The 1,109,063-nt window shown below is 41.5% G+C and overlaps 5 protein-coding genes and 5 long non-coding RNA genes across 24 annotated transcripts; 7 read left to right on the top strand and 3 right to left on the bottom strand.

Annotated features, from left to right (window-relative positions):
* Positions 1 to 59,100: 59,100 nt before the first annotated feature.
* STX2 (syntaxin 2) lies at positions 59,101 to 99,663 on the bottom strand. 4 transcript variants are annotated; one of them, XM_084649510.1, is made up of 11 exons: positions 99,463 to 99,663; positions 91,364 to 91,438; positions 88,337 to 88,436; positions 79,734 to 79,808; positions 78,663 to 78,736; positions 78,361 to 78,469; positions 71,414 to 71,487; positions 71,169 to 71,306; positions 69,468 to 69,578; positions 63,533 to 63,656; positions 59,101 to 61,652 (listed from the first exon to the last, which is right to left on the bottom strand). In XM_084649510.1, exons 1-10 carry the CDS (start codon positions 99,490 to 99,492, stop codon positions 63,573 to 63,575), a joined length of 870 nt encoding a protein of 289 aa, XP_084505636.1. In that variant the 5' UTR covers positions 99,493 to 99,663; the 3' UTR covers positions 59,101 to 61,652; positions 63,533 to 63,572. The 4 variants fall into 4 exon arrangements, with proteins under 4 accessions (XP_084505636.1, XP_084505634.1, XP_084505637.1 ...); XM_084649508.1 differs by lacking the exon at positions 99,463 to 99,663 and adding an exon at positions 98,669 to 98,690; XM_084649511.1 differs by lacking the exon at positions 63,533 to 63,656.
* A 14,680-nt stretch (positions 99,664 to 114,343) lies between these two features.
* RAN (RAN, member RAS oncogene family) lies at positions 114,344 to 119,954 on the top strand. Of its 2 annotated transcripts, XM_084648889.1 has the most exons (7): positions 114,344 to 114,499; positions 115,311 to 115,353; positions 116,446 to 116,530; positions 116,613 to 116,738; positions 117,653 to 117,840; positions 118,590 to 118,760; positions 118,894 to 119,954. In XM_084648889.1, exons 2-7 carry the CDS (start codon positions 115,318 to 115,320, stop codon positions 118,936 to 118,938), a joined length of 651 nt encoding a protein of 216 aa, XP_084505015.1. In that variant the 5' UTR covers positions 114,344 to 114,499; positions 115,311 to 115,317; the 3' UTR covers positions 118,939 to 119,954. The 2 variants fall into 2 exon arrangements, with proteins under 2 accessions (XP_084505015.1, XP_084505014.1); XM_084648888.1 differs by lacking the exons at positions 114,344 to 114,499; positions 115,311 to 115,353 and having other exon boundaries at positions 116,392 to 116,530.
* A 26,849-nt stretch (positions 119,955 to 146,803) lies between these two features.
* ADGRD1 (adhesion G protein-coupled receptor D1) lies at positions 146,804 to 388,967 on the top strand. Of its 3 annotated transcripts, XM_084649371.1 has the most exons (26): positions 146,805 to 147,469; positions 147,559 to 147,595; positions 154,043 to 154,126; positions 156,374 to 156,469; positions 159,102 to 159,224; positions 169,660 to 169,836; positions 172,002 to 172,256; positions 176,626 to 176,690; positions 177,764 to 177,919; positions 180,664 to 180,723; positions 183,462 to 183,579; positions 185,271 to 185,381; positions 186,722 to 186,797; positions 191,974 to 192,115; positions 279,296 to 279,369; positions 281,714 to 281,837; positions 305,422 to 305,525; positions 310,225 to 310,336; positions 318,889 to 319,042; positions 331,126 to 331,192; positions 333,768 to 333,834; positions 348,238 to 348,329; positions 378,267 to 378,393; positions 379,427 to 379,468; positions 383,390 to 383,482; positions 385,758 to 388,967. In XM_084649371.1, the coding sequence occupies exons 1-26, from the start codon at positions 147,404 to 147,406 to the stop codon at positions 385,851 to 385,853; spliced, it is 2,718 nt and encodes a 905-aa protein (XP_084505497.1). In that variant the 5' UTR covers positions 146,805 to 147,403; the 3' UTR covers positions 385,854 to 388,967. The 3 variants fall into 3 exon arrangements, with proteins under 3 accessions (XP_084505499.1, XP_084505497.1, XP_084505498.1); XM_084649372.1 differs by lacking the exon at positions 156,374 to 156,469; XM_084649373.1 differs by lacking the exons at positions 378,267 to 378,393; positions 379,427 to 379,468; positions 383,390 to 383,482; positions 385,758 to 388,967 and adding an exon at positions 358,535 to 358,658 and having other exon boundaries at positions 146,804 to 147,469.
* Positions 291,776 to 331,169, bottom strand: LOC311531722. The gene is made up of 5 exons (XR_014714267.1): positions 331,062 to 331,169; positions 327,456 to 327,565; positions 327,196 to 327,327; positions 300,298 to 300,436; positions 291,776 to 297,571 (listed from the first exon to the last, which is right to left on the bottom strand). It is a non-coding gene; the product is annotated as an uncharacterized lncRNA (long non-coding RNA).
* On the bottom strand, positions 332,310 to 944,440 carry LOC311531721. 3 transcript variants are annotated; one of them, XR_014714264.1, is made up of 10 exons: positions 944,214 to 944,440; positions 798,888 to 799,061; positions 700,162 to 700,253; positions 691,047 to 691,191; positions 534,617 to 534,685; positions 500,622 to 500,723; positions 487,333 to 487,457; positions 423,030 to 423,171; positions 332,989 to 333,054; positions 332,310 to 332,864 (listed from the first exon to the last, which is right to left on the bottom strand). It is a non-coding gene; the product is annotated as an uncharacterized lncRNA (long non-coding RNA). The 3 variants fall into 3 exon arrangements; XR_014714265.1 differs by lacking the exons at positions 332,310 to 332,864; positions 332,989 to 333,054; positions 423,030 to 423,171; positions 500,622 to 500,723 and adding an exon at positions 436,431 to 437,449 and having other exon boundaries at positions 944,214 to 944,438; XR_014714266.1 differs by lacking the exons at positions 332,310 to 332,864; positions 332,989 to 333,054; positions 423,030 to 423,171; positions 500,622 to 500,723; positions 534,617 to 534,685 and adding an exon at positions 436,431 to 437,449 and having other exon boundaries at positions 944,214 to 944,432.
* LOC311531773 (uncharacterized protein) lies at positions 465,292 to 468,393 on the top strand. The gene is made up of 2 exons (XM_084649474.1): positions 465,292 to 467,065; positions 468,247 to 468,393. Exons 1-2 carry the CDS (start codon positions 465,306 to 465,308, stop codon positions 468,266 to 468,268), a joined length of 1,782 nt encoding a protein of 593 aa, XP_084505600.1. The 5' UTR covers positions 465,292 to 465,305; the 3' UTR covers positions 468,269 to 468,393.
* LOC311531532 lies at positions 572,081 to 586,107 on the top strand. The gene is made up of 3 exons (XR_014714233.1): positions 572,081 to 572,326; positions 580,562 to 580,628; positions 582,826 to 586,107. It is a non-coding gene; the product is annotated as an uncharacterized lncRNA (long non-coding RNA).
* LOC311531723 lies at positions 682,567 to 771,120 on the top strand. Its single transcript, XR_014714268.1, has 4 exons — positions 682,567 to 682,608; positions 683,736 to 683,774; positions 708,315 to 708,408; positions 770,851 to 771,120. It is a non-coding gene; the product is annotated as an uncharacterized lncRNA (long non-coding RNA).
* Positions 944,441 to 951,801: 7,361 nt separating the features above from the next.
* SFSWAP (splicing factor SWAP) lies at positions 951,802 to 1,046,229 on the top strand. 7 transcript variants are annotated; one of them, XM_084649364.1, is made up of 20 exons: positions 951,805 to 952,178; positions 954,716 to 954,885; positions 955,474 to 955,611; positions 965,405 to 965,490; positions 968,609 to 968,834; positions 970,540 to 970,655; positions 972,307 to 972,442; positions 979,889 to 980,126; positions 980,854 to 980,985; positions 981,360 to 981,453; positions 992,515 to 992,683; positions 999,818 to 1,000,051; positions 1,010,122 to 1,010,312; positions 1,019,493 to 1,019,564; positions 1,022,149 to 1,022,417; positions 1,034,653 to 1,034,808; positions 1,035,964 to 1,036,089; positions 1,041,181 to 1,041,351; positions 1,042,366 to 1,042,438; positions 1,045,821 to 1,046,227. In XM_084649364.1, exons 1-20 carry the CDS (start codon positions 951,934 to 951,936, stop codon positions 1,045,884 to 1,045,886), a joined length of 3,108 nt encoding a protein of 1,035 aa, XP_084505490.1. In that variant the 5' UTR covers positions 951,805 to 951,933; the 3' UTR covers positions 1,045,887 to 1,046,227. The 7 variants fall into 7 exon arrangements, with proteins under 7 accessions (XP_084505494.1, XP_084505492.1, XP_084505490.1 ...); XM_084649369.1 differs by having other exon boundaries at positions 952,038 to 954,338; positions 954,716 to 954,838; positions 1,045,821 to 1,046,226; XM_084649370.1 differs by having other exon boundaries at positions 952,043 to 952,178; positions 954,716 to 954,838; positions 1,045,821 to 1,046,226.
* A 14,806-nt stretch (positions 1,046,230 to 1,061,035) lies between these two features.
* Positions 1,061,036 to 1,066,380, top strand: LOC311531822. The gene is made up of 3 exons (XR_014714286.1): positions 1,061,036 to 1,061,154; positions 1,062,830 to 1,062,886; positions 1,065,572 to 1,066,380. It is a non-coding gene; the product is annotated as an uncharacterized lncRNA (long non-coding RNA).
* The last annotated feature ends 42,683 nt before the right edge of the window (positions 1,066,381 to 1,109,063 follow it).

The following is a 1,109,063-nucleotide window of genomic DNA, read 5'->3' as shown; positions in this document are numbered from 1 at the left end:
ACACCCCCAGTACCCTCAGTTCCTGCACTCCTGCTTGGAACTGAGAGCTTGTCTCTCCTTCGCCCTCAGTGTCCCCCTGCTGGGCACAGACAGTATGGAGGAGGAAACTGCCTGATTCGAATGCAGAGGAGACAAGAGTGAGACCTGAGGGAGGGGACAGAAGATTAGGACAAGGAGCCTGTAGATGGAGAAGACTGGGACTGGAGACTGACAGGGGGAGAAGGAAACTAGGCCCAAGAGTTGGGAGGAGAGATTGGGACTGTAAACCATGGATCATGGGTGCTCGAACAATTTGTATAGTGGGGGTGCTGAGAGCCATTGAACCAATCTGTAAACCCTGTATATAATGGAAACCTCTTCAATCCAGGGGGTGCAGCAGCACCCCCTGCACCCCTAGTTGCAGCACCTATGCCAGGGATAGAAACAGCAAGGCAGAGAGCAGGGAGTGAGACAGATTGGACAAGGAGGCGGGGTAGGAGATTGAAAATAAATGGGATGAGAGAAGCTGGTGCGGAAGAGGGGACACTGATCTGATGAGGAGCCACATTGCACTGGCTGGGCAAAGAGACTTGGATGGGGAATTGGGGAGGGAACACAGAGATTAGGCAAAGAGGCCAGGAAGGCAGACTGGGATTAGGAGAGTTTGGGATGGGCAACAATGTGCATGGTGGGGGAAGTAAATGGAGGCCAGGAGGGGAAGAAGAGAGAGATCAAACAAGGAGCCCATAAGGAAATTCAGAATTATTTTCTTCAGAGCAGGATTTGAACAGTGTGCAGTAAAATAGGGTATGGGGCCATACATTGAACAATGAGGATAAAACAAAACACTGAATTGCTGTAATTAAGTGACAATTGTCCATCTTGCGCACTGAATGAGGCACAAGTCCAGTGGAAAAAATAGTCCGTGATCATGTAATTAAAGATTATTATAATGTATGTGCACAAGGTGGCACAGACATCCTTAATTCTGACATTTACTAACTGTTCAGTGATTCAGTTTGCAACCTTAATGTTCTTTAAACATAATTTTGTGTGTGTAACGTGCCTAAAGAGAACATTTAAAGCACAGTCCTGTTCCCATTGAAAACAAAAAAGTGGTGCAATGATGTGATTTTTTTAAACCTTTATTTTTTATTCAGGCCCCACATTAACAAGGTTGTGCACACATGATGAGAGAGAGGATTTTGCATAGCCTTATTTGTATCTGCAGCATTTAAAATAGTCCGGGGTTTTGTATGTGGTGGTGGTGGTTTGTGGGTGTTTATATATCTCTCACATAATGGCAACGTTAAGTTCCCTTAAACAACAGTAGGGTAATGTTTATTTCTGGGATATAGAGGTTCCCTGTTTTAAACCCAAGTAATTCCAACAGTTGCATTATTTGTTAGTATCTATAGTCTTTTTACAGCTGATTATTACATTTAACCTAGCCTGTGAGTAAACTCATTTAAAAAATAAAACAAATGGTCAGAAATTCATATGCATCCTGCAGTCTTCATTCACTCAAGACTGTCATTGAAATTAATGGGAACTCTGACCGGGCGAGGTCTGCAGGATTTGGATCTGTTACTTTATATACAAGATTTTCCTGGTGATGTGAAAGAATATTCTCTCCAGGAAGCTGGCTTGCTGCTGCCAAGATGGCTGCAGCATTAACTGTTATGAACTACTCTGCACCTGCACATCAAGACTGAAGTCTCTGAAACAGCAATATGAAAGAGCACGAGCATGGAGAGGATTAAGTACTTTATTCCAGAGCCTCCTGTCATAATTTTCAGCTCTGTACTCTGCAAATGCAATCTGCAAACTGAGGCCCTGATCTTGTGGTTGGATCCACTAAGGCAGCGTTTCCCAAACTTTTTTGGCCACGGAACACTTTTTAGCCTATTATGGAACACTTACAATATTATTTTGTAGTCGTTTGGTTTTCAAATAAAAAATTGCGTTATTTATGCTAAAATATATTTTATTTTATAAAACCAAGCAAAAATACAAATTTAAAATAACTTGAACTAACAATTTCTAACTGGAAAGCATGTATAAAGTAGTACAAAAATCAAGTGCAAGAGTCAAAATTAAAAACAGTGTTCTACTTAAAAAAACCTGTTTTTATATATATACAAACACCAAACAAATTAGATTTTTACTCAGAAAATCTATTTTTATAAACAGAAATACAAAACTTGGATTTAATGGGATTGGTGTTTCTGCGTTTTTCTATCACAAATTCGCTTAATATTAGGAATAATGCTGGAAAGTTGAATCCTCATGTCAGGCGCAGCATCAAGTCTATTCCTATATTTGGTTTTTGTTGCAGTATAATACGAAAATCCTGTCTCACACAAATAAGTTGTAGCTATGGAAGGAGCACTTGAACTGCACATTTAGCCACATTAGGGTACTCTTCTACTAGGCTGCTCCAAAAATTATTCAGCGGAAGATCCTTAAACTTTTGTTTCAGATCAGAGTCAGAAATTTAGTCAATTAGGCTTTCATAATCATGCACAGTAAAGCTGACTGGTTTGGCTGTAATTACAAATGGTTTTCGAACCCAAGCATTATCATCAGGAGTTGTAGGAAAATATTCTAATAAAGAGGCCTGCAAGTCACATAAGTGCTGTAAAATGGTGCTGGAAACTTCTTCATGGACTGTAGAATTTATTTCAATCAGAAATTCATGTACTGTAGGGAAGCAGTCGAAGTTATTCTGTTCTACAGAAGATACCCAGAATTCCAGTTTCTTTTTTAACAATGAAATTTTATTCATTATAGTAAAAATGGTCACATTCTTTCCTTGCAGCAACAGATTAATTTTATTTAATTTTTCAAATATATATATTTTCTGCAAGATACGCAAGTCTCATTAGCCACGAGGAATTTGTCAGACAGTCATTAAATTTTCATCCTGAATTATGTGAAGTGAAGAATATCAGTAGTTCACTATGAAGCTCAAGAAGCCTCACAAGCTCTTTTCCTTTGGATAGCCACCTCACTTCCGTATTTAAAAGAGGTGTTTCGTGCTGACTACCCATTTCCACACACAAAATTTTAAATAACCTGGATTGAAGTGGTCGAGATTTGACAAAATTGATCATTTGTACTGCTTCATCGAGCACAATTTTCAAATATGCTGTTTTGTTTTTTTTAACTGCAAGTACTTGTCTGTGTAGAACACAATGGCTCTTAGTGCTTTCTGGTGCCACATTTATGATTCGCGTGACAGCTCCCTTCATCTTCCTGATCATTGCCTGAGCACCGTCAGTACATACATCAATATGTTTTCCCCAACTAATTTCATGCTTTCTGATAAAATTGTTGATGCAGTTGAATATTTCTTCTCCAGTCATATTGCTTTGCAGAGATTCACATAAGAGCAGGTCCTCTTCAATAATATTATTAAATATATCGGACAAATACTAGTAGCACAGTAAGTCCTGAAATGTCAGTGGACTCATCTAGCTGCAATGCATACTCATGGCAAATTTTCAGTCGGCAAACTAGTTCTTTTTCTATGTCATCGGCAAGATCTTTAATACGGCATGTAACAGCATTATTTGACAACTGTACAGCATCCATTTTTTTTTTTTTTTTTTTTTGTTACCAGACTGCTCACTCAACATGCACATTACAATATCTTTCGCCCAAGGCTTGATAAGCATTTCTCCAATACTGTGAGCTTCTCTGGCAAGCGCTATAAGGTAACTTACTCGATAAGATGCCTCTGTTACACTTTCGTTGTCTGTTTTAGCAATTTTAATCATCGAAAGTTTACAATTTCCAAGTGAGTCACACTGCCTCTTGAAAAAAAACGTATATCTTTGTCTTTGTATTCAGCATGCTTGGTTTCCAAATGCCTACAAAGTTTATCAGGAGCCAATGAACTGTTTTCTAATGTTTTGTTGCATACGACGCACTGTGCATCAAGAACATCTTTATTTCCAACACACATAAAACCGAAAGACAAATAACTTCCATCATACTTTAGTTTCGGTCTTTTAAAACCTGCTGCTTCTTGTTTTTTGATATACTTCGGTGGAAATTCTTTCACCTTGGATAACTCAGTAGTACTAAGTTTCAGAGTAGCAGCTGTGTTAGTCTGGATCCGCAAAAAGAAAAGGAGGACTTGTGGCACCTTAGAGACTAACAAATTTATTTGAGCATAAGCTGTCGTGAGCTACATCGATGTGTCCGATGAAGTGAGCTGTAACTCACAAAAGCTTATGCTCAAATAAATTTGTTAGTCTCTAAGGGTGCCACAAGTCCTCCTTTTCTTTTCACTAGTACTAACAGATTTTTCGGCAACAAAAGACTGCGATTGTTCATCCTCACTTTTAAATGTTACAATATTTTGCTCGTCTATTTCTGCCACAGTTGGAGTACCAGAAGAACTTGCTTTTCGTTTCAAAGTTCCATCTTTTAGCCACAAATCCATTGGTGATTAGGTTTAGTAACAATATTTAGAAATACTGATTTTTGTCAAATTTTGTTTGTCACAAATATTTATATTGTTTTGAGCGAAGCTAATTTAGCTGTGCTTATCTCACACACGGTAAAGACCCACAGGTTTGAACGTGTTGAGTGAATATGTTATATTCAACATGGCGTAAAGAGAATGGCGTGTGCATACTGCTACAGTTCACGCAGCCTCGAGCAGAAGGGGTACGACGTCACTAACTGAAACATGCCCGAAAGGAGTAGATGTCAACATGCTTGCGTGCCGCATTCTCTTTATGCCATGATACTCAATACGAGATCTATCAATAATCAGAAAAAGAGTTTTATGTTAAATTATAGTAATTCAAAAAGTTGTAAACTACTCTTCAAATATGCCAAATTTAAAATTTCAAAAAATTTAAAGACCCTTTTTTAAAAATTATGATTCTTTCATGGAACACCTATTCACATCGTGTGGAACACCAGTGTTTCGTGGAACAGAGTTTGGGAAATGCTTCACTAAGGGGCTCAGAGATTTGTCATCACCAAACTTCAGATGCTGCAGGCACCTTAAGACAAGACATCCTGGTCTAGGTGGTCAATAAAGAAATCTCTCTGGATAAATGATTAAAAGGGCAATAAGATAAGCTTCCTCCATATTGTCTTGCAAGTCCAGTTTTGGGTTACGGTGGAATTTCCAGAAGTGCAGCATTAGTCTTCCTCTCCTTTCATTGAATCCATGGGACTTTTGCCGTTGACTTGAATGACAGCAAAATCAGGCTAAAGCTAAGCACTTCTGAAAATCCCAGTGTTGGAATTTATCAAAAGAATGGGGAAAAATTTGCAAATGTGTGGGAGCAAACTACTCCAATTCGATTGACTCCTCTTCTTGGAGTCATGTTATCTGCTATTCACAAATATTGAAACTACAATGCCCGGCATTCACAGAGCTGTTTATAATTCCCAGGAGTATCCCAAATGCATACCAGAAATGCATTATGGGTCATTCTCTTGTGTTTCCCTCATCTAATCAGGGAGCAGAAGACAATACCACCTGTCCAATCACAAGGTACAGATGATGGGAGAACCCAGAAGAGATTAAAAGAAAAAGAAAAATGCCTGCATTTGTAGAATTTGATTCATTAAATGAACTTGACCAGCCTGAATGATTATTACATATATCATCAATTTACCACTTGATGGCACCACAGTGCTGCTACTGGTTCACTGTTTCTGTTGTTCCATATAGCGTTCTGGCATATCCCGACACCTGCAGCATTGCAATTACCTACTTTGCTGGTGCCTTCAGATATGCAACTCAGCATGGCACCATGCACCAGAATATGTCACTTCTCATGCCGTCATTCCAATGGAACACTGACATGTTCTGCCACAGCAAAAACAGTGCAGTCCTGTTATCCAGTTAAACACCAATGACTGAGGCTCTGGGGTGGAAACAGCTGTGTCCCCACCCTGAGGCTAGAGTGCTGATAAGATGCAATAAGGGCTTTACACTAGTACTCCTGTGGTCCAGATTCAACCACCTTTATTCCTTGCCAGTCCTGGTGGTCTCAATGGGATTACCTGTGGCATAAGTTTGAGTAAAGATACTGGAATATGGCCCAGTGATTAGAGGCTGATTTGGCAGAGTAGCATTCATTGTCACCCAACATGCTAAGGCGCAGTGTTTGGAGTCCTTGGTCTCCCATTTACCCCCAAGGTCCCTTTACACTGCTCTAGCAAAGTGGTGTTAAAGGTGCCTTATTGTAGTTAAGAATTAGCATCCCTGGGTTGTAGGCAACCAAAATTTTTTTGGATATCCAGAAAAGTCCAGTAGTCGAGTACATCATGTATCAAGACTATTTTAGTGTATAGTCTGGGGCATATATACCATAAATATTAACTAGTCTACCAGAGGCATAGATCCACTAGCCATCCACACAGAAGAGGTACTTTATGTAAGGAGCAGCACTCCTGGAACCCAGCATGATCTTAACACAAGCTCCTTACACTAACATGCCTGTCTGTTCTTCCCTCTCCCCAGCCAAATGTCAAGACTCTGAAGAGAAAATATTGACTCACAAGAGCATGCACTAAATGAAGGTGTTCAGATACCATGGAGAGGAGAATGGTAAGAGAACCTGAAGAATATAAAACACAACAAAAATAATCAGATTGTAGACTTTGATCTACCAACTCATAAAATAAAATAAAACAAAACTAATCTGAACTCTCTCATTCTTAATATAGGAAACTAAATCTGGATGAGTTTAAGGTTATTTGGAGATGACTAAAATTCTTCTCTCATGCTTGGCATTGTACATATCAAGTAGTTACCTATTCCACAATCAGCTTTTCATCTCCAACGCCTTCATTTATTGTACCAGAAAAGGGATTTCCTTAGCCACCTTTTTTCATATTCCATCAGAACAGGGCCTCATACTATCAGTGTGAGTAAAACATTTCATTCCACAAAGAGCCCTTCACTGAAAGCAATTGCAGCAGTGTCCTCTAGTGCTCAGTTCAATTGTATGCACTCAGTAACTAAGTCTCCCAGTAAAACACAACATGGGATCAAGGAAGGCAAAATCCATTAGTGTAAAAAAATAGAATAAATAAATCTGAGACAGTGGAACAGTGTAGTTAAAAAGGAAAAGACATTAAAATCTTTCATCTTTTTCAGCTTGAGAGCTGCTCAGAACTGAGATGTTATGGACACTGAAATCTCATTCATCCCTTGAGAAAAGGGTCCTTTCAGGTCAGGGTAAGCATGAGGAGAATTCAGACTGAAGGGGACCATTTGTATTTGGTTTTTACAGGTGGGGAAAACTTATTACTTTTAATTTTAGAGAACAATTTACACACCCCTTTGGTACCTTTGCGGGCATTCTCACTTCACACCCAACCTTTGCTGGTTCAGGCCTTACTGCCTGGAGTCTTACTTGCTGTTAACAGATCCTGGAATATGAAGACATATCATCCCCCTAACCAGGTCTAAACATTTCTGTGAACAGCCCTGTATGTTCAGATAAATAAAGCACAATTAGAATCCATTAAGGGGTTGTGAGTGGGGGAACAAGCAGTTACATACATTTTTGTGTCTGCACAAAACATAATTAGCATCCATATTCCAACAACTGCCAGTGACAGTGCAGTGGCTCCAACAGTAGCCAAGGCATAAGCTCTATTTATCAGCTTGTCATGAAAACCTGCTCATTGAGGTTTTTATGACATGGTGATAGAAACACTGAGTTCTGGTCTACTGTAGTAGCTTACCACCAGTGCATCGCTGGCAGTTGCTGGGGCAAAACGATTAATTTCTTTAGTATTGACAAAGCCTGAGTGCAAGGCAGAGAGTTTAACCTGATCTCGCTGTAATACCAATAAAATAGCCAGTTGCAATCTGTATCATTATCAGTGAATAAAATTAAAATGTCTGGAAATTACAGTGGCATTGGTAGTAAGTTCCATAGTTAAGGTTTCACTGAAATTTACACTTAAAGCGGTTAAATTTCTTCTGTTTCTCAATTTAACAGATGAATTTTGTCTCCATGTTTAACACACGGACTCTCCAGAGGAAAATTGAATTTTCTGTCTTTTTTTGTGGCAAAATATTTACAAACTTTTGCAGTACAATCATTTTTAAAATCCCCCCTTTTTGAAAATTTGCCTTGTCTTCTACACATTCTTCTAGCAGTTGCTCTAACTACAACCACCAAGCTCTGACAGCCTTCCTAAATACCAAATTTCTCTTTCCCCTCTCCCACCCCCACTCTGATAATAGTTCAGACACAAGCCAGTTTAACCTTTTCAAATAAAGCACATGCATGACAAGTCATCCCTTCTAGTCAGGATTAGAGCTGGTCAGATATATTCAAACAGCCATTTTCCATGAGAGAACACTGTTTAGAAGTCAAAATGCTTTGTAAATTTTGCCAACGTTTCTTTTAGGAGAAAAAAAATTCTGACAATGTCAAAAGTGCTGTTTTGACATCTTAGAATTGAACTTTTTTATTTTTTATTTTGAAACAACTTTTCTTTTTGATTTTTTTATGTTATATAAAATTTAAATTTTGTAATATCAAATTAAAATGGTCCATTTTGTCAAAATAAAATATTTCAACCAACCCAAAGTTAAATTTTGTTCAGAATTTTCTTTTGCAGAAAATTTCAAAGGAGGAGGGGGGGGTTGGAAAAAAGGCAAACATCGACCTCTCAAAATCCTTCATGAAATAGAGTTTCCATCCTCTGCACAGCTCTAGTCAGGATACACAAACTGAATTTTGCCAGCTGCCCTGGCTCAATTGTTTGGATACTTTCCTAAATCCATTCCTCACAATGGCCTTCTTAGTCAGACCCTCACCATAGCTGCCCGGACAGATTAACGAGGTTGGAGGCCCAGGGCTAATGTTTTTCAGGGGCCCCTTTTTCTTAACATGGTATTAATGAAAGCAATAAAGTACCCATCTTATGACAATCAACAAGTCCTATATATTACTGAATAAAAATGAAAAGAAAATTGAAGACAATGAACAGGTTATATACTGCCTAGAAAACATAAAAATATTGAAAGTCAAATGAAATGCCATGTGTTTAAACTGGCAAGCTTTAAGTGCCACAGATTCACTTATTGTATCCTCAGAAGACAATATGTGAAGTAAATCCCATTCAATTGACATGATAGCAAGAGCAATAAGCTTTGTTTCTACCATAGTTGACCGAGAACAATTTATTAAGGCAAGTTTGCTTCACAGCTGGCAATGAGAGCAGTCTCAATGTAATGAAAATATTTGGGAAGATATTACTCAGATCTTTGACGTACAAAAATGTGATGGTTTCAGTAGCACTCTTTTCTTGCATGTTACCATCTCTTATAAATGCTAGAAATTGATACATTCTGGCAAAAAACAGAGACTCTAGATCATTCAGGAAAGTGTCGAGGAGCATCCAAGAGCATGTTTTCATGTCCTCTTCACTTCATGCTTGATCAAGAGATGTAAGGAAGCCAAATCTTGTGGATAGTCCAGCATAGCATTTATTTCTACTTAATTCATAATTTACCTTGTCGAGGAGAATATAAAAGCTCTCAACCTCGAATTTCCTTCTTCCTCAAAGTTTCATGTCACTTTTGCCATCTGGAAATTTTTGTGTTACAATACGTTTGTGTTCTTCCCAATAGGACTCATCAGCATCACTTCCCAATTCTTTTTTCTTGCTCCTCAAAATCATCAAACTGAGACAATAAGCTTGTGACAAACTCTTGCAAGGAAGTCAGCAAATTAAAAGCAACAACAAAATCCAGGCTTGGTTTTGAAGCCTTACACTAGTGTTGACAAACTTTTCTAGTATCACATTCCATAAGATACTCATAAATACAGCTCCCAGTCCCCATATTTTCTTGTACAATGATCATGCTTCCCTTCGAGCCTCAGCATTGTCCACGGTTTCCTTCAATGCCCTCATAGTTCACTGTAATTGATTTACAGGATTCAGCATGACAAGACCATCTCGTATCTGACAGAATTTTTAGGACAAGGAGAGTTCCTTGTTCACTCTTGCACAGAAGCTGCCATCAACTGAGGCAACGCCTCAAAACAAAACCAAACAAAACCAAACGTAGTTTTTGAACAAAACTGAAAAAGTTTGTAATTTCCATGCAAGAATCAACTCTGCAAGTTCCAGCTTCAGTGAATGAACTCTACATGGCATGTACACAGTTAGTGGATTTAGTCTTTTGTTCTAAGCTTGAAGACCTTCATACCTTCAAGTGGAGTGCCCCAAGGGTCGGTCCTGGGGCCGGTTTTGTTCAATATCTTCATAAATGATCTGGAGGATGGTGTGGATTGCACTCTCAGCAAATTTGCGGATGATACTAAACTGGGAGGAGTGGTAGATACACTGGAGGGGAGGGATAGGATACAGAAGGACCTAGACAAATTGGAGGATTGGGCCAAAAGAAATCTGATGAGGTTCAATAAGGATAAGTGCAGGGTCCTGCACTTAGGATGGAAGAATCCAATGCACCGCTACAGACTAGGGACCGAATGGCTAGGCAGCAGTTCTGCGGAAAAGGACCTAGGGGTGACAGTGGACGAGAAGCTGGATATGAGTCAGCAGTGTGCCCTTGTTGCCAAGAAGGCCAATGGCATTTTGGGATGTATAAGTAGGGGCATAGCGAGCAGATCGAGGGACGTGATCGTTCCCCTCTATTCAACATTGGTGAGGCCTCATCTGGAGTACTGTGTCCAGTTTTGGGCCCCACACTACAAGAAGGATGTGGATAAATTGGAGAGAGTCCAGCGAAGGGCAACAAAAATGATTAGGGGTCTAGAACACATGACTTATGAGGAGAGGCTGAGGGAGCTGGGATTGTTTAGCCTGCAGAAGAGAAGAATGAGGGGGGATTTGATAGCTGCTTTCAACTACCTGAAAGGGGGTTCCAAAGAGGATGGCTCTAGACTGTTCTCAATGGTAGCAGATGACAGAACGAGGAGTAATGGTCTCAAGTTGCAGTGGGGGAGGTTTAGATTGGATATTAGGAAAAACTTTTTCACTAAGAGGGTGGTGAAACACTGGAATGCGTTACCTAGGGAGGTGGTAGAATCTCCTTCCTTAGACGTTTTTAAGGTCAGGCTTGACAAAGCCCTGGCTGGGATGATTTAACTGGGAATTGGTCCTGCTTCGAGCAGGGGGTTGGACTAGATGACCTTCAGGGGTCCCTTCCAACCCTGATATTCTATGATTCTATGATTCATACTTTCCAGACATGTTGCTTGCATTATTGTATGACTGACCTTTGCAGTTTTCATTAGCAATGTCATTTGCTTCCAATAAAAGGATTTCACGCTCTGGAAGAGTGACTTGCCCATGTGGCTTTAAATCAGTATAAACCCAATGAAACATTCAGATATGGCACCATGTAAGCAGGATCAGACAACAGATAACTGATTAAAACAGCACTATCAGGAGTTGAAATCTACTATCAAAAAGATACTATCTACTATCAAAAATTTTGCCTGTTTGGCTTCAGTTACAATACACTTTAAAAAAAAAAAAACTTATGTCCCATTAGCTCAGTGAATTCATCACAGATTGGATTTAGTATGTTCACTTAGAAACAGATCTAATTCGGTAATGGCTTCAAGAATATGTAGATGAATTCTGTTCTGAGGTGAGCTGATAACTTCCTCCCTTCCTCTAAATGCTAAACCACATTCAGCAAGAAGCTTACCAGATGTCATAATATGCCTTAAAACTTCCTGCCATAAGCAGTTTGGATTAGAAGTAGCTATCACCCTGTTGATGCAATTGTCACACTGTCTGGAGTGGTTCACAACCATGAGTGCCAACCCCAGGGCAGACAGTCAAAAAGCAGGGTAGATACCCCTAACCGGTGGTATGAGTTATAACTATATTTCACCAACCTAGTAACAAATGCGAACTTCTGAAGTACTGTGACAGTCTCACCACAGAGTCACAGACGGTCCCCTGGGGCACTCCAGTCAATCTTGCCACCCAGGCAAGCTGGACTTAGTGATAAACAATCACTTGCACCAAAGATCACAAAATATTAAGCTTGCTTCCAAGTCCTAAGAGACCAGTCACTTACCCCAGGTCAATTTGTACCTTAGATCTCACACCAAAGACAATGCTTGTGTAAACTAAGGATTTATTAACTAGGAAAAAAGAACATTTATTTATAGTTTAAATCAGGCAACAAATATACACAAGTGAGTTACAGTCTATTGTTCCAGACAGTGACAGGATTGTAGTAATCTGTCAGCACTGAATGTCTTTTAGAGCTAACCCAGTTTGACCATGTGGATCTCTGCTTCTGTTTCCTATCTGCAACCCTGTGGGAGTCCAAACAGCAAAGGAGATGAAAAATGTTCATGTCAGCTATCTTTATTTCCCTTTTCCAGAATCCAAATTGATCGGGCAAGCCCCTCTTCACGTAGCAAAGTCTCTGTATAGTGATGTTTCACAATGGCCTACTTTGTTTTGATCATCCTCCTTGACGGGTGGGGGAACCACTCCTCCTGCCTGAGTTCAGAGTAGGCATTCTTACAGTTATAAAGCGAAACTTACATATGACCTTATAGCAGGGATGGGCAAACTTTTTGGCTGGAGGGCCACATTGGGGTTGCGCACCTGTATGGAGGGCCGGGTAGAGAAGGCTGTGCCTCCCCAAACAGCTTGGCCCCGCTCCCTTCCACTTCCCGCCCCCCTCAGAATCCCTGACCCATCTACCCCCCCCTGCTCCTTGACCCCTAACCGCCACCCGGGACCCCACCCCCTATCCAAACCCACCCCCCCGCTCCCTGTCTCCTGACTGTCATGACCCCTATCCACACCCCCACCCCCTGACAGGCCCCCTGGGACTCCCATGCCTATCCAACCCCCCCATTCCCTGTCCCCTGACTGCCCCCCCAACCTCTGCCCCATCCAACCGCCCCCTGCTTCCTGTCCCTTGACTGCCCCTGGGGACCCCCTGCCCCTTATCCAACCTCCACGCTCTCTGCCCCCTTACCATACCGGAGCCAGCCACGCCACTGTGCTGCCCAACAGGAGCGGCAGGCCAGAGTGCTGCCCGCATGGCTGCGGGGGTGAGGGGGACTGCGGGGGAGGGGCTGGGAGCTCAAGGGCCGGACAGGACGGTCCCGCAGGCCGGATGTGGCACACGGGCCGTAGTTCGCCCACCTCTGCCTTATAGGATGGGATACAGACATTACAAGCAAGATTAATGCACTTACAAGCATTTTATAGAGTCTAAACACTAACACATGCTTACAAGTCTAACACCTCTCTTGATCAATACTAACATACAGGTGAGCTGGTCTGGTTTCCAACTGTGAATTTGTCAGTGCTCAGCTGACACCTTCAGCTGTGGCAAGAGCTGGCACCTGATTTACCAGCGACACGGTGATTCTTGCTTTGAAAATGTGCTAGCCATGCAAATATGGTATTGTGACGTTCCACACTGAGTTCCTGAGAACATGGCTTCTCCTTTGCTTTTCTCCAGTCAGAAAAGTCTGGGGTTACAAATGTGCTAGGGGATGAAAAGAGTTTGCACCCAAAACAGAATACTGCTCCTGTGGATTTAGAATACATCAACCAATGCCTCTGATAATGTTCTCCTCTAAATGGAGTTTTTGTCAGGAAAGTAGAGCTGACAGAGACAATTTCTGACGTTTGTACTGCTCTCAGGCCTTTCCCGATACACTGGGTGCGAAACTCCTCCATTATGAACTGGATAACTGGATCTTGTTTGATGCTAATAGGACCAGTATCCTCTTCATCACTGCTATTCTAGCCAACTTTGGTACGGGCATGTAATAGGAAAAGTGGGTCATCCTTTTCATCATCACTTTTGTCCTGGATTACAGGAATTCTCGCATTTTCATCCGAACTCTCCTGAGGGCACAAGTCAATACCCATGTCTTCACTTTGATCATCATTTGCAAGATGATTCTGAAGCAATACTAGCAGAGAAATAGTAAATTTGGGTAACTTGCTTACAATTTTCTCTCTCTAACTTAACTTTCCTTTTTGCTGCTCTGCTTGAAAACTCTAGACCGGACATCCCGTTGAAGCAAGGTTAAAACACTACTGAGGAATTACTGTGCAGTGCTGTCATTAGCGACCTTTATGCCTCCTTATAGGCATGTCCCTTCTCCCACTACGTGCCCTGGGAGTTCACCATGGAGTCCCAATCTGATAAAGCTCTTTGTGGTTCATCAGAACAGAGCTTTCCCTCTGGCAAACCATGGAAATTCATTATACACAGAGGCTGCCTCAGCTGTGGAATTCAGAGCTGGAACTCCGCCTGTGAGTTTCCCCTTCTCTCTGGCACTGGCTGCCAACTTCCTATCTGCAAACTCAACACATGAAAATTTCCGAACTGGCACATAAAGATCCAAAATGAACAGCACAAAGTGGGAAGAATGCTACTCACAATACCACAGAGAAGTGTTTGGAGTAAGACAAAATCCTTATTTCCAAAATTACCATAGAAATGAAGAGGAAACATTTACTAGTGAGACCCGTTACACAGGCGCAAGCCTGACACATGGTGCAAATAACAGAATAGAGAACACGTACAGTCAAGCTACATACACTGCTCCTCAACTGTCCTTTATTAGGGCATAGCTTACCCATCAAGGATGCAAAGGGGGTCTCAACCAAAAGTCTGGAGTCAGTCTATATTAATCCTTCCATTCCCAAAAGTTAGTCATCATTTTTAATGTGTATAGATCAGGTGCCTGCCAATGCACACTGCACATGGCAGGAAGTGTGCCCCCCAGGAGACTGCTTCTTCAGTTATAGTTTCTATCTTGGAGGAATCCTTTGAGAGGATCAATCTAGTTTTCAAGGAGGTCTCAGAGGACGAGAGATAATTTACAATTAAGACTAGTCATAATAATAATAGGATTCATATTATACTTACACAAAATCTAAAATTTTACACACACACACACACACACGCGCACCCCGAGTTTTGTCTTTAGTTAATCCTGCAAAAGCCCCCTGGGCTTCAACAGGTTTTATCCATTATGCTTATATCTAGAGAGAGCAATCAAGAATGTCATTGATATAACACTATTACCTTAAAAGCACAAATTATTTTAATGTAACATTAAACATTGAGATATAAAGCACTCATAAAATCATGAAATCCCAGGAGTTACAGTGTGCTGGTAGAAAGCATATTTTATTTTATAGATTAAACAGAAAAACATTAATGTGAGAACATTCCATTTAATAAGGAAAAGCCAAATAGAAAATACAACAGGTGGAATTAATGTTGCAGTAGAAAACTTAACTTAGAATTTCCTAAATTGAGTGCTTGATTTACAAAGTTTAACATTGCACAAAACAATTCACCTTCGCACAATTTCAGCCTTAAAGGAATTTTTTTCAGAAGTAATCAGCAACTGAAAAGCAGAGCCTATAGCCAAACCATGTTGAACCCCCATGACAGAAAGCACAGGGAGCCAAACATATTGTACAAACCTCCACAGAGCTACCATTTTTAAAGGAGTTGTTTCAGTGTTAGGCTGTGCATCACAAGAGTTTAGGCTTTCCTGTGGGATTGCATGTGCTCTCTGGAACTGGCTGGGCTAGAAATGCCAAAAAGACAGTTGCATCTCATTGTTTTTGCCGATACAAACTAATATAGCTACTGCTCTGAAAAAAAGACAGTTGTGTCTATTGCTATGTTGACACTGCTCCTTCGGGCCCTCTCCAGAATCAGAGAGGTATGAAAATGAACAGATGGTCAAAGTTTGAACCTTGGCCTCAATTTGCAAATGGTCTCTAACTTTATAACACACCAAACCAAAATCCCAGAACTTTGGGGTTTTTGAAATCAACATCGGAATTTGGTGGCTTGGACATATCTCCAATATTTAAATACCTTTGGCAGCTCTTCTAAGGGAAATGGAAGACTAGCCAGAATTCTAGAAGCAATAGGACGTCATTTATGAAAAGCTAATTTCCCTTATATTAACTAACTTAAAAACTGACTAAATCAAAGGACTTACATAAAATAACTATGTCCCCAAGCAAGTGAGTGCTGTCAACAGAACTGCATATTTTGACAGGAATCTGAAAGTAGGGCTGGCCAGAAAACAGGAATTCTGTTTTGTTAATTATATATAGGTTTTGACATTTATCATTCCACACTGGGATGAAGATGAGACATTTAAAAAAATTTCAGGTCTCTCTGTCTCATTTTCTCCTGTTGCAGCTGTTCCACTTTATATAAATAATTAAATATTGATTGAAACAGAGAGAGGAAGAGACACTGGCTCTACAGCCCACTGATTAGGGCATTCACTTGGGATGTGGGCACACACTCAGCTGAAAGGTGTGAGACAAAGATTCAAGTCCATGGTCTAAATCAGGCAGAGCAGGGACTTGAATGTAGTTTCGCAGCTGAGTGCCCTAACCACTGGGATATTGGCTATTCAGGGATAAGGCTTTCTCTCTTAGATTCCATCCTGGACTTGAGAAACTTTCCAGTCTGCAAAAAGTTAGCTTTGGACAAATTGGCATTTTCCAACAAAAATGTTTTATCAAAAATGTTCTGTCCATCCTTTACCTGCAACACTGCTGTTGCAGTCGGATGCTAAATTCCAAAGCTGGGTTATTCAGACATATTTACCATATCAGTTCTTCCCATCCCAGCTAGAGGATGGTCTAGCAATCTAACCACCACAGGATGCATGGATACTCTCCTGAAATTAACATCTTTCATTCTCATCCATTTAAACAGTGGAATGAGAAACTTGGCACACCTTCTTCCCACAGTGACAGACTGGAAGTAATAATCCAGTGAGATAGAGAAGAGTTCTGTGAACTGAATATGCTTGAGTTGACATAGTAGTAGAAGTGCCTGTTTCTGAAGCCAAAAAAGGTCTCCAATTTGAATGCTGATGACTCTACCGCTTGATGTTGGAATATTAGCTGATTCTTACAAATGGACCCTGATGTTGACCTTGAATGAGTAATTCAGTTGTTACTCTCTGGCAAATGCAATTTCCAGTCTGTGAAACAGTTCATTTTGTCATGAATGAACAGAGTTAGGAAAATTGAATCAAACTGTGATGTGTTACATCTGCTAAATCTGTACATGAATATTTAACAGGCGAGTGCTCATGAAGCATTAAAACGCTGAGTAAATGGCAGAGTAAAAAAGGGTAAGTGTTGCCAAACACTGGAATATGTATTGGTTTTTAAGTGAATGTTTAATGTTTGTGAACGGTACTAGACTGAGAGCCCTGGACAATGAAAACCTCTGTCCGCAGAAGAGAGACAGCCTTGGTAGTAAAGTGGCAAGCTTCCCCCTGCCCTATTGCCTTGACAATGTGCCTCAATGTTATTTTAGAAGAACCATGTCTCAATGGATAAGAGTTAAGTTCTGTCTCTGTAACCCAGGCTCGTTCCCCTCAGTCATTCCATTCTCCCCATCTCCACACCAACCCAAGCCAGATTCAGCACCTAAAGAGGAGGACTGCAATTCCTTTTTTGCCCTTGCCTGAATGTCCAAGCCAACATTCCAATCCTGATTCAGCCTCTTGTGGGGTCAGAGCTCAGACTCTTTTTCTGAAGGGCCTAACACCTGGCAACCCCAGTTTCACTCTCAGATTCATATACCGTAATGCCAAAAGAGACCACTCTGGTCCGCTAGCTCAATTGTCAGATGCTGGCCTGACTCCCCAGCCCAGGAAAGGCTGACACCACACCCAAAGTCTTTCAAGCTTTTCCTTTAGGGCACAGTTGTATTCTTTCAACACAGATCTTACAACCAAAGGAGACTGCAGGCCCCATGGGCTATTCCCTTCATATCTTTTCCCCAACACCAGAGCCTATCACACGAGCTAACCTCCTTCCTGCAGTACTCTCCGGTTGAGCTCTCCCAGTCCTTTATAGGGACCACCTTTCCCTTTTCCAGCAGGATCTGATAACTGAACAGGCTGCCTGGCCCAGGCCCCCTTGCCTTTAAGGGGCAGACCACCCTGTTACCCTGACCTCCTGCATACAGCCAGCTGCAGCCCCCACACTCAGTTCCAGCAATATGAAATATATGTAACAGGTTTGGGCAAACAAACAGGAAGAAACATCACCAAGAAACAGTTAAGCAGATTATTGTCACTGACCCCTCTGCCTGGCATCAATGTGAGTGCTCAGGAAGCCCACTCCACAAATCAGCAACACTGCTGTGAAAAACAATCCTGCCCACCAGGGCCCTAACTCTCCACCCTCACAAACTCTGGCTGTCTGGAAAGCTGGCTGGAAATCCTATCCCTACTCCCTGCTGCCAGCTCTTCCGAGATTGGAGAAGGGACTGTGCAGGCTGCTGGGGAAGGCACATGAGGTGGTAGCAGCTGCTGCTGCAGGGACACAGCAGGCTGAGAGGCTGAGCTCTGGGCTGGGGACTGGGCCCAGGGAGCGGCCTGAGCACGTGGACCCTGTGAACTTGCACCATATGGGGGAAATCAACCAGAGTCCAGAGGAAAGGAAGCCCCTGATCAGTGACTGAGAGACTGATCCTGCGGGGCACTGGGGCTGGGACTATTGCTGACAAAGCCGAATGTTGGTTATTGTTAGTGGTGTAGGAGTGATGTTTGGGTGAATTCTTGCCTTCTACAATGCCGTAGGAGGGTTTCCACCCTAAGACAAGGGGTAGGAGTTTGGAACAGATGACCACAAAGGGGCACCCCTATACATGGGCTCTTTACAGAAATTTGGCATTCTGAGTACCACAAACTCAGAGGAGAGCACTTCAGGGCTCCAAACACTAGGTTCTACAGACTCTAGCCCTTCATGGGTTCCCATTAAACACACACACGCACACACACACGCACACACGAAAACAACACAGGATTATTTGCTAGGGCTGGCAGAAAAGAAAGGCTGCAGATGCCTGAGGCTCAATGGCTTTAAGGGTTACAATTAACTCAGTCCCTAGGGCAGCCCATTAGAGGGGTACATAGGTGATCATGCTCCATGGGGCTCTTTCAGCCTAGCTCAGAGGACATCCCTCCTAGTCCATATCCCTCTCTTGGAAGACAATTAAATGCAGGTTGGTAGGTCCCGCTGGCCCAGGCGGCACTTACCATAAGCAGTGGCATGTCCCCGTCTGGCTCCTACACAGAGGCATGGCCAGGCGGCTCTGCTGCTGCCCTTTCCACAGCCGCCGCCCCTGCAACTCCCATTCGCCACGGTTCATGGCCAATGGGAGGTGTGGGGGGGCAGCGCTTGGGATGGGAGCTGTGTGTGTGGAGCCCCCTGACTGCCCCAACCCATAGGAGCTGGAGGAGGAACATGCTGCTACTTCTGGGAGCTGCACGGAAAGCCCCCAAGCCCATTCGCTGGCTGGAGCGTGGAGTGGAGCAAGCCCTGGACCCCCTCCCCGGTGAGAGCTTGAGGGCCGGATTAAAAGGTCCAACAGGCCAGACGTGGCCAGTGGGCCGTACTTTGCCCACCTCTGCTGTAGTGTCATGTACATAAGCTCTTAGATACTAGTCAGGTTAAGCCAAATAAATAACTTATCGATCAGAAAGCCCTTTTGCTCACCCACTTACTATCAACCTATTTGTGTACTCCAGCCTCTCTCTGAAAGTTTGTGCTAGGTACATCTGAGCAAAGTACATTTCTCTCTCTAATTTATACTTTCTTTCCTTGTGTGTGATAATTAAGTTTTTACCCAATGTTGACTCAATCTACAACAAACCAATATAGCTTTTGCTGGAGCAGAGATTAGACTATAATCTCCTTGGGGCAGCAACCATCATTTGGTTATGTGCTTGTACAGCCCCTAGCACAATGGTGTCCTGATCCCTGACTGGGGCTGCTGGATGTTACCACAATACAAATAAATAACTAAGTTTTACCTTTCAAAGAACAGGTTTTCCTATCATGTTGCTTTAAGTGAGTTTTTGCCTGTTTCATTGTTTAGGAGCTACTGATTTGTATTAAAGGTTTGCTTGCCAAATTTTGCTGATTACATTTGACCCTCAGATATTTCCATAAAAACCCAGAGGATGTTTTCCTTCAACACCTTTTGAAATATAGTCTATCATCACTATGCAGACAGAATACAGCCTGTTTCCTGAGATTCCAGGTGGGTGACATATATTTTATTGGACCAACTTCTGTTGGAAGAGAGACAAGCTTTTGAGTTTACACTGAGCACTTCTTGAGGTCTGGGATAAGCATAACAGCTAGAACCAGAGTGAGTTAAATAACTTATACTATGCTAAGAGCTACAATTCTCATCAGGCAGGCAAGGCACGAGATGCCAGTCTCAATGCATGAGGTGTTAATAGCAACGTGATCACCAGTCTATTAGGAACGGGAATGGGATCACGAGACTAATTTCAAACAGCCTGTGGACTTCTAGTCACTGCTTTCTTAGTCTGGATTTGAAAAAGTGATTTAGATAATAGGATTTGGAGCATTTCACTTCTATCTCTTGAACCACTCAGTCTACAAAATAGTGCAATAATCCAGTCCACTCGATCCTGCAAACATTTATTCCAATGGAAATTGTTCATGCTCATGCTTAGTAAGTGTTCACAGGACTAGAGCCCAATACAGTGATGATTTGGTAGATAAACCTCACAATTTATGTTTATGCCTGTGATTTTCAGCTCATGCCCCCACCATTTTAATGTGTAGATATTATGTGATTTAATCATAAAACCAGAACACTCTAAAACCCCATAGAAATCAGAGAAGCCCATGACATTTGAAATTTGTGCTTGTCTCTCATCACCATTTCATATATTTTTATGGACAATGTTACATATTTAAAACATTCCTCTGCAGTGCTGAAAACACAACAAAGTGCAACAGAAACAGGAAGTTTCAGGAACAGAGTATAAACCAAAGATGTAACCATCTGGAGCTAAGTGCACAGAGTAAAAAGACTAAAACAGTGAAAAATGAATTACACATTCATGTGGAAAAAGAATGAGGAGTACTTGTGGCACCTTAGAGACTAACAAATTTATTTGCGCATAAGCTTTCGTGAGCTAAAACCCACCAAATTTATGACACTAATGATTAAAAAGATAAGCAAGAGTTTTAGAAGGGACAGAAACCTTCATGTTTCAGAGCATAAGGCAACCTGTAATTAATGGGGGTCAGGAAGAAAACTTCCCTGTGGACAGTTTCATCTCACATTTGCCTACTGCAAGGTTTTGCGTGCCTTCCTCTGAAGAATCTTGTATTTCCCACTGTTAGACATCATACTGGGCTAGGCATACAAGGAAAACTATTTTTATGGGAATTCTTTAAAGTAGTGTCATAAACCAACTGTGAGAACTTAGGGCATGTGACTTAACTATAAATTTTACCTTGGTCTTCTGGACAGACATAGAGGCACTTATCTTCTCTGAAGTCCTGGCCTCAGGTCTGCAGTTTAGAGGCTTCACTGAAGTTTCTTTTGCTTCCCTGCTGTTTGTTTTGGACTGTGGAGAATAAACCATTGATCTACCATTAGGGTATGTCAAGGTTCCTTCCCCACTCTGAACTCTAGGGTACAGATGTGGGGACCTGCATGAAAACCCCCCTAAGCTTATTTTTACCAGCTTAGGTTAAAACTTCCCCAAGGTACAAACTATTTTACCTTTTGCCCTTGGACTTTACTGCTGACAGAACAAAGCGTCTAACAAATATATAACAGGAAAAGAGCCCGCTTGGAAACTTCTTTCCCCCCAAAATCCTCCCCAAACCCCTTTCCTGGGGAGGGCTTGATAAAAATCCTCACCAATTTGCATAGGTGAACACAGACCCAAACCCTTGGATCTTAAAAACAATGAAAAAGCAATTAGGTTCTTAAAAGAAGAATTTTAATTGAAGAAAAAGTAAAAGTAAAAGAATCACCTCTGTAAAATCAGGATGGTAAATACCTTACAGGGTAATCAGATTCAAAACATAGAGAATCCCTCTAGGCAAAACCTTAAGTTGCAAAAAGACACAAAAACAGGAATATACATTCCATTCAGCACAACTTATTTTATCAGCCATTTAAACAAAACAGAAAAGGAGTACTTGTGGCACCTTAGAGACTAACCAATTTATTTGAGCATAAGCTTTGAGCATAAGCTGTAGCTCACGAAAGCTTATGCTCAAATAAATTGGTTAGTCTCTAAGGTGCCACAAGTCCTCCTTTTCTTTTTGCAAATACAGACTAACACGGCTGCTACTCTGAAACCTGTCATTAAACAAAACAGAATCTAACGCATATCTAGCTAGATTACTTACTAAGTTCTAAGACTCCATTCCTTTTCTGTTCCTGGCAAAAACATCACACAGACTGAGAGAGAACCTTTGTTTCTCCCCTTCCCCCCCCCCCCGCCCAGCTTTGAAAGTATCTTGTCTCCTCATTGATCATTTTGGTCAGGTGCCAGCGAGGTTATCCTAGCTTCTTAACCCTTTACAGGTGAAAGGGTTTTTCCTCTGGCCAGGAGGGATTTTAAAGGTGTTTACCCTTCCCTTTATATTTATGACAGGGTATAAAACCAAAATACGTTTCCCGTTAAGAGCACCCAGTGGTGTGACTGGCATAATTTGTCATTGCATGGGAAATCCCAAGTTTTGGGGAGTGGCCTTGAAGTCAAAAAGGGCTGATAGCACATATTGCATATGGCACTCAGCCCGTGGATGAGAACATAAGATCTTTGGGGCCAGACTCATACTGTTTGTACAGTACCTAGCACAATGGGCCCCTGGCCCATGATTGCAGCTCCTCAGTGCTACTACACTACAAATGGCAAAGAGTCCTGTGGCACCTTATAGACTAACAGACGTATTGGAGCATAAGCTTTCGCGGGTGAATACCCACTTCGTCAGATACACTACAAACAACTCCACTCTTAAAACACCCTCTAATAGTTATGTGTCACTGTATCTCCCTACCAGCTGCTAGGAAAGGGCAGTACTTGTGTGGAGCATCTATGTGGGTGAATGCTTGGGGACCTCCAGCTCATCAGAATTGTTAGCTATGGCTAACAGGGGGACAATGGATACCCTTTGTCACATGGTCTGATTGGACTTAAGTGTGATGAGAACACACGATACACAGGGATCTGAGCCCTCTGATGCTACCCAATATAGAATGAGAATAGAAGAAAAAAAAAAAGTCAGCAGCTCTGTTCCAAGTGTATTAGAGGACTGGGTATTTATTTTTGAGATGCGGTGTACTGTTAAACTGCTGCATTTAGACTTTCTTTCCCCCACAAAAACATTACTTTGCCTTTAATTTTGCTACATGCTATGCTTATGAAGGGGAAAGACATAGCATTGGCTTGAGCAGGATATTCCACTGGAAGCTGTTGGACACACACACACAAAGCTTTGCAGCATGCCGGCATCTTGAAAGAACTGCTAGTAAGGTAATCTGGGGTGAATCATTGGAACTGTCACTCATGCTGGATTGTACTGTCATTTGTGAAAAAGTATTGTGTTGTGACACCTTCATCAAGCTCCTTTCCATGTGCCATGCAAGTCCCTTGAAAGCCATGCACTTTCCCATTTCATCACCTAGCCCCCTTGATAACTGGTAGGTAAGCATCAGAATTAGAGCAGCTATGCCCTAAAAACACCTCTCTCTCCTCCCCATCATGCCCCCCGCCCCCAAGGGCTTGTCTACATGAACAATTAGTTCACTGCAAGCTGGGGCATAAATCTACGCCACACTAGCCAGCTGCCATGGATTAACACTTCCCTCGTGTGCTTTGATCTACTCCCATTTCAACATGGGACAGATCAAAGCAAGCGAGGGAACTGTTAGAGCATGGCAGCAGTGTCCACATGGACACCGAGTGAGATAGATGTATACCCCAGCTTGCTGTGAACTAAATGTTCATATGGAAAAACTCTGAGCATAAAAACCTATAAAGACACTACAGTTTCAGTCACATGATTTACACTTCTATAGCATCTTTCCTTCACTTCTCTCAATGTGCTTCACAAACCATAAATTTAGCCCCATTTTAGAGCTGAGGTGACAGAATTGCAGAAAAGCTAGAGGATTTGTCCAAGGTCACACAGGAAGTCTTTGGCAAGATTGAAAATAGAACCCAGCGGTCCTGACTTTCAGACCTGTGCGTTAACCACAAGGCCATCCTTTTTCCCACATTTTTCTTATATTTAGACTTATGCAGAGTACAATAAAAGAGCACCTATATAATGCCCTGGGCACTCTTAATTTTTGTTAAAAAATATTACAGTAAAATAGTAGATACATGACTAAAGAATAACAATTCTACCTTAATTGTATATTGGGACACTTACTGGAGAGCTACTCAAGTTGGGGCTCTACCTCACATACCATCAGGTATGCATATCAGAAATACGCACAATGAAACATTACACATCAAAAGGATGCAATGCCATTTCCTCTCGAGCGCTCCTCTGGTGACTGAAAGCACCCCTGTATTCACACCCTACATGCTATTGTAAGAATCTTTGTGCAAAATATGCCTTGTGAGGTATCATTTAAAATTAACACAGTGATCATCAATATTCTTGTGCAATGTATGTACAAAATACATATTAAGAGTTATGAATATAAACTGAAAGTATGACTACAATGTGTTTACCTGACAAGTCTGGGGAGTGGGTAAACCAGTTTCTCAGACAAAGGACAAGCTGAAACCTTAGCCAGGTGCCATCAAAGTTGATTGGCAATCACCTGTCAATTGACCATTCTTTGGCAAGGAATGAGGGGCAGGAACAGATGGATCTGCATTTTAGCAAACAACCACATGCAACCTTTTTCACCATGAAAGCTCATGGTTCTGTCCTCACAGCTGGAATGAACTTTATCTAGGGGTAACCCTCAGGAAAATGCTTTTCAAAGGGTGACTGGACTGTAAAAGTGAGTCGCAAAAACACCCCAAGCTCTCTCTCGTCACCTAAGATGAAATTTCTAGCTCTGGCAAAGACTTCCAGTGTGACCCTGGGCAAATCACTTCAGTCTCTGCAGCTCAGTTCTCTGTCTGCCAAATTAATATTTCTTCTCTTTCATCTTTTGTAGGTAGTGGGGGGAGGCAGGGATAGCTCAGTGGTTTGAGCAATGGCCTGCTAAACCCAGGGTTGTGAGTTCAATCCTTGAGGGGGCCATTTAGGGATCTGGGGAAAAAATTGGGGATTGGTCCTGCTTTGAGAAGGGATTTGGACTAGATGACCTCCTGAGGTCCCATCCAACACTGATATTCTATGATTCTGTTTACACTGTAAGCCCTTCAGGGCAGAGATTGTCCCTTCCTATGAGTTTGTACAGTAGCTAGCACAATGGGATTACTAATTTTGGATAGGGCCGCTAGGAGATACCATAATACAAATTTATAATTATTAAGAGATACTTGTTATCTATAGTACAGCAGTACCCAAATGTGGAAGATAGCGAATCCTAGAAGATAGAGCACTGGACCTGAGCAAAGGAGTTCTTGGTTCTGTTCTTGGCTTTGCCACAGCTCTGCTGGGTGACCTTGGGCAAGTCATGTCCTCTCTGTACCTCAGTTTCCCCATCTATAAAATAGGGATAATAATCCTATTTCCTTTGTAAAGTGCTTTGAGAGTTACTGATGAAAAGTGCTACATAAGAGCAAGGTGATATTATTTATTATTAGGACAATCCATGACTCAGAGAGCTTATGTATCTAAATAACGAAAAGACAAAGCAGGGATGGGATTCAACAGGCCAGCAAGACATGTTATTCACAGAAAAGGGATTTGGCTATTTGCATGTAATACTTTGTTCACTGGCCGCATCCTCCTCTGTCCCTGCCTTTGAGGAAAGTCAGTCCCTCCTCTTTTCCCCCATTTATCCTGGTGTAGAGGAAGGCAAGCAGCAACTCTTGAGCCCAAAGGACAACAATGTATGAAATGACAGAGAGGCCCTGAAATGGATAAGCCCAAAGAGATTCCTTTTCGGTCAGACTGAAGCAGCCTGCTCACAGCTAAAAGCTTGTGCTGGCCAGGGGATTCCCAACAGGAAAGCGGCCACAGGCTCTTACTACCCACTCCAGGACCTTCTACTCTCTTGACATGCTGGCCTTTCCTTACTTTAGAAGGGAAGCTGGTGTTTGCTTATCCCTTTTATAGCAGGTTTAAAAAGGCACCTCGTATAATGGAGTTCCCAGCTCTCCCCCCTTTGCATGCTGCCTGACAGTCCCAGCAAGCAGCTGTTCCTTGTCTTTACATAACACTTAATCTTGGATAACCAAGAAAGCAGTGGAAGAGTAAACAAGAAGCGATTGACAGCAATGTCTCCCCAGCCCCCTGATCCCCGCTCTTGAGTCAGGTGGTTCAATGATATAGGCTGAGACTATTTGGTCACCATGACCCGGTACTTGGTACAATTTAAAGAAGATGTTGATTGAATAGTGCAGATGAATTGATCTTTATTCTTTGAACTCAGCAATAGCAAATGAGAGGGCCTATTCAAAAGAGGGATTCTATAGGCTATTCTACCCTTAGTTCACCCCCCATGATGACAAAAATAACCCATTAGAATAAGATTGCAGCAGGAAAAAAAGCAGCAAAGCAAACTGGAGCTGGAGGGAGACAATAGGAGGGGTGAGTGAACTGTTTTGAATTAAGTAAGAATCCACCTTTCCAAGCAGATATTCTCCAACTGTTATCTGTGGAGCCCTGGTGGTCCTTGCAGTTGCTTCTGCTACGAAGACCAACTGTCAGTCAGTCTTCTACTAATGATGCTTTCTGCTAGTTGTAGTCCAATCCATGATGCTTTGGAGGGTTCCAGAGGCTTTTGTCATCAATTAAACTAGAGAGGGGGGTGGGAAATGCACCTTTCTCTGTACACTGTGCATCTGCTTCAGGTTTTTATCTGATGTTACTTAGTGTAAATCCACCAAATTTGCAGAGGACTCTGAAATTGCAGGGGTAGCAAACACACAGGAGGACAGAAGCAAAGTGACCTAAAGAGATTAGAACAGAGGAGCTGCAGGCGATGAGAAGAGATTCAGTACAAATAGATATACAAAATACTTTGCATGCATTCTTATGTGTATTAGTCAGTAGTATTTTTCTACAGGCATCTTAGCTAATCATTTGCTTTGCACAGGGAAGGATAGCTCTCAGTTTATATGCAGTATCTATCTTGCTTCAAGCATGAAAATCCATTATTTTATATCATAACACTAAATCTGGATAATAAAATCAGATATCAACAGAAATAGATAGGGATGGGCTCTTGCTGAATTACATATAAATGCATACATATATTATATATATAAAAATAAAATGAACAGTGGATGCAATTACCTACCCATTGCCACACTATTCTTAGCTGGAAATTAGTATCAGGTATTTTTAAATTAATATTTCATAATATTTTTAGGGGAGGAAATCTCAGTAATTTATGGAAAACCATAAATAAGTCAAAAGTACTGAGTCTATTTGGTTTAGTAATAAACATTATTCGTATATATGTTACACTGTCACATAGAATGCACTGTATAAATGTGTAATTAGCTATACAAGCAAGAAAGATGCACTGTTATATCTTACTGTCAAGGTTTGGCATAATCTAAGCCACCTGGATCCAAAACACGTTTGAACTCAGTAAAAAAGTTTAGTTCCAGATTCAAATTTATAACTTGGGCTCATCTGTACTTACTACAAACGTTTAAAACAACCTTAAAGATATATCTTTCATAATCAATGCTTTCCAAAATCTAATCAATGGTGTTTATGCAAATTATCATTTGAGGCACTGAAAATGGGCCTTATTTCAGCATTTAATATGCACCTTATGAAAGGAAGGATCTGGTTTGCTGACAAAGGCTCAGTGCATGCAGGTATCCAGGTGTAACTAATTTACCCTCCCACATCTCTTTGATCCTATCAATTGCATGGTTCTTTCAATGTTGAACAATAGAATGAATTAACATGTGATCTAGTGGATACAGCATCAGACTGAAAATCAGAATATCTGACTCCTATTCCTAGCTGAATAGTTTGGACAAGTGATGATTTAATTTCTCTGTGCCTGCATTTCCCAGTCTGTAAAGGGGGGGGGGGGGGGATAATTATATACACTCTTCTTGGTAAAGAATTTCAAGATCCCCTGATAAAAAGCATTTTAAGTATTTTGAGTTACTTAAACTCAGAACTTTTGGCCAACTTCCAAAGTTTTTATACCCTCTTATTTCCAAAAATTGCAACCCAATTTTCTCCTCATCTTTTTATGTTGATTTTAGCAAGAACAAGAATGTAAGTGTAATCCAACATATGTATTAATTTTGACAATCACAATTCTACAATGGCTCAGATCCACTTTTTGTTTACATCCCTTGTAAAGGTTAATGTGTTCAACTGAACTATGAAAATCAATATGCAGCACAGTAATTGCAGTTTAAATATGACAGACAGTAACTGACTGGTTCTTCTTTCATCCCTTAAAGATAATTTTTATAAATGTAATTAGTCATTTCAGATTTTTTCCCCTCCCTAGAGCAAAAGGCTAGAGAGTTTTAAGAGAGCACTCATTTGTGTCTGTGGAGGACAGAAAGCATGGTGATATCTCTAACCGAAAAACCCACAGAAGCACTCTGGTTAACAAGGCTACATGAGTCATTCTAAGTGGCAACAGCTTGCCTAAAGCTTAGCAACCAACTTTATTTACCTGGCTAGGGAACAAATGCAGAGAGCAACTAAATAATATAAAAACCATCTCCTCTATATGTGGATCTCCATTGTCCCTATTTGACCCCAGGAAAAGGTAAACAGCCACTGAGCCTGTACTGTTCTGGGCCCCACTTTCCAAGCTTGTTTGAGATTACAGTAATTTCCACTGTTACCAAGAAAGATAAAAAATTGTAATTAAATATAAATTCTATGCCTCTGCTGCTCAGTCAGTGGTTTCCTATCTTTTTATCTATTTCCTTGAAGGTATGCTGTGACTAATTTACAGCTAATGGATGTACTTGCCTCCTAGCACTAGGGAAATCATCTCCGAAGACATTCTGTAGAATCTGACAAGTAGCATCAGGGTTAGGTGAATAAATGTGACCAGCCGTTAGACTCTGGGACCTGTTCAGACCCACAGAGCCATTCTGATGCCTCGCCCTAGCAGACAGACTAGGTGGGTCTCCAACTCAGGACCTGAGGCTGAAGCCAACATTTTCAAACCTGGGTGACCTACAGTTAAGCTCCCAGGTAGTGGTCTCGTTTTCAGGAGCACTGACCACAAAGTATCGTCCACGGATTATTTGCAGAGCTTTTGTTAAAATCGGGCCCCTCATTTTGGCGCCCAAATATGGTCTCTAGGGAAGCTAATCTTAGCGTTCCATTTTTTAAAATCTTGGCCTGAGTACCCATGTGGGAGGGAGAGCTATTGGGAGGGACAGGAAGCCTTTCTGTTTTAAGTAGAATCCTGATGTATAACATTTAAAGACAAACCACAGGATGGGGTGAGTTGTTTGGACAGCAGTACAGTCAGTGGGTACATTGTCAGTGCAGGGAATAGGGCATGGAGCAACCATTAAGAACAATGCAGATGCAGCAGTATTACACTGACAACATCCACTAGCCAGGAACTGTATCCACAGACCATATCTGAAGCTAGCAGGGGGCAGCCAGAATTTAACTGGTTAGCTAAGGTCTCCCAAGCTCTAGGACATCCCTGCTTTATGGCACAGAGAGCCTTTGGATGTATGATTACAGCTACAGTGTTAACTGCAATACGCCCTTTTTGTAACCAAAAACAAGGGAGATGAAAATATTATTTATTTAAGAGGCCACATGAATGGCTGAGTTCCTGGTTGCATTCAGTGTGTCATCTGCCCTCCTACAGTGTACTCAAAGTTACTAGGCAGGCTGTGAAGTGGATTAGGTTATTCGCTGGACTGAAGACTATACATTACACACTTACCGGTTTAACCTCCTCCTGCTGTTTGCTTGAGGATTTTTCCACTTTTGGAACCGACTGAGACAGCTTGGGGGATTCAAGGACAGCATTGCCATGATCCAGATCATGCTTGATACTCTTCTTCTGTAACAGAAAGACGCAGTACTGATATCACCATGACAGCATTTAAACATCTATTGAGAGAAGTCAAATTCTGTCTTTCAGGACTTCCAAAGGGACACTCTTCCATGTAAGAAGGAAATGGGGGCTTGTCTACACTATTGTTTAAGGCAATTTAAGTTACGTTGTTTGCGGTGTGAAAAATCCACCCGTCTGAGTGATGTAACTTAAAGCAATTTAAAGCAATGTCTACACCGCACTATATTGGCAGGTGACGCTCTCCCGACGACACACAAGCCCAGAGATATTACCCCACAGAAATAGCTTTGAACTCTCCAAACTACTGGAGCTTCATAATCACCATTCCTCAGGAATACATGTATGAAGAACATTAACAGGGAAATAATAAATATCAAAACAATGTGCCCTTACCCTCTCCCTCCAAAAAATTACAGTGCTTGCATTTCCTCTTAGGTCTTCGCACTGGGGAAGACAGCTGGACCTCATTGACATTCCCTTCAAGTAAGCTGTACTCCACAGAATAGAATTGGGAAGGGTTGCAATAGGTGGATGCACTTCCTACTGAGTCACAAGAGTCATAAGCAATCCTATAGGATCTGTGTTACCCTTTCTTTTTGAGCAAGTCTACTGCAGATTAAGGTGTATGGACAGGGTGATGCAGCCTGACCATTCTGCTCAGTGGAGATTTCCCTGCTGTAGAATTCATTCAGCCTCCCAGCCCATTGAAAGACCAGGTCTGGCAGCCTTCAAGGGACATCACATTTAAACAGACATCCTCAATTATTTGGTTTCAGAGTGGCAGCCGTGTTAGTCTGTATCCGCAAAAAGAAAAGGAGGACTTGTGGCACTTTAGAGACGAACCAATTTATTTGAGCATAAACTTTCGTGAGCACCGATGAAGTGAGCTGTAGCTCACGAAAGCTCATGCTCAAATAAATGTTAGTCTCTAGGGTGCCACAAGTCCGCCTGTTCTTTTTGCTCAATTATTTGCTAAGTGGTGGCAGGTAGGACAGCTATCATTGGAACGGCAGGTTCCAGTAGTTAGACTAAAGGCCTGGGGGACAGCACTGTGCCTCCCTCCCTGCTTTGGAGAGCAGCGAGCATAATAATGTCAGTGCTCAACAGATACTCTACCCCAGAGGGGTCCTCACACTTCATCGCACCACAACCCCCCTTCTGACAACAAAAATTACTACAAGACCCCAGGATGGGGGACTGAAGCCTGAGCCTCCCAAGCGCCATTGCCCTGGATGGCAGGGGGGCCAAAGCTGAACCCCAAGGGCTTCAGCCCTGGGCAGGGGGGCTGTAACCTGAGCCCTGCCATCCAGGGCTGAAGCCCTTGGGCTTTGGCCCTGGGCAGCGGGGCTCAGTCTTTGACTTTGGCCCCAGACCCCCAAAAAATCTAACACCAGCCCTTGCGACCCCATTAAAATGGGGTCGTGACCCACAGTTTGGGAACTGCTGCTCTAGATAATGGAACAAACAAAGCATCTATTACAATCTTTCCCTGCTCCCAAGAATAGATTGATTGTACTTTGCTTTTTATAAAAATTGTGCCTTGAACCCATACAGCAAGGGACGGCAAAATCAGAGGTGCAATGAACTTAACCTACAGACAGTTCCCTGGGCCAGGGATCAGCGGTAGAGCTGGATGGAAAAAAGTTTTCCCCATCCCATGAAAATTTGAGATTTTGAAAATTTTCCCCATCGCAAACTGGAACAAATAGTTGAAATCTTGAAAAATTGTTTCTTGTAATACAGTATCATCTAGAGGCCCCATTGTGCACATCTATAGGAAGAGACACACTCTGCCCTGAAGCATTCACACTACATAGACAAGGGGAAACAGAGGCACAGAGAAGGGAAGTGTTTTGCCCAAGGTAATACAGCAGGTCAGTGGCAGAAGCAGAAACAGCACCCAGATATCTCAAGCCCCAGTCCAATGCCCCATCTGCTGACCCACACCACCTCCTAGTTTATCTGTTACAGCATAAGAAGGGTAAAAAGAACAAGTAGGATGTGCTGTTTTGTTTGGCATTACCCGGAGTTTCATTAACATTCACACATATCAAGTGCTTCCCTTCTGTTGCGGGCGCGGGGGGATGGTGTCTGGGAACAAACTAACAGCTACCTTAGGTGCTTATCTGTCCCCTTTACCATATTATCTGAACAAAGTCTTTAACATAGTTATCCATCAGCACCTCCATGAGGTAGGGCAGTGCTATTATTCCCATTTTACAGATGGGGAGGTGAGGCATGGAGAGACTAAATGACTTGCCCAATGTCACACAGTGTCTATGACAGAGCAGGGAATTGAACCCAGGTCTCCCAAGTCCCAGGCTCTGTCTGAATCACTGGTGCATGTTTCCTCCCTGGAAAGTCCTGGTGGAACAAGACGTAACTGTGCAGGATAGGTTTCATGTTTTCTGGGCTGCAGGGCATGGGCCATTTTAGATGGTTTCAGTGCATTTCCAGATTGATCAGACTCGCACCACGTGTTGGCTCATTACGCACAGACAAGCTGCTGACTTCATTCTGACACCAAACAACATTTAAAACACCCTGACTGTCAGAGTGACAGCCTAGCAGGCGGCGCTGGTACCCCTACTGCTTCTGATGACTTCCCAGGCCAGCCATGACGCCACGACTCCACACAGGAGCAGGAGAGAGAAGCACAAAACATCAGTCAGCCCTCCAAAAACACCTCTGGTCTAAAAATATCAGCTACCAAAAGAGAAAAGTTGCTCAAAGAAGAATCACTTTAAGGAGAAGGAAACGGGAGCAAGGATAACTTGACAGCTTACATTAGTTTATGAATTACCACTCGGTAACTTGGTAGCCTTCAGAGGTTGGCTTTCCATAGATAAAACATCAGAAGACAGCAGGCCTTAGCTTCAGTTCATTCTATCCAATACAAGACTGGTCATCAGTAAAACCAGCAGAACCCATCCCACGATCTCAGATTAAACACATGTCCTTACATACGCCCGCCCACAAAAAGAAATGCCTAGACTGGTACAGCTTCCTCCAGCCTTCTGGTTATTCAGTACAGTGGAAAACCAGAGAAGGGAAGGGAAGAGTAGTGAGCACATTTTTCACAGATTCACAGTCTCTAAGGTGCCACAAGTACTCCTTTTCTTTTTACAGATGGAGGGAAGGATCCTAGGCAAAGAATCACACCCACAAGGTATGCAAATCCCCAGGTGCATTTAGCATCAGTACCCTAGAGAGACACAGCCCATTCCACAGTCCTGCTCCCAGATCCAATAGAACTGTCCTGCCAGGGACCCCCAAATCTGCAAGACTTCACAGTCACTACATTAACTCTCTTTGCAATCTCCATGGGGTAGGAAAGATGTGATATGCTACCTCACCCCCTCCCCCACCTCCTTCATACCCCAACTGCATTCCCTGATCCCCCATGCACACCTCAAACTGCACAGAAAGCCCCACTTTCAGGGTTAGGACAGTTAAGCATCTATGGGGTAATGCTTCCTGTTCAGATTTTGGGGTGGGGGGTCATGAGCTGGTTTTATACAAGCTCAGACAGACCCAGACAGGAGGGCTGTGCTTGGGGGTAACCTTAGCTCCCCCCATGTAGAGAAGAGGAGCTCAATCTATGAAGTACCACTTCATGTGTGATTGTGTGTGTTTGGGGGTGATCTGGGCCCACAGAAGCTCACAAAGACCCTGTAAAAATGAGTCACCACCTCCCAAGCGCCTCCTGATTGCTTGGGGTGGCTCTGCCGCACTCTGCTCTCCTACAGGGCTCCTCAGTAGCTCCACTTAGTCCATAACGTTTAAAATGCCCCCCTTCTAGAAGGGGATCCAGTTATTTAGTTCATTCTCACACTGGTCCCATCCAGGCCCCAGTCCTTCCCCTTAGTAAAGGAGCCCACAGCCCTCCTTCCTGGAGTCATGTAGTACTTCATATTACCTTCACCCAGCTGGCCCCTGTAACCACTGGTTCCACAGTTCAAACAGTTCTCTCTCCTTGAATCAGGAGCCCCCAGCCCTCCTTCCTGGAGCTGGGTCATAATCCAAACCATTCCTTTACTCCCTACAGATGTTTCCTCAAGCCAGCTGCAGCCTCCCAAGGCCTTTGTCCCACTCAAGCATCTTACTCTCCCGCAAGCCTGGCCTAAGATAGTCATGTAACCTTCTTCTCACACGAAGAAATATTTTCCCCCCCATCTAGGAGGGGAGCTGATCTTGTCACAGATAGTGCTGAGGCCAATCTCCCATTAAGGTGGAACTGGTTGGCCAGCCGGAGACAGATGCAGATAGACCCCCAACCAGCAGTCTTCTGATTCCTGTGACTTGAGCAGGTCTCAGACCTTCCTCTCCAGCCTGTGTTGTTTTGCTCAGATGGTTCCTCCTGGCACTTTTTGAATACTAGAGCGATCTTTTAATCCTCACATTTGATGGTTTTCAACCAGCCCCTGAGATTTACTAATGTTAGTACAGATAAAAATTGCTGGATTGGCAGCCCTAAAGAATGAAGTCATTATTTATCCACAGAAAACTTACAGCAGAGGCAGTGGCAACACAAAATACGCACACACTGTGGACCTGTGAGGAGTGAAGGTAATTTAGTCTCATTGCCCATTCAGTCCTTGTGCTCTCTTCCAAGACCGTGAACATGGATTCCAACAGATACCATTTATAGATGTAGGTAATAGGTCTGTTAATAACTAGACCAGTACCAGCTCAGATCATTTCATTTCAAACACCAAATGGCCATCAAATGTCAAGAGTAATTTTCATTACTCCTGGTCTGGTTCAAACCAGTGACATAAAGGAAAGGCTCTGTCTCCCACTGAAGAAGTGACAAAACAGGCAAGCATCCCTCCTGAATTCCTTCTTTCCATAGATGCTTCAAGTGCTGTGACAGAGTAGGAAAGGTCCTAATGTTTTCTCTGAATAATGGGCATGCCTCAGTTTCCCCTATGTGTTACTCAACTATCTAGGTGGTGGAATAAGGATGTGTGATCATTGCAGAGACCCCAAGTGGGCAGATGTGATTGCTGACTGGTCACAGAATGGCTTACACTTTGTATCCTGGCAACTGGAGCCCATCCCCTGCAAGGAGCCAACCAAAGGTGTTGGAGAACAAAAAAACCAAAACAAAACAGGTGACCTGTTTGCCTGAGAGAAAGACAAAGGACAGAGGAGGGGCAACAGGGGGTCTGAGGCTGGGCTGCTGAAAGCAAGTCAGTCTCGGGAGGCGGGGGGAACCAGGGCCCTGGGCTCTGGATCCCCCCCAGGATGGGCTTCACTGAGTGTTCCTGATTTCTGTGCTAACAAGATCTGTTCTTCACTGTGTTCCTGATGACTAATAGACCCTTCTGTTTTACAACGCTGGCTGAGAGTCACTGCTGACTGCAAAGTTGGGTTGCACGGCCCTTTGGGGATGTGTAATGCTCCCCAGGTGTCCCATCCAGGCGGACTCACGGCAGGGAGCTCACGGTGTGAACAGGGTGTGCTGAACTATCCAAGGTCAGACTCAGGAAGCACTGAAGCTGAGGAGGCTTCTTGCCCTCCTGAGTGTGCGCCTGAGGGGAGAGACACTGCACTAGAGTCCTGTCTGAACGTCCTTCAGAGCGGTTTCAGAGCACCAAGGCTGTGACTCCGTGGCAAAAGGATAGCAAAACAAAAAGCAACTTTGTCTTCAATGGCAATAGCAATAAGCAAAAAATAGGTAAATATACTTTTTATTGTGCATATTGGCCAAAGGCAGCAGCTTTAAGATGTGTCACACCCTCATACGTTTTTCTGCTTGGGCAACACCAGTGTAATGTACAGAGACACTAACTGGATATGCAGTATCACTTTTGTTTTGCTAATAATTTTGATTTATTCTGTCTGCCATGTCTATTTAGACCATCAACAGTTATGGTCTCATGGGCAAGGACTGCGTTTGTATAGTTAGCATGGTACCTAACACAGCAGGGTCCTGATGCTGGCTGAGACTTCAAATCACTAGCGTGAAAATACTGAAAACCCTCAGCAGGCAGAGATTTTTCACACTAACAGATAAGGCAAGTAGCTGAAGCTAGCCCTCAATATGTAAAAAGAAAAGGAGGACTTGTGGCACCTTAGAGACTAACCAATTTATTTGAGCATGAGCTTTCATGAGCTACAGCTCACTTCATCGGATGCATACCGTGGAAACTGCAGAAGACATTATATACACACAGAGACCATGAAGCAATACCTCCTCCCACCCCACTCTCCTGCTGGTAATAGCTTATCTAAAGTGATCATCAAGTTGGGCCATTTCCAGCACAAATCCAGGTTTTCTCACCCTCCACCCCCCCACACACAAACTCACTCTCCTGCTGCAGTTTCCACGGTATGCATCCGATGAAGTGAGCTGTAGCTCACGAAAGCTCATGCTCAAATAAATTGGTTAGTCTCTAAGGTGCCACAAGTACTCCTTTTCTTTTTGCGAATACAGACTAACACGGCTGTTACTCTGAAACCTCAATACGTAGAAGTCAAACTGAATTTGGACTAGAAGGGGGTCCAACTTTCAGATCAGATCTCAAACCGCAGCAAAGATTTGAGCCCGAGTTTTGGGCCAGCTCTATATTAGATTTACGCTATTAACTAAAGATATTAATGAAGCATAATAAGCACAGACTCTCCAGATAATCATTAGCGTTCAATTTCTAAAATGCCTGAGCCATGTTTCAGAGTGTCCTTTTCTCTCCAAATTTGAAAGCTTAGGGGTCTCTAGTTCGTCTCTGTTCAACTGTTCTGGCAGCATTTTATTCTGAGCTTTTCAGCTTTGAAACTGGGTTTAAGAAAACAGTTCCCATAACCTACCTTTCCAATCTGTCCTGAGCCGCAGGCACACTGTCCCATTTAGAGACCAAAAAACCAAGAGCAGGTTCCCCAGGAAATCCCCATATGCATGGAGCATGAAGTTTCACCTATATCCAGGGAAGATTCAAGAATCACAAATGCAACAGGCAGCTCCTCATCAATTAAAACACTATCTTAAGGAGCTGGCAGCTGGCTTTCATTTCAGCAGCACTCGGTACAATAGAACCAGATTTTGCTTTGCTTTACTTTACAAAAAGCCTTTTTTACAATTCTGATTGATTTAAAAATCAAAAACTGACTGAGAATAGAAATATTTTATATATATTATCCCACCAAGGGAACTTTGACACTTTAATGTCAGAACAAACCCCAAAACAATTTGCAGAGTTAATGTAGATTTGAAAAAAAAGATTTATCTATAGAAGTGCCCTAGTGTCTTTCGTAGCAAAACTGTTTCCATAAACTCTTGCAGTGCAGTGTAGCATTGGTGCTTCACTTTTAAAGGAAAAGCATCTTCTGTCTAAAAATAAAATATAAGCAAACTGTTCTGTCACCAAGCCATCATATTACACATGCACAATTCTGATCCTCACGCTGAACCAATACAGTCAGGAAAATTATCCGTGCAGTCTTTGGTCACAGAAGAAGAGGTAGAGGGGTTCCATCTAAGCTTCCTGGATCAGGTGAAGAGAGAGACAAAATACAAAATGTGACTGCTCCGACCAAGCAAACACAGAGCTTTCTACCTAATGCATTCTCAGTTGTCCATGTGGGATTGAAAAGCTGATGTCTGTGGGATACAAATTAAAGACTCACTCTGAAGATACAAGCCCGCTAATGCCCAATGAGCTGTGTCATTTAATGTGGGTGTAAACACACTTACTGACATCCCGCTGCAGTCACTATCCATTGTATCATGCATTTTGTCAGAAAGGCAGAAGATGTATGGTTTCTGGTTAGCAAATCAAAAACATTCCTTGTGAATTTGCAGAGATGAAAGACGCTGTTCTGTTGTTGAATGAATTGTGCTCAGTGGCACCGTAGGTTAATGCAAAAGTCTTTCACCTTAGGAGACCTGGGTTTAAATCTCCTTTGCATTCAGCGCCTGATCCAAGTCCCTTTGAAGCCAATATGAATATTTCTATTGAGTTCATTGGGAGCTGAACTGGACCCTTAATGCTCGCTTCAGATCTCCCTGCCTGAGTAGTACTTCCCTTACCAACCAAGGGGGATCAGCAGCCCTGAGGAAAGAGTGCTGCCCCAAGACAGAGAGCGCCCTGCCTCTGCTTTTTTCAGTGGGAGCTGCACCTCAAAAGCTCTTTCTTACTTCAGCCTCTTTTAGCATGTATAATATCTCAGCCAGCTCATTTGTATATGTCCAGATTTTTCAGACACACTTAATGGCCCATTCTCAATAGCTACTTGTGCTAAGTCTTCATTACTTCTTAAATGGGACAGTTTAAAATTTGGTTTTCTTGTTAAGGAATTCAGTAGCTCTCACTCATTTTAGCATCAGTCTTTAGGGCTTCTTTGTGGGTAGACAGACTGTCCTGCTGGGAGAGCATTCAGAACTATTCTGTACTCACTGTCTCTCTCCATTTTCATTGGGCTTTCAGTAATATAGTAGAGACCACATGGAATAGACTTTGATTGCCTAAGAGGTCTTGCCCATGTATAAATTCTACCATATTCTAGGATTCTCCTGCTCTACCTTTCCAATTCCCATGATAGCTCCACTCCATTACAGATTCTCCATTCTGGACATTTGCTTTCAACACATACATTGTAGGCAAGAAATCAGTGGTCCAATCCAGCTTCCACGGATGTCAATGGAGACATGCTCATTGATCTAGCCCCAGATGAGCTGCTTCCAGAAAGCGGCACTACTGAAATATCCATAAGAGAAAAAATTATTTAGCTCTCCTCCCCAAAGCAGGAGAGATGCCAGCTACAAGACTTTGGAGCCTCCCTAAGAAAGGAGATTGAGATTGTTCTTAGAAACTTCTAAACACCAGAGAGTCATAACCTCAGCTGCTGTAAGCCAGCATAGTTTTATAGAAGTCAATGAAGCTATGCTTAGCTATACCAGCTGAGCAGCTTGCCCAGAACATGCCTCCCTGGGGCTTAGGTCTATCTAATACTCTGTGAAAACACTACTAATGACACGCCTGAGAAATGTGGTGCACTTTAATGGCTATTTTTAAAACATTTATTGAAAATACCAATGAGATTTGATAGTAAAATAGATGAATCATGTCTCAAATTTTGTTTACATTCCTCACTTTTCATAAAACTGTAAAAGGAGCGATATACACATGAAAACCTGGCAAAGTTTTTGTTTTTTAAACCTAGTTTTGAAACCAAACTTTCTCCTGACCCTCAGATTTTAGAAGAGGAAAAAAAAAAAAAAGTTCCCTGTGTGAGCCAAGCTTCCTTTGAAACAAGTTTTAACAGGTATCAAGGGAAATGCTGAAGTAAATGTTAATAGATGGATGCAAATGCACCAGCAATATAGTGTGTCTATAAAACCACACAGTATCTAATAGTCTGTTTTATTTCAGCCATAATACACTTGCTCCCAATATGGAGAGTGTTGTAAGAAAGATACAAGAACTAATGCTTCCACTCTATTCTAGTCTGTGCGGATTAGGCCTCAACTGGAATACTGTGGCTAGTTCTGGAAACCACATTTCAGGAAAGATGTGGCCAAATTGAAGAAAGTCCAGAGATGAGCAACAAAAATGATTGACGGCCTAGAAAACATGACCTATGAGGGAAAGATTGGAAATAGTGGGTTTATTTAGTCTGGAGAAAAGACGACTGAGAGGGGACATAGTTTTCAAGTATGTAAAAGGTTGGTACAAGGAGGAGGGAGAAAATTTGTTCTCTTTAACCTCCGAGGATAGGACAAGAAGCAATGGGCTTAAATTGTAGCAAGGGCAATTTAGGTTGGATATTAGGAAAAACTAATATCTTAGGAAAAACTAAGGGTGGTTAAGCACTAGAATAAATTGCCTAGGGAGTCTGTGGGATCTCCATCACTGGAGGTTTTTAAGAGCAGGTTAGACAAACACCTGCCAGGGATGGTCTAGATGATACTTAGTCCTGCCATGAGTGCAGGGGCGTGGACTAGATGACTTCTCGAGGTCCCTTCCAGTCCTATGATTCTATGTTGAAGACAGCTAAAGAGGACTATGTGCATTGTAAATAAGAGATCTCATCCTGCAGAGCTCTCTGCTCCAATGGACTACTTAAGTGAGTAAGGTTCTCTCAAATGAGTAAGACTGTGCAGGCTCAAGCCTTAGGTTTCTATCATGAGATTTTTCTACAACAAAGCCATTTCCAATATATTTTTTCTAATACAAACTAAATTGTATAGCAACACCGTGATTTATTGACAGGATGGCTGTTCCAAACAAGCATAATTAGAGAGCCTAATTATCTTCTAAATACCCATTGTATATAATGCTTCAGATAATTACTTCATTAGGTTTCAAAACACTGACCTTTATTTTCCCCTGAGATTCCACCTACTATCTCTCATATGAATGGTTTGCAAAAAGGAAAAGTCAGAAGCACAGTATAAATACATGCTGGAAATACAATTCATCTTCCTTTTAGAAACCTACCTTAGAACTAACATGCTGTGAAATGTTTTGCACCAGATTTTGGGACGGTTTAAAACTACTTTGATTTTGAGCATTCCAAATATTTCCAAACAACATTCCAAACAACATTCGGTCATAAATTTGGTTAGTTTAATGTGTGTGATTGGAATTTTAAAAAGTAGGAATGGCCCAGCTCCAAGGGACAGGTTAGTCTTGATTTTATCCTGACTGTGTTTTATCCAAACACCTGCAAAGTGACAGACATAATCACTTACTTGGCACATGTGCAGGAAGAGGGATCCAATAACCTCTGGATGCCAACTGAAAGAGTACATAGGGATATGGAGGAAAACAGGGATCACCTGGGTTCATCAAAAGAATATCATGTAAGGTCTCTAATGAAAGCCTGTGTCACACTGGACATCATAATTGTTGCAAAATGTGTGTGTGGATGTAGTGTAAGGAATTATGACTATATACTGGAAATTACATTCTTAAGATTTGTGACTAGCGACTGGTCACCAGAAAGGTGAAAAGCCGGTTCTCTTTCAGGCAAGGGATGTTTATCTGTCTATTTACATGTAAATTAAGTATTGTACAGCTCACAATGGGCCTCCATTTACAGTCTGAGCTGAATGCTAATGAAGGATTGTGAAATCTTCAAAGAGGAAATTTACAGGAACAAGTGAACCATCAGGGGTCACTCTTGTTTACCAGCAAGGACAATGGACTTTTCAGGGTATAAGTAAGGGATTTGAAGGCACACCCTTATTCCTTTAATCTGTGAGGACAAGCTGCCAGCTGGCTTGATTTTAAGAGAAGGGTTCTCAGCAGTGGCATAGCTGGGAATGGAAATGTGGGTGGGCCCCGACTTTCGGGTGGAAGGGCAGTGACAAACTGTGCTACCTCAGCTTCTGCCCCAATGCCATGCCCTCCTCCTAGCCCAGGTGCTCCCAGACACAGGGCCTCACCTGCCAAGCTGGGCATGTGCATGCCAGACCAAGCAGATAGAATAACTTTGGAGAAAATCATCATGCCTTGAAGCAAAGTCTTAAATTGAGAAGCCTTGTCCACACAAGGAAAAATTAATGTTTTTCTGCAACAGTGCATTTCCATCAACGCTGCCAACAGCGGAAACAAATGGCAAATGTTTTTACCGCTGTGTCATGGCAAAATTTCCCTTCTATGAGTAGTCAAATTCTTACCCTTCAGGATGGCAACAGGAAAATTTGATGATTCCAATATTAATAGGTTTCATTAACCAGGAAATCATACAACATATCACTACTTTTCCATTCTTATGTTTTCATTATAAATCTTCTATTAGAAAACAAACACAAAACCATGGTACAGTCCCTCAGAAACATTTCTCAAATCCTGTCAACAAACTGACATAAAAAAATTTGACCTCATATAGATGAGAAAGAGAAATGCAAATGCAGTTCTGGGTCACAGAAATATAGAAAGAGTGTCACACTTCCCAGATCATGATTTTAAAGACAATAAAAAGAACACGTCCAATTTGTAAGCAGTCTAAATCAGAGCAATTTATTCCATTGTGCAGTTGCTAAGACCAGGTTTACAATTCAACAGCTGCTACTGCAGTGAGTAATAAGTTGGACAAGATGCCCTACTGCAATAGACTTTGCAAAATTATTTTTAAAAGTACTATTACTGCAACATGTAAATCTCAAAACATTTTTTTCCCCAAACCTTTTCGCTAAAATGCTGCATTCAGGCTCTTCCTGCCACTGATTTCATTTGAGGGATTACTGAAATCCTCTACTTAACACACCTACAACTGAATACAATATTTACAAAACATTTCTAGATTGACAGTCCCGAAACCTGAAATTCTTCTTTTATCTATAGAACAAGGACAGCGTGGACAACAGCAGAGAAAACTTCCTTGCCAAGATGGGAAGTGGGAGCCAGGGCAATTTTGATGACAGCTCTTTTGGTGATGTTGTAATCTCTCCACTAGGCATTGAGCCACCAGCCTATTTTTAAGAGTCCACAATAAATAGCAGTCAGATAGTAACAATTTTTTCGTCATTATCAACTTGGCTTGAATTTCATCTACAAATGATGAAAAGCTCCATAATTTTGTAAGCTTCTGAATCGCTCAGGAAGCTGCTAAGTGTTGCTGTTTTTTTTTAAAAGGGGGATGACAAAGGACGAGTTGCCCCATATGATATGAAGCAATTTTTTATATTTGACCAGAGCTGTTTAAACCAATCGCACCCACGCATGCAATATACAGTGTGCCTAACAAGCCTAAACCCTTCATATTTACTAGAGAGTAAAATATAAATCTGCTGGTTTTGACTTTCCCAGAATTCTTCACAGCACAGTTTGTAGTTGTTGAGAAACACCTGCCACTTACTTTTTAAAAAGGATGGTAGAATGTACCGTGAAACCACATCCCATGATCTTTATTCAAAATGAAGACTTCAAGGACCTTTCATGCTACTTCATGAAGCAGCTTTCCGAGTCAACACAGAAATAAATTTGAAGCACTTTAGTGGGTTGATGCTTCTTGCCCCTGCCATGAACTTTCAAAAGTTTTTGATAAAGTTTCTCACAAGTGGCCATTAAGGAAACTAAGTAGTCATGGGGCGAAAGGTAAGGTTACAGCATGGATTAGAAACTGGCCCAAGCCAGATATAGAAAAAACAATCAATTTTCTACGCAGTAAAGGGTTAACAGTGAAGAGCCACAATGTTTGTGTTAGAAGTGGGGTTTGTTTTAATATATGAATCATTGAAAAGTTGAAAAGCGAGAGCAGTGAAGGGACAATATCTGCTGCTGACAAAATTACTACATAGAAAAGGCTGCGAGGACAGGGATCTAACAAAACTAGTTGAATGGGCAGCAGAATGGTAGATGAAATACATTGCTGATAAATACAAGGTATTGCAGATCGGAAGGAATAATTTTAACTGTGCATACATATTGCTGGGTTCTAAATTAATTGTAGCCACTCAGGAAAAGACCTGGACATCATTGTGGATGGATCCACATGCCCTGATAAGTCAAAAACACAGATACAAAGAATAGCATAGAACAAATTGAAAATAATATGCTATATATCAAATCAATAAGATATAAAAACTCACATGCTTCTGGGCAAAAGCTAATCACTAACTGAAGAGGGTGAAAAAGATTTTTTCCAGGGATTAGTTTCCAAAACTCCGGTGTAATCAGTAAACATGCAGATTTTATACAGTCTTGGTGGTTCTTAGTTTTCCCTCTGATGATTCTGGTATTGGCCAATGGTGGAAACAGGATTCTAGGCTAGATGTACCACTGGTCTAAACCAGCATGACACCATCCTACACTACAGTGGGTTACTTGTGAAAACAAGCTTTAAACTATCTTTTCATAGATGTATCCAACATTCTACACTAAATTCTCTTAGAATGCACTGAGAGGCAAGTGTTGGTAGATATGGCCCCTATGTAATTTCCAGTTCCCTTCCTCCACTAGTTTATTACACTGTTGACCACCTAATATATTAAATACTGAAGTACCACAATATTGTGCAGAGCTCAATTCTGTGAACTGAGTAATGATCGTTAAAGAATATTCTAATGACTATGGTTTAAAAATAAATTTCCAACGATATTTCAGTTAGTCCAAGACATTTAGTTGATTCCTAACATTCCACTGTCTTCCTAGTTTATAAAATAAAATTACTTCTACAGAAACCATACCTCTTCAGTTGCATTTTCATGTCACACTTGTAGCCATCATTACTTGATGACCAAGACTAAGTGGATTGGATAATTAATAATTCCTGGCTGTTTCTTTTGCTTTGAGCTAATCACAGAGAGGACTTGAGTGCTCTATTCTAACTGTTAGGGCTTGATTTAGGCTTGCAGCAACAAAAAACTGAATCTCTGGCTAATCCTTACCACCAGTTCAGCAAAGAGGAGTGAGTGACAGTTTGATATTGAATCGACAATTTACACTCCACTTGAATTCTTGGTTGCATCAATATGAGTCTGCCCTTCATTTTAAACTGTGCAATATACAATTCATCTGAATATCATCAGCAAGCATTGTGAATATCACAGAATAAGTAAGAGTTAATATTGTATGGAATAAACCCATAAATCCTGACTTAAAGCTCAAAATATAATGCCTAGGTTTTGTTAACCCATAGGATTACCTACGTGATCCTTTGACTATTTTGCTTTAGGTGGTCAGTCTTAGACATCTTTCTTAGAATGAACCAATGAGCTCTAGTGCTAAATTTCATTGCTTTTGTTGGTTTAAATCATCCCCTTTCTATATGGTCTTTCCTCTATAAGCTTTTGTATAAGCCTAATCTTCATTCTCAAAATTCTGTCCAGTTTAGGGTCCGGGGCTCTTTTACAGCTGACTAAAGCAAAAGCCTGCCTGGACATTAAAGATCCCCTGATATTTTTTGTAAAGATAAAGGGCTTGTGATCTTATCCTTAGGCAAAACACACTTTCCTTTCCTCTTACTGCCACAGTTCTACAACAGCTGTCCACTTGACTGCTTCTTCTCACCATAGAAATAGGAATATCATAGTGATGAGGCACTTGTGATTTGTGAAGCATTTCGGGACCCTTCAGGATTAAAGGAACTATATAAATATAAAATATATAGCTAGCATGATCAATCAGTTCTGTTACGCATGCCAGACTACCCACTGATAATTCAGCACTCCAAATGCAGAGTGCAGAATTATTCAGGCAGTTTCCATACACATCAGACTCAAAGCAATGCCCCCAGTTCACTGGAAGTCAGACCAATTAAATGGAAATCCTCCTTCTGTCAAGGCAGATCAAATGCATTTGGGGGAAAATATTGATTTTTCTCTGAGCCCCAAGAGATTTTGAGAGTAAAGTATGGGGAACCATGCAGATTCTGCAAAGTTAATATGGCATAACCTGATAACACTTATGCCCAAAGACTCATAGGTCACATGGGATTCAAGTATCCTGCCTAGGATTCATCCTCGGGTTCAAATCCTGATAGATAGCATGGTAGTAAAGAGAATCTATATTATCACAGAAATCCACATGCCCAAAATGGAATAGTTAAAGAGCTATAAGAACTCAAGACTATGCAGCTCACATGATACAAGGGCTTGTGAGATACATGGGACCACAATCCACCATGAGTGTGAAAGCTACTCTTAAACCATATCTTACTCTATATTGTAAATATTTGCCGGAACAGGAGTGGGAAAATAGAAGGTCCCGGGCAACAAACATCTAAGAGGTCTCATTGATCCAGCCAGGATCAGGAAATTAAATCAAGCTGCCCACTTCCCCCATTTTTAAAAGCTTTGGATTAAATTAAAATAAAACAGGCTCTTAGAATACTAAGTATCCTTTATGAGAAAAGAGGGATCATGACAGGAAGCCAGCCACTACAATGGCAGGTCAAACTGCCAGGTATTTCAGTATTCCTTCCCCATGCACATCAGCAATCTAATGCGTTATTCTGCAGAAATTCTCAGGAGTAGCTGTATAAAAAGTAATATTGTATCACCCTGATAAAAAGCTCTACACTGTAACATGCTGATTTAAGTGATTAGAGCTGTCATAAATATAAAGGGAAGGGTAAACCCCTTTAAAATGCCTCCTGGCCAGAGGAAAACTCCTCTCATCTGTAAAGTGTTAAGAAGCTAAAAGTAACCTCGCTGGCACCTGACCAAAATGACCAATGAGGAGACAAGATACTTTCAAAAGCTGGGAGAAGGGAGAAAGACAAAGGATCTCTGTCTGTCTATATGGTGCTTTTGTCGGGGATAGAACAGGAATGGAGCCTTAGAACTTTTAGTAAGTAATCTAGCTAGGTATGCATTAGATTATGATTTCTTTAAATGGCTGAGAAAAGAATTGTGCTGAATAGAATAACTATTTCTGTCTGTGTATCTTTTTTGTAAGGTTTTGCCTAGAGGGGTTCTCTATGTTTTGAATCTAATTACCCTGTAAAGTATCTACCATCCTGATTTTACAGAGGGGATTTCTTTACTCCTATTTCTATTAAAAGTCTTCTTGTAAGAAAACTGAATGCTTTTTCATTGTTCTCAGATCCAAGGGTTTGGGTCTGTGGTCACCTATGCAAATTGGTGAGGCTTTTTATCCAACATTTCCCAGGAAAGGGGGGGTGCAAGTGTTGGGAGGATTGTTCATTGTTCTTAAGATCCAAGGGTCTGGGTCTGTAGTCACCTAGGCAAATTGGTGAGGCTTTTTACCAAACCTTGTCCAGGAAGTGGGGTACAAGGTTTTGGGAAGTATTTTGGAGGGGAAAGACGTTTCCAAACAGCTCTTCCTCAGTAACCAGTATTAGTTTGGTAGTGGTAGCGGCCAATCCAAGGACAAAGGGTGGAATATTTTGTACCTTGGGGAAGTTTTGACCTAAGCTGGTAAAGATAAGCTTAGGAGGTTTTCATACAGGTCCCCACATCTGTACCCTAGCGTTCAGAGTGGGGGAGGAACCTTGACAAGAGCAATCACATAAAACTGTTCTGAAGATGAACTATGGAGTGAAATAACATTTTTGCCAAGCACCAAATGAACAGGAGGAGTGGCAGAGGGAAGGGCTGTGACACGTCTGAATGTGTAATTGATGGAGGATTGGAACTACTGTAAGGGGAAAAAAATGACACTTTCTGCCTCAGGACTAGGCATCTATACAGTCAATTGCACTCCCACTTTTATCCTAGCTTGGACAGGAGCTGAAGAGATACGGCATATCAGTTTTTCCAGGAGGTTATCCATAACCATCCTTTGTAACTTTCAATAGGGGACTGATTCAGCCCTAAGGACATGTCTACACTACAAGGCCTACAGCAGCAAAGATGCAGCTATAGCGTAGACACTACAGTGACAGCAGGGGTTTTTCCGTTGCCGTAGTAAATTCTCCCCCTTGGAGAGGCAGTAGCTAGGTTGACAGAAGAACTGTTCCTTTGGCCTAGCTGCAGCTACAGTGGGCATAGGTCAACCTAACGAAGTCACACAAGATGTGAAATTTTTCACAGCCCTAAGTGATGTAGCTAGGTCAACCTATGTTTTAGGTGTAGACCAGGCCCCAGTTACACTCGAATGATGGCTGGGAAGAGATCTAAGGTCCAGTGATTTAATCATGAGAACACCTGCCAGCTAGCCCAGGCATTGACACTAATTTCCTCTGTGGCCCTCAGCAAGTCTCTTTACCGCTCTACCTTGGCTCTACCCTTTGTAAAATGTGGATAACGTTTTAATCACAATGGTGTTGTGGGGATTAGTGTTTATAAAGTAAGACACTTTGAGGATGAAGCCAGAGATTTTTCAAAAGCTGCCTAAGCAATTTGGACCCCCAGTTCCCAGTAATTAATATTATTCAATGGGGTTGCAAGGTCCTAGCTGTTGCCAGAATTAGGCCCTTGGGGTTATACATGTATTAAATGTTTCCTTCCTCCAGCTGAAATAACCAGCAACATACAACTGCTTACTTTTAAAAACATTTTTTAAGAAACACTGTTAGTGACAAAGTTCTACCACTGGTTGAGCTGGGAAAATAAGAATTCTTACAAGTTCTCTGTTCCTTGGCAATAGCTGTTAGGATGCAGTATAAATATTAATTACCTCACTAAGATTATCCTTTATAAAATTACATCACTTTCTTCTTGCTGGCCAAATTTAGGCAAAAAAATGAGGGTTTTCTTCTAATTAGAAACTGAGGGGGAAGGATGGTTCAGTGCTTAGAGCAATAGGTTGAGCCTTGGGAGAACTTGATTTAGTTCTCTGCTCTTCCACGGTTTTCCTATGTGACCTTGGCCATGTCACTTAGTCCCTTTGTGCCTCAGTTACTCATCTGTAAAATAGGGATAATAGCACATCCCTGTTTCAGGAGCGTTGTCAGGATAAATGCACTAAAGATTGTGAGGTGTTCAAATACTAGGGTAATGGAGGCCACAGATACCTTGGATAGAATTACAAGTGAAGCAGAATGGTGCCATTGACTTCCAGAATTGAAATACCATTCTCAGACTGTAGTATCTTACTTCACAAGCCCCATTGACTTCATGGGATAAGGTATTACTCAGCATGAGTAAGGAGATCACGATCTAGTCCACAGATAGTGAGCTAGAGCTTAAAAATAGGTTTTGTTTGTTTCCAGAATTACACTTCTCCAGCTTGTTAAAAATATCAAAACCCAGTTTTTAAAAGCTATTGGTAGGTTCATTTTTCAGTGCAGCTTAAATTTCTAGCCTGGAATTTGCCCGTCAGAATAACCACCTTAAATTTTTAGCTAACAAAAGCTGGTCTATGATCAGGCAAGGCAACAGGTTCTCCTTGGGGCCAGATTCTGATTCTCAGAGGTTTTAGACAAGTGTCACATTACTGAATTCAATTGACATTCTGAGATCATGCCAATATAACTCTATTGATGCAATATCCATCAATAGAATATTAAGTGATTATAGTGTAAAACCTGAGAGAGATCAGAATAAGGCCTTTGAACTAATCAGCTTTACACTTACTTTTGAGAGTTAGAGAAATTCAAGACTTCATGTTTCAGGGTACACCACCATTCCCTCAATGGATTACATAATTTAATCATAGAAGCTTTTAATCCATGCATTGATATTTATTGTGGATCATGTTCAACAATTCAGAAAATAAAAAAGAATTAAAACAGAAGTCATGAACATAATTTTTGTATGCATATCAGTTCTCCTATGCCCTGCCACCTACTCTCCGTGTACTACTCCGAGACTTGATTCCCATAATAGAACCCTATAGACTTGCAAACACTTGCATCAGTTTTCTTTTGAGCTTTTTTGGAATATTTCTCTTTCAGTTTAGCTGGAAATTGATTTTATAACCATGTGCCAAATCCCAGGTGAGAACTTTTGTAGTTTTCCTTACAACCACAAAAAGCCATGAGTTTGTGGATACTCTATGGCAGTACCACACAAATATATAGCTGCAGTAACCTTGAGGAGTATCTGTTTAAACTGACTGCACATTTATTGTAAGATTGCACAAAACAATTGCAACTGTGCTGTTCCACAGGGTGGTGCGCCTGTTGAGTCAATATACAGGCTGATGAATATTCTAAACTCATTAACTACACTGAACTCCCTCTACTGGTTTGAAGTAGGGCAGCTCTCTGTTTAGATTTGTTTTTCTCAAGTGACAGTAGCTCCCAGGTGGTGACAATCAAACATTTCCTTGTCCTTCATCTTATGACTGAACTTGTATAGAAAAATATCACTTACACACGAATTGTGCAGTTGATGAAAGGTTTTGTTCCTAACCTACAATGAAAATAGTCTGAAATATATTTAGCTATTTGTAATTGGCAATAACTGTTACCCATTCAGCAGACACTTTACTATTACAGACATAATTCCCCTTATTCTCAGTGAATTAAGTTAATCTGAACACAGTATCTAACGGCAGTAAGAAACACACTGAATATAGTAAGTACCCATCTCAATAGTTTGACAATACTTACTATTTCCATCCTTTTTTCTTTTGGAAAAAATATCTATCCACGAAGCACTTTTGTTCTTGCACACCTGAGATTTTACTGTATATTCCTCAGATTATCTGGCCTTCATCCCAGACCGCTGTTTGTAAAGAGTTTGCTGTTTGCAGATTCAGACGCTGCATGTTTGATAGTGTTAACCAAAATAGTCTGTGACTGGCACTGTGTAATTGAAGAGCCAATCACTGTACGTGACAGAAAAGTTTGAGTTGCTTCACAGGTGCACAGGCTGACCCACTGACCCGACTCTGAGGAAGGGTGCCATGATTATTTTTAGAAAGGCACATGAGTCACAAGAACACATGAGAGTACATTTAATATTAGTTAACTGGAGTCTGAAGAACTTTCAAAGTAAATGTGCCTCAATTCCCATTTTGTGCCTGTTTGTCAAAGGAACAATATCAATGGTGGCAGTTTAAGAATGATAAATTTCAAGTGGGAAACAAATCTGCTTCCTCCACACATCCCCATTCAGCCATTCTATCACCACCACTTTCTGGATTTCCCCTTTATTTTATTGTGCTTACATCCCTGAAAACACTGCAGTGCAGTACTAAAGGGATGCTTCACTGGAAAAGCTGTTGCCCTTAGATGAGACATGTAATAGTTGCTGGTATCCATCCAGGAGGAAGTTTCAAGTCTCACCCCAAACGTGTTTCTATTAGAGCATAATACACTGAGTACAGATACCTAATGTATTTTTCCAAATAAAAAAACTACAGCATAAGGCTTGTGTTCTAGTTAACATTCTCTTACAAATTAGCCAGACTCAAACATCCCATGCTGTGAGCATATCTGAATCTTACAAGCCTTTTTGGGGTTGAGCTAAAGCTGTTCAAGCATCCTCATTCAATCCTGAGGCAAGCTGTAAAGAATTCTAGGATAATCGTAATGTCCCAAACAAATATCTGCTTGCAGACCCTACAAAAGAACTTCCAAGCTTCAACCTGGTCTGAAAATGGTCCGCATTGGACCATTTTAGAACATTGCATGGCTGGTGTGGTTGTCTTTTCCATCTTCCAAAAGTGTAAGACAATGCACGTGACTGGATGCCAGTTGCAAATTATGGGCCATATTGTAAAGTCAGTGCCAGCTTGAATCATTTGCCAGTTGCATCTCAGACTTACATCAAGCCACTCCCAAAGCCACGACGGGCTCACTAATCTGGACTTGGTTATTTGAACGTTACTAGTCACCTCTCTTGCCATATGAAAGTAGTAGAGCGCATCACTACTGCATTTGTCAGTACAAATGTTGCAACAACCAGGATTCAAATTCAAGTACAACCTGACACTTAGAAATACATACTTACCTGAATAACCTGATGGAGTATTCTACTGAATTCCTTGGAACTACACACCTAAGTAAAGTTCCTCAGGTGTGCGTTTGCAAGATTGTACATTTAAATATCTTGAATATGGAAGTGGCTATGTATTATTTATTCCCACAGAGCAAAAAATCTAATATGGAAAAATGAAGTTGCTGACTGGAGACTTAACATTAATGCCTAAAGATTGGGCTGTTCAAATTTGGTAATACAGGGCACAAAGTGAAGCAAAAGAAAGACTATTAATGTTGATTTTTTAAAAGAACATAGTTCAAATATTTTCTCTAATCCATTTCTTTTAATTTCTTGTACTCTTCCACAGATGCACTGCAATGAGGAGTACCACAGAAATGCCTGTATGAACAACAAAAAAATTGATTTTCATGTTTGGTAGCACAGACCATTTGAAGAAAAGCAAACACTACTCCCAAGCTCTGACATTTCTGCCAGTCACTCAACCCTTTTCGATGGGGAAACCATTTAGCTTAACTGAATGCTAAGTTGAAAACCATTACATTCATATCCTATTTCTAACACCAAGGAGAAATCGCTTTAATTCAGACACAAGATTGTGCTATTAATCTTGTATTTTCATCTTGAGAGTGATTTCATGGAAAAGTGTATTTTAGTGCACATCAGAACTGTGAAGAGCCAATAAAAGGCAGCACCCGCTTTGAAGTGCACAGACTAAAGGAGAGGTTTCAGAGTAACAGCCATGTTAGTCTGTATTCGCAAAAAGAAAAGGAGTACTTGTGGCACCTTAGAGACTAACCAATTTATTTGAGCATAAGCTTTCGTGAGCTACAGCTCACTTCATCGGATGAAGTGAGCTGTAGCTCACGAAAGCTTATGCTCAAATAAATTGGTTAGTCTCTAAGGTGCCACAAGTACTCCTTTTCTTTTAGACTAAAGGAGAGGATCCCCCGGTGCACATCTGAGCTCAAAAGTACAGTGCACACAGTGGCTTCTTTGACAGTGTTCAGTAGCTGGCATAAATGAGACCTGGTTAAGCAGAAATTTAGCCCTTTTGGCTGAGGGAAGGAGAAAGTTATCTTTTCTTTTTAAAGGAAAATAAAATTTCTTCTACCATTAAGGAAAACTTCTTTGTATAACACTGTTAATGTCTGGTTTGAAAGTCACCACTAGTGGGCAGAAATACTATAACCTTTAGCTACCAGCATTCTGTTCTGGTGCCACTAAATTTCTGCATTCACACAGTAAAATTCTTATGATTCAACTCCATTAATTGTATTACACACCAAACAGATTAAATCAATATAATTAAAAGTTGCAAAATCAAGCACTCAAGAGCTAGGAAAAGCTAGACTTAAGGTTGCCTTTGCAACCTTAATTCAACCTGCTTGTACATATGAATTATTATGAACGCAATCTTTAATTACATGCTCACATACAATTTTTTCCCACTGGGCCCTGCATCATTCAGGATGGCTAATGTTCACTTAATGAGAAGTGATTCAATATTGTTTTATCTTCTTTGTGCAATGGACGGCCCCAGGCCTCATTTACTGTACACTACTCAAATTCTACTCTGAAGATAAATTTATAAATTTTATTATGGGCTTTTGTAGAATGCGTCACAAATATATGTGAAGATGAGAGGGTACGAAAATTAGTGCATATTTTGACCTTAATCTCCGTGGCCTGGTCTACGCTGTGAGTTTATGTCGGATTTAGCAGCGCTAAATCCGAATTAACCCTGCACCTGTCCACACAACGAAGCCATTTTTTCGACATAAAGGGCTCTTAAAACCGATTTCTGTACTCCTCCCCAACGAGTGGATTAGCACTGAAATTGACATTTCAAATTAGGGTTAGTGTGGACACAATTCGAAGGTATTGGCTTCCGGGAGCTATCCCACAGTGCACCATTGTGACAGCTCTGGACAGCACTCTGAACTCGGATGCACTGGCCCGGTGTACAGGAAAAGCCCCAGGAACTTTTGAATCTCATTTCCCGTTTGGTCAGGCGAGCTCATCAGCACAGGTGACCATGCAGTCACAGAATCAAAAAAGAGCTCCAGCATGGACCATACGGGAGGTACTGGATCTGATTGCTTTATGGAGAGAGGAATCCGTGCTATCAGAACTATGTTCCAAAAGACAAAATGCCGAAGCATCTCAAAAAATCTGAGGCCATGAGGGACAGAGGCTACATCAGGGATGCAACACAGTGCCACATGAAACTTAAGGAGCTCTCACAAGTGTACCAGAAAACCAAAGTATCAAACGGACGCTCCGGGACAGAGCCCTGGACATGCCGCTTCTATGCTGAGCTGCATGCAATTCTGGCGGGGGGGGGGGCGCCACCGCTACCCCACCCCTGTCCGTGGACTCCGATTAAGGGGTACTCTCTGCCATGGCTGAGGATTTTGCAGATGGGGAAGATGAGGAGGTGGAAGAGCTTGGGGAGAGCACTCAGCACACTGTCCTCCCCGACAGCCAGGATCTTTTTATCACCCTGACTGAAATACCCTCCCAACCCAATGAAGCTAGAGAAGGGACCTCTGGTGAGTGTACTTTTTTAAATATAATACATGTTATAAAAGCAAGTATTTTTTAATGATTAAGTAGCCCTGAGGACTTGGGATGCATTCGTGGCCAGTACTGCTACTGGAAAAGTCTGTTAACGTGTCTGGGGATGGAACAGAAATCCTCCAGGGACATCTCCATAAAGCTCTCCTGGAGGTACTCTAAAAGCCTTTGCAGAAGGTTTCTGGGGAGAGCAGCCTTATTCTGTCCTCCATGGTAGGACACTTTACCACACCATGCTAATAGCAAGTAATCTGGTATCATTGCATGACAAAGCCTGGCAGCGTATGGTCCCGGTGTTTGCTGGCATTCAAGCAACATCTGTTCTTTAGCTCTCTGTGTTATCCCCAGGGGGTTAGTTTGGTTTCTGCTGCTGCAAGTTAACAGGAAAACTGCAGCACTAAATGGTCAACTCAATGGGCTTTGCTTGGTATGGGAAAGGAGGGGGCTACTGTTATGAAGGGTGCAGAAGCCGAAAGACTATGGCTTACCATGGCTGCCTGCAAGCAAATTCTGTTGCCCGGCCCTGTGTGTGGGATCTTTAACACCAAAGCCACAGGCACTCAATAAGATGCAAAATACGACCTTGTACCAAAATCACATGTGCTATGTAATGTGAATAGCGTTGTTCACTGTGGAAGAGTATAGCCATTGTTCTGTAAAATGTATCTTTTTAAATACTTCACTCCCTTTTTTTCCTCCAGCAGCTGCAAATGTTTCAAGCCTCCCTCCTCCGTCCCAAAGGCTATCTCAGATAAGGCGGCAAAAAAAACCGCACACACAATGATATGTTCTCTAAGCTCATGCAGTCGTCCGGCACTGACAGAGCTGTGTGGAGAGACACAATATCAGAGTTCAGGACAGTGGCCGATGAACGTGAGGAGAGGTGGCGGCAGGAAGATCAGAGGAGGCATGAGGAAATGCTGGGGCTACTGCGGGATCAAACGGACATGCTCCGGCGTCTGGTGGAGGTTCATGAACGGCAGCAGGATCACAGACTGCCACTGCAGCCCCTGCTTAACTGCCCTCCATCCTCCCCAAGTTCCATAGCGTCTTCACCCAATCCCCCAAGAACATGATGGGGGAGGTTCTGGCCACCCAACCACTCCACCCCAGTGGACAGCCCAAGCAACAGAAGGCTGTCATTCAAGAAGTTTTCAAGTGGCCTTTTCCTTCCCTCCTACCCTCCTCCCACACCCAACCCGGGCTACCTTGTAAGTTATCTCCCTATTTTCATAATCAATTAATAAAGAATACATGTTTTTTAAATGATAGTGACTTTATTTCCCTTGTAAGCAAACTGTGATTGAAGGGGGGAGGGCAGTGGGCTTACAGGGAATTTAGAGGCAACCAAAGGGGTGGGTTTTCATCAAGGAGAAACAAACAAGTGTCACACAGTACCCTGGCCAGTCATGAAACTGGTTTTCAAAGCTTCTCTGATGCGCACCGCTTCCTGCTGTGCTCTTCTAACCGCCCTGGTGTCTGGCTGCACGTATTCAGCGGCCAGGCGATTTGCATCAACCTCCCACCCCGCCATAAACGTCTCCCCCTTACTCTGACAGAGATTGTGGAGCACACAGCAAGCAATAACAATGGGAATATTGGTTTCGCTGAGGTCTGAGCGAGTCAGTAAACTGCATCAGCGACCCTTTAAACGTCCATATGCACACTCTACCACCATTCTGCACTTGCTCAGCCTATAGTTGAACAGCTCCTTACTACTGTCCAGGGTGCCTGTGTATGGCTTCATGAGGCAGGGCATGAAGGGGTAGGCTGGGTCCCCAAGGATAACTATAGGCATTTCAACATCCCCAACAGTTATTTTCTGGTCTGGGAAGTAAATCCCTTCCTGCAGCCATTTAAACAGACCAGAGTTCCTGAAGACGCGAGCATCATGAGCCTTTCCCGGCCATCCTACGTTGATGTTGGTGAAACCTCCCTTGTGATCCACCAGTGCTTGCAGCACCATTGAAAAGAAACCCTTGTGGTTTATGTACTGGCTGCCCTGGTGGTCCAGTCCCAAGATAGGGATATGGATTCCGTCTATAGCCCCACCACAGTTAGGGAATCCCATTGAAGCAAAGCCATCCACTATGACCTGCACATTTCCCAGAGTCAGTACCTTTGATAGCAGTAGCTCAATGATTGTGTTGGCTACTTGCATCACAGCAACCCCCACAGTAGAATTGCCCACTCTAAATTGATTACCGACTGACTGGTACCTGTCTGGTGTTGCAAGCTTCCACAGGGCTATTGCCACTCGCTTGCGAACTGTGAGGGCTGCTCTCATCTTGGTATTCTTGCGCTTCAGAGCAGGGGAAAGCAAGTCACAAAGTTCCATGAAAAGTGCCCTTATGTATGCAAAAGTTTCGGAGCCACTGGGAATCATCCCAGACCTGCAACACTATGCAGTCCCACCAGTCTGTGCTTGTTTCCCGGGCCCAGAATTGGCATTCCACGGCATGAGCCTGCCCCATTAACACCATGATCTCCAAATGGCTGGGGAACGCGGTTTTAGAGAAAAGCGTGTTCATGACCTCATCACTGCGCTGCCGTCGCCTCCTTGTCTGTTTTTTCAGGTGCTGGTTCTGCATAAACTGCATGATAATACGTGAGGTGTTTACAATGGTCATAACTGCTGTGGCAAGCTGAACGGGCTCCATGCTTGCTGTGCTATGGCGTCTGCTCCTGCTTGGGCAATCTAGGGAAAGAGGCGTGAAACGATTGTTTGCCGTTGCTCTGGTAGAGGGAGGGGCGACTGACAACATGGCTTACAGGGAATTAAAATCAACAAAGGGGGTGGCTTTGTGAGAAACAGAATGGCCCCCTCAAGGATAGAGCTCAAAACCTCAAGGATAGAACTCAAAACTGGGTTTAGCAGGCCATTGATTTCATGGATGGAGGGAGGAGAAAATGAATACAAAACAAATCTGGTCTATTTCTTGTTTTGATCCACTTCATCTATCTTTATACATCTTGCTGGCAGCAGACTGAGCAGTACGACTGCTAGCCATCATCATCTCCTGGGTGCTCCACAGAAGACGGTGCAGTATGACTGCTGTCTATCGTCTTCTGCTGGCTGCTGATTAAAATACCGTGCACTGCCGGTAGGACTGAATCGCAATGAGACAAAACTTAAAAGGGAAATGACCTGGCTGAGTCACTCCCATGTTTGCTCAGGTGCCCCGACCTCACCGAGGTCGGTTAAAAAAAAAAAGAGCACCCTGGACTACATCAACGACGGCTTACCAGTGATACTGCACTGTCTGCTGCCAAAAGGCAATAAACTGCTGCTGTGTAGCAATGCAGTACCGTGTCTGCCAGCACCCAGGAGACATACGGTGATGATTAGCTGAGCGGGCTCCATGCTTGCTGTGGTATGGCATCTGCACAGGTAACTAAAGAAAAAAGGTGCAAAACGATTGTCTGCCCTTGCTTTCAGAGGGAGGGAGGCCTGACTATATGTATCCAGAACCACGCGCAACAATGTTTTAGCCCCATCAGGCATTGGGATTTCTACCCAGAATTCAAATGGGCGGAGACTGCGGGAACTGTGGGATAGCCACCCAAAATGCAACGCTCTGGAAGTAGACTGTTGCCTCAGTACTGTGGACACACTCCGCCGACTACATGCACTTAGAGCATTTGTGTGGGGACACACACAATCAACTGTATAAAAATGCTTTCTACAAAACCGACTTCTATAAATTCAACCTAATTTCATAGTGCAGACAAGGCCACTGTGTCCCAGTTCCTGTTTGTAAGCATAATGAAACTGTTCCTCTCAAGAACTTCACATAAGTATTTCAAGCTACAGAGTTTGTGCTTTTCCAACTAGGGAATTTAGCACCCACAACACCTGCTAGTTTAACAGCCCTAACTGATAGGGTGATTTGTGGCCAGAATGAAATACCTTTACTCATGTTGCATACCTTTGTCTGCTGGACATCCCATGGAACTCAATGTGGTGTTTTCATAGACTAAGCATTGTTCAATCAATCAGAATCTGACCATTAGTGATCTAAAATGACAAAGGCTATTTGGAAGCCGAGCTACGGATCCCAGCAAGGTTGAAAGTCATTCATCTAAGTTACATCAAGTACCTGACCCTTGACTGGGCGTCCTAGGTGCTATAGTAATACAAATAAATAAATTCTATGCAGTTAACAGGAGTCTTTCATCTGAGAGCAAAGGACCTGTTTGCTGTGCGTACATATTAAAGATACTATAGCTCACAAATAGTCAGAAGGAATTTGCTTGTTGTAGTGCTTAGTCAAAATTCCCAGCTGACAGCTCTGAGCTGCCCACTTGATCATTATGCAGCCGATGCACCTACATTAACTTATCCAAAAGAAAGGTCCAAGCAGAGTCTGCAGCAATCTAGACTTCCTCAGCTTCCTCATCAATTTGCATCAACTCTGACCTATATGGATTAAGCCTCTACTGTTGTCTTTATGTCCCTCCAACCCAGGTGACTCAGACTGATCAAAAAATGTGCCAGTTCTTGTTTGTGGATACTTGCCCATTAAGAACTGGATGAGAGAAAATTAATTTCACATAGGTCACTGAACAGCCCTTAGAATGGATGGTAACACCTTCTGGTCACTGCTAAATTTAGTTTACAGAACTGCACCTATCCAAGCATGTACAACCTAATTTCTAAAAATGTAAATAAAATCAGACAAAAATCAGCTATTAAAGTCCTCCTATTCCACCAAGAGTGAACTTCTACTGCTTCAACCCAAACAACAGATTTTGAAGTAGATGCGTAATCTAACGTTAAACCAGCAGTGTCGAGGTTAAAGATTTCATGTAGAATAACAGGCCGATACCACACTGCAGAGCCCTTCAGGAACTCCCCCTCCTTCCTGTGAGTTAGTAGGAATTTTTAACTTCAGTTTACAGTAAACATTATGAGGAATTTGAAAAAACAAACCAAGCACCTGAACCTGCAAACAGGAGTACCATTGCAAAAATGAGTAGCTCGACTGACTTCAAGATTTTGTTTGATAAAAATAATTGTTTTCCAGCTTTTTAAAAAAGTTACTGGGATTATTTCCTCTTCTAAAGTTACTCATATGTATTCATATGTGCAGTATTACTTCAGGACCTTATCAGGGATTTTTTTGAAAGGAAGTGCTTGATGCTATGGCTTATTCTCGCTCATTCCTATATACCTGTTTATTGGAACTTTAGAATTGCTTTGATAATCATACCACCCGCATTTAAGTATTTCCAATAGTCTGTATAAACATTTACAATAAACTCACCAACATAAAAGTAGTCACAAGTGAAATACTTGCATAGACAAATTTATTAGCGAATGGGAAATGTTATTTTCCATTTATTTAACTAGAAACCAGTTATTTGCTCCTGAAGTGACAAGGAAGTAAGCACGTGCACCTGTGTGCAATTTTAAATATACTTGTATATATTTTTAAATAAAATTGTGAGGCAAGTATATGAACAAAAAATATAAAGTCATAAATGACCCTTTCAATTTATATTCTGAACGGAGAATCTCTTGCAAATGAATGCAAAGAAAGTTACACGCTTCTTTTTTGGTTGATGTAGATAATCTCCTTCTATCAACAGCACTATCTGATATTTTTCTGATATAGAATAATCTGTACATTTCTATAAATATGGTTTATTACTAAATACTAGAAAACAAAGCTATTAAATAAAAAATACATTTTACTTAAGAACTGACCATTTCAAGTCTACCAACTGTTTCAGTATTTTGCATAAAGACCTCCATAGTCACTCATGGCTGTCCACACTTAAGAAAAGGTAAAGAAATTTGTTCATTAATTAAGATGAAAATTTCAATACATTTCTTGATAGCTGATTTGTAAGAGTCCATGAATAATCTTTTACAAGTGTTTTCAGGATAAAATTACTGAATCAGGATCTCATTTAGCAATCCCAAACACAATGCAACTAAAGAAGCCTATTTGTTCCTATCTGCTTTCACCATGGATCACCATTTGCAAAATACAATCTGAAAAGAATTTCACAGTATATTTGGACAGCATCAAGCAGGAATATCCTTCAACAGATGGCATACATTGTAAATCTTGCTAAACATTAAGAGACATTTCAATCAATTACATTTTAATGTACAACTTGCTTCTCAGACATTTTAAATAAGAACATTTTAATGCGTAATGAGTCAGTAAGCTGTAGTACTAAAAAGTTGCAACATGTAAAATTATCTAAAGCAAAACGATATTTGTCACCACCTGAAAACAGGAAAATGAAGAGATGTAAGCCACGTTTTAAGAAGGCACCTTTTCTTTTTTCAATTTCATTTTAAGTGTAACTATATCTACATATCTACATGAACATATTCAAATGAGAAATCAAAACACAAATTATAAATACTTTACACAGAAATGATACAAGAACAAAAATAACCTGTAACATTAAATTCAGCTATTTTGGTTAAGTTTGAAATGTTTAAAACTTTACAAGCTGCAATACGTCTGTTATGATAGCTATTACTAAACTCTTCATACTTGTTACATAAATTCACAAAAGTAAATTTCATAACAAATCAGTGTATTATTAGCAAATCCAAACACAATGCAATTAAAGAAGCCTATTCGTTACTATCTTTTCTCACCACCACTTGCAAACATTTGAAAATTAAGTCTTGATTTTTGCTCTTTAAGGAACAAGATGAACTGTGCCTTATGGCAATCTGGTCAAAGTTGTAAGGCTAAATTGCTCTGTTGAATTTGTTTTCATATGCACAACAAATTTTATTTTGGAATATCTTCCCAAAAAGTTCAAAAACTGTATCTGTGCTTCATTACTGCATTTTTATACCAGGAAAATGTTGCAGCCACTGTCTTGATTATATAGATTAGACACACATTTTGAGCAATAAAGCACAATAAATCTCATAAAGTAAATAGACCAATAAACTTCATAATAGAATAACTAGTGTTTTTTTTTAAAAAATCTAAGAATTCTAACATAATGAAACAAGCAGAACTGGACTTAAGTGCAATCTTCTAAACAATCTTTACTGGAAGGTTTTTAAAAACAGTTCAAGTTTTATAGTCACTATTAACAGAACGCTATTTGGTTGCTTCATAAGCTTTCTGGAAGCAGGATTTTCCCCTTGAATTAAAAACACAATTTTATAATATCTTTAAACACAAATTGATTTTTAAAATAAAATGAGGCAGCACTAGTTGAAGAGGGAATTCTTTTCCCCTAAAAAACTGGATAGAGCAAGATGACTAACCAGCAAATGTTTTATTTAAAGTTATGGCTACATCTCCTACAAAACAGTGCTCAGAGAATCAATTATTTTGCTAACAAGACCACCACAAATGTGGTACTAAAATTCTTAATTAGAATTGCATTAGAAGTGGAAAAATTATACCAAATAGCCATAACTCAACAGTTTCACAATTCCCTAATTAAATTCTGCATTTATAACACTGAAATATCAAAAAATGGAATTCCCAAATCACTTTAGTTCAAAACCATTAAAAGCAGGTTTCACACTGGCAGATCCATGTAGTTTCTGATGAAAATCCAACTGATTTCCCATATACACTTTGATTTACAGATATGATTAAACATTAGGTGCCACTGTGTTTTCACCTTTAAATCAATAATGACAGGTCAGCATTGAACACCATGTGTAACATGGTGTAAGGCATCTTTAACCCAAGAAAAGGTTAGGATATTTGGTTTTATTGCAGATGTGATTTGGAGCCTGAAGATTCTTAAACTCTTGGAATGTGCTTGCTATGATAATGTAGCTGCTAGGATAATTCCAAGGATCACAAGCAAGACAGTTACACAAATAATTATGAATGTCATTTTCTGCAAAAAAGAGAAAAATGTAGATTAATGTATCATATCAGATTTTAAATCTATTTTCAGTAGTACATGCACATTCTAGAACCACAGCAAATAGTATATATGGATCAAAAATGTTGACATGTATTTGAAGATTTTGAAAAGCACCCCAATACAATGACACTTATTGCCAGTATTTCTCTTCCAAATTGTACATATAACTGCAGTCAATCACAGCAGACTTAATTTAACTTTTCAATATTTGCCTAACACCTGTGTGTTTTATTTCATGGAATACTCATGTTAAAATCCATAAACAAATTCTGTTGATAAATTACTGTTTGCTACATATGGAAGCTGAGAGTTGATAAAGCATGTTCATGTCTGCAGTCATAACTGGAGATTTGCGAAAACTGCTTATGTTCTCCTTTATTTGGATACTTGTTCATTCTTATTAACACATACTGAGCTGAATAAGAAAGTCAACAAACAACTATTATATATTTGATAGCTCACCAGTAATTATTGCAGGAACAAAATGGGTTCATTGGACTAAATGTGTCAGATAGGCTAATGTAAGATTAAGTGCCCCTGATTCTATGGTTTAATATGCAAATGACAGTATTTACTAAATGACAAATTGAGATGGTATTGTATTAATAACTACAAAAAACACACTCAATGTTTAAAAAGTGATAGTTTAAATAACTTTTCCTGATGAACTGTTTGAAAGAGAATGCTGCACCTAATTATTTCAATATTTCCCGGTTTTAAAGATACAGAAGTAGCTATGGGTTGTTGTGAAGGTCAAAAGTATAACTGGGTTCACAAAAGAATAGGTAAGTTCATGAAGGATAGGCTGATCAATGGTTATAAGCCAAGATGGTCAGGAACGCAACCCTGCACTATGGATGTCTCAACCTCCAAATGCCAAAAGCTTGGCCTGGACAACAGGGGGCTGGATCATTCAACTGTCCTGTTCTGTTCATTCTCTCTGAAGTATCTGGCAATGGTCCCTGTCAGAAGACAGGATACCCAGCTAGATGGACTACTGTTCTGACCCAGTAGGACCATCCTTTTAGTATACAGACTACCTAAGAACATAAGTACGATAGAGTTTCTCTTTCAAGTTCTGAATCATGGACCTTTTCATCCTTGCAGATCATCCGTGTAGTTTGTGACTGAAGAAAATATTGCTGCGTAGAGGACAGTAACTTGTTCCGCTAATATAAAAAAAGGCTGAGAAGTCTCAAACCCACAAATTTGCATTGTTATTTTAGAGTTAGTATCTTGTGCAGATGCCCACTTCTAAATATCGCCATCTCAGAAAAAAAGAGCGGATTAGAAAGCATACGATTTAAAAAGTCTGGTTTCTAACTGGGAAATCTTAACACACTGGTTGCAAAACACACTCTGGCTTCAGAGTGACATATGTAATATGGGTCTGTCTTGAAAGCTCTTTATAATTGTAAACGCACTATGTGATAAAAGTTAAACTCCATGTGAAAATGATTTCTCATATTGGGCAGGTCCTCAGCTGGTGTAAACTGTCCATGTAATAGTTAACAGGCTTATGACAATTTACACCAGCTGAGGATCTGTCCCACTGATTTTTAAAACTCAAAGATCTTACATGAGGTTGAAATCTGTAAATTACATAAAATTACCACTAGATCTCAGTTTTCATAATTCAAAAGATATCTACTTTTGAACATACATTAGGGCTTTTATAGCAACTAGAAACTGACAAGATTCACTACTTCATCAGGTCCAGTCCCCCTGCCTGGTCATTACAGTATTACACTATATATGTGTTAAGGGTTGGTACAAAATAGCTTGTTTGCTTAGTGAGTTCTCAAAACTAAACAATAACAATGAAGCAAATTAGTTGATTAGTTACTTACTGCCGCATTGGCAGACATGCATGCTGAAGTTATCCAAGCATCATCGAATACCAACTGACAAACCAACAATTAGAGCAATTATGGCAACCAACACCAGCGATAGAATGACAATTATCCACTTTTTCTGCCGAAGAAAAGCAAAGTGATTAGTTTCAGAACACAGTGTTAAATAGGATCTGGATTTATTCTCGATCTTTAGAAAAGAAATTCAGTCTTTTTAGTACCACCTTAATTTTTGAAGCCTGAAATGGTCCTGGCTACCATTTTTGGACTGCCACTTGGTTTCTTAAAAGGATCTCTATCTAGTGAGGCTAGAGTTTACTGCAAATGTCAGAGTTATTAACTTTTTTGCCAACATTTACAAGGAAACATTTGGGCTCTCATATCTGATATCTACCTCATTTTAAACATATTAACAGTTCCCAATACGGAAAAAAAAATATATTTATGTAAAGGGTATTGGGACAGAGAATATATACACCTCAAACAGACTGTGTATAATCTGCTTTTGGAATTGAAGATTATTTATCTATAAATAATCCAAGTACAATTCCACAGTCTCTATCTAGAGTCAGGTCTTTTCATACAACTTGCCCTGCTCTGAAGCTAATTAACATGCCACGAACATAATGAAAAATCTTGCTGTAGTCTCCCTTGCCACCTCCCCCCCCGCCCCACTTTATTATATAACTCACAAAATTCCACTGCAGTTTTAAAAGAATTTTAATATAATGCAGATGCTAAACTGCAAAACCATTAGTGTTCAGAGGTCAAAAAGCAATTGTTTTAGTAGATTACTGACTTCATAATGATTCATCTTGGGGGCTGAAGGGAAGAAGCATATTGAAACACTGAAGCATTTTAAGTGTCAATGCAAGTCAATTAAATGCGGCTTTTAAAAATAAATCTTTCCAGTGTAATCACATCATTTTGTTTCTTTGAACCAGGTATGATGCCCATCAATTTATGATGATCCATACATTTATAGAAGTGCATGTCTTTGATAAACTATGGTCCCTGAATCTTTGAAAATAATATGGTATGAATGGAATTTCCACTTTTGCTGAAGGAGATTTACCATGCTAGCAGAAAAATCAAATTAATTTTAAATATAGGATTACAACCACATGTCCAGATAGGTCTTTCAATTACAGAGGTTTCTAAGCCTTTATAAACATATTTCACTCCTGAATAACTTTGTGCCACAGAAGTTACTTACCACTGACACATTTTAAACACTTCTTTTGGGTGTACAGTTTCTATGCATTCAAAAATAATTTGCTTTAATGGAAAAAGTCAATCTTTACTGTATGTGAATTGTGACCTATTCCCTTCCCACAAATTTCTACCCTTCAGAAGTAATATTCCAATTCACATTAAAGCCTATTCAGAACAAAATTTGATAAGCTATATCCTGTAATAATAAATGGAGTGTATAACAGACGGGAAGAGGAAATCTGATAAAGAAATTTACTTCACTTTTTAAGGACAGAGACCACGGACAACTTGAATATAAAATTTTCCAATCCCATTTCATTTGACCCATACATAGTAACTCTAAAAGAGCTAAGCGTTATTTCTTGTATGGTCACACGCTTACAATATAGAAACACAAGTAAAACAAAAACCAAAAAGGTTATTTACCTTTTCATAAATGTTGTTCTTCAAGATGTGCTGCATATTGTCCATTAAAGCATGGGGGCGGGGGGAGTGTATGTCCCTCACGCACTGGTGCTGAGGGTTTAGATGTACCACTCGGGACAGCCACACCCATGCCTGAGCTGCTCTTGCTCTTAAATGAGAGGTATGAAAGGAAGAACTGGCCAGTGCTTCCCTCAGTTCCTTCACAGTGGAATCCAACAGTAGACTTCACTGCACTGGGAAAGTAGAGTGGGTCTTCATTTGTCCCTGTGAGTACAAAGCTTTGGGAAGAAAACTGGCAAGTATATGTAGACTGATTCAGGTGGAAATCACACTCTACTTTGGAGAGAAACGTAGCTAAACTTTGTCTTTGTAGAAAACTGTATATTACTGATCAATGACCAGGGCATTCTGTTCCTCTTCCTCCTAGTGGAGATAATAGCCATTAAGAAAGCTACTGTTGGTGAAAGGTGCAGAAGCAAGCATGATGCAAAAGGTTCAACAGAAGGGTTCATAAGAGTAGACAAAACTAAATTCAAATCTCAAGATAGTGCTGGATCTCCACAGGCAGAAATAATCTAGACCTTTCAGGAACCTGGTTGTGATAGAGTGAGTAAACAGAGTCTTACCATCAATTTGAGAATGAAATGCTGAGATGGCTGTCATGTGCACCTTAACAGAGTGAGAGCTAGGTCTGACTCCTTAAGAAGTGAGAGGTAGTCTAGAATCGATTGAATCATTTTCTGAATAGGTGGCATTATGGGAAGCCACCCAGATGGAGAACTGTTGCCACTTACTCAGGTAAGCCGCTCATGGGAAAGGTTTCCTTCTGTTAAGGAGAACATTCTGGACAGCCCCTGAGCAAAAAATATCTTGTGCATTCATTATTGATGAACCATGCCATGAGGTGCAGCACTAGGATTTGATCGAGCACCAAACCATGGTTCTGGGTGACAAGGTCTCTGGTTATTGGTAATGGGAAGGGTGGTCGGTGAATGGGTTATGTAGGTCTGAATACCATGGCTGTCTCAGACAGACTGGAGCTATGAGGATCATTCTGCCATGACCTTGTTGGGGCCTGAACATGACCCTGGGAAAAAGAGGCACTGGTGGATATGCATACAGCTTGGTCCTTGTCCCATGAAAAACAGAAAAGTGTTGGATATTGATTCTGGGCTGCGACCAACCCTGAAGCAGAATCAGGGACATTTTCTGCTTTGCTGTGTTGCAAATTGATCGGCCAACAGAAACCCTCCTATGAAGAACGCAAACTAGAACGGCTGGGTTGAGAGACCATTTATGGTCTATGTTGAAGGATCTGCTCAGACAACCTGCCAAGCTATTTTGAATCTCCATCAAGCAACATGCTGAGAATGACGGAGCTCTGTATGCGGAAATTCCATAGCTTGACTGCCTCCTGGCACAGGCTGTCTGACCTTGGGCCACCCATTTGTTCACATAAAATGCCACTGTGGTGGTGAGCACCTGGACAGTCTTGCCCTGAATGGGAGGTAGGAAACACTGACGCATATGGAATATTGCTGGCAACTTGAGGATAATTTGTAACCTGTATAGTCCACAAACCCTGAGTCTGAAGATCTCCCAGATGTGCTCTCCACCCCATGACTGAAGTTTCTATTACCGAAGTCATGGAAGGAAAGCAGTGCAGAGGGGGGAACACCCCTGCACACATTGTCTTGGCTCATCCACCAGCTAAGAGATGATGCTATCATGTCCAGAACGCATACTAGTTTGTCTAGATAACTCTGAGGGCGATGGACTGATCAGACCCATGCTCACAATGCTCTGAGATGCAGCCTGGCATTAGGAATAATAGATGTACATTTGGTCATGTGACCTAGGAGCCTTAAACGATTTCTCAGTCGTCTGTGGATGATCCTTGAGGGGGACACAGATATTGTGGAGTCTGAAACCTGGAAAGAGGCAGAAATGCCCTGGCAGAAGTCGAGTCCAGGACCACTCCTCTGAACTCTATTCTTTGCAGAGGCAGTAACGTGGGCATTTCTTTGCTTTGTTTCAGGCCCAGAGTATTGAACAGAGTTTGATGGACCACAGCCTGCACCTAGTGTCTGGAGCAACCCCGAAATAACCAGTCTTCCAGGTAAGCATAAACATGGATGTCTCTCTGGTGGAGGTAGGCTGCCACCACTGTCATGCACTTGGATAAAGATCCTCCGTGACAATGATAGACCGAATGGCAGCATGGTGAACTGGTAACGATCCTCCCCTGCCACGAACCTCAGAACTTCTTGTGGCCAGGTTTGATCGTCACATGGAAACAGGCATCTTGTAAATTGAGGGCAGCACACTCTCTCCCCTGGATCTAGGAAACGCCATGCAGAACTTCATGTTCTTGATATATTTGTTCAGGTTCCGAAGGTCTAGGATGGGTCTCAGACACCCTCTAGCCGTGGGTATTAGAAAACATTGAAGGGGAACCTCTTCTATGGCTCCCAAAGAACAAAGAGTTTGCACTTCTTGCCTTAGTGCAGACTCATGAGAGGGGGTCCCTGAAGAGGGACTGGAGGGTGAGGTTGGTGGACAGAAAGAAAATGCAGAGTATAATCCTGATTCCATCATGCTTCGCACACACACTTGTCTGGGGTGATGGACTGACTGCCAGGCATGCAGGAAATGGGATATTCTGTCCAGGGGGTGCAGATGGGTGAGGGGAAGGATCAGGTTGGTCCAGGTCTGGTAGTATACTGTCTTTGACATAAGAGTCAAACCAATACTTTGAGGCCTGGGGATGTCTAGATGAAGAGACCAGGGAAACAGAGGGCAACAGCCTTCTGCTCTGTGACCTCCTTTGCCTTCCCTTAGAGCAGTCAGCCTGATGGAAGGGATAATACTGCTGTCTAGGCTGGAACTGAGGATGATAATTTTGTCTGCTTTGCAACCAAACTGTAGAGACCCAAGGACCTCAAAACCACTCTCAAGTCCTTCAGTGTGTGCAATACTTTGTTTTAGGTAATGTGACAAAGTTCCTCCTCTACCTTGGTGGGTCTTGCACTTATTGGTGGATTTGCTTGCTTTGGAGCTTCACGGCAGCCCTTACTTTGGCTGTTTTTCTGAACCCACAGTCCAGGACAACTCCTCCTGTGTCTGACCAGGAGTTGGGAGGTTTGGGGGCGGGGGGAACCCGGGCCCGCCTTCTACTCTGGGTTCCAGCCCACGGCCCCGTGGAATGCAGCTGTCTAGAGTGCCCCCTGGAACAGATGTGCAACAGCTACAACTCCCTGGGCTACTTCCCCATGGCCTCCTCCCAACACCTTCTTTATTCTCACTATAGGACCTTCCTCCTGGTGTCTGATAATCCTTGTACCCCTCAGTCCTCCAACAGTCCGCGTTCTCACTCTCAGTTCCTAGTGCCTCTTGCTCCCAGCTCCTTACACGCGCCACAAACTGAAGTGAGCTCCTTTTTAAAGCCAGGTGCCCTGATTAGCCTGCCTTAATTGATTCTAGCAGCTTCTTGATAGGCTGATTAGAACACCTGCAGCCAATCTTAATTGTCTCCAGAAGGTTCCTGACTGTTCTGGAACTTTCCCTGTTACTTTACCCAGAGAAAAGGGACCTACTTAACCTGGGGCTAATATATCTGCCTTCTATTACTCTCCTGTAGCCATCTGGCCCAACCCGGTCACAGTAAGAACAAAGCACATTCCTTGAATGGAAGGTCCTCAATTGTCTCTTGCACCTCCACAGGGATCCCAAAGGACTGCAACCAGGAGCAATGATGCATAGTGAGTGCTGTCACCATAGCTCTCAATACAGAATCCGCCACATCCAAGGAGCCTGAAGAGCTGATAGAGAGACAAGGCAGCCCTCAGCAGCAAAGGACTGAAGAACCCTGTTCTCTCAACCCCTTGTCACATTATTGGCAAACAGCTTGCCTCCCAGTTAGAGTAGCCATTCATCACCAACTGCGCATACCGATTGACACTACAGAACTATAAACTTGCAAAAATACACAAATGCTCTGACGACTGACATGGATGGTCAGAAGGAACTCAAGGAGAGGTGGCTCCATCATTTATACCACTTTCTTCGAAGCACGAGGAGGTTGGGAATGGTTGAGGCTGCCCCCGAATATTGTTAGGGAAAACTCTCCAGCACCGGTGCATGGGACATGCACAGACCCACAGTGGAATGGACATATGCAAGTACTCAAAGAACATCAAGTTACGGCATGTGAAGTTAAGAACAATAAAAACTACCTTTTGTTATGCCATATTAACTGAGTTAATGAAAATCCAGAAAAAAAAAACCTTACCCTTCGTGCTTTACTTTGATATTTAACTGCCTTTTTTGTCTCCTCTTTAGCATGTTCTACATAATCTGATGCATTCATCACATCCTTTTCTATGTTGTTGATCATTTCACCCTTAAAATAAAATTAAGACATTTTTTTTTACCACTACTGGAATTTTCTGGAGCCCTGCATAATGAACCTGAGTAAACATATCAAAATGATTTTCAACATGAAAAAGCGTTATGTATTAATGGCTGAAGTTTTTATTTTTGCATCCACATGTGATGGAAAAAAGGAATGGGAAGCAAGGTCTCATAGGAAAAATATTTTAACCTAAAAAGAAAAAAATATTGGTAAGGGCAGGTAGGGACAAAATACTGATAATTTAAAGCATATTCCTAAGAGAAAGGTATGCTTTAATAGCTAATCTACAACTGGCATACTAAAGAGTTCAGAAGTATCTGAAGCAGCATATGGAAACGGCAAGGATACCTACAAAACATTCATCCAAAATTATTCACAGGTTTTCAGGAGGTGGATTCCTCCAAGCTAACTACTTAGAATGCCAGTACATAATGAATTTTAGCTCAGTTATGATTAATGAACTTTGGGAATGAAATGCAAGGTCTGGAAAATATTACAGTAGATCTGTTACCTGTGTTTCTGTCCATCAGAAGACATAATCAGCAGCAGTGAACAGCAAAGCATTAAAAATGATGCACAAATAACTTGTTCATTTCTGTACAAGTTTATAACATACCAATAATTTTCACGCTTATTCATTTTGTATCAAGGCAACATATCAGACTTGTAGAACGTGAAATCCTCCAAAAAAGAATATGCTAAATATAGGCTGATTATTCATAGTACTACCCACTGAATTGTTTCACAGTGGATCTAACAGTTTACTTTCACAGTAAAAAAAAAAAAAAAAAAAAAAAAAAAAAGTCAGTGAATCCCAAGAACAGAGTTTATTTCATATTTTTATAAATACTGCAAATAGAGTTAATTGCTTTTAACCCTAAATGATCTTTTCTTCCCACCTCCTTATTAAGATAAGATTTATGAAATTGAGAGGTGAGGATACTGGCTATCACTCTCCCACTTACGGACTTTGCTCCCTTTAACGTGAATGGAAATTATAACCAAGTATCACTGCCAATACACTTCTCACCCAATATTTAAACAACCACCACCACCACCACCACCACGTTAGTCTTCTGCAATAGCTAACAAATTCTGTTGGTTGGTTTTCAATATATTAACTGCCATTATGGCCTAGCTAGACCAAATTTACTCTTTATGATCTAAATCTAGATTTGCATTCAGGTCAGTGTATTCACCCACCATATTATCTAGCCCTGATCAAGAAATTACACTATTGCACTAAAAATAGTTTTACACTTGTACTTAAATATATACTGCAAAAATCTCATCCTTTAGCATCTGACACATAGTTATTCACTATCCCTAGCAGATGTGATCAGACATGGAACTTAGACTAGATAATGCCTTCTGGCCTTTTAAAAAAACATCTCTGATGTGTAATCTTTAGTAGTTTGCCTTTAGTTTTACAGGGTTGTGATTATAGTGTTTAAACAAAAAATGGTACCTATAAAAATGTTGCAGTTATCAAGACTATCCTGTATTGTTTTCACAGGAAAACTACAAAACATGCAAAGCACTTCATTACTAAGACAATATTTGAATTGGTTCATTTACCTGAGTCTCAACAAACATAGCCAGGTCCATAAACATGTCATGTAGCTCCCGTATACTGGATTCCAGTTTCATAATATCTTTGTGTCGTGACTCAATTTCATTGAGAGCTTGTCTAGTAATTTGGGAGTCTGATATAATCTTTGAAAGAGGAAAATAGGAAATAACTAATAAGTATGTGATTGACATATTCCTGAATTGAAGAAATAGAATAGGTCATAGCCATAAAGTGGGCTGTGAATACGTACATCAGAAGTGAAAATAGAAGTATTACCACTTTCTAACATTTCTTCCAGTTCTTCATCAGTGGTGGTTTTTCCAGCTAGGAAGAAAGTATATTTTAAGGTTATAAAGTAATAGTACTTTATCTATTCAACATAAAGGTATTTTGCTACACCTAGAAGCCTGAGAATTTACCACGAACAATAATCACATACAGCACAAAAACAACTTAAAATTTGTTAACTAAAAATTAACTAGTTGACTCTCTCAAACCCAAGTATTCATTGTGTTTATGGGGAAGTGGTAGCAATGAAGTTATATTACAATCTCAGGAAGAATGTGCTAAATCCAGAATTAGCATACAGGAGTTGATGGTTCACAATCCTATACTCAGACCTCCACTCCACAAAAAGTAACAGTTTTTAATAACAATTAGCATCCAAACCTCTTGCCATTAAGCACAGTATGAGAGATTCTTGCAGCATGAAAACATCTGCAGCTGTGATAACAGGACAGAAAACAAGGGAAAAAACCCACCTCCTGAAGGTAATGATTCTAGATTGTTGCATGGTCAAAACAATACCATTTTTTAAGGAAGCTATTTTCCATAATAATGTATTCCCCTATTACGGTGTCTCTATAAGGCTAAGACTGGGAGCTAAGAAACATGAGGTTTTTAAAGACAGTTTTCTACCAAAATGTGTCCTTGTGCTATTAAACTGTTATTCCTGAAGCTATTTCTGAGGATAAGTAGTATTGCAAGAATCAAATATTTTTGCAAACACACAATAGGAGGTTAAATATAATGAAAAAATAAAATCATGAAATTCAGTTTTCATGTTTTTGGTAAGCACAATAGGAAAAATTACTTTAATATAAAATTATAAGCTATTTAACATTCATGTTTGTACAACTCCTATATTATATTGAAGATATTAAATCACATGAATATCTAGGGAATCTATTTTCAAAATAAGAATCTAATTTTTTCTGTGTATAAGTAATGAAACAGTATTACAAAGATGAGATTAAAATTATTTTAATACAGGATTCAGTTCATATTAGCACAGGGGTTCTCAAACTTTACTGCACCGCAACCCCCTTCTGACAACAAAAATTACTACATGACCCCAGGAGGGGGGCCCCAAACCCCAAACAGGAGGCCTGTAACCTGAGCCCCTATGCCCTTGGGCTTCAGCCCCGGGTGGTGGGGCTCGGGCTTTGGCCCCAACAAGTCTAAGCCAGTCCTGGCGACCCCATTAAAATGGGGTTGCGACCCACTTTAGGGTTCCGACCCACACAGTTTGAGAACCACTGCATCAGCATATACAGAAAGTGATTGTCAGTTATATTATACTATAAGAAATTCAAGTACTATGTTAAAGGTTAATATAGTTTATTATTCAGCACCTATGTGGACAGGGCTCAAAGTTTGCATAAACATGAAAAAGGAACTGAAACTCAAGTGTAGCAAAAAGGAGTACTTGTGGCACCTTAGAGACTAACCAATTTATTTGAGCATAAGCTTTCGTGAGCTACAGCTCACTTCATCGGATACATAAAAGTGGAAAATGCAGTGAGGATCTTTTTATACACACAGACCATGAAAAAATGGGTGTTTATCACTACAAAAGATTTTCTCCCCCCATCCCCCTTTCCTGCTGGTAATAGTTTATCTAAAGTGATCACTCTCCTTACAATGTGTATGATAATCAAGGTGGGCCATTTCTGGAAAGCTTATGCTCAAATAAATTGGTTAGTCTGTAAGGTGCCACAAGTACTCCTTTTCTTTCTGCGAATACAGACTAACACGGCTGCTACTCTGAAACCTGTCAAGTGTAGCAAAATTACCTCTTAGCACGTTCAAGTAGTTCATATTGTATAATTTTGTTAAACAATGAGCAGAGAATTCAAACAGAGGTTTCATATTCTACCTATCTTCCCACAGAAAAAGAAATTCTGCAGCACCTTATATAATTCTGCTTTCCCCAATGAAAACAAAAGCTATAATATCTAAGCAGTGCCTTACACTTAAATGAAGGGAGGCAGCTCCTGGAGAGTATCTAAGTCTTCAGTGCACACAAAATGCTAAAGACTCAACTCTAGTCAGATACAATAATTTAAATAACTTTAAATAAAAATAGCCATAACTTGTGATATGTTAGGATTTTTTGTTTGTGGGTGAGTGGAGAGGATGGTAAACTGCCAAAAAAAAATCCAATCAAAAAGTGCCATTACCTTGGCAGGAGAAACCAACAGAAAGCAGCAACTCAGTTACAAGAGAACTCAGTTACAATAACAAAAGGAGCAGCAACCAAGAGTTTTAATTCTCCATTGCACCATAAGATCTTCCCTCTCTTTCCCATATAGTATGGTAGAGGGCTGATCAGATTTGCTGTCCTAGATTCATCTTAGGTCTCTTTGGTTTTACTGCTTTCCACATAGCTTCTCCCACTGAATAGTTGGGTTGCAGACCTTCCACTCAGATGTATTAACTTGTGTTTATTTTGGTTGAACCATATTGCTTCTTGCACATATTTCTAATTCTACATGCAAGTCTCTGTTTTGTTCCTCTAGACCCACTGCTCTTTGCAACACCTCCTAATCAGTGTTGGCATCATAACATGGAGGACCCTAAGCTGATGGAAGGAGATGGGCAAGGAAAACACACCCAAAACCAAAGGCATAAGTTTCCCCCTTTAGCAGTACCACTGCCAGAAGAGGGTTGGGATAGGATTTCTAGTAGTAAATTGTTTCCTCGCTCTCTGGTTTCAATGGTGCAAGGAAGACTGGGATGAGGAGTTCATCTTTTCTTTGCCCCACTGCATACCATTCCTGAGAGGGATACAGGACCAGCCTGTGAAATGAAGAACTTGCATGGGACACAGGACACCCAGAAGACCTTACTTAGCTAGTGCTAAAGCAAGGACTAGTTTTAATTTGCCATCATTTGAGTATATTTATCTCTTCTGGTTATTGAAGTACAAAGTTTCCCAGAGATCTTAAATGTTAAAAGTAAACATACGAATAAAAGCCAGGAATAAACTTAAGGGATATTTATTTAGTTTAAAGACTATCAATTGTCTTCATTTCTATTAGTACACCAGTCATAGCACATTTTGGCCACAAATGATTGTCATTTGTTGGCTGGTTCATCCTTGAATTATTTCTTCATTCCTCACTAAAAAACAAATATTTCATTTAAAGTATACAAGTATGAAACACTGAGTGGAGAGCAACAAGTTACAATGAAGTAATGCATTGGTGGCAGCCTATTGAAAACTCACAAGAAAAAGATTCAAATGATTTAGGATACCGCAACAACCAAATGACAATCGTTTTCAATTTCTGTATAGTATCTAGAGATGTTTTACAGGTTCAGTGCAGGGTGAGGTAGTTATTTATGATCATTCAGTGCTAGAGGCAGGTTGAAGTGTAACAAATACTGTTTGTGGTAATAAGAACAGATCATGAAAGAAAGTGAAGAGCTGTTTAGAACTTGAATTTATCAGGCAAAAGAAACTTGGTTTTTAGAGCTATATATTACCAGATTGAATGTAACAGGAATTTCACATAGCACAAAGATCCAATCCTGGATGCAGAGATTTACAGACTGGTCTGTCAAACTCTGGTGGTTTGCTAATAGGGTCATACGGTGCTGGCTTCTTCCGCCTTACTCCAGAGTCCACACAAGTTGTGGTACATCAGAACTTACTGACCCCATTATTGGATTTGGCTTTAGTCACAAAAGGAACTCCACAAAATCCTGCCCAAGCTGTGCTTCCAGGCTTGGCTTCTCCTCTCCTAAGGTCCTCTCGTTAAGGACTGCTCAGCTACACCATATCTTAATGTTTCCCACCAGGATCATTTCCTGCGAAATGGTGGGATGGTTCAGGCAAATACAGCCAGACTGCTACCAATGCATTAAATAATTTCCTCATATTACTTTTTCATATAAGCAATTGCCATAGGGATGTAACAATCAAAAACTAGAGAGAGAGATGATGGTCTGTAAAATCATGAATGGATGGGCAGGAAGTCCACAAGAACCTCTGTATTAAGATGTTGTCCACAAAATAGCAGAGTGTGTTAATTCCTGTTCAAAAAGTTTATTCGGCAATTTCTTTGAAGAATAAAGTTCTTGATTTTTGTTGTAACTTGACATGGTTCTGGTTAAGAAGGCAGAGAAAAAAGCAGCTAGAAATTATTTCACTACTTTCTAAAGTGGAAAACTTTGCTCCTCCATTAAGGTAGGTAGAGCTACCAGAAAGCAGTGATCCCCCACAAGTTTAATCATTCTATTTAAAGCACTTAAAGTAACCGATATTGTAGCCAGGCAATGATAAACAAAGTTGAACAAACCAGAACAAACAAAATCTCAGACGTGATTTATGCTTCCCACAAACATGTCATCTCAATTCATAAGTTTGGGTACAACACAGTGAAGATTAATTGTTTTATCCAATTCACACTCTTTTAGATCAAATATTCAATGACTTGGGCAGCATCCCTACCAACATAGCCACACTCATTTAATGCTAGGATTTTCAAAGAAGCCAAAGGGGATGTCCAAAACCTACTGACTTTCAGTGATCTGATTCCCTTTGGCTTCTTTGAACATCCCTGCCTTAAATTATAGGAGATGTACCTAAACAGTGAGGAAGGGAAAGCTAGTACTGAAACTCCCAGTGTTACCAGAATAGTGATATTTCACTTCCTCCAGAGATATTCATCGATGGTTTTATGAATTACACTAATTGTTAAATAGTGAATAATTCAAGAAAAGTCGAACCAAGTTTTAAAAACCCCAACAATAGGATATCCAGTATCTTCTATTTTACACAAATAACCACACTGCACCTTTCAATGCGTGTGTGGAGGGGGGAACATTATCTGGCTTGCCGGGGGAGAGGGAATAGTGCTTTACGGGCTAGGAAGGGAAGGGGAGGAAGGCTTAGAAGCTGCTGCAAAAGGGGGAAGAGAGTCAGCTTGGCAACAAACACACACCCACCCACCCACCCACCCCCGGGACTGGAAAGGCTAAGGAGGTCAAAAGGAGCAAGCCTGGCAGAGGAAGCCTCTTTTCCCCAGACCAGGCGGAGCACCACTCACCCTCCCTGCCACTGAGGTGGCAAAATACCAGGTTTGGTCAGGACCTCCTGTGGGCATCGCACTAGCCACTCCTTTCTAGGGGGCCTGGGAAGGAATTTTTCCCTCGCCACCAGATTGGCCTACATGGAGTAGGGGGTTTTCCCACCTTCCCCACAGCAGGTTCATGGAGTGCTGTGTTATGGTGAGGAAGGAAAGGTGTTAGGCTATTATGTTGCCACTCATTATATAAGTGCGCGCGGATGTCCAGTGCTAGTACTCCAGAGGGAAGGGATACAGTGACCGAATAAATGGCTTGGTAAAGGACTTAAAAAGGAGGTGTTGGTTAAAGGAATAGAATGGGGGGGGAGAAGAGAGAAGAGATCGGGGCTCCTATGACTGGTATGGCAGGGAGCCAACCCCGCTTTCTTATATGCCACCTTAATCCTCATTTGAGGGGTGCGGGGGGAATAGTAAAGTCCAAGGAATAGGTTGGCTGGTGGACCTGGATGGAAAAAAGAGGGGGGCTGGCAGAAAATATTAAATGAACATGAAGTTTCCTGCACTGTATACTTATCTGCCGGGTTGTTCCAGACATCTATTAATAAAGTTGTGGACTGATTAAAACCATATCAAGTGTTTCCTGTCCTTCTTTCGGTATAGCCAGACAATACAGGCTACAATTCTAAGAAGCAGGAGTGGTGTAAGAACATTCAACAGCACAGGTTGAAAACCTTTCTGGGTAATAATTTGGCAACACTACAGTGAGTGAAATTCTCGTTCACTGAAGTCAATGGGATTTTTGCTATTGATTTGACTGTATATTCAGAATCCATGAAGATAACTTTAGTAAAAGAATATGTCTAGAAGTATCCATTAAGAACAAAATCAACATTTAAAACTACTGTATATACTTGTTCATTAGCCCGTTCGTTTATAAGCCGACCCCCCAAGATGGATAGGTAAAAAAAAGTAAAAACTGTATGACCCTTTCACAAGCCGACCCTATATTTCAGGGGTTGGCAAACTTTGGCTCCCGGCCCGTCAGGGTAAGCCGCTGGCGGGTCAAGACGTTTCGTTTACCTGGAGCGTTCACAGGCATCGAACCCCTCAGCTCCCAGTGGCCGCGGTTCACCGTTCCCAGCCAATGGGAGCTGTGGGAAGTGGCACGCCACTGGGAGCTGAGGGGCTCCATGCCTGTGAATGCTCCAGGTTAACAAAATGACTATGTATTAGATATTCAATTAAATGATTTCATAGAGTTTAAAATCATCAAATTTTGGTGTAGACCCATTTATAAGCCGACCCCCGCTCTTTGATGCGCCACTTTTTTTACCAAAAATATTCGGCTTATGAACGAGTATATACGGTAATCATTCTTCAGGTCAAGGTAAGTTCTTCCATATCAAAGTCTATTAGACAGTTACAATTTAACCAGCTATTTATATTATGTGTAACATAAAAAACAAACAAGTAGAAGCTTGTGTGTGTTCATCATCTAAGGAGTTAAGTTCCAAAGGAGCAGCTACAGAGAAGTATGCAGGACTATATACAGGTTTTTAAGGTCAGGCTTGACAAAGCCCTGGCTGGGATGATTTAGTTGGGGATTGGTCCTGCTTTGAGCAGGGGGTTGGACTAGATGACCTTCTGAGGTCCCTTCCAATCCTGATATTTTATGATACATTGCCATTTTATTGAAAAAAACCTTGTCTGGCGGTACAAAATAAGAACTGGAATACAGGAAAATAAAACTAGAAGACTGGGGGTATTATTTCAATTCTGTATAAACCAAAACAACAAAAAAGATGTCAAAAAACAAACAAACAAAGACCATTAAAAAAGTTAATTCAGCCATCTATATTGGAAGAAAATTCAGGTCACTTACTTATTTCTAACTGTCGCTGTATCCGTCCTTTGCTGCGTTCTCGAAACAGGGTCTGGGTCTCATTGTATTCTGTCATGACGTCCACAAACTTCCGGGACAATACCAAGTGCTAGTTTTGAGGAGTAAAAATATAGTACTTTATTTTACAACAAAATGCATTTTCAAAAAGTATAAAATAGTACATAGGCTCCAGGAAAGTCCAATTATTCCCTCTCCCCACCCCACAATACTGTCTCTCTTCTGGAGCTTAGTTGACTTTGTTAAACTCCTCAGATTTCCCCATGCAGACTTTATGATCATACCTGTGTTTTTCGTATCCTGAGTTCAACTGATGTTCGATTAGCATTCCCATCTTGATCAGAACTTTGTTCAATAGCTAGGAAGAATATAAGAACTCATACTGTAAGGTGTTAAGAATGCAACATATAGTAAAAGTTTTAACATAAACATTTACTATTTTATAAATCATAATTAGTACTGTTTTCCTGTTTCCTACCCCAAAAAAGTAGTTTCTCTTTAGAAAGATTTTCACCATATAATAAAAACTAAATCTATTAATGACATAGAATGCAAGGTTAAGAATATAAAACTGTTTACACAGCCAAATTAAAAACAAATTTTTAAAAGTATCTGTTCGTTGATGGGTATTATGTCATCTTTTGTGCTTGGAAGGAGCCTAACAAATTGGGGTTGCTACTGCTATCTGAATAATAAATGTTGTTTACTGGACAGAAGAATTTTATTAAATATTACCCTTAAACCTAGAAATCTATCACTGAAGAAAAGAATGACCTTAATGTAATTTAGTGGCACTAGAAAAAAAACATTGTTATGTTTGAGTTGACACATGCTGAACAATTAAGACTCCTAAATTCTAAATTAGTTGCTAAATAAGGGGCCTGATTTTCAAGAGTACTCAAGAGCAGATATATGAATTTTGGGACAGACCTCAGCTGGGGTAATTTAGCATAGCTCCATGTCAGTTTGTACTATTTGAATATATGGCCCTTATTTTTAAATTGTTGATTAAATACATTAAACGCTGGGCAAATATTTCAAATCTACAATTCTTTTCTTTCATCTGATAAAGGGGCATGTCTTGATCATTTTTGATACAATAAGTGAAACTTATTTTAACATTCTGAGTTCCAAGATTTTCTGTAATAATATATTATATTTTCTTAAAGTTTGGAACATCCCACTATGATACAAGCTATGAAAACCAAATTTGTATATACATATATTGACCCCATTAATTACACTGAGGGGCAAATTCCAATGTTCTTGAGACTGTTCGAGCTCTCCTAATATCACAAATACATATATAAGGCTCCATATAATTATTAAATTATGGAGGGGGGGGTTGCACTTACCCTTTAACTTGGCTCGAATTTTATTAGCTATTTTCTTGATTTCTTTGTTCAGGTCCTCGAGTTCTTCCTTTGTTCCTTTTTTAAAGGAATGTGAAACATAGCTTTTAGAATAATTAGTGATTGATTCTAAGACATACTGATGAGCAAGTATACCTTTTGGAAGGTATCCAAACTATCTTTTGGGTATACAACCTAAAATTGACTACAAGCATTAAAGGATGGAAACTATACAAGTGGAGGACTGTTGGAGGGGATGGGCAGCCTGAATCTTTAAGTTACCTTGCTTACTTGTTGTGGATTTATTAAATTTTATTCTATACTTAAGATATTTGTGATGTATTTTAAATTATGTTGAGGGCACCCAAAATGTATTAATAAATACCCTTTTTCAGCATTTATATGCATCTCAATAAGTTAATTAACTTTCCAGTTAGCTGCGTAAAATAAAGTTAGTGAGAAAGTGTGGTGCGTGAATTCACTAAAAATTGTATCATTTTAAAAGAACAAGAAACCTCAGTCAGCCCCATGCCAGCTGCCTAGTCCTGTGCATAAAGCAATGGACAGGGAGACGAGATCTGGATTCTATGCCTGATTTGCCACTCTGTTGCATAAACATGGACAATTCACTCCCCCTCTCCCTGTGGCTTTGTTTTCCTAGCTGTAAAATAGGGGATAATACTTGTTTTCCTTTATTAAGTTCTTTGAGATCCTCAAGTAATAAGCTCTATAAGAGAGACAATTATATAATTAATGTGGAGTTCATCACTATTGTATTTCAGCTTCTTTCCACCGCTCATATCAATTTAATCATGTTTACTTAATGCAGACATTCACTCCTATTTTCCTGTTTATCATTCTGTTAGATATGCAAGGGGGTAATACACTAATTTGTGCGCCTTTAATAGAAGAAAACTGCGAAGATTAAAGCTTCATAGCCCTTAAAAGAAAAATAATACTGGAGAAAACACATTTGTCCAGAAGCGTTTGGATACTCAGCATCAAAACCAGAAAGAGGACTCTGACTTGAACGTATTTCTAGAGAAACACCATCTGACACTTCAGATCAGTTGTCCCCAAACAGCGGGGTAACGTTCAAAGGGTGCCGAAGGTGGGTGTGCGCGCGCGCAAGCCATCCCCCATGAGGGCAGGGATGGAGCATCAACCAGCCCTGCTCAGCCCTCAGCCCCACACCTGCCCCCAGCCTCGGCTCGCTTACCCATTCACATCCTGCCCCCAAAAGCCGTGGCCCTGCTCTCGGCACCCAGGTCAGGGTGTGGACAGAGGTAAGGGGTGCAACCCTGAAAAGTTTGGGGACCACTTCTTTAGATTTAGATGTAAGAGGATTTTAGTTTATATTAAAAGCTATTACTTTGGCCCACAGCAAAGGAAATCTGAAAAGGAAGGCATCATGATCTTTGTTGTATTATGTATTAAGACAAGATTTTACATAAAGTCAATCAAACAAAAGCTTAAAGTATAGATGGCTCTCTGCCATATTTCTTCCTGAATGCTGGTACAATTATACGAGGAAAAGTTATTGAAATTACAAAAACAATTATTTGTCAGAAAATGTTTGAGCGCTGATATGATCACTTTGTGGAGCCATCCACTATCATCCACTCCCAGCTTTGGGCAGTCAGAGGCTAGGGACACCCAGAGCATGTTGTTGTATCCCTTACCATTTTGGCAAATAGCCACTGATGGACCTATCCTCCATGAACTTATCTTATTCTTTTTTGAATTGTACTTTTGACCTTCACAACATCCCTTGGCAATGAGTTCCACACGTTGACTGTGCGTTGTGTGAAGAAGTACTTCCTTATGTTCCCTACTGCCTATTAATTCCATTGGGTGACCCCTGGTTCTTCTGTTATGTGAAGGGGTAAACAACACTTCCTTTTTCACTTTCTCCACACCATTCATGATTTTATAGACCTCTATCATATTCCCTCCTTAGTTGTCTCTTTTCCAAGCTTAAAAGTCCCTGTCTCCTCATATGGAAGCTGTTCCACACCCTTAATTTTTCTTGCCCTTCTCTGTACTTTTTCCATTTCTAATATATCTTTTTTGAAATGAGGCAACTAGAACTGCATGCACTATTCAAGGTGCAGGCGTACCAAGTCTGATTACCTAAAGCTTTCCTAATGGTTCGTAACAGTTAGCTTTTTTGACTTTTGCTGCACATTGAGCGGATGTTTTCACAGAATTAACTAAAATGATTTGAAAATCTCTTTCTTGAGTTGTAACAGCTAATTTAGATATCATTTTGTATGTATAGCTGGGATGTTTTTCAATATGCATTTTGTGTATTTATCAACATGAAATTTCATCTGCCATTTTATTGCCCAGTCACTCAATGTTGCAAGATCCCTTTGTAACTCTTTGCAGTCTCATTTGGACTTAACTATCTTGAGTAATTTTGTATCATCTGCAAATTTTGCCACCTCACTGTTTACCCCTTTTACCAGATCATTTATGAATATATTGAACAGCACGGTAACAGACAGATCCCTGGGGGACACCACTATTTATTGCTCTCCATTCTGAAACTGACCATTTATTCCTATCCTTTGTTTCCTGTCTTTCAACCAGTTACTGATACATGAGAGGACCTTCCCTCTTATCCCATGACTGTTTACTCTGCTTAAGAGCCTTAAGGGACCTTGTCAAAGGCTTTCTGAAAAGTCCAATTACACTATATTTACTGGACCACACATGTCCATATGTTTGTTAACCCCTTCAAAGAAGATGAATAGATTGGTGAGGCATGATTTTCCTTTCCAAAAGCTGTGCTGACTCTTATCCATCAAATCATGTTCATCTATGTACCTGATAATTCTGTTTTTTACTATAGTTTCAACTAATTTGCCTGCTACTCAAATTTAGTCTTACCAGACTGTAAATTACCCGGATTGCCTCTGGAGCCTTTTAAAAAAATTGCTTGTCACATTAGCTATCTTGCAGTCAACTGGTACAGAAGCTGATTTAAGCGATAGGTTACATATGAGCTAGTAGTTCTGCAATTTCATATGCAAGTTCCTTCAGTACTCTTGGGTGAAGACCATCTGGTTCTGGTGACTTATTATTGTTTAATTTATTAATTTGTTCCAAAACCTTCTCCACTGACACCTCAAATTGGGGCAGTTCCTCAGATTTGTCACTTAAAAAGAATGGTTCAGTTGTGAGACTCTCCCTCACATCCTCTGCAGTGAAGCCCGATGCAAAGAACTAATTTAGCTTCTCTGCAAGGGGTTTATCTTCGAGTGCTCCTTTAACACTTCAATCGTCCAGTGGCCCCACTTGTTATTTGGCAGCTTCCTATTTTTAATGTACTTAAATAATTCTTACGGTTAGGCTTTGATTCTTTAGCGAGCTGCTATTAAACATTCTTTTTTGGCCTGTCCAATTCTACTATTTGTCAAAAACATTTTGTGCAACTCTAGATGTGGATGATCTAGAAAACGAGTAACTAGAAGATAAAGGAATCTTACAAAACTAAAAGTCTTTAGAAAGATATAGTTGACACTGAATAATTGCGATTGTGGTATAACATTTATATTTCCTTAGGAGATGTCCCTCAGAGGCACCCAGAGAGGGAGGGGGAAGGTATTAGAAAATTATGTTATATAAAAAACTTTTTTTAAAAACAAAAAACAAGAGTGTCTGGAGAAAACCTAGTGAAAACAAATCAGAAGAAAACATAAGGAATTCCCCAACCTCATGAAGTTTATACCAGGTGCACATGTAACTTACATTTCTATCAACTGTAAGTGATATATATTTTTGTATCTATTCCCATAACAGAAGACAGACCTTATTTGTAATATATAATATAATTTGTAGTACCCCATGTGAACATTCATTTGAATTCATATTAAAGCTATTAAAGAAGCAAATATGTTTCTTGCATAATTCTAAGACAAATTTAATAAAACAAAGGACAGAAAGTAAACATGCAAGTTACCAGATATAGTGTGATGTTGTTCACGATTTTCAAATAATAAAGCTAGCTACTTGTCTTTTACTGTGTAATTTAATTTAATAAGTTTTAGTTGTACCACTGAGTACTGTAATTTCCATAAGTAAAAGCATATAAAGTTGGCCATAAACATATTTCTCTTCTGGAGAACTAGGTTCAGGTCAGATGAGATAGTAATTAACTGATGTTTCAGGTTGCAAATAGTCGTTAGAAGAAATTTCTGGAAATGTTCAGTAACATCTTAAATTTAAAAAAAAAAACTTTTTATCCTAAATTAACAATAGATATGCAGAGCTAAAGATTAAAACCCATCAGGCAAATTCTGCTCTTAAGATAAAAAAACAAGTATTTATAGCTATGTAAGTGAGATACTACCTTCTACTAAGCCCCCACAAACTTGAGTTTATCATTCTTCTTTCCCTCCTCCCCTCTTACATTTGAAATTTAAACTCATGTCTTTCACACCGGGGGGGGGGGGGGAGGGGAGAAGGTAATTTAAAAATATTCCCCTTAGAGCAAACTATTGTGTGTTTTCGGAAACTATTTCATTGAAATTATACAGCTTTCTCCACATACTTCCTTCCCTTCCCTTAGTTTCCCATTTCCTCTAGGCATAACACACAGCTTTTCCAAACGTTACCGCCATCATAAAAAAAGTTAAACATACTCCTTTCACACAGCAGCTTCATCACAGGCCAGTATAAATGAACTCTTTATTCTGTCATGCACTTGTGGCTCATGTAAAATCCAGTTAGCTTTTATTTTTAACTTAAAATTATTTTTCCATCTTCTACAGCTGCAATGTTATTGGAACAAAATTAAAGCAGTCCCTTACCCAAGACTGCTTTCCTTGGTGACTTCCTGGTCCCTACTAACTCTTTTCAGTACAGGGTCACCATCTTACAGAAACAGCCGCCCTCACCCAGCAGCTGTGGCCCTGAAGTAGCCAATTTGTAACTTGCAATTATTTGTTGTATCTCCTCCTGTAACAGTAACCAGTTATATTCCCCACCCACCAAGTTTTCTGCTTTCCTCTTGCTGTCATCAACTACGTGCTGTGGGCCTGAGTCACCACTGCATTACTCCAGTTTTAGTGAAGTTACATTGCCATAAAAGCAGTGAAGTCACACCAGATTAAAAGAAGAGAAATGCAGAGATGAATCAAGCCCTAAATCTGCATCTACAGTGAAAATTTTAGATAAGTTTCGTATAATTGCTCCAGCATTTGTGCAAATTCACTGCTGCTGGTAACCACCAGTTTGTGGGAAAAATCAAAAGGGAAACACAAACGCTTTGTGAATCTTTACATACACAGTAAATTCAGTTGGCATAGGCAGACACAGAAAAGCAAAGATTCCTTGGGTGTGACACAAGACTAGTGCATATATCATCTAAACAAAATACTAATATTATGGCAAAATTAAATTTATAGGAGGTTAAATCTATTAATATCCACATATGAGTAAGGATATTTTGAGTTCTCATATGTTGCTTGTGCTGACAAATGGGAAAATAATCTTCACTAAAATTATTTTAACAAGGCAAACAAACAATAGAAATAAATTATATTGCTGATAAACTTTGTTTTAAACGAGACTGATCACTCAAATAGTAATTTTATAACCAAGAAAGCTGAGGGCTATGTATGCTCAAACTTATTATGTCACAGCATTGAGATTCAATGGAAGGCACACAAAGAAGGATCCTGGATGTCCAAATTCAAAGTCCTTCTTCTAAGTTTCAATATTTTTTAAAGGGCCTATATGATTTCACATTAGGAGCAGGTTAGTGTTTTTTATGTTTATGTTTGTCACGGAAGGTCTTTAAGCTCGGGATACTTCACGAAAAAACTCGCTAACCAAATCAAATCACAGCAATTCAAATCTAGTTCATTAAGAAGGTTACTTTTTTTAAAGTAGGATTTACTTTTTGGTCCAAATTTAAAGTTCAACAACTTAAAGTGCACTGAGTTTTTAATTAAGGGAAATTTTCAAGTAGGTTTTTTTTTTCTTATAAATAGTTCATTCTATACTTCCGTCTATCACTGATTCATTGTTTTCCCCCTAATCACATCACTGTACCAGTCACTGTCCATTTTTCACTTGAGAATACTGTATACAGCCTAATAAGGAGAGATTTAGCTAAGCCTCTACAGTGAATCTAAGCACAGGCAGCTATAATTAGCTTATGAATAATACCATTAGAGACATTTAAGGGTGAGATTTTCAAAGGAGCGTAAATTACTTGAGAGCACAAGCCCCACTGAAAGTTAGCAAGACTTGTGCTAAGTCACTTGAGCACTTTGGAAACTTGGTCAATAATGCTGAACTCGCAAAAAGGCGTGAAAAGTGAGGTTTTTTTTTTAAACCTAGAATGCATAAAAGTGATGTTTTAGGCAACTGTGTTGTAACTAAGCAGCTTTTCAAAAAATATGCAGTATTACAGTTTTAACTAGTTTCTCAAAGCTTGTTCTATGTCAGCATCTTCCACTGATTCTGAAGGCAATTTTATATTTTAAAGGCTATTTCTCACCAATGACCGCACATTGACTCCTGCATGTGAAAACAGTATCTAGCTATTAATAACACTTCAATAATTACAGTAAGTGTATGAGAGAAACATTGAGTGAAAGTAAACGTTATCAGTACCATTCAAATGAAAGCAGTGTCTTATGCGGTATAATTTTCTTTGTAATAAATACACAGACGTTATTGTAAATATTCAGGTTGAAAACAAAGTTTCAAAAGATTAAGGATTCACAAATGGGCAAAACAGTAATTCTTCACCACTGAAAAGTAGTTTGTGTACACAACTACAAATGCAAAACATGCATATAGGCAGTGATACTGAAATTATGTACATCTGATCCTTTCGTCCATTAAAAAGAGAGCGTTACAAACTTGACCAAAGGAAGCTTCAAAACAAATTTAAGATAGGGATTACCAATATGACTATTTTGGGCCAATTATCAGGTCCCGTAAGACCCATTTGGGCTACTGACAGTGCAAAGGGACTGTAAAGCTGGTCTAAGAGGCCAACTAAGGATTCCCCCAGTATAGAGTAAATCCTCAAGTGGCATATCCAACCCTATACCACCCCTACAGCCATTGGAATAAGGAGTGTGACCAGAGTGCTTCAGTGATCCCCAGCTGTCAGAATGGTCATCAACGGGGACAATGCAGCTAGGTGCAACCGTGGGTCTGGTCTAAATTCAACCTGGAGATAATTCAGGCCCCTGCCACCTCTTAAATGTAGCTTTGCACCCATCCCCCACCTTGATTCTTAAGTCAAATACAGCTCAGTATGATCCAAGAACTGTGCCCATCTTATTTACATATCTTCTAAAAAGTCTTTATCTTGAAGCCTGCCAACCATGTACATTGCCAGTTTATGTAATTATGTGCACCTGTCACGCTTTTCTGCATTCTCCTGCCTCCAAACATTCCAAGAGTTTGTTCAAACCCATTTCTTGACTCTCGCCTTAAATTAGAGTTCAAGTTCTTAGGGGTAAGGGCTGCCTCTAAGCTATGTGTTTGTACTGGTTCCAGACTAATGGAGTAAATATCACTGTGATTTCTTAGAAAACCAATATGAGGAGGTTTAAACAGTTATTTAGTGGCAACCAGTTTTGAAGATTCATTACATGATGATGTGAACAGAGCCCTTCCCCATCAAGTTTAAATTTAAAAAACAAACAAAAGATTCCATGTTTAAATAAAACCCTTTCTCTCCCCGCCATCATGAATTCATACTAATTCATTTCAAAATAAAGAAAGGGGGAAAACAGAACTGTGACCAAAAGAAAATTTAGAACAGAATACCAGTTGGTAGAAAAAGCCTACTAGTGAATGGAAAGAAATTAGCTTATAAACTCTTCTACTCACATCCAAAAGTATATAATTTTAGTAGTCTTACTATCCTCTAGATAATGAATACTTATATTTACAATATTATTTATGTTTTATCCTGTGGTTTATTTTGCTCTCAGCATCACAAATATCTCTTTCCCTAAGGCCCACCTTCAATATACCTGGTAAATGTGTTCCTTTGATAGATGAGGTCAAGGTGGTGGGCAGCTTTCACTGGAGACAACGTTCTTTGTTTTGAAAGTGCACCTTTGTCTCTAAGCTGAGGGCTACTACTTCCCAAGTTGGTGCTCCTGATCTGGGACTTCACCATTACTGCAGAACAGTAAAGTAGCTTAAGTGGGACAGTAGGTTCTCATTATTGGAAAATGGAGGAAGGAGTAATCAGTCTCACAATTCCAACAATGTGTCATTTACTTGAGATGTGAGACACTTTCAGACAGAAAAGAGATGTTGTCTTTGAGTTATTTTTAGAAAATTGATCAGGTTAAGTTTTAGACTGGCTTCTTGGAGCATTATGGAAACAATGTTTTGAAGACATTCCCTCTTTTAAATGTGATCTTAAAGCTGAAATGGGCGATTTCAATTTATTTTATATCTGAGGCATAAAAAAAATGTACCACATTTCATAAATTTTGCAATATTCACTCCTACTGAAAAGTTCTATTTTCAATTAATATGACCGCATAGCCATTAAGAGTACTCATTCAGGATCACTATCCATACATATTAAATACCTAAAAAAGTAAAATACTTACTGCCTTCAGGATTTGATGCAGACAAGATAATGCTGTGTTTCTTTTTAACTTCTTCCACATTTTGTGCTATTTTTGCTATACTGTTTCTGAGTTCCTCAACCTACAGGGAAAGAAAAATGTGGCAATGAAGATGCTAGAAAAAATTTATTGCCAACAGATTAGGAAGAAGAAATGCATCAGAAATGCTTAAAATCAAAAGGAGTGAAAGGATAACTAGTCATTAGGATTGTCTAAAGGAAGGAAATGCCATACCGTAAAACTATATGATGGTCAAAAGAAAAATATCAGTATTGTAGATTCTTACATTACAAACCAAAGTTATTCAGATTTGAATACCAGGGACAAATGCTGATGGGCCAACAATGCAGACCATGAGAAAACGCAAAGAACCTTCTACATCTAAGGAGCAATCAGTCATGATTTGTGTCTTTCCCAGACTGAGGGTACATCCATTTATGGATTCCCAATATAGAGAAGGGAAATCCCTTTTTTCAAATACAGACCAGGTTCTGTCAGTATTTTAACACAGATAATATAAATAATTTAAGGTTAAAAAAACTACATGCTTAACATTAAGATCAGTAGGCAGGGTCAGGAAGAATCTTTCCAACCCCCCACACCAATATTGCACAATATTCCTCTGAAGCATCTGGCATTAGTAATTGCTTAAAACAGAATACTTTGTCACTGCCGGCATGAAAATTCCTACATACCTGAAACCAAAGGCAAGATATAGTAAAGGAAGTTTCTACCAAACAAATTTGACTTATGTATTTTGGGTTGGAATTTTTGTATTGTGAATAGACTGACTATTTCAAAGATCTCTCTTTTACAGTGTACATTAAAGTCATGGGAACCTCAGGGACTTAGTGGTGAGTTGACTTAACCTGAGGAACCATTTGAAACACCAGTTCAGAAAATCTTTCCTATTCAGATCAGCACTCAATCATATCCTTAACCTGAAGCATGTTTTAAACCAGGGGTCTCTAAGTGCCGGCCAACAGGCCATCTGCAGCCCAAGAACCTCCCCACTGTGGCTCACAGAAAGTTTTTAAAAAATTATTTCATCTAGTCCTCATGGCTGCCAGCCGAAGGGGGAGGGGGGGCAGGAGAGATTCACATGCCCCTCCCTCCAACGTTGCTGCATCCTGCTGCTCCTGTGACCCTCCCAGTGGTTGCACGTGGCAACATGTCATTCACCTGGGGTGGCTCAGCTCCCTCAAGCAGTTCCCTATCCCTGCTGTTGCCCGCCAAGCTGTGAAGGAGAGACCCAGGCAGCCACGCTGCCAGCTGTCTGCTGCAGGCACAGCCCCCCACAGCTCCCACTGGCTGGGGAGCGGGACAGATATCATCACTAGTCGCTGGGCCGAGTCAGCCATGGAGACAGCCGTCACTAGTCGCTGGGCAGAGTCAGCTGGAGCAGCATGAGGCCAAGGGAGCGACGGAAAAGAGTGGGAAATGGGCTGAGAGGTGGCGTGAACACCATCGACCCGCTGGGAGGATTTGAAGACTGGCACTGGACCTAAGGTAAATTGAGTTTGAGACCCCTGATATAGATGAAGTAGTTGAAGCTGATAAAGAAAAAAAAGTGATAATAAAAAGCAAGATCCTTGAAGCGTTGGCTTGCTGCCTTTCTTTTGTAGTTGCTATGTGTTTGTTTCATTTGTTTAATTTCATTTTTCTTTTATAACTGTTTAGGTTTGAATGCCAATATAATATTGCTAAAGAAGGTGGTAATTATTCTTTCATTTTTGAGAACTTCATTTCATTGTTTCACATTTTTCTGAATTAAAATAATGTAGTTAAGGTACTTGTTTTTGTAATTAGGCATAAGTTTAAGGCTAAGCCTATTGGAGACCATAAAATCTTGCTTTTTTTGGTTACGTTTGTTGTTGTTTTAATAAGTTAGTGCATTAAGATAGGTTTCAGAGTAGCAGCCACGTTAGTTTGCATCTGCAAAAAGAACAGTAGTACTTGTGGCACCTTAGAGACTAACAAATTTATTAGAGCATAAGCTTTCGTGGGCTAGAGACCACTTCGTCGGATGCACAGAATGGAACATACAGTAAGAAGTTATAATTATACACACATACAGAGAAGGTGGATGTTGCCATACAAACTGTAAGAGGCTAATTAAGATGAGCTATTATCAGCAGGAGAAAAAAAAACTTTTGTAGTGATAATCAAGATGGCCCATTTAGACAGGTGACAAGAAGGGGTGAGGTCCTTAGAATCTAGAATTGTAAAATTTAACCTTCTTCCCCAGTTAAGCATGAATTAAGTTAATTTTGAAAAAAGTAATGTCCCCCCGTATATTATGCAATTTCTTTGAACATGATTAAAACATAATCCTGAACATACATATGATTTTCTTGCTGAAAGATCTCTTGCTCTATAGTATCTGTTCACATTTTTACTACAACCTTTTTGCTCTAGCACAGAGCAGCACTTCTTAAAATAAATCAAATACCTAACTACCACATGAGAGCTTCCATCCATCTATAACAACCCAAAGCTTCACTTAGTTATATGATCTACCTGAAGTACCTGCTAAGTATATGTGTTTGACACTATACACTAAAGTAAGACTGGTGAGAACGTAGCTATGTTTCTACTTTACATTCCTAGAGGGAAGTTGTGCTAGAGTGATTTTAGTAGGAAGTCCTGCAATATATTGGCAAATAGTACTCTCAGTTTTGCTATTTGTTTGGTTTTGTATAGTGATTTTAGCCATCATGGTTATACGCTACAATTTCTGCAGTATTATTTTTATATAATCCACATTTTCTTTATATTATGATGCCTCAGCTTTTCCCTCCTGAACTGACAAAGTTGGCTGATATAACAAAAAGTAAGGCTTAGTTTATTTCGGATCAGAAGGAAACAGGAATAATTTACAGAATATGGTATTAAAAACGCTTTTTAAAAAAAGTTGAATAGTAAGAGAAAAACCATTACTAAGACTATTACACATATTTTAAACTGGTAAGTGTTGGAGAAAATTATCTGCCCCTTGTTTCATTTTACCTGCTGGAAGAAATCCTCCATAAAATGATCTTTTTCAACAACAACAGTTGTCTCTCCATCTTCATTTTTTTTACACTGTAAAACAAAACAAAAAAGTGATTTAATTTGAGCACGCCTACAAAATGAAGCACAGGGACATGTTCTGAAGCAGAATTAAACAACTGATTACTTCTAGTTAAATAGGCATAGCAACAAAGCTATGACTAAGTACTACCGCTTTGCCCTCTTTCCATTTACACTTTCCATTCTAAATCTTCACCATAGCAGCCAACATTAGCAGTAAACATGAGCAATATAAGCAGTCAACATGAGCAATATAAGCTAATGTTTCCTCTGCCATACTTATGATTCATGGGCAAGTAGAAATGCAACAGCTTTTGCTGCAACACAGACACATTGGGGAAATAGTTATACATCAAAAGCTCTCTTGTATAGTTACAGTTCAATATACTTCCCCAATTAAACAATTCTTAGTGTTCAGGCTAAAATCATAATATAAAAATCAAATATTTGACTTTTATATTATATTTTTCTCTTTTTCCCTTCCTCAACAGAAAACATTCCCAAAGTTAGAAGTCACTGGAAAAAAATGTTACTATGGCCCAAATCCTGCAAACATTTACATACATACTTAACTTTCCTGTTTTCACTGAGAATATTCACAGTAGTAGTTTAGCATATGCATAAATGTTTGCAGGATTTGGGTCTATATTACACCTTAAATATGTATGAGATAGGCTGGCTAAGTGACAGCTAACCAGTGATAGGAAAAAAAGACAACTCCTCAGATATTATATTTGAAAGTTGTAAACACCCAGGAAATGTAGATAGTACAATGGATTAAAATGAAGAATAATAGGATGAAATCAAGTAAAGTTTAGTAAGGAAAAAATCCTAATGATAATTATAAAAACTATGGAAGAGTCTCCCATAGGAATTAGCAAAATCCTGAATCCTTGAGATATGTATAAACAGACAAAGCAAAGCACTAGAAGATATATCATAGGGATCCACTATGCACTACTGTCAAATTTATTGTCCTATCTAATAAATACATAAGAACATGGAAGAAGTCTATGTGTAATATCACCCATTATGTGCTAAGTGCTTTTCAAACATTTAAGAGCACAGTTTCTGCTACAAAGGGGCTCGTAATCTAAAAGATAAACAAGTAGACACATTGGGGAAAACTACATCTGACCAGTACAAAATTTCAAAAGCTAGAGTATTTTTTTCCCTTTACACAAAATACCTCAGACCAAAAAGAAAACCTACTGTGGATTTTACAGATTTTAGGATTCAAAACCACCACCACTACCAAAACAAAACCACCCACCAAAAAGTTGCAGTTTCTGTATCATAACCCACATTTTACAAAGATACTAGTGGACTGACATAAGCACTGAAGATATTTTCACCTGAGAAGGCCATTCACATCAGGTAGGATAACAGCCTACTTCACTAATTTCCAGATATGAGGGCGTGTCAACTATTCTCACAAAATCATGTACCAAAAATGATGTAACTGCCTTCTCCATCAACTAGTCAATCAAATCTCTGTCCAAGAACACCTTAGCCAATAGAAGAAAATGGTGTCAACCTCTGCCTACTACCTTTAGTTCTTGGGTGCTCCATTCAGAACTGACATCCTACATTGATTCAGATGTGTTCACTGTGCCCATCCAAGACTGTTCGTGTATTATAAAGTTTTCTATAAAAAACAATTTTAACATTACACACAGTGTCCAATGAGGCCTACACCCACTGATGACAACAAGATCTACTATATCTTTCCATCACTGCTTTATCACGTATGTTAAAAGATAAATATCTTATTCCACATAAGGACTAAAACATTATAGTAAAAGCTGTGTTATCTGGCACTTTATCAACCAGAAAGCTCTATTAACTGGCATTTTTGATATCTCCCAATAGAAATCTTCAATCTAGTAATCGGGACTAGTATATTGCCCAGGAGGTTATGCAATTCCACATTCTGCACTGTACTTTTATGCAAAAGAGGCAGAAGACAAGCAAGCTGCTATCAGGGATTTATTCAAAAAAGCAGCATCCAGGTTGTGTCATAGGGTCATTACAGATTCAGCCCAATCTCCTACACCTTCTACATCTACAGTGATAATTGATGTTGATAATGATGACCCTGAGGCACAGCACGATCCTGAAGTGCCTTCTGAATCATAAAAGAAAGATTAAATTATGTTCAGTACAGTTTTACTGTTAAGTGTATTTTTAGTGATCTGGGTGTACTCCATGTGCTGCTCATAATAATATGTAGTGTCATAAGATAACCTACTGTATAGAAAACTTTACCTGTATACAGTACACCTAAGTGCTTCAAGAAACCAATCACTTGGCAGTGCAGGACTACTACTGGATTGGTGAGTAGCTGTATACTTTTTATAGTGTATACTTTCCAATGGAATACAATAAAATGAATAACTGTTAGTTAACTGGAATTTTTGACTAACTGGCACCCCTATTCCCCCAACATGCTGGATAACAAAGCTTTTACTGTAATAGTGTCACAAATGATAAATGAAAGTTAATATTTGTATTTCTACTATGGTTCTTTCTCCCCACAAATTCTGAGAAGCCACCTGAGCCCAAAGCCTATGCTAGCATCATAAGCAATCCAATTTCTACGTTCAAGGGGAGCTATAATGTCCAAATTAAAATGAGCAGAAACCTACAGTTTTTGTTATCCTCCCTCCACAAAAGAGGCCTGTCTACAACACCAACTCTATCCAGGGGCGAGATCATATTATTATAAAGGCACTAGCTCTGTCTCCATAGTTAAGGTCGAGGTTGTGTTCCATTTTGCCCTTGAAACAAGGATTCAACCTGTTAGTATGAAAAACACAGCATATTCTCAAAATTACTGAGTATAAAATAAATTTTCTGAAAATTTATAAAAAAGCCTGTTTATATGTTAAAACTGGATCATTTAAGAAATTTAGCATCTGAAGGATCTTAATAATGGAATAAACTATCTTTAAACTTTCCATTTAGTTAAGACTCATTGAAATCTTGTGCAAAGACTATAGCTGAAGTTAGGGTGCAACTAAGCTAATTTATTAATAACTGTGTTATAGGTAGGGTCCTACCAAATTCACGGTCCATTTTGGTTAAATTCAAGATCAGCAGATTTTAAAAATAGTAAATTTCAGTTTCAGATATTTAAATCTGAAATTTCCCCCTTGCAGCAGGAGAGAGCTAGGCCTCAGAGAGAGCTGAGTACTGGTGGCTACTCTGAGGAGACTAACCCAGTTATGGATTATATAATAAAGAGCCCTGTAACACTGATGCAAGTTATGGGGTTTATGGTAAAGAAACCTGTGACCCCTGCACTGTAACCAATTAAATACCTAGTACAGGAGAGTAAGGGAGATGGCAAGTAGCAACCCCTCCACAGTGTTAAAGTTTAACGAAAGTTGAGGCCTAGTGCTTAATTGCATGCATATGGGTGTTCTCATTTTGCCACTGTGTCCACATCAGTTACTCACTGCTCACTTTTAATTCTCTCTTCTTTAAGAGTACTGTGCATTAAAATAGCAGTCCTGTAAAATTCCAGCTTGATAATCATGGATAATGATGTCCTCTGCCTATTTATGCTAGATCCACTGCTCCCATTAAAAATACTTGAGGCTGTTGGCCCTTTTAACTCTGGGCTAGGACCCATTTACTGAATCTGTATTTTAGAACATGAAAAACATCACCACATACATGGTTTAAGGCTGGTTCAGACTAGTGCAAGTTAAACAGCTTGGACAGAGAGTGAATTGGATCAAACTATGTTTAAATCAATTAACATGAATTGTTTCATACACAGTTTAATTCCCAATATGGACTTTTACCATATAAGAACTGTTTATCTCAGAGAGATGAATGGCAGGAAAGTAAGCACAGGATCACCTGGGAGCTCCTGGAATAACTATAAGCTGGGAAAGGAAGAGGAAAGAAAGAGATAAACTAAGTTTCCTCACAGTCAGGCACAAGGCCATGGCTCCCATTCTCCTTAACCTTCTGTGGCACCACATGGGCCAGGAGCTACAATACAAAGTTCTATTATATATATGCAATTTAAAAAAAAAAAAAAACTTCCCCCCCTTTAAAAAGCATAGGGAAGCTGCATACTAAAAACCTACATTAAAAAGAAAGCTATTTAGGTTGCAAAAATCAAACACTAGAAAGATTTAAGTGCTAGATTTGTGGTTGCTCATCCAACCTTAATTCAACAACCTTGTGCAATATACAGGCTAGTCATTACATGAACACAAACTATTTTTATCCTAACACCCATGCCTCTCTCAGTACATAGGACGAGCACACAAGGGAGCAGAAGAGAGGTTGCATAGGCAACCATAAAACTGGCACTTCCTATCTTTCAAGTGCCTTGACTTTGCAACCTAAATAAACTTCTGTTAACATATGTAATTGCTTACATATTATATATACATTGTAGTGTATCTTAATGTAAGACTGTAAAATATATTTTTATTTAATATTTATACTTGATTTCTCAACTCTAAGTTTTCATTAATATCAATTTCTGCCTGCAAATTTCAACAATTAAAGCATTTCTTCAAACACACCACATGAAACACTGAGAGTCAGATTCCCCAAAAAGCACTGATCCACAGTATTCCAGGGATTTGTAGTTCATTTCTTCTCTCCCCCCAGCCCCATACTCCCAAACATATTTTACCAGTCATTAGTTAACATAAATTGCTTCATGTACATTTAAGATGCATTGTATTAAGAAACTATCAATATCTTCAGTTCTGTTCACCAAGTTACAATCCCTTTATATTTTAAAACTAAAGCACGATAAATAAATAAAAATGTATTTCCCAAAGGCATCAGTTACACTGATAAAGAAAAAGACACAGGGTAGGTTTACGAAGATGGCAGAATGCATTTAACATGATGCAAACAAAGCTCAAAGCAGACATGACAGATAATAGGATGGTAAGCTTTACACCAAATTGAGAAAAAATACACCAAACATTTAGCTTCCTTAAAAAAAAGGAAGGTTTATATCTAGACTTTTTAGAGTGACTTTTTAAAATAGAAAGAAAAAGGTTTGCACATTTTATTGAACAGATTATTAAACGGTCGTTGGATTTTAAACCTTTATATTGCATGTGTATTCTGAGCTTGTTATTTTAATACAGACTATAAAAATACAAGATTTCTAAAATATATTACTATTCCTTTGGTGGGGCAGGTAGAAGGAATCCAAGACTGAACTGGATTAGGGTTAAAGATATTTAACACAAAGCTTTGGACTTGAGTTCCAGTGCAGTTCAATTCTTTCCTGGGATGCAAAAAAAGATCATTTTCAGTTTTAACCATCCACAGAGCAGACATTACAAAACTGCCAAGAATAATTTGGAAATATCCATACAAGAGAAATAAGACATAACCCCCCACAAAAAACAACAAACGCATCCAGGACCATTTTCCTCTGGAAGGACATGTGTGACTACTGGGTATTCCTCAATACAATGAGGGAAAACTATGTACATTCATATCTGAATGTTCCAGTTGCTCTTTTCACATTTGTTCCGCTTTAGGAACTGTTTTAGCTAGTGTCACCATCCTATCCAAAAATTCCATAATTTTATTTGTCTAGAGACCAGACTTACCAATAGGGAAATACTTGTTAACCGTATCAAATTAATGTACTATCTATTTAAAAAACCACGACCCCCATAAATAACTTAATATTATAGTTGACAAAAGTAGAACATTTGCTCTCAGTAATATTTAAAGAGCAACCAAAAATTAGAAGTCCTAAATTTAATTACAGAGAATCTAGGATAGAAGCTTTCCCAAGGTGGTTGAAGTACTTTCACTAAATGTATTAATGTAGACTGGATAGAACACCATGACATCTTAAATTATTTATGCAACATATCAAGCACATTGGCAGTGGGAAACAGACTATTTTACACTAAATTGATAATTTGCTTATTTATAAACAAACTCCTTTCCCTCATGTAGGAATGCTAAGTGATTCCTGAAGGTTCCCCAGGCTTTGGCAGGTTACTGTTTAAAAACTACACAATATAATCCTATTACACTTCAGTTAAAATATTTATTGAAATCAAAATGCAATGAAGCTATATTAAAACAAAGACAGGCTTAAAAACATAGGTAACAACATTCATATAGCTCCCACGATTTCTCCCGGTGGAGATTTAAAAAAACAAAACCAAAAAACCAAACCCATCATTTCTGTGCTTGAAAAAAAGCAGAAATGCACTCTGACAAAAAAGCTGATGTAGTGATGAAGACACTCATTAATATTAGCAAAAACTTGTCATGTGTGATATTACAGTGAGGAAATTTTGGGGAGATGAGAGGGTGATGACTTGGTTGTCCAAGTTTTCTCTTGAAGTTAATTTAGCCTACATGATATCATCCAGCATGTGTTCTGTTTTACATGTGTCTCAGAAAGTAAAGCTACACATTTTTAAGTGATAAAGTTTGGGTTTTGATGGTTTTTCCTCTTCGGACTAAAATAAGTGTTGAAACACTGAAAAATTGTATGCAGGTCAATCCATAACAAGCACCTTGGGATTTTAAAATGAATTTTACAGACTGCACTTGAGTTACACTAAGGCAAGTATGAAGTATTTTACTACTACACATAGTGTTTACTCTAAAGTCATAATTACATAAGTGTCATACCTGTTTCATGTGTCTTTGAGTGAAGCATTACTAGATGCTAACCTACAAACTACTACAAATGGATAGCATTTTTTTTTAAATTAAATGTCAAAGTTAACTCTGTTCTAAATGAAAACAACATTGTTACTTCCCCTCCCATTCCCCGTCAGACTGGGCTTTGAATATGCTAAGCATCACAGATCTAATTCAGATTGTTGCTGCTTTCTTCTCTCCCTGCCCCCTTTTAAAAGTGTGCACTATATTATAATTTGACACCATATAATCTGTAGAATGGAGGTTTAGAGTTAAAAAAAAAAAAGGAGAGAGAGAGAGAGAGAGACTGGAGGAAGAAGAAAATCGCCTGAAAAAAATACACTTTTCATTAGGACAAAGACAATCCTGACACACAGTCTTTTCTGGTTAAGATTATGTAATAAGCATTCCAAAAGGCCTCCCACCCGTACAGAGAATTGAGGAAAGAGACTACTTATTCTATTTACAAGCACAATTTCAATAGCTGAGTTTTTTCTATTCCAGAATACATTATTTTTAAGTCAACTGGTACCCAGTCCTGCAAGCAACTTGGCATAAGTGAACTCCTGTACACACCTGGAGCCCTGACTGCTTACAGAAACTCCATTTGATGTGCATTCTCCATTTTCCCCCTTCTGAAATATAATCAAAACATTCTTATTTTGTTGGAACCATATCCTGCTGAAGTCAAACAAAAGGCATTCTCCCCAAACTCCTTCCTCTCTTCTTTTCAGGATAAGAATGAGAGGAAGGAAAAGAATACAGAAACATACTGAACTACCACTTTGTAAATATATACAAAACATACAGCTGACTTAGACATCTTATTTCTTAATGGGATAACTTAAAACAAACAAAGAAAAAGAGACAAAGCCCTTCATTTCACTCTTGCATTTACTATCTCACGGTAGATAATTCAAGCACACAAAAATTATGACCCGTTTCCTCTGTCACTCAAATATTAACATTTGGGTATGGGAGAGGGTCTTCACCACCACCTCAAAAAAACCCCACAGGATTTGAAGTTTGTACGAGGAGCCCCAAGAGCTTTCGCAACGTCTCCCCATCTCTCAAGAGTGGATATCCCGCCTCCTCCTCCTCCCAGAGACGAGAGCTGGAAAGGAGCCTGGAGCGGCTCAGCGACCTCGCTGCCTCCAGGGACGTGTCTGGGGCGTTGCCTAAGCGGATCTTAGCAGAGAGGCTCGCGAAGGTCCCCATCTCTGACCGCCAAGCCCTCCCCACGGAACCCCTGCCATCGCTGTCCCTGACTCGCTGCTTTTTGTCCCCTCCAGCACCCCCTCCGCCCGCTACCCCTCCCGGCCTGCCCCGCACCCCGGCCCGGTCCCCGGTCCCTGAGCCAGCCCCCTCACCGCTGTCAGCTCAGCCAGCCGGTCCCTCATTCCCGCAGCCGCTCGGCGCCTCGCCCGCGCTTCACACCGTTACTCGTTGGCCGCCGCCTCCTGCCTCCTGCTCGGCAGGGCTCAGCGGACGGGCCGCGCCGCCTCCCCCCACACCGTCGGTGGCTCAAATCCCCCTCTTCCTATGCCTGCTGCCAAGGCAACCACCCCAGCCCAAACCCGCTCTGCGCATGCTCCGCGCTGCTGACTCAATCACAGCTGTGGGGGGAAGCGCCAGGACCACCCGCTGTAAGGAGGGCTGTGCAGAGGTGGGGGCGGAGCTATGCAAATATTAGCTTCCCAGCGCAGAGGGTGACATCAGCAGGTAAAGGGCAGCATGACCAAGAGCTGGTTGAAGCAGGACTCCTGGGTTCTAGACCCAGCTTTGGCACTGAAGGTCTTTGGATTGGAGGTCTGTGTGCGCCACTGAAAAAAGTGGGGGTTTTGCCAAGGGGAGCAGAATCAGGGACTTGGAGACCTCCGGCTAATTACACCTCATTTTCTCCCCCTGAGGTATCAATGAAATGTAACATGCATTCTTACAGGAAGAGAGCTTTATCTTAGGGATAGCAAAACGCTTCATGGCTCAGACAATCAGTGCAGAACTCTTCGTTGCACTTTCACCACCTCTTCAGGGGAGATAAAGCAGAATCTAAGACTGTGAAATTGCTTCAAATTTGCTCCAGACATGGAAGGCAATAGCTGCTATGACTGGGGTTGCCGGGGAGCCACACTGAGGTTACTTAATTAGGACAATCTGCACAGAATGGGGCAGACAATTCCCAAAGCTGGTGGTCCTTCCAGTACTTAGATTCACCAAGCTAGCCTCAAAACAGCTTTTATAATACCTTACTGGTTACCCAGACACCAAACCACAGTTCCCTTAAAGCAATCCAGCCTTAGGCCTCCACCCAGACACCCAAGTCAAATATGATGAGGATACTGAAAATCTTATTCATCATCTAAGAAAGTTTTACCAATCCCAAAGGATTGTATACATTACCTCCCAAGTTTCAGAGTAACAGCCGTGTTAGTCTGTATTCGCAAAAAGAAAAGGAGTACTTGTGGCACCTTAGAGACTAACCAATTTATGAAGTGAGCTGTAGCTCACAAAAGCGTATGCTCAAATAAATTTGTTAGTCTCTAAGGTGCCACAAGTACTCCTTTTCTTATTACCTCCCAAGTTAATGAATATTTCAGATCTTACACAAATACATGCTTATAGCCAATTCTTTTTAAATAATATTTTTAGTTAATAAGAAAAGAGTATTGGTTAAAAGATCAGCATACATACAGACATGAGTACCATTCTGAGATAGGTTTTATAGTAGAGATGGTGAGCTTTGTAAAAGAATCATTTCAGAATTGGTTCATACGTTATAGTCCAATGTTCATATTCAGGGTGATCCAGGTGGGAATGGAGATCTCAGTCTTACGACTCAAGCTTCCCCTACATAAAGCATCAAGCACATCTGAGATGAAAGGATCAGGTCCCACAAGCCTTTTATACAGTTTTCTAGCAGCCTCTTGACCATGCAGTCCTGGGTGAACAATAGGCTTTTGATGTAACCTTCTGTTTCCTAAACATCACGGGTAATTAACTGCATGGATTAACATATGGTAATTTATCCATTTTTATCACAAACTTTAAAGAGACATATGGACAATGAAATTATTTCACCTAAGATTCATCTAAATGTTAATATTCACTTTTGATATCTGAATCAATGGTAATAGTATAGTAATAGACAGGAACTATCTGTTTACATGTGTCATAACCATAAGGGTAGCCTAAAATTCCTCCTTACCTGTAAGGGGTTAAGAAGCTCAAATAACCTGACCAAAGGAACCAATGGGGACAAAAGATACTTTCAAATCTGGGGGGAAGAGGCTTTGTTTTGGGTTCTTTGTTCATTCGCTCTTGGGGCTAAGAGGGACTGGACATCAATCCATGTCCTCCAAACTATTCTGAACCAGTCTCTCATATTACAGAAATTCAGGTTTCAGAGTAGCAGCTGTGTTAGTCTGTATTCGCAAAAAGAAAAGGAGTATTAGTGGCACCTTAGAGACTAGCCAATTTATTTGAGCATAAGCTTTCATAAGCTACAATAAATTGGTTAGTCTCTAGGTGCCACTAGTACTCCTTTTCTTATTACAGAAATTGTAAGTACAGCCAGGCAAGGTGTATTAGTTTATCTTTGTTTTCCCAACTTGTGAATTTTCCCTTTGCTGGAGGGAGGTTTATCCCTGTTTTGTTGTAACTTTGAAAGTAAGGCTAGAGGGGGTTCCTCTGTGTTTTGTGCATCTTTTGTTACCCCGTAAAGTTATCTTCCAATCTGATTTTACAGAGGGGATTTTTACATTTTTTTTTTAAAATAAAATTCTTCTTTTAAGAATTGATTGATTTTTTTTTCCAGTGTCCAAAGATTTAGGGATTTGGGTCTGTGTTCACTTTGTAACCAATTGGTTAGGATATTATTCTCAAGCCTCCCCAGGAAAGGGGGTGTAAAGGGCTTGGGGGGATATTTTGGGGGAACAGGAACCCCAAGTGGTCCTTTCCCTGATTGTTTGTCTAAATCACTTGGTGTGGCAACATACTGTTCAAGGACAAGGTGGAATTTTTGCCTTGGGAAAGTTTTTAACCTAAGCTGGTAAAAATAAGATTAGGGGGTCTTGCATGCGGGTCCCCACATCTGTACCCCAGAGTTCAGAGTAGGGAAGGAACCCTGACAACATGGCTAACATCTAACAAGATACAAGTAAACACATACAATCACCTTTATTTTTCTAACAATACAGGTTTGCATTTCAAAGCTCTAGCCTGTCTAACATGGAATGGCCTTAATTACCATTTACATACTTTTCTAACATGTCTCTAAAGGTTGAATCTGGGTTAATTAGCCTGTGAGCTGCTTAACCCTTTCTGGCTATGTGTCACGGTTGCACATTCATACCCCTGGCATATCTCGCAACTCCTTTCCACTCCTACAACATTTCTGAGGGGACTTGGTAAATAACTTCACAGGGTATCTTGCTGGTCTTCCCTTTGCCTTGTTGAATAAGACCATTCTCAGCCTCTTAGTCACCCACCTTAATATATAACATCAACGAGAGTCAGGACAGCCTAAAGTGGCTGTAGAGATTATTATCCAACTGACCCCCAGTCACCTCTCCAACACTATACAAGCAAAACTGCAAATCCAAACTGGCAACATAATTTCACCTCCCCTCCCCTCCAAAGCACAATTGCAAAGCCAAAGAGCCCTCCCCAGGCACTTCCAACCTCTGAGGTTCCCCCAAGCCTGGGAAGACTCTCAGGGAGAGAAAGTCAGAAATTCATATACAAAAAAAGCTACGATAGCCTCTTTGGAATATGAACAATAACCACTCGGGTTTTTTCCGAGTTCCATAGGCATAGCACCTGCAGTGTTCAGACCCTCAAGGAGAGGGCCTGTATCAAAAGCTGGGAAGCTGGCTAACCTGAGGAGGAAAAATTTGACACCTCATGATGAAATGCTTGCAGCTCTCATTTCAGAGTCCCAAGGAAAAATGAAAATAGAAAAAAAAAAAAAAAAAGAAAGATGGAGGCTGTACCTGACAATGGAGGAGGGGGGAGAAATGGAGCTCTCCCGAGAGATCACTGGAGTGGCCAAAGACAGAGTTACAGTGGCCCAGGACAGCACTGCCATGACAAAAGACAGTGCTGAAAAAGACAGCGATGCAGAGGCAACTTCCTGAGGCAATTCAGAGTCAGAATGCTCTGCTGCAGCACATGCTGCTGTTAGGGCAGAAGGCAATGCAGTGCTGTAAACCAGGACCTAGCCATATTCTGTAGCCTCTGGAAAACACAGGGTACTGGCCACATCAGCAACTCCTTCCTGCTAGATCCCTGTTGCTGTGCTCCCAGAGGCCAATCTTTCCATAGCACTAAGCTCAGGGCAGAGAACAGCTGCCGCTGGGACGGGAGCTCAGCTCTTTAGAGCCATCAAACACCCCCTAATAACTTTGAGCCTTGCCACACAACACCAGAAGGCCCAAAACCAAGAAGCATCAACAGCAAGGCATATACTCACCTGTGACCTGAATGTCCCCTCCCCTTGTCGTGTTCTGCCCTCCACCACATTGCATCACTTTGAGTTTGTTTCATAATTGTTTTAATGGAAGGTTTATTTCTGTTTCCAAATATAAACACATTGTTTCTAAATTTTAATGGTTTTTATTATTAAAGGGTCATCATTACATTTTACACAGAAAATACTCAAAAGTAAAAGCGACAGGTATCGCTGATAATATTACCTCGTTTCCATTTTCTATTGGAGACCTTGCTGGTACTTTTCTGCACCTCAGCTTCCCATCCATTGTTAAGGCTTTCACCCTTACTCTCACAAATACTGTGCAATACATAACATGCTGCTGTAATCTTAGGCACTTTTTCCAGCTACCAACTCATTCTAATCTTCGGCATGTTTTTTCAGCTACTAACCTATTCCACAAACAACACTACCTTTCTTTTAAATGGCCAAATGCACACTCCAGTACCATTCTGCAACTATGACACAGGAGTTAAAACAGTTCCTTTCTTCTGTCCAAATGGCCTGTGAATAGATTCATTAACCAGGGAGTCAGAGGTTAAGATGGATCTCCCAGGATAATTGGAACAATCTCTACACCATTAATGTCCATAGCAATCCTAGGAACAAACAGTCCTTTCTCCTTTAAGGTAAACAGAGCGAAATTCCAAAAGATCCTAGCATCCTGGAGCCTTCCAGATCACCCTGCTTTTACGTCTGCAAAGCTAGCACAGTGGTCAACCAGCCCTTGGAACACGCCATAGGCTCCACTCACCCTTACAGCGCTTCTTCCTGGCTGGTCAGGGGATTAGTGCTATCCAGGTCCAACACCACCTTTATTTACTCTCACTGGAACTCAGCATGTTCCCTCTTCATGATTTAGTTGTTCCCTTTCTTCATGGCTTAGCCCTCTTGCCAGGTTACTATCCATTTCCACCCTTCTGGGGTATCAAGATCCCACAGGGCAAACCATCCCAGGGAGTCTTCAAATCTATTGATCTGACTGTGCCACTTCCCCAGTGGCTGGTAGGGGGAATCCAGGCCCACCCTCTATTCTGGGTTCTAGCTCAAGGACCCTGTAATTAACAGCTAAGGTCTGTAACATCCCAACTTGCTGGTGTTTCTCTGAGCCTTTTCCTATTCCTCCTCTCAGACTTCTGCTCCACCATCCTTCTGGGTAAACCCTTCATTCAGGGCCTGGATCTCCTGGGTTTCCTCCTTTCCCACTCTAATACCCAGAGAGGGGCTGCAGGCTTCCTCACTGCAGCCTCTTTCTTTTCCTGCCATTTATAGTGTAGCAGTCTCAGCATGTGAGGCTATGACCCCTACCTACTTCCATTTTCACATAAGCTAAAAAACCTATATCCTCTCCCCCAGTACTGTATCCTTAAAAAAGCCCAGTACTCCCACCGATCCTTTTGGACAATATTTTTTCCACCTTGAGGCATATCAGTTCTTCATAAAGCATCTCCTTTGTATGTAGTTCTCCCTGCATTGCCGCAGCAGATGCTCAACTGTTTCTTGGATTTTGCATATATTGCATAACCCAGCTTTATGCTGGTTTAGTAAATATAAGTTACAATTCAGATAACAGTGACCTGTTAGTGCTCTAAATATAGTTACTTCACTTCCTCTATCAAGTACACCATTATCTTCAAGATTAGGATATATTTCATAGAACCTTCAACTTTTTGTCTCAATAGGTCATTGTTCTTGCCATTCCTTCTTAAGTTCTCTCTTAACCAAACTATTGAAGTCCTGTTTATTCTGAGAGATCTTTATATCAACCTCCTCATTTTGAGGGCATTTTTTTGCTGTTTTATCTACCATTTCATTGCCTGGTATCCCAACATACACTAGAATCTGTGCTATTACTACATTATACTATCACCATAGTGAAGAACAATATTTCATTGAAGTCATTTTTGCTTTCTGTGGCTACCCCTTTCTGCTGCTAACTTCCTGGCTTTATACTAACCCCACCTGATCCTTCTCAACTGGGCTCCATCATCAGTACGGGTTACTTAGGCCACTTCATTCCCCTAAGGTGTGTCCTATCTGGTAAACTAGCCCTTTCTCAGCCTCATTTACCTTTCCCAGGCTAGCATGGGGTGAACATCCCATCACAGAACACCATGGAGAAATACATCTCTCTGTTTATAAATTCTGAGGGGGTGGAGGAGGAATAATAGGCACATGGGTCCTGTCAGTTGCCCCAGTACAGTTTGGGAACGACATGCATGCAAAGCCATCAGTAAACTCCTGAGCGTTACCAAGTTTTAGAACCAGGTGCAACAGTACCTCTTCTGTGGCATCACATACCTGCATGACAATGGCTCCAATAGTTGATCTCCCCTTGCAAACTGGCTGGCTACAGACCAGTAGCATTCGAGGGATGGCCAACTTCTAGATGGCAATGGTAACCGTTTCTCCACAGGTGTGGCGCACCACATGTTGGTCAGCTGCTGCTTCTGCAGCTCCAGGGCTAGTTCGGCACGTATCTCAAAAAAGATTGCCCTTGCCATCCTGAAATTCTCTTGCCACTGTTGGTCATCCCAAGCCTGCAGAACAATTCTTTCCCACCATTTGATGCTGGTTTCCCAACCCCAGAAATGGCACTGCATGGCATGAAGCTGCTCTACAAACTGCTCCTCTAGTATCGGTTGCTTGGTCTGCTCCTCATCTTCTTCATCCTTGTCCTGCTTCCTCTGCCCCACTGAAGCTGCTGCCGCTGCCACCACCACATCTGTTTGGTGCAACCAGCGAAGTCTAATGCCAAATTGTCCAGCTATGAGTGCTGAAATACAACCCAAGCAGCTTCTGCATATTCAGAGTTGCCAGCATTGCAGCTGGAACATTGTTGGGTCGATGCTCGCCAATAGCATTAACCCACTCTGAAAGGAATCATGGGGTAGAGACAGCAGAAACATGGGAATTTTTTTTTCAGTTTGAACCTTTTTGGCTTCTGCTATGCATCCCACAATGCCCAGTGAGAAAATTCCCATAATGCACACTGCTCGGCAGCAAAGCAAAGGATCATCAGATATTCTCCAAGAACACCACATGCCTATTATACAGCAAGCTGCCAGTGTATGTACACAGTGATGCTGTCATGAATCAGGCCTGCAATCTAGTCAGTCTCCAGGTAACCTAAGGAGGGCAGCTAGTAGTAGGCTGCCTAATTGGCTACACTGCATGATTGGTTGGAAGAGTCAGCAGGCCAGCTGTTAAGATCAGCCGCAGCAACAATTTAGTGGCTGGCTGCTCAAAATATTTAATCCAGGACTGTGATAGTGCCTTGTCTTGCCTCGCCTCATTCTAGGTAACCTTGTTTTGACTCTCAGCTCTGATTTGTAACTTCCGACTCTGACCTTGGACTCTGAGGGTATATCTAACTAGCAAAGAAAAACCCATGGCTGACCTATGCCAACTGACTTCAGCTTGTAGGACTTGGGCTAAAAGAACAGGAATACTTGTGGCACCTTAGAGACTAACAAATGTATTTGACCATAAGCTTTTGTGGGCTACAGCCCACTTCACTGGATGCATAGAATGGTGCCTTGTAGATATCTAGGCTCAGGCTGGAGCCTGAGCTTTAGGACCCTCCCACTTCACAGGGGCCCCAGCCCAAGCCCAGACATCTACACCAGTGGTTCTCAACCTTTCCAGAGTACTGCACCCCTTTCAAGAGTCTGATTTGTCTTGTGTACCCCCAAGTTTCACCTCACTTAAAAACTACTTGCTTACAGAATCAGACATAATAATACAAAAGTGTCAGCACACTATTACTGAAAAATTGCTTACTTTCTCATTTTTTACCACATAACTATAAAGTACATTGATTGGAATATAAATATTGTACTTACATTTTAGCGTATAGTATACAGAGGAGTATAAACAAGTCAGTGTCTGTATGAAAGTTTAGCGTGTACTGACTTTGCTAGTGCTTTTTATGTAGCCTGTTGTAAAACCAGGCAAACATCTAGATTAGTTGATGTACCCTCTGGAAGATGTCTGTGTAACCCTAATTGAGAATCACTGATCTGCACAACAATGAAACAGCCTGGCAGCCCAAGCCCCACAAGCCTGAGTTGGCTGGCATGGGCCAGCTGTGGGTGTTTAGTTGCTGTGTAAACATATCCTGATTTGGGTTTTGACCCAGTACTCTGATGCCTCATGTCCTGGGTGCTGACAGATGTGAACAACAACAAGACACAGCTGTTCTGTCTGTATACCATTACTGCCAGTTATGTACTGCCAGTTAAAAAAAATGTGTCAAATGAATCCAGTTTAATCCCTCCCACCCCCAGCATTGATTAAGCCTTTAGCTTCAGTTTTGAAACATCTAACATGTAGGTGCCTTGCTTCCTGATAGACTGCACAGTGATGGATTAGGTACCAGCCTCTTTATACAGTGAAAGGGGAGTGAGGTGGCTAAGACTGGAGTTCATAAAACCTAGCAAGTTTAGCTAGCGGGAAATTCTGAGGAGAGGGGTATCTAAACTCTGGACAGGTAGGAGGTGCCTTCCTCCACTTGAGATTCACATGAGTGAACCCTCACCTATATTTAGATGCCTAAGCCAGCTCAGCTCTTCCCACAAAATGAAGTGGTTTCCTTTTGTTCAGTGGTTATTGCACTCACCCAGGATGTGGGTTTAAATTCCCCCTACCTAATTCGTTGGGCCAGAAAGAGAGCCAGAATGACTCCAGGCCCAGCTCCAATGAATATTTGTAAGTATCTTACACAAAATGGAATAGCTCCAACAGGAGAGAATGAAAATAATCCAACCTATCTTACTTTAAAGCCTGGTGGTTAGGGCATCCTGATGGGAAAACTGGGTTCAAGTCCCTGCTCCAAATCAGAAAGAGTGGGGATTCAAAGCTGAGTCTCCCACATCCCAGGTGAGTGCTCTACCATTAGGCTAGAATGTGTAAGGGAGGGTGTGACAGCATGTTTTGGGTGATGCCTGATCTAGTAGGTGGCATCTAGTCACACTTATTGTATCAGGCTAGATAGGTGAGAGAACACCTAGGTTAAGGATCTTGCTATGTCTTAGGGCATGTCTACACTTACCGTGGATCGATTTAGCGGGTCTAGTGAAGACCTGCTAAATCGACCACAGATCGCTCTCCCATTGACTCTGGTACTCCACTGAAACAAGAAGCCTAAGGTAAGTCGACGGGAGAGTTTTTCCCGTCAACCCAGTGTGGTGCAGACACCACAATAAGTCGACCTAAGCTATGTAGCTGCAGTTGCGTAACTTAGGTCGACTTAACCCTGTAGTGTAGACCTGCCCCTGGGCACTGATTTGCTCAGCAGTGTCAGGATTTAGGTCGCTTTGCACATCCCCGCCAAAAGAAATTTAGGCACCTTTCTTATTGGCAGAAACTTAACTGCTCAGGAAATGTAGGTGCCCCCGAGGGTTAAACAGAAGCTGAGCATGGGAAATTTTGAGGATATAAATTTTGGGACTTAAATCTCTTTGCGGACCTAATGTGGGGACAGATTATCCTACAACTGCCTCCAGCAGGGTTCTCATTCAATCCTCTGAACCATCTAGAATTGGCCATTGTCAGAGACAAAATACTGGCCTAGACAGAGACTGAAGCAGTATGGCACTCTGTATGTTCCTATTCATAGACAAATGGTCTTCCTTTTCCAAATCCACACTACTGTATTTCTCTTCCTCCTCCCCCCCCCCCCCGCCCAATCAGGCTATATCCATACATAGAGATTCCCAGCTCTCTCAACTTGAAGTAGTGTGCTAACAATAACACAATGTAGCTGGGGTAGCACAGGAGGCATCTTGGGCTAGCAGCCCCGTGTATTTATCTCACTGGACTCCCTGCATATGTACTAGGTTGGCTAGCCCAACCTGCCACCCTGGCTCCACTGCTAATGTTAGCACACGAGAGCTAGTGCAGGTATGTAAGCTGGGAATCACACACCCCAGCTCCAAGTGCAGAGATAGCCTTAAGGAAGCCTTTCGTGCTCTCTAGCTCTCTGTATGTATGACCTGACAAAATGTAATATATATATATTTTAATACACCCACAATTTTCTCTCTCTCTCTTTATATATATATATATATATATATATATATAAATAAAATACTAAATCAACACATCTTCTGTGAACTAAGATCCTGAAATGTATTCACGGTATTTCTAAAGCATTTCAGATCACTGAATTAACTCAGAACATCATTCAATGACTCTGTTTGAAGTCAAACAACGTTTACTAATTACTCTGGACCAGTATTTAGAAACTCATAAAATCTGTATTTAACCACCATACAAATAAAGGTACAGACTGAAATGTTTTCTGTATTCTTGTTAAAAGCTGCTATAATGTTCATGCAATTTATTGTTATGGACTTCGGGTATTAAATACTTAGCTCCTACAGGCATACTTAGTTTTAAGGAAGAAAGATGTGACTCAAACGATCATTTGGTACAGGGGAGGAGTGCTTTATAAAGAATTCTGCTGTCCTGAAAGAATTTAAGGTGAAAAAAGCTATGTATACTGAATGTGATTAAAAAAATCTCTAAAACCAATTCCTTCTTGATCTCTAGAAGCAATGAGAAAAACTACTGTAGGGGAACAAGCTCTGTAATTCTTTACCAAAGGAAAACATCAGTAACACTTTGCATTTACAATACCATCTTAAATACATGGAAATGGCAACAAACAGTACAAGGCTTTTAAAACCTTGATCTTAAACTCAGTATACGTTATATGAAAATTATCCACATAGAAAACCAACAATAAATAATAGATTATGTTTAATAGCACAAAGGATCTGAAGCACTTAATAAATTATAGAAATGCTAAAGTGGTGCTATCTCTCAAGTAGGAATATGTCAACTAACTATTGCAAAGAATAGGACAAGGAGAGTATATTTTAGCCAAAGACCTATGGGAAAACCAATACACGTTTAAAAAGGTTGCTGTCGGATCTTTGACGATGGGCCTTTTGATGTCCATAATCTCAAGGAAAACCCCTTAAACTACATGGAAGTTAGTTTATGACTGGTGGAACTGATCCTGCTAAGCTTTGAATGTGGGAAATGAGCTGTCTCAAGCCTGGTCTACACCAGGAGTTGAGGTCGAATTTAGCAGCGTTAAATCGATTTAACCCTGCACCCATCCACATGACGAAGCACTTTTTTTCGACTTAAAAGGCTCTTAAAATCAATTTCTTTACTCCACCCCCAACAAGGGGATTAGCGCTGAAATCGGCCTTGCCAGGTCGAATTTGGGGTAGTGTGGACGCAATTTGACAGTATTAGCCTCCGGGAGCTATCCCAGAGTGCTCCATTGTGACCGCTCTGGACAGCACTCTCAAGTCAGATGCACTGGCCAGGTAGACAGGAAAAGGCCCGTGAACTTTGAATCTCATTTCCTGTTTGGCCAGCGTGGCAAGCTGCAGGTGAGTGCAGAGCTCATCAGCAGAGGTGACCATGATGGAGTCCCAGAATCACAAAAGAGCTCCAGCATGGACCGAACGGGAGGTATGGGATCTGATCGCTATATGGGGAGAGGAATCCGTGCTATCAGAACTACGATCCAGTTTTCGAAATGCCAAAACATCTTTCAAAATCTCCCAGGACATAAAGGACAGAGGCCATAACAGGGACCCGAAGCAGTGCCACGTGAAACTTAAGGAGCTGAGGCAAGCCTACCAGAAAACCAGAGAGGCAAACGGCCGCTCCAGGTCAGAGCCCCAAACATGCCGCTTCTATGATGAGCTGCATGCCATTTTAGGGGTTTCAGCCAACACTACCCCAACCCTGTGCTTTGACTCCGTCAATGGAGTGGGAGGTAACACAGAAGCAGGTTTTGGGGATGAGGAAGATAGCTCACAGCAAGCAAGCGGAGAAACCGGTTTTCCCGACAGGAACTGTTTCTGACCCTGGATCTGGAGCCAGTACCCCCAAATCCACCTAAGGCTGCCTCCCGGACCTGCCAGGCGGAGAAGGGACTTCTGGTGAGTGTACCTTTTTAAACAGTATACATGGTTTAAAAGCAAGCGTGATTAATGATTAATTTGCCCTGGCATTCACCGCCAGTACAGCTACTGGAAAAGTCTGTTAATGTGTCCGGAGGGGAAATCCTCCAGGGACATCTCCATAAAGCTCTCCTGGATGTACTCCTAAAGCCTTTGCAAAAGATTTCTGGGAAGGGCAGCCTTATTCCGTCCACCATGGTAGGACACTTTACCACTCCAGGCCAGTAGCACGTAGTCAGGAATCGTACAACAAATTGTACAACAAAGCATTGCAGCTTATGTTTGCTGGCATTCAAACAACATCCGTTCTTTATCTCCCTGTGTTATCCTCAGGAGAGTGATATCATTCATGGTCACCTGGTTGAAATAGGGTGCTTTTCTTAAGGGGACATTCAGAGGTGCCCGTTCCCTGCTGTTAGCCATGCCGTGGGGGGAAGCAAAGTGCGACCTTGTAACGAAAGCATATGTGCTACGTATGTAATGTTAACAGCAAGGTTTACCGTGAAAGAGTGTACCCATTGTTCTAGAAAATGTGTCTTTCTAAATACCACTGTCCCTTTTTTTTTCTCCACCACCTGCGTTTCAAGGATCACAGAATCTTCTCCTTCCCAGAGGCTAGCGAAGATTAGAAGGCGAAAAAAAAGCAGTTGCGATGAAATGTTCTCTGAGCTCATGCTGTCCTCCCACACTGACAGAGCACAGACGAATGCATGGAGGCAGACAATGTCAGAGTGCAGGAAAGCACAACATGAACGCGAGGAGAGGTGGCGGGCTGAAGAGAGTAAGTAGTGAGCTGAAGAGAGGGCTGAAGATGATAGGTGGCAGCAGCGTGATGACAGGAGGCAGGATTCAATGCTGAGGCTGCTGGAGGATCAAACTAATATGCTCCAGCATATGGCTGAGCTGCAGGAAAGGCAGCTGGAGCACAGACCGCCGCTACAACCCCTGTGTAACCAACCGCCCTCCTCCCCAAGTTCCATAGCCTCCTCATCCAGACGCCCAAGAACGCGGTGGGGGGGCCTCCGGCCACCCAGCCACTCCACCCCAGAGGATTGCCCAAGCAACAGAAGGCTGGCATTCAATAAGTTTTAAATTTTTTAAGTTTTAAAGTGCAGTGTGGCCTTGTCTTTCCCTCCTCTCCAACCCCTCCCGGGCTACCTTGGCAGTTATCCCACCATTTGTGTGATGAATTAATAAAGAATGCATGAATGTGAAGCAACAATGACTTTATTGCCTCTGCAAGTGGTGATCAAAGAGGGGAGGGGAGGGGGAGGGTGGTTCACTTACAAGGAAGTAGAGTGAACCAAGGGGACGGGGGTGTTTCATCAAAGAGAAACAAACAGAACTTTCACACAGTACCCTGGCCAGTCATGAAACTGGTTTTCACTGCTTCTCTGATGCGCAGCGCACCCTCCTGTGCTCTTCTAACCGCCCTGGTGTCTGGCTGCATGTAACCAGCAGCCAGACGATTTGCCTCAACCTCCCACCCCACCATAAAGGTCTCCCCCTTACTCACAGATATTGTGGAGCGCACAGCAAGCAGTAATAACAGTGGGAATATTGGTTTTGCTGAGGTCTAAGTGAATCAGTAAACTGCACCAGCGCGCCTTTAAACGTCCAAATGCACATTCTACCACCATTCTGCACTTGCTCAGCCTGCAGTTGAACAGCTCCTGAGTACTGTTCAGGCTGCCTGTGTACGGCTTCATGAGCCATGGCATTAAGGGGTAGGCTGGGTCCCCAAGGATAACTATAGGCATTTCAACATCCCCAACGGTTATTTTCTGGTCTGGGAAGAAAGTCCCTTCCTGCAGCTTTTGAAACAGACCAGAGTTCCTGAAGACACGAGCATCATGTACCTTTCCCGGCCATCCCATGTTGATGTTGGTGAAATGTCCCTTGTGATCCACGGGTGCTTGCAGCACTATTGAAAAGTACCCCTTGCATTTTATGTACTCGCTGGCTTGGTGCTCTGGTGCCAAAATAGGGAAATGGGTTCCATCTATCACCCCATCAGTTAAGGAATCCCATTGCAGCAAAGCCATCCACTATGACCTGCACATTTCCCAGACTCACTACCCTTGATAGCAGCAGATCTTTGATTGCGTTGGCTACTTGCATCACAGCAGCCCTCACACTAGATTTGCCCACTCCAAATTGATTCCTGACTGAGCAGTAGCTGCCTGGCGTTGCAAGCTTCCACAGGGCTATCGCCACTCGCTTCTCAACTGTGAGGGCTGCTCTCATCTTGGTATTCTTGCGCTTCAGGTCAGGCGAAAGCAAGTCACAAAGTTCCATGAAAGTGCCCCTACGCATGCGCAAGTTTCTCAACCACTGGGAAGCGTCCCAGAGCCACAACACTATGCGGTCACACCAGTTTGCGCTTGTTTTCCGGGCCCATTAGCACCATGATGCCCACATTGCTGGAGCCCATGCTATGCGAGAAGTCTGTGTCCATGTCCTCATCATAAGGCAGGGGCGTGGAGCGGACGAAGTAATGCGGCGTGGCGGGTTGCACAGCGCGCGCAAACGGCGCACGCCCGCGTTCTGAGCACGGGCCACGAGCGAGCCCAGGACCAGAGCGAGCGTTCTACGTCACATCGCGTGGGCGGGGCGCGAGCGTCTTGATTCCCGCGTCTCTAGATCCGGAAGAGCGATTGATTCTCTTTTCGCTCTGTGCCGCTAACGTAGCGCTTGCGCGTGGTCTCCCAGCATTCCACCGGCGGTTAGAAAAACGCCTCCGGAAGCGGCGCGCGCTGTCAGAGGGAGGGAACTCACCGCCCACCCCTCCTATCACGTGACGTTAGACCACGCCCTCCTCTCACTGTGTCCGCGCGGCGTCGCACTCCGGGTATTTGAACCGCGCTTCCGCCATCTTTCCAGCGCCTAGTCACTGAGGGGAGCGACACCGAGAGACGTCTCGGGAAGGTAACGGGGCCAGGCCTCCTCCCTTTCCCCGTAGGGCTCGAGGGAAGTGGGTTGGGCTTAGGAAGGGATAGAGGGATGAGCGAGGGCGGTGGTAGTCGCCGGTCGCTGCCTAGGAAGGGGGCTGGGGGGGGGGGAGGTGAGGCCTGGCTGGGGGCCGCTCCCGTCTCCTTTCTTTCGCGATGGGGTGTCTGGGCCCGCTCGCCAGATGAGGCGCGGCAGAGGCCTGGCTGGAGGAGCAGAGCAGGAGCCTGATGCGGCCTGGGTACCCGCGGTGGGGGGGAGGGGAAGTGGCGCGCGCTGCTCTGTCATCGTGGCGCTGGGAGGCCGCGAGGCCCGTTGGAGGGGTGGGGGGGAGCGGCAGGCAGGTTGGGCCCCTCCGGAGTCCCAAGCCCGGGCCGACGCTTGATCGGTACCGAGATGGTCTCCCGTGAGCGGCGGGATGGTGGCGCGGAAGGAGGGAACTGGGGCGGGCGCCCCCGGGGGCGAGTCCAAGCTCATCTTCCCCGGGGGGCGCCCTGCAGGCCCCGTGGCTCAGTCCCCCCGTATGGAGCCTGGCGAAAGTGGGGTTCAGGCGGCTCCCTCTCTAGGATGGGGGCGGGGGGGAAGTGCGGCCGCCATTATCGCCCGTTCTCGCGCCCCATGCGGCGCGGCGCTTCCTGTCCCGATGAATGGGGCCGGGACCACGCGGGCAGTTGGCGGGCTGGGAGGAGCCCGGGCCCCTGCGCCGGAGGCGGCCGGTGAGCGCAGCGCAGAGCACCGGGCCCTGCGCTGTCTGGCGGGCTGAGCTCTCATGCTGCCATTTCTCCCGCAGACCCAGCATGGCCGCCCAAGGAGAGCCCCAAGTGCAGTTTAAGGTAAGGAGCTGGCGTTGTGCGGGCAGGTCTGACTCGCTGGCGCAGCTTCATGTAGTCCTGGCTGGCGTTAGGGCAGCCGTGGGTTTGGAGCGGAGGTTTTTACTCTGCTTACCATTGTACAGTAAGTTTTCACAGGCTAGGGCCTAGAGTGAATTTCCATTATGCCATGCATGTTAGCTGCTGTTCCTAATTCGAATTGTAGTTTGTTTAAACTTTTTAAATGGTTGTGGTGCACAACATAAAATCTAAGCCAATTATGAATTAAAAGTACTTCCAAATGCTTCCTCTCCCTAGTTCCTTTGTCACTTTTTTGCTCTGAGGTAGTCTCCTAACTTACCCCATTACTTTCCTGTGTTGTGTGGAAATGTCAGATGGCAGGAAAAACTAATTTGAGGTAGTTTGCTGTTTAGTGCAGTGTTATAGCAAGGAGTCTGAGAGAGTGTGTATAAATCTTGGGTGTTTGTGGTTGTCTTCCTATTTTACACAAATTATTTATTATTTAATGTCCTATTAAACACTAGGGAAGGTAAATAGTTTTTTCTTTTCTAAAAACTCAAATACTGTTGCATATTTCTTGGTTTGGACAATGCAAGTCAATTTCATGCTGTGGCTCTAATGTGCTTGTCCAACACTTGTAGTGTTTGAATTACAGGCACTGTAGGAGGGTCTTGTTAACTGATTCAATTTTTTAAAATTGAAATGGTTCTATACAATATTCTAAGAAGATGTTCTTAAAGAACCTGCACTCTAAGGCCAAATCTAGAATGTTCTTTTATCTGGATTTAATAATCTGTAACTGATAGAACCAAATTTAACACTTTTATTTACATTGAAAGCTATATGGTGTTGCATAAGGCAACTTGAAATTGAGGTAATGTCAAAGAATGAAATATATAACAAGCTGGCCATTAACTGCTTTTAGGTAGCTTATAATTAAAAAAACGAAACCATGTAATCCCCCTACATGGAGAAAATTTATAGGATTGGTGTTTTAATTAAAAATTACCTAAAAGTGGTTAATAGGTGACAGTTATTTTATAAAGAGACTTTAAAATGTGTTGGCTTGATTTGTTTTCTGAAATCTTTCAACAGCTTGTCTTGGTTGGCGATGGTGGTACTGGTAAAACAACATTTGTAAAACGTCATTTGACTGGTGAATTTGAAAAGAAGTATGTAGGTATGTTTAAACACTTGGAGAATTCTAGTACTAGTTTCAAATATTACATAAGCAGTTTCTAAATTTAATGTTTTAATTACAGCTACACTGGGTGTTGAAGTCCATCCTCTGGTGTTCCACACTAACAGAGGCCCTATTAAATTTAACGTATGGGACACGGCTGGTCAGGAGAAATTTGGTGGTCTGCGGGATGGTTATTATATTCAGGGTAAGTATAAAACTGCAGAATATTTACAGTAACTCCCCGATAACTTCACAGGGAGGGGTCAGAAATATGACAATAGTTGTACAAAAAAGAGCATCCCACCCTAAGCAAATTGTAGCCATGTCAGCATGAGAAGTAGTCACACTATTCTGTATATTGTTTTCTAATAATCTGTGGAACTCTCCAGTAAAGTTAAATGGTATAACAAACTAATCAAGAAATCACTTGCCAGGCTTAAAGTGCCCCCTTAAAGAGAATTGGAAACTGCATTAAACAGGAGTTTTTCCCTTTTAAATTTTTCTAAATTCCTTATGTATTTGACTCAGTTGAGTGTATTTAATACTTTGCAGAACATCTTTAAAGAGTTTGTCCTCTTACCTGCCTTTAGAAATATGAGAAACAAAGTCTGGCCTCTTCGTTCTTTGAAAAGCTCCTTGGACTAGGGTGGGAGACAAGGTCATCCTGAGATATGTACCATAAACTCTCAAGTAGTTCAAGGCCAGAATAGGTTGTCTGAGACAGGGTTACACCTATTTGAATCATGTTTTTGATAAATATTTGGGCAAATCAAACTTATTGAGGAAGCCTCTGTGTGTGCCCTATCCACGTAATACCATGGTTTTCAATAGGATTACTTGCATGGATACATTTACTGGGTGCCTTAGTGTTTGTAGGATTGGACCCTAAAATGTGAGCAGGCAAATAATCCTGGGCTGGCCTAAGGAACTCCTATATTCTTTTTGCTTATTAAGCAGGAGGTATCCTGACAGAATTCTTAGGCGGAAAATTAGAAGTGTGAAATAGTGGACGGATGGAGGGTTGTACTTACAGGAGGACCACCCATTCATATATCTTTCATCCAGCACTAGTATACATTTCAATAAATAAATAATATGAAAGCTTGAATTATCTTTCAGCTCAGTGTGCCATCATCATGTTTGATGTAACATCAAGAGTTACATACAAGAATGTACCTAACTGGCATAGAGATCTGGTACGAGTATGTGAAAACATCCCTATAGTGTTGTGTGGCAACAAAGTGGATATTAAGGACAGAAAAGTCAAGGCAAAGTCAATTGTCTTCCACAGGAAGAAGAATCTTCAGGTATGATGGCTGTCTGTTTTCAGGAATCTTACGTTTTGATTCTCGTCTATTGACCTAAACAGTACTATTGCAGCCCTTTTATTTTGAAGGTAAAATGCAATGCTGAGCACTTATGCATTTCTCATTACCAATGATAGTTAACTACAAATGCAGTAAAACATCAAATCGCTTCTTTTTTTCCATAAGTACAGAATTGAGGATCTTAACAATTGACTCAGATAGGAGGTTAAAGGTGCTATATTCCCTTCATTAGGACTAATATTGACTTCTGCCTGAGATGTAGGACCCTGACCTCAGTCTTGATATAAAGCTCTTCGTCATTTAAAGAAGCTGATAACACAGTAAAAAGGGTAACATAACATTCATTAGAATTTGATAAAAATTCAGAGCAGCCAAATGTGAACCTGTTCAGGGTGGAGCTCTTCACAAAGCCTTGTGCACTTAAGAAAAATAAAAACAGATTCTTGATTAGAATAAAAATCAAGGTTTAGGTCCAGAAATCTGTTGCCTGGATAGACAACTGAAATGTCTTAACTTGCTTTTTTGTTACGGGACTGTTTAGTGGCCTGTTTCTATCGTGTGCCAAACCACTTTAGCTTGGCAAAAATCACTGGGAGTAAAGCAGGTGAAGACCTTGCAGTTGAGATGCTGGTCAGAGCCAAACTTAGCTGTACAACAAGGTCTGACTTTCCAACAGTAGATGTGTTAACATATTTTGTGTGTGTATATATGACCGTTCTCTTTTGCAGTACTATGATATCTCAGCTAAGAGTAACTACAACTTTGAGAAGCCCTTCCTCTGGCTTGCCAGGAAGCTAATTGGAGATCCCAACTTGGAGTTTGTTGCCATGCCTGCTCTTGCACCCCCAGAGGTTGTTATGGACCCAGCATTGGCAGCACAGTATGAGCAAGACTTACAGGTAACTGCTCTAACAAAATGGTACAGAGTTGCAAATGTTTGTCCATTTCTCTAACATTGATGCCTGAGAAATCAACTGCTATAAGGAGTTCAAACTCTATAACTAGTTGTAAATATAATTTTCTCTGTTTCAGATTGCTCAGACCACTGCCCTGCCAGATGAAGATGATGACCTGTAAGGGATGAAGCTGGAGCCCAGCGTCAGAAGTCTAGTTTTATAGGCAACTGTCCTGTGATGTCAGTGGTGCAGCGTGTTTGCCACTTTATTATCTAGCTGAGCAGAACATGTGCTTAATCTTTGGGATGCTGAGAGATGAATGGGCTTCGGAGTGAATGTGGCAGTTTAAAAAAAAAAAAAAATTCCTTCATATTTTGGACCTGCATATCTAGCTGTTTTTTTTTGGACTGCAATTACTTCCCCCTTGAGTTTCAAACCTAACTAAGACTGCTGCAGTCACATCACAGTATTCAGTGGTAAATCTTGTTTGTTACTGTCATTCCCATTCCTTTTTTGTTTAGATCATAATAAAGTTGTATTTCAAATATCTAAACAAGTGAACTTTCATGCATTGCTAGGAGTAATTTAAATGTCTCCTATCCTTGAATAGATGCTAATATAGTATTGAATGTTAATTTGATTTTTCACACTTGGAATACGTATGCAACAAGTAGTAAATTAAAAAGTAATCTAGTAAGCTCTTACAAGCTGCTCGAAGCCTATCTGATTTAAACACTGACTTTTAAAACCTGAAGTGTAACTTAACTAGGGAAAACAAAAGCAGTGAACATCTGAGGGCTTGTCTACAGGTTAAAGTAATGTGTGCTTGGGGGGGATTAGTCTGCATAGACCATGCTTGTGCACACTAAAAGTTCCCTGGTGTACGCAACAGGGAACTTGAAATGTGTACAAGTATGGCTGACATGGGCCAACTACTGCATGTGTTAATAGGCTTTTTAAAATCACCACCCCCTTGTGCACATTACCTTACCATGTAGACAGTCCCTGAAGGATTGGCAAGTGTAAATGGATTGAAACAAGTGTAAAATGCAGGTCTAAACCTGTTCCTAATAGCTGGATTTGAAATACAGATACTGCTTGCAGAGATTCTTTTTCTAGGAATACAGTACCAAGCTCAACCTCCATGCTGCCTTTTTTAAAAAAAAAAAAAAAACCTAAACAATTGCAAACCAGAACTGAAGATTGATCTATTAAAATGAACTTTGAAATTCAGAGGGCTCCATACTATAGCAACCAGAAACTAGTCATCAATATACCTGTTTATATTAAGTGATGTACAAATTATAGCAGAGCTAGTGTTCTGCTATAGTTAAGGCTGAGTGTTCCTCAGTGTATACAGTGAAATGGGCTCTTTGCTAAGCATTGTAACTCACTTTCCACTGAAGTTACAATTAGTTAAAACTTGAGTCAAATTCCATGCTTGACTGAACTACATAAGTCTTTACCAAACCACACTGCAAGTTCTAAATTTGAAAACAGCTTATTGCAGCACAGATAGTGGAAAATGTCAACTTTAACACTAAACTTACTGGCACTTATACACACCAAAATGGAAGTTTTTAAGGGAAATAATTTTCAGTAGTGTTCAATTAAGTACATGAATCCATCAGTTTTGTATTTTTGGTTTCTTAATAAAGTGGAGCATTTCATTTATTCCTCAACTTGCATGTTTATGTACAAAGTTATTACTGACAATGTTTTTTAAACTTGGATAATAACAACCTAAAGCACCCTTGTTACCAGCAACAAGTGGACTGTCATTGTCACATTTCCTTCCAAAAACATTTAGACATGATTAGTCAGATTTCTAATGGTCTAGATTCACTTTGGAAACTAGTTTACAAATAGTTATGGCTTAAGGGGAGGAGCTGAAAAGGTCCTTCACAGGCAGGATTAATGGTAGCTTTTTCATTCTGTATTTAATTTTATCTGCAGTCAAGATACCCAGGTTCTCTTCTAAAGCTTCAGCTGGACTGGTCTTTTCAATAGCAAAGTCTGCTTGAATCAAACAGCCCCTGAACATAGGCTTCTGCCTCATGTATTCTGCCACTAAGGTTTAGGCTATGGCTACAGTTTGAGGTAGGGCTGTGATTTGATTCCTAATTTGAAGAAAAACGTGCTAGAATTGCACACTAAACATGAGTGGTCACAGCAGCATGAGCAGTGGGATGGGCTAGTTACATGGAATGTGGCTGTCCGAGACCCTACCCCTGCACTTCAGACAACTAGCCCCTTGCACTACAGTGGCTAAACTGCATTTAGCATGCTAGTTCAATCAGAATTAATGCATATTTTGCCTTGAAGTGGCAATCACACCCCCTAAATCAGTGGTCTCCAAGCTGGGGTGAGGCATGGAGGAACATTTAGGGGGGGGGCATAGCTGGACCTAAGCCTCTGGCCCCAGCTGAGGCCCTGGGTTTGACCTTAACCCTAGCCCTCTCATGGCTGTGGCCTCAGCTGCAGCTCTGGCTCATGGAGTGTGGACAGGTTACATTATGGCTAAGTGGGGACACAACATAAAAAGTTTGGGGACCACTGCCCTAAATGAACACTATTCACTAATGCTGCCAGGTTTAACCTCACCTATTAGGTTCTACAACGTAGATTTTTGCTTTTAAAGTTCACTAGTTCCTTGCTGGAAATAGATGAATTTCAGTCTTCATGTCTTGTTCCATCAGTACATACAACTAACTTTATGTACTAGTTAGTTTTCAAGTTGGCCCTAGCTGCCTGCCCTTTCTGCCACTCTTCCCCTCCTACACCAAAGTGGTTTCTTGTCACCACTTTTACCCCTTAATTGTTTTAGCAGGAGAATCCCTAGTAGCCGTGACTTCTTTGTTTTGCATGTATTGTGGCTTTTGCAAAGTAGTAGAGTATAGCTACATCGGGTCAGCAACCTTTCAGAAGTGGTGTGCCGAGTCTTCATTTATTCACTCTAATTTAAGGTTTCGTGTGCCAGTACTACATTTTAACTTTTTTAGAAGGTCTCTATAAGTCCATAATATAAAACTAAACTATTGTATGTAAAGTAAATAAGGTTTTAAAAATGTTTAAAATTAAAATGCAGAGCCCCTGGACCGCTGGCCAGGACTTGGGCAGTGTGAGTGCCACTGAAAATCAGCATGTGTGCCATAGGTTGCCTACTCCGAGCTACGTTATAGTTTTGTCTGATGTGCACATACTTTAAATGTAAGCTATCCAAAGCTCAAACAGAACGTCATGAAATAATGATTTTTCTAAAATGCCATACACTGGATCTTTCAGTTGCTGGAGTTTGACCTCTAGTGACCTTCCCATTCATCTCTCTCAAATCTATTAGTCTTCCTGGACCTTTTCACTGCAATATCATTTGGCCTAGTAAAGTAGGCTGAAATCTTTCTTGAAGTCTTATTGCAGGTTTTTCAGGTGACTGGAGGATGGTGCTGTAGAATAGCAAAGTTATTCCATGTTTATAGGGCTGAGTTCATGCTCTGTCCACAGCATTTCCAGGGTTGGTTAGACCTGATCTGATCCTGTGTCAATGAGGCCAATATAGTCTTAGTGGGTACCTGCACAATTACAACTTTTGTCAGATTTTTTTCATATACCCTATTGTGATTTGTAAGAAATAAGATTTATTTTTGCTAATGTTTCAGGATTAGTTTGTGTTCGAGGCCCATTGTCTTGCTAAATTTAAAAGCACGATGAAAGTTTAACAGTCTTATGATGGCAGCTTGTATATGTTGTTAAAGGGCTTAACTGAGTTATGTTTTAGAGCTTCCAGCTGATAGCATTACTTGAACGTATGCAAACATAAGAGAAAATTAGGTAGAGCATTTCCTGATCATTCAACACACTCTGTATAACCATGTCTTTAAATCATTCAGATCCACTCATCTCAGCCTGAACTACTGTGGTGCTACCGCCGGATAATATTCTATTCTTCCTATATATATATATAGCACCTTTTGTCCTAAAGTGATAAACTGTTGCAGGGATACTTTTATTCTATTTATTTTCTTTGGTTTTTTTCTTCTTTCAAATGTTGATATTGCTTGTCCCTTAATAAACGGTCAGGAAAATAAAATGTTCCTTAAACTCTATGAATACCTCCACCTAGTGGTATGAGTTATACATTAGAACACAGTACTTCACTTATTCCAAATGAATGCCTTAATCAGTTAAAGCCAAACTTTTCACTTTTTGATATTCCACTTATACAGCTGCTGAATTTTCATATTAACTTGGGATACAAGAAGGGTCACTTCATATGCTGCCTATTTCAACTTTATTTAAGTTGGCAATCTGCCTCTGTATGAGATTTCTAGTTTTTGACATTTTGCAACGAACCAAATATGTTCATTTTTTAAAAGCTTTTTTATTTTGTCCTTGAGGTTCTGCATTTTTGTTCTAGCTTTCAAATATAGAGTGGGGTATTGGCAAATATATTATGCCTGGTAATGTGCTGAAGCTCCAGTATTTCTGATGCTAAATCTAATGGACATTGTTGAAAATAAAATGTGAAAATGAGGCAAAGATCCTGTACAAGATTTTTTTTATTAAATTTGCTAATGATACTGAGCCATGCCCTGGGCTATGCTAAGCATTCATTTTACCACTCCCATTGGCAAAGGAGAGTGAAAGCTATTGAACATTTCCACAGGAAATCTATAACCAAGCACTGGAATGCGTTGTATGCTATTTTCACCCATTTTGGGCCGAAACATGTTTTTTGAAGCTTTGATCTTTTGTTGCTAAAATGGGAGGTTGTAGGGCAGGGCACAATTTGGACTGTCAGCTGCTTTATAAAAATACACATGCTTAAATTAAAACTATTTTATAAATTCAAGTGCTTTGAGCATGGTTCTTCTCTAACTTTAACTTCATTGCAACAGTGGAGGTATTCCTATTTATGCAATGGAACAGAATTGAGCCAGGGTCATTTTTGATGTATAAAGTTAAAATAGCATTTAAGTCAGTTTCTTTTTCTTGTCTGGTGTCAATAACTTAGTATGGAGAAACTATATAGGATTATATATAGTGGGTACCTGCACAATTCCAACTTTTGTAAGAAATAGAATTAGTTTTTGTTGATGTTTCAGGCTTGATAGGATAACCAGCCTTGTGGATAGCGGGGAAGCGGTAGATCTGGTATATCTTGACTTTAGTAAGGCTTTTGATACTGTTCCGCCTGACCTAAACAAACGAGAAGGGTATATCGAGTGGGGTCCTTTAGGGATCAATTCTAGGTCTGGTGCTGTTCAATATCTTCATCAGTGATTTAGGTCATGGCATAGAGAGTACACTTACAAAGTTTGAGGGCGATACCAAGTTGGGAGGGGTTGCAAGTGCTTTGGAGGATAGGATTAAAATTCAGAATGATCTGGACAAACTGGAGAAATGTTCTGAAGTAAATAGGATGAAATTCAATAAGGACAAATGCAAAGTACTTCACTTAGGAAGGAGCAATCAGTTGCACACAACAAAATGGAAAATGACTGCCTAGGAAGGAGTACAGTAACTCCTCACTTAACTTTGTAGTTATGTTCCTGAAAAATGCAACTTTAAGCAAAACAATGTTAAGCGAATCCAATTTCCCCATAGGAATTAATGTAAATAGGTGGGGTTAGGTTCCAGGGAAATTTTTTTCACCAGACAAAAACCTCTGTGTGTGTGTGTATATACACACACAGTATAATTTATAAATTTTAAACAATTTAATACTGTAGACAGCAATGATGATTGTGAAGCTTGGTTGAGGTGGTGGAGTAAGAGGGTGGGATACTTCCCAGGGAATACCTTCCTGCTTAGTGATGAACTAGCATTTGGCTGAGCCCTCAAGGGTTAACACGTTGTTAATGTAGCCTCACGCTCTACAGGGCAGCACGAATGGAGGGAGGGGAGACAGCATGGCAGACTGAGACACACACCCTGTGTGTGGGAGAGAGAGAGATAGATGCATTGCCCTTTAAGTACACTGACCCCACTCTAAGTACATTGCCTTTTTAAGTAGACCAGCAAGTTGAGACAGCAGCTGCGGCCAGCAAGCTCCCTCCGTCCTGAGCCCTGTCATGTCCCCACCCTGCTCTATGTGGAGAAGGGGTAAGTGGGGGTCAGGGGACACCCTGGCTTTAGCGCCCCCCCCCCCCAGCACAGCAAGCAGGAGGCTGCCGGGAACAGTTCCAAGGCAGAGGGCAGGAGCAGCACAGGGCAGGTGGGGGAGGGACAGCTGAACTGCCCGCAATTGATAGCCTGCTGGGCAGCTGCCCACAGGGTACTTAGGGGAGCAGGGAGCTGAAAGAGGGGCTGCCAATCCACCCTGGTTCCAAGCCCCCCACCAGCTAGCTGCAACGGGCTGTTCTTCCTGCAAGCAGTGGAAAAGCAGGTGGCTGCCCAACGTTATAAGGGAGCATTGCGCAACTTTAAACGAGCATGTTCCCTAATTGATCAGCAATGAAACAATGTTAACTGGGATGACTTTAAGTGAGGAGTTACTGTACTGCAGGAACGGATCTGGGGGTTATAATGGATCATAAGCTAAATATGAGTCAACAGTGTAATACTATTGCAAAAAAACCCAAACATCATTCTGGGATGTATCAGCAGGAATGGTGTAAGAAAGACAAGAGAAGTATTTCTTCCACTCTGTGTTGCCAAGGCCTCAACTGAAGTATTGTGTCCTGCTCTGGATGCCACTTTTCAGGAAAGATGTGGACAAATTGGAGAAAGCCCAGGGGAGAGCAACACAAATTATTAAAGGTCTGTAACACATGGCCTGTGAGGAAAGACTGAAAAAATTGGATTTGTTTAGTCTGGAGAAGAGAAGACTGATGAGGGACACGCAGTGGCGAATTAGCCACTGGACCAATGGGGCCTGCGCTCAGGAGCCCTGGCCAATTGGGGGGCCCTGGAAAAATGGGCACCCCTGGTGTCCCGCCCGGCTCCGCTCACCCGCCCAGCGCTCCTGCTGGGGAGTGAGGGAAGCACCTGTGCCCTGACCCTGCTCCCCGGCAGGAGTGCCAGGCGGGTGGGTCAGGGCCAGCCCCTGCACCCCAACCCTGCTCCCTGGCAGGAGCGCTGCACAGGTGGGGTGGGGCAAGCCCCCATGCCCTGACCCTGTTTCCCCGGCAGGAGTGCCAGGGATGGGAGGGATGGGAAGGGGACGACTGCCCCCACTTGCTCTGGCCCAGAGCCCCACAAACCCATAATCTGTCTCTGGGGACATGATAACATTTTTCAAATACATAAAAAAAACCCATATTGTTACAACAAGGTGGGTGAAAAATTGTTATCCTTAACCTCTGAGGATAGGACAAGAAGCAATGGGTTTAAATTGCAGCAACAGATTGCGGCTGCTACTCTGTTTCCTAACTGTCAGGTAGTTAAGCACTGAAACAAATTGCCTAGGGAGGCTGTGGAATCTCCGTCATTGAAGGTTTTTAGGAATAGGTTAGACACCTGTCAGGAATGATCTAGTTATTATTTAGTTCTGCTTTGAGTGCAGAGGACTGACTAGATGACCTATTGAGGTCTCTTCCAGTCCTACACTTCTATGATTCTACAATTAGTGTTTTCTTGTACATTAAGCTGTTTATCCATACAACAGCTTGCCAATGGAAACTAACTAGCCCTGATTATTTTCTCTTGGCTTCCATTTGACTGATTAAGGCATGGTAGGCTGGATCATGAAAAAACAGCCTGCACAGTGGGGTTTGGCACAACTAGTTTCACAAATGATAGGATCTTGCAGAAGGTTAAATCCTGTGTTTCTTCTTTGTTTTGGCTTCTCCAGGTCGACCCCATGTGCAGTAGTTTACAGTTCTATTTCACTGAGGCTAAAAAATTGTTTGTTCTCAAGAACATTAAATTGCAGCAGATTTTCCTGACAAAATGTGATATATTTGAACATCTAAAAATTGGAAATTGATCTTGCATTGTGCATGGTGGAAACTCCAGGAGGTTTTTTATTATGCGCTCAACCAAAGAATGATGAATCAAGTTGGGAGAAATTGATGGAAACATAAGAATTGTTATACCAGATCAGTCCTGTGTTTGAGTAGTTCAGTATTCTATCTCTGACAGCCCCCAGTTCCAGGTGCTTCAAAGGAAGGGTTTAACACACAACAGCAGGCAATTATGAAATAACCTAGCCCTCGGGGAAATTTATTCCTAATTCCTGGCAGCAAGTGGTTGTCTTATGCCCTAAAACCTGAGGGTTTAAATCACCCATAAATATAATATCCTAGCTAATAGAATTGTGGCCTCCCCAACCTGCTCCCCATATCATCTCCTTGCTGTTATACCAGAGGTGGGGAGAAGGCTGGTGCAGGAAATGATGGAGCTGAATTTCCAGCTTCCACCATTGGAAAGTTTTCTGCGCAATGGGAATTCTCTACTATCTGTCAGCAGTTGATTAAGGCCAATTTGTACTGCTTATTTGGTGCAAAGGGGCCTTAATGGACCAGAAAAAGGGTGATATGAATTACTTAAAAAATAAAAGAAAAACAAATGATTACTTTTGTAACAAAAGAGATCACTAATGAAAAAAATACAGAAAATAATAGCATATTTTAACAGTGCGTAAATGTAAAAACACAGAAAAATTATAGAAAAGCAGTCATTTGAGAGAAATGACTTTGTTCCGTCTATATTTTTTATCCAACATATTAAACAGATACAATGGGGAAAAGAATTCAGTCTATAACAATGTCCTACAGTTCTATCACACTGTAATGGGATTCTGTCCGATCTCACAAGCTGGGTAGGGTCGGGAGAGGATGAAGGAGAGATCTCCAACAAAACATGGTAGGTGCTGGGAGTAATGTCAGTGGATTAGTAAGGTTGGAAAGACACTTCATGTAAGTACTGATCCATTGGTCCATTATAGAGCGGGGGTCACTATTCTTCTGGAGGTGCTATCTTTTGAATGAGGCATAAAAGTCCAGATCAGATGCGGACATCAAATTCCCATGGCATCTATCTTGAGTAGGTACATTAATTAATGTCTTAACCAAATTCCAACTTGGGTCAATACATTATACCTACCTAATATTGTCCCATCAGTTTCAAGAGTATTCTTTATGTCCTTCCCTAAAATGTTAGGTAAGGTAACATTGGCATGCACTGTTAAAAAGCTATATTTCAATGTTGAGCAAAGCACTTGTTCATAATTTGTACAATGTTTTGGAATCCTTTGGGATGACAATAAATATATAAATGTAGGTTTTGATGATGATAGCAACTTTATTGTCACCAGCATTAAATGCCAAGGCAACTGGTACTATAGAAATACCTAAGATGAACAATTGTTGATAAATACATTCTTCAAAAAATCAGCTGCCCGTCTGAAACACGGAGAAGGCGGTTAGTCGAAGATAATAGCAAACCACAAAAAAGGGTTGCCAGCTCTAGAGATTGTATCATGCGTCTTGGAATATCTGGTGTTTTTCTTTAAGCCACAGCCCTTGGAACCTTGTGATTACCTGGGAATCTCAGCTTTTTAACTCTTGTGGTTGGAAATAACTCAAATATAATAAACACAAATGTCAGGGTTTCTGAGTCTGCTTTGTTTGCATGTATATTAATATTATGCTGTATTCCTTCTGGCATAGACAGAGGGTAGCTAGAATGAAGATCTGATTAGTTTGCAGGAATAATTGTTTAGAGAAGGAGGAGATCATAGACATGAAGCTCTTGGGATTCATGAGTTTTAAAGGGCACTCTAATTGAAGCAAATAACTTTTAAGAAGAAATCTTTAAAGGTGTGCCTTCCTTCATAATCCAGATGGTGAGAACACTACTCATATTCCTTCAGTGCTGCCTGGCTCTTCCTGTATAACACCTATTCTGACTCCTCTGCCCAAAGTTTGGAGCAAAATAAAAGGACAAGGAATTTGGCTTAAACACACGCAAAGCAAGCAGCCACACAGGGCATGATGTCCTTTGCAAGATCTATAGTACATGAACTAGCCCTACTGCCTTTCTTTTCTCTCCATTTTATCTTTCTGTTCTATCTCTGTATTTGCCGGATGTCTCCAGCAGCTTCCCTCCCTCTTTAGAACACTAATAATTTCAACAAAAGTGGAAAGTAACTCTGCCAATTTCCTCATTTCTCAGCTTAGGTAAGTAACAAGGCTGGAGAGAAGCAATATTTCTTGGTCAGAGTGAAAGTACAGAAGGAAGAGAACTTGGTGGAAGTTTTTTATTGGATGATGATGCATGAACCAAAAGAACACAGCGTGAGTTTTAGATATCATGTGGGGTTTGCAAAGTTGGTACAACCAAAATAATTAATCTTGGACATCCAGAATCAGCGTTGAGGCCTTTCTACCCTACACATGGCTTGGAAGAGAGGAGCAGGCATCATCTGTGAGAAGGGAGGGGCAACTCCAGGCCTGCATTTTCCCTCTTCTTCCCATGAAAGTTAAGCTAATAAAAAACAATGAATGCGACCTGTGGTACCACTTTTAACCACACGATGGGGCATGACATCCATGCAACTGCTGTAGCTGGGTTGCTCCGATCAAATGAAATTGTATTAAGTGGTCAAATGCTTTCCAGGTTGCACAAACATACGTTTCTGAGGGAAAAAATGATATGGATGCTTTTAGGTTGATTAACAATAGCAAACGACTGCAATACACTTTCACAAGTTATTCAGTAGAGAAGAGCAGCTCCACATGTGTTAGCTGCCAGGACCAGTGAGGTGAACTAGATATGGGAGTTTAAACTGGGCGGAAGTACAGTATCATATTCTTTATGCAATATTTCTATTCTTGGAAAATAAGCTAAATATAATGGTATTTTTTCCTAGTTACTTGTTCATCTTAAATTAAATCCACCCAGATGGCAAAATAGAACAACTTAGAGAATTACTGTTCTGCCATCCCACTGCTGCTGACAAAGCATGGTTGAGTTATTGGCACCTTATACTAAGTCATGTTTTCCCGTCATGCTGCAAACGTAGAGTAAAAAAATGTAGGTCAGTAAATGGAACCCATCAAATATCTTGATAAATGATACTAATTCAAATAAATGTGGTGAGCTAATAAACCCACTAAAGAACCTGCTGACTCACTAATGTTGGTGCATAAAAGAATTATCCACGATGTACTCATCAAGTTTAATTCAATACAATCTCCTATAATATCTGAGTTAAGACTTAATCTTGCAGTCAAGACTCAGCACAGGTGCCAGTGACCTTGCAGGATTGGGGTCTTAAATATTATCTGTTCTCTCCCACTGCTAAGAGATTTATGCAAAGGAGAAAAGTTACATCTTTAGAGATCTGAAATAAGATAGAGGGGGAAATCACCCCAGCACAGTGTCCACTCACTCCAGCTATGTTGAGACAAAGTAGCCAGAAAGGGGCCCAGAGAATATATCAAGCACAGGGGGCATCGTAGCCTACATGCAGAAGACTATCACACAGAGAATTTATTGGGGGTGGGAGAAGGTGTAGCTGAGGTGTTCCCTCACTTTGCAGTTGCAATGAGGCCCATAGATGCCATGACAGCCAGAGTGCAAATTTAGGGAAGCTCTAGCCAGCATGGGGGCCCAATCGCTACCTGGTATCCGCTGGAGCAGGAAAGGACGGGCAGCTTCCTCTCTCTCTCTGGTCCAGGCTGAATTCAGCCCAGAGAGTCAAGAAGGCAGAGAGACACAGGAGAGTGTTCCCTTTGGCAGGGACTTTGGAATAGACAGCTCTGGCATTAAGAGGGGTGAGATTGTGAGAAGGGATACAGAGAAACTCAGCTTGGTTTACAAGAAGGGCATCCAGCCTAAAAGTCCTGTATGAATTAATATGAAAAAAGTAAATTAGGGACATAGAATAAAATATCCTTTTATCTGCTGCAAGTTGTGGCTGCCACCCAGCTGCTAATGATTAACACACCACTCAGTAGCAAAACAAATTAGTAACAATTATGCTTAATAAGAACCTGACCTTAGACATCAAAACAAACTGAAGGAAGAGTGACAGCCCAAGGAAAAACTACACAGATTAGACGAGTGGGTGAAACATTAGGGGGAGGGAGAACTCTGCCCAGCGGATTGATACCATCAATGGGAATGTTGCTGCTTTAGGGAAAAAATTAACATCTTAATAATAAGGTCAGATCATCTCCCCAACAGAAGGCAAAAGCTGCCTAAGCCACCCATGACAGGAGCTAGTCATGTTGCTTCCATGCATTGTTGGAAAGCACTTAGATACTACACTGAAGATCACAGTGTAAAAACTTGAGATACACTGTAACGCTGAAATGTAGTTGGGCTACTTACTCAGCTGATTTGGATTGGCACTGGTCGACTGACTTCATTAGAACTTTGCAGATTTACCCCAGCTGAGAAGCTGTCCCAAAATTTCCCACGAGCTAAGGAAGCCTTGCAAAAGTGAGTAGTTCCCTGCAGTTTCTTGTAGCTGATAAACTCTTTTACTTTCCAGATCAAGCATTGTTTCTATAAATGGTGTGGATGTGTAAGAACTCTTAAAGGATGAATAATGCTATTACTGTAGGCAAATACTTCTGTGCTACAGTTCAAGCTTTCATTCATCCCCAAGGCAATATATTTTCCTATGTCTGTTTTCATAAGTACTCCTTTTCTTTTTGTGAATACAGACTAACACGGCTGCTACTCTAAAATATGCCTGTTTTGTTATTTGCTTCTAGTTATGTGGGTTGATCTGTTTTCTAAGTGTTCAGTGCTACATACTATTATGCTGACAGGTACTGGTGACTATATCCATCACAAATCTCTTTGAGGCTGTGTGTGAACATTACCTTTCAATTAACAAAACTGTCAGGATGAATTAATGAGAAGCCCCCCAGACTGTGACAAAAGTGGGTGCTGAACCCACCTGGGAGTTTGGACTGTGGGAGCTTTTGCTGAAGATGAAGTGTATGCACAAAAGCCAAGCGGTACCCTATGACTGGAAAAAGAAAGAGCTTTTAGGTCTGCTCTAGGCTAAAGAGGCTTGAGGCTGTAAGCTATAAAACTGCTCCCTTTTTTCTTGGCTCCTCCACTGTTTAAAAAAACAGGAATTAATGTATTTCTTGTAAATAGATATGACTGTATCAAAGAAAATACGTGACTATCCCTCAATGTTTCCTTCTCACTTGAACATTCCTAGGGCCCTGAACTTTGGCTAGCCACTCAGGACAAAAAGAGGCTACAATATGCAGAGACAGTAAACTTGTTTGGGAAAAGCCTGTCTTTTTTGATATATGTTTATGTGTGTACAGTGCCTAACATGAGAGAGACCTGATCCATGATTGGTGCCTATAGGTATTATAAAAAACAGTGCATTTTCATTAAAATACATATCAGCCTTGTAACATTGTTTAATGAAAACCAAAAATTTACCAGCCCAGGTATAAAACCTACGATCCCACTTCACAGTAACGATAGAGAAAGGTAATCTCATTCACTTGGGTTGAGTGGTATTTTGCAAAACTGTTTTATATTTTAATTAGCTATTGCTCTGCAATAGAGTGGATACTTACGTAGCAGCCATACAGCATTTACAGAAGTCTAATAAATTAGCTCAGTAAAGTTGTTCCTACAGGTACCAGTTTATGGCTGTAATACTTAATAGAATGAAGCAAGGGATAAATGAATACAAAGATGAAAGGATATTAAGTCAGCACAGTAGGTATGCCCTGGATTGCCCTGGTTTTTGTTCCTTGTCTAAGTTTCTTGCTCCCTGTCCCAGCAGGGGCTGGGATTGATGCAGAGGCAGTATGACTGATAAACCCTAGAGAATGGAAAGGAATATCTAATCTCTTTGCAAAGCTCAACATTTTTGATTAATTAAGGACAGGTTTTGATCAGCTCTGAAGGAGGACCCATCAGTCTTCTTCAGCTGCAAGGGAATGACTGTGAGAGACACAAAGTTCTACGGGAGGGGAGATTTTAAAGCAAGAAAAATAGGGGGAACTGTCATGAGTTTGGAGGACCCTTCTGGAGAGGATGTTTTCATAACAGTATATTTGTCTAATCTTTGGTCTTATTTTGAAGCATAAACTTACCAGTAGGCTTAGAAACACCACTTAGAAACAGGGGTGCTGGAACAATTTGTATAGTTGGGGTTCTGAGAGCCATTGAACCAAACTGTTAACCCTATATATATATAATAGAAACCACTTCAAGCCAGTAGGTGCAGTAGCACCCCTAGTTCCAGCACCATGCCACTAAATCTATTCAAGGAATGAATACACCCGTTTTGGCTCATTGGCTTCCTAAGCTAAGTGGAATGCCAGAAATTGCCAGGATGGGCTGATAACGATAAAAAAATCACAAGTTTTGAGGAACTTTTTTTTTTTTTTTGGTTTACTTTTCTGCAGAGCACAGAGAGGATAGTGACAGGAAATAGAAAAATCAATAACTTAAACTGAGGCTCCAAAGGAACAAAATCCCTTACAGCAGCAATTTCAGCAGCAGATGAACTGACTGAATGTAGTAAATACATCATTATTTGCCATTGACCAGGTGTCATTAATATACTAATCTCTTTCCTTTGGAGCCCTAGATTCTGTTGTTTATGTTGCAAGCGATATGAGTTTGGAAGACTCAGACTGGTAGTAACTGGGTGTTTCTTTATCTTATACAAGGTACCCACCAGTTTATTACTTGTTAAGCACCGCCAGGGTGCTCAGTGCAATATAAGACTAAAACAAAGACATGGCTCTCAACTGACAAAAACCAGACAAGACTATCTGACTTGGGAGACCTGGAGGGTAATGGTAACACAGGATATCTTCATAAAATGTAATAGAGGGAACAGAATGAAAAAGACTTCTCTTAAGCCTGAAGCAACAGCTTATCACAGCATTGCTTACGGTCATGATTTTATCACAAACCTCATGATAATTGCTATTTTTCTTAAAACCCCAACTCCTGGAGTCATTATTATGTGAGAATCTCTGCTTTCATTTTTTAAAAAAAGGTAAGGTTAGTTGGTTGCAGAGCAAAGTTTGAAAAATGTGACTTCCTGCCCCAACAACACAAAGGCCAGAAGAAAAATAGAAAGAACCCCAAATATATTATTTTTAAAGAATTCCATATTTTTTTTTAGCCAGTCCCAAGACTTTTGGGGGCCTGACTTGTAAGTTTTGAATGCTTGGGATTGGCAGTGCAGCTATCACATCTAAGTGTTTTTCCAATCATGTGTACAGACTTACTGGGGTTTCTAATAGAAATGGGCGATGGGCCCAAACTAAAACACTAGATCTCAATATGCATGTTCTTTGTGTGAAAGAAAATCTGAACCAGGACCTGAATTTCACACCTGGCCCCCTCTGTTTATAATGAGTTAAACCAACACTCCAAATTTGAATATACCCAAACTTTGTGGGTTTCAAAATCTAGATCTGAACGCTGCTGCTCAAATCCATCTCTCCTTTCTAACTCATAACTTGATTTCAAGTTTGGAACTAATCAGATCTTAACAAGAGCTTGGATTTGGCAGCCACTATGCCAATATTTAAGTCATCTATCTACTCCCCCCCCCCCAATAACTACTTAGAGATCTATGAACAAAATGGAGTTTATAAAAGGGAAGAATCATCTTTCTCACATAATAAATAGTCTTTTTAATGTTTAGATCTATCACAGGCTCAGATGTTCTTGCTGCAAAACAGTTTGCAGATTGGCTTCTGGGTTTATACTCCACTTGTGTTAGACTGAATGGTAAATTTAATTTACAGAGCAGCTGAATGAGATTTTCATGCATTTGTTTTCACTCAGAAGGGCAGCAGAGGAGTTAACATTGCAACAAAACAGAGGTACTGGCACAAATTCCAAAGGCAAAGGAAGCTTCATCATGGTATAATATTTTTCTGATTAAGAAAATCTGAAATTCATGAGTTGATGCCAGAAAATAATAGACAGCTAATACAGGCGGTGGCTTTTGGCAAATAAAATTTGGATTTTAATCATATAAACTTTTTTAAAAATCATGTTACATTTATTATAATACTAGCCAATTCTGTGTCAGCTTAGCATGTATCTCTTATTCCTAAAACAATAAGCCCAAGATCCTCAAAGGTATTTAGGCACTAAACTTTAATAATAATAATGGGATATCTGTAAAACACTTGGGGGGCTTATATGTGTGGAAGAAAATAGCTTAGAACTGGTCTAAACCTCTCAACAGTTAACCAGTTCAATCCAAACCAGTTTTGTGCCAGTATGGGTACAAACAAACTGAAATGGTTCAATTTCTCCTTCTGCTGCCCCACAGAACGTTGGTGTCCTTGTGAAATCTCTCAGAATGCACTGAGATAGGTACCCAGAAGGAATAGAAATTGTTTTGAGGCAAATCACTAAACTTGTACAGTGTGGATGCACTTAACATGGTTCACTGCTCTAATGTAGCCAGTGCCTAATGGGCCAATGTTACTCATGGAATTGGTCAAAATTTTCATTTTTTTTAATGAAAAGTGGCCTTTTTTCATAACAAAAAATAATTTTCCTCAAAAGTTTCAATTTTTCTCAATAGAAAACTGAAAAAAAAATTTGGGGGGGCAAAAACAAACAGATAAATGGAAACCTTTGAAAGAAACTTCAATTTTTCCTTTAATTTAAATTTCTTTCACAGAAAATTTTTAACCAGCTCTAGTTACTGACTTTGAGATGAGATTTTAAAAGTCAGTCTCCCGTCTATTCTGCATAGACCTTAAGCACGTGACATCACAATGATGTTCTTAGTTAAGCAATCTAATATGTGTTAATTTTACCATGAGCTCCATGGCACCCTTTTGCCAGAATGTTTCCTATTCCCAGTTGTTATGCAGGATGCTGGCTGGTCACTGACTTCCGTGGGGGGGGGGACTTTCCCTTTAAGGGACAGTCTGGTCATAATCAAGGAGCGCCTTGCCCTCCCCTGCCCGAAAAACTGGAAAAGGAAGTGTGGGGGACACAGCAGGCTTGTTAGGCTCTAGATTGTTAGTCTCAGCTAGGTTTACAGACTTGTTTTTCTGATCATAAGTGTGGTTGCTCTGAGGTAAGGGCCTTATGACTTGTAGTAAGCAGCTCCTTCTCTGACTTGATGCCTAAGGGAAAGGGATAAAGCCTGCTTGTCTCCTAGAACGATAAGAGGACTAAACTCTACTGGCTGGGGTCAGTTTGGGGGCATTGCTAAAAGGAATGTATTTTTTTGTTCATTTGAATTTGGTCTCTCTGTGCTTTTATCCTGTATACTCTTCCCCCTCCTGTGTACGCCTGAAGTTCAGTGTGTGGATGTGTGTATCATTTATTTATTTATTTTTAAAGTGCTTTGACTCATGGCTGTATCTATAATTTTGAAGATAACAATTGCATAGGCTGACAAATGTATTAAGAGTTACCTATTGTTAATCACACTGACCAATGTAGGGTTTTGTACAAGGCCTTATGCCTCACTTAAACCCAATTTAAATCTCTACCTGCAGTTGTGTAGGACCTCATGTGAACCTTTTGCTGCCCTCTAATAATTAATAAAAGCCTGTCAAATAAATGCTGTCTTTTCTCCCCAAACTGAAGAGTCTCAAACTCACTGACCCAAACCCCAGAATGGGAAATATTCAGTCATGGACTCATGATAGGTTTAAGGTCTACTAGTTCACAACTCTTCAGAACTAAAACTTTAAAAAGCAAAGCTATATATAATTAGAAAGCATGGAATCCCCCATTATTAATGATAGAAGACTTTTGTTCTAGCCCTGGTAAATGTCTGATATTGCTTGCTAAAAATCATGATATTAGTGTGTATGAAAAAGCTATTAAAGGGTCAGTTTTAGAGATTTCTCATATGAATTATTTTTCTTTGTCTCTAATACCCTTATAATTGGACTCTTGGTACTAAAGTAGCCTGGATCTATAGTAGAGAGAGAACATCAAGAAACAATTCAAAAACATTTCTAAAATATGTGGGATATATGGGCCAGATTTTAAAAGGTATTTAGGTGCCTAAAGATGCAGAAAGGCACCTAAGGGATTTTCAGAAGTGCCATCTGCATGTTTAGGCACCTGCATTTGTTTAAAATTCTGGTCTATCGAGAATACATGATTTTGGGCTCGGGAGTAAAGATTTTATTGGCACCCATCCTTTATACCCCACTCATACAATAGCATTTTCTCTCTCTCTCTAACACACAGTATAGATTTGGCAGACCTTAACTGTTTGTAAAACTAGTACAAAATCATTGTGTAATACTTTTCCAAATGGCCCCGAAGTCAGCAGCGGATTAAGCTGCTCTGTATTTATTCTCCTTTGTGTAGGTTGTTACTCGTAATGCCGTGAGGTTGTTTTTGTGTGCTTTGGTTTTAATCTTTTTGGCCATTTCTCTCTTGGCAGTCCAAATCAATTACGTTTTGGTACTCACCCTTGCTTGATAAAGTAACTTTCTGATAACTCTTTAACCTCTTGTCTGCTGAAGAGAGTGGAAATTCTGACTGTTGAAATATTTACTACTTTTCCTTTTCTAAAGGTAGTACCACGTGGTGATAAGAAAAGCAGTGAAGAGGAAGAATATGTAAAGTATGTGAATGACCTTGTTAAAAAGGATCATTATCCCAAGATAAATTGAGTGCTACTAATACTGTGTAGTGTATAATAGCATGGGTGAGAGCAGGAAATAGCAGGGCCTCACAGCGTACAAAATTGATGAATGTCCTCACTGCTCCAAGAGTTTAAAACAATGTACAGTTTTGTGCATTTCATTATATATTTGAAAATGAGCCCATTTTCCTGGGATCTTTGCCAAGTTACTTGAGAAATTGTTCTTATTAATTTAAAAAATAATTTCTTTATTATTTGTACAACACCTATCGCAATGTGGTCCTGGTCCTTGACTGAGCTCCTAAGTGCTATAGCAATACAATCAATCTCAGATTGAATGGTCTTCGGAGCAATCAGTCAATTTCTGATGGGGGAAAAATATCCCATTTCAAGAGAATTGTGGCTTCAAAAGTCAAAATGTGAAAGTCAAACTCTGAATTTTTGTATGAAACTTTAAATACAAAAATAGGTCTTCTATTGATTTTTTTTTCTCAGGAGAAAGATGCCCTATTTTAGGTCTACTACTCTTTTAAACTTTGACTTTGGTTGAATTTGAATCAATCCTCTGGTTATTCTCCTCCTTGCTTTTGGGATGATTGCCTCTTTCTTTCTCACATGTGCATGTTTTAGCATTTTGTTATTCTCTGTTAGAACCTTAGTGTTGTCCCTGCTGTCCATCTTTTCTCCCTGCCTTTCTCTAATGCTAAAACTCTTTCACATGCGACTTATTAATTGCAAAACTTATTGTTGACTTGACTGCAAACTGAAATAACCAATGCCACTGTCTTCTTGCCATCCTTACTCAGTCAAAACTTCTCTTGAAGCTGCTGGGAAAGGACTAAAGGATAAGGCTTTAAAAGTTTTACTGTTTCAGTGCTGCTTAATATTCTACGAATGTGTGGCAAATTGCACCTCCACTGCTGCCCTATCTACAGGTTCCCAGGGATAGTTAATATTTAAAAGAATATTGCCGTGTTCTGAGCAGTGTAGAGATTGCAGCAAAGTCTTATAATGAAAGGGTTAATGCAATGCTACCAGATGCTGATACAGCTGCAAGGAGAAATACTAACTCAGAGTTTTGGGTTTTTTGTTTTGTTTTTTTAGACAAGAAAACCTCAGTTATGTCTCTTGGTTTTGCTTTGAATGTGCATTCCCATGCTATAAAACCAATAGGGGGCTCGCTATGTTTTGAATTAAAATAAAACATATTGTTGACTTGATTTTTCCCTGGTAGTTTAACATAATGCCCAGCAGGACTATGTAAGGGATAATAAAGAAAAGGGATGTAGAAGTTGGATGCTTGAGAATAAAGGTCAAGTATTTCTTTCCAGCACCCAAGAAGAGTTATAATATATTACAATAGGTACCTGTCCATTTTTCCCCAGGCAAAATAGAGGCAACTTAAATGCAGTATTGCCAGCCTCAATAGTTCAAAATTGGGAGTTGGGTGCCCCAAAATATCCTGAGATTGTCTTAATAAGCATGAGATTTTATAAAATAATGTTGAGGGATTTTTAATTTGTCTTTTGGTTTTTGAGGCTTTAGCACTGATATTTCACACTATTCTCCATAAACATGAAATGAAAATGAAAGCTGGGATTCTTTCAGGATTTTATTGTGAGTCTCTTGGTATTTTGGTGGTTTTCTTAAAGCCCCAGCTCTTGGAATCCTGTGACTAACGGCCAGATTCTTGTGCATCTGTGTGCTTGTGCAAAGAACATCTTTTCTTCCCCCACTCCTGCACCAAGGAATGCTAGGATCATAACAGAGTTAGTCCCTGCTGGTATCCCCATGAGTATTAAATATCTGAACAGAGGCAGGGTGACAGCATGACCATGGTTATTCAACATATCTAATACAGGTTGTTTTGTTTGTTTTGACACCTTTGGAGGGGATTTGGTGCAGTGTATTTAAATCCTGGGAGGCTGGGCGGCGTCTGCCAGAACACCAAAAGGCCAGCCTCCTCAGATGAGAGTGGGCCACAGAACCCAGAATTTAACCAAGGATGGGGAACAAAAAATGAACAAACTGGGACAGAGGTGCAGGTCATAGGATTGAAAAGAGGGCCAGGTTGACAGCTCTGATGACTGAAGTCCTCTGTTTATCCATGGAACACTTACAGCCCAATCAGCAGCAGTGCCTTCCTTTCTTTGCATGTTAACATTGTTGTGTGGGTGACCTCTCCAGGGGAGGAAGTAATTCATTCACCAAGGCTTTGGTCTCCCTGTTGAGAATGACCACACCAAAAGTTGCTGATATTTGGAAGGTGGCTGAGTTGCTACAACTAGTTAACCTTTTGGCCAGATGCTGCTTTCAACGAGTGTAATTCATTCCTACGCAGAGATCCAGCACACACCTTCTGCACCACTAATGTGAGGCGTAAGCCCTTTTTTGAGGGTTTAGGTATATCAGCATAGCTATTTCCATGTGGGAAGGAGAATAAGCTATGCCATTATATGGTACCTCTATAACTCTGTGTATGCTAGGCGATTGTATAGTGTAACTATATGGGATAAAAAAAAAGAAAAGAAAAAGCAAAAGCACACCCTTACCCAAAATATGACCAGTACAAAAACTGTGTGTAGAGCAGGCCTTAAATGATGCACGGGTCTTGTGCTGTTCCTCTCCACAGATAGCAATTTCATCCAGTTACATCAATGTAAATCTGGAGTAATACCAATTAAGTCAATAGTTACTCTGTATTTACATAGTTACAACTGAGAGCAGAATTTGCCACCAGGTATCCCTGATCCCCACAACTGCAATTAAATAAAAAACAACTTCATGTTACTTCTTATGACATTGTGAGGCAAGCCAGGAAATTTAACATTAAAGCTACAACTTGTCAATTGCGAGTGTGTTTTAGAAATATTTTCCTATTGGTACTGTTTGTAAGTGACTTTAATATTAATCTATTACTAATTTAGAAATAGTCTCACTGGAGAGCCATTCAGCTGGAATGTTTAATGGAGTATCAGTATGGATGGGATATTAGACAGGTTTGAGATTAAATCCAACGGCTAGAAACTGCAGAGACTTTGTTCAACTGTTCTCTTCTATAACGTTTGTTAAATATTTCAGTGCCAAATATTTACTGAGATCCCCTGGACAGCTTTACCAATGGGAGGGGAGGAGTAATTCCAATAAAAACAGTTAGAAAATTGCTTTACAAATTTTCTGTCTTCTACAGTGAAAAATAAATTGGGTAAAAGAAGCCTCTCTTTGCTTCTTCTTGCACACAGAATTTCAATTTAAGGGAATTTCAACATCAGGGTATTTTTCTTTTCCTGGTGTGTGTCATTCTGCTACAAAATTAGCTAATTTTCTCGCTTCTTAATATCATCACCCTGAATGTGCCTGTTGTGAACAAGGAGAGCTGAAATTGAAAATTTAAGTTTAATTGCCTTAGCTCACCATCTTTGTTTAATTTTAAAAACTGACACCCATTCTAATACATTATAAGCCTTGCAGAATTGTTATAATTGTCCTACCTCAGGCACAAAATCTACTTGCCAGCCCTGTGACATGACTGACTGTAATGAAAAGAAGTTTACTTTAACATTTAAAAAAAAATTACTTGCTCAGGGCATGTAGAATTTTGCAAGGCTGGGTGCAATTCTCTGAACTCCCATATGGACAGAGTAATTAGGCAGTATGTACTCTGGTGAATTAAATCCATGCATTCAGCTACAGAGTAGGCTTCAGTTCAGTCTCTATATGGCCCTCCTTGGCCAATAACTCCATGGAATAGCAGCACCTGCCACTAGGTGGATTAGCTCAGATCCAGTGGCCCTTCACTGCGCTGTTCCCCACCCCCCAGCATTCCTCAGTATACTAGCGTATCCAAAGCTGTCATGGATTCTGCCAGTTTGGCATACAAAGAGCGTAGAGCCCCTGCTCAGCTGCTCCAACCACCTCCTCCCTTAAGGGGGTACCACAGGTGTTATATGGTGCACTTGGCTCTTCATCAATGGAGGGATTTCATGCATTATTCTCAACTAAGCTATCAGAGTGAATAATTGATTCAATGGACTGAGTTTATTTTTCTGCTCAGATTGTCTGCAAGTGATCTAATTTATCTGATGATCAAAATTATCATCCAAGTACTTTCCGTGAATTGTCTTTGGTCTGAAGGTTGTTCAAGACCAGTTCACTGTGATTATTTGCCTTTTGAAATTCAAGTTGGGTTGGTTAGTTTTGACAGGACACACAAGGTGCCTGGTATTGCTTCACTTTCTTGGTTGGAATAGTGCAACTCTTCAAATCAGGTTTCCAATGTATCACATGTACAAGTTTAAGATTTGCCTTGTGCAGATCTTCTCTGATATCTGTTTTCAGTTTGCTATTTCCACACAAATTCCTACCAGTGAGCGTGCTTGCTTTGATTCCAGCAGATTTTTTTTCTGTACGAACATCTACTTTCCCTTAATAGGCCTCCTTGCAAATATTGTAAATTCCTCTCTTTCACATTTTAGCTCTTCTCATGATTTTCAGCTGCAGCTGTTTATAATTTCTAATAGAGCTGTCAAGCGATTAAAAAAAATGTATTGCGCGATTAATCGCACTGTTAAACAATAATAGAATACCATTTATTTTAATAGTTTTGGACGTTTTCTACATTTTCAAATATATTGATTTCAATTACAACACAGAATACAAAGTGTACAGTGCTCACTTTATATTTATTTTTTATTACAAATATTTGCACTGTAAAAACCAAAAGAAATAGTATTTTTCAATTCACCTAATGCAGGTATTGTAGTGCAATCTCTTTGTCATGAAAGTTGAACTTACAAATGTAGAATTATGTACAAAAAATAAATGCATTCAAAAATAAAACAATGTAAAACTTTACAGCCTACAAGTCCACCCAGTTCTACTTCAGCCAACTGCTCAGACAAACAGGTTTGTTTACATTTACGGGAGATGCTGCTGCCTGCTTCTTATTTATAATATCACCTGAAATTGAGAACAAGCATTTGCATGGTACCTTTTTAGCTGGATTTGCAAGGTATTTACGTGCCAGATATACTAAACATTTGTATGCCCCTTCATGCTTCAACCACCATTCAAGAGAACGTGTGTCCATGCTGATGATGGGTTCTGCTTCATAATGATCCAAAGCAGAACGGACCAACGCATGTTTATTTTCCATCATCTGAGTCAGATGACACCAGCAGAAGGTTGACTTATTTATTTATTTATTTTATTTTTGGTGATTCAGGTTCTGTAGTTTCCACATCTGAGTGTTGCTCTTTTAAGACTTCTGAAAGCATGCTCCACACCTCGTCCCTTTCAGATTTTGGACGGTACTTCAGGTTCTTAAACTCGGGGTAGAGTGCTGTAGCTCTTTTTAGAAATCTCACACATGTACCCTCTTTGCATGTTGTCAAATCTGCTGTGAAAATGTGCTTAAAATGAACATGTGCTGGGTCATCATCCGAGACTGCTATCACATGAAATATATGGCAGAATGTGGGTAAAACAGAACAGGAGACCTACAATTCTCCCCCAAAGTGTTCAGTTACAAATTTAATTAATGCGTTGTTGTTGTTGTTTTTTTTTTTTTTTGATGACCATCATCAGCATGGAAGCATGTCCTCTGGAATGTTGGCCGAAGCATGCTACAAAAGTGCCATGCGAACGACTGTTCTCAATTTCAGGTGACATTGTAAATAAGATACAGCAGTAGTATCTCCCGTAAATGTAAACAAACTTATTTGTCTGAGCGATTGGCTGCACAAGAAGTAGAACTGAGTGGACTTGTAGACTGTAAAGTTTTACATTGTTTTGTTTTTGAGTGCAGTTCTGTAACAAAAAAAATTGATTGAAAAATACTGTTTCTTTTGTTTATCATTTTTACAGTGCAAATATTTGTAATAAAAAATAATATAAAGTGAGTACTGTACACTTTGTATTCTGTTGTAATTGAAATCAATATATTTGAAAATGTAGAAAAACATCCAAAATATTTAATAAATTTCAATTGGTGTTCTATTGTTTAACAGTGCGATTAATCACAATTAATTTTTTTAATTCTGATTAATTTTTTTGTGTTAATCGTGTGAGTTAACTGCGATTAATCGACAGCCTTAATTTCTAGGAGTGGTGTTACTTAGCAGTTAATGGTTTTGCAAAAAGCTTAGCTTTTCTCCTAGGCAGGAAGGGACTTCTGGCTGTTGATAGCAGGTGGGGAATAGGGTTGAAAGATGTATGGTAAGATTCAAAAGGAGGGGAGGCAAGGGTCTGACAAGGGTAGAGCCACCTGGGGGATAGAATTTCAGTTCTGCAAACAAAACTTTAAGTCTTTGCACTTTTTTTTTTTTTGTTCCAAATTGGGATGAAAGGCCAAAAACTCAAATTTTTCACAGAACTGAAATTCTGCAGGATTCCATTTTGGAAACATTGAAATGTTCCTGCAGTGCAAATGTGTTTTGATGTAGCAGTCTACCAGGTATGCTGCTGGGGAGCCCAGAAGTCCAGGGGGCTGGGCAAGAAAGCTGACAGCAAAGCAGATGGCTGGCTGGCTAGCCTAGTTTCCATCAAAGCTTTTGAGGGCAATTGACACACTTCTGCAGAATGTTTCAGTTTTTTCACATCAGCATTTTCAAATGGAAAACTGTCTGTCAGGAAAAATTGTGACCAGCTCCAGACTAGAGGCCAGGAGGGGAAGAGTAAGGTAAAGCCAAGCACCAGAACTGGGTGAGTCAAGGAGGGCATAGGCACCAACTCTGTTGGAGCTTCGGGGCTCAAGCACCCACCACAGGGCCAGATTAATCTTTTGTGGGTCCCGGACCGTGGCCCGATTTCCCCCCCCCCCGCTCTGCCTGCACTCTGTCCAAGGCCCTGCCCCTGCTTGGCCTCTTCCCCCCCCCCCCCCGCCGAGGCCGTACCTGCTGCTCGCACCCCCTGTCAAAAACAAAAGTCCATGCCTGTGAAGGAGGGTTCAAGATCTGGAGGGGGTGGGCCTAAAGGAAGGCATCAAGGATTAGAAGTGGCTGGTACAGGGTCTTTGAAGGGGAGGAGTAAAGGGAGGGGTGTTGGGAGCAGGAAGGGGTAGTTTTCTGATGGGGGGGGTTGGTCGGGGAGGCAGAGGAAATGGTGGAGGAAAAAGGATGGGGGAAAAAGGCACAAAACTGAAAATTGTCATCTTTTCTCTGAGAAAAACACAGAATTTTAAAACACAATTCTGTGGAAATTTACAAGTAAATTTACAATTTACAAATGAAACAAGACCATTTTTGTCCAAAAATGTGTATGTAACCCTTCTGCCCGTCAGAGTTGGCAGCAACAAGGGCCGGGTTCAATATCTAGGGGTTCCATTCCAATAACACAATGCAAACCGGCTCGAGCCCCCACCCAGTGACCTGGGACAAATATATACCACCCCCGCTGGGCGCCTCCAAGAGGCAATACTTCCCCTCTTGCAAGCACATAGTCTGAGTGTAGCAAAAGTCTTTTAATAACAGAGAGAAACAATGTGGCATTATGTTGGGGAAACACCACCAACCGGATTCATAACACAACCCATGAGCAAAAACAACCCCACCCCAGGCAAATTGGGGCATGCCCTTTTCCCTTTGGTTCTTGAGTCCAGCAACCCCAAAAGTCCAATGCCCCAAAAGTCTCTGTCCCTGGTCAGGGCAGCCCCAGAGTTCGAAAGTTTATCGGCGGAGCTTTACCTCCCAACCTGGGTGGAAATGGGACGGGGGTAAGAGGCACCTTACGTGATCTGAAGCTGACCGCCCCATAGCGGCGCTCCGCTCCGCTCCGCCAGCCGCCCCACAAAACTCCTTCGCGCAGCTGCACTCCGCTCCACCAGCCGCCCCACGAACTCCTTCGCTCAGCTGCACTCCGCTCCGCCAGCCGCCCCACAAACTCCTTCGCTCAGCTGCGCTCCGCTCCGCCAGCCGCCCCACGAACTCCTTCGCTCAGCTCCACGGCCCACAAGCAACTCCTGCCATCCACACACTGCTCCGTGTCTAACTGCTTCGCCAGCCGTCCCGCAAACTGCTCCACAATATATCTTCAGGCTCCCCCACTACTTAACACAACACTCAGTGATTTCAGCGCTTAGGTGAATTCAGCTTATAATAGGGGAGCCCCAGTGCTGGTGCACTGTCAGCCCAAAGTGAGCTCAGCAGCCTATAACTAGACTTCTAATGAAATCAAAATTAGCTCTGATATTCCACAGTGGAGAGAGGAGGAAGTGCAATTAGCATGTAAGGCCCTCACCAAGGGGCCCATGCCACCAAGTATTAATACTTGTCCCCAGCCTCTCTCCATTCACACAGTTTTGGAACCCATGACCCTTGCCTAGCGAGTGCTACTTAGATGATGGTGAATCCCTCCATCGTAACAAAAGGCCATGTACAGTTCCAAGCACAGTTCCCATAATCAGGGTAATAACAATTTATTCTTCCTGCCCCAATAACAGAGACACTGGGGATCCCACAGCAGCCAAAGTGACCATTTGGGCAGCTATGGTCTCATTCTAGGCGTGGTGGGTGTGCCTATGCAAATGAGATCGGCCCCTGAAGTTCTTTTCCACAACTTGCCACACCTCACCACCAGATGTCAGGGTGGAGCTCATCCTGACACTGCTTACATGTAAAATGAAAATTTTGACCCATTCTAGTTACCAATGTTATGTTAAATACAAAATGACTGTTAGTGCACACAGTATAGGTTAGAGCAATGGTTCTCACACTTTTGTACTGGTGATCCCTTTCACCCAGCAAGCCTCTGAATGCGACCCCCCCCTATAAATTTAAAACACTTTTTTTTTATATTTAACACCCTTATAAATGCTGGAGGCGAAGCAGAATTTCGGGGGTGGAGGCTGACAGCTTGCAACTCCCCCACATAATAACCCTGTGACCCTCTGAGGGGTCATGACCCCCAGTTTGAGGAGCTCTGGGTTAGAATAAAACCGAGGATCTGAAAAAGGACTACTCAGGAAACCTGTTCAGTACAATTTATTCTATCAAAACTGAGGGTGAAGGGCTTGTGGCTAATGTACACAACTTGGCGTTAGAAGCGCTGGGTTCCATTTCCACATCTTCCATAACCTTCCTGTGTGACCTTGAGCAAATCAGTTAGACTCTCAGTGCCTTAATTTCCCTATTTATACACAGGGATAATAAAACTCCCCTATCTCTCAGGAGTGCTGTGAAGCTTAACCACCTTACATATACTAATGACTTTAGTTCCTCAGAGACAAAAGCTCTGGATAAATGCTAAGTATTATAATAAACGGTTTGTTGATTGTCTCACAAAACTTGTGCCCCAACCTATTTTATGGCTTTTAAGAATTTGAAATATTAATATTTGTACTGGCTTTGTTCCTTCTTTCAGTGTGCAAACTTGCAAGAAACAATTTGGGCAGTGGTTTCTTTAATCTGTTTTCTGAACTACATTGACTTATTTCCACATGTTCCTAGCAGGCTGGTGTTAGGACCCAGAAAGGAGACAGCAGCAACATGATATAAATAGAGTACGAGAATGGGACAAAGTTTGAGAAGAAAGCATGACATCACTCAGACTTTCTCTCCACCCAAAGAGATCTTGGATGAAGGTGCAAACGTGAGTCAGACAAGCAAGAAGTTCGCAACTCATTTCAATCCAGTTCCTATCCAGGAAATAGTGGGAGTTTGCCTTATGTACAATAAAGAGGTATTTTTTAATTGAAGAACCAAAACTGACTTCGGATCTTTCACAAAGTGAAAACAGTTGAAAGTAAAAGACAAGGATAGAAAGCAAAAGTTGAAAAATAAGATCTCTCTTTTTTGGCACCAACTGCAGAAGAATTGTATGCATTTTTTCTGTGGAACTGTACATTTTTGCAACTAATAGATTTCATCTTATAATTTTGCTCCAATCATAGTAATACATTTATGAATAACAAAACGAATCCAAGTTTGAAGGAGGCAAATATTTCTGAAGGATCTGGAAGCATATTTTGCTGTCACTGAAGGAATGGACATCTTGAACCTGTGTGGAAAATGCCTCTTTTAAAAGAAAACAAAGTGGCAAAGGAAAATTTGTGTTTGTGATTGAAATCTCAAAGGAATTTGGTCTCAGTTGCACTTTTAACCTCGAAAAGACCATGAACAATTTGTTGTCTCTGCTCTGTCATTATTCCTTGCTGATTCTATTTCAGTCTAAATATCAGGTAATATTCTGAACATGATTAACATTAAGATTTATTTGGATTTCCTTTTAGTGATATGTTCACTTCACAATGTCTTGTTTTATGTGCAGGTGTATGGAAACAATTCACGACTATCCAAACACCCAGGTAAGAAATTTTTTGTTTTATCATTATTATTACTGTACGACCATCTTGTGCTTAATTGTTACAGTATGTTTACTAAAACTTTTGCTTTCTGATATGCACATCTCATTTTCTTACATGCATGAATAAGTACCGTGCTAAAATATAATGTAGGGCAATCAGTCTAGAATACTAGACTACCGTAATCTATTACAATTGCAGTTCTCACTACACTGACATTCTGCATAAACAAGTACAAAAGGAAATGCTGCTTGCATTTACACACACTAGTTTACAAACCATTGTGTTTTGAGACTCTGTTTACAACTTTTTGTTTTAACCTTGAGCTGCTCTTGGAATCGGCGCTGTGGTAGCATGCAGGACTTCAAATTCACTGACTTCTACTGCTAGAGATGCCAGTTAAACTTTATGGTGCATTTGCATAGCTTCAGTCTTTCTTTCTTTCTTTTTATTTACAATTAAGTGTAATTTGCTCAGGACTGAACGTAAGCATGTTTTTCTTCTGAGCTCCAGTCATCTGTTTTCAATGCAAAAATCACTCTGACTAATTTTGTGTGTCTGTAACTGGAAAGATCTTCCATTCACACACACACACAGTTTAACCTCATGGTGGTGTACAAGTACAACCTTACTCTTTAACTAATCCACAGACTGCCTTGTGCTTTTAATTCCTACCCGTACGTACGTACTTACAAAATTAAAATCCTGCTTCTAGCAAGAAAAGCTCTATGGTGCTATTGCAATATGTCTGTCCCACCCCCGCCTTGTTATCTCAGTCCTAATTACAGTATGCCTAAACTATTGCCCTTGCTCATGTGAGTTTCTTTTGTTTCTCCTTCGTCTAGCAAATGTTAATTCATGGCCTCAATTCCTATAGATAAGGCTGGTCAACCTTTAGCTGGTGAAGCAATATAAGAAACCTAGGTTTTAGCTCAACTTTATATATTGGGCAACCCGGTTATAGAACAGTTACAATTTTGTAGTTTGGAAACCTAGTATGGGGACGTAGCATCACCCGGATCCCTAAATCATACTATGGATTTGAACTATGTTGTAATTTGGTCTTCTGGCTTGGTTCTATGGATAGCATAGACAGATCCTTAATGGTGGTTACAAAACAAAAGGGATATCCAGGGAGCAGGTATAGTAGTGGTTTTCAAACTGTTAGAGCCCCCTCGGGATGGATTGGTCATCAGCTGGAGTGGCAGTGTGGCTTAATGCATAAGATGCTGGACTGGGAATCGGAAAGATCTGCATTCTAGTCCTGGCTCTGCCACTGGTCTGTTGTCTGATGCTAGGTAGGTCAGTTCCCCCTCTGTGTTTGTTTTCCCTCCCTAGGTTTGTCTGTTAGGACTGTAGGCTTTTGAGGTAGAGACTCTCCCGATGCGTTTGTAGAATGTCTTGCATAATGGGGCTCTGATCTCAGTTGGGGCCTCTAGGTGCTAGTGTAATACAGCTAACGATAATGAAGTGCCGTGTTGTGTCGCGGTTAGTTTTTTCTCTCTGGCTTTTTTGATTTTCTTTGGTAGCTCTGAATCCCTTTTCTCATTCCTCACTCATTTGAAAATTAAATTTTATTGGGAGTGGTAGATATCTGCGCAAAGCAGCATCGCAAACCAGTATGCACGCTCTATGCTTTGCCCGGTTTGCTGTCAAAAAGAGTTGGAGCTGCTAGACTTCATGGGAAGCAGATAGAAAAATTGGGTCAGCATCATCTGCCCATGTAGAGTCTCCTGGTGCCCTGGAAAGCTGCTGCCCTCATTTCCTCTGGAGGGTGCTGGTGTATGCTCTTGGAAGACAGAACTAGGGCACATGCCAAAGCTTCAGGGACCCAAAGGAAAATAAGCCCCCTCCTAATCCTATACCTCATTCCCTTGGGATCCTTTTCACACCTAAACTCCCAGGAGGAGCAGGGGCTTTGGATGGTTGTTCAGGAAATTAGTTCAGATTACAAGAGTGCGTGTGTCTCTTGTGGTTTATCTTTCTGTCTCCCAGCTAGGTCATAGGTTTTGCAAGTATGCAAAGTAATATGTGTGGCACCATTTCACCTCATCCACACCTGTATCACTGTGTACCAATGACATGCTTTCTCAGGCTGTAGTTTCTTTGAGAGAGGTTCTCTGACCACTGCAAATGTTTCTAGGCAAGGAGGGCAGATGGGGATTCCAGTTTCTTGTATAATCAGTGGTGTTAGATGGATGGTTAAACAGGATAATACTTGGGCTGGCAGGTTAGGTGTGAAGCAGGGCTGCAGCAAATGAAGCTGCCTTAGTTACACAGGCCTAAATTTACCACTTCTGATTGTTGCACAACCCTCCCCTGCCTCTGCTGTGGTGTTTAGTAATCACATCAGCACGATTCCCTAATCCAAAAGAACCCTACAGTCTTCAACCATTACAGCTCTGAAATTGTGTCAAGGGGACAGAGAAGAGAGCAAAATCTAAAGCAAGACATTCTTTGTGCTGGCTACGGTTTCACGGAAGGGGTGGACAAAACCCTTCAAGTCTACAATGAAAATGAAAAAAAATCCCTGTGTCCAAAACCTGGGTCCATATGATGACAGAACCCCTGTAACACTGTCAAGGTGAATGGAGCTTTGGGGATGAGCTGCAAGTGGCAGGGAAAATCTGCTTGTGGTTTGTTTTTAACTTACACACCCAAGTTTTATAAGGTCTTTGGAATGTTTGGCTAGCGTACGTACTGTATGTTCATTTGGGCAAGTTCTGCACCCCTGTTACTATGCTCACTCTGTTTTCAACTTGCCTTTCTGTTTCCCACCCCCTGTCCTTCCTTAGGTCCCTGAGAGATTGCTAGGGAACCTAAAGAAATTCTAGATGAGTGAGAGTTATTGACACCATGAAATTTATATGAGAGGGCCACACTAAATCATTCTGATACCCTTTTTTGGGATCAGTAGTAGTACTTTACTACTTGGGTAATCCCACTGAAGCCACTCCTTACCTTTGTGAGCTTCTCCTTATGTGAGCAGTCCTACTGGCTTACATGGAACTACTCTTGTTAATAAGAGTTGCAGGACCAAGTCTTCAACTGGGCCTCCAAAGTGCAGTCCAAACATAATAGCAAATATGCATCGCAATAATATATGTTAGTGTGTGTGTGTGTACACATGTGAAAGGTAGGGAGGTAGGTTTTCTTGTAGTTGGCTTGTTTTGTTTTTCCTCTCTTTTACTCCTCTCTGCTGCTTTTTTGGCGGGGAAGAAATGAGGCAAGATGCTAACATGGAAAGGTTTAGCAGAAGTACTAGGTTTTGTGCAGGGAGCTGAAGAACGATAGGGCTATCATTTGGCAAGCAAGACCAGTGAGGGGGTTCTAGGCATGGAAGAAGATATAGTGACATGCATGGGACAAAGAGCAGTTGGGTAGGGGGTGTGAGTACATTCTAGGCATTTAGCCATTGAAGGTGACTGGAAGACAACAGTTTGTCTTGTAGCTGGTTTTGAAATTTGTTTTTGTTCTGCATTGGAAGGAAAGACTTTTGTGTGTTTTGCTCTATAGTCGGGTGGTTAGGGCACTGGCTTACGCTGTGGGACTTCTAGGTTCAAGTCCTGCCTTCCCTGAACCAGGCTAGTGTTTTTCATCCCAGATCACTCCGATACCAACAGAGTAGGGACTCAAACCTCGATCGCTTGCGTCCCAGCTAACCAGCCAGCTATAGTCTCTCTCTCCCCCCACTCCCCCTTCGCCACAACAGTTTATTGGAAACTGATAAGTCCCTGCAAAATGTTTCATCTTCAATGAAAGAGCATATGTTGTTGAAATTTCATTTTGGCAAAAATGTTCCAACCAGCTCTATTCCTGGTGTATCTGTTTTGTGGTTTAATAGAAGACTTGGCTCTCTGGTACTTCCAAACTAGCACAAAATTCAATTGAAAACACAACTGAAAAAATAGTAAAAAAAATGTAACCTCTGTAAATGCTGGATTTGTAGATGTCTTCCCCCACCCCACCCCACCCCACCCCACCCCACAAAAAAGCATAAACAGATTAATTTATGCCAATAGAATTATTTGCCACCATGATGGACAAAAGAACCAACACTCATTTGCAATAGCAAGAGGGTTTTACAGTATGACTGTTTCATTCTCCTACAACTTTCATTGCTCTGGTTGATTACACATTCTTTTCCAGCACAGCTTGCTAAATTAGTTATTCTAGGAATAAAAAAGTTTCTTACAAATAATAATATAACATAAAATACAATCTGTATTTGCCTTTATTATTAATGTTCAACCCTTAAAATAGAGCATTACCTTAACACGCCATTTAATTGCTCTGGCCAATCTGTTTCTGCTCCAGCTTGAGAATTCACATCTCCCTAAAGTGTTCTCTAGTTGACATCAATTAGATTCTCTAGATAAATCTGCCATTGGAAAATGGGAACCATCAGATGTTCTTCTTTTGTCAGCTTGTCCACCTGGAGCTCAGTGTAACCATCTGCAACTGAAGAAGACGTTTAGGGAAACAAAATGTTCCTATTAGCCATAAGATTTATTTTTCACTTTTTGGGGAAAAGAAGGTTCTGAAGAAATAGCAGCTGCTGCATCCAGAGCAGTTAACTATTTTCCAATGCCACTAAATATTCTGGGACCCAGTCAGGAAACTCCTTCCAGTGAAGAGTGTAGTTCTGACATCTTAACCTATGCACCTTCCCAAAATCCCCATGGCGTATCCCTTGCCTGTGTTTCTGCTGCTGGTTTCCACCTCCCTGGCTTGCCCCAAAACCTGGACAACATGGCCCCTGCAGAATCCATGCTTCCAGCAGTCAATTTACTGGGGTTGCTCAACACCCATCAGTAGAGGAAGGTCTTCACAGGCTAGAAGTGAAAACCAAACAGATCAGTATAGCCTCAAGGTGTGTTAACTTGTGCTGCTTTCCCCTGTGGGTTTTGGGGAGAGGGGAAGAGTCTTAAGGCACTCAGCTGCCTCTTCCATGCGCCCCTTGAATTCTGCAGAGCTGGAACACATGTGGAGAGGCTCCCACAGGTGTAAGAAAAGGAGAAAGGGTGCTGTAGAAAGGAAACTGCCATTCTGCACATTGCCCTGTATGACATTTGGGGCCCTCTCTGGATATTGTCCTTAAAATGATCTAAACATTGTGGCTTAAGCTTTATGGGTATGTGTGGGGGTGCATGAAATATAGAAATATTTTCCCTAATATCTAACCTAAATCTCCCTTGCTACTTATTTAGCCCATTACTTTGCGTCCTACCGTCAGTGAACATGGAGAACAACTAATCACTGTCCTCTTTATAACAGCACTTAATATATTTGAAGCCTTATCAGGTCCCCCATCAGTCTTCTTTTTCTCAAGACTAAACAAGCCCAGTTTTTTTTTTTAACTTTTGTTTCCTCATAGGTCAGGTTTTCTAAACTTCTTATCATTTTTTGTTGCTCTCATCTGGACTCTCCTGTTTGTCTACAAATTTTTCCGAAAGTGTGGTGCCCAGAACTGGAGATAGTACTCCAGCTAAGGCCTTATCCGTGCAAACCATCTTCTGAGTCTGATATACAACACCCTGTTAGGCTAATATCATTCTGAGTTGTATTTTTTTGCAACTGCATCATATTGTTGGCTCATGTTCAACTTGTGATTCACTGTACCCTCAGGTCCTTTTCAGTAACCGATTACTGACTAGTCAGTTATTCTCCATTTTGTAGTTAGGAAGGGGGGAAAAATCAAATGCCCAAGTCTAGTACTTTGCACTTGTCTTTATTGAATGTCATCTTTTTAATTTCAGACCAATCCTCCTATTTGTAAAGATTGTTTTAAATTCTAACCCTGTCCTTCAAATGCTGGCAAATCCTCCCAGCTTGGTGTCATCCACAGATTTTATGAACATAATATCTTCTCCCTTATCCAAATCATTAAGCAAAACATTTAATAGTCATAGACCCAGCACAGATCTTTATGGGACCCCACTAGCTACATCCCCCCAATTTGACAGCGGACTGTTGATATGGTCTTTCAACCAGTTTTGCACCCACCTTATAGTAATTTCATCTAGACCACAGTTCCCTGATCTGCTTATGAGAATGTCATGCCAGACTATGTCAAAAGTCTTACTAAAATCAAGATAGACAATGTCCACAAGTTCCTCTCTAGCCACTAGGCCACAACCTGTTTCTACTGCAGCGAAGGTAGAGTAAGTACACAGCTTTTAAAAACAGGGGTCCCCTGCAATGTGCGATCAGAAATCTTGTTGCATAACACATGGCTTTAATCCCCATTGCTATTTATTTATTTTGCTCTATTTCAAATGCTCGCTCCTTGTATGCAGTGCATAGTTTACATAAAATGTTTTATTTTGCCTAACCATTTGATCCCCCTCTCTTTTTCTGGTTTCTACATTGAAGCATCTGTGGAGACTTGTTACACTTGACCTCGAATCCTGTGTTTCTGACCTTTTAAAATTTGTGTTTCCTTGAAAGGGTTTGAAGTTTTACAGACAGCGTCCCACTACTGGCCCCTGGAAGATATGGACGGAATCCATGAGTTTCGGGATACAAATGGAGGTAGAAGCAGGACTTGTGACAATGACCGTAACATAAGTATTTGTGAGAGTCAGTAAGTGGCAAGGGAGTTGGAGATATGAAAGCTAAATAGATTAGAGCTAAAGCCATGGCAGCTGAGATCTAATTATTCATCAAACATTTTGACAGTCCAAATGATTTTGCATTTCAAAGCTGTAATTTTTTTTTTCAAAGTATTCTCAGACATTTTATGAGCATCCTACACATTCTTACGGTTATGAAGAGAAATTGTTGTGTGTTCCAAAGTGTCATTAAAATCCTATTATTGTTAGTTGCTTTGCTGTATACTTGCCCATGCACAAATACACAGAGTGGGCGGGATTTTCACTAGTCCCAAAGGAGTTCGGTGTCATATTGATTTACAATGGAAGTTGAATGCTTAACTCCTGTAGGCCCTGGGCTAGATTCACAAAGGGACTTAGGTGTTGCGAAAACTAACCTGAAATGCAGCTCTTAATAATTAATCATAATTAATAAGAGCAAGAAATACACAGTTGAGGCTAGGAAGTGCTCTTTTTCAAAAGGAGTGATAACTGCTGAAATTCAGAAGCCATTTCAAGCATATTCAAATAGTTCAATTTATAGGGCCTGATCCTAGAAACGTTCACTCATGGTGAAAAGCACTTGCTCACATGAACGCTTCTATTGCAATCAGTGGGATGACCTGTATGAATAAGGATTACTCATGTCAGTGAAGGTTTCCAGGATTGGACCACAGTGTGTTTTCTGGAAGGGTGCCAAAAACATCAAAAAATGTTTGTTCTTTTGTGTGATTTTTTTTTTCTGATGTTGAATTCTTTCCTTAATGTTGTTGTAGATAATCCCTTTTCTTAGTTTGCAGTTGCTTATATTCTATCCTCCAATACATGCATATAATTCCCATTGGCTTCAATGGGAGTTGCATGCCTGCATCTGAAGGCTGATTCTGAGACACAAGAAAGGGTTTCTTTATTGCTGTATTCTACTGCAGGTTACCATTTTCCTGCTTTTTGATACCACTCTATGATTATGCAACTCTTTTATTCATTGCTAGAGTCTCTCATATTATTTTTTCCACTTGTAATTTCATGCAATTGTTTTCATCCCATGTTTCTTCTCATAAAACCTTGGAGCATCATAATCTTGTCCTTCATGTTAATCCATTTTATTTGTTGAAGTCATTGTGTGGCTGGAATCCAGTTTCATACCTCTCAACAGCTCACTGTTTTGGGAGTCAGTATCACCAAATTAGGTTATTTTTGTGCACTTTCCATACTGACTGGCTGTTATCTCGGGTCTATAGTGGTAATAGCCTAATGGCAGAACTGACTGAGGAAATTAAAGGGACATCACTGATTTGGAATCTAGTGAATTAAAAAAAATCTAAAGGGTTTAAAGGTATTTTCAGGTGCTGCATCTGAACCTTTGTCCCTCTGCTAACTTTTTTCCTGCAGTTTTACATTGATATTTTTCTATTTTAAAATACATTTTTTTCTCTTCTTTTGCTATATGAAATACTCCACTGATTTTGGGACTGATTCAAAGTCAACAAATGTCTTTCAATTGACTTCAATGGGCTTTGAATCAAGTCTTAACTGTCCATGCAGGACAAACAGTGAAAATGACTGCATGCAAAATGCTGTCAAAAGTACAAAATAAGCAAATCAAAACAATAGAAATATGTTTTTCTCTAATAACTTTTATAATTTAGGGCTCTTAAAATTATATAGGTAAAATATCTGCAGACCAAAATATGATTTTTTTTTTGATGCTGTGGTTTTGAAGTTACTGATAATGTCATCTGCATGTCAGTTTCCCTTAGGCTTGGTCTACATACAGATTTTGAACCAGAATAACTATGTTGGTTTCAGGAGATGATTTTTTTTTTTTTTTTTTAAAACTGATATATTTATACCAATACATCCCCTAGTGTGGATGCAGTTATAGTGTTATTCCCTTGGGGAAGGGAAATAAACTACACTGGTGTAAAACATACAACTGTGTCTACGTTGCGGGCAGTTGTACCACTTTAACTATACTATCGTTAAAGTGGAACACCCTTTATGTGCAGACAAGCCCTTTGAGGGGAAAAAAAGATGGAGGATGTTATAGAATGCTAGAATGTTATAGTTTAAAGGGCCACTGAGTAACATTTGATCTGTGCTGTGTTGAGAGATATGGACTGGACAATTCATATTGATTTTGTGTTTGTTCATTGTTTTGCTTATTTTCTTTTGTTGTTCCACCCAGCTTTAAGAATCCACAACTTCACTGTGCTTCCTTCCCATAATTCTACCTTTGTATATACCAATGACTCTGCCTACTCTAACTTCTCTGCAACCGTAGGTGAGGATTCAAGTATTTTTTTTCTGCATTTGTCAAACTTGGACTAGTCTGATAATGTTGGGTTCAAAGTTAACACTGTTCGGTTCATTCTTAAATGATCCTCTGGAGTTTATGGGCCAAATTCTGTTCTCAGTTATGCTGGCATAAATCTGGAAAAACTGCTGTGATGTTATTTAGTAACTCTGGCTTTACAGTGATGTAAGCAAGCAGAATTTGGCTTGGCTATGTACTGATCATGCAGTTCTTGCTCATCTGAGTGGTTCTACTGGCTTCAATGGAACTACTCACATAACTAAGGAGAGTAGGCTTTGTCCTCAAAAGCCCAATAAACCCCAAAACCTTTGAGATGAATTGTAAACATGGGCACTGAAAAAAAATCAGTTGGCATGAAATTTCAATGTAATTTGAACTATCTGTTTAAAGGAGTTAAAAGTACTCTGTTTTTTATAAAGTTAAAAGAAAAAAGAGCTGTTTTTCTTCAATCTGTAGCCTTTAAAGTAATGTGTTAAAAAAAGAGAAACTTCAAACAATTCTGCAGGATGCAAGGGAAAATGGGAGCTACCCATCATGACATTTCTGATTAAAATAATGGAAAAAACAGGTGGAAGACATGCAGGTGTGTGTGGTGGGTGTTTTCATTTAAAACAACAACAACTGTTTTACGTCTACATCAGCCAATAGATCAAAGGGAGAATCAGCTGAGTGGAAAATGACTACCCCGGCAGGCACTTACGATAAAAACTTATTGGGAATCTTCGCTCACTTGCACCAGTATAAACCTGGATTCACTTCACGGAATTCAGTATGGTTTCTCTAAATTTATACTAATGTAACTGCAGTTGGAATCTGACCAGCTATCTACCTCAGAATTAGGTATCAATTTACAGCTGGTTGTTAGAAAAACATTTCTTGATTCACCCAGTAGATTTTTGGGTGAATCAAGAAATGTTTTGGGCCAGATTCCCTGAAGGTGTCCTTTACACCTCCCTACACCAGCCTGTCCTCTTTGCCCCAGAGTGCGGAACCGGTTACTTGGCTGTTGGCTGCCCCACGTCTTGGTTTCAACTGAATATGGACAGCTTTAAGATTAGGCTCAAGAGACATAATATCCTCCAGTCACAGGGGGAATGCATATGTTGCACCATCTTTAGGGTGATAAAGCCCATTTCCTATAGCATACCTAGCCATCTCTCTGGATAAGTGTAGAGGGAAATGGGGCCATAGCCCTGCCTCTACATCTTTGGGGTGATTCAGGGGTGCCAGAGGGTCAAGACTCTGTATTCTCCTTGCGCATGGACTGTTATTGAGTTGGACCCAAGAACTGAGGGCACATATTAAAAAGGCTCCTTATGCCTTGGTCCTTCACCATGCATCTGTGCTAGGGCCATACACAATCTTTCCGTATCTCTATTGTTACATCCTGGTGATTGCAGATACCAACCATAGCCCTGTATCTGTATCTCTTAGCAGGAACAACACCAAATTACTCTTTCCACTGCCTGTCCATTGGACAACCCTAATCCTGAAAGTGCCTTTTTCAGAATGCAGTATTTTGGAGAAGACATAAAACAAAGATCCTGAATTCTCACTGTCATTATAGATCCATGGCACTGTTTGCAAAAGTGATGTTATTAACAGTACTGTCCAGGACAAATTCCAAATCAGGCAATTACATTCTTCCTCCCTAAACTGTAAATAAAGAAAATCCATGTGGTATTTTGTATCCTGCTGTATGAAGTGTTACTAAGAACTTGTCTTCAGTATTAAAAAACCTGCGTGTTTTACCTCTGGGTAACTAACGTGCATGAGTATCCTGAGGTAAAAACACAATGAAGTCAAAGCACTTCAGTTCTATTGCAAGGTAAATTTGCCAAGGTCCGCCCTATACCCAAGTCTGAGATTATCTGCGGCAAGTTTACCTCTTGATAAACCTAAAGTGCTGTGATTTTTTACCTCTGGATAGCTCACCTCCATTAGTTAACCTGAGGTAAAAAACTGTGGGTTTTTTTTTTAAAAGCAGTGAAGAAGATAGGCCCTAAGAAATCACAAGGAGTTACACATGATAAATGGAAACAGAGCCTTTTTGGATGCTAATAAAAAGTCATGCCCCTGGGTCTCTCAAAAGAACATACATGTATTTCTGCCTTCTTGCTAGAGTAGGTCTAATATCTTCCTTTAATATAGCCTTTTTGATCAAAAATGGTCAAAAAGCCATTTTCTAAAACAGAAATGTTTGTGGGAGGAAAAAATAATTTTTTTGTCAAATTTTCTGAGGGGCGGGAGAGAAGAATTTCCTGATTAGCCAAAAATACCCTATAAAGTGCCGCTTGTTTTCAAAACTCTGGAATACATAAACTTCACTCAGACTATTTTCAAGTAGTAATTTCTGGCCATGCTGGTTCAGCTATACAAATGATTTAGTTGAACAGGGGATTGGGGAGGGCAGATCAATATCATTTTTACAGACTATAAATGATAAGACTGTAAGCTGTACCTTTCATTTATTTTATCCTGAAAAAGGGGGATAGAAAGATAAACATATTAAAAATGCTTGAGTCATTTGAGTCATGTCCCAAGAAGCTGTCAGTGCACGAGAATGTTAAAGGACTACATTTTAATTTTCCTTCCTTAGATATTGTAGAAGGAATGGTCAACAAAGGAATTTACCTCACTGAACCAAAAAGAGTTACCTTTCTCATCTTTGGAAACTCCCAAAACTCTTGCATTAGTAATCCAGAAATGTGTGGACCTGAAGGTGAGTGCTTTGCCATCATTATTACTATTTGTTTTTATTATGCTGTAATCCTATCAGATGTCATGAGCTAAGTAGAGTTGGGTCATATCTGTACTTGGATGACAGATCATCTAGGATCCTCAAGATACTCTATTTTTTAAAGCCATTTTTTGCTGAAAAAACTTTGTTAAAAACAGCTCTAATTATTACACAGGGAACACAAAGTTATGAGGTGTAAGTAGTTAACACAAGGTCCTTATTTTGCAAATGGAAGTTCTCTCTAAAGTTCTAATTTCTGGCTTTGCCAATTATTGAGTTAAAACAGTTTACAGCTAGATATGAAAAAAACCCACATAGATTTTTTTATTCACGCATACCAGTTTAAATTAGGAGTAATTCCACTCAAATCAATGGAATTAGACAGCATTTAACTGGTTATTGTGAGAGCAGAATCAGGCCTCCTGTGTTCCAAAACAATGTCCCTTAGCACAGAGAGAACAGAAATGATCCTGCAAGCACTGCAGCATATCAAACAGATGTGTTGTCTTGCTGGTTTCAAATTTAGGAGACTAGTGTATGAAGTCCCTTTACCAAAGGCTGCTGTTCAGATTTAGACGGGGGCTCTTCAGCATGCTAGTGACTAAGGACTTGGTATTATAGTCATGACAGTGAAGAGGAATTTTGCATTTATCATCACCGGGTGTAGGACTGGATCCTAAAGCTGTAGTACTGAGTTATGAAATTGACTACCTGTGATTTCTACAAAGCATCAGATGGGTCATTGCTGATTTTACTTATTAGCTAGAGTGCACTCGAGAGACAGGAATGGCATGATGCACAGAAAGTGCAGGAGTGTTCCAATTCATATTGCGAGTGTCACTTGATCAGTTCATGTGGAGAAGCCAAGACTCAGGAAAGGCTGTCTTGATTTACTTCTTGTTAGTGACTTGCAAAGGCTAGGAGACTGGCAGATAAATGTCCTTGGAGCGTTAGGGACTGTTCTCTGAAATAGGTCTAAAAACATGGTTTCCTTCCACCACTCTCACTTTTGTCGTTTTGCCAGACCTAAAAAACCCGAACAAACACAAGGATTTTGCCTCCCCAGATGTTTTTTAGAATTAACTTGTGTATTTTTAAAAGCCTCTTTGTGAATCCTCCTAAATGCCAACAAAGGCTGTGTTAGATCTCACAAGCTATGAGCTGGATGTGGCCAGCTGGAATAGCATCTTGGATGGAATATGTCCAAGACGCTGCAGATACTGGTGCTGGCAATTAAAAAAGGTGGTATTCTTCCCTCTGAATAAGAGTCAAATCAATATCCCAACAGGACATTGCATGAGAGCTGGGTGAAATATTTTGGACAAAACTTTTTTTTGGAGAAAAATGCAGATTTGGCAACACAAATTTTGTGATTTTTTTGTGTCCGTTTTGCCAAATTGTTTGTGGCAAAAAGGGGGGTGGAAGGGAGGAATCCTGTGAAGGCAAAGCGTTACATTTTGAAATTTTTAGAAATGACTTTTTTGTTTTGAGATTTCATTTGACAGGAAACTAATATTTTTCTGACTCTAAGTTCACCTGAAATTTCAAAAAAAATTTCAATTCAATTTGTCCCAAACCAATTTTTTCCCCTGATTGATTTTTTTTTTGAACTGCCAATGAACCAAAAAATCAGTTATTCACAGAGATCTGTATAGCACTGCTGCAGATGACTTCTTTAGGATGAGATGTAAAAACAAGGTCATATCCACTAATGATCCCAAAACACTTTTCAAAAGAATAAGGGTGTCCGTTAATAGGGACTCAAAGCGGTTAAGGGCAGGATAGCTTATACCAATTGCCAGTATGTTTAATTATCTTCCTATCTAAAGTTCTCTTTTGGCCACTTTCAGTGGATTTTCTTTTGTTTCTTGGCCCTATACAGTTGTGTTGTGTTGCTGGTGCTGCTAATGTGTACCGTTAGTCAATGGGAACTATTAACGGATTTCTGTGGGTGCAGAATAGGACCGCTAAATCTCACCCTGAACCTGGGATTTTGCTGGCAGGGGAAGTGAAGTTATCCCTGTAAGATATGTACTCAGGGCCCAATTCTGCACTTGGTTACACTGATGTAAATCCCCCTGAGCCAAACAGGCCACTGCAGTTGCCCGGAGCTGGGAAAGCTGGGTGAAATTCAATGGCCTGTGTTATACAGGTTAGTCCTAGATGATTAATGGTCCCTTCTGGCCTTAAAACCTGTAAGTCTCTGAATAAAGGGTTGTAAATAATATTTGTTGAGAATGTTGGCATTTTTTCCATGAGCAATTATCTCTGGATAAATAGTTTTATTATCCAGAGCACCTCCACAGAAGTCTATGACATTACTTTGGTTTTACACTGCGTAAATGAGAGCAGAAGGTGGCCCATTGTTTGTAATCCCATAATGTGATCTGAGGTTTGTGCAAGGCCCTCTATTAAATGAACAAACAATAGTGACGCAAAGTAAACCAAAGCCAGGTTGAAACTTTGGGCCTGCTATGTTTGAGAGGCCCCTTATTTTTGCATTTCAGGGTAGTTCTGACCTCCCCTGTGTCCCCACCGAATACTGTGAATACCCCATCTTAAACTCTTGCGCTTCGATAAAAAGATGGACAACACAATTCCACATGGCGTCCTTAACTTGGTGCCGGTTATTGTGGGTTAGTCTCCATCCCCGGAATAACTAATAAAAATACCTCATAGGTTTAAAAGGGAAGAATTTACCCAAGGCAGCCTTGCCTAAAATCATGCAGCCTAGGTTTGGAGTCAAATGATTTTTTTTTTATATATGTGTGTACAATATGCAAGATCAACTTCCATGGCTCATAGACACTGGAGAGGCTGCTACAGGCTTTGCTGTAGCTGCAAGCCATCAGCATTCTCAACCTCTTCCCCCTGCCTCTCCCCCCGCTGTGATATAACATTTAATTTTTTTTCTTTTGTATTTTGTTACTGGATTCAAAAAACTGTCAACAGACAGCTAAAATATTTGCCAGATGTGTTATAGGGTTGGTTACACCAAGTGGGGTGTGGTTTAAATAAATACTACACAGACTGGGGGCCCAATCCAGGAGTTTTTACTCAGGCTAAACTGTCCTCTCTGCTTCCTTATCTCACTATCCACTGCTCCCTATGCCATGCTCCCTTCCTCTTATCTTTAGCAACACCTTTGTTTTCCTCATCTCTCCTCCCTTCCGCTTATTTTTCTCCCACAAATCCTATCTCTTCCTTTCCTCCCACCATATCACCGACCCCTTTTCTCTTAACTTTCCTCCAGTCCTCCTTCCCCCCCGCTCCCTGCACCTTCCAAATACTATCATTGGCAACTCCCATCACCCCCCCGCCCACCAAATCAGGAAAATTCAGGAGGATGCTAAAGGGGACGATTTCTCAGTAAGCTTTTTTCTCACTGATATTTCCCTGCATTCATTCCATCAGGTGCAGAGGGGATTGATTACTCCCCACAAAACAGGCTTCAGGCTTGCCCTCAGACCAGATGGATCTCCAAGGCTCTGCTTGGATCCCAGGGAATCAAGAGGGGGGCCAGGGACATTGTTCAAAGTTTCTCATGCCTCTCTGAGAATTCTGGGTGTCCAGACACCCTTCCCTACAACAGGGTGGGGGAAAATCTGTATGCAGCGCGCTTCCTCCATGCATGGGTCTAGGGGATATGATTCAGCCCGTAAATTATAAATACAGGGGAGAAAAAAAGATACAGAACCATTAGGATGGTGCCTAAATAACCAAAGGAAACCACATGATCTTTTGTGGTAGCCCTTGCCCCTCCTCTCTATCCTCCCTATTTCTGTTGTTTTAATTAGTAATGTTGGATGGGATATTCAGAAGCACTTGTCATTTGGAATGTAGACATGCCCTGGGAGCAAGGTTAAGCCAGTGCTGAGCACTCTTGAAAATCCCTCCCATTATTTCTATTCCAAGGGACAGATCCTAAACATAGTTTATTCATGTAGTAAGTACTATACGGCTGGTAATCTGATGGAAGTAATTTGGTAGTAAGTGTTTGTAGGAGCAGGCATTGGCTTTTAGTTTGCAAGCTCTTCAGGGCACAGGATGGTTTTTTATTGGTCTGTAAAGCACCTAGCATGCTTTGGGTCCAGCAGTGTTGCCAACTTGCATGATTTTTACCATGAGTCTTGCAATACTGGATGCTTTTCTTAAAGCCTGAGCTGCTGGAGTTGTGTGAATACAGTACATCAGAATCTCATATTTCATTATTTAAAAAAAAGTTCTAGCCTTTGAGGTTGAAGAGAAAAGCTTGAAAATGAGACTCCTAAAGGGTGAAACACTAGAAGGCAAATGAAAGAACCTCAAATTTTATTTTAACAAGTCTCTTGATTTTTTTTTTTTGAGGGTCTGGTCCTTATGACTTTTGAGTACCTGTGGCTGGCAATACTACCCATATCCTTTAAATCTACAGCATGCAAAGGCTTTATAAAAGTTGCAATACATTTCAGTGCTTCCTGAACATTAATTAAAAAAATACGCTTTGGAAAAATTATAAACTACAACACATGGTGGTTTTCATCTTTCGGTTGTTTTCACCCGTCTGTCCATCTATTGTTTGACTGTCTCCCCTAAGCAATTTTTTCCACTGAGAATATTTTAGAGCCCTCACAGTATGCTGATGCTGTAGAAGATTAAAATGACAAATAAAATTATGGTGCAAGTCACAAATTATCTGGTGCAATCAAGGTAATGATTTAGAGGAAAAGATTGAAAATGTTACATGAATGAACAAAACAACTGTAAGATTGATGAAAAATGCATTGAAACTGTAGGGATCAATGTGGAATGGTGCATGTGATTTTTACATGGTGTAACTTCTGCAATACCTAAACTTAATGGGTAAGTTAAGTGGCAGTGTTAATACTGGATTTAGTTGCTTTGTTAAGTTAGGCCATTCTTAAGTTACTGACAAGATTTTATTCATTCTGGCATGTATAGCAAATACTGTGTGTTACCACTTTTAAAAAACGGTAAAAATTCATACAACAGTCAATACTTAGTTGCTACCTGAAAATGGAAGAGTAGAGATTATTCAGTATTCTGCTGCAGGCATATTTCTTTACGCAATACCACATTTTATGTATATTTGTCATACCAGTGGGAAATAAAACCATCAGTAAATCACATTATTTCTATAACTATAGTATAATAATCAGAGTAAATTTTATTTTTTATGGTGCCATTCCCAGCACCTCACAAACAAGAACATTAAACCCATAAAATACTGAAATATTCAGAAGATAAAAATGTGAAGAGAAGAATCACATAAATAGTTAATATTGAACCACAGCAGTGGGTAAACAATCTTTTCTAAAGGAGAGGTCTTTGTGCCTCCCTTAAACTAAACTAAATCTCTGGCAGTGATAGGCTGTAATTCTGTCCAAAATGATATCTTTCTTAAGATACAATAAACGTCTCAGTGTGCATTGGTTATAGTTGTACGGATTTGCTTTTAAGTAGAGCTGGGTGGGAAATGGTTTTCCAGTCCCATGAAAATTTTTGAGATGTCAATTTTTTTTTTCCTGTCCTGAATCCAGAGGAAAAGTTTGACCTCTTGAACACTTTTTTGAAATGAAAAAACTTTGGGTTTGGGACAATCAAAACTTTTGATTTCAATTTTGTTTTTTTTTAAAATCCTTTTTTTGTCTTAATATACTAAAATTTTAAAAAAGAGAGTCCTTTTGACTCAAAAACCCAGAAGTTTCCAGTTTGAAAATGTCAAAATGAGATATTTGACAATTTTGCAACTTTTTCCAAACGTTATTCTAGTTGGGAGATTTGTCAAAAGTGACCCTGTTTTGCAAATGGTTTCGTTTTTGACAAATCAGCAATTTTCGGTGAAAAAATAGCTTGTTGAAAAATTCCTGACCAGTTCTATTTCTAAGTTTGCCCTAAATGTTGCACAAGAGAGTAATCCAAGTGCAGTTGCACAAGAGAGTAATCCAAGTGCAGTTGCACAAGAGAAGGCCTTTCAGCGATCAGGTGGGAATGCAATAGGAAAGGTTGCAGTCAGCTAATATACCATACCTCAGATTAAAACGAAAAACGCCAACCTGACCATAATTGACCCCTAATCTTCTTAAATCAGACCCTGGACAAGAGCTGCCACATTTACACTGCACCTTGTCTCAGCCTGATGACACTTCTCTTCATCAAAATTTAGAGGCCTCAGGCAATTGTGTGCATCTGCCTTGGGTAGGTATGTAATCTCCATTATCCTAGTAATGGAGCGCCTCAGAATCTTTAACGTATTTATCCTCACAACACACCTGTGAAGCAGGGCAATACTAATATCCCCATTTTACAGATAGAGAATGGAGGCACAGGCTGACTAAGTGACTTGCCCAAGGTCACACAGAAAGTCTGTGGTGGAACAGGGACTTGGTCTTGGGTTCATGAGTTCCAGACTAGTGTCCTAACCACTGGACAATCCTCTCATCCCCTCTCCTCACCTCTCTCCTGCCAGAGCCTATCAATGTGAAGGAAAGTTTCTCTAAGATTGAATTTCTTACCATTCATAATACATTTGCTCAAGGAACATAGTTGGGGAAATGGAGAGTTGGAGACATAGACTGCTGGGTATTAGCAGCATTAACCTAAGCTGCACCTACACCAATGCATGACTCTTCTAATAACATTAGACACTATACCTGAGATTCTTAAAGCTGCCCCCTGGGATTTGGATGCCCAAATCCTATTAGTTGTAATGGGAATTGGGCATCCAAATTCTAAAAAAATCTCAGCCTATATTACACTGTAGGCTCCATCGCTCTACCCTTATTCCTGTGAGGCCCTGGCTAGTGCTGTGTGAATTCAGAATTTGTCCCAGGTCACCAAAAAGTTCATGGAGGTTTGTAAACCTGGGGCAGGACTGTGCAAACATTTAGTCCTTCCTCCCAGGAAATTTTGGGGTGGGATGGTGTTTTGATTTGCGGTTAAAACCATGCTAAACTCTACAGTGTTGGAGGAGTTTTGTCTGACCTTTTTTTGGTTTATCCTAACTAAAATCTTAAAGGGGGAAGAAACAAACTTAGAGTAGGAGGACTTACATGACCTGAAATCAAGACGGGTTAGTGGAATTCCCAGATCCTTAAAGCTGATGACTATTGGTGCAGAACATAAGCAATAACCCAAATCTGTCTCAGGACTTGTCTATACAATAAGGTTGTGTGCACTATGCGGGTATGATTTCTAAACTGCACTAAAATGTTGTGCATTAATTGGTCTTTGTAGACCCTGCTGGTTCTCTAGTGCGTTTTAACATAGTGCAGTACTACATTACATGACAGATGTTAATCGCATAGCTTAATGCACTAATGGAAGGCTGTCACATAGCACTGTACGGGCCCTGAATAAAATAGAATAGAAATGTTCCTGAGGACAGTAGTACACTTAGGTTTTGTTGTTTTTTGCCCCCCACTGTTGAGGTCATGAAACAACACATGAGAAGCAATGAAGGTGCATAAAAATGTAGGCACCTTCCTTAATGGTGAAGCTCTACTCTCATCTGAGCTGAGGACATTGTGAAGATTTTGGGTTTGATCTGGGGAAATCCTATGTACAATAAGCCTGTTGTAAATGACAAAGCTCTATAGTTCAACTCTCCCATTCCTTCCCCTCCTATCTATTTCTTTTCTTTTGTTTTATTTCACTGTGGAGGGGCTCCCTGCCTGGGGTTATTACAGACATCTGTCAAGACAGGATGTCATTTATATTTGACCATGAGGAATTTTTATATGCAGTCAAACTATATGGACAAAATTACTTTCCTAAATTCTAAGTGCATTTTTGTGATGAGATTTACAATGTGCTTATTTAGTTTCACTTTTAGGTTCATCATTTCAAAAAGCGATAAAGTGCATTTAAGGAGGATTTAAGGTTTTATTCTAAACTTCTGAGCTATAATTCTTCTTCATGGTGCTTATATGGCATATACTGGATGGTTCGGTAGTTCAGGTGTTAGCCTTGGACTAAGGAGACCTGGGAGTTCCCTACAATAGACACATAGCTGACCTCTGGGAAAATGTGTGGTAAGCCAAGGTGAAAGGACTATGATCTTTCACACTAAGCAGGGTCAGTACTTAGATGGCAGACATCCAAGGGAAACCCAAATCGGTATGGTGTTTTCAGCAGGTGACTCTATTTTCTCCGAGTTAGTATTGAATCAATGCCTCTGTCTTTTGTGAGAGTGCAGGGTCTTGCAGGAGCTGCTTTTCAGACAAGACATGAAACCAAAATCTGCTCTTGACTAGAGCTGTTCAAAACATTGGCATCAGATCTCAAAGTCAATTGAAATGAGCCTTGGGCTGGGGGTTAACTGCATTCAGAAGCTTTGGCTCGTGCTGACGGAGATTTGGCAAACACGGGCTGATGTTGTTCGCATACTGATCAATAGCTAGGAAGCTGGTGAGAGCCAGCTAATATTTTAGTGGTGGGGAAAATGACTCCTTTCTATATAAATGTGTAAGGCACATTGGGAATGATGCTTAGATGCTATGTAGTGCTGGGTGCCATTAAAAGGACCTATACAGACAGACAAAGATAGATTAAATAGGCAAAATATACATATGATATTTATTCAGCAATAACAAACGCCCATATGACAACAGGAATATTAGGATTTTTGTAATAACTTGTCACTGGGTGCTCTGTTCCCCACTGGGGTACCTCCTTCTGGCCACATCTGGGATTACCTCTGCCAGTCCGACAACCCTTACTTCAGTAGCTTACTCCAGTCTAGCTCTTGCAGTCTCACTCCTTAGCTGCTCCTGCTTCGTGGCTTGGCCCACCAGCCAGCTCATTGTATTTTTCCCCTTCCTGGGTATCAAAGTCTCTTGAGACCCACTGTCCCAGGCAGCCTTTCTGTTCATTGCCCCTTAACGGCATCACTGCCCAATAAGGGAACCCAGGCCTGTCCTCTACATTGGGTTCCAACCCAGGGACCCTACAACAAGCAGTCACAGTCTGCACTGTCCTAAACCTTACTGATGTATCCTTAGGTTACTTCCTATGTGGCCTTCTCTCACCCTGAGTGACTGCAGCCCCCTTCTACTGTCAGCTAGTGGGCTTTATCCAAGCCCCTCCTGTTCCTCTCCAGCTGAGCTTCATCTCTGATTAGTGCTCATTGCTCCCTGGTTTCTCTTCCAGGTGCAGCCTAGGTGGTTAATTGGCTCACCTAACCCCCTTAACCCCGTCATGCCTTCTGTGGGGTGCATACACCATCACAGAACTGTATGCAGGCAGCTGGTGGGGGAAAGAGGGCTTTTGAACACTGGAGTGGGTTGGGGTTTGCCTGAGCTTTCCCCAATACTAATAAGAATCAGGTAAACACCTATAAACATTCTATTGCACACCATCAGACTACCTGCTGGATTCAGACCTCAGCAGGGTTACTCTGGCATGTTGCTACTGGGTAGCCTAAAGTCCTGTTTTATTTAGGCAGCCTATCAATACTTGCCACTAACTATAACTAAAATAATCAAGGCAGATGTTTTCACTGCACACAGCAAGTTTCTTTCCAGTCCGGTATTTTGTTTGTGGGCACTCATCTTAGGTTTTATTCCTCTTAACACTTCATGCCATTATTCCCCAAGACCCATGTTTTTAGGAAGCAGTTAGTCTAGCCACTTTCTTTTTAATTGCTCCTGTCTGTCTGCTGAGCCTCTTTACTGCCATGCTGAGCTGTGAGGGATGCTTCCTTTGCTGTTTACAATTCAAGCAGCATTCCTAGGTCACCTTTATTAAAGAAACACAGCTATCATTGTGACAATTTGTGCAATTTTACAGTAGAAGAATATTCCAAAACCTTCCACTGAACTTAGTGGGACTAATTGTGAGTGAAGCTACTCACGTGCAATTGTGCACCTGTAGTCAGGAGGGAATGCTTGATTTTTGTGCTGAGTTAAGAATCTCAGATTGGGGAAAAGAGAGGTTTCTGGTTATGGTTTGTAAAAGCTGGTATCCTTTCCTGTAAACCAGTATCCCTTCCCATCACATTGATGCTCTGGTCCCTGCAATAACCAGAGGGAAGAGCCATGATGATCATAGGATTACAGGTTCAACACCTGTAAGAACTATAGCATAACCAGCTCCTTATTTATATAAGATTTTTTTTAAAGTTTAAAAATATTAGTGTGGCTCATCTATTTTTTTAGTTATGACTAAAATGGGATACTTGGGTAGTAATGAGTATTATCATGTGCTTGGTATGTGCCAGTTTGTTACAAAACCAAGGGCAGATCCTTAGCTGGTGTAAATTGTCATCGCTCCATTGCTGTAAAAGTGCCCCACTGATGCCAGCATGAAGATCTGCCCCCACGAGCATATTCACTGTGTGTACTCTAGGATGTTTGATGCTTTTTAATCCCACCTGTTTCTCATTAGGCACATCTCTTCTCTCATTTGCTTCCATCAGGAGTAACATTTTCCTTTTTCTGGAAGACTCAGGAGCAGAAGGCTAATTTTCCCCCCGCCTATGGTGGACAGGTCATTTCCAGTGGTTTCAAAATCTGCTCAAGTGAAGATGAAGGCTCTCTGGAATTTTATGCCCGTGGGAATTCAATGAAGTGGGAGGCAAGCTTTAGTCCCCCAGGTAACGTTCAGTTTCACTGTTGAGGGTTCAGAATGGAAATAAAGTAGTGATGAGCACAGCTCCCTTATCTGGATAGAAAGAGAAGATGAGGAAATAGGTGGATTGATGAAGGGTGGATGGATGGGCTTTAATTCCCAAGAGAGAAAGCAGGTATTAGAACATCAGGGACTTTGTGCACAGCACAGTTACAGTTCATATCACCATCCAAGGGTCTAATCCTGCACTCCCCAGTCCCTATTGAAGTAAAATTCTTATTGACATCAGTGGAAGAATAGGGGTTTACCTGGTGTCATAAATATAAAGGGAAGGGTAAACCCCTTTGAAATCCCTCCTGGCCAGGGGAAAACTCCTCTCACCTGTAAAGGGTTAAGAAGCTAAAGGTAACCTCGCTGGCACCTGACCAAAATGACCAATGAGGAGACAAGATACTTTCAAAAGCTGGGAGGAGGGAGAGAAACAAAGGGTCTCTGTCTGTCTGTCTGATGCTGTCTTTGCCGGGGATAGACCAGGAATGGAGTCTTAGAACTTTTAGTAAGTAATCTAGCTAGGTATGAGTTAGATTATGATTTCTTTAAATGGCTGAGAAAAGAATTGTGCTGAATAGAATAACTATTTCTGTCTGTGTATCTTTTTTGTAACTTAAGGTTTTGCCTAGAGGGGTTCTCTGTGTTTTGAATCTAATTACCCTGTAAGGTATCTACTATCCTGATTTTACAGAGGGGATTTCTTTACTTCTATTTACTCCTATTTCTATTAAAAGTCTTCTTGTAAGAAAACTGAATGCTTTTTCATTGTTCTCAGATCCAAGGGTTTGGGTCTGTGGTCACCTATGCAAATTGGTGAGGCTTTTTATCCAACATTTCCCAGGAAAGGGGGGAGTGCAAGTGCTGGGAGGATTGTTCATTGTTCTTAAGATCCAAGGGTCTGGGTCTGTAGTCACCTAGGCAAATTGGTGAGGCTTATTACCAAACCTTGTCCAGGAAGTGGGGTGCAAGGTTTTGGGAAGTATTTTGGGGGGAAAGACGTTTCCAAACAGCTCTTCCCCAGTAACCAGTATTTGTCTGGTGGTGATAGCGGCCAATCCAAGGACAAAGGGTGGAATATTTTGTACCTTGGGGAAGTTTTGACCTAAGCTGGTAAAGATAAGCTTAGGAGGTTTTTTATGCAGGTCCCCACATCTGTACCCTAGCGTTCAGAGTGGGGAAGGAACCTTGACACCTGGGAAAGAGCGAGTGAGGAGTGCAGGATGAAGCCTTTGGAGTCCTCACTCAGTGCATTCGTAAGCTGGGAGTCCAACTTACCATTTTCTTTCATTTTAAACCTCTCTGGTAACCCTTTTGGGTAAGTATTCCATGCTTACATGATACAGTTGGCCATTTGTATGGTAAGAAGGAAGTCCTGGAAATGTATTTGCATGATTATTAATAATGTATTTTAAAATGAATATCTTATTTCTGTCTTCTGATCCAGAATGCAGGTTACTAATTGAGAGGCAATGGGGTCTAGTGGTTAGAAAAGAGCACTGGCTGATAGGGCTTATGGATTGTAATTATGGCAGAGAAAGTCACTGAACCTTTCTTTGCCTCAATGTATCCACCTGTAAAATGGGGCTAATAATACTTCCTTACCTAACTCCTCTATAGCTGTGATGTTTAATAGTTTGTAAAAGTGTTTTGCAAGGAAAGCTGTTGCATGTATGTAGTTACTTTAATCCATGTGACAACTATTATAAACAATGTTTGGACCTCTTCAGCATAACATGTAATCTGCAGCAACCTTTAATTAGTCTTTATTTACATATTCTGTAGTACTGAAGTCCTTATGCAACCCTCACTGAAGTGGGAGTTCTGCCTGAGATAGGACTGAATAAGGACTTTAGATCTGGGCCCATAGTATAATTTATGCAATTGCAATGAGCCTGAGGAAGGATTCAGGCACAATGTCACTAAAGCCAATAGGGGTTCTTCCAAAGTATGGAGTGTCCCTTGTGAATAAAGAGTAATGTACATGATATCATTGCTCCATAATTCAGTATTGACACTTCCTTTATAGCTCCATTGCATTGCACAAATTAAACGCATTTTAACTGAGCTAAAATTTATTGAACAAGAAAGGCTGTAAATGAGGTTGATTCATGGATTTTACAGAGTTTTAATGTTTTGCAGGTCCTTTCTGGACTCATATTCTCTTCACATGGAAATCAAAAGAAGGTTTGAAAGTCTATGTCAATGGAACTCTAAACACCACCGACCCAAATGGGAAAGTTTCCTATAGCTATGGGGACCCCAACGCAAATCTGCTGACAGGGACAGAGAATGATCAGAGCAAACGCTATGTGAACGGGGCTTTTGATGAGTTTATCATATGGGAAAGGGCACTCACCCCCAAGGAAATTGAACAATACTTTACAGCTGCTATCGGTAAGTGGGAGCATACTCTGTATAAATGTTGATTTTTAAAAAGTTCATTAATTGAGATTTCATAAAGTTCAGCTGTTAAACCAGCTGTCTTAGTGGGCGATAATCTGCAGGCATAAATGTTCATAGGAATAAATGTTCATAGGAATCACTTTGTCAGTTTCAAGGGAGGTATTTTTCTCACGCTGGGGCACAGCCCCTCAGACGTGTCACCAAAGCACTCAGAGTCTCACCTCATCTATTGGCTGGAAGAAAACCTCAGCAGAATCCAACCATTGCTAGGACAACCAAACCACTTCCTTTTAACTAATGTCAGAATAGCAAAGGGACCTATTTTTAAAAAAGTCATTCTTGTGATGGTCTTGGGAAAGCCTTCATTTGGTGCCTGAAATAGCAATAATATTTCAGTGTTATGTTTAAAAATATTAAAAAGATGTTTTAATAAATGTGTAATGTTTTAATCAGGTTGGCAAAAATTGCGGTGGTATCTGGTTGTTGTATCTATCACAACAAACAGGAGTTACTATAACACCATCAAATCCAAAGCTATTATAAATCTCACTTCCTGGATTAATATAACACAAGAATGTTATGTTACTGAACTCAAGTGCTCTAGACTTTTAGATTGCCCCAGTCCATCTATATGTATGTGCTGTTTCACTGTCAGACAAGTATGGCTCTTGTATAAATATGCCAGAAGGATAGTAACTTTCTTTAACTTCTTCAGTGTTCATGAATACACAAAAAGAACAGGAGTACTTGTGGCACCTTAGAGACTAACAAATTTATTTGAGCATAAGCTTTTGTGGGCTACAGCCCACTTCATCGGATGCTTAGAATGGAACATATAGTAAGAAGATATATATATATATAATGTGTGTGTGTGTGTACACACACAGAACATGAAAAAGTGGAATAAGAGGCTAATTAATTAAGATGAGCTATTATCAGCAGGAGAAAAAAACTTTTGTAGTGATAATCAAGATGGCCTATTTAGACAGTTGACAAGAAGGTGTGAGGATACTTAACATGGGGAAATAGATTCAATATGTGTAATGACCTAGCCACTCCCAGTCTCTATTCAAACCCAAGTTAATGATATCTAGTTTGCATATTAATTCAAGCTCAGCAGTTTCTCATTGGAGTCTGTTTTTGAAGCTTTTCTGTTGCAAAATTGCCACCTTTAAGTCTAGTACTGAGTGACCAGAGAGGTTGAAGTGTTCTCCTACCGGTTTTTGAATGTTATGATTCCTGATGTCAGATTTGTGTCCATTTATTCTTTTGCGTAGAGACTGTCCAGTTTGGCCAATGTACATGGCAGAGGGGCATTGCTGGCACATGATGGCATATATCACATTGGTCAATGGGCAGGTGAACGAGCCCCTGATGGCGTGGCTAATGTGATTAGGTCCTATGATGGTGTCACTTGAATAAATATGTGGACAGAGTTGGCATCGGGCGTTGTTGCAGGGATTGGTTCCTGGGTTAGTGTTTTTGTTGTGTGGTATGTGGTTGCTGGAGAGTATTTGCTTCAGGTTGGGGGGCTGTCTGTAAGCGAGAACTGGTCTGTCTCTCAAGATCTGTGAGAGTGAGGGATCATTTTTCAGGATAGGCTGTAAATCTTTGATGATGCTCTGGAGAGGTTTTAGTTGGGTGCTGAAGGTGATGGCTCGTGGCGTTCTGTTATTTTTCTTCGTTGGGCCTGTCCTGTAGTAGGAGACTTCTGGGTACTCTTCTGGCTCTGTCAATCTGTTTTTTCATTTCAGCAGGTGGGTACTGTAGTTTTAAGAATGCTTGATAGAGATCTTGTAGGTGTTTGTCTCTGTCTGAGGGATTGGAGCAAATGGGGTTGTATCTTAGAGCTTGGCTGTAGACAATGGATCATGTGGTGTGTCCTGGATGGAAGCTGGAGGCATGTAGGTAAGTATAGCGGTCAGTAGGTTTCCGGTATAGGGTACAGTTATCATCCCCTCAAGTCCCCCACCTGCCTCCATGTACCATTCCAAATAGAGGTTGGAGTTTGGAAAGACTTTGCCGGGGATGTTCCCATGGTTGCAGTATGCAAAGTGTTAGTCTCATATTATTTGCTCCTAATTTTGCATTCTTTGGCTTAAATTTGAAAACCATGTGAGAAATTCAACCCTGCACCTAATATTGCAATAATATGCTTACAATAGCTAGTCACAGACATTACCTATATTTTTGAAGAGTTACACAGGGTTTTAACTGTGACAGATGCCCCCGCCCCCACCCCTGCTGATGTTCTGAGAAGAGACATGGATGCATCCCTAAGTGCTGCTTTGCAACTTTAGAAGTTTGTGCTATGTTTCAAACTCTTGTGACTTTTTAAAAATAAATTCCAAGTCTCACAATATTTAATGGTTTTTTCTCCTTAAATCCCCAGTTCCTGATGATATGAGAGAATCTTGCCTTTCATTTAAAAAACAAAAGCAAGTTTCTAGTTCTCATGGTTACAGAGAAAAGTTTGACAAAAGTGCACCGTAAAGGCTCAGAAACTGGAAGGCAAAAAAAGACCCCAAATGTATTTATTTATTCTTTTTTTTAAGAAACCTTGGGATTTTTTTTTTTTAAAGCCAATTCCATTATATTTAGAGGCCTGGCTCATGATTTTTGAACACTTGTGGTGGCCATTACTGAGTATGCTTGTTTCTCATGGCTCTTTTCTCTAGCATGGATAGAACCCAGTGAATTAATCAGGCATTTTTATAGGCCATAAATCTCACTTTTTTTTCCTTTTTTTTTTTTTTTTTAAATTCCCACAAGTGTTGATGTCCATGCAAGTTGATTGGTGAAATTGTGACACGATCCCTAGAAATGCCAATGGTGGTTGATAATGGCAGGCTATATAATGAGCCAAAGTTATCCTTGGTGTAAATTCAGTGACCTCAGTGGAGTTTCACTAGAACAAATTTGGGCTAACTTTATTGAAAGCTTAATTAGGAAACCCACTTTTTAAAAAATTGAATGAATAGCTGTGCTATTTTAGATAACAAATACCACTAATATCTGACGATTCTGCCCAAATACCAAAATAATGAGCATGATTAAATTCTAAGAGAGAAAGAGTTTTACTTTTCTGGTCACAAATGATCCATAAATCCTGACACATGCAGAGGAATCAATACGTTTAACACTGGAACTGCTGGAGGGCATCCAAAAATCTAGTTTTATACTTTTTATCTAAGTAAATCATTTATGACATACTCGTATGGTAACCTTCACTGATGTAGTAACAGTGAGTGACATTTATTGGTAAAGCCAGGCTGACTAAAAGCAGCTTTCTGTGTTGCTTGAAGTCGACTCAAATAGCTAATGGAGACATTATCTGCAATGGTGCTCAGACTTCTTGCAGATGCCATATTTTAAGTGCAAACTGGAATGTCAATTGGTTTGAGGCTTTATACTCCACTAGCTTTTGTTCAGGACTCACATATATATATATATATACAAGCATGTATACATACTATACATGCTTGCTCATCAATAGCTGCCATCCGTTTGTTACACTCTTTTTTTCTGACTTTGGGTAATATCCTGGTCCCATTGACTTCAGTAGGAACCTTTATTGATTTCTGTTGGGCTAGGGACTTCACCGTTTGCCTAGCTCTCAAAGATTTTTGTTCCTGAAGAGCCATCCATTGATTTGTTTTTAGTGTTTCAATGCTCCGGAAGGAATGTTCCTATTACCACCCCATCAAGAAATTTAGGCTCAAAATATAAATTCTTTCTTTCTTTGTATTACGTTACATTATTACCTAGAGGCCCCAACTCAGATTGGACCTCATTGTGTTAGGTGCTGTACATACACCTAATAAGAGACAATCCTTGTTGTGAAGATCTTCTAATCTAAATAGAAAAGATAGACAAAGTGTGGAAGAAAGGAGGTAGTACTATGTGGAGTACTGAGGCACAATTTACTTAAGTCTCATTGATTCGCTGTGGCAGAGCTGGGAGTTGAACTTGGATTTCCTGTCTCCTTATCCAAAAGGCCAACCTTCTTCTCTTTGTATAGATGTTTCCATGGATTTAAAATTTCATTGAAATCAGTTTTTTGTTTTAAATTTAAAAACACTCCCTTGCAGTGTTGGAAATCCAGCCAAAACAGCGTTGGCTAGTGTATAAGGACTGGAAAGTAAAACTGACTAGAAACAGGAAATGAAACTGATTAAATACACCAGTCTAGTTTCAATATTGGAAATCGGGAAAATGCAAAACAAATTGCATAGTCTTGGCTTGAATTTCTCAGAATTGCATTGTGAATGTTTCTCACAGATCTTTTTTGTTTTAGTTTTTTAAAATATATTTATTGCAGGAAACTTTTTTTTTTTAAATTATAATTCCTTTTTCCTAGGCAAGCAACTTTTGCTTTCTTCAACACCTCTGTGGCCCATTATGACAACCACTACAAATCCCATGGTAGGAGAGTCGTCCTAACTCTTTTCTTTAACGTCAACAATAACTTCCCTTCTCAATCCTGTTTTGCTTTCTTGATATCAAAATGTATGTGTAATACAGAGAGGTAGCAGCCTTTCAATGGTTTAGGTAAGATTCGGTTTTCATTTTCATTTTACTCCCCTTATAACTCATTAGAGGTATCAGAGAAAGGGGAGGGATTTTTTTTTTTAAAAGTGATTTATTTAACAGACTATTAGAGCTAGTTTAGAGGGTCAAAGGGAAGAAATCCCTCTTCTGCTGTTTCTTTTTCAAAACTTTGTGAACATTTAAATTTTGGAAATAGTTTAAAAAAGAATGGGGAAAATCATGAAAATATGGCTAAATGTTTTTTCCCCTTTTTTAAAAAAAAATGGAATTTGAAACATTTAACCAGATTTACAACAGAACTTTTTCTTTCATCTGTTTAAGAGGTATTTGTATTAAATAGATGTTTTAAAATAAATACCAAAGTGTTTTATATAGTCTAAACAAAAATAAGTTCCCTTTTCAACCTGGCTGTATGATGTTGAAATCCTATTCGTTTTCTTCTTGTTCATAGAGCCTTTCAGGAAACCAGGGTAGACAGGACCTGAATTTCTAATGAAAAGAATAAGCAGACAACAAATTAATTTCAGCAGCATTTATTGGTTTCATGTCTTTTCTAGCTTTGTTACAGTGTGTGTGTGAATATCATAATGTATGTGCGTGCTATACTAATCTATTTATCTTCATTTGTTTATGGTCTATTATTCATAATCAGAGCCTTACAATTTACTCTGCCTCAGGCTACTGAAAGGGAGTCTCGGACCAGACTTTGAGTTATCTCCTGTGCAGGAAGAGACTGGATTAAGCAGTAAACCGTTTCTCCCTTTCTCTGGCTTTACTGCTAGAGAGGCACATCAGATCAGTCCTGGAGATGCATTGCTTGTGTAACATGTAAGGATTTGGAGGGAATTAGGCCCCAAATTGCTGCTTGACTTTTGTGTAGTTTAAGTATGGAAATAATGGCTGGTTACCAAGACATACAATGATGAGACAATGTTGTTGTCTTTTAGCTCTCCACAGATGCCTATCATCCTATCATAACTAAACTGACCGAGGAGAGGGGAAACTTCCAGTACCGAGGGGACCTGCTCCGCTATCTGAAAAACATGTCACTCAGTTTACCCAACAAATCCCTGTTGGAGAATACTGCCTTTAACTTGACAGAGGTCAGTTACTTTCAGTTTTTAGGGTGATGCCAAATGATCTTGTTTTTACTTCACATGCTGGAATGTAAAATGCAGCTTGAAAGATTTTGTTAATCATAAAATATAAATATTTAAAAAACACTCAAGACAACTATTTTAATCAGTAGCAAAAGGTCAGCTGTCACTGGAAAAGACAAGTTTAATTACAGGGCGCATCAACTTGTTAAGATGTCATGTAATATTCGCACAAAATGGTAGCATCCCCAGGCATCATGGTTCTGGGTTAAATATAAATTTTTAGTTAGACGGATGACTGAGAAGGAGACAATCACTTCTTATGAAAATCTTTTCTGCTATGTTCAAAATCCAGGCTCGATCCTGCAGTCCTCAATCAGGCAAATTTCCCACTGAAATTGGTGGAATGCAGGATCAGGTCCATAGTCCAACTGAAAGATTTATTCTGTTTGTTCTTTGTAGATTATTTTAAACATTACATGCAGTCTGAACTAATTGAGGACAAGAGGTCACTTCCTACTAACATGACTCCAGCCTCATTTGGAATGATGGGCAGCTAATTCCCTGATTTCAGCAAGCTAGAAAGCCATTATTACAGTAATCAGTGCTGGTCTTACCAGTGATTGTTTCTCTATCCCCATGGGTAATACCAGGGGGACGAGAATTATTTGGTCAGACAAAAGGCATAATAAAATGTTTCTGAAAAAACTGGGCAGAGACTGATAGTTTCATGTAATGGATTGGAAAATATTAAGGCTCGGTGTGTGTGGATCAACAATGAATACTGAGCAGAAATCCTTCTGAAAGGCCTCATTATGCACCGTTCTTTGTTTCACTGAAAATTTGGGATTGGAGCTAATTTGAAAACTGCCATTCATCCTCTGCGGTGTCACATAGTCTCATTTGCCATGTTATTGCTCATTCATGCTATCCCGCGGTACGTTGTGTGGCATGGAAAGTGGCGTGCAGACCGAAACAAGGCATGTGATAATCTGTAGCAAAGCTGCTTTGGGAATTATATGGCAGAGTCCTAATCATATGTGTGGACTTTGCCATTCACCTGATTGATTGGGTTAGGTCTTTTGTTTGTCTGTAGCTAATTCCCAGAGATACAGCCACTGAGTGTGCATATCATTTTCTATCAAAGATGTAACTTTGGGTCAGTTGTCTCAGGGCTAGTAGTCATATGCCTTGCAGGACAAAGGATTGTGAGTTAAGTGCTATGCAATAAACTTTCTGATTACAGCCACACATATAATGCATTAGTTCTGACAAACTCTGTTCATGTGCAGTTCTAATCTATCTTAGCCCAGCTCACTGTGAGTCCAGGGTGTAGGAGGAGGCCAAACATGGCTGCGCCAAGGATCTGATGCTCTGGGAATCCTCCCATTTCTCTTGCCCACCTCTCCCCCCCCCCGCACTCTCAGTGGCCTAAGATAGCCTCTGTGGAACAGCTTTGCTGCATTCTGTGGCCTGGAAAAGCATTCCTCTCTCCATCCTTCTGGCATCTGACTTAGCAATGCAGGTTGTGTACTGGGCCCAGGCTTCCATTTATACCCTCAGGCTGAAATTCTAGACTCAGTTTCTCAAAGGAGCAGGATGGTTCTTGCAGCCACGGGGAAAGAGGGGCCTCCTGATCCTGGGCTGCTCTGGAGGATGGAGATGCCCCTAACTTAGGCAGCCTTGGGGGCCTTGTCTGAGTCATAGAATAATTGAATCATAGAAATGCAGGGCTGGAAGGGACCGCAAGAAGTCATCTAGTCCACCACCCCGCGCTGTGGACCAAGTAAGCCGAGACTATCCCTGACAGGTTTTTGTCCAACCAGTTCTTAAACCCCCAGTGATGAGCATTCCACAACCTCATTTGGAAGCCTGTTCCAGAGCTTAACTACTCAGAGGACAGCCTTATGAATGTCTTCCATGGTGTTTGCACCAGGGGAATCTTTGCCCAGTCAGAACCAGGGCTTTGAGGGCCCTTTTACACGATGTAAGATAAGATGGACTGGGAGAGGGATCTCACCTTTGATCCTGAAGTCCTTACACGTGCATAACACCCACTTAAATCAGTGAGAAAATTTGGTGTGCACTGTGATTTCTAGATCAGTGTGGTCTCGAGGTTCAGATATTCAACTGGGGATCAGGAGACCTGGGTTGTGTTCCTAGCTCTGCCACTGATGTGCTGTGTGACCCTGGGGGAGTCACTTCCCCTCTTTGTGCCTGTTTCCCCTCCCACTGTTGTATTCTCTATTTAGATTGGATGCTCTCTGAGGCAGGGACAGTCACTCACTATGTGTTTGAACTGTGACTAGCCTCATCTGGAGCCTGTAGGTGCTAGTGTAACATAGATAATAATCAGGTTAAACAAATGGCAGGAGCCAGAGTTATACTGTGTGCTTCCTAATGGCCTGCTCTGAACTATTGGGCAAACATGCCCATTTCGACATGGATTTAGTTGGCTTCACTGGCAGAGTAATTTCAAGCTCCACTCAATTCCAGTGTTTTCAGTGGCCGTAGCTGGGGTGTAATAGATGTAATATAGGAGATAAACTATTACTTTTAAAATATTACCATACCAAAGATAATGAGTGAACATCCAAGCAGGGAAGTGACTTACATGAAAATGTGTCTGTCATTGTAAAATGAATCTTGGAACTCTTAATGGAAATCTACCTTGAATGTTTACCAGGGGATGTAGTGGATAAATCAGTAATCTGAAACTAATCAGATAATGTGGTCCTATTTATCTATAGGCTTTCTTGAAAGCTGTTGAAGATTTTCATTTTTTACCCAGCTTGACTGGCATATTGGAGGTAAGACGCATGTTTTAAGTTTGCAGATTAAATTCAGGTGCATATTGGACAGTAATAACATTGGTTGCATCCATTATCCTTCAGCTTTGGGTTTCCAGCAGTACGCTCTCATCTCTCCATCCAAAGTAAAGATAGCAAATGTTAATTTTGTAATGGTTTGTTGAGAGTTAAAATAAGATAACTTCTGTGTTACTGCTCTGAGATATTTCATAAGGACTGGCAAAAAAGTATAAAAAATGAGGTTTGCAAAGGAATGGGCAATGTCAGTGAAACAGGTATTTAACAAAGATGATTTTTACATGGAATGTAGCCTACTTGGCAGTTTCTTCTTGAAAGTGGCCATGTAAAAGAATTAACACATCCCCTGCATCTGGATATTTATAGGACTTTTTTAAAGCATTTGCTTTTTCTTTTCCCCCCTCTCTCATTTTAAATTATATCTTGTGCCTGGGAAGCCATGTCCATATTTACAGAATGGATACCGCACAGGCAACAATGCTTCCCGATTAACACTCTGGGAAAGATCATATTTGAACTCGGAGCTGAGAGGATACTTTCGTCGTCATTCCTGTGCAGTGCTTGCTCTCAGCTTTCCTTTTAGTTACACTGGAGTAAACCAATAGTGGTGGTGGTCTGGATTTACACAAATGAAAGTGAGAACAGAATTTGACCTGTGTGTGTTTGAACAGCTCTGTTAGCTCAGTTTCTCCTTCTGTGTATCTTGTTGCTGTGATGTCATAAACCAGTACTATGACATCACTGTACATTGAAATGGAAATGATTGTAGTGTGTAACAAGTTCAGTATTATGGACAGAGCTTCAGCTAATGTAAATCAGCAGAGCTCCATTGATTCTGGCTATATATAAGTGAGAATCTGGCCACATGACTTTATTGAAATGTTAAGGGCCCACTCCTTCAGTCCTTGTTCATGTGTATCATCACATGAGTAAAGACTCTTCACCGGATTAAGGGTGTGCAGGATCTGACCTGTGGGTGTCGTTCTGTGCAGAGGGGTGCAAATGGGAAGTGCTCCGGAGTTTCTCAGGGTTTGTCAGGATCAAGTTTTAAGGAGCAAAGAATGTGGGATTGGACCTTAAAAAGGGAGGAGAAGTGGATGGTCCGTGACAAATCACGCTGTAGTTGAATCATAAATGCCTTTGGTGAAAGATGTGGAACACCAATGAATTTAAGTTCTTAGTCTGAAACTTGGCAGCTTTCTCCAACATGAAAGCAAGAAATAACCAAATGGACTTAATGTTTTAAAAACTATATACTCATTCGGAGATATTGTATACCAAGCTTCAGCCTGGAAGGATGCTTTCCAGCCAAAATACACACCCCTTGAAAATGTGTATTTGTTAGGGGAGTGCTGGTGTAACTTTAATGATGGCCAAGATATACTTAAACTCCTGATCTGATGATGATGATAATATCTGCTTCTTGACTTAGACACCAGTTTCTGCCAGTCTTGATGTATGGAAACAAGCATTTAAATCATTCCCCAAATAACTTCTTTAATGCAAGGCTTGATCATGCTTGGTGGTGAACATCATCCATTCAACTGATGGCAATGGGAGTCAAGGTCCATTCAGCACTGTGGCGGGTTTTCTACCTCATAAACCCCTTTGATTCCAGGGGGAGCGAGGTTAACCCAGCCTCCCGGTTTCAATGCCAGTTCTACCACCTCCCTGGTGGTCAGGGCTGTATGGCCCAATGGCCAGAGTCCCTCTAAATCTTCTTCCCCTGGTGGGATAGTGTGGCCTAGTGGCTGGAGTCCCTATAGTGCACTCCTAAAGCAGTGTGGCACAATGGCCAGAGTCTCCCAAAACTCTGTTCCCCTGGTGGGATTCTGTGGCCTAGCAGCTGGAGTGTCTCTAGTGTGCTCCTAAAGCAGCGTGGCCCGAGGGCCAGAGTCCCTCTAAGTCCTCTTCCCCTCATAGGATAGTGCGGCCCAGCGGCTGGAGTTCATCAATCTCCTTTGAGGTAAGAGAGAGGTCGGTGAATTGTCATCACAAAAAAGGGGGGGGAGGTTTAGAGCCCCCAGTAGGGAAGCCTGGGCCCACCCGCCTTCACTGGGCTGCAACCCAGGGCCCTGTTATTGACGGCATGATCCGCCCCAGGTCAGCGGGGAATCCTACTGCAACACGCTGCCCTCAGAGTGGCGGGAGATACCACTTCCTTCCCTTTCCTGGGTCACTTCCTACCAGTTCTTCAAACGTAGCAGTCCCTGTCGCATCAGGGTCTTCAGATTCCTCAGCCCCCAGTGCTCCCTGGGGTTCCCACACCTGCCAGTCTCTGGTCCCACTTCCTGGCCCCTTGGCTTCCTCCTGTACGAGTCACCACTGCTGCTGGGTTGGAGCCTCCGCTGGACGTTGTCCTTCCTCAGCCGCCAGCCCTGACTGAGAAGCTCTGCAGGCTTTTATACTTGACTCCCTGTTGGAGCATGCCCAGCAGCGCCTCAGGGGCGTGGCTTCCTTCACCAGCAGGGAAGGGTTAACCCTCTCAGTCCCAGTGCGGGGCCAGTCTGCCCTGTCACAAGCACCAATCAGGAGATTCTCGGTACTTCGCAGGATCAGGCTCTGAGTGATATTAAATCATGCAGTATTTTTACTTTGTGTGGCCCTGAGAAGGGGAAATAAGATGCCATTAACAGAAGCTGGGCACACTTACGTGATCAATAGAAAGAGGATTTTAGGCCAGCACTTTGCTTTATTATTGAGATGCCTTCCTTTTTCAGATTGCTCCTGTGATTGGAAGTTTAATCGAAACAATTGACAATGTGATGGTGCACATGGCCTGCAATCTGGGAGGAAACCCATTCGTTGTAACCGTTGAGGGCTCATCAACTGTAGCAGGTAGGGTGGAACAGCAACATTCAGAATATGTCTACACTGCAATAAAAACCCCACAGCACTGAATCTCAGAGCCTGGGTCAGCTTGGGCTGCGGGGCTAAAAAATTGCAGTGTAAGTGTTCAGGCTGGAACTGGAGCTCTGAGACCCACCTCTCTTGCACGGTTTCAGAGCCCGGGCTCCTGCTTGAGCCTGAATGACTACACTGCAATTTTATAGCCCCAGAGCACAAGCCCGTCACCTGACATTGGCCAGTCATGGCCATGCTGCAGGCCTTTGATTGTAGGATAAACATATCTTCGGTTGCCTTCTAAACTGGCTGATTGTAATAAATACTTCTTCACCCGCCGTTTCTAACTTTTCAGTGCTGGGAAGGAAGTTGAAATAGATATTTTTTTGTCTCTTTTAATCCAACAAATTTGAGTACATTGCAGAAAGTTGATTATACAGTTAGTTTAGAGAAAGGTAATCACCTTGGCTCAACAATCTGGTTTACTTCTACCGTTGGCTTTTGGGGGCACTGAGTGGGTTGGGGGGAGAATGTAAATGCTCCTGTATATTATCTCTGGATTTAGTTTAGTGGTACATGAACAGTTAAAGTTCTGCCTAAGTCTTTTACGTAAGTGTCTGAAAGCTACAGAATTTAAATTTGAGGACAAGAGAATGGAAGGGCGGGACAAACTTTCATCTATCTTACACCAATTGCAAGTCCTTCATGGGCTGGGCGGCTCGCTCATAATATGTATATGTACAGCATTCAGCACAGTGGGGCCCTGATCTCAGTTCGCCTCCAGTTCTACAAAGAGAGCTTGATGAATAATTGATTTTTTTTTCAGTTTGGTGGCAATTCTGAAAAATCAGGAAATATTCAATTCTGGTTGAACTGAATTTGAATTTTTACAGAATTTTCAGTGAATCAGAAAAGTCTATTTCATGTCTGTTCCAGAACAGGGATTTGAGTCTGTGTCTCCCACATCTTAGTGAGTGCCCTAACCACTGGGCTAAAAGTTATAAGTGAGTGGTGGTGGGGGTGATGGCAGCAACACCAAGACCACCAGCATGTCCTCCACTTCCACTTCCTGCCTGTTTTGAGAACAGCCAAAGCTACTAATGTCAAATTCACAGATAGTTGTGGGTTGATGAAAGCTGCATTTTTTTTCATTGAATAAGCTATTTGTCCAACACACTGCCCAGCTTTAGCTACAAATAATTGATTAGTTCTGGTATTCTTCCCTATTGCATTGTGAGCTACGTAAGAAAAGAGAAATCATGAATCACATGCAAATTGTCTCTTCCACCACACTGTCCTGGTCACTGACATTTTAAAATTGAGCAGTAAGGTTCTAAAATACCGTCTTTAAAATGTCAGGGGGGAAAAAAGAGAGAGGTATCAATCAATTTTTCTTACCTCAGTGCCTCATTAAGCTCAGTTTGTGCACATTGCCAAATGATCCATGGTATATTAACACCTCATATACTACTTTTTCGGCTCATAAAGAAGTCAGAACTTCTTGAAAGCAATTTTATTCTTTGATGGGAGTGGGGGATTACTCTTTCCCCCTCCTCCCCAAACAGCTGGGGGTTTACAGTCAAGATTTGCAGTAGCTATTAAAAGAGCAAACTCTAGTTCTACGGTCAACTAGGTTGTAAACGTTCTTGATTTTATCATATTTTTTCTTTTGGGTTATTGTACAGATTACTCTTTGGTCAAAATGCGTCCTCAGTCTTTGAATTTGTCACACTACCGCTTCCCATCACAAGGACGGAGTTATATTTCTATCCCCAGTGAAGCTTTTCATAACAAAGGTAAGGGCAAGATTTTCAGGGAGAAGTAGAACGGTGGCAGCCAATCCTGACAAGCACTCACTCCAGAAATGCTCTAACCAGAGTTAATCCAAAGCTCACTGAAGTCACTTTTCATTAATTTCTGTGGGGTTTGGATCAGGCCCTTAGCAAGGAGAATGCTCATCAGTTTCTCAGAAGGGGACCTCTGCCAGGATTGTTTCAGGGAAAAGGGCTGAGTCTGGGTGGCATGTTGGGACCTTAGCAAACTTTGCACCATCTGGGATTCCTCCAGAGACTCTTCTGCAAGGGCAGGTTGGTCCTCTTCAATACTGGGTACAAAATTAGTTACTTTACATAGCAGAGTAGTTACTGAAGTATTTCCCCACCACATGTGAGTTACCTGATTTTATGATGACAGCTTTGCATCCTTGCACTGGCAGGGAGCTCATGCTTGCGATTTCTCTGCGAGTTCTGAGAAGCTTGAATTATTGAGAGCACAAGGTAATTTGAAATAACAAAAATACTACCAAAAGGACCTTTCCCCATCCCACTTACAGCTGCTCCTACCATGTGGCATTTTGTTATGGGACATTATTGTGTCCACTGGTTTGGACTGAATCCAAACTGTAAGACCTTTAACTTGCATCTTCTAGGGAGTTAGTTAGAAACTATCTAAAAGTTGAAAATGCCATTAATAAGATAACAGGCCACATTGCTAGGCTGCTCACATGAGCTAGCCTTTAAAATTTATTATTCCACTTTAAGTGACTGACATTCTAAATACTTGGAACCCATCAGACCAAGACCATAAAGGATGCTTGCATGGTTGACACTTGTAAGATGGGCATCTGTCTTTTCACTTAAGTGTTGGAGAAGCTGTAAATACTTCATATGCAGACAGCAAACAAAGAATAGAAACAAAAACTACACATCTGCGTTTATGAGCTTCTTAAGATGCCAGTGAATGTTGCTAGTAGTCAAGTAGTCCTTCTGATTATTCTAAGCATCCTGGATGTCCTGGTATGTCACATGGCCACTCTTAGCTGTCTTTTGTTCTGACATGACTTTATAATGGATGAATGATTAATTTAACAGTTTAACTCTATACTTTCATGGTGAGTAGATGTCAGGCTTTCTTTCATTATGTTCCTGATATCTGTTCCAAACATTGCACAGCAGCCTGCAGATTGCCTTCTAATTTCTTTATGGGAGCAATTGGAATTCCCATTAAAACAAAGGTGTGAAGGTTTGCAGAAGTCAGGATTCTAAATCAACATGGAGTTTCATACCTAGGTGAGGAAAGTGTCTCCCTCAGGATTGTCACACTGAAGTATAATCTCTCCTGTCAACTTTGTTCACAGCTTGGGTTACCATTGTGGGCCTTCTTTACCATAACATGCACCGTTTCTTCCAGGACATCAACCCTATGGACACCAAGTAAGTATCCTGCACAGTGGTGTCCTTCAGAAACAGCTGGGGGTGGGGAGGAGGGTGAAGTTGTGTCAGCATGGCACTTCCGCCTCCCTGCTGAGGCTGCTTGAGGGGGGGTTAGTGAGTTGGCCCCATCCTGGAGGAGGGCGGGGAGGTGGTGGTGGGGGGGGAGGAAGGGTGGAGGCAGGCAGGGGAGTGTGCCTCATCTACGGCTAGCCCAGGGCAGGGACTGGGACCCAGCTTGCTTTGCACTCAGCTCCAGCTCAGGCAACTGCTGCTGCTTCCTATCCAGCTGGTGGAGAGAGAGAGGGCGGTAACCACCCCCCTGCCCCATAGCGAATGATACCCCCCTGCCCCATAGCGAATGATACCTTGAACTGCTGTGATAGTGTTATGATGGCCTCAGTGGGATACTAAGTACACATTGGCACAATTGTTCTTTACAACTGGTGCATCAGACATCATGGGCCTGGATGCTACTCCCATGGGAGTTTAGCCATTGACTTTAGTGGCAGTGGAATGAAGCCCTTTGTTAGAGGTGTGTTTCCTGATGGGGAAAAAAACTTTTTTTTTTGGTGACTTGTCTGTCTCTCTGCTTTCTCAACCTCTTCCACTACATACTTGGATTTATATTGAAGATTCATATATTTAATCCTTGAAATAATGCCTTATATGGAACTTAAATTTATGTTTCTTTTCTGCTGTCTCACAAAAAGGTGACATTTGTTTGTAGTTAAATAATGCAGCAGTATATAACCTTTCTCTCTCCCCGAAAAGTGCTATGAATTTTAGTCCCATAAACCTGTAAACTAATTTTGCAATAATAAATCAGACAATACATAAAAAGCCTTTTTGTTTTATATACTGTGCCAATGAAATCATTAGCAGATAAGTTAAAATAAACTCGGAGCAATATACCTCTCAGAAAGCCAGTTTCCCAGGGAATTTTGCAAGGCAGTGCTGGTCAATCATTACATTTGCCTTTTAGGCTGGTCATTTTTTCAATCTCTGCTGATTAGGGCAGTGATTCTCAGTCTTTTCCATGCCAGGACCCCCTGCTACAGCAGAAGAAAGTTTCAGGACTCCAATTTCAATCTATTTCAGGGACTTCTTCCTCTCTAGCCATGTGCAAGGAAGGGGAGATTGCAACCTGCTGAAACCACTTGAACACCCCTAAATTAGGACCACTTATGATCGTGTTGAAGCAATGTTAAAAAGTTCACAGAAGAATTTTATGATTTCCTACTCGGTTTAATTTTATAAAAAAATACCATGCACCCTTCTCCCTGCAAAATTAATAAATAAATAAAGGTAATTCGCTGGAGTGAGTGAAAGAATTATATCAGCGGCATGCAATATTTCTTACTGATATGAAGAAATAGAGGCAATAATTTATGAGGGTTTAGCTTTTCAAGACGTATGTTCGCTATGATTTATTAAGGGAAACAGACCATAATTTTAACCTCCCACAGAGAGATAGAATTAATGTGGTCGTGACTCACAGGTTAAAGATTAGCAAGGATAAAGACAGTGTGTAAATACCTTCAGCCTAAAATCACTGAGTTCCGAGGCATTTTCATGGCTGTCTCTACTACAGTCTTGGGCTCTGATCCTGCACAGGGATCTGTCCGCACAACAGGCCCAATTTTGCCATTTTTAAGAATATTGAGTAGTTCTGTATTTCCATGTCTCAACTCCCCCAGAGAGAGAACATGACAATACGGGGGGGGGACGGGGGGACGGACACCCATTCTTACTCCCATTGAAGTATATAGAAGATTTGCCACTGATTTCAGTGGGAGAAGGATCAGCCCCGAACATATAATTTTTAAGGAACGCATGGTTTAAAAGTGGTCTCTAGGTTTCTAATATTAACCTGGGCTACCTGAATTATTTGCAGTGTATCTAGTATTATGGAATCATGTCTCTGGAGCTCTAGATGGCTTGCCTTTCCAGAGGCCTGTTTTGAAACTTAATAATCCAAGGAATGCTGGCTTGGCAGTTTTCCTTTGTGGAATAAAGCACCGGATATCTGAGGAATGCTTGAAAAATAATAAATGTGCAATTCCTTCTCCCTTGGTTTACTTTGGTGCGCTTTGCTATTGCATCTTTCTGGCTTAAGTCTCACCAAAATAATCTTTTCTAATGATGTTTTCCACATAGGAGTAGTTTTAAAGACACCCTTTAAGGATTCTTTAGTCTCGGACTACTTGGGCACCTATAATTTACAGTCTGCCTGGTTGGTTCTTCGTGACAGAATTTCATTATCCTTGTGGCACATGTTGAATTTTCTTTGCGCTTTGTTGCCAGATGACTGTTCTATTTTCAGATCGTCTAACCAGAGCTCTCTGAAAGAGTCACTTTGGTCCTTTAAGAAGGGAGTCAAAGCCTAAAGAAGCTTTGAGCTCCACTTTGCTCTCAGTCCTACACTGCTGCAAATCTGGAGTCACTCCATGGAAGTTAGACAGGTTACAGGCCCTGCATCCTGTAACATACATTAGTGTTGGACAGTGGTTCTGGGGAATGTGGTGTTGTGGAGAGAAATGCCGGATTCTTATTTGTGTTTTAGTTTTTTTCACATGTATTCAGATTCATTAGAGTACTGCTCTGGGCCTTGTATTGCAGCATTACAAAATACTAAACTGAGTTAAACGATGGGATGTAATTTGAGATGAACTAAAGCCCTGGGTGTGAATACCTTTGAACATTGGTTTCAGAGTAACAGCCGTGTTAGTCTGTATTCGCAAAAAGAAAAGGAGTACTTGTGGCACCTTAGAGACTAACCAATTTATTTGAGCATGAGCTTTCGTGAGCTACAGCTCACTTCATCGGATGCATCATGCTCAAATAAATTGGTTAGTCTCTAAGGTGCCACAAGTACTCCTTTTCTTTTTGAACATTGGGCAATTCAGCACACAAAGTCCTGGATCCAAATATCCCCAGACTTTGGGGAAGCAAGCTCAAAATTCAGGTACACATCTGGATCCAAACTTCACATTGTGAGCCCTTCTCTGACTATAACTCTACATCCTCTGGGGGCAAATTCTGCCCTCGGTTGCATGGATAAAACTCCTACTGAGTGCAATGGGAACAGAAATAATCCCTAATGATGCTAATATCATTTAAAGGTTATAGAACAGAGTTAGAACATATATCCTACAAATCTAGTTTAGTTTGTCTCAGTCAACCCAGCTGTGCAATTTGATGACATCAGTTAATGTCTGAAATGAACGCTTCTTAGTATGAGGAAAAAAACAAGAAACCACTGTGATATGTGGTATAGGTTTTTAAAGAAGTGAGTTTTTCTGATGGAAGTGAGATTGTGATGTGGAGAGTGAGTGATATGGTTATTGTGAGCAGCCAAACAGGCTAATGTGTTTTGCTTGGTAACCCAAGCTAATGAATAGTGAGTTCACCATGCATTTGCATTTGCCATTGTAGCTAGCACTCATCTGTCTGCATGATCTAATGCTAAGGAGAGAATGATGGAAGATGCTCTGCTAATGTAAACAGTGCTTGTTCTTGATCAATGGGACACTCTCTTTCAAATTTATGTCAGAATTCTACTCTGATCGAATGGATCTCAGCTCTTCCTAAATGTGCAGAGACCCAGATTTAAGATCCACCAAGAGCAGAATTTTGCCCAGCATTTTAACTGAACATTTAAAAAAAATGTTTTTGTTTTATGTATGGTCAAATTCACCAGGGCTAAAAAAATGTCTTGGCTAGCCAGCTTCCTAATCAGATGTTCAGTTAACTTCCATCAGCATTGTGGTTTGAATTATAATATCCTTAAGAAGAAAAACGTATTCTGGACAAGGATTTTTTCATAGCAAAATGATTTTTAAAAATGCCCCGACAAATTATTTATTTATATACTTACTTACACATATATATATGTATGCATGCACTTACATAGGAATAGAGCATCTGCTCATGTAAGTATATCAAATTTTCTCTGCAGCAGAAAGGTATCCTTCAGTTACTCAGATTCATCATCATGCAGTTGTGAGAGTCCATCCCATAGTATAATTGTCTCTAATAATCCAAAACACTTTTAAAAAGGCTTATAAAAACAGTAAAAGAGATGAGCTAAGCTAAGTAGAAACGGAACAAAGGAATACCTATGGTAATATCTAGCTACTAGAGCTGTTCCTGATCCTATGAGATCTTTATGGGCTGATCCTAGTGCCCATGCAAAACTTAAATGGGACTGGAGGTGCCATGGTCTGTTTACATGGACCTAATTCCAGGACTGGGATCTTGATTTTGATGAAAGGGGACTGAAATTATTGTGATTCTGGTATCTCATGTGTATATATTTGCTTATGATGTACAGGAAATATATTTACAAAACAGCAAATTATTAATAGTACAGTTTAATCTTTTAAACAGTTTCATGCAGATACATGCATGGTCACAGTTTTGACTCTGCATTATCCATCTAAAGCTATATAATGAAGAAGGTTAATAGCTTCAGTGCATTGATTTAAGGTTAATTCTATTGTACATTTGTAGCTTACCATGAGCTGATTATATAATATAATACAATACAGCACAGAGACCTGTGGACGAGGTAAGTAAGTTAAATGCTGAGCTGTAGAAGTCAAAAAGAAATAAACTTTACTTAAATGTGTTCTGCTCTTTGTTACACGGGGTCAGATTGTCAGCTGTTGTAAACTGGCATAGTTTTATTGACTTCCATGGAGTTGTGCTGATTTACATCAGCTGAGGGTATGGATCATTATTTTAAACTAAAAAACAGATTTAATTCTTTGTTACACTGAATTTGTAACTGTTTCAGAGGCAAGAGGCCACACTGATCTGTAGTGTAACTCCATTGATTTAACTTGAATTAAACTAGGGATGAATTTGACCCAGCAGGTTTGCATTTTCAGCTCTTACTTTTCTTTAACAGGCAGAGACAGCATTTAATACACAGCTCACCAGACAGGGCTCCACCTCTGCAGCTCAGCTAGGGTCCTTCAATTTGGACCTTCAGCCTATCCATGGAATTTGGCCCTAGCACAAGGCCTAACTCAGTGAATTCAGAGCAGTAGGTGCATATTGAAAGAGTAACTTTCTTCTGACCAAACTTAGATCAGCCCATAACAGTATGAACTGCAAATGCTAAAATGCTGTTTTACCCACTTTCTGGTATTTTTTGCTCTTCCTCTCCAAGGATTGCTGAAGCTGCTGCTTATAAAGGCTACAAGATCTCTGCAATGAGCTATGTTATTTCCCTGAAGGTGGAGCCACCGCCAACCTTGTCTCATAATCTGTCAGGATCTCCTCTTATTACCATTCAGCTCACCCATAAATTGGTAAGTGAAAATGAAATTTCCAGTGTATACTCTTACCATGACTGGTTGTTCCAAACTTTTTGCATCTGTGGAGGTTTCTCTGCATTGATGTTGTTGTTATGGCTATGTTAGTGATGACTCAGCTGATATCTATGATTGCAAAATATTGCATTTTCCCCAACTGCCATATTTCAGGGACTGTATCTGTTTGTATAGTGCCACAAAAGACTTACTAGTGACCCATTGATAAGAAGGTTGGGTAACAAGTATTGATTTTGATCCTTTTGGATATATGCTGTTTATGTATGTATGTATGTATGTAACTTACCATATGATATGAATCACTGCATACTCCCTGAGAAAGGGGTATCATTGTTTGTTAATGATCCACTGGGTTCGTTCTTTCTTTCACAGTGGCAATGTAGAGCAGTATGTTCTGAAGGCAGAGGAGTTAGTGTGAAAAATGCAGTGAGCACTGACCTACTCAAGGAAGCGTTGAATAATATTGTTATTAGAGAGAGGTGAGAAATGGAAAAATGTGAAAATTTCCGTTACCCCACATTTTTCATTGAGGCTTCATTTAAATGGACATTTTCCAGCCCATTTATGATGATCCATAAATGTAAGTTTCCCCTCCCCCAGTTGCTCTGTTGTAGGTGCATGAGGCTAGAGAGAAAAAGTCTAAGAGCATAGATCTGAAGAGTTATTTTGTTGTTGTGTGTTTCTGAACAGGATGTTCTGAATGATGTCCCCAGTGGCCTCTAAGAGACAGGCACTTCGGGGGTGAGGGCTCTGGCTGTTGGATTTAAAGAAATATGTCTTGCTTCATTCATTCAGATACCTCCTGATACTTTAATATGACGATTCACAAACTGCCCAAAAACTTGCCCTGTACTTTTTCTGTATTCCATTTGTCTGTCCTGGGGTAGGATCAAGATGCTGGTGCATGGATAGAATTGTTTGCTTTATCATTTGTTTCCTTCTCTGGTTTGACAGTTAACTCATTTAACCCAGAATATAGAGCATATGACTATCTAATCCAATATCTAATCTAATACACCGTTGTTTGCATGATAGTGAACTGTCATGTCAGTGATTATTTCAGGCAGAAGAAGCAAGCATACACATAAGATAGCCTTTGTGTATACATGTATATATTGGCAAGTAGCATTGAGGTGACAGAAGATACAAAAAATATGCATGTGCTTAATGAGGTTTTGGTAAAGTATCTGCAGTTTTCCTGAGCGTGGCACTGACCTCTATTTTAATGCTTGTCTCCTATTCGCTGTACAGCTTTTTATTACAAGGATAGGTTAAACACCTTAGCGCTGTGAGTCAGCTTCTGTAGCACAAAATTCATTGCTGGCAATTTGGATGCTGGGAACTGCTGGAATGAAAGGATTACTGTTTGTTTGTACTTTGTGTGTAACACTGTGTTTGGGAATCTTTGTCACACATGGGAATGAAGTCTGAGGATTTTTAGTGTCTTGTCTGTTTCGCAAATTATAGCGGTGTGTTCAGCTGTTTTAACCTACAGGCCTAAACTCAGGCATGTGTCAATTTTGGAAGTTAGAGGACAGAGGGGGTTTCTTTTATTGATGAAGATACCTCATCTGCCGTTTTCGAAGAAATAAGGAAGAAAGTTCCAGATCCAAAGGGTGATATAGTTCAGAGTTAAATACTCTGAGAATTTTCATGCCTCAATATCATGTCTGGGAGTTTCTCAAAGACTTTCATTGCTAGACCTTAGTACCGAGAGTGATGCATGAAGAATGAGGAGGCTTCTAAAATTCTTCAGGAGAGCTGGGAGAAATTCTTCAGCCAAAACTTTTTTTTCAGTTGAGAAAAAATTCAGATCAACTGAAGCATTTTGTGAATATGGCTTGTATTCACCACATAGTTTTGATTTAAAAAAATACAAAAACAAACTGAAAAAATCAGAACATTTAATTTTGAAAAATTTGAAATGCAGTGTTTTTGATTTATTTTTCAATTCAAAGCACTTTTTAGGTTTCAGTTTTATCCTGATTTTATTTTAAAAAAGGTACCCCAAAACAAAATCAAGCATTTCAAATTACTAAGCAATCATTTATAAGCACCTAGATGTTAACAGGGTTCTAAGTAATAGCCAGCATGGATTTGTCAAAAACAAATCATGCCAAACCAACCTAATTTTCTCCTTTGACAGACTTAGTGGCCTAGTGGATAGGAAGAAACAAGTAGACGTGATCTATTTTGGTTTCAGTAAGGCTTTTGGTACAGTCCCACATGATGCTCTCATAAGCAAACTACAGAAATGTGGTCTGAATAAAATTACTATAAGGTGGGTACAAAATTGGTTGAAAAAACATACTCAAAGAATAGTTATCAACCGTTTTCTGTCAAACTGGGAGGGTATCTAGAGGAGTCCTGCAGGGGTCAGTCCTGGTTCCACTATTATTCAATATTTTCACTGGAGTGGAGAGTATAGTTATAAAATTAGTGGATGACACCAACCTTGGAGAGGTTGCAGGCACATTGGAGAACAGAATTAGAATTCGAAACAACCTTGACAAATTGGAGAACTGGTCTGAAATCAACAAGATGAAATTCAGTAAAGATAAGTGCAAAGTACTACGCATCGGAAGGAAAAAAAAATCAAATGGCCAACTACAAAATGGGGAATACCTGGCTAGCTGGTAGTACTGCTGAAAAGGATCTGAGGGTTATGAGTCAACAGTGTAATGCAGTTGCAAAAACGGCTAATATCATTCTGGGATGTATTAACAGGAGTGTTGTATGTAAGACATGGGAGGTGATTGATCCTGCTCTACATGGCACTGGTGAGGCCTCAGCTGGAGTATTTGTGTCCAGTTCTGGGCACCACACTTGAGGAATAATGTGAACAAATTGGAGAGAGTCCAGAGGAAAGCAACAAAAATGATCAAAGGTTTAGAAAACCTGACTTATGAGGAAAGGTTAAAAAAACTGGGCATGTTTAATCTTAAGAAGACTCAGTGGAGGACCTGATAAGTCTTCAGATATGTTGAATATGTTATAAAGAGGACAAGGATCAATTGTTCTCCATGTCCACAGACGGTAGGCCAAACAGTAATGGGCTTAATTGGTAGCAAGAGAGATTTAGGTTTAGATATTAGGAAATACTTCGTAACTATATGGGAAGTTAGTCTCTGGAATAGACTTCCAAAGGAGGTTGTGGAATCCCCATCATTGGTGGTTTTTAAAAACCAGTTGGACAAACACCCGTTAGGGATGGTCTAGGTTTACTTGGTCCTGCCTCTGCACAGGGGGGCTGGACTTTGACCTTTTGAGGTCCCTTCCAGCCCTGCATTTCTATGATTGGACCCCAAACTATTTTTTCCCAAGTTCAGTGAAAACATTGAAGCAAAAATTCAGTTTTCTGTGAACCCAAAATGGATTTTTTTCAGGGTTTTTTTTTTTTTTGGGGGGGGGGGAGTTCAGCCACCCAACCAAAAATCAGTTTCTCACACAGGTCTAATTGTAGGTTTCATGGGGTACCCCTGCAGGCAACTAGGCTGATCTCTCACTTGTCTCTTTTTGACAGGCTTATGAACAGAGAGATTTTCAATGCATTACAGCAGGGAGAGATAAATCTGCTCCTTTGGATTGTTTGGGATTGATTCTTAATAATACCATATCAAATTTACACAGTTTGCAAACAAAATGTTGCTGGTTAGTTTTATCTGCCAGCATGGCAAATTTAACCAGGGATCAGAATGCTATTGAGTGACCTCTGGATGGCTTCTAGCTGTGAATGACAGATGGGTATTCTCCTGAAGCATTAGCTCTGAAAATGACTGTGGGGGAATATCAGTGTAAAATGTCAGATCCCAAAACAGTCCTTTTCCCCCCCACCCCTCATGACTTCTTTAGATTTGAGGCAAGTATGAAAATGTTTACATATTTGTTGTAAACTGACCCATTCCCAATCCCAGACAATCCAATGGAGCATATTTGTCTGACCCTACTGTAATGCTTTTACCTTATTCAATCCATATGTTCTAAGTTCTGCAAAATGCCTTTATACCATCATTTTCAAAATCTATCTGTTCATATGGTTGTTGAAAAAAGAGAGATCAGTCCAGTTGCCTCCATGGGTTTCAGTCTTGCCTTCCAAAGAGAATTCCTTATTATAGATTCAATGAAACCCAAAAGGAGGCTGGGTTGGAAAGAATATAATAGTTTGGTTTGGGTGGGGTTCAGACTTGAAGTTCTGAGTAAATTTGAACATTGGGCACAGCCCAAATTGAGAAGAGAGATTATGCTTGTCATTCCTCATTACCCCAACATCATACGTGATGTTCCTGAGCTCCAAAAACTGTAAAACAACAAAACCAGTTTCAAATACTTGCCCTCGGCATGACCCTATCACTGCATATTCTAAAGTATAGCAACTGCTCTCATGCCTCTTGGTTTCTTTTAATGATAGAAGAGAACTACAGCAAAATTAATACTCTATATCTAAATTAGAACTGTCATGTCTAATTTGAATTAAGGTTGTCACCTATTAAGATTGGATCTGAGTACTTTGTTCTACTGGGGAAGGTGTGTATCTTGGATCTAAATGCAGGCAAGAAAAAGGGAGAAGGGAGAAATAAGAAAAGAGGGGAAGAAGAAGAGGTTAGAGGTGGAGGGAAGGGATATTGCCTATTTTTTCACCATTTTGGACCCTATGTGTAAATTGACATCACTGCTTGATTTGGCTTTTAACCTTTCCTGGAAATTTGGCCCTTAGCTCAGACTTCCCTGGAAGTTTTACTCTCCATCATGGCAATTAAAAACAAAACACTGTCAACATTCCAGTTACACACAGATGTCCTCCACATTTGTCCGCCTGGTGAGGAAAGGACCAGGAAGGTTTCTTCACTTGAGATTTTCTGGTATTTATCTTCACATGGTAAAAACTGTGGGAATTTCTCAAGAATGAGCAAAGAGAAAGCAGGGTGAACAGGTGACTCCTCTCTCTCCTCAAAAACTCTGGATCAAAATTTCTTACCTCCTTGCAGGGGTGTGCTGGCACTAGGGATGCTGGGGGTGTGGCAGCACCCCCTGGCTTGAAGTGGTTTCCATCATATACAGGGTTTACAGTTTTGCTCAATGGCTTTCAATGCCCCCACTATAAAAATTGTTCCAATGCCGCTCCCTCTTAGCTGGCTAATATGAGAGGAAACATCTAGTGCTAAGTGAATCAGGTGAATAAAATCCACCTGCTTTTCTAAAGTTACTTGAAGTTTTTCAGAAATTTCTAGCTGGAGAAAAATTTCCTCACTGTACAGTAAATCATGACCTTTCTCTCCCACTCTAGTGTTCTGCTCCTGCTGATGGGTGTCCTATAGTACCTCTTGTTTATGTTGCCTTCCCCCACCATGTTCTGATGTCCCTCTCATTGCAATGAACAATGCTGACAACACAGTCCCAAAACAAAGACTAGTTTAATGCTGCATCCCACTCTCTAGCTTTTAGTTTTCCGAGCAAGCAACCATTCTCACTGGCTCTAGAACACTATACTATAATTAACAAAGCAGTGACACACAACCACTGGTTCTGTCCTTGAACCTCCAGGAAAGTTTTAGTTAGGATGGCTTTTGAGCTTCTTTGGCGGTTGATATAACAGCAGCTCAAAACTAGCTAATCAGGTTCCTGAGAGCTTAGTTATATGAACCTCTTGCAACTAAAATGATGTTCAACTCTGCTAGCAATGGCAATGAAGTTTTGTGCAAAACCATTTTGATCCTGTGAAGCTTGTGGTGAAATGGAAAGAAAACTTTTTCCTGTCTTTGGACATGCACAGTTTTTCTTTCTCTTGTGGATGAGTTTCATTGTACTGTTTTGTTTATTACAATAGTTGTGACTGGTGATCACATGGTATGTCGTCCAGGGTCAAAGTAACCATGGGAAAACCTTACAAATGCAGGTACAATAAGCAGATCTTAACTATATGCACTGTTTTTGTCTTGGATTTCCCCTTCACAATATTAAACTCAGCTGAACCTGAGACTCAGGGTTAAATGATGTGAACTACAATTGATTAAAAACCCATTGTGAACCAAACCTGGCAAGATTCACATAACCCAACTCAATGCTGCACTCCCATAGTTTCCCTAAAAGCTCATCCAAACTTGGAGGAAATATGTGGACACATGAAACTTTGCTACTTCTATAATTCAAAGCGTGCTACTGCTTCCAGTGTGATAAATGCATAATTTATTCACTCTGTGTGTGAATAAGTTTAAGGCCAACTTTCTAAGTTTTAGAGGCAGAAGGGGCACTTTAGAAAAAAACCTTGGGTACAAGCTTCAAAAGGAGTCCAAGAATAGTTTAAATCTTTTGTGGGCAAAGCATTGTAGTTTTGCAGGACAAGAGAGAAGATCTTTTTGTAACTTAATAGCTGGGATTTCCAGCTGGATTTTAAAAATTGCTTAGGGCATATGGATGGCCAGTTCCAATTCATTTCTAATGGGAGATGGGTTTCAAACCCCATAGGCAACTTTGAGCCTCTTGGCCTCCTTACTCTACGTATAGTGCAGAAATCAGGATCTATTGTTAACCTCTTCTCATTGGTCCACAACAGAATTTTCTTTATTTGACAGTGAAACTATTTGCTTTCCTGGGGAAGGGAAGTGTGGCATCCCTAGAGTTTGGTTGCATGCAAAATAAAATACATTCACATTGAAACTTTGTCCTATTCTTTCAGGCTCAGGACGATTCAATATCGAAACAGCTAATTCTTAGGGGAAGTATTAACTGCTTTGAACTTTTATCAGTGATGTCTGAAATCCAACTGGAAAAAGTGATCTATAGATTCAACTGTCAATAGTTTGTTTTTAAAAAAAGTTTACCTTCAGAGGGGTAGCCATGTTGGTCTGAATCTGTAAAAGTGACAAAGAGTCCTGTGGCACCTTATAGACTAGTCTAGCTGCCAGCTGGTGCTCTGAGGAGCAGAAAGCAGTCCCCAGCCATGCTGTCAGGGAAGTGCTCCGACCCACTCCGCAGCTGCTCCTCACCCCCCTGTGTGGGTGAGATCACAACTGCAACCGTGGCTCAGATGCTGGGTGGCTTGAGGCTGGTCCTGGTAGCAACACAAGGGCTGCCAGGACTTCGACCACAAGTGCAGTGATCCACCAGGCTCCATGCCGGTGCCCAGCCCGCACCTGCTGCTCCGTATCTGGCCCCCATAGACTCTGGTACCCAGGCATCCGCTGGCCCTGCTCCAGCTGTTAGAACACCACCATATCTGGGCTGTAGAGGTGTTGCCACTGTGTGGATGTGGAGCTCATCTGGAAAGGTGAGGGGGTTTCTGGAGGCCGGGGGGGGGATGTAGGGTGCAGGGGGGCATGGCAAGGAGTGTGAGCTGGGCTGAGAGTCTGGAGGCAGGGGGTGGCCGTTGGGGGAGTCAGGTGTGATCAGTAAATTGAAAATTGTTATTGACGTTGACATTTTCCCCACAGAAAACATGAATTTCAGTGAAAACTACATTTTCTAATGGGAAGATTTTTCAATAGAAAAATTTCAACCAGCTCTAATTAAAACCTTTTCGGTTCAGTGTACATATGCAACTTCCTTTTTTGCTTTTATTTTGCATAAGAGGACTTGCTTATATTCAGTTTGAGACTATGATCATTTCTATTTAAAATCAGATTAAATATGAAATGTTTGCAGGCAAATTCAGTCAAGCTGCAATACGAGATCTAGGCAATGGAGATATGTATTGGTTGTCTGCTCTGCCATTTGCTATGGTCTTCTATTTTTCTGCTGTTCATAGAATCATAGAATATCGGGGTTGGAAGGGACCTCAGGAGGTCATCTAGTCCAACCCCCTGCTCAAAGCAGGACCAGAATTGGGGATTGGTCCTGCTTTGAGCAGGGGGTTGGACTAGATGACCTCCTGAGGTCCCTTCCAACCCTGATATTCTATGATTCAATCCCCAATTTTTGCCCCAGATCCCTAAATGGCCCCCTCAAGGATTGAAGTCGCAACCCTAGGTGTAGCAGGCCAATGCTCAAACCACTGAACTATCTATCCCTCCCCCCACTGTGACTGCATGTTTCCCCTTTACTACTGATAACACTAAGAAACTATTTGGGGGAGTGATTTTGAGGGGTGAGGAAAATGCACCCCAAATCAACAGTGAGAAATCTGGCTTCTGAGTGGGTGATGAAGAGTCTGATTATGGGCACAATCCTACAAGCCACTCAGTGGCTTCCATTCCCACTGAAATCAGTGGGAGTTGAGGGAACTCAGCACCAGTTATTTTTGTCCTTACAAGTGTATCCAATGTAAGTGCACAGGTCAGAACTGATTGGCCAGTCTCCCCTTCCCAGTTTGATCACTGGCTCCCTTTTGATGTGAACTCACCACAAAGCTATGGACCGCTGAGCAATGGATAGCTTTGAACTGACCCAAATACCTCCGCATATCTTTTGATATAGAATCAAAGTCCTCGGAGTAATCTTTGGAAACAAAGAAATAGAGCAGCTAGAATTATAGTGACTGCGTACCCTCAGGGAGAGATCCAAGGCAAAGAATTGTGGATAAAAGATGCAAGAGACTCTGCTGGACTGAACTAGCTGATATATACTTTTAACTCAATGAAAAGAGCACTTGCCTGAAGAGAGCATGGCCCTGGGAATAGCATCTCTGCTGACTTTTCTGTGGAAATTAATTAGCAGGCATGCCTGTTTTTGCGGGATGGATGAATGGATTGTGCTCTCTAATGATGCATATGTAAAGACAATGGGACAAATTCTGTTCTCATTTACACTAGTGTAACATCAGTGGAATTACTCTGAATTTACCCAAGTGTAACTGAAATCAGAATGGTTGTAGTGTGTCTCTTCAAGCTTTCAGGCTGTACCAACCCACAGCTAGCTTCCACTGATCTTACACTCATGTTACATAGTGCTTTGATCCAGGAGTGGTCCCATTGACTTCAATAGGGCTACTTATGGAATTAAGGTATAATCCAATATGGGCAAGAATATCAGAAGCTGGCTGCAAATAACTAAGGTGAAGGTCATTGCGGTTTTTTTTTTAAAGTATGCATCATGTTTGAAAGGATAAAACCCAAGGCATTTATGTAACTCTGTGAGTAATCATAATGGGTAGAGCAAGGATATTAAAAATTGGCTTTGAAAAATATCGCATTCATTAACATACGACTTTCTTGTAATGCTGAAAAACAAATTTGAAGTGGCTGCCAATGACATTGTTATAGCTGCATGTTAGTTTTACAGAATGTTCCCCATGTAACAGAAAGAAAGAAAAGTGGAGTAGAAAAACAAGGAGAAAAAGGTAGTATGACAAACAATTGTTCTCACTGAAGGTTCAACTGTGGGGCTGGATTCTTTATTCCATTTACTCTGATTTGGATCCGTACTAATTCCATTTACGTCTGTGGGGTCACAGCCCTGTAAAAGTGGGCTAAGAGAAAGGAGAATCAGGCCCACTGTGATACCAGAAAGGTTACTGAAGGGCTTTTATCCTTGCTTTCCAGTGGGTATAGGAAAAATGCCAGACGCTGATCTATAGAAAAAGAGTAAGGAGGGAAATAAAATGCACCTATTTTAGGGTACAGTTACAGTAGTTAATAGTCCTTGCAATAAGTAGAGCCTTTTGAACGAAGGCCAAATGGAACGATTAATATACAACACTCCTGTGCAACACAAAGAGGAAGAATGGTCCAGTATTCAGTGTGTGCAAACCTAGGAATTGGGAGACCTTGGGTCAGTTCCCTGCTCTGGAACTGGCTTCCCATGTGACCTTGGGCAAGTCACTTATACACTCTCTCTAATGCCTCAGTTCACCATCTGTAAAATAGTGATAATAGCACTGCCCTATCTCACAGGAGTGTTGTGAGAATAAATATATTAAAGATACCCAGATATTACGGTAAACAGAGGCCAGACAAGTATCATAAATCGATAGATGGAGCAGGATTTAGTCCATTGCATTAAGGCAGACACCATTGACGTGAATTATATTTCCTGCATACAGACTATAAGATATGATGTTAGCTAGACAGTATTTGCTTTGCATAATGTTCATGGACTGACAGCTGGACTCTTGAGGGAGGGTTATCAATTTTCAACCAGCTTGATTATCCAGTGAAACCTTTTTTGATTGAATGTAGCTTTTTAATTGAACAGAAATTTTCATTAAGAATTGTCCATTTTCATCCAAAAAATGGAAAAAAAAATTCTTGGCCAACTCTTGTTACCAGCATCAGGCTCTGTAAGGGCAAGATGTATACAATGATTGTACTTTCAGTAGTAGTATACCAAATTGTTTAAATTGTCAGTGTTCTAATATCAAAGACTGTTTCTTGTGTGCTGAACGCTTCCCTGAAACCAGTGTTCTCTTGTATCTTTTTTCATGCTTTTTACTTTTTCTCTCATGGAAGTATTTGAATTAGCAGGCTCAGGCATGTGTCAACTATTTGGGATGAAATAATGTCCAAACCTTTTCCCAGAACTCAAATTGAACTTTCTCTGAACTCAAAAATGTGAGTAAAAAATATATTTCCCCCCCACCACACACAATCTGTCCTCTCATTCTCACTCATTTTGGGGCATCTCTTCTTTTCTGTGTCCCATTCAGGACTGGGAGCTGGCAAACCAGAGTTCTGTGCATGGCACAGCCATTGCCTCATTGTACAACCTTGGGCAAGTCACTTCACTGTTCTGTGCCTCAGTTTTTCCTATCTGTGAAATTGAGATAACGATACTTATCCACTTTCATAAGATGATTTAATAGCTGTTTGTGAAAAACATTTCTTATAAGAGACAGGCCTGTGATGCAGGGTTTTGGGCTATTTAAATCTGTAGGGTTTTGCTCAGCCCTGTCTCTGTTTCTTACAGTACTGTGTCATCTAAACACTACATGTAAGGGGTTCTCTTTTAGTGATCTTCCTTTCACTCCCACTGCTTCAAACAAGATTCATGGGGGAATAGACACTGGAAATAAATGTTTTGCTAATCTTGGCTTGCATCACCAGACACTCTCATGCCATTCTGTTGCAGTTCTATTATTTAGCTCCTTCACTGCTGGTGAGCTTTTGAGTCCCTTTTTAAAAATTTTAATTTATTCTACTGAATCAGGTTTTTTTTTTCATTGCACAGAGCCTGCCAGTCAAAATACACCCACACAAGAAGCTTGTTGAGCTTTCTCCACATATACAGAATTTTTTTCCCTTTTGCAGTGCAAATCTTCATCATCTGACAAACTATCAAGCAGGGGCTGTTGTGCCAGAAAACAATGTTGATCGATTCCATAAGCTCTGGCAGCTAGTACAGTCTGTAAATGTAGAATATTTAATGCAAAACTGGATTTCCCTCTAAACTTTTCAACAGCATAATATTATAACTCTGAGTCCTGCTCTGGGCAGGGGGTTGGACTAGATGGCCTCCAGAGGTCCCTTCCAACTCTGTTTTTCTATGATTCTATGAGTCAAGACGCTGGTGGAATTGAGGTTATATTTCCGAAGAGGTTGTTGCTTAAGGGTAGGTCTACAAAACAAAGGGCTGCCTCCCACCCCACAGGGTTCTAGAGTCTGGGTTCCAGCCCAAGCCTGGAAGTCTACACAGCAATGAAACAGCCCCACAGCCTGAGCCCTGTGAACCTGAGTTGGCTGGCACGGGCCCGCCACAGGTTTTTCTTTGCTGTGTAGACAAACCCTAAAGAGGTTAATTTAGAAACCTGAACATTTCTTGCCCATCAAGGAAAATATATACAATTGAGAGAAAGGATGATCTAGGGAAATGGACTGCAGGATCCACTGGTTTGCATCTAGCCATGGTACTAATAGGATCACCTGATGACTTATTTGTGGCTTATGTGACTTGGGTTGGTGGAATACGGCTAGCTCCTAGGCGACTGGTGCCCACAACAAACCTGCCACTGCAACTCCTATGAATTGGCACACGTGGGCAATCTTAGCAGAAAGTCCAGAGCCAGTTTCTGACCTGGTGTTGAGCATCACAACTCCATTTGTGTTAGATGATCCATTTACTTCAATAGACCTATGGTGACCTTTTCCGTTCTGGCCCTCAATATTGAATGGACATAGAATACAAGGGTGGAGGCAGATGGTAATTCTGTAGACTTTGCAAAACTACTAGGATTTTTTGGAAAAGCTTTGGAATTCACAGAACTTTTCTGACGGAAGCATTTTCCACCTCAATTCAAACAAATTTTCATTTAAAGAAAAAAACATTTTCACAGGAAGCCCGTGCTATGAAAGCAACTCGGAAAACCTTGTTGTGCAAGCAATTTTTGGGATGACTAGCAGAATGAAATAAAAAGAAGTACACAGCAGCAATAAGTTCCATTTTTTCAGGACTGACCTGTTCAACTCATGCAGCTCCTCCATCTTTAAATGTCATCATGTGATGACTCAGTAGTGCCACCTGTCTATACCACTGACCTAGTATCATAGAACCATAGGGTTAGAAGGGATCGCAAGGGCCATCTAGTCTAACCCCCTGCCAAGATACAGGATTCGTTGCATCTAAACCATACAAGACAGATGGCTATCCAGACTCTCTTTGAAAACCTCCAATGGAAGGAGTTTCCACAAATTCCCTAGGCAATTTGTTCCATTGTGCTACTGTTCTTACAGTTAAGAAGTTTTTCCTGAGATTTAATCTAAATCTGCTATGCCATTGTCTCTTGTCCTGTCCTCTGTGGCAAGAGAGAATAATTTTCTCCATCTTTTTATGGCAGCCTTTCAAGTATTTGAAGACCACTATCATGCCTTCCCTTAATCTCCTCATTTCCAGCCTAAGCATACAGAGATCCTTCAGCCTTTGCTTACATGAAGTGTGTTCCATCTCTTTAATCATCTTTGTCGCTCATCTCTGGAAACTTTCCAGTTTCTCCACATCCTTTCTATACAGCGGTGATCACAATTGGACACAGTACTCCTGCTGAGGCCTGACCCGTGCTGAGGAGAGTGGTAGTATCCTCCCCCGCGCTTGCATTTATGCTTCTCTTAATGCAACCCAAAATCGCATTTTGCTTTTTTTGCAACAGCATTGCATTGACTCATGTGGAGTTTGTGATCCACCACGGCTCCCAAATCCTTCTCCAGCAGTGCTGCTTCCAAGCCACTTATCCCCCATTCTGTATTTGTGCATTTGGTTTTTCTTCCCCAAGTGTAGCATCTTACATTTGTCTTTGATTTTAATTTTGTTGTCTATCACCCAGTTCTCCGTTTTATTAAGATCCCTTTGAATGTTAGCCCTATCCTCCAAAATGTTTGCACTGCCTCCTAGCTTTGTGTCATCTGTAAATTTGGTCAGTACGCTCTCTATTCCTCCATCCAGGTCATTAATAAAGACGTTAAATAACACCAGACCCAGAACAGATTCCTTGAGACAACCTTCCAATCTGACATCATTCCATTCATAGTTACTCTTTGTTTGCAGTTGTGTAACCAATTATGTATCCCCTTAATGGTAGTTTTACCAAATCTGCATTTCTCCAACTTACTGATGAGGGACTGTGTCAAAAGCTTTGCTAAAGTTCAGGTATATTATGTCCACTGCATTCCCCCATCCATCAAACCAGTTACCTTGTCAAAGAAGGAAATCAAGGTGGTTTGGCATGATTTGTTCTCAGTCAGTCCATGCTGGCTGCTGGGGGTCACCCTCCATCCTCAAGGTATTTGGAAATGGAACGTTTTAGATGCTGCTCCAGTAGCTTCCTAGGTGTCCAGGTCAGCTTGACAAATCTATAGTTCCCTGGCTCTTCCTTTACCCCCTTTTTAAAGATGGGCCCTACATTAGCTCTTCTGCAGTCTTCTGGGACCTCTCCTTTCATCCATGAGTTTGCAAATATTATTGCCAGTGGCTCTGAGATTTTTTTTCAGCCAATTCCTTCAGCACCCTGGGGTGAATAGCATCAGGCCCTGCTGACTTGAATTAATTCAGATTAGTCAGACGATCTCTGATGTGTTCTTCACTTATCCTGATCTGCATAATTTCCCCTTTATTGTCTCTGATAACTTTGCTAGCAGCTGGTCACATGTTACTTTTTGTGTGAAAACTGAAGCAAAGTAGGTATCGAGCAACTCTGCTTTCTTATCTTCTGTTACCAGCTCAAGTTCTCCACCGAGCAGCAGACCCCCCACACCACATCTTTCTTTTTTGTCTGACGTATTTGTAGAGTTCCTTGCCAAAGGCAAACTGAATTTGAACCACAAAATTTGAGAACTATCCTAAATTTGGAATCGGTGATTTTTGAGCGAGTTCCAAATTTGGCCATAAGATTTCGCTCATCTCTCTGTTGGAAACAGAGCTACCTTTTTCCACCTCCTCGTGTAAGTCTCTCCCAGTTAAAGGTATTACACATTGGCACAATTGCATGAAGAAACTGGTACTGTCACTGCCTCTTATCAATAAAGGACTTGAGTCTCTGTGACTGTCAACCTGGGACCTTTCACCAGCACTAAAGAAGTATAAAGTGTGTAAAGTAAACTACATTTGGTAATGGTGCTGTAATTATACCATCCCAGAGAAACTTCATGCAGGATTCCTGACCAAATCAAAACAATTTGTACATAAATTGCACAAGAGCTCAAGGTAGCTGATAATTTCTGCAGTTATTGTGAGGCATCAGTGTATGAATAGCAGAAGAGATTGGTAAAGTTTTTAGGAGATATTACTAGGCAGGCCATAAAGTAGGGTAAATCTTGAGGCCCTGACGTAAGCTATGATTCTCCTCTCCCTTACGTTGATGTAAATCTGGTATGGTTCTGTTGTGTTTCAGTGGAGTTTCCCGGGTGTAAGAGGGAGGAGAATTTGATCGTCTGTATTTTATTCAGTGCTTACTGAGGCAAAATTCCATTGACTTCATCATAAAGGCTAATTAAAAAATAAGTAAGAACTTCAGAGTTTGGCATAGTGTTCTTCAAAACCCTCTACATTAGTTTTCAGTCTTTCTTCTAGTCTGCTAATTGTGCCCCTTTAAAGAGAGTTACTTTTTTACATTGGGTTGCAGTTCTTGTTATAAAATAAACTTGTTGGTTCACCTGCAAAGATGCTTCTAATCGATGCCCTTTGAGCGGGGAAACAAAGTGGACATGGATGGCACGCAGTGCTATAAAATCTACTATCCAGGAACAACTAAATGAGAAACATCAAGATTCAACAATTATTGTTAGGGATGGCGATTCTCTGCTCTCAATGCATGGCAAAACTGATGTTAAAATAATCAGCTTTGTCAGCTTCAATGTATATGGCACCACATGAAGGCTGGTAGCAGTTTGAACTCCAAGAAGATTTAATCTTAACCCCCTCCTACCAACATGTCCATTTTTTTTTATATGTCTGAATCAGCAATCCATTTTATAAAATGATCAGCATCAAGAAAATCCTTATCCTGGCAAGCAGATGCTGTTCACAGCAGGAGCCATCAGAGAAAAGCAACATTTCACTTACCTGATCCAAGAAATTACAGCAGATCATAGAAATTCACAAGAGATGAATGTCAGGAATGAAAACACATGTGGTGTGTCTAACAGAAAAGTTCACACAGTGCAGTTCTATTCCAGAGCGACACTGAAATTATGTGACTTCTATATGGAGATGAGATATGAAGCCAGATCTTTGGCTCGTGCCACTAGACTGCTGCAAAATGACCTTTAAATCTGTCCTAATAGGGCAATTGAATATTCCCTTAGCCTGGGGGAGTTATGGGATGGTGTGAAGCCAGCCCTATTGACTGTAGGGGGCATGATGAAGTTGGTGAGGCCAAAAGGCACTTTCATAATTGAGGAGGTGGAACTGGAGTATGATGTGCTTCACTGATCCCTGACTAATGACAAAAATTGGAGAGCACGTTGCATTATGGCTGGCAGAAGGTTCTGTTCTAGCCAGTTCATTAGAGCAGCCCTTTAGGGATACTTTACTTTTAAGAAATAGTCAATTTTGTAGTCTTGCAGAATAGGCAGCAAAATACCTTTTTGCTACCTTTTTGGCTTATGTGGCACCTAATCTATTCCTCCAGAAGCAGGTATTTTAATAAAGAATGAAAGGAGGGTAATATAATTAATGCCAATCAACATAGGTTTATGGAAAATAGATCCTGTCTATCTAGATATCTTTTTATTTTTATGAGCGTACAAGTTTGGTTGATAAAGGTAATAGTGTTTGATGTAATATACTTAGACGTCTGTAAGCCATTTGACATGATACCGCACAACGTTTTGATTGAAAAACTAGAACAACATAAAATAAACAAGGCACACATTAAAAGGATTAAACGTTAGCTAGCTGATGAGTCTCAAAATGTAATTATAAAGCGGGAATCTAGTGGGGTTCCACAGGGATTGGTTCTTGGCCCTATGCTATTTAACATTTTTATCAATTATCTGAAGAAAATATAAGATCATCACTGAGAAAGTTTGGAGATGATGCAAAAATTGGGAGAGTGGTAAATAATGAAGAGGACAGGTCACTGACACAAGCTATCTGGATCACTTGCTAAGATGGGGACAAGGGAAGAATATATGTTTTAATATGGCTAAATGTAAATGCCTACATCTAGGAACAAAGAGTGTGGGGCGTACTGGCAGGATGGAGGAAGCAGTGACTAAAAACTATGTGCGAGTTGAGGGACAATCAACTGAGCATGAGCTCGCAGTGCAATGCTATGACCAAAGGGGGAACCCTGTGTAGCAGTAGAGGTAAACTAACTCCCAAATCGTGTCTACATGGGGAAATAATATTTAATAAGGGCTCTCCAACCGAGCAGAGAGAGATATAACATGATCCAATGGCTGCAAGTTGAAACTAGACAAATTCAGGCTGGAAATAAGGTATAAATGTTTAACAGTGAGGGTTATTAACCCCTGGAGCAACTCACCAAGGGTCATGGATGGATTCTCCATCACTAGCAATTTTCAAATCTAGATTGCATGTTTTCCTGAAAGATAGGAATTGTGTTGAGGAATTTCTAAGGACCCTGTGTTATACAGGAGGTCAGATTAGAATAATTGCAATGGTCCCTTCTAGCCTTGTAATCTGTGAATTTGTACATGTTCCTAGCAATATCATTTTCTAACATAGGGCCTGGGATAGATACTGTCCCAGGATTTGAGGAAGGCTCCCTAAGTGCACCCTCATGGCTGCATATTGCTCTAGAGGGGATGGGAAGCACAGGGAGAAGACAGAGCCATGGCTCTGCTCCCCTCTACGTCAGCCTGCACCAGTGGGAGAAGACTGTGTGGTCCCTTTGCATTCCAGGGAGCTAGGATTAGGATTAAGGAGCAGTTACTCCCATGGTTCTTAGTAGAGCATGGTAGTGGTGCATCAGCCCCAACTGAGGACCGTCCCTAAAGGTATCTGACTCTGATCCTTCTTCTCGTTCTCTTTTTGCATGGCCCACAAAGCTTTGTCTTCAGGTTCGTTTAAAGTGGTTGCCAATATGAAAAACAAAGTTATGGGAAAGCCAGTTCTTTGCTCAGATGTATTAGAGACACCACAGGGGACACAAATCGATGGGGAGCCAATTTAGTTTTATGGAAGGCTAAGTGTTGACTAACGGACGTATTGACCATGGAAAAACAATGGTTTTTGCCCACATCTGCATTTTCCCCATATGGCCTTTGCCACAGAAACTTGAAGAAAATATAATTAAGAGTGTAACCCCTACAGTGTGTGTAACAATTAAGTTAAAGAAATAAAAAACCTTGTAATTTAGGAATCAATAGAAAGTTCCGTACTTTGTTACATAAATTAAATCTTTACTATAAATTACATGGAAAATCCACTGAGTTCAAGTGAGAAATGTAAATAGTTTCAGCTAATTTTCCTGCTTCTGGGCAACTGTAAACTACTGACAGCCATTATGATGATTTACAACACTTCTTAACAATACAGCAATCATTCTATACTGTTAATATTATTAACTGCTACATTCTTCTCAGAGGCTCTATTTTAAAAACCTTAGAAGGACACCGTAACAAAAAAAATATAGATTTTCATTAAATGGATTCAGAATTGCCAGTTGTAAGGACCGGGATTGCATTGTGATGAGCTGTAATTCACAGAAGGTTGTATCTCCATATTAAAAGACATATCAGCAATGTTTGGAGGCACCAGGTTCTTCAGATGTTCTCAGTCATTAGTTCCAGAGTAGCAGCCGTGTTAGTCTGTATTTGCAAAAAGAAAAGTACTCCTTTTCTTTTTGGGTCATTAGTTTGTAATTATGACATCCTTCGTGTTTGTGTATCAATATGTCTCTCCCTTTGAAGAGATGTTGTCACAGTAATGTGCTAAGGGACAATAAAGGGGTCTGTCTAGTGGTCTGAATGTTTTTTAGCTACATTCAAATAAAGTTTGCACTTTTGATTTTACAGTTTAGATGCTGAGGTTTAGTCTTCTCTAGGTACGTGGGTAATTTATCTGCCTGCCTCACTTTAGCTAATAGAAATTATACTGATTTAATTTCCTTCTTAAGAAATATAGAACCGACTAGAACCAAGTATTATTGGCATGAACTGAAAAGCTTCTGTTGTTTCTCTTTCTAGTCCTACCTGCAAGTGACAGTGCATCAGCATTCACAGATCAATTAATACCGCGCTAATCTTGCTGATTTATAAACCCATAACTGAATTATGGCTACCTTATTTTACAGAGCCATGGAATGTTTTGTTACTTTGCTCTCCTCCTTTGATTCAATATTTGTCACTCCAAAGGAGAAGAGAAGATTATAGGGCTGATGACCAATACAATCAATTGGGCCAAAAGAAATCTGATGAGGTTCAATAAGGATAAGTGCAGGGTCCTGCACTTAGGACGGAAGAACCCAATGCACAGCTACAGACTAGGGACTGAATGGCTAGGTAGCAGTTCTGCGGAAAAGGACCTAGGGGTGACAGTGGACGAGAAGCTGGATATGAGTCAGCAGTGTGCCCTTGTTGCCAAGAAGGCCAATGGCATTTTGGGATGTATAAGTAGGGGCATAGCGAGCAGATCGAGGGACGTGATCGTCCCCCTCTATTCGACATTGGTGAGGCCTCATCTGGAGTACTGTGTCCAGTTTTGGGCCCCACACTACAAGAAGGATATGGATAAATTGGAGAGAGTCCAGCGAAGGGCAACAAAAATGATTAGGGGTCTGGAACACATGACTTATGAGGAGAGGCTGAGGGAACTGGGATTGTTTAGTCTGCAGAAGAGAAGAATGAGGGGGAATTTGATAGCTGCTTTCAACTACCTGAGAGGTAGTTCCAGAGAGGATGGTTCTAGACTATTCTCAGTGGTGGAAGAGGACAGGACAAGGAGTAATGGTCTCAAGTTGCAGTGGGGGAGGTTTAGGTTGGATATTAGGAAAAACATTAGGAGGGTGGTGAAACACTGGAATGCGTTGCCTAGGGAGGTGGTGGAATCTCCTTCCTTAGAAGTTTTTAAGGTCAGGCTTGACAAAGCCTTGGCTGGGATGATTTAATTGGGGATGGGTCCTGCTTTTGAGCAGGGGGTTGGACTAGATGACCTCCTGAGGTCCCTTCCAACCCTGATATTCTATGATTCTATGAAATCTAGCCTGATGATGCAGAATCTCACCCCCATCTCCACTCTGACTTTTAAAATTCTGTTTAGTTCTCCTTGTTTGAGTTCCTCACCAGGGACTAGATTCTTGGAGCAGCTTTGCATGTAGTGATGGATTGCTCTAGCAGTGCCAGCTAGCTGTGCTATGGTTAAAGGTCTGTCAAGGTTTCTACTATAAAACCATACATTTTTCTGTGCAATGTTAATGCAGATATGCATATTAAAACTGTTAGGAAAAGAAAGCACTGCAGAGGTGTAGCAGCTACATTTCAGATGTTTATAACTTGGCTGTTTAAACTACAAACAAAACAATAAGAATAACCTATTACAAGTTCTAATGCCTATTTTGAGCAAGCGTCCTGCAAAATTTATCCTGATGAGATCAAGCTGTTTTGCAATAGCACAGGTGCACTGTAGCATTTGAAACCACTAAACATTTGATTTACATTCAAAATGGCCAAACTAACTTTGTTTAAAAAAACAAAACAACAACAAAAAAAACCCAAATGCCAATAGCAAATTAACATCTGTAAGAAACTTTGGAAGAGTACACATCCTGAAGTATTTTATCAAATGTTAAAGATAAGGGGCAAAATCCTAGCTCCTTTGAAGTCAAAACTTCCATTGACTCCCAAGGGGCAATGATTTCACCCTTAGGGTCTGACTCTGATCTCACTTACATTGTTTTAACAGAGAGAGAATTCCATTAAACCTTGTTTACACTGATGTATGTGGTAACAGAATTGGGCTCAGTCTCATAGCAAAAGACTGTTTCAAACCGTTTCCCCACTGATTTTGCTGTCAGATGATGATTTCAATGAACCGACGCTTAATGCTAATATGTGGTGGGTAGTCCAGAAATTACATTGAAAATAACCCAGATAAAAAGGACCAAGAGAGAGGGAATCTTCAGTCTGAAACTTGCCTTAAACTTTGCATTCTCACTGTATAGGCACATTCCACAGACCCAAATGTAATTGGATTTCCTCTTTACTTACATGTAAAGTATAATTCAGTAAAAAATAGAACCTTGTTTGAAACTGTAGATCCAGGAAACCTGATTCTGCTAGCTGTATGAGAAGCAGCCAACATTCCACTTTACAAAGATTATACCCTGTACTTATTTGCGACATTACTTGTGGCTTTCTAAACATCAACTGTTCTGGTGGGGGTGGAGGGGAGGAGAGGTATTTCTGAAAAGTTGCTGCTTAGACCCAGCTATTTGTAGCTTTGTAAATGTGTGTTGATTGCAATGGAAGGCTGCTGTGAAACAAGTCTGAATGGTTCACATCAGAAAATGTGAGCAGGATGATTCATTTGTGATGATTCAGACATATTTCAGGAAAACTGAGAGCATTCCAATGCAAAATTTTCTACTCTTTCTTTCTGACAACTTCTTTCTCTTAAGAAGCTTCTTGTGGGATCTTATTCTTGTTGTTGTACTGGGTCATATTTCTAAGGGCTTGATGTTGGCCAGAAAAACTTGTCAATCTTGGCGTGTCTGTTTACTTTATTCCATCCATTGCTTTTTGTTTAAAGCTCTTTATACTGTAGTTCATTATTCATTGTCTGATGTAAAATGAGAGGTGGGGGAGTATGTTCAAAAGTTGCTCCTTAGTACTGTGGCATTCTTTACCAGGAAGCTCATCTTGGATTTAAGAGATGTTGCCATTTATTTAAATATCACTAGTTCAAATCAGAAATAAATGACTTCTCTAATTCAGGAGTGAGAAAGTGTCATTTATTTTTCTTTCTTATTTACACACATGCACACACGAAATTCAGTGGCTCACATGAACTCCCCAAAACAACATTATCTAGAATTGTGCACACAATACTCAGAATTGTAAGAGGTTTCTATAAGCACAATGCTGTTACCCAGCGTGGAGATGCTAACTGTCTAAGCATCTGACTGGCACTCTTCAGACTCTCAGGACCCACATGTTCCATTAGTGGCAGGGTTAACGCAGCCCACCATTCTTTCAAGACCGATTCATTTGAGTTCCAGCTAGTTTGCTGTGAGATGGTCTTTTGGATGATATCTTGCAGAGCAAAGTCTTGTTTACTTTCCTTGGATGCTAGGAGCTTAATTTTTCACAGTGCAGCTGCAAAGTATTGTGTGAGCACAAGGCAAAAGTGATGAGCATAATGGGAAGCCCACAAGAAGACGATACTCTGATGAGGTCACAGCTGTCATGTTACCGCTTCCTAATAGCAGCAGTGAGGCACAAAGGGGAGGAGATACGTAAGCAGCCTGAGACTTGAACTGAAGCCAATATATCCTTGAATTACTGACAGATATTGTCCACATCCAGCCCTTCTCCCCCTTCAGTTTTTTCCCCTGTGCACTTGTGAGTAAGTTAATGGGCATGCACATAGGGCTTGACAACTGCTCTCACTTATTGTGGAGGACAAGACCTAGCACTTAACCTTACTCCAGCCTATATTTAGCTTCCACTCCCATTGGCACTGGCGTGCAACACTGCTGTGCTCACCACTACATACTGGTCAAGGAGCTGATGATCCAGTCCTAAAAGTTCAGGTGCAACCCATGCATGAAAAGGGGTTGGACCTTGAGTCTCTCCTTCCTTCTTTTGTGGTATTAGCTACTGTCCTCCACTGGTTAGCTACTGTTCTCCACTGGTATTCCAGTGGTGGTGCATTTGTGAAAGGCTCTTCTGGGTCCTTTTGCATGAGAGATGCTATATACATGTAAGATATCCTTTTCATATAGTGCTCAACATCTTTCACTTGCCATTTTGTGTTGTTTTTGTTTTACTGTTGCAAAATTACAACAAATCACCAAACACAAAAATGAGCATTGCTATTTCTTCTAACCTGGGTGCATTCACTATTCAGCTGTGCTTTTCTTAAGGTGTTTGTTCCTGGGCTCTCGCCTGAGTTCAACAGATCAATAACAGGGAGATTGTAGGGCGGTTTGTTTGTTTGTTTGTTTTTTAGAGTTTAAATAGATGGAATTTCCTAATTGTGCAAACTGTGTCAAGTTATGGCAATACTGTAGTGCCTAGTATACTGGGAGAGCCGTGGACATAATGGAGCAGGTTAAATACTGAGTTCCGGTTATGACTTTGAATTTATTGTCTACTGTGGGTTCATCCTGATATTATTTGAAAATAGGGCTAGCTAGCAATTTCAGTTATACTAGTTTAAAGTAAATCCCCAGGCCTGGTTTTTATTTTATACTATGATATCTAAAATTAGAATCTGAATTGTATTAAGGATATTTTCAGTATAGACAATGCTACTAATTATACAGATGATACTTCGGGCCAAAATAATCTATTTTTTTATACTACTCTTATCGCCAGTATGGCATATCTACTGTATCATATACCTCTTCCCTTTTCTACCTGATCAACTTTACTATACCAGATTGTGCTAATTATTCTTGCACCAATGGTAATTTTAAAATGTTGGCACTAAATCCCATGGATAGCAAATTACCCCCTTACCTGTGAGTTGATGGGCCTTCTGTTTGTGGTTAACCTAGCTATTAGTTTGTGCTTTGACACGCCTTGGTTTTAAGTACCAACCATATAACATACTTTGCACTCAAAGTCCTTGGTTTCTAACATATTTGGCAGTATGCCTATGAAACATCCAGCTGTTAATCTTGGAAGCAACGATTTATATTGCGTGAGGGACCCATGTTTAAATTGAATATAAGTAAATAAGGCTCCAAAGCAGAAAATAGTAAATATGGTGACACAGTTCTTGTCATGCCAGATTTATCTCCTTCCACTCCCCCCACCCTGCCAAATATGTAAAAATGTGCTGAAAATGATGAGGTTATAAAGGGCTAAGCTATTGCAAAGATACAGCATGTTTGAAAATGATGGTCTTGTATGTATGTAAGATGTTTTACAGTGCTCTGCTGGAAAGGTCACGAGCCACTTCTGCATTTTACAGTCCTGGAATCACTTCCTTTCATGTGTGTTTATCTCCTGATAAATCTTAGCCATTTGCTTGCTAGTAAAGGGAAATACATTCCAATGAATATATTTTTAAAATATATCAAGTCTTTTAAATCTCTATTTTAAATAGACGGGAAAAGTGTGAGTCAGATTCTGCCATTTTCTTATCAAATATTGATCTTTGGACACATTTGATCCCTGGCTAATTTTCTTAGCTACACAGAAAAACATTTAAAAATAAATTCTTAATCACACTTTTCTAACTATAGGGCATTGTAGGGGCATATTAAAAAAAAGACTATTTTAGCAATTTATAGCCATTGATTAGATGTACTTTTCACAGCACTGTACTATTAAGAAACTACTAAGAGTGGTGCTTGCTGCCAGAAGAGTTTAATCGACTACAGTGGATTACTCACATGCATAAGGGTTTGCACTGTTGGATCCTAAACACACTAAAGTAAATTCCCACAAGACTCATTGTGGGCCTAACTCTGCTCATTCGGCAGCTAGCCTACTGCTCCATTGTAAACAGAGTCTTCTTCTAGAAGTTAAGGCCTGACTTGGCAAAGCCCTGGCTGGGATGATTTAGTTGGGGATTGGTCCTGCTTTGAGTGGGGGTTGGACTCGATGACCTCCTGAGGTCCCTTCCAACCCTGATCTTCTATGATTCTAAGTTCTTTGTAATGGTTTACAGGATAATTTTTGGTTAAGGTGTAAGTATGTATTCCAGTAACTGTCCCCTAATGGATTTAGTCTGGCTGATTTAGATTCACAATGGGCATTAAAAAAATATTCAAAGGTCAAGAAAAATACTCATTAGATTTGGATACATTGATGATATCCATTTGCTGTCTTATCTTGACAAATGCTACAATTATTTATGCATTCATCTTGAGAATATACATCATTACAGACACGTAAAGAATGAGAGTGTGATATTTCAGGCTGATCCCAACCTCAGGAAACTTTTTCTCATAGGATACAAAAGCTCGTATATCTAAAAACATTGTGAGAAAACAGCCAATGTGGCAATGTATGTTCTAAAAGTTAAACACTTACATATGTGTTCATAGGGTCAGGGCCTAGAATATATTACTTTTGACGTATTATGGAGGTTCTCCTTTAGCTCATGTGGAAGGGAGCTCTGGCTGTACTGGCTACCATGAAGTCTCTGCAGACTCAGTCGTAGCTTCATGGCTATCAGCTTTCTGACATTGGAATTATTATGGTACTTGCACGCTGGTATGGCTTATGCACCTCAAACATTCTGGGCTAATAGGTCTAGCAGTAGTGAATTTCTACTACAGAAGCTTGCCTGTAGCAGATCTGATTAATCTGTCAGTGCTCCTAACCTCAGTCAAAAACTGAGTCATAGTTTGTTAGCCAATAAGTCTATTTCTAGCCCACTTGAAACTGGAATTCCCTACCACTTGAAAGTGGTAAGCGTCTGGTGTGATTTGGGATCAGAAAGCTTGACACTAGCCAGTGGCAATTATATATGAATTAGGATTGCAAGGAGGAGCAGAAGATGATGGTTGGATGGACAGGAGCCCTCTCAGAGTGGGTTCAAACTTGTGTATTAAAAACAAAAAAGTTCAGATCCCTGACTGATCTGCATCTGATTCAGACAGTACAGGAGATCCACTTTTGGGAACACAGAATTGCCCTTTGTTCCTTGGCTAGAGGAGTGGCTGGGCACTCTGTGGTAATACAACTCAGTCACTGACGATGTGTGTGGAGGTGGGATTTATTGATGCACCACTGTCCTAGTGCTGCTGGCCAGTGATAAAGCCCTAAGTGGCAGTTTCCAAACAGAATGATGCAGAGCAGTTTAAGATTAACAAGGGGACAGTGAAAGAAGGGATGAAAACTCCATGAGCTTCCATGTAGCAAGCTGGCTTTCCTATAATATACTCACTCCAGGTACTTTCCTCCAAAGGCAGTATTACCCTGGACCACCGGCAGTGAAAAGAAACATCTGCTCCAAATTCTGGGTGGAGGCCCAGCAGCAATTTAAAAAAATTGTGGAGGGAAGGGAGGAACACACCTGCTATTCATACAACCCCAGTAGAAACAAAATACCCAGCCTAGCCGTTGGTGATTAGGGGTCGAAAGACAGTGAGTAACTATGTACAGATTTTGGTCCAAATTCTGGCCTTGCTTACACTCCTTATCTCTTATGTCCCATCTGCAATGGACGAATATAGCTTGGCTGCCAGTAGGGAATAGAGTCCTGTAGCTGTGGAGCGAGGGTTTGGCTTTTCCCTTTCTGGCAAAATTAAATAGATCCTTTCCATTGTGCAATTTTAACAAGATAAACAATCTGGCATTGTGTTGTGGTTGTAATTGTAATTATTAGAAGGGGCAGCCTGGCTGATTATAGGTTCTCTTACCATGAAGCTTCAGATCTAAAAATAATAGTTCCATCTAGTTTACATAATAGAAATAAAAGAAGGAGTTTGGCTTCAGAAACAGCATTCATGTTAGTTCAAGGAAGGCGTAAGAGACATACTCTAGAGAAATGTCGGTATGGTGAATTTCTGTTTGTTCTTGTCTGTACCCTGAAGCTTGTTATCTAGGATGTTTTAGCTAAATTCCCTCTGCTTTGCTGCAAAGCTCATAGATATCTAATTATATTTATGGTTATTAACAGTAAGTTGGAATTGTTTTCCCAACTGGAAATATGCAGCAGCTAAAGAGGGATTTTCCCTTTTAAAAATATGAAAAAGTCCTCCCTGATTTATGAGCATAACACCCCCAGGGTCAGCAACAGGATTGCTTTCAGGGTATAGCTAGCCAAGAGGAACTGCATTTCAGTGACTCATCCCAAGAACAGCTCTACACACCTTCCTCCTCTGCAATGACTCTCAACAGATTTTAGCACTCTGTTTCTTCAAGCTATCATTTAATGGCTTCCAAGAAGAAAGTGCACTTGAGATGGATGCAGGCGCTATATGATGTGACTTCATTATTTCAGCCAGAGCATCCTACTTGAGGAGAGACAGCCTCAGATCTCCTCTCTCCTAGACATTTCAGCTGCGGGGGGCAAAACGATTCCAAAGACCATTATTATTAGCAGACCTGGCTTGAGGTCACATCCCAGCCCCCTTGCTCTTGCTCACCCTGCCCTGCCCCCTCCAGCAGACCCAGAGAGCCCCTCTCACCCTACGGTAAGGCTGTGATCCCTGCCAGACTGCTGACTGTCCACTCACTGTCTCCGACCGCTTCCTCTGCACTGCTGCTGATGCCTGGATCTCATTCCCCACCCAGCTGCTTGCTTCCCAGGGGAAATAAGAGTGGAATGCGGGCAGCAGCAGCAGTGGGGATGATGAAGCATTTGGCGCCAGCGAGCAGACAGCCAGCAGCCTGTCCCTGTCCTGCACATGCCCCAGGAGGTGCTTCCTCTGCCTTTCTGCTGCCGGGGCCCTGCTCCTCACACTGCTGCCTCCTCTCCAGGGAAGTGAGAGCATGGGTGTGGTGGGGAATGTGCCTCTGGTTGCTGACTCTTCACTTGCTTCCTCTGTGCAGCTGCCTCCACCAGATCCTGCTCCCCGTGCTGCTGCCTATGGCCCTGGAGAAGTGAGAGTGTGTGTCTCTAGGGCATACATGGTGCACCTCAACCCGCCGTTAAGGAAACCACTGCTTTAGCGAGTGGGGAAGAGGGGGGAGGGAAGGCGATAGAGGGGACAGAAGAAAAGAGACAAATTTACATAAGTTAATAAAATAGCTACACAGAAAGAGAAATCTCCTGCATCTGTAAAGGATAAATGCAAAATACTGACTCAGGATATTAACCTGGCAGGTCCTTTTTACTACTTCAGCCGAATTACTCCTGCTCCCCCGGCTGTTTCTTTTGCTCAGTTTTCTCACTTCTTAGGCCAAAATGTTTAAAAGTGGCTTCTAATTTTGGAGCACCTTTGGTTTTTGAACATCCAAAACGAGGCATCGTAGGCCTAATTTTCACAGGTGCTAAGTACCTGCTGCTGCCAATGGCTTTTGTCAGAGTTGTGGGGACTCAATGCTTCCGAAAATTGGGTCCAAGATGGCCCCTCAAAACTGTGTTTCTCAAAATTAGTGGATAGTGTTGGAAATTTTGGCCTAAGTGACTTGCTCAACATCATGCAGCTAGTCAGTGACCCGTTAGAGCTTAGGAGTTGCTTGCATATGAGTTTGCAAACTTAAAAGGATTACTTTAGATACAGCACTGGAATACTTGAACACCGAAGCACTAGGGAAGGGCTACCCAGAATCAAGAAAGAGGGATGAACAGAAGTGGCAGATGGTCATAGCCAATCACTGTCGGGGCCCAATGCTAATAGAATAATAGGAGAAGTGAAAAACTATCAGAGAATTGGAGTAAATAACTTTAGGGAAAGGGGAAAGTTTGAAACTGAGGTTTAGAGTGAGAAAAGCGAGAAAGAGCTTGAGGTAGGCAGGGAGCAAGCAGCAAAGGCACCATGTTCAGAAACTGCAATGATGGCCAAATTGTCATTAGGACTTGACTTTTAGTGGTTCTGAGCATCCACAACTCCTGCTGACTTAAATGGAAGTCACAAGTGTTCAACATCTTAATAAAAGCAGGTGGTAAACGCAGATATAAGAAGACCGAAGACAATGGAAACAGTGCATTTTTGCTGCACAAGGGGCCAGATGAGTGGAAAACACAAAAGGGCCTTTGCACATCTTTGTGTCCCACAAAAGAGACTTCTTTACTGGACAGCCCAGCGGTTGTGTGAGTGTGCTAGCCATCAGTCATTCCACATAACAAATCTACATGACCAAAACCCAGACTATGGTGGGAGAATTGGCCTGTTTCACGTGCTCTTCCCATGCCTTGTTCTAGCAACTGCGGTTCTGCTATGCAAATCCCTAAGTGCTAACGTATTTGTTTGTTGGGTTTGAGGAGTCTTTTCCTTAGACAAGCTATATTTTAATGTTTGGGCTTTATTTGCTCTGTTAGGGTTGGGGCCAAAGGAAACTCCAAATGCCTAGTGCCAGTATTCAGGTTTTTAGTATATAAAAGGAAACAACATTTTAGACTTACTGTCGATCTTGGAAAGAAGCCACAGATGTTAACTAAGGCGGAGCAGCTGCGGAACATCCCAGATCTAAAGGTTATATAACCTCCTGAGCTTTGGCAATGCTTATGAAGATAGATGCAGAAAGTAATGTCTCATAGGCTCTGGGGAAGAGCAAGTAGACTTTAGGGAGATATACAAAGACTTCTTGAAAGTTGGTTGAAGCTGATTCTTGTCAAGAAAATGTCTGCGGAGTGACAATGAAGAATTTTAAAAGTGAATGACCTAACTGGTACCAGAAATGCATTATCCAACTAAAAGTAAAAGGTCAAAAGAAGTCACAAGATAAATTATGTGGCTTCTCGTTAGAGGAATGGAAAGAAGCGGTTTAGTAACGAGAGCTCTCTCTTATTTTATATACAAATACAAATATTCTGTTTTTGTTTGCATTTTATAGAAGTGACTGTTCTGCTCTATTCTGCCACTAAGCAGATTGTTACAGAAGAGCATATGCTATTTTGCTGTCCCCGTGACAAGATCACTGAGTGAGAATTTACTCATATGGAGCTTAGTAGATAGGTTCAAGTAACGTTTCCAAAGATTACAAAAGGGGAATCAATTTTATCCTGTAACAGGTACCACAGTGATTTGGTACATTTCACATTGAGAAATACTTGGTATTTATCTTGAGTAGAGATTTTTGTTAAAATCATAGATCAGATTTTCAGAATAGAAGGGGAATTAAATAAATGCAAGTTCAACCCATGCATAACTTAAGTCCCACTTAAGCCATCGAAATAGGGTATTTTTGGGGCTTGAGCTTTGGGCTAACCCTTTGCACTGAAGTGAATTTCACTTTAGAGTGAGTCTTATTTCTTGATGTCTATTTGTGCAACCTTTCTCTCTCTGTGTCATGTACTCCCTCAATCTTTTTCACTCATATAGCCTCCAATTTACCATCCCTATTCAGTATAGTACTTAAGCATGTGCCTAAAGTTAAGCACATACTTAAATCCCATTGCTTTAATGGGGCTTATGAATGTACTTAAGTGCTTTAGTGAATTGGGGCCACAATACTGCCATCCTGGAATTAAACATCTGCTAATATTAGCATTACTTGGTGTATTGTGGGAAGAGTTTATTTGGCTATGATTGGTAACCTTCCATGAGGTCTATGGATTTAGGGATTAAATTCATCCCTTGATGCATATCTGTCACAGAGTCTAATGGGAAATGTTTGCTTACTGTTCTCTGCACTCAGATGATCAGAATTCTTAGCTGGTGTAAATCAGTGTAGCACTATTAACTTTGTTTTACACCAACTGAGGATTTGCCTCATTCTTCAACTGTGTAGAGCATGGGATAGGAACAATATGGCTAAGACTTGTCTACTTGGCACCAGAGAGGTCTGATTTGTAGAGTGCTCTAGCTACCCCATGTAGACGCTGCTGGCATGCTCTAAAAGGTACCTACTTCACATTAACATAGTCCTGTTTGAAATGGGACTACATCAACGCGAATAAATTTCCTTTGTCTCCATAGGTTGGGGAGATTATAGGAGAACCCTAACTATGACTATATATTTATTGTGATTATGAGCTAAGGTATATTCGAATATGGGATTTTTTTTTTAAATGGGTGCATGCACAGTGGTGTAAAAGCTCTCTTTCTCTGTTGCATATTTACTTATGGCTTTGAATATAAAACAGTCAATCAGAGTGGGCCATTAATTGAAGAAGATTTCTTATTAATAAAATTTTATGAGCAGAGAAATAAATATGAATCAAGCTGCGTGAAATTGCTTTTGCAAAATTTTGACATCAACATTTTTACTAGCATAAAAACATGTTTTAAATAATTTGGTTAGTGATCATTTCAAGAGTACAACAGACTTTCTGTCTTGTGCTCTTTACTTTGGTCTGTTTGCAATAATTCAGACAAAATACTGATTGTTTGTACTGAACTAAGAGAAGGCACCAGAGATACCAGGGAATTTGTTTTTCCTGAGGAATGTTTGTAATAATTCAGCTACACTGATGAAATCTCACTTCTTGGTTCCCATTTGTGCTGGAAGGATTTGTTTTCATCTGTAATAATCAGTTGTGGAATTTCATATTTGGAAATGATTTTTCTTTATTTTCTAAACCAAGAAAATAATTTTGCTTGAGTGTTGCTTAGTGACAGGTAAATTATTTTATTGCTTGTGGGAGTGGTAATTAAAGCCACTTGGAACTTGCTATACCTGTCTTGGTGATAAAATTAGCCTTGAAAATTTTAAATACCAATCAGGCCTCACTCCATCCTCTTAAAAAGACAGTATGGGATTTTGCTTGTACTCTAATATCTAATTTGCCAGACTCACTTTGTCCTCGGATTGTATGAAATGATCAATCTCTGATTGTTTCATTTCTTAACTTGTTCAGTAGATCTAGACTCTAGTGTATCATATTTTGTATCATGTAACATAAGACACCATTTCTGGTATTATATTATGTACCATATCCTCTTGACACAGTGATATCATATAAGGCTACACATATTGGTGAGGCATGCTGACGCTTCCCCAACAAGAGGCATGCTGACTCTTCCCCAACGTATTGTTAATCTATGTGTGTGATAATTCTGTTCTTTTCTATAGTTTCAACCAATTTTCCAGTACTGAAGTTAGGCTTGCTGGTCTATAATTGCCACGATCACCTCTGGAGCCTTTTTTTAAAAATCGGCATTAAATTAGCTATCTGCAAGTCATCGGGTACCGAGGCTGATTTAAACAGTAGGTTATATACCACAGTGAAAAGTTCTGCCATTTCATGTTTGAGTTCCTTCAGAACTCCTGGGTGAATACCATCTGTTCCTGGTGACTTATTACTGTTAAATTAATCAGATTGTTCCAAAACCACCTCTTTTGACACCTCAATCTGGGACAGTTCCTCAGATTTGCTACCAAAAAAGAATGGCTCAGGTGTGGAAATCTCCCTCACATCTTATGCAGTGAAGACAGATGCAAAAAATTCATTTAGCTTCTTCACAAGGGGCTTGTCTTCCTGGAGTTCTCCTTTAGCAGTTCCATAGTCCAGTGGCCTCACTGAGTGTTTGGCAGGCTTCCTGCTTCTGATGTACTTTTTTTTTTTTTTTTTTTTTTTTTAGCTATTGGGGTGTTGGGATTTTTTTTTTGTCGTTTGCCAGTTGCTCTTCAAAATCTTTTTTGGCATGTCCAATTATACTTTTACACTTGACTTCCCAGAATTTATCTTCCTTTTTGTTTTTCTCAGTAGGGTTTGAGTTTCAATTTTAAAAAAATATTTTTGTCTCTAACCACCTCTTTTACACTGTTTAATCAGGTGGCATTTTTTGGTCCTTTTATTTTTTTTGTAGTTTGGGGGTATACACATAGTTTGAGCCTTTATTATGGTGTTTTTAGAAAGTTTCTATTTAACTTGCAGGCATTTCACTCTTGTGACTGTTCCTTTTAATTTCCGTTTAACTAGCCTCCTCATTTTTGTGTAGTTCCCCTTTTTGAAGTAAAATGCTATTGTGGTGGATTTCTTTAGTATTTTTCCCCTTACAAGGATGTTAAATTTTATTGCATTATGGTGGTTTTAACATACCAGTTCAGCTCTATTCACCTCTTCTATCAGACCCTGTGCAGCCCTTAGGAGTAAATCAAGAATTGCCTCTCCCATTGTGGGTTACAGGACTAGGTGCTCCAAGAAGCAGTCATTAATGGTGTCTAGAAATTTTTATCTCTGCATCCCATGCTGAGGTGACATGTCACCAGTCGATATGGGGATAGTTGAAATCCCCCATTATTGTTGGATTTTCTGGTTTTGTAACCTCTCTAATCTCCCTGAGCATTTCACAATCTCCACCACCGTCCTAGTCAGTTGGTCACTACTATATTCCTACTGCTGTGCTCTTGGTATTCAAGCATGGAATTTCTACCCAGTAGAGATTCTATGCAGCTGCTTGATTCATTTAAGATTTTTACTATATTTGACTCTATGCTTTCTTCACATAGAGTGCCATTTCCCCACCAGTATGATCTACTCTGTCGTTCCTATATAATTTGTATCCTGGTATTACTGTGTCCCATTGATTATTTTCGTTCCATGAAGTTTCTCTGATGCCTATTATGTCAATAGTCTCATTTTAAAAACCAGGCACTCAATTCTCCCGTTTTAGTATTTCGGTGTATTGCATTTATATACAAGCACTTATAAAATTTGTCAATATTTAGTCGTCTGCCTTCATGTGATGTAATTGAATGGGACTCTTTCATTTGACTGTTTTCTTCAGTTCCTACCTGTACTTTATCAAATTCTATCCTCTCCTCTTTATTAGGCATAGAGTATCCCCTTTAATAAACCCGCCCCAAGGGATGTCTCTGTCCAAACAGTATGCTCCTCTACAGCTGTTGTCTTTTCCTCAGTTCTTTGTTTAAAAACTCCTTTATGACTTTTTAAATTTTACATGCCAGCAATCTGGTTCTGTTTTGCTTTAAACGGAGCCCATCTTTCCTGCGTTGGCTCCTCCTTTTCCAAATGGTTCCCCAGTTCCTAATAACCCTAAATCCCTCCCCTGAACACCGTCTCATCCACTCTCAGACCCCTGCAGTTCTGCCTGTCTAACTGGCCCTGCATGTGGAACCGGAAGCATTTCAGAGAACGTTACTATGGATGTCCTGGACTTTAATCCCTTACCTAGCAGCCTAAATGTGGCCTCTAGGGTCTCTATACTGATTTATACCACCTGAGGGTCTCTGCCCTAGAACACAGTTTAAGGACTCTGAAAGTGAAAACAAGCCTTAAACTGGACTCGTTTGCCAAGTGGTAGCCTATGCGTAGGACTTTTCTACATGGTGCTGTAGCCTGCTTGCTTGCCTGCCTATCTTTTCTTACAGGTTTCTTCTTATCTTCTGATCAGATTAATTGACGAGCCGATAACCCATACTATCCAAGTTAATAACATTAACCTCTTAAATCAGGCACCAGTGCTTTAGTCCACACCAGTACTGTGCCCAGAAAGTGCTGAAACCCTGAAACAGCGTTATGGTAACGTGCACTAGAGAGCATCGAGTGCGTTCCAGGATGGTCCATTCAGACCAGTTAGTGCACAACACACTAGTGCAGACAACAAAATTTATACCCCTGAGGTGTAGACTAAAGCGCTATATAGACAAACCCTTAGGGCAGAGGAGTGTAATGATCATCCCTTCTCTTCCTAGTATCCGAGAATGCAGCATTCTGAGCCTTTCTTAATTGTCACCATGGAACTGTGAGGTAACCAGGTTGCATGCTTTCTCCTTGTAAAGCATTATGTTGTGTTTGGACTCAAAACCCTTCAAGGAGAAGAAATGTTTATACTGAAAATCCACCAAGACTTAGAGCAAGTGTTGGTGTGGGGAAAAAGGAAGAAAATGATCAAGGGAATAATCTAATATAGCAAAAGACAACATCACAATCAGAATTTCTGTTTCAGAAAGGCATTATTCCCATCCCAGGATCAGTAGCCATTGTGTTCCAAATAGGCATAAAAAGCAATGTTCACATGCAGTGCTTGAACCTGACCCTCTGATGTGCAGAAATCTTGAATCCTGCATATCCAAAGCATTTAATAAGTGTGGTTGAGTAAGATGCTCATGACCACATTTACAAGTGAACTTGCTATGGGAACCACGGCGGCAAACTGGGTGTGAGCACACACAAACCTACAGTTGCATGCACCAGCAAGTGCTTGTACAAACAGAATGGGTAATTGTGCATGCAAATGGGCATGTATACATGCAGTTGTCTATTTGGCACATGCGTGTTCTCACTCGTAGTCATAAATGCAGGTTTGTGTAGGCTCAATGGATACAAATGCATTTTTGCAGGCTTATCTTTTGTTTCTGCCTTTGAAATTTTTACTCTTACATTCTTACAAAGAGCGGTGTTATCTGTATAGCAGGAGGCGTTTTCTTTTCATTTCCTTTTGGGGCTTTCCCTTTAGCTAGTGAAATTTACAAGAAGGTCCCAGTAGCACAGTAATGTCCAGTGACGAGGGCTGAAATAAAACAGCGTTCACGAGCTATTGCACAATCCAGCTAGTTGATCTAATAATTCTATGTACCTCTGTGTTCCTTCTGAAGGGGGAGGTGGGGGGAAATAGAAAAACAATCTCCTGGACACAGTTGAGCCTAATTATTTCTTTCAAGGAATTTGTGACCTCAGACATACCTAACCCACTTGGGTTTTATGATCTCACTTTAATTCAGTGTTTACTTCTCATCCACCCACTCAAACAGGCCAACCCAACTAAATCCTGGAAATACCCAAACCTGACGAAACATTAGAAACACACCGCCACGAAAACTGCGTAATAGCAGCTGCAGATGCTCTGATACCTTGCACCACCATAATAAAGTGTGTCCAAGGGAACAAGAGACAGGCATAACTTCAGTAAACAGCAGACTTATGTACTGAGTATTTCCATGCTTGTAGGCCTGCTCCTGCAAATTATTGATTGCTCTCAACTACCTTTGAATTCAGTTGAGGATGTTTAGTGTATCCCAGGATTGGGCTTTTGGGTACTTGTTAAAAATTCTGTTTTGTCTTTCTCATTGTGATAATTAGAGCTAGATCAAGTCATAACAAAGTTCCATAAATGTTTTTGTTCCAATTTTTTAACAAACTCGCTTCAACTTTGCTAGCACCCCCTTTAGTGTTTTTTGTACAACTGCTTAGCAAATAAGTGTACTAGCAGAAATGTTTGGAAAAGCAGCAAATTAAGTAATTGCAGGATATTCCTGGAAAGGAAATTTCAAACAGGTATATTATTAACGAGCACCACCATAAGAACCTGATTTTAAGAATTATACTCTTTCATTGAGGAAACAAACAATAGCATGTGGTCTGTGCCCAAAAAAGCAGAAGAAATTTGGAGTTTTGCAGATTTCGTCCTTAAAATGAGCTGCTCACAAATAATCTATAGACCAAGAATATTTACAGAAATGATTTGGTGAATAATGGATAAATTTGAGAAAGCAGAGAACTTGGACAGGTCATGAACAGAAAAAAGAAACAAATTCTGCCAGCTACATTATTCACCCAGCCCTTTTGAAAGCACATCCTTAGCACATTCTGAATGGGTTCTCCTTTCACATTCTTGGAACAGTGCTTTGTGACCAACATGGCCAACAACTCTCATCGCCTGCTTGGGCCTTCAGCCTCTCAGCCTACAACTTTGTGTTCATCCCCTGCAACCTGATAGTAACATAGCTCCCTGGGACCAATACCTCTGCCAAGGCCTCTTGACTGACACTGTAGGTGTAGGTCCTAGAAACTTTGCCTTACCCTTCAACTTGTCTCCTTAGAGGACACAGGGCTCTCTCTTCTCCAGGGATGTCTGCTTAATATTACCCATATAATAGCAATATTAACCAAAGCAAGATTTATGAAAAGCAGAGGGAAGATAGAATTACAACAGAAGCAACAGTTTGCTTAATATATCTAGATTTACACTGTCCATAAGCCAAACTAGATTCGGTACCCTCATCTTAGTTACAGAGGAAAGAGAGGCAAAGAGTCCTGTGGCACCTTAAAGACTAACAGATGTATTGGAGCGTAAGCTTTCGTGGGTGAATCGGATGCATGTAGTGGAAATTTCCAGAGGCAGGTATAAATATGCAAGCAAGAATCAGGCTAGGGATAACGAGGTTAGTTCAATCAAGGAGGATGAGGCCCTCTTCTAGCAGTTGAGGTGTGAACACCACGGGAGGAGAAACTGCTTTTGTAGTTGGCGAGCCAGTCACAGTCTGTGTTTAATCCTGAGCTGATGGTGTCAAATTTTCAAATGAACTGAAGCTCAGCAGTTTCTCTTCGAAGTCTGGTCCTGAAGTTTTTTTGCTGCAGGATGGCTGCCTTTAAATCTGCTATTGTGTGTCCAGCAAGGTTGAAGTGTTGGACAGGTTTTTGTATATTGCCATTCCTAATATCTGATTTTTGCTCAGACTCTATGCCGCCAGCACTCCCAGCTATCTCCATGACACCACTGATTTCCTGAGAAAACTACAATGCATTGGTGATCTATACAAAAACCTGTCGGAGAACAATTCAACACTTCATAAAGGAATCTTTGATCTGAGGCTCTGAGGAGGGAGGTGAAGCCAGGTTACTAATTACTATGCTCTCCAGTCCTTGGAGAGTTCCCTTCCCATTTTTTGCTGTCTTGAAAGCTGGAATGTCATAAACCCTAGGGATTGCCATTTCTTTGGATCAAGCAAAATGATCAACTTTCAATCTGTGCCAATGTCCTTTTTTGTCGGAGCTAGTTTATGGCCTGCTGCTGTATAAATGCGATCTCTGCCTCTGCTGGACACAGAGGTAGCTGGGATGTAACCCTTTTAAAACTTTCCTTTATGAATTTATCTTGTTATGGAATGTAAATTGACAGGCCCTGGATCCTCTGTCACAGTGCTGTTGCTTCAAATCAGGGAATGGATGAATACACAGTTCTGAATCTAAGCTCCTTACCTTGCAATGAGCTCTCCAGTGGCACAGGCGTTTACCTGGGTGGAGTTCATTACAGGAGCTTTAATTAATTAGCAAATTCCATTTCTATTGGAAAATAGAATTATTCATCCTTGACAGCTAACTTTCAGTGGGTTTTTCAGCATCCCATTCCTTCTGATCAGTGAACTTTTCCTCTCACATACTCTAGCCTCTTGGTGCTAGGTATAAGACTTCTCCTGAGCGCAGCAATGATATGTGCCATGGCCGTAGGTGTCAAGGAGTTAGTCAATTCATAAATGTAGAATGGAATAGTAAGCCAAAAAGCTAGAGGTGTATTTACTCCTTTTCCTGCTGGGTAAGGATCAGACAACACTCTGCTCCCTCCTACCATGGGCTGAGAGAGAGGAAGGCACTACCCTGGGGTTTGGGACACCTGGGTTCAGTTCCCTGCTCTGCCACACACTTCCTGTGTGACCTTGGGAAAGTCTTTTAGCCTCTCTGTGACTCAGTTCCTTATCTGTAAACTGGGAATAATAGCACTGCCCTACTTCTCAGGAGTGTTGCAAAGATAAAATACATTAAAGATTGTTAGACACTCGGATACTATGGTGATGGGAGCCATATACTTACTTACCTTAAATAGGTAGCCGAAGATCACCTTGTTGCAGAGGGTCAAAGGGTCACCTAATTACACATTCTGTTTTCACTAGAAATTATCTCTTTTTTTCAAGCCCCTCTTGTGTGTGCATATGTACAAGATAAAGTGATTTGTCTGGTCAATGGCCTCTGTTCCCATTAGCTGCTGAGAAGACTCTCTGTCCACATTTTGGACTGAGAGTGGAGTGCAACATTTAAGCTGGGCTTGTGAGAGAGGAGCAAAAAAAAAAAAAATAAAGAGAAAGGTCCCAAAAGTTCTTTATATTTTATTCATATATGTTTTGCATGACTGAATCAATTTTTTAAATGTTTTTCATGACACCTCGATTGTGAATCTTCAGCCAACAGCTATACACTTATTAAAGGAAAAATGTGTCCTGGAAACACTGAAGGATCACTGAGAGCCCACTGCATTTTTTTAAACGTATGGAAAGTGATGGCATCACCTGTATATAGATGAATTGTTCCAGTTGAAAATGGTGCATCTCTTCCATTTGTTTGACAGTACTTGCAGTTGCCCTGTATTGCCAATATTCTGAAAAGGGAACAGAAAGGCAGTAATGTGCCATGATGTTTTTAGTCAGGCATGCAAGCATACAGTTGTGGCCAAAATGATGGCCTCCCCTGTGTGGGGCATGCAAGGTCACGATGTGTGGAGGATTCAGTTTCGTCTCTGCGTTTGGGGGCAGGCGTACCACTGTAAAACTGAGTCATCTAGATCAAGTTCATGTGCCCACCTACCTATGCAGAAGGGGAAGTAGCAGCCCAGTGGATGGGGTTCTCTTCTGCATGCTGCTATCCAGTATATGAGTAGCTGCTGCAGAGCAGTGACCATCTTAACCAGGGTGTTCAATGATATCAGCATTGCCTACTGGAAATAGAATTATTCTTCTCTTCCTTCTCTGAATTTTTGTATGTTAAATCACTGCCCTATTTCAGGCCAGCGGTAATGGCATATCAGTGGTGGGCGAAATGGTTCCTTGATCCATTATTGTTCATAATGAGCTTAAGAATGAAAGGCACAATATAAATGTCGGCTATTAGCATTTTTGTGAAATCTGCTTTTGTGCCCGTGTGGACATTCTGCAAACGTCAGTAAAATGTTAGTTAAATAAATAAAAAATAATGAACCTCAGAATGTTTTGAAAGGAAGGTTGTTCAATCACTGAACTATAAGAGCTGAACTGCATCTTTGTGTCTTGTATTTTAAGAATTCAGTCTATTTAATTCTCTTTAGTTTAGCTCAAGTCTGGTAAATAAAGCAACAACTGCTACAAAGCCTTTGAGATCTATGAATGGAAAAGCTGTATATAAGAATTAGGAGGGATTATTATGAATGACTTTCAGCCTGACCTCTCTAATCCCCTAGGATTTGAACACACGGCCCTTAAGGAGGAGTAAAATGATTGACCTTGGGGAAAGGCTGCAAAGCGAGGCAATTCTCCATGAGGTTCCCTGCCCTCTCATTGCAGAAGGATATATCTGGCTGCTATTCTAGCCAGTCCATAGCTGACATGCAGATCAGTAGTTTATATTGCAATGATAATATGTTGCAGTGCCAGTAACTTTTTATAACTCTCATAAAACTCCCTACCCTTGTGGGGAAACATTCCTTCAGCATGGGCAGTAAAATGATCACTTTCAGATGTCAGGGTGGACTTATACATTGATCATGTTGCCAAATCTATATAAAGGTGACCAGATTTTCTAGGTACCAAATCAAGGAGAAAGGAGTTTTGGAGAATGGAGGGAGGGAAAGCCCTGCCACATTCAGGATAACCCTCTACATATGGGCACAAGACAGGAGTGCCCTCTGCTCCTTCCCCGCCTACTCATCTGTCTTATCTTGAAAGTCAGATGTTAAATGACTATGATAAATGGCCACTGCAGCCTGATTTGTTTTTTGTTTTCAAAATTGGTTTGGTTTATAATTTAATATTTGCCCCACATTCTTTCAGCTTAATCTGTGCAAGTATTTTCCAGGGTTCATTCTGTCCCGTGCATGCCAGCTACAAAAATGCCAGGCTTTTAGCAAAATTTCAGCAATGTGCATCAGCCCTTCCCAACACTCTGGCTGGTGGTGCCAGGCCATCCTGCAGATGGAATGTAGCATGCTGGACAGTCCTGGGCAATAAAGTTGATTTCCTCCTCAAAATGTTAATGTGAGTTAAACAAACCAAACACAACTCAAACATTACATCAGTTTAACTGTTTCACTTCAGCACCTACCAGCTCTTAGTGCCAGGCTCCTGGGCAATGAAACTGGTATATCTTTATTATGGGTTCAACTAACCTTATAACACCCCAGATATTTTCCTCCATTAACTTCCTATTTTGAATTTTTTTCTCAGATGCACCAAAAGTCACACAGGAGTTGGCCCAGTCAGATCTGATTTCAGGATTAGTGCCTAAAACTAGACATTGTGTAAAGGGTTACTCTCAAGGCTGTTAGGGCCAAAATTGAACTTTCCTCTTTTTCTTTTATCTGTTTCCAAAGTATTTGTCATTGTAACTTTTCCAAGAGTGTCAATATTTCCACTCCCCACCCTCAAAATAAAATAAAATAAAATACACTATGCTAAGCAACTTTACAGTAACAAACCAGTATTGTCATGTAATGAAAAGGGGGGAAATGGTAGAGTCAATTTCAGGCTGAAATCGTGAAAATACTTAGACATATGATTAAATTTTCTTATGTGAGCAGACAGATTGCAGGATTGCAGCCTCAGTTTCAAGCTCCCAGGGTTATTCTAAACAGCAATGCCCCATGTCTGCCTACCTATAGGGCTTAATCCAAAGCCCACTGAAGTCCATGGGAGTCATACCACTGACTTCCATGGGTTTTGGATCAGGCCTTTCCCAGGCATGTCACCTGATGAAGTCATTGGGAACTGGATCCATGCAAGTGAATTGAGCCCAAAGAATAAAAGATTTTTATTTAGATTAATAAAAACACTTTTAGCAATGTCCTTTGAATAGAATAATAGTCAAGAATAAAGTACTGGTAATCCTTCTACTCGGCTATACTTTAAATATAACTGTCTTGCGGTTCATGTAAGTACAAGTTATACAGGGAACTTTTCTTAGAAATGCTATGTTTTTTTTCCCTCTGTTTATGGATGTAGAAATAGTGTTTTAGCTTTACGAGCAGTTCTTGGCAATACTATAATTTTTTCTGCATTAGACTTCCTTTGTCTTGTTGGAACTAATTAGAGTTAATTTAAAACAGAAATAGCATCTTTTGGGACTACTTGTGCTTAAAATTAAGCATGTGTATACTTTTTTCAGAATCAGGGTGTAAGTTACTAGTGTCCAGTCCAGTTTATAGTAGACAAAGAAACACTTCACAAATCCACGAACAGAACTGACACCAATTGACACTCTTATTGGCAGTCACACAATAAGGGTCAAGGATTGAAAGGGATTGAAGAATAAAACTGGATGTATTTATATTCCCTAAAGGTGATCCTCCAGAAAAGCCTTAAGTGTCCAAGAGGTGAGAAAGGAATATGGGTTGTGACTCTGTCTTCTGTACCTGCTGTGACAGGGTCAGGCCAGATGGCTACACGAGAGTGATAGAAGGCAGATATATTAGCCCTAGGTTAAGTAGGTCCCTTTTCCCTGGGTAAGGTAACAGGGAAGGTTCCAGAACAAACAGGAACTTTCTGGAAACAATTAAGGCAGACAGGCTAATTAGAACACCTGCAGCCAATCAAGAAACTGCTAGAATCAATTAAGGCAGGCTAATCAGGGCACCTGGATTTAAAAAGGAGCTCACTTCAGTTTGTGGTGCGCGTGTAAGGAGCTGGGAGCAAGAGGCGCTAGTAGCTGAGAGTGAGAACGCGGACTGTTGGAGGACTGAGAAGTACAAGCATTATCAGACACCAGGAGGAAGGTCCTATGGTGAGAATAAAGAAGGCGTTGGGAGGAGGCCATGGGAAAGTAGCCCAGGGAGTTGTAGCTGTTGCACAGCTGTTCCAGGAGGCACTCTAGACAGCTGCATTCCACAGGGCCCTGGGCTGGAACCCAGAGTAGAGGGCGGGCCCGGGTTCCCCCCAAACCTCCCAACTCCTGGTCAGATACAGGAGGAGTCGACCTGGACAGGGGGTTCAGAAAAATGGCCAAGCTGAGGGCTGCCATGAAGCTCCAAGGCGAGCAAATCCACCAGTAAGCACAAGACCCACCAAGGTAGAGGAGGAACTTTGTCACACTGCCCTGTGACTGACTGGGAGACTTCACAATCTAGTGTTGTCAACCTGGAGCTTTTCGCAGACACTAAAACTCACTTAAATGAGAAAAAAAAAGTAGTTTTCTGCTGAGATTCAGTGTAATGGAAATAACCTCAGAACACAAACCCTGCAGAGAGCTGTTAAATTTACGTTATTGGAACTGTTCTTCATAAATTGTCAACGTGCTGTGGAGGTCACTCAAACAAAAATACAAATTAGGAACAACTCTTCTGAAAGAATAAATGCTCCATGCACCAAACTAAGGCATGTGCTGAAATCCTCCTACTCTTGCTAAGGGATCTTTAATGATGATGAGTGTCAAGGATAATGGTTTTAAATTTGTATTCTGCAGCCACTGTCCATAACCTAATTCTGATCTTCCAAAGGAAAGCTGTCTACTGCAAATGTGAAATGACTCAGTAGGCCTCTATAAGCATCCTCCTTTTCCAGAGCACAAGTCTCTGATCCCATCCAGCTTGATCACCATATACTGTATGGAAATTAACCTCTTGTGAAGAAACAAATTGAGAGATTCCCCCCTTCCACACATGCACACACACACATCTGTGAACTTATGAGAAAAACAAAACAAAGATAATTGAAAGCAGAAAAATACCTTTAAGAAATGTCAGTTGCAACAGAAACAAGGCCATTCACTTCCGGCGTGCCACGGATGCTCTATGAACCCTGTGTGATATGCTCTCGCACCCTGTGGGCTGCCAATACCTTAGAACTGTAGGCACGAACTACTCATGGGGCTTGATGTTGCTATTCTGATGTGTTCATTTCAGCTCAATGTGAGGGTCCTGTAATGCTGCCATTTAGGCTACATCAGGATTATTGCCATGTTTTTTGCTCTTCTTTCAAATTTTGCAAAATACAAGGGTCCAGATTTTCGGCTGGCATAAACTGACATAGCTCCACTGAAGTCAGCGGGGCTACATAGATTTACGCTAGCTGAGGATCTATCCTAATGTTTTTTCAGGCCCTCTTCCAAGATAAATTATTGGAGGAGGTTTTGTTGAAATCTGGCAGCCCCTCACGAGATTCACCCTGCTTTTTTCTTTTAGCAGCACTAGAAATGAAAATATCCATTATGTTTTAGAAAACACAGGCCTGGTTCAGATGGCGCTGTAAGAACGTGCAACCGCCAGAGGCTCCAGTTCATGGCAGTGCCCCACATCAGCATGGATATGTTGAAATGCTGGTGGGATATGTATTGCTCATGCTTCATTGATTGCTGGGGGGGGGGAAGCACAAGCTGCTCCGAGCTGATTGACAGCTCTGTAGTGATACTCACTTGAGCCACTGTGGACTCTCCCTATGTCTAGGCCATGGTTGGGCACACGTAGTTTCTCCTTCCTTCTTTCTAACAGAAAACCTTCATCCACTTTCTCCCTAATTCCTTCCACATGTGTGGTTTGTATTAATTTAAATGGAAGATATGGGCCAAAGATATTAACATCATCCAATCACTATCCAACTTTAAATAGTGTTTAACAAGGGGCGGGGGGGAGGGGGTTTGGCATACAGAGACCTCAGCCTGCTTTGAACCATGGCAAACACATATTAAAAATCCTTTTACCTTTTATGAAAGATGCAGAAAAGAAGGAAAACCAGTTAAAGCCTTTGAAATGTAAAGTGTTAAGTAAGGCTTTCATTTTAACAACAGCCTTTGTTCCCTTTCCCTTTAGTTGGTGGGAGTTTTAGAAAAAACCCCTCACCCCCGTGTTTCATAGTCTCTTGCATGGTATTAAAGATGGCTTTACCTGTTCTTGTGGGGAAAAGAGGAGAAGTGAGTGGGGATGGACTGGAGCTGTTGTTGTCCCTACTCTTGGTAAAGCCCAGTGCTGTTTCATGCCAGGCGCTGGTTGGGATGCAGCTGGAGTTGTCATGTGGCCGCTGTAGAAATCCCTGGCACACCCACACCTTGAATGCTGTATGCAGCTGGGGTTGCCCCATCTCAAAAGAGGTATAGTGGACCTAGAAAGGTTCAGAAAAGGGCAACAAAAATGATGAGGGGTATGGAACGGCTGCCATATGAGGAGAGATTAATAAGATAGGGACTTTTCAGGTTGGAAAAGAGATGACTAAGGGGGGATATGATTGAGGTCTATAAAATCATGACTGGTGTGGAGAAAGTAAATATGGAAGTGTTGTTTATGCCTTCTCATAACACAAGAACTAGGGGTCATCCCATGAAATTAATAGGCAGCAGGTTTAAAACAAACAAAAGGAAGTATTTTTTCACAGAACGCACCGTCAACCTGTGGAACTCCTTGCCAGAGGATGTTGTGAAGGCCAAGACCATAACTGGGTTCAAAAAAGAACTAGATAAATTCATGGAGGTTAGGTCCATCAATGTTTATCATCCAGGATGGGCAGGAATGGTGTCCCTAGCCTCTGTTTGTCAGAAGCTGGGAATGGGCAACAGGAGATGGATCACTTGATGATTACCTGGTTTTGTTCATTCCCTCTGAAGCACCTGGCATTGGCCACTGTTAGAAGACAGGATACCGGGCTAGATGGACCTTTGGTCTGACCCAGTATGGCCATTCTTATGAGTTGGTGAAGGTGGGGGTGTCACCTGATCCCTCTCTTTGGCCTGAGCTGGTCAGGACAGCGTCCAGGTTTAGGACAAAGAAGTCCCGGAGTCCCAGGAGATGGTGGGGGAGGCAGCTATGATGTAAAACTTACTCCAGTAGCCTCTGTCTGCCCTTCCAGCTATTCCTTTACCCCTCAACCCCCGAGCCTCTCTCTTTAAGGACTCACAAAGGGAATGGTGGGTGGATTAGCCCATCCCCTCATTATTTTCACCACAAATTATGCCCAGTTTTCAGAGTATCAGCTGTGTTAGTCTGTATCCACAAAAAGAACAGGAGTACTTGTGGCACCTTAGAGACTAACAAATTTATTTGAGCTATAAGCTTTCGTGGGCTACAACCCACTTCATCGGATGCATAGAATGGAATATATAGTAAGAAGATATATACACATATAGAGAACATGAAAAAGTGGAGTAAGAGGCTAATTAATTAAGATGAGCTACTAGCAGCAGGATAATAATCCCTTGGGAATTCCACCATGATTTCAACAATTTCTATCCCACCATCAACCTCAGTCTAGACCAGTCCGCACAAGCGGTCCATTTTCTGGACACTACAGTGCTAATAAGTGATGGTCACATAAACACCACCCTATACTGGAAACCTACCGACCGCTATACTTACCTACATGCCTCCAGCTTCCATCCAGGACACACCACACCATCCATTGTCTACAGCCAAGCTCTAAGATACAAGATGCATTGGCTCCAATCCCTCAGACAGAGACAAACACCTACAAGATTTCTATCAAGCATTCTTAAAACTACAGTACCCACCTGCGGAAGTGAAAAAACAGATTGACAGAGCCAGAAGAATACCCAGAAGTCACCTACTACAGGACAGGCCCAACGAAGAAAATAACAGAACGCCACTCGCTGTCATCTTCAGCCCCCAACTAAAACCTCTCCAGCGCATCATCAAAGATCTACAACCTATCCTGAAAAATGATCCCTCACTCTCACAGATCTTGGGAGACAGACCAGTCCTCGGTTACAGACAACCCCTCAACCTGAAGCAAATACTCTCCAGCAACCACACACCACACAACAAAAACACTAACCCAGGAACCTATCCTTGCAACAAAGCCCGATGCTAACTCTGTCCACATATTTATTCAAGTGACACCATCATAGGACCTAATCACATTAGCCATGCCATCAGGGGCTCGTTCACCTGCCCATCGACCAATGTGATATATGCCATCATGTGCCAGCAATGCCCCTCTGCCATGTACATTGGCCAAACCGGACAGTCTCTATGCAAAAGAATAAATGGACACAAATCTGACATCAGGAATCATAACGTTCAAAAACTGGTAGGAGAACACTTCAACCTCTCTGGCCACTCAGTAACAGACTTAAAGGTGGCAATTTTGCAACTGAAAAGCTTCAAAAACAGACTTCAATGAGGAACTGCTGAGCTTGAATTAATATGCAAACTAGATTATGCCCAGTATCTGACCCACCAATTTTGGTTCATTAATATCACCCTTCCCCCGCATTATCTGATTTTAACAAGCATAATTTCAACAGTCCTTAGATTATACTAACGTGACCTTTTTAGTTTAAACTAATCCAGCCTCTCTGTCTGGTTTTCTTGATCCTATTTGCATCAACATTTGTTTTGGTAGGTTATTGTGACATATGAATTTACACTCACTTTTTATAGTCAAACTCACAATTAGGATAATTTGAGGTCCCATTTATCAGAATAGTGCACACACCAGTTAGGGACACCATTCCCTATTTACTGTACCCTTAAGAGGCTGCAACATTCTTTCTCTTTGTGGCATGGTATGGAGTTAGGAGGGTGCACCCTGATTGGACCTTCCAACCAGGGCCCCCGTCCCGTGGCTTTGCAAGAAGCACCAGATTGATCTAAGCTGACTTTATAAAACATTTTATTCACTATTGTGTAGTCTGGTCTCTTTGTGATCATTGGTTTTGTGGGCCACCCACCATGGCTGGATAGTCATCTGCATTCTTAGGCAATGCATTGCATTCTTAGGCAGTGTATTTGGAAATAACATCTGGGGGGGGGGGGAACCCAGATACTTTAAAATAATGACCCATTTAAATTGTTCTTAACTTTGCTGGCCATTCTAGTGATAACATAAGCTCATCTTAACGATACATGGGAGTTCAGGTTTTCAGTGATTTGGAAGTTTGCAAGATGATAGGGTCCAAGAGGCCTTGACTGAACATGGGATTCTAACGATGTAACTCTTTTTTTATTAGTTTAGGAAGGACAGGGAGAAGGGAGTACTAGAAATACAAAGCTGGAAAAGTAACAGGGAGGATGCAGCCTGAATTTTGAACTGGAAGCATTAGTCATAAATATTAGGGTTAGTGTTTAGTCTCCTAGGGCATATGAAACTCATTACTGTCCAGACCTGCACTAAAACATCTTTCACATGCTTGACGGCTGGCTACACATGTCGGTGATTTGTCAGGTCTGACAGACAGACAGACAGCAGTAGTGGCAATTTTTTCTGACTCTTCAGCTTTGGCCTAGAACCGTCCTGTTGTCCTGTACACACAGTGAGACATCTCTCATGCTGGCACTCTCCATTAAGCTGGTTGGAACAGAGAAGTCTCTAAAGATGGCTCTGGGATGTCACGGAAGGTGCCTTGCATGGCAAAGTTTAATTCACACATCACTCCAGCTTGTGCTTCAAGCCTGCTTGTAAAGCTGCCATTGACCCCAATCCAAAGTCTTGTCTTACTGCTTCATTTTTCATCAAGATGCTAAGAAGTTGGCAGTTATCTACAACGTGAAGGTACATCTGAATCAAAATGACTCACCTGCGAGTGCCAGGGCGTCTATGACCTTTGCTCTCATTTCAGCCAAGAAACCTTAAATCTAAATAGCTGTGGCCGCATTTCACAAAATACCACTGAGTTAAGATGAGGTTTTAAGCGAGGAGAGCCCATCCCTCTTTCCCTGAATGTGCAATCATAGCCGTCATGGAATGGAGCTGCAGGCGCTGGATTGACCAGTATCGGTGTGAAGATGTTAGGGGCCCAGCATAAGGAAATAACTGGAAATTATAGCAAATAAAGATGTCAGTTGTTCATTCAGTCATATACTCACTTGTGGCAGAACAGACCACAATCTGTTTCATGGATTAGCGGGCCTGTTCCCAAGATACCTCATTCATTTGTTTATAACACAGAACACATCTGTGGAACTATACCGGCCCCCAGATAGTATGATTTCATCAAGAGTGGTGGATGAAGGCCAAATGGGCGCTCTTGTTTTTCAGAGAGCCTGGGACTTTTCTCTTGCAAATTGTTTCATTCAGCTCTCCCGAGTAGGGCATATTCATGGGTAAATGTTTCTCATCTTTAGCACAATTAAGTCCGCACCTGCTGCTAAAACAACAGAAGCAAATAGGCTTCAAATGATGCAACATTATTTAGAAGAAAAACAGCCCGTCACTTACAAAATATTATTTGGTTCTTTTATATTTTTCTGTGCTCTAAAATTAGCCTTTTTTGACAGTTCATATCATCACAAATTATAAACAGCTTTTTCTTGGACACACTTCTTTGGATGTATTATGCTGTTTGATTATGTTAAAGTGATTTGCTAAGTCAGGAATATATATACACTGAGAATACATGTTTCTATAAAAACACATGCAGAATTAGTTTGCAAAGATGGCTGATTTTTCATCTTTCATGAGTTTTGTTTCAGTGTGTTAACATTTAAGCACCTGTTATTTCTATTTTACACATTGCTGTATACGTACACAATGCACTGCAATAGGTAGGCATGCTAAACAAGGATGGAAAAACCATAGGACCGGATTCCCCATTGCCTCACATGTTGGATGTGCAATGTGGGTGTCAAATGCTACGATTCCAACATCATAAAATTTGACACCTGCTTTGGACAGGAACAGATGATGGCGTGTGGGTTGGGATTTGAAAAAGCACTCAGCATCGGCCTGTACCAGTTCCCAGTAAAGTCAGTTGGAAGGGAGTTAGGCCAGCAGTGAGGGCTGTTGAAAAGGTGCAAGGCAGTGGAGAATTGGACTTGTCATGTCTGCCCCAAACACCTCACAAAGGGTAGGTACAAAAAGCACATATAATAAGTGGAGAGAGAATGGTCCAGTGGTTAGCGCACGTTAGTCTGGGAGTCAGGACAGCCAAGTTAAATTCCCTGCTCTTCCATATGCTGTCTGAGTGACCTTGGGCAAGTCTCTTCTTTTCTGCTCCCCATTTGTAAAATGGGGATAACAGCACTTCCCTACTATGCAGGACTGTCATGAGGGTAAATACCTTAATGATTGCCCAGCCCTCCACTGCTTGTAGTAACGAGGGCCATAGGAGTACCATAGATAGTCCTCTGATCACTGACTGCCTTCATGAATTTTGCCTGGAAGTTGGCACAAGATTCATAGCAAAATGGGGTTTGATCCAGTTTTGCCTATTTTTGAGTTATGAAATATTCACAAGAGAAGAGAAATTGTGTGACGTGCCAGTGAATTTCACTTGAATATTTTTGGGGGCCGGTACTATGAAGTGTAGTAGCAAACTCACATGTTGCTTTTTCCAAGTTTGAGCTGGGTTGCGTGGTTATGACTGGTCATGTGGCCCAATATCAGAGGATAGAAATGGCTCAAGTGACAGATTACTAGTTCTGGTTCCCTAACTGGCTGATCTGACCTGTCTAGTTGGAGGTTAAGTAGAATCCCTTTCATAGAATCATAGAATATCAGGGTTGGAAGGGACCCCAGAAGGTCATCTAGTCCAACCCCCTGCTCGAAGCAGGACCAATTCCCAGTTAAATCATCCCAGCCAGGGCTTTGTCAAGCCTGACCTTAAAAACCTCTAAGGAAGGAGATTCTACCACCTCCCTAGGTAACGCATTCCAGTGTTTCACCACCCTCTTAGTGAAAAAGTTTTTCCTAATATCCAATCTAAACCTCCCCCCCTTTGTAACTCTTTTATTTTTTTTTTCTGAACTGGTCTAGCTGCTTTGTTGTGTGCTCCCGAACATATACAGGATTTCTTGCACCTTCTTCTGAAGCATTTGTTACTGCCTCTGCCAGAGACAGGATCCTGGATTAGGGGCCCGATTCAAAGCCCACTGAAATAAATAAAAGTCTTTTCATTGATTTCACTGGGTTTTGGATCAGGCATAAAATCACTGGTCTGATATGGTATGGCTGTTCCTATAAGCTGGAAGTTGAAATGAAGGAAGCAGTAAGAAGAATTAACTTGGGTGAAGATCAATGAGCAGGAGTATAGAAGGAGAATGAGGGTCAAGATGCAAGCAAGAGCGGCATCAGGGAGAACATGGAAAGCAAGGAGATGAGCAAGCAGAAGATCTGAAGCCCTTGCAGAAATTCTTTCTTTGTACACTGTGAATCCAGTGCAGATTGACCAATCCAAATAAGCCTCCTCAAAGATAGAGGGGATTTGGATCAGAGCCACTATTCCAGTTCAGGCCCTAATTGCTATACATGCCTCAGTGGCTTGGCTGAGCTAATAGAAAGAATCCAGACCAATGTTGGAAAATAACATGAACTGGAGTTCTGTACTTGCTCTGGGTATACAAGTAGTCCAGGAGATATGAAGGCACTCTGCATTTTCATTTACTTCATGGCTGTCTGAGAGCTCAATAATTGTACAAAAACACAGCAAGTCAACCGAGTGAACAGACGAGATTAATTCATGAGGGTTGGTTCACTTTTAAGAGACTGATTTGTGATTTAAACCTTCTCTAACAATGATCAGCCATAAAAAATCAGAGATCCTGGTTGGAGTCCAGCGCTGACTAAAGTGTGAAGTTGGCTGAATCACAGATTAGCTTCAATAAATTCCAGACCACATTTGGGGCAGTAGGCAGTTTGTACTCTGAGGCTCTCAGCCTACAATGCATATCCATACTCATTGCACTACTCTATGGTCCCTTAGGTCCAGGGTGAGGTACTTTGCAAAACTATGTAAGAAAACTCCCATAGTGACCTCTTTTGTTTTCATGAGTGACTAAACTGAAATCTGCAGTTTAAATTGCTTGGCTCAAAAGCAGTACATCCATATTTAAAACGGAAGATTGCCATTTTAGAAAAGAGCAGTGACAGACTCAGCTGTGCTGTTGTCACTTTCAGGCTCCACAGAACTTTTTGTGCCTGGCCATTTTAGATAGGATAAAGTTGGATGATTGCCAGTTGTCTGCATTTTAATAGTAATAAAATAAAGATCATGTTCATGGAGTTTTATAGGGGAATTTCACAGTCGGATCCTGATAATGGGCCTAAATCACCTCCCAGTGAAGTTGGAGAGTCTTTCCACTTACTCTAATGAGATTTGGGATTTGGTGTGAGCAACCTTAACTTCCTGCAACTGATACTGAGGCGGCTAGTTAAGAGGAACTCAGCTCCTTGTAGGATTGACCGCAAGGACTATACGTTTTGTACTGAAATCTCTTGAGTCTTGACTACACAGTTGCTAGTTCTGGAACAGCAGCACTGGTGTTGGTAAACTGGTATAAAATGTATTAGTATCGATGCAGCCAGGGTGACTTTCCCAACGCTCCAAAGGAAGTCAGTGCCAGAGCCCAGATTGATTGTGCTATGTATCGTCACCCCGGTTACTCTTGGTCTCACCTGCTGTGGGTAGGAATGTGCTGGTTCTTATTTCTGTTGGAAAACCAAAAACATGACAACAACAAGGAGTCTGGTGGCACCTGAAAGACTAACAGATTTATTTGGGCATGAGCTTTTGTGGGTAAAAAACCCACTTGCATCTGAAGAAGTGGGTTTTTTACCCACAAAAGCTCATGCCCAAATAAATCTGTTAGTCTTTAAGGTGCCACCAGACTCCTTGTTGTTTTTGTGGATACAGACTAACACGGCTACCCCCTAATACTTAAAAAGGTGACTGACACACTCTCCAGGGCAAAGTCCCCTACTGTGATGGGCAGCCTTGATTAGGATGATGTTTAGTGGGTATCCCTCAAGCTATGGTGTTAACTAAGTGGCAACTCTGGCATTGTTCATCTGGTTTTCCTTTTTTTTTTTTTTTTTGCTCTACTTAATATGATGGATTGAATTGAAACCTACACTTAAAGCAATTGATTTAGTGGTGCAGGGCTATTTCCTTACCATTTATCTTCATTGCCAATCTTCCTTATCAAGTCAGTAACCATATGTGCAGGAGAAAGGGTAAAATTAGTCTATGCTGCATCATTTATTTACAGCACTATATATGCTAATAATCATTGCTAATATACTCAGGAGGCCCCTGTAAATCATTTTTTTTCAACATGCCCCAGGATTGAGTATAAAATCAATCTTTAACAACAAGTATATAATATAAGAGGATGCTTGAAATAGTTAAGACAGGTCACAGAGGCAATGTGCATACAAAGTGAGTAATGGAATGTAAACCTTTTTAGAGCGTGTGTGTGTAATCTGATGGCATGAAATGTACTGAATTTGTGACAGTACTGTGTAGTTTTAGCATTGGCACAGAATGTGATATGTGATACCTCGTTACATATTTTAAAAAGTGATTCCACACTTGGAATGAAAATTAAGTAGGTCTAGCATGTATTATAATATCCGTCTCAGTGGGGCACAATGTTGTGATCCTCATTGTAGGAGGGTTCTTCAGGGTTTTTAGAAGAATCAAATGATTCTGGAAAAATGGGGACTATTGTAATCAATGCCCACTGGCAAGAAAGAGACTAGACTACCAAATGAATCGTCCTGTTTAATGCCATCTGTACAAAATCATAGGTTGGAAAAAGGAATAGAATGGATAATGAAAGATAATTGGTCAGATAGGACAGTTGTTCAAGGGCCAAAACTTTGTGAAAAGCTATATCATGCATTTGGGAGACAACCCTTGTGTACTAGATAGCCTCTTGAAGTTCCTTAGTTTCTATGATTCTATGTGCAAACTTGCCCATGCACCTATTTGCACCTGTAGTTTACATGTGTAAGTCCCTCCATGACCACTAACGTTTGTGTATGCCCTTTGTATATGCCCAGTAACGTTTGTGTATGTCTGATATCTGCATGTGTGTCTCCATTTAGAAAAAAATATGGATATTTACTAAGTCATCCTAAAGTTGGTATATAGGTGTAAGACCTCCGAGGTACCAAAATGATGGAATGGATTTGTGAACTACAAATGCATGATGATTATGAAGATCAAGAGGATGGATGAAATGAGAAGCAATATAATCAGGGATGCTGTGAAGCAGAGGTGGCTGTTAGAGGTGATGAAAGATAGGAAGTTTTCCTGGTCTATGACTTGGGTTCCTAAGCACTGTGATAATACAAATACACCTCTACCCTGATATAACGCAAGCCGATATAACATGAATTCGGATATAACGCGGTAAAGCAAAAATGGTTTTCTGTCTCGTCTACAACATTGGTTCTCAAACTGGGGGGTCATGATCTGGTTATGTGGGGGATCGCAAGCCCCGACCCCAGCTTGCGGTTGCAAGTTGTGAGCCCCAACCCTGGTGTGCGGCTGTGAGCCCCGACCCCGGGCTTGATGTGAAGGATGACATCAAATGCACCCTTTCTAAAACAACACCAAGAATAAAACTTTTTCTGTCAAATACTGTATTAATAACGGAAATGCTCGAGGCCAAAGCAAGTTCGATATAACACAGTTTCACCTATAATGTGGTAAGATTTTTTGGCTCCCAAGGACCGCGTTATATTGGGGTAGAGGTGTAATAAATAATAATAAGCCACATGATAAGGATGGAAGTGGAGAAATAACTAACTGTGCGAGGTTATATGGAAGAATGACTGATCAGACTAAGAGATCTATTGCAGGAGATGAAGAGGTGTAGAGAAATTCTCCAAAGGGCTGGTTTTAGATTTGAGGAATGAGAGAGGGGTGGTTAATTGTGGACAAACTGGGCCAGACTTATCCACAGGGTCAGACCATTGATTTTAATGGGGTTACCAAGGGATGATTTTGGCTCATCCTCTGTAGGTCAGCGGAGAGGTACTGATGATACCAACTAGGAATGGCAGTGAAACTTGATGTGAAAAAATAGTAGGGGCTTGTCAACCTTTTCCTTTTTCCAGCTATTACACTTAAATGTGAATTCCTGTGCCATTCCTGGAACATAGTCAGTCTTTTCTCCCCTTCCAGTTGCTTTACAAATGGCCACCCATCAGTGGTTTGTGATCTTGGTCTCACTGGAAACTGGCAGTGCCATCCTTTTAACAGAATAAGTTCAGCGGGTCATGAGGCTTTATCTCTGATTTTAAATTAATAATTGAGCCTGTTTCATCCACATTTACTGAAAAGAGGGAACTGAATGGCTGGATTCGTGGTTTGTTAATACAGCAATTCTCGTCATTAGCTACCTCATGACAATTTTTTATTCATAGCTGTTCATTTAACAAAGGCTTTATTTTCTGCATCTGGATGATTGCCAAGCTTATTCATCTACATAAAGGAGGCGACTGAATGAATCCATTTAATTATCATTCTGTTTCACTCCTTCCCACCTGGTCTCAGACCTTAGAAAAATTGTATGTGGATAGTTGTATAATTATAACAAGCCTCATAAAATCAGAAGCCATTGTCAGGCTTTCTGCTATATAGCACATGCATTTCTAAAGGTCATCAGATATCTCCCACCAAGCTTTCTAGCTCAGAATGCCAAATAACTGGTTAATCAATGCAAGGTCTCAGTCTTAAGTATGATGTACCTGAGTGCATTGTATTGGTGCAATATTTAGTTTATTATAACCTGCCATATTTGTATTTTTAGTCTGTGATTTTCCTAAGGTAGTTAGGTGGCCAAAACCCCGTCTGGATACAAGGAAGGGGTCCTGGATCAATGACCCACCATCACTTATTTAAAAAGAGTGAAAATTATGCATTGCCTTTATGCTGGTTTTTTGACCCTGTTGAGCAATTTCATGAAGTTAAGTGGGAGTTAGGTACCTAATTCCCTTAGGCTTCATTGAAAATCCCATCCACAGTGACTTTGAAATCTTCTGATCTCAAGTAAGAGTTGCAAGGATGGCAGAAGGGTGAAGGCACAGCACTGTCTTGGGCTTTGGCTTTGTCCGGTCCATGGACAACTCTGTTTCCCTCTCTGTGCCTCCTCTCATCTGTCTGCAAAATGTGCGTGCTGTCCACTGATTTTATTTACTGCACAATGGCCTGCCCTTGCACTCTTTTCTTCTACAACTATTCCTTACTCCCACGAGTAGACTCATTGCCTTCACTGAAATGACTTGAGTAAGGCTCAGAGAATTGGGCCTGAAGTTAATGTATCAGTAACCTATAGCAGGGCTTCTTGAGGCCGCTGAACTGTACCACCAAGGCAGCCTCAGGCGAAACTGGGGAAGTTGAGAGAGCAGCTCTAGCCCTGGTCAGGGTGCTGGCCATGGAACAGTAACAGTAAGTACAAAAGCTAGTGTTTCCTAATAGAGTTCAGTAGTTGGGTTGCCTAACTTCTTTACACCGCTTTGAAAACCCTGACCTAAACCACGAGCTATTTTCAACTCCTCTTTTTTCTCTTTCTTTTTTTTTTTTTTTCCCTTTTTCTGGTGCAAATGACTTGGATCGTCCTTACTTCCTGGTGAACTCTCAGGACCAGGAAAGACCTTTAGAACAGAGCATTGACCTACTACACCTCACAGGGGAGTTGTGGGGCCCAGTTCATTGTTGATAATCTCCTCTAAATAAAGGCTTTAAGTGTCTCACCCAAGGCCCATTGAAGTTACTGGAACTACTCCCATTGACTTACATGGCCTTTGGATCAGGCTCTACGTGTAACAAATCTTATGGGCTTTAATCAGGCAAAATCTTCCTGACTTCAGTGGGAGATGGGCCTGAGGGAGCACTGCAGAAATTGGCCTTACGGGTGCAAAGATTATTTTACATCAGCTTATACAATTATTTAAAATCAGTTATGGGCTAGGCTGTGCTATTGGCCTCTTCAGCAACATTTTAGGGGTGTGGAGGAGCCAGACTGAAGCTAGATTCCCCAGGAGGAATCCTGACTGACTCAACCGGAAACGTGTCCGGGGGAGGACTCCTGGGTAGCGCTTGGAGAAGAGATGCAGCATACTCCCCAAACTGTGCTAGTTTTGCCGTCATCCTCCTTTTCTGCCCACTGTCGGGCAGCTAGTGCCTGCACAGGCATGAGGAGGGAGCAGGGACTGCGGTATCCAGCCGTGTACTATCTTGTTCCTAGCCCAGGGTGCCAGAGGAAACTGATTCCTTTCCTTTTTCACGCGCTGCGTTATGTGATGCAGAGGCCGTTGGTCGTGGCTGTGCAGAATGATGATCTAATGCCACCTTGTAGCTTGTCCCTTCTGTAAAATCTTCCTTCGAGCCTTAACTTGCCCATCAGCTTCCTCTTGTGTCATATATTGGAAGGGTGCATATGGCTCGTTGTAAGTATGGTATATGTGCAGGATCAGTCTTGCTGACACTAGCAGCAGTACTTGGGGGAAGGATGGTCTAGTGGGTAGGGCTTTGCAGGGGGACTTGGGAGAGCTAGGTTCAATTCCCTGCACATCTATAGACCTATGTAACTTTGGGCAAACATCTGCCTCAGTTTCCCATCTTTAATATGGGTCTAGTACCGCCTTGCTCCGTAAATATGCTATGAGGACAAAATCCATTAATGACTGTGACACGAAGAGGTTCTTATAATACCTAGATACAGAATCCTTCACAGTAACCTCCCACATCTAAACATCACCTTGTAGGGCAAGTACCCAGTAATCATACCATATTTCTCCTTTGAAAAAACAATAAGGTATAGGCAATATTGAGGGGAAAAAACATCCTGGTCTGAACATTTTTTAAAACAACAAAACAAATGAAATCCAATCAGCCTTGTAAATCAGAGCAGAAAGGAATTCCAGCACTAATGCCAGATCTAATGGCCATAATAAATAAAAGCACTGAAGTAGACTCCAAGGTCTCATACCGTTCAGACCACCATAAAGACTAATTCACTGGATCTTCAGATGTGACTCAAAATGCAAAGAATGAGGGGATAAATAAAAGCAAATGGATTTTCTGTTACTGCTGAAAGTGTTATTTTGAACACAATACAAATTTTAATTTAAAATCAACACAGCCAGAGCAATTTTATGTTGGAAAGTCTATTCTAATGGGTAAGAGTACTAGCTAAAGTGTTCAGTACAATCTGTACTGAACTCTATTAGGAATTTAATAAAATAGATCATTATACTAATCAGGTTACAATAACCTAGAACATGGATCATAGCCCTCACAATCAGTCCAAGACAATGGGGACTGAACTGTAGTGGTATTTCTTAGATCTTCCACCCAGAAATGTTTATATATATATATTATTCAACGAATAAGATGAAGTAAAATGCTGCACCCAAGTTTTCCACAACAACCTCAGCTATAACAGAACTACCATCCACCCAGTACTGTATACCAAGAGACTGATACACTGAGCTGTGATAAAGAGAGTGTGGTTTGTGGCTGCAGCAAATGGGTTGGATACTAGGAAAGTTTGTGGCTATGTTCTGTTTGAATAACCCAATCGTTGTGGGTGAAATTCACCCCTGTGCAAAGGCTAGCCCAAGATCTCACTTAAGTCCCACTGAGTCCTCTCAACCCGTAATCCTTTGTCTGGCCTTCTTCAAAAGCTGACAGCTTCACTTTACTTCCCCAATACTTATTTCTCCCTACTGTTACTCACACCTTCTTGTCAACTGTCTGTAATGGGCCACTCTCTTATGACTTCAAAAGTTATTTTTCCTCCCTTGGTATCCTGCAGTTAATTGATCTATCTCGTTAGACTGACCTCACACTTGGTAAAGCAACCCCCCACCCTTTCATGTATTTATACCTGTTCTTGTATTTTCACTCCATACATCCGATGAGGTGGGTTCTAGCCCATGAAAGCTTATGCCCAAATAAATTTATTAGTCTCTAAGGTGTCACAAAGACTCCTTGTTGTTTTTGCTGACACAGACTAACACGGCTACCACTCTGAAAGCTTCACAATGTGACTTTGGTCAAGCTACTTGAACCTCTTGGTATGGGGCTCTGATGTCACTGAAAGAAAATCAGACAGAAGGACAGACTCTGACCACGCTCTTTCCTGTAGAACTCCACTGACGTTAGTAGAGTTACTCCTGATTAATACTAGGGTAAGTGAGATCAAAATCAAACCCCAATGCAGCAAAGCACCCAAACAGGTACTGAAAGCAACACACATGTTTCAGTGGTCTCCTGAGTCAGGCCTATGAGATTTGTATTGACACATTTAATTAAATAATGTTTATATTTGAATGACAAATATGGTGGATGAAAGGATATATTTATAGTCCTTTAAATGGTTTCCACTAGAATAACTGAACTACAATCAAGCCATAATTTGCACTTCCAAGTAGATTGAAACACCTGGGTTCATATTCAGAAGTGAAATTCTTTATTTTGGAAAAAAGGGTACATGTTTATTTCATTTCGCACGTGAAATACCATTTAACTAGTCTAAAATTGTTTCTGTAAAACGTAAAAGACACAAAAATGCAACATCCAACATTTCCTTGTTAGAGGTTGGGCTGTTTGTAACAATTTATTGGCATTCTATTAGTGCTAATGGCCATAGGACCTGAGGTCTTTTCTACACTGAGATTTTGCTTTGATTTCAGCCACCAGTATAACTGTCCCAGGGCAAATCTCTAGAGCAGACAAGGTAAACTGCTGTAAGCTGCTGTTTACACCATTTCATCTTACCTCTCTTTCAAATGGGGGGAAGTACCCCAGTGCAAATAGTGATTTTGTAGCTATACAGGTGGCTGGCAATCAGGGATGTAATAGGGGAAAATCCATCGGGGAGAGAAAGCTTTGGTGCTTTACAGGATTCTGTGGCTTGGGGACAAGATTCTTGGTTAGCAAAAACCGGGGTAGCTCTTGTGACTTCAACAGAACTACATCACTTACTCCAGCTAACAACATGGTGCTGATTCTTCACCGCCTTACACCTTTGTTTAATCATTTGCACTTGTGCAAAATGATGGTTAAAAGCCATTTTGTTTTGGTGCATTTGGCCCACCCACTTTGTTCAGGTGTTAATGACTACATCCGGGCAAGGCAGTGGAGGATCGCACCATACGAGGTACAATTTTCCCTTTGACTTTTAGACAGATTTTTCACGGTTTTTATTTGTTATGGTTTTATTTAACATTGATTTCGCAAATCATATTGCCATGCAGGGCCTCTGCTAGCAAAACATCTGTGACACCACAGCATTTCACTTGAGAAAATAACAATGTAGTAGTGATCCAGAATACAGTGAGCTGGGGGGGAATGCTGACTCAGCACAGACTATCTTATAAAAAGCCAGGGAAGGTATTAAAAAAATGTGTATTGAAAAACCTAAAGCAAACAAAACTTTTTGGCAGCAAGTTAAATTACCAGTGTCGAGTTTAAACATAACTTTTCAAAAAAGTCTTTGAAGTTTTGTGGAGTATGGTTACTTTTGCTACCCTGAAGGACTGATTATAAGAAGAGGGTGTGGGAAAATGGAATAAAATATATTTAAATGAGAACTGACCCAAACCTTTACCAAGATTGGAATCAAACAGAACCTGCAATTTTAACGAGGTTCAAAGAGATTTGGTTAACTTTTAAGAAAAAATAGTGTGAGCCTTTTTGGTTTGGGCTAGCAATGAACAGAGATACCATGAGGAAAGCTATTCCTGTGGCATTTCAGACTCATTCCAAACCAGGCCCTACAGTAAATTGCATGCAAGAGTCCTGTTTTATGAGATTGACAATGACCCAGTTTCTATGGCAGACATGTTCAGATATACTCCAGATGAACAATCTCATTTTGGGAGCTTTGCTCAAAATCTCTGAATTTTTTGAAGTTAAAATCAGAGAAAGTAGGGCTGGAAAAGAATCAGGGTATAGTTTGTCTTTCTGCCAGTTCGTACACCACTGTTCACTATTATTACATTTACTAATGATTTATCTATTCCACTTTTAAATAGGCTTAGTGTTATTCAGCCAAAATGTTTTCTTTCTTTAAATTCTAAAGCTGGTCAAAAATTTTCCCATGAAACCGTTTTCCATCAAAATGGTGAGTCAACAAAATCATTAGCATATTTTCATAAAGAATATGGAATGAAACATCACAACTGTGCCCCAGATCTCTTTCAGCAATGCTCCTTCCCAGAGTTCTCCCTTCCCTTGGGGATGACTGCCCCATAGCTTCTCCAAATCCATACAGCACTAATTTAAAGATACTTTGTAAATAGAAACAATGAGGAGTCCTTGTGGCACCTTAGAGACTAACTAAATAGAGTGGACCTCAAATCTACCCTACTTTAAAATGGTTACACTTTGTTGGGGATGAAAAATGATATGATAAGGGTTAGATTGTGATTCTTTTGACCCTGCATGACTCTCCCACTGGTCACTGCATAGACTACCTGGACCTTAAGCCCAGGCACTTCTCGCCTACTTATTCCTCCCAACGAACAGATGGGTGGGGATTGGGCAGGGATGGGTATGGAATAGCTCTGCCTCCCCAAAGCATCGGCTAATGCAGGGGGTGTTTTAATTTGATGCTGACAAATGACCAGTGGCAAACAACTATTCCAGTGGAGCAAGCAGAGAGGAAATTGTGTGTCAGAAAGATGTCTGAGTCATAATGCATCTCAGGGTTGCTCCTGGCATGGTGCAGGCAAATGCACATCCCCTGGCACAGGGTTTGACACACTGTAGCCCACAATCACTCTCCTACTTGCCAAGTTATAATAATAGATAACAGGTGTAACTTGAATGTGATGCACCAACAAGCAATGTTTGTTTCCCTGCTGGCCTGTAGCAAGTAGCTCTGTTTCAATTGCTCTGCAAATTCATGCTGCCATGTTCAATATTGCCAGTGCTCCAAAAGAGAAATAAATGAAAGGGAAACCTGTCGGTTTCTGCTCTAGTAAAAGATGGGTGGGAAAATTTGCCTTGTGAAGAACAAACTAAATAGAGTAGCTAGCAAATTCAGGTTTTGTGCTCATGAGGGTGGGCTATGAACAATGCAAGTTACAGCAAAATAATTACTAGTGTCCTTATAAGCAGTTTTAGCACAATAGCTATTACTGTATGTGCTGCTTATAATTATTCAATAGGCCAGTCTTGCTTTGCTTCTGGCTCTTTACCAGACAATGACCCCTAATGTCTAATGAAACTTGGTGGTTAAATACTTGTGTAAGTTGCAGGTGGAACTGTGCTAGCTAAGGCCCTGATCAAGCAAACGGTCACGCACATAAAGTATGTGTAAATGTTTGCAGGATCATGGTCTAAGGCCCATCTCCGTATGGCTGAAATGGTGTAATCTCATGAAGCTTGTTCCGGGATTTGCTAGCATGGGAATCGGTGCCCAAGTTGTACTTCACTGAAAGTCCGTGGACATTGTCTGGATTCAGTAGTCCATGGTAACAGATCTCAATGCTGGATCAGGGCTCACTATGGTTAACTTCCTACTGTATGCTACTAGCTATGAGCATTTGGATGAGAGGACCTAGAGTGGTTTTGAAAAAAAACTTCAGTGACTCCAGGATGTCACCTCAGAAGTTAATGGGCATTTTGCCACTGGCTTCAGTGGGGGCAGGTGTCACTCCAGAACTTTAATTTGTAATTAAAATAGTAGAAAATATTCAGAAACATTCAGCAAATTACCTTCCTGAAAATCTCCACCTGACCTGTGGACTGACTGTGCATATACTGTCAAATGTCACTTGTATATGGAAAGCTTATCTCACAAAAGCAAATGAACAAAATTTAAAAAAAAATTCCTAAGCAAAACTCTAAATTCCTAAAAATTCCTAAGCAAAACTGTAATTTAAAATCTGCAGTTCTGCCCCCTAAAGAGATAGCGAGACAGTTGTTATGAGCTATGTAATGAGCTGTGGTCAAGGGGCTGCAATCATTAATCTCTTTGCCCTTGATGCCAAACTTCTTATCTCTTTTGACATCACTCACAACTTTTTCCATCCCTCTTCTCATAACATCATCCAACCAAAATGATTCAACATAAAGTCTGGCTTTGCTGAGTTCTCACTCTATCTCCCCTTTCTCAAGAGGGCTGCAAAGGGCCGACATTTATTACACATTTTGAAACCTAAGAGTTCTAGTTCTGTAGGAAAATTTAGATATCTCTTCTCTAACCGGACTCAAAAGTTTTCAGAATGGCTTTGTCCCTCCGTACTCTGATCTAAGAAACAAAAGGGCATGGATGATTTTCTATCGGTTCCAATTAGCACTTGTTGTTTTTCTTATTGGCTACACACAGCTTGCTAGAGATAGTGTTGCTGAAGCCATGTATAAAAATGCTTTAGTTCATAGTTGCACCCCTTGGAGCAGATGATCTGGACTGGCCGAACACGAACAAAAACCACAAAGATTAATCCCCTTTCGAGCAGGAGCTTGTTCTAAGACACTTTCCCATCCCCATCACTGCCTTTTAAAGCTTTTTTTTTTTTTAATGTGCTCTCTGGATTTGAAATGTTGGGCTATTACTGATGAATACCGTAGCCCACTTCAGTGGTACAAATGGAGTGGTTATAATTGTGAAATGAGAGAGGGGGGGATGGCTTTATGATTAAGGCCCCTGGCCAGGAACCCAGAAAATCTGAGATACATTCCTGGATCTGGCATAGACTCCCTAATATGACCCTGGGTAGGTCATTTGGGGCAGATCCTCTGCTGGGATAACTTTTCATCACTTCAGTGGAGCTCTGACAAATTACCCCAGATAGGGATCTGCCCCTTAATCTCTCTGTGTCTCAGTTCCCCATCTCCCACTTTTGTCTGGCTTGTTAATTTAGATTGCAACCTGTTTGGGGCAGGGACTTTCTCTTACTCTGTGTGTATAGAACCTAGTATATTAGGGCCTATTGTAATACTAACAAATAATAAAATGGAGTAGGGATTTTATGGTAAACTTCAGTTGCTCTAAGGGCAGAGATTAAATGCAGAACTGGAATATGTTTGAACAAATCCTCCTTTTCAAATGTTTGTGTTATTTTTTAAAAAAACCCAAACCTGTACAAAGGCCAAATCCTGGTTCCACTAAAGTCAGTGACAAGGCTCCCTTTGACTTCAATGAAATGAGGACTTGGCAGTTTATGCATATGCCTTTTTGTCAATAAAAATGAGCCAAACTAGCTGAAAACAATTTGGGTAGCTCACATAGTCACTGGTTCCCATATGCCACAAATATTTTACTATTTGGTTTGTGTCCATTTCTCACCATAAATTTGAATCTCATACTTGCTATTTAGCTTGATAGTAGGCCCTTTGGAAAAGAGGCCATTAAGCAGAAAATCTGGATTGGTGGTTATGTTGTATAAGATTATGTTTTTAAATGATTTCATGTTTGTAAAGAGCCATTCCATTTGCTACATGGTGGGATACATCAAAGAAACAGGGGCTGAAGGTTTTCTAATTGGATATTTGCAGTGTTTCTATGACAAACCTTTGTCTCCTGTTCCCCCCCCCCACCCCATTATTATTATAGTAACTTTGATTTCCTGGCAAATTGCCCATTTGGATAATTATAATCTGTCTGCCAAAGGACCCAATCCTATTATTCTGTGGAAAGACTCCCACTGACTTAAAGAGAGTTGACACATTCATAGATACCCACTGCAGTTTCAACTGGTTGGACCATTCTTCCTCAATCCCTCTTCCCAAATTACTGCATATAACTGTTCTGCCACTGTTTAACCAGCTGCCAGGTGTCACCCCGTATGTGGGAGAAGAGCTCTCCTTATATTTATAGTGACAACTTGTCCTCCTCTGGGGAGGGGGAAACTGAACTGTATCGACCTTCTGAGTCATCATCCCTATGGGGCCAGGTGGGTGACCTTCCCTATGCATAGAGCTCAAGGAAAGATGGGAAAGCCTGTTTTCCACTTCATGACTTCTGATCTTCGTTCTTGCCTCTCCGCGCAGCTACCTGTGCAGAACTGCCTGCATAGAAGCCATCAGTGACTATGTGAGCTACCCAAATTGTTTTGTTAGTTTGGCTCACTTCTATTTTTTTTAAAATGTATATGCATAAAAGGTGCTCCTAGTTCATTGAACTCTATGAGAACTTTGCATTGACTTAAGATGGAGCAGGATGTGGCCTTTACACAGTTTTAAAAAAAAATGAATGTGTGCATATGAATAGGAAAACTTCTTAAAACAATATCAAACATTATTGTCCCATTCTGAAATTAAGATTGTGTTGTCTCTGGACCCAAACAGACATGCTTCTGGAGAGGGACAAAGTGAAGTGGGAACTACAGATGCAACAAACAGAGTTGACTCCTAGTGGAAACTACAGGCTTGACAGGAGACTGTACCATTTCCAGTACCTGCCCTGTATCTTTGCCCCTTTCTTCTCCTTGACACACCCCCTAAAATCAGTCTTTACAGGTTTTACATAGAGCAATTTCCACCATCTAGAGGAAGGGCGAATGCAATCCCCACAAACTTAAAGACAGGGGACTGTGTCTAGACTGATGGGGGGAAAATGGTAGTGGTTTCTTTAAGAGTCACCCCTCCTTGGGGTGGCTGGAAGGAGGGGGAAGGCATCACCTGAAGTTGTTGGGCAGACTGGTGGGGCCCTGCACACCCGTGGGAGGTATATTAACCCTGTACCTCCAGCCCCAGTGACATTATATAAGCACCTCCCCCATTTTCATGCTTTCCAGCCATGGGTTGCTTGAGTATGAGAAAGATCTTTGAAAGAGTTCTTTAACTGACAGTAACCTGACTTGTTCATTGTTATCTGTTAATGAAGAGATTTTTGTATAAGCATTTAGGGTATTGTGAAACATGTGTTTTGTACATCAAAAAAAGATTAAAATGCCATGGTCATCATTTTAGCAGCAGCTACCAGACAGATATTTGAGATGCTCCACTTCTTTTGAGAATGGGTTGAAAAATTTCTGTCAAAATATTTTCACAAAAGATGTTTTTGGGAAGAAAAATCCATGGTTTTGTCAAAAATGTCAAGCTTTTATTGAAAACTGAAGCTCCACTTCCCCGCCCCCCATTTGTTTTTTGACAAAAACCCAAAACATTTTGAGGAAATCTTTGATGAAAACAACAACAACAAAAACCCCAAACATTTTTTGGGGAATTTTTTTGCCGCCGACCAGCTCTACTTCTTTCTTGTAACTCAGGTACTGCAGGATAGTAACTGTGTGTTAGTAAATGGTGATCATCAAAAATAAATAAATTTTGTCTAGGAATTGTATGTTTTTTTATTAGTGGCACATGTGTTACAATAAAGACTTGAGACTTCCACCAAGATTGGGGCACTCATGTTACTGTCTAAACTTACCGAGAGATGGTCCTTGCCTCAAAGAGCATCCCATCTAAATAGACAAGGCAGAAAAGGGATGGGAGGGGAAAATAAGGCACAGAAATATGAAAAGAGATGCCCAGATGACACAGGAGGTTAATGGCAGAGCCAGGCATAGAATCCTGGTCTCCTGAGTCCCAGTGAAGTGCAGTCCACTACCCACTAGACCATTCTATTTCCCACTTTATTCCTATTCCTTCCCTACTGCCATAGATGAGCTGATCTGACCTATAGTTTTTAGAGTGCAATACGATTCTTCGAGAGGAAGGCACTATATAAGTGGAAGTTATTATTACTTCTATGACAGAGTTCTCCATTACTGCTAAGTTCAGGGGCTGTCAGCATTTCCATTCGAAAGCCTGTATTTTAGGTGGCTACAGTTTGCCCATGAAAATGTGCTCTGGGTTAAAACTTGGAATACAGGGAACCAGCCTGAAGTCCATTCCCCCCCCCCCCAACCAAATTGAAAACAAACTATTTAGAAACCTTCAAGCCGTAAAAGTGCAAATAAATAAATGACATTGTCGGCATCAGATCATGATTTGTCATACTCCTATAACTCAAAAACAAATAGTTTTATTTTTTTTAAACGAAGATCTTTGAGTTATTTATCCAGGGTGGAATTGATCCTGGAGTGTTTACTCCCATGAGGTCAGTGGGTCTGATCCTGTTGCCACTGAAATCAGTAACAAAACTCCCATTGAAGTCCGTGGCAGCGCAGAGCTTTCCTAATGGAACAATTCAAGTGAGGGAAGGCTGCAGGATGATGCCCAGTGTAAACACTGCATCCAGAAAAAATGATAAATATTCATGTAGAGAATAGGCTGTGTGCCCCCATTGTGACAAAGTTCTTCCTCTACCTTGGTGGGTCTTGCGCTTATTGGCGGATTTGCTCGACTTGGAGCTTCATGGCAGCCCTCAGCTTGGCCGTTTTTCTGAACCCCCAGTCCAGGTAAACTCCTCCTGTGTCTGACCAGGAGTTGGGAGGTTTGGGGGGAACCCGGGCCCGCCCTCTACTCTGGGGTCCAGCCCAGGGCCCCGTGGAATGCAGCTATCTAGGGTGCCTTCTGGAACAGCTGTGCGACAGCTACAACTCCCTGGGCTACTTCCCCATTGCCTCCTCCCAACGCCTTCTTTATCCTCACCATAGGACCTTCCTCCTGGTGTCTGATAATGCTTGTACTTCTCAGTCCTCCAACAGTCTGCATTCTCACTCTCAGTTTCCAGCACCTCTTGCTCCCAGCTCCTTACACGCGCACCACAAACTGAAGTGAGCTCCTTTTTAAACCCAGGTGCCCCCATTAGCCTGCCTTAATTGATTCTAGGAGCTTCTTGATTGGCTGCAGGTGTTCTAATCAGCCTGTCTGTCTTAATTGTCTCCGGAAGGCTCCTGATTGCTCTGGAACCTTCCCTGGTACATTACTCAGGGAAAAGGGACCTACTTAACCTGGGGCTAATATATCTGCCTTCTATCACTCTCCTGTAGCCATTTGGACTGACCCTGTCACACCATTTAAAAAAAATGAAACTCCGTCCAGATTTTTTGTATAAATGAACTTTGTGCAAATGTGTTGGCAGCTGTCTTGACTCTAGACTGTGATGGTGGTTCCTGTATCAATCGCTCATGAACAGTAGTTAAATGTGCCTTCAACATGGAAGGGTACATTTTCTGAAAAGAGGGTTATCCCTGGAATTTTTGGGTGCTGTATTACAACAACAGCAGGTTAAAAAGTAGAGAGGGGGTGATTAGAAGGTTTTTGTTTTGCATAGTTCATCATTTTTATTCCCCAAGTTTGGAAAAGTAATGATTTTTTATTAATTCATTTTGTTTTTGGTTTTTCACATCACTCTAAAACATAAAATAAATAAACAAAAAAATCAACCCTCCCCCTGAATAATGCTTCAGTTTTCAGTTTCATTGACAAAATTTCAGAATAAACAAATCTGTGAAAATCTCATTTTGATAAAGCAAATTTTTAATTAAAAAAGTTTCATTTGAAAATTTTCTCACAATTTTCCAGTGGGTTAACTCAGAAATGGGAGATATCATTCCTTTTTGCACTGGACATAATTTCACAAAGAGGCAAATTTCTGGTTTTTGTATGTGTAGAATGTTCCAAAATTCCATGTTTTTGCTGGGGAAAAATAATAAAATACAAATGGATAATTTCATACAGCTCCATCCTCAACCATGACTGAACTGGGTACAAACTTTCTGCAAATGGTCTTTTTTTCACATTTACATTTGCACATGTGATTTTTTTTAAAGAGCTCATGATTCTTCGTGACAGCTCTTCTGATAAACTAGAGTCCAGTTAAATTTAAGCAGAATGAGTTTGTTACTGCTCCCTTTTCTGTGAACAGAATGTGTTCTGTGGGAACATCTCTCATGGTGTGCTGTACTCATCCCTATGTTTGCATAAGATGTAAATGCAATCAAAAGTACTGTTTGCATTGTCCATGGAATGTAGATACAGTGTTTTTTGTCAGCAAACAGTTTCATACTGTGCCAAAACACATTCAGTTTTTCAGCTTGAAAAGATGGAATGATTCAGCCATTACAGCCATATTACTTTAGTACTAGATGCCAGTAGTTCTATTTGTGCTTGAATTATACAAACATTTTCTCAACATGAATTGCTTATAAAATGGAAAAACATAAAAGTTCCCACCAAGCAATTTCTGCTACCCAGAGAGGGAGTGCTAACAAAGCTGAGTAGCACTAATTCTCTCCTGCCTTTTTTGAAGGATCATGTAAAAAAAAAGAAAAGAAAAAACAATATTAAAGAAGTTTTTAAAAACAATAAAAAACAAATGGCAAATGTTAAAAAAAATCAAAATGAATAGAAAAACCACAGCTTGTAATTTTAGGACATCAGCACACTTCAGAGAGGTTTTTTTTTTTTTTGGAGGGATATTTTAAACATTGACTCAGACCTCAGTGTACAAGCAAACCACTTTGTATAGCTTTGTGTCAGATGATCTACATTAGTAATTGATGCTGGGGAGTACCAGAATGCTATGTCGAGGCTTCATGATTGCTATGCTTATCAGCTTGTGTACATTATTAATGGTTTGATGACAGTCCCCTGGTCTACCCTCTATTAAAGGCTGCTTGTGTTAATTACTGGGAAAGAGTGGGCAAACATAGGTATTTGTGAGGTCATTTTGTGACAGATTAAGTCAGAGTCCAAGCTTCGTGAGTACAGTAACCTATAATATCCTCTACCACATAACTGTATGCTGCAATTTGTGAAACATATATATAGCACAGTCTGCCGTAATTATATTCCATGGGGTGCATTACAACGTATGCTTTCATTTGTCTTGATTTAGATTTTTTTTTCAATATTTTATCATTCCCCCTCCTCACTGAGAGAGAGAGATTGTCAAGCATGTTAGTGAAAAGAACCAAAAGAGGAGCCTTGCATTCCAGTTCTTATTGTGTATGAACTTGACAGTAAAATGTAATCTAGCTTTAGTCTCATTTATGCATGATAATTCAAGGATGAGAGTGGATTGCTGCTCTCAGACCTGCCCAAGACTGGAATTAGTTTCACTGGTCCTTCTATTTAAATAAAAAAGAATGTGTGTGTTAGTAGGATTTTATTCCTTGGGGATGGGGAAAAAAGAAGAGCAAAAGTACTGGAGGTGGGAAGTGGATTTGTGCAGAAATGGGTCATTTGCAAAGCTCTGATTTTTTAAGTGTCAGGGTGATCCGATGTACATCTGAAACACAGACTCAGTTCTTCTATGTGTAGGATTGAAAACAACCTGAATGTGTATGTTTTACATTAAGTCTTTGGCTTTATTTTTGTATTCTCCTGAGGCTATTATGATTTTGTTCTTTGTACTACATAGACTTTCCCTAAACATCTTGACTGGCAGCAAACTAAAAACTATTGAACATGTTACATACTCAGGGCTTGCAAGCCCTGAAGCATGTGCATAATTTTAGTCCCAATGGGCTGACTTCAGTGGAGCTACTCAAGTGAGAAAAGCTACACATGTGCGAAAGCGTTTGCAGGATCAGGCCCTAAGCTGTGTCATCCGTGATGTGTAGTAAGCAAGGACCAGATTCAGTGCCAATGCACATCAGCCAGGCATAGGGCCCCTGCAAGGGGTTGAGGTGGCATAAGGTAGCTGCAAACTCTCCATCACTGGAAAGGGGAAGAGACAATAGCTAGAGCCTATGGAAGAGGAATCGCGGGCAACTCTTCTATGGAGTGAAAGCTCTTCTTCTCGGACATAACCACCGAGGGAAGAGGGTGGTACAAACCATGGTAGAATCCTTCCCTGGGATACTGCAGCCTATGCTGGTGCAGGGCAATGCTTTGAATCTGGATGAATCAAGGATAAAGACGTTAGAAAAGCAGTTGAACTAGGAAGACCAAAACTTTGCAGCTTGTACTGTCTACACAGGCCAAGCCTTGGTGCCATCAAAGATTCTGGTGCCAGGGAAGAAGATCTGGACTCTTGGACTACAAACATTTTGAAGCAGTGAGACCTCGCAGCATCTCAGTCTCTTGTGATGGTCATGCAGAATTTCTGTCTTTGCGATAGGAATCCAGATCCAAAGCTCATTTAAGCCTATAGAAAAACACCCATTGACTTAAATGAACTTTGGATCAGGTTGGGTAGAACACCCTAGTATCTGCAGAAGTTTGTTTCTGGTTATCTGTGAGGAAACACAGTGAGAATCAGTTAGGAACTGAAAGCTTTGCCTAGTGTTATGAGATGACGTGTGCTCTTGTTTGGAGTAAGGGATGGGGCATTGATGGATGCCCAGTACCTTGTTTTGCGGAAGGATAATAAACAAAACTACGTTACTCTTATATATAAAATGTATTGGGGAAGTCCTGGAGGTGCTTAGGTGATTCCCTGAAGTGTTCTTTGCTATCAAATTTACGTGCTGGGAAAATGTGGCTTTAAATGTTCCAGTAACTACATAGTTGGATGATGCCAGGGTTACCTATCTATATTACAAAACAATTTTTTAAATTAAAAAGACATTAGTAAAAGTCCTATTAGTGGGTAAGAGATGTTGTGTATTTTCCTGTTACTTTTAAGACTTTTTTTTTTTTAAAGGATACATATACTCTTCAAAAATTCTACACGCACATAAAGTCAGGTGCACAGTTGAACCCAAGAGGAAAAGAATAATCTTTTTTGTGCTCTTTAATTTTGCGTAGCACTTAGAGACCATGGTGAGAGGCTGGTCATAAAAACGTTCACTAGATAAACAAATAGATTGGGTTTAAGTTAGATCCCTTCTCCCTGAGTTGATTCTCCTCAGGCCTTTTTGCTTAGGTGCTTTTAACTCCTGATTTATTAGCAGGCATAAGACTGGTTATACTGCACGTGGTAGCCACTTAGTAAACTGCAGTCTGGAGATACAGTTTTATTAGGTTGTTTGTGTGTCATTGCCATTTAACTCCAAATTTGAAAGACCTCTGTCTTTTGTGTTCAGTATAGCTCAATAGTCCTAACTGTTGCACTTGAAGTTCCTGAATAACTAGCCATAGTCTGGGGAGAACCTGATAGTAAATAGCATAAATATGTCTATCAAGGAAAGTTCTTCTTCCTACTCTGTCTTTTTGTAAGTACCTACTTTTGGAGTACTTATTGCAACCCTTACTCATGCAAGCACTCTTTCTTATATGAGACAGTAGTCCCAAGAAGACCAGGTGGGGCAGGAAAGGGGAATCACACTGTCATTAAGGTGCCATTTATAAAGGGTAAATAAATGAGCACTCCATGATGTGAGTAGGCCTCGCTGATTTTGACTGATTTTTAAAAATAATTTCACCAGATTATATTGATATTTACTGTTAAGCACTTTAAAGATTGCTATCCACGTAAATTTTCATGATGCACGAAATTGTAGGGCGGGTATCAGACAATTATTTAATAACAGTCGACGTTGAGATTCAAACAGTTAACGCTTCATAAACATTAAAACACAAATTGTCAACATCACATGTCAAAATATACACCGTAACTATCCCCCAAAGCAACAAATCGCACTAGTTTTTACTATCGGTCTGTTGGCAACAAGCCTAATTCAGGTTTCAGAGTAACAGCCGTGTTAGTCTGTATTTGCAAAAAGAAAAGGAGTACTTGTGGCACCTTAGAGACTAACCAATTTATTTGAGCGTAAGCTTTCGTGAGCTACAGCTCACTTCATCGGATGCATACTGTGGAAAGTGTAGAAGATCTTTTATATACACAAAGCCTAATTCAAAAGCCCAAATCCCTGGATTTGGGCTTTTAATACGTTCTCGCTAAGAAGTTCTTAGGCAGCATTTTTCTTACTTTGCTTACCTGTAAATTTTGATTGTCATCTTTGGAAATATTTTTTGTGGGTTTATGTGTACAATGAAATGGTCATTTACTGATACAAATCCAACCTTCCAAGCCTAGATATAAGCATGTTACGGTATTATAAGTATTATAAGCATTATAAGTATCTCAGCAGGTGTCACAAATGCTATGCGCCATGGTTATAAGTAACCTGTTGGACTTGATAACAGTCCACGACCATTAATTATTTGTTAAAAGTATCTTAATCATTTAGTTAGCCTTTATAAAGTATTCATAACCGGACCCTTAATATAAAGCGTGACCCTCAATGGAAATATTTGCACGCACACACTCATATGAGTGAGTTAAAAAAGAGAATTTTGGAAGAGAGAGAAATTCTCATGCTTCAGTGAATAAAAGAGCGCCTAATTAATGGGAGTCAGGAGGAAACTCTCTCTGCGTGAAATTCTTGGCCCATTGGAAATCAGTGGGTGTTTTGCCATTGACTTCATTGACACATGGGTTTCACTCTCTATGGGAAGGTTATCCATTAACTACCTACTACAGGATTTCTGGGTTTTTTAAGCAGTTGATATCAGTTAATGTTGGAGACAAGATATGGAATTAGATGGTCAAGTGGTCTGATTGAGTACGGTCATTCTTATGTACAATTCCTGTGTTCTTAAAATTGGGCTTTTTTAAAAATTATTTTTACTCACAGTGCAACATAAAGATTTTGTCCTGTACCTACTGAAGTCACTGGAAATTTTGCTATTGATTTCAGTGAGAGCATGACCTGTGAGTCCTTTAAAGCTGCAGGAGTTCTGGCTGTGACAAAGTAGCCTGCTGAGAGGTTTTTTTTTCTTTTTTTCGTTTAATTACTGGAGTAAAATGAATTATTTTAGTAAATTAAATTGTGCAGTCAGCCATGTCTGTTTGACTATCATTGCAGTTTAATTATCTCTGAAAGTATTTTCCATGGTTTCCTTTATAATATGCATTTTCCTTAAAGGAAAAAATGCTAATGTGATACGCAGTGTGACTGTGTCACAAGAACTTTTCGGATGTGGCACTCTGATCTATTGCTTAACTACTGGCTATTGCATTTTGTTGAGATGCTTTAAAATCCAGATTACTAAACACCGACATTTCACTGCAGTTAAAAGAAGGAAGACGGTGAAACGCTTTTCCAATTAAGGAGGAACATAACATTGCTCAGTCCTTGCCCATTTAAAATTGTTGTGCTAAGTAATCTGACAAGAGAGCCTGGAGTTTTAATGGAAAAACTTGCCAAGCCCTAATTACCATAGCTACATTCCTCAAACAATTAGATCAGTTTCCAGAGGGACCTGTCATTGATTTCAGGAATCACATGGAAAAATTGAGTTACGGACAAACAGAGTGAAATGGGGACTGAGTAATGTTGGACATGTTAGTATTTATGGACAAGAAGCCTTCATGTAGACCAGCAGGCAATAATCCTTTATCAGCGGGTTGTTTCTCTTCCTGGGTTTATCTGGAATTTGTTGTAGTGAGCTTTGTGTGTATTTGGCACTGCATTTTGTACAGCTGATGTTCGGATGTACACTTAGGCCTTTACTGAAGAAAGAGAGGGAAAGCTCTGCTCTGGACTTTCTTCAATTTGTCCACATCTTGTAAAACAGTAAAAGACTTAAAGGCTGCTACAGATTTGGGGGCCGGGGGTGGGGGGGGAGGGAAGGGAAAGAGTAGCTTCAGGATGGGCCATGTGACTGCTCCCAGGATTGCAGTCTGGGATCTGGGAGTCACATCAGCTTCAGGTTGTTTTACAAGGAATGGTGTTGTACAGACTTAGTTTTAAAATACATCATCAAGGATTTGGGGCTGAATATTTAACTTGCTTTAAAACTGTTACAGCCTGATTACTGTGAGAGGAATCATATGCTGTAAATTCAAAGGTTTAGATGCTCAGTTGAGCCAGGCCTCCGCTTGATGTCCCTGAGAAAAAGTGGCTTTAAGGTCAAGCTGTAACTTCCCAGTTGTGGAATGGAATACAGAGCACTCTGCCCATGTGCCCTCCAGCCCCTGGTATGCCTGCTATACCAGGAGGGCAGTGGGTGCAGGAAGGGTTGGTGTAGAACTGATTATGCCAGCTTCATGGTCCCAAAGCAGCTACAGCATTAGCAAGAATTTGGCCTTAAATATTTACATTGCTATTTTTAATGTATTACAACAGCAGCGAGAATATATATATATATATACATTTAAAAAATAAAACCCCTCAATATCCACTATGTTTGTGGAGCCCGCACCAAACTGTGGCCAGATTCTCAGCTGGCACAAAGTGGTGTAGATCCATTGACTTCCATTTAGTGATTTATACAAGTTGAGGATCTGGTCCAATGGTTCATGTCCTTTCAACTCACCTGTGTAGCTGAAACTGACAGACAAGTACTGTTTTCAGACTGGTTCTGACCTCATTGGATATTGCTGATGCACAAATCAAATTGTTTTGACACACTAAAATGTTCTGTAACATAAGTCTGATGCTAAACAAAGTAGGTGTGTTAGTTTCAGCCCCTTTTGTGGGGTCGGATAAAAGAAAACTCGGGGTTGAGGAGACATAAAAATTAGCAGAAGAGAAATGTTCATGTAGATTTTTTTTTCAGCCACGGAGAGTAAAACTGAAAACTTTGGAAAGTTTTGGGCTCAATCCTGCCTCAAAGACTCACACAAGGGCATGCACTCCCATTGGTCCAGATCCTCTCATCTACCAGTATTTCAGTGGAAAAGCAATGGGAGTTAGGTGCCTAAATACCTTTGAGGAGCTGGGACATCAAGGCTAGTAAGAGATCAGGAGATCAAGATCTGAAAGATGCCAAACCCTCCAGAGATACAAAGTCCTCTCTTGTTCCATGCTTTAGTTCTATGAACTAGATTGTGCCCCAAAGAGTCAGCTCATAGTGTGGTGCTGTGCTGCCCAAGGAGTTTTTCTGTGAAGGATTTTTGACTTAGGGAGGAACAATTCCCTCACTACTACCATGGAGGTAGTAATCTGCTGCTGGCCTATGCCAGCAGAAAATTACTAACCTTACTCAATTCTGCTTAGTTCTTTTGGAAATTAAGGGACAGAGTCAAGACAGTGGAGGGCAGCCTGTGGGCCGCATGCAGCCCATCAGGGTAATCTGATTTCGGGCTGCGAGACATTTTGCTGATGTTGACCATCCGCAGCTCCCAGTGATCTGCGATTCTCTGTTCCTGGCCAATGGGAGCTGTGGGAAGTGGTGGCCATAACGTCTCTGTGGTCCACTGCTTCCTGCAGCTTCCGTTGGCCGGAAACAGCGAATCATGGCCAGTGGGAGCTGCGGGAGGCGGGGCCGTCAACGTCAGCAAAATGTCTTGCAGCCCGCAATCAGACTACCTTGATGGGCCGCAGGTTGTCCACCACTGGTCAAGACTGCACCCATCTGGTCTGGTGCAGGGTGGACATGACAGTAGTGACCTTCTTTTACTTGTGTCCCTGCACCAAAGACCTGGGTATCTCATATGGGGCCATAAAAGGAGTTCTGAGTCTGTCGTATGCTGCTGCTTGGGCATGGAGACTGAGGGATGATCTATCTCCTTGTATTTCAATGTGCTACTTATATAAATAAGGACTACTCACAAGAATAAGGGTTACAGGATCAGGCCCTATATTAACATTATTACAGTATCAAAGACCCTAACACAAACATATAGCAAGGGACAGTCTCTGCCCTATGATGACCTGCCCAGGGTCACACATCAGGTCAGTAGGAGAACCAAGAATAGAACCCAGGTCTCCTGATTCCCAGTCCAGTGGACTATGCTGCTTTGCTGAGTTGATATAAAAACGTGCCCTGTTACACCTGCATATCTTGAATATCTTGAGCCTCAAGAATAAGTTTGTGTGCAGCATCTTCTAGTCTTGTTACAACACCTTTTCATGATGGTGATTTTTGTTGCGCCCTTTTGAGAACGTTTGTCACAAAATATGACAAATTGGAATGCTTCTTATACTCTGTCATTATTTACACTGCATGCCTTCCATTGACTGGCTATCCCACCCATTCTCCAGAGGTTAGCTGAGCCGGGAAAAGGATAAAGGATGACTGGCCAGTCAAGGGATGTAATCACTGAAAGGTCAAAAGTAAAAAATGTCCATCGCTATAATTCACAGAATATGAGGCATTATATTTCAGAGGCACCATTCTCATGGTCAGGAATTTAATGAGGATGGAAAAAGCTACCATATGAATCTAATCCCATAAAACACAACGTTAGCAACAAGTATAAGGAATGGTAAATATTTTTACTATTAGGCTTGGTACCCTGTCTTTGACCTATCTGTTATGCCTCCTCCTTAAAATACAATTCTTTCTAAAGACCTATTAAATATACACCTCCCCTCGTACAAAAGTGTTAGCTAAGGAAATTAATATAAATATATACATATAAACTGTTTCAAAACCCTGCAAAATCCTGGAGTTTACAGGGCATGCACTATGGGCCTGATCCAGAATGGAGCTGATGGAAGGACTCCCCTTGACTTCAGTGGAAGCTGGATCTCACCCTAAATCTCAACACTTCCTCATTATTATTATTTATTATTTGTATCGTGGTAGTTCAAGACCCCACAGGGCCAATGTCCTGTACAAACACAGAACAAAAAGACAGTCCCCTAGAGGCATGTCTACGCTGCATAGCTGCATAGCTATGGTGCTGCAGCTGAAGCACTGCAGTGTAGATGCTTCCTACATCGATTAGAAAGGGTTTTGCCATCTCTATGAGAGGCCAGAGGTAGGTTGATGGACAAATTCTTCCACCAACCTAGCTGCATCTATACCTGGGGTGAGGTTGATCTAGCTACAGCGTTCAGGGCACAACATTTTTAACAGCCCTGATGATGTAGCTAGGTTGATCTAATTTTTAAGAGTAGACCAGGCCTGAGTAAATCACCAAACTCTTGCTATATCCATAGCCCATCTAACACCCTTCATCTTTATGCAGTCTAACGAGGCTAAGATTGTGCCGTTAAGCCACTGCTCACACTGAGTGGAATGACAGGAATGCACTTCAGCAGGTACCTTTGTGCAAACCCTGGCTGAGTCAGCTGGAATTCCTAATGGGGCTCTGGGAAGTCAACTCTGCACCAGGGGTCCTTCCACTCTCTGAAAGGGGGCAGTGCACACTCCCTTCACGTGGTACCATGCTCTTGCTCTGCCCTTGTTCCATCCTTCCCTGCTCACTTCTGGGTATCTAGCACTGGCAGCCCGGTAGTCCTAAAGTTCCCAGTGGGGAATTCCCTGCTCTGCAGGGCAAATGCTATTGAATATCACTGAGTGCCTATTAAAGAGAGAGACTTCAGGGCAGGTGGAGTTTTAATTATTCAGAGCTCTACGCTGTCAGAGTCCTCGTGCTCCTTGAACGGCAGGACCACGATTTTACTTGGTCCTTGTACAAAGGAACAAGGAGGGGGCTCCTTGTGCCTTCTCTTCTTCCCATTGTGTACTGAGAAGGGGAAGTACTTGCTGATTCTTTGAATGGAATATTTTTGGGGAAAAGGGGACAATGCCTTCTTGTTGGCCAGTCACCCACTATGCTGTGAGGCTCCACAGATATAAATATTGACTGATTCTTGTTATAATTATGGCTTTCCATCTTGTGAAAAAAATTTTTTTTGCTGATCCAACCTGCTGAATTTTATTGGCCAGAAGCAAATAGAACACAAAAGTGCCAGTGCTTGTTGCATTTGCTGCTGCTTGTTGTAGCTTCCTGTTATTCTTGACCTCAGTGGCACATCTCATTATTGTGATGCCTGTCCCGTCAGGTGGGCTGAGCTCCCTTTCAATTTTGTAACATGGAATAGTACAAAAATATATGAATCTGGAGTCATCCACTGGAATGCAGCACAATTCCCCAAATTATCCAGTAAAGCCTGATTCATGGGTTTAACTAAAGATGCAAAGGGTCTAAAAGCCCATGCCAAGCTTTATATTTGTTTTGACTGAGATCATTGGGAGCTTTTGTTATAGAAAATCTCAGGGGCACTTTCTTGTTGGAGATTTGGGTGCATAGGGCCTGATTTTGCAATGGGCTTGAGTGCCTTCAACTCCCCACTGAAATCGGGATCACCTGAGAGGATTCTCACACGGCTGCATGGCAAAGTGGACTAAACACAAGACTGGCACTTAGCAAGTTCTGAGTTCTCATCCTAATTCTGTCACTGACTTGCTCAAGCAAAATGTTTAAATTCTCTTCCCAGGGGGATTGTGAAAATCAGCCAGTTTATTCAGCACTTTGAAGACCCAAGAGCAGTTTAAATGTTAACTCTGAGTGGCTCTCTTTTGGTTCTCTTTTGATGCAAATGTTTCTCTTCTAGCAAAATGCCATAAGAAGGAAACATCAACGTTCTGTTTTGGAGACCAAGGCTTGTGGAGATATTAGCTAATAGGAAAAGTATTTTTAAAATGTCTCCACTCAGCTCTGAACATCACTGTATGGGATTATGCTTTCTGCTCCCTGTCACAGCACTTGTCATCACATTTACTTCCTGTTGCAGAGGACTACTGTGGGAGTGGATAGATGTATTGCAAAAGAGAACCCTTCTGAAATCACATGGATGGGGAGAAAGTCTCAGACATTTGCCTCTTTCCTTATGATTTTTTAAGGGTTAGGTAATGTGTCCTTTTTTGAACAGGCTTCTTGATTTTGTTCAAACCAACTGATCCCATTTAGTAATGCTGCAGATTCCAGGAGTTAAGGAAAACAAACAGGAGGGGAGAAACAAATATGCAAACCAACATTTGTTTTTATGTTACGAAACATTGCATTTTAATATAATAATGTGGAGCAGCAGAAAGTGAGTATCAACAAAAAAAAATCACATTTTGCTTCAACTCTCTCACTAGTGATCGAACGGTTTTGCAAAGTCATCGTGAATATGTACCGCATGCACACAAAATCCACTTTCTTGCCCGTGGCCTCATCAGAATGATGAAAAACGATTGATATTTCACTCTCCCATTAAAAAAAAAAGGATGTATTCTAGGTGATCAGATGAGTGGAATTTTGCAAGGCTGCTGTATATGATGCACAGTCAACTTTATAAATATTTGTCTTGTTTAAAAACTAGTTGTTTTCAACCCTGCTGTGGAGAGTACTCCCTAATGTAAGCAACTTTGTTGCAAACCACAATAATAAACATAACATGAGGTTACATTAAAACTTAACCTCAACAAGTAGAATCCCACAGGATGCCTTCTTGGGAGAGCCAGGGGCTGTATAATAGGAAAACAGGGATGGGCTCACGGTGAACAAATGGGATTTGGATCTGAGTTCTGAACATCGCCGGATTTAGGGTATATTTAGGGGATTCTTTGGAACAAAAATGACTTATTTCTGCTTCACTCATTTAACTCTGAGGTGCTAAAAATGATTGCAGTGTGAAAGGTTTAAAGGGCAGTTTAATTCTGGAAAAGTGGCAGTAAAAAGGAGCCTCATTGGGTTCCATGTTTATTGCCTCACAATAAATTTCACTTCAGATGTGTTCACAAGAAAAAAGAAGGGTTTCTTTTTTTTCCTAGCTGCCATCCCTGCAGATTTGCCATGGGCTGTGACAGTCAAGCTGGATTCTTTTTATCTCAAGCCTAAAGGTTCTGCAGGCTAAATTATTCCCTCAATGGCATTTTTACAGTCTGATTGCTGTCATTAGTTTTGCACAGGTGTAATTTATTGGAGATTAGGGCCTAATCCAAGATCTAATTGAGGACAATGGAAAGACTCCCATTGACATCAATGGTTTGGGGATTCATAGAATCATAGAAGTGTAGGACTTGAAGGGACCTCAATAGGTCACCTAGTACAGTCCCTTGCACTCAAGACAAGACTGTCTACACTGGCAGGTTTCTGCACCACAAGTTATACCACTTTTATTAAACCACTGGAATTAAACAGCTGTTGCGTGTCCACACTGTGCTCCTAGTGACGCTAGAGCGCATTCACGTAAGCAGCTCTTGCGACGGCAAAGGCAGCAGTGCATTGTGGTAGCTATCCCACTCTGCAGCTGGCCGCAGGGTGCTTTGGGAAGGGTTTGCAATGCCTCATGGGGGGCACAGCATCAAATGATACAGGTTTCCCAATCCCATTGTTCCATGGGCATCCTACTACATTGCCAGCTGCTTTTCAACTGAAGGGGCGGGCGGTGGGGAAGTGAGCAACAGGGAGTGTGTGTGTGTGTGTGTATGGAGGGTGGGGAGAGACCATGTGTTTTGAGGGACAGAGGGTGTGTTAGCATGTTGTGTTGTAAGTTCAGACAGTGGCAGGAAGCAACCAGTCCTGAGGCAGGGGAAACCCTGACATCAGCCCCCACCTCCCTCCCTGGGTTCTCTGCACAGCAATCTCTCTCTCTCTCTCTCTCTCTCTCTCTCTCATACACACTTGTGCATGTGCACACAAAGACACACACACACGGACACCTGCCTCTGTGTGCTTTGAAAGGGAAGGGGCGCCTATCTCCAGGGCAGCCAAGTTCAAAACAGTGAGCAGAGCGGTCACTTGAGGCATTATGGGACAGCTCTGGAGGCCAATTACAGCACAAAAAGCAATCAATTGTCTACACTGGCAAAGGAGTGCTGGAGCCTCTGCGCAAATAGCCTTATGACTCTCGTTGAGATGGTTTTTTTGCAGCGCTGCAACAGAGGAGTTTCTGTGCACAAAGTGGCTTGGCAGCGTGTACACGTCTGCAGTTGAGCGCGAAAAGCTGCTTTACTGCACAGAAACTTGCCAGTGTAGACAAGCCCTAAGTAATAACTAAACCATTCCTGACAGGTGATGAATCTACTTCTTGTTATGGCTACTGTCCAGTGCTCCTGCATCTCTCATTTATTACCATGATTTACAACAATATTGTGAGTATTATCAGTCCACACTGAAGTCAATGGGAACTTGGCATGATTTTTGCACTGCAGTATAGGGTCCTAAGTAGTTTTGGCTTCTAAGCAGGGAGTATTTGTCCCAGAAGTACCTGTTGTTAACTAGTGTGAGCAAGTATCTGCAAAATACTCTTTGTACTCATAAGCCCAGGAGAGAAAGGGGATGTGGAAAGGAGAAATAACATTTTTTAATATGTTGATATTGTAAGGAATGACAGAGAGCGATGTCAGCTCCCACCATGCTCAGAGGTGCATACTAGACAGACAGGTGTGGTTTCGTGATCTGAACAGGGTACTTTGAGCCAGGAATTCCTGAGGTCTGACTGGCTTTGAACTGGTCACTTGGGCCCCAGATCTTCCAGCACGTTTTTAATTCTAAATAGGTGAATAATCTCAGATTGAAGTCAATGGGACTAATGAAAGTTAAACCCATACATACATGTTTTCAGGGTTGAGGCCTTAAACTCTCTACCACAATTTTTCTGTCTGTGAAATGGGGATAATCTGCATGGGTGTTGAGAGGATCAGTTAGGTAATGTCAGCAGAGAAAAGAGCTAATTATTATGTGCATGGCTACAAAAATGATCCAACCTCCAACATGACTTCCCCATCATTTCCCTCCCGCCCCCCCAGATATTCAGATACTTCCACTATGAGAAAGTATTTGGTGGATTGCTATTGCAAATCAATTAGTTTCAAGGTGTTTTTGACTTAACTATCATTTTCTTTTCCCTCGTTATTTGATGCTCTGTTGTGTGAAGTGCTCAGAGTGATACAAACTCATATAAGTTTCATCTTTGGGTGGGAGGTTCTTGGCTGTAACATTTGAAGTCAGTTGGAAACCCTACCATGACTATACCAAAATCAAATCTGTGTTTGGAGAGATTTCAGAGCAAGGAATTTTTAACCTTTAGGCTACAGCCATTTTCCAAGCTCAGAAGTGATTGGAACCTAGGAGCTCTCATTGAGGATGATGGGAGTTGCTGGGTGCTGAGCTTTGTTGGAGAAAACTGGCTACTAATGTATTATTTTATCTGAAGTTTCATGATGTTGAGCATCTGGAAAGAAGAAGGAGAGCTAGGACCATGTGACCTTTTTTGTTTATGGTTAGTTTTACAGTAGTGCCTAGATGCCCCAGTCTGGGATTGCAGCCCCATTGAGCTAGACCCTGTACATGAAGTAAAGAGACAGTCCCTGCCCTTACAATCTGGGTGGGTTAAACAAACATATTGAGAGGGACAAGAGCACCAGGCAACAATAATATTGTCATGCTAATGCAGGTCACTTCCGTGCAGGCAACAAGCAAGTGCTCTGTGGACCAGCAGGGCTCCACAGATCTTAGTTTGAGAACCCCTGAGAAGTGAATTGGGAGTCAATATATGTAAATGACTAGATGTTTCCCTTCCAGCCCTGAGAGGCAATCCCTGGTTCAGCACGACAGGAAAGGTGACTGAGATGTTGTTAAATGGATGCCTCTCATATAAAGGGAAAAGGCAGAATATTTAATGCTGGTACATCCAGAACTCATCAAACACAGGCTGCTAGGGATAATAACTAAACAGGAGAATTTAGAGTATTAGCCCTTTTCCCCCATCCCCTCCTTTTTTTTCTTCCTTTCCAACCCAAGACACTGGCTGGTACAGAACACTGATAAGATGTTTTCCATTCCACTACCCACACATCTTGTCATCACTTTTCAATTTTTGCATTTTGCCCTCCTGATACAGCAGCTGTTAAATGTGGAATTCAGGGAACCAGGGAAGGCCACTAGTGTAGCATTTTATGAGCAAAACTTCTGGTGGAAATGTGATGTGTTGACTGGTTCTTACCTCAGGCAAAGGGAAATTTGAAAACAATCTATATTCACTATTATGGCAAGCTGTTCTAATTCCAGATGTCTTTGTAGTTTCTAATAATTCATTATCAGGTTTTCTTTTTCCTTCTGTTACTTGTCTGTCACAGGCTTCAATGCTTGGCAGTGTCCTAGGATTTTTTAAACCTGTGTTTGTAGTCTTAAGAAATGGGTTGAGGAAATGTTAATTTTGAACTCCTTGCCAAACTTTTTCATTAGCATATTAAAATCCATTAGGCCCAGAAACTCAGTTGGTATGCATTGGTGTAATAGCTGCATCAATGCCAATGGAGTTGTGCTGATTTACGTGAGCTGAACTTTAAGTCCTAGTGTTTAGTAAAAAGAAAAGGAGTACTTGTGGCACCTTAGAGACTAACCAATTTATTTGAGCATAAACTTTCGTGAGCTACAGCTCACTTCATCGGATGCATACTGTGGAAAGTGTAGAAGATCTTTTTATATACACACAAAGCATGAAAAAATACCTCCTCCCACCCCACTCTCCTGCTGGTAATAGCTTATCTAAAGTGATCACTCTCCTTACAATGTGTATGATAATCAAGTTGGGCCATTTCCAGCACAAACCCAGGTTTTCTCACCCCCCCCCCCCCACACACAAACCCACTCTCCTGCTGGTAATAGCTTATCTAAAGTGACCACTCTCCTTACAATGTGTATGATAATCAAGGTGGGCCATTTCCAGCACAAATCCAGGGTTTAACAAGAACGTCTGGGGGGTGTGTGTGTGTGAGAAAACCTGGATTTGTGCTGGAAATGGCCCAACTTGATTATCATACACATTGTAAGGAGAGTGATCACTTTAGATAAGCTATTACCAGCAGGAGAGTGGGGTGGGAGGAGGTATTTTTTCATGCTTTGTGTGTATATAAAAAGATCTTCTACACTTTCCACAGTATGCATCCAATGAAGTGAGCTGTAGCTCACGAAAGCTTATGCTCAAATAAATTGGTTAGTCTCTAAGGTGCCACAAGTCCTCCTTTCCTTTTTGCGAATACAGACTAACACGGCTGCTACTCTGAAACCTGTCATTATGCAAGGCACTTAGTGTTTAGTAAATTAATCTCAACTGTAGAAGAGATCCTACAAACATTTCATTGGGAGGATCTAATTTTTCCAGTATGTGTTCAGCTTATTTCTAAGGATGAATCAGTCAAATATGTTGTAAATCCATTTAGGTTGGTGGTCTCAGCCCAGATTCTGATACACTGTGCATCTCTCAGTTCTAAACCATCTCAGATCTGGAAAGAACGTAGCCAGCCGATGGCTGGAGGATTATTCTGAACACTTTGTTGCACTGTTGGTGCAATGGGTGGATATGTGCAGCCTGAGATTCCTATTTTTCTGGGCAATAGAAAGAATGTGAAGGAAAATGTTATTACAGGTGGTTATGTGGAGGAGAAGGAAGTGGTCATGTGAAGGTACTGGTGATAGATGAGAACGTTGTGAGGAACACAGGAAATCCACAAACTGGAGGAAATGCTGTGCTTTGTAAGCAGGGATGAGTGAGCTCCAAATGGAACTCAATGGGCCAGATATTTCATTGGTGTAAATGGGCACAGGTCCATTAAAACTACAGGGAGCTACACCCAATTACACTAACTGATCACCTAGCTCAGTTTGCTTGGGCTGAGGTTATCCTCATTTACACCATCTGAGGATCTGGCCCACTAAGTTCCTTTCTTTAATACAGGAGTAAAAGTACAGAAGGGGGAGGCCATCTCCTCCTTGCTTTGTGGCCACCATAACTCAGCTTGGTACGTGTTTGCTCTTCAAAATAAAGAAAAAAAAGAGAAATTTATTCTCACAAACTGTCTGCCTACCCCTTGTTTGGCTCCCCTTCGTTGGCAATTCTCCAAAGCAGACAACTGGCTGGCTCTATTCTTTTTTCAGTTGTCTAGTACTGAGGTCTTCTGCAAACACATTTTCCAGAAGGTACCCAGCATTCATGTTAGCCTTTTAGCCTGCCCCCCAACAACCTGGGGGATTTAATTGGGGATTGGTCCTGCTTTGAGCAGGGGGTTGGACTAGATGACCTCCTGAGGTCCCTTCCAACCCTGATATTCTATGAACCTAAGCCTCATGCCTACATCCTAGCATTCTAGCATTCTAATTACCCTAGACCTCCCTCCTCCTCCTCCTCCCTCCAAGCCATCTCCACAGACACAATGTTTTTTGTGACTTAGTTGTCAGTCTTTAAGTGATAAGAATTTACCAAAGACCACTAACTCATGTTAGGGTTGCTGTACGGCAACACTGCTCCAGGCCGCGCTTGCAGAGGGATAGTTTCCTGTGAGGCAGTCCCTCCCTGAGCTGCCTGATATCTCTAGCTGTTGCACAAGGGGGAAAGTCTTATTGAATTCTTTCCAGTACAAAATATAAAGGCCAAGGACTGTCTAGCCCAAAGTCTGACGCTCACTCGCTCAGTGCAGATGACGTAAACCCTCACTTCATCCATGATTTCACTTTAAAGGAACCATTCTTCATGCCACTTCCACTCCCTGCCTCTAGAATTCTGGTTCTCAACCTTTTAGGGCTCAGGGCCCATTTGTAAATGTTTATGGCCTGTGAATAGTGAATAGTCTGGGGAGTGGAGGCGTTGGAGTGGTTTTGGTTGGGTCCTGCCCCCTGGGCGGGTTAGATCCTGCCTGACACTCACCCCATAGTGGCAGCTGCTCTAGCTCCTGGGCTGTGGGGCTGCCTGGGCTTGGCTCTTTGCTCTGGGTGTTGCAACCTCCGGGGTTGTGGTGCTACTCAGGTTTGGCCCTGACCGGACCAAGTTTGTGTGAGTGGAATTGTAACCTAGCTTATGGGGTGGTAATGGGACTCGCTCAAATTTGTTCTATCTGGACTCCCGTCATCATGACAGCTGGGCCAAATCTGAGTGGGACCCCAGAGGTTGCAGTGACTGGAGCAGGGAGGCGAGCCCAGCCAGCCCTGTGGGACAGGAACCACAGAAGCTGTCATGTGACCCTTTGAAACATTCTGGCAACCCAATTTTGGGTCCTGCTCTAGAAGGTAAGATAGAAACCCTGCTCTAGAAGGTAAGACAGCCTTGCTGCACTCATTCTCTGTCCAGGAGAGAAGACAGTTGACTATTTTCAAGACCAGTGTTAATGTTTCTCCGTAAATTAATATGCTGAGTTGCTTATAGAGCAGACACTCGACTGTCACACTCTGCCAAGGTCCTAAACTGCCAGCTGCAGCATGTATCAGAGTCCCAGGAATTTCTTGTTTCCAGAACTAAGGTTTCTGGTGTGCCAGGATGCTCCCTCCAAGCCACTGGGATCTACACAAACTTCCCTTTCACAAGTTTTTATAAACATGCAAGTGACTTAATCTGCTAACAAAAAAGCCTGCTTGCATATTAAATTTTCTGATATCAATGTTATTAAATCAAATATTCTTACTGCCACAGGATCCAGGTCACGATCTAAGTCATCGCACTCAGTTAAATTTAAGAAATAAATTATTGAAACGCAAGTCAAATTGCTTCTCATGGATTGGTGGTTATTTATTTTTCTTGATGGGGAATTATTGAAAATTGATGTATGCAGTTGAGAACTTTCTCCCTATTGTAACCAACCTTTTACAGGTTGGATAGATTATTGTTTTAATAGCAGAGACTTGCATTTTGTAAACAGATGATGATTGTTATTGTCTGATCTTATCTACGGTTATAGCAAATATTTTATTTTTTTAAGCCACCTCGTCTTTATCTGCACACCATTTTTGATGACCGTTGACTCTTGAGAGTCATTAATAATAACCTCTAGCACTTATATAGCACTTTACTCCTCGACTGAGGTTCTTTGCCTACCATGGCACTAACTTAGAGGAACCATTGTATTTAGGACCTGTCAAATCACTGGAGAGCATAGTAGGCATCTTTCAAACAGAAAGGAAGGTTCCTTTTAAGTTCTCCACAAGAACAGAGAATGTGGGGCAAGAGCAATTTGGTAACGGAGCTTATCTGTTGGGTGGAAATTTGGAAGCTGTATAACCTAGAAATGTGTGGAAATTCAGCTGAGAGTCTCCTGACTGAGACAGAAAGTTTTGTTATCAGCTGGTGAGGAGGTAACTGTGTTGCCCTGTGCCTGACACTTCATGGTTGCTCTTGTGGGAGAGAAGACAGAAATCTCTGATGCAACTTTCTTGTATGAACTTTAGTTTTAGCTTTGTGTAAATTTATTTTAAATGCTGAACAAGGAGAGCAGCACTTGCTTATTTTCTGGTTGATAGCACTATTGGTCTTCTGTTGTAATGATCTGAGCGTTGGTAATTTTCCAGTCATTTTTTTTAATGGTGGTGACTCCTGAAATGAAGAATAGTCCTGAGATGGGGTCCAATACATAAGTGCAGTGCTGAATGTCATTAATGTAGCTCTGGATGCAGGTGGATGTTAGTGTATCAGTGTCAAAAGGAGAGGATGGAACAGGCTTTTGAAATTCTTCTGGGTAGGATATTTTGCCTGATTCTCTACTCCACTGCAATTGAATGGAGTTACACTGGTGTAACAGAGTAGAGAATGTGGCCCCAAGCCTTTCTGAATGGAGAGGATTGAGAAAGCAACTAATCTGTTTGCAGGAGTTGAGAATTAAGGCCCTGTATAAATGCCAAACTCGCTTAAAACTAAAGCTTGGAGGCTGGCATTGCTTTTTTAGTTGGATTATATGTGTAGTAATAATTACCATTCTGAAAATAAAATGTTTGCTGATCATTGTAGTGTACATGTCAGTGAGACTGATCCTAAAATGTCAATTTTTGTTACATTTGGCTTTCTTGTCAGCTATCCAAAAGGTATGTTGAAGAATAAGGTCCTAAATTTGCAAAGACTAACACACATGCTTAACTTTGTGCACAGTGAGTGGTCTTATTGAAGTCAACAGGTGAAATGATGGCCCCATTGAAGTCAATGGGAATTTTACCGTTGACTTGAGTGGGATTAGGGTTTCACCCAATGGACCTAGTCATGGTGCATAAAGTTAGCATGTGTGTAAGTCTTTGCATGGTTGGGGCCTATGTGTGTAGCAGAAAGAATCAAATATAATTGGCTACAGTCTGCTTTTAGTTACACTGGTGTTAATCTGTAATACTTCTGGTGAAGTCAATGGAATAATCATGACTGACACTGGTTAAACAGAGAGCAGAATGTGGCCTTTTTTACGTTGGCATCTCTTTTTAAATTTTTCTTCTTCAGGATGTGTATTTTTTTTTTCTTTCAGACTCCTCAGCAGTACAGCCAAGCAGTGAATGAAAGCCACAAAGTTAACCTGTATTGTGCATTTCTGGATTATAGGTATGTTAAGTGCTTCTAAATGTCTTTCTTGGATGTATTGTTACTGGTTACCTATGGCGAATGTGACATCATCAATGCATGCCAGACCTGACAAATATTCCCTTTTTCTTGTGTTTATGGGAATTATTAAAGCAATGAAACCACAGGGTTTACCACAAAAATAGCTTCATAGTCAGAGGAAAGAGGAAGAGAAAACAGCTTCCTCTTATTGTAGGTGGGGAAGTTCTCATTCTATTCACTGATTTCGGGATAAAGCAGATTATTGAGAGAATGAAAAACATTGAGATGAACACATAAGGATTGATTTTGGTTGCACTTGTATTGGTCTTTTGCAAGCATAACTCAGTTCGTCCGGAAACATGAGTGTTGTAAATCGGCATAGCTCTACTGAGGTAATTGTTTCCACTGGAGTTCCTCCTGATTCACATTGCGTACAAAGGAGATCAGAATGAGGTGTATCGTATGCATTTCAGAGCAGTGAGTCATGTCTGGTACATATTCAATGATGAAATCAGATGCCACTGAATGCAAAGCAGGGCAAAAGTGCGCCTTAAGTTGCACTGTGTAAACAGCAAATATCCGCAAAGAGTGGCTATTTTTCTGCTCGCTTCGGGTAGCCAGGAATAGTATATCTGATGCATTGGCGATTTCTAAACATGCTGTTGATACTGAATTAATTGTGGAACAAGTCAAAATGAGCCCTGAGCCGGGACTGTCACATTTCTGAGTCATGGTATTCCAAGCACTATGCCGTGCAGCACTGGCAAGCAATTTTGTGATACCGCCTCTCCAATTCGCCTTTGGGCAAGATCAGCGTGCCTGTTTTATTAAAGTTTCACTGTGATTGCGTTGAGCTGTCCCAGCTGGCTGTAGTCACTAGCTTGTCCGCTTACTCACAAATTATAATAAATTAGAAACATGTTTTACTAAAGCTAGTCAATATGCTTCAGGGCATCATTCCCACAGTACGTGCTCTGGGGGGTTAGGCCCTGGAGGCGTTGCCTGAGGATGAAAGACGATCGTGAAAGTCCCTCCTTCCAAAATGAGAGGTTTATTTACCTCAACACGCTCTCTTTCTCAGATGTATTACTCCAATAAAAGGAGTCATTTGGCATTTGTATAATAGGAACAATATCGATACAATCCCCAGCTGGTATAATTCTGTGTAGCTCTGTTGAAGTCAACGGGCCAGGTCTTCAGCTAGTGTAAATTGGCATAGTTGTATTGAAGTCAATGAGCCAGATCTTTATATTGTTTATATCGGCATAGCTCCATGGAAGCCAATGGGCCAGCAAATTGGCATAGATCCAGTGAAAAGAGGTAACTAAATGCTGAATTTGACCCTCTCTCTCTCTCTCTCTATTGTTGTTAGCCCACAATAGTTTTTTCAGACTTGATATTGCCCAGCTTACTTGAATGTTGAGTTGTGGGTGATTCCACTGAAACCAATGGGAGTGTTCAAGGAGAGTGAGGCTGGTAAAAAACTGGTCCTTGGTAGTATTATTATTATTATTTTACTACACACAGCTGTTTGCCACCCAGACTAATATATTTTACTACACACAATCATTTGCCACTTCGAGTGCTGCAAACCACTCATCATTCCAGGCTTAGAAACACACCATGCAATATGGTTTACTGTGATTTGCTGCCATCACCATTAAACAGTCAGCATTTACTATCAGTTACTGTTCCACAGTATGTCAGAAACCACAATTATTTCCTGTGCTAAGTGTAAGGAGAAGCTGCTCTATCTCAGCGGTGACTGTCAGTAACTTTGGACTTTCTGACGTACTGAAATTGGAACATGAGTGCTGAGAGCATGTACTTTGATTTCGATGTAATTAGGGTCCTGGGTAATATGAATGTTGATTACTAACTTCCATGATCAGCACACCAACTTCAGTGCTCAGATAAAGAATACCAGGCAAACCATTTAGTTCTAGGCTGCTATTTTCTTTCTTGTGTTGTATCTTTCTGGAGTGTTTTAATGTTTGAAAGTTGCATTGAAAAGTTGTTGTGACGTGCTTCATTCTTTCTGCTGATGGCTGCATATGGTTATTTCTTTCCCTTTTAAAATGATCTTTACATTTGCAGCAGAAATGTAGACTTAACCTGCATGTTTAGTGTTACAACTGCTTTGTCAAAGTTTATAAATGGACCTGTCAAAGGAAACCTCTGGTCTTTGTGCAGATATTTGCCTGGTTGATTCTTGGTAGCTAAACTTTAGAAAAGAATTTGTTTAAGAAAAATAAATCTTCTGTTTAATGAAATTCATGTCTAATTAGTGCCATGAGAGTCAATTTTAATAGGGATCTCTCTCCATTTCCTGTGTGCTTTGCAGCAATGGAAGTGCCATGTGGTCTAATGAAGGCTGCGTGCGTGATAGCGGGGACCTCAACTATTCCGTCTGCCTGTGTAACCACCTCACCAACTTTGCCATTCTGATGCAAGTTGTACCCCTGAAGGTAAGAGTAAACAACGGAGTAAATCTGGGTTGTCAAAACTGAGCACAAACCAATTCAGCCACTTGTATGGATTGAAATACTTTTTGAAGACAGAGATCCAAATTCAGCCCTTTTTTATATCTCACTTTCAGCCACACAATATAAGGTGGCGGGTGGCCGGAGAAGAATTGGGACCATTTTGCTCAAGTATCTAAGCTCTGTTGCAAAATTCAGAGTTTGCTCTTGGAAATGTTGTATTCATATTTCTTTCATTCTTTTTCTTTTTTAACTGAAACGGAATGTGGGATGAAAGACACTGCAGTCAGTAGGAATCAATATGTGCTGTACTTAATTCTCATCCCACTGGTATTCTAGCCCTTAAATAACTGGGCAGGAAAAGCACTTACAGACATGCTCCATAGAACACTCCTATACTGGCCAAGTGGTACATAGGCTAAAAGATGAGTGATAGGTCTTTTCTATCTCTAATTTCTTTGATTCAGTTTCAAGACAGAGGACATCTGAGACATGACTGTTTAGGGTTGGGGTGGCGAATCACATGAGGTGGATCAGGGAGGATTTACAGCAGCAGAGATATGTGATAAGTTGGGATTCCTGCCTGGAGCAAGTCCCAATCTCTTCTGCTTCCCAGCTGGTCCCCGAACATGTATTCTGCTAGTGACTGGGAAGCAGTGCATCCCCTGCACTTATGTTCCATGATGCACATGATGCTCTTTTCTCACCTGGCTGCAGAGTTGGGTCTGGTTTGAGAAGAAACAGAATGGGATCAAAAGAGAGTGGAGGATGAATATCCTTATCTACAGTTGCTCATTGTATTTACTTGACTTCTTTGTTCAAAGAGTTAATGATTATATGCTTTTTTTCACTGTGAATATATAACCATTCCTATCAGCAGGGGATAGGCTTTTTGCTTCCTACTCACAGTACTGAATGGTTTCAGCAGAACTTGTCCAATGCCAGTTGGCGAGGCAAGGACTCTCTTGGCCACATCTGTCTCCTCACTAACCTTATTTCTGAAATTGGCTTACCGGGAAATATGATCCCTAGTGGGACATACAGAGTTCTTTGTCAGACCTGATAGCACGGATGCATTGACTATGAAGTAGTGTGTCTGACTTCTGTGTTAATGGGTATGAATGATGAGTTTGCTGTTGTTTCAGATAGTGGCTTTGCCATGAGACTGCTGGCAGGTTTGCAAATGGGTACAACATACTCATGAGAACAGCACAGAATTTGTTGCTAACGGAAACACAATACAAATCAACTGGCAAATAGTGACCCAATTTAAAGGAATTTTAATCAGTACTAAACAGCACATCAAGGTTTTCAGAAAATGAATGATTCATAATGTAACTTGCCATCTTTTCAGGAGTAGATGCTATATTAATATTATAAGAAGTATTAATCAAATCTTGCTTTCAATAAGTCAGTGACAAACTCAATGTAACTCCACAGAAGTCGGAATCAGATTCTAGAATGGCAGTCACTCTAATACTTTGCTTTTTTTAGTGTCTTATCCAAAGAGCTTATTAAAGCCCCAGAACACTCCTGAATTATTATAGCTATTTAACAGATGAGAGAAATGAGGCATGGGGGGGAAGAGGGGTTAAGTAACTTGTGCAGTGTCACATGACTGTCATTGTGGAGGTGTCAGAGTAACAGCCGTGTTAGTCCGTATTCGCAAAAAGAAAAGGAGTACTTGTGGCACCTTAGAGACTAACCAATTTATTTGAGCATAAGCTTTCATGAGCTACATAGTGAGCTGTAGCTCATGAAAGCTTATGCTCAAATAAATTGGTTAGTCTCTAAGGTGCCACAAGTACTCCTTTTCTTATTGTGGAGGTGGTTATTAGTTCTGTAGTTAGCGACTTAGTTGTTTATTTACAAAAGCATCTAGAAGCCCAAGATGATATCAGGGCATCACTGTGCTAGTTGCTGTACATATACGTAATAAGTTCCTGCTCTGAAGAGCTTGACACCAAAAGAGACCAGAGGAACAAAGGGTGGCAGAAAGAAACTATTATTATCCCCTCGTTACAGAGGGGGAACCGAGGGACGAAGAGAGATTAAGTGACTCTCCCAGGATTACACTGGAGGTCTGTAACAGAGCCGGGAGTTAAACCTAAATATCCTGAGTCCCACCCTAGTGCCTGAACCATCGGGCTAGAAGAAAGTGAGTTAGTGAAAGAGTTGGATGTAGCACTGAAGAATCTGATTCTCAGTTCCCCTGCTCTAACTAGTAAGCCACATTTCTAATATAATTTTATTTGTAATGTTTCTTTTGTTTAGTTGAGGAATAATTCAGACTCTCAGTCAAGTCACACACAGCAGACAGCCCCCCCCCCCATCCCCACACAGATATGAACAGGTTTGTATCCCCAGGCTTCCCAATAACTGTAGCTGGGCAACTCTCAGATGTGTTTTTGAGTTCCCTTGAAGCATGTTCAACATTTTTAGTTTGTTGATGCTAAAATGTATCATGACAGATATTATCCAACCAGTCAAATGCTGTGTGGTATTGTAAGATTAACTGATTCTATTCTTGGAAATGGTTCTGAATGGTCTAACACTTAAATGAATTGCCCAAACAGAATCCAGGAGTTATGATTAGCCAAAAGCTGGAATAAGTTTTAATATTGTGAAATCTTGGCAACTGGGGATCAAGCTTGTGTATTTTGGCCAAACTCCTTGCAGTTGATCAAGCATGTACCTTCTTAAGGAGAACTCAACGACAGTAAATAGAAAAGGCTGGAACCCTGAATAAATTGTCCTATTCCCCATAGTCACTTAATCATGATTTTGTTTTCAGTATTGTCACTGGTTTGCTTTTTCTCTCCCTGAATGTTCTGTCCTAGTGTGTGCCCCATTGCCAATGTTTGCATAAGTTCTCCGTATTTGTGTTACTCTGGAGTATTTTTTTCCCCTTCTTTCTATAGAACTATTCAAAAAACAGCAGAAATGTTCCTGAGATGCTAAATGGGTGAGTGGGATGCTCAGACCTAATCACTCTGATGCAAGGAAAACTTCCCTACGTTGTAATAGACAATGTCAGAGCTCTGGAAAATCTATCTGAATAGTTCTCCTGGACATTTAAAAAATCTGATTCCCTTAGGCCTCTACTGAATCCTTATGCCCTCTGCTTCGGAATACAATTTTCGACAAGGGGCATGGAGTGAATCAATAGCTCTTTAGCAGTCAGCAGAACGAGTTACGCACTGGAAGCTGAAAGGCATTGCCCTGTGATTGTGCGCCCATTGTGGAAACCATGTGTTCCCTTGTGCAAATCTGAGAGATTTGGAAATGTTTGCAGCGGTTCAGAGTGGGCAGGTGAATGATGAGCTGCCAGATGCTCATTTCTAACCTCTCCAGGATCAGCCAAGGTTCAGACTTTGTTTTGAGAATTCAGAGTTAACCACTTGCCCACAAAACACAGGTTCCAGCCAGAGGGCTCAACCATGCCATTCAGATGCAGTTCTGGATTGGAAATTGTACAGAGTCAAAGTAGCCCAGGGAAACTCGGCGAGGAATACTACTTCCTTGGCCCGTAGAGTGAGAATGCTTGCTGCCCCATCTCTTCAGATGGTGTGGAATATGTCCTCTTGCTTTGGTGTAGGGAGGTGGGTATGGGGAGTATATTTTGAGACAGGACCCCAGCATGCAAGGCTGTGGAGACAGGGCAGTCAGGGAAGGCTGCCATAACTTAGACAAATGCCCCCCTCCACCCTGGGCTGTCTAAATTCCTCTGGGGGCTACTGTAGGATTGGAAGGGTTTAAAGCTTAAAGCTGCCTTAATCCCCTTTCTCACTGTGCTGTGAGTGCTGCCTCTGTGGGGCTTGGCACAAAATCCCACCCTGGAGCCTTAGAACTTTGACCAAAGAGCTTCATTTTGAATTGATAGCCCCAAATTATCTGTTTTTATTTATTAGTTAATTAAAAACAGATAATAAATCTAGATGGGGATGTAAAAATAAGAGGGCAAAATCAGCACCAGCTGGGAAAGCATCCATTGTGCTTGTCATGAAACCAAATCTGAGTTAAAACAAATTTGGTAATTGTTTCACCCATATTAAGATATCTTTACATTGTGTCTGGGGTGAGGTTATGTGGCAGACAAAGACAAAACCACCTAGTTACTGAGCTTTATAAACAGGCGATGCTCAGTAGTATCTTCCTAAGAAATTTCCTAAAGAGTTTTATCATGTGCCAAAACAAGAGAGCCTATTGGAACCATTAAATACTGTAATATCTTCCCCTCTACTCCCTAGAAGTCTGTCAGTGAATGATATAATACTGTGGGTTATAAATGTGTATAAATATTTATTCACCTTTGGAGCAATTTGGTGCTATCAAGTGCATGATATATGGTTTAAAAAAAATGCTGTAATCTCCTGTTTGCATGACAGACTGTCGAGGCTCCAAGGGAGTTGTTCTAGTCAAAAATATGTCAGATCTTGAATATTTATATATTCTTTTATGCCCCCCTTCCCTTAAATTAGAACTTTCATATCGGCTTAGATATGAAAGAAAGGAATGTGGGTGACAGAAAATAGTTTTTTGACTAAATGAAAACTTTCCTGAAAAGTGTCTGCTTTCCATGGAAAATTTTGATGCATGAAAAACAAAAAAAAAAATTGGCTGAAAACTGAAATGTTTCCATTTATAATTCATGGGAGTTTAGTTCAGGTTCTGTATGGTCCAGTTTCCCTGCATGAGCAGGACAGACTAACCAGGCTACATCTGTCAAGACAGCCAGTGACACCTCTGATGTATGTCCTCCCCGCACCAAGAAGGGAGAAAGTCATGCATCATGGGAAATGTAGTTGGCCTGAAGTCAGTCACCCAAAATCATTGGTCTGTGCATCTACTCTGCCTGGCTTAAGGTGTAGTGATCTGGGGTTGCCATTTTAGAGACTACACAGGCATGCGGGAAGGTGGGGACACAAGTGAAGGGAGCTGACCAGATATAGGGGAACCTATGAAGTTGGTGACCTGCATGTACTTAGCAGCTTCAGCATTGGGGAAAATAGTCAGGAGGAAACTACATTCTTTGGTAAGAATTCTATATATTCCAGGGCAGGAGAGTAAACAGCAGGCAGGCAGAAGAGCTGTTCAAGCTTGTGACGGGGTTGGGACTCACCACCGCAGCACCTCCTGCTGTTCACTCTGGGAATTAGCTCAGTTCATGCAGAGCACCCTCTGCCGGTGGTGTCCTGTCCATCTCTCACCCTAGATTGGCATCTCAACCCACGTTGCTCCCAGCTTGCACCGTCCTCTTCAGGACACTGCCCACTGCCCTGGTCTCACCCCCTTCCAGGGGTTTGGTGTTATCAGCAGTTCTTCTCTTTGCCCCAGCCACAATGGCCAACCACACCCCAAAGTCTAACCCTTTTTGGCAGGGGTCCAGTGCAGTCTGTGATGGCCGCTCCTAATGGCCAGGTGGAAGTGCAAGGGGGGGACCCAGGCCCACCCTCTACTCTGGGTCCTGACCCAGGGTCCCTTTGGCAGCAGCCTTCCTGCCTGCCCTCCTTCTTTCCCTTTGTCCGTCTCTCTCCCTGGGCCGTTTCCCCTTCAGCCCCTTTACATCAGCTAGGCCCTTTTTTTCCCCACCCCACCCCACCCCACCCCACCCCACCCCACCCCACCCCACCTGCGCTGCGCTGCGCTGCGCTAGTCTCCTCACACAGGAGACAGACCTTCACCCTCTGAAAGCCTGGGAGAGACTGCCTGCTCCCTTCATGGGCAGCCTTTATATAGGGCCTAATAGCCCTGATTGGCTGGCTGTAATACTGGCCCTGATTGGCTCTCTAACAGGCCCTCCCTGATTGGCTGCCGCCTTGCACAGCCGCTCTGGCCTTTTGTAGCCCAATCTGGCATGGGGGTGGGGCACCGCCCCACCACAAAGCTAAAGGACAATGTTGGCCTAAGGACAAATGGATATACACTGGCCATGAATAAATTTAGGCTTGAAATTGGAAGAAGGTTTCTAACCATCAGAGGAGTGAATTTCTGGAACAACCTCCCACTTAGAGTTGTGGGGGCAAACAACTGAGCTAGCTTTCAGATGGAGCTTGATAAATTTATGGATGGGATTATGTGCTGGGCTGACCGCAACAACAGGGGACTAGTCTGAATGACCCAGAAGGTCCCTTCCAGTTCTGTGTCCTGTGTTCCTATGCAGTTCCATCTCGGAGCTACTAAAACTGTTTGCCTTTCTTTGGTAGGTTTTTCTTTTTTTAGCCACATCTCAGATATTTAGAGTGAACAATTTGCCATTCACAATCTGAGAAAGAGACAGCTTCTCCAAGCAGTGCAAAGCCAGGATCTCTCTGAGCCGGCAACGTTGGAAATCAGAGACACCCCTGGGTAATAACCTGCTATGTAAATTCTTACAGTAAGTGTATCTAATGATGGAAAATGCACAGAAAGTGGAGTGAAGACTTGTTAGTTGACAGCAGAGTGCCAAAGACAATGAATGTTTCTTCTGAATTTCTCAAAGCTTGAGCAGAAAATGGCAAAGGGAAGCAGGTGTTCAAGAGACTGGATGTGCAAGCATTGATTGCTATTAAAGGCTATGGCAAGCCGCTGGTCCAGCAGGGGGATTTTTACCTGGAGAATGGATTTCTACAGTCTGCCTTCAGATTTTGTTTTGCTTTGTTTATGTTCATAATTCTGAGAATCACACTAATGACTAGGAGTGTCACATTTCTGAGCTGATGACAATGAACTGTCTCTGTAGGGGTTTTGGTTTAGACCTTTTTCCTCAATGTGATTTCAATGTTATTATCTCCTAATGATTATATTGGAGAAGAAAGCAAATTGACATTTATAAAAAAAAAAAAGACAAAGATCCTTTGATTCCTCTCAGTCTGAATGGCTGATGGGTTAGATTCCAAAGGAATAAAAGAAAATATAAAATGCCCCACTCCACACACACCATCAAGGCATTCAGGTGATACCATCAGCCCTGAGAGTTCATGTCGTGTTCTTGGCCCCAGGATCCCAATGCAGACTTATAGTCTAATATTTGACCTAAAGATTTACGTATATTAAGGTTAACATAATGCTGCACATGGTTAAAAAGCTTCTCTGTGGTTAGTTTCATTTCTTTTTAGCCTTCCATATTCCAGGTCTCTGTCTTTTGTTCTCTACTGCAATAAGAGCATGAGCCAAAGTCCACTGGCTTCAATGTACTTTGGATCAGCCCTGATCTCCCCCACCTTGATAGTACTAATCCATTTCTTTCCATACCCAATGCTTTCTGAAAGCCACATACACATTTTTATGTATACTTTTCTAGGTCACTTTATTAGTAGGACTTTGGATACCAAATTATAATAATAAGGTTGTGATGCAGGGAGCGGGGAGTGTTGACCTGGGAATGTGGCAGGGGAGTTTCACTGGGGATGGGATACCTGAGAGCCTATAACCTGAGCCGGGAGGGGGAGGGGGAGGTAACACCTCTGCCCTGGAAACCGGACAAAGGCTGCAGGAGAGAGCCTGCTGGGGCGGGGGGGGGGAAGTGGGGGGCGTTGGTTGGTTTCAGTTTGGTGCTGGGTGGTGGAATGCAGGGAACCCCAGGGCTGGGGTCTGAGCTCCCTGCCCCGCCCCCAGAAGGACTTGAATGAGGGGTCCTGGTGGTACCCACAAGCTCTGTTTTAGACTGTGTTCCTATTGTCGAATAAACTTTCCGCTTTACTGGCTGGCTGAGAGTCACAGTGAATCCCAGGAAGATGGGTGCAGGCCCTGGACTCCCCCACACTCTGTGACAAAAGTAAAGACCTTTCTTTGTGACGGGGCTGTGCGTTTAGGTTGTGCAGGAACCTATCTCAATATTTGTGTTTGTTTGTCCAATGGACTTTATTTTGCCCCAGGGAGCCATTTACAGAGTCAAAATTATATGAGCTATGATCTTCCCACAGTGTTTTCTCATGAGGAACTGAAGTGCCATGAGAATAAAAATATCAAATGCTTCTTTTAGAGCTGTATCGGCCAGACTCTCCACTGGGCTTAGTTTTAGCTGAGCTCAGCACAGCTGGGGGTCTAGCAGGGAACTGGTTATGGGTCCTTGATTCTCTGGCTATACCTCTGCCCCAGGGCAGGTTTGACCAGCCTGGGAGCTGCTCTAACTTATGCCTGCTGGTAGTGATCCCCAAGAAACCATTCCCCACGTAGGCATGCGAAAGTATCCATATCCCCATTTGTAGATGCAGAAACTGAAACACAATGAGGTAAAGAGGTAAATTTTAAAATCTGGAAGCATAAGCTATACATCCTGAAATGAACCAGCACCCTTATTACAGTGCCCGGGGCAGCAGTTCATGGTGAATGGGGGCTTGGAGTGCCATTAGCTGAAGCTGAGAGCTTGGCCTACAAGTGTGCTTGAGCACTATTGCACATTTCAAACTAGTTTGAGCAACAGCAAAGACACACAAAGACAAGTCTTGCCAGAGCACTGAGTGCGAAGAAGGAATACTAATAATACTGCTGATCAGCTCAACAGCCATTTATATAGTTTAGCTGCCTTCAGTGAATGCCAGGAATTAACACTTGTAACAATTTTATTTCAGGAAAGAAGTAACAATGCTGGAAAAATTTGCAACCATGTGGCACTCAGATGTTAGGCTGGCACCAGTCTGTTAGCTTAGTGATGAATTGGCACCAGGCAAAGCTGAAATTATTTGTCTTTATCACTCTGCTGTTATGTCCATATCATGCTTGGCTGACATTCAGGTTTGCTGACTGAAACACATTTATCATATTGGTTTAAGGTTGAGAAGTAATAACATTTGCTAGAATTTTGTAACGAGTAGGCATTAATAAATAAAAAAACCCTATAAAGATAAGCCAAATATTCTTTAAAGGCCAAATTTCCCCCTTAATTTCATTAGTGGAGTTACATGGATGTAATTAAAGTCAGAACACGGCTAGAATTTGGAACTCGAGCGAGAAAAAAATCTGTTTACCTCTGTAATCGTGTTATTAAAAATAAGGCTGCTATAAATGAAGCCATATATATGGCTTTGTCTGCCTAGATTGGGCATTCTGAATATGCTGGGCAGATATTAACTAATTAATCTTGACAACAACCCTGGAAATTCAGTAAATATTATGAGCCCCCTTCTAAGCAATTTGTCCAAAGCCACGCAGCAAGTCAGTAACAAAGCTAAGATCTCAGGAATTCCTGGCTTTGTAACTCCTTGCTCAGCCTACCAGACCGTACTCTACTGCAGGCTTGGGGCCTGATCCAAGACTCATTGAAGCCAGTGGGAGTCTTTCCATTGACTTCAGTGGGCTTTGGATCAGGCTTATAATGGCTACTACCCTGCCTTTGAGTAGTGATGCAGTGATGGCAGCCAAAGAGATCTTCCACCTAGTTGAAGAGAATTCAAGGTTAGGGTTACCTTGACTTAAGTTTGCTTTTTGCTGGCATAAACCAGAGCGCAAGGCACCCACAGTGGCAAGGCCCCCCTGGGTGTGATTGCAGTAATGCAATATGGTGGCAATCCTTCCTACTGCCTGGAGAGAGCTAGCGCAGCCTGAAAGGTGGGTAGCAGTGGCATGTTGAGGTATGTGTGTTGATGTGGGGAAGCATTTTCTCAGTACCTCTCCTCGGCAGCCTCTGTTGGCAGCACTCCTATTGAAACCCCATACGAAGGCAAGTGGTGGTGGACCTTCCTGCCCCAGTCCACCACCAGGACACAACAGTCCTTGCCAGTTAAGGCAAATCCAGCCCCAAATAATCTGACAGCTTCAAGCACAGGGGGGAGAAAGAGGAGCATAAAATATGCACATGGTGGAAAGTTAAACTGGAGCCTGATAAATCTGATGCTGAAAGAAATTCCTGCTGAGGAGGAGCATGTCTGTCACAAGGAGCTTCTGAGGCAGCAGAAATGAAAAATAATGAGCAAGCCACAGTCCAAAGAAAGCTAAGGCACAATTATTTTATTTTGGGCAGCTCCACTTAGCCTTATCAGCCAGTGGTGCCCTCTGTCAGGTGCCAAGGAACATGCTAGCTGTCTGGCAGTTTTTATTTTTACAATGATCCAACAAATACGCATCATGCCAGGCTATTTGTACCATCTGTCACATAAATGTCATTTTAGCAAAAGGAGGGTGGACACCTGAGGATATCAGTGCTCAGACACCATTTGAAAGGGGAATTGCTGGCTTCTGCAGCAAAATAGGAGCCTTTATGGCCAGGAGATTGGCGCAAGTGTGACACAACAGTTCTCTTTGCGAGTCCTAGAGTATTCGTCTGAATTTTCTCCCAAGTGGTACCTCTCCTTTCACATTCTCTCTGGCATTACTGAGAATCCAAAGGGTGTGGGAGATGAATGTGAAAACACCAGGGCTCTGTGCTGAGTAAATGCTAGTTGATAGTCCAAAGGAAATGGTGCCACATGACATGGTGACACTAAAAAGCAAGTTGACAGAGATTCCTCCATGACACACTTGAAGTTCACATGTGGATTTACATTTCTATTTCATGTGGTTCTGAGCAAAGTGCATATAAAAGCCCTGGCTGCAGATGAATTGCTTTGTTCTCTTTGCCTCTTTAATGTCTTCAGCTTGTCAGAACAAAAAGAAAAGGAATGTCATGTCTTTGTGAAGCTGCACCTGTACCAGGGGCCATTGCCATGGTGTTCCTCCCATACCAGGCTGTGGTCCAATGTACCTATTGCTGGAACTGGCATGGGTGAGCCCAGGCCCACCCCAAGCTGAAAGACCCCTCCCTCAAACGAGGGGGAGGAACCACTGAGCCCAGTCAGCAAATGATTATGGGGGACAAACAATGAGAAAACAAGGACTGAAGTGAAGGTCACAGGGCCAGCAGAAGGGATCCAGTGGGGAACACTGAGCAGAGAATGCTGGAGAGCACCACAGTTTCTCAAAGGGGTCTGAGGAGATAGTGGATGTGACCCAGAGGAGCTCTGTCGGGATGCATGAAGTGACAAGGGACTGGAAGTAGGCCCCAAGGTCACGGAGCGGTCCCCCCGTCGAGCTTCCTCCTCCTCGTATGATGAATGGCCATCTTGCCATTGACAGGAGGAGGTGGATGAGGAGCACTTGCAACACTGTGGGGCCACGTACGGTGCATGCAAATGCAAGGAGGGGTGGGGCGACGTGCAGCAATGACACACCCTACACAGATGTGCACCAAAGACTCCCTTCTGTGGCCCAGTGTAGAGGGCAGACCCATCGGCTACTCTCTAACCAGTCCCACAGCCAGCCCGCAGACAAACCCCTGGAGGCCTGCAGAGCCATCCTACCTAGCCTCTGCTTTCTGCCCATTCCCTGCATAATGCAAACTCAGCATTTTTTACCATTGTAGCATCAGAGAAGGAAACGGGGTTTATCTATAAGTGATGCAAGCAGAAAGGGATTCTGTTTTCTAGTGCCCTCTACTTACATTGTGAGCTTTTTAGGGCATGGACTGTCTTCTTGTTATGTGTTTGTACAGAACCTAGTACAGTGGCGTCCTCCTCCATGACTGAAGCCCCTAGGTGCTACCTCAACACAAATGCAAACAATAATTAACACCACCATCGCTATGCCCACCAGTTTCTGACAGTAGATTACTTATTAGCACAGTTCATTGATTCAGGTTTTAGACCTCAATCTGGCAAAACACTTAAAGCGTGTGTTTAGTTTTAAGCATGTGGGCACTCCTATTGAAATCAATTTAAGCAAACTTAATGTGAAATTATCACCTTGATTTAGGCTCAGAATAAAGCATGGTGGATTATCAACAGCACATCATGGGGTCATTGCTTGCAAATAACCACAGACCCACACATGTACTGTATACTACAGAATTAATTGCATGTAAACAGTCTTTAATTTTTAATGATAGTTGATGATTACATCCAAAGAAAATATTAGAAATCTTCCTTGTGGAAATTCTTTGTAATACCCCTGGAGGAAGGAGTTTGTCACAGGAGTAAAATATCAAGGAGAGTTAAACAAAATGGAGCAAAATCCTTTTGTTATTCAGACATAAAGCAGGGGTAATCCAACTCATCACCTCCACTGAAGTCAGTGGTAAACCAGGGATGAATTTAGCCTAGTCTGCTTCTATAGATCCTTTTTAGGTAACCTGTAGCTGTGAGAAATTGCTTGGTACTTAATCAAAGTAATAATGTTAAAATCCCCAGTAGAAATAGGGTTCAGATGATTAAAGAAGCGTTTTGCGTTTCCGTAACTAACAAATGACTTTGTTTTTCAACCTGACAGTCTGTAGTGCTTGTTCCATAATTCAGAAGGGGGACTCAGTCAGTATGGTTCAGACTATCTGTCAGGAACCACAAAAGCATGTACGAACGGGGAAAAATATGAAGCTCCAGATCCTGCAGTTGGAACTATGTTGGCAGACCCTTGTGTCTATAGGAAAACCTGGGGCACAGAGACCTGGCTGTAGGGATCCAATTGCAAAATCAGAGCCATAACATTCTCTTTGTGAAGGTAAGTGGATGGTTTTATTTTTTTACTGTTACAGGTTGATATAGGTGACGCCAGTTTTAGATGGCATGGGTCGTGGAAGAAGAACGAAGTAATCTTTAAATAAAGTGTGTGTGCGTGCGTGTGTGTGTGTGTGTAAGTAAATGTATGGGTTTGGAACGTTATTTCCTTAAAGCAGATACTGCAGTTTTTACTAATCAAATACCACACTCAAAGGACCTGAGCAGTTACAGTCTAAAATGATAGCCTGTCTTCTCAAACTTTGTAGCAAGCTGAAATTCAAATTATGTGCTGTAATGGGACAATAAGTAATGGGACAATAAAATGGAACTGTCATGGCTTTCTCTCTGATCCCTGGTGTGCTGCAATTAATACTTTTCAGCCAGTTTCTCATTGTTGGGGATGTGAAAATGTCCTAGCTCAGTCATTTTTCCTTTGTGTTGCATATTTGAAAATTAGGTAAGCATTGTCATATTTTTCTCCCTTTTAATGACCAGTGACAGTAGCCAAACAGATCTTTTCAGACAGTTTGGACAAGCCTTACCCATCCAGTGAACAAAGACAAATCTGCCATCTCCCTTGTAGTTGTTCCAGGATTCCTCTATAAACAGATTTTCCCCCCTCTTTAAATGTTATCGTTGGAGATTTGCCATTAAAATGACCCTTGGATGAAAACAAGCCCTTTTCTGAAAATGGCATTGACTCTTAGAGGTGTCTTCTGCATTTTTTCATTTTAGTTGGGATTTCTGTGTATCATGTTTATTAGATCCCAACTTTTATCCACCTACAAGTTCAATGTGGATTTTTAATTATTTTTTTTTAAATCACAGGCATCATTCCTCTACCACACGATTGCAGTTCTGCACTAGCATAACTCCATTCATTTCAATGGGGGCCACTTGCCTATACACCATAAATACCTCATGTAGGGTGACCAGATGTCCCGATTTTATAGGGACAGTCCTGATTTTGGGGTCTTTTTCTCACATAGGCACCAATTACCCGCCACCTCCTGTCCCGATTTTTGACACTTGCTATCTGGTCAGCCTAACCTCATGATCCGTTCTCCTGTATTCTCTGCTTGCAATCATGATTTCCATGGAGTTATATAGAGACAAAACTAGAATAATGCATTGGTGAACTGAGCTTATTTCTCCTTCGAACGTATTTGTTGGTACTCAGATGACGGAGTGAGTGCTTGGCGAGTACTGAATTTCCAGTGGCAGAGGAGAAAGCTCACTGGTTTTTGTTTTTAATTTTTGGAAGGGCAGAAAAACCTAAAAGAACTATAGTGTAGTTCAAGTAAACTCTTCTGAATTAGGAATACTGACTAAAAATGCCTTTTTTATCTGCATACTGAGCAAAATAACACGGGCGTTCTCCACAACAAGGGTGGATGGTCCAAATCAATGCACTGTGTCATTTAGACAATTGTTCTTCTTGCAGACTAAGTTGTCGTCTTCTGGGTCTTCTTCCCAAAAATGTTTTGTAATATTGCGGTTTGATTCCAAACTACTCTGTACTGCATCTCATCATAAGACACTCAGTGGGTGATCTGCCCTACCTCTGGCCCTTATATGTATAATGGTGTATAGAGACAATGAATAAACAGTCAGGGATCAGGGGAAAATTTCTCTGGTGCAGGAGCAGCATGGGGACAGCCTAAGTGACTGTGTGCTGCTTTCCCCTGCTCTCGTCCATAAGCCCTGGTGTATGGGGGCATGCTTGGGTCAGGGCCATAGTACCAAGTGCCATAGGAATTCTGGGCTGCAGTGCAATCCATAAGCAGCTATAGGCAGGCTGTCATAAGTTAGAGCAGATTTGAGACTTTTATAAATTATGTCATGTGACGATTTGGTCTCTGGAGCAGTTGAGAATCCAGAGGCCTCAAAGATGACCTAAATGTACCATTATCCTGACCCCCAAAACTGTGTCTTTTGTGCTGTCTCTCACAGAGGCCATAGGACTGAATCTGCCCTTCAAATTACAATGCACTGCTTGGTGTAAAGGGCAGCGTGAGAGCATCCGTATGTGTGGCTCTCTCTGTGCGGCTGGGTGTGCACTCACAGGCGTAAACACAAATTACAAAGCGGGAGTGTACCACTACAGAGACACTCGTGTCCTGAAATGATTTGTTGCTGTCTTAGAGCAGATACTGTGGAATTACAGTGAAGATAGAAACAGTCTCTGCTACTTTGAGCTAGCATAGCTGTTGGTTTAGCTCAGCTAGTGGGTCACTTTCCTAGAAGCCCAAGGAGCCATGGTTTTGTATTTCTTCTGTCAAACTACATTATTAATTGGCACAGATGCCGGCTCCTCTAAAGATGTACCCAGCAGTGACCACATCTGCTTGTGGTATAGGAACCTGTTGCTCTTGCAGCAGAATTGAGCTCACTTTTACCCCATGACACAAGCTGGGAAACGTAATGTTGCTGCTTTCCATGTTGATATTGCTACATTTTTATTGCTTCCTCCTCCCACAGAAGACTTAAACAGCGAGTGTTCGCAGAGAAACACCACAGTTCTGTTTTCTGTGGGTCTTTATAGGGCTGGCAGAGCTTGGAGAAGGCTAGAATTCTTTCTTTTTCTTTCTTTCTTTCCGTCTGTCATGCAGGGTGGGCCACTGTCAACTCCTGATGGCCCTAAATTCTAGCATGTATGGTTTCTAATTGCTTGTTGTTATTATTTATTATTTATGGATTATCAATTTGTAATGTGGTGGTACTTAGGAGCCTTAGTCATGGACCAGGACCCTATTGTGTGAGGCTCTGTGCAAACACAAAACAAAAAGACAGTCCTTGCCTCAAACATTTTACAGTCTTGATGCATGGTCTCAGCTGTCCTGGTCTCACTAATATTCAGACTTCTGTCTTCTATCTTCCCTCAAGGGAGGTAGTGTGCTCTTATGGTTAAATTAGGAGATTGGGAGTTAAAGAGATTGGGGGGCCAGATTCTGGGCTTTATCCTCCTTTGAAAACTCAGCCTAAGAGTTTTGTGAAAGACACAGCCCTTCTTTCCCCAACCGAATGGTCCCTCACTGAGTTTTCTTCCCCTTGTGGGCCTCTCCCCTGGACTTCCTTGATCTGGCCCTTAATTGTGAAGAAGGAGACGAGGTATCAAGTTTATTCTGCTAGAAGCAGAAAGGGAAGAAGCAATCAGATATATAGCTTCCTGGTCTGTGGGCAAAAGTAGCTCCTTCAGTTTAACAGAGGGTAAATATTATGCTAGATTTACTAGTAAGACCAGACTGGCTGAGAACATTGTAAGCCGTAGGCCTGAAAGAAATAAAGAGAAAAATCAAGAAAGAAGCAAAACAATGTGTGCTACATAACCAGACTTACAAGGATGGGCTTATAAATATCTGCCTCACTGCTCTCCAAACACTATAATAATCTGGTGGTAATATTTCTTTGCAACTTGGCTCCATCCTCCCTACAGCTCTTCCTTACAGCTTCATTTAAACTAAAACCTCTCTATGTGAAAAGTTTAATGTGCAGATTACCTACTGTTTGATGACATCTTTCCCAGAACTCTTTTAAAAGACTACAAGGTCTCTTAAAAATGCTAATTAATAACTCGGCAGAAACCTTTGGAGACGTTAAGATTCGACTTGTCACAGTGAAAACTTTTTTAATAAGCAGCTGTGCAGCTGGGCTGCTGTGAAGAGAATGCTTCTTTAAAACATGACAAGTCCCCTCTGTAGCACTTTATGTTGATCGCTAGGAGACAGCGAGCTAATGGAGAACATGAATTCAAAAGCAGAGCTGCTGGAAACAGCTGCTGTTGAGTGTCCTACTGCATAGTGTGACTCTCAGATGCTCCTTTACTTTATTCGTTTGGTATCTGATAAATTGTGGCTTCATTAAAAGAGAGTCTCTATTGACTCTGTGTGGTGGACTTTTTCTTCTTTAAGTAGAAATTGTACAATGCCTGTGAGTTACATACTTACTTCTCCCCACAAATTTCATTTTGTGCATGTCAAAGACATACTTATGGTCTCAGCAGGTCTATTTCCAAAGGGAGCCTTATAAAGTAAGCTCAGAATGTTAATTTGAAAATTGTAGTCCAAGATCCCTAAGCAAAGTGCTCTGGCAAGCTGAAGGAAATCAGCAATTTGTATTAGTTGGTATTTTGTTACTGTATAAATAAACCCCCCTCTGGATTGAAAGTCAATTTTAGCAACCTTTCTGGAAGCAATCTGAAACATTTGCCTCATCAGCCAGGGCCGGCATTGCAATGTCTCTGAAATACTCTTGCCACCAAAGTTAATTATTCATTCCTTTCTTAATTTGATTAAGATTGCATTTGAGAGATGCATCTGCAATAGGGGCAATTGGTACCTAGTTTTTAACCCAACAGGCAGAAAAAAATGGTTTCACATGACATTTATTTTTGTTGGCACTTATTTAGAGTTGATTTACACCTAGGATGCAGTAGCCAGATTGTCTCTTGGTAGATTACAGTTCAGTTGTACAAATAGGGTCGCAAAATATGTAATTGTATGTGACTTCATGATATTAATGATTCTTTTGAGAACAAAGGTTTTTATAAAGGCTGACCAGAGGGGGCAGTGAAATATAACCTGCTACTGTGTCTGCATTCAGAGCAAGACTATAATTACCATGCCCCTCATTTCTACCAGACAGTCAAGGGAAAAAACAGCCTCATATTTTTATGTACGTACCATATAAAAGCAAAATAAACCCAACCCCGAATCCAACACAAATCTTCCTCTTCTTAAATAATTTGTCTCACCACACAAGGAAAAACACAGGGTGTATTTCATACCAGTAAGTAACATTATAAAATGCAAACCCTAGTTTTGGGTAACATTCTCTACAGATTGCATTGTGCTCAGGGATCTTTTCTTGAGATCTTTAAAATCACTATTTTTTGGGCCTTTTTTTTTAAGTCAGGAACTTGTCTTTAAAAAAAGACACATTGATAATTGGAAAGAAAAAGGACAAAATAGTTTAACAAATCAGCAAATGCCATTGGTTTTGGTGGCTATACTTGTAAAACTGTCAGCTGAAGTCTATAGCATTACAGATGTCTTCAGGATCAAAGCTGACAAAACACGACGCAAGTCTATAAGGTTTGGAAACTCAGCTCTCTGGCACTTTGTCTCTAAAGACAAATATTTTATATTATGAGATTTTTTTAAAAAAAGAATGTTTTAATTTAGTGCTTTAATTTAATTTAGTGTGAAAAATTCTGGCCTGTTTGGTCCCCGTGTACAAAACCAATAAATATCTGGGGAAAAGTCCAAAGAAAACATGGGGATCAACTAATTGTGGGGGACAAAGATTGAGAAAGAAGGGACAGGAGTACAGAGTAAGGCCCAAAACGAGGGATCCAGAAAGGGGCATAGAACAGAGAGTCCTGGACAATGCCCACTGCCCTGAGAGAGAATCTACGGCAGTGGTTCTCAAACTTATCTGATTCTGCCCCCCTTCTTTGTGTCTGTAGGCGTTTACGCCCCTGACCGCCACCCAAGCACATGTGCTGATTAAAAAAACAAACAAACCATGCAATTCTCACTAAATATTAAAAACAGTAAGGCATTGATTCAGACAGAGCCAATGATCCATTGTAATAAGAGCAAGTCTACACTGTAGTTGATGCTTACAACTAAATGCACACACTGCGTCATAGCAAACGGATTCACGTACAGATGGCAACGACTTTGTATAATGATATGCAAACTTAACAGAAATCTGTCAAAATGCACAGCGCCATCTAGAGTCAAAGGCACAGCACCATGTGAGGACCTGCTATGTCTGGAGGAATCAGCTTTGCTAGTTAATTCATTCCTCTGGGTAAAATTTGCTGTGTGCAGTAAGATATTTTTTCTCCCCTAAAGCTCCCCTTCCCCTCTGAATACATTCTGCCCCACACTCCTGTTGAGACCTCTGATCTAGGGAATCAGTGAATGCCAGTTTGACGGCCCTGGAGACTGAATCTTCTGTTTAAGCACAGTGTAATGTGCCCGAGCTCTCACCTGGAGGAGCCAGAGAGGATACTTCATAATTCCACGGCCCATTCAGTCTTTGGACAGTCTGAAGGGATCCCGAACATGATTGCCAGTTAGTGCCATATGTGCTGGTGGTTTCTGTGATCTGGCACTTGTCTGTTGGGAACTAGATTTATATCAACAAATTAATTTTGTAACAATTTTTTAGCCACCCTTAGCTGGATTTGAACCAGTAACACAGAGGTGAAAGATATATTCTGTCCCATCATAGAATTATAGAAATGTAGGGCTGGAAGGCACCTCAAGAGGTCATTTAGTCCATTCCCCTTATGCTAAGGCAGGGTTAAATATACCTAGACCATCCCTGACAGATGCTTGTCTATCCTGTTCTTTAAAAACTCTAATGATAGGAATTCCACAACCTCGCTAGGTAACCAGTACCAGGTTTAACTATCCTTATAGCTAGAAAGTTTTTTTCCCTCTAATAGCCAAATTAAATCTCCCTTGCTGCAAGCTAAGCTGAATACTTCTTTTCTGACCCTCAGTGGACCTGAAGAACAATTGTTCTTCCTCTTCTTTACAACAGACTTTATATATTTTGTCCCATCCCCCTTAAGCGTCTCTTCTGTGACTAAACATGCCAATTCTTTCAACCTTTTCCCATAAGTTATGTTTTCTAAATATATCTTAATATTAACAACAATTATAACTTGCATTGGGTAATATTTTTGATTAGTGAGTAAAATTGTATTCGTTTTTTCATTATCATCATCATGATAAAGATAAGAGAATAAATGTTGTGCCTTAGGATTTCCAGGTTAGTTTTGTCCTTACAAGTCTCTGGAGTCATCTAGTCCCCTGAAACTTAGAGATAATTTTTTTACAGCCATGCAATGACTTTTCTTTCTTATGAGTAAATAACTGGGAAAAAATATCAGCAGAAAATAGATGCATTCAATAGATGGATACAGCTATGAAACTGTTGAGTGTTTTTGCTATAGAGTTATGGGCATTTTCAGGGAGAAAGCTGTCAACATGGGGAAAAAAAAGATGGAAGATCATCTGGACATTGAGCTTTTGTTTTGAGAGTCTGTAAAGAGTGCCACTAGGAAACATCTGTATTTTATGTATTTATGATTACTAACACCCAAGGCTATATCAACTTTCAACTTTCTACAGAGCGTTACACTGTATGAAAATGACCCATACAGTCAGAGAAGTCATGAAGCAAAATCCGTCACAAGCAAGGAAAAATTCTTTGGTGAAATGGAACAATCCTGAGCCTTGGTCTCATCAGAATTCTTCACAGATTGCTCAGGGTTGCCCTTGATGCTCTTTAATCTTCTTTCCTCTAGTTAGCTTCTTTGGAATGAAAAAGAAAGCCTTATGGTACAATATAATCTAGCTGCATCATTAATGGAACAGATGGTCATTTTTGTCTTGGACTACAAAATTGTATAGCTAGGTATCTGTCCTTTTTGGCAAGGTTACTTGCTTGAATTTCATGTTATACAATAAGCGATATTAAAAATCTGAAAAATCCACAAAAACATGACGAGGGGACAAATTTAAATGAAATCAGTGTATTAGGAATGATACTCTGTTTCCCCTCACCCTCAGGAAACTGTTTCTTTGTAACTCATGGTGCATGGTCATTTGTGGTTCCAGGTCCCCTTTTAAAAAAATATGTATGTTATGTTTCATAATGAGATCTATGTCTGGTTGGAACGTGTCATTGAGATAACAGCAGGTATGTGCGAGAAGGCAGGAAAGAGCTGGTGCTTGAAATATGGCATATCTACTCTCCCGCACTATTTTCTATGGCTATTCCAGTCTTCTGGAATAAGGCCCTGAGCCCCAGAGATCATCCCAGGCCTTCCTATAGCATTGCATCCCACTCCCTGGAATTCACGTGGTAAAGAGCTTTTCTGTGTAATACCCATGCCCATTGATCACTATTGTTACTAGTTGGCATGTAAACTTCTCTGTGTCTGTCTCTGATCTGATGGTTTAGTTTGTTTGTTTGAATGATAGCAGCCCACACATTTTTTCCAGCATATCCATGTGGCTGAAGGAGTATATTAATGGAAGATTGAGTACCAGAGCTTTGCCAGAGGCAGATCATTACAAGACAGAGCTGGGGATTTATTAAGGGCCTAAGAGGCTGAGTACTTTCAACTCTCCATGGCTTCAGTGAGCTGAGGGTACTTGCCACCTCACAGAACTGGGCCCTAAATGAACCATTTTAGGTTTTAATGTATTCCTCACATCAACCGTTGTTGTGGACAGTAGTTTTCTTTTCATTCCTTGTTCTGAGGAATATAGGTTCAAGCCTGGAAATTCTAGATGCATGGAGCTCTCCTTGCCTTTAATAGGACTGAGAGGTGTTGGGTGATTTGGAGTGTATACGTCATCTTAATTCATTACTGTGGATAATTTCTGAGACTCATAAATTAGAGATGGAAAAGGCTTGTTAGGTAATTCTTGTTTATCTTTAACTTAACAAGAGTGAAAAAACTGAAGGCTTTGCCTTTATAAAAAAATAAAATAAAATAACCTATGTTTACTTACTTCCACTAGGTGGATCCTCTGGCTCTCATATATTGACTCCCCAGACATGATAATAAGAGGCTACCTTTCAGTTACAGCCCTTATCTGCATTCCTTAATGCAAATAGTATCCCATGGTAGTGTAAATTTCAATCACTGGTGAGCAACTGTGACCTCTGGGGTGGGCATTTTCTGGCAATTGGTGTCTCGCTGGAGGTATGGAGAGCCCAAAGCAGAGCTCTTAACCACTAGGAAATGTTGAGCCCAGTGGTCCTGTTTATCCAGTTGAAACTTACACGGTAAAATCCTAGCTCCCACAAAGCCTATGGACCAGCAGGTGCCCCATAACAAAAGACATGAATGTCCTAGCAATCAGGGGATATGGTCTGTATGTTTTGTGCATGTACATCCCTGATCCAGAAACATCTCCTAAACTTTGCCCACCTCCCCCACAAATTATTCGTATTGCAGGAGTAATCTGAGGGGGATGGCACACAAGGGGGCACAGTTGGGATGTTTTTGTAGGGTTAATGTGCACTCCTCTCTGTGGTCCAACATTTTGACTCCATATTTGGAGCTAACCAAGTCAGTGGCAAGAAATGTGTCTTGTCTCTGGCTGAAAGAGAAAATACGAAAAGGCCATATCACATTTCCTGGGGACTGTAGTATCATAGCAACGGTTGTCTGTCTCACTCCTGTGCTGCTGTATCATTTAATGCTTCACAGCCTTTCCTCAAGGGTGGAATCCATGCCACTGGAAAAATTACTGCCCATGAATTGGTACAGTTGTTGGATAATTACAGTACAAAAAATGTATATCTACAAAATACACCATTATTGACTCTATTTAGAGTGAACGGTTGCTTCTGCATAAGAATACGGGATTTTATCTCCCCCTTCCCCCCCCAAGGACTTTTAATGGAAAGCTAATTATTAAAGCTGGTGAGAAATTTTTTCTCAAAATGCTTTTTGTTGGAAAATGCTAATTTGTTGAAACTGAAACCCTTCATGATGAAGGATTGGTTTCCACAAATTTCCCACATCAAAAAAATTATGCCAAAAAAGTGTCAAGATTATTAAAACATCCTAATTTTATTAAAACATCCCTATTTCTACATTTTTCAAGTGACAAATTCACTTTTTTTGGTTTGAAACAACCTTTTGTTTAGAAATATAAATTAATTTGTTAGTTTTTTAAAAAGTGAAAAGGCCGTAATTGAAATGAAATGTTTTGAATTATCTAAACAAAACATTTTGTTTGACCGGATCTAGATGTGGAGTTTATGACTTTTAAACTGATTTAGGATGGGGAATTTTTTATTTTTAATTCTTGCAGGATGGGAAAATGGTCCCCTGCCCAACTATCCTTTACTATATGTTAATAGTGCCTGGCTCCCTTAACTAGATGTGGCTTTTCTTGTCACTTTTCCTCCAAACTGAGGACTTTACATGGAAAATGAGAACACTGTTCCTGAATAATTTATGATCAACAGCAGAAACAGAGACTTTGTTCTACCCTAGCACTTGTGTTGGCAAAACTTTTGTTGGTCACAGGGGGTGTGAAAAAACACACCCCAACCTACATAAGTTTCACCAACTAAAGCACTGGTGTGGACAGCGCTGTCAGTGGGAGATTCTCTCCTGCTGACATAGCTACTGCCACTCATTGGGGGTGGTTTAATTATCCCGGCGGGAGAGCTCTCTCCTGTCGGCATAGCGCAGCTGAAGCAATACAGATTTGCCGCTGTAAGGTCCGTAGTGTAGACATAGCCAGAGTCCCTGCCCTGAGGAACTAGAGAATATCCATGTCACAGAATGCATCACCTTAATGATCACCCTGATTAACATGGAGAGGCCAAGGATTCAGTGCTTATGGAAATTGAATTCCTTCTTTGCCCCTACAGAAGGTCAGAGTTGAGGGTGATGTGAGATGTTCACATTTCTGCTGCCCATGCTTTAGCTTGTTCTGTGATTCTGTGCAGGACTTCATATCACTAGTGTCAATCTGGCTTCTTTAATGGGCACTACAAATACGACACATAAAAAAGATTACAGTATTGTTTGGAAACCACCTGTAAGCAGCCATGATTTACTGGCTGCCTTGGTTTGTCAGGTCTCACTATTGCGGAGCACTGACAGCATTTATACGATGTAAGTTATTGCAGTGTGAGAGCATTTGCAAAGTGTCATAAAAGTTTTAAAAAAGCTAAACAACCCTTGCCTTTGCTTGTACAGCCTGGATAAACTGCTTTCTATTGCGTTATCTAATCTCAGGGTTGACACTATCACAGCAATGTAGATTAAACCGAACCTCTTCTGAGGAAATACAGTCGTAGGAAATATAAGAGAGGAACCAAAATGACACAGAAATCTGAGAGCCCATGGTGTTTGACTTTAGGTTCAGATAGTTCAATACATTTCTCTTGCTAGAACTTGCTGATATAGGGAAGTGTGCACTGGGGTGGAGCTACAGTCTAAGGAAGAACAAAGCCACATTACCTGAATTACCACATAGAGTGGGCAGACCTTCACCAGAATATATGGTTCTCTAGCATACTAAATCAATTAATAGATTACATTTTTGTTTTCCCTTTTTGCACAGCTGACTCCTCAACACCAGATGGTGCTGTCATCCATCACTTACATCGGCTGCTCCCTGTCCATCTTCTGTTTGACTATCACTCTGGTCACGTTTGCTATACTGTCGTGAGTAATTTTAACTGTATACCTGCTGAGCAAATATCACCCTAAAAGTCTGGCAGTTTAATGCAAACATTTTCATTTCAGACCACCGAACTGGATATTTTCAGGTGTTCAAAGGTTATTAATTCCCTAAGCCCCTTTAATTAGATTCTACACATAAATTTGTAACGGTTGGTTGTTCCTCAGTTTAATTTCCCAGAATGGGAAAGTCTTTAAATAGCAACTTACATCCTTGTAATATATATCTCGTTTTGCTCTGGTTTTAGAATTTGAAAAGAGGGTTTGAGGCTGGTATCAGGGCTGATACTGAGGTCGATGGGAGTTTAGCCTGAGTAAGGACTGCAGGACTGGGACTTCACGTTTGCCTTTATGTTCATCCGAAGCAAGGCTGTATAAAGAGGCATGACAGGATGCAGGGGCAATGCTTCCTTCTTGTCGCTCATCCTCTTGTGCTGCAGGCATTTGGGAAGGGGTTATTAGAACGGCCACCGAAAGCTCAGGGAGAAGAGACTGCTGTGGCAAAAACTCTCACGGTGAAACACTGCACCTTCTGAGGTCAAGTTGAGTTTTGCAGTTGCCTTCAATGGGGCCAGGGTAAGGAATGGTGGAAGCTCCCTAAAAGTCAGGGGGCCACCAGCGCCTGAACCATGGCCCTACTCCTTGTGCCGCCCCTTCTCCCTGAGCCCCCACCTTTGTGCTGCACCTTCCCCCGAGGCCCCACTCGTGCGCCACCTCTTTCCCCCAAGACTCTGCCCCCCTACCCCCCTGTTTGCTTCTCTCTGTCCCGTCCCCTCCCCGCCATCACTCGCCCTTATGGCTGCTTTTAAAAGTGATGGGGCCATGGCCCCCGCGTTTTCCGCGGCCCCGGCGAGTTTAAGTGTGATGGAAGTGCTGCAAAGGACTTCTGCTGGCCCCACTGCATGGGGATGAATTTCACAGCAGGCTAGGAAGAGATTTTAATTTTTGGTTACGATGTTCTTTGCTTTCAGTCCGCTGTGAATACATCGTTGCTTGCTGCTGCCTTATTTCTGTGGAGACGCTTCCCCACTCTTACTAAAGGCAACTTTATGGTGGTAACAATGTAATTGTTAATCAGCTTCTCTCCAGGATGCTGAGACAGCTCGCTAGTGACCTGTTTGGGGACTGATGCAGAGCCTTGCGTGGTCCTTTGCACAGGGGTGAATTCCACCCATTATTTTTTCAAAGAGCTTCGTCATCTAGACGTAGGGAAATGCGTAGTCACTCTTTTTCCAGCTGGATTTGCCTGCTCTACCATGTTTCTTTCATAGTTTAAGTGGCTGCCACTAACTTGTACCTAAAATTAGGTTGAGTCAATCTTATACTAAGCCCAAAAAATTATCCAAGAGACTTCTCAAAGCAATTTCTGAGTTGTGTTACTTGAGCCTTGACTTAGACAGTGAACAAAATACAATGGGCAGCACACTGCAGTATAGAGACCAAAAACCAAGGTGATGAAAATGATAATAGGATGCACTCAGAAAGGACCCACATCATGCCAGCCAATTTGTTTACCACAGTGAGAATTCAGACAGAGAGTGAGACTTCCAGGGATGGATACAGAATATAATTTGGGGAGGTAGCAATTAATGCTGCATTTCCATATTCATAGATAAGTCACCCACCTGTAGATACTAGCACAATGCAGTATTATAAAAATATGGAAATGATGGGATTGATTCTCCACTCACTCACTTTGGTGTAACTCCTTTGACTTCACTGGAGTTATTCCTGGTTTACATCTGTGTAAGTGAGATGAAAATCAAGCCCAGTGTAGTTAATTGTGAAGAGCGGTAAGATGATTTGGCTATGAAAGATACCAGATACAACCACATTAACACAGAAACTAATTGTTAAAAATGAAAATGGATTAAAATGCCATTTACATATTTAAAGAAAACCCCAACATCCCCAAATTGCTTGTTACTCTTCTGAAGAATCTATAGCCTAGACCCTGATCTCAAGTTTTATTGCCTAAAAGATGGTCTAGATAATACTTAGTCCTGCCATGAGTGCAGGGACCTGGACTAGACGACCTCTCAAGGTCCCTTCCAGTCCTATGATTCTATGTAGAACTTTAGAATTGACGCTGAAATATAAAATACTCAGTAGACTATAATCCTACATTGGCAGATAGGAATGGGCAAGATGATGGAATAAATCTTTCCTATCTCTAATTTATATGAATTTGGCGTATATTTTTCACACAGAACTGAAACAATTATATCACATCATCCTACCTTTGTTTTCAAGCTCTTACTCTACCTCTGCTGGCCTCGTTTTCAAACAGTCCCTTAGTAGGACAAACAAATCCAACAAACCAAGTGAAATTCACTCCAGTGCTTGTGCTAAAGCCCTCTGCACAACTTCAGCCTCCTGTTAGTAATGTGAAAGCCCTTTAGTGGTCTCTCTGCACTGGAAGACTTTTGCCATCCAGCTCTTGAGACAGTTAGGAGGATGAAATAGACATTTATCATTGATTGTTATTTGTATAACAACAGTATCAACTGAAGTCCGGGCCCACTGTGCTCGGTGCTGTACAAACACACAGTAAGATACAGTCCTTGCCCCAAAGAGCTTACAATCTAAATAGATAAGGCAAAGGACGGGAAGGGAAACAGAGGCACAGAGAGAGGCAGTGACTTGCCCAAGGTCACACACCAAATCAGTGGCAGAGCTGGGAACAGAATCCTTGTCCATTGAGCCCAGTCCAGGGCCTTAGCCACTAGACCAACTGCCTCCTAATCATTCAAGGGCTTATCTGTTCACTCAAGTGTAATTTCTGAGCATCCTGTTAAGAGGACCAGGTTTAGAAGCTGGATTATATGAGGCGTTTATTGCCCTACAGCAACAACAAAACACTAGCTGTCATGTTTGTTTAGTTTGTTCCAACACTGTGATATTCCTTCTAAGTCTCCTGGTCTGAGAGGCCATGCATGGACGCACTGTTCCCAGCTGGAGCTCTGAGGCACTATGATAATATAACACATGGAAACACCAGTTTCCAAAGGGCTCCAAAGGCTACATGTGTGTTCTTGGGCAGTCAGCACCTTTGCTAGTGGGAGATCTACTCCATGGATCCCTCGCTGCTTCTGACTGTGAGAGCAGAACAGCGGATGGAAGAAGGTTTGGGAAGAAAAGGAGCTATGTTACTTCATACAGCTCCCAGGAAGACACCAGGGCTGTGGAGCCTATAGGGAAACGGGAAACATCAGAAGACTTAAAAGAAGAGCTTGGACACAGCTTATAGTCACAAGGCTGAGTTACACCATTCATACATAGCATTTCTTTGAAACCATGCCATGTCACTTAAAATAATTTGATTAGTTTTTACTGGAGGACAGGACCTCATTGGACAACTGAAGGGAAATGTTGCAAACTAGTTTTAAATGGCTGTGAGCTAAGCAGAGTGGAATCTGTTGAGTTCTTAGCTTCTGTACACACTGGCAACAGATGGCCAGTGTCTAAGAGTGCTGCAGCCTTACTTGCTTTCTGGATTGGTGATGCTTCAGTTTATGTCTACATGAAGTTCATAACTAGAAAGACACTGGCACTGTGCAACGCTACGTGTCTTTGAATTACTTGTAGGACATAGATAGACAGACCTCTATGTCTCTTCAATAAACCCTTGATATTCTAAATGGGTGTTGGCTAAAACGATGACAAAAAAAGCCAACACGACAAAAAAGCTGTACTTGTTTTCCACCTAGCCTGTGTCATTGTGTCATCTGGTGGCAGGCATTATATGATGTATCATCATGAGCAGTTGGCAATGCGGCAAGATGTGTAGGAAAGATGGAAGTGCCTATCTTTGTGTACGGACAGTACTATCATTCATGATGCCAAACATCCAGCCCAGTTACTGAAAGGGTTAAAACTGATAGATAGGGACTGGCAGGCATTGGATTAAATAAGAAAATCTGCTGTCCCTAAATCTTCTTCTCTTTTTAGAATCAAATTATGTTGAGGATCTGAAATATTCAGACAAGTGGAGGTTTTTCACTTCCTGGTTGTGGCTGGGAAACGAAGCAAGAGTGCCAGAAAACTTTTAAGAAAGTGTGTTGTTCTCTTAGGATTTTCAGCCTGCTTTTCTAGAGCTAAGAGAGAAAGGTTCAGACTTTTTGTATTGTGTTAATGCCCAGGTGACATCACCAGGGTCAGGGCCCCACTGAGCTAGGTATTGCACAGATGCACAGAAAGATACAGTGCCCGCCCTGCCCCGAAGCTGGCAATCTTATCCAAGTCAAACCTAAATCTGAGCCTTTTTAGGGTCACTCATTCCTACTGAAATAGGCATAAAATGCTTGTGTTGAATACAAGTTAAAATCAAGCTGTGATGTCATTTGGGCTGGATTCTGCAAGATGTGGAGGGTCTTCTGCAAGGTGCTGATCTGCCTCTGTGCCCACTGACATCCTTCAGTGCTCAGCACCTTGCAGGATCGGGCTCTTTATTAATACTCTTCCACCCATTACTAGTAGAGCTACTTAATGTGCACCTCGATCCTTTTGGTTTGTTCAGTGTTGTGTCAGCATATTGGGGAACCTGATTAAACACAGCTTAATCCTGAAGGAAGAAAGGACTCAAAACCGCATCATAAAAAATAACCCCATGCAAATAAATCATAAATGTATTACTGCTTCTTGGAATATTGTTTTACTCATAAGCCTTTCCTCCTTCACCCAGATCTGTCAGCACCATGCGTAATCAACGCTACCACATCCACGCCAACCTGTCCTTTGCCATCCTGGTGGCTCAGATCCTGCTTCTCATCAGCTTTCAATTCAGCCCTGGAATGGTAAGTATTTAAAAGCACATTTTGCCTTTTTTTTTTTTTTTGGCAAGTCACCTCCATGGACGTAAATATAGCATGCCAAGAGCAAGATTGTGTGTATTACAACCTTTCTCTTATTTTAAACACACCTCTAAGCCAAATATCCTAACCCACAGCACAAGACAAAGCAAGTTAAAGGCTTTTATACCCCCAAACTATTTTATCTCTGCATCCGTCCGTGCTTGGCATTTGAAAAATAAAAACAGAGATGCTGATCATCAAATGTATGAAACTATTTCTATTCTGTTCCATTCTACCTAGATTCTCATACTGCCCTCATCACCATAGTGTCCAAACACCTTAGTGCATTAATTAATCTAACTAACATCTATCACGTTTGGTTCATCCTTTCTCTCCAGGGAGGAAATTGCATGTGCTGTAGCATTTTGTATAGGTAGGATTTTTTCCCAGTATGTGCATATTGCATTAGACAAGGAAAATTGAAGAAGTGCCCCTTGCATTTTGAGTGGAAAGAGTTGAGGTTTCTGGTGGTCCTAGTTCCTGTGGCAGTTAAGTTCTTCAGTCTTGGACTAGCTCCTGAGAAAGCTCTGTCTCCTGCACAGATGAGCTTTACTTGTGTGGCAGAAAGTTCTGTTGTGCTAAGGAACATAATTGTTGACCACAGTCCTTATCCTGGAGTTTTAGATGATTTTTTGGCTGTCATGGCCTTAGGCAATTTGAGCAAATTGAAGATAAGGACCAAGACCTTAAACTTGATTCAGTATTCTATGGAAAACCAGTGCAGAGAGTGAAGACAGGTTTGATGTGCTTGGGATAGCCATGCTGCTGAAGAGACGCGCTGCAGGGTTCTGCACTGGCTGGAGTTTCCTAAGGGCTGATGGCTCCTTGCCCCAGGTATAAGCATTGTTGTAGTTCAGGTGGAAGGTGATGAAGGTGTGCATAACCAAAGCCAGGTCATCGTCTACCAATATGGGACAGAGTTTCTTAGCCAGGCAGAGATGGTAGAGAGCATTACTTGAGGGTGCTGCTTTGTGAGTATGGACTGAATTGACCAATTGTAGGTGTGTACCTGTTTTCAGGAAGGGACCGCTCCCACCTTGAAGTTCTTATAAGACTTTGAAAGCAATGTACTAACTTTTCATTTAAAACTATGGGCCATATTGAACTCTGAGATGTACTGGTCTTCAGTCTATGGACACATCCTGCAGATGAAAAGTTCCTTGCTCCAAGCAGCTGCAGGATCAGGACTGATACCATTTGTTAGACCAGAATAATAGGGATGTGCCAAGTTACCCACAACAGATGTAATGAGCAAATAGATCTGGCTTCCCACCAGAGGAAGAACATGTAATTTGTTACCATTGATGTACTTGTGTTTGTGGCTTTTATTAAAAAAAGCTATTTAAAATTAACACAGGATCCTAAGATGTAAATTCCCTCCTGCATCAGGAGAAAACAACATCTTATTTTTAGATAATGTTCCACAGCACTTCAGATTTTTAATAGAACAAAACTTGGCTGCTTTGGAGATCAGCGGCTGTACCATACTGCTTTTGACAACCAACATGCAGGTTCTTATTCATCTGTCATTCTTTCTGTTTTCAGTACAAGCACATATGAGAGTTGTGTGCTTTTCATTCGGGCAACACAAAACATAGGTAAATTTGTATTCAAATCAACTGGCATCCTGTGGGCTTCTGGTAAGTTGTTAATATCTGGCATTTACAGAGTTTTCATCTGAGGATCTAAAAGCACTTTGTAAAACTGGGTATCCTTATTTTCATTTTACAGAAGAGTGATCTCAAACACAGAGAGGACAAAAAGTAGTAGAAGATCACCCAGTGAATCAATAGCAGAGCCAGGAATAGAATATAGGGAATCCTGATTTCTAATATCATACCATCTGGAGTCATCATAGAATCTCAGCGTTGGAAGGGACCTCAGAGGTCATCTAGTCCAACCCCCTGCTCAAAGCAGGACCAATCCCCAATTTTTAGCTGAGATCCCTAAATGGCCCCCTCAAGGATTGAACTCAGAACCCTGGGTTTAGCAGGCCAAATGCTCAAACCACTAAGCTATCCCTCCCCCCGTGGGAGGGAGGGAAGGAAGGAAGCATAGTCCATGGGCTATACTTTTCTCACTAGTGGTCCATGCTGCCCTTCTCTCACCACATCTGCCAATATGGCCCTGTGTTTCTCATGTCTTGGCACCCTTGCTTTAGATGATGATGATTTTCAGGAGCAGTGTCATTTGTGGAGCCATGGCATTTGTCTTTCCACCCATGTGTCAGCCCCTGACGTGCACAGCTCAGGGGTGAAGGTTGACATAAAAACATGAAAGAAAAATGAACAATTCACCCCAAATTTCCTATCAGCTGAAACCTTAGCAGGTCCTGAGTGAACATGATAAGGTGCTGGGGAGAAAATGACAGCGAATGGTTTAACTTTAGATGGAAAATAAAATGCAGACTGCAGAAAACAGCAACAGTGATACAATCTGAAATAGAAAACAAGGGAAGTCTCACACTAAAATAATGCTCAATAGATCAGGAAGGCTGCTAAAACTTCACCTAGAGGACAGTCTTGGGGGAAATAAAATACATATAGGGAATAAAACAACATTGACAAAAAAGATGATCTCATTGTCATGGTCTCTCTCTTGCAATTTCCACTGATACAGGGTTTTGAACAAAAGCCCTTTGGCTCCTCACCTGCTCTCCCCACCTAGTCTTTTAAAATGCTAAGAATTCTCAGTTGCCTTTCTGGTGAAGGCTCCTTCTTTATGGGTGGCTGTTGCCAAAGCTGACCATGTTCACCAAGCTCTTGGCCTCTTATGGTACTGTGGCCCTGTCTGCACGCATACGCGGATCGTTTAATTAAACCTCTTTAGTTAAGCTTATTCAGTGAAACCGATGCAAACTCCTGTGTAGACACTAATTTCATTTTAAGAGTTCTGTATTTCAATTTAGCTTAAACCTTCTCCAAGTTGACTTGAGCTAAACTGAACTAAGCCTGCTTTAAACCAGAATTAGAACAATGCTGGTTTAACTGAACTGCTTTAATATCACCCCTTAAGTAAAGTGGAGCAACTCTGCCTACAGACAGTCTCTAAGCGGAAGCTCTGTAGGTGCAGGAGGAAATTTGCATCCTATGGCTTTGATTCTCCAATGCTCTGGGCTTTGTGCCGTCATTTAAATGGGCATGAAGTGCTTCCAAATCAGAAGGGTAGTACTGTACACTCACTTTGCCCTGATGTAAACATAATCTAGGGCAAGGGAGAAATCAGCCTGTCAAACTGTTACTCAAGTTTACTTTCCTTTTCTCCTTTGTATTTTTAGCTTCAGGTATTCCCAGCACACCTATTTTAGTTAGTCAGGGCTCTAGATAGTGGGAAATTAAAGGTGCGAATTGATGTGAACCAATTTCAAGATAATTCCTTTCTTCCTTCCAACGCCTACAACAATTTTTTTCAACATTTATTTAATTTCCCCTTTTGTGAGTCTAGAAGGGGCAGTCGGCGCCTACGATCTAATGGATGAGCTATAGTAATGGGGTCTTATTCTTTTTCTTCATCCAGCTCATACAATTAAAATAGCAATTAAGAATAATCAATTTTAAAATTAATAACAGCAGAATATGCAGTAAGTAAAAACTTTCAAGTACACGGTATGTTATTCCATGCACAAATATCAGCCATTTTCATTCTGTCACCCAGATTATATTTATTTTATATTAAGAAAGCAACAAAGCAAGGAAAAAAGTCTCCCTAAGAGAGCACAGTGTGCTTGTCTCCTCTATAGATGGCTGCAGCCAAGCACAAAATGGCCACTGCCTCCACAACAGTTAGGGGTCTTTTCTCCATTTAAAAGTACAGGAAACAGCATGTCATATATACCATATGAATTAAGGCCTGGATTTGTTCCTGGTTTTGCCATTTACTTTCTCTGAGACCTGAGCCAATGTATGTAGCCTCTCTGGGCTTCAGTTTCCCCACCAGTAAAATAAGGATAATTATATGTATGCATCATTACAAAGATCTTTAAGAGCTATGGATGAAAAGCTCCTTGTAAGTATTAACTACATGATTATTATTGTTTTCGTTTGTTGCTGTGTTTGGATGGAAGATCCTTGGTGTTACAATTCATCCTTCTTATTATTCATGTGTCCTTGAAAGCTTTTACTTACTGAGTATTCTGCGGTTACTAATTTTAAAACTGATTACCTTTAATTGCTATTTTAATTGCATGGGCTGGAGGATACTGCACAAGAGAGAGAGAATTTACTCTCGGTGCTGTGGTTTGCTTCATCTTCTCTTTCTGCTAGAGATGGGCCTATCTAGTTAAGGCAAAAAATTTTCTATAAATCCTATATGCAACACAATGGTGTCTCTCACCCTTCAAATCCAAGAAGCTGGGACAGGATATTAGGGGAATCACCCAAAATTGCCCTGTTCTGTTCATTCCTTTTGAAACATCTGGCACTGGCCACTGTCAGAAGACAAAAAGAAAAGGAGTACTTGTGGCACCTTAGAGACTAACCAATTTATCTGAGCATAAGCTTTCGTGAGCTACAGCTCACGAAAGCTTATGCTCAAATAAATTGGTTAGTCTCTAAGGTGCCACAAGTACTCCTTTTCTTTTTGCGAATACAGACTAACACGGCTGTTACTCTGAAACCTGTCAGAAGACAGGATACTGCGATAGATGGACCATTGGTTTGAATATTTTTATGTTCTTATATTTTCAAATAAAGTGTCAGTTAGGTCCATGTAGCCAAACTAAGTACAGCAAAGGCCTGGGAGTGGCATTATGTCAACAGATGACGCAGCAATACCTGAAATTACCACTGCCCTTGGATTTTATTCAGGATCTCTCTAACCCACCATGGAATCTGGGTGCTTCAGTTAGATACCAAAGAGAGCTGCATGTAGCCCAGTGTTTGTGCCAATCAAGCAGATCTCAGTTACATTACTTGTCCATTTGCCATTTCTACTACATTAATTTCGTAGGGTGGGCACAAGTTTAGTCAATTCCATTATAACCATAAAACAGAGGAACTCTTTCCCTTAAATGTATTTAGCTCCTTGTAGAAAATTTAATCCCTAAGATTTAAACAATAGGGATAGAGTGGCATTATATGTTCTAGAGCTCTCAGTACAGAATTAATCCTAAAGTCACCTGGGCCATTTTCTTAGAGATGATAACTTCCGCACATACCATATTTTCTCCTACTGACAGGCACATCAAGCATCTTTGCCATCCAAACAGTGGCAGCCAGAGTGGATTTTTAAAACAAATTAAAAATTTATGTTTTCACATGCTACAAAAAAAAAAAAAAAGAAGCAGCATCCAGCAGCATCCAGAGACCTGCATGTTTGTAAGGCAGAAGCACATGTATTTACACAAAATAAAATGAAGTCTACAGTGACCTAGAGGCAGTAAAGAGCCTTATGTTTTACTGGCAAAACCCAGTGTGTATCAACAATTGTTTGAAGTTCTGCAGGTGGCATATTGAGCTGTTTTTCACTCTGTGCTCCTCTGAGCAGTACTGAACCACAGACACAGGAAAGAAAGGATAAAGCGAGTCCACAAGACGAGGAAAAAACAACTACCTTTACTTAGGCTACCGTCCTACGGGCATCTACCTAAACTGAAGATCAAATGAGGAGTATAGCAGTATATAGAAACAGCACATTTTCATGGTGGTGGGTTTTTTGGTTGTTTTTCTTTGGTACTGTAACAAAACTGCCACTCAAGTTAGAAGCACCATCACAAGCTGGATTCAGACAAGTTGCCCAAACGAACCTGTATTCATACTGCAGCCATGGATTGCGTCAGTCTTAATTTCCTTTGCTTCCACATTGGTTTTGCTTCGCTCAGCCACTTGCTGTTTCTGACACATCTGGTTGGCTGGGCAGCAAATGGATAGCTCACATTTTACAGATCTAGCCTCTATTGTAGGTTGGTTTTCTGTTGCATTTATTTTCTTTTGGGGGTGGGGGCAGCTTTCTTGTGTAAATCAGGTAGAATTTAAATGGACTCCATGTTATTGTTTGGCCTCTGATATTATGATAAAGAACTTAACCAGGATATTTTTTGTAGGTTTCATCAATGAACAGATCCAGTTGTGGTCCAATGTCACCAAAACATTTCAGAATTCCTTATGTATTAGTGGTATTGTTTGTTTGTATACCGATTTGGGTGTCTTGAAAGAATAGTGGGTCAGACACCAATCTCACACCCGTTAAATTCACCGTTATTTTGTTGCAGTCAGTGGAGTTTTTATGGATTTGTTATTGGTATATCAGAAAAACAGGAACTATGTCCCTGCTCCAGTGTAGAACCTCTAGAATGCAGCTCAGATAGGGCTAGGAGAGTTCAACTCTCATTACATTATCAAGTCTCTACACACCCACATAAAGGGTGAAATGCCACAACATGGCAGCTAAGCTAATACAACAAAGGGAGCTGCTTATTTACATTTGAAAGGAGTGGAGAGAGCAGACTGGTTCCCATTGGCAACGTTATTTCCGCACATAGGCATCCAGGCAATTGAAGCATGACTGTGTGCTTTGTCCAGGTGAAGGAAGGACACTAGGAAAGAAAATAATAACTGCTCTTTTGTTTTCTCACTTAAATGGGTTGTAAACTAGCAAAGGCCCTGTGAAATGCAGTAGGTGTCTAAAGGGCTTTTTGAGTAACGTTGTCAAAGCAAAGCAATCCAGACATCATCAGTGTGCTGGAAAAGATGCAATATGGAGATGTATCTGGGATTTATTCCAAGAAGGAGGCCTAAAATATACCTTAACCTAAAGCAGACGAAGCAAGTGTGTCCTGCAGTAAATAATCTGCAGCCACATCTATCAGATGGCCATGTAACGAGAGAAACTAGGTATGATGGGACAGCCTTGCAAAGCAATTAATGGTGGAAGAGCAATGGGCTGTGTGCATACATGAGGAGTGGGGAAGAGCAAGGGATTAGGTTTTGCTGTTTTTATAAGACAGGCAGTTATGGGATTTGGCACAAAAAGTATCTCTTTGAGGAATAATCAGCGATAACAGTTATGGTGTCAGCCCCTTAGGGAAAGTTGACAATTAAAGCCCATGCTCATATTGCCTGTATTCTGTATGACGCTCATGAACATTGTCTAAGTCAGCTGAATACGACCTAAGAAGAATGCTTCTAGTTCAGCTACATACTCCTAGCGCTGGCATTTCTTTCTTAGTCAAGAATTCATTTATCTTCAAAGCATTTTATAGATAAAACTGAAATTACTATTTCTCTTTACGTAAGTTGGACTCTCCTACTTTCTGGATGCCATGTTGGCCTGTGAGAATATTACTGTGTCCAACTGGGCTCTAAACGTTATATTATTCACAAAAATGCAGCCTCCCCTGTGGGACCCTTCTCTATGGTCATCACTTTTCCTTTTCCCAGAATTTCTCTGGCTCACTCTGCTACACACACCATCAAGGAGTGTTTGAGATGTCTGAAAGAACTCAGTAGCCATAGACCCATTTCCGGCAAATATGGCTTTGTACACTGGCCACTGTAACTTACTCTGGCAAATTGTTGCTATTGGACAGGCAAGTGCGTAATACAAGCTAGATGACTACCATAAGTCAATTATAACTCATGACCCAACTATGGCTCATTATAAGCCAATTCTGACACTTTTTAGCATGTAATAGAGTGAATGGAGAATCTTGTGAGACTTGCTGAATTGCTAATTGGGACAGACACAACTGGAAATACAATAAGTTTGAGTCCAAATGTCCTATTTTAAATATGAGGAACAGCAGACTAAGGAGGGACTCACTGGCAAGATAAAGTTAGAAACTAAGGCCCAGAGTTTTAAAGGTATTTAGGCCTTGCTGTGCTTAGCATTGCAGTGCCTAACCGATTTAGGATAGTCGGTGGGATTTGGGCTCCTAAGTGCCTAAATCATGTTTGAAAATAAAACTTAGGCTCCTAAATCAGTTAGGTGTTGTAATGCTGCACACAGCAAAACACCTAAATAGCTTTTAAAAACCTGGACCTGAGTTAAATCTGTCACTTTGTTGAGGTTTCTCCTGAAAGCCACATGCACTGACTTTCACTAAACCCTTGGAGAAATTCAGCTTCTCCTCCTCCTTCCACAGGTCATGTCACCCCTTGCTTCCACATCTCCTATTTATCTCATAGTCAGTTGTCTCTAGAACTGCCTCACCAGGGGAGTTGATTCTGTGTGCCGAGTGCCTCTAACTCTCATTGACTTCAGCGGGAATGATTGGTATGTTATGGGGGAAGAGGCAGAAACAGGCCTGTGGTTTGGTTCTCTTAAGTCCATCTGGTACAAATGGGTTTGGCAACTAGTTTTTCTGATTACAGCATAGGCTCCTTAGATGTGTCACTTTGAAGCTGTCTCTCTAATGCTTTATTATTTTTCTTTACTATCCTTTTACTCTAGTGTGTGTTTTTGTTTACTGTGAAAACACAAAAAACCCAAACCGTGGAAAAAATTCACCAAGAATTTTGACTAATTTTTTTTTTTTTTTTTTTGGCTTCATATGGTAGGTGCCTTGCAAAATCTTGGCCATTCTCCTTCATTTCTTCTTCCTGAGTGCTTTTGCTTGGATGCTGGTGGAAGGATTTCATCTCTACAGCATGGTGATCAAAGTGTTTGGGTCAGAAGAGAGCAAGCATTTATACTACTATGGGATTGGATGGGGTAAGTGTTTAATAACAATCTCATCCTCATCTCTTTTAAACCTGCGATAAGAGGTCATATATGAATCCTGGCCACCGAATTTATATAGTACAGATAAAGCTGAACTTTGGGACAGCATTAAATAATATGGTACAATGTGATTTTATCTGATGTGCCATCTCTCATATTAAAAGTGTCTCTGAAATCGACAAAAGAAGGAAGCAGCTGTAACAGTGATCACAGTCTGTTTTGCAAATAGCAGGTCTGTTAGGTAGGAAGATGCATCTTTTCTGACCACACTTTGAAGTATATAGATTCTAATCCAAATCCCATAGAAGCAAATGGAATCAATTCCTTTGACTTCTCTGTGAGCTGGATTCGATCCTTAGTCATAAAGCCAGTATTGGACTAAGTGGGGCTCTTGCAATACCCCAGTGTTCTATTTCTGGTTCTGCCACTTACTCATTTTGTGACATTGGGAACATCACCCTGTACCCCCCTATTTCCCTACCTGTGAAATGGATATAACCGTTCAGGAGATTTCATTAGCGGATGATTATAATACACTTTAACATCCTTATGTGAAAGGGGCTACATAAGAACCCAGATTTAAGACTAAAAATGTGATCATAGGATTCACGAATACTGAGCAGGGCCATTCACTACTTTTTCAAATGCAGGATCCAAAATATGAGCTGCATGCATGGGGAAATGAATAAAAACAGCCCACTATGCCTATCTTATTCAAAACTCTTTACACAAGACAAAAGATATCTTGCTCTCATTGTTTTGGAGACATGTGAATGATGCTTGGCAAAGCTCCACAATTAGAAGAAGAAAAGAAAGTGATATACTGGGACAAAAGGAGGCGTGAGAAAAGATAACAAAGAATGGAATACCTATATCATTATGGATAAATTCAAAAATATTTTAAAACAGGCATTATCTTTTCTCCACTGATTCATTTGGAAGCTGACTCAAAACCAATTATAACAATAATACAAACCTACTGCAGTCATAATTGGAATATTTAACACCTATTCCACACTGCAGGCCTTGGCAGTAACAATGCCATTCATTTACATGTTTCAGCTGCTCCTACTTTACGTTTTTTCAGCATGACCTTTTCATTCTGCTCATCACTTTCTTTTCCTTTTAAAAATGTTCTTCTAACGAATTTTCTTCCAAGTGCCTCTGGATACACATTCATGGGCAACATGGTCTCCATCATGTTGGGGGAGCAAACTCTAGATTAATTAGTTAAGACTCCCCGCCCCCCTTTGCCTCCCTGCAAAAGGTTAGAAATATCAAATCCATTGATAGCTTTGTCAGTTGCCTTGGAGAAAATCCCAGGGAGAACAGCTGGTGTTTATTGGACATGCCAACTAATCAGGGACTCTTTTAGATAATGGATGTCCTTGGAGAAAACAAACACTCTTATTGGTTGTTGGGGCATTTAATGCTCTTCTTATCATTCTCCAAATGTTCTTTAATTGGCTTGCGTGAGCTGTGACTCCCACCACCACTTGGTTCCACTGCTGATGGCCAATGAATGTTCCTCACTGGCCAGCCTTCACTGTTGTGTCTGGGTGAAAATAGAAGTCGATTTTTCATTTTGAGTCAGCTTCCAAGCAAAACTGTCTAAGTTTGACTTCTAGTCAATCTTTTGAAAATCGCTTCATTTCGCAAGCTTTCTCAATGGTGCTACATTGTCTCTCCGCCCTGCCCTCCCCCCCCCCCCCCCGTGGTTCTATTGACTCACGTAATAATAAACAAACATAGAATCAGTCACCCCAACTGGAACATCGGTTACAAACAGAACTTCACTGCACATTGGAAACTGGATCTAAGCTGACTTTTTTTAGGAGAAATAACCACCAAAAGAGAGACAGAAAGGGAGAAATCCTATTCTTTGTCCTTTTCCTAACTGATCTAAAATGAATTCAACAATCAGGAAAACAAATTCAGGTAAGGTTTTTTTTTGAGTCTGAATCTGCAGGTGAATATGAACCCTTGGGATAAGAGCTCTGAGAGAGAGAGAGAGAGAGAGAGGGATGGTTGAATGCAATAGTGCATTAAGCCATTGACCCTGAATTTCCATTTTCATACATGTTTGACCTGATTGTCTAAAGATTGTTTGTTGCTGTTACCTTTTCCACTTTATAAATTATAAGCGTACGAGCCTTTTGCATCTTGAAATTAAACTTACTTTGCTACTTCATCTGGCTGTTAGTGGACTGCCCATACTGTACCTGATTTGAAGGAAAAGTCTGCACTCCTCAGAGCAGATTTGTTAAACTTGCTGAATTTAATTTAACTTAGGGCTGGGAAGATGTCCCTGACTGTACCTACCTCCTACCTCCTATGAAGACGGTTAATGGAATTAACGGGATTTTATTGACTAATGACAGCTGTGCAAATCACCATCTCTCCATGCCAACTTTCTATGAATTAATGTCACGTACAGACTTATGGAATGCATCCTTCAATCTGATTGGTTTAAATGAGTTGTGTTCCTTAAAGAATGACCAATTTACATGTCTACAATGCCAATCATGCATCTTACAGCTGCTGTTTTCCAAAAAAGTTTAAAGCTGTCCTACAGTGTTATCAGCAAAATCCTGTGAAATATTTTCAGAGAAACCAAAGAACCACCAAGAAAAACTCCCCCATTTCAGGTTTTATTACAAACTTATACCAGGTTTACTGGGGTTCATAGATCATGTGTGTGAATTTAGGCCCAATCACAAGAAAACCTGAGCTCATTTGTGGTCTGGGGTTTAAATCACATGAGATTCATGTGGTTCACATTCTTTCAGTGCTGATGTGAGAGAAACCTGGCAATTTTGGATTGAGAGTTGATTTGAGATTTTTGAACCCCTAATGTCAGGAATGCAAACCCAAATGGATCGAAATCTAAGAAAATGTTCTTACAAACTGTTGGGAAGTGAAATTGGCAAGTTTCACATGGTTCTTGTTTGAAGAGGCTTTTTAAAATATCTATTATTATGAAGAATAAGGATATGAATCTCATTCACAGGGGAATTGGCTTACAGCATAAGCTTTGATACGTTAATTAACAAATAATTAATCATTAACTGCTGCTTGAAGATACATTCTTATGCATACAAATCACAGACAAATGTAAGTTTAGCCTTTTTTTCCTGCTCCCCTATGCTTAATATTAGCATTTATTATTTGTAAAGTGGCAGTGGTCTGCCCAGTAGTGTACCCAACACAGGAAAACCATGGTGTCCAAGTCTGCAAACACTTATTGTCAAGCAAAGATAACTCACATGAGTGTGCCCCAGGCTATTGCAATGTGACCTGAAATACTGCAATATGACTGCTATAATTAAATAAATGCTAATTATTGCACTGTGGCCTAACCTATTGCAGTGTATACACAATGACTTATAAATAAACGCCTTGAGTAGAGGTTTGTAGGATTAGGCCCATGGCCTGGGGCCTAGGAACTTGCAGTGTAAATAGACATCCAACACAAAATTCACTAGGGAACAAATGGTGGAAGGTTCTATATTAGAACAGGGCCTTTGTGCATTTTTTTCCTAGTGTTGTTGTTCTTGGCAGATAGAGTGTAAGTCAGACATGTTGGCATGCACTGATTGTGCATAGACCCCTGTGAAGTGTAGCTAAGACTCAGGCAGACAGCAGATAAGAGCGCATCCAACAATGATAAATTCCCTCATGAAAAATTTGCATTGAACATTTTTTTTTACAGGTAGCTCAGTTTCTAAAATTGGTAGATTTTGACTGCCAATCCTACAGTGTTCTGAGACAAGTGAAATCTTCCCAAGGAATGTAAATGTCAGTACAAATCAGGTTGCTAGGAAATTGTTTTGTATTGCTTTAGAGAAACCTGCACTTGAATTGGCTGTTGGGTTTTTCTTTTCTTTTTGACATCATGTCATTGTTGAAAATGTGTCAAAACAGCCCTGAAATAATTTAACTAGTCAGGTGTACCCCAGGCTATTTATCACTTGATGAATTCCAGTGGGTACTTTCATAGTCTGTGCTATGAATACCATTCACTGCCTGTAATCTGGCTCTGGTATTCACTGAGTGGATAATGGATGCTGCTTAGTGGACCTCAGTATATAGATCATTTTAAATTTTATTAGTGTGTCAGAACTATAAAGTGAATAGAAACTACAGTATACTGTAGGAACAGAGAGGTTTAATGCCAAAGAAGAAAGGGAATACTATTGAAGTAACTGCTGCTTGAATTAAGGTGGACGTGCTAGGAGATGTAATATCTTTTATTGGACCAACTTGTGTGTGTGTGAGTATTATTCACATTGCAGTCTCTCACTTTCATACTAAACAAATAGGGCCATCAAAGGGACAGGAGTGATGCGAATGAACCTATCAGTTGCTAACCCATATTATTGGCATCTTGACTTTGCATGTGGATGGAAATGTTCAAGCCAGTCAATACTGCCTTCATTTGCAATGTGTTAATGGTTCTGTGTGCTCATGTATTAATGCACATAGAGGTTCAGTTTGAGTTGTTGTGTTCATGAACACAAGGGAGGAAGTATATAATTGATGAGGGTTTTATACATCTTAACCAAGACCTCTCAGCTCTGGGAAAAGACACTTGGCTCTGAAATAAGTGTTTGATAAATTGATAAATCAAGAACTGAACTGTGGTCATGCTTGTACTGGAGACATAAAAGCAGAGTCCAAAATGGATCTCTATTAGTCAAAAGAATCACAATGTGTTATTCCTCCCAACAGCAGCTGCTCTTTCTTTTTCTGACTTCTTAGAAACTTTCACTGGTTGATATCTGCTTGCTAGACTTCCATTTTGGAGCAGGACAACTCATTGGTATAACAGTATAATTTAATACCAGAAAACTTTGAATCCTGTTGAGTATTTTGTTTTCAAAATATTGCATCTCCATAAATATTTACTGTAGAAGCCATAAAGGTTTTGTCTCTTCATACAAATCTGTGTTCAACTGTGGAAGTTGTAGCACGTAAGTGAGTGAACCTCTTTTGACCACTGCAGTGCAAACTAGCCTGTTGCCCTCAGACATTTGTGTATGTGAATTTCCTGATGTCTGACAGCTGTGGCCAGTTTTTCACCAACTGGAGCATGATACTGACCCAAAATGAATTAAAGCTGTTGAAGAGGATGACTCATCTTGGACCAGTCAAAGCAGGTTGCCCCTGTCTTCATCTTTCAGTCTTATCTCACATGTGAAGACGACCACCCTTTGCACATTCATAGGTCCTGGAGTGTGCAAAATGTGGGTCTGATTTTTACAAACCCAAGCAAATAGTCCTTGCATCAGCATTCCCATTGAATCTCTTGTGAGAGTACAGTTTTGCAGCATCTGGATTAATGAAGAGTTGAAACTAGGGGCAAAATCTGACAGGAGATGGGAACAAGTAAGCTCTGGATTGAATGTCAAGAAATATCCTACCATATTCTGTGATGGCTGAGAGAAATTACTTCAGTAAAATGAATTCAGCAGAGAGACAGGTTACCAAATGTTCTGAATCATCTGAAGTCTCTGTGTATTCTCATCAGTCCAAAGAGCGCTAGAATTACTTTGATACCTACAGTTGTCAGTAATTCAAAAGATGATTGATTCTAAGAAGGGAATACCTTTAAAAATAGCTAGAGACTGGTTGGAATAATGCTCTGTTGCCTTGGTGATTCAGGATAACATAGAGATCAATATATCAAAACTTTCAAAACACCTTCCCTCTCTCACCCATTTGTCAGACATTGATGATATCGGTTGTTGTGTGGGATGTTACTACAGTGGCATGTTGTACTTAACCCGTTCCCAGCATTGCAGGCATTTTTCTTTTCCCTTCGATTACTAGTTAGAATTGGGCATTTAGTTTCCATCCATTTGAATGTTGATTATTTGCTGCCACTTGGTTGAGTTAGATCCAGCGCCCTTCTCTAGGGCTGGGATAACCCAATGGGAAAAAAAATCGTATCAGATGAGATTAACTCTACTCCTGCTAAACAAATTAGAGAATATACTTTTCCCAGCCAGGCAATAAATGGGTCTTTCCAGGAGCTTGAAATAAATATGCTTCTTCTTTGAGTAGTGTCCCAATGGGTGCTTCACTGTAAGCGCATGTGCACCCCTGCGCCTCTAATCAGAGATTTTGGGTAGCAGCGTCCATTGAGCCTGCACATGTGCTCTCCCTCCCTTGCGGCTATCTAGCCCTGCGCGGGCGAATTCCCCTCACTTCCTGCTCAACCGCCCTCCCAATTAATGAGGTGATTCTAGATCCTACCAAAGTCATCTGGCAGACACCAGCCTCCATTGCATCAACGAGAAACAAAAAATAATTAAGAAAAAAAAATACTACATCCCTCCCAAAGAGGCAGACTGTTTCAATGTCTGCAACACAAATCCATCACAAGGGATGTGGTTAATGCATGAAGCAAGCAACATAATGCCAAATTGACCCCATATGATCGGGCTTGGCAAGATGGTGTATTTGTTGGCAACTTTACCAAATTGTCATGGCCAAATACAATTTCATTAATTATGGGAAACTCAGTGCATTTCTGGAACATTTACGGGAACACAAAAGGAACAGTTTCAGACCATTCTTAGAGTGGGTCAGTTAATAGCCAGACTGGTGCTAGAGACAGCACTGGATGTAGCTGATACAGCTGCCCGCTCGGTCTCCATGACAGTGGTACTGAGGTAGGCTTCTTGGCTACACCTTTCTGGATTGCCCAAAGAGCTGCAGAAGACTTCCAGTTTGAAGGGCCCAAACTCTTCATGGAGAAGACAGATTCTTCTCTCCACATCCTGAAGGATTCCTGGAGCACATTACGCTCTCTGGGAATCACTGCAGGACGGAAGAGAAGATGTATCTCTCAGCCACAGCACAGGTCACAACCTCCTCAATACCCACCATCTCCACGCTATTACGAGCCACAGTGTAAGAGGACCAGGGTTCAAAAGCAGAAGCAGTCCGCAACCTCTCAAACCGCCTCTGCTAAGCACTTTTGACAGGTTGGTCGAGGGCCTGAACAATTATACCTTGCAACATCAGCTGCCACCTACACACCTGTCACACCCCTTCAGAAGTCATCTGGCCCTACTTCACAGCAGTTGGGATAATATCACCTCTGACAGGTGGGTTCTGGAGATAATTTTGAAGAGTTATGCCATTCAATTAATGTCCCTCCCTGATTCCAACCCTTCTTCCCCATCCCCCTTCCAGGGACCCTTCTCATGAGAACCTACTTCATCAGGAAATATATCATTTGTTATGCCTAGGGGCCCCTGAACCAGTCCCGGTGCAACTCAGGAGCAAGGGGTTTTACTCTCATTGTTTTCTGATCCCCAAGGCGAAGGGAAGTTGGAGGCCCATTCTAGATCCAAAGGCATTAAACAAATACAGGAAGGTGCAGATGTTCAAGATGAACACAAGAGGCAGCCATTATTCCAGCTCTAGAGCAAGGAGATTGATTTCCAGCACTCAACCTACAAGAAGTCTACTTCCATATCTCAATATAACCATTGTACGGGAGGTTTTCTATGGTTTACCTTTGGGGCAGGACCATTATCAGTACAGACTGCTCCACCCAGGATATTCTCCAAGGTTCTCTTCATTATAGCGGTGCACTAACCCCGGTACAGTAACTGGAATTTATCAGCACCAACCTTGATGCAGTACAAGCGAGACATTCCTCCTGCTATGCAGACTCACCACCCTGGGATGTATGCCTCCCTAATAGGCTGGGGAGTTCACCTACACAATCACAAGGTTCAGGGCAAATGGCCTTCCAAAGAAGTGACCTTCCATAGCACTCTTTTGGAGCTAAGGGCTTTCAGGAATGCGTGTGCACACTTTCTGCCTTTCATCAAGAACACCCACATAAAAGTCATGATAGTCGTAATATGACCTGTATGTTTTACATAAATTGCCAAGGGGGTGCCAGATCTCCCTCCTGCTGCAAGGAAGCACTCAAACTTTGGAATTGGTGCATCCACCACAATGTTCTCATCTCAGCTTGCTATCTACTAGGCATACAGAATGTGACAGCCGACAGTCTCGGTTGGAATTTTTGTCATGACCATGAGTGGGTATTGAACTCAGAGGTCCTTCAAGATATATTCGCCCTTTGGGGAACCCTGACTACTGATCTCTTTGCTACTTACCAGAACAAGAAATGTCCTCGTTACTGCTTCAGGGCTGGCCTGGGGAAACAGTCACTGGGAGATGCCCTCATCCTCCCATGGGACGGGACCCTCTTGTATGCCTTTTCCCAGTTTCCTCTTTTATTGAAGGTCCTGTTGAAAATTCAACAAGACAAAGGGAGAGTTATTCTGATTGCCCCTCCTGGCCATGACAAGTCTGGCTCCCTTACCTGACATAGATGGCAACATGCCCTCCTGTTCCTCTTTGGCCCATTCCTTACCTGCTCTCTCAAAACAATGGGCTGATCCTTCACCCCAACCTGTGGGTCTTCCATCTCCAGGCATGGCTCCTTCTTAGTTCCAAGGCTTAGCGGCACAATGCTCTGAGGAGCTGAAAGACATGTTGCAACACAGCCAAAAGCTGACTACTCAACATACCTACCTACAAAATGGAAACGATTCCAAGTTTGTTGTCATTCTAAAAACATAGACCCAACCTCGTCTTCCCTATCTCTGATTTTGCACTACATTTTAGACCTCAAGAGGTCAAAACTCTCACTCAGCTCTCTTAAGGTACATCTCGTAGTAGACAGATACTCGGTGTTTGCTTACCCACTGATGCGTAGATTCCTTAAGGGCATTGGGAATCTCTTCCCACATGAGACATCACCTGCTCACACCTAGGGCCTTAACCTAGTTCTCAGGGCTTTGACTAGACCTTCCTTTGAGTCCATAGCAACTTGCTCTCTCTCACACCTGTCCATGAAGACAGCATTTCTAATTGCCATCACCTCAGCTAGGCACATAGGAGAAATAAGAACAGGAGTACTTGTGGCACCTTAGAGACTAACAAATTTATTTGAGTATAAGCTTTCGTGGGCTACAGCCCGCTTCATCGGATGCATAGAATGAAACATATAGTAAGAAGATATTTAAACATACAGAGAACATGAAAAGGTGGAAGTACCCATACCAATTGTAAGAGGCTAATTAATTAAGAGGAGCTATTATCAGCAGGGAAAAAAAAACTTTTCAAGTGATAATCAAGATGGCCCATTCCCGACAGTTGACACGAAGGTGTGAGGATACTTAATATGGGGAAATAGATTCAATTAGTGTAATGACTGAGCCATTCCCAGTCTCTGTTCAAACCTAAGTTAATGGTATCTAGTTTGCATATTAATATTAATAGATTTTCAGCCCAAGAAGTTCAGATACACTTTGGGTGACATCTGGGTGCTTATCTGAACTGAACCAAATGTCCTGAGGCTGACCCATCCTGGCTTATTCCCCAGAAGTCCAGAATTTGAGGCCATGTTGCAGTGTGGCTCATACTCACTTATTAATATGCAGTGCTGCATAGCATGCAGTGATACTACAGAGGAGTGCCTGTTGCAAATGCCACGGCTTAGATGACAGACTTGTGTAGGTACAATACCTTGTGTCTGATGCTGCCCTTCCTAACGTAAAGCATATTGTGTCACGTCGTACGTTTGAAGGGTGGGGGTAAGGCTGGTGAGCGTGTTTAGAGCATCGCAACCGAGGAAACAGTCAAATACAGTATAAAGGAAGCGCAACCGGCATTTTTACATGGATGATAAACAGTAGTACTAGCATTGCATTAGCACTTTTGCTGTTGTGTTCCTAGAATTAACAGGTATGAGATGTTGTCTGACTCTAACGCCTCATCTGCAGGTTTTCCGCACAAGCCCAGGATTGAGCAAATACCCTTAATATCTTCGTGTACTGTATTATCCACAGGAGTGTTCCAGGCCAGATCAAATCTTGTGACCTCCTCAGGCTAAATATGTTTGATTCCTACCTTTACAGAATATCTCAGATGGTTGGTTCTTCAGAGAACAGTATGTTTCTTTCATCGTAACAAAATCCTAATTTATTTTAGATGCTAACCTCCACCCCCATCTATCTTTTAATAGCCTGTTACTGCAGAGTGAAGACAAATACTGCACTGTAGGCTGTAGACCATTTTACATTCATTGAATTAACTGTTCTTGTTATCCAGATGACTGCACTACGCTTCATCTGTGTACGTTTTATTATCTTGCTAGGGAACTCGGTATTTAATTTTCTTCTTCGTTGCAGATTAAAATGGATAAATAATCAAGTTAAATCCTGTGACTATCTGAAATTTGCCACAGGCTAGCATCCTGAGGGATAGTAAGCACAAGTACTTTTTGTGTACGAGACAGATTATCTACATGTGAAGGCTGTTAGCCCTGGGAAGACAACTCATACCACAAGATTATTAGCCACTGCCAAGCAACTTCTTATTGTTATTTATATTACCGTAGCACCTAGGAGCTCCATTCCTGGACCAGGACCTCATTGTGCAAAGAGAGGGGAGGGCCTTAGGACTAAAATCTGGGTAAATGGCCAGCTTAACTGTGCAGTGTAGACGTGCCCTTAGTCAGTTGTATTTGAAACAGTAAAAACCTGGGCTTTTGTGTTTCAGGGGTTGTCAAGAGTATGGCTTAGGTAAGATGTTATGGGCCTCGTTTCAGCCAAGCACTCAAATGTGATGAATCAGGGTCATGTACAATTGATTATTCTGGGTATCACATGTTAGTGAACAGGGTTTTCCATTGTTTAAAAATACGACTGTCTACGACAGTGTTTTAGACTTTAGAATTCACTTTGTAGTGCGGCACTTAGGGGACCGTGGGCCTGATTCTGCTCTCATTTGCACTGATGTAATTCAGGAGTAACTCCACCCTGAAGTTATTCTGGTATAACACTGAAGCAAGCACGTTTACTTGCTGGCTGTTGAATATTTTTGTCATTTATAAATATGTATTGTTCCTGGCAATGATCACTTAAGAATTGAAACACCTCTGCCTAAAACTGCAGGTTTCCCCTTCTGGAAACATCCTATGGAATTTAATTGGGATGAAACCAATAAGGTTCTATGGAAATTAATTTTAAAAGGTTTTGTAGAAATTACTGCAAAACTCCATAGGTTTTATTACTGAATTATCTCCCTTCCATGGTATTTTTTTAAAAAACTTCTTGTACATCTTATTCTTTAGCAGGAGTATAGTTATTAAATCTATAAAATGATTTAAAAAGCCACCCTATTTCCACATTGTTTTCTATTCGCTACATGGGACATTTATAGGGGCCTGACAGACAATCCTTTGCTAGGTAAAGAGTTCCTGCTTTACCCTGTTCAAAACCGTTGGTAGCAAAAACCTTGCTTCCTTTCTAACTACTCTCTTGGAAAACTATTAAAGTGACACAACAAGACGTCATTATGCTCTGGGCCAGCTGCACGCAGTTACCATTGAAGGCAGAAGCACAGTAGCCTGAATCTGTATAATACTTACGCAACGTTGTCAAGCGTTCCCTCCCTCCTGGCAGAAATGATACGAAATGTAATTTATTTACTTTAAGCAAATACATCTCCCGCTAGAAATCTCTCATACCTTCATATTAGGAAACATACCCTCTGAGGGCATCTGAATGGGATCTTAACTTGGTTCAATTTATTCAAGACTCTCTCTCTCCCTATCCATTTGTGATGCTCAAAAGAGTAACTGGGTGTTGACATTTCTAGGCTATCTCAGTGCTAATTGTGAACCCTCCTGGGAGATTTGACTCTGTTTTCTAGGACTATTTTTGGATGCTTGGATTAGGATCATTGACTCGGCATGTATGACTGAAGTAGATAAGCCTGAAGAAGAGCTCTGTGTACGCTCGAAAGCTTCTCTGTCTCGCCAACAGAAGTTGGTCCAATAAAAGATATTACCTCACCTACCTTGTCTGTGTAATTTAGCTGCACAAAGGGCTCTACGGCACGTGTAACTCTGAAACCCGTGAGCTGTTCGCTGCCTGTGAAGATTTCTTTTGGGCACATTGATTGAATTTACCTGGTTTTCTGAAGGGAAGCATCAGGTGCAGGTTTGACACTGTCGCCATCTCTGAATTTTGCAGGGTGCCCACTGGTAATCTGCATCATCTCTGCAGCTTCAGCCATGGACTATTATGGAGAACATGAGAAGTGAGTACAGAAAGATCTACCTCTGTTTAAAATATGAAAACAAGTAAGATATCAGGGGAGGGCAGGACTAATGCTAAATATCTTCCCACAGGGCCTGATTCTGGGCTCCAACAACTCCCATTGACTTCAGTGGGAATTGAGGGTGTCGAGCACTATTTATCGCTTATGCATTGCACATTAGGTCTATATATTGAGGCTATTTGCACATCTGCCAGGGATGGGCTCAACTTTGAAAGTTCAGATCCATAATCAGAGCTGAGTGTGAACTTCCTCAGAGTTTGGGGATGAGGTGGTGGAAGAGATTCTTAGATTTAGAGTTCCGGTTTGGATCCATCTCTTTGGGCACTACTGTAATACAACCAATAATAGTAATAAATACACATGCGTATGTAAGGGTATTTATATATGTTCACTTTTGTTTTGAGCATATTTATTTTACTAATACAACTGAATTGCTCAAGGATTCTTTGTTTGGACTGAAACAGCTAACCAGCTCTCCTGCTCTTAGTCTTTATTGTTGATGTACTTTTCCCCATTTAAAATGTGTTAGGAAACAGCCACCCACAAATAGTTCTCTATGAGATTGCTCAACATTATAGAGTCCTGTTCCATAAAGAGATACGGCCTCCGGCAATAGTGATGGTGGATGTTCATGCTAGGTAATCTTTATTGTTTTTAACATGTATGTTACATCTGAACTCCAGTTTTGACTAAACACACTGATCAGAGAGCAACAAAACTAACCAAAATACTTGGTGTAAGCAATGTAGTTGTAGCCTATGACTGCAGAGGTGTTAATGGGCCACTCTAGCTTGAATAGTCCCTTACAATATGTGCTAACTACTTATGTTAAACAGTCTGGTCCATCTTGCATTTTGGTGTGACATTGGGGGTACCCTTCCCAGACCTGAAGAGAAGCCCTGTGTAAGCTCCCAAACTTGTCTCTCTGACCAGCAGAAGTTGGTCCAATAAAATATATAACCTCACCCACCCTGTCTCTCAAAATACTTGGTGTCAAGTCAGCTGGGAGGTCGCTCTTTGTTTCGATCTAATGTGCAGGGACAGGAGGAGTAGTGAGGCAGGATTGGAGGACTGAAGACGCCCTGGAGGACATAAAAGCTCTCTATAAATATATCTTATTGGGGAGCAGGATTTTGAGAAGGAAGAGCAATCTACCTCCAGGAATTACAGGGCTTGGGGGGAGGGTTACTACCTCTGGCTTTTAGGGAAAGATATGGATCTAATTCAGTGAGGAAGTATTGGGGCCATTGCTGGAGATAATGATGCATCTTTTAAAAGGTGTAGTAAATGCTGCTTCTGAACCCTCTCCACTTCTAAATCACACCCGCTCAGCATAGCACTCTGCCCCCTCTACTGCTGGCTGAGCCACAGATAGAGCTTGATTAGCCAGGTACAGCCTTGGCTAACAGAGGTGGGCCTTTTATCTCAAGCAGTTGAGGCTCATGGGTTTACAATAAAAGATTACAGGTTCAATCCCCATGGCTGACAACCTACCCAAGGGCCCCGATATTACACACTCAGCAGTCCCTAGGCAGTATGACTTTCTCTATGTGGACACAAATGTTTCCATCCATCAGTATTATACATGCTCTGAGAACCCCTCTGGCTGTGCTTTGTCAGAAGGATCCAATAATGTAGAGGCTGGGAATGTCTGTAGTAAGAGAAAAGATGATTGACTGATTAAACAAATTAGTAAAACAGATTTAGAGATGGTTTGGGGATTAAAATTCTGAACATGGAGTATGGGGCATTGTAAGCAGAAAAAGCAAACTGACCTGAGAGAATACCATAGGGCCTGATCCTTTCGATGGGTAAAGTTTCAGAGTGGTAGCCGTGTTAGTCTGTAGCAGCAAAAAAACAAACAAACAAAACGAGGAGTACTTGTGGCACCTTAGAGACGAACTATTTGGACTATTTATGCCCAAATAAATTTGTTATTCTCTAAGGTGCCACAAGTACTCCTCGGTTTTTTTGATGGGTAAGGTAATTCATGTGTTTAAGTCATTACAGGATGATACAGGTTTTTGTTAAATGAATGGATTACTCCTTTGTTCTGTTTTTGTCCATTCCAAACTGATGATGTAAGAACTAAGCTGAAAGTTGTCATCCCCTGTCCAAATCCCTTCCTCATCCCCCAGCAGCCTGAAGAACAAGAGAGGAAGTCTTCAATTTTGTTCTTGCTGCAAAGACAACGGGAATCCTCTCTTCTGATAAACACCATATTACACGGTGCAGTTGCCAGAAAGGACAGCTTAGGTATTCTCTGTCTCCTTCACACCATCTTGAAGCACACTACAGCAGATAATTACAGGCAGACTTCCCTATGCAATATACAAATCCAAGAGAGATCCTGCCGGAGACTCCTTGAGTAGGAGGAGTGGGGGGAAGCAAGAAGATGCAATTAGCTCCATCCATGTTTCCTGTTTTAGAATTTCTCAGCCATTCTGTACCATACTTTCTTCTCTTTCTCATTAAGTGCATGGCTAATTAAATGACCTCATGTTTGATCTTCCACCAGTGAGTAGATAGTAACCATTCTGCCTTCTCCCTGCAGTTGCTGGCTTTCACTGAAGAACGGTGCAATCTGGGCTTTTGCAGCCCCAGCATTGTTTGTAATTGTGGTATGTATACTCCCTTGCTGCTGCCAGGCTCTCATTGCACATGCGTTTCAGTTCCAGTACGGTTTTACTTGAAGGCACAGGCCTAAATTCCATCCTCAGTAACACTGGGCAGCCCCACTGAAGTCGATGGTATGGCATGGTGCCTGTCTGAGCTATTTTCTTTCTGTTCACTCAAATGCCCTCATTTTACTTTGATTGACATGTTACTATTTGTTTAGGTGAGCAGATTCCTACACGGCTCATTTCACTAGTTCCCAGTGCATGTCTTCATGCTGATAGGCCTTATGCTGCAACAGCCACCAGCCACTGAAATTCTAATGGGAAAAATTACATGAAAACTACCAGTAAAGCCTGCTGTAGTCTAAATGTACCATTGTACCTATGTCCCTCCAATCAAATGCTATGGTCTAGATTCACAAAGGGACTTAGGTGCCTAACTGCCACTTTAGGTGCCTGAATCCTAGAACCAGACACTGGTCTTCACAAAACCACTCCTCAGCTGCCGCTGAACCCTGGAGGTGCCTAAATTCACTTCGCACCTAAGTTTTTGCAGCATGTGCATTGCTACACCCTTTTGGTGTCTGGATGCCTAAGCCCCAGTGAGACTCACAAACCAGGGGAAGAGAGCTCTTCCTCCACTAACTCCCCTGCGGGGCCCAAGCCAGGAGGTACGCTCTGGTCATGCTTACCGCATTGGTCCCCTCATCTGAGCTCACCAAAATGGTGGGGATGGGGAAAGAGGAGGAGCAGCAGGAGGCATGCACCCAGGAATTGAACCGGGCTCTCCCACCTCTCAGAGGACTGCTATAACTCCTGCGTTATGGGATAGTCCGATGTGGGGGCTCCCTCAGCCTCTCCCATTGAAGCTGTGCCACCATGAAAACGACTCCATAGCCTGGTGGTCAGAGCACTCACCCAGGATCCAGTCCCCTTGCACCAATGACTCTTATCCAAAATGGAACAGAGCCTGGGGGAGCCTCACATCAGAATATCGCATAGCCCAGCAGTTAGGGCTCTCACCTGAGAGGTGGCAAATCCCTTCTCCCTGCCAGGCAGAGCGGGGACTTGAAGGAGGTTCCCACATCCCAAGTGCTTTTCTAACCACTGGGCTAAAAGTTTGGAGGGAGGTCTACTGCCACCTTGCAAGAAATTCCTGAGGTACCTCCTGACTCCAGGAGAGGTTTCACAGCTGAGACTCCCAAGCAGAGGAAGGTGTGTCCCTCCAGCCCAGTCTTAGGCACCAAACTCCCTGATAGCAGTGAGGCTTAGGACATGCCCCCTCTTCTTGGCATCTTCCATGGGCTAGCTTAGGCAGCTACCTCCCACAGTGTGCTGGCTTTTGTGAAACCCAGACTTAGGTACTTGTCTCCTTCCGTTCATTGCATAGGAAGCCTGAGAGCTGAATTCAGGATATGTGAAGCCCAGTCATTTTCTGAGTGCCGCACTTAGAAAAATTAGGCATGTCTGCAGATCGGCCTGATCCTAGAACATGGACTCTGACCCCATTCAAACTTTGAGGCTGGTCAGATTTGGATCCAAACTTCTCAGCTTAAGTTCATCTCTCTAAGATGAATCCAAAGCTCCTCCTCCTTTGTGGAGACTTGGGTCCAAATTCAAACTTCATGGCTCATTTCTATGTATGAAGTTCCATAGCCAGATCCTCAAAGTTATTTAGGTGCCTAGCTTCAAAACAATGGGATTGTTACTATGTTATTAAATTGTCTTTAGTGTTTATGGGACCAGTAGTAGTATCAGCCTTACTCATATGAATTACTCACATGAATAATGATCTTCAGTGGGAGTAATGGATGCATAGTTAGGCCCTATGTTATTAAAATAGCAATAATATATCTTTTAAATACATGTTACCAACATATTTAAAAAATGAAAAGTTCTGTATTAGTAAAGTCTCTTTTTCCCCCTCTGGTTTATTTATAAACAACATAATATGCAGTATTTGAAATAAACTGCAAATAAGAGCATAGCTATTTTTATCAATTATAGGAAAATCACAGATACTACTATATGCAGCTATTAAAGCAATAAAGTTTATTAATTTAAAACCAGAAACTATTTTGTTACTATAGTAACACTCAAATCAAACTATGGTGGCTGCCATTAAAATCTTTATAACCTTGCCTTTGCATGTACATTACATAATTGCAGTATTCAGTGTTCCATATTTGTAGTATTGAGAATACCTAGGGAATAATGCAAATACCATGGTAACAGTAACTACTTGCAAGAGAATTTATTGGAATTTTAATGGGAACCACTGTACACAAAGCATCTCAGATAATAGCTATAAATTAGCACTAGAATACAGTCTTGTGATAATCAACCATCAGAAATTACATCTACAGGCCCTGCAGAAATGCCTAAGAAACATATAGTAATATGAGAGAGAGAGATTTAGTGGTTTACTGAACTGGTGGTGAAAAGTTCTATATAGCATTATTATTCACAACTGCTTCTTCAGCCACTAAGCAAGCATCAGAAACAAGTCTTAGTTCAAATCTAGCCCCGGTTATATAGTGACTAACACTCTAGAGGTGCATGGATCTATGTTTCTCTCCTGAGCCATCCAGTGTTTTAAAATACATATTCAAATAATCAAAGTAAATATTTATGATCAATAAACAAAACAAAATCTTTGCCCAAATAGTTGCCTGCTGGAGGAAACAGTAATATTGTAAATGTAAAAGTTAATTAAAAACATTCAAAGCAGAGGATATTAATGAGCATGGTTGAGCCATCATTTATTATGAATGCTATCGCTGTCAAGTGTAAGAGCAATTGAAATCCTCCTTGGCCAATGTTGACATCCGAGGAGAGAGAGGTAGGTATAGAAAGAAAATACCTGCAAACCACTTATACAGTGGATGCCTATTATATTTCATGGGCCAGATTCTCTGCCCTGCTCTACTCCCTTTGTGCCACTCTGGCAGTGCAAAGGGATCAGAGACTGGACCTGTCCCTCCAGCCAGGGATACCCCAGGTAATGTAGCTGGATCCTAAGCAACCCCCTGTGGTGTAGGGGGAGAGTTATTGGTGTGGCCAGAGCCGCAGCTGTTGGATGGTTCTTTGGGATCACTTACTACCTGGTGGAGATCAGAGCAGCCCCCACATTGCACTTAATTCTGAAAGAGTCAATGGTGGGGAAATTTGGGCGAAGTTACTGGAGCAAGCCTCTGCTCTTATGAACAAGTGACCTGGGATCATTAATGACTGTGCAGAACAGACAGCTCTTGGATTTTTAAATGTCTTATCAAAACGATCCCCACACAGAGCAAACTACAGGGCATGGATTTTCTGCACCTCAGAGGGCTGAGTCCCTTCACTAGTACTCAAATCTATTGTTCCTTCCATGCCTGGGTGTTCCAAACGTGGGGTTCTGTGCCCTCAAATCCCATTGCAGTCAGTGGGGTTTGGGGGCACTCAGCACATTGCGGAAATGGGTAACATCACTAGATGAGCTTTCCCACCAGCAGAATTCTGGGGACAGTATCATATGGTCTGCACATGCCCCTTCCCTGTAACCATGTGTTAGAACTATACAATGATATGAGATTCAGGCTGTTCCTTCCACTTTGGAATGGAACATCAGGCACTACAGTTTAAACACTTGGTGAAGGAATGGCTTGTTAAAGCAGGCCTGTTATGTTCAGATGGCTGCTTTGGGTACATCTCTCAGTTGTAATGATTTTAATCTTTCCAGAGAAGAGAGCAGGTTCATGACTCAGTTACTGATACATGAATGTATTACAATGGTTTAATTATGCCCACACATTAAATTATAGTGAACTGGTGCTTAATCGCTTTGATTATTCGAGGAGTCAGGGTTGTTTTCTGGGATTAAGGAGAGCATTACTCGGCCGAAAACCTCTCTACAGCATCATCCTCTGATACTGTAATCAATGAGGCCTCTCTGACTCCTGTAGTAGGGTTGTGGGATCAGGACAATAATGCAAATGAGAAATAGATAAACATATTAATAAACACATCTACCAATGTGATATATGCCATCATGTGCCAGCAATGCCCCTTTGCCATGTACATTGGCCAAACTGGACAGTCTCTACGTAAAAGAATAAATGGACACAAATCAGACATCAAGAATTATAACATTCAAAAACCAGTCGGAGAACACTTCAATCTCTTTGGTCACTCAATTACAGACCTAAAAGTTGCAATTCTTCAACAAAAAAAACCTTCAAAAACAGACTCCAACGAGAGACTGCTGAATTGGAATTAATTTGCAAACTGGATACAATTAACTTAGGCTTGAATAAAGACTGGGAGTGGATGGGTCATTACACAAAGTAAAACTATTTCCCCATGTTTATCCTCCCCCCTGCCCCTGCTGTTCCTCACATGTTCTTGTCAACTGCTGGAAGTGGCCCACCTTGATTATCACTACAAAAGGTTTCCCCCACTCTCCCCCAGCTCTCCTGCTGGTAATAGCTCACCTTACCTGATCACTCCCGTTACAGTGTGTATGGTAACAGCCATTGTTTCATGTTCTCTATGTATATAAATCTCCCCACTGTATTTTCCACTGAATGCATCCGATGACGTGAGCTGTAGCTCACAAAAGTTTATGCTCAAATAAATTTGTTAGTCTCTAAGGTGCCACAAATCCTCCTTTTCTTTTTATATTGAGTAGAGTAACCACACTTCTGTGTTAAAGGCCTTACTTTGATTTTTAAGTCATGAGTCCAGATTCTGGGCCATCTTTTCAGTGTTGGAGAGGGGCTGAGTGGCATGGAATGCCCGTGGTCCAAGAGCTCTATGCCCCTTTCCTGCATGGACACTAGCGAGGTTGTCTGTGGTGGGGACTTGCAGGAGAGAGCAGGATGGAAATTGGAATCATGTTTTGCTAAAGGGGGAAATGGGAACAAGGAAACTGGAATCATGTTTTGCTAAAGAGGGAAATGGGAACAGGGAATGGGAGTAAGGAAATTGGAATCATGTTTGGCTAAGGGTAGGAATGGGAACAGGGACACAGGTGTAAGGCTTTGTGGTGTCAGAGCTGGGAAGGAGGATACTAAGGAAGGAAACTAGAATCATGCTTGCTGGAAGTTCATCCCAATAAACATCGAATTGTTTGCACCTTTGGACTTCGGGTATTGTTGCTCTCTGTTCATGCGAGAAGGACCAGGGAAGTAAGTGGGTGAAGGAATAAGCCGCCTAACAACTGGCAATGCCAAACTACACCTGTCCCCCACAAACTGTGCCTTCTGTGCACACTAAGGAGGCACAGCACAAAAATCATGCCCCCATTATTTTCCTGGAGGAGCAGCAGAATGGGGGCATCGACTTTACCATAGTGGGCTAGAATAGCAAAAGGAAAGTTCCAGTGAGATGCCCCCAAATGCTCCTGCACCTAGAGAACCTCCCACCCATTGCATTTGCAAATGAGCATTGACACAAGCCAAGAGGAGAACTGCACATACACCACATCACGGCATTTTACAAGCATTTAAGCGCCTACAAAGGGCTTGATTCACTCATGGGAAACTGGCCATTACAGCTACACCCAAAGAGGGATGGCAGTTGGTGGTTCCGCTGCTTCCCTCTGCCAGTGGGGCTGCAGCCAGGCATCTGATGGAGTCTGGCTGCTGGAGAGTGGTCAGGAGATCTCATGAATCAGGACATTTCATGGGCAGTGTAGCTCAGCACCGCTCCCACTCACTCTACGTGCTGTGAAAAGTCATAGGGAAGTTAATATTGATGGAAGCGCTTGCTAGGACGCTAGAGACATTTAACAGGCAAGGTGAAAAAGTTCATGTCTCAGTTTTGCAAGGCTGGTATGTTGACATGGCAGAAATTGCCTGATACCAACAGCTTAATGATGAGATTAATGGCATAGCTAAAGAATCCCAAGTGATAGGTGGAAAATTTCTCTGTCATGTTAAAGGAAAGCACGGATGTGCACGTGACAGTGTAGCTGGGTGGCTGCGGGTATGGCAGAGTTGGTCAAAGAGTCCTGGGCTTGTTTTCATAACATGTTCATTTTTTTCGTGCGTGATGTAATTAAAACTGACCTAAGCCTAGGTGTAGACATTACCATGTTGATAGGAGAATTAGTCTCTTGACCTACCTTCTGCCTCTTGGAGAGATGGATTTACTAGCGCCCTTCTGTGGCTTTAGTAAGTGTCTACAGTACAATGCTGCAGTTGTGCCGCTGTAGTGTTTCAAGTGTAGAGAAACCCTTAAATGGTGAAGGACTGAAATAATCCAATAGTCAAATTGTTTCCTCATTGACTCAGCACTTGCTGTCTTGCTGTGTAGGACATGTGAGGCAATCAGCATAATCAAGCCCTCCTATACTGATGCCCAAAGACAGCATTAAATACAAAGGGGAAGATGGTGAAGAACTTACTGCCAGGGGTGAATTTTGACATCAGCGGCACTGTTCGTCTGAGTAATTGCTCAATTAGAATTAGAGCTAAACTACTTGGCCCTAACTTTTTATTTGTTAGACAGTATTCTTGGCAGGACAAGTTATATTCTTATGTGGATTCAAATATTTGAAGAAAGAAAGAGCGAGCCAAATGGAGGGAGAATAAATGAACGGGGGTAGTGTTCTTACAATAATTTGCAAAATATTCCAAATCCAGCTCAGCCCAAAAGAGCAGCAAATAGTGCCAACTGAATATTCTACTTGAGAAATGGATTAATACCCTAGGGAATAACAGCAAGGCTAACTTGTGTTTTCAATGTGTGTGTGTATTTGTATTTAGTCATCCTGTTATTTAGCAGCAAAAGCTCTTTAAGTAGCAAACTAGCCCTTAGCTGCCTGAAATGTTGTTTTGCTAGGAAAGTACAGCTCAAAAGGCAGTACTTAAAAGCCTGACGGCTCCCAACCACAGGGTTCCTATGTAGGGGGCCTCAGCAGAGGAAAATGGCATATAGGCAATCATTCCATGGGGGGCGCAGACATTCCTCCCGCATGGAATGGGTGCCTCTCTCCACAAGATCGGTGCAGCTCCTATGCCTCTGCCTGCCATGCTGCTAGAGCTGCTTCCACCAGGAGCTGCCCCCTTAAAAGGGAGTTACGGAGTGATGGGAGTTGTGTCTGTGGAAAAAGTTAAAGCCTCTGGTAGTTTCCCCATAAGGGCAACAAATCGACTCACCACCTCTCACACTCTGACCACGTGTGGATTTGCAGCCCCCAAAAGTGCTCGCTTTAGGATTTAAGGCAAGGGACATGAGGGGATGGTGCCATGAAGAGCTGTAGGGCACCCTTCTAATCCCTAGATCTTAGGCCTTTAGGAACATGAAGAAACCCCCCATGCAGTATCCTGAAAATATCAAACTTTGCTATTCGCTCTTTCTGCTGATTTGAAAAGCAAATTAATCTTAGTCAGACTGTGCTCAAGGAAACATCTCTCCAAAAGAATCTGTATATTTGGAGCAAGGTAGTAAAGACTTCTGGCAGACGGCTTTGTTCATTATCAGGCATCTGTAACCCTTGGTGTGTTTTCATAGATATGATAGAGTTAAGGCAATTCTAGTGAAAAACCAAACTCCTGTGCTTCCTGGGTGATGGGTAGTAGCAAAGACATTGAACAGACCAAGAAGGTAGCAATCATGCTGAGGAAAATTTTGGACAGTAGTTTGCTGGTCCTTTATGTTGCTTTGACATAAATCATTACTTTCCTAGGCTGATCCCATCCCCTGTTACAAGAATTTCTCTTCAACACCAATTTTGTAGATGAGTGTGCACATCTGAGTAAAACGTCATCACAACAAAGAATTCTGTACCATGGTGACATGGGCTAATTGCTTTTTCATTAGTGGCCCAGACATTCCTTTGGGAATTGGGGCTCTTGTATCACTGTGCAATCCATGCCTATGAAGGGTACTACTTTGTAAATACTAAACACTGAAGGCAACTTGCTGACACACTCACGCTAAATAGTACCTAGTACCCAATTCTGTAATAACAGCTAGCTCTTACACAGCACTTTCCACAATAGGTCTCAAAGCAATTTACAAAGGAGGTCAATCTCATTATCCCCATTTTACTGATGGGAAAACAAAGGCACAGGAAGGTGAAGTGACTTGCCCAGGGTCACAGGCAGAGCTGAGACTAGAACCCAAGACTCCCAAGTCCCAGTACAGTGTCCTACACTGAAATGCCTCCCTCCACTGACTTCAAGGTACTCTTTATTATGAGTAGGGAGCACCTAGGGGGCAGATCACACCACGGGCCCGATGTTCTGCTCTTGTTCTCATTACATAGTGCCTTGCTCTGCAAGTAGCCTCACTGATTTAAGTCAGTCTGCTTGAGGAGTAAGTGGGGCACAGAACTTGGCCCCTAATGCTTAGAGGCCCTGAAGCAAGAAGGCACTTAAGCATATGCTTAATTTTAAGCAGGCAAATAGTTTCACTGAAGTCAAACACATGCTAAGGTGCTTTGCTGGATGGGGGCACAACTCTCAGGAGTTGAGCTTCCTTAATTTTATCCACATCAGTGCCTGAGCCCTCACATTTTTTCTCGTTTAAAATAAAGCTCCTCATTCCTTTTTTTTCTACACAAAAACATGCAGCATTTTTGAAAAAATTAAACTGATGATAAGAAATCAAATGTGAAAGACTAAAGCTAGGAAAGACGACAAATAAGGGTCTGATTAGACCTTTCCATCAGTGCTTGCTTTACTGTATATCTCCTCCATTCCCAACCCTTCTGCCATGCCCTGACCGGTGAGGCAGAACTTCCCGGTGTGAATTCTTTAAGCTGCACTTGTGAAACTCCAAAGTAACTCCCTTTAAATCAACATAATGACCCCACAATTGGTCTGGGGTCGCTGAGAACAAAATTAGGCCCCTTGTTCTTCCAACTTTGAACATCCATCTGCTTTAACTGATTAGCAGCAGATGGAAATGCATAACATTCACTACAGATTTCCCATGTGATTTAGCGATGGACCTCTGCCACAATAACTTGAGATGTTAGTGTTGCTATTAATGATGTTGTGATGACAAGAAAATTAACTCATGTCCCCAGGAAATACGTTAAAGCTAAGGATGGGTGAATCTGTTCAGTTAACCCCCTGACATTTTGCTTGAAACTCATGTGGAACCTAAAAGAGTGTGTGTTTTAAAGAAGCTTGGTCAATGGATTTAATTAACTTAATGTATTGGAAACTTTTTTTGAATGTGTCTGCACCTTCCAGGGTCTGACCTAGAGTGGATGCAAAAGTCCCAAAATGCCAGGCATAAAGCTTTGTTCATGGAGTTTCTGGACTGCACAAGAGAAGCAACGAAAATCTAATGAGATTTGGAGGGAATCTGGATGAAACATAAATAAATTCAGACTAAAATTTTGGCTAAATAAAGGAAAGAGCCTGTTCCTGCCAAATTTCCAGCCCAGCTTTGTTGTAGACCTGTATTTCAGATGAACAACCTTTGGATTGTTACTCATCTCTAACTGGAACCTAAGCCCCATTGTAGTCAATGGCAAAACTCCCACTGACTTATTTTAGAGGCAGGATCCTGCAGTCAAGCCACCCCTTAGATACCTGTGGAAGATTTGACAAAGGCTTGCAGCATCAGGTCCTGCAACAGCAGACATTCCACTGGTTTCAGAGTAACAGCCGTGTTAGTCTGTATTCGCAAAAAAGAAAAGGAGTACTTGTGGCACCTTGGAGACTAACCAATTTATTTGAGCATGAGCTTTCGTGAGCTCATGTAGCTCACGAAAGCTCATGCTCAAATAAATTGGTTAGTCTCTAAGGTGCCACAAGTACTCCTTTTCTTTAGACATTCCACTGAAATTCCAGTTGTGAGGCCAAGCCTTGCTTGCCTGTTGGGGACCCTCTTCCCTTAAACAGAACTACTTTTTCATAGATTCATAGATATTTAGGTCAGAAGGGACCATTATGATCATCTAGTCTGACCTCCTGCACAATGCAGGCCACAGAATTTCACCCACCACTCCTACAAAAAAAACCCCTCACACCTATATCTGTGCTATTGAAGTCCTCAAATCGTAGTTTAAAGACTTCAAGGAGCAGAGAATCCTCCAGCAAGTGACCCGTGCCCCATGCTACACAGGAAGGCGAAAAACCTCCAGGGCCTCTTCCAATCTGCCCTGGAGGAAAATTCCTTCCCAACCCCAAATATGGCGATCAGCTAAACCCTGAGCATATGGGCAAGATTCATCAGCCAGATACTACAGAAAATTCTTTCCTGGATAACTCGGATCTCACCCCATTGGGCCTATTTACCATGAATATTTAATTACCAAAACCATGTTATCCCATCATACCATCTCCTCCATAAACTTATCGAGTTTAATCTTAAAACCAGATAGATCTTTTGGCCCCACTGCTTCCCTTGGAAGGCTATTCCAAAATTTCACTCCTCTGATGGTTAAAAACCTTCGTCTAATTTCTAGTCTAAATTTCCTAGTGGCCAGTTTAAATCCATTTGTTCTTGTGTCCACTTGCATGAATAAGGACTGCAGGATGTGGCCCATATACTTCAACTTTTCAGAAACTGGTTCTGGGATAAAAGTCTCATAAGAGAGAAAAGTGATGCTGAAAGGACTTAGAAACAGCCTTGGTTGCCTTTGTAACTGTGGTCCCAACCCTGCAGTCTTCACTCAGGTGAAATGTTCTTCAGCCTTATCCAAAGCTCATTGAAGTCTATGAGAGATTTGCCATGGACTTTGGCTCACCTGCCACTCCCACTCACTTTGCTTAGACTAGCAGCTGCTCATCACCTCCTAGGATTTATTCCATTGACTTTAATGGGAGTTTTGCCCGAATATAAGCCCTGTAAATCAGGAGATCTGGCTATTGTTATTAACTGTGTTTTTAAAAAAGCAGTACAAGCAAGTTCATGAGTAATTATAAGCAGAATAACTGCAACTCTGAAGTCAATTCTGGTCTTTCAGAAAAATAAGAAATAGGAGCAGCATTCAATTCCCTTATCTAAACGTATATTCCTCTAGCTTCAACATTCTAATATGTGAGGCTTCTGTATGTGTGTCTCTCATATTTGGTTGTAAATCTGCAGCAATTTTAAGGTTGTGTTATTTTGTAAGTTAAAATACAATGGTGGTTCATCAACCCAACATTCTCCTATTCATATTGTTGACAAGGTATTAATGCCAGATGTCAAAAAAATCATCGGTGGAACAATTCAGTGGCTGAATTTCAGTTTCATATTATAATTGGAGTGCAATTGCTTCCATACTTTGCTTGCTAGCACATTAATAAAGTAATAAGTTCATATCTAATCCGTTTATTCAGGCTAGATGTGAACACTAATTTCCCAAATAGCTTATCTGCCCTAAAACTACTTCTTAACGTTCTTGCACAAAACTCATTTCTTGATTTAACCCAGTGCTTTTAGAGAGCTTTCGTCCTCTGAGTATTGTAAGAAAATCCAAACTGTAGTGCAACTAGCCTTTGGGAATACAAGACATTTCAGCAGATGCAGGGTACAAGGCACTAAAGTATGGAGCTCTGGAAATTTAAGAATTTCTTTGCTGATTTTATGATGGGTCTTTATTTTTTTTGTAATAAGATCATAGTGTTCTCTTGCTATGTGATGGCAATCTCACTGACATACAGCAAAGGGGACATGGTGATAGCGACTTCACAGGAGGAGAAGATCAAAGAATTTATAAACAACTAGCATTTCAGAAGTCCCAAAATATCAGTGAAGTTCAGGCTTCAAATAGTTTTTCATTTATATATAATTCTGAAACTGAAATTCAGCTACAAATGCTAAACATCCTGTGTTTTAGAAAACAGGTTTTGTTTGCATTTGCTTTGAAAGTGCAGTCTACTGGACTTACTCACACAAGTGGTTCTGATAACTGGATCATATGGTCCATATTCAGTGTGGGCTCAATTCTGCAAGGTGTGGAGCATTTTCTGATTGATCCCACAACTTCCACTGAAGCTAATATGAGTTGAAGACGCTCTGCTCCTCTCAAGGAACAGTCAACACCACTGGGGGAACAGACCCTTTTCACTCAGCCCATACCAAAGCAAACCTTGCATTGGCTACAATGGGAATTTTTCCTGAGTAAAATCTCAATAAAGACCTTAGCCATTGGCTTATTGCCTTCAGTTGGACTCTCACATGAATACAATCAGTACGATTTGACCCTGTGTTTGTGTACAAATATATGAAATAGAGATAGGGGGACCAAAACAATGAAATCTTTAACACATGCTTAAAACATCATCCAAGATTAAAAGTAAGGATATGCAATGCAAAGGGTTTCGGAACAGATTGAAACAGCTTACATTAAATGGTAACTAGAACTGCTTCAGTGAATGGTGTACCTGTCAGATCAAAAGTAAGCTGCTCATGACTGCCCGTTACAGCCTGGTAAATAAAATAAAATTGTATTTCCAAATGATGGGGAAGGAGACAGGGAATGTCCAAATTCCTACTGAATAATATTCAGATTATCCAACTTCATAGAGACCAGTGAATGAAAATGGTGCCAGCTTTCACAAGGAATTATTCAAATGGCTCTAGATCCAGTCCAGAGTGGGATTCTTGATTTCCTACTACCTGTTGTCCAGCAGTAATGATGGGCCAGATCCTCAGCTGCTGTGAATAATCATAGCTATGACTGGCCACAAGAGCTGAGGATCTGCACCTACGTGCCTAAAGTCCACAAGAAACAGGGCTTGGGGGCAATGAAGGAAAAGATCTTGAGAAGCCTCAGTGGCCATTAAACTTCAAAAATCTTAAATATTTTCTCATTCTAAAAATCATAATTAAAGCACATATGTACAAATAACTACTTCTGCTCATTCTGAGGTGAAAAATAATTAGTAGCAGCCACTACAGTCTGCATCCCCCTCCTCCTCCTCCTGTTCAGACCTATTCTATTCTTCTTCCTTCATGGTACTTACTCTATGGTAAACAACACACACTGTAGTTAGGGCTGCCCCGGCAGTAACCGGACCCCCAAGGCTCCGCCCTGCCCCTTCCCCCAAGGTCCCATCCCTGCTTCATCACTTGCCCCAGGCGCCGCCACACCCCTCCTCTTCCCCACAGCCCTGCCCCTGCACGCCACAAGCCTTGTGAGCAACTTGGCCCTGGAGGTGGTGATGGCTGCTGCTGCTGCACTGCCTCCTTCCTTCTCCTTAGGGTTGCCACAGATTAAAAAAAACAGAGCTTGGGGCTTGTCAAACGGCCCCCGGACACTGGTGAAAACTGGACAGGCGGCAACACTAACTGTAGTTGGTGTCTGACTTTAGACTAGAAGGGGGAACTGTACTTTCCCTGCCTCTCAGCTCCCTCTTTCTCTCGCTCTCAAAAAGCTAAGGTGTTTTGACAGCAAGAGTGTCCCTCCAATAGTAAAGCTTCCTTCTCCTTTTCTTCACCTATGACTCTAGACGGGATGACAAACAAGCCTTTGTTCTGTCTTTCCATGTCAATCTTTTCAAGATTCCCTGGGAATTCTTTTCACTCCATGGATGTTTTTCTGCTGGGCCTGTCATCAAATGCAGCATGCCTTTGTGTAAAGCAGAGTTCAGGCTTAACATTTTTCCTTAATTCTGTTTCGAAATGATCTCATGTCAACATTGCAAGCAAATTTTGGTAAGTGGCAAGAATTCAGCACTGAAAGGTCTAAAAGAAGGTGCTTTCTAAAACACAGACGCACACACATTGCAGTTTCCATGGCCAGTTTGTCAGGTGCTGGTAGGAACCTAAGATATTCACATATAGAATAGGGTTTTTTGGCCTTGCAGTTGTGGTCAAATCCATACTTCTGATGATGGGATGCAAAGTTTCTAACTAATGGTCAATTCTCATTCAGCACATCTAACCCAAATCTCAATGTGCAGATAGTGGACATCCATTATAAAAACAAACAAAGTCCCCAATAAGATGCTTTAAACAAGAAAAGTGGGTCCAGATCTTAGCCCCCCACTTCTGCCGCTTTGTGCAGAACAGCCAGAGAACCAGTGGGTTTAGGTTTCTTAGAATTTCCCCTGCACAGGGGAATTTGTGGGTGGCACAGAACTGCTAAAATGGCATCTAGGGGGAAAAGAGTACAAGCTACCAGAACTATCCTTGGGATCACTGTCAGCCTAGCCTAAGTAAGAACAGACCAAAATTATAGCCCTATGGTTGGAAAGTTAATATAAAAGGCAAAAGTTACCCTTTTCTGCTGGATTTGTAGAATACATACTCAGGGCACTCTGCATCTCTGACCAGGACGGCTCTAGGCAAAGCAAAGACGTGTTTGGGGCAGCACAATTCCAGGGGCAGCATTCCGCCCCCCCCCGCCCCCACCCCTTCTCGGACAGTTGCGCTCTCTGAGCTTGGGGCAGCAAAAAACCTAGAGCCGGCCCTGCCTCTGACATATTCCATGCTCATTTCCCTGACTAAGCTCTGTTTTTTCTTATTTAGGTCAATATTGGCATTCTCATTGCCGTCACCAGAGTCATCTCGAGAATCAGCGCAGACAACTATAAGGTGCACGGAGATGCCAATGCAGTCAAGTAAGTCATTCTGTTCACATTGCTTTGCAATAAGGGACTCACCTAGAACGAGGTTAGGTCACAGATGGCTATATCATGTGCTCATCTCTGTACATTGGTAGGATGACTCAATAGGAAAAAAAAAAACAGTCATAGTCAGCAAATTAACCCCCCATTTTTAATGCAGGAACTGTGCTATGGAAGGGGGAAGCAAAGCTGGAGTTAACCCCTTGTTCGCCAGGAGCTAGGTAGTTCCCCTACCATCCCATCACAATCCCCTTCACATACCGACTCATGATTGTGTCTTCTATTAACACTTTGGTTTCTTTCCCCTTAGAGAATAAGTACATTCAAAAGTACATTGCACAGAATGCAACAGTCATTTAATTAGTTTACACTGGAACATTTCAATACTCCCTGGCTTTCTGAGGATAATCCCTGATTTTGACCCTAACTCAGCAAAATATTTAAGCATGTGTTTACCTCTAAGTCCATCCCTATTGAAAAGCACCTAGGCCCATGCTTAACTTTAATTTTGAGCTTAAGTCCTAACGCTCTTATATATCAAAGCAGTTTACACACTATGGTAGTGGCCTTTTTGATGGCCTAGCCAAAACACTGCCTTATTAAAGTGCCATCCCATCGCCAGAAGCTTGGAAGTGACACTTTATCTTAGATACATCTCTGATATCTGAACACATGGGGCTAAATTCTAACCTCAGTCCAAACCCATGGGGTTGCATAAGTGCAACTGACAGCAGAATTTAGCCCACTGAATTTAAGTGAAACACAGTATTGTACAGTCCAGAGAGACATTCTTGTATCTCCTAAACATGCTTTCCTCCAAATATAAAGAGGGCAGATTTAATGTGTCTATTACTGAGTCACTCTAAAATGTGTTGACAATTTGCTTTTTATGTTTCTGAGCCACGATGCACAGTACACTTAGGATTTGGTGAGGCTGTCCTGAAATTGTGACGTGAAGAGTCATTTTAAGATTGAATTACTCACCTAATTTTTAAAGCACCAGCAACTTTCCAATATTGGTGGCACTGATCTAATTAAAGTGAACTTAGTTATTGTATATCTTCTGGAGTGAAGGGAAAAACAGTAAATATGTCTACACAAAAATCTATAAGATAATTATTCTGCAATTAAGTCAGAACACTGGAAATTAAAAGGACTGGTGATTCGAGCCTGGGTGAGTCCCTGTGACCTTCAGAAACATGAAGGAATTACAGTACCTAAGGAGACAAATGGCCATCTCTGCCAATAACTATTTTTATTTTCCATTAGAGCTATGAAAATAAAGAAACAGTGTCCATAAGTTAATACAAGCTATATAGATACCATTGAGTACCTAGATACTTTGGTGGCTGGTAAATATATATTGAGAGAGAGAGAGAGAGATTATGAATCAATACATACCATAGGAAGATGTATAAATCAACACATACCATTGGTATCTTTATGACACTTGTGAGCAGTGCAGGTGGGAGCATAGTGAAGTGCAAATGAGTAGCGCTTAAGGTCCTTTGTTTAAATAACACTAGGGACAGAGTTAGAATGCCTGACATACAGACTGAAAATGTGATTTTTTTTTTCTTCGTCCTGCTCTAGGCCATTTAGGGGTGTGGCCATCCACGAATCCGTGCATCCAACCTAAGTCTGCCTCTGACATTATCCTTACAGTTAATAGTATGCTGATGACATAGATAATTATTTCTTATTAATTTTTCAGTGTCCCAAACTGTGCTAGGCACCTGGCAGCACAGACAAAGATGCAGTCCTTTCTCATAGCAGCTTCCAAGCTTATTTATTATCATGTGTGCCAGTGGCCTCCAGAAACCCCAGTCATACACCAGGACCCCATGGTCCCAGGCACTGTAAAAACCGAACAAAAAAGCCCCCAGAGAACTTGCAATCTACTTTCAGACCTGACATAATGAGGAGGATTTTAAAAAAAAGAACAAAACAATAAGGAGGTGTGGCAGGAGATGCAAAGCAGTAGGATTATGAAGTTATTCAGTTATGGACTGTATATCATGGTAGCACAACTCTTCGGTTAAGTATAGGTAAAATAGATATTACAGAGACTGGGTGGGCAAGGTAATATCTGTTATTTGTCCAGCTTCTGTTGGTGAGAGACAAGTAGGTCCAATAAAATATATTACCTGATGATTACCTGTTCTGTTCATTCCCTCTCTGCCCCCTGGCTTCGGCCACTGTTGGAAGACAGGATACTGGGCTAGATGGACCTTTGGTCTGACCCAGTATGGCTGTTCTTATGTTACCTCACCCACCTAGTCTCTCTAATATCTTGGGACCAACATGGCTACAATCATGCTGCAGACAGTAATGTAAAATAGATATGTCATTGTTGGCTAATTTCCTGTGGGTGTTATTGCAGAAGTGGGTCTTCTGGAGAGATTTGAATGAGAAGATAAGTGGCTTTCAGGACCAGGTCCTGGAGTCCCTAATTCAGCAAAGCACTTAATCACATGCTTAACTTTCAGTTAAGGCACAAGTTTGTGTGTTATTGCTTTGCTGAATCAGGGCTTCCATGCTTAGAAGATGTCATGGAAAAGGGCACTGATGTGGGTTGTTGGAGAAATGAGGCGTTGAACCTGATGCTATTAGCAAAATCCAATTTCTTGCCTTTGCAGTTAGTATTCCTTGCATGCTTAGGGGAGTTTATACATTTTTGTGTTAAAGGAGAGACGATCCCTTTCATGTTAAAGTTTTCCCAGGAAGAAAAAAGCTAATCCCACCAAACCGAACAGGATTCTCTGGTGTTCTTACAGCTGCATGGGAGACTTTTTTCAGTATAAGATAAGAACCAAATACCAGAAAATCCTGGATGTTGATTAGCTGATTTATTATGTGAGCATGTTGGAGTGAGTGAGCATAGCAAGATGAGACAATGACACAGAGCAAAGGGAAATAAAAATAAGGCAATAACCTCTGTAGTTTCCGTCAAGCTACTGTCACCAAGGACTACAAGGTAGCATTTGAGTCGACAAGTTAAATCAGTGGGGGAGAAATCACTGAAGGCTGCAAAATACTTCATGTAATGGCATCCTTAAAGAAAGGGCCTGTCAGGCATCCATCTGGATCGTACACTTCATTTGACATTAGCTGTGGTGGAAAGCGGATGATGTTAGAAAGAATTCATCAGGTGTATTTTTAGAAAATCCAGCTTGATTGCAATGGGACAAGGTGGGTTTTGCAAGGCAAGGAAGCACTGAAAACAAGTTGAAATTTTTGCTGCAGTTATGTATTGTCTCGGGGGATAAGGGGATTTTGCAGGCACATAAAGTGCTCAGGGTATCAGAAACCATCAGACAAAGGTGAAAGGATAAGAATTACAGTACAGGGGAAATTGTGGTACCAGGGAAGGTCTGCCCAGTGCGGCGAATTGCCCTAGCTAAGGGGCAGAAAAAGAGGGAAGGATTTAACTTGTGTCTTTTCAAGATGGGAAGAAATTAAAGACAGGGAAGCCCAAGGGTGAATGCTGAGTTTTTGTCTGAAAGAATTTGGATGATGATATTTAAATAGAAAGATTTCTAAGTTGGCAGGTGATAATGAACTGGATGGCACAGTGCAATGAATGAAAAACAAGTAAGAGGTGGCAGAAGGAATATAGCAGGGCTGCCAAATGCGTGCTCGCTTCTCCTTGGTAAGAAAATAGGGTCAACATTTACAAGTGTGGATGTGTAAAATATATCTATCGGCACCTAAATAAGTGGCCTGATTTGCAGACATTCTCAGTACCTACAACTCCCATTGACATCAGCATGAACGTAGGTCCTTAAATTTCGACATCCGAGTCTGAAAATTCTAGCCTGCAATTCTTAAGCCCACCTTCTTCCAGGTTTTGCTGCCAGAGGAAAACTTTAACCAGATTGAGGGGAGCTGATGTGCTATGTGAAAAGAAAGCCAATTAAAGGGATGCTATATTGTGGTCCAAAGAAAAAAATATCAAGTGATGGAGCCTCATGACAAAATGTAAAAGTTAACGAAGACTAACTGCACTAGAAGCACATTTTAGATGGTACATGGAACATAAAATAAAAGAAGAGATATATTTCTAGTTAATACAGGGCCTAATCTTCCAAGGTACCAAACACACTGGTTACAAGGTCTTGAGTGTTTTACACTTCCATTGAGTGCATTAGGACTGGAAGGCACTTAGTGCCTTGAAATATCAAGGTAGAGATTATCTGAAGTACTTGATAGACTAAGAATGCAATCATGATCACGATGATACCAGTCAGAAAGGATAATATATTGGTAGAGATGCGTTGGTTTGTCCATGGTGTATTTAGGTTCCCTAAAGATGAGGTTACTTGGCAATGCAAGTGGATATTACCAATGGGAGCCTGTTTCTCTTGGCAACAGACAGTAACAAACTGATGTAATTATTTATAGTAATTGATCATGATTTTCCATATGGCAGTGATCTGAGTCAGCATGCTGATTGGATTATGACTACAGAACAGCATATGCCAGCTCTTTGCTGTAAGTGCAACATGCATTGAAACCATATACAAGTTGGGCAGTTTGCTAGCTCTTCCTGCCTATGAAATACCCCAGTATAGTTCTTGTTCAGAAAGCTGGCATTTGCTTTTGGCAAACTGAATTTCCTCAAAAATTCAACTTTATGGGAAAAAGTCCTGAATTTCAAAACGAAAACAGTAGTACAAAAAGGGAGAAGGAAGTTGCTTTCTGTAATATTCAAAGTCTAGCTGTAAAGTGAATCAACTCCATGTCTTGTCCAATATTTAAATTCCTCTCGCAGCATGGTGCAATATGGGTGAAGTGACCTTCTCAGTTCCAGTTGTTGCATGTCCCACTGAAGGGAGCAGACATATCCTTAGCTAATCAGTTTACTCCAGTTTCAAAGACACAAGGCAGGTGCACATTAACCAACCCCTATGAACTAAATAAAAAAACAAAACCCAAATTAAAAAACAATTGGCTGAAGTTCAAGAAGAAACATCAAAGAGAAAAACTCATGTGTCTTTGGGATGCAAATGTGCAGGAATCATGGTAAAATTACCCATTTGAAGGTCCAATGCTTAAGACATTTTTTTGGAGCAAAAGGGGGGTTAAATTCAAGATTTCTGGAAATTTGATTCGAGTAGCAGTCCAGATATTAAATGTTCAGTAGGTAGGTTCTTTTTTTGGTCACAGTCTGGGCTTGTATCAAATCATCTATTCCTGCATGTGAAAATACTCAGAACTGGTCACTTTTATGGACATCTAAGGGGTGGCTGAATTCTAGCACAGAAATACAAACTAGTAATTAGGGCTGAGTGAAGAATTTCCCACAATTGTTTATTATCTGAATTTATTCAGTTGTTTCATGAATTATTTAATGATGTATGGTTTATTTACAGGTTTCAGTAGTAGATATCAGGAAAGGTGAGCTATTACCAGCAGGAGAGCTGGGGGGGGAAGGTTTGACCTTTTGTAGTGATTATAGCCCCCCCGCTCTCCTGCTGGTAATAGCTCACCTTAAGTGATCACACTCGTTACAGTGTGTATGGTAACACCCATTGTTTCATGTTCTCTGTGTATATAAATCTCCCCACTGTATTTTCCACGGAATGTACCCGATGAAGTGAGCTGTAGCTCACAAAAGCTTATGCTCAAATAAATTTGGTAGTCTCTAAGGTGCCACAAGTACTCCTTTTCTTTTTGGTTTATTTACAAATATTCAGAATATGAACTCTGTTGCTTAGTTGTGGTTGGTCAAACAAATCACACAAGCACTTCCAGCACAAATAATTTTGTGTATGAATTCAGATGTTGTGTTCCATGAATAATCTTGTTATACCTTTGTGATTTGCTCCCTGTGAACGTTTTTGCCACTGAAACGTAATCACTTGAATCCATTCATAAGGAGCGAACACAGAATGGGCACAAGCATAGCTGAAGGGAATGCATTAAAATATTTAAAGGAATATTGATAGACTATTTTTTGCATTTTCCACCTAGCTCAAATAGGGTGAATTTTGGGAAAGTACTTAAGCATGTGCCTAACTTTAAGCACATGAATAGTTCCACTGAGTTCAATTAAATAGATGAGTTCAATGGGAGTACTCATGTGCTTAAGTACCTTCCTGAATCAGGGTCCTACTGAACAATTAAAATAAAAACCTCTTGTCTTTATTTATTCATGCAGTATGCAACTTCTTAAATGCAGGGTTCACACAGAGACACTGAGTTTTATTGCCTTTTTGTTTTATACATGTATCCACTTTATAATACATGATGTTAGAGCTGACTGAAGATTTGTAGACAATAGTTTTCTGCTAGAAAATGCTGATTTGAGAAAATTGAAATGTTTAATGCGAAGTATCAGTTTTGTCGAAATTTTGGTGGGAAATTATCAAAATGTTTGATTCCAATGAGGGTGAAAGATTTAATTTCAACATTATCACTTTTACTTTTATATTCTATTCTACCTGAAATTATTGTCAAATCAAAGCATTTTGACATTATTGAAAGGTCAAAAGAAATATTTCAAAAATATTTCATTTTGCAAAATGTCCAGAGATTTAGAATTTTTGGCCAATTCAGGTGAAAACCAAATTTTTCAAAATACTGAATTTTGACCAGCCCTACATGGAGTAGTTGATCTTGGATGCAAATGTAAGAGTTCAAGGTCTCAGCTGGGGGAAGTTTGGGGTGAAATACTGGATGTTGAAAGAGAGATTTCCCCTAACGAAAACTTCAGTTTTTGGTGGGTTTACTGTAGAGATTGACTCCAACATTCCCATAGCCTGCTGGGCACAGGACATGATTTTACAAAGCATTTAAGCACGTGCTTAAGTGTTCTGCTGAATTGGGGCCTTAGTGGAGTGGACATACTTCAGTTAAGATCCCACTTGCTTAACTGAACACCATATAAGCACCTTGAATCTGTTATAAAGCCTATCATAGTCAATGGAAAAACTCCCATTGACATCAGTGGGGCTGTGAATCCACTTTTCAGCACCTAATGGATGGAGATTGGGTGAGGGAGAGTTGCCTTCCTATGCTTGGGTGAGGAAAGATGTCCAGTTTGACTGTATTGTCATAAATAAACTTGATCAGAGAAAAGCCTCCTTTATCACATGTAATCATTTTCATCATATAAGTGGGGTGGGGCTTCTGAATATATTTGGGTTAAAAGAATGTGCAGTTTTTCAAAAAGACTTAATTACAATACTTTCAGGAGACATAGTGGACACACAAAAGTAAATACGAAATACAAAACGCCTTTCTCCATCTCTACTTCCACAGAAGTGGTTTTAGGCTTGAAACAAAGCTACTGGGTGTAGCTATATCATTGGGCTTCCCAGCATGCTCAATTTTACACCACATTTGTCCCACAGATAGAGTTTCATTAGCTTGCTCTCAAATAAACAGCCAAATCAAACTCTTGCTGACTGCTTCCCCACTGTCTTCTCAGAAATGGCCCAACGAGTTGGAACAATCAGTATCATTTATATAAAATGTAGACTTCATAAGCTAGTGAACCAGAAATGATAGCTATCAAAATCAGCCAGGGAGAAAGCAATTACAATATAATTAGAAAATTTCCTTAGCGTTTTACTTTGTTTCACTATACACATTCTCTTTGTCCTGCGAAGCTCAATGTTCACTCAATAAAATGATCAAAACAGTCCCTTAGATCTCTAGAGAGGGAATAAGTTTTTTCCCCCATTTTGTTAAATTAATGATTGAAATCAGGAATACATGAAAAAATGGTTTGTTTTCCCATGATGGCTTGCAGTATAGACCCAATTCCGCTCCCATTGAAGCAAATACGGATTTTGCCATCAACTCCAGTGAGAACTACTCATATGTTCCCTTTCCCAGAAAACTGTATGACAGATTTAGGATACATGGATCCATTTGGACATGTTTGACACAGGAGTTACATGTGTGCTATTATGTGTTGTGATTCACATAACCTTGAACCAAATTTCTGAAGGAATTTCCAACTCCTACATGAGGCGCTAGCTATCGCATTAGCAACCATGCAGAATTTTTTTTTTTAAATTAAAGAGACTCTTACTAAATTCTACAAAGCTAAACAGGCATAAAGTCACAGAAAATAAAAGCCAAGATATCTCATGTTGTTAAATCCTCCAGATAAAAAAAAAAGAGGTCACTGGCTTAATTAAGTGCTTTGTTTTTTCTACTTACCTAAACAATAATAAAAAAAAGGAAGCCTCGCGTTTTCTAATTTAGAATAGCTGCTCTATTATCTATTTACATTAGCTAAAGATTTACAGCTAAATCATTCACATGCTTTTCATTTCCTTGAACTATGCGTTCTTATTTTCTGATAGGAGATACCCACACGTACGGTCTGCACACAGGCACCCTCATTGATGGCACAGCTATTTGCGAGGGTTTTGCCAAACACACTGAGTTGCTCTTGTTCAAAGGCCTCCCAAATGTTTCTAAGAGCGCTTTTGTTGGTACATAGATATGTTTCCGTTTACTGTGGACAGCGCAGCGGATAGTGGAGTCTTTTAGTGGTCTGCACGCCAACAAAGGGAGGCAAGCACACTCTGCCATTTACCATTTGCTAAATTATTTGCACGTTCTTGTACACAACAGAATCCATTTCAGAGACATTTCCCTTAGAAGAAAAACAAGAAATGGATCCCCTCTGCTCATTCAAGTCCTATGTTTCTGTGTTTTGGATCAAGGCTGGAGTTCCTGGTGGGATGCGATGCCGTGGGAACCAGTTAATATAACCCCTTTGCTGGAGTGGGAACACATCCCATCTACCTCTCCCCTGCCCTAAATGTAGTGCTGGTAGAAAGTGCCATATTGTTATCTGAGGAAATCTCCTGTGCACCACTGAATCAGATTACCACAGCTGTCATATTGATTTGGTGTCACTACTGAGACTTCCAGCACAGCTTCCAATGGCGCCAGCTGAGGCATGTAGACCTTCATCCATTAGGAACTGTGCTGAAATCCACTAACTCAGTGGTGCCCAACCTTATTACACAGGAGGGCCACATAAACATAAGCACAACCTCGTGTGGGCCAAACATATTAAGATTTAAAGTCACCTGTAACAATTCATATTTTAAGTTCTGCTTGTTTCGTATATATTTAGATAGGTTGTTTTTATGTACAGTATCGTCTATTTACACACTTGCGTAAACTAAAATGATATAAACATGAAAAAACGCTAAAGAATCAGCTGTTAGCATATTGCGTTGAAGCAGGTCATGGGCCTTATGAAATGCTCTGGTGGGCTGAGTATGGCCCATGGGCCATAGGTTGGGCATCCCTGCACTAACTCATTGAGATCCCAGTTTTCAGGCCTAGACCATTGAAGAATCACAGAGGTCACAGGAAAAACATACATTTACATGGCTTTTAAATGTAATTTAACCTACTTTTTGGTTGTTTCAAAGAATAAGCAGACAAAGGGCTTGACCCAGTGCCCATGGAAGGTGGTGGGAGACCTTCCTTTGACTCAGATGGGAGCTGGATCAAGCACCCAATAAGCAATGCTGATTAAAGGTGCAAAAAACTCTTAGAAGGTAGAGAAACCAGTAGGCATTAGAAACATAGAGCATCCAGCATTTGCTGCAAAAACTGTTCAGCCACGCTGAAAACATATTCAAAGAGGTGCATGACACCTGGAAACGGCAGTTTGCTTTTTATTTCACCATGTACAAGGGCTCAATGTGTTAGGAATATGGAAGTGGGTACTATGCAACAGGATACATGACTGTGTATGCACACAAAGCTATTCCTCTCCCATGTCAGTTTTTAATTATGTTCTACATTTTAACTTTTGGCGTAGCAGCCACCTTTGCATTTGCTTTGGGTTTTCCCTGCATCTGTCAGTATTCATTGCTAAAGTGTTTCTTGCATGATCGGCTTTGGTATGCTTCACACAGAAAGTTTTCCTATCTATATAGATAGATAGCGATTAGTAAAGTTATCTTCTAACAGATGTAACTAAAAGTGGGCTCTGCTCCAGCAGCTCACAATGCTGCACACATCCATAGGGTTTGTCCGTGGACTCGAACATTCCAAAGCACTTTGCAAAGCCATAAATTATATCCCAGAAGCATACTGATTGCATTAAGGCAAATTGCACATCCATTTTGTGAATGGTACATTGCCTGTCATGTTCTTCATGCCGGCCTCCAGCAGTGCACTCTGCTTATAAAGATTCCCCATCTTTCTTTCAGCACAGACACCTTTTGTCTCAGATCAGCGTAGAGGATGCCAAGTCACCGGATTATTTTTGCCAGCTTTGTTTTTTTCTCTAAGCAGGCATCAATCAATGAGGTACTGCTCTGTATATTTGTCTCCTTTTTTTTGTAAATGCTCCCACAAATAAGATGAAACGGGAGCTGGAAGACTTCTTTAAAGATTATCTTAATTCATCCTTTGCCCAATATCCACTGGTCAATCACAGCACCTCTTGGAAGCGGTGGATTGACCAATAGCAGCGTCTCTAGCGTCTGCATTGGCCAGAAGGTGCTGAGATACCACACTGTGATTGAATCCTGCCCCTCCGTGACAGCCATCTGTGAAATGCCTCTTCTGTAAGAAGATTAGCAATGAGTCTGGGTCCAAACTTTCTCATAGGGTTCAAGCTGTTTAAAAATGATCTGTGCCTCACTGGGCAATGAAAACTACAGATGCAATACTTAGTGCATTTAAAAAAAAATTTTATCTGAGTTCCCGCTTATATTTGTTCCTTTAAAAATGAAAAGCAGCTTTTCCTGTTTGCTGAAGGAAATCTATCCACTAGAAAGAGCGCTCTGGCAAGTCAAATCTGCTTACAGCAGCTATTTTTCTTGACAATTTCTAATGGCATGTAATCACATTTCCCACACATGGCTTCAAAGGGCATGAGGAATGTATCTCATTGAAGCTCTCTGAAGGGAGAGTAAGGGGGAGGACTATAAAGAAAATACATTGATGAGAGTATTAAGATGTTAATTAGTGACCTGAAGTCCTACTACTGATGATAATGTCTTAAATCTAATTAAATCTTTGGCTCATTGGATATGACAAAATAAAAATTTCTGTTTGGGTCATATTTGATTAAACACATGGGGAAGAATCCAGAGATAAGTAAACATACATGAGTTTAAACATGAGCAATGGAAGAACTACCAGTGCAATGTTAATGTGCAAGGGACAGATTGAATTTATAAGTGTTTCCAGTTTGTCTATTTCCATGAGCCAAAATATTGAGTTATCACCATACTAAGGCTCCAGTTCAGCAAAATGTTTACGTATGTGTTTAAGTCCATCTCTCTTCAGCACTTGAGTTAGGTTTATGTTGAGAGAGCAAAAAATTTTCCCATCCTAAATCAGGACCAAGAAAATCAATCTTGACATTTTTTGCAAATAAAATTTTTGAAAAAATGCAATTTGGATCAACTGAAATGTTTCATTTTTGATAATTTTGAAATGTTTTGTTTATATTTTGACTATTTAAAAATATAAGCAGCTTAAATTTCAAAACAAAGTTATTTTGTACTGTAAAGCTGGGATTTTCTACTTTAAAAATGTCAAAATATTTTGAAAATTTCAAATCTTTTTTCTGAAAATATTTTCAAATTGAAAAATTGGTCTGAACTGATCTGTTCCTGCAAAAAGTTTCAATTTCAACGAATCAGCATTTTCCTACGAAGAAAGTGTTTAGTGAAAAAAATTTCCCAACCAGCTCTGTTTAGCACAGCACTTAAGAACATGCTTAAGGGATGTACCAAATGAGGATGGATTGCAACTTAAGTGTCACCAGTGACTTAGCTGGAATTCAAACTGCTGACTTCCCCAGCCTTTGAGTCATCCAGTCCTCTCTATCAGCGTGATAGAGTGATAGTTCTGACTTTAATACAAAAGGCTGGGATTTTCAAAGGAAACCTGGTAGGTGCCCAACTCTCATAAAAATTGAACAGGTGCTGGTGCCTAATACAAGGCCTGGGATTTTAAAAGGAATCATCTAATAAAGTTATCTTAAAATCTGAGTTTTCAGGGCCTGATCATATTGACTTAAATGGGCTTTGGCTCTGGCCCTTTATTCTAAATCCCATGTGAATTGTACATTTTTGTAGGTAATACAACATAGCAACAAAAATAAGCAAGTACAGTGGATCTAGCTGAAAAATTTTGCTCTGCACAATACAATTTAAGACATACTATAGGAGATCTCCATTGTAATACACTGCGTACCATTCACCACAGAGATGACTGGCAGATATTTCTATTTGGTGTTTCATAGTTAAATGACTCCTATTCATCAGAGCTGAATGTAGATGAATTACAAGGAGGGTCACTGATGGAGAGAGAGTTGTTTTGTATGACTTTAGTACTGACAGACACCTGTACGTACAGAATGTACCAGCATGATTAAATATTCATGAAGCACTGGATTGTCTGAATAGAGAAATGTTGTAATTTTCATCAGGACTGCTTAATGTGTGTCTGCTTTCATATTTTAATGCCTAGAAAGAGCATATTTTGTTAAAATTTGGTTAATTACATCCCTTTTATTAACCCCACAAATTGCTTTTGGCAAGGAGACAGAAACGGATGAGGACACATGCAAATTTAGAATCAAAGTGGCCAAAAGACTGCAACTAGAAGATTTGTTCTTGCAAGATGCTGAACATTTATTGCAGGTGCTGAACAAGCTAAACTCTCCCTAAAGTCAGTGGGAGTTAAAGGGGCTCAGAAACCCAAAGGTGCATGCAGGACCATGCCAGATCAATATCTTATTGAGCTGAATCTGGTGACCTAATCAGTGGGGACAGATAGAGGGCAAAGATAGAGAGGGAGCTTTCACCTAGCACCACTTTATATGGGTATGGCTGAGCCACCTGCCAGCTAGCCCTCACCTTTAATAGCTGGAGAGCACTGCACTACCATTCCTGGGTGGAATCAGTCCTTTGATACAGACCCAACTATCAATAAGCTGATGGTAACTCTGATATTACACCCCTGAGGGTAAAACAGACTCTCTGCAATTTGTCAACACAAAGCCTATGCACCACTTAAGACAACATAGAGTTTACGTGGCATTTAAATGGTAAGTGACCCTTGTGCTGGCCCCTTGCTGAAGTTGAATTGCATCCTGGGAGATTTGCTAAAACTCCAGAGGATTCAGCAAAGGAAGGGATCCATATTAAATTCCAGGGTACACATGACAGCTATGAGTGTTAAGGTTTCACCAGAAATCTGAAATTGTAATATTGGAACAAAAACCAACATGTTTTTTGAAAAAGAAAATTAGGAATAATCTTTAATATAATTTAAGTTGGATGGTAAAAATAGTGTGACTTTTTTGGCTTTTCTCTTATGATTTGATATATTCAGAGCTTGTGTAGTTTCTCCAGATTTAACTGCTAGCATAATGATTTTTTTCCCCTTGGTGGAAGGTGCTCATGCTGGTTTTGCTGGCAAATCTCCCTTCAGTTTCACAGATAGGGAGTATTATTTTTGTTCCAGTTGAAGGAATCAAAGGCTTGGGATGGTCTGATTTATAAATAGTTCACTGCTTGATAAGAATAAATGCATTAGTGCAAATCTGCCCTCTCTACAACATAGCGTACATCCACACTAGAGCTGGAGTGTAATTTCCAGCTCAGATAGACATACATGTATTAGCTTTGATCGAGCTAGCACACTCAAAAGAGAAGCATAGCCTCGGCAGCATGGGCAGCGGGATGGCTAAGTACTTAAGGTCCTAAGTGGGATTGTACTTGTTGTGGCTAGTCCATCCTGCCCTCTGCACCATTATGGCTTCATTTCCTTTTCATTATGGGCCTGATCTAAAGCCCATTCACTTCTATAGGTTTTGAGTTAGGCTCTGTTGATTTACAGAGCATCCAGCGGAATATGATCCCAATATTAATTGGGGACTCTAGGCACCACTGTAATACGAATAACATTTTAGATGTTAAGTATCAGAGGGGTAGCCGTGTTAGTCTGGATCTGTAAAAGCAGCAAAGAGTCCTGTGGCACCTTATAGGCTAACAGACGTATTGGAGCATAAGCTTTCGTGGGTGAATACACACTTCATCAGATGCATGTAGTGTTGAAATCTACAATGCATAGCGAAGGCCTTTGAAGCTCACATTCCTTTTTCACCCTAATTGGCTTTAGTTTTCAGTCCTGAAGTATCCTGTTATTTTTTTGTTTATTACCCAAGAACTCCGATTTTGAGCTATGGAAATTTCAATAGGAGAAGGACAATGTTATATGAGGTGTATCTCTATGCATGGCACCACAATTAAACACTCATTGTTCTTCGTGAAATGGTGCAACTCACGGTGAATAGTGATAACTTAAAACTTTGCTTGGAGTGTTACATTTACATCCTTGGCCCCATTTATAATCCTAGAACTCTGTCAGCTTTATGCAGAATAATAAGACAAATATTAAAGTTATTCCATCACATAAAGTAAACACTTATTCAAACAAGCACCTTGTGCAGCACTGTAGACAACTACATAAATCACCCCAGAAGTCTGAAAAAGCTCTTAGCTACACTGTCTGATTTGCATATTTCCCCCGCACTGCTCTCTCAAAATAAGTAAATGAAAAATACAGGGTCATTACAGCAGAGAAAAGTTAATATTTTAGCATGAAAGTCCTTTCAAAGTTTTATGCCTTATTTTTGGATAAGTAATACGACTCCATTAACGGTAACTATTTTATGTGGGTTTCAGAAAAGAAACAGCCATGTATACATTGAAAATAAAATTCCCAACTGCTGCAAACTCAAAGAATAAAAGCAGGAACATTTATTTTACTGAAATATTGAATGAAAGCATTTTTCATTAAAGCCCATATTAGATATAATTCAGTTAAAAAAACAATTAATCAGAACATATGGATGCCTGATACGTTGGGATTTTCAAAATGGCATGAGGAAATGACTCTGTGAAGAACCATATTCTTTAACCCTACATTGGTTTTTCAAAGGTGTGTGTCACATCATTATGGTTTCACTCAATATATTTTCTACTTGAAACTTAGGGTCTGTCTACACAGCAAAGAAAATCTACAGCTGGCCTGTGCCAGCTGACTCAGGCTCTTGGGGTTCGGGCTGTGGGGCTGTTTCATTTCTGTGTAGATTTCCGGACTCAGGATGTACCCAGGCTCTAGGACCTTGCAGGGTGGGAGAGTCTCAGAGAGCCCATGATTGGAAGTCTATGCACCAATGAAACAGCCCCGCAGCCTGAGTTGGCTGGCACGAGCCAGTGGCGGGTTTTTCTTTGCTGTATAGACATACTCGTAGTCTCTTTGGAATTTCAGTTCTGGAAAGCAGTGCAGAGAGCCAAAGTTTTCAAAATTGAGCATGAGAACCAGCTTTGCCTGCAGTACTTCTGCATTTTTCCTGCAAGTTGGGAATTAAAAATGCAGTGGCCCCTGAAAATCACAATAACGTTTTTAATGTTTTCTAACATCTTTTGAACCTCATGACAATTCTGTCAGCTTGGACATCAGGTCTGACGAGAGTTGTGCAATAGGGGTTTAGGTTGACTCTTGTTTTGTCTGAACTGGTTCACCAGTCCCTAGGACCAACCTCCAAGAGCTGGAGATTGGTCACTGCTATCTAAACATAGCTTGGTAGGTTATTTTAGCAAATCCAGACGTGTTTTGAGGTCAAGATAGGAGACAATGAACAGATCCAGTCTGACATAAATAGACTTAGCGTGAGATATCCTCCTCAGTTCCACGTAGGGTCTGATCCGGCTCCCATTGAAGTCAATAGAAAGACTCCCATTGCCCTAAAGAGCAGTATGAGAAATCCTGATTTGTAAGCAAACTCCCCTTAAAAACAGAAGGCAAGCTTTTCAAGACTCAAACATACCACACTCTTCTTTTTCTTCATCTTCTGCCTATGGATAGTATCTGACTTAGATCTCTTTTTTGTTCCCACTCTGGAACTATTTGGTGAATATTCACAGCTTCTCCTAGGGATCAGTGTTGCTTCACATTGATTGCAACAGACTCTGGGACCAGCCTAGAGTGCACTGAAGCTGTTAGCAACAACAGTCCCTCCAAGCAGTACTGGCAATGGACCAGCCTGGTCCTCTACTGCGTATGCAGCGAAGGTCCCAGGTTGGCCACCTCATCTCAATAAAAATCCTGCTGAAACACGGAACATCCAAACTGAGATAACTAAGCAAAAACCTTGGGAGCTTCCATTTGAGCAGAGATTATAATGACTAGGATTATTTATTCAGAAAAGTAAGAGTGATCGGTAATGAGACACTGATAAATAAATAGGGAATGGAATAGAGAAGGCTGGTAAGGAACTGTTTTTGACCTTTTCTATAGAATAAGAGAATCAGTTGATTCTCTTTAGACTTAAAAGGCAAGAAATTAAAAATGAATGTTTAGGAAAGCTTTTTTTGTTTGTTTTTGCAATATGTAGGAAAACCTGTGGGACTCACTGCTGCAGGATTTTATTGAAGCAAATAGCTAATAAAAGTTCAAAATCTTCAGACAATTATATGAATAACTTAGCATCTGCAGTTACACCAGCTAAGATAAATAATAAAAGCTATAAATTCCCATTTTTGTAATATTTTTTAAGAACTGGGGTTAAGAAGAAACCCCCCTCCTTACATGCTACAATATTGCACAGTTAGATGTATTTATTTGGGTATATGTCACCCTCTGAAGCACTGGGTACTACTGATTGTTTTCAGAAACAGGGTACCAAGCTAGAAGAATTGTAGGACTGTTCCAGCAATTTTTTTTCCTTATGTAAATTTAAAAAAGAAAGTTCAAGCAAATATATGCCTAATAATTTAGCAGCACTGCAGTTAAAGCTCGTATGAGCTATTACATAGAAAATTACTTTCCTTTCTTTGTCAGTTTATATGCCTGACCTTGGTATCTTTGCTATTTACTAGCGCTGTTGTCATGGAAATGCAAAACCAACATTTTTGCTGGTATCATTTCATTAATAAGATCATTAAGGCTGTTATGGTCAAGAAATCATTTTCAGAGTTCAGCTCCTGTGGCTGAGGTGTTATTTCTGCAGAAATGTCAGGCACAGGCTAAAACGATTTTTACTCCATTGGTCAATCTACAAGCATCATTGACCTCAAGGTAAGAAACAGAAACATTTGCTAAACCTATAGATTTCCAATAAACAGTTTTCTGATGCTTCTCTGTGAGGCTTTTCTCTCTGTCTTTTACTTCAACAACCTTTGCTGTTCTCAGATAATTCCCTAGCTCAGTTGTTAATCAACTGAGTAGCATAAGTAAGAAAGGAACAAGATGCACATTGTCTATGAAGTCTTCTCTGAGCACAATATTAAAGATCTTTAATACAGGTCTGTCTACACTGTGATAAAAAACCTGCGGCACCGAGTCTCAGAACGCAAGCCCGCTGACTCAGACTCGTGTGGCTCAGGCTTGGGGGACTAAAAATTGCAGTTGTAGATATTTGGGCTCAGGCTGCGCTCTGAGCTCTAAGACCCTCTCCCCTTGCAGAGTCTCAAAGTCTGGTGTCTACCCCAAGCCTGAACATCTACACTGCAGTTTAGCCCCACACTCTATCCCCTGCAGGCCCAAGTCAGCTGACCTGGACCAGCCATGGCCCTGCCGAGGATCTTTGTGTAGACATACCCTACGAAATTTATACCAGCCTTGCTCTCCTCTGACTTATACCAGTGTAAATCAGTAGTAACTCCACTGAAACCAATACCATCACACCCACGTAAAGCTGGACTGAGTAAAGAATGAGGCCCAGAGGGCCAAGTATACAAGTGATATAAATGAATCTAAGCTGGTGTGATGTGCATTCTTCTAGCCACCTCAATGGGCTTATTTCACCAACATAAACTTCCTTTAGAGCAGGGGTTCTCAAACTGGGGGTTGGGACCCCTTAGGGGGTTGCAAGGTTATTACATGGGGCGGTCGTGAGCGGTCAGCCTACATCCCAGACCCCACTTTGCCTCCAGCATTTATAATAGTGTTAAATATATTAAAAAGTGTTTTTAATTTATAAGGTGGGGGTCGCACTCAGAGGCTTGCTATGTGAAAGGGGGTCACCAGTACAAAAGTTTGAGAACCACTGCTCTAGACCCTGACTCAGAGTCGCAGGCAAACAGCTACTTATTGTGCATTGTACTCTTTCCCCCCTTACATATCACCTATGGCCTACTGCCTCTAATTAGGTCTGATCGCACGAGAGCCTTAGGGATTATCGACACTACTGCTTACGTCAATGTAACTTACGTAACTCATGGGGGTGAAAAAATCACACCCCCCCCCCGAGCAACGTAAGGCACACTGACTTCAAGCGGTGTCTACACTGCACTATGTTGGTGGGAGACGCTCTCCTGCCAACATAGCTTCCATCTCTCGTTGCGGTGTAGTAATTACATTGACGGGAGAGCACTCTCCCATCACTGTCTCTTCATCAGATGCACTGCAACGAGGCAGCAGTGCCAATGTAGCGCGATAGTGAAGACAAGCCCTAAGTTGGCCGCATGAGGAAGGGGCCAGAAGAGAGGCGCATAACAAGAAAGTCAGTTACCAGGAGAGTGTAAGAATATGCAAATTAAGAAAGGCCCCATCCTGCTTTAACATACATCTTTTCCCAACTCCGCATTGTGTAAGCTACACAAGCATAAAACTCCCTTGCACATGACTGAGGCTATGTCTACACTTACCGGAGATTGACGCTGCTGTTATCGATACAACGGGTCTGGTACAGACCCGCTAAATCAATGGCAGAGTGCTCTCTGGTCGACTCTGGTACGCCACCAGAAGGAAAAGAGTAAAGTAAATCGATGGGAGTGTCTCCCGTCAATGCAGTGCAGTGGAGACACTGCGGTAAGTCGACTTAAGCTATGTCGACTCCAGTTAAGTTATTTACATAGCTGGAGTAGCGTAACTTAGGTCAACTTACCACAGTAGTGTAGACAAGGCCTAAGTGGCTGTAAAGGGTGTCTAACTTACACCATCTTACATGGTTCCTCTGAATTTGGCTTGGGTTCCCTGTCTTATGGTATTTTTCAGCATGCCTTTTGTGTTGAAACCTGCGTCACTGTTAGGTTTGATGTCAGCTGAATGCTTTCAGATTGCAAATGCCCTGTAAAAGGTAATGGCTTCACAATCACACCCTGTTTGTTAGAAGGAGAAAGGAGAGCACTAAGAGGTCTTTTTATAAAATAAATCTATAATTTGACAAGTCGTCTTTATGAAGTCTGGGTCTGCCATTCTGGTTTACTGCATGGAAACTAGAAAACAAAGATTTGTACTCCTGGTATAACAACTATAAAAAAGATTCAGATGGTTGTAAACAGACCAACTGTAAATAGCACAATGGGCCCAATTTCAGGATATCCTTTCATGATGACTCACAGAGATTTAGCCAATTTACTTTAATCAAAACTAGTAAGAATAGAGCTGCTACAGATCCATTCTTCAAACTGAGACTACACCCAGACAATAGAGAATGGATAGGGAGCTGTGATGAGGCGGAAGCTTCACCTTGAAACCATTTGATATTAGATGGGATAAAGCAAGGAAGAAATATATTGCAGGGAACTATCCTGCAGAGATGGGGTAAGGAAGATAGCTCAGATAACCTAGAATGTTGTTTCCCTATCTAACTTTATGGTTCTATGATGAAAATTGTGATGAACAAACCAGATTTAAATTAGCTCTCCATTGCCTTGCCTTTACCAAGCAGCTCTCCTAATTGATGTAATGATTCTGGGCCCAATTCTCCAGCCCTTACTACCCTGAGACTGATAGCCCATCCCAAAAGGACATACATCCTATGCAAAATAATCTAAGTACTGTACTTTAATGCAAACAAATCCTCCTGCATACTTTTTGTTATCTGGGCTGATAGAGAAATGTTGTACCACTCTGGAGTGCTTGCTGTGCAAGGTATAATCAGCCTGTGGAAACAAGATGACTAATGATAATTACACATATTGCCTCCTACAAGATAAAAGCAAGTTGACCTATTGAAACATTGCAGTTTAGTTTTCTAACAATAAATGGAACCCCACTTCCCTGAGAAGAACAAAGTACCCCTAAGGAGAAAAAGGTTAATTTTCTTCTTGCCCTCTTTGCCTTATTTGCTACCTCCCCTGGCAGAAATTCCACTGACCGCTTTCAAACAGGGGCAAAACAATCAAGCTGGGGAAACAAACAAACAATGGGTGCATAGGAAATTAATAAATCTTCAACATTCTGAGGACCAGACCCTGTCCTGTTAAAAATTGCTTTTAGATTTCATGTGCATTTCTGAGCACTTGATTACTCTGACTTCTCGCCACCACCATCACTACCAGCTGCTAGGGGAATTCATACTTCTGTCACCCAATTTCAAGTCTCCTAATAAACTTCTCCATGTTATTTGCAACCACCATTGCACATTATTTGGACTCATGATTAACTAAACAGGTTGCTGTGCAATAAAAAAAACCAGCCTGACAAGTCTGTTTTAAAGAACCATACCACTGATGACTGATTTGCTGTAAATGATCATTCCCCAAAAGTGGTATTCCAGTGGTAGCCCAACAGGGTGCTAGACAAACCTTGAGTGCTTTGCATTGCCCATTCTTGCAGTGGTCGGTATGGGGACAGGGAAGATGTATACTCAGTTACCCTGGGGCTGAGTCAGTGACTCAAGTGATTAGCAAATAGAGATGGGGCATGATAGGCAACACTATGCAAACACAAACACAGCTCTTGACTGCTTAAAGCACAAATATATGGCCAGTCTCCAAAAGGCTCAGCTCCCTGTGAGAACAATGGAGACCCTCCCCCCTTTCCACCTCATTCGTAACAATGCAAGTGGTTGGGTGCTGAGCTCTAGAAAGTCTTGTCTAAAGGATACAGAGTGGCGCAAAGACCCAAAACAGGAAACGTCATCAATCCCACCCTCCTGCCATGACAGGCCCTATTGTTGGAAGCATAACAACCTCATGCTATGAGATTAGGTTCTTCAGTGTTTTCTCCCAGACCTTTCTTCAAAGGCAAAGGTTGGTGAAAAAGGAGAGTCATCCTTAGGCTTGGGTGCTGAGACCCAGGGAGTGATACAGAAGCTCACGAGCAGTAAGAGAGAGATGATGTCAGGAAAGCTGAGAAATGAAGGCGCTGTAGAAGCAATAGAAAAAGAGATGGAAAAGTCCCAGTTCAGAAAATGGATTTGCCCAGAAAGCTAACCCTTGAAAAATCCATCCAGCCAGGACAGTAAATCTGAGTGTTTGATATTCAGTTCATGGCTTCAGATGGACAGAAGCTGGGTGGGGGGGAGGAGGGGGAGTATTTTATTGCAACAAACATGACTTTCTGTGAAAAACAAGATTTGTGTTTTGTAGTTGAAGCACTGGGATGGGAGCGAGCAGACCTGGGTTCTATTCTTCCCTCTGTCACTGATCTGCTGTGGGAACTTAAACAGGACTTTCTAGAGCTCAGCACCCAACAGCTTGTATTGTTACAAATGAGGTGGAACGGGGGGACGGTCTCCATTGTTCTGATTATATCACATATAATTCCTAATGTCTGTGTCCACACACACACACGTGCGTGCATGCGGGCACCACCTTATATTCCTGTCTATACACATTCTAGAGCATTTTGGGGAATGCCAAAATGTTTGTCATCAGCAAATCAGCACTGAAGGGCTCCTGAAGATGCACATCACATCACATATCAGCAAAATATAATCCTCTGTAGTTCAGTTACAGGGTTCAGACCAAAGAACTAATGGCAGCTTATTTCAAAGAGCAGGAGACTGAGTTCCTGCTCTCCCCAGCCAGACTCCAGTTGCAGGGAAGGAACCTTTTTTAATTTCATGTGTTGGACTGGATGCTAAAAACAGCTTTAGGTTTCTGGACGCTGTGTAGGAACAGCCAACACTTCAGCAGAGCATCTGCTTTCCTCTGGGATTCCTTGGTGACATGCTGGCTATTGTTCTCAAAGCCTCCCCAAAAAAGAAAAAACAATTTCAGGAGCAGGTCCAGCATGGGAAAAATTCTTTGCAGTTAGAAGCTGTAACAATTTGTACTAACAGCACCTTTCAACAGCACAAGCTGTGGGCCTGGGCCCTAGAATGCAGTAAGCAAAGGTTTTACAGTGTTTTACAAACATTATTAATTTAAATCTCACAACACCCCTGCAAAGAAGGAAATAGCACCTCTCCCTGGGGAAACTGAGGCATAGTGAAGTCGAGGACCTGATTTTCAGAAGCACTGAGCATCTGCTACCAGTGACTTCATATATGGTTATTCTTTGTATTATTGTAGTGTTTAGAAGCCCCAGTCTTTCTTCATGGAGCTTACAGGCTAAATAGACAAAGGTGGGAGGGAAAACAGGTGCTAAAACTTGCCCAAGATCACCCAGCAGATCAGTGACAAAGCCAGAATTGAAAGCCAGGTCTCTTGATTCTGAGGCCAGGACCCTATCCACAAGACCAAGGGTCCGGTGTGAAAATAAGTCGAGTGACTTACCGGTATGCTGGAGCCAGCTCTGGCCCCCAGAAAGGGCGGGGCCTAGGGCAGAAGGGGCGGAGTTGAAGGGGTCAGAGCCCGCCCCAGCCCACCCTATAATGTAAGTGCCGCCCCACCACCACCTGGGTAGTAGCAGCAGCAGCCCGGGACTCTGGGGGCTATTTAAAGGGCCCGGGGCTCCCCTCTTCTACTGCCCCAGTCCTTTAAATAGCTGCTGGAGCTCCGCCGCTTCCCAAGGTAGAAGCAGGGGAGCCGCAGGCCCATAAATAGCCCCCGGAGCCCTGGGGAAGCAGTGGGGCTCCAGCAGCTATTTAAAGGACCGGGGCTGCAGAGGCAGCTGGAGCCCCTGCTACCCCAGGGCTCCGGGGGCTATTTAAAGGGCCTGCGGCTCCCCTGCTTCTACTGCCCCAGTCCGTTAAATAGCTGCTGGAGCCCTGGGGAAGGAGCCCTAGCCCTTTAAATAGCCCCCGGAGGCTCCTCCCCACCCTACGGCTCTGGGGGCTATTTAAAGGGCCCGGGGCTCCCCTGCTTCTACCGCCCCAGCCCTTTAAATACCCCCCAGAGCCCTGCAGCCACTACCCCAGGGCTCCAGCAGCGGGGTTCTGGAGGCAATTTAAAGGGCCTGGGGCTCCAGCCTCTGCTGGGAGCCCCAGGCCCTTTAAGTTGCCCCCTGGGGAAGCCGGGCTGCCCCAGTATGGCTCTTGCCAGTATCCCGTACCGGGGCGTACTGGCTTACTTTCACCTCTGCCAAGGGGTCTTCCAGAGTTCATAGATTAATTTAAATTTCTGAAAATCATGCTCCAGTTGACTTGCTCAATGAGTTGGTGGTTGAGCTTGGAGGAGAACCAAGAAATTTTGACTCTGAACTCTCTCTTTTGACCCCTAGTTTACGTTCCTTGAGCTGGTCAAATTATTCATTGTGACTATTTTTGGGTGTGAATTTATCTCATTTTTTATTTTTAGGTCATAAAAGGCTTGGTCCCAAAGATTCCCATTGATGGGAACCAACTCTGGCTCAGGTCCAAATGGTTGTAAATCTATCCACATTTCTGTGAATGTGTTGTAGCAACACACTGGCTAGGTTGCTCGAACAATTTCCAGCAAATGTTTTTTTCTAATACTGTTCAGCTGGACTATTTGTGGTGGGTAATTTTGCTCCCTGACTAGATGATCGAATAAATAATAGCAAACAACAACATGCTCTTGTTCACTCATGACTCCCACTCTGTGAAGAATAGCCATTCCTCATGCATCAAAGGGGATAAAATCCTGAAGACTGGTGAATACCAAGCATAAAAGGAGGCAAGAACATAGCTGAATTGAATGACAGTTCTGACTGTGAAGGAAAGTTTGCAAACACTGTTTGTTTCACAGATTTTAATCAGCTCTTAGGTTGGAGTTTGGTGATTACAAGTTGTAGCAAATTGGAAACAGTCCAAGTTCATCTCCTTCCAGTATTAATCTGAACTCTGTTAGATTTTGAGAGAGCTGCTAGTGGTGGGTGTCTGAAGTAAACCGCAAAAAGAGAAAATTCAGTTAAAATGACTATTCATCAAAGTAACAATGTGACTTGCTATGGAAAAGTGTCTGCTTTTATAGACCATACCTCTTCCTGCTATTTATCTTGGTTTATGGGTCTCAATTTAGTCCCTAATTTAGCAGACAGGATGTCTGAAGTTGTGGAGGTCAGATGCCTTAAACGGATTAGCTCCTCATATATAACTAATAAAACTGATTAGTGAGTTATAGATCCCATTCTTAATTACAATACAGTTTGCTTCCTGCAAGCAGTAAAGTTACTTCCTAGGGGCTGCTAGTTCAATCATCAGTATTTGATATGGACAGTGTCCTCAGAGCAGTAGGAAAGAGGGAAAAATTAAATAAGGGCAAGAAAAAAGCTATAGTGAGTAGAATTGTTCCAAACCAATTGCAAATATAATAAAACTATAAGGTCCGACCCTGCTCCTTGGCAAAAGTCCCAATGAATTTAACAGTAAGAAGATTGAACGCCTATTTCATATTATGTCGTTGACAGAAATGATATTCCCCAGGACCTGACCCCTACATTTCTTGCACACCTTGCCATCGATGCAGCAAAGATAGATTACACCAGCTCCAGGATCTTCCCCTCATGTTCCTATTAACCAGAATTTGGGACCAGGATTTCAGCTGGTGACTTCACTGGAGCTACACCAGTTAGCACCAGCTGAAGATCTGGCATTGCCTATGCAAGTATTGGACGTTATGCAAAGTTGAACCATAAATAGGAACCGGAGAGTAAAACGAAGACTTAAGTGGGATGTCTCAGATGAGTAAGGTTACTCTCTTGAGTAAGGGTTATAGAATTGGCCCCTAAGGGGAGCAGGCAAAGGAGACAAGATTTTTGTTTTTTTAGATGGAGATTTAAAGAGATGGAGAGTCACTTAGACAGAAAACCCAGGAAAGGCTGATTGAGGCATCAGGAACTATAAAGAAAGTTGCAGGGTTCATACAGGTAGGCCCAGTGAATAGATTTTGCACAATTGCCAGCAACTACCCTGAAGGAACCCCACTGATTGTAAGGGACCCAGCTGCAGCATGATGGCCGTATGTAGTACAAGTTCGTTGCTGTTGGCTCTTAAAGTCAAAACCATTCTTTTGGCTCTGCATAGGAATTAAATCAGCCCACATCAAAGCATCTATTGCTGAATGATGCTTTGCACAGCTTGTGCCTTCTGTGTAACTTGTAACCCATCCATCCAGATTGTTATCATTTTGACACAGTGAGAAACAAGTCCTAGCAGTAGAACAGGCTGATAGATACACTGTGCACAAACAATAATATTCCAAAGGCTGCGAAACACAGACTGGATATACAAATGTAATCAGAACAAAAATAGCTCTGCAGTTTCCAGAAGTCACCTGTTAACAAAGGAATAAGTGGTACATATTTGTTAGAAGAAAACTGAAAAAGAAAGTAAAAAGGATGAAGAAAAGCAAATTCCCCCTTGGTGCCTGCTTTGTCTGCCTCCCAATCAATTCAGTGCAGGGCTGATCAACACACACACACACGGAAGCTGGAAGCAAAGACAGTTTAACAGAGCTAGACTGCGAGAGAGCAATAGTGATTGAACTTTTATCAGCTTGTGTGAGAAATAAACCCTTATATGGCTTCTAAAATTCTGTGGGCCAGCTCATCATCACCTAGAATGTGACCAAGCAGACGTCTAAGGGTGAGTAAGTCCTCCCTTTATGCTGCCTGCCCACATTTCTACTGCAAGCAGGGGGAGAAAGAGGAGGTTAAGGGCTAGATTCACCAAGGAACCAGCGATGCTTAGCGTGGCCACGGCTAACTTTTCAGCGCCTAGAAAATCACTGGGATTCACATCCTTGGGCTTCCTATCCAATGAATGCAGAACATTCACAAAGGGGTTCACAAAGGCCAGCAGGCTAGGTGGCTGCCCGCCTAAGATAGACAATGGGAGATGTCGAGGAGAAAGGAGTGTCCTAAATCCTGCCCCTCTCCGGGAGTTTGGCTTTTAAATCCAGGCTGCAGGGAGGCGCCTCCCTCTACTTGGGATTCTCAGCTGCAAACTCTTGTTTGGAATTAGTCATCTACAGCATTTCTGGCAAGAAGCGGTGGGGCGGCACTCTCCCCCTATAACTTGTAGCCCAGTGGTTAGGGTACTCACCTGGGATGTGGGAGACTACGGGTTCAAATCCTCCCTCTGTCTGAGGGGGAGAAGGGATTTGACCAGGGATCCGCCAGTGCTCAGGTGAGCACCCTAAATGCTGGGCTATGAGATATTCTGATGCTCACAGTTTACCTGTGGGATTAGGCCTCATGGGCATGTTAGTCAGAAGAACACCTATCATCCCTTGGTTCATGCATTGCACTGGGGCAAGGCATCCAAACACCTGCTGGAGTGCTCATGTGCAGAGGCAGAAATGGAGGCACCTAAAGAACTTTGCAAAGAGTTAGATGCTGAATGAGCCTAGGCTCCTACTGGGTTCGGTTGCAGTTAAGTGGGGGTACTGTGAATACCAGTGGTGCCTAACCCTAGGATTTAGGTGCCTAAGTCCCTTTGTGAATCTAGCCCGCCATTGTCCTATATTCCCTCCCTCCCCCTGGCACAAGATTCTATATTTGTACTGGCCAGGGGGAGTAGTGATCTGCTATTGGCATGGGAAAATAAGATAGTTAACCGTTCCCTGGGTTGTGCCTCTGAGCAGCATTCCTTACCTGGACTGCTTCTGGGGACAGCCAGCTACATGGCTACCTCTTTCTCTGCACTAGTGGTAAAAGACAACCTACACCTATATTAATTGCACAGGACATTGCTTATTGTCATCCAGCACAGCTGGGTGACAGAAATCAGGCTTTCCCATTCAGTATCTTGAGGTATCAAACTCAGTATTACATCATCCTCGTTACCAAACTTCATAGACAGCATCAAATCCAAAGGACCATGTTGATGCATTGTTAAAGTTGCTCAATCTGAATATTCAAACACTAGCTAAAGTTCCAAAAGCAACATGTACTTGGCTGTGTTGTATGGTTTAAATTATTAGGGCTAGTCTCCTCAACTATGCATGTAGCCAGAAACTCAGGAATAAAAAATAAGAACATATAAGTGCAATGCATTGGAATTAACGTAGCTACGGGACCCATATCTTTTGCAATTTCTGAATTGTTTTGACCTTATTGTTGCTTAATGCAGCTTTTTGCATTTAATTTGCTACGCATTTTTTTTTAAAGGTCAAAGAGGCAATGAAACGAAGTTTGGGGAAGTGGGGGCAGAGGAGGAGGGAAGAAAATAAAAAAGGTCAAGGAAAAAATGCTGCCAAGCTTCTAGCTTGGTTAGTGGAAGCTCATAACTCCTTGAACCAGTCATTCACACTTAGGGTGAAATTCACCCGTGCAACAGACTGGCATAAGATCTATGCAGCGCCTAAGCAAAATAGGTCTTAAATTGGATGCAAGTGACACACAGACCTTGTGCTGATCCTGTGCATGGGGTGAATTTCACCCCTAAACAGCACCCAGTCTAAATGGATGTGCACTTAAAAAGATGCACATGTACCGAGTGCCTTCCTAATTAGTGTTCGTTCATCTCTTGCCCTCATACATTTTTCTACTGCACATGGTCAGTGTTCAGTCTTCAAAGGCCTATGATCTTTGTTAAATCAAAACCTGTTAAAAACAAAGGGCCAGATTTAGTGTTTAGGTGACTAAAGCCGTAGATAGATGCCTAACAGATAGGGATTTATAAAAGCACCTAACTGAATAAAGTATTTAACTCCCATTGACTGTCAGTGGGAGTTAAACACGTGACCTGCTTTGATGCTTTTGTACATTACACTACATGACTATCTATATCATTAGGCACCTTTATCACTTTGTAAAATCTGGCCCAAACTGATTAGTCCTCAATGAAAACTCTGTCTAGCCCACGTTTCAGTTACAGTTTTCATGTCATTCACTATTACTGAAGCATTGTTCGGATAGTGTGTTTAGAATAGTTTGCAATGGGAAAAGTGTATTTGTTGTGGTCTAACGACTCCAAATATGGCTGAAGGCATTTTGCTCAAACTTAAAATAAAAATTAAAACAAACTCCCCTTTATCCCAATTTTTCATAAAAATTGGATGTGTCTGAGACAGCAGAAGGGTAAGAGTGATGGGTTCATAATGGAAAGTGTTTTTCAATATCGGATTAGATGAGAGACCTAAAATGTCTAAATGCCCAGATTCCGTTTTCCACATGTTTGCTATGGCCCCTCTCCTGCAATGAGTCCTATGCAGGTGGACCCTCATCCAAATCAGTGGGGCTTAGCCCAGTCACAAGGTTTTTGTTTGGTTCCCCTCACCCCAACAAGAGTTCATTGCAGGATCTGGGTCCTTGGCATTGTGTCAGTGGGAAATGTTTCCTGTGTTACTGTTGAAGTGAAGGACTTTAGCCTTGGGAAAAAAATATCATCCTTGCATTATGAAATAATTCTGCACCATTGATCAAGTTGCTCTCAAGACCGGATTCTTTGAAATGTATATTGTAAGTGAATAATAGACCTCAGGGTTTATTGTATTCCTTCAGTTCCTGGCTGACAGACCCTTTACAGATCAAAATGAATTGTACTGAAATATTTGTGGCTAAGGACACCAAGATTCTCCTCAATACACACATTTTAAGAAATCTAGGCTTTCTTCGGTGACCCATATTTTCCAGCAACCCTTGACCCCATGGCACTCAGTATTTAAAGAGATTTTTCCATTGAGTTATGTGATACGGCAGCCTCATTTTTCTCCTGTTGTTTTCTGTAATCATCATGGAGCCTTGCCCTAACAAAAGATATGCAGATGTAGGCACTGCTCTCCTGCACCTACACCCTAGCCCCACCAAAGGGGAAGTTAATATTGCTTGAGACAACATGATCTCCTGCATGGATTTCCTACTAGCAATCTGCAAGCTCCTCAGTGATGCAATAGTTGAGAGGGTGGGCTGATCCTTGGCTCCACCCTTCCCTCGCTCAATATGCCCCCATCCTGACCTACTGATCCCCAACTTCACCACAGCCCCAGTTCAGTAAGGAATTTAACTTTAAGCATGTGCTTAAATCCCATTGGCCTCAATAGGAGTTAAGCATGTGCTTACATTTAAACACGTTTATGGGCAATGCTCACGAGGAATTGGATTACTCACTTGCTCTGGGGACTTGGGGCCGTGTGCCTTTGTTAGGACTTAGACAGCTCTGGGAAGGAGTCTTTTTTCTCCACTTCCACTCTCCCCACCCCGCTTCCACCTGCCAATGGAAGGCAGCATCTGGTCCTTGGTATCTTTCAGGATTTCAGTAATTTGAGGCACAGGGCCTGCAAATCTCCTCCATCCTTCCACCTTGCATAATAGAACTGCACAGGTACCAGTTAATAGGCTAATAGGCTTTGTGCCCATGGAGAAAACTAGGAGGTTTTGCCCCAATGACTTCCATGAAAGTTCTGAGTGAGCAAACCCTTGCTGTGGGAGGAGGTATTGTTTCATGGTCTGTGTGTGTGTATAATGTCTTCTGCAGTTTCCACGGTGTGCATCCGATGAAGTGAGCTGTAGCTCATGAAAGCTCATGCTCAAATAAATTGGTTAGTCTCTAAGGTGCCACAAGTACGCCTTTTCTTTTTGCGAATACAGACTAACACGGCTGCTCCTCTGAAAAAAGAACAATATTGATGAAGTTCTTTCTTTGTGCTGTGAACATAAATAGGTCCTTCATTTTTTTTCGAGTGATCAAAAAAGGCTGACACAGCTACTCATTTATACAGCAATAAAGTTGAGCAACCATCTGATGGCAGTGTCTGTCAGAAGACTTTTTTTTTTTTTTGCACAATCACTCGTATGCCAAGAAATAATTGTTAAAAATCTCCACTTGGATGTGTTCAAAACTTACTGTTTGCCTGGCAGTTCTGTTAAATTTCCTGTCATTTTATCTTTCAGGTTGACAGCTAAGGCAGTTGCTGTATTGTTACCTATCTTGGGAAGTTCATGGATCTTTGGAGTTCTAGCTGTCAATGACCATGCAGTAGTATTTCAGTACATGTTTGCAATATTCAATTCCTTGCAAGTACGTATATAACGCAGGCTCTGGGGGTTCAGACAACAGCTGTAGAGCACCACAAGCTTGCAACTGACAGATCTTTAGCAATGTTTTCATTTGTGTATATTTTTCTGATCTTCCATACCCCTTTATCTCATAAGCCTGTACAATCAATGATATTTCTCCAGTCTCTGCATAGACAGTGAAAATATTGAGCAATTGATTAAGGCTTCTAACAGCCACCAGATAAACAGGTACTGAACACTGCCCTTGACAGAGTTTATTCAAAGTTCATTTTCAAGAGTGAGGCATCAAGGACTAGATTTAACAGTGGATGCACCGCTGACATTTCTCAGGTTTGTAAAGTCAACTTAAGATTCTGTGATCCAGAAGGAGCCAAATAAGACAATCCTAAGTGGCTAGGTAGATCTCATCAGGTCGAGCAACAGGGTATGTGTGTTGTATTTGACAAAAGTTAGTAGAAAAGAGGCCCACTGATGCAGCATACAGCACTTGTGATAGGATGACAAGATAGAAGGGTCCTGATCCACTGAAAGCATCCCTAGCCAGGAAAGGACTTAAGAATCTGCCTAACTATAAGCAGGTGCTTGAGTACAGACATACAGTTACAGGCGTGTTTAAGTTCTTTCCTGGATCAGAGAGGTAAAAGCAGCACTTGTGAATTTTTTGTCATCTCACGAAGGAGTTCCACAGATAATCAAACCAACACTACATCAGAGGATCCCAGCTAGAGCTGGTTGGAAAAGGGCTTTGATTGCCAACGACCAAAACATTTTTGATTTTTAAACTTTTGGATTTGGAGGCAGACACTTTCTGTGAAAATTTTGTTGAAAACCCAAGTTCCTTAAAAATAAAGTAAAAGTTTAGATGGAAAAATTTTGACCAGTCCTATCAGTAGCCTAATATTGTCACTGATTAAGTTAGGGAAGAATTTGACCCATTCGTGCTCAATTGTAAATCTCAGACTGTTGCACACATGCTTAGTAAAATACTTCAAGTAACCTGTAATATTATTCTTCCCTTTTTTGTTTTATTTTAGGGATTTTTCATCTTCCTGTTTCACTGTCTTCTGAATTCAGAGGTATGTTCTTCCCTTCTCCCCCAATAAACATCCAGTAAGAGCTCCTTCTGTAGTAAAACCAAGAGCCAAATGATGCTAAAATATTGTTAGGATGGTATAAAGTTTGTAAATCAGCTTTGGTATTTTAGGAAACCCTTATTTAATGCTGTTGCTTTAAGTACTGCCCTTTATTCCTCAGTCACAGTTGCTTAGCAATGTGATTTTTTTTTATGTAGTCACTGTTATTACAATTTATGACATCTTCAGGAAAGTAGGAACTCAGTAAAAAACTCTAGTGCTCTGGGTGTAAAATAAACAGTGAATGAACCCATTATGGGCACTTTCTTTGTCACTGATATTTGTAAGTTTCTGTGTGAGAAACATGAAACTATCAGTGATTTTATGGTTCAGAGGACTCCTGGCCACACATGACCCCACTTTGTAGCAATGTATGTCATTTAGTGCATTTAACCTAAAGAAGCAGAGTTTCCTAATATGTGATAACAGATCAGAATTCAAGTCTAAGGGGAAAGATACTGCTTGGGCATGGATGGAGACTAGCATTCTATGGGCAACATTTCTGAAGTGAGAATTTTTGGGTTTCAGAGCCAGAAGGGAAAATAAATATTAATCTCAGCAAAACAAACTTTTAGAATCCCTTTATTAATGAGAAACCAGAATAGAACATTTCACACTTTTCTTGGCAGGATGCTAGGTCCTTTACAGTGGACTAAAGGGGGATCTTTTCATGTAAGGATTGTGTCATTGGATTGACTCCTTTAGAGCCAAAGCTTTAGCCAGATAAGTAGGCCTTGCACAGGAAATCTCTACATGGACTGGAGCTGCCAGAATGCTCCCCTCTCCCAGGGCACTGGGCACAAAAGCCCAGCAATATGCCATTGTTACTGTAAATCAAAGGCGGTGATGGAAGTCGCTGTCAGCACCATGTGGTTGTTTTAATCAGTGGATCAGCATATACACATATACCTCCTACTGACCACTCTTCTGCTTGTCCCATGCCTCTTCCCTCCATGCCGCACATAAACACTGGAACCATTCCATTCTGCAGCGTTAAGGGCCTTCTCTGCCAGCGCAGGAGCAGGCAGGACATGGTGTTTGCAATAATCAGGTATTTGCTGACCACCATCATCATGACCATTGTTGAATGGTCTCTGCCCCAGTGACTTCATAGTGCTGGGTACTGAATTCTCTAGCTGCACTGGGATCAGAAGGAGACACCAATATGTAAAGCTAGGAGGGCTGGTAAAAGTTAAGAAGGAAAAATATTTAAATATCCTATTGTTCCCTGTGCTCAGAGAGCCTCCTTCTCTCCATGACCCATCTGACTCCCAGACAAAACAATCCAATGGCCAGATATAAATATCTGGCCATTGGATTGTTTTGCTGACACCTACTAAGGAAGGGAATTCATAAAGTCCTCTGAGTGCTCTTAGAGGCACTAGGTACTGTACTTCAGAGTCTGAATCCCTGGCAAACAGCAGAAATGAGCAATTGCCTTTTGGAGAATATTTCTTACTAGCTCCACTGTACAGTCTCTGTGAGGTGTCTCTATTTAAAATACACCTTCCAAAAAAATTTTTTTTAAATGCCTTACTCCTCAAAACTTTGTGTAACAGGGAATCCCAGACATAGGAAAGCAAAACCGCTAGCAATATTTCAAATCAGTAGGGTAAAGCAGAGATCGGATTTTACAAGCAATACATAAGACCTGTATGAAGAAATACTGTGAAAAATGGCAGTACTTTTGATTGCCTGAGGACCTTGGCAATGCCAGAACTACAGAGCAGACTACATCCCTTCCCACCCCCAGTTATTTTTTGTTTTGTTTTTCAAAGTAAAAAGGAGAACAACAACAAAAGTAGAGGGAGAATATAAACAACAATTATCGCATGCAATCATAGTGGGAGAAATATAAAAAGGTGCATATACAGCACCACAGGAACTACAGATATACAGACCACCTTACCCTAATTTTAATTGTACCTGTCAGCAAAATAAGAATATGTTCACTTGTTTTAAAAATCCCCAACAATTGGCTCCCCTCTGCTTTCAGAATGGCAAAACTGCCACTCACTTCAAAGGGTGCCAGATCAATACAGTGATAATTAATTCTCTCCAGATTTACTAAATCTCACAGATTGACATGCCACTGAGCTAGTTAGTTAATTTTCCTGTTTTTTCTCCACTAGCAATTTAGCAATTAGCATTTTGTAAATCATGCTAGATTCTAACATCTAGGGGCAGTATGGCTTACTGACTAGAGCCATTCCTGGCTCTGGTTCTATTTCTGGCTCTGCCACTACCCTGCTGGGTGGCCTTGGGCAAGTCACTTCCCTGTTCTGTGCCTCCATTTCCCCATCTCTAAAATGGGGATACTAATATTGCCCCCATATTAGCATTTAAGGATCACGTTTAATTGCTTCATCACTGCCTTCTAAAATGGAAGCACAATAAACTAACATACACCCATCACCACATTTCTGGGTGGCGTGGTTTTACTTTATTCAACTAGAGAGGAGTTGAATTTCATTGGAAAGCATCATGTAGTTCATAAATATAAGGGTACATATAAAGCTGTAGCTAGGGTGGTGAGTATTTTGTTCCCTGCCACAAATGTGATCACTCAAGTGCCAAATTAAAGGCAATGCTTTTAGAGAACGACAAGGCAGAGCTAGGGATTAATGACATGGACAGTCCCATTGACTTCAGGGGGACTGTTTGAATGAGAAAGGTGAGCTGGAGTGGCGTGGGGATATGATCCCTGTATTGTCACTATGAGGACATACTTCTTTAGAACTCCAGTGGAGTGGTGGGTATTTGGAGGATCACGGTGGGTGAGTTTTTCATTGACTTCAGTGGGCCAAGATTTCACCCTGTGTGTGCAAAGTGAACATTATTGTTAAAGTGTGAAATTCACCTCTGTCTGGACTGGCCAGCACCTTTAAGTCCCACTCAGGCTCTCCAGATAAGTGGTGCCTAGGCCTCATGCTGCAATTTTAGCTATGCCGCAGCCCTGCTCTGAAAAGTGACTAGATAAGATGGCACCTTTTGCTCAACAGATCCCGCTGCATTTCAGTGACAAAAATAGGTACTTCTTCCCATTTTTACTTCCATGGAGCTGACACAGCACTGGGGGAGCAGGCTGCATTCGAGTCTGGCTCACAACCATCAACAGAATTATTTACTAAGCTCCCAGTGCTGGACCAAAGCCTCTCTGCACAGACACCTGTGCAGCCATAATGTAGAAGGTGATGGAATTGCACTCGTGTTACTTGATTATTAGAATCTGCAGGGCTGGCAGTTTGGAAAAAACAACAGCCTGGATCATCTCCCGCCAGGGAAAAAGTTGTCAGGATGGCTTCTGGAGGAGGAATTCCGCATGCCAGATCCCCTCATCCCATCAGAGAGGGATGGGTGTGCGTGTGCATTGTCAGAGTTTGCATCTAGTGAAAAAAGCCCACAGGGCCCACCACAAAGTTGGTGACTCACATAGAACCTAGGGGCTCCCCGAAAGGCCAGGATAAACTGCACAAGCCCCTTCGGTCTCTGGGGGTGCGCCTAGAGGCCAGAGCCATTGCTGGTTCCTGGCAGAGCAGTTATTTTGGGACTGCATGGAGTCTGGGGAACTGCCCCCCTGAGTGCACAGATTAGCTGACACAATTGGAGCTTATATTTTTACTTATTAAATGTGCAAATCTGATCATGGACCTATTGGTAAACACTAAAATGGAACCCCATGATATTATTATTATATTATTATTATTATTATTACACAGTAGAACGTCAAATATTCCACAGTAACATATGCGTATGAACCCTCGTCCATTTATAATGGAAAGACGATACTTTGTACCTGAGAAATAAATAAAACCAGATTAGGATCATCATTTCCTGACTGCCTTCTAATGCCTCTTTCCAAAGGTTAGAGCCGCCTTTAAGCACAAAACCAAGGTGTGGTCCCTCACCAGCAGTTCAATTCGAAACATCAATGTGAAACCCTTCAACTCCGATATCGTAAGTACTCCCATCAATGCCTTTTTTATCCTATTGTACTGGCTGGAAGGTTGTAGAGCAAAGCTGTGAGACTAACTGATTTTTTGGTTCACTGGCAGTTCTAAAAAATCAGAAGAATTGTGTGATTTGGTCAAGATGAAGTTAAAAAAATATATTTTGGGGGAAGAGTGGGGGATTTTCAGCAAAGTGAAAATGTTGGGAAAACTTCATTTTGTGTTGAAGGAAACGTTTTTGTTCCGCCTGAAACTATGTTTCATTTTGAACATAAGCAAAGGAGTTGAAGGGCTGCATTCACAAAACCAGGGAGCAGGAGGTATAGGATTCAACAAAAGAGATAGAGAGGGGCCCAATCCAGAATAGCCAATAGCCTGGTGGTTAGGACACACACCTGGGAGGGGAATGATGGGGGGGTTGCAGTCCCTGCTCCTGAGCTGGGATTCAAACCTGAGTCTCCCACACCACCAGTGAGTGCCCTGAGCACGAGGCTAAAAGTTATGGGGGAGAGAAGGATGGTGACACCACCTTCTCCTTCACAGCTTTGTGTAGCCCAAAAAATTGAAATGTTTCATGTTTTCAAAATATTAAAACTATTTGTTTAGACGTTTCCAAACTTTTCTTTTGTTTTGACTGAAACATTTTGCCCAAATTGACACAAATTGTGGCAAAATATTTCATTGGATCCGGATTTGCTTTTTTTTTTTGGTGGAAAAAAAAGTTTCAGCTGAAAAATGTTGCCCAGCTCTGGAGTGATCTTGTGGAAAGAAAGATGACATGATGGGGACACAGGAGTTAATTAGCACTTGTCTCTACTGTGTGTTCTACAGCCAGTTGCGATGGGCAAGGGTTGTGTGGTGACTATAGGAGATACTCTGAAAGCAGAGGACTAAATTCTGTTCTCTGATAAGTCAGTGCGTAAAATTTCTAAAAACATCAGACATGGGGCCTGATCCAAAGCCTACTGAAGTCAATGAGAGTCTTTCCATTGACTTCCACGATCTTTGAACCAGGCCCTTGAAGAATGTTCTCGTTATTAACTTCAGCTGATGACCATTGTTTTTGGTTAGGGTTAGAGCTGGTTGAAAGTCAGAATTTTTGTTTCATGGGAAATTTCGTTATATCAAAATTTTTGAAATTTTCAACCAAATGGAAATGTTGCAATCATGTTGGTTTCAGCCATCAGCTGGCAAGACTTCCAGGATCCATGATTCCAGGGCAGCCCTGCCATGCAGACTCCCCCGAGGCCAGGGACTCCCAGGCTTGCAGGCTCCTGGGCCAGCTTGCTCTTCAATGCTCACAGTAGTTGGCTCCCCGACTGCTCAACTCTGACAACCTTGGAAGCTATCTGCCCCAAGATTTGGACAGGCCAAGGAGCTGGCTGGCCCAAGATTTTGGAAGCTCGGAGGCCAGTCTGCCTGGCGGGTATGCCCTGGAACCACAGACCCTGAAGTCTGTCCCAGGACCTTCCAGACTCCCAGCTTTGTGGCAGGGAACCTGGAAGCCCTGTGTGCCCCATCTAGAGCCTGGCTGTCGGGCTTCTGTGCCAGCTGATTCCCCAGGCTGCCTGACTCGCAGGGCAACTGGCTCCCCAGCCTGCAGGGGTCAGTCAGTCCAGGGAGCCAACTGGCCTAAGAATCTGGAAGCCCTGGCATCCCCAACCCTGGGGACGGTCACCATCGCAAGGCTGGCCTGGAGCTGCAAATCCTGGAAGACCTGGAGTCCCGACTCCAAGGCAGTCCTTCAGATGTGTGGGCAAGGTAGCAGGGAGAGATGTGAAACCTGCCTGACAGGCCGGGTTCTGCCGGTGTTCCTTCATGAGACTTGTCAAAAGTGACAGGTTGGCGTGAAACATTTTGCTTTTGACGAACTGGCATTTTCTGATGCAAAATTGTTCCAGCAGACAATTTCCAACCAGCTCCAGACAGAATACCTTTACATTTGAGTCCCGCGAATGAACATTTATATAAACAAATCAGTGTGTATATATGCATTCCCCTCTCTCTCCCCGACTCGAGGACAGCTTAAGATGTCTTGAGACAAAATAAATTTATTTTATGAGAAAACTGGCTATTAGAAATGATAGCTTCTGAAATGATTGGCAATGATCACTGAATAATACCTGACAATACATGTTAAATGGCTCCTTTATGGCTTGTGCTCTCAAGAGTCTAAGGTAATGTGGAGTCTAGATTGATGCTTTCAGGCTTTCATGTCCTCCAGTCAATGGTGATTTACCAAAAAGAAGTAAATCCAGTTTCAATACTTTTTTGTCTTCCAGATGACTGGGAATAGGCCAGGTACAACTCCTACGAAGATGAACACCTGGGACAAGAGTACCAATTCAGCCAATCAGATTGATTTATCAGCAGTCTGATATTAGACCCAGATTCTCTCTGAAAAATCAAGCCATACCTTCAGGATCTCCAGTACAGTGCCCCCCCCCCAGTATTTTCTCACCATTAATGCCAGTAGGAACTGCTTTTCTAATCAATGCCTAATAAATTGGAATTTGCCATATTGCTTTGCCGAGTATGTACAAGTCTGTCTTCATCTGCCTCCCTTCCAGGGTGTAATGCAATCGACCATCAGCAATAGCTGCAGAGTAACTAGCACTACTGTACACTGGATGGTTTTGTCAGTGACGATGACAACACTAGGGATGGGACGGTTATTGCGATCTAAATCTAAAGGTCACGTATTTCAGGAAAAATGCATTTTTATGCTCTGAAAATGAAATGCTTCCAATTGTGATGTTGTAACAGGGCTATTCTTGTTTAGCTGTGCACTCTCTGTTTACATGTAATATCTTAAGTAATCCAATTATCCCAGAGAAACTTATTAACACCACATACTGCCAACAGGCATTTTATGGGAAAACTGTAAAGAAGCCAGACCTTGAGGAAAAAAAAGAAAAATTCCAGCCATTCAGCCCACTCTGTAGACTTGGGACCAGTGAAGCAGATATACACTAGGTCTACATACACACAAATCACGTGTGCACACACACAGACTGCTAACTTTTTAGATATTCCTTTTTCCAGATCTGCAATAGATATAAATGGCTCTGACTGCCCTGCTCCAATCTGCAATGTTAGTTTCATTTAAAGGGTGATTTCTGTCTGCTGACTAACCGTAATAGAAGCTAGTTGTCTCAGTCTTTCAGACAGATCAACAATGGTCCATCACACACATTTCACAAATGGAATTGACCTGTAGCTTCTGGAAATCAAAACCCACACTGTGACTTATCTTTCTCCTTTTAGTGGTCAGAATGAGACACTGAATTCCAACAAAATACTGTGAAGGTAGCAAGACTGAAGATCGGTCTGTGTATTGGTATCTACAGACAGCTTTTAAACAGACCTCAAGACAGTCTTTTGTGGTTTAGACACTACTCAGCATTCAGCAGCTTTTGCTTCTAATACAATTATGTGGTATCTTCATGGGGGGGGGGGGGAAGACTCATTTTTCACTGGAGCAATGTCTTCCTGGTTCTTGTAGATTGTGTCAGTGGGTAATTCACTGAAGGTAGTTTGGACACACTGAAGCAGACCCTCAGCTGCACTATTATTGTGCCCACCCAGCGGGGTTGGTGGGGAGAACAAGGTGGGTTTTGCCATGAATATGCCCCTATTATCTTGAGGCTGCCCAGGGGCTAATTTGGCCTCAAAAACATGCATCTTGCTCTATTTGCTCAGCAACAATGGTCCCAAAGGGAACACTCCACCAGCCCAGTCTGCTCAGACAAAAACGCCATTGCAGCCACGTCTTTTGTCCTCGCCATATTTCTAACACCCCCTCCCCATGCTGCCCCCATCTCACCCGGGGATTCCCCTTCAGTAGGCAAACCCCTAGGTAGTTGGTGCTTGCTTTCCCAATGCTTTGTGTCACCAGCTGTAAGGGGGCTGAGGATTTGAACCAGTATTTTCAAAGTATCTTTCCCTACTTAATTTAATGTTTATACCTTCCAAAGTTAAGGCCAAGGCTGATCCACTGAAGTCAGTGACAGTCTCCCATTGAAGTTAGTGGGAGTTTTATCATTGGTTTTAGGGGACCAGGATTTGTTCCCTAACTAACTAAAAAGTTAATCAAATTCTGCAGTTATTGCATTAACTTAAACAAATTTACTCCAGATTTACACAGGCAAAACAGAGCAGAATTTGGCCCACTGTGTCTATCATAAATACTTGTAAATACTGCCATTTATTAATTCTAATCCTGTGAGCAGAATAATTCTATTTTGTTGACAGCTAAATGTAAAAGCAGGGAAAGAAGAAAGCTAAATATTTAAGTGGCTCTCTCTCTCTATTGGCTTTTGTGCATAGGCTTGCTCTTAGCTCTTTGAGTATTGGAATAATTATCACAACTGTGTAAATATAGCAGACCCTTCTGGAAAGAGAATGTCTGTTCCAAAAGATACAATAGAAAGAGCGACTGGAATATATGGAAGCAGGTTCTTGTAACAGAACTGTACTGTGATAACAGGGTTCAGAGTGTCTGTGTTGTGTGCTGATAAAATATTTAAACATATTTTTGATACCGGAGGACATTTAAAAAAAAAAAACCTGTGACCATGGATATAGATTTTAACCCTATTAGGCGATTTCTATTCTAATCATTATGTTGTAGTAAAAGCGATGTTGTGAATGAGTCATAGAAAATACAGGGGGTTTAAGAAAAACCTGGATTTTAAAATATTTATAATTCCCACTGTGCCATTTCTCACTTTGAACGTTACTCCTAGGCTAAATTTACAGCAGTCACCTAAGTTACTGTCAGTAACAATGATTATCATAGATCCATTTGAAAATAACATTTGACATACAGTACAACAGCATCTACTATAAAGGGTTAAGTCTATTTTTTTTACCCAGGTGCAACATATAACATGGTCCCCAAAATACATCAGCAGACTCAATGAATCATGAACATGATTTTTTAAACATTTTGGACTATGACATAGATGTATTATATAAGGAGTGAACATTCATTAACCCATATGTATTGAGACCTATTGTAGATACTGCAATGTTTTCCAGTACATAACCTGTGTCCCATGCTTTATCTGTGCATTTTGAACATAAAGTAGTATATCTTGGTTATGTCACGTGAGTTTAGGAGTTAGAACACTGTATTATTAGTAATGGCAATGGAGTTTCTTTTGTTTGCCTCTTTAGTTTCTGATAAAGTAGTAAAAAACCCACAAGCATACTGTAAATGTCCATCCCCACCTAAGTCTGTTCATCTTGTTTGATTCTATGTATTTTTCATAGTTTTACTGAATGCAGAAAATATACTGAAATAGAAATGCTTGAAATGAATCTTATCCTCAGTCTTTTAAAGCATGAAAATCATGCAGTTTATTTATGGGCTTGCATATGGCAACTTTTGTAGTATTTCTTCAGGACAGCATCATTTTCTCAATGGTATGAAATCTTAATTGAATGAGATGTGAGTTTTAAAGTAGATTATGTAGCAAGAATGACTTTGCAAGTAAGTAATAATTAAATGTTTTTTTCCAAAATAAAACAAAACATTTAATTTTCTAACAAGATTTTGTGTTTGTTCCATTTATTCACATGGGTTAAAGAACATTGGAAATATATAGTTTCTTAGGGAAGTACAAACACTGTGCCTTAGCATATCAATCCTTACTCATGTGAGAAATCCCCCTGAAGTACTCACAACATGTGGCCTAGTACAGTATCACCAAGATACTATGTAGGCAACATTTTTGTTTTAAACTTTATATCCACAGAATATACTGGGGAATGTCATTCCCGCACCTTAAGAAGGAGCGTGTTTGCCGAGGCTGCAGTTGAAGGATTACTTTTTGTAACGTGGTCATTCCAATAGCCGAGCCAGGACTGATTCCTAGCGGGCCAATTGGCCTTCACATTGCAGGTTATGTTTGGATGACCTGATACCACTGAGATGATGGATAGTGATTGCTGTAATTGCCCTCATTCAGACAATGGGTGTGACAAATAGCATTCTGGTTTGTCATAGTAGGGTACAGCGTCATCGTCCGTGGTAAAATCCGGAAAGGAGGAGATTTCCAGATGCATGAAGCTGCTCGGTGAGTTGGGACAGTGACCGCTCAGATGGTGGAGTGTTAGTGGCTCTGCACATCCAGCCAGCGATCTCTGAGAAATGTAGGAACATGCCCTGCACATACCTGGCTGGATACAACGAGCTCATGGCCCTTCTCTTATGCTAAAGCTCCCCGATCTCTTGTAAGCCCATTCTACCCCCATGCCATTGTCTCCCCCACAGAGACTGGAAACACCTAGCCTCTCCACTAGAGAGAGAGAGGGAGACAGAGAGGGTGTGTGTGAGTGTGTAAAATGCTACAGAACAGGAGAAGACTGATGCAAGGAGCACCAATTAACATTCCATGGCGATTTGCAGTCTTACTCCGGGGAGCCATCCCTGTTTTCCCACCACTTCCCATTCCATTTCCTTAGCTCCTTCCCCTCCTCTAGGCCCTGCAGTGAGAGAGAGAGCGTGCACCTGTTAACCAGTGAGGGAGACACATTCTCCCTAACTTTTTACTTTGCTGTGTACATCCCCCCTGAGGTGGCGGTCAGACTAATGAATGCACCATAGCACGCGAGCATGGAGGAGCAGGGCCCAGTAGATCAGCAAGGAGCCATTAAATTTCCCACTACAGGAGGTCACAGAAGCAGCAAAAATGTACAGGTTTCAGAGTAACAGCCGTGTTAGTCTGTATTCGCAAAAAGAAAAGGAGTACTTGTGGCACCTTAGAGACTAACCAATTTATTTGAACATAAGCTTTCGTGAGCTACAGAAGTGAGCTGTAGCTCACGAAAGCTCATGCTCAAATAAATTGGTTAGTCTCTAAGGTGCCACAAGTACTCCTTTTCTTTTTGAAAAAATGTACAGAAACCTATAGAATCAGTAGAGTAATGCCTGATGTGAAGGATTCAATGATTCCAAGGCCAGAAGGAACCGCTGTGATCATCCAGTCTAATCTCCTCTATAACACAAGCCATAGAACTCCTCCAAAATAATTTCTTAAGCATATATTTTTTTAAAAAAAAAATCCAAACTTGATTTTAAAAATTACCAGTGATGGAGAATCCACCAAGACCCCTGGTATATTGTTCCAGTGGTTAATTACTCTCACCATTAAAAATGTACACCATATTTCCAGTCTGAATTTGTCTAGCTTCTAGCCAGTGGATTGTGTTATACCTTTCTCTGCCAGAGTGAAAAGCCCATCAGTAACTATTTGTTCCCCATGTAGATACTTACAGACCGTATTCAAGGATTCCCCTAATTGCTGCAGAATTCTCAACACGCAACCCCTGTGCTCAGGCTGTGAGCTATGCAGTGAAATTAAGGTGACCAGATGTCTCGATTTTATAGGGACAGTCCTGATACTCAGGGCTTTGTCTTATATAGGCCCCTATTGCCCCTCACCTCCTGTCCTGATTTTTTACACTTGCTATCTTGTCACTCTAGGTGAAATTCACCTGTGCAGAAGTGCAGCACAAGGTTTAGGTCTCACTTGAGCCCTCAGAAGTAGGACTTCAGTGGCACATGGGCCTCTTGCTGACCCTCTATACATGACAGAGTTTCATCCTGGAATGAGGATTCAGGCCATAACAAAGTATATCACAAAAGCTACAAGCTTTTGCCACCCCTTACTACTTTCACATTTTGGATCCAGTTTCTTTTTCCTCCTCCTTATTTTAAACAACAGATAATATAAACGTAGACCAGAAATGCAATATCTCCATGATGAAACTCATACAGCTGCAAGAAGCTTAATCATCACACAAGTGCAAAAGCAAAGATGTCAAATGGTTTCAAGGTTAGAGAGAGATCTAGCATAATTAATACACCACACTAACTCAATTCCCACTGGGGGCTGTGTGTGTGTGTGAGAGAGAGAGAGAGAGAGCGAGCATAATTAGAGTGATTATATTCCAGGAAGTTAAAATGGAAGTTTGGGCTTTAGATGACAAGGATTCTACTGTAGGGACTCAAATACTCTCTGTATATGCTACAAAACCTTACTTCTTTTGCCTAAAGCAAAGCAGCAGGGAATATACTGTAGGTATCTTTTCCTTCTATCTTGTGAAATAAAGAGATTTTCTTTTACCTTTATCATCCCCAACAGAGTAATAAATGATATTATATTGTGTCTGATTTACAGCATGTTTGCCTTTGAAGTATTTTCATTACATCTTAGGTTATGCTTGTATGACCTGATACCATTTACGTCATGGATAGTTATTGCTGTAATTGCCCTTGTTCAGACAATTTTCTTCCTCAATAATTCCTTATGTTCTTTGAATTGGGAGACTATCTTTCATCTTGTGAGGGTTGGTTGCAATGCTAAATACGCTACAGACATCAGCATTTTCCCCAGAGCTCGAATGTGTTAAATAAATTCTGAGTTGAAAGGATGGTTCTTGCTTACTGTTCAGCATGTAAATAACCAAGCAGCTTCCTTGATTGGATGACAATTCTCAGATAATTAGCCAATAAGAACCAGAAGAGAAAGGAACAGATTATCTAATTTACCCAGATTTTTGAAAAAAGGGTAATTTATCTTCCCCCACTATTCTCCGGTGCTTGTTGTGTGAAAATTGGATCGACTGGGAGTTTCACTTTCCCATTTGAGCATTCCCCTAGATGGGTATATGCCTAACACCAAGCAAGCAGAATGATGCGTATAGCAGGCAAGGCACTAAAATCCGAAGCCAAGATTTCACTAGTGATTCTGAGCACCATACTTGATATAAAGGGGCCAGATTTTCAGAGGGTGGGTAGTCAGCACCTTCTCAAAATCATGCCCTTTCAAGGTGTCTCAAGCTGGCCAACCGAAAACAGAGGCACCCAAAATCACTAGCCCTCTTTGAACATGTTGGTCTAATTTATTAGGACCTTGACATTTTAGAAAAAGGATTAGGACAACAATAGTATTGCTGCTTTCTGCAATTTTGTTTTTAAGACTCGCCCCCGACGACTTGACCAAGTGTAGGGAAGGCTTATCACTGAGCCCCAACCATTCATGCTCTATCCTCTAAAAACCGGTTATTGGGGGAATAGAGGACAATAGATTATTGGGAAAAAGACTCCAAAGCCCTGCTGTCACTGACTTAGAGCTCCAGGTTTTAATCTCTGGAGACAACAGAGTTGATGGCTGTTACAGTAACCTTCCTCACAGGAGGCTTAAGTAGTATTTGTCAAGGTTTCAGGGACGCTTAGAGGAATGAGAGATTATAAAAAAAACACCCAACTTTGTGCCTATGCTATATTTTGCGCACAATAAACTAAACATCGTGCATTAAGACTTGCAGATGACTAATTAATAGAGAGCACTCTGCCTACATGCGATTTTATACATCTTTGAGATAAATCAGAGAGGCAAATATAAAACCCAGCATTTAGGGACACCCTGGAATATGTCTTTCTTAGGGATCATTAGGTCCATGCATGAATTAATGTCCTGTGTTCGTTGATATGTACTTTTCCACTCTTGACAGTTCTCATAGGGAGATTATGCTTCAGTGATGAAATGCAATCAAAACAAGTTATTAATACAAATTTAAAATATTGATTTAATTATTTTTAAAAAACCCAACAAACCCACCCATAAGACTTTCTGCTTTTTAATGCCTTTCATTTATGTGACTTGTATGCTACAGGCCACAAAATGCAGCAACCATTGCCACTTCATTTGGAACCTAACCTCTGGGACAGTGCGTGAAATTCGCCTATACACCACTTAAATCCTCAAGGTTAAATGCAAGGTGGAACAGATTATTTAGCATATTCTAAGTGACCATTCAAGGTAGAGTTGCCCTTTAACATCTCTGCAACAGACATACCAAACCCGCAAAAAACCCCACAGAAATTGGGCTTGTTTTTGGCTTACTTGGCTAGTGTGTTGCTTGTTGGCTAGTTTTTGGATTGTAGCTTTCTGCTTGTTTGGCTTGTAGCTTCTTTTTTTTGATCGGCTCCCAGAAAGCAGGGACAAAGGTGGAGGGGTGAGAATCAGGGGTGCACGGCAGGCCCACCACAGTCCCAGACTGAATGCCGGGGGATCTAATCACAGAGTGTTGGGGTTCTTAGGGATTGGCTTGTTTTGGCCTTGTTTTGAAATGGGATTAGCTTGATTTCTGGTTTATTGTGAAAGTCGGGGTGCTTATTTACCACGTGAAAGTTGGCAACTGTGCTCTGCAGTCATAGGACATAAAAAGTGGGGTAGTGGGTTCCAGACCTTGAATGGTCCATTAGAATATATACTAACTACTTATGCTAAACAATCTTTTCCACCTTGGATTTAGCTGCGATGTGGGAGTACCTTTCCCAGATCTGGAGAAGAGCTGTGTGTGGCTCAAAAGCTTGTCTCTCTCACCAACAGAAGTTGGCCTAATCAAAGATATTACCTCACCCACCTTGTCTCTCTCTAATATCCTGGGACCAACATGGCTACAACTATACTGCATACAACTTTTGGTATAGACTGTTTAGTACGGAATACATATGCCAGATTGACATCCTGTAGAGCTTCTGCAGAAACAGAACTAAATTTCTGATCATAGCTTCCAGCTGAGATGAGGAGCAATTTGCATCTGCAACAACTGTAAGATGAACACAATGACCTCAAAACTGATATAAACATCCCATTCCTGTGAAAACACAGAGAGAGGGGTCAAATTATCTCATTTGTGCAGTTTGTCTTCAAAAGGGTCAGATTTGGCCCGTGTGTTTTTGCAACCAGTTCTGTGCATAGAAGGGGGTCACTGTTGTCAATAACAGAGATCATTTGTCTAAATCTTTCAAGTCTGACTTTGAGAAATAATTCCCTCTTGTAACATCAGACTGTTCCTTTTTTGTCTGTCATCATTGCTGGGTTGGAGGTGGAAAGTGTACTATGCGTGGGTGTATCTAAAAAAACCAAACATGCAGAAGATTGCTCAACAATATGTTCTTCCAACACCAACAAGTAAATGCTACATTTAATATGCAGATGATCACTCAGCATCAGCCTTAAAAGCCAAATAATAAACACCACCCATAATTATTTTGTAAGATCACTGTATATAAAACAATGCCATACACACAACAGACTAAATGTTTAAATCGGAAAGCTGATTAACATCCAGCAAAATCAATTAGGTTAGTGCTGGCAAGTGTATATGCAACTTGACTAAGCCTTTGCCCTTATTCATGAATTCCAGCTTGAAATAGAAGCTTTCGTAATGTTTTTGATTAGCTTATCTAAGGCAAAATAGCCCACAGAGAAGTTTCTTGATCTAAAAGATTTGCATTGCATAAATAAAATAGTTTCTGTTCACTTCTAAGTAGTAACATATGGCAATCACATAATGAACTAAATATTACTAGTTTGAAGATCTGCATCTATAGATGAGTGGATAGATAATGAGGTGATTGAGACTCTCTAAATACACAGGGATGGGAAGATAGATGGATGTTTATTTTATAATGTTCAATGGACCATTGAGTGTGTCTAAGGGCTGGATCCAAAGCCCACTGAAACGAAGAGAATGACGTCCACTGACTTCAGTGGGCTTTGGGTCAAGGTTTAAGGTAGCAGCACTTATGACTTTTTAAAATTGCACAGATCTCTTGGTATGGGTCAGGCTGTGGATGGAATTTCCAAACATACATGCCCACTGTGCGTTCCTTTTGATATGTTTTTGTGCATTCCGTTCAGACTGCTCAAAAACCGGCAGCTGCTCCAACATATGCAACGCAGATAGGGGCGAGAAGTATGGCCATTATTCATGATGATGAGCTCTATACCACTAATCCATGGGCATAGACAACTGTGAGGCTGGGGAGGAGCTCTAGTTCCTCCTAAAATTTAAGGATAACGTTAAGAAAGGAAATCCTGTGTTTGGAACAGAAGCTCGTTTATCTCATTTTATTAAAAGTGGGAAAATTTAGTTATGGTACAAAACTACTCATTAAAGTGATGTCCAAAAGCTCTCATGTTAGCACATTTACACTAGCTCCCCCGGAATAAAAGAAAAAGGTTTCTTTGCCTCCATCTATCCAGGTGACTTCAAGTGCTGTACCTGAATGCAAGTGTTTCTCATTGTGAGTCCAGGTTGCACAATGGGTGCTTATTGTATCCAACTGTCCCCTACCCCCTCAGTTTGTATATCCTTATCATGAGTGATTCTCCCCTGCTCCCCCTCCCCCAAACCACTAAATACATGCAGCCCAGCAATACATGACCAGTGTGTATTGCTTACATTTTGTAGTGGGGATCAAGGCATATCATGGTGTGACACATCTGTATAGCAGGCATGTATCCACTTTGTTGACTGCCATAATACACATGCGAAGAACCTCTGCAATCCCTTTCCCTATTTTCTCTAAGCAACCTCCTCTCCATTGTGAGCTCTCTTTGGTAGCAGTTAAGGAAAATGAAGAATGATATCAATATATCTGTCACTGCTGAGAAAAAAACCAAACTACGTTTACGGAGCAGTGTAATCCAGTCATTGATTCTGGGACCAGGGATCCTCCAGGGAGCACCACAAATCCACACAATGTTCTAGATTTTTTCACTTGGATCTGTGATTTAGCTGGAAAAATGTATAAAACAGCTCCCCATTGGTCTGAGGTGGCTCAGGAGTACAAGTCATTTCTTCCAAAGTCAGTGATATTTTACGCTCCCTAAATTGCTGGATTCAGACACTGAAATAGGAATGGTATTTATTGTACAAAAACGAACAACAAAATAAGGGACAAAACCTGCCCCATACTCAACTATCACAAGACCAAAGCTTATTTGGGGGAGAATAGCCACTTAGAAGGAAGCAGTGGGGTCTGAGCTGAGAGTCAGGAGTTAGCTCTCTCTCACCTGCTGTATGAACTTGGGCAAGTCACTTCACTTCTCTGGGCCTCTGTTTTCCCTCCCACCCTCCATCTGTCTTGTCTATTAAGACTCTGACATAAGCTCTTTGGGACAGGGACTCTCTCTCACTCTGTACAGTCTGTACAGCGCTCAGCACACTAAGTGCCGCTGCAGTACAAATCATAGTAACAATGAACACTGAGCAATCTAGGTCTGCTGAGGAGGCTACCATCAGCCTCTTGAAGGCATGACGTATTCCAAAGTAATGAGAGACGGTTCCAGTGTGAAAGACCCACCTGACTACACACAAAGGACACGATCCAGCTAATGCTTAATCACATGAGCAACGTTAAATGCATGAGTAAATCCTATTTAAGTCCGAGATGGCTGAAGTCAAAAGGAACTGCTTGTGCGCTTGAAGTCAGGCAGTTTGTTGGATTGAGCCACAAGGGCTGTTCCATGCACCAAATAACGTGAAAGAGAGAAAAACATTTCTTCTTCAATCTTTGTTGTTACTTTAGGTATTTCCAGACAAATATGCTTTTTATGGGGACATCATGCCCCTTTGGTTTCTGTGCGGTGTACATAAAACAGTGCTTTCTGCAAGAACAAAACAGTCCCTCTTGGATGTACAACAACTTATTGTGAAAAGAAACAGAAGAGAATTTTCTATCTGGGTATCAAAACTCTTAATGTAATAGAGCTGCTCTTCAGGTAATATACCTGGTGAATGGAGCTGTTTCACTATGAACACTTCGGACAAACTGCCTAGAATTGGGTTTCCAAACAAATATGAAATTTAGCCCACACTTTCAAAAATTGGGACTTTCCAGTTTTGAGCAAATTTGGGCTGATGTACAACTGGCTTATCAAAAGCCATGTGAAATTTGTGTGTATGTGTAATCTGCATTTTATGTCAAGAAAAATCATTTTGATGGAGAATTCCTCTACGCTGTTGATTCTAGAAAAGAGAGCAGCCACAATTCATTACAGCCCTGACTGATACCCCCCTGATGACAGCCCCCTGCATGTTCTGCCCTCTCCCGTGGGACAGGAATTCATGACAAGCAAAAGGAGCTAGCTGTATAAAGGTTAATGCTGCTGATCCTAGTGGATGTCTAATGTCCACCCTTGGGAAGAACTTCAGAGAGAGTTTGTTGTGGGGAAGAGAACTGGAGGCCTGGTGCACATTGCTGTACATCTTGCTGGTGAGGGGTTTTGGTAGGGGCTCAAAAAGATCGGGCTGGTGTTCCCACTCCCTTGCTGCTCTGCAGCCCCCACCGATGGTTTAAAGGCCAGCCCTAGGAGGAGATCAGGCTGCTCTATGAGGGCTAGCACTGGTCTTCTCATAAAAGGCTAGAATTTGTGATGTGAAATTTCAACTTGTTTGGAGTTTGGGCTTGGCTTGGACTAAGCAGGGTGCTTATTCAAAGCTTGGCCAAGACACCTGAGTCTGCCAAATTGAGCTGGAAGTCTTCTGGGAAGAGTCTCTCTCACCAGATTTATGCTGTTTCTCATTTGTTGTTGGGATGCAAGAACAGCTAGGTGAGTTTTGGCCCTTCCAATTTCAGTTCGAGCCAGCACCTATAAGGCCCCTGGGCATAGCGAGATGAACAATAATGAAAACAAATGACTGACATTTAACACCCTTCAGTGCGCTTCAGTCCAATAATGGGTTTGGGCGAGAGGAAGACACAGGCAGGCAGACAGAGAGAGAATTAATAATTTTTCTGCCAGTAGGTAGTCTGCAAAAACTCCAGCATTCATTATAGTTATCTAGTCTCACTCATTTCAGCATCACTGGGAAGTCTTTGTGCAATAATTCTGCTGTATTTCATATACCCGCTACAGATGGTTCTTTTACTCCAATATTAATTTTATGGATTGATGGAGGCAGTTTAAGACAGTGGAAAGGCTATGCTCACAATGCTTCTACCTTCTGCTTTTTTGTTCCTACAGATGGTGTTTTTATACAGTAAAATCAATTACAAGGTAAATGTTGGCCAACCAGGCTCTGTTCATGGTAATCACATTTATTTACAGTTCTTGTTCCCCTGTTCATTCTTTCAGGTATGAACCTCTTGTTATTTTATGTAACTTGCTCCCAGACACTTCTTCCTCCCCCACCCCCACCTTACAAATCAATTAGTTAGCCATTGTGGGAGTGAGTGTTAATAGCAGTTAGACTCCCCCTCTCCCTTTTTCACATTTACATCCATTGTTCTGCCACACAAGGGAAACAGATGTTGGGCCCCTGTGATAAAAATCTGAGGATGTCTATAAAGCAGATTAAGTGGTTTATTAGTAAAATGATTCATTTACTAATATAATCCTTGTAATTTAACTGGCCTTGAGTTTCCTCAAAATGTTGTCCTGATGAACCAAGCAGACACCAGACTCTAAGGTGTAGATCCTCAGCTGGCATAAACTATCATAAGTTCATTGGCTTCAGTTTATGCCCTTTGAGGATCAGCCCCTATGTAATTTGTATATTGATTAACAAATTGTATGTCTCTTATTTATTTATTTACTTACAATAAATAACTGCGGGGCATAAAGAGAAGTAATGTATCTACCAACCCTAGATAAACTGATTAAGAACAAAGGGCCAAATCGTGATTCGGGGATTACACCATATCACTATCTTTTGTCCCCCAACAGAAGAAGGCAAAAGTCTATTCATTTAGGTCCCCTTTCTCCATACTGTGCTTGCTTGCCAAGTGCTGATTACTCCAGTTATTCAGGACCCAAACACTAAATGGTAGTCAATGCTTTGTGTGACACACCTTGGTGTGACATTGGATAGGTCATTAACGTACCATAACCATTTGAAGAAGATGGCAGCAAAACTCAGCACTAGAAACAACCTGCTCAGAAAATTGGCCAGTTCAACCTGGAGCGTGAGTGCCCAGTTGCTTTGAACACATCAGCCCTTGCCCTCTACTATTCAACAGCAGAGTACTGTGCTCCTGCCTGGTGTCACTTGTCTCATTCAAGGCTGGTCAATGTACAGCTGAACAAAGCTACCTGCATTGTTACTGGGACGTTACGTGCAATTCTGTTCCCAGGGCTACCAAAACTTAGTAACATAGCACTGCCCCATCTTCACTGTGAGAGGGCCTCTATCATGGTGCTGGCTAAGATCTGTGAGAACAGCGACCTGCATTTGTACACAGACCTCTTCAACCACCCGCCAGCTCGCCTGTCTTCTAGGCGCTCTGTGTGGTCATTTATGCCACCACCGGACATGACGGTGTATCTGCTTGGCGCAACGAGTGCTCAGCGACAACAGCTGTTAATCACTCTCTCGTCACTGACCCAATCATCTGGCCACCAGGTTTTGCTCTGCCATGGTACCTGTGGTCATCTCTGAACCGGTTTTGCACAGGACAGGGCAACTGCATGGCCAATCTCTTTAAATGGGGTTTTTCTAATGACCGGCGATGCCCCTGCAGTCAATTCAGACTATGTCACATTTCCTTGACAAGTGCTCACTGACTTATTTTGATGGTAGGCAACTGACTCACCTCCTGGCTGATGATGATGCCATCAAATGGCTGAGTAAATTGTGCCTATGCTGAGGTAGCTCATATTCAGTTGTGCAGTTTTGTATGAAATATGTTACAGATGGTTTGGACTCAGATAATATCAGTATCCAGGAAATGTATTTCTCCTGTACAGATGGATCTAGGACATATCCTTGCATTCAGCTGATTTGAACTGACACCCCCTTCAAAGGTTAAAAGTGCTGAAATGTCATAAACAAGGCACTCAAGCCTAGATTCACAAAAGTACTCAGCATCACAACACCTAAAACTTTAGTTGCATAGAAAAATCACAGGAATGCACTGCAATTCACAAAGCCTGAGTTGGGTGCCTGGCTCTCTACACAGTGAATGCGGAGAGAGAGGCATCAGATTGCAATTTACAAAAGCCAGCATGATAGATGGGAAGCTGCTTAAACTAGCCAATTAGGAGATGCCACTGAGAGGGGAGTGTTCCTTGTGATGGCTGGATGGTTTGTAAGATGAGAGTTTTGAGAATTTATCTACAACTAAAAGCTATTCTTTGTAAGACTTCTTATCAGAGATTATTATTAATCTTCTCATGTGTAAATGACACAAATCGAGACCAGGGCTTCATTGTGCTAGGCTAACAAAATGATCCCATCTCCAAAGAGCCCAACATCTAAATACACAAGACCAAAAAATGGTGGGAGAAAGAAATGTTAATATCCCCATTTTATAGATGGAGAACTGAGGCCCAGAGAGATTAAGCTATGCGTCCAAGGTCACACAGGAAATCAGAGAGACAGCTGAGAATTGAATGAAGGCCACCTGTATCCCAATCCAATGCCAAAGGTATTGTTTATAACAGAGGTTTTTCTGAAGGGGGCAAGATATAGTCTTTCAGTAATCTAGTAATGGAATACATTAATATGAATTAGAGTTACTGGCTAGTAAATTCTCTTTATAAAATGGCCAGGAATGAGAAGGACGGTGGGGGAATTGACTTGTTAACTAAGGTTCCAACTTGTGTGATTACAAGAGAGCAATCGTGAGGATTAGAACTGCTGAGTTTTATTTTTCCCCTTCCAGCACTAAAAGTCACTATTAAACTTCTCCATCCAGGATTTAGCTGGTAATTAACTGAGCCTTGTCTACACTGGCAATTTATAGCACTGCAACTTTCTCGCTCAGGGGTGTGGAAAAGAACACACCCCTGAGCACAGCAATTTTCAGTGCTGTAAAGTGCCCGTGTGCACAGCGCCGGATGCTACACCCCTGGTGGAGGTGGGTTTGTTTGTTTTTTATAAGAGTGCTGGGAGAGCTGTCTCCCAGCACCGCACTGCAACCACACAAGGCACGTGCTTTAGCATTGCTAGTGTAGACTAGCCCTGAATGTTTGTGACTGAAATTAAATTATCCAGGGCAGGGGTTAGTTGAAATCCAGAGTTCAGTTTCACTGTAGGTTTATGTTAACATATGTGTAGTGAGAGAGAGAGAGAGTGTGTATCACAGTGGTGTGGGAAAAGATCTTCCGAACCTGTTCTCTTCCCATCCATTTTTCCCTCTGGGTGTCTTTTGGACGCCCCATCCTCTGTGCCACACGCTGCAAGGATCTTCCTGGTGGAGAGCACTTAGAAGAAGGCCTTTTCAGAACCCCTTAGTGTTACTCCTTCTGTAGAATGACACTACCATCTCTTGGTTTGGGGGGCACTTTTGGAGTGAAACAATGGACCTAGGAATCAGACCCAGGGGGCTCGTGGTCCTGTTTCACAACAAGATTTTGAGCCTGATCCAAAGGCCATTGAAGTCAATGGAAATTTCTCGCATTGACTTCAGTGAGCTTTGGATCAAGCCATACCTCACGTTCCCTTCACTGGAATAACTTGCTTCACTAATACAGTGGGACATAACACTGACTAGAGGGCCCCCATGTTAAAGGGCCCAAAAATATCACTCTGAAAAGCAAAGGAGAATAAAATATTTTTCAATCTCCTTCTTCTATTGCAGTATGAATTTATTTCCAATACCCCACTGAATGCCCAAACACTTTGTGGAAAAAGAGCCACCATGCATCCAACAGGAAAACCCTACCAGCCATTATATTATCCAGTGTTCTTGGGCGGTGGGGGGAGACACTGTTTGGGTTTATGATCCAAATTACAGATAGGAGCTGGCAACAAAGCAAGTAGAATAAAAAATGTTCTCTCTTATAAAGCGCGGGGGGGGACTTTGTCCGTCATCTTGCTCAAAGCAGCCCAGTCCTCTGTCAGAAAAGGGGACGCTTATAATCGTAAGGAAAATGAGAGAAAAATAAGGGATGAAAAATGGTTGAAAAAAAAAAAGAGATGGGTTGTTCCTTCCCTGTGTAAGGCACCAATTCAGGAAAGCATCAACAGAGCACTTTCAGCATATGCTTAATTTTAAGCATATGGTTAAGCCCCATTGAAGTCAATGAACTTTAGTGATGCAAGTTCAGGACCTTCTTCTCCAAATATATGACACTGTTTGAGGCCCAAATTCAACAAGGCACTTAAACATGTGCCTGATTTCAAGCACATGAGTAATCTCATGGAGATGCTTAAAGTTAGGTATTTGTCTAATCGGGACCATAATAAGGTTAAAGGTGAGCTGCTTTGGATAATGAAAATTGACCTGAACCTCCACCTCAAACTCACACTTGGAGTTCGATTACACTGAAAAAGCTAGGGTAACGTTTGATTTTTATGACATGCTAGGGCTGGAACCAACCCCCACTGACATGAATGGAAAGACTCTTTGCCTTCACTGGGTCAGTTAGGCTCTCAGTGCATCCAGCCAATTATAGCGGTCTCCTGCACATGTACATCAGAGGAACAAAAAGATTTCCTATTCCTTCTCCTCCAGTTAGTGAAATTCCATGAGAGTGGTTATAACTAAGCCTAAATGTTCAATGTAGCTTTCACCAATTCCCTATTCCCTGGGATACTCAGTCTGACTTTAAAGTAGCATTCTCTGATATATATCCAAACATTTTCCTAATCTTATTCTATTACTCCTAGCTATAACACCACAGACTTTTCCCTTCCTGGTGTCTACATCTTTTAGATATCTGTAGCTGGTTTCATGTCCCTCTACTTTATAGTTAGGAGGAGGAATTAAGGGCTTATGTCCTGTTGGACATAACTGAATCATATAATATTGCTCTCAGATTCTGTTCAAATGAGTGATTTGTGATCACCCTCTCTTGGCCTCCCATCCAGCCAGAAAATGTTAGGGAAGATTTAATCAAGAAAGAGTAACAAATTTGATAGAAACTAACCAAACAAACAAGATAATCATTTGACTCCTGCCTGTTATGCTCTCTGTTAAAAGAACCTGGATATTTTTAATTAATGTCTACTTTTTATATTAAGTTAATACAGCTTCCATTGTCAGTTTGATATGAACTCTTGATTCCAATACATCCATAAGTCTGCTCTGTTACTCTTTAGATTTATTATATTTATATCTATCTTTACACACACACACACAAAATATACATATATATCTTTTCAATTACATTTAAGCTTGTGGCTTTAAAACCTGAGCTATATTAGGTCCTGAAAGATCAGTGTGTGTTATCTGAAAATCCACCCTGGTGCAAATCACAAATCCAGAAGTGCGGTGATGCCAGCATAGGATGCTTATGTAAGCTGCCAGGATTTAGAATGTGCAGTTTTTTCATACCAGCCAATCTTACTTGGCAAAAACTTGGATCTGGTGTTTGTTTGCTAAATAAGAACTGTAGGATTTGATTAACTGAATCTGACCTTGATCCATCCAGGGTAGCGTCCTGCCTCTTGCTACAGCCAATACCTGATGCTTAGAGATGGGTGACATATTCCTCACTTCCATAATCATCTGTATGGAAGGGTCCGCTACACAGTAACAAGTGCATGGGGATAAGAGCCTCTAAGAGCTTTCCTTCATGGAGTTTCTTCCTGATTGTTTTATTGGAGGTGGACAAGGTTTGTTCTGCCTATGAGGGGTCAGCCCCCAGATCCCCTGGCTCTAAGGTGATCCTGCAGAAGCCCTATGTCTCCACACTGCCTCCAGCTCCCTGAAGCTGTCCCCATCCCTACCAGCACAGCTCAATAGGAGCCATTCTGACTGGGTCTAGCCTGATAGTAGCTTACCCAGGTACCCCCACTAAAGGGGAAGATGCAGAGGGCAGGTTTGCATCAAAGCGGATACAGACTCAGCTAGTATTAAGTTTACCAAAGATTCTCTGCCAATTTCCAGAGGGACAATGTATGCAGTGTACCAATCCCACCCTTCACACAAGTCCTTCAGCTCAGAGGCAACATGTAACTGTGGATGGGAGGGTAACAACTGAAAGATTTTGGGGGTGCATCACCGCCCCATGACTTTTCTCTGCCTCCATGCCCTGAAACTCGATATGTATGTAGACAACATACATTAGCAACTACCTCCTCCTCCTGCTCTCTGTCCTGTGGCTGCCCTGCCCCTGGCAGGCAACCTCTCTGCCTGAACTATCCTCAATCAATTTAGCAAGAGTTCAAAACAAGATCAACAAAAGGGGCAACACAGCTGGGATGCACAGTCCTCCATGGACCATCAGGTGGGATGGTGCTTGGGGCTGGATCATCTCCGTTAACAAGAAGTCGGAGAATTATCAGTCACTTTTTTTTGGAGGGGTGAATACAACAACCCCAAATCGCCTTCGCCTTGATAGACACATTGGAGGCTGCTACTGTTTCAATGCACCCTCAGCAGTAGCAGCAAGTACTGAAGCACCCAGCATCAGGATCTGTCCCCCCCCCTTCCCTCTCTGTCCCCAGCCTGCTCCCCTCACTTACCCCCGGGGCTCTTGTGCTGGATGGGACTCCACCTGAGCTGCCGGGAGCTGAGCACCGCCTTGCAGCTCCCGACCTTTTCCCAATCTCAAAGATTCCCCCCCCCCCCCCGACTCACCTCAGTGGGCAGTCTGCAAAGCAGGCAGTGGGAAGCGCTTGGACTTCAGCGGCAGGGAAGGAGAAGCAGCCCCGTGTAGCAGGGAGGGGAACTCAGCCCGCAGCCAGCCTCCCTGCTGCGATCTCAGAATCCTCCCTCCCCACGCTGCATAGTAAATGCCAGCACCGCCAGGGGGAGCCTCTGCCTCCTCGCTGCTAGGCATCCCGGCTAGAGGTGGCCTGAGAAATCTGGGGGGGGGGGGGCATGTGACCCCCGCTAAGGCAACCACCTGTCCCGGATTGGGTGGGACAGCCCCGAAATGCAGAGTTCAAGTACCAGTCCCGTGCTAAATGGCTCCAGGAGAGCATTTGTCCCAGATTTCCTGCAGTGTTGTTTCAGGCCTGCCCAAGGTTCAGGGGTGGCACCAGCCTCTTCCCAGTGGTGGTGGTGGTGGTGCGGGGGGGACACAGAAGGCTGAGGTGGGCCTTCACCCCCTGTCATAAATATAAAGGGAAGGGTAAACCACTTTAAAATCCCTCCTGGCCAGAGGAAAAATCCTCTCACCTGTAAAGGGTTAAGAAGCTAAAGGTAACCTCGCTGGCACCTGACCAAAATGACCAATGAGGAGACAAGATACTTTCAAAAGCTGGGAGGAGGGAGAGAAACAAAGGGTCTGTGTCTGTCAGTATGCTGCTTTTGCTGGGGATAGACCAGGAATGGAGTCTTAGAACTTTTAGTAAGTAATCTAGCTAGGTCTGTGTTAGATTATGATTTCTTTAAATGGATGAGAAAAGAATTGTGCTGAATAGAATAACTATTTCTGTCTGTGTGTCTTTTTTGTAACTTAAGGTTTTGCCTAGAGGGATTCTCTATGTTTTGAATCTAATTACCCTGTAAGGTATCTACCATCCTGATTTTACAGGGTTGATTCCTTTACTTCTATTTACTTCTATTTCTATTAAAAGTCTTCTTGTAAGAAAACTGAATGCTTTTTCATTGTTCTCAGATCCAAGGGTTTGGGTCTGAGAACAATAGGGTGGTCACCTATGCAAATTGGTGAGGATTTTTACCAAACCTTGTGCAGGAAGTGGGGTGCAGGGGTTGGGAGGATTTTGGGGGGAAAGACGTGTCCAAACTACGTTTCCCAATAAACCCAGTTAGAGTTTGGTGGTGGCAGTGGATATTCCAAGGACAAAGGATAAAATTAATTTGTACCTTGGGGAAGTTTTAACCTAAGCTGGTAAAAGTAAGCTTAGGAGGTTTTCATGCAGGTCCCCACATCTGTACCCTAGAGTTCAGAGTGGGGGAGGAACCTTGACACCCCCCTTGCCATGAGGCCCTGTCCCCTGGCTTGTCCTCTTTTCCGCAAGACCCTGCCCCCTGACCAGAGTGGTGTGCCCTGTGGGGGTGAGGACATGGGCTGGGGGCTACTCTTGGTCCCCTATGCCTTCTGCCCATGGCAGGTAGAGGGTTTGGGTCTCCCCACAGAAACCTGGGGTCCCTGGGCAGCTCTTACCGTGGCCCTGCTCTGGCTTCCAGCCTGGCCATGGGGCGGGGCCTCAGAGGCGGAGCATCAGGGGAAGAGGAGAAGTGGGAGAGGGGCTCCTGCACGTGTCCCACTTTTGCCTTTTGGCAAGGTGGTCACCCTAGACCCTGCATGCCCCCCGCCACATGTCACCTCTGCCTCAGCTCCATCCTTCCCAATACACAGATCCCTGACCCTACAGAGAAGCGCTATTGGCATGGTCCAGATACAGCAGGTTAACAACCTTCAGAGGTAACTGATCCCTTTTCGTACCCCTGGCTGAGCATCTAGTGGTGTTTTTCTCCCCATGCCTGTGGTTTGGTGCAATGTGGGGCACTGAGGCTGCCCATTTACGGCTGGTTTAGCTGTTGCCAGAAATGAAGCAGAGGACCTAGGACACTTAATGTGTCCATGCTTCAGGGAGAGCAGGCAGCTCTACCATCCCTGAGACTGACCCACGCTTCACTTGCTAATTATACCAGTGCTGTCTTAGTAACAATCCTCCCTTCCTGGGCAATAGGATAACCATTTTTGTACTAGCTCAATGCTTCAGCAAAAGTGCCAGCTGGACCAAATTGTGCTGAATGACAGCAATGCTTTTGAAATGCCAAATGTTATTCACAAGAGTCTGGCAGAGAGGTTATAAAGCTAATTTCACATCTAGTGGGTACACAGGCTGGAAGGAAACAGGCCATTATCCCAGAGGTGAAAAGCTGGTGGTTTGTCTGAAAATCCATCTTGTTGCACATCATAAAAACAGACATGCAAATGATACCGGTACTAAACTATCTCACTGCTTATGTAAGCTGAAAAACCTGGATATTTTACGGTACCACCCAAACTTGCTGTCTGGCCCAAAACCTCAGATTGAATATTTGCTGTCTAAATAGAAAGCATAGGATTTGCTGTACTGGTCAGTTAACCATTCAGAAAGGAATATTCAGTATGCGGGCAAAGAATAATTGGGCTGTTGTCAAATGCCAGTTAACACAAATTCCCTCTTGCTCTATTTGTTTCCAGGAAACAGAACTTTAAAAGATGGAGCCTTGTTTTTTTTCCTGCTCATAACTGCAGCAGTAGCATGTGCCTGGTGTGACCAGTGAAGATCATTATTGAAAGTGAATAACGTTGAACCAACAACATTGTTGAGCAATCAAAATGCTAGCGTCGAGTAGCAGAAGTTACCACATTGTTAATCTCCTTTTCAAAAGGTAAAGCCCTGATTCTGTTCTCACTTAGCCAGTGTAACCCTTCTGATTTCAAAAGGGTCATCCTTGGTTTACACCGATTTGAGAGCACAATCAGGTACTAAAGATCTAGAAGAGTGGGAAGCTCAGATCCAGGGGCAAGCTCGGCCCAGATCCAGGAAACTCAAAATCTTAGGCCATGTCTACACTAGCAAGATTACGGTGGCACAGCTGTATCCACGCAGCTGCGCTGCTGTAAGATCGCTCCTGTTACCACTCTATGCCGATGGGAGAGAGCTCTCCTGTCAGCATAATACAACCACCTCCACGAGTGGCTATGTCGGCGGCAGAAGCTCTCCCACCGCCATAGCGCTGTGCACAATACCAATGATGTCAGAGAAATTGATGCCACTTCGGGAGTGTTATTTTCACACCCCTGAACGACATAAGTTTTGCCAATGTAAGGGGTAGACGTGGCCTAATATGTTCTCTTTAGGCCTCAGCTGAGCACTCACAAATTCATTGTTGGAAATCAGTCAGTGTCACCTGTGTGTTTGTATTGTTAAGATTGTTACAACTTCTATACCTATCTGTTTAGTTATCTAGTGTTTAGACATTATGAAAAGATTGTAAATTGCTGCATGCATTAATTTCACTTATAGCATATGATAAAGATATTATAACAGGCATGGGCAAACTTTTTGGCCCGAGGACCACATCGGGGTTGCACACCTGTATGGAAGGCCGGTAGGGAAGGCTGTGCTTCCCCAAACAGCCTGGCCCCCAGCCCCCTATCCACCCCTCCCACTTCCCACCCCCCTCAGAATCCCCGACCCATCCAACCCCCCTGCTCCTTGACCTCTGACTGCCCCCTCCCAGGACCCCTCACCTCCTATCAACCCCCCCCCCCCCCGTTCTCTGTCCCCTAACTGCCATGACCCCTATCCACACCCCGGGACCCTGCCCCCTATCCAACTCCCCCTGCCCCATCCAACTGCCCCCTGTTCCCTGACTGCCCCTGGGGACCTCCTACCACTTATTCAACCCTCCCGCTCCCCGCCCCCTTACCATGCCGGAGCCAGCCACACCACCGTGCTGCCCAACAGGAGCAGCGGGCCAGAGAGCTGCCTGCCTGGCAGCAGGGAAGGGGCTCCCCAGCCAGGAGCTCAAGGGACGGGCAGGACAGTCCCGTAGGCCAGATGTGGTCCGCAGGCCATAGTTTGCCCACCTCTGTATTATAAGGTAGTATTTAGGTTTTTGCTTTATAACTGTAAAAAATAAGTTTACTCTGAAACTGTAAACCCCATCATGAGGGATCCTCTCCGGTCCATCAAGAAGCACTATCAAAACTAAATGGGCCATTGTGGAACATCATAATACAAAAACTTTGTTAATTGCTCCCTCATACCTCAAGAAAATGTTTAATCGCTTTTTCTGTTTGGACTCTCACAGGGCTGGAGCTATAAAACAGAAGCAGAGATTCCCCAGGGTCAACCTGGATTAACCCTAAAAGACATTCAGAGCTGACAGATAACTGTCACCTTTTAAAACCATCAACTGCAACTCATCTGTGTATATGTGTTTGCTTGCTTTAACCTAGTAATAATTCATTTCTTTTCTTCGTTAATAAATCCTTGGGTAGTTTACAATAGTATTGAATATAGGCATGGTTTTTGGTGTGAGATATAAGGTATAAATTAACCTGGGGTAAGTGACTGGTCTCTTGGGTCTGGAAGCAATCTGAATATTTTGTGATCTTTGGTGTAGCGCAATGGTTCTCAACTCGTAGCCCAAGTGTGTGCTTTAAAAAAAAAGAAAAAAAAATCTGGGTCCCCGCTGCCTGGCCCTGTGCATGGTGTGTTCCAGGTCCTGGCTGCCTGGCCCTGCTCTATGGAGGGGTCTCTGGGTGGGGGGCACTGGGATTCTCAGCCTATGGCCTACAATGATAAATAGGCTGAGAACCATTGCTGTATAGCAACCAACTATCACTAAGTCCAGCTTGCCTGGGGAGCAAGATCTACAGTAGCCTTGGACATTCCAGTTTGTGAGCACAATTGGGTACTAAAGGTCTATAAGAGTGGCAAGGTCAGCCCAGATCCAGGGAACTCAAAATCTTAGGCCATGCCTAGACTAGCAAACTTACAGTGGCACAGCCCTACCAATACAGCTGCATGCAGTTACATGGTAAGACATTATAGCGCTTTCCAAGTTCACACTTGTTACTGGGGTGGTGAAATCTAATGATCAACACCCAACCAGCTTGGGATCTGTGCCCTACTTCCTGACAGTCTGTCCTGAGGTTGGCACTTATGGTCATGAACCGCTCCAGGCAGCATGACTCCCATAGTGAGGTCCAGGGTTCCCTTGAAGAGTGTCCGAGGACTTAAAGATAGAAACAGGGACAGATTAAATAAGAACAGCCCAAACTTGAATAAACTCTGATGTTAATGTATTTGAAGGGGATTGTGAAAATTCAGAATAATGCACTTCCAGGTTGCTGGAGAAAACAGGAGAAGATACAAGATTGGAGCTGTGCGGAGAAAGGGAATTCTGTTTCATAGAGGATTTCACTGGTTTTGAAATTTGGCTTCATTAAGATTTGGAACCAAAATCTGTGAAATTCTTCATGGAAGCAAATAGAGCCCTGTCTCTGGGGAAGTCTGCAATGAGGGCTTCCGCAGACCTGCAGACCCTAGAAGCTGCTAAGAAGCTACAAGCCTGGGAGCTGGAGCTCCCAGGGCTTTTGGGCTCCTTGTCCTCCTGCCTAATGAACTGTAAACTTGGAAGCCCTGAGAGTACTGGCTGAGCTGGGATTCTCAGACTTTGGCAGCTGTGGCTTGTAGGCCTTCCATCTAGTGGGTTGACAGGGAGCTGGAAATCTGGAACTCTCACTCCCCCTCAGCCTGTCAGGCAGGTGGTTGAAGAACTGGACAGGTTGCCTGGCAGGAAACCAGGCAAGTTTTGAAACCTGCCTGTGTTCTCTCAGAACTTCCTGGAAATTGAGCCATCTCCATAAAATGTTTCAATTATGACTGAACAACATTCCACCAGAGAATTTCTGAGCAGCCACAGTGAAAATGCGATGAGAAAGACAATTCCCATAGCTTGACTGGCAGCATGAAGCACTTGAAATCTCATAGCATCTGTCATAAATATAAAGGGAAGGGTAACTACCTTTCTGTATACAGTGCTATAAAATCCCTCCTGGCCAGAGGCAAAACCCTTTCATCTGTAAAGGATTAAGAAGCTAAGGTAACCTCACTGGCACCTGACCCAAAATGACTAATGAGGGGATAAGGTACTTTCAAATCTGGAGGTGGGGGGGGAACAAAGGGTTCTGTCTGTTTGTGTGATGCTTTTGCTGGGAACAGATCAGAAATGCAAGCCTTCCAACTCCTGTTAAATTAGTAAGTAAGTAATCTAGCTAGAAAATGTGTTAGATTTTCTTTTGTTTCATGGCTGGTAAAATAAGCTGTGCTGGAGGGAATGTATATTCCTGTTTTTGAGTCTTTTTGTAACTTAAGGTTTTGCCTAGGGGGATTCTCTGTTTTGAATATGATTACTCTGTAAGGTATTTACCATCCTGATTTTACAGAGGTGATTCTTTTACCTTTTCTTTAATTAAAATTCTTCTTCTAAGAACCTGATTGATTTTTCATTGTTCTTAAGATCCAAGGGTTGGGGGTCTGTGTTCACCTTTACCAATTGGTGAGGATTATTATCAAGCCTTCCCCAGGAATGGGGGTGTAGTGCTTGAGGGGGATATTTCAGGGGAAGACGTCTCCAAGTGGTTTCTTTCCCTGTTCTTTGGTTAAAACGCTTGGTGGTAACAGCATACTGTTCAAGGACAAGGCAAAGTTTGTACCTTGGGGAAGCTTTTAACCTAAGCTGGTAAGAACAAGCTTAGGGGGTCTTTCATGCAGGTCCCCACATCTGTACCCAAGAGTTCAGAGTGGGGAAGGAACCTTGACAGCATCTGTGGTCCAGTTTTGCACATTCAAGAGGTCCAGACTCTTTGAATGCATATCTCATCTTTGGGTGCTTAAACAAACCTGAGGGCCATTTCCTGTGTTCCTTGCTTTTCCCAAACATCCATTTTGCAGACTTGGGTTCCTGAACCCTGAATTGTTTAAGTAATAATAATTTGCTACAAACAACATATTCAATGAATATGGACTCCCCCGTTTTTCTGTTCCATTAACACCACGATCCAAAGCCTACTGAAGTAGATGGAAAGACTCACATTGACTTTCAATAGGCTTTGGATCATGCCCTAATTGTTGACAGAGCATGCCATTCTATTACTAGGATGATGCCATATAAACACCTAAAAACAGACTGAAATTTTCACTGATGACTTTCATTAATAATTCTTTTTCTGCAGATTGTTGCAAATATTCACAATTTGCAGTATATGAGTTATATAAGTCATGGGGTATTTTCTATTCCTTGATTTTGATGACATAGAATCATAGAATATCAGGGTTGGAAGGGACCCCAGAAGGTCATCTAGTCCAACCCCCTGCTCGAAGCAGGACCAATTCCCAGTTAAATCATCCCAGCCAGGGCTTTGTCAAGCCTGACCTTAAAAACCTCTAAGGAAGGAGATTCTACCACCTCCCTAGGTAACGCATTCCAGTGTTTCACCACCCTCTTAGTGAAAAAGTTTTTCCTAATATCCAATCTAAACCTCCCCCACTGCAACTTGAGACCATTACTCCTCGTTCTGTCATCTGCTACCATTGAGAACAGTCTAGAGCCATCCTCTTTAGAACCCCCTTTCAGGTAGTTGAAAGCAGCTATCAAATCCCCCCTCATTCTTCTCTTCTGCAGGCTAAACAATCCCAGCTCCCTCAGCCTCTCCTCATAAGTCATGTGTTCCAGTCCCCTAATCATTTTTGTTGCCCTTCGCTGGACTCTCTCCAATTTATCCACATCCTTCTTGAAGTGTGGGGCCCAAAACTGGACACAGTACTCCAGATGAGGCCTCACTAATGTCGAATAGAGGGGAACGATCACGTCCCTCGATCTGCTCGCTATGCCCCTACTTATACATCCCAAAATGCCATTGGCCTTCTTGGCAACAAGGGCACACTGCTGACTCATATCCAGCTTCTCGTCCACTGTCACCCCTAGGTCCTTTTCCGCAGAACTGCTGCCTAGCCATTCGGTCCCTAGTCTGTAGCTGTGCATTGGGTTCTTCTGTCCTAAGTGCAGGACCCTGCACTTATCCTTATTGAACCTCATCAGATTTCTTTTGGCCCAATCCTCCAATTTGTCTAGGTCCTTCTGTATCCTATCCCTGCCCTCCAGCGTATCTACCACTCCTCCCAGTTTAGTATCATCCCCAAATTTGCTGAGAGTGCAATCCACACCATCCTCCAGATCATTTATGAAGATATTGAACAAAACCGGCCCCAGGACCGACCCTTGGGGTACTCCACTTGATACCGGCTGCCAACTAGACATGGAGCCATTGATCACTACCCGTTGAGCCCGACAATCTAGCCAGCTTTCTACCCACCTTATAGTGCATTCATCCAGCCCATACTTCCTTAACTTGCTGACAAGAATACTGTGGGAGACCGTGTCAAAAGCTTTGCTAAAGTCAAGAAACAATACATCCACTGCTTTCCCTTCATCCACAGAACCAGTAATCTCATCATAAAAGGTGATTAGATTAGTCAGGCATGACCTTCCCTTGGTGAATCCATGCTGGCTGTTCCTGATCACTTTCCTCTCATGCAAGTGCTTCAGGATTGATTCTTTGAGGACCTGCTCCATGATTTTTCCAGGGACTGAGGTGAGGCTGACTGGCCTGTAGTTCCCAGGATCCTCCTTCTTCCCTTTTTTAAAGATTGGCACTACATTAGCCTTTTTCCAGTCATCCGGGACTTCCCCGGTTCGCCACGAGTTTTCAAAGATAATGGCCAATGGCTCTGCAATCACAGCCGCCAATTCCTTCAGCACTCTCGGATGCAACTCGTCCGGCCCCATGGACTTGTGCACGTCCAGCTTTTCTAAATAGTCCCTAACCACCTCTATCTCCACAGAGGGCTGGCCATCTCTTCCCCATTTTGTGATGCCCAGCGCAGCAGTCTGGGAGCTGACCTTGTTAGTGAAAACAGAGGCAAAAAAAGCATTGAGTACATTAGCTTTTTCCACATCCTCTGTCACTAGGTTGCCTCCCTCATTCAGTAAGGGGCCCACACATTCCTTGGCTTTCTTCTTGTTGCCAACATACCTGAAGAAACCCTTCTTGTTACTCTTGACATCTCTGGCTAGCTGCAGCTCCAGGTGCGATTTGGCCCTCCTGATATCATTCCTACATGCCCGAGCAATATTTTTATACTCTTCCCTGGTCATATGTCCAACCTTCCACTTCTTGTAAGCTTCTTTTTTATGTTTAAGATCCGCTAGGATTTCACCATTAAGCCAAGCTGGTCGCCTGCCATATTTACTATTCTTTCGACTCATTGGGATGGTTTGTCCCTGTAACCTCAACAGGGATTCCTTGAAATACAGCCAGCTCTCCTGGACTCCTTTCCCCTTCAAGTTTGTCCCCCAGGGGATCCTGGCCATCCGTTCCCTGAGGGAGTCGAAGTCTGCTTTCCTGAAGTCCAGGGTCCGTATCCTGCTGCTTACCTTTCTTCCCTGCGTCAGGATCCTGAACTCAACCAACTCATGGTCACTGCCTCCCAGATTCCCATCCACTTTTGCTTCCCCCACTAATTCTACCCGGTTTGTGAGCAGCAGGTCAAGAAAAGCGCCCCCCCTAGTTGGCTCCTCTAGCACTTGCGCCAGGAAATTGTCCCCTACGCTTTCCAAAAACTTCCTGGATTGTCGATGCACCGCTGTATTGCTCTCCCAGCAGATATCAGGAAAATTAAAGTCACCCATGAGAATCAGGGCATGCGATCTAGTAGCTTCCGTGAGCTGCCGGAAGAAAGCCTCATCTACCTCATCCCCCTGGTCTGGTGCTCTATAGCAGACTCCCACCACTACATCACTCTTGTTGCACACACTTCTAAACATATGTAATGACACTTCTACATATGTAATGACAGCACACACAGTGAATACTACAAATGAATACAAGCTGTGTCAGTTTCTTATGGTACATAACTCACATGATATTGCTTCTATTCCCTGATTGGATGATTTATATGACTAAATAGCAAAGCCTATTTCAAAATTTGCTCTTAGAGCTAAATAACAACTTTTCTTGAGCATTTGTGCTATTTAGGTCAAATACTTGAGTGCTCATACAAAGCAAACACAAAAGGGTCAAGGATACTGTTGAACCAAAAATTACTGCTAAATTCAAATAAATAAACTTAGTCAATTTTCTTGCATCATTCACCTTAGCACTATGCTTATATTTCACTCATTGCTATTATGGACTGCAGAACGAGCCATTCGGGCTTACATAAGACATCCATTAAAAGTCTGTTGCTTTTTACTTAAGAAAAAAAAAACATGCAAGAGCTCTTACAGAGAGAAGCAGTTTCCAAATGGAAATGTTAGGGGGAGGAGGGAAAGCATCAATAGAAAGCAAGCACAGGACGTTAAATCTTTAGAATATTGCTATACAGGATATGAAAGAATCTCTCTTTCTAGCTCAATATTAAAGGAATACTTGTGGCACCTTAGAGACTAACCAATTTATTTGAGCATAAGCTTTCGTGAGCTACAGCTCACAAATAAATTGGTTAGTCTCTAAGGTGCCACAAGTACTCCTTTTCTTTTTGCGAATACAGACTAACATGGCTGTTACTCTGAAACCTAGCTCAATATTGTGCTTTAAAAACATTTCACCTCTCTTGATGCATATCCTGTTCTAGCACTGTGCCATGCTGTTCCTTTCCAGTCTCTAATGAATGCATTAGCGACATTACTGAGCAATCTGGAAGTTCAGAGGTGAAAGAAGAATCTTCTGTTGTGCTCAGGTATTTATTCTCCATAGTGCCACTTCTTTTCAGACCACATTTTATCATGAAGAATTCTCCTTCAGGACAAGGTCTTCTCATCTCAAAAGGGAATTACACAGCAGCCCATCAGCCTTAAATCAGTTACTTTACACAGATAGATCTGTCCTGGGAACCATTCAAAATGAAATGCTTCCATTTGGGGGCCTGAATGATTTGGGTAAAAGGCAGCATTAAAGTCAGCATTAAGGAAGTCAATACTGGCTCCATATTCTCCTCAGACTCCTACTAGGCCAAAACAATTCAGAGAAAACGCAGTCTGTGTAATCATGCAGACACAGCAGAATATTTACTGAGGTATAGGGCACTGGACTGGGAATCAGGACATCTGACTTCTAGGTCAGCTCTGCCACTGAACTGCTGTATGATCTGGGGCAAGTCACTTCACCTCATTCTGCCTCTGTTTCTCCTACCACCTTATTTGTCTGGATTGTCTATATTGAATTTGTAAGCACTTTGAACCAGTGTTCCCTATGCATTTTCTTTTACAGCACAATGTGTTTACAGCATAACACATTTTCTTTTACAGCACAACCAACCAATTTTAGTTGGTGATTCTAGACACTACCATAATACCAGTAATAATCACTCCCACAGAGACCACTGAAACCACATAATGCTATTCTACCCTTCTAGATCTCCTTCCAGAGGAGGATCTCAAAGCACTTTAAATTTATTAATTTGCCACTGACTTCAACAGAAGCAGTGTAAGGCCCTCAATGACATCCATCCACTAGGTAATTCACATAAATAAGAGGCAGATTTCCCCCTCCCCCATATCTTGCAGAACAGACAAGTATAAATTATTGGCTCAGTATCAAGTGTTACTATTGAAGGGATGTTATCCCTCTCTGCCTCATATTGTGGTAGTAACAAGATCTTCTCTTTCAGCTATTTGTGTTTCCTTAATCAGATCACGTCAAACAGTGTCAGTCTATTTTATTTCCAGGATGAACAGGAAGGAATAGACCTTGGTTACATTATCCAAGTAATAAACACATGAATTGGCCATTCTGGATACCTGCTCGGTGCACGATAACTATGAGGCACAAAGCCAAGTGCTTTAACTGCCTGAAAGAAGTGTGGGTGGCTGGTATCTGTGAAAACCTGAAGGACTCAATTGCTTTAACAAAATCTCTCTTCCATCTTCACAATGGCTCCTGTCTTGTAAAAAGCACATCATACTAGAACCTCTCCTCCCCACCCCCACCATTCCCACAGTGGGAAGTCTCATCCACCAGCTACATTTCTTCTTTGACAAAATTCAGAGGTGTATGTGTGTGTGTGTGGGGGGGGGAATAGAAATTGAATTAACCAGTCACATTTAGCTGTGCTAATCATTATTGTTTGATTCTTCACCTTACACACCCCAATTTGTTTTATCCGTCTCTAGTCACACGTAATGATCTTTATTTTGTGTGTGAACAATAGGACCCAGATACAGGAATAGCACCAAAAGGCCCAGATTCTTATTCAGTGAGTGTAGGTGCTATTATAATATAAATGAATTAAAATATTACTAATAATTTCCGAGTAATTACAAAGGTGCAGTTAGGGTTCATTTCTAGATATGATGCTTCCATTTCCCAAACCAGTTCACCACTCTTTAGCAGTGATCCTTTTCAACTTCCTTACAAAATACCACCCTTTCACTTGGTCCAGAATATAGAGAACCTGGGTAGATGTCAATCACAGTATGGATAGAGAATGGTTTTGGATTCACTTCTGCAGCAAGTGAAAGGGAAATATTTGGGCAGGGTGGCAAACCATCTCTATGCACTATAGACTACTAGGCAGTAACAGTACATATTGCTTAAATCTTCAGGAATGAATGGAAAACTGCCTATGGGGTACTTTTGTGGCCCTCATCACCATAGTACCTGAGCACCTCACAATCATTAAATCGAGTTTATCTTCACAACAACCCTCTGAAGCAGGGAAGTACTACACCCATTTTACAGATGGGGAACGGAGATATGGCGTCAATTAAACAATTTACCCAAGATCTTAGGTTTAGTGTGTCACAGAGCTGGGAATTAAACCCAGGTAGCCCAAGCCCGCGTCCAGTAGCTTAACCCCAACACAGTACTCCCACTCCACCCTCGTCCAGTTCCAACATACATAATACAGCACATGCCTGATTGCCAAGACATGCACAAAGAGCTCAGCAGCAGAAACAGGGACAAGAATGTATTCAAACAAAGGCAGTTTTAATCTTGGGGAACCTTGTAGGCAACAAAGAAATTTTAGAAATAAATGAAGGCACCAAATACTTGCAAAAATTGCTCTTTGATCAGAAATGGCAGCTAATATATTGCCTTTCCTTGCCTGGGTGCATTTGCAAATCTCTCATTTGAAACATAGGCAGCACTGAACTATTTTGAAGGAAAACTGTAGCACTCGTGTAACATATTGGAGACCTAGAAACGATAATGTGGCTGGGTTAATAATTTATATTAATGCAGTTCTTTACTCTGAGAACACTCCAAGGAATTAGAGTCGCTTTTAGTGAAGTTTCTTATACTGTTATAGAACCTAAACAACAGATTTTTGTATACTTACTTTTTTTATTAAAGGGAAACAGAATTGTTGACAGTTCATATAATTTTCTTAGATAAGAAGCAAGAGTGGTGACAGACTGTAAAGAAAGGATTGTATTTATATAGCTTGATCAGGGGAACCTGAATTAAAATCCCCAGTAAAATATCCTGAGAATGTTTTGTATGTTTATGTGAACGGTGTGAATTCCTACTTCACGAAAAGGCCTGATTCTCAGTTACAATTAAATCCCTTTTACATCACTCTGTCCAAATAAAGGGGCTTTAAATTAGGCAGATATGGCCCCGAGAATACCACACGTTGAGATGGCCTCCCCAGCTTATGAACAGCTGGTCTAAGGGCTCTGTTCCCAGCCTCCACCACAGGATGCATCAGAGACATGGCTGGAATGCACTCCAATATGGCTATTTTCTTCCAGGCTCCAAAGGGAGCCATAGCATGCAAAGTAGAAGTTAAAGCAGCCCTGCGGTTTCTCTAAGTTAGAGTGGGGGCCTGGCAAGTCCCTCCACAGCTTCAGAACATGGGGGAGCACAAAGGGGACTTAAAAGTCATATTAACCCCTCCTCTCAGTCACTGATGCTTCTTCCTACCCCTAAAAAGCTCCTGAACAAATGCAGAACTCTCCAGTCAGCAAAACAATAATAGAACAATTGATTTATTACCACCCAAGTGAAAGAGCAGACAGAACTTGCAGGCCAAAATGTTAGCATGTGCAACAAGTCGTCTTCCAGGTGAGCATGAGTAATCGAGATGATTGTGGATAACAGCCCTATCTATTGCACAGTGTTCTGCTGTAATTTAGAAAGGTAGCTAAGGATGTGTCTACCTCAGGATATGTCTACTCTGGAACTAGAGGTGTAATTTCCAGCTCAGGTAGAAATACCCATGCTAGCTCTGATTGAGCACTAAAAACAGACGCATAACCAGGATGGTACAAGCCGTGGGATGGACTAGCCACCTGAGTACATACATAGGGTTTCAGACAGGATCAGACTTGGGGTGGCTTCCCCTCCTGCTGCTTGTTCTGCTGAAGTTACACTGATATTTTGGGCGTGCTAGCTCGATGAGAGTGAGGACGGGTACACCTACCTGGGATGGAAATTACACCTCTGGCTATAGTGTAGACATACTCTTAGAAAAACATCACACATAGTGAGCCATGGTGGCATTGAATGGTCCCAAAACCATTGGAGATGTGGAGCATACAAGGCAAGGCATTCCTTTCTGTGCCTAAACGGTCCTCCCTGCACTTTCATCTCAAACTGCTGTCAAACAAAGCAGGGAGAAATTCACCATTTGCAGGATGATATACAGAACCTGATAACCATCTCAGATTCCTGTGATGGATTAGAGACCATTAAATGAATACCGTGATCACTTCTGTAGTTTACACTCAGACTTGAAATCAATAGGAGTTAGGTGCCTAACCTGCGTAGGTGCTTTTGAAAATCCCACTGCCAATATTAATCTTTAGATTTCTAAAGATCTTTAAAAATCTGGCTCAAGGTCTAAATCACATTTGAAAAAGGGACTTAAGCTCCTTTGAAAATGTTACTCCTAATCTCTGTTCCCACTCTGTAAAATGGGGATCGTAATGATACTTACTTTATACTCGCTATGTCTCTCACTTCTGAGGTTGTATTTATTTGAGCTGTAACATTCTTGAAAGGTGGTATGCACTGAAGCCACTGCTAGGTGCCTGCAGATTTAACTCCAGTCTGGTAGAGATTTTTGTGTGGGAATTTATTTTGTATTCTCTTAGAGCTGTGTTTTATTTAAGTCCCTACAGGAAGGGAAACTGAACTGCACTGCATTCAGGGCAGTTCATTTATTTCCAGAGCTCTTTGTATATCCTTTGAAAAAGGAAAATAAATCTTGTTCCAGGAGAAGAGAAAAGGGTTTTGTGATAGTGTCATTGTCTATTGGTCTGTGTAACCAAAACCAACCACCATTACCTATTATCTTGTGCAAGAAACAGCCCCTTTTCTCTGTTGAGCTGAACTGTCAATCCCTCTATGACAACAGAAATAGCATGATTCAGACTTGTTGGCCCATCCATTTGCTGTGGCAGAGCTGTGAGTCAGTCAAAGGGCAAGTTGCTGCATGATCCTTGGTGGTTTACTTTGAAGTCAAAAGCAAAGAAGGTGCATTTGTATGAAAGACTTAAAAAAAATCATTTAGATTCAGAAAGCCACTTAACTTACTCACTTAACTGGAAACCTGACTGTTCCAAAACATTGTGTGTGTTGGAGACAGGGGAGAGAACACCCACCCTTAGATGAAAGAGAGCTCCATTCCATTTCACAGCACCTGTGGTCAGGATGACCTTACAGTAACCAGACTCCAGACGGAGATACATAGTGTTGAGCAACAGCATCTGTGTTCTTAGCCTGCTCATATTTAGTAGAATAAGTCTACTTTCAGACGAGGAGTCTTAAGCAGAGTTAAAGAAAATAATACAGAAGGGACTTGAAGGCAGTTTTCTTATTGTTTGTTTTTAAAGAAAGCTTACAGTTCTAGATAATGTATTTTATACTAGTCTTATAATGTAACATATCAGAAAAATTACTTTGACTTTATGGTAAAATGTAGTGTTACAACAACACAGTCAAAACAACTTTAGTTATTGGTAGGGAATCAATCCTGGCCATACAGGAACAAAGACACGGGTCTTTCCCTCTTGAACAAAAAAGGATATAAACTATATGCTATCTAGTTGGGGTTGGGAAGAAACTGTCCTAGTGGACGGATTATTCCGTAACTAACTATTGTAGGATTACATTCATCTTCCTTTGGAGCCCCTGCTACTGCATGCTATTTGACACAGCGCCACTTACGCTATTACCAATGGGGATTTTATTCTTTATAGAATAGTGAATTTTAAAGACAGGACCAAATAATAATTTAGGATCTTAACATTCATACTCTGTGGAAGAGCCAAAACTAAAAAAGAACTTTGTTAAATTTTCAGGTGTTTTTCTACCCTGAAAATTTTTTAGCAACATTTTGCAACAAAACGTCATTTTGAAATGAAAAGTCAAAACATTGGATACAAAAGCCAAAATTAAACATTTTTACTTGTTGGGAATGTTTCTCCCCATATTTTTGGTGAACTATTCACCGAATTTGATCCAAATTTGCAAATAGTTTTGGCTGACCTGTAAACTGCATTTTTTGGATGAATCAACTATTTGTCTGAAAGTTTTGCCCAGCTCTAGATACGAACACGTTCAAGGCTCAGACTGATTCCATTGTCAGGCGCCTGCTACTGAAAACACTCCTCTTGCTCCCAGAGCCTGAATCTTGGCTTGTCTGGTTTCAGCATCCCTGTGCAATAAAGCTGTCTTTCTGGGTTGTGGATGGATAGGTCTTCTCTGAGGTAACTGTAATCTCTTAAGGGCCTTATATAATATGAAAATGACTTTGAATTGAATCCAGAAATGGGTAAGTAGCTAGTGCAGTTCACATATTCTTGCAGGATGCTCACATTGTCCATTGTTGCTCGACAGCAAAAGGCAGCTAAGTGCTGTTGTAGTTTTCATGTTTCACATACATTTAATCTCAGACAGAGTGAAGCTCAGTGGCCTAAACTGGAGGCAACGAAGGCATGTATCATAGTGGCAAGGACACAGTGAGAGGAAAGGTCTGACTGAAGCGGGTCGAGAAAATTCCTTGCCAATGTTGAGATCTGTGTCTCTGGGCACATTTTAGCCCTCCTCCCCATGGGAATTTTTCACACCTAAAAAAGTGGTTATAATACAAACTGGTTTGCAACCTCAGCAGCAGTCACTACCACCCACGGTTACACTGTCCAGACTCTCCAGCCATCAGCTCGTCCTGATACTTCTTTCCAGCTGGATGGGCTTTCTGCCACCCAGGACCCTGCACCTAGTTTTCTGCCAGCAAAAGCCAGTGGGGCCTGTTAAGTCAAGCCCACTGCATGAAGAGTAAGAATTCCAGCAATCATTAGTTTGAAGATGTGTCTTCACTATTTACAGGTATTTACACAAGGAACATCTGCACAAGCCAGACTGTCAAAAACAGCAGAAAATTTAGTATGATTCAATGTATGGTGGGGAAAACTGCTTCAGGGAGCTAAAATTGATTTCTATGCCCATTAATCTGGGAAAAAACAAGGAAAATCAATAGTGGGAAAGACTTATGGTAAGTAAAACAGGTTTTTAGCTAGGTAAATTAAAACACAAGCTACTTGAGCAAGGCCTTTGAAAGAAAGTTACAGCAACAAGTCACAATCAATGTGACCACTTAGGGAACAGTCAGGTTTAACCTTCAGTTCTCTGCCAGCTATTTTGTAAAAATCAAGACGTTAAATCATGAAACTTGAACACAGGTTGAAAACATTTTAATTTCTGCAGAATCTGCAGGAGGGGGGAATAGCACTATTGTTAAACTGCTTAACCATCTGTGTTCCTTAGGTCTAGGACACACAGCTCCACACCTGAGAGAGGGCTTTAGAGTTGTTCCATAGAGAGGAAATACAAACACTGACCTGATTCCTCTGCCCTACTCTGTTAAAAACCACCATGCACGTACACAAAAAAAGAATAACTAATGGTCTACCTAGACATGTGGTATGCAAAACCCAGAAACAGCATAACATGGAATGTTGTACTTTAATAATGATGATAGACGCTCCGATGCTGAAGTGATGAGTGCCAGAGAAATGCCCACAAACCAGTACTTTTACTAAGTGTATCATCTGGAGGCCTCAGACTGCTGTATAAACATTATCAGCCCTAATTCTAGAAGGGCTGTAGCTGTGATTTTCACAAGTCCTGGACAATTGCTATGCAATGGACACCCCACAAGGGTTAACTCAGGGAAATTCCTATTCATTCTTCTCTCTGAGGGTGAAATAATCCCAGTAACCCCACTCCTTCTAGAAGTGGCTGGAGGGGGCGGGGTGTTTCTGAGTGGGATCTGTTGGAAACAAGGAATTCTGGACCGAGGTCCCTTACCTCCATGCTGCTGCTGCTGCCCAAACCATCCTTTGCTGAACTCACTTCAGCCTCTACACAGTACGACTCATACAGGAGCTTTGCTTCCAGGACTTTCTCCTACTGCCAAATACTGCAAGAACTTCCCTCCCTGAGATGGGATCTAGACAGTGAAGGAGAAAACAGCATAAGTCCCTGTTGACTCCATCTATAGTCCCTTAAACTGGTTTCCCCCATTGGTTTATGGGAGGGACAATGAGGGAGATACACAAGACCACCACTCTCTCCATACCTGCAGAGATCCCTGGGAGTGCTTCCTGAGGGGCAGAGGCAGCAGTCTCGCCTTCTCTGCACAGGATTAAGGAATTTAGGATATGGCACAAAATGAATAACTACTACAGAATTTAGTAAGTGAATAATTCTGCTAAGTGCAGAATTCTCTATCTATTAGAGGTTTAACTATTATGCAATTTTGATTTACATTTAAATTGAAGTGGAGCCATTCAGCTCTGAGACAGAGTCCATAGAAGTTGTTAAAAGCATTTGCAATATTTCCAAATGCAAGGTAATAGTAATATTATGCTACAAAAGTACTTTCTGTTCCCGAGAGTAGCAATTGACAGTGATGTCTTTAGTGATCTTTAATTGATATGCCATTACCTCTACTATTTCAGTTTCGCTCAACAGGAGCATAACCAGATGTTGTATTTTCAGAACAGGAAAATGAGGTGTCAAAGCGAAGGGATGGGAAGATGATTGCACCAACTCCCCAACACAGTAAAAGATAAGGTGAGAGCTGAGATCAGGGTGAAAGACAAAATAGCATAAGAAACATAGGACTTGTTACGAATTATACCTGGTAGGACACGCACAGGAACTGCTGCGAATTATACCCGATAGGTCATGCACAGTTCGAGTCTAGGCTGAGCCACGCGAACAAAGTCCACAACTGCAGAGTTCCCAAAGATACTAAGTTTATTACGCTCGAGCGTGGTGCCCCCCTGCTAATCAGGAGGAGACCCCGAATGCAGGTTATACAGAGATTATATACCCTTTAGCAAAGCATGTTGCCCTCGTGCATCGGAAACCTTAGCCAATAGACAAACCCTTCCCTTATCTACCACCTATCCCTGCTAAGTGCATCCCCCGTGCTAAACCATTACTTCAACTACACAACATGGTCTAAAGCAATGCACCAGTAGCCTTTCTTATCAGGATGGGAGGCTCGCATCAAGGCCAGGAGGCAGGGAGTTAGGAACAGACAAAGAACAGAAACCGGGAGTCAAGACAGGCTGGAAACAAGGGGAGGGGGATGTCACAGGAATGCAGTATCTAAGGAACACTCCTCCTGGTGCATGATGTGTTTGCTTTTAGACAATGGTGGGCCCCAAACCAAAATGAAGTCACATATGCACATATGCTAACTTTTCCTTAACAGACTGCTGCCTTTTGGTCAAAGCACAAGCCTGGGGACCAAAATATTTAGGTAGAGCTGTGTACAATGTCCAGCACAACACTCACTCGTGTTTTCGGATTCATTACAAAATTGAATTTCAGAAGAGGTTTAGAAAAATAGATAAACTAAGGTTCAAGTAAATGGGTCCTGATTTCTTGTGAACTCGGGCTGGGGAATGGTTGTGCATTGAAAATAACATGGAACTGAGGGGAAATACGAAGCACAGAGAGAGGCATAAAGCATTCACTACTTTTGAACTCTTAACTAGAAACAATTAAGACTTGATTTGCAGAGTGACTGAAGACTAGCATCTCAATTAGAACGAGTGCTCAGTATCCCTGTATAACAAATTGGGCACTCAAGTTTTGAGGTGCTCAGACTTAGTGGACATTTTTGAAAATGTAGACCTCTGTATGCCTCCCTTTGACATGGTGACAGGTGACTCTTCCGTGTGTATATGAATCTGGGAAATGTTTTTTTCCACACCTCTGAGCGATGTACCAGTAAGTTATGCCACCAAAAGTGATAGTGCAGAACTCTCATAAAAACAGAGGAAACAAGAAGCTCCCCAAAGTAAACATACCAAACAGGACTTCTAAAAATACCGTTATCATCAGCTGGTTGTTCGATTTTCTGTCAGCCTCTTACTTTTTTTCTTGTCATATTAATAATAAAGGACGCAGGGCCAATCTTTATGCCCAGTTATATCAGTGTAAATCTAGAGTACCTCCATTTGCTCTTGTAACTATGAAATAACTGCACTGATTTCAGAGGAGTCACTATAGATATACATTTCTGTGGCTGAGAGTAGAATTTCAAAGACACAATTTGGCCCACTGCATGCAAACAAATATACATAAATGAAATCATCCTGCATTTATTAGCAACCAACTCAATTTGTGCCTTTTTAATGGTCATGTATTGCTCCATTACAATCCACAATGATGTCTTAACGTTTAAGCTCTTGACTTTAAAAAAAAAAAGTGGAAGACCAATCTAGATTTAAACTTGGGCAAATACACTAGAGAGATTCATGCCTCAAGTCAAAACTGCAGCTCGCATTTAACCTATTTTTTTTTTTAAAAATCTAAATAGGAAAGGTGATCACAAAGTTTTACTAGAACCAGGAAAAAAGGAAGAATTGGAAGCAGCTTATTTTATTTAAACCATGTGGATGTACTTGACTCTGTCTGCAGGTCGAATAAAAATAATTTAAAGTGGTGATGAACGTGTACAGTAAAAAGAGGAATGATCTAACTAGAAGAAAATTGCCTCATCCTGCTTTCGTCTCAGAAGAAAGGACTGCAGCCAATTTTACTGCCACAATCTCCGCATCTACTTTTGGTTTAAAAACACACGCTCTTTAGCAGCGCTGAAGTTTCTCACATCAGTGGTCGTTTGCTCAGTCTATGCAGTAAACAGATTTAACCTAGATTTGCTTTTCATTTCCTAGTTATAACATCAGCTCCTCATTCTCCTGTCAATTGCCAGCACAAAACATGAACTGGTCTCAATTCTACCTGATCCTTGGGACAAGCATAATGCTGGGACCCACGCATAAGATATATCTCCATTCAGGTAGAAATTCTCACTATTTATGTACCACTTAAGTCCTATTGTGAGGGCTTCAACTGGACATCTGCTGAATGCTGAATTACAGCCCAGATGCACTGTATGGGTTTGTATTTTGTGTGCCATTGTCTAAAAGACACAATCTCACAGCATGGACTAATTTTCATATCCAAGGTATTTGTTGTCACATCATACACTTTAGAACAGTCAGTTTTGGAATAAACAGAATACTTTTGGTTGGTCCACCAGCTATAGATCTGATCAAAAATCTTCCAATGGAACATTCTTCCATTGAAAAGATACCAATTAGTTGATGTTTCAGAGACATATGTAGATTCTGACTAATCTTCTGAACCAACGCAGCCCAAGCAAGTTCCCTAATTTCCTGCCAGCTTGCTTGCTTGACACCTCAGCAGCCTGCCTGAAGGACTGCATTGAAGTTGGGGCCCCAGGCTTTCAGCGTCCATGGCTCTGGTGTAGCTCTGCCATGCAGACAGGATGAATCCTTGAAGGAATCTGGTTTTGCTGCTACTACGTTTATTCCTGTCGGAATATACATGCTCAGAGACAAACATAGGTGCTAGAGAATATGTATTCGGGCTATAGAAGTTACAGGCATCCAGGTAAGAAAAATAAAACCAGTGGCATGGGTTTTCCCATGACATGCGATGCCACAGAACAATCACACTGCTCCAATAACCAATAAAGAATACTTGCGATCAACAGTTCATAAGCAAAACAAACCGGAGGCTGAATTTGGTCTCATAAATCACTCACAAAACTATTGTGAATAGCCAAAAAAAAAAAAGAGGCAAATCTAAACCAAAGTTACCAGACAATTCACCAAGCACTAACTTCATAGAATAAGTTATTCAACCAGCTCTAGTTTGATTTATCTATCCATATTAGGGTTTTTATAGAGCCCACCAACTTAGTATCTAAGCTGCTGTATTCTTTCCAGTTAGCTGACATTACTAGGTTTTTCATTTTCCCCAAGGCTCATCATTCTGTGCATTTATAAGGAGTCCCTTCTGCCCCTCTGAGTCTGGAATTATAAAATGATATATCTTGTTGTTTGATCAATACTAAGAAACGCTCACTTGTGGTTCATTATATTTTCTATGACCAGAGAGGGCATTTTATAATGCCAGAAAGAGACAGGCCTTATAATGATATTATTAGGTGTTGAAACACAGACAAGATAATGTCATTTTGTGAACAGACCAGGAGGAGGTAGTTATTTTAACCTCCTGCAGTTTCTGCTATATTGGAATGTTCCAAACCAAATGCTCCTTATCTGTCCATTTGCCTCTTTTCAGTGCTGTTTTGACCACCACACCTTTTACAACTCTAACCTCCATATGAAGATTCTGTTGCATGAAATATCATTTCTTGGATATGAAGATGTACTTACAGTGTTAATGGTGTTGCAATTTGTGGGATTTCTCCAAGAGATTTAAAGTGAAATAACTTTACAAGAATCTGCATTTTGTTACTTTCAAAACCAATATACAGCAAGTATCAGCAGGTTCATGTCTTTTTTCCAAAATACAGAGAGCGCTCTATATTTTTTGAAGACTGTGAAATTGTTGAATTGGTTTATAATCTTTAACCTAAATACCTGTGTCATTTGAATAAGAGATCGGCAAGTCATTTGCAGCCATTATAAAAATGAATCCAAATAATACATGCTATGTTGGGAGCCATTACAACTGGACTACATTTCACTTGGGATTGATTTGTTTCATTTGGAATTAAGCCACAATCAGACTTTTCACTGGGAGTAAAAGGAAACAGAGTGAGGGGGGGGGAAATAAATAAAAAATTAATGTCTTCTGAAAAACCATCTGATTTTGTTTCAAATGAGCATAATTAGATTCGGTAAAAATGCCCTAGTGCTTTGACTGTTTTGTCCTAAACTGATAGTTCCCTGTCAGATATGCAATGCACTGGACCGGTAGAGGCAATCATGGCTTCCTCTAGTGTCTGGTGGCATCGACTATAACAGCTTCCCCACTAAAGGAGCTCTCCATTATCTCAAATGGTGTAACCGTGTGTTTGGCACTGAAGGTCACCGGATTCTGCTGACGAATGTGGTGTCTGTACGTGTATGGCCATGGAGCATTACAGATACACAGGGCCCAAAGCTTCTACTTTGCACATCTGTTTTTCCATATTCAAAAGGACAGCTGAACACATATTGGTTAGTTCAGGAACACAACTACCAAGTTTGCATGGGCAGATAGCCATATGCATGTATGGACAGTTTAGCTCATACAAATAAATACTCAGTCATGTTTTGGGGGCACATTAGTGTAAAATGTGAAAACTTGAGAACTGTACTTTACAGGCTCATATAAGCTATGAAAGTATCAGCAAGACTAAAGGCCACTGCAATATATGGGTGTTGCCACTGGATACCTCAGCGTTGCCAAAAAGGCTGCACTGAAACTTGTGGACAATGTAGAAAGGAAGGCAATTTGGAAGCCAGCTGCAATCATGGCCATCTAGTTGCAAAATAAATAAATCCCAGTTTGCATTCCTGGCTGAGGCACTGGCTGACTGGGAAAAGGCATGGGGTGCTTAGTGTTTGGAAGCCCTATGCATTGTATTTTTGAGCTATAAATCTAAGCCATTTGATGTCAAACTCCAAACAGGATTGATGCAACTCTGATTTTTAGATTGATGTCTGTGCAGTGAACATTGCATAAAATGATTAATGCATCTTGTCAAGTCTGAGGCATATTACTGAACTTATACTTTTAAGGGCCTGACTCCACAAGTCCCATGTCCTGCTTACATACTGTGAAAAAACAACACAACAAAACCTTCATAAAACTGTATATGACTCAGAAAATCAATTTCTGGAGCTCACAGATTTCCCTGTATAGAACTCAGAGTAAGCTTTTTTGCAGAAATGAGCCCTGTTACTTAAATCATCTGAAATGGCAATGGGAGGATGGCTATTATGCAGCTCTGCTGGCCAAAATGGGAGAGTGCAGAACCACAACACAAGCTACTGCAAAGTTCAGGCTCCACTAGTATCTGCAGAGCAATTCCACTTCCATCTTTTTCCATCCTTTAGATCCTTTCCACCCTGGCCACTCACAAAATGAGGAGAGACCCTGCAAGGGGCCTGCGAGGTCATCCCCTGCTCAGGAAACATGGAAGAAGACACAGAGATAGGAGTGGGAGAACAAAAGACGTGTGGTGGTGAGGCTGGCAGTGTTGCTAAAGTGAAAGAGATGACGGGGAAGTAGCATAATTAATGAGCTCCAAGAGGTAGCCCAGGCTGCAAGGCCAAGCAAAGCTGCACAAGAGATTTGAGATGGTGGACAAGGGGGTGACATAGTCTAATTTCTGAGCAAAAAGGGCCAGCAGCAGCAGCAGCGAGAGAGAGAGTGTGTACACGTACGTACACGCACAGGCAAAGCAGAGAGCTGTACTTTGGCTGTAAGGATCAAACACGCCATAAACTGATAAAATATGAAGGGGAGACTATTATTATACTATTAATTCAGTATTACATCCGTATTTATTTAACAAGATATAGCTTTACTCGTTGAGGATGTGAAAAAACAAAGTTGCTTCTGACACCTGCAGAATATGAGCTTTGGAGGAGGGAGTGGCATTTCCACAGCAGTGCAGATGGAAAATAGCATTCTGATGGACAAGCAGACAGATGAGAATTTTATTATAAGGATCTGGTGTTTGGTTTGGTTTTTCCTCCGCCCCGCAAAAATGGAATTTACAAGATAAATGGAGGCTGTTGATCTTAAAAACAGATTTATTCTGATATGCAGTCTTCATTCAAGGAGCACTACCAGATGGGATCAATCATTCTGAAAAAAACTTCCAATTGTTCACTCATCAGTCTTTGTCTTTTCTTTTCCTTTTTCTTATTTTTATATGAATTTAGTACGGTGTCAGCCTGAGAGACATGGACACTGATGACATCTATTTACCAACAGAACAGGTAAAACGCAGGCAGTAGCAGTGCACGCTTCCCCACACTGAAATAAGCAATATGCTTCAAGCGCAGCTTGGTTGGATCATTTGTAAGGTCGAGAGGTGACTTCAACCTTCATGTCCATTGAGTCCTTGATGCCTCTGAGATGACAAACAGGCTCCAATCAGGGACATCAATCATAACTGTACATTAGCAACTGCTGCGAAACAGCTACCTCATTTCCCATAGGCCGCTAAATAGCCAACGATGGCAACTAGTAGCTTGGCTTTTTCATATTTGGTATTTGACCTCAAAATAATATTTACTTGGTGTAAGGAGTATTGTTTGACAGATGCACCTGATAAACTATCAGCCGAAAAATGAAAGAATGATCCAATCTCTGGAATAAAGTGATGACACCTTTTCATTAAAGTGAGATTTGATGAATATGGTTATTATCTATTAAAACACAAGAGCATAATGAGAAAGCATTAGAAGATGGTGAACAAATTAATTTATAAAGCAGAGAGGTTGTTGTTATGATGGGGAGAGACAGATACAAATGGCTGGGTGCCTTTTCTTATCAATATGAACCTTTTGGTTTTAAGATTTGTGTAGAACACATTTCAGCTTTCAACTGGGTAGCAAAATGCTTCTTGCTTGAAAAGCTGAAGAACATATTTTGGAGAGAACAGATCAACTCATTCAGGATTTCTTAGCAATTCTGATATTGTGATGGGTCTATAAACTCACTAATAAATGTACCACTGAAGTGGTTTGCAACAACAAGAGGTCCCTGAATTGAAGTTCTCAATGTAGACATAGTGAGATTTAGTTTGAAGCATGTCTCAAAAAAATGCAACACAATTTATATTGTGCAGAAAATATTAAGAAATATCCAAGGTGTGAGCTCAAATTCCTGAATGTTGATCCCTCCCTCCTGTACTTTCATGCTACTGCTCTGGGACGTAAGATACCAGCCTACTTGGATGAGTGGTTTGGTGGATAGAGCACTGGATTGAGCTCAGGAGACCTAGATTCTATTCCCAGGTCTGCCACTGACCTGTTGGGTAGCCTTGGGTAAGTCACTTCACCTACCTGTGCCTGGGTTTCCTCATCTGTAAAATGGGGATAATGATACTGACCTCCTTAGTAAAGTGCACTATAAAAGCACAGTATTATAACATCATTATCCTTCAAGTGCCAAGTGTGATGTAATGCCCAGTTTACCCATTTTAGCAGTGTGCCACGGTCCCAAGAGAGTATGGTAAGACAAATGCAAGGGGATAATAGAAGCTGCCAGCAGCAAGTTTAGAGGAAAGCGCATGGTGCTCTTTTAGGCCCTCCACTGACTTCAACGGGCTTTGGGTCAGAGCCCTGTGGAGCAGTAGTCAGGGTGCACTGCCCCCATGTCTTACCGTGCACATGCCAGATGGCTCAGGCATTCTCTGTGTAACTACGTTCACTCAGTTGTCCTGCTCACCCCCTCCATGCCTCACACCCAGAAGGGCAGAATTTTGCCATCAGTTCGCACAACAGTTCTACTGCTCTTGCACGTTAAGACTTCCTTGGAGGTGCTTTTAAGATGGTAGTTACTGGATTATGAATGCATTGTATTATTTTATTACCTACAGTGCTGGGACTGTTCCTCCAGACAGTCTACAATAACATCACTTCAGATTGTTTCAGGGTTGTAATGGTATGCTGTACATCATTCCATTATGAGCCCATATTCTAAGGTGCTTCTGAGTTAAGAAACTACATCCTGATTGAACTATATTCTGCTATGAGTTATACAGGTTTAAATCATGACATTACTTTGGATTTACACCAGAGTAAATCAGCCCCAAACCTAGCCCACTATCTTTTACATACTGCTTATTTTCTGAGCCCAATAGAAACATATTTTTTAAAGTCTGATATAATTCCATTTGACTTATCAGATTGGAAAATGGCTTAGCCACTGAAAGCCACCATTTTTATAGAGACTTTCTTTTTTGTGCTCTGGGCTAACTTAAGAAATGGCCTTTTAAAAGCATTTCAAATGCTTCCCAATGCACACAAGTGCCTGTGGTGCAAATTAAGGGACAGATTTTAAAAAGAGCTTAAAAGCGAAAGTGCTATTGAAAAAAATAATCAATAGGATTTACACTCCTAAATCAGTTTGGAACTTTTGAAAGTCTCCCCCATAAGACATTTATTTTGGAAATAAAGTTACAATTTTAAAATCATGTTCTACACATACACAGCATGCTATTTCCAAATGCATTTTTGCTGACACCTTGATCTCTGGATATTCGCGCATGCAAGCGTGCAGGTATCTGGAGCTGTGTTTTATTTCAGCAATGAGAATGCTCATTGCCATGACAGGGCTAGTGCTCCCCGCCCCCACCCCACACACAGACAATTCCACATACATGTGAGATCATTCAAATAGATTCAGCCCAGTCAACTTATTTGAATCTCACCACAGAAATTTACTGCAGTATCCCCACCACCTCTCATACAAACACACCGTCTAACTTGACGGTAACATTTTCAGTTAACAGTAAAGTGTGCCCATCTCCTTGGTTACAGTAGATGGAATTTTTCAGATGCTGCATCAACACATCATTTGCTGAAGTCATTTAAATGCAGGTCGTTTTCTCTAAACTATTTCTTTAATAATCAAAATTGCTAATGCAATGCACTTCATTCTCCTTTATAACTTCCAGAGTATAAAATTAAAGAGTAATAAAACTAGGACATGCCATTATTTGACCAAAGAAGAGAAACCCCAGCTGGCCCTTGGCTGAAAGGCTGTTAGACTGTGCCAGTTTGCTATACCACACTACACGGAACGCCAGACGTTGTCCCTTCTGCCTACGAGTTCTTGACCTTCACATTCCCTGCATGCTGTTACAACTGCATTCCTCCCTTACCAGTAAAATAGAGTAGATTCTGATACAAGGCTGAGGAAAGCCTATTGTAATGCAGAAAATCACCACTCACTACAACATATCATTTCTTGGTAACTAGCATAAATTAGTCCTCAAAGATATATTTACTTACGAGACAGCTGTACAGGAACAGAAGTGGCATGCCTCTGCCCATAGGTGGTGGTAAAAATGACATGCTATGTATCATTAGACTAGTGGAGGTTTAAAAGAGGAAAAAATGAAATTGTTCTCTGCAACGCTTTAAAACCATAGATAGTGCCTTTGCTAAATTATAGTGGGAGGCAAGATGCCAGACTAACAAGAAGTGCTGCTTAATTCATCTGCTGTGCCAGTCAGTACAAACTCATTAAAACAAAGGGGTCATTAAAATGCAATTCTCCAAATCTCTGTAATTAAAAAACCACCAAACAAAAACAGCCAAAACATTGTTAATGTACCTGCAAGAAGATTAGGGCCATGTGGCTGTACCACGGTTCTTGCCGAGTAACAGCACACTGCCGTGCACCTTGGTGTAAGAAGGTGCACTGAATCTCCAAGCAGAACTTTACATTAAATGGTGACTATGTCCCAAATACAAAACTCGCTTCCAGAGAGGTAATTGGGATTAGATCTTGTAGTTCTGTGCCTCTTTATCACCTCTGCTTTTACCCCTACATCAAAACATTTGGCCTTAATTGGCTAAACTCTGTGTCCCAGGTCCACAGCTGCAAGCCCACTGACTGTTCCATCAGAGAACACAATTTGGCTCTCTCAAAAGGTTGCGAGAAAGGATTAACTAAGATAAGGGGCAGATTCTTGACTTGCTTGAAATGAAAATGTGCCAAGACAGACCAGGAGCAGAATCCAGGAATACTGAAAGCTAACAGGTTGCATGCACCATTAATTATTTACATAATACTACTGCTTTGTAGTAATAAAAATGACAATTCAATAATAATCAATAGTCATAATAATTTGTCCTTATGTAGTGCTTCTCATCCATGGATCTCAAAGTGTTTTGCCAACACTAACTGGCACTCTGATTTGGCAAAGCATTTAAGCACATGCTTAAGTCCATCCCTAGTTAGCAAAGCATTTAAGCATGTGCTTAAGTCTCATGAAGGTCAGTGGGATTTAACCATTTGTTGAAGTGTTTTGCTGAATTAGGACCTAAATCTTTCGACACCAGAGATCATTTGATCCACTGCTCACATGCAGAATACTGAGCATGTAGTCAAGAGAAGGAGAATGAGTGCTAAACAGAACTAATTAATGTTGTGGAGGCCTTTCCAATTTCAGGGTTTCACTGGAATCTATGTGGATATATTTTCTACCAAGAACACAGTGTTCAAAACCCAATTCCTACTGCTCTGAGCTGCTTCTTTGTAGGAATCTGGAAAGATTAATATCCAAATAAAGTGCATGGTCTTTATCATGCCTTGGGCCAATATTCCAGAAAGCCTCCATGGCTTTTATACTGTAGTAGTACAAGGGGAAGTATCATGGGGGTAGCCATGTGTCAAGGTTCCTCCCCCACTCTGAACTCTAGGATACAGATGTGGGGACCTGCATGAAAACCTCTTAAGCTTACTTTTACCAGTTTAGGTTAAAACTTCCCCAAGGTACAAATTAATTTTACCCTTTGCCCTTGGAATTTTCACTGCCACCACCAAACTTTAACTGGGTTTACTGGGAAACGTAGTTTGGACACGTCTTTCCCCCCAAAATCCTCCCAATCCTTGCACCCCACTTCCTGGGGAAGGTTTGGTAAAAATCCTCACCAATTTGCATAGGTGACCACAGACCCAAACCCTTGGATCTTAGAATAATGAAAAAGCATTCAGTTCTCTTACAAGAAGACTTTTAATAGAAGTAAAGGAATCACCTCTGTAAAATCAGGATGGTAGATACCTTACAGGGTAATTAGATTCTAAACATAGAGAAAAAAAAAACTTCTTCAGATGCATGGAGTGAAAATTACAGATACAGGCATTATATATAGACACATGAAGAGAAGGGAGTTACCTCACAAGTGGAGAACTAGTGTTGACAGGGCCAATTCGATCAGGGTGGATGTAGTCCACTCCCAATAATTGATGAAGAGGTGTCAATTCCAGGAGAGGCAAAGCTGCTTTTGTAGTGAGCCAGCCACTCCCAGTCCCTATTCAAGCCCAAGTTAATGGTGTTAAATTTGCAAATAAATTTTAGTTCTGCAGTTTCTCTTTGAAGTCTGTTTCTGAAGTTTTTTTGTTCAAGTATAGCTACTTTTAAATCGGTTATAGAATACCCAGGAAGAAACTGCAGAACTGAAATTCATTTGCAAATTTAACACCATTAATTTTCAGACCAGAGCTGGATGAAGTTTTTCCATTTGACCTGAAACAAAATGTCATTTGACTTTTTGGTTTACCAAAATTTTGAAAAATTTTCATGATGCTCTAGTGAAGACGGAAAGACAGATGCTCAAATTTGGCACTTTGAACTGTGGTTCGGTGCATCAGGTGCAAGCAACAGTTCATCTTCTCTCTAATATAATTCTGCCCATGCGCGCATCTCTCTCTTCAAAATAATTGGAGAAAACCAGATCTTTTTATTGTGTTAGAAATGAAGAGTTTTACATTAAAACTAATCTACCTACATTCTAGTTGCTAGCTGTCCTAAGAAAGCACATATCCACCTGCCTCTCAGCTGTCCCTCATTTTAAGAAACACTTCTTATTCTAGTCCCAGAGTTAGCTATGTTCCACATCAATCTGGTGTTCTTCTTACTTCTATGCTGAGGAGTACTTACATCAGAAATACAGAATCATGAAACAGAGTTATATAATGACTCCCGCAACATTTTAACTTTCCTGCATAAACAGTTTCCCTCATTTTGAGTGTTTTTTCCATATGGAGTCTCACATGTGAATCTTAGCTGGTTGAGAGGCATAAGTATCCACACTGGAATGATTAATTTTTGCCAATCTCAACTTATGATCCAAACTTTGACCAATCTGCCAATTATTCCTAGAAATTTTCAGCCTGATCTTTCTGTATTTTGAACACACTTTGATAAAGGCCAAATACTATGAAAAATGATGAGTGGAATTCAGGTTGGCTTAATTGATGTATTTCATAAGGGGAAAAAATAGCTGCAAATTAGGCCTTTTGATCTTTGCCCGGTTACTGACATATAGTTTCATTTCATATGCCATGTCGGAGATTGTAGATTTTCTGAAGCATAAAAATAAAACTAAGAAAATGGCACGACTGATATTGTCTGTTTAAACAGACATTTGCTCCTGGGTTTTAAATGTAGTAGTCCTTTTATGTGTTTACCCTGGAACTTAGGCTCCATTTAGATGTTATTCTTTTAATGGGATTCTGCTGTTGCCCAGTTTCTAACAGGGCTGATTTAGGCATAAAGGCTGAAATTTTCAAAGGGGTTGAAGGGAATTAGGCACTTTAGTCCCATTGAATTTCAGTGGCAATTGGGCACCTTATTCCCTTACCCCTACCCCCACCCCTCCTTTGGGGCCCCCATTGGCCACCCTCAACTTCTGCATAGCCCAGTGGAGCCAAATCTCACAGTGCACTCAGCAAACAGGATGGACCTGCTCTGGGAACAGATTAGGATTGTGTCGTAAAGCAGACTGTTGTCTTTAGGACTCTTGCTCTATTTGTTGCAGAAGTTGTAAGGTATGTTGTGAATGAAGCAGAGCACTGAATGGGTCAGGAAGAATTCCATTGGTCACCTGAACCTACAATTGGTCAGGTGAATTATTTAGGGGTTAGGGGAATTTGGTTTCCTCTGAAGCTTTAGGCCGTTTATACTGTAGCGTTTTAAGTGTAGACATTACCTATGCTGATGGAGGGGTTCTGCTGTCAGCAGAGCCGTCCCTTGTGTAGGGCGAATCGGGGCACCCGCCCCATGTGCTTTGGGGGACCCCATGCTTTGATAAAATTGGGACTTGCCCAATATTTAGCCCTTTGTCCCGAATGATGTACGATCATTGCTCCACCTTTTGGGTGGTCTGAGCCCTAGGGGTGTGCAGCAAGGAGCATTTTCCATTGAAAGGAAAGTACAGGCACTCTCCTATTGCAGTTGGCCTCTGCCTATCCATGCAGGGACCAGCCAAAATTTGGCCCTAATATATTTTCCCTTTAGTACATCTTCTTCGAACACTTACACAAAAAGATGCTCAACTGCCATGATTACTAGTAGGCAGCATCTAAAAATCTCATGGATTTTAAAGAACAAACAATTGTCATAGCCCTGAACAGGATGAAAAGAATCCTGGCCATCACTCCTCTCTCTTCTGAAAACCTATAAAACCCTCACCTATTTGTTCTGACTGTCAAAGAAACAAATCGTAACTTTCCTGAGAGTGTCACAGTCCTGTTTTAGTCATCATGATCCCAACTGCTTTGAAGTTTTGTCAGGCTCTTCTGGATACATTCTTCCCACACTATCATCATAACTTCATTTAGCAGGGCTGTGTGACATCCATCTGCTGTAATGTGGCTGCAGCTGTAGGTTCATGGCTGACAACTTCATCTTATGCCTTGAAGTGGGGAGAAGAAGAACAAACACAATAGAAGAAAACCTTGTTCCAAACATGATGTGAAGACTTAGGGCAAGATACACCGATAAATGTATGCCTTCCTTATTTGCTTATTTCAGCCTTCTCACTAGTGCTTAGTATTTGGCAGATGGTCTGGATACTTAACATATGAAGTGTAACATCCTGACAATATCCTCTCCAGCTTCTGAGCTAAGACTTTGGAACAATCAGAGAAGAGATTGCCCCCACAAAATTCTCACCAGGTTTTACACTGACCATAGAGCATGCTGGCACAGGACTGGGAGCTTAGAAAAGACTCACAAGGCTATGGTGTCAATCTGGGCCGGATCTGGCCCACTTGATGTCTTTATGTGGCCCATGTGGTGTAGTAAGCTCTTTGGGGCCGGCACCATTTTTTGTTCTATGTTAGTACAGCGCCTAGCACAATGGAGTCCTGTTACCGGGTTGGGGCACCTAGACGCTACTGCAACACAAAAGCATAAATAAGATTCTCCAGAATTTAAGTTTTTATTTAAGAATAAAAACATGTGCCTTGCCTTTATAGCTGCAAAGGTCACCTTCCAAATGTGAACTAAACTTTCAGCAGCTTGTTTAGAGACACTTGGATCTGAATCTCATTTACACTAAGGCCCCTTTACACCAGCCTGGGTATTAGAATGGGAGTACATCTTTACTTCCACTTTAATGTTCCCTACATGGCCTGAATACAGCTTCAGTGTAAATGAGAATCAAACAATTGTCACTGGCCAAGAGCACACCACAATAAAAGGCACAGCTAAGGGCTTGTCTACACAGGAAAGTTAGCGTGCAGTAAGCTAGGTTGTGAATTTAAAGTGCACTAGCTACTCTGCACTAATTCCCCATGTGGATACACTTAAAGCTCACTAAGAGTGACCTTGGGTGGCTTAATGCACTTCTTTAAAAAAAAAACAAAAAAACATATATAGTGAAATTAACGGCAGTGATAAGAAACTGGAAGAGAAAATCTGAAAAGTTGTCATTCAATAAGTGACACAAAAATATTTGTACTTGTACTAGACTTTGGTAATGAGTCATATTAAGCACTGTAAAAGGAAAAGCACAGAGGGAGGATACTGAAAACCTATTTAGAAGTAAAAAAAAAAAATCCAAAGAAGATAGAAGCTTTAGCAAACTACTGAAGATAGGTGACTGATTTCAGTCTTCTCTCCAAAGTTAAAACTACATCTGACAATCTGCTGCTGGAAGAACTATGAATGAGGCTCATGTCAGAATGATGGACAGCAGACAGAGGATGAAGAGATACCCTTGCCTCTTCTCTCAGATTTAGATAGTTTGAGAATAAACACTAATGATGGCTCAGTGTATGAAGATGCAAAGCTGGAAGAAGGAAGAAAATACAGAAAGCATTCAAAAATAATTCAAATGTCAAAAGAGAAAATATATATAAAAACAGGCTCCATTTTACATGTGGTTTTAAAAAATCAGGGTTTATGGGTAAAGTCGCAGCACTTTATGGGTGTTTTGGATGAATATTCTGAATTGCTGTAGGTTAGAGTATGGATTATTCAAGAGCTGGAAGACAAAGTCATTGGCTGAAACCAGAGACCAATGGAGAAATGAAGGCTAATGGAATCACATTAGATCAGAAGGAAACTGCATAAGAGGGTAAGAAAGAGAAAATAGAAGAATATTAAGAAATATGAGCCGTGGGCTGGTCTTCGCTACGGGGAGATAGACACTGCTGCAATCCAGTCAACCCTGGTAATTCCAGCTCTCCGAGAAGAGTAAGGGAAGTCAACAGGAGAGTCTTTCCCGTTGACGTAGTGCAGTGAAGACACTGTGGTAAGTCGACCTAAGCTACGTTATTCATGTTATTCACGTAGCTGGAGTAGCATAACTTACCCCGGTAATGAAGACAAGCCCTGAGGAGGCCAAAGGGGCAGAAAACAAGGAAGTGCAAGGAAGGGAAATGTTTCATTAAAACTGGACCTCTGCGGTCAAGTATTTGTACTGCTGCTTGCAGGAACAGTTGGCCCGAGAGTTACCAAAAGAAACTACAGCATTTGCTCAAGAAACTCCCTGAAAAAGCACAAGATCAAATCCGCACAGACACACTCCTGGAACCCCGACCTGGGATATTCTATCTACTACCCAAGATCCATAAACCTGGAAATCCTGGGTGCCCCATCATCTCAGGCATTGGCACCCTGACAGCAGGATTGTCTGGCTATGTAGACTCCCTCCTCAGGCCCTACACTACCAGCACTCCCAGCTACCTTCGAGACACCACTGACTTCCTGAGGAAACTACAATCCAACAGTGATCTTCCTGATAACACCATCCTGGCCACTATGGATGTAGAAGCCCTCTACACCAACATTCCACACAAAGATGGACTACAAACTGTCAAGAACACTATCCCCGATAATGTCACGGCTAACCTGGTGGCTGAACTTTGTGACTTTGTCCTTACCCATAACTATTTTATATTTGGGGACAATGTATACCTTCAAATCAGTGGCACTGCTATGGGTACCCGCATGGCCCCACACTATGCCAACATTTTTATGGCTGACTTAGAACAACGCTTCCTCAGCTCTCGTCCCCTAACGCCCCTACTCTACTTGCGCTATATTGATGACATCTTCATCATCTAGACTCATGGAAAAGAAGCTCTTGAGGAATTCCACCATGATTTCAACAATTTCCATCCCACCATCAACCTCAGCCTGGTCCAGTCCACACAAGAGATCCACTTCCTGGACACTACAGTGCTCATAAACGATGGTCACATAAACACCACCCTATACCGGAAACCTACTGACCGCTATTCCTACCTACATGCCTCCAGCTTTCACCCTGACCACACCACACGATCCATTGTCTACAGCCAAGCTCTGTGATACAACCGCATTTGCTCCAACCCCTCAGACAGAGACAAACACCTACAAGATCTCTATCAGGTTTCAGAGTAACAGCCCTGTTAGTCTGTATTCGCAAAAAGAAAAGGAGTACTTGTGGCACCTTAGAGATTAACCAATTTATTTGAGCATAAGCTTTCCTGAGCTACAGCATCCGATGAAGTGAGCTGTAGCTCACGAAAGCTTATGCTCAAATAAATTGGTTAGTCTCTAAGGTGCCACAAGTCCTCCTTTTCTTTTTGCGAATACAGACTAACACGGCTGTTACTCTGAAACCTATAAATACATCCTGATTCAGATCCAGATATCACCAGCATCCAGATCCTGGGTCTGCGCCCAGGCCACACTCTTTGTTTAACTGAATGAGAAAAGTTATCAGTTCATGGAGAAGAGGGATCAATAGACAGAGGAGGATCGATAATAAAGAAGACTGAAATGCGCTGGTGAGAGCTGATGAGCTATACAAGATTTAAACTCAGAAAGAAAGTAGAATTACCAAGCATTGTACTAGGTGAAATACCCTAATCTGAACAACAAAGATGAATAATGGGAAGGTAGCAGGGGGGAAATGTCTTTTGTGAAGGCACAGCTGTAATTACATCAGCAAGCAGTATACAGGCTTGCTAACCTTTATACACTGCATGTACAATTAGACGATGCTATTTCATTCTTCTAATCCTTCCTCACTACAATTACCATCCAAGGCAGAACAGTTTAACAAACAGGTACTATTGTAAAGTGTTATAGTGAGGAGGTGTTATTGAGATGACTAAAAATCTTGTTCATGATGGCTACAGTCCCCTTGGGGCAGAGCTGATTCACTGCAAAGTCAATATCCATAGGATGCTGCAAATCTCTCTCACAGGATTACACAAGGAAACACACAATGCCTGAACCAGTGCCCACTGAAGCCCGTGCAATCACTTCCATTGGAATTAATGGGCCATGAATCAAGGCCCCATTCTGCTCCCACCGAAGTCATACCAAATCTCCCTTTGACTTTACTGACAGCAGGATTCAGCCTCATGTATGCATAGATTATGATAGGAGAGTCAATGGGAGTTGGCACCTAACTCACTTACAGACTTTTGTAAATCCCACTGAAAGGAAAAGTTCCACTGCCATATTTGAGTATTTCCAAATACTCTAGGAGGACCCTAGGAGTTACTTGTACGTGACAGGAGAACATAACCCGGTATTTATTCAAGAGCTAAAAAATACTGTTAAATAGCACTTTGCCTCGGAAGTCAGATGGCTGTGACTCAGCAGACAAAGGCACAGACTGGTCACTTTAGTATTTACTTTTAGTGCTGAGAACAAGACTAATAGGTATTAGTTGGCTTTGTGAGAAGACAGGAAGGATAGTCCCACCATGTTGCTCAATATTTTCATGTGGTTATCCAATAATGGCAAGAAGCACTAGCTTTGTGCTGTTTCTTATGTGGTCCTGCTGTGCGATACCACGGTCAGCCACTCTGTATTGTAGCAGCAATAATCAGTCTGCCCTCTTGCTAACATTAGATTGGTGTCAAATAACCTGCAGAGTCTGTTCGCTTTGCGTTTGGAAATGTATTATGTTTAGGACTAAGCTTTGATTTACACTTGTATGATAGTTGCAATGAGACATCAGTGAGATACAGAACAAGATACAAAAAAGAAAGTACGCTAAATCTGAACAAGGGTAACCCCATCTTACTCTCCCTTACCCATGACTACTCTCCCCCTCTTTCATCAAGTTTTTCTACCGATATTTTTGCCAACCCCAAACACAATGAATTAGCCCAGCTCCCCAAGGTATTTTTAAAATCTCATGACTGTAAAGAAATAAGCGTTGGTCTTTACATTTGTCTTCTGGCTTTTGAGACGTTAGGGTTCACGTTTTCAAGCTTCTTACCCTAACCACGAAGGCTAGAAAAATACTGTTGTGCCTTTTGCTCTTTACACAACATACGAAATATGAAGAAATCCCATAGGCACCTTGGGGTCATAGAATCATAGGGTTGGAAGACACCTCATGAGGTCATCTAGTCCAACCCCCTGCTCAAAGCAGGACCAACCCCAACTAAATCATCCCAGCCAGGGCTTTGTCAAGCCAGGCCTTAAAAACCTCTAAGGATGGAGATTCCACCACTTCCCTAGGTAACCCATTCCAGTGCTTCACCACCCTCCTAGCGAAATAGTGTTTCCTAATATCCAACCTAGACCTCCCCCACTGCAACTTGAAATCATTGCTCCTTGTCCTGTCATCTGCCACCACTGACAACAGTCTAGCTCCATCCTCTTTGGAACCTCCCTTCAGGTAGTTGAAGGCTGCTATCAAATCCCCTCCCCCCAGTTCACTCAACCTCTCCTCATAAGTCATGTGCCCCAGCCCCCTAATCATTTTCATTGCCCTCCGCTGGACTCTATCCAATTTGTCCATCTCCTCTCTGTAGTGGAGGGCCCAAAACTGGATGCCATACTCCAGATGTGACCTCACCAGTGCCGAATAGTGGGGAATAATCATTTTCCTCGATCTGCTGGCAATGCTCCTACTAACGCAAATATCCAAGTTTACTAAACATACAAGGTCTAGCTACATATATACATCTAACTGCTGTTGTAAGGTTCTTGTGTCTCCAGAAAGGTAGTGAGGGCCACTAAAAGGCTCGCAAATTATTTAAAGGAATATTTCCCAATTGCTACACAACACTTTACTGCTAAGAGTCTCATATAATTACATGACTCCACGGGTTGGGGCTTTTAGGCAATTGTCAGAGATTGTAATACTTGCAACGATCGTGGGAGTTGGCAACACTGGTCTCCTCCTAGTTGCTGCCCTCACCTCTGTGGGGCAAGTTAAGAAGAGCAACACATGAATCTATGCTAATAAACAGAACATGTCATCAGTTGGCCACACGGTAATTTTCAATTTAATGTTAACACAAATAAACAGTCACCCAAAATTCAACCAGTTCCATTGGTGTCTTAGTTTACACCGCATACTCTATTCTATGCCCAACTAGTCCTACTACAGAGAGCTAAGGCTGAGCCAGTATATTGTGCACCAAATGTATCTACAGTGGGTTAGCTGGTTTGCTGCAGGGTGGAGGGCTGTGCTGCTGACTTTTACATGGGCACCCTTTAGATAGATCACTTATGTCCAGTCTGGGTACAAATCCTGCACCCAGAACCACCCTGCCAACAACAAGAAAAGAGCCTGTAGCATAGAGCGCAGGGCAATAAGTAGTATTCAGGCTTGTAATTCCTAAAGCTCCAATTCATTAAGTTATTCAGGGTACCTGAAGTCAACAGACTACACATCTGCTTAAGCTAGTAGTCATGCTGAAATACCTTCAGGAATAGGGCCTAACCACACACTCAGACAACACTGTCCTCAAGTCCAACAAAAAAAATCTCTTTCACTTTAATTGCCGACCTCCAAATCAACTTGCACAGGTAGAGTAATGCATGACAAAATATATTCTTAACATTTATTTTCCCCCTAAAATGTGATTTCAGTTTTTCTTTGAAAATGCGCCATTTCCATTACTAGAGAGAGACAAGGTAGGGGAGGTAATACCTTGTATTGGACCAACTTCTGCTGGGGAGAGAGACAAGCTTTCGAACCACACAGATTTGAAGAGGAGCTCTGTGTAGCTCAAAAGCTTGTCTCTCCCCACAACAGAAGTTGGTCCAATACGAGATATTATCTCACCCACCTCGTCTCTATAATAACCTGGGACTGACACGGCTACAACTATCGTGCACACAAATTTCCATTAAGTCTTTTTAAATGGAAAGATAATCCATCAGATACAATCACTCCTCTGATTACTCTCCCTCTGGTGTGTTCTTCTATCCTCAGCATTCAGAAGAGTTACTGCATAAAAACATAAAACTAACAATAAACATGTACAACACTCATGGGTGTCTGGCTCTAAGTTTCTCCTCATCTAATCAACACTCAGCTCCCCAGCTGAAGCAAGACATAATATTCACTTACCATAAACAATCCAATTTAAACACCATTTAGATTTCTTTGTATTCAAAGCTTTATTTTTTTTTTACCCTCTCCCTCCCCTCACTTAATAGGAATTTCTTTTCTTTTCTGCTCACAGGAATTCTCCATGGAACTCAGTCAAATAAAATGGCTACCCCTTGATTTCTCCTGACTCTTCCATGTCCTACTCCACATATCAACAAGGTAACTTTAAGCACATTAATAACTTTAATCAGGAGTAGCTCCCACTGGAGCGGATGGAACTGCTCATGTACTTCAGTCCTTTGCTGAATCAGAAATTTAATGGCTTAAGGCCTATCTAGAGTTGAAAGAGCCAATTTGGGAATAATTTTTAAAGAGTGAAACCCTCTGAAAGTTTTCATACCATGTTGATGTATGTTTCATTAAGTTGAAATTATTTTAATTGAACTGGTTTGACAGTAGGTTCCTGATTTTCCACCTAACTGTTCATTTTCTCTTTCATTTGTGTGGTTAGGACTTGTTAGATGCCAGAGAGTGGGCAACGTCCAACCCATCATCCAGAAGCAGCTGCTTTTCCACCCAACAGATATTCTCCCAAATCCCTACTTTGACACTCAAATGCATTCATCGCCCTTTCCTACAGGGTCAGGAGATGAGGAGCTCTGACTAAGGCTGAAATTAGTACTGCTCAATAGGCGAGCTACTGTAAGTGGTGAGGAAAATGGTGTACTACACTAATCTGAGAAGCAGCCAGGATAGCCTATGTACTCTCCAGAGACCAAGGGTGAAATCCTGCCCTCACTGAAGTAACTGGCAAAACTTCCATTGACTTCAACAAGGTCAAGACTTATCCTGAGGATATGGTCTTCATGGAGCATTATTTCTACCAACAATGAGAACGAGTCTTGTACTTGTTCCTCAAGATGAGCCTCCAACATATCTAGAGAGACCTTGTTTTTTCAGCATACTACACTATGATATGTTCCTTATTCTAAAGATCCAGAGAATTAATCTTCTGCTCCAGGTAATCATGTAGGCTCTGCAACTTTCTCACACAAGAAATAAAATGTGCTTAAATAACTTTGCAAATGTGCCCTTTGATCTAAAATTCCTGTTAGGTTCCATTATCCCAAATAGAGATGGTAATAGCTCCTCTGGGCACCATTATCTAACATATAAATGGAAACAATATATTGTTTTACTGTCTCCCTAGAGATTTTGTGAAAAAGATACTTCCACTGGAAAATCATTCAGCAATTGCATGTCTCATCATTATAGCTTCAATTCCGTGGGACAGTTGGTTAGATAGCTGATGACAAACATCAACACTTAGTTCAAAAATGAGATGACACAGATAAAATAAAGTGCAAATCTCCCTATTAAACCACATTCATTCATCATCCATAAGTAACGGTGTTTCTACTCCACCTCCTGTACCTATATGGATAGCTGCTTGTTTTGCTTTATGCCAAACAAGCAGAGGCTGGGAGTTTTAAAGACCACCTTCATTTCACCAGAGGGACTTAGCTAATTGTTATAACTACTCATGCCAGTAATACTAATGAATTCCATTCTGACTGGCAATGTAATTGCCCATGGCTATTTGACAACATTCTACAGGTGTTCTGTGAATTGCTCTGCAAACCTATTTCCTCAGATGTTCAATGTAATGAAAAGAGGGTTTTAACTTATTGGTATTGGGGAAAAGAATTTTTAATGAAAACAACACTTCTCCTGTATCTTTCCAACTAGAGGATTCTTTTATCCCTAGGTCAGGAATAACAAACCCTAGAGCCTTTGTCACCTCTGCCCTCTGTCACTTATTAACATCCAGATACTGTATTTGTCATAGATTTGGTTGAAAAAGGAGGATTCTTGAAAAGTGATTCTTATTGGAGCAAACATTGATATGCAAAGGGTGCTTCTTTTAAACTGGGCTTGAACATTGAGCAAGCAGAAGGCTGGTCATATGGTTAAGAGACTAGATACGGAGATCAGAGATAAATTACAAGCTCTGTCACACACCAACTTGTGCAAAGCATTTAACCTTTCTGCAACTCCGTTCCCCACCTGTAAAGTGGGGATAATAGTACTTCCTTTTGCTAGTCTTACTTCTCATAGTTTACCAGGCGGACTGGAAACCAGTGCTTCATATTTAGGTCCAAGTATGATGCCTGCAAATTGATTATTATGACCATCAGCTGCATAGCTACATTTTGAAGTAAAAATTCAAACATCAATATTAGCTTCTGTTGAAAACTTCAGTAGACAATTGTGACTTGGCAGCATCCCAGTGCAAGAGGTTCACTGGTATATGGTGGTATGTTTCAGCTGGCCTGTCCAGTTGAGTGTACCCCAACTCACTGATGTCATAACTTGTATCAAATAGGTGTCATGAGAGATATCTATAGAAAGCTAAAATCATACTGATCATTAATTATTATTATTATTGTGTGTATGAATAGAGGACAAATTAAAAATTACAAACACGCTGTAAAGTTTGTCTGCCAGGCAGGGCTAAAGTTACCTCAGCCTAGCAAAATCAATGTGATTTTGCCACCTTGAAACTATTTCCAAGGTATAAAGAGACAATGGGAATGCAATGTACGTAGAAGGTAAACAGGATCATCAAGGCAACAAGGGCAGGAGAAAGCCACTTAGTATCACAGCCTGGAGGAGACTGCAGGAAACAGATCAATTTGCATTTTAGCAAACACTAGCAGGGGAAGAAACCAGCATGAAACTTCCCTCACCAGGAGGCTCCATGTCACCTTCCCCACAGCTTGAGTGATCTTCACTTTGTGGGGAAGGGTAACGGTCCAAAGAATCCATTTCAAGAGAGGGACAATGAACCGCAAGGCATCCTTCATCTAAGACGACAAAGGAATTGAGCACTTTGGACTTTGTGGAAGATCCTGACCAGAGGGGTGGTCAGCCATCTTGCTGGAAGGTAGATTGGGAAGGAAACTACCTTGAAAAAAAATGTTGTTGTGTTAAGTCTTAGCACTTAGAAATGATAATAAAATAAAAGTGAAAACACTTGCATTTTATTATTAATCATTTCTAACTGGGGGACATGGATCAGTGTTCATGTTGCCCCCCCCCCCTCCCTGGATCAGTACCCGGCCCAAGCTGGGGAAATTAATGATCCATCTAGTGGACCAAATTCAGTGATGAATCCTGGTCATGTGCCACCTGAGGCACATATGCTAATAAGATTTATAACTATCTTTATACTTGACGTTAATTAAAATTCTATCTCCTTCTGTTAACGAACGTTTTACTTTTAATCTAAACCAACCCAGTGCTGTGTTTGAATTAAAGTGAATGTTAACTACGGTTGCTAACTCACTCCATCCCCCCTCCCTCAGTCACTCGCTCTCCCCCATTCTCACTCATTTTCACTGGGTGGGGCAGTGGGTTCAGGTGCGGGGGGGGATTAGCAATGAGAGGTTCAGGGTATGGGAGGGGCCTCTGGGCTAGGGCAGGGGGCTGTGGTGCGGGAAGAGGTGAGGGCTATGGCTGGGGCCGGGGATGAGGGGGTATGGGGTGCGGGCTCCAGAAAGGAGTTTGGGTACAGGCTCCGGAATGGAGTTTGGGTGTGGGAGGTGGTTCCGAGCTGGGTCAGGGGTTTGGGGTGCAGGCCCTGGCTGGGTGGTACTTACCTCACATGGCTCCCAGTTGGTGGTGCAGCATGGCTAAGGAGGGCTCCCTGCCTACCTTGGCACTGCGCGGCTCTCGGAAGCAGCCGGTACAGCACATGCCCACAGGTGCTGCCCCCACAGCTCTCATTGGCTGAAGTTCTCAGCCAATGGGAGCTGTGGGGGCAGCACTCAAGGCATGGCCACCCTGGCCCCTGAGCCTAGGAATTGGACATGCTGGCTGGTTCCAGGAGCTGCATGAAGCCAGAAAGCCTGCTTAGGCCTGCTGAGCCACCGACTGGACTTTTAGCGTCCCTGTCAGTGGTGCTGACCTGAGCCACCAGGGTCCCTTTTTGACCACGTGTCCCGGTCGAAAACGAGACGCCTGGCAACCCTAACGTTAATTCCAGTTAATGTGTCAAGTTGTTGGGCATTGCACCTTTAAAGGGACAAACAAACCTTAATCTCTTTTCCAATGGTCCAGGAGAGGGCTGGACATTGTAGAACACATGGCTTTGGGAAAATTTGGGACTTGGGTAGGGTGTTGGGGCCATGTTACTAGGTGTAACCACAGCTGGTGGAAGCCAGAATGTGGAAGTGGTGTAACAAGCAGGCCTCTGTTATCAGAGTTACTGAGTCAATGCTGCTTAACGCATGTGCACGTGCTCACACCCACATGACTGTAAGGTGGCTGGAAGCATCCAGACACTGGTGGTACAGCAGCTGCGCACTGAGGCACTTAAGGTTACAGGACTGGCAGTGACATAACCCCTCACTGGTGCGACTGCATTCCAGAGGATGTCAATAAACAAATCAATGTTAACGCACAGTACAGAAGAAAATCTCTTCAGAGGGCAAGGGAGAGAGGAAAGTAACAATAATTGTGTGGCCCATAATATTTGGCGTTAGTGTGCTATGAAACTACATTATGCAAAATCTAGGCAACTTGAAAAGCAATTCTAATTATGTGAGCACACTGCCCTGTATAATTAAGGGTCAAGCATCTTCATTGGTTTAAAAATTATTATTACTGTTCATGTTATACAGTCATATCTGCATGCACTCAGATCCTTTCAATAAGGAAATCAGTCTTAATTTACAAAGGATAATTTAAAGATGTCAAGTTTCCACATAGTTTTGTTTGACCTTTAATTAAAGACTAGCCTCTGTAAGGAACCAATTTTTGCTGGTTTATCAAACTGGCAGATGAAGAGGTGCACGAAAAACTGTTTTTTCAGTTCAGTAGCCATTCGAAAAAATTGTTGAACATGTTTTGTGAATTGAAGTCAAAACCAAATTTCACACTGGATCAACTGAAACATTGTTTCCATTTCAAGTACTTTTAAACATTTTTGAAGTTTTAAAAAGGTAAAAATCAAAGGAATTTCAAAATAAAAAGTCATTTCAAACAGAAAAAAAATACTTCATAAAAAAATGTCAAAACAAAAGCTTTCTGGTTCTGTTTTGTCTTTTTCAGCACAAACAATTTGGTGAAACAGACAAAAATTCATGAAACGTTTGGTGTTGCCAAATCTGCATTTTTCATCCAAGTGTTTTGGACAAATTTTTTTACTCAGCTCAAGCCAGATGTTTCGCTGTACTTACATAGAATCTCTGATCCTGCTATGATTTACATACATACCATCATTAAACAGATTAATAGCCCCCTTGAGTTCAGTGGAGTGACTCATGTTTAGGCCTAAGCATATGCATAAATCTTTGCAGGATTACAAATGTCTATTTTATGCTTGTTAAACATAGAACCACAAACCACAAGTAGAATAGCTAATCTTAAAGCTACAATCCAACCAGGCTGAGTATCAGCTCTCTCATTCCTGTTTTTACTGGTGAGGGAGCCCAGTGTTAATTTTCATGTCTTGACCTTTCAGCAATTATTAAGGATCATTTTATTTAATTTTACAGACTGCAATAGTCCTTGCTTCTCACTCAAATTCTGGTACCTAGTCTGTGAGTTCCTAAGCAGAAAGCTCCATATAAAAAAAAGTTCAGGTCTGGAATATTAAAATAAAGCTTATTGACAATTGCCCCATGCCTGTGAGCTTCTTATTGGTTAAGTAAATATACAAACAAGGCAAAGTAAACAGTGAAACTGAAAGTTTTCATCTTCAGGAAAAGCTGTGGTACATTTAAAGAAGCCAGCAGTAGAATGGACCTGATAAAATGTTACATTTTCAGAAGTTATACACATTTTACTCCCTCACCAGATTATGCTTTTTGATATATTTATTTCCTTTCAGTTTAGAAGAAAACGCGTCCATACACAAGCTCTGAATGCTCTGCCAATTATTTAATATTAAAAAAACTAATATAAATTTTAAATCAGCTCACCACGTCCACCAAGCAGCAGCTCTACATACAAACTACAGCACATTGTCCAGTACTTCAGTCTCCCTTAACTCTCTTCAAAGGCCAAGTGGGCCCTGCAACAGGACCTAAAAGTACAGTGTCACTTTCATAGTGTAACTAATTTTTTTTATTCATAAATTTTAAAGTCAAAAGGAAATACTGTGGTCTAATTTGACCTTCTGCCTGGCACAGGCCATAGGACTTCCTTGAATTAATTGTTGTTTGAACTAGACCAGATCTTTTAGAAAATCATCAAATTCTGATTTAAAATTTTCTAGTGAAGGAGACTCCACTGTGCCCCTTGGGAACATGTTCCAGTGGTAAATTACCCTCACTATTAAAAATTTGCACCTTATTTTTATTGTGTTTGTGTCTAGCTTCAACTTCTAGCCATTAGATCTTGTTATACCTTTGTCTTCTAGACTGAAGATCCCTTTAACATCAAGTTTTTCCGTTCCCATGTAGGTAATTGTTAGACTGAACAAGTCACTCCTTAAACTTCTCTTTGTTAAACTAAACATATTGAGCTCCTTGTGTCCTGGTTGTTGTTGCTGCTTTCGTGGTATAGAATGCAAGTTTGAATTAAGAAATTCTGAAAGATCATCTTCAAAAGTTGAATGTCTACACTACAAATTACTTTGGTATAATTTAAGTCGCTCGGGGTGTGAATAATCCATAGCCCCTGAGCGATGTAAGTTATACCAACCTAAGCACCAGACTGGACCGTGCTAGGTCTATCACCATATCTAGTATCTCTTGCAGAAGCAGGAGTTAAGCTGATGGGAGAGCTCTGTCCGATCGGTTTAGAACATCTTCACCAGAAGTGCTGCAGTTGTAGCTAGTGTACTGTTGACAGTCTCAATGGGGGCCTGTCAGGGCCATACTGCATATTGTCATCTATCTCTTAGTAGCTCAGTGCGGGTCTGCTGGTCTATAATTTTAGAGGATACCTACCTGCCTTTGCAGGTGGTTAAAGGCCAATTGATGGCAGAGGCAAGATTCCAGTATATTTCCATGGGCTTTGAATCAGATGCTTAAAAGCATATTATTTTTATTAGTAACTTTATACAGCACGGTGTATATGCTCAGCAATTAAAAGAAAATGTCACACCATGTTTCTGAGAGAATGAACAGCAACTTTATTACTTAAGCCATTTCAAATTTTTAAATGAGGATCACCCTCCCACAGTGCCTGAATACCCCAGTGACTGTCCTTAAGAACTTGATTCTTCAACCATTTCCCAATCTTCCTTGGCTCAGACCCGGAATTCAATCCAAATTCGTTCCCTGATTTTAGGTCCAACCCTGTAGCCATACCAGCAGTCAAATCCAAATGGTAACTTTTGAAAAGACAACTGTCTCTAGCTTGTAACAGACACAAAGTCCACAATTAATTGTGTTGCAATAATGCCAAGAAATTGGTTTTGAGTTTGCATGTAAAACTAAAATATAGATAAGATGTGTTGTTTTAACTCCAAGAGTGAGCCCACTATGACTTACATGATTTCAGATAGGGTAAAACAAAACAGTGTGTCATCTAATTTCACCCGAAGTTTTTTTAAATAAAAAAAAAAAAAGTCAGAGCTTGGAGCTGTGTGGGTTACACACTTCCCCTAATTGAGGAAGCAGTCCCGAGATTCAGTGTCTTCCCAGCTGAAATCTCGGACGAGCCCCCAGTTGTAACACTGACCTACAGATACTGGTCATCGACAGGGCGGGATTGAACTGGGGACCTCTGGAGCTTAGTGCATGAATCTCTACAAGATGAGCTAAAAGCCAACTGGCTGCTAGGTAAGGCCATAGAGCAGACTCATTTTCTCTCTTTTTCTAAGTGGTCTCGGTGCCACTCGATGGGACAGAACACCACACCCAGACGGTGTGTGGGTTACACATGCTACAGTGACCACCTCTGTAGTCTGCATTGCATCCCAGTGTAGACAGCCTGTCGATACCTGTAAGGAAGTCTCCTGCGGGGGAGGGCAGCTGGCGGAAGGATGAAGTTGGCTGACTGGAGGAGGAGCGGGAAAGCTAGGATGATCGTTCAATGGAAGGGAGTTCACAGGCTCCCCAGTTACGTGAACAAGCCAGCTCCCTACTCGTCAAATCTTCACAAGCATGGGATAAGGCAGTGGAAGGGCCACAGGAGGCGCCAGCTGTGCACCTGTTTTAGATCCTACCACACAATCGGCCTAACGATAAAGGCATTGGAGCCTGGGCTGCTGCTGGCCCTGACACATTTGGCCTGATCCCTTACTCACACATACTGGTGGTAACACCACTGACATCCATTTGCACTGGTGTGGTGGTGGAGGAGGAGAATGAGGCAACAGAGTGAGGCTTGGTAGGAGTCGTCATAAAGATTCTGCTGGTCCTCCGAGTGCCAATGAGTTCGATTTGGGTGCAGGAATAGAAAGGCACGTAGGAGTAGAGAGAGAAAAACGTAAGAGGAATAAAGGAGAGAGAAGAACAAAAGCCAGAGGGAACCTGCCCTGGGGCTGGGATGGACTTCAGTATAGAAGCTATAAGAATCAGACTCCCATCTTCAGTGTCTGTGGGTCACACTTGTGGTGCATAGATAGGAGCGGATAAACACTACATAGCCACCACACTGAACTGCGCAGTCCTTTATATCCACTTTTCTCCAGCTTCAAAGAGGGGAGGCGGTTCAGGTGGGGGAGCAGGCACTTGTAGCAACACGCTGCAACTCACGCAGCAAATTATCTCCTGTTGCAGCCACACATTTCCATCTGAAGCTTCCACTCCCACCAGATCGCGGAACCATGCACAGTGGGGAATCCAATCAATGAGCAGCACAGTAGGGGAAGGTGCTCTCCAAAGGAGCCCTGAAGGCTATGGGATGGGGACTGGCCTTCCCTGCCGGTTCTAAAGCTCCACATGGTTAGAAGGCCGCATCACCTCCATATCACGCACTCCTGTTAATCCCACTCATAGGACGGGGTGGGGCAGAAATATCCATGCCTGCCATCGTGTACATTTTTTGATGTAGGATTTTTCAGTAGGAGGGCAGGCAGACACACTCAAGAGACCCAAGTTCTATTTTCGGCTCTGCCACAGATCTACTGGGTAACCTGGGGTAAGTCTCTTCTCCGTCTCTCAGTTTCCCCATTTGTAAATCCGGAATAATGATCTCCATTGTAAAGTGCTTTGAAAGCTACTGATGAAAGATTTTAGGTATTCTACAGCCGTATGAGTCTAATGGATGGATTGGGATCTCACTCATAGCAGCACAGCTCAAGCAAAGTCAAAGGTGTTATATCAGGGTAAAATGGGTGTGAAATCAGAGTCTGAAATTGCAGTCAGCAAAGCCCCATCTTCACTTCAACATCTTAACTACAAAAAAGCAATATATGGCTACCTACTCTCCAATGCATTTACCCTTTTAACTCCTATTAATTGCTAACTTGTATATTACAAATTAATTATATTATAATTCCATAAATCAGTACCTTTTCATTGTATTATAACAGTCCTGCAATCATTACAAACAGCTATAGAAAGAGCTCTTTCTGGTGGGAATTAAAATTGAAACAAAACAAAATAAAATCAACATTGTTTGAATGGCAAAACAATGTAATATTGTAGAGAAAGCAGAAAAGAAATTCTACTTGTCCTGCTGCATGCTTTTGCGCCCGTAAATCCAATCTATCTAGGTTGACCTACATCCATTACCATCGCTCCTGGTTAAAATTCCTTTCAAGGTTTTGAAAAAAAATGAAATATGTATTAACTTCAAATGGAAAATATCACAAACCCTAAACTGTTTAAAGCATTCAGACCATTAGCGTCTCGTTCTACCATTCTTTCCAATTTCTCTTCAGTCCTGATGTCTTTCTGTTGTCAATTTAAATCATTATTATAATATATATATATTTTAAAGCAAAAATGCCTAGTTGTGTGCATACATTTTCTCTACCAGTTGGTATCCTAGTGTCTTCCAAATGCCACTGACACAGTCAACAGCGGCTTTTTATAACCCAAAACACTTTCTGCAGGTGTATCACATACTGTCATCATTCTGGTTGCAAAATTAGCTCTTATTGGAGATTTCCAGCTCAGCCACTTGGCAAGCAATATTCTTACATAATAGCAAAGTAAAGGAACCATTCCCCAGGGAGCAATGAGGGAAAGAAAAGGGAAAAAAGGTGAAAATTAACACGCACCAAAAGGCAGGTTCCAAACGATGTCAATCAAGGCAATTCCTCTGTCTCTTAGGTCACCTGTCTGAGTCAATCCTAATCACACAATATTCCCAACTGTTTTCAAATATTATTTTTTAGCCCCCTCAGGATGAACTCATCAATGACCTAAATAAATAGTATTAATTAACAATAATCCTGTGTGGCCAGAAATTATAAGAATGGAAAGTTCCACTGCTCCATTTAGAAAAGTCTTGCCCTCAATCCATCCTATGCAGTTAAAAACAAACAAACAAACAAAAACCAAACCACACACACACACACCCCCCAAATCACAAGTTTCACTCTGAAATGATACAAACTTGTAAGAAAATAGCTCATGGTTCCTGTTGGGACCACTTCTGCCAGATGTCAGGGTTCTGGGAAACCTTTTAGAAAATTCAGGCCATGGGCTGACACTATGAACGCGTTCTCCCGCAAGTACACTCCCCAGTCAGTGAAGCTGATGGTCAGGAGGGTGATTTCAAAGAGATACAAGATGAGTGAATGTCCTTGCTACCAGCACTCCAACTTAGAATAACGTGCTGCGGAGTCATTCCTCCCCAGTCATGGCAGGAATCTGGAGAAGGGACATGAAGGTCTCTGTGTATTTTCACATCTTTACAGTGTAAAGGTTTACTCTGGGTTGAGTAATAGGAAGTGAGGGTGTGGGGGTTATCTGGCTTACAAATCCCTCATTTTCTGCCAGGTCTGCTACAGTAGCAAATAGCGTTGCCAGGTGTCTGGTTTTCGACTGGAAAGTCCTGTTGAAAGGGTACCTGTGTAGTGTCCAGTTACTACTGCTGATGGGACACCAAAAGTCCAATTACCACAGTAACTGCAATCGGCCTCTTTCACTGGCAGGGTGGGAAGACCAGCTGTGGCTGGAGGAGGAGGGATCCCAATGTGCATGTGTGGAGTTTGAGGAGCTGGGCCAGTGGCTGGGCTCGCCACCTTAGACAGCCTCCTGACAGCTCTCTCTGGCCCCTCCCTCCATGGACTGACCCCTCCCTGTGAATGAGAAAATAGTGTCCGATTTTGAAAAATTGGCAACCCTACTAGCAAATAGGTCTTTAAACCAGTGGGAACCAGGGATTAACTCTGAGATTCAACAAAGCACTTAAAAGCACATATTAAGGGCTTGCCTACATCAGAAGCTTAATTCAGATTAAGGCAGGGTGTGAATTTAAAGCATAGGAGCTATTCCAGAATAATTCCATGTGTGGACAAGCCCTAAGGATTTTGCCAAACTAACTCAGATGATTGGCGCCCAGGTGTGAGCAGCAAAGCCTTCTCACTGGTGATGCACTCTCGTGTGCATGTCACGAGCACTCCTTGGGGCATGTCCCACGGGTCTTTGTGCTGCAATAAGATGAGCTGCTCTGATTCTTTCCCAGTGAATCATGGGGCAACAGGTCTGTCCTTCTGGGCACAGGAAGGGGAAACTGTGGGAAAGCACTGGAGGACTATCAGCACTTGAGTGTTTTAGCAGGTGTCCTCACTGCAAAGTGGGAGGGTTATCAGCCTGAAGGAAAGTAGCATCCAGGCTCCAGCCTACACCCCCAGTCAGGCCAGCAAGCCTGGGTTTAAAATTCAGGTGCAAAGGTTGTTTGTGTGGACAGGAGAGGGGTTGGGGCAACATCCGAATAAGACCCTGAGTTAACTCTGCAGTGAAGACAAATCCCAGGTGCTTTGCTGAAGGGGGGCCTCAGGAGAAGGAGAAACTGATCCATTCTCTCTCTCGTGCCCTTTGCTACAAATATCTTTGATAACAGCTAGGCAAATGTAGAGCTGTTATTGCTACTATCGACTAAGAATAGGTGTATCCTCTTACATTTCATTGTTAGCCCTTTTACCCCACTTCATCCCAGTCTGCTTCTTTGTCTCCTCACCCATTAGGTCTTGTTTAGACTGCAAGATCTTTGAGGCAGCGACTGTCAATGATCATGTGTTTGTCTAGCACCTATTACAATGGGGCCTAATCTGCTTGTGGCCTGTTGTGTTAATTTTGATGGAATATGTGGGCTCAAAGAGTCAGTGTAAACATGATCCTGTAACTGTCCAACATTAAACAGGGTTAAACAAGGTTCGTGGATTGTTATAGAGACCTCAACCTGCGTAATACCATGGCAAACACAATATTAAAAAAACCCAAACATCTTTTCAACCTTCTATTAGAGATACTGAAAAGAAGGAAAAGCAGTTAAAGCCGCTGTTGACTGTGTCAGTGATATTTGGAAGGCATTAGGATACCAACTGGTAGAGAAAATGTATGCATACAACTAGGCATTTTTGCTTTAAAATATATAGAAAATAAAATTATTTAAATCGACAACAGAAAGACATCAGGACTGAACTAGGGATGTTATGGAGTATTAAGTCAAGCTTTCATTTGCAAAAATCAGTAGGAGCCACAAGTATGTAAAGAACAAATATGCAAAGTTATCACGGCTTGAAAAAAGGTCATACTACTTGGTAGACTTCATATTATGGGTGATCTCAATAGCGCACATCCCCCCAGTAACGTAGGATTATATAAATTTCGCTTTTAGAACAAAATTTGTGTGTCATTCACAAAGTAGTGGCAATAGAAATAGGGCAAGAGTCTGACTTAGCCTGCACACCCCTTAGGCTAATTAGACCTTGGGTACAGTGCAAAGGGGTAAGGTAACCTGCATACATTTGCTTTATAAGTGGACAGGAATCGGTGGAGCCGTGGCTATGCCTTCCAACATTCCAGTCAGCACAGCTGAGCTGGCGTGCTGGTGACTTGCTGCTGGCATAAGCCCTGCTGGTGCAAACAGGGGAACAGAGAGGGGATTGAGTCTCCATATAAGCTGCACCCATAGAATTCAGTCTAGACCCTAATAAACTGGTAGAACTGAGCTCAGCTTCATACAGTATTGGTAACGTAAAAGGTGTGTTTAGTCCATGAGAGTGTGCATTAGACTAAAAATAAAAATGTCCAACAGATTGGTGTCCCAGGAACTGTAAGGTCAAGCACTATAAAGCTAGCTCATTTTTCCTTCTTCACATCACACCATTGCAGGAAGACCCCAAGTGTTACAGAACATGGCAATATTGGCCACGCAAACCCACTAAAAGCAATTTGAGGAGGGTTCAGCTGTGCGGAGCAGGTCATATTGCCAATGCACAAACATTTCACAAGTGGTTTGGCAACTACATTATTAACAACAACAACAACATTGAGCCATAGGATAGAATTATGCTTTCAAATCAGGGAGCCAGAAAAGCCTTCTACATATCGTAATGTGCTGAATTTCAAGTCTCTGTTTGGGGGCCAATTCATATTGGTCCCATTGTTGATACTTATTTAGGGATTTAGGAATAGCTCATACCCTATGTTTGACAGTGACTAATACCATATCCTTCAGAAGGAGGCTCTAGGGTCCACATAATGCACAGGCAATTGCTTCCTAAATCCAGCCAGTTAGTTGAAGCAGAGGTTTCATATCCCCTTTTTCACTCTAATTTACTCTGCTCTATTCGGTCCCTGCGTCAGTGGACGTCAAGCCAGTCACTGTAGTGGACTGTTTAGCTCACCAAGCTGGTGTCACACTCTGGATTAAGTCACTACATAACAGCACATGCTCAGCATCTGATAGTGTTTCTTCTCTGAAGTCTCTCTGCAGCGCAAAACAAAAAGAAAAAGCCCAGAAAAGTCAATATGTAGGTATGGTGACCAATTCCACTCCAGTCCAGCTTCTCTCATGAAATGGAACCCGCAGTCCCTAGTTAGATAGAAGAGAGAAAAACTAGATCCCCTCTTATGCCACAATCCAGGTGGATAGCTCAGGGACCTAAGAGAGTACATCTACACTACAGCATAGCCGTGGCCGGCACAGGCCCGGAAACACTGTGCTGTAGGTTTTTTATTGCAGTGTAGATAACAGAGGTGCAGCAGTCTGGCCACATGCTATCAACTGTAAAATTGGGACCTAAAGTAGGATGGGAAGTGGAGGGACATTGTCCTGGTACAGAACAAATTCTATAATTATTAATGGAATTCAACCTCCCTCCCCTCCAATTTTCAGTTTTTCCTGGAGAAACACCTCCATCAAAAGAGCATAGGGTTTGGCAAAGGTACAAAACCCCATTATAGGCCAAAGAAAATGACAAGAAGTCTATACCCTAAATGCCTGAATTTCCAGCTCTGCATGAGTGATGCCCTGGCATCCTCCTCCCTCCTGTATGAATCAAAAGCAATCCTTGAAACCAGAGCCTTCTCAGAAACAGTGTTGTTTTAGTTTTGGGTAAGTAAATACACTCAAGGACTACTAATAATTCACATTTTTAGAACCCAGAGAAAGTAAGGTACTCCTGTGTTTTTCTGCCCTCCGGAGCACACCCAAGTAGATTTGATCTTTTATTGTAGAATCATTTATTTCTCTGAGTTATTAGAGGGCTTATAAAAAAAATGAACCAGTTTCCCCTTTCTGATTCTTCTCCTCATATTCCTAAACAATCGTTTGACTCTGAAAGTCTCTTTTCCTCCAGAAGAGACTCTTTTTCCTTCTGACTAGAAAAGCATTAAACCTTAACAGAAAGTGACCTTACTTCCCTCCACCCCCCAAAAAGGTTACATTCCTGTCAGTAAATAAAAATTAAAACTCCAGCACTGGCATTTAAGAAAGAAAATTCTCATTTCATCAGATAAACATTACTTGCCACTTCTGCAGTGAGCAGGTACCAAGGGAAAGCTCAATAAGATGTATTCTGTATGTCAACATGAGTTTTCAGAGTTCACTTGCCACATCTCAGGTACACATAGAGACACCCCTCTCCTGCAGTTATGGAGCAGTGGGCATGTTTCATTACCTGGATCACCACCTGGAAACCTCATGACATTCTTCTGAAAGTAACTAGCTGAAGCCAAAGAATAGGATGCTGATTTTCTGTTCATGGAGGTCACAGCACACCTTTATACTCTGTGTTGACGTGTAGCTACACCACCTAGGAGCAGGCCAGGTGATGTTCCTTTCTGCTCCTCCTTTGCTGCAATGAGGGAGTAAAGATACTTCACTGCTGTCTGTGAAGCAGCTGTGTGCACAGTCAGTTTCTCTTGCTGATAAGGAGGAGGATGGGATCAAGGCTCCTCCCACTTTCCATCTCCTTCCTTCCCATAGGATGGGGAGCGGCAGGTGAGTGGACGCTGCTATCTCCCGCAAAACAGTTACTCCCCAACTCTTACTTCTCTAGGTCCTCGACATGGTGACTACATACCCCCAAAAACAAGCATTAGGGAAGGAGCAGTTAAATGGAAGAGTAGAAGATCATCAAGGAAGGGTACTAAAATATCTTTAATACGGCTTTTCAGAACAAAAGCCTCGCTTGTCATATAGGAGAGGAACTAAGTCAGTGACACAAAGGGAGTGGCACAATGCAGCATAGTCTAGTCTCCGCTCCTTGCGGAATTTTATCCAGGAAACATGTTGGATTAAAAAGAGGCAGCTCTCTCCTTGATTGCTCTTTATTTCCTTTTTGTGGCTGAATCTCTAGGTAGAGCCTATGCTCCTGTCTGATGTCACTGGGACATTTGCAAACAATCTCAGCCTCTCCTGCTGCCATGAAACTGTATCATTCTGACACAGACCTATTACTGACACGCCCTTTAAAGCCAACACCAGGACACTGACGCTTATGTTTGTGATTTACTTACTGAGCACTTTCTGAAATTAATGGTCCCAAGCAGTAAGCATGCCGAGATACCAATCCATTGAGGGCGCTGCTAGCGGCTCATTTTTTAAGAGGAATGGATGGAAACTCCGACAACAGCTGAATTGGTTGAGGTTTGTTTGGTTTTGAAGTACTGTGTAATGCAGTCAGCATCCCATCCCCTGATTGCTTTGTCCAGGACTTTGCTCTCTTGTGCTGCACACGGTGCCTCTGTGGGGTGTGCCTCAAGCTATGGGCCAGAGCGCCAACAATTTCTGGACCAGATTCTTGGTGGGTGTAAAAACCAGTTCAGCTCCATGTACAGTAATGGATGACAAGAGGCTTAACTTGAATGATTTACACCCGCTGAGCATCTGGCTCTGTGTGACCAGCATCCTAAGTAACATACGCACACTGTACTTGCTACACCCAAACCCTGCCAGGGTGTTTGATCTGGGGGTAACTGGTAGATCTGTTTATTTGTTAGTGAATTTTAAGTGCTTGTTAGAACAAGACACTCCTAATCCAAAGTTGAGGAGTATAGAAAAAGAAAAAGAAAAAGAAAAAAACCACCAACCCCCCCGCAAACCCATATATACATACAACTGCTCACCAGATGTCTGTTTCTTCATACAAACCCCTGTGAAAAATTAAAATCCATCAGTAGGAAAAAATAATAAAAAGAGGAAATTCTGGAAACAAATATACAAGACAGAATCCCAGTTTCCAGGAGAATTTGAAGACTGAGGCTTCAAGGTTTGTCTAATTTCAAAGTGCTTAAAAGTCTTTTGTAAATACGCTGCGACTGGGATTTATTTTGAAGTTAACCGGACACGCTTCTGCAGTGTTTGTTTTCCTAGTCAAGGGCTGGAACGTTTCATGCCATCAAATCAGAGCAAGGGCTTGGGGATTCCAGGCAACATGGTGATGAACCGGATAGGGAGCTGTAGCTCGCGAAAGCTTATGCTCAAATAAATTTGTTAGTCTCTAAGGTGCCACAAGTCCTCCTTTTCTTTCTGTGGATAGGGTTATGTGTACCGCTGCCCTCTGTTGGCTAGAATCAGAACTGCTCCAGCGTACTCACATTCTCCTTTAGCTTAAGTGCCAGGGGTCTGTGCTTTTGGAGCACAAAATCGTGAGTTCTATTCCCACTTTCTCTATACAGTTTCAGTGGTGACACCTAAAAGATGCGTCTGGGTCTCAAATCGTTAGAATATGAGTTTCTTGAATGAAGGGCATCATAGCTCAAAAACCATGGTCCTGTCCAAAACAGCCTCTGACATGAACCACAATATGCTGTCAAGACAATAAAGAAACCGTCCCTATGGTAACTGGCAGCAAAAAAGCATTCCAACTGCAAAATAATTTGAAAGCCATTGTGCTGCTTAAAAAGGAACCAGTCATGACAAAGTTCCTAGATGGTCATGGATTTATTACACTTATAGTCTGCCTCTTTCTTGGGTAGGAATCATTAAGAGTCTCGTAAAAATAAAAAAAAAAGCTTAGAAGTCCAGCAGGAGTCGACTGATCTCTGCTGCAGCAGAATCATCAGCCTTTCTGCATCATAGCCAGTCTCCAAGCCAGCATTCTCATCTAGCTGATGCAGAAATTCTTGTTCTTTCATTTGTTTAATCCCATTTAGAGGATTTTAATGTCACTTTTACTAGTCTCTGTGCACACACAATTAACAGACTTTAACTAGTAATGCTGCTGCTGGGATACTGTCTGGCAACAGATGAAGTAATCACATAACTCCAGTTCTGGATCAGTTACATGGATTGCCCGGGGGCAGGAAGATTAGTTTCAAGATGCACTTCTGAATCTCCAAATCCTTCAGAATCTCAGTCCATTTTCTCTTGCTCAACCTTGCTTTCCTAAATGCAATCTTAGACGATCTTGGGAGTCTCTACACATGCCACCCTAGGGGGGTTTTACTTCAGACTCTATCTTCCTTGAAGCCTCCTGTCTAAAGATATTGAGACACTGCCATCCTTCCTTTCACTCCTTAAATGAAAGTGGGATTTTTGTCATAAATATACTCAGGAATGCCAGCTTCTATGGCTCACAAGTTATATGGTATTAGGCAATCCCAAACATTCAAAAGCGAGAGTCAGGTTCCCAAAATCATAAGACTGGTTTTAAAAAAGCACTAAATGATTTAAACATATAAAATGAGATATATATATATATATATATGAGTCTTTATTTATGTAAGGGGACTGTTGCCCCTTTACTAACATTCAGTGGGGGTGTTTTAGTTGCTAGCTTCCAGTACTAAAAGGGGAAGGGTCGATGGGAAATCAGGACCCTGACACTGACAGCCCCCAGGAACAATGGGGAGAGGCCAATGCTCCAGGTCAGCCTGAATGACAGGGCAGGCAGGCTAATCAGAAAGTCAGGAGGCCAAGGAGGTCCCAGACTCGTCCTCAGTACGAGCTGGATTTGCCTGAGTCAGATAGAGTGGGGCTGAGCTAAGGAGAAAGCAGGGGTCCAAGCTGAGCTGGGGAGCATAGCTGGGCCAGATCCAGAGAGAGCAGATCCTGTCCTGGGAGCAGAGCTGGAGCCCCAAAGCCAGAGGCACAGCCAAGAGAGAGCAAACTTGCCGTGGGAGCAGAGCTGCAGCAACCAGAGCCAGAGGGGCCAGAAAAGCAGCCCAGGAAGCAGGTCCGTGCTGGGAGCAGAGTCACAGAAGCAGCCTGCAGAGCAGACCTGTCCTGGGTTGCAGAGCTGCAGCAACCAGAGCCAGAGGGGCCAAAGAAGCAGCCCAGGGAGCTGGAGGCAGAGCAGCAGCAGCGCTGAGACAGAGTGGTGGGGCTGGAGCAGTCCGGAGCTGGGTGCGGTGAGCAGCTGGGGAAACCGAGGGGGACCCTGGGCAGCGGCCCCAGCACAGGGAGACGCCTCAGCCAAGAGGCTCTGCGGGCCAGGCTTGGATTGTAACCCCATCAGGACAGGGGCGACACTGGGAAGAAGGGTCCTACCACTTAGAGCCTGAGAGCGTGTGGCCACCACCAGAGCAAGTGTCCAACCCACAGCATCCCTGCAGCACAGCCAGGGCCTGAGCAGGCCTAGGACTAACAGACTGTGAACTGCCCGGACCTTCCAGAGACACTGTTTGTGAGGTTCCCTGCCACAGAGCGGGTCGATGTGTTTCCTTGAACCTTTCCCATTTTTCCTTATTCTTTTTCAAATTAATTGTTGATTAAATAACTTGCATTTGCTTTAAATTGTATGTAATGGTCAGTGGGTCAGAGAAGTGCCCAGTGCAGAGAGAGTACCCCAGAGAGGGGGACACCCTAGCCCCTGTCCTAGGTGACCACAGCAGGGTTGGGGGTCGAGCCCCCCAGGAATCCTGGGCCCAGCCTTATTGGGGTTTGTCATAAATATAAAGGGAAGGGTAAACCCCTTTGAAATCCCTCCTGGCCAGGGGAAAGCTCCTCTCACCTGTAAAGGGTTAAGAAGCTAAAGGTAACCTCGCTGGCACCTGACCAAAATGACCAATGAGGAGACAAGATACTTTCAAAAGCTGGGAGGAGGGAGAGAAACAAAGGGTTTGTGGGTCTGTCTGTAGTCGTCTTGGCTGGGGACAGAACAGGAATGGAGTCTTAGAACTTTTAGTAAGTAATCCAGCTAGGTATGTGTTAGATTATGATTTCTTTAAATGGCTGAGAAAAGAATTGTGCTGAATAGAATAACTATTTCTGTCTGTGTATCTTTTTTGTAACTTAAGGTTTTGCCTAGAGGGGTTCTCTATGTTTTTGAATCTAATTACCCTGTAAGATATATATACCATCCTGATTTTACAGGGGGGATTTCTTTATTTCTATTTACTTCTATTTTTTATTAAAAGTCTTCTTGTAAAACACTGAATGCTTTTTCATTGTTCTCAGATCCAAGGGTTTGGGTTTGTGGTCACCTATGCAAATTGGTGAGGCTTTTTATCCAACATTTCCCAGGAAAGGGGGAGTGCAAGTGTTGGGAGGATTGTTCATTGTTCTTAAGATCCAAGGGTCTGGGTCTGTAGTCACCTAGGCAAATTGGTGAGGCTTTTTACCAAACCTTGTCCAGGAAGTGGGGTGCAAGGTTTTGGGAAGTATTTTGGGGGGAAGGACGCGTCCAAACAGCTCTTCCCCAGTAACCAGTATTAGTTTGGTGGTGGTAGCGGCCATTCCAAGGATAACGGGGGTAATATTTTGTACCTTGGGGAAGTTTTGACCTAAGCTGGTAAAGATAAGCTTAGGAGGTTTTTTCATGCAGGTCCCCACATCTGTACCCTAGAGGTCAGAGTGGGGGAGGAACCTTGACATGGTGGCACAGTGGTGGGATTAACCTGAAATCATTTTGAGATCCAGTTGAGATTTTTTGAACTAGAAATACAGATTTTAAAAAGGAATTTTTAGGAAGTCCAGAAGGCAGCTTTGAAACTGAAAGCAGCTTGGTTTCTCTCTGCTTTGTGGCCAAGCAGAGACAAAAGGGGATTATCTTGTGAATTGCAGGTTTTCTTTGCCTGGAGGCAGGGTACTTAACTCCTGCAGGGAAATTCACAGTCTTCCAACCCAGAGGTTTTTTTTTTTCTTTTCTTCCTAAAAGTAAATAGGGGGTGTGTGCTCTACCCATTTGCCTGGAGACAAAAGTGGCAGGGTTTTTTTAGGATTTTGATTTTTTTTTTTTTTTTTTTTGTTTTACAAGGAGCACAGGTTTGAAAAGAAATTTTTTTTTTCTTTGGGCTGGGTAAGCAGTTTTCCAAGTAGTTGGAGGTTTTTTGCTTTAATTTGGGCCCAGAGGAGAGACAAGGGAATTGTCTTTTTCTGTAGGCTGACAATCACTATCAGAGAATAGGTATTCTATTGCAGCACAGCAAAATTTTACAGCCAAGTTTTGTTTGTTTATTTCTAAACCTCGGGTGTAAAGTTAGTTAAAAACAGAGAGGTTAGAATGGCCAAATCCTCAGCTCGACTACAGCTGGAATTAGCCAAATTTCAGGCTGAGGAAAAACAAAGGGAACATGAAAGACAGATAGAACTCATGTAGCTGAAGAAGGAACAAGAAAGGGAGGCAGAACAACACCAAGAGGCTGCCCACAAGAGGGAAATGGAGGCAAGGAAGCATGTGGAGGAGGAGAGGGAAAAAGAGAGGAAGCATGTGGAGGAGATGGAGAGGATAAAGGCCCAGCAGAATATACCAACAAACCCTAGCAATCCTTCTCCAGGTACCACTTCCCATCCCAGAAAGTTCCCCACCTACAAGGCAGGTGATGATACTGAGGCCTTCTTAGAAAACTTCGAAAGGGCCTGCCTTGGGTACAACATCTCTACTGACCAATACATGGTAGAGCTGAGGCCGCAGCTCAGTGGACCCTTAGCTGAGGTGGCAGCTGAAATGCCTAAAGAACACATGAACAAGTATGAACTGTTTAAATCCAAGGCGAGAGTCAGAATGGGGATAACACCCGAGCAGTCTCGTCGGAGGTTCAGAGCCCTAAGGTGGAAACCAGACATGTCATTTACCCGACATGCCTACCACATTGTAAAACATTGGGATGCCTGGATATCAGGAGCAAGTGTTGAATCTCCAGTAAATTTGCCCTTCCTAATGCAAATGGAACAATTCTTAGAGGGTGTTCCTGAGGAAATAGAAAGATACATCCTAGATGGGAAACCCAAAACTGTAATTGAGGCAGGAGAGATTGGAGCCAGATGGGTGGAGGTGGCAGAGAAGAAGAAAACTGGTCGCAGTTGGAGCGGAGACCAGAAGGGACCACCCCAGACCACACCCTATTACCGGGGGCCGCCCAAAGCCCCACCTACCTCCCAAAGAACCCTCCAGACCCCTTATCGTCCCACCACCCCGTTCTCCAGCAACCCTCCTCGCCCCAGTGACCCGTCAGCTGGACGATGTTTTAAGTGTAACGAGCTGGGGCATGTAAAGGCCAACTGCCCCAAGAACCCCAACAGATTACAGTTCATTGCACCGGAATCACACCAGAGGTCCACAGGCCCAGATACCTCCCAGATACCCTTGGAGCGGAGGGAAACTGTGAGTGTGGGCGGGAAGAAGGTCACCGCGTGGAGGGACACCGGAGCACAAGTGTCAGATATCCATGCTTCCTTAGTGGACCCCAATTTAATCAACCCAGAGATCCAAGTGACGATTCAACCCTTCAAGTCCAACTCTTTCAATTTGCCTACAGCCAAGTTGCCTGTCCAGTACAAGGGCTGGTCAGGAATGTGGACTTTTGCAGTCTATGATGATTATCCCATCCCCATGCTGTTGGGGGAAGACTTGGCCAATCATGTGAAGCAGGCCAAGAGGGTGGGAATGGTCACCCGCAACCAGGCTAAACAAGCCGTGAGGCCTAGCTCTGTTCCGGAAACTTCTATCAGGACCCAGTCAGAGGTGATGGACCTGGACCCCAGGCCAATGTCTGCAACAGCAGTAGTGGATCCAGTCCCAGAGACCCAGACGGAACCAGTCCCAGAACCGGAACCAGCCAAACAACCAACACCAGACCCCGTGTCAGCACTGAATCCAGTACTTGCAACCTCAACACCAGAGGGCCCCACCGAACCTGAACTGGCAGCAGCCGATAACCCTACACAAGAGGCTCAGCCGGAGCCTGAATCCCAACATAGTACACCAGCGGAGAGCGGTTCACAGTCAACAGAAACAGCTCCATCCCCTATATCGCTTCCAGAGGGACCAAGCCTAGGTCCACAATCCCATGAGGAACTGATGTCTCCAGCATCAAGGGAACAGTTCCAGACCGAACAGGAAGCAGATGAAAGCCTCCAGAGAGCTTGGACGGCGGCACGGAGCAACCCACCGCCTCTCAGCTCTTCTAATCGATCCAGGTTTGTTGTAGAAAGAGGACTTTTATACAAGGAAACTCTTTCTGGGGGACACCAGGAAGACTGGCATCCTCAGAGACAGTTGGTAGTTCCAACTAAATACCGGGCCAAGCTCTTGAGCTTAGCCCATGATCACCCTAGTGGCCATGCTGGGGTGAACAGGACCAAAGACCGTTTGGGGGGGTCATTCTACTGGGAGGGAATGGGCAAGGATGTTTCTACCTATGTCCAGTCTTGTGAGGTGTGCCAAAGAGTGGGAAAACCCCAAGACCAGGTCAAAGCTCCTCTCCAGCCACTCCCCATCATTGAAGTTCCATTTCAGCGAGTAGCTGTGGATATTCTGGGTCCTTTTCCGAAAAAGACACCCAGAGGAAAGCAGTACATACTGACTTTCATGGATTTTGCCACCCGATGGCCGGAAGCAGTAGCTCTAAGCAACACCAGGGCTAAAAGTGTGTGCCAGGCACTAGCAGACATTTTTGCCAGGGTAGGTTGGCCCTCCGACATCCTCACAGATGCAGGGACTAATTTCCTGGCAGGAACTATGAAAAACCTTTGGGAAGCTCATGGGGTAAATCACTTGGTTGCCACTCCTTACCATCATCAAACAAATGGCATGGTGGAGAAGTTTAATGGAACTTGGGGGGCCATGATACGTAAATTCGTAAATGAGCACTCCAATGATTGGGACCTAGTATTGCAGCAGTTGCTCTTTGCCTACAGAGCTGTACCACATCCCAGTTTAGGGTTTTCCCCATTTGAACTTGTATATGGCCGTGAGGTTAAGGGGCCATTGCAGTTGGTGAAGCAGCAATGGGAGGGATTTACACCTTCTCCAGGAACTAACATTCTGGACTTTGTAACCAACCTACAAAACACCCTCCGAACCTCTTTAGCCCTTGCTAGAGAAAACTTACAGGATGCTCAAAAAGAGCAAAAAGCCTGGTATGATAAACATGCCAGAGAGCGTTCCTTCAAAGTAGGAGACTAGGTCATGGTCTTAAAGGCGCTCCAGGCCCATAAAATGGAAGCATCGTGGGAAGGGCCATTCGTGGTCCAGGAGCGCCTGGGAGCTGTTAATTATCTCATAGCATTCCCCACCTCCAACCGAAAGCCTAAGGTGTATCATATTAATTCTCTAAAGCCCTTTTATTCCAGAGAATTAAAGGTTTGTCAGTTTACAGCCCAGGGAGGAGACGACGCTGAGTGGCCTGAAGGTGTCTACTACGAAGGGAAATGTGCTGGTGGTGTGGAAGAGGTGAACCTCTCCATGACCCTTGGGCATATGCAGCGACAGCAGATCCAGGAGCTGTGCACTAGCTACGCGCCAACGTTCTCAGCCACCCCAGGACTGACTGAACGGGCATACCACTCCATTGACACAGGTAATGCTCACCCAATTAGGGTCCACCCTTACCGGGTGTCTCCTCAAGCTAAAACTGCTATAGAACGGGAGATCCAGGATATGTTACAGATGGGTGTAATCCGCCCCTCTGAAAGTGCATGGGCATCTCCAGTGGTTCTAGTTCCCAAACCAGATGGGGAAATACGTTTTTGCGTGGACTACCGTAAGCTAAATGCTGTAACTCGCCCAGACAACTATCCCATGCCACGCACAGATGAACTATTAGAGAAACTGGGAAGGGCCCAGTTCATCTCTACCTTGGACTTAACCAAGGGGTACTGGCAGGTACCGCTAGATGAATCTGCCAAGGAAAGGTCAGCCTTCATCACACATCTCGGGCTGTATGAATTTAATGTACTCCCTTTCGGGCTGCGAAATGCACCCGCCACTTTCCAAAGACTTGTAGATGGTCTCCTAGCGGGATTAGGAGAATATGCAGTCGCCTACCTTGACGATGTGGCCATATTTTCGGATTCCTGGGCAGACCACCTGGAACATCTACAAAAAGTCCTTGAGCGCATAAGGGAGGCAGGACTAACTGTTAAGGCTAAGAAGTGTCAAATAGGCCTAAACAGAGTGACTTACCTTGGACACCAGGTGGGTCAAGGAACTATCAGCCCCCTACAGGCCAAAGTGGATGCTATCCAAAAGTGGCCTGTCCCAAAGTCAAAGAAACAGGTTCAATCCTTCTTAGGCTTGGCCGGTTATTACAGACGATTTGTACCGCACTACAGCCAAATCGCTGCCCCACTGACAGACCTAACCAAAAAGAAACAGCCAAATGCTGTTCAGTGGACCGGAAAGTGTCAGAAGGCCTTTAACAAGCTTAAAGCGACACTCATGTCTGACCCTGTACTAAGGGCCCCAGACTTTGACAAACCGTTCCTAGTAACCACAGATGCATCCGAGCGTGGTGTGGGAGCAGTTTTAATACAGAAAGGACCTGATCAAGAATTCCACCCTGTAGTGTTTCTCAGCAAAAAACTGTCTGAGAGGGAAAGCAACTGGTCAGTCACTGAAAAAGAATGTTATGCCATTGTCTACGCTCTGGAAAAGCTACGCCCATATGTTTGGGGACGGCGTTTCCACCTGCAAACCGACCATGCTGCACTAAAGTGGCTTCACACCGTCAAAGAAACCAACAGAAAACTTCTTCGGTGGAGTTTAGCTCTCCAAGATTTTGATTTCGACATCCAACACATCTCAGGAGCTTCTAACAAAGTTGCTGATGCACTCTCCCGTGAAAGTTTCCCAGAATCAACTGGTTAAAATCGTCCTTGAGATGTGGAAAATATTGTTAGTCTTTATGTACTTGGTAGTATATTTAGAGATGCATGTGTCTTATTAACTCTGTTTTCCTAGAGCTCCAGGAAGAAATCCCAGCCAGTGTTTCACCCTAGCTGAGATTTGGGGGGCGTGTCATAAATATAAAGGGAAGGGTAAACCCCTTTGAAATCCCTCCTGGCCAGGGGAAAGCTCCTCTCACCTGTAAAGGGTTAAGAAGCTAAAGGTAACCTCGCTGGCACCTGACCAAAATGACCAATGAGGAGACAAGATACTTTCAAAAGCTGGGAGGAGGGAGAGAAACAAAGGGTTTGTGGGTCTGTCTGTAGTCGTCTTGGCCGGGGACAGAACAGGAATGGAGTCTTAGAACTTTTAGTAAGTAATCTAGCTAGGTATGTGTTAGATTATGATTTCTTTAAATGGCTGAGAAAAGAATTGTGCTGAATAGAATAACTATTTCTGTCTGTGTATCTTTTTTGTAACTTAAGGTTTTGCCTAGAGGGGTTCTCTATGTTTTTGAATCTAATTACCCTGTAAGATATATATACCATCCTGATTTTACAGGGGGGATTTCTTTATTTCTATTTACTTCTATTTTTTATTAAAAGTCTTCTTGTAAAACACTGAATGCTTTTTCATTGTTCTCAGATCCAAGGGTTTGGGTTTGTGGTCACCTATGCAAATTGGTGAGGCTTTTTATCCAACATTTCCCAGGAAAGGGGGAGTGCAAGTGTTGGGAGGATTGTTCATTGTTCTTAAGATCCAAGGGTCTGGGTCTGTAGTCACCTAGGCAAATTGGTGAGGCTTTTTACCAAACCTTGTCCAGGAAGTGGGGTGCAAGGTTTTGGGAAGTATTTTGGGGGGAAGGACGCGTCCAAACAGCTCTTCCCCAGTAACCAGTATTAGTTTGGTGGTGGTAGCGGCCATTCCAAGGATAACGGGGGTAATATTTTGTACCTTGGGGAAGTTTTGACCTAAGCTGGTAAAGATAAGCTTAGGAGGTTTTTTCATGCAGGTCCCCACATCTGTACCCTAGAGTTCAGAGTGGGGGAGGAACCTTGACAGGGTTACAAAGACTCTGCCAGGCAGGAGAGTGGAAGGGGAGTCCTCAAGGGCAGGGAGGCCACTGGGTAAAGGAAGTGGGAGTGAGAACTCAGATCCTTTCGCTAGCCCACTTCACCGGGGTAGTGCAGAAGCCAGGAAAGTTCCTCACAATAGCGGGACTATTCCCCTGCTTACATTTACCTTCTAACTTTGAGCCTTTAGGATTCAAGTTTAAAAGCTTTTCTCTGCAACCTTGAAGGCTAAAGCCTTACTCTTAAAGAAAATGAAAGCTGAGATTCTCACATAAAATCATGGCTCCAGGGGCTGGGGTTTGATGTAAACAACAATACAATCATTGTAATTAGCAATGTTGAGCTACAAGTGAGTGAGCATCCGCTTTTCCTCTGACTCCCTGAAAAAGGAGGAAGAATGGAAGCAATTGACTCAGAGGCGTGCTTCTAAGTCAGAATGTTCTCTAGACCCACTGCTGGGACAGGGCACGGTTCCATGCCTCACTCAGAGACATGCACAACCAGGGCCTAGCCCTAACTACAAAGTATACATTTCATGGTAAGTAAATAGGCTTGGTACAATTTGATATTTATAATTTTGACTGATATTGACCTTTTTTTTAAAAAAAAAACAAACCCCTTTTCTTTACATGTGCACACCTGTGGAATATTACAGAGGGATCAGACAATTATTTAATGACAGATTCTGAACTGCAAAAAGTTGCAGCTTCCTCACTGTTACAACACAAATCATCATCACTCCATATCACAACATGCAAATAAGTGTCCTTAAATCAAACCAAGACATTCTAAAGCAGCATTTTTCTTACTTTGCCTATCTGTAAAGGTCACTTATTAGCGATGAAATTTGTTTCGGCCGTGTGTGTGTGTAGTTAAATTGATGTTTACCAACATTTACTGATAAAAATATCTTCCAAACCTAAATATAAAACATAACCTACTGTGTATTTCCAAGGTTTTGGGGTACATTTTGTTTTGGACTCCTTGATTTCCACAAAAAATGAGAAGCAACTCTATTGTGCAGCCTTAAGAAAACACTTGCTCAGGAGTCTTCAGACAGGCCATTTGAAGTACTCCATTACTGTTACTGCATAGAACTCCAGCTAGCATGCATACATGTTAATGTTAATAAGGGAACTGTTAGAGGCTTATCCATATCACTCCAGATAGATTACTGAAAATCTCAGTTTTCTAGTCTCCTAGCTCCACTGCATGTCTTTTATGAAAATTCAAATTCTGAGACTCTACTTCTATCTATAGCTAAGACTAGGTGTCCCACTAAATGACTCTAGCAATAAAGGAACTTCACTGATTCCTGTTTAGCAGCACAATGGCTTTCAAATTATTTTGCAGTTGGAATGCTTTTTTTGCTCCCGTTTACCATAAGGACTGTTTCTTTATTATCTTGGCAGCATATTGTGGTTCATGTCAGAGGCTGTTTTGGGCAGGACCTCGCTTTTGTGGTATTATGCCCTTCATTCGAGGAACTCTTAAGTTGTCAGAATACCAGACCCAGACATATATTTTAGCTGTCACTTTTTCCTTAAACTGTTTTGTAAAGTGTCCTGTGATGTTTTGCAGGCATAGTATAATTCGGACTGATGGATTGAAACTAGCAGCCTAGGAAGCTGAGCACATGTCTAGTTATCCCTTTTATATTGGGTAATCTGTTCAAATCTAACCTAAACACTGGTAGAAACTTTGCCTATTTAGGCCATAAGCTCTTTGGGCCAAGACTGTCATCCTCATTCCCATCTGTACACCTGGCACCTAGTACATTGCCAGTGCTATAGAAAATCCCAAATAAAATAAACCATAATTTAAAAAAAAAACAATTCCAGTAAAAACTTGAAGCCCCTTTTAAGATGAGACCCTTCTTGTGCTATACAAACAAATAGTAAAATAGTGTTCCTCCCATGAGGAGCTGAGAGTCTGAAGAGACACCAAAAAGAGACGTATGATCCTCTTTTTACAGATGGGGAACTGGGGCACAGAAAGATTATTGGTCATGTTTTCAGAATTGCTACTCACCCACCAGCCCCCTCTGTTCCCAACACAGAACACTTTTGGAAGTCTGGCCATAAGTGACTTGACCAAAGTCACAGAGCAAGTCTGTGGCAGAACCAAGAAATTAACTCAGATCTCCTGAATCCCAAACCATGGTCTTAACCACAGTAATATAACAATATCACATAGCCCTCTACATCTGTAGATCTCAAAGCAATTTACTAAAATGGTCAGGATCATAATCTCCCCTTTACAGATTGGGAAACTGAGGCAAATGGAGGCAAAGTGAGTTGTCAAGGTCACTCAGGAAACCAGAAGCAGAGCCAGGAACTGAACGCAATATATATGAGAGAGAGAGAGAGAGAGAGAATATGAATATCTTTCCGGGGTAGTTTGGAGTTTTATGTGCTTAGTATGACCTCCACTAAAAAGAAGTGTTCGGTGTTTTCTTTATAGATGCCATACCAGCATGGCACAATATACCGCCTAAATATATATTTAAAATACGTCAACTGTGTCTTAATATACTAGGATGTTTGCAAATTATCTGATATTTTAAATATTTTATGCAACATCATATATTTCAGATAGATACTTTATGCAACAAGTCTCACATGTAACGCATGGATAATGTAGCATTACTCCACATGAGCGGTCACGAGGTGTACAGCAAAAAGCTGTACAAGCTTCCCAACTTCACAAGAATCTGCATTCACAAGGGTAAGGCAGCATGATGAAGAGCCTAGAAAAGGCACATCTCACAGGCCAGGCAGATAGGAACTGACAAGCAGCGTGCATTTGCTTTAAAGAGTCATACCAGCTGTGCTGATTTGTCAGTCAGCCAGCCTCTATGAATATCCTACCCCTACTTCACTTTGCCTTTGCCTTCCAAGGGAGACTACCCATTCCCTTATGTAAATCAAGACAGAAAGGACTCTCAAATATAGATCCTCCCATCTTTGTTTGCTTTATGGCTGATTGCTTTAAGCACTCCTCAGGCCACACTAAACATACAGATAAATCAGGGCAACAGTAGGTATGTTCAGACGATACTTTAAAGCATCATCATGTTAAGCCACTCTCTGGTCCAGCTACCAGCACAAGTATGTAATTAACCCAGAGACAGGTAGAGGGGGATATTGTTTAGTTGCTCAATATAAATTATTCCATGGTGTGCTTGTTTGCAATTTAATTTACGCTCAGTTGCCTCATCTGAGAGAAAAATCCATTGTCAGGTCAAAATGCAACAGTTAAGTTTTCACACAGACTGTGTGCTCAATATCACACTCTACCTTAGATAGTTCCATATTGGGAACCCCTTACTTGCAGCTGTTACTTACAAGAAACGTCTCGTTGCCTAACCTGCATGCCCTACGAATGCTTGTATCAGCACTGATATGGGATTACTACCGCAAACACAAAGGCATTTCTGATTATTTAACATTTATATTGCAATAGCACCCAGAGACTTCAACCCAGTTCCTGCCCCATTGCACTAGGTACTGCACAAACATACAGGAAGTGACAGTGCCTGTCCCGAAGAGCTCTTCTTACTAATTTTAGTAATTTAATTAAATGTGGTCTAGTTACTGGGGGCAAAATTCATCCCTGCATAGAGAACCTGAGAAAGACCCTGGGCCATGAACTACTTCAGACTCAGGGCACAAGTTTACATACACACAAACACTCACACACCCCCACCCACCCACCACAGGCAACTTGAGTTTGTTTAGGGCTGAAAGCGTGGTTTGCAGCTCAGCCCAGCTGGAAAAAGCTGGCATTCAATGGGGTGCTCTTGCATAGTCCAATGCAAGCTTCATTGAAGTCTAACTGAAAGTAATTAGACTGACAGATGGCATGGACTCTTAACTGGATCATTAGAATGGTTAAAGGGGAGTTGCTGAGAGCTAACATTACTAATTGGAAGTACAAAGTTTTGTACTAACGGAAAGTCTCCCATTACCTGTCCTAGTCACAATGAGAAAGTTGTTAAAGTAGTGCCTGGGAGTGGAAAGACCCTGGGGACTGTGACAGAATAACACAGAATTTCAGCCCAAAATGATTTTTAAGGGGTCTATACCCACTCTGAAAATGGCGATTTACAGGCAACAGACATTTAACTGAAACCAATGGCCTGATCCTAGAATCCTTGTGTAGCCCATGCCAGATTCTGCACTGTGCCTCTCAAGACATGATGCACAAAAGGCCCCAAGGAGACAACACAGGAGGCTTTAAGCCTCCCAGATTCTGGGCCATTGTGTCCAGTTCAGCTGTAGCTTAAGTTAAAGCAGCCATAAGGGTTTCCCTAACTTACAACAGCCTAGGCTGCCTATGGCATTGATCAGAGTCTATTCCCATCCCAGTCTTGTCCAACTCCTGGTATAGGGATAAGCTGCAAGGGGGTGCTCTATGCTGTCCCAGTGCTGGGGGAGTTACCCAGGGTGCCATTCTGCTTCTCACCCCATCCCATGGCCTCCATACACCACTGGAATAGCCTAAAGGCTTCTGATTAAATGGGATTTTTGAGTGCTCAAGGAATGCCAATGGGTCTCCCAAACTGCATTACTGGGCACCAATGTGGAAAACAAAACTGGCACTCAAAATGTAACTTTTCATTGGTCTAGGAGGTAGACCCCATACAATTGTTATCTCATCAAATCAAGTTTGGGATTTGCATAAATGATCCCCATTAACCGAGTGTCAATGTTACTACATACATCTGACGAAGTGGGTATTCACCCACAAAAGCTTATGATCCAAAACATCTGTTAGTCTATAAGGTGCCACAGGACTCTTTGCTGCTGTTACTCAAGGGAAATTCACTGTCATAATCACTAAAATACACCCTCAAGGAAATCACAAGTTGAGGCAACATTCACATTATTTCACATGCTATGCCATCCCAAGAATGTATGGGGGGCGCGAGGGTCAAACCCTTGGCTTTTCCATAGTAAGATGAGGGCTTCACTCTACAAATTACTGATATGCCAGTGAAAGAGGGTGCACAGTACAAAATTTCTTGCAAATGGATGCTCAAGGTTTCAAATTGAATCTCATAAAAACAGATAATAGAAGAGTATCACTCAAATTCATTGCTAGGATTGTCCTGAATGATTGCAGGTAGGATGCAGAGCATCTCAAGTATTCAGCAATATCATGGTAGTAATGAGAGAATTATAGCTATATTCCTATACTTCATTGATGTTATTAATAGAAAAGGTGTTCTACACCAAAGGAGTCAATAAATAAGACAACCCTCTCTGGACCAAGTATGGCAAAAATCAAATTTAAAATTACTAAGTGTAGAAGCACTAAGTGAGATGCATATTGGTAGACACTTACCTACCTAGTCTCACGTACATTATTCTTGAAGCATGTTAAAACATTCTTTAAGCACTCCAGAATTGCTAAGGTTTCCTTTATTTTCTCTCTCTCTCATAACTCTAGTGCTAACCAGGGGAACTTTGTTTACACAAAAAGAAAAGGAGTACTTGTGGCACCTTAGAGACTAACCAATTTATTTGAGCATAAGCTTTCGTGAGCTGCAGCTCACTTCTTCTGTATTTTCCACAGTATGCATCCGATGATGTTTGTTTTTATACACACAAATCATGAAAAAATGGGTGTTCATCACTACAAAAGGTTTTCTCTCCCCCCACCCCACTCTCCTGCTGGTAATAGCTTATGTAAAGTGATCACTCTCCTTACAATGTGTATGATAATCAAGGTGGGCCATCTCCAGCACAAATCCAGGTTTTCTCCCGCACCCCCTCCCCAAACAAACCCACTCTCCTGTTGGTAATAGCTTGGGTTTGTTTGGGGAGGGGGTGCGGGGCGGGGGAGAAAACCTGGATTTGTGCTGGAAATGGCCCACCTTGATTATCATACACATTGTAAGGAGAGTGATCACTTTACATAAGCTATTACCAGCAGGAGAGTGGGGTGGGGGGGGAGAGAAAACCTTTTGTAGTGATAAACACCCATTTTTTCATGATATGTGTGTATAAAAATAAACATCTTCTGTATTTTCCACAGTATGCATCCGATGAAGTGAGCTGCAGCTCACGAAAGCTTATGCTCAAATAAATTGGTTAGTCTCTAAGGTGCCACAAGTACTCCTTTTCTTTTTGCGAATACAGACTAGCAGGGCTGTTACTCTGAAACCTTTGTTTACACAGCAAGCATAGCCAATGAATTCTTATCTACAGTGTGATGGTAAACTAAGGGTACCCAATTCTATTTGTGCATCTGACCTTTAAAATTAAAAACAAGTTTATTAAGGTTAATGAGTCAATTAATTTTGCACCTGGTTTCAGGACTAGTGGGTAACATTCTGTGCTTTTTGTCCTAGACAATAAACAAAAGGACCCAAGGCTATTCCTAAAAAGAACAGAGGAATGAGAATGGATAAACTGGCTTAGGAAAAAGTACTGCTATCCTGACCTCTCTCAAACCTGGAACCATACCCAAATCACAGCTTTTCAGAACATTCCGATGATGGTTTTGTGTTTGTTTTTAAATCACCATAATTTCCAGTACCCAGCCAGTCCACACCTGAAAATGCAAAAAAAGGAGAGAGAAAAGCTGTTCCATCTCCAGCCATGTCAGAAATCTCATGAGAAAGTATATTTTCTTGAGTTTTGCAGTCCTTTTCTACTGGTTTATATGGCCAGATTCTCAGCTCGAGAAAATTGGCATAGTTCTATGACCTTAATGGGGCTATGACAAGTTCTACCATCTGAGGATCTGGCTTATAATATTCCTGTAGTTTGGAAAAGTATTAGAAAAATTGGCTTGTATCAAAATAGAGAAGTAGTGGTATTACAATACTGTCTCAAATCCCAGCTGCCATAGCCCCAGCAGTGCTACGCATTGTTCAAATAGATAATAAACACTCCCAGCCCTACAGAGCTTACAGGACAGGAGTCATGTAGCAGGTCAGCGGCAGTGCTGGGATTAGAGCCTGCCTTGTGCCCTAGACCATTCCAACTCTGGCACTTTGTCCATTGCTACTGCAGACTGCATATTGTAATGAACAAGACCCTCTTTACTCTAAAGTACAGAAGCATAGAAATCAAAGTGGGAAAGAAAAGGATTAACAAATAAAGAGAAAGAAAAAAGTGATAATGAATTAAACGAGCGAGCAAGAACTAAACAATGCCATGTCCTTTTAACATAGATTTGCATGAGGGGTCTGAGCCAACATCTATGAATTAAACTGAAGGACTTTAATGACCATTAGATCAGGCCCAAACTGCAGATGGAAGCAACTCTCTTCTAGGAAATCCAGAATTCCATTAATTTCCAAATGCTGTTCGAGTGCACAGCATATGAATAATTTCTCAAATCTTATGGACTCGCGTCACTCATCTCCATGAGCCATTCACATTAAGACAGCTGCATGAAACCTTTCATTTCAGTGATATATACAAAACTCACCTCCTGCTCAAAACAGATTTGCAAATACAGTAACAGTCTTAAAGTACCAATATTGCAGACTTAAATTTTACTAGGACTAATAGCTAAATCAATAAAGCAATTTTAATTTGATTCCCTTGGAATAAATATTACAAATCATTGTCATGGACAGTCTGTAGTTCTTGCTTGCTTTTTTTTTTTTTAATTGCTTAATCCTTTAAAAAAGGAGGCTTATATTTGATGGGTGACTACATAAATGAGCATGCAGCCTTGGACAAAACAGTTATGCAGGAGGCTAATTTATAAATGCATCTTATGTTAGATAGAAATCGGAGTTGCAAATGATGTTAATGCATTCAGAAATATAGAAGGCTTAGGAATCCTATTTCTTAAAGTATCACTGTACAAAAGGCATTATGGAATTCCATGTTGATCTCAGTGACATTCTGAACAGATTTGCTTTAAAACTGTTCTCATTATCAGCCTTGTACATTTAACCTGTAACCTAAGCAAGGTTCTACCCTTCTCATACGTCATAATCAGCAGCCCTCACCAACCTGAGGTGTATTAGAGGGTAGGGGAGTGCAGCAGAGTTTGTCAGCTCTAGTGAAGAATAAAGAAATCTTTGCCAAGCAACTAAGCTGACTGACCTATAGAACGGTAGGGAAGTAATTGGAACTGCTGATTGACAAAAACATGAATGTCTGATTCACAAGAAATGGGCTAGATTTGTCACAATCTTCCACTGTGGCAACAGCAACATGGAAGATGAAAGACATACCTCTCACCAGCTGGTGGAAACACAAATTGGAATCCAGAATATAGAGCTGATACCAGCCTAGGCAAAACCCCCCCCTAAAACTCTGAATGTCCCTGAGGCTAGGGATGCAAAAGTTTAACCAGCTAACTAATAAGCAATCTTATTGGTTTCGGTTCACAATTAAACCCCGCTGCTGGCCAGAGCCCAGGAGTCTGCTGCTGCCTTGAGGAGCAGCATCCAGTAGGGATCCCTGGGCGCAGGGGGTGCTGCAGCGGGCATTCCCGTGTGCAGGGGGTGGGTGGGGGGTGCAGCACCCCCCGCACCCATAGTTCCCCAGTTAAATGTTTAACCATGTAACTGATACAATTTTAATCAGTTACATGGTTATTTTTTTTCAAACCGCTATTTACATCCCTACCTGAGGCCAGTATATCCAGGGGCTTATCTTACCTATATTTAGACCCATGACAGGTGTATCCCACATCATTCCCTCACCTAGTAGTTTGGCCAGAATTGACTTGTGCAGCAGCCTCCAGTGCTGCCCAAATCTCAAGGTAAAAAGTTGATTAACTCTCACAGGAGACTTGACTAAGAGGGAATATTAAACCTGTAAGTGAACAATTGCTTCACTGAAAAGTTTCTCTCTTGTTCCACATCAGACTGTTTTTGGACCGGGGGGGAGGTGTCTCTGAATTCTCTATCTTCATGCCTCAGAACGTCAACTTGTGGAACTCATTGCCAGAGGATGTTGTGACGGCCAAAACTATAACAGGGTTCAAAAAAGAACTAGATAATTTCATAGAGGGTATGTCCATCAATGGCTATTAGCCAGGATGGTCAGGGATGCAACCCCATGCTCTTAGTGTCCCAAGCCTCTGTTTGTCAGAAACTGGGAGTGGATGACATGGGACGGATCACTCTATGATTGCCTATTCTGTTCATTCCCCCAGTGGCCAATGCCAGGTGTTTCAGTCAGAAGACAGGATATTTGCTTAGATGGACCATTGCTCTGATCTAGTATGGCCATTCTTATGTTCTTCCTTTTTCCTATATCTAGACTTGCATCATACAGAATGTGGTTCACAAGAACTCTCCAGCTGTTTTCACTAGAAAGCTAAAAGAGAGAGAACCACACAATTTGTTAAAGCCAATATTTAAAAAGGCCAACATTTCTACCACTGATCTACCTTCTGCAGTCCTCTCTAGTTGGATTATCTGAGACAAAAGATAAACAGGAAAGAATATAACTTTGTAGAAGGTCAAAGCACAAGTAGCTGGAATTGTGACTCACAAAATAGAACAATTCAGCGTCCTCCCCTCCTACTCACTTTTTTAGAATTGTATCTGCCTGTGTCATTGCACTGCAAGATTACTTCCCATTAGCTCCACATGCTGCACTTGGCCAACGTAACCAGAGCCTAACCATGGTTCATGTGTTTTTCAGGATGTTCAGTCCTGGTGAGGGATATTAGCACAGGAATACGAGATCTTTCCTCTCATCCCTCTTTTGGTAGTCCCACTCCCCTCCCCTCCCCCTCAGAGAGAGAGAGAGAAATGGAATTGGTTCTTCCTGGGATCTCATGCTGCTTCTTTTCATTTAATGCCTAACAAGGTTCAGTGCATAAAGTTTCCTTATGTCACAAATGGGGTGGAGCAAGCCCCTTTGTGTGAGGAGAGCACATCAGAAGAATAGCAAATAATTTTGTTTGGTTAAAATAATAATACTATTTAGCATTTATATCGCTTTCCCGCACCCCCTCAGAGCTCCCAAGCACTGTAATGAGGCCAGCAAACATCATTTATAAAAAAGGCAAGTGAGGTGCAGAGAGGCACCACCATTTCTTGAAGACTGTATGGTGAATAAGCTGTAGAACAATAAATGGAACTCAGAGATCCTGACCCCCAGCCCCATACCCTATCCATTGAGCCAGGCTGTCCCCCACAAGCAAAGGCAAAGCAAAAGTGGGAAAAAAACAAACAAAACTCCACCTCAGAGAGGACACTTAGAGACATGATCCCTAGATCAGGATCCATTATGGGGTTTGACACGAATGGTCTCAAAATTGTGGGGTGAAATTCCCATCCAAATGTTGTACAGTTTAGTCAGCATTCAAAATCTGGCCCATTATTAAGGCAAATTGGAGATGGGAACTCGGTCCAATCTGATAAAGAAAGAGGCTTGGGTTGTTGTAGTAGAGGAGACATAAAGACTGTCGGTTGTTCACAGCCTGAATGTTAAGTACATTGTACAATAAAGGAGCAGGTGCAGGTATCTGTGCTCAGCATATCCTTCTACTCCATTTCTGGGCTGTGAACAGCAGTTTATTCTACCCAGTTTATTTATTCTACCATTCATCTATCCTTCCCTACAGGGACACACACACTTCTTTCTCCTCATCGTTACAGGGAGAAGAGAAGACAAACAGCAAATCTCACATAACAAGCAGCAAAAGAATACTGCACAAAGGGAAACTTTCTGTATCATTTTTTCCTTTACATGTTCCTGTCTAATGCTGAGCCCATTCATCTGTCCTGAGGCTCTCTCCACCTGCCACCCCCTCTTTCTCTAACATTCAACAGCGTAATTCCAAAGCAGAGCTACTCTATTTACTGAGAGACAGAACGTGCATTAGTGAATTCATCCAACTGAAATGTGCTGTTAAATAACAGTAAGTAGACTAACGTCATGGTGAGCACAAAAGGACATTATTGAAGTTAATGATCTGTTTGCATTACCACTTTGAAGTTAACATAACTGTAATAGTGAGGAAACTGAAGAACACAGAGTAACTTGGCTCTGAATGTCAAGAGCTACATTTTTGCCATGCATCTTATAACACCCATTTATTTAAACAACTGGACCTTTATGAAGGGGCATAGCACTGTACTAGCATGTTAGACAAGACTATTTGCTTTGGGGATTCATTCAGCCCTCAGCAGGAAGTAGTGCGTAAGATGCACCATGCCAGGAGTAGCTCTAGGAAGTGATGCTAAGCATGGTACGGAGAAGTAGACAGTCCCTACCCCAAAGGGCTTCGAGTATGTCTACCCCATAGCTGAAAGTGAACCTCCCAGCCTGGGTATTCAGACTCACGTTAAAACACTAAAAGTAGCCGTTTGGACGTTGTGTTGAGTGCTAGCCACTCCAGCTGGAACTGGGGAGGTGGGCTTGAGCTCGGGTGGCTAACCTGAGCCTCTGCCAGGGCAGTGATGTCCACAGAGCTATTTTTAGCATGAGGCTCACTAGCACAAGTCTGTCTACATGGGCTGGGAGGCTCGGTGCAAGCTGCAGTGCAGACACACCCTTAAAATCTAACTAGCCAAGACAAACACAGGGTAGGGGAAGGGCTAGAACGCACAGGAAGAGTTAACAATGTGATGGCAGCAAATCCCACATTAGCTCCACAAGTTTTTCCTGTTTAATGGTGGTGGGGGGGTACTTAGGAGGGGTCAGCTAACTGGAATGGGAAAGTAAGAGGGGTAACAGGGACAGAGCAGAGAGTGGAAGAGAAGGAGGAGGCAGTTAGAGCAAACAGCCAGTCAGCACAAGGCACAGAGAGTCCAGTCAAACCTGTAAAATGTTCCTCAAATCGTCAAAGATCTTTGCTTTAGCTGCTTCTGCGCCTACCTGCTCTCTGCAGTTTTAACCCAAAGTCACAGGAGAGTAGAGGTCACTGCGACCTGGGTCCTGTTGCCCCTAGAGTTGGGGAGGGGGGGCTCTCCCCTGGGTCCCGAGTTTCGCTGGGAAAGGGGGGGAAGCCCTGACAGGGCACTATTTTTCCCCCCTCCCCCAGTGCAGCAGTTTTTGCTTTGCTATATTACAGTAAGAGAATAAGTACAACCTCAGTTAAATGCTCACATGCTATGGTTGTGAGTGCAGTACAAATACCTAGGCCTAGTCTACACCTAAAACTTAGGTTGACATAGCTACGTTGCATGTAGACGCCACTAGGTCGATGGAAGAATTTGTCTGTCAGCTTAGCTACTGCCTCTTGAGGGGCTGGATTTACTACAGCAACAGAAAAACCCTTTCCATTACTGTATAATAAGTGTTTACACTACAGTGACACAGCTTAGACAGGAGAAGAATATGGAACTAAATTCTACTCACAGTGAAAACAGATACAGCCCTTTTAGCCTCAATAGAGTTATGCCAGCTTACAGCACAGCTGAATTAGCCCTCATCCAGGGGTGCTTTCAGCAGCTGTCCCCTTTTACTGCAACTAGCCTAGTGAAGTTTTCCCCCATTCTGCCAATAATCATTTAGTTCTGTGTCTGGTGGTTTCTTATTATGGCTCCAGCCAGGTCATTAGTTGCCTCTCTCCTTCCAGGGCAACAAAAAGAGTCTGATGTCCCAGGGAGTCTTATGTGCCCAGCAAAGGGTCAATAATCCTAGGCTCCCACAGGGTCTTGACCCCTTTTCTCTAAAGTCCTTACTATCCCCTCTGCTAGGGATGGCAGGGGATCCCAAGCCCACCCAATTCTCTGGGTTTTAGCCCAGGGATCCTGTATGAAGCAGCTGAAACCAGTTCCTCCCAATCCTTTGTTGCTTCCTTTCTTATCTCTCCTATAAGCTTTTCCCAGACTCACAATCTGAATCTCCCACTCTGGAAGTCCAGTTCCTGAGTATCTTCTTACCAGTCTGTTGCTAAAGGAGTCCTTTCTTAGGAAACCCTCATCTCTCTAGTAGCTACAGCTGTGCTTTGATCTGCAGTCTTTATATCCCCCCAACTGTTACCAATCCAGCAATTAGCCTCAGCTAAGGCAACAGCTAGTTTCTCAGTTAACCCCTTAGTGGCTGGAGTAGCATGGGGAATACACCCCAAGCCCATTGGGGGTTTTGGAAGATAAGTGACACAGAGCCAGATTTTCCCTGGTACTTTCATGCCAAAGATTCAGACAGGCACCTTCTGGGATTTTTAAAAGCACCCAAGCAGGTTAGGCACCTAAGTCCCATTGTAATCATTGGGAGTTAGGTGCCTAAGGCTTTTGAAAATCCAGTTAAGCACCTATCTGCATGTTGAAGTGCCTAAATATTTTCAAAATTCCCTAAATGACTTAAGGGGCTAAATGCCATTGATTTTCAATGATACTCTCAGTTGCCAATGTCTCTTTTGAAAATGGGATTTAGGTGCCCAAATCACATAGACATTTTAAAAAAAATTTACCCTAAATCTCTTCAATTATTTTGAAAATGTTTACCAACGGAAGATTGATCACTCAATAATTTCCCTGTTCTGTTCACTCTCCCTGAGGCATCTGACATTAGCCATTGTCAGAAGACAAGATACTGGGCTAGATGGACCATTGGTCTGACTTCATATGGACATTCTTATGTTCTTACATCAACAGAGAGAGACTATGAGTGTTCTAGTCCACCTACAAATGTGACCTGGAATAAGAAAATCAAGTAATATACTTTCTAGTACTGAAAATTCTGCAATCAGAACACATCGGACAATTCTGTTGATGATGGACAAAGTGGAAGAGAATCCAGCTCATCCTCCCATGCCCTATGTTGGCTCTTCTTTGAAAACATTAGGCGGAAAAGGTATGTGTTTTGTCTATAAAGCAGAGTAAAAAGATGTCCTGCAAAGCCACCCAAAGAGCTATTCTGTTGAGTGGGAACATGTCATTTTAGTATAGTTACTTTTCTGACTGTAACCGCAGTTCAGAAGACAAGGGGTAAAGTCTGAAGCATATATACTTTTAGATCTTTTGTGCTTCTCTAGATAGATAGATAGATAGATACCGGTAGATCGATAGATAGATAAAATGGGCTTTTGAAAACTGTAAATTTCAACAAGTCACTTCAACACACAGTGCTTGTAAATAGACAAGTTAAAAAATGCTGTTTTAGGTGTCCTACAGCTGAGAATATCTGGTGATGCACTTTTGGTTCACTGCTAATTAACTTGGTTCAATATAAATGTAAGTATAAACAATACATAAGTTTAAGAGGCACAACCGTTAAAGTAACAAGTGACAACTCGCTTGCATGACACATAAGCAGCACTGGGATTTGTCAATAATAGCCCTGATTCCTACATGCATTAGCTATCAAGAGGTCCATCCATTGTGCAAATGAAGCTCATCTATCCAGCCTTGTATTTTGCACAGTTCTATTATTGGATACTCATTCTGAGATCAACTGTGATTCATTTTTAGCTGATTTAAAGTTTCTTTCCAGCTACCAGTCAGAATTTAATTTAGACAAAGAGACTGCTGCTGGGACAGACTCTACAGCTATGTCTAAACTACTAGCTATGTCAGCAAAACTTATGTCACTCAAGGATGTGAATATTCCACCCCTGAACTGGAAACCACTTGATCTTACTTGCAGCATGAACTAATAGCCACGACTTCCAGCAACGAGTCAGACTTTAAAATCTAACAGTAACTGTTAAATGCGGTTGAAAGATAAACACATGAAGGAATGCTGCTTTATTTTCACTAGTACAATACTCAGCAGATATTGCAATCTAAATTATTTGTCCCTAATTATTTCCAGTGTATTCAGAAAAGTGAAGTTGGAATTGTTATAATAAAATAATGATAAATACCTAGCTCTTATACAGCACTTTTCATCTATAGATCTCAAACTGCTTTATAAAGCAAGCCAGTATTATCTGTATTTACAGATGGGGAAATTGAGGTACAGAGAGAAGAACTGACTTGGCCAAAATCACCCAGCAGGCCAATGGCAGAAGTATGAATAGAACATAGGTCTCTTGAGTCCCAGGCTAGTGCTCTCTCCACTAGGCCATGCTACGGCCCATTTTATTTGATACCCTTCTCACTCTCAGCATGGCCATGCTATATAACCCCCAGCTATAAATGGCTCCTCATTGACAGACCTAGAGAACTCCCATTAATTGAATGAGCATAGGGACTAAACTCCTTTTTCATGCTTGTGGTTGTCCCTCCATCCTGTGGTTGAGGCACATTGGTGGCAAAGGTTAGAGAAGCTTGCACTGTCCTGTCTCATCCTGTAGGAGTTCTGAGGATAAAGAGATGACTGCTTTTTACAGGTGTCAGTCATGTCCCTTTCACAAGTAACACAATCTCTCTTTTGAACAGAGCATGGAGGGTTGTTGTTTTTTTTTTTTTAAAAAAAAACAGCCTCCATTTTAATTCCCTAAAAATGAACATTTTAATGACTGCATCATGTATGTGCTCACACACACATGTAATCCAGTGGCCATAGGCTAAGATGGGTTGAAAATTTTCAGTCTAAATAGTTTTTCAGTGGATAATTGGGTTTTCAATCGAATAAGGTTTTTTCTTCTGAAAAGTGTCTGCTTTCAGCAAAAAAATTCTGTAGAAAAATGGAGTGATGAAAAATCAAAACGTTTTTGGATTTTTGCCCCCAATATGAAAAATTTCAGGCAAATACCAACATATTTTGGTTTGGACATACCAATGTTGGGCCTCGTGGGAATTATAGTTCTGGTGCTTCATGCCCCCATTCTCCTCTATGGAACATGTTTCCTAGCTGGGCTATATCTCCCATGGCATATAAGGGCCAGGGATACACATGAGGCTCTGCAATGCTCAGCAAGAGGGGAGGATCATGGTGCAAAATGGGAGATGCAGTCTGGCCAGGGAGTCCAGCCCAGGAAGGAGAATGGGGACATGAGGCACTGCAGCTGGCATTTCAGAATCTAAATTTTTGATTTTCCGCAGAAAGATTTTAGCTTTTGATTTTTCACTGAGAAGTCAAAATTTTCCAGACAAACCCCACTCCCCATTTCCCGACCAGCTCTACTACATACATACTCACAGCATATTCATTGTATATAAATAAAGTAAAAGGGCAAATACATTATGAATGGCAGTTGCTCTAAACAGTGATGCAAATATAAGGCCTAAAACCACTATCCTGCTGGCTTTCACAAGGAGGGGAAGAGAAGAACAGTGAAGTACTGCAAAATCCTATCTGCTCCTGAACAGACAGAGAGAAGGGAAAAAACCCAGTCTCTACGAGTATATTCTCCTGGGTTTATGTAATTTTTGCAAGGTGCTCAGTTACCATGGAGACAGGCATGAGACAGAGGAGATTATTTCTCTACTCGAGGAAAACTCCCATTAAAGGCACTGGCAATTTTGCCAGAGTTCAGACTGCAGGGTTTGGCCCACAATTATTATTTTTGTCTTGAAGAGACCAGAATGCACAATAGATTACGTTTCCGTGAGCGTGTTCAGGTGCAGGGCAGGGTGATAACGCTGCCTAGGAAAGAGATAAGGAGAAGTCTTAAAGTGTGCTGCTGATTACGGCCTTGACCCAAAGCCAGGGGTGAAAGTAATTTAAAGGACTTACCAGTACTCCGGAGTCCTGAGCAGGGGGCGTGGCCTCGACCGGAAGAGGCGTGGCCTCAACTGGAAGACACCACTGGCCCTACAGGCCACAACAATCCATCATATTCATTGTCTCAGTAAAATTGCCTGTGTAGACAGAATGTAAATTCTGTAATATAAGTAGCAATAGCTGAACATGTGTTTAGCATACTAGACATATTAGTGTCATAATCACAGGATAAATAAAACCATATTACTGACTGCACCGCACCAAATTTGCTAATATAAACTTTTCCTACCTGAAAGCTACAGGGCCTAAGCAAATATGCTTCCATTTGAAAGATAAAGTGAGGGAAAGAGCAGCGTGAGCTGATTTATAATGAATGTTCAGTCATGAAGTGAAAACAAAAGGGAAGCCGGCAAGCAGGTAAACAAATGTTAAGACAAGTACAGGGACCCTTTTAGGAAGCCTCTGAAACTAGATGTAAAATGGCACAAGGGGGACTACTGCATTAGAGTCTGAAGCAGTTTAGAATCGTGATGCTAATAGAGTACAAACACTACAGTCTGGAAGTAGACAAATGAGCGGAATTAGGGGCAATCTACACTAGCAAATTTTGCTGCTTTAACGCTACTGGTATCGTTAAAGTGGCAAAACCCAACTAGCACAGATGTAGATGTACTGGTATCAAAAGTGCTTATACTGGTATCGTTTATTCTAGTTCAGAAAGAGGAATAAGTTTTACTGGATTAAGGCATCTTCATAGTGGTTTAGCTGCATCCACACTAGGGCTTATATGAGAATAAATGTATCAGTAAAAAATCCACACCACTAACCAATATTTTTATCCTGGTACTACTTTTCTCGTGTAGACCAGTGCTTAGGTGACTTGCCTTCAAAGTCTTAGGCTACACTGATGGACAGTTCAGGCTACTCATCCAAATTTGATATAAAGGGAGACATCACCGGAACAGGGCTGGATCATGCTCCCAATACCTTCAGTGAAAGGAGGACTAGACCAACGTTAGGCAATCTGGGGATGTATAGATTAGACAAAGCTAGTATAGACAGAAATTAGGTAACTATTCTTAGAGAAGAAAGAGTGTTGTGTGGTTAAAGCACTGGAGAGATTCTTTGGACACAAGGGCTCAGTTCTTAGCTCTGACAGAGATTTCTAAGGGACTTTGAGCAAATCACTCTCTCTCTCTGTGGCTGGGTTGCCCATCTATAAAATGGGGAAAATAAGACCTCCTTTCTCTACCTCTTTGTCTGTCTTGTCTATTTAGATGGTAAACTCTTCAGAGTGAGGATTGTCTTTTACCATGTGTCTGTACAGCACTCTAACACAGTGGGACCTGGTCTTGGGAGACCTGCTACAGTAATATATATAAGTAATAAAATATATCCTGGCAGATAATTTATAAATGTGTTGGGGCTTGATTCTCCACAAACGTGTGCTGATTTAAAACCAGTATAAACCCATTGTCTTCCACTAAGTTAATCTTGATTTACCCAGTTTGTGAGATCCCTATGCATGAATTTTGATAAATAAAAAGCTATTGTTTAAGAACATCAGAGAGAAAAACAAGTATATACTTGTTTAAAGTGGATATTAGTTTCTAGAGGCTTGAACCACTTTTCTGGGGGACTGTCACCACCTGAATGTGTATTTATAATGGTTTGTGAATGAATACTGCTTATCCACTACAGAACAGGTCTGTAGGGTAAATGAAGGTTTGAGCCGATCATAAAAATGCCTTCCAGAATTCCAAGGAAAAGACTGCTGCATACATACATAAGACCATTTTAATATCTTTGCCATTATACATGATAGCTTAATTTTTAAATCAAAAGAAAGAGAAAATCGGTATATTATGGAGGGAACTTATTGCCAGGCCAGTTTGATTATTTTACTGATTTGGAAATTAAGAGTTTCCAAACCCAGCAAAATCCTTTTATTTTTCTTTAATGATATTGACAAATGAACAAACACTTGTGACTTTTAGCCAGATCCTCAGCAGGTGTAAACTGGGATAGCTCCAACACTGGAGAGATGCTGATTCACTCCAGACCTAGGATCTGGCCCTTTATTTTTAAATAGTAGGATGAAAGTAGGAATTAGGAATAACAGAGAAGTTTGGTTAGCGAAGAGGAGAATAATAAATAGTAATAAATAAATAATTAAACATTACTTCTTTTTATGCTCTTTGCTACTCCTTCCTTGACTATGAGCATAATCCAAAGCCCACTGAGATCAAGACAAAGAATCCATTGACTTCAATAGACTTTGACTCAAGTCCTACATCACTACTCTTATTTCATCCTTCATCCAGTGCCTCTAAATCCTTGGCCCCTTTTGTAGTCTCCTGTTCCCATTGTCAGTTTCATGCATTCTCATATCCCAATTCCAGTGCGTGGAATAGCCTTGCACTGTCAGTGAGCCATTCAGCTTCAAATAGCTCTTTAATAGTCTCCACTTATTCAACAAGCTTCCCTATTGATCTCATCACTGATGATGCCACCACATATTTGGCCATGTGCCCTATTGGCTTCTGTATTGTATTAATCTTGGCCAGGGCCTGATTCTGGTGCTGGCACTTTAAGGAGTCATGGGGACTCCTCACAGTAATAGAAGCTCTGTGCCAGCTAGTACGTTCGTGCAGGATCAAGTCCGCTGATTGTAAATTCCTTATGGCAGGGACTTTGTCCTTTTTCTGGTTTGTAAAGTATCTCGTAAACTTCTTGAGCTGCATACACTAATACAGAGAATGGGAGGAAGGATGGTCCATGATTAAGGCACTGGACTTGAACTCAGGAAATGCTGATTTCCTGTATGAACTGAGCTTGGACAAGTCACTTCATCTCACTGAGCCTCAGTTTCCATTATCATGCTTGTCTCCCTTTCTCTCACCATTTGCCTCATCTATTTGTGTTCTAGGCTCCTGGGGGCAGAGACAGTCTCCTCCTGTGTGCATGTACTGTGCCCAGCACAACAGAGCCTCGGTATCTCTACAGATATGATATGGGAGGTGTGATTCCCAGGATGGGTAGACACTCTCGCATTACCCTCTCTCGAGCTGGCAGGCTAAAAATACCAGTGTGGGTGCTGTGGCACGCGTGGCAGCTTGGGCTAGCTGCTCAAGTCTAAGCCTGCCCAACCTTTGGGTCCAAGATCGGGTGGCTAGTCCAAGCGGCCGCCTGTGCTGCAAAGCCCACACTGCTATTTTTAGCATGATAGTTTGAACAGAGCTAGCAGACATCCGTGTCTGTCTGCACCGGGAATCACACCTCCTAGCTCAGCTGCTGTTTTCACAGAGAACTAGAAGACTGTCTAGTCTTGAACGGGTTCAGAACTATAAGGGTATCTGCCTGGATTTTATCTCACATGTTGTTTCCAGGCTGTATTCAAAACAAAACACACTGAAGCTGTGTTCCCTAATGTATAACACACAGCTCAAGCTTACATCTAAGGGGAAGTATTATCTCTTCCAAGAAAGACACTGAGAAAACTTCCAGTGGAGCATGTTCTTTTGTTGTATGCATCACCATTTTCTACAGCCATAGAGGTTAATTCTCTTAGGCTTGTACAAGAAAGGGGTAGGACAAAGGTTGGACCTGTTTTGAATGTTGATCTCATAAATGGATAATCCAATAATACAGTAAATGGATGTGAATAGGATTGTAGTTATTCTTCAGCTGCTTTGGAACTTTTAAAAATCAATGCATTTCGAAGCAATAGGACTCTGTATTAAGTAAGAGCAACCTTTTCCAAATGAGTTAGAGTTTTATGTTTAATTTCTTCTGAGCCACAAATGAACTCACAGACCAAAATTAAAATATGTAAAAATCCAATCCCATGCCAATATTCAGACCTCTCAGATGATATTTTTAGGAAATAGATTTTTCTCCTCAGGTTATTTCATCTTTTCTTCTATTTTTATTTTCCCATACAACTGCCCCTCCCTCTTCCTGTCCCTCTCCCTTTCCCTTCCCCATCACTTTTATCCACTTTGAAGGCTTTGATGCAGTCCCCCGTCAGTCTCTGGGCTAGACTGACACTGCTTTCAAGAGGCATGGAATGGTAAGACATGATGCTAGAAGTCAGGCTGTCTGGGCAAGCTACTTCACCTCTTTATACCTTGGTTCCCTCACCTACCCTTTGTCTGTTTAGAGTGGAAGATCATCAGAGCAGAGACTTTGGGTACAATGTGCTGTGCATACAGTGCCTAGCACCATGGGGTTCCAATCCTGGTTGAAGTGCTATTGTTATACAAATAATACTTTCTCTTTCTCTTTCTCCTTCCCCTATCGCATTTGCAGCTTGTCTGTCTCTCCTCCAAAGCACATAAATGCTGACTCGTTACCATTCAACTGTGAGCACCTGGCAGCACTGGGCCGATGACACACAACTGAACCCACAATAATGGATATTTTCTCCTTCGAGTGAGTAAGGAGAATTTGCTGATGAATAGGTAATTGATCTAAACATCTTACTGTGGTATCATGCACTAAAGGCAGGCAAGCATTAGCAAGATCTTTCAACAGGAGTTGTGCTCCACAAATCAATTAGGCAAATCCCACCTTGTGCCTTTCTTTTTCAGGATTAAGAATCCAGGCCTTCCAATGCTAAGAGTCTCACATAGTGAAAAATGAGAGAAACTACTGAAATCATAGATAGTCCTTTAGATGATGACAAGGTCCAAGGGAAATCCACTTTACACTGTGATTTACAACTTTAGCAGATGGGTTGAAAGTCAGGTCAGCTTATTTTATTGTGGTTATGTTAAGCTTGTCATTTTCAGGGTCTCTGTCTCTCTCCCCCACACACACACAAATATATTCCCTTCTCTGTACTTTCTCTGCTAAGTGCTAAGGTACTAAGTGAAGCAGTGAACATTAAAATGTCATTTTGAGATGAACAAGAAAACTGGCACGCACACAAAATTCACAAAGCATTTTATGTTGCTGTCGATAAATTTAGCAGAGATTCTTTCCGTTGCTATGTGTATTCTTTCTAGCTAACCTGCTTCAAAAAATATTTAAAATTCCCCCCTTCTCCTTCCAAACTAAAACAGTGTGACTCCTCCCCAGCCCCCAATAAAGGATAATACAAATAAGCTATGATGTTTTGGCTAGTTGAATTCACCAATACTCTACCTATTAAGAGCTGGATATCCTAGAGCTAGGCTTTTGATCCATATTTAGGCACCTAAATAAGTAGCTTAATTTCCAGAGGTGCTGATTAGCTCCCAAACCCAATAACTTTCTAAGGAGCTGCAGATATTCCACCATCTGAAAACAACACAATGTATAAAGAATTTGGGCCTGCTGTTCCAGGAAGCCTAGGTAAACCAAAGTAGAGGTTTACACTTCTTATCTGAGCGATTTGTGTGAACAGACTACTAAATTACATGCCTTAAATGCAGGAAAATAAGCCAATTTTGCATTGCTCAGGGGTCGTCCTTTTGCACAGGGTGAGGGTTGTACTGATAATACTTACACAAATAAATAACAAGAATGGATACTTAGTTTTATAAAGGTGAGGAAGTATTATCCTCATTTCAGATATATGGAAATAAAAGCATTAACTAGCCCTTACTATGCCCTGCTGGTCTCCATTTTGCAGAAGGGAAGAATGGTGCAGCAAGGTGAAGTGACTTGCCCAAGACTACACAGCAACCTAGCAGTCACATGAAGATAAGAACTCAGACCCCAAATCAGCCAAGTTTTCAAGCACATGCTTTACTGAATCAGTGTCTCGGGAAGGTCTAGTCCTCAACCCTGAGCTCATACTTGCAGACAGCTTTGCCTCTTTTCTGAAACCAGAGACTTTACTTTTGATACTTGTTTTTTCCTAAAAATCTAAAAATGTAATCTCTGTGGTATATCTTTCTTTTAAAAAAGCCCCATGCTGTGCAGTGCTGAGAGCCCTCACCTCCTATTGGAAGCAATCGGGTTGAAGTGCTCAGCACTGCATAGGACTGAGACCTAAGTGCTTAACAAACACCTTGCCTACTCCTCGGAGATGCCGAGAGAGGACAGCTCCCATCCTGCTGAATGATAGTATCTAGTGTCTATTGACTTTGAAGGGAGCTGTAGGGGCTCAGCTCCATTTAGGGCCAGAATGACTGTCTTTATGGTTGTCTTGCTACATAGCTATGCACTTAAGATTGTCATTCTATGTCAGCACTTTCCAGCTAGGACTGAAGTGAATCGGGAAGAGCAGAAGGGGCTGTGAAAATGAAAAATAATAAGGAAAGTTCATACTTTGTCAAGCCTCTAGTACCCTTGTCAACACCCCTTACACTCACACCCACGCTTGGCTTCACTTTAGCTTTTGTGCAAGTTTTGGAGAGGCTGTTCTGTAATCAAATCAGTGTGCCTATCCCAGTCCCATACGTAACACTCTGTTATTCAGTATGATTCCTAAACATTTCTAGTAAAGGCTGCAATCAAGAGTATGGCTCTGTTGTACTAGGCACACTACAAACACTGATGAAGAGACAGTAAGCATTGCAGCACAGGAACTGTCATCTGCTATGTGCCTCATCCTACTCCGACTAAAATAAATGACAAAATCCCACTGATTTCAATCAAGCAGAATTAGGCCCTATATGGCAGTTTAAGCAGTAAGTTGCTGCTCTGATTGAAGTCAATGGAATAGGGTATTGGACTGGGAATCAGGAGAGTAGGGTTATATTCCCAACTCTACCGCTGACCTGGTGTGAGCTCTGGCAAATTGCTTCCCCTCTCGGTGCCTTCATTTCCCCTCCCACCCTTTCTCCCTCTTGTCTAGATTGTAAAGCTCGCAGTGCGTTTGTAGAGCACCCAGCACAGCGGGCCCCCTGTCTAAGCTAGGCCCTGTAGGCACACAGCTGGAGTACAAAATAAACAAGGAAGAAAAGGATCACATGAAACATCCTTTGCTATTCTCTTTAGCATCTCACTGTCTCCAACAGAGAATCTGGTTCCCCATTTTTTGCAAGACTTGAGGGTTGGGGCGGGGGAGATGTGTGTGTGTGGGGGGGTCACTTCATGGAATTAGCTAGCTCTTTTGCCTATTATCTACAGGGGAAAACAAAACACCTTCATGGTGGGAATGTGGTGATTGCTACAATCTGGTCTCTTTGAAATACCATAAGAGAAGATGCTTCTGAGGGGTTTCCCTTTGAAACGCTGCCAGAGAGCTCTATCTTGTGACAGTTTGTGTGAGATGAAAGATAGCAGAATCAAGCATAGTTGCAGGGTCTAAATTTTTTTTCCTGTTACTTCTGTATTTTAAACACACAAATTCATCAAAGTGAAGGTCATTTGACTTTCAAATAAAATAAAGTTTCCTTAGAGAGCTCATGGATGGAATCTCTCCTTGCAGGAGGCCTGCTGTGGATGATGGTTTCACAAGGGTTTAGAAGGCTCTGACAAAGACCAGTCCCCTTTCAGTTTTTAAGCTGAACATGAAATATAAAGCCCTTGTTTACTGTTTCAAAGGAAAGAGATCTTTTTCTGTCCTTGTTTTATAGTCTCATTTCATCCAGGGCTCTGCAAAGCCCAGTGGTTTCTCCTCACTGAAACATTTGCTTGGCCTGATTTTCAGTGGATTCGGACCCTCAGTTTAACATTGTCCTTTGGATTCAGACTGATGTTTCATGCTGAAACCATGAATGTCACCTGATTATGATGTAGAACCATAATCAGCCCAGCACAAAAGTGGGCTCAGGGTCATTCAAAACTCACTCAAAAAGGTGTCTGAACATAGCAAACCTTTAGACAAACATCACACACATTTCAAACTTCCAGTGAAGAAGGAAGCAAGTTGAATTTTGGATGGATTCACATTTCTTTCTGAACATTTTCCACAGTTCTGATTTTGGTATACTTGCTCTAAATTCTACAGTTTGTTCCCCATAGGCATGTCACTTTTCAAGCTTTGTGAGATTTCCTGTCTTATTGCTGCTAAATTATATATGCCAAAAATAAGGAATAAAAGAATGGAAACACTGATAAGATCCTGAAGTGCAGAAGCACCTGAGAACAATACCTTCGGTATAGAGCCCCAGCATCACACACAATTTGCAATCAATACTATTATACACAGGTAATCAGACATAATTAATTGAATTCTATTAAATGTTCCCTGTCCTAAAGGAAATGCAGGGAGGTTTCAACTGAAAGGATTTTATTAAGGCAGCGTTCATTCAGTGCTCTAAATAGTCAGTCAGTTCTCATTTCCAGTGTAATTCTGAGGCAGCAAAGGTGGTGAAAGCCACCTGGGATGACTTAACCATAGGAAGTGTCAGCCCTGAAGGTGGTGCTACTCCAGGAATGGGAAGACAGCACTAAACAGGTGTTGTCATAACCTATTTGCTCTAACCAGAAACAATGCTCCTAGTTTGAACAGTTATGTTAACATTGCCCTAGTGATGTTCAGCATGGTGTTACCATATTTCTAGTGCATGCATATATGGAATTATATGGCCTACTCATGGCTTACGGACAGACTTTGATCTCATTTAGACTGGTGTAAGTATGGAATAAATCTGTTGATTAAAATGAAGTTGCTCTAGATTTAGACTTATGGTAGTAAAATAAGAATCTGATCCTTAAGTTTTTATTTTGCAATGTGCAGAGGACGGAAATTCTCTTTTGTGGAGGATTGGAAGATTTCCAAACTTCGCTTTATTCTTATTTGGGTCAAAGCCTGAAATTTTTGAAATCCTGTTTCAAAGAAAATTCTGGGAAAAAATGGCTTTAGAGAGGATCTTGAGAAGGATTATATAATTATTACAAATAGAGGACATGAGAGTGACTAAGGAAACATGATGGGCCAGATCCAGCTTGTGTTGGCCAGGATACAGGGCGCCCCAACGGATCACTGTAAGGTGTTCACAATACCACTTTGCTAGGCATGATTTCAGCCAGTCAGGAAGGCCTCCAAAGAGGGTGGGACGGGTCAGCAGGAGCAATTTATCTGGCAAATGTACGGAATTATGAACAGCTGAGTCAGACATGCTGAAACAAGTAGCCTTCACTGACAGGGCTCTTGTGTAAAGCTGCCATCTCACAGTGGAGCTCTTTAGAAAGAGGCAGTAGCACCAGCTCACAAGGGGTGAATGCTCCTTGCAGTGTAGCTGCCCCCTGCTGGTGCAAGAGAGGTGCATAGTTTGCATCCCTTGGACCAAAGGATAAAAAAAATCAAGTGTTGATTGTATAGCTCTGATAATGAAGGAATAGTATAACTGTCTATATTTGCTTAAGAGGTACCAGTATAAAGGAGGGGGATGGGATAGTTCGATCTGCTGTTGAGACTATCAATATGAGAAGAAATGGCTGAGAACTAAAAGAAAGGAAAGCTTTTAAGTAAGAAATCAGAAAAAGTTTCTTACAAGTTTCTTCAAACAACAGGATGTTAGAGTGGCAGCTGTAGCCATAACCCCCCAAAAGATTAAGAATGGAATAGATAAAACACAGCCATGTGGAGAAAATTGAAGCTCCATAAAAGAACTTTGGACTGAATAACCCAGGTGGTCTCTTCCAGCCTGATGCTCTGTGGAAGACTAAGCATCATGTTCATTGTCCTAGGCCTGGTTTATGCTCCAAATGTTTTAGCTGGTGCCTGTTTATATACCAGAGCCTGGACTAATCACTGCCCATTTTACGTTATAAAGTTCCCAACTCTGATTCCAATACAATCAATACAACCTACAATTATACTACTAGAGATGGTTAGAAATTTTCCAGCACAATGTTTTCCTGCAAGAAAATGCTTATTTGTCTAAAGCAAAATGTTTCACAAAAATGTCAGCTTGGATGAAATTTCATTCTGGGTAGGGGGGAAAGGACCAGAGCATTCTGATAAGGCTGAAATGGAGTCTTCTGACATTTTCCAAATGGAATGTTTCAAATTTTCTGTTTCAAAATAACATTTTTGTTTCAATTTATAATATATAATGAATGAAACATTGCAATGAAATACTTCAGTCTACTTTGCACAATTATTTCTCTGGTATTTAATTTTGTTGGAAATTTTGAATTTTTTTTGTTTTGGATCCATTTCAGAATGGGAAAAATTTTGAAATTATGCAATTTCACATTAAATGGAAATCTTGTTCCTGCCCAGCTCTATATACAGTGAAATCATAAACAAGTTAGGAAAATAACTAGAGAGGATGAACAAAAATAACTATGAATGATGGTCTAGAACCTCAGCTGTTGGAAACTGGTGTAGTTCTATTAAAGTCAATGGAAATCCTCACCTGCTGTAAATTAGCATAGGCAATGGAACTATGCTACTTTAAGGCAGCTAAGGATCTGGCCCAGTCTTGCTAACAACTGGATAATGAAACATGTCTTACACCCAAGCTGATGCAATATGCAAGACAGAGAACCCCTCCTCCCTCCCCAAAAAAATAGAAAAGGGGAAGGAGAGAAAGTGGCCAGATTTGCCCCCAAAATGATAGATGGTAGGATTACATGGAAGTATCTCAGGAAGTATCTTTGCTTAAAGATCGTTGTGTATGAAAACTGAGAGTCTCATGAGTCTGTATGAATTGATTCCAGCTCCTATAGGATGGCAACTTTGTAATATACTTACTGCTGCCAAAAATGAGGAGGGTCATTAATGCTCTCAGGAAAGTGCCTCTGCGTGGAATGACTACTCTAATACCCAGCTGCAATGCATTAAGATTTGAAGACCTAGTGAGGAAGAGAAGCAGCTTATTTCCTTGGATGATCAAAGCATCCAGTGAATTAGTTTCTGCAGTCCCTACTCAGACAGAAATCCCATTGACCTGGAGTAAGTTTCCCCCAAACTAAGATCTAAGGGCATAATCCTAAAGGTTGATGAGCTCTCTGCCCCAATCCAGTATTTAAGTGTGTGTTTAAATGTGAGATTACTCACATTTGGAGCTGGGTGGGAAATGGTCCTGTGAAAATTTTTGAGAGCTCAAAATATTTTCTGTTCCACATCAGGATAAAACCAAGGTTTACCATTTTTTTTTTTACAGAAAAATAGACAGATTCCCCATCTCAGAGTCATTAATAGATTCATGGTTTGGGCACCCACGTAGGTCTCCCACATTGTAAGTGAGTGCCATATCCACCAGGCTATTCTGCTCTCTGGTTTTGATCAAAAAAGTCCATTCTGGACCCAAGAGACCTTTCCCGACAAAATCTTCATCAAAACTGACCCTTTCCCACAAAACATTTTGTTGAGAAATGCCTGAGCAGTTCTACTCAATGTTTAAAGTTAAGTGTATGCTTTGGTACTTTGGTGGATGTCAGGTTTGTAGGTTTGAGCCCTTAAGGCCCATTTCAACTCAGATTGGAGTTGGAGCCCATCAGAGTCAGTGGAAAGATTCCAATTGGTTTCAGAGGGGGATGGGCTGGGCTAGAAATCCTATGGCCCCAGTTCTCCCACCCACAGGACAGGAATAAGCCTGGATGACTCCTAACAGGAATTATCTGTATCCTGCAATGGAAGAATAGTGCCTGTAAGATTTTGTACTTGAACCAATTACTTAGTAGATTATATTTTTAAAACAAATATGAACAAAGACCGGAAGATAGAAACTGGAGATGGGCCAACATAGGAAAATACATAGGCCCTAATAGAATTGATTATTCTGGCATCTGGAAACCCCAAAACCAAATGATGTAGCTTGGCACAACCCAAAACTTCCTCCAATTTGCCCAACAAACAACAGAAAAGGGAGAAAGGACGCGGTTGTCAAATGCATGTAAGGTAATTAGGTGCCCACCTCTCCCTGAAATAAAAGGGGAATTGGATGCTTACATCACATCAGCGTCTTTGAAAATTGTGGTCTATAAGAGTTAGGGTGGAATGTTGATTTAAGAGTCCATTTATTAGGCCAATACTGACTATACATTAGTTTAATCCATACACATATACACAACTGGAATTTGTAAACTATCTGGTAACCCACTTGTTAAATATAAATGACTTCAAACGCACCACTGAGATTTTCAATTTAATGTTCTATCGAAAAGCAGTTTGGGTGAAACTACTGTGATTCACCATAAAAGGAGTGTTCCAGACAAAAGGTTAATTAACACATGAAACACATTATCACACAGATTCAACGGAGCAAAGTGTTTTAATGAGTTTGAGAAGCAGCCTGAGCAGTGCTTAAACAGTGGCAAATCGGAAAGTATGGAGTAGAGAAGAAGTTGAGGATTAATCATTTAGGCAAGGTACCCCACATATTGCTAAGCTGGCTCCATTCTACAGGCTTCTCTGTATAACCTGCACTCTGATATAAAGTTCAGTTTCTATAGACTCCAGCTGTGACCCTGATCCTGTAAAGATTTAAGCATATGCTTGAATCTAGGCACATAAGAAATCCCACAGAACTCCTTGAGGCTATGCGTGCACTTAAAGTTGAGCACATGCTTAAATCTGCCTTTCTTATTTAGAACCTCTTTGCAGATCCTTTCAGCAACACTTTTCTATAATCATTAAAGCACTTGGCTCCTGTAGATGCTATTATGAAGTGCAGTGCAGCAATCTGGAGCATTGAGCACCAATTTTTATGAGTACTTTGAATTAAGAATAAAACCAACATAAGTATAATTTTGATCTGTGTTTAGCTGAGCCCCACTGTATCCTAAATCTGATTGCTGCTCATTTGTATATTACAGTTAATACACCCAATTGTATTCCTGCTCACTGCAATAGTCTATAATGAGGGAAGTGAACTAGCTTTAAAAAATAAATGCTTCTGAAGGACACAGAACTCAAGGCCAGGTCCTGATCCTATTGAAGTCAATTGCAGAACTCCCAGTGACTTCACTGGACTAGAATTTGGCTCTCAAAATTGCCTGCAGGTCAGGCTTAACCCTTTGAATTTCTTCCTAGAACTTGGGATGTCAGCTCTTCTATGAAACAGCTGGGAACTGGATAAGCATTTGGAATAGCAGCATACAAGAACCCACTATGCATCCACTTTTCTTTAACTATCACAGCATCTGTCTCATTGTCATCAGTTGTAAAGCTCACCTAGCACACTTTCCCAAAGAAAGTAAAAATCCTCCTACAGTTCAATGCTCTGGATTTTCAGCCCCTTTGATCCCTGCTTTCAAAATACACCAGCTGATTCAGACCTTGGGCATTTAAATTAATTAATTGAAGTCAGTAGCAATTTATTGAATACTCTGCCTTGATTCTGTGTGATTTTTACATTCAAACATTTTTCAGCAAGCATTTAAATTGAACAGTGAGTATGAGCAGCTATCATTACAGCAAAGCCATAATAAAGGTCACACATTGGTTAGATTGAAAGCGACATTAATACCTTTCAAATTCTTATTAGAAAAGTTCCATCATGGTTCCATTTTCCTGGGGAGTAATAGGTCACCTGTCAAATCTATCACCATGTCTGTCTCCATTCTTCCTACTTTAAAGCAAGGATCAAAGAAAATAGAAAAAAATCAAAAGAAGTACACTTCTCAAGAGCGTCAATTTGACAAGTTTCATTAAAGTCACGAGTTCAAGCATATGGTAATCCATTACCTGAAATCCTGGAGTAGATACTGCATGGTACACTGACCTAAAGCAAATGAATGCGAAGACTGAGGGAGCACACTCAGAGTCCCTATCCTTACGTACCTAACTGTTCAAATAATATGAATGAGAATCAGTTCTGTGACACACTGTGGTGGGTTTTTTTAAACAAAGGGCTAGATTGTGTGAGATTCAGACTGAACATCTGCACAAGGGAGTGAGATCCCACCTCTGCATCCCTATCTGCGCTACCCAGGCCTCAGATGCAAGCACGTATGAGTAAGAGGGCTTATTCTCCTTCTTACTCCCTCCCTGGATCAGGTGGGCAGGGAGGTATGGAACTCTTGCTTCACTCTATACCCATTCCCATACAAACCACAGTCCCTTAATCAGAGCAGGAGGGGTGGTCATTTACTGCTCTATTACTGGGGCGAGGAGGATGTGCGGGTGAAATCAGTATGTCTATGAGCAACAGTGAAGCTTATTCACACCCCTTCTGCTTCATGTCACAGACTAACCCTAATAGCCAGATCCTCAGCTCACATAAACCAACATAGCTCCATTTAAGTCAATTGAGCTATGCTAGTTTACCCCAGCTGAGGATTTGACCCTTTATGTCCTACCATGACTAAAATGGGCCTCACATGCCAAACACTGCAACATTTGGTCAACAGATCAGTACATTATTTTTAAAAAGTGTTTTTATAACATGAGAAAAACAACAAAATGGAAAACACCGTTTAAAAAGACATATTTCAAATAAACAGCTGTGCTTCAGACTTTAAACGTCATGACAATTGGCAAATGATGTATATTGTTACCTGTATTTTATGTTTATCTGCATGGTGCTTTATGGAGCACATAAAATTATATAGATGGAAAAATATATTATTTTTAGCAAGTAAAGACAAGTCAAGAGAGAGAAGAAAAGGAGGACACATTTCTGAATCACCTGTCATTCAAAGGTAACAGCTCTCCTCTTATCAGTAAATATAGGGTTTTTTAAAAAGGCTTAAGAGAAGAAAATCCATAATTTAGAAGGAAGATTAGGCACCTCTGAGGAGAAATAGAAGGGATATACAGATGCTGATCTCAATGTCTCTGACCTTAATATCTGTAAATATCTATGTCACCAGTATAAATCTGAAATAATTTAACTGACTTCACTGGCCTCTCCTCTCATTGTTCTTGGGGACTGTCAGTCTCAGGGTCCTGATTTCCCATCGATCCCTCCCTTTTCTTTTGGTACTGGGAGCTAACCAGACCAAAAAACCCCGCTGAGTTTTAGCAAGGGGCCAACAGTCCCCTTACATAAAGTATGATCCCTTGCCTGTAGGTTTCACAGACATCTTCTGGAATTCTGTAACAGGGATGACATTCTACAGAATGCTTTAAGCAACTTCTACAAAGGTTATGATTTTCTATTCCATTCTATGAGACTTTTCTATAAGGGGAGAAGGAGGGATCAGTTGGTATAAATCAGTTTGACTTCAATGGATCAATCCCAATTTATAGCAGCTGAGGTTCTGGGTATTTATTCTGTAATAGATCTGAACCAAAACCCCATAGCTCAACCACCCCAAAATCCAAATCCAGACTTAAATTGTGGGGCTAGGTCCAATTCTGATATAGAGAGCCATTTGGGGCAGTAATCTGAATGCTTGGACATAAAATTATCTGACAACCTCAGTATAAGGTTGTGATTTAGTGAGAAAATATATTCTGTGTCCCTTCAGCAGCAGCACAACCCTGAAATGTTGACACTGACAAATATAAGATTTCTAAAAGCTGTAACAGAAAGAATCTCCCTTATAAAACCTGTTTTTCCTATTTCTGACTACAGGCTATACATTTAGTTTCTTTATATCTGAGACAATCTGTTAATAAACTCTTTCAAAAATAAGGTGAAGTTGAATTTTGGTTAGCTAAGCAGTTTGAAATGATTTATAATTGTGATGCACGGAAAAGGGAACATAAAGTTGGCTATTTAGGGATATAAGTTCCCTGTAAGCTGCATGGTCACACAGCAGCCTATTTAGCGCCATGCAGGCGCTCAGAGAACCCACCCAGCCGGAACCTGCTGTGGCCGGGTGAGGGGCAGCCTGAACGCAGCGCCAGCTAGACCTACCACGGCCGGGCACACCTCCCCTGGCCCAAACCCAGCCCTGGTCAGGACCTGCTGCGGCCGGGGGAGGGGTGCCTCCCCCCCCCAGCCCATGTGCTGTGGGGAGAGAGAGCTGGGGGGAGTCCTCTCTACCTACTGTAGCCCCAGAGCACCCCAAACCCCTCATCCCCAGCCCCACCCCAGAGCCTGCACCCCCAGCTGGAGACCTCACCTCCCCATACCCCAACCCTCTGCCCCAGCCCTGAGCCCCCTCCCACACTCCGAACCCCTCGGCCCCACCCCGCCACATGAATTTTTTTATGTGTACAAATGTGGAGGTGATGTGTCACATATCGCCCCCATATTGGTTCACATAACAAAATTCATTCTGCACATGTGTGGGGAAAAATTAGAGGGAATACTGGATACAAATCATTTGAATGAAAACTTATATGAAAAAAATGGCTTCTCTAAGAACATAGATAGACGGTCTTCCATATTACGTAGGTATGAAGGTGTTAGACAAATAGGATTTATTTTTAACCCAAATAATCTAATATCAATTTAGAGATTCCTTTGATACACATGTATGGTACAGGTTCAGCTTCCAGGAATGCAATAGACATCTTCATAAAGTGCCATATGGGATTAAGCTGTTATCGACAAAATAGACATAAGAAGGAGAAAGGATGTAATGAAACTAGAGCAAATCTAGTGAATAGGCATGTAGGAGAAAGAAATTCTTCTTAGAGGCATAAAGAATTATAGCATTATAGTTAGAGTTGTGGAAATATTTCCTCTCTCAAGGCTTTAAAGCCCCCACTACAAAAATTCAGGATTGTGTTGTCTACTACTCCATAAAATGACCCAAGAAGCAAGGAGACTTCGTATACCTTTAGCGTGTAGTAATTCCAGCAACTTCTGCGGTTCAGCCACTACAGGATGCTACACACAAAGCCTCTACTAAGCTATTGCTACTTTTCTTTCCAGTTGTTGAGCACTAATGTTGTGACACTACTGCAAAACCTCTTTGAGCTGGTGTAGATTAGTATTATAGCATCAGCCAGACGCTTCCCTTGCTTTAGTTGAATCTTATTGAGAAACAGCAGGTAGTTATATTTCATTGTAGTACTGTGTGTTTAAAAATCAAGCAATACATATTATTTGTCAGGTTCCCCACGAGGTGGATGTTACTACAGGTCACCCACCAAAAAATCTTCTTTTATTTATTATATATAAAGAAAGGCTGAAATCTGTCATCTGAGCAAATTCTACTCTTATGTAAATATTGATCAAACAATCATGGCCAATGATAGAACTCTTTAAGTGAATTAGACGAATGTTCCCACGTGGCTATCAATTTAATTTCCCAGGCTAAATTAGCATCTTTTGTAAAGTGAAGCCCTTTTAAGGAAGATAAATTGTTCAGTGACACCAATGTCCATTACAATTACTGCTTTATTCCTGTGCGTGCTGTTCTGCATAACATACCTGGACTTTGCAAGGGTATTTTGTCAGTATAGGGTGGTGAGTTTATAAGGCACTTGTCCACATAGCACTGACCTTGCTATAAGTTATTTTTATCCACTGTCTCTAAAATCTGTAAAAGGTACAGTAAATGGTGTCCAGTTATAAACCAGAGTAATCCCCCTCTTGCACATCTTTAAACATAGCAGTCCAAATTAATCTTTGCTTGTAAATCCATAAATTGAATTGGACTTACACCAGGGACAATGAATTTAGCAGAATCGTGTTTAGAATTTAAAACAGAAGGTCACAGTCGCCAGCTGAATGTTAGCTCATAAAAATGAAAAGCCAGAAAATTCTAAAATGATCCTTTACCAAGGAAGAGAGAAGAAAAGCAGATTGAACACCTGTAAACAGTAACTAGTGGGTCATTACAGTAGCTTCCTTCAATGGAAACAAAAGTGCATTGGGATTTAGCTGAAATGGCTGTTGAAAGGGAGAATCGATGCAGTTGACATCTGAGGAATCAGTCTGTTCCTTTTCTCACGCTTGCTTTTCCCCTCAGGACCGGATTCAGTGCCCACTGAAGTCAACAGGAGTCCTCCAATGACTTCTGTGGACTTTGGAAGACCTTATGTGAAGTCTTGTATCCTTTAATATTTATCAATATTATTATTCATTAGTGATGATTTATTGACTTTGGAGATGCAGAAAGGCCCCTTAAAATGAGTCCTGGACAAAGGACCATGTATAGAGGTACATTTCAGAGTTGTAGGAAGCTTTGAAGGAAAAGAAGCAAGATGTACAACTCTGTCTCATTAACTGCTATGTTCACCTATGGAATTATAGACATGATGCAAGTATATAGTAAATTTTAACAACTGGAGTGATCTGAAAAGCAGAGGAAGGCAAGTACATAGACATACAAAAGTCTAGTTTATGTATGGTTTCAGAGTAGCAGCCGTGTTAGTCTGTATTCGCAAAAAGAAAAGGAGTACTTGTGGCACGTTAGAGACTAACACATTTATTTGAGCATAAGCTTTCGTGAGCTACAGCTCACTTCATCGGATGAAGCCACAAGTACTCCTTTTTTTTTAGTTTATGTATGAAATCCTGGCCCCACTGAAGTCAAGGGACTTCACCCTGTGTAGACATACTGACACGTAGGAATTGCTTTTCTGGATTAGACCAGTGGTCCATCTAGTCTAGACAGCTTGTCTTCGATAACGGCCAGCCCTAGATGCTTCACAGGTAGGTTAAAGCAACCCTGCAGTTGCAGTTATCAGTTGACAACTATGGGATAATATGCCTCAAGGAAGAGTGAGTCTTTTAACAGTTAGGGGTTGGCTTATGCACTGAAGTATGAGCTGTTATGTTCCTTCCCAGATGTTTTTTGCTTTTACCGTTTTAACTCTGGGTATGCTCGATATCTATATACATGGCCAGTCTTGTTAAACGTTGCAGCATTTTTTTATGATAAAGCTCACTGTATTTCCACTTGTGCTACCTTTCAATGGCAATTTGAGAAGGGAGTAACCCTGCCATCCAGCACAAAGCTGTGCGTGGAATCTCTGTTGAATTGCAACGCACATAATTCACTAGCGGAACTATTGCGCGCTTAAGTGCTCTCTTACCATCTATGAATCCCAGATGCCAACATATTCACAGGCCAATCAGAGCTTCTTTAGACATTGGACTTCACTCACCTTCCCTGAATGGGTTAGCTCCATCAGGCATGTGGCTAAGAGTTTTACTGGTTTGGTTGCATCAATGTCAGTAATGGTCAACCAGAGCGATTGGAAATTGTGTCATTAAATTCTTCGGACCCTTACATTAGTCTTAACAAAAATCACAATGTACTGGGTAGTTTTGAATATACCTTCTACGCCATACCTATTTGCTTGCCTAGCTGTTTAGAGAAATCACACATGTGAACACCGAGTTTAGAAACAATTGGCTTGACCTTGGGCAGGGCTAAGCCCATAACTCCCAATGAAATTCCTAGCACCTCCCAGAGTCAGGCCCTTGCTATCACCTGGCAAGCAGACACTATTCCCAGCCTTCTCTGCAAACAGTCCACATGTTATCCAAAGTCCAAACTCCTTCTGGAGCTTCACTTCATTAACATGGAAAACAACAGTAAGATGAAAGCTTATCTCAAACCTCCTCTACACCCCTGGTGGCTCCTTCTAGAATTCCCTTCCTAAGGCTTGGCCTTACTAGATTCACTCTCTCTCCAAAGCACCCCCTCTACCTCCCTTATCTCCAGGGGGGTGTTCTGCCTTAGTGCATCAGCAAACCAACGTAACCCTTTCCTGGCATGATCACACATACTAACAGGGAGGGGGTTTCAGGACAAAACTGCCACCTTGTTATACAACTTTCCAGTGAATCCTATATAGGCACATCTCTTACTAGAAAGGCATTGGCACTTTTTTTCTGGTCAGTGTAGGAAGGAACTATACAATTATCTTATAGTTTATAGACAAGCACTGTAGCCACATACTCTTTCTCCTTCAAGAGACTTGCAACTGCTGTTTAAATGACCAACTCTTACATTAAAAAAAGAAAGTTTTACCACTGTTCTGTCATGTCAATGCATGTATGGATCTCCCAGCAGGAACAGTGCACAGCATGCATCTCACAGCCTTGTGGTGACTTTATGCAGAAGCAGAGAGTAAAAAGGGAAAGGTTATAGAGGCAATTTGTGTATTGCATTTACAGTTGAATGACCCACTCCTTTGTGCGGCCATGGCCTTCATTTCTACTCCATTGTATTGTGACAATTGTTATTTGAAGGACTGTGGTAGCTGGACATTGAAATGACTAGGGTTTAATTCATAAGCAAGTTGACAATTGTTTCTTTTATTAAAGCTGCCACATATCTTACCATGTTGCGTACACCACTCACTGCTCCAGTGCACTCCCTCACAGCATCACGGGGCCCTGCAGCAGCTCTACCTCAGTTTCCCTTTAGTCAGCCTTTGGCCTAACCATAGCAGTGACTTGACCCTCCAGTCAAGTCTCCTTAAAGCATTTAACCCCTTCTGAGGTAATGGAGTCCTTTAGATGCAGTCCAATAAACAAAATGCAGAACCAAGTGATTCTTTGGCCCAGCCAGGCTCCATGCCCAACCCCCTACAAAGGGCTCCAGCTAGCCACAGTCCTCAGCCATCTTCCTGGCCCTCAACTAGCCCACCTCACTGCAGTCTTTTCTCCACTGGTGTAGCAGGGTCTCCTGCAGGCGCCTTCTTGCTCTCTGCCACCCTTACCACCACCTACTGCGGGGCTTTCTTCTTTTTATGTCCCACACACTGTCCTGGGAAGTGGGTGGGGTTAACTGAACAGGGCCAACTGACCAAAAGTCTCTTGGCCCTCAAAGGAGCAGGACATCCAGTTACACGTGTATATGACCCTCATGTCAAAGGCCACAACTACACTGGGATTCCAGGCAAATGCATTAAGAGATCACATTGCTGGTTGAGCATCTAAAAACACACCAAGCAAAGAGCATCTGGAAATTCACGTGAGTTTCAGGCAACATCCCTGAGATCAAGCACTTCCCAGATCAACTGCTAAAACCATGTTCCTAGCCTCTGTTTGTCAGAGGGTGGAGATGGATAGCAGGAGAGAGATCGCTAGATCATTACCTGTTAGTTTCACTCCCTCTGGGGTACCTGGCATTGGCCACTGTTGGTAGACAGGATACTGGGCTGAATGGACATTTGGTCTGACCCAGTATGGCCATTCTTATGTTCTTATACTTTTTAATAGCACTGCAGTGTAAACGCTAGCAAAAATGGTAATCCCTTACTCTGCATCACATGATTGTAAATAATTCAAACATAACCCCACCAGTCAGAAAGGCAGGGCCTAATGAATCTTTCTGTCTCCTGGGCAGTCAAGATGGAGCTGTTATATAAAGATCCAAGAGTGGGATCAGGAACCTAGAACGCCTGAATGCTAAGCCTTTTGGGCACGGACTGGGTCTAATTCTGTGTAGTTAAAGCACCTTGTTCAATGGGGCCTATTCCTGATTGTAGCCACTAGATGCTAGAGTAATATAAATGCTAACTATTAATGACTGTGGAAACCCACTGTCAGTGTGCATTGTGTGTCCCTCTCTTGTACCAGATCCACAGAGGATGCAAATTTCCTCCAGCTGTCTTCCAGAGACACTGTCTATTTAGCTGAAGTTGTAGAGACTCATGCTTTCAGCTTTGAAGGTCCCAGGTTCAATCTCTGGTATATTAGCCTACACAGTATGTGACCCATTGTATCTGAGGCAGCCTGCACTGGAAATGCCAAGGTCAGGGCAGGCTGCAAAAGGGAGAGCAGATACTCCCAAGAATGATGGGTAACACTGAAGTTAAACTCCTCAACCAGTCACAAACTGTGCTTCTTATCCCTCACACTGGTAATCAAGAAGCAAAAAAAAAAAAAAAAAAAAAAAGATATCACACAGCTCTCTTTATTGTATTCCAGTCTCTGGCTCCCAATCAGCACCTAGATCTAGTACAGTGAGAAGTTATTTTAAACTCTGCTTACATATACAAAATGTTCTTCCAACTCCAAAGGGTCAGCCACATTACCAGGTCAGTATAGGTTTGGATCTTACCCAAAATACCACGCTGCCAGCCAGTCCTTTAGTGTCTAAAACTAAAGGTTTATTATAAAGAAAAAAGAAAGAACGAGAAGAGAGATGTTAAATGGTAAAGCAGTCACATACGTACAAAGACTTCAAAGTCCATATAGCAGGTTCCTAGCAGTATTGGTGAGTCTGCTGGCTTGAAAGTCCCTTTGGAACACATCCATGGCTTTGGTGGGTCATTCAGTCCTTTGTTCGGAGCTTCAGTTTGTAGCAAAGTTCTTCCAGAGGTAAGAAGCAGGATTGAAGACCAAAGGGAGAAGATGCAGCTGCCTTTTATAGTCTTTTGCCATGCAGCCTATGATTCCTTTGTTTCAAGCACATGGCTTGAAAGCCTTAGAATTCTCTCCATAGGCATGCCCCTACATGCCTTGCTGAGTCATAAGGTGTATCTGCCTTCTCTCAATGGGTCAGTTTATAGCTGATGGTCCTTAATGGGCCATCAAGCAGGCTAGGTAGTGCCAATGCCAAACTGTCTGTGGGTGTCACCCAGAAGCATAGCACAAGTTTGAAATACAGACATACATATCTATAACTCATAATACAAAGGTGATACAACCACATAAATGAGGTTATCATATCTGCTAAATTATAACATTTTTGCAGATATCTTACATGGCCTATCTGGCATAACTCATTACAATTTTTTAATGTTAATATTCATAATATCCTCAAGTGTCGCCCAGATGCCATAGAGCATCACATGGTAGCCATCAGAAGTGCAGCCATGATAAAGATTCTTTGAGCGAGCCTTAGAAAATTATGTAACCTTTCTATTGTGGATACTACCACCAGTTTCACAAGGGTGCCATGAGGCTGAATTCATTCAAGTCTGTAAATTGCTACAGCAAGTATTGTTATTATATCCCTACTAGAGATCATCTGAAAAAAGGTGTTTCCTTTCCGCAGGAAATTGTGACGTATCAAAATCTGTTTTAATTCCCAACTGGAACAAAAAGCTGAAATACTGAAGTTTCCTGCAGCACAAAAATTCAAAGTATTTCTTTTTGGAACCATCGAAAAAGTCTATATGGAATTAATTGAAACAAAATTGAAACAAAATGCTTCAACATTATTGAAATGAAACGAGAAAGTCAAAACAATTCATTTGAACTTTTCCTGTCTAAACCGACATGTTTCCGTGAAACATTTGAATTTGGATGAAAATGCATTTTCTGGTGGAAAACTGTCCTATCAAAAACATTGGACCATCTCTACTTCCAGCGCTAGCAAAAGAATAATCCTTTAGGGGCAGGCCAAAGGGGAGGTTGATTCTGACCCACTAACCTCACAATGCAGTCAGAGCATGGAGGCTTTATATGGTGCACTTCTCTTTTAACAAATTATTTCAAATTGAGATTACACAACTGTGGCTTTTGCTGGTTTTATTTTTTTCATTTCTGTCATCCGCTAGCTCATCCATTTCAACAGATATTATTCAGCCTCCCAATCAATTTGATTTTTTTTCATCAGCATTATTATTTTCTGGCAGGTCTGAGGCTTGTTCACATACATAATTGATTATGTTTTCCATAACAGTACACAGAAATTAATTTCTATGTAATCGTTCATTTCCTTTTTAATTTTGGAATCCTCCATACCACCAAAATATTTCTGGTCTCTTGGGTGTGTTAATATCTCTGATGTGATTAGGTGAACAAATTATAGGATAGCATTGTCGTGCATTCCTGACAGCATGGTTGGTAGCCAATCGGCCCTCTACATTGGAAGCCGCATGATAGGATTCATTAATCCTGGGTATTGGCTCTGATTCTGATTTTCTGTTACTGTTGGGCATCTCTGCACCTTACTTTCTCTATCCATAAAGGGAGACAATACTTGCCAGGACCCAACAGGGGCATTCTGAAGCTTGATCCATCAATGCCTGTGAAACTGCCTTAAGATTATTGGATGGAGCGGAGGGCATTATAGAAGGTCTAATTGCTATATGATTACGATGTTATTAATTAGTCCAATCTGGCATAGAAATTATGCACCAAGTCTTTGGCCTCGGCTTTCCTTCCTTTGCACCATTCCTGCAGCACAAAGGGAGCAATTCCATCCAGGGCCTCCACTATGGGGGAGGTGTGACAGATGCGAGATCCCTAAGATATTATTGCAAGTGAGCACAAGTTAGAGCAATTCCGAGGCTGCTGTAACTTGAATTTAGGGCAGAACTGGCCCCCCAAATCAGAAGTGTGCAAAAGTGGCTCCCTCACCCTGTGTACTGAATGGAGTGCTCTGGCATACCTAAAGATATAGGCAATTTTTCTAACTTCTTCTTTGCTGTGCACTTGTCTATTTGTTTTTAATTTGTCCGCAAGGAATAGCTAAGGAAAGTAGCCTGCCATCTTTTATAATATAGTTTCAATAAAAAAGGAAGAAAACTGCTCAGGTTCTTGACACAGAAAATAGAATGCTGCAGTTAATGTGCAAGACTGTAAAGATGTGGTCATTGAGCAGCAGCTTGAAAAAGAGTATTTGGAAAAGGCAACTTTCAGAGACTGATGGAATTAACCAAAATGAATCAAGATAATTGAAAAAACCAAAAAGGCCAGATAACAATAATTAGTTTATTAACCTAGCCAACCCTTTGTAGCTCCCTCTTCTTTGGGCTAGCTGCTCCATTTATCTTGGATTGGTTGCCTATGGGTTAGATTGGATTTTTCAAACTTGGTCCAAAATGGATTTTTTAATATGCAGTACATAAAATCATATTGCATGAACTTAACAATACTTTAATGTATGTAGCATTCCAAGACCTTTCAACACACATTCTGTGTGAATTTTCTATTGACTTCAACAGGAACAGAGTTAGGCCAATGCTGAATGATTTTGAAAAATCCCATCCCACGTACACAGAGTACACACACATTTAAAAATGCCATTGTGATATTCGCAGGTGGACCCATTTGTGTATGCAGAATGCCACAAACTACATACAATGGAGGCATTTAAGCATGGTAATTGCGTGACTGAAATACAAAAGGGCCAATATATATGAAAAATCCCCACTTTGGGCATGAGCAATTGCTGGCTTAAGAGCTGCAAAGTGATGTGGCCACAAACCCTGACGGTAACTTTTTAGAAACTCTTTGGAAACTTGGCTCTGAAAATTCAAGATGGAAGGAACCAAGGATCCATCCTCCTCTTCTTTTTTCATCAAGAACCCATATTTAGTAGGTGGTCCCTGTGATACTACTATTGCTTAAACAGCTAGTTTGGGTTCACACTTGCTTGCAGTACCATTATCACTATACCATACAGTAGAGCATTCCACATGCTAATCATTTTATTAGTGAACAAAGGTTTTACTATATTGGCACTCAATTCTTTGATGGGATAAACTGAAGTACCAGTGAAGTCAGTAAAACTGCATCAATTTACACCAGCAAAGAATTCAGCCATATATTCTCAATCTCTCCTCCCTAGCTCTCAGTTCATAGCCCCCAAATTATTCTCCTATGCCATCTTATAAATAGATCATTTTGTAGGCCATTTTAAACCTGTTCATCCTTTAATCACATGTTTTTCATGATCAGGTCACCATGTAATTTTTTTTTTGAGCAAAATATTTTTAGCTTAATAAGTCCTTAGTCATAAGAATTTGATGCTATTGACTTCACAATATTCATGGAAGCTCATATTGTTTTCCCAGCAAATGCTCGCTGTTTTAGACAATTTAGAGAAAGCCCCCAATATTACAATGCACGGAAACACATACAAATCAACTTCAGACTGTAAAATTCTTCAGTCAACCCGCTATGAAGCACATAGGTTGATAATACCTGACAGCATAGTAGGGAGGAATGATCAGAGGAGGGGATGAGGGGAAGTTAGGGAAATCTAAGATCTAATCTTGGCTGCCAGTGACTTGTTGTCAAGCCTTGAGCAAATAATGTAACTCTTCTGTCTCAGTTCCCCTTTTGTAAATTGGGCAAAATGATACCTGTATCTCAGGAGTCGTGTGTACAGTGTTTTAAGCATGTAAAGCACCAGAGCGTGGCCAAGTATTTTTGGTATGACTATTAATTTTTCAACTCCTGTTTTTCCTATGGGCCCTGCAGAAGTGCTATGTTCAACAGCTTCATGTTCCTGAGTATCAAGGTAAAACTTGCTTCAAAGGAGCCAAACAAGCATACATATATTGTAGAGTAGAAGTACTTCGCACAGACCACAGTGCCGTTGTTATAGCACAGTATAGCTTAAGAATAGTAAGTTACGGAGGGGAAAAAATGGTTTCTAAATAAACAGCCTGCCCTCAACATTTGGTATTTCCATTAGTAAATATTTTTTAAAGGTTCTGACTTGTAACTGGAAGTGCTGAAATACTCAGTGGATTTCCAGCATGTTTAAATCAGCTGTGCAAACCTGACCAGACCTTTGGGTGCTTATTTAAACCAAAACTCCCATGCAACATAAATCCAAACTTTTGCAGAGGTGATGCATTTGAGGCTGGCATTGACTACGTGACTCAGAATGGCACTGACTGCTTGAGTTTGGAAAAGGAAGGAAGGCTGTGCCCACTGCAAACACCACAGGGACACAAGAAGTAGTTCCTTCACTGTAATTAATTCTTCTCAAGTATTTCAAAACGTATGTTGGAACTCCGTAAAGGGACTTGATCAAAATCAAAACAACTTTAGGTACAAGTCCCCTGTCACTCATAGGTTACTACCAGTTTCTAATTTCAGTCTCAACCTCACTTATAAAACAGCATAAATGTAATCACTGAATTTAAATTGCATAGTCCCTAAGGTTTTGGAGCAGCAATTGTTGTTAATTTAATACAGAATCCAAGTGCTTTACATGAAGTCATAGCGCTTCTCAAAAACCCTAAAAAATGTTATCAAACTGTATTTTACTTTCTAATGATCCTTTCCATGCTTACATTATCTTATTATTCGTTTCAGAGTAGCAGCCGTGTTAGTCTGTACCACAAAAAGAAAAGGAGTACCCGTGGCAACTTAGAGTCTTTAAGGTGCCACAAGTACTCCTTTTCTTATTATTAGTATTAGGCATTTCACCAGCATAAATGTCTTTAATAAGATATCACTCGTTAAAATACAACAAAATTAGTTTTCAAACTGCAAAAGCACTTCCAATTCTCAAGATTCAGAACTATTCCATTAGAGTAAAAATCTAAATAGAGTATTCCCAGCTCTTCCCAGTAGTACTCTGAGCTTTCAGTCTATTTCCATGTTTAGTTGCCTCCGCTGTATGAAGACTTACATTTGAAATGATATTTGAGTCTCTGAAACTAAAAAAAGACAACGAATTCAGTATCCAAAGAGTGTCTCACTGTCTGTTAATCTCTGTAGCCCGTTGTAATACCTTGCTGTAAATTCTCAAATGTAGGAAGCATACATTAATTATAGACCTTTCTAATTCAGGTGATACTGGGCACCTTCCCACATAGAGATACCTATCTATATCTGCAAAAAAGACTGGAAATCTGACTCCTCTGTAAGATCAATACACTAATTATCTTTGAAAATGATAGCGTATGTCATGGCAATAGGCATCTTTTATGCAGTCAGAAATATGATGTTATGACTGAAAGGATTGGTATTGTGGTGGTATTTGTAAGTGATATCACAGAAGACAGCAATTCCAAACACCCAGCATAGCCACTGGTAAATTAAATATTTGTAACATAGATGGATCCCAAGCAAAACTTCAGGGCAGTTCAGATTTGGAGCTAGATCCTAATTTCCTGTATAATCCAAATCATTATAGTGGACAAAATCAAAACTCTAGGTCCAAACAGCCCCAAAACTTCAGAAAAGTTCAGCTATCTATTGCAGTCTGACTGTTGTAAATCATCTTTAACTTGTAGGCAAGCTTAAAAGTTGTCTAATGGATAAACCTGATAGGTCAAATCTTGGTTAATCTGTCTGTCCAACTTAAATACTCAGCAAAAACGTAACAGGCCATGGCAGAATCTCAAGCTCTAAACATCTGTCATGTTAATACCCCTGCAGAGTCACAATTTGTTTTTAAGAAGGCGACCTAAAATCCTGTTTCCACAGCAGTTAGTTATGGGATGATGCAGATTGATTATATGGGAGACATGAACACATAGGAAGCTTTCAAGCATTGGACATGTGTGACGATGACCAGTGTAGAGGAACAAACGAGACAGTAAAAAACAAACTTTAAAAATAAAATGATGTTATGAATCAAATAAGATTCAGCATGAGCTTTGGTGAAACAGCAGTGGTTATAACGTATGTGCACCAGCTCTCTAGTTCACACACACACAGATACGCAAAGCTGTCTTCCACCTTACATAGTCATTTGTCCCTCTGGAAAGGGCATGTACAATGCTACCATTCTTTTTTCACTATTTGGGTACAGAGCTGTAGAAAATCAGGCCCACGGATACGACAAAGCAGTTAGCTTCACAGAGAGGGATCCAGCTGAATTTGCTATCTGATAAAGAAGAATAAAAAAAGGCTAGAGAAAAGTGATACTTAAGCGATCTCTGAGCTCTAAGAAAAAACACTCCAAAAGGGTGACCCCAAACATGCCCCATGTCAAATCCTAGTGGGATAAATATGATGGGCCTGGCAAGGAAACAAATGCAATCAATGAGGAGGTTTCAATTTGTTTTAAAACAGTGTCAGACAAACAAACAAATCAACGGTCCAGAACGTTTTCTGCGAAAATAAATCTAGCACCATTGATTTTTCTACAATTGCTGTCTGCAGGTAGAAGGAAAGGCCTTAGCTGTGCAAAATACTTGCTCAGTGTGACCAACTGCAAGCAGATATGCTCCAAACATTAAGCATATGGCATAGTAAAGTTTTCTAGCATCCTGGGGTTTTTGAGAAGTAGGTCACAGCACTAGGACAGGTCAAAAAATTCCATTTTTTTAAAAAAACAGAAAATTGGATTTTCAACTAAATAACTTTTTTCATGGAAAGTATCTGCTTTCTGTAGAAAAATTTTGCTTTTTGTCAAAATAAGGAATCAAACAGTTTTTAGTCAAAACCCAAACACTTTTGGCTGAAAACCAAAATTTTTGCGTAAAAAATGCCACTATGGAGCCTTGGTCCCCCATTCTTCCTATAGGTCAGACTCCCCTGACAGACTATGTCTCTCATGATGCACCACGGCCATGATGAGTACCATGAGTACCATGATGCACTGTGGTGGCTCAGCAAGATGGTTCAACATGTGAAATGTAGTCTGGCCAAGGAGCCTGGCCCACAGAGGAGAATGGGGGCATTGGACTGGCAGTCAGGAAATCAGGGATCTCTTCCTGGCACTGACCTGCTCTGTGAAACTGGGCACTTCATTTTACTTCAGTTTCCTCTCTCACCCTTTGTCAGTACTGTTTATTTAGATTGTCAACTCACAGAGGCCGGGACTGTCTCTCACTATGTGTTTGTAAAGGGCCTAACACAATGGGGCCCTGATCTCAGTGACAGGAATCACTGTAATACTATATATATATTTATATATGATATAAATATGATATATGATTTATTTATATATGATATAAAAAGATCTTCTACACTTTCCACAGTATGCATCCGATGAAGTGAGCTGTAGCTCACGAAAGCTTATGCTCAAATAAATTGGTTAGTCTCTAAGGTGCCACAAGTACTCCTTTTCTTTTTGCGAATACAGACTAACACGGCTGCTACTCTGAAACCTGTAAAACAAATATAGCAATAGTTCCACTAGAGTCACTTACTGATTGATTTACATCAGTACGAGGATCCAAGTGCTTAAAGTTAGTCACCTGTGTAAGGCACCAGGTAAATTTTGGCAAAAGACAATCACCACCATGCACAGGGAAAGTCAGTTAGTCAGGAGAGGTGGCGGCCCAAAAGCTGGAGCAGCACAAGGACCACGGTAATTGTGAAGAGAAAGTTATAGTCCTTGGGAGGGATGCAAAGAATGAATTTCATTCACTTGCCACATTTAACTAAAAGTATTACTGTGGCAGCTGCTGTACCTGCCTCCGAGAAATATTAGAAATGCCACCCCAACAGTTAGGAAAAGTTCAGGATCTAATGATGAATCTATTTACAGCAACAACTGCCCTTTTTTCAAAGAAATACACTCACATCTGGAATTAAGTTTCTGCGACCCCTGAAAGAAACCTATGCTATTGCAGAGAAACATAGATGACCACTCTGGTGTTCAGTCTGAATCTCCTGCAGTAAGATCATAAAGATATTGAATATTTTGGAAGTGTCTACCCCAGTCCAGTTCCAGTGGTCAGATCTTCAGACACCAGCCCCCCCACTGCCAAAAAAAACAAAACAAAACACACAAAACCCCCACCATTAGAAATGGCATTTTTGTTGGCAATCTTAGCAAAGTATTAAGGCTAAATTTTTCAAGGATACTGTACCTAAATGATTCGGATGTCCAATTTCCATTAAAATTAAACCAGGTGTCCAAATCCCATCCTAACCATGACTCAGGGAGACTCACCTTTAGAACTGTTTTTTTGCATATCAGAGTCAAGTAGCGTGGGCTGAAAAAACAAAATTTCATTTGAGGTTTCAACATTTTGTTTCTATTCCAATGCAGAATGAATCTAGGGCCTTTGTTTTTCTTTTGTAAACAAAAAAATTCAAAAAAGAGACTTAGCCCAGGGTCTCCCATGTTCCAAGTGAACCTTAACCACCAGTCTATAGAGTCAGACTCTCCCTCTGTCATTCTCTTCTATTGGAGCTGTTCCACTTTGCACAAATAATTAAATATTCAGTAGGGTAGAGAAAGAGAGAGTGAGAGAGAGTGCTCTCTAGCCCAGTGCTTAGGGCAATCTCTGCTCTGCCTGATTCATACCAAAGAGTGGACTTAAACCTGGATCTCCTATCTCCCAGGTGAGCGCCCTAACCACTGGGCTTTCGGCTATTTTGAGGTGGGGCTCTCTCCCTGGTTTTGACCAAAACATTCATCCTGGGCTTTAGGAAAATTTAATCAAAATGGAAGTTCTCAGGGAATGCAAATTACCGCAGTGTAAGGTTTGTCTTTATCTAATGGCCACTCTTTTGGAATTTGACGTTAATGCTTTTTCATTTGACGCAATGTACCACAAAAGCAAAATGAAGCTGAAATAAATTGCTCTAAGAGAGGAACTTGAGTTATTTCAGCTTTGTGATGCTTACTTCTTTCAATCAGGTAGTTCTCAGCTTTGCAGATAAAGTTGTCTCTCATAGCTACGTGGCGGTTCTCCCATAAAATCTTAGTGTGTACGGTTTCACAGCACCACAGTATGAGTGACAGAAATTATTTCTTAGATCATCTAGTCCATTCCCTTTCCAATGCAAATTTATATCCTTAGTCTCTAATGCTTTCTTGAACAAATGACTCAAGCAATGGGAACCCCATCTTGAGAGACTATGGGCCTGATTCTCTCGCCTACACCACTGTAAATCCCCTGATCAACTATTCCTGGTTTGCAGAGATGGAAGGGACAGGAGAATCGGCTCCATTACTTCAGGACATCTATTTCAGTCTGTGATAAAAAAGTTCTGGTTATGGATCTAGTGTTTCCAGCTCTCTTTGCTCGACAGCACAACGAGAACCTGAACATTTTCAGTGTGTTAGCTCACCTCCACCATGACAGTTCACCAAAACAATTAACAAATGACAAGGCACATGTCCTTCAGTCTTTACAATGTAGATTTCAATCAGCTGTGATGTAATGGTAAATGAAGGACTTTTGTTTGTACAGACCATGAAAAATTTTATCTCAATCTTCTGAAGATTGGGTTTTTTCCTTTGAAAGTTTCTGGTACAAAATAAGCCTCTGCATCTCCCGCTTCCCCACCCCCACACCTCTCTGGAAACAATGACAGACTCATTATCCCAGGAGAACTGTTTTAATTTGCAAGGCTATCTTTGTGAACCTTAAAATAGCATTCAAATTATGTGCATTCCTTTTCATCCAGATTTGAAATGCAGAAAGGAGTTGGCCTTTTTCTCTTGGGTTTGCAGTACTCTGCCCCTCAGTCCCCACATAAATAAGACAAGGGAGAGAAACAAATGTAAGTGGGAATACAGCTCCTAAAAATCCGAAATATGTCATTCATAACAACCCTCTCAAGATTTTAAGAGCCAAATACATGGAGATGACAAAGGATGTTATGCTTAAAAAACAAAAGCATTTATCTGAAGCTGGATTTTTTTTCTTAGCCAGTGTGGGGTAAGTCATTTTGCACCCCAGTTTTCTTCCAGGCCATTTGGACCTGGCCAATATATTTTCAAAGCAGAATTTTCTTTTCCCCTTGAAAGACGTGGGATCCTCAAATGCCAAGGGCAGAGTGGAACTCCAGTGAATAGCCATGACGTGCTTTTTGTTCTGCACCGATGGAAGCTCATTCCATAGAAGAAGAGAGTCATGGCACTTGCACTCTTCTGGCTAATTCTCAGGGCACCACTGGTGACAGCTTCACCTGCCTCTGCCTTCAGTGAGATGTCAGCAATCCAGAGAGGGAGACAAAGAGAGGAAAAGAATTCAAAACAGAGAACTGTTCTAAAAACTCCTCTGAAATCATGGTTGGCACACCTGCCAGGGCAATCCCTGAAATCTGGATTTAACTCTTAGCTCTGCCACAAACTCTCTGTTTGACCTTGGGCAAATCACTTAATCACTCTGTGCCTCAATTTCCTATCTGTAGAAAGGGGAAGATACTTCCTTTCTTCCACCCTGTGTCTATCTTGTCTATTTACATTGTAAGCTCTTCAGGACAGGGACTGCCTGTTATTCTGGGCCAAATTTTCAAAACTGCACAATGGCTGTATACTGGGTTAGTCTACGCAACAATTGAACTCCCGCGACTAACTCAAGTCAACTGACTCAGGATTGTGGAGCTAAAAATTGCTGTGTAGACATTAGAGCCTGGACTCCAGCCCAAGCCTGAATATTTACACAGGAATTCAGAGTAGCAGCCATGTTAGTCTGTGTCCGCAAAAAGAAAAGGAGTACTTGTGGCACCTTAGAGACTAACAAATTTATTTGAGCATAAGCTTTCGTGATGCATCGGATACATCCAATGAAGTGAGTTGTAGCTCATGAAAGCTTATGCTCAAATAAATTTGTTAGTCTCTAAGGTGCCACAAGTACTCCTTTTCTTTTTACAAAGGAATTTTTAGCCTTGCAGCCCAAGCCCCATGAACCTGAGTCAGCAGACCTGGGCCAGCCACAGCCAAGCAGCAGGTCTTTTATTTCAGTGTAGATGAACCCACTGAGAGCTAAGCTCTTTTGAAATCTGCCATAGGAGTCACAATGGGAGCTGCTGGGTACTGGGAATTTTGGAGTATCTGACTCTTATTTAAATATCTGAATGGCAACTGAGATCTTTTCAAAATCTGGGTGCAATTGTGGTTGCAAAACCCAGGGAAATCCAGCCCTGAGCTGTTTTGAAAATCTGTTTCCTTGTGTTTGTGCAGTGCCTGGCACGATGGAGGCATGATGCATTCCCACAATATACATAATAGTAACAAAAGGGTTTTGCAGGCATGTGAGCATTTCAGTGGTGCTCAAAAGTGAGTTAATCACCACTGGCTCAGAAATACTGACATGTTCAGTTTTACTTTAGCTTGGGGGTTGGGTTGGAAGTATAGGAAAGAAAATATGTATAACAACTCCTCTCTCTCTCGATAGATAGATAGATAGATAGATATTCTGTCTACATTAAAGCAGAGTGATTCTGGAGAATTCATATTAATAATGTAGGACAAATACATCTTGAGTTCTCATTTAAGTACTACCATTCCTGAAAATTTAAAAAAGAAAAAAAATCAATGTTAATTGAATGTGTTTCCAGAAATACTCCATATGACTCTATTAAAAAACCCCCACCATGTCTGGGGAAGCAGACCCTGTTGTGAATATTAATAGACTGTCTAATAGTGCTACTCTCTGTTTATTATCTCCTTTATTCTCTCTCCCCATGTTTCCATGTGGAAACTCTGCAATAGTGAGAAAATTGACTACATGAACTCATTCTGTCTTAATCTCTCCTCATTAGGACTAGGGATAAAATGTATCTGTCATTTTTGTAGGCTCACTCTCTCTCATCATTATGGCCTCTATCATCCTCTTTAGTACAAAAAAGTAAGCAGATGTGCATAAAGATGTACCACTAATGAGAGTCATGACCTACAGATGACATTCACCCCTGATAAGCTGGGATAAACTCTCTGTATGCAGGTAGGAAGAGGACAAGTTCTTTGGGGCACTGTAAGATGGCACAAGGATGAAGGGATGCAAAAGAACAGACATACAAGATGGTAGCCACTCAGCTCGACCCAGCAACTGGAGATGGAAATCATACGAGATTGGTTGCCAAGCAGTTAAGTTTGTGGCCCCACAGCACCTGTTGCTGAACAAGTAAGCAATAGGAACTATGCATGTGAGAAAGGATAACCTCAGTGGGAGTTTCACAGATGGAGTGTTTGCAGGATTCATAGATTGCAATAATTCAGTCTGACCTCCTGTATAACGCAGGCCATAGAGATTCCCCAAAATAATTCCTAGAGCAAGCTTTTGGATCAGGATATTTACTTAGAAAGTGCTTCTTCAATGAGCTTGGGGAGACCAACCAGAGGCTCAAAAATGCAGGAAGTCCACTTTTTAAATTGCGCAATCACTCCAAAAGGAGAGTAGCCAGCTCTTCAATATCATAGTGTTAAGTACTATATTAATATCAATAAGCACAGATGGGTTGGGTATAAATAATGAGGGTCAAAAATACATCTGACAAAGGTAAAGCGTTTGATTCTTATTTAAACAAAGGCTCCTTTAGACCTCTCTGGCAGCGTAAAGGGATCTTAAACTGGATGTTGCATAAATGAAAACCAGGTTCAAAATATCTATGTATCTTAGGTATTTATAGGCACCGATCACCTTGGTGTATAAGCACCAAGTGGCTAAAACCCAGAGTTTGCAAAGTCACAGCATACCTGACCAAACCACAAACATGAAATGGCATTCTCCTCTGATCCTTGGGGAACCACCATCTGTGAGGCAAGATGCTTCCTGACCAGCCCATTAGTGCCTCTGCATTGCAATCAACCCTTTGCTAACCTTTGGGCTGTTCACTAAATGAGTGTGCATCACAATGCATCTGTAGGCACAGTTTGATTGTGCTCTCTCTGGCTGATCACCTACCGCTGTGCTCAGTATGGCTCTGTTCTATTGCAAATTTGCTGCTTGTATGTGAGGCTGCTGGGGTAGGAGGATGCAGAGCAGGGTTATCAAAGGAAGCTCTGAGCATGAAGCTTTTACCAGACTAGACTGCAGTGTTTATACCAGGCTAACCTTAATTGCAGATAAATATTGTTAGGTTCAACAATTTCCCACCTCCCCCTTTCTTTATTCATGTTGCTAACAAGACACGATGACTTAAATGGGACCATAATATACTATTCAATGAGAGTCAGGAAATCAGACTCCGGCCCTATATCCTTTAGCCATAAAAAGTTACAGATAAATCCAAGCCATTTATCCCAATCTCCCCACTTCAATTAAAATATGACTGGAACAAAACCAAATCCCAACCGACAAGGTTTTATAAAACCTAACACAATCCATTCCCTCTCTCCCATAACTATGGTAATAAAAACGTACATCACACTCAGTCACATGAGCTTGTGGGCAAGTCTCATGGGGCTGTAAACTAAGCAGAAATAATAGTGCAGAACATTCCTGCCCACCAATTTTTGCTCAAATTTAACAAGGAAGGGCAAACAAAACATTTTTAAGGGTAGTCCAACTGTAAATATAACTGGTGCATAAAAGTAGCTGCTGTTTATGGTTGTGAAATACTGGGAGGTTTTTTTCTTTTTACCATACAGGAGAGAATAATTAAATCCAGTTGAACAGAAATAGGTACTATAAAAGCTACCCTCAAAAATGACATAAAACTGAATCTGTCAGGAGAAAGTCAAGAACGTATTATTTTCGCCATGCATCTTCATTTCTACAGTGAAAATTCCTGAAATGCAGCAAGTGGCATTGGAGAAAAAGAAAAAAAAAAAAAAAAAAAGACACCATCGCTAGGATAGCAAACCCAGAACAAGTATTTGGTATATAACATGTTCAAGCTGAACTAAGCTGTTCCCCATAAAACAGGTCTATTCTAATCAATGGTGGGCACGAAGAGATGTCCCCATCAAAACTACTGTTATTGGAAAAAAAGAACATAATGTAACCTCAGGACAGTCAATTCATAAACTGACTCAGAATACTTAATACAGATCCAGTGAAGGATGAGTTTGTCATGAAATTGAATCGTGTCTCAGGAAAGGGGGAGGATTGTAACAGCTGCCTGATGGCCAATTTATAGTTTGTCATTGCAGCTGACTATAGAGGAAGGTAAAGAATGATTTACTGAGGAGTTTTTTTCCCCCACTAAAAAGAAATATAAAATGCTCCTATAAAGGGAGTTAGTTTGTCAGTGAAAGATCCACTGCGAGCTTACAAACCAGTTTTCCTTCTCTCAGAGTAGAGGCCACCCCCAAACTGTGTAATAGGGGAGGATTAAATTTTGGAGTAAATTAGACCAATAATGGTATCTAGTTGGCATATTAATTCAAGCTCAGCAGTTTCTCGCTGGAGTTTGTTTTTGAAGCTTTTCTGTTGCAAAATTGCCACCCTTAAGTCTTTTACTGAGTGGCCAGAGAGGTTGAAGTGTTCTCCTACCGGTTTTTGAATGTTATGATTCCTGATGTCAGATTTGTGTCCATTTATTCTTTTGCGTAGAGACTGTCCGGTTTGGCCAAACCGGTAGGAGAACACTTCAAATTAGATACCATTAACTTGGGTTTGAATAGAGACTGGGAGTGGCTGGGTCATTACACTAATTGAATCTATTTCCCCATGTTAAGTATCCTCACACCTTCTTGTCAACTGTCTAAATGGGCCATCTTGATTATCGCTACAAAAGTTTTTTTCTCCTGCTGATAATCGCTCATCTTAACTAATTAGCCTCTTACAGTTTGTTGCTAACTTCCACCTTCTCCGTATGTATATATGTAATCTTCTTACTATATGTTCCATTCTATGCATCTGATGAAGTGGGCTGTAGCCCATGAAACCTTATGCTCTAATAAATTTGTTAGTCTTTAAGGTGCCACAAGTAACCAGGGGTTTGTGATTTAATGAGCAGCTGCATCAATGAAAATAAACCGTGAAATGCTAAAGGTTCAGCACAACAAATACCCTCCTCCCATCTCCCCTGGCAATGTATAATGATTAAAAGACGACGAAGAAGAAAGAACAAACAAACAAACAAAAAACCCAAGCTAATCTGCAAATAGGGAGAGGAACTGAAATGTACATGCCTGCCTACAGAAAAGGGATGTGAAATAAATGGGGAAGTAAACACGGCTGAGGAGAAAACAGAATTGAACAGCTAGAAAGGAGAAAAGTAGCACAAGGTATGTCAGGAAATGAGAATAATGAAAAGGAGATTAAGAAATTAAAATAAGCGAGTGGGAGCACATAGCATGCAATTTAAAATGTAAATACCATGCAGATGCAACACAGCTCTGCAGAACATCCAAAGGGCACTGACTGATTACAAACAGAAAGCCCTGTGTATTCTGAACATCGCTACTTTTTGACACACAGCGTAACAATGAAATAGCCCCACACATCACTGGGTTCTGTCATTTTTGATCTGGAAGTGGAGTCTTGCGGCTTGCTTCAAATATGGTGTATGCTTTATAGCAACAGCACCCTACCCGTCTGGGGATCGAGGCAACCAGGCTAACATTCAGCCATGCCAGCCATTTCCCCAATGCATCCCCTTCAGCTACATGTGACCTGACCTGTGATGGAGCTTGGGGTCCTCAAAATCTTGAGACTAGCATTTGGAGCAATACTAGATGAATTTTGAATTGAGAACCTTAAGAACAGTATTAATAAATTATTATATATAGTAGCCATATTATGGTAATCCCTCTCTAATTTGAGGTAATTAGTACGGTAACTGGGGGTCGTGTATTTTGAGTACCTCAAAAACTTATTTAAATGAATTTATCCTCACGACAGCCCAGTACTATTATTCCCATTTTACAGATGGAAAACCAAAGCAGAAAGATAGACTAACTGGCATGGCCAAGCAGAGAATTGAGTCTGGGTCTCCTAGGTCCCAGGGTAGCAGCCTAATTACTGAACCATCCCTCCTCTCCAATTTTTAACAGTACAGTACCAAAGGCGCCAACCTAAAGGCACCAACTGATATCGGGACCCACTTATGCTCATCACTGTATGTACAGATAGTGAGAAACAGACCTTGCCCTACAGAGTTTACAGTTTAAGGGCCAGATTCACCAATACTCACAATGACTAGTACCATGCTTCTGAATAGCCCCATTAATTTCACCGAGGCTCTTTGTAGTGTAAAGTACTACTTGATGTGAGTAAGAGTGGAATAATTTGGCCCTGAATTAGCAAAACAGACCAAGGATGGGAGATAAGAGGTATATGCTGGCTTCTTTCTCTGATCCTCAGAACCTTACATTTCACATATAACTCATTCCCCAAAGCAGGTGTTTTTCTAAGGACATCAACAAGTGGCAGCTAGTGTTTTTCCTAACACAACTGTTACTGCTTGCACTAAGGACTCCACTGAACCTGTGTGTTTCTGTAACATCATGTTGTTGCCATTCAGTCTCTAAGCAATTATAGTTTACAATCCTCTGCTGAAGTGCAAAATTACACACAAGCAAGAGTTAGCTGTGCTAATTTATGACTGTGCGTCAAAGTGAATCATTCCACATCCTCACCCACCCCTCTCATATTATGTTAAATTAATAAAACAATCTGCAGTGACACTATTGATTAATTTAATAGCTTAACTCAAATGTTATACAGTACTGAACTCTGGGAATTATGTTAAAAAAGAGAGAGACACACAATTACCATGATGGCAAAGGTGTAGTTTTCCTTATATGAACCACCACTGCATGAAGCAAACATAAAACCACAGCTCTGCACCTCTTTCCAGAGCATTATTTCACTTCATATTATTTGCAATTAGGGCTCAATTGAGTATCAAAGTTTTCAAGCTGGCTGTCCTGCACTGTATATAGATTTGGTCTGGGACGTGATGGTGGTGGAGAGGCTTCTGCAGCTGTTCATAGTATAAAGGGGTGGATGATTTTAAAAAAATCCATTCTAATATTTTGGATCGAATTTATCTCCTGACTAATCATAGATTAATACTATGAATGGAAAGAATACTATGTCTTTGCTGCATTGGTGTACCTGCGGCCATACCAACTTGGGCTGAGATCCACTCACATCTTAAACTGTCACCAAGGTAGTGGTGGGTCAGGATTTCCCTGGCCCATCTTTGAGGAACACCTGGAATATGTGGCGGTTTCCCTGTGCATTGAGACTGAGCATGTTAGGGTGGCTGTGCTGCCATCTTTCAGATCAGAGGGTAACCGAGTTCCTGAGCCCCTGCAGTCATTAAACATCATGATATGTTTTAGAAGTGTAGCCCAGTGTGCGTGTTAATTCCTCTCATAGGCATGTCATCCAAGTACCGCCTAGCCCTTTGTGAACTTGGAAGCTGAAAGGGGCTGTGTGTGGCCTAGATTCCAATAGCTGCTCCGCAGAAGTTCCATATCAATGTTGCATAGTAACTGTCAGCTTCCAAAGTCACAGAGTGCTAGACTGTTACTTAGACTTAGACAACAAGTCCATAGAGGGGAGTACGAGGGATTTAATAGGTTTGAGTAGGGAACCCTAAACATGCTGCCCAGCGCAGCTGAGCCTGTGTGGAGGAGGAAGTACTTTGTTCCTGGTATGAACTACTAGCCATTTACTTCTGGAGCAAAAGAGGAATCAGAGAGATCATTCTGATTCTCAGTGTCCATTTCCTGGTCTGTCCCTGGAGCAGTGCAACTACATATTGCCCCTAGTTTCGGGCAAAATATCGATCACCTGGTAAACAATACTCTGTGCAAACCTAGCTCAAGTTTGGAGGCTAGTTGACCAACACTGTCAGACGGACCAATAGCGTCTCACCGTTTCCTTGTGCTCCCCTGTTTACCTGTCTGCATCCACCTGTTGTCCTATATATAGATTGTACTATTGGGGCGGAGACTGTTTCTGTGTTTGTACAGCCTCTAGCACAACGGCATTCTGGCCTGTGACTGGAGTTCCGCCGCAATACAAGTAATAAATAATGATGCTGCACAAACCAAACTGGCACAGTCAGTCTATGTTCAGGAAAAGTCCAAGGCTGGAATAGCAGGGATGATGTATGTTGGGAGCAAAGGACATTGACAGATCTGTTCAATGGCTTTCCTTTGACCATGTGATCTGTTTCTGACTTTTATGGGCACCAGAGTTCCCTCCCAGTATTTAGTCCTAAATAAATGGCAAGGAGAATTACTTTTTGAATTATTTATGTTTCAGTCGCTGGATGAGAAAAATGCACTGCTGCTTGAGAATAAAACGTCGCCTTCAAGATGCCAGGCAGTTCTCTCGGTGTTTATTACAGATATTATTATTACTTGTGAACAATGAGACCAACTGCATGGCTACAGGGACCAATTTCTTGGTTTTTATTAAATGGGTTCAATGGCATTTATCATATCTGTTAACATTATGGGGTAAATCAGCTCTACAGTGCACAAGGCGCTCGCTGCATTGGAACTGGAGTGGCTCCTCTTTGGAGGGGTGGCCATGGGGGAGTAAGCATCTCTAGCGCACTGCACTGATAGAGGCAGGGAGTGGGCCAGTCTCTCCCCAGGAAAGGATGGGAGTAAGCTCAGTGGATCTTGGACTGGATCTAGGACCAGCCACTCCCTCCCTGGAGTGGAGATGTAAAACCAGAGCAAAAGTTACTGAGGACCTATAGCTGTAAGTAGTGGCTACAAAGCAGCTATGGAGTGGGGTTTGGAATTATTTCCCCCTTTCCCTCTCCTCTGACCTTCACATCCCAATTACACAAATGTAGGTTGTCCTCTGAGTTCACTGGCAGCTCTAAAGTCTAAATTCCCAGACTTGGCAGATGTAAGAGGCAAGAGTTGAAATGTATAGTTCTCATTTTAGAGGGCTCAGTGACTGGATAAACAACATAAACCAATATTATCTAAGTCTGTGGATAGAAAACCAACTCCACAAAATTAACTAAATATATGTGTTGTGTAATGCTTGTGGAGAGGAAGATTGGCTGTATAAATATTTGGATTATAAACACTGCTCTTGATTCACTTAAAAAGAGCTCTTTGTATCTTTTTAACTTCTTCCTCCCCGCCCACAACCAATGCTATCAAAAAATACTAAAAAGGCACTATTCCTCAGCAACAGCTACACAACAAATGAAATGTGGAGTTTTTAGGCCAAGTTGTTTTAGAAATATAAGACTAAACAAGAGTCATTACAATTTGAACTAGTAAACTACAGCTATACTTCCAATAGGAAGGATGGTTTTGCAGCTAAGACCCAGGGCTGGGGGTAAGAAGAACTAGGTTCAATGTTTGGCTCTGCCACAGACATACTATAGGACCTTTGGCAAATCACTTCACCTCTCTGCGTCTCAGTCCCCATTCATAAAAGAGATAATAATAATAGTCTGTGTCTGTCTTGTCTATTTAACAGCAAGCTCGTTGTGGTAGGGACTGTCTCACACTCTGTGCTGAGCTGTTTTGAAAATCCAGCTGTAAGCATTTGCATTTTCCTCAGTCTCAAAACAGGCTGAGCCATTTTAGCTCAAATTTTACATAAAGAGAAGCCAGGCCTGGAACGTTTCAGTCTGAAAGGAAGAGCTAAGCACCTGGAAGGGGACTTTAACATGACCTCTCACTCTGTAGTCCAGGTATAAGATAGAGCTATGTATAACAGAATAGGGAAAAGGCACTTTATATATATATATATATATAAACAACATGCAACCATTTGAAAGCAGCCCAGCCAACTTTCATGACCCTGGTAGGAAATTCTTGGGTCAGATTCTGCATGACTAAATCAATGACAGTTTTGCCTGAGTAAATACTGTGCAGAGAGACAAGGTGGGTGAGGTAATATCTTTTATTGGACCAGCTTATGTTGGTCAAAGAGACAAGCTTTCAAGCTGTTGTATAGATCAAAAGCTTGTGTCTTTCACCAACAGAAGTTGGTCATACAAGATGTTACCTCACCCACCTTGTCTCTCTAATATCCTGGGACCAACACAGCTACAACAACTCTAAGTACTGTGAAGTCAGTCACACCTATAGTCCTTTTTATTAAAATGGGCCAGATTCTTGATACACTCATTCATGACGAATACCATCTTACTGTGCAAGTGGTCCTATGGAAGCCTACAGTCTAGATTCTGATGCATCCAAGGTCTCTTGGATCGGAATGGAACTCCTAGCAGACACAGGTATTACTCAATGTGAGCATGGTTAGTAAATTTTGACCAGTGGTACCACTTATGGCATAAAGTAATAATCAATGTGTGAACAAGAACCTTGAAATCTGACCCTAGATAATTTACAAAAAAGAATCTTTTCTAGTTCTCTTCAGGAGGGGAGGCTCAGCAACGTAATAATTCCACCAGAGCTCAAAGGGCTCCTTGTTGGATACTACTTGTGAAATGTTAAAAAGCACGCACGAGAACAAGATCTTCACAACACAACCACGAAATCTGTCTATACAACTGTCCCGATAAACAAAAATATTTCAGAATTAATTAACACAATTCAGAGACTAGCATTCCAATTTCATCCTTGATCCATAAATTTAGTGTTAAAGAAAGTGTTCAGTACATTATATTTAGATTAAAATTTGCAGTAAGAAATTGCTGCAGAATTTGCAGTAAGAATTGTCAGAGAACCAGTAGCACCGATCTTGTATGCTAAAAGCCACCAAGGGACTAGCAACATGACAGAAGCAAAATGCATTGATTAACGTTGATGAGTTTCAGAGATACTGTGGTTTTTCCATAGATAGGAGTGTTTGTAATGTAGGGTTTAAGGATATAATTCTTAAGGATATAAATCAGTATAATTATATATGGCTACTGCAGTGGAGAAGCTGAGAAATCTTTTCTTCCACCCATCCAGGCTTTCACAGACTGGTAGATAATTGTTACATATTTGTAGGGTGATCAGATGGCAAATGTGAAACATCGGGACAGGGTGGGGGGATAATCGGTGCCTATATAAGAAAAAGCCCCAAATATCGGGACTGTCCCTATAAAATCGAGACATCTGGTTACCCTACATATTTGTATTGTATTCTAGGCCTCAAGAATTAAGAAAATATCACATCAGACTTAGTTCACTTAGGAGTTCCAGTTTCACAAACAAAAAAAAAACTAAAAACAAAAATCACTTAGATGTTGACTGGTGTTTGCTGAAAGGTTCATAAACCTTCTGGGAAATCTGAGCTAATTTTTGGCTATTTAACAAAACCTGAAATCAGGTGAAGAGAACCCCTTGTTAAGGAACAAAAACTAACCCTTGTTCTTTTATTCTCACTCCTACCTTTTATACCCTGTATCTGTACCAGGTGCTCTGCAGAATGAAGTCAGTTATAGCGAGAGAGTGTTTTTTGAGTTCTGGAGGGGAAAATTAAAGATGAATTATGGCAACACTTAACAAGCCTCTTGTTATTTGCCTAATTTTTCAGGACTAAGACTTTTTACCCAGAGCTCTCTTGATATCCTGGTAGCATGTTTAAGGGGCAGTCATGGAAGATTGCTGCCCCCATCTTTATTTAGCTTCTCTTTACAGTTACCAACAATGGACATTTGGGCTTGGATCCAGTCTCCACTGAAGTCAATGGAAAGGTTCCCACTGATTTCAGTGTACATGGGATCAGGCCTCTGGTAAAGAAGAATGACAAACCAAGTTTACTCTTAAATAAAAAAAAAACAACTATGAACAGTATATTTCAGTCCTTTGGTTAATAACCAACAAGGACATTTCATGATGTTTACTGTTCCATTAATCTCTCCTAAAACGTTTAAGATGCATTCTGAAGAGTATTCAGGAAGGCACTTACGTATATGTTCAACTTCAAGCATGTGCTTAACTCCAATTGACTTCAAAGTAAAGCAGATGTGTAAATGGTTTCCTGAATAGGGATGCTTTCCTGAATCAGAGCCATACTTTGAGACCTTTGAAAAGTAAGTAACTGTACAGCATCCATCTATAAAGCCTTAACACTAGTGATGAGCCAATCTCAAAAGCTTCCAATGTTTGATTCTGTTTGATTCGGTAACCAACCTCTAGGGACAATAGACAAAGCTGGAAATCTTAAAGACCAGAGTTCTTCATTTGAACAGAGTTTTTAAGACTTCCTGGTTTGAGTCCAGTAAAACATATTTAGGGCTAGTTTGTGCCACAAGGACATTGCCCATAGTAAGGGACAGCATACTGGATGGTGCATCACCCCAGGAATGCTACAATTCCCTTCTTGTTCTTCCGCTTGCTCCAGAGGGTAGTGAATTTGCTACTGTCTGATGCCTGTGGGGAGTGGCAGAGTAAAGGTTCCATCCTTCATTACCCCTCCATCTGCTCTGGGAAGGGGAGTAGTGGCTGTGCATGGACCCAAGGCTAGCGTATATAACACAGGGGCATGAGAAAGGTTCCTAATCCCCACTATGCCCCATCATAGGTGTGCAGTTAGGGTACAACCTAGAACTTAGAAAACACTTGACTCTGTTGATTCAGTTCAGTGAAAGGTTTGGGTGGCTTGTTATTCTGCCCAAACTGGCTTATCCGTCATTACTTAAGACACAATTCTGATCATTTGCAATTGCCTGCAGATGGAAACTATGACATCTCTTACCAGACCCTGGATACTGAATATCAATAATTCTATATCTGATTGTATCACTTTAAACGCATTTTGAGAATTGAAGGTTGGCTTTTAAAAAATGCTTGATTTTATATCAAGCAGAATGAATATTTGACCATCAGAGTACATGTGTATTGACTCATGACTGACAGAGACAATGAACTATCTTGCATGATGGGTTTCCATCCCTTTTTCTTGATCGCTTTACAGTTTTAATTTTAATAACAATGTTTGGCTTTTTACAATATTGGCTTTTAATTTTAGGGTTCAAGTTTTTGAAAATTTTGATTTGTTCAAAACTCTTTATTTAACAGGAGAGCCAGATAGACATAAGGATCGCATACCTCTTTGTCTATCTTCCCCCATCTCTCTATAGCCCCAGTTCAGCAAGGTAATGTGCATGACTTTAACCATAGAGTTAGTTCCAATGAAGTCAATAGGCCTACTCACGTGTTTAAATGTATGCATGGCTATATACACATGCAGCTGTGTGGTGTAGTGGACAGAGCACTAGACTGTGACACAGAAGACCTGGGCTCTGTTCCTCTCTCTGCCACTGGCATACTGAGTGACCTTAGGCAAGCCCTTCCCTCCTCTCTATCTCTGTTTCCTCACCAGTAGAACAGGGATAACAATACCCATCTCCTTTTGTAAATCGCTGTTGAAAGAAACTGTATAAGAGCTAAGTATTATCATCATGTGCTTAAGTGCTTTACTGAATCAGGTCCATACTGTGCATATATTATAACTGGGCTACATTCTCTTGCTTTGTTCTATAGAACCAGTCTGAGCAGGTCTTGACAATATCCCCTGTCCAATACCCAGTTTGCATCACTGCACATTTAATAATTCTATAGAATATTGCTTCTTTCAATCAGTTACTCTAGGCAAAAATTCCTACTGGGAGACAGTACAAAGCATGCCTTTGTCAGCTTTATAGTCAGTTAGGGAGAAAAACATGCATCAGGAAGAAATGTATAATTCTATAAAGTGATAAAAAGTAAAAAAATATCTATTTCCCTCTCCCATTCTCTTTGTTCTAATAACTTGAGAGATGTCAGTTAAATAATCTATAGACCAATTTCTGTCTTCAAATACACACATGCACACTCCTCTCATTAACTTCTAATTCCGTCTTCAGCTGTTATTGAAATCAATAAGAGGTACATACTTGGGTCTGTAGATAGGATTTTGCCCCATACATAAACTAGACAACATAATCCATGGGAATATCGCCACAAACGCTGTGTAAACAGTATAATATACCAGTGTGCAAAGAGATTTACACATGCTACACGTTAGATGTATACAAGGTCAGCTCCTGCCCTCAAACATATGCCACTTTCCACTGATTTTGATGGGAATTGTGCATGCATATCTGAAGACATCATGCAAAATCAATGAACAGAATATGGACTCAAAATTATGACTTTCAAGTTATAAAAATGCAACAGTTGTATGGACAGTGTCTATGTCTTATTCCGTAAGTTACAGACAACACAGATGAAGCAGCACAGGGAGGACTGAACATGAATTCAGAGCTGGGAGCTGTAAGAAAGTAAATGCCACCAAGATTTAATAATATTTCATTCTCTTCTCTCTCCAACTTGTGGGTTATATTTTCACAAGGTGCAGGCAGTGTGCATCTTTGTACAGTGCAGTATAAAATCTTTGTGCATCCAAATACCAGTGCAATATAAATTAAATGGATATTTGGCACTTAACGTAAATTTGTTTTCAATTAGTTATATGAGAAGGTGGAGTAATTACTCAAATGTAGCAGAAAAGGTCCACTTCCTATGATTATCTCAACTTACTAATGGCCCCTGGATTACTTCTGCAGACTCCTTAAAATAGAGTTTAATTTTTTGTTATAGAAATAATTAGTCCACTAAAAGCTGTTCCTTTCTCCAAATTCTTTATGGGTCACCTAATCTTGCCATGGAAATGGGAAGCCAAACTCATACAAGACAGAACTCAGTACTGAGTACAAACAATAAAACCACAGGTATCATAGAAAGGGACTCTGCCAGGGCTGGGTGGGAGGGGGAAAGCATGTTTCAGGAGGTCACAAACATTCTCTTTGTTTTCTTCAAAAAATTAAGGTGGGAGTGGGGTCCCAATTCTTTTTCTGCGGAACACGGGGTCACAGTATGAAAAAGGTTGAGAACCCCTGTATTACACAATGACTATGAAAGAAAAAAAGGAGGGGACTGAAAGAGAGCAAAAGATAAACAAGGAGAGTGGGGACCTTATTCCACTCTTTAGCATCTCACTGACTTGGGTTATGGTCTCCCTGTGTCAAACTGAGAAGGGGATGAAACAGTAGCCGTCAGGCCAAGCGGTTGGAACAGCAGCGGTCATGCCGAGTGCTCAGGCTGGGGACCAGAGCCAGGGGTCAGAGCAAGAATCAAGGACAGGGTTAAAACAAGGCTAGGCCAGGAGTGAGAATGGGCTGGGCTTGGGATGGAGCAGGAACAGTCTGCCAGAACCACCACGTGGCAGGGGACATTCCCAGTGAGATAGCAATGTTGAAGAGATGAGAGTGGCTGCTCTCATTGGGCCTTGGGCTCACCTGCTGAAGCTCTGTGTCTGTGGATTGGCTAAGCCCTGGTGGATTGCCGTGGAGCCCTCAAGTAGTCAGGCTCAGTGATGACTCATTGCACCCTGTGCTCAGGTGGGAGCTAACTTGAACAGGCTAGTTTTGCGAAGCTTTCCCTTCTCCAGTCTTTACTAAGCCCTGCACAGTGTATTGAATTTTCACTTAAAAACGTACATTACCTCACGCATCAGAGGAGAAATGTCCAGTTACCACGTCCTGTTGTCAGTAGTAAAATTGCCGCAAGTCAGCTGTTAGAGAAACCATCAATGAGATTTACTACAACGGCTGGGTTGTGAAGTGTTTATGACTCAAATAACTTAAAACTGCATTCAAAACCTCAAATAACCCCAAAACACCTTTCCCGTAATGAAAAGCTACCTTTGATCTGCACTTACTGCTGCTAACTGAAAATACTTTGCCACCCCCCCCTCAATCCTAGCATAAATACTTTATTTTAATCATTTGGGCTAAACAGGTTATTTAAAGTATTAATCACATACATTTGACACTTCAAACTTGATGACAGGGGAGAACTATCAAAATATCAGACTGCCACTTGCATGTTTCTTTAACTTAGAACATTTGCAGCAATCTCAGACACAGTCTGGTTTCATTGAATTGTCCTTGATATGATGATTACGGCTGCAGCATGCAATAACTATGGGGGAAATCTTATTTTGAATGGTGGAGATCCAAAAACACCACCCGCTTTTTTGGACATACACAAGGGAAACAGATCTTCGTAGACTGAGACTCTCTAAGTATTTTTAAATGTTTTTCTTGAGTTCAGCTACATTTTTAAAAATGTTTTTGCAATGTATGTTTCTGTTCTTTATGTAAGTGATTGGCCTCCCCTTTCCTGAATGAAGCATTTCTCCTAATCATAATGCAGCTCCTAAAACCCATTAAAATCAGAGAGACAGTGTTAAAATGTCAAGTGTGTAATTGATGTGTGAAATAAATGGACTCTCAGGGCTATGGGAAGGGTGAACAGTCATTCTGAAGGGTACTTCAAATCAATGCCACAGTAGTGTCTATTCAAATACAACAGAATTACATTGCAGGGAATGTTTTTAACCACTCTTTGCCACCATCGTTCTTGTTTCCTCCCTGACAACAGTTCTAAACAACAAACAAAAACTCAAGAAATATAGTATTTCACTTGCACCAAATTCTGCTGCAAATCCCTTGCCTTTCTGAAACAGATGTAAGGTGACAAGAGGAGCAGGAACAGATGTCTGGTCAGGCAGACACTCTATATCACCCTATGCTAATGGCAGCTGATCACGAAATTTAAGTGTGCTTCACCTTCCTTTTCCCCCCAAGATTGTGCCTTAATAAAAAACTATCAATAAATGCTACAGCACAAGGGATGGGAAGGAAGAAATATGAAGTCAGTTAAACGGTAACTTTGAAGAAGTTCAGTTTACAGTTCTGTCAAAAACTGAGTAATAAATATTGATCTTATTCAAATGAAATTTCTATCTCTCAGACATGTTTTGACCTAATCTTCCAACACTGCTATAGCAACACTGCAAACAACTTGTTCTCTTTCGTCAGTCCAGTAGGGATATTTTTCTTTATAGTGGAAAGCTATTAAATACTTATGATTGCCTGCGAAGCATCAATTCTATATTTAAAAGATTTAGAAATTAATTTCTATACTCAAGCAAATCCTTTCCATTAATAAATATTCTTATATTTTAAGGAGTTCATGCCTTTTCAAACTAAGCTAAAAAGAATATAAGCTATTCTAGTTTCAAAGGCACAGATGAATGCCTTTAAATACCTCAACAGGATAGATAGCTACAGGGATAATGTATAGATGGATGGATGGATTAATGGATATTAACCTTGTTCTAATCAGTTTGAGAATTTTAATTTCCATTACCACCAGCAGAATCCAAATGTGTGATTAACTGCAGAAATGATGACAGCTACCATACTTTCTATCGCTACACCCTTTATGAATATTCATGAAAGAATAATGACTGCAAATAGATTGTCAACGGACTAGACAGACAGTCTAACATTCTCCATCATCATCATAAACGACACTTTCATAGCATCTCCCATCCAATGTCTATGATGGCTCTTCCTCCTCAAACGGAAAGAAAACATTGGAATACTCTCCCATTACTACAGGGAAAAGACCAACAGAGGAAGGATGGTCTCTGAGCAGAAAGGATCGGTCTTGTAGTTAAGCACTGAACTGGGATATCTGGGATCAATGCTTAGCTCTGGCAGAGGCTCCTTGCATGACCTTGGGAAAATCACTCTCTCAGTTCCACACACTATGGGTGCTAAAAGACTCATTTTCTTTTTCCTGGCTTCAGTCGCCTAAAAGAGGGGACACCTAACAAAAGCTAAACATCCTATCACATGACGCCAGTGGATGCTGTTACTGTAAGGAAGAGAAACTGAATACACAGAGTTTGTTGATAGAGGACACAATCACTTTAGTTGTTGGTCTGCATTCAAGATTCTTTCATTTTAAAGAAACATGGAATGTAGATATTTCAAACACGTCAGTGTTTGTATCTATCCTGACACACAAATCCCCACCCCCATTAACATTAATGGGAATTAACATGATTAAAGAGAAGAACATAATCTCTCCTTCTTCAAAATCCACTTCAACCAGGACACCTACAAGGAAAACAGCCTTTGTCCATCTCTTGTCATCTTAGACAGAAAGAACTTTGGGGCAGGGATTGTCTTCTAAGATGTCTGGGCAGTGGTGAGCACAATATGGGCACTACTGTGTCACACAGCCCTGATAACACTCTTCCAGCTGGACACTCACCAGGCTGCTGTGTTCGGGTCCCACCTCGCTAGACCCATGTGCTCTCATACTTCCTTTGGTCGGAATAGGCTACAGCACTGTCTTTTCTTGGTCTCCCTGGCAAGTTTCCTGGGCACAGGCTCTATTTGTTACCTTTTCACCAAAATGGGACCAAACAACCCAGCTGCCCTAGGCCTCAGGACCAGTGCTGACTCCCCACTAGCTTAAGCACAGCCTTTGCCAGACTTCCTGCCTTGTGGGAGTTCAGCTCTCCAGGGATATGTACTAGTGAAACACACAGAAACTCAAGCTTGGGAAAGGTTTCCTCCAAATCAGTCACTCTTTACTTCAGCTTGCACAAGAAATATACAGATCTAGAAAAAATAATAAAGGCCTACATCCAGTTCTCTGCCTCAGTTTCCTCACCAGTGGTGGTGCTAATAGGGTGCAAGGGCAGGAGGGAGTGGTGCCTTTTCAAACACATTATGCACAGAGGCTGCCTTAGGCATAAGCAAGCTAGGCAGCTGCCCAGGGCAGCAGATTCACAGCAATATGGGGTGTGACCTGCCCCACACTAGCTTTCAAGGGTATTGACTAACTGTCCATGTGCACCCTGACATGCATTAACATTTCCTTAATCTAGTCCTCTTTGAAATGCAACCAGATCAAAGTGCACTAACAAACTCTTAATGCACATCAGCTGGGTGCACACAGTGTGTGCATTAACACATGTGCAGAGGCCTTAGACTGGACCATGTGGCTGGAGGTCCTGGCCTAACAGGAGCAGCCTGGGGGGGAACCCACAGACCAGCCCAGCCCAGCCCTGCCCCTGGCAGCCTCTTCCTGAATGAGCCCAAGCCCTCCCCCCCATTTATTGTGTGGAGAATGAACTTAAGGTGTCATTTAGAATTAGAAATATTCTGAATTGTTTTTTGTTTTTTAAAAATAATCCTTTGAAAGAAGCTACACAATTTTAGCAGTCAGGCTTTACAGCTTATCTGGAAGCTTCCATCCATAGCAGCGGTCATATTAATCTTTTATGATATCATTAAAGAAATTAAATTAATGTTGTAGTTTCACATTAAACTAGGCACTAATGGATACATACATAGGTAGTAACTTTTAAAGGTATTTTAAATTTTTAAATGAAAACATGATGATATTATTCTTCCCTTCACAGCCTGCTGTCATTGGCACATGTTGAGGAAAACTCACCTCTGCTTTTTATAATCTTCTCCACTGATGAGAAATGCAAAGCCTTAGGTATGGCTGCTATATCCCTTTCAAAAACCAAAAGTTCTCTAAGAAACAACCTTCTCGGATTACAGTGGATTAAGTTGCACTATATGTAACAGAGCAATATGATTGCTCAGAGCTCTAGTCTGAAACTGGAGAAAAGCCTGTTGAGAGTCTTTTGGTTAAGTTTAGAGGCGAGAGCAACAAGGGTGATGTCGTGGTGGGCGTCTGCTATAGACCACCAGACCAGGAGGATGAAGTAGACGAGGCTTTCTTCGGACAACTATTAGAAGTTTCCAGATCACAGATCCTGGTTCTCATGGGTATGTTAGCAACAAGAAGAAGGTCAAGGAAAGTGTGGGAGCCTTACTGGATGAGGGAGGCAACCTAGTGACAGATGATGTGGAAAAGTTGAAGTACTCAATGCTTTTTTTGCCTCGGTCTTCACAGACAAGGTCAGCTCCCAGACTTTCTGCACTGGGCAGCACAGTATGGGGAGGAAGTGAGCAGCCCTCAGTGGTGAAAGAACAGGCCAAGGACTATTTAGAAAATCTGGACATGCACAAGTCCACGGGTCCAGATCTAATGCATCTGAGGGTGCTGAGGGAGTTGGCTGATGTGATTGCAGAGACATTGGCCATTATCTTTGAAAATTCGTGGTGATCGGGGGAGGTCCCAGATGATTGGAAAAAGGCAAATATAGTGCCCATCTTTAAAAAAGGGAAGAAGGAGATTTCAGGGAACTATAGACCAGTCAGCCTCACCTCAGTCCCTGGAAAAATCATGGAGCAAGTCCTCAGGGAATCCATTTTGAAACACTGGGAGGAGAGGAAGGTGATCAGGAACAGTCAACATGGATTCATCAAGGGCAAGTTATTCCTGACCAACCTGATTGCCTTCTGTGATGAGATAACTGGCTCTGTGGATATGGGGAAAGCGGTGGACACAATATATCTTGATTTTAGCAAAGCTTTTGATACGGTCTCCCACAGTATTCTTGACAGCAAGTTAAAAAAGTATGGATTGGATGAATGGACTATAAGGTGGATAGAAAGCTGGATAGATTGTTGGGCTCAATGGGTAGTGATCAATGACTTAATGTCTAGTTGGCAGCCAGTATCAAGCGGAGTGCCCCAGGGGTCTGTCCTGGGGCTGGTTTTGTTCAACGTTTTCATTAATGATCTGGATGATGGGATGGACTGCACCCTCAGCAAGTTTACGGATGACAGTAAGCCGGGGGAGAGGTAGATATGCTGAAGGGTAGGGATAGGGTCCAGGGTGCCCTAGACAAATTGGAGGATTGAGCTAAAAGAAATGTGATGAGGTTCAACAAGGACAAGTGCAGAGTTCTGCACTTAGGACGGAAGAATCCCATGCACTGCTACAGGCCGGAGACTAACTGGCTAAACAGCACTTCTGCAGAACAGGACCTGGGGATTACAGTGGACGAGAAGCTGGATATGAGTCAACTGTGTGCCCTTTTTGCCAAGAAGGCTAATGGCATATTGGGCTGCATTAGTAGGAGCGTTGCCAGCAGATCAAGGGAAGTGATTATTCCCCTCTATTCGGCACTGGTGATGCCACATCTGGAGTATTGCATCCAGTTTTGCACTCCCCACTATAGAAAAGATGTGGAAAAATTGGAGACAGTCCAGCGGAAGGCAAAGAAAATGTTTAGGGGGCTGGGGCACGTGACTTATGAGGAAAGGCTGAGGGAACTGGGCTTATTTAGTCTACACAAGAGAAGAGTGAGGGGGGATTTAATAGCAGCCTTCAACTAACTGAAGAGGGCTTCCAAAGAGGATGCAGCTCGGCTGTTCTCTGTGGTGTCAGATTGTCAGAACAAGGAGCAATGGTCTCAAGTTGCAATGGGGGAGGTCTATGTTGGATATTAAGAAAAATTATTTCACTAGGAAGGGTGGTGAAACACTGGAATGGGTTACCTAGGGAGGTGGTGGAATCTCCCTCAGAGATTTTTAGGGCCCAGCTTTACAAAGCCTTGGCTGGGATGATTTAGTTGGGGTGGTCTTGCTTTGAGCAGGGAGTTGGACTAGATGACCTCCTGAGGTCTCTTCCAACCCTAATCTTCTATGATTCTATGAAATGCACAAGGGGCTCTGATCTGCACTGTTAATAATCAAATAAAGTTTGTTTGTTTTTTTGGTCCTGATCTTGTAAACACTTATTGACACAAGTAATTTTAAACACATGAAGAGACCCATTCACATTACTCATTTGTGTAAAGTTTCTCACCTTCTTGAAGAGCTTTAATACTTCATTATGCTGTTTTTATCTTTGTCTCAACCTCACATTGCAATGGTAGTTTTTGACCTGTTGCTCTGAGGGTTGACCTGTTGCTCTGAAGCAATGAGCTGTCCCTAAGGACAAATCTTGCACCGCCTTTATCCCCTACATTTTAACAAGTACAGATAGCTCTGGAGACAATGGAACAGGGGCAGTTCCATTGTATGTGGCTAGGGGGCAAGATGTTTGCACTCTACTGGCGGGTTCATATACTACATACCCTAAACTGTGAAGTCCAGTTATGCGTGGCCGCCCTTCTGCAGTGCTACAAAAGAAAGCTTAGGGGTGGGGCAGCCATTTTCCCCCCTGAAGAGGGAACACAGCAGTCATTAGGGACTACTGCAGCTCTGGTACAGCTTGTGGGGAGGATTCTTCACCTTCTGATGCCTGTGAGTTGGGTCCATCTACTTGGGGTTTGGTGCAGGATTTGCCTCTTAATGCTTGTACCACAACTCATATGAGCAGACGTATGCAGTGTTGTTGTAGCCATGTTGATCCCAAGATATTAGACACAAGGTGGGTGAGGTAATATACTTTATTAGACCAATGTCTGATGGTGGGAAACAAGCTTTCAAGCTTACACAGAGCTCTTCTTCAGGTCTGGAAAACGTATTCAAAGTGCCACAGTTAAATACAAGGGTGGAACAGATTGTTTAGCATAAGTAGTTAACACATATTTCAAAGTTACCCATAATGATTATTCCTATTCATCAGGCTAAAAGTTTTACTCTTCATGGACTAAAATCTGTAACCCTATTTCAAAACTGAGTTTGAAATCCACCCAGGAGACTTCATTTGCCCGTGCGAAAAGCCGTTGACTTAAATGGGAATTGACATGGGTGTAAGAGTCTCCCAATCTCTATCAGACATAAGATTGGGTCCTTATAGTACATTATAACCCATGCATTGCAGCATCTGAGCAATAAATGTCACCACGCTGCCTTTGATTTTTCAGTCATGTTCCTTAAGCCAACTCATTGATTAAAGCATTGAGAATGCTTATTCAAATCTGTAAATTCACCCTTCTATCGAGATAATCTTTAGCTCTTGTAGTACTATGTGTAGGGCATAATTCCTCTTGAATAGTCTTTTCCCATTAGGCAGTCATTGATTTTTCTCCCCAGTATCTAATGAAACTTGAAATTAACATGACATTTCTGTTTATTTGCTTGTTGGTATTACAACAGCAACATTGCGGCTCTTAAAATAATTTGTGTTTTTTAAATTAACTTACACTCGTTTTGCAGCAGCTGAATGAAAAGCACTGTAGGTTCAACCTAAACAATGAAGTTTACTTGTATGAGTTTTATTTTCCTTTTTAATAAAAATTCTTGGTCACAAAAAGAGAGGATTTTTTTAAAAGGTCACACTTAGGTTCAAAATTATGTGTGATTTTTTAAAAGCATGAACAGGGATACATTTATATCTAAAACCTTCCTGGAATACAGATAAAAGGTGAGATCCTCCCCTGTGAAAGTCAGCATGACTCCACCGACTTTAGTAAAGCTGGGCTGATTTATACCAGCTGAAGACGTGGCACTGAATGCCGGACAGTACCTGAAATATGATACATTTCCTTTTGTTTTTTAAAAAAATCCTTTCTATATTTATGATCCTTTGAAAGTTACTATAAAGTGTTTACTTGTCAAGAAGATAAGATATTTTCCAGGCAAAGTTAATCACATTTATTGCCTTTAGTTTTGAGATGATGACATTACACTGCTGAAAATAGTGTGGATGGGGGAGGCGCTGCTTGGGTATGTAGGGCCAAGTAGGGTATGTACTTTAAGGGTGCAGGCATGTCTTTATTCTACTTGCGCAAGCAGTGCCTCACTGCCTACACTGCTATTTATACTCATGCTAGGGGGGCACGTAGTGTATGTAAGAAGTGTACAGCGTACACATACCCTCTGAGACACACTTCCCTCCCTGCTTCCTCTTTGCTCAGGGATTTAGTCATTTGCTGCTGGCCTATGTGGCTAGCAAGGTGTGTTAAGGACATTATGCAAACCCATAAATATCACTTTGTAGCTGCAATTAATTGTTATGCATGCTAGACAATATGTTGAGTAGGAACAGCAAGTTGAAGCAATGGACTCCATATATAAGCCTTGGAAGGGTCAGGTAGAAATGTTGTTGAGGCAAATAGCACAGATCTGATCCCTCACTGCCATGTGGATGCACAAACAACACATAGCCAAGAGCCATAATGTACACTGGCTAAATATACATGCATCGTGTAACACAATGTCAGAGCTGTTCATCTGAATTACTATTTAGGTTTGCTTTGTTTGCAAGATTAAGGTGGAGATTTGTGATCTGAATTGTGGCAGCTGTAACCAATTCAAATATTGCTAGAATAAAAATATATATATATTTTAAAAATTGGGTTCTGTTCTTTTTGGATTAGGTGATACTGCTGATGGTTGCTGTTAGTGCCAATTTATCGGCTGCAGGGGTCTGTGACAAATCTGGTTTGGCCAAATTAATTTAGTCAATTGCTTTAGAAACCTGCTTGTTTTCAGATAAACAAGTTTTTTTCCATCTCCCTCTGACTTTCTATCAGCATTTCTAGGAATTCTAAGAAATTTATGTCAAGCCAATTTCTTTCATTCTCTCCTGAAAAAACTGCCCCTTGCTTGAAGAGCAGCTTGCAGAAAAAGTATTTGATCTTTGTCTGTGACATAGTTAAGGATTTTTTTTGCGCTCTTCAGTTATCAATTCCCCTGGGGCATATAATGTTCCTTCTGCATCTCTCCTCTTTCTGATTTTTTTAAAACACTGAGCCAAATTCAATCTGTAGTATAACAGCACTGAAATCTACACCAGTGATGAATTTGGCCCACTGTTTCTTGTTTAACAAGTAACTGCTGATCCTTGAACAGACCACTGATACTTCCAAGAATTCAAACTGGATTTTCATGTCCCCTGAAAGTATAAAGGTTGATCTCATTATCCCCCTAGAAAAGATGGAAGATATCCTGGGGTCTATTAATTTGAAGAATTAAAAAAAGAGTCATTTAAAGCTAGATCTGTTATTTTATTATGAACCTAAATTGCCTGGAACACACCTCCCTTCAGATTTTGTTGCTAACCTGAAACTCATCATGGGAGCATTAACAGTTTCACAGCAGTCCTTTCAAGTGGAAAAGTTGTAGTTTTGAGAGTCTAATTAATGCTTTAGTGTTGTGGTCAATTATTTTGAACAAGCTTCACCTTGAGATTTTGATTCCACTTAAAGCTGAAACTCAAAGTGAAATTGGGAGATGCCAGTCCCCACAAATGAAGACAAAATACATTATTTCCATGAATCCCTGAAATCACAGCAGCTGCACTATATGCATGTCTTTTATATTGAGCTACATAAAGCACTAGAAATTATAGAATTCAGAGCCAGGGATTAGACAATTTAGAGATGGGAACTTTCCTGATTTACTCTCCCCCCTGAAAATCAAATGCACAAAATCATAAATGCACAAAAATCAAATGTACAACTACAATATAATTGTACAACTACAATAACTGGCTGGATGGTAGTACTGCTGAAAAGGATCTGGGAATTATAGTGGATCACAAATTCAATATGAGCCAACAATGTGATGTAGTTGTGAAAAAGGCTAATATAATTCTGGGGTGTGTTCATGGGAATGTTGTATGTAAGACATGGGAAGTATTTGTCCTGCTCTACTTCACACTGGTGAGGCGTCTGCTGGAGTACTGTGTCCACTTCTGGACACCACACTTTAGGAAAGATGTGGACAAATCGAGACAGTCCAGAGGAGAGCAACAAAAATGATAAAAGGTTTAAAAACCCTTACATAGGAGGAAAAGTTAAAAAACCTGGGCCTGTTTAGTCTTGAGAAGAGAGGACTAAGACCTGACAACAGTCTTCCAATATATTAAGGCCTGTTATAACAGAGGACGGTGATCCATTGTTCTCCATATCTACCGAAGGTAGGACAAGAAGTAATGGGCTTAATCTGCAGCAAGGGAGATTTAGGTTAGAGACTAGGAAAAACTTCCTAACTATACAAATAGTTACGCTCTGGAACAGGCTTCTAAGGGAGACTGTGGAGCCCCCATCACTGGAGGTTTTTAAGAACAGGTTGGACAAACACCTGTTAGGGATGATCCTGCCTCCGCACCTAGGACTGGACTTGATGACTTTAGAGATCCCTTCCAGCTCTACATTTCTGTCATTCTGTGATTTTAATTAATTTTAATTGAAAGTGCAGACACCAAAGATGTAGCATGTATAGGATATTAGAGGTGGTTTAATATGTTACTTAATTAATTGTTCTCCTTAATTTATTCAGTGAGCAAAATTTTCTGGCATTTGAAGAGCTCTATGAAACATCCAAGTCAATGTAGCTGGAGGTCAGTTAGAGAGGAAGTACAGTATAGTGAATAGGACACTGAACTAAGAATCAGGAGACCGAGGTTATATATAAATTTGTTAGTCTCTAAGGTGCCACAAGTATTCCTTTTCTTTCTAGGTTATATGGGCTCTGCTACTTGCCCACATCTTATCTATTTATATTATATCTTTGCCTCATCTGTTTAGACTGTTTGGACTGTCTCTCATTATGTGTTTGTATGGTGCTTAGCACAATTGGGCCCCACTTTTGTTGGGTCCTCTAAGCGCTACTGTAATACCCAGATCACTGGCTGAGCTAGTAGAGAAGAAAAGCCCAAGCAAATATATTCTCTCTCTCTCTCTCTCTCTCTCTCACAAACACACACCCTCACTTGCAATCCATCATTAATTTGCTGTTTCAGTTTTTCATCTCCATCCCTATCTTGTTGCTTTTGCAAAAGGCTGGGGCTCACTTAATTAGGCCTGCAATTGCTTGGATGTTTGTGTTTAGAGGGAAGAGGAGCTTCAATTTATATAAATCAAACTATACAAAGATCAGGACAATTGAATACCCTGGTGTGAAGTATTCAGACAATCACTACAAATATCAATTAAGCTGGATGTTAAAATTTAGCATCACAGACACACCGCCTTTTGTTTTCAAGCCATCAGCAAGTCAACTCAACAGCAAGGGAGTTAATGATAAATGAAATTTGTTCTTTCGGGGCTATGGAATAAATGTTAACTCAGAGAGCGTTTCAATTTCACCTCTAATGAGGAACCCTGTTTTCCTCCCTACCACTTTGGAAGGGGGAAAGTGCTGACATTTCTGCTCTTTCCCAATACCCTGTCTCAGAGCTCATTCTTTTGTATCAGTCCCTGGCTACTGGGCATCTTACACATTTTAAGCTTCACCACCACCAGAGCTGCAGGAAGGGAAAAAGAACATTCTGTCCCACTCCCTCCAGAAGATCTTGGGTGTTGCAAATGGAGCAGGTCACCAGTATCCTGCTCTTCTCTCAGCCACTTGGCAGCTGCAAGTGGGAGCGGAGGGATGGCGGTACCCAGTACATCCTTAGCACCATTTTGCAGCTCCCCTGGTGGGTATAGCCCTGTAGTTTTAAAAGTGCTCACCGTCGAGGGCTGCAGAAGTTTATAGTCTACGCATGTGTGGGTTTTGAGTGTGAACTTGAATTATTTCCCTTTCTAAAGGGCTTTTTCTTTAAGTAAGTCCCAAATCCTGACAACTGCAGTACATAAAAGCTTGTTCAAAGGAGATATGGCTACTGACAAGTCAGAGTAGGTAAGTATTGATCTACATAATGAATCATGGAGAGATTCGGTTGTAACTCTGCAACAGATATAGGAGATAGCAGCTCTTTTAATAGCCTTAACATTTTTAAATCAAGACCCTGGCCATGTTCAATTACATGGAGTCCTGAGCTCTCTGGATCTTTCTTATCTCGTAAACATCTTTGTTGAGCTTGTGACCCAATGTTGAGCCATGTTGCCGTTTGAGGGAACCTTTGGGCTACTCCCTCACACTCCCTTTAAGCTAATTAGCATTGAACTGGAGCTTTCTCCAGTACCCACCAGTGTGTTAGATGAAGATCCTAAAGATAAAATTGTGGACAGATTTTATTCAGTACTGTGCACTAAATGGTTACAGTATTGCTAGGAGCAGTAATCATACCAGTGCTCTCAAAGCTAGGCATTCTTAATGGTTGTGCATTAAGATGAAATAAAAATGATTCAGCTGATAGGCAATGCTTTGCCCTACATTTACATCTCAGTGCATCTGGTAGGAGGAGGGAATTTAGATGATTTCAGCTTCACTAATTTCTGTGACCCAATGATTCCTGTGAACCTAGAATGAGTTAATTATCCTTCCAATGATATCATTCAATCTCTGAGATGGAACATTACTATCCTAACCTTTCTCTCTCTCACAAGGATGTTGAAACAACATGAACTAGTCATTCAAAAACAAAGGGGTATCAAAGAGCTCTGGTTGAAACAGCGGAGTGTCAGTCTGAGAAAAATATACTTCGGGTAAACTGAGGTTTGCTGATTCATTCAGCACCTAAAGGGAGACTAACCACTCCAGTGTTTTAGACTTGGCCCATCATCTGAGCTGTACATGGCACTTGGTGTTTGTCACACTTGCAATATGAGGGTCATATGATCTGCTGGCATAGCACCATTGATTGACATGGAGTTACACCAACTGTAGATTTGGTCCACACAGGGACACTTTTGATTAGTACCGAATTAAGGGATCTACAGAGTTGATGGCCTAACAGAATTGAGCCTTCTAATAAAGGCAGAGCACATTTGTACACAGTGCATTTAGGAATACTTTGGGTGAGCTAGTTGAAAAAAGAGCTGGCATAATGAGGCTGGTCTCATGCACTGAGGAGAAGGATGGTTCAGTGGCTAGCGTGTTAGCCTGGGACTTTGGAGACCTTGGTTCAACTTTCTGTTCTGCCACAGACTGCTTGTGTGACCTTGGACAAATCACCATGTTCTTTCTGTGCCTCCGTTCCCCATCTGTGAAATGCGGATAATAGCATTGCCCTACTTCACAAGGATACTGGGAGGATAAATACAAGACTGAAATGCTTAGGTACTACTGTAATAGGAGCCATATAGGAAGCAGGTTCAGTTCTCCTTGCACCCCCAAAACTACCTCTATTAATAATAGGGTTGTTTACAAGCTAGAACTCTCACATCTAAAATTCCACCTACCAATTTCAACTTGTTTCTCAGATACCATGGTGTACCTCTCATCTTTTGTTGCAGCCATAGCATTCCAGGTACTAATAGGTATGAGGGTATCTCCTAAGTTTATACCTATGGCAGAACATTAATGTATTTTGTCTTTGACAGCTTTCCAATTTTCTAATAGAAAAGCTGAATTGATCTTTGCAAAGTATGGTGGGATACTTGACATGGGTGAACAGAATTGTGGGACTGGCATAATACTTTCAGTTAACAACTTCACAACTGTGTGTGTGCGTATATATAATGTATAATAATTAGGGTTGCGCGTCTGTCATGCAGGTTACGGAAGTAACGGATTCTGTGACTTTCCATGACCTCCCTGACTTCTGCAGCAGCCAGTGTGGCTGATTCAGGGGCTGCCCCTTGGGCAGTCCCGGGCCAGCAGCAGCAGCAGTTTGGGTGTGTGGGAGGGGGATCAGGGCTGGGGCAGGGTGTTGGGATGCAGGGCGGCGCTTACCTTGTGGGTTGAGGGGGCTCCCACTGGCATGTCCCTGCAGCTCTTAGGCAGAGGGGTCAGGGGGCTCAGTGCACTGCTCTTGCTCACAGGCGCCGCCCCTGCAGCTCCCATTAGCTGCAGTTCCCAGCCAATGGAAGCTGCAGAGCTGGCGCTTGTGGGGGGAGCAGTGCGTGGAGCCCCCATGGCCACGCCTCCCACTTGGAGCTGCAGGGACATGCCGGTGGGAACCGGGTAGGGAGCCAGCCCTCCCACACCAGCACCAGCATTGGTCCCGAACCACGAGTCATGGCCAGCCTCCCCCCACACCAGCAGGTGTCCTGGGCTGCCAGCCACCCCTCCCCCCACCAGCAGGGGTCCCGGGCTGTGCGCCGCCGCTCACCTCTGCCCCAGCACCAGCAGGGGTCCTGGGTCAACACCCCCCCAGTACCTACGGCGCTCCCAGAGCGCCCCCCCAGAGCACCCGCAGCCCGCCCCCCTGACCAAAGTTTTAGTTAGGGGTATATAGTAAAAGTCATGGATAGGTAATGGGCCGTGAATTTTTGTTTACTGCCCGTGACCTGTCTATGACTTTTACTAAAAATACTCTTGACTAAAACATAGCCTTAATAATAATATATATCATGCATAAGATAGGAGAAGGGATGTATTACCACCCACATTTTGCAGATGGGAAACTGAAGCGCAGAGTTTAGGTGACTTGACTAAGGTCACAGAAGGAGCCTGTGGCAGAACTGGGAATTATATCCAGATCTCCTGAATTTCAGCCCAGTGCCTTAAACACAAGACCTCCTCCCTCTCCAATGGGAGGATAAGTAGAAAATTTTAACAAAAGAGTAGATGCAGCCCATAATTACCTCAGTTTAAATGGTACACACCACCCATGAGTCATAGACCACCATATGGTAATGACTTTAGGTTCCTACAGATCTAGCTTGTATTTGAAAAGATGATGTAGAGGTGAAAGATGACAATTTTATTTTTTTGAGGACAGCATTATATTTCTGAGAAAGAAACTGATATTTTTCATACTAGGGCTGAAGCTGGCCAAATACATTCTCTCTAAAATATTATTCTGCTCTAGACAGGGACTTGTGCCAGGTGAAGCTATCTAATTGCATCACAATTTCCCATTCTATGGGAAAGAAATACTGTAACTTCTATTTATTGCCTGCGTCTCAAAGCACTTGTTATTTTATCATATTTGATAGCTGCATATTGTGTTGCTGTCACTTCTAACAGAGCATGCATAAATATTCCAATGTTGATTACTTAAAACAAACTGCTAATAGCTTTAATCATCAAATAATGTGCTATTACGTATAATTCTGTATTGTGGTCTCTGCTTCTTACTGGAATCTGTAAGAAAATTAACAGATTTAGAATAAGATATTGCATGGAGTCACACCACAAATTAGCATTGGGTATCACTGATGAAATGGGAAATGTAGTCAATAATTCCTATTTTAGGCACTGAAATACATCTATGAAAATACAGTATACATCCATCAGACTGCCGTTTTCAGAGAATAGTTATCTCACTAATTTTTACTTTTATAAAACAACAAACGGCCAGATCAAGCTCCCCCAATCCCATTTCTGCCAAAGCACTGTGATTCTTATTTTTACCACCACTACCCAGTTACAGTCCAGCCCGCAACCCAACCCAACCCCCCAACACTCTCCGTCAGCCCTAACAATTGCTCTGCCAGTCCAGTGTCTGATCTTCAGCACTCTTGCTAGGCTACCTTCCTTGTGCCAAACTATATGGTGATTCTGTGAAGTGCACATATTTGGGATATGTGTGAACTAGGATTTCAATGGCTAGATCGCTACTAGATCTGTGATACAATCAGAATTTCTGTCCCAGGGAAAAATTTGCTTTTCCAAAAAGTAATGAAAGCAACATTTTCCACAGAACAGAATTTTTTGAACAATTCCATTTTGGAAGAATTGAAACAGGTTTTTTTTTGTTTTTTTTTTGTAAATTTCCTGACCAGCAACCTCGGGAACTAGACTGCAAGGAGGAGACTGGGATATCAGGGGAACAAGCTGGCAGGAACTGGTCAGTCTGTCTACCTGCCTGGTCTTAATCAAAAATTTTGATGGAAAGAACACGTTTTACACGTTTTACAAAGCCTGCTGCAGTTTCCACGATATGCATCTGAGGAAGTGAGCTGTAGCTCACGAAAGCTCATGCTCTAATAAATTGGTTACTCTCTAAGGTGCCACAAGTCCTCCTTTTCGTTTTACACAGAATGTTTTGATTCCTTCACTACAGCATTTTCTGACTTGCTCCCTTGCTATTATGACTGTCATATAGCAACATCTGGAGCCTGTCCTACTTTTATTTCTTCTGTATTTTTCTTGGACGTATTTTCACAGTGGTATACGAAACTGCTTCTGGGTCTAATTGACCTCTTCCTTGCACTGGGGTAAACCAGAAATAGCTCCCTTTCAGATAAAGTGAGAGGATGGCCAAGCCCTCTGTCTTTGTGTCTTATTCTGTATGCTGTATGTCTCACTTTTAGCCTTTTCTAGTTGTTCTCTTGCAATTGTGATTTGGCATGTTGAAGACAGCCCGCTAATTGCCCATTATGAGAACAAACATGTTTTTAGTGATGGGTTATGTTTATTTTGGGTGCACATTCAGAACATCCAAAAGGTATAATATGGTTTTAATCTATACATCTTAACTCAGTGAAGGCAGATAGCTTATGTAGTGCATTTCCATTTAAATTATCTATCCCACTTTGTTTGTGCACAAGCATTCAGAAAAATCCAGTGAGAAAAGACCACATATAAACACATTCAATACAAACAGCTCCAGCAACAAAAGCCAGAGGCTGTAAAAATATACATACATATATTACAAATATATTGTACAAAAAGCATGATGTATATACAATGTTAGATGTAGCAAGAATCATAGGTGATGAGTTGCATAGGACTTCATGTGCCAGCTAGTCATTTCACCTGAAGGAACACTTTTGCTGTAGGTGTCCAACCCCCTCCCCCGCGCAACCCCAAATATAGAGTCTTTCACCATGGCATCTGAGCACTCTAGGCCCATTGAAGTGAATGGAAATATTCCCAAGAGCTTTGGATCAGACCCTATATGAAACTGACATAACAAACAGGAAACACTTCAGATGGCATAATAATATATAGGGTAATGTCTAAAAATGCTATATAAAGACATGCATGAAGGTAGAAGTAGTTGAAATGGTTAATGTTGTTCAAAGATTTTAAGGTCAATAAAAAGTTAGTGATGTTTTCTCAAGTAAAGCAAAGGTGTGCACATTTACAGAGAGGGTAATAGGTGGATTTATCTGTGAGTACCACCAGCATGTCAAGTTGCAGTTTTCTTTCAGACAGCACTTCCTTAGTGCTGGTATCTCTGTGAATAATAATTTACACCAGTCCAAAGTGAGTACATTACCATTCTGATTTCTAAAACCCAAGGAGCAAAAATTCAAGTTCTGTTCAAAGTCCAATAAATCCAAAGTCTAATAAAGAGAACATAATGGATTTGTTTTTTTTTTCAGACTGACAGAAACCCCAAACTAAAGCAACTTTTGAGTTATGAAAGAAATGTTGGGTCAGACCCTCAACTGGTGTAAGTTGACCATTTTTAATGCAGCGAGGCCAATTTTCACCAGCCCGGGATATGGCCCATTGAGTTTTTTAGGAAAATGCTAAAGCTTAGGAGTATGACACTACTAGCTTTCTGGAGACTCCCAAACTGTGGGCTTTTTCATGAGCAGCCACTTCTTCTTGCTCACAATGTGCCTGTGTTTTAACATACACTAAAATTTGCTTAAAAATTTAGAGTCATTATTATTAGCCAATACTCAAAACAGAGTTTGACAAAATAGTTTTTTACCCAATTTAAATTATGCAATTCAGTTTAAACTAATTGTAGTTTAGTAGGTTAGTTTTCTAGAAATAAAAATGTGAACATATCTGTCTCCATTTGCAATCATTCTGACAATTGGATTAATTACCTCAAGTCATTCTATTACACATAAATGGTTTTGTATGTCTTTCTTTAGGGAGTTGCGTCATCATTTTGTCTTATTAGTCTTGAGATTTCAGTCACTGTATTACAGTATGCTCCAAAGAAAGAATAAATAACTTTTCCTTGTCTCCTTGACAGGAGAGCACTTAGTGACTGATGAGATTAGTTGGTGTCTTTAAAAACTGCAGGGAAAAAAAGTTCCTCAGTGAGGAAGGTCTGAAGTATCTGGTCATGATTTCTGTATCACATGAAAACTAAGTGTGATCTACAAATCTTGACAGTGAGGAACTCAGTCCAATCTACTTGGTATGTTGCCAGCAGAAACAAACATATCTGTCTCAGAGGCTGTGATGGCTGCTTACCAAGCCAATGGAAGGCAAGTTGCAGCTACTTTGCACTTACTCAGGCTCCTTCTCAAATGGACTTTCTTGCAGAGACCTCTGCCAAGGTTTCACTGGCAGGGATCTGGGTTCAGTCTCACTCAGTAATCATGACCTGTGATTTGTGGTCTAATAATTCAAAGGATGCATTTCACCTATCCAGGAACCTGTACAACTCCTAATTAAGAGTGGGATGCTATTCTCAAATGAAGAGGGTCTGCTGGCTGGTGATCAAAAGTATCATCACAGAAGTCACTAGGAAGCAATAACACATAAATGAGGCTTCTCTGTTCTATTATAGCTTTCCAGTTTTCTCAGTGTTTTCACTTCCACAAGGCATCCACACTAAGGATCAGTGAATGCACATTAATGATGATAATGGATTATTATAGCTAGGCTTGGTAGAATTTGATTTTTATTCTTTTATCATTCTTATGGATAATATCCATGTTTATTTTAAGCATTCTTTATTTTTATCAATTTAAATTTTCACAGTTGCATGAAATTATTCAGGGATTAGGCAATAATTATTTAATGACAGTAGATGTTGAGATTCAAAATGTTAACATTATCTGTTAAAATATACAAATTAAATATCCCTAAATCAAACTCTGAGTTCTCAACAGCATTTTTCTTACTTTGTCTCACTGTACATCTTGATTATTACTGATAGAAATATTTTTTCATTGGTTTGTGTGTGTATGGTAAAATGGACCTATATTGACATTAACCGATTAAAATGGAATCCTTCCAAGCCTACTTATAGTATACATATTTCTGAATTGCCCAAATCACATTGCCAAAGGCTCAGTCATGTGTGTTAAGAAACACATTGTATAACTACAGGACCCTGGCACCCTTCTCAGACAACACTGCATTAAAGGCATGATCCAACTTCCACAGAAGTTCCATAGTGTTCTTCCATTGTTTTCAAATCTGATTTGGATTGGGCCCTAATTGATTTTTTCACACTGCATTACATGGACCTAAACACAATTTACTGATTGTATAAGTAAGCAGTCATGGAATAAAAAAGAAGGTCCTCTCATGGATCAATAACTGATTAAAAGATGGGAAACAAAGGGTAGAAACAAATGGTCAGTTTTCAGAATGGAGAGAGGTAAATAGCAGTCTCCAGAGATCTGTACTGGGACCAGTGCTGTTCAGTATATTCATAAAAGATCTGGGAAAAAGGGTAAACAATGAGGTGGCAAAGTTTGCAGATGATATAAAATTACTTGATAGTTAAGTCCAAAGCTGACTGCACAGGGACTCAAAGAGATCTCACAAAACTGGGTGACTGGGCAACAAAATGGCAAATGAAATTCAGTGTTGATAAATGCAAAGTAATGTATATTGGAAAACATAATCCCAACTATACATACAAAATGATGGGGTCTAAATTAGTTGTTACCACTCAAGAAAGAGATCTTGCAGTCACATAGTTCTCCAAAAACTATATAAACTTGATAAGAGCAGTTGACAAAGGATCACTTTTAGTATCAATGAAAAGTTTAGATTCAGATTCGGGGCCCTTCAATGCCTGCTTGGCTTTATGAACCTGGAAGGCTCCTGCTTCTCTGATAAATGGAATTCAGCACCATGAACAGTTCAAAGACTCTCAGGGGGCTTTCGCTAGGGCTACTTCTTCCTCTTAGTTAAGTTTACATATATTATCGACTTCCCAGTTGACTACAACCTTGAGTTAGTGTTTTTCTATTTTATGAAGATCCTTATTTCACACTCATCCCTGTGGTATCTAACTGCCTTCCCTTATTTTGCCCTATTTTTAAAATGTCCTCAAATACCTCCCTCCACCCAACACTTTTAATATTAATGTGAGGTAAGGATATGTTAAGTGTGTTTGAAAACTTGTCTGACCTGCCATACACATTCTGTGAACACTGAAAAATACTGTACCAACAAATGCTGCTCTGGCAGGACAATGATGTACGTGTGCAATGGGTCCTGTCATAAATATAAAGGGAAGGGTAAAACCCTTTGAAATCCCTCCTGGCCAGGGGAAAGCTCCTCTCACCTGTAAAGGGTTAAGAAGCTAAAGGTAACCTTGCTGGCACCTGACCAAAATGACCAATGAGGAGACAAGATACTTTCAAAAGCTGGGAGGAGGGAGAGAAACAAAGGGTCTGTGTGTCTGTCTATATGCTGGTTTCTGCCGGGGATAGACCAGGAATGGAGTCTTAGAACTTTTAGTAAGTAATCTAGCTAGGTATGTGTTAGATTATGATTTCTTTAAATGGCTGAGAAAAGAATTGTGCTGAATAGAATAACTATTTCTGTCTGTGTATCTTTTTTGTAGCTTAAGGTTTTGCCTAGAGGGGTTCTCTATGTTTTTGAATCTAATTACCCTGTAAGATATCTACCATCCTGATTTTACAGGGGGGATTTCTTTATTTCTATTTACTTCTATTTTTATTAAAAGTCTTCTTGTAAGAAAACTGAATGCTTTTTCATTGTTCTCAGATCCAAGGGTTTGGGTCTGTGGTCACCTATGCAAATTGGTGAGGCTTTTTATCCAACAATTCCCAGGAAAGGGGGGGTGCAAGTGTTGGGAGGATTGTTCATTGTTCTTAAGATCCAAGGGTCTGGGTCTGTAGTCACCTAGGCAAATTGGTGAGGCTTTTTACCAAACCTTGTCGAGGAAGTGGGGTGCAAGGTTTTGGGAAGTATTTTGGGGGGAAAGACGCGTCCAAACAGCTCTTCTCCAGTAACCAGTATTAGTTTGGTGGTGGTAGCGGCCAATCCAAGGACAACGGGTGGAATATTTTGTACCTTGGGGAAGTTTTGACCTAAGCTGGTAAAGATAAGCTTAGGAGGTTTTTTCATGCAGGTCCCCACATCTGTACCCTAGAGTTCAGAGTGGGGGAGGAACCTTGACAGGTCCTTTCAATGATTCTATAAGAGATCATTGTCATAAAATTGAAGGCCAGAAGGGACCACCAGATCATCGAGTCTGTATATATCAGAGGCCACTGAACCCCACTCAGTCACCTGCACGCTGGCCCAACAACCAGAATTGGACCAGCCCTAAGGAAACTAAATTATTGTGTGTCATTTGCAGAGAACAGGAGGGACCGAGGTGCACCAATGTCTGAGGCCCCTGCAATGGCAGGGAATTGATTATGTGAGATATGCCCAGATGATCCTAGCAAGTGACTCACACCTCATGTGGCAGAGGAAGGCTACTCTGCTCCCTCCCACCCCCCAACCCTATCAATCTGACCTGGGGGAAAATTCCTCCCAACACCACTTATGGTAACAGTTAGATCCTGAGCACGTGAGCAAGACCCATTAGCCAAGCACCTGAGAAAGAGAATTCTCAGGACATCAAAGCATTGGCCCACCTTTTCCAAAGTTTCAGGTTCAGCTGTGACCATCTCTGATGCTTCGGAGGACGGCTTTTAGGAACATAAGACATGAACTAGAGGTGACTCCTCTCCCTTAGGGCTGCTGAGCCCAGATCCCAATCACCACAGGCAACCCCTATTTTTTCCCTCCTTTTCAAAAACGATGATGAACATTACCACCAGAGGAGATATGAGAGTAAAACAGAGTCTGGTAAAGTTGAATCTGTCTTCTATCCACCAAAACCTGATTGTTTACTGTTAAACCTTCTAAGTTCTCATTCCATCCTTAAATATCTCAGCAATGTCAAATCACCTAATGACTTGAAAATTGCTGAGCTGTGTCTTTCTCTTGATTCAATATTTTAAATGAAAAATTAACTACTGGACTGGACCCTTGTATATTTTTAAATATTTTTTAAACTATCAATTTAACAGAGTCCTCTAAAAAGTGTGGTTTATATTACAATGGCAACATTAGCAGAAGACGATAGCACTGCTAGCTGGGATCAGAACACCACCACCACAAATCGATCACTAAGAAAGAGTCAGGAAGGTGATGTACTTAGGATATTTTTCTTCAGTCAAGGATTTTTAATTTTAAATGTTTAAAGAGGATGTAGAATGCATTTGTTTTAGGGACATTTAATTTTCTTTTCCAAAGTAAATAAAAAAATAGCAGAGACATTTATTACATTGTGCTGTTTGATCCATGCTAAGATCAGACGTTTTTCATTAAAAAATGCTAATGATAGTTATGTTGAAGAACGACACATGAGCTATTGCCATAGAATCAGTTGCTGATATAATGTCACTCTTCATTTATCTTTATCATAAGTAAATCTACTTAGGAAATCAGAAATAACCCCCTCAATTTTATTAATTTCTGCTAAAAATGATGACATTAATTGTGAGGTTACTTTTTTTTTTTTAAAGAAAAAGCTCTATATTTTCCTCAACTAAGAACCGCAACAGAACTAGGAGAAGTGAATGCTAAGAAAAACAACAAAGTACAAGGAAAGCAGTAATCCTGCACTGGGCAGGGGATGAGCTGGATTACTTGAAAGGTCTTTTCCATCTGGAATGTCTTTGTTCTATGAAAAATTAGGAATGAAATCTATCATGAAATGAATTCTGCCTGTAAAGGCATCATATTTGCTGTGGTCAAAATAAGAGTATTTTAGAGTCCAATGACAAATTAGAAAAACAACAATAAAACCTGATTTTAATAGAAACTGCACAAGAGGAGAATTCCTTTATCTATTTCAATCCACTGAAACTTCACCTACCAGCAGGAGATCAATTTAAAAGCATTGTATTATTAACATAAATTCTCGTTGGCTGACCTTAATCCAAGGTATGACCATGTGGAATCAATACCTTTACACAAATTAACTCTTTCATAAGAAGAAAAGGAGTACTTGTGGCACCTTAGAGACTAACCAATTTATTTGAGCATAAGCTTTCGTGAGCTACAGCTCACTTCATCAGATGCATACTGTGGAAACTGCAGAAGACATTATATACACAGAGACCATGAAACAATACCTCCTCCCACCCCACTCTCCTGCTGGTAATAGCTTATCTAAAGTGATCACTCTCCTTACAATGTGTATGATAATCAAGTTGGGCCATTTCCAGCACAAATCCAGGTGAGTTTGTGTGTGTGGTTTTTGGAAAAAAAAGGGGGGGGGTTGAGAAAACCTGGATTTGTGCTGGAAATGGCCCACCTTGATTATCATACACATTGCAAAGAGAGTGGTCACTTTGGATGGGCTATTACCAGCAGGAGAGTGAGTTTGTGTGGGGGGGGGAGGGGGGAGGGCGGAGGGTGAGAAAACATGGATTTGTTTTACTAAAGATTATTTGTTTCATCAGATTAAAATAATGGAAGATTTGCAGAACTAGACTAAAAAATGCATATGCCATACGTAACTCTTCTTAAATATGAATAGAAAGAGTGTTATTTTTGGTTTGTTACCAGTAGATGTCTCAAGTCCACTAAAATATATTATTGGAAAACGTCTTAATCTGTAGGAACATTTTTAGGCCAGTTGAAGATGACCTTTCTAATATATTTTAAATATTGTTTAATAATTTATGGCTGGGGATTAATTATTCAGGGGCATATTTTATGTACACAGTGCTTCAGAGAATCAAGAAATCTGTTAATTGGAGAAATTATGCAATTAAATCATCAGAAAGGGAACACCCACAAGCAACCTTCCTTCGTAGACACCATCATGGAGACTGTCCACTGCTTGTTTGATAAACGAATGTTAAAGTTTTAAAAGGAAAGTCTTTGTCTAAGATTTAATTAAATCTTTAAAATTGAGGTCGAAAAAGCATCACAATTATTCCCCATCATCCATTTCTATTGCAACTGCCACATTGAATCTGGAAGACTGGAGCTTATCTGACAATTAACTTTTTGCACTGAACAGTGTTAAAAGTCAGTGGAAAGGGAAAAGTTCCTGCATGAGCAGTCAGAGGACATTCATGTCACCTTCCATTTATGCTACAGCCACTAGGGGTGGCAGAGGCAGATTTACAGTGAAACACAGGGTGCCCTGGCATGGGGCCCCCCAATGACAAGGGGCCCCAGGGCTGGGCAGCTGCAGGGGGAGAAGCTCGGTTCATCCAGCTCCTGGGACCCATCAGCAGCCAAGCTCCCCCCTCCCTTCATCGTGCCGTATTCCCGCCCCTCTCCCACCGCCGAACAGCTGTTTGCCAGCTCTCGGGGCACTATAGGAGGGAGGGGGAGGAGCAGAGCCGCAGCGCACTCGGGGGAGGAGGTGGAGACAAGGTGGGGGCAGGGCCTTGGAGAAGGGGGTGGAATCGGGGCAGGGCGGAGAAAAGGGGGGCTCCCACACTCCCCCTACACATACCTCCCCCAGCACCCTGCCGTGAGCCACTCAGGGGGGCAGGGGGCTGGGAGCACCCCACACACATCCCCAGCCCCCCCCACACCCCATGCCCCGATTCCTGTACCCCCCACATCCCCACCCCACCGCCCGAGCACCAAATGGGAGCTCCTGCATCACCCCATTCCCACCTGCACCCCTCGCATCAAATGGGAGCTGTCCCAGGTAAGTGCTCCACACCCCAACCCCTGCCCCAGCTCTTTGAGCCCCCTCCCGCACCATAACTCCTGGCCAGACCCCGTACCCCAACCCCCAGCCTGCTCCTTCACCTAACTTCCTCCCAGACTCTGCACCCCCAGCCCTGAGCCCCCTCCCACACCCTAAGTCCTGGCCAGACCCTGTACCCCAACATTTTTTTACATTTTTTTTAATAAAGCACTCTAATCCAAAGCGCTTTACAATAGATAGCTAACAGTACAAACAATATTTGGAAACATCATTAAGTGATCCGCCCAGACCCTCAGTGATTTTCAAGTGGTCTGTGAAAAAATAAGTTAGAATACAAAAACAATCAAGGTACCTCACTTTATTTTCATTTACTTCCTATAACTTATAGGAGGAGGATGAAAAAAAAAAAGAATGAAAAACGTGGACGGTGGGAGCGTGGTGAGATCAGAGAGAATGTTCTTTTTCTTGGCTGGAGTCCCAAGGAGGGACCCCAAAAATGAAGCTGAGCACAGGGCCCCACTAACTCAAAATCTGCCACTGGGGGGTGTGGTACATTGCTGCCTCTTTGAAAAACACAAGGCCACCATGACAGATCGGGCGTGTGTAGGAAATGAGCCGAGGTTGGCTGTCATCATTCCATTGGCACGAGCACGACAACAGACAAGAAGAATGTTCCCTTTGCTTAGCTCCACATTGTACTGATATTTTGACCCAGAGGCGGTAGTTTTGTGCAGTCTGAAAAGGAGCTCCTTAATTGTTTTTACTATCACTATTAGCAACGTTTGGTCGTGCTGGAGAGAAAATGTCATTTTCCCTAATTTGTGTAGCTTTATACCTTTTTACAAGGTTAGTTTAAGAGAATGTTTCATCCAAGACTCAAATCCCATTCATATTGAGAATCAGTGGAGTTCCGCTACAATATCTTTGTTTTCTATCTGCTATGATGTTCCCTGTTGTATTTCTTATTTAAACATATGTTATAGAATTGGTTATTTCAACAATAAAAATCTCTCTTATGGGAAACTAAGAATGATGGGGGCGGGGTGAGGGCTGGAAAGCACACAATTAATGGCTCCAAGGGACTTTGATAAATCTGTCAATTACAGCTCATATAAAATGAGTCTCCTAAACCTTCATGGCACTTGTAAAACTCATAACAGTATGCATCCGATGAAGTGAGCTGTAGCTCACGAAAGCTTATGCTCAAATAAATTGGTTAGTCTCTAAGGTGGCACAAGTACTCCTTTTCATTTTGGAGTTCGGAGCTGTTCAGACTTTTTCTCTATGCCTTGCTATATTGGATTCTAGCTGGGTGTGGGACTGGAAGTGGATGTCCTGAAAGTATTGTGAGAAAGGCTGTTTGAATGAGATCTCCAGCTGAATATCCAAGTTCAGACAGTTTGGCTTATGCATCTGCTCTTTTGTGTGCATGACAGAAATGACCCCCAAACACCCAGCGTGTTTAATTGAATTTTTACTGATGAGAGATGTCAAATTGAAACTGTGGAGAGCACGGCCTTCTGTTCATACACATGACATGTACAACCTGGGCAACAGCAGTGCACAAAATGCCCCACCAGTGTCCCTCAACCTTCCACTAGCAGAACTGCCTCAGGGATGAGAGAGGGTAGTTCAATCTTCTCTGGCATCTCTGCTGAGGTTGCCGACATGTGTGTAATGATGGTGGATTTTGTTACTTGGACCCCTGTGCACTCGGACCTCAACTAAGACACACTATCTCATTTCACATAGGCACAGGCTATTAATCGGCTGTCAAATTGGAACAACTTTCAGTCACTGCATTAGAGCCAGTGGCACAGCTATAAAAGGATCTATATCTCATTGCAAGCTCCAGGAACCATCAAGTATTTGAGGTTTACTCTACACTTCTGAAAATATCACATGAAATAATGAATGACACACTCAGTCCGTTAGTACCAGACCCAACACGTTTGCTGGGCCCCACATTGCCCAGGTCAGGTGTCTGTTAGATTGTTAATATATTACGAAAACATGGAACTATTATTGCATTTCCTTCATGATTATCCCAAATTAATTCAGTGGATGTAGTGAGTTTTTTTTCCCCAAGCACAGAAGGATTTTTTGAATGACCCACTGTGCCAGAGGTGATTGTATATGCTGCTGATGTTTATAATATCCTCTCAGTTTCACACCTTCTGACTGTTACAAATCTCTGAAAATGTATTTGCAAAACAGAACAAGGAGATTTTCAGATTGTAGTGGGGAAAAATGATTAGATTCCCTCCCCCTCTTTTTATAAAACAAAGCTTGAGATGTAGGCTCCTCTACAACTGATGGCAATTTCCCTTTTGTATTAACTTTTCAGCTCTCACATATGCATTATATCAGGAATTTGCTGCCAGTGATGATCTGGAAGGGGCTCATGGGAATCTCTTGAAAAAAGAGCTGCTTTTGGGCCCCATGAAAGGAAATCTCAGCTTTTATTTTAAAAAGACTTAGCCCTGGTGTTGTTGACTCCATTGACTGAAAAGGAGTTGCAGCTGTTTACCCCAGGGCTGAACTGGGCTCCTTTCTCTAACTGTAGGCCATTACAAGGAAGCCTGTGCTGACAATAACTGTGATGTATCCACTGTGTTAATAAATAAAGGATATTGGTTTTCAGGACCTTCAGCCCGGCACCTTCTATCAATGCATAATCCACTTTAAAAAACTTTCAGAGAATTATCTGTCTGGAATTGACATAGTGCTACACATAATTACCCAGTGAGATTTGGAGAGGACTGACACAGGAGCTACAGTTTAAATCTAGAAAGATCTTTGGAACAAAATCTATTACTGGGACAAAATTACTTTGGGACAAATGTAACCAGCTCTAGCTTTCAGTGTAAGTGATAATGCCATTAACTTTTAGATGCGAGATGTATAACATTGAAGGATGATGGCACCCTGAGCATCCCATAAATACTGGTGGAAGACCTAGTCTGCTTCCTTATTTTTTCCCCACAGTTTACCTGGCTTGACTTCCCACTGGATGCAACTGAAATGTACATATTGATTTTCCTCTTTGGAATTTTAAAATGAACAAATAACGTGTGTGTTTGCGCATGCTTGTGGGAGAGCAATAAATATCAGAAAGGTTATGTGATAAGTTCATTCAAGTTTGTTCCATATTGGACTTATCAGCCAACCAAACTTTTTTCGAAGTTTGGTGAGTATGACTTCAAACCCTTGCTGTACTGCCTAATGACAGAATTAAGCCAACATGATGCCACCCAATCCAATTACAGGGTCTTGTTGCACATTAAAAATGAGCAGTAGCAAAGGAGAACAAGCAAGTTTTGCTGTCAAGTAATACAATTAGCAGAAGAACAGTAGTTATGTAGATGCTGGTAGCACCTGACCTTAAAAGCAGAACAAGGGACATGAAGTGAATGGGCTAAATGGGATAGTGGGGAAAGACATAGAGATAGGAAAGATGTGCAAGGTGCATTTTACAGGCACAAAATGTGACCTCACAGAAAAATGACACCAGAGTGAAATGTTCATTAAAAGTCGTCTCCTTTAAACTTGTTTTATAACTGTTATGTCCAAGAGACTGGAAACCTCACAGAATGTACCAGCAGCTCATACCAATACTGGCTAAACAAAACTCCCTGTGCTTACTGTCAAAGGGGCAGTCTCTACAGTCAGTTGCAGGCATCTACAGGCAGATAAAGACCCAGGAGCATGACACTTCCCTGTTTCTGGGGAGATCGAGGAATGGCAAAGATGTGGAACTAGCCCTCTAACTTGCTTATTGGTAGGCCTATAATAAAAGAGCAGTTTCTTCCATGAGTGCCCTCTTGTGAGACTCTGAAAGGTCAGCATTAACATGCTGGACTGCAGCCAAAAGCTCTCCACTTCTCCAGAAGAAATATATATCCCCAAAACCTCCTACAGCATCTCTCCTGATGCCCCTAGGTAAATCCTAATCTTTACTCCCTACCCCTATTGCCCCTTTCCTAAGTATAGCTAACATGCAGCTTTTCCTGCCTCACTTGCAAAGGGCTTAGTGTTCTAAGATGCTGTTTACGTAATTGAGAGCTATGCTCCTAACTCCCCCCGTTGTTTTCAAAAATCCCACCCTACGTTTATAAAAGGGGCTAGCGTTTTGACGGTTATTGCTAGGGGGAACGAAGAGCATTCACTAGTAAAGAGCTTTCTGTGAGGGAAACCTTCACAGGGAGAGGGGTTTTGTTTGTTTGTTTGTTTGTTTTACAAAAATTGAGCCTAGTGTGGTGTGGAAATCCTGAAAAGGAGGCTTTTCTCCCACCCAAAGGAGTAGGAAGGATCTGAAGAAGGACACTTCAGTATAGCAAAGGGATGTTGCTCTCTGCCATATTAAGCCTCTCATTGGAGACAAATTTACTCAACTAGTTTATCCTGGGATAGGCTCAGAAATAAACCATATACACTCCTGCTAGAGTTAAGGCTCACTATCGTCTATATGATTGTAAGGGGTGGAATTGTCTGACTTCAATCCAATAGTAACAGTTGGTTTGATGCTGGGTTGATGCTCTTATAGAGCCAAGCTGTCTTGTTCTCTTCTTGTCATAGTCATAATGCAGGCACTAGATATTTGGTCTATGTTTGCCATCTCATCTGCTTTCTGACCATGCTCTGAGGGGCAACCTTCATTTCTGTTTGATCAACAATTTCATTAATCAATATCAAAGGCAAAGAAAATTACAGATGGATTACAGCTCTTAAGACACGTTCTACCATCAATAAATGCCATGCCAACATCATAATTTTCAACTTAACCCTGATTCCTCCTTGCATTTAATAAAGTGTTTAATACCTAGATTGCAAAGGATGTCTCTAATTAATTTCTATAATCTAATGTATTATTAATCTAAATAGATAAAAACATCTAAATTATTCGAATAGTCTGATTCAATCCACAAAAGCAATAAAATTTAGAGGATTTGAGTTTGTAGCCTGAGGACGATGTGCAATGAGTTGGTGGCCTTAGCCCACACGCTAAAGGGCAGATACCCACCACCACTATTTGAACCCTCGCTAACATCTCAGCAGAGAGGACAAGAATGGATTAGGATTGGAGAACAAATTTTCCTCGCTCCTATAGATGGCCCCTCCCAGGTAGGATTGAGACACATTGGCTGGGCAATGTGTGGAAGCTTGGACATGTTTTACCTTTGATGTGGATAATTTAGGATCTCATTCTCTTAGATGGCCATTCTAACATCATAACCACTACAGTTACTTTAGGGGAAGGATGAGTCAAGCAACAACAAACTCTCAGCTGTACATATAGGGGTTCAGTTTTTTAGGGAAGGATATTTTTGAAAGCTACCACTGAGAACACTCTAATTCCCTGATTTCTATGTCTGACACATCCGAGTCCTACTACTTTACCCCCATCATCAACAGTTGAAAATGTAATCTGTCTTTGCTTTTTCTGTAGCAATCTTTGATATCAACGGACTTTGGATCAAGCTTTAAGTGCTAAATTGAATTAAGATACTTGAAATTAGAAGACACTTCAAACTCACACAGAGTGAATCTTCTCTTTGGGTTCAGTATAAGGAAAATGGCACATTTTTTGCATGCTGCACATCAAGTATGAATATGATTTTAAGTAACTACCTCCTAATATGCCAAGGAGACGGTCTAACAGTTATGGGGCATTTCAGTTCTTAAAATTATATTTTTATTATTTTGTGCATAAAACTACAAATATGTCCACATGCAATAACAATAAAGCACCAAGAAATATATTATAGGAGTATAATCTTTTCTAGGCTGTCACGTTAACGTAATAAGATAAAGAAGAATGTAAACGGAGGATAATTATGTTAGTCACTGCACCAAAATCAATTTTATATGTTGGTATATAATTCTAATCTCATCTTCTCCATAAACCAAATATCTTTATTTTTATAGCCAACCACTTCATTCAGGTGTGACATTTTGCAGAACTGCTACTTGTACTGCTACAGACACACAGAAGACAATGATAGAGGAAATCTGCAAAGCAATTGAGAAAGAAAGCACAGAGAAAAAGAAAATATTAGACAATAGAGAGAAAACAACAAAGAACACAGGCTGCTGCAAGCCAGTGCCCAAGATGCCATTAACCATTATGCCATCAACTTGTGTATCAGTGGTGTTTGTTCTAATGAAATTTATACATTTCCCCCAAATTGGTTACATTTTGATAAGTTATCTAGTGATTTATATATCAAACATTATTGACAGATCAGTGTAGCTTTCTACTTGATTATCTTCTGCCTATTTATGTAGCCCACTATGGTACCAGGGCATCGTCTCAAAACCATTCATTGGCTGCTGCTTTGCTTTTACTTCAGGTTCAAGATCCTCTTATGCTCTGCATCCTAGCTGCCATTTCAGCTCCACTTTCTGGCTTTACTCCATGCTACCTCTAACAGGAACAGCTTCCCACTTCTACTTTATCAAGCACTATCAAGTCTTCCTATACTGATTTGCTCACCAACAACCATTTCATACCATTTTTGTGGAAAAACTTTGGCTCTTAGTGTCAAAGGCATCTAATGATTTTGGGTGCCCAAATTGAAGGGCCTTATTTTCAGAATGCTCTTGGCCCTCAAACTCTAAAAATCAGACCCCTTTCAGCTGTCAAATTGAGCATACAAAATTTGAGGCACCCAAAATACAAGAGCCGGGCAATTTACTTCAGTGAACGGATTTTTTTTTTTAAAAAAGACTTCTTTTAGGTATGAATAAGACAAATAATTTCAACTGAAAAAACACTGACTTCCTTTGAAAAAAATTATAATATTTTGTTTCGACTATTTCAAAATGCCTTTTTGTTTTGACTTTTTGTTTCTAAATTTCATTTGTAGTCAGACTTGGCCAGTTAAAAAAACCACACACACACACAAAGGATGAACACCCCCTTAGTGGACAAATCAAATAGAAAAACTGAAATTTTTAATTTCGAGTCAACCTGAAAATCATCCGTAAGCAAACACACAATCCCATGTGTTTTGAAGACATTTGCCTTTGTATCCAACATCCTTGTGAACACAATGTCATTCACACAAATGTTTTGGAAAAGGGAACAAAAGAGTTCTAGAAACTGTCAGAATGAATTAGCAGTGCTTATCAGATCTAATACCTACCAACATTTTGGGAAATATTTGCTCTGTGTCTGAATTCTCATCTCCACTGTAGCACGGACAGCCATAGGCCTGTCATATAATTTTTATGCATTTCAGTTTCCACATCCACACAATGTTCATAATTATATTTTCTTGCCTAGCTTTATAAATTGATATATTTAATTAAATAATGATCTCACTTCCCAGGATTGTTGTGAGCATGAGTTAATTAATGGTTGTCTACTTCTTTAAAGATGTTAAACACTACATATGATTATTATGTAGGCATAGTCAAGTGAGTTTCATTACATTAATTAACTGTGCTCTGATTTTATAACACTAGAGAAGAGAATGTTTAATGCCTATATACATGTCTTCCAGTACACTAGCCCTAGGAGCCAGCTTTTCCATTTTACTCACTATAGTTCTGAAGAGGTTGAACCTAGGATTAAGGATAAGCATGCCAATGTAATGACGATTACAATGTGCAATTTAGAAATGGAACCAAATCCTGCTGACCCTACTTGGACAAAATTCCCATTGCAGTCAGTGAGAGTAAAATCAGATTGAAAACAAACTAGAAACTTTAGGATTTGACCGAATCCCTCCAAGTACAAGTAATATTTTTTCATTATGTTCTGTGTTTGTCCCAAATTATTAATTTGCCACAGAAATCTCAACAAAAGGAGACTGACAAGATTTGCACAAAAAGTCTAAGAACATTAGTTCATGTATACTAGTCCCTGAATACTATACTAAATGGACTATATTTATTTCGTCAAATGATCCCAAAATAATAAGGATAGGATTGTGAATCAGAATTTAACTAGACAGAGAAATTATTCCAATGCATATCAACAAACAAAAAAACTGTTAGTGAAATCAGTAACAGTAACAGAAGATAAACAGTTACTTTTCCATTATAGTTTAACACATGGAGAATACATCTATACCTTATGTTAATGGAATTTGCCAAGGATATTTGACTCACAATAAATACCCAGATAAATGTCTGATGTTAATATGCCAAGTTCCAATGTATATTAGCTGGCAATAAACTGCTTTTGGTATTAAAATGATTTCCATGTCTATAGCTTTAAAAAAAGATTATTTCTCCAGTTAGATGCTTGATCAGTATGGGACATTAACTTCGTAGTCAATTGGGGCCTGTCATTTCATTGTACAGTATTAATGACATTCAGATTGGCCACATATTCATTTCAGCTAGCCCCAAAAGTGCAATCAATCTTAACAGCAAAGCAATCATCTATCATTTTCCATTAGAAAATCAGTTCTACAGACTGAGCTCATGTCACAGTATGGAATATACAGTAATAGCTGCCATCAAAACTGCTGCTTTATGAGCAGATGAAGATCATGTTATGTAAGACACCACTCCATTTATTCAACAAATAAAGGCTATAAAGGTGTTGGATCATATTAAAGAAGTTCTGTATTAAAATCACAAATGAGTTTGATTCCCCATAGTTTAAATTCCAGGGTATTACTAATTAAGAGGTCTCTTGGTTTTTGGTACTGTTTCTCTCCCTCTATGTGTGAAACTTGCAAGCTGCTAATTGTGTTAGTACATTCTAAGACACAGTCTGTTCTCAAAGCAATTCTTTGTAACAACAACTACTCACACAGAGAGAGACTCGAAGCAATACTCTGTAACAACAGAAACAGCATCCAGAGACTCCCTGTCCTTTTGTTGTATTCATCTCTCTTTGTTAACAATTGTGATTAAAATAGAGCTAGAGGATGTATGTGGATGGATGCTTGGTGTGGATAATAACTGAATGATCAGGGAGGTGCCAGCCTAAGAATCCAGTGTCCATCGGCTGAAGAAGGCGTCAAGTGGAAATAACCAGAGGACCCCCGGAGGGCAGACTGGAATCCACCCAACAGCCTCAAGAATGGGAGAACCAAAGAACAAGATAACATCTGGCAGCACAGAGCCGTCAGGAATGTGCCATCTGCTGATTGATTCAGCAACAGCATGATGAAGCAATGCCCATAGACTGGCATAGGAAGAAATTCCTATAAAAATGGACTCTAGGAAGTGAGAACTTTGGGGTCTGATTCCGCAAACCAACTTCCAGAAGCATCAGATGAGCATCTGACAAGGCCCTGCTCCCTCCTCGTGTCCAGGCAACCTGGCCAGTGGCTTCGCAAGAGCAACTCTAAGGCTGGTAACTATGATAACAACTTGCAGAACCTGTGTGTGTACGAATGAATGTGTGAATATGAAATTGAATGGAATGTTATAGCTGTAACTAACTGCTTACTATGATTCTTTCTGTATTCACAATAAATGTGGCATTTTGCCTTTTCTCCTTTAATAAGATCCTGCTGGTTTTTATTTTATTGGTATAACAAAGGGGCCTGGATTCTCCTCTCCAGCCTGGCTTCATGCCAGTGCAACTCCGTTGATTTCAGAGGAGTTACTCCTGACCACTGTTCCCTCTAAGCTGTGTGTGCACACACAGATCCTAAACCCCGCGCAGATGGCAAAACACCACACGCACAAAAATTTGCACAGAAGCACAACAATTTGCACAGAAGAAATTTTTTGAGCACATGGACTGTCAAAAATTAGAGGGAACATTGCTCCTGAGATACACAAGTGTAAGTGAGAAGAGAATCTGGCCCCCAGTCTTTTATTAAGGCTTTATTTTATAACTCTGAAATGCACTAAACGCACATACAAACACACAGAGAGCTGGAGAATGGTGGCTCTCAACCTTTCCAGCCTACTGTACCCCTTTCAGGAGTCTGATTTGTCTTGCGTATCCCCAAGTTTCACCTCACTTAAAAACTAATTGTTACAAAATTAGACATAAAAATACAAAAGTAGCACAGCACACTATTACTGAACAATTGTTGACTTTCTCATTTTTACCATATCATTATAAAATAAATCAATTGGAATATAAATATTGTCCTTACATTTCAGTGTATAATATATAGAGCAGTACAAACAAGTCATTGTCTGTATGAAATTTTAGTTTCTACTGACTTTGCTAGCACTTTTTATGTAGCCTGTTGTAAAACTAGGCAAATATCTAGATGAGTTGATGTACCCCCAGAAGACCACTGCGTACCCCCAGAGGTACGCATACTCCTGGTTGAGAAGTACTGCCGTAGAGGGAGGACACACAGAGTTGAAGCTTTACAAAACATAAAATATTGATGAAAATGGCCTTTGAGGGCAGAGCCATGGTGAACTATCACAAATGTTTTTTATCTCTGTAGTTGTAGGTTCAGATCTGGTGCATTTGCCTCTCTCTATTAACAAGGTAAAAATTATATTAAAGGTCTCGCAAGTATTCAGAAGCCAGCTATCAAAAGGAAAGAGCCTCTTCTATCTATGACTAAAAGCCAATTTATTTTCTGACGTCACTTTTATAGAATGGGCTTATGGGTAAAAGCTCAGAGATGCATATATAAAATTTGAGAGAAGCACCATGGGAAAACCCATTCTCCTCTCACTTTCCTCTGTGTAAGCCGGGGGTAAGTCCACTGCAGGCAATGAAACTACACCAGTAAAAAACCAGCCCTGAGTGGCATAAGAGAGTAGTGTAAGAGATTTTACCTGTGGTTTGGGTGAGAACTGAAAAATATAGTGACTCTATCCTTTGCTGGAGTTATCACATTCAGCCCTTGAGGGCCTATAATAGTTAGAAATCATGTCAATCGCTTTTTCCTCGGGTTAGAATTTTCTACATTTTTGGTTCATCGTGATCTTTCGGGAAAGACATGTCTGCAACAGCAAAAGGGAGTGATTTGAGGAGAGGACTGAGAACCAGGTCTCCTGAGTTTTATTTTTGGCTTTGTCATTGTCACATTGTCTTGGACAAATTGCGAACTCTCTGAGCCTCAGTTTTTTCCATCGGTAAACCAATCATGATGATACTGACCTACCTCAGACAAGTATGATGAGGCTCCATTAATTAATGTTAGAAAGGGGCACTTGGCAAGCCCTGGAAGAATGGAACTGAAGAAGATCCAATAATTTTTTTAATAATTTATTGTTGTCTTAGAATAATTCAGTTACCATCCAATCATGATTTTTCAGCTTTATCAGAGGTGAAAATAAAGGGAAGGTTGGGGAACCCTAGCAATATATGCTAATTAACGTATGATTGATTTGTAAAGGGACAAATTTTCAAAGTGGGCATGAGAAACACCCCCTCAAAACCCACATTTGTGTCCATAAATGGGTATTTCATTTTGCAAGCCAGGCACTTATGGACCAGCTCCTGCAATGTGCCATACTCTTTCCTCTCAGTAATACTACTGTGCACAGAATAGGTAGGGGAGCAAGGAATTCATCCAACTGTCCCCATGAATGAAGTACTGCACAGTGGGATGCCCCAGTGGGGCAGGGAGAGATGGTTTACAAACTCCTCAGTTCAGGAAGGTGGAGGTCTGCGTGTCTATTGATCCCTTCTGTACATGTATTTAAAACAAGTGGGGAAGTATGTGGGGTGCACATTGGCAGGCCAAACTGATATCTGTTGTTCGAGAAAGCAGCAAACTCTGTACAAACGTATGTGATGTATGCAACTCATACTGAGTTGAGAGAGGGTGAATCACTGACTGAGGTCATAGCCACAGGCAATGGAAAAATTTGACATGATCGAGTGAGTGGATTGTACACGGATACTTGCCTTACGGCACAAACTTCAGGAGGGGTATCCTGTATCATCTTTTGCTGCCTCGGGCTCAGAGCTGTAAGTTGAGAGGCCGAAAACATTGAATACTGTTTTTCAAAATCCACTTTACTTGAGCTGGAAAAGTTGAGAGAAACAAAGAAGTAGATAGCTATGCCTCCCCCCCACCACCCCGTAATAGGTATTTTTGCTACTGAATGAACATTTAGGTAGGATTATTGAATATATCTGATGCGATGGATAATGGTGGCTACAGTTTCCTCAATCAATGAAATTATGCATTCCTTGAAGAGGTAATCATCTGGACAACATGAAACGTTTGGTGACCTCAGTCCAATTCCAAGTGGTACAGGACCCTCACCGCACAAAACACTACCACACCTGGCACCCTTGTTCGCAGTCACCAGACAGGAGAAAGACTGGACTAAAGCACTGCTCCATCTCTCTTGGTGATTTCTCCTGGTCCGAGATGAGGCAGTTTGAGAAACCTGCTGTGGCAGAGACAGGAATGGAACCCTGGTCTCTGGACACTCCGCCCTGTCCTGTAACCATTAGTTCTCCCTCTCCCACTTATTTACTCTGAAGGATGATACGTTTACTTCCACGTTTTAAAGGCAGCAGCATAATGCTGCACCTGATCAGTGGACAAGAGGACTTCAGACTCCAGTGCTGTCATTTTGATACCTTTCATCATCACTAAAGTGTTTAATTTGTGCATAATATTTTAATTCATCCAAATAGAAACAAAGAGAAAAAGAAAAGATTTCCCCCTCCTCACTCCTAACACTGGAGCATGAGCTGCAGTCTCTCAGTTGGGTAAGTTGCCTTTTTACAGTTGCATGGAATGTTGTTTCATCGATTAAACATCCAAGACAATTAAAAAAAAAGATTTTTTTAATCAATGCAGCTTTTCCCTGTGCGGTTGTTCTGTCAAATTGAAGGAGGGAAGGATCCTAAATAAAGCCATAATAATTGGACATGTATAATAAAGCTAAGCAAGGAGGAGGTGCTGGAACTGAACATCAATTAGCATAGTCTAGCAATGAGGGAGGAGATCACAGAATGAATGGACAGAGCTGCACAGACAAGCAGAAGGCTACTGAACTCTGATTAATCACAATGTAGCTTTCATTAGTTCTACTCAGCAGAACTGACATTGTGGCGGAATTATCTCATTATTTTACAGCACAAAACATGAGACATCAAGACAAATCTGAAGGCCTTCTGTACTGCACTTAACGTCTGTTGGGGAACGGGAGGTGATATATTTCAGCAGCTGGCCATCTCTTATACAGATTTACTGTACAGGTAACGTATTTGATTTATGGCCTGTTTAATCAACCAGGACAAAAAATGTTTTTAACTTCACAGACATACATCTTCTCAAGGTATGTTATATGTCTGATGGCTGTTAAAAATGCTAGCTTTTTTATAGTATGCTAGTTAAGGGATAATATTATGTCTGTGGTTGTATCCCTGGGAACCATGGGCACTTAGCCTGGGCTTTTGAAAACACTAAGTGCTCGCTGGATAATGGCAGTAAAGGAATCACATGCTTCCTTGTAAAGAAGTTTTATGCCGCTTTATTCCAAATTTGGAAATGGAAACTGAGCTCTTTCTTCAGAATATATAGGGAGCAGAGAGAGGGCTCCTGGTTCAAGAACAGGGTTCAAAGTCAGAAAGCTCTATGGTGAAATCCTGGCCCACTGAAGTCAGTGGAAATTTTTCATTGGGGCCAGGGTTTCACCTCCGGATACTATACCTGATACTGACATGCTGTGGGATCTTGGACAAATCCCTTAGCAGCTCTGCACCTCAGTTTCCCCATCTGTACAATAGTGAGGACAGAAAGTATTTTCTGAACCTGAGATGGAAGGTGGTATATAAGAATGATCCATCACTATTATATCTATGCGTACATGAGGACATTCAGATTGTGCTTTGAATCTGTAAGAAACATTTAGCAAACCTTTGCAATAAGTGGCCAACCTTTTATTACAGTGCTGACAGGTGTGACACACGGAAATCAATTGCAGTGAATGCTTGAAACAGTATATTTTGTGTTAAACAGAAACTCCATAACATAACCAAGATCCCCAAAGACACCAGAAACTGCACTGTAGTGTCCTGGTTGCCTGAGGCTGGCAGTGAACAACTCCCATTGACTTCAGTGGAAATTGCTCATACTGATTGAAATTCACTGTTGTGTGCAGAGGATCCAGACAGGCCCTATGACAGATTAGGAGGGACTTGTGCTGGACCCCACTGCAGAGACACAAAATTTTGCCTTTAGACGATGTGATCTTTCTTACTGAACCATTTCATCCTGTGTGGAAACACCTGGTCCAGCATTTATTGGGGATCATTTAAATGAGAAAAGGTAGCTAACAAATTTCATATTTAATGGCATTTCTCAGCCTGGTAAGTCATCTCAAATAAGAAAATCCATCCCCTTTTGTGATCACATGAAATAAGTTCAGAGGATGTAGTATTTAGACAATATTATATAATAGGCAGTCAATCAATTTTACTTCCTAAGACAGGCATTGTAAGTGAAAAACAATTCAACAATTGCTACATTGAAATAGAACTGCATGTCTAAACCTTACTCAGGCAAAATCCCATTAAAGCCATTTTTGAGTTGATAATACAGCATCTATAACCCAGCCTGTGCTACCTAGTCACCTGTGTCCACTTTCCACCAACAAAGCAAGGAGAGAGACACTCTGATCCCAAGCATGGAGTCTGCAAAGCAGAGCGACCCTCCACTGAGGTTCTCATTTAACCTCTAAGGGCCATTGAACAGGACAGGAGTAGTCCTGAGACTGACCACTGTGCCTGGTAATAAGCATCAATCAGATTCCCTTCATTTGACCCTTTGACCGCACTTCTGTTCCTGTTATTTTATTAGTTGTCCCACGAAATCACTTGGCTTCCAGGTCCTGTGGATCCTCCCTTAGGCTCGGGGGGGGGGGGGGGGGGGATCCTTTAGCAGTGTGCGAGCTTCTGCCCGCCCACTTCCTGGATCCCAATAGGAATAAGCATTTGCAGGATTGGCTTTTAAAGCAGTATTAGTGACAAACGTTTGGCTTTATAAACATGGATATCCAAAAACTGAGATAGTGTATTGTATATGTACACGTTATTGAAATCAAGCCCTGGTAGTTGGACTCTCCCTTTGCAATTTTGCTTTCACTTTTGCATTCAAGCAGTACATTTTTGCTTAGTCATAATTTACATGGGTTACCATGGTAACACCTGTAGGGTGTAATTCCCCTATTCATTAGAGGAATAGCATACTTTAGAATTATTAGAAGCTAATTAGTATTAGAAGATAATTTTCTGTTTACATTTTCTTGCAACTATTTTGGCGCCCCATAGATTGTGACAAATATTTGCAAGCTCAAAATCCTTGAAACAATTCCCCTTCATACCCAAGATCAAGCGACCTCTTGAAATCTGTGAATAAAGCACAGTTCACAGTGAAGTCCTGATCAATTATGATGGGCTCCAATTATATAGGGTTAAAACCCAAGGAATCTAACAAGACTATTATCTGCAGGTAATTTAACTCAAGCTACAGTACATAGAACCCAATGCACTGAACAGCCTTGTAAAAGTGAGTTATTTTTATAAATGAGAATGTCCTAATCCCAAGATATATAAGACCCAGGAAAAATATGATCTACCACTGTAAATCCCTTTAAAAGCATACAACTAAGTTAGTTACTTACATTAAACAGAAAAATATACCTTAGAGAAGCTTAATTTAAAATGAAATTGCAAAGCTATTTTTAAATCAAAGGTCAATACTGAAAACTATCCCTTAGGAGTAAAATTAAAATCAATAAAAGGAATTTTTGAAAGGTTTTTAAAATCAGCAACTATTTTTAATGTCAAAGTATAAAGATGGAGCAAAGGGAATAATTCTTCATGTTGTGGATTTGCAATGAACAAATACATACTTTGCAACAAATAATTTATGAAATACAGTTTACTTCTTTTTCTGCTCCTGGAATATCTGCAAGCAAACTTTGATTTCCTTGAATTTCTTATTTGAAGTTATGACACATTTTAAAAAAATTCTATCTATGAATTGTTTATAAATAGTTCTCTGCACGGATTTTATTTTATTTGTGTTTGCCCTTCAAGTTGTACTTATTAGATTAATCATCAATGTCTATTAAAGTCTTTCCATTGACTTCAACCAGCTCACAATTAGGTCCAGAGGATAAGTAAGCATTTCAGAGGTGAATATGTGTATGTACAAATTTAAGACCCAGATGCTGTAAACACTTGTGTAACTTTACTCCTGTGAGTAGTCCCATTGACTTCACTGGTGTATAAAGTTAAGTATATGAACAAGGGCTTGCGAATTGGGGCCTAAAATACAGTTTCTCTGAATATTTGCACACGGATCTTTAAAATTCAAATTCCAGAATCATTTGTGTCAGTAAGAATGAAATGTTCAAAAGTGGAAAGAAAACTGGAAGGAATATGCCCACAATTAATTCACTTAAAAATTAAAATGAATAACTGCTGAAAGTATTTTGCATCTAGCTCAATTGGCAACATAGTAATTCACTTTGCCCATGTGATAGAAAAGGGGCCCCTTTTGAATTAAACATTAGTAAAATGCAGAAAATTCAGAACTATGGTTCTGAATAGGATTGAAATGCAAAAAGATCAAGTTTTCCCCTTTTCTTCTCTTGTTACACATATTTCATGCCCTTCCAGTATTTCTGATTAAAGAATGGGATTGGAAAGAATTACCCTATAGGGTTCTATATTTTATTTTCTCTCTGAGAATTTAATATAAAAACATTTTGCTTACATGTCTAAAAACATTTTTGTATCTGACAAGCAATGTTGTCAAGGAGTGCTGTCTATCAGACAGATTTGTCCATCTGACAAACAAATTTTCTATTGCAAGCTCCATCTGTTGTCTTGAAAATCAAGGTGTGTTTTTACTTCTGTATGCATCATCAGCTTTCCAAATTCTGAGAGCAGCAATCATTTGCACACAAGTCAGGAAACAACACAGCCTATCCTGCTGCTATTATGCTGGTTCTGCGGTGAAGACTTCAATAAAATTCAGCAGTGGTTCTGCCATTATAAGGCACTGACCACTCAGGAAAATGAGAAAATAAAGTCAAAGTAAAATAAATGCATCTTCTTCCCCACTTTGATACTCATTGATTTAACAGCAAAGCTCTCCCAGCTGTATTTCCCATTTTATGTTAAGATCAGCTAAGATTTGACAGAAAATATCTATATTAGAGTTCAATAACAGTGTCATCATAATGTTATCGGAGGTTTTCTGCCGTAGTCGGGCTCCCTGCCTCAAACTCTAGAGTAGCCACTATTCAACTCCCATGTGATAGATGCTATAAAAATTTGTGATAGGGCAGGACCTAGGGTCAGGGATTTAGCTGGGCATTTATGCACCCAACCTAGCAATGGCCACTACATTCACACACTTGCCAATGCAAACTCTCTCTAATTACATTCTCCTTCTTGGACAGAGTGGCCCTTTACCATATTAGTCCAACACTGAGTCTGTGCACAACTGTTTGGTGATTTTCCAGCAACGTAGGAAGCTCGTGTCTGACAGTCAAAGTCCTGACACCCCCAGGAGAGAACAGCAGGTCTGAATCCCAAAGAATAAGCAATTGAATCAACTAGTTGTATACGTTATTGTGTACAAAAATATGTTGAGTAAGGTCTTTTATGAAAGCTTGTAATGTTCTGAACTTGATGATCATGAGATACATATACAGACTGTAGTTATGAATCTATATATTTCTGTATATAGTAAACTGTGCTCATAACTAAGGCTCTGTGTTGGTCACGGATTCCATGGTTCCCAGCCAATGGGAGCTGCAGAACTGGGGCTTGGGGCGGAGCAGAGGCAGCACGTGGAGCTAGGAGCTGGAGGTCATTATTTCCCAGAAGCTGGGTAGGGAGTCTGCACCACCAACCCCCCGCCAGCACCCACGGCATCCCTCCCTAGGCTGCGCCGCACCCTTACCCCATGAGCACTTGTGGCATCCCCTGGGCCGCCCCCCCCCCCCAACGCACCCCGCCCCAAGTTTTAGTCAGGGGAATATAGTAAAAGTCATGGACGGGTCATGGACAATGAATTTTTGTTTACTGCCCATGACCTGTCCATGACTTTTACTAAAAGTACCCATGACTAAAACATAGCCTTACAATCTGAGGTACAATTTGAATTATACCCCGAAGCAGTAAGGGGGCACTTCCAAGTCAGGTGTTTGCATAAAGCCAGATGAAGGTAATTATCCACTGAACAACACAGGAAAAGGCAACAAATGTTTCATCTTTGAATCTGTGATTTTTCTATTAAATAGACCTTTTTGTTTATTTACCCCAAGTAGGTCTCTGTTGTGCAAATGGTATGAAGTGTATGTGCCAAAGCAAGCTGATGTCTGCAGGGCTGGTTTCGTGCCTTTCTGGTGATGAACCAGAGGGGAAAAGTCAGAGTGCCTGGTAGTTAAGAACTTGGAGTGGGTGGATTTGGTGAGACCTGGGACTGGAAGAGCTGTTGGGAGTCCCCCTGCAAGGAATAATGAGGTTGGTGGAAGTCCAGGTGAGACCTTGTATTTGTGAGCAGACTACTCATATCAGAGCTCTGAACCAAAGTTGCAGAGCATAAAGGCACCTGAGGTTACAAGGCAGGCGGTGACAGAAGCCCTACTGGTCTGGGAGATCTCCAAAACATCATGTTGTGGATCTCACAAGACATCTAGAGGAGTGGGAGGAGCTTGTGGTCATGGTATACGTTGGTACCAATTATGTAGGAAGGTGTAAAAGAGAGGTTCCGTGAGTTGTTTAGATAATTAGGAAAAGGGTTTAAATCCAGAGCTTCTATAGTAGCTTTCTCTGAAACTCCCTCTGGCCTGATCCATTGTGGGTATTCCTATCATCCTCTTACCTCACGCACCAATGTAACATAGTGAAGTAAATAGGTTCGGTTTAATAAAATTTAAGTACAGTGGCCATTGTAAGACATTACATAAATGATGGTGACTGAATTTAAACTAGTTCAGTTAATGAATAACATAGCCACTCTGATGATTTCTAATACTAAGGGGTACATGTGCACAGCCTCGTGCTCTTAAGAGAGACTTTCAGTCGTGGAGCTACAAACCATGTCAGTGATTAATAGCAAAGTGCTGTGAGTTTCTCTAGCTCAGTATGCTAGATGCTGTTGAGAACAGTGGGGATCTAATCAGAGGTAGGGAATATTGAGTCCTCAGCATGTTTGAGAAAGCCTGATCTTAACTAATTCTGATACAGAGCTGCTAATTAAATGCAGAAGATTTTCCCTTTGAGAGCGATGCCTCCTATGGTTCTCTATTTGATTGTTGTCATGATCACTACACTCCTGGGCCTGTTAGGACAGAAAGTTTCATAAGATAACACAGAAACACCATGAGCCAGATTCTGTCTGCAAATTGCATATGTGTAAAGCTGGCATAATGGGGAAACCTGGGGGAAGTGGTGGAAGGCATTTAAAATGTTAATGCTGTAGGTCTTATTACATCCAGACACTGCAAAACAAAATACAACAGGGAAGAAGTGTTGGACCCATGAGGTGGTTATGCAACCCTTCCACAGGTGTTCTTCAAATGAAGCTGCAAAAGGACATTCTGGGACAGACTGGAAGTCTGCACGTTTTAAGACATGAATCCATTGATCAAAGCCCACGTGCCACTACTCTATTTGGTTTCCACCTGCACCTATCAGGAGTAATCTGCACAGGGGTATTGTACATGGGGCAGGGCTGGCCACAATATACAATACCATACTCGGGACCAAGGCTGGTAGAACACAGACTCAAAATTGTCATAATTAACATGTGCTGAAAGAATGCCAGAATTTGGCCCTTAATACAAGGTATTAGGTACAACAGTCATAATGTTGGAGCACAGCCATGCTTTGGTTGATTGCATAGTAATTGCGTATGCCACACTAGTACTTAACATAACAGCATCTGAGTAATAGATGTGAGGACAGCAATATGTGAGAATTAAAAAAGAAACTAAATTACTTTGATAACATGGATCAAGATACATTAAAAATAACTAGGAGAGTGAATTTAATCTAAAGGTTAAAAGACAGCTGACAAGGTCACTCTCTACTGTTCTCCCAGTGAGTTTGAAGAATGGCAGAGAAATTCAGCCCTTTGGGTTGTATTCTAAACCCTTCAGAAATCAATTGCAGAGCAGAAGCTAGAATATGCCAAATGAACTGTATGTCAGAATGATACAGAGCCTTGCATACAGTTTACATTCCAAAAATTCTGAAGGACTCACATACAGAACCATATTTTCATGGGAGGTTGACACCACTATTTGGTTTTAGCCTTCTGATTATTATCACTGTACTATGGGAATGAATCAATAGTTGTCTCCAGAGACAGTATCTCTCTTTTTTGTAGTGCACAGTACACAAAACAATTTTTTTGTTCTTGAAGCGTTTATTTAAAAAAATAGAGAAGTGAAAAGAGAAAGACAAGAGATGAAACTGCTTTCAGTGCTCTATGCACTTGCTTCACACATCTCTGATTAAAGTAATTTGTACACTATGCATAAGTTGTAAGTATTATTGAAACGTATGACCTTCAAAGAATTAATACATATTGATGCTGACGAATTATAGCCTAGAATGAAAAAGAGGTTTATAGTAAATTGCACTATTACTGCAATCAAAAATTTTAGCTTTTGAAAAGCAAAGGTGTAGAACATACAGCTAAAATAATTGAGGTTCTTCTGAGAGGAGAGTTTGGATGCATTATGAATGCAAAGCAACCTTTCTGGTGGCATCACATTTAACACAACAGTAACAAAAGTAATTGATTTCATATTTTCTAGTCTTCATTTTTCATTACTGGCCAAAGGCATCAATCATCTCATTTCAATACAAAAAATGACCATTATTACTTATTACTACAAGCAATACTAAAAAGCTTATAGTTTCTTTAATTATCTGGATCTCTCTCAAGTGTTCCCAGAAGCCTTTTTAGTTGTAAGTCAACATTTCACATATACTTGAATGGGTTTTTGTCTTCCTGACACGTTCTACTGCACAGATGGATGAATCCCAAAAGTTCTGAAGTGCAGATTCAGTTAGAGTCACGACCCAAAGCACAGGATGCTTATTCAAATATTATCTCAACTTCCTGATTTTACCAGTCAGTCCTGGAGATCTTAGGAGTACAGATTTCCTTGTAAGATTCTCAGCACTGGTACATGCCAGAAATACTCTTCTGATAAGAACAGCATTTCTTGGGGAAGATCCTCAGCAAAACACTTAAGCATGAATGGAGTTAAGCATGTGCTTAAGTGCTCTGCTGAGTCAGGACCTGAAGGTGGGATTTTCAAAAGCACCTAAGTGATATAGGAGCAGATGTTCCTTTGACTTTCAGTGGGACTCCCAGCTCCTAAGTCACAGAAGCATTTCTGAAAATCCCAATGTTAACCATCAATCAACCCATTTTCATTTTCTTTGTTTTTCCAGAAAGATCATTTTAAAACTGTCTAAGGGAATAAAACCCCTACCTGATGGGAATAAATTATCCATGAAGGTAAGTTTACAGACAAGAGGGTTATAACAAACACGTAGCTCGAGAACTGAAAACAGCTGATAACTGGCAAAAAGTATTCCTTAAACCGATTATTTTTTAAAACGATGACACAATTGCTTCTGTGTCAGAGTAGCTTCTTTGTTATATTTGAGTAGAATATAACAAGTGAACGAGTCAAAAAGCAATAATTAAAGATAAACAGCATATGGGTCATGGGTCTCCTCTCACTCTTGTTTTAGGCTCATGTACCTGCATCAGCTTCAACTGAGTTACTATGGATTTAGGCCCAGATTCAAAACACAGCGCTTAAGCACGTGCTTTATTTTAAAACCCATTCACTGTGTCCTGTGCATTGCCAAATATACTTTCTGTGTACAACAATAAATATTAGTGGTAAGAATGTATGGTGTGGAGCCATAAATTGTCTGCTTTATAATACATATCCACTGCACTATTGAAATTTGGTTAACCATGCATATATATTTTTACCAAAATAGTACACAATATGTCACAGTCACTCAAGAAATAGTGTATTGTGCACTGTATGTACAATATGATTGATAATACTTTCCCCCAAGAGCATTATCCATTCTTTCCTTCATGCCACATGTAAATCCAACTTATGCACAGTGGCTGAGTTTCTATGATTTGCTCTATTTTGTGTAGAGACCTTACAATTCTCTGTAAGCCTGTCAATAGATGAATTGCTCCATTCTGACTGGGATAAAGAAGCAGAACTGACAAAGCTAATATCTTTTCATCTTGATAATGTGGAAATAGAATAAATACAACACCACTCAACCTGCAGTATGCAACCTATCAGATTTGTTTTAATCTACTTTCCCCCAAGGCAGCACACAAAAACAACCCTGCAGCCTCTCAGCCTTTAATCTTTTCTAATAAAGCATTATTTGAGGGGAATAGCATCAACGCAAAAAGACACAGAATGTATTTTTCAACAGGGCTGACCTTCTACCATTTCTACCTTCTAGAAATAACTACTCTTGAAGCCCTACTAGTTGATTAATTATGTCTTACAACTGGAGTCGTCAATTTGCTTTAGTCAGGCAAATAGCAGAATTGAATTCTTGTCAGTATTTTTCAGCCTATCATGACCAATAGTGATAATTTTATATTTGGTTAACAGATTATATGCAGAGCTGACCACGCCATTTGTCATGATACTCTCTCCATGATAAATGTAATCCCTTTGGGGTTTGTAAATGGTTCTCTAAGCAATCTGGATTGCCTTCACATGTATTTGTAATTTGTAAGTGTTCACTTGGGTGAAATTTGTCCCTGTGCAGAGGGCTAGGGCATGGTCTATACGCACCATCTAAATTCACCAAAAATGGCTTTAATAGAAATTTAAGGAGTGCATAAACCCTGTGCTGGCCCTGTCCATGGGGTGAATTTTATGCATGCTAATTTGGACAAATAATTTTCAGAGTATGGGAGACTCAGTTTGGCTATTTGCTAGTGTTATTCAATGTGTGACTGGTCATCAGATTATCTTCATGGCAAATCCCAAAGGGACTCAGCCTCCTTGCAGATGGAGCACCACCCAGATTGATTTCTAGCTAGATCCTTAAGGGGTCTGGATGGGTATTCAGTTTATGTCAGTCACTGGCGATCTTATCTCACCACTGAAGCTTTGGTGCCCACATGATTGCCAGCCATGCAGCAGCATTCCTTGGTAAATGAGCTTTGGAATTGGTTGGTCTTCCATTCTAATACGTCTGAACCAAGAAAGCCCCTGAAACCAAACCAGTGCTGATGGAGGTGATTGCTGGGCTTGGCTGCGAACATTCTCATTTGCTGATCCTATCCTGCCACTTAACATGGAGCAACTCACAAAGATGATGAGAATCAAAAATGTCAATCTGCTGCTCTTCACCCTTCCTCAGTGCCCATTTTTCATTGCTGTTCATGGAGTTAGTATAACCATGGCTTTATAGAGCCCACATCTAGTAGCATGTTTGACGCCATGACATCCCCCTGGAGGCTCCTGAAGGGCCCGAAACATTGCAGCAGCTTCTGCTGTAGGAGTCATCTAAGTCACATGGTATCTTCTTACTATTAATATTGAGGCAGCACCTAGTGGTCAACTGGATTTAAGTACTTAGGTGCTTTGCCAAAGGAGGACTGTAATCTATTGCTGTTATAAGACAGTTATTCTATATTCTTCCTTTTTCAGACCACGTCTATGGACAAGCTACTGGCATAACTGATACATCATTGACCTGTCCACACTTTAGTTAGGAGAGCTCGGAGGAAGGATGTCATCCATGGGACGGAAGGACAATATCCTATGATGTGACTCTTTAAGGGAGAACGAACCACTGGCTACACACTCTCCTTGCATTGTAATAACAACATTTGTATTTTTGCACTGTGGCATGCTGCATGCTCCTTTCCTACTAGAGCTGCAAGAGCTCTGCTTTTAAATTATACTGAGACATGCTATACTATAACAGGTCTTTATGGTATTTTTACAACAGAAAGTGATATGGTTATAAAAAGCAAGACTGACAGGAGAAATAACTTGACAGGCATCTGTTTCCTCTCTACTGGCCAGTAGGCACTGGTATAGTGTAAACAAGAAAAACAGGCTTTGTGTACTGTATTTACAGGCTCTAACAGTTATTTCTATACCACAAGGACCACCTGTTGTTTTGTGAACACATTTGTTCAGACTAGCACTTGTAATGGAAAGATAGATGGTTAGCAATAATTTTGTGATACTTGCCTACTGCAGGGTTTTTTGCACCTATCCCTAAAGCAGCTGTCTAACAGAGACAAAAAACTGGAATAGAGGGACCCCTGGTCTGATCCAGCATGGTAGTTCCATTATCTCTGTATCATATGATCCCATTGTTATAATCGGAGAGACCAACAAGGTTACAGCAAATCTGTTTACTGCTGCTTATTATTATGGATTGCTAGTTCTTTTGCTAGTATTCAAAAGCCCCAGTCAAGATCAGGGCTCCATATGCTAGCTGCTGTACAAAACACTTAGTCAGCCAATGACGCAACCAGCTGGGCAAAGATGAAAAGATTTTTCTTGAATATCCATTCAAGTTTGAAAATTAACTTTTGATTGGACCATTTTTGCAATCCATTTGTATTTACTTCTATTATAAAAGAGCAGAAGTTTTCATGCTTTTGGTGTTTGCAAAAACAACCTGTCTTTGTAGTTTTCAGGTGTTTAACCAGGGTCAAAATAGGGACAGAAAGTGATGGTACCAGTTTCAAGTTCCACCTCAATTTCAATGCTTGGATGTTTTTGCTGAAGGTATCATAGGTTACTTTATCGCTTCTAGTTTAACGCTAAGATAAATTACACTTTTCACACTTTATTTAAAACCATGGTTCCAGTATATATGCAGCCTGAAAACAAGTGCTACACTAGGACATAGTTGGAGGGCTTTCTTTATAAACAGAAAGACTAGAAACTCTCTGAAGAAATATAGGACTTCTATACAAGCGTGTCAGGATAGCATATCACAGTGAAGTAGATCAAACTGACCTCTGCTTATAAGTAAGCTCAAGAGAGAGCTACTGAGTGCTTTGTACATTGCACAATAATGAATATTACTCCTTAATTACGGAAGCATTTCAAATGGCCAATGAGATCAAAGATAATTTTATTATTAAGTCCTAATTTTGTACTGCTGTGGTTTTTCTTTATGAGTCTTTGAAGAATATTATACAAAACAGATGGGAAGGACCTCATACCCACTGCCATAAATAAGTTTTATGTCCAAACTTTCTGAACATTTCACTAGAAAGCACAGTGGTAATTCTACCAGACGTTAAAGTTTGCTTAAAAATACACAGCAACATTTTGAAATGCCTTGAGAGGAGATTTAATGAGAGAAATCAGAAAGAGAAGATTAAACTAAAAAAGAGAAAAGGGGATACTGAAACATCTGCCAAATGGTTTATTAGTGGTGTGGGGTGAAGGGACGGAGAGAGAGAAAGCTTTGCTTTCATAATGTGGTTCCAAGAGGAAACACTTGATAAGTAACTGCAGTAGGTAAATGTGGCAAAGTAAGATATTTAAGTGATCACTCTACTGCACATATTAAGTATAAATGATGCATTGTAATGTGCCATGTATTTTTAATGACTGTCCTCTGGTCAGTCATAATAGTTTCGTAACAGATGTAGCTTATTTGAACAATTCTGGAAGAAGAGGAGGAAAGATTTGTCTTTTGTCAAGATGATAAGAAAAATAGGACCGAGGTTGCTTTACTTTTTTCAGATTAAGGAAAGACATGATTAAGGGATGCAATAATTTCAAAGAAGTTCCTGAGCCTATGTCAAGGTTCCTTCCCCACTCTGAAATCTAGGGTACAGATGTGGGGACCTGCATGAAAGACCCCCTAAGATTATTCTTACCAGCTTAGGTTAAAACTTCCCCAAGGTACAAACTTTTACCTTTTGTCCTTGGACCTTATGCTGCCACCACCAAGCGTGTTAAACAAAGAACAGGGAAAGAGACCACTTGGAGACATCTTCCCTCCAAATATCCCCCCCCCCAAGTCCTACACCCCCTTTCCTGGGGAAGGCTTGATAAAAATCCTCACCAATTTGCATAGGTGAACACAGACCCAAACTCTTGGATCTTAAGAACAATGAAAAAGCAATCAGGTTCTTAAAAGAGAGTTTTAATTAAAGAAAAAGTAAAAGAATCACCTCTGTAAAATCAGGATGGTAAATACCTTACAGGGTAATCAGATTCAAAACATAGAGAATCCCTCTAGGCAAAACCTTACGTTACAAAAAGACAGAAAAACAGGAATATACATCCCATTCAGCACAACTTATTTTATCAACCATTTAAACAAAACAGAATCTAACGCATATCTAGCTAGATTGCTTACTAACTCTTTATAGGAGTTCTGACCTGCATTCATGCTCTGGTCCCGGCAAAAGCATCACACACACAGACAGAACCTTTGTTTCCTTCCCCACTTTCAGCTTTGAAAGTAACTTGTCTCCTCATTGGTTATTTTGGTCAGGTGCCAGCGAGGTTATCTTAGCTTCTTAACCCGTTATAGGTGAAAGTGTTTTGCCTCTGGCCAGGAGGGATTTTATAGTTTTGTATACAGAAAGGTGGTTACCCTTCCCTTTATATTTATGACAGCCTATTTCATTGCAGCAGGGATAAATAGGATAACGGATAGAGATGGTAGAGACTACAGGATGATGAGAATCTGAAGATGGGAGCTGAGGGAAAGTACTGGATTTTAACTGCATCCTCAAACCATAGATGTACACTCTATAGGTACAGGCATAAAAGCAGCATCTATTCTTAGGAGTGGTTATGATTAAGTTAAGCTCAATTAAAGTAGCCATTCTACTGAAGAAACTACCAACATTTGGTACCTCTATGTTTCTGATTGCATATTTGTTTCTTGTCTAAAATATCACGGCCTACTAAAATGACACAAGAAAAGGAAAAGGTTGTATAATGGAGTCTGGTTTCATAAGGTTAAATGCATAAAATAACTTTCCACTGAAAAGTCACCATTTTTGCCCTCTTGTTGTGAAGTTTAGTCCAAGTGTTTTAATTTTAGCACGCCTGGTAAATGATAAACATAAATGATAAACAAAATGAGAACCTAAGTAATAAAATGCTTCTCAACCTTGGATAATTCTCTCATAGTGAGGAAAACTTAAAGCCATAATTAAGCCAAATTCACCCATATAGGCCTATTGTCTCTCTCTACATAGCTGCTGAAATCTTTGGCTCTTGGGCAGAAACCGCATTTATTAAAGTAGGATATAAAAGGTTCTTCCAAGTAATAGGAAATGCTGGGCTCTGCCTGGATTTTGTTTGGAAATTAAAGCTGTTCCCTGAGTTCACTGGTAGTTTCAGTTTTGCTGGGAAGGCAGTATCAGGCTGAAAATGAAGTGGCATCAAATCCACAGTGGCAAATCTCTCTCTCTCTAATTGGGAAAATATAAAATTCTTAGAAGAAGTAAGATGATCTTACCACAAAAGTATCTTTCTGAATGATAGAAGCTATAGAAAAGTACATGGAGAAAAACCTATTTAAAAGGAGAATAGCGCCCATTTTACCCATTTCTGAAGTGTGCAAGTTTCACACTTTAAAGTACTATTCACCAAATATTTTTTTAAAAAAGACCCTGATTCTCCATTGCCTTGCACCTTGGATGGTCTTTTACATATACATAAAGTGGGTATAAAATGCTAAAATGCTAATGGGTGGAGAATTCTGATTTGATAACATTTTATACTCATTTTGCACAGATGCAAGGCTCCAACTCAGCAAAGCACTTAAGCATGTGCCTAATTTGAAGTATGTGCTTAAGACCCATTGGCTTTAAGATGAACAATACTTTTCAATATTTGACTTGGGCCTTTGACTTCAGTGGGACTTTTAAACACAGGCTTATGTGTTTTGCTGAACTGGAGTCTAAATGACTAAGGTTAAGGTAGTGGAGAATCAGGCCCAAGATATTTAGTTACACTTGTTTTTCTGAAGTTGTGGTTGAAAACTGATATCATTTGTGACACCTGCATTAGAATCATAGAATAACAGAGTTGGAAGGGACCTCTGGAGGCCATCTAGTCCAATCCCCTGCCCAAAGCAGGACCAATCCCAACTAAATCATCCCAGCCAGGGCTTTGTCAAGCCTGACCTTAAAAACTTCTAAGGAAGGGGATTCCACCACCTCCGTAGGTAACGCATTCCAGTGTTTCACCACCCTCCTAGTGAAAAAGTTTTTCCTAATATCCAACCTAAATCTCCCCCACTGCAACTTGAGACCATTACTCCTTGTCCTGTCATCTGCTACCACTGAGAATAGTCTAGATCCATCCTCTTTGGATCCACCTTTCAGGTAGTTAAAAGCAGCTATCAAATCCCCCCTCATTCTTCTCTTCCGTAGACTAAACAATCCCAGTTCCCTCAGCCTCTCCTCATAAGTCATGTGTTCCAGACCCCTAATCATTTTTGTTGCCCTTCACTGGACTCTCTCCAATTTCTCCGCATCCTTCTTGTAGTGTTGGGCCAGAACTGGACACAGTACTCCAGATGAGGCCTCACCAGTGTCGAATAGAGGGGAACGATCACATCTCTCGATCTGCTGGCAATGCCCCTACTTATACACCCGAAAATGCCATTGGCCTTCTTGGCAACAAGGGCACACTGTTGACTCATACCCAGCTTCTCGTCCACTGTCACCCCTAGGTCCTTCTCTGCAGAACTGCTGCTTAGCCATTCGGTCCCTAGTCTGTAGCGGTGCATTGGATTCTTCCGTCCTAAGTGCAGGACTCCGCACTTGTCCTTGTTGAACCTCATCAGATTTCTTTTGGCCCAATCCTCCAATTTGTCTAGGGCCCTCTATATCCTATCCCTACCCTCCAGTGTATCTACCACTCCTCCCAGTTTAGTGTCATCCGCAAACTTGCTGAGGGTGCAATCCACGCCATCCTCCAGATCATTAATGAAGATATTGAACAAAACCGGCCCCAGGACCGACCTTTGGGGCACTTTGGGGCACTAGATACCGGCTGCCAACTAGACATGGAGCCATTGATCACTACTCTTTGAGCCCGACAATCTAGCCAACTTTCTACCCACCTTGTAGTGCATCCATCCAGCCCATACTTTTTTAACTTGCTGACAAGAATACTGTGGGAGACCGTGTCAAAAGCTTTGCTAAAGTCGAGGAATAACACGTCCACTGTTTTCCCTTCATCCACAGAACCAGTTATCTCATCATAGAAGGCAATTAGATTAGTCAGGCATGAGTTTCCCTTGGTGAATCTATGCTAACTGTTCCTGATCACTTTCCTCTCGTCTAAGTGCTTCAGAATTGAGTCCTTGAGGACATGCTCCATGATTTTTCCGGGGACTGAGGTGAGGCTGACCAGCCTGTAGTTCCCAGGATCCTCCTTCTTCCCTTTTTCAAAGATGGGCACTACTTTAGCCTTTTTCCAATCTTCCGGGACTTCCCCCGATCGCCATGATTTTTCAAAGATAATGTCCAATGGCTCTGCAATCACATCCGCCAATTCCTTTAGCACTCTCGGATGCAACGCATCTGGCCCCATGGACTTGTGCATGGGTTTTTCTTGTTTTTTTCAGTTTTTCTAAATAGTCCTGAACCATTTCTTCCTCCACAGAGGGCTGGCCACCTCCTCCCCATGCTGTGCTGCCCAGTGCAGTAGTCTGGGAGCTGACCTTGTTAGTGAAGACAGAGGCAAAAAAAGCATTGAGTACATTAGCTTTTTCCACATCCTCTGTCACTAGGTTGCCTCCCTCATTCAGTAAGGGGCCCACACTTTCCTTGACTTTCTTCTTATTGCCAACATACCTGAAGAAACCCTTCTTGTTACTCTTAACATCCCTCACTAGCTGCAACTCCAGGTGTGATTTAGCCTTCCTGATTTCATTCTTACATGCCCGAGCAATATTTATATACTCATCCCTGGTCATTTGTCCAATCTTCCACTTCTTATAAACCTCTTTTTTGTGTTTAAGATCAGCAAGGATTTCACTGTTAAGCCAAGCTGGTCGCCTGCCATATTTACTATTCTTTCTACACATTGGGACGGTTTGTCCCTGTAACCTCAATAAGGATTCTTTAAAATACAGCCAGCTCTCCTGGACTCCTTTCCCCCTCATGTTATTCTCCCAGGGGATCTTGCCCATCAGTTCCCTGAGGGAGTCAAAGTCTGCTTTTCTGAAGTCCAGGGTCCGTATTCTGCTGCTTTCCTTTCTTCCTTGTGTCAGGATCCTGAACTCGACCATCTCATGGTCACTGCCTCCCAGGTTCCCATCCACTTTTGCTTCCCCTACTAATTCTTCCCGGTTTGTGAGCAGCAGGTCAAGAAGAGCTCCGCCCCTAGTTGGTTTCTCCAGCACTTGCACCAGGAAATTGTCCCCTACACTTTCCAAAAACTTCCTGGATTGTCTGTGCACCGCTGTATTGCTCTCCCAGCAGATATCAGGATGATTGAAGTCGCCCATGAGAACCAGGGCGTGCGATCTAGTAGCTTCTGCGAGTTGCCAGAAGAAAGCCTCGTCTACCTCATCCCCCTGGTTCGGTGGTCTATAGCAGACTCCCATCACGACATCACCCTTGTTGCTCACGCTTCTAAACTTAATCCAGAGACTCTCAGGTTTTTCTGCAGTTTCATACTTGAGCTCTGAGCAGTCATACTGCTCCCTTACATACAGTGCAACTCCCCCACCTTTTCTGGCCTCCCTGTCCTTTCTGAACAGTTTATACACATCCATGACAGTTTCCATCCTATTTAAATAGTTTAACAATCATAAGAACGTAAGTATTTAAACATTAAGCATTTCTGTTAAATATTTAACAATAAGAGTTATCCTCTTGATTCTTTTAATCTGTATTCAGCTTTCATAACATTAAAAATGAACTAAGAAAGTTTCAGCATGAAATATTTACATCGCTTAAATAGGAAACAGAAATTGGGAGCAGAACATCAGGGACACCACCTCATTTGTGTAACTATTTCAGACTGTGACTGTAAAAGAAACTATGACAGGTTTCTAGAATGGCTGGCTCACAGTCTCAGATAAGCATCATCTCTGACACAATTGATGAACAAACCACAGCATGGACAGAGGATCAATCTGGTTAAAACCCCAAAAGTTTAGGTTAGTTCATTTTGAGCTGTGTGCAAACAGATGGACAAGTTCATAAATCATCTGAATTGGTTCACCCGGCTCTAGTTAATAGTTCTAGCATTTGTTTACTTTATGATTAAAAAGGAGATTTTGATTTTAAATTCTTTTTAGGCTACAAATGCTGAAACGGGTAGTGCAGGGTTCTTTGGGGGAGTGATAGGTGAAGTTCAACAAGTTCAGTTTGGATAAAGCAGCCAACAGTCTGGAAGCCTGTCTGATAGGGCTTGTCTACATGGCCCCACAGTTCAGACTCTGGGAGTGCAAATTGCTGTGCTGTAACTCCCCAGTGTGCATGTAACAGGCATGAACCAAAGGACCCAAGTTCACATTAATTTAGTCCTCTTTAAACAGGACTATATTAATGTGAAGTAGGTACCTTTTAGTTTGCACCCACAATGGCCACAAGGGAGAGATACTGTGCAACACACTAGTGTGTGCTGCAATTCACAATCCCCTGGTCCGAACTGTGGGGCTGTGTAGACATAGCCTAAATCTTTTAACAGTGAAGAAATCAATAAGGAAATCTCAACAGACCAAGCTTTCACACAAAGTTACTTTTCAATTTCAGCCAACTGGAAAATCCTGAGAAAATAGCTTCTCAATGGGCCATATTATACCATCACTTTGACTAGCATGTCAAGTTCTAGGTAACTCATCTCAAAAAGGATATAACTGAAAGAGAAGCTGTCCAGAGAGGACAATGGCAATTATTACAGGCCTAGAAAGATTGCCACATCAGGTGAGATTTTAAAGACTGGATCTATTTCGTTTAGACAGCTGATTACTAAGAAGGGACATAGCAGAGGCATATAAAATAAGAGAGGTAGAGAAAAGGTCTCTTGTACATTTTTGTTCATCTTTTTTCAGAATAGGAAAATAAAGGGGAACACAATGAAATTAAAAGGTGACACGTTTAAAACTCATAACACAACATGTAATTACCCAGTGGAACTCAAAGCCACAAGATATTGAGACAAGGACCCAAGTAGGAATCAAAAAAGGATTAGCCCTTTGTATGAATAATGCAAATATCCTCAGCGGCATTCATTGGGATAAAAATATATAAGGGATATACATGTTTGTGGTTCAAGGCTTACGCCAACAAAAGCTAGCTGCCTGAGGTTAGGTGGAAACTTCCCCATGGGCATGTTACAGCTTAAATGTCCATTATAAGGGGTTTAAAACCTTTCTTGCAAATATCTGGAACTGGCCAAAACCAGACAAGATATTGGACTATATGCAGTGTTGGCCTGGTCTGCTATGGCATTTCCTGAGTTCCTGATTTGAAATGGAGTCTCCTAGAGATAATGTGGAATCCCCCACACACACACACACCCACACCATGCTGCTTTTTACCAACTCACTTTTTAGAGTATAACTGCCCAATACCGCAAGACCAGGGCAAGCAGGAACCCTCACACATGAACCCTGACTCCCAGTGGTGTACACTCCAAGCTCATGCACTAAGCAGAAACAATAATTTCCTCTCTAAATCACAAAATGAGACCTTTATCTATCAGAATGGTGTACAAAAATTCCTGCATTTCTTTTTGAAGAGAAGCTTTGTAAGCATGGTCTCATTCTGATACATAGCAGTCTAACGTATATTGCTTATTCCCTGCCCATAAAAGAAATGATTATGCCCTAGGGGGTGACACCAGCTATTCATGACCGAAAAGCCATCAAGTCAATGGAGTACTTCTACTAAGTCAACCCAGTGAGTAATCCCACCATGACACAAAGCGTCTCATTAACTGCCGTATCTACTGTATCTTATTTCAGAGGACTGTTCACTGTTATGACAACATTTTGGACCCATGTTTTGTACCGCCCCTCCTTATTTTTGTAACAGATCTCTCATTGGGAAGTAGACCCAGGAGTCAGGAAACCTAAGCTCTATTCTCAGCTTTGACTTCAGGCAAGTCACATTAACTCTCTATGCCTCAATTCCCCTATGTGCAAAACAGGGACAATGATACTTACTATCCTTTGTAAAGTGCTTTGACATGTATGGACAAAAAAGTGCTATACAGCAGCTAAACAACCCCCTGCCCTGTTAATCTCTTTGGATTACAGGAGGCTGTGCTATTATGATGTTATTTCCTTGTATATTTTAAATTATTCTTTATCGTTTTCTCCAGGATCTCAAGTGCCCCAAAGTGGGCTGCGCAGCTTTCTGAATAAAACACCATAATTTATTATGAATTATATAATACGGCAACACACGATAGGACAACTTCAAAATAAATTGCTGTGTTTGCTAAGGGTCTGATCAACCTCCCCACTGGATTGAATCAGGCGCTAGACTAGGGGTGGGCAAACTGCGGCCTGTGGGCTGGATCCAGCCCCTCAGGGCTTTGGATCCGGCCCGCGGGATGGCCCCCATAGTGCCGCAGACCCCATGCTGCTCTCAGAAGCGGCAGCACCATGTCCCTGGGGCCCTGGAGGGGGTCAGGGGGCAAAAGGGCTCTGTGCGTTGCCCTTGCCTCCAGGCACCGCTCCCTGCAGCTCCCATTGGCCGGGAATGGGGAACCGCAGCCAATGGGAACTTCGGGGAAGGTACTTGGAGGTGTGGCAAGAGCAGTGTGCGGAGCCCTGTGTCCCCCTCTTCCCCAGGGACCATGCAGGGATGTGGTGCTGGTCGCTTCCTGGAGCGGAGCAGTGTGGCATGGGGCCGGGGCCGGGGCCGGGGCCGGGGCCGGGCCAGGTGCACGCCGCTGCCACCCCGGAGCCGCTTTAGGTAAGCGATGCCGGGCCGAAGCCCGAACCCCTCCTGCACCCCCGCCCCACAACTCCCTGCCTGCAGCTTGAACCCCTCCTGCACCCCAGTCCCCTGCCCTGAGCCCCCTGCCTGCACCTCGTACCCCTCCTGCACCCAACCTCCTGCCCTGAGTCCCTGCTGTGCCCCGCACCCCCATGCACCCCAACCCCCTGCCCTGAGCCCCCTACCTGCACTTCGTACCCCTACTGCACCCAACCCCCTGCCCTGAGCCCTTGCTGCACCCCTGTGCACCCCAAATCACTGCCCTGAGCCCCCTGCCGCACCCTGCACCCCTCCTGCACCCCAGCCCCCTGCCCTGAGCTCCCTCCCACAGTCTGTGCCCCTCCTGCACCCCAACCCTCTTCCCTGAGCCCCCTCATACACCCCACACCCCTCCTCTGCCCCAATCCCTTGCCCTGAGCCCGTTCCGGCAGACTGCACCCCCTCCCACACCCCCAACCCCCTGCCCCAGCCCTGCATACAATTTCCCCACCCAGATGTGGCCCTCGGCCCAAAAAGTTTGCCCACCCCTGCGCTAGACATACAAACAGTGTTTATCCTGATAAAGGAGCAAGGAAAGAAAAGTGGGTGTGTCTCACTGGCAGGTTCACATGGTCCTCCAATGTTCATTGCTATAGCTTTTTCCCTCCCCCATTTGACACTTATCTTTATCTGCTTTAGTGCACACTATCCTGGTGGCTGCTAGGTTTAAAACTGTCAGTTTTATGAATAAAGGAATTTCTTCCCTTCCATTTGTCTTGAAGAGGGGAATATTAATATGCAAAAAGCACTATAAATTACATCTGGGGTTTGGAAACTAACTTACCCAGTAGTATTCTGCAATAAAATTGGAAATATATATTATAAATTTGGGTTAAAAAAAAGGAGGGGATGGGAGGACAGGACTCACTTTTCATTAAAGCTGCAGTGATGGATTTGGCCACAGCCTTCCCATCAGTTACTTGAGAGACTTGAACTTCAGAGGATGAAATAGGGACACTCCATCGGTTTGGAGCAGTGGGTATCCTATCACATGGCTGTATATCCAAAGAAAAACCTCCATCCCGATTGAGGTTTATCTGTCACTAACCTTTTAAAATCTTACTGATATCATAGGTTTCAGAGTAACAGCCGTGTTAGTCTGTATTCGCAAAAAGAAAAGGAGGACTTGTGGCACCTTAGAGACTAACCAATTTATTTGAGCATACGCTTTTGTGAGCTATAGCTCACTTCATCGGATGCATACTGTGGACAGTGTAGAAGATCTTTTTATACACCCAAAGCATGAAGAAATACCTCTTACCCCTGTAAATTTATTTGAACAAAAATACCTCTTCCCACCCCACTCTCCTGTTGATAATAGCTTATCTAAAGTGATCACTCTCCTTACAATGTGTATGATAATCAAGTTGGGCCATTTCCAGCACAAATCCAGGTTTTCTCACCCTCCCCCCCCCAATCCACTCTCCTGCTGGTAATAGCTTATCTAAAATGACCACTCTCCTTACAATGTGTATGATAATCAAGGTGGGCCATTTCCAGCACAAATCCAGGGTTTAACAAGAACGTCTGGGGGGAGAGGGGGGGTAGGAAAAAACAAGGGGAAATAGGTTACCTTGCATAATGACTTAGGCTTGAATAGAGACTGGGAGTGGCTAAGTCATTATGCAAGGTAACCTATTTCCCCTTGTTTTTTCCTTGTTTTTTCCCTTCCCCCAGCCAAGCAAGGGGCTCTTTCCTTTAGTCTTGGAGTTGAGAGCTGAGGTGAAATCTGAGGGTTCAAAGGGCACCCCCAAAAAGCCAGGACTCTTTAGCAGAGTCCCAGGTTCTCCACACAACTCCACGGATCTTTCCTTTGGTTCGCCACCTCTACTATTTCACTCAATATAATCAGAATGATTGACACCTATCAGATACCTTTTATCCAAAGATCACAGTGATTCATATAACCTTTATCCACTAATTACATACTTTGGCCTAAATTCTCTGCCTTAATCCATCTTCAAAAGATACTCTGCTCTTCTTACATGTACAGAATCCCCATGGGCACTGCTTTTAAAAGATGTACAGCAGCACTACCTAATTCCTGACAGAAAGCAAAGATCAGTGCTTCCAGTGGAAAACAACCCCGGTTTCTCAGTAGGGAAGATGTGAAATTAAGAACATAAGATTGTTTCTCTTCTTAATGCATTATTCAACATGCTGGCCTAATTGTACTCAGGTACACCCATTCAGCCCCATTTGACTTCAATGGGGTTAAATGGGTGTAACAGAGAAGAATAGTAGGGTCAAATTCAGGGGTGACATAAATGGTGGTATAAATTGATACACATGGTGGCACAGCAGTGAAGGGGCAAAGCAGGGCCGAGTAGAGTGCAATCCAGTGACACTCTAATGCCAACCAGAAGAGGACACAGGTGGCACATAGGGTTTTACAGAGATTCCCTGAGTTGGATAGCAGCATAATAGTTCATCGAGGGATGGCATGCAAGGTTTCTACTCAGAGCCAGTAGCCCACTGATCATCATAATCATTTAAAAATGTGTACATGGATAATATTTAAGGAGTTATGTATTTATACTGAAAATTATGCCCTTAAAGTCTTGGAGTTAAGGCAGGTCACCAGGAGATGACGTACCTCGGAAATATTCTTTTCAGGCAGGAGGAAATGGACCCCTGTCTGGCTATTTGGGTACTGTGCATTGTACAGCTCAAGCTGCATGCCTATTTACATATTGAGCCAGGCGTGAACTGAGAGATGGCAAAATCCACAAGAAAGGAAATCTACACGATGAAACAAACAGCGGTAGAGTGTATTGTTTATGCATAAAGACAATGGATTGGTCTGGTATATCTTGGAGGGCAAAGAGACACAGAATCCTTCACCTAGAAAGCAAATTGACAGAGTAATGTTTTATGAAAGAAGGGTCACAACCCACCTGGCTTTAAAGTATTACAAGGATCCTTTAAAGGCAGTGCCCCTGGGGATTCTGTATGTGTGAGCAATACCTGGTTAGATTTGAGAATATCTTGTTAATTAAGCCTAGTCTCTAGAATGCATGTCACGATTTTATTTTATACGTAGCCATTTGTTTCCAATACTTCTACTTGCCCTCAGAATCTCTATGCTTTATTAAACAAACGTATATTTGATTTCACAATAAATCTAAGTGCTGTGAGTTCAGCAGAGCAGTGATCTGAGGTGGAACTGGCAAGCTAGGGGATGCACTATTTTTTGGAAGCAACGGCTCAGTGAATACTGTGAGTATCCAGCGGACCGGGGGCTGGACACTCCAAGGGGACACTGGATGGGGTTGAGCATTGGAGTGTGCCTATCACTAACCCGCAGAGGGATTGTGGGTCCTGCTAGGCCAAGAGGAGGATGCTTGCATTGCCTGTGGCCGGTAGAGTTGGGGACCTGACCCCCAGCAGGCACAGACAAGGCTTTCTTATGCTAAGGGCAGGTGGTAGTGAGGTGCCTCACAGGCCTGGGTACTCCCAGGAAATGTCACAGACTGTAACAGAAAAAGAAACTAATAGGAGAAGGTAAGCAGCATCCCCTTCCCACTAGCACAGCCTCAGCCACACACACAGTGAGTTACATCCTCCTGCTGTTTGTTTTTTCTGCCAATTTACAGAAGTTACACGCACTCACCCTGATTTACTTACATATAATCTCCCTGGATTTAGCTCTAGGGACAGATCCCCAGCAAACATAAATCGGTGTGACTGCATTGACGCCAGTAGACCTAAACCACTTTACAGTAGCTGGGAACATGGCCCCAGGCATCTTAAATATGCTTTTTGAAAGTTTCACTCAAAAGTAATTTCATCTGAACTTTATTTTATTAAAAAAAAACATACACTCAAGTCCTAGGTGGCTCATTGAATGGGAGCTTCTGTACTTTCATCCTCTGTGGGTCAGAGGCGGGTTGGGAGCTGAAGCATGAGATTAATACTGGAAGGTCTGGGTCTCAGCAGGGGCATTTCAAGAGGTCACTTCCCTCGCAAATGATGATATGGACTAGCCACTGCCACTGGGGAGCAATGGAAAACTGAATTGAAAATCATAGCATGAGCTGCAAGTCCTCTCTGTGGGGAACCATAATTCTTGAATTTATTAAGATAGTTGTTGAGACACCTACAATTGAGCTTTCCTCTTTCCTTCATAAAAAGGATGCTAATGGATTAGATAATCAGCATCTGATACATTTCTGCATGAGATTGGGAGTTTGTTGCCTTTCTCTCTGGTTCTATTTTACAAAAACAAACCAAGAAACAAAAAAACACACCCTTTTTAATGTGAAAGCAATTTGGAATCATAATTTGTTTTTAAAATATATGACTTGCTGTATAAAAACAAACTCCAGGCTATACAAATATTTAGTGGATCACATGTTAAACATGAGTCAGCAGTGTGACACTGTTGCAAAAAAAAGCAAAGATCATTCTGGGATGTATTAGCAGGAGTGTTGTAAACAAGACACGAAAAGTAATTCTTCTGCTGTATTCTGTGCTGATTAGGCTGGAGTATTGTGTCCAGTTCTGAGTGCCACATTTCCAAAAAGATGTACAAATTGGAGAAAGTCCAGAGAAGAGTGACAAAAATTATTAAAAAGAAAAGGAGGACTTGTGGCACCTTAGAGACTAACAAATTTATTTGACCATAAGCTTTTGTGAGCTACAGCTCACTTCATCGGATGGACTAGAAAACATGACCTATGAGGGAAGATTGAAAAAATTGGGTTTGTTTAGTCTGGGGAAGAGAAGACTGAGAGGGGACATGATAACAGTTTTCAAGTACATAAAAAGTTGTTCCAAGGAGGAGAGAGGTAAATTGTTCTTATTAACCTCTGAGTATAGGACAAGAAGCAGTGGGTTTAAATTGTAGCTAGGGGGTTTAGGTTGGACATTAGGAAAAACTTTCTAATTGTCAGGGTAATCAAGCACTAGAATAAATTGCCTAGGAAGGTTGTGGAATCTCCCTCATTGGAGATTTTTAAGAGCAGGTTAGACAAACACCTGTCAGGGATGGTCTAGATAATACTTAGTCCTGCCATGAGTGCAGGGGACTGGACTGATGACCTCTCTAGGTCACTTCCAGTCCTACGATTCTATGATTTTTTGCATCTTCCTGTGTCAATTGTACAATTTGCTCTGGTTCTAGTACACTGGTAGTAAGACAGTGGGGAAAACTTTCAGAGTCTGATCCAGCAGTGTGTTACTCAAGGTATATGGTGGCATAACTATTGATTTGAATGGAGTTGCTCCAGTGTAGAACAGGGATAATGCTGTCGTGAACCAAGTCCTGTGTATTCGTGTTGCATGAACAAATCATTGGGTTGTCTGATCAGACTGCTCTTTAGTTAGAACCTGCCAAAGGAACTTCCCACTATACTTTGCTACCTATTATCCATTGCTAGTTAATAATGTGGCTAAAGCCAATATATTGTATGTGCTAGGTTCTTAATTTCCTGTATTTTTCATCTCCCTGAATATCTAAATGGTATTCTTTAAAACGAATGCCTAGAACGGACCTCTACCATTATCACCGACAGAATTCATATTCTAGAGCTAGAACAGACCAAGAAGCTATCCAGTCTGGTATCCAGTCTTTGACTACAGTCAGTGCTGGAAGGCATAAAGTCCACATAACACATACACTTGGGCTAAGGGTTAGGCCTGGTCAGCAGTACTTGGACGAGATATCTCCAAGGGCAACCCGTGTGCTGCGGACAGTGACGCTGGTGATTCAGCGGGTGGCCTTGAGTCAGAATCAGTGCTTCACAGTCTGAGTGCTATGGCAACATCCAGCACGCTTGAGAGCATGCATATCTAAGTACATGAGTGTTCCCATGGATTTCAATAGGGCTATTCAGCATGTGCTTAAGTGCCGCACTAGATTGGGGAAGTGCTGTCTTTTAGATCAGATATAAAACCCAAACAGGGTTACACAGCACAGGGGTCAGAGTGTTTGAACTCTGTCTTCACGCATGGTCCCACCAGCACGGTAAGCTGTGGGGAGTTGCACCTGTGGTAACACAACATGGGAACTTTCCGGAACAGTTCCAGCTTGGACACAACCTTATTTAGAGCAGATATTGTAGCCACTAGTAACAATCCCAAGGGAGTGGCAGACTTTTTCCACTGCCATAAAAAATTTCAGTACCAGTGCCATAAACCTAACAGCTCTGAAGGCGGAGTTCTTATTTTCTCTTGTACATAAGTTCAATATCTAGAGGGAAAATAAAAATAAGCAATGCCCATCATTTGACCTACTGTCTTTGTAGTCAGACCAAACTCCTTTTTTCTTTTAATATTGACTCATTCTGGCTCCATTTCACTCTCTGTGTGAGAGAAATGTCATTTGAATTGAATTTCAATTAATTGAATTAAAACGTTTCGGATAATGTTTAACTGTGCTCACTGCTGCTGACCGTGCTGCCCTCATTTTAATTACAATCTCGGGAATTTTTCTTATGGTTATTCTTCTTTCTGGCTCCAAACTTTTCTGAAGGTTGGGACATGGAGAGGATGTAAGAGAAGGGAAACAAATACATGGCTCAGTCATAGGTATCTAAAGACTATTTAAGCCCAAGAATTGATTTATATCTTTGCAATATTTTAATGCACCAATAGATAATAAAAATGACATTCTCTAAGGGTATAAATCAGGAAGTCTTGAAAATAGCAGCCATGATACCAATTCTTCTTTGTGCCTTAATATTTTTTGAAAGTTTAGATCACTAGGAAAGCCTGAGGAGATATACTTCTCATTTTTATGAGACTCACAGGTATACAATATAGGCTGACAAAGGGAATTTGAAAAGCCAGATATTTTCCTCTCAGTTGGCTTCTCCCCAACCCTTGGTTTTCTCTCTACCATTTGGAGATTAGGATGATAGATGGATAGACAGATAGATCTAACCACTTTTTAAAAAAATCAGGAAATAAACTATGCCTTACTTAGGTGAATTCAGACAACGACGTGACCTACTAACTTAAGTATTGACTTCTTTGTGGTCTACCTTGTCTCATGCTCAAATAAATTGGTTAGTCTCTAAGGTGCCACAAGTACTCCTTTTCTTTTTGCGAATAGAGACTAACACGGCTGTTACTCTGAAACTTACCTTGTCTCTGTATTCCTCTCTACTCTATTAATTGCCTATTTATATCTCTTTATTGCACCACCAAGAGTTCTGAGAACCAAAGTAATCCTCCAAAAGCCTGAGACTAAAAAAACATGGTCCAAAGAGGGCACAATGGCAATTGTGCAATTTTGCTCCAGCAGGAATTGGTTGGACTACATGTAAAGACATTTTTAAAGAACTTTCAAATAAATCAGTAAAGATGAGGTATATGTCTCAGAAGCACAGTGACTGGCGTACACTAACAATATAATGCAGGATGTTGCCTAAAGTAGCAAGCAACAGCATTGAGCAATACCAATTTCAGTTACCTGTAATAATCCTAGATTGTTTTATATTGGATCTTTGGAAAGAAAACAAAACAGCAGGTGCCCCAGGCTTTGCAATGCTAGGGTCAAATCCTCCTCCCCTTACCTATGCAAGCACTCCTGGAAGTGAACTGGACTGCTTGCATGAGTGTGGTGAGCATGATTTTTGCCTTTATAACAATGTGCTAGGAAGGAGGATTTGGGGCTAGTGCTTCAGTGTAATCTGAGACCTAATGGAACTTCAGTCCAGAGGGTTTTGAGAAAATTGCTGTTATTTTCTTGTTTATTTCACAGGTGACAGCAAAAAAGAAACAAAGCCATCAATTCCCACCTACTTAGCTATGTGTCTTATCTAGGGCTCACTGTAGAGCCAAGTGCCTCATAGTGCACCCAGTAACTGAAAGCAGTGGTGGCTGGAGTCGAGCTTCATATATTCCTTTGTTTCCTTGGAGTTTACATTCAGAAGAACAAAGTGATCCTCAACCCATATAGGGAATGGAAGATTTCAGGGATTAATCTTCCTGAACTTGTATGCTAATGCATGGAACCTTCACTGGAAATAAGGGAAAGAAAAAAAAAACAAACTTTGAAAGAAAAGAGATCAAGCCCTGCGAGTAGGCAGCTGCTTTATTCTTTCTGTTCCTGCACTAGATTTTTTTGCCCATTTCTCTCTTTTAAATTCTCCAGTGATTTTAATTAAATTCACTAGGTTTGAAAGGAAGGGTCACCACCTCCCACATCTGACAGATACCATTAATGGCGACTTTGCAATAATCCAAAACAGGGTTAATGAACACAGTGAAGGAAAAGCATGCTCCTGACCTTTGCAAGAGGTAGCGTGGAGATAATGTTTTAGTCTCTCCCTTAGAAACTCAATTTAAATTGCTGTGTGCTGGAAACACTAATGGGGGGGGGGGGTAGAGACAACAGGAAGGGAGGTTAAATACTTGCATTCCTTCCTTGTGCACAGCTAGGCAAGATGGATGAAACTAATCATGGTGGGGTTGTTGTGTGTTTTTTGTCGGCTTATTTTTATTTTTTCCTTCTGAATTGTCAGGGAAAATACACATGGCCAGAATAAAAGTTGTTCCTATCTCTTCACTTAGTACTTGACCATAGGTCTGTCCCCCCTTTATCTCCCCATTCATTCTCCCTTCCCCTCCCAGTCTTTCCCCTTCCCTACTACCTATGCTCTCTTTCTATCCTGGCCTTTCTTTCTCCCATTAATGACCAAATGAGTTCTGCAGCAAGCTGTGACTGTCACATTACTTGTCTTTTCAGATAGTGTGGTTGTTTTCTCCAGGCATCCATTTACCTCTAAAATGTGTGTCAGTTTTGAGAATGTTTTTACACACCAGGAGATCCACATACACTTCTGAATAGAAGCTTATAATGCAAATTGTTTGTCCACCGGTTTATTTCTCTGAACATGAAGAAAAGGATATATTGTCTATGCCAAGCCATCATGTACATGCCTATCAAATTCTTTTCCATTTACTACTGGTTTTGCAAAAAATCCTGTTTTATATGCTGAATGCCCCAAACTTATGGGCTGGATGAACTATAAGCAGTGAACAACTTAGTCCTCAAACATAGCCCTTTTACTGACCATCAGTTATGATTTTTAAAGACTGGTTTATTATCTGAAATGGTTCAAAAATAGTTTGTATAAACCAAAAGTAGTTTATATGAACCAATTTTACACCTATGGAGTTTGTGTCAAATGATTACGATGAATATTTGCTCTTTGTCACCTAAGTCGCATGGCATTCTTTCAGATTTCTGATTCAGTGACCTAAACCTTATACAAAGGCTTTTTTTTGTGCCTTTTTGTGCTCTCAGTTAATTGTACAAATCTATTCTGTGAATAAAATAAGAATATTAAAAGTGAAAAAAAAAAGTTTGCATAGCCCTCTGCCAACCAAACTTTTTGCACAGCTCAGATTGCAACGCCTCCAGATACTAAGAAGCAGAGGCTGAAAATCAAGCAAAATACAAAATGTAATGTAAGAAAGTACAATTGTGGCACTTTCATAGCAGTTTCCATTAAAAGATTTAAAGTGCTTTAAGAAGAAGGGTTTGATTATCCCTGTTTTACAGATGGGGACACACAGAGGATAAAGCACACATCCTCAAAGAATGATCACTGATTTGGTTTTCCCAGTTTTGTGATGGCCAACCTGAGACACTGTGGGTCCCTTTTTCCCCAGAGGTGCCGGCCTCCTGCAGCTGCTGTAAACCTCAGTGGCGTTACTGATGTTCAGCATCCCTGAAAGTCGGGCCTTAGACGTCTGAAGTTGGGCACCCGAATTTGGGGACACTTCTTAAAATGTAGGCCTTAGTTCCGGGTGGGAAAACTACAGCTGTCGGCCCGCGAGCTCCCGCTGGGAGTGGCGTCTGGGGCTTGCCTCGCTCCGGCACTCCAGCTGGGGCGCTGGGTGGGGGGCCATACCATGCAGCTCGGCCCCGCTCCGGCAGTCCAGCCAGGGCACAGGCCGCACCACGTGACTCAACCCCTCTCCAATGCTCCGGCCAGGGCGAAGGCCGCACCACGCGGCTCGGCCCCGCTCTGGCGCTTCAGCTGGGGTGCAGGGTCGGGGGCTGCACTATGCAGCTCCCAGAAACAGTGGCATGGCCCTGCTCCGGCTCCTATGTGCTCCAATGGGAGCTTCAGGCGCGGTGCCTGCGGATGGGGCAGTGTACAGAGCTGCCTGGCTGCGCCTCTACGTAGGTGCCAGGGAAGGGACATGCCACTGCTTCTGGGAGCCGCTTGAGGTAAGCGCTGCTCGGAGCCTGCGCCCCTGAGCCTCTCTCCACGCCCCAACCCCCTGCCCAAGCCCTGATCCCCCTCTAGCTCTCCAAACCCCTCGTTCCCAGCCTGGTGCACCCTCCTGCACCCCAAACCTCTCATCCCCAGCCCCACCCCAGAGCCTGCAGCCCCAGCCAAAACCTGCACCCTTTCCCCCACCCCTGCCACAGCCCTGATCCCCCTCCCACCCTCTGAACCCCTCAATCCCAGCCCAGAGCACCCTCCTACAACCCAAATTCCCCATCCCTAATCCCACCCCAGAGCCAGCACCCCCAACCCCTCTCACACTCCAACCTCCAATTTTGTGAGCCTTCATGGCCCGCCATACAATTTCTATTCCCAGATGTGGCCCTCTGGCCACAAAGTTTGCCCACCCCTGCCTTAGTTACTTGCCCCAAAATCATACTGCAAATCAATGGCAGAGCTAGGAATAGAACCTACGTCCCCTTATTTCTGCTTAGGCCATGCTGCCTTAAGTAGGGAAGAGCGGACTGCTGAGAAGTGTACCACACAATCTTTCTAGAAACTTATTTTATTACAAAAAGGGTGTAGCTGTGAGCTACTGTGGCTCTGAGGTGTATCTACAATAACCCTTAGTGTTACTGAACTATTCAAAAGTTGCTTCAAAGCATCATTTGTGTATATTCGCCCAAATTATTTTATTGGTAATATAGAACTAATTCTCATGTTAGACAGAAAAAGTGTAATATTAACAGAAAACTGAGATGTTCGGAGTTCTGTTACTAGATGAGCCACTTGGTGTGTTTCTTAATAACCAGATACAGTTAACTTAAATAATGCATCTCAAGGCAATGTGAGCAATACTAAAATGGTTTAGATTATGTATCATCCCAATTTAAAAAGCTATAGATTATTTATTACCTTAATTTCCCTCTTAATGCAGACACATTTAATAATACATTTTACCTATATTAATTTCACGCAGCTGTTTGTGCATTGCATTGATCCCCAAGCTGTTTTGTAAATCCATGGTGGTTCTCACAGCAAAGAAATATAATGAGAGCAATAGCACTGAAGGATAGACAGCTCAAAAGCCAAAAACATTATCCTATAGATAGTAGTATCTCTAAAAGAGTGGAGGAATGCCTCTCACAAACACTGAAAGATACAGACTGGACAAGAGGAGAGGCAATTCAGATGCATTGATGAAATGAAAAACCATAAACTAATTAACTACCAGCAACAAAAAAAGAGGTTAGGTTACGGAAACTAGAGAGTCATTGAAAAAGCCTGAAGTAGAGACACACGGTGTAATTTTCAAAAGCACTCAGCACTGGCTGATGGGCAAGTTGAACACCCCACCAAAAAGAAAAAAAAAATCAAGACACCCCAAATCTCCAGTCACTTTTACTAATGACCCAGAGCATTTTGTAAGGGTACTTTCCTCCGGTGTTGGTGCTAGGTCTTTACGCTCAGTAAAACAAAACAAGAGAAGGTGCAGCCACAGAGTAGGCAAAACTTAAAACATGTTCTGCAGCTAACGCATAATAAACATCCCTCTGTCACCAAACATCCATTCATTAGCAATGACCCATCAACCAATTATTACAGATCTTTCCCCCTTCGGCAAGATTATTAATCTAGGGATTCGTGCTTGCTGGGTTTTTTTCCGAAGCAGGTCACGGGAATGGAGGAGCAGACAGCGCTGGCGTTGCCAGTAAAAGATCAACAGCTGCTATAAAATTTTGAGGGAGTCTCCATTGCTATTGGCACATCACAATATAACATGGTCTGTGTCTGTGTACACATACCTACATATACACAGACACGGCCTACAAGCTTGATTGTGGATTTTTTTTTCCTGACAGAAAATTATGTTTTAGTAGCTGAGACTATACTTTGCCTAAAGTATGTCTGGCAGCCCTAATGACAGTTAATGTTAGTGCTCCTGAGAGTATGGCAGGCTGGGCTACAAGTGACCAGCAGAATTGGGAGGATTTCCCCTGGTGAGCACAGATGAGGTACTCTCACACTGTAAGCAGGTGGCAGTCATTCCCCTTCAGACACCTTGGGTAACCCTGAAAAGTATCAAGGGGGGCGGGGGGTGGGTGAGTTTTGTATATTCTTATGTAATGGGCCATAACACTGACTTAGCAATCAACCAAGGCAGCAAACACCTTCCAATCATATCCTAAACAGGAGTTATGCCAATTAGCCCTACAATGTCAGTGAATCACAGTCATTGCCCTGTGCTTTCTTCTGCACAGCAAGCTTGTCATCCAGGACATACAGAGATTGATGGCAAGTAATACTCTGGTTTTTACATTTGATGTGGTTCAAGGCATTTCTGTTTATTAGAATTTTATTATGCAACAAGGTGACTTATACATCAGGTATATTATACAATGGGCCACATGCTTACCTGATGTAAATCAGATGGCTCCAATGACTTGTTATCCTAACTGATGAGCTGTCCTGTTGTATTTGGTGCAGCAGCTGCATTATCCATCTCCTCAAAATATGGAGATTAAGGAAGCTATTGCCAAACTATGACATCCACATTATCAAAAATAACATAACTGTCTAGTTCCATGTACCAGTGGCACAAAGGTTTGTGCATATGTATTACAGAGATGCTCCAAAGCTGTCCTGTAATGATGCTACAAGGGAAAACCAAATGAATGATTCTTTAAAAATCAGTTAAATCTAATTTGGGATTACAAAAACACTAAAATGCCTTAATCATAATTGTCTGATTATTGCATGTCATCACTCTAGGACAGAGTTGAATTTGTGTGGGTGTCTTAGCTGTGCATTTCCTACCTTAGCATGTCTGGTTTACTTTTGCATGTAACTTTAACTCTGAATTACCTTGGTTTGTAATGCTTGGTTTCGGGATAATTACAATATCCCTGTAATGTTTTTACCCTTAAATTACTGCTACATACTCCCAACCATAACTCCACCCTCGTGTTGTTTTTTGTCTGGAAATACACAATGAACACTCGCCAAGGGAATGCTTAATGTTACCCATGAGGTACCCCATCAAATGAAAATGATGGTTTTTCTCTTGGCAGCTGTCGCACCGATATACTCAGTTAAAACCTCTGATACTTTTTGGAGGGCAGTCTCACAGAAAACTAGGAAATCTCCATTTCCTTTAACCTTACCACTTTTCTGTTGAGAAAGAGCCCACAGAGAAAACATATTGCAAAGTAAGTAACATAATCAAGACAAGCCCCTGCAGGAGTAGTTGGTTTTAGATTCCCAAGCAGGATTAGTTGGTTTTAGAGTCTCTTAATTTATTGTTTAATGCTGAGTGTGTGGTTAGATATGTATAAAACAAAGGAATATGACCCTGGCCCCAGGATGTTTGTAATCTAAATAGACAGACAACAGACGAATGTACAGGGAGATCCAGAGGATGCATTAGTTTAGGGCTTGATTGCTGAAGGCACTGATTGTTTCCTAAGAGATGCTGCCCAGCTGCAACTCTCATTGAACTAAATGAGACTTTGGAGGATTCAGGACTTCAGTGTCAGCCCTTAGCCTGAAATATACAGTGCTACGTAAGGAATTTTGTCACCCAATTCAAAATTAATGGCGACTGGGTGTCCAAATCCAATAAGTGTCTTTGAAAATCCCACCCATGACAGTTTGTGTTCCTATCTTATTTAATGGAGTGGAGGCATCTCTTTCTAAAATGGTTAATCCTTTGGGAGCCTCATGGAAGAAATGAGACTGAAGGATAGATTTGTTTGAAAGAATGGTGGATGGCCATGGAACTGTACCCGTCTTTTTTCAAAGATCAGTAAAAAGTCAGATTCCAACATGGGCCAGTGCTGATGTTCCAGGATGGCTAGCAACCCATGATGATAGCATAAGTCAGTACACCAGCAATGGTCATTCAACCAATGAGTGGATTAACTTATTATATAAATGATGGACTCCATTTTAGTTGGTTGAAAATGCCTAGTAATAGTAATACTATGCCTAGTAATATTATATATTTATCAATATATCCTCACATTACTGTTAGGAGCAGTTTATTATCCATGAGCATTGTACATCTTCCCTCATCATTCAGGACAATTTATTTATTAAAGAGAATTGTTTAAGGAGCACTGTTTACTGAGGTGCAAAATGATTGTGATATTTCATGTGTTGGTGACTGGCTTGACAGACTGCACTTCTCTTTCCACACAGCTTTATATTAAAAGAGTTGCCAGCGAGTTGACCTTCACTTTTCAAGGTTAATGGATTGTAATCTCTAAATTAGTTTTTGCTTTATGCCTTGGGTTATGAGCTCCAAAGCTGGCTTTTGTGCTCTCTCCTTCCACTTTGTTTCAGAAATCAGGTAAAAAGCACCTCTCATTGCAACACGGACTGAACTCACAATGGGAAGAAGCACTGCAGAAATAAATGGAATTGACATTGGGTTTTAGAAACCCTTCCTCTACAGAGCACGCACGGTTGTTTCTGTCAGCATGGTCAAGGCTTTGCTAGCACTGTCTAGCAGAGCTGCCAAATGCCCATATGGCTACAATCTACAAAGCACTAGGGTGACCTCCCTTGTCCAGCACAGAAAGATCTAGAGCAAAGGGACTGAATGGAGAGAGTGGCTTTATTGATTAATAAGGTACACGTAATTATTGTAAATGCTGGAAACAACTTAACAGTAGGATAATTTTATAATATGTGGCCTTCATTATCATTATAGAGCAGCTTGTGGCTCGGAGCTGATTATCCAAAAGCCACTGCCCTGACATTTTTCATCCTGTTACAGTGCAATGAGAGAGAACAAGAGCTAATACTGGGTTTGATCTTGGGAGGGGATGTGCAGTCTCACATCCAGCTGAGGACAGCGTGAGCTGAGAGTGTTCAGCACTACCTTGCAGCATCGGCAGAAGGTTTTCCTATTTTCTAATGGTGTGTCACTTAAGCCCAGATTTCTAAAGGTAACCCAGGCATTGCTCCTCTCAGCATTTCAAGGCATAAGTGATTTAGATGGCTAAATCCCACTTTCAAATGTGACTTACACACTTGGGTTTGTGTATGCTGTGATGAGCAGCAAGACAGAATGTGAATCTATAATGTTTAATGATGTCAATTTTGTATTTAGTGCTTTTCATCAGCAGATCTCAACGTGCTCCAGTCTTTAACATATTTAACATCACAATGTGCCTGTGATGTAGGGAAATGCTGTTATCCCCTTTTTACAGATGGGGAGCTGAGGTGAAGAGAGGCTAAATGACTCGCTCAACATTACACAGGAAGTCAATGTCAGAATAGGGAATTGAACCTGTCTCTCCCATGTCCGAAACCAGCACTCCAGCCACTGTGTACTAATTCACTATGTGGATAATGCTTCAGTGCAATAAAAGTTCTGGTGTGCAGCTTGTCCACATGGCACGTTAGTGGCAATAACTGGTGCACTGTAGATTCACACCCTGGCTTGCTGTGGACTAATTTGCCATGCAGACAAACTCTTAGGCACATAAGGAGAGCTCAGTGAAATAAAGGATTTTTCAGTTTGTTTGCCAACAAAGAATATGAAAAACATATGAAAATGTTTAGTGTAACCTCAAATTATTTTTTGTCAGATTTTTCATTGTCTCATTTTCAATTTTTTTTTTATCGTTTTGTTTTTTTAAAAATAAAACCAGCTAAACTTTGACATGAAAAATCAAAACCTTTCATTTATAAAATGTCAACAAAACATTCTGATGTTTTAAAAAGTTTTTCATTTTTTCCCAGCCAACACAATTCACCACATTAAACCAAAATTTGTAAATAGTTTCAGCTGACACAAAAATCCATTTTTTGGAAAATAAACTATTCATCTGAAAAATGTTGCCCAGCTTTATTTAGGAGCCTAAGATGAATTGAAAATCAATGAGACTTAGGAGACTTAAGTGTCTAAGTCGCTTTTGAAAATGAGACTTAGGCAATGCTGACCAAAGAAATGCCTAAATGCTTTTAAAAATCTGGGAGGTAGTTCTTTACTGGTTAATTCATACTTCCCCCTAAAACTATGGTAGAAATTCATAGCTCGTAGATGACAGGGGTTTAATGATGTATTACAGCTCTCTAACTGTAGGATATACAAGTGCTTTGGAGCTATGGGATACATTAGAGCAGTGGTCCCCAACATAGCATATTGCTATTCCCAGAAGACTGTGGCGGGTGCTGGACACCCCGCCAGAGAAGCGTCGCCGCCGAAATGCGCAGAGTATTATAAATTGTTTAATTTATTTAATTTTGTTTAAAAGAGATTTTATCATGCTATTTTGTTAGCAAACAAAGCCATTATGAACTGTATGGTTGCTTAGAAATGTAGGGCCTGATTCTCCTTTCACATCAGTGAAAATCAGGAGTATGTTCTATTAAAGCCAATGTAAAGCTGATATAATAGAGAGGAGAAACAGTTCATTAACAAGGAATAGAAACACAGATAATAAGAAGTTACCAGTATGCTGAACTGATGTTGTGCGCTGCAAATATGCAAAACAATCATGGATTGTACTTTGCAGCTGAGTAAGCAAGTTTGGGAAACACATTTAGGAACAAATTGTGACCTCAGATACTCAATCACATCTTCTAATGAAGTCAACAGGAGTTATTGTTAAGTAATAAAGGACAGAATGGCACAAAGAATGGAATGCTACAGGTATGTGTAAAATCTACAGTAACTCTAGTACCTGCTCATCACTTTACTAACAGGTAACTCTTTAGATATGGTGGGCTAGATTCTTTGTTAGACAAAACAATGGACCAAATTCGTTGTTACTGTAAATTAACACAGCTCTATTGAAGTCACCAAGCAGAACTGGAGACTTGAAGTCAATGGAGCTAAGTCGATGTATACCCACAGAGAATTAATCTTTAATATAGCACCTGTTGGAACGCATCATAAATTTTCCTTTCCTTCACAAAAAAAAATCCTATGCATTTTCTTTCTGTGGTCTAGCCAGCTATCTACCCCGGTTCTTATACTGATGGCCATCAATATAAAAATCAAAATGCAACTATATTTTATTTTTGCTTTTTAAAGATTTGGAGGTTCTCAGCAATTGTCGTGTTTTATTTCTTCTCTTTCTGATTATGGAAAGCAGTTTTCAGATCTCTACTTAGATACATATTTGTATTATCTTAAAGTTCCCTCTGTTCAATTTCATTTGTTACTGTTGGGATTTTTTTTTTTAATTTTAGGATTAAAAATAAGACCAGATGGCCAAGCTTTCCCATCATTGTGTTTTTGATTGCTTTGCCTTCTTTATCGATTTTTATCTTACAGTTATTTTTTCTGCTTACATTTCACTTCCCTTCTATAGTATCACTATTATATACAGTGCACTGTAATTGCAGGTCTGATTAATCAAAATCATTGACTTATCTCCACAAGATTCTCATGTTACTTTCCAGAAAAAAAGACACCTACTTTCAGTGCTATCTGCACTATGTAAGTGGGTTTTGCCATAGGAACATATGACTGGCTTTGAAAATATGTAACCACGTGAGCCATAGAAAGTCAACCGGGGTCTGTGTACTTATTAATTGTTAAAATAATTTGATTCTAGAGTAACTTTCTCTCTTACAATTTATTGTTTCATTTCCCCTGAAATGAGAAGTATAAGCTTTTGTGGCTATTCAATATATACTATTCTCCTTTCTTTCTTTGTTGAAATTCCTTTTCTTACAGACACTGTTCACAGAATCACAGCAGATGTACCTAGGACTCCTACACTGCCAGTAAATTACTGGAACTGTTATTTGTCTGTCTACAGCAGGGGAAGGACATCAATGCCACACCAAAGGTTACACTGAGGGCAATGTCCCGGTCTATTCTGATTCTAATCATTCTTCCACTTAGGGTCCCAGGTTAACATTTTCAAAAGCACCCAAGAGACTTAGGAGTCTAAACCCCATTTACTTTCAACAAGAAGGCCATGATTTTCAAAAATGATGGGTGATTTTTGATTGCCTCAGTTTGTGGGGCCCAGCTTCAGACACTTCTAAAAGCACCCACCTTCTGGGGGAAAAAACAACCCCTTTAACGCATCTTGGTGCATCTCAGGTTGGACAACCAAGTTATGAGGGGCCCAAAATCACTAAGCAATTCTGAAAATTTAGACCAGGGTCCCAAATGCCTAGGTGACTTTTGAAAATGGGATTGAGGAGCTTTAGGAAGAGTTGCCTGCAGTCCTGATCTCCTTAGACAAAACTCCTACTAAATATAATAGAAGTGTTCTCTGAATAATAAGCCTGAGTAGGGACCCTAAAATAAAGGCCTAAACGCATAAATGGTCCATTTATGATGCTGAACTTGTAAAGAAGACAAAAAGCTTTGGGATTAAAGAGAAAGAATTCAGCACTGCTAAATTTCCATCAGAATAAGTCAAGCTGGTAAAACTATCATTTCTTTTGCCATTCTACAAAATGTAAATGGGTTAAAGAGACAAGACTTTCATTATCTAAATTAAAATTATACGCTATTTATTGCATCCCAGAAAGCTAGTGTGCTGTTATATGCAATAGTCTTGTTATGGAATATTAGGTTTTGTATTCACACAGTTTCACACTGTGTTATTAATTATATGTGTATAAACTCTGACAAGAAATATATATTGCAGATAATGTTTGTTTTAGTGGTCTCTGTTTGTTTTTTTTGGGGGGTGGGGTATTTTTATTTCTACTACCACTACCACTACTACTGTGGATGCACAGAGTTTATTCTGTTAAACAATGTTTTAAAGTTGATTCTCTCAAGTTTCTCATTCAAAAATGTTTTGTGATGATTATTCTGAATGTCAAAGTCATCAGCTCCTTGCACAGCTGTTTAGTACAGTGGATTTCAAGACCGGGCAGAGTATCTTACATTTTAAATGCCTTACCAAGGTAAGAATGGTATTATGTAGTGGTGATCCTTAACAGATTTCAAATACCTTAAAGACACAAAAAACAAATTCTGAATTTAAAGGACCAAATCCTGTTTTTTGGTACTTTGTCTGTCCTCTAGCTTAGCTCCCATGGATTGATAAGGAATCTAAGGCCAGCAAGATTTACCCTGAAGTTTAAAACTTATCTATTTACATGATTACTGTATTACTCTACCCTACTTCAATACAGATATGGAAGTATTTTAAGTGTCATAGGAACAGCTGGTCAAACCTCAGAATTTCCATTCCACGTGAAATTCTAACATTTTGAAATTTGTTTTAATTCCGAAGTGTAACAAAACCATTTTTAAAAAGATTTCCTATAACAGCAAATTTGAAAACAAAAAATTAGTTCAGGTGAATCAAAATGTTTTGTTCCAATTTTGAATTTTATTTTACATTATAATTTATAACGTAAAATAAAACAAGGAATTAAATCCTGAAAAGTGATCCTATTCTGATTACTAATAATTTCTTTAATGATTATCACAGCAAATAATCTGGTTCACTAAGCTTCTCTGTAGCCCCTCTTGTTCCTAGCACATGTTGAAGTTGACTAACTGTTGGTTGGAAGTAGTTGGGGAGCATGGCTAATGGGAGCAGGAAATAAGAGAGAGAACATGGATGTGCAATGGACAGAGAAAAGAGAGAGAACAGCAGTGAAGAGAGGAACAGAAGGAGGGCAAAGGGATAAATTACCACGAGGAGAGAGCAACAAAGGAAAGTGGAAAAGGGAGAAAAAACATTTTCTACCTCATTTTACAGAATTGTGCCTGTAATAAGAACTGCCTCTGCAGAGCTGACATAAGGGAAAAATTACTTGGTCTGTTCATTCATTCCATAAGAAATCATTGTTCCAACTCACAGGGAAGTTTTTCAATGGTTCTTAGGGATATGTAGCCACTTGAATCCCGTTAATGGTAAAACTGCTCATAAGTGACTCTGACCCTCATGGCAATGGAAGTCATTTAGTCAAGCTTCTGCTGAGACTCCAGATATTGTGAGCCCCTCAACAGAATGTTAATGTTATTTTGGCCCAGAACCTTGCATAATATTACAGCTGGGCAGGGTGAGGGAGAAATTTGCACCTTCCCTCCAAGGATCTCACCACACTTTAATAGATAGGAAGTTAGCCTCAACATCTCTATGAGGTAATTATTACTATTCCCATTTAACATGAGGTATTAACCCAGGCACAGTGAGATTAAATGATTAACTCAAAGTTGCATCAACTGTCAGCAGAACCAGGAATAAATCTGAGAACATCAAATCTCCAAAATGTCAGCATGTGCAAACCCTGATGCAGGAGCAGAAGCAGGTAAATAGCCTGTATGTGGATCAGCCATTAAAGGGAGCCATAGCACATTTATCATTTCTATAAAGTGTGATAAAATGCATACATTAAATATAGAGAGTCCTACAATAAAGAATCCTACAAAATACAGAGTCTTATACAATATATAGAGAGTCCTATATAAAGAGTCCTACAAAAAGTGGAAACTAGGTCAAATTACAAAGGATGAAAATAAGGAACTAACACAAGTATGTAGGAACAAAATTAGAAAGGCCAAGTCACAAGATGAGATTAAATTAATTAAAGACATAAAGGGTAACAAGAAAACATTCTACAGATACACTAGAAGCAAGAGGAAGACCAAGGATGGGGTAGGCCCATTACCCAATGGGGGAGGGGGGCAATAACAGAAAATATAGAAATGGCAGATGTGCTAAATGACTTTTTTGTTTCAGTTTTCACCAAAAAGGTTAGCAGTGACTGGGCATCTAACATAGTGAATACCAGTGAAAATGAGGTAGGATCAGATGCTAAAATAGGGAAAGAATTAAAAGTTACTTAGGCAAGTTAGATGTCTTCAAATCACCAGGGCCTGATGAAATACATCCTAGAATACTCAAGAAGCTGACTGAGGAGATATTTGAGCCATTAGTGATTATCTTCAAAAAGTCATGGAAGATGGAAGAGATTCCAGAGGACTGAAAAAGGGCAAATATGGACAACCCAGGGAATTTTAGACCAGTCAGCTTAACTTCAGTACTCAGAAAGATAAGGGAGCAAATAATTAAGAAATCAAATTGCAAACACCTGGAAGATAATAAGATGATAAGTAACAGTCAGCATGGATCTGTCAAGAACAAATCATGTCAAACAACCTAATAGCTTTCTTTGACAGGGCAACAAGCTTTGTGGATGAGGGGGGAGGCAGAAGATATGGCAACCCTTACTGAAGTCAAGATATTTGATCCTGGCGCACATGACCTACTCATAAACAAACTAGGGAAATACAACCTAGATGAGCTACTATAAAGTGGGTGCACAACTGGTTGGAAAACCATTCCCAGAGAGTACTTATCAGTGATTCACAGTCATGCTGGATGGGCATAACAAGTGGGTCCCGCAGGGATCAGTTCTGGGTCTGGTCCTATTCAACATCTTCATCAATGATTTATATAATCGCATAGAGAGTACATTTATAAAGTTTGTGAACAATACCAAGGATAGGATTAAAGTTCAAAATGAGCTGGACAAACTAGAGAAATGGTCTGAAGTAAATAGGATGAAATTCAATAAGGACAAATGCAAAGTATTCCACTTAGGAAAGAACAATCAGTTGCACACATACAAAATTGGAAATGACTGCCTAGGAAGGAGTCCTGTGGAAATGGATCTGAGGGTCACAAGCTAAATACAAGTCAAGAGTGTAACACTTTTGCAAAAAAAGTGAACATAATTCTGGGATGTATTAGCAGGAATGTTGTAAGCAAGACACGAGAAGTAATTCTTCCGCTCTACTCTGCACTGATTAAGCCTCAGCTGGAATACTATGTTCAGTTCTAGGTGCCACATTTCAGGAAAGATGTGGACAAATTGGAGAAAGTCCAAAGAGGAGCAATAAAAATGATTAAAGGTCGAGAAAAATGACCTATGAGAGAAAACTGAAAAAACTGAGTTTGTTTGGAGAAGAGAAGACTGAGAGGGGACATGATAACAGTTTTCAAGTACTTAAAAGGTTGTTACAAGGAGGAGGGAGGTAAATTGTTCTCATTAATCTCTGAGTACCGGACAAGAAGTGAAGGGCTAAAATTCATATGCTGTTTATGTTACAACCAGATATATAGACAGTGTCAGCTCTTTTTACAGGCCCAAAATCCAGAGTTTGGTCAAGAAGACAGAGGCCTAGCAAATAGAGAACAATATTAGCTAAGAAGCAGAACAAACAAAGGACAACCTTGCTTTTTGCTAAGATAAGCTTGGTCAGCAAGAAGCCAGGTGGAAATTATAATTGGGGGCTTTATCTCAAAGTTGCAAACAGACCTAAGGAATGAAAGAAGCCCTGTTTCTTCTGTAGAAGAGGTGCCTTCCTACACACCAACCTTGAGTTTATGGAAGAGGTTCAAACATGTCAGTATGAGATATGATATCCTCCCTCTCACAGATGTGCACCTCTCCTCCAAGCCATTGCCACTGCCTGCCTTAGAAACACAAATGAACTAAAAGACAATCTTTATTGCTATATACTTTTCATTTTCCTTTTGCTTGAACTCCTAGGTGTGTACCTGTCGGACAATCAGGGGAGCTACTTCATTCCTATGGACCCCAAATCAGAATTCAACGTATATATTTTATACTAACACACTCTATATATTGTTTAAAGGAAAACACCTGTGTACTAATTAAGTGTCCTGTGTTAACCTGAAACCATGGGCGGAGACATTATGTAACCTTTTGACCATTGACTACTGTGATTATCTTGCCTTGCTACTAGACCTATCCAGGGGTTTGGGACTGCCTACCCCGTCATTTCCCTCCGCCCATGGAAAATCCATATAATCCATTGTAATCAATTGTTTGGCAGTGTCTCTGAGCCTAATAAGCAAGGTGACACTCCACCAGCACTGTGCGTAATAAACCCACGTGTTTGATTCTACCCTGTGTCCATATTTTGTTCCTTCAAGAAGCAAAGGGCTTAAATTACAGCAAGGGTAGTTTAGGTTAGACATTAGGAAAAACTTCCTGCCTGTCAGGATGGTTAAGCACTGGAATAAATTGCCTAGAGAAGTTGTGGAATCTCCACCATTGGAGATTATTAAGAGCTGGTTAGACAAGTACCTGTCAGGTATGGTCTAGATAATACTTAGTCCTGCCATGAGCTCAGGGGATTGGACTAGATGACCTCTTGAGGTCCCTTCCAGTACTATGATTCTATAAATATTTAACACACTAGCTGAGCGTAAAGGATCTTTTAATGAAAAACAAATCAAATCAAGAAGTAGTTCATAATGAAAAGAGCTATAAACCTTTTGGGACAGGAGCTGTAATGTCTTGTGTGCGTGGTTCCTAGCAACACAAACCCAAACCTAAAACCTAGATGCCCTAGAGAGTGCTGATCTCTCTACCCTTTCCCCTGCACATTGCACTTGTGTCCTGGAATGAATATCAATAATTCTGACTCAACAGAAATGTTAGAGACAAAAGACCAAATGCTATGCCCAAGGAAATACCCAGCCTTTAGCAAGCAACATCTGATTACAGAGTTACCCTGTGTTATGTTGATCTGATTCAGTGCTACCACCACATGCATGGTGACTACGTGGCAATTGTAATAACTATAATTCAGCCACTGATTCACAGTAAATAGGCACTTAAATGCATTTTTGCCTCTGGTTAGATGTTTGTGGTGGAGAAAAGCTATGTGGGAGCATTGACCCCAGTGCATTTACTGAATTACTTCTGAAAAATTAGTCTTTCCTTTCCCACCCAATTCACACACAATCTCTTTCTCTAACACACACACTCATACACAGCTTTGTTTGAAGCCAGATGCTTTTTAAATTTCTGTTATGCATGCTCTTTGAAAAGTGTGGGTTTTTTAAAATATACAATTGAGCTGGATTTTGGCACCTGAAGATCTGTGTTTAAGGCCTACCTCCGCAACCGCATGGGATCTCCCACATGTGATATAGCCGCAAATTAAGGGACGATCCTGTCCCCTACTCTGCAGGGTTATGGAGGGACCTACTGACAGTGGAGCTGACAGCTCTACCAGGCAGGGTCAGGAAGAATTTGTAGAGCCAGAGCAGGTGTGTGAATACCTTGTGTGTGCCACATAGAGAGTACTTGTGTGGGTGAGTGGGTTGGTGGATTTACAGTGACATGCATCCACTGGATTTTGTCCCCCCATGGATGGGTGATGCAGCTGGCACAAAGGCTATTCCAAGCCCGGCAGCTGAAATAGTGGGGATTAGAGTTGGCTGGAAACTTAAATTCCCATTCAGCAGAAAATTCAAAAATTAAAAAAAAAATGTTCTGAAACAAAGAAAAATGAAACTGTGAGATTTCCTGCAGAACAGGAATTCCAAACTTTTCATCTTGAAAAATTAATTTTCATCTTTCTGAAATGCTTCCAAGGATCCCTGGACTGCCTGGAGCCCCAGCAGCCCCCAGACGCCAGACACTGCACCAACCAGACAGCCCCAGAGCCAGGGACCCTGGGCTGCTGCGGAGCCAAGAACAGGGAAGCCCGGGTTTCCAGGCTCTCAGCTCTCTATCAGCCCACCAGGAAGACTGCCAAGAAGCCATGCAGGTGAGCTGGCAGGAAACCAAGCAGGCAGGTTTCTGTAGCAAACCTGTTTGGTTTCCATCAGAATTTCCTAGAAATTGACACATTCCTGTGGAATGTTTTGAATTTGACAAATCATCATTTTCCAATGGAAAAAATTTTCTGTTGAAAAATTTGCAACTCTCTCTAGTGGCCTTTCCGTAGCCTGTTTCTGTGGTCTGGGGTTGTGGGGTGGACGCCTTTCACTCCAGCCCCAAGGAGGTCTCCAGGACACAACTTGGCTGGGCCAGAGAGAGAGAGAATTTGGGGATATATAAGGGACCTGGGGCTGTTGCTGCTCAGGACAATAATCAGCCCTCTGTTAGGCAGAGAAAATAGGAGAGACTGTAGGAGATGACAGAGAAAATGAGGAGATGCCACCCCCTCCCTCAAATCCAAAAGCTAGCCCTGATCACAGGCCAAGAACAATTTTTACACCTGGCTTTGAAAACATAACGATGTGCTAAAACTTTCCTTGTGCAGAAGAATACATGGCTAGTGTGACTACAAAACTGTAATTCACTTTTGGGGCTCTATAGACATCATCAGCCCTGTGATTTATAGACCCTACCACAGTTCAGAGAGTGAACATGGCCTCCTAATCAGACTAGCACCGCCTGCCATTATTTATCCAAAGCATGTTTCAATGCTGACTGTATAAGCCTTAAGTTTCTTAAACTGATGTAAACCATTCATGATTCAACTGCTTCAGAAGAGGCATTGAAGAAAGTGTGTAACAGGGCAGGTCAGGGTGGACTGGCCCAACCGCAGCCCAAATCTTGACGCAAATCCCGAAAATAGTTTTCTTTAATAATCTCCCACCAGCTGACAGAAAATGCTGTGCCTTTACTAAAATCTGTCAGAGTTGTGACTTGATAGCAACTCTGGAAGCTTTTGCAGAGCTTACCTGTATCAAATTCCAAATGTGTTGGTTTGCCTCCAGTCAGTGTGGGGTGTATCAGATCTGGACAATCCCTGGGGTATGAGGAAGTGGAAATAGGCAATAGGGAAGAGATCAGCATAAAGAACAATGGAACTAATATACCCTCCCTATTCTGCTAGTGGAAAGTCATCAAATATAGGAGCCCCGTCCAAGGGTCCAAGATAGGAAACTGGGAGACAAGTGAAAGAAACAATTGGTTTGGGGAAAACAGCTGTCTGAGTGGGGAGAGGGAAGGATGGACAATGCAGATATTACAAGAAGAGGTAATTAGATTAGGGTCTAAGTGATCGCTATATGCAGGATGGGGAAGGAATCTTCCCCAAATCAGATTGGAAGTGACCTTCTGGGGTTTTCACCTTCCTCTGAAGCTTGTGGGTGTGGTCACTTGCCAGAATTATCTGGATATATCGCAATCATTTCCCTGCCATTACAGGGATCTCGGGCACTGGTGCAACTCAGACCCTCCTATTCCCTGCCTGTGTCACGTAATAGTCTAGTCTCCTGTGGGCTGTAATACTTTGGTCTAGTTCTGGTTGTTGGGTTTAGCATGCAGATGCTGGGTGGCGTCGGTGGCTCCACAGGATGGCAGACTAGATGATCTGAAGGTCCCTTCTGGCCTTAAACGCTGTGACTCAAAGTTGTTTTTTGAACTGTTAATTCTTTCTGAGCTCATGCATTGCTAATTACAAATCACGTCCAGTGCTGGCACTGAGTGTTACACATATTTGTCTCTGGGATTAAAAGCTACTGTCTATTTCCCGCAGCATGTAAGAGAGAAGTAAAGTGGTAAATTGTATAGCAACAGCGAGCAATAGCTAAAGGTCTGTCAGGATTTGCATTGCAAACTAAAGAGAGCCTTGGCTGCTAAATCCAAATTCAGATTTTGAAACGTTAAAGACTTGCGGGTGTTCGGAGTGTGGGGCAGGGGGAAGAGGAAGAAGTTGGTTTGGGGCTCAATCGTATTATAAAAGCCAGCTTTCTGGAGCTTTATATTGTCGTTGGGGGTGGAGAGGAGAAAGGGGAATATTGCATATTTACCTTGAAGGAATAAGTCCTTCAGAAATTAATAGGGATGAAGCCAATAAGGTTCTGTAGAAAGTACTTTGAAAACCTGCTTGCTTTAATAGAGAATGATTTTTGAACCATCCTATACAATTTGACAGCAGGAATAAAACTATTAAATTCTATTACATGTTCCCCACAAAACCAATTACAAAGTTATGATTTTCTATTAAATTCTCATAAGGGTATAACTTCTTAAAACTCAAGAGTAACAGTCTTTCTCATCCAGTTTAGATAGAAATCAGTTTGGATAATTTCAACTTCCTTTCTTTTTTTTCATGTTCAACATTAGAAGCATTCTGTGGGTATTAACACATGCTTTGCCTGCAGACTTTTAGCTACTGCGTAATGCAAACCTGATCCCAATCACACCAAAGTCAAATGACAAAAACTCCATTCAGTTAAATGATGCAAGAGTGAGATCCTGACACCATGACTCTGCAATCAGTTTCATGTATTTACCTTTATACTCAAGGAGGCCCATTTACTTCACATGTCCAGTTAGTCATGTGTGTAAAAGCCTCTGAAAATATATCCTAATGTTTTATTTTTACAATAGTTTTTTAGAAGTTCAAGCAATGTTCAGATTTTTATTTTTTAAGTTTGCAAAAGCCAAAGATCAGTGTTTTTTTCTGTCATAACCAGCTGGCTTGTCCTCAGCTTTTATGTCTTGGAGTTCTAGTGGATTGCTTAAGTCAATTTCATGGAACACTCTAATGGCATAAACTTTAAATGTTCCAGCAGAATTTAAGAAGTTCAAGGTTAGTTATGGGCATTCATTCCAGGAGGCCAGATCCTCAGCTGCTCTAAATTGGTGTAGCTCCACTGAAGTCAATGGAGCTACTTAGTTTACACCAACTGAGACTCTAGCCAAGCCTTTGCATTTACAATGTATTTGAAAACTGTTTACAAAACTTTAAAAGCCCATTTTGCGTTGTGATCACTCTGTAGATTATGATTACAAGTTACACACAAAAGTACTGCCAGTGTTGAATTCTGATGATTGAGAGTTAGGAGAGCTGGAGACTGTTTGACTTTCACCTTTTACATCAAACCTGGAGAATAACATCTATTGAAAATGAAACATTTCTGACTTGATCACTACACAGAAGATACATAGTTGACCAAACAGCATTCAGGCACAATTGCCATTGAAATCTCTAGGTTCATTAGTTAGAGAGTTAGTAGCACTTACCTATTACACCAAATCCAATTTTGGTCCATGGTATCATTAAAAGGAGAACATATTCTGTAAAATATTTTTGCATGAAGATGCTAAAGACCTGATCCAGCTGGGAATCTTTCTCCTTCCTTGCAGTGAAATTGGATCTTGTCCAATTCAGCAAAGGATAATTTATTTTTATATTGAAAGTAAAAAGAATATATTAGAAATACTGAACAGGCTACCTCAAACTTTGGCCGCAATTGCAGCTCATATTGCCATAGCTATTCTATTATCAAGTTTCATTTTGAGACCGCTAGTATCTCTGTCATTTTGAATTGCACTGGAATGAAACTTGGTATTAAGAAATTGTCAGCACAAATGTGAATTACTATTATTAACAAAAATAGTAAATCCATTAAGCTACATTTTACTCAGAGGCTGCGACAACATCATTTGGAACAGGGCTCACTCATATATTTTGCCAAACTCTCAGTGTAAAAACTTTAATGGGAACAAACGAAAAATAGAAATGCAGTGTTCCATGCGTTCAGCAAGCCTTTTAAGCAATTTCAAGGCAAAAAAAAAAAAAGATTGAAACACCAGAAATATTTAATGGTGAATAATTAGCTAATGTGTTTGGTAACAGCAGTATTTTTCATAACAATTTTTCTGCAGTACAATTTCATTATTCACGGAGAGTGCAGGTCACACTTAAGAAAATTCAGACTTCATGGATTGTTCTGCTTGGTGACGGACAATGCTAATAGTGTCACAGGTTTTACTGAAGATAAGCAATCAATATTTAGGTGCTTGTCTGAAAGTCTGTTGAATTCAATAGGCTTTCGGTAGCACTGTATATGAATCAATTTTTCTATCCAAACCTCTTAAGGTGCAAAAATTCAGCTAAAGGTTTCACAAGAAATCTATTTGATTGCAAGATTCCTAATGCTTCCTCCATCATGATTTGCTGTAAATATCACAACAGAATCTGGCATGCCATTTCTGCATGTATAGCATCCCATCAGAGGAAGGAGTGAAAGCTGTTAATGGTGCAAACGGCCGAACAACCTGAGACCAAAGACCTATGATCAGAACTAAATTACCTGATGTTAAACACTTTTATAAATATTTTGGGAATAAAGAATCAGAATGAATTTAACTGTTTCTGAAGGATCCTTAACTTGGTCCGAGAGGGTTCTAGCACTTTTGAATTTACTGTCTTCATATTCATATTTACTTTCATATCCTTTGGTCACAATAGTGAGCTTCCCTTCATGCATACTGCTCACATTCCATGTTCCTGTTCTGATGTTTCACTTAGGAAGGTTCAAGTCAATCTTTTCCTGAAGGATTTGATACAGCACCATCATAACCACAGCCTATACTCTTAATGGTCATTGAAGAATACAAACAAAAATTACTGGGGATTATTCCTTTAAAAGAAAATTACAAGTTGTTATGCCAGGGGAAATCTGTTTTTGAGAAAGAACACTTGAGAGATGAAGAAGCTTCTCAGCAGAATTAATGTAGACATACCACCCTGTTCTCATAAAACTCTATGGTGTTTGCAGGAGCTTAAAGAGCTTTCTGTTTTATTATTAAAATTTAGGTGAAATTATGCAAAACCAGGTTGAGAAATCTGGCTCATCTTTTTTACATGAATATATGGAATGAATCTTATCAAACTCTCACTTATAAAGCCTTCTGTAAGTGCTGGAGATACACAATGATGTTGTTCGCAAAGGAGAATGAATAATTTCCATCTACTACTCTGCCGTGCTGTGTTTTACTCTGCTGGCAATATTTATAATGGAAGCACTTGAGTTCTAAAACAACTGGTTATAATTGCTTTTGCCACACACCAAAGCACATCTAAAAGTACAGCAGGACAATTCAGGAAGCCCACAGATTAAGCTGGTTATTACTGTACAATGTCCCAGCCCCAGCACTGTCTTCAGCAGGGTTCACTGTGGGTGCCCACTGGAGAATTGGTGCCCTTTTAGTTCACTTGGAAAACCAAAGTCAGAGTGATAGGGTTACAGCAAGACAGCTACTGGAACCCCTAGCTCACCATCTTGGGGCTTACAGTGCTGGTAGATGTAACTCCTGTAGGCCCACAAATGCCTTCTCTCTCCTGCTGCATAAAGGGTTCCTCTGGGAAGACAGGCCTAGGAGACCCCATAAGCACAGCCCTAGGACTGCTCTCAGAAGGGGTGTCATAAATATAAAGGGAAGGGTAAACCCCTTTGAAATCCCTCCTGGCCAGGGGAAAGCTCCTCTCACCTGTAAAGGGTTAAGAAGCTAAAGGTAACCTCGCTGGCACCTGACCAAAATGACCAATGAGGAGACAAGATACTTTCAAAAGCTGGGAGGAGGGAGAGAAACAAAGGGTCTGTGTCTGTCTGTATGCTGCGCTTGCCAGGGACAGAACAGGAATGGAGTCTTAGAACTTTTAGTAAGTAATCTAGCTAGGTATGTGTTAGATTATGATTTCTTTAAATGGCTGAGAAAAGAATTGTGCTGAATAGAATAACTATTTCTGTCTGTGTATCTTTTTTGTAACTTAAGGTTTTGCCTAGAGGGGTTCTCTATGTTTTTGAATCTAATTACCCTGTAAGATATATACCATCCTGATTTTACAGGGGGAATTTCTTTATTTCTATTTACTTCTATTTTTTATTAAAAGTCTTCTTGTAAAACACTGAATGCTTTTTCATTGTTCTCAGATCCAAGGGTTTGGGTCTGTGGTCACCTATGCAAATTGGTGAGGCTTTTTATCCAACATTTCCCAGGAAAGGGGGAGTGCAAGTGTTGGGAGGATTGTTCATTGTTCTTAAGATCCAAGGGTCTGGGTCTGTAGTCACCTAGGCAAATTGGTGAGGCTTTTTACCAAACCTTGTCCAGGAAGTGGGGTGCAAGGTTTTGGGAAGTATTTTGGGGGGAAGGACGCGTCCAAACAGCTCTTCCCCAGTAACCAGTATTAGTTTGGTGGTGGTAGCGGCCATTCCAAGGATAACGGGGGTAATATTTTGTACCTTGGGGAAGTTTTGACCTAAGCTGGTAAAGATAAGCTTAGGAGGTTTTTCATGCAGGTCCCCACATCTGTACCCTAGAGTTCAGAGTGGGGGAGGAACCTTGACATGGTGGCACAGTGGTGGGATTAACCTGAAATCATTTTGAGATCCAGTTGAGATTTTTTGAACTAGAAATACAGATTTTAAAAAGGAATTTTTAGGAAGTCCAGAAGGCAGCTTTGAAACTGAAAGCAGCTTGGTTTCTCTCTGCTTTGTGGCCAAGCAGAGACAAAAGGGGATTATCTTGTGAATTGCAGGTTTTCTTTGCCTGGAGGCAGGGTACTTAACTCCTGCAGGGAAATTCACAGTCTTCCAACCCAGAGGTTTTTTTTTTTTTTTCTTTTCTTCCTAAAAGTAAATAGGGGGTGTGTGCTCTACCCATTTGCCTGGAGACAAAAGTGGCAGGGTTTTTTTTAGGATTTTGATTTTTTTTTTTGTTTTACAAGGAGCACAGGTTTGAAAAGAAATTTTTTTTCTTCTTTGGGCTGGGTAAGCAGGTTTCCAAGTAGTTGGAGGTTTTTTGCTTTAATTTGGGCCCAGAGCAGAGACAAGGGAATTGTCTTTTTCTGTAGGCTGACAATCACTATCAGAGAATAGGTATTCTATTCCAGCACAGCAAAATTTTACAGCCAAGTTTTGTTTGTTTATTTCTAAACCTCGGGTGTAAAGTTAGTTAAAAACAGAGAGGTTAGAATGGCCAAATCCTCAGCTCGACTACAGCTGGAATTAGCCAAATTTCAGGCTGAGGAAAAACAAAGGGAACATGAAAGACAGATAGAACTCATGCAGCTGAAGAAGGAACAAGAAAGGGAGGCAGAACAACACCAAGAGGCTGCCCACAAGAGGGAAATGGAGGCAAGGAAGCATGTGGAGGAGGAGAGGGAAAAAGAGAGGAAGCATGTGGAGGAGGAGAAGGAAAAAGAGAGGAAGCATGTGGAGGAGATGGAGAGGATAAAGGCCCAGCAGAATATACCAACAAACCCTAGCAATCCTTCTCCAGGTACCACTTCCCATCCCAGAAAGTTCCCCACCTACAAGGCAGGTGATGATACTGAGGCCTTCTTAGAAAACTTCGAAAGGGCCTGCCTTGGGTACAACATCTCTACTGACCAATACATGGTAGAGCTGAGGCCGCAGCTCAGTGGACCCTTAGCTGAGGTGGCAGCTGAAATGCCTAAAGAACACATGAACAAGTATGAACTGTTTAAATCCAAGGCGAGAGTCAGAATGAGGATAACACCCGAGCAGTCTCGTCGGAGGTTCAGAGCCCTAAGGTGGAAACCAGACATGTCATTTACCCGACATGCCTACCACATTGTAAAACATTGGGATGCCTGGATATCAGGAGCAAGTGTTGAATCTCCAGTAAATTTGCCCTTCCTAATGCAAATGGAACAATTCTTAGAGGGTGTTCCTGAGGAAATAGAAAGATACATCCTAGATGGGAAACCCAAAACTGTAATTGAGGCAGGAGAGATTGGAGCCAGATGGGTGGAGGTGGCAGAGAAGAAGAAAACTGGTCGCAGTTGGAGCGGAGACCAGAAGGGACCACCCCAGACCACACCCTATTACCGGGGGCCGCCCAAAGCCCCACCTACCTCCCAAAGAACCCTCCAGACCCCTTATCGTCCCACCACCCCGTTCTCCAGCAACCCTCCTCGCCCCAGTGACCCGTCAGCTGGACGATGTTTTAAGTGTAACGAGCTGGGGCATGTAAAGGCCAACTGCCCCAAGAACCCCAACGGATTACAGTTCATTGCACCGGAATCACACCAGAGGTCCACAGGCCCAGATACCTCCCAGATACCCTTGGAGCGGAGGGAAACTGTGAGTGTGGGCGGGAAGAAGGTCACCGCGTGGAGGGACACCGGAGCACAAGTGTCAGCTATCCATGCTTCCTTAGTGGACCCCAATTTAATCAACCCAGAGATCCAAGTGACGATTCAACCCTTCAAGTCCAACTCTTTCAATTTGCCTACAGCCAAGTTGCCTGTCCAGTACAAGGGCTGGTCAGGAATGTGGACTTTTGCAGTCTATGATGATTATCCCATCCCCATGCTGTTGGGGGAAGACTTGGCCAATCATGTGAAGCAGGCCAAGAGGGTGGGAATGATCACCCGCAACCAGGCTAAACAAGCCGTGAGGCCTAGCTCTGTTCCGGAAACTTCTATCAGGACCCAGTCAGAGGTGATGGACCTGGACCCCAGGCCAATGTCTGCAACAGCAGTAGTGGATCCAGTCCCAGAGACCCAGACGGAACCAGTCCCAGAACCGGAACCAGCCGAACAACCAACACCAGACCCCGTGTCAGCACTGAATCCAGTACTTGCAACCTCAACACCAGAGGGCCCCACCGAACCTGAACTGGCAGCAGCCGATAACCCTACACAAGAGGCTCAGCCGGAGCCTGAATCCCAACATAGTACACCAGCGGAGAGCGGTTCACAGTCAACAGAAACAGCTCCATCCCCTATATCGCTTCCAGAGGGACCAAGCCTAGGTCCACAATCCCATGAGGAACTGATGTCTCCAGCATCAAGGGAACAATTCCAGACCGAACAGGAAGCAGATGAAAGCCTCCAGAGAGCTTGGACGGCGGCACGGAGCAACCCACCGCCTCTCAGCTCTTCTAATCGATCCAGGTTTGTTGTAGAAAGAGGACTTTTATACAAGGAAACTCTTTCTGGGGGACACCAGGAAGACTGGCATCCTCAGAGACAGTTGGTAGTTCCAACTAAATACCGGGCCAAGCTCTTGAGCTTAGCCCATGATCACCCTAGTGGCCATGCTGGGGTGAACAGGACCAAAGACCGTTTGGGGGGGTCATTCCACTGGGAGGGAATGGGCAAGGATGTTTCTACCTATGTCCAGTCTTGTGAGGTGTGCCAAAGAGTGGGAAAACCCCAAGACCAGGTCAAAGCTCCTCTCCAGCCACTCCCCATCATTGAAGTTCCATTTCAGTGAGTAGCTGTGGATATTCTGGGTCCTTTTCCGAAAAAGACACCCAGAGGAAAGCAGTACATACTGACTTTCATGGATTTTGCCACCCGATGGCCGGAAGCAGTAGCTCTAAGCAACACCAGGGCTAAAAGTGTGTGCCAGGCACTAGCAGACATTTTTGCCAGGGTAGGTTGGCCCTCCGACATCCTCACAGATGCAGGGACTAATTTCCTGGCAGGAACTATGAAAAACCTTTGGGAAGCTCATGGGGTAAATCACTTGGTTGCCACTCCTTACCATCATCAAACAAATGGCATGGTGGAGAAGTTTAATGGAACTTTGGGGGCCATGATACGTAAATTCGTAAATGAGCACTCCAATGATTGGGACCTAGTATTGCAGCAGTTGCTCTTTGCCTACAGAGCTGTACCACATCCCAGTTTAGGGTTTTCCCCATTTGAACTTGTATATGGCCGTGAGGTTAAGGGGCCATTGCAGTTGGTGAAGCAGCAATGGGAGGGATTTACACCTTCTCCAGGAACTAACATTCTGGACTTTGTAACCAACCTACAAAACACCCTCCGAACCTCTTTAGCCCTTGCTAGAGAAAACTTACAGGATGCTCAAAAAGAGCAAAAAGCCTGGTATGATAAACATGCCAGAGAGCGTTCCTTCAAAGTAGGAGACCAGGTCATGGTCTTAAAGGCGCTCCAGGCCCATAAAATGGAAGCATCGTGGGAAGGGCCATTCGTGGTCCAGGAGCGCCTGGGAGCTGTTAATTATCTCATAGCATTCCCCACCTCCAACCGAAAGCCTAAGGTGTACCATATTAATTCTCTAAAGCCCTTTTATTCCAGAGAATTAAAGGTTTGTCAGTTTACAGCCCAGGGAGGAGACGACGCTGAGTGGCCTGAAGGTGTTTACTACGAAGGGAAATGTGCTGGTGGTGTGGAAGAGGTGAACCTCTCCATGACCCTTGGGCGTATGCAGCGACAGCAGATCCAGGAGCTGTGCACTAGCTACGCGCCAACGTTCTCAGCCACCCCAGGACTGACTGAACGGGCATACCACTCCATTGACACAGGTAATGCTCACCCAATTAGGGTCCAACCTTACCGGGTGTCTCCTCAAGCTAAAACTGCTATAGAACGGGAGATCCAGGATATGTTACAGATGGGTGTAATCCGCCCCTCTGAAAGTGCATGGGCATCTCCAGTAGTTCTAGTTCCCAAACCAGATGGGGAAATACGTTTTTGCGTGGACTACATAAGCTAAATGCTGTAACTCGCCCAGACAACTATCCCATGCCACGCACAGATGAACTATTAGAGAAACTGGGAAGGGCCCAGTTCATCTCTACCTTGGACTTAACCAAGGGGTACTGGCAGGTACCGCTAGATGAATCTGCCAAGGAAAGGTCAGCCTTCATCACACATCTCGGGCTGTATGAATTTAATGTACTCCCTTTCGGGCTGCGAAATGCACCCGCCACTTTCCAAAGACTTGTAGATGGTCTCCTAGCGGGATTAGGAGAATATGCAGTCGCCTACCTTGACGATGTGGCCATATTTTCGGATTCCTGGGCAGACCACCTGGAACATCTACAAAAAGTCCTTGAGCGCATAAGGGAGGCAGGACTAACTGTTAAGGCTAAGAAGTGTCAAATAGGCCTAAACAGAGTGACTTACCTTGGACACCAGGTGGGTCAAGGAACTATCAGCCCCCTACAGGCCAAAGTGGATGCTATCCAAAAGTGGCCTGTCCCAAAGTCAAAGAAACAGGTTCAATCCTTCTTAGGCTTGGCCGGTTATTACAGACGATTTGTACCGCACTACAGCCAAATCGCTGCCCCACTGACAGACCTAACCAAAAAGAAACAGCCAAATGCTGTTCAGTGGACCGGAAAGTGTCAGAAGGCCTTTAACAAGCTTAAAGCGACACTCATGTCTGACCCTGTACTAAGGGCCCCAGACTTTGACAAACCGTTCCTAGTAACCACAGATGCATCCGAGCGTGGTGTGGGAGCAGTTTTAATGCAGAAAGGACCTGATCAAGAATTCCACCCTGTAGTGTTTCTCAGCAAAAAACTGTCTGAGAGGGAAAGCAACTGGTCAGTCACTGAAAAAGAATGTTATGCCATTGTCTACGCTCTGGAAAAGCTACGCCCATATGTTTGGGGACGGCGTTTCCACCTGCAAACCGACCATGCTGCACTAAAGTGGCTTCACACCGTCAAAGAAACTAACAAAAAACTTCTTCGGTGGAGTTTAGCTCTCCAAGATTTTGATTTCGACATCCAACACATCTCAGGAGCTTCTAACAAAGTGGCTGATGCACTCTCCCGTGAAGGTTTCCCAGAATCAACTGGTTAAAATCGTCCTTGAGATGTGGAAAATATTGTTAGTCTTTATGTACTTGGTAGTATATTTAGAGATGCATGTGTCTTATTAACTCTGTTTTCCTAGAGCTCCAGGAAGAAATCCCAGCCAGTGTTTCAGCCTAGCTGAGATTTGGGGGGCGTGTCATAAATATAAAGGGAAGGGTAAACCCCTTTGAAATCCCTCCTGGCCAGGGGAAAGCTCCTCTCACCTGTAAAGGGTTAAGAAGCTAAAGGTAACCTCGCTGGCACCTGACCAAAATGACCAATGAGGAGACAAGATACTTTCAAAAGCTGGGAGGAGGGAGAGAAACAAAGGGTCTGTGTCTGTCTGTATGCTGCGCTTGCCAGGGACAGAACAGGAATGGAGTCTTAGAACTTTTAGTAAGTAATCTAGCTAGGTATGTGTTAGATTATGATTTCTTTAAATGGCTGAGAAAAGAATTGTGCTGAATAGAATAACTATTTCTGTCTGTGTATCTTTTTTGTAACTTAAGGTTTTGCCTAGAGGGGTTCTCTATGTTTTTGAATCTAATTACCCTGTAAGATATATACCATCCTGATTTTACAGGGGGAATTTCTTTATTTCTATTTACTTCTATTTTTTATTAAAAGTCTTCTTGTAAAACACTGAATGCTTTTTCATTGTTCTCAGATCCAAGGGTTTGGGTCTGTGGTCACCTATGCAAATTGGTGAGGCTTTTTATCCAACATTTCCCAGGAAAGGGGGAGTGCAAGTGTTGGGAGGATTGTTCATTGTTCTTAAGATCCAAGGGTCTGGGTCTGTAGTCACCTAGGCAAATTGGTGAGGCTTTTTACCAAACCTTGTCCAGGAAGTGGGGTGCAAGGTTTTGGGAAGTATTTTGGGGGGAAGGACGCGTCCAAACAGCTCTTCCCCAGTAACCAGTATTAGTTTGGTGGTGGTAGCGGCCATTCCAAGGATAACGGGAGTAATATTTTGTACCTTGGGGAAGTTTTGACCTAAGCTGGTAAAGATAAGCTTAGGAGGTTTTTCATGCAGGTCCCCACATCTGTACCCTAGAGTTCAGAGTGGGGGAGGAACCTTGACAAGGGGGTTCCTAAATGTCACTCAACAGCCTCCTGAACGTGAGGCATGCATCACTGAAATGGGCTTCCTTTCCCACCTCCCCTGGTTATCAGGGTGGGGAGATGGGAGAAAGGATTTCAGCACAATGTTCCCCATTTCAGGGCTGCCTACTGTGGGGCTGCATGGCCCAAACATTGAGCTCACTATCAGTCAGCTAGTGCAGAACCTATCTCCCTCTTGAGATGACAAAGGAGGCACTGCACATGCTCTGTGCCTCCCCCTAACAGCATCCCCACAAGGTTGATTGCCTTATATAAGGGTCAGCCAGATGGATCCTCCATCACTGGGTAAGGAGACGAGAAGCCGTGCCAGCAGTTACCCAACAAAAAGAGGAAGCAGCTATTTAGATAGGCAGTGCAGAGACAGGTTAATAAAATGAACTCACACTGGTAATCTGTTCTTAGTGAGTGATGTGCTTCATTTAGCTAAAATTATCTGATCCAAGAAAAATTACCATGTTAGTGCTTGTCTTCTGGTTGCAACTCATCATCTCACCCAGTACATACATAGTAGAGGGAAAGATCATTATTGGCTGGGATTGAAAATCTCACACAAGCACCATCAAAATAGTTACACTCCCCACATCCACTACTGCTCTGGAGGAAATCGACCTGTTATAAGTGCTTGGCCACTACTTCAACAGAAAAAAATTAGAAATGTGTACAATAACTGCCTGAAGAAAAGCGAATGCACAGTAATCACCCAGTGTAGCCAAACAAAAGAGGAAAATGTCTGTGAATAACAAGTTACACACAAAAGAAACAACTCACGGGATAGGGAATTTACTCATTGGGAATAAAGAAAAAGCCATGACACAGATAGTGAAGGGTAAAAAAGAAATGTGCTACCCTAACACAGAATTGTCTTAAAGGTACAGAAGCAATGTATTCCTTAACCTTCTGGCCCCCTTAGCAACATTATGCTTTTAACTTACACATTCCTTGTTACCAAACATCAGAGGCAGCTGATATTGAAAGAGAAAAATCAATACAACTTTGTGTATGAGACATCTTTATCTAGCTACACCTCAGAGTAATCTTATTTGTTTTAATCCAGTTGTTTGCTGTTGCAAAGCTTTCCCTTTTCTTTCTACTTAAAATTGAAAAGGAAATTGCTTTTGAACCTCTATATTTATCCGTACATAGATAAACATATGTTTTTTAATTCTGACTTTTTCCATCTCTGGATAAAATTGTTTTGTATGTGTGAATGGTCAATCCAACTGCTTCTACAGTGCTCAAAAGAAATAAACAATATATAAGAAATATGCCTAGGTTTACCTTGCTAGACCTATCCCAGAATTTACAGCAAACTACACACCCATGCCCGGTGCCCCAATTCAATGTCTACATTCAATGCACTAATGCTTGAAAAGTCTAATTTGCTTACAAAGTAAAATATCTAATATTCCACTGCTACTATGAAAATGATTTCAGCCATCTGTGCCAAGAAATTAAGCCCAGTCTATCCATTGCAAAGCCCAGAATGTAATGACAAAAAGTACATTTTAAACACACACAAACATGCCCTTCAGCTATTCCAGAATACATTCTTATGTATGCACCACCACCAAAAATAATGGGCAATTATTTATAGTAGTGTCTGCATTAGTGAAACTTGATTAAAAAAATTAATGGAGAGAAAAACAATTTCATATGGACCTACTTATTACTCTTATCACTGCTAGAGAGAGAGAGAGAGAGAGAGAGAGAGAGAGACCGCACGCACATCCTGGTATCCTTGCAATTTTATTTTGTTTTGCTGTTGCTGCACAATAAATAGCCATCCCACATACCACATTTTAGCATAAGTGAAAATCTAAACCAGCATGATAAATTGGTATTTCTCTTAAAGTCTTCTTGAGAAGCTACACAGCAGAAGTGACCGGAAAGGGCTGTTGGGCTTGTTTTTACTCTTAAGTCATAGTCAGCAGTTATGCCACATACAGCACATTTCCATCCAAGTTGCAAGGCAATTTACTCAGTGCCATCCTGACCCACTGGACCGAAAATCCCCACAGCTTATATTTCCAGCAGAAGTTTAAACTTCATTTACCAGGTTTCCCAGTGAGATTGCCTCTCCCTCAGATGCAAATCAGAACACAACTAGCTTTTAGTCTAATAAAACGTTAGTAGCAGTGCAAAGACTATTAACTCCATAGATTAAAAAAAACTCAACAGAATAAAAAACTTTAACGTTGTCATAAATATAAAAGGAAGGGTAACCACCTTTCTGTCCACAGTGCTATAAAATCCCTCTTGGCCAGAGGCAAAACACTTTCACCTGTAAAGGGTTAAGAAGCTAAGATAACCTCGCTGGCACCTGACCAAAATGATCAATGAGGAGACAAGATACTTTCAAAGCTGGAGAGTGGGGAACAAAGGGTCTGGCTGTCTGTGTGATGCTTTTGCCGGGAACAGATCAGGAATGCAGCTCAGAACTCTTGTAAAGAGTTAATAAGTAATCTAGCTAGAAATGCGTCAGATTTCCTTTTGTTTAATGGCTGGTAAAATAGCTGTGCTGAATGGAATGTATACTCCTGTTTTTGTGTCTTTTTGTAACTGAAGGTTTTGCCTAGAGGGATTCTCTGTGTTTTGAATCTGATTACCCTGTAAGGTATTTACCATCCTGATTTTACAGAGGTGATTCTTTTACGTTTTCTTTAATTAAAATTTTTCTTTTAAGAACCTGATTGTTTTTTCATTGTTCTTAAGATCCAAGGGTTTCGGTCTGTGTTCACCTGTGCAAATTGGTGAGGATTTTTATCAAGCCTTCCCCAGGAAAGGGGGTGTATGGCTTGGGGGGATATTTGGAGGGAAGACGTCTCCAAGTGGGCTCTTTCCCTGTTCTTTGTTTAACACGCTTGGTGGTGGCAGCAAAGGGTTCAAGGACAAGGCAAAGTTTGTACCTTGGGGAAGTTTTTAACCTAAGCTGGTAAGAATAATCTTAGGGGGTCTTTCATGCAGGTCCCCACATCTGTACCCTAGAATTCAGAGTGGGGAAAGAACCTTGACAAACGTGTAGAATGTTCTGTACTTTCATAAAACAAAAGGTCAGTGTAGGTCCACAGTAGTTCTCATATTGGTTCATACTGGGTAGAATTCACCCTGTTCAGAGGGACAACCAAAGGCCAATAGAACTTCAGCAGGACTTTAATGGTGGCCGGCTGATCCTCTGCAAAGGGGTAAATTTCATCTCACGGAGAGTAGTTATGACAACATTCAGGTAACTAACCTAACAACTCCAGCTGTCAGGATGATAAATAGTGACTTTATGAAGGTCCTGATCCAAAACTCTCACAGGGCTTTGGAATTGGGCACAAATGATTTTAGGGTGGGATTGTCCAAAGTGTTTTCATATGGCCTCATGTGAAGTCAATGATCAAACTCTCATTAAATTAAATGTTAATGCAACGGGGTTCTGAAAATTCCACCCTTAATGTTTTAGGAGCAGTGAAGAACTATTACAGTGCTGGTCTAGCTGATACTTATACTTGGTGTTTTCAGCAATAGTGGGACCGATTCTGACACACATATCCTATGTAAATCAGGATTTGAAAGGTATTTAAATTATTGACCATGGCATCGTTTTATTTTTACCCTGCCAGTTCCATCTACAGGTGTGCTAATGCTAGTTCAAACTATCCTTTTATTGTGGCTGTTGATCCTTGAGAAGCTGCTACTGTAAGGGATTATGAAAAAAAAGGTATTAGATGCTGTGACTGAATAACAGTGCCAGAAATGTGTGACCTATCACCTCTGGTGTGTGGTACAGCATGCAGTTATGATTGAAGACCAATTGTAATCCACATGGGGCCTTTCAGATGCTAAAGGTTAGTTGACGCTAAGAAACTGGATGGGATTTTTCATGGTAATAGTCATATCCTATGCTGATTTTGGGAATGCTCAGCATTACCAAGAATCAAAAGAAATAAAATAGCTCTTTTGCCAGCAGTTTTGTCGTTCGTGGGGATGAGCCTGTTTTTAAAAGTTATTTCAAAATATCAGCTTCAATTTGAAACAAGGCATCTCAGATCCGTCAAGGTCTTAGGCAGTCTATCATAGCTGGGATATTATCAGCAGATTTCAACTTCTGCAGTCAGAACACTTCATCCCTTTTTCTCTGCAGTGTCAAAATTACAGTACAGCTTGTTACTTAAAGCAAGCACATCTGCATTTCTAAAACGCAAATGAGCATGACTAAATTAAATTGTACAATTTCCAATTAAATATAATGTAAGTGCTCTGGAGTCCTTAGTTCTAAATCTGCAGCCTTCTCCATTAGCAGTAGCAGTTTCTGCAGTTTTTCTGATCAGCTGATTCATGCTCAATAGTTTCTCTGATGTAGTGGATTTATTCACACCATAAAGAACCAAAGCCTAAAATCATTAGTTTTCATTTTGTAGCACAGGTGACGATTGGTTGTTTAGACTAATGTGCATATAGTATTTAAAGTGCAGTTTTTATAAAAATGATTAATGGTTGGATTTTCTCTCTGAAACGGAACAGAGCAGCTGGCCAGGCATTTTGACTCTTCTTTTTATAACGCTAATAGGACTGCAGTTCTATTCTTTCTGTTGGCAAATCTCAGACTATTCAGACTGATGTCTGGTTAATCAGAATCATTACAAGTACCACAAGTTTCTCCACAAATGATCAGAGTCACCTAAGCGTTGATAGTACTGTTTGCTTTTAATGAATGAATGTTACGATGATCAACCATGAGTCTCTTCTCTCACTCCTGTAATTCACTGGACTTAATGGAGTTACACCAGGATAAAATGGGTGTGCGATCAGAATCACACACCCTGAGAGTAATAGGCAGGAGAAACTAAGAAACTCCAACCTGGACCTCCTGTTTTTATGAAGCAGCAGACACAAGGGAGTTAATGCTCTGGTTTTTACCTCTGAATTTTATTAAAATCTGAATATATTGTTCAATGGATGTCATCCACCCTCAGCTTTTCATTGAGGCAACAGCTTCTTCAGCAAAAAGCTAATTGAACCTTATTGATGTGCAATAATTAGCTGTGAGTTTAACTTGACATGGGTTTGTGTCAATGTGGGAGAATATTTTGCATAATGGAGAAAAACCATGTTCTTATTAGAGTGAATAATCCTTTGTATTCACAGAGGTCCAGATGGAACACTGGTCACAACTGCACCTAAGTATTTTCAGAATTACTCGGGAGCAAGTGTAAATTCCTTTTTATTACAACTGTATTTTTTGCAATGTAGCAATGACATTGAATGTAATTTCAAAGGTGTCTTGTCTACCTTACACTGTTCTCTCCCTCATTAACAAGTAATCAGGATAAACTGTAGGAAGCAATTGTCACTGTCCTTAGATGTTTAACTTTGGGGAAAAATTGTGATTTGCTGGGTACTCTTAAGATTGCGATCTAATGTCTCAGCTCTTTACCTTATTAACATAAGCAGATCAAAATGTAACACAGAATTAAACTGTTCTTCCTTTTGTGAAAATTCAGGAACTCAGCAGGGATAAAAATTCTATTTATTCCATACCATACTCATATTGCAAAGGGTTTTGTCGTCATCCTGACATAAAAAATAAAGTGGCTGAGAATTGTTTGATCTTCTGCTCTGGCCTCAACCATCAACAGCATTAAAAAACACACTGTAATCACAGTGGAGTTCAGTATGATTGCATCATAAGCAGTCCTTCTACTAGTTTAACTTTTATCACTTCTGATTTGCATGGAGTGGGATCTTTCTCTAACATTGTGTATCCAGCACATTTGTCTGGCTTTGAGTCAGACTCAATGTTTCTTTATTTTAAGATTTTGTGACAGAAAGTGTGTGTGTTTTTAATTAAAAATGCTTTACTCATACTTTAAAATAAAACAAATATTATATTAGGCTTGTGTGTGAATCTTACATACAGTGAAACTTGTCTTAAGCAATCCCAGAAGAGACCAAGAAAAATGGTTGCTTAATGGAGGTAGCCTTCAAACAAAAATGGAGCAGGACTGAACTCATTGGTCCAGGTCAGATTTATCAACTGATGTAAACTGCTGTAGTTGCATTCATGACAACAGAACTGTGCTGATTTACACCAGCGAAGGATTTGGCCTGATATGTTTAGAGATTCTTTGCAGTAGTCTTAAAGTAGATTAATATGAGTCACCTCTTGCATAGATTTAGCTGTGTACTTATCTCATGTACAGTATTTCATGGTAAGATCATTATAAACATTGCAAAATGAAGTACTCAAAAGCAAGGAATTTCAAAATTAAGGTTGCATGGGCAAGCTTAATTCTGTCCCATTATATATATGTAGGGCTCCATGTCAGTCACAGAGGTTGTGGAAATCACGGATTCCGTGACTTTTTGCAACCTCTGTGACTTCTGCAGGGGCCAGTGTGGCTGACTCCAGGGCCACCCAAGCAGCTGGCTGCGGGGCCAGATGCTCAGGTGGCCCCTGGGAAGAGCCACACCAGCCACTGCTCCAGTGGCCCTGGACAGTGGTCCCCAGCCAGCCAGAGCAGTCATGGACTGCAGCCCCAGGCAGCTGGTGCCGCTGGTCCCGGGCGCCCCCCTTTCAGCATCGCCTCCCTCCCCACCGCCCCAGGCCCTTTCAAGATTTAATCACAGGTATTTTTAGTATAAGTCATGGATAGGTCATGGGCTGTGAATTTTTGTTTATTGCCCATGACCTGTCCACGACTTTTATTAAAAATACCTATGACTAAATCGTAGCCTTATATATACGCATATTGATGCGGTCTTTAATTACATGATCACGTGCTATTTCTTTTTCTACAGGACCCCTGCCTCATCCAGTGCACAGTGCATCCAGCCTTTGTCATCTCCCAGAAACAAAGCTCTACCCTATTCAGAAAGATGGTCAGAGTAACTAGAATAGGAAATGCTTATCTCACAGGTGAAATGAGTGGCCTGGTGTGTATTGTAAGGAATTCACACGTGAACAGGAGCAACCCAAAGTCCTTCATATTGTCTCCCTTCTGCCCGTTGGTAGCAGGCATTTGGGATTGGTAGGTCGACATCTAGTTTGGAGGAGAAATCAGTGATGTGGAGTCTGAGTATATTCTTTGTGTAACTTGTTTATTTTAAGCATATACACCAGTCCTTGAACAGAATGGTCACAAATAGCATGCAGGCAATCTCTTCTTTCTGGAATAGAACCCAAACAGCAAAGCCTAGTTCCCAGGGAGCAATTCTGCCCCCTAAATTGACTCTAGTTAGGGAAATTAAAGCAAAGAGCAACCTCCCTTGATGCTTGCCACTGCTCTCCCACAGAAACTATATCACCAAGTCAACAGGACCACAAGCCCTTCTTCAAAAGATAGCACTCTGCCTGCCTGCTTAGAAAAAGAATTTATATGACTACCTATAACAGCATCATCTGGTTGCCCCTGACATAAATTATACAGTACCTTGTTAGTCTCACTCCACTTCCACTTGCCTTTAACCGTCTCATTTCAACTATTCCTTGTCTCAGCTCTTTGCAGGCTGAGAAACACTGGCATAATGAAAAAAGAAAAGGAGTACTTGTGGCACCTTAGCGACTAACCAATTTATTTGAGCATAAGCTTTCGTGAGCTACCGCTCACTTCATCGGATGCATACTGTGGAAACTGCAGAAGACATTATCTACACAGAGACCATGAAACAATACCTCCTCCCACCCCACTCTCCTGCTGATAATAGCTTATCTAAAGTGATCACTCTCCTTACAATGTGTATGATAATCAAGTTGGGCCATTTCCAGCACAAATCCAGGTGAGTTTGTGTGTGTGGTTTTTGGAAAAAAAGGGGGGGGTGAGAAAACCTGGATTTAAAACTGTTTTAAAAGTTGCATATTAAAATGGTTTGCTTTCATGGTTCATCAATATTCAACAGACTATTTCATGATTGAACAAAAACATTTTAATGGTGTAAATTAACAGTTTATAACATACTGGAAGAGAGAGTTTATTGCAAAAAAAAAGGGGGGGGGTTGCTTTAAAACGTATCCAACTAGAAAGCAGCTGATTTGGTCCCAAATGTGAATCCACTCTCTTACACACCCACAATTACAACACAAGCTGTTACAGCAACTACTGTAGCCTACAGGGGGAATAGGGGATGTTTTTTTGGGGAGTCATGAGATTTCAAGTCCAATTTTGCAAACTCAGAAGTTTAAGCTAATGCAGTTGAGCTTGAGATAAGAATCCAGAAGGAAGAACTCTTGAGATTCACAATTCATTAGGTGTTACATAAATTGAAATCCCTTTCCTTCTCCCTGTACAGGCAAGTTCTCAGTGCCCAGCTTTCATTTTTTTTACCATATTAGATTTAGATTTAAAGGATGGGAGACCCACATCTGGAACTCAGAATTGCAGCCTCAAATTCACAGTGATCATATCATGCAGAGTTGTGACAAGCATGAAGTGCCTACTGGAACATGGATTTGTTAAGGTATCTAATCTTTATTTATGAACTTCAGGGGGTTTTGGCTAGAGCTTTGCAGAGTTTGCCTAGGTTCACAAAGGTTTGTGCATACATTTTATTTGGTTTGAATCAGATGGGGGTCTCATGAACTGAGTTTCACTTGAATTTTGGTTTCAAACAACCCCAAAACCCCCCAAAGGAAACTGAGTCCAAACTGCTGAATTCACCTGATTTTGATGTCATGCCATAAACTTAACTGGTCTGCAGATCTTAGCGAGCCATTCACCCTACTCAGAACTTGTAATAAAACCACAATCCAGACAAGTTTCATACAGGTTCAGGATTTAGTGGAAATATTTTGCACAACTCTTATATTCCTCATCACTCTGCTGTTATGGTCAAGGGACTCAATTTCCTTTTGGGGATTTTGGGGATGTTTGAAACCAACATTCAAAGCAAAACTTGGTTCATGAGTCCCCATGTGGTTCAAACCAAAGAAATTGTAAGCACAAACCTTGCAAACTGAATGAGTTGGACTTGTACGAGTGACCACAGTGAAAGGTTTTATATGCCATTACTAATATATGAGCCATCCAGTCCCGCAGAGAACACTTCCATGTGGAAAATCTGCATGATCAGTAACAAGAGGAATGTATAAGTTATGGATGCCCTGCAGTACAATGCTACCTGCGGATCAGCTACAAATTAGTTTGTGTGAATAATACACAGAATCTCATCCATCAAAGAGGCATGTCTGGGAAAAGGTGTCACAGCAACAAAAATGCTAACAGGTTGGGGATAAAATTTAATCCTTTCAAGCTCCAGGTTTTGGAAGCAAAAGCATTCCAGCATAGCATAGCCATGCAAGGTCAGCTATTCTGATATTTACAACACCTTAATCTACCCCTTGCTAGCATTTCAGTTTCCATCCATCCATCTTCCAAACATACTAATATATCGAAAACTAATTCTGAAGGTGCAGCAAACAGGAAAATAATACAAACTCACATGCAGAGGTCTGTAAAGTGGTTTTTCACTCTCTTTTTCTCTGGGTGTACCTGACAATATATCACCAGCAAAAATACAAATTCACCTTCACAATGCCAGTCAGTCTAGATTTCTGTCAAAGCACATGGGGAAACCTAAAACTGTAAGCTCTTTGGGGCAGAGATTGTCTCTTTGTTACATGTTTATTAATATGGAATGGATGGGTGGTCCATGAACCATATTTTCCCCCTATTGAGAATGGTAAGTGAGGAGGCAGAGATAGAAGAATAGTGAAGACAACTGTCTGCTATTGTTAGTTTATTTTAAAAAATAAACTAAGTCTAAGGTTACTTAAATGGTGGATGAAGTTTTGGAACCATCTTAAAGATGAAAAGCACTATATTGATTTTAAATATTATCATAAAACAAAAGTCTGACTTCATTCTAATGACTAAAAATATCTCACTAATGGCTCTATCATTCCTGCTATGAATTAGAAGGCATCCAGCACATTCTCTTTAAAAGCATTTATGGCTTGAGAAGAATTTCAAGGTGGATGTTTTTGAAGAAATATTTTCCAATGAACATTGCATAGGACTTTGGACACAGTAAGTCTCAGATAACAGTGCATGTCATTATAACATCTGTTACTTCTCTTGCACTTGATTCTTATTTTGATGTAAGGTTCATGGGTGTTTTATATTATGTGCATGGAGAGACTGTGGGTGTGAAAAGTTGTAAGAGTTTTAATGGACTGGAATGATTGTGTAGTGTAGGTGTCTCTCACCAGGGCACAGAAAACTTTTATATTTCATTATATTGCTGTGTACTTTGTTTATGCCACATGGCACTGAAAAACTAACTGGAGGAATGTTTTGGAGAGAATTTTTTTAAAAAGTGTTATTGGATTATTTCTTGTATCCCACTGCATACAAAATCAGGTGCCTTAGTTACCATGAGTCCAACTATACTAGCTTTAGTTTTTCTCTCTGAGCCCTGTAAACACCTCTGAAAGTGACCTCAAATAGCTTTGCTCTACCTAAAAATGCAACGACTTAAAAGGCTGATACCCTGGGGGCTTCTAGGGCTAGAAATAACTGCTCATTACTGTGTGACTCATTAGAAAGATGTAACCTCTTCTTTTCAATAGTGAAATCTCATGTTTCTAACCCGTCAACAGATCTCAGACTTTTTAAAAAAAATGATATTTTGTATTTTTAGAGAACTTTGACTCCGGCCTGAGACTGAAATTTCCCAGAGTTTCACCCAAGTGTAATTTGTGGGGGGAGTGGAAGAAGGGGATTGCGAAATTCTACATTTTGTGGAAGAAGGCAAAAGCATTCCCTTAGCAGTTAATTATTTGGTTTGTTTTTCAAAGAGCAACCTTGTGAAGATGCTCAGGGGTCTGGAGAGATGGAACAGATCCCCAGGAACTGGATTAATGGAAAGCAATATCCTGTGAAATTTGCCACATGTCTTTCAACTCTGCCTATAATAGATTAGATATATATCTTCAGGAAGCCTGAAGTGAAGATTAGCAATGGAATGCAGAAGAAAGGAGTGAGTTTTGAGATGTCTCATTTTCCACTATAAAACACTACTGCTCAAACCACAGGAAGCTGTGGTAATTTTAATAATTGGGCCTGTATTTTCCCAGGGTAGCTGCCATTTTGGCTGCATTTCCTGTCAATCTTGAGGAAGAAGAGAGAGGCAAACCCCTCTCCCCCTCACACACACACATTATCAGGATCAGATGTGCCACGCAGGTAAAGCCTGTGTTTATGAATTCACATAGGGGAAAGGAAATACACTGTTATTGCTAAGGCCTTGTGTACCTAGGGGATTTGCCCCAATTCTAGCCATCCATACAGTTGCACCAGTGCTCACACTTTATACCGAAAGGCACTTGGGAGCTTACTCCTGCTTGAAACCCGGAGCTCCAGTATGCACAGGACTAAAGTGTCTGCATTATCCTATATAAATCCTATCTACATTAGGGATTTACGCCCCTACCGCTAAAGCAGTATTGGCCACTGATGGCTGCCACTGAGGCAAATGCCCAGCATAGACAGGGTATTCTAATGCTGAGAGATTACAAACCCCCATTTAGTTTCCTGCACTACTGCAATGAGATTGAAGGCGTGGAACAGTCACCAGAGGAGAAGTGACACTGCCTTGGATAAACCCCAGCACTAGAACAGTAACAACCACCTCTACTGCAAGGCAGATCAGCATGGAAAATGCTATGCAATTACTTTGTATCCATTAGGAGACAATGCAAGAATAATGCATACAATTAACACAAAACACAGCACTAACTGGCTGTCACTTATATAACTACCTGTTAAGATACCAAACCCAGGAGTATGAGAGGGCTTGGAACATCTCTCTGAGGCAGAGCTAGGGGCATGTAGGGGGGGGGGTCCTCTCCTCTCTTATTTTGCACTATACCCAGGAAGGAGTATAGGCTGGCCTCAGCCAGTTTACCTAACAGTAAAGCTGAAATATCTTCTCTTCACTGTGTTAAAGGTAACAAACAACAATGAAACACGAACCTCAGCATTAGCTTTCTTGTGCACTTGGCTGCTCCTGGGTTTCTCTGCAGGATCCCTTCCTAACTGCCCCTAGTTCTGCCTCAAAGAGGTGCTCCAAGCCCTCTGTACAGCCAGGCTCTGAGACTCTCTGCCATAGGGTTGTGTTTTTTGCAGTGTATACCCTTATACTCCTGGGTTTGAATAAACAGGGCCTATCTGACCTTATATCAGAGTCTGCAAAAATATACATGGTTCAAGCACTGATACCAAACTGAATAAGCAAAACAAATGAACCTGCCACCCTGGTACACCAATATATGTACTAGATGGCCAAAGGGGACTCTTAATTTATTATTTGTATAATCATCTACCAGTGTTTTGTATGGTGATTTTCTAAATCTAAACCTTGAATATCAAGGAGAGATTTTACTTTTCATCTGCAGAAATCTAATTCTCCCAGTGGCTTTGAGGTTTATTAACTTTGCAAAGATGTGCATCAGTAATTTTTGTTGTATTAAATTTTCATGAACAAAAAATAAGCGTATTCATTTGACAATCAAGTTAAGAATTCAAACATCAAGAAGTGAAGAATTCAAGTTTGAAAGCTCAGCTTTAACTCTGCAGTACTTCCTTGTGCTTATGCCTTCACATATGGTCTCTCTCTGTCATTGTACATTATTTGTTAAAAGCAGAAAATGCAAACTGAAATGTTATATACCTACTATCACACTATAACATATACACACCTGCACATGAATTGATTTTTAAGTATCAATGCGATCTACTAAAAAGCCATGTTTGAAAAAAATTTGTCGATGTGTTGTATAAATTTGTTACTGATTCTGTAGATTAGCAAGATATTGAAACAGAAAAGAACATGAGTCTGAAAGGGCCAATGCTACCTGCAAAAAAAAGCTATCAATGCCATGCACTGTAGAGATTTCAATTCATTACCATTTAAAGAAATTGGCTCCTTAAAATTATTCCTGATAATTGCATCCTTTATTTCAATTCAAGAGTTAAAACTAAAAAAGTTCTTCTATCCTAATGTTCACTCTTTGTTCTAATATGAACCATGCTTTACTACAGCTACATCTACACTACCTACCCCTAGTGGCGACGTGTAGTCTAGGTGTTTCTACACGTCCGTGAAAAGCACACCGTGCCCACACAGCAGTGTGTGGCTGGACATGGCAGTGAAAAGCTCTTGGAGCAGGGGAGAGTCTTCAGTACCACCTTGCTGCCAGATTCATTCCCCTCTGCTTCAGTTTTTCCATGATGTGGAGAAAGGCTCCTGCAACAGGGAGCTGGCAGAGCCTTTCTCCGCAGTTGGAGTCTTTCCCCACAGCTGAGAAAGACTCCAGCATCAGGGAGACAGTGGGACACCACACAACTAAAAATAGCAATATAGACAGAGAGACATGACAGGGGGCAGTAGAGAATGATTTGTCACATGTGTTTGCCATTCTATTTTATCTTATCCAGTGTCTTGCATCACTCACATCACTGGAGTATTTGTGCACCCTCCTATTGTGCATTAAGTGAGATACCAAGCCTGCATCTTGCAAGCCTGGGCTCCTAGCTAACCAGGCTATGAAGAACTAAATAGTCATTAACTTGAGCACTTCATCACTAGAGAACTTTAAACAGATACATTTTTACAATTCTGGAATTGAAAATATGTGGGTGTCTGGCAATATTCGCAGCTCTGACACAAAAACAGCTTTTCTTCACTTTTGCACTATCAACTCAAATTCCAATATATAGCAGCTACCGTGCTCTAGGGCTCAGGCAGTCAAAACATAGTTTCTGCTACTGTTCATTGGTTGAACTCCAGGGGCTCAGAGCTCTCAGGAGGAGGATGCAATAATTCAGCATTCACCTGCCAAATACCGAGTCCTAAACTTCATTCCTCACCACCATTTGCAAATTCAGGGCCAGAAAGCTAGCTGAAATTACGAGCCAGAGGGTTGGGAAAAGAAAAAGCAGACACTGAGGAAACATAGATTAGACAGGTATTCTGAAGGCTGGAGATATAGCATATGAAGAGAGAAAATCTGAAGAGTGCTGGGAAGAAGACATACAGGAAGCAGGTAACTAAAATAATGAGGCGCGCATGAGAGAGAGTTTCAGAGTAGCAGCCGTGTTAGTCTGTATCCGCAAAAAGAAAAGGAGTACTTGTGGCACCTTAGAAACTAACAAATTTATTTGAGCATAAGCTTTCGTGAGCTACAGCTCACTTCATCGGATGCATGTCTCTAAGGTGCCACAAGTCCTCCTTTTCTTTATGAGAGAGAGTGTGCATGAGCGTGCCCCAGCAGAATAAGGAAGGGAGCTCAAACAGCTACTGCTGTACATTCTGAAGCAGGACTGACAGCAAGAGCAATCAGTTCAGACCAAGGGAGATAAAGGGTCAAAGGAGAAAAAGAAAACCACTTCCAAGTTTGCTGACTCTGTTACTGCACTCAGATGACTTAAGTGAGATGAGGACAGCTGAATAAACTCAATGATGTGCAGTGGTTCCTGCCTACTTGTACTTTTCCAAGGCAAAATAAAAACTCTAGTAGAGATTACGTATCAGTCACTTCAAGGCCAAAAATAATTATAAAAATGTTGTAATTGTCCCCAAAATAAGATTACAAACCATAGAACTTCAGTCAAAATGAAATGTACAATAAGTCTAAATATTTTTAAGGTTCAGAAATGCAAAGTGTAGACATTCAATCTTGACCCCTAACTAAAAGTTGGAGGCCAATGTAGATTTGTATGTGCCCTTCAGAACAGAACCATTCAGCTGCTCGTCTAAAAGATAATTTCTCTCTAGGTTTAATAATATTAAAAAACTGTAAACTCAGTATAGTCCCCAATGCTGATGACGCTTTGGCATGTGAATTTTCCCACTAATGATGGCCTAAGGTGCTATGTACAGTATAAAGGAATTACTAAATCTAAGGCAGAGACTCTACTAAGATTACAAAACTACAATGAAGGTCCTTGTTTGGTGTAATTCAGAAGTCTATTCTCTGCTTTACTGGGCCGGGAAGTGGAGACTGTGTGTTCTCTCCTCCCCCCCACCCCCCCAGATATCGCTTTGGACAAATCCTTCTTCGCAGTGTTCTTGTCACATCTCCAATGGACTGCTTTTGTTTATCTGTTTCTCAGTGGAACCTGGCAAGTGTGTCTTAGGCCTGGTCTACACTACGAGTTTATGTTAGATTTAGTAGCATTAAATCGAATTAACCCTGCAACCGTCCACACAATGAAGCCATTTTTTTTCAACATAAAGGGCTCTTAAAACTGATTTCTGTACTCCTCCCCAATGAGGAGATTAGAGCTGAAATCAACATCACCGTTTCAAATTAGAATTAGTGTGGACGCAATTCAAAGGTATTGGCCTCCGGGAGCTATCCCACAGTGCACCATTGTGACTGCTCTGGACAGCATTCTGAACTCGGATGCACTGGCCAGGTGGACAGGAAAAGCCCCAGGAACTTTTGAATCTCATTTCCTGTTTGTCTAGGTGACCTCATCAGCACAGGTGACCATGCAGTCCCAGAATCAAGAAAGAGCTCCAGCATGGACCGAACGGGAGGTACTGGATCTGATCGCTGTATGGGGAGAGGAATCCGTGCTATCAGAACTACATTTCCAAAGACGAAATGCCAAAAATGTTCAAAAAAATCTCAGAGGCCATGACGGACAGAGGCCACAGGAGGGACACAACACAGTGCCGCGTGAAACTTAAGGAGCTCAGACAAGCATACCAGAAAACCAAAGAATCAAACGGACACTCCAGGACAGAGCCCCAGACATGCTGCTTCTATGTTGAGCTGCATGCAATTCTAGGGGGGATGCCACCACTACCCTACCCCTGTCCGTGGACTCTGATGATGGGGTACTCTCTGCCATGCCTGAAGATTTTGCGGACGGGGAAGATGAGGAGGAGGAGGACAAGCTTGAGGAGGGCACACAGCACACCATTCTCCCCGACAGCCAGGATCTTTTTATCACCCTGACTGAAATACCCTCCCAACCCAACGAAGCCGGAGAAGGGACCTCTGCTGAGTGTACCTTTTTAAATAAAATACATGTTATATAAGCAAGCATTTTTTAATGATTAAGTAGCCCTGAGGACTTGGGATGCATTTGTGGCCAGTACAGCTACTGGAAAAGTCTGTTAACGTGTCTGGGGATGGAGCGGAAATCCTCCAGGGACATCTCCGTGAAGCTCTCCTGGAGGTACTCTAAAAGCCTTTGCAGAAGGTTTCTGGGGAGAGCAGCCTTATTCCGTCCTCCATGGTAGGACACTTTACCACACCATGCTAGTAGCAAGTAATCTGGTATCATTGCATGACAAAGCCTGGCAGCGTATGGTCCTGGTGTTTGCTGGCATTCAAGCAACATCCATTCTTTATCTCTCTGTGTTATCCTTAGGAGAGTGATATTGTTCATGGTAACCTGGTTGAAATAGAGGAATTTAATTAAGGGGACATTCAGAGGTGGCTGTTCCTACTGGGCTGTTTGCCTGTGGCTGAAAAGAAATCCTCCCCACAGTTAGCAACGCAGTGTGTGTGTGTGGGGGGGGCATTGGCACTGAGCTGTTCACCTTTGACTAGCAGGGATCTTCCCCGATACCAGATACGCGGTGGGGTGAGGGGTAAAGCAATCATCCCAGAGAACTAGATGGCAGGGAGGGTTAGTTTGGTTTGTGCTGCTCCACGTTATCAGGAAAACTGCAACACTAAATGGCCAACTCAATGGGCTTTGCTTGGTATGGGAGAAGAGGGCGCTGCTGTTATGAAGGTTGCAGAAGCCAAAACGTTATAGCTTACCATGGCCGCCTGCAAGCTGAATTCTGTTGTCCGGCACTGTGTGTGTGATCTCTAACACCAAAGCCTCACGCACTCAATATAAGATGCAAAATGCAACCTTGTGTCAAAATCACATGTGCTGTGTAATGTGAATAGCGTTGTTCACCGTGAAAGAGTGGAGCTATTGTTCTGTAAATGTATCTTTTTAAATACTTCACTCCCTTTTTTTCCTCCAGCAGCTGCAAATGTTTCAAGCCTCCCACCTCCGTCCCAAAGGCTCTCTCAGATAAGGTGGCAAAAAAACGCATGTGCAATGAAATGTTCTCTGAGCTCATGCAGTCGTCCGGCACTGACAGAGCTCAGCAGAATGTGTGCAGGGAAACAATAGCAAAGTACAGGAAAGTGGCCGATGAACGTGAAGAGAGGTGGCGGCAGGAAGATCAGAGGAGGCATGAGGCAACGCTGGGGCTACTGCGGGATCAGACGGACGTGCTCCGGCGTCTGGTGGAGGTTCATGGACAGTAGCAGGATCACAGACTGCCACTGCAGCCCCTGTTTAACTGCTCTCCCTCCTCCCCAAGTTCCATAGCCTCCTCACCCAGATGCCCAAGAATGCGCGGGGGTGGGGGGGAGGGAGGGCACCCAACCACTCCACCCCAGTGGACAGCCCAAGCAACAGAAGCCTGTCATTCAAAAAGTTTTAAAGTGGTGTTTTCCTTCCCTCCTCCCACACCCCACCCAGGCTACCTTGTGAGTTATCTCCCTATTTTTTTAAAATGATAGTGACTTTATTTCCTTTGCAAGCAAGTTGTGATCGAAGCGGGGAGGGCGGGTGGCTTACAGGGAATTTAGAGGCAACCAAGAGGGTGGGTTTTCATCAAGGAGAAACAAACAGAAGTGTCACACAGTATCCTGGCCAGTCATGAAACTGGTTTTCAAAGCTTCTCTGATGCGCAGCACTTCCTGCTGTGCTCTTCTAACCACCCTGGTGTCTGGCTGCGCATATTCAGCAGCCAGGCGATTTGCCTCAACCTCCCACCCCGCCATAAACGTCTCCCCCTTACTCTCACAGAGATTGTGGAGGGCACAGCAAGCAGCAATAACAATGGGAATATTGATTTCGCTGAGGTCTGAGCGAGTCAGTAAACTGCACCAGCGACCCTTTAAATGTCCAAATGCACACTCTACCACCATTCTGCACTTGCTCAGCCCATAGTTGAACAGCTCCTTACTACTGTCCAGGGTGCCTGTGTACGGCTTCATGAGCCAGGGCATTAAGGGGTAGGCTGGGTCCCCAAAGATAACTATAGGCATTTCAACATCCCCAACAGTTATTTTCTGGTCTGGGAAGTAAATCCCTTCCTGCAGCCATTTAAACAGATCAGAGTTCCTGAAGACGCGAGCGACATGAACCTTTCCCGGCCATCCCACGTTGATGTTGGTGAAGCCTCCCTTGTGATCCACCAGTGCTTGCAGCACCATTGAAAAGTACCTCTTGCGGTTTATGTACTGGCTGCCCTGGTGGTCCGGTCCCAAGATAGGGATATGGATTCCGTCTATAGCCCCACCACAGTTAGGGAATCCCATTGCAGCAAAGCCATCTAGTATGACCTGCACATTTCCCAGAGTCACTACCTTTGATAGCAGCAGCTCAATGATTGCGTTGGCTACTTGCATCACAGAAACCCGCACAGTAGATTTGCCCACTCCAAATTGATTCCCGACTAACCGGTAGCTGTCTGGTGTTGCAAGCTTCCACAGGGCTATTGCTGCTCACTTGTGAACTGTGAGGGCTGCTTTCATCTTGGTATTCTTGTGCTTCAGGGCAAGGGAAAGCAAGTCACAAAGTTCCATGAAAGTGCCCTTACGCATGCGAAAGTTTCGGAGCCACTGAGAATCATCCCAAACCTGCAACACTATGTGGTCCCACTACTCTGTGCTTGTTTCCCGGGCCCAGAATCGGCATTCCACAGCATGAGCCTGCCCCAGTAACACCAGGATCTCCAAATTGCTGGGGACCGCAGTTTTAGAGAAATCTGTGTTCATGTCTTCATCGCCGCGATGCCGTCACCTCCTCGCCTGGTTTTTCAGGTGCTGGTTCTGCATAAACTGCACGATAATGCGCAAGGTGTTTACAATGGTCATAACTGCTGCGGTGAGCTGAAAGGGCTCCATGCTTGCTGTGCTATGGCGTCTGCTCAGGCAATCCAGGGAAAAGCAAGTGAAATGATTGTCTGCTGTTGCTTTCATGGAGGGAGGGAGGGTTGACTGATGACATTTACCCATAACCACCCACGACAAATTTTTGGCCCCATCAGGCATTGGGAGCTCAGCCCAGAATTCCAATGGGCAGCTGGGACAGCAGGAACTGTGGGATAGCTACCCACAGTGCACCGCTCAGAATGTCGACGCTTGCCACGGTACTGTGGACGCACACCGCCGAATTAATGTGTTTAGTGTCAATGCATGCACTCAACTTTATACAATCTGTTCCCAAAAATCAACTTCTGTAAAATCGGAGTACTTTCGTAGTGTAGACATGGCCTTATTTTCTTTTTCATTACCCCCTTTACTTACATCTGTTCCTTTTATTTTTATGTTCAGCTCCATTTCCCAGGTGAAAATAGAAGCCTGCAAAAAGAGCTAGCTTGCCCAAAGAGGTCTATAGAATTCAGACACCTTTACTGTTTGATTTAAAAAGCGATTCCACCCCGCGCCCCCTTTTTAAGTTCTCAGAAGTTCTTAACTGACAGCTTTTTCTTTTAACTAACAGAACAGGGGCAGCACATTCAGCAGCAGGGCAGACTACCCAGATTGCCCTTTAGTCTTATTCTGGATGTACCATCTTGGTTGAGTCCCCGTACCCATTCAGGAGCCCTGACTGTTTCCTGAAATGTGTTCGACACTCTCCATAGTTAAAATGAGTAGATGACGGAGCTCAGCACTTTGCAGGTGGTACTCTGCATTTGGCAGAATCACACCAAGAATCTGTTGCTGAGACTATAACATGGATAGCTCTAAGAGGTGGTACCTCCAGGTCACTGCTAAGGTAGACTGTCTTCAGCCCAGAGGAGCTTACACAGTTGCTGTCATGGTTCCTCCCCCACTCTGAACTCTAGGGTACAGATGTGGGGACCTGCATGAAAAACCTCCTAAGCTTATCTTTACCAGCTTAGGTCAAAAACTTCCCCAAGGTACAAAATATTACACCCGTTATCCTTGGACTGGCCGCTACCACCACCAAACTAATACTGGTTACTGGGGAAGAGCTGTTTGGACGCGTCCTTCCCCCCAAAATACTTCCCAAAACCTTGCACCCCACTTCCTGGACAAGGTTTGGTAAAAAGCCTCACCAATTTGCCTAGGTGACTACAGACCCAGACCCTTGGATCTTAAGAACAATGAACAATCCTCCCAACACTTGCACCCCCCCTTTCCTGGGAAATGTTGGATAAAAAGCCTCACCAATTTGCATAGGTGACCACAGACCCAAACCCTTGGATCTGAGAACAATGAAAAAGCATTCAGTGTTTTACAAGAAGACTTTTAATAAAAAATAGAAGTAAATAGAAATAAAGAAATCCCCCCTGTAAAATCAGGATGGTAGATATCTTACAGGGTAATTAGATTCAAAAACATAGAGAACCCCTCTAGGCAAAACCTTAAGTTACAAAAAAGATACACAGACAGAAATAGTTATTCTATTCAGCACAATTCTTTTCTCAGCCATTTAAAGAAATCATAATCTAACACATACCTAGCTAGATTACTTACTAAAAGTTCTAAGACTCCATTCCTGTTCTGTCCCTGGCCAAGACGACTACAGACAGACACAGACCCTTTGTTTCTCCCCCTCCTCCCAGCTTTTGAAAGTATCTTGTCTCCTCATTGGTCATTTTGGTCAGGTGCCAGCGAGGTTACCTTTAGCTTCTTAACCCTTTACAGGTGAGAGGAGCTTTCCCCTGGCCAGGAGGGATTTCAAAGGGGTTTACCCTTCCCTTTATATTTATGACACGCCCCCCAAATCTCAGCTAGGGTGAAACACTGGCTGGGATTTCTTCCTGGAGCTCTAGGAAAACAGAGTTAATAAGACACATGCATCTCTAAATATACTACCAAGTACATAAAGACTAACAATATTTTCCACATCTCAAGGACGATTTTAACCAGTTGATTCTGGGAAACCTTCACGGGAGAGTGCATCAGCCACTTTGTTAGAAGCTCCTGAGATGTGTTGGATGTCGAAATCAAAATCTTGGAGAGCTAAACTCCACCGAAGAAGTTTTTTGTTAGTTTCTTTGACGGTGTGAAGCCACTTTAGTGCAGCATGGTCGGTTTGCAGGTGGAAACGCCGTCCCCAAACATATGGGCGTAGCTTTTCCAGAGCGTAGACAATGGCATAACATTCTTTTTCAGTGACTGACCAGTTGCTTTCCCTCTCAGACAGTTTTTTGCTGAGAAACACTACAGGGTGGAATTCTTGATCAGGTCCTTTCTGCATTAAAACTGCTCCCACACCACGCTCGGATGCATCTGTGGTTACTAGGAACGGTTTGTCAAAGTCTGGGGCCCTTAGTACAGGGTCAGACATGAGTGTCGCTTTAAGCTTGTTAAAGGCCTTCTGACACTTTCCGGTCCACTGAACAGCATTTGGCTGTTTCTTTTTGGTTAGGTCTGTCAGTGGGGCAGCGATTTGGCTGTAGTGCGGTACAAATCGTCTGTAATAACCGGCCAAGCCTAAGAAGGATTGAACCTGTTTCTTTGACTTTGGGACAGGCCACTTTTGGATAGCATCCACTTTGGCCTGTAGGGGGCTGATAGTTCCTTGACCCACCTGGTGTCCAAGGTAAGTCACTCTGTTTAGGCCTATTTGACACTTCTTAGCCTTAACAGTTAGTCCTGCCTCCCTTATGCGCTCAAGGACTTTTTGTAGATGTTCCAGGTGGTCTGCCCAGGAATCCGAAAATATGGCCACATCGTCAAGGTAGGCGACTGCATATTCTCCTAATCCCGCTAGGAGACCATCTACAAGTCTTTGGAAAGTGGCGGGTGCATTTCGCAGCCCAAAAGGGAGTACATTAAATTCATACAGCCCGAGATGTGTGATGAAGGCTGACCTTTCCTTGGCAGATTCATCTAGCGGTACCTGCCAGTACCCCTTGGTTAAGTCCAAGGTAGAGATGAACTGGGCCCGTCCCAGTTTCTCTAATAGTTCATCAGTGCGTGGCATTGGATAGTTGTCTGGGCGAGTTACAGCATTTAGCTTATGGTAGTCCACGCAAAAACGTATTTCCCCATCTGGTTTGGGAACTAGAACCACTGGAGATGCCCATGCACTTTCAGAGGGGCGGATTACACCCATCTGTAACATATCCTGGATCTCCCGTTCTATAGCAGTTTTAGCTTGAGGAGACACCCGGTAAGGTTGGACCCTAATTGGGTGAGCATTACCTGTGTCAATGGAGTGGTATGCCCGTTCAGTCAGTCCTGGGGTGGCTGAGAACGTTGGCGCGTAGCTAGTGCACAGCTCCTGGATCTGCTGTCGCTGCATACGCCCAAGGGTCATGGAGAGGTTCACCTCTTCCACACCACCAGCACATTTCCCTTCGTAATAGACACCTTCAGGCCACTCAGCGTCGTCTCCTCCCTGGGCTGTAAACTGACAAACCTTTAATTCTCTGGAATAAAAGGGCTTTAGAGAATTAATATGATACACCTTAGGCTTTCGGTTGGAGGTGGGGAATGCTATGAGATAATTAACAGCTCCCAGGCGCTCCTGGACCACGAATGGCCCTTCCCACGATGCTTCCATTTTATGGGCCTGGAGCGCCTTTAAGACCATGACCTGGTCTCCTACTTTGAAGGAACGCTCTCTGGCATGTTTATCATACCAGGCTTTTTGCTCTTTTTGAGCATCCTGTAAGTTTTCTCTAGCAAGGGCTAAAGAGGTTCGGAGGGTGTTTTGTAGGTTGGTTACAAAGTCCAGAATGTTAGTTCCTGGAGAAGGTGTAAATCCCTCCCATTGCTGCTTCACCAACTGCAATGGCCCCTTAACCTCACGGCCATATACAAGTTCAAATGGGGAAAACCCTAAACTGGGATGTGGTACAGCTCTGTAGGCAAAGAGCAACTGCTGCAATACTAGGTCCCAATCATTGGAGTGCTCATTTACGAATTTACGTATCATGGCCCCCAAAGTTCCATTAAACTTCTCCACCATGCCATTTGTTTGATGATGGTAAGGAGTGGCAACCAAGTGATTTACCCCATGAGCTTCCCAAAGATTTTTCATAGTTCCTGCCAGGAAATTAGTCCCTGCATCTGTGAGGATGTCGGAGGGCCAACCTACCCTGGCAAAAATGTCTGCTAGTGCCTGGCACACACTTTTAGCCCTGGTGTTGCTTAGAGCTACTGCTTCCGGCCATTGGGTGGCAAAATCCATGAAAGTCAGTATGTACTGCTTTCCTCTGGGTGTCTTTTTCGGAAAAGGACCCAGAATATCCACAGCTACTCGCTGAAATGGAACTTCAATTATGGGGAGTGGCTGGAGAGGGGCTTTGACCTGGTCTTGGGGTTTTCCCACTCTTTGGCACACCTCACAAGACTGGACATAGGTAGAAACATCCTTGCCCATTCCCTCCCAGTGGAATGACCCCCCCAAACGGTCTTTGGTCCTGTTCACCCCAGCATAGCCACTAGGGTGATCATGGGCTAAGCTCAAGAGCTTGGCCCGGTATTTAGTTGGAACTACCAACTGTCTCTGAGGATGCCAGTCTTCCTGGTGTCCACCAGAAAGAGTTTCCTTGTATAAAAGTCCTCTTTCTACAACAAACCTGGATCGATTAGAAGAGCTGAGAGGCGGTGGGTTGCTCCGTGCCGCCGTCCAAGCTCTCTGGAGGCTTTCATCTGCTTCCTGTTCGGTCTGGAACTGTTCCCTTGATGCTGGAGACATCAGTTCCTCATTGGATTGGGGACATAGGCTTGGTCCCTCTGGAAGCGATATAGGGGATGGAGCTGTTTCTGTTGACTGTGAACCGCTCTCCGCTGGTGCACTATGTTGGGATTCAGGCTCCGGCTGAGCCTCTTGTGTAGGGTTATCGGCTGCTGCCAGTTCAGGTTCGGTGGGGCCCTCTGGTGTTGAGGTTGCAAGTACTGGATTCAGTGCTGGCACGGGGTCTGGTGTTGGTTGTTTGGCTGGTTCCGGTTCTGGGACTGGTTCCGTCTGGGTCTCTGGGACTGGATCCACTACTGCTGTTGCAGACATTGGCCTGGGGTCCAGGTCCATCACCTCTGACTGGGTCCTGATAGAAGTTTCCGGAACAGAGCTAGGCCTCACGGCTTGTTTAGCCTGGCTGCGGGTGACCATTCCCACCCTCTTGGCCTGCTTCACATGATTGGCCAAGTCTTCCCCCAACAGCATGGGAATGGTTTAATCATCATAGACTGCAAAAGTCCACATTCCTGACCAGCCCTTGTACTGGACAGGCAACTTGGCTGTAGGCAAATTGAAAGAGTTGGACTTGAAGGGTTGAATCGTCACTTGGATCTCTGGGTTGATTAAATTGGGGTCCACTAAGGAAGCATGGATATCTGACACTTGTGCTCCGGTGTCCCTCCACGCGGTGACCTTCTTCCCGCCCACACTCACAGTTTCCCTCCGCTCCAAGGGTATCTGGGAGGTATCTGGGCCTGTGGACCTCTGGTGTGATTCCGGTGCAATGAACTGTAATCTGTTGGGGTTCTTGGGGCAGTTGGCCTTTACATGCCCCAGCTCGTTACATTTAAAACATCGTCCAGCTGACGGGTCACTGGGGCGAGGTGGGTTGCTGGAGAACAGGGTGGTGGGACGATAAGGGGTCTGGAGGGTTCTTTGGGAGGTAGGTGGGGCTTTGGGCGGCCCCTGGTAATAGGGTGTGGTCTGGGGTGGTCCCTTCTGGTCTCCGCTCCAACTGCGACCAGTTTTCTTCTTCTCTGCCACCTCCACCCATCTGGCTCCAATCTCTCCTGCCTCAATTACAGTTTTGGGTTTCCCATCTAGGATGTATCTTTCTATTTCCTCAGGAACACCCTCTAAGAATTGTTCCATTTGCATTAAGAAGGGCAAATTTACTGGAGATTCAACACTTGCTCCTGATATCCAGGCATCCCAATGTTTCACAATGTGGTAGGCATGTCGGGTAAATGACATGTCTGGTTTCCACCTTAGGGCTCGGAACCTCCGACGAGACTGCTCGGGTGTTATCCCCATTCTGACTCTCGCCTTGGATTTAAACAGTTCACACTTGTTCATATGTTCTTTAGGCATTTCAGCTGCCACCTCAGCTAAGGGTCCACTGAGCTGCGGCCTCAGCTCTACCATGTATTGGTCAGTAGAGATGTTGTACCCAAGGCAGGCCCTTTCGAAGTTTTCTAAGAAGGCCTCAGTATCATCACCTGCCTTGTAGGTGGGGAACTTTCTGGGATGGGAAGTGGTACCTGGAGAAGGATTGCTAGGGTTTGTTGGTATATTCTGCTGGGCCTTTATCCTCTCCATCTCCTCCACATGCTTCCTTGCCTCCATTTCCCTCTTGTGGGCAGCCTCCTGTACCTCCTTCTCCAGCCGCATGAGTTCTATCTGTCTTTCATGTTCCCTTTGTTTTTCCTCAGCCTGAAATTTGGCTAATTCCAGCTGTAGTCGAGCCGAGGATTTGGCCATTCTAACCTCTCTGTTTTTAACTAACTTTACACCCGAGGTTTAGAAATAAACAAACAAAACTTGGCTGTAAAATTTTGCTGTGCTGGAATAGAATACCTATTCTCTGATAGTGATTGTCAGCCTACAGAAAAAGACAATTCCCTTGTCTCTGCTCTGGGCCCAAATTAAAGCAAAAAACCTCCAACTACTTGGAAACCTGCTTACCCAGCCCAAAGAAAAAAAAATTTCTTTTCAAACCTGTGCTCCTTGTAAAACAAAAAAAAATCAAAATCCTAAAAAAAACCCTGCCACTTTTGTCTCCAGGCAAATGGGTAGAGCACACACCCCCTATTTACTTTTAGGAAGAAAAGAAAAAAAAAACCTCTGGGTTGGAAGACTGTGAATTTCCCTGCAGGAGTTAAGTACCCTGCCTCCAGGCAAAGAAAACCTGCAATTCACAAGATAATCCCCTTTTGTCTCTGCTTGGCCACAAAGCAGAGAGAAACCAAGCTGCTTTCAGTTTCAAAGCTGCTTCCTGGACTTCCTAAAAATTCCTTTTTAAAATCTGTATTTCTAGTTCAAAAAATCTCAACTGGATCTCAAAATGATTTCAGGTTAATCCCACCACTGTGCCACCATGTCACGGTTCCTCCCCCACTCTGAACTCTAGGGTACAGATGTGGGGACCTGCATGAAAAACCTCCTAAGCTTATCTTTACCAGCTTAGGTCAAAAACTTCCCCAAGGTACAAAATATTACACCCGTTATCCTTGGACTGGCCGCTACCACCACCAAACTAATACTGGTTACTGGGGAAGAGCTGTTTGGACGCGTCCTTCCCCCCAAAATACTTCCCAAAACCTTGCACCCCACTTCCTGGACAAGGTTTGGTAAAAAGCCTCACCAATTTGCCTAGGTGACTACAGACCCAGACCCTTGGATCTTAAGAACAATGAACAATCCTCCCAACACTTGCACCCCCCCCTTTCCTGGGAAATGTTGGATAAAAAGCCTCACCAATTTGCATAGGTGACCACAGACCCAAACCCTTGGATCTGAGAACAATGAAAAAGCATTCAGTGTTTTACAAGAAGACTTTTAATAAAAAATAGAAGTAAATAGAAATAAAGAAATCCCCCCTGTAAAATCAGGATGGTAGATATCTTACAGGGTAATTAGATTCAAAAACATAGAGAACCCCTCTAGGCAAAACCTTAAGTTACAAAAAAGATACACAGACAGAAATAGTTATTCTATTCAGCACAATTCTTTTCTCAGCCATTTAAAGAAATCATAATCTAACACATACCTAGCTAGATTACTTACTAAAAGTTCTAAGACTCCATTCCTGTTCTGTCCCTGGCCAAGACGACTACAGACAGACACAGACCCTTTGTTTCTCCCCCTCCTCCCAGCTTTTGAAAGTATCTTGTCTCCTCATTGGTCATTTTGGTCAGGTGCCAGCGAGGTTACCTTTAGCTTCTTAACCCTTTACAGGTGAGAGGAGCTTTCCCCTGGCCAGGAGGGATTTCAAAGGGGTTTACCCTTCCCTTTATATTTATGACAGTTGCTGCCCAGGCTTTACTTGGTTTGTTAACGGCAGTGATCAAGCCTGCCAGTCTAACACACTTTTTGGGAGCTGCAACAGCACCTTATGGCACTCCCGGCACTTTTTAAGTACAGGACTCACTCACTGGTTGATGGACAAGGGCCTCTCAAACCAGCACCATGCTCAGACAAAAGCATATCCCAAATTAGATTACACAAAAAGGCATTTATGAAAGCCCAAGGCAGCTCTTTCCAGCCCCACGTGAACCAACAGTTGTCATTTACATATCCTGAGTTCACAGCACTGGTACAAGTTTGTCCGAATGATAATTTTTAGTACTAGGCAATGAAACCTTTAATAAAAAAGTAGGTATTGATATGCAAACAAGCAAACGTATCAGTGTTTTAATCTTGCTTTAAATCTGTCATCTCCAGATCAAAGAAGATTTACTTTTATTTTATATACATATCTGCCAATGTATACAGCATTTCAGCTCTTTGTCTTCCTCCCCCCACCACCAACTCTTCCCCACTATCTCTTTCCTTGATCATGGTGGACAAGCCCACCATCCTGCCTATCACTCAGGCCCATACACTAGGTATCATCTTTGACTTGGATCTCTTTTCTGGATGTGAGATATCTCTCTAAATCTTGCAGATTCTTTCTGCGTGATGTCGCTAAGATACAGCCATTCCTATCCATCCACACAGGTGAATAACTCTTGTCTAGGCATTCATCATCTCATGTCTCAGTTATGGCAACATCTTTCTCTCTGGCACTGACAAATGAAATTGTGCCTCACACATATCCATGCAGAATGCCACTACAGTGATCATTCTTAGATAGCCCATCATTTTGATTGTGTCACACCTCTCTTTTCATCCCCCCCATTGGGTCCTCCCTGTCTACTGCATCAAACAAGCTACTTGTTTTCACTTTCAAGGCCCTTCGTGGCATTTCCCCACTCTCCCTCTCACGTCTCATTTACTATGTGGCTTGTGCGGAAATCAACATGTGGAAATATTTGATATTGGCAGCAAACGTTTCAGAAGCCACCCCACTCTCTACCCGTCATGGTGCATAATCAACTGGAAACAGCCCCAGGGACAAGTCAAGACTGTTGACTATCCCAGACCTCTGCCACCAGCCATTGGAGCAGCAGCACAAGGAAGCAGAGAGAGAGGAATTCTCCATAGTCTTACCCTCCAGATGTCACCTAAGGCATGTGGTCACCATCATCTTCCTGTTACATAATAAGAGACCCCTCTGCTATCCCACCTCAGCTTTCTTAGCTCTCTGTCCACCTCACCCCTTTCCCCAATGCCTCCATCATCCATTTCCTCCACTCCCTCATTATCCTTTCCTTCTCTGCCGACTCCCAAGGCTGTCCCTTTATCCTTTCTCCCCCACATGCCCACAGAGAAGATAAAAAAGCAGCAACTATTATCATATCTGTTCTTCAAAATCCTAACTAACGGCATTGATCACGCTACTTGAGCCATAAACCTAAGTAATGTAATAAGCTTCCCATTGCAACCTTCTTCCCCTTCATCTTGCCTCCTCCATTCTATTCAGCTTAAATATACTTATATGTATATTTTATACAAACAACAAATTAGTGGATTTGGGCACATACCTTCCATTAATTTCAAAGAAAGATATCTACATATCTGTTTGCCTCAGGTACTTATATGGTCCCCCAATACCACAGTGTCTGAGTGCCTCACAATCTTCTCATGTATTCAGCCTCACAACAGCTTTATGAGGCAGGGTGATGCTATTATCCCTTCTCTACAGATGGGGCACAGAGAGACCTAGTGACTGGCCCAAGATCATACAGGACATCTGTGGTGGAGCAGGAAACAGAACCCGAGTCTTTCAAATCCCAGGTTAGCATCCTAATCGATCTCCCTTCCTCTTTCTGTCCATACTATATCCTCAGCTGGTGTAAACTGGTGCAGCTCTATTGAAATCAATAAGCTAACCCTTAGTCTCTACATCCCCTAGAAACATTTGCAATTTCAACCTGTATTTTTTTAATTTGGCTCTACAGCACCTCTGGTGCTCAGTGAAAGAATAATAATTTACCATTCATTCCTAAATAGTATAAACGATTACTTTTATTACGCCCTTTTCTGATATTGCTTTTTAATTACATTAAATACTGAATAATAACGCTATCATGAAGTGTTTGCTGTTACAGGCATAAAAGATTACCTCTTATATCTACATATTTTCACGCTAATGGAGTACAGTAACCATGTTTCATGCAGTGGGTGAACTATTACTATGTGTTTTAACATTATTGAAAGGTTATGAAGAGAATAGCAAGTATAAATTATAATAAAGGGAAAAGCTATCTGCTGATGTTTATTTGGCTTCTCTAGGCAAGAAAATTGGCAACAGCAGACAGAAAGACAAACAGTGGTCTCCCAAAATAATTGTTTTACATGTTTGCAAGAAAGGGAACGACAACTATGATATGTCTTCCAAGCATTAATTCTTTCACTTTATTTACTGTTGGATTTCAGTTTATGGATTTTTTCCTCACTTTGGTTTTAAACAGAATAAACAGAAGTTGTGATTTATAGCATGTAAAATTGTCAGGAAGAGACTTTACAGAATAGGATCAGTTCATGTTTCTGATCCATTTTGATTAATAAAAAAGCTTTCCTGCATTGACTCTCTGGAGCTATCTCCTCTGTGTTGGTTTCTTTGTGCTTCAGTGTCCAGTACAAACAAATGGAGGAGAATTTTATGTGAATGCCAGAAGCTGTGGGACTTGGACATTTTTTCCCCGTTTTCTAAAGTTGGCTTTCTGAATTATTCTGGCTGCTAAGCCTTCTGCTTTTTGCAAAGAGATTTTTTTCTTGAGCAGAAAATGGATGAACGTTGCATGAAACTCCTTTCGCTGGCTCTTACAGAGCCGCTAAAGAATTTCTTGTAACTGTTTAACGTAATTATTTTTCCCATTGAGTGTTTAAACAATAATGGAACACTCAGTGGAATTGCTGTAAGACAGACTATTGGGGAGAGTTGATAAACACCTTGGCCTGCTATTTTGGTGGAAGAGAAGACAATTAACATCCTAACCAACACACTATCAACACTTAATTATTGCTAAAAAGGTGAGTGATTTTTCCTGGGGTATACACATTTGAAATACTAGTCCTACTGTACTATATTATACTTTACTTACAACAGGTTATTAGGAAAGTAGCCTTAAAGATCTCTTTCCAGCTGCCTCATTTGGATTCTCAAAATAATTTACTAACTGAATATACCCTCTCTAGTTACCTCAGGAACCTAAACAATAGCAGACTTGAATTACAGTTTAAAAGAGGCAATCTCTCACCCCTTTTGTTAGTTCAGGCAAAACTGAAGCTGCCTGGATTACTTCCAGGTTGGCTCTAAATCTGTTTGAAGACGGAAGGGAGGAAAATGGTGTTTGCATTTTAATAAAAGTGATTCCAGCTAAAGAAAAGTTGTGACCCCTCCATAATTCATTGGAAGGTGATTTGCGCACTGAGGAGGAACAGCTCTTCAATGTCAATGGTGAGAGCCTCGGCCAGGAGCACCAATGTAGTGAGTGGACTTTTATTATAGAAAGTGTGGGAGGTAACTTTGAAGCTTTTGCAATCTGACACAAATAAAGGGTCTGACCTTACTCCCAATGGCAAAATTGACATAGATTTCAATACAAGCAGGATTAGGCCCCTGACTAGGTCAGATTCAGAAAGGTGAATAAAGATACAGATGCGTAGTGGGATTAAAAGAGTTGGGTGCCTAACCCCCATTGGAAATCAATGAAGTCATTGGTAGTTAGGCACCCAACTCACTTAGCTGCTTTTGAAAATCCCAGGAGGTGTCTGTCTGTATCTTTAGGCATCCAAACCCCTTTGTAAATCTGGCCCTGGGGCCAAAATGGCAGACATCTGACCCAAAGCACTTCCCCTCCTGACGACTGTCCCTATTAAATGGCTTCTTTCTTAATAAATGGTATTCTGCATATTTTATTCCCAGTCAAGTTAAGTCCTGACAGTAACTAATAATTACAATGATTGGCTGCTACCGTATCTAGCGCTTCGCTTCTTTAAAGCATTGCATAGGTATTATGTAATCCTCACAACCCCCCTGCAGAAGAGGTAATATTGATATTAGATTTAGGCTACACGAAATGATACGCATGCATTATAAATCTAAACAAATACGAACTCTGGATCTGAACTGCCCCAGAGTTTGGGGGTGGGGGATCCAAGATCTTGATTTAGGCCCAATTCAAAATCTGAATGGGACTGTACCTTTTTGAATGATGAAAAAAAAATAAGGTGCATGGTTTTATCTCCGTGGCCTATAATGCCAACCAAGGCATGCTGTAGTCACCCAGGAATGCCGGATCTGTCAATCTGTTACTTAGATCAGTTCCTACTCAATAATAGGAATCAACAATTCACTGCAACGAACATTTGGAATTGAAATGTCACCGTTTCCTAACTAACCTGCATGGCTGTTATTTGTTGGCTAAGCTTTCACAGTTCTACAGTCTCACTTACTTAACTGCTTCTTCTCAATAACTTAATAACATGCCGTTACAGTATTGTCATGCCAGGATGGAGCGATAGTAACAAGAAACCAAACTTTCAAACAAACAGTAAATATTAAATATTCAGGATACTTAAATATAAAATGGAAGGTTTCAGGTGAATGTAACGGCAATGCTGGAGTCCTTGTAGAGAGTATCTGACAGTTGAGAGGGTTTCACAAAACACTTTCCGTAATTAAACATGATTTTAACTTTATCATTCATATAGCTGAGAAAGTAAAGTGTCCACAGGCATGTGTTGCTGCAACACGTAAGAGCAGCAGGCACAGAACAAAGGACTGGATTTTCAAAACTACCCAAGGGATTCAAGAACCCACATGTGATGATTTGGAGAACCAGTCTGTGCAACTTATGAATGCTGGTTGATGCTATGAAATTGTTCTTATGAAACTGCCGTACAAATGAATTGCCTCTATGTGCATGTGGAATCCATCCTTTTGCTGACAAGGGCTGGGTCACGTCCCTTTCAGTCCATGCACAATGAAGGGTTGTTACACACTTATTGGCCACTTTTTCAGGTGGAAGCACCTTGAGACAATGGATGAACTCAAACCTAGGAGAAACACTTTTCTCCTACCTCTCTGCAGGGGTCTACCATTTGGAGAATGGAAAATCCCCAAACACAGGACAAAGAAACCAAATTGTTGATGCTAGCCTTCACCAACCGCATAGGCTGGATGGGTCGTGGGAACACTCATGGAGCCATACAGAAAGTTTTGGGTAAAAGCAGGAAAGAGGTGCACTGGCTTTTGTAGCATAGGGGCAGGTCCTGTTTAATTATTTATCAACCGAGACCAGAAAAGGCTCCATAATTTGGAAGAGGAGAGAAGTTATGCAGCTGCAGGGGAAGGATCTTGGGCACTGCAGAAGACCCTGCCCAAGCCCAAAGAACTCTCCAGAGTGGTGAGGAAACTCAGGCAGGGTAAATGCATATTGCTGCGCTTTTATTGTTTTGTCTAGATTTGTCTCTCTTGTTCTGCTAAGTAAAGAGCAAAGGTATTTTAGAATCCTGTGCAAACTCTGTGTCTAGTTACTTTCACTATCCTATGTCCCTGAAGAGGTAAACTGTAAAACCAGAGCACCCACAGAGCTGGAGTTCTGCCAGAGGATGTGTTTAAGCTGTGGGGGAGTCTGAAAGTCAGCACTGTCCCAGGGCTAGGCAGTTGGATCATGGGGGGTGGCAGAGGGAGGTTCTCAGAAGGGGATGCTAGATAGAGGATCTGCAGTCCAAGAGTGTGCCTAGAGACCCCATGTCAGGGACAGTGCCTGGAGTCTGTTCACACTCTGGAGATCTAAAGTACATGAGGATTCAGCATTTGGATCCCCTCACCACAGTCTGGTGAGTGGCCAAGAGAGGGAACTTAATAGATCTGTGACAACAAATTCCATTGAAAATCAAAGGAACTTGTGCTCCTATATTAGGCTCTTTTGAAAATGCCACCCACTTATGTGCTTAACTTTAAGCCTCTGCTTAAAATTAGAGCTCACCAAAACATTTTGATGGAACGGTTTTCCATTCAAAAATGCAGTTTCATCTAAATGTTTCATGGGACCATGTTGATTTATTGAAATGTTTTGATTAATTTATACTTTTATATTATTAATTTTAATATTATATGTTGCAGGTACAGTATTTACTATTTCAATATAATGTAAAGGTCTAAATGAAACATATCAGTGGCCCCAAATCAAAACATTCTGGAATTTTCATTTCTCAGGAAATTGTGAAATTTCAACTTTTCATTCCGATTCAGAGCTAATTTATTTTCCTCCAGAAATATTGGAATTTCTTGCAGAACACAAATAATTTCTAACAGTTCTGCTTAAGAACCACATGTTTCATATGCTTAAATGACTTCCTGAATTGGGGCTATAATGCCTAAGATTCGATTATTAAATTAATCAAGAGTGTAACTCCACTGAAACCAGTGGAGTCCGTAAAGTCCGTGGGGTTACAACCTAATGAACTTGGCCCAATTGCTAGGCATCATCTAACTGCCAGTAAATTAAATGAGAGTTCCAGGTACTTGGGCATCTCAGGATGATATCCTATATTTTAGGAAGGAACACACAACATTCCTGCTGTTCATATTGTTTTCGTGGCACCACCTTTCACTTCGACAATCAATTACTGAAGCAATATAAAAATGGTTTAATTAAAACATGTCACCCCTGTTCAGATGGTATTATGGATGTTTCTCTCAATTATCTTGGTTAAAGGCCATTCATAATAAACAGTTCAGGAACTCTTCAGGCTATCAGTGAAATTTTAATTACTTTATTTAGCCTTTCAGACTTTATTACTCCAATTTTACTATGCTTCTTTTCTGAGTGTTCACTGCTAAAGCATAAAGCAAATGACTCTGGTCTTCTTAACATTGCATGAAAGCAGCATTTACCTATAGAAAATCTTGAGGTTTTAAAAATGATGAACCAGATCCTCCGGTACTGTGAACTGGCACAGAGCTCCATTGGAGTCATGCTGATTTATATCAGCTGAAGATGACCTATTATTTTAAATGCGACACCCAGACATACTTTGAAATTTTCTCATAAAAACTCAGTTATAAAACAAACAGCTACTTCTTTAAGATCTGAAAATGTGTGTAAATTTAACCTGAGACTTTTGTTAGTATAATGCAAACCACTCAAGCACTACTAATACACTTCAAGTCTGATCTGACAAATGGTGCTATTCTGATGTTGGCCCTTTCATGAGCAGATATTTTCCAAAATGTCAAACTGTGTAGTCACTGGGGATTTTTTTGGATGAGGAAAAATATCTGCCAAGAACAACAGAGTAGAGGATCTAAGGGTGAGTGCAAAAGATAATAATCGTATTTGTTTCAGATTTAAGTTATCAGTCAACCCAAACTCTTCCCCTAATTTGGCCAAATAATCACTGCTACCTAGAGCAGGCCTCGAAGGCCTGCTGGAAAAACACTGTAAAATAAGCCTTTGGGGTGAAATCCTGACCCTGTTGAAGTCAATGGTGAAGTTCCCATTGACGTCAGTAGGACTAAAGCATCATCCTCCATTTGAAACAACATGGCCACACACCCGGCTGCCATCACAGTCCTAAATAACTAGCAGTCCTTTGAAACACTCTAGTTGCCCTGAAGGCCTTCTAGTCAACATAATTTTTGAAGGAAATTTCTGGGGGCTTTGGCACGTGGGATGTAGAAGTGGAAAGGAATCTTCCCTTCCCAGTGTTCATTTTTATGCCTTCAGTTCATCTGAGTACTTGAGACAGTCTTACAAAAGTTGCCAGGCAGTCAACCAGGCACAGGTCCTATACCCTATAAAAAGTTTTGGGTGTTTTTTCCTTCTTTCAATTCTAATCCCAGTCTGTCAAGTCTATGGGGACTGGTCTTCATATGTAGGCTGTGCATATATTACCATAGTTTGCAGTACAAGTGCCTGGAGTTTTCTGTATCTATTCAGCCCAACACTGCCTGGTTATATATCCTGTTCTATTCATGGAATAACAGCTTAAGACATTTTTTATAAAAATGTGTACAATTGGAGGTTATGCCATGCTTCCTTAAATAAGTGTGGTATAAATGTGCATGAATAAATTACAATATTATTATTATTCATATACTGTACTACAGTAGAGTCCAAGTCCTCAGTAAGGATCAGGGCCCTATTGTGCTAAGTACTGTACAAACCTGGAGGTTAGGCACAGGCCCTGTCCTGAAAAGATTTAATGGGACAGATCTGTGCAGATTCATTCATCCCCAGTAGTATAATTGGGGTATGGAAAGGGGCATTTGGAGGTCTGAACTATGGGAAGCCTATATACTGGAATAGTGGGGACACAGGGACTGCACTGCCTCTGAATTGGCAGGGTGGATTTCACTTTCCTAAAACCTCTGGGTTCCCACACACGAAGCCTGGATTAGTTGGGCTTGATGTGGAGAACAATGAAGTGCACTCCTAATCACTCATATTACCCATCATTCCTTAAAACTGGAAAAGAACCATCCTGCTGAGAATGGTCTGAAACCATCTATTGTTAAAATGGAGCTAACCATCTAGTCTAGTCTGGCATAGCATGGACATTTCCATGATGCAAAACTTCCCCATTTTATTCCACTGAGGTACCTAAACCAACCTGTAAAGCTTGTGCTCTGCTGGCTCTGAGCATCCCTGAAGCCGAGACTGCTAATTATTACAAACAATGCAGTGGTTTGGAGACATGGAGCAAGTGCCACTATTAATTAGAGGCTACAGCAATACCATTTTACACAGAATTGCCAACCCCACAGGGCCCAAAGGCTCTTACAAACTGCTATACAAACCACAGTGCAGAGAGAAATCTATCGCCCACTGCATTCAGCCACCCCTTGGATGGAAACAGTAACCCAGAAGCTGTTTAACAGCATGCAGCAACATTACAGAGCAGCTTAGGTCAGGAAGGGATGCCATATCCAGACTCAAATCACAGAGGTATAGTACATGTAGCAACTATTTAATTAACTGAGCTGAAATTGGACTAGCACCCCAGGACTTGAAACCCTGCTCTTTCCTCAATGATCCCTGTATCTTTAATACCCACCAACAGTTAGTATGTTAGTCTTTCAGCTCCTCCAAAACACATGTGTAAAGGTGTAGTGTTTCCCAATTCAGGACAGAGCACCATTCCCTACCAACTGAGAAGGAAAAGTGCCTCTTGTTAGCCTCACCTTGCTTAGTTGGTGCACTACGGCTGTGAAAATGTTTGAGGCCACTAATCTCCTTTTTAGTGACATCCAAATTAGTACAATTATGGAAAAAGCTGTGAAGAAATTAACAGAAAATGATAAACTTTCTACAATGGCTTTAAAATCATGCTATAGAATTTATTAGACATTTATATCCTTGCTATAGAATTCTAGATGGTTCAAATAACCTATAGAGTATCTGATGGATCCTATTCGCAGTTAAATTATATAGCTCTTCTAGGTAATTTCTAAAGAATGCCATTACATTTATGTAGAATTCCATGGGTTTCATCAACATTAAATTCTTAGGGATTTAGGCACAAGGGTGGACCTGATCCCAGGTCACAAAAGGAGATCTTAATTAACATGGTAAAATGAACAGAAACATCTTCTCGGTTTTGATTAATACACTCATGAATCCACAGCAGATAAAATTACAGTCAAGGAATAACTTTTATATATTACCTCAGTTCTGCTAGAAAACTGTACTGTTTTCTATCACTGGAAGCAACCTTTATGCACCAGTCAATGCCTCACTATAGACAGAGGTGCTACATATTAAATTTTCTGTTTGGACTAACATTAAGATTTATTGGTTTTTAAAGTCCGACCCTGACTGCCTTCACCCCTGACAGCTTAATAACTTTATATTAAACATATAAAACCACAGAAATGAAATTTTTTTTAAAAGAGAGAGACTCTATTTGTTCTCCATGCTGGTGCAGCCACATAGGTTCTCACCAGGTTACGTGAAAAGAACTTTTAGCTGTTGGCTCACAAATAATGTTGCTCGTATCAATATTTAAAATGAAAAAAAAAAGTGGGAGTGGGAGAAAGAGGAGGTTTATGAGCTCCCTGTTTAACATGGGAGCCAGAAGGTTTCATTTATCATCTCTTTCCTGTGGTGGCCAATGAATACTTGAATGTCTAAGAAAAGAAAAATATGGATAGCTGAAAAGCAAACGGAAATAAACTGCATCCATCCCAAAGCGAGTGCTGTATTTATTATTATTTTCACAGCTAGTTTCAATAACAAGCAATCCACATCTCATGGGCAATGATTCACAAATTATAAAGGCTTGTGGTAGGCTACAGCATTAAAGAAAAATGTGGAAGTTGTCCAAGAAGTATCAGGCTCCTAGATTTATGAATGACATAACTGTATTTAATAAAATGTAACCTGGAAGTAAATTAAATCCCTTTACGCTTGTGTGCCATTGAGACTGGAGAAAATGGAAGGGATAAGATAGCTGTGTTGCTCAATTAGACATTGAAGAATTAGGGCACAGACTACAGAAAGTTACAATCATGTACATATATTAGAGATGGATGGAAATCAAATCCCATCCAAACTGATCTTAACCCTGTTACTGAGGAATTCTTGACCCTACCAGAGCCCAACTGAAATTAGTAACCAAAGACCAGACCTAGTTCAGCAACTGTGGCTGTCCCACAGCTCTTTGTGAGTCTGTACATCCACCTTCCCAGATTCTTGGTACACCTCACCACTGAAAGTGGAGAGAGAGAAGGGAGAAGCCCCATGAATAGTAACACCCCAGATAGCAACCAGCACCTAGTCCCAAACACCAATCTCCAACCCCCACATACTGCCAATCAACCACTTACTCAGCAACAAACTCCTATACCTCAACCCAACACTAGTTCCAAAAATACCATGGTTTACTCAGTGCACAAAGCCAGCCATTTATTTTTTAACCACAAAATCCACCCTATAATCCTCTACAAGGGATAGGATTAGCTGCAGCAAGAAGCCACAATGATTTTTTTGGAGCTGTAGTGGAAAAAGTCTTAGTATACTTTTTAAGCTCGGGGTTATCTTAGGTACTTCTACAACCCACATTACTGCAGCATCTAAGCATCTCACAATCTTTAATGTATTTATCGTCACAACACTCGTGTGAGGTAGGGCAGTGCTATTATTCCCATTTTTACAGATAGGAACTAAGGCACAGTGAGACTAAGTCACTTGCCCGAGATCACTCAGGAAGTCTGTGATGACGCAAAGTCACAAGCTACCAGACTTGAATTCTCCCTCGAATGTAATACTGTACAATGTACAACCCAAACAAATTAAGGTTTTCAAGCACTAAAGTAAACTTCTGCATTTCCTGGGTTTTTGTCATTTTAATTGCGCAGCAGCAAGTGTCACCGTACAACTTTTTTGTGTATTCCTCTTTTATGTACACAGTACCATATAAACCTATAAAAGATTATAGTTTATTTCCCCCGCCCCCCTCAAATATGTGAATATTTAAATATATCCATTTTAGGCACAGGCTGCTGTACTGAATCATGACTATGTGAATTTTCTAAATGAGCAAAACTAGCATCCACATAATATTACTAATAATGATCAGGATGGAAAATAGATAAGCAATGCAATTTGTTAGCTTCTTCTATGTGCAATATATGAAGTCATATAACTGTTTTGCTAAGCAAGTTGTGTCCTCTTAGCAAGGTTTCCAATACCAACTTACAATGCTGACAGCATTCCCCAGTCACATTTCCATGATTATATGTAAATATTTCCTAAATTAGACATGTTTCAAGCTCTATTTTAAATTTAATATAATGGGGTTAGTTTCAAAATATGCAAGGCAGAAAATGGCTATGGGGAATCTACCCATTTATATAAAGTTTATGAATTTTAATTTCCAAGGAGAGGAACAAAAAGTATCTATTCTAGATAATGTCTTCAACAATACAGCATGAAGCTAGTTCCGGTTACACTGTCGCAAGTAGAAAAGGAGTACTTGTGGCACCTTTGGATTGTAATGCGTCTCTTGCGTAAAGTTCACTTCATGAAATTCCCTGTAACCTTGGAAGCTATTCTAACAACTTATTCTGAGTGCCAAATGCTAATATGTAGCCTCACTTGGCTTCAAACTAATTGTGATATAGATCACTGTGTCCTTTACACGAGTATGATAAATTAAGCCATTTAGGCGATAAGAACGTCAGATGTAAAATAATGGCATATGGATGAATGTGTTAATAATAAAACCCTCAGATTTTTCTATTGCTCTGTGCAAAAGTCCCAGTCGGTATTAAAAAAAAAAAAAAAAAAAGAGGTAAAGCTCTCCATTTTGGTCTCACATTTGTTTAATTTACTGTAAGTTAAAGCCAGAGTCACTTTATTTCTGAATATTCAAACTCTTCAGAGAAGTGCTAGGAAAGTATTCAAAAGGACTGGGTCAACCGTGAGAGTCTCAAACTTAAGACAGTTTTGCTCTGGGCATAAAAGCATGAAGTAAGAATTCTTCCTTATTTCACCAGTGTGAAAAAAAACAACACCAAATAATAGATAGTATAGAGAGCAAAACCTTTTTCATGACAGGAAAAGAGGGAAGATGTTAAATACTCAGGAAAAGACTTGAGAGAAGCCAAATGTTTGGGGGTGGTGGGTGGAAAGCTGTACGGTAGGAGCGAGAATGCAGACCTAGCTGGGCTAGTTTTAAAAGGTGGTACTGCCCTAACTGACATTCACACACAGCAAACACTGAACGGCCGGTTTTGAGTCATGGCCAAGGACAGGGCAAACCAGCTAGAGCAGCAATATTACTCCCTACACCAAATCCGCACCCATTTACAGAATCATGTTTTTGAGTTTCCTGGTGCCAAAGACGACCAGGAGCACCCAAGTCTTACAGCCGGACTGGAACTCTTCCCAGGATTCCTGAACTCTGAGAGTAGACACGGCGCTCAACATCTATCCTTTTATATCATGGTACCACTGGGCCCAGGGATCCTCGATCCTGTTTTACCACTCTTCCTATCTCCCCCCCCCCCCGTTGTTTTTCTTCATTCATTCCTCTGTAAATAAATATGACCCTTTCCTATATTCATTGTACTATTCTGGTCTCTCTGCAATTTTTTAAACATTTCTTCAGCTTGCTACTTAGTGGGGCACCCAGGGCACGTTAATTCCACGCTGCCACTTGCTATTATATCTTACTAAAGATGATGCACCAGACCACTCTTGGAAAGATTTCATTACTCATGATAAAGGAGAGAAAATGTCAGCTGAAGAGCAATGTGATAAGGATCTGTTCTGATGAACAGTAAGGTTACTGTCCAGGGCACGAGGTGGACCTTGGTGTTTGGATTTAATGGTCAGAGCTGTGGGGGTAGTCGGGCTTGGCGGTTCGAGTGGAACTGACCTGGAGTCATGGAAGGCCGTGGGACACCTGTGGGCATAGTCAAGAGCACAGCTGAGGGCCAGAACCAAGGATCAGAAGCAGAAAGCCAGGGCCAATAAGTGAGCTGGAGACTTGGTCAGGAAGCAGAGCCAGGGGTCAGAGCCATTGGTGTCAAGGTTGGAGAAGGGTAGGGGCTGAAGCAGGCACAAGAGCTAGTGGGGCAGGAGCAGGTCCGGGAAGCAGGAGCAAGCACCACTGGGGGCATGGAACATGCTGAGCAGCCAGCAAGCGCAGCCTGTGTAAGGGTCAGCTGTGTCCAGTGTGCTGCTAGGAGACTGCACCTGCTGCAGCTGGCTCCCTGACAACTGCAAAGGCCGGGGTTGCAGTCAGGTTTCATTTTCAATAGGCAGGAATTTCAATGGAGTCAGTTCACCAGTTCCTGTTGGGTTTTGAAAATAAACAGTTTTAATCTTTAATCAAATAACCTTGTAGAACTATTTGCATGCTAAAAGATTACGGGAACTACAAGTGTTTAGTACCCTCGAGCTGATAAGCAAACTCCAATGGGACTACTGCATAACTTCACTGGTATCTTATTACTGGCCTTTGAATTAAGTGATAATAGCAAGCAGCCCGCATGCTAGACTTTTAGGTGTATTACACATCACAGCCAATTCCATCATCAGATCTTCACAGTATGGTGGAGCTCAAAGAAGAAATGAACAATCCCTTAAATGATCCTTGAATGAAGCATAAAGATCACTTGTTTCATGTATTATTTGTCCCTAAATAATGTGTCTTGAATTATACCATCTGCTGTTTCAAGAACAAATTCTTTCTTCATTTTTCATAAATTTTGTTATAAGGACATCTAGGAAGGTGATTGCCTCTAATAATTCTACATTTCCAAGACAGATGCCAGCAAACATTTATCATGGCAATAATAACCCACTGGAAGGCCCAGGAGCACAACTTTACTTTATAACGTTATTCTGAAAAATGGAAGGGAGAAATAATCAGTGTGAACCAAAGGGGAGTGAATTCACTGTAGTTATAAAGTGAATAGTGTCAGAAACACTTCGCAAAGGCTCTTTGAGTTGATGATACAATTTGCCTTGACACAGTAGTTAAAAGAGAATATAGTGTGCCATGTTCTTAAGAAAAAATATTGTGCACAGGGGAATTTTTCCTGGTCTCCTAATGTTTGCCAAGCTTTCCAGGCTCAGATACCTTGCTTACATTTTGTGATGGATGTGATTGCACCAAATAAGGTTTCCCTACAAGTGATCCTAGGTTTTTGCCAATCCCAAGAGTTCAAACACCATGAATCAGCTCTTCCCCCAATAATGAAATTGCATTAAAATAGATTTTATTTGCCTTCTGGTTTTTGAGCATTTAATGTTCATATTTTCAACGTTCTCTCTGAAATCATGGGGGCTAGATATTTTTAAAACAAAAAGTTCAGATCCTCACATAATTACCTAATTCTAGGAACTGGGCTTTAAAGAAAAAATACCAAAAATGAAAAGACTTGCAGTAAAAGTCATGAGAGTTGGGGCAACACTGGAAAGCAATGAAATGATTATCCAAGACAACAGGGATGATAAAGCCTTGCACATGGCATAAAGTCAATATTTTAAAAAGACTGAGGGGGACCAAAAAAGGTGGGGCCTGCTGTATGATGGTTGATGAAGGCCTGTGCAGGCAGCAGAAGAATCTGTCTCCAATGATCCCCTAAACCACACCTCCTCTCCCCAAAGATATATACTTCTAGCAGACAGATGTCCCAAGAAAATAATTAAAAAGTTATTTCACACACAAGAGTGCTTCAGGCTTGCAGTGTGAGAAGCCTGTCCATTTGCCAGTGAAGGCTTGGCTGCTTAAACAGACAAAACTGAGAAGGCCAAAGAATATTGATTGACCACTGAAATGGATAACAAGGAGGTAATCTCTAAATACAAGATTTGAGCAGAGAAGGAGGATAGAGTATCTGGGCTGGATGCTCCTTTTGATTACACCAGAGTAACTTCTGTGGCACAAATGCACTTATACCATCACAAAGAAGTGTGAAAAGAAAGTTAGACCCACTGTGCTGGAAACTGATTTGGGAGAAACAGCAGAGAGAGAAATGGATCTGCAGCTCCAAGTGGACAATACAGAAAATGGAGAGAGAAGAAACAAATTCAGAATCGAGGGGGTCTCTGAAAATAGTGAAGGTGGAATTCCTACTCGGCATGCACAAATCTGCATGTCAGCAAGCACAAATTAAGGAGTTGTTGAATTTGACCTCTGTTCAAGAGGTGAAAATAGATGGAACACAGGACTGGTAATAGACTTGTAGAAGATTTCAGGAGTAACGTCTCAAAGAGGAAAATGAAAGAGTTCAATGAAGGCTGGGGAGAAATTCTTTAAAAAAAAAACAGACAGGCTATACATAGCCTGGTGGATGTTTCACTAGCCAGGGAAGGGAAGCAACTCTGTGCCCAGGTCCTTTTTATTCACAGACTTTAAGGCCAAATAGGACCACTACACAAGTCTTCCAGAAAGGCATCCAGTCTTGATGGAAAGACATCAACAATAGAGAATTCACCACTTCCCTTGGCAGGTTAAGTGTTAGATCACCCTCACTGCTAAAAATTTATGCACTATTTCTGCTTTGAATTTGTTGGGCTTCAGCTTCCAGCCATTGGTCATGTTCTAGCTTTCTCCTCTAGATTAATGAGCCCTTGAATACATACTTTTTAGGACCCTTTCCTCAGGGCACCATTTATTGTTTACAACAAAGGTCACAAACTAAACAAAATAACTGAAAACATGACTCTTAGTCGCCAGAAGGTTTGCTCTGCCTTCTTGGAGAATTCAGAATCTTGGAGCAAAATTATCTGTTGATATAACTCCACTGACCCTGGATCTTGAGCTGAATTTTGTAGCATCAGTCCCCCATTGGTTTGGAGTGGATCTGCTCTTTTTTATAAAAAAGAAGAAAAATCCCATAGGCTTTTCAATTTTATGTATTATTTATTTTTTCTTCAGAAAAGAAAGTCTGCAGAATCTTTTCACAGATTTCCAGTGGCCCTAGCAAAGTGCAAACCTCAAAGGATTTGGTTCAGATAAGCCTCACAAAATCTGGACGTTTACTTGTATATTTGGGGGTGTTTCCACCTTTTTCCATATCCCAACTAGACCGATGTGGAATGTTGATGACAAAATGCAAAACTATTCAAAACCAAAGATTCACTGTATTTCATCACCCAGCGCAGAAATGATTTCCATAACAATCTTCTGTAAATAATAGAAATGTTTGAAGAAAATAAATCACAAAAACCAAATCATCATACAACCTTCTCGCACAAACTGATCCATTTTTCAAGCAAAAGTTACTTTTGCACTAAAGACCATGCAGAAATATGTCCACGTTAGATACCAAAACACTTATATCATTGGAATTGTGAATCAAAGGTAATTTGAGGAGCTGAAAAGTCATGCAAAAACAAGAACAACTTTTGTGGAAAATTCCACAAACCAAAATTATAAATGTCATTCAGCTCTGATACCATCCTTCATCCTCCTTCTCTCCCTAACTAGGTCTTTCACAGTTACTTAAATCTCCAATTCAATATTCTGTTTGAACACACACACACACAGACACAGACATAAATGAAAGGCAAAGAAAGGGATATGAAATAAAGAGGTGCTTAAATGAATGTTTCTTTCTTTTCCTCCATTGATCTGAAATATGAGGTTAATGAATCCAAAATGGAGCTGCAAAGCTTGAAGCTTATTTTCTCTTTCATTTTTTTTTCTTCCAAATCTCACTAGTCTGACCCCCAGGACCAAGTTTTGGCTCTCACTTACAACCATTAAACCCCTATTGATATCCAGGGAGTTGCACAGGCATAACTACAGGCAGAATTTAATCAACAGTACCTGTGCTGGGTTCAACATACAGTTATACTGGTGAATTAGACAGCCACCTCAAATTTTACATTCCTTTAACTCAAGATAATCCATACAATTACCTAAATTGCCTAATCACAGGTTCAGTTCTGAATAGATTAGGTTCTTGTGACTTTTCTCTAATGTAATAGAGTAATTGCAATGGTTCCTGGTGAATAAAAATAGAAATCTACGGAAGTTATTGGGGAAAAAAATCTTCTGCACAACATGTTCTTCACCGTACACCATTAGACATTAAGAATTTATACAGGACAATCAATCTAAAAGGAAACAGTTTGGAAATGGGACATGTGCAAAATAGTAATGTATGTATTAATTTAGGAGACTAAAGAGGACTTTTTTTTAAATTAACGTATTCGAATTATTATATGAACTGTCCAGGAAGATCCAAAAGGTCAACAAGGGGAAGACATGTGGCTGTATCCTTCCCCACCTGAAGAAATCCAACCCTTAGCTTTTGTGCTATATCTTCCTAAAATTTTATATAACTGTTCAAATATTTCACACACACACACTCTACAGATTTATGTACTTATGACTGTGCTTGGCCGTTACAATTTCTGCTTGTGTAGGGACAAATCCTGTAGTCTTTTTCCCAAAAAAGAACTTTCAGGCTTACTTTTGTCACTAACACCTGCAGGAATTGAGTAAAAGGTAATGAAAGGCTTCCATTAACATCAGTGGGAAATCCAAATATGAGCAGCTGGTGGGACTGACAAAAGGAGGTCTGTGCACAAAGGAATTGCAGGATTGACTCCCCAAGGTGACAGAAATACTCTGTTTTTGTTTTTTCTCTCTCTCATATTGGATGAATCTGCTGAGCAGAAGACTCTGTTTTCTCCCTTCACAACCCAGGGTCATATCAGGATCCAGCCATAGAATGAGCATGGTGGAAATGCTTTAAAAGGCTCTGTCATAGGAAGGGAAATCTCTCTGGGAATCCAACAGTACCAACAGGAGGCAGCCTAAGCCTAGGGGACCAGATGAGAAAATGATAGCAGAGCAGGGGAACCAGCTTCTGCCAGCCATATAACACAAACCTGTGAAGAAGCAGCAGAGAGTAGGACAGGGACCATGGAGCCAGACCGCTGAAAAGACTAGTCCTAAAAGGGGTTCACAGGAGCACATAGGCAACAGCCTTCAAAGGCTCTTAAAGGGGCAGTTATTGGAAATAAGCTGAGATAGCCAAGAGAACAAAGGGGATTGATCTAGAAAGTGTCAGTGTGATCAGACAGTATATGAGGCCCTAAGGAAAGAGGCCAATGTGTTGGGCATCCATAACAGGGACTGTAGGGTGGGGCTTGCAGCTGACTTGTCACCACAGGGAAAGCAGCCTTCAGGCAAGAGATACGTGTCAGCTGCTATATCTGGATAGCCGTTTGAAGAGGCCCCGAACAAACTAACAGAGTGAAGAACTTGACGCTGGTCAGTGGGACCTCAGGGTGATTCCTAAGTATCCTTGAACAGAGGAATGGACTAAAAGAGGCACTCAAAGTATTTGGCCTCAGGAGCCATAACCATCTTTTGGGCTGTGTGACAGGGTGTGCATACCCCGCACTAGGCAAGATAGCGTTAATCCCACATTATAGGCAGTGGAAGTCCTGCCCCTCAGACCATGCTGGGCATGCTCCAGCTGCTGCCTCTGTATAAAAGGGAAAAGCCCAGCTCATTCTGGGCTGACCGTTGTGGAGAAAGGATGCTCAATGGAGGCTCCATCCCAGGAGCCACTTCAGCCTCTGACTGCAGGAACCAGAGACCCTGAGGCCCAGACAGGAGACCGGTTGCCTACAGCCAGCCGACAGGACTCAGAGTCCCAACAAACTACCAGCACTGGGAAGCTCGGAGACCCCGATGACGAATGGACCCCAGCTCCAGGACTCACGTAGGAAGTGGCCCAGGGAGGTGGAGTGAGTGGCATCTCCCATCCGACAAAAGTCAGCGTGTTGTGGTAGTATCCCCACTGACTGGATGGTGACCACACTCACTGCCGACAGGCCCCTGGGCCGGAGCCCAGTGGAGAGGGAGGGCCCAGGTTCCCCTACCCCAGCTACCACCTACCCCTAGGTGGGGGGCCCACCTCACTGACTCTGGCCATTAGGCTGCACAGCCCTGAACTCAAGGGCAGCTGCACTACTCTGGCCACTAGGGCAGCTATATAGAGTCCAGAAATTAGGCCATCAGGCCCTTTGCCTGAGGGCAGCCATCTTGGCTCTGACCACTGAGCAGTGCTGCCTTCAGCCTAAGGATCGTCTGAAAGATAGTAGTCGCAGTGATATCTCAGCTCCACCTCACCCTGAAACAGGACGGGGTATGCATACTCCACTACAGGCTGCCTCCCAGAGGCCAACTTAGAAATCACTGTCTTAACTCTGTTTAAGCCACTGTACCTAGGATACTTACGGTATATAGATATGAGGGATGGTCCAGTGGTTAGGGACCTAGCTCGGCTCTTAGGAGATCTGCATTCAGGTTCCCACTCCACCACAGATTTCCTGTGTGATCTTGGGCAAACCACTTAGCCTGTCTGTGCCTCACTTCCCCTCTGTAAAACGGTGAAATAGCATTGCCCTATCTCACAGCGGTGGTGTGAGGATAATAAATACATTAAAAGATTGTGAAGTTCTCAGATACTATGGTGATAGGAGCCACATATGGTAGGTATTATCAACCTTTTCTTTCTGCTACACCTAATAAGCAAACCATTCATTTGAGCCAGGCATCTTAGCGCTCACTGGGAGAGCCTGCTAGGTTTTAGAACATAGAGGGCCTATTAGCTGAAGGGCCTTCAGGATTTGCCTGAGTGTCATGGTACACATGGTATGCTACCAAGTTCTGCATGTGAAATAATTCTGGTGTACCACACGAGAGCATCAGTGCCATCAGGTAGGCACATTACAGTACCTGAAGTTTTGAACATGCCACTAGATACATCTGCAAATGCTAGTAGGATATTAATGTAAACCATCTGAATATTAGCCACAGTAGCTTTTGTAAAAAATAAGTGACTGTATTGATGGGAATGGATTTATTACACATCATACATTTTGTGCCTTCACTACTTGATAGTTTTCTTGGGTTAGTTTTTGCTTCCCCACCCCCCTCCACCTCCCAGAAGGACAGCAAAAAGAGGTAGCTATAACAGTTAATGAGAGAAGCATATTTTCTGCAAGTTCTATCAGTTGGGAATACAAAAAGAAGCCCTTCTGAGCCAAAAGTAAATGAATAAGAGTTTAATTATCTAATATGTTAAAAAGCAAGGCTTCATTACAGCCTGAAATGTATATTCACATTCTGCACCTATACTTGTGAATAGATCTATTACTAACCTATCAAGTACAGACACACAGGGTAAAAGATTTTAAAATAAAGGGCATTAAAATATCAGACAGTGCCCTGATAAAACTATCAATCTCATTAACTGAAAAAACCAGCAAGATACGATACTTAGGTGGAGAAATAATTTTACTACAAAACCCTCGTAATGTTAATGATCTAAAAGCTACACAGCGGGGCCATTTAGACAACAATGATAACAGCACGGGAACAGATGAAATGCTTTGAGACACAGCCAAAGTGATAAGAAGCAAAATAACAGAGAGATCTCACACACTGAAAGCAACAAACAACAACTTTCCAAAAAAAGAACACACAGTAGGTATGAAAGAGCTAAGACCTTGTTTCATCTTAATGATCTGCAAGGGCAAGTAAACCTAACAGAGCTGGGCAAAAAATTCTGGAGTAGTTTAATTGCCAAAAATGCAGTTTTGGTCAACCCCAAACTCTCCATCTTGGAGAGCAGATTTAATAAAGAAACCTGACCCTACCTAGAAAAGAGAAGGGAATTCAAAAATGGAGGACATTTTTGGAGAACGAGCCCCTCTGTAGAAGAGTATCTCTCTGGCTGGCATGCTCCCTCATGGCTGGGCATGGTGTACTGAGGCTCTCCTCCTCTGGCACCCCTTGCCAATAGCTACTCTGGCCCTGTGGTAGTCATCTACTTCTTGGCCACGTGGTCAGGTCACATTCAGTCCCACACCTTTGGGATAACAGAGTCCCACAAATAACGACCCAAGAACCTTACGCCAAGTCTGGGCCCAGGGTTCCTTACAGCTCTTGCTCTCGGCTTTCAATAGCCCTTATCCCGTTATATCAGGAGGTTTCACATCACCTTTTTCAGTGACTGATAGGAAAACCTAGGCCCTCCCTCTGCTCTGGGTTCCAGTTTAGAGACCTGTAGCAAGCAACTATGGTCTGCTCCCTCATATTCCTTGCTGCTTCCCTGGATGACTTCCTACCTTGGTTATTGCTAGGATCTTTTCCCCAGCTCCTTTCTGGGTTCCACAGAGTTCTTTCTGGCTCTTATAGCAAGCCAACCCTTCCAGTCCCAGGTTTTCTCCCTGGAGGTTCAGTTCCTGCCTTTTTATCAAAGCTCAATGCGCTCAGCCAGGTTTATTGTCAACGAAACATGGTAATAGCACCTTATACTAAGACATGTATGCCCGTTACAATGGACAAACTCAGTAAGTTGTGGGACTTTCTGTTCTCCCCTAGGCCAAAGGTTTAAGGCAAGGCATCCCAACATTTATAGATTATTTGTCTCAATCTGGGATAAACAGCGTACATCCCACCTTACGTGTTTCATGACATTTTTGTTACCTCCCCTTGTACCTTCTCCTTATGTTTCAGATGAAACATCCCTATTCATCACTTCTGTCAAACCATTTTATCTCGCACTAGGTTGGGGTGTACTTGTGCTAGCCTGTTGGAATGTGTTTACATATTCAGTGTGTTTTAGCAATGTTACCAGTTCCTGTGCCAAGTTCACATACTGGACAGTGAACCTGCAAGCAGACATCTGCTTTGTAACAGGGCCTGACTTTTGCTCATAGTCTGACTCTTGCTAACTTTGCTTTATATTAGCAGGACCTGACTTTAGTTCAGGCCTTAGGCCTCATACCAGGCTCTCTCTCCTTACTACAGCCTCTGTAGAGTACCGACTGTTTGCCAGCCTTTCAAATGAACAGCTAAGATGAGACCAAACTTTCCCTGTGTTGTGCTACCCTTATAAAAGTAAGACAGGAACTAAGGTGCCAAACACGGTCTTTACTGGAAATAGTTCACAGAAGATATTGGAATGCTATAAATAGTAAAGACAAATGGGTAGTGATGGCATGGAATAATCTGTTGTATAATCCAGATGTTGCCTCTGAACAGCAGTGTTCTATTGCCTTATACAAAATATTTATTAGGAGGAAGAATCAGACATTGGAGTACAAGAATGTGAGCTATTGCAATGGGATTTTCTTTTCTTTAAAGGAAGAAGCAAATTATTTATACATGGATGAGAGCGAGATGGCAGAGGTAGGGTGGAACGGAGCTGGGAATTTACTGTGATATTAATTATGTAGCTCTTGTAAGTTTTATATATATATATATATGTTGTAGTACATCTGTTTGCTGGTTTGACATCTGGATTCATATCTCAAAGAAGACAGGGAGCTGATAACAGTAGAGGCACTTGTATTTCTGGATTCTGGAGGATTCCCCCAGGAAACACCACAAAGCTGCTACATGTACAAATTTTTGCAAAGTCTATCTTCTACAGTACAACTCCACTTTGTGCTCTAAGTGGTATTTAACCATTGCTTCCTCACAATATCCATCGACAAAAATAGAGGAATGCCAATAAATGAAGTAGTGGTTTGCTGCCCCAGATAGCAATGGATCATGAGAAGGATAGTGAAAAAGATGAGAACAAGCAAGCCATCTTCATTTGTCCCCTGCTGTCTTTTATATCCAGTAGTTCCTCCTCCTCCTCCTCTTCTTCTAAACTGTAGGGCAGAGCTAAGAGGCACTGAAGTGTACTTGTCAAAAATACCCTTCAGAAAACAAACATCAGGCTCCTTGTCTCCTTCCTGGAAGCCTACTTAAGGAACAAGAAAATGCTACCAGCATAGGAAGGTCCCCTGTGTAACACTTTCCGAAACAAGACACTTAGCTTGCCTTGTCAAAGTAGGCAAGGTATGCCTCCTCCAGAATTTCTTTGCAACACTCAGCAGGGCTGGGAATAGTGGCACAAACCCAACAAGCAAGTAATATGGAAACAATGGACACAATATTAATGAGGTAAAACATAGGACACTTTCATCTCAGAGATTCAACTGCTGCTACTGGTTGTACAGTGCAGATATTGATACAGTTTGACCCTGACAGTGATAAGCACAGGGGGCAATGTCAGTTCAAGGCAGGAAGGTATAACACAGGACAGAACCCTCTTAATGAGAATCCCACAGTGCTGTAAAATGCAGCACTCAACAGGCCAGAATGACTGCAGAGATGTCTCTCACAAACCAGATATTGCAGTAAATTACATTACTGAGAATCTGGTTACAATTTTTAAAAAGTTTCTACCTAATCCCAGGCAGTTTAGCGGATGCTTGAAACCCTGAAGCATCACGGTTTATATCCCTTACCAATTGTTGATCCTGTCTAATGTAACTGGCTAAGAAAGAAAGAAAGAAAGAACGAACGAACCCTAACAAACATCTATTGAAGGAGCATTTCTAGCTTTCTTGTCAGCAACATTACACAAAGTGACCAAGCATATGGTAGTATGCTCTGCTGTTCAAAGGGTAGTGGCCCATATTTCCTGATGGTAATTCGCACACACTACATTCATTAATGATAGGAAAACCGCAGAGTAGGAATGTACAAAAAGGAGAAACTCTCACAAAGAAAGTTTTTATATTATTTTATATTTTCAAAGATGTTCTAATTTAGTTTAAAAAACAAACTAGGAAATCAGTTCTAAGTTTTGACTGGAAAAAAATTCAAAACGTTGCATTCGAAAATATGAAAATTTAACTTTGGAAAGAAATCAGTTCTTGTTACATCACAGCCATGCAACATTTTGAATTTCACATTTCTCGGGGGGGCAAAGGGGGATGAAAGGATTATTTCACCAACCTAGAAAAAGCATGACCCCCAAGTCCCAGGTCTTAGACCCAAACTTCTGGAAAAATTGTATCTAGCTCTGTAGGTGAGGTTCAAATACATCCCTAATCTAAACGGTTATCTACCAGGCAATTCCTATACTTGACATGCAGAATCACAACCCTGGAGTCAGTGTTGAACAGCAACATGCTTGTCCCGAACATTTCTGCAAGAGCCAGAGCCCCAGCTGGTGAGAAATTGACATAGCTCCAGGGAGGTTTAAACTAGCTGAAGGTCTGGCCCCAAATGTTTTTATTATTTCACATCACCTTAATTTTTCCATGTTTAAATCCTTTGTTGGTTTTAATTAATTTGTTCCCCGAGGCGCGTGAGCTGGAAATTCTTTATTTAAAGAGCAAGAGTAGGCACCTGTACACAAGGCAGACCTTTTCCCCCAAGCTCAATCAGCTTTAACAATGCTGGCTGCAGGGGAGTTTCGGGCCACTGAGTATTCTCAACGTTGTTATGCATTTTGTTTTCTTCTTATCAGCGCCATGTATGCTATCTTTCGTCTGGGTATTTTGAGACCTTTTCTCAAGTGTGCTCGAGACTTGAGACTGACTGAGTTTTCAGTCTTTATTCCACAAACATGCTGAAGTGAATCCAAGGCAAGGGGGAAAAATCCTACCAACGCTACCTGCACAGGACTTCATTTGAATTTACCGTGACAGAATCAATGTACAGGTATGTTCACCGTGTTCTTTACAGTAGCTAGCTCTAGATGCTTCAGCGCAATCTAGATCAGTCTTCACTGCAGAGTTAGTCTGGGCTTTTACTCAGGTGTTATCCCTAGCCCGACCTCTCAGCCACAAACAAAACCCTCTGAGGCGAGTTTGATGGTGCTTTCCACCTGAGTCAGCAAGCTTGTCCAAGGCTATAAGCTAATGCCGAGGTTCTGCTTTCCCTCAGGGTGGTTAACCCCTCACCCCCCACCCCCAATTTGCAGTGAGGACACAGGCTAATGCCATGTATACACTACAGCAGCACAGCTATGGTGCTGCAGCTCCCCTTGCATTGACAGAAGGGTTTTTTTTTTCCTGTTAATGTCGGTAATCCACCTCTCCAAGAGGTGGTGACTAGGTCGACTGAAGAATTCTGCCATCGACCTAGCTGTGTCCACAGTGGGCGTTAGGTTGACCTAACTACATCGCACAGGGCATAATATTTTTCGCAGCTCTGAGCAATATAGCTTTTGATCTAATTTTTAAGTGTAGATCATGCCTAAAATCATTCAAGTTCTGATCTTCCATCGTTTTCCTACAATCCACCCCATATGCCCAGAAAGACAGACAAGTCCTCCCACAATTCACTGGGAAAGAATCAAAGCAATTCAGATTACTGCAGCATGAGGAACCATAGGATGTACCCCCCATGAGCCCTAGTGATACACAGAGGTGAGTGCAGTGCCGGTGAGGACAGAGCGATTTGAACATTGTACTGTGGCTGATTACACCAAGTGCAGAACACCTGGTTTAGCTCTGCAGTGGAAATATGCCATACATGGCTACAAAAACCAACCCCCAAAATAGATTAGAGTAGTTAAAAAGTGACAAATGAATAGTTTTGTGAGGTCATGAGGACCTAGATGCATTTACAGCCTTATTCACAGTTTGTCTGTTTAAGTTTGAAAGATCATACAAGATATTACACAAAAAACATTTTGACTGAAAACATCCACAGCACAAAGTGTGCCCTACTCTTCCACATGCTTGTTAGTTTTGTATGAAATGTTATCGCTTAGGCATTTCTTATTAGAGAAACAAGAATTGGCAGATTTTTCATATGTACTTTTTCTTTTATTTCCATGACAGCTATGGAGCTGCTGCTGTTGACTATGAGACAGGAGCAAGGTCCTGAGATACAGCTAAGCAAATAATCAGCATTTATTTTATTTATTTACATACATCAACCCTGTTGGTTAAAATACAAAAGTTGTTTAGGTTTTCCCTGTGCATAAAGTCATTTATAGATATGGTGTCACAGATATGAAAATAGGATTTATTTTTTCCATCTCCTGGGCCTTCTGCTGCCTTCCTGAAAGTTTTACCACAGAAATGCAAAGTTATTCTTATTTATATTGTAGTAGGACCTAGTAGCACCAGGACCCCATTGTATAGGCACTGTACAAACACAGAACAAAAAAAAAAGTTTCTACCTGTATTTGGCTAGTTGCTAAAGGTCTTTCTTTCACAGACTGTGGCCTGTGCAGACTCTGTGGTATAACAAAGGAGGACTTGTGGCACCTTAGAGACTAACCAATTTATTTGAGCATAAGCTTTCATGAGCTACAGCTCACTTCATCCACTTTATGCATCCGATGAAGTGAGCTGTAGCTCACGAAAGCTTATGCACAAATAAATTGGTTAGTCTCTAAGGTGCCACAAGTACTCCTTTTCTTTTTGCGAATACAGACTAACACGGCTGCTACTCTGAAACCTGTGGTATAACAGATAATTAAAGTCTTATTTCAAGAAGAATTGAGTTAAGAATTAACTACAACCACTCTCTGATGTTTGAGGCAGTGCCAACAGAAGCTGTTTTATGCTTTGTTTCAATTCCAAAGCAGATGGCTATACTAGGAACTGAAACACCAAAGTTATGAAATATCATTGATCCTTCCATTCCAATGAGTTTCCAACATCTGCAGTAGAAAAAAAGAAAGTCTGCCCTCAGGACAGCTCAAACCTAGCCCAGTAAAGGTCTGATACAATTTCTATTAAAGTTTAATTGCCAGAAGTTTTATTGAAAAGGTTCTCTCTAAATTGGCTGAAGTACTGTGAAGTACAGTGGATACAGTCTATTAAAGAACAAAAAGAAAAGGAGGACTTGTGGCACCTTAGAGACTAACCAATTTATTAGAGCATAAGCTTTCGTGAGCTACAGCTCACTTCCTCAGATGCATATCGTGGAAACTGCAGCAGGCTTTATATATACACAGAGAATATGAAACAATACCTATTCCCACCCCACTGTCCTGCTGGTAATAGCTTATCTAAAGTGATTTCCAGCACAAATCCAGGTTTTCTCACCCTCCACCCCCCCACACAAATTCACTCTCCTGCTGGTGATAGCCCATCCAAAGTGACAACTCTTTACACAATGTGCATGACAATCAAGCTGGGCTATTTCCTGCATAAATCCAGGTTCTCACATCCCCCCACCCCCATACACACAGAAACTCACTCTCCTGCTGGTAATAGCTCATCCAAACTGACCACTCTTCAAGTTAAAATCCAAGTTAAACCAGAACATCTGGGGGGGGGGGGGTAGGAAAAAACAAGAGGAAACAGGCTACCTTGCATAATGACTTAGCCACTCCAAGTCTCTATTTAAGCCTAAATTAATAGTATCCAATTTGCAAATGAATTCCAATTCAGCAGTTTCTCGCTGGAGTCTGGATTTGAAGTTTTTTTGTTTTAAGATAGCGACCTTCATGTCTGTGATCGCGTGACCAGAGAGATTGAAGTGTTCTCCGACTGGTTTATGAATGTTACAATTCTTGACATCTGATTTGTGTCCATTTATTCTTTTACGTAGAGACTGTCCAGTTTGACCAATGTACATGGCAGAGGGGCATTGCTGGCACATGATGGCATATATCACATTGGTGGATGTGCAGGTGAACGAGCCTCTGATAGTGTGGCTGATGTTATTAGGCCCTGTGATGGTGTCCCCTGAATAGATATGTGGGCACAGTTGGCAACGGGCTTTGTTGCAAGGATAAGTTCCTGGGTTAGTGGTTCTGTTGTGTGGTATGTGGTTGTTGGTGAGTATTTGCTTCAGGTTGCGGGGCTGTCTGTAGGCAAGGACTGGCCTGTCTCCCAAGATTTGTGAGAGTGTTGGGTCATCCTTTAGGATAGGTTGTAGATCCTTAATAATGCGTTGGAGGGGTTTTAGTTGGGGGCTGAAGGTGACGGCTAGTGGCGTTCTGTTATTTTCTTTGTTAGGCCTGTCCTGTAGTAGGTAACTTCTGGGAACTCTTCTGGCTCTATCAATCTGTTTCTTTACTTCTGCAGGTGGGTATTGTAGTTGTAAGAAAGCTTGACAGAGATCTTGTAGGTGTTTGTCTCTGTCTGAGGGGTTGGAGCAAATGCGGTTGTATCGCAGAGCTTGGCTGTAGACGATGGATCGTGTGGTGTGGTCAGGGTGAAAGCTGGAGGCATGCAGGTAGGAATGCATGCATGCCTCCAGCTTTCACCCTGACCACACCACACGATCCATCGTCTACAGCCAAGCTCTGCGATACAACCGCATTTGCTCCAACCCCTCAGACAGAGACAAACACCTACAAGATCTCTGTCAAGCTTTCTTACAACTACAATACCCACCTGCAGAAGTAAAGAAACAGATTGATAGAGCCAGAAGAGTTCCCAGAAGTTACCTACTACAGGACAGGCCTAACAAAGAAAATAACAGAACGCCACTAGCCGTCACCTTCAGCCCCCAACTAAAACCCCTCCAACGCATTATTAAGGATCTACAACCTATCCTAAAGGATGACCCAACACTCTCACAAATCTTGGGAGACAGGCCAGTCCTTGCCTACAGACAGCCCCGCAACCTGAAGCAAATACTCACCAACAACCACATACCACACAACAGAACCACTAACCCAGGAACTTATCCTTGCAACAAAGCCCGTTGCCAACTGTGCCCACATATCTATTCAGGGGACACCATCACAGGGCCTAATAACATCAGCCACACTATCAGAGGCTCGTTCACCTGCACATCCACCAATGTGATATATGCCATCATGTGCCAGCAATGCCCCTCTGCCATGTACATTGGTCAAACTGGACAGTCTCTACGTAAAAGAATAAATGGACACAAATCAGATGTCAAGAATTGTAACATTCATAAACCAGTCGGAGAACACTTCAATCTCTCTGGTCACGCGATCACAGACATGAAGGTCGCTATCTTAAAACAAAAAAACTTCAAATCCAGACTCCAGCGAGAAACTGCTGAATTGGAATTCATTTGCAAATTGGATACTATTAATTTAGGCTTAAATAGAGACTTGGAGTGGCTAAGTCATTATGCAAGGTAGCCTGTTTCCTCTTGTTTTTTCCTACCCCCCCCCCCAGATGTTCTGGTTTAACTTGGATTTTAACTTGAAGAGTGGTCAGTTTGGATGAGCTATTACCAGCAGGAGAGTGAGTTTCTGTGTGTATGGGGGTGGGGGGATGTGAGAACCTGGATTTATGCAGGAAATAGCCCAGCTTGATTGTCATGCACATTGTGTAAAGAGTTGTCACTTTGGATGGGCTATCACCAGCAGGAGAGTGAATTTGTGTGGGGGGGTGGAGGGTGAGAAAACCTGGATTTGTGCTGGAAATCACTTTAGATAAGCTATTACCAGCAGGACAGTGGGGTGGGAATAGGTATTGTTTCATATTCTCTGTGTATATATAAAGCCTGCTGCAGTTTCCACGATATGCATCTGAGGAAGTGAGCTGTAGCTCACGAAAGCTTATGCTCTAATAAATTGGTTAGTCTCTAAGGTGCCACAAGTCCTCCTTTTCTTTTTGCGAATACAGACTAACACGGCTGCTACTCTGAAACCTATTAAAGAACAGTTATACTTTAGCTTGCAGGTAACACTGATCGCACAGTTGTACTTTGTTTGTAATGGTGGAAATGGTTTATTTATATTACCAAACATTAAAAATCTCAGCTAGATTTATCAGCAAACATGCACCAACGCTTATCTTTAGGCTTAGGTGTTCAGCCCCTTTTATTTTTCTATAAAGGTCGACGTTTGGAGAAAAGCATTGAGTGTTACAGATAACTAATAGCGGGAGAGGCAAATACCACAAAAAGTGGTTCACACAAGTACTAGAGCAGTTCATTTCAAAAGCTCGCTTCCTGATCATTCCAAGTCATTCTCTTCACACTAGTCTCAATTTTGCCAAATAATATCCAGTGGAACTTTGTACTCATACCCTGGGCACTACAGCACGACAATCTGGAAAGCTGGAAGTAATAGTTCAAAGCTATTCACCACATCCAGTTGACTTAGATAGTTCCATACAGTAATAATACAGTTTGCCTGTAACTCCATAACCTTTTGCTTCCTTTTAGCAGGAAAGTATAATGTGAAACACCTCCTTTAATTTTTCTGAAATTGTGACATTATGAAAAGCCAGTAGAGCAATAAGACTCCCTGTGTAATTAACTTTGCTTCGATAGCAATGAACAGCGATGTAGTATAATTATTATGCAGAGCAAAATTCCTAAAATAATTTTGCTGAGGAAATGCTCTACTATATTGGGAAGAATTAATACTGCAATATAATGTTTTATGTAATACGAGTGCTACAAGATGTTACTAAGTCCAGGGCTTAAATTAGAAGTTTTATTGCTCATTCAGTAGTTTTTAAAACTTAAATCCAATTTACATAATCTTTGTAGGATTTATATTTTTTATGGCTATGTGGCAATCAGAATCAAATTTAAAACTAAGGAATAAGACTATCTGAACTGCCTTCTTTGCTGCTGCAACGTGGATCTGTTCTGGGAGCAACAGAAATCAAGAGATCCAAGTTATGGCCAGTCGTATTAGGCAGATACATTAACTGGCTGGATCTGGAATGTTGCTGAGCAGAAGTTAAAAATGTTGATCTTGAAGCTTAAACTTGTAGGTTCTTGAGTCTTGACTTCAGAAAGCTGGTACAATAAAAGCAGAGGTGCTAAGCCAACTGTGTGACCAGCAAAGGAGTTATCCAATGATTACAGCATAAATTAAATCTTTTTGTCTTTGTGCTGATTTAGCCTGCAGAAGAGAGGGAAGCAAACTGTGCCCCTTTCTATAATGCAGCCCATTCAGTAGTGTAGTTGACAGGAAATGGAGTTCCCCCATTTCCCATTTGGGGAGTATGGAGTTTACCCACTGAGCCCATTGACTTCATGAATTTTTGGCTCGAGCTAGAGTATAGAATCATAGAAGATTAGGGTTGGAAAAGACCTCAGGAGGTCATCTAGTCCAACCCCCTGCTCAAAGCACATAGGAAGTACACAGGAAGGTCAAGAGGGGGAGGAGTAGAAATGATACATAGACAGTTTTCACCGTGTGACACTCCATGGCTTTCCCCAAAGTTTTACCCCCCTAAGCATAGCGTGGCAGAGGGACACAGTGCAGAGGCATTAAGTTTTCCTTGGTGAATAAGGGATTGCAGACAGATGCTCAGTGCAGGGTTTATAACAGTGAAAGCTTGGGAGACACAGCAACAACAATGCCTTTGGGAAATCCAACTCCTGGGCTGATAGGAGTGCGTTGAACCCTGTAGTGGAGCATTTGTTCTTTGTTTATTTTAGTCTTACTTTGCTTTCTTGATCTAAACAGTCTTTAAAGGAGAAAACCCTGCTGAATGCCACTATGTTTTTTCCTTCTGGGTCATTTCATCATCTTACAGGGCCCATGGTTCCTTTGAAAGAATAACCTTATCCCTGCCTCAGCCACTCCCAACAATTTGTGGATCATGATCCTCCACGAGGAATAATTGAGTTCAATTAAAAGGAGATTCATGGAACTTTGCTTTAAGGACAAACCCAAAGCTGGATATGGTAACTGTTCTTCCTTTACTCATAAAAAGTACATGAAATCTTTGAAACTCATTTGATTATTGCCTAAAGAATCTCTACAACCTCAAGTGGAATAGCAGAATTACTAATATTTCAGCCAAGTTCAAGGCATACCTCTTGGATCTCTTTGCCTCTATGCAACAAGCATTTCTCCACTTTGATGTCACTCACATGTAATTAGTTCCCCAGTCAGCACCTCCAATCATTAGTCTGGTAAATCTGTTTTTTGTCTGCTCTAACCTATTGTCTGCTTTAATCATGCACATTATAAGTGAAGTGAAGTGTAATATGATAAATTACTAGGTTGCAATGGCAAATCTCTAATACAGTAAATCTTTAATGTCATATTAGGAACACAGTCTTGGCATTATAGAACATAGGACTAAAATGTCCCTGCACATTTTGAATAGAAATGAGTAAACAGACTATGCAGGGGTCACCAAAATTCTCATGGGAAAGAAAAAAAAAAGTGGCACTTGAAAACTCTGTGTTAAACGATCGGAAATTAACAGGTGAATGAGCTTGCATTGGTGGATTTGGTACCTTTGATCCAGACTGATAACTTTAATGTTACCAAGCAACCATAGCAGTGAGCTAAGGAGACATGACTAAAGATGACATGACTAAACACATAGGGAAGAGATATATGGGAAACTGAAATGACAAGGGTGCTGAGGTAGATTGGTTACTGTTGTAATTGGGAGGTAGCTTGTCAGTGCTGTGTTGTGATTTATAAATAAATAATAAACCGCTACGTTTACACAGTGCTCTTCAGAGACAGACCCAAGGTGCTTTGCAGTTCAAACGCAGCTTAAAGCAGCAAACACCAAGATACCTTTTCAATTTTTACTTTAAAAATAAACTACCACAAAAACCACCACTCTAGAACAGATCCAGCTTCACCAGTATAGAAAAGGAAGATGATTCCTTAACCAAAAGGGAATAAAACAGCACAATTGCTAGCCTCAAACACATTCAAATTTCAATTAGAACAGACCAGAGGATTGGCTGACTTTGGAAGTTAGTAATAATCTATTAAGCTGGTTCAAGTCCAGCCAGGTTTGAAGTGACCAAAAGTGACAAGACAGATATTTGTACTGCTATGTATATGAAATTAGTTCATTACAATTTAAGATAGCACCTACCCACGCTCAAAGGGTAGTTCTACACTGCAATCAGAGGTGTGATTGCTGCTAGCTTTAATCTAACTAGCACAGCTAAAAATAACAGTGAAAATGCGGCAGCAGAGACCCCAGAGTGGACTAGCAATGCTTGTATAGCCTGCGGCAGGGTCCATGCCACTACTTCTTCACGACTATTTTTAACCACACTCGCTATATGAAAGCGAGCAGGAGTATGTCTACCTGAGCTACAATCACAACTCCAATGGCAGAGCAGATATACCCTAAGTACCATCCAAGGATTTGACACAATATCTTTAATCCACACAAAATACAAACACAAAGATTCGGCCAGGCCTCCATACAACACAGATCACATGGAAACAATAAGAGGTATTAAACCCCAGCACATACCTCTGATGGAGCAGGCCCTGGAATGGGTTCTTATCCTTCCTGCAACAGGGTTCAGACTCAACTGGCACCTCTCGGTCTTGTTCTCCAGTACTTCGGCTGTCATTACAGTTGTAAGCCTCTAAGCTGTTGCAGTGGTGAAGAACACCTGAAAAAATATGAACCAGCTGTAACAGATGCACAGGAGTCTAAATGAGGCTGCAGAGAGTCTGGGACAGCAGCTTTGAGAGGTGCCAACTTCCCCATTCATCCCCCATGAGCTGCTAATGAAGATGCAAAACTTGCCTAGCCCTGGTGCGGGAAATGGAGAGGGCTGCCTGAGGTACGTTTTTAGGGCTTGGAGCTCATCAGGGTATAGGAGGTTCCTCCATGCAGTCTATTTTTTCACATTTGTTTGACTACTTTTGATTAATGCTGTGGTTTACATTTTGTACCTTCCTTAGAAAGTGCCTTAGAGTGTGCCGATAAATGCAAACAGAAACAAAATGTAAACAACACAGGTCAGAAAACTTAAAAATAATGAATTTCAACAATCAAGCAACAACAAAGGGAATCAATTAACATCTCTCAAAGTCTACCAAAGCGTCTACTTGCTTAGAGATCAAGACCGAACAGTTAAGGCAGTATTATACAGTTTAGGAAAAGGAAAAATTTTCAGACAGTATTTTCTTCTCTTTCTTTTTAGTTTGCAAGTTTCATTGGCTTTTGCTGTTGTTATTGTTTTTTAAAATCAATTAACTGAAGTGATCAATTCATTGAAATTCTAATCAGGCCTCAATATACCTGGCTAGCATAGAGTTTACAAACAAACAGAAAAAGGAGACTTCATCTGTAATCATTAATATGAAATTAGAAATGTTGCAGTGCTAATTTAGCCTTTTTTGTTAGCCAGCTGTTCACTGATCCTCCCTGGTCCTCCAATATATTTGTTATCCTCATATGTCCACCGAGTGTTTTGAATGAGTAATTTTCAGACCATGAGTTGTATGTGAACTGGTCACTTAGGCTGTTTGCTATGCATTAATTGTGTTGTGCAGTTGATCACCCAAGTCACATGGATGTTGTTTTTGCCCTCTGGTTGGATGGCTGAAACTTTTTAAGTGGGAGAATAATGAATAGCTAAGAATTTTTGTAGGAATAACCATTCATTGCTAACTTTTATGAAGATATTGGGATTCACAAACATTTTCCTGAATTAAATGGGGTCTTGAGAATCCTCACAAAACCCAAATAATAGTCCTCCATCAAGCACAGCAAACTGAACTCAGCACTTTTAGTTGCAAAATTATCCAGTCATTTTGTTGTTGTTATTCAGACGGGTCTACTGAAGATTACGGATTAAATTCATGCCTTTGTAGTGGGGTCAGCACAGCTATCCTAAGCCCTCAAATATTGGCATGATCAGGATTTGAGTGGCACATGAATGTTGATCCTCAGCAGAGGGGTGAATTTCACTCATCGCTTATTACTACACCATGGTGGTCTGTTGTGTTACTCCGGGGCTCGGTAATGAAGAGCAACGTCTCTAGTACTTATCTGGGATTACAGGACTAAAGAGAAGCTCAAGGAAAAAAGTTCAGCATCAAATTTATTCTTTCCCAGAGTTTCAAGGTATGTGGCTGCACAGGTTGGTTCAGCCCATGAGGGACTAGCCACAATGATCTGATCTGGCACCAAACTTCCAAGCTGAGATGTGCTTTGAGTCAGGGTTTCAACTGGGGCTCATCTCTAAACAGACCCATTAAAAAGCACAACACTTAAAGGTGACCTAATTTTTCTTAGTGCATTCATTCTAATTCTGATTCATTCCTCTCTAAGTAGATGAGGCACACTCATATAAGAGTAACAGCTGGTCTTTAACCACAGAGAAAGAAGTCCAATAGCCAATTTGGGAGATACGCTACTCTGCTCTCTCTGTTGCTGACAGGATAGAACTATGTTGGTAACACTTTAATAGAAACCTCAATTTCATCTCATTTCTTTAAATTTAAAGTCTGAAGGTTGGCATTCTTCCACTGCTGCTTCATTATCATGTGCATATTACCAGCAGACAGATGGGAGAATGACACACAGGGTTGAGCTGTTAAGTGGGTAGAGTCACATAGCTAATGCTTCTTCTGCATTTGATGCGTACTTGAAAATCCAAGAGGACTGAATATTACCAATGGATGAGTTTGAAAAAAAAAAAACATAGGAGAAGGAACAGGGATTGGAATAAAGAACCTGACATGCCTATTAGCTAATACTAATACTCTGTGCACAAACTCTTCAGTGTTTATGAACAAATACGAATTAATTCAGCCTTGAAACACTCCCAGGAGGTTGGTGTTAGAGTTGATCCAAAATCCAAATTTTGAAGTTTTTCCAACAGGAGGAAAAAAATGGAGATTTTTGGGTGAAAATCTTCATAAAAAGTATCTCCATTCTGTGACAGTCACTATCCTCATTTTGTGTCTGAAGAAACAGACACTGCCACTCTCATTTGCCTTGCGTCTTGCCTAATTATTTACATTTGTGCAAAGCAAAGGCCAAGCATGAGTAACTGGATTAGAATGGTAGTTTTGCCACTTCCCCTGGTGGAAATGGCTACATAAGATGCAAAGCAGTGGAGACAATGTCTCAGCTGGCCTATAACAGCCTGATTTTCAGAAGTGCTGAAATCCCACCAGTTGCAGTTGAGTTACAGGTGCTGAACAACTCTGAAAACCAGGCCTTGCTTTGATCAAAGCTATACAGAAGGACAAACAAGATTAGAACATAGGATAGGAGGTTCATAGTCCTCTGCTCCTCCACAACCCTATTATGGCCGCACTGCTAGCCATCAGTGCAATAAGCCACTGTTACAGTTTCAGGATTGCTTTAAAATAAATGCAAATGGCAGATTTTCCCCTAAGGAGCTATTTATGGACTTCTATAAATCAGCCTTTTCCTCTGTACACCTATAGATTACTCTTGATAGAAGGAGACTCATTTGCCCTCCAGTTGTTCAACTTCCTGGCTGTGTCAAGAATCTGAAGTCACATAGCCATACTATGACAGGAACTGGGCTAGTCAAATTTCTGTTGTGCACTGGTCCCCAATCCAGTGTGTCCTTTCAATCTTAATTTTATCTGATTTGACCAACAGATTCAGAGCTTGCAGGATCCATGTTTCAAAGTATTCTATGGGATATTTGCCTTTTCCCCCCTCCAGCAACCCTAATATCTTTTCTACAGCCCCTATTTTTCAGATCTTCCACTTTTTCAGTCAATGTTTTGACTTGAGACTCCAGGGCTGCAAGTCTCAGGAATGAGAGCCAGGCTCTGGGCAACCTAACAAGCACAGCTGGACTGTAGTAGGCTGCCTGATTAGCTATACCACCTGATTGGTTTGAAGGTTTGATTGCAGACTGTCTCTTAAGCCCAGCAGTAGCAGATGATCAGTAGCTGTTCAGAACATTTGTCCATGGCTGCCAAAGCTTCTGTGCCTGCTTGTTCTCAGCTTGGCTCCCGCCCCGCCTTAGATCCAGCCCTGCTCCTGTCTTGCCTGACCCTGGACTCTGATCTCTGACTTTGGGCCGTGACCCTTGTCTCTGGCATCTGGCCTCTGATCCCAGTTCTGACTCTGGGGTCCAACTTCTGGCTTCTGACTCTTAGCTCAGGCACCTGACTGCTGACTCCTGCTCTGACCACTAGGCCTGAGTGACCACCTTCCAGTGACTGATAGCAAATCTGTCCTCCTGACTCTGCCTGTCCTCGTCAATGCCGGTGATTCTAATGTCCGTGTCTGCAAAGGCTACTCCTCGTTTGACTATTCACTGTGTGCAGTTTGTCCTTTACGTTCTCTTCAGACTTGCTGAACTGTGTTTCCAGCACCACACTTAGGCTGGCAGTAATCTGTGCCACTATTTTATTAGCAACCCCCATGGCTGCTGAGTCATCTTCTTCCAGCTCCGACACGTTGGCTCACATTTATCCTCTTTTCTTTTCCTTTCCTTTCCTTTCTCCTTCTTTGTGCTTTTCCTCCAGAGTTGCCAGCCATTGCCCACATTTCTGGGATAGACATTAACTGTGAGGCCACCTGCTGTACCCCTCAGTCCTACCCTCTATATATTCTGGCACAGCTGCTGCTGCTCTCTGGAATCTCCAAGTAGGGTAGACCTCCCAGTCCCTCCACTCCTCAGCTTTCTGGCAGGAGAACAAAGCAGGCTCTTGCTGGCTGCAAGATCAAGAAGTTCTGGAGGAAAAAGGGGAAGAGAGTCCTTGCAGTCCTGTGGAGGGAGATGGGCCATGTGTTCACTTCTTTTTTAAATCTTCCCAGCAAACAGGGAGAGCTTGTCTCAGAGTCCTGCTACCAGACTGTCAGGTAAGGGTGGGGGTGAAACCACTGCCTTTCCCTATATATCCCAGCTGCAAGTGGGCCTCTTGTTCGCCTCCAGCAGCGCTGACAGTGTAGCTCCAGTTAGTGGCTGGGGAGGAAAGGCCTCCACCCTACTCTGATCTTCTCTGGTCCTGCCCCTTACACTCTATTCTCACCTGTCCCCTGCTCTCCTGGACTCCCTCAGATCTAATCAGAGGCATTAGATCCCATGGCAGGTCTCTGCTGCAAATGTTGCTGAAAATTAGGGAAGAGGTGAGTCAGAGCTCACAGAGTCCAATTCCTCACTCTACCATGACAGTCATGTGACCCCCAATAAGCCACCACTAAATATATTGGCATTTACATGCAAAGGGTTATTTTCACACACCATCTGGCACACCCAGATCTACAGTAAAGCAAGACATTCAAAGACAAGATTGAAGCTTTGCTTTTAGCTCATTTTTTTCTGCTTCCTTTTCCTAAGCATTCTGGGCAAGAAAATAAAGCATCACTAGCTACAAAGGTAACAGTCATGAGGATTTGCCTACATGAGTCTGCTGGGGGACCTAACTATGCTACTAGGATACTGCATGATTTTGGGACCAGATCCTTGGGTCTGGCCAAACTTTGAAAAGTGCAGTTTGGGCTGAGGTGTAGGGGAGGAGTCGCAAAGTGGTGCAAACATTGCATAAAATCTTACTTTTGTACTGTCTCAGCACTGAAGAGTCTATAGGGCCTATCCCCCAGTATAAATCAGACCAGCCTAAGGACTGCTGTAATGAATACACAGGTTCCAATGGACAACCCTAAGAGGTTGAAATGGTAACTGGGGAGTAGCATTGGGGCTCTCCGACCCCATTCACTTTGGCCATGAAATATCCCATATGCCAGCAGCAGGGAGAGGTATTGGAAAGGATCCTCTACCCTGGCTGTACTCCAGCAGAGCATCCCCCCTTGCACCAGGTAATGATGCAGACACTGTCTGCCAATGGGGCAATGCAAAGCAGCCCAACACATTGGAGGATCTGACCTACTGTTTTTCTATGGGTAGATCAACAGCATGTTAGAAAGAACGTATTTAAACGTCCACACTGACGGAAAATGTACTAGACAAGTTCATGAAATGCACATTTATTTAGACTTTTCCAGAAACACTAGGTGGTGCTGTCCTCTGTCTTTTGTTTCGTCGTTCACTCTCAATTGACTGAACACTGCCCTGGTGGAATCAAATTCTTATATCATCTTTTCTATCTGCCCTTTGCTCAACCACAAAAATCATACTACTATATATGTGGGCAACCTTATTTCCATGCCTTCCTACCTGCCAATATGGCCAATGTTATCTATCTGGATGCCTTTTTTTTAAACCATGACTGCATTCCTAAAAATATAGCTTCCCTGCCCTTGGCATTTGGAATGGAAGGGAGGAGTCTGCATTGTTGACCGCTGACCGTTTCAGTAAAGAAAACAGGACAGATGACGGATAACTAGGTAACAAACAGTAAAGAATCACAGGAAATCATTTTCTTCTAACACTGAACAAGGAATTTTATTCTCATAGAAGAAAATGTAATATGCTTAAAGCTACAGTCTCTCTCTCTCCCCTCCCCACGTCCTCACAGTAGAGCTTCTGCCTAGGACCTTTCCCAACTCCTACCTGTCATTATTTGTATTCCAGGGGTACCAAGAGGTCACCACTGAAATCAGGGCCCCATTGTGCCAAGTGCTGTACAAATGTAAAAGGCAGTCCCTGCTCAAGAGAGCTTTCAATCTAAGTAGAAAAGACAAAGGCTAGGAGGGAAAATAGAGGTGAAGCAATTTGCCCAATCCGCTCAACCAGCCACATACCTAAGGCAATAGTACACTTTTTCATAACAGTTTCATATGGGTCTTCTCTGAGATATGGTCCAGACATACCTTTTTTATGCATATATGGGGTCTAACATATTATCCTAGTATGGGATCAATAGCCCTTGGGAGCTGAACTGATCAGAAAAAACTTCGCCAAATAAAAAAATATAAGGCATTTTTGGTCTGAAAACTTTGTGGGGTTTTGAAGATGTAAAAATAAATTATTACTGTGGCATAAGCCCTGAAGAGATTTGCACTGATATGATAAAGCTGCTAGCCATACCAGTTGTACTTAAAGCAAACAATGTACCATGGAGTAAAAACTGTATGTTTTAAAATAGCACACACACGAGACATAACTAATATAGCGGGGCAGGAAAAGGTTTTCCCATCCCATGAAAATTTTCAAGATTCTAAATTTTCCCCCCTATTCTACTTCAGGACAAAACCAAAACCTTTCAGAGAGTTATTCGTGAAAACAAGGAAGAGACAGACATTCACCTCAGAATAGCCAAAGATTGGTAGTTAATACAGGTGAATGCACTATCAGCATGAACCTTTTCCCAGGAACATTATGGCAATTTTAATAGAGATTTTTTTATTCTTTTCTGAGGGGATGGTGGTAGCTTCTGATAATATTGTATGTGATGTTTCATCTGCCCTTTTAAAAAATATATAAACTCCTTTAAGCAATTTTTTGTATAATTGGAACATATGTGAGAATGTACGGCTGAGGAACACCATAAATATGGAGAGAGATTGCACAAAGTAAATGCAATTTTATTCAACACCCTTATTTTTCTGGAGGGCTTACAACAGTCTGCTTGCTTGGAGGTCAGAAGAAAAGTAAGAGTATGCAGACAAAAGTATATTAGCAAATATAATCGCATTTCAAGGACAAAGGGAACCTTTTTCTTTATATGGCACTATATGCTCAGATTCTGAAAAGGAGGAGGAGGGGGAAAGCAACATTTCTAATGATTCCTGATTCAGTCGTTGCTTTATGAGATCCTGTTGTGGCAGAAATGTTATTTTTGTATTACCGAAGTATTTAGCTGATCTGATTCAGGATATGGTTCTTCTAAACTCATGGGCTCAAATTTAGGCTCTTAAATCCATATTTAGAAGCCTAAGTGAGTGGCCTGATTTTCATAGGCACCCAGCAACTCTCAGTGAGGGTATTGGTATGATTTTAGAAAGATTCTAAGGGACTTAAGAGCACAGTTCCCCTTTCAAAATCAATGGCTCTTGTGTTCTTAAGTCCCATATCTACCCGTGACATTATAATCATGTTTTTAACTTGTATTAACACACACAAAATCAAATTCTACTGTAGACGGGACACAGATGTCTGTTTCTAGTTGCACTTAATTCTAAGCTGCAGCATAAGTACAAAGGTTTGAGTTCTGTCTAAACTAGATTTTACACACTAGCCTCGTGTTAAACTTTAGTAGACATACACTGGCACGAATGGGACCTTCTGGATGCTCAGCACTTTGGGAGTGTTGGGTCACATATATAAGTTCCTAAATATGGACTTCGGAGAAAAATGTTAGACATCCTTTCATGAAAATCTTGGCATGCAACTTACTCCATCCACAATGTAGCTTAAAAAAAAAAGTGGGGGGCAACTTTCCACTCTCCTATAGAATTTTTTTGGCACTTCTTCCTCTTGTATAAATTATTCTTAAGATGTACAGGTTCATTAAATCCTTTAATTACAAAGAAGATTTTTTGGACCTTAATTTTCAGACTTTCATCAGTCTCTGTTAGACAGTTGTATTAATAAGTGATTATATTCAAATTCCTCAGCCATTAGCATTTTATTTTTAATATTAGGCATCTCTTCAGGACTCCTGCTGCAAGAGTGAGAAAATGTTGTTGGTTATGAAAAAGCAAAATCTAAGTGATGATGATTTAATACTGAGCTTATGTGGTAGAAAATGACAGATGCTACCTTGTGAGTCAGTGATCCTATGATAAATTACCCTTTTAAGCAAGTATACAGCTTTTACTAGCTGAAATCAGCAGATATAATCGGTTCTCCTGCCAATGGCTTTCTGGCCCTTCCCTTTAGGAGTTCAAATGACATAGTTAACATGGTTAGTATTGTCCTTGTGATCATTAAGGCCTCAATTATGGTCTCCTGTAAGTCTGTTCTTAAGGATGTCCATTAGTTGCCTTGTACATAATGGCATTCTGCACCTAACTGGAAATGACACCAGCATCATTGTGGGCATTTTTCCCCCCAGAATATACATTACTCTAAGAATGAAATTCAATAAACATGGGTAATCCAATTGTATCCTGAACACTCGAAACATCTGCCCCTTCTAATCAAAACTTGTAATTAGAGATGATGGCTTGTTCAACAGGCAGCAAGCATCCTCAGTATTTAAACAGAGGTATTCTTTATCCCTAACAGACATGATGGCAATAGGGCTCTTTGGGGTCCATTTAATAGATTTTAGGATCAGAAGCATGGAAGGACATAGACAAGAAGATCAATCCATTACCAAACTCAGAGAAATTAACTCCACCTTAAATATACTCTTCATAAAACACTTGCAATGAACCAAAAAAGTACATGAAGCAGAAACATTACAGACAGGTTGGTAGTTTTTGTTTTAACCCCTTTCTAGTAGTGCCTCTGGATTTGATTTTGCAAGATGCTGAGCTCTCTGGCCCCAACCCAGGAAAGTTTTAAAGCACAAGGGATGGATTTCAGTGGAACCAAGTATTCACATATATTAATTATATGATGATGTGCATGGCAGGATTGAAGTCAGAGTGCTCAGTGCTTTGCAAGACTGAACCCTTTAAATGTATCTGGACCTGAATATGAACATCTCAGGAGAACCCAGTTCCAGGAGCCCTCAACAAATGCTGAAGCCCTCAATGAATATTTAAGTTGGTGGCAAGCACTCACCTAATAAACTGTGCAGATTCTACTGTTAATGTTAACAATAAAGAGTTTGGGGAGACAAGACAGAAGAGGACATCCTCTTTCCTCCTTGCAAGCTGCAAAATATGAGCAGGACATTGTAATAGGTTAGAACACAATAAAGAATTCTGTTTTCAGCTGAAATGCTATGAAAAATATACATAGGCTAAAAACAATAGAGAAAACTGCAATTTTTATCCCCCTCACAAAAAGGGCCACAGGTGTCTTTCATGATCAAGTGGTCAGGAACTTGACAAGGACATGGACCTCTTCCCCAAAAAAAGCCTCAAGCAGCACACTGTCCCCTACACACCTAGCTGGGACACATACATCAATATAGCCCCAAAAGAAAAGAGTGACACCAACACCTCTTCTTGTAGCGCCTTGATATTTCCTCAAAGGTCTTCCACCGAAGCACCAACCAAGCATTTATCGGACTCCACTCTCATCTTGTGAGATCTGTTGTGATCACAGCTTAAGGTAGTTGGAGAAGATATAGTGATAAAAGAGAGAGCATCTGTTTTCAAAAGCAAAGTTGATAACTTTAAAAATCAAACTGTTTTTTTTTTACGGGTCGGATCAAGAAGAGAATGAATTTAGAAATGTTCTTTTGCCTCAACACCCAGATCTTGATTTTTATGGAGATTTCACACCAAAATCTTTGCACACCCTAGGTAAAGAGCTCTTCAGAACTGGGCTTTTCAGACTTCTCTCTCAACAGACTATGTGCAGCATTTTTCGTCTCCTCAGATCAGCTTTAACAACAACAAAAATAGGAACTGGCTCCCTGTCCTGCATTGTATACGTCATGGCTATCCATAACACAGTGAGAACAACTGAAAATGGCATATCAAGTCCAGCTACTATATGTATTAAATTACTTTTTAAATTTTATGATCTTTAAAGCAAAACAAGATAGACTGCTGCTTCTTAAAAGCTTTTTATATTTACTGTAGTCACATAGAAAGAAATTAAATTATCAAGATTTGTTGCTTAACAGACAAATGCAAAGGAGGAAGGGAGATGGTTTTTCCCATTTAATTAAGAGGAGGTTTTTATGCCTCAGTCACCACTGTATTTCAGATGATGTAATTCCTGTAAGAATTTAAAGCACTGCATATTCAACTAAATCTACATAACACTTACAAAACTCATAAAATTTACAACAAACAAAACCAAATTTAAATAAGATGTGAAACACCTCTATATCTGATCAAATATTTCCATTACAGTTTAACTCTTATTCTTTTTCTCAAGGCTCTATTTAGGTACTTAATTGAATCCTAAAGCAGCAGTATTAAGGATTCAATCACTTATTAAGAGAACAATTAAAATGAAATACAAGTTATAGTGTTACTATCAGTTTCAGAATCCAAGCACCAAAACTTTGGAAGCCTACTTATCCTTTGCCTGAAAACAACAGCGTTAATCTCTATGTAGACATATGCACATGTAGTAGGAAAGCACTCTACACATGTCGGAATTACAGAATTAACTACCACTTGAGGACTGTCCCACATTCATCTCCACCGGGTGTCCAGCTCTCACTTGAAACTGCTTGAACAGCTGTGCCACCATCTGTTCCACTGACTCAGCTAAATGCACCAAAGTCACTAGTGACGTTGGTTGTATGTTGTCTGTTTAGGAAGACTCTTGCTGGGGGACTTCTGCAAGAGACAAGTACCATCTGCTAGCATTACATTCTGCGTGTCACTCATGGCACTGGTCCTAAACATGGACTTGCTAGGAGACTTCTAGACTTTCCTCAAGTGATCTTGAATTTAATTGGATGATAATTTTTCAGCTCAGCAGCTACCCTATGCCAATCCATTCACATACAGTTGGAAAATGTAATTATGGAATTGGGGCTTGAAAGCCCATTGGAGACGGATGAGTTACTTCTTATCATGTCCTCGTGCTGCTTCCCACCACATGCATGCGCATGTCATTCCCCTATTATTGCACTCTGCTAGGTCACTGGAAAATAATTTGCATTCAAGCAGCTGGCATCGCAGGAAATGCTTCATATTTTGAGGTTCTCTGATGCAGTCACAGATATTCAGGCCAGTGAGGTAGCCCCACTTGATCATCGCATCTCTAGACTGGCCAACTCCAGTATGGCACGTCACTAAATGGCCAGTGAGGATGCTATTGCAAACTAGGGGCCAAATTCCAGTTCTTCACTCTGGAAAACTCCTATGGAAACCAGGGAGAGTCTGCCAGAGCAAGGATTGAATAACAATCTGGGGGTTTGGTCCTACATATGCAAAACAAAATAAAATGATCTAGGAGCCCAGTGGAGGATTGAAGTGGCAACGTTCTGGATGACTGAGCAGCCTTTTATAAAACCATCCGACATATAAGAATAGGAAATGTACCTTGAACATTGTCTTTTTCCTCACAAAGTAGTCGTGTCACAGCTGACTGGTTATCTTAATGAGGCAAAAATGTTAGCAAAAATCCAAATGACCTCTGCATCATTGCATGAAACAGAGTATTGCCCCTGCATGCACACAGGCTGATTCTCTCTGCACCACAATACAGTCCCCATCATTGCGATATGTAAGCAACACACTTGACGCCATGAACAGCTGCAGTTATCAGTCGTAACAAAACAACATATACATATATTCTGCCTGTCTTAATTTAATCTTCCCAAAGTGAAGAGCCAATAATATTTAAATTATTCAGTTATACATGGGGAATAAGATTAATATTAGCAAAATGATATTTACACTATATCCCAATTAATCTGTGCGCAATATGCACATAATACATGTGTCATGACTCATGACCTCAGGTTTGCTACGCTCCGGGCTTAGGTACCTGCTGCCACCACCACCTTCATACTTGGAAATTTTATATCATGTCACCCCTCATTCTTCCCCCTTATGGCAAAGACACTGACCCCAAGGGTGGGAGGCTCGTTGATGAAAATGTTGGGTCTTTTCCTAGGCCACTGCAGGAAAACTCAGTCACCACATCTCCATTCCAGATTTGAGTAACAATCAAACACTTACTTTATTACAGGTACACTCACGAACTAACTCATTTACCATTCATCGAGAGGTACCCTCTTTACCCACTCAAGCACAGAAAAGTCTTATTATAGATCCCAGTTCAGACTTTCTACTCAGAAGCTGTTGGATCCTATGTCCGCTGAACATGGTCTCAGTGCCACCTTGTCAGTAGCCTGGACTCCTACAGTACCATATAGACTTGCCTGGGGTGTCTTTTTAGTCCAGTCCTGGCACCTTCAGCAATATCCTGGAAATAAATCAACTTCTAGCTTGCAAGCTTCAACTCACCCCTTCTCACTGATACTTGCCCACCTGCTAGCATTTGAACCAACAATCTAGGGTGGCTTCTAGCAAACAAATGGGTCTTTACAGAGTCGAGCCAAAGCTTTTATTCTCAGAACTCCTTCTATAAAAACAACATTAGCTACCTTCATTACCTAACATTTTCATCGCATGTATGATTCAGATTTCAAAACACTGGACTGCAATATTGTAAGGTGTGCTTCTACGCAAACAGTCACTCATTTTTGGAAAGTGTCCCAAACATATTGCCTCTCTTTTCCAATTCTGTTCCCCTTAAGCTAGTCTTCTGAGAAATAGAAAGCCCATTTGCCTCTAACAGCAAGTGAGGATTTTACAAATGATGTTAAAACTAAACTGATTTGGGGGCGGGGGGGTAATTTAGTTTCTCTGTATTGCACTTTGCAAATGCTGGATCAAGTCCATGACTAGGGCTCCTAGGTGCTATGGTAATAAAAATAATAAATAATACATGTTGTGCTGAAAAGCTGTTAAATCCCAATCATTTATCCCTCAATTAGCTAGCAGAGAATAAATAATAAAGGTAGCCAGCAATTCTCCAAGCTAGCTAACATAATGGGATCAGAAAACTTTTCTAGTTTGAAATAACCTCACATTTAAGATACTGCTTTAACGGATACAATAGATCTCATTACAGCTGCAGTTCCTGAATTTCCAATACTATTTCTTGTTTTCTGTGTAACAAAATAAGTGTGTCCTCATTTTCTTTTGGGTATCAGCTGGCCTTATATCAGAGGTCTGGAAAATCTCACAAAACGTAGCTATCAGAGTCAGATCATTTGTTCAGCCTGGAAATTGTAACTCCTTTTCACTAGGCTTAACTCATATGACACAGTCACCTAGCTTTTAAAGAGCCTCAGGTTGACACAGTTAAAAGTCCACATTTAAAAATGCAGAAACTAAGGCCATGTCTATAGGCACAGCACTGCAGCGGTGCAGCTGTACCAATACAGATGTGCCACTGCAGAACATCTGGTGAAGACATTCTATGCCCATGGGAGCAAGCTCTCCCATCGCATGATAAAACCACCTCCGCGAGTGGCAGAAGCTGTGTAGACAGGAGAAGCTCTCCTCCTGCCATAGTGCTGTGCACACCGACACTTATGTCAGTGTAACGTAAGTTGCTCAGGGGTGTAGTTTTTTCACACCCTAGAGGACATAAGCTATGTCTACACTACAGCCTAAGAAGAAAACTTTTAAATGTTTTAAATTTCTCCCCTTTTCATGCGAAGGCAGGTGAAAAATCATAAATATTGAGCAATCTGTATCAGAAAATTTCACCAATTTAAAATGTGAAAAGACATCCACAGAGATCCCCTTGTTCACATTCATCCCTAGAGTGAGTGCATGCCATCAATCACAGCTGCTCCTGCTTACAGCAAGTTAATATTTGGTTAAGCAAGTGTGGATTTTCCAGATTTCTTAATTTTTTTACTTTCCAGTCTCCATATAATAGCCCGGAAAGAGAACAAATGACCAAAGTAAATGATACCTCTCCTACCACTTTCGTCTTCCAATTAACTTTGCTGCCAGACATGTACTTTAAAATCCATATAATACACTGGTCCAGTGCATGTGAATATCTCTCCTGTTAATTATGGTCCCCAGTGACTATAACAGCCTGCTATTTTCTCAAGCTAAAGGTGTTCCCCTGGAGCTCTAGTGGTAAAAGCTTAGCTTAGCTTGTTAGTATTGATAGTTTCAGATTCAATCCTTGTAAATGATAGCTCTATATATGCAGCCATGGTTCATTACATACATATAAGCCGGGAAGTATATATTTAGACTTGTAATCATGCAGAATAATAAACAACAACTACATAAAGAAAAATAGAACACTTTTTTAAAAAAAATTTTTCTCGAGAATTTTTAAGGCAACAGTAGCAATTTTTAAGCAAACAGTAGTCCCTCCCCCTACCTTCCACCTCCCACCCTGATTCCTACTATGATTCCTAAATGAAACTTATTGGAAAATGTTCCCCCATCCTTATGGAAAATGTTGCCATTTTGGTGAAAAATGGAAAACCAAAATATTTAGATTCAGAAATGGTGTTTCATGGGAGTTGTAGTTTGGGTGCCTCTGTTCACATTTTCCATTATAGGCCAGGCTCCCTGGTTGGACTACATGTCCCATGACATACCATAGTCTCCCTCTTGGGGGGCACTGCATAGAGCAATTGAATTTGCATTTCCTTTCCCTACTCATATGAGTACAAACTTCAAAGATGCTTTTGCTTCCTACCTTCATTAGGAGCCTAGCCTAAGCACTGTACTTAAAACAGCATGGTTGTGCCTTTGCAATAGATAGGACTGAGCCACCAGTTTTGTTTCCCAAAGCAGAACATTATGGGATAACTAGATTTGCTCTATAAGCCCACAGCCACTTGAATTCAGAGAAAGATAGCAAGCAAAATATTCAAAAGCACCTAAGTGACTTAGGAGCCTAAATATTTTCCAAAGTGATGTAGGCACTTGGAGGAAGTCTTTTGTAAGGCATCTTGATTCTGGTTCCAATTCAGGAAAGCACTTAAGCATGTGCTTGAGGTCTCGCGCTAAATGTAGATCTTAGATATTTATATGGCCCCCATTACCATCATATTTGAGTGCCTCAAAATCTTCAATGTATTTATCACCATAACCCAGCTCTGTGAAGAAGAGAAATACCTTTCATCATCATTCAAATGTATCTGCTGAAATATTCTACTTTTCCTCCTTTCAAACATTTCAAACAATATTTGACTAGCGAACCTTGAACCCATTTCTTGTGTTGCATAAACCTTTAGGGAGTTTTGAACATCACTTGCATAGGAAATCATTCAAAAATTGGGATGATTTGCAAAAACAATGTGGATACAATATCAAAAGTAACCACTTCAGCTCTTAAAGTGACAGTGTGCTATTAATATATACACTCTGTGGATATATAAAAATATAACCACTGTTATATATATATAAAACCACTGTAATAAAAATATAACCACTGCATGATTACGCAAGAACTGTTAATTCAGCATCAGTATTCCAGACAAAATTTTAGAAGGTTTTCTAGTCCACACATAGACATTAAAAACAATATGTGGAAAAACACAGCACAGAAATGAGACAAAATGTGAATCTGGTAAACGTGCTCTCACCATCAACATTGCTGCAAACGTGTTTACTGGGAGAAGAGAATAAAGGTTTTATACATAATTTATGCTTCCACTTGAACAAAAAAATACAACATAAAAGAAGTTCAATTAATTGATTTTCAGTAGGTACATTTAGGGCTGAAAAGTCAGCCCTTATGAAGACTGAGATTTTATTGACACAGAATGAGAAAGATGCTCCACTCCTAAGACACCAGTACCTCTCTCTTCAGAGTTATACAGCCACCCATCCTGTAGTATCTGAGTGCCTTCCGTGTAAAATCATAAGCAATACTGAAGTCCCTAGTGGGTTTCAAGGAGTTTCTGGATCACTTCCCTTTTCAGGGTAAAAATTCTGCTTGGGGTATTTTGGGGGTTTGGTTCCTGTCTGAAGAGGACTACACTAATGCAGACTAGGAACTTTTTAGTTCACGCCCACAGCATCACATAGGGGAGTTGCCAGCACAGCACTTTGGTGCAGACTGCTCTTCATACCCCCATAGTCCGAACTGCAGGGGATTGCAGACAAGGCCTATGAGAACCTTATGAACATCTCCCACCCTTCAAACCCTTACACTCTTCCTTTCCAGGAGTTAGTGACTATCCATTTATTGTATCAAGAACCATCCGGAGAGTCCCATAGTTCTGAATATGAAGTACACGTTGACACTTGAATAGATTGGATTGCTTTGTGTACAGCTACCTACAACTATGATTTGTGAAGTCGTTCCTGGGGCCAAGAATGTACCCTGAAATACAAAAGTTCAAGATGGAACATGATTCAGACACAAAGTAGATGAAGGCAGTAAGGAACTGAACAGCTATTCATCTGCACTCCAATTTCCTTTAGGATGGTTATTTTCTCCAGTGTCTGAGATGGCTCAGTTCAGAAAGCTCTACTATAAATATTTCTAAACACTTGTTCTATCCCGGGGGGCCAGAGAAAGGGGGAAGGGAAAGCAGCTGTGGCTTAAATACTAAAAGGCAACTACAAATTAAGCTCTAAAAGCTTAAATATTATTTAATCAGCAGCAGACGGAAGTTTCCTTTCAACACGCATCTCGCTTACAATCCATTATAACATTATGTTTCACGTGCGCCTTTACTTTGCGTGATCATTCGTCAAACCAACATTGCAAATCAACTTTTCTGGATTACGTTATTCTGAGGGCTTGTCTACATGGTGGGACAATGCGCACAATAGGGTATGATTTCTGAAGCGCACGAATGTGTTGTTCATTAATTGGCGCATACTTTAAATGTTCACTGGCGCGCTACAGCACTAGATAAAGTGCAGCAGGGAACATTTAGTGTGCACCATCAGGATCTACCTGGACCAATTAATGAGCAACACATTAGTGCACTTTAGAAATCACACCCCAGTAGTGCACATTGCCCCACCTTGTAGACAAGCCCTTAGCTGTTTCATAGTAGTTTCCTTCAGAGTATTTCCTTAGCCTCGTCACAAAGAGCTGCATTCCTTTCCCACCTAACAACGATGTCACTCTATCAACATAGAATCATACTGGTGTAAATGAGAGGAGAATTTTGCCCACAGTGTAACAGCATAAATTAAGCCAAAGTAACAAATCCCCCTGGAAGTAATGGAGATTCAAAGACATGATCTGAAATATGGTTTAACATGATTTTTAAATGTGTGTTTCAGCAGCCAGGGATTCAACACTGAACAGAATGGCAATGCATCACCTCTCAAAGGGAAGAAACTGAAACCATTTCTGTAGAAGCTGAATCGTGTTCCTCAGGTATGTGGAAAAGAATGTAACCACATTCAATGGAATCTGACGGACATTAATTTGCATAATAAAAGACATGAGGGGCTGCCAAAAGAAACCCCAAACTGTATATGCATATTAGAAGCCAATAACTGGTAGAAGGTCTTGTAGGTTCAGGCAGATGTTAATGAAACAGCCGCTGGGTCAGAGGATAGCTGTAGAAGTATGCATTTTGCTGTTTATCATGCTGAGGTCTGTGTGCATCTGTTCTGTGTTACGAAGAGCCTGACTCAAAGGTCACTGAAGCCCGTGGGAGCCTTTCCAGTGACTTCAATAGCCTTTGGCTCAGGCCCTAGACCAGTTCAAAGCAAGAGTGATGACCTTTGAATTGAAGTTGTGTGATGTCCTTTGGGACCCATGTTTACTACACCTGCCCATATTACTTCACTCAAATTGTGCTATCCCATCAGGAGGAAGTCATAAATAAGGTGTCTCAGTACACCTCAGTACTATGCATCACTATGCCGTAACAGTTAACATTATAATGTTATAGCTGTAGGTCAGAGTTATGCATTAAAGCTCACAGATTGCACATTATTATTATTTAATTATCTGTGCACAGTGGATTTCTAGTATTCCTTTCATAAGCCTGCTTCTTATGCCAAAGGACAAACAGGTGGCTGTACTTATTGCAACTAATATATACGTGGCAGTTAATTATCTTAAGTGTGAATATATGTTACTATAGTGAAGGAGGAGGGAGTATCACTCATTTCTAAAAATGATAATGAGATTCATACTAAAGACTCCTGCTTTCAAAAACTTGGACTTTTAGGGTTGATCATGGAATTCTTATTAGTGCAAGTACACCGGTCCTATTTCTTCCATGGGTAAGGTTATGAGGATTGAGCTCCTACCTAGTCAAGTGTCTGCTTCCTTGTTCAGCTGATAGATGAATATCAGACCTGCTTATTTACGATCAGCAGAGGGCAGTGATACACATGTACACAAACCAGTAAGATCATAGGAGAATGAGAGCCAGTGGCTATCATAGCATTTTCCCCCATATTCTGATTCAAGCAGGAAGTGCTTGAACAAAACAAAGTTAAAAAAACCAAACTATGCCTGACTTAAAAGAAGCCTTATCCTGAAACATTTATGAACAGTGAAGACTTGTTCCTTGTAGGGATTTTGGCTGTTCCTTGGGGGTGAGGTTGGGAAGCTTCAGAATAAAAGCAGTTTTATTAGATTATCATCTATGATATCAAATAAGTCACAATTCAGAGGCTGAACCTGGGCTTTTCAAGAGCCATTAACTGTGGGGGTCTGAGATCAGTCGCCTGGAAACTAGGCACACTGAGATGAGAAGAGATGTTTTGACATTGAACCTACACAAATAAAAAATTAACAAAACCAGGTAATGATCTCCAATAGGCACCATATAGTACCATACAGAAACAGATTTTAAAAAGAGATGTGAATCAGGCAGTTAGAATTTAAACCATGGTTTCTTCAAAACCATTTAGTTTAAATCATACTCCTATGTCTTTAAAGTTCTGAAAGGGGCTCAGACAGTACTATTCATGCCCTGAAAAAGAAGAGCTAAATTACAGAATCCAGCTAAGGGCAAGGAGACTTTCTATTACATCATATTGAATTCATCTGATGTAGCTTCATTATCTTAGGAAAAAACTGTGCTAAAAAAACCCTCTTTTATTTTACATGGCATTTGGGAAACAGATTGTGAGACCTTCCTTCCATGTTTGGAAACTTAAAGACAAGTTCAAGGCAGAATATTACATGTTTTGGTTTAATTTTTAGTGAAAGGTTAAGACACTTGAATGGTGATTTTTGCCACAGGACTATTTGGTGAGGATGTGAGGGCAATATAAGGCAGCTTGCAGCTTCTTTTACTTTATTTACAGGGCTACAAACTTTCGCTGGATAGAATTGGCTTGAATTTCTTTTATTTCTTTTTTTAAAAGATATTGTTCATGTTCATTTGATGTAAATATGAGTTAGAAATACCACACAGATGGCAGTCTTACCTTGGGAATTGTCACACCATAATAAATTTAATCCCACCTAGTCCAGCATCCTATTTCTGAGTAGCCAAAAGAAGGTCCTAATCCCCCTCTCCTCCCAGTAATGTACCCAACTGAATAATATTGTACCAATGTTGGGAAGCTCCTCAGTCCATCTCCCCTTAAATTGAATTGGAGTCTTTCTAACAACTTTGTAGATCATACCTAAATTGATCAAGTTAACACGTTAAGCTTTGAAGCATGGGGACTGACAGCCCTTAAAACAGCTATACTTGCTAGTATCATAGTACACAATATTCTTTTCCACATCTAGTAAAGACCAGATACTGTTGTCATTGAAGTCAGTGGTGAAACTCTCATTGGAATCAGTAAAAGTAAGCTTCTGACCCTTGTTGTAAAGTTTAGTAAATTTCTGAAATTTATCAAGTTACATTAACTCAGTAATATCCTGCAGCAGTGAATTCCACAGATCAAGCACTTCAAGAAAGCATTTCCTTCTATCCATTTAAAATGTAATGAATTTTCATTGGATTAAGTGCCCTGTTATTTTGTATTATAGGAAGGGGTAAATATAAGCAGAAGTTTATCCTTCTTTATACACCATTAATTATTTTAATATTAAAAATACTATCTATCCACATGGGTTCCCAACACCACAGCACCTATGTACATTTGCACTCTGGATAGCTGGGTGGAAAAACAGAGGAAGGGAGCAAGCTGGAGGCCATGAGGAAGGGGAAAGTAAAGAGTTGGAACAGCCAAGGGCCACAGGGGAGAGAATGTTTGGAGTGGTAACTGCAGAAAGCAGCCCAATGACCTTATGTGTGCTCTACGGTCCTGGCTAAATTGCAGCTTCAGCTACTCTGCTTGCTCCAGTCTCTGGCTGGCTCCCTCCTGCAGTGTTTTTCCCAAAGCCTACATGGCATGGGGTTGGAGAAGTGCCGTATGGCTTCTGGTGCCCCCATGGTGTCCTCCCCTGCACAATTCTGGTCCACAGGTCTTACGGGAAAGGTGGTCCTGAATAACTCCCATTTTACCCTCTCCCCACCTAGCGCAATACTACGGGCTTGAAAGGCTATTTGCAGCTGCTCAGCCTGCTTCCATTAATTACATAATCTGTTACAGACTATAACTGAGACACTGTTCTTTTGAATCCTAAAACAGGAGTACAATATAACATAACAGGTTGTCATGTAATGGATATTGCATTCTGGATCCAGTATCCATTGTCTATTTATGCCACACATATCCCATCTGAACAGATGAGTAACCTGGTGCCCTTGAACAATGTTCAAAGACAGATCTTATCTCCTTGCTTCCAGAAAAGGCCTACGGGGAATAGTAATTTTTGAGTTTAACAAGTATGGGGAGGTTTAATAAGAAAGGGCAAGTGAGGATGCATAGCAGATTCCTTCTATCCAAGAATGGGTAGATGAAGCCTGCAGCGGCATAGAAGCAGATACTGCAAAAATCAAGAGCAAGATAGATGTTAATGATGACCCCATCAACTAAGATATTATTAAATTCATATCTTTTATTGGACCAACTTATGTTGGTGAAAGGCACAAGCTTTCAAGCTTACACAGAGCTCTTCTTCAGGTCAAAAGCTTGTCTCTTTCACCAACAGAAGTTGGTCCAATAAAATAAATTACCTCACCCACCAGGTCTCTCTAACATCCTGGGACCAACATGGCTGCAACAACACTGCAAACATTAGTTTAAATATTCAATTTTAATCAATGAGACCTAAACTAAACTTTCAGATGCAAAAATGTTTCCCATTCAAGACATCAAGCAACTAAAATGGCAAGACTTTTTCGTGCCTAGCCATCAGTCTGAGAATTTTCTCAGCATTTGCTGAACCATCTCAGTAATTTTTAAAATTTGAGGGTCAGAACTTTTGCAAAGCAAAGACAACAATATTTCCCCAACTCAGCTTTTCTCCTGAATCTTTCAGCACAGCTCCCCACAGCGTTCCTAGCTACATTTATCCCTAAAAATCTTTCTATTTAGTTTTGGCACCTTAGAGACTAACAAATTTATTTGAGCATAAGCTTTCGTGAGCTACAGCTCACTTCATCGGATGCATTCAGCGGAAAATACAGTGGGGAGATTTATATACATAGAGAGCATGAAACAATGGGTGTTACCATACGCACTGTAACCAGAGTGATCACTTAAGGTGAGCTACTACCAGCGGGGGTGGGGGGGACACCTTTTGTAGTGATAATCAAGGTGGGTCATTTCCAGCAGTTGACAAGAACGTCAGAGGAACAGTGGGGGGTGGGGGTGGGGATAAACATGGGGAAATAGTTTTACTTTGTGTAATGACACATCCACTCCCAGTCTCTATTCAAGCCTAAGTTAATTGTATCCAGTTTGCAAATTAATTCCAATTCAGCAGTCTCTCGTTGGAGTCTGTTTTTGAAGTTATTTTGTTGAAGTATTGCCACTTTTAGGTCTGTAATCAAGTGACCAGGGAGGTTGAAGTGTTCTCCAACTGGTTTTTGAATGTTATAATTCTTGACGTCTGATTTGTGTCCATTTATTCTTTTACGTAGAGACTGTCCAGTTTGGCCAGTGTACATGGCAGAGGGGTATTGCTGGCACATATCACATTGGTAGATGTGCAGATGAACGAGGCTCTGATAGTGTGGCTGATGTGATTAGGCCCTATGATGGTGTCCCCTGAATAGATATGTGGACACAGTTGGCAACGGGCTTTGTTGCAAGGATAGGTTCCTGGGTTAGTGGTTCTGTTGTGTGGTGTGTAGTTGCTGGTGAGTATTTACTTCAGGTTGGGGGGCTGTCTGTAAGCAAGAAGCTCTCCTACCGGCATAGCTACTGCCACTCATTGAGGTCATTTTATGATGTCAGCAGGAGAGTTCTCTCCCATCGGCATAGAGCGGCTACACGAGCGATCTTACAGCAGTGCAGCTGCATTGGTACAGCTGTGCAGTTGTAAGTTCACTACCATAGACATGGCCTAAAGTTTTCATTTATTTTAGATATCAGTCACAATTAAGAACTGCAGGTCTCCCAGAAGATATTGTTCTGGTCTCAAGTCCCCTGGTAGGCTGAGAGGTACTGGTGACTGCATGAAGCACAAACCTCTTTGAGGCTGGACACTTCAATTAATATAACTGTCAGGGTGAGTTAATTAGAATCTCATCCCCACCCCAGGCAAAAGGGGGTTGTGAACTGGCCCAGGAGTTTGGACTGAGTGGGTGGAGGGGTTTTGTTGCATGGGTGGGATGTAAGTAAAAGACAAGCTGGAAACTGAGCAAGACTTGTAGGAGGAAGAAAGCCAATCAGCAGCCTGTGAGCATAGTGTGACCCTGGAAAAAGCTAACGACAGTGAGCTTTTGCGTCTGGTGTTAGCTGAAGAGTGTTCTTGGTGATGTGAACAAAAGAAGTTGTTTCTTGCTATTTGATGCCTTCTGCGTTCAGAGGCATAGGATTTTGTACATTCTTTGTAAATAAACAAAACTGCAGAGAAATATCTGATTATCACCAATTCCTACTCCCAATTGGAACACCCCCAGGACCGCAATCTTTGACTAGTTGCTTGGGTCAAAATGGGGCAACATTATTGCCAGTAGTGGGATCCAGTTTCCAAGGAGAGAGATTGTAAGCCTGGTGTTCCTGTTGAACAAGATGGAACAAATAACAGAGATATTTGCAGAAATCAGAAATGGCCAACAGGAATTAAAACATGAGCTGGAGATTTCACAAAAGGAATTAAGACATGACCTAAATTAAAACAAGAACTGGAGGTTTTCCAGAAAGGGCTCAGAGAGGATTTCCAGCTGAGATGAGATCTCTATTGGAGCAGCAACTACAAAGTGCCTGGACAGATTCAGAAACCCAACTGCAACATACCAGGCTGGAATGGTAAAATGGATTGATGAGATGAGAACAAACCTGACTGTCATAGACTAGAAGATCTTCCATGAAATAGCAGAGACCAAGCAGGCTTTGACCAGTTTGAAACCTGCTAACCAAGATGGGTTGCAGCTTAAGGAACTAAAATTTCAGCTGCAGGATATCAAAGGGTCACAAGACCACAGTGGATGGCAGCTGCCTGAATGAAGAATTGGGCCAATCAGAGGACTTGGACAACAGTTTTCTACTCCATTTGTAATTTATAGGGACCCAGAAGGAAGAGGCCAGGTTGTCACAGCTCAAGTGATGCAAAAACTCTGGGAGGCTTATTTGGCTTAATTCAACTTTATACATTAAATGAATGGCTGGAAAGAAGGACAGAAAGGGGGGTTTCTATCAGCCAATTTGGGTGTCCCTGGACTGATAGCACTGCAGAAATTACCCCCCCAAAGGAGAGATGGAGTTATCCAGACCTGGTACAAGCCTTTGACATTAAGTTTGGAGCTAGCCATCAATCTCAGCTGGCCAGGGCACAGCAAAGAGGTAGAGGAGCGGGAAAGAAGAAAACCCACCTGAACTGGAAGAGGATCTGTGGAGACCTGGGCTTCTGGCCTACCCAGAAACTACTGAGGCCTTCCAGGATAGACTGGCAATGGACCAACGTATAGATGCTGGACTTCGGCTTGTAGGAACAGATCAGCAAAAGGTGAACAAAGACACTCAGAGTCTGTGGATTTTGCCACAGAATTTTAATCTTTTCTTCCAACAGTTCACTGGAAGCAGCTGCTAATGAGGAAGATGGAAACTGACTGCCATAAGTCCTGTAAGTACTACTGTCTCTAATGTGTATGATGAAAGAAGGGATTCTAATCTGGTTCATGACTGTATTGAACAATTAGAACAAATGATAAATTTAGTTTGCAAAAGAAGGGAAAGTGGCAATAAACTAAAGAAAGCAATTCAGTTAAATGCTGGTACTGTAACAAAATTGGCCACAAAAACAATTGTTAATAATTTAAGACAGATCAAGACAGGGTGTCACAAATCTCTAGTGATAGTCTCTTGCTAAGTTTGGGAAATGGGGAAACACCAAGCTGAAAGGGCAATGTTTGGAGGCACAAGGGTCAGCCCCGCAGATTTTGTTTAGATCTAGGCAGTTCAACAACAATAATGGGAGTTTGGCTACTGAGTGTATAATATGATCTGTAAAATGCACAGTGGTGATTGACATTGGCTCAAACATAGCAGTCATCAAACCAGACATGCTAAAAGGCTAGAGGTCGGGGATCCAAAGCTGAACCACCTAATTGGTCCCAAATGGAGACAGTGACTGGGGCAAGGGCATCCATCTAAAAATTGGGTTTGAAAATTGGACATCTGGAATTAGTGCTGGAAGTCTGGGTGGTTGAAATAGTGGATAAGCTAATAATTGGGTTGGACTTCATTATGGCTAATAACTGCATAATCAATGCCAGGAAAGGTGTCTTACAAATTCAGTCTATGGAAATTCCCTTTAAAGGTGGGACAAATGGTTTCAGCAACTGGTTTGCTGTGAATGAAATGTCCTGCCCTGGGAGAAAAAAGTACGGTCAGAAGAAACCATTATAACAGCTACATGCTGTGGTAGGTTTCGAGAGAGGGAGAGATGAGGAGTGGTTGAAACCTGTTTTGAGATCCACGGTCTCCGGGGAATCTTAGCTGCTAACGCTTTTGTGGATGCCAAACAAGAACCGATCCCTGTACGTTTGCTGAATGTTTCTGATAAGCAGCAAAGAGTAAGAAAGGGAAATCATTTCAGTGGTCAGCAGGGGCTGATTTAGCACTTTCAAAGTTGAAAAAGGCTCTTTGACTGCTTTTGTCTTGGCCTATCCATGTTTCAATACCCATTTCATATTGGGCACAGATGCTAGTGCTTATACTTCAGGAGACAAAAATTCAGTTTGGCTGCCCCCCAGAATCTGAGGCTGTAGCTGTGGAAGTTGAGGCTAGAAAAATTGCTACAGAGATGAATACCCCATTCAGACAGAATGGGTGGGGTCTGCCTCAGCCAGCAAGTTCCACAGAATCCACAGCTCTTCCTCAGGGGCTGAATGAAAGGGGCGGCTCCTTGGTGATTGAAAAAGTCCTCTGGGAGCATAAGATCCCACAGGAATTTGGGTGGGTATAAAAATCAATTTGGGTTGTGGATATGAAAACATCTTGACAGAAGGATATTGTACCTTTGTAGATAGTTAAACTTGTATAATTTTTAGTTGGCTAAACAGTTTATTTTCTTTGGGATGGGTCACACAGGGCATCACCATTTGGGATGCCATCGGGGTGATGGGTGGAGCTAACGTAAGGGGCAGTGTTATGCCAACAGGTACTGGTGACTGTCTGAATCACAAACCTCTTTCAGACTGGGTGGGAGGGAATGCACCCTCCAGGTAACATTACTGCCAGCCAGAATGACTTCATCAAAAGCAATTCCCCCATCTAAGACAAAAAGGGACTGTGAATCCACCCAGGAGTTTGGACAGAGTGGGCAGTGGGGTTTTGCTGAGTATTTCATGAGAGAGAATAACAGACAGAGAGGCTGGAAACAGAGAAACTCGGAGGAGGAAGAAAGCCAAGCAGCAGCCTGTGAGTACAGCATAATCCTGGAAAAAGAGTGAGAGCTTTTGGATCTGGTGTTGGCTGGTGGTGCCGGAACAAAAATAAAGCAGTTTTCTGTTATTTGACTCTTTCTGTGTTGAGAAACACAGGTCTTCATACAGCCTTTGTAAATAAACAAAGTGGCAAGAGAAATACCTGGCCATCACCAGTTTCTACTCCCAACTGGAACATTCTCAGGGCTCGAAACTTTGGCTAGCGCTTGGGTTGAAAAAGGGCAGCCATCCTCTTCAGCTTGCAGTGGCACTGTACACACTTGTAGAACTTCCCTTGAGGTTTGCTAAGCTGATTAGGAGAGTGTTTTAAGGCTTTCTAGCATTAATCAAGCCTTCCTTACAGTATTTTGCAAATATAGTGTCTTTTCATTGTGTCTGAAATTGAGCCCTTCAATACCTACAAATGTATTTTTTTCCTGTCTTGGAAATTGGGTTTATACTTGGGTGAAAATAAACTTTATTTATAAGTCATCCTTGATATAATCAAGATTTTAATCTATCTTATGTATGTAATTTATATTCTTACATAACCGTTCATATTTACATCTGAAGAGTTTTGTATAGTTCATATAATATATTTCACTCTGTGTGTATACAAACACCCCCAACCAACCTAACAAACCTATGGGTTTTGTGTGTGTGGGTGTGTGTGGGTGTGTAAACACATGCTCATGCAGACCAATAGGGTGCTACAGAAATTATTCTTAATAGAGACTAACTTCTATATTTTAATCATCCCAGAGAATTCTATAGCAGGGATACAATTCCCTTAAATTCTACAGCATGGTTCATCAAAACTTAGAAATAATGTTTTCTATTAAATTATATAGAATTTTTCCACACAGATGGTTTAACAAAATACACTGAAGTTTCTAGGAATTCAGTTTAGATTATAAAGACCGGATGTTCAAGAGCTCAGTTCTCAACTGGGCATCTACAGAAGCTACTGGACTTTAGAAAGAAATTGAAACCCAATATGCTGAGCTCTTTGAAAAATTTGACCTAGTTGTAGGCTAAGCAATTGTAAAATCTACCCTATGTGACCACAAGGCAGCAGGAGAGTGATTTAGGACAGATATGTAAGTCCCAGGATGAGAAGAAGTTTTATTCCCTATAGAGGGAAGAAAGGTTTCTATAGATTAATTAAAAGCACCTGAAGCCAATTAGAGCACCTGAAGCTAGTCACCTGATTAAAACCCCCTTGCTTCAATCAGCCAGGGAAGGAGTTGGAGCAGAGTGCAGTTTGGAGAAGTGCTGTGGCTGGCTAGAAGACCAAGACCCTAGGTAAAGAAACACCCAGCTTGTGCAGAGAGAGATGGCAGGAAGCCCCACAAGCTGAAGAGCAGGAAAGGGAAGTAGCCCAGGGGAAGGAAGCACTTCAAGTGGTTTACCACTATCCCTAGGGCCCCTGGGCTGGGACCCAGAGTAGAGGGCGGGCCTGGGTCCCTCCCTCTCCACTACCCTTCTCTGGGTTACTAGTGGGACAGTAAATACCCTAGTTCAGGGGGCAGGAAACTGTGCCCTGAACCCCCTCCCACCTCCAAAGAAGAGGAAGTGCAGGACCCATGATAATCGTACCGGCAATTTGCCGCACCTAGTATACATACGCCAATGTGTATGGGTGTAAAGTGAATAAAAATAAGGTATTATACATTTGTATATATAGGACATGTATTATTTTCTATTCTATATTCTGTACAATAACAAGTTTTTGGATCCATCCTATCAAATTTAATCAAATTATATTCTGGGTATTAAATTCTAAAACATGGTTACAAAAAATGAATGAAGGGGTATATACACTATTAAAAGTAAATAAATTTGCAGGAAATGTTATTGGTTTCATCCCATTACATTCTACAGGCCTTGTCCATAAGGGATACAAACTCATAAATGTTGTCTGAGGTAACAGGTACAAGATTTCCTTTTTAAAAATAGTTGCTTCCCCAGTGGCATTCTGCTCTGTGCTTTGGCAGCAGTTGAATGAGTTTGAAAGAAGAATCTCAGTCCCCAGTGGAGAGAATGCTAGCAGTGTTCAGACACACAGTACTCAATGCTCTCTCTCTGCTTTCTTGTGCATGACGGGCAGTCACACAAAAAATGATGCAGCACTTTTCCAACTAGGTAGAGAGGCCAAGACCTGATTGTGAAGGGAGAGAGAAAACAGCAAGATACCAGAAAGAAAGGTGAGGGGAAAAGTAGTTTTAAAAGGTGATCGAATCAGTGGAAGTTCTGCATTTAGCTGATTAAAAAAATGGCTTTAAGCAAGTGCAAATCTTGTCAACATAGTCAAGACTCCCAATGACTTCAATGGGCTTTGGATAAGACCTTCACATTTTTGGCCATTTGCCTACTTTTATTTGACTCCTTAGCCTGACAGAGTGTTAAATTTTCCATAATTTGTTTCCAGTCCAATGCTGTCTCCTCCTTCACTCCAGCTGTAATTCCTAACCTATCCTTTAATGCTGGAGAGGGAGATAATTTTGTTGGTGATATCCTTAACAGATGGCTTCATCCAACCAGAGTACTCCTGATGCTCTGCAACCAGCCCCCAGGTCCTAATGTCATGCTCCCAAACATCATCAATGTGCCAGCCGTGTAGCTCCACTTTTCTTATGGTGAAGCCCCGTCCCTTCTGCACAGCGTCTCCCAAAGAATTACCCAGTACCAAACAGATTTAACTCCTTCCGTATGCTTCTTTCTTATCCCTGGATTGAAACATTAAAATTCATCCTGTCCAGTTTACCCTATACATGAAAAATGGAACAGCTGTCTTCCTAGGACTATAAATTTAGCTTTCAGTACCTCTTTCTTGCACTTTCATGTATTATTGGTAGCGATACATACCATGACCATGGTCTCCTCCTTGGGATTCACTACAGGTCTCTATAGATGCCTCATGGATGGTCTACCTTCACACCAGGTAGCTAAGTCACTGAATAGTTCTTACTGTTATCACGTACCCTGTACAACTATTAAGTATTCTATGGTCTCAGAAATGTAGCTACACTGGATAGATAGTATAGCCTTGTGCATTTGGAGTATTCAGTTCTAAGAATTTAACTAGTCAAAATATAGTGGTTTAAAGAAAAACAGCTGCTTTGTACAATTAAATTTTCCATCATACTTTTTAGCACGCCAACACATATACTGGGCATTGTTTACCATGTGGATTTGAAACTCTATATTGATATCTATAGCTATATTAAATATCTTCATGCATACATATTTGGCAGAGCCATTCCTATGTGAAGTAGCAAAAGCATTGATTCAATATCTTTAGGTACTTATTGGAATGATAGATCATAATATGGATTACTGCACTTGCAACTTCCTGATTAAATGGTTGCAAAACACTAATCACAATGAATTGAAATGGTATATTGTAGTTTATCCGAATGTCTACATGCCTTGACTCCGAACTGAAGCCAAAGACTCCCAGTTACAACCACAAAAAGTTAATGCCTTAAAAATAGTCATAAAAATTAAGAATGGCTGAGATGATGAGCATTTTATACGGACAGATTAAATCCTTAAACACTTCCACTGAGATAATTTGCTTTCTATTTATTAAAATCCCATTATAAAAGAAATTAACACCAAAAATCAGTGTTAGAAAACACTAGAGCTGACATAATGAGCAATAACTAACTGTACATGACTAACAGAACTATGCTTCTGGAAGGGGGATCTCAGACAAAACATAAATATGAGGACCTGACCACTTAAGGTCATTGCAAATCCTACAGCAGTTTTCACAAGACTGTCTCAATATCCTCCCCAAGTTCCAGGTTGCCCACCACTGATGTAAACGCAAGGTATTATCTGAATGATTTTATTAAAATTCCAATATCCCATTTTCGAGGCTGATTGTATATTTAAGCACCGAAACACACGTACAAATACAACATAATCGCAGATCCCTACTATATCCTGCTCAGTTTTAATGCCTTGTTATATTTAAATTAGACCTTTAAAAATAATTGAGAGAAATATTTGCAGTTTCTAAATATTGAGTATCTTATTATTTTCAAAGTACCAGTCATGTCACCATCTGTCTAAGTCTTACTATTGATAAGTTTCAGAGTAACAGCCGTGTTAGTCTGTATTCGCAAAAAGAAAAGGAGTACTTGTGGCACCTTAGAGACTAACCAATTTATTTGAGCATGAGTTTTCGTGAGCTACAGCTCACTTCATCGGATGCATACTGTGGAAACTGCAGAAGACATTATATACACAGAGACCATAAAACAATACCTCCTCCCACCCCACTCTCCTGCTGGTAATAGCTTATCTAAAGTGATCATCAAGTTGGGCCACACACACACACAAACTCACTCTCCTGCTGGTAATAGCTCATCCAAAGTGACCACTCTCCCTACAATGTGCATGATAATCAAGGTGGGCCAAACCTGGATTTGTGCTGGAAATGGCCCACCTTGATTATCATGCACATTGTAGGGAGAGTGGTCACTTTGGATGAGCTATTACCAGCAGGAGAGTGAGTTTGTGTGTGTGTGTGTGGCCCAACTTGATGATCACTTTAGATAAGCTATTACCAGCAGGAGAGTGGGGTGGGAGGAGGTATTGTTTTATGGTCTCTGTGTGTATAATGTCTTCTGCAGTTTCCACGGCATGCATCCGATGAAGTGAGCTGTAGCTCACGAAAACTCATGCTCAAATAAATTGGTTAGTCTCTAAGGTGCCACAAGTCCTCCTTTTCTTTTTATTGATAAGTTAATTTTCAAGATTAGCTTTGTAATTTGCTGAATTTCCCCAAGATCTATCTTTGATAAACTGATTACTTCAAACTTACTGGATACTCAGCAGTTTAATTACCTGATTTTCAAGACTGAACAGCTAGTGTAGGAACCATCTATTGACAAATAACAAATATCTGGGGGAGGCTGGTTTGAATGTTTTCTCACTCTGTTTCCCGCACATTCTTTTGGTCTCGGACAGCATCCAATGGTCCAGGGACATCTACATCGAACAAATCACTGGCCACCGACAGTACCAGGAGGTGTGAGCCGGAATGATATCATGATATTTTTCTAGCATTTGTGAATCCTGTGTATTAATGTAAACAACAATTCCTATATTTAGCATGCTTTAGCATAGATGATGCACGTGATTATAGAAAAGGGCTCCTTCTGTTCAAGTTTCTCCCTGGGAGACACTGTTAAACTCCCTACATTTCCTGACCCAAACATTTTCAGCACTGAAGACTATTCCTCTAAATAAAAAATTTTAGACGGAGTTTGGGCCACACTTTATTACTCAAACCTCCATCCACTCACAGGCACCGACTTTCCAATGTGCCGGGGGGAGCTCGACCCCAGCTCTGCCATTGGCCCCACCCCCAACTCCACCCCTTGCTCCGCCTCTTCCTGTCCCCACTCCTCTGCCCCACTTCTTCTCAGCCCCGCTACACCCATGCCTTGCCTCTTCCTGCCCTGTTCTGGTCCCTCCCCCAAGCATGCCATACTCTCGCTCCTCCCCTCTTCCCCTCTCCTCCCCCACAGCCTCCTGCATGCCGTGAAACAACTGATCTCGGCGGGTGGGAGGTACAGGGAGAGACGGGAAAGTGCTAATCGCCAGGGTCCGCTGGCAGGCAGAAGATGCTGGGGGGGGGGGGAAGAGGGGAGCTGATAGGGGAGTTGCCAGTGGGTGGTCAGCACCCACCACTTTTTCCCCAGGCCTACGGAGTCGGCACCTATGCATCCACTACTTTCCTTTTCCCTTCCTTTGCTTTCTTTCTTTGGTTTTCTAGCTCTGCTTGATGTACGTGGTATGCTTTTTGAAGAGGGACAGTCTCTTTTTTTAACTCTCTACAAAAGCACCATGAAAAGTTATGTCACTATATCAATATTTAATCATCATCCTTAACTTTTATTACATCTGTCACTACTCAGCGAAGCCTATTTTTTTAACCCTCTGCCCAGGTGTTAGCTTTCCTGGCTATTTCATTTGCATTTACTTTTCAAACCTTTTATTATAAAAAAATATTTTTAAAAACCCAATTTTCTTCCACCTCCCTCATTTACAGAGATGAGCTGAAGAAAAGTGCCCCATCCAGGGTAGATGCAAGCCCAGGTTGATTTGCACTAAATTACATTGCACTCCTTTAACTCTTTATTAATCAAGTCCTGAATCAACCTCTCCATTATCTTGCACGGGATCAATGTCAGGCTGACAGGCCTATGACCACACAGGTAATCCTGTTTCCCCTGTTTACAAACTGGCACCACATTAGCTTTCTTCCAGTCTTCTGAACTTCCCTAGCAAGCCAAGACTTATTAAAAAGCAATATTAATAGTTCAGATAGCTCTTCAGAGAGATTTTTGAAAACTCGGGTGCAAGTTATCTGGACCTGCTGACTTAAAAATGTCTCACTTTGGTAGCTTCTGTTTAACATCAAAGCCCACCAATTCAAAACCCTCAGAATGTTGAATCCCAGGTTTTCAACCAAGGGGTCATGAGACCACCCTCTCTCAATCTGGGACATTAGAGATGGGGCCACAAAAGTAATTACTGTTGTAGCATGGAGTCATAAGGAAAAGGTTGACAACCACCAAGCTTGACCTTCTTGGGGTTGGGGGGTGCAGTTTTTAAGAGCCTGATTTCAAGAGGTACCAAACACATTCCAGGCTTGTTGATTTAAGTGGGCATAATGGGCTCTCAACACCTCCCTAAAATCAATGGGAATTAGGCACCTAACCTGCTTGGGTGCTTTTGTAAATCCTACTAGGTGCCTATCTGCATCTGTAGGCACCGAAGTACCTTTGAAAATCAGGTTTTCAGTCCTTTATCATTTATCCAGTCATGCCACACATTCATGCCCTGCTCAAAAATCCTTTTTCTGTCCTTTCTTTCAAATCTATTTTAGAACAGAAAGGAACTGCCTTTACTTTACAGAATTATATATGTCCCTTGAAAAGGAACTAAGCAGTGTAAGTAGCAGAGCTGTTTTTAAATAATGGACTTTACCCATGTATATGTGCCTTTATTTTATTAATTAAAACACTTTTTGCCAGGGCAGGTCCAGAGGGGCAGTTTTATCAAACACATCACAAAGTCAGTTGTAGGAAAAACTGAATTTAATATGATCAAATGATAGCTCTCTAATGGATTCTCTGACTGCAAATTTAAATATATATTTCCATAGCTCTAAAGACAAAGAGCATAACTCGAGTCTCCAAATCCCAAATGACACTGGCCTTTTTAATGTGTCTGACAAAAACCACAAAGTGAAGTACACAGATACAAAAACAACAGGAGGAAATTTGAGAGGCTTATTATTTTAACGGAGACTAAGATTTCTGTAAAAAATTGTTTCTTAAATGTTGCATTTCTGATGTTCATAATTTAGTGGGGAAACAGCAAACAGCAGCAGATTTGTGTGGGAGGCAGATAAATTTGGGAACTAAAAATCAGTGTTGTTCCTACTAATGAGACACAGCTGAGAGATAAGATTGTGAGTCAGCTCTCATGCTGAGGACTGTGGTTTAAAGATTATAGCTTCAATGTACATGCCTGGGCACACACACATGTATTCACACTACAAGTGATATAGTTTTTCTTTTCCTTTTCAGTTAGAAAGGGTCTAAATAAGGGTTTGTCTACATCATGAAATAAACTGGAATAGTTACTGAGGTAATAAGCTCCTTGAGTAGACACACACTTCAACAATCAAAGTCTTTTTTTCCTAGAATAATTAATGCACTTCCAAAGCGGAATAATTATTATGGAATACAATATTTTTTATCCTGGAACAGAGGGTCCACACAGAGAACTGTTTCAGAACAGGTATTGTGGAATAGCTGATTCCAGTCAATTTGCTGTTGTAGACAAGGCCTAAGTGAAAATGTGTTGATCAGGTGGATCCAGTGTCTCAGACGACAACCTCTCTTATGACACATTTAAAGATGGGAAGTCTCCAGTCAGTAGTAGGTTTCAGCAAGTAACTAATTGGGAAGAGTCAACATGCAATGATCTAACAAACGCTTCTTATGAATATTAGTGGCTAATATCAGTACTATCAATGGCCCAGGAATTTGGACTAAGTACAAGCTGTCTCATCTGAAAAGAGTAAAGGAGATGGAGCCAGAGGCAGGTGCAGAAGGAACTGAGGATGTGGGGAAGTGGCCCATGGAATAGAGACAGTGAGCTGAAAGGAAAAGGCAGCAGGAAGCTGCTGTTTGCAGGGTCCCTGGGCCAGAGCCTGGAGTAGTGGGCAGGCCTGGGTACCCCCACCCCTCAACTTGCCACTGAAGGAGTGGCCCAGCTGTGGTCTGCCAAGCCGCTGCGAGGAGTGGCTGGACTCTTGTTGGAGGAGTCCCCCGGCATAGAGAGAAAACCAGATGGTGACACGGCCGGAAGGCTGTGCCATGAAGCAGAGGCTGAGAGAAGGGAGCCATAACAGGTCTGGAGACAAAGACGGGACAGCCACCATTACCTTAGGACATGCCCAGTGGGGCTGAACTAATTCCTGAAACACCCAGCAAGAGGTGCCAGTGTGGTGAAAGACCCCATGTCAGTGGCTAAAAATCACAAAAATTGGCAGGGGAACTCAAACAGGAATGTGTGTAATGACATTTGAAGTGTTGTAGCCATGTTGGCCTCATAATATTGAGACACACGGTAATATCTTTTATTGGACCAACTTCTGTTAGTGAAAGAAACAAGCTATAGAGCTTACACAGAGCTCTTCTTCAGGTCTGGGAAAGGTACTCAGCACATCAACAGCTAAATACAAGGTAGAACAGATTGTTTACCATAAGGAGTTAGCATATTGTAAGAGACCATTCAAGGTGAAGTGGGACATTAATTCTGCAATCCAAGGACAAAAGAGGGTTAGTGGGTTGTTGTAATAAGCCATAAATCCAGTGTCTTTATTAAGTCCATGATTTTTAGCATCTAACAAAATTATGAATTTAAACTCTGACTTGTCTTTTGAAGGTGTTGTGCAGGTTTCCTTTCACGACAAAGACAGAGCTCAGATATAGAGTGATCGTTTTGTGAGAAGTGTTTGCCCAGAGATGATATGGTGTTTTTATCTTATTGTTTTTCTGTATGCGCTCATTCAACAGCATAGTGATTGTCTGTTTTCACCCACACAATTGTTGAGGCATTTAGTGCACTGGATGAGGTATACCACACGTTGCGATAGGCACATGTGGGACCTATGGATCTTGAAAGGCATTTTGTAGGGGGTATTGATCATTGTAGTAGAGAAGAGGTTTGCAGGTTTTGAATCTGTTATGGCAGGCTCTGCTGCCACTGGGCGTTGGTGCGTTCTGGTCCTTGGGGAGTTTGCTTCTGATGATGAGCTTGGTGAGGCTAGCGGGTTGTTTGAAGGCCAAAGTGGGAGTTCAGGAAAGATTTCTTACAGGATGCGGTCCTCATTGAATATGGGTTGTAATTGTTTAAATGATACCCCATAGGGGTTCCAGTGTGGAGTGGTAGGTGACAATGGTGGGATCTGCAATCCAAGGTTGTTTTTCCCCCCCATATTGAAACAGGTTCTCTCAGGGTATTTGTCTGGCCCATTCCATGATGCGATCTACTTTTCTGACAGTGTCCTTCTTTGGAGAAGGTGGTTTTAAGTATGTTAAGGTGTGTATACTGAGCTTTCTTTTTAGAGCATATTCTGTGATATGTTTAATTATAGTATGTTAGAGAGCCCATAGATGTCTCTGTGCATGCTGAATAGATTTACAGGCAGGATGTAGTCTCTGGAAACAAAGGAGACAGAAAGGAAAGGAAACTGTAAAGCAAACCTATTTGTGTGTCTATTTTGTATTTGTTGTCTTTAATAAATGCCTCCTGTTTGAGGCAGGCTGAGATTTCATGTATCATGACAACACCTAACATTTTTTACTCATATTTCATTCTTGAATAGAATTCAATTTGACAGGATCCCTTTAAGTCTTTTCATGTTAAACAATTAAAAAAAAAAAAACAACTTGATCCACCTGAGTAGAGTTCTGCTGATCAATTTTCAGTGGGGGGTGGAAAAAAATCTAATTTTCTGCTCAGATAATCACAATTACCATTGTTCTGTGTCATCTATCAATGAAAAGCTGCCTAAGTATTTAAAGAGGCAAACTATTCTGGTGTGAATATAATTTTAAAGTGACAGCCTTATTATTCTCTATGGATAAATATTCTCTGGCGATTTTTGTCTAGAGGCTAAGTTTCAGTTACATGTTTCACATTATTTAAATTTATTTTTCATTTGAAATTTAAAGCAAATAGTTTCTTGTTCCCCAAAGGAGTTTAGAAGTGTCAGCCTCTATTTCAGAGTGCAAGAAAGAAAGTGGATTCTTGTCAGTTAACAAGTTCTCAGTCCTTTGATTTGTCAATTACTCAACAAACCGTACTCCATAATACACACAGAATTTCACTTTAGCGTTTACTTTTCTTGATCCCTTTTAAACAAACATTCTCCTGTCATGCACATCTTCCCCCCTCGCAACCCTACAGAGCAGTGCAAGAGGAAGAAATTAAAGTGAAGGGAAGGGGATAGCATCCTTTGTAATGCTTATACTCAAGGTAAAAGTAGAACACGATAGGAAGCTATGCTCCCAGGATGCTGGAGCTTATTACCACACAACATGACAAAGTTGTGGTGATTTGGGTAGGAGGAGGAGTCTTGCAGACAGAAACTAAAAAGGGCAAAATTATCAAAGAGAGATGAAAGAATAAGTTTTCCTGTATTGATTAAGCAATTCTTTTAAAAGGAAGAACCTTTCTGCCATGCTGTTCAACATAAAGATCCAGCTGAAGCCATAATGACTAGCAGCAGAAGTACAAGAAAACCACAAAGAAAACCTTTTCTTTTGAGATTCCCAGCCCCAAGATGTTCAGGTGGCTTGGGTACGTCTCAGGTAACCATCTGAACTGAACTCCAGATCCCTCATTGTTGGCATTCATAAGAATTGCCATGTCAGATGAGATACTATACTAAATGGACCCAGGTATCCTGTGTCTGACTGTTGGCAGAACTGGCTGCATCAGAGGAAAGTCCCTGCTGTCTGCAATTCAGGTGACATTGACCTAGAAAACTAGACATATGAACTTCTCTCATTTTCCACTATTCTACCCCATTTTAGTTTTAGGCTAAAAACAAAAAACAAGCCCTCACAAACCAGTGACAATTATCCAGAACTGCTGACTTGTCCTCATCTTCTCAACTTCTTAAAGTGGTTTGTCCTGCTTTCAGCAAATCATTGGCATGCCAGCTCAGACTATGCCAGCCTTGAACGCTGGTTTGCTTGGTACCTCACCAAGCTTTAATTATTCCATGCCTGAGTAAGCTTCTACACTCAGTATTGGAGTTTGGCTGCTTTCCACTGAAGGCTTCCCATTTCCCCCACCTGTTTATCTCATTTCACGCATACTCTCATTTCATAAAATAAAAGTGAACAATACCTGATTACACATGCATCACTACACCACAGTGCTCTCACAACAAGCATCTAACTTAATGAATAAATAAAGCCAGAAATCAAAAGCGTAGCATAAATGCCACTATATGCTCTCTTTATTTGGTTGGAAATCCTATGTCATAATGTATCTGCCAATTAAAATTAGCCACTTGCAGTCACTTCGATGTGATTCTCATAAAAATTAGGACAATTTCTTGTAGCTCCCTATTTCAGCTTTGCCTTGTAAAAATTTTTCTGTTTGCTTCTGAATTTAATCTACTTCTCCAAGATTTCCTCAGAAATATTGTAAAGGACAATAACACAAACAAGTGTGCCATGTATGCACTTGTACACCATTGAATCAAGCTGCAATTGTTAGCCAATAACTTTTGTTAGATTCTTCTTTCCAGTTATTTTCATGAACTTTTTGTCCTTTTTCCAATAAAAAGGAAACTTTGGAGATCTCACTCTCTCCTGACTAGGCTATATATACACACAACAGGCCGATTTTTAAGATCAATATTTAGGGTTACCCAAAAGTGTCATTTGAACAGGTAAATTGTTACTTGGTAAACAAGATCTAGTTTACAGCCTAATAATAGTGGTATTTAAGGGCTGAAGTACCAATTTCGGTGCCGAGATTCAGCATGGAAGAAGAATTTTGCTTTGTTTTAAGGAGAATCAGGAAATCTGGCTATAATTTATTACATGTGGTGGCTATTCTTTCTCAGTAGTCTGATCATTACCAGCACATATTTAAAGTTTTTTAAGTTGGGAGGGAATAGAAATTTGGGATCTTGCCATTCCCACATTTTTTCTATCTGCAAAGGCCCTCCCCTCTTTGTCAAACCAACATGCACTTCATTCAAGCTGAGGAGGCTAATCCAGATTTCGAAGGCACACTCCATGGCTCAGCCACAGGGATTTTGCTCCACACAGCCAGAGACATCTGCTCAAGAGCAATTCAGCTCCCGGGGCCCTGCTAGCTAGCAGCATTTGAATTTGCACTGCTGGCAGATAGACTGCAGGAGGACTCCTGTGGCTTTAATGATCTCTTCTAAAACACTGACTGACCTTTAGCTGCCAAATTGACTTTAATAAAATGGTCTGGCGGGATTTGTTTAACCGGTACTTTCTGAGAACCTATAATCAATATGCACTAAATCTGCACTTGCTGAGGTAAAGGGCAGCCTCCATGTGGACTAACACCACCAATGACACTTTTCCCTTTCTGGATACCAGCACGAGGAATCAATTGCACACATAAGCCATGGAGGAAACGGAATAGCAGTAAGTAGCATGCAAAACGTAAATATATGAATCCTTGTAATGGCATTGGCACCCACTTTTTGTGAGTGCCCCCTTCTGGTTGGGCATGTCTGCATTCTTTAGTTCTGGTGACCCCTTTCAGTGGTTCTCAGGCGGGTTTGTCAACAACACATTGCTCCGGCTGAGTTACACTGTCTGCATGTTAACCAGCACAAACCCCTTCTGTGGTAAACGGTTCACCACGGCCTATCTTAGTATCCCTCTGGTGGTGTCTCTCCCCAGCCTTCCCTGCGCTGTGGTGTTTAAGAAGTCCAGCCATGGTATATAGGGCTGTATCCCCAGGGCTTCCTCCCTGGAGACACTATCTTCCTGCAGTCCTCCCCAGGCTCAGTCCCTACTCAGTCCTAGCAACCAGCCAGGCGCTCCCTCAATGCTCCTCCGGTGCCTGATAGCAAACCATCCACAGCCCTGCTGCTCTTCCAGGCACCAGGCCTGCAGTCCTTTCTTCTCCTACTCCAACCAACAACTAACTACTGCTCCGCAGCTCCTTTTATATGGCTTTCCTGGGCCCTGATTGGCTACTTCCTCTGCAGCCACTTTAGCCTGCTTGGACCTCTCCACTGCTCCTTCCCTGGGATGGGTGTGGCAGAACCGTGAGGCCTCCAGCAGGGGACCTCTGGGCCTAGTCCACACCATGACAATCCTGGCATGTAAGAGTTTTGTGGGATAAACTTTATTTATACAAAGTTGCTGAAGTAAAGACATAGTGATTAATTCTAAGGGAAATGTGATATAGGAGTAACAATACATTTGTGTATGCACTATCCCATTAATTTATCTGAGAATCTATGGATTGTGTTTTAGACGTAGAATCCTGCCAATTCCTTTTTTTAAAAAAACCTATGACCATTTGACAAAATGGTGGCACCACTAGCCTGTAAACCTCCAGAATATCTGTCGCAACAAAAGAAAAAAAATGGAGCAAAGTACGATATTTATAATGACTTTACTAAGCAAACAAAACTTTTTCCTTCCATATGACAACTGATCGCAGAAAAGAGACAAAGATCAATGAAAGAAGCATCAAATAAATCTGCTACAGAGTCAATAGAAAGTAACAAGAAGAGGGGAAATAAGTTGTATTGCTTCATTAAGAAACATCTTGAAAGCTGTGCTCTGCAGAGGTGGGGCAAGAAATGAAGTTAAAGAGCAAAATTCTGAATTATGGGAAACACATACACATTAGAGATGGGACCATTCCAAAGAGATCAAATCCAGATTTGAATTCAGGGTGTTCAGATCAATGGAAATGATTTGGGGCTCACTCTTATTTGGCTTTACTAATAGTATGCACTGATTGCACTTGTACATGGCACAAATACATTTGGGGCAGGAGTACCCCTGAGACATAATTTTGACTCCAGCAATGCACTTGTACAGGGGATTAACAGGGTGCAAGGAGCCCCCCATGCACTACTGTAATAATTTATCTGTATTGTGGGTAGCACCATGTGAGACAAAACAGCCTCCGTGGGGCAGCTGCATCCCATTCTCCATGTAGGGAGAAGCCTTGATTCTATCCCGGTTGCACCAGCCAGCACAACTGAGCAGGTGCAGAGTGACAGTAAGCTGTGCCAAGTAAAGGAGCAAAGAAGAAACCTGGCACCAGACTATGGCTCCCAGGTGTCACCATCTGATCCCCTGTACTTGGGGCAGTGAAGCTTCACATTGCAACATTCCTGGGACTTGTGGCAAAAGTACTACATAGCCCCTACAATGTAAATTGTGCAAAGCATTGATAGAGACTCTCATAATGCGCAGTATGAGAGAGAGAGAGAGTCAACTGTAGGATAACAGAAAGAAAGTTTTAAAGAGAAGATTTAAAGAGAATAATAATAATACCACCCCCTCAGACTTACATAGCACTTCTCATCAGTAGATATCAAAACACTTTATAAAAGGTAAACACTGAGGCACAGAGGTGCAGTGACTTGCCCTAGGTCACCCAGTAGGCCTGTGGAAGATCAGGAGTAGAACCCAGATCTCCTGAGTCCCAGTTTAGTGCTCCATCCACTATGCAACACAACCTCAATTTATTTAGTTTGGGTCACAGTCTGCCAGTTTCACAACCACAGATCAGCTTCTGAGCTTACAGTTGTGTAAAAGTGGAGAACACCCCACCACACACACAACACCACAGGGAAGACACAGGAAGATGGCAAAGAAAGATCCTGTCGGTTGCCAGCAGGAGGGGAGGGAAGTGAAGCAGGTGGATATCTGAGGATTCCTGCACCAAGTGCCTCCTATAGTGTAAAATCAGCTGGGTGTTTTGGTTTGTTTTTGGGGGTGGAGGTTGTAGGATAACCCCTCCCGCACACTCTTAACTTAAAACAAAACTGGAAAAGAAATGTAAATGATAGTTTATGGGCCCAGGACTCATGCAGGGATAGTGGGCAGTGCAGAGCTGCACCATGCCTTGGGCAGCCCCAGCAGGGACTGTGTGCTCAGAGGATACCCAAGGCTGCATCAGCCCCATCAGATAATGCAGTACAATCCACTTGCTGCTCCACAGGCTGGGGCTGCAGGGGTATGACCCCCCTTCTCCTATACATCCATGTGGAATGCCCCTGAGGGTGCCTGGAGGGCGCAATCCATGCACTCGGAGGAGTTTGTTTGACTACAGATTGAATATGAATTCAGTACAGACTTAAATATGTGGTTTTCTGTAGGTCATCTCCCTCCTCATGCCATCACACTATTTGTATTAGTTAGCATCTTGGGACCCCAATCAAGATCAGGCCCCATTGTACTCTGCTGGCTGAGTTTCTGGGTGGGTTACTTTGGCAAGGTCCCAGGTCCCCATTATAGCGCAGCTGTATCTGCTTCAGGTGCTTGTGTCTTCTCCACACTTCACCACCAACACTCCTTCCCTGACTCACTTTATTATCTAACATTATAACGTATTCTATTGAAGCACCCTAGGGAGTGCACTGTTTGACTATAGCATGGCTTCAGATCACAGTTTTAACAGAGTTTGGAACCATGTTTGGTGAGGACTCTAACCCTGCATTAGACTGAAAACACTTTCAGTCAAGGATTGTATGCTACTCTGTATTTGTACGGCACCTACCACATTGGGGTCTCTAGGTACGTCTGTAATAATGATAATAAATATCACCACCCTCCTGGAATCTGTAACCATGTTTGTATGGTAAGAAGCTACCATCTTCACAATCTGGTGTAAAGCAGGCTAGAGAGAATGCAAAACCTATTTGAACAGGTTATGGAGGACTTATAAGTAGTATGTGTAAATGGGTGAAGGGTTAAAGAAAAATTGTTGTTAATTTAAAAGTGGTTTTGGTCAATTAGTTTTTTTTTGGGGGGGGGGGGGAGTTTGAAGGCACAAGGGAAGAATCTTAGAATACTGACGATTCAAAAATCAGTTCATTATTCTTAGTCCTTCTCTAGAACAGGCTAAACATGACAACTCACTGATTATCTTAAATATAATACAAAAGAATTAGCACTTAAACATTTTCAGTAATGCACCCTTCATTGTAATTAGATGTAGTGATCAGAATATGCTTTCAATTGCATGGCAGTTTTCCCTTAATATCAAAACTCAGCGATGCTAGTTATTTACATAATTATCAGCAGCGGTAATACAACTTAACACACAGTTGCCATTTTTTCCAGTGGAGCTTCCATATAATTACCACGTAGCTCCTGCCAAATACCCTGAAGTGTTGTGGGGTGACTATGTAAATAACCTGGTTCACTCTTATCAGTAGAATTTATTCCTGCTCTATTAAATACACACCAATGTTTTCAAATAACTTCTCTATAAGCACTTGTAACTGAGATGAGCTGATCCTGTAGGAAAGAACCCCTTCTGCATCATCAAGAAATGGCAAACTACTACTGACAGCCTGTCTCGCAGAGTGTCTCTATAGTACTTAGGTTTTAGTCACATCCTAGGCCACGCCATCCTCCGCTATCTGCAGGACTGGGAAGTGATTTCAGCATTTTTGGCTTACCATCAATGTTTGATGGAGAATTAAATGATAGGCATGGGTAAATAAAAGTGCTCCCCCACCAGCCCTCCCAAGAAGGGCTTTAAAAAAAAAAAGGTAGCTAAACCATTTGTCAACATTTGTAAGCATTTAGTTTCCTATTTTCTGCAGCAATCTGTCCTTTCTTAATAAGCTATGCCAAAAAAAAGAGTCACTCGGAACAGTAATTTGTGGAATGATTTTTTGCTTACTAAATTTTTCAAAATGGAAATCATGTCAGTGCATGAGTTATGTCCCAGCAAAGCAATATTCCTCAATATCTTTCTAGTCACATCCTGTAGGAAAACAATTTCAGCTTCAAGAAATATGGGTGAGTTTCTTAGCTTCTGACTCTCAGTGTCTGAGTGTAGCTAAATGACAATGATGCTCTTGATCAAGGTCTAAATTGTATTTTGCTCTATGTGCTCTGTATCTAGATTTCCTGGACCATAAGATAAGGCAGGCACTTTAATACAGATGTTTTACCCCTATCCTCTTGGTAGGATCTCTGCTAATTTATTCAAATATTGTCTTCTGTTTGACCCATTCATAGTTCCAATTTCTTTATCCCAAATATCAGTTCAGGCCAACAATGCTCCTATGGGGTTATGCTTGAGCTTTCTACTATTAGAAGAGTGGATAAAATATGCCCACCATGCATGACAAGCTCGATTGGGCACCCAATTAAGAATGAGCTGACAGAAAATATTCAAAACCCTCTCTCCACAAAGGTGGGAGTGGATGACGGAACAGAAATGAATGAGGACCGTGTGTTATGCACAGGATATTTTTTCTGAATAGGACGGTCAGTTCAGGAAAGATGACGACAGAGTCTTGCACAAAGACCGACCATTTCCAGAACCAAGCAGTGAAAAGATGAGGCTGCCCAGAAGACAGGAAGAGATGATGGAGATAGCCAGGGACTAGAGCTGAAGGAAAAATAAGGACAAAATGTACAGGACACAAGTCAGGGGAACCCAATTTCCATTCCAGAATACTGAAAGAACTAGAACATGAGACTGCTAGTCTGGTAGCAAGTATTCTTAATACATTTATTCACGGATAGCACCATCTAACCGCAGAATAGCTAATATTGTACCTATATTTAAGAAAGGGAAAAAATGTTCCAAGCAATTACAGATCTATTAGTATAATCTCAAGTATGCAAGACTTTGGAACAAATTGTGAAGGAAAGAATAATTAAATTCAAAACAGTAAATGGAAAAGGGGATGTAATGCATCATGGTTTACCAAAGGTAGATCAAGCCAGATTAAATGGATTTCCTTCTCTGATAAAACAACTGATTTATTTTAGATAAGGGAAATCTTTATGGAAATCCAAAAATCATTTGACACAGTACCACACGAGAAAATATTAGTTAAATTTGAGACGATGGGGATTAGAACAAGAATTGTAGGTTGGATAAGGAACCAATGAAAAGGGAGAAGGCTTTAGGTTGTGCTGAAAGGTGAACAATAGGATTGGAGTGAAGTTACTAGTGGACTTCTTTGAGGATCAATCTTGGGACCAATCTTGTTCAGTATTTTTATTAATGACTTTGGCACAAAAAGTGAGTGCGCTTTAATGAAACTTTCTGATGATAAAGTTAGGGGGCATCAGTGATACAGAGGAGGATCAGAAATGATAAACTAAAATGAACCATTTCAGGAATGCCAAAATGTTTAAAAATGAAATAAAAAATAAAATTTATTTTGGAAACGTTTTCTCAGCTCAGCATTCCACAAAATGTTTTAATATTTCAAACTTTCATCCCAACTTGGGAGGAAAACAAATGTCAAAATACCAGAATTTTCTGCAGGCTGGAAATTCCATATTTCAGTCTGCTCCTGCATTTTGCATCATTGAACACGTGTGTGCGAAATTGAAATGCAGCTCTGTATTAAGCCTGCTGAAGTCTTGCAGCGGATATGAGCATAGCCAGGGTGAGTCTGTCTGAGGATTGGGGAAGTAAAGGTGCAAACTTCTCCATATAGAATTCACAAGATTTCTAAAATTTCATATTCATTTTAGTGCTTGGGCTGAGGTTTACAGTGGGATCCCTAGTTGCCCTTTCAATCAATGTCCCTGAACAGAGAATTGTGGGACAAGAAGGGTTAACATCCCAAATGTGTTCTTGCAATTAAGGCAATAGAATGGGGCTTAGGAGATATATTCATTTCCTGGCTCTGCTACAGACACCTTGCTGTGGGAAGAGCCTGCAGGTGAAGGGGCCACAGGGACAATCTGGCTGCTGCTCCCCACAGCTCCCATTGGCTGGGAACAGAGAACCATGGCCACTGGGAGCTGCTGGGGGCAGTGCCTTCGGATGGTCAACATCAGCAAAACGTCTCATGGCCCACAATCAGATTACCCTAATGGGCGGCATGTGGCCCATGGCCGCAGGTTGCCCACCACTGCTGTAAACTCTTTGGGCAGGGACTGTCTCATGCTATAGTGTTTTCTACAATGGACCCTGATTTTGATTGGGAAATATAGCTTATACTGTAGTACAATAATAATAAGCTATTGTTGCTGATACAGTCTGTGCTCTATTGTAGCTTTCCCTAAAGCTCACTTCACAAAGCACCTGTTAAATGTCAACATACCCACATTACCATCTCATCCCTGCAGTGCCACCATAGTCAATAACAGCAAATCAAAGAACAGCATGATGCTAAATGAAAACCTTATTGCTCAAGACCTTTCTTTACTCTTGGAGTCTAGGTTTAACGAAGAGGCTATTTGAAGAAAAAAAAAGTTCATAGGTTTAAGGGCATTGCCTATAAAGGCTTCAACAACTGACATACTGCTATGCCAGCTTCTACTTTGTAATCCAAACAGCTGAGAGTGGGAAACTCTTATCCACATTTATCAACTGACAAATGACGTGCAAAATGAAAAGGTAAAGCACTTACTGTAATTGCAGAGAGCAACACGATTTTCATGTGACAACTTGGGAATTTTCCCCATGGATTCAGCACTGTATCCCCATCTGCATATATTGATCTCCTTTAAATCCACATAAGAAATTAACACAAGCCTGATTATATACATTAGAAGGCAGTTTTTCAGTTCCCATTTACGTTGATGGTTAGTATTAGTGTAGTAAGAGCAAAATGGCATTTTATAGCAGGCACAGAAAGATTCAAGCACTCCCTAAAGCTTTTTATACTACAGAACCAAGTATCCCTTCTTTCTACAAAACCTATGCCCCCGCCCCCTTCCATGGGGCCACCCTAAAGGTTACTGACTAAAAGCTTAATTGTGAGTAAGAGGCAGCACCTAGTAGCATTGCCACAGGATTATATCAAGAACAGAATGTGGCTCAGGCCATGTCTACAGTATAAAATTATGTCAGGCCATTAAAAGTCTGGTTGGTGGCACAGCGGAACCAAGGCAGCTCCTGGAAGCAATTGGCATATCCCTGTGGCTCTTAGGTGCAGGGACAATCAGGGCAACTCCACATGCTGCCCGTGCCCCAAGCTCCGCCTCCGCAGCTCCCATTGGCCAGGAACTGCGGCGAATGGGAGCTGCAGGGGCAGCACCTACGGGCTGCAGGGACATGCGGGCCGCTTCCAGGAGCTGAGCGGAACCAGGACAGGTAGGGAGCCTGCCTTAGCCCTGCTGTGCTGCCAACCAGGAGCTGCTTGAGGTAAGCAGCACCAGGCTAGAGCCTGCACCCTGAACTCCCTGCCGCAGGTCAGAACCCCCTCCCGTACCCTATCTGCCTCCCAGAGCCCGCACCCCGCATTCCCTCCCTACCCCAATCCTCTTCCCCAGCTCTGAGCCCCCTCCTGCACCCAAACTCCCTCCTGGAGCCTGCACTATGCACCCCCTCCCACAATCCAAACCCCTTGGCCCCAGCCTGGGGCCCCCTCCTGCACCCCAAACTCCTCATCCCCAGCCTTTTCCCAGAGCCCGCACCCCAACCCCATCCCAGCCCAGAGCCCCCTCCCACACTTGAACTGCTCATTTCTGTCCCCACCCTGGAGCCCGCACCCCTAGCTGGATCCCTCACCCCTCCCAAACCCCAACCCCCAGGCCCACCCTGGTGCGAGTGAGGGTGGGGGAGAGTTAGCCATGGAGGGAGGGGGGAATGGAGTGAGCAGGGGTGGGGCAGGGATGTTCAGTTTTGTACAATTAGAAAGTTGGCAACCCTAATATTTGGAAGGGACAGGCAAGGCAAGTCTATGTCCCCTTCCCAACTCTGCTCACCTCTCCTCACCGACCTATGCAGGAAAGAAAGTAGCAGCCCCACAAAGGCTGCTTCATAGAATCATATTGCTTCTCCTCAATACGCATAGCCCATGCAAGGGAGCACAGAGATACTAAATTAGATCCAATTAGTACCCTGCACTGGCACACAGGCTGACTGGAGATCTCACTCTGAAACATCAGTAGTTCTGCTATCTGAGTTGTATCTGACCAAAGTCATCCACTCTTACACAGTACACCCCACATGGCAGTAGACTAGAGCTGGTCAGGAATTTTCCAACGGAAAATGTTCTTTTCACAAACAAATAAAAAAAAAATAAAATAAAATTAAAATATTTCTTCTGGAAAATTTCAGTTTTTCCAAAACATGTTGATGTTTCCAGTGGGAAAAAATCAAACTGATAGCTCCTTGGCTTCCCTCCTGGAAGGCTGTCAGTTTCACTTTCTGCCTCTCCAGCAGGGCTGGGGGAGAAAGAGGGAGCCTATCAGCTGGAGACAAGGCAAACTGAGTGAAATTGACAAGGGCCTTCCATGCAGGCAGGTGCAAACTGAAAAAGTCCTTTTCTGTTTTCCCAAAATGGACTTTTTCCAGAAACCCCTTCCCATGAAAAACTTCACATCTTTGACTTTTCATCACGATTCAGGATGGAAATTGATCGTTTTTTGCTTGCAGACATTGCCATTTTCTACGGGAGACCCATAAACAGGAAAGTGACTCTTAAACATTTTCTTTCTTCCATCATCACCGGTTTCCTCAATCTGTCTGACAAACTCTGTTGTTGGGGTTTTATTTTCTTTAGTTCAAAACCTTCCCCTATGGCAGAATCAGTTCTGAATGCTGTGAGAAACATAACTATGCTTTCTTTTTTTAACCATTCTATTCTTCAGTATTGTTATTTTTGGTCCCAACTTGTAGAAGCCTGAGTTTCCAATATATTAGACCAAGCAGTGGCCGCTTGTTCACCTCTGGCCTTTGCTTCCAAATCTATGGATATCTTGGCTCAAGTCCCAGCATTTCACATTAACCTGGCTCATTAGGGAAGGGAATCTGTTAAGCATTGGAGACAGTATTGAATTTGGCTTACTTTCAGGCACCCTAATAAATTTGGCCCCTCCACACACTTTTTTTCATTTGCACACAGCTGAAAGTAATAAGCATTTTATCCCAGGGCAATATCTTTAAGATGGTGGTGTCTTCCTAGTCTCATATCAATCTCCTCTACACCTATCTGCCCCATTCCAAATGGAAACACAAACCTTTGAACACATCACTTCTGATCCTCTGGGCTGAAATTACAATATATTAGAGAATGGCCACACATCTGTGTATTGTCTTTTAATTCAACCACACTAAGACAATGGCCCTAATTCAGGAAAGCATAATTATTCAGGAAGGGCTCTTATGCACATGCTTAAGTACCACTGAAGTCAATGTAATTTAAGCACTAGCTTAGAGTTAAGTATGAGTATGTATGGACAAAATTAGAAAAGCCAAGGCACAAAATGAGATCAAACTAGCTAGGGACATAAAAGGAAACAAGAAAACATTCTACAAATATATTAGAAGCAAGGACAGAGTTACTCAATGAGTGGGGGAAAGACAATAACCGAAAATGTGGAAATGGCAGAGGTGTTTAATGACTTCTTTGTTTCAGTTTTCACCAAGAAGTTTGGTGGCAATTGGACATCTAACATAGTGAATGCCAGTGAAAATGAGGTAGGATCAGGAGTCTAAAATATGGAAAGAACAAGACAAAAATTACTTAGACAAGTTAGATGCCTTCAAATTACCAGGGCCTGACGAAATGCATCCTAGAATACTCAAAGAGAATCATAGAATCATAGAATATCAGGGTTGGAAGGGACCTCAGGAGGTCATCTAGTCCAACCCCCTGCTCAAAGCGGGACCGATCCCCAATTAAATCATCCCAGCCAGGGCTTTGTCAAGCCTGACCTTAAAAACTTCTAGGGAAGAAGATTCCACCACCTCCCTAGGTAAAGCATTCCAGTGTTTCACCACCCTCCTAGTGAAAAAGTTTTTCCTAATATCCAACCTAAATCTCCCCCACTGCAACTTGAGACCATTACTTCTTGTTCTGTCATCTGCTACCACTGAAAACAGTCTAGAGCCATCCTCTTTGGAACCCCCTTTCAGGTAGTTGAAAGCAGCTATCAAATCCCCACTCATTCTTCTCTTCCGTAGACTAAACATCCCCAGTTCCCCTCAGCCTCTCCTCATAACTCATGTGTTCCAGTCCCCTAATCATTTTTGTTGCCCTCCACTGGACTCTTTCCAATTTTTCCACATCCTTCTTGTAGTGTGGGGCCCAAAACTGGACACAGTACTACAGATGAGGCCTCACCAGTGTCAAATAGAGCTGACTGAGGAGATATCTGAGCCATTAGCAATTAACTTTGAAAAGTCATGCAAGATGGGAGACATTCCAGAAGACTGGAAAGGGGCAAATATAGTGCCCATCTATAAAAAGGGAAATAAGGACAACCTGGAGAATTACAGACCAGTCAGCGTAACTTCCGTACCCGGAAAGATAATGGAGCAAATAATTTGCAAACACCTAGAAGATAATAAGGTGATAAATAACAGTCAGCATGGATTTGTCAAGAACAAATCATGTCAAACCAAATGGATAGCTTTCTTTGACAGGGTAACAAGCCTTGTGGATAAGGGGAAGTGGTAGATGTGGTATATCTTGACTTTAGTAAGGCTTTTCATACTGTCTCGCATGACCTTCTCATAAACAAACTAGGAAAATACAACCTAGATGGAGCTACTATAAAGTGGGTGCATAAGTGGTTGGAAAATCATTCCCAGAGAGTAGTTACCAGTGGTTCACAGTCATGCTGGAAAGGCATAATGAATGAGGTCCCGCAGGAATCAGTTCTGGATCCGGTTCTGTTCAATATCTTCATTAATGATTTAGATAATGGCATAGAGAGTACACTTAAAAAGTTTGAGGACGATATTAAGCTGGGAGGGGTTGCAAGTGCTTTTGAGGATAGGACTAAAATAGAAAATGATCTGGACAAACTGGAGAAATGGTCTGAAGCAAATAGGATGAAATTCAATAAGGACAAATGCAAAAGTATTCCACTTAGGAAGGAACAATCAGTTGCACACATACAAAATGGGAAATGACTGCCTAGGAAGGAGTACTGAGGAAAGGGATCTGGGGGGTCATAGTGGATCACAAGCTAAATATGAGTCAGTGTAATGCTGGTGCAAAAAAAAATGAACATCATTCTGGGATGTATTAGCAGGAGTATTGTAAGCAAGACACAAGAAGTAATTCTTCTGCTCTGCTCCGTGCTGATTAGGCCTCAACTGGAATATTGTGTCCAGTTCTGGGCGCCACATTTCAGGAAAGATGTGGACAAAGTCCAAAGAAGAGCAACAAAAATGATTAAAGGTCTAGAAAATATGACCTCTGAGGGAAGATTGAAAAAATTGGGCTTGGTTAGTCTGGAAAAGAGAAGACTGAGAGGGGACATGATAACAGTTTTCAAGTACATAAAAGGTTATTACAAGGAGGAGAGAGAAAATTTGTTTTCTTAACCTCTGAGGATAGGGGAAGAAGAAATGGGCTTAAATTGCAGCAACGGCGGTTTAGGTTGGACAATAGGAAAAACGTCCTAACTGCAGAATGATTAAGCACTGGAATAAATCATCTAGGGAGGTGGCAGAATCTCTGTCATTCGGTATTTTTAAGAGCCGCTTGGACACACACCTGTCAGGGATGGTCTAGATAATACTTAGTCCTGCCTTGAGTGCAGGGGACTGGACTAGATGACCTCTCAAGGTCCCTTCCAGTTCTATGATTGTATAAGCTTAAGTGCTTTCCTGAATCTGGGTCTTTATCTTTGCCACCAAGAGACAGCTGAATGTTCTAACCATGGGGATATAGCCCTCAAAAATGGATCACACTTGCTGTATCACTACACCATGGGCCTGTCTCCCATATATATTAAGTCTCCTTTTACACTGCTCTGCCAATGTAAAGGGGGCGTAAAAGTGCCCACTTTAAGTCCCATTTACACTTCCCTACTAATGGGAAGGGACCTTAATGTAAATGAGAAAAAGTCCCTGCATCATTTTGCAATAGGATTCAGTTTAACTGGAGCAGAGCCTAATGCTAACAATGGATGCTGTTTCATATTAAAAAGCTCTTTCGCTGCCAAGTTCTCAGAGATATCTTCATTTTCTGTCCTTTTACTAGTTAGTGGCAAATGGTGTTTCCCTAGCAACTTATACACCGTTCCCTCAAACATTTCCCATATGTGTTCTATAAGCAACTGATGGAAGATGACAGGTTAGATAACAATTGCTAGATACAACACTTCACCACACTGCAAAATGTCACTCCCCATTTATGGTTCAAAAAGGGCATGCTGAATGTATTAGTTCTACTAATCAACGACATATCTCTGTGCGCTTCCATCATTCACAGAGCTCAGAGTGTAGCTATTAACCTAACTTACTTTCCTTTGGAGGAAAGTTCCTTTGTAGCTTTACGTTATTCAGGAACGTCCATAAAGCGTTGACTGGTAGCTCCCATTCTTTATTATTAGAGTTGAGCAAACAAACAATTTACTCATTGAGTTTCTCCTTTTTTTTTTTCAAGCGTGTCAGACATTTGTGAGCAGGTTACAGTATTGCTCAAATTTCTCAGTTCTCTAATACTATTCACTCTGTTTTGTGCAACACATTTTCCCTTGCATCAATAATTCAACTGCAAATATTTTAAATTTGTGCAGTGGTGGTAAGTTACATACTGTACATCATTCCTGCTCCCTGACTGGGTCATTTATGTAACCAAACAACATAGCTCCAAGTTCTAACATTATAATAGAATAGTTAATTGGAAGTTTGCTTTTGCTGAATAGTTACACTTAGTTCACCTTTTGCAAATGTGTGCACTAGGTAGGACAATACATGCAGGCAAACCTCGTACAGCATTAATGAGAACGCTGCTGCATAGCAGGCAAGTTACTCCCACCTCGTGGACTGAAACCAGACAATGGAGCTTGTAAATAAGTGACTTATTAGCATGATGAGGATCAGGCTTCAAGAACACATCCTCTCAGAACTGCTCCCATAATGCCCTTTATGCCCTACTGATGTTTGAAGATCAGGTGTGCAAAGAAATTGAGACTACAACACACAGAGGAAATAGGTAGGATGATATTACTCAAGATGAACTTTAGTCAGGGCTCCAAAGTTCACACACAATGAATATGCTTTAGTCAAACACAAAACAGGGGGAAATGGGTGAAATTCTATGGCTTCTGTTATACAGCAGGTCCGACTAATCATCTAATGGCCTCAAACCCTGTGAATCTTACAAGTAGCCATGGGATCATTAGTGAATGCAAATGGATCTCTGTTTTACATCTATTCAAAAGACAGCACCCGTGGCAGCCCTCTGTCCTCTATTGCTGGAATATTGGCTCAGTACTGAGTTAGAAGGATGAGCACCAACTCCGCAAAACCCACTTCCCACAAGACTTAAAGTGTTCCTTGGAGACCTCCCACCCAAGTGTCGACTCACTCAGCCCCATTTAGCCAACTTCAGTCATAGCCCAAAGGGCAGAAACACACAAAGAGTAAATGCATTATGACTGGCTGGATACAAACTGCAGATACATGCTGACAATTCTCCAGCGTGTTTTTGCTGAGGGAAGGTGGTCAATGAAAGACAAACAGATACATCTAGGGGATGAACAAGGCCACACGGCATTTACAGAAGCTGAACACACGCTGGCAGAGAATTATTGACAAAACTCCTGCATGCACACCGTGGCACCTGGACCCCACCCCAGGAAGGCTGGTGTCCAGTAGCACTTTGAGGTTTCACCAAGGAAGCCTTGCACCTGCTTGGATCCCAAGAGTTTCCCACGAGACCAGTGACCTCTGCTGAGGCACCACTGCTAAATGCAGGTAAGGGAAGAATACACCAATTCAGACCTCCACGTCTGGGGTGGAGGCAACTGGGGCACAATGGTGTGTATCCCTGGCACAGCCTGTTCCTGTGGGAGAAATGGACAATGGTGCAGGTGCTCCCACTACACGTGAGGGATGTTATTTTCCAGCCCTCCCAAAGGCACACCCAGGTTTCAAGAGTGAATGTTCTGCCTCAACAGCTTCTTTTTATAGCTGCCTGTCAAATGAGGGACCTAATCCCAAACTGCTCCCCTCTCTTATTGGTCTAACTCTGTGGACTTGTAACACAGTCCAGAGCAGCCCCCCAATTCAGGAGAGCACTTAAAGTTAAAGCATGTGCTTTCTTAAGTACATGCTTAAGTGCTTTCCTGAACTAGAACCTCTACGTGGAATTGCTAATACATCTCCACGGGACAATCCCAGATCCCTGCATAGGCCAGGCAGTCCTAGTCACTGATTGCCAGAAGTCAAACCTCCAGGTTCAGGATGTACATTTCCCTCTTTGTAGCCAACAAGCAAACTATCTCCCCAGCAAAGATAGTGAAATGCATCCGTGTTTTCTGTTCATGGTGCTACTTGCTCTGAAGTGGCTAGAGTGGGGTGAGCAAACTTTTTGGCCCAAGGGCCACATCTGGGTGGGGAAATTGCATGCAGGGCCATGAATGTAGGGATTGGGGCAGAGAGCTGGGGTGCAGGAGGGAATGCAGGGTGTGGGAGGGGGTGCAGGAAAGGGCTGTGGCCAAGTGGTTGGGGAAGAGAAGGGGTGCGGGGTGTACGATGGAGCTCAAGGCAGGGGTTTGGGGTGCAGGAGGGGGTGCAGAGTGTGGCAGGGGGCTCAGGGCAGGGGGTTGGGGTGCAGAAGGGGTGCGGCAGGGGGGTTAGAGCAGGGGGTTGGGTTCGGGCTCTGGCCTTGCACCGCTCTCCTGGAGCGGCTCCAGGATGGCAGAGGCACACAGCAGGGCTAAGGGCAGGCTTCCTACCTGCCCTTGCCCCTCGCCACTCCCGGAAGCGGCCGGCACCATGTCCCTGCGGCCCCTGGAGGAGGAGGATGCAAAGGGCTCCTCATGCTGCCCTCGCCTGTGGGTACCTCCCCCGAAGCTCCCATTGGCCGTGGTTCCCCATTCTTGGTCAATGGGAGCTGCGGGGGGTAGTGCCTGCAGGCAAGGGCAGCGCGTGGAGCCCTCTGCCCTCCCCGCAGGGGCCATGGGCCGTAGTTTACCCACCCCTGGGCTAGAGGGTGGGTGAGCCAAACTAAACACTATAGGTCTAAGTGGAATAAGCTAGCATCCAGACATGGATGGGATTCAGTTTTAGCCATGATTTTATAGTGTTTCCATATCTCATTGATTTTAAGTTCAGTATGCCTATGAATCTTTTAACCCTGGAAGAAAGTTATCTAAGGAAACAAGATCCATTTAAAGAAAGCCAGAGCATCCCTCCCTTTCCTTTCCCCTCCCTGCCACAAAAAAAGGTCTGGTAAAAGTTTTAAACCCATATTGCTCACAGGCACATTTTTAAAATGTGTGGTATTTGGTGTTTTACAGTTTGGTGGGGGGCTGAAAGAAGGGGAAGGAAGAGCTCTGCATCTTCCTCGACATACTGAAAGATATGCTTCAGAACATCAAGCTCCATGTGTCAAAATGGTAACAATTAGTCAAGATGAGACATCACATGAGTAGCCTCTGCTCTTTAACGTCTAACCCTGTATGTGGATGATCCTCACCTCTTAACAGCAGTAAACCAAAGCTATATTTTACGTACACACAGTGCTTGATTCTTCACCTCCTGCTTACTGATGAGAAGAACTGATCAGGGGAAAAAAAACCCCAAAAACACTCTTGGTCCCAGTCATCGTGGAACTTACACATGCAAACAGTGCCAGTGAGGTCAATGGAACTACTCAAGGAAAGGACAACAGAATGAGGTGCAAAGTACATGTAATCTACTTTGATTTTTACTATGCTAGGAGAAAAAAGACCCTCTTGCACCATTAAGTATGAGAATTCTTCCCTTCAGATTAAAGAAGCTTTTTAGGACTGTTTCAATTATGCTTCTAAATCAGCTGTTTCACATATGATGAGATAATCAACTCTTCTGTGAGATTTTCTTTGATTTGCATTTTAATATGCTCATCAACCTAATGGGGACTGGGGAATGTATGTGTGGTGGGGAACCACATTTCCAAGAAATAGGACAATAAGAATGCTCAATGTCAAATATAGTGCTCTACTTGCATAATGCAAAAACCTTTAAATACTTTAAATCCCCCCAACCCCATAAACTGTTCCTCACACGTTCTTGTCAACTGCTGGAAATGGTCCACCTTGATTATCACTACAAAAGGTTCTCCTCCTTCCCCTCACCCCCCTCCCGCCCCCCCTCCCGCTCTCCTGCTGGTAATAGCTCACCTTACCTGATCACTCTCTACAGTGTGTATGGTAACACCCATTGTTTCATGTTCTCTGTGTATATAAATCTCCCCACTGTGTTTTCCACGGCATGCATCCGATGAAGTGAGCTGTAGCTCACAAAAGCTTACGCTCAAATAAATTGGTTAGTCTCTAAGGTGCCACAAGTCCTCCTTTTCTTTAAATACTAGGTTCTCAGTCATCCAGTGAGTAAACATTCATTCCCATAGCCCTTTGCACCCACCTTTAATGTCAATCAAGCACTCAGAGTTTTCAGGCATTGTCACCAAACCAATGGCAGCCTGAAATAGCTACCTTCAGAGCAGAGCACACATTACTAAGTGAACAGCAATTACAAAGCAATGAGCAAGGTTCATTTCTACTCTTGTTTGGGGGTGGGAAAGCAATTATTTACAAAAAGTACAGGTTGTTCTTAATACTTATTTCATTTTAAATTGCTAACATGCTTCTAATGGAGTTGCCTTAGCTTTTTGGATTCTACTGTCTAATATATTGAGTGTCAGTTATTTTCCCCCCTCCTTCCTGCCCAGACTCTTGTATTCAGAGTTGGGGTTTTTTTTTGGGGGGGGGGTTTACACAGTGGTTCTATAAGCCCACTGCTCTAATCTGAGTGTTCTACATAATTCCTTGCTGTGAAACAATCCCTGCTTCTAGGGACTGCGTTAACAGCTGACTTTCATATTTAAGCTCTACCAAACAAGGGTACTTAGCTAGTATTCTTCCAAATTTCCCTTTTCTACTGTTGAGCTACCTGAGTCTTTGAATTGAAGTCCAGCTTTTTTCTGCTTGATCCTACAATGAAACTATAATTCTGTTCTTAAAACAGCATAGTCTGTTGCCAGGGAACCTGTGATAAACCCTTGCCATTATATCATTATAATAATACTTTGTACTGTTCAACTGAAGATCTCAAGTCACTTTACACACACCGATTAACTGAGCCTCACTGCATAGGTCAGTGTTATGGTAATACCCATTTAACAGGTGAGGAAACCAGAGTCACAGAGAAGTTAAGCGAGTTCCTGTGTCACACTGGCAAAGTCAGGAAGATAACCACGGGATTCTGATCCCCCATTTCCTACTTTCATAGAAGATTAGGGTTGGAAGAGACCTCAGGAGGTCATCTAGTCCAATCCCCTGCTCAAAGCAGGACCAGCCCCAACTAAATCATACTTTAAGCACTAGACCAGTCTAATTTCAGAATTATTACTGGCTCTGTGCAAATATTGACAGTAACACTTGTGACATCTTTGCAGAATTTCACTTCAGGAATTATGTTGCCTCAAGCATTACTAACATGCAACTCACTCTATAAACAAGAAGTTAGGAAGCAAACAATCATGCGGTGGTGGTAGGGTGAGGGCTTGAAAAGGTGAAATTTCACAAACGTTTGTTTGCATCCACCAGCAGAACTAGGAGGGTGGCCATCACAGAACATTTCTGTTGATGCAACATGAGACAAGAGGAGAGAGGTAGTTTATGTACCACCCCCTCCAGGAGAAAAGGGAGGGGGAGACAGAATTTAGCAACCTCTCTGAATCCCCCTCCCCCCCACACACTTGACATATTTATGGTGAAAGATGGAAAAGCGGCAAGGACATGAGCAGCAAGGAGAAAGAGGCTTCCACCACTGATGTGGGTGAAGATGGATAAGATAGTCAGAATGCATCATACCCTGTAAGCAGGACAGCTGGTTGTGTTCTAAGCATCAGATTTCAATACTTGGTTGCTTTGGTACCACATCCTGGCAGGGTCATAGAATCATAGAATATCAGGGTTGGAAGGGACCCCAGAAGGTCATCTAGTCCAACCCCCTGCTCGAAGCAGGACCAATTCCCAGTTAAATCATCCCAGCCAGGGCTTTGTCAAGCCTGACCTTAAAAACCTCTAAGGAAGGAGATTCTACCACCTCCCTAGGTAACGCATTCCAGTGTTTCACCACCCTCTTAGTGAAAAAGTTTTTCCTAATATCCAATCTAAACCTCCCCCACTGCAACTTGAGACCATTACTCCTCGTTCTGTCATCTGCTACCATTGAGAACAGTCTAGAGCCATCCTCTTTGGAACTCCCTTTCAGGTAGTTGAAAGCAGCTATCAAATCCCCCCTCATTCTTCTCTTCTGCAGGCTAAACAATCCCAGCTCCCTCAGCCTCTCCTCATAAGTCAGGTGTTCCAGTCCCCTAATCATTTTTGTTGCCCTTCGCTGGACTCTCTCCAATTTATCCACATCCTTCTTGAAGTGTGGGGCCCAAAACTGGACACAGTACTCCAGATGAGGCCTCACCAATGTCGAATAGAGGGGAACGATCACGTCCCTCGATCTGCTCGCTATGCCCCTACTTATACATCCCAAAATGCCATTGGCCTTCTTGGCAACAAGGGCACACTGCTGACTCATATCCAGCTTCTCGTCCACTGTCACCCCTAGGTCCTTTTCCGCAGAACTGCTGCCTAGCCATTCGGTCCCTAGTCTGTAGCTGTGCATTGGGTTCTTTCGTCCTAAGTGCAGGACCCTGCACTTATCCTTATTGAACCTCATCAGATTTCTTTTGGCCCAATCCTCCAATTTGTCTAGGTCCTTCTGTATCCTATCCCTCCCCTCCAGCGTATCCACCACTCCTCCCAGTTTAGTATCATCCGCAAATTTGCTGAGAGTGCAATCCACACCATCCTCCAGATCATTTATGAAGATATTGAACAAAACCGGCCCCAGGACCGACCCTTGGGGCACTCCACTTGACACCGGCTGCCAACTAGACATGGAGCCATTGATCACTACCCATTGAGCCCGACAATCTAGCCAGCTTTCTACCCACCTTATAGTGCATTCATCCAGCCCATACTTCCTTAACTTGCTGACAAGAATACTGTGGGAGACCGTGTCAAAAGCTTTGCTAAAGTCTAGAAACAATACATCCACTGCTTTCCCTTCATCCACAGAACCAGTAATCTCATCATAAAAGGCGATTATCTCAACCCTTCACCCTTCTCAAGTTCACTGCATCTAGGACTTTTGAGGATGACCTTAAAAAACATGTTTGTTTGCTCTGAATGGGAATTAATGATCTTGCAGCTCTTTTCATTAAGAGGTTTGACCTAATGTCCTGAGCCAGAACTTCTCCCCTCACTCATATTTAGTGCACTATATGCCAGTGTATTGTTTAAATGCCACTCTCCACCCCAGAGGTGGCCATATTTCTGGCAGTGTAGGCATGACACTGAGACAAAATTGTCAAAAAAATTATATAAATAAAAATGATTTCCTTTAACAGAGACATAACTAACCAAGCATGAGCTTTTAGTGAGCTAAGAACAGAAATGGAGGGCAAGACAGCAGATGGGAAAGTATAGTCTCTCTTCTAAGCTCCCTAAGGAATACCACCACCAAGCTCAGAAGCCTTTACACATCTGTTAGCAATGCCCCTGAGGCAGGAAGGGAGTGACTCCAGTATTACTGTAGACTTAGCCTGGAGGAGTGACAGCTGTTTTTAATCTCTCCCACTCACCTACAAGGCTATTCTCACACACTGTCAATGCTATTCCATTGCAGCAATGTCATATCCTTCACAGGCTAGAGATGTACCTGCAACATATGGTGCATGTCCTAAAAAGCATAGCTTGCCTTGGTTCCAATCCATTACATGAGGGATAAATAATTTTGTGTTATCTCTTCTAATTAACATATGAAAATATTAAATATGCACCATAAATCTTTAGCCAAAACAAAATTCCAATTGAAGAGTCATGCTTGGCGTGTTTTCATGGTCAGAGTCTATAATCTGGGATGAAAAAACCAAACACAATAACTTCCTATGCTCAGTATGTCCTGAATTCCATAATCATTTTACTTATAATAGGTTTAGTGACAAGCTCCGGTTGGTTATTGGTAAGCAGAGCACACCATTAGCATCCCTGTGTATGCAATGCTAACCTATGGGATTGCTTTAACTCTTAATCAGAAACAGAGAGAATTAACAAATCATGCTGTCGATGGCGTTTTCCCTCCCAATGGAGGAAAGCAGTGTACTTTTAAGAGCAGGGAGGGGAATGTTCAGATCCATAATAGGTTTCCAGAATATTTTCTGCTGATACTTGGCATATGTGGTCACCCAGGTCCAGATTTTAATGATATGTGGGCACTTAAAGATGTAATCATCCTCTGAGGAGATTTTTTTCCAAAAACACCTGACAGGGTTAGGCATCTAACTGATTTAAATCAATAGGATTTAGACCTCTAAGACACTTAGGCACTTTTGAAAATCTCACTAAACCCCTCATATGCATCTTTCAACACATAAATACCTTTGAAAATCTGGCCCCCTCGTCCAGCAAGGTTTGCTGCTATAAATGGGCAACTCCCTTACCCTAGCCCTGTGCGCTCCGGGTAACTCTCAGATCCATGTTACAAAGCAGAAGTGGGAGCAGCATATTCCAGTTAATGCCAGTGGGGCTGAGGAAGAGAACAGGATAGTATGGCTATGTTCCCCTGAAACACTTTACCAGGGAATATTTTAAGCTTGGGGGAGAGAGAGCCAACATGGCTGCAACCCAAAATTGGCAGGATGGGGTTGGTGAACAGGCTAACAGGTCACTCTTCAAACAGTTCTGAGCCTTCCCCAAAAGATCCAAGAAGGGGAGGAAGGATGGTCTTATGGTTAAAGTGCTGAGCTGGAACTCTGGAGATGTGGATCCATTTGCCAGCTGTGCCCCAGAGTCCCTAGGTGACCTATGTTAAGTCACACAGGGCCAGATTTCCGGAAGAGTTCAGCTCCCATTTATGGCCAGATGTTCAGAATTGCTCAGCACTCAGAAAAATGGGAGCTGCTGTGCACTTTTGAAAGTCTGGCCATTCATCTGTGCCCCGTCTATAACATGGGTAGAGCAATGCCTCCTTTCTACCAGCCTTAGCCTGTCCATGTTGTCTCATTAGATTGCAAGCTTTTGGGGACATACATGGCTTCTTCCACGTGTGCGCACAGCACCTAGCACATTGGGGCCCGATCTCTATGAGGCCTCTAGGTGCTAGCTTAATACAAGCAAGCGAGCAAAACAAACATGCAGTGATGTGCTAGACAGGTTCCCAGCAGTCCCTTGTTAAACTTCTGCTGCCAAACTGTAGGGAAGCTTGAGATATTTCCCTGTGTCTGGCAGAGTCCCTCCCTTTTGTATGCTGCTACATTCTCACTGAAACAGGAGTTGTCTGTTGAACATAGGCCAGCTGGTGCCAAATGGCAAGTATTTTCTGTATATTTTCTGAGGTGCAAGGAGCAAGGGTAAAATGGGAAAAGATATGGCCTTTACACAACCTCCCTGTTCCACTCTGCACACACCCTTGGGGCAGCCATACAGAATTCTTTGCTTCTTGTGTGTCCCTTTTTCCTCCTTCTATTCCTTCCCATCTTGAATGCCACATCCATTTCATCATCTCAGCCTGACTACAAATACATATCCATCCATCTCCTGAATAACCCAGCACCATATCCTCTTACCAGTTTTTAAGCACAGCTTCCAGTGTCATCAATGAGGAGTTCTGCCTAAAAACGGATGACCCCAAGTTATTCATCATCAGCCTCAATCATTTAAAAAAAAACTATTTAATCAACCAGACACCACCTGCAGGTGAAAGCCAGATGGATGGGGCAGGGGAAGAAAGAATCACATACCAAGCCAATAGCTCCAGTAGCTTAACTGTATTCCCCAGTTTAAGCTGCAGTTACTCCCTGGGACATCTTATTCTGTAAATTAAAGAGCAAGTCAATTAATTATAAAGTTTCAGTAAACTACCTAAATTAAATTTGACTTGTATAGCAGAGAAGACTGTCAGATGAAATTATGAGGATTTATGTTAGATACTCACTTGAAAAAGTCCATATCAGCATGATCTGTTGATTTTCAGGGAGAGATGTGCCAGATCGTTCATTACTCTTTTATTAGTATTCCACTCAGCACTTTGGGTTTGCAAGTGGTGCAAACATTTTCAGAGCTTGCATTTCATGAGCAGAAAAACTCAACATTCTTTTCTAAAAATTTATGAGGCTGAGCATCACATTACATTTTGAGCCACAATATGTAATGAGTCAAACTTTTTAAAGCATTTTTTAAAAAAGTATTATGCACTGTATTTCATTTCATCTCCACTTATCACTTAGTTCATGAAATATTATTTTCAAAGCATGCATTTTTTCCCCTTGAGCAAATATTCACCTATTAAAGTGGGTTCCACAGCCTAACTTCTTATCAATTCAGGTATCACTGGAAATAAATACTCAGCACTTTTTCCATCCATGGATCTAAGGCCCTAATCCTGTAATCACTTATGCACATGCTTAACTTTGCATATGAGACTAGATTTAATTAAAATCAACAGGATTGCTTATGTGTATAAAGATAACCAAGGTCCGGATTTTTTAAAAGGTATTTAGGTATTGCCATGCTCAGCATGGTCACACCTGATTTAGGAGCCTATGTCTCATTCTTAAAGTGATTCAGCTATTTAGAATATTGATTGTTCATTGGATTTAGGCTCCTAAATCACCTTTGAAAATGAGACTTAGGCATTGTGACACTGAGCATCGCAAAACCTATGTTCCTTTAAAAATCTGGACCTAAGTATAGTGAAGAATCGGGACCTACGTGTTTTAACAAAGGAATGTATGCTACAAATGAGGAAACTGAGGCACAATAGAGGTTAATGCTAAGATTTGCAAAGGATCCTAAAGGATTTAGGTGCCTCTCTCTCTCTTTTATACAGTACACCTATAACAGCTATCATTCTGACTTGACAGCATTTCACTCTCCCTTTGCACTGGTGCAAATAAATACATAAAGGTGCAAGGCAATGAGCCCCTGTTATTTTGTTGTTTGGAAAAAGATAGTGGGAGAGATTCTTAGCTGGTGTAAACTGGCAGAGATAACATAATCTACATTAACTGAGGATATGACCTATTGCCATTATCGATGCAAGCTAGGGTTTTTCAGCAGGAACTTCAGCAAAAGACAGAAACAGAACTGAAGAGAGGCTCATGGAGAATTGGATATTTGGACATTCTGTGTAGTTACAACAGATGAAGTTGAAATGTTTCTCATACCCCCTTTTTTCTTGTTAACAAAAACACTTTATTTAAAAGTTGTGTGTGTGTGTGTGTGTCTTAATTTTTTGGTTTACTGGGCACCTTGCCTTTCTCTTTCCATACTTGTGAAGAGTCCTTATTCATTATCTGGGCTATTCCGAGAGAGATGCCCTCAATAGAGCCCATCATCTATGCAATAAAAAGGACACTAGATGCCAACAAGTTGGATCTACATTTAATTTCTTACCTAGCTGGCAGTTCATTCAAACACCTACCCCTTGAGAAAAAGTTACTAAACTTAATCTGACCTTTGGTATCTCAAGTTTAATGCAGTGCTCAGCTTAATCTTCATCAGGTTTTGCTATTACCTAATTGTTACTAATGGCATGGGGTAGTGCTAATTAAATACAGCTTAATGTCTTTGAAACACAGATTCAGTGGTGCAGTTTTTCACAAATGCTTAAGAAGAGAGCCTCAACCAAATCTCAGTTCAAACAGATGTCTGTCTGCCTTGCAGGCAAAACATGAATTTTAGTCTGAGTTTTAGACTTTGAGCTATTTTTTTTAAAGCAGATCACCACCACATTTTGTGGGAAATTAAATCAGTCTGTCCCAGGGTTTACTCATAATGCCAGTTCATCCACCGCTGTCCTGTGAACACATTACCCTGACAACCTGCTCAACCCCTGGTGTCAGAACACAACCATATGTGCAGTACTGGTCACCAATCTGGTACTATTCACACAATCCCTTTGAAAGTTGAAGGGGACACTCATTAACCTGTAGTCGTCCATTCCGTATAGCGCTTGAGGCATTTATACCTATGTGTTTCCTGTTCAATACTTTTTAAACTGCTATAAATCTTTGCCATTTACCATGACCATGAGATCTCTAGGGATGTTTGAACTATTTATTTAAAATATTGATTGCAGTCACTGAATTATTTATAACTCTTTTCAAGAATTACCACCACAGAGTTGATAATGCATTAAGTTAGGCTCAGCTCCCTTTCTATATCCAGGTCTACAGCTCCATTGATAACTTAACAGAGTACAGGGATTTGATTTTGTTGTTGTTGTTCAAGAAGAAGAATGAGATCTGCAGGAACACGGTGTCCTTTAACTCCATGCCACACAGTAACAGCCAGATTAATTGGATTCTTGTTGACTGTTAGCATTAATTGTGTATGGATTTCATTTACGGGAAGACCACAAAACAGCTATTATTTTACCTGGCTGCTCCTTGTTAAAGAAATTTCATGAAGACTGATTAAAACGGGGGGGGGGGGAGGAGAATTTGTTCTTCAGTCTTGGTGCTGCTGTCTCACCTAATATTTCTGAGAATATGTTCAGCCAATCCTTATTTTTACCTTCATAGTGTAAGTGCATTGATTAGTTCCAGAGAAAATTTTATCCTCTTCAAAAGCTATGCGGTTTCAAATGACTTTGAAATACGAGATTGGAAAATGGATGCCATTTTTTCTGCAGGGGAGGGGAGAGAATAAGTGTGTATATGAAATGTAACTTTTGAATCAATACAGTAAATCAACTTCTCCTTCCATTCCCCATACCTGACATTGGCAAAATGCCCATCTGTACATACAGAGTGCCGCTGTGCTTCCTGGAGATGCTCCCTGGATAGCCTTGGGAGAACAGCATCCCAACTATTTAATGTTTCTATATCCTCATGGATATTAAGAGTTATGCATACAAATTCAGCTACCCTAGAGAGCAGCCTTCTACTCAGAAGCCTGGAAACCATGTGAGAAAGGCTAGGAATCTCATCTCTACTATCATTATCTATTACTTAGGAGTGCTTTCAGTCAGTGCTAGAGACCTCCTCACAGGAACCACGATTGGTCCTTGACCAGTGGGCACTGTCTTTAGTGAAAAGGACAGAGCACAGTTCCATCTTGACTCTTTCAGCTTTTATTGTGTGGTAGCATGCAAGTGATTAGCCCAGAAGTGAAAATTCATTAACGTTGTAATTAAGTTAATCTAACTAATTTCTTCATATCTCTGAATGCTTTTCAAAAAGCTCTAGCAATAACAGCTTAATTTTTAGAATATAAAATCTCTGCAGGTAGTTAAGACCTTAATAGTGCCTGATTAAAAAACAACAGCAGTATTTAATTATATAAGAATTAGCTGCTAAGCATGCTCTCCTCATGACTTCTTTAGTGCACTTCTTCTGGTCTCTGTCTAATGGTTGGATCCTCAGAGGAATGCCTGTCCCCAGGGTCAGTAGGCCCTTGACTGACCTGTTGTACTCGAGTGTCTGCTTTTTGGCCATCGTTTTGTCTGCAACAGGTCTCGCTGCATTGGTAACAGGGTTTTGGTCCTCTGTCCCATCAGTGCCCACACTGGACAGGTTTGGCACCTCTGGGATGGGGTCTGAACAAGAAGAAGCTGCCTTGTGTAACAGTCTCTTAGCTGTTTTCACAGCTGATTCCACCACCTTATCATTACTCTATGTGTATACTAGGGAAGAGGTGTGGTGGTCAAACTCCCATTCATATGCAAAATCCTTGAATTTGTCCAAGGCAAATTGGGGCCCATTGTCAGTGAATATCATGTCTGGAATGCCATATTTCACAAACTAGGTCTTCAGTTTGCCAATCACTGACTTGCTTCCTCTATTACATAAGGCATCAACCTTCCAAAAGTTTGAATAGTAGTCCACTGAAATAAAGTCCTGATTTTCTCTGAAGGTAAAAATAAGTCCACCCCCACTTTCTCCCATGGTTTGGCAGGCAGCTCATGTGGTAACAGTCTCTTTGTGCTGGCAGTTACCACATGACTGGCAGATGTAACACCTCTCTATCAAGGAACAGAGTTGTGTATGCATTCTTGGCCAATAAACATACTCTTGAACCCATCTAAGATATGTCTTACACCTGAACATTGACAGTATTTTTGCTTGACTTTTGTCTTCTGGCCACCCTGCTACTGTTCTCTTAACTTCCTGTACTTGGATGTCCTTTTCCAGAGCCTCTTTGGTTTCCAACAGCTTTGCTGATGAAACTGAGAGACTGAATCCATGAACATGCTGCACTATGTTCAAATCCCCTTCCCACAACTCACTAACACTTGGTTTATACATATATCTCCTGCTCAGCAATCAACAGCAAGGGTGTCAGCAAACAACAGTGATCGTCCTAGACAATACATGGCTATCTGACCTCTATCTGATTGTGCTGTAGGTGCATCAACATGTGCCGCAAATCTCTTTGGAGCACTAAGGAGGAGCTTTGCCATGACTGTCTTTAGGGGGCTTTTGGGCTGACTGTGTTATTACTGTATGGCCATAGGTGTGCTGATGGAATCATTCCATTCCCAATACCACAAGCCAGAAGCTCTTTTTTTATTTGGGCGTAACCCTACTCAATCGAACAGGGCTGTGCTGGGATAAACAACCAGCAGATCCTGCAAAAGAGCTCCTCTCCTCTCTCTAATATATCATGCAGGCATGTTAATGGCTCTCCTGGCTGGTGGTACTTCACTGGCCCCTTTTGCTTCTTGCACTGTAGCTATAAAATTCTAATACTGCATTCTGATCAGATCCATGGCTTGTATGGCTGTACTCCCTAGAGCGATCTGTGGTGCTTACCATCCAGTACCAACTGAAGTTTGTGGTAATGTTTTATTTCTCAGGCTAGTTACCATGAGGTCACATTTTCCTATGGACTGCATTATGCTCTAATTGTAAGTTATTAGATTGCATGCACCTACTCTTTATAATGGGTGTGCTTGAGTCCAATTCACCCAGGGAATCTCAGTGCAGGAGGACCGTTATCCAGCTGAAATCACACAGAATGATTCCCTATTAACCTCTGTGCATGCAACAGTTTTCGTATTGTCCCTTGGTAGTTTGTTCTAGCTTAGTTTAGACATAAACAAACACACTGGAGAAGGGCTGTGATATGGAAAAGCTAATTAGCATATCACTTTCACAGCTCAGACAGCCCACTGTTCTACTTCTCCACCAGACTGATTCTCTCTTTGCGACTGTGCTTTAACTCCTCCCCAAACACACAAAACTTTTCTGGTGGAGTGCACACCCATACTATCATTGAAAGTCAGTCATGGACACCAAGCCATTTGAATGGGCTTCATCCAAAACTACATTGAGGGCTGGCATATCTAAGGATGTGGTGTCTTCCAGGTGCTAAGATACGGGATGTAGACCTGAGGTTGAAAAGGAATACATCCTTAAGGGTGCAGGAAAGAATTCCCTAATTATCCTTCATGTGGGAACAAATGATATGGCTAGATTCTCGCTAGAAAGTATTAAGGGAGACTATGCTAGGCTGGGGAAGACGCTTAAGGAAATCGAGGCTCAGGTAATCTTTAGTGGGATTCTGCCTGTTCCTAGAGAAGGGCAACAAAGGTGTGACAAGATTATGACTATCAACAGATGGCTTAGGCAGTGGTGCTATAAGGAGGGCTTTGGGATGTATGGCCACTGGGAGGCATTCATGGACAGAGGACAGTTCTCTCGGGATGGACTTCACCTGAGTAGGGAAGGAAATAGACTTCTAGGATGGAGGCTGGCACAACTGATTAAGAGAGCTTTAAACTAGGAATCTGGGGGAGATGGTTGGGAGATGTCCAGGTAATCTCCACACCAGATTTTAGCATTGCGAGGGAAGAAAACAAAGTAAGAAAGAATACAGCCGTGGGTAGCAGAATGTATATAAGGAGGAAGGGCAGTGTGGATACCAGTCTAATAGGTTCTACTGGCTGTAGAGTGACTGTGCCTAATAGGGTACAGAATGTGAGCGAGGCCAAACAGCAAAAATTAAGATGTTTGTACACCAGTGCGAGGAGCCTCGGTAACAAAATGGAGGAACTAGAGCTACTGTTGCAGGAAGTGAAACCAGATATTATAGGGATAACAGAAACATGGTGGAATAGTAGTCATGACTGGACTACAGGTATTGAAGGGTATGTGCTGTTTAGGAAAGACCGAAATAAAGATAAAGGTGGTGGAGTAGCATTGTAGATCAACGATGAGGTAGAATGTAAAGAAATAAGAAGCGATGGAATGGATAAGACAAAGTCCGTCTGGAAAAAATTACATTGGGGAAGACAACTTTTAGAGCCTCACCTGGGATAGTGCTTGGGGTGTGCTATAGACCGCCGGGATCTAATTTGGATATGGATAAAGCCCTTTCTAATGTTTTTAATAAAGTAAATACTAATGGAAACTGCATGATCATGGGAGACTTTAACTTCCCAGATATAGACTGGAGGACGAGTGCTAGTAATAATAATAGGGCTCAGATTTTCCTAGATGCAATAGTTGATGGATTCCTTCATCAAGTCGTTGCTGAACCGACTAGAGGGGATGCCACTTTAGATTTGGTTTTGGTGAGTAGTGAGGACCTCATAGAAGAAATGATTGTAGGGGATAATCTTGGTTCAAGTGATCATGAGCTAATTCAGTTCAAACTGAACGGAAGGATTAACAAAAATAAATCTGCAACTAGGGTTTTTGATTTCAAAAGGGCTGACTTTCAAAAATTAAGGAAATTAGTTAGGGAAGTGAAGAACTTATGGATCTAAAGATAGAGGAGGCCTGGGATTACTTTAAATCAAAGCTGCAGAAGCTATCGGAAGCCTGCATCCCAAGAAAGGGGAAAAAATTCATAGGCAGGAGTTGTAGACCAAGCCTGATGAGCAAGCATCTCAGAGAGGTGATTAAGAAAAAGCAGAAAGCATACAGGGAGTGGAAGATGGGAGGGATCAGCAAGGAAAGCTACCTTATTGAGGTCAGAACATGTTGGGATAAAGTGAGACACGCTAAAAGTCAAGTAGGGTTGGACCTTGCAAGGGAATTAAAACCAATAGTAAAAGGTTCTATAGCCATATAAATAAGAAGAAAACAAAGAAAGAAGAAGTGGGACCGCTAAACACTGAGGATGGAGTGGAGGTTAAGGATAATCTAGGCATGGCCCAATATCTAAACAAATACTTTGCCTTAGTCTTTAATAAGGCTAAAGAGGATCTTAGGGATAATGGTAGCATGACAAATGGGAATGAGGATATGGAGGTAGATATTACCATATCTGAGGTAGAAACGAAACTCAAACAGCTAAGTGGGACTAAATCGGGGGGCCCAGATAATGTTCATCCAAGAATATTAAAGGAATTGGCACCCGAAATTGCAAGCCCATTAGCAAGAATTTTTAATGAATCTGTAAACTCAGGAATTGTACCGTATGACTGCAGAATTGCTAACGTAGTTCCTATTTTTAAGAAAGGAAAAAAACGTGATCCGGGTAACTACAGGCCTGTTAGTTTGACATCTGTAGTATGCAAGGTCTTGGAAAAAATTTTGAAGGAGAAAGTAGTTAAGGACATTGAAGTCAATGGTAAATGGGACAAAATACAACATGGTTTTACAAAAGGTAGATCATGACAAACCAACCTGATCTTCTTTGTTGAGAAAGTAACAGATTTTTTAGGCAAAGGAAACACAGTGGATCTAATTTACCTAGATTTCAGTAAGGCGTTTGATACCGTGCCACATGGGGAATTATTAGTTAAATTGGAAAAGATGGAGATCAATATGAACATTGAAAGGTGGATAAGGAATTGGTTAAAGGGGAGACTACAACAGGTCCTACTGAAAGGTGACCTGTCAGGCTGGAGGGAGGTTACCAGTGGAATTCCTCAGGGATTGGTTTTGGGACCAATCTTATTTAATCTTTTTATTACTGACCTCGGCACAAAAAGTGAGAGTGTGCTAATAAAGTTTGCAGATGATACAAAGCTGGGAGGTATTGCCAATTTAGAGAAGGACCGGGATATCATACAGGAGGATCTGGATGACCTTGTAAACTGGAGTAATAGTAATAGGATGAAATTTAATAGTGAGAAGTGTAAGGTCATGCATTTAGGGATTAATAACAAGCATTTTAGTTATAAGCTGGGGACGCATCAATTAGAAGTAACGGAGAAGGAGAAGGACCTTGGAGTATAGGTTGATCATAGGATGACTATGAGCCGCCAATGTGATATGGCTGTGAAGAAAGCTAATGCGGTCTTGGAATGCACCAGGAGAGGTATTTCCAGTAGGGATAAGGAGGTGTTAGTACCTTTATACAAGGCACTGGTGAGACCTCACCTGGAATACTGTGTGCAGTTCTGGTCTCCCATGTTTAAGAAGGATGAATTCAAACTGGAACAGGTACAGAAAAGGGCTACTAGGATGAGCCGAGGAATGGAAAACTTGTCTTATGAAAGGAGACTCTCAAGGAGCTTGGCTTGTTTAGCCTAACTAAAAGAAGGTTGAGGGGAGATATGATTGCTCTCTATAAATATATCGGAGGGATAAATACTGGAGAGGGAGAGGAATTATTTAAGCTCAGTACCAATGTAGACACAAGAACAAATGGATATAAACTGGCCACCGGGAAGTTTAGACTTGAAATTAGACGAAGGTTTCTAACCATGACAGGAGTGAAGTTTTGGAATAGCCTTGAAGGGAAGCAGTGGGGGCAAAAGATCTATCTGGCTTTAAGATTAAACTCAATAAGTTTATGGAGGAGATGGTATGATGGGATAACATGATTTTGGTAATTAATTGATCTTTAAATATTCATGGTAAATAGGCCTAATGGCCTGTGATGGGATGTTAGATGGGGTGGGATCTGAGTTACCCAGGAAACAATTTTCTGTAGAATCTAGCTGGTGAATCTTGCCCATATGCTCAGGGTTTAGATGATAGCCATATTTGGGGTCGGGAAGGAATTTTCCTCCAGGGCAGATTTTAAGAGACAGCACTACTTGGAAAAAAGAAAAGGAGTACTTGTGGCACCTTAGAGACTAACCAATTTATTTGAGCATGAGCTTTCGTGAGCTACAGCTCACTTCATCGGTGTTGCATCCGATGAAGTGAGCTGTAGCTCACGAAAGCTCATGCTCAAATAAATTGGTTAGTCTCTAAGGTGCCACAAGTACTCCTTTTCTTTTTGCGAATACAGACTAACACGGCTGTTACTCTGAAACCTGTCACTACTTGGAAATGACTGTCATAATATATCAACCAATTCAGCACAGTCATGATCTTCATTTATACAGCATCTTTCATTCAAAATGAACCCAAAACACTTTACAACCTACATACAGGCATCACTTCATCCACTGCTGATTTGCACAGGGGTGGGATCTGACTCGTATTTAACAGTGCACACTAACATCACACAACCATTTTATGGCAAAGCTATATTCTGCTTGAGACTGCAGGGGGAAATTAGATATTCAGATTTTAGTTACCAAGGTCAGATCTGGTACAAACACAAGGGTGAGCAGCCTACTCATGACTTTTTATTGACCACAGATGCACAGGAATTGAGATGAAAGTTTCATCTCAACTACAGTATTGTCAGCAACATAGCACATATTATTGATCCATTAGTTCAAAACTGGGGGATGAGTAACACCTACTGAATCACTAGTATTCTGTTTCTTAGAAGTCTCATTATTCATTGACCTTTCTTGTGGCATTTCATAGAATCCCATTGCAAACTGTTATTGCTGTAGATTATGCAAAGTATTCATTGCAAAGTAGCTTGGCCACTATTTAACAGAGAAAAAAGTGACATTTTCACAATAAGTTTGTGTAGAAGTCATTCGCAGTAAAGATGTTCTCCATTATGGCATTTACTCTTTTCTTAATTAGCCCAGTTGTGTTTAGAAATGGCAGCTCTCACAGCCACTATTCTGTAACCATAAAACAGTGGGCGCTGACTCATCTCATTTTTTGCTTCTTCTATTTACATATCTTTCAATACAGGATTAAATGAACTGGAGTAACTAGGCGTGAACAGAAGGGTTCAGGAGATAGCAGCCACTTTAAGGAGCATCCCTTCCCCCTTTCTCTGTCTCACTAGTAGAAAAACTGAAATCTCATTTCACACATTAAGGTAGCCTAGAATTGCTGAGCCTGTTCATTGCCAAAGTGGAAGAAACAAGGTCAGATTATAAAATCTTAAGGATGACTGATTTGCCTTATGTTACCAAAAAGACAGTTGTAAATCGTGCCAGCATTTCAGGTCAAATGCTGAACTGCAGTAACTTCCACAGAGACAAGATGAATGAGAATTGTCACTGTGTGAATAAAGAGGATTCACCACACATCTTGCAAGCTAAAACTGGGGTTCTTCTTAGCCTCTGTAGAGCGTCCAACCCATCGCACTTTAGCTTGTCCTAAATGATTGTTTCCTCTGGAGTTCCAAAGGCTATGTCAAATATCAGCCAAAGATGAAATATTACCTGCTTTACTGTCAACGGGTACCCTTCAAAACCAAGCCTGTTTCCTCTACTGCCTCCCACCTTGCACAGTCATTTGTACCTGTGCAAAGTGGTTATGAAACTCTACCATTCAGACTTGGCAGTTTTTACCCTCTGCTTTGCATACGTCTAAGCAACTATACCAAGTGCGAGGCAGTGGAGAATCAGGACCTATATTCTCTCATCACATTGAAGTAGTGAACTAACTCACTCATTGAAGAGGATGTCAGAGAATCAAAGTACCACTTTATTGGCAGATTTTCCAAATAGGACATTGACACCTGCCTGAGGTGACCTCTCAAGGTCTTTTCCAGCCCTATATTTATATGATTAGCTAGTACTTTAGGAGGGAGATCACATAAAGGAAAATACCCATCATACTAGCAGTCTCCCACACAACCCTGTTTATGCAAGTGCCCGAAGAGAGCACACAAAGTAGAACAGAGTACACACAGTTTATGAAAACACAACTGTGAAATGTAAGTTAGGTGCCAGATAGTATGGTAAGGAACACTGTATTAGTGAATAAATCAGATAGAAAAGAAAAGGTTTCTAACCTTCCTACTGTCCACTACTGCTTCCTAAAGAGATGGGAGTCAGGACAACTTGTCCTTTTCAAGCTCATAGTCACTCATGGAACAAAAGAAAGTTCCAGCATGACTGAATTGAAAATACACCTGACTGAATCCAGATGCTGAACCTAACAAGTGTTACATTCTCTTTCAGGTCAGATTTGTCATCTATAATAACTGTGTATTTCTATTATAAAAAAAAAAAGTAGAGATCCTCATCTTTGACACAACAGTAAATTAGAAACTGAACAAACAGATCTGAAGAGCTAGAACATTCTGGATACCTAAAAAGAAGTCAAGTCAGGTTTATTAGGACTGCTTCTACAGAAGGGGAAATTGTTGTTAAAGACAATGGCCTGTTGGGTGCTGGCATACGTAATGAGAAAAAAAATGCACTACAGTCAGAATTTTCATGTTAACATTCAGCAAAGGTGTGCTGATATGGTACGGCAGGACTAATAGCTGGAGCTGTGCAAAATCTTTCAGAGGAATAGTTTATTAAACCAAAACTGCAGTTTTGGTCAAACCAAAACTATTCGTGAATTTGACGCTGTTAGCGTCGGCCATTTACAAAACTGCCACAGGAGGATGAGGTGGTTGCGCTGACCCCTTAAAAGCTTTAGACCAGTGGCTAGGGCACTCCCCTAGAACATGGGACATCCAAATTCAAATTTTGAACATACTCAAAATAGACTTCTTCAATTCACCAAAGATTCAAAAAATTTCCAGATTCAATTCAGCCTGAACCAAAATTGTTTTTCAATTTTTCAGAACTGCCACCAAACTGGAAAATAAGTTATTGTCCCAGCTTTACTCATAAGGAGGCAATGAGGTAAATTTCTAGATTGTGCCAAGAAAAAAAAAGTTTTGACTCCTGAACAAAAGGGAGCAGCATCTACGGTGAGTAGAAAAAGGCAGCATACCCAAAGCCTTTCTGCCTATGCTATAGGAATGTGCAACAACAACATAGGCTGGAATATCAACAGGACCCTAACTCCCCTGAGGATTTACAGCCTGCCATATGACCTTGCATTTGTGCAGCATATTTAGTCCAAGAGTTTCCGAGCATTTCACAAACAAAGGAAGTAAATCCCATAATTCCCCTATTCGGACGGTAAATATCATCCCATTTTACAAATGAAATACAAATGTTTCTGCCACTTTATTTATGCTGAGTAATGCCGTACTCTGCCAAAAAGAAAGAAAAAGAAAGAAAGAAAGAGAGATCCAGAATAATTTCGTTTATTTTTGAATGGACAGCAGAGAACATTTTACAAGAAGCATTAAATATGAATATATGCACCTGCAACTCCCAAGTAAAGTCAAGAGATGAAAGTGTAATGAGCATTTTGGGTGCATATTTAAACATAGGCTCTTGCCCACATTGTTAACTTTATTTAATGTAAGGTCCTGACTGAGGTTCACTTGCCAAGCATACATACATATACATACACACACACACACACACACACACACACACACACCCCTATGCACAGAAACTACTTGTGAATCTGTATGAGTAGCAGAGTTATAAGTTAGCCTCCTTTACTAATGAAGAAATATCTCATACAAAGATTATTACCCTTTTCTACATTGTCATCTAGTGTACAGTTTGAAGGATTATTCCCATCAACTGCTGAAAACATGTCACTTCTACACTGAAGAAAAACTCATCCTATGCTGACAATATACATTATGGCCAATTTAATGGTCTTTTGTATTTTTAAAGATGGATCATCTTTCTCCACATATCCAAATGCCCAGCATTCAGTATGAACGGATCACTGTCTGTTCAGGTTAACGAGAACATAAATTAAGACCCGTGAACCATTTCAGTGGAGAACAACTTTGATTTTAAGGATGGGAGAATTTTAAAAGGTAGTCATGTTCCAAATGACTTTGAAAGTATTTGCACAAGTAGTTTTGGAGCTTCGTGAAAAATTGAGAAGGGCAGGGGAGGGGAAGGGGGACTAACCTGGCAAAATGTTTTCCATGTAAGAACGTAAGTGAGAATGGAGTTGGAAAAAAGAAAAAAAAAAAGCTCTCCTCTAGCCTATGACTTTACTGTATTCTTATCTAGTAACTGAAGACACCTCCCAGTAGATATCCAGATGAATGGTTCAGGTATTCAGCTTGGCAGCTCTCTCTCTTATCCCTTAAGAATATGTCTATACTGCAGGATTAATCTGGGTTTTTATCTGGGTGTTAGCCCAAACACATAGAAAAATCCCTGACCTAGGTGCGGAGGTGCTTTAAGCCTCCGCTTACTTGGCTAGGGAAGGTGAAGTAGAAAGGGAGGAAAGCAGGGTTAAAACCCAGGCTCCACTTTAAATCAGGCTGGAACCTGCCCACTTTGCACTGAGGGTGCAGGCAACACCTTCTCCACTCCCTGCAAAGGACCCAGACACGTTCTTGAAAGTGCGTCTCAGCACAAAGAATCACTGAATATGCCCCAGGCACACCTGGGCAAGTGCAGAAACAGTAAGAACCCAGGAATACAGGTAGGTCTTTGCTGTTAGTATGCTCACACTTGGACTAGCCTAACCTGGGGGGCCACACCTGGGTGCCAATCACCTGTATTAGCTGTGCAGTGAAGATATACCCCAAGTCTTCTTTCCTTTCCCCTCCCTTCTCCAAGGTCTTGCTTCTACCCAACGTCTGGAAAGCTTCAGCAGAGATTTTAAGGCCAAATGCTCATACCCTAGTTTGTGTCTGTCATGCTTTCTATAACAAAAATACTATGAAGGAACTGCATGGGCATGGTAGGGTCCAAATAACTATATTTACTAATGATATACAACATACAGAGCCTAGCTATATACACTTTGCTGCTCTGGCTGGTTTCTATCAGCTTCCAAAACACAGCTAGCTCCGCTGGAGGGCTCACAGACTACTTGCAGGAACACTGCCCTATTCCTATATACTACATTACTTATGTTGAATAGTACCTTATGCCAGAAAACAGTTTCACTGGGTGAGTTTTGGCCAGGGGCATTAGCCATTGACTTCAATGGGGCCTGGATTTTGCCTGCTGACTTCAGTGGGAGTCATACAGAGAAACTACTCAGCACAAATAAAGGTGACAGACTCTGGCTTGCAATGAGACTCCTCACCAGGCAGAAGCTGCCCCTGAACTTACAGCCTCAACACTTTGGTCCATTTCAAGCCAGGTGTTGGGCCCCTCCATGCTTCCCCAGCTATTACGTCTCCTGACAGTAAATGTGTTGGCTAGAATGTTGACATACAACACCACACACCGCAAGGGGCACGGTTACGGACTAAGTGAATTAGAACAAATGTTCTCAAGTGCTTTTTGCCAGCATTCACCTAGCTCTGCAGCATTATTTTTAAAAGCATTTTTAAATATACGTTTTGGTGTTATCAGAAATTCTGTTTAACATTCTCAGTCAGCTAGTGGAAATTGGCATATGCTTTATTTTATATTCTTTAGCTTAAGGTAAGCAACCCAAAGTTTTATATTCCACATTTTAGGATGAAATAGAGGGTAGTAAAATATTGGATGAGATATGGTATCCCATAAGTCTCATCCATTAAAATGCTTTCTGATGAATCTATCACAAATTTCACCAGTGTGAAGGGTTGATTTCATAGCTCTATGCCTCCTCTAGGGAGCTTGTGTCATAGTACAAGGATCTACAGCTAAGAGGAGAACAGATTTAACAAAAGGTGTGTTTCCCAATATCCATATTGGATGAGTGATGATAAAAACCACTGAGACTAATGAGACAAGGTGGATGAGGTCATATCTTTCACTAGACCAATTTCCGTTGGTGAGAGAGACAAGCTTTTGAGCTTACACAGAGCTCTTCTTCAGGACCACCTATAGCTAGGGACTAGTGATTAGATTACAATGAGAGACTATCCAAAATGGCTTGAAACACTATCAGATATGCAGCTTGACCCAATTAATTTTAAGATTAAATTATTTCCGCTTTGTCTCTCAAATGGCTCAGACAATGGGACAGGAGGGATTTTAGCTTCATAAATACAATAATAGAAAATGAAAGAAACTGTCTCTGATAAGTATTTCAATACAATGCTCCCAGAAATTACTGGGGAGACGGGACTTTTTTTTTTTTTGCATGAATACATTGGAAAAGTTACCAAGTACACTGTTAGTAAAAGAAACTCAGGACAAAGGTTAATTTTATGCAAGCTATACCCCATAACTGTTACACTACAGAAAATCAATGCCCGTAACCATATGAGATGTCAACAGGACAAATGAAATTAGGATTTTATTCAATAAGCATTTTGTAACTTTGATTCTGAACAAGTAATAGTTACAATCAAAACTGATTAAGAGTGATCAGATTTTTTATTTACTTCTGATCTACATGTTTAAGGTCTTCTGTAACTTTAATGTTCAAAAGAGAGCACCATAGTTTTGCAGCCAATGCAGTGCATCTTAAAGCAGTGTAAGCTACTTTCCAATTTATTTAAAGTGCTTTATTCAGTCAGATCTTCCCTGTGTAATGCATTCAGTATCCAGAAAACTCCTAGATACTTTCGGAAGTGCCAAAGATATGTCCAGATAGGACCAGCAGATTCAAAACCCAGCCTCCCTCTCCTGTGAACATTGGGAACGTTTGAGCCTCTCTCTATAATGAATGGAGCTAGAACACCAAATCCAAATACCACCAAGTTTTGGTAAAGTTCAAATCAGATCTGGATCTTAAGTTCAGAACTCAGGTCCATCTCTGTTCCAAAGTGAGGTTTACACTGAGGAACTGTGACAGATGTTAGTTGCAACAGTGAATACACTCAAACACTACAGTGATGAGCATGGCATGAGAACCTAAGTAGGCTAGAACAGAAATCAGGCTATGCCTCATTTTAATCTGTGTATGCTCTTTGTACCATGTGTGTTAGAAATCCCCCTCCCTCAAAAATGACCAAATAAAATAAAAAGAAGAATGACAGAAGGAACACCCTAAAAAAAAATACTACCTTGCTGATTCAGGGCAATGCAGCTTTGATGGATCAGGGCACTGGAAAGGAGGCAATTTCCTTTTAAATATTTTCAAGCTTTTTTTTTTTTAAAGGAAATAAAATACTATGCTGGATAAAGATACAAGAACAATTGTATTTGCTACCTTTCATCTTTATTTAGCAACATCTGTATTAATAAACCAGAGTTCACAGTTTCATACCTCTGACACCCAATGTAACTCCTAACATCTGCCTGATTACCACTATAGCACTTGGCACTAGCTAAATGAAACCCCACTATGAAGAATGTTTGCTGACATTGTACCAAGTAAGTAACAGTATTACTGTCCACTGGCATTGGGCTAAAGCCGCTCCTTACCGGATGCCCCAGTAAAGTTGGCATCACAATTCATTTATCTTCCTGATTAAGGGAAGTAATACTATCTGTACTGTTGAAATTGGGCAATATTGGTGGAAAATTTCAAAGAGGGATTCTTCCCCCACCTCCAATAGATAAGCACTTTGTAATCTATTGCAAGATTTATCCTGTGGCAACAAATCAGTCACATCTGAATTATGAAGTTTCAAAAATATCAGTCTTTACAGCTGCACAAGTAACAGCAATTTTAATAACCTAGAAGGACACATCAAGGTCTGTAATACACCATTTTTATAAAGCTCATTTTTTTCCTCCCAGCAGCCATCTGTTTGTACATCAAGAAGACCAATGAAAGTGACAATGGCATACTTTTCACTGACAATCTTAAAAAAAAAAATGATGCAAGTTAGTTTACTCTTAAAGCTATAAATTTAGTTTATCATAAATATTGATGCCCTAAGGGGACACATTGTTTTGAATTCACTCAGTGGAGGCCCTGGACAGCGACAAAGACCAAGGGATTGATTTTGAAAGCGGTTTAAGCAGCTGCCACATCTCAGCTAGTGGCACAAGCTCCAAAGGGGACCCCAACTCACAGATTTACCAGCTGGAGAGATCAAAGCACCAGGCAGCTGAAATAAGGTCTGATCCTGGAAGGCGCAGAGTGTCAAATCAATGGGTCATGAGGCCAGTCAGTGTGCAGCCGTACGTGTGCAGCACCTTGCAGCATCAGCCCGCATGGAGACCTCCCTCATTACTGCCAGCCCATGATCAAAAGAGTGGTTTAGATATTGGCTCTGGTGAGGGGGCTGCTCCCGCTGGATTCTGGATTCTGATGATGGGCCAGCCGTTCATGGCAAGTTAACAGCTGTGCCCATCCCACAGCTGATGCAGCCTCTGATGACCTGGGCTGCACCAAATTAAATCTGAATTTCTGTCTTTCAGCAGAGGTTTCCTCTGAAAGCATGTGATTTTTCCAGGGAAGAGATAAAGCTGGAGGATATTACTGACACTACCATCCTCCTCCCCACCACAAGGCCCCATCTGTGGGCCATCATGGACTCCTCCCTCCACTCCAAACTCAGGCTCTGGCCAAATCCCTTTGCTCGCTTTTCCACAACATTTATGGAACACCCATTCCTTCCCTGACATTCTAATGACCACATTGCTTTTCCATAAGTCATCTCCTACCTCAATTGCTGCACTCTTCTCCTCTCGAGTTCTTGACATTAACCTTTTTCTCCTCTATTCTATCCAAAATGCTGCTACCAAAAATCATCTGTCTCACCCACGGCTGTGACCATGTCACCCCCTCTCAGAGTGTCTATACTGGCTCCCCTTTAAGTTGGCCCTCACTTTCAATCTACTCGCCTTTGCCTTAGGTCACAGAGCCCTTACCTAAATCTCTAACCTGGTGTCCTTTCATGCTCCCTCTCTTTGTTTTGCCAATGACACCAGCCATGATTCCCTCTTTGCTTTTCTTCTCCCAGGTGTGTCCGCATCTTCTGCCATGCTGCCTTTCACACTTGGAGCACCCTCTCCAAACCCATTTGCTGGCCACCCTCCTTATCACATTCAAATCCTTCCTGAAAACTCACTTCTGCTGATTCTTGCCTACCAGAAGGAAGGAGTGGGAGCAGGAAGACTAGCGAAAGAGTAATAAAATAAGAGAACTGACAAGATGCATCTATGCCACGCTGAGCAATTTTGTTACATGAGTGGCCTTCCTCTAATTCACATTCATCTGGTCCCCCCATCCCCCGTTTTATCTCACTTGTGGCACTGTCATATTTAGATTGTATGCACCTAGAGACAGGGACCATGAATAAAATTTTCTAAGGAGCCTATCACCTAGGTAACTAACTCCTATTTTCAAATGTCACTTCGGAGCCTAAGTTCCACTGAAACATCAGCTCCTAAATCACTTTTGGAAACAAGACTTAAGTGCGTTTGAAAATTTTGCCCCATGTCTTCCTATATTCTGAGGTGCACAACATCTCATCAGGTGCTTGAAAGCAATAATTAGGATGTAAGAACTTACGAGCAGCTATGCATTTTTACTCTGACCTTCCTATTAGAATTAATTGTAAGCGTCTTTGAGAAGCCCCACAGAGAAAATCTGCACTATAATTAATTGTGGCATTTGACGAAAGAAAATAATGTATATTTCTGTTAACTGAGCTCAGTGCAAAGAGAATTGATTTTTGATGTTATTTGATGTAAACATACTGCATTAGCTTAATTAATTTTGCTTCTTTCCCCAGAACACACATCAACAAATAAGCTGGTTTTATCTTCACTGCCTCAGATATGACAGGAGAGTTTAAGTGTTTTGATCAGAGATGCACTGGATCCGAGACCCATCAACCCTGCACACGTCACCCCGTGACCACATCCCTCAACAACACTTGCATCCCAGGCACACTTTAAGGGTGTAGTGTAAATGGGCCTTGGAGCTATTGTCCATTAGTAAAACCTTTGGCATACGCCTCCTATCCAGCACACTGGCTCTCGGCAACTGGCACCCAAGATGATTATAGGATTGTGGCCCCCGCATGCCCAAAACCCAGTCCCTTCTGCATGGGCCCTCATAGTTTTCTGCAGTACTGTTTCTAGAACTTGCAGCAGCAACTCTCCATCTGCCTTGCTTCCGCAGAAGAAATTTCTCTACCTCCCCACTATGATCTCCGTGAGGCGCTTAAAAAATGAAACAGATGCCAGATGATTTCATAGGCACAATCCTATTTACCTCTCGCCAGCACACCGGCTCTCGTCTCTTGGCTGTCAAACTACATATTCATTTTAAAGATTAAAACATTTAAACCCAGTTCCTATAGTTGTGGGACTTTACCTGCCTCTTGTTTACACAGATTATAAAACTTATGCGAACATTGCTCCACTAAGCATTGCAAGGCCTAAGTGATTTAGATAGCTACAAGCCATTTTCAAAAATGACTTAGAAGCCCACATCTCATTGAAAGGCAACGGGCTTTAGCTCCTTATTTACTTTTGAAAATGGGACTTACGCCTGAATGGAGCAACGCCTCCAGACCTTTAAAAATCTGGCCCTTCTCCTGCTCCATCACTGCACAGCACAGAGATGAGCAAGAGAGCATTAGTCACCCATACAGTGAGGTCCACGCAGAGCGGTGAGGCAGTGACATGGCCTGCCAGCCCCAACCCATCAATCCTTCCGCACCTCTCAGCATGCAATGCTCCCTCCTCCCCATCCTCTCTAGGAGGTAGCCCTACCTAGAAGCTGTTCCCAGCAGCTGCGGTGGCAGACAGGTTGTCCTGCAGCCTCTAGCCCTTTGGCAGTCGTTTTGCTGAGGAGCAGGACCCGCCTGGTGGTGGTGGCTGAGAACTGGACCCCTCCTCATTCTTGAGCCAAGTGAGTTGCCCTGGCTAGTGGTGTATGTGTGAGGTGAAGCCTAGGGAGTTAACGAGGCTCCAAGCACCCTCAGCGTCTCTCTGATTCTAAACAAACAAGTGGGGGAGGGGTAGAGGTGGCAGCGCTCCCATTCAGGGCAGCAGCTTGGCCCCGACCTCCTCCTCACAGGAATGGCCAGCGCGGGGGGGGGGCGGGGGGCAAGACTAGATATGACACATTCCCCCTGTTCCGGTGTAGGTGTAGGAGTGGCCCTTTGCCGCAGCTGCTGTAGCATTAGCATCCTTGCCTACAACACGCAGGCTCAGCCTGTGTCTCCCAGGCTATGTCAACACTGCAACTAGACACCCACGGCTGACTCATACTAGCTGACTTGGAGATGGAGAGCTAAGGAGATGTTTAATTGCAGTGTAGACACTGGGGCTCAGGCTACAGCCTGAGTTCTGGGACCCACACAGGGTCCTAGAGCCCAAATGTCTACACTGCAAATAATGGCCCATCTTGATTATCATACACATTGTAAGGAGAGTGATCACTTTAGATAAGCTATTACCAGCAGGAGAGTAGGGTGGGGGGAGAGAAAGCCTTTTGTAGTGATAAACACCCATTTTTTCATGGTTTGTGTGTATTTTCCACAGCGTGCATCCGATGAAGTGAGCTGTAGCTCACGAAAGCTCATGCTCAAATAAATTGGTTAGTCTCTAAGGTGCCACAAGTACTCCTTTTCTTTCTGCGAATACAGACTAACACGGCTGTTACTCTGAAAACTGCAAATAAATAGTCCCTTAGCCCGAGCCTGAGTCAGCTGGCACTGGCCAGCCACGGGTTTTTATACCCAGAGAGGGAGGAAAGTTTTATCCTGCAGAACCAGCTTTAGGATTTTCAGGTGGGCCTGCTAATCTTTTTTGCCACCATCCCTCCCTGCTCCACTCCAATTTAATGGCCACACCTGCTGCTCCCTCCAGCCACTCAGAATAGATGGGTGTTGGTGGAGATAATACAATACATTTGATGTGGCTATCATGGGCTCTTACACTTTGCTGGTTTACAGAGAAAGGTTCAATGTAATCCTTCATACCAATGTGTTCTTCACACCTAAGAATTTGTTTTCTTTTTACTATGGAAGGGAATGTCATTTGGTGCTTAGAGCAGACCACTGGCAGTCAGGACACCTGGGTTCTCTTTCAGGCTCTGCTACTTATTCACTGTGTGACCCTGGGCAATTACTTAACCTCTCCACCTGGGTTTACTCATCTGTAACTTACCTCACAGACCCTTTCAGTTTAAAATGAATAAATATTAGCACACTACACGGTGTATCAGTGAAGGATTTGAAACTGAACCCCCCTCCCCCAAAATGAAATTGAGAATGTGAACTTCGAGGCCCCTTTTAACTGATTAATACTCAACCTAATTAACACCTTTACTTGAAAAAATCCTTAGAAAATTCAAGCTTTACTTGTAGATTATGTGCTGAAATTCTAGGGTAAATGCACAGTGTTTTTTATACAGAAACAGAGGTGGAACTCCCGCTTTAAGTGCAAAGGAGACCCCCCCAACCCTAAGCGTGGTGTCCTTATTAACCTTCCAAAATGTACCGCGTGCATTGAAATGCTTTAATGAAAGATGTTATTTGCATATTATCCAGTGTGCTAACCAAAAAAAAAAAGTAACATTCGGGCTTTATTCCTTCTTCCACTAATATTGTTCTCTCTCATCGAGTATGTTCTGAAAGCAGAGAATCATACTCCATCATATTGTAGTCCCCCTGTTGTGAAGCTATTTATTGTAACACATCAGCCTTCCCCTATTATCTTTTCGCATTAATATTGACGTGGATGGGGGTGAAAACGATGGTAATGTGCCATGTACTCACCATCTGCTAGATTCCACATTCCCTGCCACATCTTTTAATGGCAGCTGAGCAAATGTCACATTAATACAGAAAGTTGAAAATTTTGATGACAGTAGAAAAAATGAGAATGAGATGCATAGGCCTCTAAAGTACAGATAAAACCAGATTCAATTAGTTTTATTTTTCTTAAGCAATATTTAAAGTAGCAGATATTTCAAGCTGTCCGCTAATTTGGAATAAAATCTGCTTCCAGTAATTTGCCTTAATCAGCCAACACTTAGTCTGCACTTTTATGGTTTTGACCTTTTAGAAACTGCACAGAGTGCCACTGACAGTAGCAATTCCATCGTGAGGTTAGATTGAGGCTACTTATTTACAGTAATTTTCCACCCAATCTCCATTTGATTTTATAACTGTTACTGTTTCATTCCTTCCCCCATTTGAAAAACTAAGTGGTAACGAATAAGCCGTATCACACCGCACTGTTGAATGAGCCGATGTTTAGAAGATTGAAAGTCTTGAAAGCTGTAGTAGTAGAATTTTAAAGTTAATGGGAATTATGCTTGAACAAGGGGGAATACAATACAAATCTTTTGTTACTAAGAATTCTAGCCACTTGGGATGGTTAAAATCTTGTTTGTAGTTCAATGGGGTTTGGTTATATTTTCTTTTGATTGATATTATAGGCTGAACAATTTTTCCAATCCAGTGTGCTTATTAAAAGATAAATTTTACCTTATGGGTTGACAAGAACCACCACAAATATTATGACAGTAACTGTTCTTACAAGCTTTCTAGTTAGATTTTGTGGTCCCAAAGAGGTTTGTAGAAATAAAGAACTTCTGGATGGTGACCTAAACTGAGTATTTTGGGGTTCACTGGTCACCTGTAGTTACAGGTGTCAAGGTAAGCAACCAAAACAAAGGAATGGAACTCCATCCTGAGTGCTACCTTTTCAACACTGCCACTGACTCCCCTCTGTGACCTTGGACAAGCCACTTAGGCCAAGATTTTCAGAAGTGATTCTAGGTGTTGAATGTAAGACACCTTAAAGGAGCCTGGTTTTCACAATGTGCTAAACATCAACACTCTGAACTTCAGGCTCCTTCAAGCAGTCTCAATTTGGGCAACCAAAAATGAAGGTACCCCAAAATCACTTGTCACTACCAAAAAAAAAAAAAAAAATCTAGGTCCATTTCTATCTCTATTTTCCCTAACTGTAAGATGGAGGAGAACAATATTTATCAGCTCCACAGGGGTCGAGTGAAAATTAACTAGCGAATATAAACAAGGCACTTGCAAGACGAAAAGCATTATCACCATCTTTTTATGAATGTGTGACATATTTAAAGCCTGTTTTCACCAGCAGTGCCAGCCTACCCTAAAAATACATCATTTTCTATCTACGAGCCTTCAGATAAGGGCTCAATTCTCTGGTAAAAATGAGGTTTGCAGTCACCTCATGAATTCTTGAAAATATAGCAGCAGACAGAATTGAGAGCACTTGGGCATAGTTCCACAGGGTTCAGCTTCCCCTTCAGCTCCATTCCCCTTGGAACGGACTTAAAATACCACTAGATGGTAAGAATGAGGATTTGGGTTTGATGCATTTGCCAGGCTGTTTAAAGAGAGAGCTGCTGTGCTAAACAAATCACAATATTTGTTTCTAATCATTGAGCAAGTCCTCAAAACCCCCACTATAACTCACAAAAGGAAAAATACAGGATACCAAGAATGAGAATGTTAATGATCATAACCTGACCTGCAGTATGCTCATTGAATTCTCCATGACCTGGACAGATTCACAGCACCCGGAGACAATGGGATGAAATAAGACATTTTCTGGGTAGTAAGACAAAAAACTGCCACATCCATTTCATTTAAGACCCATACCAAATTTCTGCTGAGACAAAAAGCTCCCACACAGACTCACTTAGACTGCTTTTCTTTTAACAACAAATGGAAAAAAGGCTAAAGGCACACTGTCAAGATTAAAAAGACATGATTTTTTTTTTTTTTGGTAAAAGTTTTCTTTGCACTGCTAACAAGAGCTGCAAGAAACATGGGCCTCAAACCTGCACTGAGCTCCTTGTATGTAAATTGTTGTGCTCACAAGGATGCCCACGGAAGTCCATAGAGCTCACCTGGGGGCAGTGCAGGATCAGGGCTATCTTGACTTTAGTTTACACAGATTTTTTCTTCCAGTTAACGTCCCAACTCCCCAGAGGTTCACTTTGAAAGTTTATATTTCTTTGAACCCAAAATTCAAACTCAAGCTCAGCCAAAACAGCCAAACTTCCCTGGTTTGGGGGTAAAACAAAAACACAACCCTGTGGTTGCCTCTTCTGAATTATAATTTGATCCAATTTTACCCTAAACTCATCCCAGATTGTTCATAACCCCAAGTAACTAGACACAAACATCAGCTGGTAAATTTATCCCATGTCTATTCAGAAGAATGTTTATAAATACTCTACTGTTCGTCAATTTGGGCTCTTTGTTTTGCATCTTAGTCAGCTCAGACAAGATACTGTAAGTAGAGGGGCCCATTTGTCTTCTCAGGCACTAGCAAAAGTACTGTTGTGTTTGGGTTCAAAACATCGCAGAAGGATTTCCTGTAGCCAGCCCCCTTCTCAGGAAACAAACACACACACAATCCCCCATCCCACCAACATTTCTATTCATTTGGGCTTACAAAAGACATGTTGGTGATGCTGATATGCTGTTGGATAGTATATTGGCTCTTGTAAAGACTGAAAAATGTTCTTTGATTTTTATTTGCCAGACACTTCTTTAATTCCAAGTATCACTGTTCTTCATAGCTGGTAAGGCTGAAATTTTCAAATTGCCTAAGGAATTTGGATGACAAATTTACTATCAAAGTTAATAGATACTGAGCACCCCAATCTTCATAAGTGGCTTTGAAAAATCCCACCCCAAATCCATTTTTTTATTTACACTCAAAGACATTGACTCAGACCTTCCGCTACAGCTAAGTGTGCACTGCAGCCCAGAAGGGTGGCAAGCAAGTGGCTTTTGTATTTTCCCCACTCCTGCACTGAACTGAATTCAGGCTACTGTAAGACCCTAATGAAATTTTTCAGCTGAAATTTTTTTTTGCCCCTCATCTTAAAAAAATGCAGCTATGGGTCAATCAAAACATTTCACCAACTCATTCAGAGTTTGCCAAATTTTCAGTAAGTAAACAAATAAATAAATCTCTCCCCCCCGCCATTTATTTTTGACATTTTCAAAATGGAATGTTTGATTTTTTTCCCCCCACTTTGAAATTATTTTGTTTAAAAATGTACTTCAATGTTATTTTTATTTTTAAAAAAAGAAAAAATGTTTTAACAATCTCAAAACCTTTGCTTTGGGCCAAAAACGAAACATTTTATTCAACCCCATTTTTTTTTTTATTTTACTTTTAGGTTTGCGGAAAAATTTGGAAACCTTTCATTTTGGGTTGACCCAAAACAATTTTTCCCTCCTGACTTTTTAGAATGCACAGCAAGCAAAAGAAGCAGTTATTCACATAACTGTAGTTCTAAGGTATCTTTACAGTTATAGAGCTGATATGGCAGCTCAAGATTGTCTAGGTGGGAGGAAGCTCCAGCCTTGCTCAGCTGCACACTAATTCCAGCCATGTATAGGAGCCACTAGACTCATGAGAGCATCCTTCTACACAAGGGTGACCCTCCAATGACCAGCTATGCCAGCTCTAAATCTGCTTTACACTGGTGAAGCAGCACAAAGCAGGCACTCTGCAGCATTTCAGAGTGGCAGCCGTGTTAGTTTGTATCAGCAAAAAGAATGAGGAGGACTTGTGGCACCTCAGAGACTAACAAATTTATTTGGGCATAAGCTTTCGTGGGCTAAGTCTCGTTCTTTTTACTCTGCAGCATGTTAGCCACCTAATCTCCTTTGTGATTTCACTACGGACACCACCCCTGGGTCTAATTTGTGCAAAAATACACCTGGGAATTATTTATCCTTTGTGACCAAATCTTGAAAATTATATGTTTGTTTTGATAGCGCTAATCTTAACACATGTAATGAAAGAGTGCTGACTTATAAGAGAAATAATTTCTCTACTGTTTACGTCAAACATACCTAGTGAACATCTCTGAAGCCTTTATTCATAACAATTTCATTCATTCAAATGCATAATCATCATCAATCTCTTGCTCTCTCTCAACACCAAAGGAGGAGGGTATTCATATAAAACCAAAGTAACGCAGAAGGATTGTTGTATAATGAGAAGAATGAAGGCAAAGGGAATTCATTGTGAAAGGATCACCTAGGAGGTCATCATTACACATGTGATTTCCATATCATTGGTAAGGATCAGCATTTTAATACCTTTTCACCTATAGGTCTCAGATCATCTATCATTATCTCCATTTTATAGATGGGGAAACTGGGGCACAGAGAGGGGAAGTGACTAGTAGGGTTTATGAAAATTTTTCTTTGAAACTGTTTTTCAATGGAAAATAGGATTTTTAACTCTTTTTTTTTTAAAAGGGGTTTTGTTTCCATAGAAAATTTGGATATTTGGTTGAAATACTGATATTTTGGCTGTAAACCAAAACTCTTAATGAAGGGAGTGAGTGCATCATGGGAGTTCCTGCACATGGTACATCATGGGAGATGCAGTCCAGTCTGAGAGCCTGGCCCCTACAGGAGAATGGGAGCATGAGGTACCCAAACTACAACTCCCAGGAAGGACTATAACACCATTTTTAATACAATTATTTCAGTTTTTGGCCAAATAACGTCACTGCAAATTCAACGTTTTCCAAGGAAAATTTTGATAAAAACAAAATAATTTTCTCTATTTTTCCCCCACAGGAAAAAAAGAATATAAAAATAACTATAATATTATATAAACAACTATAATATTATCTAGAATAACTAGATCTGGTTGGAAAATAAGTCTTCCAGCCAGATCTAGCAATTCCCACAATCCCCCACTGCTGACATACTCTAAGCTACCACTGGCTCAAGTTTTGGGTTCAACAGAATTCAGGACAGCATAAAAAAAAAATTGAGACAATCAAAAGGCCAATTTTGGTTTTAGATTCCACCCAGAAGAGAAGAGCAACAAGCCAATTTTGGATCCAAATCCCTGTGAAATTCGAAAAAGTTCAAATATCAGGGTTTGGCTTTGGCCATGCATCTCCATGTAATGTTAGAATAATTAAATTTTACACTCTACAGAGCAGGATCAAACCCATATACTTCTAGCCTGAAAGTGATGACTAGTAAATACTGTAATAAAGCTGTGACATACAGCTGAGCTGGCAGGAGACCTATCTTTATATCTTGACCTCAGTTATAAGACATGTGTGAGGGTTACTAAATATTATACCACCCCACACCACGGCAGGGAGATGGCATGACAAGGGCCTACTATTAACAGATTCCACAAGTCATATAATATATATTACACAAAAAAATCTATGTTAAAACAACATTAAAGTTGCAAAGACAAGAGCTCAAAAGTTAGAAAAAGCCAATACAAAGGTTGCCCATGCAACCTTAATTCACCCCTCTTGTGCACATACATTGTGATAAACTTTTAATTACATGATTACATACTATTTTTTCTACTAGATGCCTGCCTCATTCATATTGTTTTTGTTGAACAGAAAAATTCAGCATGAAGCAGATACCTGGCATGTAAACTTTCAGCTCAGTTTGGCAGTTGTAAGCAACTGAAAACAGGGTTTTATGATGAGAAGTGTGGGGAAACCTTCTACCAGCTACACCTAGAATTACACATTTTAAGTACATAGATATACCCGACAAATAGAATTTCACTGCTAGTGTTGAGGATAACATCCGAGGTTGAACTGAATTTTCTCCTTTTTATGGGCTTAAGGCAGGTCATTTGAGGTAAACTCAAAAGCAGGGCAGAGAGATTTAGCAACACAGATCTCAGGGCATGATCCAAAGCCCATTGAATTCAGTGGGAGCTTTTCCATAGACTTCACTGGTCTTGGGACCAGGCCATCTTTACATTTAATAAGAGCCAAACTGCTAAATCCCTCTGCTCATTGCTCAGCTGGATTTTGTATCTTTTAGAGGGCTGGGCCATTAAATTGAGAGTGCAGCTTTATGTGGAGAAATACAAAATAATAAATTGAAGGACAATAAATCAAAATAGAAAGTGCCCATTCAGTGAAACCGGCTTTCAACAGAGTGGTCAAGAAGAGATTTATGAGACATTGATGCCATCAGCCTTGTGAATGGTAGCGACAAACAAGGCTCATTAGCTGAGGAAGAGAATACAAATCAGACCGATTGTTATTAAGCGAAGTACAGGCTGGTTTCCCTTTGTCTAGGACACAGTGTTCGGGTTGGATTCAGTTTCAGACAGAGAACATTCTAGTGCCCTCTGGAGAAGATAACACTTAAAAATGATCTTGGATTTTCAGAGTATTTGTCCTGAGGGTTGACAGCGAGCACAATTCTTAAAAAAAGGAAGAGGAAGGATTTTGAGGGGACCTAACTGAAAGAGTTGAAAATGATCAAGGAAAACAAGTAAGCTGCTCTCACAAGTAAAAGGTAAAATCCTAAGAGGATCTAAACATTAGGACTCTAAGAGCAAATGGTTGCAATACTTGACAGAGGTTTATGAGTGATATGGAACAAGCCGTAAGCAGTGACACTGAAAGCAATTGTGCAAAAGAATCTTACAGGCAGACTAGAATAACAAAGTAATCGGAAAAGCTTGATTGCAATAAGCCTTTAGGAGAAGGCTTGCTTGTAGAAGAAATGGCCTTTTAATCTATTCAAACAGCTCCTTTATGCCATAATTTAATTAAATTTACCCATGACCCTGGACTCACCAGAGTCTGGCAATCATGGAGATTATACACAAATCTTCTGTAAATTGTCATAGCTTTACTCAGAATACATGGGTGGAGGATACTCACCTCTGATCCCAGTCCTGCACTGAGCTCCCTCTATGCCCCTGTACCCATCTGAGGCCACTTTGTCTTTGACCAATCTAGGGACCTCTATGGACTTCACTGGTGTGGTATCTGAGCATCCTCACAATACCCCCCCGGGAGGTAAGGAAGCATTATCCTCATTTTACAGATGGGGAACTGAGGCACAGAGCAGACAAAGAGATGTGCCTGTGGTCATGCACAAAATCTGCGGATGAGCCAGAAAGTGAACCCAGGTTTGAGTTTCAGTCCAGTGCCTTAACAAGACCATTCACCCTGTCCCACCTCAGTGGGGTATTATGCTGGTGCAGGGGTCCAGCTGCACAGATCTCGTTGCTGGATTGAGGCCTAAACCATTAAAATACCATGACTGCCCTATAAAGGGTACCTTACTGTTATATCCCGAGTCTCAAATGAGAAAATGCTTTGCATAGATGGTAAAGAGAACACAGGAAAAAGTGATATACTCACATGAATGGAGATGTGTGTTCTGGTGACCTTATGGTAATTATGAGGGTGAAATTCAAGTGGTTTGTGATGATCTCAACAGGATCATGAGGGTGGGTATAGTGGGATGTACCACTTTAAGTCTGGTTATATCTGTGGAAAAAAAACCAAACTCCTGACTGACATAAGTTTCACTGCGAAAAGCACCGGTGTGGACAGTGCTATATTGGAGGGAGACACGGGAGACCTTACAGCTGCACAGCTGCAGCGGTCCACCTAATCTGCTACTCATCGAGTAGCACCTTACGTAATGGTATCAAAATCTGCACCTATTGATTTAAAATGATTAAATGTTTATGTTAAGGTATCACCCAGAAGTCCCATTCAAGAACAGGGACACAATGTGGTAGATACCACACAACACACAAAGACATTGTCCCTGACTTGAAGAAACCTGCTGTAATAAAGTTCTGAGGTTTCCTTGCACTAAGAAAGAAAGAAAGAAGAAGAGGAGAAACTTTGCAGCTCTTAAACAGGACATTTTTGCTCACTGGCAGTGGGAGATTTGCTTTTGGGAATATTAAATGTATAATAGTATGGAAATTTGGCTTTTCTAGATAGATTCCCCTCGAGGATTCATAAGGGTAATTTACCTAGGCTTCTATAATTCATTTAACACTGCAATACCAAAACTGTCATGCCACACTGGTTTTCTTCAAGAGCTTTACAAACTGCACTGACAACGAAGAAGTCTTATATACCTATCAGAATGTAAGGAAGATTTTTTTTTAAACTTATTTAAAAGTTCAGTCCAGGTACCAGGCACCTATTTCCATTTAATTTCATTTTGAATCAGCATTGACAGAAGAGTTCCTTCTCTCTAAGACAAAAGTGAAGAGTTGTGTAAAGAAAAATACTGTTTTCAGGGAGCAGTAAGTTCTGTGAAGATAAAATGTGCCCACATCTCATATCATTCTATTTCAATGGAAGACACTTCTATATCTCCATACCTAACTAGTCCTCCTGCCTCAACCACCAAACTATCAACATCAGCGTGTCATTTCAGCCTTGCACACCCTCTTCTTTGGTGGAGAATGCTGTAAAATCTCATCTCCCAGCCCAGCCACAGAGGCCGGTGTGTAACAAAGCACAATGACCAACAGAATGGAGAAGAGGAGAGAGGCCTGCAAGGAAAGGAAAATGGTTGTCAACAATTCCAGAAATCTGAGCCTCACTTGCTTAGTGGGTTCTTCAGTTTCAATTATACTCAACCTTGCCCTGGTCTGAGGATCATCCCATTACCTCCCTGATTCTCACAGCCTCAACCAGCCTGGACTTTCCCACTGACTTGCAATCTGCCAAGTCTTCAGATCATTTACAGAAAATTATTCAATCAACTAAGAAAACAAGGGTCATAATTTATAGTAGTGGTGGTTGGACCCCTCAGCTGGGATCAGAGCTCCTGTTTCACTAGGTGCTGTACATACACGAAAGCTGGGTCTACACCGTAAAGTTTTGTCAGTATCATTATGTCGGTCAGCAGTATGAAAAAAAAACCCACACCGCCTAGCCAACACACCTGTGCCAGCAAAAGCCCGAGCTCATGAAGGTGCACTATGCCAACGGACAAACTCCTCCTGTTGGCGTACATAGCATTTACACTAATGGGCTCTGGCAGCTTAGCTATAAAGGCATAGTTATACCAGCAAAGCATTTGTGGAGTAGAAAGACCACAATAAATGTAAAATCTAAATAGATACAACAGACAAAGGGTGGGAGCAAGACAATACCATCCCCATTTCACAGAACTGAACTGAACCACTGAGAAATTAAGTGACTTGCCTAAGGTCACACTGGAATTTTGTGGTAGAGCTGGGAATTGAACACTCATATTTGGAGTCCCAGCCTAGCAATCAAACTAGTAGCCCATGCTTTCTGCTCTATACTTTGCTCATATTAGAGGAGTATTATGAATAAGTTTTTACCTGGCATATGTAAAGCTGAGGACTAACACAATCCATGTGGGCGATGGAAAAACACAAGCTCCATTCTGATGTCAGAGGTACTGACCAGCTGGAATAATTATTACTTTTTGTGACACGATACAGAACTTGTGCCTGTATAGTGGCAGGCATGGAGCTCATTTTCTCCTTGCTTATATCTTCCACACATGCACTAGGTTTAATAGTGAAGTAGGGCCAGAATCATAGGTCAGAAATTATCTTTGAGGTTTGATATCAATGACGACTTATGCAAGCTCTGTTCCTTTTCCTTGACAATTATTGTCACATCCTGGGATATCAGGGACTACTTAGTGGGGAGACAGCTATTGAAATTACAAGAGGCTTGTGTTAGAATGATCAAAGGAGTTCCATTGGCAGGAATTCTACAATTTGATTTACAGAAGAGCCCATCATCATGGGAGTTGACTTGTCTTTCAACCACAGTGGATCATCAACAGTGTCTTATTACAAATCTTTACATGAGAGTGGCTTCCTGATTAATTTAACCAGGTTTAAGGTTCAGTACAGACACACGCTGATAACTATTCAGAAAAGGTAAAAAGGTAATTGTCATCTTATGTATTTATAGAGTTTTCTGTGGCAATGACTATTATGGCATCTATAAATTTACCCTTGCAACACCCCGGGAGGCAGAGAAGTTTTGTTACCCCTATTTTAATGGAGAGGGAAACTGAGGCACAGAAAAGCATGTGATTTCCTAACGGTCTTACCTGATCTAACAAGAGCCTTCCATTATTTGGGCTCTGTTGCCACTCAGCTCTTGACCCCTTTGCTAAGTCTGGGAGGTTTCTTATGGGTGTCAGATGCTCATGATTTGCAGGGTTGGACTTGAACTGGTGCCCCAGAGAAGAAATGCTCTAGATCTTATTGCCAATAATATGAACCATCCAATTTAACAAGGTCTCTAGCCCACTAATTTCTACTTTATTTGGGGGGAGGGACTTAATTTTTAAGAATTAATTATGTATTTGACATTGGAGTGGAGCTGCTGTATCCCACTTGGAACACATACTAGTGCAGCAGTCCACCCACATGGTGTAAATGGCAGGATTGAGGCCTTGTGTGGAAGAGAAAAAGTGGGTTGGTACCACCCCTTCCAATACAATCCTTGCAAACAAATCCAGAATGGTCAGGGCAAATCTGGGTGGAATTGTGACAGATTAGAGCCTTGGGAGTCTATGGGGTTGACTTTAGTCCTTGGAAGGGGTGGTACCAACCCACTTTTTCTCTTCCACACAAGGCCTCAATCCTGCCATTTACACCATATGGGTGGACTGCTGCACTAGTATGTGTTCCAAGTGGGATACAGCAGCTCCACTCCAATTAAAATAGGAGTAAATTGCAAGATCAGTGCCCAAATGCCACTTCCAGCAGCTTTTCTCCAAATGGGGAGACTACTCTACACCTTGCAGTAACTATTAATTAGCAAATACAATTAAGATAGTCAGTCAGTAATAAACCCTATTTACCACTGCATTCAATGTCAAATACATAATTAATTCTTAAAAATTAACTATGTAGTACCTATCACTGTGATTCATTTACTGCTTGAACTTGTTAACCTTCCTTTGCTCCCCCGCTTGTTGAAGTCAATGGGAGTTTGCCTTGATTAAAGAGAGCTGAATAAGACCTTAAATAAACAATGTTATTGAACCAGAAATATTCACTAGCACTAGCTACTTTATTATGAATAGTTAACTACACATAATACAGAGCATAAGGTAAAATGTTATCCAGCCAACTGTAATTACAAAGATGTGACACATCCAAATCTTAAGTTGCCAGAAAGATTTCTTGTGCAAACAATGCCTAATATTAACAAGGGATTCAATACAGAGAAGAAAATCCATTCCTGACCCTCCTTATCTTTCTTCTATCACATTACAGTATCTAATATGGGCTTCTGGAACAGATTCCTGTTTTCACAGCTCTCTTTTGGGGTGGTGAAATGCAGTAAATATCCTTCACAGCGGAGTCTCAGAGTTTCAGCATTTACTGGAGCTGGTTTTGCTGCCAATCATATTTGTTTTGCATTTATTGTTCTCTGCTTGTCACCTTTAGAAGGCTGCAAATGGCTAAACAAAACAATGAAAAAGCAGCCAGAACATCTGTATGATTTTAATTAAAAGGGAGAAATCAGAAGAATAGCAGCCAGCCAAGGAAGTGTAAGTGAAAAATTTGCTACCTCTGGAAGTAACTCTCAGTATAAGGTAACAAAATATCTGGCACTTGGGGTTTATTGTGAAATGAATCATACGTCTGCTGCTGCCTGCTGATCACGGCGCATCTCTTCCACACAGGCTTCAGTCAATAAAATCACCTCCTTCAACAGATGCAAATGGATCTCGTTTTAGGCTGACTAAAACTGCCTTCACATTTATCCCCTCTAGCTGTCTAGACTCTGCCAGGAGACTAAAATTCTTGCTTAAGCCTCCTCTTGTTCTTCTTGTCACTGGTGACAGAGAAAGCCAAGATATCTCTGTCCTTTGAGACTCGGACATGCTGAGCAGTTCTTGCAGCTCCTTGGCTAGGGAATGGATTTCATCTGTCATTTACATGATACTTAATCATTCTCGTCTGGCTTTGAAAAATAAGTAAGGTACTAAACTAGCTTTAATCGTAGCAGGCTGTGAAACTGACAGGTTTGTTTGTTTTTTTTTTTAAAGGTAGTAATAAGGGCACTGCAAAAGTGCATTTAATTATTTCTGGTGTGGTTGCTTAAGATCCACAGACAGGGATTAGGGTCCCATTGTGACACTGCAAACAAATACCAAAACAAAAGTCCTTGCCCTGGAGAGTTCACAATTTAGGCTTTACGCCACACTCAACGAGAGCCTGATCCAGTGCCCATTGAATTCAATGAGTCTTTCCATTGATTTCATAGGAGTTGGAGTAGGATATCACGGAAGCTACTAGATCGCATGCCCTGATTCTCATGGGTGACTTTAATTTTCCTGATATCTGCTGGGAGAGCAATACAGCGGTGCATCGACAATCCAGGAAGTTTTTGGAAAGCGTAGGGGACAATTTCCTGGCGCAAGTGCTAGAGGAGCCAACTAGGGGGGGCGCTTTTCTTGACCTGCTGCTCACAAACCGGGTAGAATTAGTGGGGGAAGCAAAAGTGGATGGGAATCTGGGAGGCAGTGACCATAAGTTGGTTGAGTTCAGGATCCTGACGCAGGGAAGAAAGGTAAGCAGCAGGATACGGACCCTGGACTTCAGGAAAGCAGACTTCGACTCCCTCAGGGAACGGATGGCCAGGATCCCCTGGGGGACGAACTTGAAGGGGAAAGGAGTCCAGGAGAGCTGGCTGTATTTCAAGGAATCCCTGTTGAGGTTACAGGGACAAACCATCCCAATGAGTCGAAAGAATAGTAAATATGGCAGGCGACCAGCTTGGCTTAATGGTGAAATCCTAGCGGATCTTAAACATAAAAAAGAAGCTTACAAGAAGTGGAAGGTTGGACATATGACCAGGGAAGAGTATAAAAATATTGCTCGGGCATGTAGGAATGATATCAGGAGGGCCAAATCGCACCTGGAGCTGCAGCTAGCCAGAGATGTCAAGAGTAACAAGAAGGGTTTCTTCAGGTATGTTGGCAACAAGAAGAAAGCCAAGGAATGTGTGGGCCCCTTACTGAATGAGGGAGGCAACCTAGTGACAGAGGATGTGGAAAAAGCTAAGGTACTCAATGCTTTTTTTGCCTCTGTTTTCACTAACAAGGTCAGCTCCCAGACTGCTGCGCTGGGCATCACAACATGGGGAAGAGATGGCCAGCCCTCTGTGGAGATAGAGGTGGTTAGGGACTATTTAGAAAAGCTGGACGTGCACAAGTCCATGGGGCCGGACGAGTTGCATCCGAGAGTGCTGAAGGAATTGGCGGCTGTGATTGCAGAGCCATTGGCCATTATCTTTGAAAACTCGTGGCGAACCGGGGAAGTCCCGGATGACTGGAAAAAGGCTAATGTAGTGCCAATCTTTAAAAAAGGGAAGAAGGAGGATCCTGGGAACTACAGGCCAGTCAGCCTCACCTCAGTCCCTGGAAAAATCATGGAGCAGGTCCTCAAAGAATCAATCCTTGCACTTGCATGAGAGGAAAGTGATCAGGAACAGCCAGCATGGATTCACCAAGGGAAGGTCATGCCTGACTAATCTAATCGCCTTTTATGATGAGATTACTGGTTCTGTGGATGAAGGGAAAGCAGTGGATGTATTGTTTCTTGACTTTAGCAAAGCTTTTGACACGGTCTCCCACAGTATTCTTGTCAGCAAGTTAAGGAAGTATGGGCTGGATGAATGCACTATAAGGTGGATAGAAAGCTGGCTAGATTGTCGGGCTCAAAGGGTAGTGATCAATGGCTCCATGTCTAGTTGGCAGCCGGTATCAAGTGGAGTGCCCCAAGGGTCAGTCCTGGGGCCGGTTTTGTTCAATATCTTCATAAATGATCTGGAGGATGGTGTGGATTGCACTCTCAGCAAATTTGGGGATGATACTAAACTGGGAGGAGTGGTAGATACGCTGGAGGGCAGGGATAGGATACAGAAGGACCTAGACAAATTGGAGGATTGGGCCAAAAGAAATCTGATGAGGTTCAATAAGGATAAGTGCAGGGTCCTGCACTTAGGACGAAAGAACCCAATGCACAGCTACAGACTAGGGACTGAATGGCTAGGCAGCAGTTCTGCGGAAAAGGACCTAGGGGTGACAGTGGACGAGAAGCTGGATATGAGTCAGCAGTGTGCCCTTGTTGCCAAGAAGGCCAATGGCATTTTGGGATGTATAAGTAGGGGCATAGCGAGCAGATCGAGGGACGTGATCATTCCCCTCTATTCGACATTGGTGAGGCCTCATCTGGAGTACTGTGTCCAGTTTTGGGCCCCACACTTCAAGAAGGATGTGGATAAATTGGATAGAGTCCAGCGAAGGGCAACAAAAATGATTAGGGGACTGGAACACATGAGTTATGAGGAGAGGCTGAGGGAGCTGGGATTGTTTAGCCTGCAGAAGAGAAGAATGAGGGGGGATTTGATAGCTGCTTTCAACTACCTGAAAGGGGGTTCCAAAGAGGATGGCTCTAGACTGTTCTCAATGGTAGCAGATGACAGAACGAGGAGTAATGGTCTCAAGTTGCAGTGGGGGAGGTTTAGATTGGATATTAGGAAAAACTTTTTCACTAAGAGGGTAGTGAAACACTGGAATGCGTTACCTAGGGAGGTGGTGGAATCTCCTTCCTTAGAGGTTTTTAAGGTCAGGCTTGACAAAGCCCTGGCTGGGATGATTTAACTGGGAATTGGTCCTGCTTTGAGCAGGGGGTTGGACTAGATGACCTTCTGGGGTCCCTTCCAACCCTGATATTCTATGATTCTATGATCAGAAAGGTTGGATAATCCAGTGGTTAGCATGCTAGCCTGGGAACTAAGAGACTTGGGTTCAAGTTGCTGCTCTGCCACAGACTTCCTGTGTAATGTTGAGCAAGTCACTTTGTTTCTCTCTTAAAATGGATATATAGTATATCCCTACCTCACAGGGGAGACAGGAGAATAAATACATTAAAGATTGTGAGGCCTCCCCTCAGACACTGCAGTAATCAGCGGCCCTATTCGGAGAGGATAAACAGGTGGTTCCTCCAGAACAGTGTGGAGGCATGATTGCAGGACTGCTGCTAGAAGCTTGTACGGTTATCGCCAAGGTGGCGAAACGTGTAATCATTCTGTGGAAAGAATGAGCAGCGGAGCTGGGCAGAGAAAGGTCATTCCATTTCAGGGAGGATTTTGATACTTTGAAATTTGATTTCATTCCTGTTCGGAACAAACCCCCAATTTTCACAGTTCTCCACAGCAGGAAATGAAGCCTCAGTTCCAAGCCAGTCCATGTGGCAGGCTACACTGGAGTGGTGCACCCTGGAACTCTGTGGCCCTGGAAGCCTCGGCTGCAGAGGAGCCAGAAGTCTGGGAGCTCAAGCTGTCATGGTTTCCAGGCTAGCAGCTCCCCATCAGACCTTCAGATTGGATGCTGAGGAGCTGATCAGGTGAGCTGGCAGGAAAGTGAGACAGATTTCCAAGAAAACCCCGCCTCAAAATCCATTGGAACTGCCTCAAAATCACCCTCTCCACACAGCATTTTGATATTTACTAATATGTCAATTCTAATGAATAAAAGGTGTTGTCACACTTTCTCCATCCAGCTCTACTGAGCATTTCACTGTTCATGACTGTGTGCCGGGCCCTTTTACCATGACTACTTTTCCATGCAAAACCCCAGTGAGAGCTGAATTACTTCGCACTGAGAATTATGTCCATACAGCAGTTATTTGACTGCGAAGCTCACTGCAGCTCTGTAAATAATACGAACTTTTAACTGGGTTTCAAAAATAAATTCTGCTAAAATACTATTGTCTCAGGCTGCCGCAATATAGAAAATTGTCCACAGAGGTCTCAAAATCCATTTGATGCTTATCAAAGACCCCATTGTGTGCTTCGTACAGGCTCTGCAAGGATCCAATCAAATTACTGCCAGTGACTTGCTTTTGAAACTTTTTGTTACAGATCATAAACAGCGGGACCTCTGCTCGCATTGGCTGCAATGCCAATTACACAGCAGAATGAGGAGCGATGGCCGACAATTATCAGTACACAGCACCAGTACCTTGTGCACTGAGATTCTGAGTCTGTGATGGGATAGAGAAGGATGCGTCTTGAACACCCCCAGAAGCAGGCCACTTGTCCAACACTTCCAGTAAGCAAGCAGGTAGCTTGCAGTGGGTACTTCACATACTCTGTTTTTCAAGACTTGCTTAATTACTGTTGTTCCTTGTAGCTCTTTGCAGAAAGGTGACACTGAAAGCAGAAGGTGGGGGGTCTTTAGAAGGCACATGGAGACAACTTGGTATGCTGTACTCTGAATTTTATGCAGTCAGTTTGGAAGTCTAATAATCACTGAATTCCAAAATGCCTGCAAAACCTGCCCTTAAACAGTTATTCCTGATGAGGGTTTGCCACTGAGAGATGTCACAGATAGATAAATGCAAGATGTCTCCCAGATCAGCGAGTTACTGCATTCTGATCTGAGGCTTCCTTCTAATCATTAGAATTTCTCCCACTAGATGTGAGTCAGGCTGCTAAGGTTTCGCTCAGTGGGGGGTGCACCATGGAGTGGGATGAATTATTTTTCAAAGTGCTGACGGATGGGTCTGGGGAAAAAAGCATTGCTCACTGACATTGGCCCAAACTGATGATCTTTCTGAACAAGACTTCCTTTGCTGCCCCCAAAGGCCTTATTATGAAGGCAGGAGGGGCACCCAGGTTTGACACTTCTAAACATAGTGTTTTGAACCTTCATCCTAGGAATTTCAAATGCTTTACAAACACTAAATACTCATGAGTTCAGATTCTGGCTCCCTGTGTAACCTTGAGTCATTCAACCTCTGGGTGCCTCTGTTTCCTCGCCTATAAACTTGTATGACAAATTGACACCTACCTGCTTGCCTCTCCGGTGGTGCTGCAAGGTTTAATTAATGGGAAAGTGTTTTGAGATCTCCCATGAAATGTAGTAGCCAATGCAAAGCATTGATTATTGAAAGCTCTAATTCACCAGCTGTGCTCTCAGTCGCAAACCTTTTGCACAGCTCGGGTGTTAACCACTCTTGCTCTTTCTGAGCAGCAACTGTGTGTAACTCTGGACCTTTATTCAGGATTTCTGCTGCTCAGTTACCCCTCTAACACAAGCTGAACCACCCTGTGGCAGATATGCTCAGCTGGTCTTGAGTTGCTGATGATCTAGCCATGGTACACAATTTACCACATCCCAAGTGCTTTCACTGTTGGTGAATTGAGAGGGAATTTAATTATGCTCTGAGCATAATTACAGAAACCACATTTATTTCCGCTACTGATACAGTTTTTCCCCTATGCTTAATATAATTTTACCATCTGATCTGTCTAGGCTCTCCCTAGGCTTGAAAGCTCAGATATCTTTAGTAAAATAGAGCCTCCTGTTTTATTTACAGGCAGTTATTCCCAAAATAATCCAGTTGCCCCCAAAGGGACCAAGTATCTCACTACCATCTATGCTTTGTCATGGCAATATATTGGAACTGTTACTTGGCTTGGATTTTCTAAATGCTCAGGTCAGGTACCTCCAACCCAAGAGAATTTTGTTTTAATTCCAGCCACCATATGACTTAATTTCACTGTTTGCACACGGCCCCTTTAGAACATCAACCATTTAAAAGTAATGGATCAGACTGAAGCCCTTTGCAGACAGAGAAACAAAATTAAATGTGTTGTTTATTTTAACTGTGTTTTGTTATTTACCTCTTGGTAGATTTCAATTAATTAAATCCTTCAGAAAGCTACCCCTTGTGTATGTTAATTATACATAACTGCTTTGAGTAGGAGTAAGCAAAAGAGGTTAATTAAGAAAAATATCCCTTAAATTGACCTCTTTAATTATTGAGGCTTGCATTGTCAATTATGTATTCTGCTATGGATTTGTCAAATTTAAATTTAATAGTCAAATATTCTAGATGGGATTCTGGAACAATAAAACATAGCACTGCCTCATGCAGCCACAGGCTAGAGTTATGACTGAGTTGCTTCCTTTTATCTTTTTATTTATTTATTTTATGGTTAACCTTATTTTACCAGTCAACCTTCCCTTTCGCCTCCCCAAATAATAAAAGGGACTTGAGAAACACCTGAGCTGAAATCCTGGCCCTACTGAAGCCAATGGCAACACTCTCATTGACTTCACTGGGAGCAAGATATGCCCCTTGGATCTTTATTGCTCCTGACATATTCAAGACAATGTTGTGTTCTCTATAACTGTAGGCCTTGACCAAGGGCCTGCTCCAGCTTCCTTTGAAATCAAGCTGAGTCTTCCTAGTGACTTCAAAGGGGAGTCAGATCAAGTCTCTCTCTCTTTTTTTTTCTTTTGCTTTTGATTCACTAAATTCTTTTTGCTCACTAAAGGTACAAGTCTGATCAAACATTAATTTCTGTAAAAGGACAAAGAGAGAATAATTGGAAGACCGCCGAAAAACTCATGCATCTAACAGGTTTCATATTCAGTGAACGAAAGAGGTTACAGCTGACTTTACTGGTCTGCTTGGGGTAGGTGAAGGAGCAGCCCAAATTAAACATATCTGAGAAAGTGTCACACTCTTTTCCCATTACTACTGCTTAAAGTCATTTGTACTTACACTTGAAACAGAAAGCTTATAAAATCTGTATCTATTTTGCCACATATTTAACACATCTTTGGTTAATAGTAAAACTTAGATTGCGTTTCTTGTATTATACTAGAGAAATTGATTTTTTTATCCAGTTAACATTTCTTTCTTTTCAAAGGTTCCATTAGAGTATAAATGGAACCTTTCTACAACTTCGTTTTCCACAGGGCTCTGCCTTCCTAGGCTTCTTCAGTCAGTTTTTAAAACTCTGTTATTCTAAAAAAGTATAAAACTGCTTTCTTTCTCATTCTCACCTCTTCTGGAGGATACAGTGGGTACAATTCTGTCCTCCTTACACCACCAAAACTTCTGTGGCTTTTAATAGATCAACAAGAGCACTAGGCTCACTATCCAAAAACTAGATCCGTGCAAGCTACGAGTCCCAAACAGATACCAGAGTCACCTGGATTGAATTTTTGTTACCAATTAAAAACTCAAATAAATACCCACTTAAGAGTGGGATTTTCCAAAGTACTTGAGTGATTTAAGAGCATGAGTCCCATTGGCTTTCAATGGAACTTGTGCTCCTAAATCATGTTGGTATTAACCCCACCCACTAAATGGCTGCTAAGGTTCACAGCACTCTCCAACTAGCCTAGGAGAACATGGGGATGAGTGCAGTATAAAAGCAAAGAGCTGTGTGTGACATCCTCACACACCCTTATTCACTGCTGCCATATAATTAGGATATGTTTTGCACAAAGTATGCCTTGTGAGGTATCATTCTAAAAGTCTTGATCTGATAGACAGTAATATCTCATTGGATTGTATGTGCTACCGTCGTATGTGAAGTTATGAAGTTTGACTAGGTATTTGTTACTGAAACATGTTGTGAGGGTGAAAATACCCACAAGCAACCTTTCAGGTACAACAGTAAAAAGGCCAAACACTGTTAATGGCGTATTGAGGAAATGCACACAAGGATTACCCCAGGAATTGTGTACAATAGAAACCTCTCAGAGAGAGCACTACACAATGGGAACTGTTTGACCCAGGTCAGAGCAAAAGAGTTTTCCAGCAAGTGGGAAGAAGATATAAAAGGGGGAAATTATATTATGGGGGACCTCACGCTTCCTACAACACCACACCTGGAAACACCTGAGGAACAAAGACTGAACTGAGGGAAGTGATGGTCCCAGGCTAAAGAGATTTCTATACTATTTATGAAAACCTGGGAAAGCCAAGCTGCAAAGCAAAGGCGGCTTGTGTCTTAAGAATCTGCCAGCCTGTTTATCACTAAGGATGAGAATTTGCTAATTCATATCCTACCTATCTAGTATGTTAAGCTCAGTTTGCGCTTTTGTTTATTTACTAGGCAATCTGCTTTGATGTGTTTGCGATCACTTATAATCACTTAAACTCTATCTTTTTGTAGTTAATAAACTTATTTTGTGTTTTAAATCCAAACCAGTGTTTGACTAAGGTGTCTGGGGAAAATCTCAGCTTGGTTACAAGTGTGCATGGTCCTCTTCACATTGGAGGGAGAGGCGGACCAGGTGCTAAATCCATATACTGGCCAGCTTGGACCAGGGCACGACTGTACTGCTCTGAGGTCCACTGCAGTTGGGTGTGTCCCTACCTGTGCGAATGCTGGTGAAAGTGCAAGCTTGAATGGCTTTGCAACTTGTCACAGCAGCACAGTGAGAGAGGGAGCCCAGGCTGGAGGCTGGGGGGGCTCAGCGGTACCCCAGTTCCAGATGGCACCCCAGGGAAAACCCGTCACAGTGGGATTTTACAAAAGGGCTCAGTGTTGGCCTAACTCTGGTCGCAGTGAAGTCAGGGATAAAGCTCCCATTGACTCCAGTGACAACCCCGTTAGGTCAATGCTGAACCCTTTTGAGAATCTCACCCGAGAGATAGAACATTGGTCTCAGCAGGTGTTTATGGTTCTTATTTACTGTATTCAGGTTGTTATTGCCTAGGTCTGGCACAGTGGTGTCTGAGCACAAATCTATGTCACAGCTGGGGTTTCAAGGTAAAACCATTTGGAATTCACTAGTTTAATGTGATCTGTACCTTTAACATTTGGAGTTCGGTCAAGTAGAACACCAGACCCAGAACCCCTGTGCAGAAGGTGGCAATAGAAAGTGTTTCTGCTGAGTCACTAAAATGAAACAAACAGGATTTTGTTCTGACTGCATCAAATAGTAGCGGGAGGGAAACTGCAGTAATGGGATTAATGCTGCTGTTCACACTAACGCTGCGATCAAATCTCCCAGCTCCCTATCATGAACTGAAAATGCTGGGTCCACTTTTTCTCTTTAGTGCGACAAAGAAGTTTGCAGATTAGCATCCCCTGCTACTGCAGCAATCACTCAGAGGGGGAGCTCAGTTTGCCTAGATGGACAAACATGAATCCCCTGCCCTTCTCAGGCACTTTACGAGAAAGATTTAATGCCCAAGTCAGTGCAATCTTCTGACATGTCATTTGTCCATCCCCCCCGCACACCCACACGCTCCAGAGATATAGAAATAAGGTCTTATTACGTTACTGTTGCTTCTCTTGTCTATCATAGCGCACTGAAGCCCTAGCAGGTTTGTGGATTTCTTTTTTGGCAGGTTCCAGCAGAGTGGCAAGAAGAGAGAACCGCATGTGTCCACCAAAACGTGCAATTCATGCACATTACAGTGTGCTCAGAGAAAGCCCAAGGGCTCTGGAGGCAGAATACTGTGCAACAGAGACAGAGGGAGCCAGTTGAAATATCTTCACAAAAATCCACCCCAGGTTTTTCCCTTTAAAAAAAAAATCCCTTTTCTTTGCTCCTTTGCTTTGGCTCCCACATTCCACTGTCAAGCAAACTATCATACCAGCTTTTGTGTTGATTTATTGGTTGGCTCATGGGAAACTGGAAATGAGTTGGATAATGTGTAGGTGCATCTTCTCTGCGTTATTTCCTTCATACGTCCATGGCTAGTGAGGAAGATACCCACTAAAGGGTAATTCCATCTGCCTGCAAAAATGTATGACATTGATTCTTGACTCAGCTGTTTCCTTGAGTGAACAAGGATGATATTATATGAGCCTGTAGGAAGAGATCAGGCTTTCAGAACATTATATGCGCTTAGTTTCCCATCTGCAACTCTGTAAGAGATTACATTAACTGCAATCTACAATGGAGGAAGCTGTGACATCCCCTATTGAGTGGGGGGAAACAAATGATCCAAAAGGGAGTTTCCCTGGTTGGATACCTGGGATTGTCTGATAGAGCTTTTCATGGCACAGGTACTAGCAGACCTGCACAGGTCAGGATTTAATAATTAATGGTTAAAAAAAGTTTAAGAAACAAGGAACAAATTTCAGGGAGCGCAGCTTCATGAGGCCGCCGAAGTTAAAAGACGGAGCCACCTGCCTTGCAACGCACCAGTGATGCGTAAGTATTAGCTCAACTGCACACCGGCTTTTGGTAGATCGTCATCACATCCTTTTTAGAACCTTAGACATTTTTGACATGTTGATTAAAGTTAAAAACAAACGCAGAAAATTATTTTTGTGATGTAGCCGGATGGTCTGCTGTGCTGAGAGATCTGTCTGTACAACTTATATATCCTCACTGATATTATGAAAGTGTAGCTATGAAATTCACTGTTCCATGAATGCCCCTCTGTAGGTGTATCCACCATGAGCTGCCAGATCAAGGAGAATAATGGGTCATAAGCACTCAGTGACTGCCGACTGAAGTAGAAACAGCTTGGATCAAGAGGCGGCTCCCTGCCCTGAAAGAACAGTTTTCTCTTACCCAGAGTTCGGAGAATTAGAAGTTACAAACACAGAACAAAGCAGACAAAGTGTTGGTGCCGGCATATATAAACCTTCTCACAGAGTGACACAGGGAAGCTTGAGGTGAGACACACAGGAAGTTTGTTTCAGAGTAGCAGCCGTGTTAGTCTGTATCCGCAAAAGAACCAGGAGGACTTGTGACACCTTAGAGACTAACAAATTTATTTGAGCATAAGCTTTTGTGGGCTACAGCCAGTGATGAGCTGCCAGAAGCTGAAGAACTGGTTCCTTCAGTCGCTCCAAGCCTTCAGCAGCACATCCTTCAATCGCTCCGGGTCTTCAATGGCACTGAAGGACCAGCAGCCGAAGTGCCACCGAAGGCTCAGAGTGCCGCCGGGTGAGTAAAAATTCACAGGGGGGCCTCCCCAGCCAAGAGCTCAGGCGGGACGGACAGGATGGTCCCGTGGGCTGCATGTGGCCCGTGGGCCGGAGTTTGCCCACCCCTTTAACAACCGGTTCTAAACCGGCTTCAAAATTTAACAACCAGTTCGGCTCCAGCTCACCACTGGCTACAGCCCACTTCATCGTATGCATAGAATGGAACATATAGTAAGAAGATATATATACACACACACACACACACACACATAAAGAGAACATGAAAAGGTGTAAGTAGCCATACCAACTGTACGAGGCTAATTAATTAAGATGAGCGATTATCAGCAGGAGAAAAAAATATTTTGTAGTGATAATCAAGGTGGCCCATGTAGACAGTTGACAAGAAGGTGTGAGGATACTTAACAACGGGAAATAGATTCAATATGTGTAATGACCCAGCCACTCCCAGTCTCTGTTCAAACCCAAGGTAATGGTATCTAGTTTGCATATTAATTCAAACTCAGCAGTTTCTCGCTGGAGTTTGTTTTTGAAGCTTTTCTGTTTGTTTGGAAGGAAAGGCATGGACTGGCCAAGGTTGGAGGAAACAAGCTGACCAAGGGAAAGGCAGCTCCACATTTCAGCACACAAACCACACCATGGAGCAGGACGAATGTGGGTGGGCCCAAAGGAACATGGCCCTGTCCTAAGAATGCCCTGGAGTAGTGAGGAAATGCGTGTAGCGTTTATAGATAGATCGGTGTATTTCTCATGTGATTAAGTAAAGTGCAGTAATGTGTTAGACTTCTGTGCCAAGTGTCTGTGTGTGTGTTTTATGCTACATCTACCCCTTGAAGAGGTAAACCAGAAGGCTTACACTTTCAGTGTGATTCTGGGAGAGGATGTGATTCAGGGAGAAGTCAGCACTGGTGCTAGGGGCTGGGCAGGGGACCACATGGTCACAGCTCTGAGGATGGGGTGTTAGACAAACTTCACTGTGAGTGGGTGCCTAGGGACCCCAAGACAGGGATAGAACCTGAGCGCTGTTCAAACTTCACAGGCTTAACACACCTGGGGATCCAGCAACTGGGCCTCCTCTCAGCAATCTTGTGGGCTTTCAGCCAGGGGGCCTGACCAGATTTGTGACAGCAGCATACCTCTGCCTCAGATGTTTTGTGGTCTGTTTGTTGTCTACTGTTACCCTTTTCTCTCAATATGAGGCAACCCTCTTGGCTCGGTTGGAAGGCGGCAAAGGCTAGGGAACCTGCCACAGCCACATAGGCAACTGCCATGATCAGATAAAACAGCTAACAGAGCCAGTCCCAATGCTGACCACAATTGGCTGATGAAGGGGTGCAGTGACACCCATAAAAAGAAACAGGAGCTGACAAAAGCATCTCTTTCCTGCCTTGCCCACTTCCTCCTGCAGCGGTAGCCATTCTCCCATACTTGTGGTTACCCCCACACTATAACATAACGCTGTTGTTTTACTTTGATCTCCCAGTGTGTTTTGTTGTATGATTGGACTGTGGGTGTGGCTTGGAGGTTTGTACAATTCCATCTGCTTTGTGGGGTTTGAGACTGGTAGGAACATGGGTGCAAGTCACATTGTGTGGTAACAGGTCAGACTAGATCAGGGGTTCTCAAACTGGGGGTTGTGGCCCCTCAGGGGGTCATGAGGTTCTTACATGGGGGGGGTCACGAGCTGTCAGCCTCACCCCAAACCCCGCTTTGCATCCAGCATTTATAATGGTGTTAAATAGATTAAAACATGTTTTTAATAATATAAGGGGGGTTGCACTCAGAGGCTTGCTATGTGAAAGGGGTCACCAGTACAAAAGTTTGAGAATCACTGGACGAGATGATAATAATAACCCCACTTGGACTTAAAATTCCTTGATCTATGAAATGTAAACCACCACTCCAGAAAGATTTCAAACCAAGATTGTATTTTTAAATGGATGCTTAAAGCCAGACTCCTCAGTCCACATGTAGGCATCAGTTGTCCTAGCTAGGGTGACTAACAGAGGCCCAGTCGCCACTGGGACTGGCCTGGTTTTCAGAAGTGCTGACAACCTAGCAGCTCCCACTGAAATCACTCAAACCCTCTGCATATTTTTACATATCTGTAAAAATGGGGGTGATCATTCCTATTGTCTCCCACTGATGTTACATGGCTTCAATATTCAACACCTGTAAAGTTCTTGGACAGTTTCCTATAAAACCCACTGGGCAAATGCAAAGTATTAAGGTATGAGAAACACATGTAAAAGCAACAATATATATATAAAAAAAAAGAGCACTTGCCTTCCACGCAGTATATTTCTTTGCATATTCCTCTTCCAACTATGTATGCCAGCCTGCAGCCAAAAAACCCTAAAGTGACTATTGGATGGACTTGGGTATCAGATCCATGTCCACTGTTACATCCATGAATCATTTGCTGTCCATTTGGGAAGTGTTCATTCTCCCATCATTGATCTAACAAAACAAAAATAAGGAGAGAAGCAAATTAGCTGCCAGCCCATTGCTAATTTAAACTTAGATACCGCACAGGAGTATAAAAGTTTTGATTATACTGTTTGATTCATTCATAGCAATATGGATCCAGGCACTGCTGTGTATTTTATGGTTGTGTTGAAGTGATGCCCAGACTCCTGGTATTTTACAGCTTTCTGCAACAAAAATTGCTAATTAAAAATGAAAATACAGTTCTTGTAAAATCCTTTAAAACAAACATACAGTATTAATATTATTGTACCTTTAATATACATAGCAGTGTGGTTTTCATGGGAGTGATCAGAATATTCATAATAGGACAGTTGCAGCAAGTGAGTGGTACAATAGTCTCCGTTTTGCTTGTACAAACCGAGAAGGTTGCAGAAGAATTATTCTGCAATATTTTTAAAGGCCTGCTCACGGCTGGAAGCCTAGTTCTACTTTATATGTTTCAGCTAGTCAATACCTCAAACTCCTAATCACTGCTCGCATAAGTTGCATATTAAGGGGGTTGGTTAACCACTGGAAATAACAGACATGAGCACAACTCAGCAGGCAGAATGCTTGGGAGGAGGCTTGAAAACTCAAAAACCTAGTGCCATAGGACGACACCTTTACTCATGCTGGAGTAAGGTGATACTCTGAAGTGGTCTTATTTAAGTTAAGGGGACTATTGGCAGAGGGCTAAATCCTGTGAGATGCCGAGCGCCAGCCATTTCCACTGACTTCATTTGGGATGATGATGGTATGTGTCATGCAGGATTGAGGCCAGAGTGGGGTTCTATTTAAAGCGAGTAAAGCCTGCCATGTGGTGTCCATCCCAATAGCACAGTACCTGCTGGTGTTGTTTCTGTGCACGAGGAGGAGAAGAGAAACTTCTGTGTATAGGTGCTAGAACTACTGTTGCACCTCCTGGCTTGCAGTGGTTTCCATCATATCCAGGGTTTACAGTTTGGTACAATGGCTCTTAGCACCTTCCCTGCCACTATACAAATTGTTCCAGCCCCTACTTCTGCATAGTCACCCACACACATAGCTCCTTCATATGCAATGAGGCCCAGATCCACAGGGATTTAGGGTTTGCAACATTCAGCATCACGGCACCTAGGAAATCATAGGACCAACACTGCGATCCACAACGCGGAGGTAGGCATCTAAACAATGAACGGGTAGCAATAGGCACCTTAGAATGCAGTCCACATAGCCAGCATGCTACGCGAGGAGCGGCCTGAGCTAGCCAATGGGAGATGCTGATGATAGGGGTGTGTGCTAAGCTCTTGCGGCACTGAGAAGCCCAGTATTCATAGCCTACACTCGACTGTAATAATCTTTGTACAAATCTGCCTTTTTGGAGGCATCATCTGAAAGCAAATTAACAGATTGTTAATATTCTTGCATGAGGTCTGTACATGATGTGCACAAAGAGTTATGAATATATGCTGGAATTATGACTAACATGTGCAACCACCAGATGTGTCGGGGGAGTTGTTAAACAAAGAACTTGGTGTCTACCTCAATTTGCATATAAGCAGTGAACAGGACCATCAAGACAACAGCAGGAGGAGGAGGGGGCAGGAAATAGAACAATTTGTATTTCAGCAAAACAGCACCAGAGGAAGATAGATCACGGAGCTTCCTTCACCACCAGACTCCATGTCACCTTCCTCACAGCGTGAATAAACTTTACTTTGAGGGGTAACCCTCAGAAGAATCCATTTCAAAGGTTTACTGGTCTATAAAGACCAGGGGCTGAACCTCAAGTGATGGGCAATTGAATCAACTGTTTGTATACAATATTACTCTATTATAAGAATGTATCATGTGAGGTGTTTTCTGAAAGCAAATGACACATTGGTGATTAATATCACTGTGAAATATATGTATTAACACTAAATATCGATACTTTATGATATTGTTTTAAATTTTGTGGCCAAACAGGAAGAAACAGGTTCCCTCCCAGACAGCCGAGAAGGCAGCTATCTACCTGTCTCCTATATAAATTAACTATGGTGGATTCAAAACAATGGAAGCTTCATTTACATGCAGTGGAATGGGAAGCCCTCAAAAAGGGGAAAAACAGCATAACATCATCCTGCCTCTTGAAACAAACCACTGAACTTTGGAAGATATAAGCAAAGACAAAAGCCATCTTTGGCATCCAACACTAGACAGACAAAAGAGAACCGAGCTCTTGCAAGCTAAGAAAGACGGGTCCTTCAGCTAAGGAGGAAGGGGGTTGAAGTCTCTGGAAACTGAGTGTATGTTAGAAACCATCTTGACCAAAACCTGTATCTTGCTAGATTAAGTTTTCGACTTTTAGATGCGTTTTCACTTTTATTTGCTTATAATCCTTTTTTAATTGGGGTGCTGTACAAACAAGGCAAGATCATATGAATGCAGTAATAGGAAGGAGTCAGTGGGAGGGAGTGACAGTGATAGGAACCTGCTTTGAACACCAGATTCATAGAACTTGATGGTTCTGATGTTCCAGAAACAAAAGTAAATATAAATCTATTTTTCATAACATTGTTAAGTCACTGTTTGTTAAGCAGGTTTGCATACATCTGTAGGAACCCTTGGGAAAATATACCCTGGATTCCAATTTGTTACAATGGAGGCTTCTGTCATAGTAAACAATGAGCTAAAATTTGTCTTTGTTGTAATTCAGCTGACGTCAACAAGTAACACCAGAGATTCGTCCGGGTAAATGTGCATTATATTTCCCCAGCTCTTGCTACTATAATCTTATATTGAAAGAGAACAGAACAACCTTGAGTTTGATTGTTGCAAGTTAGTACAGAAATAACCCTCCTGCCCAATGAAATACTCAGCAGGTACTGCACACAAAGAACCAAGGGTAAAAAATTTTCTCATTAGCTGAAAGCAGCAAGAATGAACTGGGAGCATCATGGTATATTTGCATTTTATGACCGGAGTTTCACGGACACCCTAACATTGTTCCATGTTATGCTCACGTCTTCCCACGTGCATTTCCGAAGTCAGGTTCCGTTCAGGTGTAACAATGTGCAATAGCATTAGTGCAGAGCGAAGAGATTTGTAAAGGCTTGCAACAGATGCCATCGTCAGCGTCTACACGGCAATCGGGGGGGGTGGAGATGGGGGTGATTGCAGCTCATGTAGACGTTGCTTTAATCTAGCTAGTTTGGGTACCAATAGCAGTGAAACCATGGCAACACAAAGGGCTAGAATAAGCCCATCTGAGTAAATATTAGAATGCCAGGCGGGTTTGCACAGTCAGGGCTGAACCCACGCTGCCACGACTGCACTGCTACTGGTACCCAAACTGACTAGGTTAAAGCCGTGTGTACAATGATGTCTGTTGTTTTGTTCCTTGTAGGACAATGTCTATACTACACAGCTTCTAGCAACATGGCTGTGTCTCCACAGCTGTGCCCCAAAAGTCACGCAGCGTAGCTGCTGTTTGTTGGCTCTCCTGCCGACAAAAAACTTCTAAACCAACGAGCAGCATTCGTGTTGCCGACGGGAGAGCACTCCTGCCAACAATGTGCTGTTCACACTGGCACTTGCCACGGCAAATCTTTTGTCTTTCGGGGGAGGGGGGGAGAAGGAGTTTAACACCTCTGAAAGACCAAAGTTTTGTCGTTCAATTGCCAGTGTAGACATAGCCTAGGTCTTGTCCCCCTTTCCTCATTCAGGGTATACATTTATCTAGTTAGTTTCTTTGGGGCATGATCTGAAGCTCACTGAAGTCATCACAATGAGTTTTGGATTAGGGCTTTCCTTATTTGACAGATGAGAGTTTATTGTAAGACACTGCGATTGCATTTCATACAGCATACAGACTCCAACAATTTGTTACATGGCCAGATCATGAAATTCATACGCACACTTTCCTCAGGCAAGATTCCCCACTGAAGCTAGGGGACTTTTTGCCAGAAAGAGGGCAGATCCTCAGCCTATTTAAGTCAATAGAGCGATGACAATTTATATCAGATAAGGATCTACACCATGGGCTACAGTATTTGATGCATAGTATTATCCCATGCTGTTCTGAGTTAGTTTTTATTTGCTATATTCATTCTTTTGGAACGTACTCCACATTTCAGCTAGGCATTGAGGTCACATACTTAGACCCCAATCCAGCAAAGTACATACTTAACCTTACGCATGTGTGCAGCCCCATTAAAATCAACAGGGCTTTAAGTTAAGCATATTCCTATGGTGGAAGTATCTCTTTAGCTACTACAGCAATCAGTGCTATGGAAACAACTGAGAGAGACAGCATACTCCCATATAGCATCAAAAGATCAAAGTTAGAATAAAAACCTGTCAGAACTAAAGTTTAAAACAGTAGAGAGATGTGCTGGCACTAAGGGAAGCATTTTTGGCTTTCAGAGTAGCTTTTCCCTTGTGATTCCGCTTCACCCCATTTATATGTTCCTTTTATATCTTGCAGCATTTTTTCCTATTTTTATTTTACTCTGATTCTTATAATAACCGCATCCCTCAGCTTCTTGTTTTACTTCTTATATTCCCATCTTGCTTTTTACCTATCAATTTGCTCTTTTCCTGCAAGCTAGACAGGTAGGAAACCAATGTAAAAGTTACAATTTGCCACAGTCTTAAGCACCTAATTTATCTGCTGCGTAATTTTTGCTTGTCAAAAGGCTCCATTTTTCCTTAGTTTCACCTCCCTTCATTGATTCTGGGGTCCTGACAGATTCTGGTTACAGGAGCTTGCCAGTGGAATGACTTCTTAGGCCTTGTCGACACTACGGGGGTAAATTGACGTGAATACCGTACCTGGAGTCAACATAGCTTAGGTTGACTTAGCACAGTGTTTACACGGTGCTGAGTTGACAGGAGACACTCTCCCGTCTACTTACCTTATGCTTCTCGTTCCAGTGGAGTAGTAGAGTTGATAGGAGAGTGATCTATGGTTGATTTAGCAGGTCTTCACTAGACCTACTAAATTGACCCCTGGTGCATAGATCGCCGCAGCATTGAGCTCCAGTAACCGTAGACATGCCCTCAGAGAAGTTCCTGTTCCATCATAAATACCATCATGGCTGCTAGGAAAGTGAAGGTGCTATCTGGTTTGCTTTTTTGTGTGCTCTTCCCTTGTTTCTCAAGAGGAGAATTCAACCACTTCAGGAAGCCGGCACAAGGCTCTACAGAGCTGTTATTCTTAATGTAGATCTTAGGTTTCTAAACTAACTGTCTCTCTCTCTCTCTCTACACCCTAGGATGTGAACTCCTCAGTCATTAATGATTGAGGCAGGGCATTATTATCTCCATTTTCAGATGGGGAACTGAAGCAGAGCGATAACACATGGTTTACCTGCGGTTACCTAGGAAGTCTATGGCTGAGCCAAGGAATGAATCCGGATCTCCTGACTCTCAGACCAGTACCTAAGGCACGAGATCATCTTTCCTCTTAGCAGCTTGTATGGGCTGGCTGTCCTGGAGGCCAAGGACTATAGCATTCAACTAGGCAGCTGCTCTCCTGATCATAAGACAATGTCATGAAAGGGCTAATATGGGCACGAGGGACCACTTAACCTGGCTGCTTGCACCTGGAGAGTGGGCCAAGCCCAACTGGAGATAAAGCCCAGCTGCAGGAGAGCTGGATTCGCTCCCCCACATACCCCCCCCCAAAAAAGAGCCGAGTGACAGCTTGACACAGCAGTGCAATGTGAAAGGGAGCCCAGGCTGGTGGGTCAGGGGGCTCAGTGGTTCCCCAGTGACAGGTGGCACCCTGGGAGGAACCCGTCACATGGCATTACTACTTCTGTTCCTCACTTGAGTGAAACAGAGAGAACAATGGAAGACTGAGCTGTAGTGACTCCTGCAGTTGCGATGGCATTCAGAAACATGCTTTGAAGGCAGTGATCACTTTGGATGTCTCATTACACTTTGGCATGTCCCTCTGCGTCAATAACCGTTCTCTCACTAAATCCATGGCTACACAATGAAAGCTGCAAAGAAAAGGTGACATGCTTGATAGTTCTTAAAGGCAATGGACATGAGCGCAGGGAGCCAGGGGAACACAGACAGGAAATCCTTCAGAGAGATTTTGCTTTGGATTATACAGAAATAAGCCCGGCTTAATGAGATGATGCTCCAGCCTGCTGGATCCTTGCAATAGGGCTATGTTCCAAATGCCATCGTTAAGACAAATAGCGGGCTGACATTACAGGAAGTCAGTTTCACTAGCTGTCACTGGGAAAGAGAAGTGTAGTATCTTTCAACATGGTAGACTAAAAGCATGTGTTACAACAGAAAAACCAGACTGACCCTTGCACCATCTAGGTTCTTATACTAGTGCCCGTCACGGTAGTGTCTGAACACTAGTTTCATCTCCTTGATGCCTATAATCCATCGTGCTGCCTATTCCAATTTCTTGATTTACAGCCTCACCAGCCTAGGTAGAAGAAATAGCAGTGTATCAAAATAATTTGAGGTCAATTAAATGAAGCATTAAAGTTTTTGGATTAGAGGATGGTCTTGTCCACTCAAAGATGGCAAGGAGAACAATAACTAGCCTCACAGGGCTCCCGCTCTGAGGCCAGAGAAGAACAGAATCAGAACATTTGAAATTTTCTCCTCATTGAACATGCATGGGGAAAATTCTTCTTTGATGATACTGGGGGAACTCCACTGAAGTCAATGGAGTTGCATAAGTGGAAGTGAGAGGAGACTTTGATCATAAATAGGAAGTTTTATTCCCTTGTCTTGAATGCACATGACAGTTAGCCATTTGAAAGTGTAAAAGGATTCTCAAAGTTGATTGAAGTGAATTACTAAGTCCTTAATTGACCAAAAGCTCACTGTCATCAACATGGTGGTTGTGCTCAATGTTTTTAATTAAATAAAAAAAAGGAAAACAAACACACACACACACAAAAAAAAAAAAAAAAACCACAGAGCACAGATTTTGGCCCTAAAATTTCAATAAATTGCTTTTTCTCTTCAATTATACAGTTATAGATAATGTTGCAATTAAGTTTCTAAGTTATCTACCACACGCTTTGATTGTATGCAGAATTATCCTCTGCTACAGCTTCAAGATTCCGAGTCAAAGCTCTTCTGTAAGATTATATGTATTCCATGGTGCTCTTACTGATGACACGCAGAGTTCTACCATTTCTGGAACTGATCTTTGTAATTTTACAGGCTCCTCATTTTGCAGTCTCCAAAGCCTAGCAGATACATTTTCCATACTCTTGCACTAATGCTAATTGAAGAACTAGAGTGGATGTGAGGGATTACACAGAAAGATCTTGTACAAGCCTCTAACATGCTCCCGGCGTGTCACTCTTTCAATTAGATATATAGCTTTACTGGCTTTTCAATTTTATCAGGTTAGAACTACACAAATTGATTCTAGCTCCTTCTCCTATACTCAAGTTATACAAGAGAAGTTGTATAAAGATCAAGTGGCAGTATCCATGGTGAGCTATATAAAATTTATTGAAACAGTAAAATGAATGAGGTAAGCTATAAAGGAACTATAAAGCTATAAAGATTATTAGTAACTGTATTGCAATTAAAATGTTGTTCTTTGCCTCGTTATGGAACAGTAGGAAGAATGTTCAGAATGATGAGAGAATGTTCATTTCTATGGGTAACCAGGCTTGCATATTTTTTCCCCAATAAATATCAGTCTATAAATGTATTTACTGACGTTTTACTGCTGTGTCATGCTTTATAACAGGCTGTCACTGTTATTACTCCATTTTAGGGTATTATAATATCATATAGTATTTAAGCACCTTCCATTTAAAATCAAGAGCAATAGTGAAATCCCAAATGGATTCATGCAGTCTCTGTCATTTCCCCCTTTACGGGGGAAGGTTGTTGTGGTTTTTAGGATCTTTATCTACTTTCTGTAGCTATATCTGTACCTATCAATTGGTCCTGAAGTCTTTGGTCATATGAAGAGATGCCACGTGTTACTATGATTAATGTGCCAAATTCAGTGGGGACATCAAATGGCAGTGGACGTTCTGTGGTGAGGTCAGAGGCAAAGCAATGTATAATTAACAGATTTTTTGTATTCTCTCAAAACCACATTCAGCCCAGACATAAGTGGATGCGACTGTTTTTGAAGTCACAGAAAGAAAGGCCAGTACACATAATGTGCACTCTCAAGCCATCAAGAGCGGGCTTAATGGTGCATAGGTGTGTTGGCCCTCTGTCAGGGAGGGAATTTCACACATGATGTGAAAGTGATTTCAAGAGTAAAAGAAGAGGTTGGTTTTTTTTTATTCACTTTAAAAAAGTCATTTAGTTCTGTTTAGTCATAGGTTTTATGACAGCAACTTTATCATTCAATCTTTCAGAAATAGGGGAAAACACCTTTTAATTTGAGTTCCAAATAGTCGAGCAGCAAGATACTACTTGTATACTACTTCACTGAATTAACTGGTACTTAAGTAAGACTCAAAGACACACCAAATCTGTACTTGCAGCACTGAACTCCTTTTCATGTACTGCCAGAAAGGACAACGTGTCCTTGTTGCTAACTTGTGAAACCTGCAGTCTGATTCACTGAACTTTGAAAGGCTTCACAATCTTTATTTACCATCTGCAAACACATCTCTACGGATTATTTTCTCGCCCTTTCAAATGCTAATTGCAAATGATAAACACAAGAACTACATATCTATTAACTGGGTTTAAAAATGAGGGTGACTGTATAAAACAGGTGACAAATGGCAGAAAAGTAATGTTCTATCAGAAGGACCCAGATGTGGCTGTCAGTTGAAAACACCACGAGAGAGACAATGTTTTCTGCTACAGCTTTCATAAATACAAAAAAATAAAATAAATAAAGACCAAAAGCTTCTTTCCTTGGCAACAGTGAAGTTTCTGTACAGTACCAATTTTCTCTACTGCTAACAATGGGTCCCCAGTCACACACACAAGCCAAGTAATGAATATGTCATTTCAGAGCAGTATGGAATAAAAGTCCTTGTGCAGTACTGTTACATGAGATAACTCAGGTCAACGGGAAGCTCATGGGCTTATGTTAAAAAAATGTAAGCCTTCCAGTTAAAAAAATAGTCTCATGCTACTTATAGCTGAACAAATGAAACTCCTCTGAATGCTAAGTGGGCACTGACACTTTTGGCATAACATCCCAAATCCATGAAGTGACATTTGGTGGTTCAGCTACCCCGAAGAGGAGGACCATTAAACATCCTGTCATTTAAGCCCAGTTCCTCAAAGACACCTAGTTACCTCACTCCCATTGATTTAGATGGGAGTGAGATGCCTAAATACGTTTAAGGATCTGGGCCTTAGTGTGTTCCCTTCCAATTGTCTCACATCCTCTCCCACTTTGGTTTGGTTGGCTATAGACCTCATTATTCCTATTTTACAGGATAGATAATTTAAGGTATAGAGATGTCAAGTGACTTGCTAAAGACCACACAAAAGACAGTGGCAGAGCAAGGAACAGAACCCAGGTGTCCGGACTTCTAGCCCCTATGAACTCATTTCAATGGCTTGGTTCATCTCTTTACATCAACATACTATGTGTAAATGCCAAAACAAAAGCAAACAAAACAGGTCCAGAGAGTGTAATCAACACCCTAAGAGCTCCAAAGCCATCTATCCAACCTTATTGAGCCTACTGCTTTGTGTACTCATGATAAACTGCCCCATCGCTCAGATGAAAGGGTGAATTTGGGATCCATTCAGCATTTTGAATTTCCCCCAATGCATTGCAATTACAGATACACCTGGTCTGAATAATTTCTGTCAAACTCTATTGTCAAAATTCAGCGCTCAACAGACCTAAAAATTTCACATCAGTCTTCAGTATTAATAATGCACATCCAATGGTCCCATGTGTCTTTAGTTAGTATCTTAGGCAAGGCACAACTGAAAAGGGGAAAGAGATTTGTAAAGCTGCTCATGATGAAGCAATGGGAATTCCAAATATGGATAAATTTAGGGCTTATCCAAACCTTTTTGTTCTGGTTGTAAAGCTGGAATTGTCTTTTTGGAACCGAGTAGTTTTCACCACTGACATGAGAGCTCGTTATCCAGCAGTGTGTGGTGGGACTAGCAACAGCCTTAAAAGTATATGAAGAGATTGAATAAAAAAAGTTGGCATAAATGGACGATGTGGCATTGAGGGGATTCTCATACCATATGACTCCAACACGGTATACTTCTTACTTCTTATAACTTCTAAGTTAGAATTCTTAGTGCATCATAATGGGTGTGTTGATATTATGACCAATGAGGTTCTCTCATATGGTAAAGAGAAAGGGGTGTGTTCATAAGTAGGAGTGCCAGAAACTCCCGAGTTCTAATCCTGACTCTGATATCAATTCCACTTGAGGCATTGGATAAATCAGCAAAATCTGGGGTTTGACACACTGAATTGGGAGTCAGACAGAATGTGCTGGATTTCCAGTTCTCCTCAGACATGCTGTCTCATCTTGGGCCAAGGTTTCCAAAGGAGTCCACTCATTTTGGATGAAGACAATATCGGAAGACAACAGCAGCCACACAGGGTCTCTGAAGAGCATTCTTCTGACATCCCCTTCTGAGCACCAAAAGTGGAGACAATTGTAATTAGTAGATGTTTGAAAACGTTGGCTTTCACTTCTGTTCACCTCAATCTCCCATCAGTTGAGCAGGAATAGTACTTACCTAGTTCACCTGGGGCCTTGTGAGAGCAAACATTTGTGGAGGATTACTACATTTAATGCAGGTTTCATGAATTAATGTCTATTCGCTCCGATTCTATCATGGAGGGTGATAGAGATATGCGGGTTTCAGAGTAACAGCCATGTTAGTCTGTATTCGCAAAAAGAAAAGGAGGACTTGTGGCACCTTAGAGATATGCAGGAGTAATATTGCTATACAAGCCATTTACCCTCAGTCTCAGCTCTCCCTTCCTGATGGAGATCACTACAGGATATTGTACACTGGAGACAAAAACCTACTCCAGCAGTGAACAATGTATTGCTTACCGGCATTTTACATAATTATTACAGCCATAGAATGTATAATGCTGCAACATACAGCCAAGATTGATGTACCCTTTAAAAGCCAGTAAATAAAATAATTGCAATAACTAATTGACAACTGATGACTGCAGTTATTTTGATGCACCAGTGTCAGGAAGAGGAATCCTTTCTCTAATATCATAGACTGAGAAGGAGCTCTTTTCTGGGTTGCCTTTTTTTTTTTTCCTAGCAAACGTACAGAACCTCCCTGATTACCACTAGTGATGAAGAAATCCATTGCAAGTTACTGAATGTTATGATTTAGCAAACAAATCTAAGAAATGCACTGAAAGTGCCTCAAAGTGCATCTTTGTTCATTGATTTGATGAGAGCAGCTAAGTGTTAATTATGGCAGTATTCTAGTAAGTGGTCTCAGATATTTTGCAAAAGTAATAACACTTTAATAAAGCCCTAAGTACTTTGGAACCTGAGAAACTGCCTCTCTCCTTGTGACAGACTGCCATAGCTGCTTTCAGTTGAGGCACTGAACGGGGAGATACAAATAAAGAGATAGGGTATTCTTTGCTTGGGGAGTCCTCTACTGCAGAACTCACTGCTCTCTTTGGTCAGCCAGAGCCCAGATTTGATAATCTTCCAGACGTGCTGCAAAGCCCATCTTATGTCTCTCTTCTCTAAGGCTGTTGGGGAGAGTATGAGCTGAGGTGGAGATATTTATGGGTAGATCTTTTTCCTTATGCTGTGGTTTTAATTTATGACATAGGTGCTCAGAACAGAGCTGGGGCGACTAGAGTTACGGTTTAGAAACTTGACCCAGGGACCAGGGGGACAAATAAACAAATAAATGAGGTCAGACTGTCTCTATCTATTTAGTCTACTCTGGGAAGAAGGGGGAGACTCATTTCATGTAGGCAAGTTGTGGGATGTACAGATTAGCTAGGTGCAACTAGCCAAGTTTTTAAGCGTACTCTATGAGACTGATTTACAAAAGGTCAAACTTTTCTTCAGTCTTGGAGCCCAAACATGTTTAATAATTGCTTCATCTCCCCTGTTCCAATGAGGCAGGGACTAATGGCTGTACAAAACCCCCATTGATCATAGCTGGAGCAGCTACAGGATCTACATCCTGTAACTTCAGATTCCCTTGGATGATTCAGAAGTGTGGTGAGACATTTATCTCCTTTCATTAGCCAACATCACTGATCAAGCCTTAACTCCAAGTTCATTTGATAGTCAAAGCCATTGTCTGTTTTTCTTTTTAACATTGCAGAGAGGCTCAAGGGCTGGACATTTCCTGTCATAGCTGAGGGAAAGTGATAGGAATGGACAAACTACCAAGGATTCAGGGTTTGTTCAATAAGAGATGGACAAACATCAAGACACCTCCTTCTCCAAAACAGTCCCTTTCATATAAAATGTTTGAAAGCCAGATCTGGAGCCCCTCTCTAGATAGCACCCAAAAGTTCAGATGGTGGCAGAAGCCAGCAGGCTTCCTCCTTGTTACTGATCCTGGTTCTTTCAAACTTTAGATTCTGCTTCCACTGAAGTCAATAGGAGTAGGCCCTAGGTTTTGTAGCATTCATCCATGTCCCAAAGTGCATGGCAGACTATGCAACTGAAGTCCCAGAGCTATTCAAATCTGATGAACACTAATGCTTCAAAGAGTCTCTAGACTCAGCATTATGGGGATATCCCCCCAATTTAAACTGATATTGACATCACCACCATAGAACTAGACCATGTGCACATGGTACCAGCTCACCCTAGAAAATCAGTTCTGTGCTAGAGATGAAAAGAGGACTGAACTATTATGAAAAACAGAACAATAGACAAGTTAAGATTTGGCTTGAGGAGAGCCAATCAGGCTCTGAATATGAGACAAGCATTGCCTGGCATTGATCCGAACAAACGCTTCATCTGAACACTGCAAACAGAGAGATTCCTATGGCTCTCTTATGATGTACTTGCATGGAGAGTGGACAGCAATGATTACTTACTACAGAGTTTAAATGTGCTCAGAACCAGGGGTTTGATTTGGGCCACATCTCTGAGCTGGCACATCTGAAAGAACAGAGGCGTCCACCCTCACTGCGAAAAGCTCCGAGAGAGAAAAATCCCTTGAAGCATCTTTATTACAAGAGAAAGATACTGAGGCAATTGTTCTAGTCTATGGACTAGAATAGCAGACACTGCCCCACTTCAAGGGCTGCTAGCCACTGGATTCGCATAGTCCAGGTCCAGTAGTCCCTTCCCCAGTGTTGTTATATTCTGAGCCCGCATGGAGCCTGTCCCCCAGCATACAGAGACCCATTCACGTATTCACCCTACTTGTGAGGCTACTTCAGCGGTGCCCTAAGCCCCTGCACAAGGAAACTATGGGGTTCAGTATGGTACAGGCCTTTTATGGGCCTATCAAGAGGAGAATTCCACTTGGGATAATGGCTAATAGCAGCCAGGGACAAGTCTACAACCCATAAACATTGACTTATGTCTCTTTTGGATGGGAGGTAAGATGCCAGCTGACTAGAGCTGGGCTGATGCTGAGTGCTTTTGACAATCCTTCCCTAATGGTCTTTGAATATGGATTTTCATTTTTTTAAGCTTGCCTTAATTAGACCATTATTTAATGTTTCCTTACCTCCCACCCAAAATGTTCAAAGCCTAGCACTGTTAAGATGCAATATGCATAAGAACCCATCATTTAAAACCAGACAAAACAGCATTATTAAAAAGGTACCAAATTCATCCAAATCGGGGGGCAGGGAGGAGAAGGAAAAGGAAAAAAGAAAAGAGGGAGGAGTCAGTATTAACATGGCTTCATGGCTCATGCTAATAAGGTGCTTGGTAGAGTCATCTTTGAGATGTTTCTCCTCTTCGTGGTCTAATCCTACAGTTCATATGCAGGCAAAACTCCCATTGACTTGGATTTTACTCCTATAAGGAATCTAGGTTCAGGCCCATTATCTACTTAATTTCTTAGCCCCCAAAATACAGGAGCTCTAGTACTCAGGCAGCAGGATGGCTGGAGGAGGTGCACAAGACCTCTTATTAATTGCAAAACCATGGTTCAAATTCAGTCTGCTCAGGCTTCTGGAAATGTTTGGTTCACACGGAGCATGCTCAGGTCTGGAGAGGAAGGATGGGTGCCAACTTTCCAGTGTGTCAGGGGGGTGCTCGACCCCTGGGTCTACCCCAAGCCCCACCCCCATTCCACCCCTTCCCCCAAGACCCCACCCATCTCTTCCCTCTCCTGCTCTGGCCCCACCTACCTCTTCCAGCCCCATTCCACCCCTTCCCCGAGCGTGCCATGTCCTTGCTCCTCCCCCCACAGAGCCTCCTGCATGCCACGAAACAGCTGCAAGTTGGCACCTATGATAGGTGCAGTGGTAAAGGGACTAGCTTAGGGCATGGGCATCCTGAGTTCACTTCCCTGCTGTGCCACAGACTTCCTGTGTGATCTTGGGCAAGTCACAGTCTATCTAAGCCTTAGCTCCCCATCTGTAAAAGGAGGGTAATAGCACTGCCCTGCCCCACAGACATGTTTTGAGGATCAGTACATTCAAGATTGTGTGGTGCTTACTACAGTGATGGGGGCCATATAAATACCTAAGATAGAGAGCATGTATATTAGCATATTCATTCCCATATTAACATATCATCTTATTTGCATAGTAACATGATTCCTTTCTGATTAGTTTCTCTCACCATACACTGACTTTTTCATTTTAAGCACCCCAGCCCCCAAAAAAACAAAAAGCAAACACAGACCTGCTACAAGCTCCCACTCATATATATACTCTGAGAGGATGCTTATGCACCTGAAAACGTACTCCTGTTTTCACTGGACATGAGAAACACACAGAGACCGAAGGATTTATTCAAAGACTAAACTGGTAACAGGGCCAACATTTGACTCAGGCACAGATAAGCATGCACACTGTGCAGAGAATGAGCCTATGTTTCCTTAATAATAGAAATGTAGCTTTGTGCAACGCTACATGATGGAACGGGACCTGTCAGTCCATTTACAAATGACTTACAAGTTCAAGGTTATTTCTTTCCGTGTAAGTCAGCCTTGCACTGTCAGCAGCTTAGACAAATGTGCTAATCTGCATATGCAGCCATTCCATCAGGACATTCTGCCATGCTCAGGTCTATAAACCTCAGAACTTTCTTAATGCTTAGCTGGGAAAAAGTCCCCTCCCGTAACCATCAAGTTTTTCACCCATGTACTCTCACATTTATCAGATGACAAATTTGCAGACAATACAAAGTTGTTCAAGACAATTAAGTCCAGAGCTGACTGCGAGGAGCTACAGAGGAAAAATCATAAACTGAGGAAGAGCTCGTTGTAGCTCAAAAGCTTGTCTCTCTCATCCACAGAAGTTGGTCCAATAAAAGATATTACCTCCCTTGCCATGTATGGGCAACAAAATGGCAGATGAAATTCAACACTGATCAGAGTAAAGTAATGGACACTGGAAAAAACCATCCCAAATACACATATATAATGATAGGTTCTAAATTAGCTGTTACCACTCAAGAAAGAGATCTTAGAGTCACCCTGGATAGTTCTCTAAAAATTTCAGCTCAACGGGACGCAGCAGTTTAAAAGGCTAACAGATTGTTAGGAACTATTAGCAAAGAGAGAGAAAATAAAACAGAAAATATCATAATGCCACTATATAAATCCATGGTGTGTCCACCCTTTGAATACTGCATGCAGTTCTGGTCACTGCATCTCTAGAAAGATATAACGCAACTGGTAAAGGTTCGGAGAAGGGCAACAAAGCTGATGAAGGGAATGGACTGGCTTCCGTACAAGGCTAGACTAAAAAGGTTAGGACTGTTCCGTTTAGGAAAGAAATGATTATGGGCAGATATGATAGAGGTCTATAAAATCATGAATGGAGTGTAGAAAGTGAATGGAGAAATGTTATTTATGCCTTCCCACCATTCAAAAAAAATCACAAAAATTAATTACCCAATGAAATTAATAGGCAGCAAGTTTAATACAAACAAGAGGAAGTACTTTTTCCACACAACACACAAAAATATTTATCATACATACACCATAAGCATTAGAATGCAGCTACCAGACCAAAAAGCAAGATACTTTCCCACACTATTTTACTTCACCTGTAACAACCTCCTGTTTCTCCTCTGAGGCTTAGACACCTGCCCTGAGAGTCACCAGACCAGCTCTTGGCTTGGGGACTGGCTGGAGCCTAGCACAGAAATGACTCATCAATGCATGTGGCTTAATCAGGCTCTAGTTCAATGATAACTCATCATCTTACAGTTGACCTAATTATATTCCCCTTGAAATCATGGCACATAATTAGGCCAGTTCTCTCTGCTATTAAAAATCCCATCCATAGCCTTTTACCCCTTTATTTGGCATATGCACTAAGGGAACACATCTTCCTTAGACGTATTCATATTCAAAACATGACCATTCTATTGCAATTTGTTTAGTACAAATTGATTGTGAACAATCCTGTGAATATCTAGCCTTTGCTGCTCAAGAGGGGTTGAGTAACTGCTATTGATCAGGTAATTAACAAGGCTTTGCTTCCACTCCCTGAATGGAGAGTGCTAAAGCTTTTCTGGTTTAGATACTCATGACTGCACATTTCTAGACTGATCCTAGGAAACAGATGACCTTGAGGTTTCCTTTTCTTCAACCAGGAAGACTTGATCATAGGAATCTTCATAGAAAGCAAACACAAGGAACATAAGCTTGGCTGAAGCAAATTCATTTTTAAAATAGAGGAACATAGAAACAGCCTTGCAAGATGAGTGGTTCACCTAGTCCAATATCCTATATTTTAATAGTAGCCTATACCGTCTGAAGCAGATGGTATATGCAAGAAACCTTGCAGTGAACAATTATGGAGAAACTTATTTATAGGGGAAATCTCCTTCTAACTTCCCAATGGCTAGTGCTTGGCTCAAGCCCTGAATCACCACCCCCTTCTCTTTTAAGCCTGATTTGGGCATTTGCATGGCTATGAACTGGGATAGAAGATTTGGCCATTTGCATGGCTATGAATAGGGTCCTACTAAAGCTCATAGCCTCAACAATATCCTATGGCAGTGTTCCACAAGTTAATTATGTGCTCTGCAAAAATATTTTCTGCTGTCCATATATATATATATAAAAATATATATTCCTTATGTTGGGCTTGCACACTGCTTCCTCAGAGGCTGATAGGGGGACTCAGGCCCACCCCGTACTCCTCTCTGAGCTCCAGACCAGAGGCCCTGTATTAAACAGCTAAATCTGCTTCTTCAGACATGCTGTTGTACCCTGGGCTGCTTGCTACCTCCAAGCCCCCTTGTGCTGCTTTTGCACAGCCTGTGCTTAACAAAGCCTCCCTTTGGTTCTCATGCCTGTCCGTAGGTCCTCCCAGTTTCTCCTTTCTCTGCTGAACTCTTCTGCCCATCTCAGGCTCCACTGAAGGGCTTTTACTGATCCTACCTCAGGGCCTCCCTCACAGCAGCCTAACCTGCTCCCTGTAGATCATCCTGCCTGTTGAAATCCTATTTGAGGGCTCCCTCCTGCTCTCTGTGGGTTTCTCTCCATAGGAGAGTCCCATTTGTTCTGCAATCCCTCCCCACCCTCAGTTCCTTCCAGTTTCTAATCAGGCCAAGCTCTCTAATGATTCTTACCTAGCTCTTCCTCCTCTGGCCAGGAGGCAATCCCTCAGGCACAGGTGTGCTCACTGCTCTTAACCTCTTGCCTAACAGGTGATGGGAGTATGCCCCATCACAACGCCCTTTTTCACCCAGTGCAAAATGGAGTCCAATATCCCCAAGCAAAGACAGGTCTGGCTCATGAGTGATCTGCAATTTTATTTCTTTGGCACCATTTGTTTAGACATGCTGGAAACAGACTTGGTGCTCAAATTATTGTGAGCAACCGTGCCAAGAGATAAACATTGCAGACCATACGTTGCGCTGGTCTTGCATACACAACTCCCAGTCACGTAAAGAGGAATGGTGGGTGTGTGGCTCTGCAGCATGGGTCCTGCATGAAGTCACACTGTCCTTCCTATGACACTCAGTCTTGGGAGGCACTAAGGTTCTAGAGGGATAAGTGCCATAGAAATACACACAATTCAATAACCGGACAAGAAAGACACATCCCTTGCTTATAGCTCACATGAGTTATAGTATAGTTTTTAACACCAAAGCCATTGGAGACTCTTGTAGGGGCTGCATTGACCATGCACCTGCTCTCTTTGCATCATTCCTCAGAGCGTCTCTGATTCTCTCTAATTCCCTGCTTACACAGGAAGTTTCTTGATGCTGTAACTTTCCCACTGTGGAGGTTGCCTCCTTCAGCACTCCTCTGATCATGGATTCCAGCATCTATATTCACTGCGACAGATGGCAGCAGCTCTGCTTCCTGGCTGTGAGCTTGCCATGGGATAAGCAAGACGTGAAGAAGTCCAGTTTGGCCAGTTTATAATTTGTTCACTGCCAATTTTTCTTGCTAAATCCTTGAGCTGAACCCAGCCTCTAGCACAGAGAACACTCATCTTGGATACTTAACCAAAGATCTTATTGTGCCCTGATGCATGCCTCATGTAACCTCATTGAGTTCAACAGGGTTACACAGGGTGTAAGTTAGAACCCAATTTTTGGCCTCAGGTTATTAAATCCTTGAGCTATCACATAGTTTGGAGCCTATTTAGAATACATGATATCTTAGCTGGTTAGCTCTCTTTCCACATGAACAGGGAGGCAGGGCGGTGTTATTTCAGCTAACAATTGTACATTCAAGTAAAAAAACCTTAGTTAACAAGTCAGTTTAGTTTCTAGACACTCAGCCAAGCCCTCGGTATCTCTCTTCTACTGAGGCTGCCTTCAGAGGCTACTGACAGGTGAGAAAATGAAAACTGTAAAGGGAAAAAAACAATTTAAAATGCAAATGCTGTTTCATTACATTGGGAGCTGGGGGCTGCATGACGTGTGTCTTTTGCTATGCAAAGAGCTTCACACCAGGAATGTATTCTTGAGATATTTGCCACTGTATGTGCTTAGAGTAACGTACATTTTACTGTGGCAGGATTAATTTTTGCAATACGTCTGATATTTAATTTCCATGTCTCTTGTAATCCATAGAGATGGTGATCTACCTAGTGAAATACTTAAAGCCAGCACTGTTCCCTGTTTCACCTCCTGCAAAATGGGGATTCCCACCTACCTGCAAAAGGGGTTTTGAAGATTACAGACAAACTGAAGAGTTTTGCCAACGAATAATTGCTAAGTGTTATTACTCGTGTACGTGCATACAGTGGGGTCTAGTCACTGGATACAGCACTGGACTGGGAGTCAGGACACCTAGGTTCTGCTATTGATCTACTCTGTGTTCTTGGGTAATTCATTGGATTTCTCTATGCTTCCATGTCCCTGCCCATCCTGTCTCTGTCTTATACAGTTCTTCCAGACAGGGGCTGTCTCTTATTGTGAGTCTGTACAGTGCCTAGCAAAATGGGACATGATTTCAAGTTGGGCCTCCAGATTCTACCAGGATACCTGCAGTGGAATCCATTCCATCAAAATGCTCTCTTTTTGATTACGTACTGTGATATGCTAACTGCTCTATACCTTGCTGTGCAGTGGGTAAGTCTAACAAACAGCCTGATAAACATTGAAATAGACAGAATCAGAGTTCAGATCTCCAAAGTATATGAATTTCCACAGTAATCTGATCAATATTGACATTCAAATCCTGAAGAAAAACATCCTTTCTCTTAGAAAACTGTATATTTTCTTGTCTACAATGATACAAGAGGTAGTTTGCATGAGCCAGTCCAATTTGTTGAATAAGTTGAATGTGTTTCTCCAAAATTTCACTTCTGAAAGTAATTCCTAAGGAAATGTCCTTGTCTTAATAACCAGTTTACCTTCTTCCCCTTACCCCAGCCTCCCAACACTCATATTCTCTGGAACTATTGTTTATCTAGTTCCATGATTCTGACAGATTAAGGAAACTGCTAAACAGTTTCCCCAATATTGGGACAGGAGTAAAGAGGACAAGAATGAGCAATGAAGCCAGAATGGACTAACAGATTGATCCCAGGGCTAAGAACTAAGAATGCCTGGGTTCTAGACTTATCTGTGCCATTGACTTGCTGTGTAGCCTGGGGTAAATCAATTCATCTGTGCCTCAGTTTCCCTTCACAGCAACTGTAAAATGGGGCTCTTCACACTTGCCTGCATTCCTGTGTGTTCCAAGGATGAATTAGTTAATGTCTGTAAAATCTCTGAATGTTGAGTGGTAAATATTGTTATTAAAAGCCTTGCAGCTTCAAAGCAAAATTAGCAGTGTGGGTGTTTATATAGTTCTAGGCACAGAGCCTTTGCATGGTAATCAACAGCAGCTTCTATTAGAATAGCTACCACTCAACACTGTATGCACAATTATTTTAGCTCCAAGCATCCACTCTACACTAAAGATTTCCTGAAGGCTGGTTAGCAAAGTCCATCTTGAATAGGCAGGCTTCAGACTAATCACGTTCAGGGCTCAATCATTCTATTACTTAAAATCTTGCAAGAACCTCATCTCATGAATATTTTACTCCCTGTGATATTAATAAGGGATGCTATGACACAGAGAGCTGGCAATGGGAAATTTCTAACAGTACTTATCATAGAATCATAGAAGATCAGATTTGGAAGAGACTTCAGGAGGTCATCTAGTCCAACCCCCTGTTTAAAGCAGGACCAACCCCAACTAAATCATCCCAGTCAGGGCTTTGTCAAGCCAGGCCTTAAAAACCTCTAAGGAAGGAGATTCCACCACCTCCCTAGGTAATCCATTCCAGTGCTTCACCACCCTCCTAGTGAAATAGTTTTTCCTAATATCCAACCTAGACCTCCCCCACTGCAACTTGAGACCATTGCTTCTTGTTCTGTCATCTGCCACCACTGAGAACAGCCTACTCCATCCTCTTTGGAACCCTCCTTCAGGTAGTTGGAGGCTGCTATCAAATCCCGCCTCATTCTTCTCTTCTGCGGACTAAATAAGCCCAGTTCCCTCAGCCTTTCCTCATAAGTCATGTGCCTCAGCCCCTTAATCATTTTCATTGCCCTCCACTGGACTCTCTCCAATTTTTCCACATCCTTTCTGTAGTGGGGGACCCAAAACTGGATGCAATACTCCAGATGTGGCCTCACCAGTGCCAAACAGAGGGGAATAATCACTTCCCTCGATCTTCTGGAAATGCTTCTATTAATGCAGCCCAATATGCCATTAGCTTTCTTGGCAACAAGGGCACACTGTTGACTCATATCCAGCTTCTCGTCCACTGTAATCCCCAGGTCCTTTTCTGCAGAACTGCTGCTTAGCCAGTTGGTCCCTAGTCTGTAGCGGTGCATGGGATTCTTCCATCCTAAGTTCAGGACTCTGCACTTGTCCTTGATGAACCTCATCAGATTTCTTTTGGCCCAATCCTCCAATTGTCTAGGTCACTCTGGACCCTATCCCTACCCTCCAGCGTATCTACCTCTCCCCCCAGCATAGTGTCATCCGTGAACTTGCTGAGGGTGCAATCCATCCCATCATCCAGATCATTAATGAAGATGTTGAACAAACATACTTATGAGGTGGCCTGACTCCATAGCCTCCTTGTAGTGAGGCGGTGTGGTTCCCTGTCACCCTGGAGAGAGACAAGCCCCTCCAGACACCAGAGTGGGCAGAGCAAGGGAGCTCTGAGCTTGCCCCCTAGAGGGTCAGGCGCTGCCCCAGAAGTATAAAGGCCCGACCTCAGGGCTCACTGGAGAAGCAGCCGCTGGGGAGGCCAGATGCCTCTGGCCTAGCTTGCGAGTGGGAAAGCCCAGCAGTCTGCAGAAGATCTGAGGATGGGCCCGACCTGCCCTGCGCCCGCTGCCTGGAGAAGTTGCCAAGCCTGCCCCACTCCAGCTACCCAGAGGAGTTGCTGAGCCTGCCCCGTGCCAGCTATCCCAAGGAACCCATGGTGCTGCATCCCCCTGAGGACACCACCCTGACCCAGGTACCTCAAGAGGGGGAGTCTGGAAGTAGCCATGGGGCAGCCGACCCTACTCTGGCTGCAGCACTGCCAGAGTCCATGTCAGTGTGTTGCGGCCGGGATCCCCACTGACTCAGCAGCAGGTCTTCTGCCGCGGCTAGGGCCCCGGGCTGGGACGCAGTGGAGCTGGAGGGCCTGCGTCCCCCCTGCCACCCAACTCACGGGTGGCCGTCTCCCCCTCTGCTAGGCCCTTTGGAACCTAGGACCTGGGTCTGTTATTATATACTGTTACTGCTCAGGCCCTGCCTGAGCGCCTGACTCACCATTGCCCCGCCCTGACCTAGGATCTGGATTTGTTATCATACTGTTACTGCTCAGCCCCTGCCTGAGGGCCTGAGCTCCTGACTCACCAGTGCCCCGCCCTGACCCAGGGCCTGGGCTCACTGTGTTCATTTGTACCTTCACTTAGGCCATAGACTAGAGAAAGACTCCCGCGGCCCGACTAATTCCCCACAAGAGCTATTCCCAAAGGGAGTGAGGCGGTGTGGTTCCCTCCTGCCCTGAGAGAGAGACGAGTCCTGGCTTAGCCTCTCTACACTCCTACATACAGTTAATAAGTCATCTAGTTGCCCAGTGGACCTCAATCCTGTGCAAAGGTCATCAGGTGGCAATGCCGTAACTTGATACTTAGGAATCCCATAGCTGTTCGTGGGTCTCCTCATTAAATAATCAGCAAGGTGACATTTAACACCCGTGTGTTGGCTTTATTATTAACAAAGCAGGAAGTGTCCCGCCATTTTAAGGTCCTTGATAGGAGGCCAGACCTGGATTCTTTTTTTCATCAAACATTAGGAGTTCCTAATATCCAGTTTCTCACTCCTCCGCTTTACCCCAAAGTGGTACAGTTTCTCCATGCAGCAAGGGGATAAGCTGCAGCCATTCCTCCCAATACCTGTGTTCTTTCTTTGTAGGAGCCTCCCAGTAGAACAGAAGAGGAAAAATTCTTTCTGAGAAAGACCATCAGCTTGTGACCACCTCCCCTTAATTTCCTCCAACCTTAAAAACCATCAGCTGAAGGGTGCTCTTTTCCCACAAGTGGCAGCTCTAGTAGTTTTGCCAGAGCGGGAGGCGGGTCCTCTCCCTTTCGCCACCTTCCTGGCCTAGGTGCAGAGTAAGCACACCTCATGTTCTTTCCCTGGTGGTGTCCCTTTAAGGTTGTCTCAGAGTGTTGGGTAAAGCACTTCTGGGTTGCAAAATAAACACCCTGGAAGGCTTTGGAAACTAGCAGTGAAAGGTCCATTGAGATAAAGCAGGCCAATAACTCAAGTGGCAGCCACTAGCTCAAGGCGGTAGCAGAGGATCACCAGGCGTACATCAATGACCCTACGTTCGCACAGAGTCAGAGTCATCATTTACTCAAGAGGGGTTCCATGGGATAGGGAAGAGCATGTCTCCTTCTCTGGCAACATGCTCCCTGACTGGAAAAACCACAGCCCCACTGGAGAGCAGCTCTTCAGGTCCACGCTGGACATTTACTGTGGGACTAGTTTGGAGCATCACTGGGTTTTAGAAACAGCTGAAAGCTATTTAAACATGAGTCCCTGACAGTGTTTCGACACAGGCTGATGATCTCACTAAATGTCAAGGTAACACTGATAGTGGGGTGCTACAGGACATGTCACCTCTTGGGTGCCCTGACTCATTTCTTGTGACACCATACAACATGTTAGAACTGGATCAAGATTAGTTTTGCTTTCCCAAGCATACTTCTGTTTGTGGCTCCTTTTACAACAGATTTCCTGTATTTAATTAAACTGTAAATTATATTTAGGTAAGGTGTAGTGGAAAGGGGGTGGGAACCAGCAAACCACAGCATGAGGGGAAAGATTAGAATAGCTATTGAAATATGTCATGGTTTGTTATCATGGTTTATCTGTCTATTTTAATGGATCATCTGTTTACAAATCCTCTTAGTATAAATTAAAATGGGTTCTGAATCAATGTATCATCCATTATAAATCTGTACATAAGCTCTCAGCCATAATTAGCAAGTGAATTGAGACTTAGGTAGGAAAACAATATTTAGAAGTTAGGCAGACTGACAGGCACAATATTCAGCACACGACGTACTTGTTAATCATAGCAGGTATTAGAACCATAAGAGGATATGAGATTTCTTATTTTTCTGAAGCAGCACCCACAAGTCACATTCTCTTCTCAGACTTAAAAGGAAATAACAGCTGAATTCTTTCCCTGACTCTGGCCCGTGGCCTCCCTCCACTCCCATCCATTTTTATGCCAAGCGTAGCTCATAATTCATCCGGAATAGAGAGTCTGGCCCAATGTAATTCCACTGGCTTCAGTGGGATTAGTCCCCAACAAGGGGATAATCACGTAGCCATGGCTTTAGTTAACATCCTGACCCTGCCACATGAGTAGCTCCACTGGAGTCCCGAGAGACAGCATGGTCCAGGGAACTGGCACTAGGTCTCCAGGGGTGCCATTTAAAGTATGTCTACATGGCACAAATCTAATGGTGGCGTGTAGAGTACATACACTACATGTCCCCGTAGCACAGGTATAAATAGCGGTGAGGCACTGCTTAGGCAAGTAAAGATGCCCCAGACCCTGAGGTTATGTACCATACATAGCCTCCTACACACCTAAGCAGTGCCTTCCCCGTCTACACTGATTTTTTAGCACTATAGTATTCCACTATCTCTGCATCACCGGAGCCTTTTCTCACTGCCTCTCCTCAGCCAGAGCCTTTCACAGCCACTTATAGCCGCATGCTTTTCATTGTGCCACGTAGCTACACGTACCCTACACGATGGTGCCAGTGTAGACAAGGCCTTAGGTCAGGCGGGGGTGGGGAGAGGAGTTGCACCCATGGCCCCCAAGCTTCATACCCTCTGTTAATTTTAGTTTTAAAAGTTGTCTGTTTGTCCTGTGTTGGTAATTTTGTTGTAGTAAACCTATACACGTGGTGTTGTTTCCTTTATTTTTAATAACAATAAATGCTCCCAAAATAGACTGATTTTTTCCAAGAGCTTCAAGGATCCTAAATGGTCCCTGGAACCCCCTCCCCCATCCCCCGAAAAAAATTGCCCCCTCTATTGAAATCTGAAATGGTGCCACCACTGGGTTCTGTTGTCAGATCTTTTATTGACCATATGCAAAGCACAACCCGCTCTGTGGTTCTGTTTCCCCTCCCTCCCTTTGTTTTGTCTTTTTAGATTGTAAACGCTATAGGGCACTAAGTTTTTTGGGTACCTAGAACAATGGGACCCGATTTTCTATTCTCGCCTCTGAGTGCTACTATAATAAAAACAGCAGATGATGATGATGATGTCATCAATGGGACTACTTGAACTTAGAGTTAAACATTAAGGCTTCAATGTACTTCTCAATATCAGACATTTTGGAACTGGGAAAACATTTTGCAAAATTTTGTAGCTAATGATTTTAGTATCCATTTATCATGTGATATTATGATCAATCAATATATATTACATAGATTCACTGTATGTTAATTAGAGTTGATTTGTAGGATTATAAAAGTGTAAGATTGATCAATATTTAGAGGAACTATGTAGTGGACATGACTAAGACAAGCTGAAATGCAAAAGCCTGTAGGCCGAGGCCTGCAAGACTGTAGCTTAGCTATTTTAGGCCTTGGAGACAAGAAATGAGGGAGCAAGTCAATGACCGAGAAATAACCTGAAAGATGATGGGAAAGTGGTACTAATCAGTAACATTGCAAAAGTATAGTTGGGAAGATTAAAATTAAATCATAAAATACTGTAACATCATATATTGTCTCTAACATGTGTCCTAACTGCAGACAAAGGTGGTACATCAAAACCTACCCAGCCTATAGAATTTGGGGTCCCTTGTGTTTCCAGGGGACACAAACCAATAAGAAAGAGAGGGCTGACACTTTCATGTACATATACAGAACGTAGGTATAAACAGACTCACAGTATAAAAAGAGGTGCCCAGAGCAGGGAAATTGGGCTTCCTATGGGAAACTCCAGCAGGAACCACTCCCATATTGATGGTCAATTCATGAGAGGGCCAACAGACTCATACTCACATCCTCCTAGATGGATAGATGCTCTTGTAATTGTATGTGTTATTTACCTATGGTTTCATGTGTTCCTATAAACTCTAAATCTAGAACAAACCGAGATAATTCTGTCGAACTTGAGACGGTAGCCACCAGAGCCAAACTCACTGAGATATGATTAGTATTAAACAGAATAAAAGGCTACAATTTCATATCTTTTAAAAATGTTTCTTAATTTCATTTGAAAAGATCTAACTAAAAACAGATTTTGTTTTTCAATTCAAACATCTCCCTGTAGTTCTGTGAACTTAACCATGACATCAGTAGGCTAGTACACATGAACCAGACTAGAAAAAGCTGACTGGTTTAATTAATCGTCTCAGTGAAACGGTAGTCTAAGACCCCAAAACAATATTGAGAAATAGAAAATATAAAGGCCTGGTTGCACTTAGAGCTATTTAGATAGTCCCTGGGACAGAAAGCTTACAATCTTTTTGTTCTATGTACAGCACCTAGCACAATGGACTCGTGGTCTCTGATTGGGGCTCTTAGGTGCTACTGAAATGCAAATTAATAAAAATACTGGTAATAATAATTCACTGCTGCTCTGCACCTTGTGCAGTCATTTCACCAATACAAAGTGAGTGTAGGACGCTACTAGATCACAATGATAGTGTTTTATATCCACATTGCATGAGTGTAATTGACAAGACAACCAAAAGCTCAGACAAGCAAGAGTTAATTTTTTTAAAATATTCAGTTCTATTAAGCTGAAGTGTAGTTAATAACTCATGAATGTCTTCCAACTATTTAAAATACTTTATTGATTTTTTTTCATAAAAGACACGAACCACATAAAAGTAGAACCCAGATACATATTAGAAGCCATTCGCTATGCTACATTATGTTTTTGTACTAATCTAAGAGGAAGTCTTATGGATTTAATTTAAACCTCATGAGTAAATACTGACAGAGCTAGCTGTTCATGCTGTCGCTGCTGGTGGTGGCAATTTTTCTTTTCTTGGCACTATCCCTTTAATATCTGACCTAACTCTCATTGAAAATCAGCGGCAAAATTCCACTGAGTTCAATAGAAACAGGAATCGGCTCCATTGCATTTAGTGTCCAGGGAACAGGATTGTAGTTTGATAAACATGTAAATGGACTGTATTAATTATCTGCTTTATTTCACTGTCTTCCTTAAAAGTTACCCTAAATTCCTGGATGCTTTCTGTAGAGAATTTGCTTCCTATTGTCTGTTTAAGCCAATAAATACATCAAAGACATCTGCAGTACCATCACTGATGTCAGTGACAGAAGACTGCTGAACTAGTAAAATCAGTGGTACAACTAGATATAGGCTGGAGGACAAGTGCTAGTAATAATAATAGGGCTCAGATTTTCCTAGATGCGATAGCTGATGGATTCCTTCATCAAGTCGTTGCTGAACCGACTAGAGGGGATGCCATTTTAGATTTGGTTTTGGTGAGTAGTGAGGACCTCATAGAAGAAATGGTTGTAGGGGACAACCTTGGTTCAAGTGATCATGAGCTAATTCAGTTCAAACTGAACGGAAGGATAAACAAAAATAAATCTGCGACTAGGGTTTTTGATTTCAAAAGGGCTGACTTTCAAAAATTAAGGAAATTAGTTAGGGAAGTGGATGGACTGAAGAACTTATGGATCTAAAGGCAGAGGAGGCCTGGGATTACTTCAAGTCAAAGCTGCAGAAGCTATCGGAAGCCTGCATTCCAAGAAAGGGGAAAAAATTCATAGGCAGGAGTTGTAGACCAAGCTGGATGAGCAAGCATCTCAGAGAGGTGATTAAGAAAAAGCAGAAAGCATACAGGGAGTGGAAGATGGGAGGGATCAGCAAGGAAAGCTACCTTATTGAGGTTAGAACATGTTGGGATAAAGTGAGACAGGCTAAAAGTCAAGTAGGGTTGGACCTTGCAAGGGAATTAAAACCAATAGTAAAAGGTTCTATAGCCATAGAAATAAGAACAAAACAAAGAAAGAAGAAGTGGAACCACTAAACACTGAGGATGAAGTGGAGGTTAAGGATAATCTAGACATGGCCCAATATCTAAACAAATACTTTGCCTCGGTCTTTAATGAGGCTAATGAGGACCTTAGGGATAATGGTAGCATGACGAATGAGGATATGGAGGTAGATATTACCATAGCTGAGGTAGAAGCGAAACTCGAACAGCTTAATGGGACTAAATCGGGGGGCCCGGATAATCTTCATCCAAGAATATTAAAGGAATTAGCACATGAAATTGCAAGCCCATTAGCAAGAATTTTTAATGAATCTGTAAACTCAGGAATTGTACCGTATGACTGGAGAATTGCTAACATACTTCCTATTTTTAAGAAAGGAAAAAAACATGATCCGGGTAACTACAGGCCTGTTAGTTTGACATCTGTAGTATGCAAGGTCTTGGAAAAAATTTTGAAGGAGAAAGTAGTAAAGGATATTGAGGTCAATGGTAAATGGGACAAAATACAACATGGTTTTACAAAAGGTAGATCATGACAAACCAACCTGATCTTCTTTGTTGAGAAAGTAACAGATTTTTTAGACAAAGGAAACACAGTGGATCTAATTTACCTAGATTTCAGTAAGGCGTTTGATACCGTGCCACATGGGGAATTATTAAATTGGAAAAGATGGGGATCAATATGAACATTGAAATGTGGATAAGGAATTGGTTAAAGGGGAGACTACAGCGGGTCTTACTGAAAGGTGGCCTGTCAGGCTGGAGGGAGGTTACCAGTGGAATTCCTCAGGGATCAGTTTTGGGACCAATCTTATTTAATCTTTTTATTACTGACCTTGACACAAAAAGTGGGAGTGTGCTAATAAAGTTTGCAGATGATACAAAGCTGGGAGGTATTGCCAATTTAGAGAAGGACCGGGATATCATACAGGAGGATCTGGATGATCTTGTAAACTGGAGTAATAGTAATAGGGTGAAATTTAATAGTGAGAAGTGTAAGGTCATGCATTTAGGGATTAATAACAAGAATTTTAGTTATAAGCTGGGGACGCATCAATTAGAAGTAACGGAGGAGGAGAAGGACCTTGGAGTATTGGTTGACCACAGGATGACTATGAGCCGCCAGTGTGATATGGCCATGAAAAAAGCTAATGCGGTCTTGGAATGCACCAGGAGAGGTATTTCCAGTAGAGATAAGGAGGTGTTAGTACCATTATACAAGGCACTGGTGAGACCTCACCTGGAATACTGTGTGCAGTTCTGGTCTCCCATGTTTAAGAAGGATGAATTCAAACTGGAACAGGTACAGAGAAGGGCTACTAGGACGATCCGAGGAATGGAAAACCTGTCTTATGAAAGGAGACTCAAGGAGCTTGGCTTGTTTAGCCTAACCAAAAGAAGGTTGAGGGGAGATATGATTGCTCTCTATAAATATATCAGAGGGATAAATACTGGAGAGGGAGAGGAATTATTTAAGCTCAGTGCCAATGTGGACACAAGAACAAATGGATATAAACTGGCCATCGGGAAGTTTAGACTTGAAATTAGACAAAGGTTTCTAACCATCAGAGGAGTGAAGTTCTGGAATAGCCTTCCAAGGGAAGCAGTGGGGGCAAAAGACCTATCTGGCTTCAAGACTAAACTCGATAAGTTTATGGAGGAGATGGTATGATGGGATAACACGATTTTGGCAATTAATTGATCTTTAACTATTCATGGTAAATAGGCCCAATGGTCTGTGATCAGATGCTAGATGGGGTGGGATCTGAGTTACTACAGAGAATTCTTTCCTGGGTATCTGGGTGGTGAATCTTGCCCACATGCTCAGGGTTCAGCTGATCGCCATATTTGGGGTCGAGAAGGAATTTTCCTCCAGGGCAGATTGGAACAGGCCCTGGGGGTTTTTCGTCTCCCTCTGTAGCATGGGGCATGGGTCACTTGCTGGAGGATTTTCTGCACCTTGAAGTCTTTAAACCATCATTTGAGGACTTCAATAGCTCAGACATAGGTGAGAGGTTTATTGCAGGAATGGGTGGGTGAGATTCTGTGGCCTGCATTGTGCAGGAGGTCAGACTAGATGATCACAATGGTCCCTTCTGAGCTTAATATCTATGAGTCTGTGATTTCTGCAAGACAGGATCTGACCCTAAATGTAAACTTTTCCAAATTTTGATTTTAAAAAATTGTTTGAAATTTCAAACTTTGACCAAAAAAGAGAAAAGATGTCAAGAAAATTATTGCTAAACTTTTATTCCATTTTTCAACAAGCTGTAATACACAAAGGACAAGGACCATCCCACTGCATTGATCTTATTATTGGGGAAAGCACCATGGTAAGTCTTCTGGTGGTAATGAGTTCCAAGAGGGTAGATATTTGGTTTTAGGGTGGGTTAAAGTTGCCCTATGTTATTTGGCTGACAATGTTCTACAGCTTGGGCAGAGCAAACATACAGCTGTTCATAGAATATCAGGGTTAGTAGGGACTTCAGAAAGTCATCTAGTCTAACCCCCTGCTCAAAGCAGGACCAATCCCCGATTTTTGGCCCAGATCCCCAAATGATTGAGGTCACAACCCTGGGTTTAGCAGGCCAATGTTCAAACCACTGAGCTATCCCTCCCCCACCCCCACCTTGCAGAAGATAACACACTTTCAAGAAGCTGACAGCAATAAATGAGCTCCTATCCCTAGTGTTCACATATCAGAGTTTACAGTGTATCTTCCTTACCTGTTATTCAAGATGAAAGAAAACAAAAACAAAAACTATTCTCGAGGCCATCTGAAGAATATCGTCTTGAAAGTATCATTATCAGTGGGGTTTTCAAATTTTTCACAGCCTGCTGAGCAGCCAGGATGATTTCATAGCATGAGTTTATTTGGAAATACATAAAAAGGGCTTTCAATGCCGTGAAAGTTAGATAAGAAAGTGCAGTGTCACATCACTTCATCAAAATATTGTCAAACACAAACCAGGTCTCCAGCCGAAGAGACGAAACATGAATGCACAATGGTGCTTTAAAACTTTTAAATATTTCAAATCTGTGCTATTTTGAAATGACAAAGAATGCATCATTTTAAATACAACTTTAGTTCACATGCACAAAAACTGTATTACAATAGTTTAGCCAATTATATATAATCATATAATTATGTAATCAATGTATAGGTAATAGATTAGATTTGAGTTGTAGGTTTAAGTGGTAAAGTATAAGTATGTATTTCTGATGAGTGTGTATTAGGTATGTAAGTCAGATAAGGCTGTAACACAAGGCCTACAGGCTTTAGGTCTGTAACCTGAAATGGGTTGACATAACTAATTGACTGTATCAGTAAAGTGTAAAATTAAAGTAAAAGATGAGTTAAGTGTTAATGTTCTGGAAACTGTGAAGCAATAGACTGGAAAATATGTCGCAATGGATCAGTTAATATTGCAAGATGACCAGTAGTAACATCTTGGAAAATTTTAACTTTACCACAAGTTGCTATGGTAACTATTTGACATAAAATGGGGTAAAAAAGGCATTAATGAGGTAGCCTATGAAAATAGGGCAGCCCTATTAGTGGGGTATGGAAGTATGGATAAGTAAATAGGGGTAGAAGGAATTTTAGTAGGTATATTTGTAACTCAGGTGTTGCCTGTCCTGTGTACTGGGGGGAGGGAAACGCACAGGGAGATGCCAGGATGAGAAGGACAGGTGATGACAATGACAATGAAGATGATGATGATGAAGAAGAAGATGACTGATGCTCCTGGGTCCCCCAGCAGGAGCTGTGAGTGATGCCAATTGTAGAGCTTTGCACTCTTTCTCTCTCTGCTGTTGTATTTCAGCATTTGTGGGATTGTTTATCTGTTTAGCAGATTTGTTAATAAAGGGACTTTGTGATAAATTCCAATTGTTTCTTGTAAAAAGAAAAGGAGGACTTGTGGCACCTTAGAGACTAACCAATTTATTAGAGCATAAGCTTTCGTGAGCTACAGCTCACTTCCTCAGATGCATATCGTGGAAACTGCAGCAGGCTTTATATATACACAGAGAATATGAAACAATACCTATTCCCACCCCACTGTCCTGCTGGTAATAGCTTATCTAAAGTGATTTCCAGCACAAATCCAGGTTTTCTCACCCTCCACCCCCCCACACAAATTCACTCTCCTGCTGGTGATAGCCCATCCAAAGTGACAACTCTTTACACAATGTGCATGACAATCAAGCTGGGCTATTTCCTGCATAAATCCAGGTTCTCACATCCCCCCACCCCCATACACACAGAAACTCACTCTCCTGCTGGTAATAGCTCATCCAAACTGACCACTCTTCAAGTTAAAATCCAAGTTAAACCAGAACATCTGGGGGGGGGGGGTAGGAAAAAACAAGAGGAAACAGGCTACCTTGCATAATGACTTAGCCACTCCAAGTCTCTATTTAAGCCTAAATTAATAGTATCCAATTTGCAAATGAATTCCAATTCAGCAGTTTCTCGCTGGAGTCTGGATTTGAAGTTTTTTTGTTTTAAGATAGCGACCTTCATGTCTGTGATCGCGTGACCAGAGAGATTGAAGTGTTCTCCGACTGGTTTATGAATGTTACAATTCTTGACATCTGATTTGTGTCCATTTATTCTTTTACGTAGAGACTGTCCAGTTTGACCAATGTACATGGCAGAGGGGCATTGCTGGCACATGATGGCATATATCACATTGGTGGATGTGCAGGTGAACGAGCCTCTGATAGTGTGGCTGATGTTATTAGGCCCTGTGATGGTGTCCCCTGAATAGATATGTGGGCACAGTTGGCAACGGGCTTTGTTGCAAGGATAAGTTCCTGGGTTAGTGGTTCTGTTGTGTGGTATGTGGTTGTTGGTGAGTATTTGCTTCAGGTTGCGGGGCTGTCTGTAGGCAAGGACTGGCCTGTCTCCCAAGATTTGTGAGAGTGTTGGGTCATCCTTTAGGATAGGTTGTAGATCCTTAATAATGCGTTGGAGGGGTTTTAGTTGGGGGCTGAAGGTGACGGCTAGTGGCGTTCTGTTATTTTCTTTGTTAGGCCTGTCCTGTAGTAGGTAACTTCTGGGAACTCTTCTGGCTCTATCAATCTGTTTCTTTACTTCTGCAGGTGGGTATTGTAGTTGTAAGAAAGCTTGTTTCTTGTGTGCTTCTAGGACCTCTCATTCTAATGTTAGTGATCATAATATTCCCCATATCTGTAGACCTCAGGAGACCATACATTTATTGATCACTGAGGTCTAAGAGATTAAGCAATAATCAATATATCAGCCCATCAATCAGGCTACAATAGCAAACCCTTGCTGTTGGGTAGGTGTAACCCATGCTTACACTATGTGTTTCTTTGTCCCCCATCTAGTGGCTACAACATGTATGGAGCTTTATGAGCTTGTTACTGCCTCTGAGCTAATGTGACCCTTTACCTCCAGCAGTACAGGCCCTGGCATTTAAAACCTGGATTCAAAGTGCTTGTAGCCCATCTGACTGTGGGCATCACTACACTGTGGTAGGGTGGGCTTCACAAGCATAGCGTTCTGAGCCAGAGTTATCTTGCCTCTGGCTAGTCCCTGGAAAGAAACTCTGCTACTCCTGCTTGTCCTATAATACTTATCTTCGTGATCCACAGATGCTTAAGCAAGTGGATTGGTTGCTGACCTTCAGTTGGCTCCAGGAGCTCAGAGTCCAACCAGCAAGTAAGGACTCTAGCCCACACAAAAGAGCTGGGTGATTCTTCTGTGTGTTGGACTGTTTATGTTTCTTTATATACACAGACATACAAGAGTCCTCCGAATCGGGTCCCTCAAGAGCACATTTGCAGTTAGTTACAGTCTTCCGGCATGGCCATCAGTGCAGAACATAGCCTGAAATACACTCATTATGGTTTCATCTAAACCAATTGGTGCTATAATTTATTGTTATTTCTGGGTTACAGCAGAATGACTCACAAATTACATGGAACCCATAATAAACAAGTGTCTATTCCAACCCCACTTCATGGGCTCTTAAACACCTCATCACATTTAGCTTCAGCTTCGTGTTTGGAGAACGTCTGTTTACATTTAAGCAAGACTATTTGTTATTAAATCTAACAGGTGAGCAATGAATGTGCTTAGGCTGATTGTATCTTGCGCAGCACGCAAATTAGCATTAAAACAGGCAAATAAGTGTTTTGCATTTATCATAGCTGGACGTGTGCAGCTCTTGACGGCCAAGCGTTAAGAAGTACAAAGATGTCTAGGTAGGCACAAGGGTTTTGTTATTCTTTGCAAAACCTACATCATCCATAGATTAAAGCCGCAAATGGGTTGATTTATTAGGAAGCAAGGAGCAAAATGTATATAGATCAACAATGCTTAAGAGTTCATGATTACAGTCAAAAAGTGCTAAGGGATGCAAGTATTAGGTAAGGAAGGAGAGGAATTCTTTAGAAGTTATGTGGTCAGTACAAGGCAATGGGATAAGGAGTCAGGACTCCTGGGCTCAATTCTGGGCTCTGGCATTCAACTGCCTGGGGATGAAATTTACCTCTGTATCACAGCATGACATTTATACACCATTCACGCCCTGTAAACCATCAAAGCAGGACTTACATCATACATAGGACTTAAACTAGCCCACTGTGCAGGGGTGAATTTCATCCTGAGTGACCAAGGATGAGTCACTTCACTGTGCTTCTGCTTTCCCCATGTGTAAAATGGAGATAACATTTTCCCATCTCACAGAAGTGCAGAGGATTTAATTAGCGTTTGCAAAGCATTTTTTGTTTTGTTTTGAGATCATTGAAGGTGCTCTGTGAGTGTATAACCAGGAGTTATGCAATAGTATTCAGAAAAGGCTGAATATCAGGCAAAATCATACTAAGGTTGAAAGCTATGAAATAATCTCCTCTGGGAAATAGTGGAAATTCCACCATCCAAAACATTTAAAATTAACTAGACAAAGCAATAGAAAAAGTGTTTCAGGGAATAATCCTTCACTGACAGGGGAATGGATGTGTGATGTGTGATGATGCAATGTTCCTTGCAATGCAAATGAAAATGTGATGCAATTGTTCCTTCCCACTGTGACCCAGGGACTCCTGGTCCCAACTGGCAGAAGGCACAGGGGGCTCATGGGGTCCCCGGGGTCAGGTATATGTATAGTATACCTCCAAAGAATAGCATGTGAGGTCTCTACTGAGAGCCAGAAGCCCACTGGTTGTCATGTTAATTGCTAAATTGCTAAAATTGTAAATTGCTAAAATTATGTAACTATAATGAAAACTATACTCTACTTAAAGTCTTGGAGTTAAGGAAGGTCAATAGGAGATGACGTACCTCAGAAATGTTCCTTTCAGGCAGAAGGTAACAGATACCTATCTCCCTGTCTCACCATTTGTGTATTGTGTGCCTTATGACATAGGCACATTGGCAGACTAAGCCCTATGGAAAAGAAGAGATTGTGAAATCTAAAGGATGTAACAAGCAGCAAGGTGGTGTCCTGCTTATGAATAAAAGCAATGGATTGTCCTGGTATATCTTGGAGTGCAAAGCAACACTTGGGATCCTTCATCGAGGATGCAACTGGCAGAGTGCTTGTCTCATGAAAGGATGGTCACAGTCAACCTGGCTGTAAAGCACTGCAAGGATTTTGGGTGCACAATACTTCATTAGACATGAGAGTATCTTATTAATTAAGTCTAGGCTCTAGCATGTGTGTTATGATTTTATTTCATATGTAACCATTTATTTCCAATACATCTACTTATTACTAATTGAATCTCTGTGCTTTGTTAAATTAACGTAAACTTGATTTCACTATGAACACATCTAAATGCTTGTGTGTTAAGGGGACTGGTGGTCTGAGGTGTGACTGCTAAACTGGGTTGGGCTGTTTCTTTGGAAGTAGCGAATCTACCAGTACTGTGAGTGTCCAGTACATCCGAGGCTGGATGCTCCAGGGTGATGTTCGGAAGGCTCAAGGGTTGGGGTGTGCCAGTAACTAATCTGTAAAGTAACAGCAGGGCCTGCAAGGCCTAGAAGAAAGTACTCGTGTTGCCCATGGCTAGTGCAGTAGGGGAGCTGACTCACGATAGGCACAGAATGGGCTTTATCATGCTAACAACAGTGTAGCAAAGTGTCTCACAGCCCTGGGTACTCCTGGGAAGTGTCACACCCATCCCGAACTGCAATGATTCCGCAATATTTGGCCCTATGAAATGAGGCCCTATGCTCAACGTCATGGTATGTCTCTGTTTGTCTGTCTGTAACATGACAACTTTGGAATGTCATATCCAATCAATTCTAAAATTTCAGGGAATGTTGCAGGCATCGGTAGACAGAACCCTATTGATTTTGGCAAAAATCAGAAGACTAGAAAAGCCTGAATCAGAGGAAAATCAGGGTCCCCCAAACAGCAGGGCAGTGCAAGCCATGGATTTGATTGCAGTACAACACTAGAACATCCTCAATGTGAGAGGCTCTGTGGAAGGAGATTGAGTCTATCAGCATGCTACAGTACCTTGGCACCTCTGATGGGAGGCTCCAGGCAATCCAGCAAAGCACCAGACGGGATGGGCTGCTACCTGTAGTTAAATAATCCATGCCATTGGATCACAAGAAGCAAGTGTCACAGGAGTTTACCCCTGCAACCTAGTAAGGGATGAGCTGTGTGTGCAAGGTGGGATTTTGTTTAAAGGGGACCAAGCAGTAATCCCAGAAGATATAAGAGCTGACATAATGAGATGGATACACACGTCACACTTAGAGACAGAGGCATGTCTCAGACGAGCCATGGAGAGTATCTACTGGCCAGGCACTAATGCCCAATTGACCACATATGTGGAACAGTGAAAGATGTGCAAAGTGTGTAGTGATTGACAACAGAAGGAGACGCCGCTTCCCACAGCTCCCATTGGCCGGGAATGGCGAACCGTGGCCACTGGGAGCTGTAGGCGGCCGTGCCTGTGGATGGTCAATATAAACAAACTGTCTCGCGGCCCCCCAGCGGATTACCCTGATAGGCCACGTGTGGCATGTGGGCCGCAGGTTGCCCACCACTGTTCTAAATGCAGTGGCAAAAGACAGCATCCAAGCTACAGCAGGATACAGGTGATGAGAGGTAGCTATAGACTCAGGAAGTGAAAGTGAAACAGTGGAAGCGAAACAGAAGACAATTGCAGAGTAGTGGCTGGCATCTGGCATGGCCAGGACTGAGAGGACTTAGAGTATCAGCCATCAGCTGGCCTGGCATAGGAGAGTCAGAAGAAAAGGGGTATATGATCACTAAAGAGGACCAACAGGAAGCCACCCAATAGAATGCAGACATCCACAAGGTGGAAGTAAGTCCCCCTCCATCAGCAATAACAAACACAAGAAGTGGGAGCTTGGCTCAAAGCCCAGCAAACTTGAAGGGCAATGAGGTCTAACAAGCCACAGCGGGACAGTAGTAAATGTCATGTCTCTGTGGTGCACTACAGACTATTAAGCTCTGGTCCCGGCGAGTCAGCAAACACTTGCATGAAAGACACAAAAATTATTAAAAAGAAGTATGCAGCAACCTGCGTGGAACTAGGAGGGAGGGGTACAGGTTCGAGGAAAGAAGAGTTTGCAGGAGGAACAGTACCAGGAAGTCAATCTGTAGACACAAGGCTAAAATACTAGCTGCAGTTGCATTGTCTCTGTAAATAATTCTCTTAATAAAGAGCCAATTTAATTGTAAAGAGTACCCATGTAATCACCCAGCACCTGGTATATTCAATAGGAGGAAATAAAGGCCCAGAGAGGAGTTGGAGGGAAGCGGTGGTGATAAGAGAAGCAGGGACCAGAAAGGGGGAAGTGGGTGGATAAGGGGGTGGAAGCAGGGATCCAGGGTCTGGGTTTCTCAGCTCAACCACCAGAAATATTGACTTTGGAAGGAGAAAGGTTGTGTATTGGGGGTAGAGGGGTGTAGTGATTCCAAGTCAGGGTTGAAGGATGAAGGAGAGTTCTGGCGGGGAAGAGGGTCCATGTTAATGAGTCACTGGAGGGTAAAACGCAAAGCAGCTCTGAATGCAGAGGCTGGCTGTGTCTAACTCCCATGATCCCCATATCCGCTCTTTTAAGTGCTGTTACCCATCCCCCAGACCCTGCATATCCCTTCCCTCCACTCTGCATACAGAGGAACCTCTCTGCCCTGCCCTATGCATATCACTTGCAGCAGCTTAATGTATTGCTCTCCATGGTGTATAATAATCAATTACAAGTTTGTATGTATATGTCCATATTCATGGGATCGCTCGAAAGACAGAACAATAATGCAGCTAGTTTTAAAACCCGAACAGTCCCGTCAGACGGATGGAACTAACCGTGTCAGGTCAACAGAGAAAAGTAAGGAATGGCCCTGCTTCACTAGCAGATGTCCTTGAAAATCCCTCTAAAATACATTCAGATACTCAAATTTATACTTTACCTTATCAACACTGTCTCCTCAGAGTAAATAAATGCATTTCTCATAGGTTATTGGCATGCTGTAGAATAGAAATCTGAAGGAGATGTTCTAGAATTCATATGGTTAGAAATAAATAGGATAATCTGGATGGTTGCTGCAGTCACTAAAACAGATGTGATACTTTTATCTGTAATCCTATATGTATGTTTAGTTTATCAGTGCAATTACAGGCAGGAGAGATTATATTTATCTTTGCTTTCTCCTGAATTGGAAAAGGAAGACATTTTTTATCTTCTAAAAGACTTGAATTAGATGGAAATTGAAAATATACCTGTTGTGATAAATAGGCAAGGTTTATTTTTTAATCTGGAATATCAAGACAGAACTGGTAAACAACAGCTACAAACTACACCAAGAAACCGGACAATTGAAGTATATTAAAATAGTTCTCTCATTTATGCAAAACAAAAGTGGATAGTAAATGTGGATTTATAATGCTTAGCATATAGCCTGTTGTGAGTATCCTGGGTTATCCGCCAGGAAGCTTTAAGTGTTATCACTTTTTGTACACCTACTAGACTGAGTCACAACCACATTGCAAGGCAGGGAGTGAGACTTGTCTCCCACATCCCACAAAGTGGCTGCAGTCAGCCAGTGACAACCCTGACTTGTGAGGCCACTTCTGCTCAACTAGCTGCATGGCTGGATAGCCGGTCAATGGATCATACCTTATATAAGTCTGACTATGCTGGGTAACTTCCCCTTCCTCTGGCAGCCAGTCAAAAACTTTGTGGTAGCTACTATGGACAATATTCTGTTCTTGTACAATTCATCTGCATTTCCCTACCATTCCTAATGGTTGCAGATTTGTTGGTATTAGGGATCCACTGAGTTTCGTAGGGGGTTTACCAAGTAGGGATTGCAGGGCTTCAGCCACTCCTTTACAATGTCTTGTAGGCACAGGGCCATCCTGAGGCATTCGCAGCATACATGGCTGCGTAAGACACCCGAAAATTTGGGGCACCTCTGAGTCTTAGTGTCCACCCTCCCGCCTCTTCCTATCCCTGTTCTGACCCTTCCTATCCCTGTTCGGACCCTTCCTGCAGGCTCCCACCACAGCTCTTATTTGCAATAGCAAATACACTATAACTATGTGGGAAATTACTGGGACTTAATGCCAAAGGAAAGGGTATTGCCAATTGCCCTTCTTTCAGCGAGTGTTAACTATAGTGGGCACTCAGATACTACAATGGTGAGGGCTGTACAAGTAACCACACAGATGGACCCAGCTCTTTTAGTGTATTCCACAATGTCTTTGAAGCCAATTTTCACATTCGTGTCTCAATAGCACATTCGAAAGGTGCATTTGTACCCGCAAGATGGCACTTCAGCATGAAAACACCACTTGCTTGTGGTTAAATCTATTACAGTCAATGGGACAAGGAGGAGCATTCTTTCTATTGACTTCAGTGGGTGTTGGATTGGTCCCTTGAGCACAGATCTGAGTGTCCACAGGGAAGGATTTGAGAAGCCTGTTAAGGAAGCCATGTTAGAAAGATTCTCTTGAAGTGGGACTGATAGATACTAGGATGTCTTTTGGGGAAGTACTATATCATGGATCGACAGCTTCAGATATCAGAATCTGCCACATGGGGTACCCTTAACCACCATTCAAAGGTAGCTCTGACAGGCAAAATGTCCCCCTTTTAGTCAGAGTCACCAGCTCAGATATGAAGTGTAGAGATTAGTCTCCCCAGCTCCTGTTAACAATGCATATAGCAACACACACACATATTATATATAACTTCACAAGCCATATTATTTAAAAGGTTCCTAAAAATGTCTTAAGCAGCTTTCACTGCACGGCATTCCTAACCCAACATAAAATCTCCAGCAGCCCTGCGTAAATACTTCTCACTTTTATCTGCTTGCACTGGAAGAGTCATTCAAGGCTTGGCAGGTTTGTTCAGATATTGCAGCAAGCTGTAAAACTTCAGTGCACAAGAAATGCATTTGTTTACCACTCTTGCTGCCTTAAAAGGTGTTCATATCAAAGGGCTCCCTGCTAGTACGCACATTGTAGTTTTTGTTGCAAATGCCTTTAACAGTCAGCTTCCAATAACAGATGTTTTCTGTAGGGAACTCGCTATACTGAACAGATGTATTCCTCTTTAAAACTCTTCGTTCTGTAATTGAGTCATTTTTGTGTCTGTGTTTCTGGGAGATCCTGGATCAGAAACCAGAGAGACACTATTGAATGTCACAGCTGTGAGCTTTGCTGAACACTCTTGTACTGCACAAGTATGGGTGGCCAACCTGTGGCCCCCACATGCGGCTCTTCAGAAGTTAATATGCGGCTCCTTGTATAGGCACCGACTCCGGGGCTGGAGCTAAAGATGCCAACTTTCCAATGTGCCAGGGGTGCTCACTGCTCAACCCCTGGCTCTGCCATGGGCCCTGCCCCTACCCACCCCTTCATGCCCCCTCCCCTGAGCCTGCTGTGCCCTCGCTCCTCCCGCACGCCCCCCCCCCCCCGAACCTCCTGCACACCACGAAACAGGTGATCGGGAGATTTGGGGAGGGAGTGGGAGGCGCTGATCGGTGGGGCTGCTGGTGGGCAGGAGCCGCTGGGAGCCAGGTGTTGGGGGGAGCTGATGTGGGGCTGCTGACATATTACTGTGGCTCTTTGGCAATGTACATTGGTAAATTCTGGCTCCTTCTCAGGCTCAGGTTGGCCACCCCTGTGCACAAGTATCTACACAGCACTGCCTAAGGCAGAGGAGGGCAAACTATGGCCCATGGGCCACATCTGGCCTGTGGGACCATCCTGCCTGGCCCCTGAGCTCCTGCCCTGGGAGGCTGTCCCCACTCCCCTGCAGCCACGCTGCCACACAGCACCATGCTCTGGGCAGAGGGGCTGCAGAGCCTGGCTTGATCCGGTGCTCTGTGCTGCAGGGCACAGCACGCCTGCCTGTCCTGGTGCAGCCACACTGCCAGCCACCGCGGTAAGGGGGCAGAGAGCAAGGAGGGGGGTTGGATAGAGGGCAGGGGAGTTCAGGGGGTGGTCAGGAGCATGAATAGGGGTCTGGGCGGTCAGAGGGTGGGGAACGGGGGTTGAATGGGGCAGGGATCCCGGGGGGGGGCAGTCAGGAAGGAAAGAAGAGGTTGGATGGGGCGGCGGAGGGCGGTCAGGAGACAGGGAGCAGGGTGGGTGGATGGGGCAGGGGTCCCAGGAGGGGCAGTCAGAAAGGAGAGTGGGTTGAATGGGGCAGTTAGGGGCAGGGGGGCTGTTAGGGGTGAGGGGTCCGGGGGGCAGTCAGGGAGAAGGGGTGGTTGGATGGGACAGGGATCCCATGGGGGCAGTCAGGAAGGAGGGGGGCGTTGGATAAGGTGACAGGGGGCAGTTAGGGGCGGGGGGTCTGGGAGCGGTCAGGGGACCGAGAGCAGGGTGGAGGTGGATGGGGCAGGGGTCCCCGGGGGGCTGTCAGGGAATGGGAGGGTTGGATAGGGCAGGAGTCCCAGGGGGGCCGTTAGGGGGCGAGAAGCAGCTTCCCCTAACCAGCCTTCCATACAATTTCAGAAACCCAGTGCGGCCCTCAGGCCAAAAAGTTTGCCTGTCCCTGGCCTAAGGTAAAGTTTTAAAAAGTGACCTCTTCTTTTGGCTACCCTGTATTAGACACCTGGGGCCAGATCTTTAGGAGAGCTCAGGGCTAGATTCTCAGGACTACAGCACCCAAAACTGGGACCAGATTTTCAAGACTGCCTTGCTCCCATTTACTGAGCACTTTTGAACATCAAGTCACTTAGGTGTTTGAATGGGAGCCAAGTACTTTTGAAAAATCTGGCCCTAATAGTGGATGTTGAGCTCTTTCCAAGATTTGGTCCCTAAGCTGGATATTTCAAAACTGAATAGGCACAAGTAGGGAGAAAGGAGCGTAGGCCTTGATCCAAAGCCCATTGAAGTCAATGGAAAGACGACTATTAACTGCAGCAGGCTTTGGATCGTGCTTATAATTAGGCATATCCGGGAACATCTTGTCCCTAGAGAATTTGCAAAATGTTGTTTAGGTACTTTCAAGGCACTGGGTTGTGTGCCTGGCTTTGGTGCATTATGGGAATGGCCAAGAGGTTAGACACCCTACAGAGATTTCCAAACTAGGCAGTGGGGAATTCACATGATACGTTTCATGGACAGATAAGTTAGGACATCCTAGGGCAAGCTCATGTAGTTAGGTGTTAGCTGGGTTTTCTCCTTGGTGTGAAGGCTGCAGAGGCTGCCTGTGGTGAACTCCCAAATATGTCTGGTAACGGGGGAAAGAGGATTAATCCAAGAAAGCACAGACAATGACGAATGATCTTTATCTGGAAAAAATAATCAAGAGGTTGCAGAAAACAGGAGGTTAAAGTCACACCAGTGAATATAAAAGTGACCAGTATGGAAACTCATTTCTGTCTCAACAGCTCTTACACCAGCACGTTGGTACCCAGACCTGAGCTGCTGCCTCTTGGAAGCTGAACCGGGGAATTTGGCTCTCCCGGTGCTGGTGGCAGTGAGGAAAGACTTTAAAGGCTACACTTCAGCCATGCTGAGTTGTAGGGCCGCTGCCAGAGCATGAGACGGACTCACTGAACTCTTTGCAAGTGGAGCAGACGCCAGTAGGAGTGTCTCGTTGCAGGCTCCCCACAGGGCCTGTGCCACATTGTATGCAGGAAGCTCCACTTTGGGCCTGCAAGACGGTGCAGCATCAGTTCACCATTCTCCTCGCAAGGGCCACCTGCTCTTTGACCCCCGCCCTGCCTCAATGCTCCGTTTCCTGAAGGATCTAAATCCAGCACCTCCCTCTGTCACGCATTAAAGCCTCTGGGGGTGCAGGCACTGGGCCCTGCTGCCACTTTCTGCTTAGCAGCTACTGAACCCCTTGACTCCACGGGGAGATTCCCCACATGTAGTGGAGTGGAGAATAGGCCCTACATGTATGTGGGTGAGGGAGAGGAAAGAAAGTGATAACAAAGCACAGACAAGTGAGCCATTCTAATGGCCACTCCTGCTAATATGCACTAGCTGAATCCTGGAGTGATCACCTAGAAGAGATGGTTTTACCACTTCTAACATTGTAGGGCTATCCATGACTCTGTAAAACTGTTTTCCCTTCCCCCTGTTCAAGCAGGGTACCCACACATCATTGTTTTTTATATCCTTCATTCAAGCTGACTACATCAATTCCTGCTGTATGGATTTCCAGCATCTCTCTCCCTACCCTTTTACTTAAGGATTTTATTTGATTTCTTATTGTCATGTTTAATTCCATACTGTCAGGTTTATTTCGTCTTAATTGCCAAGAATTTCTGAGCAAACCATTCAGTTGCATCCTTCAGTTTGCAGATATGCTGTTTTAAAATTGATTTCTTTGTGCAGGGACTTAAAAACAATGGTATATCAAAACCATCATGGCCATGCCTTTAAAAAAGGAATGATGGCTTCATGGCAAGGGTGAGGTTGCTATGGATCCAATCACACAAGATTTTGCATTGCTACTTAAGACAAGAAAGGGAGCAATATTAAAATAAAAATATTTGGACCATACAATTGCTTAACACATTGATTTTTATAAAGCAGGTTTGAAGAAAGTTGGGGCAGTTTTTAAACCTAGATTATCTGCTGGAATGATGTGTACCTCAATATTTCTGTGTATCCAACAGAAAACCCATTAGAAAAGAGCAGGTGTCCTTATTTCATTCTCTCTCTCTAGACAATCTTATCATGCCAGAGCCTCTGTTGGCGTAAATCTGTGTGGTTTCATGTGACTTCACTGAAGCTATGTTGATTTGTACCAGCTGAGTATCTGATCTATTGGGTCTACCTGTCACGCCATGTCCACCAATGGAAACAGACCAGCAAGGCCAGAACTGTTGGCAGTCCCTAGTCTAGGATGACCAGGAACTAGAGCCTTCTTCATCAGAGGACCATGGCTCCAGAATCCTTCACCAGACACCTTTCCAAGGCTCAAGGGTTTTCTTTTACTTTTTTAGCTTGTGCTGTAATTAAGCACCTGTGTGGCACTTTCAAAACATTAGATTGGCTCAACCTTTTTAAATTTCAAAATTGTTAACATTTCAAATTTGGGGTAGGGGGGAACCAGGAAAATGTACTGTGATATTTTTCCCCTTTTTTGACAAGTTCTAACAAACATTAGTTAGTTATTAACACTTTATATTTTAATATGCCTTCCATCCAACAATCTAAATCCTTTAGAATATCACATCAGCCTCATAATCCCCTGTGGGGTAGATGTGTATTATTATGTCCATTTTATAGAGGAAAAATGGAGATAGAAAGAGGTTGAGAGCCTGATTTGCAAAGATGCCAAGCACCTACAACTCCCATCGTTTTCACCCCATGTAAAAATGAGATCCTTTAAGGCACATGGCTGAGGTCAAAGAGCCAGGACCTTGTAGCTCTTAGTCCCATAACCAGTCCAATACAGAATGATATGTATTATTTGTTGTGTCACTTAAAGCCAAACTCTGCAATCCTTACTCAAACTGAGTAGGATTTACTCAAGCAAGTAATGCCTTTCGATCTTCAATAACACTACTTACCTAAGTAAGTGCTACCCAGTGTAAAGGTTGCAGAATCAGACCCTCCTTGCATATTGGAGACTGATAGCTGAGGAGTGGGATGGTGGTATTTTACTGCTTCTGGACTTCTTGAGAATTGCCCATTGGAAATTAAAGGCCTTTGTGCTTAGGCATTTATATGGATTGTGTATTATTTATCATTAAATTATTTTTTTTCAACTGGCAATAGTTATAATTGTAAACAAACAGCACTAGGTATGCTCAGTTAGGTTTATAAGTAGGTAACAGTATCCTAGAGATCAACTCAGTCACTACTGATAGTTTGTTAATTAAATGGCCTGATGAAACGTAACAGTAGTCACCTTACCACTTTGATAAACCAGTTATAGGTCTTGTAGCAATGAAGGACAATTTGAATAAATCATTGCTGTTTACTCTATCCTCATTTAAAATTCAAAATACCTATATTTCACTATATTTCTGCAATAGGAAATGAATGTGCTAAAGTTTTAAAGCTATTGTGATTTGATAGCATTATATATCATTCAGTGAAAACTGGCATGACAACAGATCACCTGGGAAATACGGTGAAAGCATGCTAGACCAAATTCACCCCTGCTGCAAATCCTAGAATCAAAGTCCTTAGAGATGAAAAGACCTATTATATCTCCAGCTCCATTACCTAATCAATGTAAGGTTTCAGAGGAGCAGTCGTGTTAGTCTGTATTCGCAAAAAGAAAAGGAGGACTAATTTGTTAGTCTCTAAGGTGCTACAAGTACTCCTTTTCTTTTTGCCAATCAATGTAAAATTGTCACCTAGTACAGACTTCAATGGGTATGAACGTAGCCCATTGTCTACAAATGATTCCTGTTACTGTCCTGACTCCCTTTAAGGATCCCATTGAATAATATTTCTCTTGTAGTCCTGCAGGCAGGTGTATTTGTGCTGACTGTCTAAGCAAATGAAAATGAAGCTTGACTGCTAAAGAAATCATTCCCTCACTGCTAACAAAGTCCTACACTCCCCCTGCATTCCTAAAGAGGGAATACTGTGCCTTGCAAGTTACCTTGATACATGAGGCTGAAATTAACAATGACAGTACATTTTCCATTGTAATTATTGTGATAGCAGTAATAAATACAGGTCAGGCACCTCCTGGGCTGAGATTGATGTGCTTGATTTTAAACAATAATTTAGTTTTCGTTAATGATCCTTGTAATTTTTAAATAGCACCCTTTTCTACCACAGTAAGTGGTGCAAAAAGTTTAACATGTGATTAATTTTTAAAAATGACAGTGGCTCTGGGATCTTTCATCAATTCACTGGACAACAGTGGAGCTGGGTCTCTGGCAAAGATTTCCAGTTATTAAAAATTACAGTCTATTAAACAGGCCAAAGACAACTATTCATTTTTTTCTTCAGTTCCAGAGTGATTCATCATTAAATATTATCTAGTCTGAAGCAGCTGGTATCCAGGGGCTGGGTTGTGAGAAAGACCTTTGCATTTTTTTTTTCCTCCACCCAGAGCTGGGCAGTCTTCAAGAACTGTAGAAGAACTGAAGACAGCCTCTGTTCTCTCCTGTCAGCCTTCCTCATGAAAGTCACAATTTGTCTAATGAGAAATCACAAGCCACATGTCTTTGTTACCACACAGGGCTGTGGAGTTGTCAGATGAGTGATGCAATGAGCATTTGCAGTGTGTTAACACTGGATTCTGAAAACCATAAAACCTTTGTTCCTTATGTCAGAGGAACCTCCGCATTGTTCCATCAGAGCAATCACTTTTTATTGCCTCAGGTTAGCTCTAAATCAACCCCTTGTATTCCATCTTGGCAGCTCAGATCAGACCTTTCTTATTCCATCCAAGCAGCCCCAATCCATCCCACATCTTTCCACCTACTCAGCCCCTTATCAAACAGTCTTTTCAATCAACGAAATTCCTTCTTACCTAGTAGGGTAGCCCTGAACAAGCCAAGTAAATCCTGTATCTTCCTTCCAGGTCAATTCCAGTTATCCCACTCTCATTCCATTAGGACTGTCCCACCCAAACACATTGTACCATATTTCATCAAGCCAATTATTATCTACCATTTGGCCATTTAAGGACAGAATGTGGATTAACCAACCGTGGCTGCATTCAGGGAGTGGAAGCATACCATATCAGAGGCAGTTCCTGGAGTTGTTCTTCCTGGGGAAAACAGAAACAGGTAGGAGTTTCTCCAGGAGTACTGGAAGACTGATGATTCCTACACCTTTTTAAAGAGTCAGTGTACTATACGCCTTGCCCCCTCATCCCACTGCAGTCACCAGAACCAGCCCCAGTCCTGGATCTTTAGCCAAATACCGATAGAGACATGATCACATTATACCCTACCCCTTCAGTGTTTCCACTGCTACTGGAAAGTACTATGTTCAATTCTTTCCCTGTGCCAAGCTTTACAACCTTAAATGGATGTGCAGAGCTATTCTGCTGACTCACCCTGGCAGTCACCACCAGGTAAGTCCTTTTATATCCAACTCAGCTACGTAAGTCTGAGTAGCTCTCAAAGGTGGAAGGAGCTAAGAGGGAAGACCCAACAACCTGCCAATCTGCCATTGTAGGGGTTTGTTACTTCATTTATAAATAAAGGCAAACTCCAGGAAAGGGATTAGTATTTGGATAACACCTGTGGCAAGTATGGAGGAGACAACATGAAAATGCCACCTGCTTACAAGACCTAAGTTGCAGGTAGGATGGTCAAGGCTTCCCATTACCCCCTTCTCTCCTGTGCCACCAGCCCCTTCCCTCATAAGCCCCCAGAATATGGTCCTTAACATACAACCTATATTTTTTCATGTAGTTTAATGAAATTTGTGCTGAGAGCAACTTCAGCTTTAACACATACAGTGCTAAGGCAAAAGAAAGGGCTTGACTATTCATCGCTTTAGGAAAGCAGTTCTGGTCTTTAAGTAACCACATCATGGGTGAGGAGGGAATAGAAGGCCCTGTGTCACAGACATTCAATGTATTCCTAAGTACCCCATAAATATTCCATTATGAATAAATGTTGCCAGTCTGGCATAAGATATCTGACTACTCCAATATATCATTCTTATTTACTAAGAACTCACAGCTTATACCTGGAAATTCCAATCTTTGTAGCCTCTCTCCACTTCTCTCTAAATAATCGCTGCATATCCATTTGGTTGCAACTATTCCATCTATATAATTATCATACATTGTTCATAACCTGCAGTGGTTCTTTTGAATGCTGTTCATTTTCAAAAAGTCCCTAGCATATAATCATAGCAGAAAAACAGCTTGATTAAGAAATCATCAATTAGAGCTGGCTGGGAAATTTTTGTTGAAATAATTTTCCTTCGGGATACATTATTTCATAAAAGCAGAATTTTTGCAAAATCATATCAATTGACAAAATTTCTCCCAAAACCAAATAATTTTCTAAATGAGAAAATTTTCATTTTGGAAGAAGTCATTCAAGTAAAACTTTTAAATTTCATTTCTAAATGAGAGTTATTTTATTTTACATTTTTTTAATTTTGTTATCACTGGCGTAATATTTACATTGTTTCATGAAGTGTGAATATTAGTGTGCATAATATGACATCATATGCCAAGTCATATCATATTCATGACTACTATTCACATCATGAAACAATGTAAACATAACAAAAGTAATCTCAAAATGAAAGAACCATAAAATAAATTTCAAAATAAAAAATTAGTTTTGAAATGAAATTCCAAATTTCTGAAACAAAGTTCTCTAAATGAAATTTTTTCAGAATTTCCAATTTGAAGAAAATGTGAAAAATAATTGCTTTCATTCCAATTTGGAATGAAAAAAAAGTCATTATTTCCTGAGAAAGAGAAATTCTGAATTATGACCTGCTCTAGCCCTAACGTAAAGATAAACTCATATCCTCTAGGTCTGATACAAAACAATATGTAAGGTAATTGATGGGATCAGAAATAACATTCGAAGTTGCCCTTTGAAAAAATGGTTAACACTAATGAAGCTCTAAATGGTTACCAGCCAACAAAATGCTAGGCAATTTGGGAGTCCCATGCAGTATGACAGAGGTTCCCAGATGGGGTCGCACCATCAGTAGATGGGAATGCAGTGATCCTTAGTGTGCAGAGAATGCCATTTTGCTCTGCACAACATGACCTCTTGTGTACGGTGTGTGGGAGGTCACGATGCATGGAGGACGCCATTTTGCTATACAAAATGGTGTCCTTGCACAGCGTAACCTTGCATACACCATACGTACAAGGTTACGCGGAGCAGAGGATTCTATTTTGCTCTTCAGAATGGTATCCTCCATGCTGTTGGGAGTTGGGAGGAAAAATATTTCTTAATATGTGGTCATGCCAGCAAAAAGTTTGGGAACCACTGTAGTATGAGGTGAAGGCATGGTTTAAAGCTAAATGCAATCATATTCATAGCAGCAGAAAGAGCTTTGTGCTTCACTAATTCACCATTAATACCTAAAACCGGCCTCTTACATTTGTTTTCTTTACAAAATACACAGTCTTTATCTTTATTTTTTCCTCTGGCCTTTGTTTGACCCTTGAAATAACAGGATTATGAAAATTATGTTGCAAAACAAATTGAGTTGCCCAATTCATGCAAAATCTCCAGACTAATAATCCAGCAAAAAGTTTGCAAGGAAACAGATCTTCAAACCAAACATAATAAGGGAAAACTGTATTGTGAATTTCAATTCCTGAAACTAGCCATGGCAAAAGGACAAGGAAGATTATTGTTTTTCTTGTGATGTAAGTCATCTCCATCAGAACAGCTCATCATAATGAGCTTTTACAGTGGACCCTAAATCTGTGCACTAGAAAATATAAAATAAGGAATCTAGGTGTTTGAGTAGGGTTGCTCCCAGAACTGTACATGTGTATTCAAAACATGCAATAATGAAGCAAAAACAGCTGTAGACTCTCTCACCAGTGAATTTGTCACCATGTGCATTTTAGATACCATTGGCTTTACTATACAAGATCAGAACGCTGGTTTGTCCAGTCCAGTATTCTTCATGGCTCATCTGACATGCCTCAGAGAGAGATGAGTCTCCCATATGATCTATTTGAAGTGATTAGGATTTTCACAGCCCTGACAACACCTAGCTAATATTCTGCAATGCTGAAAATAGAGGTGTGTGTTGGGGCAATTCCTTCATGACCCTTACAGTAATTGTCTCGTACCCTGAAACATGAGACTAGTTTCCCCTTAACATATGTCATAACCAATTAACATTCATGACTGTATAAAATTCACACCACCACACCTACACATTAGAGCATTCATAACAGTGAACAAACTTGATGGTGATGATGACGATGAGTTGAATTACGTAGCATTACGTTCTTTACACTGCTCTGTCAGTGCAACTCACTGACAGAGCATTAACCTATTCTAGGGATACAAGAAAAGTTCAGTCTGCAAGGTCCATTTACTCCTTGGCCTCTCTCTGGCACTACAAACTAGAGAGTGGAGGTCCTTATGATGCAGACAGCTGTCTATGTCAAACTAGAAGCTGCTTGATAACATTCAGTCACCACAAACCCTGCTTAGAGTCTAACTGGCAACCTAGAGATGAAATGTCTCCTTAACTTATTACTAACCATCTAAATCACCCAGCCCTTGAAAAGATTTTTTTTACAGGGCATTTTAAGGACATTTCAGACAATTGCTAGATTTGCTGACTGAAGGAACAAGACCTCTTGCTATTGCCAATGACTGAGCTGTGTTCGTCAGTAGATCTTATATTCCCTGAATCATAAGTTCTGTAAAGAGAAGAATTAATTACAGCTCATATAATAATGATCTTGAAGAAAGCCTGTTTAGGGGATGACCACTAACCTTAGATCATAGAAATGTGATGGGGACTCAGACTCAAAGGCTAAACTGGTGGAAAGAGAAATATCATTATGAAATGGGATTTTCCACCCCTCAAATCCAAATTGTAATTAAATAATAACAAAGCCAAAGCAACGTGCAGGAAGTTGCAGAAAACTGGTAGTTTCAGCACAATTAAGTGGAACATTTAACTCTGACTAAAGACAGATAATGCTTAGGCCAGATCTAAAATTAGAGGGAGGGTGAACAAAAGAAACTTTAATTATATTAAAAGTGCATTGTTAATGTGATGTTAAACCTCAGAACGTAGGGGGGTTTTTTTGCAGGAAGTAATGGTTTTAATGTGAAAATAAATTGCTCTGTCCCTCTTCTTTTTGTGTATCTGTCGAATGCTTGCAGTAGTAATTGAGCTAGCTAATTGCATCCCTTTATTAGATGAAAATGTGGCCAGGTTGTTAGCTCCCCTATTATCCAACAAATTGATAGAGTAAAACTCACTTAATTTTCCTTTGTAGTGTTATTTTTTTTTAAGTTTGATGAATTTACTGAGGATTGCTCTCTCTCTAGCTTGTTGTGACTCCTTTTCAAAGAAATATCCTTTCAATTGATGAGACTTGTTTTAAAAGTGAAATCCCTAGATATCACTTGAAATGTGATAATCAAGGGTCTTGTACAAAGAACATTTAATTTGTCAGTGGAACTGATCAATTGTGCTGGGCCTCTGTCCCACCATGTGGCTAATTTGGTAATGATCACCATATGAAAAAGACAGTAGAGTAATGTGTTCCTCTTCACTAATTTCTTATACAGTAAAGGACACTAGATGTTATGAAACATTTCTTACTGTTAAGGCAATTTGAAGACGAAAACTCGTTAGACCCTTACTTGTGGATTTGCTGGACCCTTAGGGCTCAAAGGGAATTACCTCAGATGACTCATCAGGCTTAGAACACTCATTATGCTGGCCATGTGTGGCAAGGACTATCCCTGAAGCCCATATGAGCAGCTAAATGCGCCCTTCTTTTGCTGCCATCTTAAAAAAATATATAAATAAACAAACTTTGCCAACTCCACACACACACAAAATGCATCATATAAGAACCAATATATAGACAGGAGATGTCATCCCTGAGTTAGATGAGGTGCAGCTGTCTTTAGTAGCTACAAGCCATAGTACGTGACATTATTCAGCCAGCACTGAGAGATTCATGCTCTGTGTTCTTATGGGAGTCTGAAGACAAAAAGAACATTTCTAAACACCTCATTCTTTCACTAATATACTGTAATCCTTCACTGTTGGGGAGTCAAACACCATCACAAATCGTTTTCCTTTTAAACTCCTAGGAAAGGAGGTGGAGGAAGACAGCAAAACTATATAAAATGACCATTGGCTTCCTTCAGAAACACAGCAATGAAGCCAACCTAAGAACAATATACAGAGATTTAAAGCTGAATGAACACACACTTTGGTATTGACTTTAATTTGCATATCAAATAAAACTGGTTTCCTCTAGAAAGATAGCAAAAAACACATTCCCATTTCTAAATGTAATTTTCATTACTTAGCTGAATGTGACACTAAACATTTTTACCAATGTACTAAATAATTTTACCCATGGTGCATCTGTTTGAATTATCCCTACCCAGAGCATGAGGGATAGTCACATCCTGGTTCCTACAGTAGCATGTTGTCATGAAGGTGATGAAATGCACTCGTGCTTTTAAGGGTTTAGCATTAATATTAGATGCCATCTAGCTAGGTCACCTGGCTGTGAAAAAATATTAGGACACAAAGTTAAACCCAGCAAACTTACATTCATATTAGTTTAGCAGAAGGGCAAAAGTGTTACAATTCTTTGACATTCTTATAGATATACATTAATAGGAAGAGAAGAATGAATTTAGAAGCACAGGAATTACCATGTTAGATCAAACCAGTGGCCACTCTAATCCAGACTCCTTGATTCAGTAATGGACAGAATAAGATGGTTCTGAAGAAGAGGCAATAAAACCTCCAAATGGATTCCATAACTACTTAGGGGGAAGGCTCTTCCTAACCTCAGGCAGTCAATGATTGTCTCATACCATAAAAACTCCCAATTTAACTAATCACTTAAATAAGTTCTTGACTATAAGCAAGAATGAAGTCCTATTCAGGTCAGTGGGACTACTCAAATCCTTAATGTTAGGCATATGCTTGAGTGCTTGGCTGAATCAGAGCCTAAAGCCTGAGGACTTGTATTCCTTATAATTTTTTATCCTATTTTGTGTAACTGAGAATGTTCTTATCCATTTAAGCCTCCAGCACTCTTTTTAATCCTACTAAACTCTTGGCCATAACAACATCTGGCAGCAATGAGTTAAGAGTAATGAGAGTTAAGCGTCGTGTAACTAAAGTATTTCCTTTAATGGGTTTTGCCTTTGAATTTCATTGAATGCCCCCTTGTTCTTGTATTTTGAGAAAGGACAAATAGAAACACCTATTTCGCCCTCTCTAGACCATTCATGAGTTTATACACATCTATCATTATCCTTATTTATTCATCTGCTTTCCAAAGCAATCCTAACCTTTCTAATCTCTCCTCATGTGAAGTCTCTGCATAACTTGAAGCAGTAATTGAAACTGCAGGAAATGAAATAATTATTCAAATTGGAATTTGGCTAAGACACTGGAGACAACACCCCGTCGCCTGTGAAAAGTGCATAGGATCTTGAATTCACAAAACTATATAAAATGAGGTCTTGTCTAATCATAAAGACAGCACTTCCAGAAGCACAGTGCCCTTAATATGTGCCAGAGCATGGAATCAGTAATGACTCAGAGAAGTGTAGACTTGCCAACATCATCCAGAGTGAAAACAAAACTGGTTTAACCCAAAGAAATTCTGTCTCTGAACAGGGAAACTGAATTTTTTACAGGTAAACACCAGTGGGTAACTTCAGCTTGCTCTGTCACCTGGTTTCAATTAAAAAGATATGCAAACTTCACAGGGTTCACTTCTAAAAGGGATCCACTGGTGATGAAAGTGAATCAGTCCCTGCATGTTCAATGAATGCTGATGAACCTGTAGTATGGGGTTAAAAAATGCCCCCTGACCACCTTTAATGAAGCCCCCTCTCACCCTTCCACCAGAAAAAGACCACTAACCATACCCTTATCTAGAGAAAGATACTGCTGTCACTGGGGAAGTGCAGTCCCATCCCTTCCCTCTGCCACCATGCCAACACACATGGTGCTGCCTTTGGCACCACTGAATTCAATGGGAGCTGACCTCTTGGACTTGAGTAGGTGCAGGGTCGAGCCCATGGAGAGCAATTCTAATGCAGTAGGGCTATGGTTGGTATGTATTTGTCCTCACATTAGCCACGCACTAAAGCGATGAAAGTTACAATGGCTTGAACGTTCACCTAGTAGGCACCCAACTCTTACTGACTTTCAGTATGCTTGCCCATGACCCCCATTGCTATGGTCTCCAAGTGCTTCCCAGGCTTTACTGTATTTATCTCCACCCACATCCCCATGGGGCAGGGCAGTGTTATTATTTCCATGTCACACCTGGGGAACTGAGGCACAGAGGGTATGTCTACACAGCTGCTGGGAGCGAGTCTCACACCCCAGCTGGACATTCCAGCTCAGGCTCTGCAGCCCACCCTCTCCCTAGGCTTCAGAGCCCAAGCTGGAACATCAAAGCAACCTCTACACAGCTATTTTTAGAGCACTAGCCTGAGCCTGGCACAGCAAACCGTTGGACCTGGCTCCAACTCTCTCCCAGCAGCTGGGTAGACTTACACAGAGAGACATAAGGACTTGCCCATGGTCCCAGAGAAATCTGTGGTGAAGCCATGATTTGAACCTGTCTCCCCCAATTCTAGGCTAGTGCCCTAACCACTACACTGTCCTTTCTTTACCTAATATCTTCAGGCACTTATATAAATCCTCTCCAACTACCCCCCTCCCTCCCCAAGTTTGCTCTGTCACCTAATACATAGCTGTCTGTTCAGTTCAGCCCATGTCAGTGTTTTATCCTTAACACCCGGTAGATTTTGAGAACAGAAATTAAAGAAAACAAGGGGTTAGAGTGGAACCCTGGTGTTGCCTATCCAGAAAACCAACCATGCAAGATGCTGAATGCCTCCTGTGAGCTACTCCGCCTCTGTAGGGATTGAGCCTCATGCACACAGGCTTTCCTTCATACATTGGTTTTTTAGGTGCCTTGCTGTCTGCTTGCTGCTGCAGCAGGATGATGCCCCTCTCCCCAAAACCAAATGTGTCTCTCCCAATGCCAGGAAAAGAAACATGGTTTTAATCCCTAACTTGCCTCTCAGCTGTTTTTGGTGGATTTTGAAAACTTTGCTGGAATTTAACTCACTGCTAATAATGTTTCCAATGTCTTTGTAACTTAAAAAAAGAAAAGATGCAGAGAAAAGATATTTGTGCCTACCTCTATTCCCTCTAAATTTCTTATACGCTATTGGCAATAAATTCAACTGGCTAGTTTTCAGTTGCATCAAAACACTAAATTACAAATCTAATGACTTTTTCATTGATTTTCAAGGCAATTTTTTTCCTGAGGAAAGATATCTTGCTTTCAATAAACCATAATAAACAGTGCACTGCAGTATTGTATCTACATAATCGCTATCTTTCTCTTACGAATCTGTAACTAGAAGATCTATGGTTGAGCTGTAATCATTTGGATGGATGATTATGTAATAAATGCTATAAAAACCATATGTTACATGCAGGTAGCACTTATCCAGAATGATCTCAAGGTGCTTGACTAACTATGGGTGAAATCCTCTAGTTCCTTATTTCGTTGCACAAGGCCCAGTGATGCAGTAGATCCACCATGGAAACAGGAGCTGTGAAGGGGAAGACCATAGGTGAGATAGTACAGAAGGGGGTTGTCAGCAGACAGGCAGAGAGCTGTGATGGTTTGAGTATTTGCTTGAGCTTCAGCTGTGCTTATTCACAACCCACTAAACCCCCACTCAGTGTGAGGGTCACATAAGATCAGCTGTGTAGATACTATCAGCATTGCCTCTGGCTTAGGCTGAAGGGAGCACTATAGATAGACAGAATACACACAAACCCTGCACAATCTCATCTCCATTTATACATCTGGTAAAAGGACAGTATTTTAACAACTAATATGTTTCATGTTAGTGGGAGCTCCCTAAATCAAAGCACTGAGGTGCCATAGAGAGGTACATGGCTATTAGTTTTGTTGATCATAGGCCAATTTAGGAACCTAAAGACGCACATAAGTGAATAGTGGGATTTACAAAACCACCTAAACACATTAAGTGCCTAATTCCCTGTGAAAATCAATGGGAATTCAGCACTTAATTCACGGAGGCGCTTTTGTAAATCACATTATTTGCCTATCTGCTTCTATAGGTGCCTATTTACTTGTGAAATCTGGCCCCCTGAACATTCTCACACCACTAACTAGATAGCCCAATGTATGCTAAGACATCATTTTTGGTTAATGCAAAATCTGGGAATGATTCTCTAGGGAAAGCCGCCTCTTTGATTTTTTCCAAAGTCCTAATGCAGAAACTGAAGGAGATTTCTCCAGATCTTTTTCAAATAAATGCATTTAATTACTCGTTTAAATTATGTCACTAAATTAAGCTGATGTTTGTACTGCAAGCTCTTCACAATGTATTTTTTGTTTTTTCCCATGCCATCACATGGTCTTTAAATAGCCATTAAAATCAGTAATGTGCGTAACATTTATTTTAAAAAAAAAAAACAGAAAAAGCTGAAGTGCAATACAGAAATGTGATTGGCACTCTGCATAACTTTTGACAAGGTCAGGTTTTCACTGAGTTCAATGAAGAGTTCTGGAAATCCAGGATTTCAAAAATTAATAAATCCTCCCAAAATAGATTTTAGTGGATAAAGCCAGACACTGTCTCCCCAAAGCTCAGTCATTTTCAGTGATGTCAGCCTCAGAGAGGATTTGGAACTATAATCAGCTGCCACACTTAGTAGATAGAGTGAATGTTAAATATCTAAAACCAAAGTGTTTAAGGGAAAAAAATATTTTCTCAAGCATTTAGCTCACGGCTGGCTAAATGCCATGACACATTAAAGAGTTGCCATGTTGGTCTAGGCATTCACACCAAACTACAATTCAGTGGTTAGTATCACTAATCAGGTCTATCTCTAGAATTGTCTGCTATGGATTTAACCATTCAAGACCCAAAGCAAAACTATTGATAGCCATTTAGGTTACTCAAGGTGACAGTTTAAACAATTTTCATTGGGCATGCACGTGAAGCAGATGAATGAAAAGTTAAATGTCCTTGAAATATGAGGTGTTGAAGGAAATGAGTTCAGGATCCAATTGTGGGGAAGGAGAAAATTGAAGGAATTGGTATCGTGGTCAAAGCTGATACCCTAGAGTAGCTCCATCACCAAGATGTCTGCAATACAAAAGTCTTTTGGCCGCAAATGAATCTCCTTCCCAGCTAGTAGCTGCAACATACTGTATGCTATGGCATTGTTAAGGAAAAGTTAGCACATGTGACTCCATTTTGGTTTGGGGCCCACCTTTGTTTAAATGCCAGCACATCATACACCAGGAGGAGTGATCCTTAAATACTGAATCCCTGTGAAAATCCTCCTCCTTGTCTCCAGCCTGCCTTGACTCCCAGTATCTGGTTTTTGTTAGTCTCTAACTCCCTGTCTCTTGGCCTTGATGTAAGGCCTCCCATTCTAATAATAAAAGTTACTAATGCATGGCTTTAAGACCATGCTGTGTAATTAATATACTGGTATAGCACAAAGAATGCACCAAGCAGGGATAGGTGGTAGATAAGACAAGGGTTTGTTTGTTGGCTAAGGTTTCCGATGCATGAGGGCAACATGCTTTGCTAAAAAGTATATAAGCTTTGTATAATCTGTATTCAGGGTCCCCCCCTGGCTAGCAGGGGGGCACCACGCTCGAGCGTAATAAACTTAGTGTCTTTTGGGAACTCTGCAGTTGTGGACTTTGTTTCTGTGCCTCAGCCTAGATTCGAACTGTGCGTGACCTATCAGGTATAATTCGCAGCATTGGTGTGCGTGTCCCATCAGGTGTAATTCGCAGCATTGGTGTGCGTGTCCTATCAGGTGTAATTCGTAGCATTGGTGTGCGTGTCCTTTCAGGTATAATTCGCAGCATTGGTGTGCATGTCCTACCAGGTGTAATTCGTAGCATTTGTGTGCGTGTCCTACAAGGTATAATTCGCAGCAGTTGTATGCGTGTCCTACCAGGTGTAATTCGTAACAGTTTTGGTGACCACGAAGGGACTCTAGGCTCGCCCCAACAAGCGAGACTACACTCCTCCTCTCGGACAGCTCCAACCGGCACAGGGTGAGTTCACCTTTGAGAACTCCGAGGAGGGGGGGGGGGTGAGCTGTCGCTTAGGCGATAAGGTGGCACATTTTGTGTTCTTTTGGTAGCCCATTATGGGTTCTGGGCAGAGTATAAGTAAGGGGACCCCTTTGGCTGAAATTCTCGAGAATTCGGGGAATATTTCTGGCACCCATGGGTTAGGTAGAAAAAAAGCTGTTATTTTATGTAAAGTTGAGTGGCCAGCACTAACAACTCAAACATCTGTTGAATGGCCACTGGATGGGTCCTTTGCTGGGGATACATTAACAGCGCTTAGAAAAAGGCTGGAGGACAAAGCTCCAGCCCAGATGAATTATTGGTATGTATGGGACAACTGGGCTTATGCGCGTGCGAAAGGATGTCCTCTTTCCTCCTCCTTTTCCTATTTATCTCAGGGGTCTTCAGCCCCGCTCTGTGCTATGCCTGTTTCTTCTCCTCCCCGACCTGCTTCTGCCCCTCCCCCAGCTTACCCTTGGCTTTCTGACATATGCCTTTCATCTCCTTGCTCGTCACCCCCCTGTCCGTGCAAGCCCACCATTGACCCACCGGTTACTCTGCAAGCTCCACTCATTCAGCAACCCCTTGTTACTCATGGTACGGACGGGAGTGAATGGTTCGCCTTTCCCTATGTTCACCGCCCCTTTGGCCCAGGCGATTTAATAACATGGCAACAGCAGATGCCTCGCCTGCGTGACGATCCAGAGAAGGTTCTGCAGACCATTCGGTCTGTATTTACCGCATTTAATCCTACATGGGGAAATGTCCAGGTAATCCTGGACACACTTTTTACCCCTGACAAGAAATATTCCATTCTGGATGCTAATAGGCGCTGGGCAGGGGAGGATAGTACTCGGACTTCTTGGCCCCTGACTGATCCCAATTGGAATCCTAATGTGCTTACTCAAATGGGCCTTTTAAAGGCAGGTAGAAACGGCCTTTTAGAAGCTATTCATAAAGCTGGTAGTAAAAGGGCTAACTGGTCTAAAATTCGCGAATGTCAGCAAGAGCTTACTGAGCACCCCTCCGCCTTTTTGGCCCAGTTGTCCAAACAAGTTCGTGTATATGGGGGTGGTATAAACCCTGAGGCAGAGGAAAACCGTCCTATGATGGTCTCCTTTTATGTTAATCAAGCAGCATCAAATATAAAAAAATATTTTTCTAAGCATGTGCCCGATTGGCCAGGAAAACCCCTCCAAGAGGTAGTCCGCCTGGCCACCTTTGTATTTAACGGCAGGGACGAGAAGAAAGCACAGGAAAAACGTAAACAAACAAAAAAAAAAGGTAAATATGTTAGCTGCTGCCTTGCAGGCCCCTTCGGGAAACCAGCATTGGCAAGGGCGCAAAGAGATGAGGGGAAGGGGGCATGGACGGGAAACAAACAAACAAAAAAATTAAAATAAAATAAAAAAAGAAAAATTATAATTATTGTAAGCAACCAGGGCACTGGAGGAGGGAGCTTCCCCGAGGGGCTCCTTGGAAGAGCCAGGTAGAGGCTAATCCTTCTTTTCTCCCTAACGCCCCCCAGAACCTTGTTAACCCCCAGTGACTAAAGGCGGAGGTTTTGGGGACTTTGGGAGAGTTGGAATGGGACTTGGGGTTACAGTCACAAATTTATTTAAAAGTTGGGGAACACCTTGTGCCTTTCCTAGTAAATACTGGGGCCACCCTCTCCACTTTAACTTTTGTTCCGGGCTCTCTGTCCGATACCAGAGTTTGGGTGCAGGGTATAGAAGGCAATCCCTGCCTGGCTCCTTTATCCTACCCTGTCCCTATCGAGCTTGGTTCTTTAAAGCTATCACATAGGTTTGTTGTAATGCCGGAGGGCCCCACGAACCTCCTCGGGCGGGATGTGCTGGGCAAATTGGGGGCACACATATATTGCGCCCCCGAGGGGCTCCGCATGTCCGTCCCAGACTCAGTGGTTGCTTCTCTTATGGCATCGGTTACCCCTATTCCTGGTGTGCCCTCTGAATTGTCCAGTGTTCCCCACACTTTGTGGAGCACAAATCCTACTGATGTAGGTCTTCTTAAATCAGCAGTTCCAGTGAGTCTGAAAACAAGGGGCGGACCGCCTCCGTCCATAAAACAATACCCGTTGCCGAGGGAGGCGAAAGAAGGCATCTCACTTCTTATTGACAGCTATTTGACTCAGGGGGTTTTAGTCCCCTGCAGTTCACCCTGTAATACTCCCATTCTTCCAGTAAGGAAGCCTAAACCAGGACCAGACGGGCGTCCAGTCTATCGATTTGTTCAGGACCTACGGGCTATAAATAGTTATGTTATAGCCCCCCATCCAGTTGTCCCTGATCCGAGCACTATTCTAACACTGATTCCTCAGTCAGCCACTTGCTTTACTGTTATAGATTTGTGTGCAGCATTTTTCAGTATCCCTTTGCACCCTGATTCTCAATATTTATTCGCATTTACCTGGAAGGGTCAGCAGCTAACATGGACGCACCTTCCCCAGGGGTTCTCAGGATCCCCCACTATTTTTTCCCGAATTTTCACCAAAAATTTAAAAAATATTGTTTTGCCTAGTTCGTCTGTCCTGGTTCAGTATATAAATGATTTGTTAATTGCTGCCTCAAATCATAACGCATGTTTAATTGACTCTGTTGTTTTGTTTACTGCATTAGCTAATAAGGGTCATCGTGCGTCTCCATCCAAGTTGCAGCTGTGCCTAGATCAGGTAATTTATTTGGGCTTTGTAATTAGGCCTGGGGAGCGCTTACTCTCCCCTAATAGGGTGCGGGCAATCCAGGATTACCCGCGTCCGACTACCAAAAAGCAGTTACGGGCTTTCCTGGGGGCTGCGGGGTTCTGCCGACCCTGGGTCGTGGCTTTCGGGAAATTGGTGAAACCATTAGTTCAAGTTACTACAACACTAACCCTCAATCCTGTCTCCTGGACCCCGGAAATAAAAGACGCTTTTAAATCCATTAAAAAGGCTCTGATCTCTGCGCCCGCCTTGGGATTCCCGGATTACGGTAAACCATTTTCTCTTTTCACTCACAAACGGCAGGGGGTGGCTAGCGGCGTCCTTTTGCAATACCTGGGGGATCGCCCACGCTCCGTAGCCTATTACTCAGTGCAACTGGACCCTGTTATTCAGGGCTGTGTCTCCTGTGTATGGTCTGTTGCTGCTGCTGCTGTCATGGTTAAACGGTCACGACCGATTGTTTTGGGGCACCCTCTGACTGTCTGGGTCCCTCATGAGGTTGAAATTCTTTTAAAACATTCTACACAAGCATTGTCTCCACAGCGGGCTCATAAATATGAACTAATCCTGTTGGCCGCTGACAACATTACTTTACGCCGCTGTAACGTCCTCAATCCAACCACAATGCTACCCCTCCCAGAGGACGGTACCCCTCACCATGTATGCATGGATGTCATCACGCAGGATGGTAAGCCCCGCCTGGATTTAGCGGACTCCCCTTTAGTTGAGCCCGATTTACTTCTTTTCACAAATGGGTCCTCGTACTATTTAAATGGCCACCGGGTCTCGGGCTATTCGGTTATCTCTCAAGCAGACGTTATCGAGGCTGCCCCCCTACCACCTTCCTTCAGCGCCCAGGGTGCAGAGTTACACGCGCTGACCCAGGCTTGCTTATTGTCTTCAAAAAAAACCGTTACCATCTATACGAACTCTAAGTATGCTTTTGGGGTTTGTCATGCTACAGGCCAGCTCTAAAAGCAACAAGGATTTTTAAAAAGAAAAGGAGCACTTGTGGCACCTTAGAGTCTAACCAATTTATCTGAGCATAAGCTTTCGTGAGCTACAGCTCACTTCATCGGATGTGATTTTTAACCTCCTCAGGCACAAACATCGCTAATGGCCCTCTAATCTCTGCCCTTTTAAAAGCTATTCAGGCCCCTCGCCAGGTGGTGGTAGTTCATTGTTATGCGCACAGGCAGTCTAACGGTTTTGTATCTCAGGGCAATGCATTAGCTAATTCAGCCGCAAAGGCTGCAGCTCTACAGCCCCTTCTGGTTTTGGCTTCCCTCCGCCTGGATCCGCCCTTCCCACCTGCTGACTGGACGCTGCTGTATGCTGATGTATCCTTGGAGGAGCTGCACGACTGGAAATGCTGGGAGGGATCTGAGGGCCCCAATAAGGTTTGGCGAATCGGGAACAAACCTATTCTCCCCCGCCATTATTTACTTGCAGCTGCTCATTATTTTCATTCCAATGGTCACGCTGGTATTCAGGGCTCAGTGGCTGCCATACTAAAGTTCTGGGCAGCACCGCATATTTATCCAGCAGTAAAGCGAGTTCTTGGCTCCTGCCCTACTTGCCTGGCCTTCTCTGCTAAAACTCGGCTCGATGCCAACTCAAAAGGGGGGAGACCCTGGGCAAACTTCCCATTTCAGCGCTTGCAGATGGACTACGCAAAAATGCCTAAATGCTCAGGGTTTCACCACCTCCTTGTTATAGTGGACCAACTTTCCGGATGGCCTGAAGCAATACCAACCAGAAAGGCAGATGCAAGATCTGTGGTCAAGTTCTTAATGAAAGACATTGTACCCAGGTTTGGTGTCCCTGAAGTCACTGATTCAGATTGGGGCTCACACTTTACTGCAAAGATTTTGGAGGAACTGTACCGGTGCTTGGGGATTACTCGACAATTACACACCCCGTACCACCCCCAGTCTGCAGGTCAGGTGGAACGCATGAACCGAACAATAAAGACAATGGTAGCAAAGTTTTGTAAGGAAACTGGACTTAAGTGGCCAGAGGCCTTGCCTATAGTTTTATGGCATATAAGATGAACGCCACGCATGCCCCTAGGCCTGTCCCCATTTGAGGTGCTGTTTGGGAGACCAGCTTTAGTCCCGGGAACTTATGTTCCTGTACATGCTAGCGTCTTGGATGGAGATGAAACTTTGGCCAGATATGTTGCTAGACTGCAAAAGGAGCTGACTGACAATCAGTCTGAAGCTCAGTTGTTTCAAACTGCCCCCTTAGGGTTACAGGTTCATTTCTTTAAGCCAGGGGGTGGGTAATGGTAAAAAAGATCCCCCGCACCGACGCCCTGGAACCCCGTGGGAGGGGCCGTACCAGGTTCTGTTATGTACTTATTCTGCTTTAAAAGTTGCAGGTAAAGGTTCCTGAATTCACCATAGTTACGTCAAGTTGGCGACAGGACCCCCACCTGACCCTGGCGAGCCAGCAGACGAGCCACTTCACGAATGAACACTACAACCAACCCATGGACTGAGCTTTCCAGCTACTGGGACCTTCACAGCCCACCAGGACTTTTTGTGTTCCTGTTTATTGGACTTACATTGGGGGGAGTGTTTTTTGTGTGGTACAGGGGAGAATGTCGACATTGGTATGGTTTGCCTGGGGGGTCCTCTCCCTATTCCCAAGTCCAGTACAAGGATGGGAGGGCAATAGCTTCTTGAATTTAACCCGTGCTATCAAATAGGGTGTAAATCGAACGCAGTATTGGATTTGTATTCATACCCCCACATATTTAGGTCAAGGGGTCCCGTTGGTAGGGGTACCTATCTCCCTTAATCGAACACTCCAAGCTAAGCTATGGGCAAACACTACATTTAACTGAAATGTTACAATCCAAATATGGTCTATTAATATGGTGGCCCAGGGTAATTTTATGTGTGTCACGACATAAGGGCATAGAAAATACAGTTTTTGTAGGGAATTTTGTAGGGTGCAAGGACACCACCCAAATCAGCTCTGGTGCGGGAGGCCCCTCTACCTACTCCAGAACCCCGTGGCCGGTCCCTGAGGGGTCTGGCTGGTATTGGTTATGCAATCACACAGCCTATAAGGTTTTCCCAGCAGGATGGTGTGGTACATGTACCTTAGGGGCTATAGTATCCGCCGTGACAGTACACCAGAACCTGACCCGAAAAGAGATCCGCAATCTAGTATGAAGGGACCGACGAAGTATTCCTTTAAACCCCCTTTCTTATCGGCCCAAAGGCTTTCACTCCTTTGTGCATTGGTTTCTGCCATGGTTGAAAGTAAGCAAGCTAAAAAAAGCTATAGTTAACATTTCAGCTGCTTTGGAACTAATGGCAAATGCTACTGCAGATGCTCTCTCTGCCCTTCAAATTGAAGTCACCCAGCTATCCCAAACTACATTGCAAAACCGCCTAGCCCTGGATTATCAACTTGCAAATCAGGGCGGGGTTTGTGCTCTGGTCAATTCAAGCTGTTGTGTATTTGTAAATCAGCACCATAGGGTGGAAACTGACATCCACATCCTCAAGCAACAGGCAGCCCTATTCCACCACATCAGCCTCGACACTACCAACGCCGGATTCCAGGAGGTCTGGGACTGGCTCACCTCATGGCTACCGGATGTGGGGACTTGGGGACGGTGTATTTTGTATTTACTTTTTTTGACTGTTATTGTTTTTGCATTATTTTTTGTATGCCTACAATGCTGCAGTATATGCTGTCAGCAGTTGCTAACCCTGCAGCGCGGTTACTCAGCCCCAATATAGCTTCCTGATGTACAAAAAAAAGGGAGGATGTTAAGGAAAAGTTAGCACATGTGACTCCATTTTGGTTTGGGGCCCACCTTTGTTTAAATGCCAGCACATCATACACCAGGAGGAGTGATCCTTAAATACTGAATCCCTGTGAAAATCCTCCTCCTTGTCTCCAGCCTGCCTTGACTCCCAGTATCTGGTTTTTGTTAGTCTCTAACTCCCTGTCTCTTGGCCTTGATGTAAGGCCTCCCATTCTAATAATATAAGTTACTAATGCATGGCTTTAAGACCATGCTGTGTAATTAATATACTGGTATAGCACAAAGAATGCACCAAGCAGGGATAGGTGGTAGATAAGACAAGGGTTTGTTTGTTGGCTAAGGTTTCCGATGCATGAGGGCAACATGCTTTGCTAAAAAGTATATAAGCTTTGTATAATCTGTATTCAGGGTCCCCCCCTGGCTAGCAGGGGGGCACCACGCTCGAGGGTAATAAACTTAGTGTCTTTTGGGAACTCTGCAGTTGTGGACTTTGTTTCTGTGCCTCAGCCGAGATTCGAACTGTGCGTGACCTATCAGGTATAATTCGCAGCACTGGTGTGCGTGTCCTATCAGATATAATTCGCAGCATTGGTGTGCGTGTCCTATCAGGTATAATCCGTAGCATTGGTGTGCGTGTCCTATCAGGTATAATTCGCAGCATTGGTGTGCGTGTCCTACCTGGTGTAATTCGTAGCATCTGTGTGCGTGTCCTATCAGGTATAATTCGCAGCATTGGTGTGCGTGTCCTACCAGGTGTAATTCGTAACAGCATGGACCAGAGAGTTGAGAGACCTAGGGCACAATGGGATCCTAATAGGGCATGGGGACAAAGTAATTCCCCCAAGTACTGTTGTCAATTATCCCATTGTTTCACTATGCAAGTTTGGACAAATTGAGCTGGTTGGAAAATGGGTTTCTTTTCCTGAGGAAAATTTTGGGTTTGTGGTGAAAAATCAAAAATTGAAATATTTTTTTATAAAATGCTGCTGCAGTGCCTCGTGGGAGTTGTAGTTCAAGTGCCTCGTGTTCCCAATCTCTTTGATAGGCTGGGCTCCCTGGTTGGACTAAATCTTTCATAATGCAGCAAGGTATTCCCTGTTTAGTGAGGGAAGGTTGTGTCTCATAGCAGTTATGTGGCTATGGCGCATTATGGAAGAGGAAGTCTAGGCTGCATTGTGGTTTTCAGGAATTCCACTTTTTGACAAACAAATTGATGATTTCCAGAGAAAGCAGACTGTTTAACAAAAATTTTTGTTTTGTTGAAAATCCAATTTTCATTGAAATTTTTAACGGAACGTTTTTGACCAACCCTACTTATGGAGCCAACCAGTGTCACTTAAAAAAATCAATTTTAATTTTTTTAATCAGATTTATTTATTTAAATTAAATATATTTTTCTTTTTAAAAACACACCTAAGTAAAATTAAATTTGAAATTATGACAACCTATGTTAAGGCCTAAACTTACTATAATCTATTAAATAATTTGAATACAAATATTATATTCAAGTAGTAAGTGTTTTCTGGTAAATTTTTAAAGAAAGTCAAATGACTAAATTGGTAGAAGTTACCAGCTAAGCACCTGGAACCAGAGTTTGCTGATTATGCTAAATCAGAATTTGACAGCAGTAGCTTCTTCTGCAGGTGCAGAGAGAATATTTGATTAATTTCAGTTTATTTAATAGTTCATTCAAAGTTGAGAAACTGTTGGGAGTTGAACAGACAGGAAAGCTTGTTTTCCTCTGCCAAACTATAAATAAAAAATTACATGAGAGGATGAGATTTACTAGTTTTAAAATCTTGAATGACATGGTGACCAGAAACAATCAATTCAATTGATTAATTACAGCTGATACTTCCTTTGTTTAATACATCAGTAAGTTTTAAATATAAAACCTGTTTTGATAAATTTATTTTCCCTTATGTATACAGCACAGTTAATGTAGTTTTATTTAAGTACTGTAGTAAATAAATTTAAAATTTTGCTTTTGTGCTATTTTAATTGCAGTCCTATTTCTATCCAAATGCTGCTGAACACAAATCTTTAGTAAAACAATCATCATCTAGTAAATAAGAAACATGCCTTCCTAGTTTCTACCAGAATAAAAAATATGAAAATTAAGGATCTGATTGAATGTATGTTAAGCTATATATAACTGCTTAAACAAATGTGTGTAAATGTAGTGTATCCTCCTAGTTAGCAAAAAGTAGTACCAAATTACACCAACCAGTGAGAATAAATTTTGCTTTAGGAAAATAACTAAAAAGTACAAATGCAATATAGGGTTAAAAATTAATGATATAATCACTGATTTAAATCAACTCAGAACACAACCAATACTGCTGCATAATTCCTTTGTCAAAAATAAGCATTTCACCTTTCTAATGAAATCTGGCTTACTGATTAACCATATGGTGTGTATAAGAAGAAGCAGGGCCACACAATGAGGGCCAAATTCTGGTCTTAGTTACACTGGTGTAAATCTGTAGCACTCCTGAATTCAGGGATTAGTATTAGGCCATGTATCATTTATAAATTAGAAAATATGGGCCAAACTCAGACCTTGTATAAAAGGTGCATCTCCACTGACATCAGTAGATTTGCACCCTCTTGCATTAGGTCTGAATTTATCCCCATGTTGATGGTTAACACAAGCTGAATCTTGCATTTTATCTTTCCTTTTAAAACTACCTTGCAGGTCTTCCACAGCATTTTAAAGAAGACTACCATAACAAAAAACTGGAATGATTTGATTAATCACATTTCAAGGTTCACACACTAACTGCAGCAACCCTTCAAGGTTTCTTCTCTTTCTAATTTGCATAAGTAATTAATAGTTTCCCAACAGCAGATTTGGGCAAATTTATTCAGCTTAATTAATAACCAACCCAAACTGTCATCCAGAACCAAACTTCTGCCCAACTATTCAAAGAAATTCATAATAATTAGAAACCAGGGTGGGAAAGTGTTCTTTGTTACTACAATGCAAATAAATATTAACAGCAGCAATTAGTGATTCTTTACCAATCCCATTATTTTTCCATTTTCATATACTTATTGCACTTCCTGGCTCTGGAAGTGGAAATGCCAAAAATACTGTGGGAGATTTCCAGGCCAATTTTGCAGACCCCATCAAATTGAGATAAGGATGCAGACTTTAGAGTTATTATCTGAACTGAGCCATCAGTCTTCCTGAAGTTCATTCCTCACTGTTATTATTAAGTAATATTAATCTATTCCTCACAACTCCACATGGCACTTGGCAGAGACTGATAAAAACACAATGCCATGCCCTTCTAAACCTGGCCACTAAGTAAGATGGATACACAAAAAGGAGAGTAAAGAGAAATCAACTGACAATTATGTGAGTCCTAGTACAGAGCATGTAAACTGTAGAAGCCCTGATATTTTGAAGAACAGGCTGAGGTAGGGTAAACGGGCCAGGAGATAGCACACAGTGGAAGTCGCTATGAGAGGAGGCATTTGAAGGACAATGAGGATGGTCCTGATCAAAAAAAGGGATGTCATTCGAGATATGTGGACTAGAATGAGACAGAACTTTGAGGCAGGAGCAGAAAGGCAGCAGGCAAAGGCGGGAAGTGATGGGAGATGAAAGATGGGACAGAGCTGAGCTGTGATACTTAGAAGTGAAATTGATGAGTCTGAACTTTATGTGGAAAGAGGGCACCAGTGAAAGATCTTGAGGAGTAATGATAAGGTCAGAGTAGCAGGAGATCTTGTTCTGAATGTCAGAGGCTATGGTAGCTTAGGTGAGATAATGCCATTTGATGAAGGAGGTTCTGATTATGGACAATCACATGCCAACAACTCATGCATAACACACGAGGCACAGTTGCTACATATCAACTAGGGGCTTGATCCTGAGGTTTGAAGGTGGTGGGAGTACTATATTTCTACTCAGGATAAGAGCCCGATTAAAAACCAACCAACAAAAAAATTCCAAACTCCACCCCTCAATAAATAATAAAACAAAACCCAAACAAACCCATTACTGTTCACTCGCATGGGGCCCAAATCAAACCCCCAACTTCAGCCACCTTTGAACTTCGCACACACTGTGGCTTCGGCTCAGCTCTATTGTACACAGGTGTATAAAATCAGCCTGAATGTGATTAGATGGCTATAGGAAGTGACTTAGAATTCTAATGCAGGTTATGCATTTCAAGAGTTCTGAGATGTGAAATAGCTTCTTCCAGAAGGCTGAGCTCTGAGACCTCAGAAGCATTACAGCCCTGTGTCCAACTTATATGATCCATCTTTACTTGCCTTCCTGCTCCGGACACAGCTTTTCTTATTGAACACCAGATTGCTGGCATAAAGTGAGAACTTGACATGCTTTCTGGCTCTGTACTCTCTTGGCATGCCAAAACAAGCAGTCAAAGGGGGTAGGTCTGACAGAGTTCAGGGTGCAATCCAGACCAGTGAGAGGTTGTCCTGCAATCCTGGGTACCTCACAAAGCTTTGCTGCTGTAGTGCCCTATCTGGGAGGCTCACAACCAGCCTAACAGCATGCACTGAATGTCTGTGTGCTAGAAATCCTCACTCAGCAGCTCTGACCCCAGCAGCCTGTCTACAGCCCCACAATTACACTCTGGCTTCCACCAGCCTTGGTTACAACCAGCAAGGTGACCCCAACACACTCCCAATCCCAAATTTTCCCCAAACTGTGTGCTCTGCAATGTCCTGCCCTCTCCTGGACAGTTCAAAATAATAATATCATTCATTTGTCCCTCTAAAGGCACAAAAACACATCACAACTTGTTAGCTGGGGTCCATTTAAACACAGCACTGAGTTGGTTTATAAAAAGAATAAAACAAACTTATTAACAACGGGACATAGGTTTAGTGATTCCAAATAAAAGGAATACGGTAGAAATGGTTACAAGTAAAACAAAAATGAAACCAGGCATCTAAAAGTCTACAGCTTAATTTGGCAAAGTACAATCTTTTCCTAAGCAGGTTTCTCATCTATATTCATTTCGCAGAAACTGCAGTCCCTCCCTTGGTTGAAGGACTTATCTTTCTCAGCTTGCAAGGGCTCTGTTCCCTTGTGACTATCCAGTGACAGATGCAAAAGATGGCTTCTGTCTTTGCTTATATCTTCCAAAGTTCAATGACTTTGTTTCAAGAGGCAAGATGACCTCATGCTGTTCTTCCCATCCTGTTGGCTGCACTTCCCTGTTCCCGGACAATGGGAGCTTCAGGGGAGGTACCCACAGGCAAGAACAGCTCACAGAGTTCTCGGCTTCCCCTCCCGCCGGGGCCATAGGGAAGCGGTGCCCACTGCTTCCCGGAGTGATGCGGGGCCCTCAGCACCATGGGGTTGGCAAATCCGCCAGCCGGATCCAAAACCCTGAGGGGCCAGAGGGCTTGGGAGGGGATGGAGGGGGCCCACGGGGAGCTTGGCGGGCCACGTGTTTGAGACCCCTGATCTAGTGCAAACCTGTTTACAAACTCCCTCTGACATACCTGGTTTACACACACACAGTAATAAATCACCATATCTTGATAACTCTTAATACACATTGCATACATATGTCAAGCAAGAATATTAATGATCAGTGAGTTACTAGTTTTCACATGATACCTCACAAGGCATATTTTGTACAAAGGTTATTACAAATAGTGTGAATACAGGGATCTTTAGTGTCATGGGCAGGGGGTGGGGGCTGGTAGGAAATGCTGATGCACTTTAGTGGGGGAATATGAATGGAGCTGCTCAGAAGCTCCTCTCAAGGTCATTGTTGCTATACCAGACTCCTATTGCCATACAATAACAGCTCAATGCAGCTCCCTCCAATCCCTGTCCCCTGCAGCTTCCTCTGGAAGATTTTCATCTGTCACTTTATGGCTTCAAAGAAAAACCTTGGCAGAATTAGCTTAGTTCCCTTTAGCACCCAAATGATTTATAGCCTTCTGAACACAAGGCCTTACAGCTGAAAAGGTATGTGTATTCCCTGAGATCTCAGACAACAGGAGAACATCTAAGGGTCTGTGTTCAGAATACATATTTGATCCACTGTCATAAGACATTAGGAAATGTGTGAGTCAGTTGCAGCTTTGTTTTCTAAATAGACCACGCCAACCACATCCAACAGCATAATGATGGGTGAATATATCCTTGTGCATTGGATCAAGATGGCCAGTCCTACACAAGGCACGAGCTTGATTGAAAAGGGATCCAAAACTTTGGGGGAGGTGGCTTGCTATGTTAGCACCCTTACCTAGGACCCCCAACACCTGCTGGCTCACCAGGACCCTTCCCAATCCTATATATATATAAACATGGCTATTAATCCACCACAGCTACCTGATCTAGTTCTTTCTCCAGCTGCCAAACTCTGCCTGCTGCACAAGTGTAGATTTCCTTTTCCTCATGAGGAAGACTTCACACAGGGCCACCCTGAGGATGAGGTACCTAAAGCACAGGGACAGCTGTGAGGATAGTTTCCTAGTCTCCTGCAATTCAGAGCAAACAGTGCAAGGAACAAATTGTTCCTTGATTCTTGGCATGGAAAGGGACTAAAGCCATGAAACATTTTAAAGTTCAGTTTGCAAAGCTGAGCCCTGTCTCATTCTTTACTTGCAGTTCCCCATCTGTCTGTATCCATCTGTTGTTTCTTGACTTACTTTTAATTTCCTTGAGGTACGGACTGTCTTTTTGTTCTGTGTACAGTGCCTATCACAGTGGAATCCTGGTCCATAATTAGGATTCCTAGGTGCTATGGTAACACAATTAATTAATTAACAATGATTTATATTCCAGGGTTCCAGGGAAAGAACAGGGCAACCACTGGGAAAGGGGTAAGTGGTGTTTGTTATCTGTCTGTGTGAACACCATCAGACCACATTACCTGAACTTTCATGAATATGTACTTGTGTTTAGTGACTAGAGAGCACTTCAAACCCAAGACTTAGCTTAAGGGTGTTTGAGACTTGATCCATGTGACTAATTCACATAATTGTGAATTGTGTACAGTCCCTAGCACAATGTCGGGGTGACTGGGATTTCTAGGTACTATTGCAAGACAAACAAATAACAGCAAAATGTTAGCAGAGCACACTTAACTGGCAGGTTAAAGACCAGGTGAGGACAGAGACAGAACACTGAAGAAGCTAAAGAGGGTTGAAATATGGGCAGAGAATGAAAGGATGCAAGCTCATGTATCTGGGAGAGCACTCTCAAGTGCATATGCTCAGTGAGCAAGAGACATCTAGGGAGCAGTGACACTGGAAGAGACCTAGGAATTATAAAGTTAGACACAAGTTATATGACAGCAGCAAATGTCAACGCAATTTAGGGCTGTGTAGACTGAGGTTTCATTCACATTACAGTCCTTGTTCTCTCTGGGTATGTCTAAACATCCCCCGCTGGCCCATGTCAGCTGACATAGGTTCATGGGGCTCAGGTTGTGGAGCTATATAATTGCGGAGTAGACTCTGGGGCCCTCCCCCATTATGGGGGCAAAGCTAAAATACAGAAAGCTTATGTTTAATTTCAGGAAGAGGTTTGTGATGACAAGATCTATTTCACAGTGTAACATTCTCCTCAAGGGAAGCTGTGGGAGTCCCATCATTTGGAATGACTGAAAACTCGGCTGCGGGAAATCAGTAGGAAAATTCTGCAGGGAAAATTTGGCTCTGTGATGCTGCATAGGAGAGAAACAAATTGTGGTATTTCAAAGACTGTTTTTCTATTTCCCATTCTTGTTGGGGGGGAACATTTATTCCCTTGCCTTCACGCTTTTTTAACTGTACAAAGACTTTTTCTGTGCTAAAACACTTCTTTAATGAAGTGTCCAGTTAATTCTCGACTCCTCCGTGACACTGCACCCCATATTCTCCATAGAGATATTATTATTATATGCTTATGGCATAATTATTATGCATTTTATGCAAGATGAGTCATATAAGACGTCATTGGAAAAGTTATGATTTGCTGAATACAACTATCCTATTTGTATGCATGTATCATTTTTGTATCTGAAGTTCTGAATATTGACTATGTATCTGTATTTCAAATGTAATTACACTTGGGTGACACCCACTCGGCAAGATGCTTTCAGTCTAGACAGTGGTGGGGAAGGGCCTATTCTGGGTAATGGGCCATTAGGAAAAACAATAGGCCTTAGGAGAAATTTATCCCCCACCTGGTGAGCCTTCCTGAGAATGCTCCAGACAGCTTGTAAGGAATGGCTGCTAACACTGCAAGGGCATGACCAGACCACATGTCTCTGGACTCCATCTTGGGATGTCAGTATTTTTCCACAAACCGGTCTGGGAACCAAGTTGTGAAACAAAGGGTTCCTGCCATATGCTAAAGCTATATAAGGCAGGGAGTGACATCATCTGTGGGTCTTCACTCCCCACACAAGACGACTCCTGGAAACACCTGAGGAACAAAGACTGAACTGGTTGAAGTGCTGAACCCAGGCTAAAGAGATTGCTAGCCTGTGTATGAAACACCTGTGGATTCCAAGCTGCAAAGCAAGTGTAGCTTGTGCCTTAAGAAACTGCAGCCCACTTGTATCATCAGCCAGGGTGACAGATTGTTAATTCAAATCTGATCTTTCTAATATGTTAAGCTCAGTTTGTGTTTTTGTTTATTTACTAAGGTAATCTGCTTTGATCTATTTGCTATCACTTATAATGACTTAAAATCTATCTTTTGAAGTTAGTAAATGTATTTTATGTTTTAATCTAAACCAGTGAGTTTGGAATGAAGTGCCTGGAAATCTTAACTCAAGGGGCAGGGGCTGTTGCATATTTCTCTCCACACTGAGGGAGAGGTGAACTGGATAATAAATTCCTACTGGTTGGGGTTTGGACCAGGGCAGGACGGTACCACTCTGAGGTCCGAAGCTGATGGTTATTTTCACTGTAGCCTTTCTATTGTTGATTCACATGCAGTGGCTGGTCAGAGAGCCTGCACGTAACTGCAGCTGGGTGTGTCCCTACCTGTGTGTATGCTGGTGGAAGTGTAAGACCGGGAGCGTGTCTGCATCTTGTCACAGCAGCACAGTGTGAGAGGGAGCCAAGGCTGATGGGTCAGAGGGCTCAGTGGTACCCCAGTTCCAGGTGGCACCCTGGGGAGAACCTGTCACATCCTCCTTCCCTTAGTCTGAGCAAAGAGACGGGAGTTATTTGCTCAACTGAGTCCATACGGAAAGACTGTCTTCAGCTGCCTTTTTTTAAGGCTTGCTGCAATGTGATCAAAACAGTTGATTGATTTGTGCTTGTGTCACAGCTTTTCAAAAGGATTTAGCTTATCCAAATAGTTAATGTTTTGAAACCCAGCTCACAAACAGCTTTTACACTGGTTTGATATCACTATCCTCTTGTTCTTTTCATGATGCTTCATCAACTTCTGGTTAAAATGAGAAAGAATTCAGAGAAAAGTTTTCTGCTCTGAGGAAAATATCCCCAACTGTTCTTTTGATCTTTGTTTTAAATGGCTTAATTTCCCAACTCATTATCGTCTTCATTCAAAACTGAATTTATTTCTATTTCCTGGAAAATATTGGTTAGTTTCTTTCCTTTCCTTTCACCACCAAGTGTTGTTTCTTTACCATGTCATGGCTTCAGCAATCAAGTGCAACTCTAGTGATTTTCTTACATGTAAAGCTACCCACCGATGTCTTGGGCAAGGTCAAAATTTCAATCTATTTTATTTTGTCCCAAGAAGTTATAATAGTATCTCTGGGACTTTTCAGCTGTGAGAGCCCAGAATTTCATGATGAACTGCTTCCTTGGGGTCAGATTTGACGTAGTTTTCAGTGAAGATGTCCATGATTTCTTGGGTACTTTGAGATCCCATCCCCCTTGGAGTTCTGGCCCCTATTTACCTTGGATGCTCAAAGCAAATGCTATCTATATTGCCTTCATTGACAAACATTATCACTACTTTTAAGACTCAATCCTCTTAGGTACCAAGAATTCTCTGCTGTCACAGTATTAGGACCCTAATTCAAACTCAGTAGAACTGGCCCTGAGCAATGTTCCCTCTAATTTTTCCCATGTGCACCAATTTGGAGTTGATGTGTGGCGGGGTGGGGCCGAGGGATTTGGAGTGTGGGAGGGGGCTCAGGGCTAGGGCAGAGGGTTAGGGTGAACAGGGGTGAGGGTTATGGCTGGGGGTGCAGGCTCTGGGGTGGGGCTGGGGATGAGGAGTTCAGGGTGTGGGAGGGGCCTCAGGACTGGGACAGAGGGGTTTGGGGTGCAGGCTGCCCAGGAGCCATGGTGAGGAGAGAGGACTCCCTCCAGCCCTCTCTCACCACAGCAGCTCCGAGGCTGGGGCCAGGGGAGAGGCACCTCTCCCCAGCAGCAGCAGCTCTGGGGCTGGGGCAGGGTGGTGCCTCTCCCTGCCACGGCAGCTCTGGGCTGCTGCGTAGCCACACAGCTCGGAGAGAACTTAGGCCCTGGGTGAGGGAAGGGAGCCAACCATCCTCAGACATAGGGGTTTTTTTCTTTCTCCTCAAGAAACCATCATTTCCTGTGCGTGAGCTATTGAATCTGTGTCAAAATTAAGCCTCCACTTTTTGGAGAAGGTGACTGGAAGGACAGTAGCTCTGTAGCTCCAGCATCATGAAGACAAAGAATAACATAGGTAGGTTACAGCCTACATTCTGGCCTCTTTCTCAAGAGGAGACTCTACTTTGCAGAGTCCCACATTAACTGACGCTACCTTCAGTTGAGCTTCCTTGACAATCCTGCTCATGCTAGACCTGTCAGCAATATGACAAGGATCTGTTGCTGAAGCAATTAAGGAGCATGGTTGAGGTCTCTGGAATGACACTTAACTGGCTGCAATTGGATGTACAAGATAAGAGTAAATCACTGCCAATGGCCCATCGTGTGTCACTCACCACACAGGGATTTGAAACGTGGTAACCCTCACAGATTTAGATCTCATATTGCTCAAGCTGTGAGGCTTCTAGCCGAGATAATTTCTAATCACAGGGCAGAAGTTGTCACCCTGTTTGGAGTGGCTCACAACCAGGAGTGCCAACCTCAAGGCAGACTCTCAAGAAGCAGGGCAAAAACCACAAACTGGTTGTATGTTCTATAGATAGATTTCACTAACCCAGAAACAAGTGTGAACGCTTAAAGCACTATAACGTCTTACCATGGAGCCACAGACAGTACCCTTGGGTATTCCAGTCTATCTCGCCACCCAGGCAAATTGGACTATGCGATGGATGGTGACTTACACCAAAAATCACAATATTCAGGTTACTTCCAGTCCCAAAGGACCAGTCATTTACCCCAGGTCAATTGTATCTCAAATCTCAAACCAAAGACAACATCTGTAGCCAACCCTGTAATAAACTAAAGATTTATTAACTAAGAAAAAGAAATAAGAGAGTTACTTACAAGGTTAAAGAGGGTATCACACACACAAATGAGTATCAATCTTGAGTTTCAAAAGATAATAGAAACTTCTATCATAAGCAGACTCAATATGTCCTTTGGGGATAACACAGGCTAACAGGTCTTCTGCTTATGCTTAGAGATTCTTGCTCCTTTAGAGTCCAAGCAGCAAAAACAACCAAGTTTCTCCTTGTCAGGGATTTTTATCCCTGGCACTCCAGAGTCCAAGCTGATGGGATGAGCTCATGTGCAGGTCTCCCCTTCCTGGAGGTGGTGAAGAATGTAATCAACAATGGCTTATTTGTTTTCAATGGGCCTTCTTCTGTGCAGGATAAGCCCTTTTCTTTAATTAGTGCTTTTTTCCTCTTCGGTGAGTTACACAATTATAGAGGTTTACAATGCAACATTGGCTATTGCTCTATAACATGGGGTTAGTAAGACTAATACATGCAGCATCCTACAAGTCACGCATAAGGTCTAAACACTAAACACATTCTGACCAACTCAACGTCCATTTTCACAATGACCCAGACTGGTTTCCAGCTATGCATTTGCCAGTGTCCAGGGAGGCCTGAGGCCTGTGCATGAACTGGGACTAGTCTGCCAGAGTCACAGAAGTATCACCCACACATTGGTTCCCAGCTGTGTAGCTTTTTGCCTTGTGAATCCTGCAAATGCAGTCTCAGGTCTGGAGAAGTGTTCACCTGACATTGCCTGCTGGTGCCTCAGAGCTATCTCCTCCTCACCCTGAGAGACAGAAATGTCACTGGTGGAGAGAAGCTTGCCATCGTACAGATGCTGTCTCTTCTTTTGGGTCCCCATTTGGGGCCTGATCCTAAAAAGTCCTGAGCACCTAAAGACAGAGATACTCTGGCTGTGTGGCTGAGCGATTTGTATGTGCTTAGTAGTGATGGGTCATTTTGTTCATACCAAATAAGTTGCTTCCCTTAATTCCACCTTACCAGTTTGAAGCAGAATGGCATTTGGATGCTGAGGGCTGGGAAGATGTTATGGGGCCTCATTTATTCTGGCTCTTTCCTTTTATTCCAGCAGTTTCCTTCCCTTCCCCCCAACCTCCTTCTGGTCTTAGGTGTTAGTTTTTGGCTAGCTCATTGCCTTTTAACTTTTAGAACCCAGTTTCTAGATGTTTAATTGTGGCAACACAATTTTGAGCTCAGAGCAGTTCTTGCATTAATCTTTGCCAGCTACAAAGTTTACCAGGAAGCAACAACACAGGTATTGTTGGGAGCCAGTGTAACATAGTGTAACACTGGCCCAGGACTCAGAAGACTTGAATTCTGTTCCAAGCTCTGCTACTGGCCTGCTTGGTGACTATGGATAAGTCATGTCACTTTTGTGCTTCAGTTTCCACACCTGTAAAATGGAGATAATGACATCTACTCATGAGAAGTTCTAGGTATTATTAGTATTGCCACTCAAGTTCTGGAAGTTTAGTATTATTTGTAAATACAAGCAGCATTGAATAGCCTGGAGCTTATCTCCATGAACAGGGAGTAAATGACACTTTAGTACTCACTTTAGGGGAATGTTGCCATTTTCTGGTCCTGTTCAGTGTTTATTTTGTAAAGAGAGATTATTAAAAATTGAGGATCGCTGCACCTTTCAGTTTAAATTGAAAGCCATCTCTATTTATGATAAAATTATTATATTGCTTTGTGCATAGACCTCATGTACCTTTTGTGCTGCGATAAACTATCCCCAACTGTGCGTTTTAGATAAAAATTGGCTTAATTTCCCGCCTCACAATCTATGGTCCTCGGCATCTTCATTAAATTGAATTTAGCTTTTATGCAAAAAATACAATGAATTTGTTTTCTGTGTCTGCTCTTTACTCTTTAATTAGTGTCTCCCTCTCTGAGGTCTTTTGTACCTCTGCTCACAGCCTCACTTTTGGAGTAACATCCTTACATCTGAGCCCCATCAACTCCAGCTTTGGAACCAGCCACTGCTCTGTGCTGTCACAGTGGTTCAGAGTCTGATTACAATTTGTTTTCTTCGTGCTAGAGACTTACCAGTAGCAACAGCTGCTGTTCAGAACTTGGGCCCAGAATGCCCAAGACAGATTCGCAATAGCGATTCATTGGTCTTGGCTTGACTCTGCTTTCCAGCACCTGCATTTCTGCTGCTCCAGATTTAAGAGGAACTTTAAGACTTACTCAGCCCTTGAAAACTCTACTGACTGCGGGGTCACTCGTGATGATATGCCATGCACCCTCAAGGAAAGGAAGGGGTACACACAGATGGAGAGGTGGGCTAGATGGACTCCATTACATTATGATCAGACCTTGCTTTCAGAGCACATAAGACAAAAAGAGAGAAAGCTCTTCCCAAGAGCCCTGAGCCAAAGGAGAAAAACAAAAACCAGTGGAGCCTGAAAGTGGCTGGACCAGAGATAAGAGCTACCTGGAGTGGGTGAAACCTAGCTACAGACAGAGCTGGCTGGAGCAAGCCACCCCCTTCTTACAAGGGAGAGGCAATCACCTAGTAACAGAGGGGCCACTTTGTCCTTAAAGTCCTTCATTAATTAATCCTTAGCACGCCTGCAAGATAGGTAAGTCTAGTCATACCCATTTTACAGATGAGTAAACCAACCCACAGAGAATTTAAGGAAGGGATTTTCAAATAGCCTGAGACACTTAAATGCCAAATGCCATCAAAAAAATCAGTGGGAGTTGGACATCTAACTTCTTTCGACTGCTGGAAACACTAGGCAGAACTAGGGCAAGAACCCAGGAGTCCTGACTTTCAATTCACCCCCTTCCAAGTGTGACAGGTGAAACAAGCTGGGGAAGGCCATGTAAGTTCATATTATTCAAGATGTCCTTAGCTGACTCGGTTTCCCTGAGCTTGTTTGTTTAGTGTTCCTGGATGACACAAAATACATTAGGTATAAACCTTATCTACCGCGGTTTTAATACATAACATACAAGTCTCTCCTCACTTGGGACACATGCTGCATGATCAAACGCATCACTAATGCAACAGAAAACAAACAGGCAAAAATATCTACTCTGGAAGCAAATAGCAGAGTAATGTGGGCAGCACAGCTCATGAAAAATTATATCATGATTAATTTAATAAGAAACAGTTTCCCCATAAATTAAAATTAGAGCTAATCTCTTAGCAAAATTGAGCAACTTTAATCTAATTAATTAAAGAACAAAACAGGCAATCAGAGATGGTCTAATTCTATTCATTAGTTGGGGGGGTGGGGGGTTAAAAATATTTTAACACTCTCTCCCCCCTCCTAGAATGAGAAATTCAATTAAAAGCCTTACTGGCACCCATTTAAATAGCTAATTATATCTAACACCAGTCAAAATGTCTAATTACTCGTTTATTCACTCTGAGTGGTATATAATGGGACAAGAAATTATTCAGAAGAAATTAGATCAAGGGATAACGTAAAAGTATTTTATAATATCATAGATGAGAGAAGATGAACAGAGGAAAAAAAGAGAAGAGCGAGACAAGATAACTACATCTCTAGAAGCATTCAGCATCTGTTCCCTTTAGCCCTCAGCCTCTTTTATCTCTATATATTCATGTGTGTTATATTTTTTGGAGAACCATGGCAGACTAATACAGTCAGAGTATTTAATAGGCTTTCATAATGCACCAAAAGTTGGATGTCATTATTCTTATTGCATCTAGAAGAGTAAAATATAAAACCCTAAGCAAAAGGCAGCAGAAGAATCATAGGGAGCTATATTAAAACCAAACCAATGCCACTATTTTCACAGGGCTGTATATTATTCCTGTAATAAAAATCTACTACATAAATGTGTGTGCAACAGAATGGTAATAACTGTTTATCTCATTATCTTGCAGCAAAATGTTGTTGTATTTAAATTCATGCCTATAAAAGTAAAAATGAAGCAATTAGCATTGCTATAAACTTCTACTGATTCTTAATTTGTCTTGGAACTAATGTAAGGCCAAGCTTAGTATGGTGCTTAGAATTTTGACTTGTGGTGTCTCAAGGCATCTATTCTAAGTTGAATAAGGAGGAGGAAGCAAGCAGGCTAGAGAAAGCTATACCATCTATCTTTTTTTTTTTCTTTTCATTTTCTTCTCATTTGCAATCAGTGAGCAAAAGCAAGAGCAAGGCAAGTTTCTCTTTTTGCCTGTATTGGCAGTATACAAAAGCATCCTGGCAGCTCCGAAGTTAGCTGCTGCATAGTTATTACTTTCCTGCCCGGTGCAGATGATGGGTTTAAAGATGCATGAACAGAGAAAGCTAGGTGGGCCTTAATTTTAGGGCCTGAGCCAAATGCCATTCAAGCCAATTGAAAGGCTTCCCCTGGCTTCATTGGCTGTTGAATCAAGTCCTTAGTCAATAGCAAAGCTCCCCTTGGCTTTAATGACAGCAGGAACATGTCCTTAGATTTGTTTTTATGGAAAGATTACACTGCTACTGTTTGTGGCCTTATTTTCGAAAATAAAGTATGTTGGCTGTGTTTTCCCATGCGGCTGCAATATATATATCATTATGACTTTATCCTCACCACTTACACCTTTATTCCTGATAGCCTTCTGTTAGGGAAAAAGGGTTCCCTTCCCGTCTAGGGTTAGGAGGGTAGCCTTCCCTGGACTTCTGTATTAGCCAAACAAAACACAGAGTCTTGGCTCTTTGATAAAGTGAGGCACTTTATTGCTAGCGAATACGACAGCTGAAGGGCTCACCAATTCCTTTTCAGAGGAAAATGGTGAAGCCCCGAACAAAGAACAGGGATGAGCTTTTATAGCTTGGTTCAACATACATTGTGATATCTCTTCCAGTTCGAACCGGTTAACCCAGTCTGTTTGAAGTTCTGGGGTAGGTAAGAGCATGGAGGCTTATCTGTATAAGGAATTCTCTCCCCAAAAGCAGGGAGTGCAGGTTACACACAGTTCGCATTCTTTCTATCCATAAACAAAGTAGAAAGGACAGATAAGCATAGAAAAAAGACAGCAGCGTAGCTTTACATGATTATAGGGTCGCTTTCTGGGTTTTTTTCCTATCACTTCCTTCTGCCTCTTCCCCCTCCCGTAGATCCAAAATGCTGCTGCCAAAGTTATCTTCTTTTCCCATAGCTTATCCCTGCTCTCACCTTCACATGCCCTCAGCTCTACCATTGAATTTAATGCCGTAAGAGACAGGAAGCCAAGATCTTGAGCCTGAATTTTAAGTCCCTATGTAATCTTGTCCCGGCCTACATCTGCTCTCATTTCTCCCTATTCCCCCACTTCCTCCCAAGCCTTTTGCGTTACTTCCATATCTCAGTCCTTCAACTCTTTCACCTTCTCTCAGCCTCATTCTGCTCCTATGCCTAGAGCAGCCATCCAGAACTTCCTCACCAAGCATCCATTCTCTTCTCCGCCAACTGTCTCTTCAAACCCAGTTGCAGGAATCCTTCCTTCCTATGGCTACTCTCCAATCATCTCTGCTCACACTTTCCTGAATTAGCATTAGGTGGCTAGGCTTTGTCCCATCTACTTTAGGCCTCAAGTAGAGCTGGTCAAAACGTTTTCAATAGACGTTTCCCATTGGAAAATACAATTTCATCAAAATTGAAACATTTAGCAGGAACCTGTCCATTTAGACAACATTTTTGACAGAAAAATGTCAAAAAGAATGGTTTTGATAGGGTAAAGCCATTTTGCTTTGACTTTATTATTTTGGTTAATGAAATTAACTATATTTTTATGTTATAATGTCTTGACGTTATTGAAACAATGAGCATTGAATGTGAAGATTGAAAAATTTCATTCAGAACCATTGTTTCAGAATTTCTGTTCCAGGAAAGATTTCAACTTTTTATTCTGATTCAGAATGAAAACAAATTTAGAAATATCAGAATTTCCCATGGGGCAGAAATCCCATTTTCCTACCAGCTCTAGCGGCACGATCTCTGAGTCAGGGATGCAAGTCATTTTCCATTCATAAAACCCCATATCCATTCATAGTGCCACCTTAGGCTGTGTCTACACTTAAACCACAAGAGCCATACAGCTGCAGTAGTGCAGCTGCACCACTGTAGCACTTTAGTGTAGACATTCACTAGAGCAATGAGAGGGGAGTTAATCCACCTCCCTGAAAGGTGATAGCTGAGTAGATGGAAGAATTCTTCCTTTGACCTAGCGCAGTCTACCCTAGGGGCAAGGCTGGCTTAACTTCATCACTCAAGGGTGTGGATTTTTCACACCCCAGAGCAACAGAGCTGGGTCGACTTAACCTTTTAATGTAGACCTGCCCTAAGTGAGCATTAATAAAAGTCATAGCTGCTACATATCTTAACATCAGGGTTTCTCAAAATTGTTCACAGCGGACACAAGCAGGCACCTCTCCCAAACACAGTCCATAAACTATGTGAAGTCCAAACTCACTCTTTTCACAGGGGTTGGCTATAAAACACAAATGAGTTAAATTCTCTCCCCAAGCCTGGCTGCTCTTCTTAGGCTTCCTCCCTCAGGACTGCTCAGCCCACACCCTAGATCTTCTCTCCTTAGAAAGTTGCTTCCACTTCCATTAAACCAGGTGGATTAAAGACTCACCTGCCTCAGAGCATCAGCAGAATCCACTTATCCCTTTCCTAGCAGTATCAACACCTGCTAACAGAGTAGGCGTGTTTCACACAAACACTACAAGATTGTTATTGTGGAACACATCATTGAGAGATTATTTCATGGAACACCTATCCTCTAATAAGGGATCAAATAACATCCCCAGGGCAATACCTCATATGGAAAATATTAGGAAAGTAATGTATATTTGCCCTTGATTTAACCAGGGGGAAACTTTTCACTGTGCATTCAGCCAGACCTCCATAGACCACAGCTCAGGAACATTCTGCTTAACCCATCCCTGTCACAGCATGTGCAACATTCCCTTCCATCCCCTCTGTGTCTTCTTTGAGATGCATCAGTGTGTTTCAGTGACTGGTAGGAAATAAACAACCACGTGCCCTTCACGCACCAGAGTTTCAAATTAATTAGAGGCAGGTCATGAGTTATACAGACAGTTTGTAATTCATTCCCCTTAGATTATAAAGCTAATTAAGAGCAATACTTTTCCGATGGACTCTGTAATTATTCTGACAGATGCTAACCAAGCATTCTATGCCTGGCCAGCATGTTCCATTTCAGAGTTAAAGTCAGTGGAGCTCCATGAATACTGACACTAGCCTGAACTGTGAAACTCATAGTTGAAACTTCCTGTTTATTGTTGACTCTCTCCAGTCTCCTCCTACCTCTCTTCAGTGTCCTCCTGTGAGACAACGAGCCTCTCTGGAACACAATCACCCCATGGTAAAATGATGGGAAAGGCCACTTAATGAATGACTAAGACTTCAGTTGCCCAGTGGAAGATGGAAGAGAGAAGTGATGCTGCTTGCTCTGTGTTATTTATCTGGGTACTTAGATGATCCTCCTCATGGCAGTACCTGAGTGCCTTGCAATATCTATCCCCTGTGAGGTAGGAACATATTATCCCTCTTTTACAGATGGGGAACTAAAGCACAGTAGGTAAAGAAGTTTGTTCAAGACTGTATCCAAGCCAGGAATTGAACTGAGGTCTTATGCATCCCACTACAGTTCCCTAATCACTAGGCCCTCCTTCCTATTGTCACTAGCCTAATGCAAGGGTCTTAGAATGAAGCAAATATCAGCTTGACAAACAATATGGCCTTTTTTTTAGCACTCTTCTTTCCAAGTTACAGTATAGCTCAACATCTGTTTTCTGCTGCAAGGATGGTACATTTTTAGGAGAGCACAGAGCAAGGGGAAGGGGGAAGAGGAGGAGGAAATAGAAAGGTGAGGAGAGGGTGATGTATGTTTTTCATTCCACCCTACTCTTGCCAGAGATAAGGGAGAATCCAGTTAGAAACCTCAACAAAATGTTCCCTAGGCTTTTTGCTGCTCCTCCCTCTATTTGTCATTTTTTGCATGAATGAGGATTTATCGCCTTCCTTTAAATCGTTCTCATCCTGTAATTCTCCCTGGTCTACATGCCACTTCATTGACTCTGAGTAACAGTCTTCATTCTGCTCATTTGTCTGAGCATAATGTGGTCAGCAGAAAAAAAAAAACCACACACACGTTGTTGCCATAACCCTGCAGAACATTCTCATTTCAGTCAAGACCTTTCACATTCCAAGGGCCCCTCTTCAGCCTACTGGTTTTTCCTAGATGTAGCCTCAATCCTCTTAAGCAGGATAAGGTTACTTCCTTATTCTCTTGTATCTAAAATATAAAGCCGCACACACAAACTATGACTGCTGCTGACCTAAATATATACCACTGTGCCAGACACCACTCTTCTGTCATGTCATCATGTGTGGCTTTATCACCAAACCAGCACTGTACATATATACAGATGTGTCTGAGCCATGTGTGGGAAAGTCTACAACTGGAGACACCAAAAGATGCCCGAGTTTTAGCCTTATTGACCTTTTAATTCCTGCTCTATATGCCTGTTTCTTATAGATGCACAGAGAGATGCCATGCTATCTCCTTGTTAACAAAACAAACCTGACTGCTGCTTAACTATTTTGATTAGTTTAAGAAGACAGTGGGACATTTTATAAACGCATTGTTACCTGGTGTATCAGCAGGAGCCTATGTGAGCTAGGTGTCTATCATCCATCGAATTCGAATGGAAGTTGGGAACTTAACTACCTTATGCACCTTTGAAAGTCCCAGCCTTCATTGTTAATTAAATCACTTAATTGAGGAAAGGCACATTTTCCCATCACTTACACCCATGCGCCTGGTGGCCGGTATCAAGTGCTGCTTTGAAAGGAAGCAAGGAACCCAAGAATCTGCCTTATCGTGTTTTGGGAAGATTGTCTGTGCATTAGTTGGGACCTGTTGGTCTTTGTTAAAGGAATCATTTTAAATACAGAGTTGTTTTAAAATCTTGGGGTCGCTTTGAGCCCTTTTTCTCCTTCAAATATTATGCAGACTACAAGCAATCTCTGTTCTTTGTGTACATAATCTATTTCAAGGGGATGAGTCCTTGACCTCGGAAAGCACAAGAGCAGCAACAGATCTGAGTAATGCCTTTGTCATCCCACACATTAATTAGTGTCCTTCCATTTCTTGGTCTCCCTAAACTAAAAACTCTTCAGAGGACACTATTAACCCAAAATGTGATGGCATGCATAACATTAAAGATAAAAATCCCTTAAGAAAGGGACAGATAATTAGACAGAAAATATCATATTGCCTCAAGGGTGACCATATGTCCCAATTTTATAGGGATAGTCCCGATTTTTGGGTCTTTTTCTTATATAGGCTTGTATTACCCCCCACCTCCAGTCCCAATTTTTCACATTTGCTATCTGGTCACCCTACTTGCCTCTAGATAAATCCATGGTATGCCCACATCTTCAACACTGCGTGCAGATGTGGTCTCTCCATCTCAAAAAAGATGTTTTGGAATTGGAAAAGGTTCAGAAAAGGGCAACAAACATGATTGTATGGAACAGCTTCCATATGAGGAGAGATTATTAAGAATGTGACTTTTCAGTTTGGAAAAGAGACAACTAAGGGAGGGATATGACTGAGGTCTATAAAATCATGGTGTGGAGAAAGTAAATAAGGAAGTGTTATTTACTCCTTCTCATAACACAAGAACTAAGGGTCACCAAATGAAATTAATAGGCAGCAGGTTTAAAACAAACAAAAGGAAGTATTTCTTCACACAACGCCCAGTCAACCTGTGGAACTCCTTGCCAGAGGATGTTGTGAAGGCCAAGACTATAACAGGGTTCAAAAAAGAACTAGATACATTCTTTGCAGATAGCTCCATCAATGGCTATTAGCCAGGATGGGCAGGGATGGTGTCCCTAGCTGCTGTTTGCCAGAAGCTGGGAATGGGTGACAGGGGATGGATCAATTGATGATTACTGGTTCTGTTCATTCCCTCTGAAGCATTACTGGCATTGGCCACTGTCAGAAGACAGGATACAGGGAAAGATGGACCTTTGGTCTGACTCAGTCTGGCCGTTCTTACGTAAAAATCTACATCTCTCACATCACTCTCATTTGGATTCAGTTCCATCGACCATTCCCAGTTCCAATGGAGAGAGTTCATCTGATTCTCCATTGGAGATCTTGCACTCTATGTAGAAATTTACACCTGGGAAAGTAGATGCCTATCACTGGAAGCATGTTTTATGTCCACTCTGTATTCACCGTACACATCAACAGATGATGTAAGGCAACAGACAAGTTGGTACCCACATAGCTGTGAGATCATTTAGATGATAAATTCTTCAGAGCAGGGGCTGTCTCTTACTATATATTTGTGCAGTGCCTAGCACAATGGGTCCCCAATCTTGATTTGAGTCTCTAGCATTACTGTAATAAAAAAATAATTCATTGTGATCATTAATAATGTGGGATAAAACTCTTGGGATACTGATACTGACTCACTGTGTGACCTTAGACAAGTCACTTAACCTCTCCCTTCTGTTCATTACATCACCCCTCTGCCAAACAGGGATATATTCATAAAATCACAGCAGTCATAAAAATGTAGGGCTGGATGGGACCTCGAACAGTCATCAAGTCCAGCCTCATGAGCTGTGCCATGACCAGGTAAATCTATACTATCCCTTACAGGTGTTTGTCCATCTTGTTTTCAAATGCTTTCAATGATGGAGACTTCATGACCTCCCTTGGAAGCCTATTCCAGAACTTAACTACCCTTGTAATTAGAAAGTTTTTTCCTAATATCTAACCTAAATCTCCCTTGCTGCAGATTAAGCCCTTTACTTCTTGTCCTACCTTCAGTGGATCTGGAGAACAATTGATCCCCATCCTCTTTATAAAAGCCCTTAACATATTGGAAGACTGTTATCAGGTCACCCCTCAGTCTTCTTTTCAAAAGACTAATATTCATTGTACTTCATAGGAACATTGCAAGAATTAACTTTTGCAAAGCATATTAAAAGCTTCAGATGTAGTGCTAAGCATCAGGCCACTGTGAATTCTCTGCCTGATGGAGTTTCTTCCTAGATTACTACTTTTTTTTTAAAGTCTGTTCTTACTACAAACACATTGTTATTCACCTCAATTATTACCTTCTATCACTTATTCTGCTGACTGCTCCTCATTACTCAGATTCTGTTGGGGAACATGACTGCCTGTCATAGCTCCTTGCTAGTGGAATCAGTCACCCTCCCCTTTAATTCATTCTCTGGAGACAGTCAGTTCTGAAGTCTCCTCTGAAATGGCACTTTCTTCTCTGACATGCTGTCCTTGTTGTTTCATGGCAACGTGTAATACTTTACTCTATAAAGCATGCTTTCATTTGCAAATGGAGGGACAGCAATCATCATCCCCATTATGTTACAGTGCAGCTAAGTAATCCACACCCACTTTTAAGAGCCTGAATGCTGGGCAGATGTCTAGCCTAATTTCATCACAGTGTTCAGCACCAAACCACAACTAGACAGCACACAGTGTTAAAAGGCATGAAAACAACACATACTCCATATCGTACCCATGTGCACAAACAGCGCGGTCCCTCGGCCCCCATGTTCTCACATTAGACAACTGTCTAATCTTAATTAATTGATATTATATAGCTCTAGAAAGTGTCATCTCCATGGTACCAGAAAGATAAATGTACCAGTCAAAACATGTCACCGGGGTGTCTGCATCTACCAAAGATAATATGCATTCTAGCAGGTTTCTGCAGTATAATTCTTTTTTCCCCAAAGCACCACTTCTGAGCAACAAAGGAGGAAGAGCATCAAACATATGGCTGCACTCAGAAGAGTAAGCACAGAAGGGAAAATATAGTTATTTTACCCACACCCAGACATGCTGAGAAACCAACAATTTTCTAGTCCTATTTGGGCCCTCTGCTAATTGAAGAACAAGTCCTCAAGTGCTTGAGTGACTGGACAACAGAAATCTGTTCATGATACCTCAATTTGTAAAAGACAGGCAAGGTGGTTAATGTGAACAAAGGTTAGGCTAGAGATCAGATAGACATATGCTCTCCATTTGAGATAACCCTGTGGAAAGGCAGTATTGATGGTGCATTTTTAACTAGCTGCTGTTTCTTATCAGGTATCTGCACCTTTTCCTCAAACAAATAGTTTGAAAACAAAGAAGCTGCTCCTGCAGTAATGCTAGCAGGAGGCACAGCTCCCAGAGAATTAATGAATCCTTGGCTTAACGATATTGCCTCATCTGTGTTTCAAGCACAGGATGGAAATCATATTTTCAAGGGGTCCAGGTGTTGATCAACATCAGGTTTTACAAGATAACAGTCTTTTCAACCCTTGCAGAAACACTCTTCTTTTTATCTTCCTCTGCTACGTCTTTTCTCCCCTCTCTCTATTTAGAAGTGGAATCTTTTTAACAAAAAGACAAGGGCCACAGTATTCAGAAGGGCCTACGTGATTTTCGATGCCAAACTTGAGAGACCTTACAAGTGCCTGTAACAGGGTGGCTTGCCCTGGAGGGCTGAGGGCTAACCAACTCTGATAACTGAAAGAGGCATACCTGAAAGGGGTCAGGTGATTCCCCTATAAAGGCCAGCTAGATGCTGCAGTGAGAGAAAATGCTCAGTGAGATCAAATTGCTAGGAGTGAGCAGGCTCCAGCAGAGTCCTGGGATTTGGGACTAAGACTCCAGCTAGGAAAGGCTGGGAGTAGCCTACTAAGGCAGACGAGACCCTGAGCAAGCGGGCTGAAGAGCTGCCAAACTCTCCAGGCAGTGAAGCCTGGGAGTAAGACGAGAAAACGTTTGCTTGTTGGACTTTAATTTGGGACTCTCAGTGGGTTTTGGAGTTTATTTTCTGTCAATAAACCCAGACCCCAAGGAGGGGTCCTGAAGAGGCCCTGAAGAGAGGGAAACAGGAGCAAGGCAACACAGTGTGACCGCTGGCCACAAGAGGGTGCTCAGAAAGCTGCCAACCCTGTTATAGGGCCCAATTTGAGGGTGGCAGATGCTTAGCACTTTCAGAAAATCCGTCCCCTTTAAGGTGTCTCAAGTTGGGTCCCTACAAACTAACAATTGTTGAAAATCTTGTTTGAAGAGCCTGATTTTCCGCTGTCTTGTTATTGTAGCCATTTACTCTTCCACAGAGTGACTTTTCTCAGGCTTTTGAAGGATATGATGCTAAAAGATCCATGGTCCTGAAGATTCACGTAAAAGCAGCATCTCAGCGGCACCAGATCTCCTGACTCAGAATGAAGAAAGTTGCGAGTAAAACTATGAAGGGTGGGGGAGGGGAGAAAAGGAAGGCCTGGCTTTTGCACAGCTGTAATAAAGATCAGCCTAGTGACAGAATGTCTGTATGTTAGCAAATCTACCAGTCAAGCCATTTGAAAGGAGAGAAGACAACAGTTGTGCCTATCTTTGGTTGGGGGTCAGAGGGAGAGAGTCTGCCTGAGCTTTCTACCACCTAATACTATTCACTCCCAAGTGTAAGTAGCAGTGGGGTTAAAAGATTAGCCTTACTCAGTAAGGGAAATAAAGGTGGGAAACCATCACAGGTTCTAGCCTCTTTCCCTCTTGGTATGTCTAGTTATTCAGAGGTGAAGCAGAATGAGGAAATGTGGTGAATACTAAAAGGACAGAATATCAAAATCTGTGTTTTTATTCTACAACCGCAACAATTGATGCTTAGGGAAATGATTGTGAGGTCATTTTCTGAGCACACACAATTAAGGATTAAAAGAATCGTGTCTCATTGGCCATTAAACTGTTATTCCTCAGTGTTTCAAAACAGGTGGTCACTGACCTAGAAAATCAAAATAGCAGCAACATAATTGACAAACTCAGAATATATTTTGCATGGTTGCCTGCGTATTGTGTAAGTGCAGTTATTTTCAAAATATGGGAGCAGTCATGCGATGTGCAGCAACTATACAACTTGATATACAATGTGAGGACTGAAAGTGAAGAGCACTACAGAAATAGTGAGAATTGTTCTTATGCTACAAAGGAGGGGGGAAAAAAATCACCTCAGGTGGGGAAGATCTTGCCCAAGAGCATGTTCTGAGTAAGATGGGTTGAAAGTAAAATTTGGTTTTTGACTAAATATGTTTTTTCCACAAAAAGTGTCTGCTTTCCATGAAATTTTGTTATATTTTGTAACAACAACAAAAAAGCCTGAAAGTTGAAATATTTTTATTCAAAATGGCATTGTAGTGTCTCATGGGAGTTGCAGTTCAGGTGTCTTCTGCTCCCATTCTCTTTTATGGGTTGGGCTCTCTGGCCATACAACATCTCCCATGATGCACCAATGCCACAGACTCCTAGGATGTACTCCCTCCCCTCATGAAGAGGGGAGCCAGTGGTGCATCATGGGAGTCATAGACCTAACTAGAGAACCTGGCCTATAGAGTAGAATGGGCACATGAGCCACTGCAATGCCGTTTGAATCAACATATTTTGGGTTTTGGCTGAAATGTTTCAGTTTTCCATATTTTATCAAAAAGTGAAAATTTGCCATGAAAAATATCATCATCATTCTGGTAGAAATTTCCTGCAGAAACTCCTCCCTCCCAAGCTATTTTCTGACCAGTTCTAGTTCCGATTTTTTTTTAATAACTCTTTTGAAAACTTTCTTAGAAGGTTTTTCCAGCTCCCTGTGAATAGTTGTTTGGGTGGCCTAAGGGCAATCCCAAACACAACTGGGTCCGCTGTCCCTCCCACTTTCCTTCCTCTTTATGCACACATCTACCATATACTGGGCACATCTCTACTGGTGAAGTTACCTCAGTGCAAACCTTAAGCAAGTCTAGACATGCTGTGCTAGTGTAAGAGGGCTAGCCCCAGTTTGAATGAGGCTTGTGATATAGTAAGTATTTCCAGAGCACAGTTTGTTAATTGCAACCACCCCTCTCCCAGAAAAAACACCACAAACCAGACACCCTTGGAAAAGAACAAGATGCCCAAAAATTTCTGAACCACCTTAGAAATGGTAACAGCTCACCCTCTAGTGTCCCTGGAGCAGCTGAGTAGCTTTGTTGATTATTTTGTCTCAATACAAATTGTAACATTTTCTGCATAGCCCTGTACTAACATTGCTTTCATCTTGCTCATCAGGCATTAATTATAGTACTAAGCTAAGTCCCCATGTCTTATGTGGCACATTAGACCTAACTGATGTACAATGACCCATGCAGCAAGAACCACAGAACTACACAACACTGTCCCCACCAGGACAATGGCTACTACAATTAATAAATTAACACCATCACCACCTAGCTCATAGAGAGCTTTTCATCACTAGATCTCAAAGCACTTTACAAAGAGGGGCAGTATCTTTTTCCACATTTTACAGGTGGGGAAACTGAGGCATGGGAAGATGAAGTTGTCATGGGTTGTGAGGCCCCTCACTACCACCTGTCCTTAGTGTGAGGGAGCCTTGCCTATGCTGGATGTGGATCAACCTGCCGAAACCACCAGCCTCTGGCAACACAAGCACTATCTTCCAGACTTCTCTCTGTACAGGTCAGTGATAGGCCTACACCAACCCGAGTCCTCCAGGCATCCCTCTGGAGAGCTCAGCCCCTGGTCCACTGGAGACTCCCAGAACACTCAGATGTGCTATTCCCAAAGCAACAGGACATACCAGTTTGTAAGATTCTACTCAGGACCATCACTTTGCTTAATACACAGCACTTAGATAGATAGATAGATAGATAGATAGATAGATAGATAGATAGATAGATAGATAGATAGATAGATAGATAGATATAGGGAAAATAAAAATAAGTTTATTATCAAAGAACGGGGATTCAGTGATAGGAAGTAAGAATATTGGAAACAAATGGTTACATATAAAACAAAATCATAACATGCTTTCTAGAGACTAAACTTAACTAACAAGGCATTCCCCTGTCTCCTACAAGATAGCTTACCCAAAGCCCTACCCCACCACTTTCAACAAGTTTGGTTGAGACCCCGTTCTCCTAAGATCAAACCCCCGGCAGCTTGTCCTCACAGACACCTGGGTGTTCATCTGTATCCTAGATATAGTTTAAAGGTTCATTGTCTTAATCCTAAACAGGATAACTCCTGCTGGTTTTGTTTTTTTCCAGTGGCTCCTGCAATCTATTGATTAGCATTTTGCTCAGACTGTAAATGGGCATCTGTTGTGAACCACACAATCCTCAAATTTGCATAGGACCAGCCAGAGCGAGATAGAGACCCCCCACCCCACCTGACAGGATTAGGTGGATCACTTTTGGTGAGAGTAAAACAATGTATCAGTGTTAACACAGCTAACCCTATCTAATTTGTATGTGTGTGTTTCGAGAGATGGACAGAATACTTGATATGATGGGTATGAGATTTTCTTTGCTTTAGACTGCAGTCAAATTTTCAATGCTTCACAACCCCTCAAATGTCCTTTACTCACCCCTACACGCCCAGGGGTCATGAACCACCAATTGAGAAACACACTGAGAAACACTCCTTCCTCTCACATAGTAGATTTTTAAATAATCTTCAAAGCACTTTGTAAATATTAATTGCCATGCAATGACATGGATTTTCCCATCCCATCCCTACTACTTTCCTCATAGTCTGCAGTCAATTTCCATTGCTATAGAATCATGGGCAATTTAAGGCCCTTAGTGCAGACAGGATTACAGGTAGGATATTTGAAGTGTCAATCATGCATTCCTATCATCCTCATCACATGCCAGTTAAAAAAACCAAAAATCTACATGTGCTAAAATAGTACATTGTTCATCTCCCGCCCCCAGCCCTTTTCTTTTCTTTTCATCATGTGAGCAATGGCGTAAAGTGCCACACAGCAGAATCCACACAATTCAGATTAAAAAAAATTAATGAAGCTTATTCAGCCCCAGGGGGACCTAAACTCAGGTGGGACAGTAAACGTGTTTGGTACCGCTCCAGATACACTGAAGAATCCTAGCGACTACATTTGCACAGTGACATGCATTTGTTAGAGTTATTTAGGAGAACGTCACCAAAACAACAAGTTGAGCTATTCATCCCTGAAATCCTTGATCTGTGTCGTTTCAGAAAATCTGTTCAGTGAATCTTGTTGTTCTTCCATTTTGTTTTGTTTTGGTGGGGGGGGAGGGTTGTTTTGTTTTTTTGGTCATATCAATGTGGTGCAGGACCAATTCCAGCTATGAAATGCAAATGAGCTGCACAGTGCTTCTATCACCAGCAGGCAGGTTAGAAAGAATATATATATATATATATATGTATAAGAATGGCAATGTTCCTGACCCTTTCGCAAAAGGTCTTTGCATGATTAATACCAGCAATATGTTGGTCTCAGCGCTGCTGCAGAGATTGGTAGGTATTTCAGAGATGGCGTAAATGAATTTTCTCTCCCATTGAACATTTGGATTTACAGTGTTCCACCTGACGCAGGCAATGTGATATGATGTGTTTCTAGCCAGAGCACTCTCCATGCTGCTAATATGATCCAAAAGTATCTATTTAATCTGGCAATGGAAGGAGCCACACCCTGGAAGAAGACTGAAAAATTCAGTCACAGAGCTGAGATTAGCTGCAGGAACAAGAAGTCATAAAATTGAAATCAGAAGAAGAGATGGAAAGTGCTAACAGACATCAGATAACACCAGGGGGCAGAAGCCACGAGCCCATGAGCAGAGTTGGAGGTAGCACGGGGGCTGTTGTCACCCCCCACAACTGCAGTGTCTTAACCAAAGTGGAGCCGTCGTGGGGGCAGCTACACACGTGCACACACACACACCCCTCCTACTCCCCCAACACACACCCCTTCCTTTTCCTCCCACTGTCTCCTGGCCAGCTTGGAGGCAGGAAGCCCTCAGGGAGCAGGGACCGCAGGGTGCCCCTCCTGGCACACAGACCCTAGGTACCCCCGCCCCCCCCCATCTGTACTGAGCTACCCTGCCTGCACACAGCCCCTAGCTACCTCCTCCCTGTACCCTGAGCTACACCCTGGCCCACACACAGCCTCTAGCTACCCTCTTCCCGGCACCCTGAGCTACACCCCTGCTCACACACAGTCCCTAGCTACCCGCTGCCTGCACCCTGAGTGGTTTTCAAACTTAGTGAGCTGAGCCCCCCGCCCTTTTTGAGTTATAACTTTTGGTTGCACTCCCAACCCAACTCAGACAGCTGGGGTGGCCTGCTGAGGTGAATTGGGGTGGAGGTGGCACTCCCTCCCTTGGCTTCACCATGTGGAGCTGGCCCAAGCCCCACCGGGCCCTACCCCCATAACATAGAAATCAAGCTACACCTATGGGGCACGGCGGTCAGAGCCCTGGCACCCCACAGGACTAAACCCCTAAAGGCCCTCCCCGGCCCAACAGCTGAAGCCCAGATGCCCTCTCCCCGCTGGGCCCTGGAGATTTTATAGCATGTTGTGGGGGGTGGATCAGAAAGAAAAAGGGTGAGAACCCCTGAACTATCATGTCTGTCCCTCTCCACTCCTCCCACAATGTGCATGTATACTTTAGGTATAGAGAGGAACCTCACAGAAGGACCAACAGGAATTGTGCAAGAAGTCACACAAATCCTAGACCAAGCAAGGAATATATTAAATATATTAGAAGACAGTTATGAAAATTGCAAAGTCAAGCACTCCAAAAGTTAGGAAATGCAGGAATTCAGGTTGCCAGGGTACCATTAATTTGACTCCCTTCGGCATATGCATTATGAGACAGTCTAATTACATGATCTTATACCATTTTTTCCACAGGACCCCCACCTCGTTCAGTGCACAAGGATAGATAGTTCCCACTTAATAAGAAACTATTCAGTGTTCTGTTTTACCTTCATTAGTCAGTTTACCACCTTACTTACTACATGCTATTTAAATCCTTGAAGACAGAATTATTAGGTTCCTCTTAGGTTTCTCTATGGCGCTCATCACTATATCTGAGTGCTTCACAAACATTAATGACTCCCTACTCCCAACACCCCTGTGAGGTGACAGGGTGGTCTTGTCCCCATTTTTCAGATGGTGAGCTGAAGTACAGAGAAATTACGGTCAAAAGCATCCACTAATCTTGCGCTTACTTTGAGACACCTAGGCAGTGTTTTCCCTTGAAATTAGGGGGGAGGGGTGTTCGAATTTACAGGGGGACGGGTCAGGGCCAATGAGGGGTGAGACGGTGAAGGTGGGCTGTATGGCACCACAGTAAAAACTGAAAAATGTTTCATAACCATTTTATTAGATTTAACTCATGTTTTAAAATCATCACACAAATTAAAGTTGGCTACTCAAGCCTTCTATGAAGCACTACATCTACATCCTTCTTGGTTTCTTGTTATAATTTTGCACAACTCTGTTAATGAACTTCTTGAATGCAATACATTCATCTTTGGTGGCTTCTCGTGTGTCCGGTACTTCCATTCCTTCGAGTGATATGCTCATTAGTTCATTCACTTGATCAGGCAGAAAGCGACTTCTTTCAGAACACAAAATTCTATGCAAAGATGAAAAAGAACGCTCAACTGAAGCTGTTGTGACTGGTAGTAGCCAGAGAAGAATTCCTACTTCTTTCAGCCCAGGAAACATAGCACAAAGATCGGGTCGAGACACTAGTGATGATAAAAAAGAAGTTGAAGTCAAATCTTCATTCATTCATCGTATGATATTCCACTCTGTGTTCAGATTCTCTATTCTGTCCCGAGCACATGGCAGCCCCATTGCTGGTAGTGCCTCAGTCCACTCAACTGTCGGTGTTTTATAGGACAGGGATCTGTAAAAGCTACATAGAGGCTGAGTAGAATCTAGAAGTCGTTGTTGTAGATTTTTAAGAATCAAGTCTGTGTACTTTTTCAGTTGTCTTAACAAATACTTCTTGTCCTCTTCACTAAGGATTCAATATAAATGCCTTCATTAGTCAACTTCTGGACTGAAGTCTTTGCTTCTTCCAGTACTTTTTCAAAGGATAGCTCTCTGACTGATCCAAATGTAGCTTCTATTTCTGGACAAAGATCAACTACTGTTGTAGCAGATGCCAGGATGGCATTGTTTAATGACCCAAGTGGTTTCAACAGTAGACTTACAAGAAAGAGAACAGCAATAGTCTTCTCTGAATGTAGTAGCAAAAGTAATCCACCAGCCTCACTACTTCGATCCATCCCATCTTGGTAGATATTTTCCAAAGCCAGTAATAATGGCTGGAGTAATTTTAAGACAACAGCCAAGGATCGCTCATGAGAAAGCCAAAGCCAGAGAGTTTTCTCAGGTTGGACTAATTTGAACTTCAGTCCCAGTGTATCTTCTATATTTTCCAAGATATTCAGTCTTTTTGGACTCTTGCTGAAAAAAAGAATATAACGAAGACATTAAATTTATAGCTTTTTAAAATGTCTTTTGAAGAGACTGCAGCTCGTACTAGCACTAGTTGGAGTAGATGGCCTCTGCAGTGTGTATAGGAGATTAGGGTTACACTTTTCTCTGAACAAAGTTTGTACTCCACCATGTCTTCTAGAGAAGTTTTCCGCTCAATCAAATGCACAAGCAGCCATCTGTTTGGGGTCCAATTGACAAGCATTTAACTCTTCTAAGATGTGGGTTGTCATAGATGTAGCCGATGTGTCTTCTATAACTTGAACATCTAGAAATGCATCTACTGGCCTACTACTGACATCAAGATAACATACACAATGACTTAATACTTGATGCCCACTTGCATTGGTGCATTCATCAGCCATGTATGCACATTTTTTGAATGTGGTGAGAGAGTTTTTCACTTTTTCAACTGTTGAGTCTTTCACTGTTGCACACATGTGTCTAGCCAGGCAGTTGAGTTTCTTGAAGAAAGATAGTGAGCATTTGCTGGTCTTGTTCGGAACCAGTGTTCAACTTCAGGATGAACAAGCGACACTGCACTTTACATTGGCCTCCAGTTTGTAGTGTGTGGTATCTCTTGCCTAAATAGAAAGTATGATGCCACAGCCATGTTTGTTCGCATGAACCATGTTCTGTCTCCAGCATTCTTAACAGCCTCATTAACACTCACCGGTTTTGGCCTTGGTCAGTGGAGACTCAGATTTCAGAGGTGCTTTCACATGAGTTCACCTCACAGGTGGGGAGCAAGAAGGCACCTTGCTCGTTCCTCCAGCTGCTCACTGTTCACTCTGGCCCCTGTTGTTCATTGTGCCACCGTTCACTCCATCGCTCTGTTGCCAGTAGCCCTGCGCCATCACCTTCTGCTGCCACCTGCCCCTGTGACGTCTGTGAGTTGGTCTCTTGAGGTTCCACCCAGCTCTCAGTGATTTCAGCTGACCTCTCAGTGGGGGAACCTCGCTGCTAGTGCAGGCTGGGCCGTCTCTTCCACAGAAACACTGTCCCACAGCAGGTCTAAGCACTTAGACCTGATTCTCAGTGATCTCAGCTGTAGTGGTCTCTTAACAGAACAAAAGACTATCTGTGGAGCCTAAATCAGCTCTGTCTTTAAACAGTGGAGGGGGCAGGTCAAATAGCACTTGTGACTCAGGCAGACCAACAAGCAAAACACCTGTCCCCACCCTCTCTCTTGATGCCCTCAATCAGCACAGGCTGAGTACAGTTCTACTGCCTTTTACGCATACAATAAGAACAACATTTCATTTCCCCCTCCCCCCGCCCGCATTCAAGTGATTAGTAACCCAACACCAGCCAAAATCTATCACTTGGGCAACACAGCTCTATTTGCTGGATTCCTAGTTAGATTAGGTGTGAATGTAAATAGAATCTGGTCCTGAAGCCTTTCCCCCCAGGCCCCAGCTCATCACTAGCTGTCAGGGAGAGCTCACTTAGACCTTGCTTACAAATCATAATTTGAAATTATTAGGTTGGCCAACATCACCGAAATGAATGCACTGACATGGTCATAAAAACAACAGCTGTATAAGGAAGCTAGTCTGTGTTCATACTTTTCAAATCTATTATACTTTTTCAGATACACGTATTTTATCATACACTTGATATGCTTTTAAAGTGTGTATTAATGTTTCTATTTCAATTCAAATTTCCAAACAATCACTAAATTGGCAACACTGCATGTAACTAGTTCACAAAACTGGGGCCGGGGGGTTGGGAAATTCAGGGGGGGTGTACACTCCCCCTAGGGGGGTGTAGGGAAATCCCTGCACCTAGGACCTGATTTTTCAGAGCATTTAGCATTATGCAGGACTTTATATATTCAAGCACCACTCCCACTGACTTCAACTGAAGCTGTGAGTGCTCACCATCCCTGCAGATCAGACCCCGGGGTCTCTAGCTGACAGCCAGATAATGAAGCACATACCTGTGAAAAGTTTGGTTTAAGCAGCTTGGCCCGTATCACTTCAGGAGCTCTGCGACAGAGGCAGGGATAGAATCCAGTTCTCCAAGACAGCATTCAGCTGCCTTAACCATGAGACCCACCTTTTTCTTCCTTCCTGCAATCCCCTGCCTCATTCACTACACACCTTCCAACTTCTGCAAAAAATGAGGCAGGGCTCCTATGCAGGGCCGTCCTTAGGATTTATGGGGCCCTACGCAAGTTACCTGAGGGGACATATTGAGGGATGGGGGAGAGGAAGGCAGGGAGCTCCACTGAAGCCAGTCCCCAGCCAGCACTGCTGACCCCAGTGTGTCAAGGGGCACAGCCACCACCCCCACCCCAGAACACCCCCCGCTCGGCACCACCCTTCCCTCCGCCACCCCCCGGCGCAGCTTCTGCCAGGAAACCCAGGCAAGCTTGGGGCTTCTTCCACCCCGCAGCTTGGGCTGTCTGCTTGGATGCCCATTTTTCTGGAGGTCCCATATTGGCCGGGGGGGAGGGTGGTTCTGGGCACATGCCTTGTTGGCCTGTGTGTTAATCTGCATGGGCGGGATGATGGAAGCTCTGGCCAGGGCCCCCCGCCCATGCACCCAGCTTTGAGAAGAGATTCCGCTCTCCAGCACGCATGGCTCCCTCCCAGCACCCATTGCCCCATGCCCGCTCCTACCTTGCTGGTATCCCAGGGCGTGGAGAGGAGCCCTCCAGCCAGCGGGCAGGCTGAAGGGAGTGAGCAGTGGGCGAGGGGGAGGGCCCAGGGGGTTTCTTCCACATCCCCCCTTTTTTTTAAATTTCCCACCCGCGCTGCAGATTGGTTGTCCTGATTCACTCTGCACATGTGCAGCAAAGAAGACGCCGGGTGCAAACTGCACACAGCCCTGGCCAGCCTGCCTGTGGGTAGGGACAGCACAAGCGGAACAGGCCGGGGCTCCACAGGCTGGTGGTGTCCCAAATTTTCAGGTGCCCTACGCAGCCGCATATGTTGCGTATGCCTAAGGACGGCCTTGCTCCTATAGACAACAGACCCCTTTATTACACGGCCCTGATTTGTCCCCAGAGCAGGTCCATCCTGCACATCACAAGAAGCAGTCCGAGTCTCCACTCTCAGGCTTCTTATCCCAATCTCCTTGCCCACCCATTCCTAAACTTCAACCCTGTGTTCACTGCCTGAGCCCCCTCCCCAAACTCAGTCCCAGTCTCTTTACCCATCTAGTCCCAATTTCCCCCTCTCAGCTCCTCATCTGATCTGTCCTTTCCCAGCCCCAGTCTCCTACCCCAATCTAATCTCAATCCTGGCTCCCAGGCCCAGTCTCTTTGTCCGGCCAGGCCCAGTCTCTCCTCCCTACCAGTTCTCAGGCCCTAGTCTCCTTGTCCAACTATACGAGCTGAGAAAGGCTAGAGCATGCTCAGTGAGGACAGACTCTTCAGAGACTTTGCTTGTTAAGCTCTAGCAAGTCTCTACTAACCCTATGTGAGCTATGACTTTTCAAAGGCTTTTCTGACACAAAAAAGCCACGCCTGCCAAATTTCACTAGCTAGCACAGTGAAAAAATAGCAGTCAAGAAGTTGCAGTGTGAGCTTCAGTGCAGGCTAGTAACATGACTACACACCCAGTGGGGCTGGACAGGCTTGTGCAGCCCACACCCAGGGCTGGTGTAACCACTAGGCGAACTAGTCACAATCAACATTGCTTAATGGGGGACGGGAGGAGAAGGGGAAGGGGGAGGGGGAGGCGCAACTTGGAAGTTTCGCCCAGGGCGCAAAATATCCTTGCACCGGCCCTGCTCAGGTGTCTCGCTTCTAGTCTGGGGATAGAAAGACTGCCCCTAGGAAAGCACTTTGGGAGTCTCAGGCTGTCTACGCTGCAACTGGAGGTGTGCTTGCAGCTCAGGCCGGCTTACCCACACTAGCAGCGCTAAACGCAGCAGTGAGGGTGCAGTGGCGTGGGCAGGGCCGGTGCGAGGATACTTTGCGCCCTAGGCGAAACTTCCACCTTGCAGCCCCCCGCCCCCCACCCATTAAGCAACGTTGATTGTAATCAGAACTACACCCTTTTTAGTCACGTATACTTCCTTCCTCCATTCCTTCAGATCAAAATCTACTACATTTTATCCTACCTTTAGAATATCCAATTATTGTTATTAATAAAATTTATACAATTAGAATGGCGGATGCTCCGTCATACAACAACAAGTGACAATATCAATATGACAAATTTCAACAACCTACACACGCATGTTCGCACATGATAAACATATACACTCAGATACTGAACATACACACACAATGGGCACAGAGTATCAGCGAAATGATGCAGCAGCACTTGCCAGAGTCTTAGATCTGAAACAACTCAACAAAAATAGTTAGCCTCAGTCGAGAACCTCCAAAAACGAGTCAACTTAGCACTATAACCAGCCCGTCAGAACGGGTGATGGCTGCGCGCGAGGAGAAAAATGGTGTCATTGCCACTTTGTACCGTAGTGAAGCAGTACACAGTACACGCAGAGCTGGCGTAGGCTATAGCTGTAACGTATGAGAGAACAACAAGTTAAAATGCAAGTTCAACGACGTTTCTCTTTTCTTTATTCATTCGTTTTCCAGCAATAGTGTAAAAAAAAATTGGGGGGCACCGTTTTTTGGCACCCCCAAATCTTTGCGCCCTAGGTGGCCGCCTAGTTCGCCTAGTGGTTGCACCGGCCCTGCACCTGAGACATAGGCCTTGTCTACACTGGCAGTGGCTCGTACAGTATGCATAGCTAGACACTGCAGTGAAAGACAGGCTGTTGTAACTACACATGGCAGTGAAAGTCTCTGGCAGGGGGAAGGCAGTGGGGAAAGGCTCCAGCATGGGGAGCTGCTGGAGCTTTTCTCCACTGCCTTCCCCCTGCTAGAGCCTCTCTCAACTGCCAGATCTTTCCCTGCAGTGGGGAAAGGCTCCTGAAGTGGGGAGGCAGAGGGACGTTATACTGCTAAACATGGTGTAGACATGGGAGGCACTGCTTGTAGAGAGCCATGTAGGGTTATGTACCCTAAAGTTCTGGCATGTCTTTACTCACCTAAGCAGCGCCTTACCATCTACATTGCTATTTATACCCATGCTAGGAAGGCACATTGTGTACATACTCTACACACTGCCCTAAGTATAGACATAGCCATAGAGATGTTATGCCACTTGTCCAAGAATACAGCGAACCACATGCAGAAGTGGAAACAGATGCCGAGCCTCCTGATTCCCTGTCCCCTGCTTAAGCCCTCGAACCATATTGCCTCTCAAAGGGTACCAAGAAAACAGTTTGGGGGAAAGGATGCAGGAAAAAAATTAAGCATAGCAAAGTTTCCAAATAAACAGGACACTGCTCCATCTCTCATCAACTGGAAGCTTGTAGTGTTCCAGTCTACCTATAATTGCTACAGAGTACAAAAGAAATCACTGCTAACAACATGGTTTATACTTCACAGCGGGTTTAGGATAAAGGTCTAAGGTATGAAAAGGGTACTTTACACCTGTCAAACAATTATAACAGGAGGAAATGGGGACAAAAGAAAAGAGAATAGGATAAAAAGCATCTCTTAAAGACTGTAATAAGTTATGGTTCTCTCCACTGCTCATTTGAGGTAATTCCTTAGCAATTTTGCTCTCTGCAGGTAATCTACTGAGCTCCAGCATACACTGCAGCGGGATTTCTTATGTGAATTTCCAGAGAGATATTCACCAGGTAATATGAGTTATGTGCTGTATACTCACCTTGCAAACTGCTCAATTAAAAGACACAACAGGCCTGTTGTAGACTACACACGTATAAGCCAAGCAAATGCAAGAAGTATCATTTTCATCAACCTAGAGATGTTTCTGAGACATGCTGGGTGCACATTCAAAAAGATAGCTGTGAGCACAGGGAACCTGGCTCCTTTATCATAGAAGGGCCTTCTTGGATATGGCACCGCAAGGGCTTTGAGGAGTGACAATTAAGGAAAAATAGCATCCAAAAGGAATAAACAGCTGAGACATGCCAACAACAGACTGGCCTTCCATCACCTCTATAGGCAGCTCCATGACTTCCACAGCCACCATACAGCCTGCAGAGAGGGCAAGGAGAAGGTAGCCAGGAAATCAATCACATGCAGATTGCCACTACCAGAAAACTGTGCTCATTTCAATTCACAGCCACCCTGCCTGAAATGCAAATGAAAAAGAACCAGGACTAGTCTGGCTCATAGCCACAGTAGTTCTGGGGGAATGAAGCACAGAGGACATGATCCCACCCTCGTCAAAGCCAATTTGCTATTGATTTCACTGGGGCTCAGAGAAACAGGGATTGAGCAGATGAGTGGGTAAGAAAAAGTTCAACAAATCTTCGTTTACAACAAAAGCAAAACTATTTTTCAAGGGTTCTGTTTGCTTTCTAATAATTTCTGGTATGCAGCTCTGCCAAATGCTTACCGGCCTGTGAATTCACCCGGGTGGTCTAAAGCAAGGGAAGGTTCTGTGTCTCCTGTGAAATATGGCCCTTTCCTCTGCAGAATAGAAAGCATTCAGAACAGGAGACAGAACTTTCTTTGAACAGAAGAGTGGCGTTTCCAGCCAGGTTGTTTATCTGTCAGGACAGTTCTCCAAATACAGAAACACCAATAGTCCAGAGGTCACAGCTGCATGCTCTAGCAGAATCTGGTTGACTTCCCTGAGATCCAGCGTTTGGAAGCCAAACAAAATAAAATACTCCATAATAAAGAATAGGACTACAAAGAACAGAAGCGTACTGTACTACTCCACTTCTTGCTAGCTGGGTTTTCTAGTTGCCAAGTTGCTCTTGCTGAAAGCCACAGCAGCTGGCTTTATTTCCAAAGCAAACAGGGGAAGACGCTAACTGGGATTCAGCTCCACACAGCAGTCTAAAGAAAGGCACAAGCGTGCATTGCAGCAGTCAGCATACTGTGTAATAAATGTATCTTGCAACTGGGCAGATATATGGAACAACAGTGTGCGCAGCAAGATGAAACAAAGTGAAGCAGTCAAGTGTGGATTTGATTCTGAACATTGCCAATACTCAGGGATGATCAGATTCTGTATTCCAATTTGACCACTGGAGACAGGCATGAGCCATGCAGTTTGGATCCGGGTTGGGGTCCAGGTTTCAGGCCAAGTGTATGATGCATAGCTATTACCAACTTCACCATATGTCATCATGATCCCATTTTAAAGTCTCTAAAAGGTTATTCTGTTATAACGGCAGCATGGAATTCTGAGCAAAATTTTTTTGTACAAGTGGTTATTTGCTGAAAAATACAGTTTCGTTTGACACAAATTTGCCAAATAGTTGCAGCCATTTTTGCTTTCAGAAAAGTGGCATTCAAAAAACAGCCAGAGGGGCAGTGGTTATCCTTACTCCCTTTAGCCCACTGGTTAGGGCACTCCCCTGGGAAGTGAGAGGCTAATGTTCAATTCTTCCCTCTGTTTCACTTGATACTTCCATATTACAGCATACTGCCTTAATCACTGGCCACTATTGGGGGAAAGGGCTCTCTTTTCTCCTGTTGAAGCTGTTCCACTTTGTATAAGTGATCATCAGAGCAAGGACTTGAACCGGAGTCACCCACATCAGTGCCCAAACCACAGGGCTAGCGAGTCATTCTCACTTGCTTTCCCTAGCCGAATGATGCTCATTGTCACGATGAATGAAAGTGAAAAATTTTCAACCTGAAATAGATTTTTTTCAATTTGCCAAAATTTTGCAATTTTCAGATTTGGTTCAGCTCGAACTGAATTTTTCCCCCAAATTTTCAGAACTATCAGTGAATGACCCCTCCCCCCTCCAAAACCAAAACATAATCAGTTATTCACTCAGGTTTAGTTCCACGTTTATCAGGGTTTGCCAACTTTATATCAAATGTATCTAGAAAAACATCTGGCAATTTGCAACCCAACTGCCAGCCCTGAAAAGTGAAACTAGGATCTAAGAGACACGCTGAGATCTTTCCTTACTACTGATGGTGATGCATTAGAGAAAGATCTTGCAGGTGAAAACATGTCGTCACTTGACACCTGTGCAAGCCCATCAGCCGTCAATGGGGATGTACAGGTGGGACTGAGAATTTGGCCTGCAGAATCTTTATTTCTATGGTCAGAATGCATCAAAAGCAAGAAACAACTTTAGAACCCATTGCAGCCTTGATCCAGGAAAGCACTAAAGCATGTGCTTAAGTCCCACTGAAGTCAATAGGAGTAGAGCATATGTTTTAAGTGCAGTCCCCAAAACAGATGCTTTACTAAATCAAGGCCTACATCATTTTTACAGGGTCACTTTTCAGAATGGACCCACACATTATAACCCTAGATTTACCTCTGTTTTTGTTTTCAAACTCAAAGTTGCGCTGAGAAGACGGATGGATGGAATGTACTTGTTGCAAGGAGAGGGCTGGTAAAGAAACCAGTTTTTCTATCAAAAACCTTTTCTGTAGTAAGTACCTATTCTAATCCATCTCCCAATAATTCTGATCCGACATAGTAGCATTTCAAAGGATCCAACCCTATAGCATAGTCTAATGTTCTATTGTATTATTTCTCAACCCACAAGCTGAGATAAACATCTGAAAGAGAGAGTGTGTGTGTTCAATTATTTTGGATTAAACTAGCTATCCATTTGCATTATAAAAGTATTAAACTCAAAAACAGATGCCCTGGTCATACTTGATTCATGCATCAAATACACCCTAATAAAAATTGAATTTAACTGGTCATCCAATTATGGGAAGAGTTGATCTTTTCAATTGCTAACAACTTTCCCTTTCACTCTGCTTTCCCTCAATATCACCCATCTCATTAGAAGATTGAGATTTCAGCTGACCCCTTGAGGAATTCAGTGCACTATAACAAATGAGACTATGGCATAATCATCTTAGAAAAACCACACACCTGTTTATGTATATGAACCAGAGACCCGTGGAAGCTGCTGGAGGGTGAAGATTTACTCATTTGCATTGTGTGGTAGGCAAGGTAGGGATTCGCCGCTGGTCTCAACGAGAGCTGCTGGTTGCTGAGCACTTTTGAAGAATATAGCACCAAATGTGGGTGCTGAGCACTCTGAAAATCCAGCCCACAATCTCGCTCTGGCTCCTTTTCTCTCATCTTTACAATGGGGATGGCGATGCTGAGCTGCCTTGTGAACAGCTTTGTAAGCTGTGGTTGAAAAGTGTTGTATTGCGTAAGTGCACATTATTAACATACTAAACAAATAAGCTTTGCTGTGTGAATGAGGTGGTGTGCCCACGCACATTCAACATCCCTCCGCTGCTCACTCTCTGTAGCTATGTTCTTTCTGAAGTGTCTATCATTGGTATCTATGTGCTGAACAGCTACACTGCATTAATGTGGGACAAATCCTGATTTGATCACTCTCCATAATTCTGGGATTTGTAATTCCTTTATCTCCTCCTATTTTTCCTTCTCTCTGGATCACTCGCACACTCCTGTGCAGACAATAGGAAGACTTCAGTGAATGCATGAGTCTTGTAGTTTTTAATATTTATTCATGTTGCCGTGGAATCCAGAGGCCCCCAACTAAGATCAGGCGCCACTGTGCTGGATGCGGTAGACACAGTCCCTGTCCCCAAAGAGCTTACAATTGAAATATACAAGGAAAGGGTAGGACAGGAAACAGAAAAGTGAATATGACCAAGATGTTCGAACAGGTGAATAAGTATGCATACGCTCCAGCTAAAGATGTAATTTCCATCTCAAGCGGACTTACCCATGCTAGCTTTGATTGAGTTAATGCACTAAAAATATCAATGTAGCTGCTGGGGTAGTGGGACAGGCTAGCGGTGCTGTGTGCAATACCAACTGAAACTCTAGACATATGTACTTGGGGTGGCTAGCGTGGCACCGCCTGCAGATACACTGCTATTTTTAGCACACTAGATTGATCAGCACTAACACAGGTACATCTACTTGATGTGGAAATTACACCTCCCATGGGAGATGTACCCAGTGGCTGAGCTGGGATGGAAGCTACGTCTTTTGACTACGAGTTTAGTGCTCTATCCTCCTAACCACATTGCTGCCCCAATCTACATGTCTAATCTCCTTTGCTAAAAAGGTCTGCAGCTGGGGACCCACTTTTAGAACACCTACCCCATGGCCTGAGAATCTATACATGGGTGTCTTCCTATGCAAAATGTCTTGATTTTGTCATAGTCTTAAGCTTTACAGGTCAATTCAGTGTCATGCCATAATTCATTGTCAGTTTCTCAGGTCAAATATGCAAACTTGAAAGAACCCAGAGATCTCCAGGTGGCTTGGGCTCACTGGTCACTATTTTCTATACATTTCTCTCATTGCTATTTTACACCAGTTACAGTAGGAACATGGCGCTGGCTAATTAAAATGGACTTTAGCAATTATATTAAACAGGGCCTTAAATGGCTCTGCTTCATGTAATCTTCAATTATGGTTCTATCTGAAGAGGACATTCTATCATGTGTGTATGTTTTTCTAAGATGATTATGCCATAGTTTCATTTGTTTTAGTGCACTGAATTCCTCAAGGGGTCAGCTGAAACCTCAGCCTCCTAATGAGATGGATGATATGGAGGGGAAGCAGAGTGAAAGGGAAAGGTATTAGATATTTGAAAGACACAGCAAAATACAATTGAAAAGATCACCTCTTCAGATAATTGGATGACCAGTTAAATTCAATTTTTAGTAGGATGCATTAGATGCATGAATCGAGCATGGCCAGAGCATCTGTTTTTTTAGTTTAATACTTTTATAATGCAAATTGATAGCGAGTGTAATCTAAAGTAATTAAACAGACATGCGCTCTCTCTGAGATGTTTATCCCAGCTGGTGAGTTCAGAAGTAATGCAACAGAACGTTAGACAATGCTGCAGGGGGTTTACATTTCAAACTGTTCCAGTAGCTCCTATTCTGGTTCAGAATTCTTCCATCAACCTAGCCCCCACCTCTCAGGGAGGTGGATTAACTACACACAGCAGGAGGACCCTTCCCATCACTGTAGAGACAGTGTCTGCACTGAAGAGGTGCTGTGGCTGTCCCACTGTAGCATTTCAGGTGTAGACAAGCCCGAAGCCCTAAGACTGTGAAACCATAGCTATCTCTGCTCCTGTGCCTTACCCTAGTTGCAAAGAGTTTATATGTGGAGCACGTGCAAGCATCTACTTATCCATAAAAAAAAAAAAAGTATCTTCAGAGGAGAGTAAAGCCAGGCGTTAAATCACTAGTGGAAGAGAAGGAGGAAACCAGAGGGAGGATTATGTCAAAATAACCTTTGACATGATGTCTTGTTAACAGCCAGCTAATGGATTCAATGGGAGGCGGGAGGAAGAGGAACAATCATATCTACATTGGTTCAACTACCAGGGCCTCCTTCAGTGATTCATCTTTTCTTCAATAGCATGTGCTCTGCTTCAGCTCGCTTTATTACTGTGCCTGACTGGGATGGGAGGTGGAGGGAGGATAAACTTGATTGGGTTTTTTAGTTCAATTTTTGAACAAAGTCCTAATCTTTATGGACGGAGAAGCACATAATGGATGGATGCCCTGCACCTACCAGATGTAAAAAGGTGCTCTGCAGCAGGACTTGCAGCAAAGGCAGGGTAGCGTCAGGTAAAGAGTAACTTTCTGCTTCATAACTCTTGGCGTGTGCCTTTTAACATAAGTGTAGCACTGAAATAAATTCAATGAGGTATTCTTGACATAACCAGCTATCTAGGTGTTGCCAAAGCATATAATAATAATACCTACTCAGCCCCTTTGATAACATGAAGCACCAGGTAAATTATCATCATTGTATTTGGGTTTTAACACAAATAAGGAAATGGCATTTAAGAACAAAGGATGGATGATGATCATTTAAAATAGATACTTGCATTGAAATCTCAGTTTCATTGCATGGTGACTCAAATGCTGAAGTCCTTAATCAGGCAAACCACCCGCTGAAGTTGGAAAGTGTTTTCTTTGAGAGAGGACACAGTAGAAGTCACATTAGTGACCAATCTTTAGTACAGAACACTAGACAATGACACAAAGAAACCTCCCAGTGCTTCACTAGAGCTGTTGCAAACTTGGTTCTAGGTCTGTTGTACCAGGTGAGAAGAAGGCACAGAGCCAATGTCAATGCTTCAGTCGATAAATGAATCATTAAAGAAATGGAACCAAATATTTGTTCAGACCAGAAAATCCCCAACAAAAGCAAAGCATTTGTGGGCTGGTCACACCACTAATTGTGTGATGATGTACAATCTGTGGAGACATTTAAGCACAATTGAGATTTATTGGTATACAGTTTCCTAGGAGAGGGCTTGGTATGTATAACTCAGGGTGTGAAGAAGGGAACCATCACAATAATCTGATTTCACCCAGAACTCATACCAACCTTTTCCTTTCCCCATTTTCATCATTTTCACCTTCACCCAAACTCCTGAGGGGGACAGGATGCAGTACTGGCTAGGTACTATGAGACAGGTGATCTGTACAGTTTTTTAAGCATCAAGAGATTTGGGTAGTTTAAAAATACATTGATATATTGGGAGCCAGATCCTCTAGGTCCAGGTGAACTGTTCTCCCCTGATCTTTGGCCCCAGAGTAATTTAGCTAGACTGGATGCAACAGGTCCCTAGGAACCACTCTGCTAGCTAGGACTATCTGGAGCATATTGTACTTCAGCTCTGTTCCCACCCTGCCCAGGAATCCCCCCACCCTATTCTGTGCAAGCGTGCCTGCAAGAAGCAGGTGGCATAAAGGCAGCTACAGTGGCTTTTACGCAACATGGTGATTCTCCTGGAGTCAAGGGCTTCCCCTGACAGGGAAACTGTATATCTCCTTTGTGTGCCAAGAGCAACTATGGAGCTCTCACTCACACACGATAACTGAAGGAAGGCTTTCAAGTTTCCTGCATCAGTATACACAAAAAATGTCAACATTCTTTCATGGAACAAGCAAGTATTGTTTGCGCCCTTCCCCCAGTATTGGTGACTCTCCTTGGGAAAGTTGACATTTCTCCACTTGCTAGTCAGGAGAGACATCTGCTTCTGATATGACATAAATATCAATACTTGTGTCTCTTCCAGCTGACAGCTTTCTTCACATCAAGACACAAAAACAAACCCTCTCTGCCATGCATTAATAGCAACAGGAAAAGCCAGATCTGTGCAATCTGTTCCAGCCCCATGTGTCCAGAATCCAACAGTTCTACGCAGTTACAAGGCAGACGCTGGTTCATGTCAGTTTTCTGTTGGAGTGGTGTTACTGTGCTTCATGCTTTACTCTGTATATATTAGGCAGAGTCAAAGAAAAAATCTGTGTGAATATTTCAGAGGCAAAACTTTGCTTTGAAAGTGAGTAAGAAACATTGCTTGAGGCAACTAATGGGCCTGCATCACCTACAGTGCATCATGTTCTTTCCCATGAGACATGAAACTGAGGACTGGATCTGCTGTACTCAATACAGCCTCATCATGCACTTTTAAAATCAAAGCAGGGATGTGAGCCCAAGTGCCCTGGCCAAACTTCCAGTGGGGTTAATTATGTTTTGCCTATTTAAATTCATGCTATGGTTTCAATTAGAGACGTTTTCTTCACCTCAACTCTGTTTCACGGGGCTGGTACAGAGTGGCTGCTGCGCTCCACGCCAGAAGGGGATGTTTTTAGTCGTGCTCTGGGGGTACAGGGCTTGTGCTGGGGTGAAGATTAGGTAGGGCTGTTGATGAATATGATCTGCCCTCTGTCCCTTAGAGATGGCGATACAGATCAGGCTGAAATCTCCCATTCAGATCAATAGATCAAAATCCAAGCACTGTTAAACACCTGCAGTTCCCCCACTGAAGTCCCCTTAGCATCTCACCCAAAAGGAGTCTGCACTAGCAAGGATTTGGCCCTATACCCTGTACTGAAATGACACTAATCAAATCAATGTAAAGTAAAGGGAACTTGCACTAGCTAATATCACTAGCATCGCCACCTTCCTATTTAACTATAGTGCACTAAATAACACAACTGAATGAAAGCTGCAACATACAGCAGGGAGACTTTGCTGAAATAATTAGTACCAGCAGCCTATGATATTGATTTATATATTCAGCATTCCAGGCAGCATTGTGCATTGTAGGTTATTAAGCTCAGAAATCAATGTATTCAACTCCTATGCAAAAACAAAGGAAAAAAGTCAAAGGAACCAATTTGGAACATTTACAGTAGAGAACGGGAGAGATATGGAAGAAGTGTGTGTGTGTGTGTTCGTGTGTGCGTGTGTGGTATGTGTGTGAGTGAGTGATAGGAGGAAAAACCTATTGAAAAAATGAATTGGAACAGAAAGAACAGCAAACATGAAGGATTGCACAACTTGCAACAGAAAATGTAAAACTACATTCACCCTTTTAATGATCTGGAGTGTACTGTCTTATTTTCCCTTTCTGATATTATTCTAAATGCAAAGGTAGAATTTTAAATATATATATTATAAAACACTAGTATATGGGGAATTAGCATTGGGTCTCAGGGGAACTAAAAGTACCAAGAGATAAAGACTTCCATGTGCCTGTAAGGTTATTTTATTGTAGTAACAATATTGTTGGTTAAGGATAAAATAACAATTTGCATTATTATGCACTGTAATGCAAATCGTTTTTTTTAACCAGCAAATATATGGCTTGCTTTTGCCTCGGTGTCAGGATGAATGTTAAATCAGAGCTGATGAATAATTCATATGGTCTGATTTAATGCAACTGCTCATTCTAGGATTCATGTTTGAAGAAAAGCTTATCTTGGGTAGATGCTGTTTAGATTCTGGGCCAGTGAATGCTCCTGAATGACCTGCTTGCAGCAAGATAATCATCTGCTGGTGAACCAGTTGGGTTATCATTAAAATTTTACTGAGTTTCCATAACAAACATATCAAATATATGTGCAGCGATTCCAACCACTAGGTAAAGTGATCTCATTGTAACATCTGTACAAAGCTCACACTCTCTAGGGGCCAGATTATGCCAGCATAGTATGTGGCAACATTGCCTAGTGGACTGGGAGTCAGAATCCTGCATTTATTCCCAGCGCTGTTGCTGACCTTAAGCAAGTAAGTTCCCCTCTCTGTGCCACCATTTCTCTTCCTACTCTTTGGCTTGTTTATTTAGGTTATAAACTCTCTGGGACAGAGACTGCATCCTACTACGTGTTTGTGTGGTGATTTTGGTTGTAATACCATTTCATCATAAAGTCCAGTTTGTCTGGGTGGTGAAAGGGGCTGGAGAGGTTATGGGAGACTGTCTGTGTCTCCATGGTCAGGCGAATACAGTAATCCAGGACTACACTTTTGTTACTGGCTTGGGTAAATCTAATTATATATTATACCACCAGTTTGGATGAGTCTGCCCTGGTTTCTCACAGTCTGACCTGAGATTGGCACTCGCAGTGGTGACCCATTCTGAGCACCATGACACATCCCTTGAATGAAAAAAAATTTCATAACACAGTCACCCTGTGGAACTCATTGCTACAATATATTGAGGCCCAGAGCTTAACAGAATTCTGAAATGATCAGACATTTATATAAGTCACCAGTCCATCCAGAGCTACAACAAGAAGGATTTAGAAATAAACAAAAAAACAAAAAAAACACAAGAGTTTTGGAAGGGACATGAATAGAAATGCCTCAGACAATAAACATAACTAGTATGGGTTAAGAAGTAAACTTTTTTTCTGTGGGCTGGTTATTCCATTATTACCTATTGCAGGGTTTCTTGCACCATCCTCTGTAGCAGCTGATGCTGGCAACTGTTGAAGAGAAGATACTGAATGGGCAACAGGTCTGATCCAGCCTGGCAACTCCTACGTTCTTCTATTACAACACAGATAAATGAGGAAACCATCCAAGATCCCAGCTACTCTCCACAAAACTGCAGGGAAAGGTTGGGAAGCTGGGTTACCCTTAATTAAGTCACGTTGTAATGTTGAGAGTGAGATTTTTTTCACTTGCATAATAACCCATTTCCAATCTCAGTAACTTGCTGCATGGTTTTAAGAGTGTAACATTCAAATAACTGGATTCAACAAGCATTTTTCAGCAAGAAAAAATTATTCTTAACATAAAAGGATATAATTTCTCTCGCCTCGCCATTGACCATCAGAAAGAAACTCCTGAGAGTTCCTAAAATTCTTATTAGAGAGAATTAAAAAAATACATGTGCACAGCGGGGAACTAATTTATGCACACCTCATGCCTTGGGTAGCTGATTTATGACTGTCACTGTGCGTAATAAATTCAGTTTCTGTGGGCTTGAGTCTTAGCTCTCAAAAGAACCCTATAAAAGTCAACATGTCACAGGTGAGATTAACTCCTTGCTGCCAGTGTCAGTCAAACATCTAATGTAAAATGAAGAGGGGCAGCATCATTTTCCCCAATTTAGAATCTACCCCAAAAATCACTGATTTTAGATGTAGTACAGAACTCAGCACTTCTGAAGTCCAAATTTATTCAGCTCTTACAAACAATGAAAAAAGAAAAGGAGGACTTCTGGCACCTTAGAGACTAACAAATTTATTTGAGCATAATCCAATGCATGCATCCGATGAAGTGAGCTGTAGCTCACAAAAGTTTATGCTCAAATAAATTTGTTAGTCTCTAAGGTGCCACAAGTACTCCTTTTCTTTTTGCGGATACAGACTAACATGGCTGTTACTCTGAAACCTACAAACAATGAGTTTTTCACCTAATCCAAATGGTCTTAATTATATTTCTTTGGCCATCACCCTAGGAACAGACCAGGAATTACTTTCAAAAGTAACGTTAAATGGAAACGTGCAAAATCAAACAATAAACTGGAAGAACATGTCTTTTAAATGATAGTTTTCCCTTGCAGAACATTGGTTACATTAAAAGGACCATATATTTTGTGACAGTTATGAAACCCCAAACTTTTTTGGAAAAAGTACTCCAGTGGTTTTGGTGAAATCCAAGAGATCCATCCATTTTTGCCAAAAACATGTGAAACTAAACTGACATTCCTGGCTAGTAGCATAAAAGGAAAGGGGAGCTAGCAATCCACAATGTTCCCACTGTATTAAAGCAAGCAACAGCTCCCCCTGAATGGGCAGAGAAAGGTTAGCACTTGTCAGCACAGATTCACCCTGCTAATAGCTATTACCCCCCACACTGGTGTAGCTGTCCCACTGAAAACTCGAACGTAGACAAGTTTGATGGCTATAAACCCCATTGGCACCATTGCAGCTTTCTCCAGGCTCACGCAGGGATTAGTGGTGCTGGTGCAAGTTGCAACTTAGTCTGGCTACGCTAGGAGGTTTTATCGGTGCTGGCTACTTACAGCTGTAAACTGAGGCAAATTCTCAATATAGACAAGGCCTTAGATGCCTATAGGACAGGCGGTAAATAGGGACAGTACATAACTGCATCATCCCAGGAGCCAGCCAGAGAACGAAAAGTGACTCAGTCACAATTCCTCCCCAATGCCTTCTTTGCTCTGTGTAAGAAGTAAATTACTTCCGTTTTCATAGAGCAGCTTACCCCCCCCACTTCCATGAGTCCAGCCAGCCGCTTTTGAATGGTGGAGGGGGAGCAAAGCGAAGACTTCTCCCACTCCCTGCCCACATCCTGACGGGGGAACAGAATGTCACTTCATTAGCCTTTGTTCTCTCCACCACAAAAGCAGAGCACTTGGAGCAGGGTTGAGCAGATTACAGGCAGGATTGTCTCAGCCCTTAACGGGGACATGGCATGTCTAGTTTGGCTCTTCAGTTAAATGCCATTTGATGGGAGCACCTTAGCTATTCAGTGAGCACTCTCAGCATCCTCGCTTCTTACGTGATTATGATTCGCTCATGGCATCTTTACCATCAGTGCAAGCTGCCACTTAGGAATAAAGAGGGGAGGAGGGTAAATCAACTACCCAGACTTACAAAAACACCAAAAACTCATAATTAATGCTGCGTCACTGCAGATCTCCCAGTTACACAATCAGCTGTGGCATACATTGTAGAGTAGTTTGTATTAACAGGCCGGGATAGGTGGCGTTTTATATGGTCGGTGGTAAGTCACCTCAAGATCTGAGTATGAGTTGGATGTCACATAATATGCCCTCCACTTGTGGTAGAGCAGCTGGTCTGCGGTTGTGGCTCTGAAGACAGGGGCGGGAAGGGACGGGTACAGATGGATACGTTTACAAGATGAAGAGTTTACTGTTTGGGTTCAGCTGTAGTGAAGTACAGACGGCTTTTGTCATTTTTCTCCAACTGTCTTTTCAATTCAGACGAACGCACTGACAAAATGATAATTGCTTTTGTCACAGCTGTGCCCATTTAAAAAAAAGTACTATATATAACTCCTAAACACACAAGGCCAAGGGTGGGGGGAATCCCCTATCAAAGCAAAGTATCTAATTTGTCTAAACCATGCAGCCTACCATTCTGTGCTATGAATCTTTTATTCCTCCCAAACTAAGTAGTGTTTTTGTAGACCCCTGCCTATCTTGCCCATGGATCCCGATCCGACAGACATGCTCAGAGCACATTAACGCCTAACAAAAGAGCCTAGGAGGATGGCACAGGCAGGAGGTGGCGGCATCCCTTGTAACATTTATCTCAGGGGTTAGCGCACTCACCCAGGATGGGGGAGACCCCAGTACAAGTCCCCTCTCTGACTGATGAAAAGGGATTTGAACTTGGGTTTCCCATCTCTTAGGTAAGTGCCCTAACCACTAGGCTCTGGGCTATGCCAAGATGGGTTGATCTCTCCTGTTGAAGCCATTCCACTTTGTGTAACTAATTAAATATACATTGGTTCCAAGAGTGAGCATGACTTTAGTTAAATCAGTGCAAGCTGTGTGTAGACAAGGCCTTACATAATGCTTACTAAGTATTCCTAAGACATAACTGAGAATAACTTCTTTTAACTCCTGTTTCAGTGGTACAGAAGTCCTGCCCGTCATCATGGCATTAAAATAAGGAAGCGTCTGTTGATATATGCTATTTTCTGTAGAAAATCCATGTTTTTAAATGCACATTAAAACCTTTCAGAAGCCATGTAACCCTAAAACAGAGCATAAGGACTGGATCAAACCACTACATCTTCAGTCAGTGTAGATATAATATGCCATTAGCAAGGAGCTACTCCAAAACAAAATTCGTTAATCATTCCTGCAAATAAAGGACCCATTTACTAATGCTTCTGTTCAAACTCAAACAAAGCATTCGTAAAATGGGTCCCTTGTTTGCACATCATATTAAAAGGTCAGATGCTATTGTTTGCTGTAGTTTGCCAGGCTACAGACATTTGATGTTCACCTGTGGGGACCGCTGGAGTCCCAATTTAACTACCTTTACTATGAGGCAGTGGTCTTGTATGCTGGATTATGCAAGTGACAGTCACCTCACTGATTTTCTTATTTGCTCCTCCTTTTTCTCAATGGTAGCTTCTATGGTTACTGTTTGCATCTTTCTCTGAATGTAACTAAACATTGCTGAGGTATGGCAAAGGGTCACAAAGCATCCCAAAAGCTAGTTTGTCAACCTGTATCCCAAACAGTAGATTAACATAAGTGGTTCATTGGAATACGACTATACTCAACAAATGCTGACAGTGAGATGGGGGATGGAGGCACTACCTGAGCCCCAGCATCAGCTCAATTCACTCCTTCACCAAAACTGGCTTTTTGGAGACACCCAGGGCATATAATTTGGTTCTCTTTCTTAATAAAAATATCATCCTTGGAAGAAAAGTTTGTGCTGACTGCATCTGCACTTTTTCTGCTGAGTCATTCAAATGTCATTTCATGGGATGTTGTTCATTTAAGTCCCAAATTTCCCTACGCTGCACACAAATCTGGTGCCCCCCACATTATCTACATAAAGAACCATGAAACTGAAGTTTAGAGAGAGAGAAAGATTTACACTGAATGACAGAATCTCACATCACTTAAAAGTTTCCTGTGTACATTTTTTTCATGCCACTCAGTTTGGATCTTCATTATGCCTGGCATCCCACAGTTGGGCCTTGACAGGGGAAAGAGATCTGGTCAGTTATCTTGCAGCTGCAAGCTGGAAAAAGCTGCTCTTGAGCGAAAGGTATTCATCCTGCCAATGACCATCCTGAGCCTGAAGCTGGTGCAGTTACTTAATGATGGCTGTTTTAAAGCTGAATTTGCCCACACTTGTAAAGGTTTTTGGTCCCCCTTAAGGAAATTTTGGACTTCGTCACATTCACATGATTAGTCTGTAAAACTCTTTCTGCCAATTCAATAATTCTCCTCCCAGCAGCTACTAATCTGGTTGGTGAGAATCCGTTCTGGCTAGATCAAGTCAGTATAAGACCAGGAAATTAATAGCTTTAAAATTCAATTTCTTTCTATCCATATTTTAAGATTGTACTGCCAAGTTTTAACACACCTGTTTCCTGAATGTTGTCAAGCAGAACAACTTGTACTGATTTGTGGTATTCATCCACTCTACAAAATCACTGACAGCTTCATTACATGGGATGCTAATTTTTTTCCCATGTGGCCACCCATAAAGAGATTAAATACGTTGTATTTTCAAGTATCTTACTTGGGAGGAATTGTGAATACATTTGTGTCATCATATGGAGGTTATTTAACATTATATGGGGCAAAAATGGAAAGAAATTACATATATTCAAGTTGTATCTGAACCTATAAAATAATGTTTTATTTGCAATTCTGCATATTTATAGAAGAAACACTTAGGCCAAAGCATCATCCCATTGGAAACAAAATCCTGGTCCTACTGAAGTCAATAGAAAATTCGCCATTGACTTAAATGAAATCAGGATTTGGCCCTTCCTGTATATAGTTGAGATCATTCATGCCAGTGAATTACAAGGATATCACAGTCTTGCCACTGTTGGAGATGACTAATGCAATCAATGTACTGGAGGTGCAAAAGGAAGCTATCTAAAGAGGGATTAAAAACTGTTCAGAGAGCTGAAATGACTCCCTGCACCATATAATCATCCACATTACGGTCCGAATCCATGTGAGTGGCCTAGTTAATCCGTCTTCTCTAACTAAGGTACTTCAGTGGTGCCCTTTGATATGTGACCTGTGGGCACAGAATTATGGAGGAGATAAATGTGCTGCTGCAATTAGTGCATCCCCAGGCAATTCGTGTACCAGACCCAGAAAAACCCCTGTTATTATATGCCTAGCAGCACACTGATACAACAAAGACATAGTAGAGTTACATTATCCTGAAGGGTTTTCTTTATGACAACTTAAAATCCTATAGTTCAGCTGATGCTTTAATTGCAATCCAAATTTCTCAGTTCTGCTGAACAAAACCACACCACCACCACCACCACAAAACAAACAAAAAAACCCCAGCCGTGTTCATTTCCTCATATGTGTTTTTGTGTGTGTGTTTGAGGGTTGTTTTTTTTTTTGCTTTCTTTTTTGTGACACACACAACCAGGAGTTGAACTTTGGGAACGGTACATGGTAGTAATACGGACCTGTGGGGGGTGAAGGGAGCACAAATAATAGATTGCACTCAATAGAAGGAGGGAGGGGGAACATGGCTAATAAGTGATACAATTTTCTTCAGGAGCTATTGGGTCTCAAAGGACTCCCTGCTGGCCTGCAGAGATGAACTCAGGCTGTTGCTGGGGGGAAGGGTTGATGCAGAATGGAATGAACTTTCTTGGGTAATTTTGTTCCAAACTCAGACCTTCTGATGATTAGTAACATGCTCCCAAGTCTCCCACAACCTACCCTCCAGTAACAATGCTACACTATGATGGGCATGGAAAAGATTAAACTTAAGTACTAACCAAATAACAAGCATTTATCATATGCACCTCACAAACATAACAGAGACACAATCAATTTTGTTGACCTGACCAAAAAAGCAGATCTCTCCACTCAGGAATGTTATTTCCCTGAGAAATACTCAAAGATACCAGTTTCTACAATGATCCTTCCTTGAGTTTTACTTCACTCTGCTTGTATGTCGGTATTCACTTCCCAGGAGAATGGTATTCTGAACTGGCATAAAGGCAGCAGAGCGGCCTCCTGTGCCAACCTCTCCATCCAATCTGGCAGAGGGGATATGCTGGGGTGGTAAAGGCATGTGCCTGCATTAGGGATCACAGCCAGCTGTGGTAGGGAGTTCTAACTTACTGAGAATTAGGGAACCATAATCAGCTCCCTCAGGGCCTTTTCTGCCTCTGGGGAGCCAAGCAGATCTTGACACAGGTAAGAAATTGGCCCAATAGCTCTGTCTAATACAAGCAGCACTAAAAACGGACACATTGTGGATTTGTTGACGGGTAACTTCTTGTTTTAAACTAGCTGAACATTTTTTGATGAGTAACCACCCAGATATCCTAGAATGCCATTATCACTAGATTATATAATTATCTGTATAGCACCAGTGACAAGTATTAGGTCTGTGAAAAAAAGGCATCAGGTAGGATTTATTCTGCAACCTGAGCATGCTAGCCCCAGTCCAGCAGAATATTTAATTCAGCATGTGCTTAATCTTAACAAAATTAGTAGTTGCACTGAAGTCAAGTAGTCACAATGAAGTTAAGCACACACTTTGCTTAAGCATAAGGATCGGGACTTATTTTTGTAAGGTGTGCAATACACCACTGTTCTTACTAGGGGTAGGAATCTGCTGCTGGGAGGAGAAGATCAAAAAAGTGATCAGCTTGTTGATTTATCATGCTGGGAGCAACCCAAAGCAGCATAATTTAAAGAGGAAGCCCGTTCTCACCAGGTGTGCAAGCTTACACCCTTTGTTATTACAAGGAGAGTTAGCTAGCTCAGCAGAGAAGTTTTCCTCAAGACCAAGCACATCTCCTTTTCCCATTTGTTTTTGGCAGCCCCCATCTTCCACTGCCGCATTAAAAACATAAAACTCGGAAATAAAAGCTTTTCATTTCTCTCCCTAATTAGTAAGCACAGCAGCTGCTTGGAGGAAGAATAACGAGACTCATTGCTGAACATTTGAGATGAGGAAAATCCTATGCTTCTTCGCCTGCTGCGAATCAGATGTTTTGTGGCATCAGGAGGCATTGGGCTGGAGGGGAGAGGAGCAAGGGCACAGTGCAGTAGGGGGAGGTGGCAGAACTGGGTGGGGAAGAAGTAGGGCAGGAAGAGGTGGGGCGGAGCGGGAAGAGGCGGGGTGGGATTGGGAAGAAGCAGGACAGGGGTGGGGCCTTGGGGGAAGAGGTGGAGTGTGGGCGGGGTCTGGGCAGAGCCAGGGGGAGCCCCCTGGTAGGTTAGAAACTCAGCACCTATGTCCCCGGCCCCGCACTCCCCTCTTTTGGTGATTTTTTAAAGGTGTTATTACATAATGTTGAGAGCTGTTTTTCCTGTTATTGCTTTTGCTAAAGTTATTAAGAATATATGTTAAAATTGCAGATAGATGCTGCCGCAAAGAGCTTAGTGTCTTTTTGTTTGCTGTTTGTACAGTGCCTAGCTCGATGGAGTCCTGGTCTGTGACTGGGGCGCCTAGGGGCTACTGCCATACAAATAAATTAATAATTCCTGGACAGATATGTTTGTATACCTCTATCTGTAACATTTTTATCGAAATCTATCTATGGAAGGCTCCTCCCACTCTTCCAGGACACCTCACCATCATTGTTTGCACAACACTCTGTGAGGCAGAGAAGCATTAACCCCCATTTTACAGCTAGGAAACTGAGATACTGAGAGATTAAGTGATTTGCCCAAGGCCACCCACAGAGTCTGCCCAGAGGTGGGAACTGAACTCAGGCCTTCTGAAGCCTGCACCTGTACTTTAACCCCAAGACTGCCCTTCTTCATGTGAAGTATAGCTGGGGAGCAAAACTCCTGTCTTGCCTTGATCCATATAAGGGGTCAGGCCTAAACAGCCTCAAACTTTGGGGGATGTTCAGCTCTTGATCCAAACTTTGCTGCTTAGCCCCATCTCTGAGTTACATTAATATTTCCTTTGGGCTTCAAAGAACTGCTTACTGACAATTTCTTCTAGAAACTTGTGCCAGCTGTCTATCACAGAAATATTACTTTCTCAGCTCAAGAGGGAAGGAAATGTGATGTGTTGTGTGACCTGCTGATCCCAATTCAGAGTGACAGGCACATGTTACTGGGTTAAAATTTCAAAAGAAAGATGTTATCAAGCACTTCCCAGGCTCTGTGGGTAACATATCAATCCAGAGCCCGCAGTGGGGAATGCCCAAATTAAATCCAAATTTGTTCGAACAAATTCACTGCTGCGCCTAAGCAGGAGCAGCTCCATTGGCTTCAAGGAAGTTGCAATCCATAACTTGTGCCAAGAATTAATCTGGCCTCTTATTTAAAATCTCTTTAAAACTTTTGAAGTCTTTGCAGTATAGGCAGCAGATTCATCAGTAGGAAGCTAACACCCCATGTCATGAGCAATATTCAGGAAGGATGGTCTTGTGGATAAAGCACTGAACTAGGACTTGGGTTTGATGCCCAGTTCTACCACAGGCATCTAGCAACTCAAAATCTCTCTATGCTTCAATTTCCCATCAGTATAATGGGGCTAAAGTTTCCTCTCCTCTAGTTAGGCTTTGTCCTGTATCTTTAGATAGCAAACTTCTTGCAGTCAGGACTGTTTTACGCTATGAGTATATCTACATTGCAATCCAAGGTGTGATTGCAGTTTGGGTAGACATGCCCATGCTAGCACCGCTAAAAATAAGTGTCAAGGTAGCAACACAGGCTTCAGCAACGCAAGTCAGTACCTGGGGTATGGGATGAGCATGTACACTGTATTGCTGAAGCCAGTACCAGCTTTTCTACACTGCTTTGGCAGTGGTGATAGCATAGACAAGTCTAGCCAGGTTGCAATCACACTTCGAATTGCAATGTGCGTGGACAGCACCTAGAAGAATGGGGCACCAGTCTCATTTGGAGCCTGTGTAGGTGCTATGGTAATACAATTAAATAGGATGCAATTATTCTATAAGAAAGCATGTTTGTGTATTTAAAACGCATATTACGCCTCTGTAGAAATACCAGTAAATTTCTCACCGGGGCTTAACCTCTATTGCAGGGGCATAATTAATTTCTTCTGAAAAATCATGCAGAGTCCGAGTTTGCCCACACACACAAAGTGACACTGACCCAGGAGCAATAAACATTATTCCTCAACTATTGAGAAACTATCCTTGTATAGTGGCATGTACCCTATACCTACCACCAGTTCATACCCTATATTTCATTCTTCAAAGTTTAAGGCCAGAAGGGACCATTAGATCATCTAGTCTGTCCTCCTCTGTCTCTCAGGCTTTTAAATGTCACCCAATTAGCCCGGAATTAAGCCCAATAATTTGCACGGAGGGGATGAGGTATGTCTTCCAGAAAGGCATCCATGCTTGATCTGAAGGCACCAAGAGATAGAGCATCCACCACTTCCCTTGGTAGTTTGGTTCAGTGGGTAATCCACCTCACGGTTAAAAATTTGTGCCTAACTTCTCATTTGAATGTCTGATTTCAGCTTCCAGCCACTGGTTCTTATTCTGCTCTCTCTGTTAGATAAGAGAGTCCTTTAGTTGCCCATATTTTGCTCCCCCTGGGAAGGTATTTAAACACTATAATTAAGTCACTTCTGAATCTTTTTTTTCTGATAGGCTGAGCAGACTGAACCCTAACAGCTCCTGTTACATGTGGAACCCTAGCTATAGAATTCCAAAATTGGGGGCGGGGGGAGGATGACTGTACTAGAGTTGGGGAATTAAAAAAACCTGTGATTCATCCAACTAGCAAGTGTGCAGGGCAACCTTCCAACACAGCTTCTTTCATTATTGGAAATGAAAAGGTACCAACTGGGGAGAGTGTGATTGAAAAGATCCTGCCTAAAGCTGGTAGTTTTCTTTCACAGACTGTGAATCTGAGACTTTAATTAACCATCCTTCCAAGAAAGCGACGTTGGGCTGGCGCCATTTACCAGCAACCAGCTGCACATGCAACCATTAGCAGCAATTTCAGTGAGACCATTAGTTCTGTAGACAGGTAAACAGTCATCCAGACACACAGAGTGGGTCTTCAAATAGTCAACAGTTTCTCATTGTTAAATCCCACTGTTTAAGATAAAGTTTGGATAAATACCGTTACACACAAAGAAACTTTGAAGGGAACTACGTTGTGCACGATAGGCAATGGCAGATTGGACACCTTCTCCATGTTAAATCATCACAGGGGCTAGATACAGGAATGGTTTGAGCTCCGCTATTGTATTATTAATGGTGGGGAGAGATTCACCCATGTTCAGCGCAAGGCCACTTATCTCTCTCAAACTCTATTTTGAGGGCTTGTGCCAGGTCTCTGCAAAAGCATGAATCACACATTTGGATCAATGAACTGAGATATGATCTTCTGTTGGCACACTTACTAGCTGGCTGAAAGCACAATTTCATTTTTTTTTAGTTCCCTGAACACTTTTCTGTATTTTTCCCTCCAAAAGTTTGAAATGCTGTAGCTATGGTTACAAATGTAGCTGGAGCTGTTAGCGAGTTTAATTTGTTTAGTTTATCAACACGATGATTACAGCATTTGCCTGGCTTGTTGATACTCGACATTTTATTCCATGTTTCAAAATGTTGCATGCAAAAGGCAAGTTTTCCTTAGCAATGAATCCCTTTCACTTTGTGTTATCAAAAAGAGAAGCTCTCAGCAACGCAAGAGCCTTAAGGGGAAAAAATGTAACTGTGAAATAGCTTTAATTTTTAAAATTAGTTGCACTAAAGACTCTAGGCCAAAAGGCCTATTGACTTCATTTGAGAATGGGACCAGGCCCTAAAATTAACTAAACTCCCTTTTTTGTTGTTCTTTGTGCAGAAGGTAGGAATTTTAAATAATTAATTCAAGAGTAAATTTTTGGCTTAAAGTAAGTTTGAAAGCCATCACTGAGATTAACAGAAAATTAGCTACAGAATTTGCATAGTACATATTTTATAGTGGTGTTTTAATACACAATCATAAGCTGGTTGAACTTTTATATTCACTCCAGTCCTTAAATTTGTGCTACTTTGAAAGCAATGGATCACAAAGTGTGACATTATTAAATGCAGAATAAACATGGAGGTGGCAAGTAGGAGGTCAAGCAATAACAAAAGACAGAATATAAATCCAAAACTTTGTAAAAAACAAACAAACAAACCATCAAGGAAATTATTTTTCCTGATGAAATCATAAAACATACTTTTCACAAAAGAAAAAAAGTGTTAAGTTTTGTTTATAACAATCAATGAAACTTCATCTATTGGTTTAAAAAGCAAACACTGCAATACAGACAAAACTTCAACATTTTAAATATTCTAAATAGATGCTATTTTTTTAATCTCTGAACTGCCCCAGTTTTTTTAGACTAACTCAAATTTCATGAGCTTCAGTGTCCCCAATATAAAGGATCCCTGCATTTTTACAGAGGCACAAAACTCTCTATAAATAATCCTTTGTTTATGTGACTAAATTGTTGATCAGATGAATTGACAGCCATACTTCCCTGTATATCCATTAATACTAACATACTGGTTAGACATAGATGAACATGCACCTGAAAGCTTCAAAACTTTGCATTACATCAGAACCAGTCAATGTACAGAGAAAAGTTTCAGAGTAGCAGCCGTGTTAGTCTGTTAGTCACATCTGATGAAGTGAGCTGTAGCTCACAAAAGCTTATGCTCAAACAATGGCATCCGATGACGTGAGCTGTAGCTCACGAAAGCTTATGCTCAAATAAATTTGTTAGACTCTAAGGTGCCACAAGTACAGAGAAAAAAAATTCCTCGGATACTAAAAGCTGTTCTTTCCTGAACTTCTCTGTTGAGGGTTTTATTTTTTTTTAAATTGCATCATTCTGCTTATGAACTTTGTTATGCCTTTAAAAATATTTTGAAGAGTGCATTATAATACAAAGAAGATTACCTGGAATATGCATGCTATTTCAACAACAGGAGAACAGGGAAGTTGGTTAGAATTAAAGCATTTCACATCCCCATCAATGTTAATGGTGTGGTAGACGAGCAAGCAAGGAAACCTAATTCACCCACATAATTAAGTCAGTTTCTGACCTGAGGAAAGCTGTGGTCCTGAAATAGGGAGCAGTCAGACTGTTTTTCAAAGCCATTTTAATTTTAAATGTTGAACGTGGGGGGAAACAAATAGACTGCACGACACTCCACCAGAAATGAAAAACAGTGGCAAGCTGTTAAATGCATAACCTTGTGACAAAGAAGAAAGCATTTCTTGAATGGTTTTATTCCTTTTGTGGTTTTGATTGCATTCTAGCTCAAGTAAGGAGAATGAGCTTTATTCTTTTAAAAAATTAAAAAACCTAAGTTGTATCCGATCCCTTGATGCAGAGAAAACATATTGGACTAATAATATTTTCTCCACAGTGCAGACTACAATGACATGTAATCCTTTGGTGCACAGAAACTGGGTTTTTAAAAATCTGTAATTTAAGGATAATATGTTTCACCTAAAGAAGAAAAAGAAAAGGGTAATCCATAGTTTTATCTAGATCTTCTGCCTGTCTTCCTCCTTCAATAAAGCCACAATCTTCAGATATTTTCTAAGGTGCTGGATTTTTGTAGATGCTGTAACAATGCTGATCCATACAGTTATTAAAATAAACCTCCCTGCCTCCGTATAGGAAGCTGGCAAATACGTCCTTGCCTTACCCTTGTAATGAAGTTGTTCTGTGACAGGGGCTTGGGAAGGATGTTATCAAAAAAGTACAAGAGGTTGAATGTTTATGTTATATGTTAGTTTTTAACTAAAATGTTTTTGCCAGTGGGAAGCTCACAGCAAACTGTGTCTTTTGAACCTCTACTGATTCAGGCTAAGATGAGGAAATACTGTCTTTTTCTGTACGTTCTAGAAAGTTCCATTAAATTGCATCAGTGTTTCTCATAGCAATGCTCTTGCAAACCCTGATGTTACTAGTTATTAACTACAGTATTTGGCTTCACATATTTCTGGAAATCCAGCCAAGTTTTTTATGTAGCCAATTAAAAATATTTCACTATAAAGGATTTGTTATTGAATATGTATGTGAATAACTGGGAAAAAGAAATAGTCTTGGTAATTCTAGACTAAACAAAGCTCTGTCCTTTGAAAAGTGAGCATCTTGTTTCCAATGATATACAGAATATGGATAATGAACGTGAGGCTCAGTTTGCTAAACTGGATCTTTTGCTAATAGTACAAATAGTAAAGTTTCCCAATGCACTTCACAGGGAACAAAACATGAGTTTTGAACTTTAGGATGTTACTCCAAATCTGCAAAATTTCCAAATCTGAAGGGAAGCAAAATGGCACTTGCTGGTCTACCTGAGTAGAAAAAAAAAACGGTGTTGCAAAGTCTTCATTCATTCTGTGCTATAACTAGCAAACTAATTACCAAACAGGCTGTATATTACCTGCTATGCCATTGTACACCACAGAAGCAGCACACACGTAGCCTCATGAATGAACATGTATTGCTTATCTGTTCACATCTTGGGTTTTTAGTATGCAAAAAGAGGCCTCATAGAAGGAACTAAACTAGCATGGAGATTTCTGACTTCTTGAGTACTTGGGCAATATCGCCCTGCAGAAGTGAGCCTTTTGCTACAGATGAAACTGAGCTTCATTAGTCTTTAGTAGATTTTCTCCTATACCTTTGGAAAGAACATTAAGGCATCAGCAGTACAGATCTTTTTATCAACCTGTTCCTCTAGCACCTGAATTGCATCCGGCTTCAAAGGGTTGATCTACACAGCCTGCAGCAGGAACTCTCAGAAGCTGGGTCGACAGACTTGGGGCTTGCAGGACTCACACTAAGGCATTAAAAAACCTGCTGTGTAGATGTTGCAGCTAGGGGGAGAGGTGGGCTTCAGAGCTCGAGCTCAAGAGTTTATGCAACTATTTTTAGCACTGTAGCACAAGCCCGAGTCTGTCGACCTGGGCTGTACGCTTCACTGCAGCAGGCGGACACTCGCTATGTAGACGTACCCGAAGGGCCCTGTAACAGATTTGCATGTGCATCATATTCCATTTATTTGATTTCATGGGGCTGTTCCGTCCCTGTATTGACACCACTAAGCCCAACTGCCCTTTTCCTGATATCAGCTGAAAGGGATTAAAGAAGGTTTTCCCCCCCCAGGGCAAGGAACTCTGTGGGGTTGGAGCATCTCAGTGCAGATGGAATGTTCAGTCTATTTTGCTGACAGCTTGTAATGAACCTCTGAGTATGTGAAAACAGCACTTTTCAGAGCCTTTAATGATGCCCGATGTGGGTGAATTTTCGTGGGCACAACAAAAGGCACCTCCCGGACTCCAGCGAGATGCCCTTGCCAAATTTTAAGTCCTAATTCCAAAGCATAGAGGCAGTACAGCTTCTCAGGAAAAGGGTCGTGGTTTTTAAAACACTGAGAGCACATTTTTCTCTATGCCCTTTCTCAAAAGTGTCTGAAGAATTTTTGCTGAAGCTTTAAAGAAAAAAAAATCGACCTAGGTCGTTAGTTTGGCAAAGTTATAAGCAACTGACAACATTCTTAATATGGAAAGCATTAGGCAACCCACAATAACAGGCATTACAGCCCCATCTGCCTAGGATGAATAGGAGTGTTAGGAATTTGGGCCATATTTAGAAGCCCCTACTCAAATTTTATTCAGCCTCCTCTGAAGAAAACCTCATTGAAATCGAAGAGTAAAGGACTACGTGAAACCTGAGTAAGAACTTCAGGATTTAAGCCCATAGGAGGGTAGGATTTTTTCCCCCCTAGAACAATTTCACTAACAAAAATCACACCTGAAATGGATTGATCTGATTTGGGTCTTTCATGCCTGTTCACTATCAATGGATTTTAATTATGTCTGAGTTCACTCTAAGTGGACTCCACTGCATTTTACTAATGGAGTAATTTGGTGAATACTCACTGGTATAAGAGACCATATTCTACAGCATATAAAAGCACGTTTTTCTCTGTGTAAATGCATAACATATGCAAGAGAGATATGGCAACTAGTGAGGGGAAAATGAAAAAAAATTCTGCAATGCATTAAGAACAAGAAAGAAAAGGATCTTCTTATACAAGACTAATTGAAAATGCAAATTGGAGTTGATGGCTGAGGGGATGAAATGCTCCTGATTTTCTGTGTCTAACAGAACACCAGGAAAGACTAAACTGATCAGACCTCAAACGGGAATTACCATAGGAGTGGAAAGCACAGAGTGGAGTCATTAGATTTTTGGCAGCCTGAATTTTAAGACTCATAACTGAGAGGATCTTCCTTTTTGGAAAACTACACGCATTTTCCAAAGTTTTATGCTCACTGAAAGACACTGATGGAATTGGCAGTAAAAATAATGAAGTGAATGGATCTTGGGGGAAAGCTGCACCAAGAACAAGAGACTTTGTAGGTGGAGGTTAGCAGAGCAATTCTTCACATGTGAGCCAAGACAGCAAGAAATCTTTCATGAGGATGACAACTTTAATGTAGCTACTTACATAAGGAATATATATATATATTTAAGAAATGGTTTTCAGGGACAGGTCCTAGCTGATGGGAACTCAAATTCCTTGCTTTTCCAGATAAAAATATTTGTCCATACAGCTATCTATATAAGGAGAACCTGACAACATTTGCTTGTTGCATTAGGGAAAAAACATATTATGCTTACCTTTCTATACACCTAATTGTTCTGAACTGTAATAACTACCTAGCAGCCCAGAAGGCTATTGAACATGGAATTGAGAAATAAAAAGCACAGGACTCTACAACAGCCTTTTGATGTGGCCTCCGAGTTTTGGACTGCTTAGGAACAAATACAATTAAGGCTTCTCCTAGCCAGAACTCAGTTATCATAATTATCCAGACATTAACTCCCAAGCTCACATTTAGGGCTTGTCTACACTTGAAAAACTACAGAGGCAGAGCCGCAGCTGTGCTGCTGTAGCGCTTCAGTGTAGACACAACCTACCCTGATGGGAGGGGTTCTCCTGTTGGCATAGGTCATCTATGGCCATGTCGATATGTAAAGCACTGCAGCTGTACCGATACTGCTGCAGTGCATCTGGGGAAGACACTCTAGGCTGACAGGTGAGAGCTCTCCCATCAGCATAATAAAACTACCTCCAAGAGCAGCAGAAGTTATGTCAATGGGAGACATTCTCCTGCTGACATAGTGCTGTGCACATGAGCTTATGTCAGTGTCGCTCAGTGGGGTGGTTTTTTCACACCCCTAAGTGACATAAGTTGTGCCAACATAGGGTATGTCTACACTAAAGCCTACCTCCTTGAGAGACGGTAGCTAAGGCAACAGAAGAATTCTTCCACTGACCTAGCGCTATCTACATTGGGGGTTAGGTCCGCTAAATTACATCACTCAAAGCTATGGATTTTTCACACCCCAAGCGATGGAGTTAAGCCAACCTAATTTTCTAGTGTAGACCAGCCCTAAAGGTATGTTGATATCAGGATTAGTTTTCCAGGACTTGGAACATCTTCTTTAATTCAGCAGCCTACAGATTGGACATTTAGTCAAATATGTAAAGTAACAGTAGGGTGACCAGACAGCAAGTGTGAAAAACTGGGATGTGGGTGGAGGGTAATAGGCATCTATATAAGAAAAAAGCCCCAAATATCGGGACTGTCCCAATAAAATCGGGACATCTGGTCACCCTAAATAACAGATACTTATGAATCGTGCTATAGGGGAGGTTTTTGAACAAGAGAGGCGCAAAAAGCATTTTGGGTACTAAACTTTGATCTTTACTAACAAGATGTTGCTAACTAATTTGAACTTAAAGCTGGGGAAATAAGTGAATTTGTGAAAATATTGGATTGAGAGACCTGAAGAGCAAAGTTCTCTCTTATCCAGAAAACAGGTAGAATGGCAGTCAATGGCAGTGCAAGCTTCTCCAAACTAATGTGCCCCAATGCTGATCTTGAGTGACCATGCCCCCAAACCTTTGCCTCTTTGTTCAGACTACCGGCAAAAACAGTCTAGTCCAAAGGGAACTAGACTGAGCCCATTGAACTTATTTCACACAGGACGCCATAGAGCCATCAGATTGGTAACCTTTTTCGTTACTGACCTAGGATCAATTTGAATATATAACCTAGATGTTAAAGATTTAATGTTTCGTTACCAATCCCTTAAGCCATCCAGTAGAACATTGTGAATTTTATCAGTTTGGGGCCATGAGAGATTTGCCATCTTGACAAAACACTGTTTGTGAGGGTGCTGAAACTTTGAACACGTTCAGGTCCAGCTGGAGCTAAAAAGTGAAACTATGCAAATCCCACACCATATGAGCCTAGGGGCTGAGAAATTTCAGAGTCCCGTACGTGGTAACTTCGGAAAACATTCTGAGGAGTTACTGGGAAGTCTGGACATCTCAGATCCTTCTTAATTATCCAGAGATAGGAACAGGAACCTTTGCTGCAGCAACTTAAAGAATCAATTTTCTGCATCCAAAAACTTGACAGGAGAGAAGTCAAACCAGATGTTCTCTGAAGGGGGAAAGTGTGAAGATCTTTGGGAAAGTATTTGCGGGAATATGAAAATGCTGCAGAGCTAGTCAACCCTCAACATGATGTCTCCTTATGGTAAGCGTGGAACGGAGGCTGGAGATCCTGAACAGGGCAGCTACGAAGAGCACAGTGAACGAAGAGCACAGTTTCCAGTGAACATAAGCCAAGTTCTGGCTTCATGTCAAAGCCAGGCAAGTTTCACCTGCTTTTGTGGGTCACTGAACATTTCATACAACCCTACCTACTCAGATCCCTTTAAATGCCACTTGTAATGAGTGGGCAGAAATAGACGGTACTTCAGCATCTCCAACACAACATATTCCACAAAGCACAAGAATAACCCGAGGACATGTCCTCTAGTAGAATTATAGCTTCATATACATAGCAGTTAACTAGCTTTCATAAAAGGAGGGCAACTAGCATTTTCAGACATAGTCATCAGATCTGTGGAAGAGGGACTGAAATCATTATAATATAGAAACCAAGCAAAGTAGCCTTAGAATGAGCTCTGGCTGGAAGTCCATGCAATTGTCATGAAAACCCGGTAATGTGACCTGGAGGTAATTTCCAACAGAGACCTTGAGCAACAGAATCCAAATTGCTTGGAAATCTGCAATAAGTTAGTTTGGAAGACAACAGAAACCATAATAATCCAGCAGTAAATCAGATGCATAAATCAATGTTAAAAGTCCCAGAAATAAGTAACTTTTCTTGAGATTGTGAAATATTCACTTTATGGGTAAGTGAAATAATCATTTGGATTGTATAGCACAGCTTTCATCTCAGGATCTCAAAACATGTGGTAAAGATGGCTCATTATTTCCATTTTACAGGTGAGGGACTGAGGCATAGAGAGGCTAAGGCAGAGGTGTGCAAACTATGGCCCATGGGCCACATCCGGCCCACAGGACCATCCTGCTTGATCCTTGAGCTCCCGAGGGGAAGTCAGGGGACAGGGAGCAGGGGGCGGTTGGATAGGCGGGGGAGTCCCAGGGGGCCTAGCGGGGGTGTAGACAGGAGTCGGGGCAGTCAGGGGACAGGGCGGGTTGGATAGGTGGTAGGGTCCCGGGAGGGGACGGTCAGGGGACAAGGAGCAGGGGGGTTTGGATAGGTCGAGGGCTCTGCAGAGGGCAGTCAGGGGGCAGGAAGTGGGAGGGGGTGGACGGGGGCAGGGGCCAGGCTATCTGGGGAGGCACAGCCTTCCCTACCTGGCCCTCCATACAGTTTCAGAACCTTGATGTGGCCGTCAGGCCAAAAAGTTTGCCCACCCCTGGGCTAATTCTTCTAGACTGTCCACATGAAAGGTTTTCAGCAGTGGTGAACATCCATAATTACTATTGAAGACTACAGGAGCTAGGCATTTGTACTCAGCTTCTCTGAAAGTCAATCACTAGGGGTCTCAAACTGGGCACCCAGAAACTAAAGAAACACAAAATTAAGTGGACAATCTTGATAGATTTAGCTCTTCACCTCTCTCTGTCTCTGCCTATAAAATGGGAACAATAACTGGAGTAAACAAATATCAGGTACTTTTCCAATTGGAGTCAACATCCAGTCCCCCTTTATCATAGGCTTTGAGATCCTCTGACAGCATTAGAGGAAACTTTTGAAAATGTAGGCCTGTGATGCCACCCCCAGGTCACACTGAATCCGTGGCCGAGTCAGAAACAGAACCCTGTTCAAACTTGTGATTCATACTGTATGGTTTTAAAGAGCAAGACAAGAATCTGATAAAAGTGTGAAACACTCTACAAATGGGGATGGTAAAAAATAGTCAGATTATTAAAAGTAGGGGAAATACTTAAGCGATACCAAGTGCCAGACAAAACCGTTGTCTTTTGTTCTTTACTCAAACACATGTAATAAGAAACACATGGGTACAGTGTGGTCCAAGTCACTTGTGTTTATTAACTATGGAGAACATGCTATGCCTAGCTACACATATTCACTGCTGTGCTGGTGACTTCTGAAATACAGAAGACAGCAAAGGCCACTAAAGTGCTCCCAAATAATTTAAAGGAATAAATCCAATTCCTGTGCATTACTAAAGGTAATTGGGTCTCCTGACATGAAGCAATAAACTAAAGCTCAGACATGCTAAAATTAATGACCACGTGAAAGTGAAGACATACTCAGAAGATTGCTGGCCTCAATCTTAAAATAAACTTGAAAATAATGATGGGCACAAAAATGGAGAGAGAGATCCAGACCACCAAATGACAGAACAAAGCGGAGGTATCTATAAACAAAGGTAGACTGGCACCAAAACAGAAGCCCTTGGTGATATATTAAACAACTGTAAGAACCGAAAAGGAACCAATATAGCTAACAAAGTAATAACAGGCTTCAAACCAATATAATGAGGTACTCCTAATTCCAACACAGAGGGAATCAATCCAGTTCCCACTGAAGTCACTGGAAAGTCTCCTATTGACTACAGGAGGACTGTAAGCCAGAGCAACATAATCCCATGGTCCTGAGAATTAACAGCTGCTAAAATGAACAAGGCAGATGAGGCTTTATCAGTGAACTGAGGCAGATTCTTAACACTGCAGCTTGACACAACTTTATTGCTGCAGTCCATTCCAAACCCATATTGGCAATTTTCAGATAAAGTTCTTAGACAATTAAACCATTAATTGATTCAGAATGGCATGCTCCAAAACCTGGGCTTGTAAAGATGACAAATTGCCTGGAGTTAGCTGTATGACAAGTCAGAGAGCAGCAAAAGTTCCACCACAACCCAGCACTAAAATCCATTCACTTTCTGCCCAGCAGCAACTGTAATGGAACAAAGACCATAACTTGAAACATAAAATGCGACCCTAGTTACTAAAATTCTCCGAAGTGCGGGGCCTCTTCCACAGGCAGTGGAGTTCCGGGTGCACAGTACGTCACCGGATTGGCTCTATATGCTAAAGCAAAATATTTGGTGGGATAATACACATGACTGGAATACTTGTATAGAAGGGTACATCTTGCTCAGGAAGGACAGGCAGGGAAAAAAGGGAGGAGATGTTGCCTTATATATAAAAAATGTATACACTTGGACTGAGGTGGAGATGGAAATAGGAGACAGACTTGTTGAATGTCTCTGGGTAAAGACAAAAGGGGTAAAAACAAGGGTGATGTCATGGTCAGGGTATACTACAAATCACCTAACCAGGAAGAGGCGGTAGATGAGGCTTTTTATAAACTACTAACAAAATCATCCAAAGCACAGGACTTGCTGGACATGGGGGACTTCAACTACTCAGGCATCTGTTGGGAAAACAATGCAGTGGGGCACAGATTATCCAAGTTCTTGGAATGTACTGGAGACAATTTTTTTATTTCAGAAGATGGAGAAAGATACTGGGGAGAGGCTGTTCTAGATTTGATTTTGACAAATAGGAGAGGAACTGGTTGAGAATTTGAAAGTGGAAGGCAGCAGGGGTGAAAATGATCATGAAATGATGAGTTAATGATTCTAAGAAATGGTAGGAGGGAAAACAGCACAATAAAGAAAATGGATTTCAAGAACGCAGATTTTTGCAAACTCAGGGAGTTGGTACATAAAATCCCTTCAGAAGCAAGTCTAAGGGGAAAACAGTTCAAGAGAGTTGGCAGTTTTTCAAAGAGACATTATTAAGGGCACAAGAGCAAACTATCCCACTGAGTAGGAAAGATAGGAAATATGGCAAGAGACCACCCTGGTTTAACCAGGAGATCTTCAATGATCCAAAAATCAAAAAAGAGTCCTACAAAAACGAGAAACTAGGTCAAATTGCAAAGGATGAATATAAACAAATAACATAAGTATGTAAAGACAAACTTAGAAAGACCAAGGCACAAAACGAGATTAAACTAGTTAGAGACATAAAGGGTAACAAGAAAACATTTTACAAATACATTAGAAGCAAGAGAAAGACCAAGGACAAGATAGGCCCGTTAATGAGGGGGAAAAAACAATAACCGAAAATGTGGAAATGACTGAAGTGCTAAATGATCTTTTTGCTTTAATTTTCTCCAAAACATTAGTAGTAATTGGACATCTAACTTAATGAATGCCAGTGAAAATGAGGTAGGATCAAAGGCTAAAATAGAGAAAAAACAAGTTAAAAATTACTTAGACAAGTTAGATGTCTTTAAGTCACCAGGGCCTGATGAAATACATCCTAGAATACTCAAGGAGCTGACAGAGGAGGTATCTGAGACATTAGCGATTATCTTCAAGAAGTCATGGAACATGGGCAAATACAGTGCCCATCTATAAAACGGGAAATCAGGACTACCCAGGGAATTACAAATCAGTCAGCTTAACTTCAGTACCTGGAAAAATAAAGGAGCAAATAATTAATCAGTCAATTTGCAAAAACCTAGAGGATAATAAGGTGATAAATAACAGCTTGGATTTGTCAAAAACAAATCATGACAAACTAATTTAACAGCTTTCTTTGACAGGGTAACAAGCCTTGTGGATGGGGGATGGGAAGGAGTGGTAGATGTGGTATATCTTGACTTTATTAAGGCTTTTGAAACTGTCTCACATGACCTTCTCATAAACAAGCTAGGGAAATACAACCTAGATGGAGCTACTATAAGGTGGGTGCACAACTGTTTGGAAAACCATTCCCAGAGAGTAGTTATCAGTGGTCCACAGTCAAGCTGGAAAGGCATATCGAGTGGGGTCCCACAGGGATCAGTTCTGGGTCCAGTTCTGTTCAATATCTTCATCAATTATTAGATAATGGCATAGAGTACACACTTATAAAGTTTTCGGACAATACCAAGCTGGGAGGGGTTGCAAGTCCTTTGGCGGATAGGATTAAAATTCAAAAAGATTCTGGGCAAATTGAAGAAATGGTCTGAAGAAAATAGGATGAAATTCAATAAGGACAAAAGCAAAGTACTCCATTTAGGAAGGAACAATCAGTAGTACACACTCAAAATGGGAAACAAGTGCCTAGGAGGGACTATTGCAGAAAGGGACCTGAGGGTCATAATGAATTACAAGCTATGGAGGAGTCAACAGTGCAACACTGTTGCAAAAAAAGCAAACATCATTCTGGGATGTACTAGCAGGAGTGCTGGAAGCAAGACACAGGAAGTAATTCTTCTGATCTACTCTGTGCTGATTAGGCCTCAACTGCAGTAATGTGTACAGTTTTGCACACCACATTTCAAGAAAGGTGTGGACAAATTGGAGAAAGTCCAGAGAAGAGCAACGAAAATGAGTAAAGGTCTAGACAACATGACCTATGAGGAAAGATTTAATAAATTAGGTTTTTTAGTCTGGAGAAGAGAAGACTGAAAGGGGGCATAATAACAAGTACATAAAAGCTTGTTACAAAGAGGATGGAGAAAAATTGTTCTCTTTAACCTCTGAGGCTAGGACAAGAAGCAATGGGCATAAATTGCAGCAATGGTAATTTAGGTTGGAAATTAGGAAAAAGTTCCTAACTGTCAGGGTGGTTTAGCACTCGAATAAATTGCCTAGGGAGGTTGCAAAATCTCTGGCATTGGAGATTTTTAAGAGCAGGTTAGACAAACACCTGTCAGGGATGGTCTAGCTAATACTTAGTCCTGCCATGAATGCAGGGGATTGGACTAGAAGACCTCTCGAGGTCCCTTCCACGACCTACCATTCTGTGATTTCTGACCAGCTGATTAGAGAAACACACATTTAAAAGGACAAACTGCTTCCAGTACTGAGTTGTCAGGCCCAAATACAGTCAATCACCAAGGCTGCCTCTGATGCTCAATTGACTGCAAAGCTCAGACTTACTTGCTTTACCCATTCCCCCAGTCCATATTCTCAGTCTGAAGCTCACTGACTGACTCCGAGCCCTCCAGCATAGTCTGTAATACAACACAGCTCAGAGCCATTCAGAAAGACCGGTATCATCTCTACACCTTTCCCTCGAATGCTCCATGTTGAGACCATTCAAGACAACTCTTTTATCAGGCTGTTTTGGCTTCTGAACAAAAACAGGGCCAGAAATTCCAAGGAATTGCTCTTTATTCTCTGCCCGTTAGGAACACACACAGTTTAAAATTAAAAGCTTCCCAACAATCCAAACACCACACAGTTGTAGTTAACACAGCTCCATATTGCCTAACTTGCTAAATTAACACTCTTCTTCAAGGACTAGCCTCTCATTCTTGTCTGCTGGCAGTTGCAGATCTCCCAGCAACTGCAACAGGGGAAGAGCAACAAATTCTATTTAGAAGCAGTAGAAATGGGCCCCTCCAGCACTGGCAGTTTCTTATCTCAATCCACATTTGAAGCATAAGAAGCTCTGGCAAAAAAAAAAAAAAAAAAAGCAGTAGAATTAGTAAGAGTTGTCAAAGCGCTCTAATGGAATACCCACTGGAGGAAATTCAAGACACATTGGTTTCACCACTAAACATCTTGAGCCTGTATCATCACTTATCTCATTTTGCATAGCTCTTAACGACATTGCTGAATGACCAACACTTCTACGCCCCCAGCTCAAAGGTACTGAACAACAGTTCAACCATTTGTGAAGTGTGGAATTCCCTCCAAGACACAAGTGCATTTCCTGGACTGGAGATGCCATCTCTCAATTGTGAAGTAATATAATGACAGAGCAATGCTTCTTCTCTGTCACCTATCAGTAAACGAGTCAGCTTTACAGGCTGACATTCTTTGCTGCTGTAGGTTTTTTGTTTGTATATGAAATTGCTTAGAGTAACAGTCAACTGAGCTGCCCAGATAAGAGGTTCTGTCCCTTGCCCTCTTTGGAACAATTTAAAGCCCATTTTAATTTGTGTCAATTTTAGTTTTTCTATCCATCTCTCCTAAACTTCACCATCATTTGGATTTTAAAGCCCCTCCAAGGATTTAAAAAGTACTGGTGAGCTTATTTTCCTGTAGGAGGAACAAAGAACACCACTGACTACTGCAGTGAGCACCTGGCAAGCATCTCAAGCCACCATTTTGTATTTTTAAATGTACAAAAGCATGCACATTGTCTTTATGGTAGCTTTAGACAACTCCTGTCAATTTCTCCAGGTGATTTGGGGTCTTTGGAATAGATTCTGATCTCAGCTGCAACTGACTTCACTGACATTATTTCAGGGTTACTCAAGTGTAATTGACATCAGAATGTAGTCTTAAAGACTTTCAATTATATCACTTCAGCATTGATCAGGTTAACTCACGAAATGGTAAATAATATAAAATGGTGTATACACATCAGACACAAGCACTTTTAAAATTTTCTATCCCCACGAAGATTTATGAATTTATATCTCATGCTTTATAGTTTCTCTGAAAGGGAGTGCCAAATGGATTGTAAAATAGCTGGGACAAGGCACCACATCCTTGTTTTGTATACTATTGAGCACAATGACAGGGCTTACAAAAGAAATTATCAATCCATAAATAAAATTCATCTCATGAAGGCTATGGTCCCTTCCCCATCTCTCTCTCTCTCACATACACACACACACTCTAGAATTCCCTCCCCCACCTCAACCTGGGCTTTTCCTTTAATCTTAGAGCTAAGGAAAAACACAAACTTTGGCCTAAGCTTCCTCCTGAACTGGTTGTTTCTAGGGCTTTTCCTGCAAGGCCTCTTGTCTCACTCTTTAATTCCCCTTTGCATCAGACATACACACACACATTCTTGGACCAGAGTAAATGGGAGCCACCTAATCTGATTTCCAGCACAAGTCAGTTCCGCCAGTCCACATGAAATCCTAGAACTGGACATCCTGTCAAAGCCTTTGAGCTATTTTTGTCCACTGCAATTCCAGGAAGACACCCTCCTCTCCAGAAATGGGAATCATTACGATATCTGATCAACCATCCCAAACTGTTCTAAAAAAGGGAGGCATGGAGAAGAGAAAGATCAATGAGAGAAACTCTCCTCTAAAGAAGGATTACATGCATAAAATTAATCAGCAATATAGGCCGTTACACACACACATATACTACAATGAAAATACTTGGAAACCTGGTCCAAGTAGCCAAGTGTTACTGTTTATCCCACAAATCAAGCATCATCTCACAGAAACTAATGAAACTCCCCCAAATGCACAAAACACCCATGGTGTATGATGGGAGCGTTTCATTTTCCTCTGGAGCATGGACCAGCTGTCAGATCCAATATGCCTAACTCTATGTTCTTAACCAAATGATGCTAAAGTATTAGATGTAGATTACTTCTGCTGAAAGGAACTTAAGGAGTGAATGACTGCCTGCTGAAGAGCATTCATTTTGGTTTTGTTTTAATAGCATTTGGACGTACTCTCCTTCAGTATGACAACTATTTATCCCCCAGTAAAATTTACTGTACTTCCATATGAACAAGATTGTACAGAAGAGAACAAAGGCAACATATGAAGTTTATACTGAGGGCATGTCTACATGGCCTTGGAGTTTGGGCAACAGGGGGTGTGAATAACAGTACACATGAAAGTGGCATGCTCTAACTCCCCCCTTGTGGATACTGCAGGTGTGAACTAAAAGGTTCCTAGTTACTGTAGAACAGCTGTAGTCCGAACTGCGGGGCAATGTAGACATGCCCTAAGTCACTGTGCTGTGCCTAAGGATATGCCTACACTGCACACTAAGCGTAGTCTGGGACCTGGGCTTGTGGACTCTGTGTTTCCAAGCCTGTGCTTGAGTGTTCACACTACATTGTAAAGCTGGATTTACAGTTGCTGGACCCAGGTCTCACAGCTGTGCTAATGAATCCACACTGCACTATGGAGGCCTTCCAATTCAGGTCTGCAGCTTGAACTATGTCCACACTGCTGAATGACAGGATGTGGACCAGAAAATCAGTAGGAATTAGGCTCTGACCCACGACACTCAAAGTCCTAGGACATGGTACTGAGTGCTTCTTGACCCGAGTCAGACTGATCTGTGCATGGACAGAAGCAGGGCTTGGACTCAAGCCTGCGTCAGAGCCTGGGCTTCCTGTGCAATGTAGGTATACCCTGAGTGAACAACTTCCTTCATCAGCCTTCCATTGTAAGCCCCTTGGAAGAGGGCGTGTCTGTCTTAAATATATGGAATATCTCCAGCACATATTTGTTCATGTTATTGCCCACTAATAGCCATCATCAGAGAATCACATACAATCTACATGTACCTTACTTGAATGAACATACCTTATTCAGTTTGGTATTTCCCTGGGCAGCCACAGGTTTTTTGGGTTTTTTTTTTTTAAATAAAGTTATACCTCAAGCTTCGTGCACAAAGGATAAGCCAAAAATAAACCTAATTCACTTAAATTTCCTCTTATCAGCCCAAGGCAGATTTTTCTCATTGGGTCAGCATTTTAAAGGGTTTCCTTCCCCGCCACCATGTTCCAGAGTATGGTGCTAACTGGAATGCTTTTATGAACAGACACTTCCAAATTGGTAAGGCACAAAAATATTGCATCAGACAAAGATTGTCTTTGTGCACCCTCAAGATACCCTACAGTACTTTGCTTCTGTCAGTACCTGACAGCTGAAAATTTTAGTTTCCTAACCAGAACAATGATACTCTGGGCCTCCCATATAGACTTCTATTTCATATTAGGAAAAGGGGGTGTCCAGGGTGGGGCTCGAAGACTTTGGAAGAATAAGATCATGCCCCCGAAGTGAAAGCTCAACTAGACGTGATTACTCAAACTAGCAGTCTCAACACGGATGCCCTTGAGGCATTTTAGTATCTCTGTGAATCACATGCCATTCCAGGAAATCTTATCCCTTCTTTCCACTAGTGACATGATTTCAAGAGTTACGAGCCCTAAAGCAGCAACCAGAATGAAACAGAGCATTGTCAAATACTCTTTTGCACTCTATCAGTGGTTGGGCATGTCCACCTGTGACTGCTTTCAAAAACCCATGAAGTGATTACTTAACTAGTGACGTTAATGGGTCAATTAATGTCTGTGGTGCTGCCCAGCTTGTAGAATTTGTGCTGTATGTTTGAGGTGCTGAAGATTTGCTTTTAAAAAGCTGTACCATGACTCAAAACAGCAGAATATTTTTTTCAAGCCAAACAGCTGGGAATTTGATGAACTTTTTTGTTGTTGAAAAATGTCAACTTGTTGAAACAAACTTTTTGCAGTAAAGGCGCCATTTTGACAAAATTTCCTGACTCAAAAATTGTTGAAAAGTAGTTTTAAAAAAACCTGTTGAAATGAAAAATTTGATTTCCTGGTTTGAAATGACTTTTCATTTCAAAATTTAAGCAAATTGGAGTTTTAAAAAATTGGGTTTTTTTATCATTGAAATTGAAACAAAATGTATTGATTGATCCAAACTGAATTCCTCCTCCCCCCAGATTTTTAGTTTATACAAATTTTCAACATACATTTTGACTTTTTGTCCTCGTTCAGCATGGAAAACTAGATAGAAGCATTCATCATAAAACTTGGAAATTGGTCTTCCAAAGTACAAAGATGAAACCTTGGTGGATTTTTCTTATTTCATACTTTCAGAGAGCCAGTTGGGAGCAATCACGGACTGACAAGCATCTGAAGGAACTTCAGACCCAGTTGTGAGATTACTTTCCTAAAGACCCTCAAAAACAACTAATCCTTTCATCCAAGGTGATCTTGCTTTGGCAGTACTGATTAGGCTGTTAGAAGACAAACTGATAAAACAAAACTTTTTTTTTACAAGACCCTGCAATTAAGTTTCTTGGACCAGGAACTCAGCTGATGGTGGCTGTCTCTGAAGGTGGAATACCCATGCTTAGTCGCAGAAACCTTGAAATTATTCATCCCATTTTTGTCCTTGTATCCATGCAAATCAGATTTCTCATTTACAATGAGGATAAAAACAAAGAATCACAGTCAACTGCATGAAAAATGACTTAAGACTATTTTCCCAGGTCAGGCTCCAGTGAAAGATCTGTCATCACTAAGACAGGCACACTTACCACATTGAATTTTGAGTGGATTGGAAATATTTTACTTCCTTCAAAAATTAAAATCTCTCTTCAAAATTTCATAGATATTTCTGATATTGTTATAGTTATAATATGTCATTCACTCGCTGTTAGGTTGTGTGGTCTTGGAAGAAAGCAGCCATGGAATATTTCTGAGTCTGAAAGCAGCTCATCAGCTCTGCAAGTTTCCAGTGCATCCTCTTTGTACAGTACTTTGAGCCTCAAATACAAAGGTTAGTTACAGATAGAAGCAGAGACAGCTTTAAGGATGGTCACCCGGGGCACCCAATTCCAGGGTGGGGAGTGTGCCATATCACTTGAAAAAAAAAAACAAAAAAAGACACAACTCTGCTACTTAAGGAGTATCAAAAACCTTTTCCACCTTGGATGGCAAAACACTTCAGGCTGGCCAGAGACAAGAATTTCTGGTAGTGGTTTAAGTTCTGTAGTACCAAATCAATCAATCAAACCCTTGAGTGATTTCCTTTTTTGTTGATTTTTTTTTTATTGAATGTTTGTTTTAAAAAACATCTTTCTGTTCAGTTGTCACACCAGACTACTCACCTGTTACTTCCTGTCATCCAACAGTAAGTTGTACAGCTCTTGGTGTTTTGTTTCATGCTCTGGAAAACTATTGCAGTCTAGTAGCCAGAGCGAGGTTGCACCCAAGTATTTTCTATTATTCGTTTTCTTGACTGTGTGAGGATTTTACTCAAAGTATAGTATGTGCAGGCTCCATATACATTGGAATTTTTTAAGGTGAGGCACATAAGACTTCATGACAGTTAGTCTATTCCTAATATCATTGAAAGTGAATTTTCCCCATTAACGTTGTGATGAATGCAGACCATGAATCTGGTAGTTTCTGTGAGATCACCAAAACACCAGTGTTGCCAATTTTCCTGATTTTGTCATGAGTAAGGCCCTACCAAATTCATTGTCATGAAAAACACATCACAGACTATGAAATCTGCTCTCCCCCATGAGATCTGGCCACTGTAAGGGAGGGGCAGTGCTGGGGGTGCCTCAGCCGGGGGCTCCTTCTATGGGCTGGGCTTCAGCTGCTAATCCCAGCCTGGATTGGGGAGGGACAGGACTTCCTCTTCCCCTACAGGGGCCACTCCAGGAGTCACCTCCATGAACCTCCCCCGCCTGCAGAAAGCTCAATGGCTACTGGCTGGGACAGGCCCTGACCTGTGCGGCGAGGCTAATGCCCGAGCTGTCAGCCCCCGATCCAGGCAGGGAGATTGCAAGGGGAATGTGGACATATGGTAACCTACCTCCTCCCAAACACTGTGACACTCACTTCTATGCTGCCGCTGGTGGTGGCGCTGGCTTTAGAGCTTGGTGCCCAGCCAGCAGCTGCTGCTCTCTGGCTGCCCAGCTCTGAAGACAGTGCCCTACCAGCAGCAGCACCGAAGTAGGAGATGCAATCCCACGAGCCCCCTACAATAGCCTTGCAACCCCCCCCCCCACACACACACACACATAACTGCCTTTTGGATCAGGATCCCACCGTTCCAACATCAGATGTAACATCTGAAACCATAACATTGACTTTTTAAGATCCTATTACTGTGAAATTGACCAAAATGGACTGTGAATTTAGAAGGGCCCTAATCATGAGCCTTACAATAGTTGGTGATTTACTTAAAGCCCCAGTTCCTGAGAAATGTAATTATGTGAGAATATCAGCTTACATTGAAAACAAGAACAAAAGAAGTTTCTAGCCCTCACTGCAGTGGAGAAAAGCTGCACAATATGAATCCTAAAGGTTCAAAAAAAACTACAAGGTAAGCAAAAAAAACCCCTAAAATTTGTTATTTGAAAAATCATTTTTAACCCAGTCTCATAATTTTGGGAGCCTGACTCATGATTTTTGAATGCATTCATGCTGCAAAATGATACACAAAAGCATGAATTCTGCTTTTATGACTTCTATTTTACATAGAGTTTTACTCCCATACCTCCAATATACCAGACCTTCTTTGTTATAATTCAGAAGCCGGGAGATCCTTGTCTGGATCATACCCCAAAGGCAGGTTCTGAAAGTTGTTCCTTCTAAAGATGCTAACCAAATGGTCAATCTGTTTCCAGATTAAGTCTTTGAGTGACATACCACAAAATCTGTGAAAATTCATGCTGAAGTGGATATCAACTAAAATGTGTTGGTGGTTTTAATTATTTATTTAAAGGAAATTCACCCTGCATGAGCCTCCGAAAGGCTTTTGCACCACTTTTGCCATCAACATGAGCACAGAAGAGAATTTCACACTTGCATGGTTGTGGAGAGCACTTTACAGAAAAGTTTAGACTGTGCCCTTCTCCAGAGTCTAAACTGAGCAGCTGAAATACAGACTATTAAAGCTGAACAGCAAAGAAAAAATGAAAAGGGAGTTAAGTCCAGATTTATTCATTAACCAGCATCTCTACTTTTTATAATAGACCCCTTCCCTCTCTCTCAGCCCTCTTCCCGCAAATTCAGAGGGAGTCAGTGAACCAAGTAGCAACAATATTTCACAAAGAGACTTCTCCCCAACATAACCCAAAAAAGGCTAGCTAAAGCTTATTCCAACACACATACACCCTGAGCCAGGTTCTCTGCTGCATCTTTCAGGCTTTGAGCCACCTTTGTCCCCCTCTTCTTCAGCTTACTCCAGCAGCCAACCTCCAGCACTAAGGAGAGTAGTCCTAAATGCTTCACTAATTCATAACAGCTTTGGGCTGCCCCACAGCTCAGACTAGCCAGAGAGTTCTGTACTTTGGCCACTCCCACCCTCAACCTCACTCAGATTCCAGCAGGAGTTATGATTTCGGTAGTGTAAAGCTGTTGTGCAAATGCTATGCTGTTCCTGCCCTGAAGGGAATTCCCCAAGGGTGCCAGAGCCTGACCCAGTAACTTCAATGACACCTGCACCTACAACTCTGAGGAGATAACTTGGCCTTTTGAGCTGGAATAGGAAGTGGCCTTGCCTGGATAATTCAAATAAACCTAACACTCCACATAACTGCAGCTGTCTCTGAACAACAATTAAAGCAAATCTATTCCACGCTACAAACCACCGGTACCCTGAACGCAGTTAGACACACATATAGATGCTCAAGCTGATATATCTAGTCTGATATATCTCAGTGTTATAAATCCACTTAATTCTGAAACTGACAATAATAATCACCTCGTTTGCCACGATAGTATCTATCGAGACCCTTGGGAAACAGCACATTTTTATTGCGACACAACTTAATTAGCACAGCTCAAACCAAAACTCAGCTCTAAATGGCCAGCCATTTACCAAACCATCACTTTCTCTGATGCTGTTAAGGATTTCCTGAAGGCAGTTAGAGAAATGTCTCATACACGTGAGACTTTGATACTGATATCCGTGAGACAAGCAATTATACTTCGGTCAACGCTAAGGGACACACACGTCTCACTGCTTGGTAATGAAGCACCCCATTGTAAAACTTTACCCCCACAATATGGCAAAGCGGGTTTGTAGTTTTATGGGGAAGAGTAAACATTTTAAAAGGCAAAGGCAAAAGCCTGCCCTTCTTTGTCCTTGTCCAACCTGGGGATTTGCCATCTACCTGTGGTGGAACTCCCACTGATCAAGGGCAACTGTGTAATAAAAGGCAGTCTATAATCTTTAATATATCCGTCTAACTGTATGCACTTATTTAGTATATAAATGTAGGCACAAAAAAGGCATTGCAAATAATTTCATTATGCATTTCTATAACAGAGAAAGACCCATTTTATATAACTACCAATAAGTGTTGTTTACAACATAGTGTAAGACTGCGTTAGTGCACTTACAGACAAAAAGATTTATTCCCCCACAGGTTTTGACTTACATATTTTTAAACTATTCATTAAACTCCTAGGTAACCATCCACCAAACAGAGCAAACAATAGTGATGTTCTAGGCCCCAATCTACATGGGCAGAACTTTGGGCCTATTAGCACCTAGGATTGCTAAATTTCTACTTGCAAAAAACCAAACACTCTTGTCCCACCACTTCTCTGAGGCTATGTCCCTGCTCACTCCATCCCTCCTCCCTCTATCGCACGCTCTCCCCCACCCTTGCTCACTCGCTCATTTTCATCGGACTGGGGCAAGGGGGTTGGGATGCGAGAGGGGGTGAGGGCTCTGGCTGCGGTTCTGGGGTGGGGCCAAAGATGAGGGTTTGGGGTGCACAAGGGGGCTTAGGGCTGGGGCAGGAGCATGGGAGGGGGTGTGGACTCTGGGCGGCGCTTACCTCAGGTGGCCCCTGGGAAGCAGTGACAGCTCCCTCTGGCTCCTAGATGGAGGTGTTGCCGGCACCCAGTGCCGAGAGGCTGAACAACAGCTTGAGTGGTTCGTTACCCGGTGTGCTACACCCAATAATCACAACGGGGTGGAGAAGCAGAAAAGTTTATTTGCAGCTGCAAAAAGGTACAGGGAGAATAAAATCTCAAATCCTGCCCAACAGAGCAGGAAGTTACACAGGCTTTTATACATCCTTTTTCCCAGCATACTTATCCAATAGCAAGCTGCTCCAAGTATCCATATAGCCAGCCAATCCAGTTCCCAGCTAGTTCCCTGATTCTCTGTATCATTTGTTAAACTATACATAAAGCTGCTTTATTCAGCATTGTTCTTCCATATCTCCCCTGTTTGGCCTTGCTTAGTTTCAGGCAGTCTGACTCTGCAACATACTGTTGCAGATTCTCAGCATAACTGCTGTGTGTGCCTCCAGGCGGGGGGGCCAAGGACACTTGGGCCTAGCACGCAGAGCTGCTGCGAGTGCCTCCAGGCAGGAGGGGGGGGGGCAAGGACACCGGGGCCTAGTGCGAGGGGGCTTCATCGATACTCGTGGTCTTCCATCCCCTCGAGTTACCTAGTGGCCATGCCCCAGTGTTCCCAACAGAGGCACAACCATGGGGCTCCGCGTGCTGCCTGTGCCTGCAGGCACTGGCCCCTCAGTTCCCATTGGCTGTGATTCCTGGCCAACGGGAGCAGTGCGCAGAACCCCTGTGGCCAACCTCCCCCTAGGTTCCAGAGGGAGATACCAGCGGCTTCTCACGAGTCGCGTGGAGCCGAGTAGGGAGCCTTCCTGTGCTGCCAACTAGACTTGTAAGGGCCCTTTCTGACCAGATGTTCCAGTTGAAAACACAACTGGGGCTCAAACACAGGATAAATTGCTAACTGTGAATATTCACAGCTAAATGTTTGCAAGCCATGTGCAGATCTGAAGAAAGTTATGAATATGAATATGTTGGAGAGTATTGTTTATTGTGATCTGTTCGCTAACAACGTGCAAACACAATGAAAAGGCAAAACAAGTTTTTTTATTTGTAGCGATTTATTTGCTCAGCTACAAATAGATTATTTGTCCGCCTGTCCTTTACAGTGTAGTCTTGTCAATCTTCTGAATACTAAAATCTCCAGCAAGGATTGTCTATCCTCCTTGGACAGTTTGAGAATTCTTTGTGGGCAAGCTTGATTCTCTTATGGGTTGGGCGAGCTGCCATCCACATGTGTCCCATACATCTATCCGTTCCCTTAGACCTGCTGGATCTTGAGAGGTATCTTCCAAATTTGTCACAGAGGACCTGATATCGATTTGAAAAGTCTAGTGACATGGAATTCCTCCTGGTCTTCTTCCGGATGGCTACAACCTGCCCATCTGCATCTGTCGCCAGCCAGCTAGAACGCTGCCATGACCTCCTGCCTCTGGTGATTACAAACCATCAGGCCTCCTCTGACTAGCTTTCTTTCAGATTCCTGGTGGCCAGCTCCATTCTTCCTTGAACCTGGGGTACTGGTGTTTTCCGAACATGGTTGCCTACGAACTCCTCAGCTTTTCAGTAGCATCTTAACTTGCCCCTGCGATCCAACAATCTTTTCCTCCAGCACAGCCACCAACTTGCACTTCATGCACATGAAATCCCTTCGATTTTCAGGCAAATCGCTATTCCATCTCTGACCATCTTTATACCCAATGTAGTGCTGCACCTGGAAGGGAAGCCTCTCTCACACTCCCTCCAAAACTCCTCTTTTCACTAACCCTTGAGTTTGTCTACCAGTCGGCTTTTTATACCAGTCTTCCCTGCTTAGCTCAGCTCCGCCCCTCACCACCAGGAAGCAATTAACCACCTGGAGTCTTCAAACAGCTGGGCTGTTCAAAGCTCCAAGGGTTAGAGCCTTGCGGCGTTCAACAAGGCACCCGGGATCTCAGTCCACTTCAACAGAAAGTGTGTGTGAAATATGTCCTTATGTTCATCCTCCCCTTCTGTAACGTTTCAATATGTAATCAGTAAGTTCACTGCTGCTATCGTGCGTTACCACAGCTGTTAAACAGAACTGCAGTGCTCGGTATTGGTTGGTTAAGGAGTGACTTGTCGGTGGTTTGTTTAGAGAGCCAATAGGGTTTGTCACTGTTGAAAAAACTTGCCCTTAAAGGCAGGACACTCTGTTACAGTCGTCAAGTGCTACATAAATGCCAAGTATTTGTATGTATGAAGAGTGACTTTCTTCTTGACAATTGATCTCACCCTACTTCGTTAGTTCAGTAATGTCATATCACTAACTCAGTGATTCTCACTACTATTCACCAACTAACATGGGCAGCGGGCAAGCCTCGCGTAAGGTAAAAAGTTTGTTTTCTGGATGTACAAAACCTGCTGAGCTACGACTTTCTCTTCGCTTGCAAACAGGGTTCCTCTTAATGTTTATGAAGACACAAATACTGTTTGCCAGATTGTAACACAAGGCTGGCTGTTCTGTTGCACACAGAATTTAGCGTAAAATTTCCTTGAGGCAAGACAGCAGGGTTACCAACTTTGAAAGTGTGCCCTTAAACATATTGCTGTGTTACCTACCAGAGGCAGTTAATTCTGATTAACGAATGTGTATGTGCAAGACAAAACATTACTTAAAAAAGTCAGAGTGTAAGCAGCAATCCATTGATAACTCACTTTAAAAAAAACAACCAAAAAACCCACATTCATGATGGATATTTTGCCAAAATGTAAATGCCATGTGTTTCTATAGTAACAACATAAAATCAGATCCAGAAGATGAAGGCTGAATATAAAGTATTTGTTTAATTATAAATTGAATACATTATAAAACTGTTAATTTCCAGTGCTGTGTGCAATGTTACAGAAAATTCTCTAATCACAGTATATATTGTCCAGTAGCGAAGCATGTTTGGAAAAAACAACTAAACAAGAAAACTGGTGTTATAAGCAACACAGAAACAAATCCAAACATCAATTCCCAGGGGTATGTGTAAACTAGAATTCACTGTTTTCAAACATGCATCCATAGAATGATGTCATATATGTCAGCAGTGAAGATATTAATTGCAGTTAAAAACAAAAAACACACATTGGTTTTCAACAGCTTGCTACTATGGCTCTCTTCCAGCCACAGACTTATAATGCAGCTTTGTAGCTCTTGTCTATTCCAGCATTTGGAAAGAACAGCCCAGGTATTCAGATTCTGAGTAGGGGTCTGGACATTAGAAAGGTTCTCAGCTGTGGCCTTTAAATGGAAAACAGCAGCAGGGTGGGAGAGGACGGGTTGGAGGCACGCTATGGAAGAGCAGGCCTGGAGACGTTTTTGGAATGAAGACAGAAAAGGTGGGTGGATAGGGAAAGGGAACAATATCATTTACCCCGACTGGGGTCTCTGGGTGCTACTCTAATACAAATATTTTATAATGCTAATATCACCATGTCATGGGGTGCGCGCACCACTAGGGCACCTCCTTCTGACCACATTTGGGGATTAGTTCCACTCTGGTCCAAAACCCCTCTCTGCTGCTTGCTGCAGGCCCTGTCACTGTGCTCTCTGTCGCTCTCTGCGACCCAGGCTGCTGTGTCTTTATGCTTGGCTCTCTGGCTAGGTCACTGTGTTTTCCCCCCTTCCGAGCGTATCAAAGTCTCTTCCTTAGCAGTGGGCTAAGTGGGCTGGTGGCCTAAGATCAGCATTTTAATTTAATTTTAAATGAAGCTTCTTAAACATTTTGAAAACCTTGTTTACTTTACATACGACAATAGTTTAGTTATAATAATATATAGACTTATAGAGAGAGACCTTCTAAAAACATGGACTTATAGAGACCTTCTAAAAATGTTAAAATGTATTACTGGCATGAGAAACCTTAAATTTAAGTGAATCAATGAAGACTCGGCACACCACTTCGGAAACGTTGCGGACCCCTGCTCTACTGCAAGGCTAAGGATGGCAATAGCCATCCTGGCAAATCCCTGTCTACCTGCTCCTGTTAGGAGGAGTTTGACTGACTGCTCACTCGACCATGTGACTGCTTTTCACTGGTGGGTGAAATTATGTGTGTATATAAAATTATATGCGCGTCTTACTTAACTAAATGGAGGATTGTGAAGCTTAATTAGCTTTTGTAGTGCACTTTGAAAGGCACTACAGAGACACAATGTATTATTATTCAATTTCACAGCTACAGAAGCAGATGAAATGCCCAAGGGATTTTCTAGATTTCTCCTTACGTAAATTCACATTTTGGCAGGCTTCCTTCAGACACAAAGATGCAGCCCTACTCAGCTCTGTGTCAATATTTGTGCACCACATAATCTTTAAACAACATATTAAATCCTTTAGCTACAGTAAGTACAAGGAAGTCAATGAGTTGTCATTATGGGCAGAACTGGTAGCACCGTCTATAATTAAGTTTGCCTGACACTTCCCATTATAGGACATTATAACTTTACCAAAATTTAATCATTGGGACTGACATTTTCCATTTTGAAAATTCAGGTGAATTTTTTTTTTTGAAAGTTTCAGCAAAAATAGTTCAACTCTTTCCACAAATGAGATTAAGGAAAAACACATTGTTTTTGCCATGCTAAAATAATTCTTATAACTGTTTCATTGAGAAGCTCTACTGCCTACATGCTTTGGTGCAAGGACTTGAAATTTGGCAGCCTGGATTGCCCTGGTGTCAGGGTTAGGGTTGCCAACTTTCTAATTGCAGAAAACCAAACACCCTTGCTCTGTCCCAATGCCCAGAGGCCCTGCCCCCACTCACTCTATCCCCTCTCCCTCTGTTGCTTGCTCTCCCCCACCCTTGCTCACTCACTCATTTTCACCAGGCTGGGGCAGGGGATTGGGGTGTGCGAGGGGGTGAAGGCTCTGGGGTGGAGACAGGGATGAGGGGTGCAGGAGAGGGCTCTGGGCTGGGGCAGGAGGTTGGGGTGTGGGAGGGGGTGAGGACTCCAGCTGAGAGTGCAGGCCAGGGATGAGGGGTTTGCGGTGCAGGAGAGGGTTCCGGGCTGGGGCTGAGGGGTTGTGTGTGTGGGAGAGGGCTCGACCGGGGCAGGAGGTTGGAGTGTGGGAGGGGGTACGGGCTCTGGTTTGTGGGTGTGGGCTCTGGGTTGCGGCCAAAAATGAGGGGTTCAAGGTGTGGAAGGGGGCTAAGGACTGGGGTATCGGGTTGGGGTGCAGGAGGTGGTGAGGGGTGCAGGCTCTGGGCGGCACTGACCTCAGGCGGCTGCCGGGAAGCGGCGACATGTCCCTCTGGCTCCTAGGTGGAGGAGCAGCCAAGGGCTCCGTGCACTGCCCCTGCCTGCAGGCCGGGCCAGTGCAACCACTAGACAAACTAGGAAGCCGCCTAGAGCGCCAAGTGGTTGGGGGTGGCCAAAAGTGCGCTCCGGGGAGGCAGTGAAGTGGAGGTGAGCTAGGGAAGGGGGGGCACGGGGAAGGCCGCCAGCAGCAAGTAACCGCTCCCCACCCCAGCTCACCTCTGCTCCGCCTCCTCCCCTGAGCACTCCGCCCCACTCTGCTTCTCTCCCTCCCAAGCTTGCGGCGCTGAACAGCTGATTGGCGCCGCAAGCCTGGGAGTGGGAGAAGTGGAGCAGTGGCATCGTGCTCAGGGAGGAGGCAGAGCAAAGGTGAGCTGGGGCGGGGAGCTGCTGCATGGCTCCCCAGGCAGGGGGACAGTGGTGGCGGGGAGCTGTCGCAGGGCTTCCGGGAGAGGGGGGGAGGCACAAGGTGGAAGTTTCACCTAGGGCACAAAACATCCTTGCACCAGCCCTGCCCGCAGGCCACAGTTCCCAGCCAATGGGAACTGCGGAGCTGGCCCTCGGGGCACTGCCTGCTAGGAGCCGGATATGAGTCCGCTTCGCCGGAGCTGCACACGGAGCCTGCCTGCCCTGCTGCGCCGCCAACCGGACTTTTAACGGCCCGGTCAGCAATGCTGACTGGAACCACCAGGGTCCCTTTTCAACCGGGCGTTCCGGTCAAAAATCGGATACCTGGCAACCCTAGTCAGGATGCCTTGTGGTGTATCCAAGAAAATTCACCCAAATTTGGGCAAGTTACAAACCTTTGAAAAATCTCAGTTTACATATGCTCAGTAGAAACATATCAGAATTTGGCATCTAAATTTTCCAGTCTCCATCTACACTAAGTATAACCCTGCCCAGGGATACAGGACTGAGCAAGACTTTTGTTGCAGTTTGTATTCCCTGCTATGCACAGGAATTGGGACCACAGAAACTCTCTCTCCTGGGCTTTCAATGCGTTCCCATGGGCTCGGGCCAGGCAACATAGAGGAGGAAGACTGGGACAAGAAACCTGAGATCAGGCAGACTATGATGAGGACATGGGTGGAAAGAGACAGGACTGCGCTGTGACAGGGACAAACTGGTGCATATGGGGCAGAGGAGAGGAACAGGTGTCAGGGCTGGGGCAGGAACGAGGACAAACAGGCTGCATGGGCAACCACTGGCATTTCCTAACTATTGAGTGTTAGACTTTGCAATTTCCACAGCAGCCTGGTCATGGAGTCTCTAGGCATCACACATGCCCCAGAAACAGTGGAACCCGGGCACTGCTCTGCTACAGGGAAATAGCTTCCTCCCAATGGCCACTGCACCCTCACCTGACTGCATCCAGGGACCCAGCACTCAATGTGGCCCAGCCCCCCCGCCCCTCGCCATGGCTCTGGCTGCCACCGCACTGTCACTGACCCTCCCACCGCTCCCTCTGATGCCCCCACAGAGTCCTCACTTGTCTCTCTCATTGCCACTGCCCCCCAGCTCCCACTAATGCTGCTCCCCATAGCCCCACTGCACCGTCCCGCCCCCTCCCTCTGATGCCCCTCCCCATAGCTCTCCCCGGCTGCCCCGCCACCGCCCCTCCCCACAACTCCTTCTGATGCTTCTCTTCATAGCCCCCACCTGCCCCCCACCCCCCATTGTTCCCTCTGATGCCCCTCCCCCCATGGCCCCGTCTGCCCCCCTCCTGCCACTGCCCCAACCCCCCATTGCTCCCTCTGATGCCCCTCCCCCCATGGCCCCGTCTGCCCCCCCCCTGCCACTGCCCCAACCCCCCATTGCTCCCTCTGATGCCCCTCCCCCCATAGCCCCGTCTGCCCCCCTCCTGCCACTGCCCCCCCCGTTTCCCCCTGCCACTGGCCCCCTCCCCACAGCTCCTTCTGATGCCCCTCTCCAGAGCCCCCACCTGCCCCCCACTACCACTGCCCCCACCCATCGCTCCCTCTGATGCCCTCGCCCCACAGCCCCGCCTGCGCCCCTCCCCGCACCCGCGGCCCTGCCTACCCCTCGCTCCAGCTGCCCGCCCTTCGTTCGGCTCTCCCGCGGCCCAGCCCCGCAGTTCCCGTGGACAGTTTCGCCACTCTCGTGTCGCAGCTACCCTGCCTGGCTCCAGTCGTTCCCCGCCCCGGGCCCGTTGCCTGGCTGCATCTCCTCCCACTCGGCCCCAGGGCGCGCAGAGACATTAATCTACTGCTTGGTGCGTTATGACGAATCTGCTGCTTACCGGAAGCCAGACGTTTGTTTACCCCGCCTGTGACCGGAAGCGGAACGGCCACCATTTTGTCTCGGGCGATGGCGACCGCGGCGTTGTGGGGGTGGGGGGTTTAGTGGCCGGGCTGACTCGCTTCGTTCGCTGTTAGCGCGCTCCTGGCCTTCTCCTCGCACCCTCCCGTGATGTTCGGAGGCGCTGGCGGGCCGCGCCGGACTGTGGAGGAGGCAGGGCCGCCGCCGCTGATGTTGTTGTCCGGCGGGGGCGCGGCCCCGGGACCCCCCGGAGGAGGCGGTGGGGGCAGCCGCGTGGAGCTGCTGGTGTTCGGCTATGCCTGCAAGCTGTTCCGGGACGACGAGAAGGCCCAGTACCAGGAGCAGGGCCGGCACCTCATCCCCTGGATGGGAGACCCCAAGATCATGATCGATAGGTCGGTGCAACCCAACCCCCAGCCTTTGCTGCGAGATCTCCTGTGATAGCCTCTTTCTGCTCCTCCCCCAGTGCTGCGGGGTGTGTGGGGGCCTCCCTCTGGCAGGAGGAGTGGGGGAGTGCTTCGTCTCTGGCAGCGTTAAGGGAGGCCCTTCTCCCTGGCAGTGGGTTTGGGTGTCCCCGTGGCGATGTTGGGGAACCCTTTCCTCTGGCAGGGAGTATTGGGGGTTTCCCTCTCTGGCAGGATTAGGAGTCTCTCCCCTTCCTCTGGCAGATGGTATTTATTGGGGTCCCCTCCCCCTGTCAGGGTGGGTGTATGTGGGGAGGGGTGGGAATAATCTGCTCCTTTTCAAATCAAACCCCAAGCAGCTTCTCACCTCAAAAGAAGGGGGGCTCTTGCTATAAGGGAATGCTAAATTAGAAACTTAAATCGTGGGGTCCATAAACAAGAAGGGGGGAGGTTATTTGCACAGAGAGGGAAATTAGGCTGAGTTGAATTCCTCCAGTTAATTCAGACGATAAAGTACCGATGGGATCCCCTAAAAAGCAGTTCCTGGCATGATTGCTCCCTTGTCATGCCATGAGTTGTGGCAGTTAGGCCACTTAGCTTTCCTTCCCAGGAGTTTCAGACTTCTAACCTCAATTAGGAGTTGCTTTTTTGGTTGTTTTTGTGATTTGTTGCAGTTCACAGTCTGAGGGATTAACAGGATCTGGCTATTTGATTTTTTTTCCTCTGGTCTCTGCAGTAGATTCAGCAACTCAGGATCAGATGGAGGAATATATTAGTTCAAAACCTGCTTTTCAGTGGCTCTTGTGGGGGGGGGGGGATGGAGAATCAGGTCAGGAGTGTTTTGTGGGGGCTTGAAAAGCACAGTGCTTTAAGCAGTTGTGGTTGGACCTGAAGACTCAAATGGGAAAACCTGAAGGGCTTTGGTTTGAAAAGGATCACATCACATACTGTAGGCATTTGCTCCCTCAATTCCCACTTCATTAGGCCTCTTTCAGTGGTTACATGTGATTTCCAGGTCCTAGGTTTGCAACCATATCTACTTGATTGGAATAAATATTCATTGAAGGGAGGTGGTGGGGAACCCCATTATGTGAGACTGGACTGGCAGAAAAGATTCACAGATGCCTTGTTTGGAGTAGTTAACAGGTCTTTCCCATTTATGATTTCACTAATTGAAATCAAACACCTAAATTGGAAAACAGATCAGAAATTAATTAGTGTATAGTTGTACGTTATTGTTGATATGGAAGTTTAAACTTAGTGTTGGGGCCTGTCATCTGATGGTAGTTTATTTTTGTGATGAAAAATTTCATTAGCCAGTTCTGTGGTGTAAATTAAGGTCGTTGTGGTTTCATACAGTAATGGCCTGAGATAGAACAGCTGCAGCAATTGTTGGGAGCAAACTCTAAGTATGTGTATGTATGTATACATAACATTTAAAACCAATAACAATCTACATTTGTAAGTTAAGGAGGTTTGCATTTATGAACAAAAGTTAGAATCAGATGAAACATTATGCACTAACCTTATCAGCTCCTTTGGAAATTCAGATTTTTATCCCCAACAGCATGAAATCTTTTCCCCCAGTTGAAGAAAGCCTATTACTGTGGGAAGACTGGGGCAGAAATTTGCCTGTGGATAAACACTTTTGATTAACAAGACCAACATATCTCAATAACATTTTCTATTAGTTATATGTACTTTCTTTGTTTTTGATTTAGCAAGATGGCTCAGTCAAGAATTGTGTGTGTGAGGACTAACCAGCGGAGTGAAGTTTACTATCTCTTTATTATCTATTGGTTTCTAATATTGACACATAAAGGAGAAATATGTCAAACGTTATCTTAATGCAGCACTTTTTCTGCACACAAAACCATTTCTGCTTAGGAGATGAAATCACATCGTTGGTTATTGGTGCCATTTTTATGGTGAACCTCCTTAAATTGCATGTATATGTTACTGTTCCTATGTATGTTTGTCTCTCTATCACATAACCCAGAACTTATTTCCTCAGCCAAATGGCTAGGGGTCGAGCCTAGCCATGATTTTACCTCCAATGGACGCAAGTTTCTTTGGTGAAGATCTCTCCTGAGAGTTCGGGACTAGCAGAAAGAAGCGAGAAAATTTCGACCGTTTGGTTCTTACGGATAGGTATTTATGTATTCGGGTTTGTGTGAATGTAAGCTATTTGACTTTCCAGAAAAAGTATTTTGCAAGTGACATTGAATGGTTGGTTGAACCATATACGGTAAGAACTATTAAGGAAATGGATCCCATTTAAACTATTAAAGGATACTTTTGCCTTTAATTGTACTCTTTATTATTCTGTTAGAGAGGAATTTAGACTATTAAAATATTTCATTTTGATAGTTGGTGTGAAGTGAGTAGCAAAATTAAATGTAACTTCTAAAATGAGGCATGTTTTAACATATTAGTGTTTTTTTCATTTTAATGGGTAAGTATTTTTAAGTAGTCACACAAACCCAAACCCTAAGTTTTCTGCATTGACCAGCTTTTTCATCTTGCAGGTATGATGGACGTGGTCACCTCCATGACCTCTCTGAATATGACGCTGAATATTCCACATGGAACAGAGATTATCAATTGTCTGAAGAGGAGGCTAGAATAGATGCCCTCTGTGATGAAGAGAGGTATTTAGCCTTGCATACGGACTTGCTTGAGGAGGAGGCGAGGCAAGGTATTGCTCAAGGAAACTTTCCTGAGTTAGAACACATTTAATTAAATTTAAATAATTAAAACATTAAATTTACTCCCACTCATTTTATACTCATTCTTTCTGATATTATCTTGACAGTACCCAGTGGATTCGAAAAACAGGAGTCTTTGCCTGTCTGAGAGGACCTCAGGATAGTTTATATATAGATCCACACAGAAATTGCCCAGATTTTGAGGGCAGACTGGGATTTGAAAAAACAAAACACCCCCCACCATCCTTTTAACTGTTCTTCTTTAACAGTATTGTATAACTGAACGCTCTTGCATTTTCCTTAATTATATTAGACTGTATAACCACTAAAATCTTTATCTCAGCAGGAGGAAATGGTCAACAAAAGGCACATGCATTCTGTTATCTTTGGTTTTCACAAACTTGCTGGCAAAAGTTACTATGCCTAAAGTGTGAAGAATACAATTTTTATCTAAAAGTTAGGTTGAAAACAATGGTATAGTTCTGGGGGGGGGGGGTTGGTTTTTGTTTTGTTTTTTAGAAATAGTGTAGCTTAATTATATTTCATAGTAGTAATTAGAATTTTCATTTTTCTTCAAGAGGAAGAATATAAGAGACTGAGTGAAGCTTTAGCAGAAGATGGTACATATAACGCCGTGGGATTCAGTTATGGCAGTGATTATTATGATCCTTCAGAACCCACAGAGGAGGAGGAGCAGCAGGCCTCCAGAGAAAGAGGTGAGGAATCAGAATAAACATTGGGGATTGGTAGGGAAAGGTAAAAGCACCTTCACCTACCCTTACTACTTTTACAGTTGCAAGTTGTGAATCCATACTTCATTACAATGTACATGTCATAATTTGAGGGCTTTTTTTAAAAGTTGGTAACGTCTCAGCAAAGCTCTTATAGGAGATGCTTCAGTGAGTTCTCACCTTAAAAAGATTAGATTATTTTTTTCAAAATATTACTTTTCCCAATTTACTGCAAAATATTATAATTAAAGCCATAATTGTCAAGATAAGGAAACAATAAATTTGGTGATACTTTATCTTTGTTTTTTTTAATTGTGTTCTTATTCACAAAATTCAGTAATGCACAATGGGTCTCCCAGTTCTTTTATGCACATTACTGTAATAATGTGGGCTATAGTTGTCATCGTTTGGCATTCATTTTCTCATGTTATGATAGTAGTTTAGGGAAGATGGTTGTCATGTTGGAATGTCATTGAGCCCTCAAAGACCCCCTTAATTGGCAAGGGTTTCATATGAAAGCTGGAAGAATGTTTCACTGTTTTAAAAACACGTCAACTGAATTAAATGCAAAATAGTTATGTAAACTAAACATAAAATGATGTTGAAGGGCTACATTCAGTTTGAAAAATCATATTTATCTGAAAAGTTTGTACATGATTGTTACAGCTAAGAACAAGAATTCAAGAAATTAGAAAAAAATCTTATTTTAGTTTTTTATGCAGTTTGTTTATAATCAGTAGGAGGAAACTGACTAACCGAAAAGACCCCTAGAAACATAAATAGGGCAGCTGAAAAACCCTCCTACAATTGTATTAGAAGAATTTTGAAAAATTAAGATGTATAATTTGTAGTCTATTAATAAATGTTTTTTAAAATTTGTCAGCCTACTTTTTTTTTTAAGTTTTTCTTTAAAGTGCCATTACAGGAGCCTGTAACAGGCATACTCCATAAAATTCAGAGTTGTAGTCTTTTATTTCATTTTCAATAAAAATACTTTGCACTTATAACAAAATCCACTGTGTGCTTTAAAAATATTGCTGTATTGAGTGTCTCAACACTCCTGATTTTTACCGTCATCTGTTGGGGCATCTATGAATGTAACTACATTACTTAGCAATTTGAAAAATAATTTCTTATTGCAGCGTGTGAGAGAGTCTGGTGTTCTGAGACCCAAGCAATAGAAAGGGATGATAGAATTAATCAGGGCTGAAGAAAGAGCTCTTGATCTGTAAATTTCCTGTCATTTGTCTGTTTATACTTCGGTCTGTAATGTTTTTAAAAGTTTCCCCTATTAAATCCTTTTTGCAGATCCCTGTAGAAGGTTGTGTATGTTCTTACACTTGACTGGGGCTGAACTCTCAATCCAGGGCAGTGTCACTGAAGGGCCTGCCTGCCCCTTATTTTCTAATATAAATTTTTCTTCTGTTTTTCAAGTCAGAGGCTGCAAGAGCTTTCTCTCACTCTTCTGCCTATTTAGCACTAGTTTTTAATCACTATGAGACAAGTGGGCTATCAGCTATCTAAGGAAATAGCATCAAAATTTGTGTATATGTTAAAAAGTAGCTTCAAGTAAGGCTCTTTTCCAAAGGCACCTTTACTTTTTCTCAGTGTGAGCACTTTGTAGTGATACTGTGACTTGATGAAAACATGTATGCCTAAGTCTCTTGAAAAATCCAAGGTGATCAAGAGCAAGTTTGAGGTTCATCTGCATCCTCTGCCTCACATGGGGGAACTGTGCACAGCCTAGTGAGGTGAACAGCAACTACTTAAGGTCATTATCTGAAAATCTATGGAGATCTGTTACACGTGCTCAAATAATGAGTGGGATTCTAGGTAAAAGAGGTATCCGTGCAACTGATCATGTTGCAACCTGAAAAATAAGATTATGCTAAACAAACACTTGCTGCTTTGATCTATTCGTGATCCCAAAAAGAAACTCAAAATAAAAGGCAAGGCATATATTACCCAACCAACTTGAGAAGAATATTTGATTTGCTGTCATTTCTGTATTGGAAAGCTTATTAGGGCTGCAGGGGGGGTAGTGAACCCATCAGCAGGCAGACCCAGGAAGCGTTTATAGTCCCCAAAGGCAAACTTTCCAGCTACCTAAACTGGATACAGCTGTTGCTTCTCTGTCTGAAGGTATTGTAATCCTTTCAAACTTGGATTTCTTTTTGAAAGAACAAGCTGAAGAAAGTGTCAGTACTTTGAAACATCATCTGCAGATGCCAGTGATAAGTTGCCATACGCTTGAAGTAGACTTCATGTCCTGATGTGATAGAGCAGTTCAGACACAAAGGTTCACTAATATAAGATTACCCTAGCAGGTAGATGTAGACTAAGTAAAATTTTCTGCAAAGGCTTATGACATCAGTCACAGGATGCACACGTGGAATGCAGATAGCCTCAAAACTGCTAATGGTGTCAGCTAAGTTTAAGGTAAGTAACTTTTCAGTGAGAACCATTGCAAAGCATATGGAGAAGCAGATATTCAGAAAATGCAGAATCTTAACATGTCACCAAGATAGACAACTGTGGAGGAGAAAAATACTGGCACAGAAGAGTCCTATTTTGTAAGGTTTCTCAACCCAGTCAACAACAAGACAGCCACAAGTTGGGTGGAACAGAGCCAGAAAGATGCACAGCTTGGCTGATTGTGCACTGAGGCTAGGATTTAGGCCTTAAATCAGAGATTTGTATAGATTCAGAATGTTTCAGGACTGCAATTTACAACTTATTCATGTTTGAAAGTTTTTGTTCACAACTGTTAGGACCCTTTCCATTTGCCAGGGAACGTTTCTTACGCATGATGATACAATCCTGCTTTCTCATTCCAGTAACTTTAATAAAACATGCCCAGTACAGTAGAAGGGCGAGGCTGGCAGTTAAATGGGAAGAAAAACATCTGTTGTCTCCCAGTGCCTATACACATCTGAGGGAAATATAACGTGCTGACTGAGCTGGTGCAACATGATGCAAGGAAATGGAACCTCAATGGTATTTAGCCAGCCAGTGGTTCTATGGGAAAAACTACTGGTAGAATTATGTCAGAAGAGAGTTCAGAAACGAAGAAGTTCATTGGAAGGAAAATACATGGAAACCAAAATTAGCCAAACGGAAATTCCAGCTTTGTGTGTCTACTCATTCTGTGTACCCTGGAGAGAAACCATGATGAAGCAACTGAGATGATACCACTGGTACCTCACTGGCCAAGAAAACTCAAGACCTTTCTAGATATTCAAACTCTTAATGGCAAAGATTGTTCAGTGCAAGATCCAATACTTTATTAGAACTCCGTCTTTCTCAAGTAGGCTGCGGAGTTTTTGAGAGAGTCAGACAAAGTATAAGGTCATTTTAATCGCTGAAAAAGATGTTATCTTGACTACCAGGAAAATCTGTAATGGAAGCATCAAGAAGGATTTGGATTTTTTTAAAAAAATATTTTTGAATATCTATATATAGAAAGGCAGAAATCTAGATGCCACCAAAGTCACATTACCAGTCATTTTGAAGTTCTTACAGATTCACAGTTGTACTCCATGTAAGTTCTGTCAGTCACTGCAGGCTATCTCTTGCAGGTTTCTTTTGGTCAGCAGGACCACCAAAGTTAACCAAGTGTCCCCTTGTGAATCAAGTAGAACCTTTTGAGGTAGAAATAAGGTATGCTTCTTTGAAGCGTAACTTGCTTTTCAGTACTCTGATATCACATCAGTTTGAGCCCATCATTTCCATTCATTTTTCACGTTGTTGCCTTTCTGATCAATGTAACTCGGCACAGAGACTAGCTGAACTATTGTAGCTGTATTGAATGTATGTGCTGCACAGAGACAATTTTGAAGGTGTGTGCAGACCAGAGTTTCACAGAAGGTGGATAAGGAATTAATTTCCTCTTAGGAAATATTCATCCTTTTTGCCAGTGTTCAGAAAAATGAAAATTCCTGGCTTACACTGAACATCAGAAAGGAAGTCGCAGGCTATCTGAAATCTTCAGCTGTTGTCTTTTCTTTCTCTCTCTCTCTCTCTTTCTCTGTAGATGCAGGGAGGAACACTTCCTATTCTGTTAAGTAGATATGAATGCATCTTGGGAAAAAAAGGCAAAAGGTTAGACTCTCCTTGGGAATTAGGACATATTCTTTAAGTTTAGTGGACATTTTATGGTCTGAAAAGGCCTCAGCAATTTGATTAAATCTGTAAAGAAGCCACATGATTATCGGTTCACTTCTGAGCAGCATTATGAGATCTATCTCTGGCTATGTCTCCACTGCAAAGTTCACTCAGCTCAAGTGACAAAATCCAACATTACAAAATAACAGTGGCTGCACAGAGTGATTATGTTAGCAGCTGTCAAGTTTTACTAACTTGACTTGTAGCCTGCACCCCATGACAAGCCAGCCAACTTGTCATAAAACCGCTTACTGGTGCAAATTAATTTGGCCGCTTTCTGCAGGTGCATTATATTAGTCTTTAATTACATGTTCACATACTGTCTTTTCCACAGTACCCTTGTTTCATTCACTGCATAGGGTGGACCTGCTCTGGGGATGTACCTACATAGGTCACCAGCAGGCCTGGAATCTAATTTCAAGTCCCTTCTCAAAAGTGTGAGGGCACCAGAACATTCCAAAGAAAAGGTTGCCAGAAGTTTTTAACATGGGTAAAACAATGTGTTTTTCCCTAGCCTTATTCCCAGAAATGGCTGAACCATTTTGGCTGAATTAAAAAAAACAAACAGCCTGAGCCTGTATCAAAAATTTCAGCCCAAATGGTTAGTTTTGCAAAGTTATAAATAACTGAAAACAAGGTCTTATAATGGGAAATGTCAGACAATCTCAATAGGTCTTGCTGCCAGCTCTGCTTATAATATTAATTTCTGAAGTTTTATCAGTTCACTAGCCAGTTTCCTTCTGTGCCTCTCTGTAGCTAGCTGCATTGCTAGCTACAATATTTTCATTTAGTTGTTGGCAAATGGGCTTAAGCCCAAGAAAGTAAAAGTTCTTTTCCTCACATAAGGACTATTTGCTACTCTCACACATTCTGAAATATTTTTTGAGGTTAAATAGACCTGCATTAACATTCACATTCCTGCAAATTCAATTTTAACACACCAAGGTTGGAATTAGTCTTTAGTCTGGAATGTTCTTTTGTTAAGTAATCATTGGAGTTTTGGAATTAGCCATCTGTTGGGAAGATGAAGGGGTGTTTCTGCTGACACTGCCCTGATTGACAGTTCTGCTTCAGTTGCCTCTGTGTAGCATGAAGAATACTAATGAATTCTAGGGTTGCAAGTGCCTCAAAATAGAGGTTTTGAATGGAAATGCTATTTCAGTCATAGCTGTAGCATTGCTGTTGTTGGGCTAGAATGAAAACTTTGTTTGTTTTTACTAAAGGGGTGCAATATCCATAGGAATTGCCATGCTGATTCAGAAATGAGGTCCATCTAGTCCAGTATTCCGTCTCTGACAATGGCCAGTGTCATATGCTTGAAAGCAGCAGCTCTCAAACTTTATTGGTTCACATATCACCTTAAAAAAGTGAATGGATGGAACTTGAAGTTCATTACCATAGTACATGTACTGCAGTTAGGGAATCCTTGCTCTAGAGCAAGGATTGGCAACCTTTGACATGCGGCCCACCAGGGTAAGCCCCCTGGCGGGCCGGGCCAGTTTGTTTACCTGCCATGTCCGCAGGTTCGGCCGATCACGGCTCCCACTGGCCTGGCGGGCTGCGTGCCAAAGGTTGCCGTTCCCTGCTCTAGAGGGAGGTGCAAGAACCCTGCAGTCAGCAGGTGGGACGTAATCACACTACATTAGATCTGATCCTGATGTATAATGGAGATTTGCTGAAGCCCCATAGTGATTTAAGATAATACGGGAAAGTATATTAAACTGTTATGGATAACAAGAATGTGTAGAGTCATAAAATATCCAGTGCTTCTTTTAATCTTACTAAGTTCTTGTGATGACAATCAGTTCCACAGTCACATTGTTTGGAGAAAGTGTTTCCTTTTAGCAGTTTTGAATTTGCTACCTTTTAATTTTATTGAATGTCCCCTCGTTTTGTATTATGAGACAAAGTTAACACAGAAGCTCCTCATCTGCTTTCTCTGTTCAGTTCATTATTGTGTACACTTCTATCCTGCCTCCTTTTATCTTTTTTCTATGGGATTTATTTACCTATCTTTTCATTGTTACTTCATATGATCACTGAATCATTCTTGTAGCCCTTTGAATCCCAATCCTTTACTTTTAAAACAGCACATCCAAATACAATCTCAGTGCACATTCTGAATAACTCCTAGTATTTTAATATCATGCCACTCTGAATTTTATTTTACTTTCAATTACTATAGATAGTTTTCAAGTATTTCAAGGGAGCCCAGCTCTAACCGAGGAACTGTGGTTTAGCATGTTGACTCTGTGTCATTGGAAAATGTTTTACTATTTTACAAAACACTTAAGCTCCACTCCTGCTTTCCTAAATATTATTTCTAGCATGCTTGATTCTCTTTTTCTCTCCATAATACCAGTAAATTGATCTTTAATATAGATAAAGACTTAAAATCCACTTTTTCCTCATGGTGTACACTTTTGTCTTTGTAGTTGCGTGTAGACAAATTACTCTAATTTCATTTAGTGTATAATTGAGCTTGTTCAGAACTGAACTTTTTTTTTGGAATACTTTCAGTTCATCATGACAACAATTGAGTAGGACGTTTTAGTGTAAGGAACAAACAGAAATCTCTATCTTGCTTGGTAGAAAAGCTGTGCCTGGTTAAAGCTGTTGATCTGGCTTACTCTTAAACTGGTATTTTTTCTAATGGAAAAAAAATCAGAGAGCTATTACATTCTCTTACTCAGTGTTCAAGTTTTTTTTTGTTTTTTTGTTTTTTTTTAAAGTCTTTAAAAAGCCCTCTTTACTAGTGGTATGATTTCTGTCAAAAAGAAAACATAACACTTCCCTTCCTCCCCTGCCAGAATTCTTCTTAAGTTGAAATACCTTTAAAATTTTATAATGCTAGAGTACATTGCATCAGATCTTGTACTGCACTTTCAGAGTCAGTACCACTGAAGGGAAATGGATGTTCTTAAGGCAGTTCATTAAAATGGAATTCTGACAGTGAAATCACTTGTTTAAATGTACCTTGCATGAAATGCTTTTGTAGAAACAGACAGAGGTAGCAAAGTAGATTTTCTAGAAAGGCTTGATTATACTTGGAAAAGGGCTGACAGTTGTTACAGCAGATGAAAAGATCTATCTTCTGTAATTTGCTGTATTTTACCATGCTATGAATTTTCAACAGAATGGTGCAGTTAAGATTTCCCTTAATGTTGATCTGTGAATTGTAAACATGCCATATTTTCAAGTCAGTGTGGAGCAGAAATTAGTTATTGGATTTGGACTGTATTCACCAGTGTAACCTGTTAATGTGAACTTTAGCAGTCACTTTAAAGAAAGCAATTTTAATGTAGTTCTCTTTTGGAAAAGTACATAACATGCTCATTACTTTAAAAAGCCAGTTAATCACAATTACAAATTTACAACTCTGCTAGTGTCAAGATGTAGCCTAAACTTATTTAGTATAAGTTTGCTTCCACTTTCAGGATCTTGTTTTTCTTATGTGGAACATTTGACCTAAAATCCCCTATACTTTTCCACTTGATTTTTTTAAAAAAAAACAACAACAAAAACCTGTAATTTATTTTGGATTTTTGGTAATTGCTCGTTCTGAACTATGGATGCCAAATAAAGCAAATAGTTTATAGGTGACGAACCTGTAACAGACTTAGACCCCGATCCTGCTGACTTTCCACACAAATAATAAAGTAGTTGTCAAAGCCATCATATCTGCATCCCATCAAACATGTCTTCCCAAGAGGCCTGAACAAAGTGGACTTTCGGGGCCTCCTCTGAAGGAGGGTTCTTATTTTCACAGAAGTTTTATACTTTCCTATTCTGGCTTTTCCCCCGCCCCTACTTTCTTTGTTATTTCCACCATAAAGTAATCTATTTTTATTGGGATTAAAGTTTATATCAGAGGGTTATTTTATTCAGAATGAAATACCTCAACAGTTTACTTTCTGGATTTTTTTGATGTACATCTAGTACAGTAAATGACGGATTCCCGTGTGCTGCAGGATAATCTGGAGGAGCAACACTTGCTTCAGTTCTAAAGGTTACTAAATAGAATAGCATTGTAATGTTGCAGTCATGCTCTTCTTTGTACTTTTATTTCTTAAAGGAAGTTAATTTTCAAAAATGGTATTATACATAAAATAATCAAATGGACAAAACATTTATTAAATATACAGTAAAAATAAATATTTCCTGTATTGTTGCTTCCTTTTTTATATTTGTGCAAAATAGTTTGTATAATGTAAATCTATTAAATATCTACAGTTTTATTCCAAAACTCGATATGAAATGAAAGGAGCGGAGGGGAAAGAGACCTTTACAATTCTCATCCCTCTCTGAATTGTAAGAGATTAAATACCTTTTCTTGAATCTTCCACTTAAAGTATGTTCCGCTAGAGGGAAACGTTACGAGTGTGGCCTACAACTGTTTGAAATCAGATCTGCATGTCTCCATGCATCTTTCTCTAATGTCTGAAACTGTGTAGCATTAACATACCCTAGCAGAGGAGAACTGTTGCTTTTTTATATATATCTGCTTTGTTTATCTCTTCATATTAGCAGTATTGCACATCATTTTTCATAGGTCACTGAAGCTAAACACCAATAATAAAATATTGAACCTCACTGTGCTGGTTGAACTGCTTGGAAGTACAAAAATAGAATGCTGTGTATGTTGTCCATTTTCTCATTCAGTCTTTCTCACTGTTTGCATTCTCTAGTTTGTCAAGGTGAGAGTGGATTCAGTCATGTGTTGAAGCTATTTAAGTCTAAACTAGTAAAGTGGAGCCTACTAAAATAACTACTAGTTAAAATACAAATTTTCTGTGCAAACAGTAACTACATTTTAATAAAATAAATATTTAGTAGAGGGCAAACGTTTTTAGTCACATATACTTATATTGTTCCACATAATGGAAAGCAATAGAAACTCGCCTTTGTGTGTAATACAAACAAACAAAAAACGAACACTTTTTTTCGCATTCATGCTTGTACTGATCCTGCAATGCATTGCATATGGGTGGACATCTGTGCCCACACTGAGCCTTACTGAAGTTAATGAGACTACTCATGTGAGTAATTTGCACATATGAATAAATGTTAGTGGCATTGGGAACGTAGGAGCTCTACAACTTGCCTAGTTGCAGAAAGGAACATCTCTATCCACTGCATTGAAAAATTGCCCCTTAATTTTGGAAGAGAAAAGCTTATTTAAAAAAATAGACATGACATAAAATAGTTCAAGATATAATGGAAGTTGTCTGCAATATCAGACTTGTTTGTTCACTACTGGGTCAGGGGTTGATGATTTGTCAGATATTGGACCTTTAATAAGCCATTGGTACAATATCCTACAAATCAAGCACTGGTCCAGTGCTGAATATAAGCAAGTTCCATATTGCAGAGAAAAGCAAGATAGTAATTAGTATAACTTGATTCTTAAGGTCCAGTGCCTTTAGAAACCCTTCATGGTGAGTAGTGCAAATACTTTCAGTACTTGTCCTGGCCCAGCAGTTAAGGAATACTGATAGGATCTGTGGTTCAAGGAATCAGAATTCTCTATTTAAAATATTAATACATATTTTGTATGTCTCATTTTTTTTGACTAGTTCTGTACTGTAGCATTTCACTTTGTCATTTACTGTAGAAGCAGCTCAGGCAGAAAATGTTGAAGAAAATGAAGAACCTTTCATTGCTCCCTTGGGATTGAGCGTACCTCCTGATGTAGAACTGGTATGTGTGTATATTTAATATTGCCTTTATTGTTATAAACTTTCATAGCCAGTCATAAGGTTTTAACTGCATTTTTCCATTGTCTACCCAGCTATTTTAAAATTAGTGGGTTAATTTCAACTGACAAAGGTGGTAAAGAATTAGAACTGTCATATTTTACTTGGTCCATTGAAAAGGGTATAATTTTTAGTGTAATGTGCTTTTAGCATCACTTACAGTATTGGTTAAAGTACTCTGGAAGAAAACGTAATTTTTTTTGTAGTGTTTATTTTTAAAATTCCAAAACGCATCAGCCAACAAACTAGGTTATGTGCCGATAAAATGGCAAACTTTTGCAAATTCTTTGAAATAAAAGCATAAAGAACCACATTAATATAATTATCTGTCTTTTCATTTGGAACAAAGACAAAACCTTGAGCAAAAATGTATTAAAGTTCAACTTTTTACAAAAAAGAGTGCAACCCCTATTTTTAATTTTTTTCCCCTAAGTAAGCAAACAGCAACTATAGCCATGTTAGAGAGGACTTTTATGAAAGAGTGATGAAAAATTAATAAAGTCTAAGAAATATATCCCCTTATTTTGGGAATATCAGAACCACAGAAGTTTTCTTTTCATTCCATGCTGTCACCACAATCCATGCAATGTAATTTTTGAACTTGATACAATTTACCTATTTTCTATAAAAACGTAGGCTCAATCAACTCTTCCTTCTTCACGGAAGTTTGATTTCACTGAAGTGAGGTACCATTTGTGAATGTTTGGAATTCAGTATGTTTCACGTTTTGTATAAAGACAGGTTTCAGAGTAACAGCCGTGTTAGTCTGTATTCGCAAAAAGAAAAGGAGTACTTGTGGCACCTTAGAGGCTAATTGGTTAGTCTCTAAGGTGCCACAAGTACTCCCTTTCGTTTTATATAAAGACACAGGGATTCTTTATATCATAAAAATGTATTATAGAATGTTTTGAAAATGTTTCTGTGGACTTGCCTCATCTCAGAGGCAACAGATTACTTAGCAATTTGCTGATGAGCTCTTAATTGGCAAAAATTACGAGAACTCTGAGTAAACACTGTATTCTTAGTGCAGTAAATACTGGAACACACAGTATACCATAGCTTTGTCTTCATTAGGTATTCATTGAAGGATTTCATCCTGTTTAATGTTGGTATCATGTGGTACATATCAGAGCTATTCATTTAACAGATCTTATATCCTTGTTTTACAATTTTGAATTTTTTGTTTTATTGATTTCTTGTTTTTTCCAAAGGCTTCTGTGAAATGTTTGTGTAACGAAACTATCGTAGACGTATAAGAGTGCGCCATAAATATACTCCTTCAATGCAGTTATCTTTGCAGTAGGGTTTCTTTGTTATAAATGTTGGAGGTTGAGTTGCTGTCAATGGTAGAACCCTATTCAATTGTATTTTCCCATTGGTACATTAAGAATAAATCCAGATGAACCATTCTGATCACAGTGGAATCTCTTTATTCTGGGCTCTCCATTTCTCTCCCCTCTCATTATCTTTTTTTCCTCATCTGGTAGACTGCAGTTGTGATACTGCTCTTTGCATTTATGAGGGCATACAGATGGCTGATGGTGTGCCTCCAAGGACCTTCTAGAAGTTGCTAGGGTCCTCTGTTAAGTTTGTGACATGCGCCAAGTGTCATCAGTCCATTTATCAAAAAATCCAAAGTTACTATCCAAAATGCAAGTTTTCTATTTTTGACAGTTATTGTCAATCCCAAACCCCATTTTTAAAAATACATTTTATTTTATAGGCCAGTAGTACTAATAATCTAGTTATAAGTTTCCCTGTCAGCATAGGAGTAATTGATCGGCATATATTTTTCAGGAGCTTGTTATGAAAGGGATACCATTAATTTTAAATCTAGTGTATTTGAAGAAAGTTAAAAATAGTTTCATATACATCCTCTGCCTTTTGAGTTCTCCTGCTGATATTTATGGTTTCAGTAATATTTTCCTGTTCTGTTTCTCTCCCCTGTTGCTGCTCAAAAGGGCCACCAGAGACCAACTGATTAAATGATTACATTGTGAAATTGGCTGTGCACAAAGTCTGTCAGATACACAAGTAAAGAAACTGATACTATAGAGAGAACTTCTTCGCTAACTTTTAATTATAATAACCTCAGGTGTTACTTGGAACAGTTGGGGAGGGGAAAAATTAGACAAAAGTGTGATTATTTTTCAAGTTAATATTTTAATAGAGACTTCAGTAGAAATAAACTTGCCAAAATAAAGGTCCTTTGTGTTTACATCACCTTCAAACAAAAATATTTTTCCACATTTAAACAAATGGCACCAATCTTAATATGGTTTGCCTTAGCTGTTTTGAAATGGAATCTTGCTATGCTCTACTCAGACTTCTGTATCTGTCAGTGCAAAAAATGTAAAAACATAGAATGAACCATTGTGGCATCTAGTTCTTCTTGGGTATCAATTATTTTAATTGTAGAAATTCATCATGTGCAGTTAAGAAAAAATAGACTGAGCTGAGTAGCGAATTAAATAAAGACAGTGAGCAGTATTGTTTATGAAGCATTTCAATTCTTAAATTATGTTCTTGTTCTCCAGATGGTTTGGTTTTATTTGGAAGGGTGGTTGGCAGCTTTCATTAGTCCCCAGTAGTGGGTGAAAATGGTGTAGTGCTGTTTAGCTTTTTTGCTTGAAAAAAGCATTCAAACTTTGATATGGTTGATTGTGGCAGCACAGAGGAATTGCCATTCAGAGGACACTGCTAAGATATTTTTGTGAATACAGACTAACACGGCTGCTACTCTGAAACCTGCTAAGATACAGTTTCCTGGAGGAAGTCTTGCTACTTACTATCAATCTCTCTACCAGTCTAGGACACTATTTGCATACTTTGAGAGTGATGTTAATTTCCCCTAGCAGAAATAATGGTAACTGTATTGAGAGAGACTAGTGGGAGAAGTTTACAGGAAGGAAATATGGTGAATCTTCAGGGTTTCTTCAGATATGGAAGCTTGGAGGCTCTTCCTTTGTTTAACGCTAGCCAGGTGTCTCGCTAATTTACTTAATTGTTCATGGATTGATTGGTAAAATGTGTTCATAAGTATTTTTATTTTGTTCCCATAGCCACCAACTGCAAAAATGCATGCAATTATAGAGCGTACTGCAAATTTTGTGTGCAAGCAGGGAGTTCAGTTTGAGATTATGCTGAAAGCCAAGCAAGCCCGCAATTCTCAGTTTGACTTCTTGCGATTCGATCACTACCTCAACCCCTATTACAAACTCATTCAGAAGGCTATGAAGGAGGGACGATATGCTGCTCCTTCCGAAAACAAAATGGAAGAAAAAAAGAGTAAGTTATTGTTTGATATAAAATGCGTGTCTTGATCATGTGTGGTTTTATAAATGTTCTCTGGTTTATTTTGCAAAACTGAGGCAATTATCTGAACTGGAATAAGGCAGGGCCACATGGAAGTTACTGCATTCTGTCTCTGTAAATTACTCCCAGCAGGTTCATTTGGGTAAGGTGGTGATCACTTCCTGTCCTAAACCGTTGTGCATTGCTGCTATGTACTTTAACAGTGGCTGCTTATTACCCCAGAAGTGGCTGAACATCATGGGTACATGAAGTGATCACTGTGTATAGCCTGCTTTTGGATGGAAGTTGCCACATATTTTAAAAGTGCTATTGTTTGGCTTTCTTTCTGCACCCTTCTGGTAGCATTTGCTTTTTGTAGAATTAATTGCATGATACTGTGTTTTATAAATATTTTACAAATGTAAAAGAAGTGATGTCTTCATTGAAATTATTTACCGATTTTTGTTTCCCAGAAGGGGAATACATTGGGTAGAGGGAGAGCAGGGCAATCACTGAGAAAGCATTCAGCTAATTAGTACACAGGAACTAATGGCTTACTTAATGTTGACAACTTCAATTTATATGTAGCACCTGTATGTGTGAGCTGCAATATTTGCAAGTAAAATTTTAAATATGTAACTAGTACTGTCAAAATAAAATAAAGTAATTTAAAAATCTGCCGGACACACACACCGCCTTGCTCTAATATGGAATGCACACTCTACAAAGAAGAAAAGAAATAAACAACCATATTTCATTTTTTTGGAGAGTTGGCATGTTAGTATGATAATACTCTGTCATCCTATAATTGAGATTGATAAGGTGCCTCAGAACAAAGGAAGTATATTTTTACAGCAAAAGAATTCCAAAAAAAATCTCTAAAGGGAGAATATTTTATATTATTCAGATCTAAGAGCAGCTGTGGTCTTGGAGCACCTATAATAAATTCTATTTGCTTACAAATTCTATTAGTCCATTGGAAAATTACCCCATGCAACTAAATATTAGTCTTAATTTGATGGCTAACCATGCTTGTTTGTCTCTCTTATTTTTACTAGTCTGTCTGTAAAACAGTAAAGGGTTTTAAGGCTTCAGTTTGTCCGATTGATTAATAATTTGATAGCTAGTAATGCTGCTGTGACTCTTCTGTTTTAACCCTTTTTTCAGGGTTTTTAATTATCTGTAGCCAGGGGCTTGGCCTACACTGCTGAAACAACTTAAAACATTGTAAAGCCTTCAACCATGTATACAAGTGAGAGTGGAAATTTACTTTACACATAAATTTCATTCAAACTTGAACTGCTATAAATTATGCTTGGTTCAAATATGTATGTATGTATCTGACGTTATGTAAATAATGCCAACTTTTAAATGGTCACAAGAGAACATTTTAATTTTATTGTGTAATAGTTTAGTTTGTCAGGATTCATTAGGCTTTTCAGTTTTGTTCTGTAGCTGTTGTTGGAAAATAAAAGGAGATATAAAATACCAGATTTAAAGAAGTCAAAGTTCATTCACACGTTAGAATTTATGTAGCTTATTCCTTGAATGACTGAGTTTCTTAAAGCCGTAGTTTCTAATGGTGTTCAAAATTAACTTTATTCCTGCTTCCTTTCTCCCTACCTGACACCTCTTAAAAGAGAAAGAGAGAGAGAAATCGAACTAACCCCCCCCCCCCCCAACATTTGCTTTTATGTAGATTCAAAAGTTAATTCTGATGAAGAGGATGATGATGAGGATGATGAAGATGGCAACTACCTGCATCCGAGTCTCTTTGCCTCAAAAAAGTGCAATAGGCTTGAAGAGCTTATGAAGGTAAGCCCTCTGGAGAATGGGCTCTCTTTTTTGCTCTCTTTGTAGTGTACCTATCACAGTGGGGTCCTGGTCCATGACTTGGGTTCCAAGGTGCTACTGTAGTACAAATAATGATAATAATAATAAAAGGTGTTTGACCATATTAAAACTACTGTTCTAGGTTGTAATGCTTCAAATTGCAACTTGTGATTTGTATATAGTACAATCTTTGTAATGCCGTACTTCCCTTGCTTTGTTGACACAACCAGAAAAAATAGAGCTTACATATTGGTAAAACCTTTGGAATATCTAACTTCAGTGCTTCAGTTTCCCTGCCTTATGCTTTCTTAATTTCCTGGGCACCCTTGCTAATTGCCAAGATTGGTAGTTTGAATAGTTCTGTTCCCTCACAACCAGCCTTCTCCTCTGTTACTTTATAGCGAAGTAGTTGTGTTGAAATTGTGACATACTTTTAATGACCAAAATCTTATGTCCTAAGCACAAGGTCTAGAAGCTTAAGAAGCTGGGTTGTGAAGGAGAAACTTCTCAATCGCAGATCTGCTACAGTATCACAGTTGATTTAGAAAATTATTGGAGGGAAAAATTTGCTTTTTATTTTCAAGTCAGGTTTTCCCTATTAGGAAAATAGTTTAACATTTATTTCCTGATCACTTGAATAAAAAATCCTACGTGAACCCTGACATGTAAATCATATTATTTTTAGCACTCTGCTTTTATCTTTGAGGTGTTCTGGCTTTGAATACTCCTTTTTGTGTTGCATAACAATAAAGGATTGTTTCCATATTAACTATTTATCAGCGGTAAACAGTTCTTTAAGAGATCCTGTCCCTTCATACATTGTCTCAACTTCATGTTTTCTTTTTACAATTTAATAGAATCCTAGTATCTAATGATGGTTTAATTGAATAACATTTCGACAATTAAATGTTATCCATTTGTCTTATTTTTACAAGATTGTTAAGCATTTTTGTTTCCTGAATTTATTCGAGATACCTTGCTGATGGTAATGACATAAACAGCTAAAAGAACATAATGAAGACTAATCTTTCATTTATATTTTGAGGATGTTCAAGGGGAATGGCAAAAATGCTAACTGGTCAATGATAAAAAGCCCTGGCTGGGATGATTTAGTTGGTCTTGGTCCTGCTTTGACCAGGGGATTGGACTAGATGACCTCCTGAGATCTCTTCCAACCCTAATATTCTATAATAAGATACCTCATATTTTCACAAGACCCACCATTGATATTTAATGATAGCTTTGATGGAATGTTACTCGTAGGGCACTACAGAATTCCTCATCTTACAGATCTATTTAAAAATATACAGATATGCTGTTTTATCATTCTTACTGCTCACTTCAGGTATGCTTTTGTGATAAATATAAGACTTTTCAGCGGGTTGGTAGCCAGGGTGACGTGAGAGGTATAAAGGATAGACTTTTAATGTGTAAGAGATCCATTCAGATTTCTGTTCCAAACGGTGTGTCAATTTGTTGGTATTTCTCTAAAGCACAGTGATGAGACATTCTGAATCCAGTGGGGGAAAGGGGTAGTTAAATTGCTGTTACTCTTCCTCAAATTCAGAAATTCTAAATGCTTACTTAAAATTGTTGCTCAAGTGTTAAATTGATGTCATCACAATTTCTGCAGCCTTTAAAAGTGGTGGATCCTGATCATCCACTTGCAGCACTTGTCCGCAAAGCTCAGTCTGACAATAACTCATCTACCCCACAATCGGCAGATGGTGCAGCCATACAGACGTCACAAGTGGACTATCCTGCAGATTGTAAGTACATTGTGATACTAAGATTATTGTAAATATGAGAACTGTCCTCTTTATAGATGAAAGTAATGAGAGGTGATAGTATTGGTCTCTCAGTAGACCATTTTTCCAAGATGGATAGTCCTTGTATCTAAGGACTGGTAACTATCCAGTGTAAGTTTTACACCAATTACATTATTTTTCTGGTATCTTAATTAAGCCTTGAAGAGATTAAGTTTGTTTTTATTTTGAGAGAAAATGGAATTTCTTTTATACGATATGTAACGATGCTGGTTCTGGTGGGACCCAACTGGGAGTGCCAGTTCAGGACAAATTGCTTAAAGCTGAGCAGTTACAGCACAAGGCTGGGGTTCCTATGCACACCAAGGTAAACCAAACTAGCCAAACAGAGAAGACTTCATTTTCCCACCACTAGCTAACCATAAGTCACTCAAGCAATTCCCTTTGACGCTCCAGTTTCCCAGTATCATCACCAGTGCCACTTGTTATGGGGACAAATGGTTATGAAAACCAATACCCCAGGAAAAGAAAAACGGTTCTCTCGATCCCAAAGGACCAAGCCCCAGATCCAGGTCAATATACAAATTCGATATTACCCACAAATCATGCTGTTGCCAACCCTTTAGAATCTAAAATCTAAAGGTTTATTCATAAAAGGAAAAAGATATAGATGAGAGCTAGAATTGGTTAAATGGAATCAATTACATACAGTAATGGCAAAGTTCTTGGTTCAGGCTTGTAGCAGTGATAGAATAAACTGCAGGTTCAAATCAAGTCTCTGGAGTAGCAAAGTCCCTCCAGAGGTAAGAAGCAGGATTGAAGACCAGATGGAGGAGCTGCAGCAGCTTTTTATAGTTCTTGCCATGTGGTCTCTGCTTTCTTAGTCCCAAAGACAAGCTGTCCATCACGTGGCATGGAAAAACCTCAGAGTTCTAGCCATAGGCATGTCCCTGCATAGTTGAGTCACAAGGTGCATCTGCCTTCTTTCAATGGGTCAGTTGTATAGCTGATGGTCCTTAATGGCCATCAAGCAGGCTAGGCAGAGCTGACACCAACTTGTTCGGGGTGTCACCCAGAAGCATAGCATAAGTTTGAAATACAGACAGTATAGAGCCAATATTCATAATTTCAACTACAAAAATGATACACATATACAGATAGCATAATCATAACCAGCAAACCATAACCTTGTCTTAGACACCTTATTTGACCCCCTTTATACAAGATTTGGTGCCACTACAGGACTTTGGTTGCAACAATGATCTATACGGTCCCAGTTTATGTCATCAGCTGAGAACCAGAGAATCGGCACTGTGTAAAGTTTTAACCTATCCAGTCTGCAGCTCATTTGCCACCGTAAAAACAACCCTTGCTCGTCTCCTGTAGAAACATTCTAGTTTGGAAAGGACAAATACGATCATTCACGGCCTTCCTTATGGAAGTCACATTTTATCAGAATAGTGCAGATATTTGTGAATGTGACACAGCTTGTTAACTATCTTCAGCTACTATGATTTATTTATAAACCTTTGGTGTACTATCAGCCATTAGGATCTGCCAAGTTTGCAAGGTGGGAAACTTTTTTGAAAGGTTGTTCAATGTATTAGAGTGAAACTGCAAAATAGTCTACCTTTGAGCATGCAGCATGTGTAATTATCTTACACATAAACACTGTTTGTTATTGTGTACCATGTTGTTTGTGCTATGCTTTTGAACTGTTATGAAGAGGATTGAGTATTGATTTTGCTGAAGGAATCCCAGTGTCAAACACTGCATAAGGTTCTTTGTTTTCATTTTGGTTATGGGTTTGGGGGTTTGCTTGGGGTTTCTTGGTTCTCCCCACCCCCAACCTCCAAAAATATGGCTTTGGAGAAGAATTAGTTAATAATTTGCTTTCACTCTGAGCTTCTTTTAGGGTAGCTCCACAAGAAATACTTACTGTAAATGCAGTCGGGCAGCATTTTATTGCCAATAAGCCTCATTAAATACTCAGCTCATTGTCCTTGGTTTCCCTCTTTGATTTATTGTATACATTTAAAGAAAGCAGCTCTAACCATGGGTTGTATATGAGAATTGACTCCATCTTCCAGTCTACTTTTCAATAGACTAAATGCACAAAGTTGCTGTCTAGATGGCTTCAAGCTTTTATCAAAGTAAAGCACTTACCCGGGTTAAATAATTTCTGAAGTGTTTTTTAGTGATCATAATGTCTCTTAGGCTTTCTTGGTAGTAAAAATTATCTGGTAAATTGTTCAAAAAGGGCATAAAGCTTACATTTGAATAGTAGTATAAGGCTTTTTTATTGCAGCTATTGATACAAATAATTTTATTATTTGTATTTATAAATCTCCATGCAATTTGGAAGAAATAAAACTACCAATTAAAAAAAGAAAATAGCAAGGTCTTAATAGTAATTTTGGATGATTGCACTTCATTAACTTTTTCTTACAAAATGGCTTTTTCCTCTATCTCAAAATAGCACAGAAATAAAGATCCAACAAAAGGTGATTCTCTCCTAGGAGAGACTTTAAAAGTGAGGTCAAGTTAGAATGCAGAGCAGTAGGAGGAGATAAAACAGAATGGTATAAACTGTATAACTGAAGAGGAAGCATTATGCATTTCTGTGATAAATAGAAGACTACGAAGGGATATGGTGAAACTAAAGCATCAAAATTAAAATATGTAAAACAGAATAATAGTTTGACGCAATATAAAATTAACTTGTGGAACTTGCTGTTGCAAGATATTGTTGAAGTGGATAGTTTTAATCTGAAAACAAGATTACATATAAGAATAGGCATAGCATAAATTGTTGTACTACCTAGAATTAAATTACAAAGGGCTCTTAATCTTCATATTCTGACCATAAAATGATCTCTTGGGTGTCTCTTCATGGCATGGTATTGTTTAGTTATGTGTGTTAGTTATTTCTTAACTGTCATTAACCACTGTTTTTGGCAGTATCCTAGTAGTACATTCTGGTGATGTCCTGTTAACTCAGGTTATTTGGGTTACTGTAACATCATACTGATGTTAAAGCCTGTTAAGACATGACTGTTTTCTTGATTAAGATTTTATAACTAAAGCCGTAGTGGTGCATTTTTTTTCAAGGGGTTTATAGTGAACTCTTGGTGGTTATTCTTTCAGACCCTGATCTTGGAGTTGACAACTTTCAACAGCCCTGCGCTCATGCAAAGCATTCATTTAAGTCAGTTAAGGATTGACGTTTAAGTGTTTTGCTTTAAAATGTTTCAAGTGTTTTGTAACCACTTGGCACAAACAGTGTACTTCTATCTTATTGCTTAAAGTTCACGAGTTGTATTTTGTCTAGATTTTTGTCTGCTTTTGGAAGCTGAAAAACCTTCAGCTTGTTGATGCCATCACTTAGTAAAGAACCTTTTGCATAAATGTCTTAGCAAGCTGAGCCAGTCCTACACAAACGGCGTTTAAACAGTGAATCTGTAGGCTGTTAATGAATTTATATATAATTTTTTGGGGCATTAGCTACTAATTAGTTACATTCTGAGACCTTGCCGCATGTGATAGTTGGAAAAATTCAGATTCCCACAAAACCTATATAAAAATCATCCACAGTTCTTGTACAGTATTCATTGGCACAGTCATTGGACCAAATTAAGCTCTGGCATAAGAGGATACAGGTTTCACTGAAGTGAAAGGGAGATGTGCCCCTTCATGTATAGAGGATCCATTGTAGAGTTGTGCTAATCTTCATTTAAAATGTTTGCTTTGTAATAAGTAGAGAGGTATAAAATATTTAGGTAGGGCAAAGTAAAGGCTAGAAATTTGAGGGAAATTTGTCTGCTTCCACAACTCAGTGGTAAGAAATTGAACACCTGTCTTTCTCCTTTATGATGCATAAAAAAAGCCCTTGCAAATTTTTCTTATCGGGGAAGTGAGGGGGAGGGAATATTGAGGTTTTTTTTAACATTAGAAATTCAGATGGTGTCCAGCTTGAGTATTCTTTGTGGTTATTTATGTGATAATTCAAGATAATCTATGGATGTCTTCTGCAATCCATTTCATAAATCTGAATATATCATGGATGACATGATTGTTTCATGCTATCTACACAGTAACATCATGGTAATTTTAGGATGGGTTGTATCTGTGACTAGTGTTTGATGTTTCTAGAGAGGACTGAATCAGCATCCAAAACACTTGAATCCAAATCTGGACATTCGTTTTGATGGCAGCAGTCAGGCTCAAGTCTTTAATACAAGCGTAGCTAGGTGTTTGGTAAATTCATTGCCTTGAGCCAATTCCTTGTGGCCTAGATTCTCATGAGTGGGTAGTGATTTGAGGAGACTGAAAAAATTTCTATGATTGGTTTTTGGTACTTCCAGGATCCAGCTGTCATAATTGCTACTTAACAAAATCAGAACATAGCAGTGGCTTTTGTGTAAATGTAGAGGGGGGAAAAAGGAACATTTTTGTGTTTATATTTTTTTCCATCTAAATGACATCTTTATTATGGTGGAGAATATATTATACATGCTTGTGCTTAAGTTATATGTTAAAAAGGGGGCGATAGGACTAATTGGGGGATTTTATTACAGTTATGTCCTTTCTTGTATGAGCATTGAATCTGTTTGGCTATATCTGTACAGACGGGTTTTATCTTGTGTATCGGTAATTTAGCTTAGTAAATTGCAGTGCGGTGCAATGAGTTTTTTTTCAAGACATATTCATGAATTTGATAAATTTTAGAATCGCATCCCTCAGAAGCAAAGCAGTAGCAGCGATAAATTTTCCTGTAGATTGTTGGTGTCTCAGAATCTTCTAAACACGGTGGCCAGGTAGTCACCCTTTTGCTCATCTATAGAAGTGAAGTTCTTCGGTGGCGATTTAGTGCTAATAAATTCAGTGCATTTAAGATGCTGAAAGTGAATCTTTTTCCTCATGCTGTTTTTTACTGTAAGGGAATATCTGGAGATGTGATAGGCTTTCTGCTAAATCAGCCATTCTCTTAAGCATGGTTGGGAGAAGTCAGATAATTAGACAATCAAGAAATGCACCAATCTTTCCAAATACAGAGTATTGGATGCTAAAGGTTGGTCATAATTTTCAAATCTGTATCAAGTTCTAAAAATTTATGCACAATCCTATTTGTATTTTGAAAAGTTCTTACTGAAGTTGCATTTGAAATTGTTGCATGGATTTTTTTTTCTGTTCCAGTCTTGTTTAAATTATACAAACACTGCTGCATAATAATTGATAGAATGCATGTTTAAAGTCAGATAAAGATTAAACTAAAATTTTGAACTTTGGGAATGTGAAATCATTGCACTGAATTTCCTTGGTTTCTAAATCTGTTGAGCAATGTAACCAGCCTTTGATAAATCACTAGCTAAAAGGTGTATTGTTCTTACTATGTTGCGCATATCATAAGTAAAGTTTGGGGTAAACGATAGGGGAAGGATTGTAGAATTCCAAAAACTAGACATTGCAATTTTCTGTGCTAAAATCAAGAACCTCACGGAATGACAGGAACCTCTGAATTAAAACCCTGTTGAGCTAGATGGAGGTAGTTCATTTTCTCCTGCATTTTTGGAATACCACTTTATAGAAGAACCAGGGCAGTTCTCCTTCACAGGCAAGGGGCAGTGTTTGAGGAGCCTGATACGCTCTGTGCATGGAAGTGAAATCAACTGTGTGGGGGTTTCCTGTTGTCAAAAATGGGAATTGCGGGAGGCCTGCTGAATTGAAGGTTCCTCATTCTGATCCCATGTGCATTTACCTGTAGGCATCTCACTCAACTTCAAGCCCTGGTTCTCTCTTCTGTTACTTAGAAGATAACCTCTTTGATCTGAGATACAAGTCTAGCTCATCTATTACCATTCCTATGCTGTTTCATTATGGAGCTTGCATCTTGAGTTGCCATGTTTACCCCTGCAGTTCTCTTTTGAGAATATTTGGCTTCCACTGGATGTCATTTCTTTCCCAATACCCGTTTGTTTATTCCTTGGTACAAGACAGAATGCAAGGGACAGGTGTAGTAATTCCACTGTTAGATTTTAAATATGGGTGAAATACAGGGCTCATGAAAGTGAAGGATTTAAAGACCTGGCTTTACAAGTATGGGCCATTCAGGCTTTCTACACAGGTCTATCAATGCATGTCAAGCTTAGTGTACAGTGTCACTGCTTTTTGAGTCCTGAGCCTTTCGAGACCTGCCCTTCACCCAAGCCGTCATGCAGTTTGCTATGGATAGAGACTTGAGATAAGCTTAAACCCTCTCTCCAGGTGTAAACATCTCTGAACTTTTTGGAGTTTGTCCTCTCTGCTGTAGAGAAAAATCCACTGGCAATCGGATGAGACCAACTTATTTTCACAACTGAAAATTATGCTGCTCATAACTGAACACCAGTGGCATGTTCAGCTGGTGTTTCATAAATGAGGGATTCATACATCTATAATTAATAGAATAACACATTAACAGCTGTGAATTTTGTATTTTTTGTCTCTTGAGGGTAAAATCTTAATTTTGTTGAGCTAGTAGCGCCTATGAATTATGCAGGCTTTTGCAGCCCATGACAGTGAGGCTCTCAGCTACTGCTGAAGTGTTCTAAATAGACATGCCTCTGTAAGGCATGTTCCAGCTACAACCAAAAACCCTTGCAAACTTTAATGTTTCAGGTTTTGTGCATGAATGTATAGTTTTAAAGCTAATTAATTGGGCTAATTGTTTCTTCTTCTACATGACTGGATACAGATTAAATTGTAACTTTAAGTCCGAAAGTTTGTACTGCAACTATATCTTTAATATTAAAAAGGGGGAAATTGCTTAACCAGGCAACCTGGATTTTTGGCAATTTATGTAAACTGACATTTTACTTGTCCTGGGTAACCTGGAAAGATTCATTAATCTTTTTTCTAAAAGTATTTAGAATTAAGTAAACCTTTGCTAGAACTTTTCTGTATTTAAAATTAATTTTACTCTCATAGTACCTCTCAGATTAATGTTCTAATTATCTTTCCTCAAATTAAAGAAGCTGATTTTGAGTATAAAATACAAATTATTTTTCCTAATATTTACAGTGTACACATGGTTTTAATTTAGCTAATACCTTAAGTATTAACTTCCATGAAGAAAAATTACATGTTAGCATTCTTTTCATGTGCCTTTAGTGGTTCACTTCACTGCTCATGCCTATTTGGTTTCTATTTGGCCTTGGATGTGCTCCGATACCACCTTCAATATGTCTGCCTCATTTAACCTAGCTGTGTTGATGTGAACCATATCTATTTTCTGGTGTAAGAAAAGGAATAAAACATTACTTGATTTGAAATGTGAATCAGTGACATTCTAGTTACGGTAGCAGTGCAGAAAATGTATTTTTTTTTACCATGTGTTTTTTCTTCAGACTTCCTGAACTGTTGATCTTAAAACAAATGTTTGAGGGTTTTTTTTTTTTAATTTATTTATAGCAACAGTGGCAGCCATGTATTACAGTTACTATATGCTACCCGATGGAACCTATTGCCTGGCACCTCCACCACCAGGAATAGATGTTGCCACCTATTACAGTGCACTGCCTGCAGGGATGACTGTGTCAAGCACCACAGGAGTAACATCAATGCCTCCACCTCCTGGTACTACGCCTCCACCTCCCCCAGATACAACTGATTCCAATAGTGGGTTGACATCTACTACACCTGCTGCAAGGTACCATACTTCCATGTTACATGTATATTTCCTATATTCGGCATAAAAAAATATTTTTTTTTAAGCAATGAAGGTTTAATTTTAGTTTCACCAATGTAATGGAATGCCTCTTATTGACAGTATGTAGGGGCGATGGTTAGTTTATAGTTTGGACTCAGATGTGGTCAGGGACACACTACAAATGCATTATAAATTCCTAGAAATATAATTATTACCACACATAAATTCCATTTAAAATATTAAATGTGTTCTTTTCCTGCATAAAATTGATCCATATCTGAGGCATGTTTAATTTAGCTGTGTGACATTAAAAGCATATGAAGTGAGATTGCTTGTGATTAGTTTAGACACTTGTAACAACTGTTTTTGTTTAAAGTAGCTTGGATTATGTGCACCACTACTGTATAAACCAATGTAAAATGTTTTGTAACACTTTTATTAATCACTGTATTTGTGATTGTTTCCAGAGTTTCCTCAGATAAACATGGTGCAGAATATCTCATTTTTATGAGACTTGGTGAACCAAAATGATCCATTGAATGTATGGTTTTTCGTAATTTATGGTTTATTGTAATTAATTTTTTGCTTGAAAGCAAATATTTAATCTGTAGAAGTACAGGGCAGCCCAAAGAGTGGACTTCTGTATAAAATTTTTGGTAAAACAATAATTAAATAGAAATGTGTTCATATCGCCTATATATAAATAATGGACTTCTGATGTTTGCAGCACTATTGCGCCAGTGGTTGCCATTATCCCCCCACCTCCAGATATCCAGCCTGTTATTGACAAGCTGGCTGAATATGTTGCTAGGAATGGAATTAAGTTTGAAACCAGTGTTCGTGCCAAGAATGATCTGAGGTGAGAAAGTCTTCTCTTAACTTTCATTTTATATTCTTTAAAAAAAAAAAAAAAAAATTAGCTTGACTGTTTGTTTTATTGGCAATGCATGCATTTCTGAATAAAAGTGTTTTAAGGAAGGTATTTGGTAATTTTTTATGTTAAAATTCAAGGGACTACTTAAAGTTAACGCTAAAACATTAATACTAAAACTCGCAATCCAGAAGCTGTGCTTCTGAATGTATATATCCCCTGGGAATTTAGGCATAAGCTATTATATTTCAGAATACCAAATATTGTTCCTGTGCCTGAGGTAGTGAGATGGTAAATGATTGTTGACATTTGTTGTGTTCATGTGTATATTTCACAAATTACTTTTCCTACTCTCTTAACAGGTTTGAGTTCCTGCAACCATGGCACCAATATAATCCCTACTATGAATTTAAGAAACAATTCTTCCTTCAAAAAGAGAACAGTGACAACTCTCAGGTATGTTTATGCTAGGACAGGTGGTGGGGAAGGTAGATCATTTTGTTCTCTTTTGTATTCTACATTCAGAGAGGAATATGTAAAACTGATTCCTGTAGAGAGCGTTTGTGCTGGGGAGGGACTTGGATGCCTTTTATTTCATGTAGCATAAATTCAGAAAGTGTCATCAGATTTGTACCTTTACTCTAGTATATCATAAACAAACAATGTTTGTGGTGACAATGTGAAAAGTTAAACATTCTGAGAACCTTTTGAGCTCCACATATGGGAGTCTAACAAGAACATAAGAACGGCCCCACTGGGTCAGACCAAGGGTCCATCTAGCCCAGTATCCTGTCTTCTGACAGTGGCCAGTGCCAGGAGCTCCGGTTACCAATCCACGAGACCACCTTCCCTCTTATCCTGTGACAGCTTACTTTGCGTAAGACCCTTTGTTGAGGGACCTTGTCAAAAGGCTTTCTGAAAATCTAAGTACACTATATTCACTGGATCCCTTTGGTCCACTTGCTTGTTGACCCCCCTCAAAGAATTCTAGTAGATTGGTGAGGCATGATTTCCCTTTGCTAAAACCATGTTGACTCTTCCTCAACAAATTATGTTCATCTATATGTCTGACAATATTGTTCTTTATTATAGTTTCAACCAGTTTGCCCAATACTGAAGTCAGGCTTACCAGCCTGTAATTGCCGGGATCACCTCTGGAGCCCTTTTTAAAAATCGGAGTCACACTAGCTATCCTCCAGTCATTTGGTACAGAAGCTAATTTAAATGATAGGTTACAGACTACAGTTAGCAGTTCTGCAATTTCACATTTGAGTTCCTTCAGAACTCTTGGGTGAATACCATCTGGTCCTGGTGACTTATTGTTGTTTAATTTATCAATTTGTTCCAAAATCTCCTCTGATGATACCTCAATCTGGGACAGTTCCTCAGATCTGTCACCTAAAAAGAATGGCTCAGGTTTGGGAATGTCCCTCACGTCCTCAGCTGTGAAGTCCGATGCAAAGAATTCATTTAGTTTCTCCGCAATGGCCTTATCGTCCTTGAGTGCTGCTTTAGCACCTCGATCGTCCAGTGGCCCCACTGGTTGTTTAGCAGGCTTCCTGCTTCTGATGTACTTCAAAAAAAAAAAAAAATTTGCTATTACTTTTTGAGTCTTTGGTTAACTGTTCCTCAAATTCTTTTTTGGCCTTCCTAATTGTATTTTTACACTTCATTTGCCAGTGTTTATGCTCCTTTCTATTTTCCTCACAAATTACGCAGCTGCTATGTGGAGATCCAAAACCCAGAGTGGCGCTCTGCTCCCATGAGGCTTAGGAGCATGGCAGTAGCAGTTACCACCTCCTGCATGTCTCAGCCTGCTGTCCTTAAGGCAGCTCTTTGTTTTTCTGATCCACTGCCTTTCAGAGAAACTTTAACTGAGAAGGTCAGTGTAATCCGGCAGCTGTCCTGACTGTTCTGAATTGAGAAGACGCACTTCTTTCTGCGTCCCACTGAATTTCTGCTTTTGGAGAAAACGCAGAACCCACATGATTGAAGATAGAGAAGCAAAGTGGCAGAAGGCAAGAAAATTACAGTTTTTGTGGATTTATGAAGCTTTTTGGCTAAGTAGCAAATTGCCACCATAACCAGGTTCAGTATTCTCACAGGCTGTGGATATAATAGGACAGAGCAGCATGTTGAAAGTGCTTCCAAAAAGGACTTTTAAATTGCTCTTACCGAACTACCCAGTGAAAAACAACTTTGCCTGTCAGGCTCTTAGTAAGCTGTCCGTAGAGCAATGGCAGCAGCAGGAGGACCCTTCTTAGAAGCAGTGATGACATCCATATAAATGAATTACAGATCAGTAATTAAACCCAAACCCTTTCTTTAGAGCATCTGGCCGAGCAGTTTGGTCTCATGGCTCTCAACAGATGCCTGGTTTTTCCTCTCATTAGCCATCTACAACTGCTATAGAATCTTTCAGAACTTTGTCTTCAGATATCTTCTAACCAGAAGCTTCTCTTAAAGTGACAGTAACTTTGTACATAACTCGGTGAAGCACATGTAAGGATTAAATATATGCATTTCTATTTTAAACTATTTTAGAGAGTTTACAGTGCAAATTCAAGGGTATGTGAGCTGTGGCTGTATTGCAGCTAAGGACTGTTCTTACTAACAGACTTTCCATTACACAGTGTAGGCTGCTCTTAAATTAGTAGACTTTGTTGGAATGAATGTGCTGCACAGTAGTTCTGGTTTAAACAATTAACTTTGGCATATAATTAGTTCATTAGTACATAAAACCATTCACAGTTTGAAGATCTGCCGCTAATGGTGAGTAATGGGCAGTGTTGCTCTTTACTAGCAATTTCCTCCCTTTCATGGATATAGATCAAATTCTTAATATAGTTCTAACTTAGTCCAGTTTAATTTATTAGCTAGCTCAGGGATTGGCAACCTTTGGCACGCAGCACGCCAGGGAAAGTAGCTGGCTGGCCGGGCCGGTTTGTTTACCTGCAGCATCCCACAGGTTCGGCCGATTGCGGCTCCCACTGGCCACGGTTCGCCATCCTAGGCCACTGGGGTCTGTGGGAAGGGCAGCCAGCACATCCCTCAGCCCACACCACTTCCCGCAGCCCCCATTGGCCTGGAGTAGTGAACCATAGTCAGTGGGAGCTGCAATCGGCTGAACCTGCGGACACGGCAGGTAAACAAACTGGCCTGGCCCGCTGGTGGCTTTTCCTGGTGGGTCGCATGCCAAAGGTTGCTGATCCCTGAGTTATTGTGTGCTAGTATTTATAAGGCATAATTTCTGTACTCCAGAAAATTTGTGAAATTGAAACAATTTTCTAGGAAATTGTATCAGTTGTTATACTTAGTAAGATTTTATTTTGTGTAGTATTTTCACTTCTACTGGATTTCAGTAATGAAGTGCTTTTGAAAACAATTTATTTGTAAATTATTCATAGACTATTAAAACTACAAGATTTCAATAGAAACTAATAATTTTTATGTAAGTTTCTTTTTTTTTAATATCCAGCTATTCTTCAGTGGGCTTACATTCTATATTAGTTGCCTAGATTAATAAGCATTAATTAAAAAAAATTTTGAGGAAATGATGTGTCAAAGAAAAATGATATTAAGGATTCCCATTTAAAGTTGAAGTATTGTAACTTTCAGACCTGGTGATGAGTATAGCGAAGAAGCCAACAGAACATGATTAAATAAGTTCCTTGAGATTGTGTGTAACTATGCGAACTTTTCCCTGTGTAGTTGTACAGATAATTCCCTTACTTTTCTAAAAGATGAAAGCTATTTGTGCTTTTAGTAATACGGATAACAGTGTTTTCTTTGCATAGTTTATTGATATAACCAAATATAAAGCCTTTGATACCTGCTTCTGCATCATTTTAAATCAGCTTTTACCATTGACTTCAGTAGGTACAGGATCAAGTCCTCAATGCTATTTTGTTATATTTTATCACTCTAAACTGTTAGATTAGTTCATGCTTGGCCAATGAATGGCTGCAGAGGGAGGGAGGGAGGGATGAAAACTTCTGATGACTGAGATATAAAATATGGAATGGGTCCCTCCTTAACATCTAAAATCTTTAAACAAGAAGTATATTCAGAATAATCTATTAGGGAAGGGTTATTGAAATAGTTTGGTTTTGCTTATGTAATTTTCAGATCCTTAAGTCTTTCAGCTCTTTTTTTTTTATGGAGAATACTCCAAATAGCCTTCATTTAATATATATTTCTTACCTTGGCATTTTCCCATACCCGAATAATTGAATCTTATGACTTATGCTTCTAATAGTATCATCCCTGTTGCGGATTTCAAAGCATCTAGGGAGTTTCGTTCTCACAGTTTAGTTCACAAATACCAATGGCAGCTCAAAATATCCATAGTAAGAAAGAGGATTCCTGTTTCTCTCTCCTTATTGAAGTCTGTAGCTGATTATTTCACATGCATCGTTAGCTTAAAGTGTTGCACACAGCCAAAACAATTGTGCTCTAATGTGGAAAGCTCTTAAATAATTAAGCCCCAATCTGTGTTTTTAATTTCCATTTATGAGTTACTTTTTACCCTGAGTTGGTTTCTTAATAACCCTGTGTTAACTTTCTGATTGAGGGGAAGGGCTGGGTGATCTTTGAGACTCAGACAGGAGGCTGTCAGACGGGAGGCCTGACAACAAGCAAAGTCCCAGCTTATGTGCTGTGACCCTACACAGATGTCTCCTCCCTGAATCAAGCAAGAAGCCACTCAGGTGGTATCCCTTATCTCCCCTCCTACCTGCCTTTTCTCTTTTTTGCATCCCAGTAACTTTTGTGGGAGTTATGGCAAAAAGTAATGAACAAAGGAGGTTTCAAGCCAGTGATGGGATGAAGAAGAGGTGCTTCTGATGCTGCCATTGCTATTATGGAAGAGGGTCCAGGAGTGCATGAAAACCAGCCCTCTTCTTGAGAGATGGTTTGTGAATACTTCCAGTCTGCCCTCAATTATTGCTAAAAGCAAGGAGTTCACTCCTTAACCCACTTCTGGTTAGTAACAACCTCACCTCTCTCCTTCTCCCTTCAGGGGGCTTCAGAGCAAGAAGTGGTAATGATGTGGTGCTGCTGCTGATAGGGAAATAAATTGTTTTCCCTATAGCAGCAGGAGCAGCTTGGAGTAGTTTAAAGTCACTAATTAGCTCCACCCTGCTCTTTGTCAAAGAATGACAAATTAAGAATTACTAAACAGGATATTGTATGTTAGAAGTGGCATGATCTTTCATTCTGATCACTGTAAATAGTCTTCATTGATTCTGCTGAAGGCCCCCCAAGGAGCTTGAGACCAAGAATAATACAAATTGGAGGGAGGGCAGCTTTGGGCATTAATTTTGAAACTGTACCTCCTTAAAGAAATAGCTGAAGTAATGCTACTGGCAAAACAAATTAATGGAAAACCATTATTCTTTTACATCATCCCATATTACTTAGGCATTGCAGGCAATTTGTATGTGTAATTTGTGGCTTTACATGTGTAATTTAATATCTGATATATTCAGAATTGATCAGGAACAACAGAATGATTTAAGAATTGTGACAGCCTTGCCTCTATTTTCACTCATATTTTTTCATACATTTTAATGCATTGTTTTTGGTTATTAAGTTATTTAGATTTACTTTAAATTCAAAAGAAGCAAAAGAGACATTAGATCTGGTTATTACCACCAGGGTTACTGATATATAGTGCAGCTAATCAAACTACTCTTGAAATGGCTGGAAGATTTCGAGCTCCATCATATTACAGCCGTTTTGGGCGGAGGAGTTAATATAAAATGCAGTCTATTGGACAGCATGAAGGGTTATATGTATAACAAATAAGTTATATGTTGGGTATCATCTATGCAAAATTGTTGGTGAATTGACTTATATAGTTATTCTAATTTACATATTTATTGAAGAGTGAAGGAATGGGTTTTAGGTAATACCTTACAATTAAGACACGGAAATCTAGTTTCTGTTCTGTTAAATCAGCGAAGAGCTTATATTTTATAGCAGTTGTACTTGATAAAATGTTTAAAAAAATAGATAAAATGTTCGAGTGCAGTTTCTCTAGTTGAGGGAAAATCTTACACAGCATGCATCCATTGTTTCAAAGAAATACTTAGAGAAAACACGTTTTTTCCACTTTAATTGATTTTTGTATTGAAAAGTTCAACTCTCTCAAAAATGTTTGTTTCCTTTTTCCAAAAGGTTAGGTGGATTTTCATATATAATTTGTCCTGTATCCTTGTATTATATAGTAAAGCACACTGTCTAAGTGAAAGGGTCAAGAAAGGGGCAATGTACATGAACAGAATAAGTCTGCTTCAACAAGAGACTTAATATGAAACGTTTTTGACCACCTTGCATAGTTAATGAGTCACATTAATTTGCTATCTTTGAATATCTGTATTTAAAGGAAACGGGTTATAAAGCCCTTGCCTGTCATTCTAAGAAACTAAATACATGTGGGGGTTATGAGACATTTGGGGTTATGTGTATTTGGGTTTTTTCTTCCATTTCTCTAGTGTTCCTGGGTAGCTTCTCTGGAACTGGTGAAGAAAAATATGTTGACCTGATTTTTCACTCTAGTTATTGCAGTGGGACAACAAGAGAATGCTAAATACTTGCTATTAATTTCATTCAAGGTGTGGGCAAAAGTAAATTACAAAGTTTATGTTGCTATTCAAACTGATACATTATGAAGACTTGACCTGCCTGTTTAGCATTGTGAGGCTTAACAAATTTTTTAAGTAGTTTAGATATCGTTTGAGAAATATATTTTTATTTACAAGTCAGAATATCAATAGTCATGACAGAACAAAATTTATATTAATTTCAAAGTTTATTCAGGTATCTTGGACAATGCTACAACTGTGTATTATCAGACTTTTAAATCAATGAATATAAAATTATTGGGTTTTCTTTGCTAATGTTTACCTTACAGTTGTTTTCTAGTTTAAACTTAAAACCAAACGTGGGAACCTGAAATGGGAAAACATTAAAGGTGTTTGATTTTAAATAAGTTACATGAACTTATACTGTGTTGCTTTTTCAGTTCTCTCACTCTCACAGGATTAGTATTAGAGTGAAAAATATTGACTGAGTTTTACTATTTAAAAATAAAATGGTACAAATAACTTCTTTCTTGGTCAACTTGACCAGTTTTTAGGTTTGGCTTTATAGTCCTCTAGAACAGGAATAACCAAGGATTGGCCTAAGCACCAAATGTAACACAGTTCTACAATGTGGACTGTAGGCTCCCTTATCTTAAATCCGTCAACTTGGCATGTACTGTCTGTAATGCCAACTCAGTCTCAGGATGGTGCATCTGATTCCAGTCATTGTCAGTGGTTAAGCAAACTGAATAGCTGTTAGGTCCACAAAATTCACTAGGGACAAGTAATTGGCAACAAGATAGATAATGGAAGTTCCCCCTCCATGAGTGTTTTTTTGGGATTTTTATGCATAAATAAGCAAAGAATGAATCCAAGCCTTTCCCCCCCTATATTAAGTTATGCAGCTGTTTTAATGCAGTAACAGCCTCTAGATTCCATCAGAGTTAGAGATAAAGGGATTGATCTAGTTCATTGGAAGGTGGAAACCAAGCATCTGCTTGTCAAGTCTTCCAGATCACTCCAGTATGATGAGAGGAACCAAAGCTTGGAAACTTTCCCCAGTGCCTGTTAGCATTAACATTTAAAATGACCTTTGTTCTCAGGTTTCCTGAAGACCATGTGTATTTAAATTTCTTCATTCACCAATCAGTTCTATCTCAAATCAGTTGTCTTCCCTGAATAATTAATTCTACCCTTCTCTACTTCATGGGAAGGCATTCTTAACAAATAATCTAAGGTCATATCTCTGGCTGTGTTTTTCTTTATTCTTGCAACAGGTATAAAGTTATTTACACCTGATTTATCTCATGGAGCTGCATGCCATAAACCAACGTAAATTCTAATAATGTCACTAACGGTATCAGATAAAAGAGAAACTGAATTTGCAGATCTTTCATTTCTGAAATGTCAATATAAAATCAAATGATTTTTATCCTTCCGCTTTCTTTATATTTAGAAAATACGAAAAATTATATTTATTTTATGTCATCATAAAAATGTTAACACTGCTATTTCATGGCACTGTCAAATGTTTACCTTCAGCTTTCATTTTATAATATTGTAAACAGTAACTTGAATAAAATATTTCCATAATTTTCTGGAAAACTCACTTTTACTTGGAGAGAAAATCTGATAACTAATAAAGGTAAATAAACTGAAACTGCATGAAAAATAAGTGGAATAGAACAGGCATCAACCTGTTTAAGTTTTTGTACATATCAGGAACCGGGTCTGCTACTGCATATCTATTGACAAATTGCTATAATTTGTTTACATTTAAGACAGCTGGTGAGGATAATTTCAGTTAAATTCAGTTTTGTTGAAATGTGCTGTTTCATCAAAGCTGAGAGGTATTAGTTGTGGTGATTTTCATTGGGAAGCTTTTTTGGTTCAGAGCTCTCTGGTGAATTCTAGAGAGTGAGAGACTCAAATCAAAAAGCTCATGTTCTTAATATTGTCCCTATGGGTGCTCTACTTCAGTGGTGCATGCATCCCCTGCATTTTTGATCGGAGTCTTTTGGTGGTAGTATCCATTCCCCCTGTCCAAGTGACCCATACTATGGATATGTAGGATTGCACAGGCAAACCACCCTTGGTTTCTTCTCAACTGCCTTCAGCTTGATACGGAGGGTTGAGACTGCCAGCTTCACGTTTACTTAGCATAGTTTAGATAGTTTTAGTTTGGGGTTGTCATGTCTGTTTGTGTTTCATCATTTGAGGGGTTATTTTGGACTTCTTGTCATCTGGGGTATGCCAAGATCCTCAGGCTTTAAAAGTTGTCTTTCCTATGGGGAAGCTATCCCAGTTAGAGGTGGACATTTTTGGATCTTCAGTGTTTGGGAGATCCCATATACCGGCAAAATATAAGATCTGCTCCTCATTCAAAAGTAGATCTTGTGAGAGCAAGGAAATAAAATTCGAGCTCTTGATGACGAATCAAGCTCTAAGACCAGCTTCTGACCCTGGATCCAAGAACTTCCTTGTACATCAGCTTCTGAGCACACTTCGTGCCCTGTCTACCTCTGGGTCCCGGTCACTGAGCACTAGGGGAGGTAGCTGGAGGTGGGTCTGATTTCCCCCTGAGAGTGGCCATTCATCGGAAGTCCTGTCCCTTCCTAGACCAACCAGGACAAGCAGCTAGGAGCTCCTGGCGGGGGCGCTCCCAGCAGCATGGGGGGGATCAGACCCAGCTGCAGAAGCTCTGCAGCTGCTGCCTTCAGAGTCCAGATCTGAAGGCAGCACAGAAGTGAGGGTGGCAATCACGCAGCCCCCCTACAACAGCTTTGTGACCCACCATGACCTTTCTTTGGGTGGGGGACCCCCATGGTTACAACACTGAATATTCAGGTGTAAACATCTGAAAACATTAAATTGACTAATTTTAATACCCTCTGGCCCTGAAATTGATGAAAATGGACCCTGAATTTGGTAGGGCCCTACCCATAAGGAGGTGACACCTCATACTAATATCTTGTCATCTTCTGAGACTTCAGGCAGTTACAGAAGCTGATGAAACACATAGCTGATATGCTTCAGATCCCTTAGTAGAGGTCCAGGATTCATTTCGTAAACTGGATGTTTTCCATACTTCTGTACATATGGCCCTCCCTGTCAATAAAACTTTTGCTAGAGCCTGCCAATACCATCGAGCAGATTCTACCTACATTACCTCCGACTTGTAAACTTGCTGGCAAAAAACAGTGTCAGCTCAGGATTTAGAGTTTTATTTTCACATCCAACATCGAATTCCCAGGTAGTCGATGCAGGTTAATGAACATGGTAGATGACCCAATATTAAGCTTGACTTCTTTGGTCATAAGAGTTATTCCTCTGCAACGTTACAGTTCAGAACAGTGAATCATTAAGCGCTTATGTCAAAATATGACTCTCTGAATTACAATGAGTTTAACAGCTTTATTGAACTTTTGCTAGAGAATCAGCATGAACAATTAAAGACCATGATGTGCAACTATTAGCAAAAACACTATTGCAGGCCTCCTTAGATGTAGCCTGGACTGCAGCCTGGACCGTTTCCACTGCGATCATGATGCGAAAGCATCTTGGCTCCAGTTGTCCATCTGCATTAGGGAGGTGTACAGAGAACTGTAGAGGACCTTCCCTTTGATGGTCACTAGTTTTCAGAATGTACAGATGGCTCACTTGACATCTTGAAGGATTTGAGGGCCATACATTGGTCCCTCAGATTTTTTACACCTGTAGATAAAAGAGAATGTAGCAGGTCTCAAACAGCACAGCGATCTCACCCAGTTCCCTTTCCTGATTTCTGTAGACCACCTGAAACACCAGCTAAGCGACAAGCTATTCAAAAAAGCTGCTGCCACCACCAATTCATCTCAGCCACCCATGTTATCTAAACGTTTTGCATTTGATGGTTTGGTCGAGAGTCTGAACTCTCTGCTTGATACCATTCTTCAACCTGCCTCCCCTCCCCGGGACGCTTCCTTTTTTTCAGTCTTCATGGGGAAGAACAGCATCTGATATATGGATATTGGAGGTCATAATATCTGGTTATTCTGTCTTTCATCTCCATTCCTTTCTCATATTCCCTGTTCAGGGACCCATCTCACGATCAGTTGCTGAGACAAGAAGTCACCTCCCTTCTATGCTCCCTTCCACTTTCTTCCCCTGATCACAGCCAAATCTGTCAAGATCATGACAATGTGGCCTTTGTTTTTCATCAGTAGTCAGAGTGGGGTGCGCTCGGTCTCTCTCTCTCTCTCTCTCTCTCTCTCCCTCCCTGGAATTGAGACATAGCTGACCAGATAGTCATTTCAGCTTCTTATGTTCTGCATATACAGAACACCATGACTGATGACCTCAGCAGACGTGTCTCCTAGAGTTGTAAATAGGAGGTGGATTCGCAATTCCTCAAAATATTTCTAACCTTGGGGTTTCCAAATTGGATCTTTTTACCATCACAGCCAACTTGTGGTAGAGCATTTTTAGTGATGGATGTGCTAGAACTTGCACTTCTCTCCCTCTTTAAACAAGTGCTCTGAAGACCAACAATCCTGAGCACTGATTTCCTCGGCTTTTCCTGTGCGGGTTAGTTAATAGGGTGGGAGTGGATTGAGGAAGAAGACTAAAATAAAATAGTTCATTTTAATAGATCTTTCAAAGAAATAAATAAAGCAACAATAGTAAAAGTAGTTGCATGTGTCCTTACCCAGAGGAAAGATGCTGGAGTCATGAAAGCTGTACATAAGGTCAAACGAAAGAGTATATTCTATTCCTCTTGCAACACTTTCTTGTTGTTTTCTAGAAAACACTGAACTTGTCTTTAAAATGTTGTATCAGAGGATGAAGCCATTTGGAAAGTCAACTTTATTGTAAATGGATTGCATGTCAGACATTGTTACTTTCAGCAATTAACTGTGGTCATTAACATTTTGAATTTCTCTTTGAAAAGGGTGTATCTTTACCAGAAGATGTTCCAGCAGATACTGCTTCTGACACACAGGGTGAAACTCAGTTTCTGGATGATGACACTTCTGAAGATGCATCTGAGATGAGTGCTCCTGGAATTATAAAGGATTCACCTGTCAATAAAACTATCAGCGATGGTAAATTGGTGAAAGGTATGTTGAGACAGTTGGAAGATGAAGTCTTTGTAGGCATACATTAAAAACAAATCTATAATTAGCAAGGAAAGGACTTCGGTGTAAAGGCATCCAAAAGCACCAAACTGAATAATTTGATTACTTTCATATTTCAGTGTGTCAAACTTTGAGTTTGAAACCCAAGAGGATAATAACTTGAATGTCAAAAAGTTAGAAGAAAGCAGACTTTTATATGGCTGAAAAGTAGTATGTAAAATGAACTGATATCTATAGACCAGTTACTTAATATTTGTGGATCTTCATAATTTTACATATCTATACTGCACTTCCATAAAGTATAATTTCTAAATGTTAACAAATGGTATGTTCTGGCTCACTCTTACATTTAGAAATCATGGTATAAATTTTCAGATGGGCAAAGTCCTAGCCTCCATATTTGTAGGCCTTCTTTGTTTTCAAAACTAATGCTAGGTTTAAGGCCATGTCTACGCTACAAAGTTAAGTCGACTTCATGTAAGTCAACATCGAGTCTCTGATTTAAGCAAGTCGATCTTGCGTGTCCACACTACACTCTTCGTGTCGGCGGAGTTTATCCTCACTAGTAGGGCTTGCATTGACGCACGAAGCACTGCACCGTGGGTAGCTATCCCAGAGTGTACAGAGCCAAGAGGAATTTGGGGTTGGGCTTGCAATGCCTTATGGGACCAAAACATTGGCACGGGTGGTTATGGGAACATGGAGTTAGTCTCCCATGATGCACTTACCTCCCTGAAATCAACAGCAAACAACCCAAGCCTTTTTCGTAAGCCTGAGTTACCCGCGCAGACACCACAGCATGATAAGCATGGACCCCGCTCAGCTGTACACTGTTTGTGAGCATTACAAACACCTTGCGCCTTATCCTGCACTATCTACACAGCCAACACAGGAGCTGCCACACAGAACAATGTGATGCCACGCAAGCAGCCCTGCTGGAAGACACAGAACAGAGCAATTCACAGTTGCTGGCAACAGTCATGCATCACCTTGAAACAGTGGAACAAGCACTGACTGGTGGGACATCGTTATGCAGTTATGGGATGATGAGCAATGGCTGCAGAATTTTTGAATTCTTAAGGCCACTTTCCAGGAACTGTGAAGCTTTCCCCAGCTTTGAAGTGCAGCAGTACTAAAATTAGAGCTGTTCTGACAGTGAAGAAGTGAGTGGCAATAGCTCTGTGGAAGCTTGCAACGCCAGACTGCTGCCAGTCAGTGGGGCATCTATTTGGAGTGGGTAGATCTATCGTGGGATCTGTTGTGATCCAAGTTTGCAGGGCCATCAACAGACTTCTGCTAAGAAGGGTAGTGACTCCAGGTAACCTGCAGGACATAGTGGATGGTTTTGCCATGGATATCGCCCCACTGTGGTGGGGCAATAGTGATATCCATTCTGTCTATCTTGGGATCAAGATCCCCTTGCCAAAGAGTACATAAGCCAAAAGGGGTACTTCTCAATGATGTTGCAAGCGCTAGTGTATCACGGGCCGTTTCCTGACCATCCAATGTTGATGTCGGTGAAAGGTGCAGGACAGGACGTGTACATCTTTAGGAACACCGGTCTATTCAAAAAGCTGCAAGCAGGTACTTTCTTTCCAGACTGCAAAATAACCATTGGTGATGTTGAAATGCCAGTCGCTATCTTGGGAACCCAGCCTACTCCTTGCTTCCGTGGTTCATGAAGCTGTACGCAGGCAGCCTGAACTGCAGTAAGGACCCATTCAACCATAAGCTGAGCAAGTCACTAAGGCTCCTGGGAGATATCCACAGAGCATTTTGGGGTAGTGGTGGGGTTGCCACCAAGATTCACATGCAGCTCCTCATAAAAGCGGCATGTTTGTGGGGCAGAATCAGAAAGCCTGTTTGTCTCCCTTGTCTTCTGGTCAAGAAACTGTGCTGTATTGTTTTATGAACAATAAGAAACTACAACTAGCCTCAAAATTTCTAGTGATTGAAACAGTTTGTATCTCTCAGGATTAGTCTATTTCAGATGTCTACTCTTTGACCATAAATAGCATAGAATTTTTAGTAAATTGAGTTATTGAGCACTAGACCATATTTTTATATGGTAAGTGTTTTAACTTAGTGGAACCTTATTTTTGCCATTGCTAACTAATTTTAAAATATCAGGACATAAGTCTGTTTTGTTTAAACTAATAATTGAAAACATTGGGCAAAATAGGGTTGTGGATAAAATGGAATCTTTAAGACTTCTGCTTGATTATTTCATCTGGAAAATGCTGTAGTCTAGTTCAAACTGCAAATATTTGAAGTATATAGAGGTCACTTTCCACAATAACTTATCTCTTCCTTTGCTGGAAGAAAAAGCCTTGCTGAAGGAGAGGTCTATTTAATGCTAGATGAATTTTCTGCATGTGAAATTTTAGCAGTTTGAGAACAATGGGGAAAATATGTTTAAGACCAACCTTGCAAAGTCAGCTAATGGAGTTGAAATGCACCAAGTCTGTGTGGTAGACATATTTCCTTTGAAGGGCCTGTTTCCTGTGCTGTTGCCATCTATTTCCTTGATTTATTGGGAAAGGAAACAAAAAATTATTTCCCCCCTCTTTTTACAGCTTGCTGCAGTGATAAAAACACATTAGGTCATAATTGTTCTTGTTTTGTTGACATGACTCTTAAATTGTTTAACATATGAATTATTTCTAATGTACAATTTAGTAATCTTGTTTAGACAGGATCCTTGAGCCTCCGCATGATTTATGCTAAACAAATGGGCAAATAGAACAACTAAACTTCTGTCAATGACATCTAGTATCCTTAAAGAAAAAATGTTAATCCGAGAGTAGAGAGCAGATCATGAACCACAGGTGTCTTCAGAAATCTGAAGTCCTTTTTTTATTGGGATAATTGAAGGCCTTACACAATTGTATTTGGAAGACCTGGGCTTTTGAAAATTTCTCTTCCACTAGATGCCAAAGGGCAGATATCAGACCCAAACCATAGAACCTTCTGGGGGCTAGAGGGAATAGAAGCACTGTATGGCAGTGAACACCTTCCATCTCCATACCACGGTCTTTTAACAGGTAGTGAGCAATGGACCCATGCAGACAACCCCCTTTCTTTCAGAGGCTCCAGGTAATTATTCCTATTGACCTGTGCCCTTCCTCTTCTAGCGCTGCTTCACTCCCAGAGCTTTTTGAGCTCCCATTGGGATCCTAGATCCCTTGGTCTTTTCAAGGAGCCACAGTCACCTCCACTCCAGGCCTGCCCCAGAACTAACTAATTCAGGTCTGGGTCTTTTACCCCAGACCCCAAGTATGGCTGAGTTCCTGTCCAACTACCCAGAGAGCACCTCTGCCACTGTCTGCCTCCCTTAGCAGATCCACTTAAGACCGAAAGTGGCTTCAGGAAAAAGACAAAAAGATGTCCATGTGGTCCAAAGACCATCATTTGGCCCCGTTCCCTCCAGTGAGGAATGACTAGCCTCTCCTACCCCACTGACGGGACCAACCCACCCCCTTTATCTAGGTCCTGTCCTTTCAATCAGCAGCTGTTTCCCTTTTCCATTCAGAGCCAAGTCTAGCAGATTTTTCCAAACTAGACATTCTGAAACTGTTTTATAGCATAGATCACAGACTAACAGAGAAGTGGTTCTCAAACTTCAGCCTATGGTCTGCACAGTTATTTGTCATTGTTAAAGCCTCTGCCATTCTGCAAGAGATGGTACTTACTGCCAGCTGTAGCCTAGTCCAGGAATTTATTTTGGAGTATGTCTACAGAACAGCTGGGAGTGTGCTTCCCAGCATGGGTAGACAGACACAGGTTAGCTGTGCTTGAGTTAGTGCACTAAAAATAGCAGCGTAGCCATGGCAGCACAGATAGTAGCTCAGGCAGACTATCTGGTACATACTCGGACGACTAGCCCAATCCACCACCTGAGCTGCTGTGGCCACACTGCTATTTTTAATGCACTAGCTTGAGCACAGCTAAACTGTGTCTGCCTCCCCATGCTGGGAAGCATGCTCCCAATTGCAGTATAGACATATTCCAAGAGAGAGTCCTGGACTGGACTACATACCCCCTTAGGAAAACTAAGGCTATGTCTACGCTTACAATTTTACAGTGGCACAGCTGTACCAGTACATTCCACCATTTGGTCACACACTAAATTTAACCTAAGTATAGAGTCCCTAGAATTGTAGACCTAATAAGTAGACTTATAGATACAAAATACTTTGATTCATGCACAAAATATCAAGCCCTGGTGCCTGCGGGCAGAGGCAGCACAAGGAGCTAGGAGCTGAGGGAGGGGAGTTGCTGTTGCCCTTCCAGGGAGATGAGACTCTCTCCTCCCCGCTCCCCAGCCCCGGTAAGCGCCGCCTTGCACCCCAGTCCTCCGCCCTGAGCTCCCCCACACCCAAACTCCTGATACTGGGGGGTGGGGAGGGCTGAGACTGCAACAGCAGCAGCTAGTGTGACTGGCGCAGAGGCTGCCCAAGTTGCTCAGGTGGTTCCCGGGCCAGCCGCACTGGGCTGCTGCAGAAGTCACAGAATCCGTGGCCTCTGTGATAAATGTGCAGCCTTACGCATAGATAATAAATTTTGCACAGCTTTTTGCTAAGTTTGTAAGGTATACAGCTAATGAAGGCTGTATTACAAATGTGTGCATTGCTTATTTAGCCAGGTGAAAAATGCACAGGTTGGAAGTGACTAAGGCTGTTTGCTTAGTAAGAGGCAATACTGCTCTCATGGACATTCAGACAGGAGTGGGAGGTTTTTTCCCCTGGGGTCTTCACAAGGTGCATTCTAGTGGTATCTAGCCATTTATTCCAGAATGTAGCTTTTTTGTATTTTTCCCAGTCCTTTTATTTATTTTACCTATTTGTATATACACACGCAGATTTATTTTATTTATATATATATATATATATATATATTTTATTTTTATATATAAAATACACACACAGATATCAATAAATAAGTTTTTTTTCCCCCTAGGACATCTACATCTTAATATTAAGGTTGTACAATTAAGGATTTAAATCAGGGACTGTTACAGTTAGGATTGTGTGAGCAACTGTAACTCATTCCCCGTCTGGGGTAAACTCTTGTTTAAAACAAAAACACATAGAGAAGATAGGACCTAAATAATGTCTGATCCAAAAGACCCACAGAATGACCTGCGCAGAACTCTACTTACATTTCTTGGAAGGGTAAGAAAAGTTCAGATTGTGGTAAGGTCAGCTCATGTTTCTGAAGAATCAGGGTCTTCCAGATCTGATGTTAAGACTGACCCTATTTGGCAGATATTTCTGTCCCATTATCGATACCATTCTAAACTTCAGCATTCTGTTTTATAAAATGTCCTGTTTTGTCCAAATGACAAGTAGAAATTGCATGCTATTTCCATTTCAGTATTTTGAGTATACTAAAGGTATTTTCAGTATTATTCTATTTGTAGAGTGCTATACTGTTATGGAAACAACTATTTCATGTGAACTTTTTCATTTGCCTTGGAATTTCATCCTTTTTCAGCTCATCAGTTAGATTCTTTTTATAACAAATCTAAGCATCTGAAAAACTTTGCCTTATCTTTTAGAAAAAAGAGTTTTCTGTTTATAACTTGCTTGTTTATTTCTCAGTAATTTTCATTGGGAAATTCCAGCAGCTGATACCAAAGGGTTATTAAAAGCTTGTGTGTTCCATTGGCCTCATGTCCATGTGATTTTATCATATTTTTTCAACCTGTGACTTGTAACTGTTTTTATACAATTGATCCAATGGACTGAGCGTGGTCTTTCTGTCAAACCTGGTGGCAGGTCAGAAAAGGCAGCTCAACAACTAGCAGATAAATACTAAACTGATGTCTTTTCATTGAAGTTTGAGCTAAATGAACATAAGAGAGGCCATGTTGGTTCAAACCCATGTTTCATCTAGCCCAGTATCCTGTCTTCTGACAGTGGTCAGTGCCAGGTGCTTTAGAGGAAATGAATAGAACAGGCAATCATTGAGTGATCCATCCTCTGTTGTCAACTCCCAGCTTCTGGCAGTTATAGGCTAGGGACACCCAGAGTTTAGGGGTGTATCCCTGACTATCTTTGCTAATGGCCATTGATGGACCTGTTCTCCAAGAACTTATCTAATTCTTTTTTGAACCCTATTATAGTTTTGGCCTTCACATCTTCCTCTGGAAATGAGTTCCACAACTTGACTGTGCCCTGTGTGAAGGATTACTTCCTTATGTTTGTTTTAAACATGCTGCCTATTTATTTCTTGTGTGAAGGAGTAAATTACTCTTGCTCATTTTCTCTACACCATTCATGATTGTACAGACGTCTTAGTTGTCGCTTTTCCAAGCTGAAAAGTCCCAGTCTTTTTAATCTGCTTTCATAATGATTTAACAGTGGTGTAGTGTAGTTATTGCCTTATACAGGCTATTTTTGTAATGAGATTGAAATTTTGGTAACCACTTATTTGCTTCAGTTTTAAAGTGTCAAGTTGTATGAAAGGCGGAGGAGGAATGTATTTTTACCCCACGCAGCAAGGGTTTTAAGATGTAAAGTAAAAAAGCACAGCTTAATACTACAAATCTAGATGTCCATTTCCAGACTGCAAACTTCATGAATGTATTCTTAAAGTTCTCCTTATTTCAACTGTAGCACACAATGTATAAATCATGCCTAACCTTAAACAATAGCATTATATGAGTGTAGAAAACGTTAGCATGTGCTGGTCTTAAGCACTCAAATGCTGCATACTAAGTTTTGTGAGGAAGAGATTATATAAACAATGAGGTCTTTTTATTTTGGACCAGATATAAAAATTAATTTTAGTTCTATTTAACTTTTTTTGTGATGAATACTGAAAACAAAATGTAAATGCATCTCTAATGAGAAGGCTGAGCAATTTATAGAAGCAGCTAGAAAACATTGGTGGGGGGAGAATGATCAGCTATTTTCCCTTTCCCCAGAGTAGAGTGTACTGCGAACAGCACACTGTGTTTTGAGCGAGAGGATTGTAAAAATTGGGGAGTCATGTTTCATCTTTCAGAAGTTAATCTGCAGAGGTGGTAATTAACTAAGCAGAAGAATTTAACCTGCTTTCCACAGTAGTGCTAGTGATATGTAAAAGTGTTGTTGTTCCTTTATCCAACAGCATCATTTGCTCCAATAAGCTTTGCAATCAAGGCCAAAGAAAATGACCTCCTTCCCTTGGAGAAAAACCGTGTTAAACTAGATGATGACAGTGATGAGGAGGAGGAAGAGGGCAAGGAAGGCCAAGAGAATGCTAGCAACTCTTCAAATAATAATCCAACACTCGCCACTCCCTGTACTGCTGCTGAAGAGAAAAAACCTCAGCTTACCCAAGAGGAGTTGGAAGCCAAACAAGGTATGCTGTATAATACTGAAAATGATAAATTGCCGAAAGGAGTCTGAATTTTTCAGACCTCAAAAGCATTGTAAACAAGACTTGGTTTTACTTATTTTGGATCTTAACTATGTTTTCTGTTTTTGAAAATGTTTTGAATCACTGTTCTCTCCACTTCCCTGCTAATCTCCTCACATAGACTTCCCATACATTGCTGTTGTCAGTTTAGAATGTAAGGAATCAAGCTGGCATCCCTACCAGCCACAAATTAATACACTGGAGCAGAGTGACTTTATTAGTCCATATGATATTTCTTTGTTTTGGTTACAGCTCCTGAGTGAAATGTTAAACTTTTAGTTTTAAGGCTGTATTAACATGTATGGACATGCCTTTCTTTGTAGGCTTTCTCTGTAGAACCCTTAATGCTTCCAGCTTTCTTTCAGTTATGTATCATACTCATAGTCTCTAAAGACAATGTGTTGCTCTTTTCTTACTGGTGTAGTGCATTGCTATAAGCTTTTGTCTGTTGCTCTGTTTATTTTGTGTGTTTGGGGGCAGAGAAGATTTGAATGAAGTGATCGTTTAAGGGGATCAGCCACCCTCAAGCTATTTCACATTAGATGTTAATTTTAACAAGTGAATGCTGACAATGTGTATGAACAAAACACTGATGAAGCTTGTTTTTAAAACCTTGCTTTTATATACATGTCAGTATTCGTGGTGTCTCATCTTTTTATCATGCAAATGAATATTGTTGCTTCAGAAAATGTATCCTGGAATCGCTTAATAGCGTGTCCTTTTTGCAGTATGCATTATACTCTACTGCAATGATGCATATCTGTCACAGATACTAGGCTTTTGATATAGTAACTAATAAATATAAACGTGGAATACAGTTGTTTAACAACAAGAATTGTGTACCACATAGAAAATGTTAGTCAGCCATTAAAAGAAAATGCATACCAAAAACTTGGCACAGCAAAAATATCCATCCAGCATCTGTGTAGAATGCAGGAAATGATAGTGGAAACTGAAAATAACTATACAAACAGTTATCAGATTCACACAATACATTAAAACTGTTTTCTCTCATCATCAGTGAATGTTGCTTGTAACAGTCGTATGTTTAAAAAAAAAAAGTGGCAAGCTGCAGAACATATGTTTACACAAACTTTGAGGAGTGTTGGGTATAAAGAGGGGTGAGAGTCAGTGCTGTGAGAGTAACATGGAGTGTGGTTTGCTTTTGTTTTTTGCTTGGATTATTACTTTTATCTGAGAATAAACTACTGTATTTATATTGGCATGTTTCATTTTTCATGGCTGGCAAAGGTAGTTGGAGAATGTGATAGGTGTTCTTTTATAAATTCTGTATTTGTAACTGCAAAAATATAATTTAAAATAGTGTTATGGAATGATGTATCTTTCCCCAGCATAAACTCCAGAAGATATGGTGCAATCTGAAAGAGAAAAGTTTCTTATGGCAGGTGGTCTAACTGCTGTGTCTTCTAGTACAAACCCCCAGCATGTAAATATTTATGCCATATGTTACAGGTCATGATATTTAAAATATATATTTTAAATCTTAATTTGCTTTTGTACAAACAAAGTTTGTCTCTATTTCAACAACCTATTTCAATGCATCTTCTGTTGTTGAATCTGCAGTAGTCTAATCCTTATCTTTGAATGTATTTAATTTTAATTGAAAAAAGTCAGTGATCAGCTTTAATGTGCATGAGAAAAAGGGTATTTACTTTTTGTGGATATGAAGACTATTTTCACTTATAGGAATGAATTCTTTTCATCTAGCTTTTTTCTTTCTACCAAGGCTTATTAGGTTTTGATCTAAGGAAAATGTCTCCGTAGAAGCAAAGGACTGTAAAGTCTTTCAAGAAATGGGTTTCGCCCCTTATAAAAAGTTTCAAAGTATCTATTATTAGTGATTAAGCAACTACATTTCTAAACTAAAAATCACTTCTATTTTGTAATCTCATAATGGACAAATGCAGTTAAATTACCATTTCATTTGTAGAATATCCTTGAATATATAATAGTAATGAAGATGATAGCTCAGACTTGCATTTGGCTACTTTAAAAGCTTGTCAGAACATATTAATATAAAGCTTTTCAATTAAACATTTCAAGTGTACAGGATATTCCCAGACACCATTTGGCGTTCCTGTATATGCATTATATGGAGGACTTTCCGCTAAAGAATGATGATACCACATTTTCTTTTTCTCCTTCTGCCTAATCTCTTTCCTGAAATCCCCTCCCCACTTTAAATTTAGCCAAAAATAATATAAAAATTAATATTTTAACCCATTGTATTTACATTTTGTAACTATTTTCATCTTTGAGGCATGCATTGAGACTATTTGATTCCTCCTCCCTTCCATTCCTGTACCACAGGGGAATTTGGATTACAGAAGTGCTGAATTTATTCTTATTGTAAGAAGTGAGATCTTAGTGTACAAATGATGGAAGCAAAATTGACTTAGAGATTGGTCTTTTGAGCTAAAAGTATTGGAACATACAGTATTTTACAAAATAATTTGTCGTTTTTGTGAAGACTGAGTGTAATCAGATCAAGTTAAGTAAAGGAATAAACAATAAAAATATTACTGAGTTAGCCTGGTTCAACTCTCATAAAAATGAGTGACTATTAAAGGAGAATTATTGCAAGAGTAAAAACTTCATAATGTGGTAGGTTACAAATACAGAACTCAGGTTTATTACTGGTATATTTGACATTTCCAGCCATCACGTCCTCAAGATTTGAGGACTTCAGTACCTCAGCCAAAGGTTATGGGCCTGCTACAAGAGTGGATGGGTGAGATTCTGTGGGCTGTGATGTGCAGGAGGTCAGATAGATGATCATGTTAGTTCCTTCTGACATTAAAGTCTACAAGTCTGTTATCCATCAGGAAAAAGCTAACTACTGCAGAAGCACCCAGTTGAATAAGGAGTTATTTGACGATCTGCTTGAGAATTCAATGCCTTTGCATTTGAAGGTATTACAAGCAGACAGCTGAGCTTTGGGCTAATATTTGCCCTTGCAATATGCATATGCATTGTACTTGTACATTTGCACATAAAATTTGTCCCTGTGTTAGGAGGGAAGGAGATTCATTTATACCCTTTTCTCTCTCAAAGCCAGGTTCTCTTTTCAGGGCTAGGACTGATGCCCTTCATAGTGCTTTAGAAGTTTTGAACCCTTGGTTAGGAGAAGAACATAACACACTCACTTGCACGAGTTAACTTCTAAAAATCTGCTTTTAGATGTGAGTATATAGCTTCGCTGACTTGGAGTTAGAACTGCTTTTTGCACTTGCTAGTATAGAGTGCAGTATTGCCTTCCCTTCATAGCTACAGCTATAGAAAACAAACATTATAGCTTCTTCGCTTACATGTCCAATTGAATATCAGTTAAATGGCAACAGTGCGGCATTGATTCCTGCAGCAAAGGCAAAACAATTTAAATATTAAGGGATTACTACCTTTTTCTTTTCCAACATAAAAATATGGGCAAAATCCCTGTGCTAGGCTACACTGGAAGAGGTTTTAATTAATACGTCCATCAGAGCAGAGGTCTGTTGTCATTATATTTCCAGTGGGGATATAAATCTTATTAGGAAGTCATTTGTAGCATGAAAATACAAAATATACTTGTTCATTAAAAATAAAATTTCAGAAAGACTTTAGACAAGTAGACTTCTCCTTCTGAGAGGATTATTTGCATTTTGACCGTTTTTGTGTTTTGCCCTCAAGTTATTATGACAATCATTTGAAAAACTATCATGCCTTTTGTTATACAGTGCACGTTAAAGGGCTACTCTAACATATTTTTAAATCAAAAATATCTGAAAATGAACAAACTGTGGAGTGCACTTAATAATGCTCAAAATTAACAGAATTAAATAGTTTGGAATTTTTTATGGTGCTGACCTTATTAAATTGATCCTTTTTGAGATATTGACAATATGAGAGCAGTGTATACAAGTGAATAGTTTTCCTGCTGTTCTTTTTCAACTGCTTATCAGTAAATGTAAATAAAACTTTCGTCCAGACCAACTTTGATTTAAGTATATAACGGGTGACCAAACTTTACTGGCCCTCTGAGCCACATATGACAATCTTCAGAAGTTCGAGAGCTGGAGCATGCCTGCCTTGAGACCCCCCTCCTTGCTGGGCAGAAGCCCCAACGCCACCAACCCGCTGCAAGGCCGAGGTCCCAAGCTCCCCCCAATCTAGTAAGTGGAGAGGGGGTGGAGGGAGGAAGGCAGGGCTCCGCGAGCCACACTTTAACAGTAAAAGAGCTGCATGTGGCTCACAAGCTACAGTTTGGCCACCCCGGATATATAATTTGTTTGTTTGTTTTTTTTCAAACTACAGCTATATTGTGCACTTTGATCCCACACACTTTATAGACAATATTCCTGATCTAAACTAACATTAAATAAAAATTATAAATTATTCCCCATGAAGAAAAATTTGAAAAGTGTCACTACATTTTCTCTATGTATACCTCAGTATGATTTTGCATTGTGATTTACAGAAATTCTTTGTGATTTATAGTACAAACCACAAAATTTATAATATAAATGAGAAAAACATAGGAAATAAAAAAGGAGCGGGATAAATATTACAACAGTAAAGGTGTGCATGGGAAGTTTGCTTTTTGGTAAGACTAGAAAGGTAAAGCCATATTTCACTAGTGGAGGTCACTGGCTGTGCAAGAGGGTGAGTTTTGAGGCTATATTACAAAGAGAGTGGGTATGCTTGGTGAGAAGAGGGAGGCTGTTACAAGCAGAGAGACCTCTGGGGAAAGCATGGGATAGCAGAAGAAAGACAAAGGGAACAAAAAGCCTAGAAGAGTCAACAGACCACAAGACAGGGACTAGGAAGAAACAAGGGAAGAATTGTAAGCAGATGCAGTCTTATTAAGGCCTTTAAAAGTGAAGGTGAAGGGTTGGAACTCTATACCAAAAGTCAGTGAACAGACACAATAGGGGTGTGACATGGTCAGGGCCGTGAAATTAACATTATTTTGGATGGTTGAAAGGAGTTGGGGAGGGTTGGAAAGGAGGATGTTACTAAACTTCTGACAGCCATATACATAAAAACCATGTGTATATATATTATGATGGGGCAAGGCCAGATGGCTATAGAAAAGTAGTGGGAGATAGATAGATATATTAGCTCCAGGCTAAACAAATCCCTGGTACCAGGATAAGTGAAATGGCAGCTGCTCCAGGTCAATTAAGACACCTGGGGCCAATTAAGAACTTTCCAGAAGGCTAGGTTGATTGGGACACCTGAAGCCAATCAGGGGCTGGCTGAAACTAGTTAAAAGCCTCCCAGTTAGTCAGGTGGGGGTGCATGTCAGGAGCTGTGGGAGGAAGTTGTGCTGTTGGTGAGATTGAGTAGTACACACCATATCAGGCACAAGGAAGGCGGCCCTGAGGTAAGGGTGAAGTGGAGCTTGAGGAAGTGAGGGCTGCTGTGGAGGAAGTAGCCCAGGGAATTGTACATGTCATGTTTCTAAAAAGTCAGCTACCATAGCTGATACTATTAGGGTCCCTGGGCTGGAGCCCGGAGTAGAGGGTGGGTCCAGGCTCCCCCACCACCACCTTTGGCCCCTGATTAATCACTGAGACTGGGAGACAAGAGACTGTGCAAGGAAGGATAACTTCTCCTCACTTCCCTTGCTGGCTTATGATGAAAATGGCTCAGTAGACTGTGACCCTTGTCTCTAGAGAGAGAAGGGTTACATGGAGGGTCACAGTGAGCCTCTGAGGCTAGCGAAATCCGCCAGGAAACGTGGGACCCATGGAGGCAAGGACAGAGCTTTGTCACAACATGAAAAAAATATAGACCACTTATATAAATACATGTTAACAGTTTAATCAATTTAAAACTTACATATTTCCATAATACAGTGAAATCTGGAATTGTAATTTGCCAAAGACTGTATCTTAAATGCATAACACTAGAAACTATAGAATATGTGTGTTGCTTTCCCTTTGCCTGAACGTGCTTTGTTACTATGGCAGTGAGATGCAAAGGCTCAACCTAAGTATTTTTGAAAAAAACTTATTGTTTTCAGTAAAATTATTTATCAGAAGTATTTATATGAAATCTTCCCAATTAAACTCCAGGTGAATATTTTTGGAGTGGCACGTTAATGAAATGAGTAGAGGCTAAACTATTTCCTACTTTTAGGTGAGGGAAAGTTGCAAGACGTTGTCATATTCCAGGGGAGTTTTTCTTTGCCTATCTTTTGGACAGATAAAATATATTTTTAATATATTTACTAACATTAGTAAACATATAAGTTTGGAGAGAGTAAATTTCATTTAAAGGAGCAGCAGTCTGAATTTAAGGAATTATGATCATCTTTCTTGGGACCCTCTAGCTAGTATTTTTTAATTGAAACAAATTTTAAAACGGGAATTATTCTACAGCTAATAGGTATTGATATTTTGTTAGAAGCAGCCTATGTGCTCAAACTCTGCTGGTTACGTGTTACATTATAAAGAGGGTTTTTTGTAAGATTTCTAAATCAGTACGAGTTTTTGGTTTAAATACCTAAATCGGTTTTTCTGCTAATAAAAACTAATTGTTCTGAATCCTGTAGAATTAATTTTGCCAGAGTTTGAAGGTATCTGACTTTCATATTTTGAGACAGTGAAATTTATAGCTGGGATATCCATGTTTATAAAATGTGAAATAGAGAAATGTATCACTCAAACCTCACTAAAGAGGTAGTGGCAATATAAATTACATTGCAGGTTTTAATTAGTTGTCATTTGCAATTTGTCTATTATCCAGTTTAAAAGTATGTATTTAATAATTTTAAGGTTACTTAAACAGAATTAACCAAATAAATCTGTTTTTTTACTCAGGATGCTTTTGTAATCATAGCACATTATCATAGTATGCTTTGCTTAATTTCCTTGAAGAAATAATAATAATCTATAATTCCTAATAGTCAGAAGTACTTTGTTTTCCTGAAGGTAGTAAACAAGAGTTCTTTGAAGAATAGTTGCTCAATAATACTTAAGAATTCTTAGTGAAAGTATCAATTCTGTAGTAAACATTGTAACTTAATTTTCATTAAAAAACCTCTTTTGTGATGTCTTTCCCCCTTCCTCTCTCCAATTTAATTTCCTCATGGGCATATGGACGTGAAATTTCTCCTATGGTCTCTAGCCAAAAGACAGTTTTATGGCAAACTGATGCTATTTTGAAAAGGTATTTTGGAGATACGAGATTTTATTAAAAAAAAAGTTATGCTTTTCCCATTTGAAACCTCTTTTTTTTCAAAGTAGTATTTAAAAAGCTAATCTAAAGGAAAAAAAATTATTTAAAATATTTTTTTTCTCACCAAGCATCAATAGGAACTACTGCATATTGAAAACAGCTATAAAGGTAGGCAGAAACATCTAGCATTAGAAGCTAAATTTCTTAGAAGCTCCATCAGGTCTTGGCTGATATTTATAGCTTGACTGGTCAAGTCAATGGAGCTTGAAAGGGCCAAATGCCATATAGCTCTGGTTCAAGGGATTTAGAGGGACTGCTGACACTCCTGGTGGAGCTTGTAAAGTCATCACTGTGTCTGCTCGGAAGAACTCTCATGTTTTCCTGATTAATTGAGGAATTACAACATCAAATAGCTGCTTATTTTAATGCTTAATTATGCTTATGCTTAATTTAGGAATTACAACATCAAATAGCTGGACAGAACTTTTTATGCAAGAATAAACCTGCAGAGAATCGTTCAGAAAACACGTATGCACTACAATATGAACTACCTTGCATCACTAATTTATAATATAAAATAGAAACAACATTTAGTTGCGTATTGACAAAATATTTTATATATTGCCTTCATAATAATGTATCCACTAAAAAAGTCTTAAGTACCTTCACCAGCAGAGATCTTTAAACTAGAGTTCTCTTTCAAGATAAATATATTATAAACAAAAAGATCCTCATAAGAGCATGGTTAGTCTCTAAGGTGCCACAAGTACTCCTTTTCTTTTTAGTTGAACAAAAACACTTAATTCTAAATCTTCTGAGATCCAAATATTTAAAGTTCAATGGTAAATTCAGTTCTGACCTGATTAACCTACATATCGACTTTACGCCATGTACATTTCCCTGTCTCTTCGCTTGCTGTGACTAATAATCAACTTTCACATATTGGCTACAGACCCAATTCCTTTTGGACTTACAGGCCATCAAGAGCCAGAGATATCAATTTCTTCTCACATCTTTGTCTCCACAGAGATTAGAGGTAACGTCTTCCCATTGCTCATCTTACTGCCGTGATGTAAAGATCATGATGCCATTCTTGTACCTCAACCTTTAGATAAAGTCCTGAGGAGAAAAAACACCCCTTTTACCATTCTATAAATTGGATAACTTACATATCCTTATCTACCTTCTTTATACAGACTAGAAATCTCACATGCACCTGATAAGGTTCAGAGATTTTTTTTTCTCTCCATATACGTGCCAGATATACACATCTTTACTCCATTCGCTCTTCATATACTTGGTGCAAATGTGAGAATACTACATCTGTTGGAACAGGTTTGGGACCTTGCTTCTTCCCCATGGATGGCAGCATATGTGTAGAATGTTAGATTTTCATTTCTTTCAAACATCAGTGATATCAAAAGTTTCTGAAAGTTGTAGCTATACATATCCCAGTTAGGTTGACAATGAGCAGGAATACAAGTTGAATTAATTTTGTTTTGGAACATTAGTTTGAAATTAACTGTCAGAACACTAAATGTTAATTCAGAAAATACTATCTTCTAGTTGTTTAACATGTATACATTTCCAGTTTTAACTCTCAAAGTATTTTTTTCTCTAGGAATTCCCTGTGGTCTTCAGGTCTACTGAAGAGATTTTATTTAAATGTTCAGTTATTGTGAAATTAGCTCGTTTCTTTGTGTTTTTAATGTCTAGTCAGAAACTTGACAAAATACTGTACAGAGTTGAAATAATCCAGTTCATTTATAGGACAACATTTGAAAATATCTTGATGTAGAGGAGAGTGTTTTTATACAATAATTAATCTATTGTAGATGAAAAAATGCTGTTCAGATTTTCCTTTTATCCAAAAAACAATTGAAAGAATATATATCTTGCCCTTCACTCCTAGAATATTAAAGATGATACATCTGCACTTGAAAGTAAATTGATGGTATATTTGCAGTTAAATGTGGGGACATGTCTGTATTTTGTTAGGTGTGAAACACATCATATTTAGTGGCATTCTATATTAAGAGTGTGTAACTAGTTGATCGTCAAAGGGAGCCACTTTCATAATGCTACAGAAAAATTATTCTCTGGGGTCATGTCCTAAACTGCACAGTTACAATGGTTGTACCTCAGAGAAGTGCTGTTGGGGATCTTGCAGGACAGGAAATGATGTAAATGAGAATGAAGTTGAACTCCTGGGAATATCTTCTGAGTAGATAAGAAACACACTTCTTAAAAAGAAAAAAAAATCTAATAAAAACTTCATGCACAAGAAGAAAAATTCCCTCTTTCCCGCTCTCCCTTCCCCAAGGTGGCTGTGCTGGGCTGTGAGCATCAGTACCCCTTCTGTCTCCAGCTTGAGTCGCTTTGGGGAAGGAAGGAAATGGTAGGCTTTCACTCCCTAGGACAACTCTGCAAATCTTGCATTTGGAAGTGTGGGAAGGGTTTTTATCTGAGTTTAACCATTTAGTATAAAAAGCAGTCTACATTGAAAATGGTAGCAGCAACACAAAGCCTTGTGCTGTCACTGAATATGTATGTTAATGGAGTGAGGGGCAGGAAAAGGATTAGTATCCCTATGCAGGTTTGGTGGTTTTAGGTCGACCTCTGTCCTTGTTGAGAAGACCCTAATAATCCACAATAAATAATGTTTGAAGAAAAACAGCCATTCTTTCTATAGGCTAACAGTTTCACAGACTAATGTGGCTTCATATTGTGTACCAATACATCGTTCCCAAAAGAAATGTGAAGATACTTGAGTTAGACACAGTAATTTTTTGTAAATTCCTTGCATCTTTGTATGTTCCCCCCATCAGCAAAGCAAAAACTAGAGGACAGACTGGCAGCTGCAGCAAGAGAGAAGCTAGCACAGGCCTCCAAGGAATCAAAAGAAAAGCAGCTTCAAGCGGAACGCAAACGGAAAGCTGCATTGTTCTTGCAGACCCTGAAGAATCCTCTGGCAGAAGCAGAAGTTGAGAAAATTGAGGAGAATTCCTTTAATATGGAGGTAAATTAAAAGTAAATTCCATGTACCGTAGTAGTTAATCGAGAGAACCTATGCACAGAAATTCTTTGACTACGTTATTTTTTAATTAAGCTGACTTAGAAGTTACGAGCTCTTCCTGGATAACAGGCACCTCAGTTTAGATGTCTGTTAGTCTTTTCAGATGTCTTGTATATTTTTTAGATCAACAGAAATTTATTGATCACAATTGGTAGATATTGGTAATAATATTTCTCAGATTTGTCAGTTTGTATGTTCTATACAATCAAATAAAAAAAAAAGCATGGTGTGATTTAAATCTAACGCATTGAAAATCCATGGATCAGTATCCGACCCACTCAAGATTGAAGTACAATATTATAGTATTTTTCATTTTCACTTTATTGCTTATTAATCTATATTTGGGTTTTAGAAGAGGCATTTTGAGGTTTCACCTGTGGTTTGCATATATGTGGTTTATTTAGAGAACTGAACTGAACTGAAAATTGAGTTAAATTTAGTGTAAAACTACGCTGCTGGAAATTCTAATACAAGACCCAAACAAGGTGTGTGCACAATAAGCCACGGGCAATTGGACACTGAGTTATAGTGAAAGGCTAACAGTGAGAGAACCCAGGGGTCTAATCATGCTGTCAGTTGTGTATCGGTTGACTTCAGTGGAAGTTGCACAAGCACAACTAATGGGATCACATGGTCCCTTGTGTTTTATTTTTGCTTTCTCTTTTCCACTGAGTCTTTATATAGTGTAAGGAACCTGTATTTTTGGTACTGGAGGAACTTTAAAGCAGCTACATATCTGTAACAAGTTGGTTTGGAGTATCAGGTTGCATATTTCTTATAATGCTCAGTCTTTGATCGGTGGGGATGATTACCTCTTACTGCCTGTCTAGAATGCCAGCAAGAAGATTATGGTTGGTCTACGCTGAAAAGTTAATCAGCATAGCTACATCTCATGGGTGTGAAAAAGAGACATAGTTAAGCCGACCTAACCCCTGGGATAGACACTTGGTCAACAGAAGAATTCTTTGGTCAACCTTGCTGTTGCCTCTCATGGAGGTGGATTACATACAGCAACTGGAGAATCCCTCCCATTGCTGTGGTGTCTACACTGAAGTGCTACAGCATAGTAGCTGTAGATATTCCATAGTAGTGTTTTAAATGTAGACATAGCCTTAGACATGTGACCTGTGAGAGGCTGCTTTCCCGCCTCTCTCTCGTACCACTAAAATACTTGTCTGCTGATATGGTTGTCAACCTCACTAGATCTAATACAAGGCAAGAATCAGTTGGGGAGTTTTCAAAAATCTTTGTTTGAGTCTGTACAGTATTGTTCTCATACAGGTAAAGGCTGAAAGTTGCTTGAATGTTGATAATTTAAGATCTGGTTCTGGGGAATAATAGAACTAGCAGTAGTGTCCCCTCACTGCCCTAAATGCCTCTCTGGATCATTGTCACCAAAGAAATTAAGGGCAATTGTCTTGTAAGTGTGAGCAGGTTACTGGAATTAACTATATCTGGATTAAAGATTACTGAATCATTAACCAGTTTTTTTCAGCAGACAGTAGAACGGCCAACTAATTTATCACTAGTATAAAACTATTACACGTTAGTCTACTGATAACAGATGAGCATAACAGTATCTTACTGGCTTCTTAAAGCCTGTAGCTTTAAGAATTATATAAATCCTTTTTTATAAGATTTGCATTTTAAGTAGCCAAGCTTTTAAAGAAGCAGCATAGATCAAAAGAAGTTAAATGTTAACACGTTCTAAAAGTATATTTGTTTTTAATTATCAGGAGACTAGCCGATTGATTTCCTTTTTTTTTAAGGAAATGGACTAAATTAAATAACAGGAATCTCTCTCATTTTACAGAATCTTGCATTTTTATTACAGCCATGTAACTGTCTTTTGAGTGAAAATGTATTTGCTCTGTCACTGCATGGTATAATTATCATAGACAACAGTAGTCATCAATCTTTGGTTCATAATTAAATCATGAAATACTGATCACAATGTATGTTACATCTTATAACATAAATGACAGCTAAAATTTTACCAGGCTAACTGTAGCTTTCTTTTTACTCTAGGAGTATCTTTAATTTAATTTTTAATTGATTTTCATTTCTACGCAATAATACAGGCTTAAAGTACATGTATAGTCCAAATAAAAAAGAATAACAGGACTGAAAAAATGCCATGATGGCTAAACAGAGTAAAAAAGGCAGTTAGAGACAAAAAACATGTATTTTAAAAATTGGAAGTCAAATCCAACTGAGTAAAATAGAAGGGAACATAATGTTTGGCAAGTCAAGTGTAGGAGTATATTTAGACAGGCTAAAAAATAACTTGAAGAGCAATTAGCAAAAGAGACACAAACTAACAGCAACATTTTTTTTTAAGTACATCAGAAGTAGGAAGCCTGCCAAACCATCAGTGATGGCACTGGATAATCGAGAAGCTAAAGGAGTACTCAGGGAAGACCATTCCATTGTAGAGAAGCTAAATGAATATTTTGCATCGGTCTTCGTTGCAGGGGATGTGAGGGAGATTCCCACACCTGAGCCATTCTTTTTTGGTGCCAAAGCTGAGGAACTGTCCCAGATTGAGGTGTCAATAGAGGTGGTTTTGGAACAAATCAACAGTAATAAGTGACCAGGACCATATGGTATTCACCTAAGAGTTCTGAAGGAGCTCAGATATGAAAGTGCAGAACTAACAACTGTGGTATGAAACCTGTTGCTTAAATCAGCCTCTCCACCAGATAACTGGTGGATAGCTAAGGTAATGCTGATTTTTTCAAAAAAGACTCCAGAGGCGATCCTGGCAATTACAGGCCAGTAGGCTTAACATCACTACCGGGCAAACTGGTTGAAACTGTAGTAAAGAGCAGAATTATCAGACACATAGATGAACATGACATGTTGTGAAAGAGTCAGCATGGCTTTTGTAAAGAAAAATCATGCCTCACCAATCTATTAGAATTCTTTGGGGGCTGGTCAACAAACATGTGGACAAAGGTGAGCCAGTGAACATAGCGTACTTGGAGTTTCAGAAAGGCTTTGACAAGGTCCTTCACCAAAGGCTGTTAAGCAAAGTAGGCAAGGATCAGTAACTGCTTAAAAGATAGGAAACAAAGGGCAAGAGTAAATGGTCAGTTTTCACAGTAGGGTCCCCAAGGATCTGTCCTGGGACCAGTGCTGTTCAACAGTCATAAATAATCTGGAAATGGTAGTGAACAGTTAGGTGCAAAATTTGCAGTCAATACAAAATTACTCAAAATAGTTAAGTCCAAAGATGTCCGCAAAGAGTTACAAAATTGGGTGACTGGGCAACAAAATGGCTGATGAAATTCAGTGTTGAAAAATACAAAGTAATGCACATTTGCAAAAATAATCCCAGTTATACATACAAAATGTTGAGGTCTAAATTAGCTGTTACCTCTCAAGAAAGAGATCGTAGAGTCATTGTGGATAGTTCTCTGAAAACATCTGTTCAATGTGCAGCAGCCATCAAGAAAGCTAACATAATGTTAGGAACCATTAGGGAAGGGATAGGTAATAAAACAGAATATCATATTGCCTCACTCACCTTGTCGCTCTAATATCCTGGGACCGACCCGGCTACAACAACACTGCTTTGCTTTAGTTCCTGACATAGGCAACAATCCTCTAGTGTCTAGATATAGACCTATCTACCTTGTTGATGAACTGTGATTGAAAGTGAAAGCTAAAGCCTTAGGGGAAAAGCTGGAGAAGTACATAAGGATGGCCATACTGGGTCAGACCTATGGTTCGTCTAGCCCAGTGTCCTGTCTTCCGACAGTGGCTAGTGCCAGATGCTTCAGAGGGAATAAACAGACAACTTATCAAGTTATCCATCCCTGTTGTCTACTCCCAGCTTCTGGCAGTCAGAGGTTTGGGCACTCCCAGACCATGGAGTTGTGTCCCTGATCATGCTGGCTGACTATGTAGATAGATTCAAAGAATGAGCAAACCCATTTTACCTCTATCAAATGGTTTTTGAAGTAATGCTAGTGCTGCATTTTATTTTATACCTTCAAAATTGATTCCTCTAGTACCACATGTGTAGGATGTGTGACGCTATCAAATCTAACTGATGTTTTTAAGCTTTTTTGCATTAAACTGTACCTTGAAAATAGTCAAATTGGTTTCTGCTGTAGTTGCATTTTTACTCCTGTTTGTATGGTTCTCTTGTAGCCTCTAACAGCTATAAAAATAAGAGAAACAGAAAACTGAACCTTACAGGTGGAATGCAAAGCAGTGTAATTTTTTTAAAAAGTTTTATCTTGACTTATGACTACAATATACATGCACATCTCTTGAGGCAATTAACACCAGAAACAATTTAGGACTTTGTGAGTAGAGACCCAGTACCAAAAGTTACCGAGAGCTCTGAGTGACGCTGGTAGCCAGTGGGAATAAAGGGTTCTATAGCAAAAGCAATATCTCTTTTGGTCTTTCATTGTCTTAGGCTTGAAGATCTGTTCTTTGTTCTTTTCTTTTAGATGTTTGTTGTTTTTGTGCTGTGTATGACAATATTTTTAACTCTATGGAGGGTAACATGTTAACAATTGAAATGAAAATTCATAATGCAGTCTAAAAGTAGAAAGCTATTCAAAATTTGTCAAGCCTAAGAGGGAGATCTAAATCAATGTCTTGCACACATTTTTCATATTTACTAATATAGTCAGGAGTATGACAATTAAATAATATACAGTTGGGGGTTGCTTGGATTTTTGTATGCTGCTATTCATTTCAGTTTTTTATTAAATGGATAATTTAAAAAACATAAATTAGATGTTGTCACCTGCTTTGGTTGTGGAATGGACTTTAGTGTCATAACTGATCACATAATATCCATCGCCTCAGGTAAAATGTGAGTCTTTTCAGGGTCTTCTGTTTCACCTTGTAACTAATGCATTTTTCAAAACATTCTTCTTTAAGCACTGATTCCATCCTGTGGAAGTCCATTAAAGTTTTGCCATACAAGCAGTATCAGGGACTTAATCCTCAGCCATTCTTTTAAAAAAAAAAAAAAATGAAAAGCATAAAATATATTTACTTACTTAGTGACAGGTTTCTGTGGAGAAAAAATGTAAATAAAATCTACTAATTAACATTTTGAGTCGTGGTCTTTTGGCCCTAGTAATAGTTCAAAAGCTTCACAATGTACCCAGATGTTAAACGTTTTTTGGTAGCCTTCTCTTCAGTTCCAAAACCTTTCTCTGTTCCTTCTGCGATGACATGTCTCCTCTGTGATTCCATCAACTGTAGAGCTGTAAGAAAGTCACACACAGCAGTTTTGTTGTGGTAACCACATGACGGAGGAGAGGCCGCGCCAAATTTGAGTAAGTGGCATTCTGACCTGGCACATGAGGTGAGATGCTGTTTCAAGCCAGGTGGTTCTCCTTATTGGTGGGGAGCAGAGGCACACAGAGCCAACTGTGGAGAGTCTGCTCCTTGCCACTGGCAGTAGCATCCAAGGGATGACCATGCTGAAATGAGCCGCCATTAGGGAGCAGAGGCGCCGGGGAGGCACTGTGGAGGGAGAACCTGAGCTGTCACTGTGGTAGCAGTGCCCGGTCCGTGTGCCGCTGCCCATTCTGGGCTGTGATAGCAACTCTTTTCTGGGGACCCTAGTGGTGGGGAGTAGGACTGGATGTGGGGCAGTTTTGTGGTTTTGGTGTGACTGTATCAAAACCACAACTTTTGTATAGCCTTGATTATCTGCACCTTGGGAAAACGTTTGACTGTTTATTACGAAGAGCTCTCATCTAGTCTGCTAGATGAGGCTCCCATGGGGATTCATTGGTTTTATCCTAGCCCTTCTTGGAATTTAGCTGTAAAACATCAGAAGCTACTGTTCAAAATGAGGGTCAGTCTTTCTATTCCTTTCATAAATCCTGTAACTTAACTGCTTTGTCTCTGATTCCTGTTTTTGACACCCTTCTGCCCTTTGTGATTTCCAATATGTCATTCCAGTTGTGGTCATATACTTATGACCAGTATTTTGTCCCTTCATTTCAAAGTTAATTTGTCTCATAGTCTGTCCTTCTGAGAAGATCCCACATGTTTGTTCTCACTGTAAGAAATGGCTGTAATTTGGGGCCTTATGGCAAAAAAAATTGCTTGACAGTTTTGCTGAACGGTCAGTACTGAAGTCAAGTGTGTGCTCTTTCTCAAGCTGCTGTGTTTTTTGGATTTTTTTGTGCTAGAATATCTTTCAGATTTTGTTTTCATGGATTTCAGATTTTTTTTTCCCACATGTTTGGCTACTGGCTTGTATTTATACAATAATTCAATGGTGAGGAAACATGAAATTAGGTAAATGATACTTTAAAAAACAGAAGCACTCATTCATCAGTAGTATTTTTTGTCTTTATATATAGTTAAAACAGCACTTCAGTGAAACCTCACTCATTTTGCTAGAGGATGTCAAAATACAAACACATACAATTACATATACAAAATACACAAAACTTTGCCTTGATAAAGTTTCCCCCCGAAAACCCATCATGATAGTTTTCTTCAGGTGTTTTACTTTTGTTTATTGGATGGAGATGAAACTTCAGATAATGCCATATTATGGAATTTATTGACGACAAAAGGTTCTCTTTAAAAAACACCATAAAATGTACTTGCTACAAGATAGCTCTGTTGAACATGACGATACTCATCTCCACCCTATGAAGATCTAAATTTAGACGGTGCATAGTGTACTGTGTAGTGAAACCTGTTTTAAGGCTCTAATGAAACCAGTGAAAGTTGTCAGCTGCATAGTGATCATCATATCATATAATTATTGAATTTAGGAATACTTTAAAGTGGTCTCTACAAATATTTACTGGAGGGGAAATTTACTACAACTACCACTGTAGATCTTTGCTCTTTAATGAAATAAACAGGACGGTTAAACTCAGTTGATGCATCTTTATGTACAAGATATATAATTTATAATTCCAAACTTTTTACTGTTAATGGCTTTGGACCAGGATATTGTAACCAGGGAATGTGCCAATATAATGTTAGTCACTTTTCATATCTCCATTTTAATAACCTCAACCCACAGCCACATTTGAATCTCTGTACAGCAGTTTGGTCTACTCTCTGGATTATTTTGAATTTAGCAGTTTCATTTACACTTCCAATGAAAGGTTGACTTCAGACCATTAATCCTGCATATGATGTACTGTGCAGACCTAAGGTGTGCAATAAGTAATACATTCATTTTCCCACCTGCCTCTGACAGCTAAAATCTTGTTACATAGATTTTTAGAGCAGTGTTGTGTTTACACCTCTGAATTGTGGTAGCTGCATGAAAAAATTAAGTGATCCAAAGAGATGTCTGAGTTGCACTGATGGAAAATGTTTGCTTATGACAGCATTTCTTCATGAGTTGGATGTTTCGATACTGTAGTTAATAAGTGTATTGTTTGATTTTTCTGTTCCAGCTGCGGTGCTTGTTTATATATTTTTAAATTTGTGTATAATTTAAGGCAAAGGCATGTCAAGTTGCCTAGTTGTATAATCCTACTCATCTGCTGTGTAAAATATCATCTACAGAGTAGTGAGAGGCCAGCTAATTGGTCCTATTTTCTCTGGAAATATTTTGTTTTTTAAATATCCAAATTATGATCTGTGTTGCCTTGAAATGTAGCAAGTGTTAACCCTTTTTGTTCTTATTTTGCTGTTGTAGAGAGTTGATAAATTTATCAGGTTTATTGCTGATCAACAAAAATTGGTTGCTTGAGTTAATCTATTAAGGCGAAAGACAAATCAAGTATATATCATGGTTGTGTGCATTAATTTGTGGTGAATGAGAATTGATATGTAAATTAGATACACCCCTCAAGCTCTAACAGATTACTAGGGCTGTGCTAGGTGTTAAGTGTGGGTATCACAGTTTCAACTTGTTTTATGTTAAACATTTTCTGCAAATGTAAATTTAATTTCAAAGTTATCTCTGTTTAAGAATAACAGGCTGTTTGTTACATTGTTGAATGGTGTTTTATTATGGTATTATGCAGAGCTTACTCTTGTTTTTTGGTTCATATATATATTAGATTTGGGATTTCTGTGTATAACTTTAGGTAGTTGGAAAGGTGATTCTTTAAAATTCTCTAATTTTTCAGGGTTGCTTAAATAATACATTTAAAAACATAATTTGTCATAAATGTTTCTGACCAGCCATCACACACCAGCAAGCTTTCTACTGAGTGCGCAAGTATTAAATGAAAAGCTTTAATTATATAATATAGGGCCTGAATTTCCTTTCTTCTACACCAGTATTATGCTAGTGTAACTGATATATAAACAGTGATAACTGTTCTGGATATTCAGGTCCATAGTGTGCATAAGCTCATATATATGAAAGACATTCTCTCTGTTCTGAAAAATGACTAAAGAAATTAGCCTTAAAAATTCAGCAGTTCTTGTCTACAAGGGAACTGCATTAAATAGCATAGTCATACTCCTCTTGATACAATAAAAGACAAGTTTAAGTTCTTGTGGCAAATTACATTAGAGCTGTTTCTCCCAACTATTCTTCAAACAGTGTTTTGAGTTGTGAATGCTTTTAACTTCCAACAGGATTTCCCCACTATCGCAAATGTATAAAACTCACACAGACTGTCAAACTTAAATCTGTAGAATCTCAGCAAAGGGGGTGCTACATTAATGTTGTTTGAAAACTAATTCACTCACCTGAAAATTACTTTTAAGGGTTTACCTGATGCATGTCATTTGCTGCTGCTTTTTCTTTTTCTTTTTTGTAACATGAGGAGCTACTTAACATTGTCTGGTTTTTAATGTTTAAGTTTATATGTACATTTTGTTCCCAAGATACATTGCCTTTTTCAATAGCTAAATTTAAACTGCATCTAGGATTCTCTTGCTCTGGGTAGCGTTTGGTTCGCGGCTTTTTTGCCCACATGTCACTGCTTTGATATGCCATCGGACAGCTACTCTATTTCCATTCTGTGAAATGAGTTGTTGGTGTTGATTGCTTAGTCTGTGGATATCTACCTCATGCAAACCACCAGAACATGTCACCCAGACCTGAGGCAGCCATGGTGATCATAAGTAAGTGGTGTTCCTTGTCACAAGAGGGGAACAATTGCCCTCCTGGATTGTCAGCCAAAAACTTGGAATTCTTTATTTCAGAAATGCCAAGAGGGGAAGTGTCATCAACCAGGGAAAAGAGTCAGAAGGCTCTGCCATGAGTACTGTAGCAAGGTAAATTAATTTAAGCCATACTAGTGATAGGGCCATTTGGAATAATGACATAGTATTTAATACTAATACCTGCATTCACATCCTGTTTAATTACAGTTACAATCTTGGTTGCTTCGTCCTTTTGGCATCTGCTTTCTCACTCAGCTCCTATTTAAAATTATGATACAACGTTCTGAAAATGCCTTTGTGAAATATATTACAATATTGGAAATTATAATGTATTCTAAAACCATGAAGGAGAGCGAGGAGCCGCCCATTATTCTCAGACCAGGGGAGCTTTCTCATAAACACTGAAATGACTCTTGCATAAAGCTAGTAAAAGATTGCATAACAATGTTATGTGCCTGATAGCATCAAAATGAAGCAGATAGTTTAAGTGTTTAAATGATTAACTGAGCTGTGTTTATATTTTTAGTTTACAAGAACTTTTTTTAGTAATTCGGAGTTGTACAGTTGAATTGTACCCATTATTAAGGGGATATTAAGCTATTTTCTGCTGTTCTTTTTCTCAGGTTTTCTTCACTTTTTTCAGCTTCTGTTAGTTTCCCAAAGTTTTTCTCATCCCTCCTTTTGGAAAGGCATTTTGTATCTTATGTTTTTAATGCTTATTTGCTGCGCTGGTTTTTTGGGGTTGTTTTAGTCTGGGATTAAAACCTTGGCAGAGTCAGTCGGTTTTGTTTAATACACACAGCAATTCTCATGCACTCCTACAGTTTATAGATCACAATTGCTTATTGATTTGGTGCTTTAGAGAGCTTAGACATAAGCCTTGGGAAGCTGAAATGAAGAAAGGTGACATTGTAGGAGGGAGAGACGCTAGGAGAGTCTCTTACATAATGGTTTATGTTCAAAAAGAAAATTGGGGTACTGCACTTGCTGATGTATGAAACATGTCCGGAGAACAAAAATAGGCCATAGTAGTCTGCTTGGAAACCTTAAAGATTAGAGATGATAAAGCTGTCTGAAGTAGCGCATAAATTGTAAGGGTAGCTTTATTTGAAACAGGTTTCTAGTAAACTAATCATCTTGAAATAAGAGGAGCAGTCTCATTTTAGTTCAAGTGTTGATGCTGTCGTCTTTATGGTCTTTGAAGCATACTACTACAATACAGCTTTATTGCCATGTTTTTTGTAAATATCGTTGTAAAATAGCTACTGTCAATTATAGTTCAGAGAGGAAACTGACTTTGGCGTAATATTTGACCTGAAACAGAGCGTCCAAATGTCTTGAAGTGTTGACTTGACATAATCACAGTAGAGAAAGGAGGAGAGCAAAAAAGATTACCAATTTCTGATTTGCTTATTCTAAGTTTTAACATATTAGTTGCTGTTCAAGTCACAGCAGGTATCACAGTATCAAATGGTGGAGTTGTCAGACCAAGCAGAGTGGAAATTACGGTGGGATTAATCTGATTTCTCCAGGTGCCTTGAAACAGCAGTTTGAGGATTGACAGAATTTGAAATAAGGAGCAAACGTACAGTGTCTGACTTGATTTGTTGTCAACAAGCCATTTCAGCAGAGTTCTGAGGCAAAAAATGATCAATTGAAATTTTCTTGGAGTGTGCAGTGTTTAATTGACTGCAGACTAAATTATTAATTTAGCATGAATTCAGCAATCACCCTTTTGATCCTTAGGGTAAAGGTAGTTTTATGGACTTAGAACCCTTTTTATACAAAATGTTTACTTTACAAACTAGAGAAGTGATTTGTAATGGTATTTTTTCTTCGTTTTGCTACTTTTGTGTACATTGCAATCAAACTAATACAGTGTTGGATGAAAGGTTGCCTTGTTGCATTAATACTGAATGTTGAATGTATACAGGGATTCCTTTTTTAGAGTATATGTGTCCAGTTTATCCCTTTAAATTGAGGGCATAAACTGAGGAGAACCTGTCTATCTGATACTACCAGATTCTTCAGAACCATCATTAATCTTTTAAAACCGAGGTTGAAATCTTCAAAATTGTGCCCAGATTAGGCTCGCACAAACCTGTTTGCATGAGAGTATGGGGGGCAATGTCGGCCTATGTTAAGCTCTGGCTGAAGCATGCATACATTTTGAAAGATTTCAGCCTTACCTCTCCAGACTGTTTTATATAATGTTTCTGCAGCATTTGAAAATGTAAAGTGTTGATGGGGTTATGTTTTGGTAGCTCTTGTGGAGTTAGCAGCTAATTTTGATCTAATTTATGTTGGGGTGCCCAGGGCTTTTGCTTGATGCTTCAGTTTATATTTTCATAACTCAAAAGAAATATTTAGTAAAATAAATGAGTGTTAATTTTTAATATGATTGCTGATAGACTCCTCCAGTATTCCTTCCCTCAAAGATCAGTAAAGTACATATAGCAAAACCATTACACGGAGATGCTAAGTGACTTTATCAAGGCTACACTGCAAGTAAGTGGCAGTCCCAGGATTAGACCTGAATATCTGGCTCCTAGCTCTTTGCTCAGTGTACTCTAGGCCAGTCTGTTTCTAACATGCATATGTGTGAGATCTGATAGATTTCCTCACATTGAAAATCTTCATAATCTTTGCTGAAAACTGAAAGTCATGTTAATAATTGATTTATTTCTTATTTCAGGCTGTCAGTAACATGCCATATCCTTTATTGACTGGAGTCAGAACTTTACCCACCGTAGAAGTGAAATCATCAGAAAGGCCTTCAATCCAAAACAAAGATCCTCCCAAAGATGAAGAAAAGGAAAAGAAAAAAAAGAAACACAAGAAAAGATCTCGGACAAGATCTCGGTCACCTTCCAAATATCATTCGTCGTCTAAGTCCAGGTCTAGATCACATTCAAAAGCAAAGCATTCACTTCCCACTGCCTATAGAACTGTCAGGCACTCAAGGTGGGTTTGGAAGTGGAAAGTATGCTTTACTATTCTATTTGGGCTAGTATTTAATTTGCCTCTGCACCTTTTTCTATACACATTAGAAAGAAAATCCGCTTGTATAATGTAGATAAGAGAACTGGAAAACATTTGAGTCAATATATAATCTTTATATTTGATAATGTTATGAAAGATTTCATTTAAGTATTTCCAAGATAGTTTCTAAGCACAATTTTAGAGTGAATCTACTAAATGATTCTAACTGGTCCATTAAACACTTGTTGATGGTCTGTGGTTGTGTTAAGTCATAGGGCGATGACTCCCTCTATTTCCAACTATTTCTACAGGTGTTTTTATTCATTTCAAAGAGGAGCCTGGACACCTGTAAAATAGCTGGGAACAAAGGTGGGGAGCCAATGGGGAGGGGGGTCTGCAGCTACATCGGCAGAGGAAGAAGTATGAGCTGTCCTCCGTGACCAGGGCCACCAGCAGGACAAACTGCAAGCAAGAGTGTCAGGAGCTACCCATGGCTTTGCAGCTAGTACTGGGATAGAGAAGTAGAGCAGAGTAAGGAAACAAGGTGTCATGTCCAGATAAGCAGTGGAAAAGAGAGGAACAGGTGGTTGAGCAACACACTCAGGAGAGTAGAGAACGAAACTAAGCAGTTGGGCAAGGGATCAGAGAAAGGGAGAGAAACAGATTAGACTGGAAAGGGAGCAAAAAAACTGTGTAACTAACTTGGTTAAAAAAGCCCATTACAGTCAGTTAAAAATACAGAACTACATTCCTGTTATATTACCACATAAGCAAATATTGCAGTCAACACAGGAAAGTTGCGTGATTGCAAATGGGAGAGGCGTGTCCATGAGACACTTGAGATGTGGTCCACACTGTGAAAAAGTCCCCAAACCCTTTTAGTACCTTAGAGTTCTTTGGGTGATTTTCCACGCAGATTCCACTCTTAGTGCTCATGTGTCCTATGCACTTCATCGGATTCTCTTGGCTAGCTGTTTACCTTGGGGGATGCTTGCATCCTAGGTGCCCTGATGCCATGCCCTCTCAACTCACTCGTCTGAGGGCATAAAGGGCAGAGCAGGCCCAACAACCTCTCAGGCCCTTCTTTACTGCCTCTGGCTGTGAGGTGGAACTCCTGGCATCATTGCTCACTCTGCAGTTCATCTTAGATTTCGGATAGTGTTAGTGTAGTTAAGTTTCCGTTGCTTGTTGACATGTATATAAAACCCTGAATTTGATCCTCTTTCAGTCACTTGAGTTTCATTTTGTTGAGGACAGTCCCCCTGCACTCTATATAGCGGTGCTATGACCACGGCAGAGGCTAAATCACTAGGGTATTAAACATGTCTGTCAGACATGTCCCCCATCTAACTCTGCTGGGCCAGTCAACAGTGGACATTCTTGGTGCCTGATATGCCTTGGGGAAGGACACATTCTGCAGCATTGTTCCATGTATCATTTCTTCTCCAGGTGTATCCAGAGAGTGAGGGAGTTGAGAATAAAACTTCTCCTTGTGGAGAAGTCAGTGCAGATCTTCTCAGACTCTGAGAAGTCTTGGGAGAAGCCTCAATCTGTGGATTGGTCAGTGTCCTGGTGAGCCATGACTCCATTCTGAACTCACAGGCCACTTCTTAGCCCTTATTCATCCCCGACTACATCAGCAATGACATCCAGTAGAGGCAAGAAGTGACCAGCCCCAAAGTACAGGTTGCCTTTCTCAGGACCTAGCAGGAGGCACATGAGTCGTCATGACTTGGCCCCAGGCTCAGTCAAGAGTCATAAGTAAGAGAATACCTTTGCCACTAGGTCAGTAGTGACATCTATGGCAGCTCACGTGAGACTGTTGAAAGCTAAAGATTGCACTGCCTCCAGTACTGGCGCCTCAGCACAGACTTCGGTACCCAGCATGTCCTCATTGACTCCCACATTCTTGGTGGTGACTGTATCCAGTACATCAGTACAGACTATCTCCTTGGGACCTGAGGCATTAGTATCAACTTATTTGGCACTGAAGCAATATAAGCTGCCAAGTGATGTGTTGGTTGGCTCAGTTCTGGAGTTCCAGAAAGATTTGGGGAGGTTATTACAAACCTGCCTACTGTAGAGTTTCCACACCTGGCCAGTGAAGTGTTCTGTATTCTAACCCGCTGGTTCATAGGCACTCCTCATAGGACTGCCCCTTTCTTAGAGGAGATATGTTCCTTCTCCTCCTTCTATGAACATACCAATGAAATATCCCATACCTATCCTTCATCTCCTCCCAAGTAGCTCAATGGGAATCTAAACTGGGAGGAATGGTAGATACGCTGGAGGGCAGGGATAGGATACAGAGGGACCTAGACAAATTGGAGGATTGGCCCAAAAGAAATCTGATGAGGTTCAATAAGGATAAGTGCAGGGTCCTGCACTTAGGACGGAAGAACTCAATGCACAGCTACAGACTAGGGACCGAATGGCTAGGCAGCAGTTCTGCGGAAAAGGACCTAGGGGTGACAGTGGACGAGAAGCTGGATATGAGTCAGCAGTGTGCCCTTGTTGCCAAGAAGGCCAATGGCATTTTGGGATGTATAAGTAGGGGCATAGCGAGCAGATCGAGGGACGTGATCGTCCCCCTCTATTCGACATTGGTGAGGCCTCATCTGGAGTACTGTGTCCAGTTTTGGGCCCCACACTACAAGAAGGATGTGGATAAATTGGAGAGAGTCCAGCGAAGGGCAACAAAAATGATTAGGGGTCTGGAACACGTAACTTATGAGGAGAGGCTGAGGGAACTGGGATTGTTTAGTCTGCAGAAGAGAAGAATGAGGGAGGATTTGATAGCTGCTTTCAACTACCTGAGAGGTGGTTCCAGAGAGGATGGTTCTAGACTATTCTCAGTGGTAGAAGAGGACAGGACAAGGAGTAATGGTCTCAAGTTGCAGTGGGGGGAGGTTTAGGTTGGATATTAGGAAAAACTTTTTCACTAGGAGGGTGGTGAAACACTGGAATGCGTTACCTAGGGAGGTGGTAGAATCTCCTTCCTTAGGAGTTTTTAAGGTCAGGCTTGACAAAGCCCTGGCTGAGATGATTTAATTGGGATTGGTCCTGCTTTGAGCAGGGGGTTGGACTAGATGACCTCCTGAGGTCCCTTCCAACCCTGATATTCTATGATTCTATGAATCAGGGAGAGAATCCAGAAAACAATAAGGGGAGCTAGGAAGAGCACTCCACTTAGCATCCTTCACTGTGCCACTATCCCCTGCTTTCTGGGGTTTTCAACCCTACTATAGAAAACTAGTGTCTTCCACTGTGTTTAGAGAAATGTCGTCTCACTGAAGAAGCAAATTTAGCCTCCATAGGCAACTCCATCCATGGCTGCTGCAAAGTCAAGAGGAGAGTGGAAAAAAACAGCAATCTCCTAAGCAGAATCATCATTATACAAGAGAAGGAGCATAAATGCTTTGCTTTGATGATCTCTGATGTGCAACTCCAGAGAGATTGGCCATGCCATTCGATCTGTTGGAACCCACCAAATCAGTTTGGCCCACAGCAAAGATGGATGCTGCTATCTCAAAAAAGCACAGAGAAGATGTTGGATTCCTGCTAAGGGGTTTGAATACTTGTACCAAATATCCTATATCTGGCTCTCTGCAGGTAGAAGCTTACAGGAGAGGATAAAAGAACTAGTCTACAGCTCGTGAGACAGACCCCAAAAAACTAGAATTTTCTGGTCAAAAGGTGTATTTGTCTGCGAACCTATAAAGGAGGGAAGCAGACTGCCATGTGATACCCTCAAAATATGATTTTTTGAATTGGTACAAACTATCCAATGCGGTGGATAAATTATCCAATGAGCACCAACTGAAATCTCTTATGACTGAGGGCTGCCTAACTGCCAGAACATCTCTGCAGACTGTGCTGGATGTGTCTGTCACTCATCTGAACAAAGGCCACTGCAGCTGCTATGAGGAGATTGTCAGGGCTCAAGTTGTCAAGACCTCCTCATTTGAGGGCAACAGTCCCTTTAATAGTGGCACTGATGAGGCGCTCAGATTTCAGGGCAGCTTTGTGCAACGTGGGGTTCTGTCTCTGCTCCAAAAAGAAAGCTGCCAAGACAAGCCATGCTTCAGGCAGCGTTCTTTGATACATTTATCACTAGGATCCTCACAGCCTCAAAGGAAGAGGCAGATATTAAAGTGGAGGCAACCCTCTGCTCTCCTCAGCTGCTCCACAGTTTGGGGCTTCAAATAGGCCAAAGAGTCAATGCTATTGTTAGGAGCCTGCTTGGACCAGCATGGGATCTGTTTTCTTTTTTTAACCTCTCACAAGAAACTCCCTTACCTTCCCCCCACCCCCACAAGAAGCAAGAGGTAAACTGCCTCTTACAACTGGGAACAATGTAAGAGGATCCCCTTGGAGTTCAATGTGTTAAAATTCAATTTAGATTATTGATGAGATGTCAGATAATCCAGGCCCAATCAATTTATTAATCAAAGTTTATTAGTCAAAGGTTAATCAGCATGATGAAGAAAAGCAAATACAATACTGATCTGGGGAAGCAGTCCTGCTGCCTGGTCTATTCCAACTAGTGTTCAGAAATTTATCCTTGTATATAACATATATGTCTACGAAAGAGACAGAATTCCATTCTCATGTTCTGTTGAGCCATGGAATTCCCTTCATGGCCTGTTAATTTACATAATATATAAGCTAAAGACAGTATCACAGAAGGGATCTCTAACAATAGGTATTCCCTTTCTTGGTTTTCTGGACATCTGGACACAATTTTCTAAGTGTCAACAGGTCAAAGCAAGAGGACGCACAATCTGTCAGTCAACAACAACACTAAGATTTAGATGCAAAGCATTGTGGGACTTTGCTTAATCTATAAAGGCCTCTGGGAGTCTGATTCATCTGCTAACAAGGAGCAATGGCTTTTATTCCCACTACCTCTTACTCTCAAAGAAGAACAAGGCTTCTGAAGGCTCATCCTCAATCCTCAACATCTCAACACCTTCATCTGCAATTTTCAAATTTAGAATGGTGACTTATTTCTGACTTTTTTTTTATAAATTCCTTCATTAGATCCTATGGACTGATTCCCACAGTTCTTGACCACCAAGGTACCTAGTTTCCATATCACCATATATCCAGCTCACAGGAAGTAACAAATTCCTTCTAGGAACATCCTACCGCTAATAGAGTTCTGCCCTTCATCTTCTTTACCTTGCCAAGTTTTTATCACATACCTTTTGGTTGTGGCAAGTCATCCAAGGAGACAGGGAATCCAGCAATACTCTTACCTAGATGACTGTCTAATTCAAGGGTGATCACTACAGGTAATTAATTCAGTACAGACAGTCCTGAAAATTTTCACCTTGGTAGTTCTCAATATAAACAGGGAGAAATTCTCTGACACCATAGCACTAACAGAAGCATTGTTAGACTCCAGATCAGTGAAATCCTACCTTCAGAGTGCTGGTGGACAACTCTGCAGCAATTCACTGTATCAACAGGCAAGGGGCAACATGATCATCCCTACCGTGTCAATATGCTGTATGCCTGTTGGAGTGGTGCATTCAGCACCAGATAATGCCAGTAGCTCTGCACCTTCTGGGTCTTCAAATACTCTAGCAGACCCGCTTAGCAGGGACTTTTCCAAGAAATAAAAATGGTCTGTCAAGGAGTCAGTTCTGCACAGTGTCTTTTGCAGGTAGTAGATCTGTTCGCAACAAACCACAAGAAGTGTCAGCATTTCTGCTTCAGAGGAGGCACAAGTCCCAAGTTCCCTGTCAGATGGCGGCTTCATTTCTTAATCCCTGAGGATAATATGCCTTTCACCAAACCCCATGATATCAAGTTCCGTGAAGAAATTGAGGCAGAACGCAAGATGCATAATCATAGTAGCCTCAGCATGGGCCAAGCTGTTCTTCAGATTCAGATTAGGTGACTGTTAGCACAACCATCTTACCTGTTCTATTCAGGTCTCCTAGAACAATGGTTAGATCCTGCACCCACACCCAGCATCCTGGCACTAGACAGCCTGGATGCTGGTTGAATGAATCCCATAAATAGGACCCTACCATATTTGTGGCTGTGAAAAATGTGTAATGGACCGTGAAATTTGATCTTTTGTGTACTTTTATCCTATATTATAGTGTAAAAGTGTACAAAAGTACACAGTGTTTCTCAAACTGGGGGTCCTGATCCAAAAAGGGTGTTGCAAGACTATTATAGAAGGTGGTCACGGTATTGCCACCCATACGTCTGTGCTGCTGGCAGCAGCGCTGCCTTTAGAGCTGGGCACCCAGCCAGCAGCTGTGCAGAAGTAAGGCTAGCCTTGCAACCCCCCTTTGGGGTTTGTATTTTACCGTTTTTAAATACACGCTCATGTTTTGTTACAACACCGTGAAATTTAAGATTTAAATATCTGAAACTGTGTAATTCAGGATTTTTTAAATGCTGTGACCGTGAAATTTATGAAAATTGACACTGAATTTGGTAGGACCCTACCTATAAAGCAAAGCTATTTTGCTGCAGTTCAGAACATTGTGCTCCAGAGCAGGAAACCTTCAACTAGACTTATTTGCAGAGCTAAATGGAGAAGGTTTTCTATTTGGGAATCTCAGCACCAGTTTTCTTCCCTCACAGCACCAGTGTCAGTTTTGGACTGTCACCTTGAAGCAGTCTGGACTCCATCCATTAATAAGAATCCATCTGGCAGCAGTATCATCTCTCTATTAAGGGCCACACTGTATCTTCCCACATTACAGTGACAGAATTCCTGAAGCAGCTCATCTATGTCTTTCCCCCAGTTCAAAAGCCCCATATCCTTGGAACCCAAGGCTGATGGGTTGTGCACTCCCTCCCTACCCTCTCAATTGTAGCCAGGGTAAGGAAGTAAAGCTGGGAGAGTCAGACTGTTATGCCAGGTTCTCCATATACATTTCATAAAGAGATGGTTACTCTTAGACCTTACCCTAAGTTTCTCCCCACGGTGGTCTTGGAATTCCACGTAAATGAGTTTTCATCTTCTGGTATTCTTTCCTCAGTCTCTCCCTACCCTGTGGGAAGCTTGATGTAGTGACAACATTATCTTTTTATTCAGATAGTATTAAGAAATTTAGGAACACCCATAAACTTTGTGTTGCATTTGCTGTTGGGCCCAGGGCAACCTATATCCTCGGCTGTTATCCTAGTGGGTCTCAGACAGTATAAGAACTTACTACAAGTTAACCAGGAAAGAGCCATCAGCCATATTAGAGCTCATTCCACAAGGGCTCAGACTTAGGTGCCTGTTCGGGTAATATACCCATACCTGAGGTGTATAGAACAGAAGAATGGAACTTGATCCACACATTTACTATGCATTCCCTAGTACAGGCCTCCAAACTGGTTGCCAATTTCAGTAGATCAGTCCTGCATTGGCCTTTAGGCTGGACTCTACATACCCACTGCCAAGCAAGTAGACAAGTACTTGTTAGTCACCAACAGTGGAATCTGTGTAGACAATCACTTGAAGAAAAAAGAACAGTTACTTATCCTACAGTAACTGATTCTTCAAAATGTGTTGCCCACACGGGTCCCCTGGTTCACCATCCTTCCCTGCTAATGTGGAGACCTACTCCTATAGGAAACAGTATTGGCAAAGGAACTGTGGCAGTTGGCCCCACTTCATCCCTTGTATCTTTGGGACAGAGGGTACAGATGCAGCTCCAGTGAACATAGAAGAATCTGATCTCAAGTGAATGGGTCTCAAAACAGTGTTTTGCTGTGTCTCATGTATTTTCTAATGTTGATCGTAGGGTTTTACATGTATGCTATGTACCTATTTAAACGCACATATGAGTGTACATAACTTCAGCTTTCCTCATGCAACTCTGAACAGGCCTTGGCTTGCTTTCCTTGTCACTTTCAGGCTAATATAAGCATAAGGTTTATTTTTCCAGGCTCGTTTGCTTACAAAGAGGAATTCATTTATCTTTACAGAGTATTTAGTAAGAAGATATTTTTTAAAAAAAAATCTTCTGGGTACAGTGTCTTCCCTTTCTTTGCCAAGTTCTAGACAGAAAAGGATTAATTGAAAGACAAGAATCCTTTAAGTAGGCATTGCTGGGTTTTTTTCGTTTAAGTTTAGAACCAACTGACATCAAAATTTTATAAATCTTGTTGAATATGCTTGGTACTTGTCACCTTCATAAAATCTTTTTTGTAAAAATAGCTCCCATAACATGCGGATAGGCTCTGCATGCATGACACTGCAATGTTGAAACAAAACATTTCAACCGTAACTGTAATTGTGTGTTTATAGATGCTGTGATCCCAATATGTTGGGAAGACAATGATTTAGATACACAACAAAAAGAGGGAAGTGCCTACTTTAGGTCTTTGTACCCTTGACGTAACTGTAAAAGTACACTGACAAAAATAACAGCTCCCTAGAACAGAATAACCAGTCAGAAATGGCAATCCAATCCAGACCTATCAGATTGCCCTGATGTTCATCACTCCCCAGAAATCTGGGTAAAAACCAAGGCTTTTGTGTCATGTTGGAATGCTTGTGGCTACAATTTTACAGTATCAGGACAATGGCAAATCGTTATCAATGCAAGCCTGTAAAGATAATGATGACATGACCACACTGGTAAAACAATTTAGCTGAAAGTTTCTCAAGACAATATTACAATGGACAATACTACAAAATGATTTCAGCGTAAGTTTATGGAGATGTTCCTGTGTCAAAATGTTAAATATGAGCTTCGACACCAATGTGAAATGGAAAAAAATTAAATTGAAGTAACTCACGGTCTGTGACCTAATACTAAAGCAAGTTTAACACCTTTGCAATTGAATTGGTAGATAAGTCGGAATCATTTCAATTGAGCTGTTAAAGCATTGCATTGTCATGTTGCATACAAAATGTGGCTTCTCACACATCTTTCTTGTTTTGTATGCCTTGTTTTGTAGCAATAAGCATGTTGCTCAGTCTTTAGATTCCCACAAGACCCAGTGTTATGACTTCCTACCATACCATACCTTATTTAGATGTAGAGACTAATTAGAAGTATATTGTTTCCCACTTGTAATCCATTACTCAAAACTATTTGTAAAGATTGATCTATGATGAGTAGCCCCACTCAGTGACCTGGGATAAAGGGCTTTCGTATAATGCCTGGACACTGGTATTAAATTACATAAATTCTAACAGCCTTAGGCTCTGTCTACACTAGCAGATTTGTCAACAAAACTTTTATTCGTCAGAGGTGTGAAAAAAACACACCCCAACTGGCATAAGTTTCGCTGACAAAAGTGCTGGTGTGGACAGGGCTATGTCAGTGGGAGATGCTCTCCCACCAACTTACCTACCGCCGCTCGTTGGGGGTGGTTTAATTATGCTGGTGGGAGAACTCTCTCCCTCCAGGATAGATCCGCCACACAGGAGACCTTACAGTGGCACAGCTGTGCTGCTGTAAGGTCCATAGTGTAGCCATACCCTCAGTTGCTTTATTTGTCTGTGTCAACCTTAAAACTATTTTAAACAGGTGTGTTATGCTTTTGTAATCTTATTTTGTGCTGTGCAGGCAGCAGTTCCTAACCTTCAGATTTTAACAGCAGTTGTCAGTGATTACTTTGCACTTGGAGCAGATTAGAATGATAGTAATTACGGAGAGAGAGACTTCCTGTTTAACTTTTTTTTTTAAGTTTGACTTATGAGCCTGTTCAATAAAGCACTCCAGAATGCGGATATCTTTTCAGAATTACCAAAATTTCATAGCTTTTTGACAGACCAGCACATTAAACTTGATGTATCTACACAGGAGAGATTTGTGTCTTGGGTCTGAAGCTGTTTAAATTAGTAGTTTAAATTAATTGTGACAGCCAAAAGAGAAGCTGTACTTTTTCCAAAATTACTGATTAGGATATGTTTTAATTGGACAGTAATGAACTCTATGTTGTGAAATGTGTAAACAAATAATGACCTATTGGCACACATTTCACTTCATTTGGAAAACTATTATTTGTTTTGGTTTAGATCTTTTCAGATGTTAAAGAATGTGTGTATAGGGGTTGATTTGACTTTCCATGTACCTTGATATTTGAATTACAGGCTCCTGGGTTGCTATTGCTTATGTAGTTGTAAAAATACATTGGGGCATAACATCCTCAAGGGATAATTTGGTACAGCATAATAATTGTAGTTAATTTGTTGGAGCAAGTTAATAGGGGATGAGCTGTGGGAAGTGAAGCTAAAAATATGTTTGTTTAACTTTTCAGAGCATATTTAATTTTTGTTTTGCCTTTTTTCTTGTACGAGTGATAGGCCAAATTTGCCTCACAAGCAAGTGATTTTTAGAGGCTTTTACATAACTTTAAAAAAATCCTTGTGTGGTGTTTTATTTTTAGAAGGATAGCAATTTGCCAGTACAATTTGCTATTTGGTATAAATGAGACTAAGAGTGCAATATATTTTTTTGTTCTTACACTGTTAACATACTAGAGTCACAGCTTAGTAAATATACATGATGCACCATTGATGTTAATACAGCTTAATTTTTAAATAGTTTACTTAATTTAATCTTGTACCTTACAGTTGAAGTTGCAGAATTCACTTCCTGTTCAAATAACATCACTGATTCAGGCTGATGTAAGATATTTAACTAGGTATTGCTTAAACATGTGATCAAAGCAATTCTCCTAGACAAGGTAAAAAACTGTAGATATGTGAGGAACCCAGCTGTATCAATTTTATTGCAGGCCTTGTCATGTTAACAGTGACTCTTCTACATAAATATGTATTCCTTCCATTACGCTTCCCAAATGTGTATCCTGAAACTAGTTCCTAAAGCTCTTGATATACCAAGGATTTGATTGCAGACCAAAAAGATGCATCTAGAGTTTTAGAAAGCAATAAAGTATGCTCAATTGCCCCATAGTGTGTTGCAGCCCTGCTTCCTGTGGACATTTTAGCTCCATAAAGATATTTCCTCAAATTCACAAATTAATAATTAAAGTCTAATCCAAACAGATGTGGGTGAATTTGTTGGAACTATTTTGGAAAACAAGTAAGTTTTGGGACCCTCTTGTTTATCTGTAGTCAACACTCCATCAATGCCCTTTTTTTCTAATAAACTTCAAAGCACCATAACAAATTTGACGTAAATTGTGTCTGATAGTGGTGCTCTGTTTTAGTAGCATAGAATGTCAATCACTGAAGTTTTGCGCATGATATTCTGGCTGAGAAGTTTCAGATTTCACAGTTGATGACCAGTAAATGTAAATAATGACCATATTAATGAGAGTCTGAATCTCCCTATTTTGTATGAAATAGATCATCATAGAACAAAATCTAGGATAATGCATGGGGCATGAGTGGGAAGAAGGGAGGAGAAAAGGGGCTGCAAAGCAACTCATTACGTAGTGAATGATTTAATGATTTTGCAGATAAAATGTAAGTCTGCATTTTGAACTTGTGAGTAGAATTGGAAGCTCTAAACTTCCATTTGATGTTAATCACTTTCCTGGTGTACTTTAGTAATAGCTTACTGCTAAGCCACCTACTCCATTTATCCACTTAATGAACCATGGGTAGTAATTAGGAGCAGGATGCATCATTAAAGGGTTAGTTTGTAAACCAAGTTGGATGGAATAGGTAAATGTGTGCTATGTTTTTCATTGGCCCGGTTTCAAAAATTGAACTAAAATTTACCTCAAAATAGCAATCCCTCACCTAATTTGTAAAATAGGTGTTTCCTGTTGCTCCAGAATTCATCTATTCATCTTGGAGGCAATATCTATTCAAATACTTCCGCTTTCTTCAGATATAATGTGACTTGACAACTTTATAGAATAATGAACTTCTAAGAGAGCCTATTAAACAATATGACTGGTATTAACTTACTTTATTTAAAGGAGTACAATGCCTTATGAATGTCTCATGAATTCTAGTTAAAATAATAATTCCATATATTCCAATGAGAAAGTTAAGCCATTTTTTAATCATTTGAAGGCTAGTGGCTAAATCTCTTCAGGTTGAAGTGATTGCAAAAATGTTATAGAACCAAAACAATCATACCCAATTCATAAATATTTTAAGCTAATGCATTTTTCTGATTGTTTGGACTTTTGTAGGCTGGTCCATATAAGCATGCTTTCACTAAGGTTCAGCTTTGGTTAAGGGATTAAGTCTTTTCAGGATTCTAGTTAATACCAAAACTAGCACATTTATTCTCAATGTGAAGTGTGTGCCTCCATATCACAGACTCACAGCATCCACAGGGACACTGAGCATGGAGCCGAGTCTCAGCAACTCATCAATGGCAGCAGCAACAGAGCGAGAAAATTATCAGGCAGCTTCGACAACGAAAAGATTTGACTGCTGGAGCTCTTTAGAGGGAAATCCTGGTAAAACGTCAAGGTGTCTGACTGACCTCAAACTTTATAATCTGTTTTTTCCTTTAATCCTTCTGAAAGGCCTGGTAAAGGTCAGATTTCTAAGTGAAAAAGCAGTTAAATAGCAATACAGTACTTAACTGCTGTTGCGATTTTCCTTTCAGTAGGTCTGTTTGACTGTAATAGGATCTATGATTTACAAATGGCTTGTCTCTTAGTCATTGCAAAGTTAGGTTTTCTGAAGAAAATGAATGCTTGAGGTACATAGGGTAAAGTGTCTTGTATAAAGGAGAGTGGAGTAAAAATTCAAAATCCCTAAGCAAAATGATTAGATCTACATATCTTATTGGGAACAGAGCTAAATAAAGGAAAGATTTTTGCTTTTTTCTTATTGTATGTATTCTCTACTGGGAAATGCTCAGGTTTTACTTTTACAAACATTTAGCCTTAAATCTTTGAGATAAGCGTGCGCTCTTACATTGATCTCTGATCTTAACTGGGCGCGCTCTGTTTCTCTCTGTAGGGCAGACATTTCAAGTTGAAGTGCTAATGCTAAACAGTCTTGGTCAGGAGTTAGTCAGTTGCATAGGTTGAAAGTATTGAATAATCAGGATTTTCCTGCAGCATAAGGAACAGAATTTCTTTGACTTGTCAATATTCAGAGGAAACTTACAAATTTCAAAACAAAATGATCTTTTTAACTCAGTCTCTTCACTGTTTGTTTTCAATTTACCTGCATGATGCAGCAACACTAGAGCATGCTGCTAATTTGGAAAGGCAAAGTCAAGTCTAACTTTAAGATTCTAGGCTTTAAACCAAAATGGACTTAAGCATAACAGTTAGCAAACTGTCTCCCATGAGAGGTAACTGACTAACTGCACTGACATCCCAGTGCTAATATGAGTTGAGAGTGGTTCACGTGGCACCTCTTCCCCTGTTGAGAGTGAAAAGCAAGTAATTCATTCTCATAAATATAAATAAAATATTTTGATGGTGAGAAACCCTCGTGACCCTGGCAAGCCTTAGAGACTGGGAATATCCCATGTTGATATGAAATCAAATAAGCATTTGAATGGCACCATAGTTGGGTTTGATGACAACATATTCCACTGAAATAAAAATAATACAACAAATTACGGCAATAACAACAAAAAATAAAACTTTTTTCCCTCCCGGTCAGGTCACGATCGAGATCTCCACGGAGAAGGGTCCACTCACCTGAAAGGCGAAGAGAGGAAAGGGCTGTTCCAACGGCTTATCGCATTAGTAACAGTCCTGGAATGAGTAGGAAACGCACACGTTCCAGGTATGTGCACCAGTCATGACAAATGCCCTATTTGGAGTTTTAAATATTGTGTGTTGCTTTGTGTGTACTGTTTATGTAAAGCTTGTTTCTTTTGTGAGCTGAGGCTTTGGTTCAGCCATGCATTATATAATGAGTAACAAGCCAACCTGTGAAAAAACAGTTTGCAGTAGAAACACTGGTCCCTCCTGTATAGAATGTATGTACAGGTCTACATCATAAAGTGATGAGCATGTACATGCTTTGGATGTATCTAGTACAGTGACAGGTTATTTTACAGTTCATGCTTGCTGCTTGATGCACTGTAGTTAGAGTATTCTAACCCTTTCCCAGTCTGAAACATCTTTGCTGTGCTTTCCTTCCTGCAAATATTGGAAACCGTTCAGATTTGTACTTGGAATTCCCAGTGTCTGGCTACCATCCTTCCCCCATGGGAGACCATGCACTCTCAGTTTAGATGTGCAGATATTTGTGCAATGTGTGTAGTCATCAGCTTGGGAGCACACACATGCATATGCACTCACAAAGCTAAATTAGATGCGCTCTTTGGGGTAACTGCATCTAAAGTGTGCATGTCACAATTTCATATGCCTGTCTCTGAATCCTATTCAGTCCCAAATTTAGGTTGCCTCTCTGTTGTGGGGTGGGAAAGGAGCAAGTTGTTTTCATTGTTGTCCATGTTTGGTTAAAAAAAAGTACTTGGTCTCCACTTGTCTTATTTTTTAAAAAATGAGAATAATCCCTATAGAATCATAGAATATCAGGGTGGAAGGGACCTCTGGAGGTCATCTAGTCCAACCCCCTGCTGAAAGCAGGACCAATCCCCAGTTTTTGCCCCAGATCCCTAAATGGCCCCCTCAAGGATTGAACTCACAACCCTGGGTTTAACAGGCCAATGCACAAACCACTGAGCTATGCCTCCCTGCCTCCCTCCTATCATGTATCCCATTGCAGAGCAGCAGTGCATCCAAGTTGAGGAATAATACGTCCTTTTACTCTCGTACTGATAGCAAAAATTAAAAACCTGGTAGAATCCAAGTTGCATACTCCTGCAACTTATTAATAAAGGGGGTGATCGCACAGTTCAAAGCAGCGGTTCTCAACCAGGGGTCCATGGGCCTGTATGGATCCATGAGGAGAAGCCCTGAGCCCATGAGTTAAGTTGCAGTTCCTTAACCAAAGTGGAGCAGTCCGGAGGCACAGACGCATACCCCACCTCCTCCTCTCCCCTGCCTCCTGGCCAACTTGGAAGCAGGAATTTGGAGCCAGGCAATGCAGGGCAGCTGCTGCTTTCGCTGGTACCATTGGGCGGGCAGCACACCCCCATCTCCTGCTGCTGGTGCGCGAAGCTCCCCAGCCCCCTTTGACTGCTTATGCAACCAGTAGGAGCCACCTGGGTGGGGGGACCTGGGAGACCAGCAGAGCCCCTGGGAGCAGGAACCACAGAGTGCCCCTGCCGGCACACAGCCCCTAGATTCCCTTCCCACCCCCACCCCCACCCCTGCTTTCTACACCCTGAGCTACCCCCCTGTGTGCATACCGTTCCTAGCTGCACCCTGCCTGCACCCTGAGCAGTTTTCATACTTTTTGAGCTGACCACACCCTTCCCTTTGAGTTATAATTTTTGGTTGCACCCTAACCCAACTCAGACCGCCTGCGTGGCCTGCTGAGGTGAGTCAGGGTGGAGGTGGTGCTCTCTCCCCTGGCTCTGCTGTGCAGAGCTGGCCCAAGCCCCACCGGGCCCTGCCCCAGCAAAATAAAAGTCAAACTACGCCTATGGGGCCTGGCCAGAGCTCTGGCACCCCACAGGGCTAAAGCCCTGAGGCCCCCTCAACACCCCCTCTCCTCTGGACCCTGGAGTTTTTATAGCATGTTGGAGCGGGAGGGGGGCTCAAAAAGAAGAAGGTTGAGAACCCCTGGTTTAAAGGAAACCTCACCAGTTTACTTCATCCGGTGAATTCGTTTTCCATATTTATTGCCTCATAATAACAAAAGACCCTGTTGCAGACTCCTGGTGGATTAGGTCAAGTAGATCAGAAGACTCAACATTCATAAGTCTAATCTTCTCCCTTTCCCTGAAAAACCAGAATGTCAAGTAAAATGAATCCTTTCCCCCAAGTCATGCACTAGGTGTGCATACACTTAAGTTCAGTATTTAGTGGTATGAGTGGCTGACCATTCAGTAGTTTAAATGAATAGAGGATTCTTACAGTTGCTACACTACTAGGGGTGCTGAATTGTGGCTGCTTGGTTTGAAGGGCTCCATGATTCAAGAAGGAAATCTGTTTTTATCCTTTAAAATTATTTTAAATAGCATTATACTCTTAATATGGCTAGAAACCATATAGCAGATCTCCAGCACAAAGCTGAAACTAAGGTCTTATGGGTATAGTTCACTGAACAATGCATAATAAAAACTGGCAGTAAATGCCAAAAATTCAAACAACTGGGGAAACAGTATTAGACAGAAACAAACATGCAGCCAGTTCTGGGAGCTTGCTAGTCATATTGCTAGGGTTCAGCGAAGGATTTCTAGGCAAAAAATCATGAGTGAAGCTGGCCTGTAGGATTTTTATGAATGGAAAACATACTACCTGCAAGGACCCAGAAGCCAGCTTTCCTTGTGTCAACTTCAATGAATTAGCGACCTCTTGTTCATTAAGTATAGTAGGACATATTTCTAGAGTACATCTGATTGCCTTTTCCAGTGTAGGTCCTCTTTCTGTATTTCTAAATTGCATGTAATAATCAACCTACAAAGAGCTTGGTGAAAAAAGTAGAGTATGTTCAAGTCAAAAAGTGACAACAAGAAATGGCCTTAGTTTAAGAATGTGTATGGTACGTCCACTCCAGATAGAGAGAGAGATTTGGGACACTGTTTATAAGTACATCCTGTTTATGGTATGTGCTGTTGAAAAATAAGCCATGGAAAATTGAGATGTGATTAGTATAATATTGTTTGATATTTTACTACCAGTGTGTCATTACATGTTGTTAGAATAAAAACTTATAAAATAAAAAAGCTTACAGTGAAACATATTTTTACTTTTAGAAAAGCACTATTCAAAACTTAATAAATACTCATGCTCTATGAAATATTTTCATAGCACAAAATTATAGTTTGCTGCTTAAGAAACACAGCAATTAAAATACAGAGTTTACTAGTCAAGGGATAGCTGATTCCTATGGCTTTGCTCCTTATGGTAATGGAGAGCTTAAATAGGTCCGTGAACTTGTCTGATGTTCAGTATCACTTGGTAAGTATAAGTAATTAATGTATTTGTTTTTGTCATGAATATTGTTTTCTGTTTTAAAATGCAAGTAAAAGTGTAAGAGTTTTGTAATTATAAGATTGGGGTTTTTTTTACTTCTGAATGTTAACTGATATTTCAAAGGTGAAGTATCTGCCTGGATTAAGTCTTAAGCTGTGTACAGTACTTGTTTGCCATTTTTCATATTATATTGATACAACAAAATTGAAGTTTTATTCCCTAAGCAAGTTAGTGTTTAATGTTATCAATTCTTCATTTTATAGAATGTATTAAGTACTATGTGCAGTCCGAAAGTAATCATCTAAAACATAATAATTATTCCACTGACTGCTCTGAACAATACCTTTTGGTTACTAATGTTAACTCGCTGGAAATCTTACCCAAAAGAATAAGATGTAGAGAATGATGTGGGGTATATATAGTGCTTTAAAGACTGTACTTTTACAACTTTACCACCATTTATCCTGAAAAATACTAAGCACAGAAATGTAAGACACTTTTTTCTTTTCTCATCTTCCAGAGATGTGCTAGGCTTTTTTAGGAAATCATAAATTTTCAAGAACTTCATTCCATACATTATTATAACTTTCTGATTAAAGATACTCTTTTAGGCTAGTAAATACACTAAAAAGTACATTAATTGGGCTATTCAGGGGTGAAAAATTCCACGGAAATTGGAGTGAGTTAATAACTGTGACATTTAGAATGTGGCTTGAAATGTTAAGGCACAGTAGAAGCATCAAGCAACTCATAAGCTACTTCCAATGGTAGACTGTAAAAGTTATAGCAAAACTTTGTGGATTCCTTAGTGGACATTAATAGTTTGTTTTTTGTTAAGCTTTTAAAAATAGAGAGAATGTAAAGTAGGAGAGTAGGGGGACAGGAATACAATGAATTGTTGCATGGAGGTTGATTCAGTAATCTTAATTACACAACTGAGATGTTAGTCTGTAAATTCATAGCCAGCTATAAAGATCTAGATTACTCAGTCTCCAGTTTTACCTGGAGAATTCAACACTAGAGTTCAGTGCTGGATATAGTTTTAGAATATTTGTGTAGTCCCCTTGTTTTGTCAACAATAAAAATAATTTTATGTATCCATAAGTCTACTTTGTTCCTGTTTTTATAGTAGTGATTGTCAGTTATAGCGAACGGTCATATTGTCTACTCAAAGCAATCCCAAGCATATTGCTTTGGGTAGGACTATTGGAGATATACAGTAGCTCAGTTGTAATTTTGTTTCGGACTGAAGTTTGTCATGCAGTAGGTTTGGTCACAGAAGCAGATTCGTTAGCTTAGAAGGAAAATATAAGGTATCAGTTTGACTTTTAGATGAGACTGTCCATAGTTCTTCTAGAATGAATTAAAAAATAAAGACTGTGAACACTCATGCTTCAGGTCATTAGGGAGTTAGAATCAAACTTTCCCTACAGCCAGGTTATTTTATAATTGTCCATTACAGGATTTTCTTGCACCTTCCTCTGAAACATCTGATTCCTGACTGGTATGTTAATTCCTGTGTTTCTGTGAAGGTCAAGTAAGGGCTGAGGCGCAAGTACTCTTAATGCTCAGGTACTGGGTTGAAGTCTGGGAATCATAATGTATAGGTTAAGTATGAGGACTCCTGTGAGTTTTTCCTTCCTACTATCATAGGACTATAACTACCCATGGTATGATGGTTACAGTGCGTACTCGATGCACAAGGAGCACCTCATCCAGGAGGCCTAGAAAATCTGTTAGAAATGTCTAATATGATTTCTGCTTAAACTGGTTAACAACATATAATTTTAAATCTCCTCCAATAAAATGCTTCCTTTTTCAGAAGCCCACATGAAAAGAAGAAGAAACGACGGTCTAGATCATGTACCAAGTCCAAAGCTAGGTCTCATTCACCATCCATGTCACCAGGCAAACAGTCCACACAGAAGAACTCTGTACATTCAACTAGTGTGTCTCCTGTGGAGAGTAGGGAATCCAGCCAAGAACGCTCCAGGTAACACTTTCACAAGGGCATATGGTGATACTGACAGCTTTTGACCATGAATGTACCTTTTGATTGGATTTGTGCATGGAGAGTTGTAATACAAGTTATGCAGAGCTCCAAGAAGTTAGGGCTGTGAGTCAGTGTGGTTGCGGGGGGCGAGGGGGTACTAGAACTGTGCTGGGGACCTGAGATTGTGGGGAACCCTATGAGACTCTCAGGGCCAACTTTCAAAAAGGGTGAATTTTCTAAAAAAATATTTCAGGCGGGAGGAAATGCTAGAGAACTCAATTGCCCAGGGAAGAGTGAGTGTAAAATGTGAGAGATGAAACAGTCATTTAAGGGAGACACAACAGGAATAGCGCTCCTTTTCCATATAGACATCTCAGTGCAACTTGAACCAAAGTGATGCTACTGAGACCGCCATAATCATACAGTTAAAAGGTGGTTAAAGTTACTAAAAATCATAACACTTTGTTGGGATGGATTTCTTTGTTTTTCCTTTTGATTGTAATTGTTGTTGAGGATTCGTAACTGAATTACCCATTGAGTAGAGTCTGTTCACAGTTTCTGCACTGATACTCAGAGCTCTCTATAGCAGTAGTTCTCAAACTTTTGTGCTGGTGACCCCTTTCACACAGCAAGCCTTTGAGTGTGGACCCCCTCCCCCCCAATTAAAAACACTTTTTTTATATAGTTAACACCATTATAAATGCTGAAGGCAAAGCAGGGTTTTGGGTAGAGGCTGACAGCTTGCAAAACCTGCCTCCCCTCCCCCCAATGTAATTACCTCGCGACCTCCTGAGGGGTCCCAACCCCCAGTTTGAGAACCCCAGCTCTATAGCATTGGCCACAGGTATGTGAGAGATGACCTCTGTGACAGTGACCTGTATTGATTATAGTCCAGTGAAACATAAAAACTATTGAGCAATATGAGGGAGGCTTATGCACATACAAGACAGAATTGTTGCCTGAGATATAGCTAGAAAATATATACATTTCTAATTCTTAAGTTTTAATTTTTAGGGGCGTTTCTCAGGAAAAAGATGGCCAGATCTCTTCAGCAATCGTGTCTTCAGTGCAAAGTAAAATAACTCAGGTATAAATTAAGACGTTCTTTATTATTTAATGAAGTGTATTACCATCATTGTAGCATGCTCCTTTAGGTATTTTGTATAATTGTGTGATGTAGAACTTTAAGTATGGTGGGAGTCCATGCTCTTTGTTTTAATATTAAAATAGTTCATTGTACAATAAAATAGTTTTTCCAACTGCTATGCTTGCAAACTTTACCTGGCCTTATATTACACCATAACCAGTAATAAAAGTACAACAGGCTGAATTATGCTTTGAATGAGACTGTGCAATTCAGTCATCAGTGGCAAAAATTACTGAGAGTCTTAATTTGCCATGCAGCATCTTTTATTGAAGAACCTATCTTGACACCAGGTTAAGTTTGCAAAGCTCATGTGGGGGCAAAATCATTTTTCTTGTAAACTGTCAATATTTAATATTTATGTCACTGAGACCTAATAAACATGGATGCCATTTTTACTGAGACCTTTTTCAGAGCAGAACTGCTTCTGTTATATTAAATATTCTTTACTTTTGCTTAAACAGTTGTCATTGGTGGGGAAGGCTTAACCAGGCATAGGGGTGATAAAATAAAAGTAGAAAAGACTATTTCTAGAAACTGTTCAGTCATTGGCAATATTGTTCTGCATAAAAATATCTGCCAGCTACAGCTAGAAAATTTGAGTGAACGCTGGGACACTGATCTAGTATCATACTGTACTATCCAGATGAGTGAATTTCAACAGTAATAGGATCACCCAGTTTTTGGAAAATCATCATTGCAATGCGTAGGCATAATGGAAGAGTTAAAAAGAGTTGAAATGGACTTCCAATTGAAGTGCATTCTGTACTGCATTTCACAAGAAATATAGATGGAATGTAGAGGTGTAAGAGATGTGAGTGTGGTGCTTGGAAATAGGAAACATTTCATTCTGAGCTCTAGGGAGGAGTTTTCAGCTGACCATGCTTCCCTCGCCCCATTTACCCCACGGTTTGCTGTAGGGTTTTGTTTTGTGTTAACAGACTTCATTCTCCGTGTGTGTGTGAGAGATGTGTATACAGAGGGGTATGTAAAACAAGAAGTCCTAGTAGGTAATGGGGCCTTCATGTCTGCAGGGGCGTGCTTATCTCTTTGCATCTCTAATTTTTATAGATTAGGGTGGTGGTTGTTTTTTTTTACTACTGTGTCTGTGGATGCTACACATCCTATTAAAATTTTGGCTGAAAATAGACAAATAATACTTTCTAAAGTTTTTCTTCTGGTACTGAATTATAAATGTAAAAATAGGTTATTTGTAACAGGAAGTCCCTTAAATATAATAGTACCACAAGAACCACTTTTTTTTTTTTAAACAGATGTAGTAAGACTTATTTCCCATTTAGGCATAATATAGATGTACGTTATTTTGCTGTGGATCACTTCATGACTTTAACATCATGAATGGTTTCATCAAAGGCTTGTTTCTTATGCTAATCAAAATGATGTTTTAAAGCTATTTAATACATTCATTTCCTTTAACACAATTAATATTAAGAAAATATTGAGTTGATATTCAAACTATATTCCATTTCTTTTAAAAAAGATAATCCACATAAAATTTTAATTTGATTCAGTAGCTTAGTTTCTAAATGAGAGTATTTAACTTCCTTTGTATATGTCAGTTTTGAGGAAGACTGTTATAATGCCTTAATTACAGTTTTTATCATTTTCAGAAGCACAATTGCTATGGAGAAATTTGGCCCTTGATGACTTTTGTGTGTGTGCGCGCACGCTATTCGTTTTTCCCATTTTGTAGAAATTGATGATTCTTCCGGAAAATGAAAACTGTTCTTAAATGTAATTCCTGTATACACAAGTGGCTAGTACTTTACCCATTGCTCTGTCAAAGGAACACACTTCCAAAATACTTTTTTACTTTTTGCTGCAGAAAGAAAAACCAAGAAAAGGAATCAGAAATATAGCAACCAGAGGGGGAAAATAGAGACAGTTTTCTTAGTACATAGCTCTTAGTAATCTGCCAAGTAACTAATTATTAGTTAGCTATAAGAGGTGCTAGGGTCCTTGGAGTGAATTAAGTATCAGTTAGAAAAGCATAATTGAGACAGGTTTTTATTGTTACAAATAGCTCCTAGATAGACTAAATTGTTTCTGTGACAAGCAGTTTGTATTTGAGCTTTTGCTCAAAACACAATCGTAACAAGAGAAAAGGTATTATCTGCAGCCTTTGATGTCGGCTTCTCAGCCGCAGTAAATGTTAAAATATGTCTGAAGGACAGCTCCAACATTTTCAATAGTAGTTAAAACAGTTACTGTTTGCAAAAAGAGGAGGAGTGTGCTTTTGTTAGTGGAATTTCTGTGCTGTTTCTCCAAATCAGACTTACATTCAGGTCTCACAGATTTCTGAAACACAAGTAAATTAATTTTGCCAGTGGATAGAGCACTTTATTGGGACTCGGAAAAGCTGTGTTACCTGCTGGGTAACTTTGAGCAAGTGGTGGCCCTTCCTGGCCTCAGTTTCCCCGTCTATAAAGTGACAATAATGATATTGACATACTTCGTAAAGTGTTTTTAGATCTACAGATGAAAAGCAGTCTAAGTGCTAGATATTATCTTTTAGCCTATGTATAGCAAGTCATCTTCTGACATGCATTATGGAAGATGGATATTACTCTTTCAAAGTAAACACATTTTTAGTAATTTTGCATTTGGTATTCAGAAGCTTTTTTAAAATATTTTGTAGTCATAAAGCTTCACAGAAGCCATCAGGCTCAAGGTACATAAAATTACATTTCTTTTGTGAGGAACTGCCTCTACTGGATATTGGCAGGACCGAATTAAGTGCTGTGACTCTGGACAGGAGCTCTCTTATATTTCATTCTGACTTTGTGGAAGTACTTGTTTAAAATACTGTATACTAGTGTTCTAAAGGTGAATTTTAATTGCTGCAGCAAGAGTCTTCTCCAAATTCTCTTTTTTGGGGTGGGGGGGAGGGCGGCTTGGTACCATTGGAATCAGCGTATCATGAAAATGAAAGTTCATGCTGCAATGTATGCCCTTCATCTTGTGTTGTATTGTGTATAGCCACTGCCTCAGTTCCATTCTTTCCACCTACTCAGCTCACACATGTTCTACCCTATCATTTGTTGTTTCATTTCTCTTTCCTATTGAAATTTTTACAGTGAGATTTAATTCTTAGCTATTTAAAAAGTTTCCTTTTGTTTAAAATTATAGTATGTGGTTTTGTGAAATCAAGAGGCCAGTGCTTTTAAGTCCTGACTGAGTGTATTCACCCTCTGGGAAACTTACCAGTAGGACTGCTGACTTTAGTGCAGACAGTTCTCCATTTCAAACTCTTGATTAAAAACTAAGGAAACTTCTGACGATTTTTCCTCTCTACTCCCTATAGGATCTAATGGCCAAAGTGAGAGCGATGCTTGCGGCTTCCAAAAACATACAAACTAGTGCCTCCTGAGACTTGTTGAATTGACCATCAAGAAAACGGTGTGAAGAGGAACACTTTAAAAAACTGCCTCATCTCAAATGTACAGCCGACAAATTTAGCTCATTTTGGTTCAGATCTCTTTTGTCTGAAGTTATCAAAACCTGAAGAACTAAAAACCTTATCTGTACAGAACTGTTCCCTAGGAACTTCAATGACTTTTTGCACCCAGAATCTCTCTTGACAGCTTTTGGTTTTTGTAAATTGATTTTTTTGACTAATTCTTCAGTAAGATTTTATGATCAGCAGTCTGTATATATGTAAATATCATGTTTCTGTGATAAAGTATTACACAATAAAAGAGGAGAGAAACACCTTTTATTAGCAACACACTTGTTGGCGGGTGCTTAATTGTTTGAGTGGTTTTTTTCTTTACTGTCTTTTAAAGCAGTTCCTCAGGCAACGCTGTTGCTAAGTTGAACTGAAAAACACCTTTCAGTTTCTTTTGTGCATCAGATGATCTAAACACATACATTGCTCAGCATGTTACACCACAGTTGGTTTTCACACGGACTACAGAATTTTTTTTATCCTTTGTTAAACTCCAGTGTGCAGAGCACATCGGAAATATCTGTTGTTTTCAGTAACAGCCCCCTTCCTTCTTCAAGATGAGCCTCTGCATTTTCCCTCTTAAGGGATAACTGTTCCTGGCTTGTGAGCATCTGGAACCTGGGCCAGTGGGGCCACTCGCCCCTCTCTCTACCTCCCATCCTGGAAGGTTCCCCGGTAGTAAAAAGAGGAGTGACCACTCCTCAGTTGCTTCTAACAACCAAAGGTGCAGTGAGCTCGGATTACATACAAACGGTGTCCTTGTTGCTTTCTTTGTTAGTTTTTTTTTTTAAATCTTTCTGGCTTTTTAGAGAAAATTTTGTTTCCACTTAGTCAATCTGGCAAAATTAAAAAATATTTAAAAAAATAATCCCCTCTGGCACAAGCTTTGTCAGGTCCCTGAGTTTATCCATGTTGACTTTTAGAGACCTAGCTATACACTGAAAGTGATTCTTTGGCTGTTAGATCTGTGCTCCAAAGGAGTTAGATCTGCAGAGAGTGGATCCTGCTACGGAGGATAGATACAGGGATGCAAAACCCAGATATGGATCCAGAGGAAAAACAACAAAAATGCTGAGTATGGATATCTGGCTGCCGAGTATGGATCTGCATTCAGAGCCAAGAGCAATCCTGCATTTGGATCTAGCAGGTGAACATGAATCCAGGGTCATTGCTTGAGTTCAGATTCAACAGCCAAACTTGAAGGACTGCCAAGAATGAATCAGTTTGTCCAGGATCCAGACATCGTGAGGATCTGATATCTCTGTGAGCAATTTGTCTAGTGATTCTTTATCACTGAGACCCCCCCCTGAATCTACCCAGGTTGGTGTGGTCCGCTACTGCAAGTTCCAGAATCTTTGCAGAATTGTTTGCCTTTCTGGTTCTATGCCCAACATAGCAGCGTTAGGAAGCAGATCCTCTGTGGCAGTCCTCACAACACGGATAAGGGAAAGTACGTTAAAAGCTTCTGATCAGACCTGGAATGCTAGATTCTGTTACAGTGCAGAGTTTTAATGTTGTGCTTCCTCTGTGGCCATTGTCAGATGCCCTGCTTGTCTGGGAGAGGGATTTTCCCCTTCTGGTGCCCCATCTGTCTGGCCCTTCCTTCTAGGCAAAAAGAAAGGTCTAGATCCCTTCTTAGACTCTTGTAAGTCCAGTTTCAAACCAGTACTACATTAATGCTCCTAGGGAACTTTTAGTGCACACCTGCAGGGTCCAAGCAGGCTAATTGGTATGGATTAAAATTTACACCCCTCTAATGCAGACTGAAGTACCATGCCCCATACTGTCTGAAGTCTTGGATACCAGTTTACTTGGTTCTGAAATTGTCAGTTCCCTTAGTTCTGGGTAGGACATTTTCCGGTTCTCTTGGGTTTCCAGCAAGTCCATGATGGGTAAGTCTAGTAGAAATTCAGCTGCCCCGGACCAGGTTTACGAGAATACAGCTGCTGAGAACTGGTGCTTGGATCAGAGGCTCCCTTAGGATTTGAGGGTCATATACTCACCACAGTTCTATCAGTTCTGAGATCTCATGGACCCAAAGATTTCTCTGCTATGCAGCCTCCATAGGAAAAACAGGTTCCTGTGTCATAGAATCAGTCTGCTTCAGAAAGTCCTGCCTATTGACTTCAGAGCCTCTTTTTTGCTTTTGCATTCAAGGGTTGCTGTTTCTTCAGGGAATTAAAGGCACATTGCTAAGGTTCTTCAGAGAATAGAGTGCTGACGATCCTATTTAGATTTAGAACTGTATATGTGGGACTGAGAACCATTCTGATATCCAACATCAAAAATACACTGACAGATCCAGGTGACTCCTCTCATAGGAGCTAATTTTATTGACACTGTGGGCTACCTGTCTCTAATTATAACTAGCTCCAAACTTTTCAGGTCCAGGTCTCAGTCCACCATGTAGTATGCAATGTTTAGGTTTGGGTAGTGACTTGGGTAGCAACCCTGTACGAGTAGTACAAACAAAGAGGGGTGCCCATCCTTACCTTACCACGGATTTCCTTGGATCCCTCATTAGATCCTAAATCTCTTTTGCTGCAATTTAAGGGAGATTTAGGTTAGACCAGTGGTTCCCAAACTGGGGTTCACAAAATGTTACGGTGTTCTCGGGGGAAAAAATTCCCTAATGGTGAACAGAGCTGTCTCTAGGGTCCCCAGGCAGCATGGGGTCTGCAGCCTGGATCCCCTGGACTTCCAAGAGCTAAGCAGATCAAAGCAAGCATATCTATCACACTGAGGAGATTTAAACTTCAAGACTCCTTATACGAAATAGAAAGGGAGGTGGATATTTTTTTCTGTTTTTAAAATTAAATAGGTAACTAGTATTTGTTTTTAAAATTATTATGAAGAACAAGCTTAAGCTTGGTTGTAACCTGCGTTGTTTGCCTGGACTGCTCGAGGCCTGAATGCTTGTGCCGGAGGAACTCTGAGTTGGCTTCTTAAAAACCTTCATGCTGTTTCACATCTGATACTCCTTGATGAAACATAGGAGCCTTGTCATATAACAGGCTTATTCAAAGTGATATATGTTACAAAAGTGAGATCTTAGAAGGGTGTTGCTGTTTTATTAATGTAATAAAAATACTGTAATGATACATAATAATAATAATAGTGTGTAATAAGCATGTCATTAAAAACAAATTTTATATTTCCAAGATCACTGCTTTTATAATTTATACTCAGGTAAAGGAGAAAATCCCTGGAAATATTCATTTTTAGGAGGGGGTTTGGAAAACTTGACATTTTAATGAAAGGGGTTCACAAGTCGTTAAAGTTTGGGAACCACTGGGTTAGACCTTAGTAAAAACTCCTAACTGTAAGAGTAGTTAAGCACTGTAACAATTTACCTCTGCCAAAGACATTTGATGGTCATCTCTGTTCCAACTTCTGATACACAGATTGACATCCTTTCTGCACCTTATGAATGACAGGATTGTTCTGTGTAACTAAAGTGTTTGGGGGTAGTTACTTTTCTTTGAGAGTTTAAAAAAAATAGACCAAATTCACGAGTGTAACGCTTGAGATGTACTGCCAATACGGCAGAATAGGTGCATTGGTCACGCTCTAGGGGTGTTCCCTTCTCGCATGAACCTAAGGGATTGTAATTTTTATCCACATCAAGCTCATAGGCTTCTATTAAACACTGGTCAGGTTGTTCTCTGTACTATATCTCTAGGAAGATGCCATTCTTGATAGCTTAGAGATTTACTGAGATACAAGCCTAATGACTATTTCCTTTTAAGTTACATTTTTACAGAACAGGTGGTCTTGTCTGTATCTGCCTCCCAACTGTCTAAGATGCCTTGATTTTCATCTCTTTCAGCCAGTAGCCTGTCTGAATGTCCCTGAGCCTCACTAGCATTTTTGAATTTTTGCTTGAATATCTATATGGGTCTGAAGCATATCTATAAGTTTCCCCAAGCTCTTGGAGAAATGGAGCTAATGCAAGAGGAGTCAGTCAGTCATGGTCTAAAGGTTATCTATGTAAAATGCACTATATGTTTTACAACTATGACCCAACAGGGTCAGCTGCCTGGAAATGTCACTCCTCGTTCAGGTTCTGTGGCATCCCCTCATGCTATCTTCATTGCATTATTGTGGTACTGTTACAATAACTATATGGTTTTAGCAAAAATTCTTCCTTGTTAAAATTTGATTTGGGGAGAATGAGACTTTTAGTTGCCTTCGTTCAGTCATGACCTGGCATCCAGAACCAATGCTTCTTTTCAGAGTTCTGTCCTTATTTACCTAGAACTTCTCAGTCTATCTCTTTGGGAGTTGTACTAATTAAATTCCCACAATTAAACTCCCACAAGTAGAAATATGCAAAGGCCATTCAAAGGAAAACATTAAAATATATCTGTAAACAGAGTTCTTTGAGATGAACCTCTGCATGTTTACACTCCCTGTCCACCTTCCCCACTTCAGAGTCTCAGGTTAGGAATTCTTCAGTTAGTGGAAGGAACTGAGGGATCGTAGGGGCCACTTCCTCTTTTATATCCTTGGAAGTGTTGTAACAATTGATGCTACACATTTACCATAATTGTGAGCTCAACAGTAAAAAGTAAGTGAAAGTTCACAAGATGTCACAATAACCTATAACAAACATTGATGGGAAAGGGGGACTGAATTAGTCCAAAGAAAAAGGCCTACTGATATAACTCAAGGACTGTGTTTAAAACCATGCCTGATAAACCAAAGGAGTTGAGGACTAACAAACCAAAATTGGCATTTCAGATATTAGGCCTAATTGGTGGACAAAATAATGAGCGGATGGGCTATTTCACCTATCACCACTTTTTGGAGTCTTTTTAAAGAAAGACTTTGGGGAGAAATATTGGCCATGGGAGCAAGCGTCACGATCTTAGCTGCCACCCCCATCATCTCCTGAGACCCTGGATCTTTGTCTTAATTCTGAAAGATGTCCTGACCAGTCCAGGCCAGAGAGAAGGACCCAGCTAATACTGCCAGCTCTGGCTGAATCTTAAACATCACCTGTCATGTGACATGTCTCTCCCCCTCCTCCCATCTCTCTATCCACCCACCATGTGCCCTTTTCCTTCCCCAGCTTATTTCTTCTTTTCTTTCCCTCTTCTTTTGCCTTCTGTGTAATTAGAGAAGACTGCATATTTTGCAAAACTGTTGTAAGCCTGTGACCAGAAAGAGGCAGCTGAATGGATGAAAGGATGTCAATCTGTGTATCAGAAGTTGAAATGGAGATGACAATCAAATGTCTTTGGCAGAGGTAAGTTGTTACAGTGCTTAACTACTCTTACAGTTAAGAGTTTTTACTGATGTCTAACCCAGTGGTTCCCAAACTTCAACAACTTGTGAAACCCTTTCATTAAAATGTCAGTGCCCTAAGCAGCCTGATGCTGGTACAAGTTTGCCAGGTTTCAGGGTGGTGATAAAATCCTGAGCTATGCCTCTGTTTCTCAAGCAGTGGGATTGTAAGTTTCAGAGTTACCAGCAGGATAGTGAGTTTGTGTGTGTGTTTTTTGGAGGGGGTGAGAGAACCTGGATTTGTGCAGGAAATGGCCCACCTTGATTATCATGCACATTGAGAGTTGTCACTTTGGATGGGCTATTACCAGCAGGAGAGTGAATTTGTGTGGGGGGGTGGAGGGTGAGAAAACCTGGATTTGTGCTGGAAATGGCCCAACTTGATGATCACTTTAGATAAGCTATTACCAGCAGGACAGTGGGGTGGGAGGAGGTATTGTTTTATGATCTCTGTGTGAATATAAAGTCTGCTGCAGTTTCCACGGTATGCATCCGATGAAGTGAGCTGTAGCTCACGAAAGCTCATGCTCAAATAAATTGGTTAGTCTCTAAGGTGCCACAAGTACTCCTTTTCTTTTTGGGATTGTAAGTGAGAGTCAACGCCAGAGACAGAAGCTTCATTTTCTGTCTTTGCTGTTCTTTTCTTTCCCTTGTTGGTCTTGTTTTGTCTTCTAGGAAATGGGATTGGGCTTTTAACAGCAATATCGACGGCTCCAACCCATCTCAGCTAACTTCTCTCCCCCACCCCTCACCCCCGCCCCCCAAAGGACAGTTATTGCCATCTTTAATGCCATGTTAGAGACTGTCAGACAAAGGGTATTTTTCCCTTCTTAAAAACTCCAGGAAAGGGGGAGCAAGGGATGTTGTTAAAATTAAAACATTACTTGATACTTTACATTTCAAATGCTTTGACTGTTTTTCCTTTTTTGTATGTTTAGTAAAAGGTTAAAAAGGTATTTAATGGTGTGTTTGCCATGTTATTAAGTAGGTTGAAGTTTCTTGACCCTGACCCTTGTTTAAAACTGCTTAATGTTGGACAATGACACAGTCATGTTAACATCTTTTACTCTCTGGGCACATACACTCCATCTAAATTCATACACCAGAACCCTCCAGGATGGGAAGGGGAAGGAGGGTGAGTGGACACAATGGACACCACTTTCCAGAAGGTTCCAGAAGCTTGTGGCGTAGGCGTCTTGATCCCACAAATGTCAATATGCGGAGGTTCATCTCGAAAAACCTCCAGTTATAGGGAAGCAACCAGCATTTCCTTAGCATGCAGTGTTCTCTAGTAAGTTTTTAAAGATTATTCAACAGACTTATGTTCTCCAGAGATCCAGGGCTCTTGCCGAATATAAAAATTTTCATGCTGTTAAGAAAAATAATTTTGAAAGTTAGGGAAGATGCTATCTTGCCTTTATAAACTGCTAATAACAAATGCCAATTATGCTTTTTTGAAGGCTTGTGAAATTGATATAATTACAAGTTCATTTATAATGCCTTCTATGTAGTTCAATGAGATTGTTTAAATCATTTTTAAATAGAGTTAAAATGGTCCGAAAGCTAGGTTGAAAGTGACTGCAAAAAAGCAATAATTGAAAAGTAGATCAATTAAGATTGTCGTCTTTTTCCAAGGCTGAACTATATAGTTTTACAGTTGCTGAGTTACATAAACCTCTAAAATTGGTTGCTGTAAGCTCTGAATTAAAGGGGTTAAGTGTAGAGGAGGGAGACAAGTCTTTGGACTAAAAATGATATTTAGAGCAAGCATAGTCCTGGCAGGCAGAAGATGAAGTATTTTTCCTGCAATAAGTATGCTGAAGATAATATTTTAATGAAGCTTTTTGGACATTGGCTTTTTATCTCCACTATTTCATTTTATTTAGTCAGAGCTGGTGTTGGAAAGGGGTAAGGCAGATCTGTGATGGGCTGCCATTTTTTTTAAAAGGAAATATTTAAAGAGAGTTGTGTGTGTTAGAAGAAATATGTCAGCCAAGATTGTTGAGAAACTAGTGTTTTGGATGCCTCAATCTTTAGGCGTTTAGTGAGAGGCACCTTTAAAGGGACCTGATTGTGAAAGGGATGGAGGACTCAATGCTTTCTGAAAATGTTTTAATTACAGTAGTGGTGGTTCTAGTGTGCTAACAATGCGAGGATATTTTTGAGCATTCATTAGAGAAGGATGTATGAGAGTACACTGTGAAACCCCATTCATTCAAACAGTCAGGCTGGGGGTGATTTTGATTTCCATAATGTAAGGCCGATTAGCACCACACAAGTGAATTATACATACGCTAAATAAGGAATTCCACAACTGGACACCCTCTTCTGAAAACAATCAACTCCTGAAAGTTTTTATTCCATCAACTGCAACATCCCGTTGAGTTCAGCTACCTCAGAGTATGTGTAATGGGAGAGGTAGTCTCCAAAATAGCTATAAGGATTTCAAAGATTAGAACCAGGGCCTTCAAATGGATCTAAAAACAAGTGAAACATGTTGCTAGCATGTTGGCCAAAGGTCTAATAATGTTGGAGTTTGGATGCTACCACCCACATCCTTGATAATTTTGTCCAGGAAAGCCAGAATGGTGGCAGATGTGACAATAGTTGCCAAGGCTATTGGCACTAAATGTCCATTTCTTGAGAGCTTGGCTGCACTACCAAACATGTTGGTTGTCAGGTTGGTTTATAGCAGTCATGAGGAACAGGGATCTTATTCACATACAGCAAGCCATATGTTTGACTCCGAAATTGCCACAAGAGTTATTAGAGTTCAGCAAGGAAGGTGGAAAGATTGTCCTTTTGTTTGATTTTCTTGCTTCTAAGGAGATTTTCTAATTCAGCTAGTCCTTACAGTGAAGTGGGACGAGTTCTTCTCAATGAGTAGTACCTGAATACGTGATTGGAGATAGCTCATTCTCTATTTGGCCAGCATGTCTTTTTGTGTTGCATCACTTATGTGGTGACTTGTCTAGCTGCATCTCATGTAATAAAAATGAATGCTGAATAGAAAATCTGTCCTCGAGTTTAAAATGCTTTGCTGCTTTTTCTTTTTTTAAGTGGTGCTGAGTCGAGTCAAGGCTTAATGCTTACTAAATTTCAGACAAGCCCTTGTACCTTTATCATTACTCTGGCTTCTTTGGTCCTTGCAGAGTATTATCTTTTAAAATAAAAATAAGTAGATCAAGTAAAATATCACCCACAACTTCTGTCTTAGACATAAACCCTTCCCAGCGAATGTGTCTTGGTGGCACATCGTGCCTGACTCTCTGCATAATGCAGATCCATCTGATTTCCATAAATTCCCTTTCTGTGTGAAAGATACTTGCTGTTCTGTTCCATGTCGAGCCTTGCTTCTCTCTTGACCCATGATCATTTGAGGTTTTAAAATAGTGTTTATTCTAAGGTTGGCCTAATAGGAAATGGTCTGATCATTTAAGAAATAGGGTTTGAATGCCTACTGAGGGACTGCTGTCTGGCCAGTAGCCAGAAGGCTGGTAGTTGTAATGCATGGCCTTCAAATTAGGAGGTATAGAGCTGTGGGTGGAAAGGGAGGAAGAGAATGGGTCCTCAGGACTTTGTTAGATGGCACACATGGCACATGCCACTCACATGGCAAAGTTTTTCTTCAAGGGGAGCTGTGTTGACTACAAAGAACCACAAGGGTTGGTAGCTCCAACTCAGCAGCACTTTCTTTTTTTTTTTTTTTTTTTGGAAAGGGGAGAGAAGAGAAAAACAGACAGATAAAATCCCAAACTTGGTGATCAAGTTGGCTTCAGCTGCCTTCCTGCTTTCTGTAATTTTTACTTGAAGTGAGAGAAAACAGTAATGTTTCTCATATGTAGTTTAGACTTTTCACAAGCAATAGTAGCTTGGGTATGTTTCTATTTAACTTATATTTAACCAATGATAATTGGCAGAGCTAAGGGTTCTCTGAGCAATGTACAGCACCATACCTGGGGCATTGAGATCTTTTATTGGTTACCTAAAGTACAATGAAACTGAATCATCTAATAGGTAACATATATCAATTGCATCCATCCTTTCACTATCTAGTTCTCATAAAATTTAATGGTTTGTTCTGGCACAAGAAAAGGGGGGTTCAGTACATAGAATAAAAGGTTTTGATTTTTTTTTGTTTACATGTCTCAATATGTAAAGGAAAATAAATATATGTATAAAAATAATTTAAAATAATATATATAAAATGAAGGGGAGGGATAACTCAGTGGTTTGAGCATTGGCCGCGAAACCCAGGGTTGTGAGTTCAGTCCTTGAGGGGGCCATTTGGAGGTCTGGGGCAAAAAAAATTGGGGATTGGCCATGCTTTGAGCAGGGGGTTGGACTAGATGCCGTGCTGAGGTCCCTTCCAGCCCTGAGGTTCTATTCTATGAATGGGGATGCAGCATAGATTTTACTCACTTGCTGTAGACAGCTGTGCAGTGTAAAAATTTATGGGAATTTATATTTCTCCTCCCAACTGGAGTCAAAACCCTTACTACAATTTTATGATAAAATAAGTGACAGGTTGAATGCCAATTTTGTCATAAAATAAAAAAAGAAAAAAGCCCAACTCTTCAATAAAATAGGTTAGCCTGTTTTGTGGCTGCTTTATCGATTTATTCTCTTTAAAAATTTTGTTGCTTAATGTCTTCTTAAAACATTTTTCTTTCCCTGTAACAAAATCTTATTTTTTTTCCCCCTTCAGTGTGTCCAAGGCGAATGAGACGGAGTGTTAGCTCCAGGAAAATGTAACGTTAAACTGCATTTTCACACAGTATTTTTAGTGTTTACTGTGGCTTGTTCACATTTAACAACTGTCCCAAGGGGTAGTTGTGTTGTCCAGGAATAAAAAAATGAGATTTGGTTTTTTTCTACTTACCAAATGATTTGTTTGTAAGTGGAAAATTTCATAGTATTAAATGAAAAAAGTGCTTGACAGCATAATTTCTGTATACGTGCTCCCATTTAGAAATCGATACTATTTGTTTTTTACAGTCTTCATGTACCTGCTCGAAGTATAATGTGTAACCTTAGGTTTAACAAGTAATGTAAATTTTTGTGTCTGGCATCTCAAATGGAATGTGTAACCAAGGTGGGGGCAGTGGGCATTTATGTGTGTGCACTTTGCCATAGTCCCTATCTGTATCGGTGACTAACCCACCATACACGTTGGCACTGTTCGAGAGTAACTCAGGATATTGTTGTTGTCCTTCAGAGTTAAGGTCCATTGACAGAGGTCTCATTGCCAATAATGTACCTGAAGCCTGTCTTTTTTGTCTCGCTGTTTCATGAGTATTAGATTACAAATATTTTGAGGATAAAAACAAAAATGCTAAAAATAGATACATGCATGTTGCAGTGAACTTCAGTTATAAAGAAGGCTTGTTTCTGACTTCTTTACTTATCCCTCATTCGATAAGTGCCCCGATGATGTAAGGGTCTCAGACCTAATAGTCATTAGTTCTACCACTTGCAAAGGGTCAAACCTTGCTTCCACTGAAGTCTAACACAACTTACATTGACTTCAATGGAAGGAGGACTGGATCCAAACCTACATTAAAGCATGGTGGGAGATGAGGGCTTTTTCATGCACTGACCAGTTTTGTCCCAAGTCTTGCTTGTCAGGTAATAGCCATTTGTTTCCTATTGCTCGGAGCAGAACATGAGTCTTTCATCCACCTGTTCTCTACCAAATTCAAGTTCTTCATGCAGTTGGTTATGAATTCAGTGTCTGTGCTTCTTCACCTAGGATTGTTGTATCCTTCTGTTGTTTTCCACATAGCTTTTAATTTTGCTGTCAGTAGTCTGCAGTCTCAGATCATTATATCTGTTGCAGCTTCAGATCAGTCCTTTTATGCTGTGTGATGAGTCAAATCCCTCAGTTTTGATGAATACGAAGTGGAGGGTCACTTAAATCCATCTCCTGGCTCAGTGTGAACTGCCACATCTTTTGCAGACTCACTTATTTTTAGGCATTGCAGATTTTCTGTTTTCTAAATAATGGATGGAATTATAAAAACAGTAATAAAAGAAGCAAAGGGAGCTTCTAAAAGCTGTTTGCATTCTTGGCTTGCCCATGTTGCCTTTATCATGTGGAAGAAATATTGTCCTAGTTTATCAGCAGGCAGTTGAGTCACACCCTTTTGACCCCAATGATGAATGTCCTTCAGAAACCTTTGAGTCACAGCAATTCTGAAGAAAGGACTGAACTCCGACTTCTCTGCTGAACATACTCATTAGCTGCTTTAGTACGGCCTAGAATGTGGCTCCATAATAACTTGTGTATGTCCCAGAGGTCTTTTCCTTTCAGCATATTAAATATCTTAATGATCCATCAGCCATCTCATGTACAGCCTCTGAAAAAGGCAAAATCTATTGTGGGAGCAGGTCTTCATTATATCTAGAGATATCATTTTGTTGCCTCTGCTGAACAGTTGCTGGGTGTCCTAACTTCCACTTTTAGGTCAGCCTCCATCAAATTAATACTGAATTCATACTGATATTGACTAGAACTATTGCTCTGTCAAGGAGCTGTCAGCTATTGAGGTCTATTTGCATTCTGTTGACATTGATCATAATTTCCCATCCGTTGTCATGCTCAAACGCTTTGTAGCATAACATATTTTGTTAGATGTCAATTATTCTTGAGATTATAAATCCCAGTTCCCATTGCTGCGACTTTATGTACCCAGGGAGTATTGAGTACTGTTCTCTCACAGTTTGTCAATAAGGCAACACAAATTATTACAGTTCAGCATTCATTATGCATTTGGGATGCATGGAGGGGAGAAAGGACACTGCTAATCCTCTTCTGCTTTCTGAATCCCTAAGGCTGGATATTTTGTTGAATTTAGAACATCCCTATTATCACCTATGTAGAAATTCTGTAGCAAAGTCTCTTTAACTCGCTATTGAACTGACTCACAAGGACACATCCCAGTCAAGATGAGTTTGTCTTGCATGTTTCTTCTCCTATCCCACCCCACACAGCAATTACGGACAGAGTATGACCCCATCTACTAAGAAGCAAGGAAGTGAAAGATAAATCAATCAAATTTATTATATAAGGGCAAATCGACCCACTTCCGTTCTAGTTTTCTTTGCCTCCTGACCTGGAAGCATGGGCTGTGAAGGCACACTACTCAAATATCAGTTATTTTCAGCTCATAAGCTAATTTGGCTATAATCTTTTAAGACTTTGTTTGAAATCCTCCTCCAAAATACAGCCCTAAGATGTGAACACTCTCAGGTTTTTTGGTTGAATTATTTTTCTAGTGCGACTTAACTGCTAGCACTTTCTGCATATTTTGTTTTGCCTCCAGCCAGCTCCTTTCATCACCAGAACTGCAGCTGAGTGCAATGTTTGGAACAGTTGGTTGAAAGTGAATATGTGCTTGCCCACTAATTAGATCTTCTAGAAGGCACTCCCTCTTCCTGCAACCAGCTTTCATGGTATTGTGCCTGCACTATTCTATCCGTAAATACAACCACGAAAGAATGCCTGGTAAGGCATATAATATAAAACAACGTATACCTTTGATCTCACCTTAATTTCCCTTACCATGGATAAACACTGGAGATTAAATTTAGGTGAAAAAGTGCTCTGCTGGATTTTGTATATTCTTGAAGCAAGCTTCAATTTAGTCCTGCTGGTTGTAACAAATCCTCATTTACCCTCCAATGATCTTGTAAAGTCCCAAGTACCTCATTTCATGCTTTTGCGTGAAAAAGAATGCCTGTTGACACGCGTGAGTCCTTCACATGTGCAGAGTGACAGGTGCTACAAACACACACAGCTCTGCCAATCCACTTTAACACTGACCTACAACTCTGCTAATCCTGGGCCTCTGACACAGTTTGCTCGGGAAACATGCTGTGGAGAAATGTCATCGGAGAGCTAGACTGATGCTGTCAAATTCATTTTTCTCTTTAGACCTAAGCCACGTTTAAACTACAGTTATCTAGAGAGGAAAGTCAGTCATTTCATGATAATACTTGACTTTTATATAGTGTAACAAACAATAATCAATCTGCACAGCAACCCAGTGAGGTCACTAAAATCCCAGTTGTTGTGACAGGGCAATAGGCAGGCAGGTGTTGACTTACCTACTTACCACATACTGAATGGGCAGACCAGTGATACCTGGTCCTTGCATTTCTAAAGCCAGGCCTGATCCAGTCGTCTTTGCAGTCTCTCTTCTTGTAATGCCTCAGAACATATTCCTAAGGGGAAAAAATCCTACATTTCCTTTTATTTCATCACATGGTGACAGGCCAGATTTTGGATTTCATATATATTTTTTTAAAAATCCAAGTTTGTTGTTCACAGCACTGCTGACATTTTCTGCATCTTTGGTGCATGCTGTTATTTTCAGTGATTGCATTGCTGTCCATCAGAGAGATAACCCATACCCCTTTAATTTTGCTCATACCAACTGCCCTTGCTATAAGTTAGGTGTTAGACATGGAAATGGGGCCAAGCATAGGAACCTCCTCAAGAAATAAAACATTGTCATGGTGTCCCACTACAAGAAAGGTGTCTGATGAAATGGCCATCCCCATTGGCTGCTGATTTGTGATAAAGGCTTAACAAGGTAACATTTTTTCCTCTTCAGGATGTAGTGTGACAGGCTGAAAAAAGATGGGGCCTTTCTGTTTTGAGCAGAGCAGATGAAGTAATTTATGATTTCAGCCAAAAAGCTGTAGTAATGATAATCCTTTTTTAATCAAGTGCTCATTGCCCACAGAACTTTGAGTGCCCGACCATAAACATAACAAAACCCAGTAATTCTCAAACAGCGTTATGACCCCAGTAAGTCTGATGACATGTATAAAGTACACATGCACGCACACTCGCTACAGTCCTGCAGCCCACCTCCAGTAAATACCTCCCCCCTCAGGAGAAGATAAAAGGCAAATAGTCACTTAACTTCACCTGGAAACCAATCTCACATGAGCTCTGACAGAGTGAGAGGATAAGTACTCCAGAGCTGCAAGCCCTCTGTGGAGGAGCCTCCTGTCCCCTCAGATTCATAGAATGGGATGCTCAGCAGTGACAATGCCATCTGGCAGTGCAGTGGTGGGAGCTGAGAGGTTCCTCAGGTGCACCACTCTTGTATGACTTACGACATTATGTACACAAAGTAAAACCGGTCGGCATACTTGCTAAACTAGAGGCAGCCAGTTCAGTTGATTGTAGCAGGAGTGTCAGGCTCACACCCACAAGAGACAGATTTCCAACTCTTCTGTGGTGAGGATGATATCCTTATGATCATCATCAGAGTGGGCTCTCTTCTCTCCACTTGCAATTGCACACACCACTTCCCCATCTGTTGGGATGGTACAACATCCCTGTAATAATTGCAGCAGTTACTCAAATGGAAAAGTAACGTTAGGAAAGTATTTTCATCTGTCTTTTAAAATGCTTCAGCAGCTTAAAACAAAGAGGAAGGCCAACCCCATATGACCAGGCAGCCTTCTGAGTCCCATGGTTTGGGACCCTCAGATTTAACACTTTGAGAAGTCCTGACTAGCTGCAGCCTGCAAGTGGTTTTGAAAAGTACCCATCAGGAGGGATTTTCAAAAACACCTAAGGGAATTAGAGCATCTTTTATAAAGGCATCCACTCTTGATTTAAAGACTCCAAGTAGGGTCTCTTTAAAGACTACCATAGATTTCACATACACCATAAAGGCTTCTGTGGGACTTAGGTCTCCATGTTCATTTTGTGATCAAATCTGACTCCCAGGTTGAAAATTTTACTTTTGTAGTTCCAGGTATTTTCCTCCAGCCCACAAAGGAAGAAATATGGCCATCTGAATCTCTACCCCGTTACCTTCATATCCACTCTGCAAATGCTGTCAGCAGGAAAAGAATTGGAATTGCCTATGATACCCTGGTAAGGTTATGGGAACTTTGCCTGACTTTTTGGTAGAGGAAAGGTAGTTTTCTACTTGGGGAACTATTTAATTGCAAAGATGAATGTCACATGCGTGATCCCCCACAACATGTGACAAAAGTTGCCTGAACCAATGTTGCTGAGAGAGCCTGATATGCTGCTGATGTAACATTTCCAGAGCTAACTTCTCCAGATACGTTTAGGAATAGGATATGACAGCATGTGGTCTGGGAGGTATCTGTAGTTAGACATGAGTGATGTCTGAAATGTATGTGATGCTCTTAAAATGCTCCCCGTGCTTTCATATCACATCGCCAGCAGGCTCATGCATTGTAGTCTCTTTATACGTACCTGAATATGCCTGTGCTCCGCTGCATCTCCCACTTTCACTATCTGCATGAATATGAACTGGATGACTTTTTAAAATAGAAAATGATAGAAATTGACAGCTACAACCTCACGTTGTGCAAAGAAAATAACACTGGACACACATCTGTTAATCACATTACATTCCCACTGTTTGCAATCTCCCTTCAAAACCAGCATTGGCTAATAATGACTGACAGCATCACAACTAGCAAAAATTAAAACCATTATTCACAGAGATGTGACTTCCTTCCTTTTTCAAAGCTTTCTATATTAAGGTAGCACAGATAATGTGACAAGGAGGACATTGAATGATCTATTACCTGCTGGATCCCAGAGTACTGTAAAAATGAGAGCAGTGCTGGCAAACCGGATGAAATTTGTCCAACTTTATTTAACTGAGTAGCATTCACTTAGCTCTGAGAGCCTATTGATAACCCTTGCACAATGAAAGCATTGGTAGAGTAATTTGAGTTGAGCAATTAACACACTCACACTACTAGGCACTGAATGAAAATGTGTTTATGCTTTTAAGGTCATTACGAACTTGCAGGTTTAATAGACCACAACCTGTGACCAGCAGGAGGACCTAAGGGAGTAACTTGAGGATTTTCTTCCCTAGATAATGGCAAGACTTGGGCTGGGCATGACTGCACCACCTGCTTTAGAGAGGTGATAAAACTGGGTCCCTGCCTTATTAGAAAAGAGAGGGGGCTTAGTGAGGACTCTGATGCTTCATCCCCCTTGGTCCAGGCATGATGCAGAAGACTTCTGCTCAATAGGATTTTTGGAGATGGTTAAGGATGTGCTTCCCAGAATGATGAAAGAGTGGAAAAGAGCTTTTTTTCTTTTTCTTTTTTTCTTTTTTTTTTTGGAGAGGGCAGGCTGCTAGTGTTCTTTTTGGAACAATTATTTTTATGTTGATGGGGTTTTGTTGTAGTATTAATGTCAGGGCACCTAGAGCTTTGTGTAGAAGTCTTATTATTTAAATCAAAATAAATAGGTCTTCTTTGCCTTGCCTTTCTATCTGTAGACACCACAATAAAGGGATAAGTGGGAGAGAGATTAAAACAAAACGATCAAGATTGGGATAGGTGAAATGAGCCCTGTTCCATGGAGTGGTAGGTAGTGATGAGGAAGTATATGCTTAGTCCCCGCAACTGTTAGGTTTTAAAGAGAACCATCCATCTTGCTCAGTACAGAACGCTGAAATTCACATGCTCAGAGCACAGTGGGCTGTGTAGGAACTCTGAAATGTAGTTGAAAAATAAATTTGTGTCTTATTCATTACTCAGTGTATTTTTTGCAGACAATGCCGAGGAGTGTGAATTCAGCAGTCCTGTTCAAGACGCGTACAATGGCAGGGGTGAGCCATCTTTCACACAAACAAATTCCAGATACGAAGTGTTTCAAAGGAAACAATTTCCTTTGCCTTTTTGCTGTAAGAATATGATGATGCAGTACATGCTACCATTCAGCCTTTAACAATGGCCCTGTTGTGGCCAATTTCCCTGTCTGAACGAGGAAAGGGAGGATAGAATATTCTCAGCAAATGGAGCAAAGCATCGAGCCTGTGGAAATCTAGATACGAATGAGTTCAGTAAACTGCATGTGGCAGTTTGTTCAGGTTCAGCCAAACAGCTTAACATCCTGCAATTGACCACCCTCTAGGAGGCCAGAGAATGGACTTGGGGAATAATTCCTCCCATCATGTACCACAACAAAAGGTCAGAGGTTTATTCCATTCTACGCAACAAAGAAACAATGGTAACCCCAATGTCAATATCTAAAGCTACAAAATGGAATCTGAAATAATAGTTCTGTCTGGCTATTTGGCCCAGTCATAGAGCATTCTGGGTAATTCAAGGGGAAGAACGCTTTTTTAAGGGCTCCCAGTTTGGATGAACTTTCAATAAACTATACAACATTAACAAGTTTCTGACAGGAAAGATCTAGACAGCTGCAATCCAGTCGCTGAGCACAGCAAATCAGTGATTCCAATGTTTACACTAGCACATTAGACTTTTAAGTTTATAGCAGTGTGTCTTGAACTCAAAGACCAAACTGACCATCACCAGACTCTGGGGATAGTTTAAAATGCAAACTTTCCAGATGTCTCCTCATATAAATGTTGGGGTTTTCAAGATCAATATCTGTATTTTTCAGTGCTGGCCTTCCATTAATAAACTATACAAGCCTTACGTTACAATAGATGCTCCAGTGAAGTTAGATTTAACTGCTACTTCCTTCACGGTCATAGCAGAGCCAGTGATCCAATTCAGGCATCATCACTGATACAAAGCAGCTTCTCAGCAGTAAGTGAACTGTTACCTTAATGAACAGCTTTCCAGTACTTTTCTATCCATATCATATATCCTGAGTTTAACTGAAATTTCAGCCTTTTCATTGTAAAAAGCTTTCACTTCCATCTCCCTTAGCCTAGACAGAAATTCGGCGTACAAGTGGTTTGCAGAACCTTTTATACAGTTTGTGATATCTTCAGTAGAATGGATTGCTTGTAAAATTCTATCTCAGTCCCTAGGATGTGACAGAGAACTGCATTTTTGTTGTGTGTTCATACAGTGTCTAGCACTGTGGGTTCTGGATGACTGCAACTCCTAGGTGGTACTGCAATACAAATAAAAATGCTAACTAAATCCATGTACGCTTTTCCCCATCCTCTTAACTGGTACGATAGAGGGCTGGCGGATTTTAGCATGTTGCTACAAATGTACAACTACATATACAAGAGAAGTATAGGGTATCTAAATTCTGCATCAAAGTTTGTACAAATGCTCTGTGGTTAATTATACAGATATGAACACTGATGGCTGTTTGGTAGCATGCAGCTGTAAATAGCTCTTGTGTCTAGTTACATATGTACTTATTAAGCACCACTTATTAAGCAGTGCTTTGCGCAGAGAACAGGGATGCTACTCATTTTGCTTAATGTTTGCCAAGCAAAATAAGTTCTAGGTGGTGGCCAGGCCATTCAGAGAGTTACAAAGGAGTTAAGAAAGAGATATCTCCCGTATCATTGCCCCTATGGCTGGGCATATTGCAAGATGTTATCACCTTTGGCTAGCTGGGTACCTGTAAATGGCAAAGTCTGGGTGTCAGATTGGATGGGCTTGTTTAATGGTCAGATCAGGTATGGTAAATCCTATGTGTCCCTCCGGCATTAAGCCCTCACACCCCTAATATAATAAAGTAATTATGTGACCCTTTTCAGAGAATGACTCTGACAACCAAAAGGTTTGATTATTCTGAAAACAGCCAGGAAGCTATTTTAAAAAAGAAGAAAAGTGGGGCTGTTTGCAGGGAGGTGGGGAGGGAGGGAAACTTTAAAACACACAAGAACCTGATTCGAATGCATAACTGTATCAACAGCCACCCAAACAATTGTTTTATAAATAAAATGAAGTGTTTCATTGCAGTGTAAAAATGGTTCTTTCAAAAGAGGCAGTGGACTGTAAATGGAGAACAAGTTAGTCTCTGAATAACAAATCAAATTAATTTTTTATTCTGCCAACTGCTGTCATGAAATAACCAGAAAAAAAAGCTGTAACCAGTGTGTTTGTGAAGAAAGACTGTAAATCACTGAATCTAACTTTTTAAAATTGAAATGTCTGGAGGAAGAATCATAGAATCATAGAATATCAGGGTTGGAAGGGACCCCAGAAGGTCATCTAGTCCAACCCCCTGCTCAAAGCAGGACCAATTCCCAGTTAAATCATCCCAGCCAGGGCTTTGTCAAGCCTGACCTTAAAAACCTCTAAGGAAGGAGATTCTACCACCTCCCTAGGTAACGCATTCCAGTGTTTCACCACCCTCTTAGTGAAAAAGTTTTTCCTAATATCCAATCTAAACCTCCCCCACTGCAAGAGCTGTTGCAGTGTCTTGAAATGCCCATGAAAATTCAAAAGGGAGAAAAGGAATACATTAAATTGTCTAATTTGTAACGTAACACCAGCCTGCCCTTTCCACTCTCTGTATCAACAGAAATGTTAACAGAATAATTCTTCATCGTAAAATGTTTTTGTGTGACTAGATCTACTGGAGTGCTGTGGAGACTCTAAAACAGAGACACGGGTTGGCTCTAGCAAAAAAGAATCATCCCCTTGTGACAACACCAGAGTGAACACTTTTTGGGGAGACTGACTGTAAACAAACAAAGGTAAAATCACCTTAGTAGCATTGTCATCATCGCAAACAATCCCAAAGGGATGTAGATCAAGCACCACCCAGACTGATCTGCAGCGAGGTCTTTAAAGTGGTGAAGCTGGATATTCAGTTTATGTCCATCACGAGTGACAGTCTTATGCCACCAAAGCTTTTGCCACGTGATTGCTGGACTTGTAGCGGCATTCCTTGGTAAACATGCTCCATAATACATTGGTCTTCCATCTGAATAATATGTCTGTACCAAGAAAGCTGCCTCAACTACACCAGGCCTGATGGAGGCAGTTAGTGGTTCACCTATAAATATCCTCATTACTGAACTTGTCCTGCCACTTAATGTGGAGCAGCTAATGGAGATGACAAGAATTGAAATGTCAATCCTCTGCTCTTCAGCCTTCCTCGGTATACGCATTTCTCTTCCGTACCATGAAGATGGTGTAACTGTGGTTCCACAGCTTTTGTAGTAAGTGTGATGTCCCAACATCTACATAGAGACACTGAAGAGCCCGTAACATGGCAGAGGCTGTTGCTTTATGAGCATCCACATCTTTTGAGCACCCTTCCAGTCCTGCCTGTGATGTTCCCAAGTATTTGACAGTTGCCAACTGCTCCATCTTCTATCTGGACAGATAGATACTGAGGCAGTTGTAATTTAAAGTTTGGAGGCAGCTTGATGGTAACGGCCAGCAACTCATTACAAGATCTCATTACAAGATCGAGCTCTTAGACTGCTACTGGGTTGTGCAATATCTAAATCTAAATAAATAAAATGCACTGAAAAACAGAGGGAGATTCCTGAGATGTTTTGGTACTTCCATGTCATCGCCTGTAAAATCCATTATGTTTTTCAATATATGGGATTTTAAAAATATTTTTAATATATGGGCACCTCTGAACCAGGCAGAGCATGGGCTTGAACTGGGTGTCTCACATCCCAGGTAAGTGCCCTCAGCACTGTGGGAGGAGGTGGGGTGTGTGTGCGGGTGAGAGAGAGTTTTTTTTCCCCCTTTTTGGTTCCACATCAGAATGAAATATTTCAAAACCTCAATTTTTTTCACAAAATGCACTTGTTTTCTGGCTGAAGGCAACCTGAGTGACCTGCTATGCCAGAGCAGGGTCGTCTGATCCCATCACATTACCAATAAAGACCCTTGGATCATTCAGTGAAACATGTTCATTCAACCACCATGTTCTGCTTCTCATCTTCTTCACAAGGTTTTCTCCCCCTGTCCCGTCTTTCCTTTTTCTCTCTCATCTGCTACCTCCTCTTCCTTTATTATCCCATGCATTCCTTCCCTTAGACGAGCAGGTGCCATCAGCACTCTCCCTTATGCTTTGCCTACAATCACTTGCAAATTGGACACATGTTCGAATGCTGCCTTAAAACCTAAATCGCAACTGGTTCTTCTACGCTGAAATAGTTGGGCATTAGGAACGTATTTATTTTTACTAGTAGCTCAATGCTTTTGCAGGCACTACTGCATTTCTAGAAATAAAAAGTGAAGATGAATAAAAATATTAATTCCCTTTCCGCCTCTTCAAAAAAAAAAAAAATCACACACGCTGAATGTACTACTGCGAAAAGGCAGGCCACCGGAACATAAATACCATATTTTGGTAGTCTCTAAGGCCCCCACCCTTTACAAATGGTAGAACCCCTGCTGTTTCCCTTGGTGTCGACAAGGCCAGTAATCAATTTAAAAAAATAATTTAATAATTATTCAGTGAGACTGTGCAACTTAGAGCTGTCTTGGGTATTTTTAGCCAATTACATGGGATTTTGAAGTAGAAGTAGGACAGATTGCTCAACAGCCAGCAAACAAGAGAATGCTCTGACTCATGCCCAGTTGGTAATTCCTCTTGATTGAAAGGATTTAAATAATGAATAACTGACCAGCGTGTGTGCGTATATCAGATGCTGCTTTGAGCTGTGCGCGTGTGTGAAGGGAAAGAATAAAAGACATCCCACTCTTTGAATGTTTTTGGAAAAAAGTAGGTTTAAGTAATTACAGTTACATTGTTAATAAGATAATGCTAGTAGTTGCAAGAGAGATCAGACCCCCCCCCTAATGATGCTCTGTGCTGTACAGAGTTAGATAGCCCTTGCAACAAACAGCTTACAATCTAGACAGACAAGACAAAGGAGAATGGAGATATTATCCCCCAGTTTGCAGATTGGGGCTGAGACACGGAGATTGCTGTGCTGGAGATCACATGAAATCTGTGCCACACCTGGAATTTGAACCCAGATCTGAGTCCCATCCAATGCCTGAACCACAAGACCATTCCTTCTGAGCTACAGAAGATGGGCTAAACTTTCTGCCAATATATAAATGGGTGGAACTGCATCAAAGTCAGCAGATCTACACCTGTTTACACCAGCTGAAAATTTGGTCTACTAGTTTTCTCAGAATTGCTCAGATGCACTATCATGTGGTGGTATTTTTAGATACTTCGCCAATAGGTGGCTTAAAAATACTGATAAAGGTTGCTACTGATAATGTAAAATAAAATTCTTACCAAAAACATGACAACAGACTTATTTGGGGGGCGGGAGATGATCTTTTACACAGGAATACTGGTTGTAAGATGAAGTGCGTGTAGTACATATTTTCTAGTTCATCTGCAAGGAAGAAACTGATGAGACTTCTTAAAGCCATTGACAGCGGGGGCCTGAGTTGCTTCACCCTCCACTCACAGCCTCCTGAGCAGAGTTCCACCAATGCGCTCCAGCTGATTCAGAGCCAGGCCTGTCCCTGAGCAGCATCAGGATAAATTGTGTGGTAACGAGAGAGACACCACCAACTCATTAATGAAAATGATCTAATTTAACACCCCAAAGAAGAGATTCTCCAAGTTCTGTGGGGAGTGCACCGTGCAGTCAATGACTCCATGCAGTCAATGAATGTACATCTGTACCTGGACCTAGCAAGAATATAGGTTCTGAGCCTGCGAAGACACTTCTCATCTGAGCCGCTCTCCTTCATGTGAGCAATCCCACTGTCCTCAAGAGCCATGCTGGCTTGACTCCGGTTGCAGGATTGGGCTCATACGCTGGAAGTCTCTCTTCGCAAGTCATTAAAATATCTGCACAAATGTGTCCAGGGAGTAGGTGGATCTCTCCAAGAGATCCATTTGTAATTTTGAATGGAGAATTCTGTGGGCAGTTTCAATTATGCCAGGGCACATTTAGACAAATTTAAAGGTCAACTAGATAGTTATTAATATTACACACAGGTAGAAATGGAGGCAATAGCTTTGCATCACTCATTTTGAGGTGTCAGGAAACCTTCCGTGTGGTAGGACTCTTTAAAAGGTCCAATGGCAATACCCCCAATAAAAGCAAATGCTTACAGGGCACCAGCTGTTTCTTGTTTTGAGGGATGTGGATCCTACAGAAAAACAAGGCTTTCCTGTGGACCCAAAATACTTCCTGGATGTCTCCAAGAAGTTCTGAAAGGACCACACACACACACACACACACACACACACACACAAGATCCTGTAGTGACATAAATTACACTATCCACAGTCTTTACAGCAACCGGGCTCTTTTCAAACAGCAGTCACTTTCAGATGCTAAGGAGCATAAGGTGTTATATTTTTAAGGATTGTGATAATGGTGTAAAGGATTATGAAAACAGTCGAAGACCCACAAATATTGGCTTCCATAAATCTTATCTGCACTCTCAACTATTAACACCCTTAGTTTATATAGTGTTCTCCCTGCCTCTTGCTTCTCCCCTTGGGCCTCAATTTTTTCCCTTTCTCTGTTTTAGTTCCCCATAGCTCCCTTCTCTCTTTCTTCCGCATTACTCAGAGTTCCTTTTGGCTTCCCAGTTTGTTGAGACCCTAGTCCCCCAACCATTTGCTGTTTCCCTTCTACTGTCCCAGTGCCCCAGGTTAGCCCACGAGCCCACAGTGGTTCCTACAGGATGATGATCAGCCTGGTATGCTGTTTGGGTGGGACGGATGTAAAAAAACAAACAGTTGCTTGGAACAGAGCTGGACCACAAGAGCTTCTTGTTCACCATGGGCCTGGATCCTGTGAGCTGCGAAGTGCCCTTAATCACCACAGTAGTCGGACCTTGGCAGAATTCCAGTCAATGCTCACGTGGCAAGGCCCTGTGGGACTAGATTAGCACAGTGCTAATTTCCATGAGCCGTCCCATTGGTGTCAATGAGCTGCTACTACACCCAAGAGTTTGCAGGAATAGTGTTTTATCGCTTTAGCAGACTGATGCCACTGAAAAGGCTTCAAAAGAAGCCCCATCCCCACTGAAAACTTTGTGTTTAGAAGAATCTAACAGAAACTCTTTACCAATATTAGCACATGACTTAACTTGCTGTAGGTACAGGGCAGGCTTAGCACTGTCCCAGGTCCTCAATTAGCTCTGCCACTGCATTTCTATCTTGACAACATTTTGGGGGCTCCTCACGCTTCCTTGCCAAAAAGATCTCTACCGCGCCGTACAATCATTCTTCTGCTGCTACCATCTTGGGTCTCTGGAGAAAAAACGAACAACAGCATTGCCCTGTGTAGTTATTGCTAATGAGCAGGCTCATGCCACCCCAAAAAATGACGAGTTAAGAACCAAACACATCCAGTGCAAAATTTGCTGCTGGCCGAAGAAAAGCAGAGTACCAACGGAATCAATCCGAGCTGTGTGTTTCTGAGCAGACAGTAGAAAAAAGAGCAAGACTATGTACAAAGTAACAGCTTATTTTAAATTTTCTTCACAAGTGCCAAATGATTGGCAGTTCTACCCCTGGGCATGAGCAGGAAGATTATTCTGTTTATACCAGGTTAATTTACAAAAACTACTATTCACGTTTTTAGCACAGAATGCCAGTGAATGAAACAGTGGGAGCGTTTATCCCTTTATGGTATGATAATGATTCCTGTAACTTATGAATGATTATTAAGTTTCTTATTTTATTGTAATAATTTCCCCGAAGCAAGTACTCAAAACAATGCGTGTATTTTAAAGTAAAGTAATGAAAGAAAATTCATACAGAGAAGTTCTCATTATTTCTTTGTAATAATTGCAAACATCATTATTCAGAAGATGAATAGCCAGGATTACAAAATCATTCCCTTTCAAAACTATTCATCAATAAGAAGAAGTTGTTAAACTAAGGAATTATTGCAGATGTTCAGCTGTAATTCTTCCTATTTGAAAAGAAAACTTAAAACCCCCAAAATGAATGTGTCTTAGAAATGGATACAGGTCTCAAACACTGAAGTTTCATTTTAGGCCATGTATTAAATCTTCTTGGCTCACATCAGCCACCATCTTCCCTTAAGCTGTATGAATCATCTTATCTAGCTACCTCCAAGATGCTCTGATCAACCCATCAATCAGATAACTCTTCAATCCTCAAGATGCTAGAAAGGAAACAAATCCACAATGCATAAGGAACTTGCAAGACACTCTTTAAATATACTGTTACTGGCAGTTTCTCCTCTTAAACAAGGTCAGATTGCTGCCTCAGCCCTACGAAGACACTGAGATGCGAGATGAAAAATACACGGTAGTGCCAGATAATATATTTTTACTTTTATTAGAACTTGACCCAGTGCAGAAGTGACTTTAATGCATTTGTGTCACTGAAAAGGAAGCAACTTCCAGGCTTAAAAAAGAGAGGCAACTTTAAAGATACAAGAGCTACAAAAGAGCTTCGACATGAAACCAGATCCCGTTCCAGCATTCTGTATTGTATTCGAATCCTGTTTCTACATGAACGTCTGTAAATTCTCGGACATTAATTTAATGCCATGTGCGTTACCTTGTGCTCATATAGCATGGTGACAGATGTGGTATAAAAACATTAGTATTTATATTACAGAGCTGCCTGCAGCGCTAGACTATTGGGACCCCAATGTGCTTGGCCCACTACAGATACCTAGAAAGATGATCTCGGCCCCAGTGAGCTTGCAGTCTCAACAGAAAAGAGTGGGAGAAGTGTTAGCTCTATTTTACTCGTGGGCAACTGAAGCCTAGAGTGCCAGTGTTCTATAAAAGATCACACCGGGTCCTAAACTAGTGCCTTAACCAGAAAACCACCTTCTTCACTTTATTAGATAGTTAAAATATTTTTAAAGAGTGGACTGTACTGCTGGAATTGCGTCTTGATATGTGCTTATGGTGGATAATGCTTCAACCTATAACTGCAGAAGTGTGCAACCTAAGAGCACTTTAACAGGAGATTAACATCATTAATGCATTGCCATTAATTATCAAAGCCACACAGTAACATTCAATCTGAGTTGACAGACTGAGCTTAATTCAACTCAGAGGTGCCCTAGCCAGCCAGCTACAGAGACAGTCAGTCTCTCTCTCAATTGCATGTTGGATTTTTGTTGCTGCTTAAAAAGTGAGTTGAATTAAGCTCAGTCTGTCAACAATCTGAGTTGAATTAAGCAACTGGGGGTGGGGGAAGAGAACAAATCAACACAATCAAAACCAATATGTCAAAGAAGAGGAGGAAGGGCCTTTCACAATGGCTAATGGACTGCCCTTTAGAAATGGATGTTTGCCTCTGGGGAAAAACTTCTAAGCCAGCCAAGCCTGAAGTGCCTGAAGATCACACTGTCAATAAGGCTGGATAAGTTCACGTTGCCTTCAAGTCAAAGAAAGTTTGTGGAGGTTCGTTGCTTATTTATTGCCATGTTTCCTTTTGCTTTGAAAAAAGAAACAGGAAATTCCTCCAAGATAAAAGACATGCTCCCTCTCACCCAGAAGAAAAAGCCTGAGGATTTCTATGAATTCATCATTACAAATTGCTGGCAAAGTTAATTGAAGTGCTGGATGGAGCTGAGGAATATTTTTTGCCTTAGATATATTCTTTGTCTAAGTACACTCTCTGGTTTAACGATATTTAATGTATCCATGTACAGAATAAGAATGGATTGCTTCTGGGAAGTAAAAATATCATCTGAATTGCTTAAAATCTATGCATTATTTGATGCTGGTTTGAGGATTATAGTGCTTTACCGGTGCAAAAGAGAAAGGAAACTTCCCACTTTATTTTTAGGAGCAGCCTCTAATGGAAACAGCTGAGTTATCTGCTTCTCTGTCTGTACTTTACTTGGCCATGTGTTGGAAGAAGAGGCCCTGCTACATCTTTTTGCATGCCTTTTATCAAACAGTGCTTCCATTCCCAGGTGCCGATGACCTATGCTGAGCCAGCACCAGCAGGTCTTGTTGTCTTTTCAGAGTTTCTGTTGCTTGTTCATATTTGGATTATCTCTTCACAAGTATATGGTAAATGTATTAAACATACCCTGTGGGACCCTTTTTTTGTGGCCTGGCTCTTGCAGCAGTGAAAGAAGAAATGATCCATGTTAAGAACAAACAGAAGATAAAAGCAGTCAACATGCTTTACTGCACAGAAATTACAATAGCATGGCAGGTGTCATTCATTTGGGGCATGTGGGCTGAGTCAATGGAAATAAGCTGCTCAAGTGAAATCTACTCCATTATTTTTAATAAAAGCAGCTGAGGGCATAAACAAAAACAGGCCAATAACTTCAAGAAGATCAGCAAAAAGCCCTCTGATTTGACTGCTAGGTAGCTTCTTGTTTTAGTCACAACAGACCTGAATGTCTAGTAGCGTTACCTACAAGTTATGGTAGTAGGGGTGAGAGTACACCCCCATCTGTCAGTAGGAGAAGAATGATGGGGTTACTGTTAAAGCAGCGAGCAAGGACTATGGAAACCTTGGTTCAATTCCTGGCCCTGCTAAAGACTTCCTGTGTGACCTTGAACAAGTCATTTAATCTCTCTGTGGCAGTTCCCTAGTGGTAAACATTTTTCTCTCTCCTGTGCCTGTTTAGATTGCAAGCTCTTTAGGGTAAGGATATGCTCTTACTATCATAGAATATCAGGGTTGGAAGGGACCTCAGGAGGTCATCTAGTCCAACCCCCTGCTCAAAGCAGGACCAATCCCCAATTTTTGCCCCAGATCCCTAAATGGCCTCCTCAAGGATTGAACTCACAACCCTGGGTTTAGCAGGCCAATGCTCAAACCACTGTGTGTCCAGTAAAAAGAATTTTACTGCTATTACCAGCAGGAGAGTGAGTTTGTGTATGTGGGGGGTGGGGGGGTGAGAAGACCTGGATTTGTGCTGGAAATGGGCCCAACTTGATTATCATACACATTGTAAGGAGAGTGATCACTTTAGATAAGCTATTACCAGCAGGAGAGTGGGGTGGGAGGAGTATTTTTTCATGCTTTGTGTGTATATAGTATCTTCTAAACTTTCCATAGTATGCATCCGATGAAGTGAGCTGTAGCTCACAAAAGCTTATGCTCAAATAAATTGGTTAGTCTCTAAGGTGCCACAAGTCCTCCTTTTCTTTTTGTGAATACAGACTAACACGGCTGTTACTCTGTGTGTCCAGTGCCTACCACAATCGGGTGTGAACAGCCATTGGATCTCTTGGCACTACTTCAATACAAATAAGTGGGATCAGATACATTGGATTGTGATGATTATATCCATTGGAACATTTGTGAATGAAGACCAAAGTTTCATGATTTAGTAAGAAAATATATAAAGATAAGTGCTTTTATCAATTGTAAATATAATGAATTTAAAGAGCAAACCCTTGATTAGGTTGTGTTTTAATATTGCGTTAAGTCTCATGATTAGGTTGTGTTTTAATATTGCGTTAAGTCTCAATGTGCTACATTTTAAAAAAAATCATTCTGAACAGCCGTCTTCATTGTCCAGAAAGAAAGCATTATGGGCATGTATATGTACAGGTGATGTCTTTAACATCTCCTGCCATCAACTTCACAGCCCTGGCTGACAACTCACTCACTTAAATCCATAGTTCAAACAATCTATGCTAATTATTCCAGCTCCATGTAAGACTTCACCGTTCACTTCATTAGCAATGAAAGAATGGCAAATCCCACATGGGTCATTGAGCTTAGCGTCCTGATGGAAAAGAGGAGGAGAGAGAGATTTTGAATGTGGAAAGTGACAGGGCTCAAGGGCCAGGCAGAGAGGAAAATGTGTCAAATGCACAGGTCACGGAGATCAGCAGCAGCAGTTAGAATTCTCTTCTGCTGTCTCACCCACGCAAGAGCCGGCACTCAGAGACGGGAGCTGAATTGCGACCAATTAATTGCCCAGTGAAGTTAATTGTGTCAGTGATTTTTGGCTGAACATCGCTGGAGTGCAGCAGCCAGCAGGGTGCTGCTGAAGAGGAAGAAATGCAGGTTTATTTCTGCTACCTTGGGGCGAGGATTAGAGACATTCGTTCAGGCCACATCACTAAATGAGTCAGTGGGCACAAGGAGTCTCCCCAAGTGGTATCATGGTGCAACTCGTGGAATTCACACAGCACTTTGGTACCAGTTTCTGAAAGTGAACACGGGGTCACAACATCTTGGATTGCAAACAGCTTCACAGCAGAAGGAGAAGAGGAAACAGCTCTGCCAAGGAGTGCAGCTGAAGCTCCTTTGCTCGCTGCTGTCTCTTTGCAGATGAGGAAACTGTTGTCACACTGATTACAAAGCTGGAATTCAAGTCACATTCAGGTTCACTGTGCCGGTAAGCAGGAGCTTCACTAGACAGAGCCGTGCTGGTATAAATGGTCCCGAGAGACCATTAGCTAGAGAACCAGAATGGGGATTAAAAAAAGAAAACCTAGCAGTACAGAAGGGAGATACTTAGTGGCTTACTCCTCAGGATAGTGCAGGTAAGACTTGATAGGAGAAGAGAGAAGCCCTGTCATGGAAGTAGAATAATGAACTGCAGACCTGAATAAAGAAAAGGAAGATGATGATAGCCAGCTGGACTTAGTGTAGGGTAAACTAGAGTCGCAACCCATTCTTTGAAGTGGGAGGGACATTCATGAAAAGGCACCGTCTGAAGACTTATCTTTGGGTATGTCTACACTTGCAGAGTTTTTGCGCTGTCAGGTTCACCGGTGATAGGGAACCGGTGAAAGAAAAGCGCTGGTTTGTGTGCTCACTTACTTCCTCAGGCGTCAGAGAGTGTTTACATTTGCAGCACTTCCATCCCCGATGAGAGCAGTGCACTGAGAGCAGCTTTCCCACCGTGCAGCTCTCTCCAGTTTAACGATGGGTCTTGTGGGAAGGGGTGGGGGGTGATCGCGGGGCATCCTGGGTCCCTGCACAGCCTCCTCTCCCCAAACACTGATCAGTTCCAGTAGCTCAGCATTGCTCCAAGCAGGGGATCCTTTGCTCCGTGGAGCAGCCATTGTCACTTGGCCAGACGATAAGTGAGCACTTACCAAGAAAACAGGAAGGGGAGTTTCAAAATTCCCAGGGCTTTACAGTGGGAGGTGTGGATGTCTGTTTATCTGGCAGCAGAGCTGCTGGCCAGAGTGGCCACCTAGACACTGTGGGGTATCCTCTGGAGGCTAAAAGCTGTGTAAACACGAAGAACGTGTCTTCACTTGCACATCACCACAAAAGCATCACCGATAAGAGCTGTACGCCTCTCGTGGAGGTGGTTTTCTTTTTGCGGTGAAACTTCTGAGTTTCACTGCAAAAACTCATTGGCAAGTGTAGACGCTCCCACAATTTGTTTGCAAAAAAGGGACTTTCTCCACTTTAAATGGCAAGTGTAGACATGTCCTGAGTTACTAAACAGTCCTGTAGCTTAGTGTCATGGTGGAGCATCAAGAGAGCTGGTGCAGTGCTGACCATGACCCTGTAATCAGTGTAAACCAGGGCAAATCATGTTCACCATCACATCAGCGAGTCATGATTAAACCAGGGTCCCTGTTTCAGAGATTAATTATACATAAAGTTAAAACAAACAAACAAAACCTAAACCCCACAGTATTTCCTTTATTCTAGATAAAATTTTCTGCCTTTCTACTTCAGGTCATGTCCCCGATTCTTGCATGATGAGAAATGGTGAACAGCATGGCCCGGTCTATCTTCTCTATACCATTCATTAGTTTATACATCTCTATGATGTTCCCTATTTTTGATCTCTTCTCTGAAGAAAAAAGTCCCACTCTCCGGGTAAGTTTTTCCATGCCCCTAATCGTTCTCATCACCAGTCTCTGAACCCTCCTCTATTTCTGCTGTATCAGTTTTGAAATAGGGTGGCCAGAACTGAATTTGGTATTCAAGCTGAAGATGTACCATGAATTTTTATAATGCCACTTTCAGTATAGTTTTCTATCCCATTTCTGAAGCATCTGCACATTGAGCAGAGATTCTCATCTTCCCTATATCTGATTCAGTTACAAGAAAGCAAGAAGAGTATTGCAGAAGGGCTCCATAATCCCAGATTCTGTAGCATCAGATGAAAGCCTCATGAATCTCTAGATTAAGTTTAAGAGGGAACAAAAAGACATTTGCAGCTGCCTTGCTGATTTTTATATCTCCTCTCATCTCTGCATCCTGTCGTGCTGCTCAGAATTAAATGCTTCAGAAGGCATCTGATGAAGATTGCAATCTCAAGATTGTAACCTACTTTTGTCTCTTTTTTTTTTTTTTGCATCCTAAAATGTTGTTCAAATCTTTCCTTCTTGTCCAAGGCATTGACTGTAATTACCTTGTATAGAAGCATAAGTAGCTGTTACTTTGACTTAGGGGTAGTTCCCAGGTCAGTTGGAAGCAGTTTTTTCATGCAAGTGACTCAGGTCATATGCCCTACAGCAAATATCACCAAGTCAGACCAATTGCAGAGCCGTGAAGAGGTTAAAATAGCAGAGTTGACTGCTACCTTTTGTCAAATGTGTAATTTATAAGCCTAACTCCTGTGATAAGTTGGCACATAAAACATTCCAAGCGTAATCCATTTTTGTGACAATTGAGGCAGGACAGGAAAATTATAGAAATGAAACCCCTTTTTTGAGATGTCTTCAGATTGCAATCTTCTGACCTTCCTTAAACATTCATAAGTTATAGTCTGAAGCTTGAGCTATCCCCAGTCCTAGCCAACGACAGTCAAGATAAGGGAGGCGAGCGACTGAATTTGTGACCGCCGCAAAACCAATACCTTGTGGTAAAGTCAGCCTGTTTAACGTGTACCATCTAGGGCCTTGAAATTTCCATGTCATATTATTTTCACCTCAAGCTCCTAAAGGGAGCAAACATGTCATTCTGTTTTGGAGAGCAGCACGGAAAGGAAGAGCAATTGAAATTGGAGCTACTGGTGCCAGTTTTATCTCATTAGCCAGCCGGTTCTCAGTGACTTGTTATGACAGTCAGGGCGCTAATGGAGGCTTTTGGTTGGCGAGGATCCTGATTAGCATAAATCCAGGGGACAGTCACTTAAATTAGAGGCAAACCCACTTAGTCGTGGTCAGATAACTACTCATTTCCTATATACCAATAAAATCACCCTGCCTGGTGTAATAGTTAGGGCTCTAGTGTGGAAGTCAGAAGACCTGGGTTCAACTCCAGCTGTGCAAGCTGCCCTGGCCCATGTGTGCTTCTGGATGACTAGGTGACTGATTTATTCCTATGTCTGTGTTAATTTTTTAGCCTATCTCTGGAGACTGCCAGCAAGGATACCAGTTGTGGTGATTATATCCACTTGTCCCAGTGTCATCTTCTGAGATACAATTCAGACCAGTGAGGGCTTGTGTCCTTGCCTGCCCTGGGAGCCTTGAATGCTCTGCTGGTGTGGCTCACAGCCTGGACGCTGACAGCCAGCAGATCGGCATACACTGAGTGTCTGCATGATAACCAGCAATTCTGATCCCAGCCACCTGCTTGTTTGTTTCATCCCAGCCAAACCAGCTCGGGTTACACCTGGCCAGGTGACCCCCACACCACCCAGTCTTAAATTTTCCCAAAGCCACATGCTCTGCAATGTCCAGTCCTCTCCCAGCCCATTCAGAGGAATAATAAAGTATGTTGGGGAACTTCAGCCCTGCCTGGCAGACGCACTTTAAGAACATACTTCCCAATGTGTTTGTAATTTTGAATTTGTCCTCCATTCATACACCATGCAATAGTAGTAATGATCAGTATGTTCTGAACTTTCTATTGGTATCTTACATGGCAGCTTTTGATATTTGTGAGTTGGGGTACACTGAACTGGTCAGACCAGTTGAAATGCTCTACAAGAAATCAGTGAGCCCTTTGCTCTCTTGCATTGGGACACTGTTTGGTCACACCCAATAAGAACAAGACTGAGACCACCAACTCATTTCGTATAGAAGGGAAAGAAATGATTCGGAGTGTTAGGCTCAGGTAATTAGGGCTCTGTATTGCTGTCTGATGTCCTGGCTGCAGTAATAATACTTAATACTTTACACTTGTGATCCACAGATCTCAGAGCACTTTCCAAAGCTGATTAACCATTATTACCCTCGCTTTATAGATGGGGGAACAAAGGTACAGAGTCATGAAGTGACTTGTCCAAGGTGAGCTGCAAATTAACAGTAGAGCCAGGAATGGAAACCAGATCCTCCGACTCCCCGTTGGTGGGCCCGTCCACTGGCCCATGCTGTCTCACTGTCTCAAACTGACTTTCCAGCTGACCAGAAATGGGCAGCGCTCAGCTACCATGCAGTCAGGATCCAGGACTCTTGCAGCAGCACATCCGGCTGATTGAAGTTGATTGACTCCTTAGGGAGAATCACTTCCAGCCCTCATCTGGAAGAACTGGTGACCACAAAGGCCTTCAGGAAAGGGTGTGAAATCCCCAGAGCTCTGGCAGAGATGTGGAAGTGGCGAAAGCTGGGGATTTCAAAAGGTTTGGTACATTTTATAGTGATTCACTGAGTCCCTGGAGTGTAGACTAAGGTTTAGGCTGTTCTCTGTGCTGTATTTTATCACTGTTTTCTTTGATATGGATACACAAGAATTTGAATGTTTCCCGCACTCTCCACTCCACACCTGTCCATTCCTGCTCTACAGAGAAGAGAAAAGATTCTTAAGGTGTAGCTGGATATTTGTTTCCAATTGCTCCCCTTGTTTTAAAATAGAAATCTTCACTCCAGTGCACAGGCCGTGTTCATTTCCAGTGTCCGTCCAGAGGAACCCCACGGTTTTACATTGCAGTGGAGTCTAAAGATCGCAACGGAGATCAGAGCCATTGTGCTGAGTACTGTACAGACACATAGTAGAACATACTGTCTAAATAGCCGAGAGAGATAAATGAAGTTTCATTATTCCTATTTTAAAGACAGCGGACAGAGGCAGAGGAGGATGAAGGGCCTGCCTTGTAGAGATGCTGAGCACCTGTCACTGCTATTAAATTCACCTGGAATGGCAAGTGTGCAGCACCCTGGATACTTTGACAGACCTCCGTGAATTTTTGCCCAAAGTCACACGAGAAGTGTGTGGTTGAACCAGGAACTAAATTCTCATCAATTTGAGAAAATGTGGGTATATCGTTCCATGTGGCCTGGCAAGTAGAATGTGCATTTCGGAAAATAGAAAGTGGAGTCTCAGATGTTGACTTTGTTGCTAATGAAAATCTCTTGGAGTTCTTTTTTAAGATTATTTAAAATAGCAACAAACCTGAAGTTTTGATGTTAATTTATCCTACAAATCTATTCTAATTGTGTTTAAATTAAAGTTACAGCCTAAGTGAATGGACCTTGTCTGCTCTAACAGTAACTTTCATTGCTGTGATTTGGAGACACCTAAAAATAAATACATTTTTTTTTCAGATGTACCTGGCATTGCTTCTGTTATTCCCAACTAGAAACTTTTGCTTAGTGTGGGAATTTGCAAACTCATTCTGGCTGTTATAGTGATGTTTGCAGGAAAAAGAATATTTTTCTTATTAACCAAATTGCATCCACTGTCATTAAAATAGCCATGTCCCAGTTGGATAGAACATTTTCATAGTCACTTTTTTTCTTAATGAGAATTTGCTGCTGGCCAGTTATACGTATTTTTAACCAGAGACAAGCTAGTAATAAGGCCCTGATCTACTCATTATGGCCAAAATTGGGTCTTGGCTCATCAACTCTGAAAATTTTAGGCCATTTCCAATTTCCAAGTTGGAAAATGCTGGCTGAGTAGCGCTGGTTCTACTTCCTGAGACAAAATCTCCCTGCGTTCTGCACTGATTATTTTGTACAAGAAAAGCTACATCTATGAAGTTCTAAACTTTGATGCCTCTTGAGATTTTAATATTTGCTCCCTAATGACACTGTAGTACGGATGGACTGCCCAGGAGTCATACTCAAACATCCCTTGGCTAACATTCATATTCATTGTAACAGGAAGCATTTGGGCCAAAGTGTTTGATGGCAAATACAGTTATCAAACCCTACTTAAAGTTCACCTCCAATAGCCTGAGCAGCCAATTAAACCTCTAAGTTTTGCAATACGATTCCATTTGGCTTTTAATTAAAGGCTAACCTCTGATAAATACTTAAGCCCTCGGTCAGCCATTTAAATCAGGTTTCAGTGTATGTATGGTTTACATTTTTTCCCCTTAATTCAGTGGGTCAAGCTCATCTCTGGTATATTTTCACCTCTTTCAATTGTTACCCCAGGGATAAGTTTTACCCTCATGGCTTTCTTCAATTAGACATTGTTGAGTGAGCTTCTACAGGGGATTTTTCTTCCATGCCTAAAAATTCTAACATGTATGTCTCTGGTATCAGTAAAGTCATTTCTTTCCATAGCACAATGTCATCCTATGCAGAAATTCACTCTGCACACACATGCAGTTTGCTCATTGTGAGACTTTCTTTCAATTTCAGAAAAAGGAGGATTCCCTAGATTTTTTCACCCATAGTGAATTCAAATAATTCCAGCACATAGTCCTGTGTACCACTTGGTACACTTCCCACTTAATCCCTGACAGGAGGGCACTTAAGTGCTGCATAGGCCTTCTGCTGGTCCTCGATACAGGGGTGAATTTTACCCTATAATCATGTTCCATAATAGTACATCAAAGCATGCTATGGGAGAAAAGGGCAATACCCCATTCCATTCCCAACAGTTCCCAAATATTCACCACTTTATTTCCCTTCTGCCATATGTTTCTTTTGAAGACCGATATTCTTAGCTTCTCTTTACACGTGTCACAGGATAGGTTTCCTTACTAAAGTAATGAATAGTTCTCACCCATTGATTTTTATTTTCTACTTATTTTTTGCACTGATCAGAGGGGAAGTTTTTGGATTGATCCAAACACCATTCAGATTAAGGTTCACTTCCAGTCGGATAAAAACAAACTTTTTTAAAAAAGAAGTCAGACTCTTTTCCTTCCTTTGTCTATTAACTCTCCAAAATCCTTGAGAAAAACATTTGGTATGAAGTGACAAGCTGCAAAAATCTGCACACTTCATTTATAAGTAACAGTTACTCTGCTAGGAGAGACTCTCTCATGTCATTACCTAAAGCACATTTTGCCCCATTCTGTCAAAAGTTAATCAGCGCTTCTAGGCAGGGTTTAATGCTCTCGAAGGAAGTCCTGACATATTCAAGGGGATGTCTAAAGTTCAGCTAGATAGATAGCACCGATAGATTGATGTTGTCTTGGTGACATGAGGATCACAAACTTTTCAATGCCACCTCTACCATAAAATAAGGCACCCAGTGTCTGTTAGAATTAACTTGTGAGGTGGTTGTTTATTGCTTGTATGTCACCCCTCCTTTGCTAAATCACTTCTCAAGGAAGAAGAAAATTGGCCTCTTTCCTTGGAAGAAGGAAGGCTGGTAATGTTGGTTGGATCATTCCTATTAGCTTCAGAAATTGGGTTTGTTGCAAACATCTGTTCCAAATGAGTTTGTTTTGTCAGAGATGTAACGTTACAGATCTATGGACTCTCGCACCCCCTCAATCTGCTGAACCATGGTATAATTCTCCTCTTCAGGGTCATGTGGAATGTCTTCCATTGTGGTTTGACTTTGTTATGCCTTCTCCTTGATTGCTGGACCTTGAAGATGAATTCAGTTTATCAGTGAATTATCATTTGATATTTCACTGATAAACAGTTACTACCTAATACATTGTGTTCTCCAGACCTTTAACTCATGTTATCTTCTTGCGAAAGGGAAAGGATGGTACAATAAAAAAAGAGGGGACCTGGTACCCTGTTGCTCTGCACCTTGCGCTATCATTTACACTCGAGCGAAGTCTGTATGAAATGCTCCCATTCTGAGCTGGTAGCAATTTACATCCTCTTTACTGGTTTAAAACACTACACAAGGTGCAGGGCAAAGGTGAACTGCACCCCATATGCTTTCATGGGTTCTTGACTCTGGATCTCACCAGATATGATAGAGCTGAAAGTATAGTCCTGTTTCTAACTAAGCACAGTGGTGCCAGGTGATCGTAAGACTATTTACACTGGAGTTAACTAGGTGAGACCATTCATACCACCGCATATTTTTAGTGGGGAAGGAGCCTCTGTGATCTGTCCATGTCCATTTCCCTTAAGATGCAGAGTGCCAGCCTACTAGGCATTCACCTCCCTTCCCTTCAACAGAACACAAGAAAATAGTTAATACCTGCCTCTTTCTTCAACAAGGCTTTTATCTACCCACTCCTCTTTGCTCCCATCGTGTCAGTGTTAACCATCTTCCAAGCCTTGTCCCTTTTGGATTTGACATGCTCAGATTAACAATGAACATGTTCAGTGAGTAGGAAAGAAAACACACTCCACTTGACTTTGCTAGTGCTGCTTGGGTCAATGGGAAGGAAGCATTTCTTCCAATGATAAAGGCAAAGGGCATTTAAAAATAAAACCATGGTAGTCGGTGCTATTAACACATGACATAAAAGGGTGAGTTAATTTCAGGGGTCCAAATCCAAACTTCTTCCACCCACAAAGTGTTTTGTTGGTTTCTAGGCACAAAACTCCACTGGCATTGAAGGAGCGTGTCTGGTTGCAGGGCCTTCCGAAGAGCTGCTCGCTGCTGAAGACTAAGATGGATACAGTGAGGGGAAGGCTGGTGTTGTGGAGAAGTCAGCTGAGCACAATTTCATTGTTATATTTTGATTGTTTCGGCAGATAATACGGATGATTCTTTAAGTGATTTTTTTCCAATTTTTATTGATTTCATTTTTCACAGTTTGTGCAAAATTATGGGGGTTTTTACACATTTTTTTCTATTTAGATTTTCACAGTAGCAGGAAATTATCAGAAGGTCAGATTATTTAATTATCTCAGCTGTTGAGATTCAAAAAGTTAAAGCTTTATAACCATTCAAACACACATTGTCAACATCTCACATCAAAATAGACAGAGCAAATACCCGTAAATCAAACCAAGATGTTCTCCAGCAGCACTTTTCTTTCTTTGCCGATCTATAAATGTTGATTATCATCAATGGAAACATTGTTCATCGATTTCTGTGTGTGCGGCGAAGTCAACTTTTACCAACGTTGACAGAGAAAACTCGAATCTTTCCAAGCCTCTGGATAAGGTTGCAGCAGGACTCAGGAGGTCTGAGTTCAATTCCTGACTCTACCACAGACACCCTGTAGGAACTTGGAGAAGTCACAATCTCCTGGGTCACAGTTTCCCGCTTCTATCATGGAGGAGACAATAATGCTTCTGTTCTCCCAAACTTTGTCTTTTTAAATCGTAAGCTCTTTAGGGCAGAACACAAGAGTGGGGGATGAGAACCCCCTAAATGTTAATCCTAGCCCTAGCTTTTCAACCTTTTGCAAGAATTTGGGGGTGATGCAGCTACTCTGTGAGCAGTACCTTATCCAGCATGTAGTCTCAGAGAAGTGAATGAATAAGATGCTACCCAGAGTGTTGCAATCAGTGTTTCTCCATCTGTAAATTAATTTCTGCTCCCAACACAGGGCTGTTGACAGAAGCATTTCCTTGAAGGCAAAACACTGCTTTGACCATGCAAACTGCTCTGTTTGTGCTAAGAAGTATTATTTTCAGGTGATAATACCAAGCAGAAGCTAGATGTAGCATTTTGTAGACTCATCTTTGAAAGAAAGCTAAAACAATAGCCTTTCCTGCACTCATTTAGTGCCCTTTTAATTCCTTCACAGACCTGCCTTATCTCCACTGGAATGGGAAGAAGAAATCCCAATGACCCTGGACACCCCAAAGACCAGAGGAATCATGATATTAACCCTGAACTATTGTCCCAGCTGGGAAATCAGGAAATATTTATGTAGCAAGACGGTTAGAATCAAAGGAACTATGCTAGTTTAAAATACCTCAGGATGTGGCTTAATATTAATGCTATCAGAGATGCAAGAAATCTCTTTCCACAGAGTGACATTTACAGGATTCCCTTCTTTCTGCTTTACTTAATCAAGTAGAGGAACATTCACAGCCATTTCCTCCCCCCCCCCCCCCACCAAATATAATTATTTAGATGTGACAGTGTAAAATGCCGAGGCAGGGCAGAGCAATGCAATAGAATAGGCATTCGTTTTCTATAAAGGAATAAAAGTAATGATGTGATACTGACATGGCTGCCATCAGGATTCTGCAGGCATTTAAAAATAGGAGATAATGTCTAATTATGTATAGGAAGCAAGAGGACTAGCAGGACATGAAATCTGCTAACAGGCACCTCCAGAGTACAAGGATGGAGTCTGGCACTGGAGTTGGTAGCTAGGGAAGCGTGATTGTAGGTTAGAGTTATTGCCCAAGGAGCAGAGGTGGGTAGCGACTGGGTGCTGGAGGCTCAGCAGTGCCCATCAGACTGGTTACGATTCTACTGCTCGGCTCCAGGAGTTTAAGAAAACAATCCACAGAAAAGGCTCTACTGTGACTCAACTCTCTGTTTCTTTGTAGAAACAATTATAAAATGCAAATATTAGGAAATTGATTTCTCAGACTCAGGAGAGTTTGTTTGAGCAGCGGTTGAATGCTTCTGTTCACTGTCATGCCAGGGGAGCTGGTCAACACCCATGAGCTAATCCCATGAGGTAAGGAAGCAGCAGGGGTTTGTGCAGGCTCCAGAGTGGGGGGATATGAGAGCTTCCATGACACTCTGAGAACCTGTGAAAGGTGGGAGCTGCCCAGGAGAAATGAAATCTCTTCCTCTGTGCAATTTGCATGACTGGGCTGACCTGTCATGTGTCAGGCACCTCTGCTTCCCTGGTTAAAGTACCAGCTTTGTAAGAAGGCGTGACATTGTCCTTGGTGGCTGAGGGCAAAGAGGCTAAGAGATCCACTTCTGTTAGCAGTGAGGGGAAAGGGTTTCTCCTTTAATTCAAGTAGCAGAGGCCTCTCTTCTGGGAGTGAAGGCTCAGGGTTCTAATCCCACCTCCCGTGTGTGTGTGATTTTAGTTACCATCTATCAAAGATGGTTAGAATAAATTACCTGACCTGAACCTTTAGCCAAAACACAACCCGAACCTCTTTACCCATGTTTAAAATACTATGAATCACTTTCCCCAGCCCTGTTATTTCCCTTCCACACACCTGTTTACAGCCGCAGCTTAAACTGGGAAAGGAAATTCTGAAATATCAGAAATTAGTGCTGGGTGAATAACAGATTTTTCAGTTTGCTAGAAATTCTGAGAAATTAAAAACTATTCATTTGGGGTCAAACTAAAAATGATTTTTTCAACAAATTGAAAAGTAAAAAAAAAGAGGGAGAGCTGTTTCAATTCTGAGCATTTAGTGCTTTAATTTTTCAGATACAATTAAAGGAAATTTAGAAACAACACCATTCTGTATTAAAAAAAAATCTAATTTTAAAAAAGTCTAAACTTTTTATTTTTTTTTCTGATTTTTCATTTTTCCTCCCTGAAACAATTGGTGAAATCAACATGAATTCACAGAAACGTTTTGGTGTTGCCAAATGTGCATTTTTCACTGAAAAAGTTTTGGACAAATTATCTTTTTTGCCAAGCTCTTTCAGAAACAGATCCTCCAGTATTTCTAGCTTTAACTGAGACCCCAATTCAGCAAGGTACTTAAGAACAAGCCTCACTTTAAGTATCTGAACGATTCATAGATCGTCCAGGGCCGGAAGGGACCAATTTTATCGTTGAGTCTGACCTCCTGTTTAACACAGGACAGAGAACTTCCTCAAAATAATCCCTACAGCAGATCTTTTAGAAAAACATCCTATCTTAATTTAAAAATGGTCAGTGATGGAGACTGCAAATTGTCTGAGTGGATAATTACTCTCACCATTAAAATGTACACCTTATTTTCAGTCTGAATTTGTCTACCTTCAGCTTTCAGCCATCATGTTGTGCCTTTCTCTGCTAGATTGCAGACCCCGTTATTAAATTTGTTCCCCATGTAGGTACTTATAGACTGGGTTCAAGTCACTCCTTAATCTTTTCTTTGGGCCCCTTGAGCATTATTATAAGGCATGCATTCTAATCCTTCTCTGTGGCTCTTCTCTGAACCTTCTCCAATTTATGAACATCCTTCTTGAACTGTGGACACCAGAACTGGGTGCAGGATTCCAGCCATGGTTGCACCAGTGCCAAATACAGAAGTAAAATAACTTCTCTACTCCTATCCGAGATTCCCTCTGTGTATCCAAGGATCGCATTAGTCCTTTTGGCCACACATTGTACTGAGAGCTCATGTTCAGCTGGTTATCAACCCCCAAAACCTTTTCAGAGTCTCTGCTTCCCAGGCTAGAGTCTTCTGCCCTGTAACTATGGCCTATATTCTTTGTCCCTACATGTCTTAAGCTCATGGAATTTAACTTGTGGTTAAAGCTGGGCACATGCTGACCTGCCTCAGTGAATGGGAGCCTGACGCAGAACACAGAGGAGGTCTCCTAAGCCAGTTTGCAAAAGATTTTTCAATTCAGGTTTTCAGCACTAAAAACTCTGAAGTCAGCATCTAACTGTTTGGGTACCAAACTGAACTGTACGCTCTGGGTATATCTACTCTGCATTTTAAAACCCACAGGAGTGAGTCTCGGAACCTGGTTTTTTAGCGCTACTGTGCTAAAACCAGCAGTGTCGATGTTCGGGCTTGGGCTCTGAAGCCTAGAGAGGAGGAGGGTGGGTTTCCAAGTCCAAGTTCCAGCTGCAATGTCTACGGTGCTGTTTTTAGTGCCATATCATTAATCTGTAGACCTGGGTTCTGAGAGTTACCATCAGAAGTTTTAAAACAGAGTGTACAAGGCCTGCTCACCAATGGATCACTTCCCTTCTGTATCAACTTGTCTCTCCTTGCTTTATCATTGGAGTCCAATTAGGTTCAACATGCTAATGATGTTACTCTTGTAACAGCTCTCAGAGAAAAGAATCCTAACTCCCTGCTATCAATTGCATGGCCACGCACAGCTTCTTCCGGGAGAGGAATTTAAAACAATTTCAGAAGAGATGTACTTTGTGAGCCATCCTCATAATTCCATTAGCCTGCTGCCATTCAATTTACCTTGAGGAAAGGATCCATATGCACAAAGGTGGCACTCCCAGCAGTTTCAATAGGTGCCCAGAACTCCAACATCAGCTTCTCACAGGAAATAGGTTGATCTGGAAAAACATCTCTGGTGACATGGGCAGGCAAAGAAGTATGTGTTGCTTCAGAGGTTTCTCTAGCCAAAGGCACAACGCATAGGGCCCTGCTGGTGCACATGGGTGAAATACTGTTGAGGTCAATGGAGCTGACACCATTTACACCAACAGAGAATTTGGACAAAATGGGCCATGTTTTCAGGAGTGCTCAACGCCCCTTGTTAGCCTGTGGTCACTTAGTTCTTCTGAGCATCAGGCTGATAGGTTTTAGGGCAGTGTTTTCGCGGGCCAGGTCAGCAGACACAGATGTCTTGATTCCTCCAGGAGACCATCAATATGGTATAGCCCAAATGCATATCTGTGTACATATGCAGACCTTCAGCCTGCAGGCAGATGAGACATTGGAACATGAGATTTTCAGAACATTTGGTCCAGCATCTCACCTTCAACAATGACCAACACCCAATGCTTCCGAGGAAAAGAAGAATCCCATAAGGCCACCTACCAGAGTGTGAAGTGCTGTATATGGCAGGTAATTTTCCTTCCTGGACTTTGTGACACACATTCTCTCCTGAAGCCTGAGATCCGATTACACTTTGTAAGATAGCAAAATCATTCAGCAGAAAAACAGCAGGCATATACCATGGGCTGAAACCAAGTAAATGACCATCAACAGAAAAGGAAACCGAAAGCTCTCTGGCTTGAGGCTCAGCTGGGTCCTGTGTCTCTGGGCGTGGAGACTGGCATTCCCCTTCCTTCCCTCCTGTCTCCACCTCTCAAGGAGCTATGCAAGGGAAGGGGCAGGCTGAGCTGGAGTTTATCCTGTGAAGCCCCAGGTCCATGAAGTCCTCTTGCCTTCATCTCACCCACAGATACTAGTCCTAACATTCTCTATGCAGTGTTGTGGCTATGGTGAGCCCAGGATATCAAAGAGATGAGGTGGGCGAGGTAATATCTTATACTGGACCAACTTCCGTTGCGGGGAAAGAGAGAAGCTTTTGAGAGGAAGAAGAGCTCTGTGTAAGCTCAAAAGCTTGTCTCCCTCCCCAGCAGAAGTTGGAGTAATAGAAGATATTACCTCACCCACCTTGTGTCCATAAAACACTCTAGCCCTTCTATGACTCCAGCTCTGACCTCCCGCAACAGCACATGCCTCAAGCTAACGCCACACTGTGTGTTTCTTTTGACCTACATCTAGCATCCATCAGGCACCACTTGATAATACGTTGGGTAGAGAATGCCCTGAGCCCTCCTTGGGGGCTGGAGGCAGGGAACACCTGGTCAATGGAGGTTCGATGCTCTGATGACACCATATTGTGCTAGAACCCATCCTATGTGTCAGCCTGACACGAGTAGCACTGCACACGAGCCTCATGGACATTTACCAGGCACTACCCCACCAAATGGTATGCAAACAGGTTAGATGCAGACTATGACAACCAGGCAGTGAAGAGGAATGCTGAGTTCCTTTGACCCTCCCTGCTCTGTACATAAGACGTATAATGCTGGTTAATGACATCCTCATCTCAGCTCATCTATAAAACGAGCTCCAAGCTGAAGGTTACACTAAAAAGATCTCAATTTATTTTATACTCCATTAACACTACACATATTACCCACTGGAGGGCCACTGTGTTAGAGGCCACTGAAAGGGCTTTGTGCTTCCGTCATACCTCAGCCTCTGATTTCCCACCCCCCGTGAACAGTGGAATGGTGACTTCCTCATCCCCATAAAGCAAACCCGGTTGCCATAGGTGGTACTTTCATTTTATTTGGCAGGCTGTCTGTCTCCTCCTGTCCTCACATTCTCTCCAGCTGTCAGGAATGTAACTTCAGTAGCTATCAAAAGGTGAGTGGCAAGTGCCCTGCACAACTCAGCTGGAAGGCAGGGGTTAGTCCCAACTTTTGAAAACTCAGCCACCTGCCTCTACGAAAACAAAACTGATTCTCCTCCCCTCTCCCATACACTGATTCTTTCACTAGGTTGCGTCAGGAGGGCAGCATGGCAGAAGTTTTCACTGCCATTCTTCCACACATCCCACACCAGCCCACCCTGCTTCAGCAAAGAAGCTGTCCCTCTCTGTCCAAATTTGTTTTTGCCGAGCTCTGTCAGAAATGGATCCTCCAGTAATTCTAGCTTTAACTGAGACCCCAATTCAGCAAGGCACTTAAGCGGGACCTATGTTATCATCGAGTCTGATCACCTGTATTACACAGCACTTTCTGCGGGAAAAACATTCCATCAGACAATTTCCGACCGGCTTTACTTATCCCAGTACTATACTGTACTCTGCTGCTCTTGGGACAGAAGCAGAATGTTTGCTGTCATTTTGAATAATATATTTCTATATTTAACCCAGATCATGGGAACGTGAAGGACCTTGGCCCCAATGCTGCAAACATTTATGCACGTGTGTGAGTTTAATCATGGAATTAGCTTCACTGAAGTCAATGGGACAGCCAGCGTGCATGAAGTTGTGTGTGCACCTGGGAATTTGAAGGATTTGGGCATGAGCGCTTTCTGCACCAGTTTTCTCATCTCTTTTTCAAATACGCCAAGATTAAGCAAAGCCACTCTGAGAATACTCCTGGAACTCCATTGTTTGTCTGTAGCCAAAGTCCCTTTTCAAGCGCTCCTGTGTGCAGGAGGGCCCGTGGCAATTAGTTGGGTGAGCAGATTTTTTCACCCGATTCATTTTCTTTCAGCTTGTTTTATGCATTTCAGCTTGAAACACAATATTTAACTAAATTAGAAGTGCCAGGTCCGCGCCACACACAGAAGCTTTCTATCCAAGCCAGTCTCCCTGGAAGAGAGCATGGCTTGGAAAGCGGAAAAGGCAGCCAGGTTATTACGTGGCTCGAAGCAGCTGTGAGCAATGTGCAGAAAATTTGGGATGCACTGAGGCTGAAGGTAATTGATATGTTCAAGTGGTGCTGGGTGCCAAGGGGAGGACACGGTGGATTAAATCGCCTTTGCCTTTATGGTAACTGACTTGTTTTCATAATTTCTCCTCCTGTTAAGGTTCTTGGCCTCTAACGAAAGGGACAATGTCAAGGCTGGTAGGCTCAGAAATTGGCTGACCTTTTTAACCTTTGCATAAAGTTCTTTGTTCATGTTTCTTCCCTCTCCCCACTCTGAGACCTCCGTGAAACCTTTTAAAGGAGAATTATTTAAGGTGGAGAGGCTCTACATTAAATACCTGACTCTGTTAATTACCTAAAAAAAAAAAATTAATAAAGACACATCTGAATGTTCCGCACATTCTGAGGAACACTTCATGTTTCCCTAGCTGCGACTGGTTCTGGTGTCGCTCTCAGGGAGGGCTGTCACTCGACTGTGTCTGAGTCTATCAGGTGCAGTGCTTGTTCCTACCATGAAGAATCCTGCTGGTGTCACAGACCCAAATCTTCAATAATATCTAGGTGCCTAACTCCTATTGGTTTCAATGGGGGTTAGGTACCTAAATACCTTTGAGAAGCTGGGCCACAGTGCTTACTATCAGGAGCAAACCCTCTGAGAATTGTGGTTACCATTGGCAAGTGGTTCAGGGTCGTGCTTACCACGGCACATAGTCCCGCTGGACACAATGTTTACCACTACAAACAGTCCCAGTTTGGCCTAGTGGATAGAGCACTGGCTGGAATTTGGATTACCAAGGTTCTGTTCTCAGCTCTGCAACTGTCCTGCAGGGTGACCTTGAGAAAGTCATGTCATCATATTTCATGCCTCAGTTTCACCAGCTGTAAAATGGGGAAGCTACTAAGCTGCTTTGTAAAGTGCTTTGAGATCTATTGATGAAAAGCTCTAGATAGAAGCTAGGTAGTCTTATCATTTGCTGCAAGCCCCACAACTGGTAACATTTGCAGGGTCAGTCCCTATACTAGCAGGTTAGACTTTCCGCTGGAAAGTCCTAATCAGCAAAGAAATGCAGTAGAGAGGCTTTTGCTCTTTTTAAATAATGAAAGGGATCAGTTCTGGTACAAAAACATTTTAGTGCAAAGCTTTTAAGGGGTAGTTATAGTAAAATTAAAATGCTGACAGATGGCAGACTTATGCCCATTTAGACCTAAATAAAGGCTTCATTAATTAAAATAAAAGTGCCCATCACATCAATATTCTGCAGCTGGATACCTTTGTCCTGGGATTGGATTTTTCATCATGGAATCCTAGACCATCCCTGACGGTGTTTGTCCAACCTGTTCTTAAAATCTTCCAGTAGGGGGATTCCACAACCTCCCTTGGAAGTCTATTCAAATGCTTAACTATTCTTACAGTTTGATAGATTTTCCTAATATCTAACCCTAATCCCCCTGGCTGCAGATTTAGCCCATTATTTCTTGTTGTACCTTCATGGACATGGAGAACAATTGAGATTTGGTTTGTTTTTGTAACCTTTTCTCATAGGTCAGGTTTTCTAAACCATTTGTCATTTTTGTTGCTCTCCTCTGGACTCCAGTTTATCCACATCTACCCCAGAGTGTGGCACCCAGGACTGGACACAGCGCTCCAGCTGAGGCCTCACCAGTGCGAAGCAGAGCGTGACATTTACCTCCTGTGCCTCACGTCCAACACTCCATCTCCAGACTATTTGCCTATTTTGCAACTGCATCAAATTTTTGACTCATTCAAGCGATCACCCACTCTATAACCCCAGATCCTTTTCGGCAGTGCTACCAGCTCACCATTTTGTAGCCATGCGTTCGTTTTTTCCTTCCCAAAGGTCACACTTTGCATGTGTCTTTACTGAATTGTATTAATCAAGACACCTGCAAAGTACCCCAGAGAAAGATATTGACAAAGAGCTGTACTCTGATCTACTCTGAAGCTGCTTTACAGGAGTGACACTACACGGCTGTGCAGTAAATCTCTGGGCAAAAAGCTGGCTTTATGGAGCTCCCAAATCTCAGAGTGACCTCAAGCACCACTTTAAAATTGCTTTAAACATCGCCACAACTGCAACAGTGACCACATCAAGTAGCTCAATTAGCCTTCTATTTCTGTTCATGGAAGGCTCTGCTCTTAAATCTGATCTGGTCCCAGCACAGTCATTTCCAGCAGCCGTAGCTCAGACTGCAGCACTTAACACCCTATTAAACTGCACACACCTGCCGTCTTGCTTCCCTCTCATCACTGCTGCCACTCTGGTGATCTGATCTTTGCTGTCATGCTCCAGGATGCGGCTAGTACTCTCGGTGGAATTATATGCCCTCTCAGTCACACACAAAATGTCAAACGGAGAGGATACATGGCCTTCTAGTCTAAAAAACAGATGGCCGGGCAGTATAAAAACCAAACAACTCACGGCTCCGATGTCAGGAACTGCTTGGTGTGTGCCTGGCCATGATGATCCAGGGTGAATTATAAAGCTACCCTGTGCTTGAAGGAGAAGAGAAGCCATTTAATTGGTGCCGTTATTGGTAATATTATAATCCCAGCTGAGCGTAGGGATCAGTTACGTGGTTCGCTATACAGACACATAAGAGACCATCCCAGCCCCAAATAACTTACAAGATGGACTTAGGGTATGAAGTAAAAATTTATTATTGCTAGCGGGTGAACTGAGACCCAGAGAGATTAAGTGATTTGCCCAAGGTCACACGAGGAGGTTGTAACAGAGGGGAGAATTGAACCCAGATCCCCTAACAGCTGGTGCTGTAAGTCTCAGTGGAACAGCCTTAGAGCTTTCCAGTGGCGTCCACCTTGCTTCACACGCTGTCATTTAGAAAGTGTAAATCAGAAATGTTCTGCACCTCCCAGTATATGGCGTCGAGCCATTTCCTGTGCTGAGTGGCAAGCTGGTCACTGTAAGAGGAGAAAGGGCATTTACCTGCTGTCCTGTTTATCTGGTACAGTGACTGCTTGTCAAAAATCACGCTTATGTCCTTCCTTCCCACCCACACAGGGTCCTTGAGGATTAGGGGTAGACTTTTGAAAAGTAACTAGTGAGCTAGGGTGCTTCAAATTTGGGGGGCCTCAGTTTGTGCACCTTCAAGGGGCCTAATTTTCAGCAAGTGATGGGCATCCAACCAAAAATGGATGCACCCCAAATCACTGGCCACTTTTGAAAATCTTGGGCAAACTACCTGTGTGCAAAATATAAACGTCCAGTATACACAGTCTGGGTCTCATGTGATATTTGTATAGCCTGCAGGCTTAATAAGTAAATAACTGGACTCCAAATGCCGTACAAATTCAGATCTTTTTAGTTTGAAGTTTTTATCTGTGACTCAAAGCCTGTAACTGAGTTAAAATGTAGATTTCTAGCCAGTAGGATGTGGATGCTTTAATGGAAGTGTGGATGGGAGGGTGACAGTGAGAGAAGTAACTCAGAGAAATAAAATATATAGTCCATTAATGGTTTTACCCATGGGATAAATATATTTTCCCTTAGTTCTTTCAATGAGATCCTGTTTATCTTGATTGCCTGGTGCAGATTTCTTACCAGGTTGGCTGCATCACTGGAGTGCATCACTGTAGTGGTAATGAAGTGAAAGTAACAAGCCCAGGGGAAGCCAAGCAACTCAAGCTGCCGCCTTCAATGTGATCCAAGATCACTTTTGTGCTCATTGATAGCCTTGGATGGTGGCTGGAGTAGGGACTGGGAAGAGATTTAAAATAAAGACAAGTTGTGGTATGATTTGCTGTGTCATGTTCTGGAGTGCAGGAGGAATAATAATAGAGTTGTGGTCCTTTAAAATTCTTTCTGCCTTGCAGGGTGAGTTCCTGTAAAGGAAAGACCATCCCTACCTGCAGGATAGGAGCAGTTTTAATGTGTCATGATTCTACTTATCGTGACAGAGTGCAGAGGGATCAGATCCCAAAACATGACAAAATTCTCCACTTCAATCCCTGAAGTGCCTCTCTATCGCACACATCACAACTGTCCTACACAGAGAACGTCTGCTACTATACGGGAGAATGGTGTCTGAGAAATGGCCCCCAAAGAGTCATCAGAGATCCGCAGTGAACAGTCCCCCCTTGTGGCAGATGGGGTTTTAGGGCAGGTCTACATTTGAAATACTGCATCGGCACAGCTGCACAGATGCAGTGGTGTTGCCGTAGCTCTTGAATGAAGACGCTCTATGCTGATGGGAGAGAGCTCTCTGAGTGGCATAGTTAATCCACCTCCCCGAGAGGCAGTAGCTCTGTCGATGGGGGAAGCTTTCCCTCCAAAATCGCGCTGTCTACACCAGGGATAAGGTCGGTATAACTACATCGCTCAGGGGGGTGGATTTTTCACACTCTTGAGCAATGTAGTTATCCCGATGTAAGTCAGTAGTGTAAACCAGGCTGCAGGGACACATGGGAGTTTCATTCCTGACTATCCTAGCTATTAGCCATCGATGGATCTATTATCCATGGACTTATCTAATTCATTTTTTTAATGCAATTATACTTTCGGCCTCCACAACATCCCCTGGCACTGAGTTCCATAGGTTGACTGTGTGTCATGTGAAGAGTGTAGCTTCCCTTTAAATGTTTAGCCAGTCTTTATTTAACAGAAATAAGGTTGGCAAAATTATGTCAAGTCGTTAGAAGTTGGTACACTCATATAGCCTGGTACCTCCGACCCTACTCTGGTTACTAATGAATGACTTAGGAAGGGCAAAGAAGAAATGACTGTGAATTGGAACACAGGTTGGGCAAACTGCTGGATTTTACAATATGACTGTTACACAGGCATCTAAACAGGACAGTGCTCAAACTGGCTTTTACTTGCATGAGTGCCTGCCCTCCTCTATGCCTAAACCACACGTAACATGGAGCTCTGCTCCTTTCGATGAGCACTGTTGTTGGGCTATTACTGTATCATTTCTCTTGTATAGATAGTACTTTATATGAAATGTTCCTCTAAAGCATAATCCGATTTCAGCAACCCTTCTGTTTGTTGTTTTAGTGAATAATTTAAATGGTCTCTCTTCTGAGTTAGCTGCAGTCAGTCACTTTGGTTTATGGGCTACTCAAGCATCTGAATAGAGATTTCCTATCTGGTCTGATTTTCAATCTCCGCTCTAATGGTGCTTTCAACAACACTCCTACCACGGCCCGGTTGCAATTGCTGTTGAGAAAATTTTTGTTCCTTCTGACCATTAGCCTAAACTGTTCCTTTAACTGTTTAAACTTGTCCTGGCCGCCCTCCCAGAAGCCAGCATGAAAAAAAGTGATGTACCGTTTAAGATTATTTAAAGGTAGCGGTAAAAATAAACTAACAAAGCTTTTCCTCAGCCCCTTCTGTTCTCCTGCATCCCAGATAACATGTTTTGTCTTTCAAATTCCCCGTTGGACACAATACTGAACACCGCCTCCTCTGAAAAAAGAAAAGGAGTACTTGTGGCACCTTAGAGACTAACAAATGTATTTGAGCATAAGCTTTCGTGAGCTACAGCTCACTTCATCTGCTGAATTGGAATTAATTTGCAAACTGGATACAATTAACTTCGGCTTGAATAGAGACTGGGAGTGGATGGGTCATTACACAAAGTAAAATTATTTCCCCATGTTTATTCCCCTTCTTCCACCCCTCTCCCTCCCCCCCCCCCCCGCCCGCTGTTCCTCAGACGTTCTTGTCAACTGCTGGAAATGGCCCACCTTGATTATCACTACAAAAGGTTTTTTTCCCCCCCCGCTCTCCTGCTAGTGATAGCTCATCTTACCTGATCACTCTCATTACAGTCTGTATGGTAACACCCATTGTTTTATGTTCTCTGTGTATATAAATCTCCCCACTGTATTTTCCACTGAATGCATCCGATGAAGTGAGCTGTAGCTCATGAAAGCTTATGCTCAAATAAATTTGTTAGTCTCTCAGGTGCCACAAGTCCTCCTTTTCTTTTTGCGGATACAGACTAACACGGCTGCTACTCTGAAACCGCCTCCTCTGAGGGGTTACTGATTCTGCAGGCAGGCAACCTGGGTGGTCTTTTCTACCTTTAAAGTCACCGGCAGCAGCTTCTGTGATGCTCTTGTCTTGAATCAAATATCAGAGCGAAACAGATGCATGCAACACGGCCAAGCTTGAAACTGCTTTCATATATTCTGAAGTATCTATCCTATTAGAAAGCTTAAAAGAGGGCCATCTTTGGGGCAGAAGGTATGATAATGTGATGAATTTCAAATCAGACCTCCCCAGGGCTCTATTATTTTCCAAACTGATTTTCATTTGAAGAAGTACAGTGGGGGAAAAAGTATAAAGTTTATATAGAAGATTTGACAGCAACAAGTACTCCAACTTGTTACTACCTGTAGAGCAGACCCCCAGGGGCAATGTGGCTAAATATCCAGAGGAGACAGGTTTAGCTCACTTAGAATTGCAGCTGTCCTGCAGAACATAAGTGGTTTGATACTTCAAGGTGTGTATTTAAGGATCAGTGGAATAACATATGGCCTAGTGCATCCTCACAGCTGGGTTTCATGCAGGGTTAAAACAGAGCAGCCTGTACATTTTTAACTAGTCATGGGAAACCCTGCAGAAGCATCCAAAGGTTCAAAAGCATCCAAATCTCTTGGGTCCAAAAATTTCATGAGAACAGGCTCTCTCCTGAGATTTCCATCAATCTCTCATGAGATTTCAATGGGAACCAGCAGAAAAGTGTCTCTCTTGGTATTTCAGTATTTCCTCCACGAAACACCAAGATACGGGCACGGGATTGGTGGGAGATAACCAGAAAAGAAAGAGTTCATGAAGTGCTCTTGATTCTCAAGGAAAGTTTGGTTTGGTCTGGGATGAAAGTTTGAGGGTTTCTTGTTTATCTGGGCGGGTGCAGCCATCCCTTTTATTAACCATCTTCCCCCCAAATATGGACTAGACTTGAACTGCTGGAGCTTTCTGACCCAGCCTGGCAAACACTCACCGCAGCCAGGGTTCTTCCCTCCCCTCTCCCAAAATGTGGCTGTGAGTCGCATGTAACACCCCCATTGTTGTCACTCTGCTGCTGGTTGCAGTGGACGTCGCGGAAGTCATGCTCAGTGAGGAGTGGGGTGTGTGCCAGGGACCATGTCTTCCCATATGCACCTATTGCAGTGACAGAATTCTGCTGTTCTGAGCCTAGGGTGACCAGATAGCAAGTGTGGAAAATCAGGATGGAGGTGGGGTGTAATAAGTGCCTATATAAGAAAAAGCCCTGAATATCGGGACTGTCCCTATAAAATTGGGACATCTGGTCACCCTATCTGAGCCCCATCTTCCCACGCCTGACTGGAGTTTTGAAGATTCCTGTGTTATAAATGTGAAACAGCACCAGTCACAGACACCTGCCCCATCCAGGGCTATACCCTTTATTATTGGGTGTATTCAGCGCCCTATTGACCGAGGCTCTGCACAAACCCAGAGTCAGAGAAAGCCTCTGCCATGAAGAGCTTACAGGCCAACTAGATACGAAAGAAAGGCCCAGAGAGGGAAATGACTTGCCCAGGGTGACTCAACAAGCCAGTGGCACAGCTGGGAATAGAACCCAGGTGTCCTGGTCCAATGCCCCAACCAGTGGATTGTGCTCCTGGGAAAGGAATGTGGCAAAAGCCCCTGCTAGAAGGGTGGGTGCGAGAGGGGCTGAGTGCAGAGCAGAACCAGTGATAAATCCCCTCACTCCCCCATTGTGTTCTAAGGTTATTAGCCACGTCTGTACCACCCAGGTCTGTTCTTCTCATTTGGATTTATAAATTCTGCTTCCTAATAGCACAGAGATGCTCTCCAGGCAGAGCACTTCAAGGTGATTATTGCTTGGCACTCAGGCGGCTAGAATCACTTGGTGTTTGATCTCTCTTCTTACCTGAGGCATGCTATAATCTCCTGAATCACGCCTGCTGCATCTGATTGCTTCGGCACCTCCGATGTGACTGGGCAGAGCCCTCATCAAATTCTGCCGCTCCCTTCAGCTGTGTTTTGCTCCTTGCTCCCTCTGCTGCCTTTGGCGACGTGTTCCCTAATTGCAGCCACCCTTTATGCAAAGTACATGGGGCGAGAGGGCGATTTGCTCTGTACATTTCTTTTAAAGCTCGGCCTTTCCTCTGCGCGGGGCGAGCTAAGGAAACGTTTGTGTGGGGTGAATAAACCAATACGCTCTACTGTGCATCCCAGTTAAACCACCTTCCCAGGCCGGCTCCTGGCAGCGCGTCGCCCGTCTTCCCTTGCCCTGCTTGATTAGGGCGAGCCAGAGCCGTATGGCCCCCATTGTTTGAGAAGTTCTAAATGGCCACTAGTTGAAGGAGCAGAAGCCAACAGTCTCACACGTTAAATTGCCAGTAAGAATAAACCCCACTGCACCAGACAGCTTATCACTTTCCTACCTGGAGCCAACCAAATCACGAGGGGCCAGGAGGATGGATGGCAATGCAAATTCCCCTCTGATTTGGGTGCTATTATCCTCTCTTTACAGATGGGGAACCGAGGCACAGAGAGAGTGAGTGATTTGCCCAAAGACACACAGGAGTGGCAGAGCAGGGAGTTGAACCCAGGTCTCCAGTTAGTCCCTTGACCACTTGACCATCCTTCCTTTCCGGCTTGCTCCTCAGGCAGCACAGCTATGCTCTGGAAGGTGCCAAGCCAGCCATTAACAATTAGAGATGGGGCAACCCAGGAGCCTCCTCTCCAACAGCACCTGTCCCCTGGATTTTGTTAGATTGGATGTGACGGAATCCCGATCTAAAATGCCCTTGGTTTAGATTTTATAAACCCCAAATCCAATTGCCTGAGGTTTGGCAGGAGCCAGGACCAGAGTCCTATATCCCATATCAAGTGGAATTAGTGGCAGAAAGTTGGAAGTTTAAAACCATGTTCCTCAAGTAAAGCTAACTCTAAAAAAGTGTTCAGTTGTACTCTGATTATACACAGAGAGGTGTTCGATCTAAAACACCCCTTTGGACATCTTTCTGTTGTAATCCCCAGAAAAAAAGATTGGTTTATGTAACAGACTAGACACGAATTAAAAAAATACGAATAGATTTTATTTCTGTAGCATGCCAACAGATCTGAACCATCCCATGATTGCCATGGAGTGTGATAGGCTGTCACTCCGAGGACACACGAGTAAACAGGGAACTTTTTCCATTAAGCAAGGATAGTTTACAATCGCTCTCTTAATGGAGCAATGTTATTTTGCTGTGTATACCTGGGCATCATTACAAACAGCAAGATTTACTAGTGGCTGAAAGCCAGGAGGTTCATGGGCAATTTGTTTCCATAGTGCTATTGCATATGTTTGTTCTTGGGAAATGAAAAACATTCAGGATGCTTTTTTTGCAGTCTGACCTGATACCATTATGTCTCTGTTGCTGCTCCCACTTCTAACACAGTCCTGCTGGTTAGCATCAAAGGAGATGGGAAGCATCATTAACACTGAATCTCAAGAAGTAATTAAGTATCCATAGTTGCACCACAAATTACGCCACCATTTATTTTTGGTACATCTGATGTGCAATGGCATTGTCCTTTGAACATTTATATGTTTTTGTTTTCCCTTTTAGTGAATCAAGGTAAATATGGACTAAGAGAAAAATTCTACTCTCAGGACTGTGCACTGGCTGTTTCCAGCACCAATATCTTCCTTTTCCAACAGAAGCAAGAGCTGCTTGACTTCAATGGGAGTTCTGAGTATGTAGGGGAGAGCAATTCACACCATCAAAATCTGTGTGTCGATCTGAGAAAGGAATTTTGCCCTTCAACAATAGATTTCATGGTAAACACTTGCATTATTAAATACCACTCTCTCTCACCACAGGTATCAAGTAGAAAGAATTGATCGAGTGGCTTGAATGTACCTTGTTTTGTTAAGAATGTACAGAGAAGGATACAAAGAAGGAGACACTGGTAAATACAGGTTGCCTGTTTCTGACACAGTGATGTTGCTTTTCTAGAGATAACTCTGGTTCTAATGTTAATGGACTAAAGGAGGAAACTGACAATCTCAACAAGCTGTCCTCACTTAGAGATTCACCCATCACTAGCACCCTGTTCCATTGAGACATGTAATATTATTGTGGCATTGTTTGTTAAATACTGTCAAGCCATGGCTTCTCATAGCACAGTGGATCTAAAATAGGCAAGGGATGGACTGTTCATTTATAATTTAGACAGTGAGTGACCTTTTGGCAAATCAGAAAGGGGAATGCTGTGGACAAGAAAGCAAAGACTTCAAATCTGAAGAATCCTTCCACTGTACTTCATTGAACTGAAGGATCACCCACTGGACCCACTCTTTGAATTGTGGTTGTGACTGCTGCAGTAGGACATCAGGGTGAGGTCTGTTTGTTAGTCATCCTTGATGAATGGGATGCGTTTCATCATAGTAAGTTTTACTGACCTCACAAAGTAGAATCCCAGAAGTGTTTGAGCCCTGTCTTTGGAGAAGTTGCCAGTCAAGATGTCATATGTTGAAAGAAAGAACTGATCCCTAATTTTTCTGGCAGACTGTGCTAAGATACCATCAGCAAAGGAATAGGGAGCCTTTCTCTTTGGAGTCATCAGTTTGAATCCAGACAAGTCCACAGTGAGTGGCTTTCCTGTGTGGAATGTGGTGGAAGGTCTCAGTCTAGTTCCCACATCACTGGTGTCCTCCCCACAGACACCACCCATTTCTATTTTTTTAATGTCTTTTCTTTTTCCTTGACCCTGGTCATCAGTCTCTGCAGCGACCTAGGGTTGGCTGGGCAAGGGGAATGAATGGTCCTCATAGAATCATAGAATATCAGGGTTGGAAGGGACCTCAGGAGGTCATCTAGTCCAACCCCCTGCTCAAAAGCAGGACCCATACCCAATTAAATCATCCCAGCCAGGGCTTTGTCAAGCCTGACCTTAAAAACTTCTAAGGAAGGAGATTCCACCACCTCCCTAGGCAACACATTCCAGTGTTTCACCACCCTCCTAGTGAAAAAGTTTTTCCTAATATCCAACCTAAATCTCCCCCACTGCAGCTTGAGACCATTACTCCTTGTCCTGTCCTCTTCCACCACTGAGAATAGTCTAGAACCATCCTCTCTGGAACTACCTCTCAGGTAGTTGAAAGCAGCTATCAAATCCCCCCTCATTCTTCTCTTCTGCAGACTAAACAATCCCAGTTCCCTCAGCCTCTCCTCATAACTTATGTGTTCCAGACCCCTAATCATTCTTGTTGCCCTTCGCTGGACTCTCTCCAATTTATCCACATCCTTCTTGTAGTGTGGGGCCCAAAACTGGACACAGTACTCCAGATGAGACCTCACCAATGTCGAATAGAGGGGGACGATCACGTCCCTCAATCTGCTCGCTATGCCCCTACTTATACATCCCAAAATGCCATTGGCCTTCTTGGCAACAAGGACACACTGCTGACTCATATCCAGCTTCTCGTCCACTGTCACCCCTAGGTCCTTTTCCGCAGAACTGCTGCCTAGCCATTCGGTCCCTAGTCTGTAGCTGTGCATTGGGTTCTTCCATCCTAAGTGCAGGACTCTGCACTTATCCTTATTGAACCTCATCAGATTTCTTTTGGGCCAATCCTCCAATTTGTCTAGGTCCCTCTGTATCCTATCCCTGCCCTCCAGCGTATCTACCACTCCTCCCAGTTTAGTATCATCCGCAAATTTGCTGAGAGTGCAATCCACACCATCCTCCAGATCATTTATGAAGATATTGAACAAAACCGGCCCCAGGACCGACCCTTGGGGCACTCCACTTGACACCGGCTGCCAACTAGACATGGAGCCATTGATCACTACCCGTTGAGCCCGACAATCTAGCCAACTTTCTACCCACCTTATAGTGCATTCATCCAGCCCATACTTCCTTAACTTGCTGACAAGGATACTGTGGGAGACCATGTCAAAAGCTTTGCTAAAGTCAAGATACAATACATCCACTGCTTTCCCTTCATCCACAGAACCAGTAATCTCATCATAGAAGGCAATTAGATTAGTCAGGCATGACCTTCCCTTGGTGAATCCATGCTGACTGTTCCTGATCACTTTCATCTCATGTAAGTGCTTCAGGATTGATTCTTTGAGGACCTGCTCCATGATTTTTCCAGGGACTGAAGTGAGGCTGACTGGCCTGTAGTTCCCAGGATTCTCCTTCTTCCCTTTTTTAAAGATTGGCACGACATTAGCCTTTTTCCAGGCATCCGGGACTTCCCCTTTTCGCCACGAGTTTTCAAAGATAATGGCCAATGGCTCTGCAATCACAGCCGCCAGTTCCTTTAGCACTCTTGGATGCAACTCATCCGGCCCCATGGACTTGTGCACGTCCAGTTTTTCTAAATAGTCCCTAACCACCTCTTTCTCCACAGAGGGCTGGCCATCTATTCCCTATGTTGTGATGCCCAGCACAGCAGTCTGGGAGCTGACCTTGTTCGTGAAGACAGAGGCAAAAAAAGCATTGAGTACATTAGCTTTTTCCACATCCTCCGTCACTAGGTTGCCTCCCTCATTCATTAAGGGGCCCACACTTTCCTTGGCTTTCTTCTTGTTGCCAACATACCTGAAGAAACCCTTCTTGTTACTCTTAACATCTCTCGCTAGCTGCAGCTCCAGGTGCGATTTGGCCCTCCTAATTTCTTTCCTACATGCCCGAGTAATATTTTTATACTCTTCCCTGGTCATATGTCCAACCTTCCACTTCTTGTAAGCTTCTTTTTTATGCTTAAGATCTGCTAGGATTTCACCGTTAAGCCAAGCTGGTTGCCTGCCATACTTACTATTCTTTCGACACATCGGGATGGTCTGTCCCTGTAACCTCAACAGGGATTCCTTGAAATACAGCCAGCTCTCCTGGACTCCTTTCCCCTTCAAGTTAGTCCCCCAGGGGATCCTACCCATCCATTCCCTGAGGGAGTCGAAGTCTGCTTTCCTGAAGTCCAGGGTCTGTATCCTGCTGCTTACCTTTCTTCCCTGTGTCAGGATCCTGAACTCAACCAACTCATGGTCACTGCCTCCCAGATTCCCATCCACTTTTGCTTCCCCTACTAATTCTTCCCGGTTTGTGAGCAGCAGGTCAAGAAAAGCTCCCCCCCTTGGCTCCTCTAGCACTTGCACCAGGAAATTGTCCCCTACGCTTTCCAAAAACTTCCTGGATTGTCTATGCACCGCTGTACTGCTCTCACAGCAGATATCAGGAAAATTAAAGTCACCCATGAGAACCAGGGCATGCGATCTAGTAGCTTCCGCGAGCTGCTGGAAGAAAGCCTCATCCACCTCATCCCCCTGGTCCAGTGGTCTATAGCAGACTCCCACCACTACATCACTCTTGTTGCTCACACTTCTAAACTTAATCCAGGGACACTCAGGTTTTTCTGCAGTATCGTACCGGAGCTCTGAGCAGTCATACTGCTCCCTTACATACAGTGCTACTCCCCCACCTTTTCTGCCCTGTCCTGTCCTCTTACTCAGTGGTGTTCCTCTTGGCCATGGATGAAGCCTACAATGTCACCACTGGATCTGCAAAGAAGATTTAAGTCTTCAAGGCTTTCAATCCAATATCTTTCACAAAGAGCACAAAGAGGTGGAGGCCAGGTGACCAGCTTGCCTGGGAGTGAGACAAAGGATGGAGGAAGGGCAACTGGGCATGACTGAGAGTGGGCTGCTGGAAGCTGGTCAGTCTCCTGGTTTGGGACTCCAGGGGAGAGCTCTGGGCTCTGGGTCTCCCCAAGATGGAGTTTTCTATAACTTCCTACTTTCCGTGCTAACAAGAACTATTCTATGCTGTGTTCCAGATGATGCTGGCTGGGAATCACTGCTGAGTGAGGAAACTGGGGGTGCATGGCCCCTTTGGGATGTGTGTGTGAGGCTTCTCTAGGTGTCCTATCCAGGTGGACTCACAGTGGGGAGCTCATGGTGCGAACAGGGTATTGAACACTCCGAGATCAGACCCGGGAGGTGCTGAAGCCAAGGAGGGTTGTCCCTGTGAGAATGTGCCCTGAGGGGTGTCACACTGCCAGAGGGTCCTGTCTGAACTTCATTCAGAGCAGTTCCAGAGCCTCAAGCCTGTTATGTGACATGGGGGACATTACATAGGTGATGTCATCAAACCATGCTCTTCAGTTCACTAGTGGGCCGTAGTCTGCTGATGGACACACATTACTAAAATGATTGTCAGCATCACAATGTAGCACAGCACAGTGCCGATAGTTACTTTGGCTGCTGTCTTTCTAGGCACGGCACGTCATAAGAACATAAGAACAGCCATACTGGATCAGACCAAAGGTCCATCTAGCCCAGTATCCTGTCTTCCGATGGTGGCCAATGCCAGGTACCCACAGAACAGGTAATCATCTAGTGATTCATTCCGTCGCCCATTCCCAGCTTCTGACAAACAGAAGCTAGAGACACAATCCCTGACCATTCTGGCTAATATCCATTGATGGACCTATCCTCCATGAACTTATCTAGTTATTTTTTGAACCCTGTTATAGTCTTGGCCTTCATAACATCATCTGGCAAGGAGTTCCATAGGTTGACTGTGCATTGTGTGAAAAAATACTTCCTTTTGTTTGTTTTAAATCTGCTGTCTATTAATTTCATTTGGTGACCCCTAGTTCTTGTGTTATGAGAAGGAGTAAATAACACTTCCTTATTTACTTTCTCCACACCGGTCATGATTTTATAAACCTCTATCATATCCCCCCTTAGTCGTCTCTTTTCCAAGTTGAAAAGTCCCAGTCTTATTAATCAATCTTCATTTGTTGTCCTCTTGACTGACAGAAAAACAAACACTTATTAAAGTACTCTAATAGCAGGTCTAAAGTTATGTGATATCCCCAAGCTAAGGAAGACCAAATTATACATAAATGGTTTTCAAACCAATTTCTTCTGCTCAGAAGAATCCACCAAATGTTAGAGGGTTGTTTTATTTTTTAAAGTAAATGAGTATGTTCTACCTCTGGTTAATTAACCTCTGGGCTCCTTTTTGTTGCTTACACAAGGTAGGCTTGCAGCTGGCACATGAAGTGATGTTGATGCTGTATAAAGCAAAGGGATTGAGGAGGGACGATTGTGGTGGAGAAGAGATGATTGTGCTGTGGAAATATTTACTTTAATATGTCATTATGGTCAGTTCTCCTGCCCAGCTGCTGATTGTGAGATGTTGATTGAGGATATATGTAGTGTGCATGCAGCAGAGAGAATCTTGAAAAAACACACCTCTTCTCTTCCGCTTTTCTTTGCCATCCTTTATACCCTGAGCCCTGTTTTAGAAGCAGTGAGTGATGTAGCAAGCAGGCAGAGATCTTTATTGAGCATGTGCAGAGGCCAGTGTTACATCCTGAGAGGGCTGGGTGCATCTGGCAGCAACTTCCCCAGCCTGCACTCCTCAGTCACAACAGACTAGATCACTTCTGGCACCCAAGCCTCTTTCTCCAGCCCGACCTACCCTCTAGCTAGTTGGTTTTATTTTACTTGCTCTGTTGTCTCCTTGTCTATTAGCTGGTGGGGGCACTTTAAGAGGAGTAAGGGCAGAACATTGGGGTTTGCAACAAACTGCATCTTTTAGTGATGCTCTTTATTAGTCACTCTATAGCAGGAAATTGGAATTGCAATCCGACTGTATAGCAAGATACGGTTTTTCTGTTTGTTCATCTCATGTTAATTCAATGCAGTGGGGCTTTGGGGGCATCCTTGAAGCTGAATGAAAAGACTGAGCAAATTCAGTATGCAAATTGCTGAAAGATTGCATTGGGCTGCCTTTCTACCCATTGATAGCACTGTGCCTAAGCCAAGCTGTGGGAACTTCTCTAATTACCAGTAAAGTTTTGATTTGCTTCTCCTTCCCAGACAGGTTCTAAACCTGTCATTATGTCACTGGTTCTGCATTATCACGTGGCTGAGAAACATTTTCCTCGGTGGAAATGTGGAAAGAAAACACATTTATTGGCAAGAGTTAAGATCACAGATAACTGAAGCTCATCTTCCCAGCTACACCAGAACTTACTTAAAAAAGGCACCTGATCCATGCAGACAGCTGCCTGCTTCTCATCTTGGGTGCTTTGAATGCTGAATTTCTATTTCTTTAGTACCAATAGTTCTAGCCACTCCGAAGGCCGAGGTTGATCAATCTTAAAAAGTCAAATGGCAAAAGTGGAACACCACAAATTAGGTCATGAGGTTCTGTATCTTCCACTGAAGCACTGGGCTTTGTCCACTCTTGGAGACAGGACACCAGATGGGACTGGACCATTGGTCTGTTCAGGTATCATAAATTTCCATGTTCCTGAGTGAGAAGGTAGAAAATGGATATTTCTTGACCTGACAGCATGCCAGAATCCTCGGGGGTGTAACAAGGCAGAAGAAGTCGTAGAGCATCTATTGGCAAGAAATACTCTCTTTTAAAAGCAAAGAGTATTTTCCATATAGCAGAGTAATTGTGAAATTAAATTGTCTGAATGTTGTTGTACATACTAAATATGCTGAATACACTGAGAGGAAAATCTGCATATGGCATATATAGTTGGAAGATAAGGAGAACATTTCAAATTTATATTCAGAAACTTGAGTGCACAAAGATGCAAATATTTTAGGTATGTGTTTTTTGAATTTGAATGCACATATAAAGAAAACAAATATGTTGCCGGTTTCCAACTGCTTACAGTGTCAGCCAGTTCAGGCATGTACTAACTTGTAAGTCAGTTTTACTAGTGCTTGTTGCTTTGCATACAAGTTTTGTGCTAAATGAGATTCTGTTTCACTGGCACCATAATGAAGAGCTATTTGCCGTACCTGTCATATCCCCTATTTCATACTTACAGTTGATTGTGGTTATCTTTATTTTTTTGTTGTTGTGAAAAGCAAATGTTTCAGATAAATGTCTGAAAATGCTGTTTTAATTGAGCCATTCGTTTGCAACAAATGAAGAATAAAGAATACATATTGCATAAGACACTTTAAAAGCTGACATCTGTCTGTCTGAAAGGAATTGTATAAAAAAGAAAAGGTATGAATGGCAGGAAAATCATTCCTAGCAGTGAACTGCTCATATGAGAAGAATATGAAGCCTAGATATTTTGTTTACTGAAAAGTAAATGTTGGAAGAAAACCCACAATTTTGCTTGTTCTAACTGTGATCTTCATGTTTTTCAACACTACTTACTGCTGTTCTCTGAAAGTGACAGATCCATGCAATCTGCCTTGTCCCATTGTGCATAGCTTCCAAACACCTCTGGAATTGAGCAACACCTCCATAACTTATCACTGATGTCTGTGGGGCTGCTCATGTGTTGAGCTGCTCGAATCACTGATTCTTTAGATTGGGAGCAATCCAAAAAAAAATCTGTTCTTTTTTCCAAAGCTAAGCTGACTTTTCCCCCATTTTTTTTCTCCCAAGACAAAACAAAACAAAACAAAATAATTTTGGATCAAAAAACAACTGAAATTAAATGAAAAAAACAAACCCAAACAATTTTTTGCCTGGATTTCATTGTGGTGTAGGTTTTGATCCCAAATGATTGATGAGGTATTTATTTATTTATTGGTTTTAATTTTTCAGGGGTTTCCCCTTTTAAAAAATAAAAATAAATGAAACATTTTAAAACAAAAAGATTCCTTTCAAAATGGTTGAAATGCTCTCTTTTAACTTTTTTTGAGAGAAAAATCCATTTTTTTTTTTGGCTGAAACTATTTGGCAAATTTGACCTGAATTTGCAAACAGTTTTCATGCCCCCCAAAATGCAAATTTACTATTTGCCATGAAAATTGTGTGCAGCTTTATGTATATGCTCAAAGTTAAGCATGTGCTTTGTAAGCGTTCGCAGAATTGGGGATAGTTAGTTTCCCTCACAGTGGTTTCTGCCTTGCTGATCAAAGAGCATTGTACTCAGACTATGTCCAATATTACAGTAAAATTAACCGGTTCAGAAAATCCCTCCAAGCTTTTTGTCCATGCTGGTATCAGTCTTTTGATTAATTTTGCGTAAAAAATCTGCCACCCATTGGTGAACGTTCTCTTTTCTTTTCGCTAAATGTGTTGACAACTTAGTTGGGATTTATTCTGAGCTGCTGAAGGGAGTAGACTATGTACCTACTTGTACAATGTAACAAATTACTTAGATTGTAAATTCTTAATGT

Source organism: Lepidochelys olivacea, assembly GCF_965140295.1.
Source record: "Lepidochelys olivacea isolate rLepOli2 genome assembly, chromosome: 15".
Classification (NCBI taxonomy): Eukaryota; Metazoa; Chordata; order Testudines; family Cheloniidae; genus Lepidochelys; species Lepidochelys olivacea.
The sequence above is the reverse complement of the archived record's forward strand: the minus strand, read 5'-3'. Positions and strand labels throughout refer to the sequence as shown.

What these genes read in the sequence shown, in the direction of transcription:
- STX2 (XM_084649510.1), bottom strand. Translation starts at nt 99,492, where the DNA reads ATGAGGGACCGGCTGGCTGAGCTGACAGCG. An exon ending in TCAGGATACGAAAAACACAG is followed by an intron (nt 78,470 to 78,662) that starts GTATGATCATAA and finishes CCTCAAAACTAG; the next exon opens with CACTTGGTATTGTCCCGGAA. An exon ending in CTTCTATTTTCACTTCTGAT is followed by an intron (nt 71,307 to 71,413) that starts GTACGTATTCAC and finishes CCTCTTTCAAAG; the next exon opens with ATTATATCAGACTCCCAAAT.
- RAN (XM_084648888.1), top strand. Translation starts at nt 116,407, where the DNA reads ATGTGTTGGCTTGATTTGTTTTCTGAAATCTTTCAACAGCTTGTCTTG. An exon ending in ACAGGAAGAAGAATCTTCAG is followed by an intron (nt 117,841 to 118,589) that starts GTATGATGGCTG and finishes TCTCTTTTGCAG; the next exon opens with TACTATGATATCTCAGCTAA. An exon ending in AGTATGAGCAAGACTTACAG is followed by an intron (nt 118,761 to 118,893) that starts GTAACTGCTCTA and finishes TCTCTGTTTCAG; the next exon opens with ATTGCTCAGACCACTGCCCT.
- ADGRD1 (XM_084649371.1), top strand. Translation starts at nt 147,404, where the DNA reads ATGAACAATTTGTTGTCTCTGCTCTGTCATTATTCCTTGCTGATTCTA. An exon ending in GGGCTCATCAACTGTAGCAG is followed by an intron (nt 183,580 to 185,270) that starts GTAGGGTGGAAC and finishes GTTATTGTACAG; the next exon opens with ATTACTCTTTGGTCAAAATG. An exon ending in GTCACGTTTGCTATACTGTC is followed by an intron (nt 305,526 to 310,224) that starts GTGAGTAATTTT and finishes TCCTTCACCCAG; the next exon opens with ATCTGTCAGCACCATGCGTA.
- LOC311531773 (XM_084649474.1), top strand. Translation starts at nt 465,306, where the DNA reads ATGGAGGCAAGGAAGCATGTGGAGGAGGAGAGGGAAAAAGAGAGGAAG. An exon ending in AGCTCTTCTAATCGATCCAG is followed by an intron (nt 467,066 to 468,246) that starts GTTTGTTGTAGA and finishes GTCAGTTTACAG; the next exon opens with CCCAGGGAGGAGACGACGCT.
- SFSWAP (XM_084649364.1), top strand. Translation starts at nt 951,934, where the DNA reads ATGTTCGGAGGCGCTGGCGGGCCGCGCCGGACTGTGGAGGAGGCAGGG. An exon ending in TACCTCCTGATGTAGAACTG is followed by an intron (nt 965,491 to 968,608) that starts GTATGTGTGTAT and finishes TTGTTCCCATAG; the next exon opens with CCACCAACTGCAAAAATGCA. An exon ending in TGCAAAGTAAAATAACTCAG is followed by an intron (nt 1,042,439 to 1,045,820) that starts GTATAAATTAAG and finishes TACTCCCTATAG; the next exon opens with GATCTAATGGCCAAAGTGAG.